This window comes from Hemiscyllium ocellatum, chromosome 7 (genome assembly GCF_020745735.1).
Source record: "Hemiscyllium ocellatum isolate sHemOce1 chromosome 7, sHemOce1.pat.X.cur, whole genome shotgun sequence".
Classification (NCBI taxonomy): domain Eukaryota; kingdom Metazoa; phylum Chordata; class Chondrichthyes; order Orectolobiformes; family Hemiscylliidae; genus Hemiscyllium; species Hemiscyllium ocellatum.
The window spans coordinates 89,939,649-91,093,081 of NC_083407.1; the positions used below are offsets into that span (position 1 = coordinate 89,939,649).

At 40.5% G+C, this 1,153,433-nt stretch overlaps 7 protein-coding genes across 8 annotated transcripts; 3 read left to right on the plus strand and 4 right to left on the minus strand.

The window, feature by feature from the left end:
- Nucleotides 1-46,878: 46,878 nt before the first annotated feature.
- On the minus strand, nt 46,879-119,986 carry LOC132817642 (parathyroid hormone 2 receptor-like). The gene is made up of 12 exons (XM_060828142.1): nt 119,605-119,986; nt 103,232-103,342; nt 102,998-103,119; nt 102,698-102,792; nt 74,027-74,213; nt 68,596-68,749; nt 66,840-66,900; nt 65,013-65,079; nt 59,391-59,485; nt 57,242-57,380; nt 52,525-52,566; nt 46,879-47,250 (listed from the first exon to the last, which is right to left on the minus strand). Exons 1-12 carry the CDS (start codon nt 119,984-119,986, stop codon nt 46,879-46,881), a joined length of 1,827 nt encoding a protein of 608 aa, XP_060684125.1.
- Nucleotides 119,987-272,607: 152,621 nt separating this feature from the next.
- Nucleotides 272,608-527,381, plus strand: LOC132817643 (microtubule-associated protein 2-like). The gene is made up of 20 exons (XM_060828143.1): nt 272,608-272,639; nt 379,259-379,307; nt 433,871-434,147; nt 454,994-455,038; nt 464,105-464,209; nt 476,240-476,314; nt 478,772-479,014; nt 481,962-482,210; nt 483,671-488,098; nt 488,284-488,487; nt 488,748-488,981; nt 489,474-489,550; nt 500,897-501,067; nt 504,456-504,603; nt 507,647-507,718; nt 508,179-508,507; nt 512,249-512,341; nt 522,055-522,136; nt 522,241-522,353; nt 525,144-527,381. The coding sequence occupies exons 3-20, from the start codon at nt 433,892-433,894 to the stop codon at nt 525,357-525,359; spliced, it is 7,140 nt and encodes a 2,379-aa protein (XP_060684126.1). The 5' UTR covers nt 272,608-272,639; nt 379,259-379,307; nt 433,871-433,891; the 3' UTR covers nt 525,360-527,381.
- Nucleotides 527,382-541,528: 14,147 nt separating this feature from the next.
- Nucleotides 541,529-812,116, plus strand: LOC132817546 (protein unc-80 homolog). Its single transcript, XM_060828048.1, has 64 exons — nt 541,529-541,620; nt 556,167-556,215; nt 559,189-559,345; nt 577,081-577,394; nt 581,510-581,633; nt 583,337-583,407; nt 588,329-588,459; nt 599,520-599,781; nt 604,331-604,465; nt 605,237-605,453; nt 612,956-613,096; nt 616,891-617,159; nt 624,318-624,653; nt 628,224-628,355; nt 629,795-629,942; nt 632,700-632,848; nt 645,781-645,944; nt 647,389-647,487; nt 655,874-656,082; nt 659,911-660,017; nt 662,450-662,537; nt 669,336-669,508; nt 677,170-677,382; nt 682,936-683,071; nt 686,906-687,039; nt 687,290-687,455; nt 690,219-690,422; nt 690,524-690,621; nt 696,440-696,640; nt 699,477-699,584; nt 705,053-705,191; nt 709,913-710,094; nt 712,136-712,267; nt 713,975-714,161; nt 716,960-717,091; nt 717,209-717,352; nt 722,957-723,057; nt 725,435-725,521; nt 726,521-726,704; nt 730,269-730,363; nt 735,575-735,664; nt 736,745-736,846; nt 737,807-737,987; nt 740,142-740,407; nt 747,594-747,728; nt 748,607-748,745; nt 753,362-753,458; nt 762,454-762,624; nt 763,178-763,270; nt 764,280-764,498; nt 765,129-765,329; nt 770,479-770,602; nt 774,211-774,336; nt 776,808-776,931; nt 778,639-778,845; nt 781,586-781,770; nt 783,481-783,646; nt 785,981-786,160; nt 793,289-793,436; nt 799,914-799,970; nt 805,830-805,911; nt 807,259-807,370; nt 809,379-809,602; nt 811,705-812,116. The coding sequence occupies exons 1-64, from the start codon at nt 541,529-541,531 to the stop codon at nt 811,972-811,974; spliced, it is 9,909 nt and encodes a 3,302-aa protein (XP_060684031.1). The 3' UTR covers nt 811,975-812,116.
- Nucleotides 774,629-776,779, plus strand: LOC132817297 (keratin-associated protein 4-5-like). Its single transcript, XM_060827708.1, has 4 exons — nt 774,629-774,685; nt 775,796-776,037; nt 776,094-776,562; nt 776,621-776,779. The coding sequence occupies exons 1-4, from the start codon at nt 774,629-774,631 to the stop codon at nt 776,777-776,779; spliced, it is 927 nt and encodes a 308-aa protein (XP_060683691.1).
- Nucleotides 812,117-818,089: 5,973 nt separating the features above from the next.
- wdr12 (WD repeat domain 12) lies at nt 818,090-849,808 on the minus strand. The gene is made up of 13 exons (XM_060828049.1): nt 849,748-849,808; nt 843,555-843,649; nt 842,850-842,944; nt 842,556-842,662; nt 841,448-841,563; nt 839,930-840,084; nt 832,400-832,445; nt 831,654-831,739; nt 828,667-828,807; nt 827,673-827,778; nt 824,125-824,257; nt 822,932-823,004; nt 818,090-819,247 (listed from the first exon to the last, which is right to left on the minus strand). Exons 1-13 carry the CDS (start codon nt 849,786-849,788, stop codon nt 819,170-819,172), a joined length of 1,272 nt encoding a protein of 423 aa, XP_060684032.1. The 5' UTR covers nt 849,789-849,808; the 3' UTR covers nt 818,090-819,169.
- A 3,081-nt stretch (nt 849,809-852,889) lies between these two features.
- LOC132817206 (calcium-responsive transcription factor-like) lies at nt 852,890-905,395 on the minus strand. Of its 2 annotated transcripts, none has more exons than XM_060827494.1 (16): nt 905,327-905,395; nt 898,865-898,950; nt 897,562-897,686; nt 896,842-897,072; nt 889,874-889,994; nt 888,049-888,175; nt 886,307-886,391; nt 880,120-880,309; nt 878,227-878,344; nt 877,327-877,470; nt 873,038-873,277; nt 871,811-871,973; nt 863,785-863,860; nt 861,682-861,812; nt 858,645-859,023; nt 852,890-854,305 (listed from the first exon to the last, which is right to left on the minus strand). In XM_060827494.1, exons 3-16 carry the CDS (start codon nt 897,670-897,672, stop codon nt 854,205-854,207), a joined length of 2,217 nt encoding a protein of 738 aa, XP_060683477.1. In that variant the 5' UTR covers nt 897,673-897,686; nt 898,865-898,950; nt 905,327-905,395; the 3' UTR covers nt 852,890-854,204. The 2 variants fall into 2 exon arrangements, with proteins under 2 accessions (XP_060683477.1, XP_060683476.1); XM_060827493.1 differs by lacking the exon at nt 905,327-905,395 and adding an exon at nt 900,530-900,693.
- A 19,131-nt stretch (nt 905,396-924,526) lies between these two features.
- On the minus strand, nt 924,527-1,045,885 carry LOC132817644 (melanophilin-like). The gene is made up of 18 exons (XM_060828144.1): nt 1,045,776-1,045,885; nt 1,025,481-1,025,702; nt 1,014,963-1,015,064; nt 1,010,877-1,010,898; nt 1,010,363-1,010,588; nt 1,010,140-1,010,193; nt 1,004,800-1,004,885; nt 1,002,093-1,002,221; nt 999,499-999,709; nt 995,810-996,054; nt 992,425-992,524; nt 982,727-982,890; nt 967,651-967,740; nt 967,537-967,599; nt 966,713-966,883; nt 962,316-962,408; nt 959,776-959,842; nt 924,527-924,690 (listed from the first exon to the last, which is right to left on the minus strand). Exons 1-18 carry the CDS (start codon nt 1,045,883-1,045,885, stop codon nt 924,527-924,529), a joined length of 2,319 nt encoding a protein of 772 aa, XP_060684127.1.
- Nucleotides 1,045,886-1,153,433: the final 107,548 nt, after the last annotated feature.

Below are 1,153,433 nucleotides of genomic sequence, written 5' to 3' on the forward strand. Positions count from 1 at the left end.
TCAACACCAACAACTGCCAATCTCCGAGCACCGTACTACAACTCATCCACTTTATCCTTGATCACAATGTCTTCACTTTTGACAACCAGTTCTTCATTCAGACACACGGAACAGCCATGGGGACCAAATTTGCACCCCAATATGCCAACATTTTCATGCAGAAGTTTGAACAAGACTTCTTCTCTACACAGGACCTCCAACCAACACTATACGCCAGGTACATTGACGAATGTTACCTTGTTGGTTGCAGCACGTATCTGCCTCCTGAGGAGGTCATTACGGTTCTTTGCTGTCGCATGTTGGAACTGGTGGTTGGTGAGTTGAGCATTGTAGCCCGTTCTTATGAGGGCATCCTTGAATACTTCCAGGTGCCCATCATCTTCTTCCTAATCTGCTGTGGTTAGCACTGCTGCCTCACAACACCAGGGTCCCAGGTTTGATTCCAGCCTTGGGTAAGTGTCTGTGTGGAGTTTGCACATTCTCCTCGTGTCTATGTGGGTTTCCTCTGGGTGCTCCGGTTTCCTCCCATGGTCCAGGGATGTGCAGGTTGGGTGAATTGGCCATGCTAAATTGCCCATAGTGTTAGGTGCATTAGTCAGAGGGAAATGTGTCTGGGTGGGTTACTCTTCGGAGGGTCAGTGTGGACTTTTTGGACCGAAGGGCCTGTTTCCACGCTGTAGGAATCTAATCTAACTCAATCTAATCTGAACAGATCCTGTGTATGCATCCTCTTCCTCTGGAAGCATGGTGAGGAGCCACTGATAAGACTATACAGTGATATCAACAAGTTTCATGCCACCATCAAAGAACAAAAAGAACAAAGAACAATGAAAATTTAGAGCCCAGGAACAGGCCCTTCGGCCCTCCAAGCCTGAGCCAATCAAAATCTACTGTCTAAACCTGTCGCCCAATTCCTAAGCATGTGTATCCTCTCCTCCCCACCTACTCATGCATTGGTCCAGACACATCTTAAATTAATTTACCGTGCCTGCCTCTCCCACTTCTGCTGGTAATGCATTCCAGATGCCCACCATCCTCTGTGTGAAGTGCTTGCCACATGTATCCCCCTTAAACTTTTCAACTCTCAACTTGAACACATGACTTCTCATTACTGAATCCTTCACCCTGGGAAAAAAGCTTATCTCTATCTACCCTGACCATACCCTTCATGATTTTGTAAACCTCAATCAGGTCTCCTCTCAATCTCCTTTTTGCTAATGAAAACAAGCCTAACCTACTCAACCTCACTTTCCATACCAGTCAATATCCTCGTAAAGCTTCTCTGCACCCTTTCCAAAGCGTCCACGTCCTTTTGGTTATATGGCGACCGGAACTGTACATAGCCGAACGGACATCATGTACAAATTTAACATGACCTGCCAGCTCTAATACTCAATACCCTGTCTGATGAAGGCAAGCATATCATATGCCTTCTTGACCACCCTATCCATTTGTGCAGCAATCTTCAGGGTAGAATGGACTTGAACTCCCAGATCTCTCTGCTCATCAACTTTTCCCAAGGCTCTTTCGTTCACTGTATAATTCGCTTTAAGATTAGACTTCCCAAAATGCATCACCTCACATTTGTCTGGATTGAACTCCATCTGCCACTTCTCCGCCAAAATCTCCAGTCTATCTATATCTTCCTGTATTCTTTGATAGTTCTTTATGATTTCTGCTACTCCACCAATCTTCGTGTCATCTGCAAACTTGCTGATCATACCAGCAGCGCCCTCTTCCAGATCATTTATGTATATCACAAACAACAGTGACCCCAATACTGACCCCTGTGGAGCACCACTGGTCACCTTTCTCCATTTCGAGAAACTCCCTTCAATTACTACTCTCTGTCTCCTGTTGCTCAACCAGTTCTTTATCCACCTAGCTAGAATGCCGTGCATACCATGTGACTTCACTTTCTCTATTAGTTTACCATGGAGAACCTTATCAAACGTCTTACTAAAGTCCATGTAAATGATATCAACAGCCCTTCCTTCATCTATCAGTTTGGTCAATTCCTCAAAGAACTCTGTTAATTTGGTAAGACATGATCTCTCCTGCACAAGACTATGTTGCCTATCACTGATAAGCTCATTCTTTTCTAAATATAAATAGATCCTCTCCCTCAGTACCTTCTCCAGCAACTTTCCCACCACTGACATCAAGCTCACTGGTCTGTAGTTACCCAAAATATCCCTACTACCCTCCTTGTATAGGGGGACAACATGAGCAACCCTCTAGGCCTCTGGTACTTCATCTGTGTTTAAGGATGCCACAAAGATATCTGTCAGGGGCCCAGCTATTTCCTCTCTCACCTCCCTCAGCAACCTGGGATAGATCCAATCCAGTCTAGAGGATTTGTCCATCTTAATAACCTCTAGCCTAACCAACACATCTTCCCCACTTATATCAATGTGATCCAGACTAATCATACATCTATCTCTAATCTCAACATTCATCATGTTCCTCTCCTTAGTGAACATTGATGCAAAATAATCATTCAGAATCTCACCTATTCTCTCAGATTTGACATACAGCCTTCCTTCATTATCTTTTAGTGGACCAATCCTTTCCCTAGTTACCCACTTACTTCTTTTATAAGGATAAAAGGCTTTGGAATTCTCCTTAATTGTGCTTGCTAAAGCTATTTCATGACCCTTTTAACCTGCTTGATTCCCCGTTTAAGACTGGTCCTACTGTTTTGATATTCCTCCAGGACCCCTTCTGTTCTTACTCGTCTGACTATTGACATACTGCTCTAGAAAACCCTCCTGGATGCTTCTTACAAATTCTACCCCATTCAGATCTCTGATGCTAAGTGTAACCCAGTCAAGATTAGGAAAGTTAAAATCTCCCATCACCACTACCCTATTGCCTCTACATCTTTCCATAGTATGCTTACCTATTTGTTCTTCCACCTCATGCTCACTGTTCTGACGCCTGTAATACAGCCCCAACAAGGTAACTGCACTCTTTTTAGTTCTCAGCTCCACCCATAATGCCTCACTACTCAAGCCCTCCATAGTGTCCTCCTTTAGCACAGCCGTGATATCATCCCTAACCAGCAATGCAACTTCACCCCCCTTTCACTTCCCTCCCTGTCAAACTCGCCATGGACTATTCTCCACTATCTGTCTCATTCTTGGACACATGCATCTCCATTAAGGATAGACACCTCAGTACCTCACTCAACCGCAAACCCACGGATAACCTCACAAAGCTACATTTCTCCAACTTCCATCCTAAACATATTAAAACATCCATCCCCTATGGACAAGCCCTATGCATACACAGGATCTGTTCAGCTGAGGAGGAACTTGGCAGGCACTTGGAGGTACTCAAGGATGCCCTCATAAGAACGGGGTACAATGCTCAACTCATCAACCACCAGTTCCAATGTACCACAGCAAGGAACTGGAATGACCTCCTCAGGAATCAGACACATGCTGCAACTGACAGGGTACCCTTCGTTGTCCAGTACTTCCCAGGAGCTGAAAAACGATGTAGCCTGCAACACATTATCAATGAGGATGAGCACCTCGCCAACACCTTCCCCATACCTCCACTGCCCACGTTTAAACAGCCACTAAACCTCAAACAGATCATTGTTCGTAGCAAACTGCCTGGCTTTCAGGACAATTCCATACAACCCTGTCATGGTAGATGCTACAAGACGTGTCAAAGCGTGGACATGGATATCACCATTATGCATGGGGACACCTCCCACCTTGTACATGGCAGGTACTCATGCGATTCAGCCAACATTGTCTATCTCATACGCTGCAGGCAGGGATGCCCAGAGGCATGGTACATTGGTGAAACTGAGCATAGGCTATGGCAATGGATGAATGGGCACTGCACAACAATCAACAGACAGGAGTGTTAACTCCCAATTGGAGAACACTTCAGAGGTCCAGGACATTCAATCTTGGACCTTTGGGTGACCATCCTCCAAGGCAGACTTCAGGACAGGCAGCAATGAAAAGTGGCCAAGTAGAGGTTGATAGCTAAGTTCAGTACCCATAGGGAGGGCCTCAACTGGGATCTTGGAGTCATGTCACGGTCACACACACACACACACACACACACACACACACACATATATATGTTTGTGGGGTGAATTTGTACTTGCAGACTTACATTGTACTTTACTCAAAAACTGCATGAATCCATGTAAAATTCTGTTAATTCATTTCTTAGATTATAATCAGTCTAAACGTTATGGCACAGACAGCAGCACACAGAGGTGCTAACACTTTGAATACATTATTTGGGCTGACACCAATTGTTAAAGTTCACTTGGAAATGTAACTTTTAAAAAACATTTTGCGATTTGCTTATGAAAGAAGTGAAACTAACATGGTCATTCTAACAGATGAGAGATTTAGCAAACAATCAAGGCATTTTTCAATGTATAATTTCACTGAAAACATTTGCTATAAATTCTGTGTTTTACAATTGTGTACTCTACAACCATTTGATGAAGGAGCAGCGCTCCAAAAGCTGGTGGTTCAAATTAAACCTGTTGGACTATAACCTGGTGTTATGTGATTTTTTGCTCTTCTTCATAACTCTGAAGAGGAGTTATAACAAACTCAAATGTTAACTTCCCTCTCCACAGTTGCTGCCAGAGTTTCTCCAGCATTCATTATGTTTGTTACTGACCACTACCTGGTTTGGAAGCTCTCTGTTTGAAATCTAACAATATTTCACACTTTTCTTTTGACCATCATAGTAAGTGACAAATGGGAAAGATGAAAAAATGAGAAGGTTTAGAATTTCAAATAACCAAAACTATTCTTCCCATAGAATTGATTTTACATGTATTATTAAAGGCTCAACTGAAATGATTTAATCCCCAAAGAAAATGAGAACATTTTCTTCCTTAATGCTCATCTCATTCTTAAAATAGCAACTTTAGATCCTACCTTTCCCAAATCAACTACTTGACTTGGCGTGACAGTTCTGTGGTACTATCTGCTCAGTAACTGTTAAGTTGCATATAGAACTCAATAGTCCCATTCTCAAAGACTCTCATTAATGAAATACGCATTTTATTTTCTCATTTTTCAAAGCATTTGTTTCAAGCTTCATAAAATGTTTTGTTTTGGAACCCGATGAATTATTTTGTAAACCATTGGACACAAATGTGTCCACATCTGTCCATCGACAACGAACAATGGACGAAGGAACATAATGGGGAGGTGACCACACCTTTGACTTTGTGTTTGCACTGTCAAAATATGGAGCAGTGAGTTCAGGCAGTTAAGAAATGAAAACCATAATTACCTTACAATTCACTGCTCTATCATGGGTGCCTGTTTCAAACTTACAGCTGAAGGGGGAAGTGGAGATATTTAAACAACATTAATGTGCATTTATGTCGTACAGTTCATGAAGTAAGACATCCAAAGGTCGCTGAATAAAATTAGGCATTGTGCAGTAAAATAAGGGTTATTAGCTCAGTTTTTGTATGTATTACTGGCAAGTCTAATGGTAAAGCTGTTTTGATTTATTTTATGTGATATATTTTGTTGTAGGATTTCGATCAAAGTTTGTGGTAGAAGGATAGAAAGGAAGGGAATTATAGAGCAATAGTATTGTCGGAATGTTATTAAGGAAACCCAGAGTCTAGATAGCAGTCAAAGGTCCAAGAAATCTTTTCCTTTTCCTGATTTGACGTCTGAGGGATCTATGGCAATGGCAGTGTTCTCAGGAGAATAGGTTTGTGGAATGATGTATTAGTTAATGGTTCAAAGGGGTTAATATTCATGATACATTGGTTCCACCCATTCCACTGATGTCACACACAATCATTCAAGGCATTCTATTCAAGACTTCCCAGGGATCAGATGTATCAGGACTAACTCCCTAAGTTCCTAGTAATTTACATTCCTGGCCAAATGTAGTTGTACTTACTGTTATCGAGAAACTGCCCCCTCTGTGAATATTCTGTAATGTTGAATCTCTACTATTAATTGCTATATAGATCCAAGACAAAACAAAGAAAAAGGGGGAATGGTGATAACAAACTCCCTCAAACAGCACTTACCCAGCACCAGGAGTGGTCATCTGCAAACGAACCACATGGACAAACATCCCTGAATTGAGACAGGCCACAGTCAGCACTGGAGGCCTATCCCTCTTTGTGATCCCGGCAGCAGCAACATTGCTTCAAGAAGCTGCTTATGTGTTTCCCAATGCCCCATCGTAAACAGTGTTCTATATAGGGGGCGCTGTCTACACATGATCAGGCTGCGGAGAGGAAATATGGACCTGATTTAGAGTGGGTATTTCGTATTATCCAAGTAACCTGAAAAAAAAAGCGACGACCACAGGAAATTGTGGAAGAGAAATGGAGATTGACAAAGTCATTAGGGTGACACAAAAATGAAATGTCCATGATGCTGCAGTAATACATTGCCATGGACAGAGGATTGGCTAACTAACAGGAAATGGAGAATTGGGATAAATGTGTCATTTGTGGTCATAGAAACATAGAAAATAGGTGCAGGGGTAAGACAATCTACACTTTGTGCCTGTTCCACTGTTCATTGTGATCATGTCTGATCATCCAACTCAATAGCCTATTTCTGCTTATTCCCATATCCTCGGATCCCTTTAGCCCAAGTGCTGTCATCTATCCTCAGGATCTCACTGCAGGAGTTCCTGGGAGTAGTGCCCTAGGCCCAAATATCTTCAACTCCTTCATTGGTGATCTTCTCTCCATCATAAGCTCAGAAGTCGGGATGTTCACTGATGATAGCACAATGTTCAGCATCTTTTCTGATTCCTCAGATACTGAAGCAGTTTGTGATCAAATGCAGCACGTTCTGGACAATATCCAGGCTTGGACTGATAAGTGCCAAACAATGATCATGTCTGTAAGGGAGAATCTAATAAATATCTCTGATGTTCATCGGTAATAGCATCGCTGAATCCTCCACTATCAGTATCCTGGGGTTACCACTGACTCAAAACTAAATGGACAATACAAATACTGTGCTTATAATGCAGGTCAGAGGCTAGGATTTCTGTGGCAAATAAATCATGTCCTGATTCCCCAAAGCCTGTCTATTATCTTCAAGGAAAACTCAGGAGTATAGCAGAATATTCTCCTCTTGCCTGGATGGGTACAACTTCAACAACTGCAAATGTGTTGCTGGTCAAAGCACAGCAGGTTAGGCAGCATCGCTGTGCTTTGACCAGCAACACATTTGCAGCTGTGATCTCCAGCATCTGCAGACCTCATTTTTTACTCGAAGATTTTTTACAACTTCAACAACACTCAAGAACCTCAACACATGGGTGTGAACATAGGAAGTAGAGTTAGTAAGTTTGCAAATGACACCAAAATTGGAGACGTCATTTGCAACCTTACTGACAGTGAAGAAGGCTACCTCAGAGTACAATGGCTCCATGATCAGATGGGCCAATGGGCCAAGGAGTGGCAGGTGGAGTTTAATTCAGATAAATGTGAGGTGCTGCATTTTGGAAAAGCAAATCAGGGCAAGACTTATATAAGACTTATGTACTCAATGGTAAGGTCCTGGGGAATGTTGCTGAACAAAGAGACCTTGGACTGCACGTTCATAGCTCCTTGAAAGTGAAGTCCCAGGTAGATAGGATAGTGAAGAAGGCATTTGGTATGCTTTCCTTTATTGGTCAGAGCATTGAGTATGCTGTGGCTGTACAGGACATTGATGAGGCCACTTTTGGAAAATTGTGTGCAATTCTGGTCTTCCTCCTATCGAAAGGATGTTGTGAAACTTGAAAGGGTTCAGAAAAGATTTACAAGGATGTTGCCAGAGTTGGAGGATTTGAGCTATGGGGAAAGGCTGAATAGGCTGGTCTGTTTTCCCTGGAGCATTGGAGGCTGAGGGGTGACCTTATAGAGGTTTATAAAATCATGAGGGGATAAATAGACAGAGTATTTTTCCTAGGTTGGGAGAGTCCAGAACTAGAGGGCATAGGTATAGGGTGAGAAGGGAAAGTTTAAAAGGGACCTAAGAGGCAACATTTTCATGCAGAGGGTGGTGCGTGTATGCATGGAATAAACTACCAGAGAAAGTGCTGGTGGCTGGTAGAATTATAACATTTAAAAGGCATCTGGATGGGTAAATGAATAGGAAAGGTTTAGATTAGATTCCCTACGGTGTGGAAACAGGCCCTTTGCCCAAAGGTCCACACCGACCCTCCGAAGAGCAACCCACCCAGACCCATTCCCCTACATTCACCCCTGACTAATGCACCTAATACTACAGGCAATTCACCTAACCTGCAAATCTTTGGACAGTGAAAGGAAACCCACGCAGACACAGGAAGAATGTGTAAACTCCACACAGACAGTTGCCTGAGGCGTGAATTGAACCTGGGTCTCTGACGCTGTGAAGCAGCAGTACTAACCACTGAGCCACCGTGCCACTTTAGAGGGACATGGGCCAAGTGCTTGCAAATGGGACCAGGCATAAATGAGTTGGATTGAGGGTCTGTTTCTGTGCTCTATGAGTATCTAGGACAAAGTAGCCCATTTCGTTGACACTCATCCACCACCTTCAACATGCACATCCTTCGCCACAGTATCAGTATTTATCATCTTAAAGGTGCTTTGCAGCAATTCAACAAGGTTTTTTTGATAACACCTTCTTAATCTTTGATTTCTACTACATAACGAAACAAAGATCACAAACGCATATGAACACCACCCTCTACAGTTTGTCCTAAGTCACACACCATCCTGACTGGGAGCTATATCAGAGTCAAAGAGTGTGGCGCTGGTGAGGCACAGCAGGTCAGGCAGCATCTGTGGAGCAGGGGAGTTGATGTTTCGGGCATAAGCCCTTCATTCCTGATGCTACCTGACCTGTTTTGCCATTCCAGCTCACGCTTTTTAACTCTCCAGCATCTGCAATCCTCACTTTCTGTCTGGGATCTATATCTCTTTGCTGTCATTTGGTCAAATTCCTGGAATTCCCTTCCTAACAGAATTATGGGTATTATAGGTGGCGCACTTTCTCTACCATTCTGTCTTCGATGTCCATTATAACATAGTTCAAGATACTGAAGATTTGCTTATAATATGGGCATCTCAGAACTCCAAAATGAAGCAAATCTCTATCTAAACCTTTGATTTGATCACTAAAAATCAGAGAAAAAACGAGTTTCTTTATTAATGTGTCTAATTACAATGTGGTCTATTTATAGCACTACTTGGATCTCAACATCCATGTCATAATAAATTTTTACTGGTCAGCAATCTTCTCGATTCACTCATCAAATCCTATCCACTGATGATTTCACTCCAGATTTATCAACTTACTTTAAATGATGTGTTCTCTATTGCTAATGCACTGCAATGGATGACCACAATATTGTTTTTTTCTAAGACCTTTCCCTCTGGTAGAAACAAGTACCTTGTTTACTTCATCAATTCTTTACAAGTGTTGTTCTGTCATGATTTACATGAGTCAAACAGCAGCTCCCACCTCTCATATTGTGCAGGAGTACAAATTAACATTTCAATACAGAACAATGCAAGAACAGCTAACAAATCTTGAGCTGGATTAAGCTGTGGACTGGAAAGTAATAGTTGGTTAGTACTAATGATACAAAATGTAACTATAAACCATGTCGCATTAAAGCTTCGTAATGTTTTGAAATGGGAAGTTGTTGAAATGGAAACCAAGCCTCATAATTCATTTTCTTACAATCTGTAGAATTAGAGAGTCCGGGAATAACTTCATCCACTCCTACTCGTTTCATTTCCTGCTCACATTGCAAACTCAGAGACACCATTTGAATTGACATCAACTGTGGTCAAGTCTCTCCACCTTGGCTGAATCAAAACCTACTGAAAGATACGTCACCACATCCTCTGGAATATTTTAGTTCCAATGTCATATCATTAGCTAGGACAGCAATTGTTGCCCATCCTCACTCACCCTGGAGAAGGTGGTGGTGACTTGCCATTTACGACTACTGCCATCCTTGAGGTGTTGACATTTCCATAATATTATTAGAATACGATTTGCAGGACATTGATCTAATGAAGGTACGGCGATAGAGTTCTGAGTAGGAATGTTGTATCTCTTGGAGAAAATCTGTAGCTAATGATGTTCCACTGGATCTGATGTTCTTGTCTTTTGATCATGGGTTTGGAATGCACTTTTGAAGAAGCCTGAATAAGTGTCTGCAGTACATCTTGTATACACTACACACTGGTGCTGTTGGCTGAGAATGAACGTACTCATCAATGGATGAGATATCACTCAAGTGATCTGCTTTGTTCCAGATGGTGTTGAACTTCTCAAGTGTTGTTGAAACTGCATTCATCCAGGCAAATGAGGAATATTCCATCCCATTCCTCACTTGTGCCTTATAGATGGTAGATAGACTTTGGGAATTATCTCTTAATTTGCGTTGGTTCAGATTGCAGTTGCTTGCGTACTTTATGAATAGGCACAAATTCATGGGCTGGACCTGGAGTCAGATCAAATGGTTAGCTTGTGTGCAATCAAGGTGGTATCCATTCAGTCTTCCAAGGTATATATCTGGGTGAGCATTACTCCACCAGCAATACCAGGTCAGCACTGTAGTCTGTGGCATACCACCCTTACCAGTATGCCATGGTAATCATCCATAATGCTGTTTATGAACAAAATTATTTTCATGAAAGCATAGATAAGTAAGTCACTGATTCCCACTGCAATCCCTACATATAGGGCAGAGTTTTCTTATCTTTGTTAAATTCAGGGCGTCTGACAGTAACATCGGTGTCTATGTGTATTTTTAAGGCAGAGTTGGATGCATTCTTGCTAGACGGGGGAATCAATGGTTACCAGAGATATGTGGGAATGTGGAATTCAATACACAAACAAATCATTCATTTAATGGTGAGCCAGCTCAAGGTACCGAATGATTTCATATGTTTGTATATAAACGTTTCATCTGAAGGTGGGCAATGCTTTGTTCTATAATCATCCAGATGGAAATATGAATAACATTGTACCTTCATTCTGCTTCAGACTGAAGGTATCATGAGCCATGCCTGAAGAGATACTCCTGGTCTCCCTGAAGCCAACTCTGAATGACCCAAGGACCGTGGAAGGATGCAGGAACCAGTGAGTTCTCTGGTCTGTAATTGTCATGGTAGCCCCAGGTTATCCGGATCATGACCTGTTATTTGAACATTGATGGAGTGGAAGCCTTTTCTGTTGATGAACTCTGCAAGTTGATGACAGGGCCCTCTTAAAGCAATGTGAGTTCAGTTGATGGGGCTCTTCAATGATGGCGGAGAATCCCACTGGCTGAGCTGCTTGTCTTTCCTCATCATGGGGGAAGGACATCAAGAACTGGAGTTTGGAGCAAATGGTATCCATTACATTCCAGATACATTACAGCTCAAGGAAGGGTAAAAGCCACACAGGTTCCCTGTTGCTCCTTGAAATCAATAGTTGGCATAAAGAATCAGGACAGCTATGACCTTAATGGTCACTTTGATGGGATTAGCATGATGTCCTGGGGATTGGATAGGCCACTGTTGGAGTATTGTGTGCAATTCTGGTCTCCTTCCTATCGGAAAGATGTTGTGAAAATTGACAGGGTTCAGAAAAGATTTACAGGAATGTTGCCAGGTTGGAGGATTTGAGCTATAGGGAGAGGTTGAATAGGCTAGGGCTGTTTTCCCTGGAGTGTCGGAGGCTGAGGGGTGATCTTATAGAGGTTTACAAAATTATGAGGGGCATGGATAGGATAAATAGACAAAATCTTTTCCCTGGGGTGGGAGAGTCCAGAACGAGAGGGCATAGGTTTAAGGTGAGAGGGTAAAGATATAAAAGAGACCTAAGGGGCAACTGTTTCACACAGAGGATGGTAGGTGTATGGAATGAGCTTCCAGAGGTAGTGGTGGAAGCTGGTACATCAGTGATCTGGATGGGTATATGAATAGGAAGGTTTTGTAGGTGCTGGCTGATGGGACTAGATTGGGTGGGGATAACTGGTCGGCGTGGACTATTTGGATCTAGGGGTTTGTTTCTGTGCTGTACATCTCAATGACTCTATGACTCTACTAGCCAAACTGACGTCAAATGGGTAACATTACTAAATCAGTGGAGGAATGATTACTGCAATTGCCCCTTGCAGAGCCTGTAACTCACTACCCCCCCACTCCCTCCCCCCAGCAAAAGAAAAACAGCAACTCAATTGATCTCCAACTTTGCATTTGGAGTTAGCCATTTTGTATAATTATTGCAGACCTAACTTTGCTCCCTTTCTTCTTGTCCCCATCCTTCTCAGCATAGAGAGAGGACGAATGAATGATTGGTGGCACCAAACCAGCTATGGCAAACCCCTTCTCTCCTTTACCACTCTACATTGCTCATCACCTTTCCCTTTTCTGGCCCCCACCCCCTTCAATTTGTCTCATATCCCTCTGTTAATTTTCATTAAATCTGTGACAGATACAAAACAGGCTGCTGACTTGACATCCGTATATAGTGAATAGAATCAAGCTTGCACCTGATAAATCTGATGAAGGGCTCTGGCCCGAAACGTCGAATTTCCTGTTCCTTGGATGCTGCCTAACCTGCTGTGCTTTAACCAGCAACACATTTTCAGCCCTGATAAATCATGCTGGGCTACAATTCCACAGAGGCTGCCATCTCCTGTCAGCTCAGTGTGAGACTGTCTGCCAGATGTTCATTACGATTTCCTAGCTCTGTAGCTAACTGTGGACCATTTGCAATATAATTATATTGCAGCCTTCTAATATCCAGATGTGCTAATGGATCACGCTCTCTAGCAAGGTGACAAAAGGTTACTTAGCATATAATTGGAGCACAAGACCATTGTCCAAATCATTTTTTAACTATGAATAAAAGTTTACATTTGTTGTAATAATTTGGGAGCCATATATTGGCTTTGAAAAATAAATGTAGGACTGTCAATAATCCTTTTGAGAAATATTTGTCTTTAAGCTGCACGATACAAGTTAACTGTAATAAAATCAGAAAATGCTGGAGAAACTCAACAGGTCTCTGGTAGCATCTGTGGAACAGAAGCAAATTTAAGATTTTGAGGTTGCAATTAAAACCCTTTTTAAATTCCAAAAAGACTGTTATTGGACTCAAAACATGAACTTTATTCCCCTCTCCAAAGATGCTACCAGAAACTGACCTGTCGAGTTTCTCCAGCAGTGTCTGATTTATTTCAGATTTCCTGTTACATTTCCGCGACACTGATTTATTTCATAATGTGGAGGTGCTGGTGTTGGACTGAGGTGATAAAGTTAAAAATCACACAACACCAGGTTATAGCCCAACAGGTTTATTTGGAAGCATTGGCTTTCAGAGCACTGCTCCTTCATCAGATTGTGGAGTATAAGATCATGTGACACAGAATTTAGAGCAAAGAATTACAATGTGATGCCACTGAAATGATATATTGAAAAAAAACTGGATTGTTTGTTAAGTTTTTCATCTTGAAGAATAACCATGTTAGTTTTGGTTCTTTCATATGTAAATCCCACAACATTTTTAAAGTTACATTCTCAAGGTAACTTCAACAATAGGTGCCATTTCAGCTCAGATACTGCATTGAAAGTATGAAATTAAAGTCTGTCTATGTCCCAATGTTCAGACTGATGTTATTTCTAAAATGGGATTTACAGAATCTTGTGCGGACTTATGCAGTTTTTGAGCAAAACAACATACAATTCTGCAAGTACAAATTCACCTCACATTCTATATGTGTGCGTGTGCAGGGGAGACAGAGTGAGTGTGAGCATGTGGGTGCGGGGGTGGTGTGAGTGTCTATGATTTCCTCTTGAGTTCCTCCAACAGTGTCTGATTTATTAAGATTTCCTGTTGAGTTCCTCCAACACTGTCTGATTTATTAAGGTTTCTTGTTGAGTTTCTCCAGCACTGTCTGATTTATTACAGATTTCCTGTTGTTTATCCCTCACACTCAATTTTATTTCAGGCTTCCGGCATCCACAGGACTTTGCTTGTGTTTTATGTAGTTATTGTAATTGTTAGCATGTTTGATACTCAGAAGGATATGCAGAGGAGACACTAATTAATGAACCAATTGATACTAATTATTCTTACATCACTATCTGGTGATGGCTCACTGATTAGATAGGAAGCCTCACCTTTTCCTTGCTCCCAGAAGGATGCCCAGCAATCCCCCTTGGATTTGTCAAAGTCCTCCTGGGGAAGGAGGGAGGAGGGAATGGAAGGGAGAGGCTTTCACATTTTCAGTGCCTGATTGAGGGGTCTGGAATTGGGAAGACATGATGCTGACCTCTCCCCCAACTCTTGCCTTTGAATGCCGCTGTATCGGTCACTGTGTTCATCACGAGAAATCATTTCCCTTCTGGTTCGCATGAATAGTGAAACTCTATGCAAGCCCTTTTTCTTCTCTGCTTGGAATCTGAGATACTTCCTACCTAATCTTATGGTATGCACATCACAAAGAGACAGTCTACATATTAAAAGCTTGAAGCAGTTATTTTTCTGAATGGAACATGCAGAGATGGAAATCATGAATAGCTGTTGTTGGATTACTCAGAAATGTTTTGTGAATAACTGCAAGATCAGCTTTCACTTTTGCACTCTCCTGTGGGAGACAAGTGTGGAGCAGCTTATTGAGCTCAATGAAACACAGTGAAGACGTTATATAACTGCTTACCCCTTGCAGTGACTATAAAGTAATGTCCTCAGTAAATACACTCAGGCAACAGCATGAAGCTGCCACAACTGGACCAAAGTGTGAGACATTGTGTTCATCATGAGCAGCAGGGTGCATTCCATCAAGAGGCAATCGCGCCAGAATCTATTTGTAAGTTAGATGCAAATAAAAGGCTTTTGGCAAATTTAGTGGGCTCTTATCTGCAATCAAAAGTTGCTAGCTTACTGTAATAAGACACAGGGAAAAAAGTTTACAAAAATTCAACCTTCTTCCTCTCCACTTCCTCTATTTTTACAAATTATTGCCCCGTACTCAGCCTCCTGTTCTTATCCATTGGTGCTCGTCTTTCGTGGAAATTCATACTCGAACCGTTCAGGATTGGTTACCGTTCCTGCCATAGGATGGAAACAGTCTTGCTAAAGTCACAAAAAATATACTATGTGACTCCCTCCTTGTACTCTTGACCTCTATCCAGGTTTTGACACAATTGACCCACTGAATTCTATTCTGACACTGTTGACGAACTGAGTGGGACTGCAGTCACCTAATTCTATTTTTATTGGCCTATTCATAGCTAGAGAACCCCACCACAGTGGCTTCACTTCCCAATTTACCTCTGGTATCCCCCAAGGATCTATCCTTGGACTTTTCCTATTTCGCATCTGTGTGCTGCCTTTCAATCATACTATCTGAAAGCACAGCATCTGTTTCCTCATATACGCTCCCTCTTCATTACTTCTCACAAACTCCCTGCTATCTCTAACTTGGCTGGTGGTGTTACATCCACTACCGCCTGAGCAGAAATTTCCGACAGCTAAATATTTTAAATCCTAGAGTCATTGTTCCAGTCCCTGTCGCAAACTTTCTGTCCTTTGTCAGTGACTCCAACCCTCTCCCTGGCACACTAGAACATATGAGGCCCAAGGTTTCATTGCGAGGCCAAACGCTGCACTGCCATCCTCCCAGCTTAGAGACTAACCTGTCAAGTAAGTTCAAAACCTATCTACTGGATTTCTCCTTTCTTACAGGGCTCCAACCCACCCACTGAAATCGTCGAGCCCGGATTTGTGCTCCCAGATCAGGTCTGCCAGAACATGCCATTCATTTTAGCTTCACTTGGTCCAATTCCCAAGGAAGCCTGCCACTTCCAAACTAATTTCCAGGACCTTTACTCTGGATCAGGCCTTGGGTAACTGACTGTGTGGAGTTTGCATGTTCTTCCTGTATCTGTTTGAGTTTCTACTGGGTGCCATGGTTTCCTCCAAAGGTTTGCAGGTTAGGTGGACTGACCATGCTGAATTACCCTCTAGTGTCCAGGAAAGTATAGGCTAAGTGGATGAGCATGTGGGGATAAGGTAGGGATCTGAGTAAGATACTCTTCAGAGGGTCAGTGCATTCATGATAGAACCGAATAGCCTCTTTCTACACTGCACTGTCGGGACTCGATGGTGATATTTGAATGGTAAGCAGGCCCATGGGGCTGAATGGCCTACTCCTGCTTCTATCTGTCATGTCTCGGGCAGCTGAAAACAGAATGCTAAAGTAGAGGATGCAAATGAGATTTGAGGCAAATTCATGTTCAAGAATTCTATAGCTTTTAAATAATAATTTGAGTATTTACTATGTAAAAATTGATTATACGTTTAATTTTAATTAATTAATTACATTACATTAACCCAGGAGTCTATGAATCCTAAATATTATTTTTGCTTTGCTATGTGTGAAACTTGATGCTGGTTCATTGCATGATTCTCTGAGTTCAATATTTTCCACAAGTTCATACACATCATGACAAAAATCCTGTAAATTTATCTATTCAATGTTTATGTTTTTACAAACTCACATGTGTAAAGTCATTGACTTTCAAGTTGTGCGTGAAGAGAAGCATCATATTATAGAGCTGCTTTCGTGTTCTTAGGCACTTTACAATGAACGTTCATCCAAATTTGTGAAAGTTTAAGTTAATACAGTGCAATTACTTTCAAGTGAATAGACTTAGGTATCATCATACGTTTGGTAGCGTTATACTGAAGTTAACGTACAGTGACTGAGGTTAGTAAACTGTCATGGAGACTAGTAAGGTTACACTGAATTTATCGAGTTGTCACTGAAGTTAATATACAGTACTGTCATCGAAGGTCACACTGTCACTAGAACTGATAAAGTGCTGACAGGTCTGCAGCTTTGACACCATACTCAGTCTTGCTTCTCCTTGGCAAAAGTGAGGACTGCAGATGCTGGAAACCAGAGTCTAGATTACAGTGGTGCTGGAAAAGCACAGCAGGTCAGGTAGCATTCGAGGAGCAGGAAAATCGACGTTTCAGGCAAAAGCCCTTGCTTGTCCTTGTACATTCCAAACAAGCTGAGTTGAGTGTGCCATCTGAGACCAGGCCCATCTTCATACCAAGGCAAAATGGAGACTGCATGCTCTGGGGGTGAAGGCAGAATGTTCTGTTCCTTATGCTCCTTGGAGTCAGGTTTGGGAAACTATTATGTTACTGTGCTCCTATTAATTGGTAACATGGGACTGGAAGTTAAAACTCAGTCCCTGAGTATGTTATTTGGGGATTAGCTGTGAACCAACTTAATTGCCTATGCACAAGAAATGGGGAGCCTTTGTGATTCTCTTGAAACTTTACCACAGACCTCTAGATCAACATAACTCTTAGCCAGAGAATCTCTGTTGGAATTGGCGCATCCTAGTTCAGACTCTGCCACACTCATTCAACGTAAAGGAGATAAACAGGTCCCAAATTCCTTGCAAAAGGTGCTGCACTGTCATAGCTTTCTGATTTACAGGAAACTCCAGTCCAAAAACTTATAGAAAGTCTATCGCATTCTACAAGAATGGTTCCAGGGATGAAGAACTAGAATTATGAAGATAGATTGGAGAATGTAGTACTGCGTAGTACTGCTTACCATGTGTGTGTGTGTGTGTGTGACAGAGAAAGGGGGGAGGGGAGGGGACAGAAAAAAAGGCTGAGAGGTGTTATGATAGAAATCTCCAAAATCATGACGGGTTTGAACATTGTACATAGAGAGAAACTGTTCCACTCATCGGATGATGGAGAACAAGAGGACATACATTTGAAGTGATCGACGAAAGAAACAACAGACATGAGGAAAAACATTGTGACAGAACAACTGGTTAAGGTCTGAAATGAAGTGCCTGAGAGTATAAGGGAGGCAGGTTCAAAAGGGCATTAGACTGTTACATGAAAAGGAAGAAAGTGCAGTAATAATTCTGTGATTGTGTGTTATCTATAGTTAAGTATACAGTTACCCAAAGGCTGGTTTATTCACCACAGAAAGCAAATTCTGACCTATTAATCCAGGCATATACTTCCAGTTACAGTTTACAATTTTATTTCACAATATTTTTGAGTACACGCTCTCTTTTTAGCTGGGAAAAACAAACTCTTATTGAATGCTACTGCAAATTGTGAAGACGATTTAATTGACGGTGCAACACTTCACCCGATTTGAATTAAGATCTAATGAGGATGCCGTTGTGCAGTTATTTGTTTCAACCAAAGCTCATTAACAACCATATATAAATATTGAACAAGTTACTGCAAAATGATATGGTTTGTACATAAGAAGGGATTCTAAAGGAAAAGCACTGGCAGAATCCTTACAGTGTGGAAGCAGGCCCTTTGGCCCATAAAACACCACCCCTCTGTAGAGCATCCTGCCCCAGGCCACATCCCCTACCCTATCCGTGTAACCCTGTATTTCCCATGGCTGACCCAGCTAACTCATATATCCCTGGACACTATGGGAAGTTTATCATGACCAAGCCATCTAACCTGTACACCTTTGGACTGTGTGAGGAAACTGGAGCATCCAGAGGAAACGCACACTAACACAGGGAGAATGAACAAACTCCAATGAAGGCTTTGAAGAGGATGTAGATTAGGTTTACTAAGACGCTGCCTGGATTGGAATCTATGAGCTATAAGGAGAGGCTAAAATAAAACTGAGGTTGTTTTCTGTGGAGTTGCGCAGGCTGCGGATAGACTTGATAATATACTGGCAGAGAGATTTGCTAGAACTGCTTAGGAGGATTTAAACTAGTAAGGGGGGGGGGGGGGGGGGTGGGTGGGACCCAGGGAGATAGTGAGGAAAGAGATCGATCTGAGAACAGAAGTGAGTCAAACAGTCAGGCAGGCAGGGACAAGGTAGGACTAATAAATTAAACTGCATTTGTTTCAATGCAAGGGGCTTAACAGGGAAGGCAGATGAACTCAGGGCATGGTTAGGAACACGGGACTGGGATATCATAGCAATTACAGAAACATGCCTCAGGGATGGGCAGGACTGACAGCTTAATGTTCCAGGATACAAATGCTACAGGAAGGATAGAAAGGGAGGCAAGAGAGGAGGGGGAGTGGCATTTTTGATAAGGGATAGCATTACAGCTGTGCTGAGGGAAGATATTCCCGGAAATACATCCAGGGAAGTTATTTGGGTGGAACTGAGAAATAAGAAAGGAATGATCACCTTATTGGGATTGTATTATAGACCCCCCAGTAGTCAGAGGGAAATTGAGAAACAAACTTGCAGGGAGATCTCAGCTAACTGTAAGAATAATAGGGTAGTTATGGTAGGGGATTTTAACTTTCCAAACATCGACTGGGACTGCCATAGTGTTAAAGGTTTAGATGGAGTGGAATTTCTTAAGTGTGTACAAGATAATTTTATGATTCAGTATGTGGATGTACCTACTAGAGAAGGTGCAAAACTAGACCTACTCTTGGGAAATAAGGCAGGGCAGGTGACTGAGGTGTCAGTGGGGGAGCATTTTGGGGCCAGCGACCATAATTCTATTCATTTTAAAATAGTGATGGAAAAGAATAGACCAGATCTAAAAGTTGAAGTTTTAAATCGGAGAAAGGCCAATTTTGACAGTATTAGGCAAGAACCTTTGAAAGCCGATTGGAGGCAGATGTTCGCAGGTAAAAGGACGGCTGGAAAATGGGAAGCCTTCAGAAATGAGATAACAAGAATCCAGAGAAAGTATATTCCTGTCAGGGTGAAAGGGAAGGCTGGTAGGTATAGAGAATGCTGGATGACTAAAGAAATTGAAAGTTTGGTTAAGAAAAAGAAGGAAGCGTATGTCAGGTATAGACCAATAGATCGAGTGAATCCGTTGAAGAGTATAAAGGAAGCAGGAGTATAATTAAGAGGGAAATCAAAAGGGTAAAAAGGAGACATGAGATAGCTTTGGCAAATAGAATTAAGGAGAATCCAAAGGGATTTTACAAATATATTAAGGACAAAAGGGTAACTAGGGAGAGAATAGGGCCCCTCAAAGATCAGCAAGGCGGCCTTTGTGTAGAGCCACAGAAAATGGGGGAGATACTAAATGAATATTTTGCATCAGTATTTACTGTGGATAAGGATATGGAAGATATAGACTGTAGGGAAATAGATGGTGACATCTTGCAAAATGTCCAGATTACAGAGGAGGAAGTGCTGGATGTCTTGAAATGGTTAAAAGTGGATAAATCCCCAGGACCTGATCAGGTGTACCCGAGAACTCTGTGGGAAGCTAGAGAAGTGATTGCTGGGCCTCTTGCTGAGATATTTGTATCATCGATAGTCACAGGTGAAGTGCCGGAAGACTGGAGGTTGGCCAACGTGGCACCACTGTGTAAGAAGGGTGGTAAAGACAAGCCAGGGAACTGTAGACCGGCGAGCCTGACCTCAGTGGTAGGCAAGTTGTTGGAGGGAATCCTGAGGGACAGGATGTACATGTATTTGAAAAATGTGGTGCTGGAAAAACACAGCAAAACAGGCAGCATCCGAGAGCAGGAGAATCGACGTTTCAGGCATAAGTCCTTCTTCAGGAATCTGAATGCCAGAAACATTGATTCTCCTGCTCCTCGGATGCCTGGCTTGCTGTGTTCTTCCAGCACCACACTTTCCAACTCTGGTCTCCAGCATCTGCAGTCCTCACTTTCTCTACATATTTGGAAAGGCAAGGACTGATTCGGGATAGTCAACATGGCTTTGTGCGTGGGAAGTCATGTCTCACAAACTTGATTGAGTTTTTTGAAGAAGTAACAAAGAAGACTGATGAGGGGTAGAGCAGTAGATGTGATCTATGTGGACTTCAGTAAGGCATTCGACAAGGTTCCCCATGGGAGACTGATTAGCAAGGTTAGATCTCATGGAATAAATGAAGAACTAGCCATTTGGATGCAGAATTGGCTCAAAGGTAGAAGACAGAGGGTGGTGGTAGAGGGTTGTTTTTCAGACTGGAGGCCTGTGAACAGTGGAGTGCCACAAGGATCAGTGCTGGGCCCTCTACTTTTTGTCATTTACATAAATGATTTGGATGCAAGCATATGAGGTACAGTTAGTAAGTTTGCAGATGACACCAAAATTGGAGGTGTTGTGGACAGCGAAGAGGGTTACCTCAGATTACAACAGGATCTGGACCAGATGGGCCAATAGGCTGAGAAGTGGCAAATGGAGTTTAATTCAGATAAATGTGAGGTGCTGCATTTTGGGAAAGTATTTCTTAGCAGGACTTATACGCTTAATGGTAAGGTCCTAGGGAGTGTTCCTGAACAAAGGGACCTTGGAGTGCAGATTCATAGCTCCTTGAAAGTGGAATCGCAGGTAGATAGGATAGTGAAGAAGGCGTTTGGTATGCTTTCCTTTATTGGTCAGAGTATTGAGTACAGGAGTTGGGAGGACATGTTGAGGCTATACAGGACATTGGTTAGGCCACTGTTGGACTATTGCCTGCAATGCTGGTCTCCTTCCTATTGGAAAGATGTTGTGAAACTTGAAAGAGTTCAGTAAAGATTTATAAGGATGTTGCCAGGGTTGTAGGATCTGAGCTACGGGGAGAGGCTGAACAGGCTGGGGCTGTATTCCCTGGAGCGTCGGAGGCTGAGGGGTGACCTTATAGAGGTTTACAAAATTATGAGGGACATTGGTAGGATAAATAGACAAAGTCTTTTCCCTGGAGTCCAGAACTAGAGGGCATGGGTTTAGGGTGAGAGGAGAAAGATATAATAGAGACCTAAGGGGCAACTTTTTCACGCAGAGGGTGATACATGTATGGAATGAGCTGCCAGAGGATGTGGTGGAGGCTGGTACAATTGCAACATTTAAAAGGCATTTGGATGGGTATATGAATAGGAAGGGTTTGGAGGGATATGGGCAGGGTGCTGGCAGATGGGACTAGATTGGGTTGGGATATCTGGTCGGCATGGACAGGTTGGACCGAAGGGTTTGTTTCCATGCTGTACTTCTCTATGACTCCATGACTCTAAATCTACAAAATTATGAGATGCATAGATAGTGTTCGAGGTCAGAATCTTTTTTTCCCCAGAGTTGAAGTATCTATTAATGAGGGATGCTTATTTAAGGTAAGGGGGTAAGTTTTTTTTACACAGAGAGTGGTAGGAGTCTGGAATGCACTGCTGGGGTAGTGATGGAGGCAAATACAGTACAATTGATGCATCTAAGGGACAAGAACATGAATATGTACGCGAGGGAGGGATATGTACTAAGGACAGGAAGAAGCGATTAGTTTAATTTGGGATCACATGCGGCACACCAACATAGGTCAAATGGCCCATTCCTGTGCTGTACTCTTCAATATTCCACACAGAGAGTCACCCAAAGCTGGAATCGAACCCAGGTGCCTTGCTAACCACTGGACCACCCTGCTATTCTTGCAGAACCCATTTTTCAAACTTTCAATCTTTCAACATCCAGTCATTTGCGGATGTGCTGCCTAGGCTTTAAGATTTAACATTCTCCCTTTAAATCGTTCTGACTCTATACCTTTTCTTTTAAAATGGTGTTTTTAATGTGCTTCTTTAGCTAAACTTACGAGCACTTATATTAATAATCATTTTTGTATCCCAGTGTTGTGTTTTATAAAACATTGTTCTGTGAAATATTTGAGAATGTTTAACAACATTTGAAATACTATATACTATACTGGGAAGGAGAACTCAAGAGAGGTTACTAAAATCTCCAGCACAGACATAAATAGGACAGAGTATTAGGAAAGGGTTAGCAACCAAACTTCATGCATACTGGACTTATGAATGACGATGAGAAAAGTGCTGGTTGATACAGGACTGAAGGTGTTATATCTGAATGCATGCAGAATAAGGGATAAGGTAAATGTGGCGCAGATTGAAATTGGTAGGTATAACATGGAGGGTATCACAGAGAAGAGATGGTTAGGGGGATCAGGATTGGGAGTTGAATATTCAAGGATATACAAAAGGTAGGCAAGTGGGCAGAGGGGGTGGGATTGCCTTATCATGGGGGATTTCAATGTGCAGGTGGACTGGTGGATTGCAAGAAAAGAAACTTGTGGAATGACTATGAAATGGGCTTTTTGGAACAACTTGTGGTGCTAGGAAACAGACAATCCTGGATTAAGTTTTGTGTAATGAGGCAGACTTCATAAGGGGGCTGAAGGTGAATGAACCTTTAGGAGGCAGTGATCATAATATGATTGAATTTACTCTGCAATTTGAGAGGGAGAAGATAGAATCAGAGATAGCAGTATTACAGCTGAAAAAAGGTAACTACAGAGGCATAAGGGAGAAGCTGGTTAGAATTGACTGGGAGAGGAGCCTAGCAGGAAAGACAGTGGAACAGCAATGGCAGGGATTTCTGGGAGTAACTCAAGAGATACAGCAAAAATTCATCCCTGGGAAAAAGAAGTATGGTACAGGGAGGATGAGGCAACCATGGCTGATTAGGGAAGTCAGGGATAGCATAAAAACAAAAGAGAGAGCATATAATGTGACAAAAGGCAGCGGGAAGCCAAAGGATTGGGAAGCTTACATAGACCAACAGAGGGAACAGAAAAATAAATAGGGAGGGAGAAGATTAAATACAAGGATTATCTAGCCAGTAATATAAAGGGAGATTGTAAGAGTTTCTTTAGATATATAAAGGGCAAATGAAAGGTAAAAGTGGATATTGGACTCGTGGAAAATGATGCTGGAGAGATAGTAGTGGGGACAAGGAAATGGCTGAAGAACTGAATAATTATTCTGCCTCAGTCTTCATTGTGGAAGACACAAATAATATCCCAAACATTCAAGACAGTCGGGGATGGGGAGGGGGCAGAGCTGAGTATGCAGGCCATCACCAAGGAGAATGTGTTGGAAAAACTGAATGGCCTGAAAGTAGATAAATCATCTGGACCAGATGGAATATACCCCAGAGTTTCAAGGAGGTAGCTGAAGAGATAATGGAGATGTTAGTGGTGATCTTTCAGGAATCACAAGAATCAGGGAGGATGCAAGAGGAATGGAAAATTGCTAATGTGACATCTCTGTTTAAAAAGGGAGGAAGGAAAAAGATTTAAAAAAATACGCAGATTAGCCTAACCTTGGTTGGAGGTAAGATTTTGGAGCAGATTTCTGAATACTTGGAAGTATATGGTAAAATAGGGCAAAGTCAGCATGGTTTCATCAAGGAGATGTCATGCCTGACAAATCTGCTAGAATTCTTTGAGAAAGTAACAAGTAGGTTAGAGCAATTGAGCCAATGGATGTTATCTACTTGGACTTCAAGAAGGCCTTTGACAAGGTGCCGCACAGAAGGCTACTGAGTAAGATTCAGGCCCATGGTATTAACAGCATGGTGCTAACTTGGATAGAAGCTCGGCTGTCTGGCAGAAAACAGAGAGTGGGAATAAAAGGGTCTTTCTCAGGATGGCAGCCATTGAAAAGCAGTGTTCCACAAGGCTCAGTGTTGGGACCACAGCTTTTCACATTATACATTAATGATCTCAATGAAGGAACTGAGAACATTCTGGCTAAGTTTGCAGATGATACAAAGTTAGGTAGAGGGATAGGTAGCAGTGAGGAGGCAAGAGGCTGCATAAGAATTTGGACAGGTGAAGAGAGTGGTCCAACAAGTGGCAGATGGAGTACAATGTGGGAAAGTGTGAAGTCATGCACTTTGGTAGGAAGAATTGAGGCATGGACTATTTTCTAAATGGGGGGAAAATTCAAAAGTTGGAAGTGCAAAGAGATTTGGAAGTTGTAATCCAGGATTCTGTCAATATAAATTTGCAGGTTGAGTCAGTAGTTAGGAAGGCAAATATGATTAGATTAGATTATTAGATTAGATTCCCCATAGTGTGGAATCTGGCCCTTCAGCCCAACAAGTCTACACTGACCCTCCGAAGACTAAACCACCCAGACCCATTTCCCTCAGACTAATGCACATGATGTTGGCATTTATTTTGAGAGGAGTTGAATATAAAAGCAAAGATGTACCTCTGAGGCTTTACAAGGCTCTGGTCAGACCACAATTGAAGTATTGTGTGCAGCTCTGGGCCCCATACCTCAGGAAGGATGTATTGGCCCTGAGCGTGTTCAGAGAAGATTCACAAGAATGGTCCCAAGAATGAAAAGCTTAATATATGAGGAACATTTGAGTACTCTGGGTCTATACTTGATGGAGTTTAGAAGGATGAAGGGGGATCTAATTGAAATTTACAGAATACTGAATAGCCTGGACAGATTAGATGTTGGAAAGATGTTTTCATTGATAAGAGAGACTAGGGCCCGAGCGCACAGTCTTAAGGTAAAGGGAAGATCTTTTAGAATGGAGATAAGGCAAATTGTCTTCAGCCAGAGAGTGGTGAATCTGTTGAATTCACTGCCACAGAAGGCTGTGGAGGCCAGTTTATTGACTATAGTTAAGATAGAGATAGATAAGTTCGTGATTGTCAAGGGGATCAAGGGTTATGGGTAGAAAGCAGGAGAATGGGGTTGAGCAGCTTAACAGCCATGATTGCATGGTGGAGCAGACTTGATGGGGTGCTCCTATGTCTTATGATCTTATTGTTTTATAACTTCAAGTGGTTATTTGTTTTCTCTCACAATTATCAATTTGTGAAATGCAGTGTGATTAACTTGTTCACATAGAGGACCCTGATCTTTGCAGGCAAAAGGAATATGTCCATATATAGCCTTTTGCTCAGTGAAAAAGATGTAGTGGAGACACCCATCCCTTGCTGCATTCCCTTGACAATCCTCTGGCCAATCGGAGTCAGCCAGCGGGATTTGAATTTAGTCACTTAACCTCAAGTAGTTAACAATGGTCTCTCCCTTTGAGCGACAAGGCCAGGGATCAAGTCCCATGATAGGTCATAGCATCTCTGAACTGATTGATTAGGGAAATATCAAGGCAGGTCTTCCTGTGTTTCATACCAACTGTTGTCCAAACAAGCAACATCCTCTCCTCATACTTCGTATTTTACTGCTTCCCTTCTTGAATTTCAGTTGTGATAAATATCAGACAAAAAGCTTTGAATTGCATCTCTTTTAATTCATTAAATAAATTAAATAAAAATGACATTCTTGCCCACTCACTTAATAAGTTATGGAAATATTAAGCTCTTCTACAACTTTGTGTAGTCTAAATGATTTAATAAGTGATTATTTGAAGTGTTACTGGAAAGTTACTTGTCAAAAATGTTCAATGCATTGTAATGTGCAACGGGGCATCCTAAGAACATGAAAGCATCTCTATAACTGAATGTTTTTCTTCATGCACAATTTGAAGGTCAATGACTTTACATATGTGAGTTTGTTAAAGCATGAATGCTGATTGGATTAATTTACAGGAGTTTTTGTCAGAAGTTTCAGTTTGAAGAGTTGGAAAGTAAAAGGTGGGTAAATGCATCTTGACTAACTTTGACCAGTTGCAGTAACATTTTTTAACTCAGATGCATTATATACTGAGGTAGAGAAAGGAGACGAGAGTCAAAGGGAAGGTCCAACACAACTTTATTGACTACTTTATCAAGAACAAACAATATTTATCAATACACTGCTATTTTACTTTAATTGACTATCAAACTCTATCAGGAGAAAGTGAGGACTGCAGGTCAGAGATTAAAAATGTGTTGCTGGGAAAGCGCAGCAGGTCAGGCAGCATCAAAGGAGCAGGAAAATCGATGTTTTGGGCATAAGCCCTTCTTCAGGAATTAGGAGGGTGTACCAACTGGGCTGAGATAAAAGGTAGGGAGGAGGGACTTGGGGGAGGGAATACATTGGGAATACGATAGGTGGAAGGAGGTTAAGGTGAGGGTAATAGGCCGGAGTGGGGATGGGGGCGGAGAGGTCGGGAAGAAGATTGCAGGTCAAGAAGGCGGTGCTGTGTCTGAGGGTTGGAACTGAGAAAAGGTGGGGGGAGGGGAAATGAGGAAGCTGGAGAAATCTGCATTCATCCCCCTCCCACTCCGCCAAGGACATGCAGGTCCTTGGCCTCCTCCATCGCCATACCATGGCAACATGACGCCTGGAGGAAGAGCGCCTCATCTTCCACCTAGGAAGCCTCCAACCACATGGGATGAATGCAGGTTTCTCCAGCTTCCTCATTTACCCTCCCCCCACCTTATCTCAGTCCCAACTCTCAGACTCAGCACCGCCTTCTTGACCTGCAATCTTCTTCCCGACCTCTCTGCCCCCATCCCCACTCCGGCCTATTACCCTCACCTTAACCTCCTTCCACCTATCGTATTCCCAACGCCCCTCCCCCAAGTCCCTCCTCCCTTCCTTTTATCTTAGCCTGCTTAGCACACCCTCCACATTCTTGAAGAAGGGTTTATGCCCGAAATGTCGATTCTTCTGTTCCTTTGATGCTGCCTGACCTGCGCTTTTCCAGCAACACATTTTTAAACTATCAAACTCCATCAATCTCTTCACAGGACTCTTCAGTAAACAGCCTCAAATCTCTAAGAAACCAGTCTCACATCTGCATGAGCTATCTAATTCTGACGTGTGCTTCTGAAGATCCACACACCCTACCACTGTTCATCAGAATGAATTGATAATGCATGTTCAGTAAGACTGGGACAGACTGTCCCTTTAATCGTTGAGGGTTGGCTGATGTTTCAGGATCTGCAGTCGTTGATTTGGACTTCCCCTCTCATTTTGAACTGGCTCTGGTTTTTGGGCAAGCTCACCAAGGTGGTCTCTCTGGATCTGATCAGTCTGAGATGCTCACCATGAGGTAAAAGGAGTTGGAGATGCTGTATAGTTTGGCTGTCAGTCGAAGGTGCTCTCTAGAGACACGGCTGAAGAAGGTTAAAAAATCAGAGAGAACTAGACCTCCAAATTGCCCTTTTTCATAGAGACCCCAGTAGTATTGAAGCAGGCCTTTTAATTCCACAATGATCCTCAAAGGTGCATCCCAACCAGACTCCCCTCTGCTCTACACATGTAACCCTGCACTTCCCCTGGCTTATCCATCTAGCCTGTACATCCCTGGACACGATGAGCAATTTAGCATGCCCAATCCACCTAACCTGCACATCTTTGGACTGTGGGAGGAAACTGGAGCATCCAGGCACAGGGAAAATATGCAAACTCCACACTGACAGAGGCCCAAGGGAAGATTTGAACCTGCATGTGAGGCAGCAGTGCTAACCTCTTTGTGCTCTTCAGGCAGATTCTGTAGTCTATGTCTAATACTAGCATTGGACAGGGGCAGGACAATGTTATGAGGTGAATATTTGCCATATTTGAAGCTTACAGAATATAGTTTTGAACCTTCAACAGTCAATTGCTGACCTTGTCAGGCTATGCCTTTGGTTTTTCACTGAGTTGTGTGTCACATAGTCTGTGTAGCATTCTTCTAACAAGGCAAGTTTTCTGGAGCTGTAAACAATGGTTCGCATCTGGCTAGGCAGTTCCAGACCTGATGGGATGTTGATTGTCCAAGGCCTAGCTACATGAATACTGTCTCTTCCAGCTCTGCAGTGTACAAATTGCAGAGTCCAGCTAGGTTTAAACTTGGCTTCCACATTTCAAGTTTTTGTTTTATCCATATTCATGAAAAAACATGAATTTCTGTAAGATTTCTGGAAATCCTAAGTCACCTGATCACAGTAACACTTGCATTATAAATATTGATTGCTATTTACCTGCACAATGATGACATTAATGATGCCTGAGTTGCTGGGGCATGCCAAAGAATGTATTTAGGTCAATAGTGAATTAAGTAGAAATGGGGATAGATATTCTGGAACTTGCCAGAATCCTGCTCTTTGTGCTCCAAACTGCACTCAATGTAAGTTCCGTCCTGTACCCACATTCATCCATGTACATCCAGTCTTACACGAAGTCTTGTTCATGTATGTTTAAATCCTGTCAACTTTCATTGATTTCTTGTCTAATATAATTCTGTATTTTAAATTTTTGAGCACACTCCTGTCCATCTGTAACCTTTGCCAGCCCTAGAACCCTCCAAGATCTTTGCAGTACCACAGTTCTAATCCTTTTGTGCCTCACAAATTTCCTTAGCACTGCTATTGACAGCTGTCCTTTCTATTGCCGTAGACTCATGCTTTGGATTCCCATCATAACCCTGCTGCCTCTACACCTTTCTCTCCTCCTTTAAAATACTCCTTGGAACCTATCTCTTTTGCCAAACTTTTGTTTCTTTGTCTTAATACATTCTTATAAGATCAAAGTCAAATTTTGTTTAATAGTGGCTCTACAAAGTGTGTTGGGATGTTTTTCAATGTTAACATCATCCTATAATTCTTTGAGGAGTTAGCAAGTAAGATCGATAGAGGGGTAGCTGTGGAGATGCCATATTTGGATTTCCAGATGATATTCAATAAAATAGCTCATGTGAAACTACTTAATAAGACAAGAGCCATGATACTGTAGATTTTACATTTGCATGGATAGAGGATTAGCTAATTGATCAAAGACAGAGAGTTGGGATCAGATGGTATTTTCAGGGTGATAACCTTTAGCCAATGGAGTGCCACAGCGATGAGAACTGGGATGATAATTATATACTGTCTATTAAGGACTTGGATGAGGAAAGTGAATGTATTATACCCAAGTTTGTGGATCATACAAAATAGGTGGGAAGGTAAAATAATATGAATAGTCTACACACAATTGTGTGGGGGAATAAAAAAACTTGGCAGATGGAATGAAATGTGAGATAATGTGAGGTTATGCACTTTTGGCAGGAAGACTAGAGGAGCTGAATATTATTTAAATGGAGAAAGACTGCAGACAGCTACTAGATTTGGGAGTCCTCATGCATAAATCAGTAGGTCATAGGGGAGGCAAATGGAATGTTGCCCTTTATTTTGAAAGAAGTTGAGTATAAAAATAGGGAGGTCTTGCTCAAACCTAACAAAGCAATAGCTAGAATAACATGAACAATTTTGATTCCCTTATCGAAAGGAAGATATACTGGCATTGGAGGCAGGCAAGAGAAGGTTTCATTAGGTTTATTCCAGTTATTGAGAGAATGTTTATGAAGAGATGTTAAATAGGTTGGCCCAGTATACATTGCCCTTTAGAAGAATGAGAGGTGACGTTATTGAAAAATACTAGATAAAGTCATAGAGATATCGAGTCAAAGAGATGTACAGCGTGGAAACAGACCCTTCAGTCTAACTTGTCCATGTTGACCAGATATCCTAATCTAATCTAGTCCTATTTGCCAGCACTTGTCCCATATCCCTCTAAACCCTTTCTATTGATATACCAATTGCCTTTTAAATGCTGCAATTGTACCAGCCTCCACTACTCCCTCTGGTAGCTCATTCCATACACGCACCACCCTGTGTGTGAAAACATTGACCCATAAGTCCCTTTTATGTCTTTCCCTTCTCACTGTAGATCTCTAGATCTGGACTTGCAGACCCCAGGGAAAAGACTTGGTCTATTTATCCTTTCCATGCCCCTTTTGATTTTATAAACCTCTATAAGGTCACCCCTCAGCCTCCGACACTCCGAGGAGAACAGTCCCAGCCTATCTCTAGAGTAAAAATCCTCCAAACTGGCAACATTCTTGCAAATACTTTCTGAACTCTTTCAAATTTCACAATGTCCTCTGACAGGAGCAAGACCAGAATTGTACACCATATTCCAAAAGTAGCCTAACCAATGTTCTGGACAGCTGCAACATGACCTCCTAACTCCTATACTCAATGCTCTGACCAATAAAGGAAAGCAAATGCCTTCTTCGATATCCTATCTACCTGTGACTCTATTTTCAAGGAACTCTGAACCTGCACTCCAAGGTCTCTTTCTGCAACAACACTCCCAGAAACTTACCATTAGTGGGCGGCACGGTGGCACAGTGGTTAGCACTGCTGCCTCACAGCGCCTGAGAGCCGGGTTCAATTCCTGACTCAGGCGACTGACTGTGTGGAGTTTGCACGTTCTCCCCGTGTCTGCGTGGGTTTCCTCTGGGTACTCCGGTTTCGTCCCACAATCCAAAGATGTGCGGGTCAGATGAATCGGCCATGCTAAATTGCCCGTAGTGTTAGGTAAGAGGTAAATATAGGGGTATGGGTGGGTTGCGCTTCGGTGGGTCGGTGTGGACTTGTTGGGCTGAAGGGCCTGTTTCCACACTGTAAGTAATCTAATCAAGTTTATAAGTCCTGCTCTGATTTGCTTTCTCAAAATGCAGCACCTCGCATTTATCTAAATTAGACTTAAGCTGCCACTCCTCAGCACAATGGACCTTCTGATCAAGATCCTATTGTACTCTGAGATAACCTTCTTCGCTGTCCACTACACCTCCAATATTTGTGTCATCTGCAAGCTTACTAACTATACCTCTTATTAGATTACTTACAGTGTGGAAACAGGCCCTTCGGCCCAACAAGTCCACACCGACCCGCCGAAGCGCAACCCACCCATACCCCTACATTTACCCCTTACCTAACACTACGGGCAATTTAGCATGGCCAATTCACCTGACCCGCACATCTTTGGATTGTGGGAGGAAACCGGAGCACCCGAAGGAAACCCACGCAGACACGGGGAGAATGTGCAAACTCCACACAGTCAGTCGCCTGAGTCGGGAATTGAACCCGGGTCTCAGGCGCTGTGAGACAACAGTGCTAACCACTGTGCCACCGTGCCGCCCACATCCAAATCATTTACATAAATAATGATAAGTAGTGGACCTAGCATTGAACCTTGTGGCACACCACTGGTCACAGGCCTCCAGTCTGAAAAGAAACCCTCTATTACTAGCCGCTATCTTTTACCTTTCAGCCAGTTCTGTATCCAAATGGCTAGTTCTCCCTGTATTCCATCAGATCTAACCTTGCTAACCAGACCCCATGAAGAATCCTATGGAACACCTCACCAAAGTCCATATAGATCACGTCTACCGCTCTATCCTCATCAATCTGCTTTACTTCTTCAAAAAACTTAATCAAGTTTGTGAGACATGATTTCCCATGCTCAAAGTCATGTTGACTATCCCTAATCAGTCCTTGCCTTTCCAAATCCATGTACAGCTTGTCCCTCAGGATTCCCTCCAACAACTAGCCTACCACTGATGTCAGGCTCACTGGTCTATAGTTCCCTGACTTGTCCTTACCAACTTTCTTAAATAGTGATACCATGTTAGCCAACCTCCAGTCTTCCAGCACCTCACCTGTAACTATCAATGATACAAATATCTCAGCTAGAGGCCCAGCAATCACTTATCTAGCTTCTCACAGAGTTCTAGGATATACCTGATCAGGTCCTGGGGATTATCCACTTTTATGCATTTCAAGATATCCAGCATATAGACATTTTTCAATATGTCACCATCTATTCCCCCACATTCTATATCTTCCATGTCCTTTTCCACAGTAAACATTGATGTGTTTAGTATCTCCCCCGTCTCCTGTGGCTCCACACAATGGCCACCTTGCTGATCTTTGAGGGGTAAGCCCTTCCTGATGAAGGGCTTATGCCCGAAACGTCAAATTTCCTATTCCTTGGATGCTGCCTGACCTGCTGTGCTTTAACCAGCAACACATTTTCAACTGTGATCTTTGAGGGGCCCCATTCTCTCCCTAGTTAGTATTTTGTCCTTAATGTATTCATAAAATCCTTTTGGATTCTCCCTAATCCTATTTGCCAAAGCTATCTCATGTCCCCGTTTTGCCCTCCTGATTTCCCTCTTAGGTACACTTCTACTGCCTTTATGCTCTAAGGATTCACTTGATCTCTCTTGTCTATACCTGTCATATGCTTCCTTCTTTTTCTTGTCTAAAACCTCAATTTCTTTAGTCATTCAGCATTCCCGACACTTACCAGCCTTTCCTTTCACCCTAACAGGAATATACTGTTTATGGATTCTTGTTATCTCAGTTCTGAAGGCTGCTCATTGTCTAGCTGTCCATTTACCTGAAAACATCTACCCCCAATCAGTTTTTGAAAGCTCGTGCCTAATACCATCAAAATTAGCTTTTCTCCAATTTAGAACTTCAACTTTTATATTCCTCTGTCCTTTTCCATAGCTATTTTAAAACCAATGGAATTATGGTCGCTGGCTTCAAAGTGCTCCCCCAATGATACCTCAGTCACCATCCCTGCATTATTTCCCAAGAGTAGGTTATGTTTGCATCTTCTCTAGCAGGTATATCCACATACTGAAGCAGATTTCTTTTCTGTACACCCTTAATTTCCTCTCATCTGAACCCTTAACACTATGGCAATCCAGTCTATGTTTAGAAAGTTAAAATCCCCTACTATAACCACCCTATTATTCTTACTGATGAATGAAATCTCCTTCCAAATTTGTTTCACAATTTCCCATTGATTATTAGGGGATCTATAATACAATCCCAATAAGTTGATCATCCCTTTCTTATTTCTCAGTTCCACCCAAATAACTTCCCTTATGTATTCCCAGGGATAACTTCCCTAAGTACAGCAGTAATGCCATCCCCTATCAAAAATGTGAAGAGGTTATTTCCCTCTGTGGGAGAGTAAAGGATCAGAGGTCAGAATCTCATAGTATGGGGGTGTTAATAAAAGACACAGATGAGGAGGAACTTCTTTCTGAGGAGAGTGCATTTACCGAATTCTTTAATGTGAACCGTAGAGGTTTGGTTGTTAAGTATAGCCAATGTGGAGACAACTAGATTTGTAACTACTTTTAATTAATCATTTAATTTTAAGGGAATTATGGGTTATAGGAAAAAAGCAGGATGGTGGAGTTGAGAATGATCAAATCAGATGTGATATCATTGAATAACAGAATAGACTCGATGAGCTGGATGATCTACTTTTGTTCCTAAACTTAATCATCATGTAAATGTAAACAGTTATTGTTCATATAAGATAGATCACAGTCCTAACACTTTTAGGTGGATCTGCATAAATCATCGTCTTTGACAATTAGTATCTCTTCTTTGTGTTTCCCTTTCTAATGTGGAAGTGGTTGTTTTGTGTTGAAATCCATGCATTGTTCTTGACACAGCCATTTAATTAGACTCTGAAGTGGTACCGAGCTCTTTCACCCTTGCTTGGTTTAACACATTGCTCAGGCAGCTGAAAAGATACATAATTGCTCATTAGTAAATACTCTATAAATGCATTACTTGCATAATACTAGTAATTTGACAGATATATGTCAGTTTAAGACCTGATTGTTACCCAAAGAATTAACTTGTCAGTCCTAATATCATTTTCTAAATAATTCTCAAGTATTAGCAAGTTTTGGGAAGATTTGTAGCTCAGGTTGAGGTTCTGGATGTAGGGTTGCTTGTTGACCTGGGACCGCTCAGCTCAGTGAGCAAAACTACGTCCAGATTCTCAAGTATGCAGAGGCACTTAATTAATATGCTTTCTCATTTATTTCAGCATTTTTAAAATCATCTTCTGTCTAAAGAAGTGAAGTTTGATCTTTCATCGTCTTATTTCAAAGGTATTAATCTGCTCATGTATCTTTACGGAAACTCATTGCTTGCAGAGGTGTCAGGCAAAGTGATAAAGATATTGGATTAAATGAATTACGCAAGGTGCGAATAAAGACAGTACAGGTATATATATCTATTTAAACTTCCCTCCCTCTGAGCCAGAAGGCCAATTTCAAGTCCCACTTGTTCCAAAGGTGTGTCATAACACCCTTAGGAGACAGTAATCGTAATATGATTGAATTTACTCTGAATGTGAGAAGGAGAAGATAGGATTGGTATTACAGCTGAATAAAGGCAACCACAGAGGCATAAGGGAGGAGCTGGGTAGAATTGAGAGAGGAGCCAAGCAGGAGAGTGGAACAGTGCTAGCAGGAGTTTATGGGAGTAATTCAGGAGGCACAGCAGAGATTTAGCCTGAGAAAAAAGAAGCATGATACAGGAAGATGAGGTACACATGTCTGTCAAGGAAAGTCAGGAATAGCATAAAAGCAAAAGAGAAAGCATATAATGTGGCAAAGGACAGTGAGAAACTAGAAGATTTGGAAGCTCATAAAGACCAACAGAAGGCAACAAAAAAAGAAATAATCAGGGAGAAGATTAAATATGAGGGTAAACTAGCCAGTAATATAAAGGAAGACTCTAAGAATTTCTTTAGATATACAAAGGCAAAAGAGAGGCAAAAGTGGACATTGGACCAATGGAAAATTATGCTGGAGAAATAGTAATGGGGAACAAGGAATGGATGAGGAACTGAATAATTACTTTTCATCAGTCTTCACAGTGGAAGACAAGAGTAATATCCCAAACATTCAACAGAGTGAGGGGGCAGAACTGCGTATGGTGGCCATCTGCAAGGAGAAGGTGCTAGAAAAACTGGATGGCCTGAAGGTGGATAAATCACCTGGACCAGATAGACTACACTCCAGAATTCTAAGAGAGATGGCTAAAGAGATAGTGGAGGCATTAGTGATGATCTTTCAGGAATTGCTAGAATCAGGGAACCAGAGGACTGGAAAATCGCTAATGTGACACCCCTGTCTAAAAAGGGAGCAAGGCAAAAGATGGAAAATTACAGACTGTTTAGCCTAACCTCAGTTGTGGGTAAGATCCTGGAATCCATTGTGAAGGATGAGATTTCTGAATACTTAGAAGTGTTTGGGAAAATAAGGCAAAGTCAGCATGGTTTCATCAAGGACAGGTCATGCCTGACAAATCTGCTAGAATTCTTTGTGGAAGTAACAAGCAGGTTACACCCAGAAGAGTTAATGGATGTTATCTATCTGGACTTCAAGATGGCCATTGACAAGGTGCCACAAAGGAGGCTACTGAGCAGCATAAGGGTTCATGGTGCAGGAGGCAAGGTGCTAGCATGGATAGAAACTTGGCTGCCTGGCAGAAAACCAAGAGTGGGGATAAAAGGGTCTTTCTCAGGACGGCAGCTGGGGACAAGCAGTGTTCCACAAAGCTCAGTGTTGGGACCACAACTTTTCATTTTATACATTCATGATCTCGATGAAGGAACTGAGGGTATTCTGACTATGTTTGCAGTTGATACAAAGATAGGTAGAGGGACAGATAGCAGTAAGGAGGCAAGAGGCTGCAGAAGGATTTGGACAGTGGGCCAAGAAGTGGCAGATGGGGAACAATGTGGGAAAGTGCAAGGTCATGCACTTTGGTAGGAAGAATAGAGTAATAGAATGGAGTATTTTTTTAAATGGGAGAAAATTCAAAAGCCTGAAGTACAAAGAGATTAGGAGTTGTAGTCCGGGATTCTCTCAATGTAAACTTGTAGGTTGAGTCAGTAGTTAGGAAAGTAAATGTAATTATGGCATTTACTTTGAGACAACTTGGATATAAAAGCAAAGATGTACCTCTGAGGCTCTACAAGGCTCTGATCAGACCATATTTGGAGTATTGCATGCAGTTTTGGGCTCCATATCTCAGGAAGGATGTACTGGCCCTGGAGCATGCTCAGAGGAGCTTCATGAGAATGGTCCCCAGAATGAAAAGCTTAACATATGAGGAACATTTGAGGACTCTGGGTCTATACTTGATGGAGTTTAGAAGGATGAAGGGGGATCTAATTGAAGCATACATATTACTGAATGGCCTGGATAGAGTAAATGTTGGAAAGATGTTCTTATTGGGAGGAGAGACTAGGGCTCAAGGGCACAGCCTTAGAATAAAGGGAAGACCTTTAAGAACAGAGATAAGGAGAAACGTCTTCAGCCAGAGGGTGGTGAATCTGTGGAATTCCTTTCCACAGAAGGCTGTGGAGGCCAGGTCATTGAGTATATTTAAGAAAGAAATAGATAGGTTCTTGTTTATCAAGGGGATGAAGGGTTATGGGGACAAAGTGGGAGATTGGGTTTGAGAAATTTATCAGCCCTTGATTGAATGGTGGGGCAATTTTGCGGGGCTGAATGGCCTAATTTCTGCTCTTATATCTTCTGGTCTTATAACATGTCTAAATAGACTGACCAGTAATAGCTGTTAGTGGAAATTGTAGGTTTTATCAAACCTCTTCACGACCTTACTTCAGAAACTTTAACAACCTCAGTCACCTTCTTCGGAACTCCAACTTTTTTTTTTGGGGGGGGGTACAATGGCTTCACACATTGGCTGAGATTTCAGGGGAATCTGCCTTTGTCAGACATGACCATATTTTAGGGTCTTCAAGCTATTAATTGACTGGTGTCCAGTTGTAATGGTGGAAGGATGACCTGCTTCCAAGAGTTTTCATGCAATATAATTGCTTGTAACTCTCCGATCCTAGACAGACCATTGAGATGCTGACGACTTTGGGATAGCGTCAGTCTCTGACAAGGAGGCTCATACTGATGCACACTAGGATGGCTGTGTCAAGCAGCTACAATCAGGAGGGCAGTCAAGATCATAGAATCGCTACAAATTGGAAGCAGGCCATCCAGCTCATCAAGTCCAGATGGACCCTCTGAAGAGCATCCCACCCAGACCCACCCACCTTACCCTATCCCTGTAACCCTGCATTTCCCATCAATGATCCCCTAGCCTGCATATCCTTGGACATCATGGGCAGTTTAGCATGGCCAATCCATCTAACCTGCACATCATTGGACTGTGGGAGGAAATTGGAGTGGACCCATCCAAACATGAGGAGAGATGGGTGAGGGGACTTTGGCTCTCTTGAAATTGTTATGCCTTGTTATTTTTCTCCTTTACTTATGGTTCTAACCTTGGTTTTAATTATTACTCCATACCTTTTACAGGTAGACAATCCTTTATCCGAAACCTCCAGGACCAGCTGTTGGATTTCAGAATTTTTTGGATAAAGGATTAAATGACATTTTCATAGTAAAAATTTTTTTTAAATTACCAAACAGCACACCTACCTGTGATGACTATGAGCACTGAGACAGAATTGCCACCTGCCAGTGCTGGGCCATGCCATTATGTAACGTCTGAGCGATGTGAGTTGAGTGGGTGTGAAGTTGCGCTAAATGTTTGCATGCCAAACAACCTTGTTAATGAGAAAAAAACTTCAGGAAAAGGAATGTCAGATTTTGGAATTTCGGATAAAGAATTGTCTACCTGGATTAAGTATTACAACCTCGCAATATCTGGGTTGTCTTCTGTTAAGAGACTGGATGTGTATTATTTTAACACATGGTTGTAAAAGTACAAATGGTTGTCCTCCTGGGGCAAGGATGACAATAGCAGAACCTTTTCTGAAGGAGCTAAGTGAGAAGAACGAGTTGTATATGGTAAAATTATGACTTGCGCAATACTACTTTATAACATTTGCCAGTACCATTCCTCTGCCTGATCTACAAAACTCAAAGCAGATACAGGATGGCATGTTTTCCTGTACTTACTAAAGTCATCACAAGGCACGAAACATAAAAGTATCCAAAAGAATAATTGATTTATTTCCTAATCACAAGAAGCAATATCCGACCCCAGCATCACCAGTGATTTCACTATTCAGAAGGTGCACTCCTACAAATCTCCAACTTTAACAGCACCTCATGCCTTTGGACAGGCTATAGCAGCAACAAGGTTTTAATATTATAGCAACCTCTTATAGAACCTTTGATGAGACATGAGCCCATTCACAGGAGTATTATCAAACAAAATTTGACACACAGCCATATCAGGAGATCATTGGACAGGTGACCAACAACTTGATCAAAGATGTAGGTTTAAGCAACATCTTAAAGAAATAAAAAGAGATAGAGGGCTTTAAAGAATGAACTCTAGAGCACAGAGCCTAAATAGCTGAAGGTACACACGCAATGGTTTCTTAGCAAATGCCATCCTATTTTCCCATTGTTGCTGGTGCAAAGCCCTGCTGTTCCTACCTAACATTTTCTTAGAAACATTCATACTTTCTGCCATGGTCTAACAACATGTTTCCAGAATAGTTAGGAATCAACATTAAATATGATCTTAAGGGAATGGTGAACTAAAATCATATTGATTGTCTTCCGCTTTACAGGAAATAATTACTCTCACATTTATATATATTGCTGCCTCTTCACTGACAAGGCCTAATATTTCAAGCAACATATTGCTATGGAATTGATTTCATAAACACATATAACGTACAAAGAAAATATTTTACTCCCATTCCGAATTACTTAAGGTGGGGGTAAACGCATATTTGGATTGGTTTCATGATGTGGGGGTGCTGGTATTGGGCTAGGGTGGGGAAGTCAGAAGTTACATAACAGCAAGTTAGAGTCCAACAGGTTTATTGGAAATCATAAGCTTTCGGTGCACAGCTACTTCGTCAAGTGAAGTCACTTCACCTGATGGAGGAGCAGCCTCCGAAATCTTGTGATTTCAAAGAAACCTGTTGGACTCTAACCTAGTGCTGTATGACTTTTGACTTTGGACTGATACTGTTTGTGTTGAAGCTACACCCATACTGCTGTTAGTAGGCATTCTGAGATTTTGAGTCAATGACAATAAAAGAATGGTCATTTACTTCCATGTCAATGTGGTATGTGAGCTGGAAGGGAACTTGAAGTTCGTGGTATCCCCATGTAGCTGCTGTTATTGACCTATAAAGTGGAGCTGGAGAAAAAGAGATAAAGTTGGAAGTCAAAGTGTTTTTGTTTTTAGAGACGATTAGAATTTTGCGGACAAGATGGTGTTGGAAAGGATGAGGGAGTTTAAAGTGGGAATAGCAGATGGCAATTGTAATTTTAAATGCATGAGAATAGCTAATAATGCTACTGTTCACTTGGCCAAATTGGAGTAATTTAGAGTTGAATTACAAATGGTGTAATGAAAGTGATTGTTGTATCTTAAAATCTATAAGGAAGTGCTGCAAAATATTGTTGGCTTCATACTGCAACACAGCCTTTGTGTGGAACCGCAAGAGATGGGGTAGATATTAAACGAGTATTTTGCATCAGTGTTTACTGTGGAAAAGGACATGGAAGGTATAGAAAGTAGGGAAATAGATGGTGACATCTTGAAAAATGTCCATATTACAGAGAAGGAAGTGCTGGATGTCTAGAAACGGATATAAGTGGATAAACCCCCAGGGCCTGATCAGATGTACCCTAGAACTCTGTGGGAAGCAAGAGAAGTGTTTGCTGGGTCCCTTGCTGAGATATTTATATCATCGATAGTCACAGGTGAGGTGCCAGAAGACTGGAGGTTGGCTAAAAAGGGTGGTAAGGACATGCCAGGGAACTATCGACCAGTAAGCCTGATGTCGGTGGTGGGCAATTTGTTGGAGGGAATCCTGAGGGACAAGATGTACATATATTTGGAAAGGAAGGAATGATACGGATAATCAACATGGCTTTGTGTGTGGGAAATCATGCCTCACAAATTTGATTGAGTTGTTTGAAGAAGTAACAAAGAGGATTGATGAGGGCAGAACGGTGGATGTGATTTTTTTATGGACTTCAGTAAGGCATTCAACAAGGTTCCTCATGGGAGACTAGTTAGCAAGATTAGATCTCATGGAATACAGGGAGAACTAGCCATTTCAGTACAGAACTGGCACAAACCCTCTGACAGAGGGTGGTGATGGAGGGTTGTTTTTCAGACTGGAAGCCTGTGACCAGTGGAGTACCAGAAGGATAGGTGCTGGGTCCACTACTTTTCATCATTTATATAAATGCTTTGGATGAGAGCATAAGAGGTACAGTTAGTAAGTTTGCTGATGACACCAAAATTGGAGGTGTAGTGGACAATGAGGAAGGTTACTCTAGATTACAATGGGATCGTGATCAGATGGGCCAATGGGCTGTGAAGTGGCAGATGGAGTTTAATTCAGATAAATGCGAAGTACTGCATTTTGAGAAAGCAAGTCTTAGCAGGACTTATACACTTAGTGATAAGGTCCGAGGGAGTGTTGCTGATCAAAGAGACCTTGGAATGCAGGTTCATTGCTCCTTGAAAGTGGAGTTGCAGGGAGATAGAATCATGAAGAAGGCGTTTGTTATGCTTTCCTCTCTTGGTCAGAGTATTGAGTACAAGAATTGGGAGGTCATTTGCAGCTGTATAGGATATTGGTTAGGTCACTTTTGGAATAGATTAGATTAGATTACTTACAGTGTGGAAACAGGCCCTTCGGCCCAACAAGTCCACACCGACCCGCCGAAGCGCAACCCACCCGTACCCATACATTTACCTCTTACCTAACACGAGGGCAGCACGGTGGCACAGTGGTTAGCACTGCTGCCTCACAGCGCCAGGGACCTGGGTTCAATTCCCGCCTCAGGCGACTGACTGTGTGGAGTTTGCACATTCTCCCTGTGTCTGCGTGGGTTTCCTCCGGGTGCTCTGGTTTCCTCCCACAGTCCAAAGATGTGTGGGTCAGGTGAATTGGCCGTGCTAAATTGCCCGTAGTGTTAGGTAAGGGGTATACGTAGGGGTATGGGTGGGTTGCGCTTCGGCGGGTCGGTGTGGACTTGTTGGGCCGAAGGGCCTGTTTCCACACTGTAAGTCTAATCTAAGTCTAATCTAATCTAAAACTACGGGCAATTTAGCATGGCCAATTCACCTGACCCGCACATCTTTGGACTGTGGGAGGAAACCGGAACACCTGGAGGAAACCCACGCAGACATGGAGAGAACGTGCAAACTCCACACAGTCAGTCGTCTGAGTCGGGAATTGAACCCAGGTCTCAGGTGCTGTGAGACAGCAGTGCTAACCACTGTGCCACCGTGCCGCCCACTAAATATTGCATGCAATTCTATCAGAAGGATGTTGTGAAACTTGTAAGGGTTCAGAAAAGATTTGAGCTATAGTGAGAGGTTGAATAGGCCAGGGCTGTTTTCCCTGGAGTGTCGGAGGCTGAGGAGTGACCTTATAGAGTTCTATAAAATCATGAGAGGTACGGATAGGATAAATAGACAAAGTCTCTTCCCTGGGTTGGGGAGTCCAGAACTAGATAGCATTATCTTAGGGTGAGAGAGGAAAGATATAAAAAAGACTTAAGGGGCAACTTTTTCACGCAGAGGGTGGTACGTGTATGAAATGAGCTGCCAGAGGAAGTGGTGGAGGCTGGTACAATTGCAACATTTAAAAGGCATCTGAATAGGTATATGAATAGGAAGGGTTTGGAGTGATATGGGTTGGGTGCTGGCTGGTGGGACTAGATTGGGTTGGGATATCTAGTCTGCACAGATGAGTCCGGCCAAAGGGTATGTTTCTGTGCTGTATATCTCTGTGACTCTCTGACTCTATAAAGAAATTTCAGTTTTGGAGATGGAAACTACATGAGCTATTCAATTTTGTGTTGAAGAAATAGATGAAAAGATAGGGACACTGTATGGTTTGTGATGGAAATCTTTGAGATTCTTCTCACTGTATAAAATGGTCCTGAAGAATTACCTGTTAAGAAGGAGTAACAATACTCATTTAAGTAGCCAAATCAGATTGAGTGGTGAGTGATAAGGCCATCAAATGGCTGATATGCTCAAACTTTCAGATCTCAGATTTGAATTCATAGAATTTAATATCAAAGTGGTGACATGGCAGGAATGAATAAAGATCAATAGGGATTTAATGGAAATAACATCGTTGTCAGCAGAAACAAATCTAATGTAGAGCACATTAATTGAACAAATGGCGCTGTTGCTGATGGGATATGTTGGAGAGCTTTCTTTCAGGGCATGGATATATAAGGATTTCTGGCAGGCAGAGGGACACATTTGACAACAGTATTCAAGTGATTTGAAGAACCATTATCAGTGATTGTAAACCAAGTGTGTTAAGATAATTGTATCTAGAGAGACGTTTAAAAAAAACAATGATGCAGGTTGAGCAGACAGAGAAAACAGGAGAGGGGATATTTGGATGAAGTTTCAGGACAATGAGAATGAAAATATATTGGTGCCATAGTGAGGAGAATGGCAAAGAGATGTTTGTGGAGAAGACAGCAAAGGTTTGGGATGGTAGTACTAAATGTGAACTGTATAGAAGAACTGAAGTAGGAAGTGAAGGCTTACTGGAGGGTTAAAAGGATAAGTCAGTGGGAACCTAGAGCTGATGGTCTTGCACTTTAGGCAGGGCAAGTAATGAGTGCCTTAGTGAGAGGACAAGAGCCACTATCAGTGGTCTAGTTTTTAGTAATGCCAAAGATACTTGTGTATTCATTTTGGATTAAGTCACAAATGGGGAGATCCTTTTCCAAAAGGGAAGAATTTCTGCAGAATGGGATTGATTGGAAAGATAGGATACTTTTTGAGTTCCTGGGTCAGGGAGTGTGTCACAGCTTGACATTATTGCTCAATGATTCATTCTCCTCGAATGATGTATATTTCTCCATCATGTCTGGATGTCATGATGATCTGCACTCACAATTCAATGATACTCCAGTCTGGGCCCTCTGTCCCCTATCAGTTTCAGCACACTGTGAGACCTCGGCCTTTAATTCTGGACTGCCAGCTACTGTCTTTTCTCTGTTATTCTTTTACTACTAAGGGTCATTGAGAACATGTGTTGCCTTTTCACAAGCAGCAGTTCCAACTCTCCTCTCCTGTTCTCTCACATAGCTTCCTGCTCAGTGCACTTGTTGGGATTTGAGTTATTAAACTTCCCTCAATCACATTTCACAATTCTAACACAGTTCATTCTGCTGACAGATCAATTACTACAACTTTCTCTGAGGAAGGGTCACAGGACCCAAAACATTAACTGGTTTCTCTTCACAGATGCTGCCAAACCTGCTGAGCGTTTCCAGCAACTTCTGTGTTTTTTCTACAAAACAAATACTGTGTTACCCTTTTGTCCTGATATCCCTTCACTTCCTTAAGTCTTCCAGCTGGATCGTACTGCTGTCACCTGGCTCCATTCCTATCTATCCAGTTCTAACCAGAGGATTAACTGCATGCCTTTTCTTCTCAATCTTCCAGCCAATGATCGATCTTCAGCCCACTTCTGTTTCTCATCTGCAAGGTACCCATTGGTGATGACATTTGATAACATGGCATAGCTTTTGCATATAAGTAACCACACAACAGCTTTGCCTTGCTCCTATCTCTCAACTACTCTACTATCTGTGAATTCTCATTCTGATGCTCGATAAGTGGATGAGCAGAAATTTCCTGAAATTAAATATTGTGAAGACTGAAGGCATTGTCTTGGTCCCCACCATGAGCTTAATTTTTTAGCCTTTTCCATGGCAGCTGTCTACGGCTGAACCAAACTTTGGTTTGCAAAATTTGTGTCATATTTGACCATACAATGAGGTACCAACCACACACCTGGACCATTAACATGACTTTCTGCTTCTATCTTGATAACATTGTCTGACACAGATCAGCTGCTGATACAAACAGCCATGCTTTGGCAGTTCTAGACTATTCCAAAGCTTTGCTGATGGTTACCAGCCCTAGAGCCAATTTTCACTATTTCTCCTGATGTAGGTTTGCTTGCTGACTGGAAAGTTCGTTTTCAGATGTTTTGTCTCCAAACTATGTAACATCTTCAGTGAGCCTCTGGGTGAAGCACTGGTGGTGTAGTCTGCTTTCTATCTATGTGTTAGGGTGTCTTTGGGTTTGTGATGTTATTTCCAGTGGTGACATCATTTCCTATGGTGATGTCATTTCCTGTTCTTTTTCTCAGGGGGTGGTAAATGAGATCCAAGTCAATATATTTGTTGAGAGAGTTCTGGTTGGAATGCCATGCTTCTAAGAATTTTCCTATGTGTCTTCATTTGGTTTGTCCTAGGTGTTGTCCCATTTGAAGTGGTGTCCTTCCTCATGTTACCTAGTATGGTGACGAAACATCTGAAAAACTAATCTTCCAGCTCAGTGAGAAAACCTACATCCAGAACCTCAACTTGAGCCACAAATCTTCTAAAAACTCACTCTCACTATTTCTATGTATATATCTGAGTATTCAGCTAAGACAGGGGCATCACCCAACACAGCACCACACAACCACTGACATTCTGCCTTCAAATGTCTCTTAATGATCAAGACTGGAAGAAAAGCAGTTGGATACAACGATGCCCATATCATCTGAGCTCTTCGCTTCTTGGGTTGACTGTGATAGGGCTGGTGGAATCTGACGTCACGGACAACTTGGAGGATGGTAGCATTCTCCTGTCTGGTAACTTGTCTCAACTCCAAACAAATTTCTATCCCATTAGACCTCTTGTGAGGTGACCTTCAGACCTCTTGTTTTCTACCCCATCTCACCTCGCTTCTGAGTTCCTGCTTTCAGAAACTCAAGGACTGCCTTCCGTGGCAGCCCAAGGAGGATGCGAGAATGCAACTGAAGATGGAGATCCTGTGCCACATGATAATGATGCTCAGACAGAGTACGTCCCTATCAAAGATTATAGTCTGCCTGAAAGGCGCAACTTTAAGTGAATCCAATTTTTTCATCATAACTAATTTACAAGCTAAAGTGAGGTCTGTAGGATCTTTCTAATCAGAAAAACATAGTATAGCCTGTAAGTTGAAATATTTCACATGGCTGAATTCTTTGAAGATGATTTTTGTTTTTAAAACTTAAAAGTATAAAAGGAAATATACCAATTTGTTCTACATACTTTCTATCTGCCTCACACGCTGACCCTCTCATTCATTCCTGATTGTGCTCAGCAAAAAAGAAACAGCAATTGCAGCCCACTTTGCACCAACAACCCTCCAGGCCCATTCTCAGCTCTTCCCTCTCCTGAAACTTCGCTGTGAGTGTTAGCTTGGGAGATGAGCAGCAAGGGGCAGGAAGAGCATCTTCAGAGCGATACCAGTTTATAGTTTTGCGGGGCTGCGGGGTAGAGGTAAATTGCTGACTGAAAAAGGTGCCTAGAGAGAACATCAGCAGCAGCTGGTAAAGTTAAGGGGGGTTTGAATGACCAGGGAATGAGGCTGTGTGGGTTGGTGGTGAAAGAGACTGTCATACGGGATGGCTGGTAAGAGGGTGGGTCAGTTGGTTGGAGGATAGAAGGGAGGAGAGGAGACAGTGAGACAGAGCAAGCATCAGCAGGGGAGAGAGGACGGATCAGTGAGGGGAAGGAGGGTCGATGTGCAAATGTGGGAGAGGCCAATGCGAAAGGTGAAAACCTAGTCATGTGCTCCTGTATTAGACCATCACTGGAATAAAATTCTTGACAGTTCCAGCAAAATCTGACCCCATCGTAAAATGGAATGATATAAAATGGGGCAAGTTAAAACAGACACTTGCTCTACTTCAACTACCTGCACCTATGATCCAAATAGGCTTAGGAATCAAAATCTGGTGGGTCATGTGAGCAGAAACAAATTGCAATTAGCCCAGGGGTCAAAGATGGTTCATTTTCCAGCTCATCTAAGGTCACAGATGAGATGGGGATGAAAAGAGAGATGTTTAGCTGCATTAGGCGGCCTGTCAAGCAGCCTTAGCTTCTGGCAGAGTCTGCCTTTAAATTAGCAAATCAAGCCATTGGTGCTGCAAACCCCAAGTTGCAGCAAATGCAAACCTCATACCAACCCCCATGAATCCTCGAGTTACCCCCCATGAAAGATGCAGCGAAAATTTTGAGCACATCCGGCAGATGATACCAACAGAAAAAGGACTGCATGCTGACGTTATTTTGTAACATTTACTTCTTAGGAATTCTCAGATGAAAATATCTCTTTCTCAACCAGAGAATGCTCTCATGAAGAAGCTGCATTTGTATTTCCAGCAGGATCCAAACTCATTGCCTTTGGATCGGTGTTTTTTTTACAAAATACAGGAGAAAGGGCTGGAACTTAAAATCTAACTTTGGTCTCCCACACAAAACAGAAGCAGCCCAGTTCGTGTCAGATACAGTATGGCAAGATATTAATTAGACACAATTTGAACTGTACAGTAATCAATATGTATTGACATTCTTAATAGACCACAGAGTTTTCATAGGTGAATAAAAATAAATGAACAGTGTGGCGGTGCTAGAATGCAAAGTTCCTGGGATCCGAGTCTTTTGTTTCATCACAAAGAACACAGATTTCTTGCACAAGAATTTCAATGGAGCAAATGTTCACTTCATTATAGCCTTATTGTCCTTTTAAACTGCTTCTTCATGTTCAATGTTTGCCTCGAGCACAGCCTTTGATGATTCTTTAAGATAAATTACATCATCAAGGTTTTCCTCATTTTCATTGAGTTCTTCAGGAATAGATGGCTGTAAGCTCTCAGGATCAGAGTTGCTTCTTACATACCCAGGTAGAGTCAGATGGCTGTTTTCCTGTTTAACCTCATTCTTAAGAAATTTTCGAGTTAATAACGATGTGCGTGCATTGACCTGTGCCTGACTGGCGGTACTGTTGGTCAAGTTGGTTAATGCTGAGGCATATCGGTAAGTCCCACAGCTCGCCTTCCCATTCCAGTCTAGTGAAAGGTGCCACCTTGTCCATGTCTTTTTGATTTCAGTTTGAACCTTTAGTTAAATAGATAATATTCAATAATATTAAAACCAAATCAATTCCTACTTTTTAATTGCACATGGGAGCCTTCAATCATAGTAATTTGGAAAAACTTCAAAGTCTCTATAAAAGGCACAAAAAGCTTTCAATAATCTGGATACAGTTGTAAGAATGTTGATTTTTATAATGCAGTTATGTGGTAACATTGAGATGAATGCATCACAGAATCATTACACAAGTTATTTGTACTTGTACTGATTTCAATTTATATCCAGGATCTGGGTTCAGAAACTTAATCCATTTTGGAAGCAAAAGAGGTGGAGATCTGCATTAGTGATTAGGAGCATATCACAGTAGTGCTGAGGATGACACCCTGGAGAGATCATGCAGTGAAGCATTATGGGTAGAGCACAGGAATAGGAAGGGTGCATTCCCAATGCTGGGATTGTACTACAAACCTTCCATCTGCAAGCGGGAGATAGAGGAAGAACCACGTAGTCAGATTCTGAAAAGATGTGAAAATAACAGGATTTTTGTGGTGGCTGACATTACACACACACACACACACACACACACACACACACACACACACACACACACACACACACACACACACACACACACACACACACACCCTTAGTGCTGTGGGTTTGGATGAGGAACAATTTGTTAGGTGTGTCCAGGAGGAGTTTTTGAAACGGCATGAGGATAGTTCAACGAGAGAGGGGGCCATACTGGACTTGATATTGATAATGAGGCCTGCCAGGTGATCAAAGTTTCAATGGGGGAGCATTTTCAGAATGGCAATCGTAATTCCGTACATTTTTTGTTACTTATGAATAAGGATGAGAGAGGACTTCTGATGAAGGTGTTAACTTGAGGGAAGGCCAACTATAACTAAATTAGGTGAGAATTGGAGAATGTGGATTGGGAGTAGCTATTTGAGGCTAATCCATATCTGACATGTGGGAATCTTTTAAAGACCAGTTGATTAGCATTCAGGACAGGCATGTTCCTGTGAAAATGAAAATCAGGAATGGCAGGACTCGGGTACCTTGGATAACAGGGGAAATCATCAACACAGTCAAAACAAAAGCATACCTAATGTCTGGGCAACTAAAAACAGATTTAATCCTTGAAGAATAAAGAGAAAGTAGGAAGGATCTCAAATGGGGAGTTAAGAGGATTAACAGGAGCCATGAAATTTCCTTGGCCAGCAATGTTAAGGAGAACTCTAAGGCATTTTGTATGTATGTTCAGAGAAAGAGAGTAGCTAGGGAAAGAGTAGGCCACTCGAGGATAAAGCAGGGAGGTTGTGTGCGGAGCTAGAGGAAATGGGTGAGATCCTTAATGAATACTTTATGCTGGTATTCACCAAAGAAAGGGACATGAGGGATGTTGAGATTAGAGATAGGTGTCTGAAAATTTGCAGGCAGGTCAACATAATGAAGGAGGAAGAATTAGGTGTCTTGAAGTCATTAAGGTAGACAAGACACCAGGCCAGATAGGATCTATCCCTGGATAGTGTGGGAGGCAAGGCAAGAAATAGCTGGGGCTTTAGCAGATACCTTTGTATCCTCTTTGCCCTCGGGCAAAATTCCAGAGGACTGGAGAATGCCAATTTTATTCCTCTGTTTAAGAAGGGAAACAGAGATAATCCAGGCAGCCATAGGCTGGTTAGCCTTACGTCAGTGGTGGGGAAGCTGTTGGAGAAGGCACTGATAGACAGGATTTATTCACATTTGGAAAAGAATGGACTTGTTAGTGATAGGCAGCAAACCTAGGTGGCACCTATCCCTAGGTTTGTGTGGGGAAAGACATATGTCATCAACTTGGACGAATTGTTTGAGGAGTTGACAAGAATGATTGATGCGGAAAGGGCAGTGGATATTGTCTAAATGACTTTAGTAAGGCAGTTGACAAGGGACCTCATGGTAGGCTGGTACAAAAGTTAGAGTCTCATGGGATCTGGCGTATGCTGGTTTGATGGATACAGAACTGGCTTGGTGATAGAAAACAGAGGATAGTGCTGGAAAGGTACTTTTCGGAAAGGAGATCAGTGCCCAGTACAACAGGGTTCAGTGCCGGGACCTTTGTTGCTTGTAAAATGTATAAATAATCTGGAGGAAAATATAGGTGGCCTGGTTAGTAAGTTTGGAGATGACACAAAAATTGGTGGAGTTGCAGATAGTGAGAAGGACACAGTAGGATATAGATAGATTGCAGATTTTGGCAGAGAAATGATAAATGAAGTTTAATCCGGACAAATGCAAGGTAATGCGCTTTGGGAGATTAAATTCAGATGCAAATTATACAGAACAGAATTATACAGAATTATGCAGAAATGCAGAACATTCAGGCTCATTGACAGGTATCTGGGCATACAGGTCCACAGATCCATGAAAGTGGTAACACTGGTGAATAAGCCAGTCAAGATAGAAAACTTGCCTTATCGTCTGGGGCATAAAATATAAAAAATTGGCAAGTTATGTTACACTTGTGTAAAACTTCATTGAGACCACACTTTGAATATTGTGTGTAGTTCTGGTTGTCACACTACCAGAAGGATGTGGATGTTTTGGAGAGAGTGCAGAGGTTTACCAGGATGTTGCCTGGTCTGGAGGGTTTTAGGTTTGAGAAGAGAGTGGATAAACTTAGATTGTTTTCCCTGGAAAGACAGAGGCTGAGGGGTGACCTGATGGCTTTCTACAAAATCATGAGAGGCATGGATAGAGTGGATAATCTGAGGCCTTTTTTTCCTAGGGTGGAAAGGTCAACTACAAGAAGGCACAGGTTTAAGGTGTGTGGAGTAAAGTTTAAGGGAGAAGTGCAGGGAAAATTTATCACAGAGGGTGGTGGGTGCCTGGAATGCACTATCAGCAGAGGTGGTGGAAGCAGGCACATTAGCAATGTTTAAGGCATATCTTACAGACATGAATGAGAGGCAAACAGAGGGATAGAAATGGCCTATGGGAATAAGTAGTGGGGCCAAATAAGGATAAGGAATCGGCACAGGCTTGGTGGGCTGAAGGGCCTGTTCCTGTGATGTATTGTTCTTTGTTCTTTGATTAAATTCACCTATAATACAAATCTGTGAAGGACATTTGAATTGGGATGCACTGCATTATTCAATACCTACAAAGTGAGAAAGACATGGGCAGAGCATGACGTGTAGCAGCAGACAAAAGAAAAATGTAAAGACTTCATGACTGGCGGCGAATGAGCTAATAATATATTTTTTAAAATCTTGAGGTTTAGATACTTTCAAAATTCAAACTGTCTAATCATGGTGGAGTCACAGATTATGCTGAATTTGTACATACAATAGAGAGTTCTGCAGAAGTCACGCTGAAACAGTGCCATACTCTGGGTAAACCATACATTGGACACAGTGACCAAGGAGATGAATATTGTGACCAACTCAGAGAAGAGCCACTGGACTCATCCCATGATTATCAGATTCAGTTAGGAGAAAAAGACAGGAAAATTGTAGGCTTCCAGAATTGAAAGGAGTTGCCTGAGAAATAGACTTAAAGTTAATAACTCAGCAACTTAACAGCTGTGTAAGATAATAAAATGTACATAGGAACAGGAATGGAACTCTTAACCTATTTAGCCCCTTCTGCCATTTAATGAGTTTATTGTAGATCTCTGACCTAACTTCATATAACTGCAAAAAGGTTCTTGACTTGAAACATTAACTGTGCCTCTCTGTCCATTGGTACTGCCTGACCTGCTGGGGTTTTCAAGCATTTTGCCTTAATTTCATATTTTCAGTATCAATAGTGTTTTACAATTTCAGGGGAGGTTCTAAACTTCACTCATAAAATGGCAGAATGCTCCAGCTAAATTTTCCCAAGCAACAGAGAGGGATATTCTCCAGGCACCCCAATCTGTATTCCTTAATGTCTCAAAAACTTCAATCAAATCACATCTTGACTTTTAAAACTCCACTGAATACAAACACAGACATGTGTTACTGAGACAAATTATGAAAATCTGAAACAAAAATGAAGTACTAGAAATACTCAGGAAGACAGACAGTGCTTATGGAGAATTTGTAGTGAGGTAAGTAAGTACATTTTGTCTGGTCGGTGTCAGAAGTAGGGTTTCTGATTTAGATCAGATGATTCGGACTAATCTCACTGTTGCCAGCTTCCAAGGGGATCATGTTGCTCTTGAACATCCTATTTGACTTCATATAATTGTCACCTTTGGTATTGATTTTGATATCCCTTGTGCATTTCTTTACATTTTCCATAATTATAGCTCTTTTCTTACTGCCATGCTTTGATATTCTTTGTATCATTTCAATTTACCAGAATCTACGGGGATTTTCTTGCATTTTATATGTTTTTTTAAATTGTTTTCTGTTGTCTTGTACCTCTACTGCTGCCAAAGGCTGTCTTTTATGGTAGGTAAAGCCTTTGCCCTTTCGAGCTTCAGGTTTATTTGTGTCTCATTAAATTCCAGAAAAAGGATAATTTTATTCTTATAAATGTATATAGCATTTTAAGTACAGAATATATTTCAGGTCAAATCACGATAGTTGGAACTGATTATAAACATAAGAAGTTAGTTTTAGAATGGTTCCTCACACAGTGATCCACATACTTTTTGCATAGAACGTGAGGCAATAATCCGAAATCCTTGGAAACGATTAAATGAAAGGTGCAAGACACTTCCTAGATGGAAGACCAAATGATCCTTAGCCATTTTGTGATCATTTGAATTACTTTAGCAGTAAAGTTTCTGCAGTTGAGATTTAATAAGGCATATCTTTCAGCCTTTCTGCAGCTTTGGTTTCAAGCCACCATGAGTTGCAATCTCTTCGCTGATTTCATTTTAACTCCTGTCTTAAATATCTTTAGTACTTTTAAACCAGCCTTGAGCTTTGTTGTGCACCTCAGCTTTCATTCTCACTCTCTACTCTCATCCCTGCAGTTCATGAAACCCATTTCCTGGATTCTTGCACACAGCAATTTTCAAATATTCCAGTCCTTAAATATGCCTCTCTGTAACTTCAGGCATTGTGTTGCAACTTCCTAACTTTCTGTTCTATTTATGCCAAATATCCCCTGGAATGTCACTTCAAATTGATAAAAGCTAGAACAAGATGGTCTTATTCTTCTGACTGTTTTGTGAAGCTCAAGCACATTGTCAGGCAAGTTGAACCTTTGATGGTTCCATTGTAAGCGTAGGTGTGGGGAAACTAAGAATTTCTGCTGTAAAATATATGAGCAATTCAATCTTGGTTGGTAGTTTTTCAAAGTAGAAGAATGGCTTACCTCTCCATTGCAGAAACAGTAGATAATCGCAACAAAGAATCCCTGAAAGGAACAGATATATTTGGAAAGATACAAAATGTGTGACATGGATAAGGCAATCAGAAATTAAAACAGCAAAGTAATTTAAAAATCCAATTTTAAAACAAGTCGTATGGAAATTTGAACTATGCACAGTCATTGCTTTGGTATTATGATAGTTTTATATTTTCGCAAGACAATAAAATGCTATGCCCTTTGGTACTTTTTGTCTTTCTACTGATCGAAAATTTCTATCAAATGGGAATTGCAGAAATTTTTGCATGAGAACATCGAGAAAACAGATAAATTTAAACTGGTGCACTTTCTTATTTGACAATTGAAGTAGCAAACTATCAATTCTGGAATGCTCTGCAAAAAAGGCTTCAACTAAGGCTTTTTTCTTATTAGATCCTCCTGCTCAAGCATTATTTATTTAAGGAATAAACCCTAATCATTTGCATTAATGTGGATAGGGAGAAATAAACCCGAAAATTAGAAGGAGTACTTTCAGGAGCAAAATCAGGAATTGTTTCTCACTCCAGTGGAACTTCAGAATTTTGTCCTCCTAAGATACTGTGAAAGCTAGGACAATTGTCATTCTCTACCTGCTTTTAGACAAGGGTATCCAGTGCATATCTGATTTGGGATATATTTCCCAAATATGAAGGCTGCTACAATTCTACTTTTGAAATTTGCTTGTAAATCCTCAAGTTGAAATGTTTGTATAATATTCACAAATTTTCTGAATGAATTAATTTTTGGAAAAATAGACACAAGAAAGGGCATCCAATAAGGCATAATGTAATTGAATGGAATAACAAGGTCAAGGAGCAAATGATCTACTCCAATTCCAAATGCCACATTTCTGGTGAATGTGAGGCAGTGGATTGCAAACATATTCCTGGGAAATCTGAACTAAAGGTTGCTCAATCTCTATCCAAGGAGCAGGAGAGTCGACATTTCGGGCATGAGCCCTTCTTCAGGAAGGGTTCATTCCTGAAGAAGGGCTCATGCCCGAAATGTCGACTCTCCTGCTCCTTGGATGCTGCCTGACCTGCTGCGTTTTTCCAGCAACACATTTTCAGCTCTGATCTCCAGCATCTGCAGTCCTCACTTTCTCCTCCTCAATCTCTATGGCCTGTTCAGAGCATGTCTCAAGGCTCCAAAATTATGAATTTAGTTTGGTATACAGGACATAAAGGGAAAATTTCCCCTGTTTGTAATCATGAGCACATTTATAAGATTGCTACAGAATAATACACAGAGTAAGTCATTTGTCCATGTTGGGTGAAACAAATAGCATATTTGAACATAAAATTAGATTATTAACTGATATATTCAGACTAGATAAAGCAATCTGAACAGAATACTGGGTATGTTTCTGCAGTCTTTTCTCTAATGTAGTACAGTCCAGGAACAATACTTTCTACTTACTGTATATCTCCCATTTCTGTGACAAATGATGACTTTACATGTCTCAAAAGCAGCATATATAATTTTCACTGACATTTTCCATGATAGCAACAATCAACATCCATGTACAGAGCTTTTGTCTGCCAATACATTTAATTCTTGTTGGGTCTCAGTACAGCCACCGTGTACAAATGCAAGCAGCTTTGGTTGTACTAATTTTATTTTCACCTTCCTAACTGTGAGGGCAGTCGTGGAGACAATATAATCAAATTCCAGATGTTAAAATATATTATACCCTCTCCATTTAATTAAAAAAATTTATACATTATAATATAAAGTGATATACTGATATAAATTCCCAAAATACAGCATGACTTATCAAATATCAACATCTGAGATTTGGAAGATTTCGCATTTGTTTCTAGTGTAAACACAATCAAAATATATATGACTAATACTTTCAAAGGAAGTTGCATATTTTTAAATATTTCTTAATATCAGTATGTGTTGAACAAAAACAACATTTTGAGATGACATAATGAAAATAAAATATTTTATCTTCTCCCTTCCTGTATGATGGCTATTTTTATCATTTAGCCACATTTGCTGAAAGATCACATTGCTCTCTGTTAGCACCTCATCAATGTCAGATGTAATTTCCTGATCCCTACTGTAAATAATTTTTCTGATTGAACCGTGTTGTCTTAAGTCAATTTTTATCCCATCAGGAAGACTTTGGACATATTTTCTCCCCAGGGAGGCTAGGACAATGGTGAGCATTGTGACTTAATAGGGTAAGAATCCAAACACCAGATCTTCCCTGTTGAAAAAAACTCCATCCCTCCTTACATGCAAAGATCAAATTCTCACCATCAGTCCAATTTGAATATGTTTGCATCTCATCAATTACACAATTCACTGCACAGGGCCAACCAGCCATTTCTTGTCTTAGAGTTAGTACCTCAGTGCAGAGGAGGAAACAGCAGGCTTGTGGCAGTAGAAAATAGTGCATGTGAATGTCTTGGGAGTGGGTACATCTATAGCATAGTACTGCATCAATTTCAGATGCGCCAGCAGCGTACATGGCAAACGCACACTATTTGCTCAAAAAGAATGCTCTTTTGAGGAAATGAGGAGGTCATCTGCCTGATGTGCCAGACTCTCTTAAAATCTATTATTGTCTAATGGTGTCCTGCACTGTTATTTCAGTTGCTGGCTCCAGTTGTTAATCTACTCTGACTTTCTCACCCAAGTGAAGAAGTTGCAAAGCCAGGAAAAACTAAACCGTTGCATTTCAATATGTCTTTGACTTGTCTTGCGGGACAGTGAGGTTGGGTCTACTGCGATACCCCAAAGGTAAGATTAGACTTGCTTGACATCTGTTTCACTTTCAGGAAAAAGAGTGGGTTCCATCTCAAAACACAATCCTGAAAATCATACACTTCCAATTGAAAACCAGTTCATTAATGTGCATCTGAAATTCCTTCGTCTGCTTAAACCAGCAAAGATTTGGAGGAGCCAGTGTTGGATTGGGGTGGACAAAGATAAAAATTACATAACACTAGGTTATAGTCCAACAGGTTTATTTGGAAGCACTAGCTTTCGGTGCACTGTCCCACAACTATCCGATGAAGGAGTAGCGCTCCGAAAGCTAGAGCTTCCAAATAAACCTATTAGACTATAACCTGGTGTTGTGTCATTTATAACTTTGTAAACCACGAAAGGTAGGGTTCCAGAGTTTTGACGATCCATTTTCAAAACAGGAGGATGAGGAATGGTATGGTGGACATGATTAGATTAGATTAGATTAGATTAGACTTAGATTAGATTTACAGTGTGGAAACAGGCCCTTCGGCCCAACAAGTCCACACCGACCCGCCGAAGCGCAACCCACCCATACCCCTACATTTACCCCTTACCTAACACTACGGGCAATTTAGCATGGCCAATTCACCTGACCCGCACATCTTTGGACTGTGGGAGGAAACCCACGCAGACACGGGGAGAATGTGCAAACTCCACACAGTCGGTCACCTGAGTTGGGAATTGAACCCGGGTCTCAGGCGCTGTGAGGCAGCAGTGCTAACCACTGTGCCACCGTGCCGCCCAAATTTGGATATTTGGACTGGATTGATAAGTCTGGTTGTACATATCACTGGAGTTTTCAATTTCATTACTTCCTATCCCTCCAAACGCTCTCCCTCGTTCACTAACTACCTCCTCCCCCAGCTACAAATGATCCAGACAGTCAAACATCTTGTTTTTTCTTTCTGCAATTTTCCAATCAACAAAAATGTTAAAAGACATTATTTATTTTGTCTTGGTCGTTTTTCTCCCGGTCAACTAATGGGAATACCCATGTGATAACTTTATAGATCTGGGTTTTTGTTAGTAATAGTGGCAAAACCAATTAGTCAAGGAGTTGAAGGTTACAGGAGAAGCCAGGAGCATGGGGTTGAGAAAAAGATCAGTCAAGATCGAATGGTTGCGCAGAATCAATGGGCTGAATGGCCTAATTCTGCTTCTATATCTTAAGGTCATGCGGTTTACATTCATTATACCTCTGCCATCAAGCAACTTCTGGAATCTACATGTTTAGTGTTGAAAGAAGTAATAGCTTTTTGAAAAAATGAGTTTTGAAAAATGCTGAAAATTTCTTTTGCCCTAAGAATCATGATCCTATGAGCTATAATTGGAAATGCAAATCAGTACAATATTGTCTGAATGTACTTTCACATTTATACACATAAATGGCAGGAAGGCTTTCCAGTATATAATATACTTAGATGCTTTGTATTAGAATTAACACAGATTTGAATTGAATTTAATTCTTATTCACATCTGTAGTCAAACAGTAGCTTTATTTTATCATGCAGTAAGTATTGGTCAGTTACTCATTCATATGTATTTACAATGACAAATTGAAGATGTGGAAATTAGGGAAAAACATTCTGTGCTCTGCTCCAGTTTTGTGACTACATTGAATATTGTAAATTTACATTGCTTAATTTGGAATAAGTGTAACCTAATCCCTTATTTATACTGGTATGTACAAACAAATCTGATTACTAATTTTTGTTTTAAATCTCTGCAAACACATAGACACTTTTATCCATTAAAGTTATTGTGTTAAATGCAAGATTTTAAAAATCTCCTTCAGCAACAGAAATGCACTGAGGTCAGCTACTGTACTTTTACTGATTGATAATCTAACTGAGCTGGGACAGCAGCTCAATAACTCACCACTTATTAGTTTGGTCTATTAAAAAGATATTAATAACCTCACCTGAAATGAGTTGAAGAATAGTTCAAAATGCATCCGTATTTCCCATGCTAATCCAGTGAACGTGTGTGGTACACCAACAAATACAATGTAGTGCACTCCAAACACGAGCACAAGCACTAAGGTGGACTTGGCTAGTTTCCTTAAAAAGAGAAATTATAGCTGTCATTAATAAAATAATTGCAATATTACATGAAAATCAGTCTGTTGCCACCCTGATCCTGGTAGTGGGGCTGTAACCATTGTCCTTCTCCACATCTCGCTAGAATATTTGTTTTCTTTGTCAATAAAAGTCTTTGCTGTCCACGGTTTAACAGTGGCTCATTACATTGTCATAGCACAGGTCACAGCTGGTGATTTCTTCTGCCTCCAATCACGATTCCTCTGATGGCTTTATATCAGCAAGTTGAGAATGCATTCTTATCACACTACAAAGTTCCAAACTATAATTTTGATGAACAGAGCTAACTTCTCTTTCATTGACATATCTCATACATTTCAGTCAATAGATGTCCACACTCTAATGATCCTTTGAGATAAAAGCAAAATCCCCTCAACTTTGTACTAAAAGAGGATACATCATATTCTTAAACTATTTCCCCTCGTTTTCATCTCCTATACAAATGGAAATGTCTTCCCAACATCCACTCTAACCATTCCCTCTATGTATCAATATGATCACCTCTCACTCTTCCAACTATATTGGGTCTACATGCAGTCTGTACAATCTTTCTTCATGAAATAAGTCCTTCATCTTTGAAATGAATCTTGTAAATTTTCTTAAGTTTTTTTTTCAAATAAGGAAATAAAACTATATAAAACTCCAGAATATTAAGCTCTGAATAACAGAAGTAACATTTCCTTTTCCTTACATTTAATTTTTCTGAGAATAAATGACAACACTCCATTTGACATTCCTAATCACTTTCCACGTGATTCATGTACCAGGATGACTAGATCTCTTGATACCATAGAGTCCTGCAGTCTCACTCTATTTAAACAGTACACTGTTTTTCTATCCTTTCAGCAAATTGGGCAAATCCTCATTTATCTACATTGTACTTTACCTGCCCAATGTTTTTTGCCTACTATGTAACCTGTCTATACCCCTTTTGCTTACTCTCTTGACAAATTAATTTCCTATCCATCTTGGTGTCATCAGCAAATTTAGCTGTCTAATACTTAAACCCTTCATTCAAATGATTTATTTAGATTGTAAATAAGACCCAGCATTGATCCCTGTGGTAATTCATTAGCTACAGTTTACCAATGCCCAAAAATGGACCCGTTAACCTTACTCTATCCTTCTTGTTTAACTAATCAATGTTTCATTCATGATAGCACGTTTCCCCTTTCACCCTGTGTTCTTCTCTTGCACAGCAAGCTTTGATGTAGCACTTTCACAGATGCCTTTTGGAAATCCAAGTACACCACATTTATTAGTTCTCCTTTATTCACCGTGAATAAAGGACCTTGAATAAAGATCAATAATGAAAGATGATTTGCCTTTCACAATGTCATGTTGTCTGAGCCTGATCACACACAATTTTCTAAATGCCAATAATTAACCTTAACAATGGATTCCAGCATCTTGTCTATGACAGATGGTAAGCTGTCAAGGAGGATGTTAAGCAGGAAGGCCTCAGCAATGGTGAGTAATTCTGCCATTACTGAAATGAAGGTAGCGTAAACCAGGTACCATAGAGATGGGATGCATAGCTAATGAGGCAAGCTGTGGAGGACAGCGTGAGGAAACACAATAGAGCTCAGGGAGAAAAATCATTCATGAAGCCAATTTCTGATTAATTTCAGCCCAGTTTCCGATGACCGAAGATGCTACAACACGAGATTTAAGCTGTTTGGCAAAGGACTGCAACAAAGTGAGGAGACAATTTAACCAAAGACTGGTTATGATTGAAATGCACTGCCAACTGCAGCAATGGAAATAAATTCAGTCACAGCTTCAAAACGTTATTAGGTGAATACTTGAAGGAGAAAATATTGCAGGGATATGGGACTAGAGCACGGGAACAAGGCTAACTGGATTGCTGTTGGTTAAAATTGACCCAGACTCAACTGACTGAACATCTTCCTATCCCGACATCAATCAAAGTTCATCCAGATTTAACAATGGGTTGATACAGGAAGTTACCTGTACTGTTTTCTTGCATCATATCGCCCAGCATTGGTTTCACGCAGTTTGGTAGCCAGAACCCGAACAATATTTACAAACAAGATAAAATTTACCTGAAAAGTACGAGATAGTAAAGAGCCATTAGTTTACTGACATGGCAATCATCCATCCTTCTTAAGTTGCTGAGAAGCCTTTATCTTTGTGCATTGATTCATGTGAATTTCCATTTGTAATCTAATTGCAGCAAAATTAGTAAGCATTGTTACTGATCACATTATGCTGTTTTGTAGCTATGCTCCAGCAGCTGTAGGATACAAGTGCACAGGAGGCCAGAATCTAGAATCCCCTGCAGCGTGAAAGCAGGCCGTTCAGCTCATCAAGTCCACACCGACTCTCCAAAGATCATTACATCCAGACTAGTCCTATGACTGTATTTCCCACAGCTAGTCCACCTAACCTACAATTCCCCAGACATAATGACCAATTTAGCAAGGCCAATCTACCTAACCTGTGCACATTTGGACTATTTAAGGAAACCAGAGCACCTAGAGAAAACCTACGCAGGCATAGAGAGAACATGCAAACTCCACACACACAGCTGCCCAAGGGCAGAATCAAACCTGAGAGCCGGCAGTGCTAATCACTGAACCATTAATAATATTCATTCAGACAACTACAGAATAGTGACTGTGAGAAATAGAATGATTCTGAATGGTTGAGCAGAATTCTGACTTTGAGGTTGAAGCACAAATAGATTCTTATCTCTCTAGCATAGTTGCAAAATACTGTGAATGCTGAAAGTAGGAAATAAAAACAGACAATAATAGAGAAACTCAGCAGGTAGGGCAGCTTATGTGTGGAGAGAGAAACAGGGTTACTGTTTTGAGTCCAACATGATTCTTACTCCCTACTTCACCAGATGTACAATTGCCACCAGTATCTGATTCTGAGTGTTTCATTTCCGGCACTGAAAACATTTCATCTTGGAGAGTTACTTTGATGCAGTGGCAATGTATCTACTTCTGAGTTGGAAGATGTAATATTCCAACACCACTCCAGACTGTCTGGGAGTAGAAAGTCGAGCTGTAGCTTGGAATTCTGATTTAATGGCCAGGGTGATCCTCATGCCAATGCATGCAGCTGGCCTCATGATGTAAAGAACTCAAAATTTAACTGTGTGGAAGCAGGACATTTGGCCCATTCCATCCATGCAGTGAGAGAGTTCAATGACCATGTCAATGAGACTCTGACCTCCAGGCAGTGACCTCCAGCAGTCATGCGATAAAGACTCTACAAGAAGACCGGAACTAGAGCAGCGCCAGGCAAAGATACCTGCTGCAATATCTTCACGGATACACTGTTAATAAACACTGTTTGAAGAACAACCATGAAGACTGGGTTGACCTTCCCAGACAGATGAACCCATACAAGAACAGTCTCCACCAGCCAGCAAGTGGGTGGCACGGTGGCACAGTGGTTAGCACTGCTGCCTCACAGTGCCAGAGACCCAGGTTCAATTCCCGCCTCAGGCGACTGTCTGTGTGGAGTTTGCACATTCTTCCTGTGTCTGTGTGGGTTTCCTCCAGGTGCGCCGGTTTCCTCCCACAGTCCAAAGATGAACAGGTCGGGTGAATTGGCCATGCTAAATTGCCCATAGTGTTAGGTGCATTAGTCAGAGGGAAATGCGACTGGGGGGTTACTCTTTGGAGGGTCGGTGTGGACTTGTTGGGCTGAAGGGCCTGTTTCCACACTGTGGGGAATCTAATCTAATCCTACTGCTTATTGTGGATTGCATTGCCTTGATAGATTTCCCTAAGTGTATGCCTCTCACACTTCTCTGGATTGTGGAGCCCACCAAGCCCCATACCATGTAACCATACTAACAGCTGATATCACGATGCATAGCATCCTGGAAAGAATATTCACTTCATTGCCTGATTCTCAGTTTTTACATCCTTCTATTACTTCTCAATATTATCCAAAAGGAGGAACAACAAGAATAAAATTAGCAATCTCTTAAACCTCATTCAGTCACCAATCACTTTTTAGTATAGGAGCAAATTGCTGCAGATACTGGAATCTGTACTGAAAACAACAAATGTTGGTGATCACAGTGAGCCTGACAACATCAATAGAAAGAGAGCAGGCTAACATTTCAAGTATAGATGACTCTTCATCAGAGCTGATGTGAAGTGTGGATGGGGTAACATTTATATTATAGTGGGGGGAGGCAGAAGCGGAGGCACAGGGGGGCGGTTGGGAGAGTGGAGTGCTAGGGGGAAAAGGTTATTGATAGTTCAGATTAAGTGATTGGAAAGTGAGAATGGCAAAACAATGTTGTGCCTCCTGCCAGACTGGGGTAAACAGACAGTTCCACTGGGGTGGGGGGAGGGGTGAGAGAACATGTTGACAGAGAAAGTAACAAATAAAGCTAAAAGAAAGGATAGGGATAGGAGTGGGATTGTTTGTTGTTTTCAGTTGGCATTGTTCTGTCATTCTCACATACAGTCATAGAGATTTACAGCACAGAAACAGACCCTTTGGCTCAATCTGTCCATGCTGACCAGATATCCCAAACTAATGTAGTCTCTTTTGCTACCACTTAGCCCCTTTAATCCCTTCCTATTCATATACTCACCCAGATGCCTTTTAAATGTTGAAATTGTACCAGCCCCCACCACTTCCTCTAGCAACTCATTCCATACATGCACCACCTCTGCATGAAAAAGTTTTGCCTTAGGTCCCTTTTAAATCCTTTCCCTTTCACGCTAAACCTATGTCATCCAGTTCTGGATTCCCCACCCCAGGGAAAAGATCTTCTCTATTTACCCTATCCATGCCTTTCATGAATTTGTAAATTTCTATAAAGATCACCCCTCAGCCTCTACGCTCCAAGGAAAACAGTCCCAGCCTATTCAGCCTCTCCTTACGGCTCAAACCCTCCAACCCTGGCAACATCCTCGTAAATCGTTTCCAATCACTTAATCAGAACTATCAACATCCTTTCTCCCCTAGCACTCTATATGGCCCCCGACTATGGCATAAACATTGTCCCCTTCCACACTTCACGTCAGCTCTGATGAAGAATCATCTGGACTCAAAAAGTTAGTTTACTCTCACGCCATGGATGCCTTCTGACCCACTGTGATCTCCAGGATTGTTTTGTTTTCAATCACTTTTTAATGGTAGATTCTTCAATGTCATATTTTGTCTGGATTTTTAACAATTTCATGGTGTCCACAAAATCTCTCTTCACATCACCTCTCCTTTCCATCTGGTCGCATATTGCTTTCAAGACCAACAAATCCATTTATTTAGCATCAAATTAACACTTGGAACTTCTGTAATGAGACAAGGTCTACCCTGCGCAGTGTCTACATCAAATGAACTCAGTATTAGTTAGTACAAAGTTAGTTAATAGATTAGTTATATTTCAATGAGCCAGTTGGTGAGGGAAACAACTGGAGCTAATCTTTCCATCTGCTGATAAGGTGTCGCTTTTAGTTTTACATGTTAAGCACCACCTTTCAACCCAACTACAATTTTAGTCTGAGTTGATTTATAGGAGCACAAATTAATTCCAGTTAACCCCAACAACTGCATGTTATTAAATACCTTAATACAGAAGTTGCAGCCTTGGGTTCTTGTGGGGTGGTGGTAGTGTCTTGACATCTGAGCAAGGAGGCCTAGGTACAAGTCCCACCTGTAATAACATCACTGATTGGTTGAATAGAAAATATCTACACGTTTCCGCTTTGATCTATTTATTTGTCCTCACTCTTTAAGCACATTGAATATTAGTGCAAATATGATTTTAAAAATCTAGAAATTGATTGTAGATATTTATAATCAACCCATTCAGATATGTTATAGCCAGGTCTGGGGTAAGTGGGACCCAAACCCAGACCTTCTAACCCAAAGATAGGGACATTACCTCTGCGTCACAAGAGTTTTTTGTAAATATTTACATATGTTTGAAAATTGAAGTAACTCATAACTTCATTGTTCTTGTATTATTGGATGGGTGGGGTATTTGGTGTGTGGATGGAGGGGTTAAAAATAGGTAGTGAGGCAAATATAGCTTTTAATTCTGCTATTAATTGCTTTCAACACGGGTCTTGGTCTTTGACTGACCAACAAGCATGAATATCCTGAGGTAAATTTCTGGGCCAATATAGAACATTCAACACAAGCCTCCAAGTGTGTGCTCAATGTTGGATATGGCTCTTGGGTAATACATTGAAAATTAAAATGTGCTACATGAGCAGGAGCTTAAATAACAATGAGCTATTTATGAAATATTCAAGTTCTTCAGTATGCACTTAAAAAAAACACACTGCAAGTTCAGGAGATAAACCATCAGCTTTTCTTTGCTTAAAAAAATGTGCTCCCTCCAGAATTTTAAAGATCAAAAAATAGCTCATTGCTATGGAAACGCCAAATACTATTGCATAGAAGGAACATACTCAGGTTCAGGAACCACTTTAGTGAGATAGGAAAGCAAACATAATTGCTTGGAATGCTGCAAAATGCTACTTTAACAGCACCTTTCACAGTAGTTCAACGAGATGTTGATCAGACGAGCAATTCACCTACACTTCCTTCTCCAGCGATCAAGAGCAATTCTTAAAAAAAACTGCACACATTGGCACAACACCAGAATAATGGTTAATCACAATTCTATGATTGTTAAGGTGACAAAGAAAGCCAGTGGCAGGAAATGCTGTGTCAGATAATAATCATGTAACATGAATGTTGTTGCCAGGGAAAATGAGTGAAATACTGATTGCAGAAAAATAGACTTCTGAATTCAACAAACTAACACTGTTGAAATAAAATTCATGCTCAATATCTGTTCATTTATTTTGTTCTTTTCTCATCAATTTATGTTCCTTCACTCCTGTAATAAGGCAACTTGACCTGTTAACCGTTATTACAGATATTCTAATAAACTTGATGTGGAATATTATTACATTCCTCTGGAGCTTGTAGGACTTCAACTCAGACCTCATAGCTCAGAGGTAGGGTTACATCTTTATTATATTCCATGTAAAGTATATTTCCATACACCCCTTATCAGGTAACATGACTGAATTACTTTCTACTCTATCCAATTCAGCATTAAATCAAAGCAAAGAAAGTAATTCCTCTTTTCCGATACACAAATCATATTTTTATTAGATCACAATGATAGAATAGCAATGATAGAGTGTATTTTCAAGAACATTAAAACAAATCTACATTGCTTATTTGACAATATCTCATTCTAACAAACTTAAATTCATTTACACAATGTGGGCAGCACTGGCCAGGTCATCCCTCATTGCCCAGAGGACAGTTAAATGTCAACCACATTGTTGTGGGTCTGCAGTCACATGTAGGCCAGACCAGTTTCCTTCTCTAAAGGACATCAATGAACCATACATTTTTTTCCTGACAATCAGCAATGGTTTCAATGGCCATCAAAAGCCTCCTAATTACAAATATTTATTGAGTTCAAATTCCATCATCTGCAATTACAGGATTTGAACCTGGGTTTCCAGAACAGGGTTGCTGGATTAGTAGCTTAGAGATAATGTCACCAGGCCATCACCTCCCCTTAGATTCCTCTGACAGGAAAGCTTCAGAGTGCACACTTACCACAATAGCTATTAAAATTGGTGTTTGATAAATCCAATTGAAGTTGCCCACGTTTAGATCCCAGCAGCTTTGCCACAGAAAGAAAGAAAAAAATATTTTAATGCAAGCAAAGGTTTAATTCTTGGTTTCTGATAGTGCTTGAATTTTTTCACAGTGTAGCAAAATACTGTAACTGGTCATTTGGTTACCCAGCTTTACGTGTAGTTGAACTAGAGATAATAACAAATATTGAACGGATACACCAGAACCGAAGAGAATAAACAATAACTAAGAAAACTAAAGGTGCCCACTTGGCCACATGTATAACCTCAGGTATCTCCTTCTATTCCAATCTATTTTGACAACAAGCTCTCACATGATCTCCTTGTTTTCTACATTCCCCACAGCTAACTTACCTGCCCATGCATTGGACAAATGAGTGCTTGCATTTGCACAAGTTCTTCATTTCCGGCAGTGCAGATGGCACTAAGTAGAGCTCAAGTACACTTTTGTTATGTTCCTGATATCCAGCCAGGGCTTACGGATGTTGGTTGTCTGGATTTTCTTTGTTCTAATTGTCAGCCAGCTTATAGCTGATGGCTGTGATTGCCAACAAGATGCAATCTGACAGACTTCACAGTGCTTAGAATATTGCTGTAACTATTATGGCAATACTAAGGCTAGCTACTGAAAAGAGCATCATGAGAAGTAGCTCACACTATGCATTCTTTCCTTTAAGAAGTATGCCCTTGAGATAATGTAGTTAACCATTTACTGAGCGGTAACATTTTAAGTAGTGCCATAAAAATGACCCTTGAACATTTACCACAAAAATATATTGTCACTTTTATTTGAAACTTCAATTTAAATCTATTAAACGAAGAGCTGATAATGAGAAACACGATTATTTAATGTCTACAACTGCAAGCTAATTAGGAGCTTGCTAAGTTTATACTCTAGAGGCTAGTTACATTATTAGAAGAATATAATTGCTGTATTAGATCATTCATTGAATTGCTACCTTGTTTTTCATTTTTAAAACAAGATTGCCAAAATACTTACACTTAGAAATTGATTGTTATAAGAATGAGGGGGAATCTCAAAAGAAATCTATAAATTCTAACAGGGCTGGACAGGGTAAATACAGGAAGGGTGTTACTGATGATGGTGGAGTCCAGACCCAGGGGTTATAGTTTAAGATTAAGCGATAAACCTTTTAGGACTGAGATGACTAGAAAATTCTTCACCCAGCCAATGGTGAGCCTGTGGAATTCACTACCACAGAAAGTGGTTGAGGCCAAAACATTACATATTTTCAAAAAAGAGGTACATACTGCTCTTGTGGCTAAAGGGATCAAGGGATATGGGAGGATACACGGCCCAAAAGGTTTTGCATTTGAAGATCAGCTATGGTCATATTGAAAGGTGAAGCAGCCTCCAGGGGTTGGAATGGCCAATTCCTGCTCCTAGTTTCTATGTTTCTATAATTGGTGAATGAGTGATTTTAACAGCATCTTAAAATACAACTGGGCAGTCACCCTACTCAAACTCTCAAGTCACTGATAAATCGATGTAAAACATGGAACAGTATTTTGATTCCCACATTAAATATGGTGGGATTTGTTTTGTGCTAGTATTGAGGTTCATAAATTGAAAACATAGGAAATGGTAACACCATTCTTCATGGTGAAAAGCAGTAATGCTGCCTGATGTCAAATTTTCTCCAGGTATTGGTAACTGTGACAAGAAAATTGAACTATGCTGAACTCAGACTGAAATGCATTACTCTATCACAGGATTTTTTAAAGAAAGCAATGAGAAACAGAAAATTAAAAGTGATTTAGTCACCTTTCATCAGCCCATACTGCTCTCACAATGGCCCAAGCTACAACAAAGACTGCTGGAACTCCTGCAATGGAAACAGAACACGCCATTTATATTGGGATGAGCTTGATTATTTCCTCATCATTTCCCAATGCATATTGTTTATCATTAGGTCATTAGCCTTTGAACCAGGGTCTTTTTATTATTGAAATAAATGGAATATACTTTTAGGATTTGATGAAAAATGGCTAATTTTAAAGAACATAGATGCCATGTTTTTCTTTCAAAATCAACAGAATTTCATGGGCACTTGATTTTGATCTTTAAGTCATGGAGCTGCCATGGATCCCTGCAAATGGGCCTGGGGACCCATATCCAGAAACTGATCCTAATTTCACTGGTAGGGAAATTGGGGCATGGCAAGTCCCATGGGGGAAACCCAAACTCAGGAAGTATGCTGCGAGAATCGGACTTCCTGATTCTGTGAAACGTCTGCACTTATTTCCAGGACACAAGTCAGGATCATCATGGAATACTCCCCATTTTCCTCAATGAATGCAACTCCAATAACACTCAAGAAGCTTGGCACTATCCTGGACTAAGCAACATGCTTGAGATTGATCAGCATTTAAGCATGAGTCCATTCACCACTTAAATATTCACACGTTATACAACAAATCCATTGGTCTACAGTGTAAATCATATAAAAGATACACTACAGCAACTTGACAATGCATCTTCAACTATGTATTCTAAGTATATAATGTCAACTATCCAAAAATACAGGGCAACAGGAAAACAATTTGAAAGTTTCTGTTCTAGCCACACATAATTCTGACTTCTAAATATGTCAACATTCCTTTACAGTCACTGGGTCAAATGCTGAATTTCCTTCCTTACAACATTATGGGTGAACCAAACCAACATGAGTCACCACCACCTTCTCTGAGACACACGTACTGAACAACCCCACCACCTTCTGGCCGAACACTTTAACTCCCCCTTCCACTCCGCAAGTCCTGGGCCTCCTCCACCACCAAACTCCAGCCACCCAACACCTGGAAGAAGAACACCTCATCTTCTGCCTTGGGACCTCCAACCACACGGCATCAATGTCGATTTCACCAGTTTCCTCACCTTTCCTTCCCTGACCTTATCCCAGATCCAATCCTCCAACTCAGCACCACCCTCTTGAACTGTCCTACTTGCCCATTTTCCTTTCTATCCATCCACTCTGCCCTCCACTCTGACCTATCAACATCACCCTCCCCCCCCCCCCATCCCCCCACCTTCATCTATCTATCGCATTTCCAACTACCTTCCCCCCAGCCCGACCCTACTCCCATTTATCTCTCGGCCATGTTGCCCACCCCACACATTCCTGATGAAGAGCTTATGCTCAAAATGGCAACTTGCCCGCTCCTTTAATGCTTCCTTACTGGCTGTGCTTTTTCAGCACTGCACGTTTTGCCTCTGATTTCCAGTATCTGCAGTTCTCACTTTCTCCCATCACTTTCTCAAAGGCAATTAGCAATGGACAATGAATGTTGGTCTCATCAGCAATGTCTAAACTCCACGATTGATGAGACAAAACTAACATACTACACCACGCTATGTATTTAAATTGTACAGAATGATTAAATATCACTCCCTGTCACGTAAGTGACATTTGCTTCCCCAAAAGGCAAAGATCAAAATATAAAGTGATGATGATATCTTCAGCGCCACCTCCTTCCTTGTTTTTATATTTTTGTTTAAACAGAAGATCTCCATGCCTTACCCCATCCGATGAAAGTAAAAGTCCACAGATATTTTCTGTCAGACAGGAAGGCCATCAGTATGAGACAGTGCAAATAAAGGCCTTCCACTAGAATCCAGTAGTAGTTTGTAGCCAAGAAATACAGAAACACTATGACAGCAATCTTGCATCCTACCTGTTAAATATGAACATGTTAACATTAGAGATAACATTCACTTCAAGGAATTCACATTACACTTTACAGACTGTACACTTTGTTTTAAATCTTCATGTAACCTTACAAGTCAGAGTGTTGTCAGAATTTGTAAGATTTCTGCCTCAATTTCAGTGAAATGAACTGGGGATGAATTCCAAGGAATTCCCAACCATTGTCAATTCCATAAAATTTTATTGTTGGAGTGTGGTCGTCGATATGGTTTCTCATTTGCCGTTACCCACATGAGATGAACCATTCATGGCAGGCTGCATGGTATTATTTATAGTGAAAATGATACAACTTAGTGGCTTGCTGGGTTACTTCAAAGGGATCAACCACATTGATATGGAATCCTCATCATATTTAAGGCAGTCTGCATAAGGATTATTTTCTTTAGGAATATTAATGACTTAAACATGATCACTTTAACTGATCCAGCATTTGATTACCTAACATTGTTTGAACTAACATTTTTCTAATGGTTACAATTATATCATTATGAAATGAGTTGCCATGGAAGATGTAAGAGCCGGGAGGTGTTATAAGCCCACCTGATGTTATTGCTGGACAATTCGGCACCCAGACAGAAACTTTGCTTGATATACACATAATGCTTTGATTTTTTTTTGATTTTAACAAAGTAGTCTCACTGAAGGGTAAGTTTGAAATGTTGTAGACTTTGCTTTAAACAAACGAGATCAAGAATAATCCAATCTACTACAAATTCAGGGATTCTTAAACACACAGTAAATATATAACCCAATTATTCCAAAACATTCCTTTGTAAACTGAAAAGAAAGAAAAGAGTATTGATATAGCATCCAGAACACACCCCTGATTTAGTACTCAAAATACCACTTCAACAACACACTAGAATCACTGTATCTACCAACTTAGCAGTTTTACCACTTGTGACTTTAACCTTTGGATTAGAATTGCAGATAGCTTCTTATTGGAGCTATTGGGGTACTGTTATGAAGTTGAAGGCGTGTACTCGACCTTTAAGACAGAGAAAGAGAGAGAGAGAGACAGAGACAGAGAGAGAAATTAAAACACTCTCTATCAAAGGCACCTATTCATATGAAACACGTTTGCAGTATAAAGAAAGATGGCAACCCAGGGCAAACTTCAGCCGGAAGAAGAAAGACGCTGAAGGATGATAGCTGCTGTATGGTTTTGAAATTAATTGGATGTGATTTTAATAAGTGTTTTATTGGAGCAGTATATTGTTACAGAGTTGGAGGCAGGTAATAAGCAGTTAAGACAAAGGAAGGCTTAGAGTTGTGAATAATTTAATGTTTACTTTTAGGGTTAAAGAATAAATTGATATTATTTTCCTCAAAAAGAACTCCAAAATTCCACTCTTTCACTCATATTTTAACAGATTATGAGGCAAGGTGAGCTTTTCTGGGTGTTTAGTTTAATTAACAGAGGTGTTCACTGTTGTGTTGTAACAGTACACAATGACTCCTCACTCCAAGGTAACCTATTTCACAAATGTCCTTCCCTTCTCAGGAGCATCAGTCTGTACAGCCATTCTATTCCAAGGGCTTCACAGGACTGCTCTAATCAAAGCCAGAAGTGGAACTAAAAGTCTCCTTCTCTAAGCAATAGGTGTTTCCCTTAAGTGAATAATAACAAGAGAGGTTTCATTACTTAACTTGTTGGGTCGCAAAACAATCAAAAATAAACAAAATTTCATTTCTGGTACACAAAACTTATACATACTGAAATCAAGCCTCAAAAAGTTTTCATATCATCATGGTTGTGTAAATACTCACAAGTTAATTATGAACTTCAGACACATTGGAAAAAAAAGTCATTAACTCAAAATCAATTCACACCAAACACAATAGAATACTACATATAAAATCTGTAACATATATGTGATCAGAGGTGGGGTTAAGAAGCATAAAAAAGGAGAAAAGCTCTGGGCCAAAAGCATTCAAAGTTTTGTTTTAATTTATTTGCTGTATATCTTATTTATCTCAGGGAAATGCACAGTTGATTCTAATTTGAAACAGTTTATTCACAGAACTTTAAAATATCTCAGAATTTAGAAGAGTTTAAACAGGCAGTGTCATTACTCAAAGCCCAGATTCTTTTTGGATCTCTCTAAGGTCAGTACTCAACTCTCTAGCTCCACCCATAGGCTTAAACAATCAAGTACAGTTAACACAGATCAGTGAATAGGCTAACACAATCAAATGCAGAACAAATGAAGCATTGAATACTGCAGTAGCGTCTAGAAGAAGGGTGATTAAGATTAAAGTTCTCAAGGGGCCAGGATTAGATGAGTGAAGACAACTTGAAGGGCTATAAAGCTGAAGAACTTTACAGAGATAGGGAGTGTTGACACCTTTGAGGGACCTGAACAAAAGAATAAGAATTTTAAAGTGAAGATGTTGCTTACCCAAGAACCAATAGGTCAAGGAGCACCAGTTTAGACCATAAGATATAGGAGACAAGTTAGGCCATTTGGCCCATCATGTCTGCTCTGGCATTTGTTTATGGTTCCTATGTTTCTCAAACCCATTCTCTTGTCTTCCCCTCACAGTTTCTTAGGTGTACAGGACTTAATGCATGTTAGGACCTGAGCAGCAGAATTTTGGATGACCTCATGTTCACAGAGGATAGACTGCAGAAGATCAGACTGGAGTACAATTGAATAGTTGAATGTAGAAATAAAAAAGGTAGGCATGAGGGTTTCAACAGCAGATGATTTCAGGCTGGGGTTGTCAGTTGATGTTACTGAGGGGGGAAATATTTGGTCTTTGTGATGGTGTGAATAAATGGTATGCAGTTTATCTTAGGATCTTTCTTTTTTCCTTGATTCTTTCAGGGATGGGGTCATTGTTGTCAAGGCGAGCATTTGTTGCCAGTTGTTGATTGCCCTTGAACTGAGGACTATTAATAGTCAACTTTATTGCTGGAGCCATATACCAAATAAAGATGGCTGAATTCCTGCCCCAAAGCACAATGGTGAATCAGAAGAAGTACAAAAGCAAGGTTCGGAACAGACTGGTTCACTCCTAAAGAAAATCAAAATACTGTAGATGGTGGAAATCCGAAATAAGAATAAAGTGCTAGAGAAACTCAACAGGTCTGGCAACAACCGTGGAGAGAAAAACAGAATTAACATTTGAAGTCCAATAACACTGAGTTCTGAAGAAGAGTAAAGTCTGAGTCCTTTCTGTTTTCATTTCTAATTTAGTCTGAGATAGGTATCAGGAAGAAGAATTGTCCCTGTACTTAGGGAATAAAATTTGCAGCAGTGTCCAAAAGCAATTATCTAGTTTTTGAACTGTTTAATTGGAAGAAATTTCTGTTCATCTCGTGTTGGGGGTTGGAATTTCTTCTGTGCATTAAAACACATGCTCCTTTTCTGAAATGTTAAATTTTATTTCTTCCTGGAACAGTTTAATTACCGTGATAATGGATTGAATAGAAGCTCAGTATTGTCATGGTTCTGTTGATGAGCAGCTAATATAATGAAACAATAGAGCATCAAATAATATGATCTACCGAGTATGCTAAACCAAGATCCAAACAGATATTATTCACCAGTTGTTCTTGACACATAGAGTCATACAGCACAGAAACAGACCATTCGGTCCAACCATTCCATGCTGAACATAATGCCAAACTAAACCAGTTCCACCTGCCTGCTCCTGGCCCATATCTCTCCAAACCTCTCTTATTTATATTCTTATTCAAGTTTTTATTAAATGTTGTAATTGTGCCCACATCCACAATTTCCTCATTCCAATGCGAAACACCCTCTGGGAAAAAAGAATTGCCCTTCATGTCTTTTGCAAATCTCTCTCATATCATCTTAAAAATGTGCCCCGAGTCTTGAAATTCCCTACCCTAGGAAAAAGACATCTACCCGGACCCTTTCCATGCCCCTCATGATTTTATAAATCTCTAAAAGGTAACCTCTCAACCTCCTACGCTCCAGTGAAAAAGGTCCCAGCCTATCCAGCCTCTCTTAATAACTCAAGCCTTCCAAATCTGGCAACATGGTGATAAATCTCTTCTCAACCCTTTTTAGCTTAATAATATCCTTCCTATAACTGGGCAAGCAGAACTGGACACAGTATTTCAGAAAAGACCTCACCAATGGGAGTAAACGATAGCACCTCCACCAAGCAAACCTGTAGCTATAAAGTGGGGTGAGGATGGTGCTGCAAGTAGCTATAAAGATCACTATGACCTTCAATTTCTAAGCTTCAGGGTTCTTTGACGCTAAAGAGATAATGCCAGCATCTCTGTCTGTTGTACTAGATGACTTTAACATAGTGGTGAGCTACTCAATGGTGCAGGTGCCAATGAAAATTGACTAAGTGTTTTCCATGTATCACACTTCAACAGGAAGATATACAGAACCAGAAGTGACTCCAATCCTTGAATGCATGTTTGGAATGTTGTTCTCTATCTTGGCAACAGGTACATGCATTTATTCTGTGCCACCCAGCTGTACGTGCTGCCTTCAATCCAACCCTTCAAACCAGTGGTAGTAACTACATTATGGAAGAGGTCACACTACAGTACAGCTCAGCTGTAGCCTCAAGATAGCTAAAAACAAGCACTGCAGATGTTGGAAACCAGATTCTGGATTAGAGTGGCGCTGAAAAGACACAGCAGTTCAGGCAGCATCCGAGGAGCAGGAAAATCGATGTTTCGGGCTAAAGCCCTTCATCAGGAATACAGGCAGAGTGCCTGTATTCCTGATGAAGGGCTTATGCCCGAAACATCGATTTTCCTGCTCCTCGGATGCTGTCTGAACTGCAGTGCTTTTCCAGCACCACTCTAATCCAGCTGTAGCCTCAAGCCTGGCCTCACCTACTTGTGGGAACTTTCCAGTGCAGAGTCATGAAGATGGTGCCGTGGAGCAGTACAGATTATGATCGTCTTTCTAACCATTTCTTTCAGCAATTTTGTCACCAAAGATGGCAGATCCTTTAAATTGTCTGCTCCCTAATATATTTCATTCACTTTCAAAACCAGTTCCCACCCACTACATACCTGCCCAGATTTGCATACATTCTATGACCAATCAGTCGAAGTGGATGACCCAGGAAAATTGAGTTTTAACATTCCATTGGGATTAGTAGCAATTCCTAACCGTGTAGAATTGATATACTCCAATAGATGAAAATCAGGCTCTTGTATTTTTAAGCTTTTTGAAAAGCAAAGAGACCGTTTGACATTTCAGGTCAAATCTTTCATCAGAACTGATAGAAATATACTTACATAACGGAACTTCTCTATTGTAGGGGCAACTGTGACGGTTGTCAGATCATCCACTGAAAGAGAATCATATTCCTGCATTTTGAAATCAGAATGCACAACATTGTCCTTGATGAAAATACTGAGTGCCCTCAGTATGAAGGAGACAAACAAGTGCATGTGGATATAATTCCTAGTGCAATGGAGTCTTCTGTTAGGGAGAAAGAAATTGAATGTGAGGTGTGTTACAATCAATATCCTTCAATCACTTATCTATTCTGCAATAAAGAAACTGCAACAATTGTAAATTCACATAAATATTTACAATATTTTTTTTAGCAAGCTCCAATTATTGATTTATTTGTTTTTTTGAGGCATAAGTTGTTGAATTTCTACAGTAAGCCATAGCTTAATTCAGAAATGCCTATTTCTGGACCATAATTTGTGTCAATTTGTGTGATGTAATGGTGTGGAGGTTCAGGCCAGTGTGCTGAACATTGGGTAAGCGTAGGCTTGTTTGTGGTACCATTTTCTGGTATTTGGAGTTCTTTTCACTTCTGGTTTTTGTTACGTTTCAATGAGTATGAAATAGATCTTAACATTGTCAATTTAAAAGAAGTTGCAATATTCGAGAATATGCTGCCTCACAGAACCAGGGACCTGGGTTTCATTCCAGTCTTGGGTGACTGTTTGTGTGGAGTTTGCAAGTTCTCCCTGTGTCTGTATGGGTTTCCTGCCACAATCACAAAGATGTGCAGGTTACGTGGATTGACCATGCTACATTGCACCATAATATCCAGGGATATGTAGGTATTAACCACAGTAAATGCAGACTTAAAACAATAAGGTTTGGGGAGGGTGGTTTGGGGGTGGGGCGGGGGAGGTCTTCAGAGGACTAGTGCAGATTTATTGGGCCAACTGGCCTCTATCAGCACTGTAGGGACTCTACTGTTTTGAATCTTGATCATACAATTGAAGATGTACACGTTTTGATCTGTATACCTAAATCTCTTTTACTGAATATGTATGTTAGAAAGGTACTTTTTATTATGTACTCTCTGGATCTGCACTCACCCAAAGTTATATAAGACATATTGTAATTAGTAAGTCCATATTATTGGGATATATTGACAATTAGTCTGTCAATGTCTCATTTTTAAAACATTTGTTCTTGTCTCAAATTATTCTGCTGCCTCACCCCTCCCCTATTATCTTTGTAATCTCCTTCAGTCCTCGAAATCTTTTCGATCTCTGCATCCTCCAATTCTGGCCTCTTACGTGTCCTGATTGTAATTGCTCAAATGAGGTTTGTCCCACCTTCAGCTGATTTGGTGCCAAGTTCTGGAATTCACTCTCTAAACATCACAGCTTCTCTGTCTTGCTTCCTTCTCTTAAGATGCTTTTTATGACCTACCTCTGATCAAGCCTCCAACCAACTCTCCTATTATCTCCTTAAAGAGCTCATGCTGAATTATGTTTGAAACATGCCAGTGAAATGCCTTGGGATTCTTTACTATGTTAAAAGTACTATATACATATACATTTTTTTTTGGTTTTGTTTTAGTAACTTTTAGTCAAATAATTAATAATAGCATGAGGATTAACATGTTCTTTTGCTGCTAGATGAACTGTGCTGGTGACTTCAACAAGGAGTCAATTTGAAGCAGTTCAACCAGTTCTTTCACATTGAGGTCCAGACTATATTTTCCATACTTTGGCAAGTTTTAGCAGACCAAACAGAGAAAATGGATTAGACTACGCATTTCTATTCCTGAATTCCTACTGAGTATTGTGATATTGACTGTGATATTTATTTTCCTACTCACTGCACATTTTTTCCTCCTTGTGTCTTCTATCCTGTTTGTTTTCTATTTTCTTGATCATCATGAACGTATGGTTATAGTATTATATATTCTGAAAACTGAAAACCCCTCTTTAATAATAGATACAAACGATCTCTTAAACATGGCTCCAAAAATCACCTGACTTCTCTTGTAGATTTGGCTGCCATTGAAACCAGGCTATACTTATTTCAAGAAAAATGACAAGAGACATTTGAAATTCAATAATTATTTCTACAGAGAATGGCTTCCTTGTAGATGAGAATATCTCTTTCTAGCCTCACCAAGAGAGAATGGGAGCAACCCCAGTTAATAGCTGAGACAGTTAAAAAGCTAATTATCTCAGTAAAAGGATAATGCATGGACTATGCTCTAGACCTGGGCTAAGTGATACCTAATTTTGAAACACACTTTGACAATTTAGGATAGCAGCTGTATTGAATTTTTAACTATAAAAGCCTGGCTGCAATTGTCATTTTGTGCAGAGGTCTCAAATGAATCTATGGAGTTAGTTCCTGATACAGCTCTTAGCTGAACTGATGTGCACAGTTTTTTTTTGTCTCCAACATTGTAATTTATGGGGTAGTAAGAAGAAATTATCCTTGTGACTTTCTTCCCTCCTATATTTTGTTCTTTCGCTATTTTGTTTCCCTGCAATTCTACACTTTCTTAGATCTTATATTTTGCGCTGCCATCAAAATAGCCACTGCACATCCCATAGGATTTCCCTAGAATTGAACAAATTCAATCCCCTCCAATAAATTGTACCACGTGTTCATTATCAGTCCTCATCCAGCTCTATTGGCTTTCTGAACCCTAAAGGATCAACATTACAATCCTTCTCTTTGTTTCTAAATACTTTCTCAGTTTGGCCCCACTTTACCTGGGTAAACTTTTGCTGCGATCTCTGCCAATCTGCATCTTCTGTTGCCCTGACTCTTGAACAAGACAGATTTCCCATCTCCTTCACTCTCATTAGGACTGATGTTTTTGTTTTTTATTTTGAAACCAGTTTAGAAGTTGCCTTCACAAATACCCTGAAATGTTGTTTTCAGCAATGCTTTCCTGTTCTTTACCAAGCACATGGGTGTTTATTTGCCTTGTTACATAACATGCATTGGCATCATTGCTCAATGCAAGCCTCCACTCACCTTATTCCATCTCACAATATCAATATATTATTTCCACTCTCATGCACTTGTCTAGTTTGCTCTTTAATATTAGTAACTTTAATCACTCCAAGTGCTAATGAGTTCTAGATTCCTAACACTGCCTGAGTAAATACATTTCTCCTGCATTCCTCTTTTAGGATTTACTAGTGACTATCTTACATCTATGGCCCTTAGCTATGGACAAGCCCAAAGGAAATCCTTCATCTTTATCTCCACTACTGAATTCATTCATAATGTTAAAATGCCCAACATGTGAACTCTCAGCCTTCTTTTAAGCCGAAGGAAAAGAGGGTCAGTCTGCTTGGTGTCTCCAGATCATTGTAATCACTCAATTTCAGTATCACTCTCATGCAAATGGTCAGGAGCTCAGTAGTCTCCATAAATCCTAGAAAACCATGAATGGCTCACCAGGAATCCTTTGTCCCTATATGTTTTTGACTTGACTGCTATAGAAAAGATGCTGTTAAACTAGAAAGCATACAAAAAAGTTATAGAGATATTACTTGGATTGCAAGGTTTGAGTTATAAGGAAGCCTGGGACGATTATGCTTGGAGCATCAAAGACTGAGGGTGACCTTATAGAGGTTTATAAAATCATGATGGGTATAAATAAGGTGAATAGCTGAAGTATTTTTCCAAGGGCAGGGGAGTCCAAAATCAGAGGGCATAGGTGTAAGGTGAGTGGGGAGAAATTTAAATGGGACCTGAGGGGCAACTTTTTCGGTGATTCATGTATGGAATGAGCTGTCAGAGGAAGTGGTAGAGATGGGTACAATTACAACATTCAAAAAACAATTGGACAGGTACATGAATAGAACAGGTTTAGAGGGATATGGGACAAAAGCAGGCAAATGGGACTACTTCAGTTTAGGAAACTTGGTCGGCATCAACTGAAGGATCTGTTTCTTTGCTGTACGACTCAATGGCTCTATGATTCTAAAAAAGTAATTTTAAAAACATAACTAGGCTGCTTAAATATTCATCAGGAATTTCACAGTAGTTCAATCAACTCAGTAAAATTATCTAGTCAATGTCAGAGTCATATTACCCAAGAACAATTCGATCTCTGATGTGTGCTCAAGGATATGTGCTCCCATAATTGGCCTCAAGGAAGGGAATACCACAAGGAGTCCCAGATGGGATTGCTCTCCAGTTTCCCCTTCGAGAAATGCACATGCATGGAGATAAGGACATGCTTCAGCACAGCTGTGTTTGTCCTGCAGCTTTTAAACACTTACTACCAAGACGCACATAAATGATGATCATTTGGCATCATATTCTTGTGCAGAATCAACATTTTCAAAATGGAGGTAGTTTTAAAAAAAATTGAAACCTCGCAATTATTCATATTCAATTATTTATACTAACAATATCATTAATATGACACAATTTAGATGAATCCTTGTTTTAACTATATCTTCTATTTTAAGAGCAAACATCACACAGCAATTTTATTAACCGCCTCAAACTATACTGAAATGCAGTTCATTGAGAGTATTGTAATTTATTTCCAAAGACCTCACTTGCCATCGTGCAATAATATTTATTCCTAACAATTACCTTGTCTAAACACTGTGAAAAATATTCATACCACATTTTCAAAATATTGTGTGATTCTGCTTTCAAATCCATAAACTCCTTGTGTCATGTAGACTTGTTACAGCACCCATATTTGATAGTGTTACCTTTTTATGTGATAGTTTATCCTTGTTGGATGGATTGATTTTTTAAAGTCGTTATATTGGTGACTAGACTTTGCTGTTAACTCTACGAAATAACATTAGCCCACAGTGCTTTCTTCATAGCTAACGTATGTGATAATGTTTCAACTTCGAGGAGTTTCGAAAATGGTTTCTCTCCGTGAGCTACAGTGAATTTTCTCAAAGAATTATTCACAACCCGCCTCACTATGTATGTAGTATATCTGTATGATGTCCTTGTGAAGCTATTGTCTGCTTAGTAATAATAGAAACAGTCCTCCTTACCAGAAACCCCTGGGATTCCTCACGTAGGGCTACATTTAAAATGCAGGTCAAGTGTTGCCAGCCAGGAGTTGCCCATAGTAGTAGGAGGGGAATGGAAGAGGTAAGATTCTGAGGACATAGAGGTGGCACAGGTGGCTCTTCATTACAAGTTTATGTTTGTAAACGTATTACTATTTCCATCATGGTTGACCGTCATTGTAACTTCAGTTACAAACATCAAGCCATCTAAGCTATCTGTCCTCAGTGCCATTCCATCTTATAACCCTGTCCACGGAAGTGCTACTCTTTGCCTAATGCTTAACCTGGCGGCTTCTCTTTGTTCATTGTGGGGAATGACTTGCTGCAAAACTTTCAAACCATTGAAAATGTTCACTTTTATTCAACAATAGCAAAAGCAAAGAAGAACAAAAAAAACCAGGCAAAATAATAGCTGCATTTGCTTCTGGGAACAAACAAGAATCACTTGCCTTTCAAGCAACAACAAGTTTATAGTCACTGAATGACCACAGCAGTACACTCACGAGGATGATAACCCATGCTTTGGCTGGGTACATTGGTTCCGTTCCAATGAACTTGTGTGGGGAATAACAGAAACAGAGCAATGATGTCAGCAGTCAGCATTTGCATCACTCACAAATGATGGCTTGGCATCTTCTTCAACACAGTGGGGCAAGGAGAAGTCCACAAGGAAGATCCTGGAATATGATCTTGACATAACACTGTTAAAAATCCCACAATACCAGGTTATAGTCCAACAGGTTTATTTGGAAGCACTAGCCTTCGGAGTGCTGCTCCTTCATCAGGCGATTGTGGAGAATAAGATTGTAAGACACAGAATTTATCGCAAAAGTTCACAGTATGATGTAACTGAAATTATATATTGAAAAAGACCTGGATTGTTTGTTTAGTCTCTAATCTTTTAAAATGACCATGTTGATTTCAGTTCTTTCATATGTAAATCGCAAAGCTTTTTAAAAAAAAGTTACATTCTCAAGTCAACTTTAACAATTGTTGTCATGTTGGCCCAGATAATGTATTGAAGGTTTTAGTTCCCTGTGTGAGACTGTTTGTGCCGTAATGGTCAGACTGATTTTAATCTAAAAAAGGGATTTCCAGAATCTTACATGGATTCATGCAGTGTTTGAACAAAGTAAAATGTAATGCTGCAAGTACAAATTCACCCCACAAAACATATATGTGTATATGTGCATTCGGCTGTGTGTGTGCGCGCGTGGGGCGGGGGGTGTGGTGGTTATGAGTGTCTGTGAGAGGGTGTGTGTACGTGTGTGATGATTGTAAAAGGGTTTAAGTCTGTGAGAGGGTGTGTGGGAGTGTATGTGCGAGTGTGTGAGAGAGGGTCTGCGTGAGAGTGTGTGTCGTGTGTGTGTGTGTGTGTGTGTGTGTGTGTGTGTCGGACTGTCTGTGTGTCTATCCGTCTATCTGTGTGTGTGTATAGTGCAATGGGGTCACCTGTAGTGTGACATGAACCCAAGGTCATCCCATGGTTACCAAACTTGGCTATCAGCCTCTGCTTGGCCATTTTTCGTTGTTGCATGTCCCAAAGTCCGCCATGGAGGACGGTCACCCGAAGGTCCGAGGTTGAATGTTCTGGACCACTGAAGTGTTCTCCGACTGGGAGGGAACACTTTTATTTAGATCTGTTTTTTTAGATTAGATTCAGTCTGAATATTATGGCACAGACAGATTCACACAGGGAGCTAAAACCTTCAATTTTCTGGGCTGACATGACACCAATTGTTAAAGTTGACTTGAGAATATAATTTGTTAAAAAAGCTTTGCGATTTGCATATGAAAGAACTGAAACCAACATGGTCATTTTAAAAGATGAGAGATTTAACAAACAATCCAAGTCTTTTTCAATAAATAATTTCAGTTACATCACAATGTAAACTTTTGCTATAAATTCTGTGTCTTACAATCTTATTCTCCACAATCGCCTGATGAAGGAGCCTTGCTCGAAAAGCTAGTGCTTCCAAATTAACCTATTGGACTATAACCTGATGTTGTGTGATTTTTAACTTTGTATCTCATAGTCCAACACCGGTGTCTCTAAATCATGACATAACACCCTTACTCTGATTAAGGCATATCACACAAATACACCAGGAGATGGTAAATGCTGTATGATTACTGATACCTTCCCTCAGTCACCCCAGCCCATATCCTTTGCAAGACCCACATCATTGTAGAACGGCAATATTTCAGAGAAGAGAACATCAGAAAATTCTTAGAGTTCCAGTTGAGAGGAAAACAGTTCCATGCGCAGCCAATTCTGAATTGTGTCCTGGCGGTGAGATTTTCAAGTTCACCTGTAATCAATTCCACATCACAGAGATGGCTTTGACAAATCGGTAATGCCCATAGACATTGAGAAATGGAAACTAAAAGATGACAGTAGATGTAGGCCATTCCACCCCTTGACCATGCTCCACTATTCAATACATTCATGGCGGACCATCAAACTTAATATTGTAATTCTGCATCCTTGGTCCCACCCCATGTCCATGATCTCTTTTGCCATAATAGTTGTATCTACCCACTTCTTGAAAACCCAATATTTTGGCGTCAATCACTTTCTGTGGCATTGAATTCCACAGGCTCACCACTTTCTGGGTAAATTAATTTCTCCTTACCTCAGTCCCCTTATCCTTAAAATATGACCCCTGGTTCTGGATTCCTCCACCATAGGAGTGATAATGCTTTAATAAGGTTATGTTATCCTTTTTTTAGCAGGAAGTCATGAAAACACAGGTTCCGAAAAGTCGGGTTGGAAGGGATTTAGGCCAATTTGAGTATAGCTAACAGATACTGCCTAAGGCAAAAGACTTTTAAGTTAAAAAAAAAGCACTTGTACTATGAAAGGGGTATGGTCAGTTCTCCCAGCTTAGCTTTTCTCTGGTTTGGTCTGGTTATTCACTGAAAGGCCTCTGATCCTTCTCTTTGACATCTCTCCTGTCAGACCCTGTGTTTAATTTTATCTTTTGTGCCAAGAGGTGTTTATGGCGATTTTGCAAGTATTTGGAGCTGCATCATTAAGTTGGGATAATTTGTAGGGTTTTCGCATTGGTTAAGTTATTCAGTATTCTGTTCTCTTTTGTTTGTGTCACATTCGGTAATCTTGTAAATAAATTCTTTTTTATTTGAAACTAAGCAGTTTGATCAGCTGCATCCCTCCTGGAATATCCACTATACACCTGCTTAAAACAACAAGCAAAGTTAGGGTGTGGGCTACGTTCTTGAAATGTTTTGAGGGGGTCTGGCCTGGTCCATACCAGATTGGGAACATCCTACCTGTAACTAACCTGTGTACTCCTGTTAGAACTTTATAGGTTTCTATGCAAACCTCTTCATTCTTCTGAACTCCAGTAAATTCAATCCTAACCAACTTACTCTCTTCTCATATGTCAGTCCTGCCATCCCAGGAGCCAATTTAGTAAACCTTCACTGCACTCTCTCTAAAGCAAGAACATCCTTCCTCAGCTAAGGAGACGAAAACTACACACAATATTCCAGCTGAGGCTTCACCAATGCCCTGCAGAACATCCTTGCTCCTGTATGCAAATCCTCTCGCTATGAAAAGCCAACATGCAATTTGCCCTCTTTACTGCCTTCTGCACCTGCAACTCCATATATAAGGGTGAAAGGCAATAGTGGATTGGAAGCTATGAGTTACTGTGGGAATGGGAAAGGTGGTCGATGGTCACGACCACCTTGGCTTTGCATAGTGCAACATAATGTTGATATGGTGAAGCTGTAGGGTTAAGGGTCAGGTAATGAACAGACAAATAGGACAAAAAGAGGGGAAAGTGAGGACTGCAGATGCTGGAGATCAGAGCTGCAAATTGTGTTGCTGGAAAAGCGCAGCAAGCCAGGCAGCATCAAAGGAGCAGGAGAATCGACGACATTTTTCAGCAAATGAGATCAAAGCCCAAATGAAAACTTTTGATGGAACAATGTGATTAAGCTCTGTAATTATGAGGAGTGCAATGAAGAAACATCGAGATTTCAAGGGACACTCTTTGATTACCAGACTGGGTCTGCAACCACTCTGCTGGTCATGTCCTGCATTGCCTTTGTTAGAAATCTCACTGATTTTCCATTCTCTTTATTTTATTATTTTATTAATTTTAATTTGGAGCTGTGAGCTGTTATGGACCAGGCAAGACCCCCTCAAATCATTTTTAGAAAGAAGCCCAGGCCCTAATTTTTCTGGTTGTTTCAGGCAGATGTGAGGTGGATATCCCAGGAGTGATGCAGCTGATCAAACAACTTGGTTTCAAGTGAAACAGAATTTATTTACATACTACCAAATGAAACACAAACCAAAGAAAACAGAAATTAAATTAGCACCTACTTGAAAACCCGACAGACACGATATCCCCCGTAACGTAACAAAGGAGTTGTTCCAATTTCCTGCAACATTCCCATAAGACCCTTGGCAAAACAAAGTAAGTTCAAACACAGGTTCTTACAGGAGAGATGTCAGAGAGACAGAGAGGATCAGCCAGAGATCACTTGCTGAAACATGGAACCTCTTTTTGCAGCAGCTGAGTCTCTAGGTCCACAGCTAAAACTAAACCAAACTAGAAAAATCCTTGAACTGGGACAACTGACCACTTCCCTTTCATTGTACAAGTGTTTTGACAAAAACCACCGATACTTAGAACTTTTTCAGGTCAGTAAAAATCAGTAACCACTGACACTTAGAAAATGTTTGGGTCAGTATAAATCAGTAAAACTTCGTTAAAGGAGCAGTACTGTCGCAGAGCTGAGAACTGTAAGCTAAAGATGACTTGTGGATTGTAGATAATAGCTTTTGTTAAAAGGGAAATGAGTCAAATAATCCTTTGTTTATTCATGGGGCCAGGCCTGGAAGTTAATTGGGGGTTGGTTCTTGATCAAGAGATTCCACTGATGCTTTGTTACCAGAAAAGACCATTGCATTTAAACAGAAAACAGAAATATGCTATTAACAAGGTCAGTACCTGGGAATTGGTTCCAGCAAGTCTGGAAAAAAATGTCATGCTCACGCAGATGGCAGATGTTGAATGTTAAATGTGGAGATGATGGTCTGTCAGATAGTGGTCAGTATTTGAATTGGGATTTGGACTGTATTTTCTGAAAAGAAGAAGAAGTTTGTCTATTGATGCCACACCATTAAGATTTGAAAAGCTCTCTGCCTAACCTCTTGGAAGTTCAAGGAATAAAAAAACTAAGTGATCAATATTACTGCCTTTATCTGAGTGAACTGTAAAGGTGATGCTTATCGACACCTTCAGAAAATCATCCAAGAAATCATTATCTATGTCTGTGCAACAATACATCATGAAACCCACGTAAGTAATTTGGACAATTTTGTTATTTTATTCTTCTTATCCCTTAACTGTGTTTGTTTGTCTGTCTTTTATGTGAATGGGGCTGAAAACAACGATTTTTGGGTTAAAAGCATAGCCAAACTAGATTACTTTCAGCGACTGGTGTGCAAGGATACCTAGGTCTCCTTGATCATTCTTCTCCCTCAATTTACAGCCATTCAAATAATAATTTGCCTTACTATATTTGCTACCAAAGTAGATAACTTCACATTTACCCACATCATATTGCATCTGTCATGCATTTTCCCACTAGCTCAGTCTGCTAAGACTGCTTCTGATCTGGATTTGTATCTGTGTGTCAATAACAAAACCTACAAACAAGACAATGGAACACCTATGGGATCACCAATATCAGAGTTCATAGTGGAAGCAGTAATGCAGAGACTTGAACAAGCTGCCCTCCCATCGATCCAACCCAAACTTTGGGTCCACTATGTAGATAACACCTTTGTCATCACAAAACGGAACAAATTAGAGGAAACATACAACACCATCAACAGTATCCTGACAGGCATAAAATTCACAAATGAGGAGGAGAAAAACAACAAACTCCCATTCCTAGATGTGACAGTTGAACGTACAGTTAACAGAGAGCTTCAAACCAGCAACTACAGAAAAAAAAACAAACCACACAAAACAAATACTTCAGAAGCAATCATCCCAAAACCCACAAATGGAGCTGTACCATAACATTATTTCAAAGAGCTACATCACACTGCAGCACCCAAGAACTACAAAAAGCAGAAGAAAACTATCTAGACAATGTTTTCAGGAAAAATGGGTACTCAATAAACACAATCCGCTAATTACTCAGAAACATACCCAAACAAGCAGACACAATGAACCAAAAACTATAGTCACATTACCTTACATCAAAGACATATCAGAAATGAATTCCAGACTACTCAGACCCCTTGGCATCATGGTAGCCCACAAACCAACCAACACGCTTAAACAGGGACTAATGAACCTAAAGTATCCATGAGCTACCACCAGCAAAACTAAGGTCATTTACAAGATACCATGCAAGAACTGTAAAAAATACTACATTGGACAAATTAGCAGAAACCTGTCACCAGGATACAATGAACACCAACTGGCCACCAAAAGACACAACCCACTATCAATAGTTTCTATTACACACAGACAAAGAAGGACACCACTTTGACTGGGACAACACACACATCCTAAGGACAGCTGAAACAAAGACACGCATTAGAATTCTTAGAGGCATGGCATTTTAGCAGAATTCCATCAATAAACTCATGGGATCTAAATCAATCTACCTTCGCTTGACAAAAAAAACCCAGAAATGACATCACCCAATAAGAAACCAAGACCTATAAATAGAGAGATGGGACATACCACCAGTGCTTCACCAGAGACTCTCACTGATGATGTTACCTGATCAATGTGACGAAACATCTGAAAACAAACCTTCAATCTCAGTGAGCTAATGTAATACGTATCATCAACCTGAGCTAAAAATCTTCTCAAAAATCGCTAATACTTTGTGTATTTCACGTGCAGGATGCCATGATTATAGTAAATTCAACCTGTATTCTGTAAATGCCTGACTAATCTAACTGCTCCTTTAAGGGCCTTAAGTCACTCACAAGTTAAGCCGGGGTCCTTAGACAAAAGAAAGAAAACACCAGGCGTGTTTGCAGACATTTTCCATTTCCATTGCACATTCATGATTTGCATGAGTTTGGAATGTGTTATAACATAGAGACACATAGCAGAACCAAAATCAGCCTTTCCACCTTTCTATTCACAACATGGTAAAATTCAAGCCTCAAAGGCCCTCAGAAATGACTCCAATGGTTCCTAAACAGACTTTGAATAACCAATCTCAAAGTCCACTAATAATCTATTCTGGGTTTGTATCATAAATAAAAGATTTCACAATTCATTGACAATACAATACGTCAGTAGACTAAAATTAAACAAAGTAATCTGACTGGTCTCTGCTTTTAACCCAAAAATCTTGGTTTTCTGCCCCAAGCGCATAAAAGACAGACAAACACAGTTAAGAGATAACAAAATTGGCCAAATTACTTATATGGTTTTCATGATGTTTTGTTCCACAGACATAGATGATGGTTTCTTGATTGATTTTCTGAAGGTGTCAATCAGAATCACATTTATAGTTCACTCAGATAAAGGAAGTGATATTGATCACTTAGTTTTCTGTTCTCTGAACTTCCAAGAAGTTAGGCAGGGAGCTTTTTAAATTTTCATGCTGTAGCATCAATAGGCAATTTTTTTCTTTACAGAAAACACAGTCCAAAACCCAACTGAAACACTGACCACTCCCTGATAGATTGATTTTGCCATACAGCATCTGCCATCTGCTTGAACATGAAGTTTTTTTTCCAGACTTGCTGGAGCCAATTCCCAGGTACTGATCTTGTTAATAGCCAATTTCTGCTCTCTGTTTAAACAAACTGGTCTTCTCTGCAGAATCTTTTAATCAAGAACCAACCCACAATTAACTTCCAGGCCTAGCCTCATGAATAAACAAAGGCTTATTTGATCTGTTTTCCTTTCAACACAACCCAGTACCTAGAGTCCAAAAGTTATCTTTAGCTCTAATTTCTCAGTTGACAGCTCCAAACCAAAAATTGATAAAATAATTAAATAAAAATAATGAAAAATCAATGAGCCTCTAACAAAAGGTAATGCAGGTCATCCCTGGCAGAGTGGTTGCAGACCCAGTCTGGTAAACAAGGAGTGTCCCCAGAATCTTCAACATTATCTTTTCATTGCACTCCCTAGTGACCCCATCATTACTGAGCTTACCATCAAACTCTTTCATTTGTGACTTCATCTCCTAATATTACCCCCGATCCCTCGGCCTATAGCTAAACCCATTTCAATACTGTGTTGCATTTTCACCCCAGCATAGCCAGGATGGTTATGACCATTAATCCCCTGACCCACTCCCCCAATAACCCATGTCATCCAATGCGCTATCGTATTTCAATCTTATATGTTGAGTTGCCCTACCCCTTCACAATTATAGTTCCCTCAGCAACATGCTGCTGTTAATCCCAGGAATTGACTTTGCCATCTTCCCTAACATAGCAATGGCTCTTGATGACCTCCCCTCAACCCCCAGCTTGACTTTCAATGAACAAACACCCAGATTAACAACGGCCCAAACCCATGATCAATTCAGTCAACTGCCCCAACTGATGGAGTGAATAGATGCCTCACAGATCTCTATGCATTTCCCTGACGGACTTACTGCCAATCCCTGGCCTGGTTACACGGGACCTCTGAAATGACTGTAGTAATAAAGAACCACTGATTCTGACTGCCCCAAGCAGCTCATTGACCATATTCGACTACTTGGAATGAGATCAGCTGCTGCTCTTGATTGACTGATCTGGGAACCCCTGACTGACGATAGCCCCTGTTGACCAAGTTGACTGCTCCCTGTAGGCTTTGAGACATGGTCATTTGGTTAAAGCAAATGCTGTTGGTATATGGTTCAGGTGTACCACTGATAGAGCACGGAGCCAACTAGCAACATAGCTATGTCACTTGACTGATCATTGCTGACAATCATAGCAAACTGCTTGGCTTTGAGTCTGCCATAAGGAACAAGGCAAAGCTGAGCTGCTGTCAGCCTGTAGGTTCTGAATGAGGCAGCAAAGTGCAAAAAGGCAATGCAGAAATGCTATGAACATAGACTCAAGATAAGTGAACACCAAGACATCAAGTGAGGATTCCTAAGGTGCAGACTGGTCCAATACATGAGATGGATGTGCGCACTGTCTTGCCAGCAGCTTTACAAGGTAAGGTGTTGGTGTGCTCCAAAATACCGCATTGAAATGGTGAACTAGATTCTAAGGAGTTGGAGTTGTGTCCTGACAATGTGATGAGGCTACTCCCTGTTGAATTGCAATTGTGTGCATGTTGCAGGCAGTTTCGTGGAGTAAGCCTTGAGATTGTAGACTGCTGGCCAAGATGGAGGCACAGAGCAGCTGGAACTGGAGCTACCGGGTACTTGCTCTGATTTTCATGTTGTGAATTATTACTAACCAGTTTATATCTGGCATGCAGTACAATGGGAAACTGTATATCAGTCTGAGGAGGTTAGATACTAATGGCAGGCTAATATGTGGAAATGGGCTTTTGCTGTTCACTAGTGAGATTCTTATCTTGCCATTCAAAACCGAGGTGTTGAAACAGACTTTTATTTCTTGAGGTTGAGAATGTAATTCTTCCAAACTATTCCATGGGTTTAGATATATGGCTCCTTGGGAACACAGTGATTTACACTGTTCAGAATGGAATGTTAGTGGGGCACTAATCCAAGCAGTCCCCAATAGACAAGCAGATTTCATCAATGATTAAAATCAGAGATGTTGAAGAGGCCAGAATTGGAGGTGCCCAGAGATTTGGAGTGTGATGAGAGTTTTGAAGAAGGGAAGAATGAGGCTCTGAAAAGATTTGAAACCAAGACTGTGAAATTTAAAATTGAGACATTGCTTGGCAAGCAAGGACAGAAGTAATTGTTAATCAGGAAATGCTTGATGCAAATTAGAACATGGCAGTTGACTTCAGTGCAAACTCAAATCTACAATACACCCTGCTGACACAAATCCCCAATGCTCAATGCTTCAGTGAGTATAGCTGCAAATATGTGAAAAACACAGTCAGAAAGAATTATTTGAAACTTAACCTTTTGGTTCCTTCTGAGTAGTTAAGGTAGTGAATTACACCTCTATGCCTCTAGGGTGCAATCGTGCATTTGCCAGTGGTAGAGGAACCAGGCACTGGCAGGATCTGCTGAGGTTCCCAGTCCCATTGACATTTTTCAAACATGGTATGCACCCTTGTCAGTCTGGATTTGCCCTTCATGGTTTCTGTGAATAATTGCTCTGGAGATGACTGTGAATGAGATGTTAGCTCCTACTTCACCAACAGGGACCTGGTGGCCTTGGTGGACTAGGTGTTGTAGAGGAGAATCCTCCACTTTCTTCAGGACCACCACCAGAGGAGACCAAGGCACCAAATCTTGTCAGCTTGGTCCAAAGTTGCCATCCAGGTGTCCCTGGTCCATACAGTGATGCTGCAAGAGGGTTAGGGACTTTCAGCACTCCACAGGAGTAAGCACCGCCATCTTCTCTCTGCTAACTCACACTCATTCTGACTCTGCCACCAAGGCTCATACACCACCGCTCTCACTATTGCATGCAGCATTTTTCCTCACTTGCTCTCACCCACCCGAACCCCCAACACCACTAACCCTGCATGCCTTCTTTGCTGCCTTTTCACTCTCTCAGGATGCCTCACCATCTTTCCTCAACCTGCATCAGCACCAACAGTTGTGTGCCAGCCACTTTCATCTCACTCAATCCCTCCTATACCCTCCTGTACTCTCATTCCAGCCCACAATAATACAGAAAGAATCAAGATTGCTGGCGGGCTGCCCAACATCTATCCACTCATCCCCTACAAGGTAGGAATCCTTGCATCAGGGAGAGTGACCTGTGACGATAAAAACCTCCATGTCCTGGTAACCAAGTAAGAATCATTGTGCTGCTCTCCCATTAACATCACAGTGAATGCATTCCTAACATGCCCAAACGTATTTCGCAGCTCATTTGCTCTTCTGCTCCCACCCCCACAACTCCCTGCACAGCCTCTGTCCTTAAAATACTGGCCTCATGAAACATCACCATCCTCTCCACCTCTGAGGATGAGGCCACAGAGATCTCAAAGGAAGAACCATCAAGGCTGCCTCCTGCACCCTCCACCAGCTCCGAGAGCAACTGACACCTCTTTGGGTACTTTAATGAGAGTACAGTTGAGTGCACCTTTTGGTGAGCATTTCACTGCTCTGTCTCCACAGCCAGTCAAAGGAGAGATGCCCCAGGTCATGAACATTCAGTGAACTGCCAGAGACCAGGCAGCCACTCAGTCTCAGACAGGAGAGCACTCAATGGTATAGATGGAGGCTACGGTCGCTCTCCATCACGGGAAAAAACCTGGTCATCAGGTGTGAGGCACTGTCATTGCTGTTGTACGTGGCACAGGTCTGGCCTATTCCCAGAACCTGCGCCGCTGCAGTCACCCGGGCCATCTTCCAGTTCATATGGAGTTCAAAGATGGACCGGGTCCGAAGGGGCTCGCTATACAAAGATCTGGGCAACGGGGGAAAAAATACACCCAATGCCACCCTCACCCTGATGGCCACCTTTGTGTGTGGCTGCATCAAGCTGTGCATGGATCCCCGGTACGCAAACACCAAGTGTCACTACGTACTGAGGTTCTACCTGTCCCCGGTGTTGCGAAGGATGGCCCTGGCCTCGCTGCCGCGGAACGATCCGAGTAGTTGGACCGTTCCATACCACCTGTCCTTCGTGGAGAAATTTTTGAAGAAAAACACCTTTGACCACAAGTCCATCAGGAAGTGGTCAGCACGTAGCATCCTTGAGACCCTTCGGGAAAAGGAGAGGGTGGATCCTGTCGAGTGGTTCCCTGAGCAGACTGTCAAAGCAATTTGGCAGAATGCCTCATCGCCAGAACTTTCCAACAAGCACCAAGACATGGGTTGGCTGGTGGTGAGAAGGGCTCTACCGGTGAGATCATTTATGCACGCCCGGACTCTCAGCCACACCGCACGCTGCCCTCGAAGTGGCTGCAGGGGGGACGAGACTGTCACACACCTCCTTCTGGAATGTGCCTATGCAGAGGAAGTCTGGAGAGGAATGCAGTGGTATTTGTCGAGGTTCGTCCCGAGCAGCGCCGTGACGCGGGACTCCGTGCTCTACGGCCTGTTCCCCGGGACGCACACCGAGACGAACATCAACTGCGCCTGGAGGATCATCAACTCGGTGAAGGACGCTCTCTGGGTGGTCCGAAACCTGTTGATCTTCCAGCTGATGGAGTTGACCCCGACTGAGTGTTGCAGACTGGCACATTCCAAGGTCCAGGACTACGTGTTGAGGGACGCGCTGAAGCTTGGGGCAGCTGCCGCCAAGGCCCGGTGGGGAAAGACCACCGTGTAACATCTGCCTGCCTAAAGAAGAACAGGGGGCCCCTGCAGTCATTTGGGCTCTGCTGACGCCTCAGCTCAATATGTGAGTGAGAAATGCACAGATCTGTATGTAATAATGAAAATTCTGAGCTGTGTATGTAAATGTTGACATATGTATGGCATTACCAAATGTACAGTGTATCAAATATTTTATGAATATTTTATGAATAAAGTATATTTTTGAAATAAAAAAAAGTATTGGTAATCAGGAACACCATTCTAAATGCAAAAGCTGACACACGAGCAGGAGGCACGTTTGCTATTTGTACCATTTTGATGAGTGTTCATACCTGCATGCCGTCGCTGTAACCATTTGTACTCAGACTAATGGCACAGTACCAGGGGCAAGAGGGAACCATGACTTCACACCAGGTACTGCTTCCTCACAAGGAGATTGGATGGTGCCACATATACCCCACCCATAGAGAAACAACCTCCTCAAAAGTCAGGCCACTCCAAAAATATGGTACGATCAACAGAAATTAGATTTTTGCTGTGATGGTCTCTGTGGTCTCTAAGAGTTATGATATGAATGGATGAGAAACACAAAGCATCCACAAGGACCTTCCACCTTCACCCAGCCTGCCACCCTCAACCCTGTGAGAGTTCAAGCTGAGGAAGATGAACCTGCCTCTGGATCTTCTAGCCTCAAATGACCCAGGGGTTTGCAACTAAACCTCCAACAGGCTCCACTACATGGAGGCCTCCCTCCACCCCATCTGTGGACCTAGGTTTGCACTGAACTGGGTATGAAGGAAAGGAAGAAAAGAACCTTATGAGGTGGCATGGGTGACATTATCATGTTTGTAAACATATATTTACTTTAAATCGTCAGCTGTGTAAATGATTGCCACTTTAGCTGCAACTGCAGGAAGGAAGGTACAGAGGCTGGCCAGCTTAGCACCTCGTGATGTTCCAACCCTGTCTGGATGATAGCTACAATTATCATAACACCCAATTTACCATGAAACTTTGTTAGGATTGAATGAGGGAGCATCTAATGTTGCAAAGGCTTCCGTCTGTGTGTAATCTTTACTTTCGGTAAATAACGTGAACAGCATCGAAAAATCAGTGTTAAGCTGCCCTTGCAGTTGGCATTATACAGGTAATACTGACCTCAACATCAAGATTTATGTAGTTAATGGAAGGCAGCTTAATGCAGCTTAATTCCATTGAACAATATTCACAAAGAAGTCCTGCCTGTGTTACTTTGGCCAACTCCGTTGTGTTTAGATTAGATTAGATTAGACTTACAGTGTGGAAACAGGCCCTTCGGCCCAACAAGTCCACACCGACCCGCCGAAGCGAAACCCACCCATACCCCTACATTTACCCCTTACCTAACACTACGGGCAATTTAGCACGGCCAATTCACCTGACCCGCACATCTTTGGACTGTGGGAGGAAACCGGAGCACCCGGAGGAAACCCACGCAGACACGGGGAGAACGTGCAAACTCCACACAGTCAGTCGCCTGAGTCGGGAATTGAACCCGGGTCTCAGGCGCTGTGAGGCAGCAGTGCTAACCACTGTGCCACCGTGCCGCCCCTGTAAGATGCTGTTTGTTCTGAAGAACACCTCAATTTTCTTTTAAAAGCAAACTACTGCAGATGCTGAAAACACAGAAAATGTTGGAGAAATTCAGCAGTTCATGCAGCATCTTTGGAGAAAGAAACAGAGTTAAAATTTTGAGGCAGGTTTGACTTCAGAATTGTAAGGGATCGAACAATTTTTAAAATACTTTTGAAAGAGGTGGAAGAGGATTGAGGGGGACATAGTGTCATAGAGATGTACAGCACGGAAACAGACACTTCGGTCCAACCCATCCACGCCGACCAATGATCCCAACCCAATCTGGTCCCACCTGCCAGTACCCTGCCCATATCCCTCCAAATCCTTCCTATTCATATACCCATCCAAATGCCTTTTAGATGGTGTGGTGGCCATGTGCAAATGACAAAGGGTTTTTAATCGTGGTGAAAGAGAAAAAGTGACATGAAATGGATATAAATTAAGGTGTGAAAGATAGGGAATAGGTCTTCGCTAAGCAAGCTACAAACAAGACAAAGCTGTGAGGAGGGTTAGATGGGGAACAACATGCAGTCAGGCTCTCCAGTTGTGGAATTCAATATTGAGACCATGAGGCTATGAATTGCCTAATCACAAAGTGAGGTGTTGCAATTGAGTTTGCATTGTGCTCCGTTAGAACATTGCAATAGACCCAGCACAGAAATGTTAGCGTGAGAGCAAGACGATTTAATGAGTTGACAAACAACCGAGCAGTCAAGGTCATTACTATAGACACATAGGAGGCATTCTGCAAACCAGTCAGCTAATTCATACATAGTCTCACCAATGTAAAGGAGACGGCTCTGTAAGGAGCAAATACAGTAAAGCAGATTGAAAATACAAGTTATAACATGATTCACTTGGAAGGTATGTTTAGGGCCTTGCACAGTGAGGAGGGTGGAGGTTTCAAGGCAAGTGTTACACCTTCGGCAACTATATGAGAAGATGTCATGGGAGAGTGAGGAAGAATTGGGAGCATGAGGAAGCACCATCCTCACGACCTGTCCTACCTGCCGGTCTTCCTTCCCACTTATCTGCTCCACCCTAGTCTCCGACCTATCACCTTTATCCCCACCTCCATCCACCTATTGCACTCTTAGCAACCTAGCCCCAACCTCACCCCACTCCCATTTATCTCTCCACCCTGGAGGCTCCCAGCTCATTCCCGATGAAGTGCTCCTGCCCAAAACATCGATTTTCCTGCTCCTCGGATGCTGACTGACCAGCTGTGCTTTTCCAACACCACTCTAGTCTTGCCTCTGATCTCCAGCATCTGCAGTCCTCACTTTTGCCAAGGTTACCCATTTCCCAACCTCTCTCAGATCTGAAGAAGAGTTACAGTGGACTCAAAATATTAACTTTGTTTCTCTCTTCACCTTACTTGTCACAATGATGCAGATCTCGTGGATCCTCATTGTCCCCAGCCAATATGTTTGGTGTGACCTCTAGTTATTTGGAGCAGGGATTCTGAAGATCAAGTTACATCCTGTCTGGCTAGCACTGGAACAAAGCTTCAGGCATGACCTGCATGGAATGTGTGTGTTGATGCATCAACCTCTGACCCTCAGTGACCCAAGTGGAAGAAGATATTGCTTTGCAGAAACATTGGACAACCTGAAAGGGCATTCTGACCTCCACTGCTGGGGAGAATATCATAATACTGCACCTTTATCACTTAATGTTTTCTTTATTTATTCAAGGGCTGAGGGCTTCACTGGATAGGTAGCATGTGTTGTCCTTCCCTAATTGCTCAAAGGGCAATTAATGTGGGTATAGAGTCACATGTAGACCAGACTAGACCAGGTAAGGATGGCAGTCTCCTTCCCTAAAGGATGTCAGTGGCATTCGAATGAAGATGAGTGACTGCGGCTTTCATACATCCTTATCGCATCATGATGGCATCAAGGACTGGAAGCTCTGCAGTAGGGGGCAACTCCACATCAGATACTGGCCCTGGACTTGCGGATGCTTTGTGTTTCTCATCCATTCATGTCATAGCTCTTAGTGCAGCAGCCACAGAGACTATCACAGCACCAGTGCCTGATTCCAATGAAGACTGTCCCAATGAGCATAACAACTTGATAGAAGAACGGGACATCTTTTCTCGACAGCAAGAATCTAATTTCTGTTGATCTCGCCGTATTGTTCTGGCATTGCGCACAGCTTTCAGTAGTTGGGAGGACTCAACCCTTTAAGTCTGACTTGGTCTTGAATGCTACTGGGTTTTCCTAATATCACCATCATATCCCGGGACCATCCTTTAACGTTATTTAACATAACAATTTAACATGACTTTACAGGTTGCGACAATAAAGTTCACAAGCATGTCCCAACTTTTGCATTTAATAGAATTGTACAAAAATGGTCATACCCTATAACCACATAATGAGCGATATGAGTTGTGGGTTTAATACCTGCCATACCTTATATTGTTACTGTGCTTATCATAGTGGGGAGGCAGCAGCCGGTCCCTGTGCATGTGAAGAGTCAAAAGGCAAGGCTATTGCAGAAATTAAATGAGGTTTCAGTCAAAAATTGAAGGATTGTAACAATGGGCCGAACTGCCCCAAAATTTGGCTAAATGGTCATTTCTGAGACAGTTTGTGGATGTCCCTCCATGAGCCGTTGTGGTTTTTCTCACTCAATTTCACGCTGCTCTCCTAATTAGGTATACACCCCACTTTGACAGTGCCATTGTTGTGCTCGCTAGTGCTGGGACTTTGTAGTGTTCTTGACCCAGCATGTAAAGCAGCGTTACACCACAAGATGTCAGAGAGTTCCAAAATGTAGGACTGAAGGGCCGAACTGTATAACTGAGTCTAAGAAATGCCTGAGGTGGTGATGCTGGTGCTTTGTTGCTGCCAGCCTCTAGAGATGGAGCGTGGTCTCTCCCCATAGGGCATTCTCTGAGATGTTGAGGAATGCTGCCCACAGAGGATACTGGCGTGCTGTTGCTGCCAGGCAACCGCTCCAAATTTGGTCTGTTTAGCTTCTCTCCACTGACATATAAATGAAGTGAGATTCGGTAATAATATGCTAATACATGTAAGTGATCTCCTCGCTGCTCATTCATGGACTTTTTATTTCGTGGTTAAAACATTCATGCGGAAAACTGAGTTTTCTTTTCCTGACGTTGAGAAGCTGTTTTTCACTCTCACCAAATTTTCCTAACTTTCCCTCCAACATTCAGAGGCAGAAAATCTAGCCCACTATTACCCTACTTTCGGAGGGGAAGCTTCGCTTCTCATTAGTGTCTGCCTGAAATGGTGGATCGATGTGCATAGAGCAATGATATGATTTCTTTGGAGAAGGTAGCCTTTATTGCTTTTCACTGATTTCACACACCTCCATACCCCCACTACCAATTATCAGCTCATGAAAAGCACAGAAAAAAAAAATATCACCAGTTCTAATTTTTCACATTGGTTTCTCACTATGAGTTTCTTAGTCTGTTTCCACTCTCCTGCTCGTTTCTTGGTGAAAACCTCCCATTCCTCTTGAATGTGCTGTTTTCGAAATTTGAGTTATTTCGGACCATTAACTCTATGATTGAATCCCTCTGAGTGGGTTATCACTGCCGCACAGTTGATTAGAGTTTTATTAAAGTTACAGAAGGTATGTGAATATCAAAAGAGTAAACTGTTTTTCTTCAACTTTCTCAAATTGTTTGCAGCCTTTGACACCAGCCTCCAACCATGTCTTTCATTCTTCATACATCTGAACTGGTCTACCTTTGCTGGTTCTATCCTTCTCAACTAGAGAATCACCTGCAATGATTCCTGTTCCTGATTCAGCACCATGACCTCTGGTGTTCCCCACAGTTTTATTCTTGGCCCCTTCTATTTCCCAGCTACATGCTACCTCATGACAACATCATCCCTAAACCCAGGACAGGTTCCACTTTTATGCTGACAACACTCAGCTCTAGCTTACCACCACCTAGGTTAGACCCTCTATTGACTCTGATCTGTCAGACTGGAAGTTCAATATTGAGTACTGGATGAGCAGAAATTCCCTCAAACTAAATATTCGTAAACTGAAGCCACTCTCTTTGATTCCGACCACAAACTCTGCTCCCTAGCTACTGACTCCATCTGTCTCCCAGCAACAAACTGCAACTAGATTGTTCACAAATATGGTGTTGTGTTTGACATTGAGACAGATACCCTGTGACATAGTGGCTACATGACCAAGACACCTATTTCCCCTTTTGAAGCATTATTCAGCTATACTCCAGCCTCAGCTCATCTGCGGCTGAAACATTTTTCTATTAATTTCTTATCTTTCGACATAACTATTCCAATGCTTTCCTGTGTGTCTTCCATTACCACACTAATAAAATTTTAGCTGATGCAACAACTAAATAGTAGGTGCAAGGAATCAAATGTGGAAATATGTGATATATCAAAGAATAGAGTCAGGGTAAAGGAGGAAATGAAGATCATGGGAAATGAAGGTCAGAAGATGGCAAGGAGGGGAGGATAGAAAAAGAAACACTGTGAAAACATCAACTAAGACTAGATGTTACAAAAAATCTAGAAAAAGACAAAAAGTGTCTGTATCTGAATGAGTGCATCACTGAGAACAAGGTTAACAAACACTGAAGTAAATAAATACAATCTAATAGCTATTGCCAAGATATCTCTGCGGAATGACAATGATTGGGTCCTGAATGTTGAGGGTCAAAACATGTGGTGCTGGAAAATCACAGCTGGTCAGGCAGTATCCAAGGAGCAGGAAAGCAAAATGTTGATTATCCTGCTCCTTGGAAGCTGCCTGACCTGCTGTGCTTTTCCAGCACCACACTTTTTGACTCTGATCTCTAGCATCTGCAGTCCTCACTTTCGCCTGAATATTGAGGGGTATATATCATTCATAAAGAATGAAAAAGGTGGACAGGAGCACTGGTAATCAAGGACAGCATTTGTACAATAGTCCGAGAGATCAAGGTGCAGCATTGGTTTGGGTGGAGATGAAGGACAGTGAAGGAAAGAAATCACAAGTTAATGTGGTCTACAGGCCTCCTACCTGTAACATGATGTAGGAGAAAAGTATACAGGAAGAAATATTGGGTGATTATGATAAAGGAATGGCAACAGTTGTGGTTTAACTATAACTAGAATGGAAAAAATCAGATTAACTGTTGTAGCTTGGATGAGGAGCTCATAGAAGACTTTTGAGATGGTTTTTAGAGAAGCAGGTTTTGGAACCAAACAGAGAACATAATTTATTTGACTTGGTTCTGCCTTCACTATGGAAGATACAAACGTTTGAAGGGAAAGAGAAATTTGCCAAAATTATAATCACAAAAGAAATAGTACTAAACAAATTAATGGAGGTGAAGACTGACATGTCTCCAAGTCTAGATAGATTTTATCCATAGGTCCTTTAAGAAATTGCTAATGTGATAGAATGTGTTAATTTTCCAAAATTTCATTGATTCAGGCAAAGTTCCTTCAGACTGAAAAGAAGTGAATATGACCTCTTTATTCATGAAGGGAGGGAGACCGAAAATTGGAAATTATAGGCAATTAGCCTGATATCCATCTTGGGAACGGTGTTAGAATTAATCAGAAAAGAGATTATAATTGTGTGTTGAGAAAAAACCCAAAGTAATCAGGATGGCTTTGCTGAAGGGAAATCATTCCTGATGAAGGGCTCTTGCCCAAAATGTCGATTCTCCTGCTGCTTGGATGCTATCTGACCTGCTGTGCTTTTCCAGCATCATACTCTTGACTCTGATCTCCAACATCTGCAGTCCTCACTTTTTCCTGAAGGGAAATCATGTAAACTCAATTCATTGGAGTTCGTTGAAGGAATAACATGTGCTTTGAATATAAGAGAGCTTGGAGATATTTTGTACTTGGATCTCCAGAAAGAATTTGATAAGATGCCAATAAAAAGGTTATTGCATAAACTCAAAGCTCATAGGGGTTGGGGTAATATTTCAGATGGTTGAAAGATTGGCTGGCTGGCAGTAAAAAAAGAGATCATGAATAAATTGGTCTTTGATTGGCAGATAATGGAGTCCCACAGGGGTCTGTACTGGGTACACAAGTTTTTACAATTCACAATGACATAGAGGAGGGTAGCCAACACAGACCAGAAAATATGTTGTGAAGAAAAAAGGAACCTACTGATGGTTATTGCTTGGTTGAGAGAGTCAACAAAAATCTGGCATGTGGAATATAATGTGATAAAATGTGAAATTGTTTACTTTGGCAGGTAAAAATGAAAACCTAGAATATTACATAAACAGGGACTAAGTGCAGAATTTCAAGGTACAAAGGGATTTAACTGTTCTGGAGTATGTGTCACCAAACATAAGTATGCGGGTACAACATGAAATCAACAAGGCCAATGGAATGCTATCCTTTATTACAAGAGAAATTGAGCAAAAGAATTAAGGAGGTTATACTCAGTTATACAGGGCATTTGAGAAACCACATTTTGAATACATTTTGCAATTGGTCTCTTTATTTAAGGAAGGATGTAAATGCATCAGATGCAGTTTAGAAGATGTTTACTTGATTGATACCTGAAATGAGTGGGTTATCTTATGAGGAAAGACTTGGCTATTTCCATAGAATCTGAGTAAGAGGTGATTTAATTGAAATGTACAAATTCTTGAATTATTTTGACAAGGTTGACGTGGGAAGGACATTTCCTCTTCTGGGTCAGTGCAGAACTTGGAGGCACTCTTTAAAAGTTGAGTCATCCAGTTAGGATAGAAATTGGGTGGGGAAGGGGGGACGAAGATTTTCCTTTCAAATGGTTGTGATACTTTGGAGCTCTCTGCCTCAGAAGGCAGAGTCATTAAATGTTAAGATAGAGGTAAAGGGATTTTTGTTAGGCAGGGAAATCCAGCGTTCCCAGGTATGGAAAGATGGGAATGAGGAATTCAAAAAAATGTCAGATCAGCCATGATCTCATTGAATGATGGATCAAACTGAAAGATCCAAACGATAAAATTCTGTTTGTCTTTTGTATATTAGCTGCCCATATCCCAAATTGCTTTCACTCAGCCAACTGCATTCATTAGCCCACATTTTATCCCACTCTGACAAAATTCCAAGTTTTAAATTCTGATTCTTGTTTTAAAAATCCTTTATGGTTTGCTCCCTCCCTATCTCTGTTGCTTGCTTCTGCATCAAGATCACTGCACTCTTTCAATACTTGCTCACATGACTCTGAATTTAATTGTTCCATTCTTGGTAACCTTTCGATGCCTAGGTCCCGAATTTCAGAATTCCCTCCTTAAACATTTACATCCCTGTTCCCTTTTTCAGGATGCTCTTTAAAACCTCTCTCTTTGACAAGCTTTCAATGATGAGTTGACTATCTCTAGGTGATTAATTTGAATGTTGTTTCTCACTCTGCTCTGAAGGAGTGTGGAATGTTAATAATTCTATGTATATTTAAGCTATTTTTGTTGTAATTTAGTGGATGCTGCTTTAACAATAGAGTTTTCTTCAACCATCTCCTAATTCTTCAACTTTTTCTTGTTCTTAACATTTCACAGATCAACTGAAACAATCTGCACAATTTCCCTATTACAAACCTTCACTGTGCTGAAAGAAAAAGAGCACTGAGGACAGCAGGAACGCTCCCTCTTACTAGCAGGCAGTGATCAAAAGCCTGAGCTGTCTCCTGCAAACCTCAATCCGACAAACGTTGCTGAACTTAGCCAAAGGAAGTTGGCTACCAATATCAGTCAGAGATAGAGAAGTGGGGAAACTATTGAAAATCCCGAGACATGCTTGGATGTGTCATCATCTCCTTGAATGTACAAGAATTTTCTCCAATTGCTCACATCTTTCTTCATAATTATAGCCTCTTCAGCTTCACAATATCTGACAGAAGTACCTGAGTGTTTTGTGCATTGTACTGTCTTGCATAACAGTCAAGTTTAAGACAGCTGTTTTCAAGAGTTTGACAGTTTCTGTCTCTAACTGTTCATTCCCATGGAACCCAGTGAGATGCAACTTCCGTAATTCTAAGATGAGTTTGGGTCCCATATCAAATCCAGTACCAAACTTCATATTTGCACTTCCAATATATCTTCCATTTCAGACACAAGAGACGCTGTCTGGCTTTGTAAGGTAGGCTGGATAGTCTTATTGTTAGTATCTTGAAGACCAGTTGGGAGGGTTAAGAGCTCTACAACATGAAGGAAATGGAATGCGGCCCTAGCAGAATGTGGAATAGAATGAAGATTACATGTAAAAACACAGATGTCCTGGAGAGAGCAAAGGCTGGCCTGAGTAGATAACATAACCAGGAAGACTATTTAATGGGATGGGTAAGTACCACAACAACTGAAAATAAGTTGAAACACTTGTTTCCAAATGATTTATTGCCCTATATTGTCACATATTAACCCAAACTGGCCCTTGGGACTGACTTCCATGCTAACTGCCTGACAGACAGAAACATTGCACAATACAGTATTGCAAAACAAGTTGAAACATTTCAAATAAACTCTCAGTCCTTTCTCTAAGCCACTGCAAAGCCCAAATCAATGTTAGTAGTACTGAATCTCTTATTTTAACACTGCTCTTAAGCATATGTCTTACGAATGTGAGCAATATACTGACATAACTTCAACATTCGGTGCACGATATAGATTATTTCTTCTTCATTTATTAGGTAGATGGAAGCAGTACACTTGTAGTGGATGATTCCATAGGACAGAAAGATGTCCCAATAGTTAGCTTTCCTTTGACTTGCAGATAATCTGTATTTGTAATGTTGAATGTCTGGCTGGTGAATTAGTCCTTCCAGAAACCTAATGCAGCATCAGTTTCAATAAGTGTCAGTTCTTACAGTGTTTTAAATGCCACAAATCTTATTCATTTAACTTGTAGAGTTGTTATTTAAAAGCTGCATGTATTTGACCAAGTTGTGTGATGTAACCATTCCAGCACGAGCTGTGAAGAATGGTAATACATCACATCCTGGGCCATTGATCTTCCTCTGCTTTGCTCCTAAATAGTGCACAAAATAAAAGGGATTCAGGGAAAGGAGAAGAGATAATCCTTTTCTCCAATTTTTCTTCTAAACACAAGGAGGAGTCTTCAGCTAACATCTGCATATGGACATTAATCAGAAGCCGTTGTGATTTGAACCAGCACCCCTACGATAATTATGGTGCTCTAATAGCTGCCCTGCTGAGCTCAGCTAAGTTAGCCCAGGCTGGGCCCTTTTCGTTTTAGTTGATTTAATGCTCTCCCTGGTGTCAACATTATCCACTCAACAGTTAGATTAATCATTTCTTCCTCCCACACATAAGGTACATTTATTTTTCAATTTACTGCTGCCAAATCTAAGCTTCATATAATTCAAGCATGTGTCAGGATTTTCAATACTTTCCCCACTTCTCTATCTCTGGCCACGATTGGTAGCCAACTTCGTTTGGTTAAGTTCAGCAACATTTGTCGGATTAAGGTTCACAGGAAACAGCTCAGGCTTTTGACCAAGTTCTGTTTGTAACGGGGAGCATTCCTGCTGTCCTCCATGCCCAGCTACATATTCCTGATTTTCCATCCATTTACTTTTGTTTCTGTCACACCCAGTTCTGCCCTAGCTAAATTATAAAACAAAGAGTACCCTGTTCTATTCTTATCATTATTAAAATCGCAATGGACAAAAGAAACACAAATCTTTTTCACTTACTTGAAATATCCTATAATTACAATCGCAATGATCAATGAGCAGAGAGACACGGAATATCCAATGGTATACATTACATATACCCGTTCAAAGAACTCCTGTTTAAAAATACAACGTATCATCCAAAGTTAAAAAAGCAGTTACTGTTCAGTAAAAAAATAGTTTGCATTTCATCTTTATTAATATATAGCTATAAATGAATCTGAAAAGATCATTACCAAGTATTTGGGATGAGATCAAGTCCCCCACTCAAACCAACCCCCATCCTAGAGACTGTCAACAAAGAAAGATTTCAACTTTTACTTGTCTATCGTTATTGTCCGGCTGCAGAAAAGTGAGGCATTCTGTGTAGTTTGTCCACGTTCGGTTCAGATCTTCAACAAACTTCCACATTCCATTATCATCGCACTGGCGATAGGCGAACCCTGAAGGAAAAGAAACGCCATGCTGATATTTTAAGAAGTCACTCTGGACCAATTAACCTTTTGCCATTGAAAGGTGTAGAGTTGGCAATAATGAACGAACAAAGCACAGTACCTTTATGATTAAAATCGTAAATATAATTCGGGCACCGAACAGCAGTGAGCTCTCCTGGGAATCCGCTTGGCCAGCATGTTAAGCCATCCCATTCCGGAACACACAATCCATCTGAAAAAGTACAGGACATAATTATGGCACAGAAAGGAACGGTTGAGTCCAAGGAACATTGAGTGCACCAACAGAAATGGCACCACAGCTTATTAAAGCTCTCTTGTTCAGCTGAGACCAAAGTGACTTCATTGAATCCAACAAATTAAGCACAGTTTGTTAAGCAGGACTTGAGCACATATTAGGAGAACACACAAAGCAGCAGTGATGGTTCAGTATTAGCATTCTTGCATTTGAGAAAGGAAGTAACATATTTAAGTCCCACTGCAGAACCCTGCAGAATCTTGGCTGGCATTCCTGAGTAAAACTGATAGAGTGCTTCACTGCTGTCTTTCAGGTGAGGCCTAATCCTATTTTAACTGGGAATGCAGGGTATTTACCTGAATCCAGAAGGAGCCTCATTCCTCAATTTAAAGTGGACTCTTGTCATCTACTTGTACTCTGATGGAATGAAGTGGTGGGTTTCTTGCTGGTCAGTTGGAGCTCCTTGTCACTTCTTTTCAGCAAGACCTGCTGCATTAGGTGTCTCATGGGTATTAAACTGGGCATCAGTGAGCCTTCCCAGCTAGCAGCTGGCATTGTATGCAGTGCTGCCAAGGGAGAGCTAGTTGCTGCTGGTAATACACCCAGGAAGAGGCTTGGGGCAATAATTATCCACTTGAGGTCCTCAATTGGAAGGTCTTTCATGATCTTTCCTGGCACTAGTTTTTAACAAAATTCACTTTGGACTCCAACTCTTATGTTTGAGCCAAGACTTCAGTTTGGCTGGGAACCTGTACAGATTAAGGGCATGATTTAGGTTCCAGTCTCATATGAAAAGCAGTTGGTTCAGTTACCAGCTGATAACAATAAAAAGACCAGGCCCAAGCTTGATGGGAGGAAATTGGTTGAGAGAGACTCACCTTGATTGGCTCAACATTTTTCAATTAGAAAATGGCTGCCTGAGTGAAGTCCTAATTAAGCACCCAGAAGTCTTCCAGGAACATCTAAGGACTATCAAAGGAGCCAAGGCCACCCTGCATGTTGACCAGGCAGCAATTCCATGATTCTGCAAGGTCCACCCACTGCCATTTATGGGCAAAAGTAGAGGCAGAAATCAGGAGGCTGGAAAGCAAAGGAATCCTCAAACCAGTGCAGTTTGCCGAATGAGACAGCACTAGGCATACCGATTATAAAGGCTGACGGGATGGGAAACCTTTGTGGGGATTTTAAACAAAAGGTAAAACACTTTTCACAGCTAGATAAATACCTAATCCCTCACATAGAGGATTTATGCACAATGCTAGTAAGGTGGCTATCATTCATGAAGCTGGAAATGAGCATGCAGACTGCAATTGCCATTAAATGAAGATTCCCAGAAGTAGGCTACAATTAGAACTTCTAAGAGTTTGTACCAATATACAAGACTGCCATTTGGGCTATTGTCAGCCTGTACAATTTTTCAGTGAATGATGGAAAACATTTTGTAAGGTCTACCCCAGATGATGTTTTATTAACAGGGTTGACAAATAAAGAACACTTAGAGAACTTTGTCATAGTCCTAAGACATTTTTCCAAGGTGAGCATTTGCCTAAGCAGGGAAAAATGTGTGTTCCAGGTGCCCCAAGTGACCAAATTGCGTTACAGAGTCGACGGTTACACCCATTAGAAGATAAAGTGAGGGGGATCAAAGGTGCCCCCCTTCCCCCATTTGTCCAAGAGCTTAGGCCATTTCTGGGGCTGGTGAATTATTACAGAAAGTTCACACACAACTTGGCCTCAGGCTGGCACCTTTGCAACAACTTCTAAAAAAGAGTCAGCCTTGGAAATGGTCACCTAGACAAGCTATAGCTTTCAAGGAAGTGAATAAACAGCATTCATCCTCGAACGTGTTGGCACATCATGATTCCAAATGAGATCTGATACTGATATGTGATTCCACCCCCCCCACCCCCCATATGGCAATAGGGTAGTGTTACTTCATAGGTGGCTCAATACAGAGGAACACCTAATAGCATGTGGATCTAGGACTTTGGCTAATCCAGAGTATAAAGATGCTCAGATAGAGAAAGAATGATTGGCAGTCATATTTGGAGTCAGGAACTTCCAACAATTCCTTTATGGATGAAAATTTGTGATAATAATAGACCATGAACCCCCACTAGGTATGCTTAAAGAGGACAAAGCAGTGCCGGCCAGAGGTCGAGGTCATATCCAGCAGTGGACTGTAATACTAAGTGCATATAATTACAAATTAGATCACCATCGCCCTGGAGTCCAAGTAACACATGGGGATACATTGAGCCATCTCCCATTAGCAGTTACACCACTGGTGGTACCACAAATGGAAAAGTCTGCAGTGGTATTCAATTTCCTGGACTCACTCGCAGTCACAGCTGACAATATCAGACTTTGGACACAGAAAGATCCAGTCCTATCAAAACTGAAACAGCTAGTGGTGATGGCAGAAAGCTAAAGGCCCATAACAACTAGAAGTAAAACCTTCAGATCCACTACAAACCTACTGACTCCCACAGTTACCTTGACTAACTCCTTCCTTTAAAAACTCTTCCATTTTCCCAATTCCTGCATCTCCATCTCATTTATTCCAATGGTACCAAATTCAACAAGGGAACCTCCGAAATGTCCACCGTCTTCCTCAACCGAGAATTTCTCAGCACCTTAGTTGACAGGGTCCTCAGCTATGTCCGAATCAATACCCGCACTTCGACTCTCACTCCCTCTCTTCCCTCCCATAACACTGATAGGGTCCCCCCGGTCCTCACTTACCATCCCACCAGCATCCACATTCAAAGGATCATTGGTCGCCATCTTCTCCACCTCCAGCGGGATGTCACCACCAGATACACATTTCCCTTCCCTTCCTTGACAGCCTTCCATAAGACTGTTCCCTCCAAGATTGCCCTGGATCACTCCTCCTTCACTCCCAAAAACAGCACCCACAGCCCAAATAGTGTCTGTTTACTTCCTCCCTCTTCAGTATCCAAGGGTCCAAACACATTTTCCGGCTGAAATGTCCCTTTACCTGCACTTTGCTCAATCTAATTTACTGTATTCGCTGCTCACAATCTGGTCTCCTCTACACTGGGGAAATGAAGCATAAACTGGATGATTACTTCACAGAACTCTTGCATTCTGTCTGCAAAAACGACCCTGAGCTTCCCATTGCCTGCCATTTCTACACATCATCGTGTTCCCTGGCCAACATCTCTGACTCAGGCTTGCTGCAGTGCTTCAAAGCTCAGCGCAAGCTGGAAGAACAGCACCTCATTTTCTGCTTGGGAACTATATAGTTTTCTGAACTCAATATTGAGTTCAACAACTTTTTGGCTTAAGATTTTCCCTCGCCCTTAACCCAACTCCCACACCCCAGGCCTTATTATCATAAGGTCTGCTAATGCACACAACCTATTATTAGCCACTAACAGTCCCAGTTAATAGCCTTCATTTTCCTAGCCTGATCATTATCCAATCCTTTGTCTGCCCAATTGCCCTTCTCTCTTGGGGTTCTAGCTCCACCTCCTGTTTACTCCTTACCCCTCCCCATCCTATCTTCTGCATAAAAATTTATCCAGTTACTGACAGTTTCAAGGAAGGGTTCACTGGACCCAAAACGTTAACTCTGATTTCTCTCCACAGATGCTGCCAGACCTGCTGAGCAATTTCTGTTTTTGTTCAAACTGAAACCATTTTGGACTCAGGGAGACTAGGTCATGGTAGAGGATGGAATATGATTATGGGGAGTAAGAATGCTTGTTCTGAGCAAAGAAATGCTGGTTAAACTCCACCAGGGTTATTTAGGGGTCTCCAAAATGAAGATTAAGTCTTGTGCCAACTCATATAACTCGTATATGTTCCCTTGAAGAAAATTCATACCACATACAAAATGTTAACTCAATTTCTCTGTCGGCAGATGCTGCCAGACCTGCTGAGGTTTCCAGCGTTCTCTACTGAAAGTAAGTTGGGGACTTTGGAAGAGTAGAGGAACTTGGGATTTATTTTTATGAGACATTAAAGGCCATGCGTCATGTTGGTAAGGTTATTTAAAAAGCTGATGGAGTGATAGATTTTCATCTCACTGGGTACAGTAGAAAAGCCAAGGGGTATGGTGAGCTGAAAAGATGTTAGAACAGGATTCTGAGGTTTTAGAGAAGGCATAGTCCAGTATACTATGAGCCTACCTGGAATGTGAAACACTAAGAACACCTTACAAAAATAGTATGGGGAGCAAGAAGTTTTGTTTGAACTTGTAACATAGACTGGAGGGAATATTTCCTACTCTGGGCTCCTTAAACTCAAAGCATACCTGATACTTAGCTTCAGGTCTCATAGTAATTGACCTATTAGCTTCAAACTTCATACGGGACAGGATATATGAAAGTTTTTAAATTGTCAAATGATGAGATGAATTAGAGAATTAAATTGAGTCCACTGTATCTGCAGCACCTTTAAAAGCTTTGGGCACGCAGGCAAGCACTCCCAGTCTGCAGCTGCCCTGCATGGGTGCTGACAGTTACCTAATACATAGCCAACAGGGGATATCTGAGCACTACCTCCCAGGCAGAGTTCTGAAAGTTCTGCTGGATGGGATGGTGCTGAGATGGGACATCGCCTGCCCCAAGAGCTAGCTGTAGAGACCACAACACCGGACCATGCCGGTCTTGCCCATAGCTGATACACAGATAAATACTGTCTCAGCCATTTGGAAGGAATGCTCAACACTGTAAGAAAAAAGTTAATGACCTTCTTCACTCCGCTCACTCAAGTGCCACCAACAGCCTACACTTACCCTATCTCTGCTACTGCCAATTCCCATTCAGGCACATGTTCTACCACTCTTATTATCACTTGCAACATCTTTGTAATTGCTCTCACCCATGTGACCCATGACACCATTAACAGTGCACACCCTCTGAGCTGCCTACTCAATAATCCTGTCCAATAGCTTTGAAATGACAATGCTGCTGCACGATGATAAATGCTGTTAACTAGTAAGTTTGCAACATAAGTCTGAACATTTTCTCTCTGTGACATGCAATGAAATATGTAAAGGTTACAATGTAGAAATAGGGCATTTGTCACACCAATCCATATCAAAATTTGTCTGCTCCATCCCCACTCCCCACCATGAAAGCAAATAGTATTCCAACTTATCTGTTCCTATATCCCTTTAACATCCCCACGTGCACTGACAATAATAGCTGTGTCATCTGATTTCATCTCCTGTAATAACTGGCTTGCTTTTATTCCATGATAACAGCCTAGAAAGCAACAAAATGCGTGGTATGATGTGTATAGCCTGCAAGGAAATGCTATTCTTTGCATAAAACAAATTAATGAAACTCAACGCTTTATCAATCAGTGGGGGGAATGAAGTTTGTAAACACTGGGCTTCGGGGTCTTGTACAAAGTGAGATTTGGCCAGCAACAAACTACTGATTGGTTCTGGAGTTGTGCCAAGTTGTAGATGCCAAAGGCCATCACCCTGACGACAGCTATCTGATTCCTGAGTAGCTGAACAGTTTGTGGATGAGAATAATACTGACAGAAGCTTTCAGATTGCTAAAAGGGCAGTTTCTCACTCTCCCCAGTAAAGTACCTAAAGCCCGAAGGGAGCCAATTTATTTTCTCTCATTAGTTGCTGTAAGTTGTTGCTTTTAATCGATAAGTCAGACTCTTTATAATTTGTAAACCAATCGCTGTGTGTCTCCTATGGAGAAATGAAAGAACTGAAGGACTGGGGAAACAGAAGAAACCCTTCCATCAAATCCTGAGGACTAATGTTATTAACCTGCTTCCCCTTCCTCTCCACCCATACACCAATGTCTTTTGCCTGTCTGTGTGTGTATGAAAGTGGGACTTACAAAGGAATTAGAATTTTAATTGTTAGAACTATACTTTAACAGATCTTTTCTTTATTCATTCATGTTCTTGGGCATTGCTGGCTGACCAACACTTTCATTGCTCATCCCTAGTTGCCCTTGAGAAGATGGAAGTAGGCTGCTTTCTTGAACCGCTGCAGTCCATGTGCTGTAAGTAGACCCACAATATCCTTAGGGAGGGAGTTCATTGTTGTGATGTCCTTAGAATCTATTTATTCATAATAACTACTAATTCTTAATAAGTACAGAAACCTATCCTGTGTTTTCTGTTAACCTGAGTCTATCAGATGGGAAATTGGAGGTACTTGCATACTTTTATAAATCTTTAATTTTTGTACTGACTCTGAAAATAGCAGGGCTTGACTTCCAGCTCATCCAAGACTACACTAAATGGTGGCTAAAGAAAAAAGGAGGTTGAAGGGATATAGGGAGACATAAGTTGGAATACTAATTGCTTTTCTGGTGGGGAATAGGGGTGAGTAGACCAGTTTTAATATGGATTGGTTTGATGAATGCCATATATCTATGTTGTATCCTTTACATATTTCAATGTAGGATATTGCATGTCACAGAGAAAAAATGTTCAGTCCTACGTTGCAAACTTACTGATCAATAGCATTTATCATTGCACATCATCACTGTCATTTCAAAGCTGTTGGACTGGATTATTGACCACTCAAATTACTTCGAAAGGCAGACAGCATTGGCTTGTATTGAAAGGTCCAAAATCAAACTGCAAATCTCAAGATAATTTACAAACAGGTAACATTCTGTTATTTCTTGTCCCAGAAAATGAAGGAAAGATTTCTCAAAAAGAGGTAAATAAGATTATTTTTCAGTAAAATCAATGTATCGGTATAAAATTCATATGCTGCACTGTTGGATTTCAAATACAATACTGAAATTAAGGCATGAGAAACTGAACAAATGAACTAAGACAGGAAATGTGCTTGGAATTCATCCTCAAAGGGGGAGAAACTCATTTCACAACCATCTGTTTTTTGCACCTAATGTCAATGTTGGACCTCATAATCTGCAAAACAACTGCTGTACTTGAATTTAGACTCAGACAACATTGAATGCCAAGGTGTCCACATCAAAGAGGCATTGGGTTCCTTAAAATTATAAATTGTGCTCTTAGCCTAGTTGCATGACACCAAAGGGAAAATTCAGATAAAATGAATAGAACTCGCATTGTCCTGGATGCTGAAAGGTCAAACTGTCAAGAATTGCTGGAAACCACTAAAAAAACAGGGCCCAGAATTTTTTATGTTGCGTGTCTCTGAATAGTGGTAGTCCTCCTGCTGGTCCCAGTAAAGTATTTAATTGGTACATTCAAAACCTAAGGTGGTAAATTGCACAGGTCTGTTAAGATACAACTGAGGATCCTTAAGGGACCAAGAAAGGAAATTGCAGAGAAACCAGGTACAAGTCTTCCACCAATCTATTGGAGAAGTGCTTGGGGCCTAAAGGAAAACAAATTAAATCCATAGTATGGAAAAAAGGTCAGAATATTGATCAAAGAGTTTGAGGTCTATTTTGGGGAAGGTGTGGCAATAAATGTTAAAAATAAGTTGATTGAGGACATAGATTTGGACTAAACTTTGCCAGTAATTTGGGGATGGATTGGGAGGTCAAAAGAGTTGAAAATGTTGTTGGGCGGCATGCCTGAAGTCTTTCTGCCATCTTGCTATTTCATGAGCAGCAGGGAAGGTCAACTACTGCAGGCTCAGTTGAGACACTTAAGTGGCCATTATCAATGAATACCACTCAGTGACCAATTCTCACCTGTGCAAGCATCTGCCCTCAACAGGGAGGCTTGACACTGTGCGGGGAGACTGTACAATAAAACTAGGGCCATCCAGTGGACTCTGCAAATATTTCCTCTTTTTTGGACATTTCCTGGACCTATCAACAACAACAGCATGGCAATGCTGAACCTCAATCCTGAACCCCCAGATACACCTGGCTCCACACCCCCAGCCTGAACTTAACTGTCTTCAGAGTATGGTATGTATGGTTATTAATGCACACTCATGTTGTAAGTCATTACCAATGGCACTCCTGGTCTACTGGCTCTGTTATTGGGGTAGCAGTCCCCATGGCAATCACCAGATCAGACACAACTGGGAATCTGTCAACCACAGCCAGACTAAGCAAGCTCCTCTTCTGCTTTAGGCCCTACCACTGGATCATCAGTCTCAGATCAGTTTAAAAAAATGCTTAACTGTGGGGACAGGACATGGTAACTACAAAGAAAATTATCTTTGCTGCTTTATTTGTGATCTATCTACCTTGCAGAAAATGTTGGAACCACTCAATAGATCAGACAGCATCTGTTGATGTTGATAGTGTGGGATGTAAATAAAGCTTCAAAGCGATTTGGACAGGTTGAGTGAGTGGGCGAAGGCATGGCAGATCCAGTATAATGTGGCCAAGTCCAAATTATCCACTTTGACAGGAAAAGAGAATGGCAGTGTGTTATTTAAATTATACTAGATTCCTAACAGAGAAACGGTGAGGGGCAAAGGGACCCCGGGTGACCAATTATGTGGGTCACTGAAAGCAAGCACACAGATGCAGTAAGCAGATTGGGAGGCAAATGGTATGTTGACCTTAATTGCGCAAAAGGGTTTGAGTATAAGAACAAGGATGTCTTACAGCAGTTATATAGGGCCTTGGTGAGGCCACACATATTGTATGGAAATTTCACTCCTTACCTAAGAAAGAATATACTTGCTGCCAAAGGAGGGCAGCAAACGTTCATCGGACTGGTTTTGAAAATGGCAGGATTGCAGTATGAGGACAGATTGGGTTGACTGGGTCTATACTTGAGTTTAGCAGAATGAGAGGGGATTTCACTGAAATCTATAAAACACTGGCAGGGTTAGCTGGATTGAATGTTTTCTCTGGCTAAGGGGTCCACAACAATGGGTCACAATCTTAGAATATGGCCATTTAGTTCTGAGAAAGAAATACATTTGTTCACTAAGAAGATGGCAGACCCATGGAATTCTGGACCACAAGGCTGTGAAGACCAAGTCACATGTTTCATAAAATAGATAGATTTCTGGATGCTTAAATGCATCAAAGGTATTGAAATAATTCCATAGAGGCTCGTTCTCTCTGACACCAAGTTATCCTTTATTTCCACGTGAACAGTTTTTTAGTGTACTACTGCCTCATACAGAGTCAGGTACCAGAGTGTCAGCGTCTCTGACTTTTTTTTATCTGCCATCCAGGGCTCCCTGATTAGACCAGATAAACAGCCCCAGTGAGGGAATTCATATTCTATGAGGTCCAACTGGTTTACCTTGTTATATTCTCTATAAGTCTGGGGGAGAGAAAAGGAAGCAATGCAGAGGACATGACCCTGTCAGTATCAACAGTGCTGAGCTGGAGATGTTCGAGAGCATCAAGTACTTGGAGTGATGATCACTAATAATCTGTCAAGGTGCATCCACATCAACGCTGTAGTTAAAAAAAAGAGCAAACCCAACACCTCTATTTCCTTAGAAGGCTAGAAAGCATCCTATCCAAATGCATCACAGCTTGGTATAGCAATTGCTCTTTCTAAGACCAAAAGAACAGACAGCATGAACACAGCCAAGTCCATCATGCAAACCAGTTTTCCATCCATTGACTCTGTCTACACTTCCTTTTGCCTCAGGAAAGTAGTCAGCATAATCAAAGACCCTTCCCCAACCAGGTTATATTTTTTTCCAGGCAAAAGTGAGGACTGCAGATGCTGGAAATCAAAGTCTAGATTAGAGTGGTGCTGGAAAAGCGCAGCAGGTCAGGCAGTATCCGAGGAGTAGGAAATTCGACATTTCAGGCAAAAGCCCTCTACATTTTTTCCACCCTCTTCCATCGGGCCAAAGATACAGAAGTTTGAAAACATGGACAAACAGATTCAAGAACAGTTTCTTCTCCAGTTACCAGATTTATGAACGGACTTCCCATACAATAGAGTCGTTCTCTCTTTCCACCTTCTCCGTAGCTGTAATACTGCGTTGTGAATTCTGTTCTATTACCCTCGTATACTAATGGAAGGTATGATCTGCCTGACTAGTATGCAAAACAACATTTTTCACTGTATCTCAGCATGTGACAATAACTCTAATCATCAAGAAGGCAACTGAGATAGAGGATCAGCCATGATCACACTGAATGGCACAGCAGTCTCATTGGGTTAGGTGGCTTAATCTTTACCCAATCTTCTAGGTTTCTATGGGTGCTAAAACTCTCAGCTGGATGACTCACATGGCAGTTTTGAAGAAGAGCCAGAGGTTTCCACCCATGCAATATCCTGCTGTATGATTATCACTCAGCTAACACCTAAAACAATGGTAAGGACCTTATCACATTCCTGCTTGTGTCATATTCCTGTGGACAAATTCACCGCATACATTTCCAAACTTATTACAAGGGTGTGTACTCTTCAAAGGTACTATTAAGGTCTTTGAAGTGATGAATCACTGTACAGTTAGCAGTCTTTCTATCTGTTGGTCCTTGGAACATGAAGAGTTCGCTGGACTGGTAACATTCATGAAATGTTTGGGGGTGTTTAACCAAAGCTTGGAATCTTCTGTGGCCCAGATTGGTGTATGTAAGTGGAGAAAAGGTTGTTGGAGTCGAGAATATGAGGAATGTAAAACATTGACTTTAAAAAATTCCATTTATGTTTGATGCATTTTACCTTTACAGAAAGGAACGACTAATGGCCATTGCAGCTGATAAATGTGGTTTAAATATGCAGCAAATGATTAAATCAATGAGTATGTTTCACATTGCCATTACTGCAGTATGGTTTTTGACTCAATTTTTGCTTCAATGTGAAAGCATTTGAAGCCATGACAGACATAACAAAATAGCAGCAGACAGTTGGGACAGTAATGAGTCTTTTACAGCTTCACTAAACATAAATAAAAGTAAGTTTCCATGGTTTTCTTACTAACACAATTCGCAAGTCACCTCAGTTGCAGAATACATTACCAAACTGTGTCAAAATTCTACATTTCAGCATAACACACTGGTGCTCCCCCAGAATACACTGACAAGAATGTTATTCCTTACACCATTGGTTACATATTATTTTTCTGATAATTGATGGGTTGCTCTTACAATAAATGAGATATTCAGACTATCTAATAAAATCAGTTTCATGTTCAACACAGTGACAAGTTCCTTTCTGTACCCCATGAAGACCTTCTTTGGTGAAAAGTAGTTTAAGTGGCAATGAGTGTCTGCATTATGAATATTAGCAAGTGAACATTACAAACCTTTAGTTATGGAAATATCAAACATAGCACTGTTTTTTACAATACAGATTTTGTAAACACTATAGGAATTCCATCGAATCATATTGAATTTCCTACAAAGAGACAGGCCACTTGACTGAATCAGATGCCAGAGTCTATGCTCCACCTGAGTCTCTTACCACCTTTCTCAATTAACCCTTTTAGTTGGCTTTATTATTTTCTTTATCACAGTTTCAATTAATTTTTCCTTCAATTCATTTATACAATTCACTTCAACCAGTTCTTGTTAATAAGTTCTAACCCCAGTAATGTAATGGTTATGTTACTGGATTGATAATCCAGATATCGACAAATAATCTAGAGGTATGGGCTGGAATCTTATCATGCAAAGAGGCATGTGGGAAGCTGGAAGATAGGTGGAGTGCAGGTGTGTGGTGCAACTCCACGTCAACACTTTCATCTCATCCAGCAGCTAAACAGCTCCCATCATCCTGAGGGTCAAAACATTGTCTCTTAGAGCTTCTAACCAATCAGAGTGCTGGCACTGATGACTGCTACTGGGAATTCTCCTACTCTGGGAAAAGTGGCATGGACACCAGCCTAGGAAGAGGAGCAGGGAGTCGAGGTCACCACAGTTGATCATGCAGGTTCTTGGTTGGTGAGTGCAAAGAAGTAGTCTTGCCACCAGGATGGACCTCAGTGGATCACAGTGTGCCAGTTTCAGATAACACTGCTGACTTTAAGAACACTGAGGAGGCAATGGTCTAGTGATATTATCGCTGGTCTGCTAATCCAGAGGCCTAGATAGCTTTCCTGGGGACCTACCTTGGGTTCAAATCCCACCATGACAAATTGAGGAATTTGAATTCCACAAAACATAATCCGGGAATTAGGGGTCTAATGATGACCATGAATTCATTGTCAATTGTTGGAAAATCCCACCTAGTTCACCAATGTCCTTCAGGGACCTGACCTAGTCTGGAGCTACGTATGACTCCAGACCCACAGCAATGTGGTTGACTCTTAACTGTCTTCTGGCAAATTAAGGATGGGCAATACATACAGCCAGCGATGCCCACAGCCCATGAATTCAGAAAAGATTTACAAGGATGTTGCCTGGGTTGGAGGATCTGAGCTACAGGGAGAGGCTGAATAGGCTGGGGCTGTTTTCCCTGGAGCGTTGGAGGCTGAGGGGTGACCTTATAGAGGTTTACAAAATTATGAGGGGCATGGATAAGGTAAAAAGGCAAAGTCTTTTCCCTGGGGTCAGGGAGTCCAGAACTAGAGGACATAGGTTTAGGGTGAGAGGGGAAAGATATAAAAGAGACCTACGGGGCAATTTTGTCCACACTGAGGGTAATACGTGTATGGAATGAGCTGTCAAAGGAAGTGGTGGAAGCTGATACAATTGCAACATTTAAGAAGCATTTGGATGGGTATATGAATCGGAAGGGTTCGGAGGGATATGGACCGGATGCTGGCAGGTGGAATGAGATTGGGTTGGGATATCTGGTTGGCATGGACGAGTTCGACTGAAGGGTCTGTTTCCATGCTGTACATCTCTATGGCTCTAAAACAAAAATTCACCATGTGGTCTCCCCATCCCAAAATGATGCTGGCAATGGGGCAAGGCCCTTAAGTGGCTATTGAAATGGCTCTTCCATATTGAGAGGCTTCATCATCTCTGACAAAAATACCATGGCAGTGGGAAGAGAATAGGCATGCTAGCGTCATATTCCAACTCAACATTGTTGTAACCCCTCCTCCAATATCCGAGCCAACTCCTCAAAGGCTCAAAGTAGTAGAGAGTAAGTTTAAAGAATCTGGAAATGTAAAATTATAGAATTTTTAACGCAAAATAATATAAACAGTAATATTTTTAACTGTCAATTACTTTGTTACGTTTAAGCATACTGAAAATAGGGTATTTTCCTGGAGGTATCAGAAAAATTAAAGATTTTAACACACATGCAGAATTCCCCAATAACACTCCGTACCTTTTAGACACAGTTGACAACAAGCATGGATTACTATTTGTGACAAATAAATTAAAACTACAGATAAATAATTAAGAACCATCAGCGTTCACAGAGAGTATGTTTCTGTTTGTGTGAAGGCTGGTAGGTGTAGGGAATACTCAATAACTAGAGAAGTTGAGGCTGTGGACAAGAAAAAGGAGACATACATCAGGTATGGACAGCTAGGATTGAGTGAAACCCTCAAGGAGTACGCAGACATAAGAATATACTTAAGAGGGAAATCAGCAGGGCGAAATGGGGATATGAGATAGCTTTGGCAAATAAGATGAAAGAGATTTTAAAGAGATTCTACAAATACATTAAGGGAAAAAGAGTAACTGGGGAGAAAACAGGGCTCCTTAAAGATCAACAAGGCTGTCTATGTGTGCAACTACATGAGGTGAGTGAGAGACTAAATGAGTGTTCCATGTCAGAACTTACTGTGGATAAGGATATGAAAACTACAGAACTTGGGGAAATAAATAGTGATATCTTGAAAAGTGTCCATATTACAGAAGACATGGTGATGGATAAAGTTATGGATTAAAATGCATAAAGGTGGATAAATCCCCAGGGCCTGATCAGGTGTATCTCAAAGCCTTGTGGGAAACTAGGAAAGTGATTGCTGGGCCCCTTGCTGAGGTATTTGTATCATCGATAGCCACAGGTGAGGTGCCAGAAGACTGCAGGTTGGCTAATGTGGTGCCATTATTTCAGAAAGATGGTAAGGAAAAGCCAGAGAATCCAGTGAGCCTGGTGTCAGTATTGGGTAAGGGGACAGCACTGTGGCTCAGTGGTTAGCACTACTACCTCACAGCACTAGGGACCCAGGTTCAATTCCTGCCGTTGGGTGGCTGTGTGTGTGTAGAGTTTGCACCTTCTCCCTGTGTCTGTGTGTGTTTCCTCCAGGTGCTCTGGCTTTTCCTGCCTCAGTCAAAAGATATATGGATTAGCCATGGATAGGGGATGTGGATCTGGATGGGATAATCTTCAGAGGGTCATATGGAGTTGTTGGGCTGAATGGCCTGCTTCCATACTATTAAAATTCTATGAAGTTGTTGGGGGGCATTCTGGTGGGCAGGATTTACATGAATTTGAAAAGGCAAGGTCTGATTTGTGAGAATCAACATGGCTTTCTGACTGGGAATTTGTGTCTCATTAGCTTGATTGAGTTTTTGAAGTGACAAAGAAGAGTGTTGAAGGCAGAGAGGTAGACATGATCTATATGGTTAGCAAGGTGAAATCACATGGAATCCAGGGAAGCTGGCCAGTTGGGAACAAAATTGATTTGAAAGTAGGAGACAGAGGGTGCTGACAGAGGGTTGTGTTTCAGACTGGAGATGTATGACCAGCAGTGTGCTACAAGCCACTGCTTTTCATCATTGATATAAATTATTTGGATGTGAATATAGGAGATTCGGTCACTACATTTGCAGATGACATCAAATTTGGTGAAGTGGACACTATGTCAAAGTACAATGGGTCCTTGATCATATTGGCTAATGGGAGATGGATTTTAATTTAGATAAATGTGAGGTGTTTTATTTTGGTAAGGCAAATCAGGTCACGACTTATATAGTTAATGATAGGGCCCTGGGTGATATAACCATGCAAAAGTGCCTACTAGTTGGAGACGAAGTGGATTTCAAACAGGCACTACAACTGGTTTTACCATTGGAGAATGTGGCAAGTGGAGCAGATGAGTTGCCGGGTATTCCAATTGAAGTGGACACCGTTGGCCAGTTTGACAGAGCTTGGGCAATTGTGTAGCCTCACTCAGGATATAACCAGATCAGAGGGCAGAGTGAAAGATGGGGAAGATCATTCAATGGTCCCAGTTCACAGAGTTTCCAGAGATGGTCAGGACCTTGCTTCATGATCATTCTTCTCCAGCCACTTTCACTTGTGCAGGAGGCACAAGGTGGCTGGTTCCCTCTTATAAAATCTCTAAATTTTATTGGTTAAGAACCATATTTTGTAGCAACTCCTAAGGGATTAATAAATTGGCTTCCCTCAGGCTTAAAGATGGTTCTTACTGCAGAGAGAAGAGTTAGCCCCCAGCATTCTGGAGATCCAATGGTTTCTGCTTATTTCATCCAAACTGACAGGAACCAATCGCAGAACTATAAGCATGCAAAAGATTTCTGTCATTGATAATTGGCCACACATCCATTGACCAATCAACTATTTATTGTCATTTTCTGGATTAGTGGTGCTGGAAAAGCACAGCAGTTCAGGCAGCATCCGAGGGGCAGTAAAATCGACGCTTCGAGCAAAAGCCCTTCATCAGGAATACAGGCAGAGTGCCTGAAGGGTGGAGAGATGAAGGGCTTTTGCACTACTAACCACTGAGCCACTATGCCACCCCCCCGACACCTTCAATGTTTTGTGCCCAGGTCCTGTGCTCCCTTTAGAATTACAACCTTCGTTTTAAATTGCCTCTGCTAATTCTTTCCACCAAAATGTATGAAATGCCTCTTCCCTGCATTCAATTTCATTTGCTAATTGCTTGCCTGCATGACTGTCCTTTTGTAGTTTAGAATTATCCTCCTCATATTTCATAATATTTGCAAGTTTGTTTTGTCACCTGCAAATTTTGAAATTATGCACTGAACACTCAAACGAGCTATTTAAATATAGCAAGAAAAGCAGTGTCTTAATAAGAACAGTTGGTGAACCCCTTTCTCTGGTCTGAAAAACAACTGTTCACTAATACTCTCTAATCCCCATCACTCAGCCAATTTTGTATCCACATGGCTAATGTCCCTTTTAATTCCACAAGATTTATCCCACTGTGGGTGGCAGAGTGGTTAGCATTGTTGTCTCGCAGCACCAGAGACTGGGTTCAATTCCTGCCTCAGGCGACTGTCTGTGTGGAGTTTGCACATTCTCCCCGTGTCTGCATGGGTTTCCTCCAGGTGCTCCAGCTCCCTCCCACCATCTAAAGATGTGCAGGTTAGGTGAATTGGCCATGCTAAATTGTCTGTAGTGTTGGGTGAATGTAGGGGAATGGGTCTGGGTGGCTCGCAGGTCAGTGTGGACTTGTTGGGTCGAAGGGCCTGTTTCCATGCTATAAGTAATCTCGTCTAATCTAATTTTACTCACAAGTCTGTTGACTGGCATCTTGTCAAATATGTTTTGATAGTCCATGTACATGACATCAACTGTATTGTCCTCACTAATCCGCTCTGTCACTTTTTGTATAGCTGTTCTGCTCCGTTCCGGGCTCCATTCTGTCAGTCGTCCCTTTCCATTCCGGGACACCGGTCTGTCAGGCCATCCCTCTCTGTTCCAGGACTCCGGTCTGTCGGGTTGTCCCTCTCTATTCCGGGACTCCGGTCTGTCGGGTCGTCCCTCTCCGTTCCGGGACTCCGGTCTGTCCGGCCATCCCTCTCCGTTCCGGGACTCCGGTCTGTCTGGCCGTCCCTCTCCGTTCCAGGACTCCGGTCTGTCCGGCCGTCCCTCTCCGTTCCGGGACTCCATTCTGTCGGGTTGTCCCTCTCCGTTCCGGGACTCCGGTCTGTCAGCCGTTCCTCTCTATTCCGGGACTCCGGTCTGTTGGGTCGTCTCTCTCCGTTCTGGGACTTCGGTCTGTCGGGTTGTCCCTCGTCTCTCTCCGTTCCGGGACTCCGGTCTGTCGGCCGTTCCTCTCCGTTCCGGGACTCCAGTCTGTCGGGTTGTCCCTCGTCTCTCTCCGTTCCAGGACTCCGGTCTGTCGGGTTGTCCCTCTCTGTTCCGGGACTCCAGTCTGTTGGGTCGTCCGTCTCCGTTCCGGGACTCCGGTCTATTGGCCATCCCTCTCCGTTCCGGGACTCCGGTCTGTCAGGCCATCCCTCTCCGTTCTGGGACTCCGGTCTGTCGGGCCGTCCCTTTCCGTTCCGGGACTCCGGTCTGTCGGGTTGTCCCTCGCCATTCCGGGACTCCGGTCTGTCGGGTTATCCCTCTCCGTTCCGAGACTCCGTTCGGTCGGGTTGTCCCTCTCTGTTCCGAGACTCTGGTCTGTCAGGCCATCCTTCTCCGTTCCGGGACTCCGATCTGTCCGGCCGTCCCTCTCCGTTCCGGGACTCTGGTCTGTCAGGTTGTCCCTCTCCGTTCCGGGACTCCGGTCTGTCAGCCATCCCTCTCCGTTCCGGGACTCCATTCCTCTGTCTATCCCGATCTATTCTGGGATTCCAGTCTAGCCCTCTGCTGCACTGATGATGTTATTACTGCTCCAAGATAAGTGTTTTTATATAATAAAGAGAATAATTACTGTAATTCATTGTGTCTTTTTCTTTATTTGTTTAGAGATCAACTGGGCTTCTAATAGTACAGTATGTATTTTGACTGGCATGAATTTCAACCTTTCAAAAGTAGTATCCATGTACCATGTAATAGTTGACACCATAAATGTAACCTTAAAACGTAATCTAAAGAATTTGACTTTTACATGAGTATATGTCGTAATTGATTCAAATATCCGAAGAGACCATTAATTTTGTCCCAATTGGTCTTTCTAAGGGCTTCTGCATTACCAAGATTGAACTAACTGACTTGTAATTATTTGGCTTAACTTTGCATCCTTATTGAATGAAGATGTAATATTTGCAATTCTCCAGATCCCAGATCACACCCCTATGTCTAAATTGGATTACAAGTTTATGGTCAATGCCTCCTCAATTTCTATTTTCATTTCCCTTAAGCTCTTTAGATGCATCTCTTCCAGCCCTGGTGCCAAATCAACTTTAAGGACAATCAACCAATTCAAATCACCACTACATAAACATTTAGTCTACCCAGTGTTTCAGTTAACTCTTTCACAATGACTCAAACTGATTCTTCCTCCTTTGGAAAGACTCATTTTATTAACTTAGTCAAGCCCCAGTCTCCATGCATAAATTCATTTTTGGGTCTATAATAGACCCTTGTTTCAGTTTTATCCCTGCTGACAGAAGACTTCTGGAAACTTTCCTCATTCTCTCACTTTAATACACTTATTTGCTTTTTCATTTTCCTTCTTGAACATTCCATATTGAATATGGTTCTCAATAATGTTATCTACCTGACATACCAAATGTATTCTGTTTACTCCCTATAGCTTTCATCATCCAGCTAGCTCTGTATTTGTTTGCCATATCTTTCCCCTACGTTGGAACGTACCTGACCATACTCAAACTGTCTCTTCTTTAAATGGAGCCCATTATTCTGTTCCAATTCTGCCCGACAATCTTTGATTCCAACATATCTGTGTCAGAACTTTTCTCAGCTAATCACAGTTGACCACCGCCAACCCCCCCCCCCCCCCCCCCCCCCCCCCCCCCCCCCCCCTCCCCAACCCCCGCCAACTAAGTATTTTTATTCGGAATTATTCTTTGTTATATTCTGTACCTAATCATACCATTGTGTTATTAAGATCATTGCCCCCTAATCTGATACTAGATCTACATTACAAACTTCTCTCCCCAGAACCAAATCCACCAATGCCTCCATCCTCAATGGACTGAAAACAAACTAATGGAGAAAATCTCCCTGAACACATTCAAGAAACATTTGCCCCTCTCTGCCCTTTGTTCCATCCTAGTCCACAATTGGATATCAAAGTCTCTTTGAAAATTAGTCTTTAGTTGTTGCACCTCTCTGCATTTTTCTTTCAAAGTTATTTCTCACTATATTTCCCATCAGTTGGCAGTCCACAGAGTGTACACAGTAATGTAAAGGTAAGCTCTATTGTTGCTTAGCTCAAGCTAAGTAGTTTCTTTCTTTGACCATCAGGATATCCTGTTTTTCCTCCCCTCTAATGCTCTCCTTAATGAATATGGCTAGCCATCATCCTTTCTTTCGCTATTTTTCCTGAACACCAATATTTAGGACCCGATCCTCACCTTTGTTCAGCTACAATTTCATATTTCCGTGTTGCTACCTGCACTTGCAACTCAAATACCTTATTTGCGAGATGCCACTTATTCACGTACATAGACAGCAAACATAATGTAGACTTTATTACTTCTGTCTTAGTCTGCCCCCATCTCATGCCTTATTACTTACTGCTTAAGTGCTGCCTATCTCTCCAAGTTCTCTGGGCTCTGTAGTTTGTTTCTCTAGTATTACCTCCAGGTCCCCAGAATCCTGCTGGCTTAGCACTATCAAATTGGCCTGCAAAGGTAAAAATTCAACTCAAAGTTGATGTCACTCTTTGATAGAGAAACAAATGTAACGCTGTAGCAAAGTCCTACCTTTTTCAGTTTGATTCAATATATGTAGATCACAGCTTGCCTTTTCCGCAATAAGGAGGTATATCTGTTCTTCTTTAGTAATTACACCACCAACATTAATCTAGAAAACACACAAGATTTTCACAATAAAGAAATCAAAGTGCAATACTGGAAATGAATTAGACAGTTTCATTGCAACTAGAATCTCATACACAAATGGAAAAATTGTTCTCAGCATTACTTGAATTTTACAACTTTGAATCAATTCTTTGTGCTCAAAGACAAATATGTCTATTAATTAAAACTGCGTGAAACAACTTCTGATTATCTATTAGTAACATCACTAGTAATCTTTTGAGCGTGAAGATTTGAACAAATTATGATTTCTTATAAAGTCCAAGGTAGAATGCTAAGTTGTATGTAAAGGTTTTGTTCCTTAACCCTGCTACAGGAAGATTACAAAATGTGAATACCAACTGTTCTGCAACTATCGATATTTTTAGCATGTGAATGGAAAGATCTTTTTAAGAGTGGAGGTGTTTTTCATCAGTCTGCAAACAGGGGTGCCATCTGTCCTTACTGCCACTGTACATCACCCCATAAGGAGTGAGAAATTAGTCACAGAAATGCAGACTATTCAATCAGACAGGAAGTAAGAGGTGATGCTCTTGTTTCATTAACATTTTGGGAAGACCTCACTTTTCTCTGTTTAATGAGCAATTATTTTTAATTATTTTGCAGCATGTATAAGGATGACACGAATTGGAACCATTTCCTGACTTCCTGCCTTTTCTTTCCAAAACTGTAGTAATCACCAAGACAGCATTGCTTTAGGTCCAACCCAGACTTGGGAATGTGACATATGAGGTCTCACTTGCTGACTAAATAAGTAAAAACCTTTTCCCTCAAAACTTTTTCTTTCTACATCAATTTTCTTTTCTTCCCCTACCCTCCTGAAGCCATGACTTCTGTACATTTTGAAAATTTGTTCTGGGTATGTGAGGGTGGTTATCAAAGCCAGCAAGTGCTGCCCAACCCTAACTAGCTCTCAGAAGATAGCAGTGAGCTGTCTTTGTAAAATGCTATAGTCTATATTGTGTAGGTAAACTAGGGAGAGAGCTCTGGATCTTTGACCCAATTTGACCAAAATGAAAACACGGAAGAGGCTGCTAGTCTGTAATAAAAACAGGGGAATATAAAAGGTACTCAATAGATCTGGCAGCATTTGCAAAGAGAGAAAGAAACAGAAAAAAAATATTGGTTATAGTTTCAGGGTAAGGAGTAGCAGATTTAAAACAGTGGTAAGGAGAAATTACTTCTCTTAAAGAGTCATCAATCTGTGGAATTCACTAACCCATAGTGCAGTGGATACCGGGACATGGAGTACATCTAAGCAGGAGATAGACAGATTTACAAATGGTAATGGGTTGAAGAGCGAGCAGGAAAGTGGAGTAGAGGCAGAGGTGATTGTATCAAATAGCAGAGGATGTTTGAGGGGCTGAATCGCCCACTCCTGTTCCTATTCTTATTTCAAGTTGATAATTTTTCACTATAAAAAATGTAACAAGTGTAGAGATGGAAAAGTAAGAGGGAGAGATGCAGGGAAAAAAGGAATGCAAGGAGAAAGCCGTGTCTGGGTAGAAAGCCATGTCTGGGTAGAAGGTAATAAAAATGAAAGCTCAAAGACTGCTAGGCAAAAGCAAAGGGGCAAGTGAAGAAGCGATAACATGTGTCTCAAGGTTCATTTGAGCAGAATGGAAACATCCAAGGACATAAAAAATAGCATTCATGCATATAATATGATCAGAAATTGTTGAGCTCAATGCTGAGTTCAGGATGCTGGAATATATCTGACCAAAACATGAAGTGTTGTTCCACAAACACCCCTGAGTTTACAATGGAACAGCTGAGGACAGAAAGGTCAGGGAGGGAGTGGAGCAAAGAATGAAAATGACTGGGAACCCAGAATCTAAGAGTCCTGACTCTGGACTGAATGACAATGTGCAACAAAGGAGACACCAAAACTGGGTTCAGTTTCACCAGTGTATATGAAACCTCATCAGCAGCAGCGAACACAAGAAACAAAGTTGAACGAGTGTTAGCAAACTATTATTTCAGTTGTGGGCTTGGGCAGTAGGAAGAGAGGACTTTGAAAAACAAAGGCATTGCATTTTCTGTACTTTCTCATGGTAATGTCCTAGGAATGGGAAGGCCTGTTGGCAGTCACCGAGGAGTTGACTGGGCTGTCATGGAGATTTCAGTCTCTGTGGAATGTTGGAAGGTGAGGGAAGCTGTGTTTGATGTTTGCTGGTGCCATCAAGTTGGAAGTGCTGGAAATTGTGCAGGATGATTCATTAAATGTGAAGGCTGCTGCAGTGAAAGATGAGGACAAGAGATCCTATCATGGTTTTTGGGAGGGAGGGAAAGCAGTGAGAGCAGTATAGTGGGAAATGGAACAGAACTGCCTTCTACACTCACCCCTCGCCAGTCTTGACAGAACCAGAATGGGCTTTGTGTGATCCTCAGTTTCTGCTCCACTAGTGTACACATTCATTAAGTTATTCTTTCATATTTCCTTCAGCTCCACCTTGATGTCATTCAGAATAGATGTTTCTCTCCCCTTCCAACAGTCCTAAGGAATTGTTCCTTCTACAACACATTGGCCAACTCTTTAATCACCACCATTATACCATCATCTGTGATATCTTTTCTAGATGGCCACTGCTGACACCTTGTGGTATTTGGCAACTCTACCAGCAGGTGGTGCTGGATACAAGTTGTTTGAGTTAGTTCACAATCAACAATCCTCATTCATTTTTGCTTTGTCTTGATTGATCTAGTAATTAGTGATAGAGGATGAACCACAATAGACACACTGTTCTTTACGTTAGAGCCCGGGTGTCTCTGGAGAAGGAGTACGCGGTGTCCACCAACACCCTGGAGTTGTTCAGGGAGAGGTAGGAGCCACAGGGAGTGGAGTGTATTATTTCCCCCCCAACTCCATTTTGATTTAATCCCTACCCTCCCCTTCACTGTTTGATCACACAGCATTGCCCTTTGATGTGAAGGGCACTGCTTGTCACTGGCCACTCGGGTGTTTCCTTTCTTCCTGTTGGTGGAAACTGATTAAGGATTCATGCACCTTGTGTCTCTCACACCTGCACACACACACATGGGTGCTGGGGAAAATATAAACACTACTGCAGTTAGGTGGTAGTATGTGGGTAAATAAAAAAAAAAGAAATTAAAAAGGTAGATACACTGTTCTTAGAAAATAAGAAGTCTTACTACATGATAGCAATAGGTACAACAATTTTTGGTCAGGCATAACCATTAGAACCTTACAGAACTAGTACAGATACATCTACTTACTCAAAAAACTAGAGATAGCAGTAGAATTGGTGGAGCCAAAATAACATGAACATCAATCCTTTTAGAGCCAGTACCATATACAACATCAGCCATGGCACCGCACAATGCAATTATAGAAGATGCAATTCTTTTTTACCTCCACTTTCTTACCCTCCAAGGCCCCACACCCTTCTTCGGAGTGAAACTGGTTTTCCATGAAATTATTCTGATTTAGTGCACTATATTCATTGCTGACAGTGTAGCCTCTTCTCCAAACTGCTGGCTTGCTTTGTGAAAAGCACGTCACAGAGCTTCCATTATTCATTCCATTCTGTCATTTCAATTGTCGGTCTCAGTTCTATTCTGACTTCTCTTTCCTCAGCCTCCCTCACCTTTTCAATGAAGCTTAATGTAAGATTGGGAGTGGGAGCCTCATATTTTGATTCAATATTTTAAGGCTCTTCAGACTCAACAACAAGACCAACAACTTCAGATCATGTCTTCGGACCCTATTTAGAGTCATAGAGATGTACAGCATGGAAACAGACCCTTTGGTCCAACCTATCCATGCCGACCAGATATCCCAACCCAATCTAGTCCCACCTGCCAGCACCCAGCCCATATCCCTTCAAACCCTTCCTATTCATATACCCATCCAAATGCCTCTTAAATGTTGCAATTGTACCAGCCTCCACCACATCCTCTGGCAGCTCATTCCATACACGTACCGCCCTCTGTGTGACAAAGTTGCCCCTTAGGTCAATTTTATATCTTTCCCCTCTCACCCGAAACCTATGTCCTCTAGTTCTGGACTCTCTGACCCCAGGGAAAAGACTTTGTTTATTTATCCTATCCATGCCCCTCATAATTTTGTAAATCTCTATAAGGTCACCCCTCAGCCTCCGATGCTTCAGGGAAAACAGCCCCAGCCTGTTCAGCCTCTCCCTCCAGCTCAAATCCTCCAACCCAGGCAACATCCTTATAAATCTTTTCTGAACCCTTTCAAGTTTCACAACATCTTTCCAATAGGAAGGAGACCAGAATTGCATGCAATGTTCCAACAGTGGCCTAACCAATGACCTGTACAGCTGCAACATGACCTCCCAACTCCTGTACCAATACTCTGACCAATAAAGGAAAGCACTTTCAAGGAGCTATGAACCTGCACTCCAAGTCTTTTTGTTCAGTAACACTCCTTAAGACCTTACCATTAAGTGTATAAGTCCTGCTAAGATTTGCTTTCCCAAAATGCAGCACCTGGCACTTATCTGAATTAAACTCCATCTGCCACTTCTCAACCCATTGACTCATCTGGTCCAGATCCTGTTGTAATCTCCCTCCTCACTGCCCACTACACTCCAATTTTGGTGTCATCTGCAAACTTACTAACTGTACCTCTTATACTCGCATCCAAGTCATGTATGTAAATGACAAAAAGTAGAGGACCCAGCACCGACCCTTGTGGCACTTCACTGGTCAAAGGCCTCCAGTCTGAAAAACACCACCACCATCCTCTGTCTTCCACCTTTGAGCCAGTTCTGCATCCAAATGGCTAGTTCTCCCTGTATTCCATGAGATCTAATCTTGCTATTCAGTCTCCCATCGGGAACCTTGTCGAATGCCTTTCTGAAGTCCATATAGATCACATCTACTGCTCTGCCCTCATCAATCCTCTTTGTTACTTCAAAAAACTCAATCAAGTTTGTGAGACATGATTTCCCATGCACAAAGCCATGTTGACTATCCCTAATCAGTTCTTGCCTTTCCAAATACATGTACATCCTGTTCCTCATGATTCTCTCCAACAACTTGCCTACCACCGAGATCAGGCTCACTGGTCTGTAGTTCCCTGGCTTGTCTTTACCATCCTTCTTAAACAGTGGCACCACGTTTGCCGACCTCCAGTCTTCCGGCACCTCACTTGTGACTATCGATGATACAAATATCTCAGCAAGAAGCCCAACAATCATTTTCTGATGTTTACTCTTATTCTCCACCAATCAGTTAACTTTTTTTCACATTTGCCTTGTGCCATCAACCGTTTTGTCATTTGATTTCGTCTACTTTCCAAACTATCACAAACCTTCCCTTTTGATCTTTCTTCTCCCACCTGTTTTGTACTTGCTTAAAACCGGTATTACGCCTCTCACCTTTTCCAGTTCTGATGAATGGTTTTTGAACTGAAAAAGTGAGATCCTTTGTCTGTAGATGCTTGCCTGCTTAATGTTTCAAGAATATTCTGTCTTCTTGTGGAATCAGGATTGCCAGGCATCCTCCAATACCTCGCCTCAGTGATCCATTGATCATGCAGGAATGTTGATTGGCAATTCAAGTGCAAGCAACAGTCAAGCTTGTAGTTGGGCGTCTTGTGGTACAGTGAGCACATGTCTAACTCCTGGATAGGGAGGCTTAAATTCAAGTCCCATCTACTCCAGAGGTGGGTAATAGCATCTCTGAACAAGTTGATTCGGGAAAAATTGGTTGCATTAAAAAAAAGTTCAAGCTCAATCCTGCCCGAACTATGGTGCACTTTCAGCAAATATTGTGGATTGCAATCATGAATGAAGTTCCTCACTGAAATGTTGCCTCTGAGGACCAAGGCTGCTTAGCCAATTGTAATATCTTTACATTGTTATAACAATAGCATATTCTCAGGACAGATTGAGCAGCGAATCTGTGAGATCTTCCCAGTTGTCATGACTTGCTGGTTGCCTGTGGATAACACTTGCTCATCTTTTTTTAAGCAATAGGATTCAAGAGCAAAAAGATACTGTATAAAGGGAAATTGCATTGTACTGTAATTAGCTGAGCAACTGTGTGATGTTGATACATTTCTAATGCTTCTGACTCCATTAGGCAGCACTTGAGAAACATTACTACATAAAAATTCTGTTTAAATAATTAGCTTTAATTAATAGAGGCAATCTGTCCAGACTCAAGTATAAATGGTCCATGCTGCTAATATGTATTCACAGTAAGCTCAAACATAAATTCTTTGGAAATCAGAAGAAAAATAATCCTGGGATGGCTGTGCACCTAATTTCTCTTTTTTGAATAGGACCACGCTGCAGCACCACAATCAAATGGTTATTTATTGAACAGTGAAGATGAATCAATTCTCATAAATTTTTAAGTTTGAGATAATCATGCTATGAAGAATTTCACAAAAGTCTCTTCCTAATCTCAAAATGCGCCATGTATTTCATTTCACTTTTATCATGTTCTTCTTCATTGCAACCTTTCATCTCAAGTACCTTCCAAAAACAGCTCATCTTAATATGACAACCTCAACACGCCAATAGAAAGCTAAAATATGTATTCGTATTCTAAACAGTCGCACAATTCTTTTGATGAGATGAAATGCTTGAAGTGGCCACTCCATGTTGTAATTGGTAGAGATCGTGTTTACACACGTGAGATATATGTTTGTTTATTGGAACCACTTTTGAAATATATTACTTATGTTGCCAACAAAGTTATTTGAAGTCACAGGATGGAAGGAATGTCTGCTTTAACCTTTTGGCAAGCCACCAGTGGGTGAATGTCAGTAAATTGCATAACAAATCACAGTGACAAAAATAGGCAATGGCCCTGGGTTTCACAATGAGGCAGTGGACAGGGTCTCTGGTTGAACTAAGATGGTGCCAGTGCCCTGATTCTGGAATTCATGCCCCCAAACACAGCATCCAACATTTTTAGCAGGGAGAAAATAGGCAGGGGGAAAGGTCATGGGGCTGAGGTGGGGGGTGCTGCTCTATGATACATGTCGTCCAAGAGAAGGATGGAGGTTTTGACCCATAATAATTAAAGGCTCATGAAAGAAAAAATTACAAACATAAGAATTAGGAGCAGGTGTAGGCTCCTCACCTCTTCCGTTTGCTACACCATTCAATGAAATCATAACTGATCTAATTATTCTACATTACCATCTACCCTTGATTACGTTTCATCCCCTTGCTTACCAAGGATTTATCAATGTTTGCTGAGGAAAGATATTTCAAAGATTCATGATGCTCTGTGAGAAACAAAATATGTTCCTTAACTCTGTCATAAATGGGAAACTCTTTACTTTTAACACTGGCTCCTAATTTTAGGTTCTCTCACAAGAGTAAACATCCTTTTCACATCCACCTTGTCAAGATCCCTCAGGATCTTATATGTTTCAATCAAGCCTCCTCTTCCTTTTCTGAACTCCAGTGGATACAAGACTAGCTGATTCAAACATTCCTCATAACACATCCTCTCATTTCAGGTATTAGTCTGGTATACGTTCTCTGAATTGTTTTCAACAATTTACTCAATGTTCTCTCACAAATGTCCTGTATAAGTCAAATATAGTCTCTCTACGTTTATATGGAATTCCCCTCTCAATCAATGTTAGCATTCTATTAGCTTTCCTAATTACTTGTTTAAAGGAGAAAGTGAGGACTGCAGATGCTGGAGATCAGAGCTGAAAAATGTGTTGCTGGAAAAGCACAGCAGGTCAGGCAGCATCCAAGGAGCAGGAGAGTCGACGTTTCAGGCATAAGCCCTTCTTCAGGGTACTTGTTTACCCTGTATGCTTCCATTTTGCAGTCTATTCACTAGGATACCATTTACATAGGAGAAAGTGAGGTCTGCAGATGCTGGAGATCAGAGCTGAAAATGTGTTGCTGGAAAAGCACAGCAGGTCAGGCAGCATCCAAGGAAGGGTTTATGCCCGAAACATCGAATTTCCTGTTCCTTGGATGCTGCCTGACCTGCTGCGCTTTTCCAGCAACACATTTTCAGCTACCATTTACATAATATGCTTTCTTCCCACATACTAAAATGGAAAAATTCACACTTTCCCACATATAGTCCATACAACCCTGTTTCATTTTCTTATGTCCTCTTTGCAACCTGCTTTCCCATGTATCATTGTGCCTTCTAAAAATTTAGCAACCATGGCTTTGGGCCCTACATTTAAGTCATTTATATTAATTATAAAAAGTTGAGGCACAGCAGTGATCCCTGTGGCACAGCCCTCGTTACATCTTGTGAAACAGAAAACAAAATCAATTTCTGCCCATTCTCAGTTTCCTGCTATTTTGTCAATTTTCTATCCATGTCAACATGTTACTCCTGACGCTGTGACCTTTGTTTCCCACAATTACGACAATAACTTTAATTACAACCTTTTCAATTGTCTCTGGGCGTCTAAGCCCACTGGATCACATTAATCCACAGCACATCATGCCTTCTCAAAGAACTCCATTAATATGGTTAAACATGATTTCCTTGTCACAAAGCTATGTTGATTCTGCCTGATTACATTGAACCTATCCAGGTGCAGAGCTAAAATATCTTTAATAATAGCTTCTAATATCTTTCCTGTGACCTATGTTAAGCCAACTGGCCTGAATTGTTTGGGTTTGTGTTTCCTTCCTTTTTTTTTAAATATCAGAGTTACATTAGCTAGTTTAAGTAAGGTTGAGCCAGCCTAAGGGAGGCAGGATTGCCCTCAATATTCATAGAAGGAAGTGAGTTTGGTCTCAGCATTTAGCCCAGCTGTTGGTTATATTTTGATATATATTTCTATCTAATCAAAGTCAGTTTGCACCTTTAAGTTCATTATTCCCCATCTCATGTTGATTTTGATCATTATTATTGAGGATAAATTGAGTTACATGTAAGTTAGCAGAAACTGATCTTATATTTGCCACATAATTTCATTGGCCACACATTTTGAATTACTTCTGATTCATCCATATCCTATAGTGATTTATCAGAATGGAAATGTAGGTTCATACTGCCAGTATAACTCATGTCTGGGGAATCAGCATGTTCTGAATAAAACAGCTTTCCGTTTTGTTGAACAAGGATGCTTTGTGAAGCTGATCTAATGTAAAGCTGAGAAAGTGAAGAACATGTGAAGGTATTCATCCATGTCTTGAGGCTTTGGGGAGATAATGTTTGGGCCACTATATTTATCGTCTAATGGTAATTGAAAAGGTTACGTGAACCAAATAACCATGATAACAGAATGAACAGGAGGTTGAAATGGACTAAGTACATTTTTTTGCCTCAAAGTTACTGAGTCTCAATTTGGTGTCTTTTTTGATCTGTTGCGATTTGCTAGTTATATATATAAATTGAGGTCAAAGGTAGAATTTGTATAAGAACTTCAAATAAGTTCCTTTATGCAATAGTCATTCTAGCATTTAATGTTATCATGTACAATAATCTTTCAGTGAATTGTGAGCTCAATATTGAATTTTATAGTCATTCTTGGATGGTGTGATATGATTTACCTATATATTCAGTCTCTGATTGCTATAGTTGATGTTTATGGTATTTAGAAGATTATCATACAATCATGATTTGGAGATGCCGGTGTTGGATTGGGGTGTACAAAGTTAAAAATCACACAACACCAGGTTATAGTCCATCAGGTTTATTTGGAAGCACTAGTTTTTGGAGCGCTGCTCCACCTGATGAAGGAGCTGTGCTCCAAAAGCTAGTGCTTCCAAATAAACCTGCTGGACAAGAACCTGGTGTCATGTGATTTTTAACATAATGCAATCAGACAGTCAATATGGTTTTGGGAAAGAGAAAATTATTGTTGTCAATATATTAGCATTCTTTGAGAAAGTAACCAGCAGAGTGGAAAAAAGGGTATCTGTGGAGAATGTATATTTATATTTCCAAAAGATATTTGACAAGATGCCACTGCAGAAATTAAGAACTTATGATGTTGGGGCAATATAGTAGTAAGGACACAGGAGGGGCTACAAAGTAGACAAAGTAAAGATAAATTGATCACTTTCACCTTGACAAACTGCAATGAGTGGACTGCACAGAATTCAGGAGTTTACTTAAAATTTATTTTTGACTTTAGATGAGGAGACTGAATGTGGCCAAATGTGCTGATAATACAAAGATAGAAAATCAATTTATGAAAAGGATGCAAAACGTTTACAAAGGAAAGGTTTGACCAAAGATTTGACAGATGTAGGATACTATAGGAAAATATAATATTCACTTTGACAGGAAGAATGGAAAAAGCAGAATATTATTCAAAGGAAGAATGTTGTAGTGCAAGAGTTTGGATGTTCTTGCATGTGAGTCACAAAAAAATCAGCATACAGATACAAAAAATGGAATGTTGGCCTTTATTGCAAGGGGAATGCTTTATACTACTCAGACATCTTGCTACAATGGTACAGTACATTGGTGAGGCGACAGCTTGAGTACTCTACACAGGTTTGATCTCTTTACTAAAGGGGCATTGAAAGCAGTTTATAGAAGGATCACTAAGCTGATTTCTGGAACAGAGGAACTGTTTTATGAGGAAATAGTGAGTACATTGGGCCTATCTTCATTCGGATTTAAAAGAATGAGAGGTGATCTTATTGAAAAAATGTAAGATTCCAAGTAAGCTTTGACAGGGTAAATGCTGAGAGGATACATCAGCTCATGGTGAATATTGTTGGAGGGCACAAGTTCAAAAATAATGAGACTCACACTTAAGAGGGAAATAATGAGGAATCTCTTCTCTTGGAGGGTCAGGGCTCTTTGCTGTCATTTTCCCCAGAAAGCAGTGGAGGCCAGACCAGTGAATATTTTGAGTCTGAGTTGGATATATTTTTGAACTACAGGGGAGTTGACGGATAGGCAGGAAAATGATAGTAAGATTACAATTAGATCAACCATGACCTTATTGAGTGATGGAGCAGTCTTGATGGGGTTAATCACCAAAGTCTGCTCCTATTTCCTGTAACCTTGTGATCATCCAAACGTGCTTCCTGTAACCCATTAATTGGGGTGCGATGTTCATATCCTATATACAAATAAAACCGCCATCACATGGACGTCAAGAGATGAATGATTAGATAATCATTTTGGTGGTGTTGGTTGAGGGAAAAATGTCATTCAGGAAATTAGAATTCACTGTCCAACTTGACGCTCATTTTCAAAATACTGTCGACAGACCTTTGTCCTTACTGAACCTACAATAACCTCAGTACCGCAGCAAAGCATCAAATGTTGGAGCACAGTGCCAAACCCACAAGAGGCTGACACATCACTAACAGCCTCCCAATTCTCAAGAATTGTTCAATTTACAGCACAGAAACAGGCCATTCATCCAAACTGACCATACGAGTGATTTTGCTGCACATAAGCCCTTATTTCATCTTATTTTAACAACATATTTCTTCCTCTCTTACATACTGTCCTTTCTCCTTTTGGTGTATCTGTGCCACTGCAAAACTTGGTGTATCCGTGCCTTGTCAAAGATTCTGAAGAAAATCTCAAGGAAATCAATCTTTAGGATTGCTGTTGTACTCTACTCAGCACTCCTTTAAGTAACTGAGGTTTGGCTGGAATTAAGTTTTGCACCTAAAGTTTAAACACCATGGACTCATTTAAACAAATAACAATGATAAAACTGGGAAATGAGAGCTTATGTGCCCTTCAGCTTTAATTCTCCCGCGTCTGAAATTTATTGTCAATGCTTTAGAGGTGAATCCCTGAGGAAACTATTGTAAATGCTCGCGAAGAGCTTCCATTCTCAAGAGAACTGCAGCCCCTGGAGTAAATGGAAGGGATACCTGACAGACAAGGCTACATCACTTCTACTTTAATAAACTAAAACAAAATCTGCGAACTTTAACACAATCTCCAGCTGTTTACAACGGGCATATGTCAACAACTCCTTCCTAGAACTGCACCTTACCGAATGTCTGGTGTAGTGGAAATTTAAATAGTGCTGGAAATCCCAAGTGAAAAAAAAAGTGCTGGTGAAACTCAACAGCATCTGTAAGTGACAGAAATAAGTGCTAACGTTAGGAGCCAGTTTGGGCTTGAAAGGTTAACTCTTGTTTCTCTCTCCATGGATGACGCCAGACGTGCTAAGTTTCTCCAGCACCTTCTGAACGTATGGAGTATATTGTTCTAGCTGATCCTCCACCCCAGGTACCTCTATTGAACCGGCAGAGCGGATGAGCATAAGCACAGAATTAAAGGAATATACAAGTCCCCCACACATTATCAAACTGCGTGCTTAATCACACAGAAGTACAGGAAGTAATTCAGCCCGTCATATCTGTGCAATCAATTTCACTTCACTGCTGCTGTCTCGCATATTGCCCACCTCTCAAATTCAATTACCTGAACGGATGAAGGTTTATATTCGTTAAAAACGATGTTTGCAACAGATGCAAGCCTGCGCTAGCCTAAGGATTCCACATATATCTGTTTTTTCTTTTAATGCAGTTTCTATCCCTTTCCCTCCACAGCTGCCCTACATTGTTTCCTTATTCTCAAACATTCTGTAAATATAAGCAAGACACAGTGATACAGGAACAGGGCACCTGGGTCCCAGGATGAAAATGTTTTATTTTTAACTGAGGTGCTAACGTTCCTCTTTTAACACTTCAGAAATTAAGATCAACTTTATTTGCAGCGATGGCGGTGCCTCGAGGTAAACAAGAAATTCTAGTTGCTTTAATTGCACTACCACACGGGTGCGTTAGTAATTACTCTAAACTATAAAGAGAAGCAAATTCTTCCGATTTCATAAATATCGGGCAGGTTCCTCTGAAACCTTCAGGTATGGAACAATCAACGCGGCTACGGTTTGTCTAAAAAAAATCTACTGCAAACAGATAACCAAAGTTTCGTTTCTGTGATTGACTTAGAAGTCGCTATGAACACATTTTGGCGTTATTTGTATTACAAATTGGAACCATTCTAACAGAAAACAAAGGCTAAATAAAATCTGAAAGAACTCGTAGATGCTGTAAAACAGAAACAAAACAAAGGCTTTTCAGAGATATACCTGAAGCAACTTAAAGAACAAATTTAAAGTTGGTCGTGCACATTGAGACATTCCAATCAGCACCAAGTATATCACGGCCAACACAACGAGAATTGAGGATGTTACGTGATGCCGATAGTGCAAATCTCGAGCATCTGCAGTCCTCACTTGCTCCCGATAGTGCTTCCTGCCCGGACTGCACCACACTCAAGAGGCACTAGCCCTGGTCCTTACCTGTGTATTTAGCCCAAGGTAGCAGCACATCACTCCGAGGGCTCTCAGTACAGACCGCCCCCTCATCCTGCAGCGAGCAAGAGCGCCTCGCGGGTCAGAAATACTGAAGCTTTAATTCAGTCCCAGTCACTGTCTATCTCCCGCACAGACCTCCTCTAATTCCTTCTCAGCACTTCCAAAACCTTGCAGATAGGGTGTGAGTCAAGTTGTGACGATAAGCAAAGGGGTAGACTGGGTTGTACTTGACATCGTGCACTCAACAGCGGGAATCGCTTGCATTCCCCCTCGCGGCTACCAGGGCGACAAGGGGTAGTTGACCTCTCTCCAGAACATTTCCAGTTATCCGTTGATGGAGCTGACAGAGTTTACGGAGCCTAGCAAGAGATCTGAGATCCTGCTTAGCTCCAACCCCCCCGCCGTCCAAACAAAAAGTTTGAAAGCTTTCCTCCGTCAACCTAACTCTGGGTTTCTAATATTTCTTCTTAGAGTTTCCGAGGGTGAGAGCGGTCAGTCTTTGTGGGATAAAGCCAGTGTTGGAAAACGCATGGAAAAGCAGGTAGTCCAAACTCATCCGCTTCACCCAGTGGGAAATGTAAAGTGAGGACCCGGCTCTCTCATCATTCATTGGGTAACATTCAAAGCAGAGAAGCTGTTGACTGTATTTACCACAGTGCCATCTCTCGTGTGAAGCAAGATATTACTCAAGGTAAGAAGGAAATAGTGTGGAGAAGAGAGAGAATTAAATAATTCTTCAGTACAGCCAGCAGGTAATAATAAACCTACAGCCCCCTGTTCAAAAATGCTACTCTCTTGCACTAAATCTAAAGCCCGTTACTAAAATTGTCAAAACAGGTGAATGAACAGATGTGGGTTTTGTGGACGGATTAATCCATTTTGATTCCAAATTCCATTCTGCTCACATAAACCAAAACAAAAACTGCGGATGCTGGAAGCTGGAGTGTCTACCCTTTTTCTCAACTGAGGATTCCCCAGTACCATTGTTGACAGGGTCTTCAATCAGCTCTGACCCATCTCCCACACTTTGGCCCTCATCCCTCCTTCTCTGTCACAATTGTGATAGGGTCCCCCTCGTCTTCACCTATCATCCCATCAACATTGACACCCAGAGGATCGTGGGCACTATTTCCACCAGTATGCCACCACCAGACACATACTTCCCTCTCTTTCTTTGTCAACCTTCCACAGGGATTGCTCCCTTTGGGACATTTTGATTCATTCTTTCTCCATTCCCAATATGTCCCCACATCCCACGGCACTTTCATATGCAATCGTAGAAGGTATAATACCTGTCCATTTAGAATTAGATTCCCTACAGTTCAGAAACAAGCCCTTCAGCCCAACAAGTCCACACCCATCCTCTGAAGAGTAACCCACCCAGACCCATTCTCCTACTCCCTACTAATGCACCTATAATTATGGGCAATTCACCTGACCCGCACATCTTTCGACTGTGGGAGGAAACTAGAGTGCCTGGAGGAAACCCACACAGACACAGGGAGAATGTGCAAACTCCACACAGACAGTCACCCGAGACTGAAATCGAACCGTGGTGCCCGGTGCTGTGAGGCAATAGTGCTAACCACTGAGCCACTGTGTCGCCCCTACTTCCTCCATCCTCCAAGGACCCAGAAATACCTTCCAGCTGAAACAACAATTTACCTGCACTCCACTCAATGCAATCTATGGTATTCGCTGCTCACAATATCATCTCCTCTACATTGCGGAAACGAAACATAGACTGGGTGACCCACTTCGCACAGCACCCGACATTCTGCCTGCCAAACAAGACCCTGAGCTTCCACGTTGCCTGCTCCTTTAATGTACCACCCTATTCCTTGGATAACATCTCTGTCTCAGGCTTGCTGCAGTGCTCCAGCAAAGCTCAGCTTAAACTGTAAGAACAACAACTCATTTTCCGCTTGGAGATCCTCAGCCTTCAGGACTCATTATCAAGTTCAACAATTTCAAGGATTTAGGAGCTTCCCCTATGTCTTTCCCCAAATCCTGCACACCAAGCCGTTTTATCACATGAGCTGCTGCTCCACACAATACACTGTCAACTACTAATAGTCCCCGTTAGTAGTTATTCATTCCCCAGACTGACCTTTACCCATTTCTTTGTCTGTCCAACTATTTTTTCTCTCTCTTTCGGCTCAATTTCTATCTATTGTTTACTTCTCAACCCTTGACCCTACCCTAATCTTTGCATACATACCAACTTTCTCCTAGTTACCAGTAGTTCTGAAGAAGGGTCACTGGACCCAAAACATTAACTCTGATTTTTCTCAATCGATGCTTCCACTCTTCTCTGGTTGGTTCACCTCTGAATCTTGCCTTCTCTTCCTTGACTTCTCTGTTTCCTTATCTGGGGGTTCGCTGACAATGAATATCCACTGCAAATCCACCCACTCCCACAGCTACCTTGACTGCACCTCCTAATGTCCTGTACGGATTGCATTTCATTCTCCCAGCTTTTCCTTAGCTGTCTCATCTATTTTGATCATGTTACCTTTCACAGGAATGCTTTTGACATGTTTGCCTTTTTTTTTCCAAACCAAAGACCACCATACCGACTACCATCAGTTCTGATGAAGGGTCATGTCCGAAGCATCGACTCTCTTGCTCCTTGGATGCTGCCTGACCTGCTGTGCTTTTTCCAGCACCACTCTTTATTGACTCTGACTCTCCAGCACTGTCTCCTAGCCCAACAACTTTTACATTCAAAGGGCCATACTCCAACATTTCCACCATGTGCCGCATGATGCCATCATCAAATACATCTCCTGCTCCCTTCCCAGTTAGTATTTCAAAGGAACTGTTCCTTCTGTAATGATCTGGTCTATTCCTCCTACACTTCCAAATTCTCATCCCCACACCTGCATGGCACCTTCTTTAGCAATCAGGCGAGGTGTAACATTTGCATCTTTGCCCCCTCCTTTCCCACAATCCAATGTACCGAACACATTTTCCAGGTGAAGCAGCATTCTACTTACACTTCTTTCAATCTAGTTTCTTGTATTTGTTGCTGTCAATACAGTTTCTTCTATGCAGGGGAGACCAAATGCAAAGTGGCTGACAGATTTGCAGAACACCTTCACTCAGTCTGCAAGCATGATCGAACCCTCCAATCACTTGTTATTTCAATACACCATCCTGCTCTCATGCTCATACTTCTGAACAAGGTCTACTGCAGTGTTCCAGGGAAACCCAACTCAAGCTGGAGAACAGCACCTCAGTTTCCATTTGGGACTTTACAAGCACCCGGAATGAATATTGTGTTCAACAGCTTAAGACCATGAACTGTCTTTTGTTTGTTTCCTCTGTCTTTCTCAATCACTCCTTCTCACATCCCCATTGTCTGGATTTTCTGATTTTGCTTTCAACTGAGCTGGCCTATATTCTGTTATTAACATCAACTATCCTTCCCCTACAACCAGTATGATTCACTTTGTCTTTTGCTCTGTGACATCTGTAATCTCTATTACCCCTCGCCTTCTAAACTTCTCCAACTTTTCCCCTGTCCCACTTGTCCCTTTCCACTTTATTTCACAGAGTAAAACTCATCACGTTTCACCTCTCTGTTCCAAAGAAGAGTCATAATGTTAGCTGTGTTGCTGTCTCCAGGAATGCCTCTGGACCTGCTGAATTTCTCTACCACCTTGTACTTCTAATATTTCCAGCATCCCCAGTATTTTACCATTGTTAGGTTGTAAATGTACAGTTTCTGTGAGTGCAATTTCCTTTGCAAATAAAAATGTAACAAAAAATCCCATACATTTGCAATCATTTTCATTTAAGTAAATTCAAACAGAAGCTACTAAACAACTGAAATAAATGCTAAAAGCATCCTTAACATAGCTGCGGATTTTACAGTACTTTGGCTGTACCAGCAATTGATTCAAGCCTGAGGGACAAATCAGGTCTGGTTCTATAGTTAGCCATTGTATTCATGTCAATATATACTGTGCTATTTCAATAACAATTCACATTAATTGTTCTACTTTGATGTAGTACAATTGTCCAAGTCGGTTATCAAGATGGTCTTTGGAGAAAATTTGACAACAAATCACATATGTTTGGACTGTGATGGTTTTAATGAGTGTCAGAAATGGCTGAGTATTAGAAAGGTTTAGGACAAGAATTCTAGGTCATCTGGTCCTAGTGAAGACAACTTCACATTGAGGATGTCATTTGTGTTGTGAGGCACTACTACCCTGCTGACTGGGATAGACTTTAAACAGATCCACCAACTCAAGTCTGTGGGCCATCAACAGCACCAGAATTGCACTTAATCACAATCTATCACTTTATGGCCTGGCATATTCTCAACTCTAGAATACCAGCAATCTGAAGGATCAACCCTGGTTCAAAGAAGAGTGCAAGAAAACAAACCAAAGATTAGCACCAAGCATGCTAAGGTAGTGCCAACATGGTGAAATTACTACATTGGTTGCATGTTGATAATTATAAGCAGCATGCAAGAGACAAAGCCAAGCAAAGCCTCAGCCAATGGAGCAGATCTAACTCCTGCAGCCCTGTCATACCCAGTCATGGATGTTAATAGAGAATTAAACAACATTGGAGGAGGAGGAGGAGGAGGAGGCTACACAAATATCTCCATCATTGAGATTGGAAGCCAAGCACATCAGTACAAAAGAGAAAACAACTGAAACAACCGTTATCCAGATATGCCAAATGGTTGATCCATCTTGCCCTCCCCATGAAATCCCCAGCTTCACAGATGCCAGTCTTCAACTGATTCGATTCAATCTATGTGACGTTAAGACATGGCTGAAGACATTGGATATTGCAAAGGGTATGACACTGACAAAATCTACCAATAGTACTGAAATTTTGTGTTCCAGAATTAGCTGCATCCTGAACCAAGCTAATCCAGCATAGACATTTCCCCAGCAATGTGGTAAATTGACCAGGCATATCCTGTACACAAAAAGCAGGACAAATTTAATCAAGCCATTCACTGCCCCTTCAATCTAATTTCAATCTTTAACAAAGTAATGGATGGATATTGCTGACAATATTAACATGAGGCACTTGCTCAACAACAATCCACTCATTGACATCCAGTTTGGGTTGCACCAGGGCCACTCAGCTCCACTCAACAGCTCATTGCAGTTTTGGTCTAAATATGGACAAAGGAGCTGAACTCAAGAGGAGATATGAGGTTGACTGCCATTGAAATCAGCTTTTGATCAAGTGTAGTATCAAAGAGCCCTAGCAAAACTGAAATCAATGGTTTTCAGGTGTCAAACTCTCTACTGGTTGGAGTCATAATTACTGTTCAGCCCATCTGACCAGTATGTCTATATCATTCTGTATTCCAAGGCTTTCTACCTGAGTATTTGTCGCACCACCAATTTTTGTCATTTGTGAACTTATTGATCATATATTCTACATTCATATCAGTGGATTGGTGCTGGACATTGTGCAAACACCCAACAAGAAACCCAACAACTGACCTCATGATGGAGGGAAGGTCATTGATGAAGTAGCTGAGGATGTTTGGGCATAGGTTACTACCTTGAAGAACTCATGCAGGGATGTCCTGCACTAAGATGATTGACCTTCAACAACCATGACCATCTTCCTTTGTGCCAGGTATGACTCCAACCAGTGAACAATTTTCTTCTGATACGCAATGATTCCAATTTTGCAAGAACTGCTTGATGTCAAGGAGTATCACTCTTACCTCACCTCTGATTTTTGTTCATGTTTGAATCAAGGCTCTAATGAGGTCAGGAGCTAAATGCCCCTGCTGAGCCGGTGCTGCTTGATAGGACTGTTGATGACACCTTCCATGACTGTACTGATGATGATGGATAATAGACTGATCGGGGATAATTGTCTGGGTTGAATTTGTCATGATATTTGTGTACAAAACATACCTGAGACATCTTCCACATTGTACACGAACAGCTTAGCTCAGGGAGAGGTGAGTTCCATAGCACAAATTTTCGGTATTATTGCCAACATGCTGTCAGGGCCCTCAGCCTTTTCAGTAACGAGTCACTCTAACTGTTTCTTGATTTCACATGGAATGAATCAAATTCTGTACTGCTCGTAACCGAGGAGGAGGAGGAGGAGGTTGAGATGGATCATCCACTTGGCACTTCTGGCTGAAGGTTGCTGTGAATGCATTGGTGTTATCTTCTGCACTGATGTGTTAGTCTCGTCTATCATGGAGGATGAGGATATTTATGAAGCTTCCTTCTCCAGTGAGTTGCTTAATTGTCCACCACCATTCACACTGGATGTGGAAGTACTGCAGAGGTTAGATTAGATCCATTGGTTGCAGGATCACTTAGCTCTGTCTATCACTTGCTGCTTATGCTGTTTGGCATGCAAGTAGTCCTATCTGGTAGTTTTACTCATTTTTGGGTATGCTTGGTGCTGCACCTGCATGCTCTCTTGACTTATACCATTGTGCTGTCACCTCTGATGGTAGGACAGGGCATACACAGGATGATGATGGCGGTGTGTGGGACATTGTCTGTAAGATATGATTCAGTCAGTATGACTATGGCAGACTGTTACTTGATTAGTCTATGAGATAACTCTCCCGAGTTTGGCACCAGCCCCCAGCTGTTCATAAGGAGGACTTTGCAGGGTCAACAGGTTGTTTCTTCTGTTGATTTTTCTGGTGTCTAGTTTAATGCCAGGTGGTCCATCCAATTTCATTTCTTTGTTGATTCTTTGTGGCGATTGATACAAATGAGTGACTTGCCATTTCAGACAGCAATTGAGAATCAATCACATTGCTGTGGGTCTGGAGTGACATGTAGGCCAGATTCAGTGAGGATGGCAGATTTCCTTCCCTGAAGGACATTAGTGATCCAGGTGGGTTTTTCCAACAATTGGCAATGGTTCAATCATCACCAGTAGATTCTTAGTTTCAGATATTTTATTTCATTGAATTCAAATTCCACCATCTGCTATGGCTCCTTGGAACATTAGCTGAGTCCCTGGATTACTAGTCTGGTGATAACAGTGCGAGGCCAATGCCTCCCCAGTGACCCTGAGATACCCAGACTGAGTTACCAGATTACTGCTAAAGTCTACTTGACTGTACTATTGATGATCCCTGCCATCACTATACTGACAATTGAGAGTAACCTGATGGGGTCATATTAGGTTGGACTTATCCGTTTATGTGCAAGACATACCTTAGCACTTTTTCACATTGGCAGGTAGACACCAGCATAGTAACTGTTCAGAGACAGCTTGTCCAGGGAGCAGCAAGTTCTATCATAATTTTTCACTCCTGTTGCAAACGTATTTGCAGTATTTCCAAAAACTCCTGCCACTTTTTGATATTGTGTAGAGTGAATTGACTAGCCGAAGAATGGTATCTGTGATATTGCCAACTTCTGGAGTAGTTTAAGATGGATCATCCACTTGGCACAGTTGGCTGGAGGTATTTGCAAATGCTTCAGCCTTGTCTTTTATACTGATGTGCTGGGCTCCCCCTTCAATGAGGATGATGTTACTTCTGCAGTGGGTTTGGAAATACGACAGTAATGTAAGTATTTCCTCCAGTGAGTTGATTAATTGTCCATCACTATTGATGATTGGATGTGACAGGACTGCACAGCTTAGATCTGATTTGTTGGTTGTGGAATCACTTAGCCATGTCCATTTCCTGTTGCTTTTGCTACTTGTCACACAAGTAATCCTGTCTTTTAGTTTCATACAATTGACACCTTGTTTTTAAGGATGCTAATCCTGGCATGGCTTCTTGCATCCTTCATTGAATAAGTGTCAACGTACTTGTTTGATGGTAATGGTAGAGTGGAGTATTTGCCAGGATACCAAATTGCAGTTGGTAGTCAGATAAAATTCTTCTGCTGCTGATGTTCCCGCGTTCCCCCCCCCCCCCCCCCCCCCCCCCCCCCCCCCACACACACACACACACACACACACACACACACACACACCACGTGGATACCCAGCCTTGGGTTGCTGGATTTACTTGAAATTAACCCTGTTTTGCATGTTCGTTGTGCCACTCAATCCAATGGAGAATATCCTCAAAGTTTAGAAATACTTTCCACAATTGGATGGTGGTCACTCTTGCCAATATTGTCATGGAGTATTTCCAGCCAGCAGGTAGGGGAGGATGAGATCAGCAAATCGTTCCTTCTGGTTGATTCCACCCGCACCTGTGACAAATACAATCTACAAGTTACGTCCTTCAGGACGTGACCAGCTCAGTGAGTACTGATGCTGCATAACTCTAGATGATGGATATTGCAGTCTCTACCTAGAGTACATTGTATACCTTTGCCTCCCTCAGTGATTCCTCCAAGTGGTGTTCAACATGAAGGGGCCCTGGTTTATTAGCTGAATGTGTCAGGGCAGTACTGAGAAAGCAGCTGCTGTGAAAACAGGCACTTTCCCCTGTTTTGACTCTTACATCTATTTCAGTTGGGATTGGAAGATCTTGAACAAAATAGACAATATTGTGAGGTTGAAAAAGACTTCATGAACAATGGCATTGAAAGATCAAGTTCTAAGTTGCAGTAAAGCTAAGGCAGTAATAATATTTAAAGCAATGTTAGAACGGCTGATTATCCCCACCAGCTGAAATACTTACATCACTGTTGTATTTCCAAACAGAGCTTATTCCAATCCATGCTCCCAGAAAGCTTACCCTGCTGAACTAGTAACTCTGCTGAGATTCACAGTTCCATGTCGTTTGCAGTCCTGGCACCAACTCCTGTTCTACAGACACCTGCAGTCTTCTGTATTATTGGCCCAAATCTTCCAGAAGAGTCAGACACCATGCTCACCTGCTGAGCAGACAGGTCAACTCTCTGCCCAGAGAGTGTATAGAGAGAATATCAATTGAAATTGTACACAAGGAGTTGTATTTTGAGTTACGATTTTTCAGCAGAGATGCAATACTCTGAAGGTCACTTGCAAGATAACCTGAAGCCAAGCTCCAAATGTTACAACATCTTTTCAGTGGAATCTTTTTTTATTCAGACCATTTCAGGCAGGTACTGGTGTCTTGTACAGCATTTTACAGAGGGTTGCACACAATGCATTCACAGGGTAACTGAGGCAAACTAGTCAGAACCTGGGGTTCATTTACTTGGACATGTCACCTGTAAAGATGTGGGTGTGGTCCCATGCATACCATAGGATTACAGGTTTCCCAAAACTGCTGCGTATCTAAATGCATGCAGCATCCATATGGAAATAGATCAATTGTTAGCTCAGAGAGAAATGCAAATTTATGTCCTGATAGCCATTATAAAGACATGCTTGTAAGGTGGCCATGCTGAGGACCTGAATATTGTCTTGCTCCATTAATTTAATTACACAACTGTGCTATTAATTTCCATAGATATTAAAAGAAAAAGGAGAACCACAAAGGGTGTAATGTCTGTATTTTTACCTGAGCATGAACAAATTGACATAAGGTGAATAAGACTGGTGTCAGAGGCTCATAGTTGAAAATGCATTGCTGGTTAAAGCACAGCAGGTCAGGCAGCATCCAAGGAATAGGAAATTCGACGTTTCGGGCATAAGCCCTTCATCAGGAATGAGCCACATTCCTGATGAAGGGCTTATGCCCGAAACGTTGAATTTCCTATTCCTTGGATGCTGCCTGACCTGCTGTGCTTTAACCAGCAACGCATTTTCAACTGTGATCTCCAGCATCTGCAGACCTCATTTTTTACTGTCAGAGGCTCATACCCTGGTATGGAAGGATAGCCTTTCATTTCTCATGGGGCGTTGGCACCAGTACACATTAAAGTAGGGTGTGTACCCATTGGATGGTCTTCACATGAACTGCGTTGGAATCAGTGCTCTGGGAAGTCACATAACTATGTGGGTAGATAGGCTTTAAACTGAATAGTGGAGGAAATGGATCATGCAAGAATAGATGTTATAAATCGAAGGAAGACAATGGGGGAATAAAGCAGGTTTGTAATTTGGGTAATGATAGACAGAGCTTTGGATGGAATGGAACATGCAAACTTAAGAATGTACCAGCTAAGAAAAGCCAACATTTGCATAAATGGTAAAAAGACAGGAAATAGATAAATTGTTAGCTCGGAGAGAAATGCAAAGTAATGTCCTGATAGCCATTATAAAGATGTGCTTGTAAGGTGGCCATGCTGAGGACCTGAATATTGAAGGACACTTGATATTTTGAAAAAGATATTCACCTACAATTCATTTACTATTGTCACAGGCCAATGGCAGATTCCATCTCACTGGCTCGACAGTCATCCCTGGAACATCTGGAGAACATGGATACCTACACCAGGCTCCTACTTATTGTTTACAGTTCTGCCTTCAACACCATAATTCCAAACAAGCACATCTCCAAACTCAGGGCCGGGGTCTCTGTTCCCCCTCTCTGTAACTGGATCTTCAACTTCCTGACCAACAGACAGCAGTAGGTAAGCAGAGGCAACAGCACCTCCTCCACAATAATCCTTAACACCAGTGCCCTGCAAGGCTGCGTACTCAGCCCTCTACTGTATTTCTTATACACTCATGATTGTGTGGCCAAACTTTGCACCAACTTCATTTACAAGTTTGCTGTTGTATGTCAGATATCAAACAACGACTAGACAGAGTACAGGAAAGAGATGGAGTACTTAGTGGCATGGTGTAAAGCTAACAATCTCTCCGTCAACTTCAGCAAAATGAAGGAGCTGGTCATTGACTTCAGGAAGCAGAGTGGAGCACATGCCCCTGGCTGCATCAATGGTGCTGAAGTGGAGATGGTCAAGAGCATCAAGTTCTTGGGAGTGATGGTCACTAACAATCTGCCTTGGTCCACCCACTCGATGTAACAGTCAAGAAAGCACAATAAAGCGTCTACTTCCTCTGGAGGCAAAGCAAATTTGATATGTCCATAAAGACTTTTACCAATTTTTATAAATGCATCATAGAAAGTATCCTAATTGAATGCATCATAGTAAGGCAACTGCTCTGCCAAAGACTGCAAGAAACTACAGAGGGTTGTGAACCACGCAAACCAGCCTTCCATCCATTGACTCGATCCATACTTCCCATTGCCTCAGGAAAGCAACCAACATAATCAAAGATCCACTTTCCCCATCCCTGGTATATGCTCTTCCACCCTCTTCCATTGGGCAAAAGATATAAAAGTTTGAATAGCCATATGAATAGACTCAAAAACATCTTCTTTCCTGTTGTTATCAGACTTTTGAAAGGACCTCTCAAATGTTAATATTGACCTATCTCCCTGCACCTTCTCTGCAGCTGTACTGTTGTGTGCTGCACTCTGTACTGTTACCCCGATGCACTTTACAAGGTATTACCTGCATGTGTTGCATGCAAAGCTACACTTTTCACTGTATCTCGGTACATGTGACAACAATAATAAATCAAATTGAATCATCCATTTTATTAATGAGGTGAATAATATTATCATCAATGGCAAGATGCCAAGATCTGTAAATGAGGAAAGATAGTCCAATATCCAGAAATTACTAGTATCTAATGTAAAGATACAGAGTAAGTTAAACTTTTCATGAAATGGTAGCTTTTATCTTGAGTGCTGAAGTAAACTGATAGGGGAGAAGGTTATGATTCATTTGCACAGGTCTCTAGTTGAATGTAATTTAGAATACTGTGTTAAGCTCTGTGCACTTCACCTTAGGAAGGTTATTTTATCTTTGCAGTGGATGCAGCTTAATTCACCAGAACTATACTGAGGCAAGAAAGATAAAATTACAAGAAATTATTGCATAGACCAAAATTATGCTGCCTATTCAAGATTAATGGATGGTCTAGGCTTGGTATCTGAAATGATCATAGTAAAGAATGCTTGTAAAAGATAAAAGCACATTCTTACAAAGGCATCCAGAGTAATGAGCAGAGACAGTCCATTCAGAGGTGATATTAGAAAGTGGTTCTTCAATTCAGGAGCCGTTGTGGTGAATTCAAAGAAAATTCAAAAGTGAGTTGTTCAGTTTCTGTGAGAAAAAGCTACTTTATCATTAAGAGATCAAGCCAGGTCAACGGTGTTAAGGAAAATGGTAATAAAGTCAAAGACCCTGCGTACTTTTCAAAAAGCGTTGTGGATTTATCTTGTGACCTTTAAAAGTTATGTGTGCAAACCTCTTTGTCTTTTCCCTCTGTTCTGACATCCACTTAAAAGGTGTTCTGTTTACTTATATTGATTCTCCCCACTGCACTTTCAAATTAAATTACTTCCCATTGTGTAACATCGACTCACTTTGTGTGTGCCATTTAAACAGGAGAAAGTGAGGTCTGCAGATGCTGGAGATCAGAGCTGAAAATGTCTTGCTGGAAAAGCGCAGCAGGTCAGGCAGCATCCAAGGAACAGGACAATCGACGTTTCGGGCATAAGCCCTGCTTCAGGAATTCCTGATTCCCGAAGAAGGGCTTATGCCCGAAACGTCGATTCTCCTGTTCCTTGGATGCAGCCTGACCTGCTGCACTTTTCCAGCAACCCATTTTCAGCTCTGTGCCATTTAAACAGACCATTGATGTTCTACTGAACTTTTAAAAAATTCGTTCATGGGATGTGGGTGTCACCGGATAGACGAACATTTCTGGCTGTCTCTAATTGCTTAGAAGATGATTAGAAGCTAAGTGTGGGTCTGGAGGCATATATCAGCCAATCTATGGAAGGAAGACAGATTTCCTTCCTCAAAGGACATTAATGAGTCAGATAGATTTTTACAATGACTGTTACATGATCAACATCAGGCTGTCCTTTTACACCAGAAGTATTGTACTGTTCTCGTCAAGATCACAACCTTTCAGAATTTCATACAATTTGTGCTTTGAGAAACCATGTACTGTCCTTTATTTCAAAGGACAACTCAACTAAGCAAGCTAAACATCATTTGTCTTCAACAAATTTGTTTTATCTGTCATTCATTAACCCAGTGGCAAATAATCATGTCAGGTTATTGGCAACTTTAACTTTCTTCACACCTTTGAACAATAGAATTTTCTATCATTCTAGCAATGTGTAAATTTCCAATGAAGAGTGAAATATTTTGGTCAGAGCCTTCACACATTACCCATTTACATTTTTAAACAAGCAATCAAGTAAACCTGTTCACATTGCATTCGCTTTCTGCTTTCAGTTTTTCAAATTGCCTCAGTGCTTTTTATTCAGTTTTATTGCATCAAACTTCTCCTCCACCTCCTACTTTTCTATAAAGTTGCAAAATTATTTTCTCTAATGGAGGCAGATGCAAAATAATGGCCCAAATTTTCCTGACTTCAGATTATTCAGATTAAAGAGCTGAATTGAGGAGTGGGGTCTAGAACCTGGGAATAAAATCTCAGAATAAGGGCTGCATCATTTTGGACTGAGGTAAGGAGGATGTACTTTATGCAGAGTGCAGTGAAAATTTGGAATTCTTTGCCCCAGAGGACATTGAAAGCTTAGTCGTTGAGTATGTTCTGATAGAGATCAATTGACTTCCATTTGTTAAAACTATCAGGGGATACAGGGATAATGAAGGAAAATGGTATTGAAGATTAAACATCACCCGATTGAATAGTGGAGCAGTTTCAAATGGATGAATGACCTACTCCTTCTCCTATTTCTTATGAATTTGAGATCCACGTTTTGTGATTCACTAAATCACTCCCAAACTAAATATAATATTCTATCATATCATGACCATTTTTGCGCAGCATGGTATCAGCATGAAGCCTAGACAAATGGATGGAAAGCAACAAAAATGTGCCCTTTGGACCATTTCCGTGGTGCTTCATTACCCATTCATGATTATCTGCCAGGAGATAAGGAGATCATCACATCATTTCAAGGCTATTGGGGTAGAACTTGGATAGTCATGTATAATCTGGCACAATGGCTGTGATTCATGGCCTGTCCTTGACCTTTCAGACATAGATGTGCAATATGCAAATTTGGTGTCCCTAGCTCACCTCAATGATTGGGCTAAATAGAACCTACATAACCTTCCTCACCAGAATGGAGTTTGGCTCCTCTGCAGGAGGGCTAGAAAGCATTGTTTAGAAATCATATGGTTGAGCCAGCTTCCCCTCGAAGGGAAGATTACACTGAAGAATATTATTGTCCTTTAAAATATCAAAAAAACTGAGCTTAGGACAGTTGAGGGTTCCAGAGTAATGGATGCAATGTTAGAGACATTAGTAGCGGAGGTAGTCAGTAGGTATCATATTTCCTCAGAGTGCAATGGGACAACCCTCAGAAGGTTTTGGGAGCAGTAGGGAGGTCAATTCTTGGATTCTGGATTGAAAGACCTGGCAAGATTGCTGTACAAAGTCTAATGACCACATGTGGATCATCAAAGTCAGTGAATGTATTTCCAACTCGTGATGCCACCACCCTCTTACTGCAGCAGACCACTATCAATCACTCAGTAGCATCAACTGTCCCTTCGGACTCACATCTAACATTCAAAAAGAGTCACATAATAATTGCAGCAAATAAGGAGATAATTCAGCTCTTCATTGTGTGATTTGATAATACACTGTGAGTTTGGGTTCGAGACAGACTGTTCATAGAGAAGGCAAAGTTGGGAAATGTCTTCAGACATAGGCCACAAAGTAGCAATATTCATTACAGATTAATGCATAATTTTGCTATACTTGGCAATCATAGGTGTAGCAAGCTCTGATCTTATAGTTAGTTAAGATGCCCTTTTTGTGTATTCATGTTACTTTTTTAGTCTGGTCTGTTGTAGAGAAGAACTCTAGATTTTCCAACTAAACATTGCTTCTAAAATCCCTCATTGCTGGAATTATACTGATTTGTCTTTTCTGCACACTGTCAAAGACCTTTAGATTCTTCCTAAAGTGTTGGGTTCAGAACTGGATGCAATACATTGTGGCCATTCCAGAGATTCATGAAGATTCAGAGTAACCTCCCTACCTTAATATATCACTGACTGTTACTGAATTATATTGTGTATGACTGATATATACACACATATAACAGTAAATAGACTGGTACCATGTGATACCAAATTATCATATGATAGATAATATGGTATTATCTACCATAATAGCCAATGGACAAAGTTCAGAATATCTGAGTCCAACCACGGTGCAAACTGTTGAAGTCTGCTTTTGGATTTATATTACCCATTCATGTTCACTGGGCACAAAATCTCAAAACTACAATTTTCAAAAGAAAACATTGTCACTGTTTAAATCAATTCTAAGCATTTGTAATCTGTAAGTAATACTGCCCAACGACGTGTTGCTGTGTATTTCTGTTTACAATAACTGGTCAACACTTTATAGGCATGATGATGTTCGAGAAGTAAGATATGCTAAATGTCTACAAATGGTTTGATGGGGAATTTATTAAACATTTACTCATTGCAACTGGTGTATCAAAAGAACAGAAGCACAAAGACTTTCTGATTTCAAACCTTCATTCCCTGGAGCGTGGTGGAGGCAGGGTTCTTGAACAGTTTTGAGGCAGCATTAGAAAGATTCTTCATGAATGAGGGAACCTGAGAGTATAGGGGTTATGCAGGAAAGGTGGACTTAAGGAAACAATCAGATCAACCATGATCTGATCAAAGGTGGAGCAAGCTCAAATTGCCAAAGACTCTTACTCTTAATTTATGTGTCTGTATTTTATAAGTTTGCTGGAATATTTCAGTACTTAATGGCAAGTTGAGATGGAAGAGGGTTTTGATGGATTTCTACTAAGACAATTACAGTAGAACCCCCATATCTGCGAATTCAGTTTGCGGTTTCAGTTATCTGTGGTTTACCACAGCCCAAAAATATTACACGGAACTTTCCAGAAATAATTCCACGGGGGCTGCAAGGGAGGTAAATTTCCCATTTGAATGATTAGGTTCACTACTATCCACGGTTTCGGGCATCCACAGTAAGTCTGGGAATATATCACCCATGGATACGGGGGACACCTGTATCCCTGATTTTGATCCATACTATTGAGGGGAGCCTTCATTAAGTGTTCTGCCAAATAAAAATGGAATGTTCCTTCTGTAATAAGTTAGAAGCAGTAGAGTATCCCAGGTCAGTCAACAAATTTATCTTCTGAAAAGCCTGTTGTGATTGCCTGTCAAAAACAAGTTGAAACTATCAAGACATAATTGTGACAACTGACAAAAATTACTGTCTACAACCATTTATTTGAAAGATATTTTTGAAAGGTTTATACTGCCAGCTGAAATAATCATTGGGAAATAAAGAAGTACGAACTGGACCAGTTGACGCGTGATTGGATTCATTATCTAAAGTAAAGACAAGAGAGGTCCTCAACCTGACAGCACTTACTTAGATGCAGTATTATAAGTGCTCAACTCTTTTTATGATATTGTCAAAGAGAAGGCACAAAGCTTAGCAGTGAGACATGAAGTATGTTTTGAGAAGCTAAATTAGATTAGATTAGGTTTGATGTACCTGAGTACAAGAGTGCAGAAGTGTAGAGTCACCACTTCCCAGCACCATCTTAGAATACAATAGGGAGATTTAAAAACAAGAGCCAAAGTTAAAGGAACAGAAAGGAAAGGAAAAGAAAATGACCATGTCACCCTTGCCACCTCTGCCATGAGTCTTGAGCTGGGCTCACCAATGTCATGGTGCCACCAACACTGCAACCACTGGTTCTCTGCCAACGATGCCAGCACCTCACATCCTGTGCCTCTTCAAATGATATCATTTCATTCAGTTTTCCAGCAAAACATCAGTCCTCACATTAACATGGTTTTCTGACACAATCATTGACTGCTCGATTTGAGTTTCCAAAGTGATGGTAATGAGCTTTTGTGGAGATCCTTGAGCACCACCATGCCAGTGCCTTATGGTCTATTCATGGTAAGCAGTCAAGTAGTACAAAAGGAATGACATATAGTAATTTAATTAGTGACACATAAATGAGACAGGTAGTATTTCTAGGAGCACAGCAAAGATTGACAATATAACATCATCAAAAACTTCCCCGTCTATGAAGCTGTCCAGTTCTTCACAAGCCATCTCACTCCAGGTATCAAAACCCGTATCCATGCTTCTACCACATTGAAACTCCATGAGCTGGTTTTTTTTATCTGCTGTTATGTACATGTTCGAATGGGTCAGCAGAAAAAACCCGGAAAATCAGGTGTTGAAGCTTGTGGCTGCATTCTAGATTAACTTTGATTTCCCACACATGCTATACTCCGACCCTCATCTTTAAATCCACGCAACATTCACTAAATTTTAAGAATAACTCTTGCCTTATTTCACCACCCATATCATTGAACGCTGGCTTTTGGTTTATGCCTTACCTTGTATTTGCTGCAGTAGGTAAAGCAATGCTACAACCATATAGTACGCAATCTTGGTCATCAAATATTATTTTACAATTCATCATGTTGATCAAGCTTTCAGAACCTTTTATCAATTCCTTTTATTTATTTATTGCCATGTTTAAATCTTCTTTGAGACTTTATATACATATTCTTATTATTAATAGATGTCATCATATATTTACAATATACAATTACAATATATATTCAGCTTATTAATGTAAGGGCAGCATGGTGGCTCAGTGGTTAGCACTGCTGCCTCACAGCATCAGGGTCTCAGGTTTGATTCCAGCCTTGGTTGACTGTCTGTGTGGAGTTTGCACATTCTCCCTGTGTCTGCGTGGGTTTCCTCCGGGTGCTCTGGTTTCCTTCCACAGTCCAAAAATGCAGGACAGGTGAATTGGCCATGCTAAATTGCCCATTGTGTTAGGTGCATTAGTCAGAGGGAAATGAGACTGGGTGGGTTACTCTTCGGACGGTCAGTGAGGACCTGTTGGGCCGAAGGGCCTGTTTCCACACTGCAGCGAATCTAATCTAATCTCTGTGATTTATAATGAATTAAATAGATGCTGATTTATTCTTTTTAAATTGATTGCACTGATGAAGTCCTTGTTTTCTTTAAACTTCAATAATACATAATAGAAGTCAACAGAAAACAAAATACAACAGAATTAATCTAAAAGTGCATAGATTATGATGATAGTGTTGTTAACACTGTGTCAATGATGCTGAAAATGGCAATCATTGAACAAAAGTTGAACCTCTGGAAAATCTGATTTAATGCTATATTTCAAAAGTGATGTTAAAGTTGAAGCTTATAGGTTTAAACTGTACTCTACTAAACATTTCTGAATGATACTTTCATGTGACACTTATCATTTGTACTTTCAAAATTATTCAAGCTGCAAGTTGCAAAATCACTTTCTATCACACACTGCACCATAGAAATAAATTAATCAATTTCAGAGAGAGGAATGCAATAAATATTTATTAATGTACTTTGGTAGATGTAGAAATGACTGAACATACCTTTTGACTTGCCTCCTCTTTGCACAGCATCCAAAATCACTTCCTTTCTGATCTGTGCTGCATAGATATCATCACGAGCTTGTTAAATATATATAAAACACAGAAACAGGAGTAGGCCATTCAGCCCTCTGCCATTCAATAAGATCACAATCGATCATAAAACTCAGTACCTTATTGCCATTTTCTTCCATACCATTTGATACCTTGAGCCCTAAGAACTATATCTAACTCTTTCTTGTAAACATTATTGGTTTAGCCTCAGTTATTTTTTATATAGCAGAGAATTCCATTGACTCAAAACTCTGTGTGAAGAATTTTCTCCTCATCTCAGTCTGAAATGCCCTACCTCATTCTTTAGGCTGTAGCTCTTCTTCTGGAATTCCTAGTCATTGGGAACATCCTTCTTGTCTAGTCTCCTTAGAATTTTATAGGTTTCTATGAGATTGGCCTAATTCTTAGGAACGCCAATGAATATAGTCCTAACTGATCCAATCTCTCTTCGCATGTCAGTCTTGCCGTTCCAGGAATCATTCCTTTGTTGCACACTCTCCATAACCAAAACATCCTTCCTCAGATAAGGAGACCAAAATTGCACACAATACTTGAGATGTGCTTTTATCTCCATGAACAATTTCTCCTTTGAATCCTCCCACTTCATCCAGACCAAAGGGGTAGCCATGGGCACCTGCATGGGCCCCAGCTATGCCTGTCTCTTTGTCGGCTACATGGAACAGTCCATCTTCCATAGTTACACCGGCCCCACCTCTTCCTCCGTTACACTGATGACTGCATCAGCGCCACCTCATTCGCCCGCGAGGCAGTTGAGCACTTCATTAACTTCATCAACACATTCCACCCCGACCTTAAATTCACCTGGACCAATCTCTGACAGCTCCCTCCCCTTCCTGGACCTCTCCGTCTCCATTTCCGTCAATGACGACCGACTTGACATTGACATTTTTTACAAACCCACCGACTCCCACAGCTACCTGGATCACGCCTCTTCCCACTCCACCTCCTGCAAAAATGCCATCCCGTATTCCCAATTCCTCTGCCTCTGCTGTATCTTTTCCCAGGAGGAGCAGTTCCACCACAGAACACACCAAATGGCCTCCTTCTTTCGAGATCGCAATTTCCCATCTCACATAATTGAAGATGCCCTCCAATGCATCTCATTCACATCCTGCACCTCCGCCCTCAAACCTCACCCCTCCAACCATAACAAGGACAGAACCACCCCCACCCTGATCCTCACCTTCCACCCTACCAACCTTCGCATTAACCATATCATCCACCGACATTTTCACCACCTCCAAACGGACCTCACCACCAGGGATATATTTCCCTCCCCACCCCTTTCTGTTTTCCACAAAGACCGTTCCCTCTGTGACTACCTAGTCAGGCCCACGCCACCCAACAACCCACCCTCCCAACCTGGCACCCTCCCCTGCCACCGCAGGAATTGCAAAACCTGTGCCCACACCTCCTCCCTCACCTCCATCCAAGGCCCCAAAGGAGCCTTCCACATCCATCAAAGTTTCACCTGCACATCCACCAATATCATTTATTGTATCTATTGCTCCCGAAGCGGTCTCCTCTACACTGGAGAGACTGGACGCCTCCTAGCAGAGTACTTCAGGGAACATCTCCGGGACACCTACACCAGTCAACCACACTGCCTTTGGCCCAACATTTTAACTCCTCCTCCCACTCTTCCGAGAACCTGCAGGTCCTGGGCCTTCTCCACCTCCGTTCCCTGACCACCCGAATTCCGGAGGAAGAACGCCTCATCTTCCACCTCGGAACACTTCAACTCCAGGGCATCAATGTGGATTTCACCAGTTTCCTCATTTCCCCTCCCCCCACCTTACCCCAGTTCCAACCTCCCAGCTCAGCACCGTCCCCATGACCTGTCCTACCTGCCAATCTCCCTTCCCACCTATCCGCTCCACTCTCCCCTCTGACCTATCACCTCTATCCCCATCCCCATCACCTCCATCCCCACCCCTATTCACCTATTGTACTCTTTGCTACCTTCTCTCCAGCTCCCCGCCCCCATTTATCTCTCCACCCTGGAGGTTTCCTGCCTATATTCCTGATGAAGGGCTTTTCCCCGAAACGTCGATTTTCCTGCTCCTCAGATGCTGCCTGACCTGCTGTGCTTTTCCAGCACCATTCTGATCTAAACTCTGGTTTCCAGCATCTGCAGTCCTCACTTTTGCCCAAATGCAATCCAGTCAAATACCCCTTGCCATCAGTCTACTCGTGATGGAAAGTGTCATCAACAGTGCTATCAAGCAGCACCTATTCAGCAATAACCTGCTGAGTCACATCCAGTTTAGATTCTACTAAGACCATTCAGCTCCTCACTTCATTACAGCCTTGGTTTAAACATGGACAATAGAGCTGAATTCCAGAGTTGAGGCAAGAGTGATAGCCCGACTGTATCGCAGTACTTCGCCAAAGCTCCTTAGACAGCAACTTCCAAAGCCACCACCACTTCCATCCAGAAGAACAAGGGGAGCAGATACATGAGAACATTGCCAGCTACAGCTTCCGCTCTAAGCTACTCACCCCCTATATTTAGAAATATATCGCGGTTCATTCTCTGTCACTGGGTCAAAATTCTGTCAAAATCTGTAATGGCTTTTTGAGTCAACCCACAGCACGTGAACTGCAGCAGTTCATGAAGGCACCTCGCCACCAAATTTTCAATGGGCAATAAACACGCGGTCAGACAGCTGTGCCCACATCTTGTGAATAAAGAAGAGAAAACAATTAAAGTTATGAAGAAAGAACACGAAGTGCAATCTGGATCTCAGTGATGCTAAGGAGGCAGGAGCCTCATAAAAATTTACCTGTCAAGAAATTAACTACTGAATTTGTATGGAGTACGTGTGCAAGATCAGGTTAGCTCAGCAAGGCAATGGAACAGGCTAGGGCATCATGTTCTTTTGTGATGGCCCAATGGGATGCTGCCTACTGCAGTGCAATTCCAAATAGCCTGCAATCAGTATTTTGCTTTGCTCTGCAGTGGTCTCTCTGGAGACTGAACATACACATAGTCATGAGTGATTGAGCGTCCGTGCTCAGAAGAATCAATACATTCTGCAAGTAATCACTTTCATTTGGCACATTTTGGAGGGGTGAGGGGAGAAAAATCACTATTCAAAAATCAGTGCTGCCATAGGAGCCCCAGATAATTGGGCTGCAGAGCAGACCATCATTTTGTGAATGCTTTTGTGAAATGTAATCACTTGCACTGATCAGCTACCTAACTTAAGACACTCAGTTAGAGGCAAAAAGGCTGTAGATGCTGGAATCCAAGGTAGACAAGCAGGAGGCTGGGAGGACACAGCAAACCAGGCATCTCATCTTAGAGACATGTACTCCATACATTCAATAACTAATTTATTGACAGATAAATCTTTATTAGGTTCCTGTCTCCTTACCATCACTGAGATCCAGAGGTTGTGGAGAAGTCAATGTTTTGGGCATAATTCTTATTCAGGACTAGTGGCCAAGGGGGTGGAGGATTGTAAGGGGAGCTGCAGATAAAGGGGGTGGGCGGGCATGCAGGCTGGTGAGTTGGGGATAAATGAAGACAGGTAGAGGGTGCGACCTGTTTGGTCAATGGGAAGAATGAATCCGGTAGGTGAGAGAAATGGAAAGGAGGAGGAGGGAGTGGGAAGGGAGTCAAGGGATGGGCAGGGAGGTCATTTGGAATTGGAGAGCTCAACATTGAGTCCTCCGGGATGCAGGCTGACCAATCGGAAGATGAGGTGTGGTTTCTCTAAATTGTGGCCTGATGCGCTGTGGCAATGGAGGAGACCAAGGATGGTCATGTCGGAAAGGGAGTGAGAAGGGGAATTAAAATGGGCACTGACTGGGAGGTCCAGTTGGCCCCTGTGGGCCTGGCTGAGATGCTCGACCAAACAGTCCGTTACTTTACATTTTTTAACCCTGATTTAGAGAAGACCACATCGGGAGCACTAGATACAGTAAACTAGGTTAGAGGAGAGGCAGCCGAATCTCTGTCTCACCTGGAAAGACTGTTTGAGGCCCTGGATGGAGGAGAGGGGGTTTGGTGTACCAGCAGGTTTTGCATCTTTTCTGGATGCAGTGGAAGGTACCTGGGGTTTCAGGGGGTTGGTGGGTGAGTGGTGCTGCAAATCAAGGACTGTCGAAGGGAATAGTCCTTGTGGGAGGCAGAGAAGGTTGGGGAGGGGAAGATGTTCTTGGCGGCGAGATGTAGAAGTGTTTAAGGATGATGTGTTGGATGCAGAGACTGGTGGGGTGATAGGTGAGAGCAAGGGGAACCCTGTCTTTATTCTGTATGGTGGGGGGAGGTTTAGAACAGTGGAGTGGGGAATGGAGGCAGTGCAGTGGAGGGCTGTCTGGATGACGGAGGGGGGAAGCACATTGTTCATAACAGGTGGACATCTGGGATGCTTGGGAATGGAATGTCTCCTTGTCAGAACAGATGAGACGCAGGTATTGGGAGACAGGGATGGTGTTCTTGCAGGATATTGGATGGGGAGGAGGTGTCATCCGGGTAGTTGTGAGAGTCTGTGGGTTTATAGTAAACATTCATCTGGAGACTGTTGCTGCAGATGAAAATGAAGATGCCAAGAGAAGGAAGGGAGGTGTCCAAGGTGGACCAAGTGAATTTGAGGGCGGGGTGGAAGTTTTGGGCGAAGTCGATCAACTGCTCCAGTTCAGCCTGGGTGCAGAATGCAGCACCAGTGCAGTCATCAACTTCCACAAGAATCACTCCCATCACTCATCCTTGGTTTGTGCCACTCTCCCACCAACTCCCCCTGAACCCCCAGGTACCTTCCCCTCCAACCAGAAAAGATGCAAAACCTCCCAGCATACCACCCCTCTCACATCCATCCAGAGCCCCAAACCTGCCTCTCCTCCAACCTAGTTTACTGTATCCAGTACTCCCAATGTGGTCTTCTCAACTTTGGGAAGAACAAACGTAAACTAACGGAATGCTTGGCCGAGCCATCTCAGCCGGGCCTGCAGGGGCTGACTAGATCTCCCAGTCAGTGCCCATTTTAATTTCCTTCCCCACTTCTTTTCCTCCATTGCTACAATGAACAAAAACGCAAATTGGAGAACAGCACCTCCACTTCCATAGGGGCAGCTTAAAGCCTGGAGGACTCAACATTGAGTTCTCCAATTTCAAATAACCTCCCTTCCAATCTCCTGACTCCCTTCCCAGCCTCCTCTCCCTCCCTTCCACTTCTCCCAGCCACCTACCATATTCATCTGTCCCATTGACCAACCCTCTACCTGCCTCCACCTATCCACATCTCACCACCCTGTGACCCCCCCCACACTTTTATCTGCAGGTTCCCCCTAAACCCCCTCCCCCACAGTCTCCTGAAGAAGGGTTACACCTGACACATTGACGCCTCCACCTCCCGATGCTGCCTGGTTTGCTGTATTCTCTCAGCCTCCTGCTTGTCTACCTTAAAACGCTCAGAAAAAAGAATTAGCTGTAAAATTACACAATTATCTACATAAGAATAAAATTGTTTTTCTATTAATTGTTTGGTTGAATCATAATTGTCCATGAAAATGAATTCATGATATTCATCAAAGGTCATTTAATCAGCTATCACAAAAATATAAAACCATGTATTTCGTCCATTGAGCCACAAATAATCAACTGTGAAAATAATTCACTTAAATTTTTATCCGTAATATGAGCAGATTTTTTTTTAATATTGCTAACATAAACACAACAATGGTTAAGCATAACTGAACAAATCAAATTTTCTTCAACAGGATGCTATCGTACCCATTATCACACTAGAGCAGCTCATTTGATGTTCTTTTATGTGGCTCTTGCTTGCCTTTTGCTTGACAATGGTTTCCTCAGCTCATAAGTAAGGTTGCAATGCTGATTTATTTCAGAAAGAGGACCCGTTATTCGCCGAACTCTCTCAGGGTGTATCTATTAAAGTCATATTTCCCACTGATGCCACTAAAAGAAATACTAAAGTAATGTCATTTGATAGAAATCCATACTGCATAATCTTGACATATCATCTCAGCAGTGAAGAGAACCACCAACACAACACAACGGCCAATGAGCAAGGGTTCAGTTTGACCAAATAGCACTAAAACTACTGAAATCATCACTCAATCTGAGGAAATCTCTTCAATTCAATTAAATAATCTCTTATGATACAAGTTTAAGGATATTGTTCAAATGCAAGTATGTTACTCAGACATAAATAATATAAAAACTTTTATGACAAAAGCAGACTTGGATTCTTGCAGACCCAAGGTATTCAAACTTAACTGCTTTAGACACTAGTGTTGGCCTGTGAGTTCTGAACTTAAAAAAAAACTGTCTCCTGATCTTTATGTACGCTTTCTTTGTGAGTTATATTATATGGTGCTCAGAATGTTATGTTGAAGTGAGTCCCTTATCAAAGGAACATCCAACCTCTTGACTTGACAAGAAGACCTTATTGATAGCTTTACTGTTAAGCAGTTAATAGAGTCATAGAGTCATAGAGATGGACAACATGGAAAAAGACCCTTCAGTCCAACTGTTCCATGCTGACCAGAAAAGGAATGAGATGGCCCAAGATAATCCCACATAGTTAAGTAATATTAATTGTCTTCTTCACTGTTCTGACTAATACTCAACACAGTATTGGATGGAGCTCACATGTCTCTGCAGGTTGCTAACTCGATGGTTCGTTAGTTCAGTTGGCTGGATGTTTAGATTACCATGCCGAGTGACACAAACAGAACACTTCCATTAAACAATGAAACTAAAGAACTGCAGACACTGGAAATCCAAAACAAAAACTGAAATTACTGGAGAAACTCAGCTAGTCTGGCAGCAATTGTGGGGAAAAAGCAGAATTGACTTTTTGAGTTCAGTAACCCTTCATCAGAACTGATAGTAGCTTAGAAAAGGCGGTATACATGCTGAAGACCTAGGGTGGGATGGAGCAGTATGCAAATAGTTGGAAACACAGCCTAGAGAGAGAAATTCAAGATCCCAGATGAAGAGATAGATGGTGGTAGTAGGGTCAGGGAAGGAAAAACACTAATAATGGGGACCACAAGGAGGTGAAAATGGACTGGCTATGATGAAAGCAGTCCACGTCATGACAAGGCCTGGGGTGTGGTCTGGGTAAAGGACATGAGGTGTTCAGGTAATTTTGGAACACCAAGCTCTGTTATGACAAAGGTCACTGGAATCGAACCTTTATCTCTACAGTGCTGCCAGACCTGTTGAGTTTTTCGAGCAATTACTATTTTTGGAACAAGTTCATTTCATGTACCAACTGAGGTCACCACGAAGACCATGCCTTTTCAACTTTGAAATGTGGTTACCCTAGGGTTAAAATCACCACCAATCGTCTCCCTCTTCTAAGAGAGTAGACTATATTGAGTTTCACTTGGTTGCTATTTCTGTTGTTCTGACTAATTGCGATGTACAATTTATGAACATCAAGTTGAGATGTGATCTGGGTTGATGGGACTCAGGTAAATTCTAACAGAAATCTATTGTATCTTCCCAATTAAAAACTCCTGGGTGTTTCACAGTGAATGTGGGAAAGTGACGTGCAGAGCATGGTGAATAAACAACCAAAAAGATGAGAAATAATTTCAAAATCAAATTATAATGAATAAAAGGATCTTTATTTTTATTTATTCATGGCAGCATTTATTGCCATATCTACTTGATCTTGAAATAATGGTGAACTGCCTCTTGAACTGCTTCAGTCATTGAGGTGTAAGGACACATTTAGTTCTGCTCAGAAGTGAATGCCAGGATTTTAATTCAGCAACAGTGAAGGAATGACAATATTGTTCCAAGTCAGGAAGATGAATCAGTTAAGTGCTATTTTCTACATAGTCGACGAGAAACAATGTGGTAGAATTGACAGGAATACTGTGTTCATTAACGTAATTCCTTTGAATCTGGCAGTACCTTCTGAAGTCTGCTGAAGAATTTGCAGCAAATTTCAGCCATAAATGCTAACTGGATGATCCATCTTGGCCTCCCCCAGTGGTCCCCAATGTTTCAGATGCCAGTCTTCAGCCAATTCGATTCACTCCATGTGATATCAAGAAATGGTTAGAGATGCTGGATATTGCAAAGATTATGAGCCCCAGCAACATTTGTCAATAGTACTGAAGACTTGTGCTCCAGAACTTTCCATTCCCCTAATCAAGTTCTTCCAATACTGTTACAAAGCTGGCATTTGCCCATCAATGTGGAACATTGCCTAGGTATGTCCTGTACATAAAAAGGACAAATTTAACCTGTCCAATCGCTGTCCATTAATCTACTCTTGAGCATCTATAAAGTGATGGAAGGTGTCATCAACAGTGCTATCAATCAGCACCTGCTCAGCAATAACCAGCCCAGTTTGGGTTCTGCCAGGGCCACTCAGCTCCTGGTGTCATTGCAACCTTGGTTCAAACATAGCCAAAAGAGCTGAATTCTAGAGGTGAGGTGAGAGGACATGATATCTTGATATCAAGGCTGCATTCAACCAAGAATGGCATCAAGTAACATTAGCAAAACTGGAATCAACTGATATTAGGGGCTAACACTCCACTGGTTGGAGTCATAGCTGGGGCATAGGAAGATGGTTGTGTTTGTTGGAGATCAGTCACCTTAGCTCCAGGACATCTCTGCAGGAGTTCCTCAGGGTAGTATCCTAGGCCCAACCATCTTCAGCTGCTTCATCAATGACCTGTCCTCCATCATAAGGTCAGAAATAGGAATGTGTGGCACCATTTGCAATTCCTCAGAAACTGAGACAGCCTATGTTCAAATGTAACAAGATCTAGACAACATCCAGGCTTGAGCAGACAAGTACAAGTAACATTCATGCCACACAAATGCCAGACAATGACCGTCTCCAATAAGAGACAATCTAACCACCATCCTTTGACATTCAATGGTGTTACAATCACTGAATCCCCCATTATCAACATCCTGGGGGTTAACATTGACCAGAAATTCAATTGAACTTGCCACATAAACGCAGTGACTACAAGACCAGTGTGACTATAGACCAACGAGCCTTACTTCAGTTGTTGGTAAAGTGTTGGAAAAGGTTATCAGAGATAGGATTTCTAATCATCTAGAAAAGAATAATTTGATTAGGGATAGTCAGCACGGTTTTGTGAAGGGTAAGTCGTGCCTCACACACCTTCTTTGAGAGGGTGACCAAACAGGTAGATGAGAGTAAACAGGTTGATGTGGTATACATGGATTTCAGCAAGGCATTCGATAAAGTTCCCCACAGTAGGCTATTGTACAAAATACGGAAGAATGGGATTGTAGGAGATATAGCAGTTTGGAAGACAGAGGGTGGTGGTTGGTGGGAAATGTTCATCCTGGAGTCCAGTTACCAGTGGTGTACTGCAAGGGTCGGTGTTGGGTCCATTGCTGTTTGTCATTTTTATAAACGACCTGGATGAGGGCCTAGAAGGGTGGGTGAGTAAATTTGCAGATGACACTAAGGTCGGTGGAGTTGTGGATTGTGACGAAGGATGTTGTAGGCTACAGAGAGACATAGATAAGCTGCAGAGCTGGGCTGGGAGGTGGCAAATTGAGTTTAAGTGTGAGGTGATTCACTTTGGTCGGAGTAACCAGAATGCAAAGTACTGGGATAATGGTAAGATTTTTGGTAGTGTAGATGAGCAGAGAGATCTTGGCGTCTAGGTACACAGATCCATGAAAGTTGCCACCCAGGTTAACAGGGTTGTTAAGAAGGCATACAGTGTTTTAGCTTTTATTAAACAGGGATCGATTTGCAGATCCATGAGGTTATGCTACAGCTGTACAAAACTCTGTGTGGCTGCACTTGGAGTATTGTGTACAGTTCTGGAGTACCACATTATAAGAAGGATGTGGAAGCTTTGGAAAGGGTGCAGACACGATTTACTAGGATGTTGCCTGGTATGGAGGGAAGGTCTTATGAGGAAAGGCTGAGGGACTTGAGACTGTTTTCGTTAGAGAGAAGAAGGTTGAGAGGTGACTTAATAGAGACATATAAGATAATCAGAGGGTTAGATAGGGTGGACAGGGAGAGCCTTTTTCCAAGTATGGTGATGGCGAGCATGAGGGGGCATAGCTTTAAATTGAGGGGTGATAGATATAGGACAGACGTCAGAGGCAGTTTCTTTACTCAGACAGTGGTAAGGGTTTGGAATGTTTTGTCTGCAATGGTAGTAGATTCGCCAACTTTAAGTATACTTAAGTCGTCATTGGACAAGCATATGGACGTACATGAAATAGTGTAGGTTAGATGGGCTTCAGATTTGTATGACAGGTCGGCGCAACATCGAGGGCCGAAGGGCCTGTACTGTACTGTAATGTTCTATGTTCTATAAGATCAGGTCAGAGGAATACTCCTGACTCCTCAAAGCCTGTCCGTATACCAGCAGCAACTACAATGGCTTGTTGGCCCAGATTCTGAAGGAGATGTTAACCGTTTGGCTGAGGCTTGCTTTTGTTTTGGGGTTTTGCTATGAGCTTCCCGACAGTCCCTCTGTTCACAATATGTCCTGGGTAGGCTGTGCAATTGCCTTCACTCATGTGGTGTTCAGCAAACTCAGTCAGATTGGTGAGGGTGGCCACTTCCTTTGGAATACACTGCAACTTATTTGCTCCAGTTGCCACAAACTCCAATGATAAAGCCAGTTGTAATGCCTGTTTGAAGTTCAGTTGGGACTTTAGCTAGTTGGCACTGTTGCATGGTTATATCATTAATCCCAGAAATCAAACAGTCTCTCAGCATTAAGTTGAGGGTTAAACCAAAGTCACATGCCTCTGCCAATCATCTTAAACTACTCAAACATCCCGATATAGATTCCCCGGTTCTTGAATTGCTGAGTGAAATGACAGCTTCTCAGAGTTAGAGGAAGCTTGGTGTCATAATATTCCTTAACTAAATCCATCGACTCTTGAAAGGTTTTAGTATCTGGTGCATCAGGGAAAGTTAAGCTCCTAATAACCAAAAAAAACTGTAGGTTCATAAGCTGCCAGTTGAAGTACTCATAAGCAAAAACAGAAGTTGCTGGAAAAGCTCAGCAGGTCTGGTGGCATCTGTGAAGAGAAATCAGAGATAACATTTCAGGTCTGGTGACTCTTTCTCAGAAGTGAAACAGCATCTACAGTTTTCTCAGGTTTTATTTAGGAGAATTACTTGTTGCTTTTTATCTGCCACAATGTCATCTGCCCAGAAAAAAAATGCATTCTTTCCACATACAGGCCCACATTTCAGTAGCATGGTGAAACGAGTCAAGCTTCCTAGATAACAGTGTGATGCCAGAAATGCTTACCCCTACTCAAAGATGACTGTTGCAAATAAGTTTCTTCAGGAATATGCTTCACTCTTATTGCTGTTGAAATAACTTCACACAGGCCAGTATCCTGTCACCAAGTCACCCTTTATTTCCATGTGAGAAGTCCTTGATACTAATCCAGCTCCCTCAGAGACTTCTGACACTTCTGTTTGTATCTGTCAGCCAGGGCTCCCTGATTGGAGCAGAGTAACAGCCCCAATTGGGGACCTCATATTCTATGCAGTCCACCTGGCTGGTCTTGTTACAAGCATGACACAGATCAGTGCTTAGGTACAAACTCTCTATCCCACTCCAACAAGGGAATCAGTCAATGTTGTAATGCATGGGGTTGCTAAACAGTGATAAAAAGTCTATTGGTGATGGCGTACTATGATATGATGTTTGCATACCAACCACTGGTACTTTGTGGTTTCGAAATAGTTCTGCTCTCAAACATTAGATTTGATTCCCTACAGTGTGGAAACAGGCCGTTGAGCCCAACAAGTCCACACCGACCCTCCAAAGAGTAGCCCACCCAGACCCATTTCCCTCTGACTAATGCACCTAATACTATAGGCAATTTAGCATGGCCAATTCACCTGACCTGCACATCTTTGGACTATGGGAGGAAACAAGAGCACCCAGAGGAAACCCACACAAACACGGAGAGAGTTTGCAAACTCCACACAGGCAGTCGCCCGAGGCTGGAATCAAACCGGGGTCCTTGGTGCTGTGAAGCAGCAGTGCTAACCACTGGGCTACCATGTCGAGAATACTCCTTCCTATACTAGTTTTAAAGAGCTATTCCCTAGCCTGTAGTGGAAGAGGGACCACAAATAAATCGAAGTAGGAGAGGCTTTTGTCTCAGATGATCAGATGTTGTTTACTACAAATCCGTGACTTCATACTGGTTACACCAATTCTTAGGCATTTTAATGTTAGTAACAAGAAGTAGAAAGAAACATGGGTGCCTCCATGGGGAGACCATGTAGAGTCAACCAAATGTCTGTTTGAATTCCTCAATCTACCTGATGCTCCATCTGGTGGTTGTGCACTATATCAGAATGGACAGAGTTTCAGTTTAGCTCAGGTTAATCCTTTTATTTCCATCACTTTATACAATAGTGGTAGGAAGTTGTCTGGGATATTTGCACATGCTCCTGTTGATCCCTGGGATGAGCTGGATGTACAGAAATTCAACATAGGATTGGATTTCTTGGAGAAAACATTTCTCAAATTGTAGAACTATTTCAAAATTCAATCAAAGGTGAATAAGTTGATTCATCATTTTATTCAGTGCATCTTAGTGTAGATGATCTTATAATTACTAAAAACTTTGAAGAAGACACACAAATCTTGAAGACATTCTAATAATTTACGATAATCACTTCAATCAGAGAACAAAAAAAATCTTGCAAGTGAAATATTAAACAGAAGAGTTCAGCATCCATGTGTATCTATAGATAATTTGACTTTTGGTATTCACATATTAGTAGAAAGTTATAACTATGGAATTTGTAAGACGCGACGTTGTTATTGGAATAATTAATAAGTCTTTGTCAAATTTCCTACAATAAACAAGGATTTGCCTTCAGAAAAAGCTATTTAAATCATACTGGAAATAGAAGCAGAATGACTCACAGACTGATCCTGAAAGGAGAAGAATAAACCTACCTCAGGAGAGCAATAAAACCTATTTACTTTATAAGGATTGGACTTTCTAAAGAGGCACATGAGTAGACAAGATAAATAGTAAGCTAAAGAGTATGTACTTCAGAATCAGCATCAGATCTCTGGAGCAACAAAGCCTCACAGGTATGGGCAATGCCCAGCAATGACCAAAAGAATACTAAACATGTAAAACTATTGGACACTTTCACAAGTTGTGCACAAGTAGGACACAATTTCAGAGAAGCAAAAAGCCAAATGCTCACTCATTGAAATGCAGTTGAGCAACCTCCATTCAGAAAGTTACCCACATTAGACAAGATATGCCCATAAGAAAAGATATCAAAGGCACACCTAGGAGGAAGAAAGGATCCAAAATAAGCTTCACAGAGCTTGCTGATGTTATTGGATATCCCATTAATTTTAGGTTTGATCAAGTTTAAGTGTCAAGAGCAGTAAAGTTTTGTTTCGGTGGATCCAAGATGGCGGCGACCCAGCAAGCCTGAGTCTATAGTGCTCCTCCCAAGACTTGGGTAAAGTAGGTCACCCACCCCCACCACACTGACCAAATCATTTATAATAGCTGTTTAATTTAATTAGTTACTTAGTATTAAATTTAAACAATCTAATATTTAGTGAAAATGATCAAAGGGAAGTGAACCCACAGCTCTCAGCAAGCTGGAACCCCTACCCCACCCTCTCCAGCTGCAGCTGAGGCATCCACAGCCGCCCCGGGGGACTTACCTACAGTGGCAAGCCTTGTGGAAATGATCTCCAAACTGGATGCGAAGATCGACGCCTTTATCGAAGAATCCCGAAATCGATGGGACTCACTCTCGGCCGCGCTGCAGAAGCACGACCGAGACATCCAGGAAATCGAGCACCGAGTCTGAGAGGCGGAGTTAAAGGCCGCGACCTCCGAGAATACAGCGCAAACGGCTGTGGATCGGTTCTGGACTCTCGAACAGCGAGTCCGGATCTTAGAGAATTACATTGACGACCTCGAGAATCGAGGTCATCGAAAAAATATTCGTTTGCTGGGCCTTCCTGAATGGGAAGAGGAAGGCCAGCTTACAGCATTCCTCGAGCAGTGGCTGCCACAACTTTTAAAGCTGGAGACTGGATCAGGCCAGGTATGGGTAGTATGGGCCTACCGGGTCGCAATACGCGGGCCTGGCTCGACTCAGCGCACGCCCGGTCCTGTTCCAGCTGCAGAGCTATAAAGAGAGGCAGATACTCCTAGAAGCTTCTAGATATCTTGGAAAAGACCCACAAGCTATGATCTATAAAGGATCCAAGATCATGCTATTCCAGGACTTTTCCCCAGTTCTTGTCCGAAAGAGGAAGGCATTCGACGAGGTGAAGAAGCATTTAAGGGACTTAAATATTCAGTACTCGTTACGCTACCCAGCGATGCTACGCTTTAACCATGAAGGATCCGTGTATAACTTTGGATTGCCAGAAAAGGCTAAGGAATTCTTGGACTCTCTTAGATAAACTGTAAGAGATAATGGATGTTGGTTTGCCTTTCCCCCAGCTTTGGTTTATATCCCCCCGCCTTTTTTTTTCTTTTTTCTTACCTTACTGTTTAATATTATCATGGGGGGTGGGGAGAGGGATTTGATTTTCTTCCCCCCCTTGGGGTTGTTTTCTTTTATTATTTTATGTATATATGTGGGTATGTATGTATACGTGTGTATGTATATATAGATATAAGCTGGGGGGTTTGGTTAATGTTGGTGGGGTGAGGTGGTTACCTTATTCTATTTTACCTCTGTCTTTAGGAGCGGGGTTGTTTCTTCCCTTGTTATTTTGTATTATTATATTTAATTATTACTTGTTGAGGTTGTAATTTTATAGTTATATGTTTATATATGGTATTAACATTACCAAATATATCCAGGTGTTGGTATGGGTGGGGGTAGGGTGCTCACTGTTAACTCTAGCTTTGTATTATATCTGAATTCTCCTCATTTTATTGAGGAGCGCCTGGGTCAAGGGTGGGGCATTGGTTGGGAGAGGATATGATGGACTTTTGGAAAGGAAGTGACACCCCCTGGGAACAAGGGGGAAAATCTCCACTTAAATACGTTTTATATTTTTTTTATTATTTAGAAATAGTTTTTTATTATACTGTTGTGAGTGTATTAGAGAACCTTTATTTTTGTGAATTTTATATGCTCCATGCTCGGGATGTTCTGGATAGGGTTTCCCCTCCCGAGGGGTCTCGGATTTGCCCGGATGATTATGGTTGATCAGTCGGTTAAGTGGTGCACCTGGAATGTCAAGGGGAGTAATTTGCCAGTCAAAAGGAAGAAAATATTATCAAATCTTAAGAAAGAAAGAGTTGATATAGCTCTTCTACAGGAGACACACCTGCTGGATAAAGAACACTTGAAATTACGACAGGGTGGATTTGATCAGGCCCTTTTTTCTTCTTTTAGCTCAAAAAGCAGGGGAGTTGTTATTCTTGTTCGGAAGAATGTTCCTTTCAAAATCCTAAATCAGATAAAAGACGAATCTGGATGATATATTTTGATTAAAGCCCTTATAAATGGAGAGGAATATGGGATTTTAAATTTGTACTGCCCCCCGGCACACCCCTTTAAATTTATAACGGAAGCCTTTTCAAAATTGATGGCTTTTAGTGCCCGTCATACAATTATAGGGGGAGACTTTAATTGTATTATGGATCTGGAAATAGATAGGATTCCCAAGAGTACTGCAGGAGTATCTCCCAGATCTGGACACTTGGTGGATCTGAACAAAGAATTAGGATTGGTAGATGTATGGAGATGTCTTCATCCATAGGGCAGAGATTTTTCTTTCTACTCCAATCCACATAAATGTCATACCAGAATTGATATGTTTTTTGCCCCCTCGATTTTTTAAAATTCCATATCATCCTGTAAAATAGGTAGTATAGCAATTTCTGACCACGCTGCTGTATATATGGAAACTAAGGTGAGGAACAATGGGACATCCCCTCGGCATTGGCATATGGACCCCTTCCTAATGAAAGATAGTAAATTTGTAAAATACTTCTCTCAAGAATTTAAAACTTTTTTAGAAAGTAATTCAGGTACGGCTAGCAACCCATCAATGATGTGGGAGACCATCAAAGCTTACACGCGAGGTTTGATCATCTCCTACTCAGCAACCCAGAAAAAATTGAAGGGAGAACAATAGCGTCTGCTTGAACCTCGCTTAAAAGCAACTGAGACAGCATACACTGATAGACCTTCTATTATTAAATTGCAAAGGATTACGGTTCTTAGGACAGCTTTAAACACTACGCTTACTCAAACGGCTAAAAGGGAAATATTATTTGCAAAACAAAGGTTATATGAATATGGCGACAAACCGGGTAGATACTTAGCATTTCTTGCAAAGAAGAAAAAGGCCCCTCAAACTATTACGTCTATCAAGGAAAGTATGGGTATTTTGACTCATGATCATAAAAAGATTAATGCGATCTTTAGAGAATTTTATTCTGAGTTATATAAATCGCAGGATTGTGAAGATAGAACTAGGAGGATGCAGTCATTTTTTAAAAAATTTGACCTTTCCGGGCCTAACTCCGGAACAGGTATCGGTCCTAAATGCTCCTCTAACAGTCCAAGAAATACTTGATGCAATTAGGCAACTTCAGAGCGGTGAGGCACTGGGCCCAGATAGTTTTCAAGCTGAAGTCTATAAAGAATTTACAGAAATATTGGTTGGTCCACTTATGGTCATGTATAACTATGCATATAGTCAGGGCTGTCTCCTGCCTTCGCTGAAAGAGGCAAATATCTCTCTTATCCTTAAAAAAGGAAAGGATCCAGAAGACTGTACATCATATAGACCAATATCCTTGCTAAATGCAGATTTTAAAATGCTTTCTAAAATGTTAGCATTGAGACTAGAAAGGGTACTGCCATATATTATAAAGGAGGATCAGACGGGGTTTATTAAGGGCCGTAGATCATCCAATAATATTAGAAGGGTTTTGAATATGATTCAAGCCTGCCACCAGGGAAAGATACCAGGAGTAGTAGTTTCATTAGACGCGGAAAAGGCATTTGATAGGGTTGAATGGTCATATTTGTTTTACACATTGGAAAGGTTTGACATTGGACAGGTGTTTACCAAATGGGTCTCAACATTGTATAGTGATCCCAAAGCAGTTGTGGTTCCCAATGGATTAGGTTCGGATAGCTTCAGTGTGGGTAGGGGCTGCCATCAGGGATGTCCTCTCTCGCCATTGTTATTTACGCTAATAATTAACCACTAGCAGAAGCTATACGGGCTGATCCTAATATAACGGCCCCGAAGATTGATACAGGTAAATATAAAATTACCCTTTATGCAGATGATGTTCTTCTATTCTTCAGTAATCCTCTGAGGTCCATACCTCGCCTAATCCAAGTTATTAATACATTTAGTGCATTCTCAGGCTATAAAATTAATTTCTCAAAATTGGAGGCTATGCCAATGGGTGGCCTTGCTATGATACCCCACTTAGTGGACGGATCACTTTTTCCCTTTCGTTGGTCCCTGGAGGGCTTTTTATATTTAAGCATTTTTATTATCCCAATATTTGGTCAGTTGTATAAGGCTAATTTTGTGCATTTACTGGAAAGGATAAGGCAGGACCTCCAGCGATGGGGAGACCTTACAATTTCCTGGTTGGGTAGAATAGCACTAATTAAAATGAATGTCCTGCCCTGTCTCCTATATCCTATGAGAATGCTCCCGGTGATGCTGCCGAGGGTGGCTCTACGTAAATTATATGGCTGGTTGGGTTCCTTTATCTGGAATCATGGACAGCCCCTCATTAAGCTAAAGAAGCTACAGCTTCCACAGACAAGGGGAGGATTGGACTTCCCAGATTTCAGAAAATATCAGTTAAGTTCCCTATTAATTTACCTAGCCGATTGGGTCTTGTCTGATCCACAATCAACCTGGTTGGATATCGAGGCCTCTCAAGTAAAATACCCACTTATTAACCTTTTATGTTCAGACAAGAGGAAAATCATTACAGATCACTGTAAAAACCCTATAATACTAAACACAATTAAGGCTTGGAATATAATGTGGCAAAATGAGGGTAATTCACATAAAACATCCCCCTCTGCACCGATAGTGGGAGCATGGGGATTCCAACCGGGGTTTACAGATGTCACTTTCAAACTCTGGAGATCCAGGGGTATCTCATGTCTAGGGGACCTATTTAAAGAAGGGGTCCTGATGTCTTTTGAACAGCTGTGTCAGAAATTCGGATTACCTAATGGAGACCTCTTTCGATACTTCCAAATTCGAGACTATATACAAAAGAAGACTATGTTATTAGATCATCTTTATCAATCAGATAGAGAATGTAGTGTCCTACGACCAGTGGGGGTATCTCCCGTCAGTACTATTTATCATTTACTACATGATGAAGTATCAGGAGATATGGATAATCTGCTTAAAACATGGGATTAGGATTTAGGACTAGAAATCTCTATAGAAACATGGAATGATATTTGGGAAAACGCTAGAAGAATTACTATCTGTAACAGAACCCAGGCTATCCAGCTGAAGATACTTCATAGGGCCCATATAGCGCCGGCTCGATTGGCAAAATTTAAGGTAGGAGCATCTCCAATGTGTCCCAACTGTAAAATAGAGGTGGGCACTCTTGTACATTGCCTTTGGACCTGTCATAAGATTCGTAGATATTGGACTAAAGTAGCAAGTACCCTGACAAAAATTTAGGGAACGGAAATTAAAGTGGACCCTGTATCTCTCCTTTTGAGCTTTTCGAACTTTCCCTCCCTGGATATGCACGGGAAGAGACTATTTTCTATTCTCTCTTTCTGTGCAAAGAAAAATATTTTGGTGAACTGGGTGGCTGAGGGCCCCCCGGACTTTCAAATCGGCACAGATTAATCATGGAATGTATTCCCTTTGACTTCCTTACAAATATGGTGCATTGAAAGACCGAATTATTTTATAAAATATGGCAGCCCTTCTTGAATTACATAAATACAGATATTTCGGCCATCCTAACAAGGGCTTTTATTTAATTGAGATAACAAACCTGGCTGGTCCGGGGCCCCTTAGGAGACGAATCCCGCACGAATACGGGTTTTATTACATTTGATGTTAACACATTCCGAGCATGTAAGAGACTTAAATATACACTCTGGTTAGTTGTAGGTTAGATTAGTAGACAGTTGAGTTTTGGTTTTTTTTCGGTATTTTTTCTTTTGTTAAATTTTGGCTATTGTATATTTGATTTAATTGTATATCAATGTTTGTATTTGAGAGTTTTGTTTATTTTTGTAAACTTGTAAAAATGTTAAATTTCTAATAAAAATATCTATTAAAAAAAGTTTTGTTTCAATTGTATAGAAGGTTACTTTGACCATAACGGAGTTGTGTGTGCAGTTTTAGCATCTTTATTTCAGGAAAGAGACTATTGCCAGAAAAGGAGTACATTAGAGGTTCATTAGACTCATTCCTACTATGACAGGATTGTCATTTGAAGAGAAATACGGAACACTGGGCTTGTATTCTCAAGGGTTTTGAAGAATGAGAATTGCTCTCAATCAAATCTACAAAATACTGAGAAGACACACTGTAGATGTAGGTAATTGTTTCTTTGGTTGGGGAATCTAGAACTGGAGACCACAATTGAAAATAAGGGACGTGCCACTTAGGACTGAGATGAGAAGAAATTATTTTTAGTCAAAGGATTGTGAATCTGTGGATTTCCATACCTCAGAGAGCTGCAGAAGGTCAGTTGCTAAGTATGTTTAAGGTTGAGATTGATACATTTCTGATTATGAGTGGTTTATGGGGATGGGCAAAAGCATTAAACTGTGCGGTCAATGCCACTGATAGTATTAAAAATTGTATTAATTAAATTGTATTATGACTCAACAGTTGAGTAGCCTATTACTGTTCCTATGATCTGATAATACAAATATATAATAGGTTGGATTAGCTTAAGTCTGGTTAACTACTTTAACACATGATAAGAGATATTGTTATTTCCTTGAGTTAATAATCAGGCCGACAGGTAAGGCTATAGAACTCACTAACAACTGACAACAAACTAAAATAGACTTGTCCCTCAAAGAGACAGTTACTTATATCTCAGTAAGCAGAGATATTCCAAAGCTTCCAAGTTAGCTCTTTCAAGCATTGCACCATAAACAACTCCATCTTCAATAACAGGGGAGTGCAGCAGGTTGGTACAAAAGACAAGAGGCAAACATTTGCTATCACCTTCAGCAAGAATTGTTGAGTAAATGATCCATCTCAGCACTTCCTGAGGTTCCCAACTCCTCGGCTAATTCAGTTCACATCACATGATATCAGGCATGCAGATAACCAATGAAAACTGGAAGGATTTAGAATAAGGGTGAGAAAGAGACAGATAATGTTAGCCAACTTATAATTGAAAATGGGAACTTTCAATGGTAAAGGAGAGTACATGACCGAGCAACATGGAGAAATAATAAATGGAGGAATAAGGAGCGGAACTGTCCTTAGGAGATGAGTTAAATGCATCCCCTTCTCAATACTTCACCGATAGGAGAAGTTCTTCCCTATATATTCCATCAGTTTTCAATGCATTTATCCTATTCTTTTACTCAATATCTTTTATTTCATATTTATTTAAACCTGCACTTTCAAATAACCTCTCATTCAATAATGATATTCTGATTCTATCTTGGTCTTGAAAGAAAAATATGCCCTTTACAAACTGAACAAGTGATAACATATTGCTTGATATTTAGAAACTTTACTATGTTATAAATAATTTTGGACAAAACATGAAGCAAGACGTGAAAGTAAAATAGGCAGTATTGCCATCTGGAATTTATCTCGACTAATTGTATTTTAATTGGCATAATCCCGAGACTCACAAACTAAGCTTCATTGTACAAAACACCAACTCAGTTTGATTGCTATTCTTGCTCAAGAAAGGAAAAAATTTGTTGTGTATAGTTGATGTTCCTCTGTAAAGTGGTGAAGTTAGTGAAATCATTAAATGTCAGTCCATGATTTATCTTTAACAATAATAACATGATTAATAATTGTACTTTAATAGATTGCCGCCAACTTTGTGTTTTTATCAATGTGGCTAAGCCTTGTGATTTTGGAGCTTATTTTCCAGAAATGAAGTCAATGTTATCTGGTAAAAATAATTAATGTTTGCAAAAGTTCATAGCTCCTTGAAAGTAGAGTCACAGCTAGATAGGTTAGCGAAGAAGGCATTTGGTATGCTTTCCTTTATTGGTCAGAGTATTGAGTATAGGAGGTCATGTTGCGGCTGTACAGAGAATTAGTTAGGCCACTGTTGGAATATTGTGTGCAATTCTCATCGCCTTCCTATCAGAAGGATGCTGTGAAACTTGGAAGGATTCACAAAAAATCTACAAGAATATTTCCACAGTTGGAGGGTTTGAGCTACAGGGAGAGATTGAATAGGCTGGAGCTGTTTTTCCTGGAGCATCAGAGCTGAAGGATGATCTTATAGAGGTTTATAAAATCATGAGGGGCATAAATAGGATAAATAGACAAGGTCTTTTCCCCGGGGTGGGGGAATCAAGAGCTCGAGGGCATAGGTTTAGGGTGAGAGGGAAAAGATATAAAAGGGCAACATTTTCACACAGAGCGTGGTGCATGTGTGGAATGGACTGCCAGAGGAAGTGGTGGAGGCTACAACAATTTCAACATTTAATAGGCATTTGGATAGGTTTGGAGGGATATGGGCTGGGTGCTGGAAGGTGGGACTAGATTGGGTTGGGATATCTGCTCGGCATGGACGGGTTGGACCGAAGGGTTTCTTTCCATGCTGTACATCTCTATGCCTCTATGACTCTATATATTAATAATTAATGTCAGTGGAAGTGGATTTTGCACCCATCACACTACAATTGCCAAACACTTTTTACTTTGTTTAGATTCTTTTGGATTCCAAGAAGATTTACTGGAAATAGAATGGGTCAACATTACCACTGATATTGCATGATAGCATTAAGCATATTGAAAGTATTTGTGTGCAGCTATTCATTAATAGAAAAATGCAACATCTTGTATTTGGATTTATGAGCAAAACACTTTTTTTCAAATTAAACACATCACATAAGGCAAGAAAATTACAAGTGATGATAAAGACAATGTTGCTTGGTGATGGAAATCAGATATACTTCTCCTTTGTAGATTAGATTACTGATAGTGTGGAAACAGGCCCTTCGGCCCAGCAGGTCCACACTGACCCTCCGAAGAGCAACCCACCCAGACCTATTCCCTGACATTTACCCCTTTACCTAACACTACAGGCAATTTAGCTTGGCCAATTCACCTAATCTGTACATTTTTTTTGACTGTGGGAGGAAACCGGAGCACCCAGAGGAAACCCACACAGACACGGGGAGAATGTGGAAACTCCACACAGACAGTTGCCTGAGGCAAGAATTGAACCCAGGTCTCTGGCGCTGTGAGGCAGCAGTGCTAACCACTGTGCCACCGTGCTACCCATTTTTTTTTCTGAATCCGTCCCCACTGCTCCAATTCTTTAGTCACATATTTGTCTGCCATATCCTCCTATTCTTATCTTCACTAGCTCATAACACTGGAAGTAATCAGAAGATTACCACTGTCGAGGTCCCTTTTTTTTTACTTTTCTCCTCACTCTCCATAATCACTCTGCAGGACCTCATCGCTATTATATCTGTGTCACTCCTATCAGTGACATTTAGTTCAAAATAATTTTGTGGTTTACTTCAAAGTAAAAGGTATGGAAACTAAACATTGTTAAAAAGAGGGACAGAGTCAAAAAAGTTTCTCTCATTAACACTTGGATGCAAGTCATCAAATAATCCAAGTGAACAACTGTGCAAACATTACATATCAAGTGTAAGGTTGAAAGGTTGCCCAGTCTGCCTCAGGTTATATTGGAAGGGGAAGGACTCTCAGAAACCTGAACAACAGGTGAAGATAGCTGTCGGAGCACCACGACTTTGCAATAGAGACAAGTGGTATTCTTCAATGTTCTTCCATAAATCCAAAGTGGTATATGAGTTTTCGAACATAGATCAGTACAGGCCCTTTGGCTCTCACTGTTGTGCCAGTCTTTTATCCTCCTCTATGATCAGACTAGCCTAGATACCCATCATTGTACTATCTTCCATGTACCTATCCAAGAATCGCTTAAATGTCCATAATATATCTGACTCTATTACCACTGCTGGCAGTGTATTGCATACACCCACCACTTTCTGAGTAAAGAACCTACCTCTGATATCTCCCTAAATTTTCCTTCAATTACCTTAAAATTATGTCACCCAAGATAGACATTTCCACCATGGGATCTGGCTATCCACTCTATCTACGCCTCTCAATATCTTATACACCTCTATCAAGTCAGCTCTCATCCTTCATTGCTCCAGTGAGAAAAGCCCTAGCTCCCTCAACCTTTCTTCATAAGACATGCCCTCCAGTCCAGGCAGCATCCTGGTAAATCTCCTCTGCACCCTCTCTAAAGCTTCCACGTTTTTCCGATAATGAAGCAACCAGAATTGAACGCAATGTTCCAAGTGTGGTATAACCAGGGCTCTATGGAGCTGCAGCATAACCTCACAGCTCTTAAACTCAATCCGCCTGATAATGAAAACCAACACACCATATGCCTTCTTAACACTCTATCAACATGGGTGGCAACTTTGAGGGATCTAAGGAGATGGACCCCAAGATCCCTCTGTTCCTCCACACTGCCAAGAATCCTGCCTTTAACCACTTAATCTTAATTCAAATTTGACCTTCCAAAATAAATCATTTCACACTTTTATAGGTTGAACTCCATCTGCCACTTATCAGCCTAGTTCTGCCTCCTATCAATGTCTTGTTGCAACCTACAACAGCCCTTCACACTATTCACCACTTCATCAACCTTCATATCATTGGCAAACTTACTAACCCACCCTTCCACTTCCTCATCGAAGTAATTTAAAAAAATCACAAAGAGCAGAGGTCTTAGATCTTTGCGTGTCTTGTGAGGAAAGTTAAACTAATAGGTTCCTTAACTAACCTAGCAAGCAATTGCTTTCTTCAGGCAAGATAAAACTACCATCAGCACTGTCCCCACGACTTGTCCTACTTGCCTATCTTCTTTTCCAATTATCCACTCCAGCCTCCTCCCTGACCTATTACCTTCATCCCGCGCCCCCCCCCACCCCCACTCACCTATTGTACTCTATGCTACTTTCTCCCCACCCCCACCTCCTTTTATTTATTCTCCACCCTTCAGGCTCTCTGCCTGTATTCCTGATGAAGGGCTTTTGCCCGAAACATTGATTTTACTGCTCCTCGGATGCTGCCTGAACTGCTGTGCTTTTCCAGCACTACTAACCCAGAATACCATCTAATCTGGTCTGGTTTAAATATAACTCCTGCTTTATGTTCTCTGTCCTCCTTCATGTCTTCTGGTGATATAGCTAGGAAGAAGGCTCTCCAAATATCTCAAAAAACATTTATCAAGTCAGGCTGCATCTGTGGGAAGAGAACTGTTTGGATTTGGGTATGGGAAATGATGAGCGTGCATGTGGTGGTGGATGTAGCTTGTGGGAAGGGGGTTTAAACTTGCACAAATATGATGCATTAGGAGCTGTCTGTAACTTACTGACCTTTACATTTAATTCATGCAGGTTCGGTTGATTGTTCACAACTCACTTGGCAAAGGCTGTGCCTATTATTTGGAACAATATTTCATCCTGGTTTTAATTTGAACAATGCATCCATGAGTTTCCTGAAACTTGCCAGTGAATGAAGAACATACTGCTTATTGAAGGGGTTGTTAAAACCCCTGAAAATTCTGCAATAAATATTCAGTCCTGAACTTCTTTTCCCATGGGAAAACTTACTCACATCATTTTTGATGGGAGTTATTTTCCAATTTGAAGGCATTCTGTATTAAGTCAGAATGGGTGGTGCCACGGTTGATTTAGTTTAGTCCACAAAGAGTTATATAACTATCACCACCAGTAGTGGAAGTAGAAACAACAACAGCAGCAGTGCAAACACCAGTAGAACCAGCAGCATTGCCAGCACCAGTCAAACCAGCAGCATTGCAGTGCCAGTAGAACCAGCAGCAGCACCACTGACATCTACAGCAGCCCAAACGATGATGGGATTCTGTCACTAGTGAATAGTGTGACCGGAACTATTTCTAAGTGGTGCCAACTGAGTTAAAATAGAATTTAAGGCTTCAAGAAAATCCAGAGGAGATGAACACTTGTGGTAGCAGGTGACAGTAAAACCCACAAGCCTCAAGGCAGCTACTCAACACAGAAGACTACTGTAGACAATGATGCAACATGCATTCTTTACTGATGGAAGACATGCAGGAACAGGAACTATCTGCATCTTGAAGGCAGAGGTACTGTCTACAACATAAGGTGATGGCTTGTGGAAGTTGTCCCAAGGTGAGTTCAGCCAATGAGCAACCAAATATCAAGTATTGCATCAGTCAAAACCAAAACTTCCTTGTACAAAATGCATCAGCAATTCACGCTGAAAAAAACCCCAGCATTTTTTTAAAAGGCTAGCAGCTTTGGTCTGTCACCAAGGATACCATGAGACAGGGATAGAAAACAAAGTAAGAGGGCGATGAAAGAACACTGGGGAGACTGCTAACAAAGCCATGTAATGCAGATAATTGTTAAACAATTAAGAATTATTGAAATTCTTTCGAGACCAGAAGAACTCCAAGAAAAGCTCTGAAAGGCAAGAAAATTCCCATTGCACTGTTAATTACACTTACATTCCTGCAAAACATAGGAAAACTTCCATTTCAGCTGTGAAACAAGGAATCCTTCCAGTTCAGCAAAGAAGCATAGGCAAACTACCATTACTGCAGAGGAGAGAAAATATCTAAGTGTACTAGGGAGCTGTGGCATCAGAAGCAATAATGCCAGAAAGATATAATATTAGAGATGGTCCAAATAGGACACAATATTGTTTAAAATCATGACTCATGTGGTATTATGCTAGAGATAAGATCCCTGAGTCATAGCAAAGATAAAAATAAAGCCAAACTACCCAAAGTCCCCAATTTACTTGCCGAACTCAAGTTAAAAGAAAATGCTCACCAGGTTTCTCGATTTAACAAGAAAATAACTTTATCATGAACCAATGACAATTTAGGAAATATGAAGTCCATACATGATTTTATCAATGATTTCTTCAGATTAGTAGGGAGATATGACTGGTAACTCAGAGTCAGAATTTGTTTGAGACTGGATTGTTGACTGCATTACTGACGAGTCTTTGTCAGATTTACCCCAGTCCAAAGCAGACTTAGCTCGAAAGCAAGCCAAACACTTGGTGAGTGAATTAGAGGTGCAGAAGCAAAGCAGATCAATCCTAAAAGGAGCATATAAAAGTTGGCCAAGGAGATCCATGAAATCTGTTAATTTCAATCACAAAAGGCACACTAGATCAGTCAATATAGTGGGTTGGGCAGGTACCTACACCAAATGTTCTTGCCTAAGTGTAAAGAAATCTCACTGGTGCAAATATGATCCGGCTTTTAAGCCCAAATGTTTTCATTGTAGGGAAGTCGGATCACGTCAAAAAAAATTGTCAAGCTATCACAGACAAGCAAAATACTGAAGAATTACCCAGACAAAGAGGTAGAAGTGAAAGTAGCCAATAAATGTAGAGGTAATCAGTGACCCAGACTAACCATTTTGGCATGCATATGTCAAAGCATATTTCACAAATTTCTGTTAGACCTTGGAATGTGCGGCACAGTAATTTCAGATTGAGAGTCTTGATTGACAAAGCACTGCTTACAGCCAACAGAAGTTCAAATATATTGTGAGGGGATTTTGAATGTAATGTTAGGTGCTACGAACAGCCCTTCAACATAGAGGACACCAAATACTATAAAAACCTTCACAATAAAGAAGACTGTCCGTCAATAGAAGGACTTCAATCTCATTCAAAAGGCAGAAGAGGTTAAACATCAAAGATCAAGGAAAAACACATAAAATGTTGCTGTATCCGAGTAAGTAAAGATTTAAACAAAATGCAGAATGTTCAGAGGTTAGTTATATTGGAATAAAAAGCTGTTTCACACTGTAAATGACATGGAACTCTCTGATTATGGCTGATACATTATTTCCGCTAGCAGAACTGAATTGTACCCAATTACCATATACCACGGGGAACAACAGTCTATTCCAAATTCAAGTCTCTTATTAGGGACAGTGGATGTGGATCAGAACTTCAAATAGAAAGAGCATAATTGTCCACAGAGATGAGAACCAATGGAGATTGAATATCATCTGTAATTTCAAAGTGACCATAGGAAGGAACTGCAGAACCCTCACTCTATTACAGTTGAGTCATCCACAAATTATTTATGAGACAGAAATGAATGGTGAAACTGGGAAGGAAGGAAAACCATGAGCTTCAGGAAGTCTACAAGACAGCCCAAGCCAACTGACTTCTGCCCAACATAATGCCATCCTTACAAACTTGAACAGAACAAACTTGGGAAGAATGTCCTAACTGTCCTCTAGGAAGGGCATTTGAATTTATGAAAACAAAGACTTAAGGGGAGATGGAGTAATGGTCAATATAAATATGTCAATAAATACACAGTAATAAGAGCATGAGGAAAAACACTTGGGAGAAAGTGTTGTATATGGGTCTGAAATGATCTGAAAAGTTTATTGCTTGTTTAAGTGCAAGGGCATCACCCACTGATGTTTGGTGTTTAGTAAAAGAATAAAGAAGATTGCAAACAACAGTCTTGGAGCTATTGTACTCCAATAGTCCCGTCCTGTTAACATAATTTGATTGAATCCACAAATAGCCACAGTAATACAATAGACTTTATATTATTTACTTAGTCGGGCTCACCTAAGTGGACCAGAAGGTGGATATCCTAAGCACACAAAATCAGTTCAGACAGAAGGATCTCACTCACACATAACACCACATAAAAGAATGGGATGATGTGCACAAGACATCAAGATGATGATGAATATGTGGCTATGCTCACTTTTAAAAACTTCATTCATGGGATGAGGGTATTGTTAACTAGGCCAGCATTTATTCCCCATCCCAGAGGGCAGTTAAGAGTCAAGAACATTGCTGTAGTCCTGGAGTCACATGTATGCCAGACCAGTTACTGTTGCCAGTTTCCTTCCCTCAAGGACATTTGTGAACCTTATAGGTTTTTCCTGACAATTGATAATGGTTTCATGGTTTTAATTCCAGATGTTCATTCAATTTAAGTCCCACCATCAGCCAAGGCAGGATTTGAATCTGGGTCCCGAGAACATTACCTATGTCTCTGGATTAACAGTCCAGTGATAATATCACTAGGCCATTGCTTCCCCTTTATCTGGGTTTCTTGACCTGGAGTCAGCCATTAAAGCATTTCCTGCATTGTATCCAGGAACATGACACCCACCTGAAGAGACCTCATTAAACCATAAGGAAGGTGGAGTAGGAATAGACCATCTGGCACCTTAACCAAGCTCTGCCATTCAACTGGATCATGAGTGATCTGACTGTCCACTTTCCCACATAACCTCTGACTCCCTTGCAGATACAAAATGTATCTAACTCAACCTTGAATACATTCAATGTCTGAGTCTCCACTGCTCTCTGGGATAGAGATTTCAAAGATTGCAGAGAGAATAAATCCTCCTCATTTCCTCATTTCAAAATCATGAGCAGACTGGTCAGAGTCCATAGGGTAAAGATGCTGCAACATATAAAAGAAACAAGGATGAGAGGGCATAGGTTTAAAATGATGAGCAAATGCATGAAGGGCAATTAGAGATTAGATTAGATTCCCTACAGTGTGGGAACAAGCCCTTCAGCCTAACAGGTCCACACCGACCCTCCGAAGAGTAACCCACCCAGACTTATTTCCCTATATCTACCCCTGACTAATGCATCTAACACTAGGGGTAATTTAACTTGGCCAATTCACCTAACCTGCACATTTTTGGACTGTGGGAGGAAACTGGAGCACCTGAAGGAAACCCAGGCAGACACAGGGAGAATGTCCAAACTCCAGACAGACAGTCACCTGAGGCTAGACTCGAACCCAGATCCCTGGCACTGTAAGGCAGTAGCAGTGCTAACCACTGAGCCACCGTGTTCTGTGAAAAAAAACACTTGTTTGGACAGCAAATTCTTAGGATGCTGAATGCGTTGTTTGGAAGTGTGGTGGAGGCAGGTTCAAAAGGTATTCAAGAGCACATTGGATTTGTTTTGGGTAGTAATGGTGTGCAATGGTAAGGAGAAAAGGCAGGAGATTGGCGTTAGATAATAGAGCCGGTGAAGGCAGAATGGTCCAAAAGGCCTGTTTCTGCACGGTAATAGTTTGGCCATTCTATGATTTTAAATGAGAATCTTGAATCAGTTTCCCTAGTTCTAGATTGCTCACAAGAAGGGAAACATCGAGTAGTATCATACTGTTAAGCCCTTCAAAGTAATACATGATCACCAGCCATTCTTTGAAACTGCACTGAGTATCATCTCAACCTGCTTAACCATTCCTCATAAAACAACCCTAGCAATCAATGCAATAACCCGTTTCTGAACTATCACACACCCTCTGGGGCACCAGCCAAGTTCTTCCTCCTATTTCTAGGAAAGAGTATCACTCTCTCGATCCTCACAGCCTCAGCATTACATTAAAGAAGGCATCAGTGAAGTGGAATGCAAGTTTGAGTGTCCTAAGCTCAGCAGGGCTCTTTCTTGATGAAGGCTTATGCCCAAAACATCGAGTCTTCTGCTCCTCGGATGCTGCCTGACCTGCTGTGTCTTTCCAGCACTGCACTCTTCAACTCTAATCTCCAGCATCTGCAGACTTCACTTTCTCCAATAATATGATGACTTTGACACTGCCAACTCTAACCTCTTCTAACTTCACTCTTTGGGTTGGTCATTTAAACACTGGAGATTATGTCAAGTATTTAGTTTCAACAAAATGGGTAGGACCAGGATACAGGGTTAGTGTTTCACTCAAAATTTTAATATTAGAGTAGGCTTCACAGGGCTGCTGCTGAGTGGCATGTTGCCTCTGGCTGGGGTGTCTAGAACCTGGTGTTCCCCCTTTTGAAATAACATATCAGCCCATTGGGACTGTTGAAACATCTCCTAGAGTCACACAATGGTTACAATACAGGAGACTATTCAGCCCATTGAGTCCATGCCAGCTTACTGTAAGAACCACTCATCTACTACACCCCTGCCTATTCCCTGCTAACCTTGAATTTTTTGTTTCTTCAAATGATTATACAATTTCTTCTTTGATGCCATGATTTAACCTGCCTTTACCACAGTCTCAGAGATTGAACGATTTTGAATTGAGTTAAGAAAGGACGATGTTGATAGCAGGGCGACTGAAGTTGAGATAGGTTAACTGTAGTTTGAATGAATAAAGGAACAAGATATAAAGTCCATGTGATTTGCTCCTGCTTATATTTCTTAATATTGCAAAGTCCTTAAATGGATCATGTGATTAGATTAGACTTACAGTGTGGAAACAGGCCCTTCGGCCCAACAAGTCCACACCGACCCGCCGAAGCGCAACCCACCCATACCCCTACATTTACCCCTTACCTAACACTAGGGGCAATTTAGCTTGGCCAATTCACCTGACCCGCACATCTTTGTGACTGTGGGAGGAAACCGGAGCACCCGGAGGAAACCCAAGCAGACACGGGGAGAACGTGCAAACTCCACACAGTCAGTCGCCTGAGTCGGGAATTGAACCCAGGTCTACAGGCGCTGTGAGGCAGCAGTGCTAACCACTGTGCCACCGTGCCGCCCAGATAATGAGCTAGCTGTGTTAAAATGTCATTGACAGAGAGGCAGAATTTGCTTCTGAATCTCTTACATTATTTCAAAACCCACCAGTCCCAGTGCACCAAGAGTTGTCATCAAGTTGTTAACTCTTTGTCTCCTCCCACACATGCTGCATGACGTCCTGAATGCCTTCCAGCAGTTTCTCTTTCTGTTTTGCATTCCCGGCATCTGCTATTGCCAAAAAAGAATCAATTTCTTTGCAATTAGTAATGGAAGATAATGCTCGTGCTATCTGCATGCAAAGAATAACAAGAAAAGATATGGAAAAGAATGAAAAGAATTTTCCTCTGCTAAAGAGGTGCTTAGTGATTATCCAAATTTTGTGCAAAGCAGAAAGAACATAGTAGCATCTACTTGAAGTGTTGTAGACTCAGGAGAATGTGAGGTCTGCAGATGCTGGAGATCAGAGCTGAAAATGTGTTGCTGGAAAAGTGCAGCAGGTCAGGCAGCATCCAAGGAACAGGAAATTCGATGTTTCGAGCATAAGCCCTTCTTCAGGAATGAGGAAAGTGTGTCCAGCAGGCTAAGATAAAAGGTAGGGAGGAGGGACTTGGGGGAGGGGCGATGGAGATGCGATAGGTTATCAGAGCTGAAAAACCTATCACATCTCCATCGCCCCTCCCCCAAGTCCCTCCTCCCTACGTTTTATCTTAGCCTGCTGGACACACTTTCCTCATTCCTGAAGAAGGGCTTATGCCCGAAACGTCGAATTTCCTGTTCCTTGGATGCTCAGTGTTGTAGACTCACTCAGGCTATGAAAGCTGGTGCTAACAATGTAACATATTGATGGCTGTGACATGTTAAAAGCTCTCAGTGCAGTATTAGCAGCAAAATGCAGTATAATGATAGCATAGGGCAAAGTTTTATCTTCAGTTCATTCATAAATTCATAACATATAGGAGCAGAATTAGGCCATTCGATCATGGCTGATATGCTACTCCCCCCCCTTTTTCCTGCCTTCTCTCCATATCCCTCTTACCAATTACCAGTTAAAAATCTGTCTAACTCCTCCTTAACTTTACTCACTGCCCCAGTATCCACCGCACTCTGGGGTAGCGAATCCCACAGATTCACACCCTTTGGGAGAAATAGTTTCTCCTCTATTTTGTTTTAAATTTGCTACCCCATTCAAGTCCCTTTTAGCAATACTGTATGATCTGTGAACAGAAAAAAGAGAAAAGAGGCAAAGATTGCTTAGCTTTCTTCTAAAATGAGCTGGAATATTTATTACATACAGGGATACATTTCTATAATCAAGATGATCAGCTTTAATACTTTGAATTGTAACATTTTTATTTGATTAGAGGAATTGATATTCATAAGTACTTGACATTGATAGCTATCAATAGAGCTCCTGGCATGTGCATTTCTGGGAGCAGAAGTTAATTGAGCTTGCAGCACTGGTGTTTAGATTGATGGGTCCAATAAATTATCCAGGAGGTCACACATTAGTCTCTGGTGGTAGAAAAAGCAACATGCACAAGTTAGCTACTCATAAAGTGATGTCAATTAGGCTCATTAATTAACCACTTGACATCAATTATCCCTGAATGCACCAGAAGTCAAGTTGTTTTTTTTATTCACTCATGGGATGTGGGCAACACTGACTGGGCCAGCATTTATTGCCCATCCTGAGTTGCCCTTGAGAAGGTGGTGATGAGCTCTCTTCTCTTGACCACTGCAGCCCATGTGTTTTGGATAGACTCATTATGTCTTTGTGAGTGTGTTCCAGAATTTTGACCAACTGTGGCTAAAGCGAACAGCGCTATATTTCCAAGTCAGGATGGTAAAGCTTAGAGGGGAATTTGCAGGTGGTGGTATACCTGTGTATATGTTAGCCTTGTTCTTTGAGTTGGAAATGGTCATTGGTTTGGAAGGTGCTGTCTAAGGAGTTAGTAAAAGCTCAAATATTAAATAGGAGACTCACGCATTCCTTCTATCCCTTCTAAATGCTGCTCACCAAACTCTATTAGATTCTCCTGTAGCCTACAGGTGAGCTGAGAGGAGTGTGAGAGAGGGTTATCATTAACCGGTAGGCTGTGCCTGAGAAACAGATCTAACATCGGGAAGAGTTGGGGCAATGGGATGTGACCCAAAGATCATATTCCTCATCCTAGTTACCACCAGCATCCCCACTCCAACAAACCCCTGGTATTTGTTGTCTAGAGCTCCCTTATCAGGGAAGGAAAATTGCTGCTGATTAAGGCATCTAAGGCTGATAAGGCTGACTATGGCATCTTGTACTACAGCCTTGACATAAATGCCTCTTTCTGTTACATTCCTTTGTAAGAGCTGGCTAACTACACAGATATTTGTTTGATCATTTGAAAGAACCTGAGTGAGATGAAGCAGTCCTTTTATTGTGTCTATGTTCACAATTTAAAGTAAATGAGAAAAAAAGCCTTCCTTCTGATTGCTGGAGCCATTTTTAGCATTAAAAGGTGTAAAGTTACAAAAGCATTCTACACGTAGCTGCTCAGATCCCAGTCAGATTGCACCATTTCAGATCTTAACTCTACAGAATTGGTGAGTTCTTTGCAGTCCAATGGAAGAATGTAGGTGGGACCAGGAGTTAAAATCTCCCAGGTTTCAAACAAGGCTTTGAGTTTGTTTTGCAGTTGTTCCACTCCTTGGGCCACTCAAACACTATGAGGGATTCAAATTGGTACATCGGTTCTCTTTTATACTTCAGTTGACATTGATTAACATGGAAATCAATTAAACCTGAATTAAGAAGACGTGGCGAAAGGGGATATCAGTTTGTTTTTTTTAAAAATAGAGTATTTATCCCATTAATAATCATTGGTATTCAAAGGCTGAAATAATAAAGTTGCCAGGAAAGATTACAGGGCAAGAAAGAAATACATTTGAACATCATAAGCGTAGGTGTTTGCAGTTGAAAGGGCAACAAAACCGGGAAGGAAATAGCAATTAGTACAAAAGCATTTTTTTTATCATGACAGTCTGGCTTACAATCATCTTCCTCCTGAGAAATAAACAGCAATCAGTTAACAAAAATGAAAGAAATTCAGTCTGTTATCCACTTGAAGTTTTATAACAAGAATATGTCAGGCAGTATGAATGATTAAATAGGGAAGCAAAGGCTGAATACCAAGTTTATTCTTGAAGTTGCTTGCCATCACCATTTCCAAACTAGTATGCATGACAATAACTCTGTAAAGTTTATACTTATTATGTTCATTGAATCCAATATTGAGGAACTCCATTTTGCTGGTGCTTTTAAGAGTATAGCAGTTTATATGTATAGTCCGTTGGAACATAGGAACTATTCCAAATTTCCCTTTTATAATTTTGATTTTTTTAGAACGTATAAAGAAAGTTTATTATCTATCATAGAAAAAAGGACTTTTGGGCAGAAATAGGCCATTTGGCCCTTTGACCCTACTGGACAATTCAATAAGAGCATGGTTTTTCCTGCTGTGGCTGCAACTCAATGTTTCTTTCTTTGTATGGAAAGAGTATTCAAATAAGCCTTACCTCACAGCAAAATTAGCTATCTGAGGAGGCCCTTAAGACCACAAGCAATAGGAACAGGAGAAGATGAGCCTGCTTCTCCATTCAATAGGATCATTGCTGATCCGAAATTCCTCACGCTCACTTCCTCATGTTTCTCTGAAACCCTTAATTCCCCTCTTGATCAACAATCTATCCATATCAGCCTTAAATACGTACATGGACCCTGCCCCTACAACTTTCTGGCAAGTTCCAAAGACTCACAACCCTCAAAGAGATACCATTCCTCCTTATCTCAGTCTTAAATGAATGCCATTTTATTCTGAGACCATGTTTTCTAGTCCTACACTCTCCCAATGGGAGGAAGCATCATTTCAGCATTTCCTCTGTTAAGGCTTGTAAGTACGCTTAAGAATCATAAACATCTCAATAAGATTACCTCTCATTCTTCTAAAGTTGGTGAGTTGAGTCACATCCTGCTTAACGTTTGCTCCTCAGACAATCCCTTTATACAGGGGATTATCCTCATGAATCTTCTCTGAACTGCCTTCAATGAACTATCTTTCCTTAAAGAAAGGGACCAAAACTGCTCACAGTACACCAGATATGGTCTCACCAGCACCTTGTACATCTGTCAGTAAAATTTTGCTACTCTTATATTCCAGCCCCCTTGAAATAAGGGCCAACATTCTATTAAATGTCCTAGTTGCTGGCTGCACCTATTGTGCAAGCTTTCTGTATTTCATGCAGAAGTACCTCCAAGGACCTTTCTGATATACCAGACAGGTGAGCAAAAATAGGCCATTTGGTCCATTGAGTCTACTCCACCATTCAATCATGGTTCATTTGTGTCTCAACCCCATTCTCCTGCCTTCTCCCTTAACCCTTGATCCCCTTACTAGTCATGAACCTATCCAGCTCTAGCTTAAACATACTAAATGACTTGTCCTTCACAGCCATCTGAGGCAGTGTGTTCCACAGAATAACTCCTCTCTGGCTGAAGAAATTCTTCCTCATTTTAGTTCTAAAGGGTTGATCTTCAGCCTGAGGCTGTGGAAACACCTTCTCCACATCCCCTGTATCCAGGCCTTTCAAAATTCTGTATGTTTCAAACTGATCCCTCCTCAATCCTTCTAAACTCCACTGAGTACAGAGCCAGAGGATTTATATACAGAGGTACAGAGGTTAAAAGCAAAGCAGCTTTTGTGAAATTTTATAAAACACTGGAATATTTTGTCCAATTCTGGGCACTGTATTTTAGGAAGGGTGTGAGGGATTTCGAGAGGATGTGGTAAAGATGCACAAGAATATTTCGATGGGTGTGGGGCTTCAGGAGCTTGGGGCAGCTGTAGCCCTTCTTCTTTGAGAAGAGTGAGTTAAGAGGTGATTTCATAGAGATATTCAGACAGTTGTAGATACGGAGAAAGGGCTAAGAACCTGAATATGTGGAATGAGTAGCAAAAGAACAAAAGGCAGCACTAGAAAAAAATCTAAATGAACAAAGTGAGAGGTTAAGGTTTGGAATGTAACCAAAAGTGTTTTGGAGGCAGATTTGATCATGGAGTTCAAAGTGGAATTAAATAATTATTTAATGAGATAGACAAAATCTTGGGTTTGGAGAAAAGGCTGGGAAACGTGACTATTGGGAGCTGCTCTTATAAACACCAAATGGTCTCCTTCTGCAGAGTAACCACATGCAGATCTCACCAGTATGCTGCCCTCTAATGGATTGCTAATATCTGAGTTGGTGTGAGTGTTATATCAAGAGAGAAAGTTGCTTCATCATGAATGTTCTGTTCTTTTTGGCTTTCACACCCCGATTGCCTGGCCAGCTGGCAGTTCTATTTGAAAGGAAAATAAGTAAAAGGCTAGCATTGTGGCAAAGAAGGTTGGGGGTGGGGGGGGGGTGGTGATGTAAAAGTGTTTGTCGTCACCAGCTAAAACCGGTGTATGAGAAGAGATTGCAAGATGAGGAGCAAGAAGGATGTGAGAATATGGATTAGATAGGGTCATACTGATATTTTCAAGGGACTTAATTACCACTGGCCCCAACCTTACTAACTGTATTCTATTTATGGATTACACTATCTCCTTCCATGATGAGCTACTTCCTGAAGTTTTGCGTCACCTTCTTCTGTATGAGAGAGAGGTGTGTCAGGAATTGGGACACAATATGATTGGGTGCTGTAGCTGTCGTGTTTGAATTGCTGGTAAACTGCACAAGTTGTGAGAAGTGATGTACAGCATAAAATTGCTAATTGTATCGACATGAGGTGAGGCTTGCAGTGCCAGGCAGGAGTTATGTGTGATCGAGAATATTGGGAAGAGAGTGAAGACAAGGTGAGTTGCACAGTGTCTGAGACCACAGATCAGATGTAAGCGTGTGACATTTGAAGATCAATTCACAGAGCACGAGTACCAGTTTGAGTTTATTAATCACCTTTTGGCACTGCATCCAGGACCTTGGGATGACACTGTTTGCACTGACCTCACCCATCCCTACCTCCATGGTAATCTGCTCCTATTCCTTTTTGAAGAACCTTCTCACCCATTACAAGAAGAGAATTCATCTTGTCATTTCCAGCTTCTGCCCTATACCCTTGGTACTACATCACATAAAAAGAATTAGAAGTCTATGGTCTGGCATGTCGTTTCATTTTATTCTCTCTGTGGATCAGAACCTTTTCCACAATGGTACCTAATACCTACTGCAGCCAGAATGAACACTGCTTTCAGAGGTGCATGATGATTTTAAATTGTGAGTTTGATTCTAAGTGGTGCTGGCCTTGCATAAATTTGGTCCTTTCGCTGAAACTTACAGCTACTTAATTGCAAATTTCATGCTGGGCTGCATGCCACAGTCATTATAATGAACAGGCAGTATGATGTTTGCACAATTTAAATGCAACTGGTTAATCATGTATCATAATCCCCAATCCATTTTCAGAGACTATCCAATTAATAATATTTTACAGCATAACAAAATTATTGAATAATGGGTAGGAAAACTTCATAGGTTAAAATTTAAATGGTTTATTTGAACTTGTACAGAAGCTGAGCCTGTGAACAGACTGCAACTCTTTGAAAGATTGATGAACTCTTTGAGCTCTTTACCACCTCACTGACAGATTCTGTCATTGCAGTGTGCTCAAATTATTCAATGCTGCCAACAAGATGTTCCAAATCTGTTACAAGTTCTACTCATTCTTGAACCTTATGGCAATAGGTGCCACTTATACAGCTATGTTAACGGCTGAATATTTTGGAACTTGAATTACAGAGAATGAGAAAGGATGATTATTTGTTAAAAATGTATTCTCCCTCATCATTCAATTAATCCACAATCACTTAATCACCAATAACACAACTGTGGATTGTGAAATCTGTACATGTAAAAGACAGCCTTTTACTTAAAAATGCCTTGAAGCATTTTGTGCAGTTAACTACATTTATTTGGAAGGCAGTGTTTAAAATTAACACTAACTGTTAACATGTTATCTAGCATCAAACCCATTCTATTATTGATGCATACAATTGATCCAGAGTCTTTCGATCTTTCAGCCTGATGTTTAAGACTATATAATCAAGAGGAAGGTAATGAAGCCATCCTGTGATCATATTCCTTAACCTGATAACCAATGTTTGGATTATTGGGCTGCAAACTGTGCATGAAAAAGCAAACCCTGATTTGGATCAAATACTTCCCAGAAAACCTCATTAATGTGCAAGCGTGCAAACTTCAGGACAGAACGGTTGTCCACTATTTCTTAATTTGAATTCTGAAACCTGTAAATATTAGATTAAAATTATTTGTCTTGCGTTAAACCTTTATAAAGTAAAGCTAACATTTTATCAACATCATCATGCAAATTAAGTAGATCATAAAGGTACGGGTCTCAAAATGCAATTGAGATTGCTTTTGTTATTATTTTGGATTCATAGCAGAGAAACAGGCAATCGATACAACCTGTCTATACTGATGTTAATGCTAGACATGAACGCCTTTCCACTTTTTCCCATCTAAATCTGACATCATAACCTTCTAATTCCTTCTCCCCCAACTTTCTTCTTAGCTTCTACTTAAATGTATATATGAAATCTCTCTTAAAACTTTCCATAACGTAGTTAGTGCTACAATCTACCATTCTTCAGGTAAAAATGATTCTTCTGAATCCACCCGTGGTTTTCTTGCTGGTTATCTTAATTTGATTCCCACTAGTTATGGTTTTCTCACAAGTTGAATAATTCCGTATTCATTTTATCGAAACTTGAAGCTCACATGTGACCAACTTGAAGAAGTTCCAATAAGGTTTGTTGAGACTATTGAGCCTGATATAGTCTACATGGATTGTCGGCAGGCTGCTGACACAGCGTCACATGGCAGACTGGTGAGAAAAGTAATAACCCTGTGGGATCCAAGGAAAGCTGGCATAAGTTGGATTCAATGTGGATTGCAATAAAACAAAGAACTGAGAATGCTGAAGATTTGAAACAAAAACAGGGATTGTTGGGAATCTCAGCAAGTCTGGCAGCATCTATGGAGAGAGAAGCAGGTTAAAGTTTCAATTCAAGGTGGTCCTTTCTTCAGAACTGGTAGTAACTCGGAAAAGGTGGTATGTATTGTTGTGAAGGTGTAGAAGTGTAATGTAAATTTTAAGAGAGTGAAGGACCTGGCAAGCACACTGAGTGCTGGAGAATTTACAATGTAACATTTGGTTCAGAACAGATGGCAATGGCTGAGTTGCTACGAGACAAAACCAAATTTGAATTCGGCCAATCAATTTACATTATACCCCAAAAATACCAAATTCCAATCAATTTTGATTTGAGTATATTGACAATCTTAAAAGCCAATGACACAATCTGATGCTTTGGGGTATAAGACCAGGGAAAATTGAACAGTTGAGAGGAGAACTGTCAAGCCACCAGCATGTAAAAATACCGCCCAAAAAAAGCTCTCCTAAAGGTACTTTTATCGATCTGTAACCTGTGAAGCAGAACCCCAAGAAGAAGAAGAGAAGACAGGAATACAAAGAAGAACTAAAAGCTCGGTTTTAAGAAAGGAAGTTTTGTTTTGTAAACCTTAATCAGGAGTTTAGTCAGACTAGTATTATAGAAGGCAAAGTAAAAGATATGTTAGAGGAAGGAGTTGTAAATAGTTGGTAGTTAATTATTCTCTGTTATATTTTAAGAAATAAAGCTGTTAGTTTCACTTTAACTAGTACTTGACCTCTTGAATTTTCACAAACTACTGCATAGGATAAATCTTTTCTGTGTTGCTGTGTTAAAATAAGCAAAAGGGTTTACCCCATGCTGTAACAGTTTGGGGTCTCAGGTCTGTGATTTGAAGGGTTTAGACAGATTTGAATAGATTTGGGTGTATGAAAATTCCCAGCTAATTTAAAAGCTTGCAGGTTAGTGTCCTAGATTTTTAAATAAAACATAGGTGAGACGATTTGTTTAATTTTGGTGACTTGTGGTTGATTAAATTAAAAGTCAGAGAAATGGCACTTAAAATTGCTGAAGAGGTTCTGGATTTGAAGATGATGTTAAAATTTGCCAAGGAAGTTTAGAAGGAAAAAAGAAGACCACACTTTTAGAATTGGCAAATAAGTTAGATTTGGGTTTAACCAAGGACAAAAGTAAAGTTGAAATTCTCAGGGAGTTATCAAACTCTTAGATGTGTCAGAGAAACAGAGAAGTGCAGTAGAAGTAGAAACACTTAAATTACAATTTAATAAAATGGAGTTAGAAGATAAACAAAGAGAGAGAGAGGAAAGAGTATAGGAGAGACAAAGGGAAAGAGAGAGAGAAGAAAGAGAAATAGAGAGAGGAGACTGAGAGAAGAGAGGGAGAGAGAGGAAAAAGAGAGAGAAGGTTATTGGCTGAGCAAAGAGCGAATGAAGAAAGGGAGAGACAAAGAGAGAGAGAAGAAGGAGAGAGAGAGGAAAAAGAAAGAGAGAGAAAGTTCTTAGCAGTGTGGTGGTGTGATGGTGGAAAGAGTAAACGGATAGGGGGAGATGGAGCCCAGAGAATGAGAGAAAGGCAGTTACCCAGACAAAGGGATAGATGATCATAAGCCAGAGGAGGAGAAAAGCAGATAATGGAGATTATAAGGCGGTGGAAATGGGTTGCCTTGCTGAATGAGGTTGGAGCTGGCAGGGGAGCCAACAGGAAAGACAGTAGAGTAGCAATGATAGGGGTTTCTGAGGCTAATTCAGGAGGCACGGTAAGAATTCATCTCAAGGAAGAAGAAGCATACTTAGGGAAGGACGATGCAATTATGGCTGACAAGGGAAGTTATGCACAGTATAAGGCAAAAGAAAAAGCATACAATGTGGTCAAAATTAGTGGGAAGCCAGAGGATTAGGATGCTTTTAAAACCTAGCAGAGAATAACTGAAACAGCAATAAGGGGACAGAAGATGAAACATTAGAGTAAGCTAACTAGTAATATAAAAGAAGATTACAAGAGTCTTTCTGAGCTATAAAAAAAAGTAAAAGAGAGGCAAGAATGGACATTGAACTATTGGGAAATGAGGCCGGAGATGGGAACTAATAAATAGCAGAGGGATTGAATAGGTACTTTGCATCAGTTTTCATAGTGAAAGACTGTAGCAGTAGCATACAGAGCTTTGAGACAATTGGGGCAGACGTTATTTAGTTGCCATGATTATGGAGAAGGTACTGGGGAAGCTGAAAGGTCTGAAGGTGGATAAATCAGATAGACTGTTGTTTCAGAGATAACTGAGGAGATTGCAGACACATTGGTGGTGATCTTTCAGAAATCACTGGAGTCAGAGAGGTTCCCAGAGGACTGGAAAATGGCTAATGTAACACCCCTGTTTAAGAAGGGATTGAGACAAAAGACAGGAAACTTAATATGCCTAGTCTGACCTTGGTCATTGGTAAGATTTAGAGCCTATTATTAAAGATTAGATTACATAGCACTCGGAAGTTCATGGTAAAATAGGACTGAGTTAGCATGGCTTTATCACGGAGAGGTCATGCCTAACGAATCAATTAGAATTCTTTGAGGAGGTAACAAGCAAGTTAGGCAAAATGGAGCAAGTGAGTGTGATCTGTTTGGGTTTCCAGAAGGCCTTTGACAAGAAGCTGTTAAATAAGAGAAGAACTCACAGTGTTAGGTGCAAGCTACTGGCATGGATAGAGGATTGGCTGACTGACAGAAGGCTGAGTGTAGGGATAAAGAGGTCTTTTTCAGCCTGGCATCCAGTGACTAATACAGTTCCACATGTGTTTTTGCTGGAATTACTACTGTTCATGTACATTAATGATCTGAAAGAAGGAACTGAGGGCATTGCTGCTAAGTATGTAGTTGTCACAAGCATAGGTGGGGCAGGGACAGGTAGTGTTGAGGAAGCAGAGAGGCTGCAGAAAGACTTGGACAGGCTAGGAGAGTAGGAACAGAAGTGGCAGATGGAATACAATGTGGGAATGCGTGAGGTTATGCACTTTGGTGGGAAGAAGAGAGATGTAGACTATTTTCTAAATGGGAAATACTTCTGAAATCTGAGGTACAAAGGTGCAGAGGAGTCTTCTTTTGGGATTCCCTCAAGGTTAGCATGCAGGTTCAGTTAACTGTTTGGAACATATATGGAATATTAGTATTCATTTGAGAAAGAGGGCCAGAATACAAGAGCAGAGATATACTGCTGTGTCTGTACAAGGCTCTGGTCAGACTATGTTGGGAATATTGTGAGCAATTTTGTTTGGGGCTGCTAATCTGATCCAATCTGGGAGCCCAGGCTGACAGAAAAAAGGGGATTGTCAGAGAAACTTACACTCTGAGAGCTGACTCTGAAGAAACTGTACTAGAGTCAAGACTGTTCACGTGTAATTAAAGGGTGACTTGGTGATGGGATACTGGCCTCTGCAGAGTTATTTCACCTTTTTTCTCCATTATCAGCTTTTCTCCTTCTCTGGTTTACCATCATCTATCCCTTTGTCTGCAGGGCAGTCTTTCTCTCTCTGGGCTCTGACTCCAGATATCCACGTACTCCCCCCACCATTTCAGCACATATACCAACTTTTCCTACCTACTAATAGCTCTAAAGAAGGGTCACGAGGTTTGAAACATTAACTCTGCTTTCTCTCCATAGATGCTACCAGACCTGCTGAGATTTTCTCGTAATATCTCAGAATTGATCTGTAGGGAAACATAGGACAATAGTAGATGACTTTGCTTTTTAACTGGAATGCTGTTAGTAATTTTGTTGTTTCAGTAGGTCACTTGTTAGTGATATGTATCAACATTTAAAATGTAAATGTGGGGTGGGGGGGGTGGGGCATGATTAAGAGATTTCAAAAATATACAAAAATTGGCTGTGAGGTTGATTGAGTGGAAGAAAGCTGCAAGTTGCAGTAAAGTACTAACGAACTAGTCAGTTGTGGAGCAGAAAATTGGCAACTGAGCTTCAATCCTAAAGTGTAAAATAATGTATTTTTGGTGACGGAACAAAGCAAGGGATCCCATCCAAACCTCAGACAATTACTCAGCAGCAGTTGTCTGTACTATCTACAAGATACATTACAGCAACTCACCAAGGCTTCTTTGACAGCATCTTCCAAACCCAAACATATGGGAACACCACCAGCATCAAGTTCCTCTAACCAGCCACATACGGAAAGATATTGGCATTCTTTCACTGTCACTGGATCAAAATCCTAGAACTCCTGTCCTCAAAGCAACACAGATGTATTTGCACTACACGGACGGCAGCAGTTCAAGAAGACAGCTCAGCACCACTATCTCAGTGTCAATTTGGGATGGAATTTCAAAGTGACCTAACCAATAATGACTGTATCCCATGATCAAATCAAAACCGATGAATATACAATAAACGGTAGGACAATAATACAAATTGATGCAAAGAAAGATTCTGGAGTGTAGGTTGAGGTCATCCTCAAGGCCATCTACACCATTAAGTAGCCTACAATCCCAGCAACATTGTATGTTCAGTGATAATCCTTGGCTTTAAAAGTTGTGTTTTGTCCTGGTTTCTTCAGAGAGGGACTGGGAGAGAGGTGCCAAGGAGTCTATGAGAAGAGAAATAACTTGTGAGGCCTTGGGCTTTTTTTAAAAGTTGGAACAATAGAAGTAGGTTGGATGGGTGTGGTCAGCTCTGACGGACCAGGATTTCTTTTTTTAGCTTTTAGATTCAGCAGACGCTGCTGGAGTGTTGAAGTAGAAGCTATCTTCCTCTTTCTTGATTACAGCTGGAAGCTGGAGTTTCTCTTTATATTATAGGCATTGCATATGACAAAAACTGGTTTCTCAATTTGCCTTTTTGTCAAGGGGTGTGTTCATGGGATGTTACTGTACTGTAACAGTTACTGTTTAGTAGTAAAATAATCTATTATTCTGCTAAGTTTTCCAATAGAGTTGAGTTATTCCTAACTCCTCTTCATTTGGTTGTATTTTAACTGTAGTGCTTTGCTTAACATAGTTTGACAAATTGAATTGCACCTGAAACACTGCACCTCATATTTCCCTTTGAAATAAGAAAATGTTAGGCTGTAGGCTACTTTTTAATATATTTTGAGGGTGTCTAGTCTGGTCCAAAACACCGCTTAGTTCTAGGGAGACTCAAATTTGGTCATTTCTTTTTGAACAAAGGAACTGTCTCTTCGCTCCTGTGAGAGTGATGTGCAAATATATTTTTATGCATTTGGCTTCTTACAACAGAAACTGAAATCATTTGTAATATCTTGTTATTTGTCATCCAATATTCCACAATGAGTGAACACAGTCCACGAGGTTCACTGAGATAATTCTTTTGCTTGCCAGGATTTTGTCTCCTTCAACCTCTTTTCTCCAGGTTCTGTTTACTTCTTTGCAGCAACGAGTGAAAGAAAATATACTGGATCTCTTCAGATTCAGTTATTTTACTGGAGAGACACGCTCATCATCTGCTCCTTGCAGCAGCCCAAAGGCTTCTTCCACAATCGTGCACATCCACAAGCTATTCTGGTATACAGGAGATAATTGGATAGTTATTGTCAGGTTAATGCCTTTATCATCCACAAATTATCACAACTCCGCATCTCGATGTTAGCCAAATGTCACTTTGAATGTATCTCTTGATGCCATCATATCTACAGTGTCCCCACTGCTTCTACACTACAGCAGAGTGAACATGGATCCATAAGTTTCAGTAACTCACTTTTTAAAAGTACAGCAATTCCTTCTTTCATACTTTGCTGTAAAAAAACTCCATTTTTCTTTTCCAATTCAGGCTACAGGCAAAAATACAGAAAAATAAAAAGATCCAGTCTTTACACTGGATTATTGTTAGGTGAGTAAATCAAAGGTTATCAAGAGTAGAAAGGAATGTGAATTGAAAGCACAAAAAGACCAACAATTGTCTTACTTAATGGTGGAGCAGGCTTGAGGGTCTGAATGATGTTCTTTATGTTCCTAATTCCCAACTTGTTAATGTTAATGTATGGCTGGCAGAGTTGAGAGGGAACATTCTTACTAAAGTGCAAACATCTCACATCATGGTTTGGCTGATGTATATGTTGCAGAATTTCTCTGAATTCCCTGGATGGATAAGGCTTCGTATTCAAAGTGTTTCTCCAAATCTTCCTTTTCCACCATTTACCAGCTTGTCCTATTCTGCAGGGCCTCATTTCTCCAGATCATCCATGAAATGCTAAGTGTTAACCTGCAACTGGTTTGTTTAGAATCAAACAATCAAAGTATATTTATTGATTAATAAAGTCATGGAGATGTACAGCACAGAAACTGACCCTTCCGTCTAACTTGTCCACGCTGACCAGATATCATAGCCTAATCTAGTCCTATTTGCTAGCATTTAGCCTATATCCCTCTAAATCCTTCCATTAATATACCCATCCAGATGCCTTTTAAATGTTGGTGAAAAAGTTGCTCCTTAAGTCCCTTTAAAATCTTTCTCCTCTCCCCTTAAGTCTGTGCCCTCGAGTTTTGGAATCCACCAAGCCAGAGGAAAGACCTTGTCTGTTGTGGTTCTGTTCGCCGAGCTGGAAGTTTTTGTTGCAAACGTTTTGTCCCCTGGCTAGGCGACATCATCAGTGCTCTGGAGCCTCCTGCGAAGCGCTTCTTTGATGTTTCTTCCGGTATTTATAGTGGTCTGTCCTTGCCGCTTCCGGGTGTCAGTTTCAGCTGTCCGCTGTAGTGGTTGGTATATTGAGTCCAGGTCAATGTGGTTGTTGATGGAGTTTGTGGATGAATGCCATGCCTCTAGGAATTCCCTGGCTGTTCTCTGTCTGGCTTGTCCTATGATGGTAGTGTTTTCCCAGTCGAATTCATGTTGCTTGTTGTCTGCGTGTGTGGCTACAAGGGATAGCTGGTCATGTCGTTTTGTGGCTAGTTGATGTTCATGTATGCGGATTGTTAGCTGTCTTCCTGTTTGTCCTATATAGTGTTTTGTGCAGTCCTTGCATGGTATTTTGTAAACTACATTAGTTTTGCTCATGTTGGGTATCTGGTCCTTTGTTCTAGTGAGTTGTTGTCTGAGCGTGGCTGTTGGTTTGTGTGCCGTTATGAGTCCTAAGGGTCGCAGTAGTCTGGCTGTCAGTTCTGAAACGCTCCTGATGTATGGTAGTGTGGCTAGTCCTTTTGGTTGTGGCATGTCCTCGTTCCGTGGTCTGTCTCTTAGGCATCTGTTGATAAAGTTGCGAGGGTATTCAATTTTGGCGAATACCTTGTATAGGTGTTCCTCTTCCTCTTTTTGCAGTTCTGGTGTACTGCAGTGTGTTGTGGCTCTTTTGAATAGTGTCCTGATGCAGCTTCGTTTGTGTGTGTTGGGGTGGTTACTTTCATAGTTTAGGACTTGGTCTGTGTGTGTTGTTTTCCTGTGTACCCTTGTGGTGAATTCTCCGTTCGGTGTTCTCTGTACTATCACGTCTAGGAATGGGAGTTGGCTATCCTTTTCTTCTTCTCTCATGAATCGGATTCCTGTGAGTGTGGCGTTAATGATCTGGTGTGTTTTTTCTATTTCCGTGTTTTTGATGATTACAAGCGTGTCATCGACATATCTGACCCAGGGTTTGGGTTGAATTTGTGGTCGAGCTGTTTGTTCTAACCTTTGCATAACTGCCTCTGCTATGAGTCCCGAGATTGGTGATCCCATGGGTGTTCCGTTGATTTGTTCGTATATCTGATTGTTGAATGTAAAGTATGTAGTGAGGCACAAGTCCAGTAGTTTAAGTATGCCGTCTTTGTTGATAGGTTCCGCCTCCTGTTTTCTGTTCTGTATGTCCAGTAGGTTGGCTATTGTTTCTCTGGCTAGGGTTTTGTCAATCGAAGTGAACAGTGCCGTCACGTCGAATGAGATCATGGTTTCTTCTTTGTCTATGTGTGTATTCCTGATGATGTCCAAGAATTCCTGTGTTGATTGTATGGAGTGTTTGGATCCGCTGACCAGGTGTTTCAGTTTCTGTTGTAGTTCTTTGGCCAGTTTGTATGCTGGTGTCCCTGGTAGTGATACTATGGGTTTGAGTGGGATGTCTGGTTTGTGTACTTTGGGTAGTCCACAGAATCTGGGGGTGTTGTTACTTTCCGGTTTCATTCTTTGTAGGTCAGCTTTGGCTATCTGTCCGTTTTTTTGTAGATTCCTTAGTGTGTTATTTATTCTATTGGTGAGTTGTGGTGTGGGGTCAGAATCCTTCATTTGGTAGGTGTTGGTATCTGCGAGTAGTTGTTGTGCTTTTTTGATGTAATCTGATTTATCTAGGATGACCGTCATTCTGCCTTTATCTGCTGGTAGTACGATTATGTTCTTATCATTTCTTAGTGCTTTCAGTGCTTTCCTCTCCTTGGTGTTGAGGTTATGTGTTTGTCTTTTTCTTATCATCATAGGTACGACCGTTTGTCTCACTGTTTGTTGTGTCTCTTCTGTCAGCCCATTGTTCCTGAGTGTGCATTCTAGTGCTGCTAGGAAGTCTGCTGTCTTGGCATCCCTGTGGTTGTAGTTGAGTCCCTTGGCCAGTATAGTTCTTTCCATGTCTGTGAGCTGTCTGTGGGAGAGGTTTTTAACCCAGGTGTGTGTTGTAGTGTCCTCTTTTTTGTGTGTTAGTTTGGCCATTTTTTCTTTTAGTGCCATTTTTTTGCAGTGTGTTGTCCTGTTCTGTCCTATAGTGACAGCCTGTTCTATGGCCCAGGTCCATTCATGATTAGTGGTTTTTGAAATTAACGACTTTTGGCGAGCAATTTCTTGTTTGTAATTGTGCAGTCGGTTGTGAGCGTCTGTGATCATTACCTGCATCATCCTGAATCCGTTCTGCTTGGCTGTTTCCCTGGCTTGTGGATTATTGATTGGTGGTCTGTACCTGACACATTGTGGAAGGATTTGATTCTTTCGGCATTCATGTAGGAGCCGGAGTTGTTCATATGTGGCGCTTAGGCGGTTAGCGCAGGATTCCCATTTCCTGGCTTGTCTCAGCGTCTCTCGCCCGTAAGTGTTCAAGGTTTGTGCGAAGATTTGTAGCTCGGGTGCTCGTTGTTGTGGTTCTGTTCGCCGAGCTGGAAGTTTTTGTTGCAAACGTTTCGTCCCCTGGCTAGGCGACATCATCAGTGCTCTGGAGCTGTTGTGGTTCTGTTTGCCGAGCTGGAAGTTTTTGCTGCAAACGTTTCGTTCCCTGGCTAGGGAACATCATCAGTGCTATTGGAGCCTCCTGTGAAGCGCTGCTTTGATGTTTCTTCCGATATTTATAGTGGTTTGTTCTTGCCGCTTCCGGGTGTCAGTTTCAGCTGTAGTAGTTTGTATGTGGGGTCCAGGTCGATGTGTCTGTTGATGGATGTTCTTGCCGCTTCCGGGTGTCAGTTTCAGCTGTAGTGGTTTGTATATGGGGTCCAGGTCCATGTGTCTGTTAATGGAGTTTGTGGATGAGTGCCATGCCTCTAGGAATTCCCTGGCTGTTCTCTGTCTGGCTTGTCCTATGATGGTAGTGTTTTCCCAGTCAAATTCATGTTCCTGGTTGTCTGAGTGTAAGGCTACTAGGGATAGCTGGTCGTGTCGTTTTGTGGCTAGCTGATGTTCATGGATGCGGATTGTTAGCTGTCTTCCTGTTTGTCCTATATAGTGTTTTGTGCAGTCCTTGCATGGTATTTTTGTAAACTACGTTAGTTTGGCTCGTGCTGGCTATTGGGTCCTTTGTTCTAGTGAGTTGTTGTCTGAGTGTGGAAGTTGGCTTGTGTGCTGTTGTGAGTCCTAAGGGTCGCAGTAGTCTGGCTGTCAGTTCTGAGACGCTCCTGACATATGGTAGTGTGGCTAGTCCTTTTGGTTGTGGCATGTCCTCGTTCCGTGGTCTATCTCTTAGGCATCTGGTGATAAAGTTGCGTGGGTATCCGTTTTTGGCGAATACCTTGTATAGGTGTTCCTCTTCCTCTTTTCGCAGTTTTGGTGTACTGCAGTGTGTTGTGGCTCTTTTGAATAGTGTCCTGATGTAGCTTCGTTTGACTAGGTGTTTCAGCAGATCCAAACACTCCATACAATCAACACAGGAATTCTTGGACATCATCAGGAATACACACATAGACAAAGAAGAAACCATGGTATCATTCGATGTGACGGCACTGTTCACATCAATTGACAAAACCCTAGCCAGAGAAACAATAGCCAACCTACTGGACATACATAACAGAACACAGGAGGCCGAACCTATCAACAAGGACAGCATACTTAAACTACTAGACCTGTGCCTCACCACACACTTTACATTCAACAATCAGATATACGAACAAATCAACGGAACACCCATGGGATCACCAATCTCAGGACTCATAGCAGAGGCAGTTATGCAAAGGTTAGAACATACAGCCCTACCACAAATCCAACCCAAACTCTGGATCAGATACGTCGATGACACCTTTGTAATCATCAAAAACACAGAAATAGAAAAAACACACCGAATCATCAACGCCACACTCACAGGAATACGATTCACGAGAGAAGTAGAAAAGGACAGCCAACTCCCATTCCTAGACGTGATAGTACAGAGAACACCGAACGGAGAATTCACCACAAGGGTACACAGGAAAACAACACACACAGACCAAGTCCTAAACTATGAAAGTAACCACCCCAACACACACAAACGAAGCTGCATCAGGACACTATTCAAAAGAGCCACAACACACTGCAGTACACCAGAACTGCAAAAAGAGGAAGAGGAACACCTATACAAGGTATTCGCCAAAAACGGATACCCATGCAACTATATCACCAGATGCCAAAGAGATAGACCACGGAACGAGGACATGCCACAACCAAAAGGACTAGCCACACTACCATATGTCAGGAGAGTCTCAGAACTGACAGCCAGACTACTGCGACCCTTAGGACTCATAACAGCACACAAGCCAACTTCCACACTCAGACAACAACTCACTAGAACAAAGGACCCAATAGCCAGCACGAGCCAAACTAACGTAGTTTACAAAATACCACGCAAGGACTGCACAAAACACTATATAGGACAAACAGGAAGACAGCTAACAATCCGCATCCATGAACATCAGCTAGCCACAAAACGACACGACCAGCTATCCCTAGTAGCCATACACTCAGACAACCAGGAACATGAATTTGACTGGGAAAACACTACCATCATAGGACAAGCCAGACAGAGAACAGCCAGGGAATTCCTAGAGGCATGGCACTCATCCACAAACTCCATTAACAGACACATCGACCTGGACCCCACATACAAACTACTACAGCTGAAACTGACACCCGGAAGCGGCAAGAACAAACCACTATAAATACCGGAAGAAACATCAAAGCAGCGCTTCACAGGAGGCTCCAATAGCACTGATGATGTTCCCTAGCCAGGGAACGAAACGTTTGCAGCAAAAACTTCCAGCTCGGCGAGCAGAACCACAACAACGGACACCCGAGCTACAAATCTTCAACCAGACTTTAAGTGGTCTGGAGCCTCCTGCGAAGCGCTTCTTTGATGTTTCTTCCGGTATTTATAGTGGTCTGTCCTTGCCGCTTCCGGGTATCAGTTTCAGCTGTCCGCTGTAGTGGTTGGTATATTGGGTCCAGGTCGATGTGTTTGTTGATGGAGTTTGTGGCTGAATGCCATGCCTCTAGGAATTCCCTGGCTGTTCTCTGTCTATTTACCCTATCCATGCTCATGATTTTGTAAACCTCTATGAGGTCATCCCTCAGCCTCCTACACTCCAAGAAAAAAGCCCCCGCCTCTTCAGCCTCTCCCTATAACTAAAACCCTCCAATCCCGAACCACCTACATGGACAGTAAAGTTGTCTATTTCACTAAAATCAGAGGAGTATTTGCTTCAAGCCAAACTTATGGAGTTAAAGTCAGAGTTATGGTTAAATTTAAGATAAGGTAAAGTGAGTTAAATGAAGTGAGTTAAAGTTGAAGTTGTTGGATGAAGTAAGAAACAGATGTTGCAACGAATGTATGCTTAATATAGAGTGTTAGCGCCTAAAGAGTTAAATAAAGAAGAGTTTGTTTACTTCTGAGTTGGTTCCCTGTCTTTTGTCTGTTACACAAGGCAAGAACACCCTAGTATAAGGTTTGACTACTCCTTTCGGGCAACAGGAGTAAAGAGATTTAGGTGTCCATGTGCATAGATCACTATATGCTAGTGCACAGGTATGCTAAGTTAAAAAAGGTGAATGAAGTGTAGACCTATACCTCAATGCAGTTGGAATATGGAATTGAAGAATGATACTTCAGAAGCTTGGCCAGAACCCATCTGAAGAATTATGCTCCATTTTGGGGAACACACCTTTAAATATTGGTCACAAAGGCATTAAAGCAAGGGTTCATCCTGGGTTGTACAAATTTGAAGTATTGTATTAAAAAGACAGAAAGCATATTTCTTCAAGTTTAAAACATCAGTTTTAAGATTCAAGAATTTCATGTGATTCAGGAATTCAGTCGGGAAAAATAGAGTCATAGAGATGTACAGCAAGAAAACAGACCCTTCAGTCCAATTCGTCCATGCTGGCCAGGTATCCGAATCTAATATCGTCCCAATGGCGAGAACTTGGCCCATATCTCTCTAAACCCTTCCATTCATATACCCAAAAAGATGCCTTTTAAATGCTGTAATTATATCAGCCTCCACCACTTCCTCTGGCAGATCATACCTCTGATATCTGTCCTATATCTATCATCCCTCAATTTAAAGCTATGTCCCCTTGTGCTACCCACCACTGTCCGAGGAAAAAGGCTCTCACTGTCCACCCTAACTCTCTGAATATCTTATATGTCTCAATTAAGTCATTTGTCAAACTTCTTCTCTCTAATGAAAATAGCCTCTAGTCCCTCAGCCGTTCCTCCTAAGATGGCACGATGGCTCAGTGGTTAGCACTTCTACCTCAAAGCACCTGGGTCCCAGCATTGGGTGACTGTCTGTGTGGAGTTTGCACATTCTCCCCGTGTCTGCATGGGGTTCCTCTGGGTGCTCTGGATTCCTCCCACAGTCCAAAGACGTGCAGGTCAGGTGGATTGGCCATGCTAAATTGCCCATTGTGTTAGGTGCATTAGTCAGAGGGGAAATGGGTCTGGGTGGGTTACTCTTCGGAGGGTCAGTGTGGGCTTGTTGGGCCGAAGGGCCTGTTTCCACACTGTGGGGAATCTAATCTAATCTAATCTAAGACTTTCCCTCCATACCAGGCAACATCCTAATAAATCTCCTCTGAATCCTTTCCAACGCTTCCACATTTATCCTGTGATGCGGTGACTACAACTGTACTCAATACTCCAAATACAGCCGCACTAGAGTTTTGTACAGCTGCAGGATGACCTCGTGGCTGCGAAACTCAATCCCCCTACCAATAAATGCTGACACACCATATGCCTTCTTAACATCCCTATCAACCTGGGTGGCAACTTTCAGGGATCTATGTACATGGACACTGAGATCTCTCTGTTCATCCACACTGCCAAGGATCTTACCATTAGCCCAGTACTCTTTATTCCTATTACTCCTTCCAAAGTGAATCACCTCACACCTTTCCACATTTCCCATTTGCCACCTCTCAGCCCAGCTCTGCAGCTTATCTATGTCCCTCTGTAACCTGCAACATCCTTCAGCACTATCCACAACTCCACCGACCTTATTGTCATCTCCAAATTTACTAACACATCCTTCTACGCCTCATCTGGGTCATTTATAAAAATGACAAACAGCAGTGACCCCAAAACAGATCCTTGTGGTACTCTATTAGTAACGAACTCCAAGATGAACATTTCCTATCAACCACTACCCTATCTCTTCTTTCAACTAGCTAAGTTCTGATCTAAACTACTAAATCACCCTCAATCCCATGCCTCCATATTTTGTGCAATAGCCGACCATGGGGAACCTTATCAAACGTGTTACTGAAATGTATATACGCCACATCAACCGTTTTACCCTTATCAACCTTTTTGGCCACCACTTCAAAGAACTCAATAAGGTTTGTGAGGCACAACCTACCAGTCACAAAACTTATTCTTCCCTGGAAAGTTTTAAATCCTATCTCTAGTAACCTTTTCCAACCCTTTCCCCACAACCAAGGTAAGACTGACTTGTCTATAGTTACCAGAGTTCTGTTCTCCTCCCATTCTTGAAAAAGGGGACACCATTTTCTATCTTCCAGTCTTCTGACACTATTCCTGTAGACAATGATGACATAAAGATCAAAACCAAAGGCTCTGCAATCTCCCCGCTGGCTTCCCAGAAAATCCTAGGAAAATTCCATCCATCCCAGGGGACTTATCTATTTTCATACATTCCAGAATTGCTAACACCTCCTCCTTGTGAACCTCAATCCCATCTAGTCTAATAGCCTGTATCTCAGTATTCTCCTTAACAACACTGTCTTTTTCCAGTGTGAATACTGACAAAAAATTCATTTAGCGCTTTCCCTGTCTCCTTGGACTCCACACACAAGTGAATATTACTATCCTTGATTGGCCCTAATCTTTCACTAGTCATTCTTTTATTTTTGAGATACCTATAGAAGGCTTTAGGGTTTTCCTGATCCTATCTGCCAATGACTTCACATGTCCCCACCTGCCTCTTCTTAGTTCTCTCTTAAGGTCTGTCCTGGCTAACTTGTAATTGTCAAACGTCCTAACTGAGCCTTCATGTCTCATCCTAACATAAGCTTTCTTCTTCCTCTTGACAAGAGAGTCAACTTCTTTAGTAAACCACAAATCCCTCATTCAACCACTTCCTCCCTGCCTGACAGGTACACACTCATCAAGGACATGCAGTAGCTGTTGCTTGAATAAGCTCCATATTTCATTGTGCCCATCGCCTGCAGTTTCTTTCCCCATCCTATGCATACTAAATCTTGCCTAATTGCATCATAATTGCCTTATCCCGGCAATAACTCTTGCCCTGCAGTGTATACCTATCCCTTACCATTGCTAAAGTAAACATAACTAAAAACCATAATCCCTCTTGTATAGCTGAGCTCCAATTCTAAGTTTGTGTATTATTCCATTTAACTGTAATGGAGGTGTATTTTAATATTTAATGTCATGTGACTTTGCTTAGCCTCACTTGACCGTATGGCAAGAAGCCCCTATTTAGCCATTCATCAAAGTCGTGAACCGAAGTGAGCCTCAAGATTAAATAAAGTGAGTTAACATCCTCTGAGCTTGTTAACTCCTTAGCAAGCAGAGTGGGAGTTACTGCAGGAAGAAAATCACGATGTAATGATAAATGTGCTCTGCACTGGCTTTGCTTTAACTTGTAGTAGAAGTAAAGCAAGTTAGATTTTGACTGAACAAAATCTTTGTATGAGAATTAACTTTGTAATAATGTGTTTAAGTTTGTAATTGTATAACCATTAGAATTTTAGTACTCACTACAATATTGAGAGAATATATAAGAATATTTTTTTACATACTGCAGATAATAATTTGTGCATATTAGTACCTTGTCATCTTCTGTATCAGTTTTCTGTAGTTTTGAAGTTATAGGCTGCTTTTTACATTTTATATTTGTAAAAACAACTTGTCCCAACCACAGAGACCACAGAGACCACACAAAGAAATCAATTGACAAATGGTTCTAAAAGAACAAATGGTCAGTGATAAGTGTTTGATTTATTAGGAACTTGCAGCAATTAAGCAGGAATTGAGGCAATGTGCTCAAGAAAAGAGATCATTGTGTTCTGTTGGCATAAGATTCCCTTTCCTAAAACAGAATGTATCAAACTGTCCACTTATCTTAGCAAGGATCATAAAATAATAATGATCCATAATGAAGAGGATAGTACCACAGGTACTTTACAACTTAAGGGACCAAGCAAGAGCTGGTGAATGGGATCTGTTTACCTCAGTTGGCAGGACAACTGATTTACAAGTAGGGGAACAACAACTGGCATAGGTTCAATTCCTGCACTAGTTGAGGTTAGCATGAAAGATTCTACTTCTCAACCTCTCCCCTTCCCTTAGGTGTGGTGACCATCAAGTTAACCCACCATTTGCTTTCCCTCTCTAATGAGAGAGTGACTGTATGGTCTGGCAAGACCATGGTGACTTTATTACCACATACAAATGGATAATGGGAAATAAAGTCAATAATAACTATTACTTTGAAGGAAACCCATCAGAAATTAGACATACACTACCTAATCAATCCAAAAGTGTCTATGAACTGTTCATGTGCTGTGCATACATCACCTAGACATTTAAGTGATCATGCAATGGCTGGACCAGTCAGGGTTCAGAGGCATCCCCCCATTATGGTATGGAAAGAGTTAAGAAAACCTCCTTTATAAAGCTGTGGGTTCAGACAGAAGATAGAAGAACAAAGGATAGACAGTGTCCTAGCCAACTGAGGATTGGTATACCATTGTTTGGTTAAGTGTAATTTCTGTTGTATGTGTTTGGATAATGTAATGGATTGGTGAACCTTGTCTAAACATACTTGTACCCAGGATGTTTTTCTACTTTGCTGGACCTTGAGTCTTATGATTAAAGTTAAATTGGATTTCAGAATCCTACAAACAAAAACTCTTTGATCACTGCCACACCATTCCTGTAGACTTTTGTAATTTGAAAAGACTCTAGACAGTGTTTAATGTTTGTGGAAATGGCAGAAGTGGAAATGGCAGAAGTAATCAATCAGAAACAGACCTGTAATCAACTAAATATTTCAAGAAGGGGAAGCTAATGAGTTCAATTTCTCATACATAATATTTTAGAAGCAAGTGAAGATCCTGGATATAATAACAGAATGACAATAATTTGTATTCTAAAGTACATTTAATGTACTAAAAATGTTGCCAAGGAGTTCACAGGAGTGTTCCAAAAATAATGTTTTGCTTAATGAAGAGCCACTATAGGTCAGCAAGCACAGGAACAATGTGTCAACAAAATTTGTTGTGCTTTAGAATGAGAAGTATTTTGAGTGAGCTCAATTTTACAACAAAAAGTACAAAAGTTAGACTGACCATGAGTCCAGCAGAATAATCAATTCCTGTGATAACTAAGGTATGGGCAGGTTTCAGATGCTGATGAGCTAAGGCTGATTGGGTACTATCCATCTGCATGTGAAGGCACTTATATGCAGTTGAATAACCACTTCATTGAAACCGTTTGACTAGGCCTGAGATAAGTACCAGGAAGAGGGATCTATTCAGTGCCTATGAAATAGAATTTGTGGCAGGACTGAACAACCATTTTGGCCTTGCCAACAATAACTTTCAGAAAATTTCCAGTATTAGATTCTCTACATTGTGGAAACAGACCCTTTGGCCCAACATGTCACACCGACTCTCCAAAGTGTATCCCACCCTTTCCCCTCTGACTAATGCACATACCACTATGAAAAATTCACCTGACCTGCACATCTTTGGACTGTGGGAGGAAACCCACGCTGTCACAGGGAGAATGTGCAAACTCCATACACAGTTGCCCAAGGCTGAAATCGAACTTGGGGACCCTGCTGCTGTGAGGCAGCAGTGCTAACCACTGAGCCACTGTGCCACCTACTAAGATATAACCTTCTTGTCCTGTAATATTGTGCTCAGCATTGAAACAAACCCTTTGAGCCACCTCATTCATGCTGACCACGGTATCCTAAACTGAACATGTCCTATTTGCCTGCGTTTCATACAAGCCCTGTGGAAGCAGGCCATTCAGGCCCTCAAGTCCACACCAACCCTCCGAAGAGCATTATCCTATCCCTGTAACCCTACATCTCCCAGGCCTGCACACTATAGGCAATTTAGCATGGCCAATCCACCTAATCTGCACAATTTTTGGATTGTGGGAGGAAGCCCAAGCAGACACAGGGAGAATGTGCAAACTCTACACGGGCTGTTACCTGAGGCTGGAATCAAACTCAGGTCTCTCGTGCTGTGAGGCAGTAGTGCTATACACTGAGCCACCATACCACCCATGTATTGGGTATCAGAAAAACAACCTGACAATTTGGAGACCGTGAAGGTTGCATGAAAGCTGCTGGCAAGATAGAGTTCAGAGTTGCCACTATTCAATTGGAAAATAAACCTCTTTGCTGAGATGGTGATGAGATAATTCTCTGCCTTTGATTGGATAAATAAGAATGAAACTAGATGAGTGCAGTCTTATCCAAACAGATGACTGCATAGACTGGCATAGAAGATTAAAAGTAAATTTCATCAAACACATAGACCAGGTGAGAAGGATGAAAGTAGTTTCCAAATCACAGTCACTTCTGATGTCAATTGTGACTTTGTTGAAAACTGATCTTGATTGGCAGCAGATGTGAAAAAAACAGATAGAAGGTTTCAATCATAGTATCCCACGATTGGACATGAATAATAGCAAGAACTCTGATTGTGATCCAATCAAGGATATGAGTAACATCTCTGTCTTTATTGCTTGTTTGTTTTCATTGCAGGAAATCTCTAATTTACAGGTACAGGTGCACAATCTGTTATCCGAAATTCCACAATCCAAAATCCTTTTCATGGAGTGTGGAGCGTCATTTTGGCATGCCAACAGGTGACCCAACTCCACACCCACTTGAATCACATCACTCAGATGTGATATGGCAGCGTGGTCCAGAACTAGCAAGTATCAATCGTGTCTCACTGCTCATACTGTTTGTGTTTTCTGTTAGGTTTATTTTTCACTGTGAAAATGTAATTTATTCCAAAATCTAAAATAAATTCCAAATTCCAAAAAACAACTGGTCCTGAGGATTTCAGATAAGGGATTGTGTACCTGTATCATGTTTTTGTGCTATTGACTGTTGCGATACAAATAAAGATGAGACAATGTTCTTCCTTTGTTCTGACCATTTTCAGCAGTGCTTCTTTCTTCTGTTGAGTTTTCTTTCTCTCACTCCACTGTCACTACCATGCTCTCCACCCGACCCAGGTAAATTATGGCATAATCTAGATTTACTCCACAACTTCCAATCTATTTCCAAAATTCTACAAATGAGTCTTTCAAGACAATTGCAGTGAAGAGGTGTGTGCCTTTGGGGCAATGCCTGCTTGGAACAATGCAACTAAGACTGGAAACATGGTGGCATGGGTGTGTAAGCTGCATTTAAATTTCTACCATGCAGGAATACTTCGCTATTTTCATCTAAAATTTTGCTTAGAATGTTGGATAAGTGTTTATGGAAGTGTACAAATCCTAGCAACTTGCAGCAAGGAAGACATGTGCCATGAGTTGTGACCTGGACAATGGCTGGATGATTTGCACTGCATGACTGTCAGCCCTGAGAAAACTTGCTGCATTTGCACAGTTAAATCAATTTCAACTCAATGGAGGAAATTAAGACTGGTACGAATGACATAAGAATAATTTAATGTTCCTGCAGGGTCACTCAACCTGTACACCTCCAAAATGGAACAGATATAACTGTGAAGTCTCATTCCTGCAAGTCTTTCTAGGTTTGTAAATTACTCTGTTTCTCACTTTATGTGGGTGGCATGGTGGCATAGTGGTTAGCACTGCTACCTCCCCGTGCCAGAGATCTGGGTTCAATTCCTGCCTCAGGTGACTAACTGTGTGGAGTTTGCACATTCTCCCTGTGTCTGTGTGGGTTTCCTCCAGGTGATCTGGTTTCCTCCCACAGTTCAAAGATGTGCAGGTCAGGTGAATTGGCCATGCTAAATTGCCTGTAGGGGTATGTGTGGTGGGTCAGTGTGGACTTGTTGGGTTGAAGGGCCTGTTTCCACACTGTATCTAATTCAATATTTCTTCCCACCAACTTTTTTCTTGTTCTGCCTCTTATTCAGTTTGAATTTATTCTATTTCATTTTCTGCAATACCTTTTTTCCTTTTCTATATTTTTAATTTAATCATTTAATAGACACCATTAGTCCTGATCGAAAAACAGAAATTGCTGGCAAAACATGGGAAGCCTGGCAGCATCTGTGGAGAGAAAACAGAGTTAAAATTTCAATTCCGTTGCCCCTTCATCAGAACCCCCAGAGCTTTTGTTTCAGATCTCCAGCCTCTGCAGTTCTTTGTTTTATTCCATTAGAGCTGTTGTTCCCTGAAATCCCAGATACTCCTTTGAGTTTGTGTATCATTCTCCAGTTGGATATCCATAAATGTCTGATGCAACTGCCTTTGACCTTAAAGGGATGGAAAAATATAGATCAGATGGTTCACTGTATTAGATGGTGCATTCCAATGAGTTCTGAACAACTGCTACACCGGCGTTATTTTCTGTTACCTTTCTTAACCTCCGCGAGGTGGTGCTGGGACAGCTGAAGGTTTCCATTCGTATTTGAGTATTATGAAGTTTTGTTGAAAAGTGCAAAGATGCTTAATCATGTTTATGATTCATTTGTCCAAAAGCATTTAATTATCTTCACTTTGCCAAAACAAAAGGGAGTATGATGACATTTAAACGTTTACAAGGATGGAACACTACGTAACTTGGTAACTTGTCCAATCTGAATCAGATGCTTTGCATAATTACTGTAAACAGTGAACATGTTTATTCTGAGGCATTTATTTATAATGCATCCAGGAGTGTCTTCACTGTACAGTAATTTAAACATAATTTGGTTTTGATTGAATAGGTAAATGGGAGCTAACAAATTATTTTAATTGGTTTTCGATTGAAGTGTCTAATCAACATACTGTGTAACTTACAAAATGTCGCTTTTTCTGACAGTGAATAATAGGATTGATTTCTATATATTTAAATATGCTAAGAGCTGATAAAATAAGCAAAGATTATATCATAGAGATGATCATCACTGAAAAAGGCAGCCCTTGTATTGAATGGCTTGCAAGGTTATTTCAGAGCACAGTTAAGCAGTCAAGAGATCTGGAGCTAGACCAGGTTAAGAAGGCAGATTTCCTTCCAGAAAGGATATTAGTGAGTTAGATGGATTTTACAACAATTACTAACAGCTATCATGGTGATCATTCTTGTAACTTGCTTTATTTATGGAGCTGTTCAGTTGAATCTGAATTCTACCAGCTGTCATAGTGGGATTTGAACCCCTCACCCCAGGGCATTAGCCTGGACATCTGGATTATCACTGCACCATTGTCCCCTCCCCATTCCCAGAAACATTAGTACTTCTGTGGAAGCATTAAATGCAAATATAAGAAGGACAGACCTTTAATATAAGATCAATTAAATTGAAATTGATGTAGATTGTCACAAGGTTTTTGAAAAGATGTGTGAAGTAAAGTTTTGACGTCCTTCACTTGGTACTAATGATATTATAGCGTAAACGTTCGACACTCCAATTGCCATGACAAATTGTGGTCATAGAATCATGGAGGTGCAGAGTAAGTATAGCAGAAATAGCCATTCTGCCCATTTAGTCCATACCAGCACTACGTAGAGTATTCCAGGGAATCCCATTCTCATGGTCTAGAGTGCATCCAATCTCATTTTAAGGTTATCAGTCATTTCTGTCTTCACTACTCTCAGATGTTGAAGTTCCAGGTCATGAGCATAAATTCTACCTTGTAAGCTCCTATACATCTTGCCTAAAACCTTAAATCTGGTGAAAAATTAAAGCACTATATCTGAAACCCTAGTTCTTCCTATTTATGTAAATTCATTGAGTCAAACAGCATAGAAACAGAACTTTCAGCCCACGATGTCTTTGCTGACCAACAAACACCAAACTACACTAATCCCATTTGCCTTGGTCCATAGCCTACAATGGCCTGGCATTTTAATCTGGATGCTTCTTAAATGTCAAGAGTATCTAACTCCACCACCCTCTCAGGCAAGGTATTCCATATCTCTACCACCACAGGTGAAAAAATCTTTTCTCAGACTTCCTCCACTCCACTTGCTCCTCACATCAAACTTATGCCCTCTGGTCTTAGACATGTTTTCCATGGAGAAGAGATTCTCACAATCTATTCTGTCTGTATCTCTCATCATTTTATATACTTCAGCCTCCTCTGTTCCAAGGAAAACAAAGCCGGCCTATCCAGTCATTCCCAAAACTGAGATTTTCCATCCCAGGCAACATCCTGGTGAATCTCCTCTGCACACTCTCCCATGCAATCATGTCCTTCCAATAATGTGGAAACCAAAGCTACACACAGTGTTCAAATTTGGGTAAACAATCTTTTATAAAGTTATAACAAGACTTCCTTGCTCCGATACTCTACACGTGGCTAATGAAGGTAAGAATCCCATATGCCTTCTTCACCACCCTAACTACTTGTCCTGACATCTTCAAGGATCTATGGACTTGTACACCAAGGACCTTTTGTTCTTCAGTACTCCCTCAGGACCTACCATTCACTTGTATGTCTTCCATTTTTAGACCTCCACAAATGCTTACCTCAAACTTACCAGAATTAAATTCCATCTGCCACTGGTCTGCCCAAATTACTAGTGGATCAATATCAGATTATAGCCTGAGACCATCATCACTATCAAAAACATCACCAACTTTCATGTCATCCTCAACCTTACTAATTGTATCTTTTACTTTCACATCTAAGTCAGTAAGATACAGAACATAAAGCAAGGATCCCAGAACTCATCCTTCTGGTACACCACTAGTACAGGCCTCCAAGACAAAAACAAGCTTCCACCATTACTCCTTGTTCCTATTTGTTATCCAATTTTGGATCAAGTTTGCCAACTTGCCTGAAATCCCATGGGCTCTTCCCTTTTGGACCTTTGTCAAAGGCCTTGCTGATATTTATGCAAACCATATCAACTGCACTATCCTCATCAATATATTTATTCACCTTTCAAGAAGTTCAATTAAATTATTCAGACAGGATCTCCCTCTCTCAATTCCACACTCACTGCCCCTGATCAATCCCTGCCCTTTCCAAGTATTGATTAATCTTGTCTGTCAAAATTTTTCATAATCATTTCCCTAACTGGTCTGTAAGTACCTAGCCAATCCCTGCCGCTCTTCTAATTGCAGACCAGTTAGCTTGACCTCACTGGTAGGAAAATTATTCAAAACTTTTAGTACTATACCATTAAGTCTATATTGCTTCTCTTTACCTTCCTGCCAAAATAAGTCACCTCACACTTCTCTATATCAAATTTTATATGCTACCTTTCTGTCCATTCTGCCCACCTATTCATGCCCTTTTATAATTCTGTGGTACTATCATCACTGTGTTCCACACTTCCAAATTTGCTTTGCTGTAACATTCTATACATCTACTTTGCCAAATACTTCCTCAAAATTAGTGCACCCAATGCACACCCAATCCCTTCATCAACGTTCTTAGTTAGCTCATCAAAAAATTCAATAAGATCAGTCTGCTGTTTAGAAATTTATGCCAGCTCTCCTTAATTAACTGAAATCACATCAAGTTCTGCTTTGTTCTTTAATTCTGCTTATTATTTGTTATTATACACCATTGATGTTAAACTGACAAGCTTGTCATTACTAAGAATATCCTTAAAACATATTTGAATTAGCACGCTATGTTTGCTACTTTCTAATCCTCTGGCACCAACTCAGATCTATAAAAGATTGGAAGATTATGACAAGCCCTTCTGTTATTTGCATCCCCACTTCCTTTAACAAGCTGAGGTGGTGGGGGAGATTAAAAAAGCTAGCAGTCATGGTGCATTTGGTATCAAGGACATGGGTTATAAAAATGAGGTCCTGCAACAAGAATTGAGAAAGTTATTAGTAGATAATGAGGAAGACGACTAAAGCTGTTATCTCCAGATTTTCCTTTTTCCCACATATGATGCCAGCCAGTGTAAAGTATTCTTTCTGACTCCTATTCACTTTAATTTGATCAGAGCTTGGTGATGCCACACTTGGCCAAATGCTGCCTTGATATCATGGACAGTTACTGCCAACTCATCTCTAATATTGAGCTTTTTGTTCACGTTTTGACCAACACCATAATGAGTTCTGAAGCTTAATGGGTGTGCCAGAATCTAAACTGGACATCATTGAGCAAGTTGACAATTCTGTTGATGACATTTCCTATTGTTTTGATGATGCTTGAGAGTTTACTGATGAAGCAGTGATTGACTGAAATGGATTTATCCTGCATTTTTTTAGACAGGACATTACTGGGCAATCTATTCCTGAGATGCTGCCTGGTCTGCTGTGCTTTGACCAGCAACACATTTTCAGCAATTTCCCAATGTTGCAGATATACAGGAAGAACCTGGCTAGGGGCTAGTTTCTGCTGATGACATCTGCTTCAGAACTATATCAGAATGTTGTCAGGACCCATAGCCCACTGTTGTATCCAGTATGCTCAGGATGTCATGTAGTATGAACTAAATTGACTGAAAACTGGCATTCCTGATGGTGGCAAACTCAGGAGGAAGCCAATTCGAATGGTCTGCTCAGCAGTTCCACCCGAAGGTGTTTGCAAATACTGCGTTATGAATGACTTGACAAATTCCTTGTCTTTTGCAATTACATGCAAGAGACTCCCATCAATCTAGATTACAATATTTGGAGTGTCCTCCTCCAGTTAGTTGTTTAATTGTCCACTATGATTCATGATCTGATGAAGTAGGACTGCTAGCTTTGATCTGAGCCACTGGTTGTGGCATTCTGTAGCTCTGTCTGACTGAAACATACTGCTAGCACATGTCTGGTCTTGTAGCTTCACCAAATTGGCATCTTATTTTACATTTGCGCCTCTACTCTTCATTAATCCAAGGTTGGTTCCTAACTTGCTGACCAACAACCTGCTCACTGACACTCAGGTTAGGTTCCACCAGAGTCATTCAGCTCTTAACCTATTATAGCCTTTGTTTAAACATGGGCAAAAGAAATGAGGTGCAGACGCGAGGTGAGAATGACTGCCTTTATCATTAAAGTTGCATTCGACTGAAGCAGTCCAAGGGCAGCAAGACCTGGAAAATATTTAAGTTCAGCCTGACAAGTAACAAGTAACTTAATGCCTCATACATGCCAGCCAATGATCACCTCTAAAAAGAGAGAATCTAACCATTGCTTCTTGACATTCAATGACATTACAATGATTGAATCCACAAGAAACATCCAATGAGTTAACATTGACCTGAAACTGATCCAGTGAAATAAATACTGTGATTACAGGAGTAGGTCAGAGCTGCAGGAATCCTGCAGCTATTTACTCAACACCTGACTCCCCAAAGCTTGTCCATCATCTACAGGGAACATAATTTAAGGATAAGGGGTAAGCATTTTAGGACTGAGATGAGGAGAAATTTCTTCACCCAGACAGTGATGAGCCTGTGGAATTCACTGCCACAGAAAGTAGTTGGGGCCAAAACATTGTGAGATTTCAAGAAGAAGAACAATATCGTTCTTGTGGCTAAAGGGATCAAGGGATATAGGGAAGGGCAGGGTTTGAGCTCAATGATCAGCCATAATGAACAGCAGAGCAGATGAAGGTATTAAATGATGTCTGCGTGCTCATGTCTTCTAGATTTCTATGTCAAGGGCACAACAGAATGCTCCCCACTTGCTTGGATGAGTGCAGCTCCAACAATCCTCAAGAAGCTTGACAAAATCCAGGACACCATCCTGGACAAAGGAGTCTGATTGACATGCACCAGATCATCAAACATTCACTCCCATCACTACTCATGCATAATAGAAGCAGTATGCATCATATACAAGACGCACTGCAGAAATTCAACAAAGCTTCTCAGACATCACATTCTAAACCCTTACATGCTACTATCTAGTGCTCACATTTGAAAACCACCACTTGTGGGTTTCCCTCCATGCTGCCCATAATCCTGACTTGGAAACATATTGCCGTTCTTTCACTATTATTGGGTCAAAATCCTGACAGGCCTTCCTGAACAGTACTGTAGCTGTACATTGACCGAATGGTCTACAACCACTCAAACTCCCCCATCTTCTCAAGAGCAAATAGAGATAGTCCATTAGTACTGATTCAAAAATTGATGCTTCGATCCCAAGACTGGTAGAAAAAGAAGGTAGTGTGATTCTACAAGGTTTAATGCAAATGATTAGTTAACAATTTGTATGTCTACCTCATTATTGAAAAAAAGTCTTTGTAGACTCTGTCAAATAGAAAGAGTTTTCCACTTTTTAATTGTAATTTAGATGAGTTCAGATTGCATGTCATGATCCCAGTTACAACAATACTGGACAACCCCAGATATTTGTTATGAATGAAGTTGATGGCCCATATACTTTAAAAGAATAGAATATGTGGAAGAAGTAAGGATATGAAAATGAACAGCACATTTCTAGGGTTGAATTGAAATGTCACAAAATATTTTTTCAGAATACAAACCTGACTAAAACAAATCTAAGTAACAATGATTAATATGATCACAGACTACAGAAAATAATTAACCAAACAAGATCAAAAGATGCACAACTCATATTCTAATATTCAGGATTGACATGAGGCTTTTCATTTGTGAATGGGATATTTGTATCACCTTCAAGGCCAATATTTTTTGGCCATCCATCATTACAGTTGAACTGAATGACTTAAAGGGCAGTTAAGAGTCAATTTATCTGGGGCTGGAGTCACTTATAGGTGAGACCAGGTAAGAATGGCAGATTTCCTTCTGCAAGGACATTAATGAACCAGTTGAGGCTCTTATTAAACACAGGGATTTCATGGTCATTATTAGACTAACTTTCATTTCAGATTTCTAGTAAATTTAAATTTCATCATCTGCTCTGGTACACATCAGTTAACACACAAACAGAACATTGCATAGACTGTACTTCAGTCGATATAGTAAAGACAGATCTTACCCAGTCATTAGTGACATTGAATGACCAAAGCTTACTTAAACTGTCTCTTTTACAAGGAATTCCATTTCTTTACTTACAGAGATCAAGCCTCGGAATGCCCCCATAGCCCTTTTAAAGCAGACTGCCTCTGTTCATACCTTGGTAGTGTGTTGTAGAATGTATGACTTATATATATTTTAATATTACTTATTTTGGAGTTTAGATTTTGGAATTTTAAACTAGTAACAGATGACATTGTCTCTGTGTGTGGTGTGGTTCAATGACTAACTTGTAAACATTTCTGTTGCCATAATTTCTTTTAAAATAGTTTGAAAGTAGTCTCAGAGAACCTCTTTTTACATATTCAGAGTTTATGAGAGAACAAAGTGCACAGTGCCATGAGATTTTTGATGGGAAATTCTGGTTTTGGTTTCTTTAAGCTTAAGGGGAAATTTGTTCAAAAAGAAATTACCTCACAGTAAGGGGCTTTATTCTAATGAGACCTGTTTGGATGAAACCCTGAAGTGGTTGTTTGAAGCTAGGAAAGTTTACACTGATGTGTATGAAGGCACAAGGAAGAGCCCATCAAATTCTCCAGACTGAACATTGAAGTCAACACTAAAGTAAGCCTAAAACCTAGAGAAGGAGATTGTCTCTGGAGTGAACTCTGTAACGTCTTTGAGAGTGATGGGATTATATTTTACTGTGTGTTTCATATATAAATTGTATGGTTTATTTTATGTTCTCTTTTATGTAATAAACATCTGTTTTATTGTTAAACCCAAATCTGTAACATTGTGTGCTTATATTTCAGTGAGAGATTGCTTTGTTGAATAGTAAAAGAAAAATCGATCAAACTGAAATTCAGTCTGAGAATTGAGTTGCTCAGTAACAACATTAGCTGGGATCATAATAGTTGTTTAATATTTTCTCCCAAAAATAAGCTCCCCAGGACTCCTGAAACACCTAACCATCGTTATAATTACAGGTTTTTTTTATCAAACAGCTGGTTTCACTGAACTATTGGTGAAATTCTCAAAGTTCCAATCTTTTGCAGCAGGATCAAGCAAATATTCTTTATGGGAATCCTTCACACATCATTCAGTTGCATTGAACTACCAATGGTTCCTAGGACTTCTTTTTACTCCAAACCATTTTTCACATCATGCAGTGACCACTCCCTGCGTCTTCTCCTGCAAACTAACTAAGTGAAGTCTGCTAACAGCAGGACTTATACTGCCTGGAGCTGCTTCTTCGACTACAGCTCCAGCTCCAAACTGTAATTAACTTCACCCAGCAAAATAAACTGAAACTGGAGAACCATTTTAATCTTCCACCCATCTCTATGATGATGTAGCATCTTTTATGTCCTTTATCTGACCTTTAGAGTTTACTGAATCTAATTTAATTAATCTAATTTAGCTCAAACTTCCTTTGTTCTGCCATTATTGGAAGCTTTGCAGATATGACTTTTCCAGCTAAATTAGCATATTGCAGTTTTATATCTCTATCTCTTCTCTTCTGATTATTTTAGACAAATATCGATGATCGTTGTACTATTTGTTTCTGATAATTACTAAAATCCAGCATTTTAATTATCTTAGCACCCCAGCTGTTAACTTCTGAAAGCAACGTGTCTTTTAAATGTACTACACTCCATGCACTTTATCTTTTTTTTAACAGATAAACTTTAATTCCTGAAACTAAAATTACTTACTAAAACGCATGAAGCATGAGCTAAATTACAACAAGGTAGACACAATAATCACTTAAGGCTTCCTTGGAGGCAGATTATGAAGTTTGGCATTTGTAACTTTTGCATTAGGAAGGTTCAATGTGTTCCTAGAAGGAAAACAAAACAGTAAAACTGGAATGAATGCAAGAGAAAAGCACAGAGACTTATAAAATTCTAACAGGACTAGACAGAGTAGATGCAGGGAGGATGTTCCGATGAGGGTGTGTCCAGACCAGGGTCACAGTCTGAGAATTCGAGGTAGGCCATTTAGGATGGAGATGAGGAGACATTTCTTCACCGAGAGTGGTAAGCCTGTGGAATTCATTGTCACAGGAAGTAGTTGATGCCAAAACATTGAATGTATTCAAGAGGCGGCTAGATATAGCAATTGGGGTGAATGGGATCAAAGGTTATGGGGAGAAAGCAGGATTAGGCTGTTGAGTTGGATGATCAGCCATAATTGTGATGAATAGTGGAACAGGTTTGAAGAGCCAAATGACCCCCTCAATCTCCTATCTTCGATGTTTCTATGAAACAGTTGCCAAACAGTATGTGAGGCAACTCAGAAATTGTTAATGCCAAGGCTAATGATTAACTTCTACGCTCATTACTGGTAACAATCTGGTTGGCTATCACCTGATGGATATTACTATTGCTGGTAGTTGTTTTTTTACTATTTGTTAATTTAACCTGTATATAAATGTTATTAGCACCTTTGGAGCAGTTGGCACTTGAACCAGGCCTCCTGTCTTTATACCACTGCATCATAAGAGCGTAACCATGTTGCCTGGTGGGTATTACTACCAATTGGAACCAGCAAGCATTGTTTATAGAGTCATAGAGATGTACAGCATGGAAACAGACCCTATGGTCCACCTCGTCCATGCTGACCAGATATCCTAACCTAGTCTAGTCCCATTTGCCACCACTGGGCCCACATCCCTCTGAACTATTCCTATTCATATACCCACCCAGGTGCCTTTTAAATTGTACCAGCGTCCACCACTTCCTCTGGCAGCTCATTCCATACATGCACCATCCTCCTTGTGAAAATGTTGCCCCTTGGTCCCTTTTATATCTTTCCCTCTCACCCTAAACCCTCTAGTTCTGGACTCCCCCAGGGAAAAGACCTCATTATATTATAAACCTGTATAAGGGCACTCCTCAGCCTTCAAAATTCCAGGGAAAATAGCCCCAGCCTTTTCAGCCTCTCCCTATAGCACAAACCCTCCAACCCTGGAAAAATCCTTGTAAATCTTTTCTGAACCCTTTCAAGCTTCACGACTTCTTTCCAATAAAAAGGAGACCAGAATTGCACGCAATATTCCAACAGTGGCCTAACCAATGTCCTGTACAGCCGCAACATGACCTCCCAACTCCTGTACTCAATACTCTGACTAATAAAGGTAAGCATACCAAATGCCGCCTTCACTATCCTATCTACCTGCGATTCCACTTTCAAGGAGCTATGAACTTGCACTCCAAGGTCTCTTTGTTTAGCAACACTCCCTGGGACCTTACCATTAAGTGTATAAGTCCTGCTAAGATTTGCTTTCCTAAAATGCAGCACCTCACATTTATCTAAACTCCATCTGCCACTCCTCAGACCATTGGCCCATCCGATCGAGATCCTGTTGTACTCTGAGATAATCTTCTTCGCCATCCACTACATCTCTGATTTTGGTGTCATCTGCAAACTTACTTACTATACCCCTTATGCTCACATCCAAATAATTTATATAAATGACAAAAAGTAGTGGACCCAGCACTTATCCTTGTGGCACTCCACTGGTCACAGGCCTCCAGTCTGAAAACCAGCCCTCCATCACCTCCTCTGTCTTCTACCTTTGAGCCAGTTCTGTATCCAAATGGTGAGTTCTCCCTGTATTCCATGAGATCAAACCTTGCTCACCAGTCTCCCATGAGAAACCTTGTCAAATGCTTTACTGAAGTTACTTGGCAGTTGGCTTTTGTTCACATTGAGCATGTAAAACTTGCGTGGAAAAGCACTGATCTGAAACACTTATATTTTTAATTTAATTCTTTCCCCAATATATCCTAGCTTTATATGATATTGATACAGGTAACGCAAAATAGGAAAAATGCCATTTGTATCTGAATGAACTGAGCCTGTGCATTAGGCAGGATATTACATAAAGCTTTGAAAAACTTGGAAGAACTGAAGGAATGCATATTTTGTGAAGAAACCATTTACTTGTATGATTTATACGTGCTTTTATGGATCATTAAATCTGTCCATCCACATTTTAAATGTTTATTTTTATTTTTTCACCATGAGTCTGAAACCCATTTATGTGCCTCCAGGAGCAATTCATCTCCTGGAAACATTTTTTTTTGTTGCGATCTTGTGTTGATATTAGAGACCCAAGTTACTCTTACCTCTTTTGTCACACTCTCTGTATAATTAGACCCTTGGTGCAGAGATGGAGGATGAAGCATGATGGTCAGCATGCAAAAGAAAATAATTCAGCAAGAATTCATTGAAATTGTCCAGGCAAATTTTTAAAAAAGTGCTCCACCAAAATTGCAGACTAATCTCAATTGAGTACAAATGTATCAATAAAGTAGCAGCAATCCTATCTCCTAAATTAGCCACTCTATTGCCCTCACTTTAATACTTTAATAAAGTACTGGAGCAACACTGCAGGTCTGGCAGCAATTGTGTTACTCAACAAATTACTGTAATGAATACAAAAATAAGCTCCTTAACATATCCACCAACTACATGTTTGTAGAACTTTATGGATTATTAATAGTAGACTGAAATCTATCTTTTTGACTCCACGTTGCAAGTGGCTGGTTTTCAGCAGGCTTGAATTTAAACTGCCAGACTGGCTGTGTTTCTCCAACAGTTTCTATTTTTGTTTCAGATTTCCAGCATTCGCAGTTTTTGTTTTCATTTAATTTCATTGGATTCAAACTTACTGACCTCGCTGAGGACTGCAAAGGCCAACTGGCTCTCAGTTTTCACTCGGCCCTGACCAATCAACACAGAGCAGGGGTGGGCCTTCTGGTTCCAAAATGGGGTTTAGCAATGGGTGACATAACAACCACCAGCCAATGAGATCCTCAGATTTGGAACTTGGGGTGAGATGGACCGTGTCTGCAAACACTTTTCTCTCACCGAAACAGTCAGTACATGAAATAAAAGAGTCAAACCTTTACATAGGCCCGTTGCCATGGTCACCAGCCCCATGTCTGTCTTTGTACTTCCACTTCAGTGGTTCTGTTCAGTCCCCCAATTCACAGGTTCATTTTTCCTGTTGAAGCAAAACCACTCTGTCTTTGAGAATTGGATGAAAGAAAGGTTTCTGCTTAGATTTCTCAGTTCTTTTGCTAGTTCCTAATATTCTGGTCAGAGGCAGGTCACACATCATTTGAGAGGTTTTCTTTCTAGGTTTGCAGACGGACGGTAAATTTTGGAATCAGTTTGGGAAGACTTTTAAAGATTTTAAAGCCCCTGCACACATTCCCCCGCAGAACCCCCGCCCCCCACCCCCACCCCTCAGCCACCCCCACACCATTCCTAAAATTGCTGATGATTTTGCAGTATTCAGCGACTTATCTAGCACTTTAGATCAAAGCTTGTTATCTCTAGTTGGCATTAGTCACACAGCCAGCAGTGGAATGGTCCATTCAGAATGGACAACTGTAGTAAAGATAATAGAGGAGTGCCTCACACTTACTGAAGGTGCGATTGTTTTCTGTGCTGAGAAACCAAAGTTAACATTTCGAGACTGGTGACCCTTCCTCAGACCCGAAATGTCAACTTTGATTTCTCTTCACAGACGCTGTCAGACCTGCTGAGCTTTTCCAATAGCTTCTATTTTTTTATTTTTGATTTACAGCATCTGCAGTTCTTCCAGTTTTTTAAAAAATTGTTTTCTGTCCAGCTCTCAATATTCAGGTTCTATCTCACATAGACGTGGAACAAGATGAGGCAATGAAAAAGCAAAATTCATTGAAGGAAGAGGAGGAGGGAGAAGCGATGCAAGGGATGGTGCAGAACACTGTGGTTACCCAGCTACAACAGAGAGATAGCTGGACCCAGTGTGGAACCTGAGAGTCTTCTCTGGGTGCCATCAAGGTCTGGAATTATCTTACCTAGGCATTGTTCAGTTAAGGCCCATAAAGAACAAAATGGATGAAGCCCACTCTGATCTGCATGTGCTCACATTTACATTGAAGCCATAGGCTGAGGTTGCTCCACACTCACTGCCAATGAAGGATACACATCTTCCCAGAGGGTTCATTATCTTTATTCAAGGATCCTTTACCTCTTCATCCCTCTTCATTTGTCTCCCATTTTAAAAAGAAAAGCAAACTCACATATCCAATGTGATGTATCAATATTTACACACTGTTGAAAAATAGGCAAAGTCTACTTTTCATAGGTGAATCAAGTCCCGGTGGCCCACTCAGTGCTCTGCCCAGTGCACTGCCCTCTGTTCCTAGCTGTTTCTCTGTTATTTTCTACCTTGTGGCCTTGGAGAAGGTGGAGGCTGCCTGTTCACTTGTTTCATTTTGAGGCTGAGATGCATTTGGCAGTTGTCCTTGTCATGGAAATGTCATTGAGGGTACCTCCAGGGGCTGTTGCATTGGAGCTGGCCTCCTGCAGAGATGCTATGTGAGTCAGGGGGGTTAAGGTGCCACTCAAAGGACATTCTCAGTGACTGTCTCAATCATCTGGCACTGCAGATGGTTGGAACAAAGAATGAGCTTGGCAATGACTAACATCTTCTTCATCCATCCTTGCATTGTCAGAACAACTGACTAGTCAAGGCTACATGGTTTGGCACACATTCTGTGAACATCAATGTACAGTCCTTACGTGTGGCATGAATGAAGTGCACAGGACACTCGATGAGCCTAGAGGACCTTGTACACACCAAATCCTAAGCCATAGTGACCCAAATGAATGGATTCTTTTGTTCTCACCCCTTGACCACTCACTGAATCAAGAAACTCTGAAATTTGTGAGCACACTTATTGCTGCTGGTTAAAATTGTGCCTCCTTCCTTCTTTCTCCTACGTCTGTGCACAAATCAATTGGGCTGGATCTGTCCTCTATCCTCCGAGGGTGGGGCAACTCACAATTGCCTCTGCCCTGACACTTCATCATTTGTACTAGGGGTATGCTCATCACCAAGTTCCATTATATCTCTATGCATGTCAGGCCCCATTGTGTTCATTGCATCTGCCCTGGTGGAGGATGGACTTCTGAGATGCAATGATAATTGTTTTGAGATTCCTTCTGGCAATGTGTTACCCAATACAGACACAGAGTTCTGTTCCCCCTGTTATGGATCTCTCAAATGTTTTAAGAAGGTAGCCCAGATCATAACTTTTATTTTAGTTTAGGCAGATGTAAAGTGGATTTTCCAGGAATAATGTAGCTGAACAAAACAATCAGCTTTTAACAAAATAGAATTTATTTAAACACTATGTATGAAACAAGGACAAAAGAAAACAGAATTTAGAATAACTTATTTAAAAATCCAACTGACTCTGTTGCAACTTAACGAAGGATCTGTTCCAATTTCTGCAACATACATAAACAAACTCCTTGGCAAAAGTTAAATTCAAACACAGGTTCTTACAGGCAGGAGGGATTTCAGAGGCAGTGTTCAAACAAAATCTCTGTTGAAACATGGAACCTCTTTTCATTATGGCTGCTTACCTAGGTCCCCAGAAGTTTTTTTTGACTGCCTACTAAAACGAAACCAAACTACAAAAACCAAGCTGGAAGAACTGACCACTCCCCTGCCATTGTTTAAAGTAAGCTCTTTGGAAGATATATCAGCATCTCTACTTTTATGACCCATATTTGAAAAAAAAATCAAGGACAGAATAACCTTGTTAAAGGGGCAGCATTGTCACATTCCCCTTCGACATGGGAATCTGGGGAAGACACAGGAAAAGATCACAACAAAAAGACTTTGAGAGCTGTGGCCTCCCAATGCAGCTATGCCTTTCGTAGAATGCCTACTGTGTGGAAGCAGACCACTGAGCCCATCGAGTCCATATCTATCCTCTGAAGAGCATCCAACCCAGACTCAACCCCAACCCTATCCCTGGAACCCTGTATTTCCCAAGGCTAATCCCCCTAGCCTGTACATTCCTGGACACTGTAAGCAATTTTGCATTGCCAACCTACCTGACCTGGACATCTTTGGACTGTGGGAGGAAACTCAAACAGACACAAGGAGAATGTGCAAACTCTGCACAGACAGTTGCCCAAAAGTGGAATTGAACTGGGGAGCAGTGTGAACCACTGAGCCACTGTGCCACATTTGGTATGCTATTAGCAAGTAAGGTTTGCTGCTGAATAACTTAAATGTGCTACATCCCTTAACCTATAAATTCTACTTTCCAATTCCCCTTTCCACTCATTTTCCTGACTTGCTCATGGGTGGGAACCCTCCCTATTCTCTCACTGTTTGCTTTTTCATGATAACGATGGTGTGAATGACCTGAACTGATCAGATCTGATCAGCCCTTTTGTGAACATTATGTGTTCTCCAGCAAGGGGAGAGGGGATAAACTGCTGGTTCCAACAGTGTCAATGGATCATTGATATAGGAAGCTGCATGGATCAGGCCTTTGGACAGTCCAGTCAGCTGATTGCTCTAATTGAGTACTGACAGAGGCACTGTGAACCAAACAAGATCCTTCTCTATTGTAATCATTCTATGGTTCAATCATAGCATTCAACAATATCCAAATCTCAATATCCAAATATGAATGATATGACTGATCTAAAACACATCATTGGGCAAAGATGGCATTATTATTTTAAACTATAGGATTAATTTGTTCCAAACGTTGAACTGTTTTCTCAGGGTCAAACTCAGATTCTTGGCCTTATCCCATAATGGAAATAATTTTGAAACTATTTTGATTGTACACTGTAGCAAAATATATGATTAGCAGATATAGTTGGTTTTAAGTTTATTTGTTTAGCTATAAAAGGACTGAACAATTACTTGGTAAATAATAAGACTGAATATCAAATTTATGATGACAATTGCTGTGCTTTTGCAGCAATGCAGAGGTTGTCAGGACTTGTTGGGTTAGTTAACATTGAATTTTAAAAGTATTAGGATGGATAGATCTTTTAAAGTTCACTTTATTAATTTTGTTAACTTTTCCCAGGAGGTGAAGCCATTGGGATAATATCATTCCCTTTATAAGGTGGATGGTTCCTCGAACATTTAGGACAAATGAGCTTTTCTAAGCTCAGGTTTGCAATGAGGTAACAGCTTACAGGTAACTCCACACTGAAAAGTTTTGGCTGTTTGTAATAAAGCAGAATAAAGCCATGAAGTAGAAATGTAGACATCAAGGTGTTTTGGAAAATCAGTGCAGGTTTGGCTAGAGGGAGGACCAGTTGAGATATTCCAATAATATAAGTGCTGATTGTATATCCAATAGCTGTCATATACAGTGTACAGTTGAACAATAAAAATGATTTCCAAATGTATGTAAAACTCAGGCAAAATATTAAAAATCAGCTTGAGATTGTGCGTTATTGGACAATTTGAAAGCAATGAATTGAATCATCTTACTACTTACCCTTTAGCAAGGATGCAAACAAATGTGTACCCTCTGCATGAGAACAACGTCCCTCGGAAGGCTAAAATAATAATATAAATAGGAAAAAGCTAGATGGAGGTTTTAGTTCTAATATGGTATCCTTTCTGGCTAGCTGAGGCTGATTTAATATGATTTAACTTGAAACAATACAGGATATGATTAATTGGAAACTATTGTTTTCCCTGGAGAAGGTTCTGTTATTTTCACAGTTCCATAGGTAATTGATGAAAAAAAACAATCAGTTATAAAAGTAATAAGAAATCTTTGGAAGTCAACAAGAATGGCTGAACCTGGGTTTATTTCCAAAGGACCTGGATGGTATTTATCAAAGTCACTTCTTCTTTCTACTGGGAGTTGGTGCTTATCAGAATTGCAAACCTTCAATGTGTAGAATCACTTAGGTAATTATTTTAGATTTTCTTCTGGTGGCAAAGTTTGATGGAAAATAATACAGACTATGAAGTGTAGCAAAATGCATAACTTTGATTAAATCATTTTGTGGACTTTTTTTGTACTGTTGGGATGATTTACTCTAAGGAAAATCACAGTAAACCAACCAAACTGGTCAAAAATTAAAACCAATAATGTTGGCATTATTCAACTGATCTGGTAGGATAGGTGGAGAAAAAAAACACATAGTAAATGGCCTGGATTTTTGCCCAGTTGTGGAGACTTTGTTTATCTTTAGAAATGACAGATGGTACCTGGATACATAAGTCCTGCCCCAATCCTATTTCTGCTGGAGTGGGAGGAATTAGGAGTAGGATGTATCTCCCACAATATGAGAAAGCTGAACACAGCATAGACTTTTGAATTCAGGAAACTCCAGTTTCACTGCAGCAAGGGTCTTATAGGGTGATAGAGTCATAGAGATGTAAAGCATGGAAACAGACCCTTCGGTCCAAGCTGTCCATGCCAACCAGATATCCCAACCCAATCTAGTCCCAACTGCCAGCATCCGGCCCATATCCCTCCAAACCCTTCCTATTCATATACCTATTTAAATGCCTCTTAAATGTTGCAATTGTACCAGCCTCTGGCAGCTCATTCCATACACGTACCACCCTCTGTGTGAAAAAGTTGTCTCTTAGGTCTCTTTTATATCTTTCCCCTCTCACCCTAAACCTATGCCCTCTAGTTCTGGACTCCCCAACCCAGGGAAAAGACTTTGTCTATTTATCCTATCCATGCCCCTCATAATTTTATAAACCTCTATAAGGTCACCCCTCAACCTCTGACACTCCAGGGAAAACAGCCCCAGCCTGTTCAGCCTCTCCCTATAGCTCAAATCCTCTAACCCTCGCAATATCCTTGTAAATCTTTTCTGAACTCTTTCAAGTTTCACAACATATTTCCGATAAAAAGGAGACCAGAATTGCACGCAATATTCCAACAGTGGCCTAACCAATATCCTGTACACTTGCAACATGACCTCCCAACTCCTGTACTCAATATTCTGACCAATAAAGGAAACCAAATGCCTTCTTCACAATCCTATCTACCTGTGACTCCACTTTCAAGGAGCTATGAACCTGCACTCCAAGGTCTTTTTGTTCAGCAACACTCCTTAGGACCTTACCATGAAGTGTATAAGTTCTGCTAAGATTTGCTTTCCCAAAATGCAGCAGCTCCCATTTATCTGAATTAAACTCCATCTGCCACATCTCAGCCCATTGGCTCAACTGGTCCAGATCCTGTTGTAATCTGAGGTAGCCCTCTTCATTGTCCAATACACCTCCAATTTTGGTGTCATCTGCAAATTTATTAACTGTACCTCTTATGCTTGCATCCAAATCATTTATATAAATGACCAAAAGTAGAGGACCCAGCACCAATCCTTGTGGCACTCCACTGGTCACAGGCCTCCAGGCCGAAAAACAACCCTCCACCACAATCCTCTGTCTTCTACCTTTGAGCCAGTTCTGTATCCAAATGGCTAGTTCTCCCTGTATTCTGTGAGATCTAACCTTGTTAATCCTGGAATGGCGGGATTACCTTACACTGAAAGACTGAAGCAACTGGGCTTGTATACCCTTGAGTTTAGAAGACTGAGAGGGGATTTGGTTGAGACATATAAGATCATGAAAGGATTGAACACTCTGGCAGCAGGAAACATGTTTCTGCTGATGGGTGAGTGCCGAACCAGAGGACACAGCTTAAAAATACGGGGTAGACCATTTAGGACAGAGATGAGGAGAAACTTCTTCACCCAGAGAGTGGTGGCTGTGTGGAATGCTCTGCCCCAGAGGGCAGTGGAGGCCCATCTCTGGATTCATTTAAGAAAGAGTTGGATAGAGCTCTCAAAGATAATGGAATCAAGGGTTATGGAGATAAGGTAGGAAGAGGATACTAATTAGGAATGATCAGCCATGATCATATTGAATGGCGGTGCAGGCTCGAAGGGCTGAATGGCCTACTCCTGCACCTATTATCTATTGTCTATTGTCTAATCAGTCTCCCATGGGGAACCTTGTCGAACACCTTACTGAAGTCCATATAGATCACATCTACTGCTCTGCCCTCTTCTTTGTTACTTCTTGAAAAAACTCAATCAAGTTTGTGAGACATAATTTCCCACACACAAAGCCTTTCTAAATACATGTACATCCTGACCCTCAGGATTCTCTCCAACAACTTGTCCACCACTGAAGTCAGGCTCACCGGTCTATAGTTCCCTGGCTTGTCTTTACCACCCTTCTTAAACAGTGGCACCACGTTTGCCAACCTCCAGTCTTCCGGCACCTCACCTGTGACTATCGATGATACAAATATCTCAGCAAGGGGCCCAGCAATCACTTCTCTAGGTTCCCACAGAGTTCTAGGGTACACCTGACCAGGTCTCAAAACATGTTACTGTAATTTCAAATCTTATGGACAGTTTTAAACCTGTTCGACTATAACCTGGTGTTGTGTGATTTGTAACAGATTTTCTGGGCATTTATTCTTGAGTATAAATTGGCAGCCATGTTTGCTTAACTACATGACAAAACATATTGCCGTATTGTTAGTATATAATACATTACATTTTACACCATATTATATTATGTAGCATGTTATATATAGTAATTATCAGCTATGGTGAAGGACCTTGTGCAATGCATACCACCATAAGTTATAATTCAGTGCTTAGCTCATTCAGTGATTTTTGTGGTATTTTTAACAGTTTCTTTAGATCAACACGATGTATTGCAAAGTCTCAGAGCTCCATCTGCTGGAACTTCCTGCTGAAGACAAAAGATGGGAAGTCAAGCAAATTTTCTTCTCCAACAAACCAGTGACTTAAAAGAGTGAGAATATCAAATGTAAATTTTGTGTCATTTATAGATTACAGGTCGTTATGGTATAACACACATTTTGTTAACATAAATTCATTATAACATGATTGATGAACTGGGGACACTATTTCTAAAGCATGAAGTTTTAAAGTGAAATTGGTTATAGTGTGACTCTGGCCCCATTAGTTTAAATGGTGCTGCTATTTCACAATGTTCTTATAACATGGGACTGCACGTGAACAGAGCCACTGCATTATAGCAGAACTGACTGGACTGCTTTTCCAAAATTATCAGCAGACTGGAACAGGTGACTACAATACCACTTCTGAGGATTATAATGCCCCTTGGGGCTCTTGTGGTACAGTGGTAGTGTCCCCATCTCTGGGCCAGGAAGCCCAGGATTCAAGTCCCACCTGCTCCAGTCATAATATGTCTGAATATGTTGATTAAATATATATCTACAATTTCACTTGGTCAGCTGCAGGATGGTTTGGTCTGTCTCGCAAGGCATTTGGAGCTATGATAGTAACTTAAACTAATGCAATGCACAATTAACACACCCCATTATTAGGAAGCAGGAGCTGTAATTCACATCTGATTGATTCTTGAGGTAGGTGAGACACAAAATACATTTCCATGACTGCTCACACAGACTCCTGCATAACCCTTGCATTTTAGTGTTGGTACCTCTGCATAATTACTTAGAAAGTTCTGTCCCCTTTTAAAAGTACAAAGGAAAATAGCAGCAATGCACCAAAGCTTGCAGGATAATCACTTCTGGCCTTTGTGGGAGAAGCAGGGCACTCCAAGATTTTGTGATGCCACTCAGTGAAATCCTGTGCCCTGCCCTGTGAGTGAGTTTGGTGGAGGGGAATGTGCTGGGATGATGAACCCCACCAGCTTCCCACTTCCACCCTCATTTAGACTTGGGTGGATGGAATGGCAAGTGGATGACCTTCTCACTGTGCTGTCATAAGTGGGCAATTAATGAGGGCCACATCCCAACAGCAATGCCTGGGGACAGTCGGGAACCCCACCACATGAGGAGCCTGACAAACAAATCCTGGTACTGTTTGTTTTGAGGTTCCAGGGGTGGGGTGGCAGTCTTCTTCAAAGCCAGTGACAGCACTCCCCCACCCTTGCTACCCAGCACTCCTCCTACCATCACTTGCACATGCCCTGGGCTCTCTCGATCTCAGATTCTCAAATGTGTGTGGGCACTGGCAGCAGCCACCATCTCCCTCAGTGGGTGCTGCTGGGTACAGAAAGACTGCCAACAGTTGTTAAGCTTATCTGTGAGTGGGTCCTCTGCTCAAGGGGCTCTTAATCCTGGCTGGGGACTGCCTGCTGTTGGCACTGACATGTCTGCCTTTGAAGAAGACCACCAAGATTCAGCTTGCTATCCTGAAATGTGGAATCGCAGTGTGCAAGGGGGAAAGAGTCTCACCAGCTACCCAGCCAGCAGTTGAAACTCTGAAACCTCTACAAGACTCTGCCAACTGTGCTGGAAGCTCCAGGGTGGGAAGGATGTCATATTTCTAGTGATGGTGGAGTTGATATCCTCCAGAATAACACTATGAAGGGAGTGTGAGCAACTGGTAAGAATAAGAAATGCCCAGAGGTTGACAATTAAGAACCTGGCATGAGCGCCACAACATTTGAATGACCTCCTTTGGGGAGCTGAGGTGAGTGAATTTTATCTGTACGTCACATCTTGCCATCACAATGCCCACCTTTGACCCTACTCAATGCACCCTCCCTTCCAACTGCCAATCCCCATCACTCACGCAGTACCACACACCCTGATACTTCTCACTGTCTCCACCGACCGTTGCAGCTAAAGAATGCACATCGCCCAAGTCCATTAACTTTTTGTCCTGCCACCTGCAGGAGAAAGTCACTTAAAGGACACGAGAGCCAAGTGACGTCTGGAGGTTCATGATGAATCCATCTCCTCAGTGCCCTCAAACAGATGGTCCTGAGGATTCGGGATGACAATGCAGCCAAACCTGCCCAAGCTGTCCTAGATGACAGTAAGTTTGTTACATCCTCCACCTTCTTGACACGCTCCTCATCCTCATTCCAAAAGGTGCAAACTTCTTTCTCTCCTGCTTGACCCTCAAAGTGATAACAATTACTGTAAGGTACAGCCCAATGCAAGAGAAATGGAAATTGCAGATGGAGTCACCTTAAGGAACTTCTATTTTCTTCCTAACCCTCACTTCCTGACACAATGGCTCAGTGGTCAGCACTGCTGCCTCACAGCACCAAGGACCTGGGTTTGATTCCAGCCCCTGGTGACTATGTGGAGTTTGCACATTCTCCTGGTGTCTGTGCGGGTTCCCTCTAGGTACTCCAGTTTCCTCCTACAGTCCAAGGATGTGGAGGTTAGATGGATTGACCATGGTAAACATTTCCCATAATGATCTGTTGAGGTGGATTAGCCATGGAAAATGCAGAGTTACAGAGATGGAGTGGGTCTGGGTGTGATGTTTTCTAGAGGACTGGCATGGAATTAATGGGCCAATGGCCTGCTTCCACATTGTAGGGATTCTATGATTCCCCACTACTGCCCTGTCTTTTGTATTTTTTATTATTTAACCTATTTTTCCCTGACGGCCTGTTCAAAGATGTTATTACATACCTCTGGAGTATGTGGGACTTGAATCTTGGGCTCCCAGTCCAGGGATACGGATCTTACTACTGCACAAGTGGCCCCTCTGGCTTTTGTGAGCTCAGACAGCTAAGTGTTGTCAGCTGCAACTCCCTGCAGTGTCATATGGAAGGGAGAAAGAAGGAAGAAAGTAATGAGGAAGGCACACTATCACTCAATCTAATAGTCACAGGTGCCAGCAAAATTCACCCTAAAGAATACGGGATGCACCAGTCAGTGTAAGTATGAACCCAAAGTTTGCTGGATTAGTATTAAAAATTGTACCTTCAAACCAACCTGTTAGGTGTTAATTGTGAAGGGCTAATTGGACATGACTATGGGCAATTGAAGTAAAGTGGAAAAATACATGAGAATCAGGTCTAGTCCAAAAACAAAGCCTGTTTTGGGGGTGTGGGGGGAGATCTGCCTGACCTTGAGTTTGGTTGGACAGTCTGCTTGTAAGGTCTACATGGAGCCACATAAACTTGTTTTCCATCTATTGTTTGAGGGCTGGGAAAGTACTGACGTTATAATGAAATAGGGATTCAGCACATACTCTTAGATTCAGGACTATATTAATATCAGGGACTTCAGCCCACTCCTTGGACTTCACACCATTGGGCTAGTGTTACCGGCACCATGGAATCTGAGTGCCATCGTCACCAAAGACTTGACAGATAGAAAGGTAGTTTGAGACTCACTTGTTTATCTCAGTTGTTTAACCTAATTATATAGCTTTAAAATAAAAATATCAGTCATATAAACGAACAATTACTAATTCATAAATGTATTACATATTTTAGCCCAATAAGTAAGCTACATATCGAAGTGCACATGCCTTATTGTGATCATTTTGAACATACCTTAAAGAACCTGTTAGGTACTTTCAGCCTAACAATGAAATGAGGAGCAATTACATGATGTCTGATGTTGACGTAATGATGAGAAAGGTTTTTAAGTGTTTTTGTTTTTTTTTCAACTCAGGCAGTATTGAACTGTCACAGTAATTCTGGAAAGGCTGAAGCTTTGTTTAAAACAAACACAGTGAATTCTTGATGAAGGGCTTTTTCCCGAAACGTCGATTTTCCTGCTCCTCGGATGCTGCTTAACCAGCTGTGCTTTTCCAGCACCACACTCTCGACAGTGAATCAAATATAATAATACGAAGTAGTTATCAGTTGAATTTGTGATTGCCACAGAACTGTGCTGTGTAACTATCGCACAGTTGACGGAATGACATAAAGCAAAAGCAAGTTAAAACTGAGGTCAGAGAGTTCAATAAAAGCAAGAGATAAGCCTCTTTCAGAAGAGACACAACCAAGTCTTAATGAGGTCAATGATTAAACTGGTTGTGGTAGAAGACATGTTGGTGATGTTTTCCAGTGGTCAATCTGATCATTTGTTGGAAGCTGGATAGTGTCAACAATTTGAGTACATAGTTTCTTTGCATGGAAAGAGTATTAAAAATCCTTGCCTTACAGCACAGTTAGCAAGGTGAGGACGTCTTCTGATCAATGATTGCAGCAAACTGATCACTTGATCTTATCTTTGGACCAGTCCAGGTAAAATGGTTCACTTGTAATTGTAAGCATTGCATGGGTAAGATTTTTGCAGTATTTTTCATAGTATACTTCACTTTAATAAAGAACAGTGGGGAAATTCCATTGTTAGAACTGCCTTGGGTTATTGATATCTGGAGTAAACTTGACAAACCCCGGGAAAGTGGGAGTAAAAGTCTACAGCTGTTCAGTTCTGGAAGTTGTTTGTGTTATTGATGTATTATTGGATAAAATTTGTTGTATGGAGCCTTTTCATTGCTGGCCTTTCTTGACTTATGTTGGTAAAGGGACATAGTGGTTAGAAATGGCTTGTGATTTTAAGTTGGGATATGCAATTTCCTTTGAACTTAAAGCTTCACAATGTAGCCCCTCTTCTCTGTTGAGTTGGATGTTGTGCATATGGTCTCCTCCCTTTGCTCCTCCTACTAAGATGGACTCCAGATCCTAGAAGCCAGTGCAGTGCACAGGATACAACATTCAAATCTGAAGGAGCAGTGGGCACCAATTGCAGAGATCCCTTAATTGATTTAAATGAGTGAAATTCTGCTTGTAAACCAATGGTTTGTTCCATGATGTTGCTGATTTTCCAATGGATTTTTGCTTAATTCTTTCTCCAGTTGTACATTGACAGTTATAAGGCCTATAAATATTCTCATCAGGAAGTAATGATTTTAATTCCTTATGTTCTGAGCAAGGACCTTCTCTTCTCCTATCTTAATGCCATCTCTGACTATCTCTTCTTCTTCCTTGTTTTATTTATTTTCCAACTTTGGTCATCTTTTAACCATGCCTTTGAAATGAAAATTAGATCTGAATCAATTACCTTTAATTGTGTTCGTAGTTCTTGAGAACACTTTGGACATTCGGATAAAAAGACTTTAGGCAGCACGATGGCACAGTGGTTAGCACTGCTGCCTCACAGTGCCAGAAACCTGGGTTCAATTCTAGCCTCAGGCGACTCTCTGTGTGGAGTTTGCACATTCGCCCTGTGTCTGCGTGGGTTTGCTCCAGTTTCCTCCAAAAATGTGCAGGTTAGGTGAATTGGCCATGCTAAATTGCCCGTAGTGTTAGGTGAAGGGGTAAATGTATGGGTGTGGACCTGTTGGGCCGAAGGGCCTGTTTCCACACTGTAAGTAATCTAATCTAAGTTTATTGTTACCACAATTATTATATGATTTAATCAGTGATACTTTAATTACCTCCAAACTTTCAGTGCCTTTCTGTCTCAGTCTGCTTGTCTTTACCCAAATCACTGCACTGTGATCAGAATTTTTCTCCTTAAATTTCTAAGTCTCTTCACCATCCCCTCCTCTCTCCCAACTTTTAGTTTAAAACCTGTTATGGACTAAGCCAGACCTCCTCAAAACATTTCAACAAGGTAGCCCAGACCCCTAATTGTTTTAAGCAGGTGTGAGGTGGATATTCCAGGAGAGAATCCACTGGTCAAACCACATAGTTTTAAAGTAAACAGAATTTATTTACAAGATTACTAAATGAAACAGAAACGGCAGAAATACCGAATAACTCAACCTCTCCGAAACCCCAAAATATCATCCCAGCTTAATGGTGATGTTCCAAATACTTGTAACAATCCCCATAAACACCACTTGGCACAAAAGTTAAATCAAACACAAGTCCTTACAGGATAGAAGTCAACAAGAGAGAGAGAGTACCAGACTGACCTACTTCTTTGTGTCCAGCAGCCTTTCTTCACACACTACTGCTAAAAAACAACAAACCAGAGTAACGTTGAGCTGGGAGAACTTGCCACACCCTTTTCTTTGTACAAGTTTTTCTTAAACTTGGAAGTCTTCTGCTTTTATGCAGTATCTGTTGGCTTTTACCAAATTAGCCCTAAAACCCTTCAAACCCTCGACATTTTGGAGTCCGAGTCATTTACGACCTCTCTGAAAAGCCAAGCACTGCATAACTTTGTTAAAGGAGCAGCTTCATCACATCTCCTCCATTTAAAAAAATCAATATCCAAAGCTAGTTTCATTTAAAAATCCGTTAAACCTAAATTGTTAGTACTCTAAAACACACATATACATTACATTGACTATAAATTTGCAAACATGCACAACTCCATTCCATCTCAGTCTGTTTTACTCCTGTCACCAATGCCTCCATTTCTCATCCCAGTTTTGATAATGCATTGGCAATCATGTATTCTCATCCTGTCACATGCACAATTTTCAAATTGAATGGCTGTAACAACAAATTTCTCCACAAACTTCAATGGGTTATGAACAGTGTATATGATTGTCTCAGATACATTATTGGTCACATTAACACTGAAATGTTGTAACGCCAGCACCTAGCTCAAAATCTCCTTCTCAACTGTCGAATATTTCTGCTGATGAATGTACAATTTCCTGGAGAAATAGCCAATAGGTCTTTCCATCTTTTCAACATCTTCTTGCAAGAGCACAGCACCGACACCCACATCACTTGCGTCGATAGCCACCTTGAATGGCTTTGCCTAATTAAGTGTGGCTAATACCCAGGCAGTGGTTAACACAGCGTTCAGGCTGTCAAATGCCTTCTGATAGTCCGCGTCCGATGAAATTTCTTGCCTTTCTTTAGCAATTCAGTGAGTGGAGCAGCCACTCTGCTAAAATTTGGTACAAATTTGGTACAAATTTTAGATGAAATTCATTCAATCTCAAGAACAGTAGTACTGCTCTTTTTATCAATGGTATCGGAAACTCCCCAGTTATCTTTGTTTTTGCAACCTATGGGGCCATTTGTCCAAGTCCAATAACATAGCCCAAGAGGGTGACTTGGGCTTTGGCAGATTCACTTTTAGCCAGGTTTATCACCAAGCCTGCCTTCCAAAGTCTATCGAACAGGTCTGATAGATGTTGTAAATGTTCCTTTCACGAGTGACTAAAAATCATCAGGTCATCAATATATACGACACAGTTGAGTAATCTGGCAAAGACCTTATTGGTTAGTCTCTGAAATGTGGCTGGCACATTTTTCATGCCAAATGACATGACTTTAAACTGATACAGTCCATTTGGCATTACAAAAGCTGAAATTGCCTTTGCTCTCCCTGACAAAGGTACCTGCCAGTATCCTCTGAGCAAGTCAAAATTAGAAATGTAAATTGCTTGTCCCACTTTCTCAAACAGTCTTCCAAACCCAGAATCGGGTATGGATCAGTTTTTGTAATGGCATTGACTTTGCGATAGTCCACACATAACCATTAGGTACCATCTGGTTTTGGCATTATTATTATCGGTGAGCTCCAGCCACTGTAATTCACTTTGATTATGCCATCTTGGAGCATGCACTCTATTTCCTTCTGAACCTGTGCCAAGTTTGAGGGTTACACTTATAAGGATGTTGCTTAATCAGAACAGCATCTCCTATATCTACATCATGCATAATTAGGTTAGTACTTCCCAGCTTATTTCTACTTATCTCCCCATGTGATAATAATACCTCTTTCAGGTCGTTTTGATTTTCCTCAGGAGGGTAACTCAACAATTTGTCCCAATGTTTGACAACTTTGTCATTGTATAATTTAATTTGAGGAATGCTTAATTCAGAATCCTCTGAGTTCTTTGCTCTGCGTTGTGATCAATAAGACAGTTTCTTCTTGCTTCCCTTCCCTATTCAAATACCATTTGAGCATAGCCATGTGAAACACTCTGTGAGATTTCTTTCTGTTTGGAATCCCTGTCAAGTAGTTCACCTCACTCAATTTCCTTTTGAATTGATAAGGTTCAGTAAACCTTGTTTTTAAAGATTCACCTATCACTGGAAGTAACACTAATACCTTATCTCCAATAGCAAAATTGTTGATTTTTGATTTCTTGTCCGCTTCCTGTTTCATTGTACGCTGTGATACTTTTAAATGCTGCCTAGCCAACTCCCCAGTTCTATTTAATCATTCCCTAAAAGTTGACACATAGTCCAAATGTGTGGTCTCTGAATTCTGACTTACCAATTCCTCCTTAATCAATTTTAATGGTCTTCTCAATTCATGTCCAAAAACAAATTCAAATAGAGTGAATTTGGTCAATTCATCTGGTGCATCTCTGATTGCAAAAGGCACAAATGGAATTCCCTTATCCCAATCACCTGGAAAATCTTGATCATAAGCCTTCAACATGGTCTTTAATGTCTGATACCACCTTCTTAGCACTCCCTGCAATTCTGGATGGTACACAGTCGATTTGAATTGTTTTATCCTAAGCTGTCCATAACTTCCTTGAATATTCTTGATGTGAAGGTTGACCCTTGATTGATTGTATCTCTGTCAGTAGTCTGTATTTCGTGAAAAAATTAAATAATTTCCTCTACAATCCTTTTAGCTATGATATTGTGTAATGGAATGGCCTCTGGACTTCTAGTTGACATAACAATTATTGTTAAGATATACTGATTCCCACTTTCTGCTTGAGGTAGATGACCTACGCAATCAATTAAGACTCTTGAAAAAGATTCCTCAAATGAAGGAACAGGTGTTAAAGGTGCGGGTTTTATTATTGCCTGTGGTTTCCAATTACCAGGCATGTATGACACATCTAGCAAAATTTAACTACATCCTTGAGCAGTCCAGACCAGTAAAAATGTCTTTGTATTTTAGCCTGTTTTTTTCCTCACTCCTAAATGCGCCACTCACAACACTTACTTTCTATAACCTATTGGCAATACGATTTGATGAACTTCTGCCCATTTCTCATATGTCTGAAATGCGATGGTCTCCATTTCATCACTAAGACATCATTTTTAAGTTTTCATCTTTCCGCTATAACACAGTTAATTTACCTGAGCTAAAGATGTTTGCAGTGTCATTTATCTAATCCCGGTTTGTGACAACTATCTCATCAAACAGGGTCTCTGCTAATTCCACTTCAACTTTCTGATCTATACTCTGATCTCTCCTGTTTCAGCTGGTGACTTTGTGACCTTGTTATCACACAGTTGAGAAAAATCCCAGGATATGTGGCCTGCAATTGTTCAGTTGCCTGAGTTTCCACTGACTTTTCAACCACGGTAGGCAGCAGTCCTATCGGTAAATGAGCTATATCATTAGGAAGGACAAATGGTATTCCCGGAGCTGAGAGTTTGTCCAATACTCCTACCACAAATTCTCCATTCTTCACTAGATACTCTAAGCTCACTTTACAATTGATTGCTTCTTGACTCACCGTGAATTCCCATTACTAGTGCCTTTTCTGGCAACATTCCTTCAGAAGTACATATCTCCTCATCTTTCTGTATCACAGACTAAGAGTATCTTGTGTCATTTAATATTGTAACCTCTTTACCTGCTGCACCTAGCCTATGCAAATAAACTTTACCTTCACAGGTATATGGTTTAAGAAGATCTGGCACTTCCTCCTTAACCAACCTCTGCCCAGCTTGTATTCTGGTGCAGCTTTCTACCCTCTAATGTGCTTTCTCCAACAAAGTTCTCTGGCTTATCCTGTTTTCCTACATCCAGCTTCCGAGTCATTCTCCTAACCCACCAACACTATGATTTCATGTGGCCTACTTTATTGCAGTGAAAACACCGGAGATTTTTAACTTCGCAGTCCCTTTCAAGCGTTTCCTTTTTACTTTCTGATAAGTTATTTTTATGATTTTTCACTGAGATCTACCTTTCCCTTTTCACGTGAGGATTTCTCTTTCCCCCAGTTTCTATCCCTCATGGATTAAAATTAATTCTGGAATCCAAACTTTGCTTTATGGACCAACTCACAATCATCAGCCATTTTAGCTGCTAATCTTGCCATTTTAACTCTCTGCTCTTCCACATGAGTTCTCCCTACTTCAGAAAGTGAAGTTTTGAACTCCTGCCTAAGTGCCAATTTCTGAAGTTCAACCTCCCTCTCTTTCTTCCTTTCCTCTCTCTCCTTTTCTCTCTCTTCTCTCTCTCTCTTTCCTTTTGTCTTCCCTCTGCTTTTAATCATAATTCAAACTGTTTCATTTCTGTTGCCTTTTCCTTGTCTTTTGCTTCTAACTCAAGCTGATTCATTTTCAATTGAATTTTGGTCATTCCAAAGATTCTGATGGTGCTTCCAGCAAATTTAAATACTAAGCTATTGCTGTAATTATCTCCCCTTTCCTCACCAGCTTGTCTGCTAAGTTCAGCAGCTTAGCCTTAATCACCTTTCGTAAAACCCCCAAGGTCACTTCTTCTACCCCCAGAAACCTCTTGGTGACTGAAAGAGCCATTGCTATTGCAAGCGCCGTTTAAACTAACCAAAAGACACTAACACCTCCCACACACTGCCTTTGAGTCCAACAACTCTAACCCCAATTTGAAACTACAGAACAAATCCCGCAAAGAGCCCCCAAACTGTTATGGACCAGGCAAGACCCCTTCAAAACATTTCAAGAAGGTAGCCCAGACCCTAACTTTGCTATTTGTTTTAAGCAGGCTATTCCAAGCGAGAATCAACAGGTCAAACCACTTAGTTTTAAACAAAACAGAATGTATTTACAAGATTACTGAATGGAACACAAACAGCAGAAAACAGAATACCAAATAACTTAACTCCTCCGAAAACCCAACAGATCATCCCAACTTAATGAAGCTGTTCCAAATACATGCAACAATCCCCATAAACACTCCTTGACACAAAATGTAAAATCATACACAAGTTCTTACGGGACAGAAATCAGAGAGACAGAGAGAGTACCAGTCTGCATCTGCTTCGTTGGACCCAGTAGCCTTTCTTCACATGACTGCTGAAAAAAAAACAAACTGGAGAAAAGCTGAGCTGGGAGAACTGGTCACTCCCTTTTCATTGTACAAGTGTTCTCTTTTAAAACTTGAAAGCCTTTTGCCTGAGGCAGTATCCATTACCTATTATCAAACTGGCCCTAAAACCCTACAAGCCCCAAACTTTTCAGGGTCTGTGTTGTTTATGACCTCTCTGAAAAAACACAAGTCAAAGATTGCATATCCTTGAAAAAGGACCGGCTTTGACACACAGCCATAGTAATACAGTTCTCCAGGACTCTTTTATTGCAATTCTATGTAAGTGTCCTTTCTAATGGAACAGGTCCCTAGTTTGCAAATGCTGGGGCCAATGCTCCATGAATAGAAACCACTTATTTGCACATCATTCCTTGAGCCACAAGTTTGATTCTCTAATCTGTTTGACCCTCTGCAAATTGGCAATTAGGAAGCAACACAGACACTATAATTATTTCAGGTTCAGCATTTTAACTTGGAGCCTAATGCCTCAAATTCCCTCAAAGAATATTCATCTAATTGTTGGATTCTGTGAGTTTGCACTGTACTCCCACTTGGCCCTACCAGTTCATTTTCAGCCATGAGAGGATGATAATGTAATCGCTCATCTCCTGGTCATGGCTCCTGTTTTCAACAATATGTATCTTTGCAGTCCTTCTGAGAACGTTTAAACAGTTGCCAGGTAAAACCTATCACTTCTTACGGCATGTAAAATCAAGACCTATCTCTGAATTTCTGATGCATTCCTAATGGACCCAGTGCTTTGTTGTTTCACACTACTGTTTTCATTCCACTAGATGGTGCAATTTATACTTGTATATTTTTAGTGTCTCATCAATATCCTGAAATTGCAAGTCTTAGTCAGAAAATGGAGCCGAGGGAGAAATGCTGTGTCATTCGCCTCATCGTCACACTCTGGAAACTTAAAACAAAATCATATAGAACTTAACAGGGTATACGAGGAAAGGTTATTTCCTCTCATGGGAGAATCTAAGACCAGAGGGCATAATCTCAGAAAAAGAAGTAGCACATTTAAGACAGAGAGGAGAAGGAATTTCTTCTCTCAAAGGGTAGTGAATCTATGGAATTCTTTACCATAGGAGACTGTTGAGTCTGGGTCATTAAGTATATTCAAGATTGAGGTGGACAGATTGTTGATGAATAACTGAATCAAAGGTTATGGAGAAAAGGCAGGAAAGTGGAGTTGAGGATTATCAGATCCTTGAATGGGGGAGCAAACTCTACAGGCTGAATGGCCTACTACTGTTCCTTTGTCTTCTGTTTATGGTCTTCTGAGTGCTTTCTCCCCTAATGACTATGGGGGTATTGATTTCTATTTTGTTTACATCCCTTCTTTAAGCTCTCTCTCTCTCTCTCATAATATGCAAATCCCTTATGAGGAAGTGGATTGGTGAGCTGCCAGTAATACTCTTGAAGCATTCTATTAAGATTTTCCCAGCTAGGACAAACTCCTGACTTCAATACAGCATCCAGGTGATTAGGAATACAACACATTTGAAATATAGGTAGGGACTGCATTGGTCTCTGCAGTGGATTTGAGATTGTAACCATATCAACCATGATATTATTGAACAATGAGGCAGGTTTAAGGGACTGAATAGGCTAATTTTCTTTTCATTTATTCGTAAGTAAGTGGTGCTGTTGATGGTTCTAGGAGTTAGAGGGAATAGGACTTTCAAAAAAGTATATAAACCAGACAAGAAAGGTATGGGCGCAAAAAATGGGAGTTCTCACCTCTGAAAACAAACATTGTTGTCATAATGAACAAGCTCCATGTGGTATAACTCCAAGGGCCGGTTAAGTCATTTCTGTCAGAACTGTAAAATCAGAAAGGCCTTAGACTTTATTTAGGGCAATTTTAAAATATTTAAGAACGAGTCTAACAGAAGATGGAAGTGAGAATAATTTTATGACTTTTAGAAAATTGGGTCACTCAGGGTTTAAACCTCGATTTTGACAGGAAGATTTATTAAGGCTGCAGCCAAGCATAGGGAGCTTAAACTAAAATATCATAAATGGAGGGGTAGAAATCCTACTGTTTCCCTTGAGCACTCTACCAGATGAGATTTAAGGGCTGCTGCAAATTGGTTTACTCATTTAATCTCTAAATTTGACAAAACAGAGTTGGAAACCTTCTTGACCTCTTTGAATTGTTAGTGCAGCAGTTATAGTGGCCAGTTCAATACAAGTCTAATATTACTACAGAGTAAACTTGAAGGGAAAGCTCATGACATTTTCTCTCTGGTAAGTGGATTGGTGAGCTGCCGGTGATACTCTTGAAGCATTCTGTTAAGGTAAGTGCCACGGTCTATGAGACAATGAAAAGGGCTGCTTTAAATGAGAACTATTTAGTTGTGGAGGCCTACTGTCCAAAAATTCTGCATCCTTCAGAGGTACCTAGAAATTGAAGGGCTTAAGCAACTTGTTTTTGACCAGTGAATGTGAGCGCTTAAAACAGAGGCCATTTATGAAAAACTCCAATACACAATGCTCCTTTGAAAACTCCATGTATGTTGCAATAAGACCGCATCTGGAGGAACAAAGATCATGTTAATCTCTAAAAGATTAACTACATTTAAACATTACTCTCGTCAATACTTTTATGTGAGAGCTTTGTTTCAGTTAGCCACACTGCATAAAACAAGCTCACCCTCCTATTATGAGCTGCTATACAACAACTTCAAATCCAGTTAACTCTTAATTGGCATAAAATCTCCCGTTCCCTCACTCCACAAGGTGTTGGACATTCTTTCAAACCATATTAGATTACAACAGTTTCCATTTTTTCTTTTCAGATACATTTATAATTTTTTTTAAAAAGGGAATACATTGGATATGGCATGAGTTAACCTCACATCAATCTATTTGGGTAATTTTAACAAACTTTTAAATTGAATTAAGCAATTACATTAGAAAGAGTAAGGAATTTAGTTAGCTTAACAAGTAAGATTCATAAGTATAATTTATTTATTCCTATTTAAGAAAGGTTGTGGGGTTACATAAAACAAAATTAATCACACAGGCCAAGGTCAAAATACTCATAGAGTCATAGAGATGTACAGCATGGAAACAGACCCTTCAGTCCAACCTGTCCATGCCGACCAGATATCCCAACCCAATCTAATCCCACCTGCCAGCACCCAGCCCATATCCCTCCAAACCCTTCCTATTCATATACCCATCCAAGTGTCTCTTAAATGTTGCAATTGTATTAGCCTCCACCACTTCTGCTGGCAGCTCATTCCATACCTGTACCACCCTCTGTGTGAAAAAGTTGGCCCTTAGGTCTCTTTTATATCTTTCCCCTCTCACCCTAAACCTATGCCCTCTAGTTTTGGACTCCCTGACCCCAGGGAAAAGATTTTGCCTATTTACCCTATCCATGCCGCTCATAATTTTATAAACCGCTGTAAGGTCACCCCTCAGCTTTCAATGCTCCAGGGAAAACAGCCCCAGCCTGTTCAGCCTCTCTCTATACTAATGTGGCAGGTTCACATAATTCTATAAAAGGACAAAGTGACAGAACTTACAATAACTTCTGAGTTTATCTGAAGCTCAAATATTGATGATCCCACATCACATCAAGTAAAGGTACCACCAGACAAAGCCATGGGGATCTCAAGGCTATGGGGCTGTGCTCTTTATAGCCTACTGCTGCTATCCATTTGATGATCTCTCCACTTACCACCACCTATATTAAAACTGGAGCATCAATCGTCAGTCTTGTTTTATTCACACATTTCATTGAGCACATTATCCCATAATGACGCTAGAAAGGAGATAGGACAGCTTCTAGGAGGATAAGGGGACTAGATTGTGCACCCCCTGTATTTTATGTGTCTAAAGTATACCATTTTGGAATACGAGTTAATGCACTGTTTACGTGACCTATGGTGCATAAATATCTGAGATTTCTGAGGGCAGAACTTTGGAGTTTCTCCAGGTGGTACACTTTCAATGCATTGGTGAAATAAACCATCATTAACCTATAAGGTAAAAACAATGACTGCAGATGCTGGAAACCAGAATCTGGATCAGTGGTGCTGGAAGAGCACAGCAGTTCAGGCAGCGTACAATAAGCAGTGAAATTGACGTTTCAGGCAAAAGCCCTTCTTCAGGAATAAAGGCAGTGAGCTGGAAGCATGGAGAGATTCCAGCTCATTGCCTTTATTCCTGATGAAGGGCTTTTGCCTGAAACGTCGATTTCGCTGTTCGTTGGATGCTGCCTGAACTGCTGTGCTTTTCCAGCACCACTGATCCAGAATCATTAACCTATACCTGAGTCACCTGAAATTATTTTACAGAGTAATCTATCTAGACACATACAAAAATTAAAAAGATATTAATCAAGTTTCATCCATACAATAAAATTTCAAACGTATCGTCTCCAGTATGCCCAACAGATTCTTAGAACTTGCCATGCTCTTTATAAAACAATCAGATAATCTACCGCTGCTATTCATTTGGTGATCTCTCCACTTTCCACCACCTATATTAAAACTGGAATATCAATCATCAGTCTTGTTTGATTCACACATTTCATTGAGTACATTATCCCATAATTACTTAATATTGATGTAGCACTCAATAGACATTGCTGCTGAATCCCTATGTACAAGTCCTTCCAATATTTTCACTTAGAACAATGCTGTATCATCTCACCAAGAACAAGGATTTCCACAGCTAAGGTAATCTTTATTATCCTTCTGAACATTTTATCTTCCCAAGCTAAAGGGAAACATTTACCTCTCTTTCCCAGAAGATCCTCCTGCACTGGATAACCTTTTACAGAGATTTGCATATGAGACAGTACTGAAAACAAGAAGTTTCAAACGATGGAAACTTCAGGGAACACCTTTTGTGTATGTGATATGGCTGGTTGTCCCTTTTTGGCATCTCTACGCACATTCCAAATTCTCTCCAGCTTAGAAATTCTTGTTCTTTGACATCAATTATTAACTTATCTTCTATATTGATCATGGACACTAAAACCTGCCAAACCCATGGTCCTCTCCTGTAAGTATTTATGATTTGTACTATATTTCTTGTCCTTACTGAACTGTGCACACTATCTTGCCTTCCACCTGTTTCTGGGCTGCCAATGTATCACCTCCCACTACTAATTGTTAATATTTATTTCAATGGTTCGTGATCTCTTTCTAGGGACATGTTCGCTCCTAGACTCACTGTCTGAGCTTACATTCCATGTTCCATTTTTGTAGTTCATGCTTCTAATCAGTGGGACTAGCCCCCTACCTCTTGCCCTTCATCCTACACATTCATTCAGCTTTTCTATTTTCCCAAGGCCTTCCCTGCTCTATTTATAATAGTCACATTTCTCCACTGACTAGCACCTTCTCAGAAATATTTGACTTTATTACCTACTTCTGGCAGATGTCCTTTTGTGCCAGTGGCCTCATATTGACCATCTAAACGTATTTGTTTACCATCAGGCAAACTAGCAAATGCAACAGTTTCATCCTCAGAGCTGTGCAACATTTGGCTATGAGGTACCTTTTTCTATAACTCCTTCAGATTTTGCAAATCTATATAATCTATACCAAGAAATCTGGAATGTGCACCCGAACAGTCTAATTCCCAATAATTATTATTTCACCATCAAATTTCTTTTCATCCTTCTCTCTTATAAGAAACCATATCCCAATTAAAATTAGTTTCCAATGGCCTTACCTCATATCTTCAGGCTCACCAAATTCTTTCTGAGATTTTGCCTTTCTGCCAATATGCAGTTCATTCAAATAAAAAATAAAACAAATTGTAGCCCTTTCCCAAGCTGGAGGTTGAACCAGGAATCAGTCCATGCTTGAAACTTTGGCACAGTCCAATAACTTCAATTTCAGCACAGATTAAGGGATTTCCAAATGAAATATCTACAGTCTTGCATACAACCTACTGAGTTCCATAGTACTGGCCTCAGTCCTTCTAAATTTGTCTAAGTCTGACTATGCTTATAAGCAGTCAATATGTCATCTTTCAGATGAATTTTATCCAAGAAAGTTCACAATCTGTCCAAACCTTCATATGTTTTCAAATCATCACGTTCCTCGCCTTGCTTCTGTATAATAATCTTGCTTCTTCCTTAGTTAAAAAGTAACGCAAGTCTACATTGTAACTCACTTTCAGAAAACATGGATGGGCAATGAGACCCCAAACTTCAACTTAGCCATCCTCTGATGTTGTGTTGCAAAAGGTCACTATACTTAAACAGAACTCAAGTCCATGCTTTAACATGAGCTTTATTTCAGCTAACCACACTCCATAAAACTGAAATCTCAATGGTTACTACTGCCCTATATTTATGCAACCAATTCAAACCCTATTAACTCTTAATTGATGCATCCATCATCTGTTCCTTCAATCCATTAGATATGATGTATTCCTTCAAACAATATCAGATGTTAACAATAGGGCCAAACAGGTAGCCACACTGTTTGATGACTATGAGCTTACCCACAGAAACCTTTTCTGGATGAAACCTTTCCCTCCTCACCAACAACTAACTTGTAAGGATCAAGAAGTTGGACATGATAGGTATGTGAACATACAAGGGGAGAGGGAAATGATAGCCGTCTTCCTCAGTATGAAGAGGGTGATGCTGCAATGAAATGTCAGGCAGGAAACCTGCGCATTTCAATAACCAAAAAGTTGGCCAACTACTGATGCATGAGTGAAAAACCAATAACCTTTGTGTTCCAGTTGCCACATCTTTGCCCAATCATAGATTAAGTGAATGGGGACTGGTCAATGATGTAGTAAATGGAGTATGATGTAGGAAACAGTGAAACTTTGAATGGATTGTTTTTGAAAGTATCTTGTCAAAATGATGAGAGATTGCCAAGCTCTGAGCTTAAGGTGTCCTTGTGTGTGAATCACAAAAGGTTGGTGAGCAGGTACCGCAAGTAATTAAGAAAGCTAATAGAATGTTATAATTTATTGCAAGGGGAATTGAATGAAGAAGTGGGGAGGTTTTGCTTTTGTTATACTGGGCACTGGTGAGACCACATTTGGATTATTGTGTACAGTATTAGTCTCCTTATTTAAGGCCACTTATAAATGCACTGGAGGCAGTTCAGAGAAGGTATGCAAACCTATTGTCTGGAATGGATGATCTGTCTTATGAGGAAAGGTCGGAAAGGCAAGGTTTCTACTCCCTGGAGTTTAGAAGTGTAAGAGCTAACTTGATTGAACATCCTGAGGGGCTATTACAGTGTAGATGTGGAGAGCATGTTTCCTATTATGGAGAATCTAGAATTGTTGCCTATTAAAACAGACAAGGTGAAATTATTCTTTTCATAAGGTCGTAAGTCTTAAGAACTCTCTTCCTGAAATGATGGTGGAAGTAGGTCCTTTTAAGGCAGAGGTAGATACATTTTTGTGAGATGATCAGTTGAAATATTATCAGGGCCAGCCAGGAATATGGATTTGAGATTACAATCAGATCAGGAGATTACATGTTGGTGTTCCTGTCAATGCCTGGTGAACCCTTAAAACCCTTCAATGGCCAATACAGAGCAGAGCAGAAGACTCGCGAAGCTAATGATCAAATTGAGATCCCAGATCAGGGGAGAAAATGAAGACTGTATCATGTTATGATAAAGCAAAATCACTGCCAAGAAAGGCACAAGCAGGTAATGGTTTATTCCAATGCTACATACAAAGAGGACAAGGGTAATCAATGTAGGTAAGTTGGAGGGAGATGTGGGTGAGGCCACCCTTAACCCTCTACACCCAGCTAACCAATGCCAAAAAACTCAAAAACCTAAACTGCTTATTCACTCATTTAGGCACTGAACAGTTAGAGGATTCAACAAGGCTACTCACTGCAATTAAAGGCTTATGCAGTGGCAAGCCAGGCTGCACCATCCCAGCTCTACATGATGTGAATTCAGGAGACATGCTTCCTCAAAAAAATGTCCTATCATCTACACCAAAGAAAAGTCAGGTTGAGGAGGAGATTAGCTATATGCTAGAGCACCAATGAATAGAACCCAGCAGTAGCAGCTGGAGTTTCCATTTGTGCTCCTGCCTAAGCTGGATGGCTTTATAAGGTTTTGCATTAACTACTGATAAGTTAACGCAGTGACCAGAACCACTTCCTCCCTGATACCTCTACTGGACGATTGCATTAGCAAGACAGATTCACTCAAGATGTACTGGCATCTTAATAGCATTCATGAAAGAAATCACCACCTTCATAACCCAGACAAGTTATTTCAGTGCCAAGTCACATCATTTAAACTCTTAAATGCCTCAGCCATTTGTCCATAGCTGAAAAACCAAGTAGTAACAAGCTTGGATAATTGTGCAGTGTATCTTAACAGCTTCCTGGTGTACAGCAACAGCTAGCAAGCGCAACGAGAAGGCCTCTTCCAGAAAATACAGGCAGCTATCTCAGGCTAATCTGTCCAACTTTACAAAATAGAAGTTTGCCAAGCTTAAAGATCTATTAGCACATGTATTACCCATGTTCACAAATGCAGAAGCAGGATTCCCCATTCCCATCACAAAATGGGAAATAATGAGATTGTTGAGAATGCATAGCTCTCCACAAGTTCATCATAAACATCAGCATAACAGCCTCCCAGCTAACAGACCTACAATGGCAAAAAACAAAGACTGAGAAATGCCAGACAGCTTTCAAAAGTCTGAAGGCCATTTTAACAAGCAAGCCTGTGCTGCAAGATCTGAATGGTAATGAATGGATTTACTGTAGCCATCAACAAGAGTAACATTGGGCTTGCAGCTGCACTCCTTAAGAACAATGAATCCAGGATAGAGAGACTAATCAGCTACTTCTCCAAAAAAACTAAACAAGCATCAGAAATAGTAATCCATAGTGGAGAAAAAACTCCTTGGTTTATTCCTACCTGCCAATAGTTTTAGGGAGAGAGACTTCAGTTACTGCTGACTGCAACCTTCCAAAATCTGTGGAAAAGCTTAAGACACAAAACATCAAATTATTCCATTCGAGTTTATTCCTCCAATTAGAGGGCAGCATGGTGACTCAGTGGTTAGATCTGCTGCCTCACAGCACCAGGAACCCAGATTTGATTCCAGCCTGGGGGTCTGTCTGTGTTCCATGTTCTCTCTATGTCTGTGTGCTGGGTGCTCTGGTTTCCTTCCACACTTCACAGATGTGCAGATTAGGTGGATTGGCCACGCTAAATTGCCTGCAGCATTCAGTGATGTGCAGGCTAGGTGGGTTAGCAGTGCAAAATGCAGGATTACAAGGACAGGGTTTGGGTCTGCATGGGGTGCTCTTTGGAGGGTCAGTGCAGAATGGACTCTACCATTTTGCAGGGATTCTATGAAATCCTATGAACTGCACCAGTTAAAAATCACCAAATTGCCAGGAAGCCACGCATAATATCAGATATCATGCCCAATACTTAAAGTAGCCTAAAAAGATAATATTGGCTAAGGGTGGGAGAATAATAGTGAGTGCGTTTGTCCTGTTTACTCAAAATGTATACAGACATTAATTTATCAGCACTTTTTCAGGCATCTTGCATCAACCTTTCAATTTTTTTTTGTCAGTTGAGAGGCTGTTGGGTATTCTAGCTTCAGCATAGATCAAACCCATGTCAACACAGAATTGGATTATTTTCTAATCGTACATAAATCTTCAATCTAAACTGTTGAGATTGCTTCTACTAATTCATCCAGCCACCTTCCCTTCAGCGCAGCCAGAGTGTCCTTCAGGATTTCATCCTTCATTGGTGGATGTTGTTTCAGTCTCCCACAAGACAGCCATAAGTAATTTTCATAGACAAAATCTATGCCTGTAGACAATGTAGACAAGTCTCACTATCCTCAGCATAAACATATATAGAACTAATGAATTCAAACTCTTCTAAATAGCCCACCGATTGACAATTCACTTTGATTTAACTGAAGAAGTGTTACTCTTGAAAGACAATTAGTTTTTTTTAAATTTAGATTTTTTTTAGATTTAGATTTTTATTGTCACAGCACATGAATACAGGAGTGCAATGAAAAGTGTACAAAATCGCCACGGGGAGGTGATGACCTAGTGGCATTACTCAGAGACTCAGATAATGTCCTGGGAAAGTGGGTTCGAATCCAGCCATGACAAATGGTGGAGTTTGAACTTAATTAAAAAAACAGGAATTAGGAGTCTAATGATGACCATTAATTGATTGTTGGAAAAACCCATCTGTTTCACTTATGTCCCTGAGGAAAGGAAACTGCCATCTTTACCTGGTCTGGCCAACATGTCACTCTAGACCCACAGCAATGTAGGTGACTCTTAACTGCCCTCTGGGCAATTAGGGTTGGGCAATAAATGCTGGCCTAGCCAGTGATGCCCTCATCCCATGAATGAATTAAAGAAAAGATGCTCCAGATCCATCTTAGTTTCCAAAAGACAGGTTTAAAAGCAGAAGCAGAAATAAAAGGAATATCCAAATGAAAAGGAAACATCCAGATCACTCCCCCACCTGCACCATGAGTCCTCGCTTTCAGAAAAACAACGTCCATCTCTGAGTCTGAGGCCCTACACACCACCACAGCTGGAATGCATCAGGTAGCCAGGCCCAGCCATGGCCTTGAGCCGGGCTGCTGCTGCTGGAACCATGTCACTGCTCTTCGGCGCTATCTTGCCTCCACTAGCATCATGGCAGCATCCAAGGAACAGGAGATTTTTGATAATGTGGCTGAAGAGCTTCTGTGCAGAGGAGATGACCTGGGGTGTGCAGTGAGAGAGGGACTCATTGAAATCCTTGTAGAGGGAGGAAGAGAGCTTCTTCAAGGAAGGCATCCTTGCAAGAGGATTCGCAGTAGGTTAAAATCTTCGAGGAGAAAGTGAGGTCTGCAGATGCTGGAGATCAGAGCTGAAAATGTGTTGCTGGAAAAGCGCAGCAGGTCAGGCTGGTTCCTTGGATGCTGCCTGACCTGTTGCGCTTTTCCAGCAACATATTTTCAGCTCTGATTTCCAGCATCTGCAGACCTCACTTTCTCCTCCACTAGCATCATCATCGCCATGATTCTGCGCTGGGCCGATCTCAGCAATGGAGTCACCGCTGAAGCTCCCGGGTCCCGAAATGGGCTCACACTCGAAGCTGGGGCCACACCGAAGCAGCTGGTGCCTTGCTTTGACTTACATTGCTGCTGTTGCTGCCTCCTGGCACAGACATTTCATGAGGGATCCCGCCACTGCCAACACTCAGGGAAGGGGACAGAGGCCACTGAGAAAGGAAAAACAAAGTTAGCCACGTTTGGCAAGAGTTGACAGAAAGTAGCAGTATCTGAACATAGAACTGTTGCACTTTTTTTCATGATATGAACCTCAGTGTATATAAAAGAACATTTATGCAGAATAGTTAGAACAAAAATGGTTAGTAAGGTGTTAACTAATCATTCAATAATGATCAGAAAGGTTGATGGATGGTGAGTTTTATAAACATCCTCCCCATTCACAAATTTAGGGAGTGGTAACACTTTGTTAGTCCATTGTGATTTATTTCACTAAAAACAAGAGAGATATGACCTGGGTAAGGGGCTTCCATTCTTCCACCGGGGAGATGGTGCCCCTTGGTTATTGAGTTAGGAGCACCCATCACTCTTTTGGAGTAAAGGCATAGGCAACTATGAAGTAGACCATGGGATCCCTGAGTCAATACTTTGCCTTTAATAAGGATGAGCTTAATTGATTTTGTAAATCCTCTGGTGCTGCTGGTCCGCACTGGATCCTTGCCAGTTCATGAGAACAGCTCCAACTTTTCAAGGACAACTTCAAACGCAAAATTTATTTAAAAAATAAATACTTCCATCCACAGAGCTCATAATTTCTTAGAAACTACCCACTAGCTTTCAGCAAGCCAGAAAACCTCCTCAAAAGACTTTACTCCACATAGTTCTGCTCCCCGAGTTCTGTTTCTTTGCTCATGCTGCCAGCAGTCAGCCATGGCTATGTGGTCTGAACACATATCGGGCAGGATCAATCATTGTTAGAACCAGTGGCACTTAAGCTTCATCAGTTGGCACAGCAGCTAAATACTCTCCATAATGCACGTGTGCTAATGGGCTGCAGTAAGGGCACAGCTTAAAAGGGGTTGTAGATGGAGGCACCAATTTCTGGCTGGGCAAATACCAATATTCAGAGCTTACTCTTTATCACTGCTCCAGCTCCCTGTTATGTTGCATAATTAAAGAAACAAAAATCAGCACAGATTTTGTGAAAGGAAATCATGTATTAGTATTTTTTGAGGGAGTGAAATATGCTGAAGATAAAGATGAGCCTGTATATGAATTGTACTTGGACATCCAGAAGGCATTTGATAAGGTTCCATACAAAAGGCTATCATGCAAAGTAGGGCAATTGCAAGGTCTGTGAACCCTTTACAGTTCCCTCTTGATTCCTTTACTTGTCTTACATGCAGTCAACCTACCTTTCCCAGACCATAATGGAAGACCCTATTATGAGGGGTGTGACTGTATGTAGGAGCTCATGCTATCCAGAGTAATATATTAGCATGTCTCAAAAACTGGCTGGGCTGATTGGCAGAAAACAGATAGTATCCACAAATGTATCTTTTTCTGATAGAGTCTTGCAGGGTTTGATGCTGGGACCTTAACTTTTTATACGTTTTATCAATTACTTAGACAAGGGGATAAAAGATATGTAAGCTGAATTTGGTAGACAAAGGTAGACAGGAAAGTCTGTTCTGCAGAGGATATAAGATGCCCACAGACAGATACAGATAAGTAAATGTGTGGGCAAAAATCTGGCAGATGGAGTATCATCTGGGAAAATGGGAAGTTCTTTAGTTTGGTATGAAGTTGTTCACTTTAGTAGGAAGAATTTTTAAAAAACAGGGTTTACTTAAAAGAGAATGACAGCAGAATTCCAAGGTACAGTGGTATCCATGTGTCCTAGTGCATGAGTCACAAAACATTAGTATGAAGGTACATCAAGTAATTTAGAAGAGCAATGGAATGCTATACTTCATTATGATATATTCAAGGGCTATTAGCCTTTGAGGTTCTCATCCTGCAAAAGGGTGAAAGCAAAGGGCTTGAGTATTTTTGAGAGAAGTAGATAGATTCTTGTTAAGTAAGATGGTTAAATGTTATCAGGAATAGGCAGGTAAAGTGGATTTGAGGTTATAATAAGACCAACTATGGCTTAATGGCTGAATGGCTACTTCTTATTTTTATGTTCCTGTGTTTCATGTCTCCCCGTGGATATATGTCAGTCCCACATTGTAATTAAAACCATGTAACCCAGCAAATGTATCCCTTCCAACTGTCATCCAATTTCCATTTTAAGTCACTGATTGTTTCTGTCTCCTCCACCCTTGTGGGCAGTGAGTTCCACATCATTACTATTTGCTGTGTGGATAAGGTTTTTCTCACATTCTTGCCAAAATATTACTTCTGAGTCCCATGGTCTTTGCATCATCAGGCAATGGGAAGAGCTTTTCTTTACCTAAATCTATAATAATCTTCCATTAAGCTATCAATTTTCCATTTCATTCCTTGAGATCCCAGGAGAACACCTAACTTTCTAACTTAACCTTATATCAAAAATCAGAGATTATTATTTCTGAGGTTTAATTTTAAGGTTTCCCCCAGCTATTCGTATGTCCTTAACCGAAACTCTTTCTTTCATCTCTCTCTGTTACCTTCCTAGTACCTATGATACCTACAAGGATCATGACATCCACATCCACCCCTTACCACTGCATGTTCCTCTGCAGCCCAGATTGGATGTTCTGAAGTCTGGCACCAGCTAGGCAAAACAACCATCTGGACTCTTGCTACTGGCTGCAGTGAACTGTGTCTATTCCCATGACTGTACTCATCCCAATCTCTATTACATTACTATTTACTCCCCCACCCCCACCCAAAATCTTGACTGGCTTTTTGTGCCGCAGTACCATGGCCAGTTCACTCATCCACCTTGTAGCTCTTAGTTTTCTCCATACAGGCTACAAGAATCTCTCAACTGTTGGACAATTGCAAGGTCTGTGAACCCTATACAGTTTCCTCTTAATTCCTTTACTTGTCTTACTTGCAGTCGACCTACCTTTCCCAGACCATATTGGAAGACCCTATTATGAGGGGTGTGACTGTATCCTGGAACAAATTTTCCAGTTAACCTTTCTGCCCCGATGCAATGTGAGGTCTGCCACCTGACCTCCAGCTCAACCTATCAGAACTGAAGCTCCTCAAGCCAGAAACACTCGATATAGACACTTCTGTTCTGTGTCATAAAATGATTCTGGTATATTAAAGATAAACTAAGTAATATGATAAGATGTGATGACCTGGCTAACAATGGGCACTCATGAATGCGTTGGTAGTACTGGTCCCTCTGAATCAGAATTAACATACAAAACAGAGTAACTGAGCATTATCTCGTTGCCATTCTGGGAACTAGGTGCATGCAAATTGACCATACATATTTCTTACATTCCAACATTAATTCATGTTAAAAAATATTTCCATGGCTGTTTAAGGTGATGAATAGCACTATTTATCAAAGAAACTTTTTTCTTATTCAACCTAAGGGCGGCACGGTGGCACAGTGGTTAGCACTGCTGCCTCACAGCGCCTGAGACCTGGGTTCAATTCCCGACTCAGGCGACTGACTGTGTGGAGTTTGCACGTTCTCCCCGTGTCTGCGTGGGTTTCCTCCGGTTTCCTCCCACAGTCCAAAGATGTGCGGGTCAGGTGAATTGGCCATGCTAAATTGCCCGTAGTGTTAGGTAAAGGGGTAAATGTAGGGGTATGGGTGGATTGCGCTTCGGCGGGTCGGTGTGGTGTGCTGGGCCGAAGGGCCTGTTTCCACACTGTAAGTAATCTAAAAAAAAACCTGAAATGATTTATTTGGTCTCTACAGAAAATAGCTGAATGAGGGTGGCACAGTGGCTCAGTGGTTAGCAATGTGCCTTACAGCACCAGGGACCTGAGTTCAATTCCAGCTTTGAGTGACTGTAAGTGTGGACTTAACACATTCTCCTCGTGTCTGTGAGAGTTTCCTCCCAAAGTCCAAAGATGTGCAGGTTAGATGAACTGGCCATGCTAAATTGCCCATAGTGTTCAGGGATATATAGGTAAGCTGCATTAGTCATGGGAAATGTAGAGTAATAAGGTAAGGGAATAGGTCTGGGTGGACTCTTTGGAGGGTTGGTGTGGACTTGAGGGGCTGAATGGCCTGCTTCCATACTATAAGGATTCTGTGACATCAATTAGATTCCTTGTGAGCAGGAATTTGGTTGATGGATTCTTCTTATGCTGAACAGCAGCTCACCATAATCAAATGAACTTACATTTAACTAAATTAAGTGGATACAGGGAAAAATTCTCATAACAACAAAATAAAACAAAGGGAATTCAAAACATTCAGGAAGTTAGGTGTTAATTGCAATTAACAATTATATTTGAGAGTGTACAGTTAAATTCCTAAAGTGAGTCTAAATCTATGCATTCTAATAATGCTGAGTGAGCAGAGGTGCTCTAAATGTAAGTAGTTTCACCTATATAAACTTAACTGCCACAATGACAAATGTATTGATTTAGAAGAAACAGAATCTGCTTTAAAAATTAAGATCAATATTAGTTTATTTCTAAGAAAGACTGGTCCCAGCTGTTGAAATGAACTCTGAAACATAGTTAGCATTGTTGTAAATGATGTGAAGTTATCAACACCTTTTTGGAAGACTGAGGATACTAGGGGGCAAAACGTAATTCATAAAACATATTATAGTTAACCTCAGGGCTAGTTGACACTTTTAAACATACATAAAGTTCATTTCCTCAAACTGAAATCCCAGAAATGCCTTGCTTCCATCCATGTCTGTAACTGGTTCTAACCCCACGATCATACATCTATATTCCAAGCAATCTTTAGTTTCAATTTCTGCATCAGTTGAGGGTATCATGGAAGACTTCCCTTTTGCCTGACCACTAATTGTCTCTCTCTATTGATAGAGCATTTCTATGGTCCAGCAGGACTATGGAAACTTTACCTTTGTATTCCTCTGCTCTGTTTTGCATTATTGGTAGCCATGTTTATAGTTGTCTAGGTATTAGGCTTTGGAATATTCCTGCCACATAGGTTTTAAGGATTTTCTTAATGAAATAAAGCTATCTGTTTGACTAAGATTTTAATTTTAATTATTATTTACACTTTGGAGAATCAAACTATGCCCTTTTACATGTGTCAGAAATGTGCTTGAATTTTCTCTTGCCAAAAATGATATATAAAGTGAATGTTGCTGTAGAATACATCTTTCTGCCTGTTGGTCATATGAATTAGTAATCAATGCAGAGGTTGGGCAGGAGTGTGAGAGAATGGGGTGGGGGTTTGGGTTAGTAAGGGAATGGGAAAGTGTGGGTGAATAGGGATGTGAGATTGTGGTCAATGGGAGCGTCAGTTAGAATGGGGCAGATAGTTGGGGAAGTAAAGGAAAATGAAGTAAAATGTAGGAAAGTGGTGGGGAATATATAAGAGTGAAGAGTGGAATGTAGCAGGTAACAGTAATGGGGATAATGAACGGGATGAGGGCTGATTAGTAGAGGTAACAGGGATGTGTGGATACAGAAGAAAAAGTGAAATATTACTTTAAGACATATTACTTTTAGACTTTTAAGATAAATATTTGAAGCCATTTAGAACTATAAAAACTAAAAATTATTTCTAAAACAGTCTTACCAAAATATAGCAACAAAATTTTGACTTTGCTGCTTCCCATTCTCCATGTCCACAATCTTGCCTCCTTCCCCAATATCAGTCATTTTGCCATAATTATCCAAACATAACAATTACACACGGTGGCAGTAAGCATTATTACAAATATTCTTTCTCATCAGGAGCAAACAATAACAGGCAATATTGGTGAAGGAACTGAAAGCCCAAAGAGCTCATAAGCAATTGTAATTGGATTACATTCCTCTTTGTGAAGATGAGATTATACATTCATTGGTCTGACACTGGTGCGCTGCAGGTTATGGAAAATATAAATGTTATCAAAAAGAAGTAACTTCTTTAAACATTCAAATGAGCTACAAACAAAGCAGTTTTATTTGATATTTCTTTCCATGTCTGTTTCATCAAATACTTCCAAATAGAATTTGAATTAAACGAGTCCTCAAGACATTACTGAGCCACTGACTCCGAGGATTTGCAGCATCAGGGAGTTGAATTAATGCCAACCGATAACACCATCAACAAAGTTGCCTCAGCTTTGGTTTTGTGCATGTTTTCAAAACATTTTACAAACCAAATCAAAAATAACAAGAGAAAGGTTTTTTTTTGCATGTTCACTTTGCATTTTCATATCAAAGAGGTTTACAGCACCATTTAGACAACTGTATCTCTACAGATGTTTTCACTAAAGTAATCTCATTCCCCTGCTCTCTTTCATTGCCCTGAAACATCCTCTATTTAAAAATTTATCTAATTTTCCCTCAAAAGATAAAATTCCCCCCTCTGCAACCATTCTCAATGGCAGCACTTTCTGAAGTATTTTGTAACATGACAGCATATTATCAGTGCTGGAAATTAGTACAATCCTAGAGACCAGCAAAAACTAAACAGCAATAACACAGCATGGTAACATTCAGAAATAATCATTAATGTTCACATTTGATAGATCAATATTTCTTTCATATAAACACAAACACCTGTGTTTTTAAAGCACTTGTGATAAGATTATTTTATATACTTATGCAGGTCTCAGCCTTGTTCTTCATATCGCCCAGTGACAGAAGATTCAGTGAAGATCTTGTCTCCCCACACTCACACAATAATCAGCCTATGTTCCACCACTATCAGCCATGCCCACACACACACTAACCAGCCCCTAGCCCCATCCAACTCACAGTAATTAGCCCTTCTCCTGTCTCCTCTTCAATCCCTTAGGCACACAGTAATGGGCCCCTGATCCACTAACATCACCTGAACACATACAGTATTCACTCCCCTTTCCATCACAACCCTATACACAAGGTACTTGTCTCCTCTGTCCACCCATACACGCAGAAACCTCTTCCCCTTTTCGCTAAGCCCCACTCCAGTTATCATTACTTTCTTGGGTGAGGGAGCTCATCACCTCAAACGCTGTTTCCACAACATCTACATTGTGAACCACTGTTCTATAGCAAAATATTATATGATCCGACAACACACTGTAACAAAATTTCCACTAACTCTCCTCATCCAATTAGCAACAATTTTAAATTGACAATCTTTAACAACAATCTTACGACCAGTGTTTTTTATTTCAATTCAGTCTGTCAAAATCCTTTACAAGTTTAAGCACCATTCTGATGAAATGTCATTGAACCCGAACGTTAACTTTCCTTTCTTTCCACAGATGCTGTCAGATCTGCTGAGTTTCACCAGTATTTTCTCTTTTTGTCCAAAATATCCTCCAACTCCTCACTGCTCCATTGAATTTATTTCTGATTTTCCAATTTGACTCTTAACAGTAGGAAATTATTGGAATGATTCTAAAGGGAAGGCAATGGCCCAGTGCTATCATCTCTAGACTATTAATCTAGAGACCCAGATAATGTTCTGGGAACTGCAGTTTGAGTCCTGTCATACCAGTTGGTAGAATTTGAATTCAATAAAAAATATCTAGAATTAAGAGTCTATTGATGACCATGAATCAATTGTTGGAAAAACCCATCTGGTTCACTTATGTCCTTAAGGGAGAGAAACTGCCATCCTTACCAGGTCTGGTCTACACGTGACTCCAGACCTAGAACAATGTGGTTGACTCACAACTGCCCTTTGGCCAATTAATGGTGGGCAATAAATGCAGGCCTGGCTACAGATGCCCTCATCCTGTGAATGAATAACAATTTAAAAAAGAGAGGATAAATTCTTATTTAGAAAGATACAGATTAATGAAAAACTCAAATTTAACCAGGCACAGCTTTGTCTGACTAATACAAGTTAATTCAAAGAAGAGCGTTTACAAAATAAGGGAAAGTATATTATCAAGAGCTCGATTCTAAGTTTTACATATATACCTAGAATACATCATACAGGTTTCAGATTTAAAATAATATGTCAATTCTTAAATGGCAAACTGGAAAGGTTGAGGACTGCTTGCTATGTAATTTCTTTTTGAACTTCAGCAACAATATCAAGCACTTCCAGAAGTCACTGGTTTCTTGACTACTACAGGCATTGGTCACAGCCTCTTGCCATTGGCATGACTGCGTCATTCTAGCATTTAACTTCCTCTCATCAATTTGATACCAAATTGATGCTAAATAGAAGTCAATCTTATAATTCTGAACCACACAACTCTAATGGCACAGATGCTTCCACGCTTTACCTCTGGCTGGAACGAACACTATTATTGTCATGCTGCTGCAAAGATAGAGTCCATTCAGGGACATGCACCCAGCTCATAGATGTGACCTGGCTAAATATCTGGGACCTCAACTTGCTCTCATAGCACTCACTCTCTCAGATCCCACCTGGATCCTCACAGAACCCCTAACTTGCACTGCCGTGACATTTTATACTTTTTCTTCTCAACCAAAAATTTCAAGCGTATACTACAACTGTTGCGATCATCAACATTGGTGTGGGGGCTGTTTTATTGCAGGATGACAAGATGGAGATTGACAGTTATTTTTCAAAGATACAGTCTGTATGTTTCAGCACAGCCTTCAGAGTTTTAAAAGCACTTTGACCATTTTGCATCCATTCAAATTTTCTGCCTTTTTAAACAGGATTGTTAAGTGTATAATGATAGTGCTGAAATTTGGAACAACCCTGTGATCCAATCTACTCTACCAAAACGAGGTCAAATTTCCCATTTTGTCCTAGGAATAGGAAAATAAAATATGGTCAGTACTTTCATTTTTCTAGGTGTTATTTGAATTTATCCCATGGTATGGCAATCACCTAAGACCTGACAAATTCACTCTTAGCCAAATTGATAAACAAAATGGCTGTTTGTAGTTCAGTCAAATAGTTCAGTCAAATGATATAAGTTTTCTTCCCAAGTTTGATGAAAAGTGATATAAATGACACAATTGTATAATCTTTTTATTAATTTATTGGTTACTTATTTAAATGTTGTTCATGCATTTTTCATTTTATATTGCACGTTTTGCGGTCTATCAGCCGTTACAAAAGCTGATATTTCATTAATTCTATCAGTTAATGAAATTTGCCAATAATCTTATACAAAGTCATTTTTTGTGACAAATCATGCCTATCCAAGTCAATTAATATAGTACTCCACTCTACGTATAAGATATGAGTCCACTTTCATTATAGTGTTGAGTTTGTCTTAATAAGTAAGGTCCTGGGGAGTGTTGCTGAACAAAGAGGCCTTGGAGTGCAGGTTCATTATTCCTTAAAAGTGGAGTCACAGCTAGATGGGATATGCTTACCTTTATTGGTCAGTACAATGAGTAAAAGAGTTGAGAGGTCATGTTGCAGTTAGACAGGACATTGATTACGCTACTATTGGAATGCATGCAATTCTGGTCTTTGTGCTATAGGAAACATGTTGTGAAAATGAAAAAGTTCAGAAAAGGATATTGGTCGAAAAGTGTGGTGCTGGAAAAGCACAGTTGGTCAGGCAGCATTCAAGGAGCAGGAGAGTCAATGTTTCAAGCTTGAGGTCTTCATCAGGAATGAGGGCTTTTCCAGTACCACTTTTCACCTCTGATCTCCAGCATCTGCAGTCCTCACCTTCTCCTCCGAAAAGGATGTTGTCAGGGTTGGAAGTTTTAAGTTATATGGAGAGGCTGAATAGACTGGAGTTATTTTCCCTGGACCATCAGAGGTTGAGGCATGACCTTATAGAGATTTATAAAATCATGAGGGGCATGCATACGGTAAATAGACAAAGTCTCTTCCCCAAGTTGGGGGAGTCCAAAACCTGAGGCCATAGATGGAGAGGTGAGATCAGAAAGATTTAATAGGGACACATGGGCCAATTTTTCATGCAGTGGGTGGTGCATGTATGGAATGAGTTGTAAGGGGAAGTGGTGGAGGCTGGTACAATTACAACATTTAAAATGGCATCTGAATAGCAAGATGAACAAGAAGGGTTTAGAGAGATATGACCAAATAGTGGAAAACGGGAGTACATTTATTTAGGACACCTGGTCAGCATGGATGAGTTGGACCAGAGGGACTGTTTCTGTGCTGAGGTCTCTATGACTCTATGACTCGAAATACATAATCTTTGTGATCCGTCCAGTTTTTGACACCGTCACAATTGGTAAACTCCAGCTTCTATGAGCTAGTTCAATAATATTGTTGATCATGAACTTAACCTCTTTCCTCATCTGATCTAATTTCTCTGCATTGAGTACTTATGGGCATTACTTTATAATCAATACTATATGCACTGCCAGCAGTAGTAGTAAAGTCAGATATTTTAGGGACATTTAAGTAACTCTTGGATAGGCACATGGATGATAGTTGAAGGGTATGTAGGTTAGTTTGATCTTAGAATAGGATAAAAGGTTGGCACAACATAAAGGGCCTGCACTGTGCTGTACTGTCCTATGTTTTATGTTCTAACATATCCCCCACATTCATACCATGATTTGCTAAAATGGTTTGTCCTAGCTTGATCCCACAAATTGGCTTATAATTCTGTAATAGCCTTTGGAAGTCATGTCTTTGGTTTTCTGCAAGATGAAACACGATTATATCTAACCTTTTAAGTACCTCTATACTTTCCAACCCAATAGTTGGAGATTAAGTTTTGAATGCTCCATTTTGTATTCATTCTCCAATTACTCTGATGTTTCTGTTTCACTCCCTACCTTGTCCTCTCATCTCTGTCATAACATATCTTTGACACGTTAACATGACACACTTGCTGACACTTTGACCAGTCTGGAGTACTTACTAAATAATTCACATAAATGAGTTTCAATCTGATTTGATAAGGTCCAATAAATCTTGTTTTTAATGGCTCTCCAGAGCCAGGTGGCAATACGAATACTTTTTAATCTGTTTAAACTTGTAAAATCTTTTTGTTCAGCATTCTCCAAATTATTTTTGGACAATTCACATGCTTTTATCAGCTTTGAAATTTGAAACATTGATTGGACCTGTAATTTCTGAGCTTTGGTTTATCAATTTTTCCTTAATAAATTTAATTGGTCCTCTGACTTGTATCAATATATTAATTCAAATGGACTAAATCCTCATTAGCAACATCCCTAATGAGAATGAACGAATTCCCTTATTCCAATTATCAGTACATAATTGACAATAAGCAAGAGTTATGGTCTAAAAATACTTTGCTATGTTTCCAATGTACCTTAATATTGTGGGTGACAGACAGAAGACATAAATTGTTTAATTCCCAAACTAGTCATCATTTCTTTGAATATTTGTGACATATAACTCGATCCTTGATCTGATTGCGTTTCTTTGGGTAACTTTTCCACAACCACTTTCGCTGCAGACCCACCGACTGCTGGCAATCCCACTCTGCTCCAAGCCCGCCCACCGCTGGCAATCCCACTCTGCTCCGAGCCCACCAACTGCTGGCAATCCTGTTCTGCTCCAGGCCCACCAACTGCTGGCAATCCTGCTCTACTCCAGGCCCACCTACTGCTGGCAATCCCGCTCCGCTTAGGATTTGCCAACCCCTAGCCAACTGCTCTGCTCCGGACCTCCTGGCCACCCCACTCCGGGCTCTGAGCCGTTGACATGCTCCGAAGCCGTCACCTCAATTCTGTTTAACCTTTATTGCTTGTCACATGTCCATCTCAAATATGGTTCAGCTTCAGACAATAACTGTCCATTAATCTTTAATTCCATTTTTGCCTGGCCGAGTTCTTTCATATTAACTTGGACATCAAAGGGCCAACAGCCATCGAAGAACATTGAAACCCCAAACACCAACCTGAAGAAGGTGGTTTGAGTACTGTGTTTAACAAGTCAACATCCTTGTTGATGATGTACATCTGTGCTTAAAAAAAGACAGCTCATACAAAAACCACAAGAAGAGCTGTGACAAAGAATTTCATTTCTATTTGAATTATATGTAATGGGATTCAAAAATCACAGGGATGTTAGTGTCTCTTTACAAAGTTACCAAAACGCAACCAACTGTACCTTTGTTTAAGTAAAACTGTGCAATTTGTATGACAACAGTTAACTTTTTGAACTGATAAATCTGAAACAGCCATTGAAGGCAAACGGATCTGGCTAATTTAAAAAGCTAAAACTGGTGCAATGTGGTAAAGAAAACTGTTAGTTATTTTTTTAAGCTCTCTGGAATCTGGAATCATTTTTAGTAATGTTTGTAAATAACTTTTAAGAATGTGTAATTTTATTGGATCATGAGGAATACTGGTTCATGTAACCTTCCCTCCTTAACCTGGAGAAGGTTAAGAAAGAAGCTCTCTGGCTTCTACAAGCAGAGAAGCCGCAAGATGATCAGCACATGGATGCAAATGCAAGGAAAAGCAGACAAAGAACATACTAAATTCTTGCTTTATGTTGATGACCTTGCATCAGAACTGAATAAAGATGCAGATTTTCGCATCTTATTAGCAAGTGCAGAGTCAGGGAAAATAGATAGCGCAAAAAGTTTAATAATAAAGTAATAATAGGTGTATGGAAAAAATTTACAATATACATTTTTTTACTAGAGTTTGTTTGAGACAAAATGTTGTCTTTTCCCTTTCTAGACTGGCTTACGTTAAAAAAAATGCATTAAAGGAAGAAAGAGACTTTGAAAATGATGGAGGAGGCCAAAAGTCTGCAGAAGCTTTTTTTTTAAAACTCATTTTATGCGTTAATTTATCTTTCTTCTTTCTGAATGCCTACAGCCAGATCTCAGATTGCCAACACCTCCTGTTGTAATGAAAACAGAGGCTACTTCAGTGCAATAGTCATGAAATGGTGCACTGCCAGAGAAGTTTAATGGATGGAAAATTCAAGCAGGGTACCATTTTTCTTCTCAGGTAAATGTTTAAAAAGGTAAAGTTGTCATAACCTTACAAGACCATAGGTCTGCTCTCATTCGAGAGAGAGAGATGACTGGTAGTGGTTTGACCTGAGGGTCACCACACCCTAGGTAGGGTAGAATTTGAAAAGGAGAGTCCTTCATGGTATTCTCAGCTGTTGTGAGAATTGAACTCATACTGTTGGCATCACATTACATTGCAAAGCAGTGAACTGAGCTAACTGACTCTCTGGGGAATGTGTAAGAATGCATTATTTGAAAGAAAGCTGGGAATTTCTCTCAATGTAACAGTGTACATTTACTTTGCCCTCAACATCACAAACAAATTATCCAGTCATTATCTCCCAGTTGTCCATGGGGTTTTCCTGTTATTTGGTCCTACATAATACAATGGAGCCCAACTTTGATATATTTCGTTGGCTGACAAACATTTTTTTGAGGATAAGTTCCTGAGGCTAAGAAATGTCCCAAATGGACATAATTCATTGTTCTCTATGAAATGTGAAATTATAATGGTGTCCATTTATTGTTTGACCATTTCACTAAACACATCAATTGGCCTATTTGGGGAGCATTGTGTGCAAAGTATCACATTTTGACCTAAATAATGACTGAGTGCAAAATAAAATGAAATATTTTGGTACCATGTTATTGTATTAATGGTTTGCAGAAATAATGTAATTTGATGCAGTTTACTTTTAAAGGACTGAAATGTTTGGATTGATTAATTAGCATAACAGAAACAAAAAAGTTATAAAAACAATTGCATGATCACTATTAAACATGAAGTGAATAAATAAACTTTGTGAGCTTGTGATAAAAGAGATAGTAAAAAGAGAAACAATGGGAAGAAATCATTATCAAAGGTTGACTTTAGGTGGAAAAAGTTATGAAAATGCCTAATCAATACAAAGGTATTTGATTTTAAATGGTATCAAAAGCTAAAGAACAAATAATGTGAGAAACAATAGCAGGGGTAAATCATACTCCCTCTTGAGCCTATTCTGACATTCAATAAGAACATAGTTGATTTGATTTGGCCTCCACTTTCCTATTTATTCCTGTATAGCTCAAGGGTTTATCTGTCAGCTCTGAATATATTCAATGCCTTAACCTTCACAGCTCTCCCCAGTTGAGAACCCCAAACATTCATGACTTCCTACAGATATTATATTTTTCTTCATCAGTATTTTAAGTGGATAACCTCTCCTATTTTGAAATGGTGCCCCATAGTCTAGATGCTCATCCTCAGAAAAATGTTGTTATTCTCATCAAAGCATGGACCAGAGATGTTGCAGGTTGTTCCTGCCCATTGATTCCATTCCAGCTCTGGGAGAGTAATTCAGTTTAAATTCATGCTCCTACCTTTTCTGCAGGGCCCTGCATTTTCATTTTGCTTCTTTTTGCTAATTATCTTTTCAGGTCCCTGATTTAAGCTGCCTCTTCTGTACTCTCAGACAGAACATTCCAGATTCTAATTCAGTTGCCTGAATGCTTTTCATCATATCTCCATTTATTTCTTCCAGTTACCTTGTGTTAGTGCCATTTGGTTCTCAACCTGTAAATCAATGGAAACAGTTTCTCACTCTCTACCTGTTCCAGAATCCTCATAAATTTGAAAACCTTCAACGAATCTATTTTCAATCTTCTATTTACCAAGAAGAAAAGTTCTAAGTTCACCCCATGGCTGATGTTCAACAATCCCTAAAACCATTCTTATTTGCACTATCTATAGTACCTTCAAAACCTTTCTTAACTGTGTACAAAGTTAAAAATCGCACAGCACCAGGTTATAGTCCAACAGGTTTAATTGGAAGCACTAGCCTTTTGGCATGTTAACATTATACACCCCAGTCCAATGCCGGCATCTCCAAATCATTTCTTAATTGTGGTGACTGTGATATTAAAGAGTTAATTTGCTCTGCTGACCTGCAGGAAATTTGATGTCCCAAGGCATCTGACTTACAGATCGAATGTAAGAAATCTACATTATCATCTCCTATTATTCAGAGCCATTTACAAGACCATTTCCTTGTCACTCAGAGCTATTTACATTTTCATCCCTTATCCAGAAATCAATAAGAACATTACAGTTGGAATTTGACTACTTCCCTATTGTTACAAAAAAAATACAATTCACACCAGATCTGGCCATCATGGGATGATTTGCATTACATTGTTTCTGGAGATGATATGGTCACTGCATTATGTCTTGAGTGGCATGTGACTAAGATGGGGGGTGGCTGGGCTTGTCTTATGGGGCATTACTAACTGTGATGCAAACATTTTGCATAAAGGAAGGACTGTTTCCGTTGTTCAAAGAGAGCTTCCCTGGACACGCTTAGCAAGCATGGCAAAGAGTGTTCAGCGTTTCTCCAATGCTTGTATCATACTGTACTATGCTTAATAACATTTGGTTGTTGTTCACAGAAGTTGGCGTATGGCAGTTGCATCAAGTATGTAAGAAACTCAGAAAAAAAGAACTCAACAGTGACATGATCTGGACTTGAACAGTGCTTTTAATGGTTCATCATAACTCCCTTGCTCTTGTACTCTATTCTGCTACTTGTAAAGCCCAGGAATCTATAAGCTTTATTTACTACTTTATTAACAAGTTAATCTGCCCTTCTACCTCGCATGATTTATATGAAAGTTCACCTGACCACCCTCTGCTTCTATGTGTCCTTTAGAATTATACCTTTTATTTTATACTGTCTCTCCTTGTTCTTCCTACAAAAATGAATCTCTTCACACTTAGTCCTACCAATGTCGTTAGTACTCATCTAGATCTTAAGTATATCTTCAACCTCCTACTCCAAGTTTCACCCAGTCATGAGGACTTGTTCTTAAATCTGGCGATGGGGAGACAACACAGCCTTTGAAACTCATACTCTCATCTGCAGACAGCAGTTTCCATCCTGTTAAATGTATAGCCCTACTTAAAAAAAATTTTCAAACATGTGAGCATTGCTTACAAGTCCAATATTTGATACCATTCTTAATTGTCTTTGGGAAGAAATGGTAAACGATGTCCCTAGACCACGGTGCCATTAGGAAGGCAATTGCAGTTTTTTTCTTTCCAACCAAGTGACAGTCAAGGAATGGTGATATAATTCCAAATTAGTATGCCATTGTGTCTTGAATGAGAACTTGTAGTTTGTGCTGATCTCATGTATCTGCTGTCCTGATCTTAATGACAGAGGTCAAAAATTTGTCAGGCAGTATCAAAGGAGGCCTGGTGAGTTACTGCAGTACCTGTTGTAGATGGCATACTATGCTGCTAGTGTGAATTGGTGATGGAGAGAATGAATGTTTGAACTAATGGGTGTGATACTAATCAAGAGGACTGTTTTGTCCTGGATATTGTTGAGCTTCTTGAATTTTGTTGCAATTGCACTTATCCAGGCAAGTGGACAATATCTCATCATACTCTTGACTTAGACCTTGTAGATGGTGGACAGGCTTTGGAGAGGCAGGATGTACATAACTCAGTACAAAATTTCCAGCTTCTGACTTGCGTCTTGGAGCCACAGTATTTATATGGTTAGTCCAGTTATGTTTCAGCCCCAGGGCATCAATGTGGACTTCAACAGTTTTCTCATTTCCCCTTTCCCCACTTCACCCCAGTTCCAAACGTCCAGCTCAGCACTGTCCCCATGACTTGTCCTACCTGCCTATCTTCTTTTTCACCTATCCATTTCACCCTCCCCGCTGACCTATCACCTTCATTGCCTCCCCCACTCACCTATTGTGCTCTATGCTATTTGCTACCCACCCCCACCCTCCTCTCACTTATCTGTCCACCCTTCAGGCTCTCTGCCTGTATTCCTAATGAAGGGCTTTTGCCCGAAACATCAATTTTACTGCTCCTCGGATGCTGCCTGAACTGCTGCGCTCTTCCAACACCACTAATCCAGAACCCAGTTATGTTTCAGTCATTCTCACCCTCAGGATGTTGATGGGGGAGAATTCAGTGATGGTAACACTTGAATGTGATGGGTGAATGGTTTGATTCTCTCTTGTCAGGGAAGGAAATTGCCGAGCATGAAAAATACTTGCCGTTTCTCAACCCAAGCCTGAATACTGTCTAGCTACTGCTGCAGGTGGACCTAAACTAGTTCAGTATTGGGGAAATCCTGAGCAGTACTGAGCACTGTATAATCATTATCAAACATCACTTCTGATCTTATGGTGCATGTTCCTTATCACTGTCCCTCCAATCTAATATCCCTGCAGTGCTGCTGTTAATTTGCTCATTCTCCCTGACATCGCTGCCCATGTTCCACAGGAATATGTTAGACTCGAAATGTCAGCTCTTTTCTCTCCTTACAGATGCTGCCAGACCTGCTGAGATTTTCCAGCATTGTTTCTTTTGGAATCTGGTGGGACTTTTGGAAGGGCTGTGACTCCTGAGGTGCTCTCTTCGGGGTCCCTGAATTGCGTGTTTTATACTTCCCATCCTGAAGAAAAGCATCATACACAAACAAGTAGTTTACTTCAGCATTATTTGATGTGCAAACAGGCTGAAGATACCTTTCCAAACATTACACACTATTTCGACTTCCATAGGTATTCGAGCGACGTGAATGTTCCAGGCTGAATGAAAGCGAAGCAAAAGCATTGAGACTTCTCTCTGCTTAGGAATTGCTGCTTGTGTAATACGTGTTTACTCGTATAGGAGAGACATTCATTCGGAAATCCATTCCCACCTCCTTTTATCCAAACCTATACCATGTTAAAAAGGCTGATTTTCGTTCTTGACGTTTGCCTCGCTTCTTTTGGCGCGGCAGTGAATAATCTCTTCCTTTCCTGATAACTTTGCTTTGCATTTTCTAGAAATGGACTACTGCTTTGCACCAACTTCTGGGAAAGTGACCGGGAAAGCTCCAGTGAACCCCAGCAGATGTGTACAGGCACTTTTGAAGTAGACAGCGCTCGCTCGCGCGCGCGCGCGCAACACACCCCACCCTCACCTCGGAGGCGCGCCTCGCGCTGCGGGCGGTGGCTGGGCGAGGCTCCGGCGCGAGCGCGCACGGGCGCGTCCCCACTCCTGCCCCGCCCCTCCACACCCCTCCGGGCGCAACCCCCGCCCCTCACGCTCGTGTCTGACTCTCAGTCTGCAAGCGCCGAGCCGGCAGCAGCAGCTCGAGTTCTGCAGGTAGGTGCAACGTAAAGCACAGACAAAGAATGTAACACGCCTGGGTGAAAAAAGAAAACACTCGCCTCTCTTTTTCTTGTGGGTGGAAAGAGTCTGCCTGGCTCCAGAAACCATCTCTATTTGAGTTTGTGTGTGTGTGTGTGTGTGTGAGAGAGAGAGAGGGAGAGGAAGGAGACGCTGTCAAAAAGGATCACTGCTTTTTTTCAGACTGTGGTCCAGGATGGATGGGGAAGCTTTGACAGGGGCTTTGGGCTCCAACACAGTATTTGGACATTTTTTTTATTGTTCCCTGCTCCTTCTCCTCTGCTCGTTACCCCCTCCAGTCCCATTTTGTTTCTTTTTTTTGGGGTTTAACCCTCCCCACACATGTCAAACTGAAGCAGCCGGAGCCCTTTCCTCCCTGTTCTCATTCTTTTTTTCCAGCACTGTCATCCATTCTTGGCTCGGCTGCGAACAACGGGAGAGGATATCTCTGTATACCAGTTACACACAACCATTCCCCTCCCACTCTCCCCCCCCCCCCACTCTCCCCCCCCCCCCACTCTCCCCCCCCCCCCCACTCTCCCCCCCCCCACTCTCCCCCCCCCCACTCTCCCCCCCCCCCACTCACCCCCCCCCCCACACACACACCACACACACACACACCCCCAACCACACATACCCCCCTCCACACACACACCCCCACCCCCCTCCACACCCCCCACACATACACCCCCCCCCCACCCCCCACACCCACCCCCCCCACCCCCCACACACACACCCCCACCCACCCCCCACACACACACCCCCACCCACCCCCCACACACACACCCCCACCCACCCCCACACACACACACCCACACACTCACTCCCACCCCCACACACTCACTCCCACCCCCACACACTCACTCCCACCCTCATACTCCCACGCCCCATTATCTGTAATATATTATTGAGAGGCTGTGCTGGGGTAGAAGAGGGGGGAAAAAAACTGGAAATATTTGTTGAAGATAATGGATCTAACGTGTCTTTGTCTGCGTGGGAATTTCAGGAAAATTGTGCGTATCTCTTGTTAAGCTGCCGGTTGTCTGCAGCTCATTATAGGTTTGGGTGGGTGTAAGTGGAGAGAAGTCTGAATGGTCTCTCTCTCTTTTGTTCTGTTTCTAGCTTCCCATTATTGATTTATGAATTAAGATCTTCCCCCCCCCACTTCCCTCTCGATTGACAGTTATAGATCAAAATCGGCGCAGGGACCTTTTTATATCGTAATGTAAGAATCGATTGGAATACATACCGTTTTTTTAATAAAAAACAAGAGCAGGACTGCGGAGAGAGAATTATTTTCAAAGCACACATTATTCCAGGCATCTGTTTGGGGGAGTGGGCAGTAGTATTTAAAATGCGTGTGGACCAGCGCAGTTATCCCACTGGCTTTCTCCATTGTGCTCTCACGCTGGTAATGGCAGGCTCTGGTATTATCAGCAATTGACAGAATATTCCAGCGGCTGTGCGATGCAGCGTGAACCGCCTCCCAGCCTCAGCTAACGGTACTGCTGCTAATGGCAGCGAGAAAAGGGGATTGATGTGTGTGCTGCAGTGGGCTCTGGCAATTAACAAGAGGGATATTCCCGGAGACAGAGCGCGTCTGCCTCTCAGCACCCCCCCTCCACCTTGGGGTGGGGGTCGGTGGTGCTCATGGTCTCCAAGGGAAGAGCTGCAGCACAACCCACCTGTCTGCCAGATGGTGCTGGGAGCCGGGTCCTCCAATTCCGCTGTTAACGCTGCAATTGACATTCATTTTACATAGTAACCACTGCACACAAAGCCAGGCGGTTCAATGGCCTGATCCGGTTCCTTTATTTGTCTCTGCATGGTCTAAGAGGCAGATGTTCCTCGTAGTATACTTTCGCATCTGAGGCTTTAGTATTTGTGTGCAAACCAATTTCGGTTTCCAAACCGAAAAGAAAATTGGAAGCAATTTGAAATGAAGCAATCCAGGATTCGGTCATGCATTAACCCCTTCTGTGCCGATTTGGGATGTGCAACCCTCGGTTTACAGGGAACTATTGAACAAAAGGCGCAAAATGATTCGGGTTTGTTACATGCTTGGAGAGAAATAAAAAAAAGGCTTTTGTTCTGAATGCATGAATGGCTTGGCTTAAGGGGGCAACAAATATTCAGCACGAAACTTTTGATGGTGTTCCAGCTGCCGAAATTGCGATAGGGAAGCTCAGGCCAGTTGTTGTTGTTATCTGTTTTAAAAGGCCAATGTGTGAGCGATTATTGTGATGTGTTACATACAATAACACCCTTGGGAGTAATTGACTGGAACAGTTCCAGTTATGTCATAAATCACAGGGATCCGACGAAATAGTTTGTGAATAGCATCTTGTGTTACAGCCTTTAACACGAGCAGGTCTTTACAGTTTATACAATGGTTACCTTTTTTGTTTTATCTTCTCAACCCTTTTTTTTGGACGTTTCCCATGTCGGTGGATTAATGCATGACCATAGCAGAGTTAAAATGCCTGGTAAAGTTAGTTCCAAGTTTCAGGTGACCTCCTTTGTTGTTCTAATCTTGTGTTTTGCATCTGACCACACATCAGTGTATTTTGATTTGTCCAGACAGTAATAAGTGGTATACTTTGGGGAATTGCGTATTGCAATTAAACTTGACCTGATCTCCTTTACCCCCATATCAATTCATCTCTTCTGGAAGTCATCAGATAACAACCAAGATTATGAAACCTGGTTATAGAGCATGGAAATAGACCCTTTAGTTTATCTCATCCATGCCAACCAAGTTTCCCAGATTAAACTAGTCTCACTTGCCAACATTTGACCTGTATTCCCCTCAACCTTTGATTTGTGTAGCTGTCAGAATATCTTTTAAATTTTGTATCTATACCTGCACCTACCACTTTCTTTGGAAATTCAATCCACATGTGAACCACTCTCTGTGAAAAAGTTGCCCCTCGGGTCCCTTTTAAATCTATCTCCTCTGACCTCAAAAGTATGTTTCCTTGTTTTGAAACCCCCAGCTGAAGGTGAATAGTAAAGGCCTTTTTCCCTAATACATGTCCCTCATGATTTTATAAACCTCAACAATGCCAGCCCTTAATCTCCTACACTCCAGTGAAAACAATCCCAGCCTATGTAGCCTCTCCTCATAGCTGAAACCCTCCAGAACTGGAAACACCCTGGTAAGCCTTTTCTGAATCCTCTCCAATTTAATAAAATCCTTCCTATAGCAGGGTGACCAGAGCTACTCAGTACCCCAAAAGTGGCCTTACCAACATCCTGTACAATGTCAACATGACATACCAACTCCTATTCTCAGTAGTCTGAGCGATGAAAGGTAGCATGCTAAACACCCTCTTAACCACCCTGCCTCTTTGATGTAACTTTCAAAGAACTATGCACCTGAACCTCGAGATCTCTGTTTGATCTCTCAAGGCCCTATCATTAACTGTGTAAGTCCTGCCGTTGTTCACTTTATCAAAATTCAAAACCATGCTTTTATCCAAATTTAATATTCCTAGTTGTTCTGGTGAAGATCATCCAACTGGGAGCAATGTAAGAATTTCCTACTATCTGTGGCACAGTGTATGCAGTGGAGCTGCCAGAATTGTAGTCAACTTTGAAACTTTTAAAAACTTTTGTATACTGCCAATTCTGTTAGTTTGAACAAAGGAAAGGTTTTTAAGCTGATGGGTTGTTGATGACATTGCCAGACAACTAGATGTTTGCACGCTTTCCTTTATTGGTTGGAGTGTTGAGTACAGGAGTTGGGAGGTCAGTTGTGGCTGTACAAGACATTGGTTAGGCCAGTTTTGGAATATTGTGTCATTCTGTTCTCCCTCCTATACAAAGGATGTTGTGAAACTTGAAAGGGTTCAGAAAAGATTTACAAGGATGTTGCCTGGGTTGGAAGATTTGAGCTATGAGGAGAGGCTGAATAGGCTGGGGCTGATTTCCCTGAAGTATCGGAGGCTGATGGGTGACCTTAGTGGTTTATAAAATCATGAGGGGCTTGGATAGGACAAATAATCAAGATTTTTTTCCTGGGGTTGGTGTGGTAGTTGGGGAGAGAGACAGAGAGAGGTCCAGAATTAGAGGCCATAGATATAGGGTGATGGGGGAAAGATTTCAAAGAGACCTAAGGGACAACTTTTTCATGCAGAGGGTGATGCATGTATGGAATGAACTGCCAGAGGAAGTGGTGGAGGCTGGTACAATTGCAACATTTAAAAGGCATCTGGAAGGGTATATGAATAGAAAGGGGTCAGAGGGATATGGGCCAAGTGTTGGCATATGGGACTAGATCAGTTTAGGGTATTTGGTCAGTATGGACAAATTGGACTGAAGGGTCTGTTTCGTGCTGTATGTTTCTATGATTCACTATAACTAGATTGACTCTAACAGAATACACTAACAGGGTCTTGACACAATGTGAGGTAAGTTCCCTGTTATGGGAAAAGCAAGAATTAAAGGCCACAGTTTTAACAATCAGGCATTGCCTATTTAAAACTGGTAAGACTTTTTCTGAGTGGTGCAAATCTTCAGAGCTCTATTTCTAAAGAGATAATGGAAGTCGAGTTCTTGAATATTGTTATGGCAGTGGTGAATGGATTGTAATTAAGCAAGGATGTTAGAGTACTCAGAAGAATGGATCTATGTGATCTTATTGAGTGGGGGAGCAGGCTTGAGGGATTGAATGTCTGACTCCCGCTCTTCATTCATACTTTCGTAGATAGTTTGAGACTGAATTGATAAAGTTAATTAATAGAATTTCTCAGACCATATAGATTAACGATTGGGTATCAGTGTGGTATTAAATATGAGCAGAGTCAAGACTCTGGAAAATACTCAAGTGATAAGTTTGGAAAAGCCATGTTTGAAGCACTTTTTTCTACTCATTCATAGGATGTGGGCATCACTAGCTGGGACAGCATCTGTAACCCATTCCCAGTTGCCCTTGAGAAGGCAGTGGTGAGCTGCCATCTTGAACTTCTGCAGTCCCTGTGCTATAGGTACACCTATTATGCCATTTTGACCCAGTAACACTGAAGGAATGGAAATATATTTCCAAGCCAGGATGGTGAGTGACTTGGGAGGGGAACTTGCAGGTAATAGTGTTCCCATGTATCTGCTGCTATTTTCCTTCTAAACGATAGTGGTTGTGGATTTGAATTTCAGCAGAACATCTTGCAGATGGTGTACACTGCTGCAGGTGAAGGGAGTGAATGGTTATGGTGCCAATCAAGTGACCTGCTTTTGTCCTGAATGGTATCATGTTTCCTGAATGTTGTTGAAGCTGCAGTCAAAGCAAGTGGAGAGTATTTAAATGGGTTAGCCATGGTAAAGACCCCATGTTGGGTTGGGGGTGGGACGGATCTGGTTGGAATGCTCTTTGGAGGGTCCGTGCAGACTCAATGGGCCAAATGGCCTCTGTCTGTGTATTGTTGGAATTCTATGACCCCATCGCACTCCTGACTTCATGCTAATGGTGAACATCCCCACTTCTGACTTTGATGGATGACAGACCATAAGACAAAGGAGCAACAATCAGGCCATTTGACCCATTGTGTATGCTCTGCTAATCAATCATGGCTGATGAGTTTCTCAATTCCATTCTTCCACCTTCTCCCCATAGTCTTTGATCCCCATTACAATCAAGAATCTATCCATTTCTTTCTTAAATATAGACAATGACCTGGCTTCCATAGCCCTTTGTGGCAATGAATTCCAAAGATTCATCACTCTCTGGCTGAACAAGTTTTACCTCATCTATGTTCTAAACGGCTTCCTTTTATTCTGAGGCTGGGTCCCGAGTCCTAGTATTTCCTATTAATGGCAACGTTTTCCCAACATCCACTCTATCCAGGCCTTAAGAGTATTTTGCAAGTTTCAATGAGGTCTCCCTTTCTCTTTTTAAACTTCAACAAATATAGACCCAGAGTCCTCAAATTTTCCTCATATGTTAAACCTTTGATCCCTGGGATCGTCCTCGTGAACCACCTCCAGACCTGCTCCATGGTCAGTACATCCTTCCTGAGACATGAGGCCCAAGATTGCTCTCAATATTCTAAATGTGGTCTGACTAAAACTTTCTAAAGCCTCAGAAGTACATCCCTGTATTTATACTCTCATCTCCTCAAAATAAATGACTTCTGAATTTTCTTCCCATTTAGAAAATTGTCAATGAGTCATAGAGATGTACAGTATGGAAACAGATCCTTCAGTTCAACCTGTTCATGCTGACCAGATATCCCAACCCAAATCTAGTCCCACCTGCCAGCACCCAGCCCATATCCCTCCAAACCCTTCCTATTCATATACCCATCCAAATGCCTTTTAAATGTTGCAGTTGTACCAGCCTCCACCACTTTCCCTGGCAGCTCATTCCATACACGTACCACCCTCTGTGTGGAAAAAGTTGCCCCTTAGGTCTCTTTTATATCTTTCCCCCCTCACCCTAAATCAATGCCCTCTCGTTCTGGACTCCCTGACCCCAGGGAAAATACTTTGTCTATTTACCCTATCCATGCCCCTCATAATTTTGTAAACCTCTATAAGGTCACCACTCAGCCTCAGATGCTCCCAGGAAAAAAGCCCCAGCCTGTTCAGCCTCTCCCTATAGTTCAAATCCTCCAACCCTGGCAACATCCTTGTAGATCTTTTCTGAACCCTTTCAAACAACATCTTTCCGATAGGAAGGAGGCCAGAACTGCACGCAATATTCCAACAGTGGCCTAACCAATGTCCTGTACAGCCGCAACATGACCTCCCAACTCCTGTACTCAATACTTTGACCAATAAAAGAAAGCATACCAAATGCCTCCTTCACTATCCTATCGACATGTGACTCCACTTTCAAGGAGCTATGAACCTGCACTCCAAGGTCTGTTTGTTCAGCAACAACCTGCTTCGATTCTTCCTACCAAGGCACATAACCTCACACTTTCCCACGTTGTATTCCATCTTCTAGTTTGCCCACTCTCCTAACCTGTCCAAAACCACCTCACCACCTGAGTGCTACTAATCCCTCCACGTATCTTTGTATCATCTGCAAACTTGGTCAGAATGCCCTCTGTTCCTTCATTGAGATTATTAATGTATAAAGTGAAAACTTGTCCCTACACTGACCCTTGTGGAGCACCACTAGTCACCGGCTGCCATCCTGAGAAGGACCCTTTTATCCCCACTCTCCAACTTCTGCCAGGCAGTCAATCTTTTATCCATGCTAGCACCTTGCCTCTAACATTATGGCTGTTTTTTCTACTCAGCACTTTGTCAAAGGCCTTCTGGAAGTCCAACTAGGTAACATCTGTTGACTCTTTGTCTAACCTGCTTGCTACCACCTCAAAGAACTTGAACAGATTTGTCAGGCATGACTTCCCATTGATGAAACCATGCTGACTTTGTTCTATTTTACCATGCACTTCCAAGTATTCAGAAATCTCACCCTTCACAATGGACTCCAGAATCATATCAACAACCAAGGTCAGGCTAATCAGCCTGTAATGTCTCGTCTTTTACCTTACCCCCTTTTTAACCCAGGGGTTTATGTTAGTGATTTTTCCAGTCCTCTGGGACCCTCCCTGACTCCAATTGATCCAAGGACTTATTAGGGATAGTCGACATGGCTTTGTGCATGGGAAATCATTTCTCACAAATTTGAATGATTTTTTTTGAAGTAACAAAGAGGATTGAGGGCAGAGCAGTAGATGTGATCTATATGTTTAATTCAGATAAATGTGAGGTGCTGCATTTTGGGAAAGCAAATCTTAGCAGGACTTATACACTTAATGGTAAGGTCCTAGGGAGTGTTGCTGAACAAAGAGATCTTGGAATGCAGGTTCATAGCTGCTTGAAAGTGGAGTCGCAGGTAGATAGGATAGTGAAGAAGGCGTTTGGTATGCTTTCCTTTTTTGGTCAGAGTATTGAGTGCAGGAGTTGGGAGATCATGTTGCAGCTGTACAGGACATTGGTTAGGCCACTGTTGGTATTTTGCGTGCAGTTCTGGTCTCCTTCCTATTACAAAGATGTCGTGAAACTTGAAAGGTTTCAGAGAAGATGTACAAGGATGTTGCCAGGGTTGGAGGTTTTGAGCTCTAGGGAGAGGCTGAACAGGCTGGGGCTTTTTTCCTGGGAGCATCAGAGCCTGACTGGTGACCTTATAGAGCTTTACAAAATTGAGGGCCATAGATAGGATAAATAGACAAAGTATTTTCCCTGAGGTCGGAGAGTCCAGAACTGGAGGGCATAGGTTTAGGGTGAGAGAGGAAAGAAATGGGTGGTACGTGTGTGGAATGACTTGCCAAAGGAAGTGGTGGAAGCTGGTACAACTGCGACATTTAAGAGGCATTTGGATGGGTATATGAATAGGAAGGGTTTGGAGGGATATGGGTTGGGTGCTGGCAGTTGGGACTAGATTGGGTCAGGATATCTGGTCGGCATGGACAGGTTGGACTGAATGGTCTCTTTCCATGCTGTACATCTCTGTGACTATGTGACAACACTAATGCCTTCTCTATCTCTTCAGCTATCTCCTCCAGAACCCTGGGGTGTAGTCCATCTTGTCCACGTAATCTATCCACCTTCACACCTTTCAGTTTTTTTAAACACCACCTCCTTGGTGATGGCCACCATATTCACCTCTGCCCTCCAACTCTTGAATTTTTGGGATGTTACAGGTGTCGTCCATAGTTCAGTTCCTCAGCCATGTCTTTGTTTCCCATTACTACTTTTCCAGTGGTCTAATGTCCACTTTTGCTTTTCTTTTGCTCTTGAGATATCTAAAGAAACTTTTGCAATCTTCTTTTATATTACTGACTAGCTTACCTTCATTTAATAATTTCTTTCTTAATAATCGTCTGTTGGTCCTTGCAGGCTTCCCAGTCCCCTGGCTTCCCACTGTCCTTTGCTACATTACATACTTTCCCTTTTGCTTTTTTTGCTGTCCCTGACCTCCCTTGTCAGCCATGGTTACCCTGTCCACCCTTTAGAATGCTTCTTTTTCCGAGGAATGAACTTTTGTTGTTTCAGCTGAATTCCTCCCAGAAACCCTTGCCATTGCAGTTCCACTGTTTTTCCCACTAGGCTCTTCTCCCAGTCAATTCTGGCCAGCTCCTCCCTCATGCCTCTATAATTACCTTTATTCATGTGAATTACTGTTGTATCTGATTCCAGCTTCTCCCCCACAAATGAGAGTAAGTTCTAACATATAGACTCTGCCTCCTAAGGGTTTCTCAACCTTAAACCTTAAGTCTGCCTCATTGCACAGCATTTAAATCCAGTATTGCCTGTTCCCTTATGGGGTCCACCACAAGCTGCTCCAAAAAGCCCCATTTTGTAAACATTCCACAAATTCCTTTTCTTCTGAACCTGTACCAACCTGATTTTCCCAGTCCACCTGCGGATTGAAATTCTCCCATGATCACTGTAATCTTGCCTTTCTTACACATATTTTCTATCGCCTGGTATATCTTGTGCTCCACTACCTGACGACTGTTTATAACTCCCTGTACATAACTTCCATTAATAACTTTTTTTTTACCTTTACAGTTATTCAATTCTCCATCATCTGATCCTACAGCGTTTCTTGTTCTCACTTTAATTTTGTGTCTTACTAATCAGACAACCTCCACCTTTCTGCCCACCTACCTTTTCAATAGGACATATATCCTTGAATATTTAGCTCCCAGTCCTGATCCCCTAGCAGCCAAGTCTCTGATGCCCATCACATCATACCTGCCAATTTTATTTTTTTGTCGTAAGCTCATTTACGTTATTTCATATACAGCCTTCATTCAGGTACAACTTATTCAGTCCTGTATTTACTATCCCTTTTCCATTCGTCATCCCTTTATCTGACGTGCTTTAAGTTAGATTCCTAACCTTTTTGAAACACCATCCTATTTTGTGTTCTGGAGACCTTAATCATGTCTCCTGAGTTCTCCTTTCTTTGCATTTTTACATATCTTTCCATGCAGTTGAATCCACTCCCACAGATGTTAACCTGCTGCTTTGTTTCCCATTGGCCATTATACTTGCAGGTTTAACACCCCCCCCACCACCCCCCTGCCCTCCACACCCACACCCAACAGTTTAAAGTCATGTTAACCACCCTTTTTGCTAGGACATTGGTCCCAGCGTGGTTCAGATGGAGACCATCCCAAATGATACAGATCCCTCCTGTTACAATACTGATGCCAGTGTTCCATGAAATGGAACCCCTCTTTCCCACACCACTCCTTTAGCAATATGTTTATTTCCCCTATTCTCGTGTCCCTATGTCAATTTGCATGTGGCTCAGGTTGTAATCTGGAGACTATAACCCTTGAGGATCTGTTCTTTAATTTAACTCCTACTTTCTGATATCCACAAACAGGTCTTCTTTTCTAATCTTGCCTATGTTGTTTCTCCCCCTCCCTCTTCAATCACCATTCAAGCTGGTCAAAGATGTTCCTCACCCTGGCACTGGGCAGGCAACATACCATGTGGGATTCTTGATCCTGCTTACAATGAATGCTATGTATTCCCCTACAACTACCACTTTTCTTTTTGTTTTCAACCCCCCCTCCCCCACCCCTTTCTGCTCTCCTCGCCCTACTCGATGGTTGTGCCTATTGTTTTGGAAGGTGGTGTTTGAAAATACTGCTGAATTGAACAAATTTTGAATTATGGTACTAAAATGGAATGTATATTTGTGTGTAGCAAGCATAGGTTGTTGAAACATTCCCTCATAGTTGAAACGAAGTTGTCAGAGCCAAGCCTTTTTAAGATATCTGTTCTAATGTAGTTAAATTCCTTGCGCGGCAAAAATAAGACCAGTAGATAAGTCACATCCATTGTTGCTCTTTGGCCACTTGACTATGCATCAGTGCAACCCAGGGTGAGCAAAACTAGTATTTTTAAAAATCTTAATAGAAGTGTGAATTGTGTTGCTGTCTGTCATTTAGACCTCAGCACCAACTTGTGATGTCTCATATTTCATTACTCTCTAACTGGATTTGATGTCCCTTGGAAACATGAGAATATACATAAGCAGTTTTAGAAACAGAATCCAGAACAAACAATTGCTGGTGCTAACAGTAGTCATGAACACATACAGAAAATTTTGCTGTGCTTTACATTGTTTTGAAAGCTTGAGTTCTTGTGAAAATACATCTAATTATTTGAATTTCATCTTTACTGTTAACAGATATTCATCAATTTCAAGCACCTGTGATCAGGTTGCTATCTGTGTTTTATTTATTGTGGCAATCTACTTGAACTCTTACTAACCAGTGACGCTAGTGTGTTTTTAGGAGTAATATTTTCAATTATGTTTATGTGGGCAAGATTCCTTCTAAGTCACAGATTTTGTCGAGAAGTGATGTAATGGCAGAGTATATGCTTAAAAGAAACACATTTTCAATTTTTTGAAAAGGAAGTTGAAGCAAAATATCTTTGAATACTTATTATTTGGTAGTTGCTTAGAAAAGATTTATATTTGGTGAAACAAAATCAAATTGATGGAAAATCTCAGCAGGTCTGCAGTATCTATAGAGAGAAATCTGTCAATGTTTTGGGTCCAGAGACCCTCCTTCAGAACCTCTGTTCTGAGTTCTGAGGAAGGGTCACTGGACCCAAACCATTAACTCTGATTGCTCTCCACAGATGCTGCTAGACCTACTGAGATTTTCCAGCAATTTCTGTTTTTGTTTCAGATTTCCAGTATCCGCAATACTTTTGTTAAATATACTTTTATAGAGCTGAATAGCATGGAAACAGCGCCTTTGGTCCAATTCATCTATGATGACCAGATATTCTAAACTAAGTTGCAAGCTTGCTCACTGATCTGATAGGTTTGTTCTCAGAAGTTTCGTCATCACGCTAGGTAACATTATCTGAGCCTCTGTTGAAGCGCTGGTTTAATTTACTTGGCAAAGTACAATACAGTGATGCAGCAACCAATAATTGATGGCTTGGCTAATGGAGTTTGTAGAGGTTAATAGACTCTCCAGCTGGGTTAATGTTGTAACAAATAAGCACACTTCTTAATTTGTTTCCATTCATATCCAGGCTGGAAAATCAAATTGTGTTTATTCCAATGTTGGGTGTCATCATTGGGTACAGTATTAGCTTATAAATGTAATTGCATGGAGTTCAACATTATGAAATTGAACATGCATCATTTGACAAGTGAATTCATTTTCAAACCATCAATACATAATCCTACATAAAGGATTTGGAAAGTTTTCACAAGGCCATCTAACCAGCCAAGACTTAATTAATTCAGAACCTAATTTCTTGAAGATCTGTTATGTTTTAGCAAATCATTTGGTTAAGTGATTTTGGTGGTCTCAGAAAAATGGGTTTTGAGCTTTATATAGTGAATTACCATAAGACGAAGGAGCAGATGTTGGCCGTTAGACCCATTTAGCCTGCTCTGCCATTCAATGAAATCATGACTGATTAGATAATATTCAACTTAACTATCCCGCCTTTTCCTCATTGTCCTTAATTCCCTTAGTGAATAAAATCTGTTTGTCTTAGCCTTGAATATACCTGATTACACAGCCTCTATAGCTTTCGACAATCAAACATTCTGTAGATTCATCACTCTGAGAGAAGAGATTTTCCTCATCTCTGTCTTAAATGGGTGACTCTTTATTCATGAGGTTATGCTCTCTGGTCCTAGACTTCCCCACAAGAGGGGAAAGAAAAAAAATCCTCAGTACCAACTCATAGGAATCTGTTTCCATAAGGTGGGGTTTCATTTTCCAATTAGAACTCCAATCTTGCAACTCAACTTCTCCTTTATAAATATAAATCCCTCCACACCCAGGGATCAAGTTAATGAACTTTTCTGGACAGCCTCCAGTGCCAGTATATCTTTCCTTAAAAAAAGGGGACCAAATGTTCACCGTATTCTAGGTGTGTCTTGTATGGTTTTAACCAGTATATTTATAATCCATTCCCTTTGAAGGCCAACATTTGACTTGACGTTCCTATTATCTGCTGAAATTTTATGCTAGCTTTTTGTGATTCTTTATCCAAAGAATCCTAAGTTCTACTGGTGCTATAACTTTCTGTAGTCTTTCTGCATTTACATTTACATTTATGTGAAGATTAAAGTTACCAATGATTGCTGTTGCACTGTTCTTGTCACATAGCCTATTATCTTCTGATGTATTCTTTGCCCTAAAATAGAGCCTAAAATAGTGAGCCTAAACAGACTCTGATCAATGTCATCTTGCTTTTCAGTATCTGTTATCTCCACCTATATGGATTCTGTATCTACCTATCCAAGATCATTTATTCCAATTGTACTCATTCCACCCTATGCTAACTTAGCTGCCCCATTACTACTACCTCCCTGCCTGTCCTTTCGAAAAGTCACAAACCCTGCATGTTTAGTTCCAAGTTTTGATCTCCTTCTACCAATTTCCCTGCAATGACTATGACATTATACCCATTAATTTCTCTTCCTGCAGTTAATTCATTTATTATTCTGACTAGTATGTGCATTTAAAAGCCATTAATTTTACCTTTTTACCATTTCATTTTTTTCTCTATTGATTTTTTAAAAATGTTTGTATAATGTCCCTTCCTGCCCCACTGTGGATAACCTTTCTGAAATAGCTGTCCTGCAATGCCATCGTTTCATATTGCTTTGTAGGCCTATATATCCCCTCTCCCAAAGTCCTCTTCTCCCACCTTTTTAGTTTAAAGCTCTTTCTTTGCCCCTTGGTATTCAATTTTCCAGGACACTGGTTGCAACACAGTTCAGGTGAAGCTTGTCCCGCTGGAGCAGCTCCCTTCTGGGCAGTACCGTGGCTAAGTGGTTAGTGCTGCTGCCTCAGTGCCAGGGATCCAGGTTTGATTCCAACCTTGGGCAACTTTGTGTGGAGTTTGCATGTTCTCCCTGTGTCTATGTGGGTTTCTGCCAGGTGCTCCGGTTACCTCCCACAGTCCAAAGATGTGTAGGTTTTGTCAATTGGTTATGCTAAATTGCCCTATAATGTTCGGGATGTGCAGGCTAAGTGGATTAGCCGTGGTAATTATGGAGTTGCGGGGATTGGTGGGATGTGTTTAGGAGGGTTGCTGCAGACTTGATGGGCCAAATGACCTCTTTCCACACTGTAAGGCTTCTCTGATTCTACCCCAGTGCAGATGGTCACACCCAGGGACTGAAACCAATTCAATCCACACTAACCTTTAAGCCACACATTTAATACCTGTATTTGAAAAATCTCGAAGCCACTACTCCTGTTGATCAGATGAAATGAAAGTTCTTTTAAATGTATGTCATTGAATGGATTTAAAGTGAAGCTTTCGGAATTGCCTAAAATGATTTTGCATTTGCATTGCTTTAACCACAATTGTACTAAACAAAGTGGTTCATCTAAAATAGCAGAGCTTTCAGCGTGCCTGTAATTTAGTCTCTAATATAGAACTGGTAATTATTATGATTTGAGACATCACCCATGATGGGCCAGGTTTTTAAACTAGAATATCCAGCATATTTTCAATGGAAGACTGCAAACTGATGCCAAGAATTAGAGATGTAGTTCCATGCTTGTCTTGTCACAATCTTTTGTGTTAAGGTCTAAATTAGCACGACAATGCTGTCATCAACCGAAAGTTTCCTTCTGTTAATTAGCTCATAATCTATTATTGTTCAACTCACTGTTTTTACACTCATGATATGTACTCTCCCTTGAATAATTACATGCAGCCATATAATAATTCACTGTTAAACTGTTTGGTTTATTCTTTGAGTCATTGGTTTGTTTGCACAATATTGTGGTCAACATTTACTCTGGTGTGTTAACATTCACTCAGTACAAATATCTGTGGCACTATGCATTCCTTTGCTTGGGCATTGTCCTCTCGAATTATGGGTAATGAGATAGACATTGTGTGTCCACCACATGGTTGGCCAAGAATCTCGCCCACTCTTGCTGCCTGCCATTAGCATATGTCTGACGGTGTTGCTGGTTGATACACGATCTGTTTGGTATCAAGTCCTGGGTTGTGACTTGAACCTGGAGCCACTGGCTCAGACACAGATTAATCAGCCACTCTACCACATTTACTCCAGCACAAACTTCCAAACTGAGCATCAGCAATTTAAAAACAAAGTATCTGTAGGTGCATTCTTATAATTTATTTTGTGCCTTATGAGTGTGAAAAGCTGACGTAGTGAATGACATCAGATTAAATCTGGATTTTGAACTGACGTGTATGTCTTGATTTCTGAATTGTGTCTGACTAGATAATTTGAAGCAAAGCTTAGAGCGTGTAAATAACAGGGGGTCTTGGCCCTTTCATGACTTCAATATCATGAAGGAATTAACTTATGGTGATAAGTTTTAGTTTCAAGTAGGTATTGAGTCCTGGTTAGGATGCTGTGCAGTCCATGGCATGAGTGTTAAGGGAATGAAATTCTCATTGCAATTGCCATGGATAATGGTTTCTCCAGTTCTGGCAATTTCGAATGCCAGACCACAGACAGAGATGATCCACCAAGTGTGACCTACAAGCCACCACAATTTTCTGACCTGATGGATTCTTCCACCAGCTGGTGCCTAGCATCACACATCCGTTCTCAACCGGGTGATCACATCTCACTTGAAGGCATGAAGATAATGAGGACAAGCAACATCATGATGGCACAGTTAAGGCAAAGGTATCTTCCAAAATGCAATGTGCTGCAGCAGAGCTGTTGGAACGTCTGCTGAACAAGTTGGATTCTTTACAAAAAAAATTGTCGTAGAAGAAGCGTTGTCATTCACTTGCTGTTTTCTGGCAAAATCAGATGGAACATTTTTCAAAGAAGATGCCAGATTTAAATCTTTTAATCTATGGGTTCCACAGCAGGTAATTTCTCAGGAATTCAAAGACGATTCGGTTGATTGAGAAACTCGTTTATTATCTCATGTTTGAAGCCAGCTTTATGCCATATGGACTCTTAATGATGTTTTTGATCTCTATTTTACTGTTGACATAATGAATGGTATCAGTTAGGAAATTTATTTAAGATGCACTAAGTCATAAATTACTGATTTTGTTTCATCGAATAATACATGTGCTTTGCATTCTTGTTTGGGTTAAGTATAGTATTCCAAAGGAATCAAACTGCTTCTGATAGCTGGTAGGATTTGTGCAAAAGATTTCTAATCATTAAGCTCATAAGTCACTTACCAGGTCATGTATTTCTAGAAAATGAGTGGGTTCAGGAAAGGCACCTTGATTTTCACCCTTCAGCAGACACAAGAGAAATGCCATGGACAACTTATGGGACTTGACTCTGCCTTTGTCACATAGTATATAATGAGGCCTTGTGGAAAATCTCATCCAAACTTGGATGTCTTGATGGAACTGTAAATCTGACACCACATTTTCATAATGAAATGATGATCAGTCACTGGTGATTAGATTGACTCCTATATGTTACTGGTAGGTGTCATGTCCCTTGCCCTTCAGTAAATTCTTTACCATAGTTTCTGGGACATTTTCATAGAAATATTAGAACACCCATCTAATTCAGAACAAATGGTAACTTCAACTGACTATCAAGAGTTCATAATGTGCGCTGCTTGTCTATATTGTATCTCTGTTGATCTGAACAGTGTTCAATTAAAGCACCAGTCACCTATTTCTTTTTGGAATTCAGCAGCAACTAGTTGCTTGCTATGGTCTTGGTGGGGTTAAGAGGCAGGCTGAGGTTTGAAGGAGGTAGGAAGAAAGTAGGCTACAAGAGGTAAGGTGACGCTGCAGGAAGTGGGATGAAGATAGAGGCTTCAACTGCAAAGTGGGAAGAAGGCGGAGCCTAAGGTTAGGTGTGGAAGTGGAGAAAGGAGACTGGAAAGGCGAGAACATCTTTCAGTCTCAACAATGGAAACTGGAAATCACTGAGATAATTAATTCTTCGAAAACTTGTGTGGAATCTCTAGCTTCGGGTTGCATATGATCAAGGTGCTATTATGTGAGGAATATTAGGGATGCTGTTATTATCAACCCTGGCAATTATTAAATTTCTATTTGCCAATGAGATCTGAGATGCAGTAAATAGGATATTGGCTGCTTAGTTAAAGTTTATATTCCTGATGAAGGGCTCTGGCCCGAAACGTCGAATTTCCTGTTCCTTGGATGCTGCCTAACCTGCTGTGCTTTAACCAGCAACACATTTTCAGCTCTGATCTCCAGCATCTGCAGACCTCACTTTTTACTGCTTAGTTAAAATGTTCTAGTTTTGTGTATATATGATGGGAACACAATAGCTGTGACGCTAGTCTGTGGAAGGTGTCTTAAAGGTGATTCCTTTCTATTTTGTGTGTAGAAGTGTCTGTTAGTTATTTTGGAAAGTGCATTTTTGTTTGCTTACGTCTGTTGTCTTGTGTCAATTTAAATAGATTAGTGTCTGGGAAATTTAAGCTTTTCTTGTGTGTCATGCTTTAAGTTTAATGGCTGGTAATTGGGCATATTGATGGATTCTTCTCATCTTACTCATATAGGAGTTCAAATATCGTATATATGAATGCAAATACAGAAGGCATTCTTGCTGTATGACTGCACAACATAATAAATGAGATATTGACAATGAAAAAGGTGCCTCTGAAAACCAAAATAAGTAGCCTCAAAACGATCAAGTAACCCTTGAGAAAACCTGAGCAAGGGCTCTCAAACAAAAAAGTTCTGATATTACATGAAGATCAAAGAAACAAAGTTGTTTGCACAATTTGAAGCAGGTTGTGTTCAGTTGTGTTCATAGCTGTGATACCAAAGTATATCAAACTGAAATTTGTCTGGGATTTATAAATAGATGTATACAGTAAAAAAAGCAGTTTTGCTGAGCCTAGATAAAACAGTTCAACTTCACTGAGGCTATGGTTTCCATTTCTGTACACCAAAAGGAGGTGAAAGCTTTGTAGAAGGTTCAGAAGGTATTTTCTAGAATGTCTCCACAGATGAGGTATTTACAGAGAAGCTGAGATTGCTCTTCTGTGAACCAAGAAGTTTAAGGGGATTTGATGAAGGTGCATGAAATTATGAAAGGTTTCAGTAGAATAAATAGAAATTATTTCTAATGGGTGTAGTACTGATAATCAGATAACCCAGATTCAGTTTCATTCAAACTGATTAGGAAAAGAACGAAAGCTGGCATGAGGAAAACGCTTTATACAAACAGTTAGGATTGGAATGCAATCTCTCTTTAACATTGTGATGGCTAACGATTAAAATTAATATTCAAAGGAAATTAGATAAATATTTAGAGAAAAAATTAGAGGAAAAAAACCAAGGAGTAGACACTTGTAGGACTGACTGGCCCAGACCCAATGGGTGAAATGGCATCTTTGTTTGCTACATTATTCTATTGGATCCAAAATGTATTGCCAAGCTGCTCACTGAAGCTGTTCATGATTAAAAGGTGAAAAGGGAGAGGAGAATAAGCAGCCTGGAAACAGGAAAAACAGCAGGGCCCATACACCCTGTCTTTGGCCCTGTCTACGATCAGCTTGAAGAAATGCCCAATCAAGGAAGCTATTTGCTTGGCATCCAGCATATAACGTTTTGTACCAATGTTTGGCTTTTTATCATCTATCATGGGGAAAGTTGAGAATCAACTTAAACACTTAAGAGAGCAGGCGAACTTCATTTAAAATAGATGGCAAAAATCCAACAGATTATATTCCAATCATTGAGGTTGTTCACAAGCACAGAGGAAATTATTTCTCCCTGTACAGAAAGGAGAGAATCCCATGTGGAATGTAACTCAGCTTTCAAATTTTTGTAATGAATTTCGTGTAGACGTCAGTTACCAGGTCTCCTGTTTCTTATCAATCAGATCTCACCACTCCGCCCAGTGGAACGTATCAACAGCGTTTTATTGGTTCCCACAGGACGGACAATGAAGGTGAGCCACAGCAGTCAAAATACAAACACCAGAATGTCATTAACTTAACAGGAGGGTAAACAATGTGACAGTGGCCATGAAAAGATATGTTATATTTAGACATAAATGCATTAATTAAGACAGTTAATGACAGTACTTAAATTGAAATCTAACAGACCACCTATAAATACCTTTTCTAAAAATCTAACCATATACCAATAAGAAATCACAATAGGCCAATGATTACGATGAAGCTCCATAGTTAGGCCCCATGTAAAGACAATAATGGTGGTCTAAGTATCAGATAATTGTTAGTTTAGATACTGGGTTGCTGTTTTTTTTCTCTCACTTGGAAATCTGTCACAGGGTAAGGGGCTAATCATTTAAGAGTGAATTAAGGAAATCCTTTTTTTTATTTAGATTGATACAAATTCTCTACTTTAGTAGGCTGTCCCATTGGTGATATTCAGTTGGTCTCTGTCAAATTGAGAAATATGAGGAGTGCATGAAAAGATGGAGCTGAGACAGCAGGTTAACCATGTCATCTGGCATGACCGAAAGGGCTCTTGAGGCCAAATGCATGTACTGCTTCTGTTTATTTTTAATTTTGAATCGCTGTGGTCTAAAGTGTAATAGCACAGTTTTGTTAAAGGTGTTCTAGCATTTTGACCCAAGGACATTTGATGAATAGAAAAATAGTTCCAAGTAAAAATGGTATTTGATAAGCATGGGGATAAAAGCTAATCAGGGAAAGTGAAAATGTGAAGTGATCAGATCAACCATGATCTTATTGATAAAGCAGACTTGAGCAGCTGAGTGGAGATTAGTGGTGCTGGAAAAGCACAGCAGGTCAGGCAGCATCCAAGGAGCAGGAAGATCAACGTTTCGGGCAGGAGCGATTCCTGCCTGAAACATTGATTTTCTTGCTCCTCGGATGCTGCCTGACCTGTGCTTTTCCAGCACCACTCTATTCTCTACTCTAATCTCCATCTGCAATCCTCACTTTTGTCTTGAGTGGCTGAGTGACCTTCTCCTGCTCCTAATTCATATTTATGTATATATGTGATTTGAATGGGAAATTGCTAGTGGTCGTGGTATTACCATGTGTGTGTAGAGATTGCAGTTTTGAATGTATTGACAATGAAACATTGGTGAGTTACTGCACTGCATCTTGGAGATAAATCACTGTACTCCCCTGTTTTCTACCACATTTTCCCAAGGTTTTGCCAAGGCTTCCACAGCTTTGAGTTTATTCAAGTTGTTTTTGATGCAATACTTCTAAAGTTTTCTTCAGTTAATTCATTCATGGAATGTGTGTGTTGCTGGCTGGGCCAGCATTTCTTATACATACCTACTTGCCATTGAAGAGGTGATGAGCTGCCTCCTTGAGCTACTGTTTATGGAGTAGGTATATCCAGGTGGTATTGGGCTATTTCCAGATTTCGTCTCACCAGTAGAGTCATACAGATGTGCACCATGGAAACGGACTCTTTGGTCCAACTCGTCCATGCTGCTCAAATATCCTAAACTAATCTTGGCCCTTATCCCTCGAATCATTTCTTTTTCATGTACCCGTCCAGACGTCTTTTAAATGTTGTATTGGACCAGCCTCCACCATTTCCTCTGGCAGCTCAGCCATACATGCAACACCCTTGCGTGAAAACGTTGCCCCTTAGGTCCCTTTTCATATCTTCCCCTCTCACCCTAAAGCTATGCCTTCTAGTTCTGCACTCCCCCACCCCAGGGAAAAGACCTAGACTCTCCATATCCCTCACTTTATAAGAGTCTACAAGATCACCCCCTCAACCTCCGATGCTCCAGGGAAACCAACCCCTGCAGATTCAGCCTCTCCCTATAGCTCAAACCCTCCAGGCCTGGCAACACCCTTGTAAATCTTCTGTGAATGTTTTCAAGTTTCACAACATCCTGATATAGTTCTGAGTCAAGGCGTGGCTTGGAGGGGATCTTACAGGTGGTAGTTTCTGTGTTCTTGCTAACTTGTCGTTCTGGGTGGTAGAGAACAAAGGTTTTCATAGCTGCTGTCAAAGCAGCCTTGGTGAGTTATTACAGTGCAGCTTGAAGATGGTACAGCATCAGCAGTGTGTACACCATTGATGGAGGGAGTGAATGATCAAAAGGATGGACAAAGTTCTAATCAAATGACTGCTTTGTCCTATTGTGTTGAAATTTGTGGTGTTAGAGCTGTTTCATTCAGGCAGTGTGGAGGGTATTCCATCACATGGTGACTTTGTTTTTCAAGTGCAGCAACTCCTTTCCTTGGCTTAAAATAGTCCTTTTGCTATATTAGTCCACAATTCCCACCAACAAAACTAAAACAGACGTGGGCTATAGACTCGAGTATTTTGCAGCTCACATGAGAGAAATATGGGATTTTGAATGTATATTGTCCCCCCCACACACACCACCTTAAATTTCTTTTAACGGATGCGCTTTCCAGGTTGATGGCCCTTGGGGCACGTCATACAAATACAGGGAGACACTTTAATCCTCTTATTGACCCCAGAATGGACAGGATGCCTAGGGGCCTTGTGGGTATGTACCCACAATCCTGGCAGTTGGTAGACGTGTGGAGATGTCCTCACCCTGAAGATAGGAATTTCACCTCTGTTCCTAATCCACAGAAGTGCTATACCAGAATTGACATTTTTTTTGTCCCATTGACCTCCTTGACTTTGGTTCTGTTTTGCAGAATAGAGAACGTAGCCATTTCTGATCTTGTGGCAGTATACATGGAGGTCAAGGCTGGTGGTAATGGGATAGGCTTCTGGTGCTGGCACGTGGATTCTTTCCTCATGAAAGATAGCAAGTTTATAGAGTAATTTTTGTGGGAATTTAAAATCTTTAACGACATTGATTTGGGTATGGCCAGTAATCCATCAGTGCTCTCGGAGACTGCCATGGCCTATGCATGGGATTTGATTACTTCTTACTCAGCGACGTAGAAGTAGCAGAGGGGAGAGCAGCAGAGTTTGCTGGAGGCTGGCCTGAAGGCAGCTGAGTTAGCATACTTTGACAGACCATCTGTAACCAAATTGCAGTGGATTACAGTCCTTAGGGCTACTTTGAATGCTGTGCTCACCCAGACAGCAATGAGGGAAGTCTCTTTTGTGAAACAGAGGTTATTTGAATACGGTGGTAAACAGGGTAGATATATAGCGTACCTAGCCAGAAAGAAGAATGTCCTTCAATCTATCACATCCATCAGAGAGAGTGCTGGTACTCTTATTTGCAATGCTAAAAAGATTAATGCAGCATTTAGGAAGTTTTACTCTGAGCTGTACCAGTCAGAGGGCTGTGAGGACAGATTGATGAAGATGGAATCCTTTTTTTTAAGACCCTGGACCTTCTGGGTGTAATTTCAGAACAGGCGTCCTTTCTGAATGCCCCCTTGACCATCCAGGAAATACAGGAGGTGGTGAGGCAGCTAAAGAGTGATAAAGCGCCCAGTCCAGATGGATTTCAAAGTGTTTTAGAAGTAGTTTATAGACATGCCGGCCGGGCCATTCTTGGATATGTACAACTACTCTTACAGGACTTCCTCACATCCTCTTTGAGAGAAGCAAATATTTCTCTTATTCTTAAGAAAGGAAAGGCCCCAGAGGATTGCACTTCATATCGTTACCAACTGTGGATTTTATAACTGTTGAAAGTGCTGGCAGTAAGGTTGGAGAGGGTTTTGCCTTTCATTGTAAAGGCGGACTAGACAGATTTTATCAATTGTTGTAGGTATGCCAGTAATATTAGAAGAGCATTTAAACATGGTCCAAGTATGCCAGCAAGGATCGATTCTGGGTTTGGTAGTCTCCCTTAATGCAGAGAAAGCGTTTGATCAGATGGGGAGGCCGAACATCTTTTATGTACGAGTGCAGCTTGGTCTTGGAGGGGTTTTTGCCAAGTAAATGACAGTGTTATATAGTGACCCAAAAGCAGAGGTTCTCACTAATGACACAAAGTCAGATAATTTTAATATCGGCAGAGTCAGCTGACAAAGGTGCCTGCTCTCGCCACTATTATTTACATTGGTGATCGAGCCGCTGGTGGAGGCAATCCAGAGGGATTCCAGCATAATTGTCCTGGAGGTACGGTCAGGCAGGCATAAGATCACCCTCTATGCGGATGACGTCCTTCTCTTTTTAACTGATCCGATGACATCTGTGTCCCGTTTAATACAAGTGATTAATCTATTTGGTTTGTTCTCGGGGTATAAAATTAATCCCATGAAGTTGGAGACCATTCCTATGGGGAGCCTTACTAGAATATCCGATTTTAGAGATGGAACCCATTTCCCTTTCAGGTGGTTACAGGGAGGCTTCCTTTACTTCGGCATTTTTATCACCCCAGCCTTTGATCAATTATATAAAGCTAACTTTGTGCAGTTGCTAGAGAAATTAAGGCAGGACATTCGGTGCAGGGAGGATCTTCCGATATCTTGGTTGGGTAAAGTAGCTCTGGTCAAAATGAATGTTCTTCCTCACTTATTATATCCCATGCGAATGCTCCCTTTGATGCCCAGGCAAGCACTACGGAGGCTTTACCATTGGCTTGGATCTTTCATCTGGCATTATAGGCAGCCTCTTATTAAGCTTCAGCTTCTGCAGGGGTTGGGAGGTTTGGATTTCCCGGACTTTAAGAAATATCAATTCAATGCCTTACTATCCTATGTGGCTGACTGGGCCTGCTAGGATCCGTGAACAATTTGGTTGGATATCGAGGCCTCCCAGACTAAATGCCCCCTCATCAATTTGTTACTTATGGACAAGATGAGGACTGTTATGGACCATTGCAGAAACTCGATTGTCCTTAACGCAGTTAAAGCTTGGAGAATGATGCAGCAAGGTGAGGGCAACTTCCAAAGCATTTCCTCTTTCACTCCCAGAGTGGGAATGTTAGGATTCCGGCTGCAATCGTTGGACTCTGGCTTTAAGTTCCTGATGAAGGGCTTATGCCCAAAACGTCGAATTTCCTGTTCCTTGGATGCTGCCTGACCTGCAGCGCTTTAACCAGTAACACATTTTCAGCTTTAAGTTCTGGGAGTTTAGAAGAGTTTCCTGTTTGGGCGATTTATTTGACGTGGAGGTCATGATGTCTTTTGAGCAGCTGAGCCAGAAATATGAGCTATCTAGGAGGGGCCTCTTTCGTTACTTTTAGGTTAGGGACTTTATCCAAAAAAAAGACTACATTGATGGTTAGTCTCTATAAGTCAGATATGGAGAGGAGTGCGCTCCGGTCAATGGGCTCTCTGAGTCAGTACCCTCTTTCACTTGTTAGGAAGTAAAGTTTTGAAGGACATTGAGCGGCTATGCATTTTCTGGACTCGGGAATTGGGGATGAAAATCTCATTGGGGAGGATATTTAGGAGAACATAAGGAAGATTTCGATCTGTAACAGGTCGCAGGCTATGCAACTGAAGGTACTCGACAGGGCTCATCTGGCACCAGAGTGGCTTGCAAAATTTAAATGTGCCCTAAATGTAAAACAGATGTTGGTACTCTTACTCATTACTTGTGGTCATGCCACAAGCTTCATAGGTGTTTGGATGCCATAACGAGCGTTTTGGAAGAGGTTTTGGGAACTGAGGTTAAGTTGAATTTGGTGTTCATCCTCTTGAGTCTTCAAAATCTCCCCTCTTTGGACGTGCATGGGAAGAAATTGTTTAATACTCTTTCGATCTGTGCGAGGAAGAGCATTCTAATGAGCTGGGTGTCGGAGAATCCCCCGGGACCTTCGGGCTGGCATAGATTAGTTATGGAGCACATCCCCCTGGACTTCCTTACAAATATGGTACACCAGAAAATGGAACTTTTTTATAGAACATGGCAGCCCTTTCTGAATTATATAGATACAGACTTGTCGGCTATATTGATCAGGGCCTTTGTGTAGTCATAAAGGCTATGTCTGGCGGTCGGGGGGCCACTGGGAGGAAGAATCCTGAACAAATATGGGTTTGCTTACTAATGCTCCTGGTGGTGGGGAGCTTCGGTGGGATTGCGCTGAGTGTAGTAATTTAACTGAATGTAACTTAAGTTAACTTGGTATAACTCGGTATGTTTTCTTTTCTTAGATATTTATTAATTTGATGTTTTTGTAGGGTTTTTTTTCTCTCTCTCCTCAGTGGTTGGTGGAGTAGAGTAGTTGTTTTCTGTTATTGTCATTATATTATAAAATTGTTACACTATTTTGCAGTGATTTTGTAATTTTGTAAAAAAAAGTTGAAATCTTTTTTCTCAAAAATGTTTACAAAAAAACTATTTGAGCTTGTTAGGATTTTCATATTGCTCGTCTACAAACCCTTATTGCTATCTGGATTATGGGACGATTTTCTTATGAGCAATGGGGTGATCTAATTCATTAGATCACTACCTATATTGTACTCACTCTTGGTGCCCGGTTTATATTTTGAGTGGTTCTTGTCTCTTTAAATGCTATCGTAGTGTTGAACTAGTAAAAGAATTTCTTTTCTATTATGTTTAGTGTGAGCATATACTTCCAAAATCTTTTTACTCTGGTTATTTAGTGCTGACTGTGCTTTTAGATTTCCTTCAGTTGAGTAAACTCTATTTTCTGTTCAGTGTTACCGGTAACAACTTTTCATCCAAAATTTAGTTGCAATTAATTTTTCATAGGGTACCATTAGTTTTAAGGGAAGTCATTTTATGCATTATTTTAAAATAATCCAGAAAAGTAAGTTAAACTTAATGCACTTCTCTTCACAATTTTGATTCAAATTAAATTAAATTGAGCAACTTTGAATAAATTAGCATGGACAATTAAAGTGTATGTGTTTGGTACCCTTATTTACACAAAGTTTGTTTATTCTGTGGGTTTGTAGTTAAAACTATCATGGTATTTCACCTTCCCTCAATTGAAGCATTGTTGAACAACTCTCTCCTTTTCCCGCACAACACCACCAACCCCTCTCCCCACCCCCACGCCACCTGCATATCAGTTTGCTCAACTGTTACCCTCATTTCTTTGAAGGTGACCTTTTGAAAATTACATACACATTTTGGTATTTCAGCACCAGGTCATGATCATTCTATGGTGGCTGATGGCCAGAATGTCATCCATTTCCTTGTATATTTGGGCTGCTGGCCATTATTCAGTCAACTTGCAAAGTACCTGTTGTATAGCTTCCCTGAAACAATGGGCCATTATGCTAATTCAAACTCGGAATCACTTGAGCTTTGTCAATATATTCATGTATGATAAAGTTGTCCATTAATATATCTCATCAGACTTCATGTGCTTTTCTGAATGCGTTATAGAACAAACTACTAAATTTGTGAGATGATATCCTCTAGTCGTCTTTTTTTTTATATACTGAGTAAGCTGTCTTTTTTTGTGAAATGTAACATTTGTAGTATACTCTGTTTCGGAATTGCTATGTGGAAGCATTTAATTTTAATTGGTGATTGGGGTGGTGTTTGTTGTTAGGTTTTATAGAAGTTGAATTAGGACAGTTCAGGTATCACTAAAGTGTGTTTTGGAATCACAGATGGAGAAGGAGAGACCGACAGACACTCCATGTTCGGCAGTGCAGCTAAAGATAGAAAAATTACACAGATTCTGTATGGCTAGAACTCTGTGATGGCCTACAGTTGAATAGCTGTGACTAAGGAGGGCTTAGAAGCTGAAGCTGTTGGTACCTCTGCCAGCGGAAAAAGTGAAAGTAAGGGGGCAGATGCCAGACACTGCTGACCTTTAACTATACTGCAGTAAGACAACTGAGCTACATGCATTATGTGTAGTTGGGATGCTTAGGGAAGTCTTGGGACAGTTGAATAGCTCTAAGTGACTGGGGCTCAGAAGTTCCAGGCAAGAGAGAAGCAAGCTCCATACAGAAATGAGCAAAGTTATATTGCTGAAAAGGAAACAGAAGGCCACTAAGGCTGTGTAGTTAGGTGCAAATAAGTGGGCAACTGCATTTTCAGAATCCAGGAGAATAAGGACTCAGGAAAAGAATGTGATCAGCTGGAAGAGGAGCTGTCATTCCGGCAGCATGGGAAGAATGGCTTTTTAGAAGGAGTTTCGTGACTAGGTCAGCAGAAATGAAAAATTGTAATCCCTTAATGAGATTTAATAACTGTCTCATTAATGTTTGGGGGAGTTGCTGAGAAATTTGTGTAGTCAGTTTTGATCATAGTTGATGTGTATGGTATTTGATGGTAGTTTATTACCTCATGTACATCATCTTTCCAACACAGAATGAACATGTGTCTTTGATTATATCACTATTTGAACTTGGGTTGTAAAATTTAACTCTTTGTTTAAAACAGTGGAATCTTGTGGCTTCATTCTCCTAGCAAGTTCCCTGGATCTCATGCTTTGTCTAATTTAAAAAAATTTCTGATAAGATCATATCATAACTTGGTAGTCTGGTCTGGGATCATACTACTGATAGTCTTTAGTACGTCTTGGTATTAACTTTGTGCTTTTCACATTGAAAATGCCTAACCAATGTAACTGATTGTACTTTAAGGTCACTCCTTTCATATGCAAGTTTAAGATTGCATGTTATAATCTTAATGTATAATCGATACTGGGTTTCCTTCAGCAGAGCTTCTGACCTTTCCTAAATGTCTGTGATTATAGTTCATTTCAGCCAAGTCATCGTTATATTGGTATCTGTCTAAATTATGAGCTCAAGTCTTAGAGTAGGATTTGCTGTATAAGGTTATAGTTCTGAAAGTGCTAGTGTTTGAGTTCTGCCCAATATGAAGTCATGTCGCCTCTGCCATACTTCAGCTGATTTTCCACTCAGTCTCCAAATGGAGACAGGCATTTTAGAGTCGATGGATATTTGTTAATCTTTGGAACTACCTTCTCTAGAGGGTTGTGGATGGTCCAACATTGAGTATATTCAAGACTGGGATTGATAGGTTTATAGAGTCATAGAGATGTACAGCTTATCTGCATTTACAGTTAATATTGCTACAATTTAGTGTAACTTGTATATTGTTACTGTAAGAAAATATGTGATGTTATGAAAGATGAGCTACTTTGCATTAGTTTATGGTCCATCCTCCACCATTGATAACAGGAAGCTGCTTAGACTTTCCTGAGAGAGAGGATGGGTGACAGCAGTCAATCCTGACCTCAGTGGTTGGTAGCCAAGCACCAGAATGTACATGGTGCCAGTGCTAAGGATCACATTGTACTATAACTGGATTTTTGACTCAAAAGGTTGGTGAAACAATATTAATGTCAAATTGATGCTTAGCTGTCATGTTACTAAGGCGTCTGAGCTTGTCAATTTTAGAAATGCTAATTCACTTCTTTGACACTTGAAAGAGACGGAGGGACCAACATCCTTTATTGGTTCTGGAGCTTGGAAGCTTGCACTTCAGTGAAGAACATCAATGGTTTGGCCAGAACAGAGAATGGTATTATTTTAACATCATTACTACCAAGCTGTCCATTATGATTTGGGAATATAGCTTAGTATTCTGTTGGTTTTACTAATTGAACTACAGGTAATTGAGTTAAAATCAGGCGTTAATTACTTTCCCCTCTACTGTGTGTAATTGTAAATGAGTTATTTTGATATTTAGCACACCAGTTAAACTTTAGCTAGTCTACTATACTAGACATAGTTATTTTAAAGTATTTTAAAGATTTATGTAATTATCAATGATTTCACCTCTTAGTCTTTTTGTTTAGGATTCCATCCTGCATCAGTAGAATATTTACCACTGAGTCAGAAAAGAGATCAGAAAGGATGACTGAAAGCTGAGTCCAAGAGGGTAATTTTATGGAAGCTTCTAAAGGACAGGAAGAAAATAGAGAAGGGAGTGGTTTGTAAAAGTGTTGGATACAATTAATTAAGTTTTTATAAAAACAAGGACTAAATCTTTCTGTGGGCTCAGGAAAACAAAACGCTGAACTTTTGTAGTCACAAACTACACACTCAAATCATGTCTGATATTGAGCTTTTGCATGAGATTTGCTGTGCAGTTTGCAAGCTGTATTGAAGATGTGAAATGTACTGGTGCAGAAGTGAGCCTGTTAGAAAGTCCACCTTGGTTGTCCAATCTGTTATTCCAACTCACAACTGTGCTTCAAGTCTCCTTAAACCTTGACATCAATTCTCTCTGTCCCCACTTCACAACATTGTCAGTTCATGCCCTTTTTAGAAAATTATTTTCATCCTATGTAAGCTCTACCCCATTCCCAAACCTTCATGATCTGCAATTTTTGAGAATATTTGTAGCTCTGATTGAAGTTCAGGTTGTAAGTTTGCTTGCTGAGGTGGTAGGTTTGTTCTCATTTTTGTCGCCATGCTAAATAATATCAGTGAACTCTGTTGGAGTGCTGGTGCTCTGTCCCACTTTCTATTTATGTGTTTTGGTCTGTTAAGGTGGGTGATATCTTTTCTTGTTCTCAGAAGTTGGCAAATGGGGTCCAAATTCATGTGTTTATTGATGGAGTTCTGGTTTGAATTCCAGGCCTTTCAGAATTCCCGTGAGTGTCTCGGTTTAGCCTGTCCTAAGATGTCCCAGTTGAAGTGTGTATAAGGATACTAGTAACAGCTGGTTATGTCCTTTCGTGGCTAGTTGGTGTTAGTGTATCCTGATGGCTAATTTCCTGCCTGTCTGTCCAATGCAGTGTTTCTTGCAGGATAATTTGTTAATGACATTCATTTTGCTGGTTGTTGGTTGAATCCTTTTAGGTTCGTCAGTAGCTGTTTGTGTGTTGGTAGGTTTGTGAGCTACCATGATACCAAGGGGTTAGAGTAGTCTGGTCGTCATCTCAGAGATATATTTGATGTATAGTAGTGTGGCTAGAGTTTCTGGGCATGTTGTGTCGCCTTGTTTGGGTTTGTTTAAGAATCAGCAGACAGTGTTCATTGGGTACCTACTTTTCTTAAACATGCTGTGTTGGTAGTTTTCTTCTGCTGCTTGTAGTTCCTGAGTGCTGCAGTGTGTGTAGCCAGTTTAAATAATGTCCTGATGCAGTTCCGTTTGTGTCTGTTGGGATGATTGCTCCTCTGGTTGAGTATCTGGTCTGTGTGTGTTGCTTTCCTGTGGACACTGGTCTGCAATTCTCCACTGACTGTTCATTCCACAATGACATCTAGGAGGGGGAGTCTGCTCAGCGAGCAAACTTACAACCTTCATGACATTTCAGATCATCCCTAAAACCTCTTTGTCCAATTTATTCTCCATAATCACTGAGGGTACAGCATCTGATTTCATGTAATATTAATGAAAAAAACCAAATTATATTCCATTATGGGAAAATAAATATCTCGCTGTCTCATAAAAGATTACATATCATTGAATCAGAGAGGAAAAGTGCATTCTGCTCTAAGGGAAAATAAACTTGAAATAGTATTCAAATTATCAGTTTACACCAGCAAAGCATAAACTATCTCAAAGACAGTCTGTTACCACAAACTTCTTGAATTGTCGTTTGTTCTCAGATGGCCAGAATATGTACTGTGCAGTAATCCATTAGCACCTGAAACTCAGCCAAGCACTGCTGGGACAACTTTCCAAACAATAACCTGTTCTGAAAGAAATATCAATGCAGAATGCTATCAATCAGTTTAAGGGAGTAGGTGAATAGCTGTTTAGATATTTAGGTTAGATTCCCTACAGTGTGTAAACAGGCCCTTCGGCCCAACAAGTCCACACCGACCCTCCAAAGAGTAACCCACCCAGACCCATTTCCCTCTAACTAATGTACCTAACACTATGGACAATTTAACATGGCCAATTCACCTGAACTGCACATGTTTGGACGATGGGAGGAAACTGGAGCACCCGGAGGAAACCCACGCAGATACGGGAATAACATGCAAACTCCACACATTCACCCGAGGTCTGGAATCGAACCTGGGACCCTGGTGCTGTGAGACATCAGTGCTAACCACTGAGTCACCATCCCACCGTTAGCTGTAGAGTGTTTCAGAGGTGCACAGCTCTCAAGAAAAAAAAAGTCGTCTTTGTTTAAAAGGGTGACCTATAATTTTAAAATAATGTCCTCTGGTTCTACTGTCATGTCAAGGGCCATTCAAGATCTTTTATCCTTTAATCAAGTCACTCCAGCTCTAGTGAAGACAAGTATCCATCCGTGCAAGTATCAATCTAGTAAGCCTTCTTGAAATAACGAGTGATCAATTCAAATACAATTAGCATTCATGTGTACTGATTGGGAAGCCTTGTGGAAATTTGATTTTGTGGACAAGTTGAAGCGAAAGCTGAAAAATGATTTCAGTTTTAGTGACAAAGATGTCTGTGAGGATTGATGTGCCTACTTTTACTTCAATTATGTGTGGTTGGGTGTGCTATTTCTTTGTGAAATGCTTTTTTGTTAATATAGGTAACTGTTACATAAAGGAATAGATAGTTTGGAAGATCGACTCCTGAGTCAACGGCGAAAACGTGGGATCCTCTGCCTTTCAAGTAGGTACAATTTTATAAAATTCTGGATGAGTGGTGTTGGAAGAGCACAGCAGTTCAGGCAACGGCCGAGGAGCAGTCGGATGCTGCCTGAACTGCTGTGCTCTTCCAGCACCACTAATCCAGAATCTGGTTTCCAGCATCTGCAGTCATTGTTTTTAACCTACAATTTTATAAAACCATTTGCCTGGATGTGGGCGTTGGTGGCAAGGTCAGCATTTATATAAGTGATTTTACAGAAAGTGTTCTTCAATTTTACAAAATAATGAAGTGAACAAAACAAAGTCAAGATGTTAGAGATGTTTTCTTCACTATTTTCATCCTCTTACCTGTACCGATGACTCATACTACTTAAAAACTAAACATTTCATTTCCAGTGGTATACGAATGCTTTAGTCTTGCAAATTAAGTGTGTTACTGCTTAGATGTATGAAACTACAATGGTTTTCTTTGGATTTAAAACGTGTGACTCATTTCATTTGTAATGTGTTGCTACATCAGATGTCTAAATCAATGATGATCAAGAACAGCAAGCGTGTGCTCTCAAAAGGAGGGAAGGTGGAATCTGATCTAGAGAAATCAGGCAGTAATTTATAACTTTGTTTCCATTAAATAGCATTTCCGGTACAACATGATATTCATTCATGTCCTCACATCACTCTTATCCTAATTACCTGTCAAAAAGCTGTATACCCAAATTCAGGTATTTCTGTATCTTGCCCTCGTTTCATTCCATCAACCAAGTTTGATTGACATGAGGAATATGCTATTATAGCTATTTCAGAAGCGGGGCTAAACAAAGATTATGAATGGGAACTCTATTTCTGGTTACAGGGTTTTCAAATGAGATGGTAAGTGGTTAATAAAAGAGAAGGTATTGATTAAAGAGACAGCTCCATCTGTGAGGATATTTGGGAAAGTGATTATGGCAAATTGTACAATTCCCATCAAGTGAAATCAAATGGACTGAACTGAAGAACAAAAAGAGGCATTAACACTTCTGGGAGTGTTTTACAGCCACCCACTCCTGCCAGAAAAAGTGGGTGATATAAAAACACACAAGTCTCTTCGGGGGGCTAGTTGGGAGATCATTGGTTCAATGTCATAATGGAGTATAAAAAGTATAGGGGTTCAACTGAGGAAATTTGGAAAGTGCACATGAACAAAGTGTTGGAAATTAAATCAAGAAAAATCCATAGATGTTGTTATTGATGCATAAAGGACAGGAAAATTAATCAAACAGTCGATGCTATTAAGGACCACAAAGTAGTTTGTGTAGGTGGAGGATAGTGGCATGGTTCTTAAAAATAAATACCATATGTCTGCTTTTATAAGAGAAATGGAAGAAGAGTATGAAAAATTACATGAAATTAATATCATAAAAATGGAAACACTAACGGGTGTCACATTTTTGAAAGTGCGTAAACCCCTTAGCCTAGAAGGAATATAACTCTGCTGTTCAAGACATTAAACAAAGGACAGTTGGTGATTCTGACCATTTTCCAATCCATCTTGGCTGAGTATGGTGTCAGAGGACTGGAGAATGCTGCATCACCGCTCAAAACATGAGCATGGAATAGATGCAATCCAGATTTGAACCTGGTTAGTTGGAAGACTATTTGGAAAAATATTATAAGTGACAGGATAATCTTCATCTGGGAATGCACAGTTTAATCAAAAACTATTACCGTGGATTCATGAAGGGAAAGTATTGTCTGACTAACCAGGCCAGGAAGCAAAGGATTATAGTTGCTGGAAGCCTATTTCCATTGGGAGTCTACAAAGCTAAGTACTATCTTGCTTTTTGGATATATATTCATGATTTGAACTGGAACGTAGGGCATCTGATAAAAACATTTGCAGTTATTCAAAAATAGCTCATGTCATTGATAATGGGGGTAAATAACTGCATAGTGTCAGAAGGTATCAGTCGATAGTGAATGGAGTTCAGACTGGAAAAGTGTAAGGCAGTGCTTTTGGAGAAGGTCAACAAATGATATACAGCAAATGGCAGGATACTTAAGTGTGTAGCACTTTGATCTGCATGTTAATAGATCTTTGAAGTTGGTTGGGTAGGTATGTAATGTGGTCAAGAAGGAATAAGGGAAACACGGTATGGAATGTATGAGGTGGAAATTTGTGTTAGAACTGTATAAAATGCTAAGTTGAAGTATTTTGTGCCGTTCTGGTCACTATTCAATTGGACAGATGCGATTACGCTGGAGAGAGAGTACAGAGGAGATTTAAGAGGATTGTCTGGACTACAGAGTTTTAGCAGGAGCAAACAATGGATTGTCTAAGGTTATTATATTTGGCATAGAGGACATTGCGAAAGGTTGGGGGAGCAACAGGTAGAGGATTGTTATATCTGATTGAAAACAGATCTATATCAATAGGGTCACCAGTTTTGGGGAAGTCGATGGAGACCATAATACAAATAAGGTAAATATACACTTAGAGAAAAATAATGCCATATGGTCAACATGGCTTTGTCAAGGGCATGTCTGACAAATGTAATTGAGGTGACACAGGCAGTAAGTGGATCTTGTATATTTCCTCATTCCTGAAGAAGGGCTCATGCCTGAAACGTCGATTCTCCTGCTCTTTGGATGCTGCCTGATCTGCGCTTTTCCAGCAACACATTTTCTGCATCTTGTATATTTGGACTAACAGAAAGCATTTGATACAGGGTCACATGGCACATAGATTAGCAAATTATGAATGTTTAGGATTGATGGGCTCTTGGCAGCAGGGATTAGAAGGGGCTAAAGGATAGGAAACACAGTAGGTATAGATATAGTCAAAAAGTGTGGTACTGGAAAAGTGCAGCCAGTGCAGCAGCATCCGAGGAGCAGGAGAATCGATATTTCGAGCATAAGCCCTTCATCAGGAATATTGGAGGGTTCCCAAGGGAGCTGAGAGATAAAGGAGGGGGGGGGGGGGGGGCGCTCAAGAGAGGGCTGGGGCGAAAGTAGGTGGGAATGCAATTGGTAAATGAAGATGGAAGTGATGGTGATAGGTCAGAGTGGAGGGTGGAGCTGATAGATGCGAGAGATGATGGACAGGTAGGACAGTTCATGAGGGCAGTGCCGAGTTGGAGGACTGGATCTGGGATAAGGTGGGGGTGGAAGAGACCCCCTCCACTCTGACCTAGCACCATCATCGCGCGTCCCTCCCCCCCACTTTCATCTACCAATTGGATTCCCAGCCACTTTGCCCCAGCCCCACCCCCTCCCATTTATCTCACTGCCCCTCTTAGGCATGCCCACCCCACCTCCGCCCACCCACCCCCACCCACCCACCTCTACATTCCCGATGAAGAGCTTATGCTTGAAGCGTCGATTCTCCTGCTCCTCGGATGCTGCCTGGCCGGCTGTGCTTTGCCAGCACCCCACTCTTGACTCTGATCTCCAGTATCTGCAGTCCTCACTTTCTCTTCATAGATGGGCATTTCTCAGATTGGAGATGAGTTGAAAGTGCTGTTCACCAGGGGTGGTATTGGGGTCCTTGCTTTTCTTTTTATTTGTACAAACTGTTTGGAGATGCCAGGTTCAAGCAAAAATCTCTAAACTTACAGATGATAGTACGCCAGGGAGAATAGTGATTTGTGACGATGCCACTGAGCAACTTCAGAGAGACACTGACAAGTGGCCAAATAAGCAGACACATTGCAGATGAAATTCAGTGCAGGGAAATAAGGTAAATGCATTTTGGTAGGAGAATCATTGAGAGTTAATACAGGCTGAATGGTACAACTTTGGAAGAAGTGCAAGAGTGGAGGTCACATACCTGATTCTCTGAAGGTGGCCAGGCAGGTTGAAACAGTTGTTAAGAAGACTTGAAGGATCCTTGGGTCTGTAAATAGAGGCATAGATTATAAAGGCAAGGAAGTGATGCTACGCTCTACAAATCATTGGTTAGATGACGTTTGGAATATTGTGTTCAGTTCTGGGCACCTTATTTAATGAAGCATGTTAAAGCCCTGGAAAGAGTTCAAAGGAGATTTACTAGAATGCTACTCGGATTTGAAGAATTTTAGAGTTTAGCACAAAAGAATAAGAGGTGACTTTATTGATGTGTTCAAAATTATGAACGGTTTTGACAGGGGAAAGAAGGATAACCTATTTCCACTTGTAGGTATGTCTGTAACTAGGGTTACAACTCCAAGATTGTTAGGAGTGAAATGAGGAGAAATGTCTTTACTCAGAGTTGTTAGGATTTGGAATGTGCTTCCTAAGAGAGTGGTGGAGGCAGATTTCATTGTTCCCAAAAAGATCTAAATATATATTTGAAAGTGATGAATTTAGAGGACAATGGAGATTGGGCTAGAGACTGTGATTAGCTGAGTAGCTGTTTTGGAAGCCAGTGCAGACACCGGGTCAACAGGCCTCCATCTGTGCTTTAAAATTCTATCTCTGATTTAGAGTGGATTGAAAGGTCCTATTCTCTTTGTTTGAGGAGTCCATAATCAGGGGTCAAGAGGTAGGAGGTCCAAAGGGGTTTGAGGAAGAAATTTCATTGGAATTTGGGATCTGAAAAGGTGTTTTAGGTAGAACTCACAACATTTAAAAATACCTAGATTTACATCTGAAATAGTCTAATCTAACAAGATTATGGCGCAAACATTTGAAGGTGATATTGGCTACTTATCGACTGGATTCGATAGGCTGAATTAAATAACTTCTTTGTGCTGTAAATTTCTGTCATTCTGTGAAGTTGAACAAGTTCTAGAATTTTGAAAACAAAATTCTAAAATCTGTGATCAATGGGTTTTCACTGTGGATGCAGTACTCTTGAGATTACGCTACTGAACCTGGGCTAATAATACTGGAAATATGATAATCCTTTTATGATGGGTCAAAAATTCGAATGTAGTTTATAGGGAAAATAAATCCTGTAAATGCAGAATCTTGAGGAATGGAGACTGGCATCCTTGCTTATTTGGACATGAATATGATTCCAGCCCCATATCAAAGTGAATAACTTTTCACTACCTTCTGAAGTAGTTTAGCAAGTTTTATTAGCAATAGTTCAAAGGGTGCTGTGCAATATGTCAGGAAAGAAAACGAAGAATGAGCAGAATTTCAGCCTTCCCAGTGACCCTCAAATCCCAAGAAATGCTTTTTTTTTCAAAGTCATATTGTTGTTTGCCAATTTAGTACTTTCTGAATGGTGATGTAACTTATTAAATTGCAAAATACATATTAATTAGTTTCTGGAGTATGGGCATTGCTAGTAAGGCCAGAATTTATTATCTATCCTTAATTGCCCTTGAAGTGATGGGCAGGAGGCTGGAAGAGCACAGCGCATCAGGCGGTGGAGAAGGTGACGTTCCAGATGTAACACTTCTACACCACCTGATGCTGCCTGGCTTGCTGTGTTTTTCCAGCCGTCTGTCTGTCCACATTGGATTCCTGCATCTGCAGTGTTTTTGTCTCTTTAAGTCATGGTGAGAACTTGAATACACTTGAGTGGCTTGCAAGGCATTTGGAGAAGGCAATACAGAACAAAATATATAGTTGTGAGCCTTAACTCTCTCATGGGTCACTACAGCAAGTCAGGCAGCATCCGAAGTGCAGGGGAATCGACGTTTCAGGCATAAGCAGTTCTTCATGCCCTGGGCTTGATGAAGGGCTTATGCCCAAAATGTCGATTCTCCTGCTTCTCGGAAGCTGCCTGATCTGCTGTGCTTTTCCAGCACTGCGCACTCTACTCTGATCTTCAGCATCTGCAGCCCTCATGTCTTCCTCTCACATGGGTCAGACAGTCTAAGGACAGCAAACATCTTTCCCTATTAGGTACTAATGAACCAAATGAGTTTGTGAGACAATTTAACCGTTTCATGGTCACTATTGCTGAAACTATCCTTTTTATTCCAGCTATGTTTAATAAGTTTTTAGTTTAAATTCCTTAGCAGCTGTGGTTGGATATACATTTTGTACAGAAGATGCATTTTAAGTAGAAACTTATGTGAAATGAAACTAATATCTCCCATGCAACAAACTTCCAAAAAGTTTTCAATGGTTTAAAACTGCTGAGGTAATCAGCATGAGGAACAAGAGAGGGAGCACTGATAAATCAATGTTGCCAGCTGGTACTATTGTACAAGATAGTGACGTGGTGCTGTACTATGTAATAAAGCAATATTTAGTGTTAAAATGGATTCATTTATAGCCACATACCTCTGTAGCATAATAGTAGAATGGCAAAGGTGAAATGTGTTTGATGGATGGGCTGACTTGTTGTAATCATATAACCTCTAATTCTGCTGCAAGTGCTTATGTGAGCAATTTTTTAAGCATGTCACTTGCAATGTAGTTTTATTTTGTTAACAGCTGCAAGCTGTTTCTCAATGAAGTTACTTTTACTAAGAATGCAAGAAAATCTTTGGACCATACAGTTCTTTGTGGCTCATTTTACACTCACTCAACTCATCTTTTCACTGCGTCCCTCAGTAACAGCATCATATAAAAATTTCATCAATCTTTTTTGTAAGTTCCAATTGGCTTATTGCCAAAGGCAACCATGATCTATGCTAGCCAGTTATGATGCACCCAAGTCTCAATGTATAGATAATCTGGCCCAACCTAGTGGTGCAGACTTTTTTGAAAAGTTGCATCTGAATTGACAAGTTTAAAAATCTCTCAACACCAGGTTATAGTCCAACAGGTGTATTCGAAGCACTAGCTTTTGGAACGTTGCTCCTGCATTAGATGGTTGTCCAGTTGATGAAGGAGTAGCACTCTAAAAGCTAGTGCTTCCAAATAAACCTGTTGGACTATACCCTGGCGTTGTATGATTTTTAACTTTGTACACCCCAGTCCGACACTGGCACCTCCAAATCACATCTGAATGAGTTCTGATATTGTGTAAAGCAATTTGCAACCTGTGGCAAGAAAGAGATTCAGAATCAAACAAAGAAAGAAGGTGAGTTTGAGTCAAGTTATTTCTCTTTCTGTACTCAGTGTTAAGAAGATTAGGGACAAAAAAAGACAGAAAAAAAAATCTGACATTTAGAATTTCTAAGAACAGTTTAACTCCTTACTAGCTAAAGGAATATCACTTCACCATTTAAATAGCTCACATTCTGGCCAAAGGGTTGATTGAGAATGGATTGACTATTATTGCTTTGTTAAAACATACATGTGCTATTAATTATACTTTGTGTTTAATTGACAGTTCAAGCAAAAATCTAACTGTTTATTAATAATAGTGGTTAAGGGGAGATATTTGTGTGAAGCAAAAATGGGATTATGTAAATCACGCAACAAGTTCTGGAGATTCACTACACAAGACATATCTTAATCCTGAATTTGATAATGTTTAGTATTGATATGTTTTATGTCATACTATTATTTTTCCAACCCACAGCTCATGTCAGTATGTGGTAAGTGTAAGGAAAAAACACCACTGTAGCTTGAAATTAGGTAGTGTCCCTTTAGTTGTTTTCATTAATGATCAGTGCAATCTCTGCATTATATCTGCTTTCTGCCACCTAGGAGTAATGAAATAAAATAGTTGTAATTCCCACTTTGTAGCTGGTAGTTGAGACTGATTGCAAACCTTGTAGATTTGTATCTGGTGCAGGATAACCAGGAGGAGTGCCTCTCTTTGTTAATGGTACATTCCAAGACAGCCATTATCACAGTGGTGCAAGTTTGGTTAATTGCAGGGTAATTTTTATCCTAGACAAGCAAAATCTTCTGGAAAGATTTCCACAAACATAAATGACCCAGATTTTCTGGTCTCCAGGTAGCCAGACTGGATTTATCCCGAGATGCTCTCGGGCGTCCTGATACAACAAGCTTTTGGTTTTGCCCAAGATGGATAATTTGCTAGCTCCTTAGAGGTCTCTTGTCCTAAGTTAGAGTCAAAGGTGTACAGACAGAAACAGGCCCTTTGATCCAACTCATCCATGCTGACCAGATATCCTAACTTAATCTAGTCCATTTGTCAGCACTTGACCCACATGCCTTTTAAATGTTGTAATTGTACCAGCCTCTACCACTTCCTCTGGCAGCTCATTCCGTACACACACCACCCTCTGCGTGAAAAGGCCCCTTTTATATCTTTCCCCCCTCACCCTAAACCTATGCCCTTGAGTTCAAGACTCCACCATCTCATGATTTTATAAACCTCTGACTCTCCAGGGAAAATAGGCTCAGCTTGTTCAGCATCTCCCTTTCGCTCAAATTCTCCAACCCTGGCAACATCCTTGTAAATCTTTTCTGAACCCTTTCAAGTTTCAAAACATCATTCTGATAGGAAGGAGACCAGGCTTGCATGCAAAATTCCAAAAGTGGCCTAACCAATGTCCTGTACAATCGCAACATGACCTCCTTACTTCTATGCTCAACACCGACATTTTTTTTTACAAACCCACCGACTCCCACAGCTACCTGGGTTACACCTCTTCCCACCCTACCTCCTGCAAAAATGCCATCCCGTATTTCCAATTCCTCCGCCTCCGCCGTATCTGCTCCCAGGAGGACCAGTTCCACCACAGAACACACCAGATGGCCTCCTCCTTTAGAGACCGCAATTTTCCTCCCCACGTGGCTAAAGATGTCCTCTGATGCATCTCATCCACATCCCGCACCTCCGCCCTCAGACCCCACCCCTCCAACCATAACAAGGACAGAACACCCCTGGTGCTCACCTTCCACCCTACCAACCTTCGCATAAACCAAATCATACGCAGACATTTCCGCCACCTCCAAAAAGACCCCACCACCAGGGATATATTTCCCTCCCCACAAAGACCGTTCCCTCTGACTACTTGGTCAGGTCCACGCTCCCCTACAACCCACCCTCCCGTCCTGGCACCTTCCCCTGTCACTGCAGGAATCGCAAAACTTGCGCCTACACCACCTCCCTCACCTCCATCTAAGGCCCTAAAGGAGCCTTCCACATCCATCAAAGTTTTACCTGCACATCGACTAATATCGATGCGGTCTCCTCTGCATTGGGGAGACTGGACGCCTCCTAGCAGAGCGCTTCAGGGAATATCTCCGGTACACCCGGACCAATCAAACACACCACCCTGTGGCCCAACATTTCAACTCCCCCTCCCACTCAGCCGAGGACACGGAGGTCCTGGACCTCCTTCACGCCGTTCCCTCACCACCCGATGCCTGGAGGAAGAACGCCTCATCTTCCACCTCAGAACACTTCAACCCCAGGGCATCAATGTGGCCTTCACCAGTTTCCTCATTTCCCCTTCCCCCACTTCACCCCAGTTCCAAACTTCCAGCTCAGCACTGTCCCCCTGACTTGTCCTAACTGCCTATCTTCTTTTCCACCTATCCACTCCACCCTCCTCTTCCCCCCCCCCCGACCTATCACCTTCATTGCCTCCCCCAATCACCTGTTGTGCTCTGTGCTACTTGCTACCCACCCCCACCCTCCTCGCACTTATCTCTCCACCCTTCAGGCTCTCTGCCTGTTTTCCTGATGAAGGGCTTTTGCCCGAAACGTCGATTTTACTGTTCCTCGGATGCTGCCTGAATTGCTGTGTTTTTCCAGCACTACTCTAATCTAGAACCTGGTTTCCAGCATCTGCAGTCGTTATTTTTATCTTCTATGCTCAATGCTCTAACCAATAACAAGGCATACCAAACGCCGCCTTCACTATACTATCTACCTGCGACTATACTTCCAAGAAACTATGAACCTACACTCCAAAGTCTCTTTGTTCAGCAACACTCCCCAGGTCCTTAGCATTAAGTGTATCAGTACTGTTCTGATTTTCTTTTCCAGAATGCAGCACCTTAGACTTATCTGAATTAAACTCCATCTGCCACTCCTCAGCCTAATGGCAGATCTGATCAAGATCCCGTTGTAATCTGAGGTAACATTCTTGGCTGTCCACTACACCTCCAATTTTGATGTGAACTGGAAACTTATTAACTATACCTCCTATGTTCACATCCAAATCATTTATATAAATGATGAAATGTAGTGGACCCAGCACCAATCCTTGTGGCTTGCCACTGATCACAACCCTCCAGTGTGAAAAGCAGCCTTCTACCACCACCCGCTATTTTCTGTCTTTGAGCCAGTTCTGTATCCAAATGGCTAGTTCTCCCCGTATTCCATGAGATCTAATCTTACTAACCAGCCTCCCATGAGCAACCTGGTTGAATGGCTTATTGAAGTCCATATTGATAACATCCACCACTCTGCCCTCATCAATCCTCTTCCTAACTTCCTCAAAAAACTCAATTAAATTCATGAGACGTGATTTCCCATAAACAAAGCCATGCTGACTATCCCTAATCAGTCCTTGCCTTTCCAAATACATATAAATCCTGTTCGTCAGGATTCCCTCCAACAACTTGCCCATCACCAATGTCAGGCTCACCGGTCTATAGATCCTTGGCTTTTCCTTGCAGTCTGTCTTAAATAGCAAACCTCTAGTCTTACGACTATCGTTGATCCAAATATCTCAGCAAGGGGCCCAGCAATCGCTTCCCACTGAATTTTAGGGTACACCTGATCAGGTCCTGGAGATTTATCCACCTTCTTGCTTTTCAAGACATCCAGCACCACCACCTCTATAATACGGGCGTTTTTCAAGATGTCACCATCTATTTCCCCACATTCTGTACCTTCCATGTCCTTCTCCACAGTAAACACTGATGCAAAATACTAGTTTAATATCTCCCTCATTTCCTGCGGCTCCACACGTCAGCTGCCTTGCTGAACTTACAGGACCCCTAATTACCCGTTTGTCCTTAATGTATTTAAATAAATCCTTTGAAGTCTCCTTAACTGTATTTGTCAAAGCTATCTCATGGCCCCTTTTTGCCCTCCTGACATCCCACTGCCTTTATACTTCTCTAAGATCTGAAGGCTTGGGAGAATTTTGGTTTACTTGCATGATTACTCAGAAAATGTGAGATTAAAACCATGCCTAATTCCTGGGAAATGATAGAATTGATGTACAATACTCTGATTCTGCTACCTTTTATTTTGGATCCCACCTTCAGATTCTCACCACTGGCTCCGCTTTAAACTGCTGACTCTGCAATCTCTAACTCTCTGGCAATCCGGCTCTCTCTCTCCTGAACTACCAGTGCAAGCGCTTTACCAAATCTCAAACTCCATTCCTTGCTCCTGTGCCCCCACATCACCATCCTGACCCTCTGATCTCTGATTCTATGCCCAAACTCCAATCCTCTATTCTTCCAATCTGCTCCCCAACCCTCTGATCCCCCAGTCCATGTACTCCATTCACTCAAACGTTCTGATCTCCCTCCCATCCCAGTCCCTGATCCTCTTCTAGCTTCCTCCCCACTCACTCTGAGGAATCCTACATTGACTGAGTTTGGAAGGATCTGATGTTGGAAGATTAGCCAGATAAATCACGGTAATACAGGTACATAGATTTTTTTAGTCTGATTTGAGAAAAGGAACTTTGAGGCTGATCAGAAGGTTTGGGTCATTACGTGCAAGTTTGCCGTATTGACATTAACATGCCTTGTTTTAAAATTGTCAAATTAAAATGTTTATAAGGTTACCCCAATAGTTTGTCCAGTTGCCAATGAAATTCATACACAACATCATTGCACTGAGCCATTGCTTTTCAAGACAAACTTTAACAGCATGATTGCACAATTCAACATATCAATTGTCTGCTGCCCCCATTCCTAATCCCAACTGCCTTCAATGAATAATACACATTGTGGTTGTGTAATCATAAACGTTTATGTGCATGATTAATGCTGAATTCTTGAGAGAGATTCCTCAAATGTTGGTAATGGCAATGGCTCAAATATGGAATCAACTGTTTAGAATCAAATGGAGCATTATGGATATTCTTTATTTACTAGCTTCAGCACACGAGACTGAGAGAGACTGCTTCTGAAGAGAAAAGCATGCTCTGGGCAATATGTCTTCTGTGCTGGAACCTGGAGGAAGATGCAAATCATTACAGAAGAACATAAGAACTAGGAGCAGGAATAGGACGTCTGGCCCTTGTAGCCTGATCCGCCATTCAATAAGATCATGGCTGATCTTTTCATGGACTCAGCTCTCACTGTATCCCTTAATTCCTTTATTGTTTTTAAAAAATCTACATTCACTTTAGAAGCATTTAGACAATAGGTGCAGGAGTAGGCCGTTCTGTCCTTCGAGCCTGCACCACCATTCATTATGATCATAGCTGATCATCCTCAATCAGTATCCTGTTCCTGCCTTATCTCTATAACCCTTGACTCCACTATCCTTGAGAGCTCTTTAACATTGACCATTTCAATAATACTTGGATTCTGTTGCAAGGTTATAGCTAATAATATTTCTGCTTTACTGGCAGTGGTAAAGTCAGTGGTCAGTTTTCAATTTTCAACCATCAGCTTGATGTGCAGTGCTAAATGCCTCTGATTGGCCAGCATTGTTGATCCTACCCAATATACTTTGTGTTGGCAATGCTTAGAGCCTCCAGATGAAGGCCCCAGCAAGTGGAAATTAGCAGACCCAAGAAATGCTTGGAGATTAAACTTAATAAGGTATGACTTTTGTTCAGCATGCTGTGTTTCAGTTTAAAAAGTGCTGAGCGAATGTCTTTGTTACTTTGAATTTAAGGATCATAATTGGGATTTATATATTATCTCTAGATAGCAAACTGTCATTTGTAGCATATTTATAGAAAAATAGACCTCTTGGGCATTGAGGGAGAAATTAGGAGGGTTGACAGGTTAAGGGAGAAACTTTCAGTGTTGTAGGAGCTAGATAAATGCAAGCGTGTTGTGATGGTGGTGTTCCTGGACTGATGCAAAGCAGGTCAAAATCTGAGGTATACAGGGTTTTGGGCAGGAAGAGAATTTTTAACATGGTGTTAGAACAGTGACTTTGAATAATGGTGATGGCTGAGTGGAACTTACTGTGGGACTGGATGTAAGCAGGAGAATTTTGCATGATCCAAAGTTTGGCGAAGGCAGATGGTCAGCCAGGTGGTCATTAATTGAATGGAGTCAAAAAGTGTGGTGTTGGAAAAGCACTGCCAACAGGCAGCATCCGAGGAGCAGGAGAATCAATGTTTCTGGCATAAGCCCTTCATTAGGAATGTGGAAGAGATTAGGGTTTCAGTGGCGGGGTATGTGATCTGGAGCTAACAGGTAGACATTGTATTTGGAGATAACATGGGATTAGAAACTCACTGGTAAATAGGATATATAGAGCCTGACAATATTGAGATATCTAACCGAAGAGGAGGATGGAATAGATAAACTGAGTGGAGTTTGACCTGTGGGCTAATTGTAACCATTTTGTTTGACCAATATACAAATAAGATAAAAACAATGACTGCAGTTGCTGGAAACCAGAGTCTAGATTAGAGAGGTACTGGAAAAGTGCAGCAGTTCAGGCTGCATCCAAAGAGCAGTAAAATCGATGTTTCGGGCAAAAGCCCTTCATCAGGAATACAGGCAGAGAGCCGGAAGGGTGGAGAGATAATATACAAATAAGGAAGCTGCAGTTCATCCAACACTAGTTTATGGCAAGTCGTGGAAAAATGAAATTTTAGAATGAATGTAGGGCATAATCCTGAGTGTACAGTTCTGCTTTAACTGACTACTCCTTACAAGCATTTCCAGTGACTGAACTTGCTGAATGGCATAAATACAATTGCCTCATTTTAGTTCTGTGTGAAAGCATTGCTCTTAGCTTGGCAGAAATATGTAAAGTTAGCTGCAGCAGTTTCTATTAATTTTGTGTGTTTCATTTTTGTAGTAATGTAGGGGCTGCAATAATGCTGAAAGAAGTTCTGTATTTATTTGAATGCTATTCATCAAGTGAAGCAAATTGCTAGGAAATTAAATGCTGAACAGACATAATGCAATTCAGTTGAGTCTCTGTTTCCATTCACCTGATTTGCATACAAATGTACACTAGCATTTATTCAATTGCTTCTAACAACTGGTGTTTTTATGTAGCATTTCGGGTTTGTAGAATGGTTGCAGAATTAAAATTGTTTTACTTTTTTGCATGAGTTTTATCAGCAGAAAATCTTGAACCAGATTGAAAACTTAAGTGTGGCTATAAACAACATTCTATGTCAGGACTGGTCATGAAATGAATACAGTTGTTTTATACATAATGAGATTTATCCTTTAGACCTTTTTCGAATAGACTTATAAAGATATTTTTATCCTTCCAAATGCCAAATCTTTGAAGGCATTTACTCAATATAAGCAGAAAAAAAACAGTAATCAAACCAAGATGAAATTATTAAATGTTCCTAGCTAATTTCAGTATTCAGAAAATATCTAAAAAATAGGAAATGAGGAGGGGTGGCATAATTGGTTAAGAAGTTCTTTGGATTGATGGAAGAAGAGGATGTCTGAGGTTCTAAGCACACAATTAATTTGGTGAGAACTAAGGATCAAAATGGTACAATTGCATTGCTAGATGTAGATAACCAACTAGTGGAAAGGGTGTGGAAGAAGAAATCTGAAGGGAAGTTGGAGATGCCAATATTGTAGAGTAGTTACAATGAGGGGATGCAAATATCAGTATTTAGGTAATTTATGTACAAGGAAGTGAAGGGCATGTGTTCCTTGATTGAATGCAGGAGAGCTTCCTATCGCAGTATGTTTTCAATCCAACAAGGAAGGATCCACTGTTGCACCTGGTTCTTAGAAATGGCATGAATAAAGTGTCAGGCAGTGAGCATTTAGGAGTCATTGCTTGTTGTCTTGTAAGGTTTACAATGATTTTGGAAAATGACATGGAATAAACCAGAGTGAGGAAAATCAGGTAGCAGAAAGCAGACTCTGCAAGAACACAGCTAGCCAGTATTGAGAAAACAAGAGGTGAGCAGGAAAAACAGTAACTGAACACTGGGCTACGTTTAACGGAGAGATGATTTGGGTACAGGCAATGCCCTACCTTTCCCATTTGAAGGAGCACACAAATCCAGTTCCCTGAATCACAAAGGAGGTGGAAATTAAGATAAAGAAGAAAAGGTGTGCACATGACAAGTGTCAGGTAATAAATGGAATTGAGGATCAACAAGAATATTGAAGGTTGAGAGCAGACATGGAAAAAAAGCCAAGAGAACTTATGAGAAAAGACAGGCAGCGAAGATAGAGGTGGTTGAAAGTCTTCCAAGGGCAGATGAACAGTAAATGGTGGCAAAAGTAGTCAGAGGGCTGGTTAGGTACCAAAAATGGGATTTACACCTGGATGAGGGGCCACAACTGAGGTGTTAAATTAATTATTGCATCTCTTTACTGAAGGCAGGAATGCTACCCCAGGCTATGGTGGCAGAAGCAAGGACTCAGTCAAAACAAGTGTTGAATTGGCTACACACAGACCTGAGAAAATTTATTTGTCAGTAGCAACATGGTTGCAAAATTAATTGAATGGTAGGAAATGGTGGAACAATCGATGGATATTTTTCAGGCTAGAGGAGGATTTGTGGTGGAGTTCCCCAGGGATCAATATTAGGATCTTGATTTTTTTCTGATGTAGATTAACAATCTAGATAATTATGTATAGGGGGTCAATTTCAAATTTGTAGATGACGCTACATTTGGAATAGTTGTAAACTGAGGTGAACAGTATAGGACTCCTGATGTAAACAGATAGGTTGATTGAGTGAGTAGATATGTGGCAAATAAATTTCAAAGCAGAGTATGAAGTTATGCATTTTGGTACGAAAAACATTGAAAGACAATATAAAATAAGGATGTAATTCTAAAGGGGAATGCAGGAGTAGAAGGACCAAATGCATATGTGCACAGATCATTGAAAGTGGCAGGACAAGTGGGGAGACCAATTAATAAAGCATACAGTATTTGTAGCTTTATTAACAGGGGCATATAATACAAGAGCAAAGGTGATGATGAACTTTGATAAGACACCTGTTAGATCTCACCTGGAGAATTGTGTACATTTCTTAAGTTTCACATTTTTAGAAAAAAAGGGTGTGCAGGCATTGGAGAAAATGCAGAGGCAGTTAACAAGAATGATTCCAAGGAGAAGGAATTTCAATTATGAGGGTAGATTGAAGAGTTTATGTGGAGTGTTCTCTTTGGCGAGAAGAAGGTCACAAACAGATCTAATAGAGGTTTTCAAAATCATGAGAGGAGATAGGAAGAAATGCTTCCTGCTCATAAATGGGGAAAAAGCACAAGAGGGCATAGATTTAAAATGATTTGCAAAAGAAGGAAGAGTGAAGTGACGAATAACATTTTCACTGAGCAGGTAGTTAGCATATAAAATGAATTGCCTGGAAATGTGATGGACGTAGGTTCATCAAGGTATTCAAGAGAGAATTGAAACATTATTTGAATAAAAATAATGTGCAAGATTGAGGAAAAGCAGAAAATTGACACAAGTAATTTGATGAATGGTTTCTTTCTGCGCCCAACACTTTTTATTTCTGTGAAATTTGTTGGAAAATGTTCAGTAATTTTAAAATCATTTTTAAAACTGTATAAGCGAGATTTTCTTGACTGAATTGGAAGAACATTTGTTGTCAAAATACTACGTCAGTAAGATGTGCACCTGTAACTGAAGCTGATGCCTAAAAATTTGTTTTTATGTAAATTAAGTTTCATGAGTGGACGGACAAGAAAAATAAGGCGTAAATGGGAGGGAAAATTCTCACTTTTTGTTAAAAAAAATCTCATTTCTTATAAGAATTTGCTGATTTCTCTCAGGCATGGAGGCATGGGTTCACACAAGGTGCTTATGCTGCTTCCAATTTTAGTTGAGATTTTCTTATGCTTAGCAGAGCATGTTCTGTGTTCTGGCTGTAATCAAACTTTAGACTTTTGAGCTGTTTAAAGATTGTTCTCCTTTGGAACTTTAGAATTTGCATTTTTTTAAAAAAATTATTTGTTCATGGGATGTGGACATTACTGGCCAGGCTAGTATTTGTGGCCTCTCCTTAACTGCCCTGAAAGCTGATGAGGATCAACCACATTGTTTTGGATCTGGAGTCGCATGCTGGCCACACAGTAAGGATGGCAAATTACCTTCTCCGAAGGACATCAGTAAACTGATGGTTTCGTTGTCATCATTAGACTCTTAATCCCAGATTTTTTTTTGTTCCTCTTAAATTCAAATTCCACCAACTGCCAAACATATGGTGGATTTTTGGTGATTTAGGTAACTTAAGTGTAAGAGAGGTTTGTTGGAGATAGTGAAGGCTGCAGGTGCTAGAAAGTCAGTTGATAATATGTGGTGCTGGAAAAAGCGCAGCAGGTCAAGCAGCATCAGGAAGAGCAGGAAAGTCTTCTCTTTCAGCTCTGGGAAGCTAAAATGCAGTACCACATAAACTAAACTGAATTTCAAAATTAATGGAAGTGCTGGTGTTTGACTAGAGTGAGCAAGGTCAGAAATCTAATGACATCAGGTTATAGTCCACCAGGTTTATTTGAAATCTGAAGCTTTCGGAGCACTGCTCCTTCGTCAGGTGAAGTAACTGAAAAATAATTTTGGATGTTAAAAATCAGTTACAGAGCAAAGAAGACCATTTGCAGAGCAAGTGATATAAAACTAATGATGACAACTCTGGTATAGCTGAAGACATGGGCCTATTGCTGAGTGCATTGGATCATCTCTTTGTGGAACGTGTACAGTCCGAGGCTAGATTTTACTGGGCTGAATGAATAGCATCAGCTGTTTGCTGTGCTTATACATGCCCAATGACTTCCCATAGAATTTTGCTCTGAAATGTGTGGCAAGTTAGAGGGCCATCATAGTATAGTGCCTTCAACAGGAGATATTGTAAATATGGTAAGCAATCAATCCCTGATTGGTCTGTTTCAAGAATTGTTGATGAGGAACCCTGAAGTTTTATCTAGAAAGTCATTTGGCATATTGAATTCTCTGTCAAATCTAGTATAGAAACAATTCAAGATGGGAAGAAACACATAATTAAGAGAGAGGAGAAAGAGACAAAGGACAAATAAAAGAAAATGTTATCTACAGATTTTAATTGTGGAATGAAACCACACTCAATTCATTTTCAGTACCAGATGGGTTATTTGGCAATAATAAAGATGTTATTTAAAAGGTCCTTACACTATATTTTATAAACTCCAACAATTTCCAGCATGTTTAGTTCCCACCATTGGCCAGATTTCTGACTCTCACTGTACATGTAATTGTCAGATGTTGCTTTTAATTTCCATGGAAGCGATGGGAAAATCTTATCCTGATCTGTTATGTTTACAGTGAAAATCCGGCCAGTATTTAAAGTGTGCTACTTTCATTAGAATGAGGAAAGTACAATAAGCTAAATTGAAATGATTTGAGGTGGAAAATTCACCAGGACCAGGTTAAGTTGTCATTGTGTACTACAGGAGTAGCTAAAGTTGTTGTTGATGTCATAATAAATATCCTCACTGGTTCATTGGCAACTAACAAAATGTTCCATCTGCCCTTATCCAGACTTGCCAGGTTGTAATTTTAATAAGCGTTTAGACTTCAGTCTCAATGGTGAAGAACTTAGTGAAAACCATCATTAGAGATGATAGAGGTACTCTCAAAAAAAAGTCCAGTTTTCATAAAAATTCTCAGGCTGGTCGATCTTCACTAATGTTTATGGAATTTTGCCACGCATTGAGAGAGCTGTTACACAAGCAATAACCTAACATGGCCATACTCATTGATTCATACCTTAAAGTCAAGATCTCAGCATCCTGTAACAATATCCCTGGGTATGTATGCACTGGCAAGGCAGGCCCACCAGTATTGGCAGCATCTTGAGATACAATCAGGAGGGAGTGGGCTTGTGAATGGGCTCTCATTGACTCTAGACTCCACGAAGTCTTTAAACTGCAGGCTAAATATGGGCAAAGAATATTCCTGATCACCACATCTAGTCTTGGCCACTGGCCAATTAATTGATGCTCATTATTGTATAATACTACTTGGAAAAAGCATTGAGGTCAGCAAGGGAGCAAGATGAACCGAATGGGGGAACATCAATGCAGGACATCAAGAGAAGCTTGTAGCACCAAAGCTGACAAAACTGAATCCCAATGGTAAACATCTGTCTGGATGTGTGACAACTGATCAGAAGCATGAAGAGAAACGTTTACTGGCTTTACTAATCTACCTATTGTACAGTGACAGTGTTTTTGGATTAGCCTTTAATGATGAAGTCCTGCCCTCGTGCTGCACACACCGTACTACATGCGATAGACTGAGAAATGATAAAAACTTCGTATTCATGAGATGACTCTGCCTTTACTGCTCACTGGAGAAGTGAATTTCATACATAGTGGCCCACTGGGAGAGAGAGAAAATCATTCTTGTCCCTGTCTTAAATTAGCAACCTCTAGTGTTTGAGCTGCTTCCCCCATGCTACATTCATGAGGGGAAACACTCAGCATCTGCTCTGTCAAACCAGTTTCAATGTGATCACCTCTCATTCTTCTAAACTCCAGTGAGTATAGGCTCAACCTTTCCTCTAAAATAAACCTTTCATCCCAAGAATTGGTCTGCAGTACCTTTTCTGAACTGCTTCCTGTGCACATATGATCCTTAAGTTAGTTGACTAAGACTACACATAATACTATGCAGTCTCACCAGTGCTCTGTACAGTTGCATATCTTTATCTTTATAAACTTTACAGTAAAGGTCAACAATCTATCTTTGCATGTTGATACTTTGTGGCATATGTACAAAGCAGGAATACATTTCTGTATTACAGTGTTTCTCCATTTAAATAAAATTCTACTATTCTATTCCCACCTCTGTTTCCTACATTCTGCTCCATCTCTCTTTCAAATCTAATCACCTACCTTATCAATATCTCTTTGTGGAATCCTCACAACTTGCTTCATATCGTGAGTAAGACAGTGAGTCCTTTATTTTCAACTTGATAATATGGATTGTAAATAGCTGAGGCAGTAGCACTGATCCCTATGCCATCGCAGTACTTATAATTTATTGTCCTGAAAGTAACCTATTTGTCCTAATCCTTCATTTCTTATTCTTTTTCTTTCATGTTACCTCCTCAAAGAAGGCTAGGATTTATCACATCTGATCATCCTTTTGAAATTCAAGCTGGTTACTTGCAACTATTTTCTCTCTTCGCATAGGTGGCAATTTCAACGGTAATTAAAGACTGTACACTGATGTCAAAGTAAGTGGTATATAATTATTTGAATTAGTGCTGTCTCCCTTTTTTGAGTAAAAGCATAGGCCATTTTCTGTCCTCTGGCATATATTCAGTTAGTACAGCTTTGAAATATCTCTAGGGCTCTGACAATTTCCTCCCCCTTGTCTCCCAGGATTATTTAATGCATCCTGCCAAGTTCTGATGCTTTTGTTTTACATTAACCCAAAGGGTTCCGGACATTTTGTTAAGAAGAACTTCTCCACTCGGAGAGATTTACAACCCATCAATATTCCCACTGTTTATTTTGAGTAAGAACTGTAGTTTCACATGGAATGAGCATACTCTATTTTCACAATGTATTTGATCAAAATGAAACAAACATAATTTTAATTCTGAGAATAAAAAGTTTGCAGGGTCAGAACCCAGCTATGTACAACAGAAATGTCCTGAAAAGCCAATCTTAGAGGGGTAAGTACTAAAACAGTACCAAAAAAGTTTTTAAAAAGCTAAGTAAATAAAATCCATGTTTTGGCAGGGGAAAGAGAGGGCGTAATAACATTCGACCTGCTCCATTAGTTAATAAGATCATGCTGACTCTGAACCTCCATTCCACTTTCCTGCCTGATCTCCATAATCACTTGATTTCCATGGAGTCCACAATCTGTTGATTGCAGCGTTGGAATATACTCCAGTATAGTCCTCAGAGGCACAGCCCTCCAAAGGTTCACAATCCACTGAGGAAAGAAAATTCTGCTTGGCTCCATTTGAAATGACTGACCCTTAGTCTGAGGCTGAGACCATTCAATCTATGTTCTCCAGCTATTCTCTCTCTCTCTTCCTGGCTATGAGTCTAGACCTGCACACAATATTGAAGTTGTGGTCTCTGCACAACACTACACAGTTGGAATAAGATACGTTTACACTTTTATACAAATCCCTCAAAATCAAGCTTCCTTGCTTTCTTAGTTGCTTTCTGTACCTCATGCTAAAAATGTTCCTTGCACAAGGACATGGAGTCATACAGCATAGAAACAGACCCTTCAGTCCAACTTCTCTGCACTGACCAGACCTCCCAATCTGACCCAGTCCAATTTATTAGTATTTGCCCCATATCCCTCTAAGTCCTTCCTATTCATGTTCCAGAAGCTTTTTAGCTGTTGTAATTGTACTCTCCTCAACCACGTCTTCAGTTAGCTCATTCCATACATGGGCCACCCTCTACATGAAAAGGTCCCTTTTAAATCTTTCCCCTCTCCTTAAACCTATGCTCTCTAATTTTAGACTCCCCCATCCTAGGAAAACGACCTAGTCTATTCAACCTCTCCCTACAACTCAACTGCACCAGACCCAACAGCATCCTTGTAAATCTTTTCACTGAATCCCTACAGTGTGGAAACAGGCCCTTCAGCCCAACAGGTCCACACAAACCCTCTGAAGAGCAACACACTCAGACCCACTCCCCCGCCCTATTACTCTACATTTACGCCTCACTAATGCACCTAACCTACACATCCCTGAGCACTATGGAGAATTTAGCATTGCCAATTCACCTAATCTTTGATTGTGGGAGGAAACCGAAGCACCTGGAGGAAACCCACACAGACACTGCGAGAATGTGCAAACTCCACACAGACAGTCGCCCTAGGCTGGAATCAATCCCAGGTCCCTGGCACTGAGGCAGCAGTGCTAGCCACTGAGCCACCACCCTTGTCTGCATCCTCTCAAGTTTAACAACATCCTTTCTATTGAAGGCCAACAAGAATTGTAAGCAGTATTCTAAACGTGGCCTCACTAGCCTCACTTGTTCAACATGATTTCCATTTCATAAAATAATTGCTGACTCCATCCTAAATGCTCTATTATTACTTAATAATGGATCTGGAATTTTCCAAATGACAAATGCTATGCTAATTGGCCTACAATTATCAATTTTCCCTTCCCCTCTTACTAACAATAGCAGGGCTATGTTTAATACCTTCCAATTATCCAGCTCAATGGAATATTGCCAGACAGTATAGTGAACTGGAGATTGTGTCTCAACTGTTTGGTAATTTTTAAAAAAAGTTAAATTAACTTCAGTATCCAACTCGTAGTTTCTTCCAGCTGAGCAGTGAATTAGCTAGCTAGTTAGAACCAGTGTCTAAGCCCGCAGAGCCTGAAATTAGATTGTGGGTATTTCAGCCAGTATAAATAAAGGAGGTTTTTGCTCATTAACAGAAAGTAGCACAGAGACTAGTTTGACATAGTACTAAATTGGAAATGTGAGTGAGGGCATTCAAGATGTGGGGAAAAAGATACTATATTGATCTTCTACAAAACGTCTGCCAGAGGAAGTGAAAGCCAACAAGACCTGAGAACAGAAGCAGTAACTAGATTAGCGGGCCAGTGAGTCTTAAGCCTCCTATCTTTCTCCAAAGATTATCTTTCTCCTATCTGTCTCCATGTTACCAGATATTAGTATGGTATTATTACAGTCAAACTTGTTAATTGTAAGTGCATGTTTTTATTGAGCAGTATTTCTAAATTTGCAACCATAGTTAGTAGAACAAAATGCAAAAGAAAAGGCAGGTCAATTGTGTTCTAGCTGTCACATTTGGGAGCTCATGGTAACCAGTGTAATCTGCAGCAATCATGTCTGCAGTAAATTTCAATAACTCAAGAAACATTGACTCAGAGTTGATAAACTGAAGTCTGAGCAGTGAAGTATCAGGAATCACGAGACAGTCAAAACCCTTTGTTAGATTTACTCAATGGTTAGGGACAGGAGCATGTGACTTTGTATGAAGCCACTGTGGGGATTTAGAAAGTATCATTGAAGGAACCTTGGCATTGCACTTCAACAATTTTGAGGTTCTTACCATTTGTGTGGAAGGGCACGGGTTGCAGGGATGATCAAAGTGATAGGGATAATGAGCAAAGTGATGACAGTACTGTGGTAGACCAGACCGTAAAACGGAGGAAAAGTAAACAGGAATGTAGTAGTAGCAGAAGATTACATACTTGGGATAGATGCTGATCTTTGCAGTGCCCAAGAAGAATTCCAAATGCTGTATTGTCTGACCGTTGCAAGGATTAAGAACAGGAAGGGACAAAGCCTACCATTATAAGCACATGAGCAAATAGGAGCAGAATAGCAAAACATATTAAAACTATAAAATTAGATTGCCTACAGTGTGGAAACAGGCCCTTCAGCCCAACAAGTCCACACTGACTCTCCAAAGAGCAACCTACCCAGACCCATTTCCCTCTGACTAATGCACTTAACACTATGGGCAATTTAGCATTGCCAACTCACCTGACCTGCACATCTTTGGACTGTGGGAGGAAACCAGAGCACCGAGAAGAAATTCACGCAGACACTGGGAGAATGTGCAAACTCCACACAGACAGTCGAGGCCGGAATCAAAACTGGGACCCTGGTGCTGTGAAGCAACAGTGCTAACCACTGAGCCACCGGGCTGCCCAGTATTAAAGGCACTTTCTCTCAATGCAATATTCTTAAAAGAATGAATGAATTCATAGCACAGATATAGAATTAAATGTATTTATATAACCATGAAAGAAACATGGTTGCAAATACCCATGGCTGGGATGTGACATTTAAGGATATTTGACATTTGGACTGATAGAAAAAAAATGGAGGTGGAGTAGCTCTGTTAACAAAAGATGATATCAACATAGGCTTGAGAAATTATCTTGGTTCAGAAAAGCAAGTAGTATATCAATTTTGGTGTATATAAAGAATGGCAAATGAAATAAATCACTGGTGAGAGTTGTTTATTGGTCCCTTTTTAATAATAGATAAACAGTAAACAGAATATAAATCAAGAAATATTATGGCTGATTTTAATCTTACATTAAGTTGTTCAAGCAGTCAAAGAAAGCTTTCAGGATGCATTTATAGAGTGTAAACAGGATTGTTTTGTGGAATAATAGAGTCTGAGAGCATCAGGTTCAAGGTTACTTTAGATCCAGTAATATATAATGTGACAGGACTAAATAATTTAATGTATCTTCTAGGTGAGAGCAATAACGGCACGATAAAATTTCAGTTTGGCGGTGAGAAATGTCTAAAACCAATTTATTAAACTAAGGAGATAGTGCTGTATTGATAATGTCACTGGGCTAGTAATCCAGAACATGGTTAATATTCTGGGTGCAGGGATTCAAGTCCCACAATAGCGGGCAGAATTTCAGAATTGAAAGTTAGTTTCCATTATTTGTCTCTATCTAATCTCTTCAATCAAGTGGAGTCAAATTGTTTATCAAATATAAATTTTGGATAAATTCATTTGAGTTCTTTAACAAAAGTGTGGATAAAGGGAGAAGAGGCTTCTTGATGTATTTCTTCCCAATTGAATATAATTTTTGCAGTATGGCTGACAGTTATGTCCTGGCAGCTACATATATTAATTCACAAGGCCCTGTTCTTTGCAGACAGAGCATATATATGCACTGTGCTTGTTTCAACTTAACAAGTTAGGTGACAGCCATTTGCTGGTTTACTTGTACATATGGAGCTTTGACTAATCAGTCAACCTGTCTGGTTTAAAATTTAACCAAAGCTTGGCAATTAATAAAATTCTCATGGCAACATTTCTACCAACCAGAGCCCACATGCTAACCAGTCAGCATTCTTCTTTCATACTATACATGTTGGTTTGCAATTAAATTAGTATTCTTGTTTATTGTCCTGATGAGGTGCATGATGTAAAGTTTTGACAAAATATCTTTATCAGCAATATTTTTTTTGCCTTGAGTATTAATCAAATATCTTGAATGTCTTCTATAGCTGTCTACTGTCTCAGCTTTCAACAAATTTTTCCAAACCCTTTGTCAATGCAGCCATCATTTCCTTGTAATCACCTTTATTTAATTTAAAGATTCTGACTTCACACCCTTTTTAAATTAAACTGTTTGTCAATTTTTTCTGATTGAGTATTCACACCAATGCATCAAAACCTGTTGTTTCTTCCTGCCATGCTTATCTTTACCTGAAATGCTACATCATGGGTTTGATTCTTCCTTTTTGGGTTTACACATTTCTTCTTATTAAACACTCTTCCTTCCTTTAGCCTTAAAGAAGGGTATAATACCCAATCTCTTATTTCTTCTATCTATTCGAAGACAGTGACCAAGAGAATTTAACACAGCCCTTTGTAAAAATGCTTGAACCATCTGGCTGTCTTTAAACTGAAGCATGGAGGAAACAGACATTAGCTGGTTATAGTTATTACTCTCAAAGTGGAGGCTTAGTGCAGAACAGATTGTGGCATGCTAGATTTAGTATTCTCCATGTCTTGTCAGCTGTTTGAAGCCTAGTGGTATTAAGCAGAGGAAATCCCTGTTTTAAATGTTAATACACAGCCATCTGCTATTTGTAGCTGAGGCGTGAAATTTGGTCACATGGCCAAAACTTCAAAATTCAAAGTGCAAATGTCTGTGTTACATCTGCACTGAAATGGGAGCAGAAGTCAGCAAATTAAACTGGAGGACTGGAACTGATGCTTGTCAATTCTTGGCTCGAGCAACATCAATCAAGATGCCCAAATGTTAAAATGTGAGCTGACGGTCCTGACTTCATTGCCCGCTATATGGAAGGACAGAATGGCTTGCATTTGGCTTATAGGCCACTTTTGCACCAGGCAGGTCACAAATCATTCCCACAACTTATCAGTAAGTGTTTGTGTTGTAATGTAATGATTCTAAAACTTTATGGAATTGTCAATCAATGTGATCCCCAGGAACCTCACTATATGGCTTATAGTCATAATAATGAATGTGATATTTTCCTGAAAATGTTGTCTTATGATCTAAATTTGGCTTTATAACATAATTGCATTATGTAAATGAGATAAGGTTCAACTAGTAGCTTCTACTAATCTTGTCTCTATCCCTTTTTCATTAGTTAATCTTTGTTCCACCATTTTCTAAAGCTAAGCTGTATTCACACAGCCAGTTCTTATCGTATGTGCCAAGTGTTTCTTTTCTCTTGGAGCAGTTCTGAGCTTTCCACAAAGCTTACATCCGTCCAAAACTTGGATATTGCATTTTTATTTGCACATTCTATTCTGGTATTTGCATTCTTGGACAGTCTGTAGTAAAAACCTTTGTCTGATGTGATCTTTCTTATCAGTTTACCCTTATTTCCAACATCTGTCTGCTACCTGCTTCTGTGATTTCTCTTGTCACTGTAATTTTATCAATATTACTTTGGCATCGCTTCTTCAAACTTGTTTTTACCTCACATTCCTTTTAAATTGGGGGGAAAAAATTAACCTGTTAATAGTGCCACAAATTATCTCTTGTTATCTGAAAATATTTCAGATCTGATTAAGTTAATAATCTCACAACACCAGGTTATAGTCCAACAGGTTTAATTGGAAGCACACTAACTTTTGGAGCGACGCTCCTTCATCAGGTGGCTATGGAGCTAACCTGGTGTTGTGATTTTGAACTTTTGTACACCCCAGTCCAACACCGACATCTCCAAATCAGATCTGATTAGTTTTCTTTCTGACGCAAATGTTACGATTATTGTAATTCAGAAGCCAATTTGTGCACTGCAAGACCTCTCAAATAGCAAGTGAGATATTTGAGCAGTTTTTTTTGTGTTTAAGAGGAATATTGACCAGAATGAGAACTTGCTGCTCATCATGAAATTGTGCCATACACTTGCTTGCTTTGATCTGAAGGCAAGACAAATTTCCTCTATTCTCCAACAAACTCATATCACAGCAATCCAAATTTTAGAAGAATTACCCCTGTATATCAAATACTTAGCACAGACTCAATTCCTAACCATGCAGTGCTCTGTTCGGTGAATTGTGAAGTCTTTATGAATACTTAAGTGAAGGCTGAGACTTTTCTGTCTTAATAATCTACGAGTTTCTAACTGAACACTCCTGGTCTTCACAAGCTAACTATTTACACCAGGGTACCAGTGCTCGTCCTGAACACTCCTTTGGAGAAGAGAAACTATATTTGCTTCTGTTCCATGTCCAGTCTCCTCCAAAAACTGCCCTAGAAGCCTTCAGTCTCTGGGGTTTCTCAGAGAAAATCAGTCATTGACTTATTTAAACCAAAAGTAACCTAATGCCTTTCACTATTTACTTTCCATGCTTTAAACTCCAAAGTACCAACAATCTTTCTTACCTCAAGGATTCTGTAATTGTCTGACCTTGAACATGCACTGGATTTGTCACAGTTCTGGAAGGGAACTCTGACCTTGTTTAGTTTTAAACCCTATACAGAATGAACCACCACCCATATGCCACTAGTGTGAAGTGCAAACTCTTAGAAATGATCTTAAAATGTAGTTGTGTGTAACTAACACACCCACACACCTTTCATCAAAACATAATTGTTGTTTTGAAAAGGCGATCAAAGATGTTGACCCCATGATTATGAAGGAATTGTGATGCAGTTCCAAGGCAAGGTGATTTGTGATTAGAAGGAGAACTTGCCAATGGTGATAGTGCTTCAGCTGCCATTCTTATGATAGGGTGCATTGGTTTGGAAACTGCTGTTAAATGAACCTTGAGGAATATCCGAAATGCCAGTATGCAGCAACAATTGAAAGAAAGGATGTTTGAGGCGACAGGTGAAGTGCTAATCAAGCAGGCTGCTTTGTCCTAGTAACATCAAGCTTCCTGAATGTTATTGGAGTTGCACCTGTGTGTGGAAGTACAGAGCATTGTACCATGCTCCTAACTTGCACCTTGTTGCTGGACAGGTTTTGGGTATCAGGAGGTGCTGCAGAATTCCTAGCTTCTGATCAGTTCTTTGTGTATGTGGCTGCTCCAATCATGAACGTAAGGACAGGATTAAACCATTCAACCCATTGAACCTGGCCCACCATTCAAAGTGATCATGGCTGATAAAGCACAACAATGCCATTTTTGTTTGCTCCATCTCCATGAACCTGTACGTCATTGGTAATCAGAAATTTGCCAATCTTGACCACAAACACAGACTAGCCTCTGTGGTAGAGAAGAATAAAGGTTCACAATTCTGAGTTACAAAAACAATGTCATAATCTCGTACCAAAGTGCGAACCCCCCCCCCCCCCCCAACCCTGTTTTTAAATGTGCATCTTGCTCCTAGTCTCCATCTTAGGGAGAGCAGCTTACCCACATTTACCCCATTATCATCGTAATGTCTTGTACATGTTTCAATGGGATCATTTAATATTCTTCGAAACCCAGCATAGTATTGGCCCAGTTTGCCCAGTCTCACTTCATTGGGTAAGCATCCCATCCTGGAATCAAGTCTGGTGAGCCAGTTAAGTTTCTGGTCAGTAGTAAACACTGGGACGTTGATTTTGGGTAAATTCAGCAATGGTGATGCAGTTGAATGTAAAAAGGAGCTGGTGAGTTTCCCCCTTGTTGGTGATAATTTTCTGGCACTTTTGTGGTGCAGGTGTCACTTCTCAATTACCATCCCAAGCCTGGATGTTTTCCAGGTATTGTTGCATATAGGCATCGACTCCTTCAGTATGTTTAGGTTGTGACTGGCAGTGGATTCTACGCACTCATCAGTAATTGTCCATAATTCTGAACTTGGGAAGGTCAAAGCAAGTAAAGAAGCATGGGCCTTGGACACCACCTTAGGAAACTCAATGGAAAATGGAGTTGAAAATAAATGTGGAAAATCTACACCGCTGCACCTGAAGTTATTACCATAGCATCATTAATGTACAATTTAACTCTTTGGCATTAAAAGGATATCTACATATAATTTCAGTTTTGAAAATTCTTCATTTAACAATTAATTGCAATACTCTTTCACTTGAAATTCATCGCAATAAAAAAGGTAAGTTGTCAACTTTTGGCAGATAGCAGGAGCAATGTTCATCCATTGTATCCAAGGATACAAAAAGAGGAGATGGTGTAGCTATACTCATTTGTACTGCTAGAATGGAACATGTCCTTAAGAAGAAGAAAGGTAGAGGAGCAAATGTCTAGGAAAATCATCATTTTTAAAAAATGACAGTAATTTGATGGCATTTTTCTGAGAATATTGAATTGCGCATTGAGGTATTCATTAATTTGTGAGATTAATCTTGTACAATTTCTGAAATAGTGGAGGCAGGGTGTTGTTCAAAAGTTCAGAGTTTCTGGTTAGAGGTATAAATGAAAGAGATTTTGCATAGAATTTTTTAAACTTTGGCAAGCGTGTGATTGTAACCTTTTCTGTCCTGTGCATTTTTTGGTAAGTAAATTTTTAATTACAGTTTTCAGTATACTTAATACAGGATAGGTGGAAAGAAGCAATGTAAACAGTAGATTAGACTGATTCTATCATAAGATAATACTTGTTTGCACAAATCCTTCTAGGCTGTCTTAATTTTTTTGCAATATAGTCCTCTCTGTTTAACGTGAGATGTATGGCTATGTGCTAGTTCTATTTGAATGTTCTCAATACCTACACCCTGTTCTTAATTGTTTTACAGATTAAATTTACATTGCCTTTTGTCTGCTTGAAATGTAACTTCTGAATTTATTTCTACAACTTTTAACATTTACTTTCATCCCAGGTATGAGTACAAGACTTGAACGCTCCAGGTATGAGTACAAGACTTGCACACCAGCTTGTTCAAGTTTATTGCTGCTACTTTGAAACTTACATTTTTGTAGGGGAGAATATACATATTGCTGTAGGATCAAATGCTGAATACGTTTGGCTAAAATGTAGATCGCTTGTGACATTTGACTCCATTATCATTGAAATAACTGCACAGATGCCATGTCCCATCACCATGTAACCCTCTTATTTATTAGTATACAGGCTCGGAGTCCATGTTCAACTGAGGAGATTCTCTTGGTCAGCAAAGCTTTCCTGATTGGACCAGGTTAACAATATTGTAGTTAACAAGGTCAACTTGGTCCCAATCCCTACAGTCATAAAATCATTTCATTCAAATTAGCCAAATTTTGCCCCGGTTTAAAAAAAAAGTGTCTTCCACAAGGTAAAGTGCAAATATTTGAATAATCTCTGTATATATTAATAGATCATTGAACAGTACAAGCCCTTCAGCCCTGATGTTGTGCTAACCTTTTAACCTAATCTAAGATCAAACTGATATACATACCCTTCATTTTACTGTCATCCATGTGCTTATCCAAGAGTTGTTTAAATGTCCCTGACATATCTGACTCTACTACTACTACTGGCAGTGCATTCCACACACCCATCACTCTGTGTAAAGAGCCTACCTCTGACATCTCCCCTAGACCTTCGTCCAATCACTTTAAAATTATGTCCCCTTGTGATAGCCATTTCCATCATGGGAAAAAAGTCTCTCGTTATCCACTCTTTCTTTGCCCCTTGTCATTTTGTACACCTCTATCAAGTCACCGCTCACCCTTCTTTGCTCTAGCTCACTCAACCTTTCCTCGTAAGACACGTCCTCCAGTCCAGGTAGCATCCTGGTAAATCCCCTCTGCACCCTCTCTAAAGCTTCCTTCCTATAATGAGGCAACCAGAACTGAATGCAGTATTCCAAGTGTGGTCTAACCAGGGCTTTACAGAGCTGCAGCATAACCTCGTGGCTCTTAGACTCACTCCCACTGCTCATGAAAGCCAACACGTCATACATCTTTTTAACTACCCTATCAACATGGGTGGCAACTTTGAGGGATCAATGAATGTGGACACAAAGATCTTTCTGTTCCTCTACACTGCCAAGAATCCTGCCTTTAACCCTGGATTCAGCATTCGAATTCAACCTTCCAAAATGAATCACTTCACACTTTCCCAGGTTGAACTTTATCTGCCACTTCTCAGCCCAGCTTTGCATTCTGTCAATATCCCATTGCAGTCTACAAAAGCCTTTCACATTATCCACCACTCCTCCAACATTTGTGTCATTGGCAAATTTACAAACCCATCCTTCCACTTCCTCATCTAAGTTGTTTATAAAAATCACAGAGCAGAGGTCCCAGAACAGATCCCTGCAGACACCACTGGTCGCAGAGCTCCATACTGAATGCTTTCCATCTACTACCACCCTCTGTCTTCTATGGGCCAACCAACTCTGTATCCACACAGCCAAATTTCCCTGTAACCCATGCCTCCTTATTTTCTGAATCAGTCTATCTTGGGAAACCTTATCAAATGTCTTACTATAATCGATTTACACCACATCCACTGCTCTACCACCTTCAATATGTTTTATCACGTATTGATGATTGTAATGGCAGACATTCCAACTGATTAAAATACTTATTTAATTAATTATACTTTGTAACTGAGGCACCATCAAATAATAAATTGAAAACATTGCGAAGTTGAAAAGCAAAAGGTAGCTGAGAAAGATTACTGCATTGAACTGTGGTGTTTTATTCTTTTAAGTACTGTGTCAACTGTTGGTTTTATTAAAAAAATCAATGAAATAATAATCCTCATTATAGCATTGCAACATTAAGCTCATATAATGTTATTTAGCCATTTTGAACACACGTGTTTATGGGATAACCAAACATTATCCACTATGTTGAACCTACTATTTTAAAAAAAACTCCATTACAATACTAATTTAATTGTGTTGGCATCATAGATTAATATGTGCATTGCACCAAAATTTGATTCCTTCCTTAAAAAGTAAATAAGGAAGAACAAATGGATCATTATAGCCCAGCTAATGGATCCTAGTTTTTCTCCCTGTCACTTAGCTCAGTGTTGATAGAAGTCAAATTGACAATTTTGGTCCACATGAGATGTCTCTCTGTTCTTACTGGTAGCAGAGAAGGACAGTGTGAGGAGTTTACAATTGGACATAAGCCTAAAACTATCCATTATGGATTGGCTGCATGTTATAAGCACTGTTTAAGTTTTGATTCAGTTGAAGTCAACAAAAATAGAAATTGTATAATCCTCATCTGGTACAATTCTGCTTGCACTCAAACTGTAAATTGTCCCACATGAATCTTGCTGGAGGCTAAATTAGCGAAATATATTTTACTTGTTCTATGATACGCTTCCCCAATCTGCTGTTACTTATCCGCTGCTTATTCAAGTCGGTTGATTTCATTTTTTAACAAGATTCTAATGCAAAGCACCCTTGAACTTGACTTATTCAGCTAAGGGCTCATGAAACTAATTCACTTGGAGGTGAGGAAGAGATGAAGAAGGAGGGCATTGAATACAGCTCTTAGTTTAATTTGGGATCAAATTTGTTAGTAGGATAACAGTGTCACTGCTTCTCATGTTTGTGATATATAGAATAATAAATTAGAAGTGCTTATGATGGAACAAAGCCATACTCTCTCAGACAAGACAATTGAAATTCCTGAATCTGAGTTTTGCCATTATGAGCCCTGCTTTTGTAATGTGTGAACAGGGTAGTGCCCTGAGAGGGGGGAAAAACTCGTCCTTGTAAAATGCTTAAATTGCTAAAGGGATACTTTTGTATTTTACTTCAATTTATAGTTCCATTGTGGAATGTAACACTTAAGTAATAAATCCAATTTATAGCTGCTGTAGTACTTTTTCCTCTTTGGAAATTTGATAGATTCTGGATTTTAGAAAAAAATAAATATTTCTATGTAAGTTTTCATTTTAAATATTTTGAAGTCCTTCTGCCAATTACATTATTTTAAATACTTCAAATTTTTACAGAGACAGTCCAGGTAAATTTGAGGTTGGGGTGAAAGGTGTTACTAAAGTGGATGAACAGTTCAACCTCCTCATGGGACCACGAGTTAGCGCCGATACAGTTATCGATGTAGTGGAGGAAAAGGTGGGGGTGGTGCCAGTGTAGTCTCAAATTTACCTGGACCATCTCAGACTCCTCCCTCCCCTTCCTAGACCTTTCCATTTCTACCTCGGGCGACCCACTCAACACGGACATTTACTATAAACCGACCGACTCCCATAGCTACCTAGATTGCACCTCCTCCCACCCTGCCCCCTGTAAAAACGCCTTCCCATATTCCCAATTCCTTTGCCTCCGCCGCATCTGCTCCCAGGCATACCAATTCCAATACCGAACAACCCAGATGGCGGCCTCCTTCAAAGACCGCAATTTCCCCTCAGATGTGGTTGACAATGCTCTCCACCGCATCTCCTCTACTTCCCACTGCTCCAATCGCCACCAGGACAGAACCCCACTGGTCTTCACCTCACCAACCTCCAGATACATCGTATCATCCTTCATCATTTCCGCCACCTCCAAACAGACCCCACCACCAAGGATATATTTCCCTTCCCTCCCCTCCCCTATCAGCGTTCCGGAAAGACCACTCCCTCCGTGACTCCCTCATCTGGTCCACACCCCCCACCAACCCAACCTCCAATCCTGGCACCTTCCCCTGCAATCGCAAGAAATGCAAAACTTGCGCCCACACCTCCCCCCTCACTTCCCTCCAAGGCCCCAATGGATCCTTCCATATCCGTCACAAATTCACCTGCACCTCCACACACATCATTTACTGTATCCGCTGCACCCGATGTGGCCTCCTCTACATTGGGGAGACAGGCCGCCTACTTGCGGAACGTTTCAGAGAACCCCTCTGGGATACCCGGACCAATCAACCCAACCGCCCCGTGGCTGAACACTTTAACTCCCCCTCCCACTCCACCCAGGACATGCAGGTCCTTGGCTTCCTCCATCGCCAGACCATGGCAACGCGACGCCTGGAGGAAGGGTGCCTCATCTTTCGCCTAGGAACCCTCCAACCACAAGGGATGAATGCAGATTTCTCCAGCTTCCTCATTTCCCCACCACCCACCTTATCTCAGTCCCAACCCTTGGACTCAGCACCGCCTTCTTGACCTGCAATCGTTTTCCCATCTTCTCTGCCCCCTCCCACACCCTCTCCGGCCTATCACCCTCACCTTGACCTCCTTCCACCTATCGCATTCCCAACGCCTCTCCCCCAAGTCCCTCCTCCCTACCTTTTATCTTAGCCTGCGTGGCACACCTTCCTCATTCCTGAAGAAGGGCTTATGCGCGAAACGTCGATTCTCCTGCTCCTTGGATGCTGCCTGGCCTGCGCTTTTCCAGCAACACATTTTCAGCTCTGATCTCCAGCATCTGCAGTCCTCACTTTCTCCTCCCTGATGCAAAGGATGGAAAAGTAATGGTCATTGGCCTACCCTTCAGACTATCTAATAGTGGAACAGTGGTGGAAGAAATATGTTGGCAAATCTGTGAAATAAGATCAATTGAAAAACATGCATGGCTGACTTTAGTACTCACACTCAGTGGGGAAGAAATGAGTCTGAATAAGTTTTAATGTGAGTTCATAAATTACCTAAAAAAGTAGTGGAGTTAGAGGGTTGGTTGGAGCAGTAGCAGTTGAAGTACCTTTTGAAAAGCTACAGTTTATAAATGCAACATGTAATCAGAATAGATATGGTGGGCTTATGCCCGAAACGTCGAATTTCCTGTTCCTTGGATGCTGCCTAACCTGCTGTGCTTTAACCAGCAACACATTTTCAGCTCTGATCTCCAGCATCTGCAGACCTCAGTTTTTACCCGAACATCTAATCTGTGACAGGCGAGAAGGTAGACCAATACTGGGTCAACAAGTAGAATGGCCTGATTTCTGCAGCTCCTCTGACGGTCTTTTTTAGGCCTTTTCAGCCTGTTGAGATACTATAAAGAGCCTTGTGTTTTGTTTTATTATCTCCCCTCTCTCCCCCCCCCCCCCCCCCTCTAAATTTTTGGTCACCTATTACACTTAAATTTGGGCACTCATTCAATCACATCATCCCATTTAGTTACCAGAGAACAGACATCCAAGGTGCAGGGACACTCCTGGCCTAGATCATCCCTTGAAATGATTTTGCTTATCTTCAAAAGACTTTATCTTTTTGTTTGAAATATGTTGATGTAAGGTCTTATCAGATGTGTGTGTATACACAGGCACAGTGTTTCAGGGTTCAATGTTTGACTAGCTAACAACTTTTTTGGCAAAAAAAATGACTGCTATTATTAAATCTGTTTACTCTTAATTGTATAAACAGAAGGAAACATATTTTTAAATACTATATAAGACTTAAAAACCACCACCTTGTACAATTGGGAAATGAAATGTAGTTTTATAGCTTGTTCAAGGTTCTTTTCTCATCTAGATTTGAGAAGCCCAATGAGAAGTTTAGTTCTGGATCTAGTAATGGAAAACACACCAGAACTAGTAAGAGAAGTAAGCACTAGGGACCGCCTAGGCCATCCTTAAGTCATAAAATTTAAAATAATTTTCCTACATGTGCTTTTCCTAAATACCAAATTGGAGAAAATATTCTTTTGAAGAGTAAGAATGGATCTAAAGAAGACTGAGGCTGGTAATATTTGGACATATTTAAATCTGTAATTGGTCAAATTTAGAAGAAACTTTTTTCCTTCACAAGAAATAACACAGTGGAAGGATGAATGAAGATATATGGGCATAATCAAAAAAAAATCCTTACTCTAAGTAGGATGGAGGAACACAAAAGCAAATATAAAAATCGTATGAAAGAAGAGCTAAAAACTGAGAAAGCACAAAGGTACTGCACAATTATCAAAAGACCTAACAAAATAATGTGGGACATTTTTTAAAAAAAAGGAAAAGTCAAGTTGGGGCAGGCTACAAACCATGCATTAGGTAACATAGATGGGTAATGAAATGTTGAATTACTCTCAAGTATTTACCAAGAATGCTAACATAGTGAATGTGACTTTAGAAAAAGCAATCGAAATGATCTAAAGATATTTGACACAAAAATGGTGGTGATCATTGAACTTATTAAAGAGAGGATGTGACACTGCTCCAGATGGAATGTATGCATGCACATTAAAAGAAATTGAGCCATGCATGGCAGAATACGGCTACAGAATACATTTTATCAGTGTGTCAAAGTGAAATGTATAGTAATGGCTTTCTCTCCCATCATTTGAAGTTGTCGATAAATACAATGAATAGCTCACTCCAACAAAAATGAGTTCTGAACTCTGCTAATGGCATCCTGCCATTAGAGGGCATGCCCTTTATCCCTGCTGTCTGTCTTACTCGTCAGGTAACATCCCAATCAAATCAATAATACGCCTGTAGTTCCCTTAGCTTCAACTTTAGAAATTTTATTATATTCCTTCCGAATGACTATGTAAATAACATATATAGACTTCCCTCTGTGCACTAATTCAATCAGGTTTATCAGTTGTGACAATTCATGCTGGGTCTCTGATCAACTGTAAATGTTAACGATGTTCAATCACCCTATCCTTAATTATAGACTTCACTAATTTCCTGACGACAGATGTTAGTCTAACTGGTCTATAATTCCCTCGTTGCTCTCAAGTAGTGGAATGATGTGTTATTTCCAAAATACAGAAATGGTTTCTAAAATGAGAATTTTGGAGGATTGTAGTTTGGGCGTATGCAATGTTTGTGTCCATATTGTCTAAACACTGGGGCAGAAAGCATTCAGTCTGGGGTTTGTCACTTTTTAGTTATGTTGTATTCTACATTACTATTGCTTTGGTTTAAATAATGTTGTTGAGACTTTCTCCCTGATTCAATACTGTTTTCTTTGGGAATTATTTCATGGTGATCTTTTCTCACTGATGCAGTGTAATTATTTGACATCTCTGCCATTTCATTCCTTTCATTACAGCATCACTATTATCCATTCCAAGGCAATCATATTGCGACTGAACACCCACTCTTTTTCAATATAATTGTCGAAATCTCTTGCATTAATTTTAATGTCCCTTAAAATGTTCTTTTCATGCTTTTTTGTAGCCCTATCTATTTTGTTACTTTTTCTTGAGCTTTTGTATCAAGTGCAACAGGGTCTAGTGTTTAATTTGTTGTTTTTTTGTCCTTTAGCTTTTAATATTTCTTCCTTCCATCTTTAGGTCAGTTTATTTGGTCAAATAGGTCTTCTGTCCCTTAAAAAATATTTTTGGTTACTATTTTATTTCTGTTTCAGCAAATGTCAAATAATGAAATCTCATCTAACATTAGACACAGCTAAGAGTTTTGCAAGCTAGTACTTTGTGGTGAATACCTTATTTGATGTGAAAAGCTGCAAGTATATGCTGAAGAATACAAATACCAGTCTTTGGGATGTATGCCTTCTATATACAGCATAATACTGGCACTAATGTTCATATGTCATGATATTAATTTGTTTGATAGGTAGAATATATTTTTGGCTTCATGTCATATTACAGGTTTATTAAAGTTCCACCAGCTCCAAAGATGGGATTCGAACCTGTGTCCCCAGACTATCAGTCCAGATCTTTGAATGACATTGCCTCCAAATCACCACTTTAATTGATTAGTGTTCACCAGCTGCTCACATCTGGCAGTTTACAAAGACTGAATTGTGACTTGCAATTGTATTTGGCAATGTTTGCCTTTTCTCCTCCTCTTTATACAGGTACAAAAGCCAAAACCCAGCTGTCTGAAAACTAGGCATGTTGTGATAAAGAACGTTATTGTCTGAGCCATTACACGCTGTTTTTTGTCTGCTCGGAAAATGCTTGCTAATTCTTGAACAGAAGCAGCCATGCTGAAAGGCTGGTATTGGCTTGTTGTCATATATTAGGTTACTTTGAGGCTAGCTTCAACCATGTTGTTTGTAAAGAAAACAAAACAAATCAATTTAGTAATATTTCTGAAATGGCGCCTGGTCATGTTGAGATTGGATATTCAAAATCTGGTCTCTGTCCCGAGGGGTCCAGTTTTATTGTTTAAACTAGACTAATGGGGGGGTGGGGGTGGGATTCTAAGCAGTCGTGAGATGAGAGAGGGTTGAGGCTGGTACAGCAATTAGAGAGCAAGTAAAATAGACCAGGCAGGCAAGAGCACAGTAGAGAACAAAGGAAGACTGATGAATTAAAACGCATTTATTTTATCACAAGAGGCCTGACAGGGAAGGCATATTAACCCAGGGCATGGATGAGAACATGGGACTAGGAAATCATCGCTCTTGCAGAAACATGGCTGAGGGAGGGACCGGACTGACAGTTCAATGTTCCGAGGTATAAATGCTGGAAGAAGAATAGAAGGGAAGATTAGAGGAGGTGTAGCAACATTTTTGATTGGGGAAGACATCACAGCAGTACTTGGAGAGAGATTCCTAGGGGATCATTTAGTGAAGAGTGGAACTGAGAAATAAGGGGATGGCCACTTTGGGATTGTACTGTAGGTGCCCCCAGTAGTCAGCAAGAAATCGAGGAGCAAATATATAGAGAGGTCACTGCTGTAAGAATAATCAGTTGTGATAGGGGATTTTAACTTTCTAAACGTACACTAGTCATAATGTTAAGTGCTTGGATGTGTGAGAATGTGTGTTCAAGAAAACATTCTCAATCAATGTGTGGATGTACCTACGAGAGAGGGGCAGAGCTGTACCTCCTGTTGAGAAATGAGGCAGGACAAATGACTGACGTGCTAGTGGGGGAGCGCTTCAGGACCATTCATTATAATTCTATTAGTTTAAAACATTTGTGGGAAAGGATTGTCACAAGTTAAAGTTCTAAATTGTGGCAAGGCCAATTTTTATCATTTTTGATAGGAAATTTCCAAAGTTAATTTGAGAGATTGTTCGAAGTGAAGGAATTTCTGGCAAGTGGGAGGCTTTCAAAAATATGTTAATGAGAGCTCAGGGGCAACATGCTCCTGTTTTAGTGTGAAGGGCAGGGCTGGCAGGAGTAGAGAACACTGACTGGAGATATTGAGGCTCTTGTCAAGAAAAAAGAAGCATATGTCAGCTACAGACAACTGGCTTCAAGTGAATCCCCTGGTATAGAGGGTATAGGAATACACTTGAGGGAATCAGAAGGGCAAAAAGATGATAGTTTTGGCAGATAAGGTTAAGAAAAATTCAAAGATTCTACAAGTATATTAAGGGCAAAAGAGTAACTAGAGACAGAATAGGGCCCTTTAAAGATCAATGCAGTTTTCTATATGTGGAACCACAGGAGGTGGGTGAGATCCTAAACAAATATTTTGCATCAGTATTTGCTATGGGGAAAGATATGAAAGCTAGTGAACTCGAGCAAATAAATAGTGATGTATTGAAAAGAGTCCACATTGCAGAAAAATAGGTGCTGGAGATCTTAAAATGCATAAAGGTAGATAAATTCCTGGGACCTGATCAAGTGTATCCCAGAACATTGTGGTATGTCCCTCGCAGAGATGTTTGTATCGAAAGCCATGGGTGAGGTGACGGAAGACTGGAAGGTGGTTAATATTGTGCCGTTATTTAAGAAAGGATGCAAAGAAAAGCCAGGGAACTACAGACCAGTGAGCCTTATTTCAGTGGTAGATAAGTTGTTGCAGTGGTTTCTGAGAGATCGGACCTACATGCATTTGGAAAAGTAAGGACTGATTAGGGATAGTCTACATGGCTTTGTGCTTTGGAAATTCTGTCTCATGACTTTGATTTTGAGTTTTTTGCAGAGGTGACCAAGATGATAGATAAAGGTAAGTGGTAGACATTGCCAACATGGACATTAGCAAGGCCTTTAATAAGGTTTGCATGGTAGACTGGTTAGAATAGTTAATTAAATGGGATTCAGGGAGACTTGGCCAATTGGATACAAAATTGGCTTGAAGTTAGGAGACAGAGGGTGTTGTTCAGACTGGATACCTGTGACCATCAGTGTACCACAAGGATTGGTGTTAGGTGTTTTTTTAATCATATATCAACAATTTGAATTAGAATATAGGAGGCTTGGTTAATAAGATTGTGGATGACACCACAATTGGTAGTATAGTGGACAGTGAAGAAGGTTATCTAAGAGCACAACAGGATCTTGATCAACAGGGCTAGTGGGCCAAGGAATTTATTTCAGATAAATGTGAAGTGTTGCATATTGGTAACACAAATCAGGGCAGGACTTATAGTTAATGTTAGGACCTGATGAGTGTTGTCGAATAGAGAGACTTAGGGTGCCTCAAAGTGGTTTCCCAGGTAGACAGGGTGGTGAAGGCGGCATTTGGCATGCTTTCCTTCATCATCAGTCAGAGCATTGAGTACAGGGGTTGGGACATCATGTTATGGCTGTACAAGACATTGGTAAGGCCACATTTGGAGTACTGCATTGTGCCTTGCTGTAAGAAGGGTGTTATTAAACTGGGAAAGGTGCAAAAAACATTTCAAGGATATTACCGAGACTGGAAGGTTTGAATTATATGGAGACACTGAATAGATTGGGACAATTTTTCCTGGAGCATAGCAGGCTGAGATGTGACCTTATAGAGGTTTGTAAAGTCAGGATATTATTTGGATGTGAGCATACGAGGAATAGTTTAGTTTGCAGATTACATCAAAATTGGAGGTTTAGTGGACAGTGAAGAAGGTTACCTCTGTTTACAATAGGATCTTGATCAGATAGGCCACTGGGGCAAGGAGTGGAAGATGGAGTTTAATTCAGATAAGTGAAAGGTGCTGCATTTTGTGAAAGCAATTCTTAGCAGGACTTAATGGTAAGGTCCTAGACAGTGTGGCTGAACAAACAGACCTTGGAGTGTAGGTTCATAGCTCCTTGAAAGTGGAGTTGCAGGTAGATAGGATAGTGAAGAAGGCGTTTGGTATGCTTTCCTTTTTTGGTCAGAGTATTGAGTACAGGAGTTGGGAGGTCATGTTGCAGATGTACAGGACATTGGTTAGGCCATTGTTGGAATATTGCATGCAATTCTGATCTCCTTCCTATAAGAAAGATGTTGTGAAACTTGAAGGGGTTCAGAAAAGGTTTACAAGGATGTTGTCAGGGTTTGAGGATTTGAGCTATGGGGAGATGCTGAACAGGCTGGGTCTGTTTTCCCTGGAGTGTCAGAGGTTGAGGGGTGACCTTTATAGAGGTTTACAAAATTGTGGGGCATAGATAGGATAAATAGGCAAAGTCTTTTCCCTGGGGTGTGGGAGTCCAGAACTAGAGGGCATTGGTTTAGGGTGAGAGGGGAAAGATATAAAAGGGACCTAAGGGGAGGGTGGTATGTGTATGGAATGAGCTGCCAGAGGAAGTGGTGGGGGCTGGTACAATTACATTTAAAAGGCATTTGGATGAGTATATGAATAGGAAGAGTTTGGAGGGATATGGGCTGGGTGCTGGCAGATGGGACTAGATTGGGTTGGGATATCTGGTTGGCATGGGCGGGTTGGACTGAAGCTGTACATCTCTATGACTGTATAAGGTGAATAGCCAAGGTCTTTTCCCCAGGGTAGGGAAGTCCAAAATTATGGCCATAAGTTTGAGGTCAGAGGAGAAAGGTTTAAATGAGACCTAAGAGGCAGTTTTTTTCTCTCTCAAGGGGGTGCATATATGGAAAAGCTGCCAGAGGAAGTAGTGGAGGAAAGTACAATTGCAGCAGTTCAAATGTGTTTGGACAGATACACTGGTAGAAAAGGTTTAGAGGGATGTAGGCTTATCAGACTAGTTTAGTTTAGGAAATCTGGTTAGTAAGGATGATTTGGGCTAACGGGTCTGTTTCTGTGCTGTATAACTCTGACTCTATTCTACCTGTTTTTGCTTTTGCTTTCTCTTAATCTGATTTTTTTAGTTTATCCCTCTATTTGTTCTTTTTTGTATGTTGAATGATCTCATTGCTTTTCTCATTACTCATCATAACACCCAGTGCCACATCCAGATGTTGAGTGGCTGGTCTTTCTGACAATGGAACCTGTGACATCATCTGTCAGACCTTGCCTCTTGGTTAGCTTCACAAATGAGGAAATGAAATGCTCCAACATTTCTATGATGGAAAGGGTTGGCTTTGAAGTTTACGCAAAACTCTGCCTGATGCCAGACTCCTTTATGTTCTTTAATATTGATAACAGATTATGATATTGCTCTGTGGTCATGATGGGAAAGAACTAAGAACTAATCCTCATCAGAAAAAGAAATGGACAATTTTGGCAAGCTGTCAATTGAAGAAAATAATATTGAACATTTTTACATAGCTGAAGCTATAATGGTACCTTTTAATCATCCTAAGTGGACTCTTTAGCCTATATGTATTAATACTACTCCCTCAAAATCTGATCTTTCACCAGGTACTGCCAGTACTTTTATTCATACAACACTTGGCTACAAAGCAGCATTACATCCTCCCTAGTTGCGCAAGTAGGAAGTCCACTGAAAAACACATCTTTCTGGAGAGCCTCGGTTCTGCTCAAAAAAACCAGCCTTACCAGCTGTACCATCCGGTTCTTTCCTAAGCGTACATAGCTTCACCATAGTCGCATACTGTTCTGACTGTTGGTTAAAATTTGGTCTTCCATTTGTCCCTCCCCAAGCCCCAATCATCATCCATATTCTTAGCAATTGAAGATCACAAACTGAATTCACACAAGTTTAATGACATGGACAGGAGTGCCAAATTATAGCACCCTTTCCTGAAAAATCTTGTTTTAGTTCCATCCCTGTTAGGGACTGCTCCCTTTTCTTAAAAAAAACCTTGAAATTGTAGTCATCCAGAAAACACCTTAGGTGTTGTGAAGGAGTAGGTCATTTGTATCAACCACCTTTTGGGGGGAAAAGACAAATGCAGATGCTAGAAATCAGAAATGCAAGCAGAAATTGCTGGAGAGACTCTGGTCTGGCAGCATCTGTGGAAAGAAAGCAGTGTGTTTCGGGCTACGTGACCCGTCAGAACAGATACCTTTTGTAGACTGTCATCAAATTTTTCATCCAAGTTCTTTTCCAGTGAGAAATGGACCAAATTCTCACCCTCTGAACTTGCGCTAGTGCTAGTCACTACCTGTAGACCATTCTTACTCAGTGTTCTACTAACTAGCTCTGGATCCATGGTGCTCTCTGAATCACTTGCAACCTCAGTGTTTGGGCCTGTGAAGCAATTGTAAAAGCCAGTTGGTCTTAATCATCACTGCCTCATGGTTCCTCAGTTGCCTGTTTGCAATTGTTACCTTATTGCATTTCCTGGTTACTGAAAGGAGAAAAATATAAGGTAGAGTTGATGTGAAATAAGTACACGGCAACACCGTATGGAGTTCGTGAATCAATATGTGTGGGACAAAGCTGGGGGGCGGGGTAGGATATGAAAAGGAAGGATAGGACTGAGAACACTGTTGTCTTTACTTATCTCTGATGATTACCCTTATCAATGGGTGCCACAGTGCACTCTGTTTCATCTTTTCAAGATTCCATTTACTCCTTGGGTTAACTCGTGTGGGAGAGATGGAAGTGTGCCAGTGAGTGTGATCCATTCTATTTGGCTGCTGTGGTTCTCATGATGAAGTAGAATGTCTGCGTTGGGAGTTCTAGGTGTGAGGCATGCAGCAACTTTAATACTGTGAGGGTGTGGTGATGCTGTGAATATCAGGCAAAGTCCTGACTGACAAATATTATTTTAAATTTTTTCATGGAATGTGCGTGTCACTGGCGATGTCAGTATTTGTCCAGCTCTAAATGCCTTTTGAGGGCAGTCAAGTCAATCACATCGCTATGGGTCTAAATTATAAAACTCATTTCCCTCCCTAAAGAATAATTAGTGAGCCAGATGGATTTATTACAAGAATCAATGACTTTTTCGTGGTCACTGTTATTGGATATATTTTCGTTTCAAACTTTTTTTTGATTAATTGAATTGGTGTGATTTGACTCCATCTCTGGAGCATTAGTCTGGCTTTCCAGATTTAGTCCAGTAAAATTACCACTGCATCACTGTCTAACCATTCCACATTCCCCGTTTAGTGTGAATGAATGTTCAGGATGGTTAATTAGTGAGAGGAAAACACAGCAAGCCAGGCAACATCCGAGGAGCAGGAGAATCGACGTTTCGGGCATAAGCCCTTCTTTTGCTCCTGCTCCTTGGATGCTGCCTGGCCTGCTGTGTTTTCCAGCACCACATTTTTCAACTCTGGTCTCCAGCACCTGCAGTCCTCACTCTCTCCTAATTAGTGAGAGGCTCTATCTTGCAGCTTAATAGGGCAAGGTATTTAAAGTTATATTCACTGAGTTCATGGAACTAAAGATGACTTTGTTCAATCATATAGAACCTCAGAGAACCTGTGCCTTGTGTGGTATTCATCCCTTTAGCTAAGGAAGGATATATTTTCCGTCTGGAGAATGTAGTGGAGTTTCTCCAGGCAATCTCCTGGGATGACAGGCCTATCCTTTAAATGAGACTGTGCCTTCATTCTCTAAAAGTTAGAATTTCATTAAAAGCCTAGTTAGAGTAGATGCAGAAAGAATGTTTTCCACTGGCTGGTTGGAGAAGGCAAGTGTCGAAGCAGGGGATACCATCTTAAAATAAGTGGAAAGCCATTTAGGATTGAGATGAAGAATGTCTGCACTCAGAATTTTGGAATTAACTGTGGAACTCAGACATTGGGGGTTTTCAAGACCAAGGTCAATGGATACCTAGATGATGAACTCAAAGGGTATGGGGAACGTGTGTATGGGGAGGGGGAGGGACATTGAGGTAAACAATTCACCATCACCTAGAATGGTTGAACAAGCTCAAAAGGTACAGCTGATGTGTTGCTGAGTTTAAACACTTGTGTAAAGTCATAGAAGTTCTTACAGCTCTGCATCTGAGGTGACTGTGCCTGTACCAAGCATTGATATCAATGGCTATGTTTACCTCCTGCACTGTTTAACCATGTGATAGCTGGCATCCTCTAACTATAGGCCATGTCACCTCTATTCTGCCTCCACCATCAAAAGCTCAGTGCAGATTGTGAAAACCCACCCTCTCCCAGTGCTCTGCTGTCGGTGTTTCCCAAGTTCAGATTGCTTTCCACACAACTGCCAGCAGTAGCTTCAGGCAGAATGCATTTCCTGTTTTTAAAAGGGGCAAGGTTCATTTAAGTGGTGTTAACAAGTTATGATATTGCCCTCTGCTCAGAATCCAACCAGTCAATAGTTAATGAGGATTAAGCGCTGAAATCATTGAATCAAGCAGGCAGCTCAAGAGTTGTGTGCTCAGTTGTAATCATAGGACACGAGTGAATCTCGCAATGCAATCACTGCACCCATTTTTCAGTAGTTATCAAATTTATCACCCATATTTTATTCTGATATGTATTAAAGAAGCCTAAACTTCAGCTCCAAAGCACTGTATATCCTAATAATAGTACTGATGCTGTTTTACAGCTCATCAAATTAGCAAATGTGTGTATAGATCTTTTTTGCATTTTTTTTTAAATGAGGTAGTATAATGGATTGTTTAATGTTTGAAAATAGGCCATACATTTACAGAGTTTAGGTTAACACAGTAAGACGTGTGTTGAATAGGATTGGCGCTGTACATGCATACTTTAATAGTGAGGTATTTCCTGTATGTTTGAAAAACACGAGCCTTGTACTTTAATGGGAGCTTAACGCTAGAAGTAAATGACCTCGATTCCTTGCACAAACAACACAAATTGCTTCAGAAAATTGTCATGACATACCCACATTTCTAATTTAATCAGTGTAATTTGAGTTGTATGTGAAGTCGTCCAGAGGAGCACGTTTTTGTTGGAAAGTTATTTTGAAACAAAAATCATGATGAGGATTAAAGTGGAACTTGCGTTAATTAGACAGGTTTTGAAAAAGGATTTAAAAAAAAGACCTTGCATTTTTGCTGATAGAATCCCTACAGTGCAGAAAGAGGCCGTTCAGCCCATGAGTCTGCACTGACCCTTGAAAGAGCATCGCACCCAGACCTGATCCCCCACCCCCTACTCCAAACCATCCCTGTTAGGCCCACATTTAACATGGCTAATCCATCTAGCCTTCACATGATATAGAGCGATTTAGCATGACGTAACTTTGGACTGTGGGAGGAAACCCGCACAGGCACTGAAAGAATGTTCAAACTTTACACAGATACCCAAGGCTGGAATGGAACCTGGGTCCTTTGAGCTGTGAGACATCAATGCTAACCACTAAGCCAATTCTAAATCTAAGAAAAGGTTTACTTTACTGTTGTCTTTCTCTCTCAAAACAATTTAGACAACTCCAACCAGAATGTTATGAATGAATTTGCCCAGGTGTTCTACAATACAAAAGTGATCAAATCACACAGCACAAACCGGTACCAATACAAAACAGTCCTAACTTCATTAAGAGCAAAGTTACAACAATGGTTTTTAATATTAAATATAGTAACTCTAATCTTGTTTGGTCCCTTAAGGTTATAATACTTCCTGAGTCTCTTGTACATTTATGCAGTCGCTCTCTGTGGCTTTGTCTCTGGGTCTGTGAAGCTGCTTTCTTCCTCTCCCTCCGGATGGTCACCTGGTCTCTGCCTCTTGCCATGTTGGTCTCCTCAAAGGCTTCAGGTGATTCCAAGAGCAGTTCCAAGAGAGGTCTGCAAGTCAACACTTTTTAGATGGTTTTCTGGAGTTCTGGCCAATAAGGGAGATACTTAATGGTTTGAAACTAGAGTCAATGATTTAGATGTCATGCAACTGTTAGTTTCTTTGTGTAGTAGGACCCAGATTTCTTTCTGTCTGTGCTCTTCATTGTTTAGTGGATAAGTTGTTAGGGATATGTCTGTCCAGAATAACTGTTACCTTTTACATTATACTAAGATCATTAGCACCAAGGTGCTTTGTTTGCAGTTTGTCTTGTAGGTGGTATTGTGATTTGAGTTTTTCTTGGGCAATGTCCCCAGCATCTCTTGCTGTTTCACCAAGTAAGCAACCTGTGGTTTAGCAACCTGGAGGCTGCTACATCCTATCTGCCATGATTGGAATTTTCTGTGACTTGGCAATAAGGACTTGATATATTTGAAATCTGTAGTAGATTATTAGAGTTTGTTTTAATTCACCTCAGCGTGTTGGCTGATGTCTCACCTTGATTGGATACTGAGTGAATTGGCATGGAAGGTGTAAAGGCAAAGAGTGGTGGCTGGGGACATGAGTTGGCATTAGGTTACCACAGAGCCATAGGAGAGCGGGGGTGGGTTGTTTGTATGAGTGAGAGGGGAAAGCGTTTCCATCTATGGACATGGGAAGTGGGTGGAGGTGTTAAGAGTATAATGGCTAGAGGGTTTAACATTTAAGGAATAATTGGGGCAGTGTCCCACAGAACCAAGGCAGAGCTTTCAACAAGCCTGCCTTAGCTTTCAGTAATGGCTGTGGCTGCATCCGATCTGTGTTCAAACCCCATGGACCTGACTTCGTCCTGAAATTCCCACTTTCTCTCTCCCACCTTCCCCCCCCCCCCCCCGCTAAAAAATGGAGCGAGCTGGACGATTTCCTGGCTCTCCACATTCACCTCTGGAACAAAGACCCATGCTTAAGAGTACGTTTAACAGCACAATTAAATTCCTGTTTGGCTGTTTTCAAACAGGTTTAATCGTTATACGAATATGAGTGGAAGTACATTGTTCCTTTAAGTTGAAGTGCAGTGTGCCATACTTTAATGAAAAAGTAATAAATACAAGAGTCTGTATAATTTATTTGAGCCAAATTGAGGAAATGTTTAGAATTTTCATGTGGTCTGTTTTCTTGTTTAGATATGACAGTTAGGTATGCTTATTTACGCAATGTAACTATTTTCAAGTTTCAGGAAGTTGTTAAATGTGCAATTTATAAATTGTATTCTGTACTTCTGTTTGTGTCTGAGTTTCTGGAATTTAATGGGATTTGTGTCCCAGTACTGGTTAATGAAGGAACTGATGTTCAGAATGTTCAATTGATTAGTTGCTCTAATTATTGAGTAATCTAGAATTAATGTAAAAGTTGCATTTGTAAGATTGCTACACATTTCTGCTTTTCTCCATTTTGTGTGAGATGAAGGCGTGAATAAGTAAAGAGCTGGCTTTTCACTGACTCGGCCATCCTCCTTTGCTGTGACTGGCCATTATAATGCATGACTTGCTTGTGTAGTTTTATTGCCTTTTCCTTCAGACATTTGGCATGATTGCAAAAGTAGTCAACTATTTAGTGTCACATCTAAGATACACTGAGCAGTCACTTCAATATAGCTCTGCAGGAGTTTGGAAATTGGCATGAAATTCAGAATAATATGTGGAATAAGCCAATGGAAAGGCAACGAATCAGTATTTAGTACAGTTTCCTTTCAAATATTTGAGAAGAAAACAAAAGCTTTGCACTGAATCGTTGCCCTGCTAGAAACATCTCAGGGTTGAACCTCCAGCTGGTCTGGCTTATGAAACCATTACGTATTCAAGGGATGGGGGTAATATATATATATATATTATAAAGAACATACACTTATACTTTCCGGTGATGGTACTCTCCCTGCAGATATTGCAATGAATGGTTTAATGTTCTGGTCTGTAAATCCTGAATGCATGTGACTCTTTCAAGATTGATTACTATTTTTTGTTCTGGAATCCCCTTTGGGCCAAATTGGAACCTGTATAAACTTATGCAATGGGATATATCTGGCAGGATTATCCAGTTGGCTTGAAAACTTCACAGGAACCTACTGAAAGTCCCAAAGGTGCATTTGTTGGATCAGCAACTTCCACCATCTCTTCTATCGATGGATATTCCTTGAGCTTTCATCGATGGAACTGAAATTTGCAAATCTCTATTCTGCCCTATTTTGTGATTCTTTACCCAAGTTATATCATTCTACCCTTCTCTGCTCAGAAATTGTTCTGCCTTTTGTTTTGTTTTCTGGCTTACTCCATGTTGGCTGTAAATTCAAATTTGCATTTTGCTCCTTTTGAGCTGATGATTTTGGACAGTCATTTTCTCAACATGTTTAAGCCAAGTCTTTCCTCCATCCTCCTGTTCTATTAAAAGTTGTAACTAATTACAATTCAGGAGGAAAATCTTGAAATACACTTGCCATTAAGAATAACATTAACAATGTTGTATATTTTATAAAATATTAACATTTATCACTTCAGAAAACTTTTGAAACGTGCCACAAAAAAAGGCCATAAGTAGCAATGTTTAACAAAGTGAAGCATTATTAGAGTGAGAAGTTTAAAATTAAAACAAATGCTTGATAAACTCAGATCTGGCAGCATCCATGGAGAGAGAAACACAGTTAATGTTTTAAATTTGTAATCTTTCATCATATTTATGAAGGTGCCAGACCCAAACCTTTGTAGCATTTTGTGTTTCTGTTTCAGATTTTCCACATCTGCAGTATACTGCTTTCATATTGAGGGGCATTTAGAATTTAAGAAGAGTAAGAGTTCAGTGCGGTGAGGAAAGGAAAAGCTTCATTTTGGCTCCAGATGTGACTATCACTTATGTAAACCTATGCCCGAAACGTCGATTTTCCTGTTCCTTGGATGCTGCCTGACCTGCTGCGCTTTTCCAGCAAAACATTTTCAGCTCTGATCTCCAGCATCTGCAGACCTCACTTTCTCCTCGATCTCGTCTTCTAGTCATTTTTCTTGCTACAACCCATACAATATATTTGCCATTAACTTGTATATGAGCTTTTTCCAGCTTAAATAAAAACAGAAAAAATGCTAAAAATACACAACATCTGAGGTAACATCAGTGGAGAGAAATTGATTTAACATTTTAAGTTCAGATGACTGTTCGTCAAAAATAAACATAAAAAGGTTTTAAATTATAGGAAGAGATGGGGGAGTAGGAAGAATAAAAGGAGAAGCACGTGACAATGGAGAAGAAGGTGACTAAATGGCTAAATATTTCATGCAGCAAAGGCTGGAGTAGTGATGAATATTACAAAGAGATTAAAGATATATTCCGGTGAGGTGGGAATGGTGATATAGCATTCATATGAAGGGATATGGAAAGAGCCAATTCAAAACAGAACCTTCAGAATAAGATGGAGGCAGTGGGTATGATCTGAAATTGTTGAACTTGCTGTTGAGTCCAGAAAGCTACAGCTAAGTTGAAAGATAAGGTGATGTTTCATGAGCTTGCATTGAGCTTCATTACAATGCTAATGTAGATCATGAACAAAAATGTTTGAGTTGGAAGCGAGATGGATAATTCAAATGAAAAACTACAGGAAACTAAGGGTTGTGCTTGCAGATTGAACAAAAGTGTACCAAAAACTATGTTTCAGTCTATTGCAGTCACTGGAATGCAAATTTGAGAAGAATGTACACAATCCTGAATTCAGTAGGCAGGTCACTATGGTTCCCCCGTTTGCTAGGCAGGCAGGTCACTGTGGTGGTACAAGAGACTCTTAAATGGCTGTTATTTGACCATCAAGGGCCTAATTGACAGAAAGCTAAGTTGGGTCCCCAGTGCATCACTCAATTGTGAAGTGGTGAGAAGGGAACAAATACCTTGCTCATCACCAACTCACCTGATTATCTCTAGGGATGGGAAAATTCAGAATGGTGATCATTACTTTATCATTGCAATTCTTAGCAGATCACAAGCTACAATTCCAGCTTGTTTCCATTTTAAAAAAACATACATTGATATTATTGATTTTTTTGAACTTAATGAACTAACATTAATAAACAACTTAAGCAGAAATGCAAAACTTCGTAATTTTCCGTAATTTTACTTAAAATAACATGTATTAATTATACTGCATCATATTCCTTGTTCATAAGGTCCAAAAAAAGGCTTAGATTAGAAAAATACATCAAAAACTTGTTTCAAATAATGTTGTGAGATGCTTAATGTAGTGAACTAATAACTAAATAATTCACACAAAGTTGAAATTCTGAAATTTGAGATCTCTATTTACTGTTTCCATTCTTCAATGTTGGTTTCTTAGTACCAGATATTTCCTAGAAACCTGGGCACAAACCAATTGTTACTCCAGCGTAGATGGAACTTGAGCACGGATAGACAGTAGCACAGTCTGAAGGAATTGCCTGGGATGCTGAATTCTCTGCTGGGTGATAAGACCATAAGACATAGGAGTGGAAGTAAGGCCATTCGGCCCATCGAGTCCACTCCGCCATTCAATCATGGCTGATGGGCATTTCAACTCCACTTACCAGCGTTCTCCCTGTAGCCCTTAATTCCTTGAGACAACAAGAATCTATCAATCTCTGCCTTGAAGACATTTAGCATCCCGGCCTCCACTGCACTCCGTGGCAATGAATTCCACAGGCCCACCACCCTCTGGCTGAAGAAATGTCTCCGCATTCCTGTTCTGAATTGACCCCCTCTAATTCTAAGGCTGTGTCACGGGTCCTAGTCTCCTCGCCTGATGGAAACAATTTCCTAGCGTCCACCCTTTCCAAGCCCTGTATTATCTTGTACGTCTCTATTAAGTCTCCCCTTAATCTTCTAAACTCCAATGAATACAATCCCAGGATCCTCAGCCGTTCCTCATATGTTAGACCTACCATTCCAGGGATCATCCGTGTGAATCTCCGCTGGACACGTTCTAGTGCCAGTATGTCCTTCCTGAGGTGTGGGGACCAAAACTGGACACAGTACTCTAAATGGGGCCTAACCAGAGCTTTATGAAGTCTGAGTAGCACATCTCTGCTTTTATATTCCAACCCTCTTGAGATAAGAGACAACATTGCATTCGCTTTCTTAATCACGGACTCAACCTGCATGATTCCACTATGCCTGGAGCCCTAATAAAGTTTCCATAGACATCAGACTTCATATTGTTCTGATGAAATTAAGTAAAATAATCACTTGGATAAAGTTGGGCTACTAGTTATAGTCTAACTACAGGGTAGCTAAGAAGCTTACTTAATTTGTAACTCGCGCACAATTCCCTCACCCCTTTTAAAAAAAACCCAACCCCTGATCCTCCATTCCCTGGGGACATAACCCCACACACACACACGCACCCACACCAGAATCCCTCCACCAGTGTGATTTAGTTCGTTCTGACCAACCCAAACAGTTACTTAGCTCCATGTTACCTTTCATGCTGGCAACCCTACTAAGCTTACAGACCTATTACCTTTGCCCCCTAGCTGTTTGGCACCCTACTTAGCTGGCATCCTACCCTTTCTGCATCCTAACATTGCACTTGCCTTATGTACTTAGGATTTGACAGGAACTGACAAAGTGGCTGTCATGACGTTTACATTTCGGAATATGGGTTGACTGCTGTGAAACAGGGATGTCATTAGCCTTCCTCTGACAGTCTACCCTATGAGATAACTGTCAGAATGGGAGTTTGGCTCCACATTTCTGAGTGAGGGCTGAGTGGAATATACATCTCAGAAATGCGGAGCTTCCTCCCTTTGTCACTGGGACTGCATAATAATCTGTGTGAAATTACTGTTTACTAGAAAATCTAGCCTAACCCTTCCCCCATGCCTAACTCCACCCCCACACCAGGTCCTAGCTCCCTGCCCTGCCATATTTTCACCATCCCTCCAGACCTCCCCCTGAGGATGAAAGATCAGTCCTCAGCAGAGGCCTTTCATCCCCCTACGCTCCTGGATTAACGAGATCAACACATGGCGCGACATCAAACAATTTTTCCGCTGCCTCCACGCCTACTACTTCAACCAAGACTCCTGCCTACCCTCTGACGACCCCTTCTCCCACCTCCAACACACCCCATCCACCTGGACACCCCGTGCTGGCCTCTTATCCACCCTCGATCTCTGCATAGCCAACTGCCGCCGCGACATTGACCACCTCAACCTGTCCACTCCTCTCACCCACTCCAACCTCTCACCCTCGCAACGTGCAGTTCTCCACTCTCTCTGCTCCAATCCCAACCTCACTATCAAACCGGCAGACAAGGGAGGCGTGCTGGTAGTTTGACGCACTGATCTCTACATTGCTGAGGCTAAATGCCAGCTCGTGGGCACCTCCACCTACTGCCCCTTTGACCATGACCCCATCTCCCACCACCAAACCATCATCTCTCAGACCATCCATAACCTCATCACCTCAGGGGATCTCCCATCTACAGCCTCCAACCTCATAGTCCCACAACCCCGCACCGCCCGTTTCTACCTCCTGCCCAAAATCCACAAACCTGATTGCCCCGGCCGACCCACCATCTCAACCTGCTCCTGCCCCACCGAACTCATCTCTGCACATGGTCCTGTCCCCCTTAGTCCAAGAACTCCCCATCTATGTTCAGGACACCACCCACACCCTCCACACCTCCATGATTTTTGCTTCCCCAGCCCCCAACGCCTTATCTTCACTATGGACATCCAGTCCCTGTACACCTCCATCCCCCATCACCAAGGCCTCAAAGCCCTCTGCTTCTTCCTTTCCCACTGAACCAACCAATACCCTTCCACTAACACCCCTCCTTCGATTGACTGAACTGGTCCTCACTCTGAACAACTTCTCTTTCCAATCCTCCCACTTCCTCCAAACCACAGGAGTAGCCATGATCACCCGCGTGGGCCACAGTTATGCCTGCCTCTTCATCAATTCTCCTGTTCCTTTGATGTTGCCTGACCTGCTGCGCTTTTCCAGCAACACAGTTTTCAGTTTGTAAACGTCCACCAGTGTATGTCTGGTCTATTCATAATCTGTTGTAAAATATATGACTTGTGCACGTCAGCCTGTTATTGAAAGGTTTATCCTTCAAGGTCATTCATAAAATTGTATGAATGTTGAATGCTGAAAGCTGTCAGTTAATATTTGCATTTACATCTCTATACTGCTAAGCAATGTACGCAACTGATGGAGGGTTCACTGTATTAATTCATCTTGAGATGCCTTCGGGAATGGATTTGAATTGGTTGTTCAGCTGAATATTGTGGTTTTATTGTTAAAAATATTGTACTTTTAAAGTTTTATTTTAAAATATATCTTTAAGCATATTTTAAACAAAAATTTTATAATAGATACTTAGAACTTGCATATTCTCAAATGATTGTGCCATTAATGAATTGTGAACACTAATTTGATTATATAGGCTCATTTGTTTGACTCATGGTTTTGAAGTGAAAACCTTCTTGGAAGCAATTGAGAATCTGACTAATATCGCCAAAACATTGATTTAAGCCATACTTAAAGTCTTTGGTTTCAGTTTCTGTTTTCTGCTTTGATACTTTCGATTATGTTTTTTTTAAAAAAAATAACTCCAGTAAGCTGTGTTATAACTATTCTGCAGCGAGGTTTCTCAATTTATAACGATTCCAGATGGTGTGCACCTAATTATAAGGGTGGATTAACTGGCTGTCCTCCTTAATTCACTGTCCACCTGGTTAGTTACAACAAGGTTAGTTGGTCAGTTTGAGTATGAGTAGGAGGTCATGTTGCGGCTGTACAGGACATTGGTTCGGCCTCTTTTGGAGTACTGCGTACAATTGTGGTCTCCCTGATATAAGAAAGAAGCTGTGCATTTTGAAATGGTTCAGAAAAGATTTACAAGGATGTTGCCAGGGTTTGGAGGGTTTGAGCTGAAGGGAGAGGCTGAATAGGCTGGGGTTGTTTTCCCTGGAGTATTGGAAGCTGAGGGGTGACATTAGACACGTTTATAAAATCGTAAGGGGCATGGATAGGATGAATAGTCAAGATCTTCTCCCTGGGGTACGGGAATCAAGAACTAGAGGGCATATGTTTAAGGTGAGAAGGGAAGGATATCAAATGGATCTAAGGGACAACAATTTCGCGCAGAGGGTGCTGCAAGAGAAGGTGGTGGAGACTGGTACAATTACAGCATTCAAAAGGCATCTTGATAGTTATATGAACAGGAAGGGTTTAGAGGGATATGGGCTAAATGCCAGCAATGGGACGAAATTAATTTAGGATATTTAGTTATCATTGATGATTTGGACTGAAGGGTCTGTTACTTTGCTGTATATCTCCATGTCTTTAAAATGAGCCAATATCTTGTGGATACCTTTCTCCCAAACCAGATGAATTTATTTTTTTAAAGGGAGCCAATTTAACCAGATTGTCTGGTCTTAACAGGAGTGAGAATTTAATAGTTACAAAATAAAAGAAGAAATAATAGCACAACACACATGTGCACAGAAGAGAAATGAAAACAGAAGATGAAAGATACATGCATCAGTTTCAGGGCTGTTCATGAGAATAGATAGTCGGAATATTAGTTGAGTAGTCAACTTGAATATTCTTGACTTTTCAGGTTAGCTGAAATTCTCAGTAATGTTTTCTTTTGAACTGGGTTCCAGCATTCAATAAGAAAATCCTTTACCTGCAATACAATGTTAACTAGTGAATTGTTTCTCCACTGTGACTTTCACTGCATGCTAGAGTTTGAATGCAAAGTAGACAGGGAGGAGGCTGGAAGACCACCACAAGCCAGGCAGCATCAGGACGTGGAGAAGTCACTGTTTCGGGTATAACTTTGCTGTGTTCATCCAGCCTCCTGCCTGCCTACTTTTGGATTCCAGCGTCTGCAGGTTTTTTTTGTCTCTAACCAAGCTAGAATGTAAGCCAGCATTCAAGTTCCTCAGCCCACACCACGGTTGAAACCAGGGTCCTCACTTATTTTCGAATGTGGAAAATGCAAATATATCTTTTGCCCATACTGCTATCCTTTCTCCCATTATGTTCAACATTTGACATACAGGGGATTATAGTCTAGTTTCAAGTGATTTACTCTGTTTGAAACTTAATACCTTGAATATTTTAGGATTCCTTTCCAGGCATTCAATGAATTTAAACCCACAGTCATTTTTACCTGTATTTTCTCTTGCTGAAAGCAAAAAGCACTTTTCAATTAAAAGATAAATATATCATTGGTGTCAGAGTTTATAACAGCTATTTCAAATTGAGTTGTGGCTAAGTTTTAAGAAGCATTAGCCCTTAAGCTGCATCTACACCATAATAATTCTAATTTCTGAAGCCTATGAATTGGGGTGAGTAAAGTTCCTGCTCTGGAAAAGCTGTGCTCCAAGTTCTGTTGCAGCGATGAGTGTGCTGGTACTGCTGGAGGCTGATTTACATAGAAGTAAATGTGAATGACTGGCACCAAGGTCCCTAAAATCTTTGAACTATCCGCCCAGTGCAGAAGTCAAAGACTGGAAGAAGCCCTTCACTTCGGAAAGGGGAGGTGGTGGCTCTGGTCTGTTAACATTGATATTGATTCAGATCCCACCATAGCAGATAGTGAAATTTAAATTCAATTTAACTGGGAGCTTGTTTCACTGGTGGTCTTGACGATTGTTGTCAATTGTTGTAAATATACATTTGTTCGTTTTCTGTTACGGAAGGAAATTTGCCACCCTTACTTGGTCTAGCCTGCACGTCTCTGCACTCGACAGCGATATAGTTGATTCTTAACTGCTCTCTGAAATGACCTAACCAGCCAGCTAGTTTGATGTCAGATTGCTGTACCCCTATCAAAGTACTTGTGGTGGCTCCTAGACACCCCCACAAGAATAGCTGAGAATCAATTGTGTCATTTTAAAGAAGATATTAATTTGTTTTGAAGAGAACAGCACTGGATGAAGGAAAGGGAATGAGATAACCCTATGTGTATGAAATGTGACCCATCCTTGAAGATTTCCAAGCCCCATTTGAAGATCCTTAGATTAGATTACTTACAGTGTGGAAACAGGCCCTTCGGCCCAACAAGTCCACACCGACCCGCCGAAGCGCAACCCACCCATACCCCTACATTTACCCCCCACCTAACACTACGGGCAATTTAGCATGGCCAATTCACCTAACCCGCACGTCTTTGGACTGTGGGAGGAAACCGGAGCACCCGGAGGAAACCCACGCAGACACGGGGAGAACGTGCAAACTCCACGTTCAAATTCCTGAAGAAGGGCTCATGCCCGAATCATCAACTCTCCTGCTCCTTAGATGCTGCCTGACCTGCACTTTTCCAGCAGTACATTTTCAGCTCAGAATTGTGCAGGCCTTATTACAATGTGCATGCTACTTTAACTATTCTGGCTTCCTAACTGTTATCCTAATTTTTGCTTCTGCACCAATCCAGTAGTGAAATTATACCAATGTTCTTTAATAGAAAGGGTACCACCTGCTGAATGTAAAGATTATGCATGTGTAGCTACAAAAAAGAATTCTTGTGTGTAATGACCATTTTTCTGAAGGTTGCCTCAATATACTCATTCTTAGTGTGAGTCTGCCTAATTATGTTCACAGGATGTCCCAAAGATCTTTATTGCCAATGAAACATTTCGAGAGGTATCGTCATCATTGTAACGTACTGTTAGTTTTATAGAGTCATGACAAATTCAATATTTATAGTCCTGATTTATTGGGTATGAGAAAAGCTTCTATTTAAGAATCATCAATTGCTTTCAGTAAATCTTCCTCGGGTGGATGAGTTATGAGCCCACTAAAAGCTGTAAGAACAGTAACCTAGGTGTGAAATAGTTTGTGTGGCTTGGACACGGAAGATGTAGAATTGTGCATGTAAATCATTGCAATTAGAGAATTCCTCAGTGACTAAGAATTCAAACTTAACAATCATAAGCTCTTTGTTAAATGCAGTCTACATTTGTCAGCGTTCATTGCCACAGCTCTTTCTTTGCTCTCAAATTTTTTGTTTAAAAAAAATAAATAATACCAATCCCAAAATGCAGTTTTCATTGATATAGTCCAAGAAGTGAACAGGAAATAAGTGCACCCTTTTCTAATACAACTAGGCACCACGTGTGAAAGCGTGCAAAATAAGTTCACGTTTCTCAAGCAGATTAAATGTGAACCATTGTACATTCTCCCTGAAGACCACTTTGTTGGAATGTTTCTTTATTTTTCGAGATGCAGCCTGATTGTCAGTGTAAGATGTCATTGCCTGTTCTTGTGGGGAAATGGTTCTTGGCAACAAGGTACCACTCCTCTTACAGTACCATTATCCTGGGAGGGTGACACCTCAGCTTGCTCCTTGGTTGGTTTTCATGCAGCATTTGCAAAATATTATCTGGGTGAAAGCTTGGGCTATACTGCTGCCCTCAAAAGGACATTCTAGTTAATAGATCCCATCAAAATGAACTTAGATTTCCTCATAATTGATGTAAAGTTGATACTTTCCAGAATTTCAAAAAGAAGGCCAGCTATACTTTGAGATTTGTTTGAATGCATCTCCAATGTGCTCAACATATTAGTGTTTAAAATATGATTTAACATATGACTAAACATGTTTTGCTTCCACCTTTTCCCAATTTGAAACTTAAATTAAAACAATTCAGTCGTGCCTTTAATTAACATTTGAGCTAAAGCTACAAAATAATTTCAAAGATTTTGTGGCTTTGCTTTCATGAGTCAGAAAATACTCATCGTGTAAAGTCGAACATCTTTTTTATGTCATTGACTTGCATAAAAAAAATTGGTTTATATGGCAGAAGTGAGAATTTTTATTGACTTTGCTATGTAGTACATCAAATATATTTTCCTTCCAATTATTCTGAGATCTAGTTAGTCTCTCATTTTTATTTACAAGCAGCAATAAGCTTCAAAATTAATTGTTGTTTGATAAGGTTATGTGTTTAATAGCATTTTGAAATAAAAACAATAGTTAACACAGATGGAAATGGCATCTTTTTTGGACTTGGTACCAATTGAGTCCATTTTGAAGAATGTAACGAATACCATTTTACTGAAATCAGTGATGCTAAATAGGTTTTTTACTCCTTTAACCTTTGTATTTCCATGGATAGTTACATTCTATACTTTTGCTTCTCTGATTTTACTTGGAGGTAAACTCAATACTCGCAGATCACCTTCCTTCACCCCTCCTCCTGTCCATCAGTCATAACTCTTCTAATTCTGCTGTGTTTAAGTCTCTCACCACAATACCATCTTGTCTGGTCATAGTCCTTCCAATTTCTCTTCCTGTCAGTACCATTTTCATCACTTGCATTGTCCTTTCTCTGTAACCGAAGACTACACCATTTCAGTCTCTTATTGGCAACTTTCTTCAATGCTTCCATAAATTTAGTTGACCCCTGATTTGTTGGTGGTTGATCTTGTTGTTACACCACATTTCTTGTTCTTCTTTTCTCATTGTTGCCCTAGTATCTATACAATATAACAAAGCTGACCTCAACTATTTTGAAGATTTTTCAATTTAATTTCAGTAATGCTTTATATTACCTCTATTGCACATTTTCCAATTAGCCTGATCAGAGCTAAGCTTAATTAAGTTCCTTAATTTTTACTTCTTTTGCTACCACTGACCCCAAATCTGGGGTCAACATTTTGGGGCTGAATTACTGTAGTTTGGTCACTGTCCTGATATGTGCCTCAATGTTCAATCAGGAGCCTGTGAGGGGAACATCCATTGCAATCCTCCTGATAACGGCCAATTAAAGTTTCCTTCGGCTGCTCCTTTCAATTAAGACAGACAGATGGAGCAGGGATGCATTATACCTAATAGAAGGCTGTTAGCAATAACTAGATAGCAGCCCTACTAGTGGAGACGAGTGGTGCTGGAGAAGAGGGCAGACGTATAATATGTGTGACAAAATAGTGTAATTCAAAATCCCATTCAGCTGAATTCTAATGAGGCACAGTGCCTTGAGGAGCCTCGGTGGAGGAATACCCACAGCTACCGCAGATCCCTGAGAGGCCTGTAGGCCCTTTGATATAACCATTTAATGTAACTTGTGGTATGAAACACCCATGCCAAGTAGTATGGGACTCTATATTTGCTACGGCTGGGGCACTGGGGCGGAGATTGAAATTTCTTGCCCTGTTATCTGTGAGAGAGAATATTAATTATGTTCAGTAAGCTTCGATTTGATTTTCAGGCTTTATGCTCAGAAAGAGGAGCCATCGGAGACGGTGGAAATATTGGAAAGTTGATATGTAAATTGGAAGAAAATGTTTGTTTCATTTCTTGGAAAAGGATCAAGGCCTCGATGTCAGGGTGGTTAACAACTGAAGTGCAGGTCAGCAGTGTTAACTTGTTGCAGTAGCCCTCTTTGGCGATGGTTGTCTGGATGTCCTGGTATCCCATGATGAATAGATGGGACACTTTATTAACATATTTAAATCAGGTTCATATACAAGTGGAAGCCTGATTTAACATTCTTGACTACTGCATGGGTTGAGAAAAATAGTAAGGTGAGAGCTGCATCTCGATGTAGTAAGTGTCTCTTTGACACTGCTGCTTCTCGAGGATGCCTTCAGCTAACCATATCCCACTCGATTTTTGGGGTTCACAAGGGTTGCCAGTTGCTACATCTTTGTATAGGATGTGGGCATTGCTGACAAGGCATTTGTTGCTCATCCCTCATGGTTCTTGAACAGATTGGCTCTTTAGGCTGGTTTAGAGGTCAATTAAGAGTCAGCCACCTTGCTGTGGGTCTGGAGATGCTTATGGATGAGACTGGGTAACGGTGGCAGTTTTGCTTTCCTAAAGGACTTTAATAAACCAGATGGATCAACAGTGAGTACTTGGTTGTCAAATGCTAGCTTTTAATTCTAGATTTGATTAAATTGAAATTTCTGTTAAAGCTCTGGTTAATAGTCTTGTGATGCTTCCACCACACCATAGCAACCTTTCAATCCCGTTCTACCTCTCTCTCCTGGCAGCTGGAATGTCCAGTTAAAATGGTTGTGTAAATTCTTCCATTAAAACATGTCTTTCTGGGTTCTTGGGTGTCAGTTTTTCCTTGCCCATCTTCCTTTCCTACTTATCCGCAAATACTGGGGCTCCTGGCAAAAATGAACAGGAAGTTGAGAGGAAGCTGTTTTCCAGCTGTTGAAATTATGCTGCCATTGCAAGTCATTGCTGGCATGATGGCAAGTGGACAGAAATTAATAGAGGGTGGTGTCTGATATGATGACTGTTACTTTGGAGAATCTAGACCAAGGGGTGAGAAATTCTGATTAGGGAGCCCCAATTTGCCTGAAAAGATATTGTTTTTAATTACCCAAATGAGCCCTTTTGGCATTATTTTTGTTCCTGGTATGTCTGACCTGGTGCAAATGCTACTGCTTGCTGCTCAACCCTCCAGTATAAAATCACAGATTGAGCAGGGCAATATTTGTCTGAACTGCATATTTAAGGGTGGGGGGGGGTCTCTTCTAGCTATGAGCAGGTGTCTTTGGCTGCAATTTATTGTGCTAAATCAGGTCCCCTTGATCTTCGATTTACCAGGGAGACAGATAAAGTGGAGCCCCATGTTAATCCACAATGAGATCAATGATTGGAAATGTTGGCAATCAACTCTAAATGTTATGTCTGTGTTTACATTGATGGTTGAATGGGCAAAGTTTGATATGCCTATCCAAAGCAATTATGTGACTGTAGTCAAATGTAATTCCTGCTGTAGCCAGAAGAGAGGAGTGGAATCTGAAAATAACACCCATTAAATGCTTCATGAATTATATAAATGAGCTTTGATCAGTGAAAGACTGTTGAAATTTGTATAATTCAAATAATCTGCAGTTGTTTTCAAAGGAAATCTAGCTTAAGTGCAATGGCATGGTATTTTTTCCATTGTACAGAATTATTTTTCCATGTGAAGGCTGAGCCTTTTATGGTTCATTTCCAAATCTGTATTCAATCTGTCAATTTTGTCCTGCCCAGCTGATGTGATTGGCCGTGTGCAGGCTTTCCACACACTCCATGGCTGGAGGCAGTCCCCAGATCTTGCTGGCTGAACTGACTGAACTATCAGTCTGCAATGTTAGAGCCAGGTCCAGTGATTCAGATGAAATTTGAGTCTGCATCCATTTTTTTTTTAAAGCATACTTTTTTCCATCTTTTCTGCTGAAACACTTGACTCCTGGCTGTTCAATAGACATTGGACTCCTTCAGATACCTTACACAAGTAACTGTCCTTTATGTGTAGATTTAGATAGCAAGAGTCTGAGAGTATATTTTGTGTTTATTTGGATTATTGCCATGTGTCATTACCATGAAAACTAAATATCACCAAGTAGTTTTTACCTCCTGAACAGCTTGGTTAGTTCCTGTTTTATCCATCCCTGTCCAAATACACGGTATGTTGAGAGCCAGTAATTTAAAGCCATGTTGCCTTTGCAATTGGTGTTATATGCAAAAAAAATTATCAAACTGAACAATGAAATGTATCTAATGTGGAACCCTTCCAATTTAACTGCTTTTATAATGTGATAATCAGGTTCTATAGTGTATTCAGATTACATTTTGAACCAGAACCTTGATTCATCTCTACCTATAAACGATCCTGATTTTTTTTCCCCCAAATTCCCACTGCAACCAAATTATATTGCTGTGGGACTAAGTGCTTCAGAGACCGTTGCTACTTGGAAGAAATCATAATGATACTTCTGATCATTTTTCTCACCTACATCTGCCAATCCTTTGCTGTCCACCTCCTGGATCTACAGGCTCATGTGCTTTGCTGCTGGTTTGGTTATCATTTGTAATACTCTCACTGAATCTTCTGCAAGGAAGGTCTACTTGACTGACCATTTGATGAAGCACTTTGACCTGAAACATCAATTTTCCTGTTCCTTGGATGCTGCCTGATCTGTGCTTTTCCAGCACCATTCGAATCTTGACTCTAATCTCCAGCATGTGCAGTCCTCACTTTTGCCTGACTACTTGAATGATTGTACTGAGGTAGAGAAAATCTCCATCTCCTCTTCAAACAATAATGAGCAAACTAAAACTTCAATCCTTAAGTCTGAGTTAGAGCTATTTCCCCTTTTCGGTGCAAGCTGTCTCCTTTGTTTTCTCTTTCTGGGAATTTATTTTCTCCTTCCCCCTTTCTGTTCTCATTCCTTTCTATCTTCTCCATTGCTGGAATTCCAGATAATCTACTCTTAGCTGTTGGAACTTTAATCAGCATCACCAACTTCAGGATTCACCTTTAGACATTTCACTGTCCCATTTTTTCAGGTGAAACAAGAACTCTAAAATGCCTAGCCACGTTTTAAATCCTCTAAGGACAAGGTTTTTAGTTTTTCATAATACTTATTCCTGCTCTACAAAATCAGTAACATCAGCACTTTTAATTTTAGCGACTCCAAAAGAAAAAGCTTCTGAAGGAACAACGCAGTTCCCCTACTCTAGTACTTTCATTCGTCTCTTTGAACTGTACCAATGAGTCTGAGTGTTAGGACTAAATGAGGTGTTGTATTGGCTCCCTTTTTAACATCCTCTCCATTGGTCAGAATAAATTCTTTTTATTTCTTTTCAGCATGCAGCTATCACACTTCAAGCATCATTAGCTAAAAAATGAAGGAGCCAATTACCAAGGGTTTTTTGAATAAAAGATAGATCAATTTTATTATCTACTAACACCAAGAAAATAACAAACATGCGTCATCATATGTAGGTGTTAAGTTTAACAAGGAGAGTGCCTGGTGCTGATCGAGGAAGATATAGATTACACAGTTAGACAGTGCTTGAAGGTATTGGATTTGCAACTTGAGGTCACAGCTGATTAGTTGTTAAGTCTAAGGTAATGGTTGTTTTTCCAAGTTGCTGTTTGAATGGTGGTGACTTGCAAGATGACGAGAAAAACAGGCAAGGAGAATGGAAATGGACTACCTAATATTGCATTGTTGCTAGTATTATGGACCAGACCAAACACACTTCAAATATATCAAGGAGACAGCTTAGACCCTAACTTTTTCTTATTTAAAGGCAAGTGTAAGGTTCTGTGTTCCAGATATAATTCAGTTGTTTACACTGCTTGGCTTTAAGCAAAGCATACTTTAATCTTACCATGATATGGAGGTGCCTGTGTTGGACTGGGGTGTACAAAGTTAAAAATCTTACAACACCGGGTTATAGTCCAACAGGTTTTTTTGGAAGCACTAGCTTTCGGATGACGCTTCTTCATCAGGTTGCTGTGGAACAGGATCATAAGACACAGAATTAATAGCAAAAGATTACAGTGTCATGAAATTGAAATGATATATTGAACAAACCTAGATTGCAGTCCATAAAATGGAAAAAAAATGTTTTGCCAATTGCAAAGGCCATTCGGGATCTGTGCAGAGAACAGGTAATTTGAAATTTGAACCAATCTTCAGGTTGAAATCGCTTAGACATGCAGCTCAGAAACTATATTGTCATTGATCTCTGTGCCAGTATATTATATGATAATTCACCTTGCGAGTTACATGAATAAAAGAATGGCTTCTTGTGGTAGAGGAATTGTATTTCGATAACACCAATAAAGATGCACAGAATATTGTTCCATTTTAGTTTATGGACCCAATGCCTAGTACCCTCTTTAACCCTTCAAAATGGGTGGTTTCTTTCTGTAACTGTCTTATTTATTGAAATAAATGGTCAGTTAAAGCCCTAAAAACTAGTTTCTGTTTCAGTGCTTTTACTTTTTAAACACACCATTAATTATTTGCATTAGTAAATAATGCAAGAAGTGAATCACAGGTTTCTGACCTACTTAAAGGCACTCGAAGTGCAGCATTGAATATGCAACTGAATATCATAAGACATCAGTTCCCATTGAATTGACACACTTCTCTGCAGCAAGAGGTGACCATGAACTGAACTCAGTTAAGTAAGGAGGGGTTTTTTTTTGAAAAAGTACAACCCAAACAAAATATCATCCATTCAAGGAATGTTAACAATAGCCCAGCAGTCAATTTATGCAACATCTTAGAACTACCTAAATGTTTTTATCAAATTTGCTCTATTTATATAGACTCATTTAAGAGTATTGTTTCCTGGAGGCAAACTAATTTGGTCCCTGATTGAGCCCACCAGCCACCATACATTTTGTCCAATCTTCTCTGTCCATGAGTCAAATTAAGTCATGTCTTTCACACCACTTGTGCCTCTATGTCAACGCAATGCTAAATGGTACTCCCATACCTCTGTGTGAGCTCAGTTGCAAGTCATGCACCCTTTTCCAGCCCAGCTTCTCAGACCCTTCAAGCCACTCTTTATTCAAGGCCACATCTTAGCAATTTTACATTTGGAAAAAAATTGACCTTGAAATAGTCTCATGTTACTCCATAGCAAAAAATTAATCCATTTATAAAATCCATTCAAAAGTTCTGACACACCTGAAGTGGTTAAGCTCTTATAAAAATGAACTTCCTGTCAGAAATCACATCAAAGGTTTCTCATATCTCTTTAAGCTGTCAATCAAACTATAAAATCTGGGCCAGTAGCTGAGAACTTGAATATTTGAATGTTTGAAATTGTCTTTTTTTGAAACTCAGTTAAGTGTTCATAATGACTTAATGATAATCTGGAGGTGGGGGGAAGGGGTGCATGTCAACATAAAGCTCAATTGAAACTGTTGAACAGGTGCCACTTTTGGTTTCTAACCTATGACTGTAAATCAAATCATTCCAGAAGAGGTTCTAATTTACACCTTAATTAACAGCTGCAGCTAGTTTTAAAGGTTTGAGGGGCTGATAATTGTCATGATCTTTAGGTCCTTTTCAATCATACAGGGGTCATCAGGCATTTGGAACTCCTGATAAAGGGCTTATGCCCGAAACGTCGATTCTCCTGCTCCTCTGATGCTGCCTGACCTGCTGTGCTTTTCCAGCACCCCACACAACTGACTCTGAACTCCAGCATCTGCAGTCCTCATTTTCTCCTCATCAGACATTTGAGTGTTTATATCTACTGTGCACTGTGGGCTAAGGCAGTTGTAACTGCTATAATGTGATTTGTTTAAAATCACTGAATCCAATGGCCCCGCTGAGCATGGGTTTACCTCCTATGTGAATTGCATCCTTTCCCTTGCTAGCAAAAATGGGATCTTTGGGTGGAGAGAGGGCTCATACCCTGGGTCCTACAGGCTGTTTTCAAGACTTGCAAAGACCTGGCCTTCACACTTGAAGCAAAAATGCAGAATGAACTTTTAAAATAAGAAAAAAAATATCTTGAGGAAATTGTGCCTTTGCAGTTAAGCTTAAGATACATAATTACTCATTTCGAAGATGGCTAATGAGCGCAATAACTTCAGACAGCTTACTTTAAGGGTTGCAAAGCGCATCAATCCTAATGTGGCTTCTATCATTCTTGTTGCATGATGATAAAAGTTTAACTGAGACACTCCCTGAGAATCCGTGTCGTTGCCCTTCAGTTTGACATCGCTGTTGTCAATTTTAGGGAAATGTGACTCATTGGTAATTGCATTAACTCTTTTATGAGTCATTGGCCCAGATATTCTGATGACCAGAAAGCTGTTTGAACAGTGTATACTTGGGTTGCACATTAGCACTTTGTCAAATCTTCATAAGAATTGTCCAGGTGGTTGAATTTTCTCGTTGGCAATTCCCTGCATATGGATTGCTCACAGGCCATTAAAATCAATGAATTTGGGCATTTCTGAATGAGTTGTTTCAGGAAAAATGAGAGGATTTATAAAAATGCTCTGACACTCTTCAGCAGCTGTTAAACTGACTTGGCACTGAGACCCCTAACCGCACTTTATCAAACCTCTTATTCTCTGAGACACCTGAAAAGCAGCCTCTGACCTAATTTCCATTCACTGAACCTGACATCTGCCTCCACCCAACTGAAGTTGACCAGCATTCCTCCTTCACCTGATGTTCTGAGTTCAGCATTGTCTCCCTTTAACATTTTAGCTGGAACTGAAATTCTGCATGGACGGTTTATCATGCTTCCTTTCTTGCCTGGAGGTTACAATGTGAATCTGTCACTGAGCAGTTCACTGGGTTAATTGCAGACCAGATACAGCGGAGTAGTTTGCATACAGAAAATCACTGAAGTAAAAGAAACAGCAGGTCATTGACTTAAGAAATCTATGAACAGTTATTTGAGTTTACCCATGAACAACCATTGAAATAATTCTACTGAGACAAATGGGATTACGTAGTGTTCCATTTGAGGAACAACCAGTGCTTTCTGTGGCTTGGTGCTTGAATCTTGAAGGAAATTCCGCACTGTTGCACTTCTTTTGAGCAGACCATTACACCATTGCTGTATTGCTGAGTAATTACTTGGGCATGTTTCATCTCTCAACTTACATCAACCTTGTTTAATCACCAGCAAAGGTCCAATAGCAAGAAAGCTGACTTGTAAGTGGCTCATACAAAAGTAAAATGCTGCAGATGTTATAAATCTGAAATACAAACAGAAAATGCTAGAAATACACAGCATGTCAGGCAGCATCTACGGAGATAAGGAGTTAATGTTTCCAGTTGATGGCCCTTCTTTGCAATTGATTTGTACGTAACTGAGGAATTAGCACTGATCCTTTTGGCAGTCGACTAGTTGCAAATTGCCAACCTTAAAATGATCCAGTGCTGCAGATTGTTTGCTATAAGTTAGCCAATTTTCTCTCCATGCTAATATACTACTGTCAACACCATGACTTATCTTGCATGGTAAACTTTGAAGGCATCTTATCAAATGCCTTTTGGGAAAACAAATAATCTACTGGTTCCTCTATATCTCTGCTTATTCTGTCTTCAAATAACTTTGTCAAGTATAACTTTTCTTTCATGAAGCCATTGTACTTCTGCATATTTGAGATTTTTCTAAGTTTGTCATTTCCTCAATACCGAACTCCAGCAATTTGCCAATGACAGATGTTAGGCTAACTGGCCTTTAGATTTTTGCTTTTGATCATCTTACTTGAATAGGGTATTACATTTTCAGACTTCCAACACAATAGGATGTCTCTATCTCTAAGATCCTTGAATACAGACAAACAGGACTTGTCAGTCATCAGCCTGGCTAATTTGTTACTTCTCTTGTTGCCATCCTATGCAGTGTGGAACATGAAGGTGACTGTTTTTATTTGTAGAAACTTAAAAGCTATGTGGAGTTTTAGATTGCATGGTGATATACCAAACAGGAAGTTCCTAAGGGGTGTGAAATTGACATGACAAGAACGATGTTAATGTGGCAGCTTTGACTAGCCCAAAAAGGTATTTTGGCAGATTTTTGCCCAGGGGCTTGAGATGTTTCGAAACAATGTTGAATTCTTGGAAGTGAAATTATCAGCTTGGTATCTGATCATACAGTAGTAACTTGCTGTGCACCAAGATTGGGGTTATATAAGCTGTTGCATTTATAACTATATGCCTACATCATTTACCTCTAATAAAGTTCGAAGAATGAAATATTAACATTCTTTTATTATCTTTTGTTAAGAATGATATCGAGTGTGTAATTCATAGATACTTTAATACAATTTTATTTTGGAGTTGGATTTTTGCATTTTAAATAAAGGGCATATGGGGTTTTCTGTGTATTGGAAGGCATTTCATGATTAACTTTGTAAGTATTTCTGTAGCCATGGTGATTTCTTTGAAAACAGCTGGAGAGAGAGAGAACCTCAGAGCTAATCTGTTTTTGTTAATATTGGAAGAGTTCATGAATGATCAAAGTACATAGTGTAAAGGTTTGTGTTGGAAGATTCTAGATTTTACTTTTAAACTTAGAAGTAAATAAATACCCAAAGTGTGGATATAAATCTCCATCTTGGTTTGAGTTTGGAGCAGTTCTGTAGCATTCTGAGCTGAAGGGGGTTTGGTTTAGCTCAGTTGGCTAGATAGCTGGTTTGCAATGCAGAGTGATGCTAAGAACTTGGATTCAATTCCTGCACTGGCTGAAGTTATCATGGAAGATGTTCCTCTCAATCTCTCCCCTTGCCTCACACCAAAGTGTGGGGACTCTTGCTTAGATGGTCATCATTTATGGCTCTTGAATGAGAGATCAACCCTATTGTCTGCTAAGACTATGGCAACTTCGCCTTTCACTTAACTAAAGAGAGATTTGGAACACAGTTGCTCCTGAGAGGGGGAAAAGACGGTTTAGATTTGTAAAATAGTTGGAATCATAAAACAAGTTACTGAGATAATAACATCCAATCCTTCATAATCAGTGTATATAGGATATAGGTGCTAATTATACCTTCACAATTCATTTACAAAGGGCTCTCATCAGGATCTGAAAGTTTCTTTCACTGCTAATTGGTTATTCAACCAACAAAACTAGAACGCTCCCCAAGGAGTCTCAATAAATATTTGCAATATTGTAATTATACCCTTTGAACATAATGCATTTTATCAACACATTTAAATTCCACTTTGTTAACTTTGTTTTCGCAAATATGTGGAAAGAAGTTGTCAGTAATGAATGAGAAAGCCCAGGTATTAGTTATGACTTTGCTGTTATTTCATTCCAGTGCATTCATGAGACAAGCCTATTCATCCGACATCACCTCAAGGTCAAAAGCAAAATACTACAAGTGCTCAAAATCTAAAACAAAAGCGGAAAGTTCTGGAAGTATTGAATGTCAGGCTGTGGAAAGGGAGAATCAGAGTTGACCTTTCAGGTCATTGGCCTTTGGGTGATGATATTGGTGATATATTAAAAATGAGAAAAGAAATCATTGGCAAAACTCAGTTGAATGTCATAGAGTCATAAAGATGTACAGCACGGAAACAGACCCTTCAGTCCAACTCGTCCATGCCAACCAGATATCCTCCTCTAATCTAGTCCTATTTGCCAGCACTTGGCCCATATCCCTCTGAACCCTTCGTATTCATGTACCTATTCAGATGCCTTTTAAATGTTGTAATTGCACAAGCCTCCACCACTTCCTCTGGCAGCTCATTCCATACACGTACCACTCTCTGCATGAAAAAGTTACCCCTTAGGTCCCTTTTAAATTTTTACCATCTCACCCTAAAACTATGCCCTCTAGTTCTGGGCTTGCCCATCCATGGAAAAGACCTTGTCTATTTATCCTATGCATACTCATGATTTTATAAACCTTTATAAGGTCACCTGTCAAACAAAATGAGGTTGTCCTTTTGCTGGTAACAGATGTGTTAAAGGAGGACGGTGAGATTCACTATAAGCTGCAGAAAATTCTAAGCAGATGCAGAGTAGTTATTTGGCCCATCAAGTCTGTACTGATGCTTTTGAAGGGCAATCCAATCAATCCCACTCCCCTGCTCTTCTTTGATGTCTCTGCAACTTGTAGGTGTCTGGGTATTCGTTCAATTTTCTTTCAAACGCTCCAGCTGAGTCTATTTTTACAACATTATCAGGCATTCCAAATCCTAAGCAGTGCTTGCATTTAAAAAGAAGTTTCTTGTGTCAACTGGCAGAGAGAGATACACATAGGGGAAACAATGAAAGCGTGCAATAAACAGAGTGAAAATTGCAAAGAGAGGTGCAAGGGCACCAGTTGCCACTATGCGAGAAAAGCAAGCAGGTTCTGTGTTACAGATTAACTTCAGTTAATGTACTGCTGAGGTTTTGTCATAAAAATGTAAGTTTGTTTTTGTTCTGTGTGAGGGGATTTAAGTAATGAGTTATGGTTGCGTCAGGTATGGATCTGGGAAATGACAGCACATTCAAGGATCTTGAGAGAAAAGCTGCAGATGGCATGATGGTAGTGAGGACAGAGAAGTGGAGGGTGAATGTTTCTGGGTAAGAGACTGACGACGGTAGATTTATGACCCAATATTGTGCTACTTAAATGTTGACTTGAAATCTGATGTGGCTTGGCCCATATGATGTAAATTTCTCTAATTTGGAACAAATGTTGACAGTTTGTGTCATCAGTTCATGAGTCATTCAGCTTTTGGTCTTTTTTATCATAATCATTGTGGTCAAAGATGTTTTAGGAAGGGGGGAAAAATGAATGCACTAAGTACAGAACTGTCAGCAGCAGACAAATTTTAAGCGTTGAGTTTGCATTTCATACTAAAAGTATGACAGATCAAAACACTGAGTGGGAGTTTGAAAAGACGACCAGGGAGGTGACCAAAAATGTGTGGTTGCAGGGATACGTTCTGAGAAAGATTTTGAAAATGAAGGGACAATGGTAATGCAGAATTTTGTTCAGAAATCCAATTCAGAATTAAAAGGTGTGCTGAAAGAATGGTCTGCTGGAAGAAATCGAAAAATGGGAAGGAATGCAGGAATTGTAGTGGATGGTACTCCATTGTTGATCTTGTACTGATACAAGATTTGAGGGACAGTGAGGTGAGAAAGCACAAGGCTCAATGACAAAGGAATGGGAGATCATAATATTGAGGGTGACAGTGGAGATAGTAAAAGCTTAAGATTTGGGTAATGGAATTCTGGACGAGTTGATGCTTGTGCCCTAATGAAATAATGGAGACTTAAAAGAGCCTAATCCTCGAGATGTCAAAGATGTTTGAAGGTTTTGAGATGCAGCTTAATGGAGATAGATGTAAATATATTTGGCAAACAATCTGTATGTGAAATTTGAAGCTGAGCTGTGTCAAGTAAGGCACTAATTAAAAAAAAACAGGGAATGGGACGGGAACCTTGGTACCAGGTTTCGGGGAATATTGTTTTGCTTGTAGCAAGTGATCAAAACATTTAGTTCATTGACAGGCAGTGAACAAGAGGTTGGGCAACAAAAGCAAAGGGCCAATCTGCCTCCCACAAGATTTAACCAATCATTGTCAGACCTCTCAGCAAGAAGTTGTGTGGGCTGTTTCTGGCTTCACTTATTCAGCAAAGTGTATGAATTGAACACATGCTGACCAACCGTGATGTTTAGCTCCTGATCCATTCTACTATGCAAGGACAGTGAGTCAATTGTTTTAATTCTAATTGAAAAGTCAAAATTTGAGGTAACAAATTTGTCACAATCAGCTGTTTTAGCCAAATTTCTCATGCCACAATTGTGAATTAGTAGAATTTTTCAAGCTGTCTTTGTACAGCAATTGCCTGGTTATAAAGATGAATCTGATATAATTCATTCAATTTAGACTGGAATTCACGAATGTGATTTTGTCACAGTTAATATTATGTTAGTAATTTTTGCTTTGTGATTACCCATAGGCCGCCGAGAGGATGAGCAAAAAAAAAACCATAGTGCAGGGAATCGTTTAAGGGAGGGAAGTAAATGCACATGTCGGGGACAGTTTGGTCAGGGGACGGAGACAGTGATTTGCAGTTGTGATGAAAGTTCAGCTGTGTTGCCTTCCTGGAGCTAGGGTTAGAGAATATCTGCTAGGGGCAGGCAAAGAACTTGTAGTGCAATGGTTAGGAGATCCAGCTGTCATTGGTATCCCCACATGTGTACTAATGATACACAAAGGACTAGGAAAGAGACTCTGGTTGCAAATTATGAGGAGCTGATGGTTAAATTAAGAAAACAGATCGTTAGAAGTAATAATTTATTTATTGCTACCTGTCCCTGAGCAAGTTGGCACAGGGTAAAAAGAGATCAGAATTGTATGTGTTTATCAAACAATAGTGTGAAAGAAATGGATTCTGTTTCATGGGGCATTTACACCAACAGGAAAAAGTGGAAGCTGCACTGTTAGGACAGTCTTCATTTCAATTGGCAGGGAGGGCAATGAACTACAATACTGGGGCGTAAAGTTTTGTGTGAGGGGAGATGAGGTAAGTTAAAGAGATGGGATAAGGCAGCAGAGAAAGCTAACACTGTAGCTAATGGTAACCAAAATGGGGTAGGAACAGACAAATGAGAGGGTATGCAGGTAAAAAGGAAAGGGTACTTGAGACATTCACTAGGAAAAAGGTTTTAGAAAAACTTTAAAATTAAAGTCAGTTTCACTGGACATAGTGGATTACATCAGAAATTTAAAACAGTGGTGGTGAAGGTGGTATGTGCATTGGTCATGATCTTGTTTCTGTGGTTTGGAAAATCACTATTGCAGCACCTCTTTTTGGGAAAGGAGAAATACATGAAGCTGGAAACTACAGTTATCTTTTCACCTGTAAGAGAATGCTACTGGAAATTTTATTCTTTAAATAATAAGACATTTAGCAGATGATGGGATCAGGCAGAGTCAACATAGTTTTGTGAAAGGGAGATCATCTTTGACTGATTTATTACAGTTATTATGAGAAAGTAATATGCACAGTGGATTAAGGGGAGCCTGAAGGGATTCTATAGGGTGCCACACAGGTTACTATACAAAACTGCATTATAGGGCCTGTTGTTGGGGCCTCAATTATTTACAATTATATCAGTAAACTGGATGAAAGAGCAGATAATATGGTGGCTAAATTTGCTGATGACACAAAGATAACATGTTGTGAATAGGGATGAAGAGTCAACAAAGATAAAAATGTAAATTAAGTGAATACTTGAAAACTTAGCAAAATGCGATGTGGGAAACGTGAAATTGTCCATTTTGGCAGGAGGAATAGAACAGTGTTAATTGAATAGATGAGGAGAGCAAAGCTCTACTGTACAGAAGGATCTGGATATTCTGGTACATGAATTACAACCATTGGTGCACAAATACAGCAAGTGATTAGGAGGACAAATGGAATGTTGGTATTTTTTGCTTGGGAAATAGAGTATTTAAAAGGAAAGGGAGTGTTAATTGTTGATGCTGTATGAGTCTCCTTGAGACTGAATCTGAAGACTTCTATGCAGTCCTGGTCGCCTCAAGATTATTATTGTATTAGGAACAGTTCAGAGAATATTGCCTGGAGTGTTTTCAAGGATGAAGGGTTATCTTATGAGGAAAATTTCACATTTGAATTATATCCACTGATATTTAGAAAAGGAGGAAGAAATATTTTTGAGGCATACAAGATCTTGAGGGGGTTTGATCTTATGGGTGAGTCTAAAGCTAGGAGTCACTGTTTTAAAATTGGAGGTTTCCCATTTAAAACTGACGTGCAAAGAAATCTTTTTCTGAGGATCATTGATCTGTGCAATTCTCTTCACCCGAGAAAGGTCTTTGAATATATTCAAGGCTAACTTCGATGGATTTTTGATTGTTGGACTTGAGAACTGTGGGAGACAGACAAAGTGGAGTTACCTCCCTAATCAGAGAATTTATCAATTGATTGAGCAGGCTTGAAGAGCCAAAATGGCAACTGCTTAAATATTTTATGTGCCAAAAAAGTGCATTTGGCTTAGCTGAGCTTTTTTTTTAAAAACTAAGTTGTCACATGTTATTTTAAGGCGCTACCCTAATAAGATAATGGGAAAAGTCAAAGTTGCTCTTGAGAGAGATGTAACTTTTCTCAATGTGCATAAATAATTGAAGGCTTTTTGTGGAGAATAAAGCAAATCAGGGGACACCATTTGTTCTTTCACAGACAGTATCAAGATAGTAAATCAGTGCCGAAAGACCCTGAATGCTGTGCTCAACTATTCTGGCACTGTTACAGTACAAAAATCCACATTGTGTGGTAGTTTCAAACTGCATATGCTCTGAACACTGTTTCCAAGAACTGAGGGATAGAACTAAATGCTTTTCTCAATTCAAATTGAAATTCTTTCCTTCATTGGAATCACCAATGGGGAGAGGTATGGGCATAGAATTTCTGATGGCCAGGTATTCGTTTCCAATGCAAAGATGGGGATTGCACATGAGAACCTGGGAATGCCTGATGTGTCAGAGGGGATTGAAGAGCCTGTTGGGCAATTTCCCAGTGCCTAGAAACCTCTGATAGTACCCACTTACATCAAAGGAGTTTAAAACCCTTATCTAACTCCTGCATGATTATTAAACTGGCTGCCCAATTTAGCAAATATACCTCCAATTACATCTCCACCTTTCAGAACTGACACTCCATTTACCCCCCCCCCCCCGCCCCCCTTGTTGTGACTGACCATACTTCCTCCTTCCCAAAGTTCCCCAACACGCCTTTTCCTACACATCTGCTGAATCTGACAAGTTCCTACTCCTGGGAACCTAGAGTGTAGATGCATAGACAGTAGAGATACTTAGTTCAGTTTTATAGCTCATTCTCCTACATATGTTTAAAAGAAAATATTCTGGATCCTCTTCGTAATTTGAAACCTCTGAAGATTCATGACCTACTTTTCTGGGTAGAAGTGCTTCATTGACCTCTGCCATATTTAATGCTTAATCAAAACCATCCATTTGTGTCATTTCTCAATAATGTGCCAGATGTGTAGCCAAGTAGCTGCTCCCCTGTCCACAATTCCTTCACAACAAGTAGAGAAATAATTTACTGCTTCAACACTAGCTGAAGATATGAATATTTTTGTCTGAGACTTTGTATTATAATACTTCTCATAAAAGTGTACAAGTTTAAAAAAAAAATCAATTGAGAATAAGGGACAGTAAGGCCTTTGTCAGCCTGAATTTGCTGAGCTTGTGTTCCTTGGTTTCCTGGCATGACATTGTAAAGATTTATGGCTTTGATGCAAGGGATATGCTTCACTGGTTGCAATTAAAATCCTCGTCAGGGAGGATGTATTGCCAACTCCCAACATGCCCTTAAACAGATGAGAATGCAGCAGCATCCTTTTGAATTATCATAACTGTCTAACTATTGATTCCTTTCACCACCCACCAGGCTTGGAGTTTTGAGGTTGCTGAACTGTTAACTCTCCTGCAAGACAGTTTTCACTGGCAGTAGTTTCTGATCCGACGGCGTCAATTGAGTTTATTTTTGTGTGAAGGGCCTTAATCAGGCTACATTAGAATCATGCAGTCATTTAAGAATAGAAATTATGCAATTCAGTGCATCAGCAAGTTAAGACTATTTTGAAGTGACTTTTTGAATTCGAAAGATCGGTTAGAACATTAGTTCGAGAAACAGTTCCATGTATGATGATGAAAAGTAATTTTGGGTTGTAAATGACTGAAATTATTTGTTTTTCAGAGTTCGATTGATTTCTCAAATTAGAAAACGTGAAAGATCTCCTTCAGAGGTATGCTCTTCACTTCTGCATCATGAGAATAAAGTAATTGCTATTTCATTCACTGCCATTTAAACCTAAAGTGTTATTTATTTATTCATTTTGTATTTAACGGTGAATATGTCTGATTACATTTTCAAATCTGGCAGTCTATAGTTTTGAGAAGCAAACCTGATTGACATTATTTGGCAATTTCACACATTTGCTGTCACTGCAAAACTAAATGGGATATTGTCTAGTTAACTAAATACTGTGACTAGATTGTAAAGTGCTATTTCCCCCCCTGCAAACATTTTAAACATCATCTAAAGCTGTAATGTTACCGCCACAATTCAGTGGAGAAATTAGTTTGCGATAGGACTTTTTTCAGTTTGTTAAATGCAATAGTTTGTCTGTGAGATATGAGACCATTAACTAACTGTATTAAATTGCTTGCGTCAGAAAGGTCTTGTTTTGCAGAAATGCACAATATTTTACATAACATGAATTTCCATGCATCAGTTAAGCCTCTTGAAAGTTATTTTCTGTAATTTCTTTAAATAAATTCTGATCTTGGTTTGCGCCAAATTTTGATGGTTGTGTATTTTTTTCCATTTCATCCCCTAATATTTTTGGTATGGCTTATGATATCCTTTCCTTCACCCATTCAAAGCATTCGTTTACTTTTCAAATGCAATAGTGCCTCTGATCTGCAGCATTGCATGTTTATGTGAGAGCAGAATTATGTTATGACGTAATCAAACACTGACAGCACTTAGTGGCATTTAGAAAATTACAATATTTGTGAAGAAAAGGAATTCTTGAAACTCTACCATTTGATCAAGGGGCAAAAAAAGTAGCGAGAAGAAATGGAATTTTTCATTATAGATTTAACTGCATTTAATAAATTGTAGACTTAAATCTTTATTACTCTAAATGACACCCTGAAAGAACTGTGAATGCTGGAAATCATAATCCTAAACAAAACCAGAAATTGCTGGATAAACTCAGCAAGTCTGGCAGCATCTGTGGAAGGACCTCAGAGTTAATGTTTTGTGTCCAGTGACCCTTCTTCAGAGCAGTCCTGTAGAACTGGTTCGAAGAACAAAGGGAAAAGTCTGTGACAGGGTGAATACGAAAGGATATTGAAGTGCAGTGCCTAAAGACAGTGATTGCCATCAAACCCACTGACAAGAGCTGCATTATTGATAACTGATGCACAGACCTCTACCCAGCAGAGGCAAAATGCTAACTCTTCACTTCCTCTTATCCTTTCCTAAGCCATGACCCATTACTGAACATCAAATTATTGCATTCAGTAGAGGCACACTACTCATATTCTTGAGAACTTTCCTCCACTGCATCCAATATCATAATTCCCAATTCCTGTATGGCTTCTAACCCCTTCCCAAGATCTATGATCAAATCTGCCTTGGTTAACGGATTGCTTTAGCTTGTTTCTGTCCTGCTGAACTTTTCTTCTTCTCTTGACTCCATTTATTTCTCCACTTGTACAAAATCTTCCTCTCTACATTCACATCTCTTCTGATGCATTGTGTCACTTCAACAGTTTTCCAGTCTCTTGATAGTAACCTGCATTATTGATATCTAAGCTTCCCCACAAGGATGGCCTTTGCTTCTTCCTTGAGCATAGGCCCAATCAATCCTCATCCACTACCATCCTCCTTCATTTGACTGTGCTTGTCCCTACTCTGAGCAACAATTCCTTCAATTCCACTTCTTCCAAATAAAATACCTGCAGGGGTACCAGTAGTATATGTTTTTTGGGATATGTCAAACATTTATTATTTCACTCTTATTCTGGTACCCTCCCTCAGCTTCCATTCTGGCACATTAGAAGGTAGCACTGGCAAAGTTACTATCTGAATTATGAACAATGTATTTTGGTGACTTCGATAATAGTCTCTTCCCTTGCTCAGTTTTTGTCTCCATTTCTGGAAAGAGGCTATCTAATAATGTCCAGTAAAACCCTTAGAGTCCTACAGCTATCTTGACTTTACTTCCTTACACCCTGTGTTGTGAAAGGACCCCATTCCCAGTTTGTTCATTCTTGGATCAGTTCTAATGATGCATGGTTCTAGACTAGTGCATTGGTGCTACCTTCCTTCCCTCCCCTTCCCTCCCCTCTGTGATGGGCAGGGTCAAGAATGCATATAAACCTTGGCTGAGAGCCCAGAAATTCGTTGTTCTCTAAGCACCTGAGCCCCTGCTTGACTTGCAGCTCTGAGCTCTCTGACATCTATCAGTTTCAGTGTTATTTACAGAAGGTTTACTGCTTTTGAAATTTGTTATCGAAACCTCAACATCTTTGAATGACTGACACTTCTGGACTGTAGTTAAAGGTTTCTTTTGAACATAATGGCAAGTTATCAAAGAATGATTCTTTCTATGTTTTATTGTGCGCACACAAATAGCACTATATAGAATTTTCTTCGATACACCATATAGATAAATGGTCATGGAAGTGCCATAGTGAAGTATGAGGGGGCCATGAGTAAGTAAGGAAGTGGTGAGGCATAGTTGGTGTTTGAAGAGTCACTGCCTGGCACGGGGAGTGGGTGGGGTGATGGTGGTGGCCGCACAAGGAAGAGCATTTGAATTTACTTTTCAGGAACCCCCCCCAACCTCTGTGATGCAGGCCAAGGGGGACAGCACCTCTGAGGTGCCATGACCAATGACTGTTTGTTTAAATCAGGCCTGATTCCACACCACTTGAGGGAGGGTGGACCACTTCAATTGCTGCAATGGAGCTGGCCTTGTCTAATATCATGGCTTATGACTTCATAGACTTTGCTGAAATTGGAAAACCCAGGAATGGGGTCAGGAACCCTGGAAATTAGACTCATCCACCAGCATTTTTAGATCACTTGCAAGTCATCCTTAGTCAGCACATGCAGACCTTCATTTTAGGAGGTTAATTTACCAAAAGAAAGCATAGAAAACTGTGTGCTCTGGCACCTATTTTTAAAACAAAAAAGACAAAGATCCATTTTTAACCTCAAAAATTCCAGAAATAAATCCTTTAGTTCTATGAAGGTAACTTATTTTCATAGAAGAAAATGTATTAAGTACAGCAAAACTAAAAGTGAAATGTGCATCTCTTTTACAACTAAGCAATAAGTTCATTTTTAAAGATTTATTAGTGGCTTATAAAACAGAGCACAATGCTGACCAATATCATTTATCTGGTCCCATTGAAGTTCTATAACATTGATCTGGAATTATGTTTTTCATGTTAAGCACTGAAGAATGTTGAGTCTGTTTTAATTGTAAACGTAGCTGTCTGATATATTCGTAATATTACAATAAGTTGCATTCTTCCCATTATTTTGATGATCCGTAAGAAGTTGATGTAATTTGTCATGCCACCACTTTTATCTGACTGTATAAACTCATCCAGGAAATGTCCAACAGCATTACTGAATTTAATGGCTTCCTGTGCAGTTGTGCTTGTTTGCTTACTTTGAATTCTGACGTTAGATGGTGTTTTGTTGATATCTGGCTGAAAGTAAACATTAGGCAACAGGAAGCACTGTCACTTTCAATAAATAGGTACTTACAAGAATAAATATAATCAAAGGCCAGCCCACCATTAACTTTTAAAATCTTGTAAAAAATTGTTCACAAGCGGGATTTCATGGACTGATTTCACCAAAAGTTTAACCATAAATATCTGTGCATCATTGTATAAGCATAATCATTGCTTTGTCTCTGTACATATGAATACTATCGAATTTGCAACATGTGTGGTCTGCTGATATTGGATAAATATTCCTCTCTGCAGTTCAAGGACAATGGTAACTTTTAATTATGATGTGCCTGATATGAAGGGCTATTTAATGGAGCAAGTCATAATCAGTGTTTCACATTCGTGTTCAGCAGCAATGTGCTTTTTGTTTCAGTACTGGTATAGCAGTGAATTATGGAAATATCTAAAATATTTCTTCTACGTTCTTTTTTTTTCTGGGATTGTAAGCCTGTTAACAGTGAGTTAATTTTTTTTACCCGTTGCTATTTCTAATTGAGTTTGGATGCAATTCCTTGGATATGAACTGCCCTCTAGTACCACAGCCAAGAGTTGGTTTTGTGTGTTCGCAAAGTATTCCATTATGGGATGGAAGGACTTTAAACTTTTTAATTCAAAATCTACACTTCCCTGCACTTCAGGAGGTGGTTATGGGAAATTTGATTGACCTTTATTGTAAACCCTCCTTAGTCCACTGGGAATGTTATTCATAGTAATTCTACTGCTGTTTTAGCTCAAAAGAACTGAACTTGCAAAAACTAAGAAGTGAACTGCATTTGTCAGAGTCAGTGCTGCACTAAGATGATATCTTTGGTGACAGAACTATTGTGCAGTTCACATTTTTAAAAATCTTCTGTGATCTATATTTAAAATGCACATTTGGTTACATCTCTGATATCTTTGGACCCTCTGGAAGCAATATTTCGCATTGAGTATTATTCTTGAAAGAAATTGTTTCCTGTCACCCTTGTTTTAATGATTCAATTGTAAATTGTGTGTTGTGCCAGAGTATATGTGATGATGCACTGCAGAGCTGCATCAGCAATTTAACGTGATGGATGTCCAGATCCTTGCAATGAAACTGCTCATCTTCTGACAGCTGATTTGTAACAGTGTCATTTCAAATTATCATAATTATTATATTATTCATTTCAGGGGCAAAAGTGGCTGGCTAAATTTAGCACAAGTGTTCAAATTAAATGGCTTTCAGGGTATTCATTCATGAATTTTCAAATGCAATACAGAGAAAAGAGATTATGATGTGTCCGTTAAAATGCATTTTGTGCCTAAATCATACTACATTAATTGCATTGTTACTCTCTCAAATGATTTAATATTGTTGAGAACTGATGAAATCACTGAAACGAAGTGACTGTTGAAATGCAAGATGTCTTTTCCAGTGTGGGGCTAAATATAATTTGTAGACTTTGCTGACTAGACTCTGTTGGATTGGTAATGTTTTACCACTTGACTGGGTTCAGTCAGAAGTTTTGTTTTGTTAATTGAGAAAATGCATTTGAATTCCTGGGAATCTATATGCTGTGTCCTGGCCATGTACTTAAGAATACAGCTTTGTGGTGGTATCAAGGAAAAAAAAATGTTTCATATGGGCTGGGAGCACAAGGCTGAGATGAAACGTTCTAAATGAGATGTTCCTGTTCCCTAAGTCCCCTTGGGAATTTGGGTGTGGCCCACAGAAGTACCTGGTCAGCTCTGGTGACCATCTTTGAGCACTGAATGTGTGGTGCAACAACAAGGGCCTAAGTGAGGATCATGACCTCAGTTCTCTGAATATTTAGCAGTGCACATTTCTTCAATAAATTTCAAAGCAATCCATTTTCAACAGAGGCTAAGGAGACACTTAAAATTCCTCTCAGAAGAGGGCAGCATATACCTGCCCCTACCTCCAACAAGAGTCTACAAATTGATTTTTGACCTTCTTAGTGGGAGGTGACCTGAAATGTGGTTCTGATGCACCAATGGTTGGCATCAGACTTAGGCAAAATAAATAAAGAAATTTCCTTTACCTTCCTACTGATGAGGTCATCAACAGATACGACAGATATGTAATGCAGTCAGGAATTAAGGTGAAATATCCTTTTTACGCCCTGCAGACATGAGAAGCCTGAATTAATCTGCAAACAAAGCCAAGTAGTTTAGGATGAGTTTTGCTACAGTCCTGTTTGTAAACAAAAGCAAAACATCCACCATGTTGAATTTTTAGGCCCAGATCTTCCGACTAGAAGGTAATTGTTTGAGCAGCATAAATTGGAGTTACATATTGGGATCACATGGAAATTCCAATGCAACTGACTCTGGGAATTGCCTGGGAAGTTGAAACATCCAGTGGATAATTACCCAGTGTCTGGAACCATCCAGGAGCAGTCCCTAAATCTGAGCTAGAGTCAATACACTTCAGAGATTTCTGGTTCACTTAGTTGAATAGTTAGAGAAATCAAAACCTGCTCTAAATCCTAGCTAACAATAAAACTGAAACCCTCCCCCCTCCCCTCCCAACTCTGAGTCACTATTAACATCACAAATAAGTCCAAGTCTTCTGATCCACCTGACCCAAACCTGACTCTTTCCCAAATTATCCCCCACCTAAATCGCTTGGAGACCCAATACCCCCACCTCCCTGATCCAGGCAGGTCCGCTGTGGCCCTCACTTAACTAACGCATTTAACTGCCAAAATGGCTTACAGACCTTTGAACCACAAAGTACAGTATATGCTGCTGAAAAGGGGAGCTTGGTTTTAGCATCAGTCTTTTCCATTGCCTCCTTCATGGATTCTTGGGTTTGTAGATGCAGGGGAAAGCTCATGGCTGAAAACTTTGACTAAAAACAACTCCACCAAAGGCCATTAGAAGTGACATTTGATCTGACGTAGATCGAAAATAGAGATCGTGATCCAGATTAGAAAGTTCCAGCCTTAGTTGCAGATTAAGGAGTAGAAATGAGCTGAGAAAGAAAGTTAGTCCAAAAGTTAATTGATGTTACTTCAAGTGTAAACCATCATTTGCAAGGTTAGCTAACTCCTGCCGTAAATCGTCAATCAAATTTATGTTTTAAGAACCACTTCAGCACTCTTTTTTTTCAAATACTTGCCTAGGTTCCTGGTTACATCGATACTTTCAACCTTCTTTAATCTTAATACTCTATGCTTAAATGATAATAACATCTGTAATTTATATTGTACAGCCTTCAGGATATTTCTGCAAAGAAGACATGAGAAAGTCTTTTCCTTGATTGTGGAAGGATTTAGCTTTGATACCAACCTTTCCTCAGTATCTTGTATTATTTGTATAATGTGTAATTTAGGCTGGCACATGCAGAGTCTATTGTTCTGTCATCCCATAACTAATGTCACAGAGAGGAATTTAAACTTAATATAGAGGGGGAAATGTTCTGGGGAGGAGTTGCAAACTGCCAAAAACCAAAAGGATATGGCAACATTGTAGGACAGTTATTAGAGTAATGATATTGAGGATGGGGCAGGAAGGGACAGTGTGCAAACATGAAAAAAAAATGGGATAAATGGAAGAAAACAATGAAGAAGAAACAATAATTGTGTGTCTCATCTTTTAAAGCACGTAGTATTCAAAATACAGTGTGAATTAATAGCTTTAGAGGTTAATAAGTATGATATACAAGGAGAACAAAACTGGGAATAAATACTCAATTCTAGATTAGTGGTGCTGGAAGAGCATAGCAGTTCAGGCAGCATCCGAGGAGCAGTAAAATCAGAGAGAGGAGGAAAACTTCTTCAAGGCTCAATGTTATGTGACTTTTCAAAAGGGCAAGTGGGAAAGGAAGAATGGTAGGGTAGCTTTGTTAGTAAAAGATGGGAAAAATATGACAGCACAAAAGTATCTTTGATTGCAATTTGGGAAATCCATATTGGTAGGTGTAAATCAAAAGGTGAGGAAGGCCCTGGTTGGAGTTGTCTGTAGGTCCCCTAACAATAGGTATACTGTACAACAGAATATATCAGGACATAATGATGGCATATTTTTAAAAAGTATATTAGTTTTGGATGAGTTAACCACCTTGTTGATTAGGAAAGCCACATTGAAAGGTAGTCACAAGGAAGAAGTCATAGTGTGCATTTGGGATAGTTTCCTCGAACAATATATTGTGGATCCAAGCAGGGATCAGGCTATTTTTATTCTGGTCATATGGCAGGTTTAATAAATGGACAATAGGTGCAGGAGTAGGCCATTGAGCCCTTCGAGCCTGCACCGCCATTCAGTATGATCATGGCTGATCATTCCTAATCAGTATCCGCTTCCTGCCTTATCTCCATAACCCTTGAATTTAGCATTTATTTTGAAAGACAAAACTTGTTTGGAAAGAACTGTGCTAAACTCAAGTAAATGTAATTACCAAGAAATAAGGAGAGAGTTAACGGGAGTGAACTAGGAAATGTGTTTAGCATAAAATGGTGATTGAACAATAGCAGACATATAATAAAATAATTTCTGCCTTACAGCAAATATATATTCTAGTGAGAAGGATCCTACGAAGGGGATAAGGCAACCATGGTAAACCAAAGAAATTAAGAACAGCACCAGATGGATAGAAAAAATGACACAGAGGCAAAAATTAGTGGTAAACCAGATGATTGGGAAACTTTTAAGAACCACCAAAAAAAGACCAAATGAAAAGAGAGAAAATAAACTGAGTGTAAACTAGTAAGTAATATAAAAACTTCAGTAAGCGCTTCCTTAAACATATAGAAAGGAAGCAAGAGGTAGAATTAAAAATAAAATTAAAAGTGGGAAACTGGGAAATGAAGTTGATTAAATACTACACATTAGTCATTGTGATTAAGGTTACTAATCACATTCCAGGAATACCAAATCATGGAAATAAATGGAATAACAAGCACTTGAGAAAAAGCATTGTAGAAATTTATTATGCTGAGGGTCCCAACTCCTTTGCACCTGGTTGGTTGCTTTGTCAGATGTTAAGGGAAGTGAATGCACTTTAAATAGCCTTCCAAAAATCCTTGGATTCTAGAAAAGCTCTTGGGGATGTTGCACCCTAATTCAAATAGGAAGGAGTCACAAAAATAGTAACTCTAGGTCAGTCATGTTAATGTTTTCCTAATGACAGATATTCAGGTCTGCCATAAAGAATGGAATAGAGCATTTTGAAATGCATAATGTAATCAAGCAGATGGCTCCAAGGGGGAAGTCGTGCATGACGAATTCACTAAAGTTTGCAGATGATTCAAAAATAGGTCTGAGTACAAATGGTGAGAATGACGGAGTCTACAGAAAGGTAATGACGTGTTATTCAAAAATTGGCAAATGGAATATAATGTGGGAAAATATAAGATCTTCTTGAATAGGAAGAATAGAGGAGGTAAATCTTATTTGAATGGTCAAAACTGCATAACAACAGGGTTTGGGAGTCCTTGTAATGAAATCACAAAATAATAATATACAAGTTCAGCAGTTAATAATAGGGAAAGCAAATGGAATGTTGGCATTTAATTCAAAGGGAATGAATTATGAAAGTAGGAAAGTCTTGCTTAACGTATACAAAGCAATAGTTATACCACACTTGGAATACTGTGCACAACTTTGGTCCCCTTACCTAGGAGAGATACTCGCATTGAGTCTATAGAAGGCTCACTAGGTTGATCCTGGGTATGGAGGGAATTTATTATGGGGAGATATTGAGTAGTTTAAGGCTGTCCTCATTGTAACATACAAGATTCTTAAGGTGCTCGACAGGATAGATGTGGAAAGATTGTTTCCCCTTGAGGGAGTAGGACCAAATGGCATAACATAGTTGTCCACTTAAGACATAGAGGAGGAATTTCTTGGGCAATGAATTTACAGAATTCTTTACCTCAGAAAGCTGTAGAAGCAAGGTCAGTAATTATATTAAATGCTGAATTAGCTTTTCAATCATCAAAGGAACGAATGGTTATGGGGAAAAGACAAGAAAGTGGAGTCGTTGGTTATAAGATCAGCCATGATTTTGTTGAATGGTGGAGAAAACTCGATGGGCCAAATGGCCTATTTCTGCTTTGTTTTGTGGTCTGTACTGTACAGTACTGAAAGATTGCTGTACTCTTAGAAGTATTATTTTGTGGGTGCAACTTTAAACCAGTATTTCCCTTCTGAGATAGGCAAATAAGACCTCTTAAGTCTATTCAAAAAAACAAGGTAATTCTCTCGTTGCCTAGACAACAGTTTGCTCTCCATAACTATTTTTTTTAAAAAAAGCTAGGCCCATATCTAATTGTTGCTTAGGGACCTTAGTCTTTTAAATTGGTTGTCTTGAACTTTGCAGAATTCTATCATGAACTTAGCTCCCAAGCTACTTATTAGCCCTTCATTTAAGGGACACGATTTCCCTTCCATGATTAAAACTATAGTTATGGTAAATTTCTCTATAAAAGCAGCATTACCCAACACTGGCTAACTTAAACATATATTTATGCATTTCCTTTATCATTTAGTATAAAGCCTTTCTTCACTTGTCTGAGGACAGGCCTAAAAGTAATTAAAGAGACAGTAGATGGCTGTGTGCAACACACACAAAGAAGATTCGGAGACCCTGATGATGAAATTTATAAAACATACTGATGGGATAATTATTTAAAATAGGTCTAATTTATTGCACACTTGTGTTAAAATGTGCAGACAAATCTCAAGATAATTTCCAGATCTGTAGACTAAATCTAGGAAAACACTCTATTGAATTGTAGGCCTTGCTGAGGGGATGTTGGGAGTTATCGTTTGTTGAATTCCAACCCTGCCACCTCATTTTTTAAAACATGTAATAAACTGAAATTACATCTGATTTAACAGGGAGTGGCAGACTATGGTTCATATTTATTCACCATATGGCAGCAATATTTCCAGGTCAGTACGCAGCATTCTCTGGAAATTAGAAAACAAATTTCTCTAATTTAAGAGTTGGTTATACCATCCTTGTGTTTATTGTGTGGGGTCAGTTGTCAAGATAGAGGCAGAGTAGCAGTGCTGCCTTTGGCTCCTGGTTTGGGGCTTGTTCACTTCTGCTTGCTTTCTGTTTTTTTCTTTTAACTTTTGCTCTTTTTTATGTTTGCTTTCTTTAAAACCTTTTTCAGCGTCTTCAGCAGGTGGGTGGCAACAGAATTGGCTACTCCCAGCAATGGTGGTGTTGAGCCTCTGGGAGGAGAGCCAGCCCTGAAGCAATGTCAGCAAGGCAGACCTGGCAGTGAAAGACGGTGCCTGGGGATCAGCTGTTTGATTGTTGGTCACAGCGGTGAAATGAGTGGCTGGAGGGCACCACGGTAGCATCGACCGTGGTAATTGTCTCCATCTTTGCTGTGCTTCACGCAGGCGGTAGTGAAGGTGAATCAGCCCAGTGGTGAAAGATGGCACCTGAGGATTGGCGATTCTGTCATTAGGTGGGTGTTGCGAGGCTCAGAACCCAGACTTCTCCCTAAACTATATCCCTAAACTAGACTATCAAAATTGTGCCAGATTATGGTGACAGACAAAACCTTTTCACTGTATTTTGTAGTATTTCACTGTAAAATACACATGACAACAAAATTATTCATTCACTGGGTATTGCACTAAAAATTAAGTCTTGCTAACCCCACTGTTGCTGCAAACATTACAAATTTTATAAAACTAGGTAAGATTCCTCCATTTTAGCTGATGATTAGACCCACTTGACAGAGCGGACCCGATTTCTAAACTTGACAGGAATTACTATTTATTACAAATACATTCTGGCTGCAGATAAGCAATTATGAACACTTGGTTTATAACTCAAGATACTAACTACCTTATAGAATAGTCTCAAAAACTGAATATTATAGGCAGAGAGGAAGACTGGAAAAGCAGTTCAGTGGTATCTCTCCACAATGTTTGCAGAGATGATCCTTTCAGCTTGTCAAGATTTGTTGTTCCCTGATCTTGCTACTCCAGGTACTTGTACTTGTTTGCAGTAGGCACAGAGTGATGGGTTCACAGTTGTAAAGTCTTGATTAGTTAAAAGCCACAGCTTGCAGTGCCTGGTGAGGGGAAATACTGGATCTATCTATGATTCAGGTTTTTCTTTGACTGTGGAGGAAAGGGCACCACTTTCTGAAGATTTCTGACTGAACATTCACCACCACAAGTTGTTCAACTATCTGGTAGTATGGGACTGAAACATCCCAGATTATGGGTTTGGGTTTTTCTCAATTACTTTATCTGCTGCAACACAGAGTAGCTTTAATGTCAAAGCTGAATGTTTCAGCAGCATTTAGTTGGAGATTTCAAAAGTATGGCAGGCAACAATCCCATTAAGGAATGGCAATGTCTATCGACAATAAAGCTTGCCAAACGTTCACACTGACCCTGCTCAACACCAGATACCTGTGGTTTGACATCTGAAGCTGTGTGCAAGAATTATAAATTTATTGTACAATAGTTAAAAAGAGGCAAAACACCATGCAAATAGAAACTGATCCAAAAACCATGGAATCTTTCCCACAAGTCAGAATCTCTGGGAATTTCATAAATTGCTTTTCAAATGAAGTTAATTAGATTTAATCTTTGTCCTGTTCTCATGGCCTGGGAACAATTTAGTAGAAGGAATAATCCTAAGATTTGCATGGATACTTTTATAAGTTCATAAACTATAATTTTTAAACTGTATACATTTTTCAGTTATCCTAGCTACTGTGCACAATGGGCAAATCAAGTTCATGCAAATGTCCTTGGAATAAGCAGTGAAAACTGAAATTTCTAGCTGACTCTAAGTGACCATTCCAACTTGTTCTTTGAATACACATCAAACTGAATTAAATTAATTGTGCATTTTGAATATTTCACACTAATTGTAACCATTTGAAAAACAAGAAGCTCCTCAATGGAATAACATTGAGGTTAGCTGAAGGCTATCAACAGAGGTTTTTTGGTGAATGAGAGTATCAAAACCAAGCTTTCCAAACTAATATTTACACACACAAAACTCCACTCAAGGGTTACTACATACGAATGGGTGGAGGAATTGAGATTCATGGCATGCTCCCTAATGCAAGGACACAGACTAATGGTAGTGCCCATCAATGGGCATCAATTCACTAGGTGTAAAATGGGACTGAACCTTGGATCTTGCTGGTCCATTTGACTCAACTATTCATTGTATTAGCAGGTAAACCATTAAAGAAATACCATTTTATAGACTTCTAAAGATTACTAAACTGAAATGGCTTTGTGGAGAGCTGCTTATTACAAATAGCATTGTGATGCTATACTTCTGAAATGCACTTACCTACAAATTATTTTACTCTCTCAAATATGAGTGTAAGAACTAGAAGACCATTGTGTCCTTTGAGACTGCTGTACCGTTCAACAGGATTGTATTGATCTGCCTCAAACTATTTTGCTGCCAATTCCCCATCTCCTTTAATCCCATAATTTGTAAATGGGAAAAAAAAAGCACAGTCCTTTTCTGTGGACAACTTAATTTCTATGAAAAAAAACAATTCTTACAAGTCCCAAATAATTGCTACCCCGCCTCCATGATCCAGAGTTCTTGATTCCTCAATCGGTGAAACAACCTTTTGGTGCACATCCTGTCAAGCCTCTTCAGAATCTATGTTTCAACGATGTCACTTTTTCATTCTTTTAAACTCCAGAGAGTACAGACCCAATTTACTCAAACTCTCATCGCTGGAACTAATCCAATTTGTCCATCTCAAAGGCAAATAATTCCTCCCTTGGATATGGAGGCTAAAACTGACCACAGTACTTCAGACTGCCTTTTTACCCACTAATTATCTATATTAAATCTGTCAAACATGATTTCCCTTCTATTAAGTTTGTTAGATCTTGCTGTGATTTTCTAGCTACATTGCAAAGACTTCTTTCATTATAGATTTCCTGTTGACCTGCCAACCAAACTCGCTAGTAGTTCCATTCCTCACTTCCTTGAATGATGTTACATTTCCTAACTTCAAATCAACTGAGACTGTCTGGAATCTAGAGAAGTTTGAAAGCCATAACCACTACATGCTCCTTCTGAACAGTAGGATGTAGGCCATCCAGCATTAGGGCTTTGTCAGCTTTTAGTCCACTATGTTTCTGGATCATTCTAAAGCAAGCATGTTTGAAAATCACGGTGTCAACATACAATATGGAATATTGGAATCAGCATGAACACCACTTCCTTGTTCAGAAAGGGAAATAAGCTTATTGGAAACTGCATGGGGGTAGCAATTTCACTTTAAAGGTGAGCTAATAGCTGTTTTGTGGATAGAATACCAAAACCATCAAAAACACCTTTTCTGATTAAGGTTCACTTCAGAGACAATCCTAACTATTATAATGAGCTAAATCCCAATCCAAACTGTTGCCCCGCCTCCCGCCTTAACCTGGCTACCTAGTCCTGAGGAGAAAGTGAGGTCTGCAGATGCTGGAGATCAGAGCTGAAAATGTGTTGCTGGAAAACGCAGCAGGTCAGGCAGCATCCAAGGAACAGGAGATTCAACGTTTCGGGCATAAGCCCTTCTTCACCCAAATGCACAACACCCACCTTACTCTACCCACTTAGCCTGCTGACCCTACTCATTTATCCATTTATCCACTCACCCACTCGCTATCTCCCATTCACCAGTATTCGCACTGATCCTTTAAACATGGCATGTGGCAGCTAATGTCTCCCCCCAACTTTATAATGCTGACAGTGTGCTCCACATTTCTGGAGAAGCTGGATGTGAAGAAATGTGATGCACGTTCGAGACTGCAAAGTTTAAATGGAGTAGCTATCCAGTAATGATTGCCACACCTCAGAAGATCCAGGCATGTAGTCTAATTGAAGATTTAGTCATAGCATTCAGTTGATTTAAAAACTGTTTTTAGCATTACAAGAGTGGGGCTAGCATTTCCATCTGAAATGTACTACTTAGCCGTAGCTTAATACTGTATGAGACTATGAAAGAGGTCTAGTCACATTAGTTTGTACACTGCATATTTGTTCCTTTAATTGGTAGTAATAGCAGCAAGTTGTTTGGGGAAACAGTGTTTAGTACTGTTACGTCACAGCACGAGGGACCCGGGTACAATTCCAGCCTTGGGTGACTGTCTCTGTGGAGAATTGCACATTCTGATTTGGTTTTCACCAGTTGGTTTCCTCCCACTGTCCAAAGATCTGTAGGCTATGTGGATTAGCCACGGGAATTGTGGGGTTACGAGTATAGGGGGAGGGAGGAGTGGAATGTCCTTCAAAGGATTGGCAGTCTCAGTGGGACAAATGGCCTCCACCTGCAGGGATTCTATGTTACCTGTCTGTTGTGATAGCTCAGTGTTGTAAGTGCTATAGAAAGTACTGATGTTGAAGTAGCATCATTATTTTATGTTTTTCTTAAATGTATTATGTGAAAATATTGAGTGGAGGGCAGTCAGTTTTCTTAATGTGGGATGAAAGCCCAGATTTTCACCCAGTCAGGCTGGTCCAGACTTGTAACAAAGACATGGGGAACCCAATTCCAGGATTCCTATCACCATTCCTACTTCTAGCCATTTTGCATCAAGGTCTGTTTGCAGCAGCTCTTCACCTGCCAACTTCATTGCAGGAATGAGCAGTTTAAACCCCTGTAAAATTATACCAGAGATGCTGCTTTTACTAGATGGGTATTCACAGATTTTTGAAAGAAGGCTCAATATTTTCAATAGACCCAATTGCAGGATGATGTGCAGTTTGGAGAAGAACTCCAACGTGTTCCCATGCATTTACAGTCTTTCTCCATCTAAGTGGTAGAGGTTGAGAATCTTACTGAGTTGTTGCAGAACAACTTATAGATACTGCCCTTATGCATTAGTAGTGAGGGGAGAGAATGGTGAGAGTGGTGAATGAACTCCAACCATGGCTATTCAGTTTCATACATTTTGTAAGTTTGATGTAATTCTGAGTCTCTTCAGAAATTACAAAAGCCATCTGTGTTAATGGCAATCTTTGGGCTGCTATTTTAAAACTTAGCAATGTTCAGCCAATAGGTTCATAACACATTTTGATATATTCAGAAGTCACACAACACCGGGTTATAATCGAGCAGATTTATTTGAAATCTCAAACTTTTGGAGCCCTACTCTTTCTTCGAGTGAAGTGAAGAAGCAGCGCTCAAAGTTTGTGATTTGAAATAAATCTGTTCGACGATAACCTGGTGTCGTGTGACTCCTGACTTCATCGACCCCAGTCTAACACTGGCACCTCCACACCTTGGCGTTTTGATATGAACATGCCTTTCGTATAAGTGTTAGGAAAGTTGGTTAGTCTTCAGGGAAATGCTACAGAATTATTAAATTCTGTTTGCCATTAAAAAGCTGTAAAAGTGAAAGGTCATTTGGTTTTATATGTCAGCACAATAACATTGCAGTTTTGACTGTTCAATTGGTTAGCAGGTGAAATTGCAACCTTAATGCTAACTGAAGTATTATCTCTGCCAATATTATATTGCAATAATCAAGTGTAATTAAACTTCCTGTTCCTACCTGCACATGCTTGTGTAAAATAATTCATTAAAGCCAATTAGAATTTTAAATTTTTACTTAATTTAGCAGTTACTACTCGACATTTGAGAATTATATTTGCATCTTAAGAGACTTTCGCAAGTATAATTTGAAAATTTAAGTTTATGCCTCCTTAACAACAGTAAATCAGAGTTTAGATTCAATCCATACTGTTAGCTTGTGTGTACAGCACAAGTTGGAATGAGTGCTAGAGTGACTGGGAACATAAGTGGGATTTTAATTTTGTGTAAATGGTCCACTAAACAATTAAAATTTCAAGCCCCGATTCTGGTCTCTTTTTGATTGCAAATGGCTATGCGTCCACCACTACTCCCATCTTCATTTAAACTCAGCACAAAGCACAACTTTTTGATCAAGCATTTAGTTACTCTTTCGGTTTCCTCCTTATATCTTTATGAAACACTGGTTTCAAGATTGAAAGTACTTTGTTGATACAAGTTGTTGACATTTCTTTCTGCAGTTGCTTGTCTTGGCTTAAAGTGTACCATCTTTTGTTTCTCAATTTGAAATATGTTCACATACTAGCTCAAAACAGACAATTTACAAATTGAAATTTATATACAACCAAGTATGTTTTAAGTTCATTAAAAATGTTCATATAAACTGAGTACCTGTGCAATTGCAATGTCAGTGAGCTTGAAATAAAGGCCTCAGCATTATGTTTTGAATCAGTTCTTTTAAACAGTTAGTTGAATCATTACCTTCAATGCTGTATTATATTCACTTATCATTTGTGGTGAATCTGTTTTCAAGTGAGTAACAAATCAGTGTACTGCACACTTTACAGTGTAATTTTGAAAACTTTGATGCAAACAAAATTGCAGTAGTAAAAATGTTCTGTAAAAGCCTAGGGTTTCTTTGTTGTTTAAAAGGAACCAATAACAAATGTTTGGAAAGTTCATTCTTTTAAATCTCATTTTTTTTAATCCTCTTGAATTGTTTAATACCAACTCTTGTGTGAGAATCACAATCCTCTAATTTCTTTTCTAACTTCTAAGTTATAAAGATGCTTGACTCTCTGCACAATTCTGCCAGCCAGGTAAGCAGATATGCTCCATGCCATTTAAGCCTCTGCGTGTGACTGTTGCAGAAAGTTTGCACAGCAGCCCAAGGTGACACATCTCTTTTACATGTATTTGAATTTTGGACTCAACAATTTTAGTTTTTTAATTAGTCAGTCTGGACACTTGTAAGTGAACCAATTTTTTCCATTTAATATTTTCTGTGGAACTTCAATCAGCAGCAAAGAATATGCAGTGTTTCTAATAGTGATAATAACACCCTGCATTACATCTATCTGCTCTGTTATTCTTTTGCTTTAATACATAGTGCCAGTGCAAAGCTTTTGGAATGACTATATGGGGAGTTTCGCATAAGAACTTGAAGTGGGAGGTCGCTGGGAATAGAGCAAGAATTTGTTGAAGAACGGAGTATAATGTTCTTAATGGATTTTGTGGTAACCCATTGTCAGTCACAGTATCTGCTTAAATGTTCAGGGCAAAAGTATAATTCCTTTGTGTTAGGTGACTGTTCCTTGTAACCATAGATATTTGAATCTGTAGCCATTTATTTATGCTTGTTGAGCAAATCCAAGATGATTTTTCTGCTAAGATTAGCCAAATCACACTGAGAATTTTAAAGATTTGGCATCTGATGTTTTAACATCATAAAACAAGAAGTAACATGCTCAGTCTACTGTGCACTTCAAGGTCTTAATTGTGATGAGATCTTAGCTGAGATTTCTGATTAAAACTGTTTGATGATTCAGATCTGAGGGGTTCAGCAGGTACTTGCTAGAAATGGATAAAGAATATTGTGAATATTGGAGTCCAGAATCCTGATATTATATAATGGCGATAATCCAATACTAGTCAGGCATTCCATATTGAAAAAGTGCTAGTTTTATAATATAATATACAGGATACCATGCCAATCGAGTGCATTGTGCCTGCTAGACAATGGACCATCCCTAAAATCTAAAAGTGAATTGGATAGCGCTTATCTAATCGATAAGTCTTTATGATTTGTAAGTTTGTGGACTCATATTTAAATTTAAATGTATTTCGATAAAAGAACAAGTTAATTATTTAAAGGCTTTGAAACTTCGTTGCAAAAAGAAAACGATGTTTGCTTGCAGTGATGTGGGCAATGCCAATATTGCAGAGTTAGGACAAAATGGTGACAACTTATTCCATGGCATTTCTGTTCCTGAGATGATGGACAAATCACTCGTGAGGGTCCATTTCCTCTATAGGTTGTCCTCAATATGAAATGTTAAGTTGGCAGTATCAGTGCAGTAAAATTGTTGAAGATTTAACACATCTTTTTCTTGGGTATCAGACAAGCAAGTCTGAACAGCTTTTCTATCAACTCTGGTTTGACTATAGTAGCCACGTTTCTCTAGCACCTTTAGGCAGACCATCTCTGCTCATGGTGCACTGCCTTGGTGAAGTCTATGAAGTCAATGTTTAGTGGCCTCCTTTGTTTATGGCCATTCTCTTGTGACGACTGGACTGAGAAGGTCATGTCACATGCAGATCTTTTGATTTGAATTCACACTGGAATTTGGGGTGGATGCAGTTTGACGAGAGCAAGGTGGGCAATATTTTTCCTACAATGCTCAGAAGGGCAATGCCTTAATTGTTGCAATCACTGTTTGCCCTTGATCTTGTAGAAAGTTGCAATCTTAATCATACGCACCCTATAACACTGCACCCTCCCTCCAGCAGAGACAGAGAAGCTTGTATAGGTGATATAGATGTGCCAGTTTCCTGAACCTGAAAGCGTAAGGTGGTAGAGTATCAGCACCAAGAAATTTGCCCATGGTAACTGTTCTGAGCTTCTCCACTCTGGGTGCGATTACATAGCTCTGTTCCAACAGACAAGCTTACTACATTGTCAAGATTTTTCATTGGTGATGTCCTTCTCAAAGTAGTGATTCACCATCTATCCAACTGTGTATTGCCATCTTTGTTTTCAGTGGAGCCATGTTGTTTGATAGGCTCATTAGCATTTTGATTCCTTTATTGCTGCCCACATTGTGTGTGTCAAGGGGTGCCTTAATATTCTCGCAATGATGTCATTATTATAGTGTCTCATGATTCGTTGGACTGTATTTCAAGAGGCTGTAAGTACACAGAGATGCTAGTGAGAAATTCTCAATTATGTTCAATGAGGATAGTCACTTGGCTTAAATAGCAGGTTGCACAGCAGTGATTTTAATCTTCAACCAGTCACTGTTTACAAGTAACTGCTGAGTGCTGTCCAGGAAATCTAGGTAATTAAAATTTTGGTGGAAGTCCCAGTACACTCCTCACAATGCATTTCTTTTAAAGTTCTCATTTTAAATATGCTATTCTTGGAAATCAGCGCTCCACTGAACATTTGTGCTCACAGCCAGGAAGTAGGCTAATCAGACTTGTGTTTCTGAAGTCTGACATTTCCAGCAAGTTTATTTTTTTACGATTTCACTTTCAACAATAGTTGAAGAAGAAAGGTTTGCTATTTGTGAGAGTGCTTTGAAATTGCAGTTTCTAAACAGGTATGCTATGTGATGATTCCAAACTGACAGAAATATTGCATAGGAAAAAATAACCAGTCAAGGGTGGAATGTAAGTTTTAGATTTTTTTAACTTTTTGAGGAAGGGACCAACTTTGCAAAATCTGACTGGGGAACATTAAATCAGCTGTGTTCAGTATGTCATGGGTCAGATTGTGAAAGGAACAGCTTTTCTAATCCAAATGGCCATTCTTTGAACCGCTGCTCAATAAACTGTGGAACATGAGGAGCAATGCGGGGTTAACAAAACAACAGCCATTGCAACCAGGAGAGGAAACCTGAAAGTGCATCATTTTTGTGTTTCATTTTAATTATAGATCTCCTGGTTATGATCATGTACTCCCCTTACAATGAGGAAAATATAAAGAAACACACAAAGGAAGAAATCACAAGCAATATATTTAAATATGGAAGGGGTTGGTATAAAATTTCAGGTTTTCGTTTGATTATGCTATTAGGGAATCATCCTTAATTACCAATTTTGCAATGTAACAATTGGCTGCTTTTTTCATCTCCTTAAAGCATATATTGCTGAAGTTTCAAACCAGCCTTGATACTTAAGTACTGACCTGTTACACTCTCATGTTAAATGCTTCCATTAGCTGCTACTGAAGAATTCTGTATACTGATTTTTAAGCATTTGTTGTTTAGTATCCTAATAACTAACTTTGAAATTTATGTTCACTTCAAATGTGCAATCTTGCCCAAAGGTGACAAACTGAAGCAATTGATTTCTGGAGCTTTATTTGAAGTTTGCAGAAATGACCCCATTTAGTTCAAGCTCCCAGCATTCAAAGATGAAAGCACAGACAGGAGTACTTGATGTCACAATGTGTATCATGTCCAAAGGTCTCGCCAAAGGAACCCTGGTATGTTGCCCTGAAAAGACTTTGAGCTGATCAAAGCTAAAAACTTTAAATCATAGACTGCATATTCTGCTCAGTTGCATTCTCAAATGTTTCTGTAGTGGCATTCTGTAATTTCTAATTACAAATCCCAGAACTCAGGACATTAAGTTAGAAGGAAGAGATGAGAAGTGATCAAAGTGGAATCACTTCACATAACAAAAGCAAATAAGGTCGAATGCTTGTGTATGCTCCTTCAACTGCTGCAGCTTCCCAAATATGTCCACTTGTGATTCTGCTATTTAGTCAGAAAGAATCCTGGAATAGATGGAGTAAAATATTTTGCAATGTTTTGTTAGCTCTGAGTGTGAGACTGCCAGCTGAAAGAAAATCCCTGCTCCTATTTTCCAGATTTAAATCAAGAGCCTTTCAATAGTTCTTCTTACCTCTTACCTGACCTTCCCTTTCCATTTATTTCCCTTTCCCTCCCTCTCTCTTAGTCCCCCAACCCCACTTACTCCACTCATCTACTTTACCATCTCTTTTCTCTCATTTCCCCCTTGTTTTAAAGTCCTGCTTACGAGAATTTGAAAATCCTATTAGTTAAATAATGCTATGTAATAATGACTTGAACTTTGGTTAACTGAATCTTGTGGTGAGAAACCACTATTGCTGCTTGATGTTAAAATTTCACTTTGCTACATCTTCAGCACTGTGTCAACAGAGCTATTTTCAATACCACATCCCACTGGGGTAATGTCAGAAACCATCACTGAGGCTACAAAAGATTATTTGTGCATTTATTCTTTTTCACTGTCTCTCCTTTCACAACATTGATATAGGGGGAAAAAAAGACCAAGAATAGGCCATTCAGCCCATCAAGCCAATCCTACCATGCTAGGTCATGGTTCTACATGTCCTCATTGCCAATTTTCCACACTCTCCAAATCCCTTAATATCATTAGTTTCCAGAAACACCAATTTCTGCTTTGACCATACCCAATGATTGAGCTTCCACCACTCTTTGGGGTAGAGAATTCCAATGATTTGACCCCCTTCTGGTTGAAGAAATACCACCTCATTTCAGTTTTAAATGCCTACCCGTTATCCTGAGATCATGGCGCCTGGTTCTGGAGTCACCAATCATAGGAGACACCCTGTACAAATTCTAAAAGGTTCAATGGGATCACCCCTCATTTCTCAAAACCTCTGAGCATTAAGACCCAATTTCCTCATCTGTCCTTCTAAAATAATCCTCCTACCTCAGGGATTAATCTGGTGAACTTCATTTGAACGACCTCTATGGTATCCCCAAGATAATGAGACCAAAGCTTAAACAATACTCCAGGTGTGGCGGCATCAACATCCTGTAAACTGCTGCAAGACATCTTCGTTTCTATATTCAAATCCCCTTGAAATGAAAGTTAGCATTCTATTTACCTTTTAATTGCTTGCTGTACCTGAATGCTAAGTCTTCATAACTCATGGACTCATGCACATTCCAACATCCATCCAATTAAGAAATATTCCTCCTTTTTAAACCAAAGTGAAAACTTTTTTTCATTTTTGAATAACTTCATACTAATTTAGATTAATTGTGGGTGGCACGGTGGCACAGTGGTTAGCACTGCTGCCTCACAGCGCCTGAGACTCGGGTTCAATTCCCACCTCAGGCGACTGACTGTGTGGAGTTTGCAAGTTCTTCCCTCCGGGTGCTCCGGTTTCCTCCCACAGTCCAAAGATGTGCGGGTCAGGTAAATTGGCCACGATAAATTGCCCGTAGCGTTAGGTAAGGAGTAAATGTAAGGGTATGGGTGGGTTGGGCTTCGGCGGGTCGGTGTGGGACAAAGGACCTGTTTCCACACTGTAATCTAATCTAATCTAATCTAATTACATTCCATCAGTCACATTCCATCTCATTTACTTGGTCGGCCAATTTTTTTTTAAACCTCTTTGCGTCCTCTGCACGATTTGCATTTCCACTCTGGCACCGTCAGTAAATTTGGTAACATTACAACATGTCCCCACATCCAAATTGTTTATGTACGTTTTGAATAATTGTGTGAGGTGCAGTGCCCCTTTTGGTATTCCCACTAATAATGGCCTGCCATTCTGAGAATAATTGCAAAGAATCTATTATTTGCTTTCGATCAATTATTTAATTCTCAGCCATGTTGAATTGCTCTAATTTTATATATTTACCTGTGCAGGACCTTATCAAATACCTTCTACACAACATTCACTAGTTTTCTGTTCAATGTTACAAAAAGAATCTTTAAAAATACTCCAGTTTATCACACATGGTTTCTCTTTTATAAATTCTTATTGATTCTGCCCAATGTTACCATTTTCTAAATGTTCATTCCAAATAGATTCTAACACTTTCCCTACAATCAAACCAACAGGTCTGTAGTTCCCCTCTTTCCCTCTTCCTACTTCCATATAGTATTGGGTTTATATTTACCACCTTTCCAGTCGATGGAAATGTTTCCAGAATCTATAGAATAAAGAAAAATAATAATAACCGCATCCATTGTTTTAGTAGCTATTTCTTTCAACATTTGTGATGAAACTGGTCCAGGAAATGTACTAACCCTTAATCGAGCTAATTTTTCAGTACTATCTCTTCGATTGAAGATTCAATCTTACTAATGTGCTAAAGTCATCGCTTATTAGGAATGCTACTGCACCTCCTTTTTCCTTTTTGTTTGTCCCTCCTAAATGTACAGTATCTTTTGGCTATCTAATTTCTAGCCTTAGTAACCCTGTTGCCAGTCTCTGTAACAACATTGTGATATCTGTTTGCCTCAATTTATGCATTCAAATTGTCAGCCCTTTAATGAATGCGACATGCATTCACAGAGACAGCCTTTAATTGAGCTTTTGTCTGTCTTTCTAGATTTGCTTACTCATATTTTCTATTTCCGTTTACTGGTTATGCTTTTGTTGAATCTGCATCACTTCTTAGATTCGCTTATTCCTGCCAAACTAGTTTAAACCTCCTCACCAGCACAAGCAAGTCTCCCTACAAGGATGTTGATCTGGCCCTGCCAAGGTATGAGTTGTCTATTTTTCATAGCTTTCACCTGCCCCAGAAGATTATCTCCCACCTACACTAGTTTTCCAACCATGCCTTCAATATCTCAGCTGTCATGATTCTATGCTCATTAGCCTGAGGGATTGGGAGTAAAACTGAGATTACTACTTTGGAGGTCTTGTTTTCCATCTCGTTCCCAGCACCCTAGAATCTGCTTTCAGAACCTCAATTCCCTTTCAACAATGGTACCAAATGAACCATAATCTCTGGCTGTGCACCCTTCCTCAGAAGAGTGACCTGCAACCATACTCTGGTATCCTTAACCCTTGCAACAGGAAGGCAACGTGCCATCCAAAAATCTGTTTTTCTGTTTGCAGATGCAGAAATGTTTGTCTGTTCCCCTTACTAAAGGACCCCCTATCAGCATTGCTCTTTCATTCTCTTTCCTCCCTTTCTGTACAGCTGAGAAGCCCCTAGTGTCACTGACTTTGAATGCAGTCTTCTGAGGTAGCCATTCATCCTCAACTAACCAAAGCAGAAAATGGATTTGTGAACAAGATAATGCAGGAGTCCCTGAGACTATCTGCCTGCACACTGCATACATGTAGTGTGACCATCTCTGAAAACATTTTTCTAATTTTTCCAACTCGCCCAGTATTTATCATGTTCATAACTGAGAGTGTCTATGCAAAGAAAACATACTCATTGATTTTTAAAAAAACATTCACGACATTTAACTTCCTTGAAGCCCTCAAAAAAACAAACATTTGACTTTGTAGTGCCACTTCAAAAAGTTGATAAAGGCTTGAAGCTGAAAGATTGTGATAGTGGAGAGCAGTAAAATTACTCATGTAGCACTAAACTTGCAGTGATGATGATCAGACTTTGTCATTGAACAGCATGAAATAACAAAAAGTGATAGTTTCAACACTCTGGACAGGTTTCTTCAAATATTTAAATTGCAAAAGTTTTAAATGTCTTGACATTTTGATGGCTGCCTTTGACAGTTGACTTTGGCTACTTTTAAAAATTCAAATATGTTGGTGCATTTTGTTTTTGCATGCATTCACATCTATTTTTAACACTCCCAAAAGTGCAGTTCACTTCTCCCATAGGATATGAGACTTTTTCAACGAATTCAGGAGCTTGATCCAAAAGGATACCAAGGTTTCCAAGCAATCCTGTAAAGTTTAGGCCGCCTTTAGTTCCATACGTTCTGTCTGCATTCATGGTTAATATAAAACAGACATTAATGCCTGTAGGAGTGTAATTTGGAACTCCTACTCTATTTCCCCCTCCCCTACCGGGAAAACTTTTGATGCCATGTCTGAGAAGGGAGTTCTGAAGTTCAGCATCTTCAGCTGCCACATTTGGATACAACAACATACCTGTTAAGTACGTCCAGCGTTCCCTTTTTTTCTGATGTAATTTAATTAATGTTTATTTAGCCCCGTTAAAGATTAGCTGTGTATCCTAAATTTAGTATTGAAATTATAGTATTTGTTGAGTAAAGTTGTGCTATTGAATTGAATCTAATTTATGATCACAAAAATGACAGCAATGTTGTTCAAGTGCTGCTTTTAAAATATTTTTAATTAAAATATTGTGTTTATTTTCTATAGTTAGATATTATGCCAATTAGTGCATTTTTATATCACATTATTGGTAGGTATGTGGTAGAAGTTTGATATTCGACTATTTAAAGCATCACACCCTGCAGCTTCAGTAAGTGAAACATTGATGTGGCAAAGTAAATAATTCAGGTGGTCAGTAGACTCATGTGCAGTGTCAAAGGGAAAATATATTTGAGTGTTCAAAGAGAAAATCTACCTAATGCTTTTACCAAGTTCCATTGCCATATGTTTCAAGAGTAGGACCATATCTGAAAAATATAGTTGCTCCTGGACATTGTGATTAAACCATCTTCACAATCACTTTGACAAAACAGAAAGCAACTGCAATGTGATGCAATGTTTTTATTTTTCATCAATTAACACCCCTGAAGATGGTATCAAAGCCCATTGAACTGCTAAATTCTTTGACTTTGCATCAAGCCAGTTGAATATGGAAGTTGCAAAATGCAAAATGTTCTGCTTGTTTTGTTTTGAGATACAGGTAATCAGCCTCACATCAAACAGAGTTCTAGGCATATGGTTGTCGCATGTTGTTAGGAATTCTTGATTTATAGGTCCGATTCCAAATAAGAGTGTGAAATCAAAAATCACACAGAAATTGCTGGGAAAACTAAGCAGGTATGGCAGTGTTTGTGGAGAGAAAAGTTAATGTTTCAGGTCCAGTGACCCCATTCCCTCCTAAAGTGCCTCATTGAAAATTATGATATTTTTCCATCTTCGACCCAACACTATTGACTCAAAGCTGTTGGTTGGCCCTTGTGTCTTCCCTTTCATCCAAACTGCTGACCGTGAGTCCTGTTACAGCCTTACATCCTCTTTGTTCTCCAATTTCTGGCAATTTAATTATTAATTTTAAAGTATTGACAATGTATAATTAAATACATCACCATATTCTATTTTCACAAACCCAGGAAGGAAGATGTTAGGAGATAGTGATAATGGAACTGGGCATTTTATATGTGTTGTCAAGGCATAACCCCCTCAACTGACACAGCAAATGTATGCATTAATGGGAAGTGACAAGGAATATTAAAAACACTGCCACTTTACAAGATCACAATGATTAGCTGTATTATGAAGACTTAACTCAATTAATGTATATTTGAGGCTGTGAAGATCCACTTTTGAAGAAATGTCTATTTATAACTTCAGAAAAATTGAACGTTAGATCCTTGCTTCAAGGCTTTCACGGACATCGCATCAACATGCATGTTGATACTGTCTTAACTTGCAGTTCCCTGAATTTACTGTAAAGTCTGGAAGGATGTTATTAATTTACAAGCTCAATGCTTAAATATTCATCCTAGTTTTGTGTAAGTCTTTTCTTTTAGCAGGAATGAGGAGTTCAACCTATAATATGGCAAAGGCTTGTAACAGACATATTCGCAATCAACTGAAGGTACCATATGTACTTGAATAATAGTCAAATTCTTATGACAACTCTTTAAGGTTAAATTTATGGGGTCAACTGTTACATGGATACTACTTTTGAGGGGCTGAAATTCATGCTGGTCGAAATTCATACTGTATCATTAGCAGAAGGTCAATTGATCTCTAAACAAATGGAGGGAAAAGAAATGAATTAGGGAATTCAGCCAACCCAGAGCAGAACACAACAGCCAGCAGACTGGAAAACAGGGAACGGAGCAGAACAACCGGCAGACTGGAAAGTCGGAGCGGGATATGACGGCTGGCATACTGACTCATAAACATTGATCTGTTATCTGTGAAGAACTGGGATAGACTTTTACATGAGGTATATGGAAAATTCAAGACTATTTGGCCAAAAAATAGGGGTCAACTTTGACATGAGATTAACTGTTACTCGAGTATATACAGTAAATCCTGTATCACTTGAGCGTTTAAGTGCAGTTTCAGTTATAACCCAAAATAAATGAACTATTCTTCACAAACAGCATGAAACAGTAGCAAATTAAAGATAATGGCCTCAGGCCCCACTATTGTAGCTTCAAGTGCTAGTCAGAGGTAAGGAATCCTGCAGTGAGTAACTCCATGATTTCCAAACCTGTTTGCCATCTATAAGACACAAGTCAAAGACATAGCAACCGTGTGTACAATATTCAAAATACACTGCAGCAAATCATCACAGTATCTTCCAATCCTATAGCCTCTATCACCTAAAAGAACAAAGGCAGCAGATACACTACACCACACCACCACCACCGGCATGTTGCCCTCCAAACCAGATGTCATCTTGATTTAGCACTCTTGCTATTCCTTCGGTATCGCTTGGTCAAATCCTGAAACTTCCTTTCTAATAACACCATTGGTAACCTACCCTTCAGAATTTCAAGAAGGCAGCTTACTAACACCACCTCTTGTGCAATTAGGGAAAAGCCACAAGTACTGGCCTAGCCAGTGACTCTTGGATCCTGTGAATGCTTGAAAAAAAACACAGTATTGAATGTGTTCTGTGCTTTTACAAATGGGTCATCGTAGTTGAAGACCTATATTTTGAATGACTGTGGAAAAATTAAATACTTGCTTGTTTTCTGGAAATACCCAGATTTTAATAAATCATTTAATGAAGCACACTAGAATTTTTTTTAAAAAATCAAGATATTCTTGAAAACTGCACAGTTTTGAATGATGGCTGGAGGTCATCTGATTGGATTTTATGACTGTTAGGCTTAAACAGTTTTTTTGTCAGTAAGTTGGAGGATTTGTTTTAGTTGAAGGAAGCCTGCTGAAATATAGGATACTCAGTTCATGTCTGCTGTTTCTGTAGAACCCTTATTGTGAATACAGCATGAAACCTGATTATTGTCTTAAGGGGCAATTGTAATCTTCATAATACTATGTTTTCTGAGCAAGCTTTATCTGTGAAGATTCCAGAGGCAACTTTCACGTCTCATGTCCTATTTATATGTGCTTGAATATCAAGTTGACAGCAATCTGAACATTCCACACCTTACCCTTCTGGAACCTTCAAGAACATCTTCCTGTCTGGTCCTCTTCCCTTTCCTGCATTCTGAAAGAACTGTCCCTTCTCTGGTAAACTGGTCATCTCAATAATAGTCTTCTCCCGTTGCTAAGACTCCTTTCTTGCAAGCACCAGAAATGGAACACTGTTCCTCTTACTGTCCAGGGCTCCACAAACTCTTCCAAAGTGAACTTTCATTCAATTTCCTTTCAGTGTTCACCAACCACGATCTCTGCACGGCATGACTGCTTTGAGGAATACCTGCTTTCATTCGTAACTATGCAGGCAGCTGTCATTTTAATTTTCCACACTCAAGCTGGATGAACAACATGTCATCTTTCACCTGGCTGTTGAGGACTCAGCCTTGAATTTACAACTTGAAATTGAAACTACTCCACTTGTTGAAAAAAAAATCTTGTTTTGTTCATTTATTTTAGTCATTTTCTTTAATTTGTACTCAAATGGGCAGCTATGCTAGATCATGCCATTCACGCCATTTCTTATCACATTATTAAAAATGGAAACTGTTTAAAACAAAAACTCAGCAGATCTGGCAGCATCTGTGGAGGGAGAAAACAAGTTAAGTTTTTTTGCATCCAACTGAGCTTCTTCAGCATCTGCAATATTTTGCTTTTATCCTATCATCACATCTTTTGTTTCTTTTATTGTTCCATTTGCACTTCCTTTGTTCATCATGAAAACTTTTGACAATTTAATCTCTCTAGTGCCCTACCCTCTTACATTCCCTCTCTTTAGTCTATTTCACACCCCCTCTCTTTCACTTGGTCAAAGTTGGTTACTTTCTGAAGATAAACCATGGTCTTGGAATGTTAGTTCTCTTTCCTTCCCCACAGATTAGCTAGACTTGCTCAGAACCTCTGACAGTTTCTTGTTTGTTACTTTTTTTTAATTTAGCCATTGGACTGAGGCAAACTGCCATTGTAGAGGGATTTAGTAATGTCGGTTTTGAATGAATGGAGCTTGCAATTGTTGGAAATTTTAGACTGCCAATATGCATCACTGCTTCATTTTCATAGTAAAGTTTTTAAAATTAATATCAATTTGCATCTAGTTTTTCTGAAGAAATCTTAAAATTCCTACAGTGCAGAAATAAGCTATTCAGCTCATCAAGTCTTCACCACCCCTCAGAGCATTCCTATCCAGTCCCAGCCTCCTTAACCTATCCCTATAACCCTGCATGTACCATGGCCAATCCACCTAACCTGCACATTTTTGCAGGTTAGGAGGAAGCTGGAGCACCTGACAAAGATCCACACAGACACGGAATGTGCAAAATCCATTTGGACTGTCACCACAGGCTGGAATCAAACCTGGGTTCCTGACCCAAACGAGACAGATGTGCACATACAGCCGCACACAAATGCATTCTTCAGGAAAATAAGTTGTCTTTTTGAAAAAAAACTGTATTGGATTATTCTTAAAGATGAAAGGGTAAAGTACAGGATGTTCTGGAGTCTGTTGCCCTGATGTTCTAGCAGGTTCTAGCAATAATTGTGAAAATTGAGAGAATTGTCCCATGCATTGAGCAACAAACTCAAACAACAAAGACAGAACTCACCAAATCAAACCTTACAGCTAATGAATCAGATTCCTACATCACCATCTCTGGACATCTCCTGTCCAATCATCAGGATAGCACCCCAGAAGGAAATGGTAGAGTAGGTATACAATTGGACAGGAGCTGTCCTGCGAATCCTCATCATTGACTTCAGATCCCATGCCAACTGCTATCAGGTCAAGCGCAGGTGAAGAAATTCCAAACTGTTCATCAGCTGCTACTTCCCCATTTCCTCCTCCTCCTCCTCCTCCTCCTCCTCCTCCATGCTGAACACTACTTGTTCTGGAAAGTAAGAATGGGAAGGGTATAGAATGCACTCTGGGTTAGGGGTTTCAATGCCACTCATTTAATGTGGTTTGAAAAGGCCACTTCTAACCATGCGATTAAGTTCTGAATGACACCTGCCAGATTGGGATTGAAACAGGTGAGAGAACCAATGAGAGAAAATGTCTACTTGTTGTCATCATTGTTTCCTGTCACAAATGTATCTGTCCGTGACAGTGACAGGAGTAATCACCATATCATCATTGTGGAGACAAAATTCCATTGTCTCTTTCACGTGTTGTTGTGGAGATTTAAGTCCCATTTTCACAGCAAGGATAGACACAGTCATGCTAAATGGGAAAGATTCAGAACTAACCTAACACTTCAAAGACAGGATCTGTGAAGCACTGGGGGCCATTAGCAGCAGCAAAATAGTTTCCAGCCGCAATCTGTAACCTCATGGCCTGCTCCACTCTGCCATTGCCATCAAAACAGAGAACTTGCCTTTAAAGGCAAGTAAATAATGTTGAAGGACAAATTAATAATGATCTGATGGAGAGCTGAGCAGCTTGTGCAAGTTATGGTGCCTAAGGAATTAAATACTGATGGCACTGATCCTGGATTGCATTACTGACCCAATGGCATCCAAACTGAAGGCATGCCTGATGGATCTCAGAATGTATTGGTTATTGGAGAAAATCTCTCAGAATATGGAAGAGCTGTTGCACATAGTTGGCCATTCTATAGAATTAGAGAATTCCTGCAGTGCAGAAAGGGGCCATTGAGTCTGCACCGACCTCCCTGAACAGCACCCCACACAAACCCAGCTCCCTCACCCTATCCTTGTAACCCTGCATTTACAGTAGCTGATGCACCTAACCTACACAGCCCAAGACATTACAGAAAATTTAGCATTGCCAATCCACCTAACCTAAAAGTCTTTGTATTTTAATCAATCTTTATACATTGCAGGTTTAATGTTTGGACATATTATTAATTTGTTTTTAGTGAGTTTACCTCAGAGACCAATGGATAAATTGCATTTTCTATGAAATGGATGCACTGTTTGATATGAGAGTAGAATCAATATCTGTGCAACTATCTACTATACATCATTCTATAAGTAATATGTTGACAAAGGATATAGTAGGCTTACTGTTGTCATCTATCAGACAATCCCCTGGAGAAATTCTTGGGTATATTTGAATGAACTGACTTGTTCAATTAAACATATCAGCAGTACTCTTGGGCCCCCATCCAAGTCTAAAGATAATTCAAAACCATACAAATAACTTGCTGAACTACTCATGTCTCTGAGGTATAAAATTAGCCAGACTTTAATATGTATTCAAATCAGTGACTAATCTTGAATCTGTGTGTTGTGTTCAGCATGAATGAATCCAAGAGATGTAAGACAAAAATGCTTCATTTATCACAGCACATTTATTATCTATCATTATGAGCAGTGTAATTTTAGTAAATGGCACAAGAATAATAGTTTTTCAAAAATTCAATGTATTGGCATGGAGACATTTTGCATCATGTAATAGGTTGGTGTTGCCAAAACATGGTGCCCTAGGGTAAGCTGTTTGAAATTCGACATTGTTTGTAACTAAATGTAATGTTAAGTCATTATAATACTTTGAACTCTAATTATAGACTCCCCAAACCACTTCTGGTAAAATTTCAAGGATCAATGTTTGAGAGAGCCAGTCCTATGCAGTGTCTCTTCAGGAAATGCAACCCTTTTACTGTAGATGTGTAGCAGACAGCTTTCGCACTCTGTCTTATTGATGTGCATATCCTGCAATAGATGTAGATCATAATCTGCCTTGATTATTATATTAATATAACTGGATATTGTGCGCTCCACATGCTAGTATAATTGTAGAAGGAGTTTGGAAATATCCTGTGGCAGGAACAGCAATTCAAAGCAGCTGTAGCTTTTGTGAACAAAATTAGGGGGACCTGTCCGAACCAGACCCAGTAATGGTCCCTTTACTTTAATACATAGATCTCTAGAAGCCCCAAAGCTTTTCTGAAGTTAGTTTGTTTATAATCCTGATTAGAATGAACAGCCTGTGGAGCTATTGCAATCAGTAGCATGTCATAACGTAGCAAGAACATATTATTAGTAAGCTTTTTGAGTTGTTTAGCATCACTTCCAAGTGGATCCCCCAGAATGTCAGAAACTGTGGAGAAATGGCACAAAAATATCCCCAATTAATTTGCTGAGAGTGATCCTGATATGCCCCGTGGAAATCATTGGTAATCCCTTATATCTACAACAGAACTGAATAAGGCTTTTGGGTATACTTATAAATATAAAAATATTCTGGAGATTTTGAAAGGAAATTCTGTTTTATGGCAAAGTATATTATTTAACTGGCTATCTTTTTGAAAATGTTCAGTTAATTTTGCTTATTCAAAAACGCTTTGAATTCTTTTTCATCCTGATGAGCTGAGTGTCCCAGCAACTCATTTCCCTTGTGTGAAGGAAACATAATGACATCTGATGAATATCCTTTCAACATTTCAAACAGTAACTTAGGTGGAAGGCAAAAGCTTTCTAGAATGCTTGTCAGAATTAATGTATTCAAATAGCCTCAATCATTACAAAAGAGCACTATTGCTTTTCTACCAACACTTGTACAAAGTCTATTATTAAAAATAAATTACATTCATTTCCACTTTCTAAGCGGAAATAGCTCTCTGTAATTAAACACTAAGTATAATTTAGTGGTTTGGGTGCACTTTTTGTTGTGAACAATACTAGCTAATCCCTAGTCCCATTTTATGTACCTGAAGTATGGTTATAATATTGAGCTGATAACCTGGACTGTAATTTAAATTGACAGACAGGTTATCTGTGAAGACTGGGAGGAGGGGAGGAGCCCATAGTAATTTAAATGTGGCTTTGGCTGGTTAAGGTTTGTTGATTGCAAAGAGAGGAACATTTCCAAAGCTAACTTAATATGATTTTATAATACTGGAATGTGATAGAATTTTTCTAAACTATTGAACTACTGGATGCCAAAAAATAGATTAGTCTTCCTTAGGGGAAACTGATGCTTCTCGCTATTGTAAAATTTAATAGAGAGCATCAGACATCCGATATGTTGCCCATTGTCTATTGTTCACAGAGTGAATTTTGGTAGCTAATTAAACATTCAGTATTACTACTGTGTTCAGTCTTGGGTTTTTTTTCTTAAAATCCATGCATATGTTAGGTAGCATCTTATGATTGAATATGTCTTTAAAGATGATTGGTGCAGGCTTTCAGGTTTGCTCAGTGTTGATCACTAATCACAAAGTTTTATTGTTCTTCTGCGTTTTGAGGCGCCATTGCCTTTTTCACTGAAGACTTAAAATTTCTGAACCTAATGATTCTTCGTGTATTGCCTAATGAGGTATGTAGCTTATATATGCTACATCAAATGAACAAAAGATTATACATTTTTGATAAAAGTAGTCTTTTATAATGAACTACCTTAATTTAAGAATACTAAGAGTGAGCCATTCTTTCAACTGTATAATATGGACTATAATATATGGAGTACAAAACTAAAAATCTGAAACTGCATAAAAAGCAAGCTTTGACAAATAATGAGCTGATTATGGAAGACTGCAGGATGACAAGGGCAGTGAATAGAAAAATAAGGTGGTGCAAACAATTTAATACAGAATTGTTAGAGTTGGTGTATTTCCTGGGTTATATGAATCAATGACAAATGCTGAATGGTGTAAATGTACAGAAAACTTGGGGATTAAAGTGTGATGGAAGTAATTAATGTCATGAAACCACATGGAAAATGAAAGCAAATAAATTTATGCAAGAAAATACTGAGGACAAATTTAGAATACAGTTTTAGTTGGCAAAGGGAAGGTGAGCTGAAATGTCTTTTTTTTTGTGCTGTCAATGTCTGTCTTCAGGGCACATAAGTGATCTGTACTTTAGACAATTATTTTTCTTATCAGTCACAACTCAGAACAAAGCATCTTCTGTGGCTTGCAGAGTATTATGTGGATAGTTGAGAAATATAGCATATTAATTGGAACCAAATTTGTAGGTGAATTAGAAATGGTGGCCCTATGTTTCACCTTGATAGAATTTATTGAATTCAGAAGAGTTCTCCTCCAGCTCCTGAGTTGTAGTTCTCTCTTCATCACAACACAGTTACCACTTGTTTACATTTTACATTGAACTCACCTGCTTACTGAGTTCATTAAACATTAACGTAACTTGGTGAAGAGAACCCAATGTCATTTAACATAAGGCAGTCACCTATTCGGGCCAAAGTAAACGGATAGATTTTACACATTGCACCAGATTCAAAGTGTACAGAGGTGAAATCAAAGTGACTGTCCTTGACATCAACGTAACAATTAACTGTTGGAGCACAGAAATCAAGTAGTAGAGTTGAAGTCAAGGAAAATCAAAGGGAAAATTCTCCAGTATTTGGAGTCAAAGTTAATAGAAATGAAGATTGTTGGGGCTGTTGGAATACACTTCTCAGTCCTAGCTCCTGGAGTTCCTCAGGCCTTAGGCCTACCTGTCTTCGGCTGATTCGTGAATGACCTTTCCTCCATCATAAGGTCAGAAGTGGGGCTGGTGTTCATTTCTATTTGTGACTGCTCAATTACTTGAGCAGCCTTATCTGCATGTAGTCAGAAATGGATAGTATTCTAGTTTAATTTCAATAAGTATTGAATAGCGTTAACAGTATGCTAATGATTTATGATGGCTAAATCCAATAAAAGAGAATCTCACAGTTGAGCCTAGTCATTCAGGTCTATTGTTACAACATCGTTGGTATAACCACTGATTGGAAAAATAAGTGGATCAGACGTATAAATAAAAGTAAAATAAAACTATGGATGTGGAAAGCAAACCAAATCAGAAATTGCTAGAAAAATTCAGCCGGTCTGGCAGCAACGATGGAGAGAAAAAGCAGTTGATATTTTGGGTCCAGTGACCCTTCAGAAGAAGTTCAGAACATGCATCTCACTCCTGAACTCACCAAAGTGTTCCTACCTTCTACAAGGCACAAGTCAAGAGTGTAGTAGAATATTTCTGATTGTTTGGATAAGTGCAGCTCCAATATTCAACAGGCTTAAAGTTCCCTTAAACAAGATAGCACATTTGCTTGTACTTCATCCACTACATTAATCATTTACTCCCCTCTTTCCTGCCACAGGTGCATCATAACACAGTATAGCACTGCAGCAATTGTACAGTGTTTAAAAAGTAATCGTAGTCCTACCCATCATTAGAGAGAGATGACTGGTGTTGGATTTGAGACCACACTGTTGGTATCGCTCTATCACAGATCAGCCCTCCAATCGACTGAACAGGACACCTCTGACAGTACCTTCAGAGCCCATGAACTCTAACACTTCGAAAAACTAAAAATCCTAAATGCTTGAGAATGTAAACACCTGCATGGTCCCTTTTTAAGTCATGCACTACTTCACTAGTGCATTTACTTATCCATTTCCAGCTACCTTCTCTCTTCCCCCACCCCCGTCCCATTTATCTCTCAGTCCCCTTTGGCCCACAAGCCTCATTCCTGATGCAGGGCTTCTGCCTGAAATATCGGTTCATCTCCTTGCCTGTGCTTTTCCAGTTCCACACTCTTAAACTCTGATCTCCAGCAATTGCAATCCTCACTTTCTTCTACTTGAGCATTCTCCCATCCTCCATCAACTAGCTCTTCTTTGTATAACCCTGTATTGCATAAGGAGCAGGAATACAAAATTCATCCCTTTAAGCTTGCCCCACCATTTTGCGACCATGACGAATCTGCTTGGCCTTGAACTCTTCTTTTGTGCAAACTTCTCATAGCTCTCAACTCTTTGCTATTCTATAAATTTGTCTACAACTGGAGTAGAGAATTCCAGGCACTCCTTATCCTCTGGAAGAAGAAATGCCTTTACCTCTTAGTTTTGAATGAATGTTTCCTTATACTGTTACTTTGTCCTCAAGTTCAGCATTGCCCCAATGGTCGAATCATCATCTCAATGTCAAACATGTCAAGGCCCCTCAATATCTTCAATGATTCAAGAAGATCGTCTGTGATTCTTCTAAACTCTAATGAATAAAAGCCTAAACTGTTCAGGTGATCTTGATAAGTCAATCCTTTCAACCCAGGAATGAACGTTATGAATCTGTTTTGAACTGTCTGGAATAACCTTTAAGTGTGGGGAGTAAAACTGTACCCAGTACTCTGGGTGTGATCTCTCCAACACTTTGCACAGTTGTAATAAGACTTCTCTATTTTTAAACTTGAACCCCAGCAACAAAGTCCGCAATTCCATTTGCGCTCTCAATTAGTTGCTGCATCTGCAAGCTAGACTATTGTTCTGTGCACAAGAGCAGCCAGATACCTCTGCCCTGCAGTGTTTGAATCTCTCTCCATTTAAATAATAGTCTGTCTTATGATTGTTACTACCAAAGAGACTTCACACTTTCCTATATTAAACTCCAGGCAGGTTTTGTCCACTCACTCCATTTTTCTACAGTTCCCTGCAGATTCCTTAAATCCGTAGCACAGCATGCTGTCCCACCTATCTTTGTATTATCAGCAAATTTGTATACATCACATTTTTCCCCCTCCTCCAAGTCACTAATATGGATGGTAAAGCTCTTCGTGGCACTGCATTAGTTAGGCCTTTTTCAGGCTGGGAAGACATTAACTCTGACTGTCTTCTGCATGTAAACAAATCCTCAATCTATGCTAAAACATTACCCCCATTACCATGAGATCCTTTCTTATACAATAACCTTTTACATGGCACCTTGCTTGAATGCCTTCTAGAAATCCAAATGTAATACGTCTACTGGTTCTTCTTTATCAGCTCTGCTTGTTATATCCTAAAAGAACTCCAGTAAGCTTGTCAGACATGATTTCCATTTTGCTGGACTTTGCTGACTCTTAACTCTGAAAAGTGCTAAGGTTTTCTAAATGTCCTGCTATTTCTTCCTTCATGATGGACTCTTAACATTTTTCGAATATCAGTTGTTAAGCTAACTAGCCAGTAGTTTTCTTTCTCCCATATATGCTATCTCGCTTCCCTTTTAAATGCATCCAGAAATCACTGCAGCTAATGCCTGTGGTAGCAATCTCCACAGTGTCAGAATTCTCTTGGTAAAGAGATCTCTTCTAAATTCTCTGTGACATATTAGTGACTCTCTTATTTTCCTCCACAAGTGGATGCATTATCATCCAAATTGTTACAACACGGGGTAAACCCCATGCTAATTTAAAGCAGCCACACAAAAAGTTCACCTGAAGCCGGTAATCTTAAAATTTGAGAAGCAAAGAATTATCCGAGGTCACTTTAAAGTAAACATTAACAATTTTATTATTTAAGTCCAACAGAGAATATTAAAAACAATTGTTTACAATTCCCTTCTCTTAAATCTATCTTTTCCCTCCCACTTTACAATATTGGACCAATTTAAATAAAAGAATTCCTGATTTGTGGGCGGCACGGTGGCACAGTGGTTAGCACTGCTGCCTCACAGCGCCAGAGACCTGGGTTCAATTCCTGACTCAGGCAACAGACTGTGTGGAGTTTGCACGTTCTCCCCGTGGCTGCGTGGGTTTCCTCCGGGTGCTCCGGTTTCCTCCCACAGTCCAAAGATGTGCGGGTCAGGTGAATTGGCCATGCTAAATTGTCCGTAGTGTTAGGCAAGGGGTAAATGTAGGGGTAAGGGTGGGTTGCGCTTTGGCTGGTCGGTGTGGACTAATCTAATCTGATTAAAATTTACAATAAAAAGTTACATTTCAAAAACCAGTCAGCTTTGTTGATCCTCCTATGCAGGTTTTCTCTAGGTCAGTTTTGATGTTCTGCTGCACAAACTTCTTATAAACTGGTACCTTTCAGAGAGCTCTTCAACTAGCAGTCTATGTTTGTGGATGTCCTTGGCTGTTCTTCTAACTGTTCAAAATGTCTGGTTTTATACCACAAAACATTGGATCATTTCATTGGTTTTAATATGATCAAAATACTTCATATTTGATTGGATTTTGGTATCTTGGAGCATAATTTAAACTGGTCAATTTTCTTTTGTTTCATGGCAACTGAGCTGCAGCTATTTATTTCCCAAGTGTTGCATTCTTGCTTAGTTCAGGACTCTCTGTGCTTTGTCAGTCCTTGCTGGCTTTTCAACTCTCTCAAAGGTTCAGTAAACCTCGATAGCTACATAACAAACTTCCATAATTGTAAAAACCTTTACTAGGTCACCCCTCAGACTCCTCTCTTCCAATGTAAAAAGGCTGACTGTTCATCCTTTCTTGAGTGGTATACCCTTTCATTGATGGTATCATTCTTAAATCTATTTTGCACTCTTTTTCCATTTGCCTCTGTCCATTGCAAAATATTGCAGCCAATATTTCAAATATTGGTTCAGCCACATTTAGAATACTGTGTACAGTTCTGGTCGCCACATTACTAAAAGGATGTGGACACTTTGGACAGGATACAGAGAAGGTTTAAGATGATGTTGCCTGGTATGGAAGGTGCTAGCTATGAAGAGAGGTTGAGTAGGTTAGGTTTATTTTCATTAGAAAAAGGAGATTGAGGGGGGACCTATTTGATGTTTACAAAATCATAAAGGGTATAGACAAGGTGGATAGAGACAAGCTTTTTCCCAGAGTGAAGGATTCAATAACAAGAGGTCACGCTTTCAAGGTGAGAGATGGAACGTTTAAGGTGGCAAGTCCTCCACACAGAGGGTGGTGAGCATTTGGAATGCCTTGCCAGCATAGGTGGTAGAGGCAGGCACGGTAGATTCATTTAAGATGCGTCTGGACAGATGCGTGAGTAGGTGAGGAGCAGAGGGACGCAGATGCTTAGGAATTGACTGACAGGTTTAGACAGTACATTTGGATTGGCTCAGGCTTGGAGGGCCGAAGCGCCTGTTCCTGGGCTGTAAATTTTCTTCATTCTTCTTTGTTCTCTTTGTCCTTTAAAACAAGACACCTTACTCAAAGTGTGTTCTAGTCTAGGTTTAGCATAGTTTCTTTACTTTTCATTCCATCTGAATATATCCTTTAAAGGATTCAACTACTATACATCTGCAGCTGTTTTTTCACGGTTTTGTGTATATCCTTCAAAGTGATTGCTGTAAGTTCCCATAACCATCCAACTGAGTCATTTTTCCTAATTCCTAAATGCTAATTTTCTTTTTTCACTTTGAATCTTCTAGTTCCTCTATTTAGAGCCAGTTTGTTGGTTCTAAGCATGCATTTAATCGTAATTATGCTGGGAACATTTAAAAAAGAATGGGCCATTTAACTCCTGTCATCTGTTCCAGCATTCAGTTTTGCATCCTAACTGCAATTGCCTGCTTTGATTCTATATCCTGAAATACCCTTATTGTGGAAAAAAAAATCTATCTCAATTTTCAAATTTATAATTAACCTGGCCTACTCAGTTTACTGGGGAACTAATTTCAGGCTGTGGGGAAAGTGTTTTCTGACATTGCCCTCAGTGGCCTTGCCCTAATTTTCAGGTCTCGTCTCTTGCTCTGGACATTTCCACCAGAGGAAATCCCTTCTCTCCATCTTCGCTATCGAATCCTTTAATTACTTTCACTACTTAAATTTAGATTATGCCTGAATTTTCTGTATTCCAGGGAATACAATTTTAGTCATTGCAATTTGTCTTTGTAATTTTAACCCTTCTAGCTTCGAATATCATTCTGATGATATTGCATCCGTTATGAAGGCCAATGATCCTACCTCTGGTGTGATGCTGAGAATTGAATGCAATATTCGGATGGGATCCAACAAACACTTTACACAACATGCATCATAACTTCTACTCTCTTGTATTTTAACATACTTGAGATAATGATCAATATTCCATTGGCCATTGAAAATGTTGACTAGTTCCATAGATGTCCTATGTGTATTTGTGCAGGATGTCAAAAAGGCACTGTACCTTGATGACATTTGAATGATGTTACAAGTTACAATATGCCCTTCAGTGTAGAAGGTTGCTCTCTCTACAGTTAATCAAGCAGCCCAGTCTGTTTGCCAGTCAATGGCAGGAAGGACGGCAACATATTTTTCAGACTCTCAAAAACACTTTGTCAGTCAGTTCATCATATAATGATCCCTCCAACCTTATCTCACTGGAAATAGATACATCCCAGAAAGATGTTGGAGCATGTCTATTACAAACCTATTGTGCTTGTTTTTGAAGTCCTTACATCAGCTCAACAGCTACTCCAACTTAGGGAAACTCTTGTTTTAGGAATACAAAGATTCCACGTATAAACATTTAGCAAAGATTTCATTGTTTGTACCCACTGCAAACTAAGAAATCATCAGTTGAAAACCTCTCACAAGTGCACCTCCATAGTCCCAACCTCCACTTGTGAAGATTAAACACTACAATTTTGAAGTAAAATACAAACCAGACCGCTTGATGAACATTCTCAATGCTCTTATTCAGCTTCCAAATCTTGCTAAGAATGAAAATATACTTCTGAACCTACAGATGGAGACTGTCAAGTTTCAGTTAAGTGATAATCTCCACATTGATCTTGTTTGTTTTGGTCATAAAAGAGGACAACAGATTCAGCAAGTTATGACCGATAATACCCAACTGCAACAACTCAAGAAGATCATCGGTAGGTGACCTGATTACACATGGCATATCTTTTGGAAGAACATTCTTTCTGGTCGTTCAAAGGCAAACTAGAATTCTCTAGGAATGTAATTTATACAGGCAAACCAGTGATTGTTCCAACAGCTGTACATCAAACTATCCTCGACTATAGAAACATAAATCACATCGGTGCAGGAAAAACACAAGCATTTGATGTGATCCATCTATTAGCCCACCGTTTATAAAGGGCAAGGATTGATCAAGCCATGTGAAACGTGTCAACTTCTTCAACAACAATAATCAAAACCTTAATCGCACAGAAGTTTCCACACAAGATTGCAACTGGTATTTTCCTTGTCCAAGCATATGAATATGTTCTGGTGGCTAACTATTTACCACATTCTTTGCTGAGACGAACCAAGGATGCCACTATTATAATGGTTAGTAACGCATTAACCACCTCATAATACAATTGATTTTTCTCAATAGATTTTCTCTGACAATAGTCCACAATAAACTAGTGTGAGACATGCAGTAATGATGTTTTCTGCTCAGTATTTTCAATCTGATGGGCTCATGAAGATCTGTAATATGGAGGGTAGGAGAGAATAAGTGGCAAATGTTGATGATCTTAGCACTTAGAACCTTTTTTACTTTTGAGAAACACACAGCTTTGAGGCATTACAAGGTGTGATGGGACAGTGTAGAATTTTGACGGCACAGACAAATGTCTATTTAATGCAGAGAAGTATATGGTGACTCAGAAGGACAATATTAAATAAAGGCAAAACTCTAAATTGTGTATAGGATCAGAGGGCCTATATGTATCTGTACCTAAATCAGTGAAAGTGACAGGTCAAGTTAGGGGTGTGGTAACTAAAGCATTCAGGATCCTGAGTTTTCTCAGTTGAGGCAGAGAGTAAAAGGGCAAGAAAGTTATGTAAAGCCTGTATAAGACACAGGTTTAGTCTCAATTATATTGTGTCTAATTTTTGGCATCCAAGTGCAGAAAAGATGCATGAACAAGTTCCGAGGGATGAAGAAGTTCACTTATGTAGATTGAGAGAAACTGGTACTATTCATCTTAAAGAGCATATTTAGTAGACATATTCAAAATTATGAAGAGGTTTGGCAATGTAGATGGGGAGACACTGTTCCCACTTACGATCAATTGAGAATATGAGTACACAGATTTATATAAATTGGCAAAGAAGTAATGACAACAGAAAGAAAACTTTTTCACGCAACTAGCGTTTAGAATCTGAAATGAACTGTCTGAGAGCATGGTGTGCTAGTTTAAATAAGTTTACAGAAGAGAGAGGATTAGGGTGTGGAAGAAGGATGTGAAATGGTGTACGGTATAAAGAAAAGATTAAAGATGGCATTATTCTGGATTGACACAATGGGAGGGGAGAGACTGAGAGATTGCACATCCAAGGGAGGAATACATACATACACACACACACACACACACACACACACACACACACACACACACACATGGGTTGGGTGTGGCAGGCGAAATTTAGACAGGAGAGACATGATTTTGATTGGTGCATGAAATCACGAAGGATGAGAAGACAGAATCTTAGGGCAGAGCAGTGAAAATATCTTGGCAAGATGTTATGATCCTAGTTATGAGAATGTTGAATAAGCTGGATCGTTTGTTACGGTCTGACTTGAAAGACCATAATTTTTGGAACAGAATGTGTGGAAAAATGAAAAATTGGCAAATAGCAGAATTTTCATAATTAAATTGAAACACCAAAAGTATCTTTGCCGTATAACATTGAACAAAACAACTCCTGAACTAATGACTGATGAGGTATGCTGAACAGGGAAGATAATGATTCCAAACCACATACACTGTTATATACAATTTAAACTCTAACAATCATGACCAACATGAGGTAAATATGAGAACACAAACTGTGGTCAGGCACCATACAGATTACATTTCAAATAATCACCATGATTAAACCAAATCTCATTGTAACGTTTCCTCCGCAAGGGCTCCAATTTTTCTCTTTGAAGATCAAGACTTGGGTGCCTCTTGATCTGAGACTGCCTCAACCAGTACTCACATCTTGATAACTTAATCTCTTCTCCTGAGACACAAGGTCCCCAGGATTTCTGAGATTACATCCAAGTTTTGGCGTTTATCAAGTGTCTATCGTCTCTAGCTTGCAGGCTTAATATATCCTACTCTTAGCATTATGCAACAGACTAAAGTTCTGAGTGTTGGAGAGGGCTAGGAGGTGGGGGTGTAGATGCTGATTCTTAACCCTAACTTTTGCCACGTTATGGTGCCTCCACTTCCTTAGATGACTTCTGAGCCCTAACTGTCCATGTCAGCTAACAGCAGCACATGTATTGACTGGACTCATTGCTGCATCAGAACACTCCCAGCTCCAAACTGTAGCTAACTGCTCACCCAATGAGGCAAAAGTGAGGACTGCAGATGCTGGAAACCAGAGTTTAGATCAGAATGGTGCTGGAATAGCACAACAGGTCAGGCAGCATTTGAGGAATAGGAAAATCGACATTTGGGGCAAAAGCCCTTCATCAGGAATAGAGGCAGGAAGCCTCCAGGGTGGAAAGATAAATGGAGGCTGTGGGAGGGTGTGTGGGGCTGGAGAGAAGGTAGCAAAGAGTACAATAGGTGAATGGGGGTGGGGATGGAGGTGATAGGTCAGAGGGGAGGGTGGAGCAGATCGGGTGGGAAGCTAGATTGGCAGGTAGGACTGGTCACGAGGGCAGTGCTGAGCTGGAAGGTTGGAACTGAGGTAAGGTGGGGGGAGGGGAAATGAGGAAACTGGTGAAGTCCACATTGATGCCCTGGGGTTGAAGTGTTCCGAGGCAGAAGGGGAGGCGATCTTCTTTCAGGCTTCGAGTGGTGAGGGAGTTGTTCACCCAACAAGCAGAGATGAATATCCAAGCAGCAGTTTGGTGTTATTGTCACTGGTCTAGTAATCGAGGCAATCAGACATGATGTGATGGGGGCATGGGGAGTGTGTGTCTAGTTTCAAATTGCACCATTTTGTGATGAAGAAGTTTAATTTCGATGAAAATCTGACCTATTGGCTTGGCAGCCATGTAGCCTTTGTGGATTGTCATAAAAATCTATTTGGTTCACTAATGTTATTTACAGAAGGGTATATGATTTCCTTGTCTGATCTGACCTACATTTAACTGTAGGCCTACAGCAATATGGTTGATTTAATTCTCCTCTGTGGTGGCCTCGCAAGTTTCTCAGTTCAAGGGTAATTAGGATTGTGCAATAAATACTTATCCAGCCAGTGACACCTATATACCATTAATGCTTTATTTACAAAACAGCAAGAAGAGTTATGTGAAACTCTGAGCTATCCCTCTGTTACTCTCTCCACTGATGCTGCCTCATGTTGAGTTTCTTCACTTTGTGATTCTAATATCTAACAGAATCTGTTTCACATCTTCAATACACTGAACTTAATTGTAGAACATCTGGTGAAAACTCAGTTTGTGAGGTCTTAGAACAACAATCAACTTAATGGAGAAAATATATGGTCTTTCAGAATTGAGGTAAATCAATTGGCCCTTCTCATCTGATGTTTAGTCTTGTGTATAAAATGGTCTCTTCAGTAACATAAATTTCTCACTTATGTTTGAGTACAGAATAATGGATATTGAAGCTGCTTAACTTTTATTGCAATCCAATTAAATTGAACAGGCCGATTGCATCTTGGAGCTGTGCAGAGTCAATTACACTAAATGTTAACGCCTATTGTTCAGTAGATTGATTAAACAGTTTTTGGCTTGTCATTTTTGCATGTAATTTTTAAAAAATTTTATGCCAATTCTTCCTAAATATCTCTGTTCTCAGGGTATACTGGCTGTTTAAAATGAAAACTTTATCTGAGGCACATCATATCGCTAAAGAGACATTTTTTAGTTGATGTGTTGAGCCCAGGGTTATTGCAATTGAAATAGAAGTGTTTTTAATGTGGCCTTAATTTGTGATGTTTTACTTGTGCATTAAAACTTTTGCAGCTATTAATCCCTGTAAAACTTGTTTAAAAAGTGGTCATTGATTTTGAAAGCGAACAGTAACTGATTTGAATGTTTTCCCCTTACTTTGTGCAAGATAAGTAATTTCAGGTTATCCCCTCTTATGTATCAGCAGGGTAACACGGTAAGGTTCCTTGTCAGCAGTGTTGTTTTTCATTCAAAATTAATGGAGCTGCATACATTAGATTGCTAGATCATGTATCTTTGTGTGATGCCTAATTTAAGCATCAGAGGTTGAACCACCTGTACGATAGCACGTTTGTTGGTGTGTGATAAAAATATTTGCAATATTTTGAACTACATTTTGTAGCTACTATATGCAGGCTCTGAAACAAAGTAAATATTCTTACTTTCTAGCATTTTAATGGAATTGTCAACAGGAATTGAGAGTTTGCAACAAAATCGGATTTATTTAAGAATTAGAGAGAATGATAGGAACAGATAACATTGACTACAGTTCAGTAACAAGGCAAGTCAGGGCAACAGACCTGCATTAAATTGCAATTGTCGGCAGATTTTTATTCTAAACATCACTTTTAAAAATTGAACCCAAAAGTCTCAAACATTCACTAAATATGTTGTGTGCATTGGATTTCATGATAATTAATGGCATGTTTATTTTGGGTAAATATCACTCTTAAGAATTTTGAGCCAACTGTGGAGTAGTGTGTGTGGATAAAGGTGCTGGTGCATCAAGTAATTGAGAAAAGTTACATCACATAGGGGCAGTGTCATTAGTTGTTTTGGCATGTGTATTATGCTATGAATAACTGTGCAACAAACAACATATACTAACATAGAATAACTTGTTATTCCTGAAATATGAATAATTCTGCTCCTCCAATATCCATCGATTTGGAGACATGCGCACTTCATTGGGAGTTCAATAATGACAGTAACATAATCTTCATGGAATACCATATAAAATAACTTGCTTGTAAAATTCATATAATGGTTCTGTACTTGATTCCTGGTTCACCAAATGCTAATGTTGAAAGTGTGCTAAGTGTCCCAGCACTAAATCTTGCAATATTGCACTTTCAAACCTCAATCATTCAAGCAACATCTATATGCCTGGAACACTTAACATTTGAGCTATAGGCCATCTATCAGAATTGAAATAATTATAGATGAGCTGTATTTGAAAAGGAATGGAGCAAGGGAAGGAAAGAACCCCGGCTACTTGCTGAACTTACTGACAAAACAAGTATGGAAGTTGTAACTTTTCAAGTTTCAATCAGTAGCTGATTCCATTAGTTGGTTACAACTATCGTGCCCATTTTGATTAACTGGTCTGCCAGTACCCAGTTTGTCCTTCTGTCACTTTTAAAAATTCTGTTACATTGGCTGTTCCCATGGAGACTGACACATTTGATGTATTTAAAGAGATTTGAAAAATGGTGACCTTTGCCACCTCTGTCTGCTTTCAACATTACAGTATCCCTGCTGTTGGTGCCAGGTGGCTCATTCATCTTGAGTTATGCTGTTCTTTTAAACAACCAGTTATTTTTCTGCAGTAATCTAACACTTGCTCTGTATCTTCCATTGTATTTAACCTTTACTTTTGCTTTACACTTGCACTTAAAAACTTGTTCTTCCTATTCAATTTTACCTGCTTTTGGACTTAGTAAAAGTTCTGTATTCTGCAAGATGTTCTAAAGTGTTGTTAGCCTGCATTTCACCATGTGCCGCCTTTTGGAATCTACCTATTTATCCATTGAATTCTACTCTGTTGGCTGGACAGTTGGTTTGTGATGCCAACTCAATGTGTGGGTTCAATTCCTGGACTGGCTGAGGTTACCCTGAAGAATTTTCCTTTTCAACTTCTCCCCCTCACCTGAGACATGGTGGCCCCCAGGTTAAACCATCACCAGTTGTCTCTGTCTAATGAGAAAGCAGTCCTATTTTTTGAAGTACCACTTTGCTTTATTGAGATATGTCTATCTGATAGGAGATGGTGAGGACTGCAGACGCTGGAGACATAGTCAATAAAGTGGGGCATTGGAAAAGGGACAGTACGCCAGGCAGCATCCCAGGAGCAAGAGAGTTTAGATTAGATTCCCTGCAGTGCAGAAACAGGCCTACGGCCCAACAAGTCCATACTGACCGTTTGAAGAATAACCCCACCCAGACCCTTTCCCTCTGACTAACATACCTAACACTTTGGGCAATTTAGCGCGGCCAATTCACCTGACCTGCACATCTTTAGACTGTGGGAGGAAACCGGAGCACCCAGAGCAAACCCATGCAGGGGAGAATGTGCAAACTCCAAACAGATAGTCACCTGAGACTGGAATCAAACCTGTGATCCTGGTGCTGTGAGGCAGCAGTGCTAACCAACATGCCGCCAACTCTCCTGCTCTTCAGATGCTGCCTGACCTGCTGTGCCTTTTCTAGCACCACATCTGTCAATATATTTGAAAATTTCCTCCTACTGTTTAATTAAATTTTAATTTATATTCCAGTATCTATCAATTTGGAGACTTATGTACTTCTTTGGGAGTTTTAGTGACTGCGTCATTAAAAGTAAAAATAAAATATCAATTCCATGAAGGGAAACATCTGGGTAAATGACCAATTTTAAAAAAGAATATGAAAAAGAAAAGTGAGGGGGAGAGATGGGAAGGTTTATGGAAGATTGGTGCCTAGACAACTGAAGGCGTGACCTCTAAATTTGGGCCAGTTTATTTGTTGCTAAAATCTGGCTTTTTTTCCTTGACTTTTCAATGCCATTTTTCATTGCCATTGTGTTGGGCTATTGCTGCAGTAGTATTTTTCACCAGCAGGTGGTGATCAATTACACATCGCTTAAAAGATTGTACTCAGATTTTCCTGAAGCAAAACCTATATAATCCACACCAGTATTACTTTAGTTGCTGTATGGCCTCGTCCCTCTTCATCGCCCTGCCAACAACCCTCTGATACTTTTTCCTCATTCTGACTGTTTGAGCATCCAAGATTTTAATCACTCTGGCTTTGGTGGTCATGCCTTCAGCTGCCTAAGCACCAAACTCTGGTGCATCCTGCATAAACCTCTCCATTTCTCTGCCTCACTTTTTTTAATAATTCATTTTAAAATTGATCATGTTCCCAGATGTCTTCTTTTATGGCATTGATGTTGCAGCCTCACCAGATTATTTTCAGCACTTTTGGATTTCTTTTGATTCATGCAAGAATTGCTCTGACTCTGGAGATCGCCAATTCGTCTCCACAAGAAAACCTGTGACAACTCGTGATGTTGATAGATGTTACATAACTTCCAGTGGTCATTCGCCAAGGATCCAGATGCCTGGTTGCTGTTGCTGTACCATTATCTTGCACTGCCATCAAGCTTGTGGAAAAAGATGTTAAAATGAATTGTTGCATTCTCACACCAGGTTCTAGCGAAAGCTATTTGTACAGCAACACCCTGCCTGGCTTCTCTACACCCTTTTGTGGTGGAGTGAAAGTGTAATAAGTATTTTCACAAATTCATGCACATCCTTCACAGCGAAGGTGGGTATGATTCTCCTGTACCTCAATTACAAAAAAGAGAAATGCAGAGCAACAGCTGGGTTCCTAGTTTTCCTAAAATACCCTGAAGGAACTGAGCGTCAGCCGATCTGAAATTCAGAGACAACGTTATAAATTTAGTTGGAATAAATAAGCCTTGGCATGTACATGGGGGACCCCTCAAGCCATTTGTTTAAAAACAAACGATGGATTCTCGTGAGAATGCTATAACTGTACTTTTATAATTGCACTATTCAACCAAATAATCTTCAAAGCATCCTGCAATTTATTGCAGACTAAACCAGAGATATAATGACTGAATGCTACTAAAACAAAACCAAAATATTGTAGATGCTGGAAGTCTGAAGTAAAACAAATGCAGCTTTGCCAGATTATTTTCAGTATTTTTGGATTTCTTTTGATTCATGCAAGAATTGTTCTGACTCTGGAGATCTCCAAAGTAGCCAATTCATCTCCACAAGAGAAAACACGACAAATGAGGAATATAAATTTACTGAACAGCCATTCACTTGCTTAACACATCTTGTTTTAAGAGCATTACAAAGGATATGAACATCAAAATAACAGAACTATGCACTTATGTACCAGCGATGGGGTGTGGAAAATTGGATGACTTGCCTTTATGAAAAAAAGTCTATGTGGGTCAATATTTATTTAGATCTCTCCTAATAAAAGGACTTTTTAGATAGACAATACCCTACTTAAAATTTGCAAAAATAACTTCAACAATGTATGGGCTATAAATAATGGTGTACATCTGACAATGACTTTGCAGAAAACATGTGTTTCCAATGGGGGGGGAAAATAGTCTGTGAAGCTGGGGCAGCATAGTGGCTCTGTGGTTAGCACTGCTGCCACACAGTGCCAGAGATCTGGTTTGATCCCAGCCTTGGGCGGCTGTCTTTGTGGAGTTTGCATGTTCTCCCTGCATCTGCGTCTGGATGTCGGATACTCCAGTTTCCTCCCACAGTCCAAAGATATGCAGGTTAGGTGGATTGGCCATGCAAAAATTGCCCCGTGATGTCCAGGCTATTGGATGAGCCATGGGAAATGCAGGGTTACAGGGATGAGGTGGGTCTGGGTGGGGTGCTCTTCAGAGGGGCAGTATGGATTCGCTGACCTGGTTTCACACTATCGAGATTCAGTGATTCTAAGTTGTCAGATAAGGTTTTACCTTTTTTGATCATTTAATACTCAAACACTAAAATTTGTCTGAAAGTGAAATTGAATGAGGGTTGTTGTGGAACAAAGGAAATAGAAGGAGGAGTAGGCAATTTGGCCCCTCAAGCCTACTTCATCATTCAACTAGATCACGGCTTATCTGTGATTTTTCTGTGATATCCCCAGTTCATTTCACGTATTTAATATCTAGAAATGTTGATATGTCTTTCTGTTTGTTGAGTTTCCAAAACCCTGTGGGGAAGAGAATTCCAAAGACTTGCCCACCTCTGGATGTGGAGGTACTGCTGATGGACTGGGGTGGACAAAGTCAATAGACAATAGGTGCAGGTGTAAGCCATTCAACCCTTTGAACCTGCACCGCTATTTAATATGATCATGGCTGATCATTCCTAATTAGTATCCTCTTCCTGCCTCATCTCCATAACCCTTGATTCCACTATCTTTAAGAGCTCTGTCCAACTCTTTCCTAAATGAATCCAGAGACTGGGCCTCCACTGCCCTCTGGGGCAGAGCATTCCACACAGCCACCACTCTCCTCATCTCTGTCCTAAATGGTCTACCCCGTATTTTTAAGCTGTGTCCTCTGGTTCGGCACTCACCCATCAGCGGAAACATGTTTCCTGCTGCCAGTGTGTCCAATCCTTTCATAATCTTGTATGTCTCAACCAGATCCCCCCTCAGTCTTCTAAACTCAAGGGTATACAAGTCCAGTCGCTTCAGTCTTTCAGTGTAAGGAAATCCCGCCATTCCAAGAATTGACCTTATGAACCTACGCTGCACTCACTCAATAGCCGGAATGTCTTTCCTCAAATTTGGAGACCAGAACTGCACACAGTACTCCAGGTGTGATCTCACCAGGGCCTTGTACAGCTGCAGAAGCACCTCTTTGCTTCTATATTCAATTCCTCTTGTTACGAAGGCCAGCATGCTATTAGCCTTCTTCACTACCTGCTGTACCTACATGCTTGCCTTCAGTGAGTGGTGTACAAGAACTCCCAGATCTCTCTGTACTGCCCCTTTACCTGAATTGTTTCCATTGAGGTAGGAATCTGCCTTCCTGTTCTTGCCACCAAAGTGGATAACCATACATTTATCCACATTAAACTCCATCTGCCATGCATCTGCCCACTCACCTAACTTGTCCAGGTCTCCCTGTAATCTCCTAACATCCTCATCACATTTCACCCTGCCACCCAGCTTTATATCATCAGCAAATTTGCTAATGTTATTGCTGGTGCCATCTTCTATATCATTAACATATATTGTAAAAAGCTGCGGTCCCAGCACGGATCCCTGCAGTACCCCACTGGTCATTGCCTGCCATTCCGAAATGGAGCCGTTTATCACTACTCTTTGTTTCCTATCAGCCAACCAATTTTCAATCGAATCTAGTACTTTGCCCCCAATACCATGCGCCCTAATTTTACTCACTAACCTCCTGTGTGGGACTTTATCAAAAGCTTTCTGAAATTCCAGGTACACTACATCTACTGGATCTCCCTCATCCATCTTCAGAGTTACATCCTCAAAAAATTCAAGATGATTAGTCAAGCATGATTTCCCCTTCATAAATCCATGCTGACTCTGTCCTATCCTGTTACTACTATCCAGATGTGCCGTAATTTCATCCTTTATAATAGACTCCAGCATCTTTCCCACCACTGAGGTCAGACTAATTGGTCTATAATTTCCTGCTTTCTCTCTCCCACGTTTCTTAAAAAGTGGTATAACATTAACCACCCTCCAATCTTCAGGAACCGACCCTGAATCTATCGAATTCTGGAAAATAATCACCACCGCATCCACGATTTCTAGAGCCACCTCCTTCGTTACCCTGGGATGTAGACCATCAGGCCCCGGAGACTTAGCAACCTTCAGACCTAACAGTCTCTCCGACACCAAATCCTGGCAAATGTAGATTCCCTTAAGTTCAGGTCCTTCAGCCACTGTTACCGTGGAGATTGCTTGTGTCTTCCCCAGTGAACACAGATCTGAAGTACCCATTTGATTCTTCTGCCATTTCTTTGTTCCCCGTAATATATTCCCCTGTTTCTGTCTTCAAAGGCCCAATTTTAGTCTCAACCATTTTTTTTTGCCTTGTATATACTTAAAAAAGTTTTTACTATCCTCCTTTATATTATTGGCCAGTTTAACCTTTATACCTCATTTTTCCTCTGCGTATTTCCTTCTTAGTAATCCTCTGTTGCTCTTTAAAAGCTTCCCAGTCCTCAGTTTTCCCACTTATCTTTGCTATGTTATACTTTTTCTCTTTTAACTTTATATGTTTTTAACTGCTCTCGTCAGCCACGGCTGCCCATGCCTCCTCCTGGGATCTTTCTTCCTTTTAGGAATGAACTGATCCTGCAACTTCTGCATTATACACAGAAATATCTGCCATTGTTCCACCACAGTCATCCCTGCTAAGGTATTGCACCATTGAACTTTGGCCAGCTCCTCCCTCATAGCTCCATAGTTCCCTTTATTCAACAGAAGTACTAACACTTCCGACTGTACTCTCCCTCTCAAATTGCAGATTGAAGCTGATTGTATTATGGTCACTACTTCCCAATGACTACTTCACTTCGAGGTCTCTAACCAATTCTGATTCGTTACACAATACCAGATCCAGAATTGCCTGCTCCCTGGTCGGCTCCAGCACCAGCTGCTCTAAGAATCCATCTCTGAGGCACTCCACAAAGTCTCTTTCTTGAGGTCCAATACCATCCTGATTCTCCCAGTCTACCTGCATGTTAAAATCCCCCATAACAACTGTAGTAACATCTTTGCGACAGGCCAATTTCAGCTCCTGATTCATCTTACATCTGACATCCAGACTACTGTTTGGGGGCCTGTAGATGACTCCCAAGAGGGTCTTTTTACCCTTAGTCTTTCGCAGCTCTATCCACACTGACTCTACATCCCCTGACTCTAGGTCCCCCCGCGCAAGGGACTGAATATCCTCCCTTACCAACAAGGCCACCCCACCCCCTCTGTCTGTCAGTCTGTCCTTACGATAGCATGTGTAGCCTTGAATATTCATTTCCCAGGCCCTGCCGCTTGAAGCCACGGCTCAGTTATCCCCACAATATTGTATCTACCAATTTCCAAAAGAGCCTCAAGCTCATCCATCTTATGTCTAATGCTTCGTGCATTCATAAATAGTATTTAAAGTTTGTGAGAAAATTTGTAGCTCGGGTGCTCGTTGTTGTGGTTTTGTTCGCCGAGCTGGGAGTTTTTGTTGCAAACGTTTCGTCCCCTTTCTAGGTGACATCTTCAGTGCTTGGGAGCCTCCTGTGAAGCGCTTCTGTGCTGATTCCTCCGGCATTTATACTGGTTTGCATCTGCCGCTTCTGGTTGTCAGTTGCTGTCCGCTGCAGTGGTCGGTATATAGGGTCTAGGTCCATGTGTCTGTTGATAGAATTCGTGGATGAATGCCATGCTTCTAGGAATTCCCTGGCTGTTTTCTGTTTGGCCTGCCCTATAATAGTGGTGTTGTCCCAATCGAATTCATGTTGTTTGTCATCAGAGTGTATGGCTACTAGGGATAGCTGGTCGTGTCGTTTCGTGGCTAGTTGGTGTTCATGGATGCGGGTTGTTAGCTGTCTTCCCGTTTGTCCTATGTAGTGTTTTGTGCAGTCCTTGCATGGGATTTTGTACACTACGTTGGTTTTGCTCTCGCTGGGTATCGGGTCCTTTGTCCTGGTGAGTTGTTGTCCGAGAGTGGCTGTTTGTTTATGTGCTGTTATGAGTCCTAGTGGTCGCAGCAGTCTGGCTGTCAGTTCAGAAATGCTCCTGATGTATGGGAGTGTGGCCAGTCCTTTGGGTTGTGGCATGTCCTCATTTCATTGTCTTTCCCTGAGGCATCTGTTGATGAAATTGCGCGGGTATCCGTTTTTGTTGAATACCTTGTATAGGTGTACTTCTTCCTCTTTTTGTAGTTCAGGTGTGCTGCAGTGTGTTGTGACCCTTTTGAATAATGTCCTGATGCAACTTCGTTTGTGTGTGCAAACATCCAGTTTGTCCCCTCCCCCCTGCTACTTAGTTTAAATGTAACGGTATTGCAGTAGAAAACCTGCCCGCCAGAATGCTGGTCCCAAATCTATTAAGGTCCAGCCGTGTCTCTTGTAGAATTTATGCTTACCACAAAATATACCCCAGTGATCCAAGAACTTAAATCCTTGCTTCCTGCACCAGTTCCCCAACCACACGTTCAAGTCCATTATCTCCCTGTTTCTGTCCACACCAGTGTGTGTCAGAGGTCACACACCACCACGTTGTAAACAGACAGACCTATTCGAAATCACAAGCGTTTCAAGCGCTGCTCCTTCATGAGGTGAAGTCAGGTCTTCAACTGACGAAGGAGCAGCGCTCCGAAAGCTTGTGATTTCAAATAAACCTGTTGGAGTGTAACTTGGTGTCTTGTGACCCTATGGATGGACAAATTCCTCCTCATCCTAGTCCTAAATGGCTTACTCCTGATTCGAAGATAGTGTCCCTGGTTCAAGATCTCCAACTAGGAAATCATTTCACTACCGACTCTGACAAGTTACATTAAAGTGGACAAGCTGGAGGCTGGAAGAACACAGCCAGCCAGGCAACATCAGGAGGTGGAGAAGTCAATGTTTCGGCTCAAACCCTCCTTCAGGACAGGTGACTGGGGTGGCATGGTGGTTCAGTGGTTAGCACTGCTTCCTCACAACACCTGGGACCTGGTTTGGTCCCAGCATCGGCGACTGTGTGGAGTTTGTACATTCATCCTGTGTTAGCGTGGGTTTCCTCCCACAGTCCAAAGATGTTCAGGTTAGGTGGAATGGCCTTGCTAAAATTGTCCAAGATCTGAGGAAGGATTCTACCCAAAATGTTGACTTCACCACCACCTGATGCTGCCTGGCTTGCTGTGTTCTTCCAGATTCTGCAATTGTTTTTTGACTCAAAGTTCGATAAAAGAGCATAGTTTAAATGGATCACTTCTTTTTCTTCTAAAATTTAGAATGTATAGGCCGGTCTCCTGAATGTCTTCTCGCAGGATAATTCTGCTATCACAGAAAGCACTCTGGTGAATGTTTGCTACACTCCCTCTATGCCTGAAAATCATTCCTTAGATAAGGAGATGAAAATCATACGCTAGTTTAAGTGCAGTCTCACCAAGATACTATATAGTTGTAGCAAGACTTTCTTTACTCTTGTACTCAAATCCCTTTGCAATAAATCCCAACATGCCATTTGTGTGATGTTGTGTGGTTAGCAGTCAGTTACAATAACCAATGCCATTATTTTAATTACAGCTGAGAGTTTAACAAAGAAGAATGGCAGAAGACGGGAAGTCTGAGGGAAGTGCACCACAGTGGGCCTCGAGCACTGTCCTTGAGGCTCAATCGCATCCGTTTGCTGCAGATTTTAAAGAGCAGAGTGCTTCAGGTGAATGTATATCCAGAACGGAGAATGGCTACTCATTCAGAGAGAACCTCACAGAGGCACAGGCTGGAGGTCAGGCAGCGTACACAGTGTCGCAAGCTAATGGGATCAATGGGAAATTGACTGCTAGAGATGGAGCAACAACAGGTAAAACAAATTCTGTGCCTTTCTTCTTCCATAATAGGTCATAGATAATAGTATCCAATTATTACTGTAGAAACAAGGCATCTTTTCTTCGAAGTACAGTGTTCTCAATTGGTAGTACACACATGAACTAGCCATCGTTATGCTTACAAATCAATGACTGGAGTATGAAATCTGTTGAAAGTTATTGATTTATAACTGGAGTATACCTCCATAAGACAGTATTGACATGGATGTTCGTTCACTGGTGAAGCACGGGGTGTTCGTCACTGGCCTCAAAGTATACTTTGCTGAGCAATCTTACCATTTCTGTGGCAAGAATTTGATCTGTATCTCCCTGCAATTGTATTGTAACTGATTGAATTGTTCTTTACCGGAGATTTCCACTGTGCAACTGCAAGAGTGTTATCATACTGTTCAAGTCATCAACTGGAAACAAACATCGCTAGGTTGAGTGACAGCTTGGGAGGGTTCAGGTGCAGGTAAGTAAGGTCCGAGAATACCAGCCATGCAGGGTTAGGATGCCAAGTAGGTAAGTGCGTAGGATGCCATGGAAAGGGGGTAAGGTGTCAATATGGAAGGGTGTTAGATGGCAAAGGGACCATATTTGGGAAGGAGGGTGAGGGGTGAATGGATGGGGTATCCTAGAATCCCTACAGCGTGGAAACAGACCCTTCAGCCCAACAAGTCCACACCAATCCTCCGAAGAGTATCCCACCCAGACCCATCCCCATTACTCCACATGTACCCTGACTAATGCACCTAACCTACCTAACCCTGAATACTATGGGCAATTTAGCATGGCCAATCCATCTAAACTGCACATCTTTGGGAGGAAACCTGACCACTCGGAGGAAACACACACACAGACACTGGGAGAATGTGTAAACTCCACGCAAATAGCCTCCCAAGGCTGGAATTGAACCTGGGTCCTTGGCGCTGTGAGGCAGCAGTGCTGATGAAGAGCTTTTGCCCGAAACGTCGATTTTACTGCTCGTCGGATGCTGCCTGAACTGCTGTGCTCTTCCAGCACCACTAATCCAGAAACTGGTTTCCAGCGTCTGCAGTCATTGTTTTTACCTAGCAGTGCTAACCACTGAGCCACCGTGCTGCCCGGGTTTAGAGTATCAGATCAGGTTCAGCATGTGGAGGGCTTGTCATGCGTCTGCTGTCAGGCATGTTATGTCAGGTCAGGCCTAATTTTGGTAAAAGGGGGACCAGTGGAGGAGACTTAGGGGCTTGTTAGGTCAGTGTGTGATCTCAGGTGTGTAATGGGAGCTTTAGGGTTATGTGTGAGAGAGAGTGGGGTGGGTAAATGGTTACTTGGGAGTTATACTATATTTTATTTGTTCAACTTGTCCTACGTAATAAGTTGTCTTAATCTCTTCAGAACACTGAAAATATCTATTTAAATAGGAGACTTGATAGTTCCTGACAGAGAGGAATTGCCCAGCAGGAAGTTCAATGTCCCAGGTATTGGCTTTGGCAGATTTTGATTGAGATTCCACAGGGTCCTCTTGTGCACATCCAACAATACTGGAAATTCCAGGCCATTGTTATAAGGACAATTTTTATTCCAGTTACATCTGTGTAATGTGGTAGCTGATGATACTGGGTAAGTCAAATCCAAGAATTAAATCTGACCTGATAGGATAAAGATTTATTTTTTGGGGGCAGCATGATGGCTCAGTGGTTAGCGCTGCTGCCTCACAGCACCAAGCCCTGGGTTTGATTCCAGCCTCAGATAACTGTCTGCATGGAGTTTGCACGCTCTCCCCATGTCTGCGTGGGTTTCTTCCCACAGATCAAAGATGTGCAGGTTAGGTGAATTAATCAGGGGGAAATGTAGGGGAGTGTGTTTGGGTGGGTTAATCTTCGGATGGTCAGTGTGGACTTATTGGGCTGAAGGGCCTGTTTCTAATTCTAATTCAGTAAGTGGTTAATTTTGTAGTTAGTCACTGGAACACGTTTACCTAAGGCTGCAGATATTGAGTAGAGCATAATCTTAATTCACAAAAAAGAAAATGGTCGACTCTTAACGGCCCTCTGAAATGCCACCATCAAGGCATTCAGATCAAGGGCCAATTAGGGATGGGCAGTAAGTGATGGCCCAGCCAGTGACATCTACCTCCAATGAATGAGTTAAACAAAAGGGTTATTTTTTAATTGTTTTATTATTTTTTGAAATAAAAATCTAAGCTGTTGAGGACTTCTATTGGAATAGCTGCGTGAACTCCTTTCATTTGTCTGATATTGCCAACTTATATGAACCAAAAAAAACAAGCAGTTTATAATTGGCAGGGGCATAGCTCCTAATCCAGGATCAATTAGAAATAGGTATCCACTGACTCCTGGGCAACCTTGGAATTGCTGGTTGAAAACCTCTATTAAGACGCATACTATTTTCAGGAATTGCACAAAAAGTGGTGATACTGCTGTAAATTTACTAATTTGCTAAATGCTTTTAACATTCATTTGGAGAACTGCAGTGCACCAGAAGTGGAAAGCAGTTCAAGTTTTAAGTTACAATTATGTGATATCTTCGTATAAGAGCCTAAGGCTGCTTCAGTACTTCCGGATTGCAGGCTTAGTTGAGGGCACACAAAAAGAGAAAGTGTTAGGAACAGAGCAAATGCTCCCCCTCTTCTGTTTCTCTTTCATGCTTATTCATATCTTGTATTTCTGCTCCTTATTACAAATTGAATCTGCAACCCTTGTATATTCTGGCTCAGTGTTGTGGTTTCAGCCTTGTTGCATGTATTTTCTAGTGTAGTAGTAAGATCCAATCCAGAAGTTTATTGTGCTGCAGCTTTGAGCCAGATTTCCTAGTTTGAAATCCATGTACTCCTTTTGTTCACATGAAGTTAGACCAATTTAATGAGGTAAAATAGTAGTTGGTTTTTAAGCTGCCCTAAAGACAAAAGATAATGCACACTAGATATGATGAAGGGCACAAAATGCACTAAATATAATGAAGATCATTTGGTCCACCTAGCTTTCCCCCTCTATGCATACCATTATAACAATAAGGAATATGCATATAGCTGTACACAATCACACCTGAGGCGTTCCTGTTAAACGTAAAGATATAGAATTGCTTTATTGTCTATCTTTGGCCAGATATTTCTAATACTTCATGTTGGTCACATTCCTGATTAACTTCAGGTGTTTATGTTGATATTTAAACAGCTTCACTTCAGAGATTACTAGGAATAAAATTTATCAATATCAATTTGCATTTGTCTTTTGAAAAGTCAGATATTGTAAATGAATGGGTCAGTCATTTGAAATCAGTGAACAACAACTTCTCCCATTTGAATTATGGATGGAAACCCAACATGGAACACTGGACAAAATTACATCTTGCCAGCAAGCTGCTAAAAGCCCACAAAATATTTTGTCCAAGTGTTATTGCAAAACAGCTTATCATTGTGTAATGTGTCTATAGACCTTTCTCCAGAAGAGATATCGAGTTGCTAATTGAGCCAATTTATTTCAATAAATTTTCCTGCTAACATAATTTCTGGGGAAGTGGGAAGCAATCTACCTGATCTCATTTAATTGTGAATTGGACACTTTTTTTAAAAAACCTTTCTCTATAAAAAAAATTCCTATTGTTGCTGCCTCTGCTATGTGTTTTTCCACGTCCTCACCATGACTAAAACACTGAAGCCCCCTTCTATCCTCCTCACAACTCATAATCCCATCCAGTTTTGTGTCATCAGCAAATTTGGGAATGTTGCATTTGGTTTTCTTACCTAGGTCATTATGTATGTTTATGGTTGAGACACCAAACACTGAGCCATGCAGTACCCAACTAGATATTGCCTGCCACTTGGAGAAAAAGACCCATTTATTCCCACTCGTAATTTCCTGTCCACCATCAAAATTCTTGATCCATGTTAATATGTTACCCCTAACCAATGTGCTTTAACTTTACTCATGAACCTCTTAGACTCATACAGTCATACAGCACAGAAACAGACTCTGGTCCAACCAGTCCATGCTGACCATAATCCCAAACTAAACTAGTCCCACCTGCCTGCGCTTGGCCCATATCCCTCAAAACATTTCCTATTTATGTACTTATCTAAGTGTCTTTTAAATGTAACTGTGCCCATATCCACCACTTCCTCTGAAAATTCATTCCACATGAGTCATTATGTGTGTAATTTTTTTTTTAAAGTGTGCCTCATTTTTTACAAAATCTTTCTCCTCTCTCCTTAAATAAAAATGCCTCTGGTCTTAAAATTCTCCACCCAATGGAAAAGATACCTGCCATTCACCTTATTTTATAAATTTCTGTAAGGTCACCTCTCAACCTTCTATGTTGCAGTTTCAAAAGTCCCAGCCTATCCAGCCTCTCTTCATACCTAAAACCCTCCAGTCCCAGCAACATCCTGGTAAATCTCTTCTAAACCCCCTCCAGCTTAATAACATTCTTCCAATTGCGCAGTGGCCAGAACTGTATGCAGTACTCCAAAAGAGGTCTCACTAACAGCTTGTACACCTTCAACATAATGTCCCAACTCCTATATTCAAATGTCTCAGCAATGAAGACAATCTTCCGAGGGACCTTATCAAAAGCCTTCTCAAAATCCAACAACACTGCGTCCAATCTTGAGGATGGAACTAGTAGACTCCATAAGAAACTCTAGAAGATTAATGGAGTGTGATTTGCCTTTCATAAACACTTGCTGACTTTGACCAATCCCATCAATGCTTTCCAAATGTTCTGTTATCACATCTTTAATAATACGCTCCAACAATGAAAGTTTGATAATTGAAAATAACTAAACTACTTGATATAGTCATGGCTTACTTCATACAGCAATATTATTTTCAGTTCTGTCTCAATGTTTCCATGACTACAGCATACTGCATGTATTGCACATTCTTGGCACAGCTACAGTAGGGCGAAGAGAAAGAAAGCGTACTCGGATAGACTCATTAATATTCAGGTTATTGTATGTAGAAAGCAACCCCGATTCTGCCTTTTTTAAGATCGTCCATTCCTGTGGTGTCTTTGTGAGTTTCATCAGCTGCTACATCTGCCTGTACAGCTATTGATTTCTCTTCATTCCATGCATTTTAGCCATATTCTGAAACGTAAGTAAAATATGATTTTCTATTTTGTATGAGAGCTGTTTACTCAGTTGCTTTATCATGATATTATTGGTACAAGGTTTTTCAGCATAATATGCTTTTATATAAAAAAAACTCATGATTTACATGCAAATAATTATCCTGATTTGACATAGGTGATGCAAGGTTACTTAGTCTAATACATACTGTCTATTTAGGAAAGAAAAAAGCTTCACCCACTCCAAATTTGAATGGTATATTTGTCCTAATAAGTGCAGCAGTCATTTTTAAAATAAAGCTATATTTTGATGAGGATTTTTTTTTTAAGTGGAATGATTCAGGTGAATATACAGTGAATAAGATTTACCAGGAGTGAAGTGAAGAATTGATCAAGACAAAGAAAATGAATCAGACATTTCAGCATGGATCTGGCCATATGATTCAATATGGCTGTATGGTACCAGCTACAGTTGAGCTACCTTGTCTAATGCCATCTCTTTTTTTTTCCCTTGTAACCCTTAAATGTTTTCACAAGGAAAATATAAATAAAATTATCTCTCGGATAATAGAGGTCTAAACATAGCCAATATAGAAAAATTAAATGAATTGCCTTGTATTCCAAATACATGTTAGTGTCCATACCATTTCCAGAGTTGGTTTTGTCACATATATGCAGTGTTAGTACAAAGGACGCAGTTTTCTCATTTAGTCTAGACTGAGATGAATATAGGGAAACGAGCAGCTTGATTAACATTGTTCCTAATAGGCTGAAATTCTAGTTGTTGAATATTAATTTTGGCACAGAAATATTTTAAATTGTACTTGGTAACATTTGATAGCATAGGTCAAAATTAATTTGCATTCTAAGAAGGAAACTAAGTTAGAAACAAATCTCATATATTAGATGCAGGTAAACATTATATTTCTGTCATAAAATCTGATGGCACATTCAAAATTTTTTGTGTTTGCCCAGCTAGAGTTTTCTCATTCAATACAGCATTTTAAAATTTACATCAGAATCCGTCTTTATTTAGAATCCTACTAGTCTATAGGCGTATGACATTTAAATATGAGATTTAATATTTTCCCTGGCAACAAGCTGTTTTTGAAGAAAGCTCAGACAGTCAAAATTCTAGAAATTTCCCACAAGTTGCAGTGCATAACACAAACCAAAAACGTTTCAGATGGTTGCAGTTCAATATCACCTACTTTTAAATATTTCAAAGCAGGATGAAAAGCATGCTAAGATAGCTGTCTCCTATCCTAAAATAATTGTGCACAGAAACCATAGCTGGTAAAGAAATTGTCTTTGGGTTTTCCTTGGAATTACAGAATTGCTGCAACACAGAAGGCGGCCATTTAGCCCATTGGCTCTGCAGTGGAGCAATTCACTTAAGTGCCATTTGCTGCCTTGTCTCTGTAACCCTACACACTTATTCTTTTCAGATAACAGGGCAGCATGGCAGCTTAGTGGTTAGCACTGCTGCTTCACAGAGCTGGGGACCCAGATTCGATTCAACCATTGGGCAACTGCGTGGATTTCCTCTGGATGCTCCAGTCTCCATTCACAGTCCAAAGAATGTGCAGGTCAGATAAATTAACAGTGCTAAATTGTCCATAGTGTCCAGGAATGTGCAGGCTCAGTGGATTAGGCATGGGATATGCAGGGTTGCAGGTCAGAGTGAGATGCGGTTTGGGGGGTCGGTATGGACTCAATAGGCTGAAAATCCTGCTTCCACACTGTAGGGTCCTATGATTCTATAACAGACTAATTCCTGTCTGAATGCTTCGATTGGCCTATAATGCAGTGGAACCAGACCATAACCACTTGCTGCATGAAAATGTTTGTTCTCATATTGCTTTTGCTGTTGTTATCAATGACTTCATGTCTGTGTCATCTCATCCTTCATCTATTCATTTAAAGGCAAAGGCTGTCTACTGTGTCTTGACCGTTCCCCTTCCATCCCCTCCTCCCCCCAGTTGTCACCCCCAAAGTTTTTGAATACCACAATAAAATCTCCTCTGTCTTCTCTTCTCCAAAGAAAGCATTCCTAACTCCTCCAATCTACCTTGACAACTCAAGTTCCTCATCCCTGGAATGTCTTTGTGAATATTTTCTGCGTCCTCTCATATTCACTGAAGTGCATCATGCAGGGTCGGATGCAATACTCCAGCTGAAGCTGGATTAATGTCCTATGAAAGTTCAACATAATATCCTTGCTCCCTGTCCCTGTTGATGAAGCCTTGGATGCTGTACACTTTATCATCCACTCTCTTAATCTGTCCACCTTCACATATAAACCCAGTTCTCCCTAACCCTGTGGGCCTTTAGGATTATGCTGATTAGTTTATGCTGTATGTCTATGTTTTTTTTTACCAAAATGAATCCCATTTCCCTACATTGATTATCATGTGTCACATGTTCACCCATTCCACCAACTTGCACCTGTCCTTTTCAAATTCTACAATGTCCTACTTCCAAGTGTTGTACAGTTCACAACCCTCGAAATTATGCTCTGAACACCAAGGTCAAGGTCATTAAAATCAGGAACAACAGTTGGCAAATTGGCCATGCTAAGTTGCTCATAGTATTCGGGGATGTGTAGGTTAGGTGCATTAGTCAGGGAAAATGAAGAGTAATCTGGTAAGGGAATGGGTCTGGGTGGATTACTCTTTGCAAGGTTGGTGTGAGCTTGTTGGGCCAAATAACCTTAGGGATTCTATGAATAAGTTGAAGGCATGTACCGTCCCTTTGAGACAGAATGCTACTCTGAATTGAGATTACAATACCTGTGTATATGAGTGGATGGCAGTTCCAGAGTGTACTGGAAAATTGAAATTTTTTTTAGATTAGGTTCCCTACAGTGTGGAAACAGGCCCTTCGGCCCAACCAGTCCACTCCGCCCCTCCGAAGAGTAACCCCCCCCAGACCCATTTCCCTCTGACAAATGCACCTAACACTATGGACAATTTAGCATGGCCAATTCACCTGACCTGCACATCTTTGGACTATGGGAGGAAACCGGAGCACCCGGAGGAAACCCACACCGAGACGGTTTCCACACAGACAGTCACCCAAGACTGGAATCTAACCTGGGGCCCTGGTGCTGTGAAGCAGCAGTGCTAACCACTGAGCCACCGTGCTGCCCTAAAATATGTAACATTTGGCTGTGAAATGGATTCCTGAGTTTTGGTTGTTGCTTTGGTTAAATTTGAATTGTTGTCAATCATTTTAAAGTATGTCCCAACATACTAAAAACCAGTGGGGTTTTGCATTAAACCAATAAGACGATCGATGTTGTGGGGTGGGGGGAGGGGCTGTAAAATGCGGACATTTTGAAAGTTGGTTCGACAGCTAGTGCCATTGTGGCAGAAATGCATGGAGAGCTAACATCGCATTCCCCAAGAAATTAGGAAACACTCTCTATTAGAGATACCTTTTTTATGTGAAACATATTCGCAGTAAAAAGAAAGATGACGACCCGGGGAGATCCTGAGCCGGAAGAAGAAAGACACAGAAGAAGACAGCTATGTAGTTTTGAAATTAAGTTGATTGAAACAGTATATTGTTACAGAGTTGGTGGCAGATCGTAAGCAATTAAGACAAAGGGGGGGGCTGAGAGTTGTGAAAATAGTTGCGAAAATAGTTGCTTAATGTTCACTTTGAGTTTAAAAAAAGATTGATGTTTTCTTTAAATAATGGAATTTAGGAGTTCTCGGTGACTCAACTTATGAGGCGAGGTGAGCTTTTCTGAATGTTTGGTTTAGTTAACAAAGGGGTTCACCTCACTGTCATGACACTGACCCATGGCAAACTACTACGAAAAAACAATTTGTTAAGCACTACAGTCTGCTCCATATCTATGTTGTTACCATCCCATTTTTCTTTTGTAGGTATAATATGTCTGTGTAACACTTCATCAAATATTTTGAAATCCACATATGCCATATCAATGCATTCCCCTTGTTTAAGATGGCTGCTGTAGATCTTTTTAGAAGGTCCAGTGAGTCAGATAAACATAATAGTTCCTGAAACTTCCAAGCTTATTTTCTTTAATTAGCCCATCATTACTGGCTATTAATTTTGTCCTAAGTTGTTACTTCTAGAAGTGCTAGCCTCTTCCCCCCCACCCGTCCACCCAACTAACTGGTCAATCATTTTTGGGCTTTTCTTTATATCTTTTTGTGAATAAGGGTTCAACATTTGCAATTTTTCGGCCCACTAACCAGTGGTCCAGGGTGCAGGAAGCCAGTGCCTCTCTCTGAATGTTTCCTGTTTCAGTGTCTCCTCTTACAGAATTCTTATCCCTTTAATGGATCTTCTCCTTGGAACTCACTGCAATATTAGTTTGTCACAGCTATTTGCGGTGTCCAAGATTTTGCCTCAATTTCAGTTAAAAAGAATTGACCAATTTCCTTTAGAATTAGGTTTAAATGAAGTAGATAAAGATTCAGTGATGCAAATCAATATAATTATCACATTCAGTGGAGATACAAATTAACAATATATGTTATGCGCTATTTGCTAAACAATGATGGAACATTAGGTACTAAATTGTGTGGCCATTTTATCAAAAAAAATGTCAACAGATGATTTTACATGATCATAATCACAATTTTACAAATAAACGCTGGTTAAATTATTCATACCAATGATCTGTTTGCACCAAAAGTAGTTGGGTATTGGTAAATACTTTATATTAATTTTAGTCAGTTCTGCAATTGTGCTTAAAACTTTACTTTCTTCTAAAGGTGACCCAGAGCAGTAATATATTTCAGTTGTTATAAAAATGTAGCATTAATTTATAAACTAATTTCATTTTGCAAATCACTCTTTTCCATCAGGGACATATGTCGACTTCCACAGACATCTGTAAAGTTATGGCTTTCTGTTGAGCCATTAGCTGGACATTAAGAAATGCTTGCTGCACCTAATGACCTTTGTCAAAAGAATTGTTACATGTAACTGTTCACTGAAACGATGCATAGCAAATGCTAAGGCACACAAATTCTAATACACACCTTGTATGCATTAGTTATTTTTTGAATTTGTAACACACATATGCTGCATCATATGTCTCTGAAAGGGATTGTTATGAAGTTTGTATTTGGTCCAACATTTAAAAAGACCCACATTCACCAATATGTGTGTCATGTGAATGAGAAACTCACTTAGAATTTAAACAGATGTTGGTCTGTTAGTTTCGGGAATGGGATTGCTATTGCTTGGTATATGGATGGACGTGCAGGCCCTTAGTAGCATTGCTTTGGAATTGCTAAATGTATAGATAAAACTGCGTGAAAAGTTAATTAACTCTTCAGAAATGTCAAGTTTATTGGAAGTGTTAATAGACCTGTCTCAAATTTCAAACTGAGCCATTGACACATTTGAAGCTCCTGCCCTTTAAACATTTGAAAGAACTGTCTGAAGTATTTAAAGTGTCTTAATTTATTACTAACCTAAATCTATGATTACTGGACTAGAGCCACATAAATGATTCAATGACCAGCTATTGCCTCATGCTTTTAACAGCTCTGAGTGTTTACAACTTTCTTGTGGGACGTGCATTCTAGTCCTTCCTTTTTTACAAGGGATTGAGAAAATTAAATGTAGTGAATGGTTTTTTATCAGAGTGAATTTATTTTTAATAGTGGATTCTTCAAATGCAATTCAGAACTTTATTTTATTGCATCTGCGCCTGGCTCCTGAAGTTTACCTATAGTAGGCATTGGATATTGTCATTGTAGTTGTGAAGGCAGAAGGAATGGAGCATACATTGGCATATGTTGAACCTAAGTTGCATTGGGACTGTAAAAGAATAAGGGATATTGTTGAATCGATATTGATTGATATGTAGGGCCAAGGGCTGTGTGAAGGCATAATGTGACGCACACTGTGGCATAGGAATGTGTGTGGGGTGAGCGTTGTTTTTCATTTTATTGATTGATTGTTTTTAAAATTGAGCAATATGGAGTTCAAGCCCCTGGCCTTATTATATTGCCATAGATATATTGAAATTAAAAAAAAAACGTAAGTATGGAGTTTATCTATGAAATTTGGGGTGCTGTGTGGATTTAAAATTGGAAAAGCCTGGATGGGACCTGTAAATTTTCATAATTTAGTAGTGTTGTGGAGCTCCCGCTGTCGGCCATTTTTTGCTTTATTGTGTGCATTTCATCAATCCATCTAAAGTTGTAACTTCTGGTAACATTTTATTCAACTACACATTTCAATAAATCTAATTATTCGAGCTACCTTTCCAAATACAACAGAATAAGATGTTTTTGTCATACATTTTGATCTAAGCCTCTGACAATTGTCCATTTTTCCTTCCCTAATGTGCTGATTAATTTGGTTTGATTTACTGTTGTCACATGTACCAAGATACAGTAAAAGGTATTGTTTTGTGTGCATTACAGGTAAATTGTACCATACAAAGTGCATCAGATAGCAGAACAAAGTGCAGAACACAATATTATGGCTGGAGAGAGAGAGACATTAGCATTTGTGGGGAGGTGATGGCCCAGTGGCATTATTGCCGGGCTATTAATCCAGAGATTAATAGCCCGGTGATTGGACTTCAGTTAAAAAATTTGAAATTAAAAGTCTAATCTTCATGAATCCATTGTCAATTGTCAAAACAAAAAGCCACCTGGCTCATTAATGTCCTTCAGAGAAAGCAACTGCAATTATGACCTACTTTTGACTCCATCCCACATGGTTCATTCTTGTGTTTAGGAATTGATAATAAATGCTGGCCTAGCCATCAATGAAACAAAAACATTATCCTTCGTGCTACCTTTGGATTGACAGTACTTCTCATCTGATTGATAACCAATTTGTTAGTAATGGACTTGGATTTTGTGGAGCACGTTTTCGGTGTCTGAGTCATCGGTATATAACTGTTTCTTTGTCTTAATGGCAGTGATGTATGGCTGTTAGAACTTTAAACCTATGCTAGTTAATTTTAAATTAAACACATAGTTATGTGTAACACATTTACTAATTATTTCTATGAAAATGTGAAGACTATGTCCCTTGATTTTCCTGTTGTTTTGATTGTAGACTGAAATAATTTTTAAAAATTCCTTTAAAAACCACAGATTGTTAAAGCTTTGATTCCTGCATGTTTTTGAAAGCAAATAACCTGAGCGAGTAGATCAATATGCCAATGGTTCATAATTATTTATTGTTCCTGGAGACCTTACTTAATGAGTAGTAATTCTTAAGTGCACAAACTGGTTTGTGATTTATGTCAGCCTGCTCTGAAAATCTGGTAAATTGGAGCATTTTCCATCCTTGCAGAAAATCTTTAACATTTATGGCAACTTTGGGAATAGTGGGAATTGATTTCCAAAGTCAGTCATAACTAATGATGTGTTCAAAATACTGAAACTAAACTACACCAGGGTAAAACTGGACTGTGGTTTATAAAGTGTTTTTTTTTACAGTAGCCTTTCACGACATTGCGCAATTGTTTCGCTTACACAGTAAGTGAGAGAGCTAGATTTGACTTGAGAGTCATGTTATAGATCTGACTCCTGAGCACTTGGGGTCAAAAGTCTCACCCTCCAATGTGAAACATCTTTTAAAAGACCTGGGAACTCCAAAATTAGAATGAGGCCTGTTGGTCATGAGAAAGCCAATGCTCCCACATGCACACTCATACCATGAAAATGAATGTTGTTATGATTCCAACTGATGCTATGCTGGATAAGTCAGATCATAGACTAAAATCTGGATTGATAGAACATATTTTCTTTTTCATTTAACAAGATGATCTTTTAATGAAGCTGAAGCACGGAATGCTGCAACATCATCCTTGCATCGAACAATAAAACAGAAGTTTGTTGCACACAAGAAGCCAAGTTAGAATAAACCAAGCCACTTACTTAGCACTATTTGAAAGGTTTCAAAATGCAGTAAAAATACAATCATCCATCTATTCCAACAGCATCACTTTACAGAGCTCAGACATCAGAGTAAGTTTTCTTATCACTTCTATAGGTTGGACTTAACTGTTACTTTCAATTAGGTGAAAGTGAGGACTGCAGATGCTGGAAACCAGAATATAGATCAGGGTGGTGTTGGAAAAGCACAGCAGGTCAGGCAGTATCCCAGGAGCAGGAAAATTGACGTTTCGGGTAAATCTATTCCTGATGAAAGGTTTTTGCCTAAAACATCGATTTTCCTGCTCCTGGGATGCTGCCTGACCTGCTGTGCTTTTCCAGCACCACTCTGATCTGGACTCGTTACTTTCAATTGCCAACTGGAGAACTTGACAGACTCTCTCTCGAATATTCCCACAACGGAGCTTAAACTTTTCCAACTTTGAACATTATCTCCCAGGTTCTAACCAAACACTTTGGTCTGAAACTTTCAAACTAAAACAGTTACACTGGAGCAACCTATTGCACAACTTGTCTGAATAAACTCCTTTGTCTAGGAGAAAGTATTTCAAATATTAGACTTGAGCCAGGAAATCTGCAAACTGAAATAAAAAACTTTCTATGATACGGTTGTTTTCCCCTAAACAAAATAAAATGACAATTGCTAATTCTTCTAACCAAAAACAAGCAAATACTCTTCTGTGTTTATTCTGGTTTTAAAAACTTTCCCAATACAAACAAATTCATTTAGCACTCCAGTTAGTCCCTTGCTCTTTATTTAAAATGGCTCTGGAAGTTAATCATTATACCCCGTCACACGCGCAGATGGAAACGTGCATGTTACTAATTAAAAATTCAAACTGTAAAGTAAATTATATTAAAATAAATATAAAATCACACATCTTACGTCCGAATGTGCAGAAGCAAATCTCTTTGCTGTGAAGGATACAGCACAAGATGTATCTTTATTATACAACCACCAGTCTCTGATACTTTTACAACAGCAGGTAAAGGGATGCAGCTTAATAAGCTGGCCTGGGAGTTTGCTGTTTATTGACACACAGGCTTAATTTTCAGATGAATGGACAACTAGATCAATACCTGATGATACTTCATAATTTCTCTAAATTACTATTTTTAAGGTGTTATATATTATTTAATTTCAGCATAACTGGCGATGTCTGCAAAAGGATGATATGCATTTTTATGCAAAGTTACATCAGATCAGTTTTGCTGTTTAAGTCTGCTTGATGCAGCTTCTTTGTTTTTTTTGGCAGGTGCATGTTTTGAATGTGAATTGTTTTGTCCTGGTTATAAAACCATTCTTCGGCCAATCTGTGGTTTTTAAACCAAAAAAAAAAGTTTTGAATCTTGTCTTTGTATGTAACCCTCAGGCTTTTTATTGTTGTTTATATAAATAATTTGGATGTGTATGTGGAAGGCATGGTTAGTACGTTCATGGTCGACACAAAAATTGGTGGCATAGTAATCGGTGAAGAAGGTTTTTTGATTAGATTCCCTACGGTATGGAAATAGGCCTTTCGGCCCAACATGTCCACACCAACCCTCCGAAGAGCAACCCACCCAGACCACTCCCCCAGCCTACATTTACCCCTGACTAATGCGCCTTTCACTATGGGCAACTTGACATGGCCAATTCACCTAACCTGCACATCTTTGGATGATGGGAGGAAACCCACGCAGACATGGGGAGAATGTGCAAACTCCACACAGATAGTCACCCGAGGATGGAATCGAACCCAGGTCCCTGGCAGCAGTGCTAACCACTGAACTACCATGCAGTCCAAAATGATCTCAAATTGCAAAGGGATTTTGAGCAAAACGGTCAATGGATTCAAAAATGGCAGATGGAATTCAATCTGAATAAATGCGAGGTTTTGCATTTTGGTACATCAAACAGGGGCATGACTTATACAATTAATGATAGAGCCTTGGGTAGTGTTGTAGAACAGAGGAACCTAGTGATTCAAGTACATAATTCTTTGAAGTTTGCGTCAGATCCTGGTTAAAAGGCATTTGCACACTTGCCTTCATTGTTCAGATATTTGAGGATAGGAGTTGGGAAGTCATGTTGAGTTTATACAGGACATTGTTGAGGCCTCTTCTGGACTACTTTGTCTAGCTCTGGTCATCCTGTTATAGGAAGAATATTATTAAGCTGGAGAGGGTTCAGAAGAGATCAACCAGGATGTTGACAGGTATGGAATGTTTAAGTTATAGAGTTAGGCTGGGACTTTTTTGACTGGAGCATATGAGGTTGAGAGATGACATTATAGAGGTTTATAAAATCATAAAGGTTATGATTCCTTCATGAAAGCTTAATGGTAGATGTCTTCTCCTTAGGTTGGGGGATTTCAAAATGAGGGAACATAATTTTAAGCTGAGAGGAGAGACATTTAGAGAAGACATGAAGGACAAATTTTTACATAGATGTGGTTCACGGCTGGTATGAAATTCCTGAGAAATTGGTAGATATGGGCATAGTTACCTTTAAAAGACACTTAGGTAAGTACATGAATAGGAGAGATTTGGAGGGATATGAGCCAAGAGCTGGCAGGTGGGACTAGTTTAGTCTGGGATTATAGTTGGCATGGACTGAAAGGTTGTTTCCATACTGTACAACACTCTAACTCTTATGATATAATTTATTACAGTAGCTGATGGCCACTTTAGTTCATCTATTTCGTCTGAAGGATTCACTGGATTAATAGAAATACGATAATGTTAACAAAAATGGATAAGAAATCAATCCTGTCTAACTCATTAATAGCTTCAGTTTTAATTCACTTTAATTTCTCGCTCATTACATGTCTACTAGCTTAAATTCTGAAACTTTTTAAAGGATATAATTATTAGTTTTAATGTTTGCTGTTGTACTTTATCAAATGTGGCCAGCAGAGAAAAAGCAGAATGGTGTGTTGTTTCCCTGGTGCCAGGATCAAGGACGTCTCAGAGAGGGTGCAGAATGCTCTCACAGGGAAGAGGGGCCAGCAAGAGGTCATTGACTTTGGAAGGGAAGAGATTGAGATTCTGAAGGGAGATTACAGAGAGTTAGGCAGAAATTTAAAAAGGAGGTCCTCAAGCGTAGTAATATCTGGATTACTCCCAGTGCTATGAGCTAGTGAGGGCAGAAATAGGAGGATAGAGCAGATGAATGCATGGCTGAGGAGCTGGTCTATGGGAGAAGGGATTCACATTTTTGGATCATTGGAATCTCTTTTGGGGTAGAAGTGACCTGTACAAGAAGGACGGATTGCACCTAAATTGGAAGGGGACTAATATACTGACAGGGAAATTTGCTAGAACTGCTTGGGAGGATTTAAACTAGTAAGGTGGGGAGGGTGGGACTCAGGGAGATATTGAGGAAAGAGATCAATCTGAGGCAGGTATAGCTGAGAACAGAAGTGAGTCAAACAGTCAGGGCAGGCAGGTACAAGGTAGGACTAGTAAATTAAACTGCATTTATTTCAATGCAAGGAGCCTAACATGGAAGGTCGATGAACTCAGGGCATGGTTAGGAACATGGGACTGGGATATCATAGCAATTACGGAAACATGGCTCAGGGATAGGAAGGACTGGCAGCTTAATGTTCCAGGATACAAATGCTACAGGAAGGAGAGAAAGGAAGGCAAGAGAGGAGGGGAAGTGGCATTTTTGATAAGGGATAGCATTACAGCTGTGCTGAGGGAGGATATTCCTGGAAATACATCCAGGGAAGTTATTTGGGTGGAACTGAGAAATAAGAAAGGGATGACCACCTTATTGGGATTGTATTATAGACCCCCCAATAGTCAGAGGGGAATTGAGAAACAAACTTGTAAGGAGATCTCAGCTATCTGTAAGAATAATAGAGTAGTTATGGTAGGGTATTTTAACTTTCCAAACATCGACTGTGACTGCCACAAGTGTTAAAGGTTTAGATGGAGAGGAATTTCTGAAGTGTGTACAAGACAATTTTATGATTCAGTATGTGGATGTACCAACTAGAGAAAGTGCAAAACTTGACCTGCTCTTGGGAAATAAGGCAGGACAGGTGACTGAGGTGTCAGTGGGGGAGCACTTTGGGGCCAGCGACCATAATTCTATTCGTTTTAAAATAGTGATGGAAAAGGATAGACCAGATCTAAAAGTTGAAGTTCTAAATTGGAGAAAGGCCAATTTTGACAGTATTAGGCAAGAACTTTCGAAAGCTGATGGGAGGCAGATGTTTGCAGGTAAAGGGACGGTTGGAAAATGGGAAGCCTTCAGAAATGAGATAACAAGAATCCAGAGAAAGTATATTCCTGTTGGGTGATAGGGAATGCTGGATAACTAAAGAAATTGAGGGTTTGGTTAAGAAAAAGAAGGAAGCATATGTCAGGTATAGACAGGGTAGATCGAGTGAATCCTTAGAAGAGTATAAAGAAAGTAGGAGTATACTTAAGAGGGAAATCAGGAGGGCAAACGGGGACATGAGATAGCTTTGGCAAATAGAATTAAGGAGAATCCAAATGGTTTTTACAAATATATTAAGGACAAAAGGGTAACTAGGGAGAGAATAGGGCCCCTCAAGGATCAGCAATGCAGCCTTTGTGTGGAGCCACAGAAAATGGGGAAGATACTAAATGAATATTTTGCATCAGTATTTACTGTGGAAACAGATATGGAAGATATAGACTGTAGGAAAATAGATGGTAACACCTTACAAAATGTCCAGATTATAGAAGAGGAAGTGCTGGATGTCTTAAAATAGTTAAAGGTGGATAAATCCCCAGGACTGGATCAGATGTACCCGAGGACTCTGTAGGAAGCTAGAGAAGTGATTGCTGGGCCTCTTGCTGAGATATTTGTATCACTGATAGTCACAGGTGAGGTGCCGGAAGACTGGCGGATAGGATAAATAGACGAAGTCTTTTCCCTGGGGTCGGGGAGTCCAGAACTAGACGGCATAGGTTTAGGGTGAGAGGGGAAAGATATGAGAGAGACTGAAGGGGCAACTTTTTCACACAGAGGGTGGTACGTGTATGGAATGAGCTGCCAGAGGATGTGGTGGAGGCTGGTACAATTGCAACATTTAAAAGGCATTTGGATGGATATATGAATAGGAAGGGTTTGGAGGGATATGGGCTGGGTGCTGGCAGGTGGGACTAGATTGGGTTGGGATATCTGGTTGGCATGGACGAGTTGAACCGAAGGGTCTGTTTCCATGCTGTACATCTGTATGACTCTCTGATTCTAAATCTAATCTCCACAATTTGTCTTTATAACTAACTAATCAAATGTGCTCATTGAGGTGCTCATTTCAGGAATAAAAGGATGACTAGGGTAGGTATCGGTCCAGTCAAGGATAGTAGTGGGAAGTTGTGTGTGGAGGCGGAGGAGATTGGAGAGACACTAAATCAATACTTTTCATCAGTATTCACTCAGGAACAGGACACTGTTGCTGATGTGAATATGGAGTCACAAATGATTAGAATGGATGGCCTGGAAATATGCAGGGAAGAGGTTCTGGGAATATTGGAGAGGATGAAAATAGATAAGTCTCCTGGGCCTGATGGCATTTACCCTAGGATCCTATGGGAAGCTAGGGAGGAGATAGCAGAGCCATTGGCCTGGATTTTATGTCGTCATTGTCAACGGGAATAGTACCAGAGGACTGGAGGATAGCGAATGTGGTCCCCTTGTTCAAGAAAGGGAGTAGGGATAGCCCTAGTAACTATAGGCCAGTGAGTCTGACTTCAGTGGTGGGCAAAGTCTTAGAGAGAATGGTAAGGGATAAGATTTATGAACATCTGGATAGGAATAACGTGATCAAGGATAGCCAGCATGGTTTTGTGAAGGGCAGGTCGTGCCTCACAAACCTTATTGAGTTCTTTGAGAAGGTGACTAAGGAAGTGGACGAGGGTAAAGCAGTAGATGTTGTGTATATGGATTTTAGTAAGGCGTTCGATAAGGTTCCCCATGGTAGGCTAATGCTAAAACTACGGAGGTATGGCATTGAGGATACATTAGAGGTTTGGATTAGGAATTGGCTGGCTGGAAGGAGACAGAGGGTAGTAGTTGATGGACTATGTTCATCTTGGAGTGCAGTTACTAGCAGTGTACCACAAGGATCTGTTTTGGGACCATTGCTTTTTGTTATCTTTATAAATGATCTAGAGGAAGGGCTTGAAAGCTGGGTAAGCAAGTTTGCGGATGACACAAAGGTCGGTGGAGTTGTGGATAGTGAGGAAGGAAGTGGTAGGTTACAGCGGGATATAGATAAGTTGCAGAGCTGGGCAGAAATGTGGCAAATGGAATTCAATGTAGCTAAGTGTGAAGTCATTCACTTTGGTAGGAGTAACAAGAAGATGGATTACTGGGCTAATGGTAGGCTACTTGGTAGTGTGGATGAGCAGAGGGATCTTGGTGTCCATGTACACAGATCTCTGAAAGTTGCCACCCAGGTAAATAGTGCTGTGAGGAAGGCATATGGTGTACTGGGCTTTATTGGTAGAGGAATTGAGTTCCGGAGTCCTGAGGTCATGTTGCAACTGTATAAGACTCTGGTGCGGCCTCATCTGGAGTATTGTGTGCAGTTTTGGTCGCCACACTATAGGAAGGATGTGGAGGCATTGGAACGAGTGCAGAGGAGGTTTACCAGGATGTTGCCTGGAATGGTAGGAAAATCTTATGAGGAAAGGCTGAGGCACTTAGGGCTGTTCTCATTGGAGAAGAGAAGGTTTAGGGGAGATTTGATAGAGGTGTATAAGATGATTAGGGGTTTAGATAGGGTCGACACTGAGAACCTTTTACCGCTAATGGAGTCAGGTGTTACTAGGGGACACAGCTTTAAATTAAGGGGTGGTAGGTATAGGACAGATGTTAGGGGTAGATTCTTTACACAGCGGGTTGTGAGTTCATGGAATGCCCTGCCAGTAGCAGTGGTGAACTCTCCTTCTTTATGGTCATTTAAGCGGGCATTGGATAGGCATTTGGAAGTTATTGGGCTAGTGTAGGTTAGGTAGGATTCGGTCGGCGCAACATCGAGGGCCGAAGGGCCTGTACTGCGCTGTATCTTTCTATGTTCTATGTTCTATGTTTGAATACAAAAAATATGCTTGTCATCCTTGATGAGTTGTCCTATTGAATATCTAAGTGAAAATCTTAATGTTATTTAAGGAATAATGGGTGGGCGTATCATAGGGTCTTTTGTCCATCATCATTCTTGCATTCAGGATCATTTTTGGACTTATGACTCTCTGTTTCAGCAACTAGAGAATATTTGCCTGTGGTTATCAGGAACCAAGTATCTGCTGTACACTTCTGCCACTCATGAAGGAAATGACTGGGGAATGAAAAGATATGAGTTAATATTAAAATCACATGGTAACTAACTTGGCATTTAGGGTGTACTTCAGGTTACCTGATAAATGTATTGAAATGAGGTACGAACGTACATAATAATGTCTATTACTTATTTGGTTACAACGTGACAATCTAGGACACTGCTCGCTTATCTTCACTTATGATCCAAGAAATCTTCCATGCAATGCTTGCAATGAGTTAAAAATGATGCTAAACACAAAAGGTTAGCTTTTTTCATCTTGACTTGATTGGTAATACATGTATGTGTTAATACGATGATAAGTGGTAATAAGATTGTAATACCTAGAAAAATAATAATCACTCAAAGAAAAGAGAAATTATTGGAAAATATGCTCCAGAACCTCTTCGTATTTTACAGGATGGATCTCTTGCACCTCACTGAACAAAAATCAAAATTCTTCAAAATAACATTGGATTTGTAGAATTTAATCTTTTGAGGTGATATTCATATGCCCTGAACTTGACCTTTTTGCTTTGACCCTATTCTAATTTTTTTTTCTTGCAGCGTCTGGAAGAAATTTTGACATTCAATCAATTCCTGCACCAGAAGGTAAGATTATGTGGTTTACATTATGTCCATGATGAAAAGAATTGATACATTGCTCAAATTTCAAAAATAATTCAAGATCACATTTTTCATATTACATTCACAAATTGTTGACTGACGCATTATTTGGCTTTAGTACAGTGTGTTTTTCCTTTGCATGTACAGAGATGTATAGAATTGGTGTTCATAATATACATTTAAGATAATGTAAGTGCTGCATGAGTGGAATTTCTGAAGGATAAATTTCAGCAGTTAAAGGTGAAAGATACACTGAGTATGGAGGCAGTACTCAAAGATTTTAAGTGCCTTTAGATCTGTTAGGTTGAAGTAAAAATGAAGGCAAATGATTTTGCAAAGACAGAAATAGAAATTATTTCCTGTAGATAAGATACATGAGACATGGTGTTCAACTTGGGACCAGTTAAGATGCTGAGAGTATACATAAGTTAATTCAGCTTTAGAGAGAAACCAACATAGTACCTGATGTCGAAGAGTGTGGTGCTGGAAAAGCACAGCTGGTCAGGCAGCATCCAAAGGAGAGTTGACGTTTCGAGCATAAGCTTGTGCTCGAAACATGGACTCTCCTGCTCTTTGGATGCTGCCTGACCAGCTGTGCTTTTCCAACACCACACTCTTCAACTCTCATCTTCAGATTCTACAGTCCTCACTTTCTTCAAGATAGTATCTGTGTCAATGGTGTATATAATTTGGCTGAAAGTAAGCGGAATATCATTAACATGTTCTGTGTTCAATTGAAGGATGTTCTGGTTTAATGACTTGATGTTTCATGTGCAATTTCGCAACAGTGAGATGGTAATAGAGCCATCTTCTTACATGATAACTGGTCATGGAAACCTTTTTTTAAATCATGTCTGTGAAGAATGCCTCCAAGGCATAACAATGTAAATGAGAAAAATAAAGATGTGAAGCTGATGATACCAAGAATAAGATATAGACTTTTTCCCTTCAAAGTCCAGGCAATTATTTGTTTAGTGTCCTGTTTGAATTTTGTAATGGTTCAGAGTGGAATGGTAAACATTTTAAACATATTCACTAATAAAGTAAATATCGAGGGCTATTACTGTCATGGGAACATGGATTTCAGCTTTACATCCAATCCCTCAATTGCGTATGTCTTTGTGACCCATGAAGACAGATCTTTGGCCATTTCTAGTTGATACTACATTGCAGTACTGCATCATTGTTACTTGTGTTTTGCAATTATAACTTAAGGATCTCATGCATATCATAAACTGGTGTGTATTTGATTTACTGTAGTCAAAACTATACAACTGCAAATGGGCAATAAGGTTTCACAATGCAGAGAAGTGCTGACTGTGATCTTGCTTCTGTTCTCCATGACCTGTATATGGAAGATCGACTGAAAGATCAGGCTCATTATTATACCTACCTGTAAGATTAGTAGGGATATGCAGACAAATTATTTGTTACAACTGTTTTAACTTTTACATAATACTTTTCATTATCTTGTATATTGTCCTGGTTGTAGCTGATATGAGTCCTGGTTGTATATTCAGAATTTGCTTCTCACGTTTATGTCTCCTCATCTTTATCTAATATTGCCAGACTTTAACAAATAACTTCTGATTGTAATGGGGAAGTTAAACATTGTGTAGCTCTGTTGATGAATGAAAAGTCCCATTCTGATATCTACTGATGTCATTTGTGCATTTTAATTTATGTTCTTAAAATCAGCACACAGGCAAATACAGTTGCCCTGAAACTGACGGAAGTTTTTAACGAGCATATATGTGTGGTAGTGTAACATTTTTGGGCAGAACACTTGCAGTATTACCTTCAATAGAGATTACTTCAGTAGCTGTCTTCAGGGCTTCAGGTCATCATACATTGTAGACCATACATCAGCCTCTCTGCTCCTGACTATCACTGCTCGAGGCAAGAAGGTGTACCTTCCCATGTGATTAAATGCTACATCTCCCATCTCTACACTACCTTTCAGAATGGTCATTAAAGTCTGTCCTATGTCTGGGCTGGTAATCCAGACTCAGAGTTCAAATCCTACTTTTAATTGGTATATTGTTAAAAATTTCCAAATAAAAAGCTGGTATTGACTTAATACATGGAAGTACTTTTCTAGCACATAAAAATGAGTATGACGTTGTCAAAATGTCATTAGAAAACAAGTTGTTCATAAAGGACGGAACTTGTGTTGCTTCACTGGTCTGATCTACATGTGAGTAATCCCCACTGACTGTCGTCATAAATAATCTAACAAATAACTCCATTATGAGGATAAGTAATAAATGTCAGATTTGCCTGCAACATTCACAATGATCTTCTCTTTTTCATTCTAGACTGTTCTTAGTTCTCATGACTTCATCCCTTTCCACTCTTGAACTTTGATTTAACCCCATGGGGGAGAAAAGGCTGTGTACAATGCTTTTAATTCACTGCTTGGCTCAATCCGATGCTTTCTGTTTCACAATAACATCCAACAGCAAGTTTGAATTTATATCACCAGAGAAGATAGAGTGTAATTCATCATTCTGTAAAACAAATTGTCATAACTGTTTGACCATATGTAAAACATACAGCATGTTGCTAACAATTTGATGTTCATTTTTACACCAGTACAGAGTTGCTGTTTCTCCACTGCACCATCTTTGCAGTCCTGACTATACTAATATAAACAGATGCTGAACAATAACCAGATACTTGTCAGAAGGAGCGAGATAGGAAATGTTGGTCAGAAAGTTGTCCAAATGGACATTCATGTCTCCAGCATTCAAACTGAGTTCATTGTGGTTTTCCTAAACTGTTACCAAAATCACAAAAATCAGAAATGGCCTTAAGTGGGAAATGTCTTTGTTTCAACTAGCAAGCATTTATTTTCATACAAGCTCTATAGAAGGAAACAGTGGTAGTGTCAAAAAGAGAAGATACTCCTTCAATTAGGTGGAGTTGAATTCCATTAGAGGTTTGGATTATGTTTAAGCTCATTTTTAGTTATTGAGAGTATAGAAGAGAATAAATAAATATTTGATTAGTTAAGATTCTAGATCAGATTGCTCAATTTGTGTAACAGTCTGGTAGAGGCAATAACAGTTTTAGAAATAGTCAAGTTTATGATCCCAGGTGGTTGCTAAGAAAATAGAATGTACAATTCTGAATGAACAGTAATAAGCTTTACTGTATAAATTTAGGACAGTATTTCATGACTGCTACTCTATAAATCCAGAATTAACATGAATAAATATGGATGAAGTGAAGTGAAAGTCGTCATAATTGCAGAGGATTATGAATTTAACATGAGAGTTACCATACTTCAGGTGAAGAATTAGGTTGAGAAAACAACCACTTTATGTTGACCTCAACGAGTGGGGGAATTAACCTTGCACTATTTAAGTTATTCTGCATCCCACATCAACTGTTCAAGCAGTTGAGGTAACTGCTTTGGAATTCCTCAAGCCAATCCATCATGGACTGCCTCAATGACAACTCACTTTTTGGTGGTTCACTCTTCCTTCTTGGGACTATGTTCCTGTAAATTCTGGAAACTGCCTTCTAGCATCCAGTCATGGGCACGTTTCTACAGGTACCTAACTTCACTAATTTGCCTGGGTTTCTCCTGTGGCTGCACCAAGAAGTGAGCTTCTTTCTCATTCACAGCTGCAGCAAACTATTATTGGTTCTTTTTTGTTCTGGGTTGCCAGGGCTTTTCTGAAGTCTTAACCAAAGCACATTGGAAGAATCCTACGTGTCAGTAAGTGTTGCTGAATATTACCCGCTGAGTCTGCAGCAGCAGCACCCTTTTAATGATAGACTGCTTCTACCTGCAGCTGACCATGTAACTCTTAATCCTGTCAGTTACCCTGACCTCGATGGCTGTTCTGGATCAAATGGGTCTGATTTTCACACCCGTCCTGCTGCCATGGACACCTTTTGTAAATTTCATAGTTGTGCAATTGCTGCCCTGATGACCTGGAGAAAATTAATGGCATAAGACATGCAAAGTCTTTCATGCTGCCTCTGTTAGCATTTGCCTGGACTTCAGGTACTCATCCAGAAGTACAATCCTTGCTACAGCCCTAAATTAGACATATTTTGTTTTGTAATAATATCAAAAGCATTAGAAGTTCCAATAAGATATTTTGGCTTTTGTTGTTAGAATTGAATATGAATAAAATTATCACCATATGTTTTGTACTTGTCTCTATTTCAATTTTTAATATTATTTGTATCCATCCTTTCTGGGTTAGTTCATTCAGTTGTAATTGATAGTATTCTTTCAAGCTATTTTCTTCTTTACTTGCTTTTGAGCCTTTTTCATTCTGTTCTCTTGCCTAATTTCTTGTCTATCCTTTGTATTCATTGTTTGACTCCTGGCTTTTTCATCCACATTGTAGAGATTTTCCTAGCTCCAAGTTGAGGAAATGGGTTATAGAAGTATACGGATGATAGAAAAAAAATGCATGAAATTGCTGCAATGACAAGTGATGTTAATAAGATTTACTTGCACTTCACACTGTTGGAATGTCAATAGTATATATAACAAGACATTAAGGTCAATAGTGCACCTGTATCCAAGTGAATAGCAGGCTCAATTGATTATCCCCTTAACCAGAGAAAGATAAATTCCAGGAAGAAAACGTTCATGTGGCAGAGATGGAAACAGGGGAAATAATTTCTGAACGTCAAAACATCTTTGAGTCCTGAATATTATTGCTAAACAAAAATGTGGGTGACAAGATTGACCTAAACATTTATGAGCTCTAACTGGGTTTCCTATATGTTAAGCAGCAGCCCCAAATGGTTGTGGTGGGAATAATTTATATTAATAATCCAAGTCCAGCAATTTTGTGATATCCAGATAATTGAAAGAGAGAGTGTCTCAAAGAGAATGTATTTAATTGGATCTGATAAGGTGAACACAGGAGCAAATCATCCAGGAATTTGCAGAAAATTGGTCTGATGTATTTATTTTGTGCTGTGAAAAGATGGATTAACTGTAAACACATAATAACCATGATTAGAATGTGACTCCAATAATTCACAGGCTCTGAAAATTTGCACTTATTTCTTAATATGCAGCTAACAGAAATTACTAATAGACTTGCTTTCTTGTGCTCAGGTCTGACTTTACTTTTGTATTTCATAGATTCATATAATTCAGAAAAGACCCTTTGGCCCATCAAGTCCACACCGACGTAACTACCACTAAATAGCGCACTAAAGAGCAAATAATCCTAATTTCCTGTACTTGTCAAATTTCCTTGAATGTTATGATATTTGAAGTAGTTATTAAATTATATTTTCAAGGTTGTAAGGTTTTCACCCCACAGCACCTTCTCAGATTCCTGCCACCTGCTGAGTGAATATGTTTTTTGCCCAAATCCACTCTGAATCTCCTGCACCTTATCCCAAAACTATGCCCTTTCGTGATTGAGCCATCAGCCAAGGAGAACAGCTGTTCTCTATTTACAGTGGCCATACCCCTCGTACACTTCACTTATTCTCCACATCCCCAGCCCCCCAGTCGTCTTTGCTCTAAAGAAAACAATCCAAGCCTATCTAGTCTCTCCTTATAGCCGCATCAACTTATCTACAACCATCCAGAAGCTCCACAAATTGTTCTTGTCAAATGTTTGAATAGACAGGTGTTATGGGCCAGACTAAACCTGCACCCCCCCCCCAAAAAAAATATTCAGAACATAGTCTAGACCCAATCTTTTCTTATTTTAAAGATAAATGTAAGGTGTTGTGTTAAAGATGTAATTCAATTGGTCAAATCTTTGGATTTAAAGCAAAGTTATACTTCATTCATCCACAATAGCTAAAATGCAGTAGAAGGAAGGAATTGGAATAACTTAATTTACTAGAAAACCTAACAGAATAATAGATACGGTAACTACTACTAATTAACTGTTCCCATGTATTAATATCTCATAAATATACCCTTGGCAAAAGGCAAATTCAGAAAACAGATAGCAACTCCCATAACAGGCAGAGAATCCCCAACTTTTGGCTGTAACCAAGAGAAGGGGAAAAGTAGCTTCCACTTAGTCATAGAGATTGACAGCATGGAAAAAGACCCTTCGGTCCAATTCATTCATGCTGACCCGATATCCTAAATTAAATCAAGTCCCATTTTCCACCATTTGGTCAATATCCCCCCAAACCTTTCCTATTCATGTCCCCATTCAGATGCCTTTCAAATGTTGTAATTGTACCAGTCTCCACCACCACCACCTCTGTGTGAACATAATTGTCTCTGAGGTTCCTTTTAAATCTTTCCCCTTAAGCTTACGCCTTCTAATTTTGGACTCCTCTACCCTGGGGAAAAGTGTTTGTCTCTTTACCTTATCCGTGCTGGTCATGATTTTATAAACCTCTATAGGGTCACCCCTTAGCCTCTGCTCCAGGGAAAATAGTCCATCTATTCAGTCTCTCCTATTCAGCCTACATAACTCAAACCTTCCAATCATGGCAGCATCCTTGTAAATATTTTCTGAACCTTTTCCAGTTTCACAACGTCCTTCCTATAGCAGAGAGACCAGAATTGAACAGTGTATGCCAAAAGGGGTCTAACCAATGTCCTGTACAGCCACAACATGACCTCTCAACTCCTATACGCAATGCGCTGACCAATAAACTACTACTTGAAGATCCCAACTGCTGAAAACTAAAAGCTTTTTTTTGTTCCCTGGGAGCTTGACCACAGCCATTCAGGCTGCTTCTATTGTTCCAACATTTTTTTAAAAAAAACTGAAGACCACACAAGCTGTTTACTCTAAAAGCTCTGGTATACAGCTCCTCACCTCTGTCCTAAAATCTCTTTTCAAAAACCCTCTTAAAGCCAGAGTATCATCGCACAGGTCAGGCAGAAATATTATTGATGGATCTGCTAAGCTTCTCCACTCCCTCTTCCACAGCTTTCTGTATCCTTTTATTTCTATGAAAACAGACACTGTGTTCACATTCAACATTATTCCTTCCTCATTATCTACAAGATTTCCTTTCTCTGCCTTATCACGAGCATCCATTGGAATTATTTTACTTTTTAATGTTAACAGCTTTCACTTTTTTGTTTATATTTCTCACTGATCTCTATTTAGATCCTGTATCAGTTTTTAAATTTTGCTTTGCTTGCAGTCTACGTGTTGTTTGAGACTTGATTTTCCTTTTGTATTATCAAACCTAGGTTAAAATGGGGGTGGAGGTTGGTGGTGGGCAACAGTGTTGTGGTGAGGGTGGGGGGTGGGTGGTGGTGGTGGTGGTGATGATGGTGATGGTCACTCTTAAGCTGGAATATCAGCCTAATGTTCTGAGGACTTGGGTTCAAATTCCTATGGCAGATAATTGAATATGAATTCAATAAAGAGAAAATATGGAATAAAAAGCTATTGTAATGGCAACCATGTAACACTGTCAGATTGTTGAAGAAACCCACCTGGTTCACTAATTCCATTGGGGAAGGGCATTTGTCTTCCTTACCTGGTTTGGCCTATGTGTGATTCCAAACCCGCAGCAATGTATGATTTGACTCTTAGTTGCCCTCTGGGCAAATAGGGATGGGCAATTAATGTAGGCCTAATCAATTGCATCTACATCCCAGGTACAAATTTTGAAAAGTCTCATTTTAGTTTAAACTCTCTAGTCATCCAACATTTCCTATACTAGCTTCAAATTTTCTGGGGCTCTTTTTATCCATACCATCTCTTCTTTGACTGTTTCTATTATGGTGCACCATCCTAATGGTCAACATTTCCTTCCAGTTTATCCAATCATCTTTCCTTTTCATTCCAATGCAAGTAGAAGAAAGCACTATGTTTAGTTGTTATGGAGAAAACAATATGGATACTTTTTCTTTCTTTTATGGAATGTGGCATTTATTTACCCATTGAACAGAGTGGCCTGCTCTGCCATTTCAGAGAGCAGTTAAGAATGACCACATTACTGGGGCTTTGGAGTGATGTGTCGGTTAGACCAGAGTAAGGATAACAGATTTCCTTCCCTTAAGAACATTCATGAGCCAGAATGGATTGTATGACCATCAATGATTGTTTCATTGTTGCCACTAAGATTAATTTTCAATTACAGATTTTATTAATTTATTTAAATTCTACCAGTTGCGATTGTGGGATTTGACCCTGTGTTCCTATAACATTAGATGTGTCTCTGGATTACTAGTTTTGTGACATGGCCAAATTCTACCACCACCTCAATTTATTAGAGGATATCTTATAATCTAGTCATTATAGATTGTGTATCTACTGACAATTCATAAAGAAAACAATTGATAAATGCCAAACTGTCAGTCTAACAGAAAACAAATATTTCCCATCATTGATTGATAACCTGGCATTAGTAAAAATGATTTTCCACTGAACAAAATGATGTTCCAATTTAACCCCAATTTATCACAGCTAGTTCCTGACTGGCAAATTAAAAGTGACATAACATTTGAACACAGTTCATTATAGCAATTTCATATCGCTACTTTACATATTCACCCAAAACATAATTGTCAGCATACAAATCACTAAAATGAGTGGAATAATGCAAGCAGAATAATATTATTTTTCTCACTATCTTGTGTATTAGGACATTAAAGTTTCATATATGGCACCTGTTGTGTATTAAGCTATAAAACATCTAGAACTCAAGGGCATAGTTCAAAAATAAGTGCTCTCCCATTCAGGATGGAGATCAGAAATTTCTTATCTCATGGTCATTACCCTTTGGTGTTCTCTTCCATGGAGCACAGTGGAGACTGACTCTTGAATTTATTTAAGGCTAGGGTATACAGATTGTTAATCTGCCAGGGAGTAGAGGATGATGGAGGGCTCGAAAGGAAATTGATCTTAAGACCAATGTCAGATTATCATAATGGCAGAGTAGGCTTAATGAGTTCAACATCCTACTCATACTCTAATTATTATGATCTTATTTGATTAATTGAATTGAGTTTTTTTAATAACTTATCAACACTTATTTATGTGTATTCATGTTTATTTTGAAGGCTCAGGTGTCAAAACAAATTTGATCACATTCACAAACTGACTAACCTTTCTCATATCTGTTCAGCAGAAGTGATCTCTGCCAGGATTGTACAGGAGGTCACAGCGGAGGCAGTGGCAGTACTGAAAGGAGAACAAGTGAAAGATACTTTACCAAGAGAGCAAACTTCAGGTACAGAAACTATATTCTTGATAATGTTTATAATGAGACAGTGATGTTGCTTTGTTGAAAATAGGAACTTGAAATGTATCCCTGCACCTTAAAGCTGTAAACCATTTAATCAATGGGTATAGTTTCCATTATCCTAAGGGCAAAGATTGTCGTCTCTTTTTACTTTTGATTTGTCCTGATTTAGATTGTTGATGCTGAATCTTGCTTTGACAGCCATTACAATGTAACACAAAATAAGTTTAAAATAGATTAATTTAGTTGCTGGCTGAAACTGGGAAGAGCTTTGGGTGTGAATGCAAGAACATCAGTCGTCATGGTAAGCAATCGGCTGGTACATAATGTGTTTGAGGATTGAGCTGGAATCCCTAGGCCACATAGGAATACAGGAACTTAGGAAATAGGAGCAGGAGTAACCATGTGGACCCTCTAGCCTGCTCTGTCACACAAGTGTCACAATTAATCTTCCACCTCAACCCCACTTTCCAGTATATTATTGCTTTTGTTTGATTCTCCAAGAGACAAAAGAAAATCTATTCCATTCTTAAAAAAGACTCAGTGATGGGGCATCCTCAGCCCCCTTGAATAGAAAATGCCAAAGATGCACAATTTTTGAAGATTAAAAAAATCTCCTTAACTCAGGCCTCTTATCCTGAGATTGGGATTAAGTTCTAGTTTCCTAAGCCAGCAAAAACAATCTGTATCCACTTTGTCAAGCGCCTTCAGAATCTTCAATGCTTAAATGATATAACCACTCATACTCGCTGCAGTTTAGAGATTTATAGGACCAATTTATTCAATCGCTCATCCAACGATAGTTTTCTTATCCAAGCAACCAATGTAATGAATCATTGTTGCATTACCTTTGTCATCTTCACAATTTTCAACCCTACTTGACTTTGTATTGTCAGTTTCCTAAAGTAGATTATTCTTGGTCTCCAACTAAGAATAGTATAACCTGTAAATGTGTGAGGCCACAGCACTGATTCTTGCTGCACTCAACCACTTAAAGCTTTTCTACTCAAACATGCTGCATTCATCCATAACTTCTGCTTCCTGTCTGTTAGCTCATCCCCTAACCATGAGTAATTCCAATTCTGTGAACCTTTATCTTGTCAATTAGCCTCTTCTGCAGTACCTTATCAGATCTCTTTGGAAAATCTAAATATGTCACATCTAATGGTTGTCCTTTAATTTTATTTTACTAGTTACTTTCATAAAAATCCTGACACATTTGCCAAACGATGATTCCCTTTTGTCAAGCCAGAATCACCTTTCCTGATTAAAATTGTGGGTTTTGAAATGAATCATTAAGCCTTTCTTTAGTAATCAATTTTAGCATTTTCCCAATGACAGGAGTCAGACTATTGAACAGTATTTCCCTGATCCACCCGCCTCCTTTTTTCTGAATTGTAATGTTACATACGCTAAACTCCAATTTCTTGGGACCATTGTAGAATCTGAGGGATGGAGAAAATCAGTATATCCAATACATCTTTCAAACACTCAATCAGGTGAATGTTGCACACTCACTCAAGATTGTAAGTAAGTCCTGGCAACAGTTCAAATTTTTCATTGTCCATTCAGAAATTCATTGTAATTTGGGCAGCACTGGTTCAGTGGTATGCACTGTTGCCTCACAGCACTAGGGACCAGATTTGATTCTAGCCTTGGATGGCTGTGTGGAGTTCGCACATTCTCTCAGCATCTGCGTGGGTTTCCTCCAAGTGTTCTAGTTTCATCCCACAGCCCAAGGATGTGCAGATTAGGTGAATTGGACACCAGGGGTATGTAGGCTAAGTGGATTAGCCATGGTAAATGGGGATAGGGTGGGGTTCTGAGTCTGGGTTGGATGCTCTTCTGAGGGTTGGTGTAGACTTGTGACTTCCCTCCTCACTTGGATTCTAAGTGCACAGGTTTTTCATTTAAAATCTCAAAAAATGAACAGTTAACAATGAAAAAGCAAAATACATCACAAAAATCTGCCTCTGTTGAAACTACTCCAGCGTATTTATCATAGAAGCTAGGATCAGGTGCAGGTAATTTGTTTCTTTGAGCCTGCTCTGTCATTCAGTATGATCATGGCTATCTCAATGCCATACCCTACTTTCTCCCCCATACCCCTTGAAGCCTATACAATCTTAAAAGATGATGATCTTTTTTGAATATATTCAATGACGTGGCCTGCATAGACTTATGTCAGATATTCTGCAGGTCGACCACTCTCTAAGTGAAGCAGTGCATCCTCATCTCAGTCCGAAATGGCCTAACCCATATCCTGAGACTGTCACCTCCATTCTAGAGTCCTCAACCACAGAAAACATCTTCCATGCATCTCGTCTGTCCAGCCCACTTAGAATTTTGTTTAAATCCGATCACCTGTCATCCATGTAAACTCTGGTGAATACAGGATTAATCAAACCAATCTATCCTCCTACCATCCTTGACATCATTCTTTGTACTTTGCAATGCGGCAAGAAAGCTATTAAAAAACACTTACATAGTACCAGTTCATTTAAAAATTCCCAAGATCCCAAGAAGTGAAGCCCACTTTCCCTAAGTCACGACACCACTTACCCTAATTACCTGACCAAAATTCAAAACGTATGTCACTCCCAAGGGAAAAAGGAGAACCTGTTGCATAGTAATGGTAACCGTGGGAGAAACCAGGAAGAAATAAAGTGTGCTAGAGGTATATAGAAAAAAAAATTGAAAGGAAGATTTGAGAAATCTGATATATTTCCAATTGTACACTGCATTGTCATCAGATACATCTCTTGTTTAGCAATTTTGTTATTCCATAAAAGGGTTTTCTCAGTTAAACTATTGAAAGTACGCAGTACATTCAAAATCAACTGACTGGACAATGTAATATCATAAATTTGTCCATGGGCGTGAGGGAATAATAAAAAGATAAGGGAGAAAGGTAATATGAGGGATGAAGAAAGAGAGAAGTAGAAAGAAAATAAAAAAATGCAGGAAGTGGGAAATGAATATTGTCATAAATGCATGTAAAATTATGAAATATCAGAATGCTCCAACACTATGATCCCAATAGATCCATTAGTAGCTCCTTTACAAGTATTGCACATATCAGTCTTCATTTTACGGATAGAAAAAGAGAGAATATAGGTTTGAGAAATTTAGCAAAATGTTTCTTAATCTGGAAATATCAGAGGCATCATTTGTTCGTGTGTGTATTTGTTTGCAGCAGTAATGGACCTATCCTGGTGTGATAGATCAAATCTGGCAATATAAATTGGATTGTCTTGCAACTTCTGAGGTTAGCCAGGTTTCAATGAAATGGATCATGCTCAAATCCTTGAACTCTAACAAAACTATTCTACAAGTATGAATTTCATCAATCTTCTTTCTCACTGACCTTTCATCACTGAGAGCAGTGGCTGGAAGTGGAAGATATTACCCCCTCATGATTTTAAATTGCTTCATTTAGCGCTCTGTCTCAGTGGCACATTGGAGGTCTTTGTTCGTTGACTCATAGGCAATTTTAGAGGTGTGGATTGCAAGGTTATGATTTCTCCAGGTGTAAGCTAAACATTGTGATCAAATTATGTAGTAGGAGTTTGTAGTTGGTAGGTTGACCAGAAGTATCATCGCACAAACCAAAATGACAGTCACAAGTTTCAAGGATATCGTGAAAGCATTGGTATCATTATTTATCGAAAGAAACATTGAAAGCTTTTTTTTAATTAAAGAAATGGGGTAAACTAAGTGTAAATGATAAGCAATGAAAAGCACTGTCAGTATGATGCAGCATTTCCTTTGATTTACTTCCATATTAGGCTGTTTAGTTTAGTGTCCAGGGGATACACTTTTGGAGGGGAAGATGATTAACAGGTACTTGGAGAGGTCTGAAGAACGCACATGAGGATAAAACAGAAAAGTAAAAGAAAAGGCTGAATAACCAAATTGAATCTCATGAAATAAGAGGGCCAATATGCTACTGGATTAAAAATAGTCTTAATGACCGTACAACGTGTTGTAGTAGATGTCATTTCTCAGTCTAGAAAGTGATAGGTAGTCAAGCTCCACAAGGAGCAGTGCTAGGGCCACTGCTTCCTTTTTGCCATTATGGACCAGACCTCCTCAAAATATATTAAGATGATAGCCTGGACCCCAACTTTTTCTTATTTTAAAGGCAGGTGCCAGGCACTGCGTTCCAGATGAAATTTGATTGGTCAAACTACCAGTCTTGAAGCAGAACACACTTTATTCATATTATATTTAAAATACAAAAGAAAATTAGAATAACTAAATTCTATAGGAAAACTTTTTTTGGATTAGATTAGATTGGATTGGAAACAGGCCCTTCGGCCCAACCAGTTCACACTGACCCTCTGAAGAGTAACTCACCCAGACTGATTTCCCTCTGACTAATACACCTAACACTATGGGCAATTTAGTATGGCCAATTCACCTGACCTGCATATCTTTGGACTGTGGGAGGAAACCAGAGCACCCGGAGGAAACCCACATAGATACAGGGAGAATGTGCAAACTCCACATAGTCACCTGAGGCTGAAATCGAACCTGGGACCCTGGTGCTATGAGGCAGCAGTGCTAACCACTGAGCCACTGTGCCACCCCGTTAACAAGAATTATAGATGATTTAACTACTAAACAGTGGCTATTCCAATATAATTACATCCTATAAACACACCCTTGGCAAAGGCAAAATCAGTAAAATAGACTGTCTCACATGCAATCCTAACAACAGGAAGAAAACTCCAGCTTTTAGCTATAACAGAAAGGCAAAACAGCTTCCACATCCAGCTTCAAGATCCCAGCAATTGCAACTGAAGACTAAAACTAAAACTCCTGATTCTGTGGGAGCTTGACCCCACTCATTCAGGCTGTTTACATTGTTCCAAATTTTACGAAAAATGTCCAAGGCATCACAAGCTCTTTATTTGCTTTGGAGCAGACTGCTTGACATCTCTGTCTCAGCCTTTATTGTATAAAAAAGGACAAAATACACCTCTTAAAGCCATACTATCATCACATTGCAGTATGGGAATAACTTGGGTCTTTAAATGCATGGGTAATTTTAATCTTTGCAAATAATAAATTTAGTGACATGGACAACAGTGAGCATGTCATGAATTGCCTGCAACAGGACACAGACTAGTACATTGGGCAGACAAGTGACAAGAAGTTGAGAACAGTATTGTGAGGTGATGCTTTTTGACAGGAGGGATAGGCAGAGGCAATATAGAGTTAATGACATAGTTCTGAAGTGTGCACAAGGGGAAGAAGCTGGATTAGGCATATTGACCTTTGAAGATGACAGAACATACTGAGAGAGATTACCAAAACGTATGGGCTCCTGGACTTCATAACCAGAGGCATTGAATACAGAAGCAGAGAAATTATGCCCAACTTTTATAATGCTCTGGTTAGACCTCCAGCTGAAGTTTTGCATCCAGTTTTGGTCATCACAAGAAGGCTGTGAATATCCTTGAGAGGGTGTAGAGGAAATTTACCAGAACAGATGGAATATTGCGGATAGATTAGAAAGGCTGGGATTGTCCTCCATTAGTGTCTCCTTGTGCTAAAGATTTACAAGGTTGAGTAGGATATCCAAAATGCCTTTGAAATCTGGGCTGGAGTTAAGCAAAGCTGTGAGATAGCACCAACAATGTTTACAATCTACCTGACTAAAATTACCACCAGTACTAAAACCATCTCGATGGAAAACATTTTGACCTCACTTGTTTTCATGCCAAAGCTCGTTTATCCAAATTAAATATACATGGTTTGCAGTGTGCTGCAGCTAACTGCAGTGCCATTACTCACTGTACCCAATGTGAAGGCCACTCTTGATCTCTTCAGTGTTGCACACAACAAACGTGGCCTGTTCCTTGAATTGTGCCAAATCAAAATTCATATCAACCCTCTCCTGGTCAGCCGAACATTTCACTTTCTGTAATGTTGAAAGACAGACTCTCGAATATGTTGAACACTTCCCTTGGTAGCCACCATTGATGATGATGATCTCACAATGGAGCAGCTATGCTAACACCTCTTCAAACTAGAGCAGTGACTATTTGACATCCAAGATTTGTATAAGTCATAGAAAGACTGAGAGTACAGTGCAGTTGCTGTCACCATACTCCTGTACTGCAGGCACACTTGGGTTGTGCATTCTTGACATATAAAAAAGCTGGTCAATGTTTTCAGCAATACATCTTCCACATGCTTCAGGTTCAATGATGGGAGGCTGTTGAATAAATGCCTGCATCCTTTGTGAAGCCAGTTCCACAAACATTCAGACAACTCGCTTGTAAAATCGAACTGGGCGCTCTTACCTGGGTGACCTGTTCTGTCACTTCTCAAATGGCCATTATTTCAGAGACAGGGACAGAAAAAGTTTCAAGCGCACACTGAAGTTCTCCTTGAAGCACTGCAGCATTGAAGTTAATGACTAGGAAAAGCTTTCTGTGAATTATGAAGACTGGTAACATCTATGTCATTCGTGGCATATGAAAAAAGAACAGAAAGACACCGTTTGGTGCAATACTCCAGATGTGGTCCTGTATAACTAAAGCAGAACCTAAACCATTATGATAAGCATTAATATTTTATTAGCTTTTCTTTTTATTTACTCTGCCTGTGGTTATTGTTTGAGGATACCCAGATCCCACTGAATCACAGCTTTGCAATCTCTCACTAATTTGATAATGCTATGTTATCCTTGACAAAATGGACAATTCCATATTTTCAAAAGATTTGTAGCTCGGGTACTCGTTGTGGTTCTGTTCACCGAGCTGGGAATTTGTGTTGCAGACGTTTCGTCCCTGTCTAGGTGACATCCTCAGTGCTTGGGAGCCTCCTGTGAAGCACTTCTGTGATCTTTCCTCCGGCATTTGTAGTAGTTTGAACCTGCCGCTTCCTGTTGTCAGTTCCAGCTGTCCGTTGTAGTGGTCGGTATATCGAGTCCAGGTCGATGTGCTTATTGATTGAATCTGTGGATGAGTGCCATGCCTCTAGGAACTCCCTGGCTGTTCTCTGTTTGGCTTGTCCTATAATAGTAGTGTTGTCCCAGTTGAATTCATGTTGTTTGTCATCTGTGTGTGTGGCTACATCCTTCGTAGCCACACACAGATGACAAGCAACATGAATTTGAACGGGATAACACTACTATTATAGGACAAGCCGACTATTAGAGAACAGCCAGGGAATTCCTAGAGGCATGGCACTCATCCACAGATTCAATCAATAAGCACATCGACCTGGACTCGATATACCGACAACTGGAAGTGGCAGATTCAAACCACTCCAAATGCCGGAGGAAAGATCACAGAAGTGCTTCACAGGAGGCTCCCAAGCACTGAGGATGTCACCTAGACAGGGACGAAACGTCTGCAACACAAATTCCCAGCTTGGCGAACAGAACCACAACAATTCCATACTTTGCCCCATACTCTTTTCCATGCTTTTGTCCACTTACTGAACTGATCTGTATTTCTGGTCGTCATCTCAGGCCTTCCTCACACTTACTTTCCTAACTATATTTGTGTCATTTGCAAACCTGGCAACTGCAGCGTCATCTCAAGCCATTTGGATAAGTCATAAATAGTCAAGGACCAACGCTGGTCTCTGTTGCATAGCAAATATTGTATCTTGCTAACATGAAAAAGACCCATATCTGCCTCCGCAGCTTCCCATAAGATGTTCAAACTTCTGTCTATGCCAGTATGCTATCTGTACACCATGAGGTTTTATTTTCTCCTGTAACGCTTGAAGTGGCATTTTGTCAAATGCCCTCTGGAAATCAACTACAGTGCTTTCATCTGTTCCCCTTATCCACAGCACGTTACCTCCTCAAAAAACTCTAATAGATTAATGAAATATGAGTTATTCAGATCTCCCTGTTGAATGGATCCAAGTGCCTTGCTGTCATTACAATAGTTTCTAACATTTTCCCTTTGGCAAACGTTAAGCTAACTTGCTTGCAATTTCCCACTTTCAGTCTCCTGTTCATTTTGGATAAAAGGAATTACATTCCTCTTGATTCCAAACTCAGTATTTTGGAAAATGAAAATCGTTACATCAGTGAACTCTGGCCACTTCTTTTAGGATAAAATCCATAAGGACTCAGCACTTGTTGCAGCTGCAGAAATTACTCAGTACCACTTCTCTGGTTGTAATTTAGCTGAGTTCATCTTTGTCTTCCATTTTCTGATTTGTCACTGCTTGGACGTTACCTATGTCGTCTAAAGAAAATACTTGCACAACATGTATGTTTAACTCAGTTGCCATCTCCTCATTTCGCATTATTAATTCTCAGGATGCACTTTATTTTTCTTTTTTTTAATGGAAACTCTCATTTGTTTTTATATTACTGGCTAGCTTTATCTTGTTCCCTGACTTTACCTCCCCATTAATATTTAATCATTCTTTGCTTTCTTTTTATGTTCTGTTCAGTTTTCTGGCCTGGAACCTATGACTGTGTAATTATAAGATTTTCCTTTTAGTTTGATACTATCTTTAACTTTTCTAGTTAACCATGGTTTGACAATATCTTAATGATGAGGCAGAACAGTGACAAAGAAGAAAAGGAAAGGGAACAAATCCTCCTTTTTGGCTCCCATTATCTCTCGAGCTGTACAACACATGTGCCCAACGATAAGGAAGTCAAGAATTGGTCTGTTTAGCCACGTGAATACCCATAACCAGAGATCCCTATCCTGAGTAAACATCAATGAATTTAGGGACTTCCACTGATGACAAGATTAGGACAATCGGAGAAGGTGGGTACAGAAAACCTGAGAAAAGAAAGTGAAAGACAAGAGCACACAGGCACTTGAAGTAAATAAACTTGCGGGGCTACAGGAATCGAGTAGGGCAGTGGGCCTGGCTATTTTGATCTGCTGAGAATAGCAGGGACTAGATATACTGAATGGCGGCTACCTTCTTCACCCTGAATGAGTCCACGTGCTGGAATCTGTTGAGTCTTAGTCCTGTAAATATCTCCAATACTGTTTCTTTGCTTTTAATTATCTTCTGCTCCAATATGTTAATGCTGTCACTTTCTGTTTCCAAAAATATCTTTCCTCTTAACTGAAATATAGCAATTATTTTGTACTGTAATGTATCGTTACTTAGACCTTAAAATGTTGGATTTGAAGTAGGCCATTCACCCATCTAGTCTGTTCTGCCATTCAATAAAATCATGGCTAATCTGATAATCCTTGCTCCACTTGTCCTGCCATTTCCCCAAATCCTTAACTGATTGAGACGTTGTCTATCTCGGCCTTGAATATACTCAATAATGCAGCCTCTACAGGTAAAGAATTCCATAAATTTGTGATTCTCCGAGAAATATAAATTCTCCTTCTCTCTCTATTATGTGAGTGACCCCATACTCTACAATTTTCAGCATAAAACACATGAATTAATTAACAAATCATAAATTTGAATGATTTAGTATAACTGACTTCTTTACTAATGACCTCTGAGGCAATTTTAAACAATTGTATCACTTTTTAGCACGCTACATAATCAGGGCAGGTGGATAAATTTACCATCATTTAATTTTGCTGGTTACGCACCAGCCTAATTATGTGGGAACAAAACCATGATCATTTAACCATTTTCTGTTATCAGTATATCCATTATACTGTTCAATTTCTTTACAAGCTAAGTGTTCTGCTGTGTTTAGGGTGTGGGTTTGCTCACTGAGCTGTAGGTTGGATATCCAGATGTTTCGTTACCTGGCTAGGTAACATCATCAGTGGCGACCTCCAAGTGAAGTGAAGCTGTTATCTCCTGCTTTCTATTTATATGTTTGTCCTGGATGGGATTCCTGGGGTTTGTGGTGATGTTATTTCCTGTTCATTTCCTGAGGGATTGATAGATGGTATCTAGATCTATGTGTTTGTTTATGGCATTGTGGTTGGAGTGCCAGGCCTCTAGGAATTCGCTTGCATGTCTTTGCTTAGCCTGTCCCAGGATGGATATGTTGTCCCAGTTGAAATGGTGGTTTTTTCATCCATGTGTAGGGCTACAAGGGAAAGAGGGTCATGTCTTTTTGTGGCTAGCTGGTGTTCGTGTATCCTGGTGGCTAACTTTCTTCCTGTTTGTCCTACATAGTGTTTGTGGCAGTCCTTGCATGGAATTTTGTAGATGACGTTGGTTTTATCCGTGGGTTGTACTGGATCTTTTAAGTTTGTTAGTTTTTGTTTGAGAGTGTTGGTGGGTTTGTGTGCTACTAGGATTCCGAGGGGTCTTAGTAGTCTGGCTGTCATTTCTGAAACTTCTTTGTATGGTAAGGTGGTTAGGGTTTCTGGCTATGTTTGGTCTGCTTGTCGTGGTTTGTTCTTGAGGAATCTGCAGACTGTATTTTTTGAGTATCCGTTCTTCTTGAATACATTGTATAGGTGGTTCTCCTCTGTTTTCCGAAGACCCAGTACAACCCATGGTCAAAACCAACGTCATCTACAAAATTCCATGCAAGGACTGCCACAAACACTACGTAGGACAAACAGGAAGAAAGTTAGCCACCAGGATACACAAACACCAGCTAGCCACAAAAAGACATGACCCTCTCTCTCCCTCGTAGCCCTATACACGGATGAAAAAAAAACACCAATTCGACTGGGACAAACATTTATCCTGGGACAGGCTAAGCAAAGACATGCCAGAGAATTCCTAGAGGCCTGGCACTCCAACCACAACGCCATCAACAAACACATAAATCTAGATACCATCTATCAACCCCTCAGAAAATGAACAGGAAATGACATCACCACAAACCCCAGGAGCCCCATCCCGGACAAACCTATAAATAGAAAGCAGGAGACAATAGCTTCACTTCACTTGGAGGTCGCCACTGATGAAGTTACCTAGCCAGGTAATGAAACGTCTGGATATCAAACCTACAGCTCAGCGAGCAAACCTACACCCTAAACCTCAACCTGAGCTACAAACCTTCACAGTTCTGCTGTGTCTTTACATGGACAAAATAATTTTGCAACCCATCTACACCTCACACCCAACCTCCCACTTCTAGCCAGATGTTTGTTGGCTCGAATCATGTCCATTCATTTCCTGTAGTGGTATTCCCAACTTGAAATAACAGAAGGAAAGCAGTTAATTATTAACGTACTGGAAATGAGCAGAACAGCAAGGTACCAATGTTATTCCCATGTCTGCCTGCTAATATATGGTCAACGTGATTCCTTACCACCTCCCTTCATAAAATCAGGAAGTACTGGAGGTGCATGCATAGAGAGTGAAGCAAAATTCATGTCCTGGATTGATCATTTGTTAGCACATTATGGCAGGGCTTTCTCTGTTCAATGGTGCCAAGTTGGAAGGTGGAAGGAGGTTTCAGGAGGGAAGCCCGATGTCTTGCCACCACTAAGCCTTATTGTCAATGGTGGGAAATCTAGTGATTCAACTGACCACTGGGCAGTCAACTAATCTTCTAAAGTGCTCAATTGAAAGCTCTTAAGTGCTCATGAAGACATCCTAAGAGAGACCCAGTGGGTTCCTGAGGGTGTTGCCCTTCACTGATCCTCCATGGTCTACTGAGCTCTACGCCCTAACCCCTCTGGGTCACTTCCTTCCCTCATTCACACTAATCTGTCACCAAGGGCATCCTACCATTGAGATATCCCCACATCAGTGATGCAGCCTCCATAATGGCTGCAACTGGCTATGGTGCTGCTGAGCTGTTTAGGATAGTTGTCATCCTTAACAGAGCCCCATTCCAGGTACAGTGCTACCAATGCACCCTACAAACAGCCAAAGTGGGATCTGGTCCTGATTTCCTCATCAGTGGTGAGACTTTACCGTCATCAACAATCTTCAGCCTTGTGATACAGGTTGCCAACGTCTCGAATATTACACTTCTCTCTTGCTACAGGCTGGCTCTGACCAAGCTCATTTGGTTTATGAAGAATTTTTGTCTTGTGATTTTAAAAAAGTATATAGTGATGTTCAAATTATTAATAGTTTCCTATTAAAACAGTTGTCTGTTTTTGTTTGTTCTTTTTAATGGAATAGTAGAAGACTCTGCCAACTTACCACCATCCCCACCACCTTCTCCAGCATCCGAGCACTTTGGACCAGCAGAGAAAGGTAAGAGAATGGCGTGGTTGTACCTCTGGGCACTGAAATAAGTAACTCTGTTTGACTGTTGAAAACTGTGTTTGTTTTTGTGCATGTGAGTGTATAAATTGTTGATTAGAAGGAATTCTAATCCAATTTTAGAATAAAATGTGTTTTTTTTTTTAAACCACTGGATTATTCAATGCTTCCATGTTTTCATTGAAGCATTTGGATGATTTGCAAGGCTTAACATATTGGCATTTGAACTACATCAGTGGATGAAACTGGGCATGCAGTAATTATGTAATGACAATACCTGAGATGTACAAGGCAAAACAATAACATATCTATGCTATCATTTCAATTCAACATTTCCTTGAGTAAATACTGTTTTTTGTTTAATGAGCAATTTGAAGTACCTCCTTTCCATTGAGAGTAATGTATCAACAGAACATATAGTTATGAACCTTCCAAGATATAACTTGGGTATTTGTATAATTTTAATAAAAGGTTGAAGAGTGAGGAGGGCTAGTTAGATTTTGTTCTTTATCAGGGAATGAAAGACCAAGCAAGCTCTTTTAAATCCTGTTGTCATGTTTTTCTTTTTATTTTCTTCGCTCTAATATAGTTTTATTTTGTGATTTGTTTTCCCTGATTTAAAAAAAACTGTCAGTTAGAGCAATAGGTTTTGATTAAATAAAGTTAAACTGTGAAAGGTAGTGTTTCAGACCACCTGTTTCTGATTTCTGAATTTGACTCCCTTGCTATTAAATCTGTTCACTGTTCAAAATAGAAGGGCAGCTATTATAACATCTGAGAATTTGTACTTCCTGTGCGCAGTTGAATAGGAGTTTGAATTCTGTAACAAAAACAGAAAACATTGGGGTAACAATTGGCACTCATGGAGGGAAGTTAAAGTTTCATATGTAGAAGGAACATAAACTTATGCTACAAGTAAAATATTTGGTGTTAATAACATGTAAATGATGCAATAAAATATAATCCATCGCAGTTTAGAAACACAGAATTATAAATTAGTTACAGCTTAGTTGCAGGCCATTTAGGATTTCAGGTTCTTTACTGACTTCCTAAAACAGTGACTCAACTGTTCACACACCCCTTCCCTTTCCCTGTAGCCCTACAATTTTCTTCAGCGAATTTCCAACTCCCTTTGCAAATCGCAATTGTAATTCTGCTGCACTTTCAGACTGTACATTCCTGATCTGAAACATTTGCTCTGTGAGAAGACTTGTCCTGTGTCACCATTTTTTTTTCCCAAATGCCTAACATCACTATCTGCTTCTGCCCATGGGAACAAGTTCTCTTTTCCTCCCCTGACTCAAGCTCTCATGATTTTGAGCATTGCTATTACATCATCTCTTAAACTTCCGCCCTTGAAGTACAATTGGCCCAATTGTACAAGTACCTACAATTGGTACTTGTAGGATAAGTACAACCTATCCACGATAACTGAAATCTCTCACTCTGGAACTATTATCGAGTCTTGAATGTATTAACAATCGAATCACATTTGGAGTGGCTAAACACCAAATAGTGTTGGGCAGTGAGTTAGATTAGTTGTTTCTTAAATGCACAGTTAGACACATCCCTGTGGCTGTGCAGGAGGCAATTTGAGCTGGTGGCACCATGTCAAGCTAAAATTCGCTGCAGGCAAGGAATGCTATTTATCACAATTCAAAGGAGGTGTTCAGAGCAGGCAGCCTTTTATTTACTGTCTGTAGATGCCTCCATGTTGGGGTGCCCTCTTGGTCCCTGAACTGCCTCAGCCGAACCTACTTCTCAGGGGCTCACTACCTTAATTGAACAGTGATCCCTGCTGAATGCTTCCAGAAAGAAAGAAATTGCTGAGCCAGTCCCCTTGGTGGCACACATGAATTTGGGATGTCTTTGGGGTCATAAAGCCTACAGTAACATCCTTCCCAGTCTCTCTATCTATATATCCTAGGATCCCAAGTGCCTTATTATCACTCTCTTGCTAAACTGCTGCCTTCAAAGGTCCTAAAACTCCAGGTCTCTCTGTTGTGCTGAATTACTTTCTGAAATGTATTTTTTATATCATATTACTTCTCATTCTTTCTGCCACAGTGATTCATTTCATGATTCTTTGCACTGAACTTCACCCTCCATGCATCTGTTCATAGCACTAGCCTGCCTCTGTCTACCATTACCCTCCTCAAAGTTCACAATATTTCCAAGTTTGGTGTCTACAGTTCACCACTGCTCTTTACAAACAAATGTGTGCAACATAGGCTTAAGGATCAGGTGACTTTTGGAGTTTTGTTTTGTCAGTGTTTGTTTCAGTCTTGTTATGGCCTTGAATCTTTAAATACATAGTATGGCAAGCACTGATCTATTTATGAGGACTTGAGTATTTGCTTCATGGTTGGTTTCATCACACTGACTTAGCTGATGTATTTGTTGTGAACCTGTGTCTGTTTGTCGAATCATCCCTGTGTCTATTTATAGATGTAGGGATTGAGGTTAAGGCAAAACCTCTCCAAAGGTGCTCAAGCTATCAGCCTGCCACCACTCAGGAGAAGCGCAAACTCCTAGCCCCCTCCATTTCTGTTTCTGTACACGATGAAGAGCCTTACAATTCTGATGAGGAGTACTATGAGCATCCTTTATTCAGTTCACAATGGACTGCCACTAGTACACTCCCCAGTGCCACAGTTCAACAGGCAGATGAGTTGTATAGTCAGGACAAAGGTGAACCAAGCATGGTTCCTTTTATTTATTATTCTCCACCTCCCTCCCCCTTTGTTTTTGTCTTGCATGAGTTCACTAGTCCCGTTGTTTTGTTCCACATGGGAGTGAAGTCCCTTGCGCTCTTGCTCAAAATCACTTCAAAAAGGGCTAATTTTCTAAACATATTTGGCGAAGTTCTGAATTAGTACATAAAAAGATACCATGCAAACACATCAGCTATTTTATAGAAATATACCCATGAATCTAGATTAAATTTTGATTTGCTTTTGTATTGGGGATACCTAATACATAATTTTACACATATTTGCATTTCTCATGTGTAAATACCCATTAAGAATTTCACAATGAAACTTAGATCATACAGACTTAAGAGTTCGAGTTTATGGTCTTCCAATTTTGTATTGATCAGCCCACAGTTCTATTCCCCATCCCACAAATTTTAATGCAACATCTCCGGTTGGTGAATGTAAGAACCAAAAAAGAAGCTAACATATCAAAGCAAGGAAGAAATTACCTCTTCCTTACTTTAAAAAAAAAAGTTCACTTTGAAAAGTCTGCATATCTCCATTCTGTAGACAAAAATATTGCATTTTACCAAATATCCTAATATTGAATCTAAATGATTTTAATCTTACTAGCTATAAGATGCAACTTTTTGCGAAGTATTTTTATATATTTCATAAAATATATCTTTTCATGCAATGGGGACATTCAGATTTGCAAACTTTGCCACATATAAGTTAATTATTTTTTAGGAATAGTACCCAAAGTAGATTAAAAGTATCTAGCAGTCTATTGAGAGTACCATAAATAATCCACATGGACTGTAGCTTCTAATTTCTTCTTGGGAAATGTTAACTTTTGAAAACTGGACGTTTCTGGTCTTAAGTGTATTACTATATTCTTGCATCAAAATTGCTAACACTGTCAGCTTTATGATCCGTTGCATGAAAAAAGTCTCACTCCAGTTCTTAGCGAGAGTAACTGGTGATACGAAGCTGCTCTAAATTAATTTTGATATGAAAAATCAACTTGAAGTATAGACAGGTACCAGAGTAATGTAGAAGGCAGTTTCACTCTGCATCCAAATTTGCTTGATGATAAATTCAGCAGAATCAAGTTAAAACAGGTTCCATTGTCTTTCAGTGTCATCTCCCAATTTGAGCACAAAATCCCCAAAACAATTCAAGAAAGTAAAAGCAAAATATTCACAATAATTGACTACCTAATTGAGAAATTATTTTAACTTCATATCATTTATTTTATATGTAAAAAGTAGCAAACTTAAAACAATTACAACACAAGCTTTCTGGCTTTGACAATATTCGACCTGTGACCAGAACTAAGCTGGGGACTTCCTACATTGGATAAAACAGTGCATGAATCATGAATTCAGTGCACTTAACTGTTATTTTATTCACAATGTCTTTCACCTAATGCTGCACTAAATATGTGAGTGCTCCACATAGCTTTCATTTCTGGCATGCTAAATTATATTCATTCCAGTATTGATGTAAATCACTGAAACACTTTCAGCTCTTGGCCTGTGACACTAATTTATTTGCAGTGTTGAGCTGGCAAAGTACTGTACTATATCTCAGGAGAAAGTGTCAGTTCATGTAAGAATTCACCATGAAATCAGAAACTACAATTCAAATATCTTTTTCATTTGTATACAGTGTTTTGATGACATGAAGCATGGCTGTTAAAATATTGTGCTTTTTGTTGCAAATTTCATAAGTTCTTTTAAAATGGTATAATTATTAAATAAGCCACAAGTATTTCTAAACTAAAGTGCTGGAAGTTGCTTTAAATTTGAAATACAATGAAGAAGACTGCAGAATCCGCTCTACAGGTCATAAACATGAAAAATCAGTGAGTTCTTAAAATTCTTCCTTACTAAAGAATCCCAATGTCCCTGACAATTTAGATTTAATAATTTTAAGCTGAATTCTGCTCAAAAAATATACCAAACTGGATTTATAGCACAGTTAAACCATGCAAAAATTAATTATTTAACAAAGTGCCCTCTTTACAATGCAAATAAAGTTAGTTTCAGGCATCGTTGTCCTTCTCAGCAATATGTACACTTGTCAGCATATCCAGCAAAAGCCGTGTAAAGTCCACCATGTTGAGAATGTGTGTTAAAGGTCTTCCTTGAGTCTATATCATGTATTTGATCATTGATACTAAAAGAAAGCTGAAGGTGATTTTGTGACATGTAAAACTGATTACAACTGTATATAATGTTAGTGACCTGCAAGTATTTTATCATGCTAGAAGTAGATATATCCATAAATCTTTAAAACACACCAAAACTATACATTTATAATCTGAATCTGGAGCAGCTTACTCATTATTAAGTAATTTGTAATGAAACATTAAAAGGAAATTAAGTAAAGCAGCTATGAGCCATGACTCTGTCATCATGAATTTCTGCCATTTTCAGAGATGTTAAATTCCCAAGAAAATTGACAATAGCAATTGCCAACAAAACAAACTAAAAATGAAAACAGATTCCTAGATGGATTGTACTTGATCAGAAGAAATAAACTGTTTCTATTAATATTTACTAAATTGAAAATATGTGCATGGAATCAAGGAAAAGGATACTATTTACTCATGCTATGTTAGTACTTCGAAAGTGTTGTCCGATAGTCATTCTACTCTTTTCCCTCTTAGTCCTGAAAAACCTTTCTTTAGCATTATGTTCAACCTCCTCCTTCCCCCCCCCCCCCCCCCCCCACCACGCCCCACCTCCCACCTTGTAAGCTACTCTCAAATATGCTTTCAGGTAGCGTTACTTAATCAAATTCCCTTCGTCATTTGTATTTAAATGACATGGTTACTTCTCAAAACAGAGCTGAAAGTGTCCCATTAAAACTGTTTTGTTACAGCATCTGTGTTGTCTCTTGTCCTGACATGTCCACTTCTTCCTTTTGAGTAGAAAAAGTTGTTGAGAGTCCAGCGTCTGATGAAGAGGAGCCAGCACTAGCTCTTAAGCAAGAGCATGTTCAAGAGCAGTGGTCTGCTGAGCACTTAGTGCAAGCAGAAGCTGGAGCCCAGGCTCACGATTCCAAATGTATGGAGGCCACATCATCAACTGAAGAAAGTGTCCCAGCTGAGATTCCCAATGGAAAGGGAATGATTCTTAGGGAAGTTGAGTCCTTGGAAGAACTGCCACCTTCTGTAGAAGGTGTGTCTTCCTGTTGACTTCCACAAAATAAGTGCCTTTTGAGAATCTTATCTCTTCCAAATATTTACTGGTAGATATTTTGCTTTAAGGATAATTTAATTGTGCATAAATTGCTTTTAGCTGACTGATGCTGGTGACAGAAGCAACAATAATTTCCCACCACTCCTCCTAACATTTTGAGTTGTTTTGTTTCCATGATGTCACATGCTTTGCAGCCAAGTTGATTTTATTTCTAAAAAAGCACAGGCTTTTCATTGCCTCAATGTTTGCCAGCTACATTGCTAGTGTGTATTAATTATTTTAGAGTTGATTCTCTTGCTTTCTAATTCGTAGACTTACTCATGATCCAAAGTTTTTTTTTAAGTTGCATTTCTGTATTTTTCAGCTTACCTCTGGGGTTATTTTGAAAAGAGATTGTTTTGTTTCGTGTTTTGGTGCTGGCATCTTGCATTTATTATTTTATTCAGGCTATGGCAATTGCTTACCATTAATTAATCACTTCTGTTTTTAAGATGATTGGCTGGTAGTGGGTAAGAACAAAAATGACGTTGGCGAGAAGCTTTTTTTTAAATCAAGTGTACAGTTGAAGACATAAATCGGATTTTGCCAAAATTGTTGTGAGAACAATGTGTTTAGCCGTATAAAGACTTTTGTGCCAAGCGTGATGGTAAGAGTATTTATCCTGGTGTAAAAGTACACCCGGCATATATTCTTCTCTGTCCTCGAACTCCACAACCCACATCCTTTCTGTGTCAAGGAAGACACCAAAGAATTCTTCTGAGTAGAATCATAATGCATCTGTGTCTCCAAAAGAGATGAGAAACCAATTATAAAATTAAAGCAGAATTCTAAGTGTTGTAGAGAGGATAGAAGGGTATTTTCTTTAAAAAATGGAGGCCGAGAGACATTCACACAAAAAAGTCAGTCAGCAATAGGAATGTTAACAATGCAGAGTACAAGACAGCCACAAGTATGCACATTTTAAAAAGAAAGAATGAGGAAAAGGCTATTTACCTATTTTCTAAGATAGCAAAGAGATGCATCTGAAAATATAAATCGAGAAACAAACGTGCTTTTTATTCTTGAGATAAATCACAGGTCAATTAATATAGTACAGTTTTTTTTTCATCTTACAGAATAAAACAAATACAGAATTTTAAATTTTAGAAGGTTTAGAGGTTGGTTTGTGCCCTGTTTCTCTGAATTAGCGTACTGCTAACTTACATTTCTTTTAACTAAGCAGGTCTGAGAACTAGTAGCAGCTTCATAACAGTTTAGGCCCAACACTATATTTAGTCTATTTTCACCAATGCTGAATGTTATGCTGCAGAGTTGAACAAATTTGCACACTTCATTTTTATTCAATGCACACCCTTTTGACTGGGGTCAAAAATATTTGAAATGGAATGGTTTTCCGTATTAATAACAGTTAACTCTATGCATGCAACAACCTACTTTAGATCTGCTTTCAGCCACGAAGATGTACAAGCTGTCAACAAGCGGAGAATCCTCTGTTACTTGTGGGGAAAGACCGTCGTTGCAAGAAGTGTCAGTGACAGAGGTCAAAGATAAGAATATTCCTGAACAGCAAATATCTGACCAATCACCTTTATCAACACTGAATAAATATAGTGATGATGGCATTCAAACAGCAGAGGAAGCTGCTTCCAAGAAGCAGGATTTAACTTCAGCAGCTGATTTGCAAACAGAACCTGTTCCTATTTCATTCAAGAAAGCACAACATCTAGAAGACTTAGCACCTTCTAATGTTGAAACCACTACTAGTCATCATGCAAATTCACTGCAATCCAGTGTTTGTGAAGATGAATGCATTTCCATGGTGGCAGCAGAGAATAAAGCTATCCAAATGCAACCAGATTCTGCCAAGAAAGCAGATGAAATCTTCAAACCACAAAATAGTCTTGAAGACGCATTGCCTGGAAAATCTGTTTTAGATCACAGTAAAAAGATTCTTGATAGTTTTGAAACTCCAGATTCATCAAAACAGTCCAGTATGGGGATTTCAGATACAGATATCTGTGCACAAGATGTTGAAATAGCTGCTGCACAAGATTCATTGAATGATAGCGCTGGTGTTTCGCAAAAAGAGCAGTCGGCTACAGGAATGACAGTTACTAACGATAATTATGTGTTACCTCCTCTGGAGGCAAAAATAGATTTGGTTGCAACCACCACTTCAGTCATTGAAAGCAAAGTGCAAAATGTGCTCCAGGAAAACCAACAAGTGCATGAGGAATTGCATAAAGACAAATTACCTGTAATTGCGCACAGTGCAATTGAAGACAAAGCTTTAGAAAGTTCAAGTGATAAAAGGAAAACTACGCCTGATACAATAAAGCTGGTTGAACATATAGCTGATGTATTTTCAATGCCAGAGGACAGATCAGAATCTGTTGAATACAGCTCCACAGACAGTGCACAACATCATTTAGAACATTTGAATGGAAAACCAACAGTAGAGACAATGTACACTACTACAGACTTATTCCAAACTGAATACTCCAAACATGTGTCTGATCAACAACCAACTAACCTTCTGTTTAAGGATATTGGTAAAGCCAGTGTTGAGGTATCAGAGGTCTATCAGTTGCCTGATGCTATGACTGCCCAGTCATATGTGGCAGAATCTAAACTAGATGTACAACATGGTATGCATCCCATTACAAGTGATTCCCTTTTAAGTCATGAATCTATGCTTGAGAGGGTTAAACAAGAGCCATGTAGTATGGATTCAAATATCAAAAAAGTTGATGATACACCTACGAAAACTGAAGGAAAAGGTATTCAACGAGAGAAAGCTAAAGAGAAAGAAATAGAACCTCAAAATATGTACCCATTATCAGATTCGAATGTTTATTCTGATAAAACTTTCCAAAGCTTCACTAGTACAACAATCCAAAACAAACAATGTGATACCTTTACTGTGTGCTTGAAAAACAAGGTGGTGGAAGATCAACCAGAAATATCAAAATATTTTGAAACATTTGTTCTGAAAGATGATGGTGAAAATGGTACCAAAGCACCTGAAGATGGTTATTATGAAATGACCATTACTAATGAAAAGAATTCAAGGCTTCCTCATGTGGTGCCACAATTCTCTGACACGCTACATGAAAAATCAGAAGTGGATGCCCACAAAGTTGAAAATGATGTATCAGCTGAAGGAATTCATTATAGCACTCTTGCCCAGACAGCTGTGCCTCCTGCTAATGAACAGGCTAAAGCACTGCCTGCTGATGAACAGGCTAAAGCACTGCCTGCTGATGAACAGGCTAAAGCGCTGCCTGCTGATGTACAGGCTAAAGGACTGCCTGCTGATGTACAGGCTAAAGCGCTGCCTCTTGAAGATAAATTCACTGTGGAAAATGAAACTCCTTTACCTATTCAGCGGAGCCATCTGGCCAAAGAGGAGCTCCCCACAGTAATATCTCAACAAACCAATTCTAGTGCTGATGAAAATATTGATAAAGAACTGCAAAAGCTAGTGCTGAATTTGCCTACAGCATCTTTAGATTCAATAGCGCTGGAGGTGGAAACTGAGAGCCAAGGTCCCCCAGAATCTCTGTCTCCCTTGGCCTCTGATATTCTTGCCTGTACCAGAGGAATGAGTTTAGAGGAGTCAGCAGAGTTCTTTCCAGTAACTACACCTGCTGAGGAGAAACATGTTTATTTTCCTGTTGAAGTGGAAAAAGATAAAACTGTATCTGTTTCTAAAGAAAAATCAACTGAAGAAAGCCTAAAGTTAGACTCTCAGTATGCTTATCCCCATGCTTTGAAAGATGATTACAAAAATGACACTGTTGTGGTTCCTGACTTGCCTGAAATGTTGGATTTAGGAGTTACTAGAACGAGACTGAGCTCAGAAGGTACAGAAAAAGAAGTGGTTCGAAGAGCATCCATGCCTTGTGAATCTGCTACCGAAAATATAGCTTCTGGCTCAGAGGCTTTAACTGAAAGCATCAAATTGATTATTAAAAATGTTAATCAATCAGAGGAAATGGGCTACTGTGTTTTTGAATACTCTGCTCCCTTACCAACTCCTGAGGAAGTTAAAAGTCCACTGGAGGACGGCAGCATTTTCCTGCATCAAATTCGCGCTGCTTCTCAGCCTATAGATGAGGAAAGTATTAGAAGGCAATTGGATGTAAATAAGCAGAAAGAAGATTCCCATTTTAGAATTAGTACCTTATCAGAAGACAGGGAGCTAAAAATTGATACTATTTTGGAAGCACAGTCAGAAGTCAAGACTGATGAAACAGTTTCGTTAAGTGTTTCAAACCAAATTGCCAAGTCTGAACCAGATCATTTACCTGAAGACCCTGCCCTGAGACAATCTAGCACTCAAAATGAATCCATTGCCATTGATGCTCAAAAGGTTCCAAAAGACGTTTCTCCAATTAAGCTTCCAGATGATAAAACTGAAAATGTCAATGAATCTAACGATCTGTTTGATTTACCGAGTAACGTAGTTTTGCAAACATCTTTGAAAGCCGAATTTGTTGATTACAAACTGTCTGAGAAAGAGACTTCTCCTCGGGAACATGTTCAATCAAACTTGGTAGATAAACCAGGGCCTAGCTTGCCCAGCGACGTTACTGTGGAAAGTTTCAAACTTAAAACTACCGATCGTCAGCAACCTGAGAGAAGTGTTTTGATTCAAGAACAAACTCGACCCAAGAAAGTCTTGGAAGATAAGCCAAGGCCTACATTGCCCAGGCAGGATAATGTGCTAGATGTAGATATAGAAATAGATAGCATAGATCACACAATTTTCCAGCAGACCCCTCCTATTCAAGACTCAGTTCAATTTAAGAATATCTCAGAAGACGAATCCAGGCCCAAATTGCCTGCTGAGGAGATTGTGGCAGAAGTCCTTTCTCAGGAAGGATCTGAGAAAACGGTGTCCGCTCAAGAGGCTCCACAACATCAAGAGACTGTGGAAGCTAAATCCAGTCCACTCACTAAGGCTGACATATTGGAAACTGGTATAAAAATGGAGACTGCTGATAAAGTCATAACTAAGAAAACTCCTGAAAAAGAAATCACTCAACTCTCAGAAACGATGATAGCTTCAACTGAGCCTAATTTGCCTGGCAAGGCTACAGCAGAACCAGTTCAGCTTAACAATATCATGGAGGATGACACTAAGCCCCATCTTCCCAGTAATGATATTGCACCAAGTGATGATATAGAAATCGTGCATTATGATCACAAAGTTATTGAGAAATCATCTCCCGCGCAAGAAATTATTCAAACTGAGAAGGGAGTGAAAGATGATGTAATGCTCAGTTTGTCCAGCGATATTGCTGAATATGTAATAGCCCCAATTGAGCAAACTATGGAATATAAAACTGGACCTGCACCAGGTAAAGTTTCTGAAGCAGAATCTGGTGATCAGCAAATCCTTGTTGTTTCAGTGCAAGAACCAGCTGAAGCTCAGCAAACCATGAAAGAGGAAGTTAAGTCCAATTTGCTGTTTGATGTTCCTGTGCCAGAAATTGTTCTACATGAGGACCCGGGTGACTATGAAGCATCTGAAAGTACCCGTGTAGAAGAAGAGAGGGGAATTGTGGAATCTGTCATTACAGTAGAAGATGACATTATTACAGTTGTTCAGACTACACTAGAAGGAGGAAAAGATGTAGGGCATAATGTGAGATTTGCCATGCCTGATGATGATGAGGAGGATATTTTTACCCCTACTGAACAAACCCGGTCAACAGAAGCACAGTCTAATGAATCGCCTGCAAAAGCTGTCCAAATTGCGATTATCCCAGAGAAAATTGAAATCCCTACAGACTTGAAAGAAGACGAAAGTATTGATGAGTCAGTAATGGACACAGACAGTCTATGGATGGATACTCAAGGTGCCTATAAAGCCTTAATAGCTATCAGCTATGACTAAATTATAAAATCTCTCTTAAAAAATAAATAAGTATTGCACTTTATTATAATATATTACTTAATATTACTGAATTTTAAAAAAACTTGAATTTTTTTTTGTATTTGAGCCCTGTTGCTATTAGTGATTTCTTGCACTTTAATTCTGCAGATGAAGAGAGTATCATACAATCACAACCAGCTGCTGTTACTAAACAGGAGAAGACAGAGAAGGAATTCATCAGCCTGTCTTCAGACAAACATAGGAAAGGCAAGGTGTTAAAAACTGGGAAAAACAGAGTGTCCACACCTGAGAGAAAAATAATTAAAAAAGATATCAGTACAGTCTCCAAAGAAGACAAGAAAAGGAGAAAAGGTTCATACAAAAGAAGCATTTTATGTTTTGCATTTTTGTGACGTGAGGTGTTTGTACTGTGCCTATGTAAGAATATTATGTTCTGAGAAATTTGACTGTAGAAGTTTTAGATAACAATAAACAATAACAAGAAATAGTAATATCTAATTTTCTAAATTCTTCCTGATTAATTTCTTAAATTGAAAGTGGATATTGATCATTCCACCTGACCTAACACATTGTTCCTGTCCTCATATTTGCTTTTGTTTTTCCTCTAACAGCCTATAAGAAGTCTGAACTTACTAAAAAATCAGAAATTCAGACCCGATCTCCTTCCAGGAAAATCATTTTAAAACCAGCTGTAAGATATCATAGACCAACTCACGTTCCTTGTACTAAACGGAAGCAGACAGGTGACTGTGTGAACCCTGCAATGTGGCTGGCAAACATGGACTTCATTGCTCGACTGGCTGTTTCCTTGCACTCTTTTTTGTTCAGCCATTGGGCTTTTGCAAGTTTATCTGTATTCTCAGTGCTTTTCATTTTTCCTTTCTACAGCAGTCATGATCACACATGCTTGTCGTGCACAAGCTTGCAAGTACTGTGGTCTTAACCTTGAAGTGGTGGCATAATTCTTATTGTGAAAGTTTGCATAAATTGCTGTGTGCTGGTGGGAAAGTGTTGCAACCTGCATCATGATATCCATTCATATTAATTTCTCGTGTTTCAAGATATTCAGGTATAACTTGCTTGACATGCAATTATGTTTTCCATTTGTATTTTTTTAAGAAATAATTTATTTTAAAAAAAATTTACAAAGATTTCCTCCCCACTGAGCTTTTTTTTTTGTCAGTTTAGGTAATTTGTACTTCACTCCGTTGCTTCCCATCCCTTACGACAACACTGATTTTAAGTCTTCTGCTTTCATTTGCATCTTGATTTCTATCTGACTGTCATTTTTGTGGCAATTAATGTCGTATTCTAAACTTAGCATTCTTTTTATCCAGCTTCTGGAAGTTTTGAAGGTGCCTATGTTATAGACCAGAAATTCTCTGTTGCTAAGCAACCCAAGGAAAGAATGACAGTAAGTAAATTAACTGATAACTGCATCCTATGGTATGGATGGTGCACTAATTTCTGCAATGTTTGAAGTTTTAATTCTTTTAACTTTAATGAAAATCACTTTTCAGGAAATATTTATATTGTCAAAGCCAAACTAATTCTTAAACTGTTCAATATTATCTTCAAATATGATAGATCTACAAAAAATAACGTTATTTTCTGCACGCAGTCTACCTTTTAATCGAGCTTCGAGTTTTCTCGTTCACAGTATTAAGGTGTGGAGGGTTGTACATCGAATCAAGCTCATACATTCAACTGGAAGGACCTGGAGGTTGCATCACAATATCTTTAACAATTAAATCAACAATCAGATCTTATAAAATACAGAAAAAAACCCAAAGAACACAAGATGTTGAGGGTCCGAAACACACACAAACCAATCACTGAAAAAGCTCAGCAGGCCTGGCAGCTTCTGTGGAAAGAAAGTGGAGCTAATGTTTCGGTCCAGTGATCCTTTGTCAGAACACTGAAGATCACACATTCTGAAGAAAGGTCACTGGACCCGAAACGTTAACTCTGCTTTCTGTCCACAGATGCTGCCAGACCTGCTGAGTTTTTCTGCCAGTTTGTTTTTGCATCTGAAATGCAAGGTGGATAAAAGTGGAAAGAAAAATTAAATGTTTAACTTGGGAATATTGCATCCAATTCTATGAACTCAGTAATGTCGGTCATTTTCCTAAACTTTTACAGAGTGGATACAGTATAGAGAAACTTGCTTCCAAAAAAGTATGGATTTTGAGAAATCTGGATATCCCAATATATTGTGCATAAAATTTTACCAACCTATTCACACTCTGCCAATCTCTTCATAATAAACCAATTATTTCATTACAGATTTACATTTAAACTCGTGACCGTATAATATGGATTGTTAGAATTTCAGCATTGAAAATCTGAAAATATTGTTGATTAATCACCTGATTGATTGTTTCTCAAAAATCAAAAGAAACCTCTCTTTGTCTGTCCATTGTCTTGACTTCATCTTATACTTATTTATTGCTTTTTGTTTATTTTTCACCAGTTGTCTTATTTCTATCACTTATTTTCTTTCTATATGATCCTCAAATATTTTTGTTTTCTCTATATTGCCGTTCAGAATTTATTACTCCCATTCTTTGTGTCAGTCTCCATTTCACACTTTTTTTTTGTCTTTGAATTTGATTTCAGCTCTCTAGCCCTTGGGAACAGTACCATAATTGGAAATAAATATTCCAGAGTGCATAACATTGCAAAAAGAATGGAATAGGAGGAGGAATGGCCTTCACAGTAGAGGATGATGCAAGTACCATCAGAACCTTAGGAAGTAGAAACATAATGGGTGGAGATTAAGTGAGAAAAAAGGATCAGAAAGTCTATGTAAGTAGACTTCAGGCCCCAACCAGTATCCATACTGTTAGAGGGAATTAAGCAAGAATTATTTGGAGCATAACAGCAAATACAATGAAATAGTTTTAGGGAAATAGTATATTGACTTAGAAACTTATGCCAAATTAATTTGAGAGATGAATTCTTTGAATGGATTTGTGATCATTTCTGAGAACAACTTGGGAAATAAGTTAGGAATAAAGCTCCCTTCGATTTGGTATTGTGCAATAAAGCAGGTTAAGTTAGTAATCTCATCTGGATCCTTTTTTCAATAACTATCTCAATAGTTTTGGTAGTATAAAACGTGAAAGTTGCTTTAAAAAAATACATTTTATTGAGGCTTTTATCTTGCACACATTAGGGTAGTTCATGTGAAATACCAATAAAAAGGGAAAGCTGCATTTGCAGCTTTCCAAATGCTCCAAGAGGAGACTGCTGATTCATTGCCAAGTGGACTCCAAGTTTTAAAGGTGTTACCATGGAGAATGGTAGATGGTGACTGAATTTAACTGCCTTGTGTTGTCTAATTTAAGCTATGCAGACTGACTAATATGGTTCATTTTTCAAGGCAATGTCTTGACCAGAGAATGACTAATTGTCACCAGTCCTGCTGAGTTGAAATAAGGGCAATGAATACAGATGTTCTTTGTCTGCAAAGAACAGTACCCTCTGTACGTTAAAGGTACTTTTGAGTAGATCTCCGAAATTGTCAGGATAATTATTTGTGCATGCAGATTATTTACCAAATAAGGGCCAATCATGAAAGATCATCTAATGTTGGTCAATTTTGAACTTTACTTCTGGAGCCATGACTCACCTTCTCTCAGCCTAGTATAAATACCTCCCTATTTCTCCCTTTTTTTAGCTTTGACAAAGGGTCAGATAGACTTGAAACGTCAGCTCTTTTCTCTCCTTATAGATGCTGCCAGACCTGCTGAGATTTTCCAGCATTTTCTCGTTGGGTATAGTTAGTGTCTTCCAGGAGAAAGTGAGGACTGCAGATGCTGGAGATAAGAGCTGAAAATGTGTTGCTGGAAAAATGCAGCAGGTCAGGCAGCATCCATGGAGCAGGAGAATCGATGTTTCGGGCATGAGCCCTTCTTCAGGCATGAGGAAAGCATGCCAAGCAGGCTAAGATAAAAGGTAGGAAGGTGGGACTTGGGGGAGGGGCGTTGGAATTGCAATAGGTGGAAGGAGGTTAAGGTGAGGGTGATAGGCTGGAGTGGGGGCGGGGGCGGAGAGGTCAGGAAGAAAATTGCAGGTTAGGAAGGTGGTGCTGAGTTTGAGGGTTGGAACTGAGACAAGGTGGGGGAGGGGAACTGTGGAAACTGGAGAAATCTGAGTCCATCTCTTGTGGTTGGAGGGTTCCTAGGCGGAAGATGAGGCGCTCTTCCTCCAGCCGTCAAGTTGCTATGGTCTGGCGATGGAGGAGTCCAAGGACCTGCATGTCCTTGGTGGAGGGGGAGGGGGAGTTGAAGTGTTGAGCCACGGGATGGTTGGGTTGTTTGCTCCAGGTGTCCCAGAAGTGTTTTCTGAAACGTTCCGCAAGTAGGCGGCCTGTCTCCCCAATATAGAGGAGGCCACATCGGGTGCAGCGGATACAGTAAGTGATGTGTATGGAGGTGCAGGTGAATTTGTGGTGGATATGGAAGGATCCCTTGGGGCCTTGGAGGGAAGTAAGGAGGGAGGTGTGGGCGCAAGTTTTGCATTTCCTGCGGTTGCAGGGGAAGGTGCCGGGAGTGGAGGTTGGGTTGGTGGGGGGTGTGGACCTGACGAGGGAGTCACGGAGGGAGTGGTCTTTTCGGAATGTTGATAGGGGAGGGAGGGAGATATATCCCCGGTGGTGGGGTCCGTTTGGAGGTGGTGGAAATGACGGCGGATGATACGCTGTATATGGAGGTTGGTGGGGTGGTAGGTGAGGTCCAGTGGGGTTTGTCCTGATGGCGATTGGAAGGGTGGGGCTCAAGGGCGGAGGAGCGTGAAGGGGAGGAGATGCGGTGGAGAGCCTCGTTGATCACGTCTGGGGGGAAATTGCGGTCTTTGAAGAAGGAGGCCAGCTGGGTTGTTCAGTATTAGAACTGGTCCTCCTGGAGCAGATGCGGCGGAGATGAAGGAATTGGGAATATGAGATGGCGTTTTTACAGGGGTCAGGATGGGAGGTGGTGTAATCTAGGTAGCTGTGGGAGTCAATCGGTTTATAGTAAATGTCCGTGTTGATTTGGTCGCCCAAGATAGAAATGGAGAGGTCTAGGAAGGGGAGGGAGGAGTCTGAGACGGTCCAGGTAAATTTGAGATCGGGGTGGAAAGTGTTGGTAAAGTGGATGAACTGTTCAACCTCCTCGTGGGAGCACAAGGCAGCGCCGATACAGTCATCGATGTACCGGAGGAAAAGGTGGGGGGTGGTGCCCGTGTAGCTGCGGAAGATGGACTGTTCCACATATCCTACAAAGAGGCAGGCATAGCTGGGCCCATGAGGGGGCCCATGCGGGTGCCCATGGCCAATCCTTTGGTTTGGAGGAGGGGGGAGGATTGGAAAGAGAAGTTATTCAGAGTGAGGACCAGTTCAGTCAGTCGAAGGAGGGTGTCAGTGGAAGGGTATTGGTTGGTACGGTGGGAAAGGAAGAAGCGGAGGGCTTTAAGTCCTTCATGATGGGGGATGGAGGTGTATAGGGACTCGATGTCCATGGTGAAGATAAGGCATTGGGGACCCAGGAAGCGAAAATCATGGAGGAGGTGGAGGGCATGGGTGGTGTCCCGAACGTAGGTGGGGAGTTCTTGGACTAAGGGGGACAGGACCGTGTCGAGGTATGCAGAGATGAGTTCGGAGGGCAGGAGCAGGCTGAGACAATGGGTCGGCCGGGGCAATCAGGTTTGTGGATTTTGGGCAGGAGGTAGAAACGGGTGGTGCGGGGTTATGGGACTATAAGGTTGGAGGCTGGGGATGGGAGATCCCCTGAGGTGATGAGGTTATGGATGGTCTGGGAGATGATGGTTTGGTGGTGGGAGGGGGGGTGTCATGGTCAAGTGGGCAGTAGGAGGAGGTGTCCGCGAGCTGGCATTTAGCCTCAGCGGTGTAAAGGTCGGTGCGCCAAACTACTACCGCGCCTCCCTTGTCTGCCGGTTTGATAGTGAGGTTGGGGTTGGAACAGAGGGAGTGGAGGGCTACACGTTCTGAGGGTGAGAGGTTGGAGTGAGTGAGAGGGGTGGAGAGGTTGTGGCAGTTAATGTCGCAGCGGCAGTTGGCTATGATGAGATCGAGGGCAGGTAAGAGGCCAGCACGGGGTGTCCAGGTGCGTGGGGTGTGTTGGAGGCGGGAGAAGGGATCGTCAGAGAGTGTGCGAGAATCCTGGTTGAAGAAGTTACAATTCTTCCGCCGCCTTCACCTCCCCGCCTACTTCTTCCTAGACCTCTCCATTTCTATCTCGGGCGACCGAATCAACACGGACATTTACTATAAACCGACTGACTCCCACAGCTACCTAGACTACACCTCCTCCCACCCTGCCCTCTATAAAAATGCCATCCCATATTCCCAATTCCTTCGTCTCCGCCGTATCTGCTCCCAGGAGGACCAGTTCCAATACCGACAACCCAGATGGCCGCCTTCTTCAAAGACCGCAATTTCCCCCCGGACATGATCAATGATGCTCTTCACCCCATCTCCTCCACTTCACGCTCCTCTGCCCTTGAGCCCCGCCCCTCCAATCGCCACCAGGACAGAACCCAATTGGTGCTCACCTACCACCCCACCAACCTCCATATACATCGTACCATCCGCCATCATTTCCGCCACCTCCAAATGGACCCCACCACCAGGGAACAGGACAGAACGCCACTTGTCCTCTCTACCACCCCACCAACCTCCATATACATCGTATCATCCATCGTCATTTCCATCACCTCCAAAAGGGACCCCACTACCAGGGATATATTTCCCTCCCCTCCCCTATCAGCGTTCCGAAAAGACCACTCCCTCCATGACTCCCTCATCAGGTCCACACCCTCCCACCAATCCAACCTCCACTCCCGGCACCACCTTCTGCAACCGCAAGAAATGCAAAACCTCCCCCTTACTTCCATCCAAGGCCTCAAGGGGTCCTTCCATATCTACCACAAATTCACCTGCACCTCCACACACATCATTTACTGCATCCGCTGCACCCGATGTGGTCTCCTCTATATTGGGGAGACAGGCCGCCTACTTGCGGAACGTTTCAGAGAACACCTCTGGGACTCCTGGACCAACCAACCTAACCACCCCATGGCACAACACTTCAACTCCCCCTCCCACTCCATCAAGGACATGCAGGTCCTTGGACTCCTCCATCGCCAGACCATAGCAACACGACGACTGGAGGAAGAGCGCCTCATCTTCCGCCTAGGTACCCTCCAACCATAAGGGATGGACTCAGATTTCTCCAGTTTCCTCGTTTCCCCTGCCCCCACCTTGTCTCAGTTCCAACCCTCGAACTCAGCACCACCTCCCTAACCTGCAATCTTCTTCCTGACCTCTCCACCCCCACCCCCACTCCGGCCTATCACCCTCACCTTAACTTCCTTCCACCTATCGCATTTCCAACGCCCCTCCCAAGTCTCTCCTCCCTACCTTTTATCTTAGCCTGCTTGGCATGCTTTCCTCATTCCTGAAGAAGGGCTCCTGCTGCTTGGATGCTCCTGACCTGCTGCGCTTTTCCAGCAACACATTTTCAGCTATAGTCAGTGTCTTGCTTGTTGGGAGCAGCTGAAAGGAATATGCCACTTAATTTCATCAGTCAACTTGCCTACCCAATTCTTGCACTACTCTTGTGCAGATGATGTTTTCCCTTTGGTTTTACTTGTGGTTTTCTTGGGGTATAAAGGAACTAGTAAGAGAGAGCTTCAGTTAAGTCACAATAACAGAGAAAGAAGCATTGGAGAAATCTAAGGAGCCAACAGCTACAAAATGACCAAGACTTGACAGCTTTAATTCTTAAGGCTTTAAAAGAGGTAGCTGCGATGATAATGGTTGCACTGGTCGTGATTTCCCAAATTCCTTCTATTCTAGAATGGTTGCAGTGATTTGAAAGTTAGCAAATATAATTCCACTATTGAAGAATGGAGGAGAGATAAAATACATAAGTGCAAATTACTTAACCAGACATTGTTCACAAATAAAAAGTCATATTTTGATTAGACAAAGTCAACATGGTTTCACGAAAGAGAAATAGTGTTTCAAATATTAGAGTTTAGAGAGTATACAACTAAGAGGTAGCTGAAGTGGAATTCACCTGAACTTTCCAAAGTTATTTAAAAAAAAAGTGCTGCACACAATGCTAATACACAAGACAAGACTGCATAGATTTGGATGTAATCTATCAGACACGTTCAGCAGAGTTTAATACAGCCTACCAAAGGTTTGAAGATGTGTAGGCATGTTTAATCTGACAGGTGACCTGTCAGCATTTTTCCACTGCAGTTATACCAGTGGTGGGTGGTAGCTCTGGGAACCAACTATGTGTCGCCAATTTAAAGACATAATCCTGCTGCTACCATTTACCTGGCAGCACGAGAGCCCAGGCTAAATGCCCAGATCGTCAGGTTCACCAGAGTAGTTTACTGTGGTGTCGGTGAGCATCCTGCCTTAACTGACCTCATCTAGGTCCGTTGGAGAAATTCTTAAGGTGTAGCACTGCTGCTTCCTGCACCGCCCACCCCCATCCCACCCCACCTACCTGCAAATGCTTATAAAATTCTGATCCATCGAAACTCCTCATCTCATCGTGCAAGTGAGTGCCCCATCTCATCTAAACGTACTGTAGTTTTGTGAATCTCTATCAAATCTCTCTGTATCTTCATTATTCCAAGGAGAACAAACACAACTACTCCACCCTAACTTTGTAACTAGTTTTGCTCATAACTGGAAGCATTCTAGTAAATGTCCTCTGATCTCTCTTGAGGACTCTCGCGCTCTTCCAAAATGTGATGAGCAGAACCAGATGCAATACTTGAGTTGTGGCCCATCCCAAGCTTGCTGCAGGTTTAGGAAAATGCCATTTTTCTGTATGAAACACTCTTTGTGAAGCCCAAGACCCCATTTACTTTATTAATTACTTTCTCGTAAGATCTCGCCATCTGCAAAGATCTATGCAGATAAATCCCAGGGTCCATCTGTCCTTACACACACTTTGGAAAAATGCCATTCGGTTTACATTCTGCATCCCTTCTGTCAAAATGTTTGGCTAATATATTTTCAAATGCATTGACCTGTGAACTATGACCCCAAAACTCCTCCATTTCACCACTTGCTCACCTTAGCTTTGAATAAGCATCCTTTAAGGGACAGGAAATGAAGAGTAGGAAAAACAGTATTTTCAGGTTGACAGGCTGCAACCTGTGGAGTTTTGTAAGTGCTGGGTCTTCAGCTACTTATATTCTATATTAATGATTTAAAAGGTGAGACTGACACAACAGATCTAAGTTTGCTGACCTTGTGAAGTTCAATAGGTATGGAAGCTGAGAGGAATACACAAAGCTGCCATGAAATATGAAGAACGTAGCGAATGGGCCACATTGACCATTGTTGGGCATGATATGGGAAATCAAGTTATTTGTCTCAGCAGTAAGATCAGAAAGGCAGAACAATTTGCAAGACATAACATTTCTAAACACTCCTAAAACTACTAAATGCTAATGTTCAGAGAGGATTGGGTGTACTGGCAAGGAATACAGAAAATTGGCATGCAGACACATTATACAGGAATGTGGCAAATATAATAATGTAGAAATGTGGTGAGATCACATCTGGAATACAGTGTGCATATTTAAGGAAGGATATATTTGTATTGAAGGTGGTACTGTGGAGGTTCAGTGAATTTATTAGTGAAATGAAAGGATTGTCCTATTATGGCAGACTGAATCATTAGTGTCTATGTTCTCTGAAATTTAGAAGAATGCAAGATTCTAAAGAAGCTTGACAAAAGTAGAAATTTGTGTGTCCTTTCCCCAACAGGGAATTCTGGGGCATAAACCCAGGATGGGAGCTTGATCACGTAGGGCTGATTATAAGGAGAATTTCTTCACTGAGGGTTGTATCTATTGAATTTTCAACAAATGTTGTAGAAGCTCCACCATTGAATATGATTAAAGTTCAGACAACCGATTTTTTTTTCAGGGCAAAGGCATGTTGGGAGCAGCTGTGAAAATAGAATTGAGATGCAATCAGTCATGATTGTGAAATAGTGGAGCAGCTTTGAGGGCCTGTATTCCATTTCTTAAGTTTGTGTATTTGAATCTGGTGAATCTACGAAATTGGACTGAATGCATGAGACATCAGAAGCTGCATTCTGTATAAAGAACTTAACAAATCCCACAGCCAGCAGATCAGAGCAAATGTCCCTGCATTTTTGCCTAATGATAATGACCCCTCCAGTCCAGGTTGATGGCCCAATTTGAGAGAGTCCATGAGTATCCCTATTCTTAGTGATGACAGAGGAGGAAGCAGGACCTCAGGCAGGCTTGAGGTTGCAGTGGAAACTGATGGATCGCTAGGCCAGAATATGTCTCCAATTACTGGGACATTAGCACAGTTTTAACATTGGTTGTCAAGCTCTGAAATGCTGTCCTCACCAATCTCTTTCATATACCACATAACACCTCAGTGTTGCTTCATATTCCCTTGCTGCCCTCATCCCAACGTATTCTCTCCAGTCAGCGTTCACTGTGGACAAACATCAGAAGCTATGTTTTTGAACTAATGGTAAGTAACCTCTAACATCTAGTAGAGGTCTGACTCAGAAATATCTTGTGCTGAAAAGAACCTCACATGCATTAGGCTAAATGTAACAAAATGTTCCCTCATGATCAACCTGTTGCTTAAAGATCTGTTTGACTAGCCATATCAATGGCAGCTAATCATTTACTAATCTCCTGAAATGATCAATCAAAAATAAATGCATGACCTGCTTCTAAGGTAAGTGAATCTGGAGCTTTTGAAACTCAGCCAAGCATTCATAAGGGATTCAGCTATAATAACAAATCCTGGGAAATGCAGACAGTAGTGACTATTGAAACTGAAAAAAAAGGTACTGTCAATCAAACTGTTTCAGCAGTAGGTATACACTGAGTGAAAGTTGTTAAAATAAATCTGGGAATTTAAATTATTGCAAATTGTTACATTAGAGTTCCTAAGCAGTGTTTTTTGTTTCCAGTTTGAATACCAATGGAAAAAGGCTTTCAGAAACTCACGTCATTTTTTATAATGCTATGTTTCTTACATTTTAAGAAATGCTGGTTTTGTCATCTGGGGACCGCGACCTAGAATTAGTCCTATTACAGACATGCATTACTACTGAAGACCTAACCACAGGATTGCACTGACACAATTGGTGAATGAAACCGATACTTGAAAATTGAGTTTGGGTCTAGAAGATCTAACGTTACAATGACACGTGTATCACTGTCCATCTACTATCCTGAATTGTGTTGCATTGTTGATGGCCAAATTCTGGAGCTTGGGATGATACCTGGTGTTTTATATGAGAAGTCACCTGCATATATGGCTTGAAGCCTGTCATGTTTGAGTTCTATAGATGAAATCATCAACTGCTGAATTTCTAAGCCCCTAAATGATGGAATCATCTGAAGGAATTGTGAATGCTGGGGTCAGGAAAATGATGGCAGTACACTTGTATATTATGATGATGAATTATAATGTTGACCATGCTGTTCATTTGAAGTTTCTTGTACTTGGTTTCCAATAGCGAAGACTCAGACTGGTGAGCTTGTATGCTGTGAGGTTAGACAGGTTAGTGGTACCTCCTTTGGCTGTGACTCCCATGATGAACCAAGTGGTCAAATTGATTTGGATTTCATTTCCCATCAAAGGCTATTTTAAAAAAATCCATGATCATGCATGAAAATGATTCCTCATGAAATCCAGAATAATAACCTACAAAGTAAGCAAAACAAAAACTTTTTTGAGTCATTTTAATGTAAGCTTCTGGAGACGGGATGTTGCATTGGGTTTTTTTTTGAGGTTTTAAATATGAAAGATTTTCAAGAACTTATTCTTGAGTTCTATCCTGTCAGTAAAGGAACTGAAGAAAATGACATCATAGTTTTAATGTTATGTTGTATTACGTTTTCAATTTTGATTTTGAATATCCATATTTTAGTGCAAAAAAAATGCTTTCCTAACATAAGTTGACTCACTATAAAAACAATCTGTTAAGTTCACACAGTTTGCTCACCATGATAAAATGTTAGTAGCAGGATATAGAGGTATTACCATAAAGGTATTAATAACTCAACATTATGGTGCATCATTTAAAGCCAATTGGAGCACTTTGCATCTCAAATTAATAAGTTGTGCTAAATATATAGCTATTGTAAAATAGAGTCAAAAGCACCATTCATTACTGCATTAAACCAAAAACTTGCAAACAGCATGAGTGCATTAAAAACACTTCTTTTGTATATAACACTTTACATTTATTAATTCACCTAAAATTAGAAAATTCCTCAACATGAAAAAGTATAAAACAGTCTCAGTATGTGCTCTGCCATAATGTTGTTGCTTTGATCTTTTGAGCAGATTATGTAGAACCCAAAAATGCTTTGAAGATAACTTTAAAAATGGTCATCTTTATTATAGCACTTGATAAAAATGGATCTCACAAACCTCGGTTATTGGTATTAAAATTTTCATTTTCTGTATAGTTTATTGAATTCTACAAAACAATTTGTGCTCTTCAATGATTAAAAAAGCAAATTAGTTGAGATTGCACATAATCACAGCAACTTTAATGTGGTTACCATTGGTAATGTTTAGTTTCTAGATGAATTCATTAGAATTTTTTGGGCATGCATTTTCATGTTAGTTATTGTACTTTAGTATTTTGTTCCATTTTATGTTCATTGTCTTATCATTTTTTTTTAAATTTACTTTATATTTTCTCATGAAAAGAATTCATCTGCACTAACAAAGATTCCTACCTCAAAATTATCTTCCCTCCTCCCTGAAAGACCCAATTCTACTTGTTCTGCTGCTAGAAAAGCCTTTATTGACCTAGATTATTATCCCACACGACCCTCGTCGGCTGGCCCTAGAGATTCATTGACTGAACAACCCATAAAGGTAAGATAAAGAAAAGGTCCATATCAGTGGCCTTATTTCTAAAATTTGAGCATTACAACTTAAAATGGAAATGCAATAATACTAATTGAATTCATTTTTGTTACCTGTCACTGCAAAAAATGTTGAAATATTAAGATTGTTACATTTTCAGTATTCAGCCAGCTGGTTTAACATTTAATAAAAATGGTGTTGCTACTTTCCACTCAATCAAAATAACAAATACCTTTTGGAGTCTTTTGTGACAGTTGTACTCAAGCTTACATTTAATGTGACAGATTCCTTAGCTGACGTAGATTATGTAAATTAATGAAGGGAGTTACTTACATAAATGAACAGCAATGGATAGGTACTCAGGTATTGCATATTTTTTTTTAAAAACTGGTGCAATATGGGCAGGAGAAGTTCAATGAATAAATTATTTTATTGCCTTCAAAATGTGTGCTGTGTTCTAATTCAGTCATAAAAGAGTATCTTACAGGCACCTTAACTGATGGTAGCAAATGAAATATTAAGTTCCTAACTTAATGCAGATACAACTTAGCTTAGTTAAAAATGGTTAACACCCATGTTAAGATCTTGAACATTGAGGATGATTTGAAGCTTGGAACCATTGTGAACAGTGAACAGACAGAATAGAACTTGAAAGGACATCATCTGAAACAACAAATGTAGTCAATGCAGTGAAGTGTGAATTGATCTATTTGGAAAGGAAGAGCATGGTAGAGCCAATATAAACTATTTTGAAGGATGCACAGAGCTAGGGACTTCAATGATTTATGCACATATATGCTTAAGGTGGTAGAATACGTTGACTGAGCAGATGTTAAAGCACCAAACATTCTAGGTAATAGGAGCATTGAGGACAAAACCAAGAAGGTTATACTAAACCTTTGTAGAAACTTATTCAGTCTATACTGTTGCATCTAGTTCTGGCATCATCCTTTCAAAATAATGTGAAGGCATTAGAGAACCTGCAAAAAATATCAAGGAGAATCACCCCCAGGCCAAGGAATTATGTAGAGAGATAAACAAAAAATGTTCTCGTTCGTGATACAATTGAGATCAAGGTGGGCACAAGTTCAAGGTAATTGCCAAATAAAGCAATGACAACATGAAAAGAAAATCTTTTCAAAGTGTCTAGGATTTGGAATGCACTTCCTGAGTGTGGTGAAGGCTGATTTATACAAGACATTCTCGAGGGAATGACATTATACATTCATTGTTTCTAAATAGCAATGTATGAGGCAAAGAAAGGGGAGTGGACTAAGGTAAATTGCACCTATGGAGAACTGGCTCAGACATAATGAGATGAATGCCCTCTTGAGTTTTAGCCATTTCAACCACTCTGTAATAGGAATTTGTTAAGTACTGTTTCATGAATATTTGCAATGATATTTTAATACTTATTTTTGTGAGAAATGTAACTGGTGGTGCTATACAAGGTATAAACAAAATAACTAACTAATCCATTTTACGGTTTTGTGGTCTAGGTTTTTGAGAGAATTTCATTGAATTTCCTTCAAAATGATATATAATCTTAGTGATACTAGTAATGTCACTTTTCTAACAAACATTTTGAGGAAAATTGATAACTGGATTAGATAAATGTTCCCTTATCAACATGCTTTTCAGTAAAGTGCAGTGCAGAGATACTTCATTTCCGGATGGAATACGGATTTACCTGGAGTCCATTTCACTTAATTTTCCACATACCATCTGACATGATTGATTTTCAAAAAATAAATCAGTAGCCACACTTTTTTTCTCCAAAAACCAGAAAAGAAATTCACCGTTGTCATGAAATTTATAAAATAACTGGTTGACTTATACACACAACTAAAACCATGCATTATGTATGAGTTTGTAAGTGTATATATGTAACATATATCTTAATTTCCTTTTGGATTTGGCCACTAGTAACAGCAAGAGCATATATTTGTGGATGTAGAATGATAATGAAGGGATAGCTGTGTTGGATTTTAAATGCCTGAAATAATTATATCTTGCCTAATAAAGGAAGCTTTAAAGTTTAAAGTATAAGAGCAGGGAGTGTCTAGCATAATGAGATTTATGCTGAACCAGTATGGAGCACTAGTTTAACTGCAATTAAAGTAATGCGTACTGTTGCATTAGAGAGTAAGTATAGAGAAAATTTACAAGGGTGTTGTCAGATACAGTGAACTTTAACTGTGAAGAAAGTTTAAATACACTGGAGTTGCTTATACTTGAATATAGGAAGCTGAGAAGATATTCTCTTGAGATGAATAAATGTTTGAGGGGTCAAGGTAAAGTGGATAGGACTTATCTATTTTAATTAGCAGAGAAACAAATAATGAGCGGCATAGACCTGAAATAACTGGTGGATGAGTTAGATGTGAGCTGATCCTTTATTCCACCTCAGAGTGTGTTAGGAATCTGTAATCCGCTGCCTAAAAGGGTGGCAGAGGCAGAAAACCTCATAACATTTTTTTTTAACTTGAATATGCAATGAAGTTTAGTATAACCTAAATGGCTCCAGATCAAGCTGGAAGGTGTAATTATGCCAAATAACTTGTTCAATTGTCTTATGCACGCCAGGCCAAATAGCCTCTTCTGCATCATGAAGTTTTCTGTTATTCTGAAACTAGGGTTACCTTGCAGTAGAATTTTTTCAAAAGATAGTTTGGTAACCATTGTAGCGGTTGCTTGAAAATACATTATTTGCAAATCTCTGGACAAGGAAGAGGACAGAGACATCTGAATTGGTTTTGATTGCGTTGTGAAACTAATGATTCTGTCAAAAATAGGCACCTTTTTTCTTTGTTAAATACGCATAATGGTTCTAATTTTGTTTAATTTTGCTGAAGGCTTTTTCTTCAAAGTAAAATGTTGCCTTATGTATTTTATATGAATATCTATACTCTATGCTGAACTAAGGAAACTATCTACAAAATTATTTAAATATGGTAACACTGCATGACTTTAAACTAAGGAAACTATCTACAAAATTATTTAAATATGGTAACACTGCATGACTTTAAACTGAAATCTGTTCCTCTTAATTCTTTGTTTCAGATCCTTGCAAATATATAAACTTGCAGAAATTTACTGTACTGTTGAATTCACTAGTTCCTCTTTACTAATGTGTTTTGAAACTAGCTGGAACTGAAAGGGCTAATATATTGAAATCTCAATATATCTTAAGCAAGATTTGGAGGAGAATTTGCAATTTGAGGAATTATTTATTCTTGGAGAATAAGTTGAATCAGCAATCTGTCTTCACTTGAGTAGTTCTAGAGTTGATTTGCAAATACATGGAATTTTTTTTTCTCTCTGTTTGAGGTCACTGCTATTGAAAGAAGCTTACGCACAGGATTTGGATAGTAATAACGCAATTTGTTCTCTGCAGGATGCTGCAATGAGGAGTCCAGAGAAGCGCTCTGCCTTACCCAGACCTTCTTCAATTTTATCCACTCGCCGGGCTCCACCTGAAGAAAAAGATGCACATTTTGTTCCTGCTACAAGCCCGGTTTATCCGGCACCAAGACGACCAACAAGTTAGTTCCTGTCAGTCTATTTCCTGTGGTGAAGTCACTTCCTGTTACTTTTCTCAGGGGGTAGTAGATGGGGTCTAACTCGATGTGTTTGCTGATAGAGTTCCAGTTGGAATGCCATGCTTCTAGGAGTTCTCGTGCGTGTTTTTGTTTGGCCTGTCCTAGGATGGATGTCTTGTCTTAGTTGAAGTGGTGTCCTTCCTCCTCCGTATGTGAGGATACAAGTGTGAGAGGCTCATGTCATGGCTAGTTGGTGTTCATATATCCTGGTGGCTAGGTTTCTGCCTGTTTATCCAATTAGTGTTGTTACAGTCCTTGCACGGTATTTTGTAAATGACATTAGTTTTGCTTGTTGTCTGTATAGGGTCTTTCAAGTTCATTAGCTGCTGTTTTAGTGTTTTGGTGGATTTGTGGGCTATCATGAGTAGGGGTCATCAGGGGTCTGAGTAGTCTGGCAGTCATTTCTGAGAGGTCTTTGACATATGGGAGAGTGGCTAGGGTTTCTGGACGTGTTTTGTCTGCTTGTTTGGGTTTGTTGCTGAGAAATCTGTGGACTTTGTTCATTGGGTACCCATTCTTTTTGAATACACGGTATAGGTGATTTTCCTCTCCTCTGCATAGTTCCTCTGTGCTGCAGTGTGTGTTGGCTCATTGAAATAATGTTCTGATGCAGCTTCATTTGTGGGTGTTGGGATGATTACTTCTGTAGTTCAACATTTGGCCCATGGCTTGTTGATTTTCTGTTAACGCTGTTTTGAAGTTTCTCCATTGGCTGTTCACTCTACTGTGACATCTCGGGATGGCAGTTAGTTGTTGTTTTCTTCCTCTTTTCAGTGAGTTTTATGCCAGTAAGGCTACTATTGATGGCCTTGAAGGTTTCCTCTAACTTACTTCATTTAGTGATGACAAAGGTGTCATCCACATAGCGGACCCAGAGTTTGGGTTGGATGGTTGGCAGAGCTGTTTGCTCAAGTCTCTGCATTACTGCCTCTGCTAAGAACCCTGATATTGAAGATCCCATGGGTATTCCATTGGTTTGTTTGAAGGTTTTGTTGTTGAAGATGAAGTGGGTGGTTAGGCATAAGTCCACGAGCTTGATGATATTCTCCTTGTTGATGAAGTTAGTGTTTGGTGTATGTGTCGTTGGGTCTTCTAATAGTGTAGTCAGTGTTTCCTTGGCCAGGTTAATATTGATTAAAGTATTCATTCAGATAATTGATTATTCAGCTAATTGATTCAGTGTCTTTCCTGTTTGGCTTGGAGTTTGCTGTTAAGTCTGCTCCCCGTTCAGCAGCACACCGTGTGTGAGCCCCTGTCCAACACCGCCCACCAACACCGTCCCCCACCCCACCCCCAATGCTGTCTAGTACCACACCTCTGCTCCAACCCTGTCCAACACCCTCCCCTTCCCATCCACTCTCTCCCTTCTCCACCCCCCACCCCCCCACCCAATCTGGTGACAGTTGGAATGGACACCAACAACAAGGCTGCTGCTGCCACGGGGGTGAGTCTCAAAATAGCGTGTACACAAACTTTTACTGCAAGTTTTTGACAGGTTCCATCATTTCCCTATATAGGTCAATGCTGGAGAGATTATCTGGGGTGGGGGGGGGGGCATTGTTTAGGGTTACATACACTGGTGTTCTACACAGGCATGTGTGTGAGGTGAGAGAGAGTGTGGGAGGTCAGTCATTTGGAGATGGTACCTGGGTTCACATTGATGTCCAGGAGTATTCTCGGCAGCGTTTCAGTAAGCTGAGTTCACTTTCAATCATTGTAAACAAAGATGCGAACAGTGTTAGAAACACGACTTTAATGTAATGTTTCTATTGGGACCTCGATAATCCGATGTTTGGATTTTTGATATTCAGATAATCGAGGTTCCTCTGTACACAGTTTAGACCTAGTTCAACAATATTGAAAGTCTGGACAAGAAAATACTCTATATTAAATACAACTTAATGTAGAAAATTAGTGCAAAGGGAAATTGAGGATAGTGATATTTGTTTACATGATTTAAGAAACATTACAAACACGATGTTTCGCTCGCTGTGCCCCTGCATCTTTAATTCAAATCAAGCAATGGCAACAAATACACAATTATAAAATATTGATGCTTACTGAACCTTGCTTAATTATTTGGATTTTAAGGATAAAGAAGGGCAAAACAGTGCCAAACTGAAGGCAATTTAGTCTTTCCTGCACCCTTGCAGGACCAGAGCACCTTATTTTGATTTTCTCTAATTTACAATTAATTGATATTAAAGTTAGTTATTTCATTCACGTCAAAACAGTAGATAAAACACTTTAGATCTATTTTCAATATATTTTATTGCTGTGTATTAAGATTTAACTTGACCCTCAAATTTATTATTTGTACTATGGTACTAATTTCAAAAGCTCAATTGACAGTTAAGTTGAAATAACCAACAAAGAATTAATAATCATATTTTAGCAGGTTTTTTGGCTCTGGATGTAGGTTTTGTCGCTGAGCTGGGAGGTTCATTTCCAAATGTTTCGTCACCCTGCTAGGTAACATCTTCACTGGGCCTCAGGGTTTCTTTGGGTTGGTGATGTCATTTCAAGACACGCACGAAAATTTCTAGAAGCATGGCATTCCAATCGGAACTCTATCAACAAACACATCGGGTTAGACCCTATCTATCACCCCCTGAGAAAAAGAACAAGAAATGACATCACCAACCCAAACATATAAATAGAAAGCAGGAATCATGTACACTGCTTCGCCTGAGGCCCACTGAAGATATTATCTAGCAGGGTGACGAAACATCTGGAAATGAACCTCCCAGCTCAGTGAGCAAACCTACATCCAGAACCTCAACCTGAGCTACAAATCTTCTCAACTTGCTAGGTTTTTTGGTTATTTATTCCTTATGTGGACAAATTAATGGCAAATAGCACGTATATCTATATACTGCATGCATAGAAATAATTCTTGAAATAATTTTAAAGTCAATTTTCTGTTCTTACTAACCTCCCTCAAATGTCTTGATCCATTCTGTGTTTCACCTCTGCCTCATTATAGCAATAAGGACTGAACCGAGAAACGATCAAAGGGGCCAAGGAGTGACCAGATCGCGAGCACATACTAGTGCAGGTAGCCTCATCAGTGGTGGCTTTGTGCCTGCTAAACTCTTTGTAAAACTCATCAACTATTTTGTGCATGAATCACTTGATATAACGTAACTGTAACATCGAGAACCATGACTCAATGTATCATAAAAATTCAGATCTGCACAAGCATGAACAGACTTGGTGGCATTTCATAATTTAACATATAAATATCTTTTAGACCAAGAATGAATGTCCAAAGACAGTCTTGAGAGTGTGCATTTCCCAGTATTTTAATGATTTCAGGCTATATATTGGGGTTGAAAAATGCTTACTTGATGAGGGTCAGTGTTCCAAAATAAATTGTGTTGCACAATATGCATTAGTATCTTATCTTGTATATATTTTATATATGCTGGAATAATAGTTATGTATTGGGGTATGTATAAAGGCTAAGCTATTTCTTTAAGTAAAAATATATATGCTTTTTATTTTTTTTAAAAAAGGGTCTGAACCAACTCGCACCAGGTCAGCACGAAGCGGTACTGCCACACCCTCCACTCCTGGATCAACTGCAGTCACGCCTGGCACACCACCCAGCTACTCCCGCACACCAGGCAGCAGGACCCCTCGCACTCCTGGCACTCCTGGTACACACAAATCTCCTATCCTTGTACCCACAGAACGGAAAGTGGCAATTATCCGCACTCCTCCCAAATCTCCCCTTACTCCAAAACAACTCCGAGTGATCAACCAACCAATGCCAGATCTGAAAAATATCAAATCCAAGATTGGGTCAATTGACAACCTAAAGCATCAACCAAGAGGAGGGCAGGTATGTGATGAGAATACTACTTCCATAGAGCTGTGAGATTTGATCGTAATCCTCATGAACTCCAAACATTTATTTGGAACAAAACTCAACTTTAAATTGACAACACAACACTTTTTATTCTTGAAAATTGTGCCCTAATTTTAGGTTATTGTACATTTTAACACTAATACTGGATGCAAGGTTATATATCTAGTAAGAGAACTTGCAGTGTTTAATCTAAAGGGGCAGTGGTACTAGTTTTCACAAGTCTTTTGCAGAAGGGATTGAGGTTGTATTGTCATTTGTCCAAGAAATAGTGATTTAACTGAAATTGAACTTTTGAGCTCTGAAGTTGAATTTGTACCTATAAAACTTTGTGATAAGTAATACAATGAGGCCTCACAACCTGCTGTAGCTCAGTCTAGTGTTGTCATGTGTTGGATTACAATTGTGACTTCTTCTGAAGATGAGTGACACATGGAAGTTGTGCAGTCAATCGGTATTAGCATCACCATATTTTGAGATATGTAACTGGTAAATGTAGTAACTGCAATCAAAAATAGCTTCTACGTATTTGTTTCCTTTCTATAATCTGTATGGACAAAAAAAGAGTAAAGTAGTGCACGACGCAGTGGCTCAGTAGTTAGCAATGCTGCCTCACAGTGCCAGTGACCCAAAATCAATTCCAGCCTTGGGTGACTGTCTGTCTGTGTGGAGTTTGCACATTCTCCCTGTATCTGTGTGGGTTTCCTCCGGGTGCTCCAGTTTTCTCCCACCATCCAAAGCTGTGCAGGTTAGGTGAATTGGCCATGTTAAATTGCCTATAATGTTCAAGGATGTGTAGGTTAGTTGAAATCGTTGAGGGAAATGTAAAGTAATAGAGTTGGCGAATGGGTCTCGGTGGGATTCTCCTTGGAGATTCAGTGTGGACTTGTTGGGTCAAATGGCCTGTTTCCACACCGTAGGGATTCTATGATACTATGAATGAAAAAAAATAGTGGATAAACTTTAAATTCAAGCCAAATGTAGACACAACAGTGGGTGAGTGGCAGAAGTATAAACTTCCCAAAGTTTTCTTTTACTGTTGGAGTAGAATATCTAGGGGACAGGAAATTCGACGTTTCGGACCAGAGCCCTTCATCAGGAATGAGGAGAGGGTGCCAAGCAGGCTAAGATAAAAGGTAGGGAGGAGGGACTTGGGGGAGGGGCGATGGAGATGTGATAGGTGGAAGGAGGTCAAGGTGAGGGTGATAGGCCGGAGTGGGGTGGGGGCGGAGAGGTCAGGAAGAAGATTGCAGGTTAGGAGGGTGGTGCTGAGTTCGAGGGAATCGACTGAGTCAAGGTGGGGGGAGGGGAAATGAGGAAACTGGAGAAATCTGAGTTCATCCCTTGTGGTTGGAGGGTTCCCAGGCGGAACCACCTATCACATCTCCATCGCCCCTCCTCCCTACCTTTTATCTTAGCCTGCCTGGCACCATCTCCTCATTCCTGATGAAGGGCTCTAGCCCGAAACGTCGAATTTCCTGTTCCTTGGATGCTGTCTAACCTGCTGTGCTTTAACCAGCAACACATTTTCAGCTCTGATCTCCAGCACCTGCAGACCTCACTTTTTATAACAAGGTGGTTGTCCCTTCTCCAAAGGATAACCATTTCTGGAAATAGATCCCAGTCAGGCTTCATCTTGCACAATCTGGAATCCTATGGGAAATGTTTCGTCATATTCCAAAGGTCAGACTGAGTGCTGCAAATATTCAGTCAATTTTCCAGCATCTGTAGAGAGAGAAATTGAGTTCATTTTTCAGCTCTTTTGGACTTTTCATGGCAAAGCCAATGTAATAGGTTTTGAGCAAGTGAAAACAGAGTGTGGGAGCAATGGAAAAGGCTTTGATAGGGTAGAGAACAGGAGAGATTGAATAACTGGTTTAACAGTGAAAAGCCAAGGGAGTAGTAATAGGGCAAGTAAAGAATCAAAATGTCTGTTTAGAAGAGATGTGAATGGCAAGACCCTGAATAGCTGCTGTGTGGAGGCAAAGCAAAGGAAAAGAAATGAGAAGTAAGAGAAAAATATCCCATAAGAACAAGGAAAAGCTAAGTCAGATGGGGATGGAGGTTACACTCTTAAAATTATTGCACTCCACATTTACTTACAAAATATTGTCAAGTGCCCAGTCAAAAGATTAGTGCAGATTAATGAGAACACTGCAGGAGGCTGAGGGCTGAGTTGTTAAATGGGAAGTACGGTGGAGAATTGAAATGCCAAGTGTGACACTGGACTACTAGTTACCTGTTCTTTTCATATTTAATTTCGATTCCTCGCAAGGCCCCACCCTCAACCTCACCTTTCATTTGCTTAAAAACTATTATAATTGACTTCCCCAGGGCTTGTTGAAAGTCTACAAGGCTAATACATTAGCTCAGTTTCTCTCTCGGCAGATGCTCCAGCGATGCAGTGTGTTTCCAGTATGTTCTGTTTTATTGTAGATCCTCAACTTCCTCGATATATTATGTAATTAAATCTTCAATCAGTCATTCTATAAAATAAATTAGCTTGTCACAATTAATCTTTGAAGTAACTCATTCTTAAGTGAATCCTAAAAAAGGAAGCAGAACGTTAAATGGACATTTTGTGGTATTGAAGATTGCATATATAAATAGTTGTTGATGTGGCATAATGCATAATGGGATAAACCTTTTATTGGTAGATTCTCTGCCAGTTAACTGAATTGTTCCTGCAATGAGAAATAACATTTCAGTTTCACTCATTTATGCCAGTTTGTGAATTTGTAAAGAAACGAAGAAAAATCAAGTGAATAAAATCAATGTATTATTAAATTTGACAATGCATAACTTCTGCTTCACTCGGAAAGTGTATCTGTCAATTATGTTAGGTTGCTGCTAGGAGGTAGGATGGGAAGAATGGTGGGCTATGCGTTCTCACCTAAGTCTAATATTGGATCAATCATTGGACGACGTTGAACGGGAAGATGGGAAATTACATTGCATTATAAAATCAGTGTTTGTGCCCTAATGTAATCAACTGTTGTATTAGAATTCCAAAGCACAAAGGAATTGTTTGTAGACCAGTCAACTCTTCGATTCTAATTTGTTAGTACAAAATAAAACCTTAAGCCCTGATGTCAGTTAAGTATTGGTTGCCTAAGGACACAATTAACCCGTATATGGATGTATGTGTGTGTGTGTACGCATGTTTATGTATATCTATTTGATGGCTTAGTTGCTGTCATATATTTGCACATGAAGCTTTTTATGCTGCATTTTCTTTTTATTTAATTTGATTTTTACAACATCATTAAACAAGCTGTTTAGGTTTCATGGCTAAAACCAATTATTTGCGGAAAAATGTAATTTAAAGCAAGGTGTAATTTTTTTAAAAATCTGTGCTGTTAGTTTAGAATGTTATTTATCAGACAATTCATTGAATTATACATGTGACAAATTAATTTTATATGTAGTGATCTTTAAATGGAAATTTTAAGTCAAAACACTTCGAGCAATGGTAATTTTCTCCAACAAAAGTTTGTGTTTGACTGAATAGTCAATCAAAGCCACTTACCAAGTATTAATGGCTTTTAATATAGTCAAATATTTTCTTAGCACAATTGAAATTAAAGCAGTTAGTAGAAAATTGGAAGTCAATTTTTTATAATGTTTAATAGTATGTATCTAATATATACAGTGGGCAAATTCTCACTGAATGACTAGTGTGTAGATATTGATTGGTAAAGTGCCTATCATTTCCAGGTACATATAGCAAATGTAAAACCTGATTTTAGCCATATTCAGCCAAAATGTGGCTCGATGGACAACGTACGTTATTCTCCCCTGGTTGGAAACGTGAGTCACTTCCTTACTTTTAAAAACTGACAATTTACTTGACAAACAAAAAATTCTGTAATTATTGTATAAAATGCTTAATAAGAAAACATATGCAATGTTGCTTGCTTGTCTTTTTGATCAAAAATAATGCTTTTTTTGCATCATTTCATACATTGAGATGTTGTTGTGGGCTGTTTATTTGACTTTTGAAAACAATAGATAGGTGCTCACGCATTTTATGTTGTCCACATTAAATGGAGTTATGTCTAATCATGTTCTGATTGTTTTAGTTTAGGGATAGTAACAATATATTCTGCAATCAGTATTTACAGAACCAATACTGGGGAATGAGTATTTACTTCCAGCAATAATACTTTTTTTTAATTAACCTATCTGCTCATACCCATTAAATAATGAATAATTGTGAATTATTTCACTTTTATGCATATGATTTTGAAAATTGTGCATCAAACTATATTAATGATCTGGTTATCTCCAATGGAACAGTTTAGTAAGTATAATGAACACAAAATGAATGTTTTATGCACTGTCAAATATAGTTTTATTGTCTATATTGTTCGATCCAGTTTCTTCATTAATTTTTCCAGAAATGTTAATGTAGAAATCAAATATATATAAGAATTATAGGAAGCAATGTTTCTTTTCCACAAATTTGCACATTATATCACTCTGTTTCTCTTTGTTACAGAAATGCAAGTATTTCTCTTGAACCCATTTAAAAAATTGATTCAGTATTTTAAAAAATCTATCTCCCATGAATTAGAGTTTCTTCTAATCACCACTTTGTGCTAAACTCCAAACACATACTTTATCCCTCCTTGTATTTGAAACCTCCTTCATGTACATATATTCCTTGGATGATTTTTTTAATTAATTGTCACCTTCATCTTAAATCTTTCCTGTCAGTTTTCAAAATAATAAATTGAAAATACAGATGGATGAATGTTTACTGATAAGAAATGAATCACTTCTGCTTTTTATGAAAAACCCCACTTCTGATTTTTATGAAAAACTCTTAATTTGCAAAGTATCCATTGAAAAGGAGTTTTCTTAATCTGTGGTGTCCTACCATGCCGTACAAACACCTGAGGTTGTTTGAAAACATATTCACCAACTCAGATTCTGAATTTATCCATAGTCTTGCTTAATCATACAGTTCCGATCACATTTTGTTGATGTCCTTATTGTTCTAGGCTGCATGTTCTTTGATTTACCATTGAGCAATAGTGTGGAAGATTTACTAGTCACTAAAAGGAATCAAATGCTAGCTGCATCTGAATTTTTAATGTTTGTGTCACTCATGTTTGTAATATTAAGTCTTCTTTCACCTTGCAGAATAATTCATTTTACTTTATTAGATACTGTGCACATTTTACTTTTGTAGTTTAAATTTTCTTCCTTAATCACCTTGTAGCAGTGTTAAGTTCTGGCAGACCCTAATGCCTCCTCTCCCTTTCTTATTCTTTGTGATTCACCTGATTTGCAATGGTCAGTGATCTGTTGCAAGTCCCAGCTCTGAGTAAATTGCATACATTCCGAATCCACTTCAGTGTTGAAAATGGAAATCACAAGGTCACAGTATATAATCTCTTCTGTACTCTTAAATCTTCGTTACTAAATCAACTCATCACTAAAACTCTTGTTCAGCATTTCATTCACTGTGAAGAGGAAAGAGAAAATAAAATAATTGGGACTTTGATGGTGGAGTACAATTCAATCAGAAGTTTGAAAGGGGAATTATGCAAGCACCTTTAAGCAAAAAGATAATTGTAGAGTTACAGGGTGAAAGAATGGCCAGTGGGAACACTGAAATAGCTCAAGAAAAGAGGAACTGCAGACTCAATGAGCCAAATCATCTCCTCCCTTTCTGCAACAACTCTATGATGCTCTGTAAAGAGGGCAGAAATGAAGATGATGATTGAATTAGAGAATTAGAAGGATCAGGAATGTAAGAAAAGTTTGAAGGAAGAGCAAGAAAAGGCTCAAGTTTCAGAACTCAAGTAGAAATCGACTGCATGATCCACACACAGACATCTGATAAATATGTAAGGAAGGAGACGTTTTATTTGCACACAGATTTATTAAGTGCATGCATAAGTGTTTAATGATGTTCCAGCTCTGATCTATATCAAATTAGTGCCAAAAAACAATACGATGCAGAAGTTTAAGAGGTGCAAGTGTTTTGTTCCAAACTTATTCTTGCACAGTATACTTGTGAACAGTGCTATGTGGATTTTCCAATATCAGCACTTGAATCATATTCAACAATGTTTATTTAATAGAAATGAATTTGAGAACTCATCATTTAAACTTCCTTTCATAATACCAGATTCAATAGGGATAAAATTTTCATATAAAATTCTGTCATTACTGAAATGAGCTGTCATTTAGTTGCTATCCTCTTTAAGGTACCACTTTGTGTCTCCTACACATTAACATTAGCTTCTTAAATATAAACATACTGCTACTTCCTTTTCTGCCAAGGAATTTTACACTTGGTGATGAGGACCATATTTATTATAGGTTGTCACCCGTCTCACTTTTGCCATTTGGTATATTGAGAGACAGATGAGGGAAATGACCACAACTTTGACCATGCTAAAGATTTTCACCCAGACATCAATAACTGTTTCACAATCACTAAACAAGAAAATAAACTCTCCCTGACCTTGTAATTGATTCACCTTGCTTGGCGTAAGAAGGTAACTGCATACTTGAGCCAGCACCACCTTCCGATCTAGCGCTATAATTCTTCATATATGTACTTGATATACTTTTTCCGTCACCTAGTGTTTGGTAACATTGTGCCACTTATACATGAGTTCCCTCAAATGTAAAGTGTAAGTGTTTCTAATCTGCTAGTTTGATTGCTGCTGTCATCCATCTATGGTACATGTGCACACGCGCCCCCACATTTAAATCTGTAAAAATTAGTGGTGCAAAAGGTTCTCTGTCTGAATGATAAAGCAGCAAGATGAAAATGGCAATTGGGCCTTTGTTTATCCCATGAGGTTTCCCTGTTTGATCCTAATTGGTGTCCAAGTAGTGGACCCTGGCAGAAAACAGAACAGCTCAGGGGTAACACAAGAACAGAGGATTAATAGACTAGCTTTAAAGAACCGTGTGAGGGCTACAGATGATGGAGATCAGAGTCAGAGTGTGATGCTGGAAAAGCACAGCGGGTCAGGCAGCATCTGGCAAGAGAATTGACATTTCAGGCTTAAGCCCTTCATCAGGAATGAGACTTGTGGACCAAGGGGGCTGAGAGATAAATGGGAGGGGATGGTGCTGTGGGAAGTTAGCTGGGAATGTGATAGGTAGATGAAGGTGGGGTGAAAGTTTAAGGTGGGGGGGTGGTGGAACAGGTAGGTGGGAAGGAAGATGGACAGGTAGGACAATTCATGAGGGCAGTGCCAATTTGGAAGGTTGGGACTGGGATAAGATGGAGGCAGGAGAAATGGGGAAACTGGTGAAATCTACATTGACCCCATTTAGTTGGAAGGTCCCAAGGTGGAAGATTAGGCGTTCTTCCTCCAGGCATTTGGTGGTTAGGGTTTGGCGATGGAGGAGGCCCAGGATCTGCATATCCTTGGAGGAGTTAAAGTGTTTGGCTGCAGGGTGGGCAGTGGGGTTGGTCATTGCAGATATCCCAGAGGTGAGAATGTGTGTGCAGGTACAGGTAATGGAGAGACCATTCCTTCCGCAATTCCCTTGTCAGGGCCACACTCCTTCACCAACCCATTCTCCCCTCTTGGCCATTGCAAGAATTGCAAAACTTGTGCCCACACCTCCCCCTCACCTCCATCCAAGGCCCGAAATGATCCTTCCACATCTGACAGAAATTTACCTGTACTTTCACACACATCCATTGGACCCAATGTGGTCTCTACTTCGGGGAGACAGAATGTCAGCTTGCAGATTGTCTCAGAGAACATCTCTGGGAGACTCGCACTGACCAACCTCACCACCCTATGGCTGAACACTCTAACTCCTCCTAAACACGATCCACCTTCCACCTGGAGGAAGAACGCCTCATCTTCTGCCTTGGGACCCTTCAACCACATGACATCAATGTGGATTTCACCAGTTTCCCCTCCCCCCACCTGATCCCAGTCCCAGCCTTCCAACTCTGCACTGCCCTCTTGACTTGACCCACCTGTCTATCTTCCTTCCCACCTGCCTGCTCCACCTTCCTGTCCGACCTTTCACTTTTACCCCAACCTTCATTAAATTATCGCATTCCAAGCTCTCTCCTTTCCGCCCCACCCCTCCAGCCCCATCCACACCTCTCCCAGTTGTCTCTCAGCCCCCTTGGCCCACAAGTCTCATTCCTGATGAAGGACCTATGCCCGAAACATCGATTCTCCTGCTCCTCAGATGCTGCCTGACTTGTGCTTTTCCAGCACCACACTCTTGGACTCTGATTGGCTTTAAAGAACAATAAGTGCAGATGAATGAAGGAAACTAGTTCTATCAGAAGCTACAGAAATAGAGATTAACTTTTGTGAAAAACACTGAGAAAAACTAAATTACCAAAAAAAAAGCAGAGAAAATGGATAGAAATAAAATATAAAACAAGCAGTTCTGGAGAACAGTCACTGCACCCAAAATATTGACTCTGCTTTCTCTCCACAGATACTGCCAGACCTCCTGAGTTTCTCCAGCAATTTCTGCTTTGTTTCATATTTCCAGCATCTGCAATTCTTAGCTTCATTTTAGTGTTTTCTTGTATATACTTTGTCCCACCTTGTGGTTACCATTTAGAGAACCTGGAGACCTCTCCAAATAGTGACTTCCTTTCCCCACTGTTCTTTGCATCTAGCCAAAATCCTGAGCTCTTGACACACGTCATCTTTAATTACTGCACAGTTGTCATTCTGATTTACATTGTTGGTAACTTCCTAGTTTCTTTTCTTCTTTCTGTCCCTTCTTACCATTTACTAATCTCAATTTCCCATATTTCTGTTTTCCCTTCTGACCTTGTTTCAATTCATTATTGTATCACATCTTTTCACATTTGATCCTTCATTACTTTCAAATAACACTGGCTCTAGCACACTTTAGCTGTAAATTATCCCACTGGTACAAGCCCCGCTTTCTCCAGGAGTGATGCCAGTGGCCTATGAACGAGAATGCACTTCTCCCACACTAATCTTTGAACCATTGATTTATCTCTCTCATTTTTATGCTGATTTGCATGTGGCTCTGGCAACAATCCAGAGATCATAATTTTATGAGGGACTGCTTTTAAGTTTAGTGCATATCTTCTTATACGCCGTGTATTGTCACTTTCCTAGTTTCATCTACATAATTGGTCCCTGTATGAACTCTGACCACTGGATCTCCTCGCCCTGCAAGTAGCTTTCCAATCCTGAGCAGATATCCTAAACCCTGGCACTGAGCTGTCTGGACTCTTGCTGTTTGCTGCAGAGAATGGAATCTCTTGCCCTCGCTATACTACCAATTCTACTAATATATATCTTGTTCCTCCCCCTCCGTTGTTGAATGACTTCCTGTACGGTATGCCGTAGTCAATTTGTTAATCCACCCTGCTAATTCTGCTCTTCGCCAAACAGGATAAGAGAAGCTCAAAAAAAAGACAAATTGCTGGAAAAGCTCAGCAAATCTGGCGGCAGCATCTGTGAAGAGAAATCAGAGTTAACGTTTCAAGTCCGGTGACGCTTCCTCAAAATATTTCAAAACATTCCCAGACCTGAAACATTAACTCTGATCTCTCTCCACAGATGCTGCCAGACCTGCTGAGCTTTTCCAGCTATTTCTGTTTTTGTTTCAAATTTACAGCATCCGCAGTTCTTTTGGCTTTTAATGAAAGAACCTCAGACTCATTGGAAAATTGCAAAGGCTGATGCTCCGAACTCTCTTCAGGACACCCTCCTTTCCCTGACCCCTGTATAATTCAGAACACCCTATCCGAAGTGGTGTGACTACTTCCTATTAGAAAGACTCCAGATAACTTTATCTCTCTCTCTGAAGCATTTCAGCATTTGTCATTCAGCTGTCAGCACATATGCTGGAATCATCTTGAATTTCAGACATTGCAGATGTGTTTGCTCTGGATCACAATGGTCTGCAGCTTCTATGAGCTGAATCTCTTGAAAGATCACCTGAATTGACATCTTTAATGAGTTTTAAATATTTCTTTGTATTATTCCCATTCTCGTGTTGACGTTTATATATTTGCTTTATGATGAATGTGTGTACTATGTTAAAATTTAAGATTTTAAAAAAAAGCTTAACCACTTACCAGAGACTCCACAAATAGCTAGCTCCTTTCTCATGAGCGAAGTAAAATGAGTCCTGCTGCTATATCCTGTAATATCTAGTGGTAAGGCAACGATTTGTAGCCTCAATTTTCCACATACTTTATTCCTAATCTCAGGCATTTCCCATCCTCAAGGTGAGAGACATGGTTTGATTATCACTAGCATTGAGAGCACCATCTACCCTTCATTTTCAATATTGCAATAAAAAATGTTCTTTCTAAAATACATTGTTGAATATCAATCACATAAATTGTTGTATTGAAGTAATAACCACTTAAGCATGATGTGTTGTCTCTAATTTTCTCCACTTTGAGTGCATACATCAGTGTTAAACAGCTAAATTACAGTGTTACTGTTCTGTACTTCTGTTTCTACTGTTTAATCTTGAACTACCTTCTCATGTTTAACTGCATTTACCATAGTGACAAATGAAAACATACTTTGCAGGAGTAACAAACCGTTTTTTAAAAATTCATTCATGAGATGTGGGCATCACTAGTCAGCATATATTGTCCACCCCAAATTATTGAGTGGGTGGTTAAGAGTCAACCATATTGCTATGGATCTGGAATTATATAAATTCCAGACCAGACAAGGGTGGCAGATTTCTTTCCCGAAAGGACATTAGTGAATCAGAGGGTTGTTTTTCTGACAGTTAACAATAAGATGTCATTAGATTCTGAAATCCAGGTTATTTTATTGAATTCCATGATGGGATTTAAACCTGGACCCTAGAATATTGCCTGGGCCTCTGAATTAATAGTCTAGCCTTAATACCACTAGGCCTCCTTTTTCTTGAAGATGCTGATCGTTACTTGTTTAAGCATGTAATCTTCCAGTCATCCTCATACTTATGAAATTACTGCACAGCTATATTTTCCATCTAGAAAGACTTGTCAAATGACCTTAGTATTTAATTGCTACTTGACTGAATTAGTCACTGAAACATTTTGTAGTCATTTAATGAGTTTTGCTACATCCGGGGTTTGTTCAGCACTGTAACAGCTTTATTGCAAATGTTATATCTGTCAGAATAACAAAAAAAAGTCGATACATCAAAAAGACAAGCCTTTCAATTAATAGTTACGTTTTATTTATGACAGTGATAATTTATGTCTTGAAAAAAATTGCATAATAGTTCCCAGAACTCAGGATCAGCCAACAGAACACTTGTCAAATACTAAACAACTTTATGAAATGCATCAAGCACACAGATGTTTAGTTAAATCAACTGACAAAAATATTGATCTTAATGTTTTTTTTCCACCATAAAAAACTAAAAAACACATCGCAATTTTCTGGAATCTCATCTCAGAGATGGGTTCAAATAACATTTACTTTGAACTGTTAAATTACAGCTGTCTTAACTGTCTTGAACATGAGATGCACTTTTTTGTCATCGTCCTCTCACCATACCATTGCTCACTCATACACAAGATAAATAATGAGCCCACTCGCTTGCTTTGTCTTGTGTTATTTTCATAACTAATATATAATTCTAACCTCTACTTAACTTGTCCTTTAGCAGCATGTAGCATCATAACAAGTTGTTATTTTTGATTTGAAGTATTAATAGAGACTAAATAGCATAAATTCCTCAGATTGTTGCTGTTCTTTCCACTTGGTTAGCTGAGCTAATGTTTAATTGAAGATAGCAATCTCCATTCCCTACTGTTGATCAGTGGTTGCTAAAAAGATATATTTGTAATTACAATTGCGTACTTTAGCACATGCTTCCCTTAAATTCAGCAGAATTGAGAAGCTGCAAGTTAACTGCGTTTAATGTATGATTTGACTTAATGACAGAAATGTTCTTAGTAAAGCAATGTTGCATCCAGCATTGCCAGGAACCGGAATACTGTCCATCCTCAGTGTTTGGCATTGCAGCTCTCCAGGGAGTGTGCTGGATTCCTAAACTTGTTTTCCCACAAAATTTCAAATTTGGACTATTTTTATTTTTGAGAAATGACAATACATCATAGATGTTCTCTTAATGCTTGCTGCTTAAAGCCAACAGAGATATTTTAATCACACATGAATCCTTGAAGTGCTGAAAGCCTTGTGCCTTTAAAAATATGATGCAGATTTTCTAACCACATAAATTACTAAGTAGAATCTTGGAATTGTTAAGATGTCGAAGAAGGCCATATGGCCCATCTAGTCTGTATTGAGTCTCTGAACATTTTGACTTAATGCCAATCTCCTGCCTTTTTCCACAGCAGTGCACGTCATTTGTATTTAAATAATCATCCAATTCCCAGCTGAATACCTCAATTAGACTTGCCTCCATCACACTTCGAAGCAGTTCATTCCAAACCCAAACCATTCACATTGTGAAAAAATTCTGTCTTGCTTCACATTTAATTCTTCACAAAACATTCAACATTCTGCCATCTGGTTGTCAATCCTTCTACCGACAGGGGCAATTTATCATTCTCTAATCTGTTCAGATCCATCATGATTTTGAGAATATCGGTACCTGAAGTTTCTCTTCTCTGGAACCAATCTTGTAAACCTGTTTTGTACACACTCCAATGCATTTGCCGTATACTTATAGTGTGGCATGCAAAACTCTACACAATACTTCAACTGATGTCTAACCAGATTTTTTAATATAGGTTTAGTGCAATCTCTTGTACCTTAGACCACTATTACTAAAACCTAGACTGCTGTATTTTTATTTTAACAGCATCCTCTACCTGTCCTGCCACCTTTAATGATTTATTTATCTATACATCCAGATTTCTCTGCTCCTGCACACCATAGATTGTACTCTTTATTTTGTGTATCACATCTCATTTCTCTGCATTGAACTTCATCTATCACCTGTTTACCCACTACTTCAACCTGTCAATGTCTTTTTGAAGTTCTACGTTGTTATCATTACATTTTTTGAAGTTGTGACATCTGCAACATCTAGATCATTAATACATGGCATGAAAAGAAAGGATCCCAATACCAACTCCTAGAGAACACCACTACAAACCTCCTTCCAGCCTGAAAAATATTCATTTGCCAAACACCGTTTCCTATCACTCAGCTAATTTTGTATGCATGTTAGTTATCCTTTTTATTCAAAGATTTATAACATGCCACACATGTTTATTGTGTGGTACCCATCACATAAACATCCTTGCCCTCATGAATGCTCTCTGTACCTCTTGGGGGATGGGAGAATGAACCTCTCTTCCACATGACCATTGATGTTTTCCCAAAAGATTGTTTCTAGATGTTTTCCCAATTCCAAAGTTAAACTGACCAGTTTGTAAGTATAATCAGAATACATGTAAATGCAAAATATTTAAATATTATTTTATCAATAAACCAAAAGGATGGCAACCTGATACTTGAACATTTGATTGCAATCCTCAAAGGTTAATTTGTAGCTTTCTATTGGTATCTGAACATTTTTCTCATGTTCTTCAGGTGCAAATTGTTACTAAGAAAATAGATGTGAGTCACATCACGTCAAAGTGTGGCTCTTTCAGCAACATTCACTATCGGCCAGGTATGGACTGTCACTCATTACTTTTTATCTGATCTTGGCCACAAGCATTACTATTCACTTTATTTACAATGTGTTTCAAAGTATGATTCATTATCTTTCTGTAGGTGGAGGGCACGTTAGAATTGAAAGTCAGAAACTTGATTTTAAGGAAAAAGCTCAATCTAAGGTTGGCTCACTTGATAACACACGTCACACTCCAGGAGGTGGAAATGTAAAGGTAGGGACAGAAATAGGCAATAAAAGTTAAGATTAATGGTATAATTCGGTTATTACTTGATGTAATTAATACCTTGTAACATTTCTTCGCCTTTGAGTTTCTTCAGCCTCATTCTGTCAGGTTCAATCTCATGTTTTCTTTCTTTTCATTTTCTGAACTATACTTATCAGGATGTGCTTAGTTTGACCTCTGGCTATATGCCTCTCATAAAATAAGTTAAAACATCAAATCACTTTAACATAATCAGTGATATGTCACAATAATACGTCATGATAGTGAGGTATATGCCAGGCCATGAGTTTGCTGATTGTGTTGCGGTACGATTCTGCTGATGAAGATGGCCCTCCGTATCACATGGGTTTTCAGTCTTGAATTGCTAGATAGTTTTGAAATGTCTCATTTAGCACAGCGATAGTGCCACACAACATGATACAAGATATTTTCAATGCGCAGATGAGACTTTGTCTCAATGCAAACTGTGTGGTGATCACTTTTACCAATGCCATCTTGGACAGTGCATCTGGATGGATGAAGATGAAGTCAAGTACGTTTTTCCCTCATTGGTTCCCTCACCACCTACCACAGACCCAGTCTAGAAGCTATGTCCATGAAGACTCAGCTATCTCAGTCAATAATTGTGCTGCCAAGCCACTGTTGGTGGTGGACACTGAAGTCCTCCACTCAGAGTACATTGTGTCCTTGCCATCCTCAGTGCTTCATCAAAGTGTTGTTCAATCTTGTCATGAATACTACGAGTATTCAGGTAAAATGCCCCTATGTTAGCTTTCTTATCCTCATGATTTCCAACATCTCTACTAATATCTCCTGAGTTATCCTTCCTTTTTGCTTCTTTCATAGCCTGACTTGAACTTAAACCCTCCTGCTAACTTGCTGCTTCACTTTCAATTTACCATCATACTTTCTGTCATTTTCCCTTTCCCTTCTCTCCGACTCACAAGTTTAAAGTCCTAGTGATCACCCTATTTATCCTTTTCACTAGAACTTTGGTCCCAGGTTGGTTCAGGTGGAGACCATCCCATTGGTGTAGATGCCCCAATTCCAAAACTGATGCCAATGCCACATGAAATGGAGCCCCTCTTTCCCACGCCATTCCGTCAGCCACGTGTTTACTTCCCTATTTTTCTTATCCCTAAGCCAATTTTCACGTGGCTCAGACAATAATCTGGAGATTATGATCTTTGAGGACCTGTTCCTTAATTTCGTTCCTAGTGCTTGATAATCCCCAAACGAGTCCTCCTTCCTCGCTTTGCCTATGTTGTTAATCCCAATGTGGACCACAACAACTGGATCCTCACCCTCCCTCTCCAATACCCCCTCAAACTGGTCAGAGATGAAGTGCACCCTAGCACTGGGTAGGCAACACATCATGCGGGACTCCCAATCCAGCTTGCAAAGGATGCTATCTATCCCCCTAATTATAGAATCCCCTATAACTACTACTTGTCTTTTTGCTCCCTCCTTTTGAATGGCCACCTTCACCATGGTGCCGTGGTCAGTTGGCTCATCTTGTCCACAGCTCTTTTCCACATCCACACAGGGAGGAAGTATCTCATACCTGCTGGATAAGGTGAAAAGCTGAGGCACCTCTACTCCTGAACTCAGGATCCCCCTACATGCCTCATTTGCAATCACACCCTGTTGGCCCTGATCACTAACTAAATTTGAATTACTTAATCTACCAGGTGTAAGAGCCTCTTGAAACAAAGCTTCCAGGTAACTCTTCACCCTCCCAGATATGCTGCAGTATTTGAAGCTTACATTCCAGATTATCAATTCTGCACTGGAGTTCTTCCAGCAAACAACACTTGTTGCAGATGTGCTCACTGCCATTCACAATGGGATCGACCAGCTCCCACATCATACAGTTACAGCGTATCACCTGCCCAGCCATCTCTACCTAGCTAATTAGTGTAATACTTTACATAAGTTAAAGTTAAATAATTTCTAATATTTATCTGCTATGGTCTTTTAAAAATAACCAATTAATAGATAAGTGTTTAAAAATTTACCTTTTTTTAAAAAAATCACACAATACAGAAGAATACAGGCAATAATCTGAAGATTATGACCCTTGAGGACCTGTTCCTTAATTTCGTTCCTAGAGCTTGATAATCTCCAAACAGGTCCTCCTTCCTCACCTTGCCTATTTTGTTAATCCCAATGTGGATTACAACAACTGGATCCTCCCCCTCCCTCTCCAATACCCTCTCAAACCGGTCAGAGATGAAGTGCCTTACCTTACCAACACACCACAGAGTCTGTTTTTTTTAGTTGGAGGAGGAGGGCAGGTAGGAAACACTACACGTGTAGTGTCTCTGGTTCAGCCATTGCCCAAATATATCTCGCGCTGCTGCTGAGAAATGAAGGTCACTGACGGTCGAGCTAAGCTCTTTAAAAGGGGAATGTAACTTCCCAGCAGCTGCCAGGTCCCCTCTGTTGCCTCTCCTGCTGCTGCTGAAAAATAAATATCTAAAGTTTCTAACTGTATTACAATTTCTTGTAACACCTCAACAAATCTATACTGTATTTTGATATTTGAACTCAAATGTCCATCTTACTCTTTAATGCCCCCAGTTTTGCATGTATCTTGGTAATTTGGCTGCATTCCTGACATCTGGGAAATGTGGAAAAACAATGTTATCTTGCGGTGATATACTAAAATGGAAATCTTGATATGGTATCACGGGGAAAATCACATTATAACTTCTTTCGTTCTGGCTCCTATTGTTTCCACCAGTGATCTGCATGTGCTCTTTATTTTCTTAACAGATTGAAAGTCATAAGCTTAGCTTTCGTGAGAATGCCAAGGCGCGTGTGGACCATGGAGCAGATATCATCACTCAGTCGCCAGGACGATCTGGTGCCACAACCCCTCATAGGCTGAGCAATGTCTCCTCTTCTGGCAGCATCAATCTAATGGAATCACCGCAACTGGCCACACTTGCTGATGATGTTACTGCTGCGTTAGCCAAGCAAGGATTGTGATTTTGCTGTCCACAATTTAAATTGTTTGTAGCATGTGCTTTGAGCCTTCACAAGCTCAAAGTGGGATTGTGTTTATTCCTTTCAATTAAATATTGATCATGTCCTAAGACTGTAGTGAATAAAAACAAAATCTTGTTTCCATTATGCCAGGTTTCTGGCTTTAAATGGGTACAACTGCTGTACATCACACATAGCAATGTTATTTTTCAGCTCAACGTGCATGGATTGATGAGAAATGCATTTACAATGTTTAGTGGCTAAAGGCAGAGTTGAAATGGATCAGAATTCTGAAAGCAGTTGACATGCTTTATTCCTAGTTACTCATTCAATATTAAGCAAGTTTTCCCCAATAGATAAGGGAAGATGTCTATTGATAATATTTATTGCAAGACAAATAAATTATTGCATACGTGTTTACCTGGGAATAAAAGCTGAAGTCCAGAAACTAGTAATATATGTAAAGAAACCCTGGACTTTAAGTTCAGGAAAGAAAAGCATTCTCGTATGGTAAGCAGCAGGAGTATTAATGTCAAAGCATGACATGAACACCAGGTTATTGTGCCTGTTCGCAAGGTCATGGTGTTTGGCATTTTTACAAACAAGTAACAAAAATGGGAATCAAGTTGCTCAAAACTATCATGCAGCTACTTTAAATAGGATGCATTTCCTATGCTGAGGATATGTATCTGATTAGAATGTGTCAGTTCATTGCTAGATTTCTATATATGCCTACTTTTCATATTCTGTTTGATCAGCTGTTTGATACAGTATAATATCCTATGTGGCAAGTTGTGTTATCCCTTATATACTTGAAGTTATGCTTTTATTCACAGTATCTGTGTTTCTGCACCTTTTGGTGTTACTGTTTAGAATAAGGTAGCTGTTAGCAGTTATACTTGTTAGATTTATCTCTGATAAAAATTAGCATGACGAGCTTACTATAACAACCCAAAGCTATGACCTTGTTTTAGTGCCAGATGCAAGTTTGTTGATGTATTGCTAGGTTAAAAAGATTTCAAACAATCGCTTTGTAGAGTTTTGATGTACTGAAGGGGTCACAATAGCATTTGGTGTACGCTGTTTTTTGTTTACTTCATTTGGCAAGCCTATTTAAGTAGTGGGGCATATGAAAGAAGGTGCTTTTAAAATATGTATATTATATAACATATATAATATATATAGTTGGAGTATTTTTTGTTCAGATTTATTGACTTCAATTCAGAATGACTGTAATCATACAGTCCTGAATTTATAAGTCATCTCCATAGATTTTATTCTTAATTTTTAGTTCAAATAACATCTTAAGAAGTCAGTTTTAACTGAAGAAGGATTGATGAAAGCTTAGAATGCAATTTCAGATGGTGTTGAGAGGTAGTACCTTGTTTCACAGAGCCGGATAGATGGTATGTCAGAGCTAATAAAAACTGTAATTGAAAGTATGTCTTGTAAATGCTGCAGTCTGCTGCCAAGGGTCCATGCAGATATTTATTATTGTATGACAGCGTCTTTAACAAATATTAAACAAATTAGACCATCTTTTTCATGAGCCTGTAAAATGCATTGGAAATTAAATTAATCTTTTGCTGTAGAAAACAATGATGTATTTTAAGATTATCTGAATATGTTGAAAAAATGCATATTTTTTCATTTTGAAAATACAGCTTCTATTGAACAATACAGGATACTGTGTAACAGGAATTAGTGGGAACTTTGTGAAAGTCAGGTATTAAATGAAGGTCTGAGGTTTAATGATTTTAATTTCCTGCCACAATACTCCAACAAAGTTTTGAAAAAAATATTTTACTTCAACTTTTTACAAGTGATGAGGGGACAAAAGGGGCAAAAATAAGATACTGTGTCCCGGTATATGCTGTGGAATTTTAATGTGCTTTAGAGAAGGTGTTTCGAGTCCTGTCATTCTGGAGTCTGTTAAAACAGAATGAAATTTTGGGATTGGCTAGTGTTAGCTTGTACATGTTTTCAGTCAAATTTGCACTTGTGTTTGTTGCTGTAGAGTAATTCCAGAATAAATTGCTTATCATCTGACACAAATAAAATTCTGTGTGGCTTATTTTGAAACTGGGACATTTGTAGACATTGTGAAGTCAGGCAGTCCTTTGCAGATTGAGCTCAAATCTATCATCCAGCAGTTCATACTTTCTCAAAAAAAACCTCATCCAGACAAAAATTACAAGACTGGCATTACAGTTTGCTTTCACAACGTTCCACAAAATTGAATGAAAGGTTCAATCAAATAATCCAAAGTTACTTAGTTTATCTATATTTGAACATTGGTGACATTATAATGGGATTATATAATAGAGCACTAGGTAAAGTGGCACTTGTTTTTCAGATAGGGACCTGGAGGTGCTTGAGTACCAGGTAATCTAGAGAAGAGAAGTGTTGTTTCTTCCAGACTGCCAAAGGAGTCAACGCCATCAGACTCAGCCAGCCTGGACAGAGATTTCTGTGTGGGTTTGTGCGGTGTCCAGGGTTAAATGCAATACTGGATGGTACAGGACTAAGGTTAATGACCTGTACACTGCAAAAGTAGGCACCACCATTTTCTCTTTGCTAACTCTCACCCACAAGCCCAGCATTACTAATTCTTAACGCTGCAAGTGCAATGCTTCTCACCAAGGCGAACAGACTGCAATTCTTACTATTGCTTGCGATGGTATTCACCCAGTTATCCTCCCAAACTAACGACCTCTGCACTTTCTGGGGACCCTTCTCCACCTCTCCTGACCATGCGTCACCTATTCCATCTGATTCCTTCTGAGAAATTGCTACAGTTGGCCAGACAAAAAGGTGACTGCTCACTGTGGAATCAGAGAGCCCACCTTGGCTTTGTTGTGCTAGGCAATGCTGCTTGGGCATTGATGTCAGTCTGAGCTCATTCTCATTCTGAACAAACTTTCACCTCTTTCTCACAATTAATTTCCTCTCCTCTGCAGGTACTAGAGAGACCCAATGAACTACAATGAAGAAGAGTCCAGCACCCTTCCCACACACAATTCAATCTCCATTTCTGAGGAGGAAATCATTCATCCCTCAGGATACACTGGCAAGACTTTCCCCAGTAGCCCCTCCAGCTCTGAGACTTTAACCTCAATAATTTCTCTTACATTTGGGAACATAACCTGGGTGAGCATGTCACTGTCACATTTGTGCAGCTGGTCAAAGAAGAAATGCCATGGCTTGCTGGCACTTGAAGGACTGCTGGAGACTTGGCACCTGTTCAATCCCTTGCAGACTGTGATGGCATGGCCTTGGCCATGGGTGACTTTGTCAAAATGCACAAAGAAGCTTCAGGACAGGAGGCAGATCAGCACAGCATGGCTCTGACATGCACATGACTGCCATGGAGTCAGAGGGCCAGCTCACACACTCTGTCAGATATGTGCATAGACCTGCACTCCATCACTGTACCAACATTCTGCATCAAAGGCCAAGCTGGAGAGGTTCAAGAGACTCTCGGTGTCCCTTCCTCTCTGGGAAACAGCGTGATGTCAGCAGACACATGAGCAGGAGGAACCACACAGACGGTTCCTCTCGGGACACTTAAGAATTACCAGGCCCTGATCCCTGCCCAAAGGGCTGCAAAAGTCCAAGCTGACAAAGGTGAGCCTATGTTTGGGCATGTGATAATCAATGCGCCTGAACCTTCCACATCCCGAGCTCAACAGGGCTAAATACAGAGTTGGCTCCCTCTATCCCAACTTAGTGCAAATACCAAGACTGCACACCAAGATAATGAGGGGGAAAGGCAGGAAGAAACCTACTGAGAGAACATAGTGGGTATGCGTGACACTCCACTGTAAATTCCCTTATATGCCTGAAAATGTCTGTTCTGGTCTCTTTATAGTTGTCAGGTCTATTGAAGTTGTACACATTTGATGTATGTGCAGCCTTTTCAACATCATGGATAAAAGGAATTGCAGAGGCAGAATGAGTGTTGCTCATCTCTCTCAAGCAACTGACTGTTGGACTGCGGATAGCATCCAGGCATCAGGGATCCTTCTACAGAAGAAGAATTGCCCGTTGCTTGCAGCCTCAGTGTCCTCCACATTAACATGTGGGGATTGTGGTAGGACCTGCCCTGCACAAATCCTTGTCATTTACACCTACCCTGAGAGAGGATGGAATCAGTGATGATTCCACACCCCTCTGCAGCTACAGTAAATTCATCCTTTTCAGCACTCCTAGCTTAGTGCTTGCTGAGAGAGTGCACAAGGTGCTGCCTCTGTCACGTTGAGTGCTGTCCCACTGGATGCTCAAGTATCTCAGGGAAATGTAACAATCCAAACAAACTCCAAACTGTCGAAGGTGAACTGAGAGTGGAAGGCTGTAAAGGAGGTGCCTCTCTATCACTGCCAATCTGTTGTCCAGTATGAGGGATGACACTGGTTGACGCTTTAAAAGCCATTTAACCTCAGCACCATTGCACGCTATGTTACCTTGCCCCACTGTCTCTCAAATGGTAAAGGGAACTTGTAAAGTGCAGACCCTTTAAGGTGGAATCAGCTGAAGAAACCACATACATAAATAAGAAAACATTTTTTTCACCAACAGAATAGTTCAAGGAGCATAGAAGTAATCAGGTTCACATGTACATTGGGATTAGTTACACAGGGTAAAAACAGACTAGTTACACAGCACAACGAACAGAAGGCAAAAGTGAGGACTGCAGATGCTGAAGATTAGAGTTGAGAGTGTGATGCTGGAAAAGCACGGCAAGTCAGGCAGCAGCCGAGGAGCAGGGAAATTGATGTTTCAGGCAAAATCCCTTCAGGAATGAGGCTGGGAGCCTTGGGGGTGGAGAGATAAATGGAAGGGGGATGGGTTGGGAGGAAGGTAGCTGAGAGTGCAATAGGTGAATGGAGATGGGGGTAAAGGTAATATTAGATTAGATTAGACTTACAGTGTGGAAACAGGCCCTTCGGCCCAACAAGTCCACACCGACCCGCCGGAGCGCAACCCACCCATACCCCTACATTTATCCCTTACCTAACACTACGGGCAATTTAGCTTGGCCAATTCACCTGACCCGCACATCTTTGGACTGTGGGAGGAAACCGGAGCACCCGGAGGAAACCCACGCAGACACGGGGAGAACGTGCAAACTCCACACAGTCAGTCGCCTGAGTCGGGAATTGAACCCGGGTCTACAGGCGCTGTGAGGCAGCAGTGCTAACCACTGTGCCACCATGCCGCCCATGTTGCAGAGAAGGGCAGTGCTGAGTTGGAAAGTTGGAATTGAGATAAGGTGGGGGGGGGGGGAGGGGAAAAACTGGTGCAATTCACATTGATGCCATGTGATTGGAGGGTGCTGAGGCAGAAGATGAGGCGTTCTTCCTCCAGGTGTCAGATGGTAAAGGAGTGGTGATGGAGGAGGCCTAGGAGCTGCATGTCCTTGGTGGAGTGGGAGGGGAAGCGCTTCAGAGAACATCTCCGGGACACCCGCACCAAACAAACCCACCACCCTGTGGCTGAACACTTCAACTCTCCCTCCCACTCCACCGAGGACATGCAAGTGCTAGGCCTCCTCCATCGCCACTCCCTTACCACCTGAGACCTGGAGGAAGAACACCACATCTCTGCCTCAGGACCCTCCAACCTCATGGCATCAATGGATTTCACCAGTTTCAAATCCCCTCCCCCCACCTTACCCCAGTTCCAACCTTCCAGCTCAGCACTGCCCTCATGAACCCATCAATCTTCCTTCCCACCCATCTGCTCCACCTTCCCCTCTGACCTATCACGTTTACCCCCACCTTCATCCACCTATTGCACACTCAGCTACCTTCTCCCCAGCCCCACCCCCCTCCCATTTATCTCTCCGCCCCCAAGGCTCCTAGCCTCATTCCTGATGAAGGGCTTTTGCCTGAAACATCGATTTTCCTGCTTCTCGGATGCTGCCTGACCTGCTGTGCTTTTCCAGCACCACACTCTCGACAAAGAGCAGAAGTCCAAACCCAGCATATTCCTTCTGGGAGTGGGTTTTGGCTGAGGTTCTGTGAGGTGGCACAGTGAATCAGTGGTTAGCACTGCTGCCTCACAGCACCAGGGACCTGAGTTTGATTCCAGCCTTGGACGACTATCTGTGTGGAGTTTGCACATTCTCCCTGCGTCTGCTTGGGTTTTCTCCCACAATCCAAACATGTGCCGGTCAGGTGAATTGGCCATTGTGTTCAGGGATATGTATGTTAGGTGCATTAGTCGTGGATAAATGTAGAGGAATGGGTCTGGGTGGGCTACTCTTCGGAGGGTCTGTTTCCACATTAGGTATTCTAAAGAAATAATTTTGGCTTCTCACACTCAACAGTGTATTGCTCTGTCTTGATCTCTGGGATGTCTCTCGAGGATTGCCCTTCCTAATTTCAAGATTGTCCAGAATATTACCACCCACCCTGCACACAACAGCCAACAAAGTCAGTTCCAGCTGTGAAAGGGGCAGTATGCTACAATGATGTACTGGACTGTACCGCAAGACTCCACCAGAGCAGTTTGGGCACTGAAACCTCAGCTGAGGAGACTTATGATTTGTTCTATGCTGGTCCAGGTAGAAGTATGGGTGGTGTTCTATCTCTGTTCTGCATCAGTCTGAGGGTTTTGCATAGGTGTCATCAGCCATGTTTGGAGGCATTCACCTTTGTCTTCCAGAGGCATTCACCTTTGTCTTCCAGAAGCCAACCTATTTGGTCAGAGAAACTTGGAAGAATGCAGGATTGAGAGAGCTCTCCAACATATGTGCATAGTGTAGCTCCCAAAATAACTGTGCAGTCCTTCAGAATCTGGCATCAGTGGTCTCAGATGAGCTGGATGTTGATGGCATGGAAGCCTTTCTGGTTAATGAACTCTGCAGATTGGTGATTAGATGCCCTCAAAGCAATGTGGGTACAGGCTAGCACCTGGAGGAAGCACATGATGGTAGAGAATCACTGTTCAAGCTGCATGACTTGCCTGGACGCGGGAGAACTGGTGTTATATTGCAGAAAATTGCTGCATTTGTGGGCTAAGGGTTGGAAGATGCCACAGTTGTTCCTTGAAATGAGCTGCTGATATAAAAATTCAGGGTAGAAGTGTTCTTGACCAGCTTCAGACTGAGATTGCCGTCAGTTTCTTCTGAGCAGATGACACATTGATAATGGCTTGGGACACTCTTGGTCTATAGCTGCACCAGTTCTCTAACAGTTTAGATAATGACAGCATAGCAATTAAATTCAAGATTTTGTTATTTTCCTCGTCCACTTCCTTGGAGGCTCTTCACCTGTGGACTCCCCCTCTGGACCCTGGGTGTCAGCTACTGAAGGCTTCAGTTCTTGCTAGGCCTGGTGATGACATTGTAATTCTTATCATCTCAAATTCACCAAGGCCTCAAAGAATTCCCCAAGTGCCAGTTCCATCTCAGATGAGCAAGCAGATAATCTGTGGAGAGTGTCATAAATAATACAGAATTTTAGTAATAGTACTCCTGATCCTTTACATCCAGCTCAATGAAGGAACTTATGGATTCACAAAGTGTGGTATGGAGGCTTCAACTTCACAAGAAGATCAATATCATGCCTTGAAATGGAGCTCTGAGCTATATAACCTTATATAGATGTTTGCTGCAGAGCCAATGTAACATTGGGCTACAGTGCAGCCATCTCTCCTCCATAATAGCATGCCTTCCCAAAGTATCAAACAACGTTATTGCATTCTTACAGTTTGGTGTGAGAATGTGGCATCTCTGAAAAACTTCCTCTGTCAGGTATGTCAAGTCATTGAGGTCATTATTTCTAACTTAAAAGATCGCAAAACGTGTAACCAATTGAATGCAACTTGATGGCAGGTGGGTGGCACTACAGAATCATAATTAATTATTTACCCCTAGCTGGGCCTCATTATGCAAATAACTGTACTCTTCCTTGAAGAGAAAATCAGTAATTTACTCTATCCACTCTATATGGTGTTACTTTGTCTCCTTGTTGCACAGTTGAGTGTGGTGCAAAGATGGCAATGTTGTGCCCTCCTGATGAGTTGTAGACTATACCTATGACTAACAATGACTCACCCAATCTTTGATGATCCCTTTTGTGTGACTGCCCCTGCATCCCCAATGACTTCTTTTTGAAGTCCCATTCCCCCCTCCCCATTTCCATTCAACCCCTTTATTTAATGGTTAATGTTCTCCCTTTACCCCTGAGGCCATGCCTTTGTAAATTGCAGAGCTTGTGTTGGATATTCATTCTCCTCATATTGAGAATAGGGAGATTGAGACTTGTGAGAACACCCCCTGTTAAAGCATCTTGTCCTTTCATACGTTCTGAGTTTCCATCTCCTTCTTTCACCAACTTGAGTACCCCCAGCAACACAGTGTAATATACCACAGTACCCAGACTTGAGCACCCACCCAACTTACCCCTGCACTGCATGGAATACCTCCTGAAAATCCCCCTGGCCATTAAAAAGTATTCAAGACATTCAATGGGACTGATCTGGGAGGTCAACCAAATAGAGCACGGCCCAGCCTTCAAAAAGAGGTTTCCAGAATGCACCAACTCATACCTGTGAACCTCAGGTTGTTTGCACTAAAGCTGCAGGACTGATGCTGCCTGGATTGCTATGTTCTTCCAGTCTAACTATCTTTACAGACCAAGAAGTACCAATCTGTTTTGCTGAAGGTACCACATTTCTCTTTTGTATCACATGTGCCTTCCTGAATAAATGTTAATTCTATTAACTCTATTCAAGATCTGACTACTGCTACACCTGGCGAGGTCTGCATATTCCTGGATGGCGTACAAGAAATAAATATCCTCTTTCCTGCATCCTTGCAATGTTGAAATGCAGAACTGACACAAGCAACAAAGGGTCCCATTCCCACCTTAGAGTGCAAGTCACTGTGAACGTGCAGGTGATTTGCAAGCAATGGAATAAAAACAGTATTGATGTAACCATTTCCTACAGCTTGATCTACCTACTGCATTTGCAATGTAATGTACAAGGAGGAGTCAGACAGATCATCTGTTTCACCTGCTTCCATTTCTAGGGATAGGCTGGCCACCAAAGCCATTCCAAGCCCACCACCTCCCAGTTATCTTGACAATATATTCTCAGACCCTGCTTCCTGTAAGAACCTGATCCTATTTTCCCAGCTTCTCCATCTGTTGCATCTGTTCTAATCCAGTGGGACCTCAGAATGTCACCTTTTTTTCCCCTTTATCCATGTCCAACCCATTTCCTGCACTTCTGCCCTCACCCCTTCCCTTCCATCCCATAAAACAATAGAATGTCCCCCCTCCACCCCCCACACCCCATCCTCACCTTCCACCCTTACCAGTCTCTGCATCAAAAGGATCATAAGCTGGTATTTCTGCCACCTCCAGTGGGATGTCACCACCAGACACAAATTCTCCTCCCTTTCCTTGTCAGCATTCCACAGGGACCATTCCTTTTGGACACTTTGGTCCACTCTCTCACCACTCCCAACACCTCCCACGCCCTTTCGACACCTTCCAGTGCAATTGCACTATCCAAGGGCTCAAACACATCTTCCAGCTGAAGCATTGCTTTATCCACACTTTGCTCAATCTAGTCTGTGAGCAGCAAATACAGCAATGTGGTATCTTCACTGGGGAAACAAAGTGCAGACTAGGTGACCACTTTGCGGAACACTTATATCCTGTGCACAAAAATGACCCTGAGCTTCCTATCGCCTCAATTTCGATACACCACTGTGTTCCCTGGACCACATTTTTGTCTCAAGCCTGTGCAGTGTTCTGGTGAAGCTTAGAACAAACTAGCCAAATAATGCTTCACCTTCGATCTGAGCACCTCGCAGCCTTCAGGATTCACCTTTGAGTTTGACAATTTCAGAGCATGAACACTTTGCTCTATGTTTGCTATCCACCTCCACAGCCCCGATCCTGTTATAAAATGGTTTGGCTTCCAACCTATTTTCAACACGGCTGCCATTATCACCTGTTGAGCTTCCTTGCTGGTTACTAACAATAATCCACTTGCATCCCTACCCCTTCTTCTTTTCTCTGGGTTCTGCTTTCACTTATGCATTCACCCATGCTGCCTTCCCAACGCCACGACCCCTAACATCAGCTTAAATACACTTTTCAAGCTCTCGCAAAAGGTCACTGGACTTGAAATGAAAATTCTGTTTTCTCTCCACAAGTGCTGACAGATTTGTCGAGTTGCTCTGGCAATTTCTATTTTGTTTGTATCATATGTTAATGGCCTTCCACAAGTGGTAAAGATTCCCAGCCCATGAACTTTAATTTCCATGTCATGCTTTTGAGTCTTTATGTTTCTACGTTTAAAAGATGCCAATGACAGTGTTGCCTTATTTAGAGAAGAGCAGTAATTCAGAACAGCATGAGTATGGAACGTATAAATCAAAGGCTAGGTGAGCCAATTGCCAATGCGGAAGTACCAGCAATTTACTTCAAACAATTCTGAATGAACAGTCAGATTAAACTTCCTATCATTTTAAATAGAAAATCCAAATGAACCACGGAATCATCTTCTTAATGTAAAAGTATTTACCTTTTCAAACCACTTCCTCCCTTAGCCATGTGATCTTTTCACTTTTTATCTGGGTTTCTCAGTATCTTTCCTAGCACTGAGCAAGAGACTGAGAAATATCAAATAGATGCTTTATAAATGATAAATACAATTTCCATTATTGGACACACCAGAAGAAAAGTAAGGACAGAATCTTTTCATTATTTGTTGTAAAATCATTGCATAAAACATTACTCCAACTTCCAATGATTAATTTGGATGTCTGGTATTTTGAGGCATTAGTCAAACAGTATATTCTAGAAACTAATTTCAGTACTGTATAGGATACTCAGTGGCATTATAAAAAATATAGTGATCAAAACCTGGCATAAGTGAAATATAAAATGATGTTTTAAGTTGATTAAGATCACTGATAGTAATGAAATATTGAACAAAATAAATGAAATATGAAAGTGCAGGATAATTCCTTTTGGGATATAACTTAGCAATTTATCATTGTGCTTGCTATCAAGTAAATTGAAGCAATGTTTCATGTTATTTAATTCAGAATATTGTTTTATTTACAGTAGTTGTGGCTCTGAATGTTATAGCCTGATGCAAGTTGTCTCACATCTCAGTGTGTATGTAATTAAGGCCAATGGACTCTTGTACTGCAACCAACCCCAACTCCCAACTCCCAACCCCAACCCCAACCCCAACCAAGTGTCTGCAAATAGATAACATGTGAGCCATATCACTGCCATATCACTGTCTTTACCACTCTGCCCACATTAGTGTAGTTAATTAATTCAATCAATTTCTGTGCTTTGGTCTCATTGACATTGAATTAGATTGTTCATTAATTGAAAGAGTCAAAAGTCCAGCAGAGTTCCCACTCCCTAAAGACAGCAAGAAGCCTCCAACAAGATGAAAAGACGTTCTCAATGGTGATTAATGGAAAGCAATACCAGGCCACAGGAAGTTGTCCTGGAGTCCCTTCTTTCTCTGTAACCACAAAAATTCTGATCAAGCAAGCAAAGGACATGAAAAAGTGCCATATCAAGTTAGACAGGGCAATAGAGCAGGCCAGTAGAATGAACTGTTCAGGACAAATGTAACAAACTCTGCAGAACTACCTGGTTCTGGACCCCCTAAACCCAAGGAAAAGACCTCATCTATTGACCCCATCCATGCCCCTCATGATTTTATAAACCTCTATAAGATCACCCCTCTGCCTCTGCTGCTCCAGGGAAAACAGCCTCAGCCAATTCAGCCTCTCCCTACAACTCAAACCCTCCAACTCTGGCAATATTCTTGTAAATATTTTCTGAACCTTTTCAATTTTCACAACATCCTTCCGATAGGGGGGAAGACCAGAATTTCTCACAATATTTCAAAAGTGACCTAACCATTGTCCTGTGCAGCCACAACATGACCTCCGAACTCCTATACTCAGTGCTCTGACCAATAAAGGAAAGCATACCAAACACCTTCTTCACTATCCTATTTATCTATGACCCCACTGTCAAGGAGCTATGAATCTGATCTACTTGTACGATTCAAATTAAAAGGGGCGAATCAAACTATATTCACTGTGCTTAATGGTCATGAAAATCAATTGTCTTTATAATTCCTATGTGTATTCTGATCAATTTTATTTGGTAATGCTCTTGCGAAGCACCTTGAGGAGTTTTACTGTATTAAAGATGATAATTAAGTGCAAATTATAGTCTTGTTTCGGACAGGAGCCCTGTGTTGGTTTTGCACCTTTTGATCTTTCTTTGTATTTCAGACCCAACCTCCGGGACTACATACTGGTCATGCTCACTCTAGGTCAGTTTGATTAGTAACTTGCAAGTCCCAGTGTTCCTAACCACAACTTCAGAATCAACTCCCACTTCTGGGCAGAGTTGCTGGCAATATGGATAGGTTCGGTCTTTTTTCCTGTGGATAAACTGAAGGTCGGTGTTAGAACAATATTGATGGAATGGTTGGTTTCAATCAGCTTTTTATTTCCTCCTTCATCAGACTCTAGGGTCATTGGTATGTGCTCGACCTTGCTGGTTTAATGTGTTTCTCTTTCTACTTATTGTCCTTTAGCTAGTCACACTCACTGCATTTCATACATATATTCTTTTTTTCTTAATTTAGCATTTGCTGTTTAGCCGTCTCGTGAACACTTCTCCCAGTCTACATGTGAGTAACCCTCTGTTAGACAATCTTCTAACTTTGACAGTTATGAATACAAGATTTATAAGAATGAATAAGACAGCATTGAAGTATTTGAGTAGAGTATTAATACCTTTACTATGTTTGATACCAGTTAAAAAATACCCCCATGTATAACGTACTGCACACATTAATCACAAATGTGTTACTAAAACTGAAACTTGCGCTCACACGGCTGGGTGGTCACTGTTCTGTTCGGACCGGAATGCAGGCTATTAGCATTCTTCACAACAATTTTTATACCATTCTTTTCAAGGTAGGTGGAAACGTTTTGTTGACAAGGACATATCGTCTTATCAGACTCTGCCTTCAATTATAATTGTGCAAACGTATCTCCGAATATTTCAGCTATATTTTCGGCTATTGAATTAATCCTTTCTAGCCACGTTCAGTGCTGATTTTTCTTGCTGTACAATATAGTTAGTTATTTGGCGATGCAAAACTTGAGTATTCCTTGAAAAAGACATATTGTGCTGAAGGTTTTCATTCTGTACTCATAAACATAATTCACAAGAAGTACCGATGCAAAAGGAAAACAACAAATAAACTGAGGAAATTATCGTGCTTTGCTGACAGAATGGGCAAACGTATTTTGCTCCGTTTTAAGAAAATGGATGATTGTCATTCTCTGGTTCATTTCTAAGGACAATGCCTTGACCAGCAGGGTTGACCTTCCCCGTTTAAAATGTAAATTAAATTTTGAAATTGTCTGTCAGTCATCGTCTAATTGACGCATTCGCCATGTCGACACATCTCCCAATCAGCCCAAGTACCAGCCAATCAACATTGCGTATCAGAAGACTACAAGTCCTGACATCTCAACAATCAAAGTCAGTTTGTTATGTTGGTGCCACCATGGAAATTTTACAGGTATTAAGTAAAATAAGTCTCTCTGGTAGAGTTTAATAATCTCCTGGAATAGACACATTGGCTCTGTCCATTTTCATTTCTTATCAGATTCTTGAAACATGACATTTATCTAAGTATTTAACTTCTATCAAAGCAAAATACAGCTTTGGAATATGGCTAACAATTAATTTTAAGCATATTTAGGAACCAGTGGTACCTGAGCCAAATATTCCATGGCCCAAAGGCATTATTCCAGCTCAGTGATCTTGTTTATTCATATATTTTAAAAAGCCTGCTTACTCACTAAAGCTAAGACCACTTTGCCTTCTATCTTACTATTAATGCTTCATCCCTCCTTTGTGTTGAATAGCCTTTGCAAATCTCAAAGAATTTTGTAAACAATATTGCTATTCAAAGATATTATAGCTTCTTACATTCTCTCTTTCCATGTTCTGTTCCTTTTAAAATGCTATTCATCCATGATTTCCTCCTGATCTAATAGATGACAACAACTTCTGTTTCTGAAGAGATACTACTTAAACTGCTCACTAATTTTAGCTTTTTGTATTTTTATAATTTCAGCGTTTTGGCATCTGCAGTATTTTGAAAATTATTTTTCTCCCCCAGGGATGATGGATAAATTTTCAATGAAGGGTCATTATCAATTCTCCCCTCTGCCTTTGCAGCTGTAGTGTAAGTTTTTTTTAAGTTATGTTCAAGCACACTTCGAAATGTAATTAACTTCCAGTCATACATTTGGAACACAAGGTTGGGTTGCATTTTCATGCAGCCTTTCATGTCTAAGGAGTGGTAGGCTTTAAAGTTGGTGGCGAAAACTAATCCCTGAATTTCTGAACCATTTTCATCAATGGATAGAAACATTTAACCATGTGGGCAAAGATGTATCTCAATGCAGTAGGTTTCATTTTAGAGACCCCCTACTCCACTTCCCAACAATTTTCATTGAGTCAAACCATTTTGACAGTTGTTAATTATGCTATCTGATTACCATTATCATAATAACCAAAAGGAAAATCCTTCTAATTGGGAACCTAGGGATAGATAAATTCAAACCCAATTCATATATTAATAATATAATGGTGAAGAATCAATCTAATATATTCTTAATACAATGATTTTTGATAGGACTTTGTTTAGAAAAGGTTTTGTCCATCATATTTACCAACATTGTGAAAGTAGAAGAGTTACAGTATGAAAAAGTTGTTCATTTGCATTGGGACTTGGTAACATTTAGCTTTTGCTGTGTCATTTCTTTGATCTTAACATTGATTGGCAGGTCAGTTTTTTCCCCTTGGACTTTGAAGAAATGCAACAGTTGGTAAATTATCCCACTGCTTCAAAGGCTTAAATGCATTTAGCTCTGGAATCATTGCTATCATAATTGTGCAATGGAATTTGATTATGAATGTTCAACTGAGCTCCAAACCCCAGTAATATCGCCAACTCAACAGTGGCTGTTGATATAGTTGTCAAGGGGATGGAAAGATTTGCTCTGGTTGAAAAAAATAAGTTTCTGACTATTTGTTTACTATGAGTTTAACAACCATTTAACAGAATTGTTTTAACTTAAGTTTGAATGTCTTTTATGAGTCTCTATTAAAGTATTTTCATCATGATTCACCCGATATGTTTTAGTTATTTTAAGGCAACCAATTTGTACATATCATGACACATCTTTAGGGCAAATTAGACTTGAATCCAGAACTTCTGGTCACCTTGTCACAAAATCTAACATGATATATTTCATCTTTGCTCTAAATGTGAACCACACTCTGTAATATTATAGTATTTTGTAGCATCATATTCTGAAGGAATGAGAGAGACCTATCCCCTGAAGTACTTCAGTGATCATTATGTTCCCTCTTTCATCGCAAATACTGCCAAATGTGTAGGAGCACCCTACCAATTTTAGATATGGGCAGAAACAAAACAAATGATCTGACTTGAATTGTTGTGATATTTATAGGTGTCTGCTTAATAGTTAACTACCTGTGAGTAGAACAATGCTTTTCAATTATTTTCCCTCTTTGGGCTTGCACATCCCCATAACCCTGGCTTTCCCCAACTTCAAGGGGAAAAAAACACAAAAGGAGAACAGCACTGCAACAAAAAAGTCACTAAACATCAAAAGAAATAATTTGCCATCAAGTCATCGTCTACAAAGTGGTGACCTCATTGTATGGTTATTTATTATCTATGCGCGCTGCGTATCTCACCGAGTGACGCATTAGAGGAGGATATTCGTGCATGGTCATTTTGTAAAGTGTCTGGCTTGTTTTTAATTGCATGGTGCCACAGTTTGCGCCGGATTTTTTTTCTTGTTTGTTTTTTTTCGCTCTGAACACCATTCAGTGCATTTGTGCAGGTTGCAGTTTGCTTTTTCGCCAGGTCACAGTGGATTACTGGATTTGGAGTGACCTTTAACAGCCCAGCCCCCCCCGGGCTGATTGATTGACAGGCGGGCGCTGTCCGCTCCTTCCCGGGTGCTGAAGCTCCAGAAGGCGGGCGGGCCGAGCCTGCTCCAGCAGTCCAGCTTCAAGCGAAGGCAAGGCGGGCTGCACAGCGGCATGGTGAAGCGCAAGAGCTCCGAGGATGCGGAGCGAGAGTGCGGCCGGGGCATCCCTCTGCCCATCCAGACCTTCCTGTGGAGGCAGACCAGGTGAGGACAGCCGCGGTTTAGCGAGTAAATAAAGCCCGGGGTGGCCCGCTGGGGCCTGCCCATGCTCCACCAGCACTTCCAAGATTGAACCATCAGCGGAGGCCGGAGCGACCCTCGGGTTTGATGGATTAGGGGCTGATGGTTAATAGAGACATTTCACAGTCCATCTTTATCAATCTGATGCCTGTCATCTGTGATAACGGGCTATAAGGTGACCGTTCGGGCCATCGGATCTGGGTTAGCACCTGGAAACACCTATGGTTTTTGAATATTATTATGAAACGCACCTACTCCTTCATCAGGAAGTGCATTTCAGTTCCTAACAGATCCTTGCATCAAATAAAAACCCATCATGGGGCCTGATTTTAACTCTGTCAGTGGTTTTTAAGTGAGTCAAAACCTTGCCTATTGATGAATCATTAAATAAACATTAACTGACCTGAATTTCCGTGCTGACTAGGTGTGGAAGGTTCAAACCCAGTATATATTGGAGATAATCGTGAGGCTTTCATAGACGAGCGTCTTCACTTGGATATTTGCAACGCTGTTGCCTGAGCCGTATTGGTCCCTCCACTTTCAGAGTTTGTTGGTTGGTAATCGATTCTGTAGCTGAAAATCTCTGAAATCTCCGAGTCCGGGCAGAGGAACGAAGTGAGGGACAGAAGGAAAGAAAAGGCAACGCAAATTGGGGAAGGGAGAGGAACAGAGGGGATGGGAGAGAGATGTACAAACTGGAGGGAAGGTGAGAGACACTAAGTGATAGAAGCAGCGGGAAAGAGCGCTGGTAAGGAGAGCGTCACAACCTGAGGGAGAAAATGCACACGTTTGTGGGTGCGGGCAATGCGAATCACAAACTGGGGAGGGACGGTGAGTAGAAGATATAAAAGGGGAGGCAGGGAAAGGGGGGAGTAATACAAATGGACAGGGACAGAGAAGGATATACTTGGATGGGAGGAACACACGGGGCAGGAAATCTGAGGGTGGGAGAAAGAAAGCGCAAAATACACTGGGATGAGGAACGACAAGGCGAAACAGACTGGGGAGAGAAATATACACCATGTCCTGAGAGAGAAAGTGGAACATATTAGGATAACGTGGGTAAGTGAATAATAAGCAAAGTCGGGGAGACTGAGGGAGAAATTCACATTGGAAGACGGAATGAGAGAGCAACACACAAAGAGGGAGGGAGAGAAGCTGGAGCAGTTGAGGCGGGTGGAGCAGGTAACAAACTGGGCTAAGCGAGAGTTAATATAGGCATGGGATACGCAGTATTGATAGAGCAAATGTTGCGATCTGCAAAAAAAGATGTTAATTGCTATTCATGTAAAGAAAACCTGTTCATAATGCTTTACCAGACTCCAGATTGAACCCTTCCTCTCCTCCAACATCAGTTTGATTTCAGCTTTTTCTTAGAGTGGATCTGTTCAGTCTGAGAAAAGCTAACTCATAGGAAGACAGATCAATCAACCAGATTGAAGATTCCTCACAGACCAGAAGGCAAGAGGCTAAAATACGAGAAATACAAATTATATTTAAATGGTTGCATATAAAACCAAGGTTGGGTAATAAGCATGGGATTAAGTGTGAAACTTAAATAGCAGAACACAATTTTATATTTGTAATTAAAGTGTAATGTTATATTTATTTGCAAGTCTTACTACCTCATATAAAATGAATTCTCAGAACCGCCTTGTATTTCCAACAGTAATTAATAATTACGACATTGTTTAAAGATACAGCTCCTCCTGAATGAAGGGTTTGTCACTGGTCTTCTGTGCGAGACAATGTAGAAGTACAGGGTTATTAATAATAAGTTCAAGTCTTAACAATGATTTTGGTGTTGATTGCATCTATGATGACTGCAACCGTTCAACCTTTACAGGACCAGAGTACCTCTGATAGAAACTTGCAAATGTTTACACTTAATTGTACATTAATGTACTATCGAAGTTGATCTTTCTTATATTCAGCAACAGTAGAGAACACTGCCAGTCTTCTGGTTATTACTGCAGCTGAATCTGGGTTATTATCTTTTGTACAGAAAAGTGTTTCAATGTGAAAACTGAATCTCTGCTCCCTGAAGATTGGTTCAGCAATTGCGCACAAAGTTTAAAGAGTTGAATCAGATTTGGTTTTGGTTTAACCAGTAGTTGTCAATTCCTCGGTATTACAAAATGTCATAAAATCTCACAAAAACTTTCGAAGTTATTTATAACAAACATGTTTTGGTTGAATCAAAGATTCTCATTGCTTTTCATTCTAGTTAATGCTGTAAAAGAAATACAGATAAATTCTAACTTGAACATTATTTATAAATCTTCTACATTTTTTCTTGAGAATTTTGTTTGATTAGATTCTCTACAGTGTGGAAACAGGCCGTTTGACCCAACAAGTCCACACGACCCTCCGAAGAATAACCCACCCAGAACCATTTCCCTTTGACTAATGCACCTAACACTATGGGCAATTTAGCACAACCAATTTACCTGGCCTACACATCTTTGGATTGTGGGAAGAAACCAGAGCACCCAGAGGAAACCCACGCACACACAGGGAGAATGTGCAAACTCCACAAAGACAGTCACCATGGCTGGAATTGAACTCTGGTCCCTGGTGCTGTGAGGCTGCAGTGTTGACCACTGTGCTACCATATCACCCTTTGTTTTTTAGTGTAAAACAACATTTTTTATATATCATCAAAGGCTAAGTGTTATTGTGGTTCTGTTTGCCAAGCTGGGAATTTGGTTTGCAGATGTTTCGTCCCCTGTCTAGGTGACATCCTCAGTGTTTGAGAGCCTCCTGTGAAGTGCTTCTGTGATGTTTCCTCCAGCATTTATAGTGATTTGTATCTGCCGCTTCCGGTTGTCAGTTCCAGCTGTCCGCTGCAGTGGCCGGTATATTGAGTCCAGGTCGATGTTCTTATTGATTGAATGTGTGGATGAGTGCCAGCCTCTAGGAATTCCCTGGCTATTCTCAGCCAGGGAATTCCTAGAGGCATGGCACTCATCCACACATTCAATCAATAAGCACATCGACCTGGACTGAACAGCCAGGGAATTCCTACAGGCATGGCACTCATCCACACATTCAATCAATAAGCACATCGACCTAGTCCCAATATTCTGGCCACTGCAGCGGACAGCTGAAACTGACAACCGGAAGCAGCAGATACAAATCACTATAAATGCTGGAAGAAACATCACAGAAGCGCTTCGCAGGAGGCTCCCAAGCACTAGGATGTCACCTAGACAGGGGACGAAACATCTGCAACACAAATTCCCAGCTCGGCGAACAGAACCACAACAACGAGCACCCAAACTACAAATCTTCTCCCAAACTTTGGCTAAGTGTTATTTTACACAGATCACATTCAGAAAATCCAACATATATCCAGGCGTAAAAACTGGAGGCAAGAACATAGCAACGGTATGGTTTGATGACTGCATAGCACCAGTTGCAGAATCAGAAAATGACAAAGATAACAAATGTTTGCAGAAATTAAAAGGATAAGATAGCCAGAAGTAATTATGTGAAGATGAACAATGTGCTAACAGTGGAAGAAAATAGGGGTCTCTGAAATATACAAGGTTAAGTTTCCATATACAGACCTGAAGACAAGTGACAAGCTGCTTGAAATTCCAAGAACAATAGGAACTCTTCAAAACAAAATCAAGAAAATAAAGTATCAGTATGTTGACCATTTGATTAGATTTCAAATGTGACAGAAATCTCTTCCACAGGCAGCAGAAAAAGGGATCATGGTTGCGTGACAGATATCACACAGTGGTTACAGGCTAGCTACAGTGAATAGCTGAGTTTGACACAATTTAGATGAGCATGACATGCAATGACAACAGAGTTGGCAGGAGTAGCAGATGATATTAAGACTTTCAGCTAAGGTAAATGCATTACAATTAGCAAACAACGAGCAAATTTTATGTGATCAAATGTCACATGATCAACTTGGCACATATAAACTGCTGCAACATATCACTTTGGGCCAGAAGCATTGAAAAAAACGATAAAGAATTATTTTGAAGGATTTGTTTTCTGGAACTAATTTGCTCATATCACAAAAATATAACTAAAAATGATGCTATTTGCTCACTTGCATATTATGTTTCCAGCAATTTCTCCTTGCAATATTCTACTATCTTCACCATTTCAATTTACTTATTTCCTTGATGTACAATAATTACAAACTGTTAAGAAAATATTTCTGGAAACAACTACACTAGTACAGCCATTGGCATTAGGACATTGTTGCACAAATTGTGCGAGTAATGTTATGAAAAAAGATGGAAAATAATTTATGTTTTGCTATTAGTTTATAAGTCTTGAAAGATGTATGTGGTCAACTTGTGAGCAGCACGGTGGCAGTGGGTGGCACAGTAGTTAGTACTGCTGCCTCACAGCGCCAGAAACCCGGGTTCAATTCCCGCCTCAGGCGACTGTCTGTATGGAGTTTGCACATTCTCCCCGTGTCTGCGTGGGTTTCCTCTGGGTGCTCCGGTTTCCTCCCACAGTCCAAAGATGTGCGGGTCAGGTGAATTGACCATGCTAAATTGCCCGTAGTGTTAGGTATGGGGTAAATGTAGGGGTATGGGTGGGTTGCACTTCGGGTCAGTGTGGACCTGTTGGGCCGAAGGGCCTGTTTCCACACTGTAAGTAATCTAATCTAAAACTTTTGCATTCGCACCTAATGCTTAATGAACGCAATAGTTGTTTTAATCATAGTATTCGCAGGTTATTTTACATAAAGTTTCTATAAATGAAGTAAAATATTTCCTAGTGACCATGACGTGAAAGAATTTAGCATTCAGTTTGAGTGTGGGAAGCTTGGGTCAGAAGCAACTGCACTAAACATAAGTAAGTGTAATTACAAAGGAATGAGAGTTGAATATGAAACGGATTTAGCAGAAAAGACGGCTTTGAACAATGGTAGTTCATGATGCACAACAAGGTTTATAGCAGTAAGAAAGAAAAAAAATCAGAAAAGGGAAAAATTGATCATAGTTAACCAAGGGAGTTAATGATAGAATCAAATTGAAAAGAAAAAATGTACAATGTGACAAAGTGATAAACCAGGTGATCGGGAAAAATATACATTTAAAAGCCAACAAAAGATGACCCAAAACCAATGAGGGTGAAAATAAACTGTCAGGGCAAACCAGCAAGCAATATAAAAACAGTAAGTAAGAACTTCTTCAAATATATAAAAAGAATAACAAGGCCAAGTGAATATAGAAAATGAAACTGTGGAGTTAATAATGGGGAACAGAAAATGGCTGGCAAGTTGAATAAATACTTTGCATCAGTCTTCATGGTAGAAGGCAATAATAGCATTCTAAAAGTACTAAATAATCAGGGCAAAAGGAAATAGGGATGAAATAAATACAAAAAATATCACTATAAAAAAACATACTCGAGAAACTAATGGTGCTAAAGTCTGGTAAGTCACATGAGTAGCATCCTAGCATATTAAAGGACATGACTACAAGGGTGGTGGATGTACTGGCAGTAATCTTTCAAGAAATCTCAGATTTTAGAAATATCCCAGAAGTTTGGAAAAACTGTTGATATAATACATCTTATTCAAAAAGGAAAAGAGATAAAATAAAAGATAACTATAGGTTTGTCATCTGGAAAGTGTTAGAGTATTATAACGGATCTAATAGCAAAGCGATTAGAAATACACAGCATAATCAAACAGAGTGAACTTGGCTTCATCAAGTGAAAACATGCCGGGCAAATTATTAAAATTTTTTGCGGAACTGACCAGCTGAATACCCAAACTGAAACCAGTAGATCTAATACACCTGATTTTCAGAAAGGTACATAAAGTGATTTAATAAGCTGGCAGCCATCCTATTAGGCTTGTATTTTAGCAAAGGAGATTGGCTAACTGATACCAGACAGAGAATTTGGATAAAGGTGCTAGTTTCTGGTTCTGAACAAGGGTCATTGGACCTGAAACATGAACTGTGCCTTCTCTCCACAGATGCTCCTAGACCTGGCATATTTCTCCAACAATTTCTGTTATTGTTTCTGATTTCCTGCATTGACAGTTTCTGTATTGTCCTAGAAATTGTGAATAGCTTTGATCTCCCTGTCTAAGGATAGATACTGGTGTTGGAGACAGTCCCAGAGAAGGTTCACTGGGAATGGAAGCATTTTCTTATGAGGAGGAGTTGAATATGTCAGGGCTGTAAACAATAGAGTTTAGAAGAATGAGAGACAACCTTATGGAAGTATAAAAAATTCTTAGGGGTCTTGACAGATTGGATGTGGAGAGATTGTTATCCCTTGTCTGACATTCGAGGGCCAGAGGACATAATCTGAGTGCAAGATGTCAGCCATTTAAGAGAGATGAGGAAATGGCAGTACTTGTATGGAATTCATTACCATGGAGGGCTGTCAAGACTTGGTCAGTAAGAATATTGAAGGCTGAGATATGCACACTTTTAAACAGTAAGGGAATTGAGGGTTATGGGAGAAACGTAGGAAAGTGGCATTGAGGATTATCAGATCATTGAATAGCAGACTTGATGGGTTGAATAGCATACTTCTGCCAGAGAGTGAGGACATTCCTGATGAAGGGCTTATGCCTGAAACATCCTTTCTCCTGCTCTCCGGATGCTGCCTGACCTGTTGTGCTTTTCCACTCTCGCCTCCTTCTGCACCTATGTCTTATGGTCTAATGATAATGAAGCCATAGATTCTGAGATACTAAGTTATAAATTGAGATGCATTATTGGTAAACTGTAAGTAGATTGTTGGATAATCATGTTGTTAAAACCAGAACAGATTAGTATCTTCTATTTCCTCTTGATAGTAAAGAGTCTTACTTATTGAGTGGGAATGACTTGTGTTGAAATTTATGAAGGAACAAGCAATTATGTTACCAGTGTTTGTTGAAAACATTTTGGATATAATCCTGCCATGCTTACTCAGCATGTGATATTCCTACTGATGCTGAATCTGTTTCTGTTTATTTTGAACTGTTGTAATTTTTAGTTGCTAATTAAATTCAAGCTAAAATATTCTCCCAATCAACAAAAGTTCTTGCCCCAGCTGTTTGTTTGTTAGGTTGTGCTGGGAGGAGTTTGGGTTTAGTCAGGCATTTACAGAGACACAGATGTGCAGCAGGAAAACAGAGCCTTCAAACCGACTCATCCATGCCAATCAGATATTCCAACCCAATCTAGGTCCCATTTGCCAGCATTTGGCCCATATCCCTCTAAACCCTTTCTATTGATATACCCATCCGGATGCTTTTTAAATGTTGTAATTGTACCAACCTCCACCACTTCCTCTGGCAGCTCATTCCATACATGCACCACCCTCTGCGTGAAAAAGTTGCCCCTTAGGTCCCTTTTAATTCTTTCCCTGTCACACTAAACCTATGCTGTCTAATTCTTGACTCCTCTATTCCAGAGAAGATACCTTGTGTATTTATCCTATCTATGCCCCTCATGATTTTATAAACCTATATAACATCACCCCTCAACCTCAGACACTCCAGAGAAAACAGACCCAGCCTATTCACTGCTACCGATAGCTCAAATCTTCCAACCCTGGCAACATCCTTGTAAATATTTTCTGAATACTTTCAAATTTCACAATATCCTTCCTATAGGAGGGAGACCAGAATTGCACACAGTATTCCAAAAGTGTTATTCCGACTATTCCTAACCAATGTCCTGTACAGCTGCAACATGACCTTGCAACTCCTATACTCAGTGCACTGACCAATAAAGGAAAGCATACCAAATGCCACCTTCACTATCCTATCTACCTGCAACTCAACTTTCAAGGAGCTATGAACCTGCACTCCAAGGTCTCTTTGTTCAGCAACACTCCCCGGAATCTTACCAGTAAGTGTATAAGTACTCCTCTGATTTGCTTTCCCAAAATGCAGCACCTCACATTTATCTAAGTTAAACTCCATCTGCCACTCCTCAGCCCATTAGCCCATCTGATCAAGATCGCATTGTACTCTGAGTTAACTTCTTCGCTGTCCACTACACCTCCAGTTTGTTGTCATCTGCCAACTTATAATTTTGCATCCTATGTTCACATCCAAATCATTGAAATAAATGTTTTGTCATCTTCTAGTTTTCCTAAAGAATCCAGAGCAATTGCTGGACGGTTTATTGTTATGCTTTCTTTGATGCCATTCTCAGGTTCATTATAGGAAGCAAGAATGATCAATTTGACAATAGTTAATTTCTCCCTTTCCTATATCTTTCTATCTCCATTTCCTGATAGCAATCCATTATCAGAGGAACATACCTGTTTGAATTGAAGATGCAAAGGCTGAAATAATTACAATTATAACAGCTAAAAGACACCTGAATGTGTATATAATTGGAAGGGGTTTAAAGGAATATGGGTCAAATGCCTGCAAATGGGACTAGATTAATTTAGGTTATCTGGTTGGCGTGAATGTGTTGGTCTGTTTCCATGCTATAAAGCTCAATGACTCGATTAACCATAGTGGTAAATTCTCAGACTTTGGAAGCCCATTTTTAAAAAATTCTAGCTTGGCCTCTTCTCCCTGCCAATTTAATCTTTCACTGCATTAAAATAACCTTTAGTTAAGTCAAAAGTAAATTGAAAAGAGATTGTCTTTGATTTAGATCTATTTAAAAATTAGACTATTACATGTTTGCCTGAATCTAGGAAGGGGCAGTCAGTTAGTCAACAGTTGCCTGAGTGATACCAACAGTGCAGAGTCACTGTAAAGGTCCCACCTTCTCAACCTTCCCCCTGCTTGAGGCAGGCTGACCCTCAGGTTAAACGATGACGAGTCATCACTCTGAATGAGATAACAGCCCAATGGTCCTCTGGGACTTTGACAGCATTGTTAGGTCTCAAAGGTACAAGACAAGAATCAGTCTGCCTCAGAATTCACCTGCCCCATTTTTGGCCATGTGTTTGCAATTTATGACTTGCCTGTGCCATTTCCGTTTGAAGTAGTCATTGCAACTAGGAGCAGGACGATGGGGGTGAGGGTGAGGGGTGGGTGCGGGGGGGAGGGGGGATGTGGTGGTGGCATTTGTTAACTTTAAACACCTCTCATTTGATTTCCCTAAGAGAAAACTGATCAAACTGTGAAATCAAATATATGCACAGACCAGGTAATGAGCTTAACAACAAAGACATTTACAGCACAGGAACAGGCCCTTTGGCCCTCTGAGCCTGTGCCAATCCAAATCCTCTATTTAAATCTGTTGCCTATTTTCTAAGAATCTGTATCCCTCTGCTGCCTGCCCATTCATGTATCTATCTAAGTACATCTTAGGTGATGCTATCATGCCCACCTCTGCTGGCAACGCATTCTGGGCACTCACCACCATCTACATGAAGAAATTTTCATGCATATCTCCCTTAAACTTTCCCCTCTCACTTTGAACTCATGACCCCTAGAAATTGAGTCCCCTACTCTGGGGAAAAAAGCTCTTGATATCCACCCTGTCTATACCCCTCATGATTTTGTAGACCTCAACCAGGTCCCCCCTCAACCTTCATCCTTCTAATGAAAATAATCCGAATCTGCTCAACCTCTCCTCACAGCTAGTGCTCATACCATGCAACATCCTGGTGAACCTTCTCTGCACCTTCTCCAAAGCATCCACATCCTTTTGTAATGTGGCAAGCAGAACTGTATGCAGTATTCCAAATGTGACCGAACCAAAGTCCCACATAACAGTAACATGACCTGCCAACTCTTGTACTCAATATCCTGCCCGATGAAGGAAACCATGCTGTATGCGTTCTTGACCCCTCTATCGACGTGTGTTGCCACATTCAGAGTACAATGAACCTGAACACTCAGATCTCTCTGTACATCAATTAGCCCCAGGGCTTTTTCATTTACTGTATAGTTCGCTCTTGAATTGGATCTTCCAAAATGCATCATTTTGCATTTGCTCGGATTGGACTCCATCTGCCAGTTTTCCGCCCAAATCTCCAATTCTGCTGCAATCTCTGACAGTCCCTTTCACTATCTGCTACTCCACCTTTAAAAGGAAGTGGGGTGTGTCTGGTCAGACAGGAAGGTATAACATTCTAAAGGGAATCTGCATTGAATAAAGTTGATGGAATTTAAAGCATGTTAAAATAGATTATTGAGTAGTAAAAGGCTTTTATAATGATGATTGAGTCTTTGAGGTCACAGAATCACAGAAGTGTTACAGAGCCGAAGGAGGGAATTTGACCCTGACGTCCTACGCTGGCTCATTACTCAGTGACAATCTCCTGCTTTATCCCCTACCCTTGCACATGATTTTGACCTGAATATTCAATGCCCCCTTGAATGCCTCAATTGAATCTGCCTCCATAAAGCTCCAGGCGGTGCATTCCATCCCCCAACTACTTGCTGAGTGAAGGAAGTTTTTGTTCCTCACTGCGCTCTTGTTTCTTCTGCAGATCACTTTTAATCTCCACCCTCCTCTTTGTGAACCATTTATAAGCAGGAACAGTTTCTCCCTCAGCACTGTATCCAACCAACAAATGATTTTGAAAGCCTCCCTCAAATTTTCTTCTTCTCTCGAAATTAACTGTCCCACGTTCTTCAATCTATCATCACACCCGAGGTTCCTCATCACTGGAACCATTTATGTAAGCTGCTTCTGCACTCCAATGCATTTACATCCATCCTATAATGTGACATCCAGAACTTTACACAAGCAGTAGTCTGAAAAGTATCTTGTGCAAGTTCAGCATCATCATGGAATCATAGAGACTCTGCAGTGCAGAAGCAGGCCAATTACAAAATCCAGTGTATTAACTTTAAGCCCGAGCTCAGACTGTTTAGCTGTTACTTGTCTCTTCGGCAGTTGCAAGATTTGTAACCTTGAATTCTCAGCGAATGGTTGTTGTTCCAGGTTGTATTTTCAGTTGCATTTGTGTGTACGTGCATGTTATGAAAGAGGGAGAGAGGGAGACAGGCAGGCAGTGAGAATGTCTTCCAGTCTTGCTTACAAATCAATTTTTCTTTGTCTCTGCTTCTGTTGCCCAGAAACAGCTGTTTATATAGGTTGATATACGTATTCCTAAGTGTGCCCATTGTTTTTCCAATCTGGTTAATGGGCAGGTGGGCCTTTTGACTCCCAATCTGTGAAATTACTACACGCTTGCAAATTAGACAGGATGCAAATTCTTCGATCCTGACCTAGTTGCCTGGTTTCACTGACTTTGGATGAAATGATAATTTCAGGGCAGATGGATTTTGGAAACTCACGGTGGGTTTAACAAAGCTTGTCTCAATCTTTGGCTCAGTGATCACGACAGGGTATTCTTGATGAAGGGCTTTTGCCTGAAACACCAATTTTCCTGCTCCTCGGATGCTGCCTGAACTGTTGTACTTTTCCAGCATCACTCTAATCTAGAATCAGTGATCACAACAGCCATTTTCACTCTGAATTTGTCCTTTTTTAAAAAGTCACTTCAGTAAATGAAAGTCTCAATAAAATTACGTGACCAAGTGGAAAATGAGTACTTAATTTTTACTGTGATCATAAGTGGGCAGCAAACAAATTTGGTGCTCTCAGCTTATTACCATGATTGTAACATGAGGTTTTGAAAGAAAATATTCATTTTGTGGGACGTAGGTGTCACTGGTTGACTAGCATTTATTACCTGTCCCTAGTTGCCCTTGAGAAGGTGATAGTGAGCTGCCTCTTTGAACTACTGCAGTCCACTTGCTGGGGGTTGACCCACAATGCTATAAGGAAGGGAATTCCAGGATTTTGACCCTGCAACAGTGAAGGAACAGTGATATATTTCCAAGTCAGGATAATGAGTGGCTTGGAGGAGAACTTGAAGATGGTGATGTTCACATATATCTGCTGCTCTTGTCCTTTTAGATGGAAGTGGCTGTGGGTTTGGAAGGTGCTGTCTGAGGATCTTTGGCGAATTTCTGCAGTGCATCTTGTATATAGTACACACTGCTGCTACTGAACATCGGTGGTGGAGGGAGTGGATGCCTGTGGATGCAGTTCCAATCAAGCAGGCTGCTTTGTCCTAGATGGTGTTTAGCTTCTTGAGTGTTGTAGGGGTTGCACTCATCCAGGCAAGTAAGGAGTATTCCTTCACACTCTTGACTTGTGCCTTATGGATGGTCAACAGGTTTTGGGGAATTAGGAAGTGAATTGCTTGCCACAGTTTTCCTAGCGTCTGACCTACTCTTGTAGTCACTGTGTTTATGTAGTGAATCCAACTGAGCTGTTCATTCATTCATTGACGGTCCCTTCCAGACAAAAATGACAATCATCCACTCTCATGGGGCTGAGAACCCCTCAATACCCCTGACTCCTTCCTCATATTATTAGTTGACTCTACTGTTACCAGGCAAAATTACACTTTGTTGATCAGCAATTTACTACTAAATATAGTACTTCCAACCTGTGCTTTTTCAAGATAGAGCGACTTGCTTGTCTTCCTTTAATGGAAGCTGCCACAAATAAAATTAATGGAATTAAAAATTTGATAAAACAAACACTGGGCAAAAAGAGAGAGAGAGGGTTTCAGTGTGACGAATGCAGCATTGAAGACCCACTCTCTGAGGTGGGCAAAGGGAGACAAAACAGGCTTTTGCATATGGTCAGGAGGCTACCCTCAGAAAGGAGTGTGAATGGATGGCCGGGGAGATGAACTCCTGATGTTTATGCCCGAGGACTCGGAAGCTGCCCCACAAGAGGTTGGATGGTCTCAGTGCTATTTAAAAACAGCAAATGCATCTCCAACTCACTGCAACATGACCACCTCGCACTATTGAATGCACCACAATCTCGTCACTCACCTGGCACCCAGGACTTGTGCCTAAAATCCAGAAACTCTACCACAATCTCATAAGCCTTAAAAACCTGTTGAGCATGCTGCCTCCACATGCGTCTAGCTTTCAAGTTGTCCCCCGAACATCATCCAAACACAGTGCCACGCAATCACTAATATCCTGCCCTCTCCTGGAAGAATGCAGTGCAGGAAGCAAACTACAACTGATATAGTACAAGAATGCCTACACTCCTAAGCCTGAAAGAGGAGGTGGGGTGGTTGGCTTTCTATACCATGAGGCTGCTGCAATGTGTTCCATTGTATCTATTGTCATTGAGAAGATTGAAGATGATAGTTCTTCCTGCTTTATGCTCTTTCTCAGCTCTTGGCTCACCCTCATCTACTGTCAGACATAATAGGCAAATTCCAGACAGAGATGGGCATGGACTTTTGAGCTAAGTATAGAGTTGGGGTCAGCACATGGTGTGTCATGTAGACATGAAAGGTCATAGGAGTAAGGTATGCATTCAGTGCATCAAGCCTGTTCTGCTGTTCAATAGTATCACGGCTAAGCTGACCGTGACCTTAACACCACGGTGTGGACTACAACAAGTCAGGAGAAAAGGATGGCTTGTTTTCAACTTCATCTGTAGTTGAGATTGCAGGCGAGTTCTCCTGCAGAAGACTGAGATGAAAACTCTGAGATAGAGCAGTATACAGGAGGAGTTTGATAGTATGCTTAGTGACTCGCTGGATGCATTGCCTACGCTATTACTATAAAGGAACACTCTGACAGAGTGCATTCCATGAAGGTTGGTCTTTGTACAGTCACTGTTGCATTTCTCATACCTGTGCCAGGTTTGATGGTACTGTAGCTGCAGATCAGATGTTCGCTATAACCTTTCAACATTTTCCTTCCCATTAAGAAGGATCTGTTTTCTCTCCCTGTCACAGCCTCCTCCCACCCAACTCTCTCCTTTTGCCAACTATTTTTGTTTTTGCTGTTTCTTTATTTTCTGTCCCTCTTAATTTTTTGTCCTTTGTTGAAATCTGGCTGTAATCAGATAAATAAGCATAGGAAATTGTCAGCTGATCTGTTTGCTCGTTTGACTCACCATCTGTGTTTCTGCAGAGAAGGCATGTCGTAAAGTAATTAATTTAAAAAAAGGAACAGCTGCTACCAGGCCTGTTCTTTTGTGACTCTGTAAGAGCACCGCTGTCTTTGAATAGTTGTAGAAGTAAGGAGTAATGTTTTCAGGTCTTTCTTTTCCTGTCCTTTTTTCTGATCTGTTGAATTTTTTTGTTTCAAGTATGAGAAAACCGCCTAGTAACCGTCCTTTATCCTGTTGCTGTGAGAGAACTAAATTATCATCTGCAGAAATGCAGTCGTTTGCTTGTGGTCCTTTTGAAACTGTTCAGTAGGTGTGCTTTAATTAAGTCAGCTTCCTCATTAATGGGATCACTCACGCAAACCAGTGTTTTTGGTCATTTAATTAAAAATAGCTTCTTCATAAGCCAGCATATTTCAGAACAATAGAAATAAAGAACACAAAAGGATGTTAAAGTTTGGAATTTGTATTTAATGTCATACTGATAAAGGCACTTTTTCCTATTGAGTTGTTCATGTTTTCTGTAATTTCGGAGCAGCTAAACAGGTGATAAGTGGAAATCGAATTTCGTATTAAGCTGTTAATGTGTTTAATCCTTAACGTGTTCTAAGCCATTTGCACTGCAGTTTAAATTGTACGTTTATTGTTGTCTTGCAGTGCTTTTCTAAGACCAAAGCTGGGAAAACAGTATGAAGCTTCCTGTGTGGTACGTTATCTTATTTTAATATTGAATGTTTACTTCAGTTGCTAAAGTAACTACAGACCATTTCTGTTCAGTTCGGAAATCTGACCTACAATGTGCTATTAATTGTCATTACCTTACGAGTGGCACCTGCTGCAATTCCTGTTGCGATTGCAACTTTTTAAAAAATTCCAGTTAATACCTGTAAGGATGACCACAACAAAATTTCATGTTTTAAGATTTTGATGAAACCAACAGATTAAAAGCACAATTGACTAAATACTGTTTTTGTAGGCAAGAAACTACAAAATAGAACTTGCACTTCACATCGTATTTTTCCACTGACCCTTCAGTAGTCATTATTTTTTTCCCAGAACCAGTTCAAAGTAATTCTTCGCTCCTATGGGCTGACTTCTGTTGCTTTTCTTGCCCAGCTGAGTAATGTTTAGCCCCATCATTGTCTTCCAGGGTGATGAGTACTCGTAATGATCTTCCCCCAAGTGCTTTCAGCCCTGTTTCAAATTCTCATGAATTTGATCTTTGCAGTTCAAACGTGGGCTTCCAGCAGTTTTCCTGCATTGTGAATTGAAGGGATTTTTAGCCTTTAGCTGCTCTCTCATGCTGTCAGATCCTGGCAGACTGCCTTTGTCCCTGAGTTTCAAGGATATCTCCTTTCAACACCCATCCCTTCTCAATGCCAGTCAATGTGAAAAATATGGATCCTTGAAATCTGAGAGAAAATGCTGATTGGAAGTAAATGGATAGTTAAAACTCAACTTTTTCAACACCTTCCTGGGACACTGAAGAATACCAATCTAACCACTGTAAGTACAAATTCTACTACTATCATTTCCACGCATAAGCACTTTCTTTCCAGCAAAACAACCTGGGCCTCCCTTTAATCATTAAAAGCTAAGTCACTGAGATCTGTCGTTGGTCAACTTTGAATAGATCATGTGATGCCTTTCACTTTTGGCCCACAGCACAACAGTCTTTTAATTTTTTTTATTTGTAATGCATTCTTACCACTGATCTCACAAATTACAATTTTCACCATCAGTTCACAGTGTCTTCAATTATTACTGCTTAGAAGTTGCATTGCAGTAAACTTTGCAAACTTACGTTTATAGCATTTCCCCAGCACTGTAACCTTGTGTAAAATTTCAAAAAAGCAACAGTGCTTTTGAACTGTATCATCTAAAGTTCTATTGAAGAGACGTACTATCCCAGCTTGGACACGAAGCATTGTTTCCTCATTGCGTCTGAGCCAAAATTATAGAATTGCCAACAGCCAGTATCTGTGCACACCAAAGGCCTTAGCCCATATCCATCAACACTCAAGCTGCAACATTTCAAGAATGGCCCTATCATCGCCATTGTTAAGATAGTTAGTGATAGTCAATAAATGTTGCCTTGCAGAATCAGACTCATCCTGATTTGAACCAAAAAGAAATCCTCCTGATGAAGACATACTGGACTCAAAATGTTAACTGTGTTTCCCTCTCCGTAAATGCTGTTGAGTTTCTTCAGCAATTTCTTTGTGTTTGTTTCAGATTTCTAGCATCTGCAGTATTTTGCATTTATATATTTTTAAAAATCTTTATTGTTTTCCTTTGCTATTAATGATTAGGATTTTCCCTAACACCAAGAAAGAGAATTATTCACCATTTATTGGACGACTGAAATCTGCCATATATTTTTGTTACTTTGATAGTAAAATAATCTATGATGCATGCTCCAAGAGATGAGAATTCAATTATTAATTAAATTTTCTTCAATTAATTCTTAATTTGAATTGACCCAGGTTAGATTGATCAGAATTTTTTGTTTTAGCTAGAACTTGAACCTTCAGTGTGTGGCTAAAAGTGTAGCTATTGTCCTTCCTCTGGAGTGGCAATATTTGTGTGTTGGAAAATCACATAAATTGTGATGTGATTTCTTTTTAAAATACTTTTTGTTTTATCCTGCATGTAGCATTACATGTCTCGTTCTCAGGTTGGCAAGCTGCGACCCTGCGTGGTACCTCAAAGATCAGCACTTCAGCCCCAACTGTTGAAAAATTACATCAATGATTTGGAGTGAGGACCAAATTTAATATTTTCAAGCTTGCTGATGACATAAAACTAATTGGAATCATTAGATGTAGAGGCTTCAGGCGATTGAAATAGGTTGTAATTAGGCCAGAAGACAGCAGATGTGGAAAATTGGGAAGTTATCCATATTTGTAGGTAAAAACAGAAATTTGGATTTTCTTAAATGATGAGAGACTGGGGAAGTATTTAGTAAGGGTGATGCAGTCGCCGTCTCAGTGAAGTGCTAAGAGGATTTTTTTTCACTCTGAGGATGATGAATCTTTTAAAACCTCTACCACAGAGATCTGTGGAGGTGCAATCATTGAGTAAATTCAAGGCAGAGATTGATAGGTTTCTAGATATTAAATATTTAAAGGTTTTATATAAATAGAGAGTGAAAATGATGTTGAGATAAGGTGATCAGCCACAATCTGGTTGAATGGCAGAGAAAAAACGCAAGGGGTGTAATGGCCTACTCTTACACTCATTGCCTGTGTTGTTATGGTATTCCAGAACATTTCAACAAGCATCCATATAATTAGTGAACAACTGTGATAGAATATTTCTTCACAAAGCTCAACTAGCCAATGATCCACAACATGTCCCAAGATGATGGATACCCACCATTATTCATCTAATTGTCTATGTTAGTAGCATTTCAATACTTAATTTTCACGAAAATACTAATTCCTTAGTATTATTCTAGATTGGTATAAACATGTTCAAGCTGTTATACAGCAGTTCTTTACTTTGTTTTGCATTTGTTTGGTCATTTGGTGATGTTTTAATCACTATTCTTGGATGGATGTATCTTTAGAATGCATGATTTATTGAAGTGCAATTGTAAACCAGCACATTCACAAGTTATTCATTTTATTGACTGCAAGCCAGTATTAATTTTTAATTATGTTTTATTGGTTTCTAGTCCTTTGAGCGTGTTTTGGTGGAGAGCAAGTTGCATGGTCTCTCGCCTGCTCTCTCTGAGGCCATCCAGAGCATAACACGTTGGGAACTGATACAGGCTGCTTTGCCACATGTACTCCACTGTACAGCTACATTACTGTCAAACCGGAATAAACTTGGTGAGCCCTTATGCATTCCTCTGTCTGCTTTTGTTTTTGGAAGGAGGATCGTGCTTGTATATTCCACATAAGGCTACACTTTGGATATTTGTTAAAAAAAAATCTGACTTTCTATGCAAAAGTGTGCATCGCAAAGTAGCTAGAACTATAATTTTCTCAAGGACTGAAATAAAAGGTACTGGTTAACATTGAATCTTTCTGTTAATAAATCCACAAAGACAATGGTGGCAAGGTGGCTCAGTGGGCACAGCGCCAGAAACCCAGGTTTGATTCCAGCCACAGGCAACAATCTGCATGGACTTTGCACGCTCTCCCCATGTCCGCGTGTGGGTTTCCTCCAGATGCTCTGGTTTCCTCCCGCAATTCAAAGGTGTGCAGGCTGAGTAAATTGGCCATGCTAAATTGCCCATAGTGTCCAGGGAGGTGCAGGCTCGGTGGATTATCCATGGGAAATTCTGGGTTAAAGGGATTAGGTCGGGGGTGGGTCTGGGTGGGATGATCTTTGAAAGATTGGTGTGGACTTGATGGGCCAAATGGTCTGTTTCAAAGCTGTAGGGATTCCATGACACTAAGTCCAAAAGTGGTAATTATTAACAAATGATAAAAACGTCTCAAGTTTGTGAAAGCACAGGTAATTCTGTAGCAAAACAGGAAGGTATGGTGGATAATGGTTTTTTTCTGAAAATTTTGACTCGCTTTGTTGGGGATTAGTGACTGATAGTCAGGATGATGGAACAAATAAAATGTGGTTCTAAACTAACTATCCCCAAGCTCATAACCTATCAGATGTAATTGCTGACAAATTACTTTCATTGTTGCTATTGACTTCTTTTGAGGAGGTAGTATAAAATTTTAAATAATTTGAGAAAAATGATGCAATTAGTTGAGTAAATGAGCTTTCAGGTCATCAGATGAGGAATACCCAAGGCTAAGAAATTAAACATTTATCACCACATAAGCCCATTTATATAATTCCTTATTCAACAGTGGGAATTTTATGACCTGACACTTGTTGGAATGATACACAGAAATCATGTTTCCATGTCTAAACTACAAAATCTGTCATTACGCCACATCCAGTCACCACTAAGTAATGAGCATTTTAGTTTTCAAACTTGTTCTTAAATGTTGAACGTACATTTTGAAACAGGGATTATAATGCCAGATTTCCATATGGGAATGGGGAAGTTGGAGTTGTGGTGTTTTCTGGTTGCTGAAACGGAAAACATGCTTCTAAATCTCACTCCCATCATTGTTTTGATTCATCAACATGGACAGAGAATGATTAAGTTTTGTGAGCCATGATACGAGTATGTGGTGAGTATTGGAATGGTGTGACTGTGGAGCCAGGCTGTTTAGGAGGCCTTCCTTTATCCTCAGGACCAGCAGCTGAACTCCCAGCATCATTTTTATGTCCCCAAAACCTCAACCCCCACCATTCATCTTATGCCCTCATGTATCCTGTACAGCCACCCATCCAAAACCCATTATGAAGGACCTCAATGTCTTTTAAAATTGACATTAAAGAAATAAGCTTCTAACAATCTCTGAGATCAGTTATTTCATATTGGAAAAAAATACACATTTTTGGAAAGGCCATTTTAAAATTGTACATCTCCTGAAATTGTTGACCTGTTCTAAAGATAAAGTAAAGACAAGCAGTCCTTTAATAAACTCATAAAACTGCCAGTCATTTGGTGAACACATGCCCCTGCAAAGTTAGTTTGTTTTTCAGTATTTGAAACAGAGCCATAATGGAATGAGCAGATGGAACAAATTCTAAGAAATATAAAGAATGGAAGCAATAAAACCAGAATACCTTTTTTTTCCCATTTCATTCAGCACTCATGTAGGAGTGGATAGCTACTTCCTTTTCTTCTGTGAAATATGCTGAGGAATATTTTTCTATTTAAAAGAACTCTGGGCATTTAAAATCTTGTGGGATTAGACTAGAGATCACAAACAGCGTTTCCTTCAGTGTTGAATGTATAATAGCACTGGGATATGTATAAACATATATAGCTTAATTGGGAACAGTACTCCAGTACATCTTAACACTTAAGTAATTCTGGCCAATGAAATGGTCAACTTTTTATTTTACAAAAGATCCTTAGGAAAAGTCATTGTAATTAAAATAGCCCTATGCTGCAAAACTGTACATCCAACTTGAAGCACTTTCAATTTGAAACTATTAAAAATATTTAACACTTTGTCAGAATGCAGCTGACTCCTCAGCAGGCTACCCATTGGTCATGAACTGTCCAACAAGATGGATTTTATTGTCCTTCCAGAATTGGCATGAAAACAATGGTGGGGAGAGGGAGTTCAATTTTCCTATCAGCTTCATGATGGCAACCCTGATCTCAGAAGTGTGTATGGTGTGTTATGGACAAGGCCAGACTTCTTCAAAGCTTTTCAAGAAAGTAGCCCGGACCCTAGCTTTGCTAGTTGTTTTAAACAAGTGGATATTCTAGGGGGGATGCAACTGGAGCAATCATTTAGTTTTAAGCAAAACAGAATTTATTGGCAAGATTACTGAATGAAACACAAACAAAAGAGAACAGAATACTGAATAACTTAACCTATCTGAAAACCCAATAGATTAACCCAACTTGATGATGCTGTTCCAAATTCCTGCAACAATTCCCATAAACACCCATTGTCAAAAAAGGTAATATCAAACACAGGGTCTTACAGGACAGCTATCGGGGAGAGGGAGGATCAGCATGGAGATGCTTCTTTGGGTGTAGCAGCCCTGAACAGCCAGACTGCTAAGTCCAAGCCAAACCAGATAAAAATTGAGCTGGGAGAACCGGCCACTCCCCTTCATTGTACAAGTGTTTTTTTTATTTGAAAGCCTTTTGCCTGACACAGTATCTGTTAGCTGTAATCAGATTGGCTCTAAAACCCTTCAAAGTTAGACCTCTTGGAACCTCTGCCTTTATGACCATGCTGAAAAAAACCAAGGACTGCATAACCTTACTATAGGAGCAGCATCCTCAGAAGTGTCACAACTTGGAGCCTGTATTAAGGTTCAGGGAGCACAAAGGAGTCACAATCCCCTTATTGTCAGGGATCCATAGAAGCAGGAGTTGAGGCTACTACATACAAGCGAGGAAGTTCACCTGAGCATGGGGAAGGCAATAGCTAGCAATGGGAGTGTGACTGTCAGATTTTGGTTCTGAAGGTGATGAGAAGCAACACTGTCTACAAAGAAGGATAATGGCTGGAACATTTGAAAAATAAAGGAAAGGCATGGTTTGGAAAAATATAGAGACTGTAGCCTCTACATGAGCTCTGTCATTGAAGGTGGAGCTGCTAGTGGTGAAGGATACTGTTAATCTCTAGGCAGGCCATTGCAGAAGTCTGTGCTATTGCTACTGAAGAGTTTACACTCACCTGTCCGAGAGGGTCAAAACTATTCTGGCCATTGATATGATCCTAGCCAATGTTACAACTGTACAAGTCAGATCCCAGGATGAAATATGATTTTAACATTTTCTTATTAACGTGATGGTCCTTCACTAAATTGTGAGCATTCAAGACTGAAGCTTTGGTTTTAACAATAAAACAAAGTTTATTACTCAAAAGAAGTAAACATAAAATGAAACAAGCCGAGCTATTTGAATATGAAAACAAAAAGGACTCAAAACACACGGCAAAACAAAATACCATCTACTCCTCAATACTATATCACATTTTAGCAGACACTACATTTTCATCTTTGGTCAGGTCTTCTTGAAAGTGAACCCAGAAGCCTTTGAACTAATTTTTTTTATCATCAACTCTAATAAATGGGCCACTCCAAGAATAAAGGAAAGTGAGATAGACAGTACTGTTCTATTTCACCAATGCAAGCTGCTACAATTGGTGAGAAGCTGTGTGTTTCAGTGCAGACAGAACTTCAGCAGTACAGTGGATCTAAGCTTTAGTCCCAGGTTAGAACATAGCATGCGCATTCAGTCCTCCATCGTTCAGGAGCAAAATGCATCCTCTAGCTCCTCAATGTGTCCACTGAAAATTGAAATCCCAGAGACATGTCTGAAGGGTTAGGAGCTACATTCCCTTTGCTGGAGTGAATCTTGTCATTGAGCCTTTTCAGATCCAATTTCTGCACAACACACCCTTTCTGCTGACTGTGATAGCTATGTCCATCCAGACTTGGTTAGATAGGGAGGTCACCTCATCGTATCAACATTTGGAATGAGAAACTCCTTCCTTTCACTTTTGGTATTGAACATGACTTTGAAGTCTGTGTTCAAAAATGAGGACTGCCTGCCCTGAGTTCTAAATCCTTGTCTCCTCGAAGACATTCTTCAACCTTATAAACTGAGGGTAATGCATTGAAATGGCAGTCAGAAAAATAACACCATGATCTGTTTAAATCTTGTACAGTCCAGCCCCTATTCCTACTCTATGACCACTAACTGGCCTTCAACTCATCTCCAGACCTTTGAAAGGGTGGATGTAGGGACCTCATGAAGTCATGACTATTCCCCTTGTGGTTCTGATTTACATTTCCTACCCTGCCCCTTGTAGAAGGAATATGCCCTCCCCCCTCCAAATACAACATTTGTTATTCATTCCTGAAGCAGATTACTCAAGTCAGGGTAATTCCTGTATTGGCACATCCTGATCAGATCGAAGTGTGCTAAATAGTATACCTTTTCACTTTGAAGGAATAGGTGTAGGATGACGTCAAGCCTGACTTCTCTGGACAATGATCAGAATTGGTCATTGGTCAAATGGTACAGCAGCTTTTGGTAAGGTCTGCCACAGTTTCCTGTTGTTTTGTTAAATATGTGATTGACTAGACCTGAACCCTCTAAAGCACCTCCCCTCCACCCACTCCTTAAGGCCCATTGGTGCCAACCCATCCAATGCGCAATGACCGTATCTTTGTTATCAACCAAAGTGAGCGGAGGCATTGGTTGAGATCTTTCAAGAGTCACTGGAGTCAGGAAAGGTCCCGGATGATTGGAAGATGGCTGTTGTAACCCCCTTGTTCAAGAAAGGATCAAGACAAAAGATGGAAAATTATAGGCCAATTAGCTTAACCTCGGTTGTTGGTAAAATTCTAGAATCCATCATTAAGGATGAGGTTTCTAAATTCTTGGAACAGCAGAGTCTGATTAGAATAAGTCATCATGGATTTAGTAAGGGGAGGTCATGTCTGGCAAACCTGTTGGAATTCTTTGAAGAGGTGATAAGTAGGTTAGATCAGGGAAACCTAATGGATGTGGTCTATCTAGACTTTCAAAAGGCCTTTGATAAGGTGCCACACGGGAGGCTGCTGAGCAAGGTGAGGGCCCATGGTGTTCGAGGTGAGCTGCTGGGATGGATTGAGGATTGGCTGTCTAACAGGAGGCAGAGAGTTGGGATAAAAGTTTCTTTTTCAGAATGGCAGCCAGTGACGAGCGGTGTCCCGCAGGGTTCAGTGTTGGGGCCACAGCTGTTCACATTATATATTAATGATCTGGATGAAGGGACTGGGGGCATTCTAGCGAAGTTTGCCGATGATACGAAGTTAGGTGGACAGGCAGGTAGTACTGAGGAAGTGGGGAGGCTACAGAAGGATCTAGACAGGTTGGGAGAGTGGTCCAGGAAATGGCTGATGGAATTTAACGTGAGCAAGTGCGAGGTCTTGCACTTTGGCAAAAAGAATAAAAGCATAGACTACTTTCTAAATGGTGAGAAAATTAGTAAAGCCAAAGTACAAAGGGATCTGGGAGTGCTAGTCGAGGATTCTCTAAAGGTAAACATGCAGGTTGAGTCCGTGATTAAGAAAGCGAATGCAATGTTGTCTTTTATCTCAAGAGGGTTGGAATATAAAAGCAGAGATGTGCTACTGAAACTTTATAAAGCTCTGGTTAGGCCCCATTTGGAGTACTGTGTCCAGTTTTGGTCCCCACACCTCAGGAAGGACATACTGGCACTGGAACGTGTCCAGCGGAGATTCACACGGATGATCCCTGGAATGGCAGGTCTAACATATGAGGAACGGCTGAGGATCCTGGGATTGTATTCATTGGAATTTAGAAGATTAAGGGGAGACTTAATAGAGACGTATAAGATAATACATGGCTTGGAAAGGGTGGACGCTAGGAAATTGTTTCCATTAGGCGAGGTGACTAGGACCTGTGGACACAGCCTTAGAATTAGAGGGGGTCAATTCAGAACAGAAATGCGGAGACATTTCTTTAGCCAGAGGGTGGTGGGCCTGTGGAATTCATTGCCACGGAGTGCAGTGGAGGCTGGGACGCTAAATGTCTTCAAGGCAGAGATTGATAGATTCTTGTTGTCTCGAGGAATTATGGGCTATGGGGAGAACGCTGGTAAGTGGAGTTGAAATGCCCATCAGCCATGATTGAATGGTGGAGTGGACTCGATGGCCGAATGGCCTTACTTCCACTCCTATGTCTTATGGTCTTAACTCTACCATCCCATCCACAATTTGTCCTCTCATTTTGCATGCCTATTCATGCTACCTATACATTCCAATGAACCTTCATATCCTTGATACTAACTCATTCCATTTCCATGTTCATTCACCCAGTAAGCACTCTACATAGAACTGATTCCTTTAGTAACAATAATATGTGTGAAACTGTGTTTAAAAAATTAATTATTTGTAATAGTCTTATTTAAAAAACTGATGCATCATCACTATATGAAAATGCCAATTGACCAAGTTTTGAAGTATCAATATCTAAATATGAACACTTGACATCTTTTTAGTTTATGTACTTGAACATTGAGCCAGTTACAAACCAGACTGCAGAAAACAAAACCTTGTAAAGCTATCAGTCAAGCAATGCTTTCAATTCTGTGCATCTCTTTCAATAAAGTAGCATCTTTATGAATATCTCCGCTCTCAGACAGATAGTGAAATGTAATTTCAACAAATAAATCTGGAATTAAAAGCTAGTCTCAGTAATGGTGGCCATGACGACAACAACAATCAAAGATCAGTAAACCTCATCGAGCTCATTAATGTCCTTTAGGGAAGAAAATCTCAATCCTTATCTGATTCGATTTATATGTGACTGTAGACCACAGCAAAATGGTCGACTTTTGGCTGCCCTCTGATGGCCCAAGTAAGCCATTCAGTTCAAGGGCAATTAGGGATGGACAACAAATTCTGGCCATATCAGCTGCCCATAATACATGAAGGAATATAAAAAAGTATTGCATACTCCAATAAGTCATTGCAGAAATGCATTTTCCCCAACATCTTTTTGTAAGATTTGAACTTGAAATCTTATTGGCACAGCCACATAATCTGAAGACATTCCTTACACTATTATTCTATAAAGATCATCCATAATGCCAAAAACCCCTATCAAATGTCCTCTTGACCACCAAACTTGGTGGTATAGTGGACAGTGAAGAAGATTATCTAAGATTACAAAGAGATTTAGATCAACTGGGACAATGGGCTGAGGATTGGCAGATGGAGTTTAATTTGGATAAATGTGAGGTATTACGTTCTGGTAAAACAAACAAGAACAGGGTTACACAATTAATGGTTGGGCCATGGCTTGTAGGACAGAGAAACCTAGGGATTCAAGTACATAATTCTTTGAAATTGGCTTCTCAGGTAGACAGGGTTGTTAAGAAGGCATTTAGCATGCTTGCCTTCATTTCAGACTTTTGAGTATCGGAGTTGGATGTCATGTTACAGTCGTACTGGATGTTGACAAGACCTCTTCTGGAGTACTGTGTGCAGTTCTAGTCATCCTGTTAGAGGAAGGATGTTATTAATTTGGAGAGAGTTCAGAAAGGATTTATCAGGATATTACTGGGATTGGAGGGTTTGAGATATAAAAATAGATTGGCAAGACTGTTGGAGGTTGAGGAGTGACATTACTGAAATTCATAAAATCATGAGGGACAGTTAAGGTGAATGACAAGGGTTCAGCTACTGACAGAGCATATCGCAGCACTGAAGAAAGAACTCGAGGACCTTAGGCTCATCTAAGAGAACGAGATCTTTCTGGACAGGACCTTCAGTGAGATTATTACACTGACCATACCAGAAGAGAGCAGAAGAGAGAAGACGATGAGGAAGGCAGAGAGGAAACAGGTGCAAGAGACCATGGGGGAAGTACCTGTCAGGAACAAGTTGAATCTTTTGGAAACAGTAGAGACGAATGACACTGCCAGTCCGCAAGGCGGTCAGGTCTGTCAATCAAACGTTGGCGTGGAGGCAGAGCCGAGGAGTCAGACATCACACAGAGCCGTGGTGATAGGGGACTCCATAGTGAGAGGAACTGAATGAAGTTTCTGTGGCAACAGGCGGGATTTAAGGATGGTATGTTGCCTTTCTGGTGCCAGGATTAAGGATATCGCAGACAGAGTGCAGGAAATCCTCAAGGGCGAAGGTGAAGAGCCAGAGGTGATGGTACATGTCGGCACAAATAATTTCGGGAAGAAGAGGAGGAACATACTACAGCAGGACTTCGGAGAACTAGGAAGAAGGCTGAAAAGCAGGACGTCCAGAGTGGTTATCTCCAGTTTGCTTCCAGTTCCTCGGGCTGGTGAGGCCAGAAACAGGGAGATAATGGACTTGAACATGTGGCTGGGGAACTGGTGCAGGAAGCAAGGATTGAAATTCTTGGATCACTGGGGTATGTTTTGTGGTAAGCATAAATTATACAAAAGAGATGGTTTGCACTGTAGTAGGTTGGGGACCAGCATTCTGGCAGGCAGGTTTGCTACTGCAACACAGCTGCATTTAAACTAAATAGAGGGGTGGGTAGGAGGGGACAAACTGGAAGTTAAAGAAGGAAATTGAAGGGAAAGTTAGAACAAGGGAAGTCAAGAAAGACGACGGTATCAATGAAGCAGAAAACTCAAAAAGGGATCATGCCATAAGGTTGAGTGAAGTAGGGGTTGAGAGGAAGGGTGAGGGCAGTAACAAATTAAAAATACTATATATGAATGCACGAAATATTCGAAATAAGATGGATGAGCTTGAGGCTCTTTTGGAAATTGGCAACTACGATATTGTGGGGATAACTGAGACATGGCTTCAAGTGGACAGGGCATGGGAAATGAATATTCAAGGCTATACGTGCTATCGTAAGGACCAACTGACGGGCAGAGGGGGTGGGGTGGCCAAATTAGTAAAGGATGATATTCAGTCCCTTGTGCGGGGGACCTAGAATCAGGGGATGTAGTGTCAGTATGGATAGAGCTGAGAAATTCTAAGGGTAGAAAGACCCTCTTGGGAGTTATCTACAGGCCCCCAAACAGTAGTATGAATGTCGGGTGTGAGTTGAATAAGGAGCTGAAATTGGCCTGTCGCAAAGATGTTACTACAGTTGTTATGGGGATTTCAACATGCAGGTAGATTGGGAGAATCAGGATGGTATTGGACCTCAAGAAAGAGACTTTGTGAAGTGCCTCCGAGATGGATTCTTAGAACAGCTGGTGCTGGAGCCGACCAGGGAGAAGGCAATTCTGGATCTGGTATTGTGCAACGAACCAGAATTGGTCAGGGACCTCAAAGTGAAGGAGCCATTGGGAAGTAGTGACCATAATACAATCAGCTTCAATCTGCAATTTGAAAGGGAGAGGGTACAATCAGTAGTGACAATATTTCAGTTGAATAAAGGGAACTATGGAGCTATGAGGGAGGAGCTGGCCAAAGTTCTATGATGCAATACCTTAGCAGGGATGACAGTGGAGGAACAATGGCAGATATTTCTGGTATAATGCAGAAGATGCAGGATCAGTTCATTTCAAAAAGGAAGAATGATCCTATGAGGAGGCATGGGTGGCCGTGGCTGACAAGGGAAGTTAAGAAACATATAAAGTCAAAAGAGAAAAAGTATAACATAGCAAGGATAAGTGGGAAAACGGAGGACTGGAAGCTTTTAAAGAGCAACAGAGAATTACTAAGAAGGAAATATACAGAGAAACAATGAGATACAAAGGTAAACTGGCCAAAAATATAAAGGAGGATAGTAAAAGCTTTTTTAGGTATGTGAAAGGGAAAAAAATGGTTAAGACTAAAATTGGGCCCTTGAAGACAGAAACAGGGGAATATATTATGGGGAACAAAGAAATGGCAGAAGAATTGAATTGGTACTTCAGATTTGTGTTCACTGGGGAAGACACAAGCAATCTCCCAGAGGCAACAGTGGCTGAAGGACCTGAACTGAAAGGAATTTATATTTGCCAGGAATTGGTGTTGGAGACACTGTTAGGTCTGAAGGCTGATAAGTTCCCGGAGCCTGATGGTCTACATCCCAGGGTAACGAAGGAGGTGGCTCTAGAAATCGTGAATGCGTTGGTGATTATTTTCCAGAGTTCGATAGATTCGGGATCAGTTCCTGCGGATTGGAGGGTGGCTAATGTTGGACCACTTTTTAAGAAAGCAGTGAGAGAGAAAGCAGGAAATTATAGACCAGTTAGTCTGACCTCAGTGGTGGGAAAGATGCTGGAGTCAATTATAAAGGATAAAATTACGACACATCTGAATAGCAGTAACAGGATAGGTCAGAGTCAGCATGGATTTATGAAGGGGAAATCATGCTTGACTAATCTTCTGGAATTTTTTGAGGATGTAACTCTGAAGATGGCCAAGGGAGATCCAGTGGATGTAGTGTACCTGGACTTTCAGAAAGCCTTTGATAAGTCCCACATAGAAGGTTAGTGAGCAAAATTAGGGCACATGGTATTGGGGGCAAAGTACTGACTTGGATTAAAAATTGGTTGGCTGACAGGAAACAAAGAGTAGTGATAAATAATTCCCTTTCGGAATGGCAGGCGGTGACCAGTGGGGTACCGCAGGGATCAGTGCTGGGACCGCAGCTTTTTACAATATATATTAATGATATAGAAGATGGTATCAGCAATAACATTAGCAAATTTGCTGATGATACAAAGCTGGGTGGCAGGGTGAAATGTGAGGAAGATGTTAGGAGATTACAGGGTGACCTGGACAGGTTAGGTGAGTGGACAGATGCATGGCAGATGCAGTTTAATGTGGATAAATGTATGGTTATCCACTTTGGTGGCAAGAACAGGAAGGCAGATTACTACCTAAGTGGAGTCAAGTTAGGTAAAGGGGCAGTACAGAGAGATCTGGGTGTTCTTGTACACCAGTCAATGAAGGCAAGCATGCAGGTACAGCAGGTAGTGAAGAAAGCTAATAGCATGCTGGCCTTCATAACAAGAGGAATTGAGTATAGAAGCAAAGAGGTTCTTCTGCAGCTGTACAGGGCTCTGGTGAGACCACACCTGGAATATTGTGTGCAGTTCTGGTCTCCAAATTTGAGGAAAGACATTCTGGCTATTGAAGGAATGCAGCGTAAGTTCACAAGGTCAATTGCTGGAATGGCAGGACTATCTTATGTTGAAAGATTGGAGCAACTGGGCTTGTATATCCTTGAGTTTAGAAGACTGAGAGGGGATCTGATTGAGACGTATAAGATTATTAAAGGATCGGACACTCTGGAGGCAGGAACATGTTTCCGCTGATAGATGAGTCCCGAACCAGAGGACACAGCTTAAAAATAAGAGGTAGGCCATTTAGGACAGAGATGAGGAGAGACTTCTTCACCCAGAGAGTGGTGGGTGTGTGGAATGCTCTGCCCCAGAAGGCAGTGGAGGCCCAGTCTCTGGATTCGTTTAAGAAAGAGTTGGATAGAGCTGTCAAGGATAGTGGAATCAAGGGTTATGGAGATAAGGCAGGAACAGGATACTGATTGAGGATGATCAGCCATGATCATAATGAATGGTGGTGCAGGCTCGAAGGGCAAAATGGCCTACTCCTGCACTTATTGTCTATTGTCTTTTCCCTGGGGTGGGGGTGGGAAGTTCAAAACTAGGGGACATAATTTTGATATAAAAAAATACGAGGGACAACTTTTTTATACAGAGTGGTTCATGTGTGGAATGAACTACCAGAGAAAGTGGTGGATGCCGGTACAGTTACAATGTTTAATAGACATTTGGGTAAGTTCATGAATAAGAAAAATTTGAAGGTATATGGGTCAAATACAGGCATGTGTGACACATTTAATTTGGGAACATTTGGATGTGGATTGGTTGGCTTGAAGGGTCTGTCTCTATGCTGTATAACTCTTTGACTGTCTGTCCAGTGGAAATGTAAGCATTCTCAAGCCTTACCTTCACAATGGCATGTTCATTCGTGTTATCATCCTGAGAATTAGATTGGCTAATGGGCTGAGGAGTGGCAGATGGAGTTTAATTTATATAAATAGGAGGTGCTGCATTTTGGGAAAGCAAATGTTAGCAGGAGTTATACACTTAATGGTAATGTCCAAGGAAGTGTTGTTGAACAAAGAGACCTTGGAGTGCGGCTTCATAGTTTCTTGAAAGTAGAGTCACAGGTGGGTAGGATAGTGAAGAAAGTGTTTGGTATGCATTCCTTCATTGGTCAGAGAACTGGGTATAGGAGTTGGGAGGTCATGTTGCTGCTGTACAGGATGTTGGTTGGGCCACTTTTGGAATATTGCGTGCAATTCTTGTCTCCTTCCTATCAGAAGGATGTTGTAAAACTTGAAAGGGTTCAGAAAAGATTTACAAGGATTTTGCTAGAGTTGGAGGATTTGAGGTATAGGGAGAGGTTGAATAGGCTAAGGCTGTTTTTCCTGGAGCATTGAAGACTGAGGGGTGACCTCATAGAAGTTTATAAAATCATGAGGGGCATGGATAGACTAAATAGACAAGGTCTTTTCCCTGGAGTGAGAGAGTCCAGCACTAGAGGGCATAGGTTTAGTGTGAGAGGGGAAAGATATTAAAGGAACCTAAGGGGCAAGTCTTTCACGCAGAAGGTGGTGCATGTATGGAATGAGCTGACAGAGGAAATGGTGGAGGCTGGTACAATTGCATTATTTAAAAGGCATCTGGATGGGTATATGAATAGGAAGGGTTTAGAGAGATATGGGCCAAGTGCTGGCATATGGGACTAGATTAGGTTGGGATATCTGGTTGGCAAGGACAAGTTGGACCGAAGAGCTGTTTCTGTGCTGTACATCTCTATGACGCTATAAATACAAACACTCAACTCAGCAAAAGGGGAGCATATGTGGCAATTTTACAAGTGTGTTGGAATAAATTATGTTGGTTATATAGCAGGAGGTGATGGCCAGGTGGTATTATCTCTAGACTAAAAATTCAGAAAATTTGGAGGTCTGGGTTTGAATCCTACTATGATACATGGTGGAACTTGAATTTAATATTTAAAAAACGGAATTGGAAGTCTAATGATGACCATGGAAACATTGTTGGTTAACAAGGAAACTGCCATCCTTACTTGGTCTGGCCTACATATGACTCCAGACCCATGCTCAATTGCCTTCTGACAAATGGGGCTGGGCAATAAATGCTCTAAGGGATTAAGTGATGCCTGCGTTCCATGCGTGAATAAAAAAAAAGGTCCACTCTTCAGTTTCATTGCTGGCATCACTGGTTAAAGAGAGCTCCAAATCCATGAGTAAACATTGCTATTAATTGCTCAATTTCCCTCATTGTAGTTACATCTTCTATCCAATTACAGAGGTTTTATTCTTTTGATAAATATGCTGTGCCTTTTTTTCAAAAAGAGTGCATCAATTTATTTCATCTACTGGCTGCCTCTATTCTTGGTGTGCTGCATTGAGATCACAGCACTCAGAGGCTGATATCATTCTAAGGTAAGGCACAGGATGTGCCTAAGGCCAGACTTAAGTATGGAAATAGGTGTTTTTCTCTTTTTTTTAGTCCTCAATCACTGCATTTCCAAAAATACAGTATTCTATTACTGTGATTCATGCGTCTCTGTTACTTTCTATATTTCCTAGTGCTCACTAAATGTTTCTCCACAAAAATAATATAATAATCACGTTCTGTTTTTGTTGGCACAGCCCACTTTCAGAATATAGCTTGACTCTGTTCATAAACATTGCAGTAACAATGGATTCAGCATTGAACTTGGACAGAATAAGGGCTTTATGGAAGGGAGGGAGGACAAATCTGAACCAAACTATCTGGGCTCATCTTGTTCACCTGCTCCAAGTTATTGAATATCATAGAATCCCTCAGCAGGCCATTTGGCCCATCGAGTCCACATGGAGTCTCCGAAGAGCATCCCACCCTAGACCCACCCACCTATCCTGTATTTCCCATGGCCAATCTACCTAGTCTGCACATCTTTGGATTGTGGAAGGAAACCGTAGCAGCTGGAAGAAACCCTCGCAGACACGAGGGGAATGTGCAAACTCCACACAGACAGTCGCACAAGGGTGGGATCGAACCCAGGTCCCAGGTGCTGTGAGGTAACACTGCTCACCACTGAGCCAATTTGTACAGAATCAATCATTCACTTTCTCACATTCCAAAGTGTTTTGAAGCTAATTGATTATTTTTAATGTGCTGTGCTGTAGGGATTTGTTGGAGACAACTTGCTTGTACCCAGCTTCCAGAAGCAAGTATTAAGTAAATGGTCTGTTTTATGGATGATTATCTTTGAGGAGATAAAATTGACTGGTGCACAGGGAGAATTTATCTGCTCTTCAAATAGCGCCATGGGATATGTTCTACCTAAATGATAAGGCACACACAGCTTGAGTTTAATGATTGATCTGAAAGACGATACTTTTCACAAGACAGTAGTAAAATGTCAAAAAGTGTTATATATTCAAATGTTGGGAGTGCTATTGAAAACTAAAAATGGAGCTGCACTAATAAATTAAGGCAAATGCTTAAATTAAGATGGAAAAGAATTTTATATACAAAAGTTAGAATGTCTTCAATAAACTTAAATAGCTGAGCACTTTCCTAAAATGTGACATTAATTAGGCACAAAGAATCTGTATTGATTTTACACACACTATATATCTGTTGGTCACTCAAAACCTTAAATGCAAATATCAGATCAAATAGTGACATGGGAGCAAATCCATAGCAGGGACAGTGTAAAGAACTTATTTAAGGCCCTGAGATGCTACAGGAGTGCTTCCAGTAATGTATCCAATAATTGAAACCTGGCAGAATTGGACCTTATTTCTGAAGCAGACAGAAAGAAAATACATGTTGTGACTAAGAACAGCAAATGGAGTGCTCAGGAGTTGTGGTGTCATTATTTGCAAGCTTACACTTGCAGCTCAAAAGTTTGTCGGCATCCTTTATACAAATTTCAGGTTAGTGGAGCTAACACAGTGCTTCAATAACCCCTGAAGTACTTCATGAAGCCCATTGTCTTGGTGCGCCATATATTTAGTTTTTAATTGCTTTCTTTAATGTTTATCATCGGATAAATTTGATTTCTGTTCACAGTTTCTGTATGGTACAGGTTGAAAGTCAGTTCTTAGAGTTTGTCAGAAAAGGAAACATGATTTAATTGTTCTTATCAATATTGAAACATCTTATATAAGTGACAGAAAAATGGCATCTGATCTATTTTACTAAAATAATATCCTTTATTATGAACAGGAAGTGATGTACTGTACACACTTAACTTGCAACAAATGGAAAATATTGGATCATATAAAGAGTGAATTGTGGTTTTTTTCATTCCTTCCCACATGTTCTATGGCACAATGGTTAGCACTGCTGCTTCACAGCACCAGAGACCTGGGTTCAATTCCCACCTCAGGCAACTGTCGGTGTGGAGTTTGCACATTCTCCCTGTGTCTGCGTGGGTTTCCTCCCACAGTCCAAAAATGTGCAGGTTAGGTGAATTGGCCATGCTAAATTGCCCGTAGTGTTAGCTGCAGGGGAATGAGCATGGGTGGGTCGCGCTTTGGCGGGTCGGTGTGGACTTGTTGGGTCGAAGGGCTTGTTTCCACACTATAAGTAATTTAATCTTTATTTCCTTTGTAATATCTTCCAGTTCTAAACATGGGCTCAAACTGAAAATATTAAATTTTCACAATGTTTTCTGACTTACTGAGTGTTGGCATGGCTTTGTTTTTCAAATAAATTCTTTTTTTTTTAGGCGTGTTTTTAGGGGTCAAAACAATCCTGGAAAATTCAATGAACCAGCCCACCGTTGGCTTGTGCTTTACTCGCAGTTCTATTTGATCTGCGCTGACACAGCCTCAACCAATGTAGTGCTAGTTCAGGACATGTTGAGAAACATAGGTTCACCAATGTCCTTTAGGGGCGGAAATTGCCATCCTTACCTGTTGTGGCCTACGTGTGAGTCCAGGCCCAGAGCAATGTGTTTGATTAGATTAGATTCCCTACAGTGTGGAAACATGTCCTTCGGCCCAACAAGTCCACACCGACCCTCCAAAGAGTAATCCACCCAGGCTCATTTCCCTGTGACTAATGCACCTAACACTACAGGCAATTTGGAATGGCCAATTCACCTGGCATGCACATCTTTGGATTGTGGGAGGAAACCCACGCAGACACAGGGAGAATGTGCAAACTCCACGCAGACGGTCACCCAAGCCTGGAATCGAACCTGTGACCCTGGTGCTGTGAGGCAGCAATGCTAACCATTGAGCCACCATGTTTGACTCTTAACTGCCCTTTGGGCAATTAGGGATGGGCAATAAATTCTGGCTGAGCCAGCAATGCCCCCCCATCCTGTGAATATTTAAAAAAAGGATAACTGAGGCAGAAGGAACTTTCTTGTTTTGAGATTTTGCAATGTACCATTATATTCTGTAGAATATTAATTGATTCACAACCCAAGGGGCAGCACAGTGGCTCAGTGGTTAGGAATGCAGCCTCACAGCCCCAGGGCCCCGGGTTCAATTCCACCCTTGAACGCCAGTCTGCGTGGAGTTTGCACATTCTCCCTGTGTTTATGTGGGTTTTCTCCGGGTGCTCCGGTTTCCTCCCACATGTCCAAAAATGTGCAGGTTAGGTGCATTCGCCATGAAAATGAAAGGTTACAGGGATGGGGTGGGATGCTCTTTGGAGGGTTTGAAACAAGTCATTTGGCCCATTGGGTCCACACCATAAGAGTTTAATGATGACATGGATTGTATATTCAGTTTACTTACCGAAAACCATACTGGGAGGGGAGGGGGTGGGATCTATGGGTGTTGGAATGTTCTAATAACCCAGAGTAATGTTTATTAATGGTTTCCTCTTTGACTTCTGTGTTTCCCTATCCAGACATTGTGTAATTAAAGATACACACCACTTGTTAGGAGAGATTGGTGGGTGCATTGCATGTGGCTAAACTAAGGCAAGATTGTCAATAACAAACCACAAGGAAATAATAATTTAATTTAGTAATTTCTTTTTAGTTCCTTCCCGCCTGTGTTCAACTTAGTTGCAGGAAATGTGTATTATGTAAATCTGCTTTAAGAGAGTGAACCCTGCAATTACTGTAGACTAGATTAGATTACTTACAGTGTGGAAACAGGCCCTTTGGCCCAACAAGTCCACACCGACTCACCAAAGTGAAACCCACCCATACCCCTACACTTACCCTTTACCTAACACTAGGGGCAATTTAGCATGGTCAATTCACCTGACCCGCACATCTTTGGACTGTGGGAGGAAACCGGAGCACCCGGAGGAAACCCACGCAGACACGGGGAGAACGTGCAAACTCCACACAGTCTGTAGCCTGAGTCGGGAATTGAACCCGGGTCTCAGGCACTGTGAGGCAGCAGTGCTAACTGCTGTGCCACCGTGCCGTCCACTAGTACAATGATATTCTATTTATTGATCCTTCATGTCCTCCCAGATCATCAGGGAATCTTTGCTCTAAAATTTCGAGTTGCTAACACAAATTGTTTTGTGTCATACCCCAGGCCATCAAGATAAACTTGGTGTTGCAGAGACAAAACTTCTCCACACACTGCATTGGATGCTCCTGGATGCTCCTTTTGAATGCAGCAATGAGACTGCAACTGCCTTTGGGACTTCACGAGGAGGAGGGTCCAGCTGGTCTGGAAGCAGCAGTGCTTTTGTTCACCAAGTGGAGAATCGTGGGTCTCCAGGCCAGCCTGGACAAGGAAGTGTCACAGAGGAGGAGGAGCATGCAAGACCCAAGCTATTCACAAACTCGATGGCCACTGTCGAATTGTTCGTCTTCTTGTTTGCACCTCTTGTCAATAGAATTAAGGTTTGTTTGGATAATAAATACTTTTCATAAAATTATTGAAACTCAGTACCACTTGTTATTTGAAAATCATTTTTTTAATATTCATTTGTGGCATGTGGGTGTCGCTGATTTGGCCCATCCCTCATTGCCCTTAAGAAGGTAAGCTGCCTCATTGAACCACTGCAGTCCACCTGTAGTGGGTTGACCCACAAAGCTATGAGGAAGGGAATCCAGGATATTGACCCAGTGACAGTGAAGAAATGGCGATATATTTCCAAGTTAGCATGGTGAGTGTTTTGGAGGGGAACTTGAAGATGGTGGTGTTACCATGTACTTGCTCCCCTTAACCTTGTGGATGGAAGTGGTTGTGAGTTTGGGAGGTGATTCTGAAGAACTTTGGCGAATTTCTGCTGTGCATCTTATGGATAGTACACACTATTGCTACTAAGCTTCAGTGTTGGAAGGGGTCGATGCTTGTGGATGTGACGCCAATCAAGTAAGCTGCTGTGTGTTTTGGATGTTATCAAGCTTCCTGAGTATTGTTGGAGCTGCACTTATCTGGAAAAGCAATTTGAAAATCATATTTCAGTAAGCTAATTATTCTGAGTGTTGCTCCATTGCTGAGTTGAGATAGCAACTTATTTAATGGTGTCAGTGCAATCTGACTCCAGTCTGTATTTTAGTCTTCCAATATTGTTGTGCTGAACCTTAATAAATAACTGGTTAGGCTTCAGCTGGAGAACTGCACCTAATTCTGGGCAGCACACTCTCGCAAGATTGGCAAAGCCAACGTAGAAGAAATTCAACAGAATAAACCAGACGTGGAGAGACTAGAGAAACTGATGTTGCTATCCTGAAAGTAGAAGAAGATAAGAGGAGATACAATAGCACTTCCAAGTTTTCAATAGGGTTGATAAATTTAAAAATGAGAAATAATTTCCATTTGAAAGATCAGATGGTGACCAAAGGAAACAAGTATATGGCAACTAGTAAGAGAAACCAAGGAGAGTTGGGGTGTCATTACCCAATGAGTTAAAGACTGAAATATATTGCCACAAGAGTTTTGCAGTAGATTGAATAAGAATCTTCAAAATGATTGGGTATAGAGAACAGTCTATGGGAAAAAAACAAAGGGAGTAGAATGAGTTGCAAAGTTTTTTCAAGGGGCTGGGCAAAGTTAAGAGTCAAGAGTGTGGTGCTAGAAAAGCACAGCAGGTCAGGCAGTATCCAAGTGGCAGGAAAATTGATGTTTTGGGCAAAAGCCCTTCATCAAGTGCCCTTCTCCTATGTTTTATGATTCTATAATTTAACAATTGCCATCCTGTAGATATTGCATTAGACCAGGGATGGGGAACCTGCGGCCTTCAGGCTGCATGCGGCCTTCTAGGCCATTTTGTGTGGCCTTTTGAATGAATCTAAATTTTGCAGAACAAATCTTTTATTTTTTATTAATGTTATTTTTCATCCTTTGTTATCTTTATTTTAATCTTAAAATGAATGTATTTAAAATACCAGAGTATAAAAGAAAATTCAACAAAATAATCCTCACAGACTGACTGCCACAATTAAAAAATTAGTAAGTCACAAAGGCTATTTCGACACTTGCTATGCTCATGATTTAGTTATAAAGTGACTCTAGTTAGATTTTTACAAAAGTGTGAATTTTGAAGAATATATAATTGGAGTTTCTTGGATACGGCCTTATTAGATTACAACTAACATAATGCGGCCTTCCAACATGAAAAGGTTCCCCACCTCTGTATTAGACCATATATTAGACTCCATCATTTGGATTTAGAAATCCTTTATAAAGACTTTTGCATCAAATTTCCAGCAGCACTTGCAGAAATTTAGCATGATTTGTGTTGCCCAGCTGCAGTTGACTAAATGCTGTTCAAAACCATTGTAGTGGACATTATATTTTCCCTGTAGTTGCAGAGAAAGAATGGATTCTTTATAAAAGCATGGTTTGTACAAATTCAGCTTATCTTGTAAAAAAAACAAACTGGATTATTTGATTTGTGCCAATTAAGGAGTAAACTCATGTTTGTAAGCACTCAGGTTTGGCAATGTGGGGCACCAATGTAAACAAACAGTCACAATCTTTGTGAGGAGGCTTGAGAACAGCATTGAGCTAATTTTGGGAAAACTGGAGCATTGTGCAGCCAATTCATAAAGAGATTCCAAAACTATAACAGTTTTCCAACAAGTTTGTGCTGCCACAGCAACTCAGAATGAATTGAGTGATGTTGCTATTGGTGGTGACATTGTGGTAATATCACTGGGTTAATAATCCAGAGCCCCAGGCTAACCTTACAGGAAAATGCATTCAAATTCCACCATAGCTGCCTTAGAGGTGCAGGTTGAAAAATAGCCAAGTTTGAATTCAGTAAAAATCTGTAATAAAAAGCTCACTGAAAGGTAGCCGTGTAACCTTTGTCAATTGTCGTAAAAACTCATCTAATTCACTAATGTCATTTAGGGAAGGAAATCTGCTATTCTTACCTGGTCTGGCTGACATGTGACTCCAGCCCCACAACAATGTAGTTAACTCTTAACTGTCCCTGGGCAATAAATACTTACTAGTCAGTGACACTGATGTTGCATGAACAGTTTTTTTCAAAAAAATATATGTTCAGGGGTTAAATACTTTACGATTAGGTTCATTCTCTCCTATTATAAGACCATAAGACATAGGAGTGGAAGCAAGGCCATTCGACCCATCGAGTCCACTCTGCCATTTAATCATGGCTGATGAGCGTTTCAATTCCACTTACCCACACTCTCCCCGTAGCCCTTGATCCCTTGCGAGATCAAGAATTTATGAATCTCTGCCTTGAAGACATCCAATGTCCTGGCTTCCACTGCGGTCCATGGCAATGAATTCCACAGGCCCACCACTCTCTGGATGAAGAAATGTTTCCTCATTTCTTTTCTAAATTGACCCCCTCTACTTTTAAGTCTATGCCCACAGGTCCTAGTCTCCCTGCCGAGGGAAGCAACCTCCCAGCGTCCCCCCTTTCTAAGCCATGCATTACCTTGTAAGTTTCTATTAGATCTCCCCTCAACCTTCTAAACTCTAATGAATACACTTCCAGGATCCTCAGCCAATCATTATATGTTAGACCTACCATTCCAGGGATCATCTGTCTGAATCTCCGCTGGACACGCTCCAGTGCCAGTATGTCCTTCCTTTGGTGTGGGGCCCAAAATTGGCAAAGTATTCTAAATGGGGCCTAACTAGAGTTTTATAAAGTTTCAGAAGCACATCACTGCTTTTATATTCCAAACCTCTTTAGATAAATGACAACATTACATTTGCGTTCTTAATCACGGACTCAACCTACAAATCAACTATTGAGCTCTGAATGCAGACTTCAGTGCTACTCTTAAACTAAAGGAAAAATTAACAGAGCACATTGAATTGCTGAGTGCAGAAGAAGATGATTCAGTCCATTGGCTCTGCACCAATCCTTCAAAGGGCATCCCACCATACATCCACCCGCCTACTCTAGCCCTGTAACCTTGCATATCCCAGGGCCAATTCACCTAACTTATGTGTTTCTGAACACAATGGGCAATTAAGTGTGGCCAATTCACTTAACCTGCATATCTTTGGACTGGTGGAAGAGATCAGAGGACCCGGAGGAAACCCATGTAGATGGAGGGAGAATGTGCAAACTCCACACAGACAGTCACCCAAGGCTCGCATTGAACCCGGGTCTCTGATGCTGTGAGGTAGCAGTGCTAACTACTGAGTCACCGTGCCACCCAATATGTGAAAATTGAAACAGATGTAATCCTCAAAGAGGAATCATTGATTGTTATCTTGTAAACGGCACAATACTCAGTTGTTTAATCAGTTATGCATAAGTTATTTGTTGATTATTGTTGCCTGGTGCATTTCAGTATTATCTTGTCATGCATACTCAAGAAAGTTCACGATTTTCATCAGTGAAGTTAAATGAAAATAATCATTAGGAATTATTTTATTTTTATATCAAGTATTGCAGAAAATATTAATTTGAATAATTGTGATTTAACACATGTTTTGGATAAAATTCTGATTAAATAAAAGTAATTTACTCAGCATTCCAAAATTAATGATGTGTTATTTTAAATTGTTTCTTTCTTAGGAATCAGACCTTACCTTTCGCCTGGCTAGTGGTCTAGTAATTTGGCAGCCAATGTGGGAGCACAGGCATCCTGAAGCACCAGCATTTACTGCTTTGGTAAAACCGATCAGAAATATTGTTACAGGTGAGAAAATGGTGACAATGTGATATAGTTTAAAAGTACCTGCTTACGTTGACAAACATATAACTCAAATATAACTGTGCGGCTGAACACGGAATAGAATCCCTACAGTGTGGAATCAGGCCATTCGGCAATCGAGTCCACACCAACCCTCCAAAGGGCATCCTACCCAGATCCACTACCCTATCCTATTCTCGTAATCCTGCATGTTACCATGGCTAACCCACCTGGCCTGCACATCCCTGGACACTATGGGGCAATTTAGCATGGCCAATCCACCCAGCCTCCACACCTTTGGACTGATTGTATAAAATACCTTTGTCCACAGACATTAGAGCTATCCATATAAAATAAAAGGATTATTCCCTGTATAAAATTAATATTTATAAGAATGGACAGTGCAGTTGTGTGATAATATTTATGGTGTAGTTTCAAAGTGTTTTAAAAATACAGGTTTAATATGTCTACTATCTTAAGATACAGTCGCAGAATTTGATATTCCTCTCACACCTCCAATGGATCAATTTGAGCTGCAGATACATTTCAGCACTGAATGGTTAATAAAGGGCTTTAGACCACAAACCCTGACTCTGTAGTGCTGGTGTTTTCAGTGCTGTGAATTTAATTTGAAAAGGTGGATGTGGAGTCCACTCATAGCTACTTGCAGCACGGTCTGCACTGACTGCCATTTTGTGTAGGCTGATAGCGCGTGTGGCGTGTGCAGCATGGAAGTGTGGAGAGTGAATAGAATGGATATCAGACAGCTTTTAATGTGATTTGATGTCAATCAGTATATTGACCTCATGGCTCCAGTAACTCCCCCATTGTAAACATGCTCAGGTAAACATGCATTCAGCTGCAGAGTCGATAATGAAGCCATTGATGATGCGATTGCTAAAATAAGTCAGTTGGTGTCAGAACTGAACTTGGATGAAGAGAGAAACGTGCTACAGAGAGTCCCCAATTTACAAACCTCTGGCTTATGAATGCTCCTACTTATGAATGGATCCCATATATGGTTATAATTTGAGCGCCCCACCATATGAACATTTCCTTTACTTACAAATAGTTGTTTTCCATTGTGTTCCAACATGCGTACAATTTGACTTGCGAATGGATTCCAGAATAGAACCGTTCACAGTCTGGGGACTGTCTGTACGCTCTTTTTGTGATAAAGCACAATGCTGTCAATATTACACAAAGGTGGAGCCAAACCTCAGTTTTTTGTTTAAAGAATGAACAACTGGAGTTTATAAAAACTGAGCAACTGGCAGAAATGCAAAGTTAAATGGCAGCAGAACTAAAGGGCAAAACCCCTTCAATACACACTAATGGTCAGAAGTGTCTGAAATATTGCAGGTGCCATGTGTTCGCCAGTGGCCTGTGTATTAATTACTCCTGCAGCTGATTCCCCAGCAATGCTGGGTCTTCACATAAAAGGAATATTTCTACATCTGGAGATGATGCACAGGAAGGCCTTTGAACTGAAATTGCTGCTTAAATATAGTATTTGACTGTTTGAGGTGGCAATTACGATTAGAGCTTACCTCCACGAACAAGTGACTAAAATAGCCAGATTTCAAACAGGTCAGAATTTCAACCTAGTATTTGGTGCCATCTGCCTAATTTTCACTGACCAAATGGACAGGCAAGAGTGGAACATCCAAACACTTGTCCACTAGTGATTTATGACTTTTCTTTTGTAGCTAAACGAACTTCACCCTTAAACAACAGAGGAACATCTTGTGACTCTGATAAAGCTGGAAAAACAGTGAGTGTTTATCTTAACATTATTTGCTGTTTACGGTGTTTATATCACATGGCAGTAAGAATCAACCATTTAGCCTTGTGAGTCTACTCCTCACCTATACATTTGTCACATTAAAATAAGACTTGCTATAAAGCAAATCAATGCAGAAGTGATTTGCCTGGGTTATGGTTAGCGCTTGTGGCTTTTGCATATTCAGCAACTTGGCTAACTTGAACAAAAGTGTTGATATGTTCTGAACTTTGAGTGCTCCAGGATATTAGCTCAGGTATTTCTCAGCAATGGATGCATCCATTCTGGGAAGTCTGACATCTCTCAATTTTGCAAAGTGACTACCTTTGAATAGGTGTTCTGAGCATTATTAATATTTGCGAGGAGGTTTCGCCAAGCTTAAAGACTGGTCACAATATAATTGTACAAAATAAAAATTAGTGATGAATTTCTGCAGGGTTTCTTTTCATGGCACTGGTGTAACTTTGTCATACTACCCAAGTCACAATGCTGGAAAGGAAGAATGTGCCAAGAACTGCAGGCTGATTTTCATTTATCCTAGTGTTGCAGCTGAACTGAGAGTTGACTAGGTATGTTTAAAGATTATAAAGGCTTGATAGATGACGCATCAACTTGAATAAAGGAAATTATAGCATGATTATAACAGATGAAGCCATTTAGCCCATGCCTATGTTTGCTTCCCATACGAGTAACTCACCTAAGTTCACTTATCTGCCTTTTTCCCCATTGCCCTGGATATTTTTCTACCTAAGCAATTATCCAATTCTATGCTGCAAATTTTTATTGAATCTGCCTCTGACATACTCTAGGACATTGCATTTTGGATCCTAACCACTTGCTGTGCTGTAAAGGCTTCCTTTGTGACACACCATGATGTCATTTACAAACACACTCAATCTATACCCCGGTTCTCAATCCACCAACAGTAATAGGGTTTCTCCATCACCTCTGTTTAGACCCCTTCATTATTTTGAATTCTTCTGTCAAATTTCTTCCCAGTCTTTTTGTCTCTGTGAAGAACAATTCCAGCACTCGAATCTAGCCTTGCAACTGAAGTTCCTCATTCTTGGAATCAATGTAAATATTTTTCGCACTCTTTCCAATGCCTTCACCTCCAGAATAAAGTGTGCTCAGGATTGGGTGCCGTTTTCCAGTTGAGGTTCAATTAATGCTTTATTTGAGGTTTGCCATAACGTCTTTGTTTTTGTACTCTTTGCTTCTAAATACAAAGCCCAGATTCATTATTTACTGTAGTTAGCACTTTCTCAATCTGTCCTGCCCCCTTTAGTGATTTCAGCTCGTGTTGTCACTTGTTATCCAAGGTGCCCTGAGAGGCACCTGGTTAACTCAGATGGTTAGAATGTGATGGTAGCAACACTAAAGTCACAGTTCAAAACGTGCACAGGTTGGAGTGTGTTAGACTATAAGACCGTAAGAAATAAGAACAAGAGTAGGCCATCAGCTCTCTGAGCCATCTCTGCCATTCAATACAATCATGGCTGACCCAACACGCCTCACATTTACTTTCTTGCCCTTTCCTCACTTGATTCCCTGACTGATAAGCAATCTGTATCTCAGCCTTAATTACACACAGGACTCTGACCCCTGTGGTAAGGAGTTCTGAAGACTTTCACTTTGAGAGAAGAAATTCCTCCTCATCTAAGCTTTAAATTGGCACCCCATCATTGTGAGACTATAATTTCTGGTTCTAGACTTTCCCATGAGGGGTTATGTCCTGTCAACATTTGCCCTGAAAAGCCCCTTAGGAATCTTGTATGTTTCAATGAGATCACCTCTCATTCTTCTAAATTCCAGTGAATAGAGTCCCAATCTGTTTCGCCTTTGCTCATAAGACAATCCTTCCATACCAGGGACCACCCTAGTGAACAGTCTCTGAACTGCCTCCAATGAAATGATATCTTTCCTTGAATAAGGAGATCAAAACTGCTCACAGTACACCAGATGTGGTCTCATCAGCACCTTATGGAGTTGCAGTAAGACTTCCCTATTTTTATACTTATATGCTATTGAAATATGGGCTAACATTCCATTAGTTTCCTGATTGCATACTGCATAGATGCGCTAGCCTTCTCTGCTTCATGCAAAAGTATCTCCAATCCCTTTGCTTTGTAGCTTTCTGCAAGTTTTTTTTTCCATTTAAATAATATTCTGTTCTTTTGTTCTCCCTTCCAAAATGAACACCTTTGCATTTTCCCATATTATATTCCATTTGCCAACTGTTTGCCCACTTACTTAAACTGTCAATATCTCTCTGTAAACTGTTTCTGCTCCTTTCACAAACTGCTTTTCCACCTATTTGTGACTCACCTGCAAATGTGACTATCTTACATTCACTTCCCTTCTCCAAATCATTAACATATATTGTAAACAGTTGCTGTCCCAGCATTGAACCTTGTGGTACCCCACTAGTTACAGTCACTGACCTGAAAAAGAATCCCTTATCCCCACTTGCTGTTTCCTGCACATTACCTCATTTTCTAACCATGCTAATATATGACACCAACACTGTGGGCTCATATTTATGACTTAACCTTTTGTGAGGTACCTTGTTGAATGCCTTTTGGAAGTACAAATATAACACATCTACTGGTCATGATTTTCCAAATGTACTACTGTTACTTCCAGAATGAACAATCCTCATACTTTTCCAACAATAAATGATAGACTCATTCACTTATAGTTACCCACATTTTGCCTCCCTCCCTTTTTGAACTACACTGGCAGGTTTTCAATCCTTTGGTACTTCTCCAGAGTGCAAAGATTTTTAAAAATTACAACCAATGCATTCACTATCTCTGTAACTACCTCTTTTAGGATTCTAGCGTGCAAGTCATCAGGGCCAGGGTACTTATGTTTTTTAATCCCATTAGTTTGTTGAATACTACTTAATATTTAATTCCTTCCCCTTATTCTTCTACATTAATGGGATGTCCAAAGTATTTTCTTCCATAAAGAGTTGCAAAATATCTGTTTAACTTCTCTCCCATTCCTTATTCCCAATAATAATCTCCCCAGATTCATCCTAGTTAGACACTTCTTTGCCTATTTAAATACTTAAATGTCAGTTTTTATATGAATGGCCTGTTTCTGCACTGTAGGAATTCTAAGCTTCTCACCAGTTTACCCTCATCATTTATTTTCTCTGTCTTCATTATCTTTTTGGCCTTCCTTTGCTGGATTCTGAATTTATCCCAGTCTTCAGGGCGACCACTGACTTTAGCCTCCTCCTATCCTTATTTTTTCAACTTAATATTCTCCTTAACTTCCTTTGATTCCTGATGAAGGGTTTTTCCCCGAAATGTTGATTTTCCTGTCCCTTTGATGCTGCCTGACCTGCTGCGTTTTGCCAGAACCTCTCTAATTTGACTCTAATCTCCAGCATCTGCAATACCCACCTCTGCCTCCTTAACTTCCTTGGTTAGCCATTGTTAGATAATCCCTGTCTTTGAGTCTTCCCTTCTTGTTGGAGTGTATTCTTTGCTAAGAGCCATGAATTACCTCCTTAAATATCTGCCACTGCTTGTTTACCATCATTCCTGCTAATCTGTCTGTCCAGTTCACTTTAGAGAACTATATCCTCATTTTATTGTAATTTTCTTTATTTAAGTTAACCACAGTTGTTTGTGACCCAAGTTTCTCACTCTTGAACAGAATATTAAATTCTATCATGTTACGATCACTACTTGGTTGGGAACCTTTGCTCTATTTATCCATTAAGCATGCCTCATTGACCAAAATTAATAAATTCCATGCCACTGTCATCCTCACAACCCAAATCATTTTTTGAGTTTTGGCTTATCCACAAATTTGAGATTGTTTTCTGTATATACAGATTGATATAATTAATACAAATGAAGAAAATCAAAGATAATAACACCAAACCCTGGTAGACTCTAATGTGTTATCTCTAAAGATAACAATCATCATGACAATCTTTTAAACATTTTTGTAAATTTTTCTTTTATCTTTTAGTCATTTTTGTCTTCAGACTTCAGGTACCATTTTATTCCATGAGCCCTAACTTTGATGATAAGCCTTTTATTTGCTACTTTCTCTCATGCCTTTTGGTGATTCAAGTACATCAAAGCAGCCACATTACGCTCACCAAACCTTTCTGTTATCTTACCAAAAAAACCTCAAATCCATGCTAGTTTTTCTTTGTTGAAACTGACTGGTAATTTTGATCCGAATTAGTATTTCTAACAACTTGCTTAAAATAGAGATTAAACTGGTTACATTAAACAGGATTCCTTCAGGGGCAAAAAAAAACAAGCTGAATCAGTGACAGGAGAGGTAATGTTTATTGATTGGAGTAGTTCTACAAATAAAACCTTTATGGAAGCGAAAACCACATGCATTCAAGTACTTAACTTTGACTCAGCATACCCTTGATATTAGAGATCAGTTCAAGAACTTGATATACACTGCGCCTTACACAGTTTAAATGTGCAGGAGTTTTGAATCTATGCACCATCATGTGTTTCTTTTGTTCAATGATTTGTATGAAAAACTATATAAATGTTACTTCTAACTTTTAGTAAAGCTGTAAACTGGCTAATGACATAACTGTAAATGATTCATTGTTGCTTATGGTTGTTGTTTATTTCTTCTCTTCACACGTATCTTTTTCCTAATGAGGATGTGTTAGTAGACTGATCATCAACTGCTTAAACCACATCATGAGTATGTGTGTCTTTTATGGCCAGCAAGTCTTGGTGTGGAACGTGAACCCAGGACTTGGAACTTACAGACAGGAATATTACCCATTAAGCTACAAGACTTCCTTTGTGTTATTGTGATGTGTCTTGAAAATGGGAATACTATATAATTTCTATTAGGTGTGAACATGGCAACATAATCGTGCAAAAATTAATTAATACTCTCAAATGCTTCAAAGGATTTCCAAGTGGTGTGTGAGACTGTTCAGCTTGACTCTGTACCTCCAGAGACCAGGCAGCAGAGCTGCCATCAAAGAAATTCATTTGAAACGGCAGAAGCCTCTCAGGACAAAGGAACCTCAAACTCCAGGTACGACTGCTTTCCTATTTAATATTAGTTAATAATTATATCATCCTTCTTTGTGAAAATGAGTCAATGTTCTGTGGCATTACTAACCACAACAAACCGTAGAAGTTTAGTATGGAGATTTTAAGCAGCTTTTATTGCCTTTATTTTCTGGTGATTCATATCCGTCATTGGCTCACAGTGGGTGGAATGTTTCCAGTCCTGCTGAAATATGTTTGAAGTCAGGGCAGGGAGCAATTTTGGACATGGGGACATTGAGCCAATGGGCTGATGTTTTCCTGTCTCTTGGCAATTTCGAGTGAGTGACAGACAGATAGAGCTAAATGCATGCCACCAGAGACCCACTGGTTTTGGCACTTGGCGATTGTAACTTTAAATAATGCCTCCATTTTAAGGCAACGTGCCACTCTCCAGTACCCACCTCTTCCAGTGGGACTGCCATCTTTGCATAGTTGCATAGCCTCAAATTAGCTCCCACAGCCTCATACCACTGACCTGTCATTTTTAGTTGTATGGGACTCTTAATCAGTCACTTCTGGGATGATCACAATTTCAGGAAGGATTGACAGACCATTGAGGAAGCAATGTGTTTTTGGCTGCAGTGGAAGAATATTTCCAATATTGGAAAGATTTCGCATAATCACACTATCAAATGACAAGGTCTGGTATTTTTGGTATCTATTTGACGTTAATTGGAAAATTGGGTTATAATGTTAAGGACCACACTTTGCTTTGAAAAATGTCACATCACTGTAGTTCTAGATCTGTTACTGTCAGATTGTCCAAAAGTCCTGCCCGGGCTCTTTTGGTGGATGTACATTTAGTGGTACTTAGCTACTTCTTAGATGTTCTTGCCTCCTCCTCTGGTCACTCAACTGGCTTGTATCCATGGTGACTGCAGAATCTGCTAGAAAGTCTGGAGCTGGAATGATAGTTTTTTTTCTTGAGTGTGGGTTTGTCACTTCTCTTCCATTTTCCCCTTCTACGATTGGAATTATAAGTTGGATCTCTGCTTAATGTCATGACCCCACCTTCTGGGCCTGCCCACCATCTTCATGCTGGGCAGAGATGGAAAGGGAGTTGATGGTTTGCAGGGCAGGCAGGTTTAAAAGCCTGTGTCCATTCATTGGGATTTTGCCCCAGTTTGGTAAATGAGTGTAGGATTGCATAAAACGTTCACCTCACCCATTCCATAACCAATATGCTTCCCGTAGATCCATATTACCCCCCTTCCCCCTAACACACTCCCTGCTGTATACCTTCACACCCTTTCGTTGTCCATCCCCCTCCATACCTTTAGTATCTCATTCACCTGATAAAGACTTATGCTCAACATCGACTCTCCTGCTCCTTGGATGCTGCCTGACTGGCTGTGCTTTTCCAGCACCACACATTTCAACTCTTATCTGCAGATGTCACTTTCTCCCATTCACCTGCCATGCACGATCATCAAGTTTCCACGCCATACAGAACTCACGAACCCTATAAGATTTTGAAATATCCAAACGCCTGTCAAAATAAACAACCAGCCAGCTATAAAAATAATTTTTAAAAATAATCCCATTTAATGACCATAAAATTCTCAACACAGTAAACTGTTTCTCGAACGCCAATGATCTTACTGAGCTAAAACCATTTGAGGATTTGTGGCTTAGCCAAACATTTGTAACGAATTTGCATTGCTCAAATTATCAACAAAACCTTCATGATTGAATACATTAGGTCCTTTTGAACTCAGGTAAAGAGCTCAGCCAAGTGTTCAAGCTTTAAAGCATTGAAACAGATTGATGAGCTGTCAACCAAAGAGTTCAAACAAATGTTCAGACTTTGTAACGAGGCACCAGCTATCTGAACTGTCAGTCAATGGAAAGATTAAAGCACAAAGGACCACAGATACAGTCAAATCTGAATTTCACTATTGTTCAGTGCAAAAGACCATTTATTCTGTGGATCATGCACTGAAATGTATCTGCAGACATTTCCACTTTAATGGAACTTGTCTAATTAGTGGACAGTATGCTTTTAAGATTACAATCCCTAAAATCAATCACTGTATTAAAAATGTGTATATCTTCTTGTAGAGCATTCCATTGAGATGTCCAGTTTGCCATACCTTTTGAACTTACTTGTGCCTAGATCCTTGATTCCAGACTGGCATTGCCTTATGTTTCACAGTACAACAGAAATGACTTAAATTGCAAAGCTTTCAGAAAATGGACTCTTTGTAGTGGATCTGAAATGCATCCCTACAATGGAACTGGTGTCATCAGGATTGTTGGATGTGGTTTTGCAGTTTACACTGTTATTGAAGATTGCTGATTGTTGGACGAGTCTTGGAATTGGGCCCCACCTACCAGTTTTAAAACCTGCCCATTTTGACTTTGTCCCAAGTCATATCGAGAAATTCCAGCCTCTGGCTTCTGAGACTGCCAATTTCTAACAATACAGTGAAGCCAACTTACTTTTTCTCTAACTTCACTTTCAACTTTTCCCTCTTTCTTTCTTACCATTTTAATTTTCTATTTCTTTCTTTTTATGATTCCAAATCTGGAGTAAAGATGGCCATTCTGTCAACATTCAACATGGCTTTTTGAAATAAATTAAAATTTGTCCCTCAGCCATTAGAAATAAGTATTTCTAAATGAGTTCCACAATGACTGCAACCATGGATGATTGTAATCTTCTAGACATTTCTGAAATCCAGCTCAGTGTGATTACCATTGCTCATTTCCACTGGTGCCCATTATTCCATGTACATCATTTTCTTCTTATCAAGCTTAGCCACTGGCCATGAACAATCATTTATCTTTTGCTACAAATCTAGTGCAAACTAATTATCTGCATTAATTTGCTCCCTCAAGTCCTAAGACCAAAGAATAAAGACTTAACTGCATCTGACGTATAATTGATTTAGCCATTGATCACCAGACCTAATGAGATCACCTAAAGAATTACAGGGACTAATTGATTCTATTCAATACTTCTGAATCAGTTTGGAGTGCAGAGGAAACATTGGCATTTTTTCAGTCCACTATGAATTAGCTCCCCAAACACTTGTTCTCATCTTCACCCCGACAGTGCAAAAAAACCCATTTCTTTTCATTGTGATTATATTATCCATCCAGTTGCATTTTTGCTTAATAAGCTAACCCCATCTCAGACTCCACCCTGCTCTAATATGGATTTGAGTCTGTCCTCCTCTTTTACTTAATTTGGCTGGGAATAATCTCAGCTGTACTTTAACTGCCCATTAAACTCCACATTAAGTTTGATTTTAATGGTATCATAAGGTATTATTGATTAAACTATTGATCTGAATGAGGCAAATACTTAGAATAATTTAGCTGGATCAAATATTCCCTCCATAGTACCACAACAGATGTACCAAGACCACCTGGACTATGATGGGTTAAGAAGGCAGTTCACCACCACTTTCTTGATGGCAGTTAGGAATGAGCAGTTATTAATAGCCTAGCTAGTGACAACTGCATTCACCCGGGTCATCTTCCACTTCATGTGGAGATCAAAGATGGACCATGTCCAAAGAGACACCATGCATAAAGATCAGAAGAAAGGGGAAAAACACACATAATGCTACCCTCATCCTAATGTCCACCTTCAGGTGTGGCTGCATCAAGCTGTCCGTGGATCCCTGGTATGCAAATACCAAGTGTGATTACATACTGAGGTTCTACCTGTCCCCGGTGTTGTGAAGGATGGGCCTGGCCTCACTGCCATTGCGCACTCCATGTAGTTGGACCGTTCCATATCACCTGTCCTTCATAGTGAAATTTATGAAGGCAAATACCTTTAACCAGAAGTCCATCAGGAAGTGGTCAACACGTAATGTCCTTGAGACCCTTTGGAGAGGGTGGATCCTGTTAAGTAGTTCCCTGGGCAGACTGTCAAAGTCATTTGGCTGAAATCCTCATTGCCAGAACTTTCAAACAAGCACCAAGACATCACTTGGCTGGTGAAGAGAAGGGCACTGCCTGTGAGATCCTTTTATGCATGCCCGGATTCTCTATGCCACCGCACACTGTCCTCGAAGTGGCTGTGGATGATACAAAACTGTCACACACCTCCTGGAATGTGGCTATGCAAAGGAGGTCTGGAGAAGAAGGCACTAGTGTCTGTCGAGGTTTGTCCTGAGCAGGTCCGTGACGTGGGATTCCGTGCTTTGCCCGGGCCTGTTCCCCGGGTCGTACACCAAGACGAACATCAACTGCACCTGGAGGATCATCAACTCGATAAAAGACGCACTTTGGTCTGCCCAAAACTTGTTGGTCTTCCAGTTGAAGAAGTTAATCCTGACTGAGGGCTGCAAACTGGCACGTTCCAAGGTTCAGGACTACGTCCTGAGGGACGCGCTGAAGCTTGGGGCAGCTGCTGCCAAGGTGCGGTGGGGAAAGACCACCATGTAAGGTCCTTCTGCTAAAGAATAAGGGGTGGGGTGGGGGCATTCAGTAACTGGACCCTGCTATCACCTCAGCTATAGACCAAGAAGTCATCTGTAAATATAGGGTATGGTGGACATCAAAGACTTAATTTGTCATCTGTCGGTAAAAAGAGGATAGCTCTGAATGAGTTCATTAACTGTCCATGTACCAAAGATTTATTTTCTATGAATAAAGTACATTTTTGAAATTGAAAAAAAATTTATAAATAAAACAAAAACACAAAACTAGAGATTACATAAAATCAATGTAAAACTGTTATGTGTAAGAAAGAAAATTGTTTCCAATAAAGAGCTGATAATTATGATAACCAAAATAATTGAGAGTTCATAATGATTATTATTTAATAATAATTGAGGTAAAAATTGTGAGAGTTCAATATTTAACGAGGTACAGCAACTGAAACTGAGATCTGTGATTATTGGCATGCCCGTCTTGCCATGGTTGTTGCCATACCTTTAGTTGCTATGGTTCCTGTGTTGTTTTTAGACAGTCTGCTCCTTGATTGTTCGTTTTAAAAATATCAAGTAGCAAAGCCTGGGATTTCATGGCAAATAGATTCTTCATTTTTCTGGAAACCATAACAGAGGAAACAAAATAAAATTTTAAGGCAGACAGCGAACTTCTAACTCAATAATTTTTCTAATTTATGAAGTAAGGTAAAAATAGACCTCTTGTTTTATTAGAATGACAGTGTAAATGTGATATGCAAAATGCATTTTTCTCTTGAACTGAACAAAACCAGCAATGCCTGCTACAGTATCAACCACCGTGGAAAATATCATATTGATAAACAGTCATGAAAGTGAAGTTACAGCAGCAGTAACAATGACATCCAAGCTTGACATTTATCTTTTGATAGGCGAAAGTGAGGACTGCAGATGCTGGTGATTAGAATTGAGAGTGTGGTGCTGGGAAAGCACAGAAGGTCAGGCAGTATTTGAAGGGCTTTTGCCTGAAATGTTGATTTTCCTGCTTCTCAGTTGCTGCCTGACCTGCTATGCTTTTCCAGCACCACACTCTCAACATTTACCTTTTGATACTGAATGCAAGAGTATGAAATGTTATTAAAACATAGATATTTGATCTTTTGAGTCATTTTCATATTATTGAAGGTTACAGATATAAATACAGAGATAATGATGAAGTATTCTTGTTGAATCAGTGGAATATTGTTTTTGTAGAATACAAATATTCATGATTGAGCAACGTAGGTTGTAATGTGTTGTTAATAATGTGACAATATTATGGCTTAGGAAGTGTACTTTGTCCTTTTTTGTTAGAAGAGAGATTGAGACAGAGGTACTGAGCGGTTTATTCCAAGGCAATGAAGTAAAGAGCATATGAGGTTTTTTTTGGAAGAATAGAAACAGCATGAATGGGTAGAATCAGGCTTCCAAACAACCAGGGTTTCAGGTTAAATTTCAGTGGATTCTAAGGTTTAGACGTTGGCTGCGGAAGCTATCTCTCTGTCCCTGCTACAGGACTCGCATAACAAAATATATTTTACTGAATTTGCCTTTGCCAAGGATGTGTTTATGGGATGTTACTGTATTGGAACATTTGCTGCTTAGTAGTTAAAGATTGCATTATCCTGTTAAGTTTTCCAGTAGAGTTAAAGTTACATAAAAATGTAAGAAATACAGAATTAAACAGCTTCACCTTTCAGACTTAAAAGAAAGTGCCACATAGAAGGGAAGAAAATCTAGGTTTCCTGTTACCTGCAAGAGAAATTATTTTGGTTGTCTCAAAGTCAACTCTCAGAAGTTAGAATATCTCAGCACAATTCACTATAATTTATTATTCAGTGGAAATATGGATATTATGAGCAAACTTCAAATTTAATTTACAGTATTTCATGTTCTTCAAGCGTTTTGCTTATGCTTGAGAGATCTTTGCTGCATAAAATAATCGATAAAATCTTTGGTGATGTTTTACCAGTCCTGACGGCATTTTCATCAAGACCAGAAGTAAGTACATCAATGAAAGTAGGTCATTGCTATTTTGAGATTTTTTTAAAATCAAATCAGCAGTTTGATACATGGTTGTAAATTTCCAAGTATACCTACTGGATGCTTCTACCGGGTTCTCTGCAGGTAAAGCAAAAGTAATTTCAAACTATTCTGATGGACCAGACCAAACCCCCTGCAAGTTTATCAAGTAGATTGTTTAGATTCTAACTTTTATCTTATTTAAGGCACTGTGATCCAGATGTAATTTGATCGGTCACATTACTCAGCTTTAAGCAAAACATACTTTCTTACATTTTTATCACTGCTCAATAAATTTGCACTGAATTGATCAAGAATATTTATTCATAAACTCAAGACACAAATCTGTTTAATTCTGGCATTTTCTTGTTTTTATTACCTCAACTTGAAAAAAAACAAAAAGTCACCAAAACACAGATTTTTTTTCAACTAAAAGGTTTTTTTTTATTCTGCTGTAAGTTTGCTTTTTGAAAGTATTCTTTTAAAGTATTGTACTTTCTAGAACAAACAGAAAAGAAACCAACTGTAGAATAATGCAGCCACAAAGGAAAATATTTGACCCATGGTGTGTATGAAGGCTCTTTCAAAGAACAAACAAGTTATATTCAACTCCCTGGTCTTTCCCCATCTTACTTCATGAATTTAACCAATTCCCAAATGCTATTACTGAATTCACTTGTACCTTACTATCAGGAAATGTGCTCCACCATGCCTCACTGGAGCAGCAAGCTAAAAATCATGCCCCACTATTCCTGAAATCATTTTAGAAGGATGCATATTCTTCCATTTATCTGTCTCTTTGACTGCAGTTGGCAGAAACTATAGCAAGGTTTCTGTAGTTGACAATAGCTTAATAACTATTTATTACAAACAATTAGAATCTAGCTCCAGGTAAACAAATATGAACCATTATCATATAGCTACTACTTAAAGCTGTAATCACTTTATAAACTCCCCCGATATACATATTTTCAAACTTCGCATTTAATTTACAGTGTTGCGGTATTGCATGTCCTTCAAGCATTTTGTTTACATACAAATGTCTACAATCAAAGAAACATAGGTGTTATGGATGGAAGGAAAGCCTGGGAAAGCAGTTCAGTAGTTTCTGTTCACAGGATTTCTGAAATGATTCTTATGGAGATCTTTTTCCGGACTCCCCAACCCCAGGGAATAGAGGGCATAGGTTATGGTGATAGGGGAAAGATTTAAAAGGGACCAAAGGGGCAACATTTTCACATGTATGGAATAAGCTGCCAAAGGAAGTGGTGGAAGCTGTACAATTACAACATTTAAAAGGCATCTGGATGTGTACATGAATAGAAAGGGTTTAGAGGGATATGGGCCAATTATACTGGCAAAAAAGAAACATTTGAGGACTCCGGGTCTATCCACGATGGAATTTAGAAGGATGAGGGGAGGTCTAATTGAAACATATAGAGTACTAAATAGAGTAAACGTTGGGAGGATGTTTCCATTGGTAGGAGAGATTAGGATAAAGCGAAGATACTTTAGAGCAGAGATAATTAAAAACATCTTCTGCCAGAGGGTGATGAACCTGTGGAATTCATCTGAGGCCAGGTCATAGAGTATATTTAAGACTAAGATAGATAGGTTCTTGAATATCAAGGAGATCAAGTGTTATGGGGAGAAAGTGGGTGAATGGGGTTGATAAACTTATCAGCCTTGACTGAATGGCAGAACGGACTCGATGGGTTGAATGGCCTAATGTCTGCTCCTATGTCTCATGGTCTTATGGTTAAATGGATTAATTTATTATTAATTTTTAATTGATTAATGGATTAACCAGATTAATTTAGGATCTCTGGACAGAATGGACGAATTGGACCGAAGGCTTTGTTTCTGTGCTGTACATCATTATGACTCTATGGTCAGAACACTATTTGGTCTTCCTTCTCCAGAGACATTCACTAATTTGCAGGGTGCACAGGGGACCGTTTGTAGAAAGTCCTTGGACTTGTTAGTTAAAAATCACAGCTTATAGTAAGAAATATAAACTGAAATAAACATCAACTGATTTTATTCTGCCTTAAAGTGTCTTTTACTGCAGAGAACAGAGAGAGCTCTTGAGTAATAATGCAGACCCAAAGGATTCTCACAGTACTGTTCAAATTCCCAAGCTGTTCAGCTCCCTGAGACCTAATTGTATAGTGGGTGACTGGCAGAAGGCCTTTGTCTTTGATAGCTAGACCCAAGTGCACAGACCAATCAGCTGCTTGTTGCTAGACAAAACTCTATTTGTACACAACTGTTTGATCCCAACTCAACTGCAAACTACACTCCAACTAGTACTGGAAACCACACCTGTGTGAACAGTGTTTACAATGATTTGGCAGTTTATTAGCTCAAAATATGCAGCAATACTCCAGTATCCTTGATTTTTAAATAGTTCTTTTCCCATTTCACTTATTTAAAAATGCAAAAAAGGGAAAGACACAGTATATTACCAGTCCAACTGGTCAGTTTTTATTCAGTTTAACATTATTGGTGGGAAGGCTTTAGAAATGACAAGCGGGGAGGGGAGGTGGAGGGGAAATCCCTTTCAGAGATTTGTGTTAATAAAGGAAAGTCAGCATGGAATTGTTCAAAGGCAGTTCTAGTTTGACTGAGCTAAAAAAATTTTTTTTGATGGACTATCAGGAAGATCTATCAATTATATGCAATGTAAATTGCTAATATGGATTTCAAAAAAATTAGTGACAAAGTACCACATAAAAGATTGGTGAATAAAATTGATTTTCAATGAAAAGCAGGGTCTGTAGTAGCACAGATAAAAGAATTGGTATTAGGCCAGAAAACAGTGAGGTGTGGTGTTTGTTTTCACAGCTGCAAATGTGTTGCTGGTCAAAGCACAGCAGGCCAGGCAGCATCTCAGGAATAGAGAATTCGACGTTTCGAGCATAAGCCCTTCATCAGGCTTATGCTCGAAACGTCGAATTCTCTATTCCTGAGATGCTGCCTGGCCTGCTGTGCTTTGACCAGCAACACATTTGCAGCTGTGATCTCCAGCATCTGCAGACCTCATTTTTTACTGTTTGTTTTCACACATGACTAGGCAAGTGGCAAGTAATATTTACACCAGAAAAATGCCAGGCAATGACCATTACCAACAAGAGAGAATTTAACAGTTACCACTTGATAAACTACGTTCCACTCTCCTGGATGAGTGTACCCTAAACAGCACTCAAGAAGCTTGACCCTATTTAGGACAAAACTGCCCACTTGATTGGCAACATTCACTCCCTCCTCCCCTCAGGATCAGTTGCAGCAGAATGTGCCATCTATAAGGTGCACTGTGAAAATTAACCAGGGCTCCATAGACATCACCTTTCAAATACATGATCACTGCCATCCAGAAGGACAAGGGCAGAAGGTGCACAGGAGCACTGTCACCTGCAATTTCCTGTCCAACCTATCAACATCCTGATTTGGAATTATGCCATTATTCCTTTACTAGAGAAGGATCAAAATTCTGGAACTCCCTCCTTAACAACAGTGTGAGTGTACTTAAAATGGACTACAAAGGTTTAAGAAGACAGCTCACCACCTCATTCTTTTAGGCCAATCAGAGATGGACAATAAACATTAGCATAGTCCCTGAAGTCCACATCCCCATGAATGAATAACATGAAGTGTTGGTGGGAACATGAGCCCTCCAGTACTGGCTGTCACACACCCATCTGGCATTTGGTGGGGTGTTAATTGGCTAAAGGCAGACCTCTGCCCCCATTTGGGGTGGAAATCCCATCTTTGAGATCTGCCACTCAGTTTGTCGAAAGGTAGATGAGAGGCTTTTGGAGAGGTTGAGGGACTTGATTTGAGAGACCTGGATCAGAAGAACTAGAGGGGAATATAGCAATGGGACTGGGACAAAGAGCAACAGGGGACCCTGAAGAAGGTATCCCATCTTGCCCTTCATTAACTGTGTAGCTAATGCTGCCAGGCTACTCACTTGGCATGAACTTCTGTCTGCTGTAGATAAAATACTAGTGTGGATAGTGCAAGGCATTTGAGATTACATTAATTGGCCACGATGGAGAATATTTAATTTCAAGCCTATAGAAGTACTTTTTTGAAATATCGCCAATGTTGCAAAGTATCAACTTCAGGAGCCAAAATGCATCCAGCTTTTTCCCACCCAGCTGCAGTGTCTTTATGACAAGGTGATCTCTCTTTGTGATGTTGACTGTGGGACAAATATTTGTCAGATATAGCCCACCTGCTCTTTTTTCCTGTATATTATGTCATGGGATATTTTCCATGGACTGAAGTGTGCAGACAAGGTCTTGGTGTGATGTCTCATCTGAAAGAAGGCATCTCCCACAGTGCAGAAATTCCACAATACTGCATGGGAATGTCAGCCTAGATGTTGTGCTCAGGTCCAGGAGGGGGACTTGAAACCCACAAACGTCTGACCCCTCCTTGTGCCCAATATGTAAAATGAAGGGGGAAGGGTCATCTGGAATTATGAAATAATTGTTCGAGTCCAATAAAAAAATTCTCCACAATCATGTATTAATGTGATCATTATTTTGCACATGATTCTGACCAACTTACTCTTTTCATTAAGAAAAGTAAATGATCTCTGTTACAGAACTTCAATGACCATACCACTAAGTCAGAAATCTCGGTATGCCACCTATTTTGATGTTGCTGTATTGCGCTGTCTGCTGCAGCCCCATTGGTCTGAAGAAGGTATTCACTGGGCACTGATGTATTCCTTGCAAAGACTTCGACAAATTCTAGAGGAGAAGCCAGATAGACCCTCTGAGCCTGAAATAACTCATTTACCCAGACCACGCAGTAGTTCCATGGTAGCTGCAGCTCCTTCGCTGGTTAACACCCATAAAACACAGGTATGGAACGATTAAACTCAGACCTTTGCTCTTTAATAATACATTTCTACATTGAGGTTGCTTTGAATATTCCAACTCAGAACCTTACAGTGCGAGTAACCCATCAATCTCTTCAACTCATTTCCTGTTTAAGTTTACACATTACATTCAGAACTTGCTGTTTCGGTGAAATCCTGGGGCCTGATTTTTTTTTCAAATCGGAAGTGTACAGTCAGGATCTGAGAGTTGGACTGTTTTGCGGGTGTTCCAATTTTCATTCTTGACTAGAGGTTGAGCAGGGATATAAAAATGGGAATTATAGGCCCAGTGGGAATTTGGAGGTTGTCCAGGCGTGGAGCCATGAGGGCACATCAATGGCCTAGGTGATCGAGCACTTTGCTGACAATTTAAGGAGCATTAAACAAAAAGCAGCATTCATTCCTGCTCCATCTATGCCAATGGGTTTCACCTCATGCCGCTCTCTTAGTATCCTTCTCTTTTTATTCTCTCTGTGGAACTCTATTGCCCTTTGCCCAAACTTTGGTTCTTTATACCTCTTCTGTCAACTTATAGTAGTGTCAGCACATGCCAACTACTCTTTGCCCATGCATTAAACATGCCAAATCATCCAGAACCCACCATGGACAGACCTCAGGATACTTGCTGAGGTTATAGAAAGCATTCGGTGCAGGATTAGGCCATTCAGCCCTTTGAGCCAGCACCACCATTCGCTATGACCATGACTGATCACCTACAATCAGTATCCTGTCCCTGCCTTCAACAGGCTATTAATGAAATCGCTATTTAAAAAGACACTATTGAAAAAAGGTGTTCACTATATATAATTTTTCTTAATCCGACAGGAAAATAAACACAAACTTTCACAGCCTAACTTCGTGGAATTAAAAAGCATTTGGAGCTGTCATTCAGTCGCTGAATTGGGGAACACGCGGCTGTAGTCATGAAGTGTTGTAGCAGTAATCTTGTCATGATGGCCATTAGGCTTCTGACAGAGTGAAATAGTCGGCACTGTTCATATTTAACAGTAAAGTTTTCACAAATATTCAAGGATCAAAAACCTTTAATGTTTTAGTGGCTCACTTTGATCGCTATCATTATAGCTCCACTGAGAGCAACCTGACAGTACATCCTGACCTCTGCCTGGAGAGAGAGCCCTAACCTCCTTCTGGACAACAGTCCTGACCTTTATCCAGACTGTTTTCCCCGGACCTCTATTTGGACAGTTTAGCCGGACTCTTGCACCCAAGCTCTATCCGGGCAGTTTATCCGGACAGTTCACTCAGCCTCTATCCGGACTCTCCCCCCGAGCTCTATCTGGACAGTTCCCCCCGAGCCCTATCCGGACAGTTCCCCCCGAGCTGTATCCGGACAGTTCCCCCCGGGCTGTATCCGGACAGTTCCCCTGAGCTCTATCCGGACAGTTCCCCCTGAGCCCTATCCGGACAGTCCCCCCTGAGCTCTATCCGGACAGTTCCCCCTGAGCCCTATCCGGACAGTCCCCCCTGAGCTCTATCCGGACAGTTCCCCCTGGGCTCTATCCGGACAGTTCCCCCTGAGTTCTATCCGGACAGTTCCCCTCGACCTCTATCCGGACAGTTCCCCCATGAGCTCTATCCGGACAGTTCCCCCCGGGCTCTATCCGGACAGTTCCCCCCGACCTCTATCCGGACAGTTCCCCCCGACCTCTATCCGGACAGTTCCCCTCGAGCTCTATCCGGGCAGTTCCCCCTGAGCTCTATCCGGACAGTTCCCCCTGAGCTCTATCTGGACAGTTCCCCCTGAGCTCTATCCGGACAGTTCCCCCCGAGCCCTATCCGGACAGTTCCCCCCGGGCTCTATCCGGGCAGTTCCCCCTGAGCTCTATCCGGACAGTTCCCCCGGAGCTCTATCCGGACAGTTCCCCCTGAGCCCTATCCGGACAGTTCCCCCCGGGCTCTATCCGGACAGTTCCCCCCGGGCTCTATCCGGACAGTTCCCCCCGGGCTCTATCCGGACAGTTCCCCCATGAGCTCTATCCGGACAGTTCCCCCATGAGCTCTATCCGGACAGTTCCCCCTGAGCTCTATCCGGACAGTTCCCCCCGGGCTCTATCCGGACAGTTCCCCCGTGAGCTCTATCCGGACAGTTCCCCTCGAGCTCTATCCGGACAGTTCCCCCATGAGCTCTATCCGGACAGTTTCCCCATGAGCTCTATCCGGACAGTTCCCCCGTGAGCTCCATCCGGGCAGTTCCCCCCGGGCACTATCCAGACAGATCCCCCCGGGCTCTATCCGGACAGTTCCCCTGAGCTCTATCCGGACAGTTCCCCTGAGCTCTATCCGGACAGATCCCCCCGGGCTCTATCCGGACAGTTCCCCCCGGGCTCTATCCGGACAGTTCCCACCGAGCTCTATCCGGACAGTTCCCCCGTGAGCTCTATCCGGACAGTTCCCCCCGGGCTCTATCCGGACAGTTCCCACCGAGCTCTATCCAGACAGTTCCCCCTGAGCCCTATCCGGACAGTTCCACCTGTGCTCTATCCGGACAGTTCCCCTCGAGCTCTATCCAGACAGTTCCCCCCGGGCTCTATCCGGACAGTTCCCCCCGGGCTCTATCCGGACAGTTCCCCCCGGGCTCTATCCGGACAGTTCTCCCCGAGCTCTATCCGGAGAGTTCCCCCCGAGCTCCATATGGACAGTTCCCCCCGGGCTCTATCCGGACAGTGTGCCCTGAGCTCTACCTGGACAGATGCCTCTGACCTCTATCTGGACATTATTCCCTATCCGCTATCCGGACAGTTCCCCCTACCTCTATCCAGACAGTACACTTTATAATTCTAAGTCTGGTATTTCCTGCATAGTTTGATGTTCCAGTCACCCTAGTGACCCAACCTAGACTGCAACCAATATTTGGGATGACATTAATGACCATGTTGATTACAAAGTGCGTGAATGAGAGTCCCATCCCCCGGCACTTTCCACAGCATAAGGAGACAAGCTGCTGCTGTGAGGAGAGATTTCAAATTTTGTTTAAAATTTTTTAAAAACTCAGGGCCGAGAGGTTGTATTCTGCATGAAATTCAGCTGTGTTCAGCCAATTCAAATTCCTGTGAGCCTCTATGTGCAGGTATTCCTAATACCTTCTATTTCTAGCGTGCAAATATGAAAGAAATAACTTGCATTTATGCTGCGCTTTTCACAACCCAAAGTGATCACAAAGTGCCTTGACGTCAATCGAGTCTTTTGAAGTCATTGTCAGATTGCCCATTTTCTTTTGTGATGTTGTTTGTGGGAGGGAGCAAAAAAAATGTTCCAGAAACTAGGGAGGAGTACTCTTTCCTTCTTTGAACATTGCCTGGGATCTCTTGTGTCCAAAGACGAGGTTCCCATCTTTTGAAAGCTTCTCCAACATTGCTGCATTCCCCCAGTACTGGACAGAAGTATCGACCCCGATGATCTGGCATAACTGTCCAGTTATCTTTGTTTTGAGTTACATTGTTGGTCGTATGTACCTCCAGTGGAGTGTTCTATCCTGCATTGTATCAAAAGGCCATATGAATGCGATGCAGCACAGCTGAATGGATTCACAGAAAGATCCATAATTGATATTACTAATAGAGGCTCCTGAAGAGTAATTGGGAGTGGAAGCATTGGCTGATTTTAACCGTTTCACCTTGCATCTAACCTGAAGGTACAATTGATGATATAACTGCTTCTCTTAGGCACTAACTAAATGCCTTAAATATAGCTGCTTCCTTCCAAGGTGACTTGGCAACCTTCTGGGCCAAACCTAGAACATTCTATTTTCCTTTTTATAACTTTAAGTAAAATGCGAATAAAATATTCAACTAGAAATCAATTTAGCTTTCTTCCAAACTCTTGTACCTCCAGTTTACATGCTCGTTATTGGAGGAATTATTAAACTGAAAAAACAGTAGAGAGTGTAAAATATGATTTTTGAAAGATAATTTATGTATACTTTATATTCTGGATATGCAATCAAAGTCCCTTGTTGATTAATGCTCTTCACTGTCCCTTTTCAGACCTTTACTGTCCACTGAATGACCTGTGTCCTTGAATTCAAACTCCTCAGACAGTGTTAGCCGATGCTTGCAGCAAAAAACTTAGCTTCTTCAAAAACCTGAAACACTACTTTACACATTCATCTATCTTGCAATACATGGCTGAAGATTTAACATCATTTTTCAAAGTTTGGCGATTTTTCTTTCTGAGTAACTTGCATAATCTGATTAATATTTACGCAGTATGGTTATTTACTTGATCACTGACTGGTGACTTTTAGAGTTAATATCACACCAACAGGTGGACATAAATAGTGGTATTGGTGTGCACTGTAATATTATCTTCATGCCCTTCAGCTTGTTGAATGTTGGGTAAAATCATTGGCTTTTAAAGTCAAGTAAATGGAGTTTTAAATTGGATTGTTCATTCACAATTACTAACTCTGTGCTATATTTACCCTGTGTGTGTGAGAGAGACTAAGTAAAACGATGAAGATTTTCACAAAAATGCTTTTGCCTCACTTATAGTTTATACCTTTTTTTTTCAAGGATCTTACAATGAAGTGCAATGAAGAGGAAAAATCCCTCAGTTCTGAAACATTTTCTAAGGTGTCTGTGACAAACTTGAGACGACAAGCTGTTCCAGACCTTTCTAGTGACCTCGGAATGAATATCTTCAAAAAGGTAAAGAAATCTTGCACAGATATTTATTGGAGCAAATAAAAATTGGAAAATCAATGCTTTGCTTCAGTCAATATTCTATTCTTACGCTTGGAATTTATTTTTAATATACTCACAACGTTCAGAATAAGATCGTCGGTATATGAAAGATGATTGCCAGTACTGCTAAATGCTAATAGCTATATAAAATCAGCATTAATTTTAAACTATTGGCATATTAGATATTTTTATTGGTTTAATGTATTGACATCGTGAACCTAGATTCTCTCAAAGCAATTTTAACTAAACTAAATAAATTGGGGATTGCATGTGCCAGAATAACATTAGTCAGAAAATCTTGATGGTAATCCAGAAGTTAAAGAGTTAAATGTGAAAAATTAGCTTTTGACCCACTTCAGATGTATTACTGAACAATAAAGTCTGTTACCTTATAGAACATAGAACAATACAGCGCAGAACAGGGCTTTCAGCCCTTGATGTTGTGCCGACCTGTGAACTATTCTCAGCTCGTCCCCCTACACTATCCCGAAATCATCCATGTGTTTATCTAAGGATTGTTTAAATGTCCCTAATATGGCTGAGTTGTCTATATATTAGCAGGTAGGGCATTCCACACCCTTACCACTCTCTGTGTAAAGAACATTCCTCTGACATCTGTCTTAAATCTATCACCCCTCAATTTGTAGTTATGCCCTCTTGTACAAGCTGACGTCATCATCCTAGGAAAAAGTATTTCACTGTCTACCCTATGTGTCTTCCTTATGTGTGTACAAGTTCAAGACTCGGAAAGAGGAGCGAGAACGGAAAGGCTCGATCCCCTTCCATCACCCGGGTAAAAAGCGGCAGCGACGAATGGGGATGCCATTCCTCCTTCATGAGGATCATTTAGATGTGTCACCGACCCGAAGCACATTTTCATTTGGAAGCTTTTCTGGAGCTGGAGAAGAAAGGCGTGGTTTGGAGAGAGGCGGGTGGCAAGCTACAATACTGGGTGAGCCACAAATGATAAAACCAGATGCTTATGGTTACTTAACGTTGTTGTCATATGTCTAGTTGCTGTGCATTTCAGTTTCTTCGACAAAGTACTCTTTAAATGATCATTTTGGGGCCTAAGGTCATAGGTCTGGATTTCATGGTTCCTGGCAGGATGAGGGCAGGTGGAACAGGAATGTGATCCTCTATGTCCAGCCCTCATCTTTTCAGTCTGTCGACTCAACCTTCAGGCAGCCAATTACCGGCAGTCTGGTGGGGATCTGCTGACCAATTAGCCTTAGAAAGACAGCCCTCCAGGTCCTACTGAACACCAGCATTGAACATCTGGTGGAAGGGTATGAAGTGTTGAATCACTTCAAAGGTTGGATTGTGCCTTCAAGGTCCCCTACCCTGTCAATGTAGAAACAAAAATAGAAACTGCTGGAAAAGCTCATCATGTCTGGCCGCATCTGTGAAGAGAAATCAAAGTTAACTTTTCAGGTCTGGTGACCCTTTCTCAGAACCGTTGAGCCAGCGGCAATCCCCAAGCAATGCAATGTGGCTGTGGAAACATGTTTTAGCAAATAGCTGATTAAACACGAGGAGCGACAGTGAAATTCATGTCGGTGGACGAGAAGAAGGATTGGAATAGAAATCCTGTTGGAGAGAGGAGCAGAATTTCTTCTAGGTAGGCATGCCCTAAAAGAGATGTGGCAGTGAGTTAAACACAAAATAAAAACCAAAAGAACTGTGGTTGCTGTAAATCAAAAACAAAAACAGAAGGTGCTGGAAAAGCTCAGCAGGTCTGGCAGCATCTGTGAAGAGAAATCAGAGTTAACCTTTCAGATCCAGTGACCCTTCCTCAGAACTGGACCTCTCAACTTAATTGCTTTGCCAGCCTATAAAACCTGAGCAAAGGTTTTAAAAAATGTCAGTGTCAAGTCGGTCATCATTAATGGAGATGGAGAGGTCCAGGAAGGGGAGGGAGGTGTCAGAGATGGTCCAGGTAAATTTAAGGTCAGGGTGGAATGTGTTGGTGAAGTTGATGAATTGCTCAACTTTCTCGTGGGAGCACGAGGTGGCACCAATGCAGTCATCAATGTAGCGGAGGAAGAGGTGGGGAGTGCTGCCACGTAGAGCAGCAGCCTGCTTCTTGCAGCTGTGGTCCCATTTGGAAGCCTTTCCATCCACCTCTCTTTGCTGCTGCCTACGCATACCTGAAATGATTCAATACTTTTCCTATGACCCTGTCGAGAAATACAGTGCACGATGACAAATTCCAGCCGAGTGGCTTTTCGACGAGCTCAAGACTTGGTCGTATTTCTTTTCTCAAAGGACAATTTCGACAGCCACTTCACTTTCTGTATTGACAGAAAGAGGTAGGACAATGCCAGTTTGACGTCATACTTGACATGAGTGTGGAGGTTAGCTTACCTGATTTCCAGCCATACAATCCAGTCAGCAGAGTCATTTAGGAAGAAAAGGAATGTTTTTCACCAATCTATGCTGGAGTCCTCTGAAAGAAAATACTCAGACCCATGTTTCTGTTGCCCTGCAACTTTATTTCTGTCAGTTGGTTATAAGACCAAAAGCTACAGGGGCAGAAGTGAGCAATTCAGCCCATTGAGTGTGTCCAATCTTTCAATGAGATCTTGCCTGATCTGTTAATCCTCAACTCCAATTTCCCCATCATCCTTGTTTCCCTCACTAATTAAAACCCTGTCTATCTCAGCCTGGGATACATTTAACCACTCACCCTGACAGCACAATAAAGTATTCAGTACCCTGTGAGAGAAGAAATTCCTCCTCATCTCTGTCCACTCATTAGAATTAGATTTTATTGTCATGTGTATTCAAGTACAGGGATACGGGAGCAATGTGGAAAAGAGTCCAAAGTCGCCATTTCCGATGTCATCTTAGGTACAAAGGAACCCAGGTACAAAATCTGTAGAAAAATAAAGAAATAAAGGTAAAGGTTCAACATTACAGTTCTTCGTAAGTGCTTAGCCATGTTGGACTCACATTCTCTCTCAGCACTGGCTCAACTGTCCCACACTCGCCACTGCCAGAACTTCTGGGAGATCTTAGGCTGCCTGCTCTCATTGCCATTGCAGGTGCCAGTGTACCTCTCACACTGTCATCCTGGGCTCCATCTCCTCCACATTGTGTTTGCTCTCCCTGCGCTGGCTGGAAGAAACACTGTCTCAAATGCGCTGGACACCTGGAAGTTGCTGAACGCTGTGAAGTATCCGTGGAGAGAGAAACAGGATGAACATTCCCATTAAGCAAGCGGATAAAGGGGCACAGTGGTAGTCTGGCGCACTGACCTCTACACCGCTGAAGCTAAACGCCAACTCGAGGACACCTCTTCCTACTGCCCCCTCGACCATGACCCCATCCCCCATCACCAAACCATCATCTCCCAGACCATACTGAACCTCATCACCTCAGGAGATCTCCCACCCACAGCTTCCAACCTCATAGTCCGGGAACCCCGTACTAACCGGTTCTACCGCCTTCCCAAGATCCACAAGCTTGACCACCCTGGATGACCCATTGTCTCGGCATGCTCCTGCCCACTGAACTCATCTCTACCTACCTCGACACTGTCCTATCCCCCCTAGTCCAGGAACTCCCCACATACGTTCTAGATACCACCCACGCCCTCTACCTCCTCCAAGACTTCCGTTTCCCCAGCCCCCAACACCTCATCTTCACCATGGATATCCAATCCCTCTACACGACCATCCGCCATGACCAGGGCCTCCAAGCCCTCCGTTTTTTCCTCTCCAGACATCCCCAACAATACCCTTCCACCGACACTCTCATTGTCTGGCCGAACTGGTCCTCACCCTTAACAATTTCTCCTTTGAATCCTCCCACTTCCTCCAGACCAAAGGGGTAGCCATGGGCACACGTATGGGCCCCAGCTATGCCTGTCTCTTTGTTGGCTACGTAGAACAGTTGATCTTCCGTAATTACACCGGCACCACTCCCCACCTCTTCCTCCGCTACATTGATGACTGCATTGGTGCCACCTCGTGCTCCCACGAGAAAGTTGAGCAATTCATCAACTTCACCAACACATTCCACCCTGACCTTAAATTTACCTGGACCATCTCTGACACCTCCCTCCCCTTCCTGGACCTCTCCATCTCCATTAATGATGACCGACTTGACACTGACATTTTTTACAAACCCACTGACTCCCACAGCTACCTGGATTACACCTCTATCTCTTACAAAAATGCCTTCTCGTATTCCCAATTCCTCTGCCTCCGCCATATCTGCTCCCAGGAGGACCAGTTCCACCATAGAACATACCAGATGGCCTCTTTCTTTAGAGACCACAATTTCCCTTCCCACATGGTTAAAGATGCCCTCCAACGCATCTCGTCCACATCCCGCACCTCTGCCCTCAGACCACACCACTCCAACCGTAACAAGGACAGAATGCCCCTGGTGCTCACCTTCCACCCTACCATCCTTCGCATAAACCAAATCATCCGCTGACATTTCCGCCACCTCCAAAAAGACCCCATCACCAGGGATATATTTCCCTCCCCGCCCCTTTCCGCCTTCCGCAAAGACCGTTCCCTCCGTGACTACCTGGTCAGGTCCACGCCCCCCTACGACCCACCCTCCCATCCTGGCACTTTCCCCTGCCACCGCAGGAACTGTAAAACCTGTGCCCACACCTCCTCCCTCATCTCTATCCAAGGCCCTAAAGGAGCCTTCCACATCCATCAAAGTTTTACCTGCACATTCACTAATATCATGGATTGTATCCGTTGCTCCCGATGCGGTCTCCTCTACATTGGGGAGACTGGGTGCCTCCTAGCAGAGACCTTTAGGGAACATCTCCGAGACACCCACACCAATCAACCACACCACCCCGTGGCCCAATATTTCAACTCCACCTCCCACTCTGCCGAGGGCATGGAGGTCCTGGGCCTCCTTCACCACCGCTCCCTCACCACCAGACGCCTGGAGGAAGAACGCCTCATCTTTTGCCTCGGAACACTTCAATGTAGACTTCAACAGCTTCCTCATTTCCCCTTCCCCCCACCTCATCCTAGTTTCAAACTTAAAGCTCAGCACTGTCCCCATGACTTGTCCGGACTTGTCTGACCTGCCTAGCTCCTTTTCACCTATCCACTCTACCCTCTCCTCCCTGACCTATCACCTTCATCCCCTCCCCCACTCACCCATTGTACTCTATGCTACTTTCTCCCCACCCCCACCCTCCCCTAGCTTATCTCTCCATGCTTCCAGCTCACTGCCTTTATTCCTGATGAAGGGCTTTTGCCCGAAACGTCAATTTCGCTGCACTTTGGATGCTGCCTCAACTGCTGTGCTCTTCCAGCACCACTGACCCATGAACATTTCAAGCCTAGTATGATCTTCTTCCGAGTGTTACTGTTAGACTATGCCCCCTGGACCTGCGCATTCCTGCAAGGAGAAACAACTTTCCTGTATCTACCCTGTCAAGCCACCTAAGAATCTCATACCTTAAAGTAAGGCCTCCTTTCATTCTTCTAAAATCTAATATTATCCAATTTCCTTCTGAACTCATTGGTTACCTTCACTTCTACTAACGTCATAGATGTTGAAATCCAAGTCACTAACACTTACTTATTGTGCCAAACTTTGACAAAGTGCATCCTAACTAACAACCCCTTCCCCCCTTCCCCCCCTCCCCAATTCAACTTTGCACTCCTGTGACCATTTATGAAGTCCAAGATACTACATGCTACTATTTCATTGTGTCCCACCAACTTCAATGATCTTTGCACATGGCCACACAGGTCTGTCGTCTTGCCATTCTCTTTAAAAATGTGCTATTTAGGCTTCATTCTCTCTCCTCATGTTTTCTTTCTAAATGCAAATCAAATTCCATCTGCCATTGTTTTCTCCATTCTGATTGTCCTTCAGTCTGTAAGAGGTGATATTGGCCCAACGTTTTTGCCAGCTCCAATTTGATATCATTGGAAAACTTGAAGATTTTTCTCTGTATTCCAATGACCAAATGATTGGAAAGCAGTGCTGATCCTTGGGCAACGCCACTGTCTACCATCCTTGGGTCTGAAAGCAACCGTTTACCATAGTATTCTTTATTTTATGTAGCCTTCCTATTTTGAACTGTCCATTTCATAAGCTTCAATTTTGTTAACCTGCCTTCTGTGTGAAAATTGAACAAATGGCTTCTAAAAACCTATAATGGACAATGTCTCGTGCATTTCCTTCAATGTTCTCCATTACAAAATCAAAATTCAATTAATTTATTCAAACTTACTCTTCTTTGTACTCAAACCTCTTCAAATGCCTGTAAATGTTTTCTCTAATTATTGCTTCTGAAACCTGACCCAGCCCATTACATTAGACTGACCCAGACTATAGTTATTCAGATTGTCTTTTACACTCTTTCTTGAACAAATATTACATTTGACACTCCCCAGACTTCTGGCACCTCCACTGACAATTAAGGCTCGCCCTCCAGCTTTCTGCATTTGCATTTCCCTTAGCAATTGGGGACATTAGCTATCCGGACCAGGTTGCGTATCTACTCTCAGCATAAGCAGGCTTTCCGGCACATCCTGAAAATCAATGTTCATGCTATCCTATACCTCCACATCTACTGATATTTTATGAGCACCTTTGTCTTGAGTAAATGCTGATTTTTAAAAAGTACTCATTTTAACCTTACCCTGCTCTTCCAAGCACATATCATCTTCCTTATCTCTAAATCATCCCACTCCCTCTCTTACTGCCTACTAGTTGCATACTGACAACAGTTTTATCAACTGTCAACTATTCTTATTTTCTGTGAGCCATTTTCATTTCGTTTTTACTCCCCATGTCAGCTTATTGTAATTAGCCTTGGTCTTAGTTGAAGAATTTAAGGATACTTGCGTTTCCTTACTTGCTTTTTGCCACTAATCAACATTTAAGTATTTCTTCTTTGTTGGTCTTCAGGCAACATAAGGTGGTGCATAGAAACATTAGCGAATGTTTCTCCTTCCTATTTCTCAGCAAATCCTCAGCAAGGAAGTCCTTGTGATGTGTTTGGCATCTTCCCCTGATGTTCAAACGCTTTGAAAATTGCACTACTTAACAAATAAATTCCCTTTATTTGTGAAAGAGGTTGTGTTGCATAGTATGTCAACCTACCAAGTCTTTTAACTTTTTTCAAGTTAATAACAAAGTAATTAACTTATTACAAAGTAATTTTGTTTTCACGTAGTGATCGTTGTACGGTGCTTACAAGACTTAACTCTGTTAGGGATGCAGTAGGTGTCAAATTACAATATTGAACCCCGTTGGGCAGATGTTACAGGAGTAGGGGATAGTGGGGGAATGGATTACCTATTCTTTTGACCAAAATGAGCATCACCACCACATTGACCAGGAACCCAGTTGCCATGCAATTGTAACATGCTGGGGATAACCTTCATTGAGTCAAGTGTGGGAGGGAAAGAGCTAATGGCATAGTCTTTGTAGAGGGTATGTGATGCTAATGGATGCAGGAGATCCTCCCTAGCCAAATGAGGTAACCTTCCGACTTGGCAGCAGTTCAACATAGTGAACCTGCCTTCTCCATCCTCCTGTATTAAAGCAACAGTGGCAGGGTGTTTACTTAAGGACCTTAATTAGCCCAGGAGCACTTGTCTTGCCTGATGGGAGATAAGTCAGGAGGAACTGAGGGATTTTTTTTATTATTTGTTCACGGGATGTAGACATTATGGGGTGGACCAATATATATTGCCTCACATTTATTGCCTCTTCAACTGAGTGGCTTTCCTGAGCCATATCAGAGAGCAGCTAAGAATCAAACATATTACCGTGGGCATGGAGTCATCCGTAGCCCAGAGCAGGTAAGAATACAGATTTACATCCCTAAAGAGCATTTGTGAACCTGTTATTTTTTGTTATGACAATTGATGATGTTTGCACTATTTCCAGATTTTTATTGAATTCAATTTCACTATCTGCCATGGTGGGATTTGAACCCATAACCCCACATCATCAACCTAGGTCTCAAAATTACTAGTCTGATGATATTGTCTTTGCACCCCAGGTAATGAACAGGTCATCAATTTCATTTTATGATTCTCCTTCATGTTGTACTGAGGCCTAGATTCCAGACCAGATAAGTCTGCACTTTTGTGAGAGCTGCATGGCATTACAACATATCATGACCTGATATGAAGTTACCTGCCTCACCTTCAGTCACTCTTTCTGCATAATGGAATCAGTGCAGCCAGTCAGTTATGCATGTGCAGTGTATCAGGAAACACAAACTCAGACACTGAGTTATTACTAGTCTGTAGTGTTGTAAATAAGCTTCAAGATATCTGATTCAAAAATAACCCATTCTCCAAGGTATATGTTGCACGAGTGACCGTGTAGAAAGCAAATATTCTGGCAGGTGGCCTTAAAATTCATTTTTACTATAACACTCTTGCTTGTTGTTTTATATATTTTGTTAGCATTTCTAAGAAAAGAACTCTGCATTTACAGGGAAATTCACACGCCGTGGGAGTTCAGATACAGCGACAGAAATGGAAGGCATGAGTGCTAAGCATTCCCATTCCCATCATACCTTGCTGAGTGATATACCTGATCACTCCAACAGTCATGGAGATAACACAGTTAAAGAAGGTAAGTTGTACATTCAGTAAAGCTGCAGCCACTGTTTGGTAGGAGTTTCCATTTTGAGCGCAGATGATAAGTAGTAGCTTGTGGTTAACACAGCTGAAAATGTGTTGCTGGTCAAAGCACAGCAGGCCAGGCAGCATCTCAGGAATAGGGAATTCGACGTTTCGAGCATAAGCCCTTCATCAGGAATGAGAGAGAGTAGCCAAGCAGGCTAAGATAAAAGGTAGGGAGGAGGGACCTGGGGGAGGGGCGATGGAGGTGGGATAGGTGGAAGGAGGTCAAGGTGAGGGTGATAGGCCGGAGTGGGGTGGGGGCGGAGAGGTCAGGAAGGAGATTGCAGGTTAGGAGGGACGGTGCTGAGTTGAGGGAACCGACTGAGACAAGGTGGGGGGAGGGGAAATGAGGAAACTGGAGAAACCTGAATTCATACCTTGTGGTTGGAGGGTTCCCAGGCGGAAGATGAGGCGCTCCTCCTCCAGCCGTCGTGTTGTTATGTTCTGCCGGTGGAGGAGTCCAAGGACCTGCATGTCCTTGGTGGAGTGGGAGGGAGAGTTAAAGGACCACTCCCTTCGTGACTCCCTCGTCAGATCCACACCCCCCACCAACCCAACCTCCACCCCCGGCACCTTCCTCTGCAACCGCAGGAAATGTAAAACTTGCGCCCACACCTCCACACTCACTTCCCTCCAAGGCCCCAAGGGATCCTTCCATATCCGCCACAAGTTCACCTGTACCTCCACACACATCATCTATTGCATCCGCTGCACCCGATGTGGCCTCCTCTATATTGGGGAGACAGGCCGCTTACTTGCGGAACGCTTCCGAGAACACCTCTGGGCCGCCCGGACCAACCAACCCAACCACCCTGTGGCTCAACACTTTAACTCTCCCTCCCACTCCACCGAGGACATGCAGGTCCTTGGACTCCTCCACCGGCAGAACATAACAACACGACAGCTGGAGGAGGAGCGCCTCATCTTCCGCCTGGGAACCCTCCAACCACAAGGTATGAATTCAGATTTCTCCAGTTTCCTCATTTCCCCTCCCCCCACCTTGTTTCAGTCGGTTCCCTCAACTCAGCACCGCCCTCCTAACCTGCAATCTCCTTACTGACCTCTCCGCCCCCACCCCACTCCGGCCTATCACCCTCAACTTGACCTCCTTCCACCTATCCCACCTCCATCGCCCTTCCCCCAAGTCCCTCCTCCCTACATTTTATCTTAGCCTGCTTGGCTACTCTCTCTCACATTCCTGATGAAGGGCTTATGCTCGAAACGTCAAATTCCCTATTCCTGAGATGTTGCCTGGCCTGCTGTGCTTTGACCAGCAACACATTTTCAGCTGTGATCTCCAGCATCTGCAGACCTCATTTTTTACTCGAAGATGTTAACACAGCTGAACTTAGTTCAGAAAACATAAGCACATTTCATCACAGCATCAGTTGTGTGTAATCCAATTTTAAATGGCTGAATAAAAGCTCATTGTCCTGAAATGTTAATTCCATTTCCTTCCTACTGATGCTGCCAGATTGAGTATTTCCAGCATTTTTTGTTTTCCTTCACAAATATAAAAACAGCTTTTTGAATATTTACAGAACCATTTGCTAGTTACATTAATGAACTATAGCTGCTTTCTTAAAAAGATTTTGTATGTATTTAAATTTATCTGCCTGTTGGCATCTTTATGTGCAAAAGAACCAACTTTTTGTTTTGAATTGCACCCTGGAATTCCTGCACAATGTTATTGGCAGATTCTCTCAATCATCGCAAATTCATCAGGAAGTTGTGAACAGTTTTGCAAAATGAGCCAATGACTCCAAATGCAATGTTTTAAACCAGTGAAAAGCATAATTGAGATATTGTTTACACTAAAGGTGTTTGTGCTTGACATTCTACAATCTTTTGCATGAATCCAAGTGAAAACTCCAATCCCATTTTCTATAAATTACGGTTGCAAAATATTCCAGCAGGAAAGATATTGACATATCATCTTCGAATAACATCCTTTTAAAATAAGAATTGGATTGAAAAAGTCAAATTGAATGAAACAAGATTCAAAATGTCCAATTTCATGAACCTATATCACAAGCTACTTCTTTGTTAAAAGTACGTGGTCTCTCTGCTCCAACTTAGGCTCAGAAAAAAAAATGAAGATAGAGAATGAATTTGGATTCACATGCCCTATCTTCATCTGGACTTTGGAAAATCTGACTTGTGTACATTCAGGGCTTGCGAAATGCATACCCGACTCGTGATTTGTGATTTTGCCTAAGACTTTTGCCTTTGTCACAGGGTTTGGTTCAATGCATTTTGTGAGCTGTGACAGAATGCATGAGGAATGTAGGTATAGAGGTGGGCTGGTTAGAAGTCCCACCTCAGTTCTTCAACACAGCAGCCCACCTCTTAATATTGTTAAAGGGCTCCCTTACACCTGTTGTGGACCAGATCAGATCCCCTCAAAATATTTTAGACCCTAACTTTTTCTTATTTTAAAGCTAAATATAAAGTGCTGTGTTCCAGATGCAATTCAACTAGTCAAGCTACACCATGTTAAGCAAAACACATTTTATTCAAAAACTACAGTTAAAATGCATCAATAGAAAGAAGTGCTTTGAATAACTTGACTTTGTTGGTAAACTTAACAGAATAATAGATACAGTAATTATTGACTGTTCCAATACAGTAACATCCCATAAGCATACACCTTGGCAAAAAAAAGGCAAATTCATAAATCCGATTTTCTCGCATGCAATGCTCACAGTAGGAAGAGAAAACCCAACTTCTAGCTGTGACCAAGAGAGGGGGTAAACAGCTTCTATATTTTTCAAAATTCCAGCAGCATCTGCTGAATCTAAAAGCTATTTTTGCTTTTAAAAACTGGAATCCCTGATCTGTGGGAACTGGTCGCACCCATCCACGCTACTTCTATTATTCCAACTTATTAAAAAATTCCCAGGGCCCCTCAAGCTGTTTACATTACCACAGACTGCTTGGTGCCTCTCATTCAATCTCTCTCTTAAAAGAAACCAGAATAAAATAGACTTCTTAAATAGACCTCATAGGGAGAAGCTGAATAGGCTGTGGCTGTTTTCCCTAGAGCATCAGAGGCTGAGGGGTGACCTTATAGAGGTTTATAAAATCATGAGGGGCATGGATAGGATAAATGGACAAAGTATTTTCCCTGGGGTGAAGGAGACCAGAACAAGAGGGCATAGGTTTAGGTTGAGAGGAGAATGATATAAAAGAGACCTAAAGGGCAATTTTTTCATGCAGAGGATCGTGTGTGTATAGAATGAGCGGTATAGTGATGTGTGAGGAAGTGGTGTAGGCTGTTACAAATGCAGCATTTAAAAGGCATCCGGGTGGACATATAGGAAGGGTTTAGAGAGATATAGGCCAAATGCTGGCAAATGGGATTAGATTAAGTTAGGATATCTGGTCGGCATGGATGAGTTGGACTGAGAAGTCTATTTCTGTGCTGTACATCTCTATGTCTCTACGACATGCCAATATTGATCTGTTCATGCAGAAGAGGTAACTATAGGTTGTGCTGTTCTGTTCCTGTGGTTTCTGATTTGCCATTCTTGTTGAAAACCATGCCTAGAAAACGAACCTGAAACTTTGGATCAAATTTCAATGAAAAGACTGGGATACGAGTTGGCACAAGGAGCGGGTTACTTAGCTATTTGCTTGTTCCAGGAAGATCTGGGTTGTTGTCCTCTGTTTTTAAGATTGGAGTGTTGACAATTGTGTTCAAGGTTGTGAAGTGAAATCTTAAACTGATTTTATATTTTGCAGTGAGGTCACAAATTTCCACAATTACTGTCGCCACTTTCAACACCACAGTCGCTTCCTTCAATGTGGGATATTCTGATTTCTTCAGTGAACACATGCGAAAGTTGTGTAACCAAGTGGCTATACCTGAACTACCCCATGAGCCACTGGCATGTGCCAACCTGCCTCGAAGTCTGACTGATTCCTGTATCAACTACAGCAGCCTTGAGGAAACAGAAAACATGGAAGGCACTAACTATTTTGTCAAGAAAAATGGAATGCTTGATCTTGGGGTAATTCTTTTTTAATCATGAAAGATAACTTTTCATTAATGCAGAAAGACCATTCTGATGTTTAAAAATGGATATCCAGTTTCTAATTATCTATACTGTAGTCCAATTCTAATTCAAAGTTGCTTACTTCAAATTCTCAGTTCATTTGAATTGCTAAAGCACAGAAATGCCTTCTGTGGTCTTTTAGCAAAAGTCAGAACTGTTGTGTAATTGCATTTTTTTAAATTAACAACTGCATTCTAAATTGTATTTTATCACAGACAATCAGCCAGTTGTGGTCATTGCACATAAGGTAAATTGAGAACTAGAGCTAAAGTACGCAACAGAAAATATGAGAGGGAAAAAGTACTTCTATTACCTAGGCAAATGTTTGTTTCTTCTATGCATGTACTTAACAGATTTTTTAAAATTGTTTATACAATTATATTCTCAATAGTTTATACATTACAAAAAGTTGTTGCATGTGTGTGGTTAATTTTAAACATGGATTGCAGATTATGGAATATGTTATATTAACTCACCAAACTATTCCAGTCAGCACCTTTGCAGAAAGATGAGCATTCTGTGGTGAAACAGTGATTAGATTAGATTCCCTACAGTGTGGAAACAGGCCCTTCAGCCCAACCAGTCCACACTGACCCTCCGAAGAGTAACCCACACCGACCCATTTCCTTATGATGAATGCACCTAACACTATGGGCAATATCACATGGCCAAATCACCCAACCTGCACATCTTTGGACTGTGTGAGGAAACCAGAATACCCGGAGGAAACCCACACAGGCATGGGAGAATGTGCAAACTCCACACAGGCAGTTGCCTGAGGCTGGAATCAAACCTGGGACCCTGGTGCTGTGAGGCAGCAGTGCTAACCACTGAGCCACCGATCAATCGTGCTACAGTGGAATCATGATTGCAATCAGTGAAAGTGCAGTAAGACCTGCATAATATACACAAAAACCTACTGCTAACACTAAACCAGACCAAAAAGATTTCCTTTAATTACTATCCAGCTGTATGTGGTCAATTGTTACACTAGGTATGATTTAAATTATGCTTCAGATTTTTTCACTTAATTATTAATCCACAGAATATGGGCAACAGTGAAACGGCTACTGTTTGTTGCCCATCTCCAAATGTACCTCAGGAATTTGCTGTTGAGTTCCCTACTTAACTGTTGATATGGGTGCATCTCCAGTATTGGGATTAGGTATAAGATTCTAAGAACTTATTCCAGAAACAATGCAGGAATGGTATATGGCTTGCAAGAGAGCCCAGTCCTGGTGGCGTCCCAGATACCTGCTTCCCTGGCACAGGAAATTAATGACTAATGTAGCCAGTTGGGTGCTAATCATGTTTTGTCATGGATGTATCAGGTTTCTTGAGTACTGCTGCACCCATGCAAGCAAGTGGAGCCTCACACCTCTGACCTGTGCCTTGTAGATGGTGCAAAGGCTCTTGGGAGTTGGGAGATGAACATTTGAAGTAGAATGCCCAAGGACAGATTTTCATGGTCCCAATTTAGACCAAATAGAAAAGGTATCAAGAAAAATGACTGTCAAGTGGAATGAAAAAGGTCCTGCTTCCATTCCTCCCCCTGAATCTTTGAACATTTTCATAAAGGCAGGTAAAAAAAATGGGCTCCTAGAAATAATTTGCTTTTATGAAGATTGAAACTGACAGGCTCATGGATAGCCTGGCCCATAGTAAGATTAAAATAATGTAGCAAGCTTGACTTAAATGCCTGAGAATTGTTACACCAGCTACACAGAGGCCTGATCCTTGGTTTAGAGGTGGAAAGAACGTTTAGGGTTTATAGTTTCCTTCACATTTCAACATAAAATGCTGTAAAGTGGGTTGTGTCTATTCACTAAGGCAAGTCTAAGTGTGCTGTGATTGGAAGATGTAACCATTTCTTCTGCAATCTGCTTGATGGCTTGTTATATCTGCCAAATAGCCTGTGTACAAAAGTCAAAGGAGAGTTAAAAGGTGTATCTAGAAGATACATGGCACAATTCATACTATTGGAAGAGAGCCAAATGCTTTGTTTTCTTTCCCATTGCTTTTAAGTATTCAGTTTAGATATCAGTTTTGAGGTCTGTTGGTTTAGTTTGAGTGGTTTATGAAGTTTTTTTTTTCTGCAACTGTCTAGTCCCCATCCAATTACTCCCCCTTCAAATGTATTGATGTGTTGATTATACATAGTTCAGTTGGGTGGACGGCTGGTTTTTCAATGCAGAGTGACGCCAACAATGTGGGTTCAATTCCTGCACTGGCTAAGGTTATCATGAGGATTGTCCTTCTTAACCTCTCTCCTCACCTGTGGTGTGGTGACCCTCAGGTTAAACCACCACCAGTCGCCTTCCTCTAATAAGAGAACAGTCCTGTTATATCCCGTAGGACTGTGGTGGCTTTACCTTTACCTTTTTACAGCTGCTGTGATGAGGCTGTTGTTTACTTGAGAGGTTTTACTGTCTATTCCATGACTTCCAAGTATTATAATAGAGCTGGGGAATTCTGTTTATAAGATGGATAATGGGTAAGGTGAGAGGGCTGATGGTAACATGAAAGTTTGAAGGAATGGAGAATGAAGGGCATGAGAATATGATTGCTGCTTGAGAAGTGTTTTTAAAGTGATCTGGTGTTTTAAAAGTATGTAGGTAAGTTGCTAGTGAATGAGAAGCTCCAAGCCAAGGCTTTTGGGAACAGAGATTATTAAAATGCCCTCTCTTTGTAGCCTGGCTACAAGCATCTCCACAACCTGGAAGATCTGTCTCCCGTGAGTCTGATGGCTAAGATAGGATTGCAATGCTGGAAATAGTCCCAGCTACTCACCCCCAACCTCGAACATGAAAATCCAGTCCCTAGTCTCTGACCAGCATATGACCCTGGATGCCGAACGATGACTTCCCTTACTCAACTTAGGTCTAATGGAACGCTTTTGCTATCTCTAGTCCGCTTACCGGCAACAACTATGATGGTTTGCTGGGCCAAATCCTGCAGGAGATGTTAACCATTTAGCCGAGGCTTGGCTTTGTTTTGGAGTATCGTTGTCAGCTTCCCGAGAGTCCCTCTGTTCAGGATACGTCCTGAGTGAGGCTGTGCAATTGCCTGAACTCAGGTGGTGTTCCCAAGCTCAGCTGGACTGCCGAAAGTGTCCACTTCCATCGGAATATCCTGCAACTTATATGCTCCACTTGCTGCATTTTCCAATGATAAAAGCCAGTTGTAGTGCCTGTTTGAAGTCCAGTTGGGCCTCAGCTATGAGGCACTTTTGCTTGGTTACGCCATGTACCAAACAGTCTGTCAGCATCTCATTAAGGATTAAACCAAAGTCAAATCCTTCTGCCAGTCATCTGAAACCAATCAAAAATCTGATAAGAATTCCACTGGTTGTCGAATAACTTTTAGATTAGATAACTAACAGTGTGGAAACAGGCCCTTTGGCCCAACAAGTCCACACCAACCCTCCGAAGAGTAACCCACCCAGACCCATTCCCCTACATTTACCCCTTCAGCACAGCCAATTCATCTAACCTATTTGGACTGTGGGAGGAAACCGGAGCAAACACGAGAAGAATGTGCAAACTCCAAACAGACAGTTGCCTGAGGCGGGAATTGAACCCGGGTCTCTGGCGCTGTGAGGCAGCAGTGCTAACCACTGTGCTACCGTACCACCCTAAAACCGATGGCATCTCCGAATTAGAGGAGATGTGGGGTTATAATATTCCTTAACTAAATCTGTTCAGCTCTTGACGGGTTTTAGCATATGGTGATTCAGAAAAAACATTAGGCTCCTAATAGCTTAAAAAGGTATTGGTCCACGAGCTGTCAGCAGAATTGCTCATTTCTTTTCATCTGCCCCAATGTTATTTGCCAGGAAGAAATATTGCATTCTTTCCACATACTGGGCCCAGTCTTTGACAGCAGGATCAAACGAATCAAGCTTCCCAAATAAAGGCATGATGCCAGAAATGCTTACCCTACTCAAGATGTGGAGGAGCCGGTGTTGGACTGGGGTGGTAAAAGTTAAAAAGCGCACAACAGCAGGTTATAGTCCAATAAGTCTATTTGAAAGCACTAGCTTTCAAAGCTCTGCTTCTTCATCAGGCAGTTGTGAAGCAAGAGCATTAGACACAGAATTTATAGCAAACGATTACAGTGATACAATGATACATTGAACAAAGCTAGATTGTTAAGTCTTTCATATTTTAGAATGGATTTGCTGGTTTCGGTTCCTTAATATGTAATCCCAGAACTTCTTTTAAGTCACATTCTCAAGATAATCTAAAGTTTTATAATAAAAGATGACATCTTAGCTCAGCCAATGCCTTAAAGGTATGAGTCAGTCCAATCTTAGTCAGACTAGTTCTATTTCCATAATGTAATTTATAAATATTATATGGATTCACTGCCTATATTGACTGCTTGCAGTTTCTGCATTTTTTGAGCAAAATAGAAAATTTTATTTCTTTGGAAATAGAACCAGTCTGACTCAAGATTGGTCTGATTCATACGTTTAAGGCATTGACTGAGCTGAGATATCACCTTTTATTATAAAATCTTAAATTATCTTGAGAATGTGACTTAAAAAAAGTTCTGGGATTTACATATTGAAGAATCCAAAACGAGCAAATCCATTCTAAAAGATGAAAGACTTAACAATCTAGGTTTGTTCAATGTGTCATTGTATAACTGTAGTCATTTGCTATAAATTCTGTGTCTTTTGGTCTTGTGTCACAGCCACCTGATGAAGGAGCGCACTTCGAAAGCGAGTGATTCCAAATAAACCTGTTGGACTATAACCTACTGTTGTATGATTTTTAACTTTACCCACTCAAAGTGTTGCAAGCACATTTCTTCAAGAGCATGCTTTATGCTCATCGCCACTGAAATAACTCCACAGAGGCCAGTATCAGCTCACCAAATCACCCTTTAGTTACACATGGAAAGTCTTTGAGATTGATCCAGCTCCCTCAGAGCCAGCTGTCAGATTGAACAGGATGTCTGACACTTCTATCAGCCAGGGCTCCATGATTGGACCAGATTAACAGCCCCAATCAGGGAACTCATATTCTGAGGCCCACTTGGATGGGCTCATTACAATCACTGCACCCGGACTGCTGGCTTTGTAGTTACATATAAAATTTTTAAAATTGTAGTTTAGATCATTAAATGCTTTAATGCATATGTATCAGACAGGTTTGAACACTGACAAAATAGTCTACATGCTTCATCAAGAACAGGTATATTGTGCTGAATTTTAAGTATCAGGCTGCCTTCCCTCCCTTGGGAGGACATAGAAATCCCTTGGAGGTGGCACAGTGGCTCAGTGGTTAGCACTGCTGCCTCAGCACCAGGGACCTGGTTTGATTCCAGCCTCAGGTGACTGTCTGTGTGGAGTTTGCATATTCTCCCCATGTCTGTGTGGGTTTCCTCCAGGTGCTCTGGTCTACTCCCACAATCTAAAGATGTGCAGGTCAGATGAATTTGCCATTTTTATTGCCCATAATATTCAAGGATGTGTAGGTTAGGTGCATTAGCCAGGGGTAAATATAGGGTAGGGACATGGGCTGGGTGGGTTACTCTTCAGCAGGTCATTGTGGACTTGTTGGGCCGAAGGGCCTGTTTCCATACTGTCGGGATTCCATGACTTCTTTGACTCATGTGGAACCCCCTCACCCTCCTGACTGAGCTCCCCACCACCTCCCTTCCCTTTCCCTGTCTTCAGTTTCTCACCGACCCTGGGCTTTATAAGGTTTGACAGCTGACCATCCTAATTCAGATGCTCACTTTGCCTTCCAATGGCCTCCAGTGTCACTCCTTATAGGGAACAGACTACAATCCGGCAGGAGGCATGCCTGATTGTCGGCAGACCTTCAAGGTGGTTGAATTTGGTTTGAAAGTGTGTTCCTTAACTTGTTACTAAACTGATTTGAAGTCACAGAAAATGACTTTTAGATTTAAAAAAAACTACTCTGGACCATGAAAAAGTTAGACCATATGACATAGGAGCAGCAGTTAGGCTATTCAGCCCATTGAGCTTCTCCACCATTCAATCATGAAAAGCAGGAGGCTGGGACCTGGTCCTGAAGAAGGGGTCCACTGGAAGTGTCGATTTCTCCACCTTCTGTTAGTGCCTGGCTTGCTGTGTTCTCCCAGCCTCCTGCTTTACTAACTTGGATTCCAGCATCTGCAGTTTTTTTTAATCTCTCCCTGCTGTTCAATTATGGCTGATAGGTTTCTCAACCCATTCTCTTACTGCATTGATGTATGGTAAGTAATCAGTTTCTCAGTAGGTGTGAGGGCCTAGAATTTGTAGGGCCTTATTTGGTAGCAATCTGTCACCATTCCCATCTTTATCCCTCTGAATGTGACCACTCTTCAGGATTCTGTGCAAGAAATTCTGGATGTTCCAATCTGTCCTTCACTACCCTGTCATGGATTACACTGTGAATCCCATCCCTGAATGTGATTGGCAGCTTAAATGTCACCACTGAAGATTCACAATGGAAAGCCTTTTAAACTATGTTTCAAGCAATTATACATTACAAAAGTTAAAGTTGTTGTCATAGAGATTGGTTAGTGTCTCAGTTTGAGCTCAATGATGAATATCCTCGCTTCAACCTTGACTGCAAAATCCCAGATAATAACTATTGGTGTGCAAAGCTTTTTGAAATGTGTTTACTTATGCTTCTGTGCCCGAAATAATGAGTATAATTTGAAGAACATTTTGAGCTGAACATAGTCTCCTAATTCCCAAATTGCAGAAGTGATGAGTTTTGTAAGCTTTGTCAGATCAAGGCAAACTGAAACATAACCCAGCAAAAACACAAACACAGGTGATTTTAAAAGCCACTTATGTTTTAAATTTCTTGATTTTCTCCATGGGTTTGGGCTGATTCCTTGGGCATCTAGGTGTACAATTAATAGAAGCATCCAAAAGATGAAATTTCTGCTTTGCTGTGTTGTTTTCCTTCATTTTTAGTGTAGAAATATCTTGAGGGGGCCAAGTATATTTATTTAGCTTGGTCAAAGGATTATGATCAACAGCTATGTTGAGCATTTTATTTTTGAAAACTGAAATTTGCTTAACCCAGTGTATTGTGACAGTATTTATTATTGCATTGCTAAATGACCTTTTTTTTTACATTTCAGGTCATTCTTAAAGCGTTGTTTGTGGTACTTAACCACGATATCAGTTCTCGTATATGTGATGTGGGGCTAAATATCATTGATTGCCTACTGCAGCTGGAAGTGGTTCCTTCAGTAGATAAAACTTACAAAACTGAAGAAAATAAGGAGAATAATGCTGATGAGAAATGGCGGAAAGAAGCAGTCAGCCAGCGAGCAGCACCAGCAGGATCATCCGGGGCATTTGGAGCGCCACCAGAGGATGGAAATGGAAGTGCAAGTGGAGGTGGAGACAGTGGCGGAGGAGGTGGAGGTGGTGGTGGAGATGATGGAGACAAAAAGAGCAAAAACCAGGAGGAGGTTGGTTGATGTTTTCCACAATTAGCTTACAAAGGTTGCAAAACATCTGAAATATAATGCAGTTATTTCAGCAAATCAGCCCAGGATTAGATACTTTTAATTGTCAAGTTTGTAGTTACATTTCTTTTTTTTAAAAAAAAAATGGCATCTCGGGATTGCAGTATCATTGTTTTGGACTTGCAATAAAATTAGAGAGTGTCTTGGTTTGGTTTGTAGGTATGTTTGCACACCGAGGAGGTATATGCAAAGAGAAGAATAAAATATGTTGTTCAGAACGTTATTTCTGTTTACAGAGCTTATTTTACAGAAACGAGACTGTTCAATGTGTAGGTTAATTAAAGCAGCACCATCAAGTTAATTTCTCAAGCACTGGTAAAATTCCTGTGCTGTATTTACATGCAAGGGCGTTTACATAATTTTTCTTCTAAATTTGGGATCAAATGACCGACTATTTATTGAAACCAGAATTAAACAAAAACTATGATAAAGCAACCCAAAATATGTCATCTTGTCACAGAAAAAAGTCATGTCTTCTTTTTCATGCTATAAAGATCGCCCTTCTTGTAATTCGGAATATTAATAATGACAAGTATCAATTGAGTGAACAATTTGAGTTTTAGCATCTTGAAAGAGATGTTACAAGTCTCTCTCTCTCTATCTTTCTTGCTGTCTCTAAGCAACTTCAAAAGCATGAGGGCACCTGTTTAGATTAGATTCCTCCGCAGTGTGAAAACAGGTCCTTTGGCCCAACCAGTCCACACCAACCCTCCAAAGAGTAACCCACCCAGACCCATTTCCCTTTGACGAATGCACCTAACACTATGGGCACATTAGCATGGCCAATTCACCTAACCTGCACATCTTTGGACTGTGGGAAGAAACCAGGGCACCCGGACGAAACCTACACAGATACTGGGAGAATAGGCAAATTCCACTCTGACAGCCGCCTAAGGCTGGAATAGAATCCGGGTCCCTGGTGCTGTGAGGCAGCAGTGCTAACCACTGAGTCACCGTGATTCATAAATACAATTCTTTTCATAATGCATCTACAATCTGCTCCATATTGTACTTCTCAAGAAAAAGTGCCTCAAAATTTCATCTTTTCCCTTATGCAAAATATCTTGCATTCAATATTTTAGACTTGTTGCCTTCTTCATAGAAATGATGTGCCCACACATCTAGGAGCACAGGAACCATGGCTCACAGGAACATTTGATTTTCAAGGGTAGTACTTATTCTTACAAGCTACATAGGAATTGAAGTCTTGCTCTCGCCTCAGAAGAAAGTTGCCTGAATCTTTGGATCTTCATACAGTGATGAGGCAGGTACCAATTTGTAAGGCATTTATGCCACCTGCCAGTGCTAAGGCTACCTATTTACAGGATACATCATGGTGCCTAGAGGCTTTGTCCAAGTTACAATAAAATTAATAAAATAAAAAGTTGCTCTCTTGGCCTCACTCTATTTCCCCCACAGCCCATTCAATTCCCCATGCCCAATTGATACCAACTAATGACCATTTGCCCAACCCCTGGGCCTTGCATGTCTCATACCAAATGATGCCCTTCTATACATGCACTCATTATCACTCACACACTTCATGCTAATGTATGCATCCTACCTACCTAATGGCCTTTTACAGCCTCTATGCAAACTTCATACCAACCTATTTCCTTCCACCCACCTTATGCTTCCCTATAACCTCATGCGAGCACATGTCTCTCCACCTCTTCCTCCCATTCACATTCTGTCCTGACACCTTTCACACCAAATTACCCAGTATCCAACATGGGGAGTCCTCAGAATCATGGTAAAATAAAATAAGCTAATGTCAGGAAGAAAGACTCACTGATAACATTTAAGTTTGTTCAACTGCTTAATTTCTTCTGAAAGCAAATTTCTAATGTAAGTGATGAATCCCTCATGAAGACCAACGTTGTAGCTCATAGCAGCACGGTGGCTCAGTGGTTAGCACTGCTGCCTCACAGCTTCAGAGTCCCAGGTTCGATTCCAGCCTGTCTGTGTGGAGCTTGCACATTCTCCCTGTGTCTGCGTGGGTTTGCTCTGGTTTCCTCCCACAGTCCAAAGATGTGCAGATCAGGTGAACTGGCCTTGGTAAGTTGTCCATATTTGTTAGGAGCATTAGTCAGAGGGAGGGGTGGGTTACTCTTCGGAGGGTCGGTTGGGCCAAAGGGCCGGTTTCAACACTGTGGGTAATCTAATCATCCATGACAGCTCAACTCTTCATACTCACTTGAAGCTGTCAATCAGGTTGTGAATTTACCGGTTGTCCCATGCTGCGATAATAATAGGTTGTGAAGCAGCCATGCAGTACCAATCCTATAGAGACAACTATCAATTTTCTGATTCAGCTTTCTTTGACTTTCCACAGTTGGGAAGTCTCACAGTCTCCCTTCATTTATTCTGCCCATTGTGTGCATTTTGTAACACAGTCCTCCAGCTATCCTTGCCACCATGGGTGACCCTACCAGAGGCAAAGAGCTCCGAACGGCATTTCTCAAGGGATTATTGAAGCTCACACACCTTTCATCTTGTAAAGTAGTGGTCCACTGATGGAGTTGCTCTGTGCTATTTAATTAAAAGGATAAAGTGGCAAATGACCTGCCCCAATTTTTTGTATCGCTTCTAATTCATAACTCTGTGATACAGATTTTGCAAAAACTTTGAGCATTTTATTTCAAACTGCATGTCGTTAAATTCCTTAAATTACATAAATGTTAAAAAAAACCCATTGGCATGAGGCAGTTGAAGAACCATATCGTCGAGTAAGCCATTACCTCAAAGAGGGAGTGGGGAAAAGGAGAAGTCTCAAGTGGTTAAAATTGTTTGAATTGTTTTAACTCTTATAATGAAGTAATACTAAATTATTCAGAAAATCCGGCATTTTTACTTGTGGTCCAATTGTTCCAAGTGTGAGGGGAAATGTGAGATGGATAGACCAGAGTCATACCAGTGAGATAACTCAAAGACAAGTGAGGGCAAGTATCCCATCCCACCACAGGACTTGACATTGGCCAGCCTCTGCATCCTAAAGTTTACTGGTCATGGCCTACTTGAGAGGTCCAGCTGTGAAAAGATAGAATTTCCTTTTGCTGCTTGCAGGGTGGGGGTCCTGAGGAGAGAGGATTTGGGGTCAACTAGCACGGTTGGTCACTGCTCCTCACTGGTCAGACAAATCATCGTGGTCTTCCAGTAAAGAAACAAGCCACCGTTTCCTGTCCTCTGGGGAGCCAGAGTGATGGTGGATTGAGGTCCTTAAGAGCCTATTAAATGACCACTGAAGGAGCTTGAAATGATGGCCAGTTGAAAATAACATCCATGGACCACCTCTCCCAGTACTTGCTTGCTAACTGGATGGATTTTCTCTCCAGAGCCGCTTCCGCTGGGGATGGGCAAATTTTTGTCCGAGATTACAAAATTTCTGTTACTGTGTGGCCCCTGTGCTTTCCCTTCCCAGATGTAAAAGGTAGCAAGGAGCAGAAGGCCATTCCTCTGTCCCGCCTTGTTTTTTTTTGCCTTTATATTTAAAATGCACTTATGATTCAACAGGATGAAGATACCGCAGGCAACATTCATAAACTTACTTTAACAATGCTGATCAAAATAGTGAAGTCACTGGGATGCGCATATGGTTGTGGTGAGGGCCACCGTGGGCTGTCAGGAGATCGCCTCCGCCTTCAAGTAAGTGGCTTCCATTCATAAAGAGGGACATGATCATTAGAAATGTTGTAAAGGTGAAAACGAAATGACATGCAGGAAGTGCTGAGGCACCTTCAGCGAGCAAAGACGTCTTAATCTTTTTTTATGACTGCTAATTATTCAATTTGCCCCAGGATAAACATCCCATGGTACAGGCTACATTTCCCTCCATTCTCACTAAGTTAGAATTCAGTCGTATTCTGGCCTCCCTAAATTGGAGATTATTCAGTTCAAATAATGAGCATCTTAAAGGGCCTACCATGTCTTAAGCATCACTGATCTTAATGAAAGGTGATCCACTGCCAAGATTGAACTGAAAATTAAGACAATGCATCTTGAATGGTATAAAATTACAATCTGGTGGCTGTACTGTACCAAGTGTATGGCCTTACAATCGGTTGACTTAACCCAAACCATAGTATGATATAGAAGGGCAAAATGCTGCAGATGCTGAAAATGTGAAATCAGGGCAAAAATTGCTGGCAAAGCTCAGCAGGTCAGGTAGCATCCATGGTGAGAGACAGAGTTAATGCTCAGAATCTTCTACTCCTGGAGATGGGACTATTGGAGGCAGGAAGGGTATTGAATTAACCTGGATGATACCATGTCTGAATTTCGCCACCTGTCTCCCCTCTGCCAGAATGAAGTGCCATGGTCAACCGTCTGTCCCTGCTGCCAGTTGGGATCCACTTCAGGGCCTCACCACATTGTCATAAGATTTACCTAGCTATAAGCTATGTGTGGGATGCTTGCCTGCTGCTCTACGGATAGCCTATCACCGTGAGGTGGGGATGCGAATCTCAATCAAACACAGTGCTTAATTGAGAAACTGGACACCAAGCAGGGGTTGCCTCTTGGGAGCCACAGCTCTGGCCCATACAAGCTCCAATCTGAGAAGCTCTCCCCGACATCACTTTGTGCTGTGTCCTCTCCAGCCCTGGGTCTACAGGGTTTTTACTAGGCAGCCTTGCTGGCTCCACTTAGTGCTATAATGTTCAGCCTCTAATTGGCCAGCAGCTCTCGATGGGTGAGATTTCCGCTCCAGGGCCGGAATTCCCGGCAAAGGTCCATTTCTGGTTTTGCTAGTGTCTGGTTGGCATGTGGTTTGGCTGACATTCCCTATAAGTGACAACGCAAGTCTCTCTCTGGTTCTCTAGCTGGCAACCGAGATCCCAAACACTCCAATGAGATTCTGCCCAATGATTCCAGTCAATCCCCTTCATCAGAATTGATGGAAGGCCATTGACCTCAAACATTGTCTCTGTTTCTCTCTTTGGACTGACCTGACTGAAATATTGTTGCTTTGTTAACTTTTCATTGAAACATAGCTGATGCTAGCAACAATTTTATACAATTTGTTCAACAATACTATTAGCTAATACTAAGCATTGTTTATTTTTAAAATGTATTGATTATTTTAGGCACAGAACTGTCTTACTAAATTGTACAAACTTAGCAAAGTACAGTTTCGTCAAACTCTGCGGGAGTATGTGAACAAGGATTCCTTGAACAATGTAGTCGACTTCTTACATGCGTTACTAGGGTTTTGCATGGAACCAGTTACTGACAGTAAGTACAGCAACTTTTTCCTATTGAATGTTTCTTATCTGGCAGTCATCAAGTATATAATCAGTAGTTCTTGATTATATACAAATATTTACAAGATAGCTACTTGTATCTATCTGACTTTCAGTTGGATTGTATTACAACACAGTAAAATCAGTACTTCTTTCCCATTTCATTGTTTTTTTTCCTCTCAAAGTTCTCCATGCTCTATACTTGATTAGTAGCACATCCGTATGAGTAGTATAGGGTGAGTTGTCCATTAATTCACCCCTCTAAAATTGAAAAGTACCCAGCTTTCCTTTTATTTTTACCTGTTAGCATCATTGACATGGGAAAGTCATTGCGTGAGGATTCACAAAACAAAAACGCCCAGTATGTCACTAACCCACTGCATTTTGGAAGACTAAAAGAGAAATGTGAGGATAGATTCTGTAAACTTGGAGATTGACACTTGAAACCACAATTCTTCTGCACCCCTTCCCACTGAATTTTAAATCAATCTCTACATCCGAAAGACTGATTAAATAATGTTTTCTTCCTAAAAATTGCAGCTACCATTTTTCCTGTTAAAGAGAGCGTGAACTCACATGTAATGCCAAACCAAGTGGTCCTAACCTTCCATAAAACTCAACAGTTTGCATGAAGGATCTAAAGCTTCCTGTCTGTTGTTAAAAATCTCACTGGAATATTTTTTGAGAAATCCCCAAGATGTGGATGTCCTCTCCTCATGTTCATTTTTTAGTTTCTTTAACAGCCATTTATTTTCCAAAAATTTATCTTTAATAGCACTAGGTATTCAGATCCGATCAGCTGGGGGTTGCAACGTCCACTTTAGGCGCCCCAGCCTCTTTGAAACAGGAAAATTGGTGGCTCCAATCGGGAGGCCTACCACAGGTAAGTACATCTTACTTATTCCTTTCTTCATGCGTAAAGGAGGTGAACGTAACACAAAAAAAGTTGCATGGGTTGGCTGATGATTGCAAAGCCTTGTTCAGAGATGCTGTGTTGAAGTTGTTCAAAGTTGTTTTGGCTTTAAGAACTTCTTGAAGTTGAATTCAATAAATGGAGTTTATTTAGCTGTTTGCATTGGGAAAATTGTCTTGTTTTTCAAAAATGATTTTCCTAGTTTACGTTTTTCCATTCAAAATACGAGATGTCCACTTTATTCTAAAAAGCTGTTAAAAAGGGGCTTTATCTGTCAGGGAACTGCAGGTATTGCTACCAATTTCAATTGAGAACAAAAATTTTATGGATATTCAGTCATTGGATGGATTTAAAACCAAAATCATTAGACTTCGGGAGCCTAAGGAAATCAAGAGATAGGACAGGAAAGTGGTGCTGATGTCAAAACTCAGCTATGCTCATATTGAATGATGGAGCAAGAAATTCTTCTTGCAGACTTGCAGAAGTTCTTAAAATATGTAATATTATTTTTATATTTTTGCTAGTCTACTCTCATTCTATTTTCTCCCTTTCTGCTAATGTATTGGCCATTACTTGCTATTTTCAAAAGTCCTCCCAATCCTTGGGTTTTCTAATCGTTTTAGCAATGCTGGAATCTGATACTGTGGTTAGCCCCAGTTAGATCACATTTCTTGTGGAGGTTTATTCCTTCAGAAATAATGCATGTCTAGCATGTCTATTGAGAATTATAAATACTTTCATTAAATTGTTTGCACTTCTTATCTACTTAAATCTTTTAATCTAAGCTCCTGATCTAATCTCCCACAGGCGGCTCATTTCTTTCTGCAAAATTTTTTTTTAAACTTAAGACTGTTCAAGGTTTGTGCGAAGATTTGTAGCTTGGGTGCTCGTTGCTGTGGTTCTGTAGTTTCTGTACAAGACTGTAGTTTCACACTTGAGCCATATACACATTAGAATTAGATTCATAATATTATGATCACTTTTGCACAGAGGATTCTTTCCTTACAAGATTCATTATTACCTCTGTCATTATATAACACTAGTTCTAAAATAGCTTTTTTCCTACCTTCTGCCTCGAAATATTGTTCTAAAAAAAGTATTCTTGTAAAGTTTCCATAGTTGGTGATAGTGTGTCTCAAGTTGGAAGTGCCTTCCCTCCTATCTGTCTCTCTGTCTCTGTCTCTCTCTCTGTCTCTCTCTCTCTCTCTCTCCCCCCCTCCCTCCCTCTGTCTATCCCTATCTTTCTCTCTGTCTCTTTGTAAAGGCCCTCGTTTCTCTCACTGTTTGCCACACAGTACAAGGTCATGACTTTTTTAACTCTGATTCTGCGTCCCTGACCTAAAACAATGTTGTGAATGCATTCAGATATCATGTCTTTAAACTTACCTTTTTATTTACTGTTTTATTGCCTGCTGCTCCTTCCTGAAATGCTGTACTCGATTTTACCCAAACCACTACTGTGCTCCTCATCCTAATTTTTATTTGTTAAAAATTAAGTATGTGTTAAAAAGATGGAAGTGAAACTTCAATGGTTAAGATATAGTTTCAATTAGTAGCAAATGCAATTCAACAACGGTTATGTAAAAATTACATTTAAAGGTTGACTATACACACATAGTAGGAACTTCACGCAAGTAGCAACTATTACTTGCAAAATATCATATGAATTAATGTGTAGGCACATAATATATAAGCAATTTGCAGAGCAGTGAAAATGAATGAGAGCAATCTATGAGGGTTAAAGATGGCTGAACAAAGAATTGGTTAAAAAAACACATGGATGTAAACATGCACCTTAGTAAGTATAATATTGATTTGTATTTTCCATATATTTAGACAAGGCTGGATTTGGAAATAATTTTACCACTGGGGATAGTAAATCAGCTGCACGAAGTATGGAAGCAATAATAGTGAGCTGCATGTTCAAGCCTCTGATCACACGATGTGCATCCACTACACATGAATTACACAGTGCTGAGAATCTGGTAAGAATCTCTTCTGGATACCATTTAGTTGAATTTGATAATGTCTTCATGGTATGACCTTTTATAATCCTAGAATCCCTGCAGTACAGAAAGAGGCCATTTGGCCCATTGGGTCTGCACAGGCCCTGTGAACAGTATCCCACTCAGACCCACACCTCACCCAATCCTTGTAAACCCAATGGGGCTCTTACCAAGGCAGACCCACCGAACTTGCCCAACTTTGGACTGCAGGAGGAAACTGGAGGACCCAGTGGAAACCCATGTAGACATGTGGAGAATGTGCAAACTCCACACAGACAGTCAGCTGAGTTTGGAATCAGCCCCCGGACCCTGGTGCTCTGAGGCAGTAGTGCTAATCTGTTTCTATGGGAAACGTCTGGTTAGAAACTGAATAAATAACTGACTTTCAACGTTTCCATGGTTTATCTGGAATCAAAGGGTCTAAATTCAGCCATCCCCTGAAAATAGACTTGCGGATCACAAGGCACAATTAGCCATGCCTATTGACTGCAGAGTAGGATGTATATCAACTTCATTCAGGCTACTGCTTCTAATGATTTTCGCATCCAATCACTTACAACTGCCTGAGAAGGGGCCAATATTGAGAGCAGCAAACATCATTTAAAACTGGTGTGCCCCTCTTCCCAGTTAATCAATACCCTCTAAAGATTGGTGATGTGCTGTGTAGCTAGAGCAGATGCAGGCAATTTGACCTGGAAATGAAGTGAGTCTGACCTGGGAAGGACCCCACAATGGCACAACATGTGAGAGTGTGAGCTCCATGGCCTTTTGACTTTGTGCTGTGGTTCTAGGCGAGGGAGGTGTGAAGTGTTGGAGTTTTTTTTAGTACATTCATCGAACCACAATGGTAGCAGATTCCGTGAAGATCAACACCAGGAGTGAACCCCAAGGATCTGAATGCAGTGGCAGGAAGATGTTCAGTGGTCTCAGGAGTCAAGAGATCTGTGCATGCATCTTCTATTCCCTTAATTTACCAACTGCCTTAACTACTGTTCAAATTACCACACTCCTATCACTCCCTCCATTAATCAGGACTCACGCCTGACATTCACATTACTCCCACACAGTTAGCATTGCAGCTAACCCCATACCTACATCTCTAAGATTATACAAACTGAATTATTCAACCATGGCCGCCACATCACACAAATGGATTGCACAGCACTCTAACACTTGCCTCGATTTTGCATGGCATTGGCATATTTAAAATGTCACAAGTGTGTGCAGAAAATAATGAAGAAAGCTAATGGAATGTTGTCCTTTATATCTAGAAGATTGGAGTACAAGGATGCAGAAGTTATGCTGCACAGCTATACAAAACGCTGGTTAGACCCTATTCAGAATACTTTGAGTAGACCTGGGCACCACACCTTAGGAATGATCTATTGGCCTTGGAGGGATTACAATATATGTTCAAAAGAATGATACCTGGATATCAGGGGTTAAGTTATGAGGAGAGATCATTCAAAATAAACCTGTTTTTTACTAGAAGTTAGACAGTGAAGGGGAGTTCTGATCAAAGTCATAAAGATATTAAAAGAAAATACAGGGTGGATAAAGCTAAACGATTTCCACTGGTTGATGATTCTAGAACTAGGGGCCATTTTCTGAGAATTAAGGTCAAACCATTCAGGAGAGATGAGAGGAAGCACTACTACACAGAAAGGGTAGTTCATATTTGGAACTCTCTTCCACAAGCAGTTGTGGGTGCTAGATCAATTGTTAGTTTTAAATTTGAGATAGATAAACAAAGATATTAAAGGATATGGGCCAGAGGCAGTCATATGGAGTAAGCTGATCACAGTCAGCTGTGATCCCTTTGAAAGAGGCAGCATGGTGGCTCAGTGGTTAGCAGGGCAGCCTCGCAGTGCTCGGGACCCAGTTCAATTCCAGTCTCTCTCTGGGTGGGGTTTGCACATTCTCCACGTGTGTGTGTGTGTGTGTGTGTGTGTGTGTTTCGTTTCCTCAGGGTGCTCCGGTTTCCTCCCACAATCCAAAGATGTGCAGGTTAGGTGGATTGCCTATAGTGTTAGGTGCACTAGTCAGGGGAAATGTCGAAAAATAAGAGAATGGGTCTAGCTGGGGTAACCCTTTGGAGGGTCGGTGTGTACTGATTCTATTTCTAAAAAAAAGGATTTACAGATAGAATCAGTCTGAACACTGGGGCACAGACAGACTTTTACTTCACACCTTCAATGCATTATCTGAGCTGACATGGCACCTATCGTTAAAGTTCACTTCAGAATGTAAATTTTTAAAATATTCTGGGATTTACATAGGAAAGAATTGAAACCAAAATGGTCATTCTAAAAGATGAGACTTAGCAAACAGTCCAGGTTTTATTTCAATATATATAATTTCAGTTACATCACACTGTAAACTTTTGCTATAAATTCTTTGTCTTATACTCCACAACCACCTAATGAAGGAGCATCGTTCCGAAAGCTAGTGCTTCCAATTAAACCTGTTGGACTATAACCTGGTGTTGTGAGATTTTTAACTGTGTACATCCCTGTCCAACACCAGCACCTCCAAATCATGAAAATATTAAGCTGTACATTCCTAAATGCCTACATTTATAACTAAAATAACCTTTAAAGCAAAATCAATTTAAAAGTATTAAATAAATATGTTACTGCAATAAAATAACATTCATATCAAATTTACCTCATGTAATTTTAATTGACCAGACTCCATCTAGTGGCAGAAGTTAGACAGTGAGGTCAGAACTGCCTGCAATAATCAACATCTGCCAGTGGGTTGAGCCCAGGTCATAGAGTCATAGAGATGTACAGCACGGAAACAGACCCTTCGGTCCAACTCATCCACACTGATCAGATATTCCAACCCAATCTAGTCCCACTTGAGAGCACCCGGCCCATATCTCTCCAAACCCTTCCTATTCATATACCCATCCAAATTCCTTTTAAATGTTGCAATTGTACCAGCCTCCGCCACATCCTCTGGCAGCTCATTCCATACATGCGTCACCGTCTATGTGAAAAAGTTGCCCATTAGGTCTCTCTTATATCTTTCCCCTTTCACCCTAAACCTATGCCCTTTGGTTCTGGACTCCACCACCCCAGGGAAAAGACTTTGTCTACTTATCCTATCCATGCCCCTCATGATTTTATAACCTCTACAAGGTCACCCCTCAGCCTCTGACACTCCAGGGGAAACAGCCCCAGCCTATTCAACTTCTCCTTATAGCTCAAATCCTCCAACCCTAGCAACATCCTTGTAAATATTTTCTGAACCCTTTCAAGTTTCACAATATCCTTCCGATAGGAAGGAGACCAGAATTGCACGCAATATTCCAAAAGTGACCAAATCAACATCCTGTACAGCCGCAATATGACCTCCCAACTCCTGTACTCAATACTTTGACCAATAAAAGAAAGCATACCAAACACCGCCTTCACTATCCTATCTACCTGTGACTCCACGTCAAGGAGCTATGAACCTGCACTCCAAGGTTTCTTTGTTCAGCAACACTCCTAGGACCTTGCCATTAAGTGTATAAGTCCAACTAAGATTTGCTTTCCCAAAATGCAGCATCTCACATTTATCTGAATTAAACTCCATCTGCCACTTCTCAGCCCATTGACCCATCTGATCAAGATCTGAGGTAATCTTCTTCGCTGTCCACTACACCTCCAATTTTGGTGTCAGCTGCAAACTTACTAACTATACCTCTTATGCTCACATCCAAATCATTTTTATAAATGATGAAAAGCATTGAACCCAGCACCGATCCTTGTGGTACTCCACTGGTCACAGGCCTCCAGTCTGAAAAATAACCCTCCACCACTACCCTCTGGCTTCTACCTTTGAGCCAGTTCTGTATCCAAATGGGTAGTTTTCCTTGTATACCATGAGATCTAACCTTGCTAAGCAGTCTTCCATGGGGAATTTTGTCAAACGCCTTACTGAAGTTCATATAGATCATGTCTATCGCTCATTCCTCATCAATCCTCTCTGTTACTTCTTCAAAAAACTCAATCAGGTTTGTGAGACATGATTTCCCACATGTTGACTATCCCAAATCAGTCCTTGCCTTTCCTAATACATTTACACCCTGTCCCTCAGGATTTCCTCCAACAACTTGCCCACTACCGATGTCAGGCTCCCCAGTCTATAGTTCCCCGACTTGTCCTTACCAGCTTTCTTAAACCTCCAGTCTTCCGGCACTTCACGTGTGACTATCGATAATACAAATATCTTAGCAAAGAGCCCAGCAATCACTTTCCTAGATTCCCACTGAGTTCGAAGGCACACCTGATCAGGTCCTGGGGATTTATCCACTTTTATGCGTTTCAAGGCAAATGCACTTACTCCTCTGTAATGTGGACATTTTTCAAGATGTCGCCATCTATTTCCCTACATTCTATATCTACCATGTCCTTCTCCACAGTAAATACTGATGCAAAATACTAATTTAGTATCTGCCCCATCTCTTGTGGCTCCATACAAAGGCTGCCTTGCTGATCTTTGAGGGGCCCTATTCTCTCCCTAGTTACCTTAATGTACTTATAAAAATCCTTTGGATTCTCCTTAACCCTATTTGCTAAAGCTATCTCATGTCTCATGTTTGCCCTCCAGATTTCCCTCTTAAGTATACTCCTACTGCCTTTATACCCTTCTAAGGATTCGGTTGATCTATCCTGTCTATACCTGATATATGCTTCCTTCTTTTTCTTAACCAAACCCTCAACATCTCTAGTTATCCAGAATTCCCTATGCCTACCAGCCTTTCCTTTCACCCTAACAGGAATATACTTTACCCATGAACATCTGCCCCAATCAGCTTTTGAAAGTTCTTGCCTAATACCGTCAAAATTAGCCTTCAGTTTAGAATTTCAACTTTTAAATCTGATCTGTCCTTTTTCATCACTATTTTAAAACTAATTGAATTATGGTTGTTGGCCCCAAAATGCTCCCTCACTGACACCTCAGTCACCTGCCCTGCCTTATTTCCCAAAAGTAGGTCAGGTTTGGTGTCTTCTCTAATAGGTACATTCACATACTTAATCAGAAAATTTTCTTGTACACACTTAACAAATTCTTCTCTATCTATACCCTTAACACTATCCCAGTCCCAGGATATGTTTGAAAAGTTAAAATTCCCTACCATAACCACCCTATTATTCTTGCAGATGACTGAGATCTCCTTACAAATTTGTTTCTCAATTTCCCTCTGACTATTGGGGGTCTATAATACAATCCCAATAAGATCTGCAATACAGGTTCAGAATGGGAGCCAGAATGGAAGTGGGCACCAGAGGCTATAAAGTGTAGAACTGAGGACAGGAGTATGGAGACGAGTCATGGGAGATAGAAAATGCATTGAGGGCAGGGACAAAACTTCAGAAAACTGAGGCATTGAGTGTGGGAGAAAAGCATGGAGAAATGTTCTTTAGTTCAGGTAGAATACACAAGTGTTTGTAGCAAACAGCTTTAAACTGAAATTCATGATGATGACTGAATATATTGTCACTTTTTGTTCATGGCAATGAAGTAGAGATAAAGTTAACTGTTTTAACCGTAAATAGGGAATTACTGTATAGGACTGACACTTGTATAACACATTAGGGATACAGCTCCATATGATTGATGTCATTGCACACATACTCAGGAGCAATTATTAGAGTAGAAGTGCAGTTAACCCTTTACGCCACACAACCTGATGCACAGGATTTAATTGAAGAAGGATGTAGGAGCCTGTATGTTTTCACCATGGCTAGTGGCAGAACTGTAACCATTGAGGATGATTGCATCCTACCTTTCCTTCATAGATTCTATCTCTTTTGCATTTGTAATGGGATTTGCTGGTTACCCTCCAGCAAATGTAAAGATGATAGGATGCTAGGGCAGTTCACAAAATGTAGTATGTGGCTTGCCCCTAACCTGTTGCTGTTCACATTCTAAGGCATGCTCTTTTCCAAATACAATCACTGGTAGGGAATCCATGTCCTGAAGCAATTAGGTCATGTAAATGACTCTTGGTAAATAAATTTAAAGAAAACTTTAACACTTATCGCACCACTCTGGTTGACACATGTAACTTTAAACAACTACAAGAAGTCCCAGGCACTTATAGAAGCAAAGCAAGAGCTAGAAGAAAGCTTCCAACAACTAAACAAGAAGCAGTTAGTTATCTTTTTAAATAACATTGGTGTTTTTAATGCACTGCAGGAGTTGGAATATCATGCTGCTCAACATATGTTCAACTGTGTAAAATTGTGAAGACGTTACCGAATGGTCCAAATGAAACTGCTGGCAAATGCTGATTGGCATTATGATATGACTGCTCTCCATCTCTCTATACTTCCAGCAGACCTTCACTGCATGCGGGCTAATGAGCCCAACAAAATGCCACCTGGGCAGATTCACTGCAAATGCCAGCCTAGCCCATAAAGTCCTTGTAGCACTTAAACAATGAAAATATTAATTCTGATTTTGTGTTGAAAATGTCTATGATTGGGAAATTACTGTTAACATATGTTAGAACTGTTCATTTCTAATATAAGCTTTTGTGTGGTCAGACTTTGTGGTGTTATAAGTAATTTGGGGGAGGCCTTGTGAAATGGCATTGGCGATGGACTTGTAATCCAGAGATCCAGGAAATGTTCTGGGGACCTGGGTTTGAATGGAATTTAAATTCAATAAAAATTTGGAATTAAAAGCCCAATGAATACAATTGGAGTAAAAACTCATCTGGTTAACTAGAGAACTTTAGAAAAGGAAAGTTATTGTCCTTTTCAAACAGCTAACATATGCCATGAAGCCTCATGGCATCAGGTTGATCATGACCAAGGCTGAATACTACATACTGCCTCCTACTCGAATAATGAATCAGTGCTCTTCTGTGTTGAGGACCACTTGGAGGAAATATCAAGGGTGATACTTTGGGTGAGAGGATTCAAAGTCCTTCACCAGAAGTGTCACCATGATTGACCAAGTTCTGAGCAGGTTCAGTCCCGAAGGACAAAGGTGGTGAGGGAACCAATGAAAGGGAAAACATGGTTACCCTCATTCTCACCAAGCTGCATTAAACTGAGCTTGACAGTACAGTATGCGTAATCATTGTACAATCCCCGTGAAGTCAAAGTCCTGTCTTCACATTGAGCATAGTTAGACACAAAAAAAACTGCAGATGCTGGAATCCAAAATAGACAGGCAGGTGGTTGGAAGAACTCAGCAGGTCAGGCAGCATCAGGAGGTGGAAATATCAATGCTTCGGGTGTAACCATTCTTCAGGATTTCAGGAGTCCTGAAGAAGGGTTACAACAAAATGTCTACTTCTCCACCTCCTGATGCTGCCTGCTCTGCTGTGTTCTTCTAGCCTCCTGCCTGTTTATTTCACATTGAGCATATCTTCCATTGTGTTGCATGACACTATCACTGAGCATGGGGAGGCAATGGCCTAGTGGCATTATCACTGGACCGTTAATCCAGAGATCCAGGTAATGTTCTTAGGACCTGGGTTCAAATCCCACCATGGCAAATGATGGAATTTGAATTCAATAGATATCTGTAATTAAGAATCAAGTGACCACTATAAATCCATTGCCAATTGTTGGGAAAAAAAACATCTGGTTCACTAATGTCCTTGAGGTAAGAAGTCTGCCATCCTTACCTGGACTGGCCTACATGTGACTCCAGACACACAGCAATGTGGTTGACTCTCAACTGCCCTCTGGGCAAATTAGGAAAGGGCAATAAATGCGGCCTAGCCAGAGACACCCTCAGCCTGTTACAGAATAAAGAAAAGATCTAGCAACTCAAAACTAGACATCTGTGAGATGCTATGAACCATCAACAGCAGTAGTATCGTACTGCAAAATCATGTCCCAGGATATCCATTACCATTACCATTAAATCTTGGATTAACTCTGGTTCTTTGAAAAGTGCCAGATCACATGTAAGGACCAATACCAGATGTTTGACGTTTTGGGCATAAACCCTGATGAAGGACTTATGCCCGAAACGTCGAATTTCCTGTTCCTTGGATGCTGCCTGACGTTCTGCGCTTTTCCAGCAACACATTTTCAGCTCTGATCTCCAGCATCTGCAGACGTCACTTTCTCCCCCAATACCAGATGTATCTAAACATCAAGTACCCGGATGGTGAAGCTACAGCACAGGATTACTGTGTGCCAGGCAGCATGTCCAGCTACTGGAAGGCAGGGTAAAACCATTCCACAACCAGATCAGAATTCTTGGGAAATTCATGAATTGCGGGCATTGTTAGGTCAGCATTTATTGTCCAACCGTAATTGGCAGTTGAGTATAAGCCACTTTGTTGTGGGCCTGGAGTCACATATTGGTTAGATCAGATGAGGATTTTCTTCCATATATGTTCGATCAGGTAAGAATTTCCTTCCATATAGGTTATTAGTGAACCAGTTGGCGTTTTGCTTACAATGTACAACAATGGTTTCATGATCACATTAAACCTTTAATACCAGATTGCCACTGAACATGAATTTCACCATCTGGCAAGATGGGATTCGAAACCATGTCCCTAACACATTAGTCTGGGATTCTGGAATAGTAGTGCAAGGGCATTACCACTGTGCCACTGCCACTCCACAAGAACTAAGCTCTCTGCAGTCTGGCCACATCCAGCCATGAATAGTGATGGACAATTAACAACTCAGTGGAGATGGAGACTACACAATTATGCCACTCCTCAATGAGGTGGTTCCCAACATTTCTGTGCAAAAGATAAGTCTTCAGCGAGAAGTTCCAAGCAGATGATCCATAACAGGTCCTTCTCTGTATGTCCTCAGTATCACAGATATCAATTTTCAGCCATTTGATTCACTCCAGGAAGCAGCTGAAGGTACTAGATACTGCAAAGGCTCTGAGCCCTGACAGTATTGTAACAAAAGTGCTGAAGGTATGTACTCCAGACCTGACTCCACCTTTAGCCAAGTTGGCATCTACCAGACTATGTGGAGAATTATTCAAATATGTCCTATACATGAAAAGCAGGACAGATCCACTTGGCAAGTTAATACTCTCAGCCCCTGACATCATTGCCGAGTATTGGTTCAATAATGAACAAAGGAGCTAAATTCCAGAGATGAGTTGAGAGCGACTGCCCTTGACATCAGTTTCACAATTGACCAGGTAAGGATTCAAGGAGCCTCATAAAAACTAGAATCAATTGGAATCAATAGAAAGTCCTCCGTGGGCTCAAATTATAACTGGCACATAAAAAGGTGGTCATAATTGTTGGAAATCAGTCATTTCAACTCTCAGACACCTCTGGAGCGGTCCTTCAGCGTAGTGTCCTAGGCCCAACCATCTTCAACTACTTCATCACTGAACTTCCCTCAAATTCAGAAATGGGGATGTTCACTGAAGATTGTACAATGTTCAATACTATTTCCATCTCCTCAGATACTAAAGCAGTCACAATGTTTAAATGCAGTAGGACCTGGATAATATCCAGAATTGAGCTGACAAGTGGCAAGCAACATTTGTGCCACATGATGACCATCTCCAAGAAAAAAGTATTTATCCACTACCCCTTGCCATCACTGACTCCTCCACTATCAATGTTTTGGGATTACCATTAATCAGAAATGAAACTAGACTAGCCACATCAGAGGTTAGGAATCTGGCAGTACTTAATGCACTTCCTGACTCCCTAAACTTTACAGATAATGAGCAAGGCAAAAGTCAGGAGTGTGACTTTTGTTGGGAACGAACCAAACTCACGGTTGGTGTATTGCCTCCCAGGTGCCAGGGTCCGTAGTGTCTCGGATCATACCTTTGAGGTCCTGAAGGGAGAGGGTGACCAGCCCCAAGTCGTGGTCCATGTAGGTACCAATAACATAGATAGAAAGAGGGATAAGAATGTAAGGCAGGATTTCAGGGAGCTAGGGTGGAAGCTGAGAGCTAGAACAAACAGAGTTGTTATCTCTGGTTTGTTGCCCGGGCTACGTGATAGCGAGGCAAGGAATAGGGAGAGATATCAGCTGAACACGTGCCTGCAAGGATGGTGCAGGAGGGAGGGTTTCAGATACTTGGATAATTGGGGCTCATTCTCGGGAAGGTGGGACATGTACATACAGGACAGTCTTCATTTTAATCAGAGGGGTACTAATACCCTGGGTGGGAAATTTGCTGGCACTATTCGAGTGGGTTTAAACTAGCTCAGCAGGGGCATGGGAACCTGAGGTGAAGTTGCAGAGCACAGGAGGATGAGAGTAGGGAGGACAGGGACAGGATTCAGGCTCACAGGAATGTGCTGGCTGACAGCAAGCTGCTTTGAAGTGTGTCTAGTTCAATGTCAGAAGTATCTGAAATAAGGTAGGTGAGCTCGCAGCATTGGTAGGTACCTGGGACTTAAATGTTGTGGCCATTTCAGAGAATGGATAGAGCAGGGTGAGGAATGGATGTTGCAGGTTCCAGGGTTTCGATCTTTCATTAAGAACACGCAAGGTGGTAAAAGAGGGGGAGGTGTGGCCTTGTTAGTCAAGGATAGTATAATGGTGGCTGAAAGAACTTTTGACGAGGACTCGTCTACTGAGGCAGTGTGGGCTGAGGTTAGAAACAGGAGAGGAGAGGTCACACTGCTAGGAGTTTTTCTTAGGCCTCCGCAGAGTTCTAGGGAGGTGGAGGAGAGGATTGGCAAAATTATTCTGGGTAGGAGCGAAAGGAACAGGATGGTCATTGTGGGGGACTTTAACTTCCCCAACATTGATTGGAAATATTATAGCTCTAGTACGTCGGATGGACTAGTTTTTGTCCAATGTGTACAGGAGGGTTTCCTGACACAGTATGTCGAAGAGCCGACAAGAGGGGAGGCCACACTGGATCTGGTACTTGGTAATGAACCAGGCCAGGTGTTTGATTTAGTTGTAAGTGAGCATTTTGGAGAGAGTGACTATAATTCAGATGGAAAGGGAAAAGTACATGCCACAGGTCAAGAGTAATCGATGGGGAAAGGGCAATTATAATGCGATTAGGCAAGAATTAGGATGCGTAGAATGGGGTAATAAAATGTAAGGGATGCAGACAATGGAAATGTGGAGCTAGTTGAAGGAACAGATATTGCGTATTCTTGATATGTATGTCCCTGTCAGGCAGGGAGGAAGTGATAAGGTAAGGGAACCGTGGTTTACTACAGAAATTGCATCTCTTGTTAAGCAGAAGAAGGAGGCTTACATGTTGATGAGGCAACATGGTTCAGATGAGGCGATGGAGAGTTACAGATTAGCTCGGAAGGATTTAAAGAAAGAGTTAAGAAGAGCAAAGAGAGGACACGAGCAGTCTTTAGCAAATTGAATAAAGGAGAACCCTAAAGCTTTCTATAGGTATGTGAGGAATAAGAGGATGATTATGGTAGGAATTGGGCCAGTCAAAGGCAGAAGTGGGAAGGTGAATGTGGATCCTGTAGAGATCCACGAGCTAAATGAGCATTTCTCATCGGTTTTCACTCAGGAAAAGGAGAATATTTTAGAGGAGAAGAATGAAGTTTGAGATATTAGACTAAAAAGGATCGAGGTTAGTTATGAACAGGGTTATCAATTCTAGAAGGAGTGAAAGTATTCAAGTCCCCTGGGCCGGATGAGATTTATCCGAAGATTCTCTGGGAAGCTAGGGAGGAGATAGCAGTGGCTTTGGCTTTGATATTTGAGTCATCATTGTCGACATGTTTAGTACCAGAGGACTGGAAGATTACAGATATTGTGCCTTGTTCAAGAAGTGCAGAGGGATCTTGGAATCCATGTACATAGATCCCTGAAAGTTGCCACCCAGGTTGATAGTGCTGTTAAGAAGGCATTCGGTGTGTTAGGTTTCATTGGTAGAGGGATTGAGTTCTGGAGCCACAATATTATGGTGCAGCCACACTTGGAGTATTGTGTAGAGTTCTAGTAGCCATATTTCGGGAAGTATGTGGAAGCATTGGAAAAGGCACAGAGGAATTTACCAGGATGTTGCCTGGTCTGGAGGGAAGGTATTATGAGGTAATGTTGAGAGACTTGGGTTTGTTCTCATTGGAAAGAAGAAGGCTAAGAGGGGATTTGATAGAGACATAAAGATGATCAGAGAATTAGGTAGGGTAGACAGTGGATGATGACGTCAGCTTGTACGAGGGGGCATAGCTACAAATTGAGGGGTGATAGATTTTAGACAGATGTCAGAGGCAGATTCTTTACTCAGAGAGTGGCAAGGGCATGGAATACCCTACCTTCCAATGTAGTTAACTCAGCCAAATTAGGGAGATTTAAACAATCCTTGGATAAGCACATGGATGATGATGGGATAGTGTAGGGGGAACGAGCTGAGAATAGTACACAGGTCAGTACAACTTTAAGAGCTGAAGGGCCTGTTCTGCGCTGTATTGTTCTATGTCTTATGTGATGGAATACTCTCCACTTGCTAGAATTGGTTCAGCTGCAACAAATTTCGAGGAGTTTGACGTCATGTAAGACAAAGCTTGATTCTCATCACAACCACAAATATGCATTTCCTCTACCATTGCCACTCTTTAGCAGCTGTATCTACCATCAGAACAGCAGCATGTGCTATTATCATTTAGGGTCCAGTCATTGCCACTCATTACTTAACTCACAATTTTATGCCTCACTTTTAGCATCTACTATTTGCTTTTTATTTGTTGTCCATAGAACACAATAATGCTGCATGTTAGATGAAGAATTACTTCCAGCAGAAGGGGATTGCTAACTATCATCATTAGAACATGAGGCAAAATGCAAGTATAGTTAAAACAGCCCAGCTCTGGGAGATTGTTGCAGGGGTTTAGTGACTTTAATTTCAAGAGTGCACTTAAAAGGCAAAAGAGTAAGTGCAATCAACTCATTTTAGCATTCATTAATCTTTAATACGTCGATACAAACAGCAGTTATGTGATTTTTTTTGTTTGTTAGGGGCTATATTGTGACATTCGTCAACTTGTTCAATTCATCAAAGAGGCCCATGGGAATGTTTTTAGAAGGGTGGCACTAAGTGCTCTCCTTGATAGTGCAGACAAGGTAACACCAGGCAAGAAACCTGAAGAAACTGAAGAAAAGAAAGTGTCAGTCAGCAAAAGGTATGTGATAGTTACAGCTTCAGTTTGATTGATATTTTTATGACTGTGTGCTTCTTTAACCAATCATGCAATTATATTTTAAAGAGGCAAATTAAACAAATTCTTACTACATCTTGCTTTTGTGAGAGAGAAGCAGAAGAGGTGTTGTGCATCAGTACAGTGACATTGCATGTATAACTGAGTTACATTATCATTGCACTTCATAATTCCCAGGGAGTTCTTCTAGTGCTACTCTGTCCCATTAAAATCAGCATGTGGAGTAGCCGGTGTTGGGCTGGCGTGGACAAAGTTAAAAATCACACAACACCAGGTTATAGTCCAACAGGTTTATTTGGAAGCGCTAACTTTCAGAGCACTGCACCTTTATCAGCCACCTGAATAGCAGAGGAGACTCAATGGGCTGAATGGCCTAATTTCTGCTCCTATGTCTTCTGGTCTTATTATCATGAGTATTAGTGAAGTAGAATATTACCCATTACTTTACAAATTTTACTTTGTGCTTGATTATTGGCATCATAATAATGTAATTGCATATTAGATACTATATAAGAAGCAGCCTTTACCTATTCTCCTATTGGTATCCCTTGGCTGTTCACAGAACTGTGCATTTGAGTCCATTCACAAGTTGTATTATGCAACTCAGCAGAAACTCTAGTTCAATTTTCTTATTAAATTCATTGAAAAAGATTGTCAATGGCTTGAAACACAAGCACTAATTCTTCTGGTTCCTAACTAAAACTTGCCATTCAAATATTATCCATTTGTTCTAACTTAACCAAACCTCAATTAGTGCTAACATATTACCTTCAATTCCATGACCCCTAATATTTGTCTAACCTCTTGATTAGCACATTCTCAAAAGATGCAAAAGCTTAAACACATAAACCAACAGGTTCTTCCCTGCTGCTGTCAGATTTCTGAATGGCCATTTCAAATTTCAAATCTAATGTTGATCTCACTTTTTCTACACCTTCCTTGCAGCCGTTACTTTGTGTTCCTCACTCTGTTCAATCACCCTACGATCTTTGTGTCTTTGTATGGTATGATCTGCCTGTACAACACACACAACAAAACGTTTTCACATGTACCTAAGTACAGTGAAATAATAAACCAAACAAAATTAGTTATTTCTATGACATTCATTGGTTCCTCCTTACTGAACTGTTAGTGGCAACCTCAAAACAAAACTCAATAAATTTCTCAAGCAGAGATCCTTGTGGTACCCCACGATTTCAACCTAGTAATCTGCTCGTGGCACGTGTATCTGTATGGTATCCATCGATCCGTGATCCATGCTGATATATTGCTTCCGGCCCCATGAGCCCTGATTTTGTGTTGTAACCTTTTGTGTGACATTGTGCTGAATAGGTTTTGAACGTCCAAATACATTGTGCCCCTCAGTTTGTATTTGTGTGTGGTAATTTTGAGTTTGGTCGATTTGCAGAGTTGAAGGAGGATTAAGCACTGATAAAGCTCAGGCCTCAGCGGCACCAGATGAATGCCGAAGTCTTGTCTCCAGTCGTCCTCCTCAGACTCCAGAGCAGTGAGTGATATCAACTTGCTTACATTTCTTTCCTTATACCTCGCACACCAGAGCAGTATCCCAAAGGTAGAATGTTCCTTTCAGGTATTTCTAATGCTTTATTGCTTGCACATATCCAATTTACTTTTGTTCTTTTCATGTGAAAGAACATTCTATTCTTTCACATATTTTCTCTCGGGTCATCGAGGTGAACAGCATAGAGACAGACTCTTTGACCCAACTTGTCATGCCGCCCAGTTTTCACAATTAAACTAGTTCCATTGGCCTGTGTTTGGTCCATATCACTCCATACTTATCCCATCCATGTACCTGTCCAAATATTTCTTACATGACACAATTATACTCACAGTTGAAAATGTGTTGCTGGTTAAAGCAACATTTCCTATTCCTTGGATGCTGCCTAACCTGCTGTGCTTTAACCAGCAACACATTTTCAACTGTGATCTCCAGCATCTGCAGACCTCATTTTTTACACAATTATACTCACCTCCACCACTACCTCTGGCAGTCCATTCTAGACATCCACCACCTTCTGTGTGAAACAAAATGGTCCTCTGGGCCCTTTTGTGTCTCTCCCCTCTCACGTTAAACCTATGTCTTCTAGTTTTAGGCTCCCTACAATGGTGAAAAGCTGCTGGCTCTCTAACTTATGTTTGCCTCTCATGACTATATAGAGTTCTATAAGGTCACCCCTCAGTCTCCTACACTTCAGAGAAAAATATCCCAGCCTATCCACTCTCTCCTTATAACTCAATCACAGAGTCATAAAGTCACAGAGATGTACAGCACAGAAACAGACCCTTCGGTCCAACTCGTCCATGCAAACCAGATATTCCAACAAAATCTAGTCCCACTGCCAGTACCTGGCCCATATCCCTCCAAACCCTTCCTATTCATATACCCATCTAGATGCCTTTTAAATGTTGCAATTGTACTAGCCTCCACCACTTCCTCTGGCAGCTCATCCCATATACGTACCATCCTCTGAGTGAATAAGTTGCCCCTTAGGTCTCTTTTATATCTTTCCCCTCTCACCCTAAATCTACACCCTCTCGTTCTGTTCTCTCCCACCCCAGGGAAAAAGCATTAACTATTTATCCTATTCATGCCCCTCATGATTATATAAACCTCTATAAGGTCATCCCTCAGCCTCCGACGCTCCAGGGAAAACAGCCCCAGCCTATTCAAGTTCTCCTGATAGCTCAAATCCTCCAACCCTGGCAACATCCTTGTAAATTTTTTCTGAACCCTTTCAAGTTTCACAACATCTTTCCAATAGGAAGGAGACCAGAATTGCATGCAATATTCCAACAGTGGCCTAACCAATGTCCTGTACAGCCGCAACATGACCTCCCAACTCCTGTACTCAATACTCTGACCAATAAGGGAAAGCATACAAAATGCCTTCCTCACTATCCTATCTACCTGCGACTCCACTTTCAACGAGCTATGAACCTGCTCTCCAAGGTCTCTTTGTTCAGAAACACTCCCGAGGACCTTACCACTAAGTATATAAGTCCTACTCTGGTTTGCTTTCCCAAAATGCAGCACCTTCAATTTATCTAAATTAAACTCTATCTGCCACTTCTCAGCTTATTGGCCCATCTCATCAATATCCTGTTGTAATCTAAATTAACCTTTTTCGCTGTCCACTACACCTCCAATTTTGGGTTCCTCTGCAAACTTACTAACTATACCTCTTATGCTCACATCCAAATCATTTATATAAATGATGAAAAGTAGTGGACCCAGCACCAATCCTTGTAGCACTCCACTGGTCCCAGGCCTCCACTCTGAAAAACAACCCTCCACCACCACCCTCTGTCTTCTACCTTTGATCCAGTTCTGTATCCACATGGCTAGTTCCCCCTGTATTCCATGAGATCTAACCTTGCTAAGCAGTCTCCCATGGGGTACCTTGTCAAACGCCTTACTAAAGTCCATATAGATCGCATCTACCACTCTGCTCTCATCAAGCCTCTTTGTTACTTCTTCAAAAAACTCAATCAAGTTTGTGAGACATGATTTCCCACGCACAAAGCCATGTTGACCATCCCTGATCAGTCCTTGCATTTCCAAATACATGTACATCCTGTCCCTCAGGATTCCCTCCAATAACTTGCCCACCATGTCAGACTCACTTGTCTATTCTTCCCTAGTTTGTCCTTACCTCTTTTCTTAAACAGTGGCACCACGTTAGCCAACCTCCAGTCTTCCGGCACCTCACCTGTGACTATCGATTATATAAATATCTCAGCAAGAGGCCCAGCAATCACTTCCCTAGCTTCCCACAGAGTTCTAGAGTACACCTATCAGGTCCTGGGGATTTATCCACCTTTAGCCATTTCAAGACATCCAGCACTTCCTCCTCTGTAATATGGACATTTTTCAGGATGTCACCAACTATTTCCCTACATTCTATATCTGCCATGTCATTTTCCACAGTAAATATTGATGCAAAATACTCATTTAGTGTCTCTCCCATCTCCTGCGGTTCCACACAAAGGCCTTCTTATTGATCTTTGAGGGGCCCTATTCTCTCCCTAGTTACCCTTTTGTCCTTATGTATTTGTAAAAGCCCTTTGGATTCTCCTTAACTCTATTTGCCAAAGCTATCTCATGTCCCCTTTTTGCCCTCCTGATTTCCTTCTTAAATATACTCCTACTTCCTTTATACTCTTCTGAGGATTCACTCGATCTATCCTGTCTATATCTGACATATGCTTCCTTCTAACCAAACCCTCCATTTCTTTAGTCATCCAGCATTCCCTATACCTACCAGCCTTTCCTTTCACCCTAACAGGAATATACTTTCTCTGGACTTTCATTATTTCATTTCTGAAGGCTTCCTATTTTCCAGCCATCCGTTTACCTGCGAACATCTGCACCCAATCAGCTTTTGAAAGTTCTTGCCTAATACTGTCAAAATTGGCCTTTCTCCAATTTAGAACTTCAACTTTTAGATCTGGACCAGCCTTTTCCATCATTATTTTAAATCTAATAGAATAATGGTTGCTGCCCCCAAAGTGCTCCCCCACTGACACCTCAGTCACCTGCCCTGCCTTATTTCCCAAGAATAGGTCAATTTTTGCACCTTCTTTAGGTAGGTACATCCACATATTGAATCAAAATATTTTCTTGTACATGTTTAACAAATTCCTCTCCATCTAAACACTTAACACTATGGCAGTCCCAGTCTATGTTTGGAAAGTTAAAATCCCCAACCATAACCATCCTATTATTCCTACAGATAATTGAAATTCCCTTACAAATTTGTTTCTGAATTTCCCTCTGACTATTAGGGGTCTATAATACAATCCCAATAAGGTGATATCCCTTTCTTATTTCTCAGTTCCACCCAAATAACTTCCCTGGATGTATTTCCAAGCATGGTTAGCGTGGTGCTGGAAAAGCACAACAGGTCAGGCAGCATCTGAGGAGCAGGAAGATCAACATTTCGGGCAAAAGCTCTTCATCAAGAATGAGGCAGGAAGCCTTCAGGGTGGAGAGATATTCCCAGACATATCCTCCCTCAGTATAGTTGTATTGCTATCCCTTATCAAAAACATCATTCCCCCTCTTCTTTTCCTTCCCTATCTATCCTTCCTGTAGTATTTGTATCCTGGAACATTAAGCTGCCAGTCCTGTCCATCCCTGAGCCACGTTTCTGTAATTGCTATGATATCCCAGTCCCATGTTCCTAACCATGCCCTGAGTTCATCTGCCTTCCCTGTTAGGCCCCTTGCATTGACATAAATGCAGTTTATCAGTCCAACCTTGTACTCTGCTTTGTCCCTGCCTACCCTAACTGTTTGACTCACCTTTGTTCTCAACTGTACCAGTCTCAGATTGAAATCTTTCCTCACTATCTCCATGGGTTCCCCCCCACCCCCACATCCACAACCTTACTGGTTTAAATCTTCCCAAGCAGCTCTAGAGAATCTCCCTGCCAGTATATTATTCCCCTTCCAATTTAGGTACAATCTGTCCTTCTTGTATAGGTCACTTCTACCCCAAAAGAGATTCAAATGATCCAAAAATGTGAATCCTTCTCCCATACACCAACTTCTCAGCCATGCATTCATCTGCTCTATCCTCCTATTCCTCCCCTCACTAGCTCATAGCACTGGGAGTAATCCAAATACTACTACTCTTGAGGACCTTCTTTTTAAATTCCTACCTAACTGTCTGTAATCTCCCTTCAGAATCTTAACCTTTTCCCTTCCTATATCGTTGGTTTTAATGTGTACAATGACCTCCTGCTGGCCCCTCTCCCCCTTGAGAACATTCTGCACCGTCCCTAAGACATCCTTAATCCTGGCACCAGGGAAGCAACACACCATTCTGATTTTTCACTGCTGGCCACAGAATGTCTGTCTGTACCTTGGGCTCGAGAGTCCCCTAACATAATCGATCACTTGGAACCCAACGTACCTCTCATTACATTAGAGCCAGTCTCAATACCAGAAACTTTGGCTGTTCATGCTACATTCCCCTGAGAATCCATCATGCCCTACATTTTCCAAAATAGCGTACTTATTTGAAATGGGGATAGCCACAGAAGACTCCTGCACTAGCTGCCTACCTCTCTTACCTTTCCTGGAGTTAAACCATCTATGTGACTGTATCTGAGGTTTTCCCCCTTCCTACAACTGCCATCCATCACACCCCCTTGGTCTTGTTAATTCCTCATTGCCCCTAACTGCCTCTCCAATCAATCCATTCGGTCTGATAGAATTTGCAACCAATGGCATTTATTGCAGATATAATCCTCAGTAACTCGTAAATTCTCCCTGAACCTCCATACCTGACAAAAAGAGCATATCACTCTACTAAATGCCATTTTTGCTTCTTTCAATCTAAGACCCAGAAAATATTCCTCTACAAAACACTGCTCCAGGTTAAATTAATACATATGGCTTATATTTTAAGTTTAATCAAGAGACATAGCTTAATAAAATCCTTTCAGTCCAGGTAGCAAACTAGTAAATCTTCTTTCCACTCTTTCTAGTTTAGTGATATCAATATCAAAAACATCTGCAGGAGTGAGATTTGTACAAGATGTATGCTGCACTGTATCTGAATAAAAGTTTTGCTTTAGTTTTATATTTGCATTTGGCTTAAAAAGCATGGTTGTTGAGATAAATGATCATTCATGTAATAATGTTTGGTTTGACTTAATAAGATGTGAAAATTGGGGATGTTGTTGATAGTGAGGAGGATGGTGTCAGATTACAGCCTAATATCGATCAGCTGGTAAATTTGGTATAGCAAGGACAGATGGAATGTAATCCTGATAAGTGTGAGATGATGCATTTTGGGAGGTCGAATAAGGGAAGGATTTGCACAGTGAACAGTGTACTGAGGAACAAAAGGACTTTGCTGTACAAGTGCGTAGATCCCTGAAGGTGTCAGCACAGGTAGACAGGATAGTGAAGATGGCTTTTGGGATGCTTGTTTTCGTTAGCAGGTATATGGAATACAGAAGCCAGGATATCTTATTACAAATTTATGAAACACGGGTTCAGCAACTGATGAAATACTGAGTGTTGTTCTGTTTGCCACATTGTCAGAAGGACATTACCTGGCTTGAGAAGTCTCCATAATTAGGAGAGACTGCATGGTCTGGGTTTGTTTTCCTTAGGGCAGAGGAGGTTGAGCGGGTATCTGATTGAGGCATAGACAGAGTAGATCGTGAGAATCGCTTCCCATGGCATGCTTGTCTACAACCAGAGGGCACAAGGTTAAGGTGAGGGGTTCATGGTTTAGAAAAGATCTGAGAAAATATCATTTTACCCAATGGGTGGTATATATATGGGAATGTGCTGCCTGAGAGGATGGGAGAGGATGGTACCATCACAGCATTGAAGAAGCATCTGGATGAACACTTAAAATGTCAGGCTATGAACTAAGTGCAAGTAAATGGGATTAGTGTGTTTGCTGTTTGTTGGTCAGTGTCAATATGGTGGGCCAAAAGGCCTATTTCTATGTTGTATGACTCCACGACTCTAATAACAATTTAAATATGACTATAACTGTTGAAATATACTTTGACAGCAACCAGTCTATGAGAGGTACTGTAAAGTCTGTAGACTTCACCTGGAGGTCTGAAGTCATGCCTTCTACCTGTAATCCATTGTTATAGAACAAATTACTCTTGAGGATGGTTCAAGTGTGGAATGAACATCCCAAAGAAGTGGTGGATGTGGGTATAATTACAACATTTAAAAGACATTTGGACAAGTATATGATTAGGAATGTTTTGGAGGGATATGGACCAGGAGGTGGGAATAGGTTGGAATTAATTTCAGCATGGACTGGTTGGTCTAAAAGGTCTGTTTCCTTGCTGTATGACTATGACTATGACTCTATGACTCTGAATACAGTTGGAATGTAATTTAAGGGATTGGATGAGATACATTAGGAAAGAGAACTAATGGAATGCAGCTATACAGCTCATATTTTTATGTCCATATCTAAAAAAAGTGGTAAAAAAGTTAAAGAAACAATGCAAGTTTTATTTGTTGATCTTTGTCATAACTAAACAATAATGTTGCTATTACTATTACAATTGTTTTATGTTGAACTCACTCATTCCTCAGCTATACTTGTATCTATTATAATTAGAAAAATATTTATTTTTAGATCAATTCCTCTGCAAACCTCCTTGTTTAGTCTATTAGTTTGAATCCTCCATTATGTCTTAGATAAATCGAAGACCTCTTTGATTATTGATATAAAGAAATGTAACTTTCTTTTTTATTGTTACTATTGCATTATGGTATACATCAACATGCATTCCCCATGTTCTTTCATACATACAAATAAGATACTAACTTAAAATATCAGTGGCATTATTTACCACACCGAGCTTAAATCTAACAATGCAATGATCACAGTTTCCTAAATGTTCGCCTTCACATGAAGAACAAATATCTAATTAAATTCATATATTATATTACATGAAGTAACTAATCATTAACGCTCTCCCAAACAGATTGATTTAAAAAAAAACAAGCATAACAACTCATTTATTAATAACAAATAATTCATTTTTTGGCTCCCACTGAACTTCAGACAACATTGCTCTGTAAAATTAAGTCAGAAATCATGAATTATAAACAAGAGAAGGCCATTCAGCCCCTGCAGACCATGGCTGATCAGGTTGTGGTCTTAACTTCACATCCCTGCCTCCCCCATAACCAACAAAAAGTGCTGAAGGCATTTGATCTGTTAAATTTCTCTTTAAATTTGAGTTATCCTTTTACACTTGCTGCTTTGGAAGCCTAACACAAAGGTGAAGAACCAGCTTTGGATCAAAGCTGCACAAAAATTGTTTGTCTATCTTGATGACCAATATCTTCCTTTTCTGCTGCAGATACATGCTTTTTCAGAAAATAAAGCTCTTCCTATTTTTCCTCCTGTCTTTCCTGATCAGAGTCTGCCAACCCTCACTCACCTGAGATTAATTTTCACTATCTAACTTCCAATGGTTCTTAAAGTATCTAATTTCTTTGTAGCATCATAATCTCATATTTCAGCATCTTATTCATTGTAACTTTTGGTATGAGCATAAAAGATTTCAAAGAATAGCATTAAGAATAAATGTCACTAATGATTTAAAGCTAAATCTTGAGGTGCTTGGAGAAATGATAGAGTCATGAGAAGAAATATTAGGCAAGGTGACTGAGTAGTGACTCCAGATTTTCCATGGTTTTTCCTGCTTTTTGAGTTCTCTTTAAAATATTACAACAGGAGCTAAAGCATTTGCTTCTTTTAAGTAGTCCCAGCTAACTTAAGTGTGATTGGGTTCCCTACAGTGTGGAAATAGGCCCTTCAGCCCAACAAGTCCACACCGACCCTCCAAAGAGTAACCCACCCAAATCTATTTCCCTCTGACTAATACACATAACACCATGGGCATTTTATCATGGCCAATTCAACTGGCCTGCACATCTTTGGACTGTGGGAGGAAACTGGAGCACCCGGAGAAAACCCACACAGACATGGGGAGAATGTGCAAACTCCACACAGTCACCCGAGGCTGGAGGCAAACCTAGGTCCCTGATGCTGTGAGGCAGCAGTGCTAACCACTGAGACACCATGCCGCCCTGTGGTGATTTCACATCAACTGGTCCAACTCTTAGCAGCACATTCAGCCTGTACCTCTGTGATCAATTCTGAGGTCAATCAAATTAAGCCCTTGAGTTATCATAAATCAAAGTGTTTTCCATGATTGAGTTGTTTGCATGCAATGCACTTTGGTGAAGTAAAAGGTTCTACTATTTAAATGGATTGACCTCTTGCATGACATTAAATGTAGGGATGTTGATGGAGCGTTTGCTAATAGACTATTTTCTATGCGTTTTTTAAAAAATTAATGCAGTGAAGAACAAATTCCAGGAGCTCTTTTGGGTCGAAAAGACTTTTGGCGGAAAATGTTTAAATCTCAAAGTGCTGCAAGCGACACAAGCAGCCAATCTGAACAAGACACCTCTGAATGCACAACCGCCCATTCTGGAACCACCACAGACAGACGCTCACGGTCACGGTCTAGAAGAATTTCTCTGAGAAAAAAACTCAAACTTCCCTTAGGTAAGTTCTCAGTGGCTCTCAGACACATGGTGACAGGTATACAATGGGACAAGGCTCGTATTGCTCAAAGTGTATAAAACAAAAGTCATCAATATTGGTTGGGAGAAAAATAATTCATGATATTAAAATTCAGCCATAAGAAAGTTCATAATGAAAGACCAGTTTCAAACAAAGCACACACCCGTTCCTGTGCATTAAATGTATTATAGAATCACAGAATGGTAAGGATGAGATAGCAGAATATTTGAGAGTGCATGGTAAAATAAGGCAGAGTCAGCAAGGGGAGGTCAGGCCTGACAACACCTGTTCTGATTCTTTGAGGAGGTAATGAGCAGTTAGACAAAGGAGAGCCAGTGGACATGATTGATTTGAAATTGCAGAAGGCCCTGGCTATTAAATAAGATAAGAGTCCATGGTGTTAGAGGCAGCATACTGACTTGGATCGAGAATTGTCTGACTGGCAAAAGGCAGAGAGTGGTGATAAGGGAGGCTTTTTCAGGATGGCTGCTGATGATTAGTGGAGTTCTGCAGGGGTCAGTGTTGGAACCACAAACTATAGCAGCAGAATTAGGACATGCCTCCGATAGAGTCTGTTCCACAATTCAATCATGGCTGACATGTTTCTCAAACCCATTCTCCTGCCGCCTCCCTGTAATGTTTGATCCCCTTACTATTCAAGATTGAAACTATCTCTGTCTCAAACACACTAAATGACTTGGCTTCCACAGCTTTCTGTAACAAGGTGTTTCACAGCTTACTCACCCTCTGGCTAAAGAAATTTCTCTTCATCTCAGTTCTAAAGGGTCAGCCTTTCACTCCGAGGCTGTGACCTCAGTTCCCAGTCTCTCCTACTAGTGGATCTTCCTCACATCTACTCTATCCAGACCTCTTGGTATGCTACAAGTTTCAATGAGCTTCCTCCTAATCCTTCTAAATTCCATCAAGTATAGACCCAGAGTTCCCAATCGCTCCTCACATGACAGGCCCTTCATTTCTAGAATCATTCTTGTAAATCTCTTCTGGACCCCCTCCAAGATCATCATATCTTTCTTTAGATATGGGACCAAACACTGCTCCATGTGCAGTCTGACTAGAGCCTTATACAGCCTCAGCAATACATCTCTGCTGTTGTATTCTAGCCTTCTTCAAATGAATGCTAACATAGCATTTGTTGTCCTAACTTCCTACTGAACCTACATGTTAAACTTTAGCAAATCCTGAATTAAATCTCCCAAGTCCCTTGTGCCTCAGATTTCAAAAATCTTTCCTCATTTAGAAAATAGGCCTCTATTTTTCTGAGTTGCCTACCACCCTTCTTGTGGTCATCACCCATTCTTCTCTGATTGCATTTTCTTAAGCTGCGCACTGTGATCACATGTATCTGGAAATGTATTCTCCCACATAATTCTCAGCCTTACAGATGCACTGCTATATCAACAGCCAACACTGAATCTCCAAAACCCAGCACTGAAGCTGGTCAGGCTGATGGTATTTCTTGCTGATGTGATCATCCAGACTAGCACAAATATCTTAGAAATCCCACATACTGCAGGCTGTGTGACACACAGGACTGAGCTCCCCTGTCATAACTTTAGTCAAAATAGTCTTACCCTAAATTTGCACCGAGTAGAAAATTAATTACGTTTTTAAGATTCCTTTGTTTAAAAATAAAGGAGTAGCTGGAATTCTTACCTATCTTTACCATAGCCTTAAAGCGAACAAAACAAATTACTCACTACCTGCTAATCAGCTAATTACTCTGTGCTGACATCACTTCTGTTTTTAATCAAGTCAAATGTAGATCAAACTCTTGATGGATATCTGTCTATGCAAGGCATCTTTACAAAAATTGATGATGTTGTCATGCTTGCCATTACAAGATGAGATGAGCTGTATAACTCCACAATCGTTAATCAAATTAAAGTTCCTTTAGGTGTCAGGGTGGGATTTGAACCCTAATTCCCAGAGTATTCTGAATTACTAGTCCAGTGATGTTATTAATATTCCATCATCTCCATCTTGCTTAGGATAACTGAAGAATAGAATAGAATTTGCTTTATTGTCACATATACTCAAGTGGGTAAAGTGAAAAGTTTATATGTCACCACGAACCGCGCCATCTTAGGTACAAAGGTACCTTGGTACAGCTTCTCCTGTTACAAGATGAGTTACAGTGTAACAATGTCGCCAACACATGGCGCCATCTCAGGTCCAGAGTACCTAGGTACAATCCTTAGTTGCAGAGTAGAGAAGTGGAAAACAAAATTGCATTACAGCCATACACCGTATAATCATAGGTCAGAAAAGCAAGAAGCAAAGTTAAAAAGACAAATATCGCAGTCTATCTCCAAGGTCTCTCTGCAGCAAACTAGCGCCGGATTTCTCCATGTGGTTGTCCACTGGCTGCCAACAGGGTCCACACCAGGCTGCTGTACCTGTTCGCACATCAGACCCCTGCCCCTGTTTGCACATCAGACCCCTGCCCCTGTTCACGCACCAGGCCCCTGCCCCATTTGCACATCAGACCCCTGCCCCTGTTCCCACACCAGGCCCCTGCCCCTTGGCCCGCACCAGACCCCTGCCCCTATTTCCACATTGGTCCCCTGCCCCTGTTCCCACACTGGGCCCCTGCCCCCGTTCCCACACTAGGCCCCTGCCCCCGTTCGCACATCAGACCCCTGCCCCTGTTCCCACACCGGACCCCTGCCCCTTTCCCACACCGGGCCCCTGCCCCCGTTCGCACATCAGACCCCTGCCCCTGTTCCCACACCGGACCCCTGCCCCTTTCCCACACCGGGCCCCTGCCCCTGTTCCCACACTAGGCCCCTGCCCCCGTTCGCACATCAGACCCCTGCCCCTGTTCCCACACCGGACCCCTGCCCCTTTCCCACACCGGGCCCCTGCCCCGTTCCCACACCAGGCCCCTGCCCCTGTTTCCACATTGGTCCCCTGCCCCTGTTCCCACACTGGGCCCCTGCCCCCGTTCCCACGCCAGGACTCTGCCCCTGTTCCCACACCAGAGCCCTGCCCCTGTTTCCACATTGGTCCCCTGCCCCTGTTCCCACACTGGGCCTCTGCCCCCGTTCCCACACCGGGCCCCTGCCTCCATTCCCACACCTGGCCCCTGCCCTTGTTCCCACACTGGGCCCCTGCCCCCCTTCCCACACCAGGCCCCTGCCCCCCATTCCCTCACAAGGCACCTGCTCCCATTCCCACACTGTGCCCCGCCTCCATTCCAACACCAGGCCGCTGCCCCTGTTCCCACACCAGGCCACTGTTTGCTGGCTATTGACTTTCTCCGGCATTTTTTGTTTTCTTTTATTATTTCAGATTCCAGCATGCATAGAACACTATGGATGGCCTCTGCTGAGAAATCATTGTGACCATCAGCTGCCCCATCTAAAAGATTGGCAGCTGCTAACAAAACTTCACATTTAATGGCTGGAATTTAATGGATAGTCTTGAGAGTTCATCTGTCACGGATTCTAACTTATGATATTGACTGGATCTGTAAGGTTAAGAGAAAAGACTCAATGGCTCCAATTTTAGAAATGACCTTTGGGAATAATGAAATGACAGGAAATGCTGGAGAAACTCCACAAGTCTGACAGCATCAGTGGAAAGAGAGAATATTAAGATTCTGAGTCAGATATAATGCTAACTGGAGAAGAGTCACAACAGACTCGAAATGCTACTTCTGTTTTCCTCTCTATAGATGCTACCAGAACTACTAAGTTTCTCTCGCACTTTCTGTTTTTTCCTTTAATTTTCAGATCTCTAGCAAGCATAGTACTTTGCTTTTATGGTGAATACTATTTGTCATTATAGGAAACTGGCTGAAACGTTCTTCGTTGTCAGGGTTAACTGATGGTGTTGAAGACCTCCTGGACATAAGCTCTGTAGACAGACTGTCATTTATACGGCAGAGTTCAAAGGTGCAGACTCTTTTGTTTTTACTTCTAATGAAGCCAGTGTTGTTTTAATTGACCTTTATTTCTAACGCATGCCAGGAAGATAAAGAGCATAACAATGTGCTCTACAATTATTGCTTATCCAGGAACATACATTTGTGTTTCATATCAACTGATGTCATAAATATTTCCCATGGAATACTTAGAAATTAATTTCATGTTTTGCTAAAATATCCAAGTTTAGATTAGATTACTTACAGTGTGGAAACAGGCCCTTCGGCCCAACAAGTCCACACCGACCCGCCGAAGCACAACCCACCCATACCCCTATATTTACCCCTTACCTAACACTACAGGCAATTTAGTGTGGCCAATTCACCTGACCCGCACATCTTTGGATTGTGGGAGGAAACCCACACAGACACGGGGAGAACGTGCAAACTCCACACAGTCTGTCGCCTGAGTCAGGAACTGAACCCGGGTCCCGGGCGCTGTGAGGCAGCAGTGCTAACCACTGTGCCACCGTGCCGCCCAAAGTTGACTGATGGCTTTGGAATACATATATCAAAAGATATTTCTCAGTTTATTGTTGCAGTATTATAAAAATAATGAATAAATTTAAATTAAATGATATTGCCTTTAAACGTGGGCTGCCAGCTTAAGATAAATTGAAATTCATTGAAACACATGTCATAGTGCCTTATCATAATGGAGTTGTCATGATCTTTTCAAGTTATAAACATTTTTCTCTTGCTGTGATTTATGAGTTTGTCAGTTGTGCATATTAATAGCAGAACTTATGGCGTAACCAAGATTGAGTTGTCCAACAAAGGAGGAGATATCTGTATGATTAGAATCCATTTAACTTATGTTGTTTTCTGAACGCTCTAGAATTTTGTAACTTCGCCTATGGTGGCTATTATTCAATGCAACAGTAATGGTTGACTAAAGTGGGCATTGTGAGAGATTTGACAATTAAAGAATTTCGGATGCAAAATGCAACCAAATGCTCCACTGTATATTCTGTACATGGAGTAAAATTACCTTGGTTATGTCTGACATCTTTCTCAAATTTGCCATATCACCACAGGAAGCTATTAAATAAAACTAAAACTTATATCCCCTTTTTAAACTTGTATCCCCTTTGTTCATTTTGAATGTAAATTAAAATGGTTTGAGTTTAACTAGCTCTTTGGTTCCAATGTATATACACTGAATGCTGAGACACACTGGTTAGGAAGGTCCCTATTCGATGTTTGGCTTGTGCTAAGTCAGTCCAACTACTCATCAATTGTTGTAGCATAGAAATGTGTTTACACATGGCAAGGTACTAAAAGGTACTATTCTATACTTGATGTCAAATGTTTGGGCTTTGGAGAGGAACAGATTATCACAGATTCCTGCTCTGGCTATCTGCCAACATCTACAAGAAATGCACTCTGGACTCTGGACGTGGATGAAGGAGCTAATTCAAGATAGTTAGTTTGCAGCATTGAAGCTTTCACTTAGCCAAAGATCTGGACAAACACTTTCCTCTGGAGCAGAATTGCAATGAGAGTTGCTGAATCAGAGAACAAGGTGCAAGGATAGACTCTGGGTTCATCCCCACTTCAAAACACAATGCAGACCTTTCAATAACTGCAATGTCAAATCCTAGACCCCACCCAGCTTATGACTAGGAAGTCTCTAAATATGTAAATTGGCAGAATTGGAAGTTGAGCTAAAAATGCACGTGCATAAATGTCGAGCAGAAGTCTTGCCACTCACATTTCTGTTCCATTATTACCTTTATTAGAATTAATGACCCTTTTATTTCAATATCAGGTATTAGCTTTGTCTCTGGCATCGTTTTGGTCTCTAAATCAGAACAATCTGATTTAATTTCCATTTCAGAGATTTCAACATATAATCTAAAGAGTACAGAGGGAGTACTACATTGTCAGAAGAATGTTTATGCAGAAGAGTTGCTAAACTGACCCCTTGTTTTCTCTCTTTGGTGGATTAAAAATGCTTTTTGGAAAAGTCCAGGAGAGTTGTTCCACTATTTCTCTCTCAAAGAATAGAGTATCCAATCATGGTAGCATTGCTCATTTTAGTACCTTGCCATGTGTAAACACTTTTCTATGTTACAACAATTGATGATATTCCAAGAATACTTAATTGGATCCGAAATGCTTAAGAGCGTCCTAAGGCTTCGAGATGCTATATAAATGTAAGTTATTTCAATGTATCTTGCTTTAAATATTTGTCTCTTTAATATGCCATTCCAAAATATAATTTGTTTCTGTAGATGGCATGAGGATGGGACTCGCATGTATTTATCTGATGGAGAGTAAAGTCCAGTGAGCAAACAGGATTATGGATGTATTTCTGTTATAGATGTTAAAAATTGACTCCTGTTGGTTTACCAAGAAAACAAATATGTACTAATTGCTTTATAATGTAACTGTTCCCAGGTTAAGTTTAACAGTGCAGTTAAGCTCTCAGAAGCTGAGGGCTTGGAGGATGTTCGAGATGAAGAGGAGAACTTCTTCAAGCGTCTTGGTAAATGGCGCTCTGGGCGAAGGAATCCATCTAAGCTTCATCATGCAGAAGAAAAAGATGGTATTTAGCATAGCACCTGATCCCAAAATTGTGTTTGACCTTGTTTGTGTAATTCAGTTTTTGGTTTATATTGGCAGTATTTTTTTCACAATTTAGGGATCTTTATCTCTTCCTCCTTGGTTACAACTCATTGTCACTGGGGAGGTGATAGCCTACTGGAATTATCACTGAACTGTTAACCCAGATACTCAGATAACATTCTGTGGACCCGGGTTTGAATCTCACAATGGCAGATGGTGGAATTTGAATTCAATAAATATCTGGAAATAAGAGTTTAATAAAGACCATGAACCCATTGCCAATTATCAGGAAAGAAACTATCTGGTTCACTGATGTCATTTGGGGAATGAAACCACCTGGTCTGGCCTGCATGTGAGCCCAGGCCCACAGCAAATGTGGTTGATTGTTAACTGGCTCGATGGGCAATAAGTGCAAATGGGCAAAAAAAATCAGATAACTAATTTTCAACCCAGTGTTATTAACATTAACATCATAATTAAGATATGTTTTGCTTCATGCTTTCCTTTTTTTTCTTAGCACTCGTCAGTCATAGTAGTGACTGGCATGTCATCTTCAAAGTTACCTTCATAGGAAAGCTTATTGAATTTGCTTGGAAAGTAAACCATCTAAAAATATATGTGAACTGAGTAGGAAAAAATCACCAGCATAAGCAGCATGATACATTAGGTTATGAGTCAGTTGCCATTTCTTTTGGCATTCTCACAAATTGCAACTGGGATGTGGGAGTTGAAGAGTGGGTTTAATAACAGGGTAACAAATTGATTTTTCAAACAGAAAACTCAGATTGTATAGTCCAATCTTTAACCCTTTAGCTGCTGTAGGTTTTTGTTATTACTTTTGAATGATACATGAAGTATAACCGTGATTTAGGTTAGGAAATTATTGTGCACGATGTGGAATGATTTTATCTTGGCCATTCTGCCACAATAACTAACAGTTCTCTCCAACCTGTTACATGCTCGAAATGTAACATATTACTTTATTCCACTCCCTCCAGTGGCAAGTCAGAATGCCGATTTGTACAGTACAAGAGTGTTTTCACATCAGCCTTTTCATACCAACATGAAATTCCAGTAAATATTAAACAGACCAAGTTCACTTCATTTGGAGTTCCTTTCTCCATTTCAATATCATTCCCAGTGAGGTTTATGCACATTATCTGTGTCGACGAGGTTGGTAATCCACAAAGTAGAAACATTCAATGCAGATGGAATGCATCCTAGGTTATTGAGCTAAAAAATCACACAACACCAGGTTATAGTCCAACAGGTTCAATTGGAAGCACACTAGTTTTCAGAGCACCACTCCTTCATCAGGTGGTCCAACACCGGCATCTCCAAATCATAGGATATTGAGGGTTGCAGAGCCTCTAGCCACCATATTCTAATCCTCCTTGGATATGGAGGTGATGATAGACCAATGGAAGTTTGCAAATGTTGGTGGTGAGCAAACCTTGATACAAAATCATTTGGCGTTTCTGAATGTACAGGCAAACAAATGAACGACAACATGAACTTTTCTGGCAAATTGTGCTTGAGTAGCCTGCAAAAAAAGACAGAAAGAGTCAATGTGTATAATGCAGTTCATGTGTACACAGACTTTCAACTGGCTTTAGATGAAGTACCACGATATAGATGTGTTTGTAAGATGAAAACCATGGGATTACAGTGACACCATGGATTAAAGGTGAGCTAAGGAGCAGAGGGTAGACAGTAACAGCAAATGGCTGTTTTTGAGACTGAGTGAAAATATAAAACAAAGTTCATCAGGAGTCAATATTGTAACAACTGCTCCTTTACATTGAAGCCTTTGCTTTCATTCATTGACAGTGATACTAGCACTCATTGCCTGTTACTAATTCATCATATAAATCATAAAAATATAAGGCACACAAGGAGACCCTTCAATCTAGGACTAGGATCTTCCAATTCACTCTCTCTAGAACTTTCATAATCTTATTTACACTCGTTAGAAAACAGCCCTAAGTATCAAATCTCTCCTATTAACTAAAATTATTCAGACTAGATAATATCTTCGCCAATTTCGACTGTACCCTCTTGACTGCAATCATATCTTTCCTACAATGCATTGACTGTACGCGCTGCTCCAGACATGACCTGATGCTTGTTTTATATAGTTCCAGAATATCCTCCCACTCTTACACTTCTCAACTCAGTTAATAAGGACAGGCTATCCAATCACCTTCAAGGATTAATGGGTTTCAACGCCAATGCTTCTCTGTTCCTCAACAATTCTCAGTATTCCATCACTTATCATACACTTGTTTTCTTTGTCAGCCTTCCCTGGGTGCATTATCTCACTCTCGTCCAGAGAGAAATCCATTTGCCATTGTTTCCCACAGCTTACTTATCCATTGATAACTTCCTGTAGAGTATGGTTTCCTCCTTCGTTATCATCCACATAATTCTCATAGAATCCCTGCAGTGTGGAAGCAGTCTATTCGGCCCATCCAGTCAACACCGACCCTCCATAGAGCATTCCATCCTATCCCCATACATCCATATGGCTAATCTGGTCAGCCTGCGCATCCCTGGACACTATGGGCAATTTACCATGGCCAGTCCATGTAACCTACGCATCTTTGGTCAGGGACGAAACTGGAGCACCCAAAAAAAACCTACGCAAACACGGGGACAATGTGCACACTCCACACAGACAGTCGCCTGAGGCGGGAATCACACCTGAATCCCTGGTGCTGTGAGGCAGCAGTGTTAACAATTCTCACTCCAATTCTCAACCAACCTTTTTATCATACCATTTAGATTCAAGTCAAAATCATTGATATGTACCACAAAAAGCAATGTACCCAATTCTGAACCTAGCTGAACCCCAATTCTAGTCACGAAAGTACCCTTTGAACATTAAAATTTCTTTCCTCCTCCTCAGCTAATTCTGAATTCAACTTGTCCCTTTTTCTTGGATCCCATGGTGTTTTACAAATGCCTACACTGCCCCATGGGCTTTATCAAAAGCCTTTCCAAAATCATATCGACTATATCAAATGTATTGCCTTCATTGTCACCTCCTGAAAAGGTTTAATCATTTTAGTCAACCACAACTTTCCCTGAACAAATAACTATCTTTGATTAAACTGTGAGAAAGTGAGGACTGCAGATGCTGGAGAATCAGAGTTGAAACGTGTGACACTGGAAAAGCACAGCAGGTCAGGCAGCATCCGAGCGCAGGAGAGTTGATGTTTTGAGCATAAGATCTTCATCAGGAATGTTCTGATTAAGGTCTTATGCCTGAAATGTCAATTCTCCTGTTCCTCGGATGCTGCCTGACCTGCTAGGCTTTTACAACACCACATGTTTCAACTTTGATTAAACTGTGTCCTTCTAAGAGAAGATGTATCCTATCCCTCAGATTTTGTTTCCAAAACCTTTCCTCACTGAGGTTCAGTGCTAGTCTGTATGCTTTGTTTATCTTGTTTTCACATCAGCCGATATCACAAGGACCAGGAGCACAGACTTAATGTTTAGGGGAAGCAATTAAGGGAAAGTCTTGAGGAAGAGCGTTTTTGTATGGATAGTAATATTGACTTGGTTCTAAATGTAAAAATAAATTCCAATGAGTGTACAAAACATGGAAATTATAAATTAATGAATATTAATTAATCCATAATAAATTATATAAAAATTGTTAATTAGAAGTAAAACTATTTCTCATTAGATTTTACATTGCTTGATAGCATGATTCTAACTTCATTGGAGAAAATGTATTTAATAGTTCTATCATTGAAAATGGTATTCATGGTCTTGTGTCATATAGCTACATGGACATGGCTGACTAAAATGTTAGCCAATGTTCGTAAGTTCATAACACATAGGAGTGGAAATAGGCCATTCAGCCCATCGAGTCTGCTCTGCCATTCAATCATGGTTGATATGCTCCTCGCCCTCATTTTCCTGCCTTCCCTCCATAACCCTTCAACCCATTACCAATTAAAAATTGATCTATCGCCTCCTTAAATTTACTCACTGTCCCAGCATCAACTGCACTTTGGAGTAGCAAATTCCACATATTCACAACCCTTTGGGAGAAATAGTTTCTCCCCAACTCTGTTTTAAATTTGCTGCCCCTTATCCCAAGACTATGACCTCTCATCCTAGCACCTGCTCCATACTATTTTATCCACACCTTTTATCATCTTTAATACCTCAATTGGATCTCTCCCCATTCTTCTAAATGCCAAAGAGTAAAGGTCCAAACTGTTCAATCTCCCTTCATACAAAAAGCCCCTCATCTCTGGGATCAATCTTGCGAACCTCCTCTGAACTACCTCCAGTGCCACAATATCTTTCCTCAAATAAGGGGACCAAAACTGTGCACAATACTCCAGGTATGGTCTCATCGATACCTTCTTTTTGAACAGATTTTTATAACAGATGAGGAAAGGCCCAGTAGATGTGGGAAGGCATTGGTTATCAACAAACACTGAATAACGTTCCTTCTAGAATCCCACAGAAAATGTTCAAGTTCACAGAAGAATTAAAGACAACATAATTGCACAGGCTCCAAAAATGGGCAGAAGGGTTATGATGTGTGATTACCCAGCACTCATTGCTACTGTGATAGGAACATAGGAGAAGGGAATCTGCCATTCTGCCCCTCAATCCTGACCTGTCGTTCAGATCATAACTGATCATTACCTCAAAGCCAAATTGTCATGCTTGTTATGTACCAGACCAAACCACCTCAAACATATATTAAGAAGATAACCTAGACCCCAACTGTTTCTTATTTTTCTAAAGGGAAGTGTAAGGTATTGCATTCCAGTAGAACTTGATTGGTCGAACTGCCAGGCTTATTTATTCTGAAAATACAAACAAAAGAGGGAGAGATATAAAACGGCTTCCAAATCCTCAACAGCTACTGAAAGTTAAATTAAAGTCCTGGTTCTGTGGGAGTTTGACCTCACCCTTTCATTCTATTTCTATTGTTCCAACTTTTGTTTTTAAACACCAAGGCCTCACAAGATGCTTATGATTTTTGGCCTGGAACAGCCCACTCGTCACTTCTATGTCAACCTCCCTTCACAAAAGAAATGACAAAATGCACCTCTTAAGGTCATAGTATCGTCACATGCTATCATCACATCCCCTGATGCTACTGGTTCCATTGTAGGTTGATTGATCAAAATTGGATGCTATGATGAGTCAACAAAAATTTGTCAAATTACTACTCTGATAGCAGAAAGCAAAGTACAGAGGCACTTTGATTATTCGGCTTTCGATTAACCAAACAAAATGCTTCCTGCCCGTGTCCTTCAGATAATCAAGGCTCCTCTGTTTATAGTCCTGTGTCTGTTATTGGTCTAATAATCATCTAAGTTAGAAGTTACATGACCCCAGGTCACAGTCTAACAGGTTTATTTGAAATCACAAGCTTTTGGAATGCTGCTCCTTTGTCAGGTGAAGTGGAGGGAAGAGCCCAGGCACAGAATATATAAGAGAGAGATCATTGCAAGACAATTCTAGGTTATTAAGGTTGTCAAAAGCTAGCACAAATGGTGTGAGTGGAATGTCAGGTCCTGAATAACAAGGCTTTGCAGGTGATCAAAACTGTCAGATGGTGTGAGTAATATATCAACAGCTAATTAACAAGTGAAGGGCTGACCTATAATCCAATTAATTAAGACAGAGAGATAATTACAAAAAAATCAAAACTAAGATGTTGGTGGAGACAAACCAAATATCTGAAATAACATGATAGGTAGAAGAGTTGCTTGAAAAGGGCTAACCAAAGCAACAGGTAATCCAAACTGTGCAAACTAATGAAGCTAGAGAGATTGTAACAAGTTATCCAGGTGATGATGTCTAAACAAGACAGTAAGGAAGATTTTACAGATGCAGAACAGTGTGATGGGTTTACATGTAGCACGACATGAACCCAAGATCACGGTTGAGGCTGTCTTCATGAATACCCATGAAGACAACCTGAACTGTGATCTTGGTTTCATGTCATGCTACATGTAACCCCACCATAGTGTTCTGTGTTTGTAACATCTTCCATAATGTCCTATTTTGACACCATCATCTTGATAAATGTGTTATGATCTCTCTACCTTAATTAGTTTGTACAGTTTTGGATTACTTGTTACTCATTTAGACCCTTGTCATGCAACGCTTATACCCATCATGTTATTTCAACCATTTGGTTTATCTCCAGCACCATCTTATTTTTGATTTTTTTGTAATTATCTCTCTGCCTTAATTAATTGAATGATAGATCATCTCTTCACTTGCTATTCAGCTGTTGACACTTTACTGATACCATCTGGCAGTTTTGAACACCTGCATGGACCTGTTATTCAGACTGTCGACATTCTACTCGCACCAGTTGTACTATCTTTTGAAACTCCTAATTACCAGGAATAATCTTGCAATGATCTCTACACCTATAATTCTGTGCCTGTCTTCTTCCCTCCACTTCACCTAGAGTCACCTGATGAAAGGGCAGCGTTCTGAAAGCTCGTGATTTCGAATAAACCTGTTGGACTTTAACCTGGTATCATGTGACTTCTGACTTTGCCCACCCCAATCCAACACCGGCACCTCCACATTAAGAGTTGCCAAGTTTCCATATTAGCACTTAACTTTGAATTTAACTTTTGTTTTAAGCTTTACCACTGTACATAAAGATATGTTTGTGTTTTAATTATGAAATTTGATGCTTTATTTTACACTTTTGCAGGCTGTCGTAGCTTTGAAGAACACCTTGCAGCCAGTCAAGAAGGAAGTAAAAACAAAAATATTGTGAACCTTGGAGCGATTAGACAGGGCATGAAACGGTTCCAGTTCCTTTTAAACTGCTGTGAACCTGGCACAATTCCTGATGCTTCCATCCTTGCTGCAGCTCTTGACCTGGTAAATGAAAAGCTTCGTAATTTGGTTATCAGTTTCTGTGTTAAGCAATCTGGAAATGCAGGTTATTTCTTGAAGGGGAGGTGATGACCACGTGGTATTATTGCTGAGGACTGTTGATCCAGAGGCCTAGGTCATGTTCTGGGGACCTGGGTTCGAATCCCATCACAGCACATGGTGGAATTTGAGCTCAACAAAAATTTGCAATTAAGAGTCAAATGATGACAATGAATCCATTGTTGATTGTTAGAAGAAAACCCATCTAATTCACTAAGGGCCTTCCTTATCTGCTCTGGCCTAAATGTGACTCCAGACCCACAGCAATGTGGTTGACTCTTAACTGCCCTTTGGGCAATTTGGGTAGAGCAATAAATGTGACTTCCTCATCCCATGAATGAATTTTTAAAAAGTTAAAGTTAGAAAGTTTTCACTGTTAAATGTGAGTGATTTTTAAAAAAAACTTGTTCATAATCAAAAAGTGTTTAGAATTTGGAGCTAGCTGACACAAGAAACAATTGAGGTATACTAATGCTGCATTTAGGGGAAAGTTAAATAAATATATGAGGAAGAAAGAAATTAAAGAATACACTGGTAAGGCAAGACAAGGTTTGCGCAAAGCATAAACACCAATGTGGATCTGCTAGGTCAAATGATCTTTATGTCCTGTAGTTTCTATACAAATTTATTAACTGTTTACAAAATCATAATTGTGAGTCTATTTTGGTTTTACAATTTTACTTTATAATCTCATTAAATCTTGTGAGCTGTAGAGTTCTTACAAACAATAAAAGACCAGGTGGATGAACAAGCCAGCCCTACAGAATGACAGTGCATGGAGTTTCATGATTAGATTATCCATTCTGGCCAGCATACATGTCCACCTGCTCACCGTCTGTCTTGCCATCCCCTTGGGGAGACAGTCAGGGAAACAAAATTAGGGGAAAGTCTGCTCCAATTACTACTGGTCCAGGAGATTATTTTGACCAAATTGACATGTTTGTTTGTAGAATGTGATCTTTCCAATTCAGCGTGGATTTGTAAAGGTTACCAAATCTAATTTAATTAAATTTTAGGTGGTAACTAATGTAGGAGAGAAGGGAGTGTTTATGCAATTTATCTTTATGGGCACACAAAGGTATGCACAAAGATTTCACGTGTGAATCTTAACAAAAGTGTTTGTCATGCCACTGGAGGTATCCTGTTGACTTTGGGAACTCATTTGAGTGTAGGAGACAGAGCCAATGGCCATATGCTCAAGTTTTCAGGAGGATGTGTCCTCCAAGCACCTGTATGCCACTAAATGTTTAATGTATTTTTAAATCATTTGGATGAAAGACTAGAGAGATTGACATCTAAGCCTCCTGTTAATACCAATTTAAATGACACTGTGAGCTCTGTGGATTGGTGCAGACCATCACAAAGGAACATTGATGAATTAAATCAATGACCAAAATGGTGACAGATGAAATTCAATATAGGTCAATGAGATCACCACTTTGGATCTTAGATTTACATCTGATGTAGCCATTCCATTAGTTATCTCGGCACTGATCTAATTTTTCCCCAATTTTTTTATTTGAAATGACTTCTTCAGGGAATACAGGAAACACAATGCGACTCTTAAAAATCCTCTATCCTCCATCAAAACACTCAGAAGTCCACACATTTACAAAAGGGAAAGAACTAGCCATCTAACCCTTTCTGAATAATCAAATTTTTATTCATATATGGGATTTGAGTGCTTCTGGCTAGACATGAGTCTATTCTCTATGAATAATTGTTCTGAAGAAGGTAGTGCTTTCCTGAAATTACAGCCCTTAGCATTTAGAGAAACAAACATTACTGTTAGGAAGGGAGTTCAGACCTTTGACCCAGTGACATTGAAAGAATGACATAGTTCCAACTCAGGATGGTGGTAATTATATTGTTGGAGACTCAGTGGGCTGAAGGAATTTTCTGCATGGTATGAATCTATGGTGGTGGGCTCTGAATAGAACTTTCAGTAGGGAGTTCCTCCTCATAGGCCCGCTTGGCAATTTTTCCAATGCTTCTAAATTACCCACATTTTTGAATTGAAATTGAGTCTGACTCGAGTTTTGCACAATAATAAGACAGTGTAATTTATTCTTTGCCAAATATTAGTGTAGCTAAGTATAGTAAGCTCCCATATTCGGTTATCTTATTCAGCTGTAGTATCACAGGTGTAATAGCATCAGGCATTTCACATTACTGTTTTGTGACAGGATTGACAAAGTATATCTGATTCAACTCATGTTACATTGCATCAGCTTCTCACGCTCACTGAATCTGTTTCATACTCACTAAGACTCACTTACACTCTCCGACCTGCCTGTTCTCTGTTTCCTGCCATTCTCCGCTTACCTCCCTGACTCTTTCACATGTCTCTTCCCGACCTGACTCTTTCATTTGCAGATCCTATTGCTCACTTCTTCCATCTTGTTGCTCTGCTCCTGAGCTCTTGTTCACTGCAATGAGACGAAACAGTAGCAGGAGACTCAAGGAAGCCGTGGGTAAGGCAGTCAGGTAAGAAATTGGTGAGCAGGAGAGTCGGGTAATGAAATGGTAAATGGGAAAGATGAGCAAGGAAGTAGCAAGTGAGATAGGGTTGGCAAGAGAGAGAGAGAGGAGTAACATGGCCTGTGGTAGAGTCAGTGAGCAAGATGTATATGGAAAGAGTTAGCTGATTTTGTTGACATGTTTAAATCAATTATTTTAAAAAGTTATTGAATGAATTAATGTATGGAATCATAGAATCCCTACAGTATAGAAACGGGCCATTACGCCCAACAAGCTCACTGAAGAGTAAGCCACCCAGACCCAATCTCCTACCCTATTACTCTACATTTACCTCTGACTAATGCAACTAATTTACTCATCCCTGAACAGCATGGGCAATTTAGCATGGCCAATTCACCTGACCTGCACATCTTTGGACTTTGGGAGGAAACCACAGCACTTGGAGGAATCCCACACAGACCCGGGGAGAATGTGCAAACTCCACACAGATAGTCGTCCAAGGCTTGAATTAAACCCGGGTCCCTGGCGCTGTGAGGCAGCAGTGCTAACCACTGAGTCATATGCAATCATTCAACTTGTATTGTACAATGTTTATTTTTCTGACAGGAAATATCCAACTACAAATTTTTACATTGATTGGCAGGGAAGACCTGATTTGCTTAAAGACATGACCACTGAAGTTTCACTTTACAGGAACATAATTGTAACTTTAAAGGAATTGCACCTTGTTTGCTTTGGTTACAACTTCTGTCAGTTCGGTGGCTGTCAGGGATGTTAGCTGTGTTCCTTCAGTCCACCTGACTCAGCTAGCAGGACACCACCTGCAGGGCTGAACAATCTGTATAGGAGGGTGAAGGATCCAGGGAATTTTGAGGGAATTTCATACACAACAAAAAAAAATTGAACTCTGGATACTGGAAATCTGAAACAAAAACAGAAATTGCTGGAAAAACTCAGCAGGTCTGGCTGCATTAGAGACAGCAGAGTTAATGTTTTAGGTCCAGTGTCCCTCCTTCAGAACTGATGGTAGCTAGGAAAAGGATAGTTTTTGTACAGAAGAAGGTAGGAGTAAATGATAAGTGAAGATAAAGCATAAAGAGAGAGAACAGTTGGATAGACAAAGGAGTGGTTAAAGGTCAGTCTGGGGGAATGTATAGCTGCTAATGGGACTATTAGTCATTGGCAGTGGGTTGTTTATAGTAGCGGCCCATGTGATGATAAGGCCTGGTGATGGGGATGGGTTAAAGCATGGGGAAAAGTGCTGAAGACCTGAAAGTGTTGAATTTGATGTCAAGTCTAGAAGGCTATAGTGTTCCCAAGTGGGAAATGAGGTGCTATTCTTCCAGCTGGTGCTGAGCTTCATTGGAGCACTGCAGCAAGCCCAACACAGAGATGGTGGCCAGGGTACATTTTGTGTTCCTTTGAGGGAATTTCAGATTCCTTTGATTCTTCAGTCTTTGCCCAGGAGCACAATTTGATACCTGGGACCAAGCAAGAGCAGGTGTCATCGCAGAGGTGAAAGTGTTTCAGTTGCTCACAGTTGACACAATCCAGACAGACCCATGTGGTCAGGTCAGTGAACAGCCTGCCTCCGCCTTCTCTGAGGCAGCAAGTCAGCTGCATGACATTGTCAATAATGGAAGACACCATGTTGGCTAGAACAATAATTGTGCCACAGTAGTGTTACAATATGTTAGGTATTATCCAGCACTAGATTATACATGAATAAAATAAAGATAAATCTAAAAAATATAACTTGTGTAATGTATACAAGATGATGTAGGTATTAGTTGATCAGAGGTTGTCATTTTCTCTGTAGAAACTGAGCACAGTGTCCAGTAAACCTTAGTTATGGGTCACAGGCAATCAAACGGATACAATGCTATGACATCACTGTCACAGAACCCTTCATTCCTCTTCCTGGTCAATGCTCACACTCTTCCAAGGCAGGCATCTTGTTGAGTGGTGTTAGATAATCAGACCATAATGGCATCTTGCAGGGAATCCTAAGCCTCCTTGTGCCGTGTGCTTTGTCTCTCAGACCCTTCCCGTGTTCTTGTGCCTCCTTTTTCCTAGAAGCCAAACCACTTCTTCCTCACACTCCACTGGCTCAGTGTCATAAAGCTATACAGCATGCAGCATACCCTATGTGGTCCACATTGCAGACTCCCACGTAAAAGGTTAAGATGTCTGAATAGCAACGTGAGCAGGCCAAGCTTAACACCAAGTGCCTGTCAGAATGAAGTGTCACATGTTCAGGTGGTAGCAACCTCGAAGGGCTTATAGAAACAGGCTCACTCACCTAGACATGAGAAAAAGAAACAGGAGCAGGCAACACCACTTCAGAGAGTTTGTGTCCAAGCCTACTGGGTCTGGGCCTACTCACAGAGAAATTATATGAAGGTGCCTTTCATTATATATTCTCTGGGTGTTTGCTTTCAGCTGCCACAGGCTGCGAGTAGCCACTTCTTTAAAGAATGCCCTTTATGCCTGAGTATCTGTCTGTGGAGTTTGTGTGAACATTCATGGCAGCCTTGATTCATGATAAATAAATGAGTCATGACATTTACCAAGGTAACAAGCGCAGGCATGATGGTTGCTAGGCAGCCGTATTATTATGCCCTTTTAGATTACATCTGGTCTCCACTCTGCATGACAGTCCTTATTGCAACGTGTGTGCAGTCAATCACACCCAGCGCCTCTGGAAAGCACACTGCAAGAGGCCAACCCTGTCTCCCTCGCCAGCTTATGTCAGTGTCATAAGAGCAGTGGTTAGCACTGCTGCCTCACAGCGCCAGAGACCCGGGTTCAATTCCCGCCTCAGGCGACTGATTGTGTGGAGTTTGCACATTCTCCCTGTGTCTGCGTGGGTTTCTTCCAGGTGCTCCGATTTCCTCCCACAGTCCAAAGATGTGCAGGTTAGGTGGATTGGCCATGCTAAATTGCCCTTAGTGTTAGGTGAAGGGGTGAATGTAGGGGAATGGGTCTGGGTGGGTTGCGCTTCGGCGGGTCGGCGTGGACTTGTTGGGCCGAAGGGCCTGTTTCCACACTGTAAGTAATCTAATCTAAAGATGCAGTGGGCCCCCTCTGACCACCGACTTGCTCACATGTTGGCAGTGGGGCCTTCGAGCCGGTCATGAAGATGTGAAGAGCTGTGGTGAGCTTCAATACTCCTGGCTGTGAATGCGTTTGGATTGATTTTGGCTGCAGATCTTCATGCAGATGGATACACAGCTTAGGCGCAAACTCTGTGAAGTGGTGTAGCTTGCTCCTGCATTGTCTCTTTTTCTTGTGTCTAGCTGAGTGAGCCTGTTTCTATAAACCCTTCGAGGTAGCTACCACCTGAACCTGTGACACTTCATTCTGGCAGGTAAATTGTGTTAAGCTTCACAAACACTAAACTCCCCCTGCTTCTCCTCAATTCTCAGTTTCTCTTCAAGAAACTATCCCAATCTTTGTTTTTATGACCCAAATTGGATGACCTTCCACTTCCAAATGTTGAACACCTTGGCCCCGCAGACTTAATCTGTTTTTGTTCTTTTGCAACTTCCTGCTCCTATCTCATTTACACTTCCATCTGAAACTGGCAAGTAGATGATGATGTAATCAACATTTTGCTGCTTAGCTCATTGAGAAAGAGGGTCTAGAAATATTCAATTTGGCCCGTTAAATGCCCATAACTATAAACTGGAAAGGAAATTCATGATACATGAGAAAGTTTGAATGTTAACTATAATTTGACTGGTCTTTTAAAATGCAATTTTTAAAATTATAAGTTCCTCAAAATGGAAATAATTCAATTACTTATTTTGGAGGTTTAGAGACATTCAGATGTCTTGACCTATTTGTGGATTGCAGTTCCAAATTTTTTTTATGACCGATGTGTACTTCAGAAAGCAATCTGCTTGTTCAAAGATCCTTGCAGTCGTGATCAATTTGATGCATTAAAAATCTGAACATATAACCTGATAAGAGTTGAAAAATGTGGTGCTGGAAAAACACAGCAGGCCAGGCAGCACTGGCACTTACAAAGAACTCTAGCGGCCAATACAACACTACTGTCAACTTATCAGGTTATATAGGAGAAAGTGAGGACTGTAGATGCTGGAGACCAGAGTTGAAGGTGCCGGTGAATTTGCGATGGGACCTCCACGCACATCATTTACTGTATTCGCTGCACCCGATGTGGTCTCCTCTACATTGGGGAGACAGGCCGCTTACTTGCGGAACATTTCAAGGAACACCTCTGGGACACCCGCACCAATCAACCCAACCACCCCATGGCTGAACACTTTAACTCACCTCCCACTCCACCAAGGACATGCAGGTCTTTGGCCTCCTCCATCGCCAGACCCTGACCACATGACGCCTTGAGGAAGAGTGCCTCATCTTCCGCCTAGGAACCCTCCAACCACACGGAATGAATGTAGATTTCTCCAGCTTCCTCATTTCCCCTTCCCCCACCTTATCTCAATCCCAACCCCTGGATTGAGCACCGCCCTCTTGACCTGCAATGTTCTTCCCAACCTCTCCGCCCCCACCCTCTCTCCGGCCTATCACCCTCACTCTCACCTCCTTCTACTTCTCGTATTCCCAGTGCCCCTCCCCCAAATTCCCTCCCCCCCTACCTTTTATCTCAGCCCGCTTGGCACACCAGCCTCAATCCTGAAGAAGGGCATATGCCCGAAACGTCGATTCTCCTGCTCCTCGGATGCTGCCTGGCCTGCTGTAATTTTCCAGCACCACATTTTTCAACTCTGGTCTCCAGCATCTACAGTCCTCACTTTCTCCTATATAACCTGATAAGTTGACAGTAGTGTTGTATTGGCCGCTAGAGTTCTTTGTAAGTGCCAGTGAAAAGGTAATAAGTGAAACATATTTTCAAAGTATCGTTGCTTTTCCCCACAGGGCATGGCAAGCCATGGAGAACATTTTCTTAATATCTGCTTAGCATTTCAGTTGAATGTATTTTACTGATTTTATTAATGTTTTTGACTTGCACATCTTCCTTTGAACACTTTTGTAAATACTTTTGTAGAACCAGGTAGCATGCAAAACAACACTTTTCGCCGTGTCTCAGTACATGTGACAACAGTAAATCAAGCTCAAACTCAAATATGTTCTAGGAAGCACCCGTGGTAGCAAGGGCAGCACTATTCCTGGAGTGTGCCCGGTTTGTACACCGTTGCAATCGTGGAAACTGGCCAGAATGGATGAAGGGACATCATGTTAATATCGCTAAAAAGGGTTTATCCCGAGGAAGGTCACCCGTGGTTGGAAATAAGCGTAATCAGAAATTACAGTGGAAAGCAGCAAAACTCTTCTGCCAGTGGGGTGAGGTAAGAAACATACAGTTAGCATAATAAATAACATTTTTTTGAAATATGTGTTGATGTATGTCTGTATTATAGTCTTCATATCTAAAAAAAAGTCTCAAATAATGTGTGCAGTTTTAAAATTTTGTTTATTGCAGCAATACATGATACCAAATGACAGTCCATGCAAATCTAACAAGGAAAAAAAACCACGGAAGGAGAGATTTTGAGTTATAAGCAACCTATCCTGTATTGTCTGTTGCTGCAAAGCTTAATATTAGAATTTAAGGGTGGGACTTAAACCAAACCAAAACAGAGTAAGCATAGATTATTTGTACTGGTAAATAAATTGAAAATACAATTAATTTATTTTAAGATACCATGCAATATATTAAAATAGGGTTGAGAAGTTATTATGGCAGCATAGGAGGCTATTTGGAGTCAATACCAACTCTCGATTGAATGATCCTGTTAGTGTTAATGCTTGATCTATCGCCATAACAAGCAAGTTCATTTCTGTCAAGCTCTATACAACTTCCTTCCAAATATTTCCATTTCCACTATTCACATAGGCAGTAAGTTCCAGGTTATTATCACTCGCTGCATAAGAAAAAAAAGCTCTTCCTTCTGTTTCTCTCTGTATTTCTTACCCCAAATTGTAAATGTCTGATCCCTTGTTTGGTATCAACAACTAATGGGAGCAACTTTTCCTTTAACTAAACCTGCTGTAATATTCTACACTTCTATTTGATCTGCCCTCATTCTCTTTTGCTCTCAGGAGAGCAGCAGTTTCTCTAACTTAATCTTGTAATTGATGTCACTCATTGCGAGAGTTCTTCTGGTAAGTGGTCTCTCAAGGACTATCTCACCCTTCCTAATGCTATACGCTAAGGTCCAGATCCCCCAATAGGAAGGTAATGTTACTCATGCCCCCCTATGCATTAACAGCACAGAGGTGGAACGAGTGGAGAGTGTCAAGCTCCTGGGAGTGGTCATCCACAGTCAGCTTTCTTGGACTCTTCATTTGGATGCTTTGGTTACAAAGGCCCAACAACGTCTCTTCTTCCTCAGGCAGCTGAGGAAATTTGGCATGACGGCGAATACCCTTGCCAACTTTTATAGGTGTGCCATCAAGAGCATTCTGTCTGGATGTACCACTAGCTGGGATGGCAACTGTACCATTCAAGATCAGAGATGGTTACAGAGAATGGTGATCTCAGCCCAGACAATCACAAAGGCAACCTCCCATCTATAGATTCCATCTACCAGGCCCGCTGTCAAGGAAAGGCCGCCAGCATTCTTAAAGATCCATCCCAATGTTTTTCTACAACCTCTACCATCGGGGAGAAGGTACAGAAGCCTGAACACACACGCCAGCCGGTTTCGTAACAGTTTCTACCCTACAGTTGTTAGAATACTGAATGGACTCACAAACTGTTAACATTCACTTGTACCTGTGTTTTTGTTTTTGCTGCTGGTTACCTATTATTTACTATGTTACTTAACTCAGTGATCTGCCTGTTTTGCTCGTAAGACAAACTTTTAACTGTGCCTCGGTACACGTGACAATAAATTCAATTCAATTCAAATTCAAATTCAAATCCAGTAATCATTGCAGCAGGATAGTCTTGAGTTGCACATCTGTACAATATAGAAGTCCTGATACAGTTGACTCTGCAGGAATTGCCTGCAAAGTTAAACTATCCGATACTAATTGCCCAACTTGTTAAATCTTAAAAACATCCCCTGATGAGTTGGAATCTGAGACCACCCTGCCACCATAACCACACCCTCTCCAAGCCTTGACATTCCTGGAAGTGAGTGCAATTCCTCCCCAACTTCTAAGATGAGATCTCCTCACTCACCCAGACCCAACTTCGCACTTTTCTCCTTCTTCCCCAACCCTCACTCCACCAACCTGTCACCCCTTCACCAATACAAACCAGATCCAACATTACCCGACCTTCACTTGATGCCCCGAATTCCCTTCACCCAACTGCTACCTTCCACCCATTACACCCATTTGCCACCCTATTCCCTTAACCTATCGCCTCATTCACCTGGCACTCTATCTCCACCGTATGGGCATATCTTCCCTTCGTAGCTGCCCACTTTTTGAAGGCCTTTAAATCATAGAACGCAACATGTGCTCGTGCAAAAGTTTCCACATTCATCCTCTCTGCTCATCTCTTCTTGGATTCTTAGATTTGTGTACCTTCCTTCATGCTGCTCCAAGGTTAGTTGGGAAGATATTCCTGAAGATTCTGTAGTCACAACAATAAGCATTCCTATCTTTTATTCATTCACCTATGTTTTGACTGTAATGGTTTGCCACTTCAAGAGCAATATTGTATTTCCAGATTGTCCTAAATGCAACAAAACACAACATGGCAAATTGCAGGAACGTTATAAAGCAAAATTTGACACCATATCACCTAAAGCAATATTAAGACAGATGAGCAAAAAGCTTGGTCAGAAAGATATAGGTTTATACAAGATATCTTGAAACAAGGCAGAGATGTGAAAGTTTGAATTCCAGACTTTAAGGTCTTGGTAACTGTAGACACAGTCACTACTGATGGGACAATTAATATTGAGAGTTCTAAAATGTGGAACTGGAGGAACACAGAGCTCAGAGTTTTGTGGAGCTGCAGGAGAGGTAAGGTCAAGGAAGGGTTCTAAACTAATGATAAGAATTTTTAAATCAAGGTGCTGCTTAATTGGGACCCAGTGGAGGTCAAGACTGTGGTGCTGGAAAAGCACAGCAGGTTCAGGCAGCATCCAAGGAGCAGGAGAATCGACGTTTCGGGCATTCTTCATTCCTGATGAAGGACTTATGCTCGAAATGTTGATTCTTCTGCTCCTCAGAGGCTGCCCGACCTGCTGTGCTTTTCCAGCATCACACTCTCAACTCTGATCTCCAGCACCTGCAGTCCTCATGTTCACCCAGTGGAGGCCAGCTAACACAGGGCGACGGGTGGCATGTAATTTTCAGAGTTTGCAAGACCACTCCAAAAAGCAATGGAAAAGCAGACATCTATATCTTCAACACAGTCAAACAAAGGGGATGTTATGCCATTTAATGTAACTAAAGTTATACAATTGCAATCCATCTCTTCGAAACCAATGTTAAAGAGGAATTTCTTTTTCATGGTATGAAATTACCTTCAGTAATTTCCAGAGGGATGCCCTTGTCCAAGTTTTGGATGGAAATGAAACCCCACATACTGTGTACAGAAATGCCATCCCATGTACTACAATGCTAGTACAAACACATCTTTAAACATTTTGTTCTCCGTGAAATCACTATAATAGCCTTTACTAACTAAGCCAATAACACTAAATAGAAAAGCTTTTCCAAATGGGAGGGTGTGCAATTAACATTTTAAGATGATCCTATGTTCTCCTACATGTTGCTTTGTCTTAATGACCATTCCTGAAGGGATTTTACGGTACTACAGCAAACTTTGTTTTCACTGGCACCTTATCAATAAGCTTTCTTGATAAACTGGCATCTTTTGTGTCTAGAAAAGTACAAGCTGGTCAGGAAGCATCCAAAAAGCAGGAGAGTCAACATTTCAAGCATAAGCTCTTCATCTGGAATGTCACATTCCTGATGAGGGGCTTCTGCTCGAAACATCGACTCTCCTGCTTCTCGGATGCTGCCTGACCACATTTTTCCAGCACCACATTTTTTGACTCTGGTCTCCAGTATCTGCAGTCCTCACTGTCTGCATACCTTTGTATCTCTCAAACATTGTAATCTACTGCAATATTTGATTAGTTGTGCTATAAATAAGGATTAACAGTGATGCAAAAATCCCCTGAATTATGTTTTTATTACTTACTGTGTGTTTTTGCAATGATTTTAGCAGATGTGTTGATGTTTTACATAGATTTTTTGAGGGATATCGATGTCTTGAAACTTTGCTTGGTCAGGGTTTACTGACGTTATGTCTACCTCTTGAATATCCAGAATATTTGATCAACTGGCACATTCCTGGTCCCACAGGTGCCCATTAATAAAATGTCTGCTGTACCTAATTTTCCATGATCCTTAAATATAATAGATTGTAGTTGTTCTGTTCAGACCTCAAGGATGAAGATGGTGTTACAATAAAATACCTGACTAAAACTACAACCTTGTCCAAGGTAGCAGTAGATGGTAACATCAACTCATTGGGTGAACACTTTGTGAATGAAAAAGAATGTTGTGGTTCTGTTCGCCGAGCTGGAAGTTTTTGTTGCAAACGTTTCGTCCCCTGGCTAGGCGACATCATCAGTGCTTTGGAGCCTCCTGCGAAGTGCTTCTTTTAAAAAAAGAAGCGCTTCGCAGGAGGCTCCAAAGCACTGATGATGTCGCCTAACCAGGGGACGAAACGTTTGCAACAAAAACTTCCAGCTCGGCGAACAGAACCACAACAACGAGCACCCGAGCTACAAATCTTCGCACAAACTATGAAAAAGAATCACTGGAAGATCAGAGATTACACGCCCCTAGTTTCTGGATGTGCAGATTCTGGTTTTCCACTTCCCATTGAATTGTGTCATTCAGTTTTCCCTCATTTCACGCAGTATCTCCCAGGTGAAGACAGGATCCACCTTGCAGGTCCTACTTTCTTTACCTCGCTCTTAACCCAACATGTAGTGATCTCTGGTTGAACCACTGGCAGTTGTCTCTCTTTCTCTCTCTCACTCTCTCACAGAGAGAACAGCCATGTGGTCCTCTGAGACTATAGCAACTTTACCTTTTTCAGGTGGTTCTCCTACAATGTGTGTTTATTAAACATGATTTGGCTGTAACGCAATTAGTGAATTGCGGACTTTTTTTTATAAAGCAAACCCCCGTCTGCTGTTAGGTGAGTTCATCTCCGACATGAGCAGAAAAGCACACCCCAGCCTCAGGATCCTCTGTCTGCAAATTGCAAATTCAGCGTGTTCAGCTAAAACAGGAATGTAGTCAGCTCTACTAGCCTTGAAACTTAGCTTGAAAGTGGGAATTGTAGTCTACATTTAGAAGGAATTTTACTTCAAACTCGGGGAGAATCTTGAGGAGGACTGGACTTCAGTGTTGGCATCACGTGGTCCGTCAGCTTGCACACTTTCTGTACCTTTATGAAAGGTACAGTGCTGTGGTCAGTGATTTTAGTGTTAAAGTGTTAAATTTACTGCATTATTTCATTAAAATGTATGATTTAAAGATTTACCTAGATTGTGCTATCATTAGTGTTAGACTAACTATTATTTTTGTTTCGAATTTTACTGATATTTTTGGTGATTTGCTCCTAATCCTATTTTTCCCATAGGCCCCATTATTTATATTGTGTGATTTTCTATAACGCGGTGTTGCATGGGGACGCAACTATCGCATTATAGGAGAACTACCTGTACTGTGTGGATAACATTGAGAATGATACTACACAGGGAGAGGATAAACAGTGAAATGAATGGTTAACAATGCTTATAATCTGACTGTGTACCACAGTATGTTGCTACTCAAACAGAAATCAGTTTCTGTATTAAGTTTACTGCTTTTAAATTGCTCTTCTGAAGCTTTTGGTTCTTGATTCGTGACAGGCTATTGGGAACAGGCTGAATGAACTGTGCCATACAGAGAGTGAAAGCCCAGCAAACATACTGAGTTTCATTTATGATGATGAGACTAAACGAAGATTGAGGAAAGAAGATGAAGAAGAAGATTACCTTGACGACAGTATGTCTGAGTTCTTTTATTTTAACAGTAGCAAAATTGCTGGAAATCTGAAATGGAAGCAAATTGCTTTAAGTACTCAATGTATCAGGCAACATCTCTGCAAAGAGGAAAAGAATTACAGTAGCAATAATGCTTGTTTCTTCAACATACATTGCCTTTAATGCAATTGAAAAATTTAGACCATTATTTGTAGAACGCAAACTTTCCTCACCTGTACTGGCTATAACATGATTAATTTAAATGGTGCTGCTCTTGCACAATGTTCGTATAGTGCGAGATCAGAACTATTGAGTTATATTAGAACCTTCTGTAATTGCTTCAGATTGATAACCTATCGTCAGAGCTGGAAAAGCTATAGATTGGACAGTTTTTAAGCAAGAACAAAAGCAGAGTAGAGTCAAGGGGGGCAGTGTGGAATGGTGGTGGGAGATCAAAAGGGAAGAACTGAATGACAAGAGGGGTGATCATACAAGGCAAGAGGATTGGGAATGGACAAGTAAAGAAACAAAAGCTAGGACCAGAGTATGTATAAGTAGGAAAAGCAGAATATCTTCAACAGAATATCCAAAACAAATGTAATTGGCTCAGAAGTTATGATCTGCACTGGTTGAATTCAGTGTTGGTGAGTCCATAAGTCTGTAAAGTCCCTAGTTGTAAGTCAAATGTTGCTCCTGCATTCCATTTGACTCCTATCTGAATGTTCCCATTCTGATCTTTCTGTCCTCAGCCTCCTATACTGGTTCAGTGAAACAAGTCAATAGAATAGGCATTTGGAAGGCAAAGATTTTGCATCTAGACCCCTCTTGGCATGCCCGGATCCCACCAGACCTTGCTGAAATTTATCTCTCAATTCTTGGTCACCTCCTGTACCTTCCACAAGCTGGCCTTGATGAGAGTGCAGCCCTCATGACTAGAGGTTTGGCAATTACCTTAGGAGGACGAGGAGGAGGAGGAGGAAAAAGTGGATGAAGGGAGGAGGCATCCAGCCAATGATCTTTTTAGACAAGCTGTCCATTAACACCAAAGTCATTTCCCTGAAAGTTACCAGGTCACTGATGTTCCACACCTACACCTGACCATCTCTTTGCAATTACCAAAGTCTTGAAATAACAGACACCACAGAGCTACTGCTCTGTATTAAATTTATTCAATAACACAACCATATTACATAAAATACTCAATTGTTCACCCTTGTGCTTTCTTTGTGGATCCCTTTACTGCACCTAGAGTTTCTGCACAATACTAACCCATGGCAGCAAGCCAGATCAGCTTCTCACATTCCCCGGGGACACTGCAGATGGCATCCTTCAGCAGCACTGGGACTCAAGGGCCCAGCCTCAGGCTATACCCTGACATGGGCATCAGCGATCTGGACTGGCAGGCTGATGGGCAACATCACATATTAGGTTCTGGAGTGAACGTGAAATGGGTTGCAGAAGGTGCATAAGGCAGGAAAATAACTCATATTAAGTGGTATAGTCTCTCTAATGGCCATGCTAATACTGCACAGCACTGTGTACTTCAGTGGGTGAAGGTGAGGGTCTCTGCTGTTGTTTCAGTATTGTTACCTTCTAAAATGAACCATTTCATCCAGCAAAAGTGCATGAAGTATATTAGTGAGTGTGTTGGGTATCATTGCTGAATATTTAGGTGTAAGTGAAAGCTGAGAAATGTGGGGGTGAGGATTGCAGCAGTATGTGAAGTTCAAATACAGTGCATGAAAGTTAGATACAAGTCTATATTGCTTAAATAAAAAATTGTCAGTGGTGATGGCATGAGGCATTGAGCACTATATGATGTTGGTGCTGGTGGGTTAAACAAATTATGGAGGAGTTCACTGACCCTAGCCACTTAGTTCAGTTAGTTGAACTTCTCCCAACACTGCCTCCAGCTCCTAAGGCCATAGTTCAGGCTTTGTCTGCTCCTATGAACTTTCAATCGTCTTCTAGAGTCTTGGCCCCTGGAAACAGGGTATATATCTATTTTCTTCATTCGCTTGCTTGAGGTATCCATCAATTCATCAGAGGAGCAAGGACCTTTTGCAGTATTACTCCGATTGTTCATGCACTACAAGTATTTTCCAATCAGTTTAATGATCGTCAGGAGCAAGAGTGTTCCTCCCTTTTAATATGCTGGCTTTAGAACTGGTGATGAGCTTCAGTTAATGCTCATCTCACATGAATTTGATCCATCCTGAGAGTACAGCCAACTATCATGGAAATGAGAATGCGACACTTACTGCCTGCAATATTTTCAAAGACAGTGGTTAATCGAGTGCCATGATTCTTATGCTCACTGATGAGTTTTTTTGGATTTTGGCGCAGAGGATTCTGGGCATGGGCAAATTTTCTAGACTGTTCTGTTCTCTCTTGGGATCAGGCTGCTCAACCTGGCTCTGAAACTCATTGCTTACAATTACTGAGTTGTACTGTGAAACGCGATTGTCATTTGACAGACCTGACATAAGGGAAATCTGTCTTGAGGCACACTTTGCTTTAATGAGAAGTTACTTCGAGTCATAGAAATATACAACACGGAAACAGACCCTTCGGTCTAACACCTCTGACCAGATATCCTAACCTAATGTAGTCCCATTTGCTAGCACTTGGCCCATATTCCTGTAAATCATTTCTATTCATATACCCACCCAATGCCTTTTAAATGCAGTAATTGTACCAGTCCCCTCCACTTCCTCCGGTATATCATTCCATACATGCACTACACTCTATGTGAAAATGTTGCCCCTTAGGTTCGTTTTAAATCTTTCCTCTTTCACCTAAACCTATGCCATCTATTTCTGGACTCGCCCAGCCCAGGAAAATTACTTTTCTATTTATCCTATCCATGCCCTCATAATTTTACAAACTTCTATAAGGTCACCCCTCAGCATACGATGCTCCAGGGAAAAAGCCCCAGTCTATTCATTTCTCCCTATAGCTCAAATCCTCCAACCCTGGCAACATCCTTGTAAACCTTTTCTGAACCTTTTCAAGTTTCACAACATCTTTCCGATAGGAAGGAGACCAGAACTGCATGCAATATTCCAACAGTGGCCTAACCAATGTCCTTTACAGCTGCAACATGACGTCCCAATTGCTATACTCAATGCTCTGACCAATAAAGGAAAGCATACCAAACACCACCTTCACTATCCTATCTACCTAATGACTCCACTTTCAAAGAACAATGGATGTTGGTTTGCTTGGTGAGTTGGAAGGTTTGTTTTCAGATGTTTCGTCATTGTACTAGGTAACATCTGTGAGCCTCCAGATGAAGCCTAAAGGTCAACTCTTACAAGTTCATTAGTGCATTGTCATCCCAGCACCTAACAGAAATACACCCATTGCTACATTTTCTTACAAATAACCAGTGCACAGGTACTCTTCACTACATCCACAATGTCACAAAACTCACTTTGTGGCAATGTCTTGTTTCAGTTAAACTCTTCAAAAGGCATAATTTGGACTGAAACCTCTAGCTCAAATAGGTGGTCTGCTGGATTTTTAAAATTATGAATATAAAAAGCTATTTGGTCTCTTGCTTTTATAAATGCCTATCTTATTTAGTTTCTTTTTGGAAGTACAAAATATCTGAAAATGAACTTTCCAGCTCAGCGAGCAAACCTACTTCCAGAACCTCAACCTGAGCTACAAATCTTCTCCAAACTTGCTAATAAGAAACAATTTTATGACATTCAGTATATGGATTTGAAATGCTATATCTGATAGGGAAGTGAAAACACATGCACTGATTCTGTGGTAATTAGAACCCTCTTAAACAACTTTGTTCCAAACCAATATTTCCTGACCTCACATCATTTCAATGTTTTGACAGATACTGTTAACCCCACCAAATGTGGCTGTCCATTTGCATTAAAGATGGCGGCATGCCAACTTCTTCTAGAGATAACAACATTCCTTCGGGAAACCTTTCCCTGTTTGCCTCGACCACGTACGGAGCCTCTTGTTGTGAGTACTTTTAATATCTGTTTAGTATTGTCAGAAAAGCACTATGCCAAAGAAAATATGACCAAACCACCCTACTTTAAAATAAAGTCCAGAAGCCAGGAAAACAAACACAATGTCATGTAGTTTCTACTTAAATTACAATAAAAATAAACACTACATTTCAAAAACATGAGAACCTTCCACTCAGTTCTGCCGATTCAAAATAGTGCTTTCCATGTTTATCTCAATTGTGTCGATGTCTATACAACAGGATTTGGAAAGCTGCCGACTCCATCTGGATCCTGAACTAGATCGGCACAGATATGAACGGAAAATCAGTTTTGCTGGAATTATTGATGATGATCAAGATTCAAAGGATTCGCCGCATAGCAGCAGTCATACCCTCAAATCGGATACAGCCTGTGAAGAGAAAAAAGGTCAGAAAGGAAGGTTTTTTCCAAGTGATTTAGAAATGGTACATTCAATAAAGAATACCTACAACCTAAATATAAGTATTATCTTATTAAGATCTAATTATAAGCAAGTTCTTGCTCTTCATGAAGGCATCAGCAATTGTAGTTACTTTAACTTTCCACTAAAACTGTCTTGCTTACAAATACTGTGGAGGTGCCACTGATGAATTCGGATGGACTAAGTCAAAAATCTCTCCACACCAGGTTATAGTCCAACAGGTTCATTTGGAAGCACTAGCTTTCGAGTACCGCTCCTTAGTCAGTTAGCTAGTGATGAAGATGCAGCGCTCCGAAAGCTTGTACTTCCAAATAAACCTGTTGGACCATAACCTGGGGTTGTGTGATTTTTAACTTTGCTGGAAAAGCGCAGCAGGTCAGGCAGCATCCAAGGAGCAGGAGAATCGACGTTTCAGGCATAAGCCCTTCTTCAGGAATCTGACAAACCTTACAAATAAGCAAGGTGAATAAGACACTTGAGGCACTTGCCCAGTCCTAATTCTTCAGTTACTGCTACTTGGGAATTGCTAGTTTTCAAAACGCAGTAGCTCAATTTACCGCCAGTGACAAGATAAAACACTCAGTCAAACATTACATAGTCTCCCCTTAATATTTTAGTTTATGTATGCCACATGCCAGTATTAGAAGCAGGAATAGAATTGAATAGGAGACCAAGACAATCCTGTTGCATAGAGTATAAATTGCTGAAAATATCGAAATAACACAAATAAAAAGTCTGATTTTGGGCTGCACTGATTTAAATTTCTACTTCAGAGAGGTACCTTCTAAATATGGAGTGGAGTTGGTAAATTCGATGCACATCAACTGCAAAAGCAACCTATATTTCAAGAGAAGCAAGAAAGAAGCTTCAGAATTCACATAAAGATCAATGCAACTGGCAAGCACTCAAATGTAGCAAGAAACAGTGATGAATTTATTAACATCGGGGAAACAGTGATAAGTTAAGACCATGTATTTTTTCCAAAATGTTTAGAAAACACTGTTCATAATATTTACTTAATATCCACCCATCTGGTTCACTCATGCCCTTAGGGAAGGAAACTGCCATCCTTACCTGGTCTGGCCTACATGTGACTCCAGTCCCACAGCAATGTGGTTGACTCTTAACCACCCTCTGGGCAATTAGGGATGGGCAATAAATGCTGGCCCTAGCCAGTGATGCCTTCATCCCGTGAGTGAATTAAAAATAAACTTCAGACAACATATGATGGTGTGTAAAGTTTAAATTAGATTCCCTACAGTATGGAAACAGGCCGTTCAGCCCAACAAGTCCACACAGACCCTATGAAGAGTAACACATCCAGACCCATTCCCCCACATTTACACCTGACTAACACACCTAACACCGTGGGAAATTTAGCATGGCCAATTGAACTGCCCTGCAGGTCTTTGGATTGAGGGAGGAAACTCACACAGACACAGAAAGAATGTGCAAACTCCACACAGACAGTCACCTGGGGCTGGAATCAAACCTGGGTCCCTGGTGCTGTGAGGCAGCAGTGCTAGCCACTGTGCTGTTCCCATACAAGTCCCATAAAGTCATGCAAATTTATCACAGTGACCTGCACCTAGGACAAGACTTTTTATTTTTCATTTCTGATGTTTGTATAGTTTCATGTAATCAAAATAATTAAATTACTTATCTCAACATACTAGTTAGTTCAGTTAAACTGCATCCATCCAAATGTTTTAAACATCCAATAGGTACTGATAATGGACAAAATAATGTTGAACTTGCAAACAGAAGCCATTGAAAACATTTTGAAAACTTGGAGCAAAGCAAGAACGTTCCACATTGAATTTTGAAACTGTGTGAAAACCCATTGCCTGACAGTGGGTCCTCCTTAGGACCAGCTGAGAGAGAGACTAGTTTGGCACATCTGTGAAATCAAATACAGGTATGCTTTCCACACAAGGCAAAGTTTGGATTCATGCCGACTGTGTCACTGTTCTAATCTTTTGCAAAGCGATTTGCATATCTGAAGCAGGAAGTTAATGCTGTGTATTTCATTCCCCTTTTAAAACCATTTTTTACATTCTGCTAATCTGCCTTTAAACAACATTCTCACCTGCTCCATTCAAAAGCACCTGTGGTCCAAAATCTTTAGTCCGGCTTATTCTTCTGCCTTTAACGTGGTTGACGTTTTTGTCTGTTTATGCTTTGGTTCATCACCTTGGGATAATTGTCTATTTTAATTGTATCATCTAAATGTTGGTTCAGCAAAAGAATTTTCTGTAAATATGCTGATTGTGCTTTCTCTAACACAAATAGAAGTGTTTAGCTATTGTCTTTTTACATTAATTTTGTTCTCTCAGTAAAAAGGGAAAAATACAGAGCACTCTTATACTTCCTGGTCAATTATATAATGTGAAATGAATTTAAAGAGACCCTTTTTATATAAAAATTTATTTAAGTAAATGTAATGCCATGTTAACAGAGTTATTTGAGGTTGATTTCATTTTGAATGGTATTAAATATGGCTTCTTCTTCAGTTGAGATATGGTGGTAGAATTTGAAGTCCCTTTTGTTTTTAACGCAGAGTTTAGAAAATTTCTGACAAAATAACTTCACACTCCAATCAGTTGTGTAGTCCGATCATTCTCATTCACTTATCAAAACTGGTAAATAATTGATGGTTTGCCTGCATTTTGTGTGAGACATGGTGTCAGTAGCACTGCAATTTGCAATATGTTGTATCATTATCTTAGGAGCAAGCAGAAAAGTAAGACCAGGAGGCTCACGTCTACTTCAGATAAAGGGGGCACGAAGTTTTCGAGTAAAGAAGGGTGGTTCCTTATCAAGCATACGCCGAGCTGGAAGCTTGAAGAGCACAAAGCTTTCACGGCAGGACTCTGAGTCTGAAAATGAAGAAGTTCTATTATCTCAAAGCCATGACACAGTTACTGACATTGGTATTTTCTCAAGATATGTCTATCTTTGAGCAGTTAAATGCTGGTTACATTTAGTGTAAAAAGATTGTACTGTACTTTGATTTTTCTCCCTGTTTTGACAGGCAGCCCCTGGAGTACAAGTGAACCTAGTATTGAACCAGAAGGACTGAGCACAGTAGGAGCAGAAGAAAATTACCATAGAAACATGACATGGTTGCCAGTATGTTTAAAGGATTTTCATTTACTTGCATCTATTTCAGGAGTGTCAAGCTTGAAGTTCATCACTTGTACTGAGCCAAGAATCACAGTAATGTGAAAAGAAGGAGTGATGCATTAATAGCTAACTCATATGTTTGAATTATTATTTGTTTTGCTTGCACTGATGCTCCACTGAGTATACATTATGGCTATTGCTTTCTGCAGCAAAAGCAACAATTTGTGCATATACAGTGCTTTGAATGCATTTAAATATTCCAAAGGGCTTTACAGAGACGTTATAAAACAAAATATGACACTTCATAAGAAATATTTGTGCAGGAGCCTATTTCAGCTTTGGATCAGGGAATGGGTCAGTATCAGTAGTTAAGGTGCAGGATTTTAGAGGGGTCTGATAAGAATTGTCTTAGTGTTCCCATGGTTTAAGTGGAAGAAACTTCTGGTCATCTCTTGCTGAATGTCTGACAAATAGTCTCACAATTTGGAGATAATAGAGAAGTTGAGAGGCCCTAGTGGTGCTAAAGTTGTGCTGAGTGTCAAGTGGATGTCCGTGTCTGTGGAAACTAATCTGCCTTGGGTTGATGCCTCCTAGGAGCAGCATATAGATGAGAAAGGAGAGGGCACCAGAGGAAATAGTGCACGAGCCAGAAGGGAAACCATTGCATATTTTTTTCTCACTGCAGTTTAATATGAATGAATCCAGGATAACATAGTGCCACACAAATGGACAATGGGAGTGGTGTTGGAGGATGATCGTGTTACCAAGTATATCAAAGATTGAAAGGGTTGGGTTCATTTATCTTTGTGGAGATGTCATGAATAACCTTGATGAGAGTTCGGTCGGTACTCTGGCAACAGCAGAGTCCTGATTATATGGATACAAACACACTATTCTGGGAAAGCTTCTGGCTAAGATTTCACATTCAGCAATGAGATAAGCAAATATATGTACTTTGTTTGGATAGCATGAATGTTCCTGATAGTCTTATTTTTGAAATACGATTGGAATGCAACTGAACAAGAGTGAGAAATACAGAATGTAATAAAGTTTGTAATTTATTTGTGAGGTAAATGACGAAACAACTCAGAATCTAGAATCAGGTTAGAGGAGTGATGACTGAGCAATATTATAATCTAAATTAATTGCATGCCTTTTTCTTGTTCTTACTGAGATTAATGAATTCTTCTGTCAATTCAATACATGAGTATCAACAAGATTGGTTTACTGGAGAAAGTGAGGACTGCAGGTGCTGGAGGTCAGAGTTGAAAAGGGTGGCACAGGAGCAGGAGAGTCGACATTTTGGGTCATAGCCCTTCACCAGGAATGTGGAGGGGGAAGGGGGCTGAGAGATAAATAGGGGAGTGGGGTAGGTTTGGATAGACAATAAGTGGATGCAGGTGAGAGTGATTGTGATTGGTCAGACGGGTGGGTGGAGTGGATAGGTGGGGAAAAAATAAACAGGTAGGACAGGTCAAGAGTGGGGGGTGGGGGGAGGGGGGATGCCGAGTTGGAGGATTGGATCTGGGATGAAGTGAGGTGAGAGGAGATTTGGAAACTAGTGAAGTCGATGTTGAACAGTCCCAAGGCGGAAGTGTTCTTCCTCCAGTTGTCAGGTGGCTTTGATTTATTGGTGGAGGCGTCCCAGGACTTGCATGTCCTTGGGGGAGGGTGCTACCTGAAATGTTGAATCTCCTAAAGAGGTCCTCAGATGCTGCCTGATCTGCTGTGTTTTTCCAGCACCACACTCGCATGTATAATGTTCGACGAAGTTTTAAGTGCATACCCAGGTGTAAATGTTGCATTTGTTGGTACATTTGGAGGCATTTTTGTGCTGTCCTTACATGCACTGTTGCACTTGACTGTTCTCTGCTTGAAGAAAGAGAAATCTCTATTTGGGCTTGACCAAGGTGGGTTTTTTCACCCAGTCAACTTGCAAGTTCTATTATTTTCCGATTGCTTTATAATCTAAGCTTGGGAGGCTCTGCACAGTGAGCTCCCTTACACTGCTGGCTGTAGAGCACTGTCTTTTTACTGTGTGAGAATCCTGCATGTGAACTACATGACTTACACAGTAATGCTGTGTTTTGGTAAGTATGCCCCCATTGCAGTGTAAGCAGCACTTAGCAAGCAGGAGAGTTTTGTCATGTCATCTGATCTTATAAGTATATTTCACATAGTTAAATTGCACTGCTTCTGCTTATGTGATGCCAGTGCGTGTTGAACAAGTAACACTTGCAAAAAGAATGATTTCCCACGGCTTGGTTAAATTTATGAGACAAACTCCTGCTCTATCCAGAGTCTGACAGTGGGGCTCAGATTACTTGAGGCTGAGCTTGTTTTCACCAGGCAGTAATTGATTTTGTCATAGTATTGTTGGTGTTGATATTCCCAAGTTAACAAGACCTCTGTCCTGACAGAATTGTGTGTTGCTGTTAGTAACTGTGGTGCCCTGGGGCATGAGGCAGGTTGACATAAGATCACTGTCTCTTTCAAATTTATTGACAAGCCAAAGTATTCAGAGGCTACAGTAAAGTGATCAAAAGAGGCTGAATGACTTCCAGATTTGGTGAAGTAGAATCATTCATGATCAAGAGTTTATTCAGTAGCTGCCCTATAATCTTTGTGCAAACCTTGAGCCTTTGCAAGTCGAGCTACCATCTATCCTGAAATGAATGTACATTCTTATGTCAAGAACATTAAATGTATGTTAGGGCATGGCTGGGAAGTATGCAGTAATCAGAGCAAATACATATACATTTGGTGCTGTTTGGCATCAAATAATAAATCAGTTTCATCATACTGATAACCATGTCACAATGAAATGAGTGAATTACATTGATCGTCTATTCAGAGCAACTATATTTATACAGAACCTTAAACAAGCCTTTCCAATTTACTGTGTTCAAAGCCTTGACTAGGTCAACACACAAAATATGGAAATCTTTGTTCTGTTCACAAGACTTTGTCTGAATTTGAGTTGCTGTAAAGATTATGTATACTCTTCCCCACATCAACAGAAGCAGCATTAGCTCTGTATATCCTGAACTTAAATGAGGTGAGTGACAACCTCATGACCCTTGCAAGATACTGGTATCGAAAGAAATGATATTCCACATTGATTACCAGGTAGGGGTTTGTGTCGTTTCTCTTTGTAAAATGCATGCGTTCTTGAGGTGTCAGGACACAGCACACTGGTTCTAAATAAGGCAGTGGGGACCTAGTGAGTTTCTTAACCATGACAGTCCCTTGAATATGAAAATTTCAGGTGGGATATCATCAGTTCCCATCAGCTTACCCAAAGAAAGCTGTTTTGTGGCTTTTGTGACTTCATGCACATGTATTTGGAAAGGCAAGGACTGATTAAGGATAGCCAACATGGCTTTGTGCATGGGAAATCATGTCTCACAAGCTTGATTGAGTTTTTTGAAGAAGTAACAAAGAGGATTGATGAGGACAGAGTGGTAGATGTGATTTATATGGACTTCAGTAAGGCGTTCGACAAGGTTCCTCTTGGGAGACTGATTAACAAGGTTAGATCTCACAGAATACAGGGAGAACTAGCCATTTGGATACAGAACTGGCTCAAAGGTAGAGGATAGAAGGTGGTGGTGGAGGGTTGTTTTTCAGACTGGAGGCCTGTTACCAGTGGAGTGCCACAATGATTGGTGCTGGGTCCTCTACTTTTTGTCATTTACATAAATGATTTGGATGCGAGCATAAGAGGCACAGTTAGTAAGTTTGCAGATGACACCAAAATTGAAGGTGTGGTGGAGAGTGAAGAAGGTTACCTCAGATTACAACAGGATCTTGATCAGATGGGCCAATGGGCTGAGAAGTGGCAGATGGAGTTTAATTCAGATAAATGCAAGGTGCTGCATTTTGGGAAAGCAAATCTTAGCAGGACTTATACACTTAATGGTAAGGTCCTAGGGAGTGTTGCTGAACAAAGAGACCTTGGAGTGTAGGTTCATAGCTCCTTGAAAGTGGAGTCACAGGTAGATAGAATAGTGAAGAAGGAGTTTGGTATGCTTTCTTTTATTGGTCAGAGTATTGAGTACAGGAGTTGGGAGGGCATGTGGCGGCTGTACAGGACGTTGGTTAGGCCACTGTTGGAATACTGCATGCAATTCTGATCTCTTTCCTATCGGAAAGATGTTGTGAAACTTGAAAGGTTCAGAAAAGATTTACAAGGATGTTACCAGGGTTGGAGGATTTGAGCTATAAGGAGAGGCTGAACAAGCTGGGGCTGTTTTCCCTGGTGCGTCGGAGGCTGAGAGGTGACCTTATAGGGGTTTATAAAATTATGAGCGGCATGGATAGGATAAATAGACAAAGTCGTTTCCCTGGGGTTGGGGAGTCCAGAACTAGAGGGCATAGGTTTAGGGTGAGAGGGGAAGGATATAAAAGAGATCTAAGGGGCAACTTATTCACACAGAGGGTGGTACGTATTTGGAATGAGCTGTCAGAGGAAGTGGTGGAAGGTGGTACAATTGCAACATTCAAAAGGCATTTGGATGGGTATATGAATAGGAGGAGTTTGGAGGGATATGGACCAGGTGCTGGCAGGTGGGACTAGATTGGGTTGGGCTATCTAGTCGGCATGGACGGGTTGGACCGAAGGGTCTGTTTCCATGCTGTACATCTCTATGACTTTATGCTTGAGCAGGGCCATAAGCAGGTTCTTTGACAATGCAGTGCTATGGAGGTGACAGTGGTATCATTGCAGTAGTTTAAGCTGTAGTTTAAGACATTTCTGAGGTGCTCTCTCCAACATGAATGAACATCATGCGAATTTGCTTGGAGCTGGTTAACATCAATGATATGTTTAAAATCATGAAGCATTTCGATGGAGTAAAAAGTAAAAGTAAATAGTTTCTGTGGTTGGAAAGACAGTCACTACTTGGTACAGTTTAAGATGTTTGGCAAAAGGTGGCATCAGGGTGCCATTATCAGACTAGCACAATGGCAATCTTGTGGCACAGCGGTTAGCTCTTCTGCCTCTTCTGAGGGTTTTCTCTGGGTGCACTAGTCCACGGTCGAAAGATGTGCGTGTTAGATGGATTGGTCATGCTAAGTTACCCCGTGATGTCCAGGAATGCATAGGCTAGGTGGATTAGGATTACGGGGATAAGTTAGGGGAGTGGGTCTGGGTAGGATGCTCTCCAGTGGGCCAAATAACCTCTCTCTGCACTGCAGGGACCCTATGAACCAGAGATGGTATGTAGAGAAAAGCTTCACAGCACATGTTAAGTTAAAAGCAGGTTTCATAAAAATATTAAATATTGTGAATGCTGGAAATCTGACGTAAAACAGAAAATGGAAAAGTACTCTGTCGCTTTGGCATGGACAGTAATCAACCTGAAAGATTAATTCTATTTTTTCATGCACAGCTGCTGCTAGATCTGCTGTATATTTCCTCTTCTGAAACAGATTCAATTGTGGATTTCAACCTATTTTTCTCAACAACCTGTTCAGGAATGTTCATGCACACCTCACGTCCTAGTCCAGGGTTAGGGACACCACCACTGCACCACAAGAGGGTCCTGCAATAGTAGCGTTCACATGTGAATTGAATAAATCATTTCAGTTGTGAAAATTGCTAGCAATGGGCTTAGATATGAGGAGTGGAATGGGATTAATTGGACTGTTCTTCAAAGTATACTCAATGGGCTGAATCATTGCTTTTATGTGCTGTAACATGCTGCAACACTATGTGGTGAAAATGTTTAGCATTGTGTTGTCAGACTTCTTCATTTTGGCTGTTACTCAGATGAAGCTATTTTTCTGGATCTTCTACTAACACTAGTGTCCTTTCCTTCAGGTTATGATTTTGCTGTGCAGCCAACAAAGCTTCATCTGCTGCCATATTGATTACTGCCATCCTCGCTGTTATCAGCATCACAGCCGATCTTGCGCTCGGCTTGTGCGGGCAATCAAGCTCCTGTATGGAGACACTGTGGATTCAGTCCGAGATGATGACACTACAAACAAAGTAGGCTTGAGGGCCAAGAAATCAAAAGAGGTATTCATAATTCTTCAACTCTATCATCTTTTGGATGCAAATGTTCTGTTTATCTGTGTTCTTACTGCTAACTTCATTAAGTTTTTAGTGGTGCTTGTTTGACATTTGAATCAACACAATAGTGAACATCATGTTTGGCTTAATGTTTCAGTTTTTAACCTACATGTCATTTGAAGCAATGGTTCATTTTTGTAAGTGTCATTTTTTTCTTGTTCTGATTCTGTAGCAGTTTTTGAAGAAAAATGAGGAGCTTTCTTGGTCGTTGGCTGAGATTTTTCTTTCAGAAATCCAACAGGTCTCTCATCTCAATATATTTGGAGATGCCGGTGTTGGACTGGGGGTGTACAAAGTTAAAAATCACACAACACCAGGTTACAGTCCAACAGGTTTAATTGGAAGCACACTAGCTTTCGGAGCGACGCTCCTTCATCAGGTGATTGTGGAGGGCTCGATTGTAACTCAGATCGAGTGTGCTTCCAATTAAACCTGTCGGACTATAACCTGGTGTTGTGTGATTTTTAACTTTGTACATCTCAATATAGTTTACATGGTCTTAATCTACAAAATAATGGTAAACTCAGTGTGGTCCACAACAAGTTCCATGAGGCCTGGACTAAAGCTCTGGAGACATTACTTCAAATCTGGTAGCAAGTCAATCATGGACAAGGAAGCCTCTTTGACCCTATCCTTACTAAAGTAACTTCATAGAAGCATTTGTCCAAGACAGTATAGTTGTGAATGTGAATGTGCAATACCTATGGAGACAAAGCTGCACAGTGTGTCTTCACTTTGAAGAAACTCTCTACTATGCTAAGTTCAGAGATTTAGAATGGATTCATTTTCCTTTTCAAACTGGCAAGTAGCTGCCAAAGGGATCGGTGGAGAGATCTCAAATATTTACAATTTATATAAATGAATTAGATGAAGGGACAAAAGGTATGGTTGTTGAGATGGATAAATTCTTGATCAGTCAAGGAATCTAGGGTTGTGGGGAAAACACAGGAGAGTAAATATGAGGAATGTTGGATCAGGCATAATCCTATTGAATGACAGCTGGCTTGAGGGGCTAACAGGCCTATTTCTTACGGTCATGCCAAATTTGCTAAAGATAAGTAGGAAAGTAAGCTGTGAAGAGGAAGCTACAAAGAGATATGCATAGTTAAACGTAATGGACAAAGGTATGGCAAATGAAGTAAATGTGAAAAAATGTGAAATTGTCTCTTTCAAAAAAAGAAGCTTACTTTGACTCTTCCCACTATCCAAGGCTTGAGGCACACCTTCCAGGTGTAGTAGTGATTTACTTGCACTTCACTCTGTCTGGTTTACTGTATTCTCTGTTCAGGATGTGGTCTCCCCTGCATTGGGGAGATAAAGCGCAGAATGGGCGACTGCTTTGTGGAGCGCCTACATTCCGTTCACCACCATGCTCCCTGGCCAACATCTCTGCCTCAGGCTTGCTGCAGTGCAAGCTGGAAGAACAGCAGCTCATTTCCCACTTGGGGCATTACATCTTTCGAGACTCAATATCGAGTTCAATAATTTTAAAGCCTAAACACCATCTTCCCTGTGCTTCCCTCATACTGACACCCCAAGGCCATTGGCTGCTTTAATCACAGCCAACCCATTTTCATCCCCTAATGGTCCCCTTGTCTTTTTCCATTATCCATTCCTTTGTCTTCCAAACTCCACCCATCATTTACTGATTTCACCACCCCCCCCCACCCCACCACCACCCCTCCAAACCACACCATCAAAATCTTCAGTATCCATACCAATGTTTTCTGAGTTACAATCAGTTCTGAAGAAGGGTCACTGAACCTGAAACATTGATTCTGCTTTCTTTCTGCAGATGCAGCTATTTCTGTTTTTGTTTCAGATTTCCAGCATCCTCAGTTCTTGTCCTTATTTTCTCTCAAAGTTCATCAAATTCAATAATTTGGAGGTGCCAGTGTTGGTCTGGGGTGGACAAGGTTAAAAATCACACAACACCAGGTTATACTGCAACAGGTTTATTTGGAAGCACTAGCTTTTGGAGCACTGCTCCTTCATCAGGTGGTTATGGAGGTTAAGATCATGCTCATAGAATTTACAGCCAGAGGAGTCCAGTGTTAAGGAGATGTGATACAGTAAATAACACACACATACTCACACCACCCACACAGACCCTCCCTCATACACAAGCTCTTTTTCATATGCGCACACATATACCCCCTGCACACACCCCTACACCGACAACACACCCTCTCGCACATACCCCATTGCACTCACACACAAACTCTATCACATACACTCACACCCAGACCCAACCACTCACTCAACCTGTTGCTCCGACATGCGCACACATGTAAGCTTCTGGGGTGAATCTGTTTTTGCAGAATTACATTACATTTTATTTTGCTCCAAAACTGCATGAATCCATGTAAAATTCTGGATTTACAGAAGGTTTGTCAGTCTGACATATCATTGGGACACAGACAGACTTCACACCAATTGTTTAAAAAGCTGAGCTAACTTGAGAATGTAATTTAAAAGAAGTTGTGGGATTTACATATGAAAGAACAGAAACCAGCATATCCCATTATAAAAGATGAAAGTTTTAATCTAAGATTGTTTACTGTATCACATCTCCATGACACTGGGCTCCTTTGGCTACAAATTCTGTGAGCATGATCTTATTCTCCACAACCACCTGATGAAGGAGCAGCGTTCAGAAAGTTAGTGTTTCCAGATCAACCTGTTGAACTATAGCCTGGTATTGTGTGACTTTTTTTAACCAAATTCAATAACTAACTTTAAAGTGCAATTAAATATTTATTGATCATTTTTTCCCCTCCAGTGCTCTGAGAAATCATGTTTACGTACACCTTCTTTAAAAAAACGAATACCTGTTACAAGTTTGGAAGGAAAAAAGGATTCTGGAATGTTGAAATATATCAGGACTCAGGTATGTTTATAAACGTACATGCTGCTCTTTTTCTTTGCTATTCTGGGACTAAAATCTGCATGTTTATAATTTTATCAATGGTTGTTCAGTCAAGGTGTGATCATTTGTCCCCTTTTATTGCTCTCAAAAAAGCCCCAACAGTAACCATTGCTGTGATCCTTTGGTACATTAAATTTATACTTCATTCCCCATATTTTAATGCTTTCAAGGATCTAGCTTCACCACATTCCTATTTCTGTTGTTACCTCCAGGTCACAACATCCCACTCCCATTCTCTCCCAAGCAATCCCAGCCTTGGGTGACTGTGTGGAGTTTGCACGTTTCCTCCGGGTGCTCCTGTTTCCTCCCGCAGTCCAAAGATGCACAGGTTAGCTGAATTGGCCATGCTAAATTGCCCATAGTGTTAGGTGCATCATTCAGGGGTGAATGTAGGGGAATGAGTCTGGCTGGGTTTCTCATTGGAGTGTCGGTGTGGACTTATTGTGCCGAAGGGCTTGTTTCCACACTGTAGGGAATCTAATCTAATCTATATTCAGGACACTTGACCTTGCATGACCTTACTACTCCTGTGATATAAATCACATATGAGAACATTGCTGGTCATTTCATTGTAGGTTCTCCACCCATAATCCCTTACCCCCTCACATCACTCCTTGTTGTGTCTCCCTCTGGAAAATATCCCGCCCCAATTTATTTACAACAAGGCATTCAAGATCCCTAGTCTATCCTGAGGGCCTCTCACCTTTCTGCTGTTTTTGATCTGTATAACCACACCCTCTCAAACTTCGATGCCCAGACCCCATTAAAAGCATTACTCACTCTCTTTCACCATGGTTGTTCCTCCTAACATAGCCTGTAAATCTATTTTGCCATTCTATGATCATAACTGCTCTTTGAACACCTCATAGAGTCATACATCTTTGTCCTTAAATACCATTAATTCTTTTGGTTAATAAAAATCTAATAATCTCACATTTAAAGTTAATTCTTTATCCTGCAGCAATTAATGTTTGGAGAATCCCACTCCTACGACCTACACTATTTGTCTCACTCTCCTGTGTGAGACTATTTTATCATTTCACTTGTGAAAAGCCTGGCTGTAACTATTATGTCAATCACCTTTTCCCTAGACTTTCTCATAAGTGGATAGAGTTCTTCTTATCTAACCTGTTTATTTCCCTTAAATCGCCAGCTGGAGAATACCCTCTGTTGTGATTGAGTTTGGAGTGGTGTACTGATTCGTTTCCATCCCACCCCTCACTGCTCATAATAAATTGGGAGTTGAACCAGAGTTCAAATATGGACAATTAAATGCATTTTCAATTGTATCTTGTTCAGTATTAGAAATAATTCAGCTATGTTTCTTTAGTTAAAGAATCACACGTTTAAAACAAATGGGACAGCGCAGTGGCTCAGTGGATAGCACTGCTGCCTCATAGCACCAGGGACCTAGGTTTGATTCTAGCCTTTGGCGACTGTCTGCGTGGAATTTGCACGTTCTCCCCATGTCCGCATGGGCTTCCGCCGGGTGCTCCGGTTTCCTCCCACAATCTAAAAATGTTTAGGTTGGGTGAATTGGCCATGCTAAATTGTAGTGTTCAGGGATGTATAGGTTAGGTGCATTAGTCAGGGGTAAATGTAGAATAACAGGGTGGGGGAATGGGTTTGGGTGAGACACTCTTCAGTGTGGGCTTGTTGGGCTGAAGGATCTGTTTCTACACTGTAGGGATTCTTTCAAATAAAATTTTAATACAAATAGAAGTTAACCAACATGCAAATAATATTAACAAAAAACATTCAGATGTGCAAAGATAGATTTAATTTGGATATTAAACTTAACATGAGGCTATTATGGGCAATAAACACATTGTGGTCGAACACCCCTTAGAAGATATCAAATAAATACAATTAAGGTGGATACCGTGGATTTCTCAACAATCACTCCTTGATGTTAGTGACATTGCGGCTCATCAAATCTAATTAAAATGTTATAAGAGTGGTGACTTTGTACACTTTTTACTGTACTCCTATACTTGAGTGCATGTGACAATAAAATCTAAATCTAAGGGATTATCATTCCGCACTTTTGATGACCCAGTCTAGAAACTCCCCCTGAAGCTGCTCTGTTATGGAGGTTCTCAATGACTGCTCACATTCTGGTGATTCAGCTTCTTTTTCCAAGGCTGCAAACTGCAAACTCTGTCAAACTACCATCACTTATTCACAGGCTCAACTCCAGTTTTTCACAGAAAGCTTCACCAAGCCCATGGGGCTTTACTCCCTCAGTTCTAACCTCACGCAGTTGCACAAAACAAGTAGTTGTGTGGTTTCCTTCAGATTGCCACATAGTTGCGCTGAACTATTAATGGCGCATGGTTTCTCCTGAGCTCTCCACAGCTCCTTGGAGTGTTTTGAAACCCTGACTGTAACTGCCTAGCTGCTGACTAACTCCAGGAACCTCTCCCCAAGTTTCAGAAACACAGACCAGTTTGACTTCTCACAGAGATGCAAACTTCACAGATTCAGTGCAGTTCAATTGACCTTTCAGCTTTCCAGCTACACCATGCTTTCTTGAATGCAACTTGCTCATGATTCAGTCTATGCTCTTCTTTAACTAACTATTGCCCAGAACTACTCTTCGAGTGACCCCGAGCAGGTTTGAGCAGCTGACTGAAAATCTGACAATAGCCCCTACCCTTGTATCAAGGCCAATACGAACGCAACTAATGTTGCTGAAACTGATGCATGAGCTGCTTCAAATCGTGTGTGTGCAGATTTCAGGGACCATGGTGATAATGGGTTAGGGGTTAAGAGAATGAGCAGGGGAGAGGCGAGAGAGGTTGGGACCAGAGTGGAGAGGGACAGATTCTGAGGACCCGGGAATGTAGGACAGAGATCAGGATCTGGGGAGGAATGGTAGGGGAATGTGCCAGGCAGGGGTGGGGGCTCAGTGGGAGTGGGATATGGAAGGAGGAGAGACTGGGAGAGGTTGTCCTGGCTCCTGGGCTCCTATTGTTGCCCCTTCCCATACCCCATGATTCCTAGGCTGTCTTTGCTTCTCCCTTCAGGGTTGCCCTCTGTCCTCACACCGTCTCACTACCATTGAAGCCCAGTTTAAAATGGTGCACACTTCCCATGCATGCGCAGTAATGCATTTGCGCATTTTGTCTCCAAGTCTATGTGGTGATGTCACTGTTTGGAACCCTGCATTCCTCAATGAGCACCCATGCATAGTTTCCCACAACTGTCAGTGTCAGCAAACCCTGTCCTTGTGGAGCAATCATATGTAGCAATCAGCTGTGGAACTCAGATGCAGAAACCTTTGGAATTTTCTGTCATCTCAATGTTAGTATTCAACATATGCCAGCTCCAACAGCATAGAATTACATGGGATAATAAGCACAGCCAAAATGGCTTCCGTACACACCACAGACTCTGTTCCTTCGCTATTGACAGTAACTCTCTCCTTTGCAACTGACTGACGCAGATCCAGACTACTTATCGCTTGGATGTCATGCTTGATCCCAAGTTGAACTTCTAGCCATATGTCTACCTGACCTCTAAGGCTACCTCTTTCTACCTTTGTAACACCACCCAACCTGACCTGTGCATCAGCTCATCTACTACTGAAATTATATTTCAATGATTCTGCCTCTCCATCAATTTTAAGCCATTTAAAATTCTGCAAGTGCCATTCACCAATATCTCAGGTGCTCTGCTTTTCTGTATTGGCTCCTTTTTAAGTAATATGCTGGGTTTTATAACTGTTGTATGAAGCAGTGGTTCTGCTGCTGTTGATGTTACATTGGTTCCATTCTTTCTGCTGATGTTGAACACACTCAGAGAGTGGAAAAAAAGAGTTCTCCTCTAGCATTCCAAAGTAACAGATGTATCTGTATCAGTACCTTAAGATCCTGGTGTTTATGTCTGATCAAATGTAGTTGTAATGATTACTTTCAAGCAAGAACCTTAGTTATTTAAGAACAATGTCTATTCTGAAGATAATCTATAGTGGAGTATCCTCTTCCACTAATCATTTGACATGTCCAAGACAAAGATCGTGAAACATGCATTAAGTAAAAAAGTAATACTTATCAAAAGTTGGAAAGTTTTACTAACTTTTATTGACTCAGTTATTGAGTCTTGCCTCCTGATTAAATCTTGGGTGGGTGTCCTCTCTCTCTGTCAATTTGGATTTAGATATCTCTTTTTCTTGCTGTACACAACTTAACATACAGTGTGGCAGCAGGATAATATGGCATGATAACACAAAATGCAACAAATTGCACTCCATTCGCATGCTCATAAGTAACAAGAGAGAAAGAAAGAAAGGTTATGTAACAACAAAACTAATTGATTCATTGGACTGTCATATAATTTGAAATAGATTGGCTCCTTTTAGGCATAATTGTGCAATTAACAAGTTAATGCCATATTAAAAGTACTATTTAATATAAGGCACACAACTCCAGGTTAAAGCTTCCATCATTAACTTTCCTTCACACATATATGGTTTTTATGACAGAGGAGGTTAGTGAGTCTGAGGATAGCTGCAGATAACGTACCATTTGAAATGTATTGTCTTCACAGCACTAACTCTGTAATTAACCCTCAAATTGCAGCTTTGTACATTGTCCTAGGTTATGCAATATGCTTCAATTGTCAGATAAAAATGTTTCTACATCTTCAAAGATACAGCCACATGAGAGCAGTTTCTGACACTGAGTAAAATTAAACAGACTCAACATTAGGTTGAATGATCAGTGAAATTTGACTATTACAAATGATTGCTGATTATGTTTAATTACAATACTAGGTATGGGTGTGCAGTCATGTAATCTTAGACTGTAGGAAATCCTGCTACTGTTAACTTGAATGATTGTTTCACACACTGCTCTCTGTTGAACCTATGGAAACAGATCAAAATAAAGGTAAAGTTACCATAGACCTACTGTACCATAGAACTGCTTTCCCATCAGAGAGGGAGAGAGATGACTAGTGGTGGTTTACCATGCCTCAGGTGAGGGGGAAGGTTGAGAAGAGTCCTTCTTGGTAACCTCAGCTGGTAAAGGAATTGTTCTTGTGCTGTTGGCATCTCTCTGAATTTTGATTTATGAAAACATTGATGTCTCTGGTTGCAACTGGGAATGTCCACAACATAAAAATTAATGATGGCTCTCTCACCCTGTATGCCTCTGTCCAAGTTTTTTTCACCCTATGATCTATACATCCTTGCTTATGATGATCTGCCTGTACTGCTCATAAACAAAGCTTTTCACAGCACTTAGCTACACATGACAATAAATAAATCAAATCACCTACATTCTGTCACCATTAAAATTTGGTTTGAAATTTATAACATTTCCACATCACCCTTGATCCCCACCCATTTATCTTGTGTGGTTAAAATTGCCCCCAATATAATTGTGACATAAAATATTTCAATATGGTGTGTTTTTTTTATATAGGTGATGAGTCTGTCTCCAGCCCCACTGTCTTTGTTGATCAAAGCAGCTCCTATACTGACTGAAGACATGTACAGTGACGTACAGCCTGCAGCATGGGAACTTCTCCTCAGTGTGGATGAACACATGGCTGCTGCAGCTGGTAATGTACATTTAAGCGTGAGGAGAATTACTGTACTACTCCTGCACCTAGTTAAATGCTTCAAGGAGATGCCTTCTATTATTTTAAAGAGCCAGATGTTTGGTTGGTGACCCTACTGCAGCGTAGAGTCATTTGGCACAGAAGGAGGCAATTTGACCATCGAGTCAATGGTTGCTATTTGTAGAGTATCCTGGTCAATCACATTCCCCTACACTCTAGCCCTACCAATAGATTTCCCATCACTACATGTCTACTTTCCTTTTGAAATCATCTCTTTTCCAGGCCATTATCACTCAAAGTGTAAAAACATTCTTCCCAGTGACCACCTTGCTTCTCCCATACAGAATCCCAAGCCTGCTCTTGTGTTGTCAGCTAATGGTACCAGCATTACGTCTGAGTTGTCTAAATCCATCATAATCTTCTACATCTCAGTCAAACATTCCTACTATCTTTGCTCCAAAGAGATCAAATTCAACTTCTCCAAACTAATGTTGCAGCTGAAATCCTTCTTTCATTTTTGTAGAACTAATCTGCATCCTCTCAAGGACACTATATCCTTTGTAATGTGTATTGATCAGAGCTAGAAGCAATGTTTGAGGTCTAAACAGCCATTATTAAAGTTCAATATAATTTTTCTATGTACAAAATACTTCTATTGATGAAGTCCAAAATCTCTCATAATTTGGTAACTACTCTCCCCAGATGGCCTTCCTTTTTCAACGATTATTTCACAGAAACCAAGAGGACCCAATGTTCCCGCACACTCATTTGATCTGGGTATTCAGCCAAAATTGATATTTTTCATTGTTTTTACCAAAACTGATCACCTCACACGGTAGATGGTTGAGGTAATATATGGAATGAAAGTTGAAAGGGAATATGTAGTCAAAAGACTGTCCGTATTCAAATGCCAAATTAACTTGGGGTGGAAATGGTTGAAGGGATTGCCATCATCTACATATAGTCCCTCGATAAAATTGGAGGATCTAGAAAATCGGGAAGCTGCAAATATGATGCCTTCATTCAAGAAAGTGTATTGTATATTTACCAAGTTGGCACTAACTCACCTATTTGTAATTTCAGTTTTGTTAACCAAACAATTTTTGTGGTAATTTGTCAAACATTTCCTTAAAATTCACCACTGCATTCCCTTCATCAAATTTGCTGTTATTTCATCAAAGAATCAATTAGATTAGTCAGGCACAATCTATATTTTACAGGTCTATGCTGGGTCTCCCCAATAAACTCAAATCTCTTCAAGTGCCAGTTACATTTCGCTTTGATAATTGTTTCTAAAATCGTTGTTAGTCGGAATATCCTTACAATTTTTTAAAACAAAGGTGAACGATATTCCCACTAACAACAGGCCTGTTGTTAGTGGGAGGATCCTTACACACTTGTTTAAAAAATGATGTCACATTTGCCACTCTTCAAAACTTAGCATATCCCCTCTACTTAGGGAAGATTAGAAGATTATGCCAGTCTTTCCACTATCGCCATACCCAGCTCCCTAAGAAATTTTCGAGGAGAAAGTGAAAACTGCAGATGCTGGAGATCAGAGCTGAAAATGTGTTGCTGGAAAAGCGCAGCAGGTCAGGCAGCATCCAAGGAACAGGAGAATCGATGTTTCGGGCACAAGCCCTTCTTCAGGAATGAGGAAACTGTGTCCAGCAGGCTAAGATAAAAGGTAGGGAGGAAGGACTTGGGGGAGGGGCGTTGGAGATGCAATAGGTGGAAGGAGGTCAAGGTGAGGGTGATAGGCCAGAGTGAGGTGGGAGCGGAGAGGTCAGGAAGAAGATTGCAGGTTAGGAAGGCAGTGCTGAGTTCGAGGCAGGTTAGGAAGGCGGTTCCGACGGTTGGAGGAAGAGCGCCTCATCTTTCGCCTAGGAACCCTCCAACCACAAGGGATGAACTCAGATTTCTCCAGTTTCCTCATTTCCCCTCCCCCCACCTTGTCTCAGTCAAATCCCTCGAACTCAGCACCGCCTTCCTAACCTGCAATCTTCTTCCTGACCTCTCCGCCCCCACCCCACTCTGGCCTATCACCCTCACCTTGACCTCCTTCCACCTATCGCATCTCCAACGCCCCTCCCCCAAGTCCCTCCTCCCTACCTTTTATCTTAGCCTGCTGGACACACTTTCCTCATTCCTGAAGAAGAGCTTATCCCGAAACATCGATTCTCCTGCTCCTTGGATGCTGCCTGACTGGCTGCCCTTTTCCAGCAACACATTTTCAGCTCCCTAAGAAATTTGCCTTGTACACATAAACATTAGTCCACAAGGCCGCACAGAACAGGGCTGCAGTTAGTTTTTAATCTTTTCGTTGTACATTTATAATCCTGGAAGCAGAAACACCAAAACAAATTCTGCAAGAGATGCTTTTCTGCTGAAGGGTGTGAGTGATAGTCAGCCTCCTTGTTACGCAGTCCTTCTGTGTGAGGTTTCCCTGCACTCCACAGGTGGGACATTCCATTGATTCCATGCAGGATTTTCCTAAAAAGCACAAAGTCTTTTTTTGTCTAGAGCAATTCTCTTTTCAGAAACAAACCCTACTGGAATGAAAAATATCCATAATAGTTTTGGGTTCCAATCCGTCACTATGACATTAATTTAAAATAAACTACCTTATAGAAAATAATGTGGTGATTATTCTAAAGATGCGACTTATTTTGTTTTTCTCAGCAATTGTTTTAATTAAGTTGATTCAAATTGACAGGGAAGAACTGAGATTAATAAAAAATATTTATCAGTAAAGGCCCTTATATAACAAACTGATCAAAAGCGTTCAGAGGAGACACTTTCTTCCAGTCACAGGTTTAAGTGCTGCCTTTGCCAATTAACAGTCTAACAGTCATACAATTGGAAATACACAAAAATCAGAAATAGCTGGAGACATTCAGTAGGTTTGGCAGGATGGCGAGCAAATACAGTTAGTATTTCGTGTCCAGTGACCCTTCCTGAGAACAACTATAGGAGTCAGAGGCTTATGCCCAAAACGTCGATTCTCCTGCTCCTTTGATGCTGCCTGACCTGCTGCACTTTTCCAGCAACACATTTTCTAGCTCTGATCTCCAGCATCTGCAGTCCTCACTTTCTCTGAGTCATACAATCCATTCAGGCTTCCTGATTGGAGAGAGGAACTACTGATCGAAGACTTACCAGTAGAACAACATTTGTGATGATTATTTTTTTTCCCCAATTGGAGCTGGGAAATATTAAAACGTGACCTGAAGCTCCTGAAAGGCTAGCAAGTTGGAAAATTTGCTGTAATTGTTAGTTGACACCATAACGTATTGTAACTTCACAATGATCAGGGAAAGTATAAAAGCGAGATTAGAAAATGTTTTTTACGCAGAAGGGGGGGGTTGATATTCAGAATTGGAGCAATGGCCATAAATTATTTATAAAACTAATAATTTGAATTTTTAGAAAAGAAGCACATTAAAGAATCTGTTCAGGAAACAGGAAACTGGAAGATGATGAAGTGTTTTGTTTGAAGAATGAATAAGTTTTTCAATTCTTTCAAGGCATCACATGATCCTAAACGGGAAGGAGAGAAAGCATTGTTGGTGCACCATCTAGTGACTGCTTTTGAGGGCTAAGGAAATGACAGCGACGTTGCAAATTCATTACTAAAACATATCTTATTGATCCATATACATATTTTCTCTTAAATTGAATCTGAAGGTAGACATATTCATAAGAGATTTTACTTGAGAGTCCAGCTGGACCAGCAATGAAGTTATTCAGTTTTTGACTGTACTAACATTTATCTCTGGTCTGCATGCCATAACTTGTTCTCTTATGAGAATAAGCTCTGAAGGATTTATTCACTCTATGTTGTTTATTGTAGAATCACACAATCCCTACAGTGAGTAAACAGGCCATTTGGCCCAACAAGTCCACACTGACTCTCTGAAGAGTGACCCAGATTCATCCCCCTATCCTATCCTATGTGGTCCTGCATTCTTCATGGCTAATCCAACTAGCCTACACATCCCTGGACAGTATGGGCAATTTAGCATGGCCATTCCACTTAACATGCCCATCTTTGGACTGTGGGAAGAAACCGGTGCACCTGGAAGAAACCCATGCAGGCAAAGGGAGAATGTGCAAACTCCACACAGACAGTCGCTCGAGGCTGGCATTGAACCTGGGTCCCTGACTCTGTGAAGCAGCAGTGCTAACCACTGAACACTTATGTTTGCTTAATTATTAGTATAATAACTAATATATTAATTAATTAATATAATAATTAATAATTAATAAATAATAATTAATATAAGGTGTCAGCATCAGCTTATTTTCACCACTCTGAGTCAGAAGGCTGTTTGTTCAAGTCCTCCTTCAAAAAGATGGATGCATTTTATAGCTCGGCATTTAGTAAGGGAGTATTACATTGTGGGAAGTCTTGTCTTTCATGTGGACTGTTAAGCTAAGTCACTATGTATTCTACCAGTTGCATGTAAAAGATCCGACCAGAAGGCATTATGTTGAAGAAGGATTCTCTGTGGTGCGCTGACCAGCATCCATCTCACAAATCATCTCACTTATCTCTTTAATTGTTATGAAATTATATTGTACATAAATTCACTGCCATGTAGACACTTTGCAGTGATTACATTTCAAACGTATTTCATTATTTGGAAAGCACTTTAGACTATGCTGATGCTATGAAAAATGTTAAATAAATGTAAAACATTTCTTCTTTCTACCTACAGCGGCCATGTTCCTATTGTGTGCAGTTAAAGTACCTGATGCTGTATCAGATATGATGATGTCTGAATTTCACCACCCAGAAGCAGTACAACGCATCAATGCCATTGTGAAATTTAATACACTCTGGAGATTCAGGTACCAGGTTTGGCCACGTATGGAAGAAGGTGCTCAGCAGATCTTTAAGGTAGGCTTCACAGGTTTCAGTACCTTCTCCTTTAACTTCATTCACTCCCTGCAAACAGAAACTATTGCAATGAGAACCCATACAGTTCCTAGCTCTGCCTGTCTTATCTTAGGCTATGTGGAGCATTTTATGTTCCAGTCCTACTTGGGATCTACATCCACACACAGTTTTTCTGGAACATTTCGATGAGTGCCATCTCTTGTTTTTACCCAAATTATCACCAACTTGGCTTTGAATTTCTATCCTTTTTATCTTTTTGATCCATCAACAAATCTTCCCTTCCCTACTTCACTTTCTTTATTGTCTGCTCTGGGACTTGGCTGTTGCCATTATTTACTGTCAACCCATGATTCCCACAGTTCCATTTAACATGCTTCCTGTCACTCAACTTGCTGTAAGGACTCTCTTTCTTTCTCCAATTTTTTCCATCTACATTGCATTGGTTCCAATGTGCACACTTCCATACCCACAACTTAAGAAGAAGAACTTCAGCAAATGAGGTTGTAAAGTAGAGCATTTTGTGGAAGATGTACAGTCCCAGGTATAGGCCTTCAGTGGTTTTATGCCTGTAAAGACAAAGGAAAGCCTGATCCACATTGACACTGAGATTAAAGTGGTGCTCTGCAATGAAGCAAAATTTAAGCTACTACAAATCAACCTAATTTTATAGTATTCCTTCAATTTTCCTGAACAGATTAATCCCTTCCATTGTGGTTGACAAAGCCCTTGAATGTTTATGTTTGGTTTTCTATAGTTTTTCACTCATCCTTCTTGATAAAGCTATGATGAGGTTTCCCTTGTGCTGAGCTTCCAAACCACCAGCCACTTGTTTCAAAAGATCATCTTCCACTCTGCACCGAATTCAAAGTGATGCCACCAACAAACACATTTTCCCCATCTTTCCTGTCAACTTCCAAAGAGACTGCTTTTTTGTTGGTACTTCAGGCCACTTCCCTCAACTGCCATCCAAAATGCCAATCACATTTTCATACAAAAACATTGAAAAATACATCCTCCCTTTAACCCTCTCTCCTTTATCTCAGTCATAGTCCCAAACATTCCTTCCAGGTGAAACAGCAACTTACTTGTATTTCTTTCAATTTAGGCTCTGTGCTAACTGCACGCCGTGATATCTCTTCTGCATGGGGAGATTGCTTGCTTTCAATCTGTTTGTATGACCCTGAGGTCCCAACCACTTCCTACTCTGAATTCTCTGTCCTCAGTGTCCTATGATGTGGAAGTGCCGGTGTTGGACTGGGATGTGCAAGGTCAGGAGTCACATGACACCAGGTTATAGTCCAGCAGGTTGATTTGAAATCACAAGCTTTAGGACTGCTGCCCCTTCGTCAGGCTCCTTCATCTGATGAAGAAGCAGCGCTCCAAAAGTTGTGACTTCAAATAAACCTGTTGGAGTGTAACCTGGTGTCATGTGACCTCTGACTTTGTCCAGCCCAGTCCAACACTAGCACCATCACCGTTCCAACAAAGTTCAGCTGAAGAAATATCACCTCATCTTTAAATTAAGCTCTTTGCAAGTCTCCAGAGTCAGTTCTGAATTTGTTAATTTCAGGTCATAAATATTGCTGCTACATTTTCAGACAGGAACTGGACCAAGAGCAGGTAGAATGGATTAGTTTAATTTGACATCCTGTTCGGCACAACCCCGTGGGCCGAAGGGTCCATTGCTATGCTGTACAATTCTATGTTCTAACTGGTGGTATGATTTTACTTTTGTCATTGAGATTTTCTCTCAATCCATCTTTTATTTCTTTACTTGTCACTGTATCATTGCACCTCTTCTGATATTTATTACCTTTGATGATCCTCAAGGACATATTCACATGTATTTCCAGAAAAGTGGTCATACTTCTTTGAATGTTCACGTTTCTAGATGTACTTCTTCAGTGCCTGTGAATCATTAGAGATGCAATGTAATAAATCAGTCAAAATTACTGTTTTACTTAGCAAATATATACATTATTGAATGCACTCTTTCTATCATCCATTTTACCTAATGATTTGTTGGTTTATCTTTTTTAAGATTCCACCACCAAGTATAAACTTCACCTTACCTTCTCCAATTTTGGGTATGCCATCTGTACCAATGTTTGATCCACCTTGGGTTCCCCAGAGCACTGGCCGTGTGCAGGATCCAATCAGTGAAGATCAGTCTGTAAGTATTAGCTGGGCCAACAGCTTTTGAAAGTAAAGTCTCCGCTTCATTTGTTATTACACTTTCCAGTCATTGTTAAGAAACAGTAAAATCAGCCTATTCCATGAAGCAATAAAGATCTTCCAAGTCTGAAAATGTCATATAATAACATGTGTGATGACCAACTGTTTGTTTCTAAATACCTTGTATCACTTGTGGGAAGAAGGATAACTTTATCAGTTTGTTCTCTTAGTGTGGTGTCTTGCTTTTTGAGAGTGCATATCAGAGCCTCTGGTAGGTTCGGCCTATAATTTTCAAACTTGAACTGAAGCTGTGAAGTCTAAAATGCCTCATTTTAAGGATAAAGCATTCATTAGAAGAAATATGCAGAATAATTGGGACTCAAGATTTCTATTCCCCCATTGTAGCAGCCACCTTTCTTCCTCAGTTGCAGCCTAACCTCTCTTTCTCTGGACTCCCAGCTTCTCCCTCTCTTCCCCCTCCTTTGCATCCTCTTGTGTCTCCATCCTCTCACAGCTTCCTGCTCCTCACTTTACTCCTTGCAGACTCCAGTTGTTTTTTCCCTCCACTTTGCAGCCTCACTCTCTCTCTTCCACAGCCTTTTACACTCTTGTAGCTACTTTCTCTCTTGCCCTTTGCTGCTTCTCTCTTTCACCGACCCCCATTTTCATCTCCTCCTTCCACAAACCTTTCAACCCCTGTCTCTAGCCCCTCCTGGAACCTCCATCTACCTCTCTCTTCTGACTTCACCCCTGCAGCCTCCCCATTATTCATCTTTCTTCCATTGTTTGAACCCACCCCATGCCAGCAGCCTTCCTCTCACGCTCTTTCTGTGTGAAATAATCGTCCCTCAGATGCCTCACAAATCTTTCCCCTCTCACCTGTATGGGGCCCTGGATGGAGATGACAAGGGTGGTGTGCCAACAGGTTTTGCATGGTAAAGCACATTGTTTAAAATGAGTGGATATCTGCTCTGATGAAGAGATGTTCCACTCCCAAGCATCCCAGATGTCCACCTGTTTTGAACAATGTGCTTTTTCCCCCTCTGACATTCATACAACCCTCCACTGCACCATCTCCATTCCCCGCTCCACTGCTATAAAACTCCTGCCCCCAAACACAATAAAGACAGTGTCACCCTTGTCCTCACCTGCCATCCCAAAAGTCTCTGCATCCAATGCATCATTCTTAAACACTTCTGCCAATTCCAACTAGACCCACCACCAAGAACATCTTCCCCTCCTTACCCCTCTCTGCCTTCCACAAGGACCGTTCCCTTTGCCACTCCTTGGTTATACCCGAAACGATGGACTACTCCACCTCCTGGTTTGCTGTGCTCTTCCAGCCTTGTGCTTGTACAACCTGTATTCCGACTGGCCCGCCAACTTTCAAAGCCTAGCGGCAAGTCATATTTGGACAGTGAGCCCACCGTCTGGCTATGAATTTCATGCCAAGTGAGTGTTTCCTACAGTCTGCTGACTTCTGACCCCCATTAGAACTTGGCAACAGGGTTCCAAGGCCCACACGGAAAGTTCTGGCCCAAGGCATGTTACCGTTCTAGTTTTCACATATCGTATATTTTCGCATTGCATACAAAATGAAATGACAACATAACAATCCTCTTTTAAAAATATTTAATGTAATTGATCTGCTGCAGAAGTGCAAAATGATTCTATTTTGATGATTTCAATGTACAACCTGTTACAGAAATCATTTTCCGCTCGTGCGGTTTCCCGGTCCCACCAGCGAGCTGAGCATATTTTGAAGAACTTGCAGCAGGAAGAGGAGAAGAAGCGACTTGGTCGTGAGGCCAGCCTGATCACAGCCATTCCTGTCACACAAGAGGCCTGCTATGAACCGAGCAACACGCCACCACCCGAACTGGAGGAGGAAGGTAGGTCTTCATACGAAGCATTGCCCGGTACCCTCAACAATGTTTTCAAAAACACATCTTCACGTTTTTCCCTCAAGAGATATTGATCAGCCTTCATCTTTGAATTCTGAGTTGGTGTCACTCTGATGAGGGGAGTCTGTTGGAAATCAAGACCCACAACTCCACAAGTTGTGCCTGTAGTGAAAGCATCTTATTCAGTCACAGAAATAGTCTGTTTGTTTCTCTTTATTACTGTGATATAAAACAATAGAGATTTTCATCAGGTTTCTGCCATAAATTTTTTAAAACGCCTTTATGAAAAACATACTTCAAATAGGTAATTAAACTGATTGTCAACTAAGATACTCCACAGGATGGCTTAATTCCAAACACATACATGTGCACGCACACACACACACACACACACACACACGCACAACACAACTTGCCATTTTTATAAATGCACTCTAAAGTCATAGAGGTGTACAGTACAGAAACACCCTTTGGTCCAACCCGTCCCTGCCGACCAGATATCCCAACCCAATCTAGTCCACCTGCCAGCACCCGGCCCATATCCCTCCAAACCCTTCCTATTCATATACCCATCCAGATACCTTTTAAATGTTGCAATTGCACTAGCCTCCACCACTTCCTCTGGCAGCTCATTCCATCCACGTCAGAACTGTTCCCAGTACTCCAGTTGAAGTGTTTTACATAAGTTCAGCATTCCCATTTCTTCTTGAATTCCATGCCATATTACTCAAGCCCAGGATACTATATGTTTTTTAATTGCTCTGTCTTGTCCTGCTATCTTCAGTGATTTTTATGCATATACATCCAGGTTCCTCTGTTTTTGCAGACCCTCTAAAATTGTACCTCTAATTTTCTATTTTTCTGTCCATGTTCTTCTCACCAAAGTGTTTCATCTCACACTTGTCTGCATTCATCTTACACTTGTCTGCATTCATCTTCATCAGCCACATGTTTTCCCTCCCCAGCAATTTATCAATAGTATAATACTTACAATGATCCTTAGAGACTTCTGTATTCTCCTCTGAGTTTTGGGAAGTATGAATGTCTATGACCAGTGCCCCTGTAATTTCCAATCTTTCCACCTTCAATATCCCTGGGATGCATCTTCCCCAATCCCAGTCAACGTCAGGTACAGAAAGCTGAACCTTTCGAGTGGCCTCACCGTGGCTTCAGCAGCATCACCTCTTAGCAATTCCCCCACCTCTGTGTGCACACCTTATTCTTGGTTCCTATCAGTCTTATGCTTTATTTTACCACTGTTTTAGAATTGAACTGCCAACACACACTGTTGCGATTTCCCTTGATGTTAAGTGCTCGTCATTTTTCACAATCCTCTTTGCTTCATTCCAAAATAATCTCATGCTAAACTCTTTGCAATTAAGAACTTGTCAAAATCTTTATTTTTCAAATTCTCATAATCTATAAATGTATATTTTGTTCCCTATAAAACCAGGTTTAGCCCTTTGCTTGATGAATCAATCCATGGCCTGGGAAGTGTTTATTAGATTGCTATATAGTTTAGAAAACCTAATTAGTGCTGTTCCATAAGCTAATGGCACTGAAGGAATTACCTCCAGCCAATCTGATGTTGTCACATTGTCTTTTATATCTGATATATGATTTTTGTAAGGTCGTACAGGACATTGGTGAGGCTTTTTCTGGAATACTGTGTGCAGTTCTGATCATCCTGTAATGGGAAGGATATTATTAAGCTGAAGAGGATTTAGAAGAGATTTACCAAGAAGTTGCTGAGTATGGAAGATTAAAGTTAGAAGGAGAGGCTGGATAGGCTAGGACCTTTTTTTCGCTGGAGCATTGACCTTGAAGAGGTTGATAAAATAACGAAAAGTATGGATAAAGTGAATGGCAGGTGTCTTTTCCATAGGGTGGGGAAATTACAAGATTAGGGGGCATATTTTTAAGGTGAGAAGAAAAAGATTTATAAAAGACACAAGGGGAAATTTTTAAATACAGAATGTAGTTGTTGTGTGGAACGAATTGCCAGAGGAATTTGTGGATATGGGTACATTTACAACATTTAAAATATATTTGGATAGGTACATTATTTGGAAATATTGGGAGGGATATGGGCCAAGTGCAGGAAGGTGGGACTGGATTAGTTTAGAATTATGGTTGGCAGGGATTGGTTGGACTGAAGGATCTGTTTCAGTGCTGCATGACACTGTGACTCTGAGTGGAAGCATTTGAGTTCTACATAAATACCTGAAGGAAGCAGAAGCAATCAGCATTGCTCCTGAGAGTCCCTCATAATAATGACAGACTAGGAATGGAAATTCTACCAATTGCTCTCATGTAATAAGTTACCTTGTTGAAGAGACAAGTGGGTCTTCTGTATAGTAGTCCATTCTCTGCCAGTTATAATTAGACTGGACCTAAACTCAACACACAAAAAAAAACAGGATTGGTGGGCGCAAGCTTCCCAAACCGGAATACTGATGGCATCTGAAAATATGACATGCACAACTTTCTCCACGACTTTACAAAGCGTTCCCTTTTTGGCGAGACAGTGGATTCAGTTCAAAACTTAGTTTTAAGCAAAATCAGAGAAAACTGAAGTTGAGGTAAACTGGTAAACGAACTTTGTCAGGATAACTATCCTCAACTAATGCGATGGACAACATGTCAAAGTGCATATTTTGTTACAAGGTCAATAAATACTAAAGAAGTGTAACCAGAAGGATCTATTTTAATTGTATCTTAAATCTGTGAATTAATGTTTATTTAATTCACTGACCAAGCAGTCTGATTTTTATCTCATTTGCCAGTTGAAGATGCGGCTAATTTAGCTTCCCGCCGACTGTCTGTCAGTCCATCCTGCACGTCCAGTACATCCCATAGAAATTACTCATTCCGTCGAGGCTCGGTATGGTCAGTACGGTCAGCAGTCAGCGCTGAAGGTAAGCAGTGACTGTCATTCATAAAGGACTGGGAGGCAGCTAGGTTGTTCTGTTCCTTCACATATAAGGATCTCAAAAACATAATATATGAAACTGGAATCTATGTTTTCTGAGCAGATGAAGAAGACGCCACAGAGAATACTCCAACACATCATGTAATACAGCCTCCCCAGGCTGTATTTCCTGCATGCATCTGTGCTACTGTGCTGCCAATTGTTCATCTCATGGAGGATGGAGAGGTACGAGAAGATGGAGTGGCAGGTATCTGTTTTGAAATAACTCTATCTTAATTAGCTGTGCATTGCATTTTGGAGAAAACAAGGTTATAAATAACAATTATATGCTAAGCTGCAAATTCAGCATAATTGAATAGTTACCATGTGGTAACTATTCCAGATGATCACCAAAATCCACAGAACATGATAGTGGAATGTAGGAATCTTATAGTCACTCAGTCGATGTCAATCTCTGCTTTGTTTTATTTTGGTCATTTCTAAAGATCAATTCAGAAAAGATTCCCAGAATAGTTATGTTAAAAGGTTCCAGTTTTAGTTTTAAAAGGTTGAAATGTTTGACTTAAAAAGGTAGAGTCAATTCACTGATTTTTAACAGTCCGCTACCTCACCTATAATAAGATCATTTGATTAATCTATATTGATGGGGGAACAGTTGACTACATATATTCAGAAAATACTCATAGTGTGATATTAAAGAGTAAATATCAATTTATTGTTGCACATTGAAAGTTGCTGTAGTCCTAGATGACCATAGCCTGCTTTCTCATTAGGGACACAACTGGTGGTGAGTTTAAATTGAGGGTCGCCGTGCCTCAGGTCAGGTGTGAGGTTAAGAAGGTAGAGCCTTCCTGGTGATCTCAGCCATTAAGAAATAGAACCCTTGCTCATGGCATTACTCTGCATCACAAGCCAACCATCCAAGCTAACCAAGCTTGCTGCAATATCATCACCACCAGTATGGGGCTAGAGTAGTTTGCTGCCACTTCCCCCTTAACTTGATTGGGTCTAAAGGGCCTAATTCGTACACAGTGGGAGAAAGAAACCACAAGCCATAGAGGTCTATAGCATAGAAAAAGGCCCTTTGACGCATCAAGTCAATTCTGTTCAAAAACAACTGCCTAACTATTCTGATCCCAAGTTCCAGCACTTGGCCTATTGCATGCCTTGGTGTAACAATTACATGTCTAAATACTTTTTAAATGTTATGACAGTTTCTGCATCTATCACCCTTACAGGCAGTGAATTCCAGATTCCTACAATCCCCCTGGAAAATAAACATTTTCCTCACTACTTCTTGCCAAGTGAGTCTCAATGAGAACAGGTGAAAGTGAGGACTGCAGATGCTGGAGATTAGAGTTGAGAGTGCAGGGCTGGAATAGCAGGTCAAGCAGCATCCAAGGAGCAGGGGAATCGACGTTTCAGGAAAGAGCCTTCGCTTGACCTTCAATGAGAATAGGCTTTGTCCTTTCAACGAATTGTAGTTTATTGCATGAAAACACTCACCTGCAAGTTACATCAGGAAGGTTGACCTTGGGCAGAAACTTACCAGGCTGTGAACAATGTGGGCATTGGTGAGAAATTTGGATGAATTATGGGAGACCAGCCCTGTGTAGATTCGCAATGTGAGGAACAAACATATTTTAACCAAATGTTACACATGTGACAAGACTAGACCTTAAGAAGTAGGGCAGAATTAGACCATTCAGCCCATTTAGCCTTCTCTGCCATTTCATAGGGGCATGGCTAATCTGATAATCCTCAACTCTAACAGAGGCAGGTACTTCCACCTATTCCAAGAGGGAGAGTACAATGAGCAGGATATCATAGATGTGTGGCACATTGGGAATGAGGTGAGTTTAAGAAGATAGCATGAGAAATCTTGCTAGGTCTCATGGAGAGAAACAGGCACTGAAAGCTAGCAGAGCTGACATCATGATTATTTTAGTAATATTTAGCCTTTTATTGCAAAGACTATGAGGGGACCTTAGATAACATGTCTGTTTTCCTTGAAATCCTAAAAGATGCTCCACATTATCCCATCACCATACAGAGTACAGCCTACTGCAGTCTCCAATATTAGCCCTTTCAGAACAGTTACATTATCCAGCTTGTATATTGAAAATGTTAGTATCCTCATCGAATGCCAAGTCTACCTAATAATCAACAGCAGGTTGCTGTTCTATGCAAATTTTAACATAGAAAAGTCTCTATAGGCGCTTCAGAGAAACATAATTGGACAAAAATCAATACCGAGTCAATGAAGGAGACATTAGCAGGACAACTAACAGCTGGGTTGAAGATGATTGTTTTAAGGAGAAGAGAAAGGCTGATCAAGAGATTAGAACCTACACCATGGATGACACCACTGCCGATGATAAGACAAAATGATTTTGGGATGCAGAAGACCAAGACTTGGAGGAACATAGAATTTTTGAAGGATTGTAGAGTCCTAGAGGTTTCCAGCATTGAAATAGGCCCTTTGGCCCAACTTGCTCATGCTGCCAAGTTTTCACAATTTAGGCTAATTTCATTTGGTCTGCATTTGGTCTGTATCTCTCCATACCTACCCATGTTGCTGTCTAAATGTTTCTTCAATGACAACTTATACTCCCTTCCACCACTACCTTTGGCTGCCCATTTCAGACACTCACCACCCTCTGTGTGAAAACATTACCCCTCTATGCCTTCTAGCTTTGGACTCCCCTATCATGGGGAAAAGCTGTCGAATATCTACCTTAGCTATGCCTCTCATGATTTTATAGACCTCCAAAAGGTCATACCTCAGTCCTTTACTCTTCAGCTATTCAATATCTCCTTAAAGTCCCAGCCTATTCAATGTCTCCTTACAACTTAAACCTTCCAGTCCAGGAGAAGCCAGAGGAGATTATAAGAAGTGAATGTCAAGGCCATGGAAACGTTTGACCTCTTGGTTGGGGATTTTGCTTTGGAGTTGTTGTGGTCCTGGGGGTCTACAGGAGAGGTAAATAAAACTCACCATGGACTACAGTAAGGAATTTTGGTTATGTTAAAGTTTACTTCAAGGCCAGGATTCTGGCAGATTTGGATTGCCACAGTTGAATCTGGAACTGATAAAATCATAGTTGATGAGCAAATAAACTGAAACAAAAATGAAGATATGCAGTGTTATAGAAATGGCCTTTTTTTGACAAAGAAGGTGGAGAAATTGTTAATTCGGCTCAGAACTATTTAACAGACTAAACCTGGTTCATTTTGCAACAGTTATCAGGAAAGAAGATTGAATGAGTGTTGAGGCAATGGTTTATAGCATGCTCTGAGAATTGTGACATCAACCATCCCAATGTTTAACTGAAGAAGGTTGTCTCACATCCATCACTGGGCGTCCAGCTGCTAACCAACTCATAGACAGTAGATGAGTCAAGGGAAGTGATAGAGAGTTAGAGCTGAATGTCATTATGTGTGGAATATGACATAACTTTTGATGATATAACCAGACAGCAATGCTTAGATAAGAAAGAAAATCCTTGGGGAATTCCAGTGAGAAAGGACGATAAAACTTTGCTGGCAATGCTTTGCTTGAAGAGGCAGAATGCAACCGAGTGAGGGCTGTCTCATTGAATTAGACGATGGAGTATAAAATGCGCAAATGAGCATAAAATGAAAGTGTAGATGACTTTCAAAATCTGCAGTGAAGTTGACAAAGAAAATGCTGGATAGTACACAATGATAAAGGACTTTTTGCTCTAATTAGGATTCTCAATGTATGTAACAACACATACAGGGACTTTGAAAAGAAAGGGAGGCAGGAGACGTTTTAGTAGAATGCAAGTGTATGAGGCCAAGAGCTGTTGCTTTGAGGAAAGGGTGAAGATAGCTTTGAAAGGAGGCTGCTTGTGCCTGAGAGAATAGGAAGTGAAACTGGGTACTCAGCAGAATGAAGTCATGAGACCTGAAAGTGGATGTCATGGATGGTTGAACTTTAAGAGGGCATTGAGTGATGAGGTGGTTAAATCGGAGAAATGAAAACACAGTAACTTTAACACGGAAAAATGCCTGTAGGCACATGGTTAAGGATGGGGAATGGGGGAGAAATTTCTGGAGGCTTGTGATATTTGCCATACGCAATGCACAGTGGAGAGTCCGGTGAAAACTAGTCAGTAGCATTGATGTTTGCCTTGACACTGCATCCCCTTTTAAAGTGTGACTTTCTACTGACTTTCCATTCATACCAGTGAGATAGTTTCAGTAAATTGGCTAGATTCTGGCTTGATACAGAAACAGAGAGCCAAACCTTATTTCCAGTGTACAAACCCCAGGCCAGCCTCATTTCTGGATAGGAACTCCAAAGTTGTGACAAATGAGACCTTGGAGTCAACTTTCAGCAGTTGAAGAAGGAGTCTCTGCACAGGCCATCCAATTCATTAGCAGTTGCATGTTGCAGCCAGGAGGACCACTGAGTTTCTGGGCACTGCCAAAGTAGGTGGGAAACCATGATGACACCTCACGATAGAGACACCATTTAAAGACTTATAAACTGTCCAAGTTGTCCTACCAAAGCCTCCATTGCTACGATTGTCGCATACTAGCCTCTTACTGTGTCTATAGTCCTTACAGCTCAGTGAGTAAATACTATGCGACATATACATCTGATCCCATTGGCCAGCCACTGGGAGGTTCTCACTATTCCATCTAGGGGCTCCATTCTCGTCAAAGACGGAGAGTGTCAATGATATGTGAAGTGCATCAAATCGACCCTTTATTTAATGTAAGTGCTTTCTCACCATTGTTGACATATAGTCACCACTTTACCATAAGTTACATTAACAGGAAAAGCTGAAGGTGGCAACATGTCAGCAGAGTCTATCCCCCAAGTCAATCTCAAGTGTTTGAAATATGTTGTACATGTAATAGGTTGTTGTCCTCATATCGGTGTAATAAGGTTTATTGTTGTTTGTTCAAACTGTGGCTTTATTCCCTTAGCAGGTCTGCTGGATATTGCACCAGCTCATCTTAAAATAAATGTTATTGATCCCTAGTTAAATCATGACTGAAATGTTTACAATTTGGCCCAGGATTGTAATACTTCATTTTGCATGTCCACCATCACACCAGCACAATAAAAGAACTAGAAAACTGGCCTGGCTTATTTTAGAAATTCCTAAGATACACCACCTCCTCTGCTTCTTAAACGTCGTAAAGTTTCAGAGTCATAGGGATGTACAGCACAGAAACAGACGCTTTGGTCCAACTCGTCCATGCCGACCAGATATCCTAATCTAGTCCCATTTGCCAGCATTTGGCCCATATCCCTCTCAACCTATCCCATTCATACACCCATCCAGATGCCTTTTAAATGTTGTAATTGTACCAGCCTCCACCACTTCCTCTGGCAGCTCACTCCATACATGTACCACCCCCTGCATTAAAAAGTTGTCCCTCTCACCCTAAACCTATGCCCTGTAGTTCTGGACTCCTCCACTCCAGGGAAAAAAACCTTGTCTGTTTACCTTAAACACGCCCCTCATGATTTTATAAACCTCTATAAGGTCACCACTCAGCCTCCAACACTCTTCAGAAAATAGCCCTAGCCTATTCAGCCTCTCCCTAAAGCTCAACACCTCCAACTCTGGCAATATCCTAGCAAGTGAAGCTGTTAGGAGTGTAGACCTGGAGGTTCCTATGCCAACTGACCGTAGGCAAGTTGTTTGACTTCATACTGACAATATACTGTATTCCAGCCCAATGAGCGGTAGAGGTCACCAGCCTACACAACTGGGCTGGGCCAATGTCCTCCTTTCTGTGGTGTATTAATGGATGACATGACTCCTGTCTGTTCATCATTGAGTCCTTGTCTCACTCTCGTTTCTAGTGAGTGCTGTAGCACAACAAGTGCTGTGGAACTGTTTGATTGAAGACCCCGCCCTTGTCCTGCGTCATTTTCTGGAGAAGCTCACTATTAGCAATCGTCAGGTAACAGGATTTACTTCAGAAATATTGAAACAAACAGGGTTACTTATTTTGCATTCTATGTTTACTGTGTAGAATTCATTCCATAACCATATTCCCATACCAATTGAAAGACCAGAGAACCGAGGCTTTAAATCCCAGGCAACCTAAAGACTTAAAATTCATTGTTGCTAGTCTGTTTGTTTGAAAACTATGGGTTTGGAAGGAGCAGATAATTTAATTCAAAGACCACACTAAATATTAAGTGCTAAACCAACATTATGGCATGTTAATATTAAATAATATATACATTAATTAAAACAGATTGATTTTTAAGCATGTTTAAAAATTATGTTGTACAACACTATTGGTGCAGAATTTAGACCATAAGATAAAGTTTGAGCCCACAGTGGCAATAAGTAACATCACCTAGGCATTAGAAAATGGTGGGCTGATATCTCTTGATTTTTTATCCATTAATTTTTATGAAGAACCTGTCCATGGTTTGCTGAATTGGTCAAGGTTGTGTGTTGCCAGCAAATACTTAGAATACTCCATCTCCCTTTTTGCATACTTGAATAATGTTATCAATTGATATTTTGCTGAAGTGCTACTTTTTAATATCTTGCCTCTCCTTGAGACCAATAGATCTCACTTTCGAATAAATATAGATCTAGTCAGCTCAAATCCTTCACTGTGTCTGCAAGCCCTGAAAGTGTATTTCTCTCAAGTGCTAATCACAATACCTTTTAAAATCATTGATAATCTCCACTTCCATTGTGCCCAGGGACAGCAAGGTCCAAATCTTTGTCACTCAAATGCATAAAAAAATTGTTCCTCAAATCCCTCTGTAACCCTTTCCAGAACTTTAAATCTTTGTTCCTTTAGCCTTTTTTCCATCATCTAATGAACAAAGCTTTTCTTTGTCCGCCAAATTTAAATCCATTCTAACCTCATACATCTGTAAGAGATTTCCCCTCAATTTTTTTTGTTTCAAGCAAAATAATCCCAGATTACCAAATTAAATTTGTAGCTCAAATTATTTGCCCCTTGAACAGTTCCATTAACTTTTCTCTGCACCTTCTCAAGGATCTTCACATCATCATAACTGGATGTAATACTTTAAATGTGATCGAACTACCGAGCATTTTTTAAGGTTCAGCATCACTTTCCTGTTTTTGTGCTCAATAACTCCAATGATGAAGCTGATGATAATGTCTGCTTTACTAACTACTAATATCCTTCTCATTTCAAGTCTGTTGACTTGAACCACAGGTCCCTGCATGTTCTTAAGCAGAGTGCCATTATATCTTCATTGCCTCTCACTATTCCTTCTGACAAAAGTTAAAGGTCATACTTTGTATTGGATTTACCTGTGATTTGTTTACCCATTCTGTCCTGACGCAGTCCAGTGATGTCCACTTTATTGTCTGCCACACCTCTAAGTTAGTATCATTAGCAAATTTTGAAACTTCACTTTGTAATCTGATATCCAATAAGTACTTTTATTAAAATCACTAGTTCAAGCGCTGACTCTAACTATAGTTCTGGCTTCTTGGAAAGGCAGCCAACAGAATCAAAGATCCCTCCCACCCGATATTAATATTTTCCAGCCTCTTCTGTCGAGCGGATGATACAAAAGCTGAAATACACATAGCAACAACTTCAAGGACAGATTCTTCCCCGCTAATTTTAGACTTCTGAATGGACCCCTCAAATGTTAAATTTAATGTTGACCTCATTCCTTATACACCTTCTCTGCAGCTGTAACATTGTATTCCTCACTATGTTCTATTGCCCTAATGCTTATTTGCTAATGATACTAACTTAGAGGTGTGGCAGACAATAAAGTAGACATCACTGGACTGCATCAGGACAGAATGGGTAAACAAATCACAGGTAAATCCAATACAAAGTATGAGCTTTAACTGTATGGTATGATCTGCCTGTACTGTATACGAAACAAAACTTATCATTGTACCTGAGTACATGTGACAATAATAAATAAAATAAAGTCAAATTTTGGGGAATATCATTGTCTACCATCCCAGTCTGAAAAATAGCAATTTATCACAGCTGGCAGCTTTCTACTCTTAGACTAATATTTTTATCCAAGTGATGCTGACCCATTTATTACAAAAGCTTCAATTTTGTACGGCAGCCTTTTACGTTCCAATAGTATGGAATTTGGTGACTAATAAGTTCATAAAACACATTGGGATAGCGTTCTAATTGTAATGGATAGACTTCTATAACTGCTGATAACGCACATATTCAAATAAAGTCTCGAGACAGAATTTTGGATTATTTTGTCTATTTTAATAAGTAATTTGAAATTATCATTAAGTTAAGAAATTAAGTAGGTTTTCACTTTTTGTGAAATGTTCCTTATTATTCCTAGGATGAACTGATTTACATGCTGCGAAAACTGTTGTTAAATATTGGAGATATGCCAGCTCAAACCTCCCACATTCTCTTCAACTACCTGGTGAGCATTACTCCTGCCTTGTGTCACATTACATTTGGGGTGGGGGTGGGGGAGGATGGGGTGCGGGAGTTTTATGGAAACAGGAGTCTGGAGAGACAACGATAGACCACTGTTACATCCCCTGGGAAGGCTTTCCCATATTACATGACAATCATGAGGTCAGAGATCAGCAGTGGGATCAAGAATCCTGGAATGGCAGAAATATTGCACACTGCGAGCCAGTAGCCAACCAGAGGCTACTTTAGCTCAGCAACTCCATTGAGGACAGGATGGTTGCTGCAGAAGAGACATCCAGCTGAGGCCTAGATCTTCACTGGAGCCCTGGAACTAGGTCACTAGTGTTTTCCTGGCTGTGGATCATGGGTTGGCAATGTTTTTGCAGAGAAGGGGTGGGCAGGGATGGTGGGGGTGGGTTAGATGATGTTCAGCCACAAAGGCAAGAGCGACTCTCAGCAGCAGTCTTCCCATCACTCTTCCAATCTTACCCTCCTCCTGCTTCCCAGTGTGGGATCTGTCTTGGCCAAGTGGACCCTTCCTCCCTGTGACATCACAAGCAACGTGCACAGGTTTGTCCATACTCACTGTACAGCAACAGGCCTGTACATTGCACTTAATCCCAGTGATTGCGGTTTCGGCACTTATTTGGGCATTAATTGGTAATGGGGTAGGAAGGCCATCCACAGGCAGAATTAATTGGGTGGAAATAGAAAGTTTGCATGATCTCCACTTGCCACAATCCCATCTAAATAAATTCTCTCCCCATCTCTGAACCTCCTGGGGGCAAAACAAGAAACACCATCCATCATGGTTTTAATTTGCTTTAAATTGTTTTTACCCATTGCTTGTAAAAAGTATTAACAAAGCTTTGAGTGTGGGAAGGGGCCTATGTAGGAGCATGAACATATGTTGGGCACTTCCTATTTTGATTGTGCAGATTTGTATTACACACCAAAACTGAAATATATTGTTGGTCTGCAGCACTTTTCTGTTGCATTTCAGGTTGGTCTGATCATGTATTTTGTCCGCACTCCTTGTGAATGGGGCATGGATGCAATCTCAGCCACTGTCACCTTCCTGTGGGAGGTTGTTGGTTATGTCGAAGGACTTTTCTTCAAAGACCTCAAACAGACAATGAAAAAGGAACAGTGTGAAGTCAAACTGCTGGTTACAGCCTCTATGCCAGGTAAGGGCACAACTGGCTCAGAAAATGTTCACTACAATGATTCCCAATATGGAGGGATCATCTTATTAACAAAACTAAACATGTTGCGACTCAGTTTAGAAGAATGAGAGATGATTTAATTGAAACATATAGGATTCTTAATTAGCTTGTCAGGATAAATGTTATGGGGATGTTTCCTCTCATGGGAGAGTGTATCTGAGTAAGGGGTACCAATTTAAGACTGAGCTGAGGAGGAATTTCTTCTCTCTGTGTTGAGTCTTTGCAACGTCTTGCTATGGGGGCAAAATCTTTGTGTATGTTTGAGGCTGAGATAGATAGACAGTTAGATTCTTGATCATTTGGGGAATTGAAGGTTGTGGGGAAAATGCAGGAAAGTGGACGTGAGGAATGTCGGATGAACCATAATCCTGTTGAATGCTGGAGCAGGCTTGAGGGGCTGGACAATCTATTTCTGTTCCTATTTTTTATGGCAACCAAGGGCTGCACTAAGCATTGATGAAGTTTGGATCCACATTCCTACTTATTTCCAACTATGATCAATAATGTTTCATCCTTTATGTGAATCCATTGAAGTTATAAGAAAGTGCCTGTTTTAAGTGCAAGCTGTGATTTAACCCTAGACTGTGAAATGGTTGATAACATATTGAGCTCATTGCTATTTCGTCTGTACATCACAATCACTTCTGAAATGCTGAACCAATATCCACATCAAAAAATGTACTGCATAAAACTTTGTGGCAAATGAAATGGTTAAGATTGATCAGAAATAAAGTATTATAGCAGATTTATTATACTTGAAGCAACTTTCAGTTTATTTACTTGTCTTTGTTCAAGTTGAAATTTGGACAGGAAACTGTAGGCCTGTTCATTTGGCTTGAATCAATTTCCTTTTTAATGCTTCTAGGTTGGTTGGAACAATGTTTTAAATTTTTTTTAAGCACACAGCTATGACAATTCAAATAAAATTTATTAAATCAAAGTGAAGGAGCCAATTCCAAGGCTGTCTTACATGAAAGAAAGAGGAAACTTATCGCATGCTACTTGAGACAAAAGAAATAATAAAGCATGGCATCAAGCACAGTTAAGCAGAGGAATCCATTTTAAAAAGAAGAGGTGACTGTATCTACTATGAGTCAGAAGCCACATGACACTAGATTATAGTCCAACGGGGTTTACTTAAAATCACAAGCTTTCAGACCATGGCCACTGATCAGGTGAAGCTCTGAAAGCTTGTGATTTCAAATAAACCTGTTGGCCTAAAACCAGGTGTCATGTGACTTCTGACTGTTACCACCCCAGCCCAACAATGGCATCAGCACATCGTGTATCTCATAGAAGCAGGAAGATAAGTAATGATTTAGTTTAAATTTCATGGAGTTCAGATGTTATGAGAATATAACCAGATTCTGTACCTGTTTAGCAGTTATCTTGTTTGGTCAGCAATAATGAAACTTGTAAAAATCATGGAATTCTGTGCATGTGGTTACTTTCTCAAGTTGCTTTTTCACTGGTCACTGACCTCAGAAAACAAGAGAAACAGATAGACAACAAGATTTACAATTTCTGATGTTATGAATCCATATTCTTCTTTCTCTGCTCTGCCCAGCACACTACTGGAATATGGTTTATTTGAATACTCCTGAGTCTAGCTCCATTGTTTTTCCATGCTGAAATTCTGCAGGTAATCTTTCATCTCTGAATATGCAAACTTATCGATCAAGTGTGAGTTAAACAGGTGGTGCAAATTTCTTAACACTGATTTAGTTGTCTGGTTTCGACGTCTGTATATGAGATGGCAATTTCAACGCACTGTGTTCTGACTGGGTTCTCTGGGGCTAACTCAAACTGTGGTCAGGTGATCACAGCAACCATTCTAGGCCAGTATTAGTCCCCCTTTAAAATTCAATCCATTAAATTCTTCGGTATTAAACGAAGAAGAAGAGAATTAAATATTGATAGTCCATGTTTGCTATTATTGTAACAATTCAATGACCCAAACTCCATTGCTGTTTAGGGAAGGCAATTCCACACACTAAAACCATCTGTTTTCATTTTGGTAGTCACTTTTTTTCTACAGCTAACCAATTTGCAAGATGTTGGGGTCCTCAAAAGCTGGAAGAAAAAAAGGAGTAAGGCTGAATCCCTATGAAAAATGTCTTTTATAGCATTATGTATTTATCAGGAGTCTTTTCTCCAAGTCCAATAATCTGACCATAAAAACCTCCTCCACTCCACTGCCCGCCTCCACCAATCCTCCCCTCAACACTAAACTACATTTGCCTTCCTCACCAACCTTCCGCTCTCAGCCCATCACCATCGGATCCTCATTGTGCTGCACTGCAAGATGGATCTCATCATCACCAGCCTTCTCCCTTCCTAACCTGGTAGCCTATGGTATTGTGAAGCAGATGAAATTGTGGAATAGATGCATTTTTGGATTCTAAAGGTTTCAAGTGTATGTCAGGAGAAAGCAAGAATCTGGCATTGAGATAGAGCCTCAGTCATGATCACATTGATTGGCAGTACAGGATTGAAGAGACAAAAGACCTCCTTTTGTTCCTGGTTTCTTTAACTCTAAACGTCGCCAGTCTGTGGCTGAGGGCATCACAGAGATAAGACAAAAGTAATGGAGCACTGCAGTTAAATTCTGCAGTAATTTGAATTTCCTAACCTGACAACAGCATCCCTGTCTGCCACACACAGCTCTCCTTCATGTTGAAGTCATGATGTTGGAGTGCTGTTCCTGCCCTGCTCAGAGAGAATCTGCAGGCATTGAACTCTTGCATAGGCCTCCCCTGCATCAATGGTGATCCTTGGCAGATTTAGAAGAATTGAAATGTCACTCCTAAAGTATTTGTTCTACACAATACTCTGACTGAGATGAGGTATTACCTTTTGAGGAAAGATTGAACAGGTAGGGCTGACAACCACTGGAGTTCAGTAGAATGAATGCTGATCTTACTGAAACATAGAAGATCCTGAAGGGACTTGACAGAATTCATGCTGAAAGGATACTTCTTTTCATGGGAGAGACTAGACCTGGGAGAAGGAACTTAAAAATAAGGAAAGGGAGATGCTGATGAGTTCTTTCTGTACAGTATGGTGAATCTGCTGAACACTCTTGTCCAGAGAGCACTGGAGGCAGAATAAGATTCTTTGTGAACAAATATATTTGGACATAGGCAGGAACGCAGAGTTGAGACCTCAAATGAATCTGTTATGATCTTAAGAAATGGTGGAGAAGGCATGATGGACTGAATGGCCTACGCTTCCTAATTTGTTTTCTGGAAGTCTGATTGTTGTGCTGAATGGGGACTGGCAGCATTTCTGTTAGAACTGGGATGTGAAAGAGTTAGCACTGTGTCAATTAAAAAAAAGACATAAAATGTTATCAAGGTACAAATCACTGTGGGTTTGTGGGCATCAGGTCACATGAGAGTTAAATGTACTGTCCGAAAATGCTGATGAGTTTGATTTGTCTTTTTGATTTGGTGGCTGATTAGGAAATGTTGACGTAATCAGTTTAGAGAACTATTTAAATGTAGGACCTCATTGTCGCTCCAGGCACAAAGACTTTAGTTGTCCATGGACAAAATGAATGTGATATTCCAACGCAACTTCCTGTTCATGAGGATACACAGTTTGAAGCTGTTCTCAAGGTAAAAAGACCGCGCTTATTTTTGAGTAATTTATTTTTTTCTGGTGACTTAATATTTTAATATTAATGTGTTTACATCACATAAATGTAAGGTTCTTAATATGTATATGCAATATAATGAACATCTGCTCTGTGTGTTTTACTTTTATAAGGGCACGCCTGTTGCTAAGATGTATTGTTGAAAGCATGTCTATTAATATGTTTACTTCATCAATATAATATGTCTTTTATGTGTTGTTTCTAACTCTATAATCATTTACTTCTTACAGACATGTATTTATGCCAAAATTTATTAGTCATTCAATTCTACTCTGTCAGGTGCTTAAGAGCATTTTCTGTTTTTAATTTATGTTTCTGTGATTTATGTCGGTCATAATCATATTTTAAAAAATCACAATTTCCATCTCTTGTGAATGTTAAGAGCCCTTCTGAAAGCCATTGTGTGGCCAAATACGATGTATAGCTGTGAATGCTGAGCCCCCAAGAGATAATGAGGTTTGACCAAGCACATTTGAAATGAAAGCAGTCAGTCCAACATTACATGTGTCACAGATAACCAAGAGGACAAACAATTTGGGCGAGTGATGTTAAGAGGAACTTTCTTATGGCAATGATACTAGGAAAATTATATAATTTGATGCAAACAGGAAGAGAGTGTTTGGAGATTATTCATGGCATAACACCTGGAAAACATGCACAGGAAAGACCCGAAATGACATGGGCATGAAATGTTAAATTGTGCTCTGGCCTCTCTTCCAGACAGGCAGTGGAGAATAGAATCTGTGAAGAACGATTGTTCATGGTGTGTTCAGTTCTTGGAATAAGAATGAAAGGAAGACAAGACAAATGTTGAACAGATTATAGGTCCAATAATAAAGGAAAATAGTGGCTATTTTCAAGGCTTTCTGTCAACAGTATGAAATGCTAATAATTTAGCCAATTCTCTCTCTAAAATATTAATTATTGCATGTTACCTGGAATTTACAGAATGCATACATATTTTTAATTAACAGCTTCGAGCATTCTAAAACAACATTTGCCAGCTAAAGTTTTAATTGCATGTAGTATGCCATTATAAAAGATGTCATAGCACAGAAGGAGGCATTTGCCCATCACACCTGTGGTGGCCTTTCTGTAAAAGTACTGTATTTATTCTTCCATGGGATGTGTGCACCACTGACATTCCCAAAAGTTTTCGCCTATCCCTAATTGCCCATGAACAGAGTTGCTGAGCTGTTTCAGCAGACTGTTAAGAATCAATTATATCTCTTTGGTTTGGGAGTCACATGTAGGGCAGACCAGGTAAGGAAGAACAGTTTAACAAAAGGATCATTGTGAACCATGAGTCTTTACAGCAATCATCAGTAATTGTCATGGTCAACGTTACTGTAGCTTGCTATATAATTCCACATTTCATTGATTAAATATAAATTTGTCCAGCTGCTGTATTCGCAAAGCTGAATTATCAATCCAGTAATATTACCACCACACTAACTCCTCAAATTACTCCCTGTCTTACCTATAGCCCTGCAATTTTGCCTTTTCAGATAATAATTCAACTTCAGAATCTTTTCTGCATGCTTTCTTTGTAGTATTCCTGATATGTAGTGCCCAGAATTGGATACAATAAGCAAGTTAAGCCAAACCAGAGTTTTATTTATAATGTCCTTGCTATGCCTTTGCTAACAAAGTTTAAGGTATTGCATTTTTAAATAACTGCTGTCTGAACATGTACTGTTGCAATTAATGATTGGTGCACATTTACACCCAGGCCCCTCTACTCCTGTATCTGCTTTAGACTAGTATCCTTTATTTTGCTTTGGCTCCTCATGATCTTTCTCTCAAACTGAATAACTAGGTATGTTGGTTCAGTACTTAGCATATTGCCTCACAGCACCAGGGACATGGGCTTGATTCCACCCTCAGACAACCTGTCTGTGTGGAGTTTGCATATTCTCCCCATTTCTGCCTGGGTTTCTCCTGCAGCTGAGGTGGATTAGCCATGCTGAAATGCGCAGTGTCCAGGGATGTGCCATGGTGAATTAGCCATGGGAAGTGCAGGGTTGCTGGGATAAGGTGGGTCTAGGTGAAATGGGGTATGGAGGGTTGATGTGGACTCGATGGGTTGAATGGCCTGCTTCCACACTGTAGAGATTCTATAATAATTAAACTCATTAAATTTACTGCTATTTCCTCAACCATTTAACTAACCTTTTGAAGTTTAAAAACATGTAAGTGAGTATCCAGAAGATAAGAGTACCTCTCCAATATATTTTTTTGTTATTCATAACATAACCATGTTGGATGCCAGAAATACTCATTGTCTGTGGCATCTTGTAGAATCATTGAATAGCAGCATGGTGGCTCAGTGGTTAGCACTGCTGCCTCACAACGCCAGGAACTCTGGTTTGATTCCAGCCTCGGATAACTGTCTGTGTGGAGTTTGTACATTCTCCCCGTGTCTGCGTGGGTTTCCTCCAGGTGCTCTGGTTTCCTCCCATAGTCCAAAGGTGTGCAAGTCAGGTGAATTGGCCAGGCTAAACTGCCCATAGTGTTAGGTGCATTAGTCAGAGGGAAATGGGTCTGAGTGGGTTACTCTTCGGAAGGTCAGTTGGGCCGAAGGGCCTGTTTCCACACTGTAGGGAGTCTAATCTAATCTAAACAGCAGAGGCTACTTGGTCTGTCCTAGCTCTTTAAGAGTCATACAACATGGAAACAGACCCATCAGTCAAACCACGCCATGCTGACCAAGTTTCCCAAACTAACCTAATCCCACTTGCCTGCATTTGGCCCACATCCCTCTAAACCTTTCCCATTCATGAACCTATCCAGGTGTTATTTAAGTGTTGTAATTGTACCTGCATCTAACACTTCTTCTGGCAAATTTATTTCTCATACGAACCACCCTGTGTGAAAATATTGCCCTTTGCAAAGAAATTCAGCAGAACCCACGTTGTGTTTCCCTCATGTCTCTGTATTTGTTGCTACCTGAAATATTCCTTTTAGAGGGTTGCTATATGTATTTGTGTCCATTTTGTATCCAACACTTATCAGGCAATGTGTCCTAATCATAACCATTCTTCGCACAAAGTATTTTCTCTCATTGACTCTGGTTACTTTGCCAATCAAAGAACAGGCTGATTTTTCTTTGCTACTGAGGCAGGTAGCTCAAGTTTGAAAAATTACCACGATTTCATGATATTCACGACAAAACAATGACTGGCATGTGCCACTCGGGGCTGTTTAAAAGGGCCTTAGGCTAACTGGGACACTGCGTTTACTGGGACTTCATCCAATTGTTTTGTCAGACATTAGCTCCCAGCTCCCACTTCTACCCACACATGGGAACACATTCCAATTCATGACCTTCACCAGCTATTCTCCTACCAGCGCTTATGGCAAGTTAATGCCAACACATGTCCTAACTCATCATGTCCTGCCCTGACATTTTCCATGCTAATTCACCCAATATTCATTATGGCCTGAGATGAAACAAAATAAAACTTTAAGCATCTAAATACACATTTCACTATACAAAAGCACTCATTCACAAAATCCCATGCAATACATTAAAATATCATGGTTTGGAGGTGCCAGTGTTGGACTTGGGGAATGCAAAGTTAAAAATCACACAACACCAGGTTATAGTCCAACAGGTTTAATTGGAAGCACACTAGCTTTTGGAGTGCCTGACGAAGGAGTGGCGCTCCGAAAGCTAGTGTGCTTCCAATTAAACCTATTGGACCATAACCTGGTGTTGTGTGATTTTTAACTTAATCCCTTATCAAAACAAGCAGTTGGATGCAAGACCTCACATCAAAGACAAGTAATCCTTTAATTACCTGTTTGAGCTGACAATCAAACTGTGACAACCTAACAAACAGTGACAATGTTCAGTTGTGAAAAACAGCCAAATATTAATAAAACTTCTGGTTATATCTGAAAACAGCTTTTGAAATATTGACAACAGATTTTTTTTGTGTTCAGACACAGGCTGCCAGTTTTTATTTTGTATTTTTAAAAGGAGGAGACATTAAAATTATTTGACAATTTAACTGACCATATCTACCTTCAAAAACATTTAAGACCCTTCTATGATTTGTAAGTTCCACTGGGATAAGGCTGCACTCTTTTGTGTGTAGACTCAGCACTGAGTTCAGGTAGCCTTGTTGAGATTGAATTTCCCGTAAGTGGGTGTCCCTTCTGGCCCCTATTTCTTTTGCTTATCAAACTCTACCCCATGCCCAGCAAAATTAGGACCCATCAGAAATGGGGTGAGGATCACAGTCCCACTTCCCATTTTTAAAGGCCGCTGGAATCTTGGTACATCTTAGAAATCTGTCCCAACAAGTCAATTTTGAAGGAAGCACAGATTTCCTGAATGAATCTTTCTGCATTTAATCATGTGAACAAAAGTGCCAATGTTGAAACAACATTGAAGCAATATTTTTAGTTGAAGTGGCCGCACTATGAAGCGAAATGTGTCAGATCCTCCCTTGCCTCCATACTCTGTCCGTCCCCACCCCACAACCCCTTCACCAGAAGAGACCAGGGCAGCTAATAAAATTATTTAACTCTGAGCCAAAATTTCAGCTGAGGCTCAGAATGCATCATTATGATAAGCAGGGATCCCTACCTTGCCATAAAATGACCCAATTCTACAGCAATGACCCAAATCTCCTGTTCCTTGGATGCTGCCTGACCTGCTGCACTTTTCCAGCAACACATTTTCAGCTCTGATCTCCAGCATCTGCAGTCCTCACTTTCTCCTCAATTCTACAGCAGCAAAACATTTTAGCCAACTTGTATTTGAATAAAACAAATTCTGGCATTAAAAAAATGACAATTTTTAAAAGGTTTTCGAAATGTTAACTGACTGTCATTTCTTCGTTATTATCTTCATTGATACTGATCCTTGGCATAACAGAATCTGTTACCATTTTTGTGCAACTTAATTGCTTAATCAGATAAAGTGTATCATTATCTATTTTGGAAAGAGTAGTATATTGCTAGTGTTAAAATCTATTCTTTGGCCATTGCCTTTGTATTGCAGTATATTCGATATACTGCTGTGCTGTTGTATGTTTGTCACATAAATCAGACAAATTAACAAGATAACACATTCTGAACTTAGAAAGGATTCACTGTATTGTCTTTGCCTATGGTTTGTATAGGTTCCCATTCCTGAATTTGTTGCGTTATTTCTTTCTAGGAGTGCTTGGAATTTTTTAATATTCCTGAAGCTCAGTCAAACCACTACTTTTTGATGGATAAGCGTTGGAACCTGATACATTATGCGAAAGTAAGACACTGACATATTGTGTATCACAAATGTTAGATACCAAATTCTGCTTGAGGAAAGACATTGAAAAGAGAAGAACAACTCTCAAATTTTACAGAGTGAATTGGCCAAACATTTATCATTGAAATAATATGTTTCCCACATGCTATAAGGTATATCTGAAAAGTGAACTACATGGGATACAAAGTCGATTTTGAGATAGCAAAGACAAATTTGAGTAAGTACATTTTGTCACAGCTTTTTGCTTTGTACTCATCAGGACAATTTTCAAGAAATGCCAACATAAAGGAAACATAACATTTACGCTGCCCAGGGAAAGAAGACTGATTGGTTGGCTATCAACATTGGTCAGAAACTGGACTGGACCAACCAGCTAAATACTGTGGCTACAGGACCAGTTCAGCAGCTAGGGATCCTGCAACAAGTGACTTCTGACTCTCTTTAGCCTGTCTAAGAGATAAAAAGTAAAGAGGGTGCAGTGCAGCTGCAACAACACTCCAAAACGTGACATCTTCCAGGACACAGCAGCCCACCTGATTGGCACCACATCCATATTGTTCACTCCCTCCAACACTTGTGCTCAGTAGAAGACAGTGTATACATCACAGAAATTCAACAAGAATCCTTAAACTGTCCAAACTCATGACTGTCACTATCTAGAGGACAAGGGCAGGAGATATAAGGGGATACCACCACTTGCAAGTTCCCCTCCAAGTGACTGACCATCCTGACTTGGAAAGATAGCACCATTCCTTGAGTGATAATGGATCAAAATCCTGGAATTCCCTCCCTAACAGCATTGTGCATACATGAAACATTTGTATACCATGCCCTTCTGAAAGGCAATTGGAGATGGACAAAACTTGCTGGCCCAACCAGTGAAGCTTACATTCCCTGAATGAATATTAAAAAGTGTACATTGATTAGTAGAGGCATTGCCTTGGAGAATGCTGTGCTAAGATAACTCGCATAAATATGGGATATTCTCTGAGTATATGGCTAAAATCTTCACCATACACTGTATATATAGTCACAGTATATGAAGATGTTCTGTACATTGTGGCTCAACTCTTTTTACAGACGTACGTACGAGATATTTATCCATTTCGGCGATCAGTCTCACCACAGTTAAACCTTGTCCATATGCTTCCTGCAAAAGGGCAAGAACTGATCCAGAAACAGGTAAGGAAAAAGACATTTGAGATTTAACTTGCAATTCTTTGCACAGTTTGTCAGGTTAAAGTATATTTGTGCAAAGGATGTGCTATTTATTTATTCACAGCTGTTGAAGGTGAGGAGTCTTTTAGGAGCCCCATGTGAAGAGGGCTGTTGTCTGTAAAACCACTTAGTACAAACAACCAGGACATCTCAGCAAGGTTTTCTTGCTGCAAATGATCCTGTTTACACCTTCCTCTTCACTGACAAAATTGGAGAAGGGGGTGGTTGGATGGAAGAAGTGGTTGAATGTCCTCTTGATCTGTGCAACCAAATGGCTATTAATGTTTCGTGATTATTCTGGTTTACTTTCTCTCTTGCAGTACAATAAAGACTAATGCCACTGTAGAGGCTTCTTTTGGGGAAGTGATTTTTCAGTTGGGACATCCGTTAGCCTAGGGTGTTAGCACCGCTCTCTGCACATAATTCCGCAGGAAGGCCAGAAGAAAATGCAGGCAAATCAGAAAGAACTTTTTAAAATCCCTGCTGCCTGAGCATCTTCTGACACTGCACTGTTACTGCTGTTCCATCACGGTGCAGTCAATTATTTAAAAGCTTTTTAATTGCCATTTACTGCACAGTTCTGTGTACTTGAAACTGAAGGTTTCCGGCAGCTCTGTGTCTTCACAAACTTGCTGACAGAGCAACGCGTGGTCTTTCAATGTTTTGAGAACTGTAATCCACCCGAGTGGCCTTTCCAGTTACTGGTTCTTGTAATAACTTAAAACATAGTATGTATCACGCACATGGCGACTGAAGCCAAATCAGGCACATTTACAAGGAATGTGGAGCCAGTATGGTCCTAATGGTTCTCTTTTTGATAGTTTTTCTGTGATTCGGTGATCCAGACCACATTCAAAGAATAATGGTTTTACTGAAAGTGCATATTAATCTCTCTCAAGATCATAAACTTATTTTCTAATATAGGTCTTTACTCGGAAACTGGAGGAGCTCGGTCGGGTAATGTTTCTGATGTCACTTACGCAGCACATACCTTCCGTACACAAGCAATCCCATGTATCCTTGTTGCAAGAGGATCTTCTCAGGCTTCCATCATTTCCTCGAAATGCAGTTGATGCAGAATTTTCACTGTTCGCTGATCCTCAAGGTAATGTAACTTTTCACGAGATGCTGAAACTTTTAGATTAGATTAGATTACTTACAGTGTGGAAACAGGCCCTTCGGCCCAACAAGTCCACAACGACCCGCCGAAGCGCAACCCACCCATACCCCTACATTTACCCTTTACCTAACACTACGGGCAATTTAGCATGGCCAATTCACCTGACCCGCACATCTTTGGACTGTGGGAGGAAACCGGAGCACCCAGAGGAAACCCACGCAGACACGGGGAGAATGTGCAAACTCCACGCAGTCAGCCGCCTAAGTCGGGAATTGAACCCAGGTCTCAGGCGCTGTGAGGCAGCAGTGCTAACCACTGTGCCACTGTGCCGCCCACGAATGCTTTTAACTGAATGCTTTCAAACAAACACGTAACAGAGTGAATTTGTGTGGGATTGGATAAGGGCACTGCGCCTTATCCTAAACCAGCCTCTGAAATTTTTCTCACACGTGGTTTAAGAACACTCAACAGTTGCTGGTTGTAACAATGAACGACCTTGTCTGGGGAAATTATTACTTAACCAAATTACATCAATCTCAATGAGTTTACCCAAACTGATAGTGCTGGTTGAAATATGTTGGTTAGACATCCATGCCTGTGGTATGATGTTGGGTCACCAGTCTCAGTATGGGGCTCACCCAGTATTGACCGTCAGCAGATACCATCAACCACCCAATGAGGGTCGTGATCACAGTCCGTGGAAATCTAAGGATACCAGTGGCCCAGGTTATTTCTGTAAGAACACACAATGTGGTTAAAATTGGAATCAGAGCCCTATGACCCAGCTTGCATTTTAAAGGAAATTGGCAACTCCTTCAGACAACAAAATGCTTTCAAAATATCACTGCCCTCTTGTTGGAGTTAAGAAAGCAGGAAGGCACTAAGCCTCTATTTTGAAGTGATTTACCCTGATGATGAAAGTGAAAATTGGCACAGTTGTACCAGAGGGTGATGCAAGTCCACAGCACTATATTTTCAAATCTCAGGCTCCCATGTTAATGCTGCATACTCCAAAGTATGTTTGTACCGTATGGATTATGTTGTGTTAATGTGGAGCATATCTTGATTTTTCAGTCCATCATCTTTTTCCGAGGCAAGAATTGACACCTCTTCAGAGATTTGGCTTTTACAAATAAGAGGAAATTATGGTTTATATTTGCAGCACCCAAACATTACATTAGAAAGAAAGAAGTGCAATCCTTTGCACAGTTGGGGGCAGAATTTTAGATTCCACTCAGAAGGGTGGGGAGGGGGAGGGGGCGCAGAGATGGAAAGCCTGGAAATTGGGGAGAGTAGCAGTCATGATGCTGACACATTCATGTCACAAAGCTGTTTTTGGGTCTGTGCGGAATGGGAGGGGGAGTGAGTGGTAGGTGGTCTAATGCCCAATTATGTAGTCTATTACTGCCACTCAGGAGAACTGAGCAGACATTTTGCTGACTTCCAAATTTGGGAGCAAAGCACATCTAGGGGATGGAAGTAGTAGACAGTGGGTGAGAGATTAGTACTCCATTCTACTTCACAACTAACAGTGCTTTTGTGTGCTGTAGCTGATAGACATCAATGGAGGATGGTGAATTTCAGATTTTTACTTTCTCATCGAAGGGTGTCCCTTTTAAGCACCTCCCTTTCTTGCATCCTCAAAGATCCCTGTTATTTTAAAGTTTAAGATTCATTCTCATTTTATGTCATTCAGAGGATGAGGGTGTGGGACCCCCCCCCCACCCCCCCACCCCACCCCCGGACCAAATCTCACTCTGCGATTCCAGCCCTGGCTTTCGCTCCTCTCGGGTGTCTATAATCCCAGTGTGTGAGCCGCAAAATCGCAAGACACAAAATAGTCACCCTGCATCAGCTAGGGATGGTCCTGATCTCATTGTAGGACTTAATGCTTTTTACGGTATTGTCTGATATGTTTAACCTACCTGTTCAAATGTGTTATTGTATATCTCGGGAGAAATTGTATATGGACCTTTGATTGAGAGGTAGAGACATCACCATAAAAGACCACAGCTATTTGTACTAGTTGCCATTTGTGCACTCAATACTTTTGTTCATCAATATTTCAGAAGTTAAGATAAAATAATCTTCAGGATGAGATGCCAGACATTAAGGTGAAATCTTTTATCATTTTGTCAGGTAAAGAATTATTTGGACTTGATACCCTTCACAAGAGTATGTGGATCAAACTATTGGAGGAGATGTTTTTGGGTATGCCCAGCGAATTTCCCTGGGGAGATGAGATTATGCTCTTCCTGAATGTCTTTAATGGGGCTTTAATCCTTCATCCCGAAGACAGTGCATTGCTTCGTCAATATGCTGCTACAGCTATCAATACTGCAGTGCACTTCAACCATCTTTTTTCTCTGAGTGGCTATCAGTGGATCCTTCCTTCCATGCTTCAGGTAAGTTTATTTCAACAAGTACTGAGCGGCTTACTAGAGTCAATAGTTATTTGCAATTAATTTATTTGTGGTTGAAAATATGCCGTGGAAGTAAAATGTCTTCACAGCCATGTCGCGTTCCTTTCTTAAAAATACTTCCAATTTTTCACTTGTGGTTTAAGATCCAGATTTCATTTGGAAGTCCAGTCTAACCCAGTGAGACTTAAGCTCTGAGTTTAGATGTGTACATCTGGTATTGGTGTGGTTCCAGGTCCCCAATACTTTTTCTCTGGCCATCCAACAGTTTAAACATGGTGGAAAAATGATGTGGGATTGGTCAGTTTTGCTCTTAGCATTTGTTGCAGCAGTATGGAACTTCAATCATATTTCAATTCAGCAGGGTTGTCAGCTGGCTTAAAACACATGTGGAATACCTGCCTGTTGAGGAAGCTGCCTGACTGTCATTTCCATTGAATATCCCAGATTTTTTTTTTTATAAACAGTCAGTGGGTTCACAATGCTAGTTTTACACTTGAGCTGCAAACTGAATACTCACTCCATATTACTTCACCCGTCCCACTGATCCTCCAGAGAGGCTGGAGACATCAACAATCACTTACTTTTATTTAGTGTTTTTAACATACAAAAACATCTTAAATGCAATAAAAAGGGCATCCAGACTTTAGGATTAGAGTGAAGTAAACAAAAACTTTGTGAAAGAAGTGAGGTTTAAGCAGGATGTACAGAGTAAGGGGCAGAGCAGATTGCAGAGTTCTTCCAGAGCACATGGCCTAGATGATATAAGGTGTGTCGGTGAGAGGGAGAAGGAAATGACTAACATCAAAAGTTAGGGTGAGAAGAAATTTTACTGATGAAGATATTAAAAATCCTTTTGATCTGAAACTCCTTATATGTTATGTTTGCACTGTTGCTTTGTTTAAGCAGTGGAGGAAGCCTGTTTGTAGATGGGCCAGCACCAAGGTTTATTTACAAAGTGAGATTCAGCTGGTAGTTGGGTTTGTGGAGTATGTGACAAGTTGTGGATGAGATCAGCCTGACAACAGCTAACTGAATTATTCAGCTACCATGGAACCACTAGGGTTGCAAGTGATACTGGCAGTAGCCTTTGGAAACAGGAATGTGGTGTACCTTTCTGTCCAACAACCTACCTAAAGCTTGAAGAAAGCTAATTTATTGACTGTCATCGCTTGCTGTGATCTGTGATTTTGCCCAGTAATCAAGAGACTTTGCAGTCAATGTGCCTGTCACGCACTACCTCCTGTGAGCAAGTGAAAACAGCCCTGTGCAGTGGGGTCATTGAACTGCTTTCCCAGTTATTCTTCTGCTTTGTCATTATCACCAATGCTTTGTGTCTGTGTGTATGTGTAGAAACGTTTTATAGGGTTGAGACTTTTATTAGTGGAGTTGTACATTCTCCGTTCTTTACCTGTGGTTAGAATTTAATTTTAACAAGTTCTTTGTGTCCCTTGGTTTGGTTTTAAGTACAGATATTTGATCTGTGCTTTCTATTAATTTGTTTTGGAGGAGCCAGTGTTGGACTGAGGTGGACAAAGTTAAAAATCACACAACACCCAGTTGCAGTCCAACAGATTTATTTGTAAGCACTAGCTTTCAGAGCACTTTGTGACATCTACCTGATGAAGGAATAGCGATCCAAAAGCTAGTGCTTCCAAATAAACCTGTTGAACTATAACCTGGTGTTGTGTGATTTTTAACTTCTATTAATTTGAGTGTGAAAGGCAGGTAAATTGGGCAAAAAAACTTAAACTTTGATAATGGGGTTTGATCTGTGTGTAATGCAGTGAGGAATAACACCAGTAAGTCCAACATTTGCTGCCATCCCTAATTGATCTTGATGGGGTAGCTCATAGTGCTATTTCAAACAACAGTTTAGAGTCAACCATGTTGCTGTGGGTCTGAAGTCACACGTAGGCCAGACCAGGCAGTGACCTAAAGGACATTAATAAACCAGATGAGTTTTTGCAACACTTGATAGTTTCATGGCCACCATTCTTGAGACTAGCTTTCAATTCCAGGTTTATTAATCTAATTTGAATTCCACAAGTTGCCATGGTGGAATTGTCGTACATATCACTAGACCAATAGTTTGAATCTCTGGATCACTAGTCAAGCAACATTACCATCACACTTCCATTTCCCACTAAAGATGATTACAGGTCTCAAATTAATTCAAGGGCATGAAAATATTTAAACGCAAAGGTAAGAATGTTAAATGTGAAATCCTTGTGAACAGGAGCTCATGTTGGTTAGCAAGGAAAAGCTGATGCATAAGAGGGAGTTGATGTGGGTAAGGGTCTGTGCAGAGAGTTTCGTATGATCTGGAGTTCAGAAGACAGATTGGAAATGATTAACCAAGTAAATGTTGGAATAGTTCTGTCTGGAGGTGGTTAAAAAAATAATTGAGCATGTGCTTCAGAGAATGTTGGTGGGGAAGTGATAAGGTAGTAAAGCAGCAATATTCTGAAGATTGAAGGAAGTTGTTTTTGTTACTTACAGGATATTGGGTACTAAGTACACCTTGAGATCATTATGGGTGCCCAATGTATAGTTAGATAATGGCTGGAAAGAGGTTTATTTTTATACTCTCACTGGATGTGGGCATCGCACCAAGTCTGGGTCTAGGAGATTGTCTGTGTGGTATGATTCAGTGAGTGCGATTGTATAAGACTGTTGCTTTATTAATCTGTGTGATAATTCTCCTAATTTTAGCATAAGGCACAAGATGTTAGCAGGATGCAAGTTCAGCCAGTCAGGAGTGCCTTTGTCATTTCCAGTTCTCGGCTGATAGTGGGTGGTGTGTCTGGTTTCATTCCTTTCTCACCTTATAGCAACTTGTTCCAGTGGTTTGCTCAGTCATTTCAGAGTCAACCACATTGCTTTTTGCAGGCACATGTAGACCGACCAATATGGTCATTTTTATTGCTAAATCTAACTTTCATTGTAGCTTTCAGATAATTGAATTTAAATTCTTCAAAATGCTGAACCCATAAATGCTGGAGATGGGCCGAGAGAAAAACAAAAGGGAAATTGGGAACTGGTAATGTCACTGGACTAGTGATCCAGAGATCCAAACTATTGGTCTAGTCATATGTATGGCAACTGGTGAAACGAGTCTCAAGAATCATGGCCATGAAACTATCAATTGTTGTAAAAAAATCCTAATGGTTTATTAATTTCCTTTAGGTCACTGTCTGGTCTGACCAACATGTGATTTCAGACCCACAACAACATGGTTGACTCCAAACTGCTGTTTGAAATGGCATTGTGAGCCACCCACTCGAGCAATTAGGGATGAGCAGCAAATGTTGGATTTACTAGTGTCATTCCTCACTGCATTACATACTAGAGATCAAGTCCCATTATCAAAGTTTAAGTTTTTTTTCCCCCGGTTTATCCACTTTTCAGACTCAAATTAATGGAAAACGTGGACCAGGTTTCTGTGGTTAAGAACAAATCAGGCTTAAGAAGAACTTGCTATAAATAAATAGGCAAAATACACATCCGAATGCAAGCAGTATTATATGATAGAGATTAGTGTCAACAAAAAGGAGTTAATGCTGCTGACTGTATTGAATTGATTAACTAAATGACTGAGTAAATGTAAAGGTGGCACAGGTGGTGCTTATGCCGGTAGACGCTGGATTACCAAATTGTTTATAAACTCTAACCACAAGGAAAGGTGTCATAAGTTCTATTTCACCATCAAGCTTGGGTCTATGTTGACATTGCCTATGGTTGCAAAGGTGAAGTTCAGAAAGTTAGGGATTTTTTTTAAGATAGGATGTTGGAATTTGAGTTACTTTTAAGAGCAATGGCTGAAACAAGCCAAGTGGCTGTTATTTCCCACTGATGTGCTATGAAGCTGAGCCTTTTGGTCAAAGGCAAAATGAAGTACATATATAAAAATGGGTTACAACCTCAGCAAAGGGAAAATCAGGTATGGTCTTGGCACTTTTGCTTCCTGCCTGAAGCAGGATCAGGTGTAAAGTATTTTTAGAGCTTGGAGGCTCAGGAATTTGACAAGGAGTAATGTTTGGATAATCTACTAACATTTGTGGTCATGATTGCTAAGAAAATCTGTTAAATGCACACAAGGCATGCTTATACTTTGAGAAACTTAGAAAGCTACCAAAGATTCTATTGAAGAATATAAAACAGAATTTAATAGACTATAATGAATCTTTAAAAAAATCTTATTTTTAAATCCTGATCTCAGTGATTACGTGTTGGACTAATCTGAATTGTTGAACATGGAAAGATTCCAATCTAACTGGAGTTAGATTGACAGAAAGTAGCACACTTTGAAACAAATTCCCAAAACCTTAACAAAACATTCTACGAAACATTCACTCCCACCAAATTTCATGGCTCCAAAAGCGTGTCCAATAGTTACACAAAGAATACAGGAGTCAATGGCAGTTCTAATGTGAGACCAGCGCAGCAGGTCAGGCAGCATCAAAGGAGCAGGAGAATCGACGTTTCGGGCATAAGCCCTTACTCAGAAATGAGGAGGGTGTGCCAGGCGGGCTAAGATAAAAGGTAGGGAGGAGGCACTTGGGGGAGGGGGGTTGGGAATGCGATAGGTGGAAGGAGGTTAAGGTGAGAGTGATAGGCCGGAGAGGGGTTGGGGACGGCGAGGTCGGGAAGAAGATTGCAGGTCAAGAAGGCGGTGCTGAGTCCGAGGGTTGGGACTGAGAAAAGTTGGGGGGAGGGGAAATGAGGAAGCTGGAGAAATCTGCATTCATCTCTTGTGGTTGGAGGGTTCCTAGGCGGAAGAGCTCTTCCTCCAGGCGTCGTGTTGCCATGGTCTGGCAATGGAGGAGGCCAAGGACCTGCATGTTCTTGGTGGAGTGGGAGAGGTCCTTGGTCCTTGGCCTCCTCCATTGCCAGACCATGGCAACATGGCGCCTGGAGGAAGAGCTCTTCCGCCTAGGAACCCTCCAACCACAAGGGATGAATGCAGATTTCTCCAGCTTCCTCATTTCCCCTCCCCCCACCTTTTCTTAGTCCCAACCCTCGGATTCAGCACCACCTTCCTAACCTGCAATCTTCTTCCCGACCTCTCCACCCCCACCCCCTCTCCAGCCTATCACCCTCCCCTTAACCTCCTTCCACCTATCGCATTCCCAATGCCCCTCCCCCAAGTCCCTCCTCCCTACCTTTTATCTTAGCCTGCTTGGCACATCCTCCTCATTCCTGAAGAAGGGCTTATGCCTGAAACATTGATTCTCCTGCTCTTTTGATGCTGCCTGACCTGTTGTGCTTTTCCAGCAACACATTTTTCAGCTCTGATCTCCAGCATCTGCAGTCCTCACTTTCTCGTAATGTGAGACCATCCAGACATAGACTGAAGATGTCAATACAAAAGGAGAATCATAACTCAGAACATTAAGAACTGAGATAAATTAGGCAATAATAACAATATAAATTATGCAACTGTAGTAGAATGAACTTCAAATGGCTAACCTACTTATGGCTAACACGTACTTCAAATGAAACTCAAAATACCACGTGAAATCTTTTTTTGAGTCAGACTTGTGTTGCTTGATCTGTTTGAATCTGACCCATTTGGCCTATGGAGTGTGACAACACAATGGATGATACTCCCAATGTGATTTTGTCTCCACAAGGACTGTGCAGCAGTAACTCTTACTGATATTGTCAAGGACAGAAGTATCTACAGCCAACAGATTGTTGAGGATGAGGTCATGTATGCATTTCCCTCTTGTTAATTCCCTCACCACCTGCTGAAGACTCAGTCTGACTACTATGTCATTCAGGACCCGATCAGTAGAGCTGCTGCTGAGCCATTCTTTGTAGTGGACATTGAATAAAACAGAAGACTGTGCAAACTTTGAGAATAACGTTGGGACTGTGATATTAGTGCTAAATTATAATACGCAAATAAAGCATTTTGCCAAACTATTCCTTCGGTCTTTATGTTCTTTGTTGATACCTGTAGAACTAGGCCCAGTCACCTTCAGCTGTTTCAACCACAATATCCTTATTTTCCTCATAAGATTGCTGATCATGGCACAATGTTCAGTGCCATTTGCAATTCTTGAGTTAATGAAGGAGTTCTGCCCCTGTGTGCAGCAAGATATGGCCAGTTTTCAGGCGTGGGCTGACGTAACATTAACATTTCATTGCCTTTCAGCTGTACTCACTTCAATTTGCTTGACACAATCAGCATAGTATATTCAACAAAAATTCATCAGTTTGTTCCCAAGACTAAATAATGGCAGAATTTATTTTCTTCTTGTTCTTTGGTTTCAGGCTCTGTGCTGTGTCTGAGGTACATAAGATACTAATAATTAATGACATGATCATTTCTTACAAAGACAATAACGTCGGGACTCTAATGTCATCAATGGCTCAGTTGGAAGCACTAACTATATAGTCATGAGTTCAAGTTCTACTCCAGAGATTTGAGCACAAGGATTTATATTGTTAATCCAGTGCTGCTTTTGGAGATATTTGAAGTCATATTAACCCAAGACCCTTTTTGTGCTTTCATGTGAAGTTAATGCATAAATTGTCAAACATTCTACATTTTGTTTCCAAACAAACCCCTGTTTTGACACTGCTCTAAGTGAAGTGGCTGTACACTCATTAATTCTCTTTGTAAGCTCTCATTCTAGCAAGACAACCCACTAACGGACAACAGTAAATGTATGCTTCAAGTCACAATATTAGGCAAAAAAAATCAGTAGGCATTCAACTGAGGTGATTGGATATAAGTGATCCTATTACTCCCCTGAAGAGGAGCAGAGGTATAATCCGAGTTCTGCAGTCAATGTTTATCCCTCAGTCAACATCACTTAAAAATGATTATATTGCCAGTATTTCATTGCTGTTGTGGAAGGTTGCAGTGTACAGATTGACTGCTGCTTTTCCTTACTGCAAGAGTGACTACAAATTTAATGAGTGTCATAACTCAAGCATTCTTTGGAGCATCTTGAGGTCATGCAATGCAGTACATAAATGCATTTCTCTCCTTAGGGAGAAACAATGTAAAGAGTATAACTTTCCAGCTGAAATCATGCATGCAAATTAAATCTTACGATATAATACTATACATATACAATATATGTTCATCATGGGTTATATAAAGTATGTGCTTTTTGCTTGTATTCACATCGTTTTAAAATATTCCCTTCCACAGGTCTATGCTGATTATGAAAGCAATCCATTGCTACGCCAAGCAATTGAGTTTTCTTGTCGACAGTTTTATATTTTGCATCGAAAGCCTTTTATTCTCCAATTGTTTGCGAGTGCAGCACCCTTACTGGAGTTCTCAGTAAGTAGATAAGATTCACCTTGTGTTCCATCCCTCTCCAATTGGCTCCAGATATTAATTCAAATCAATCTTTAAGTATTTCACAGTTATAGTTGGCAAGGCTTTTGGATGACAGTAAGGAATAAGAGTAAGCCACCAGGCCCTTCAAAGCCTGCTCCCCCACTCAATAAGGTCAAGGTTGTTCTGATTCTAACCTCAACTCTATATTCCTGCATACCCTTGACAATCTTTCATCCCTTTGGTAATCAAGTATCTACCTCTTGCCTTAAAAATATTTAATCATACAGCATCCACCGCCTTTTGAGGAAGGGATATCTAACAATATAATCCAGATCATTTGTCATCAAAGTATTCTATCCAGCTAATGTATAATTTTGATGCTAAAATACAATGGGCCAGATTTTCCAGGGAGTGGCAACCTCTTGTGGCACAGTGGTAGTGTCCCTACCCCTGAATAGGAGGTCTGGGTTCAAGTCCCACCTGCTCTAATGCTGTGTGCGGAGGAACCTCGGTTATCCGGCAATCGATTATCCGGCAAGATTGCAAGGTCCCGATGCTTGGCTAACCAGCATTCAATTAACTGAATGAAATACTCCCCGCCGTGACCTTAAGATAGTCGAGGTTCCTCTGTAACATCTCTAAACAGGCAGATTAGGGAAAAATAGGTTAACATTTTTTTTTAAAAACTGATCAGGTGGGCTCACTTGTGGCACAATGGTAGTGTCCCTAACCCAGGGACCTGAAGGGATGGGTTCAAATCCCACTTGCTCCAGAGTGTATAAGAACAAGTTGATTAAAAACATAAGTTAATAAAAGAAAATAAGTGATGGAAGGAAAAATTGTGTCAAAGAAAACTAGCACTTGGTTTTTGTACTTAGGATGTTACAACGAGTGGATCGGCCAAAGGTGTGTCTTCTCAATGTCTCTTTGACCTTTTGGTGTCTTTGGAGGGTGATACACAAGATACGTTGGACGTACTGGAATTAGTGAAAGCTGAGAAACCACTCAAATCTCTTGGTAACCTTACTGAAATTTATTACAATAATATTTTATGCAGTGGAAATATGTTGCAGTGCACAGTGACATTATATGATTAGTATTGAGAATAATCCCATTTAATGAACTGTGGTGTTTATAAGAATTTAATACATTGCAATCCCTTTTTTCTGAAGGGAAAGTACATTTCCAAAAAAACAAATCTGATCCAAGTACTTTTCTCATCAGCATTAAAATTAATTGTGATATCATGCAAACTAACAATGCATCAGATTAGTAGAGTGTAACAAACTCTTAGATTAAATTTATTTAATTGATTTTACTTATTGCCAGCATTTGTTCTCAGATTCCCCTTTCACTAAGTATTGTTACTTTCTTGTTTCGCTGTTCCTTAGCTTCTCATTAGCTGCTAAAACTGTACTTGCTACATTTTAACTCCAGAAGCAAAGATTTAATTGCAGTCAGGCAATTCCTGCTTGATATCCTGAAAAGTAGTTTCTGTGCAGGTTTATTACTTCAGATTGATACAAAGTTTGATGCTTAATGTTTCAAAACTGGCACTCTATTTACCCAATGATTTTTCATACACAAAGTGAGGGGTGGGGAATATGTATCAGGTTGTGGCATCCCATTGAAGGTAATGGAAATGGTGCGTTACAATCCATTGGATGAGGAGACTGATGGGGAGGTAAGTGAGGGCCAGAGGGACCCTATTGTTGTTGTGGGAGGGGAGGGAAGGGATGAAGGCCAAGGTACAGGAGATGGGTTGACCACAGAAGCGAGTCAAACAGTAAGGGCAGGCAGGGACAAGGTAGGACTAATAAATTAAACTACATATATTTCAATGCAAGGCGTCTAACAGGGAAGGCAAATGAACTCAAAGCATGATTAGGGACATGGGACTGGGATATCATAGCAATTACAGAAACATGGTTCAAGGATTGGCAGGACAGGCAGCTTAATGTTCCAGGATACAAATGCTATAGGAAGGATAGAAAGGGAGGCAAGAGAGGAAGGGGGGTGGCATTTTTGAGAAGGGATAGCATTACAGCTGTGCTGAGGGAGGATATTCCCGGAACTACATCCAGGGAAGTTACTTGGGTGGAACTGAGAAATAAGAAAGGGATGATCACCTTATTGGGATTGTATTAGAGACCCCCTAATAGTCAGAGGGAAATTGAGAAACAAACTTGTAAGGAGATCTCAGCTATCTGTAAGAATAATAGGGTGGTTTTGGTAGGGGATTTTAACTTTCCAAACATAGACTGGGACTGCCACAGTGTTAAGGGGTTAGGTGGAGAGGAATTTGTTAAGTGTGTACAAGAAAATTTTCTGATTCAGTATGTGGATGTAACTACTAGAGAAGGTGCAAAACTTGACCTACTCTTGAGAAACAAGGCAGAGCAGGTGACTGAGGTGTCATTGGGGTAACACTTTGGGGCCAGCGACCATAATTCTATTAGATTTAAAATAATAATGGGAAAAGATAGACCAGATCTAAAAGTTGAAGGTCTAAATTGGAGAAAGGCCAATTTTGACGGTATTAGGTAAGAACATTCAAAAGCTGATTGGGGGCAAATGTTCACAGATAAAGGGACGGCTGGAAAATGGGAAGCCTTCAGAAATGAGATAATGAGAATCCAGAGAAAGTATATTCCTGTTAGGGTGACAGGAAAGGCTGGTAGGTATAGGGAATGCTGGATAACTAAAGATCAACAAGGCAGCCTTTGTGTGAAGCCGCAGAAAATGGGGGCGATGCTAAATGAGTATTTTGCATCAGTATTTACTGTGGAAAAGGGTATGGAAGGTAGAGAAAGTAACAAAATAGATGGTGACACATTGCAAAATGTCCATATTATAGAGGAGGAAGTGCTGGATGTCTTGAAACGCATAAAGGTGGATAAACCCCCAGGAGCTGATCACCCTAGAACTCTGTGGGAAGCTAGAGAAGTGATTGTTGAGCGTCTTGCTGAGATATTTGTATAATCGATAGTCATAGGTGAGGTGCCGGAAGACTGGAGGTTGGCTAACGTGGTGCCACTGTTTAAGAAGGGTGGTAAAGACAAGCCAGGGAACTATAGTCCGGTGAGCCTGATGTCAGTGGTAGGCAAGTTTTTGGAGGGAATTCTGCTGGACAAGTTGTACATGTATTTGGAAAGGCAAGGACTGATTAGGGATAGTCAACACAGCTTTGTGTATGGGAAATCATGTCTCATAAACTTGATTGAGTTTTTTGAAGAAGTAACAAAGAGGATTGATGAGGGCAGAGTGGTAAAAGTGAACTATATGGACTTCAATAAGGCATTCGACAAAGTTCCCCATGGGAGACTGGTTAGCAAGGTTAGATCTCATGGAATAAAGGGAGAACTAGCCATTTGGATACAGAACTGGCTCAAAGGTGGAAGACAGAGGGTGATGGTGGAGGGTTGTTTTTCAGACTGGAGGTCCGTGACCAGTGGAGTGCCACAAGGATCGGTGCTGGGTCCTCATTTGGATGCAAGCACAAGAGGTACAGTTAGTAAGTTTGCAGATGACACCAACATTGGAGGTGTAGTGGATAGCGAGGAAAGTTACCTTAGATTACAACTTGATCTTGATCAGATGGGCCAATAGGCTGAGAAGTGGCAGATGGAGTTTAATTCAGATAAATGTGAGGTGCTGCATTTTGGGAAAGCAAATCTTAGCAGGACTTATACACTTTATGGTAAGGTTCTAGAGGGTGTTGCTGAACAAAGAGACCTTGGAGTACAGGTTCATAGTTCCTTGAAAGTGGAGTCGCAGGTAGATAGGATAGTGAAGAAGGTGTTTGGTATGCTTTCTTTTATTGGTCAGAGTACGGGAGTTGGGAGGTCATGTTGCGGCTGTACAGGACATTGGTTAGGCCACTGTTGGAACATTGTGTGCAATTCTGGTCTCCTTCCTATCGGAAAGATGTTGTGAAACTTGAAAGGGTTCAGAAAAGATTTACAAGGATGTTGCCAGGGTTGAAGGATTTGAGCAATGGGGAGAGGCTGAACAGGCTGGGGCTGTTTTCCCTGGAGTGTCGGAGGCTGAGGGGTGACCTTAGAGAGGTTTGCAAAGTTATTATGGGCATGGATCGGATAAATAGACAAAGTCTTTTCTCTGGGGTCGAGGAGTCCAGAACTAGAGGGCATAGGTTTAGGGTGAGAGAGGAAAGATATCAAAGGGACCTAAGGGGCAACTTGTTCATGCAGAGGGTGGTACGTGTATGGAATGAGCTGCCAGAGGATGTGGTGGAGGCTGGGACAATGGCAACATTTAAAAGGCATTTGGATGGGTATTTGAATATGAAGGGTTTGGAGGGATATGGGCCGAATGCTGGCAGATGGGACTAGATTGGGTTGAGACATCTGGTTGGCATGGATGGGTTGGACTGAAGGGTCTGTTTCCATGCTGTACATCTCCATGACTCTATGACTTCTAAGAGCCCTATTAACCACAGCAGCAGGGAATCCTCATTTGAGGAAAAAAGCTGGACATTTCTGAGGACCCTTGTAGAATGTGGCATTGAGAGAACGGATGCAATGAAGACGAAGAAACTGAGAGAGCGGGATGGAGTCCTTACAGGAAGCAAAGTGTGAGGATGTGAGGTCAAGGTAACAGTGAGATTCTGTGGGTTTGCAGTGTATATCAGTGGCCTTTTATGCTTTTATGAAACAGCTAATGAGACAATGTCTCAGCTAATAAAACACACGTACATTTTCTTAACCACCTTATTGACCTGTCCTGCTACCTTTGTAAGGACATACATTCCAAGGTCCCAATATTGTTCTACAGTACTCTGCAACCTCCTGATTTTTATCTTTTTTTTATCCTTTGCTGCTGCACTCTCAGAAATGCATTGTCTGGGTCAACTGCACAGACCCTTACATCTAAAGTTTTCATTCTGACTATCAACCACACAGCCAATTTTCATACCTGCAAACTTCTTTATCATATGTTCTACATTAGGGTCTAAAGCATTAATGTAGACTACTAAAAGCAAGGGACAAAGTACTGAACCTTGCAGAGTCCAACTGTTAATATCCTTCCAGTCAAGAAATGCACGCAATCACAAATTACTGTTTACATCCTGCCACAATGTAGCGATCCCATATTTCTGCTACCCTTGTTCTTGTAAGTATAGGTCAAGTGATTCAAAGATGCAGTTGAAGGATTATTTGCAAGCAGATGAAGTGCATTGTGTCAATGGTGCACACTGTTGACTATGTGTACTGCTGGTGGAGAAGTAGATCTTTGGGGTGGTAAGTGGGTTGCCAATCAAGCATGCTGCTTTGTCCTGGATGGTGTTGAGGTCCATCAGACCTCCGACATGTGCCTTGTAAATGGTGAACAGGATCTGAGCAATTGGAGTGAGTTAATCACCACAGAGTTATTGACTTACTTTGATATTTATAAGGACATTTTTTCATTTTAATTTCTGGTAATTAGTGATTGTTCTGGAATAAAACAGGAGTTTTTTTTAAATCATTTTCAAATCTCTAATCAATTAAAATATTGATGAGCAAAATTAGTAAAATTATAAGTTTCCATCTTACTTAAATGACAAATCATGTAAAATGAGCACCAGTGTAGCAAACTTGACTTAAACAATATTTTTTTTCATGTTCTTCTAGATTTCTGCTATGGAAATGAAGATCTTGCCTTCTCTATTAGTGAAGCTATAAAGCTATGTGTTACTGTAGTTGCATATGCACCGGAATCACTTAGAAGGTACAGGAATGTTACTTCAGACATAAATTTGGAAATAATGTTTCTTTCATAAATATCTTCACATTATGTGCTTGGGTTTGGTGCAGAATTATATCGCCAGAAAGCAAAGCTCGTACTAAAAATTGAAGAAATATGAAATTGAAATTGAAGCATATAACACTCAAGTAAGTTATACACTTGTCAGACTGAGCAGAAAAGGAGAAATTACACAGATGTGTAGGATTAGTGATGAATTGTGAACTCATTATTTCGTGCAATAAAACAAAACAAAATTAAGTGTTCAGTAAACTGTGGCATGGATTATGCGGGAAAATATCCTGATATCTGATAATCTGTCATTATTCATACACAAATCTGCCTGCAGTTATGGTGAGGGCGTGATACCTCACGAACTGGCCGATTTGCATTGCTCAACCATATGCTAAATACTCTCACTTCACGTTCCTGAGACCATTCTGAAGTTGCCGCATCTGCACATTAATGACCTTTGAAACATGCAGCAGAAACCTGAATCTAGTAACTGTCTGCCTATGCATTACCAAATATGCTGACTTACCCAGAAGGTGAGCAATTATAAGACTTCCATTCCTTGAGGTTCTAATTAATTCTGGGAGATTTTTAAAATTGCCAATCTCCTTCCTGTCTCATTTTTCTTTCTCAGTCAAACAGAGTGATAGTGAGGGTTGGATAATTTCTCCTTCTTTACTAATGGTGTTTAATGTTTAATTCACCCACCCTAATCCATCCTTCCCCTGACACCACAATTTTCAGGTCAAGAGCATGGAGACAGGACATTCTCCAGCCATGTGAACTTGGCATGGGCAAACCTCACTTGGAAAGTTTGGATATTCATACTGGGGTGATGGGACTCGAGAGGAGGTGGCTGGATGATCCCAGAAAAATAGCAGAGAGGCTTCTGGTTCCTGCCCGTGTACTGGCATTATGTTGCGTAAAATGAATAGAACCAAGACGTCACTCTAGCCCTGATTTAGAACATAGAACATAGAAGGATACAGCGCAGTACAGGCCCTTCGGCCCTCGATGTTGCGCCGACCGAATCCTACCTAACCTATACTAGCCCAATAACTTCCAAATGCCTATCCAATGCCCGCTTAAATGACCATAAAGAAGGAGAGTTCACCACTGATACGGGCAGGGCATTCCATGAACTCACAACCCGCTGTGTGAAGAATCTACCCCTAACATCTGTCCTATACCTACCACCCCTTAATTTAAAGCTATGTCCCCTAGTAACACCTGACTCCATTAGCGGTAAAAGGTTCTTAGTATCTACCCTATCTAAACCCCTAATCATCTTATACACTTCTATCAGATCTCCCCTAAACCTTCTCTTCTCCAATGAGAACAGCCCCAAGTGCCTCAGCCTTTCCTCATAAGATTTTCCTACCATTCCAGGCAACATCCTGGTAAACCTCCTCTGCACTCGTTCTAAAGCTTCCACATCCTTCCTATAGTATGGCGACCAAAACTGCACACAATACCCCAGATGAGGCCTCACCAGAGTCTTATACAACTGCAACATGACCTCAGGACTCCGGAACTCAATTCCTCTGCCAATAAAGCCCAGTACGCCATATGCCTTCCTCACAGCACTATTTACCTGGGTGGCAACTTTCAGAGATCTGTGTACATGGACACCAAGATCCCTCTGCTCATCCACACTACCAAGTAGCCTACCATTAGCCCAGTAATCCATCATCTTGTTATTCCTACCAAAGTGAACAACTTCGCACTTAGCTACATTGAATTCCATTTGCCACATTTCCGCCCAGCTCTGCAACTTATCTATATCCCGCTGTAACCTACCACTTCCTTCCTCACTATCCACAACTCCACCGACTTTTGTGTCATCCGCAAACTTGCTTACCCAGCTTTCAAGTCCTTCCTCTAGATCATTTATAAAGATAACAAAAAGCAATGGTCCCAAAACAGATCCTTGTGGTACACCGCTAGTAACTACGCTCCAAGATGAACATAATCCATCAACTACTACCCTCTGTCTCCTTCCAGCCAGCCAATTCCTAATCCAAACCTCTAATGTATCCTCAATGCCATACCTCCGTAGTTTTAGCATTAGCCTACCATGGGGAACCTTATCGAACGCCTTACTAAAATCCATATACACAACATCTACTGCTTTACCCTCATCCACTTCCTCAGTCACCTTCTCAAAGAACTCAATAAGGTTTGTGAGGCACGACCTGCCCTTCACAAAACCATGCTGGCTATCCCTGATCACGTTATTCCTACCCAGATGTTCATAAATCTTATCCCTTACCATTCTCTCTAAGACTTTGCCCACCACTGAAGTCAGACTCACTGGCCTATAGTTACTAGGGCTATCCCTACTCCCTTTCTTGAACAATGGGACCACATTCGCTATCCTCCAGTCCTCTGGTACTATTCCCGTTGACAATGACGACATAAAAATCCAGGCCAATGGCTCTGCTATCTCCTCCCTAGCTTCCCATAGGATCCTGGGGTAAATGCCATCAGGCCCAGGAGACTTATCTATATTCATCCTTTCCAATATTCCCAAAACCTCTTCCCTGCATATTTCCAGGGCATCTATTCTAATTATTTGTGATTCCATATTCACATCAGCAACAGTGTCCTGTTCCTGAGTGAATACTGATGAAAAGTACTGATTTAATGTTTCTCCAATCTCCTCCGCCTCCACACACAACTTCCCACTACTATCCTTGACTGGACCGATACCTACCCTAGTCATCCTTTTATTCTTGACATACCTATAGAAAGCCTTTGGGTTTTCCCTAATCCCTACCAGCTAAAGACTTTTCATGCCCCCTTCTCGCTTCTCTTAGCTCCCTCTTTAGCTCCTTCCTGGCTACCTTATAACTCTCAATCGCCCCTACTGAACCTTCACGCCTCATCTTTACATATGCCGCCTTCTTCCCTTTCACAAGGGACTCCAATTCCTTACTAAACCACGGCTGCCTCACAAGGCCCTTTACACCATGCCTGACTGGTACATACCTATCGAGGACACGCAGTAGCTGCTCCTTGAACAATCCCCACATCTCATTAGTGTTCTTCTCTTGAAGCCTGTTTTTCCAATCCACACATCCTAAGTCATGCCTCACAGCATCATAATTTCCCTGCCCCCAGCTATAGCTCTTGCCCTGCGGCGCACGATTGTCCCTCTCCATCACTAAAGTAAAAGTCACCGAGTTGTGGTCACTGTCCCCGAAGTGCTCACCTACCTCCAAATCTAACACCTGGCCTGGTTCATTACCTAGAACCAAATCCAATATAGCCTCCCCTCTTGTTGGCCTGTCGACATATTGTGTCAGGAAACCCTCCTGCACACATTGTACAAACACCGACCCATCTAATGAACTCGAGCTATAGCTCTCCCAGTCAATATCTGGGAAGTTAAAGTCCCCCATAACAACCACCCTGCTACCTTCACTCTTTTCCTGAATCATCCTCGCAATATTATCCTCTACTTCTCTAGGACTATTAGGAGGCCTGTAGAAAACACCTAACAGGGTGACCTCACCTTTCCTATTTCTAACCTCAGCCCAAACTACCTCAGATGGCAAGTCCTCTTCCATCGTCCATTCCACTGCTGTGATACTGTCTTTGACAAGTAATGCCACACCTCCCCCTTTTTTACCCCCATGTCTGATCCTACTAAAACATTTGAACCCTGGAACGTGCAACAGCCATTCTTGTCCCTGTTCTACCCACGTCTCTGTAATGGCCACAACATCGAAGTCCCAGGTACCAACCCACGCTGCAAGTTCACCTACCTTATTCCTTATACTTCTGGCATTGAAGTATACACACTTCAATCCACCTTTCTGGTTACAGGCACCCTCCTTAGAGATCGCTGCATTATTCCTAACCTCCCTACACTCAAGGTCCTGTACCCTAAAGCTACAGTCCTGGTTCCCATGCCCCCGCGGAGTTAGTTTAAACCCTCCCAAAGAGCACTAGCAAACCTCCCCCCAAGGATACTGGTGCCCCTCAGGTTCAGGTGTAGCCCATCAGCCCATTTCTGAGGTCACCTCACCTCTTTCACACATTCATGCCTATCCATGGTGATCAAAGCTACCTCATAACCTCTAAACCACCCTATGCTTGTTGACATCTCCCTATGTCCTCTCCGACCTCCACGCCCCTTAACCCACCATCCACAGTCCTTCCTACCTTCTCGTCCACATTGAGACTTTGGTCCAGCAACCTATTTGTCCCTTATAAGCCCTATGCTCCTCTACCAATCTCCCATCTTACCAACTCATGGCAACCCATGTTGTTCCCCCAGCCACTCTCTTCCATCGCACTTCCTTGCCAACTCGCCTAAAATCCACTTAGCACATGTTTCAGGGATCATGCTGACATAAAAAAGTTTATTTGTCTACCAGTGATGTCACTATTTAAATGATTCATTCATTGACATGAAATAATTCAATACATTGAAAATGCTTCAATTAATCTCTAATGAAATCAAAACTTTGTGCTTTATGTTCTTGACAACTTTACGGATTTATGTCTTTTTTTAGATGAAGTAATGAATACTTTTAACAATGCCAAAACCTACTGGACCCTTCATTCTGTCAGCAATGTGTTCCAAGACCATTTCTGCAGAGGTCATAGAAATTACAGCATGGAAACAGACACTTCGGTCCAACCCATCCATGCCGACCAGATATCTCAGCCCAATCTAGTTCCATCTGCCAGCATCTGGCCCATATCCCTCCAAACCTGTTCATATACCCATTGAGATGCCTTTTAAATGTTGCAATTGTACTCTGGCAGCTCATCCCATACACGTACCACCCTCTGAGTGAAAAAAGTTGCCTCTTGGGTCTCTTTTACATCTTTCCCCTCTCACACTAATCTTGATTGAGTTTTTTGATGAAGTAACAAAGAGGATTGATGAGGACAGAGTGGTAGAAGTGAACTATATGGACTTCAGTAAGGCATTCGACAAAGTTCCCCATGGGAGACTGGTTAGCAAGGTTAGATCTCATGGAATACAGGGAGAACTCGCCATTTGGATCCAGAACTGGCTCAAAGGTAGAAGACAGAGGGTGGTGGTGGAGGGTTGTTTTTCAGACTGGAGGCCTGTGACCAGTGGAGTGCCACAAGGATCAGTGCTCGGTCCACTATTTTATATAAATGATTTGGATGTGAGCATAAAAGATATAGTTAGTAAGTTTGCAGATGACACCAACATTGGAGGTGTAGTGGACAGCAAAGAAGGTTACCTCTTATTACAACAGGATCTTGATCAGATGGGCCAATGGGCTGAGAATTGGCAGATGGAGTTTAATTCAGATAAATGTGAGGTGCTGCATTTTGGGAAAGCAAATCTTAGCATGACTTATACACTTAATGGTAAGGTCCTAGGGAGTGTTGCTGAACAAAGAGACTTTGGAGTGCAGGTCCATAGCTCCTTGAAAGTGGAGTCGCAGGTAGATAGGATAGTGAAGAAGGCGTTTGGTATGTTTTCTTTATTGGTCAGAGTATTGAGTACAGGAGTTGGGAGGTCATGTTGTGGCTGTACAGGTCATTGGTTAGGCCACTATGACAATCCAAAATAAATTCACTATATAACAGATGTTCTCACTTGGTCTGCTCCTTATTATCTAGGTTCCAGACAGTGTGGATTACAAAACAGAACTTAGATGTGGGGCAGCTGGTTATTTAAATGGTCAGCTACCTCCACAAGCCATGCAGCGATATAAGCTAACCTGACACCACACTTGTCCCCACAAAAATCAGAAATGACTCTTTCTGGGGTGGGACTTCCAAATTTGTGATTTTCACCAATTTCACTCTGACAGAAAGGTTTGAGATTTTCCAGCTTTCCTCTTTATTTCACCATGCATGAATTTCATTGAGATTCACTGTTTATCTCATTGCTCACCAAACACCCAGATACCCTGCCACACTCACTGTTACTTTCAGCTTCCACTTTCAGCACTTTACTTACCAAACCACCTTAAAACCTTAAAGTGTACATCTTAAAACTGGAATAAGACAGAAGATGGCTATACGATGTCGACTGCAGTAAAACTTTGACCCTTGCCTTAAATAATTCCTGTCATTCAACAATATTAAGTTGAATGCTTTAATGAATTTCAACCTGGCAAATATGTAATTTTGTTAGTAATGAGAAAGAAATTTCATATGAAAGACCATACCATTACCACACTGACAAAGGGATTGATAAGGTTCAGGTTAATTTTATTATTTCACACTCAACACAAGTGTAGTATTATTAAATGTATAGTATTAAGTTATGTTAAATCAAAGAGAATTGAAGGAATGCTAATAAAAACATAGATCTTCTGGGCAGCATGTTTTGTTCAAATGGATTACAAAAGACTTTCCAGTATTTCAAGAACTTAATTTAATGATCAGAATTTAAAGTGTTGAGCAATGTGTACAGACACAGAGAGCCAACCAGAATAGTGGCCAGTTATATTGCTGAGAACTTCTGCAAGTGTTGCCTGGTTTTGAAGCTCTAATATGGAAGGTTGCAGAAGTAACATTGCTTGCATTGGACCCCTGCTCACTTTTGTGCCTGTTCAATTTACCATTGCTAATTCCAGCAAACAGCAGCTGTTTGTCAGTAGGGGGTATGGAAATGCAATGTTAATAATGTGATGAACACTTAGATTTTTGTCATTAATATTCAGTATGAATCAGGTGGTAATCACTCCTGGATAGCTGGGAGCCATCCTGTACTTGTCTCCTTTTACATTTTTAATGACTGTTGTCAATTTTGCACTCTGATTTTATGTCTCTACTGTTGCCCCTTTTCCTTCCAGATAGGATGTAATGGGATTCTGATAGATTTTCAATTTGGTATAACACTAGCATGGCAGATTAGCCACCCATTGTAAAAACAGCCCAGCTCCGTTGTCCAGACAATAGGTTTAAAACCTAACTGATGGGTTTCTTTTATTTATTTTTTCTCTTGTACATTTGCTTTCTGCATAAAATGCATAAAAGTGTGTACAACAGGTGAGCCTCACTGAACCCATGTCCTAACCCTGTTCCCATATTTCTTTTCTTCAACCACTTACCTAATCCCAAAAACCTCCATGTAAATGCTTCACCTGTTCTCAACATGAAACTCATGCTTCATCTGATGCTCATGTCCTCTTGTTCTAAACCCTTACTGATTGTAAATAGTCAGCAATATATCCCATCCTGACCAAGCTCTGTCAGTCATCATGATGTACTATTAAAGGAAAGGAACTGAATTTTTCAAGTCTTCCTCTATTTTCTCCCAGCAAGAATTATTGGTGTTGATCTATGCTGTATTTTCAATATTGTCTCACAACTTTCCTATTAAAGATTAGTAGAATTAATAGACTCACTGTTTCATAAATTTTATATTCTGTAGTTCTTGTTACTCCAAGCCTTTCTAGTATTTGATTTATTAGTATCACATGTACCGAGCTACAGTGAAATGTATTGTTTTGCATGCTAACCAGATAAATCATACCTTACTTAAGCACATCAGAGTAATAGAACAGAATGCAAAATAGTGTTACAGCTACACAGATTGTACAGAGAAAAATCAACTCTAATGAATTAGAGGTCTGTTCAAAATTCTGATAATAGTGGGAAAGAAGCTGTTCTTAAATCCATTTAAATCTTAAATCTGTTTAAATATCTTATCTACATGAGGTGCTTTTTTTTCATCACGTGGGCCTGAAATCAAGCTGGTCTTTCACATCACTGGGGTATTTCTCATTCAGTTAATTTGCTCTTTAATATGGCACGGTGGCACAGTGGTTAGCACTGCTGCCTCACAGCGCCAGGGACCTGGGGTTCAATTCCCACCTCAGGCGACTGACTGTGTGGAGTTTGCACGTTCTCCCCGTGTCTGTGTGGGTTTCCTCCGGGTGCTCCGGTTTCCTCCCACAGTCCAAAGATGTGCGGGTCAGGTGAATTGGCCATGCTAAATTGCCCATAGTGTTAGGTAAGGGGTATATGTAGGGGTAGGGGTATGGGTGGGTTGCGCTTCGGCGGGTCGGTGTGGACTTGTTGGGCCGAAGGGCCTGTTTCCACACTGTAAGTAATCTAATCTCACAGCCGTTAAGGTATGGTCATTATTTCTGTTTTAATTATTAATAGGTGCTACTTCATGTTCATGTAGAATTTTGCCACTTTTTCTCTCTTCCCTACCTTATCAATACATTTATGAGTGAAATTTTAATTCAGTCTAATTTTGTGTTATGTGGTAAGGGTATTTCATTTGTGGACATAGACCTAGAAACCATTAAAAATGAGACAGGACAGATGGGGATCACTCAGCCTTTCTTGTCCAAGAAGCCCTTTCTAATCCCAACTACTTGTACATGGCCCATAACTCTGCAGCTTACAGCCTGGACTTTACTTAAGGTGCAGATTCAGATGCTTTTTATGAGTTTAGGATCTCGGTACCCACCACCAACTCAGGCAGTGAATTCCAGACACCCATTGCCCTCTGCGTAAAGAGGCATGTCTCTTTTAATCCTTCTGCTACTTAGCTTGAATCTATGACTCCTGATTTTTAAACTTTCTGCCAAGGGAAACAAGTTCTTCCTCTTCCTCCACCTCACAATTTTGTAGAACTCAATCATGCCACCCCTCAATCTTCTCTGTTCCAAGGGAAACAACCCTGACCTCTCCAATCTTTCCATGTAGTTATAGTTCTCCAGTCCTGGCAACATACGAGATAAGTCTTCTCTGCACTCACTTCAGCGCAATTATGTCCTTCCTGTAATGTGGTGACCACGACTGCACATAATACACCAGCTGTGGCCTCACCACCTAAGGTTGCCCAGAGGAACAATCCTGACTTTGCACGACTAAGATCAAATGTTTAGCCCCTTTATGTTTGCATAATTTTTTAACAAAATGGTTTGCCACAGTAGAATTGGATTTTCTTTGCTATTGCCCGGTAGTGCTTTGTCTGTTCTAATGCTTCTTATTTATGCCATAGTCTTCAAATGCTGATGGTACTAGAGGCACTGGTTCCCTGCTACCTGCAGAAACTGAAGAAGCAAACCATTCAATTGGAGTCATCATCCGCAGCACGGGATGAAATCACTGCTATTGCTTCACTAGCCACATCCTTACAAGCCCTACTATATAGTGTTGAATCTCTCACCAGGTAATTTATTAAGCCTTCTCTTGGGCTGCTTTGGCATTCAATGTCACTGTCCTACCAAAGTAAATTTTAATGCTTTGTTAGCATTTATCGGTTACAGAGGTGGATTTTTAGATGAAAATTTCAGCAATACATTTTGTTCCACTGTTTTTAGTGGCCTGCTCTGTCCCTTATTCAGTACAGTAGTCCCCTGCCTGTACCTGCGGGGGATATGTTCCAAGACCTACTGCTGAGGCCCGAAACCGCAGATAGTTGCGAACTCGTTCATTTAAATGGGAAATTTTCCTTCCCAGCATCCCCTTGGCCCCTGGTTCTGGAACGTTCCTGTAATATACTTGGGCCGCGATAACTGAAACTGCAGAAAGCGGACCCGCAGATACAGCGGTCAGCCTGAATAATGTAACGCATGAAACTGATTGAAGGACATTAGTACAACAATTTGTCTAAAATGAGCCTCTGTTTTAATCTTTGTAGTTGCTTTGATCAAGCAATATTTGTTAAGCAGGACATTTTATTTACAAATTGCATGTTTATTTCTTCATGAACTGTGGTGCAGACCAATGACAGCTCCTCAAATGAGCAGGTCCGACCAAGGTCATAGGGGAGCTCCAACAGCCAACCACGCCATGTCTGGAGGGGCCAATACGAGGTCAGGAAAAATCGTGATAACTCTTGCATGCTCCTTTTACAGGCACAACGGACCAAATAGTTATTTCAATCATATGGGCAGCACCGTGGCACCGTGGTTAACACCGCTGCCTCACACGCCAGAGACCTGGGTTCAATTCCCACCTCTGTGCAAACTCCACACAAATAGTTGCCTTTCTCCCCGTGTCTGCCTGGGTTTCCTCCAGGTGCTCCGGTTAGGTGGATTGGCCCCACAAAATTGCCCGTAGTGTTAGGCGAAGGGGTAAATGTAGGGGAATGGGTCTTGTTGGGCCGAAGGGCCTGTTTACACACTGTAAGTCATCGAATTGAGGTTGTCTATCTTTTTTATTATTTTCAATTGCTCACAACCATCAATTCCTTGTTTCAAAGGATTAGTCAGAAGAATGTAATCCTTGAGGCGTAAAATGTGAATTCTAATCTTGCAGATCCATTTACATTACAGTGAAAACCAGTGTTGGTTATCGTCTGAAATATAAATGGCCTCACCCTGACCTGCCTGGCACCAGAAACCTGAATATTTGGGTTTCTTAATTGTCACTGGAACATTGATTCTGAGCATGTTTGGATTGTAGGAACATCTGAATGGGAGCAGGTCATTCAGTCCTGCTGTTCCATTCAAAGGCATCATGGCTGATTCATGTCCAATCTCTTTCTACCCACCTTGACACGTGGTGAGCACACATTTTAGACCTATTTGGGGGAAATAATGACCGAGTGTCATGTCACTGGATTAGCAACCCACAGGCTCAGGTTCTGGGAACATGGTTGCAAATCCTATCAAGTCATTGTCCACCGTGACTTGTCCCAAGAAGTTGGTAAGCTACCCTGAAGGTGCATACCCTTGTTGTGATTGTTTTCTCATAAAGATAATTGCAGGAATTTGACTTCAAAGCTGCCAGTTGGTTGGGTGAAAATTGTTGGTGATTACAGGCAATCTTGAAATTTCTCACGTTATTTTAGAATTAAAGAATATTTTTACTTTTCCGCAGAGATAACCTTCATTTGTTAGAAGAGGGTCAGAGTCTGCCAACTGAAGAACTGGATGAGCGTATAGCAAGAGAGGAATTTCGCAGGCCTCGGGAGTCTGTACTAAACATTTGCACTGAATTCTTCAAGCACTGCGGCCCTAGGTTGAAAATTCTTCAGAATATGGCTGGAGAACCAAGGGTTACCACTCTTGAATTACTTGATGTGAAGTCACATATGAGGTATACTATGTCTGTTCTACATATTCTAAGCTTGCCACCTTCAGATTTCTTAGCATTGCTTGTCCTGAGCATTTTATGGGAGGAAAAAAAATCATAATTCTGGCGACACTCTCAATTCAAGAAAAGGGAGCTTCCCTGGTCTGAGTACATTCCCTGTAATGATGGAAGACAGATATCTACTGAAGGATTTCATGTATAATGAAGTACTTGGAGCCAAAAGGCTAGTACAATGCCAAATGTTCCATTTCAATAATGACTTGCAAATGTGACTTGTAGGCCCTAAATAATGGCTAGTGTCTCCGTGGAGTGTAGGTCAATGACAGGCGAAATTAAGAACATCAACTTTGGCATGTGGGCAGGACCAGGGATCTCTTCTGTTTCACAACCTTCAGTATAGTACACACTCTGAGACAGATCATTCCTTGATCAGTAATTAAATAGGAAGTGACAGAATAGTTCTGGGTTCTGATGATGTCTACAAATGTCTTTGATGATCTGAACAGTTACCCTGAAGTTTGAGGACCACAAATGAAATTGGTTGCTTTTTATGGAAATAACTAGTTCCTTTCAGAATTTGTAGTTATTGTATTTTGTCCTTCTGGAATAAGTTTAGTGTTAATTGTACCTTAGGTTGGCCGAAATTGCACATTCCCTTCTAAAACTTGCACCATATGACACCCAAACAATGGAGAGCCATGGGCTTCGGAGATACATCATGGAAATGCTTCCAATCACCGACTGGACTGCAGAAGCTGTGCGGCCAGCTCTCATTCTAATCTTAAAGAGATTAGATCGGATGTTTAATAAGATTCACAAGATGCCAACCTTAAGGTAATTTATGTTCGTCTACTAAACATTGAGGAGATTTATGGTGTTGCAAGTGATCGAATAACATCTGTTAATTGGAACAGCAGATTTTAATATTGTTTTCATGACAACTTGTTGAATGTGAGAGCTGACAGCTACAACAGTGAGGGAAATGGTGCGTCTGAGATCTGAGTATATCGGACAAGCAAAAGTGTCCTTAACCAATGAGAAGATAGGATTGTGAAATTAGCCGCACAACTACAAAGGACAAAGTTGAATTCAGTGTTAGATGAGTGAAGTTAATAGAGGCAAGAAAGATTTCTGATCCAGTTTCCAAAGTACTTGTCTTTCATCTGTAAAGTTGCCATTAATGCAGAGATCCATGCTAATCCTACAGAAGAAAAACAAAGTGCTGCGAATGCTGGAAATCTGAAGTAAAAGCAAAGTGCAAGCGAAGCTAAGCAAATCTGGCTGCAACTGTGAAAAGTATTAATGTTTTGAGTCCAGTATGACCCTTCAGAACCAGAGGAGGCTAGGAAAGAGATGAGTTTTATGCTTTGAGAAAACAAAAGAGGGGAGGAAGACTGAGGCCATCAGTTCCATAAGAGAGTCGGTTTGGACCTGAAACTTGAACAGGAGGTTTATTAGGGCCCAATAACCGAGTCCAAGGCGTGAGGAGGCTTGTGGTGCTCTGGTTGTGGATTGGAACCACAGTGACTAGGTTGAAGACCAGGAGCCTAGGTCTGGAATAGGGCCTATGGCTTGTGTCCTTGGTCATAGCTGAGGATGTGTCAGAGGATGAGACTCCCTCAACATCACTTCAAATTTAGGTACTGAGCGTCAACAGTGAATTTTTTAAAGTATTAAACATTTAACTTGCCAAGAAACTTACTTGTGTAAAAGATATTGATATTTCATTTATATTCTCAAACAATTGTGTTCCATGTCCACATTCAATTGAATAATGTTTACACAAATTCTGATTGATCCATTTGGGGCAGTATAGTAGCTCAGTGGTTAGCACTGCTGCCTCACAGCACCAGGGTGTCCTAGGTTCAATTCCAGCCTTGGGCGACTGTCCGTGTGGAGTTTTCACATTCTCCCTGGGTTTGCTCTGGTTTCCTCCCACAGTCCAAAGATGTGCTGGTCAGATGTAATGGCCATGATCAATTGCCCATAGTGCTAGGTGCATTAGTCTGAGGGAAATGGGTCTGGGTGGGTTAATCTTTGGAGGATTGGTTTGGACTGAAGGGCCTATTTCCACACTTTAGGGAATCTAATCATTTGAATTATGAGAACACCAATGTGTAGATCTATTAACTGACTAAAGATCTTCTTGCTGAAGAATCGCCTCAATTTCACTACTGACTCGATACAGGAGTATGTGGGGCATGTCTTTTCTTGGTGTAAATGGAACCACGGATTTTATATCTGCTCTGAAGGTGATGTGGTATAATGTTTTCAATTTGCCCATTTTTCTGCTATTATATACATAATAGTGTCTCGAACATTTTCCTATCTTTGTACTTCAGCCTTACTGTTAGCTAGCCTTTGATCTCCATTTTGATCACTCATTGATCTCGTGATCTAATGATGATGGTTGCAATGATGGTCAACAATGACACTTGTTTGACCAAATCTGTCTCACCTGCATGCACAGAGTGCTTTTCAAAATTAATAATGTCAATTGAATTTTGTTGTAGTACTCCAGTACTTACACTTTTGTTCCTCAATTTCTCCAAGAAAGATGATATTAATTTTCTATTCTTTGATTTCTTGCATGGTATCTTCTTTAAAGACTTCTATCTTTTACTTTGAGATTAAAAGTTTATCGAAATGACATACAGATTTTAAATGACTGATTTTCCTGCAGGCAGTTCAGGCCTGTGGGCCTTCTGTCTAAGCCTGTGTGGGAACAATAAGACGGGATCTGCCATTCTTTCTTCATACTTCTCTGGCTGCTGACATGATGTGCTTTTATTCTTGCACCTCACAGATTCAAATGCTTCCTCCATGGGATTTCTCTCTCATCTCTAATGAAGACTTAGTTCTGTTTTTCAGCTTCAGTCTGTCGAGCCTAATGCATTGTTTTAATCAATGTTAAATTCAGCCTGAGATTATATGAAACTTAAGAGTGTTGCATCTCAAGCCAAACCACTTCCGATCAAGTTGTACTTTCGCATTTCATACAAAGAACAAAGAAAATTTACAGCCCAGGAAAAGGCCCTTCACCGCTCCAATTCTGAGACGATCCAAATCCACTGTCTAAACCTATCGCCCAATTCCTAAACATCTGTATCCCTCTGCTCCCTACCTACTCATGCATCTGTCCAGAAATACCTTGAATGAATCTACCATGCTTGCCTCTATTACCTCTGCTCGTAACCCATTCCAGGCACCTACCACCCTCTTTGTAAAGTACTTGCCGCGTATATCTCCCTTAAACTTTTCACCTCTCACCTTGAATGCATAACCTCTCGTTATTGAATCCATCACACTGGGAAAAAGCTTATCTCTGTCCACCCTGTCTATACCCTTCATGATTTTGTAAAACTCAATCAGGTCCGCCCCAATCTCCTTTTTGCTAATGAAAACAATCCTGACCTATTTCACCTCTCTTCATAGCAGGCAACATCCTCGTAAACCTTTTCTTCACCCTCTCCAAAGTGTCCACATCCTTTTGTTAATGTGGCGACCAGAACTGTACACAGTATTCTAAATGCGGCCAAACCAAAGTCTTGTACAATTTTAATATGACTTTATACTCAATACCCCGTCCAATGAAGGCAAGCATACCATATGCCTTCTTGACCACTCTATCCACCTATGCAACAACCTTCAAGATACAATGAAGCTGAACTCCCAGATCTCTCTGCTCATCAATTTTTCCCAAGGTCCTTCCATTTACAGTATAGTTCACTCTCGAGTTAGACTTCCCAAAATGCATCACCTCACATTTGCCTGGATTGAAATTCATCTGCCACTTTCTGCCCAACTCTCCAGTCCTTCTATAACCTCCTGTATTCTTTAACAGTCTCCTATGTTTTCTGCTACTCCATCAATCTTCATGTCATCTGCAAACTTACTGATCATACCAATAATACCCTCTTCCAGATCACTTATGTATATTACAAACAATAGTGGTCCCAGCACTGATCCCTGCGGAACAGCACTGGTCACCTTTCTCCATTTCGAGAAACTCCCTTCAACTACTACGCTATGTCTCCTGTTGCTCAACCGGTTCTTTAGCCACCTAGCTGGAACACCCTGCACACCATTTGACTTCACTTTCTCCATTAGTTTACCACGGTGAACCTTATAAAACGCCCTTCCTTCATCCATCAACTTGTTCACTTTCTCAAAGAACTCTATTAAGTTGGTAAGGCATGATCTACCCCACAAAAAAAACCATTTTGCCTATCACTGATAAGCCCATTCCTTTCCAAATATAATTAGATTTTATCCCTCCCTATCTTCTCCAGTAACTTTCCCACCACTGACATCAGGCTCACTGGTCTGTAGTTACCTGGAATCTCCCTACTACCCTTCTTGTACAGGGGGTCAACATGAGCAACCCTCCAGTCCTCCGGCACCCCACCTGTATTTAAGGATTCTACAAACATATCTGTCAGGGCCCCAACTATTTCCTCTCTTGCCTCTGTCAGCAACCTAAGATAGATCCCATCCGGCCCTGGGGATTTGTCCACCTTAATATCCTTTAGCCTAACCAACATCTTCCCTCCTTATGTTAATGTGATCCAGAGTAAACAAACTTTTATCTCTGATCTCAGCATTCATCACCTCCCATTCCTCAGTGAACACCGATGCAAAGTAATCATTGAGAATCTCACCTATTTTCTCAGGCTCGACACACAACCTTCCTTCCTTATCCTTTAGTGGACCAACCCTTTCTCTGGTTACCCTCTTGCTTCCTATGTAAGAATAAAAGGCCTCGGGATTCTCCTTAATTCTGCTCACTAAAGTTATTTCATGAACCCTTTGAGCTCACTTGATTCCTCGTTTAAAATTGGTCCTCATTTAAGATACATACAAATACTGAGCTACATGTGAACACATGAGTTAGGAGCATTGATAGGCCTTTGACTTCATAAACCTCATTCCACCATTCAATAAGTTCATAGCTGATCTGATTATAACTTCAAATCTATATTTACTACATGTTCAGATAACCTTTCAATCCATGCTTACCAATCTGTTTCTGCAAATCTGCCATTTCTTAGTCTACTCATTGCTGGCTTGCTTCTCTTTCTGAGCATCTGTCTGTACCATGGGTTTGTTAGGAGGTTACAAGATTTTATCCGTGGCACTAACTTTGGTGCTGACTTGGCCATTGGGCTGTTCCAACCTTGTTCCCCAGTGCCATTAGCTAATATCATTGAGTTGGATTCTAGACAATGTGTGTGTGTTTTACTCCAAGGTAAAGATATAGCTAGACTTTTGGGTGTTTTTGAACAACTATTTATTAACATGAAGCTAACTAAAAACAGCCATACCAGGTCTAAGCTAGAGCTCCTTTACTAGAGTCTCATCATTATCATGCCTGTCATCATGTGTGTTTTTTTTCCATTGACAGTAACATACCCTCCTATGTACATATGTGGCAGGTAGTCCTTTACTCTGCATGCCTCCTTTACCCACAGCTCAACAGCATGCCTTCCCCCAACAAAATTCTGCTGAGTGGAAGTGGGTTTTATGTTAACATGTGCTCCGATGTATTAAAGAGCAACAAGTTAGCTTATATCTTGAACAATTCTTCAAGCAGTCTGCAAGAGTACAAAATGCATTTTCTGTGGGAAGAGTTTGAAATCCACTCATTCTGTTAACTGCTGTTGCTCAGTGAAGATTTGTCTGCAGATCAGTTTTCAATTTGAAAGGCTGGGATGTCAAGGCAGGAAAAACCAGCAGGAAATAACTTTCTAGTTCTTATATTTTCGTCAGCTGATTAATGCATTCTGATTTGCTCTAGTTAGAAAATGATATTGTAGCCAGTTGGAGGCAACAATTTGCATACATTTTGTTACTGTGAAAAGTGACAGATTTGTTAAGAATCAAGACTTGTAAAAATTTGTGGCTATAGTTGTACAAAGAATAATTTAACATAAACATTGAAATATTGTTGTCAGATGCTGTTTGATTTCTAATGTTTCTACAGGCGCCAGGTGGAGTGGGAAGCCGCAAGCAGTTTAATTGAAGGCATTTGTATCACCCTCCAAAGGCAGCCAATCATTTCATTCCTGCCACATCTCAGGTCATTGATTAATGTTTGTGTCAATTTGGTGAGTAGCTGGGAAACATTAAAATTGAATCAATCCCTGTCAAACTTCAATATTTTCATTCAGTGCCAAAGGAGCTGTTCAAGTGTCATTGCCCCTTCATGGAATATGAGAATCACCGGAAAGGCTAGCATCAATTTTATTTCCAAAATATACTTTATTCATAAAAGATATCTAGTCACAAACACAGTTTGGTTCTGTACAGTATCATATCAAGGAGACAAACAAGCATTGGAGAGATCACTATTTGTTACTTATCTCACAATCGCTCTTGAACTGAATCACTTGCTCAACGAGCTCAGAGGACTGTTAAGCGGCAACCACGTTGGTGAACCAGATAGACAACATTGAACCAACATTGTTTTTAACAACATGTTATGCACCAGACCAAGCCCCTCAAACTATGTTAAGATGACAGTCTAGACCCTAACTTGTTCTCATTTTAAAGGTAAGTGTAAGGCTTTGTATTCCAGATGCAATTTGATTGATCAAACCAACCAACTTGAAATCAAAGCACTTTATTCATATAGTATAATTAAAATACAGACACAATAAAAATAAAATAATTGGTTGAACTGTAACTATTGAAATGCTTAGCAAGATAATATACATTAACTACTACTAATTAAATGTTCCAATATAGTAACATCCCGTAAACACACCCTTGGCAAAAGCAAATTCGGTAAAATAGATTGTTTCACATGCAATTCTAGCAGCAGGAAGAGAACCCCAGCTTTTAGCTGTAACAGGGAGAAGAATAAAAGTTTCCACATTCAGCTTCAAGACCCCAGCAACTGCTACTGAAGGCTAAAACAAAAAAAAAACTGGTTCCGAAGGAGCTTGACCCTTTAAAAGCCCTCTAACTTTATAAAAAAAAGCCCAAGGCCACACATTCTGTTTATTTGTTTTGGAGCTGAAAATTTGTTGCTGGAAAAGCGCAGCAGGTCAGGCAGCATCCAAGGAACAGGAGATTTGACGTTTCGGGCATAAGCCCTTCTTCAGGAATTGGTTTTGGAGCAGACCATTCACCACCTCTGTCATAACCTTCATGAAAAACAAACCAGGACAAAATACACCTCTTAAAACTATACTGTCATCACAAAAATGTTTAATAATTGGCATGGTTACTATAATGAGACTAATTCCATCTGTTATTAGTTTCATGTAACTTTGATGCACTGCGCCCTGTCACCAGAACATTCACCAGAGTCTCTTGATTATTAGTCCATTAATATCATTATCAATATATCTCAGTGCCACTCCCACACACTCGACTTGTCATCCACGCTGTCACCTGCCACCTGCTCGTTCCCCCCATGTCAAATTGTGCCCCTGTATCCACCTCTATAGCCATTCAACCAACTTATTACCAACTCATACTGATTCTTGACCCCACAAACTTCTCTCTACTCATACATCTTCCATGTTTGTAAAACCCAGGATCCAACAACAGAGAATCTCAGAACCAATGCTGAGATAAAGAAGAATATGTAATATTCTTAAGCATCTATCAGTGAACCACTTGGGGCGAGAAAACACCTTCCCACTGGTTAAAACTAATTCACTACATTTAATTACCTTCAACTATTTAACTTCCAATTAATGCAAGAATTCCTATGCAAAATGCTCACTTGGAAGACTTTATAAACAATTGGATGCTTATACCAAAAATAGACAGAAACCCTACTGTAATGACTGGTTAGGAACCAGTCATACAGCACAAATCAGCTTGACAGTTATAATGAGTTGATTTACCTTTTTATTCACAATTGTTTAATTATTTTTAGTAATCTCAAAGGGCACTTGATCTCTCCCAATCTTTTGAAACAATATCCTTCAAAGAACTCCAGCATCTTTAGACTGTTTCCTGAAAGGTCTAAAGCCAACAAGTCATGTTTGGACATTCCATTTGCAAAACTTTGATCAGTTTTGAGTTAGTTTGTACTTTAACGTATGCAGTTGCTTCCTCAACCCATACAGTTGTGCAAATAAAGTGCACCTCTGCTTCAATCCCCATCCACTCCCAGTTGGAAATCATGGGCATCATGTTCCAAGGTGGGCTTCTCAGATCAGATCCCTGGCATCATTTTGTCTAGGCTGGAGACCCTCTCCATCATTGCAAAAATTTAGACTGAAGTCTCAGATTCATGTCCCAGTCAATACTATAGCATTATGATTGGTTTCAATCTAGAAAGGGAAGGAAAAATTCACCCATGCTCAATGCTCCTGAATGCCATTGCAGAATTCTTGCTGGAAATCTAGGTGTGGTGAAATATCAGGTGAAACAGGGGTGGAATTTGACATTCAGCTCCGCATCAGGGGTCCTGTATAATGAGGTGTAAGACTTAGGTTTGAAAGCACATCCCTTTCCTGACATCTCCCCACTAAGCTCCAGGTAATTAGAATTGAGAATAAATTTCCCACCTGAAGGCCAGTTAAGGGCTTTAAATGACCACATATGGGCTACTCATGGACTTCAGTCACAGCTTCTGTCTTAACTCCAGTGGCGTGTGGGTATGGCATCCTGCAAGCAAGCACATGGAGCATCATGGCAGATATGACAGTGGCATAAAGGGTGTACCTCCTTTCTTGGGCACCCTGCGTCAATCTGAAGGACCCACTGGCCTCATGGCTGACCCTCCGTAAAGGCACTCTCCTTATTTTTACACTGACTCACCTCTGCCAGGGCCTCTATGATTGGGCCCACCTCACTTGGCTCCATTCTGGGGCTCCCTAATGATCCTCCTCTCAGTGTCTACTGAAGTGCCAGGACTGGTCCAAGTGGCACTGCTGGTTCTGAAGAGTTGATCAGTTCTGATTTGTCATCACCTCTCAGAAGTGGGAAATACCCTTAGCCACACTGAGGAGCCACAAAGGCATGCAGCAGATAGCCTGGTCCACCTCCCACTGAGGACCTCAGCATCATTGCCACTAGCTTTCTAGGCAGCAGGAGGTGAATATCTTAAAAATAAGCTAATTGACTGCCACAGAATCCAAATCCAGTCAGAGTCATAATCTAAATGAGGGAAAAGGGGGAGAAAATTCATAACGATGGTACTACCATAGTTGTAACAATGTCCTCTTGGGTACGTTTGATATTTTTTTACATTTCTCTTCCCTCCATTATTTCCATAATTTTGCTTCCTGTTTGTACAATGCATTGGCTCATCTAACTTCTAATCATTTACAACTGGAGTTACTGGTTAATGAACAGGAGTAGGAAATCCCCGCTCCTTAATATCAGATTACTGAGACAAATTATAGTGTCCTCAGTATAAGGAATAAGTTCTGGGCCTTAGTTGATTTGTCTGACCCAGCTGTAATTCTGTAGCTGAGTCTGATTTATGATAAAAATGTTGACAATAGACTGCAAAAATGAAATTTCAGTATGTTTAAAAGTGAGTTAAATAATTTCATGCATTAAGCCTAAACAAGAAATAGGGTGTTGAAGTGCTTGCTTTCCAATTACATTGATGGAAATAAACATATGAAGAATACATGCTCTGATTTTTAGAGAAACAGATTAAACAAAAATAGCAGGAGGCTTAAGGAAATGTAGCCTAGCTGAATCATTACAGGGAGGACTAAGTTCTTTCATTTCTTATTTACAGGTAATGGGTGTGGTTGGACCTTCCAGTGTTGCCGATGGTCTGCCTCTTCTGCACTTGAGTCCATATCTTTCTCCACCGCTACCTTTCAGCACAGCTGTTGTTAGGCTCGTCGCATTACAGATTCAGGTATTTTTTATTTTGTTGCTTAAGGTCATGAAGGAGAAACTTCCTGGTTGCTGGAAGGGAAGATGGGGTTTAGGAAAGCAGTGGAGAAAAGTCTCCCAATGTCTCAATTTCCCACAAACTGCTGGAAATATGGCATGAATGCAGATTTTGTCAATTTCCCTAAGTTTCCACCAAGTTTATTTTGGGAGATTGGAAGAACCTAATTTAAATTTAATTCCCCAGTAGTATTTACTACAGCCAGGACCAAAATTATTGGACAGTCGAAACAACAAGTTGTATAAACAAGCGCACAATGTCGGAAGAGTTCTTTGGATATTTCAATTCAATGGTTAGAGACTTTTCAACAGAAGTAAATATCTATACACCTTGAAATGGAGAAATCAGTTGAACAAATGAAATGTTTGTTTTGATTAAAGATTTTATTTAATTTTGTGTTCAAAAATATTGAGCTAATGATGACTTCTGTGAGAACTCTTGAAAAATAGAGAATTAACTAGGGCACAAATATCCATCTAATATTCTTTTAAAAAGTACTGTGCATGTGGTAAACCAGAAATAAAACCCTTTACTCAGCCAGTTGGTAATCTTGGAAGATATCAAATGTTAAAAGACTCTGTCATGATGCAAATTAACATTTTTTTAAACAAGTTTCAGTGGGCAAACAACTCTTGATTAATTTATCCTTGAAAAAATGGCCTATTTTATACTCTGACGAATTTTACTTTCCAGTGAAGTCAATAGAAAGCAAAAACAAATTGCTGGAAAATCTCAGCAGGTCTGGCAGCATCTGTAGAGAGGAGTCAGAGTTAACATTTTGGGTCCAGTGTCCCTTCTTCAGAATTGGACCCATTTCTGAAGAGGAGACAATAGACCCGAAACGTTAACTCTGATTTCTCTCCACAGAAACTGCCAGACCTGTGAAGATTTTCCAGCACTCTTTGTTTTTGTTTCAGATTTCCAGCATCTTTCTTTTTTTTTAAATAGTAAGTAAAATGGTCCAGTCTATCAAATTCACATTGCATCAGTTACATTACTATTTCTTCCTTTGATCCCAATAAAGAGTGAGAGAAAACCACGGTCTGGCTATCCCAGATATTGCTATTTTGTTGGTAAGCATTTAAGTTAAATTCAACTAAACATTGGGTTTGTTGCAAGATTATGAAGTGGTTCCAACCATGGCACTGCCCCTTTTTAGGTACTTTCTAATCACCCTGTTCAGATGTGTTATGACACATCTATGGAGCAGGGAGGACTTACACTGGGCCTCCTAACCCAGAGGTGCAGTCACTACCACTGCACTAAAAGAGTTCCTGCTCCCTTTTTTATACACTTAAGCAAAATGCTGTGTTTTGTGGAAATCTGAAGTAGAAACAAGTTGCTGGCAGCGAAACACAGTTAACATTTCGAGTCCAACGTGACTATTTTAGAACTGTATGCTGTAGAGCTGTTTGCTGTAGAGCTGTATGCTGTAGAGCTGTATGCTGTAGAGCTGTATGCTGTAGAGCTGTATGCTGTAGAGCTGTTTGCTGTAGAGCTGTATGCTGTAGAGCTGTATGCTGTAGAACTGTATGCTGTAGAGCTGTATGCTGTAGAGCTGTATGCTGTAGAGCTGTATGCTGTAGAACTGTATGCTGTAGAGCTGTATGCTGTAGAGCTGTATGCTGTAGAGCTGTTTGCTGTAGAGCTGTATGCTGTAGAGCTGTATGCTGTAGAGCTGTTTGCTGTAGAGCTGTATGCTGTAGAGCTGTATGCTGTAGAACTGTATGCTGTAGAGCTGTATGCTGTAGAACTGTATGCTGTAGAACTGTATGCTGTAGAGCTGTATGCTGTAGAACTGTATGCTGTAGAGCTGTATGCTGTAGAGCTGTATGCTGTAGAGCTGTTTGCTGTAGAGCTGTATGCTGTAGAGCTGTATGCTGTAGAACTGTATGCTGTAGAGCTGTATGCTGTAGAGCTGTATGCTGTAGAGCTGTATGCTGTAGAACTGTATGCTGTAGAGCTGTATGCTGTAGAGCTGTTTGCTGTAGAGCTGTATGCTGTAGAGCTGTATGCTGTAGAGCTGTTTGCTGTAGAGCTGTATGCTGTAGAGCTGTATGCTGTAGAACTGTATGCTGTAGAGCTGTATGCTGTAGAACTGTATGCTGTAGAACTGTATGCTGTAGAGCTGTATGCTGTAGAACTGTATGCTGTAGAGCTGTATGCTGTAGAGCTGTATGCTGTAGAACTGTATGCTGTAGAGCTGTATGCTGTAGAACTGTATGCTGTAGAACTGTATGCTGTAGAGCTGTATGCTGTAGAACTGTATGCTGTAGAGCTGTATGCTGTAGAACTGTATGCTGTAGAACTGTATGCTGTAGAGCTGTATGCTCTAGAGCTGTATGCTGTAGAGCTGTATGCTGTAGAGCTGTATGCTGTAGAGCTGTTTGAATGTAGGATCTTTTAAAACGAACTTTTCTTTTTCCTCATGCGAGGCTTTGAAAGAAGACTTCCCATTAAGTCATGTGATTTCCCCGTTTACTAATCAAGAAAGGAGGGAAGGCATGCTCCTGAATCTTCTGATACCGTTTGTGCTAACAGTTGGAACGGGGAGCAAAGGTTTGTTACTTTATATAAAAGAAGAATAGTAATTTTTGCACATCTGGCTCCTATTCAGGTTGTAAATGGAAATAGAAAGGAATTTTGCTGGGAGTTGCACAAATTTCCATCAACAAACCTCCAGGAATTGCTAATAACACAAAGTTGTGCTTTTTGGCTGGCTTTGTTTTCCTAAAATATATTGTCTGTTTCTTCAATAAGCATCATAAACATATTGGATATATTAGCATTTTTAATACGCAGAAGGTAAAACAAAATAAAATCCAAAGTAACACTCAAAAAAGATGTCTTGTAATTGGAGAAAGCGTTATTTAATACATCAACACCATCCCAGTCCCTACAGACAGAGAGCATTAGAATTCAAGTTAAGGGATATTAAAACTTTTCAGGCTTCCCTGCTTTTCGTTGGTAGGTTTAGCAACTTTCACTTCAATGGATGACTGAATTTCTAGCTAAGAATGTATAATGAAAATTGGCAGAGAGTTCAATAGACTGTTGAAACAGCTGAACCCTAGAGAAAACATTGCTTGTTTGATATCTCCAAATTCCTGATCTCCTCTGTCAATTGCATAATGTTTATAAGACCATAAGACATAGGAGTGGAAGTAAGGCCATTCGGCCCATCGAGTCCACTCCGCCATTCAATCAGAGCTGATGGGCATTTCAACTCCGCTTACCAGCATTCTCCCCGTAGCCGTTAATTCCTTGTGACATCAAAAATTTATCAATCTATATGCACAGGATAGTAGTTTCCAGGGGATCCCAGTTTTTGCAGTTGGTATCTAGATTATTGACACATTTATCAGTCTGCAGTAAAAATTAGAAATTCTTTAAGAATGTTTTCAATAAATTACAATCTTTAAGATTTTTTAATATGTCTTATTGTTACTATCGGGTTCATTGCTTCTTTGCAGTGTGCAGTGGGTGAATGATCACAGGCCAAATGGGGGGGGCCATACCAAGGTCAGGTAAATGACGCACCTTGGGATATGGGGCATGAAGGCCATGAGAAGATGAGTGCAGGCCATGTTTTAGCATGTCAGAATGAGGAGCTGTGAAGGGTAAGGAAGCCATACTTCGACGTAGATAAAACGTTTGAACCTAGCTTTCAAAAGGTTGTCTTCTGCAGATTACTGTCCAAGACATCTCTTGGGCACCATAACTGAAAAGCTGGTCCTGCTCCGTGAATATTCCGGAGGACTTGGACATGCCAACATCTGCAATGGAGCTGACTGTGTTGGGAGTCCAGGGATGGGCTAGTAACCCAAACCAAACCACAACCTGAAAATGTTCAGGTGAAAATCTGAAACTCTGGCAATTGGGGACTGGAATGCGTGAATTGAACTCTGGTCTCCATTTTCACCCCTGCTCAAAGTCTCTCCAACTCCATGAAAGCCCAGGTCATAGTTCCTGTTTGTTGATATCAACTGAAGTGTGCCAAGGTCTGGAGGTTCAGGTCAACCATCCTCCAAGCTGTAGGAGATCAGCCTGAAGAATTGAATACAAAGCAAAATGATATTGAAGATATGGGGAACCATTCTCTTATGAAATGTTTCTACTCAAAGTTTGACAGCTAAGTCAAAGCCGTACTGGTAGCTTTCTGAGTTGGAATGATACTGGTAATGTGAATGGTCTTGCTGTCCAAGAAGCTGTCAGATTGCTGTAAGTTTTGTTTTCCTCCAATAACATTCTTCCTTTGTGATCCAGACAGTCCGAATTTGGAGCAGCCTGAGGTTTTTCTGCTGTTACAGACCGTAATCAATATCCTCCTCCCACCACGAATAATCAGCACTTCCCGCAGCAAGAACTTCATGCTGGAAAACTCTCCAGCCCACTGCTCCACCCCAGGGGATGCTGGGAAGGATCTTCGGCGGGAAGGGTTGGCGGAATCCACGAGTCAGGCAGCTTACTTAGGTAATGTCGGAGAGCGTATTATCATTAGCAAATGAGTTTTTGCACAAGCTTGAAACAAATGAAAGGGATTGACACTTATGACTAAAGTTAGGATATTCCAAAAGGAGAATGTGGGATTGATTGCCATTTTAACATGGAGGATCCATTGCGGAGGAAAAGCATGTTGGATTGCACGTGTGGAGTTTAAGGGAGATTCAGTAGATGGATACTGGTGGAAGATTTAATAAAATACAAAGGTACTGGGAGATACCAGAGGCTGAGGATGAATGAATTCAGACATGAAGCTTTTACTTGTACAGTATCTGAATGGGAAGTTAAGGGCCCAAATTACCTTGTGGAAATATGTTGTGGTGATGGGTTATGATCCAAGGGAGGGTAGACTGGGTGGTAAATATTCCTGAGTCCAAGGTTTCATAAAAATAGAAAAGGTAGAGTGAGTATTGGTATTGGTGAAACCAATACATTGCTGGTGAAAAAAGACACTGTAATGCAAATTTGGCTACAGCTAAGGAACAAAAATGCTTGGTCTAAACTATAGGTGGGCAATTAGTGGGAAGGATGTAGAAGAACAAATCTGTGGGGAAATTGTAAAGAAATGCAAACATTATAGAATGCGGACTTTGTTTGACTTTGTATGGACTGAACAATGGCTGAGTGTTCCTGGATTGTGTTCAGGAAAATTTCCAACAGCACAGTGTTGTGGTGGCATGGTGGCTCAGTGACTAGCACTGCTGCCTCATAGCGGCAGGGACCCGGGTTTGATTCCAGTATCGGGTGACTGTCTGTGTGGAGCTTACACATTCTCCCAGTGTCTGCATGGGTTTCCTCCAGCTGCTCCGGTTTCCTCCCACAATCCAGAAGATGTACAGGTCAGGTGAATTGGCTATGATAAATTGCCCATAGTGTTAGTTGCATTGACAATGATAAATATAGGGTGGGGGGGGGTTACTCTTTGGAGGGTCGGCATGGACCTGTTGGGCCGAAGGGCCTGTTACCATACTGTAGGATGGAAGATGTGTCCAGTCTCACTGGAAACAATGCATTATTGGATCTAGTTTTTGAAAATGAGGTGAATCAAGAAGATCAAATGAAATGGGGGATTATTTAGGAGACAGTGATCATTGTATCAGGATATTTATGATGCTGATGAAAAGGGGTAATAGGCAATCCAGAATAAGAATGATTAACTGGGGATGAGCAATCTTTGGTGGTGGAAGTTGGAGCTGGGCCAGAGAGGCTGGGACCAAAGCTTGGCGGGCAACAAAGATGAACAAAGTGCTACATTTAAAAATGTAATGGTTCCGGCACAGTCAAACTGTACTGCTTTAAAGGGGAAAGTAAGGACAAACAAATATAGAATCCCTGGCAGAACAAGAAGTTAGAAATTAAAGAAGAAAATGTGTGTTTTACCAGAGGCTAGGTCACAAATATACAAAGATACAAAGAAGCACGAAGAATGCTGAAGGTTCAGAGGGTAGAGGAAAAGCATATTAGAGAAACAAAGAGGGATTGTCAGAGAGGACTGATGGCTAACAAAATGGGGAATTCCAAAGTCATTGTCCTATAAATAGTAAAACAAAATGCTAAAAGGAGAAATAGGGCTGATTAAGAACCAAAAGGTATAATTAGACATAGAGGAAGGGGGATATAGCCGAGGTATGAAATTAAATTTTTTACATTTGTCTTTACCGAAAAGGTGAATGACACACAGACCATGGTCACAAAGAGGGTAACTCTGTTACTATAAGGATTCCAAATTGATAAATAGGAAGTATATGATAGATTGTTGGTATTTAACATTGACAACGTACCAGAACCAGGTGGGGAATAGAGGGAAATGGACTACGTATAGGTAAATGGGATGAGTTTAGAATGGTGTCGTGATCAGCACAGAAAATGTGGGCCGAAGAGCCTGTTCCTGTGCTGTATTGTTCTTTGTTCTATGCTCCCTCATAATCCTTTACACATCTACCAGGTGCCACCCCCAACCCCCAACCTTTTCTGCTCCAAAGAAAACAACCCAAACTTATCCAAATCTCTTCGTAGCTGAAATTCTCCATCCCAGGCAACATTCTGGTGAAATCTCTTCTGCCCCTCCTCCAGTTCAATCACATCCTTCCTATAGTGTGATGACCATAACTGCACACTGTGGTTTAACCAAAGTTCTGTATAACTGCAACATAACCTCCCCACTTGTATAATCTATGCCACAACTGATAACAGCCACTTTCCCATATGCCTTATTAGCTACCCTGTTAACCTATCCTGCTACTTCAGGGATCTATGGACAAGTACCCCAAGATCCCTCTGTTCCTCTGAACTTCCTGGTGTCTTGTCATTCATTGAGTAATTATTACTCCAGATTTTGGAAATATCCAATTTAATCCACCATTTCTATAGTGTAAATATTACTGAGTTGTTGTGTATAAAGCACTTAGTTGTATTCAAGAAAATGGATCTGTTTAGAATTTAGAGAGGCCAACATAAAAGTACTCACTTGGCCATTGTTAGCTGCATAACCACATGGTCTAAGCATTATCACAGGAGTTCTGATGAAGGGAAAAAGGTTGATGTTTCTGAATTTTGTCACTTTTCTAGCTGCTTTTCATAAGTGAAGTAGCTGTTTCGCTTTATTTATTTAATTTAGTGTCAAAGTATGTTAGACAAAATTAAATCTGTAATGGCCATATTATTTACTTGCTATTTTTTTCTCTACTTGCAATCTTCCTTTGCCTTTTAGCATTAAAGGTGATCCTTGTCTGCTTTGAGCGTCATTTGGGTAGTCAGTGGTACAAACTTAGTTTGCAAGTTAAAGAAATGGCACTGCGGAAAGTTGGCGGTCTGGCGATGTGGGATTTCATTGACTTTATCGTGAGAACAAGAATCCCTATCTTCATTCTTCTGCGCCCTTTTATCCAATGTAAGGTAAAGAAAATTTCTGGAACATTTAAAAATCCATTTTGCGAAAAAGAAGTCTTAAATTTGCCTCAGCTTGTTAGCTGCAGAATCCATTTAATTTGTGAATGCTCTGCAAAGTTTTCAATCATTATTGTTATAAACATACACAGACCAAATGAATTTCAACTTTAGACCTAATTGTATATTACTGCGAAATTTGTATCCATATTGAAAGGTATTTCTTTCCTCTGAGTATCACAAACTTAATTTGCATTTTGATGAATACAAACCTTGCCACAATCCAATGCAAATTGAGCAGTACTTAAAATCGTGATCCTTTGTTTAAAAGATTTGCTGAAAGAAGTTTCCATCTATCTTCAAAAATTGCTAGAATTTGAAGAAAAACTGTTGAAAATAGGTTTATCATAAAAATGCACTTTTTGCAAAAAGTGTAGATTTTCCACTACTGAATAACATGATTTTAAATTATTAAAATTTGCATGTAAAGTAAATATGTATAAAACTAATCAATTGTATTGAGAAACATTAGTCTGTTTATTTATCAATAAAACCAAAAGCCATAATTTAAATTTTCTACGTATATTTTTAAGTTAATTTAAGCTAAAGAGCCAGTTTAATTTGTATAGCTACTTGTAGGTCTGCAAATAAGTGCAGTTAAGAAAACTGCCAACTATGATTAATTCATGGCTGGAAGAGAGACTTAATTTTGTGCATGTGCCTGACTTCCAATCCAATATTCTTAATATGTTGCAGTAGTTCTGGAAGGTTCAGTTTTGCTGAATGTAAAATATGTTTAAAATGTTATGACCTTAGTAGCAGTTGCATTGATTTCAATCAAAATGTACCAAGAAGAATGAAATAAATAGAATGTATGGTGATTGTTTCAGACGTGACCTCTTGCTACCTGTTGGCTGGTATTTTGCCCTGTAATTCTGTGATGCCTATGCGTTCCCAATATTGCAGCCATTTGAAGCTGAATCTGCTCAAACAGGATCTGTTCAATCCTTTAGTATCTGATATCCTTTGCCTCAGCTCTCTGCTCCTCCTTGGACTGCTTCCGTTATCACATCTTTACATATGATTGAACAAATGTACTCCCTCAACCACTGCAAGGTTAGAAATGCAGCTAGATGGTTCTAAAATCTTTAGCTGTCAGTACCTTTTTAACTGCAAAATCTTCGAGTAAAAAATGAGGTCTGCAGATGCTGGAGATCACAGCTGCAAATGTGTTGCTGGTCAAAGCACAGCAGGTTAGGCAGCATCTCAGGAATAGAGAATTCGACGTTTCGAGCATAAGCCCTTCATCAGGAAAATCGCAAGCTCTCGATGCAAGTGTTGGCTTTGCCAAGAGCTAAATTTCGATGTTTAGTGAGTCAATAAGTTTGTTTGTGGCCCTTCTTATGAAATCAGCAGCTGAGGAAACTGTAATGCACCCTTCTTTCTAGGTTTTTACATCCAGGATTTTAAATTCAAACTATAGCATTCTTTAGAGGTAAAGAGAAATAACTGAAAGCTCAGTGAGCTTGTACAAGTCTGTGGCAAATTGCAGGAACTTTGTCAGAGTTTAAAATCATCTGCTTGCACCTGAATTGAGAATAGCTATTCTTCAACAAGAGCTGCAGAAGGGTTAGAAATGTAACACTTAAGTAGGAAAGACTCCTAGAGATTCCGCATCAAAGATGTTTCTATTTTTCTTCCTCTCTGGAATCCTTCCAGCTGTTAAGTCAACCAGCAGAAAATCATGAAGAAATGACTGCAAGACATCACATTGTGGACCAGCTCGAGCGCCGGTTCATTCCGAGACCGCTCTGCAAGAGCTCACTAGTTGCTGAGTTTCACAGTGAATTAAAAATCCTGAAGGAGGCCGTGCACAGTGGATCAGGTAATGGTAGTCTAAGCAAGTAAGTTTCTTTCACTGTAGATTACCACACCAAGAAAATATGTTCTCACAGTGCGATCACAGTGGACACGCATCCTAAATTTGCCACTTAAATCAATCTCTGGTTGGGCTGTCTAAGACTGAGGATATTTAGCAATACTGTGGTGATGTTACCGTGTTGATCTCCTTGGGTTGAATTAATCAGAGAATGCCTTTTCGAAGGATACATTTTTCCACATGTGTTCACTGGGGCCAATTCTGCGGTAACATGCTAGCAGAGTAGTTGCAACATGGGCACCGGACGGTCTTGGAATTGGATGAATTGGCCTAGTATTTGTTTTCTAATGTATTGTAATGTAATGAACTGCTAAACTTGGAGTCTTGAAATTTACTTACCTTAGCTTCATCAAAGGCTCGTCAGTTTGATGATTATTTGTTGCATAAGATAAAACTGCATTGAAGAGTGCTTCACCAACATGGTTGAAAGGTAGAAAGCATGGCAGAACAGTCAGCAGACACCAGTGTATCCGTGGACCTTAGCAAACTTACCTGCCAGTGACTGTTAACGACTGCCTCAGCTTGCAGAGAACCAGCAAAGAGCCAGTTGCTGAGCTCTGCCATCTGTAACCAGCTTATAACACTTGGACAGCTAGATCAGTGGTTGGTTCTCAACCGTAAAGCCCGTGTCCACCCACCACCATGATATTAATTAATGTGCTGCTTATGTCTGTATCAAGCAATTGATTGATGTGTCAGTCACCATAGCCTGTCACTGTGACCTGCTCTCAGACATGATGTAAGAGCATTGCCTAATATCACTCTACTACAATAGTTCTCCAAGACCAAAAGCCACTGCTAAATTCAGTATTAACAGTCTAAAGTCCTATCCTGAATTATCATGTCTATGTTACAAAGCTTAATGTGCTAAGTTGTTGGAAGATGGGTGTGCTGTAAAGTCTTTTCAGTTGTAAGTTTCAATTTGAGAGTATATACTGAGCTGAAGTGTGAGAATGTCTGAATGCAATGAAAGATCTGTAAGATTGAGTGAAGGCTTAACATAGCTGAGCACTCAATGTGGAACTGGTTGGCGGATAACATTTGTGGCATGGAATATAGGGGCATGTATGTGACACTGGTTCTGTGGGGAATCATGCTTTGCTAATTCCATAAGATAAGCCATTGTCTATTGCATTTGTTTCTAGATCATGCAGATATCATGCACAGCATTAAGCTTGGCTGGCATGTCTTTTTGCTCTGTTACCCCTTGACCCACCCAGCCACCCAATCCCATGCAATCACTTGCCTTTAAGTGCCTACATCCCATTAACTTTTCCCATCAACCTTTCAATTATTCAAAAAATCCAATTTCCAACATTGGTCAATAGCATAGGAATAGAACACACAAACATGCACAGGGTTTCACAATAATTTATTTGGCCTGATTTTAAACATTTGGACATGTAAAGCACATGATAGACAGAGAATAGTGTTCTCAGCACTGTAACAAGACTGCAGAATTGACCCCATATATCTAGTTTGCATTGATCTGTGTTACTGTAAATGAATTTTCCAATGAAAGTCTAAAAAAGATTAGTACCCTTCAAAGTTCACAAATAATAGAAAAATCAATGTATGAATGTTTGATGTTCTGTACACAAATATAAAATAACAATAGCATAATTTAAATTTTGAAATGACAGTTGTTAAATGATAAATAATTTCAATGAATATATTTCTGGTTAGACAAGAAGAATGTTCTAAACTTTCAAGCATTAACGTGAAGGCACCGATGAGTATCACCTATACATCGAGTTTTGCATTTAAGTACACATCCTTTTCCCTCAGCGTGTCATTAAATTTTGTCACGCTATGAATTGTCTCCTCTCTCCATTGTGTAGCACAGTTCAAGCCATTGATTTCTGCACTATTGCTATTAGAATGCTTTCTGATTAGGAAGTAAGCAAGATGAGCTGTCACAGCATGTATTTATTTCTTTTCACGGGACCGAATAAACCTGCCCACATGAAACAAGTATCAACAAAAGCTAATGTTTAAGCTAAAATCATTTTTTGTGCTACTGGGATTTCTTTCTAGCTAGAAGTCCCTCATCATCCCTTGATGCAAACTGTAGACATTTCCCATTGTCAACTCGCTCATCTATATAGTGAGGATAGAAATGGTCGAGAGTTCTCCCATGAATTTTACTAATATTTTCTGATCATTTTTTTTTACAATACTCCTGTTACTGCCTTGCAGTTGATGAAAGTACTAAGACTCTAATCAGAATCTTGCATTGCCATATTTGTCTCACATAACTTGTTCATTATATCTTTGCAGCATACCAAGGCAAACCTTCCATCAGCACTGTGGGAACCTCCACATCAGCTTACCGCTTGAGTCTGGCCACCATGTCTCGTTCAAACACGGGGACAGGCACTGTGTGGGAGCAGGACAGCCAACCTTCTCATCAGGCCTCTCAGGACACACTAAGCAGGACTGATGAGGAGGATGGTGAAAGTGAGCATTTGTCATTAACTGCTTCAATTCAATTTGCATGATATTTGCTTTTATTAGATTGAACATGACAGTCTGATTATCATTTGCACTTCTTTCATTTCAACAATCGCGATTCCTTTCGGCCATGAAAAATAGCATGAGATGCTGTTTCTGTATTTAATGCAACATGAGGTCTAAGTTAAATTGTCTTCAAATGGTGCCTGTTAGAAGGTTGAATGCACCTCTGTATTCTGCAATATTTCCAATCAATAAATTCTTTGCCTGTGTAATTCTTTTCAACAAGTTTCAGAATTTCAACCAAACCTGATTAAAATTTCCGTCCAACCTTGCACATAAGGAGCATGATGACTAACACTGAAAGCTACAAATTTGATTTGGAGCAAGCTTTTCTTTACTTGAAAATTCTAGACAAAAAATTCAGTCAGCAATGTGCACTGTTCAAAAAAAAACCTGTTTGCATATAAATCAGAAATCTAAACCAGTGGAAATAAAGAAGAGCCAGTAGGGGACATGAGAAGTTGTTGGCCGATAGGATCAAGAAAAACCCTAAGGCCTTCTATAGGTTTATCAGAAATAAAAGAATGACTAGACTAAGATTAAGGCCAATCAAAGATAGTAGTGGAAAGTTGTGTATGGAATCTGTGGACATAGGGGAAGCGCTTAATTAATACTTTTCATCAGTATTCACACTGGAAAAGGGCAATGTTAGTGAGAATATGGATACAGGTGCAAGATTAGATGGGATTGAGGCTGACAAAGAGGACGTTTAGCAATTTTGGAAGATCTGAAAATACAAAAGACCCCGGGGCTGGATGGGATTTATCCTCGGATTCTCTGGGAAGCCAGAGAGGAGATTGCAGAGCCTTTGGCTTCGATGTTTGTCATCATTGTTGACACGAGTAGTGCCAGAAGACTAGAGGGTAGCAAATGTTGTTCCCCTGTTTCAGAAGGGGAGTCAGGACAACCCTGGTAATTATAGGCCAGTGAGCCTTCCTTCCGTTGCGGGTAAGGTGTTGGAAAAGGTTATAAGAGATAGGATTTATAATCATCTGGAAAGGAATAATTTGATAAGGGATAGTCAACACCGTTTTGTGAAGGATAGGTCGTCCCTCACAATCCATACTGAGTTCTTCGAGAAGGTGACAAAACAGTTGGTTGAAAGCGTATATGGACTTCAGTAAGATATTTGATAAGATTCTACACAATAGACTATTGCACAAAATAAGGAGTTTCGGGATTGAAGGTGATTTAGCGGTTTGGGTCAGAAATTGGCTAGCTGAAAGAAGACAGTGGTTGATGAGAAATGTTCATCCTGGAGCTGAGTTACCAGTGGTGTGATGCAAGGATCTCTTTTGGGGCCACTACTGTTTGTCATTTTCATAAATGATCTGGAGGTGAGCATCGAAGGGTGTGTTAGTAAATTTGCAAATGACACCTAGGTAGGCAGAGTTGTGGATAGTGCTGAAGGATGTTGTGGGTTACAGAGGGACATAAATAAGATGCAAAGCTGGGCTGAGAAGTGACAAATGGAGTTTAATAAGGGAAAGTGTGAGGTAGTTCACTTCGGAAGAAATAACAGGAATGCAGAGTACTGGGCTAGTGTAGATAGTGCAGATAGTGCAGATAAACAGAGAGATTTCAGTGTCCAGTGCATAAATCCCTGAAAATTGCCACCCAGGTTGATAGGGTTGTTAAGACGGTGTGTTGGCATTCATTGGTAGGGAGATTGAGTTTTGGAGCCACGAGGTCATGCTTCAGCTGTACAAGACACTGATAAGGCCGCACCTGGAGTATTGATTATAGTTCTGATCGCCGCATTATAGGAAGGATGTGGGAGCTTTGGAAAGAGTTCAGAGGAGATTTACTAGGATGTTGCCTGGTATGGAAGGAAGATCTTACAAGGAAAGGACGAGGGACTGAAACTGTTTTCGTTGGAGAGAAGATTGATAGGTGACTTAATCGAGACATATAAGATAATCAGAGGGTTAGATAGGGTGGACAGTGAGAGCTTTCTTCCTCAGATGGTGAAGGCTAACACGAGGGGAATTAGTTTTAAATTGAGGGGTTATAGATTTCAGACAGATATCAGGGGTAGTTTCTTTGCTCAGTATGGTAGGGGCATGGAACGGCCTGCCTGCAACAGTAATAGTTTCCAACATTAAGGGCATTTAAATGGGCACTGGACATACATATGAATAATAATGGTGTAGGTTAGATGGGCATCAGATTAATTTCACAGGGCTGATGCAATATCGAGGGCCAAAGGCCCTATACTGTGCTGTAACATTCTATGTTCTATGTGTCCATATAAAGTCTCAAGACGTAATGTGCAGGTTAGTCTGAGGTGTGATGTCTGATATGTCGTGGTAATTGACTTAAAATGTTGCTCATTGCTTGTTGTGAGAATTAGGACTGGATTTTTTAGAGAGTTGAGAAGAATCTGCTGGCTTTTAAAAATGGTAAGTGTCTCAGTTTGTGGAAGTCCTGCCCCTATTTTTGACACCCTATTTTTGCCAGTAGAAGAAATGAAATGGTGCATGAATAACACAGGGGGAATTCCTGATCTTAACAAGACTATGTTGTACTCAGTGTTGGGTGCTAAAATGCAGTGTGGAAGTCACAAATTTATGGGGACATAAAGACTCTTGAAAGGGAGATAAAGTCTGCTAAAATCATGATCGCAAGTTCTTTTTGTCTCTTTTTTTAGGTTGTAGAAAAGTACTGGCTGATGTTGTCAGTGATTGTTTAAAAAAAATCCTCTGCTGGATTGCTTACTTTGACAGGCATCTGTTAATTTCACAAAAGGCTAATATTGTGTCGTAAAGTCATAAAAGTCTACAGCACAGAAAAAGACCCTTAGACCCCTTGAGTTTGTCACAGGTAAAAACAACCCTAACTATTCTAATCCTGTTTTCCAGCACTTGACCCATAGCCTTGCATGTCTGGGCATTGCAAGTGCACATCTAAATACTTCTTTTATGTTATTAGGATTTCTGCATCTACCACACTTACAGGTGGTGAGTTCCAGATTCTCACCACCTTCTGGAAAAAGGTTTTCCTCACAGTCCCTCGAAACCTCCAGTCCCTTAACTTAAATCCATGTCCCTGATTATTGATCCCTTTGTCAAGGTAAAAATGTTTCTGCCTGTCTATTGCACTAATAATTTTATACATCTTAATCATGTCCTGACTCAATGTCCTCTGCTCCATGGAAAACAATCCCAGTCTGTCCAATCTCTCTTCATACCTAAAACTCTCCAGCCCAGGCAATACCCTTGTAAAACTCCTCTGCACCCTCTCCAGTGCTCTCACATGCCTTCTATAATGTGGATTCCAGAACTGCACACAATACTCTACCTGCGCACTAATGAATGTTTTACACAGTTCTTGCATTGCCTCCCTGATCTTAAATTCTCTGCTTTAGCTAGTAAAGGCAATAATCCCATATGTTTCCTTAAACACTTTATCTAACTGTTCTGCTACTTCGAGGGAGTGATGCACAGTCCTGATGAAGGGCTTATGCCTGAAATGTTGATTTTCCTGGTGAAGGGCTTATGCCCAGAATGTCAATTCTCCTGCTCTTTGGATGCTGCCTGACGGGGCGGCACGGTGGCACAGTGGTTAGCACTGCTGCCTCACAGCGCCAGGGACCTGGGTTCGATTCCCGCCTCAGGCGACTGACTGTGTGGAGTTTGCACGTTCTCCCCGTGTCTGCGTGGGTTTCCTCCGGGTGCTCCGGTTTCCTCCCACAGTCCAAAGATGTGCGGGTCAGGTGAATTGGCCATGCTAAATTGCCCGTAGTGTTAGGTAAGGGGTATATGTAGGGGTATGGGTGGGTTGCGGGTCGGTGTGGACTTGTTGGGCCGAAGGGCCTGTTTCCACACTGTAAGTAATCTAATCTAAAAAAAAAACCTGCTATGCTTGTCCAGCACCACATTCTTTGACTCTGATCTCCGGCATCTGCAGTCCTTTCTCTTGGACTGGTGTACATGTACACCAAGGTCCCTCTGATCCTCAGTGGTTCCCAGGGTTTTACTGTTTTTAATGTACTCCCATGCCTTGTCCATCCTGCCCAAATATGTCTCCTCATATTTATCTGAATTGAAATCCATTTGTCGTTTATCACTCCATCTGACTAGTCTGTCTATATCTACCTGTAATCTACCTGTATCCTGCTCACTGCTTACCGCCCCACCAAGTCTTGTATCCTCATGTCATCGAACAGCTTGTCTAAGTTTCAATACCTACAATTATCTCAGCAGGAGGTTCTGAATTCATAATTGGGCTGAAATGGAAGTTAATATTTTGAGAAATTTATCACCTGAGATTTAAATGGTTTGATTGGGCTTTGTGAATGGAAGCTTTGTCCCCATCAGGTGTATAGTGTGGAACCTTTCTTTAATTGTTAGTTTATTTCATCTCCCCTTGGCTACTGAGGTCTACCCATGGTAGACACTGGATGAGTTCACATTCAGTGGTACAGGACAGTATGAGTAGCTGTGTGGAAATATCAACTGGCATGGCAAGGGCATGAATGAGTAAGGGTGTGAGAGGAGAGGAAGAATATCTAGTAATATTGCAACTGGGAAAACATCCCAGAGAGCCAAGCAGCTTTTCTCCCAATGTGACTTGCTCTCAGAGTAGTTTGGCCTGACTTGAGCCTACAGCCTCATACCATTTCTCCTAATGTTCCTCCCTCACAGTGATGACTGAAAACTCTGTGTCACTAAAGGGAGGGGTGGTGGATTTAGACTGAGGGGGGAGTTACCAAGTCAGGAAATCATCTCACTGTGTTTGCCCTTAATATATATAGTCCTTGGTGTAAATCTTGAGCAGACACATAAAATGGGTAGTTTCAATGAGTCAACTGTTCCCATTGTGCTCTGTATTGACTAGAAGGTAAAATCACATTGGTCCTATGGGGCCATAGGGCTGTTCTCTCATTAGAGATAACTAATGGTGGTTTAGCCTGAGGGTCACCATCCCTCAGATGACACGAGAGGTTGACGAGGTGGGGCCTTCATAATAATAACCTCAACCAGTGTGGGAATTGAGCCCCCAGTGTTGCTGTCACTCTGCTGTCCAACCAACTGAGCTAGCCTATAACCTTGACAATATTAGAATTGAATGTATGGTGGCCATAACAAGTGACAGGTGGAATGTGACATTTGTTTCACAACTACGCAAGGTGACTTTCTCCCCCAGTAGCTGGAAAGTGAATGAACAAGGCAGGGATGTCTGCTCATGATGCTATTCGGTGAAGATAAGTTCATCAATGAAATGTTTTGAGAGGTCAGAGGTCAATTTCAGAAGTGATAAATTAGGTGAAGCTCCAGCACTTATTCAGCAGTGTAAAAGGACAGCCAAAATCTAATCCAATATGTACAGGTGCATTCTTTAATTTACACTAGTTCATTCTGTTTATTATCGTTGTGAGTTACAAGTGTATCACAGAGCAACTCGATTCTGGACCTGTCCACTTTTACAAAACACTCATACAACAAGCATTAGACTCTTATTTTAATGTTTGAATACTTCTGACTCATGGTAAATTGGGGGGCACTGTTTACTAAAGAGTATAATCAGTTTTCCATTTGTTTAGCACCAATACATTTAGAGGCACGTTCTTTTCTATTCATCCAGTCATGGACCATAGAGTACAACTTGACTTAATACATAGATCTCGGTCATAGCTGATACTGTCTAAAAAGAAAGACTTGAGGTCATGTGTGTGCTATTGTCTGGTTCATGACATCAGGACATACCAACATATATTACAGTGAACAAATTACATTGGAACTGTAATCACTGCTGTAATGTGGGAAACACACCAGCCAATATACACATAGGTTCTATAACAAGATAACCAGATAATTAAGATTTTCTAGTACTATTGGTTTCAGCAATAGATATTGGCCATAATGTCAATACTGCTTTCCAAATCTACCCACTGATTCATTCGACTATGTGGCAAAAAGACATCGAACTTCGTGGCAGGTAAGCTTTCCGCTGGACCATATTGATGTAGTTATATGGGACGGTGCAGTGAGCAGTATTTTGCTTTTCCAGTTTTCTCTCTACTCATTCCCTATTTTAATCTCATCCTACCAAGTAGATAACTAAAGATATAGCTTTTTTTGCGGGTTTTACCCAATGGCTAAAAGAGTATGTGACTTTGGGGCCACGGTGAGACTTATTTTTAGCAACTTTGAGTTAGAGAGAGAATATGAAGTACCTACGGTTGATCATTTGTCAGTAATTTCTGCTAGAAGTTTTTCTGTGAATTACATGTGTTTTTCTTTCTTTTGTCAAGGTTATAGTAGGTAATACATGGTGTTTGTGCACGTGGCAATGGTATTTATTTATTGTTCAGTAAAGCAGTGCTACAAGTACCAAATTTGCATTTCAGCTTTCATTACATTTTGTCTTGAGAGCGTGCACAGTGCAAATATTGAAATAACAGCATTCTGCAGCCCCATAAGAAGGTTGGTAACAACATTGGATGTCATGTTGGTGTAACTTATTGTAACTGAATACAGAGTTGCATTAACAAAAGTTTGTGTTAAACAGGAAATGGTGTGTTCTGGGTAATCTGTGTGGGGAGGAGGGACAGAATTGAAGAATGGAAAAAACTTCTAGTGGGAACTCCTTGTTTGGGTACAACTGAAAAGTTCCTATAGATTCCGAGCTAAAATTGCTTCTGGGGACAGATTTTTTTCTCTGACCCCCATCTCGAATGAGTGACCTTCCCTTTTGATTGGAGGACTAAAAACTCTTTGACTTGTATGATCTGCACTGACCATAATTGAAAAATGAATATTTTGCACAAAAGAACCCACTTATGACAGTTGTCAACTTATTTTGTCACCAGATTGACACAAGCCAAGTGCACACAAAGGCAATTTAAGCTTTCATACTTTTAAAATGCAAGAATTGTAAAAACTAGTTTTACAACTTCTATAGCCTCAGCACAGAAGTATTGCTTAACCTGCTATTAATGGGGGTTCCAGCATGTTTCATGCCAGCTTTATTATTTTTTTAATGTTTTCATTCATGTGTGGATCACGGCATTGCTATTTGATTAGGAAAAGAAAGCTATCTAAATGGGTTTTCCTTTCTACCCTGCAGATGACACCGTAAGCATGCCTAGCGTTGTTAGTGAACAGGAAGCATATTTGGCTAGCAGTAGTAGAGGGCGTCGTCGCTTTTCAAGTCATGTCTCGAGCATATCTGCTCCTCAGCCAGACTCGGGCCTCAGAATTTTGCCCAGCAACAGGTAATGAGGCCAACAATTTCTATGACTTTGATTTAGATGTTATATAAATTACTGTTTCCATTTAAGCATGTTAAATGTGGAGAATAATAGTAGAGTCTGTGAGTGTATGGTCAAGTTTGTTTAAACATAGGCTGAAAAGTTCCAGTTGCATCAATGATCTGACTGGTTCATCCAGTTAGGAACATCTTCATTCAATTGCTTCATCGGATTTCCTCCGAGTTGCTCAAAGCCGGTTTCACTGTTCTTCTTTTAAATGATATGGAGGAGCTGGTGTTGGACTGGGGTGGACAAAGTTAAAAATCACACAACATCAGGCTGTAGTCCATCAGGTTTATTTGGAAGCACTATCTTTCAGAGCGCTGCTCCTTCAGGTGACGGTGGAGCAGGATCATAAGCTGTAGAATTTATAGCAAAAGGTTAGTGTCATACCGCTGAAGTGATATAGTTTCAGTTGCATGACACCATAATCTTTTGCTATAAATTCTGAGTCTCAGACTTCCGTGAATGAATTTAGAATGTACCTCCATACCCAAAAAAGCTGCGAGATGTTTGAAATTATCTTCTGCAAGTTCCAGATGATGCTGGGCCAAAGGTCATTTTTAAAGGAGATATTTAATAAGCAAAGGTATTGGGAGAAATGGGGCAAGGATAGAAGTGTGGAATTAGGTTATAAGACAGCTATGATTTCATTGGATATCGGAGCAAAGTCAAGGCTAACTGGTGCACTGTTCCCGTGTTCCTTGGTGGAGAGTGATTGTCATCATTCTAAAGAAGGGTCATTGAATTCAAGACGTTAGCTCTGTTTTCCTTCTACAGATGGTGGCAGACATGCCATGTTTATTAGCACACTCTGCTTTTGCTTGTAATTATTTCATGGTTTCTTTTCGTAATAACAGATACTTTTATACTTGGATTTCTATTCACATTCTTAGCTTATTCAACCATGATGTCACTGGCAATGTCAATATTTATAATCCATCCCTAATTGCCTTTTAAATGATTTGAGTAGCTTGCTGGACCATTTCAGAGAGCAATTAAATATCTACCATATTTCTATATTTTGGTAAGGATGGATGAAGACATTACGTATTTGAATTTTTACAACCAGTGCTAGTTACATGGTCATTATTACAGATATTAGTTTATTTTTGTTTCCAGGTTAATTTGTTCATTGAATTTAAATATCTCAGCTCGTATTTTTGAATCTTTTGATTAGTAACATAACCATTAAGCTAATTTACCAAGTGGACATGAGGTCATTCAGATGACTGCCTGGTTTTGTGGCCAATGCTTCCCATTGAAACCCATTTCTCCACCTGGATCGTTAATAAACACACTACAGTCACACTAAAGAGATTCCAGTGCCTTTATAAACTAGTGGGAATCCTTTAGTATAATGCAAGTAAATTTTTCAATGAGATATTCATTGAGTAACTGAAGCAGGGGACCTCTGAAAAGCAGCATTCCAAACTTTGAGAACGAGTGAATACAAAAGCAGAGTAACATTTGCTTGCTGCAAAAATCACTTCTAAAGGTTAAAAATCACACAATACCAGGTTATAGTCTAACAGGTTTATTTGGAAGCACTAGATTTTGGAGCGCTGCTCCTTCATCAGGTGGTTGTGAAAGCTATTGCTTCCAAATTAACCTATTGGACTATAACCTGGTGTTGGGTGATTTTTAACTTTGTGCACCCCAGTCCAACACTGGCATCTCCAAATCATTCCTAAAGGGCACTTTCTGTTCATCAAGAGTTTGGACTATCGTGAAAGTTGAAAAGTATGGTGGTGCATGTTTCTCATGGATGGCTGGATGTTTCTCATGGATGGCTGGATTTCAAATGTACCTGGAATCCTCTTGTGTCGTAGAGTCATACAGCACGGAAATAGACCCTTCGGTCCAACTAGTCGATTAAAATGCCAAACTAAATTAGTCCCATCTGCCTGCTCCTGTCCCATATCCCTCCAAACCTTTCTCATTCATGTACTCAGAGTCATAGAGATGTACAGCACAGAAACAGACCCTTCGGTCCAACCCGTCCATGCCGACCAAATATCCCAACCCAATCTAGTCCCACCTGCCAGAACCCAGCCCATATCCCTCCAAACCCTTCCTATCCATATACCCATTCAGATGCCTTTTAAATGTTCCAATTGAACTATCCTCCACCACTTCCTCTGATAGCTCATTCCGTACACGTACTACCTTCTGCATGAAAAGGTTGCCCCTGAGGTCTCTTTTATATTTTTTCCCCACCCCAGGGATGACACTTTGTCTATTTATCCTATCCATACCCCTTATGATTTAATAAATCTCTGTGAGGTCACCCCTCAGCCTCCGACACTCCAGGGAAAACAGCCCCAGCTGATTCAACCTCTCCCTATAGCTCAAATCCTCCAACCCTGGCAACATCCTTATAATTGTTTCTGAACCCTTTCAAGTTTCACAACATCTTTCCGATAGGAAGGAGACCAGAATTGCATGCAATATTCCAACAGTTGCCAAACCAATGTCCTGTATAGCCGCAACATGACCTCCCAACTCCTGTACTCAATACTCTGACTAATAAAGGAAAGCATGCCAAACACCTCCCTCACTATCCTACCTACCTGTGACTCCACATCAAGGAGCTATGAAGCTGCACTCCAAGGTCTCTTTGTTCAGCAACACTCCCTAGGACCTTACCAATAAGTGTATAAGTCCTGCTAAGATTTGCTTTCCCAAAATGCAGCACCTCGCATTTATCTGAATTAAACTCCATCTGTCACTTCTCAGCCCATTGGCCCATCTGATCAAGATCCCGTTGTAATCTAAGGTAACCTTCTTCACTGTCTACTACACCTCCAATTTTGGTGTCATTAGCAAATTTACTAACTTTACCCCTTATGCTCACATCCAAATCATTTATATAAATGATGAAAAGTAGTGGACCGAGCACTGATCCTTGTGGCACTCCACTGGCCACAGGCCTCCAGTCTGAAAAACAACCCTCCATCACCACCATCTGTCTTCTACCTTTGAGCCAGTTCTGTATCCAAATAGCTAGTTCTCCCTGTATTCCATGAGATCTAACCTTGCTAATTAGTCTCCCATGGGGAACCTTGTCAAATGCCTTATTGAAGTTCATATAGATCATGTCCACTGCTCTGCCCTCATCAATCCTCTTTATTACTTCGTCAAAAAACTCAATCAAGTTTGTGAGACACGATTTCCCACACACAAAGCCATGTTGACTATCCCTAATCAGTCCTTGCCTTTCCAAATACATGTACATCCTGTCTCTCAGGACTCCCTCCAACAACTTGCCCAACACCGACATCAGGCTCACTGGCCTATCGTTCCCTGGCTTGTCCTTACCACCCTTCTTAAACAGTAGCACCACGTTAGCCAATCTCCAGTTTTCCAACACCTGTCCAAATGTCTTTTAAACATTGTAACTGTACCCACATCCACCACTTCCTCAGGACGTTCATTCCACATGTGAACCCTTCTCTGTGTAAAAAAAGTTGCCTCTCCTGTCCTTTTTAAATCTTTCTCCTCTTTCTGTAAAAATATGCTTTCTCGAATTGAAATCCCCCACCATAGGGAAAAGATACCTGCCATTCATCTTATCTATACCCCTGATGATTTTAAAAACCTCTGCAAGGTCACTCCTCAACCTCCCACACTCCAGTTGAAAAAGTCCCAGCCTATCCAGCCTCTCTCTATAACTCAAGCCTTCTATTACTGGCAACATCCTGGTTAGGCAGACTTAGAAATTCTTAATCCATCCAACAAAGTAAGCAAACATTTGGATTGTGGGATTTTCTATACCAACTCCCTTAGATTGTAAGAATACCTTGTCATTTTTTTAAAAATAATCATTGAATTCGTTTTTATGTAGATTTTATTGGAGCTTCATGTGCTTTTACTTGGAAAGCAACTAAAGTAGCTTTGAAATTATGACTGTTTCTTTTTTAATTAATTTAGTCCTGTCTATTGCTCAAGGTAAGTAGTTATCTTTATTTATATTAATGAAGAATCCAAATGTCTGCAAATGTGAATGCAAAGTTTCCCATGTTATCCACAGTTCATTTAACATGGTAATTATGTGCAGAAGAAGGTCATTTAGTCCCTCCAACCTGCCTCCTCCATTTGATAAGATCACAAATGAACTGATTGCAGCTTTCACTTTCCTATCTAATGCTAATGTCCTTTGGCTTTCTTGTCAAGCAAGAATCTATTTAACTTAGCTATAACAATAATTAATGATCCACCACTGCTCTATGGAAGATAAATAATTTCACAGGCAAATGGCCCGAAGAGGAAAAAAATCTCTTCATCCCCATCTGAAATGGGAACCTCCTCATCTTCATTCTACTCTGTCCCATTAAGAAAAACATCCTTTTAGTATCAATCCTCTTGAGTCAGAGATATACAGCACGGAAACCGATCCATTGGTCCAACTTGTCCATGCTGACCAGATATCCTAAAGTAATCTAGTCCCATTTGCCAGCACTTGGCCTATTACCCTCTAAATCCTTCTTGTTCATATACCCATTCAGATGCCTTTTAAATGTTGCAATTGTACCAGCCTCCACCACTTCGTCTGGCAGCTCATTCCATACACGCACCTCCCTTTGTGTGAAAACATTGCCCCTTAGGTCCCTTTGAAATCTTTCCCCTCACACCCTAAACCTATGCCCTCTATTGCTGACTCCCCCAACCCCAGAGAAAAGATCTTGTCTATTCCTATCCATGCCCCTCATGGTTTTATAAATCTCGATAAGGTCACCCCTCAGCCTCTTTCGCTCCAGAGAAAACAGACTCAGCCTCTCTCTATAGCTCAAATCCTCCAACCCTGGCAACATCCTTGTAAATCTTTTCTGAACCCTTTCAAGTTTCACAACACCCGTCAGATAGGAGGGGCCAGAATTGCACACAATATTCCAAAAGTAGCCGAACGAATGTCCTGTACAGCTGCAACATGATCTACCCACTTCTTCTGCATCTTGTGTGTCCCACTGTCATGCTCTGTTTAATCAGCAGTGGGTATACCTATTAATGTGACATCGTATCAAGAATTCACATATTCGAAGAAACAAAGCCAACTGTTGAATTGAAATGATGTTGACGATGACTTGGGACAAGTTGGGTATTGCATTGGGCCAAGCAATAACATTAGAAATAACACAATTGAGAACTTCAAAAACAAAAGCCAACATAGACTAGTTTGGAAATACTCATCTATCAACATTTGTATAGCGTTTGGGTGAAAATCTTTTTTTTTCCTTTTAATTTATTATTAAGTGATTAATTTATGCAACTATAATAATAATGATCCTCCACTGGTCTATGGAGGAAAATAATTTAATAGGCTAAGGACCATCTGAGAGGAAAAAAGATTTTTTTTATCCTCATTGAAATGGGAGATCGTCAGTTTAATCATAAGGGAAATTTAATTTTTGTACTCATTTTCTAATTGTTAATCGAAGAATGTGGTTAACAAATTCACAATCAAAATGACGACCAGTAATGATGTCCAAATGCTTAGAGATTAATGAAAGTCAGTTGTTCCGGTGACAATGGTTGATAGTAGTATTAATGTTAGAATTTAAAACATTTGATTTCCTGTCAGATGATGGGGTATTAGAAGGAACAGGGAATAAATGCTGGCCCAGTCAGTGATATCCACATCCCATGTGTGAGGTAAAATATATACTGTCAGCAGGTTCAGTATTTAAGGCTGTTTTTGCTTGAGCTGTTGTTTTGTTTCTTGTAAAGATCTCAATTGCTAAGTGTACTCTACTTTGAAGACTAAAGCAACAACGTTCTGAGAACAATGTTAGTGACATTTTACCTTCTTTTGTAAAGTGCTAACTTCTATGCTATGTAGCTTTGTGACACACATTCTCTGGCCAGGTGACCACTGTCAATCTTTACCAATATTTCTCTGTGATTCAGTGCTAAAAGTCTGGCCTGAGTTGTTTTACCTTCTGATTTTTCATGTTTACCTGCGTTCAGTTGTTTGTCGATGCAAACCTACGTCATACTATTTTATTGCATACATTTGCAAAAGTAGCATTCAAATATTTGACTTCATTTTGCTGCATTTATACGAAAGAATGTTCATTTTTGTGTTAAATTTAAAGACATTCACAAGTAATTTCTCTCTTAAACCCCAATGGAAAATGAAGTTCTGTTATCTAGCAAAACAGGTTTCAGTCTTAATATTGATCCTATTTCCTATTAATTCTTTGTTTAATAACTGAGATTTTCTTCCTGTCGAGAATGATGCAGAATTTGTTTTGGTTTTCATGTATTTTAAGCGTTATACTTGATTTGAATTTCTGGTCCCTAAATCTGTTTAAATCTATTGGTTTTTTTTGCAATGTATAGTAAGTGTATGCTGTTTGACAGCATGCCACCTTATGAATTGCCCTGTTTGTAGACAAGGCATGCTTCATTTCCCTAAATACTCATCTCCCTGCCCTGCAGTGAACCTAATGTCCTCGATGAATCCCAGGGGCTGGCTGCTGAGATTAACCTTTCTAGGTACAGTGTAATGTTGCATTTATGTCAATCTACATGCTGGGAATCCTGATAACACTTTTGTCTGTCATTTAATAAGTCTTGCTATTGAGTTGCCATTTGATTTTTCCAAACAAAAACCATATTGCCATTCACATGTCTTTAATCTCACTTTTCTTTCCTCTCTGTGGAACCTGTGATTTAATTGAAAATCAGAAATGTCATGAAAGTGTTCCATCACACGGATGTTATCCACCCATGTTCTCATATACTTCATTCGTGCACACATCCCCCAGCTTTTTAACTGATTGAGTCTATGATGGAAACTTGGTGGTAAAGGTGGAGGTGTAATATGTAACACAACAGTATCAAACAGGAAGAGACAATAAAACATCAGATCTTTTAAAAACCAATCTCTGTTCGTTCTGAATACATTTTCCATGTCTTATCAAGACTATCTTTTGATAAAGAGAAATCTGAGATGCTCCAGGAATATCGAGGCAATTGACTGAAATTTCAAGATGCTAATATATTACTTGCTATCATACATTAATGTTCTTTAAATAAATGAAATCTTTTGATGTTTCAGGCTGTTTACATTTCTATTGTTTTTAACTTTTTCAAATATGAATGAATCAGATATTTGAAATCAAAATAATGTAAAACTTCATAATTAGAACTTTCAAGAACCCCTCGGATTTGAGAGTACAAGAATCATTGTTCTTGTTTATACATTGTGATAAGAAAATGGTAAAGCTATAATAATGGAAAATAGGGGCCTTAATGTGACTTTATCATTTCACTTAAATATAAGCCCCTATTTGCATTCATGCTTGTAAATATACAATTGAATGTGGCTGTAGAAAATAGGAAGATAGTGAAAATAAACAAGAATCCAGGGTAGTGGGCTCTAAATTAACTTTCACTCCCGTTGACTCTCTTACAATCAGAAGTTAAGAGCAAAGTCAGTTATCTCTCTTAATTAATGAACATGTTTGATGTTCTACTGCACAGTATTATTGTCATTAATAATGTGTTAGCTAGCATTATGCAGGACAGACAATTATGTGCATACGTGCAGTCCCCAACTCTGTTTTAACCCACATTGATATTTTGGGCTTCACAGAATAATCATTGTAGAATGCTCTTGTTGACTATACTAAACAGCCTTTGCTTTTATCTCTTATTTCCTTTGAAGTTACTTAATAGAAATGCAGCTGAGTGGAGGGGTGCCTCAAGGCTCCAGTTTTAATTTGAATATGACTTTAATTACAAAGGATACAAAGAATCTTCAGCTCCATCATGTGCACGTGTGAGAAGTTAAATCCCTAAATACGATATTGGGATGGAATCTTGACCTCATCCTGGCCTCTTCTCTGTTGGCAGAGCTGAATGCAAGGGAAACACCCCCATGCAGCTGACTGATATGAACTATTCAAACAGGATATTAATTTCCATTTTAACTTTTAACTCTGAATTTATCAGCCAGGGCAGCACCTATTTCTTTAGCTGCCAGCAACTCGCAAGGCGAGTGCACAATGCAAAGAGCTTCCTCAGTGAAATTGATAAGCTGGGAAACTTTGGTCAGTGCAACTGAAGAGCTTCAGGCATGGCCAGGTGAGAGGCTGCTGGTCAAAGCACTTCTCTCAAGGAGAGGTTACATGTGGGCGGCACGGTGGCACAGCGGTTAGCACTGTTGCCTCACAGCGCCTGAGACCCGGGTTCAATTCCCGACTCAGGCGACTGACTGTGTGGAGTTTGCACATTCTCCCCGTGTCTGCGTGGGTTTCCTCCGGGTGCTCCGGTTTCCTCCCACAATCCAAAGATGTGCGGGTCAGGTGAATTGGCCATGCTAAATTGCCCATAGTGTTAGGTAAGGGGTAAATGTAGGGGTATGGGTGGGTTGCGCTTCGGCGGGTCGGTGTGGACTTGTTGGGCCAAAGGGCCTGTTTCCACACTGTAAGTAATCTAATCTAATCTAATTTCTTGATATGCAACTTCTTGGAAATAACTCACCTGCAACTGCACTTAGCTATGGTCAAAGCATACTTTTGCAGTTCTATCTAACAGCTGGCATGATAATCAAGAAGAACGACATCAGTTCCATGTTGCATATTTTAGATTCCTTTGCAAAAGTCCAACTGGGTAATGCCAACAGTTATCAAGGTACTATGACTGGAAAGCTGTCCATAACCACTCAGGTCTCTGCGTTAATCTGATGCTGTGTGCTTTCTTCTGCAGAAGTTATGAACGTTATCTACAGGCTGGTAAGGTCAATTTCTTTGAAAGGTGGGCATTGGGTATGGAAGTGAGATAGCAGTACGTTCAGGATGAATGTGAGTGTATGCCACTCACGTGAAGATGTAAGCAAGTGGAGCTGCAAGTATGTTTTCCTAAGCAATGCCATTCAGGAGGATGATGCAGAAGTGGGGAAGTCAGACGCTAGACACTTGAAGGTGTTACACTCCTTATCCATCTTATGCTCCAAAGTTCTGGATCCAGTTGGTTAGCCATTTCCAAGTTGCAAGGACTGCTGATTCCTCTGGCCAAGCTCTGCTCACTGCCATCCTTAGTAGTAGACAACAGAACTCCAGTTGGAGTGAGAAATTCAAAGATTGCATTTCCTGGACTCCTCACCATTCCTGCAGTTTCTGCCTTCTCAAACACTTCAAGTGTTGGGCTACCATTCTGTTGCACTTCATGGTCCCTTTAAGTAGATATCCTTCCTTCATCCCCGTAACCCTCCAAAACTGGTCAATTAAACTAAAGGTAGGATGCGAATACTGTGGCTCAGATTTTGCAAACCTTTTCCTGCTATTGCAAATCCTGCCATTGGACCGCAGATCAAGTGGGGAAACTTCTACCCAATGTCTAAAAGCAAATAATGCATAATGTACCCAGAGTTATAAGATTGATTGCTGTGGCCTGAATTGCTTCTAATGCCAATTAACTGATGGACCTTGAAAAGAAATAGAGAGCATCATGCAGAAGGGATTTCTAGTACGTTTGATGCTGCAAGGCTGGTTAGGAAGCAATCTAGAAAAGTAACAAGAGAAAAGCAATAGTTTTGAAAAGTTTATAGGATCATAGATCAAAAGAGGTCATTCGGCCTTTCAAGTGTGCACTGACCTTTCGAAGATCATTCCACCCAGACATACAGTCTCCATCCTATCCCTGTAACCCTGTACTTCCCATGGCTAATCCACCTAGCCTACACATCCCGGGACACTGCAGGCCAATTTTGCAAGGCCAATCCACCTAGCCAGCACATCTTTTGACTGCAGAAGGAAACCAGAGCACTAGAGGAAACCCACACAGATACAGGAGAACATGTAAACTGCACACAGACAGTCACCCAAGGCTGGAATCTAACCTGGGTCGCTGGCACTGTGAGGCAGCAGTGCTAATCACTAAGCCACCATGCTGTCCAGATTTCTGGCTGAAGTACTGTTCTGATGTGAAGAAAGTAGTGTGCGCTTTGTACAGCAAGTGGTGGGAATGCATGAGAGACTAGAAATTAGATTTGTTTGTGGATGAGTTGAGACATGTGACCTGGCTCACACTCATTCCAATCATGTTTCAGCAGTGTTGCCTTAGAGGCCCATGTGAGCAAGGTGGATTCTAGGATGGAGGTCATGTTTCTGCATGTGGCAGGATGTCCTCTTGTACCAGATTAATAAGAGAGAGGGGCTAGTGCTCAGAGTCTCATCCGCAGGGCATGACGGTAATACTGACAAAGTGCAATGACGTTGGACCTGTGATCAAGGTGACTGAAAGTAGATTTGCATTATGTCTCATGCCCAGTACATCATCAACTTCTCAGTTCAAACTCTCACCTAGCATGCACCTTATGAACAAATGCCTTTCCAAATCTGGCAGAATCACACCCATCTCTTGCAGCGCATACCTTCGTCTATTATACACATCAGCAAAGGACAATTCTGCACAATCAGACTGTCAGTCTGCTTTTTCTCACACACATACACACATTTCCCCCCTCCCCCACAAGGCAAAAACAACGAACACAACACAGGAAACACAGGGCGGATGGATGGTTTCCAAGATGCCATCTGCTGAACTCCAGGAGGAAATCATTGAGATTGTGGGACAGGAGATGACGTAGCCCATGGTACCTAGTACCCGAGAGGCTTTTTAGGAGGAGGGTAAAATCTGCCTTGTACCTTTTGAACCTGCCAGTCACCCCCGCATCCCACTCCTAACATTGAGATTTGATATCAACTGAAAGCTTCAGATGGTGTAAATAAGAAGCTCCCTGCCACCTCTTCCATTATTTGAAACTCTCACGTCAGTTGCTTCAGATACCTAAGACCTGCCATCTGGAAGCCAGCAAAAGCTAGTCAGGAATGTATGTGGGAGGTCACGGGACACCAGTGAGCCGTAGTCAGGGTGGTATTGCCTCCTTTGCAGGGGACTAAGACAAAGGCCTCCTGGAGGCGGAGATCAATGATGTTGGATTATTGCTGTCATCGATTGATGTAAAAACTCACCTCCTTCTCTCGTGTCCCTGAAGGAAGGATGTCTGCTATCCTTACCTGGCCTGACCGGCATCTCACTCCAGGTCCACAACAATGTATGGTTGATTTTTAACTGCCTTTCCAATGGCCGAGAAAAAACAATCTGTTCAAAGGCAGTTAAGGACAGGAAACAAATGCTGGCTTTGCCAGTGAAGTCAGCACAAAGGAAGAGTGCCTCCACACTTGGCCAGGCTCTCCTCTCCTCCTTGGCTGTGTTCAGAAACTGAAAATAAAACCTCCAAGGACCCAACTACGTTGTTCCCATTAACCATGCCCAATCAAACTTAACTGAAAAATGCCTCCTTTCACTTGTAATATGAACAGGCTGAGATCCCATCTTGAAGTTATATGAGCTACATGGAGGGACACACAAGACCGTCCATGAGTGCATCACAATACTGGGGCAGCTGTGTGACCCCCAGCGAATCAAGTATCCAAGATCAATCAGCAGCAGCATACAGATGAGAAGCCAGCACCACAGCACACTCCCCTCAATTGGTGGCAGACTGCCACATAAACACATTTCTATCCCAGTCGTCTTTCAGAGGCAAAAAATATATGCTCAGAAGAAATCCTGAGGAGAAAACCAGGACTGAATACTGTAATTTTCAGTTTACATGGTAGTTGGGATTCTTTGCTGTGAATATTTTGGTTATCACTAGATAACCAAAATAATCTGTGATTTTCTTGTCTCCTGGTAAGATTACATCTGTAGAACCAGCTACATATAAGATAGATTGAACTTGGATACATTTTGTAGCATCATTTTTAGTAGAACAGTTTATTGAAAGTTTTGCACTGTGATGAATTATTGACATTTAACAGCCCTACGTTCTTGACTATTACACAATATAAGAAATAAGTTGTTTACACCTCCACCATTGCCACTTTAAAAAAAATCAACAGTAGTGTTTGTTTTTGTTTTAGATCTGTGCACTATTGCAACATTATCTTCTTTTTGACAGTGTTCCAAGAGTTTTCACACGTTAAAGGAGATGTATTTGGGGTGAAATGCAATACAAATATTTTACCAGCAAAAGGGAATGCATTTTGCTTGTATGAATATTTATTCAAATTTCAGTTTGAGTACAACTGACAAATCATTAATCTGAACCAAGTTAACGATGCTATGAATGTATCAAAGAAATGAGAGTTAATGCAGTTTGAGGTGGGTGCTTTAAAATAATACACAATAAATTGAAAGTAAGATGATTTATTTGCTTAAATTAAGTCAGTAATAGTAAGTTTCTGAAACATGAAACAAGCACTACAAAAATAACAATGAATAGAAAAAATTAAGAATTAGTTGACTATTTATAATCTAATTAACATTGAATATGCTTAACAGGGTAGCAAGCGTTCAAAGTGAACCTGGGCAGCAAAATCTGCTTATACAACAACCATTGGGCAGAAAGAGAGGTCTCCGGCAGGTGAGAAACTGAATTCTGATCTTTACAGCAATGCTGAGAAAAACAGAAACTAAACATAACGTATGGTTTGTTTTTAGGAGTGGAAGGGGAAATGTTAGTCATCACAAAAAGTTGCTATTAACATCCTGAAACTCTGGTTTGCTTCAATAAAAATCACTAACGGTGCCTTGAATAGAATTACAATACAGTAATCACTCATGGCAACAGTAATATATTTCTGTGCAAGAACAACTCAAAACATCTGACACAGTAAAGTGGACAAAGCATAATTCACAGTACAGTGAGCAAAACACAAGAAATTAAGAAATAGAGGACCATATAGCATTGAGTCTGCTCCATTTTTGAATATGATCGTGGCTAATCTTAAACCTCCGTACTACTTTCCCATCTACTGCACAGATCTTGTGGTTTCCTGAGACCAAACTCTGTCCCTCTCACCCAAAATATATTAAACAATGCAGGATCTGAAACCTCTGGGACAGAGAGTTCCACATATTTGCAACCCTTTTGAGTGAACAAATTTCTTCCCAACCCAGTCCTAACTGAGTGGTCCCATATGTTGAGACTGTGTGGTCTTTATTCTAGATATCTCAGATAAGTGAAACAGCCCCTTTAGTATCTTAAATGTTTCAATGAGATCATCTCTTCTAAATTCCAGATAACACTTTTATCCCGGGGATCAACCTGGCAAGTCTTCACTATATTGCATCCAATGCAAGCAAATTCTTCCTTAAGTACTGAGACCAAAATCTCTCACAATTTTACGCATCAAGCCCTGTATGATTGTGGCAAGACTTCTTTTTCTTGTACTCTATTCCTATTGTAGCTAAAATGCCATTTTCTTTCTTAATTTGTTGTAACCCAGAGCACTCACTATGTAAAGCAAAATATAAGTGATATATTTTGCTAAGCTGTCTGTGAGTAAACTCTCTTGCCCTTACCATAAGGAAGCTTAATGCAAGCATGTTTATCTTTGCTCAAATTAAATCTCATGTAACGTTGTCTGAGCAAAGTGCAAAAGTATTCCCGAGAGGGATTCATGTCTGAGACATGTGTTGAGAATTATACTGCAAGAATCATGTTGAAATGCTGCCTTGAAGAGAGATGATACAGATCTAGACAACGGTTATTTATGTAAAATTGAATTACAGTCCATCATTGGAACAGGTTAGAGGGAGCTTTACATTGCATTTGGACATATCTGATGGTAACTTGAGATTTAAAAAATAGAAAATATCCTCTATCTCAATATTGATTTCTTTCATTTTGCAACCTAATTCCAAACAACTCATGAAAGCGGTGAGATAAATTTGGGAAGTATTCATGTTTATTATGATATTTTGTTAGCCACGCCGTGCTCTGCTCTCTCGTCCAAAGTTACAAGCTGAAGTAAGAGGACGGCAGGGTGCCCGGTTGTCCACAACAAGACGCAGCGTTCAGCCAAAAGCCAAATCATTGGGTAAGATCCATAATTTTGTTTTATTCAGTTGTTACCTGAGAAGTGAATGGAGTTGGAAACCAGAATTATTCAGAGCATTCTAGCTGCTTCATATACCATGTGATGAAAGCAATATTTCATATGACAAACCAGTTAAATCCTAAAGGCACAGGATTTTCACAGCATAATACGTGCAATGCAATGGAAAGATGATTCTGCCATGCCCATTACGGTGTCTACCTTCTTTACCGGGTCTTCTGTGGGAATATGTAACGCTCAGACTGAAGGCACAAATGTTAGATCGCATTTTAGCTACAATTCTTTGGAGAATCGTAGCTGGCGTTGCAGTGAAAATTGGCAGTGAAGAGTTTGTAATATTTTCAGTGTGTTACAAAAGATTGTGATATGATTTTGGTTTGAATGCCTTGTGAGCATTGAGTTTCACAATCTCTTAATGATAATCATGATCACAGTCAAAGGAATTGATCTGTAAACTTTTCAGCCTGGTACATGTTATATTCTGCTGTCTTTCTCTGCATCCTCCTTACCCCATTTAATTTTCTTCAAATTTGCAGATAAGTTGGATGTTGAACCAGGCCAATCTAAAAATTGCAACTGAATTCATTGAGGATCGCGTTATTTTTATGATTCCAGTTGTGCACTTATTATTCTAAAGAAGGGTCACTGGACCCGAAATGTCATCCGTGCTTTCTCAGCACAGATGCTGCCAGACTTGCTGAGTTTTTCCAGCAATTTCTGATTCCCACCATCTTCAGTTCTTCTTTTTGTTTGTTTCATGAATTTATTATGATGCCTTCACAGAGGTCAGTAGTCATATGGTACACATTTCACTACAGCCTCAGGTCTTTCCTAGAGACAAAAAAAAACTGCAGATGCTGGACTCCAAGGTAGACAAGCAGGAGGCTGGAAGAACACAGCAAGTTCTCCACTGCCTGTTGCTATCTGGCTTGCTGTGTTCTTCCAGCCTCCTGCTTATCTACCTCAGATCTTTCCTAGTCTGTTTTATTTATTCTCCTCTGTCATTATTTCTTCATTTATGTAATTTATTATTATAAGCTTGTACTTTTGAAGGTCTGTAATGCTGGACTTTTTTTTATTTCTTTACTTTTTAAAAGTTTTTTCCTTAGAATTTCTCCTCAAGAATCTATACCTAGGTAGTTATGTATCTAAGATGGTGCCGTAAGTGGCGACATGTAAACTTTTCACTACTCATGTGAGTACATTTTCCTGATGAAGGGCTTTTGCCCGAAATGTCAATTTTCCTACTCCTTGGATGCTGCCTGACCTGCTGTGCTTTTCCAGCACCACCCTGATCTAAACTCATGCGAGTACATGTGACAATAAAGCAAATTCAAATTCGTTACATTTATCCTCTTATTATTATGACCTGGAAACAGGTTGCCAATGGTTATGTCTTTTCAGTGGATCAACTAAAGAAAAATGATGTCCAAATAATTAATTCAGCCCTTCTAATGGGGAAGAGGTAATAAGGAAGGCTGTTCAAGGTAATGCAATAAATGTTCGTCTGGACTGTTGGGAGACACTCAACAAAATCTTCTTGAAATGGCAGAATCAGAGAGTTTTGGGAGCAGAAACACTCCTCTCACTCATTGTTAAAGGGAGTTAAGCCACGTTTCCATCATGAAGAATTTAAAGGGACAAAAATGTGGAAATTAACACATTTGTTCCCACACAGAGTAGGCACAGTCACTGCAGTCCCTGTCTGTGATATACGTTTCTATGATTCTCAAATAGAGACTGGAATAAAGTGCATAAGAAAACAACACAATAAAAAAGGAGAATAATGTAAGGGATAATAATTCATACTGTGGCATGAGAAACTAACCAGACTGGTTTTCCAGTTATATTATGAAGTTATTTGTTGTATTGTTTAAATTAACACTATAACCTGCATCCATCGGCTTAATCATGCTCTTTTAACATGTAAATAATAGAAATATTTTAAGTTGAGGTGATATATTTTTACTTGATCTTTTGATTCTGACAGAGCAAAAGAGGTCAGTAACCTTCACTGAAATGCAACAGGATACCCTGGCGCCTCAGCAACAAGCAACAATCGCCGAGGGGAAGGAAAACGCTGCAGAGCAGGCCGAGGGTTGCAAATCAGAATCAGCTGGGGCATCAGCGCCTGCCACTTCACCAGTTTCAGCAGCACCGCCTAGATCCCCTTTAATTCAGGATCCGAGCAATCGAGACCACAGCCGCAGCCAGGTAAATGTCCTCCGCAGGCAGCCAAGGTTAACTCCTGCAAGAGATGATTACAAATCTGCTTTCTAATCACATGCTGGTTGCTGCATTGCAAAATGTCATTGGATTCACTAGTACATTGAAACAGCAGACTCGGTTTTAAATAGAATATTTCATGGCCCCAGGATGTCCCAAGGTATTTCTCATTGAATTCCTTTTGAAGGTGTTCACTATTATGTAGAGAAAACTAGCAGCCAAATTCACAAGGCAAGGTACCATGAATAAAACTAAGGGAGGTGATAACATAGTAGTATTATTGCTGGGCTGTTAATCCAGAGACTCTGATAATGTTCAGGGGATGCGAGTTTGAATCCCACCATGGCAGATGGTGCAACTTAAATTAAATATAAATCTGGAATTAAGAGTATAATGATCATGAATCCATTGCCAATTGTCAGAGAGAAAAAAAACATCCGGCTCACTAATGTCCTTTTGGGAAGGAAACTGCCATCCTTACCTGGTCTGGGCAGACATGTGACTCTAAACCCACATTCATGTGGTTGACTCATAACTGCCTTCTGGGATGGGGAATAAATGCTGAGTTAGCCATCAACGCTCCTAATGAGTGAGCAAATGAAAAAGAAAACTGTTTAGAATTGAGCAGTTAACCTGTTCTCGTTTACTGAGTTCATGGATACCAGAACACCAGGAAAACTCAAATGTCCTTCAGATATAACTTGGGATCTTCTAGATCCATCTGAGGAAGCTGTTAGGGTCTTAATTTAAAGAAATGCATAAGGACCAGGAAGATGCATAGTGAGGAGCCATCAGAGGAAGTTTCCCCTGTTACTTTTGTGTTATTTTTGCATCCTCCTCCAAAATCTGAGAAAACATTTAAAATTAATTATTCTAAAAATTCAAAACAATTCTCCAAATAGAAAGGATTTTTGAAACTTTACCCTTCATATGTGCATACCATATCTTCTGTCTGGCAAAAATGGTAGTAAGAGTTCAAAGTGTGACTTTGGATCTTAATTTCCTTATTAAAAAGAAGTCACTCGTGCCTAACTCAGGCACTTCAGCCTGCCAGCCGTAGGCCATCTAAAGCTACATTAGCAGAAATGGAGTGTAAGGGAACTTCAGCACCATTATCAGGGTGTGAAAGGTTGAAATTTTCACCAGAATGCTAGAATACTGTCCAACGTGCTTGTCCATGATAAGGAGTCTCTTTTGAATATTCAATTAGTCTGTGTAATCTTGATTTTACTCAGTAGGGTGGTTGTGGTTCCTGACAATGTTGTGAAGGTGTACTCACCTATGCTGACATTCAAGTGGGTTAGATTTCAGCAGAATATCTGCTCTGCTGCCCAGGAGAAAACACTAATAGGGGTAAAACCACAGAAAAGGCTGAAGCTAAAACTGAAAAAATATACATTTGGAAAAAAAAGGCAGATGAAATGATTTGTAGTGCTGCGACAGTTTCTTTTTAAGTTTGTCCACAGGTGAGGACAAAATACATCAATGTGCAACTCACTCGAGTTTACTCTTTTAAAAACCGTGGGAGTAGTTTTTTTGACCTCATTCGGCTGAAGACTAGTGTGTTACCCAGGAGAATGAAGAGAAAACCCAAGTTAAAGTAGAGTGAACTCCAGTAAGATGTTGAGAAAAAAATGTTGAGAGAGCCCAGGAGTAAAGCATTAATATCTTTTGAGAAATTCTCCCAAAGTTACATGTTGAAATCGATAATGCTCAATAACACACAAAGCTGCTGAGCTGTTTGTGGAACACACCACGAGTGCATTTTACAAAATTGTGCACTGCCAATTGCTGACTTTCTGTGCATTAAAATGAAAGGATGGAAATTTGTGGAGTGAGAATGAGTTATGATCACAGAGTCAGTTCCCAGCTGCCAGTTTTCCTGACAAGGTGATGTTGAGGAAGGCCCCTTCATTCCACAGTGGGAGGGTCAATATTATGGCGAGTGGATCTTTTAGGAATTTCCTTACCTGGAGCATAATATGTCTCGGAGTTGGAAATTACTGCAGAGTACTGTAGGATTGGAAGACAGTTAAAATGTGTCAGTGCTTCTTTGTTCTGTTCTAAAGAAATGCTTTTGCTTTTCTCAGATGAAGTCAACATATTCAGACTCTGAAAACAAAGATTTAAAGATAGATAAAATGCTGACAATACAAACAGAATCTGTACATCAGGCCCCTGTCTCTGCCAGTGATGACCTTACAGGGCTTGAAGCAAGCAGCTTACTTGAACATACGGACACTGTCCTGCATATCAGTGAAGAGAATGTTCCAGAAAACCCTCTTCTTTCTGATCAATTCAATTTGTTGCATATGGAAGCTGGTAAGATTGATAAAAGTCTGGATGATTCCCACACCTGAAGCCATTCTTTTCTTGAACTAGCCCATCCATTGTCCTACATTATTACTGTGGTTCAAATGCTTTGATTCCTGTCTTCTGTAGTAAGTAATAATGTACCTTGTTTGCCTGTTGTTTGTGTTTACTTAATTAGTTTTGTGTGTTTATCAGCGCATTTATTTCCTAAATCTGCTAATGATCCAAGGATATTAATTTATTCTTGATGTTTCAAGATACCCAGTAATTTTATAAAGTAAAAATTTTAGCTGAAATGTTAGCTGCCATTAAGTTTCACTGTCATGATCTGTTAAAAGTATATGCGCATTGAAAAAACCTTATGTTAAAAGAATTTGTTGATTCAGTAGCAACCAAATAATAATGTGCCATCGTATTGAGTAATCTAGTCATTGAAACACAAAAGCTGGTTAATCAATTATAAACCACAAATGTAATGCTGCAGTGATTTCACGTGTGTCTCGTGTTCGTTTCATCATTATGCCATTTTAAAGTGGAAACTTTCATAACTACATATGCCTTTAAATGTATTATATGATAGTTTGATGTAAATGCAAATGAACCAGTTTGATGTCAAAGTCAGCTTATAGTGACAAAATATTGAATGCATTTAACGTACAATTGAGCCTAAATTATCTGCCTTCCTTCTCAGAATTATTGCAGAGCAAAGCCTTGCAATATGATGTTGTGTCAGTGTAATGTCAATGCTTAAAGATTGTACTTCAGATTTTTTTTCAATAGTACTTGCTTTCTTTCCATCTTACAGTATGCAGCATCAAAATGTGAAGGTTTTAAATTATTGGCAAGGAAAAGTTTGTGCTCTATTATGGCAGATAATACAGTTCTGTTGTACTGTACTTTAATATGACAGCCATCTTCAGGTCACACAACTGACAACACAACATAACCTGAGCTGGTTGAAAAAAAAAATTTTGATTCTATAAGGACCTGCCTCTGTGCAGTTTATTTCAATTTTTTTTGGGGGGGGAGAGGTGGGAGAATAGTTAGTTTTTAATTGTAATTTATTTTTGAAGACAATACTTTTTCTATTTTCCTCCCATTCTTTTCCCCTACCAGTGATATCTTGATAGTCTCTCATTCCCTTTGGCCAGGAAAATGGACAGTCACCAAAGTCCAGACCAGTCATATTAAATGATGCTTATATGTTAATCCACCAATTGATTTAGCCATCCTTTGTAGGTGAGTCCCAAAACAAAAGAGTAGGGGCTCAGTTTTGACTTCTTGCAGGAGTTATAAAACCAGGAGATGAGAAAAAGTACATACCGTCAGGCCCTCTTTATCATGAGGGCTACAATTCCTAAACTCTTTTGGACTCCCCTGTATAGAGACATAATCTTTCACCAAATCCACAAGGAAACCCTAAGCTGGCTGAATAAAGATTTGAATAGGAGGAGGATGCAGTCTTAGATCCAATGGAACAGATTTAAACATATAGGTATTCTTAGGCTGTGCCAGGTTTGACCAGTCATCTTGATGTACAGCAGTCTTTAAAAAGAAAGCTAGAGGTGGCTGACAAGACAATGGCTCATTTTACCAAGTTTACCTTAATACTGATGGAGCTGGAGTACCTCCACATTATTGTGGGCTGTTGCTGGTCCACACAGCTCAATGCCCCTTAATTGCCTGATTTATTCCAGTGGCGGCCCCATAAATTTAGGGCAGTCCTACACACACAAAAAGATAGTATTCAGCAGGATGATCATTGTTGTACTTTATCAAATTTGAGCCACACTGTTTTGTGGCTGGTGAGCTATTTTAATATATGTACTGACAAAATTACTGTGTTTCACTAGAAAGTGCTATGCTAAATAGATAATTCAGAATGGGTGTAAAGGCTTTAACTGTGGTGGCAAATCTGCATCATAATCTGTGACTTGGGACAAATCAGTGTTCTGTTTATTTTTCAAGTGTAACACAGGAGTAGCATACATCAGAACCAAGCCCTGATCTGATGGATTGGTGACCAATTCATGGCAATGTTAACTCCTCTTTTGAAAAATAAAATGTAATGGTTTTGTTGGTCATTTTGGAACTCATCTGTAACTCATTTAAAAAAACTGTGTGAAGCATTCCATGAAAACTTCAGCTTGATTTTACAGCAGGATGAACTTCTTATGAATTAAAATAAAGGACATTTTGTGGAGAACTGGGGAACATTTGAGATTCTGGTGATTGACACCAGGGCTGTGATTTATTAAGATTTCACAATGTGGTTTTCTCTTTATAATACAACTCATTTTTTTGAAAGGTAGCTTGCAATTACAAAGCTATTATCATTTATATAGGCCTCTTGATTTCAGTGCACTCTCCATACATAGACTTACTAAAGCCCTCTCAACCAGCTGGTTTTAACACAGAATGAAGACACTGTATTGTGTCTGCACCAAGTCTCCAAATGAGAAAGTCATGTGGTGCATCCCTTGTTATGTTGCTTTTAAGATAATCAAATTCCTTTTTGAATGCCTCAATTGAATCTGAAGCAGTGCACTCCAGATTGTAGACACTTTCTGCAAAGACCTACCTCAATTGAGCTATTTTACCCACCTTTTCTCCTAAGCCTTGCCAAGAGGCTAACCAAAATTGTTCCTCGATGTATAGCAAGCTGCCTATGGAGAGATGCCAAGTTGCAGTTGCTCACTGCGTTTATTAAGATTTGGACCAAAGATAATTTATGACAACTTTCAAATTACACAGACTACTTTTATGTTAGAATAGAAATCAAAATTTGAGAATGAGCTGGATTGTTCAGCAATACTTTAAGCACTGAATTTATACTTAATTAATATACATTAAAACAGAACATAACGGTTTTTTGCTGTACAGGTTACATTTTAAGATATTTTATTTCCACTCTTAGTTGCTATTCTTCCTAATATACTTGCTGCCACCTGATTTTACTACTGCATGCATCTTAATGTGATTATAAGATCTATCCAACATACAGCTTAGTATGACACGGGCATGTATCAGAAATACAGGTAAAAAGTTCAGCTGCGATCTTTTGACCAAAACAAATGGATGAGGAACAGTATAGCTTTTGAATTTGCTGAGTTCCATCCTCCTCAGAATTTCAACATACACTTCTATGGTTGAAAGCTGTTAGGATTAAACTTACCCTTCTCGGTTTCGCTAGGTAGTTGCTCACGTAGATGAAGCTGAAAGCACTAACTTACTAAGCAAGGTTCTTGGTCAAGAAAACCTCACACTGCAGCAATAAAAATCACTCTTACGTTTTTTAAAGATATTGTTTATGTCTCTTCACCTAGTAATGAATAATGAATGTGTCTGTTATTTTACATCTTGAAACAATTGCTATATGCTTTACTTAATGTCAAACTCTGGGAACATCCATTGTAAATCATGATGCAAGGATGGTGGGAACAAATAGAACAGATGCACACGAAAATCAGAATTATTATTGTACTCATGAGTACAGTGATAAGTTTACAGGTTCTCACTTATGCCACCATCTTAGGTACAAAGGTACCTTGGTATACTCTTAAATACAAATTAGAAAAATAAATTAGAAGTTCAGAAATTAAAAGTCCTTCCAACCAAGTTGTCACCATCTCGTCTCACCTCCAGTCCACATCATCTTCACCTTGAGGCTGACTTCACTCGAGATTCAAGGATGGGAGGTAGGGAGGGGAGAAAAAAAATGGTGTACATAACTTTGCACTCTCAAGTGCTACATGATTGGTACCTGAATTTAATGTGATCGATGCACTTGCAATTTCATCTAAAATTGGTTCATATTCTAGACAGGAAGATAAATCAAAGTAACAGATTTTGTCTGTAATTTTTCAAAACATAAGTTGGAACATTTGAATTTATTAAGTGCTGTGATGACTTCATCTGCCTTTCAATAGTTTATTTTAAATATATAATACAGCCATCATTACATGATGCATTTAGGATAAAGTTGATATACATGTTTTTAAGTGTGGAAATAACAATGTGGATAATGTAATTTTATTAAAACATGTACATCAATCCAGCAGTTTCTTAAAGTATGTTCTCCTTCAAATCTCCATTTCTTTGTCAGTCCAAATAATAAAGCTACTTTTGCATTACTTCACTTTATAAGTAGAAAAACAAAAATGAACCAAAAACATTGTTTGAAATATAGCCAATAACTATTTCCTGATGCAAATGGAGTTACGGCAAGATATAATTAATCGTTTGTTATAAAGCAGTGTTTGTTTAGTGAATATTTGCAGATTGTTTATCAGTATTAACTGAAGGAAGTTGTTCCAACTTAGTATAACTCTAAATATAAAGAACTTAATGATCAGTTAAGAGTCTTCCTAAGTCTAAGTACTGAGGTCTGTGGGCATGATTTTGGGTTAAAACGTTGACCTCAAAGTGAAACAATGCATCACGACCCTGTAATATGTTGGGAAGAATTTGCTAGCAGTTTCCCTGAATTAACTGACTTGTTGTTCAAGCAACGATTATGGGCAGTATCAAAGCTGGTAGACCTCCACAACACAGAAGCAGCAGCAGCAGAGTACACGTTTTGGGTGCAGTGACTCTCTTTCAGAAAAGAAGTTGAAAACACAGAATGAGAAATATCAATCACATCAGGTTGTGAAAAATAGAATAATGATGAGTTTGAAAGAAGGGTCATTAAACTGAAAACATTAATTCTTATTTTCTCTCCCAGTTGCTGCCAGATCTAATGAGTTTCTTGAGCAACTTCAGATTTCCAGCAGCCACAACTTTTTGTTTTAATGTTCTATACTGATTTGCTGTATTTTTTTTTCCCTTCCATCAGCTGTAACTTGTTTATAATTCAGTTGCAGCTCCCTCAGTGGCATGTGTGTGTTGTGGAGTCTGCTGAAAGGAATTTCTGAACAGCTACTTCTGCGATACAGATTTATTGGTGATGTTACATTTTATACTCTTACCAAACAGTGACATATAACCAGGAGAGCTAGTTAATTTTATGAAAATTTGTTACTGTTGCAGACATTTTGGCCTGTATTGTCTTATTGCTGTTGCTTAATGAAGATAAAACTAACCTTTATAGTGTGCAACTTGTTGCTATTCTTCAAATTTCTAGGAGAAATTTTCTGTTGGGATTACAACAATAATCTAATTCACACTAGGGTCCTAATGTTCAATGTTTTGTAAACTATTTCCATGTTTAATTTGAAAAGAAAACACAACTGTTGTACTTTAGACTTCTTCCAACCCCTCCTATCCTGCATCCAAAATCATTCAATGAAGATGGACAGAAATTATACTGCTCACTGGTTGGGGACTCCCGAAGAAGATTTCAAAGTTTAAAGTTTAAATCTCTGTAATATAGCACTATTAAATTTTTAATTACTTTCTAATAACAAAATGAATTGCCCTGTAATTATAGCTGTCACCAATGGTCACAGGTTCTTAATAGCTCATCACTTAATAACCTCTTGCTCTGCCACCCTAACCTCTACCTTCCTGCTGAAAATTTCAATATTCCTTTAAAATGAAGAATCGTTGTTGTGTATTGTTTTGAATATTTTTCTCTACTTGAAGTACTGAAAAATCGTCAAAGCAGAGGATATGGTGCATCAGTATTTGGATAGAGAAACAATCAATCACTAAAACTTTATTCATCTCTGGGGGCCCTGGAACTTTAAAAGCCCTTTTTCCTCTTCCTCCTCCTCCTCCTTGCAACAAGCCCTATTTAAACCAAACCTCAGGACTTGATCACTGAGCTGTTGAATAAAAATGGAAGTAAATAGCCTTTCACCAATGTTTCTCTCTTCTTCTCCAACCTCCGCCCCCACCCCCCCATCACAAACTCACAGTAATGCCAGTAGCATTCTCGGATTTTCACCAATCTGCTCCCAAAAGAAAACCACACAGAATCCCAAATGATCAGCAAAATCTCCACATTCATTAAGATTTTCTTTTTGCAAGTTTTGATAGAGTGGCTGTTTCTTTAGATCACAGACAAGGTTTTTACAAAAATGACAATGCAGAAGTTCCTCCTACAAAGAATATTTTGAACAGGTTGGGGTCTCCTCTTGAGACAAACACTGAGGAAGGACCTAATAGATCTTTAAAATTATGAATGGTTTTAATAACAAGATAGTCACCATAAGGAACTTGAGAAATGTACTTTATTTGTTCAATAATATAGGCATTTTAGCACAGCCAGCATTTATGACATGTCTTAATTGCCCTTGAAATGGTAAGAATGCAGAAGTTGTTTTCAAATGGAATCATGGAAATAAATAAAGATGAGGAAGAGAAAGCTTGAAATGATGCATAAATTCCACATGATATATATTCTACATGAAGTTTTGTCACAGATTAGGTGAACGCAGGTGGGACTAGATTGGGTTGGCATGGACAGGTTGGACTGAAGGGTCTGTTTCCATGCTGTACATCTCTATGGTTCTATAACAGTTTAAAACTTGAAAGCAGTCTGGTTTAGGATCAGGTCTTTTGAATTTGCTTAGCAGCATTTTTTGCAAATTAATCAAAGATTCATTTTGTTTGAAATATGAGAAAAAAAACTTGCTCTATTTAGAGATTCTGTTTGTTTGCAGTTAAAGGGGAAAAAAAACAGGTTGGTTTAATTAACAATGATTAGAAATCCTAGGAAAATAAACATGTTACTATAAAAGGACACTCATTCATTTCAGAAAATCCTGACCACTTTATGAACAATGAGTTGTAAATTATACAAACTAATCCAAGTCTGCTCCTGGCTTACACCAATCACAATAGGAGGATTTAGCAAGAGTTTAGAGAATAATACTGAGTTGTTGGACCTTAAGGGTGACAATCCCATTACAGCAGCCTGCACTGTGATGTCAATTGTAGATACACACACGTTGAATTTCTGACATTTAAAGTACAAAACTCCAGGATTTTTAAAAAAATTAGGTGCAATATTATTACAAATGCCTGAAAATAGTAACAGTAGCAGTAACTTTGTCACCCTAGCTGAGGTAATCAGTGCACCACCTTTCCAAGTTTAAACCCCAGTGTCAATAATCTTAATAATGCCTGATGGTTCTTATATTATGTTGACAGAATGAGATCAGAACTTAACAGTCAGGGCAGGCAAACACATCTTATTCAAGGTGTTATAAGAACAACAGCGAAGACAAGAGTGTGAGATGAAGTTTTTAAATGAATCTGATGGTGTGTGGGTCCTTCATCATTCAGTATTGTCACTCAAGCACCATCCCCAGATGTAGGAGCCAAATATCTGAACGAGAATAATTTGTTGTCTGCTCCACCACTTAACAGCAGCTGAAAAGAAAAAAAGAGAAAGATTACTGGATCTACTCACCCTAAATATTCTGATGTAAGTTATATTTCTACCCTGCAAAATCTTCCCAGTACAACTACCCAAATTGTGTCCCAGTAAGATATTCTTCCAATTAATGCAAGCAATTTTAGGTGCGAATACCCTTGGAATTACCTTATACCCTTTAAATGTCAAATTCGGATATGGATCTAGCTCGAAGGTAGAAGACAGAGGGTAAGTTTTCAGACTGGAGGCCTGTGACCAGCAGTGTGCCACAAGGATTGGTGCTGGGTCTACTGCTTTTTATCATTTATATAAATGATTTGGATGTGAATATAGGAGGAATGGTTTATAAGTTTTCAGCTGTCACAAAAATTGGTGGTGTAATGGACAACCAAGAAGGTGACCTTAGAGTACAAGGAGTGGCAGATGGAGTTTAAGTTGGATAGGCAAACCAGGGCAGGACTTATGGTAAGGTCCTGGAAAGTATTCTGAGCAAAGAGATCTTGGAGTGCAACCGCAGTTAGACAGCTTAGTGAAGGTGGCATGTGGTGTGCTTGCCTTTACTGGTCAGTGCATTGAGTATAGGGTTGGAAGTCATGTTGCAACTGCACAGACATTGGTTGGCCACTTTTGGAACTCTACATTCAATTCTGGTCTCCCTGCTATAAGAAGGATATCGTGAAACTTGGGGTGACCTGCCAGAAGTTTATAAAATCATAAGGGGGATAGATAGGATGAATAGCCACTGTCATTTCCCCAGAGTCCAAAACTAGATGTATTTTCTTTAAACTACTTTCCAACGGGTTGGGTGTCACTACCAAGGTTGGCTTTTATTAGCTATTCTGTCAACTGAAAGGTTTGCTGGGCCATTTCATAGAAACATACTTTGCTTAGGAAACATCAAAAGCTTAATTCATTAAGGATGGTATGGTTCCTTCACTGAAGACAGAGAAAAATAAACTGCAGGTGCTGGAATCCAAAGTAGACAGACAGGAGGCTGAAAGACCACAGCAAGCCAGGCAGCATCAGGAGGTGGAGAAGTTGACATTGCGGGTGTAACCCTTCTTTAGGGCTGGAAGGTGGGGGGAGCTGCAGATAAAACGGGGTGGTGAGGTGGGATAGGTGAAGATAGGTAGAGGATACAACCTGGTTGGTCAATGGGAGGAATGGATCCAGTTGGTGGCAATGGAGCAGTGGGAGGGAGATTATTTCAAACTGGAGAACTCAATGTTGAGTCCTCCGGGCTGTGGTGCATCCAGGTGGAAGTTAAGGTGTTGTTCCTCCAATAGGTGCTGTGGTTTGTTTTGGCAATGGAGGCGGCCAAGGATAGTCATGTCGGTTAAGGCGGTAGTTGGGAGGTCCGGTTGGCTTCTGCGGACCCGGCCCCTAATTTTATGTACTTTCTCCCCAATGTAGAGAAGACCACATCAGAAGCACCTGATGCAGTAAACGCGGTTGGAAGAGAGGCAGGTGAACCTGAGTCTCACCTGAAGTACTGCTTGTGGCCCTGGATGGAGGTGAGAGAGTGGTGTACTGGCAGGTTTTGCTAGACATTATCACACACCTCTTGAACACAGGTCTCCTGGTTGCAGGAAAAGGTACCTGGGGTACGGTGGCAGGGGTGATGTGAACCAAGGACTGTCAGAGGGAACGGTCCTTGTGGAAGGCAGAGAGGGGTGGGGAGGGGAAGGGAAGATGTTCTTGGTAGTGGGATCTATTTTGAGTTGGCAGAAGTGTTCGAGGATGATGCGTTGGATGCGGCAACTAATGGGGTGGCTGGTGAAGACAAGGGAGACTCTATCCTCATTGCATTGGGGGGGAATGGAGCTGGTGCAGTGGAGGGCTGTCTGGATGATCGAGGGCGAGATAGCACGTTGATCAAAATAGATGGACATCTGGAATACTCGTGAGTGGAACGTCTCCTTGTTGGAGCAGAGGCGGAGGAATCGGGAGAATGGGATGGAGTTTTTACAGGATACTGGGTGGGAGGAAGTATGGTCCAGGTAGTTATGGGAGTCGGTGGGTTTGTCGTAGATGTCTGTCTGGAGACTGTTGCCGGAGGAGGAAGTCATGGGCGAAGTCTATGAACTGCTCCAATTCAGCCCGGGTGCAGGACGCTGCACTGATGCAGTCACCAATGTAACAGCGGAAGTGTTGGGATACAGTGCCTGTTTGTTCAATATAGCCGGGAGTTTTGAAGTCGTCTCAGTTTAGGGCACTGGTCCTGTGCTGGCTGTTTAAAAAAACATATATAACCAGGAGTTCAATGGCCATCCCCTTGATTTGAAGGAAATGTTATTGAGGAGGAGTAGGGTATTGGTGAAGGGGGACTGGATGGGTCTGTTGGCGAGGAAGAAGAAGAGGGCCTGGAGGCCATCTTTGTGGGATATGGATGTGTATAAGGACTGCACATGTATAGCGAAAAGAAAGCACTGTGGGTTGGGGAACTGGAAGTTGTTGAAGATATGGTGGGCACGATTGGTTCACAGATGTAGGTGGGAAAAGATATCCAGATCCATAGAACTGAAGTATAATTACAGCACAGAAGGAAGCCATGAAGCCTATACTGTCTGTGCCAGCTGAATAACCAGCTGTCCTTTCTACTCCTATTTTCTTACTTCTGACCCACAGCCTGTTGCCAGTTACAGCACTTCATGTACAGTTTGAGGTTCCCTTTAAATCAACTGAGGATTTCAAATCCAGATACCCACATCCTTGAGGTTAAAAAAAGTTTCCTTATGTGTTATAAGGAAATGACTTCCTCCTGTTTCAGAGTCTGGAACACTACCATATGGTGAGCATTGTGAAGGTGAATAGCAGAGGTGGTTTCCACAGAGTGGAATGAACTACCAGAGGAAGAGATAGATGCAGGTTTAGTTACAATGGTTAAAAGACATTTGGACAGGTACATGAATAGGGAAGATTTAGAGGTATATGGAGTAATTTAGGTTGGTAAACTTGGTTGGCATGGACAAGCAAGACCAATGGATCTGTTTCCATGCTGTATGACATCAGCTCTATCAAATGATTCTTCATCCACATCAATTTCAAAGCTGTCCTGAATCTCTTGAAGATTATAAACATAGTTACTTGCAAATTATTTATCAATCTCACGCCCATATTTTTTCTTTAACACACTAGTTAGGTTTCCATTCCACTACAATACTAAAATGGCTTTAAAAAACACACAAATAAATTGCTATAGTATTATGATTTTCAGACTAAGTGACTTATTGGAGAGAAATAATAAAGAATTGAGCTCATTTTTGCACATTTGATGATCCCACAGTCATTCTTATGGTGACTGAGTGCATCAGCTAGGCAAGAAACCGAACCCATCTAAAACAAATATTCACCTTTATTCCCTGAAAACTGTCATTCTGTCAGTTTGACAGAATGCAACAATCTCCCTTTTATTGTGAAACCTTTCAAGCAATCAACAGTAAATATGGGTTTGTGACAATTGCTTTTAACACACATTATACAAATCACATTTCCGGAAATAGGGATAATTTACCAGCACATGCAAAATAGATTGAATTTTTATTCTCATATCTAGCACATTAAGGCAAGGTATTTTATTAAGTTAGGTACCCCAGTTTTATACTGACCCCTGATTCCCTTTCACCAGCTGTACTGCACAACAAGTGAAGAAATAACATATTAACCAACTAGATGCTTACCCCGTTCTCTGTCCAGTCTACACAGAGTACTCTGTCTTCATGGGCATTCAAATCATATAGTGGAGCCTTGCAACTAAAACAGAAAAGTTAGATGAAGCAATATGTACATCTTAGTAACTAAGCAAACAGTAGGCCAAAGTGGGGATTCAAAACACTACCGATTTGACTCAGGTCAGCCTTCTTCCCTCATTTAAATTCGGTGACTATATCAAAGTTGGTTTAAGTAAACCTGCCCCCAGTGTTTACTGATTCAGATGCTTTAATATTAATGGCTGCTAGAAGTAGTCTGCCCAGTATTCTCCCAAGAAAGAATCTAAGGTGCATTGACTGCTGATTTGGAGTTTAGGAAAAATATCTTTTAACAGGAGGGATTTTTTGGATATTTCTCTTCACTTTTCTATAATAAAAAGCATCAAGTTTTCAACTGTTACAGTTTGAATATTTTATTCTCTGACCCCTAAAAGGCCTCAACTGTCCTCAAGATGTATACTTCTAAATTCACGTCTATCTTTTGCATTAGTTCACTTATAAATCTCTGAATAGTTCTCGCCTTCTCCAAACTTCTGCATCAGAATTTTCTAAAAAGGAAGCCCTGACTAATGTCTCATTCTTGAAAATTCTGAACTAGTCCACATATTTTGGTTTTGCACAGACCATTTGACTGGTCAATTCTTGCTTCAGCATATTAGCATGGCATCTTTAGAACAGGATGTAGGAACAAATAATCTAACTGTTCTATACTAAAGCTATTCATTAGTCTGGAAGGTTGCAACCAGGATAGAGAAAGGGAGGCTGGGTGCACAGTGGATTGATATGGACTGATGGCTGTCAGGAGCTTTTATGTGGGCACTAGGGACAAGGTCAGTTCAATAGCTGAACACATGCCGTCCAGGCCACAGACATGAAGAATGGGGATGGAAATGCATCCAACTGGGAATAGCTAACTGGGCAAAAAACACTTTGGTAAATCATTTTTAATCAAGGCCATTCACTCAAGAAGCTTGTTGTAATCACTATAAAGGAATCAAGATGTATGATAACCAAGGCTAACTTCTAAAGACTTTTTCTTTTCTGCCACTAGTAAAACAACGTTAAAGAAATGACAGCATTTTGGTTTAGCAGTAATAACTTTTGAGATTTGAATCCAGTTCCTGTGGATCCCTACCTGACCACATAGTTAATTCTCAAAATACCTTCGTACATCCCAGAGCTTGACCAATTTGTCGAAAGAGCCTGAAATCAACTGATTCTCATGTGTGGGTGACCATTTGACTGCAGTTACCCAGCCTGTGTGTGAAGTTAGGGAGAGCAGCACCAGAGATCCATCTGTACAAATAAAGAGGAGAAAGTAAATAGATTCCATTAAACCCTTCTGGTTTATTTTGCTCAAAACTCACAAAAAACACTTTCTGTATATTCCAGAGAAAATTAGTTGATATCTGTAGCTTAGAAAGAATAATTTGGATTGTCTCCTGACAATCCTGGATTTATACCACAGCCTGTCTGATCTAGAAAGAGATTTCTTAATTAGGGTTTTGCTTTTGTTGTCAGTGTCTATATTCAGAGACACTATCAGAATCAGGTCTTCTGCAACCAGACAAAAAAGAAACCTAAAGACAGCAGAGTTGTCCTTGACCAATATCATTTTTTGTGATGCCATTAAACTCAGAAATGGTCAAGATATTGCAAGGTTTGAAATGTACAGCAGTCATAGTGGTTGGCAACAAATCTACATTCGGTGGTAAATGAAACCAAGAACTTCTCATTACAATTCTCTGGCAGGTCCCTGTAGCTTGTTTGAGCAAACTTTGACCAAAGAATGAGTATGATTTATCAGAATCCCTGTTCCTAATTGCTATCTACTGGCCTCCATCAGTAAATAAAAACACGGTCATCAGGTGTGACCATGATCAGAAGCAACAATGATACCTGTGATCATCAAATAATCTGTTACCATGCACATTCCAAATCCACACAAACAGTGACTCTGGCTACTTGAACATTGGCAGGCCAAGACAAAGCATAACAGGATTCGGAACCTTGCTTGAGTAAAAGTCTGTGTGAAATCAACTGTACATTGTGTACTTTCATCCTTGGAAGAGAGGAGACAAAAAAGGAATGTAGTACTTATAGGGGTCCGTATAGTCAGGGAATAGATACTGTTTCCTGCCTAGTACCACTGAAAGACATCTCCTCAGGGTTGGAAACGAAGGGTGCAAATAGAAATCAACACCACAGTTAGAATCAAGAATGATGCTTTCCAGAGAGAGCTTGAAGATATAATGTTGAAATGCATAGCACTAATAGTAATCGTGTCTGGATTATTATCTGAACAATGTGTCAATTGGGACAACATCAAGCAGATCTGTGAAAGAGAGATAGATTTTGAATGATGGGCCACTAGCAGCAGAAGGACCTATTCCATTGGATGGCATCAACTTAAACCAGGCTGCAACAAGACATTAAACCAACAGGGATTCAGGTGAAGGAAAATTTTAAAATCCTAAGTCAAGGTAAAGGAACAGTGTAGTGCTCTGAATAAATATGTGAATGGATAGTTTATTGGGCATCAGCAAGTTAAGTTTCATTCAGAGAGTAACTGCTTAAAAAAAAATCAAAGACACTTTACATGAATGGGCAAAGCGTCTGCAGTAAAACAGATGACAAGGAGAATTAAATGATTTCTATTTAAGTACCATGACAGAAAAAAATACTCTAGGATGCACTATATTTTAGGAAGACAAAAAAGGATCCAGATGATTTCTAAGAGTCAGAAAATACTGTTGGGGTTAGTTTACAGGTCCATAACTGTAGTTACATAGATGGACAAAGCATTAAACAAGTAGTTAGTGGAGCTTGTAACAAAGACAATGTAATAATCCTGGGTAATGCTGATCTTCAATTTGGGACAAACAAATTGGCAAGGTTAGTCTGGAAGATGAGTTTGTAGAAGCTTTTCATAGGAATTATGAAAACAGGTACACTGTAGAACGAACTAGGGTGAAAGCAATTTTAGATACAGTATAATGTAATGAGGCAGAGGTGACAGTATAATCACTGGGAAAATGTCAAAGTGACATTGGTCAATCAGAATCAAGAATCTTAAGTTACTTACTTAAAGCCAATTACGCAGGTTTGAGGGGAGAATTGGCTAAAAAACATATGGCAACAAATTAACAGTGGAAAATATTAAAAGTTTTCAACAAAATGTAGTCTGATAAGCACTCTAGAATTTATTAGAATCTAAGTTTTACAGCAGAAAAAGAGCCCCTTCAGCCATCAAATTTTCATCTCTTCTAATTCATTTTCCAGCACTTGGCCTGGAGTCTTGTATGCAACTTTTCAAGCATTCATCTAATTAGTTCTTCAACATCTTGAGAGTCCCTGCATATTTATTACCTCTTTAGGCAGTGAGTTCTAGGTACCCAAAACCCTCCAGGTGTAGAGTCAAACAACACAGAAACAAGACACTTTGGTCCAATTGATCCATGCCGACTATAATCCAAAATTAAACTATATCCCCTGCCTGCGCCTGACCCACATCCCTCTAAACATTTCTGTAGTTACCCAAATGTCTTTAAATGTTGTAACTGTACCTGCATCTGTCACTTCCTGTGGAAGCTCATTCCACACATGAACTTGGTAAAACAAAAGTTCCTCTCACCATAAGATCATGCCCCCCATCTTGAAATCTGACACATGCCATTCATCTTAGCCATACCCCTTATGATTTTATAAGGTCATCTCTCAACCTCCTGTGCTCCAGTGAAAAAGGTCTGAGCCTCAAACCCTCCATTCCCAGCAACATCCTGGTAAATCTCTTCTGAATCTGTTCCTATAATAGGGAGGCCAGAACTGGACACAGTACTCCTGAAGAGGCCTCACCAACGTCCCATACAACCTCAACATAATACTCCAACTCAAAACTCCAAGCAAAATGTCTTCTTAACAAACCTATCCAAAGTTGAAATTAGTTTTCCTCAAATGTCCTCGAATCCTCCTGTTCCTTACCTTAAAACTGTGCCCTCTGCTTACTGACCCTACTACTCTGAGTAAAGGGGAAACAACAGGTCCAGTATATCAAGCTTTCCAAAACAGTCAATAAGGTGCATACAAAAGGTTAATAGGCAAGAAAAGGGTTCATAAGTGCAGAAAGGCATGGATAGGTGATTGTTTTAATGGACAAAAAAGGAAACAGTATGCATAAATAATCAATTTTCAAGTTGACAGACTGTGACTAATGGAGCATCAAAAGATCAGTGCCGGGGCCTCATATACGTACAACGGATATTAACAACTCAGATGAATGCTGATGAAACAGAGGAAGTGAGAGTTAGAACAGAATGCGGGAAAATTAATTTGTCCACATTGGCCAAAAGAATAGAAAAGCACAACCTTTTAATTTTAAAAAGATGTGCAACTTGTAAATGGTGATGTTCAGGAAGACTCCGTATGCTTGTAAAAGGGCCACGAAAGTTAGCATGCAAATTTGGCCTTTGTTGCAAGGAGATTAGAGTATACAGAAGCACATCTGGAATATTCTTTACAGTCTCCATTCTCAAAGAAATGATATACTGGCATTGGAGGGTGTACCCAGAAATCAATCCTAACATTGCGGTATATCTACACACAACGCCACAACTTAACACACTCAATTACACTTTTCACCTTACACAAGGAACACACAACAGGTGAACAGTCATGATCTTGTAGGAAAATGCACAAAATATTTTGAAATTACCTTTTGAACGTGGATCCCACAGCCTGATGTGCCTGTCAGTGCTACCTGATGCCAGCCTTTTGCACAATGGGGAATAAGAGATGCAATTAAACACCTTGTTCCCATTCTTTTGGCGGAGATGGTGAGAAAAAAAGACAGTTAGGAACTAAAAGATACAAACATGGTTTCAGAAAGCACAGAAACAATTCAAGTCACATCTAGGAAACATTTAGCTTCAAATATAAAATGTGATGAGACTGCTGTATAAATATATACTTCTTAATCAATATGTTCAGAGAAATTATCTAGACCGGGTGCGACTTGTATGTGGGTCTCCTAGTTCAGAAATAGGGGCATTACTGCTGCACCACAGACCCACACAAGTGTGTTTTAACTCTGAATTTTTGTTTGTTCATTTTCAGTGTTGTTACACACCTATAGAGTAGATGAGAGATGGACGCAGGTTTCCTGGCTCTGAGGCAGTGAGATTGTATTATGACAAATGAGATAATCTAAAACAGCTTTTAGAAGAGATTTGTTTAAAAAGCACAGAACAAAGAGGGATACATGTGAAATACCTGCCCAAAACATTAAAAGTTAAGCTATAAACACCATTCTAGATACTGACTTAAAATACAAAAGAAGAGTGGTGTTAAAAAGAGTCAATACCATGCATTATTTAGAACAAAACTTTGTTACAAAAAAAAATCACAGCAGCACACATTGTCACAATTCACAACAAAAGAATGGCTCTTTGGATAACAATATAGGCAAACTTTAAATAACAAGCAAAAACAGAAAGTGGAATCCTTTTTAACTGGATAGGGTGGAAATATATAACACACAATCCATCCACAGATTGTAATGTACAAGACCAGCAGGTGCAGCCCATCCAACCCAGTTATCTAGGTCCCTCACACAGTTAGTAGTAGGAATAATGAGAGTGTTTATTCCAGAGTTATTTCGTGAAAATTTGATTCTAAATGTAAGCTGTCGTGCAACACTACCAACTCACCAAGGTACATTTTTGGGCTCCAGTTTCAGCATCCCAAATCTTAAGGGTATGATCCCAGGATGCACTACAGAGTTCCTCTGTATCAGACCACAAGACTGAGGAAACCGCTTCATTATGACCAGACAGTGTCATTATAGGGGTCTGTGGGAAAGGATATCAATGTTAACAGTGGTTACTCCGAATGATATCACTGGGTAACAAGTACGATTTAAATGATCAAGTATTGAATTTTTACAAAAATGCAAACAAAAACACAAACTTCAAAAAGGATACTGTCCCATGTTCTAAGGAAATCCAAAAGGTCACTCCAGCTTGGGTCATGTTCCTAACTGTTCATTTCAATCAGACGTGAGCTTAAAATGCCAATTCTGCTTTTTTTCATTTACCTCAAAATAAAGAAAGTTACCAGCTGATACATCTAGTAATTACTTTAAGTCAACACAGCTTCTGCTCTCCTGCTTTGTATAAAATTAACAGCATGCATGCATACAGGATGCAAGAAAACTTGTTTATAGTAAACCAAAGATCTTCAGTGTAAGATGAGCAAAATATCTCCACTTTAAAAATGTGATTAAGTATTACTGTCGAAAAGGACATGGAAGATACAAAATGTAGGGAAATAGATGGTGACATCTTGAAAAATGTCCATATTACTGTGGAGGAAGTGCTGGATGTGTTGAAACGCATAAAAGTGGACCTGATCTGATGTACCCTATAACACTGTGGGAAGCTAGAGAAGTGATTGCTGGGCCTCTTACTGAGATATTTGTATCATCAATAGTCACAAGTGAGGTGCCGGAAGACTGGAGGCTGTCTAACGTACTGCCACTGTTTAAGACAGGTGGTAAAGACAAGCCAGGGAACTACAGACCGGTGAGCCTGACGTCAGTGTTGGGCAGGTTGTTGGAGGGAATCCTGAGGGGACAAGATGTACATGTATTTGGAAAGACAAGGACTGATTAGGGACAGTCAACATGGCTTTGTGCGTGGAAAATCATGTCTCACATATTTGATTGAGTTTTTTGAAGTAACAAAGAGGATTGATGAGGGCAGAGTGGTAGATGTGATCTATATAGACTTCAGTAAGGCGTTTGACAAAGTTTCCCATGGGAGACTGGTTAGCAAGGTTAGATCTCATGGAATACAAGAAGAACTCGCCACTTGGATAAAGAACTGGCTCAAATGTAGAAGACAGAGAGTGGTGGTGGAGGGTATTTTTTCAGACTGGAGGCCTGTGATCAGTGGAGTGCCACAAGGATCGATGCTGGGTTCACAAATTTTTGTCATTTATACAAATGATTTGGATGTGAGCATAAGAGGCATAGTTAGTAAGTTTGCAGATGACACCAAAATTGGAGGTGTAGTGGACACCAAAGAAGATTACCTCAGATTACAACGGGATCTTGATCAGATGGGCCAATGGGCTGAGGAGTGGCAGATGGAGTTTAATTCGGATAAATGCGAGGTGCTGCATTTTGGGAAAGCAAATCTTAGCAGGACTTATACATTTAAATGGTAAGGTCCTAGGGAGTGTTGCTGAACAAAGAGACCTTGGAGTGCACGTTCATAGCTCCTTGAAAGTGGAGTTGCAGGGAGATAGGATAGTGAAGAAGGTGTTTGGTATGCTTTCCCTTATTGGTCAGAATATTGAGTACAGGAGTTGGAGGTCATGTTGCGGCTGTACAGGACATTGGTTAGGCCACTGTTGGAATATTGCGTGCAATTCTGGTCTCCTTCCTATCAGAAAGATGTTGTGAAACTTGAAAGGGTTCAGAAAAGATTTACAAGAATGTTGCCAGGGTTGGAGAATTTGAGCTATAGGGAGAGGCTGAATAGGCTGGGGCTGTTTTCCCTGGAGAGTCAGAGGATGAGCGATGACCATATGGAGGTTTATAAAATTATGAGGGGCATGGATACGATAAATAGACAAAGTCTTTTCGCTGGGTGGGGGAGCCCAGAACTAGAGGGCATAGGTTTAGGGTGAGAGGGGAAAGATATAAAAGAAACCTAAGGGACAACCATTTCACGCAAAAGGTGGTACGTGCATGGAATGCGCTGCCAGAGGATGTTGTGGAGGCTGGTACAATTTCAACATTTAAGAGGCATTTGGATGGGTATATGAATACGAAGGGTTTGGAGGGATATGGGTCGGGTGCTGGCAGGTGGGACTAGATTGTGTTAGGATATCTGGTCGGCATGGATGAGTTGGACTGAAGGGTCTGTTTCCATGCTGTACATCTCTATGATTCTATGACTATAAGATTAAAATTTGACTCCAGAGGTGGAGTCAAATTCATATCCCTGGCACTGTGAGGCAACTGTGCTAGCCACTATGCTGCCCACTCTATTGAATCAACCCTCAATTTGCATTCACCAGCAGGCTTGATGCATCAAAAGGCCTCCTTCCATGTTGTAACAATTCAGATTCTGTCCTCCAACTTAGGAGGCTGGAGGCAGTCATCATGCAAACACTCCACTCTTGCATAACCTCCGGATTTACGTTCACATACTTCATCCTATCGTTTTAACAAACACAGCTGGTCTGGCTAGCTCTGTCAAAATTGAAGTAAAAGTAAACCTGTCTGATTGACAATCCGTGGTCAAACTCTGTCTTCAGAGTTCTCTGTGCAAATGGGACAGAAAATGCAACCCATTTGCTAGTGATTTCCAAATTTTAACCCTTTCATAATGAACATAAACCATTCGTTATACCATACAATTTGAAAATGTCGGAACTACTGTGAAAAACACAAGAAAATCCACTGCCGGTTGTGACAATATAAGCCTTTCAACTGCCGTGGAAACCTTGTCCAATACCTGCCAATTCCTCTTAGCAGCATGGCTAAAACAAGGAACTCCAGATACAAGCCCTTACTGGAATGTTTCACCTTCCGTGTCATACTAAATAATACTTTTAAATCCTAGATAATTTCCTTTTCCTTTCCTTCCCCATTCGAGAAGTTATAATAAGAACGTAAGCTGCTTACTCTTGTTAATCCTAGTTGTTCAGTCTTCTGTTTCTTTCTTGGCCTGGATTCAGACTCATCCATCATTTCTTCATCCTCATTGGGAACTAATAAAATATAAAGGTAGCTCAAAACCCTAGGTAGCTGAGAATAGTAACTTATATGTGCAACTCTCCCTCTTGGTAAACTCTTAACCTTAGGTGCTAAAGCAAATTAAAGTAACAGAGACCAAATGAAAAAAATCACCATGGGCTTTAGGATCACAAGTCTGAGTGACACAGGCAATGATCCACAAACACATCCTTCATTAATTACCACAGGGTCTCTCAAGGTGGAAGGTAGGAAAAAAAAATCAGAAATAATGATGCTAATTTCTGAGATGTGCCTACCATGATGTCAGTAAACTCACTGTAGGGTTTATGAAACTGCGTCTCAACATTATGGCAACATGCAAGTGGTAAATCTACATACTGCCAGAAAATCTTGAGTCTAACGAATCAGATGGATGCAATTGTATTGAAATTGCACAACTGTCTGGCACTTAAGGTGCCTAAAATTAATTATGGAGACAAATAATGAGATTATAAACATTGAAGCAAACCTGACATTTGACCCTGGCTAATAATGGAAGCTGAGAGTTTTAAGATAAACTGTTGATGACAATTTGGAACTTGCAAGTAATCAAGGGTCAATGAACAAAATAAAATTAATGGCAGTTCAGAAGCGCGATTTTGGATATAAGATTTTGTGACAATATTTTACATTACCTGCTGACCATATCTTTATCATCTTGTCCCATGAACCACTGCAAAACTAAGCAGAAAATATGTCGGTTATACATGTAGATTTTCAAAATTACTTAGATTAGATTACTTACAGTGTGGAAACAGGCCCTTCGGCCCAACAAGTCCACACCGACCCGCCGAAGCGCAACCCACCCATACCCCTACATTTACCCCTTACCCAACACTACGGGCAATTTAGCATGGCCGATTCACCTGACCCGCACATCTTTGGACTGTGGGAGGAAACCGGAGCAAACCCACGCAGACACGGGGAGAACGTGCAAACTCCACACAGTCAGTCGCCTGAGTCGGGAATTGAACCCGGGTCTCAGGCGCTGTGAGGCAGCAGTGCTAACAACTGTGCCACCATTTTCAAAATAAACATGACAAGTTCAAACATTTTCAGCTAACTATAATATTACAAGGAGACAATTCAGCCCATAATGAGTGTTTTTTTTTCTAAAAGAACGGTGTACAAAGAAATTTCCCATATCTTCTTTACCTCTTTTGCCAATTATTTTAAATCTACAATCTTTGGTGACCAACTAATTTCTCAGAGAAAATGGTTCCTCCATCAAAAACCCTTGTAATACAAATATCTCTTTCAAATTTCCTCTCAAGTTTCTCTAATCCAAAGAAATAATCCCAGCTTCTTCAACTCTCCAGATAACTGAATTCCCTCATCTTTGGTTATCACTGCAATAAGCCTTTATTCCATTCTCTCCAGAGTTCTGAACATCAACTCACAGAATGTTTCAGGGAACATCTCTGGGACACATGCATCCAACAATCCCACCGCCCTGTGCCTGACCACTTCAAGTCCAAGGACATCCAAGTCCTGGGCTGCCTCCCCCGCCAAATCAAAGGCACACGACGACTGGAGAAAGAATGCCTTGGGAACATCCAACCACACTGCATCAACGCCGATTTCACTAGTTCCCAAATTTCCCCTCCCTCCACCCGCATCCCAGATACAATCCTCCATCCTGGCACTGCCCTCTTGAACTGGCCAACCTGTCCATCTTCCCTCCCACCTATCCGCTCCACCCTCACCATCGACCTATCACGGTTACCACCCCCCCCCCCCCCATCCTGCGTCCACTTATCGCCTTCCCAGCTACCTTCCCACAATTCCACCCCCACTCTATTTATCTCTTAGCCCCTTTTCCTCACCATTCCCCTCCCCCACCCCCACCAAACACACACACTCCTGATGAAGGGCTGATGCCGAAGACATCCTGCTCCTCGGATGCTGCCTGAACTGCTGTGCTTTTCCAGTGTTACACTTATTGACTCTTCCTAAAAAGGCAAACAATACTCCAGCTGAGGTATAAACATTGATTTATAGAGAAATAAAATCAATAACTGCAGATGCTGCAAATCTGAAACAAAAACAGAAATTGCCAAAGAAACTCGAGTAGTGACCCAAAACATGGAGATTGCTTTCCTTTCACAGATGCTGCTCGATCTGCTGCCTTTCTCCAGCAATTTCTGGCTTTGTTTCAGATTTATGGAACTGATGAAATATCACTGCCAATGACCAACACTAACTTGATTCTGTGGAAAAATATGTGAAATAAATCAGTAGGCCATAAGGCTTTCAAATCTTCTGAGACATTAATTTTGACTGACAATCTTGATTGACTGTCAACTTTTGAAAAAAAAATTGTTATTTATATTCTGCATTTTTATTCTTGCTAAGAGGATAATTCTCCCTTTCCCCTTTAGTCTTCTATCATCAGCAAGCTTGAACATATAATACTTGCTTCCTCCACGTCACTGATGTTAGACTGTAAATAGCTATGGTCTAAGTTCTGATCCTACTAAGCACTCCCCTATTTAGACCTGCCAACTTGAAAATTAACTGTTTATTACTTTCTGTCTATTAAAAAAAGTTACAAGTCCCAATTTTGTAAAAACACACAACATTGAAAAAAAATTACTTTCTGACAAGTTGTCCCAAGAAGAAAAATTAGAAACTCCTGTTTAATGTAGATTCAAGATCTTACTGATTAACATGTCCGTACAGAGTGAATTTAAAAATAAATTATTTGGAAGCTAAAATCTCAGCGCCCAGCAAGCAAACTAACTTACATTAAATTAATTATAATGATCACAGAAGTGAGTTTACCCAATGAGTAGTGAGTATGCATCCAAGAATATCTCAGGTGTGAAGGTATGAATTTTGTTTGGTTAACTTTTAAGAATGGGCTGAATTAAAAAGATTGCAAGCAGTTTGCAAACCTGCTACAGAGTGGACAATGACATTTCAGAGTTTTGGCATTAAGGTTACAAGGTTTTCCATCTAGACTGTGCTTAATACTGACACCAGAAGGCCAATGATACTTGGTGAGGTGAGTAGCAACTGATAAGTAGGTTGTAAATAGTACAAAGGCTAATACTCAGCTTTGCTTGACGAGGATCCAGATTTCTAAGGCCTCTATTTTAAATCTCTCAGAAGAGTTGCAGTCATATTATCATGAAACAGATGCATAATTGTAATCAAGTTTCTTGGGCATCTAAATCTCTGAAGCAGAATCCACAGAGCCTCATGATTTATTGATCTAAACAACTTTATTCAAATTAATCAATGCAATGCAATGAAATCTGGATGAGCTAGCATGTAAATCTGAAAGTATTAGCTTGCAGGTACAGCAACTAATTAAAGCAGTTATTATGAGAGGAACAGAACATAAACAGATGTCATTATTCAGTTAAATGGGGCAATAGTTTTTGAAGTAAACAAAAATAAAGTATATGAAATACTGCTCGATATGTAGCAGTGAAAAATATTTTATAAAACTGTGTTTCCACAAAATATAAGAATTGAATTCTGGTAAGTTATTTTACATTCAGCACTAAACCCCCATAATTCTCACTGTGGGGTCACACAAAGTCATGCTAGACAAAGAGCTTGGGAAGTTGGAGATAGTGAGGACTGCAGATGCCGAAGAGTCAGAGTGGATAAAGAGTGGAGCTGGAAGAAATCCAGCAGGTCAAGCGGCCCAGACCAACAAGGAAGTCGACATTTCAGGCCATAACCTTTCATCAGGTTTGGGAAACACTGGCTTGCAAGCTGTAAGAAAGAGCTGGAAGCTCAGAACAGAAGACAGTGGACAAGAACTTGAAGGCAAAGCTCCAGTTTCTCCCAAACTTTGAACTCCAGTCAAACTCTCCTCTGGGAATTCAAACTGCCCAGGATACCTGAGTACTGAGAAGTCAGAGCTTTTCTACGAGTCAGCACTCTGCCCGAATTGGACAGATATTCACTTCTTACCAGGTTTGGAGTTTTGGCTGAATTATTAGGACATGACATGACATTAAACTCTATTTAAAAACTGAACCTCCTACCACATTGGCTGTATTCAAATATGACTTGATTGACTGGATAGTGATAACTTGGAAAGGTACGTGAGTTAATTCATATTATCTTTCAAAGATTTGCAAATAGGCAATAGAGGATTCAACAGACATGGTAGACATAAAGTTGGGTTTCATTATCCCATAGATGCAGATAATGCTGTTAAGCAGCACTATGCAGATGAAGAAGAGGAGTTACACCTGGAGGTGACAGTACAGGACATGAAGCAATGGAAATTCTAAGAATATCAGATCAATCTGAACAGCACCAGCAGTAGAAAAGAATGGTGTGATCAACATTAGAAAAAGGGATGGATTAATTAACAAGGTAATTACCAACTATTTGTAGGGAAAAGCCTAGAATGGTTACAGAAGGAAGCCACTGTTTCCACAATGGCTCTTTCTCTAACTCAGCTTTTCCACATATCCTTCTTATCTAATTCCCTTTTAAAAAGCATTACTGAATTTGCTTTTAACAGACAATGCATTTCAACTCCTAAAACTGATCACATATCACATTTTCCCTTATATTGCCATTGCTTCTATTGCCAATTTCCTTAAACCTGTTCTCTCAGGTTCTCAATCCTCCCACCAATGGAAAGAAGTATCTTCCATTTGCTCTCACAAGCCAGCTAATGATTTTGAACACCACTATCAAATCTTCATTCAACCTTCCTTTAGGTGAAGACAAAATCCCAGCTTCTCCAAACTATCCACTTGACTGGAATCTATCATTTCTGAAACAACACTCAACCCTTTCTTCACCTTCACTGTTATGCCTTCATATTCTTTTTTAAATTGTGGCGCCAAGAATTAAGCTGAACTAGGATATTACAAAGATCAATGAGAAATTACATTGTTTTTTCATTTTGTCCCTATTCAAAATGTCCACGATCCCATACATTTTTAGATCACTTACAGTCGGGAAACAGGCCCTTCGGCCCAACAAGTCCACATCGACCCGCCGAAGCGCAACCCACCCAGACCTGTTCCCCTACATTTACCCCTTCACCTAACACTATGGGCAATTTAGCGTGGCCAATCCATCTAACCTGCACATTTTTGGATTGTGGGAGGAAACCGGAGCACCCGGAGGAAACCCATACAGTCACGGGGAGAATGTGCAAACTCCACACAGAGAGTTGCCTGAGGCGCGAAATGAACCCAGGTCTCTGGCGCTGTGAGTCAGCAGTGTTCACCACTGTGCCACCGTGCCGCCCACGCAACCATTCTCAAATATCTCTGTGCAAATCTACTATACCAAGACCAAGCCCCTGTTCCTTCATTCTCTTTAGTTTTATTGCCTCTCCTCCCTCACAAAATGTATTATTTCATACTTCTCATGAAGTCAATCACTATCCTCACAACTTAGAATACTTATATTTTATTTACAATTTTTTAATAATTGTGCCCTACACACCCAAGCCTAAATCTTTAACAGACATATCAAGAAAAGCAAGGGTCCGAAGTATTGTCAGCATGTGAACTGTTTCAGTTCTTGTTGCCCAAGCACCTCTGAACCACACCCAGATCTCACAGAGTCAAGAATAAACAAAAGAATATCTTGTCTGTCTACATCAACAAGGTGTGCTGTCTGGAATGTGAGGATAGGGGATGGCAGCTCAAGATCAGTTATACAGAAAGAACTGATAACCATTAGTTGTCCATCCACCAGATGGTAGATCCTCAAGAGCTACTGGATGACAGACTGGGCAAAAGCATATCAAGCTGGTTAAAACCAAGGCAAAGTTTGACAAGCTCAACAAAAGGTATAAGCAGATATGAAATATAAACCTTTTCATGACTTCGTGTAATTATCTGATGTAAAAATGTTGTAAAAATTGTGAATCTTCCAACATGTGCTCCTCGCATCTTTTAATGGTACCAGGTGTCAATTTACATACATTAGGGCTGCTTTATGGGGAGAAGTACTTCAGCACTTTTAATCTATAAAAGATGTTAAGTGCTAATATATATAATTTCATTTCTGTTTTAAAGTACTCCCTTGGAACTTGTTTGAAAATGGTTAAAGATCTGACAATAGACTGCTTTTGTTTAACACTATTAACTGTTGGCATCAATGCTTTACAATCGCTATTCTTACTAAACAAACCTCACCTGTGTACAAATCGCTTCCTCTTTTTTCCCCCAGCTCTGACTGTATGTAATCATCAATCATCTATCCAATTGGCTGTACCATTACCATGGCATATCTTGTAACAATTTACAAAAATGTGTGTTTGGTCTAAGTTTTCTTGTATTCTTTAATCGTGTTTATTATAGTGACTGTTTGTATGCCCATCTTTTCAAGATTAAATCCATGTTGCCATTGGCAAATTTTCATTACTTGTTAAACTGAGTTGATTGCCCTGTACCAGATATTTTAACAAAAATAAAGAAAATGGAAACAGAAGGAAGCCATAATACACTTGAGACTGTTCCCTCATTTTTACAAAAAATCACATCTGATCTCTTGTCTTATCTTCAAATTTCCACCTATTCCTCTACTTTCTAAAGGCCCACCCTTCTCTCGCTTCAGGTACCATGCCCTGAAAGCAAGTTGGCAACATGAATTTCTGTTTGTCCAATCTTCATCTACAAGGTGCTGCAGTGGTTTATTATTGCCTTCTGCAGATGGCTGATGAAGAGCCATTGATCTATGTTGGAATGATCTACAATCTTACACTCAATCTATTTGGCGATCAAGTACTAGAGTGGGACTCAAATTTGAAGTTTCTAGTTAAAGGCAGGGATCTCACTGCATCACAAGACCTCTGACGATCAAATTCAAGTCTTGAAAATAATCGAAGACAAAGTATCCACATTGCTCTGGGTATTATCAGTATTTCACAATGATGAAATTTCTCATCTCAGTCTTAAGGATCTAAAGAGTGCAAATAATAAATGATTTTCAGTGGTTTAACGTGTGCTAAAAAGAGATTATAGATTTAAGATAACTGGAAAAAAAATGACATTTTAAAAAATGGCTCACACAATAAGTGGAGAGGATTTTAAATGCACGACCTTGATAAACTGATCGATGCATACTCAAAAGGAAGTTGGATAAATAGATAATAAAACATAATTACAGGGAGATAAGAACAAAAGTGGCGAGTGAGGAAAATGAATTGTTTTCAGGAAGAGCAGACATGAAAAGGCCATGCAGGTCCCCTCTGTGCTGAACTATCCTATGATTATCAAGGGTTATAGACTGGTGAAGGAGGAGGAGTAAGGACATACTGTCATCATCAATCACACAACACCAGGTTATAGTCCAATAGGTTTATTTGGAAGGATTAGCTTTCGGCGTGCTGCTCCTTCATCAGGTGGCTGTCTGATGAAGGAGCAGTCTTCCGAAAGCTAGTGCTTCCACATAAACCTGGACTATAACCTGGTGTTGTGTGATTTTTAACTTTGTACAGCCCAGTCTAACACTGGCATGTCCAAATTATTGTCACAGAAGGCATCATTTTTTAAAAAAAAGCTGTTTCAGGAATGTAAACCCCTTGGAATGATTCAAGTAAAAGACAGATGAGAGTTTGGGAACTGATAATATGTTCTCTACTACTACCTATTAAAGCACTTTTGATAATGCTCAATCAGTGATATAGTGATAGTTATCCAGTTAGCATGATCAAATTACTGCACAGTAATGGTGGCCCAACGATGATCTCGTCCTTTAGTAGTCAGGAATTATATAATATTGCAATTCCAATTATATTATTCATCAATGAATATTCACAGAAAATTCCCTTGTTTTAACTTAAATATAGAAGACTGATGCTTTACTTGTTCATCAGAGTATGATTACTTTTTCCAATAATGCTTCTGCTTTTTTGTTGGTGATACTGTGCTCATTCTGGGAAGGATTTTAGTAGTGGTGCACCTAATATCCAGTCACAGGAGCAAGCACTCACCACAGCAGGAACAGCTAAACATCTTTTCTCCTCTATGTCAGATTTGCAGCTTCACAATTTACAATGTACACATCCTTTTCTGACTTATTTGCTGCTTCCTATCTGCTGGGTTTTGATGGTAGCTTTGAGTAGAATTATCTAAACTACTGTCAGATAAAAATGCTGCTCACAAATTGAGATAAAGTACTAAAGTCATTTATGCAAACAACTAAGATCTCACAATAATGGAACTCACTTTAGTTTTCGTATTGTCCACAGCAATTGACTCTACACTTGCAGCATGTCCTCGACAGGAGTGTAACGCTCTTACTTTATTCTTTTCTGAGTTCCATTCCCATAAGATAATAGTCTGGTCTTGAGAGGCACTAAGCAGCAAGTTGCAGAGACCAACTAATTAAAAAAAAACAGAATTTAGTTAAGTAAAGCCAGACATCACATTTATTGACCAAATACACTGACTATGAAAGCACAAACATATTTTATCAAGGCTTGAGTGAACATGAAGGTAAAACTAAGCAAGCAGAGAAGGAATATTACTGTGCCTAAAAATAATGTAATTCAACTAAATTATCAGCCACACACTAATGGGGAGAGGAAATAGTTAGTTTATATTTTTCCTAATCTCAGAATGCTTTGCTTTAACTGTATTTTAAATTACATTCAAATTTAAACAATTAAAACAAAGATTCCTGTTGATCTTTTTTACTCCTACAATCTACTGAGGCCATTTCTTGATAAACAGTTATGTGCTTCATAACTGCTTATTTATGGTCTTCAACAAAGCTCGCTGCTAACCTCAAAGGAAGTTAAAACTTTAATCATTAACTGCCATTAAGCAAGCTAAATATTGATTAATATAAAGCGTACTCACAAACAACAAATCAGAAAGTAGTAAGTACATTCTATCATTCCTGTTTCATAACTTTACAGGAATTTAAAAATAAAGATTGATACATAAATGGAGATTAAGTTGAAACCTGAAATATCAATTTAAAATTGGAAAAGGTACGGAATTTTTATCATTGAATTGAGAAATGTTACTTTGCACAAATACAAAATTAGTTTAAATACAAGTCATTATTCCATGTAATTACTTAGCGTGCTGTGAAGTACACAATTACATATGACTTAACAAGACGTAACTTTGTGTTTATTCAACAAAAATAGCAGAATTAAAATTAAAGATCACATCAATTCAATGGTTTCTAACCAATTTCGTTTCACAAAGCTTTCACAACACACCAAGTGGTACAGCCAGGAATCACTGACAGCAACTTCTGAATTCACACATTTAATCTCAAATGGATGCAGAGGTTGTTGTCAATTTTACAAGGCAGTGAAAGTAGCTATTTTAATATAATTATAAGCACAAATCAAACTCCAATACAAAGGTGATAATACATTTGATAAATTATATCAAATATCACCCAAGATTATGCATGAATGACAGATAGATACAATCAAGTGGTTAACTGCAAGATTACATCTGTTAAACAAAATAATTTGCCAAATCAGGCAGAATTGACAAAATGATCATTAGCCAACAACCAGTAGTCCAGTCAAACAATAATACTTTTTCATCTGCGCTTCAATATTCATTACCGCCACATAAGACTCTCAGCACACAAACATAAGACAACAGAATTTCAGAAAATACAGTAAACTTCACAAGTTGCAGATCTGGAATCCTTAAAAATACACCTCGTGGCCAAAGTATGGCTGTGGCTATTTTGACTTAGGTCTAAGCATTCACCTTTCTTGATCCATGCTACATCTTTGACTACTTCTGTGTGTCCAGGAAGGGCCACGAGTGGTTGACCATCTAAGGTCCAAATGTGAGCAACTTTATCATATGATCCTGTGAGAATCCTAAAAAGTATAAAATAAACATCAATTTTTGAGTGTTACTATATAACTCAAAACTGAACAGAGCTGATGAAAGAAGCTAAGAACAGTAAACTATTTAGCCCCTCAGATCTGCTCCGCTATTCTATATGATCAAGGCTGATATTCTATCTCAATGCCATATTTGTGTTTTCTCCCCATACTCCTTAACGCCTTTAAAATTTCTCTCTTTCTTTAACGTATTCTGTGACTTGGCCCCCATAGACTTTGACAGTATTGTAAAGGACACTATTTTCAAGCAGGTGTGCCTGACAAATGTATAACAGTAAAGTACTGCAGATTTTGACATCTGAAATAAAACAGAAAATGTTGAAAATGCCCAGCAGATCTGACAGTATCTATGGAAAGAGAAAAATGGCCTGATAAATGCAGTGGCCTGTAAGCATACAATGAAATACTGAATGGTGTTGACATGCATCATTGCATTATTTGGTCATGCTAAAAAGAAACAAAATCGGTTACGCCTCTCATCTCAAACACTCACATACATGGTATCCTTTTGAGGAACAGAGTCTAGGATTTTCTAGAATGCAGCAATGGAAAAGGGGGCAAGCAAAAGGTGTGAAATCATCAACAAAGGACATTATTTCAATTCTGGATAACTTCCAACCAATAGGATTTAAACTAAATGGTACAGTCTTCTGGTACTATTATAGAAGGTGAGTTTCTCTATTGTAGCTGATACATAAGTCTATTGTCTTAGGACTGAAGAATCAATTATATCAAAGACCATTGTTCGAACCACACTGAACCTCAATAGAAACATTAAAAGATTTGAAAAACAGAATGATTATTAACCAAGCTGTTCCACAAAGTTTTAAGCCCCGGTGACAAATGAGCAATCATGTGATCTCAATGTTTACAACAATGCTATTTAAATATTCAGCAACACATTTCCCAGCCCAAATTTCAATTTTCAAGGGTCCTAATGTAAAATGATCAATACTCTTTCTTACCATTCTCCCTGTGCCTCTACCGCACTGACCCAATCATCATGAAACAAACACTCTTCTGGTTGAGGGGCATTGTACCGTTCTATATATTCAATCTCAACCACTTCTTCCTAATGTGGGACAAAACAAAAACATCAAAGGTTTTCTTCAAACTGGAAACTAACCAACTACAGTTTTTCTGCTTTTTTCATTAAAAAAAAACTCACTTGTGTACTTAAAACAACATTGTATTCTCCCAGTCCAAGAGATTGAGTGTGATGCTTAAATTTCCAACAAAACTGGCTTATGGTGACTTACTGTTGAAATGTTTTCCAGTTCCATATGTTTACCCAGTGCCAGTCGTAAAAACTGGCCCTTAATGAGGAAGTCAAAGTCTGCATGTTTGTGATTAGCTACAAGAACAAAAAAGAACATGTCAATCTCTCAATCATTTCACTGTATAGAGCACACTAAAAAAGACACAGACTGTGCACCCTCCCCCCCTAACCTAAATAAATCACAGAACACTCAGATTACTGCTCATAAATTACATTTGCTTCCTAGCTCTGAAACTGGGGTCAAGCACACTGTATTAATGCTTGAAGACTGAAGACCAAGTACAATGTGATGGAAATATGAACAGTTTCTACGTACTGCTTTTGAAAAATCAGCGAATCAGTTAGTTCTGATGAGGCAAAATAGAGCATAAAGTTTCCTGCACACAGTGCTAACATTAGAGACTAACTACTGAATCAATGTCAATCTTTCAGGTTTCAGCACTGCAGAGACTGCCATTATACCAATAGTGCTGTGGACCCGGGTCCAAGAATCTCATCATGAGAACCCATAAATGACAGACTTAGGTTAGACTTGAACCTGTAAAGAACCGAGCTCCAAAAGATTTATTTCATGAAACAGAAAGAATTTGTATCACAACCTGGCTGATTGCAACAAGTAACAGCTGGCAAATATCCACTGGATCAACGGTCTGGTAGTCTCAAACTCACCATGGCATTAACTCACCATGTTTTGCTTCTAGTAGTTTATTGATGACTTTACTGAGGTCATTAACTTCGGCTGCAGCAGGAACAGAGAATGATGTATCATCTACTTCATACCTATATAGAAATACATTTTTTGATATTATAAAGACAACTTGTTTCAATATTATTGAAAACTTTGTGTTATTTCATGCCCCAGTATCACGTACAAACCGCAGCCAAGACAAAATGTCTGTTTGTAAACAAGTCTGTTATGAATCAGAAACTAGAAGTGGAAGGAATATACCATTGTCTATGTTGCCTTCCTCTTTCTCCATATGAAGTATTTTATAGAATATTAAACAGCACAGTAGAGGAGGACATTTAGTCTGCACTGACAATTGCAAACAGCATCCACTTTGATACATTCCCCTGACTCTACAATCAAAGCCTTGGATCTTTTTCCTCTCCATTGAACTTAAAAGACATACTCTAGTTTCAATGCAAAATGATATTTTTGGTTACAGTCAGTAGTGACTTTTAAACAATCTAAAACCAAATATTTGGCTTTCAATTTTAGCCTTAAGAATCATTTCAGCCATGTTAGTGAGACCAGTTGAATGTATGGCTAAAAAGCTGGCATAGGGAGTGGAGTGAGCATTCTTCACATATCTGGATCATTCATATCTCTCTCAAGGTAGAAGGATCTCTATGACGAGGACAGGTTGCACCCAAACTGGATATCAGCTGAACATCAATATTCTTACAGAGAGGTTTGTTGTTGTCACTTGGGAGAGGTTAAACTATTGCGGTGGGAGGGCTGGGAACCAGAGTAATAGGTCAGCATGTGCACTGACCCTTCTTCAGAACAGGATCAAGCAGAACATTAGGGAAATAGAGGAAACAGATATGTAAGCAGATCATGAAAAGCAGATTTCAGAACAGGGTTACTATAGTGGGTGATTTTTAATTTGTCAATATTCACTGGGATTACCTTAGTACCAGGGGCTGAGATAAGCAGAATGTGTTAGGTATATCCAGGAGGCTTTCTTGTAACAATACACAGACAGTTCGACTAGGGAAGAGGCCATACTGGACCTTGTATTGGGAAATCAGTCTGCCCAGGTGATTGAAGTTTCAATGGGTAAGTATTTTGAGAATAGTGATCATAATTGTGTAAGTTTTAAGATTGTTAAGAGATGAAACTGGTCCTCGGGGAAAGTGCCTGGAATGTGCCTGGGGAGGTGGTAGAAGTAGATATGATAGCAACATTTAAGAGACATTCAGAGAGAAGCACGAACAGACAGTAAATACACAGATATGAACCATGAGCAGGCAGATGGGTTTAGTTTGGAATGGATAGCAGAGACATGATGGGCTTAAAGGCCCATTTCTGTGCTGTATTGTTCTACGTTCTATATTTGAAATTCTAATGGACATCTGATATACTCAGAGTCATAAAGATGTACAGCACAGAAACAGACCCTTCGGTCCAACCCCACCATGCCGACCAGATATCCAAACCCAAATTTATTCACACCTGCCAGCACCCAGCCCATATCCCACTAAACCCTTCCTATTCATACACTCATCCAAATGTCTTTTAAATATTGCAATTGTACCAGCCTCCACCACTTCTTCTGGCAGCTCATTCCATACATGTACCACCCTCTGCATGAAAAAGTTGCCCCTTAGGTCTCTATTATATGTTTCCCATCTCACCCTAAACCAATGCCCTCTAGTTCCTCCAGCCGTCGTGTTCCTATGGTCTGGCAATGGAGGAGTCCAAGGACCTGCATGTCCTTGGTGGAGTGGGAGGGGGAGTTGAAGTGTTGAGCCACGGGGTGGTTGGGTTGGTTGGTCAGCGTGTCCCAGAGGTGTTCTCTGAAACGTTCCACAAGTAGGCAGCCTGTCTCCCCAATATAGAGGACGCCACATCAGGTGCAGCGGATGCAGTAAATGATGTGTGTGGAGATGCAGGTGAATTTGTGGTGGAAATGGAAGGATCCCTTGGGGCCTTGGAGGGAAGTAAGGGGGAGGTGTGGGCACAAGTTTTGCATTTCTTGCGGTTGCAGGGGAAGGTACCGGGAGTGGAGGTTGGGTTGGTGAGGGATGTGGACCTGACGAGGGAGTTTTGGAACGCTGATAGGGGAGGGGAGGGAAATATATCCCTGGTGGTGGGGTCCATTTGGAGGTGGCGGAAATGACGGCAGATGATATGATGCATATGGAGGTTGGTAGGGTGGTAGGTGAGGACCAGTGGGGTTCTGTCCTGGTGGCGATTGGAGGGGCGGGACTCAAGGGCAGAGGAGCGGGAAGTGGAGGAGATGCAGTGGAGTAGGAGAGTGTGTCCAGCAGGCTAAGATAAAAGGTAGGGAGGAGGGACTTGGGGGAGGGGCGTTGGAAGTGCGATAGGTGGAAGGAGGTTAAGGTGAGGGTGATAGGCCGGAGTGGGAGTGGGGGCGGAGAGGTCAGGAAGAAGATTGCAGGTTAGGAAGGTGGTGCTCAGTTCGAGGGCTGAAGAAGGGCCAAAACGTCGATTCTCCTGCTCCTTGAATGCAGCCTGACCTGCTGCGCTTTTTCAGCAACACATTTTCTGCAGGTTATCGGAAAAGGCAGGATTGTGGGATAATCCGATTAACCATGGCCTTCGTGATTAGTGGAGGAGGCTCATGTGAACTATTACTGCTCCTAAACTATATGTTAGACAGAGACTGTTTCCTGTGGCTGGGGAATCTAGAACATGGGAGCACAGTGTTAGCATACAGGTCAATCATCGAGATCTGAGATAAGAGAAGGTCCTTCACTCAAAAGGTTATAAATCATTGAAATTCTTTATTCAAAAGGTTGTGAATGCTCCATTGTTGCATACGGTTTAGCTTGAGATGGTGACAGATCCCTGGTGTTCAAGAACCAAGGTCTAGATTAGATTAGATTAGATTACTTACAGTATGGAAACAGGCCCTTTGGCCCAACAAGTCCACACCGACCCGCCAAAGCGCAACCCACCCAGACCCACTCGCCTACAGCTAACACTATGGGCAATTTAGCATTGCCAATTCACCTGACCCGCACATCTTTGGATTGTGGGAGGAAACCGGAGCACCCGGAGGAAACCCACGCAGACACGGGGAGAATGTGCAAACTCCACACAGTCAGTCGCCTGGGGCGGGAATTGAACCCAGGTCCCTGGCGCTATGAGGCAGCAGTGCTAACCACTGTGCCACCGTGTCTAGATATGCAGTGCAGTGGGTGGGGTGGCATTGAAGCTCAATGTCAGCTATAATTGTACTGAATGATCAAGCAGGCTGGGTGATGCATATAGTCTACTCCTGCTCCTAGTTCTCATTTTCTCAAAAGTTTCCATCGTCACGCTTCAAAGATCATTATTGCAGAAAGATTTCTGGTATGGTGACATACAATGAAGCAATCACACTATAGACCTTCTTAGTTTTGCGACTGCATTATAAATGCTTTAATTGATAAATGATCTCAGTTCATAAGGGCCATGGACTGAGGTGATGAAATTGGGCAGAATCCTTGATGCTGATCGCACTGTCCAGTAATACCATGTGTTGTGAAGTACTTTAGATAATAACGTGGACTTAGGGGCTGCATGGTGGCTCAGTGGTTAGCATTTCTGCTTCACAGTGCCAGAGGTTTGATTCCAATCTCTAGAATCTCCCCAGGTCTGTATGGGTTTCCTCCCACAGTCCGAAGATGTGCAGGTTAGGTGTATTAGCTCTGCTAAATTGCCCCATAGTATCCAGGGGTGTGTAGGCTTGGTGGATTAGCCAGGGGAATTACAAGATTAATGAATGGTCTGGTTGGGATGCTCTTCGGAGGGTCAGTGAGGACTCAAAGGGTTGAATGGCCTGCTTCCACACTGTAGGGATTCTGACTTGTCCACAACGTCTCAGTGCTCTCCACTATGGAATTTTCACACGGCAGCACTGAAATTATTCTATTTATTCTGGCATTGGGGAGGCAGGAATTGCCTTAGCTCTCAACAGCCTTTACTTACACTAACGCACATCAGAAATAATCTTTGAATTGAACAGCAGCAATTTTCAACAATCTAATGAACTTAGAAGATACTTAAAGGTGAAGCTGTGGACAGCAAAAATGAGAGAAGAGGTGTAAGGAGAAAATATGTTCGTGGCTATTAAAATAATAAAGTTAACATGAAAATGTTAGTAACAGAAGAGCAGTTAAATTAATGTTGACACAACTTATTAGTTCTGTTCTTTTCTCTCTAGCATTTTATAATTGCCACTTCATCCTACCCTACGTCATAGTGCTCAACTTCCAACTGATATCTTCCCAGACTTTTAAGGCAGAGTTCATCAAGAGGAATGTGGGTAATAACTTTTATTTGGTAGTAAAAGACTACATGGATTACAGACATCACTCAACATACAAGAGTAAACCCAATATAAATGGGTGGCACAGTTGCTCAGTGATTAGTACTGTTGCCTCAGAATGCCAGGGATCCAGGTTTGATTTGGGCGACTGCATGCAGTTTGCACTTTCTCCCGGTGTCTGCGTGGGTTTCCTTCAGGTGCTCCAGTTTCCTCCCACAATCCAAAGATGTGCAGGTTTGGTGAATTGGCTTTTCATATACCCATCCAAATGCCTCTTAAATGTTGCAATTGTACCAGCCTTCCAATCCTCTGCCAGCTCATTCCATACACGCACCACCCTCTGTGTGAAAAAGTTGCCCCTTCTGTCTCTTTTATATCTTTCCCCTCTCACCCTAAACCTATGCCCTCTAGTTCTGGACTCCCCGACCCCAGGGAAAAGACTTTGCCTATTTATCTTATCCATGCCCCTCATAACTTTGTAAACCTCTATAGGGTCACCCCTCAGCCTCTGACGCTCCAGGGAAAACTGCCCCAGCCTGTTCAGCCTCTCCCTGTAGCTCAGATCCTCCAACCCTGGCAACATTCTTGTAAATCTTTTCTGAACCCTTTCAAGTTTCACAACATCTTTCCGATAGGAAGGAGACCAGAACTGCACGCAATATTCCAACAGTGGCCTAACCAATGTCCTGTACAGCCGCAACATGACCTCCAACTCCTGTACTCAATATTTTGACCAATAAAGGAAAGCATACCAAACACCTTCTTCACTATCCTATCTCCCTGCAACTCCACTTTCAAGGAGCTACGAACCTGCACTCCAAGGTCTCTTTGTTCAGCAACACTCCCTAGGACCTTACCATTAAGTGCATAAGTCCTGCTAAGATTTGCTTTCCCAAAATGCAGCACCTCACATTTATCCGAATTAAACTCATCTGCTACTCCTCAGCCCAATGGCCCATCTGGTCCAGATCCTGTTGTAATCTGAGATAATTGTTAGGCCTAATGGCCTGTTTCCACACTGTTGGGATTCTAATGATCTATGATGAAATGATGTGCCCTCAAGAGATTACCAAACACTTGGGTTTTTTGGGAGACCTCAGGAATGAATCACAGATCCCCAGATGATAGCTTGAAGCACAGCGTGTTGTCTAGCAGGGGAGACCCTAATTAGAATAATAAAGTAAATGAAACGTGGAGGGACAGCTGTTCTCTGTACAATGCACAGGAACTGCTATTATCCATAATCTACACAGGGACTGCTGTCTGTTTCATGTACGGGTACACGGAGAATACGCTGGGGTTGCAGTGCTCTGTGATTTCCACAGGGACAGATGTTCAGCACAATGCAGACAAAGAGGAGAGACAAGAACTGCTCTTCTCCATCACATAGGGACCCTTGCTCTTGATTAAAAAAAAAGAGACAGGGGTCTGTTCTGGCAGCATCGGTGGGGGGAAAAGACCCGAACCGGGGCCTGAGCGTATACGGCGTTTGCTGATTAAAAACAAGAGTTATTCCAAAAGGACTCGAGTCCTTCCCGCGCGGGGTCAGCCAACCTGGTCTCACACCTGGGACTGAGACCGGGCTGAGCGTTGGGTCGCTGGTCCCGAGACGTGAACCCCGCTGTCTGTGCGCACAGGTGCGGCCAGCCCCGCCCCCCGCTGACTTTTGCGGCTCGCGCGGTAACGCCCCCATTCAGTTGAACACAACCTCGGCCCACCTCCCCCTCCCCCCAACAACATGCGGAAGAGGGAGACTTTTACTAAACTGAGACACCGAGGCGTGTTTCCCACTCCCGTGTGCGAGCCGCACCGTGAATTGGACTCGCCCCCCCCAGGGAGGCCGGGATCGGATCGGATCGGATCGGTTCTTACCTCCTGTCCTCGGTGTAAAAGCGTGCCTGCACCTGCGCCATCTTGGGAACGGGGGAGGGAGGGGGGAGGAGGAGGAGACGTCACTGCGTCTGCGCACTGCCAGCCGCCCTCCGCTCTGTCACAGTGCTGCCACATCACGTGACCACAGCAGGGGCGACTGCCGATCGCCGACACAGATCCCCCTCCCACCCCACCACCACCACCACCAGCAGCAGCCCCCGGATCACGCCTTTTGCTATCCATTGGCCGGGGCTGTTAAAGGCGCACTCCACCTCTCGAACACAGCCACTGCTCTTTCACTTCACGTTTCCACATGTAACACAGCTTTCCTTCCCAAAAGTCAAAGGACGGTTCCCGCTACTTCAAAAGTTAATCAACAAAAAAAAAACGTAATGTGGCTCTGCAGTGAATTTGTCATTGCTTGACGGTTTTAGGAGTTAATCAAAATTTACAACCAGTAAGTTTTTTTTTAATCTCCAGTGCTTCCAACAGCATCTGTTTTATATTGAAACTTCTCAAAAAAGAATTCAACACCCAAGAACAAAGAGAACCCTGCAGCACCTTACCTAGCGTCAGGATGCCCCATACAAAGGAATTAAAAGTTTCAAATACTGTTATAACGTAGGGAAACACAACCTCCAATTTTCAAGCTGTAAGCTTTTTCAAAAGCAGCAAAGATCTGCTTTCGTTACTGGAAACATACGCCAACATACAATTGTATCCCTTTCAGACCCCATTTATCATCATGTCAAAACTTGGCGATGGCAGTTGAGGAAGTTTTGTTTTCCTGCGTCAGCAGAGTACAATGACCAGGTAATCCCTATTGCCATCCTGACTGGGGTATAAACATTGGGCAGGATACCAGGAATAACTGCATTGTGGTTCTTTTAAATACTGCCATGAGACCATCCAAATAGCCAGTCGGCACTTACAATTTAGTTCCTGGATCAGTGGTGCTGGAAGAGCACAGCAGTTCAGACAGCATCCAACGAGCAGCGAAATCGATGCTTCGGGCAAAAGCCCCTCATCAGGAACAAAGGCAGTGAGCTGGAAGCATGGAGAGATAAGCTAGTGTCTTACCCAAGAGCCAGCAGAGACAACAGCGCATTGGAATTGTACTGCACTCAAGGGATAAAAGCAAATTACTGTAGATGCTGGAATTTGAAACCAAAAGAGAAAATGCTGGAAAATCTCAGCAGGTCTAGCAGCATCTGTAAGGAGAGCTGACGTTTCGAGTCTAACTGACCCTTTGTTAAAGCTAGCTGATGAAAGTACATGAATTAAAAGCATGCTGGGTCTAGCTTTGACAAAGGGTCAGTTACACTTGAAACGTCAGGTCTTTTCTCTCCTTCCAGATGCTGCCAGACCTGCTGAGATTTTCCAGCATTTTCTCTTTTGACTGCACTCAAGGGGTCAGCTTTGATTTCTATACTCAAGTCCCTGGATTGGATTTGAACCTGAAATCTTGTAGGAACTCTCTGTCCCAGAGTGCAGTGAAGGCAGAATCAATCAACAACTTCAAGAAAGAAATGGGCACGTTTCCGATGAAAAGCAGGATAAAGAGCTATGGACAGCAGGCAGGAAAACTGGTGTTGAGACCAGGATAAGATCAGCCACGATCATGTTAACTGACAGAGCGGGTTTGAAGGGCTGAATTGCCTACTCCTGTTCCTAATTTCTATGTTCCTATTAGCACCAAAATACCTTTGCTTCTGACTATTTAGTTTTGTTGGGATTAACCAAACAAATATTGGGCCAGCTTTCTGAGGAAAATCACCCTGTTTATCTCCAAAAAGAGGCAAAGTCTTTTGTATGCTCTCATACAGATAGGGCCTCAACTGAATGACTAATCTGAAAAATGGCATGTTAACACAATGAGAAAATCTCTCATCTGAGATCAGGAAAATCCCATTTGTGGGTCAAAATAATTTGATTATAAGTGTAGCTTTGAAGGAAGTTAGTTTATTTTGAATAACCCCAACCATTCTAGAATGGGACAATCTTGAAAGTCTAATTCAAACTACAAAATGCACATGAGTTAGGATCTGAATGAGGCCACCAAGTACTATGTAATTCCAGAGTTTTATTTCTATCTCAGATTTTCACTAATCTTTCTTAGTTAAGAATATTATGATGTCACCTTTGACAGTGTTAAGAATTTTCGAAAGATTTTGCTATCTTAATGAGAAGTTAGTTGCTCATGACAATTCTGATAAACCGCTCTTCTGAACACATACTTTCATTAATGAACATGAACAACAATTCATGTCAAATGTATCTGCAGTACCAAAATAAGATTTGTGACTGAGGCATGCTTAGACAATTTATTTCGTGTTTCTATCAGTGCCCCTGCATATACCAATAAAACCTTAATAGCTGATAATAATCAATTACCTTATCTTAAATTCCCAGCTGAAACAAAACCAACTGCCACATGTCTACAAGCATATCACTGAAGGTAGATTTGAACCCAGCGTGTCAATCTCAAATCAGAAAAACTAAGCTGACAAAGTTCTTAATTGTTGAAATTACGATCACGATGTTAAGACAAAGAACAATCGTATCAAATCTACTCAAAGCACAGCAACTTTTCTTCAATGTCTCTGAATGAAAATATTGAACCAGAGGCAACTTACAATTAAAAGTGGCTTTATTTGAATGATTTCACTTTTGTTGGTAACTTGCATAAAACAATGCAATCTTTTGCAAACACTGATGTATTAGACATCGTCTGTAATGAAACTTCACTGAAGCAAATGTACTCTGTTTAAAGGCTCATGTCAGGTAGATCTGTGTAATCAGAAAAGCACAACATATGCACTGGATATAGAATCGGGGTCAAATGTACTGGCAGTTCTGTTAGCTTGCTTTCAGAACAGTCAGAATAACCAAGGAGTTTAAACTTATTGTTGAAATAAATTCACTCATTTGTTTCACATTACTGAAGTCAACAATTTCAGTACTAAAGATGCTCTGCTGGTTTAACAATTCCTCATGAGGTGCATTTCCTTTAAGATTTTTCTAAACTACATGGGTTCTGAAGGTCTTTAAAACTTCCCAAAGAAAAGGAAAACTTCTTGTTTTAAACTAAATTTAAGATGCCACAGGCAATCATATTTAAAGATAAAATACACAATGTATCTTTACATTCATATATCTGTTTAATTTCGTAGTTAATCAGATAAAGGTAAAAGTTTCAAAGTCAAAATGTGAATAGTATTGGATTACTAATTCCCTCCCCATTACCATTAAAGAGACCCACACCCCCATAAATATTGAAGAAGTTTAATGATAGTTCTGCCATGGTTGCACTTGCATTGTTCATCGCTAATTAAAGGCTTGTGTATAAGACATGGAATAATGCCCTCACAATCATAAGGTCTGGTTACAGATAAACTCCATATCTCAGTGTCCATTAAAAAAAAATCACAAAACTCAATTCCACTGGCTTACTTGGTAAGAGCAGTACAATTCTCCCAGAACTGTCTTTCCTCTCCCAGCAGTCCAAGAGTGAGAGTTAATCTTCAAATACAATGTAAATCCTTTTGAATAAGAATTAAAAGAAACAAATATAATTTTTAATTGGAATTTTCAATCTCTGGGTTCTTGCTACTTTAAGTAATGAGCAAACATTCCAATACATAGTAGTGACTGCTGCTGCTCGGAACCCAGCAAAAACATCAGTGACAAATGTCCACTTATACGTCAGGTTTCAGAAGAATACTTTGTGGTACTGAACTTCCAAAGACTATAGGCTCAGAATTCAAACCTAATTGGATTTTCAAGGTCTGCATGCTATGTGTCTGGAAAATCCTGAGTGGCTTCTTCTCTGCAGCTTTGAAGCTAACATGGGACCTCAAACCTGGCTTCATTTCTGGCACCAAAGCCAGTAAAAATCAGTTCACATGTTTCCACTGTGTTTCCATATGTTTGTGAATAAATATTTAGTCTGATCAGATCCAGCATGCTTTTAATTCATGTATTTTCATCAGATCTGGTACCAGCACCAGAAAAATCTATAGATAATACGAAAGGGCAGCAGCCTTGTAGTAAAATGTATACTTATGATGATCCTGATGTTGCTGGTGTGGCTCCAATACCAGCTGGCAATGCGTTTTTCAAGGATACATACAAGGAAGACCGTCAAAACTGAGAATATTTCATTAAGCAGCTCTGGGCAGTTAATTGTTAATACGTTCAAATGCCCTCAATGTTCATTCTTACAAAGCAGGCTGAGCAGAAGGTTCATGCATCTGGCAAAAATGAAAAAGTTCTCTCCTTTACAAATGGACAATCGTATTTCCATTATGGGAGTGCAAACTTCAACCTGATTGTTGTCTGCTACTAAGACCTCCCATATGTTCCATGATAGCTCAGGAATCTCCCCACACCAGGATGCTTGATCACTGGGAACCACCAGTTTCTTTCACTTGCATACATGAAGTGGATGAAGATCTTCAATCTCCTGGTCCAGCTATCTCAGACATGCAGGTCCTAGCTGCAGCTAGACTCCCATCTTCAGATTCCTCTTTGATTTGACTGATACAACTCTCCTGGACTACAATAACATTGTGGGGAAAAAAGTAAAGCAAAAAGAATTAATATTCAAATAACAGAAGATGCTCATTAATATCCTCAAAATAAATATCAATTGAAGGGGAACTTTCAAGAGTGCTACATGAGGAAACTGTTTGAATTCAGTCAAAAAAAGGGGACTAACCTTCTGCCTGACATTGCTGGGAATGCTTGACAATGCAATTAAAACAGTTTCTTTTCACTTTTCCAATCTTGCGTTTGAATTCAAATTTAAACAAGGTCAAATCAATCCATATTGCCAAAGACATGGTTTTTGAAATTCTTTCAATGATGCTTAATTTCTACATAGATAATTCAGACAATGTCTGAATTGGACTATCCTATCATTCCTTTATAAAATGTAGACCTGGAGTAATTCTCACTTGTTATACGGTTTACTGGCCCTGTTTTTTTTGAGGTGGGGGCAATTTAGTATAGTTTGCTCAGAAAAAGCAGAACACATTTTTGAAACAAGCAGTAGTAATGAAGAATGCAGAAAAAAATCAAAACAAGTTGTTGAAGTTCTTCATCATATACCCACAGGACAGGACAGAATCAAAGGGAACAACAATTTATACTGCATCAGAAACAGGCTGATTGATTGATTGGCAAGTGCTCTCTGATTGGTTGGAACACATAAACTTTGACAGAATGTCTTTCTTTTCAGCAAAATTCAACTTCTATACTTCCAATCAACTTAAGAATGCAGAAAGTGATGCTACATCCCAAATGCAGTGATTGACTACTGTGAAAACTTATTTGGGTTAGCAGGATTGATATTACTGCCAGTCACTTTGTCAAAACAAAGTGTTTAATGCAAACTTGAACAGAGGCACTCTGTACTGGTACTGAGCACCATCAGTTTTAATCTTGAGGTATTACATGAAACTCTACAGTCCCAATATTAAAAGTATACACTGCTTGACACTGTACCCTGTAAAGATTTAATCCATTTTCCCCAGTTTCCCCATTTCATTTTTCCAAATGATGCAGCCTTTCTTTTTTAAACAAAGCCTGATTTGTCTTCCTTTATCCTCAATGAAGGATCTCTCACTACCATAGCTGACTGGGCCTCCTATCACATCTGACTCACTTTTTGCACTTCTGCTCTCGTTCCTTTCCCTCCCACATCCTCTGCCATCACCAAAGATACCATCATATTTCCTTTCAGCAGTCTGAAGTACTGTTTCCTCTGCGACACCCTCGCCTAATTCTTTATCATCTCAACCTCTTCCCACAGCACCTCTCCATGCAAGCACATAGTTTCTACTCATTTACCCAGTCTCATCATCCAAATCCCCAAAATACTCTTTCTAGGTAAAGCAGTAATTTACAACTATTTCTTTAATTTAGTAGACTGTATTCACTGCATAATGTTGCCTCCAGTCATTGAGACCACTTTACAGAACACCTCCAGTCCACAAGTATGACTTGTGTTGTAATTTTTATTTTTCACCTTGCACTCATGCTGACATATCCCTGAACTCAGTGTACAGCAATGCTCCAGTCAGCTTGAGGAACATCACTTCGGCTTTCGATTTGGCACTTCACAGCTGCTTGACTTAACGACTTCAATCATTTTTGGATGTAATCTGCCTCAACTGTTTTTTTTTCCCCTTTTTTTGCATGTCAATCTTAATTTATTCTATTTTGTATTTGCTTTCAGATGGTGGTTGCTCATTTTTTTTCCCAGTTCAACCTCCTCTGATGCCATTGTTTACTTCTGTACTTGTCCCATCATCACCACTACCACCACCATGTTTATCATTTAATGTCTCCAGTCATCTGCCTTAATCCGGACCTTCCATTTTGTTCCACTCTCCTCTATTTCTCATCCCTGAAGAGCCTTTCCCAGTTTCATTGAAAGGTCATGACTCAAGACCTAACTGTTTCTGGCTCCACACAAGCTGCTAGATATGCTCAGCATTTTGTTTTTATTTACATGGATTTAGGACAAATTTACCAGACTGCACTCCCTCTCCCTTAGATGAATTGGTAGGTAGAACAGAATTGGCATGATGGCTCAGTGGTTAGCATTGCTGCCTCACAGTGCTAAGTATGTGAGTTCGATTCCAGCCTCGAGCAACTGTCTATGTGGAGTTTGTACATTCAGTGTCTGCATGGGTTTCCTCTGGGTGCTCCGGTTTTCTTTCATAATCAAAAGATGTGCAGGTTAGGTGGACTGACAATGCTAAATTACCCATAGTTTTCAGGGATGTGAAGGTGAGGTGGATCAGCAATGGGAAATACAGGGTTGGAGTGCGGTGGTGGTGGAGGTGGGGGTGGGGGTGGGATGCTTTTCGGTGGTCGGTGTGAACCTGATGAGCCAAATGGCCTGCTTCCACACTGTGGAGATTCTATGATTGTTCAAATAACAGGAGGATCTGGTACAGCATACTTGATTCAGCTAGAGTTGCTTAGAGTAGGTATTCACAGATTCTTCATATTGGTTTCAAGGAGTCTTGGGGTGGCAGCTAAATTCCCCAAATATACTCCACCATATATACAAGACTATGTCAAACATTTTAATTCATTCCAATTTGTGCCTAATTATGGCAGTTATGAATATACTCATTGGATAACACAATTAAAGGAAGGTTGCAATGAGCTGGAGCTTTGAGACATAGTAGAGCCAAAGTCTGAGTTAACTAAGGAAGGAGTCAGGAGGGTAGCTTGTCCTGGTTTACTTTTTCACTCTTGCTTTCTTTAGTGAAGAGATGGTCAGCTGAATTTCCAATTTTGCAGCACTAAAGCTGTCAAAACAGAAGATGGAACTTCACCTGCCTACAAGTTCCCCTTCAAATCATACACCATCCTGACTTGGAACTATATCAGCATTCCTTCACTGTCACTGAGTTAAGACCCTGGAACTTCCTTCCTATTAGCATAATGAACGTATTTACCCCTCAGTATTGTTTCAAGAAGGCAGCTTACCATCACCTCAAGGGAAATTAGCGATGGACTAGCCAGCAATACCCATATCCCATGAATGAATTTTAAAAACGTACTGGTATTGTTATATTATTGAAGGTTGACATAGCCGCAGAAATTTCAACAAACTGAGATTAATAGTATAAAATTCACATAACATCTGAACAGCTCGAAGAAAATCTTTGAATGGCGAGGACTTAGGTAACCATTTGTTCTTTCTCTGTCTCAAAACTCCCGTAATGTATTGTTGCACACATTGGTGTTGTGGAATTATAAGGTATTCTTCAGTTCAGATACTTAGTATGGTGGATTTCAAAGGACTGCAGTTGAGAGCATATTAACAATAAGGTAGCAGGCAATTCAGTATTGTGATGTTTAAGATTACATACTTGAGAGAGTAAACTTACCTGTAATATGCACTTACAGAGATGTTTTAAAACCCAAACATATTAATTGAAACTATTTAATCAAGAATTGAAAATTAATTGATTTTACATTTCCAATACTATTAAGTCATAAACAAAAGCATTGAAAATGTGAACTGTACCACAGCAGTTATTGGTTGTCACAGAAATGAATGGATGAATGAATAGAAAGCTCTCTTTTGGCAACTATATTGTAACTGTTAAGTTTTTATTATTGACTGAACATTATTCTTTATAAGATTAATTTATTAAGTCTGCTTTCTTTTGGATGCTGATGATAACCTCATGTACTCTGTGTTGGCCCAGTCCTGGTATAGTTTCTCCACTGGATCATCCAAGCAAATCTGAAGTGTTAAAACATCTCTGACCTTATCTCATAGCTGTTGCTGATTGGCTTTGCTTCATCTGCTCACAACACTCAATAATATAAACAATCACACTGACCACACCAAATCCAGAAGTCAGAGATTGGCAAAACTATTGCATGGGGTATGTGGAGTGAGGGTAGAGAAAGGGGGAATGGCATTACGGTGACTGCTCGTTAAAATCACATAGATTCTTCATTTTTCCTAGTTGCTGTGAAAGGTTATCAAGTTTAAACAAAACTTTGTTGTTCTGTCCATAGAAGTGTCTGACCTGCTGTGTATTTCCATTACAGTCAGTTCTGATATAATGCAATAGTTCCGTTCCCATACATTCTTGCTTTATAGGAAAATCGTGCAATAGCTGCACCATTTAAACTAATGGGGCTGGAATCACATTATAGCAAATACATGTAAGAAAAGTTTGCATTCTGCAAATAACCGTCTAAATTCTTCAATCACGTTAAAGTCAATATCCGTTGAAGAAACACGTGTCATAGCAGAACTGACTTTATTTTCTATTTTCAGTTAAGATCCAGAGTTTTGTTTTTGTATTAAAATTTGAACACCAAATTTCACTAACAAGCAAAACAAATGAACTTACCAACTGTGGAAGGTGATGAAGCTTCCATGATCTGTACAGGGATGGTTTGTCCTGATCCAAGCAATATCTGATGAACTCCTCCATCAAGGCCTGTGTCTCCACCAACAGATGTTCCTACTGTTACCAGCTGTCCCATACTGACCATATTCTGTTCAGATACTGACACACCAACCAAGGTGGAAGCTGCAGAGTCACATTCTGACAGTGAGCTGCTGAGTTGCAGAAAGTGTGCTTGACTGAAAACCTGCTGTTGCTGTGCAGTAGGGCTGCTTGTTTCTTGCACTGCAGAAGGACTACTGATGCCTGGTTGATGAGAATTCAATGTAACAACTGCTTGGGCTGCATCAGAAGAAGCAAAGGCTGGCTGTAACTGTAATCCCTTGACAGAAAGAAAGAAGACAATTTGCAAACAGCAAGAAATGAATCACAGAAAATAACCAATGCCATGGAAGAAAATCAAGACTGTAATAAAGAAATCAAAAAAGAGAAAGGAGGTTACCAGGACATAATCACATTCACAGTTAGAAAGATTCTTACTCTGGCTGGGGTTGACCGAAACACAATCAAGATGCATTAGATTCATGGGATAAGAGAGTTTCATCCTATAATGACCGGGCTAACAAATTGGGCTTATAATCTCTGGAACTTAGGTGAATGAGAAACAATCTCACTGAAACATACAAGATTCTGAAGGGATATGACACAGGAGACATCACGGCTGTTTTCTTGCCAGAAAACCTAGGATATAGGGACAGAGTACCAGGAATAAGGGGTCAATCATTTCAGACTGAGATGTGGAGAACCATTTCTTTTCATTCATAGGGTTGTGAATTTTCTGAATTCTGTACCACAATGGGTTATGGATGCTCCATTGTCTAGTATAGTTAAGGTGGCTGGACCTCTAGTTTCTCATTGGGTACAGGAAGTGAGCAGGCAGGTGGAGTTGAGGCAGATCAGTCATGATTGCATAGAATGGCGGAGCAGGCTCATGGCTTGAACAGTCTACTCCTTCTCCTATTCCTTGTGCTATGCTTTCAAATTAACCTGAAGCAGAAATATCAAAATTCAAAAGCTTTGAAAAATATTCCTTTCTATATGAACAGTGACTGAAATGGTGAGCCAATACCTGTTAACTTAAAGTAAAACAGAACTTTTCCTGTACAGATCCAAATCGGTTAGAAATCTGTTCTTTATAATAAGAGAAAAGAATATCAAGGATAATACTCAGCAGAACAGAAGAAAATCACCTGAACAAAAAAAACCTATAAATGCTATTACCGGGGTGCAAGTTGCCTCAATAGCTTCGAGCAGTCGAGTCCAAACGTTGGAAGCAACCTGCAGAAACAGTATTTGGGGTTGCAGGTTCCCCTTCCTGCAAGGTATCTACAGTGACTGTAGATAACAGTCTCTGGAGAGACAGCTCCAAACCCACTGCAATGATGCCACCAAACAACAAAGGGGTGGATTACAATTCTAAAGTACCCATTACCTTATGAAGAATTTCGAGCAGCAAGTGCTGAATAAGACCTTGGATGTCTGAGCACCAGCATGACACAGACAAAGGTAGGTAAGAGCAATTCAACTACTGATTGAGTGCAGAAATATCTGGGTTTATTTAGCTGAGCCATGAAAGTGAATGGCAGCTTCAAATTTTTCTGTGTGCAGGCCCCTTACCTTGGGCTGGCAACTCTGCTTCACAGGCACTGGCATGTAAATACAAAATTGGAGTTTGCAGCAGTGGCAAAATCATGGGTATATGGTGATGAACAAGGCACTAATCACTGTTTGTGGCTGTTTTGTTTGGGAGAGGCAACGAAGGGGCAGATTATAGTGTGGAGGGTAAGGTAGAGATGAAGAAAAGGCTGATCACCATGTGAGTAGGAGCAGGGGGGCAGTAGTGGTAGAAAAGGGGCTGATTAGTGCGAATGATGGGTGCATATGATGGAAGGGGAAAAGACAATTGTGGAGAGGAACTAGTTACAGACAGTATTGGGGAACAGTATTGTTTTGAAAGTTGAATGGTGGTTGGAGAAAGGCTTCAAAGGCTTCTGTCACCAAGGGATATGGAAAATTTGATTGAAAGCTACAAGTACATTTAATAATATTTTTAATAAACACATTTTAATATTTATATGATGTATTGTTTGTTGATTTGCAATACATAACCATAAGTGACTCATCTCTAATTTTCTTTCCTAGGATGATGGCAACCCCAAGATGAAGGTTTAATAAAGAGGAAAAATGGCAACTGTACAGATGTCGAACTATAACATATATAAAACAACTGATATTTTTAAGTACCCATACAAAAACAACAATTTGCACTTATATAGTGTATTCAACAAAGCCAAACACCCTCAGTGGTTCTGACAAAAACAAACACTGAGTCCAAGGAGGAAAAGTTATAAATGACTAAATTTGTGTTTTCATGGTGTCTTTAAGGATATGAGAGAAAAACAGCTATTTAGGGTGGGAATTCCAGAACTTAAGGTCCATAAAGTTAAAAAGTTCTTCAATGATGGGTTAAAGGAAGAGGAGAATGCATAAGAATTTGGAGCTGAAATTATGATGGTTCTAAAGATGGTTATCAGATGGTTCTAAAGATAGAAGAAATTTAAAAAATGGAAATTAAATGGAAGGAGCAATGTCTCAGAGACTTCTGAATATAAGGTTCAGTATTTGAAGTTTGAGGCTTCAGTGGACTTGGAACCAATACAGGTCACCGAGTGCAGTGTGATAGATGACCAGGACTTGGTGAAAGATACATGGGCAGCAGAGTTCTGGATAATTTCATGCTAAAGGCAGATGGAATTGTAAACCAGGAGAGCAATGAAATAGTACAATTTGAATGTAACCAAAGCAATAATGGAAGATTTCAGCAATAAATAGTTTCAAGAATTAGAATGCTAGCAATGGTTCTGAAAATAAGCTTGAAAGGTTGAACTTGTGAAAAAGCAAGGTTATGGAAGAAATGAAAATCATGCCAGGAAAGGTGGAAACCTACGTTTATTTTAGAAGAACAACTAATTGGTCTGACCTGTAATTGTGCAAAAAGCTTTGGTTGCAATGAAGAAAGTGAAGATGAAAGTTGGGTTGTCTCTGGAGATAGTGTATTCACCATCTGGGTTGCATCCACCTTTGTGATGATTGAATCAGCTGAAGTATTATCTGTGGATTGACAACACATGAGAAAATGCATACTCCTTTTAACAATTCAAATATAAAAAAATATTTTTTTCCAAACTGGCTGGCTTCTTGTCTGCAACTATCGCTACAAAGGTCTCACCAACTGCACATTGAAAGTCCATGAGAGCAACTGCCTCTCATCATCCACACGATACAGTGAAACAATCTTTGACATAGCTATTCAAATCCAAGTAGTACTTTAGGATACCTGATTAAAATGGTTTGCATTCTCTGGTGAGCTTTCTGCAGTAACATCACTGGGTAAAATCTCAATAAGCTTTAATAAAGATGAGATGGAAGGAAATACATTTTGCACATACTGTCAGAGTCATAGTGATGTACAGCATGGAAACAGACCCTTCAGTCCAACTTGTCCATGCCGACTAGATATCCCAACACAATCTAGTTCCACCTGCCAGCACCCGGCCCATATCCCTCCAAACCCTTCCTATATGAACCCTTCCTATTCATATACACATCCAAATGCCTCTTAAATGTTGCAATTGTACCCGCTTCCACCACTTCCTCTGGCAGCTCATTCCATACACGTACCACCCTCTGAAAAAGTTGCCCCATTGGTCTCTTTTATATCTTTCCCCTCTTACCCTAAACCTATGCCCTCTAGTTCTGGACTCCCCGACCCCAGGGAAAAGACTTTGCCTATTTACCCTATTCGTGCCCCTCATAATTTTGTAAACCTCTATAAGGTCACCCCTCAGCCTCCGATGCTCCAGGGAAAACAGCCCTAACCTGTTCAGCCTTTCCCTGTAGCTCAGATCCTCCAACCCTGGCAACATCCTTGTAAATCTTTTCTGAACCGTTTCAAGTTTCACAACATCTTTTTGATAGGGAAGAGATAAGAATTGCACGCAATATTCCAACAGTGGCCTAACCAATGCCTTGTACAACTACTCAATTAAGAGCAAATAAATGTATCTTTCATCTGATCTGTGCTAACAACATTGTAAACTTAAGTTTCAGTTCAGTTAGTTCTTAAAGTTCCTTTGTTTTTGTGGAGGAGATAGGTTACGCATAAAATTTGATTTCAGATATCAACTTTTCCACCAAAGTTTGAAGAGTTCATTTGGAACGATGGAACGACCATATAAGAGGACAATTTAGACTGTACACATTTGTAAGGTAAATATTATTTTCTTAGTTAAAAATAGTTAAATGGATGTGCAACTTAATTGCATCAGAAATTTATTCATGCTTTTAAAGATGACATCAGAATAATTCAAATCACTTCCTAACTGAAGTGTCACTTCAGGACTCCACAGGACTCCCCAAGACATCAACTTGCATTGTAAACCAACTTATAGTTTCTTTAAACACACAATTAATTTTTACAGTATTCAGAGTTATACTTTTCCATCTATCCACTTTGTCAGAGAATTTGCAGCACTGTAATAATTTGGAAAAAGAAAAAAAAATGCATTATATATTATCCTTTGTGATTTCAATACACAAAGCACTTTGTGATTATTATTTTAATGTCAGGATTGCAACAGTCAATTTGTATGTAATGAGGTTCCAAAACAAAGAGATAATGAATATTATACGAATAATATGAATAATAAATATTATTTATTGGTAGTAGTGAAGAGATTGACTATTAGACAGGATATTAGGGAAAATTTCCTTACTGTTCTTTGAACAGCACTTTGAAATTTATGTTTACTCAAAAAGGCAGAAGGGAAACTCAAAACAGTACTGCATGATATTAGGACTAAGGATTAGGTGTTCCAACTTCTAGAGTGGGATTTCTTTTCATTTAAATTTCAACATTTTTACTTAAGAGAAAGCGTGCTACTATTCTAAATGGAGACATTGAAAATAATCTCAATGATAAAAGCTCTTTCCTTCTAGCATTTTAAATCAAGGTCATGGTTAAGTTTTATTCAACAAAAAGTCTGAGACTATAATGCAATATAAAATTTGTCCCACCACTTACCATCTCCTTGTGTGGATGCAAGTGTGACTGTGACTGTCTCCGTCTGAAGACTCCCATTGGAAGCTGTCCATTGCAGCTGGAAAAATAATCTTTGCAAGTTAAACAGAAATATATAGGAAGCTGAACAGAAGTCACTGACTCAGCCATTGCTGCATCTGCACAGGTCACCATGAGAGTGCAAGTTGGCTAACTGTCTTATATCTTAATTTTACTTCTAGAGACAAAGAGGTTTGTCTGTGACATGCAATTACTTTGCAATTAATTAGAATGATCAAATAGTTACAAAGTCAAATGTGATAGTCACACATAGGAAGACTCTACAACCATAAATTGGCAGGCTATTTTTTTGTGCGCAAGAATGTTCAAATAATGGCAGATATTTACAATCCATCTGAACGACCAAAACCATCAGATCATAGCTGTATGATTCACCAGAATTTGTTAAAGAAGATCTTCTCAAAACCTGGAGTGCCAACAATTGTTATCAATACTGTTAATCCTGTTATTTTGTTAAGCGAAACAATAATCCAAAGGCATTACATCAAGCATCATTTAATGAAGAAAGGAGAAGGGAAAAGCACATAAAAGATCCAAGAATGAATGAAGTTATGTAAATCTCATGCACTTCTGCACAGTAAGGTTGTAAAAATATCAGTGGTCACCACAATTTTGTTTCCTTGCCTTTTTTTCCCTCATGCAGCTATTCAACAGCTTGGTAAATAACTTGGTATAATACTAGTAAAGATAATGTATATTCACAAATGTATTCTTTACAATAAGGTGATCTGATTGGGTGCTGTTATTCAGGTTGCTTCTAGTAGCAAACTGTCAGCATATTCGCAATGCTTTTAAGAGTACTGGATTCTGTGCCTCATGAAACTTGTTATGTTTGTTTTTGGGGATTGGAGAAGCATCTTCCATGTACCTGTCCTAGGAGATTACTTGGATATTATTGAGAAACACAAGTGCTTCTTGTTTTCAACTGTAACAAAACTATTTGGGATATTCTGTGGGCATTGATCATTACAATTTTCATATGCTTGAAAGTTTACGTCTAAGAAAGGGAATCACTTTTAGAAATTAGCCAGAAAGTAGGAAACTGTTAGCAAGACAAAGTGCAAAAAGTCAAGGCCTTAAGACTGTAACATTACTAATTGGCCAATATCAGTTGGTCAAACTACTAGAACTCCCTTTCAACAGCACTGTGGGAGTACCTCTACCACATGAATCACACCTACTGAATGACAGTTAGGAATAGGCAAGAAATGCTGGGTATACAAGAGTTGCTCACATCCCATGAATGATTTTTTAAAAAATTCGATAAATCTGCATCTAATGCTTCAAAAGAAAGCTAAACAAAGGAAATATATATATTTTTGCCTGCACCTCAAATACACTCCGAGGCAACTTCTCAAGTAACATCGACTGCAAAGTTGAGCTCTTTTGAGACCCATACTCAAATTCACACCAAACACTATTCACTCAGATCGAGTAATGCATCAATTTTAAAATCTCATCTCTGTTCAAATCGTGGGATAGTTATTGAACTATCTAACCTTGAGGCCTGGACTAATGATTGGGACATTTGAGTTCAAATTTCACGACAGTGCCTGAAGAATTCATATTCAATTAAACAAACAGAACCTGGAATATAATACATCAGAAATAGGGACCATAATTCTATCAGATTGTCAGAGTCCTTTCAAGAAAAAAGTCTCAGTTGCTTTGGCAATATATGAGACCTCAGATGCATAGCATTAACAATGACTCTTAAGTCTCCACTTACTAAACTAGTGGCATTCAGGAAGGCAAGATACTACCTGCAGCTTCCACCTAAACTTTAGAATTAGGCCCCTAACTTTCCCACTTCTCAAAAATTCTTTAAAAGCACTCGAAATTTACGAAATGTACTTCTTCGACCAAGCTTTGGCTATTTTTTAAAATATCGCTTAATGCCTGTGACTTTCACTGGGTGTTTCACTATATTAAAGGTGTTTTATAAATGTAAGTTACTATTTCATCTGCTGGGTGACTACCAGGTTGGTTGCCTACCAAGAGTAACAATACATTTTTGAAAATCTGGAGAACAAGATATGGCTATGTGTAATGCTATAAGCCATTACCTGAATCATGCTCTCCTAGGTTATCATTGTTGCATCCTATGTGGGATAGACATATCCACTAGGTCCAATATGGGATCCTTGCTCATCCGTGTTACAGGCTGGATCCCTAGCTGCAACCCTTGTACTCTGCTCATCAAAATGTATATAATCAAGTCAGCAGTCGATCTGAACCCTCACATCGAGGCCTGAGGAATTTACTGGAATGGCAACTGCTCCCCATTTTCATATCCTACTTCTCTGCCTCTTGCCTATAACAGAAGAGAATGTTATCTTACTTATTTGGGTAAAAAGGCAGCTGCCCTTTGTGACTTCCAATGATCGATGCTGACTGCTACTAAAACTGGCAATGATTTCATCAAACCGATTACCAGTTGTAACCATGTACACAAATAAAGCCTTGACAGTTGAGGATATAAAATTGAAAGAATACTTAATGAACCTTGTTAAAATGCATTCCTCAGATGCTCATTTGTTTTTCCTAAATTTCTCCCCCCTTCTAAAAACACTAAACTCTTTGCTAGTATATATTTCCATGGTGGCTACAGACCAGCAATATGTTGGTCAAATTGACATTCTGCATGTGACAAATACTGCATTAATTTGCAGTGGATCAGATGGGCTGAGGAGTGGCAAATGGAGTTTAATTTAGAGCAATGTGAGGTGCTGCATTTTGGGAAAGCAAATCTTAGCAGGACTTATACACTTAATGGTAAGGTCCTGACGAGTGTTGCTGAACAAAGAGACCTTGGAGTGCAGGTTCATAGTTCCTTGAAAGTGCAGTCACAGGTAGATAGGATTGTGAAGGCAGCGTTTGGTATGTTTTCCTTTATTGGTCAGAGTATTGAGTACAGGAGTTGGGAAGTCATGTTGCGACTGTACAGGACATTGGTTAGGCCACTGTTGGAACATTGCGTGCAATTCCGCTCTTCTTCCTATCGGAAAGATGTTGTGAAACTTGAAAGGGTTTAGAAAAGATTTACAAGGATGTTTCTAGGGTTGGAGGATATGAGCTATAGGGAGAGGCTGAACAGGCTGTTTTCCTTGGAATGTCAGAGGCTAAGGGGTGACCTTATAGAGGTTTACAAAATTATGAGGGGCATGGATAGGATAAATAGACAGTCTTTTCCCTGGGGGTGGTGGGGGGAGTCCAGAACTAGAGAGTATAGGTTTAGGGTGAGAGAGGAAAGATATAAAATAGACCGAAGGGGCAACTTTTTCACACAGAGGGTATGGAATGAGCTGTTAGTGGAAGTGGTGGAGGCTAGTACAATTGCAACATTTAAAAGGCATCTGTTTGGGGATACAAATAAGAAGGGTTTGGAGGGATACGGGCTGGGCGCTAGCAGGTGGGAAGAGATTGGGTTGGGATATCTGGATGACATGGGCAAGTTGGACCAAAAGGTCTGTTTCTGTGCTGTACATCTCTACAACTCTATGGCAATTTGACTATTAAGAGAAATTCAGTTGATTATGTGCTCACCCAAGTCTTTACATGTATTTTCAACACAGATTAATAAACTAATTATTAGAAAGGAACTCTACTTAGTTTCATCCTCCCAAGCTCAATATCACTGAAATCAATTGCATTACTCTATTCCAGAGTTCATTGAAGACAATATGGATTGAAAGTCATACTGACATCTTCCAGAGTCCTTTGGATATTTCCAATGTTTAAAAATTAAACATTGTTTCCTGGTCACCAATCAGGGTTTCAGCAACTCTCAACTGTAGATTGATATGATGCAGTTTGATTTTTATTTTTAGGGAATCAGATAACAAGAACTGAAAAACAGCGAGCATTATACCAGCAACTACTGGATTAATCTGCAAGAGGACAAAACCTTGAAAAGGTTTCCTACTTGTGTCTGATTCTCTATCTTGCTTAACAGTGCAGCGGTGCTTCACTAAACCAGACCCTGAAGTCTTTGTGCAAAATGTAGTCATGGCAATATATAGCACATTGAAATAGCACATTGGCCTAGTTCAGATTTGCAATTATGATCCAGTTGAGCCTCCACCTACCTATGCTGAACTGACTGTGTCAGCATAATCCTCCCTTCCCTCAATTTTGTCTATAGTATTCTATTCAGCCATTCTCAGGAGAAACAATTCCTATCACACTTTGGAGAGAAATTATCCTGAATTCCCTAATTGATTCTAAATAGTTATTTTTATAATTGGTAGCTCCTAATTTTGTTCGTGTCACAGATGGAAACTGTTGAAAAGAGTGGAACTTTTCAAAATTTTGAATATCTCTAACAGGTCACCCCTCACTAGAAAAGAGGCCACAAATGTTTATCCTCTGTTTATAGAGGTAACCTATATTTCTCACATTATCATTTCAAATCTCTCTTGTACCCTGTCCATTGCCAGGTAATCAGCATAGTACATCGTACTCTAAAAATGTAATCTTATCAAGGATTATCTTACCTTGATAATATTCTAGAGGACATCATTCCCTTTTTATTATTGAGATCATTTAGAGTGTAAGGTAGCAAGTTTGGAAAATGACAAGGACAGACAAATATTGTGGTTTTCTTAAATTCAGAATCACCTGAGCAATTATTGCAAACTTTTCAGCCAACTACTTGTAACACAGATTGGAACTATTCACGGCGAGATTGATTTGAGGAGTTTTGATGATCTAAGTGGACATCACTCAAGGTTCTGCTCTGAAATTTTGGTACTGAAGCCAGATTCCAGAAAAAGATTGTAGCACCTATAAACCAACAATCAGGCTACAACTTATCTTGCTTAAAAACTCAAGCTCTTTGGGATTCTACCTCAAAATACTATGCCAGCTACAAACAACACTGGATAGATGGTTGCGTTCATTTGAAAATCAGGTCACCATGGTTCCTGAAGACCAAACTGCCATAAGGCTCAGTAACTGCACAGATGATCTTCAGTACCTTTGAGAGCTATCATATGAAGAAATTTGCAGAAATTCGCACAGATAAATAACTTTATCCTGGACATTTCAATGCCCTCAAATACATAGTATTGCATTCCACCTTGAGAGGAGGAGCACTAAGTGTGTAATGAAACTGACCTTCAATTGCAATAGTGTACAGTATCCCCATTCAGAACTATTTCAGAGTGAAGTTTGGACAACACCATTAACATTCTTAAACCATCTGAAAAAGCGAACCATTCTAATGAAGGTCAACCAGGTCCAGAAACTGACCAGCACAAGCTGGCAAGTATCATCACCTGTGCTTTGGATATCAACAATATCCCTAAGTACTCCATTAGACTGGAATTGGCCCAAGATAGAAAGCTTGATTTGATGTTGTTGTGTCGCCATAGTCTAACCAGACCATAGGGGCTGCTCTCTCATTATAGAGAAGCGACTGGTGGTGAGTTAACCTGTGGGTCACCAAACCTCAGGTGAGGGAAAAGGTTAAGAAGAATCCTTCATGGTGATGGGAATTGAACCCATGCTGTTGCCAACACACTTTGTAAACCAATGATCCAGCCAACTGAAATAAACCATTCCCTTGATTTGATGAGGGACAACTTAATTCACCATTCACTCTTAGATTTGGCTGAATCAGTTGAAACATTAGCAGGTATTGTTTTCATTGGCTAACATTACTTTTCAGGATGATTATGAAATAAATGAAAGTAAAGATAATTTTTGGCTTCTTGTATTTCCCCATTAAAAACAACCTTTTTTAAATCCCTCCTGCCTTCTCCTCAGCCTCCAACAATCTGCATGAACAGGCCACAGTTAACTGTCACTGAAATGGAGACAATACAGTTATTTGGCACTGCTAGTTCCTCCCCTTCCACTAGTCTACTAGACCAGCTCAGTGGTTAGCATATGGGCAGCACGGTGGCTCAGTGGTTAGATCCCAGGTCCCAGGTTCGATTCCAGCCTCGGGTGACTGTCTGTGTGGAGTTTGCACATTCTCCCCGTGTCTGTGTAGGTTTTCTCCGGGTCCTCCGGTTTCCTCCCACAGCCCAAAGATATGCAGGTGAATTGGCCATGCTAAATTGCCCATAGTGTTAGGCGCAATAGTCAGAGGGAAATGGGACTGGATGGGTTACCCGTCATAGGGTCGGTGTGGACTTGTTAGGCCAAAGGGCCTGTTTCCACACTGTAGAGAATATAATCTAAATATCCTCTAAAACTCCCTCAGTTAGCCCTGAACTTTCATCTTTCATTCCAATTTCTCATGACCTTCTGTTGAGGTGCACCTCCTACCTCAATACTACCCCAGTAATGTAACCACCCAACTTTGCTGCCTGGCCAATACTGCTAACAGTTCTCAAGTGCTGTCACCCTAGTCTTTAAATCTGTAACTACTCCTCCCAAATTAAATAAAAAACATGATCATTGTAATTGCTACCTAATTTCCAAGTTGTTTGTCTTCTCCAAAAACATTGACTATGCTAATCCTCCACAACCACCTTTCCTAGACCTGCCACTGCACCATTCTCAACCAAACTAACCATCCTCAACCTTTCTGACTTCTCTGCAGCTTTTAACACAGCTAACCATGCCATCCTCCTCCAATGTCCACTCATGTGTAATCAATTGCTTCAATATTTATCCATCAAATTGCAGCCACTGCATTATTTGTAACACTATTAGCACATAAATTCTATTATATCTGGAATAGCCCAAGATCAATCCCTGCCTTTCCCCCTATTTCGCATTTACTTTCATCTCAACAACATCCTCTAAAAATAATCTTAGCTTTTCCAAGTAAACTGACTATACCCAGCTCTCTCTCAACATTCATGACTCCACTACTGTTGAAAACTGATCAGTCCTGAATAAGGAGGCATTTCATCCAATTAAATAGTGACAAGACTAAAGTCATTTACTTCAGTATATGTACTATAAATACTATGAACTTAATACAAATTCTATCCCTCTCCCTGATAACTATCTGTGGCTTAAACAGACTGTTTGAAACCTTGGCGATAATTTCATTCCTAGATAGAGTTCCTGACCACATAGAAATTCCTAGTTATAGAATAGATAAGTACACTTCTGTAACAGTGTCCAATTCACCTCCATCTCAACTCTTACTCTGTTACAACCCTAATTTTTGCCTTTGTTACTTCTAGATACTTTCTAATCAACCTGTTCAGAGATGTAATTATACATCTCGGGAGCAGGTGGTACTCATACCCAGTTCCCCTAGCTCAGAGATACAGACACTATCATTGTACCACAAAAGCTCGACCGTTATTATTTCTAGACTTGTTCCAATATACTCAAGGCTGGAATACCACATTCAAACTACTGAAATAAACTTGACAACATCAAAATGTTGCTCTTGCGCTGCTGACTGGTATCTTGACAAGCCTTGATTTTAAATTTTCCTATTTTTAGGTGTCACCATGTCTTGCCACTCCCCATCTCTACTAACTCTTCCAGCCTCTCAATCCTTTGAAGTATCTCCACTCATCTCACTCTGACCTCTTGGGCATTCTCAAGTTTAATTACTCTAACATTGGCCATTCTCCTCTGGAATTCCAACTGCACCTCTCTTCTTCCTTGAAGGCAGTCTTTCCTACAAGACACTTCAAGAGCTATTTCATTCCTACTTACATGTATAAATAGAAACTGCTTGTATTCTTGCTTGATATCACTGAACATAGATTTGGTATATCACTAGAATCCTCTAGTCAAACCCAATACTTTGGATGCCAGTGCTGTTGTTTCCCTCATCTATTTGCCATGATGCTGCCATCCTCCACTAAGAGGAATAAAGTATTAATTCACCAAAAAAACCTATATCCAATGATAATATTTTCTCTGATCTGGGACGCAAAAGTAAAAGCCTGCTGTAGATGACATATATGGAATGGCGAAGTCCGTCACACCCACTCAGCCCCCTGCTTCAGGTCAAATATATAAACTTACCAAAACAAACATATCTTACCGCTGCAGTCATTGAGCCAGATATGTATTCCAGCTCGCCTCTCTGTAGTGCTAATTGTGCTTCGTGGATGTGGTTTTTGATATCATTGACAGTTGGAAAGAAGGAGAGATTGTGTCTTTCAGGAACATCATCAGGTTTAAATAATTCCCTTTCCACAAACTTTCTGCACAAAGAAAAAAAAATTATCAATGACAGTCAAGATTATTGAATGCAATAGGACACAGTGCACTCTTCTAACATCAGATAATGAAACAACATTACACAGTCTGTGCCACAGTAGTAACAAATAACAAATCGACAAGGCCTAAAGTGCATTACACAGCTCATCTTAACCCAATACGTATTCTTACGATCAAACAGAACACTGAGGTTCAACAGGCTGCCTATGGCTAACTAAAAATGAACAATATTTAAAGTGGAAACAACTAACAAATAGAATAACTTGTTAGACGTGCATGCGCTTGACTGATTGCAAATTCTCCCATTTTGATTTTAGTACCGTTAATGGAAGACAAAAACGATTGTAAGGAAACAATTCATTTCAGAGTAGCCAATAATCATTCCCTCCTGAATTGCATACAATACATGGACACCAGAGATTTAATGGTGATGGCTCAGCACCACTTCTGAGGACAATTAGAAATAGGCAATAAACATTGGTCTTGCAGGGATGCTAACATCCCATGGATAAATAAAAAAAATTCAAGTGCATGACTTCTCTCTATATTTCTCACAATGCAAGGAACAGTATTTCCTTTTAATCACTTCACCTACCATCCAAATGGCATCAGAACTCTACGTAACTGAAAAATCATCAGGAAAAAAAGTAGACATTTTGAATCACAATTCCATGCATCTGTCTTTAAAAATAAATCTTGCTGACAATAAAATCTGAACAACATAAAATATAAATTCAATTGCTAAGCATGTAGAGGAATTCCAGACTTCAACTGAAGGTTAAATATTTTAAAAAATTTTTAAAAAAAGCAAAAAAAATTCACAAATCATTTATCTAAAACTTTTAAAACAAGTTCAGAAACCTTTTGTATTGAGACTATGAAAAATAAGCTGCAATTTTCATTTACTAATACGAGCCTTCTATATAACTCAGAATAGTTATTACTGTGGAATTCTTAATGTAACGTGGTGACATAAAACTTTGCATTATTGCATTACTCTACAAAGATATTTTCTATATGAAGCAAACTATGTGTACCAAAAACAAACCTTAACTGCTTCCGGACCATGTACACCTGGTCAATTCCCTGAGCAACCAGTTCTCTAATCTTCTCAGTGACACGTGGGTGCAGACGAGAAGGCAATATCCCATTATCATCCATCATTCCAACATCGTCCTCTTCAACAGAAACAAATGATGGCGGAGGTGGTGGTGGAGGCGATGGTAAATAGGAACCGTCTTGATCATGGTACTGGTGAGCCTGTGGTGTGGGTAACTGCACATACCACCTGTGGCAACATGAACATGCTCAATAACACTGTGGGTAAAACCTGTCAGTGGTCAGAACCGAATTCTGGAAACAACAGTCAGTGCGAATGGTACCATGTTAGAGTCCCTATAAAACTTAAATAATTCTATCAGGTCACCTACATACTGAAAGATATCAACAACTATGACCTTCTCAAATTCTAAACAGAATATGAACCTTGTGATAAAGATGTGGACTCAGATATGTTTCAAATGTAATCGTTCCCATCCCTAACCTAAACAAAGATTTCTAAAGCTCCAGGAAGCAATTTTGAACATATTTAAAAAGTAACAGTTATTGGATTACACTGGAAAAAACACTCCATGCAGAATAAACATCAGAAGATGTGAAAGGTCAACGTGTTGTTACAGCCATAGCACAGGCAGGTGGGATTCAGATTCCTGAAATATTGGAATGAGTGTGTGTTCAAGAATGACTGGTTACACAAATACAGAACTGGTGTCAATATCTTTTTGGACAAGTTAATTAGTACTACTGTGGAGGATTTAAACTCGTTCAATCAGGAATTGGACATCATCATGTAGTATAACAAGTAAAAACAAAGTATGCAGAAGACCAGGGGAAATAGTACAAAAAAAAAGGAGAGATCATAGTAACTATGAAGAACTTCAAAGTGACATTAGTATGCATTCGGGTAAATGCACAAATATGATTCAATGAGCTGCAGGTACAAACCACCATTTGGAAATATGATGGACTGATGATAAATGAGACCTGACTCAAGAGGGAGAACTGGATGTTCAGTAGTCCTTGGCACAAGGGATATAGGAAAGAAGGGATTAGGAAAGTCTATTAAATTGTATTACGGTGCTAGGAAAAAACCCTCTTGTGGCATCAAATGCAGGTTCTTGCTGGCTGAAATTAATAAACAGTGTGAGAATTACAATATTACTTGGTGTATTTCACAGCTCATCAACCTGGGACAAATGAGTTGGAGGAGCACATTTGCAAAAACATCTGCGTAGATCATGCACTTCTCAGTAAAAAGTGTTAATGCATGATTTTAACCAACTGTTATTGAATGGCATCGTGTATGTTTGAGGGTAAAAAGGGAGACGAACCTCTGAAGTGTATTCAGGAGAATTATCTTGGATCAGTATGTTCTTGTTCAATGAGGAAGGAGGCTACGCTGGGACTAGGCCTTGGGAATCAAGTGGAGCACATCATCATCGGAAAGGATCTTGAAAATAATGATCATAAGGTTTAAGGATGAACGAGAACAATGAGAAATCTAGAATATAATTCTCTAAATTGAGGAAACCTAATTTCAGAAAAAAGAGAAAACTAGCCTAAGTAAATCTAAGTAACAAACAGGTAGACAGAAATGCAACGTGTGCTTTTAAAACAGCTAGTTCAACCAGTCTCGGTGAGAAGGGAGGGCAACTGAAGCCAGAGATCCCTAGATGATAAACAAGTCAAACTTTTTGGAAGAAACAAAAATTGAAGAGGCTGAACTTTAATACAAATCAACAACAAAATCTATCTTTCAATGTGACTTATCAGAAAGGTTTCTGGCAATAAAGCATTATTTTGAGCAAATTACTTACACAAATGTTGACATAAAGATAATAAAGGCAATCAAGACACAGCGGAAATAAATGTAAGGAAAAGGTAGCCCCAGTCAGAAGAGAAACTAGGGATGGCTGAACAGAACCTGAACAGAAGAAAATGTTCTGAAGAGTTTTAAAAATGTTGAAGCAGTTCAAGAATAAAACGTCAAAGGTGTAGCAACAGTAGCTAGAAAAAAAAAGGAAGAGCCAGTAAAGACAGCTACAGAACTGGTTTTAGTATCTGATCTAAACCATTTGCCATTTCTGCTTGAGGAAATTAGAGGGAATGAATGAGAGAGTGGAAAGAGAGAGATTGAACTGTCTGTGCCTGCCAGGATAACCCGTGCGGTTTTGGTTTTGACAAGTGAAGCACAACAGCAATTCATAAAGTACAGTCAAATTGTTGAAAAAAATTAGGACTTGAGTTTAGAGGAATGTGTACAGCAAAGAAGGTGAAAACATTGTAAGTATGATAAAAATAAATGATCAGCTGTATCTGGTGATATGGAATATTGTTTTCTATCTGTATCTTTTTTGAATATGCTAACAAATGCTCAATTGCATACATACACTTTCTCCAATATTACAAATAGTAGATTTACACTCATCAATTTAAAAATGGAAAATATAAAATGTCACTAGAACACCCATAATGTGGAACATTATTAGAACACACAAGGAAAGATACATGACTAATCGGATTGGAGACAGTTTTCAACAGATGCAGCACCAGCAATCAAAATAGAATAATATAACTTGTCAAGATCGGAGGACAGTTAAATGCATTAAATTAGGCAAAAATGTAAAAAAAAGTTTTATAAACCAACCGAACAAAAAAAATGCCCAGGGGCATAAAAACTTGATCTAGAAGTTGTCTGATAAGTTACTGAAAAGGGATTTTTTGTTTCTCTGCATCTAGCACCTTATATGGCCAAAGCTAAAGAACCTTAGGTTCAAATACTGGAATAATAATTTTTTTTTCCCTGGATCATTATTGTTGAAGTCAAATCTAAATCAGATTGCATTAGGAAGGCATTTCTTTCATTAAAGGACATTAGTAATTAGAAGGGTTTTCACAACAGTTTGTCAGTTTCCAGTATTTTATTTCATTTGATATAATTAGTATGAATTTAAATTTCCACGCCACAACAGTAGGATTGCAGCTCTTGTATGGTTTTAATGGTAAATGTTCCACATCATGGCACATCTCAGTCATTAATCGAAGTCATTTTAAAAAGAAATTGATGAGACATGGGCAGCACAAGCAAGGCCAACAGTCGTTGTCTATTCCCAATTGCTCCTGAACAGTGTAACTTACTGGCCTAATTCAGAGGCCAGTTAAATCAAACATATTCCTGGAGTCACATTAAGGCCAGAAGGGACATATTACATTTCCTAAAGGACATTAACGAATCTAAAGGGTAGTTTTGGACAAACTGATAGTTACATGATCATGAAACTGAGTCTAGCTTTCAACTCAAGTTTGTTAATTGAATTTAAGTTCATGACAATGGCGTGATGTGAACACTTGTCCCCAGAACATTGACCTGCACCTACAGATTAATAATCCAGTGACATAACTCCTTAAATACAGTGCCCAATAAAAAATACATGTGGGATGAAAACTTTACTTTTGGCCCAAATTGTTAATGGTGGTGGTGTGGGCAGTACTGAAGGAGAAAAATAATATGAAGAACTTTGCACCATTAGCTCTTGGGCCCCACAGCACTGCAGGCCACTTTCTTGCAGGCAACAGAGCTACTTGCCAGTAAGCAGCTTGTAGTCTATTAAGCCACTGAAGGTTGACAGAGACCTACAAATTGAGACTGACCAGGAATTTCAAGCCAGTGCATCAGACAAGCCTAGAGGTGGTTTGTCTGCTTAGGTGCAGCAGCAGCAATGGCCACACCGAGGACAGACTAACTACCATAGTGCTGGCCGAGTTGCAAAGGCTATTTATTTTAAATGTGGGAAAAGTTGCAGAAAGGGCAGCTGCATTCTGTGGCATACTCTCCCTCACGTATTCACCATAGTATCTTGTTTCTGCTTTCAAGTTGGAAGGCTCCAGTTTAGTCCCCCAACTTAAAGGACCCTCCAGCCATCTTTAATTGGCCAGCAAGCCTGCTTTCTGGTCACTTGATGGTTATATCAGAGAAAACCATAACGCGCAGACTTTTGTCCCTCATTTGAGCCTGACAGCATGGTTCAGAAGTCCACAGTAAAATCCTGCCCATCATATTAAAAAATTGCAATTGAAAATTTTAAAAAATCTTTCCTTAAACACATCTTTTCTTAGAACCTAAAGCCCACACACACATACAAATTTTACAATGATAGGAGAAGATTTTAAATAAGAATCATGAGTTTAACAGTAGAAATGATGAGCCAAATGGAGTCACAGATAGCTATGAATGAAAGTTGCAGCAACCTAATCATGGACCACATGTAAAATTCCTACCTGACAACTCCTCCTACATCAAATCCATTTTTCTTCAACATATTGAAGGCCTTTTCCTGTTCTTGTCGAATAATCTTCTTATCGATCTTAGGATCTGTGGGAACCCTGTATTCCGGAAACTTCCGCACTTTTTTAATGTAGATTCTGGAGCAGAATAAATAAATTTCAGACAAGTTGCATTCTGAAATAGTAACAAAGTTCTTCAAAACTTGAATTTTTAACTTCTAAACAAAAACTAACCTATTTTTCTAATGAACCTCTTCAGACATGTTGTTAGACTGCTCTGGAGCAGATATGACTTGAACCTGAGTCTCCTGGTCCAGGATAGGGATACTACCATTGCACAATACAGTTAGCTTGGGTTATGAACAAAATTAATGGAGGACAAAGTCTGTCAAATATTTTTGAAATCAAGAAAGCATACATGCATCCTTCTGGTGCTGTGCAAAGGTTCTTCAAGTGACGTAGAGTTTTCATCTTGTGCTGTAAATTGTGGCTTCAGTGGAAGGACAGTCTTATTGCTGCATTACATTAAGTTTCAATTTTTAGATTTTAGATACGGGTGGACAGCACAAGTAAGAGAGAGAGAGGGGAGAGGGATGAAGCTGCTACCTAGGCAATAGAGTTGGGAGCTAGGACTGCAGGCAATATCTTTAGTCTTCCAAGATTTAATTGGAGAAAATTTCTGCTCAACCAGCACTGGACATTAGATCAGGAGCGATAATTTAGTGACATTGGAGTAATGTTCAATTTGACATACTCAAAAAGAGCAGAGAGTGTAGCGAGTTGCTTCCAGTCTTTGTGCTACATTGCATTTAAGTGGATTTCAGAAGTCCACAAAAGTTACTGCTTCAGACAGCATTAAAAAAAATTGTTTCCATCATCAAATGGGATTCTTACCGTGCAGCACAAGTTGCCTTATAATACTGATTTGAGATGCTCTCTTGTTCTATTTTCTTAGGTTGAACTCCTTTGCGCCTTGGTCCAAATTGGCACTCCATGACAATAGCCCTACTTCCTGTAAGGAGCATATGTACATGGTGAGCCAAGTTACACTCTCCTGAAATCTTTAAACAATAGCTGACTTAAAATTAGTGCTGTCAGAAAACACAAACATGAAGGTACAATAGCTGTCAAAGCTTTATCATAAAAAATACCGCCCCCAATGGTTACAGAAAGGACTGACAGCACGTTCAAAACCTTAGGGAAGAATAAGACTAAGCATGGAGACGGGTCATTTTGGATCAACTTATCTATGCCAATGTTGACACTCCATAGGAGATTCCTAACCAGTCACACTACATTTGATTGCATTAATATATCCTTCTAATCCTTCAAAGGATTACAAAGGCTGGAAACCTGAAATAAAAACAAAAGTTTCAGAAACACCAAGAAGGTTTAGCAGCATCTACAGAGAGTGTGTTTAAGTCTAGGTGCTCATATGAAATATCACAGACCTATAACATTAACTGCTGCCCTTTACTCAGAATCTGCCGGACCTGAACATTTCCAACATTTTCCTTTTTCATTCCTCCTATTCCTTTTTTCCCCCACAAGTACTTATCCAGCTTCTCCTTAAAAATGAGATAACCTGTGAAGCATCCCGGTCTTTAATCAAATTCCAGTAAATTCTATGATCATTTTTTCTAGTTTAATTTTATAACTCGTCTTGTTGAGATTTGAACCATTGGGCTACAGCTAAAAATCATAACTACCACAATTGTGCTCTAATTCTAATAATAAAACATGCTGCTTTGGCATTAACTCTGGACATTTATCAAAGTGCAAAATACAGTCACAAAAAATTGCACACTAATATTTTACAAATTCAGTTTTATTAAATTCTAGACAGATTGAATGAAGACAGTTTTCTAATGCATTGCCAGAAGAACACACTTCAAATTTTGCAAGTTATTGCAGCGTCAGTCTCATCTGTAGGCCAAGGAACAATAGTATCAGCAAGCAAAATTCAAAAGCATGTTCAGATTTCAAGTGGGAACATGACATTTCAAAAAACTCTCTCACATCTTAGAATGAAAAAAATCAGAATGAAAGCAACAGTGACTCTGGTATCAATTTTTTTTTAAACATTAACTAATATAAGAATTCTGCTGGAAGACTAGAACTTAACACTTGCATTCAAGAAGAAATGCAGATTAGTCAGCCTAATATCAGCCATAATGTAAATCAAATACTTACTTGGAAAAACATTATGTTAAGTAAGGACAGTTGTTTACAAAAGTCAAGATATATGTGACCAAACAGCAATAAACCATGCACATTTGATTTTCTGGAAGTCTCAAGCTCCCATATATGTGGTTTAACTAAGGAGTGAGGTTATCTCTGAGCAACTCAAAAGAGGACATGGCGAGTACAGTAAACTGGGCAGTCAGACATCAGATGGTATTTAATTTTGAGAAAAGTACGATGATGTGTTTTGGAATTCAGAAAAATTATATGAAATTCAATAAAATGGCAAATTTTACAGGATAAAATAGCAAAGACATTCAGGGACCCAGACAGACATTTTTAATGGACAGTAGTGAAGATATTTTAAAAACAATACACATTTAAAAAACAGGTGCTTATGTGCAAATGCAAAGAGTAATGCTAAAACTAAAAGAAATTTAGATTGTGTTTAGGAACAGGAAGAACTCCAATAAATAGAGCAAAAATATATGAAATGTGCCAGGAGGATTAAAATAAATTCTACGTATATTCAGTTATGTAATAACTGTCAACAAAATCTCCAGTGGAAAGCAACTATGTTCCAAACAAGTAGCCAACCCTGACCTGCATTAACAAATGGAATTCCATCATATGGTACATATTGAGACTTCCACATCAGCCGAGTGGCAGGTTTAGCAGGGCTTGGAGACTGTCGTGTTCCCCAGACACTTTGTGTTTGCTGCTTGTGAACTGTTAATACATTTTCCAATTCAGTTTCACTCTCACAATACCCACGATAGGAGTCTCCAATTTTCTGTAATAATAAACACATTAGTGAGCAATTAAGACAATTCCATAAAACAAATGTAGAGAATGCTGGAGAATCTCAGCAAGTCTGGCAGCATCTACAGAAAGAGAGAGAGAGTGTTAAAATTTTGAGTCTATGTATGCTTTATGCTTTCTTCTTGTTGGCCTCTGCTCTTTTCATCATCACTAACTGCAAAGTTGCAGTTTGGTGATATTAGGCAGTAAGATGTCCTACCCAACTTACACGTCCACATTCTGTATTCTGTTCTAAGCACTGACTCACAATAACTACAGAAGACAGAGAAGGAAACAATTTTGCATCCTGTGTGGAGACCTGATCTTGCAACAGCAACTTTGCTGGCCCACTATCCTGTCCTTGTTCTCCCATTACCCTACAATTTTTTTTTGTCTTCAAATACTCAGCAAGTTCGCTTTCAAAGACCATGACTGAATCTGCCTCCCCTAAACTCTCAAGCAGTACAATCCAGGTCTTAATCATTTGCTGAATAAAAATTGTTTCCCCATCTCATCAATTTTTTTGCCAACAATCTTCAAGTGTTATGTGATCTGCAAATTTGGAAATTTTGCCTAGTAGAATAATGTAAACACTGTTCTGCAATTAAATGATGGGACAGCTCCTTACAGTTATACACATGCTAAATAGAGTAGACAAGACTAACATTTAGCATTACTTCGATTTACCCACAGGACAGAATAACTCTAGTCCAAACAGGTAAAGGCAAGTTAAGGACTGGTATAAAAACAAGCTCTTCTCAAACAACGTAATACATAATTGTGGGGAGGCAACCAATCTTGAGTCTCATGAAATGGGAAAATGCCATCACAAAAGAGAGCAGATATTATGAACAAATAACACAGACGGACAAAATGTCCAACCTCAGCTGTATTACAAAGAACAAAGAAAATTTACAGCCCAGGAACAGGCCCTTCGGTTCTCCAAGCCTGAGCCAATCCAAATGTACTGTCTAAACCTGTTGGTCAATTCCTTGGCATCCGTATCCCTCTGCTCCCCACCTATAGTTGCATCTGTCCAGAAGCATCTTAAATGAATCTACTCTGCCTGCCTTTACCACCGCTGCTGGCAACACGTAACAGACACCGACCACCCTCTGTGTGAAGTACTTGCCGCGTGTATCCCCCTTATACTTTCCACCTCTCACCTTGAAAACGTGACCTCTTGTTATAGAATTCTTCACCCTGAGAAAAAGCTTGCCTCTATTCATCCTATCTATACCATTCATGATTTTGTAAACCTCAATCAGGTCCCCCTCAGTCTCCTTTTTTCTAATAAAAATAAACCTAACCTACTCTTCATAGCTAGCACCTTCCATACCAGGCAACGTCTTCGTAAACCTTCTCTGCACCATCTCCAAAGAGTCCGCATCCTTTTGGTAATGGGGCGCCCAGAACTGTAGACAGTATTCCAAATGTGGCAGAACCAACATCCTGTATAATTTTAACGTGACTTGCCAGCTCTTATACTCAATACCCCGTCCAATGAAGGCAAGCGTACTATATGCCTTCTTGACCACTCTATCCACCTGTGCAGCAACCTTCAGGGTACAATGGACCTGCACTCCCAGATTTCTCTGCCCATCAATTTTTCCCAAGGCTCTTCCATTCATTGTATAATTCGCTCTAGAAGTAGTCTTGCGTAAATGCATCACCTCACATTTGCCTGGATTGAAATCCATCTGCCACTTTTTCGCCCAACTCTCCAGTCTATCTATATCTTCCTGTATTCTTTGACAGTTCCTTATGCTTTCTGCTACTCCACCAATCTTCGTGTCATCTGCAAACTTGCTGATCATACCAACAGTGCCATCTTCCAGATCATTTATATATGTTACAAACAAAAGTGGCCTCAACACTGACCCATGTGGAACACCACTGATCACCTTTCTCTATTTCGAGAAACTCCTTTCAACTACTACTCTGTCTCCTGTTGCTCAACCAGTTCTTTATCCACCTAGCTAGAACACCCTCCACACCATGTGACTTCACTTTCTCCATTAGTCTACCATGGGGAACCTTATCAAATGCCTTACTAAAGTCCATGCATATGACATCAACAGTCCTTCCTTCATCTATCAACGTGGTCACTTCCTTGAAGAACTCTACTAAGTTGGTAAGGCATGATCTCCCCCGCACAAAACCACGTTGCCTATCACTGATAAGCCCATTCTTTTCTAAATATAAATAGATCCTATCCCTCATACCCTCTCCAGCAACTTTCCCACCACCTATATCAGGTTTACTGGTCTGTAGTCTTTCTCTCCATTTTGACAGAGCGACGAGGAGAGAAGGTGAGGTGAAGCGAGGGCTGCCGGAAAGGTAAGGGCTTAATTTATATTTGGGCAGTGGCTAAACCTGAGATACTACACCTGTAGCTCTGGAGCTGCGATGGACTCACTGTGAAGCATCTGCGAAGCTGAGGAGGTCGTGGATAGCATGTTTAGGGAACTGGTCACACCGCAGGTTAGAATTGCTGAGGGAGACAGAGAATGGTGACCAAAAGACAGAAAAGAGTAGGAAGGCAGTGCAGGTGTCCTCTGCAGTCATCTTCCTCCAAAACAGGTATACCATTTTGGATACTGTTGGGAGAGATGGCTCACCAGGACAGGGCAGCAGTTGTCATGATCATGGCTGTTCAGAAGGGCAGGAAAAATACTCATTAGGCCATAATCATAGGGGTTTCTATTGTGAGGGGAGTAGATAGCCGGTTCTGTGGCCGAAAATGGGAGTTCCGGGTGGTATGTTGCCTCCCAGGTATTCGGGTCAGGGATGTCACCAATCGGCTTCAGAGCATTCTAAAAGGGAAGGGTGAACAGCTAATTGTCTTGCTGCAAATAGGCACTAACAATATACGTAGAAAACGAGATGAGATCCTGAAAGAAGAATTCAGGGAGCTAGGAGAGAAGTTAAAGAGGAGGACGCCAAAGGTAGTGATCTGGGGATTACTACCAGTGCCACATGCTAGCCAGCGTAGAAATGAAAAAATAGGCAGGATACATTTTCTCTCTCCACCCTGGAAGTTCCCTGCCTCTATTCCTGATTGAGGGCTTTTGCCCGAAACGTCGATTTTCCTGCTCCTGGGATGCTGCCTGACCTGCTGTGCTTTTCCAGCACCACTCTGATCTAAACTCTGGTATTAAGCATTTGCAGTCCTCATTTTTGCCAGGATGAACATGTGGCTTGAGAAATGGTGTAGGAGGGAGGGGTTCAGATTTGTTGGACATTGGGACCGGTTCTGGGGAAGGTGGGACTATTACAAAATGGATGGTCTACATCTGAACCAGGCCAGAACCAATGTCCATGGGAGAGTTTTTTGCTACTGCTGTTGGGGAGGTTTTAAACTAATGTGCCTGGGGACTGGGAACCAGAAGAGAAAACAAGTAGACAGCAAGGTGGATACTGTAAGAATCATGAAGATAACATTAATAAAAGGAAGAGTAGGCAGAAAGTGGATAAGCACAAAAGAACTGGTGGCCTGAAATGCATCTACTTTAATGCAAGGAGGATAGTGTGTAAGGCAGATGAACTTAGGGCTTGAATTGGTGCCTGGGATTATGACGTCATAGCAATCACAGAGACTTGGTTGAAGGAAGGGCATGATGATTGGCAACTAAACATTCCAGGATATAGAAGCTTCAGACAGGACAGGGAGGGAAGTAAAAGGAGAGGTGGAATTGCATTGCTGGTCAGGGATGATATTACGGCTGTGCTAAAGGAGGACATTATGGAGGTCGTGGATAGTGAAGCATTATGGGTGGAGCTGAGAAATAAGAAGGGTGCAGTTACATTGTTGGGACTGTATTACAGGCCTCCCAACAGTGAGTGTGAGGTAGAAGAACAAATAGTAAACAGACTACGGAAAGATGTAGAGGCAATAGAGTAGTGGTGATGGGAGATTTTAATTTTTTCCTAACATTGACTGGGATACACTTAGCGTCAGAGGTCTGGGTGGGATAGAATTTGTAAGAAACATCCAGGAGAGTTTTCCAGAGCAGTATGTCAATAGTCCGACAAGGGAAGGAGCCATATTGGACCTGGTGTTGGGGAATGAGCCAGGACAGGAGGTAGAAGTTGCAGTGGGGGATTTCTTTGGGAACAGTGACCACAATTCTATAAGTTTTAGAATACTCGTAAATAAAGATGAGTGTGGTACTAAGGGAAGAGTACTAAACTGGGCCAAGGCCAATTATATCAAAATTAGGCAGGAGCTCAGAAATGTGGATTGGACACAGTTATTTGAAGGGAAGTCTACATTTGATATGTGGGAGGCTTTCAAAGATGGGTTAAAGATAGTGCAGGATAAGCATGTCCCGTTGAAGGCAAAGGATAGGAAGGGCAATATTCGTGAACCGTGGATGACAGGAAAAATTGTATGCCCAGCAAAGAGGAAAAGGGAAGCGTACATAATGTCTAGGCAGCTAAGAACAGAACAGTCCCTAGAAGAAATGTCGGAAGAGTAGGACAAATCTTAAACGAGGAATCAAGTGGGCTAAAAGGGGTCATGAAATAGGTTTAGCAAGCAGAATTAAGGAGAATCCCAAAGCATTTTATTCTTACATAAGAAGCAAGCGGGTAACTAGAGAAAGGATTGGTCCAATAAAGGATAATTAAGGAAGGCTGTGTGTTGAACCTGAGAGAATGGGTGAGATCCCGAATGATTACTTTGCGTTAGGGTTCACTGAGGAGAGGAACATAATGAATTTTGAGATTAGAGATAGAAGTCTGATTAGTCTGGATCACGTTGGCATAAGTAGGGAAAAGATTATTAAAGTAAGACAAATCCCAAGGACCGGATGGGATCTATCCCAGGTTGCTGAGGGAAAAGAGAGAGGAAATAGCTGGGTCCCTGGCAGATATGTTTGTGGCATCCTTAAATACAGGTGAGGTGCTGGAGGACTGGAATGTTGCTCATGTTGTCCCCCTGTACAAAAAGGGTAGTAGGGATATTGCGGGTAACTGCAGACCAGCGAGCCTGACGTCGGTGATGGGAAAGTTGCTGGAGATGGTACTGAGGGATAGGATCTATTTATATTTAGAAAAGAATGGGCTTATCAGTGATAGGCAATATGGTTTTGTGCGGGGGAGATCGTATTCTTGAAATGCTCCATTTGCCTGGCTTGAGTGACAGTAGTTTAACCCCTATGCACTTGCAGGGATTGTTTGGAAAGATAAGCTACAAAGCCAAAAACTACAGACTACTGCAATCGTGTTGACAACCCAGCAAGCATCAATTTTATAAGATACTATGTTTCTGGTTTGCATTGAAATGTCTACTTGTGGTGAAACCACTGTACAGCACATATTTAATTATTCACTGCTAGTTGTGAAGCACCTATATATAATAGCAGAAAGTGTCAGATTGCCTTTGAATGTGGGATAGGAAAAATGATAACATTGCCTCATTGCTGCTCATCTCACAACAGGGGTTCTGAACTGCACTTTAGGCCAAATACAGATGGATTTGGATATCCTGCACTATCAACAAAAACTCATTACAAATTTTGAAGGAAGAACAGCAGAGAGTACTCTTCTCCCTTGGGATAGAAAGTGTAGAAACGTTAAACGATTCTTGTCAATCTTTATTAAAAACACAAAATTCTAGAAAGGAAAGATAATGATATGTCTCTCCTAAAACACTAGCTTTTCTCAGAATTTTTCCACTTTTTAAATTTACTTTTGGAGCATAAATTTGTATTCTATGTACTTCACAGACTCATGCTCTTACATTAATATTGCAGTTTGCTTTACTTGAGGTTCAGAGCTGTTAACAAAAATCTGTGCTCTCCTGAGTAGTATTTATATTTTTAAATGCAATTTCAGGTTTGATCTTGTAATGAAATGTAGATTTGATCCCCTCAAGAGTATATATTGACCACAACAAAAAGTACTTGAAAATAAATGTTACTGAAATAAAAATCAATTTGTAGCAATATCCATTAATAATACAAATATGCAAGTGCTAATCAACCTCACAGCTTCTGAGTCGTCGAGCCCAGGCAGGGGTGTTGTGTGGCAGTGGTTGTAGTGGGACAGGAAAATTATCTTCAACCATTCTGAAACACAAAAAAAGGATTACATTTCAAGCACTTAGCTACACGAATGCTTTGAGTAGCACTGTAGTCTTTGGAGTACTTCCTCAAATGTTCCTCTGTGGAAGCAGAGCCCTTGAATATTGTTGATCACTTGTTGGTAAGAAAGGAGTGAAGATAGGGAGGGGTAGGTGAGTTTACCAAGAGATTAGCTGTGATCAAATTAAATGGAAGAGTAGGCTCAATGAAATGCTCTTAAACCTGTTGTGTATATATAAACTTTAAGAAAGGTATACACTTATTGAATCTTTACACCTGATTTAGAGCTGTTGTAACCTTTCTTTTGGTTGTAAAAAATAAAGATGCTTTATTCACCACTGTTAATACTTCCATTGCTCAAGTTTCACAAAATTGTAATTATACCTGCATGAACTAGAACCTTAACTACCCTCTCTAAGCCAATCAAATTCAAGGGCATTTCGAGATGGAAAACAAATGCATGCGAATGACAGCCACATCCCATGAAACAATAAAGGAAGACACTGTTGTTACATGGCAGGTGATGGCCATTTGGCTCATCATGTCTGTACCATTTCCCCGAAAGAGCATTATAACTTAGTTTTCCTGCCTTTGCTCTCAATATTCAAATCATCAATACATGTGCCTCCACCACAATTCCAGGCAGGAAGTCATTCAGCTTATTAGCACATCCAGCATTATATTTTTAACTTCTGAGATAATGCTTCATAGTAAAATTGCTGAAGTTTTCTTCTAAAATAGTAAAATTAGAATCAAGATCGCCTGGATTAACCATCTATGGTTTCAATTAGAGTAGTTAATAATCTAAGATTATGATAAACTCTCAATCTTAAAGGTTATTTCATCAGTCTGAAAGAAAATAAGGATTTGGCCTTAGCTTTCTTTTTAAAGTTTTCTTTGATTTTCTGGTATTGAGACAATTAACATCTTTTTTCTGACTATTGATTTTTAAAACTTAGTCACATCTGATGTTAAATTGATTGGCCAAAAAAGAACGGCATTTCCTCACAACTTTTCTTGAATAAGGACATCACATTTATGACTTTCCAATTCTCTGCCACTGTCCCCATTTAGGAAGAATTGGAAGATTATGACAAGACCTTCTACTGTCTCCATTCTCCCTTCTTTAATGACCTCAGACAAAAACAATTTGAAGCAGGCAACTTTTTCCAGTCTCAATGCAGACATCTTTGCCCATCATTTTCATTCCATCCATTTTTCCCACCACTTCATATCTACCACTTCTCCGTCACCATCCTCTTTGCAGTTGCTAAGTACGCGTAACACGCCCTGAACATCAGCACAATGCATCACTTTTATGTCCTCAACAGAGAGCACCCCAATGTTTACTATTTTCAGGCTTTTTACAGGATTTCCTTTTATGATATTCCTTCCTTGTATTCCATTTGACTGCGTTATTTTTCTCATCCTTTTAGAACTTGCTGAATTTGACTTGATTCTTATTTCAAAAAGCCTCTTTCTGCACCATTAAGCGCTCCAACACACTCATTATTCAAGGGGCTTTTGTTTTTCTGCGTTTCCCTTTTGTTGAACCATATCAACCTCTAACTAAAACATCATGGTCTTAAGGGCTATCCTACTTTCTGTTAACTTTTCCAGTCAAATTTTGGTTCATACATACCTGAGTGAGGTCTTTTTGGGCAAAGTTAATGAAGAGGTGGGGTGCAAAACATAGCCACTGTTGTCTGCTATTGCCGCTACAGTCACTGTCTGAAGTTCATCGCTTATCGGTTTATCATCAGCTGCATCTGGCAAAAAATATGTTAACTTGTCTAAAGTTAAATCAAACAGCACATCCTTAGTGCATCAACTTTTAAAATGTTGTGAACAAGTGCAGAAAGTAATCAAGATGACTAATGGAATTCTGGCCTTGATATTCGAGAGAGCAGAAATACGAGGATACAGAAGTTCTGCTACAGCTGTACAGAACCCTGTTTAGACTTGGGAGTACTGAGTAGACCTGGGTGCCACACCTTACGGCAGATATTTTGGCCTTGGAAGGAGTACAATGTATGTTTACAAGAATAATACTTGGATTTCAGGGGTTAAAGTTATGAGAAGAGATTATACAAATTCAGCTTGTTTTCTCTTGAATTTAGAAAGTTAAAGGATGATCTGATTGAAGTCTTCAAGATATTAACAGGAAAAAACAGGCTAGACAAAGATAAATTATGTCCTCTGGGTTGGAGACTCTAGAACTAGGAGGCATTGCCTAAACATTAGGGGCAGATCATTCAGAAGCGATGTTAGCAAGCACTTCTACACACTACGGGTGGTAGAGGTTGAGAACTCTCTTCCACAAATGGCAGATGATGCTAGATCTGTTGTTAGTTTTAAATCTGAGTTAAATAGATTTTTGTGAAGTGAAGGTATTAGGGACATGGGCCAAAGGGAGATATATGGAGATGGCTACAGATCACCCATGACCTCATTAAAACGGATGAATAGGATGAGAACTGAATGGCCTACATCTATTTCTATATTCAAATACATCAAAACACAGTGGAATATCCATCCTTAAAATTGAGGGATTGTTTTTAAAAATGTAACAGCTTAGCACTGCTGCCTCACAGCATCAGGAACTGGTCTTCAATTCCAGCTTTGGGCAACTGTCTATGTAGAGCTTGCACATTCTCCCTGTGTCTGCATGGGTTTCCTCTAGATGCTCCAGTTTCCTCCCACAGTCCAAATGAGTGCAGGTTAGGTGGATTAGCAATGATGGAGACCCTATGCGGGATATCCTTCGGAGAGTCGGTGGAAGCTCGAAGGGCCTTTTTCTCCACTGTAGGGATTCTATCAATTCAATTCCCCTACTTCATACCGCCAAAACAAGTTACATTGGCATCACAAAAATCGGGTGTGCTATTTCAGCATTTGATTGATGTGACATTATAGTTATTTCCATTTTTATTAAAAGATCAAACAGTGCTGAGGAAAATGAAAGTACAATTAATAACCCTTCTTATCCTTTTAAATTTGGCCTTTAGTCCCCATTTAGCACAGCTTCATTCCAAAAGCTGTGATATGCTTTTTTCTCAACTACAATAACAGTGCTCTCCTTCTTTACTTCAAAGATGACTTGTCATCAAAGAACTTTTGCTTGATAGTTATTCACCAGCACGATAAATTTTGGACCAAACATTAGTTGAAGCGATCTAAATTCATGCTGCACTTTTTTTCCTCCTGCTTTATTGTGACAATAATGATATCATTTACATTAAAATTAAAAATAATTTCACTGTGAATATGCAGTTGCTTATTAAATTAGTTGGGTTACACAGTAATTCCATTCTTCTTCCAATTCTTTTCACCATATGGTACAATTTGGTGGACAATTATCTCCCCAAAGGATGGAGAATTGAGTGCCTAGGTTCCATTGTTTTTACGTACATAACTGGCACAGTGATAATGTGATAATGGAGAGTATATGTAGCAAGCTTTCTTACCATGTGAATCTGTAACATCAAGAATCTGTCCCTGTGGTATCAGCACCTGCGTAACGCCGGGTGGGTTGGAAGGAATCACATGCAGCACCTGGCCATTCTCTGACTGACTGGTAACAATCATCTGGAAGTAATCATTAACATGGGACAGATCACATGAGATTAGCATGTTGGCGAGACGTCATGACAATGAAAAAACAGATGATGAGTCAATTTATATTATTTTTTAATCATCTTTAGAAAATAGCAAGAGAAGAACTACATTATTACCCGAGTCACATGTAAACTGGCGTAAACTTAGAGAAGTGAATGTGTAGCTGAATGACTAGTGTGGGAGAAGTGGGTTCCGGTTAGTAGAGCATTGATACCAATGCTGGAGAAAGTTGGCTAGACACTATTTGGACAGCCTCAACCATATTGGGATCAGTGTTCTCACAACTCAGCATAACTAGGGAAATAGACAGCCCATAAACTAAACAAGGGATCAAGCTGAGACAAGGGATAGAGTCAAGGCAGGAAAACAAATCAGGTCAGAGAATGGCAGAAAAGCAGAGAAAGAAAACTTATAGCAGCAATCAAGACAATATGCTATTAAGATAAAAGCTCTATCTAAATGTGGAGCATTAATAAATAAATGATTTGATAGCACACACTGAAGTAACTAAATATGGTCTGGTAACCATTAAGAAGACATGGCTGCAGGATGACAATGAGTAGCTCTGAATATTGAGTGGTGCATGACATTCGAGAATATTAGAAAGCTCAGTAGTAGCAGAGGAGTAACAATCCTTATCAAAAACTGTATTGGTGCAATAGTTAGAAATGATCTGATGCCAGGAGATAAGGATGTAGAATTTTGATAAAATTTAGAATTGGTAGTGGAAAGTAGTCACTAATGGGAGTGCTATACAGGCCTCCAAACAGGAACCATAATGTAGGTAAGTGTATACAAGAAATATTGGGTGCAAGAGATAAAAGGATGGCAATAATCACAGGTGAGTTCAATCTACACATAAACTGGCCTTGATGAGAAGTTCACGGAATTCTTTTGAGATAATTTCTTAAAGCAGCATGTTCTGAGACTAATCACAAAGCAGGCCATACTAGACTAGGTATTGTGTTATGTGACCAGATTAATGACCTCAGAGTAATGACACCTTTATAAGCACCGATCACATCATGTTTGAATTTTACATCCAATGTAATATGAGAAGATTGGGTTCAGGACTAGTATTTTAAACTTAAATAAGCGCAACTATGTAGGCATGAACGTTGAGCAAACTGAAGTGAACTAGGATATCAGATATGGAGATACATTAGCAGGAATTCTGTGGCCAATATTTAAAGGGATCTTTCATAGTAAGTACTTTCCTACTATAAAGAAAAATTCCAAGGGGAGGACCCACCATGCACAGTTAACCACAGAGGGAAAGCAGCAAATGTAAGGAAAAATAATACAACTGTGCCAAGTTAAGTATCAAATCTAATGACTAGCCAGAATACAAAAAATGGCAGATTGATTAAGAGGTTAGAGCATGAAAGCAAGCTAGCCAAAAATGCATACAAAGATAGCAAACGTTTCTATAGGTATTGAAAAAGAAAAACAGGAGCAAATGTTGGTCCTTCAGAGAAGGAGAAGTCAACTGTAGATCTTTGAGAAAAGCAGATATATTGATTAAATATTTTGTGCATCTTCATACATAGGACATAAAAACATCCCAATAATAGAAGTTTGTCAGGCATTTAAAGGAAAAGGGGAACTTGGTGAAATTATAATTCTTAGAAAAATACTGAGCAAACTGATGGGTTGACAAGTCTCTGGGCTTAATGAATTTCATTTTTTTTTAAAAAGAGATGGCTGCATTGGTTGTTTATCTTTCAAAATTTTCTAGATTCTACAAAGGTTCTGCCAGACCAGAAAGTCAGCAAATACAGTTCTTTCATTCAAGAAGGCAGAGAGTCAGAATACAGGAGATCTTATGCCAATTATGGCATGACATCTGACATGAGCTTGGTGATGGGGGGGGGGGGGTTGGAATTAGAATAATTGACATTGCAACCGAGTAGTTAGAGAAGCTCAAGGTAATCAGGAGTCAGCAACCCTTTTGTGAAAGAGAAATTGGGTCTTACTCATTTATTGAAACTTGTCAAAGGAGTAACTGCAACGTATACTTGTACTGTGGATAATGGGTGCCTATTCAAGTACTGTACTTGGATTTCCAGAAGGCATTTCACAAGGTGTTACAAAAATTGAGTAAAATAGGAGCCGAAAGTAGAGAACATGACACACTGATTTGATCTAGTCACAGAGATTTTCAACACGGAAACAGACCCTTTGGTCCAAATTGCCCACGCCGACCAGATATCCCAACCTAATCTAGTCCCATTTGCCACCACCAGGCCCATGTCCTTCCAAACCCTTCCTATTCATATACCCATCCAGATGCATTTTAAATGCTGTAATTGTACCAGCCTCCACTACTTCCTCTGGCAGCTCATTCCATAAACACACCACCCTCTGCATTGAAAAAGTTGCCCCTTAGGTCTCTTTTATATTTTTCTCCTCTCACCCTAAACCTATGCCCTCTAGCTCTGGACTCCACTCCAGGGAAAAGACCTCGTCTATTTATCCTATCCATGCCCCTCGTGATTTTGTAAACCTCTAGAAGGTCACCCTTCAGCCTTGGAGGCTCCAAGGAAAATAGCCCCAGCTTATTCAGCCTCTCCCTATAGCTCAAATCCTCCAACCCTGGCAACATTCTTGTAAACCTTTGCTGAACCCTTTCACAACATCCTTCTGATAGGAAAGAGACTAGAATTGCACGCAATATTCCAAAAGTGGCCTAACCAACGTCCTGTACAGCTGCAACATGACCACCCAAATCCTGTATTCAATGCTATGACGAATAAAGGAAAGCATACCAAATGCCTTCTTCACTATCCTATCTACCAGTGACTCCACTTTCAAGGAGCTATGAATCTGCACTCCACGGTCTCTTTGTTTAGTAAAGCTCCGGACCTTACCATTAAGTGTATAAGTCCAGTTAAGATTTGCCTTCCCAAAATGCAGCACCTCACATTTATCTAAATTAAACTCCATCTGCCACTCCTCAGCCCATTGGCCCATCTGGTCAAGATCCTGTTGTAATCTGAGGTAACCCTCTTCGCTGTCCACTACACCTCCAATTTTGGTGCCATCTGCAAACTTAGTAACTACACCTATGCTCACATCCAAATCATTTATATAAATGATGAAAAGTCATGGACCCAGCACCGACTCTTGTGGCACTCCACTGGCCACAGGCCTCCACTCTGAAAAACAACCCTCCACCATCACCCGCTACCTTCTACCTCCGAGTCAGTTCTGTATCCAAATGGCTAGATCATAAAAAGGTGGATTCCGTGTAGATGAATCAAAACTTAGGGATATTCTTTTGAAAATTAGGGGTTCCCTTTTAAGAGAGATAAGAAATATTTTTTCATCGAAAAAGATTGTATGAATTTGGAACTCTGCCTTAGAAGTGAGGTAGGATAGGGTCATTGAATATGCCCAAGGCTGGGGCAGACATATTCTTGATTGAGAAGGAAATCAAATTTATTGATGGAGAGAGGAACACGGAATTCAAAACACAAACAGATCAGCTACGATCTTATTGAATGGCGAAGCAGATTAAAGGGCTGAATGGCCTATTTCTGCTCATAATCCATATGGGAGAAATTGGCAGAAACCAGAATGATGAGAATTTACTGTTCATTAGGAACAGCAGAGCAGAACTTAAAGGCGACCATTTAAAATGATTTGGAGATGCCGGTGTTGGACTAGGGTGTACAAAATTAAAAATTACACAACACCAGGTTATAGTCCAACAGGTTTATTTGGTTGCCTGATGAAGGAGCAGCGCTCCGAAAGCTAGTGCTTCCAAAAAAACCTGTTGGACTATAACCTGGTGTTGTGCAATTTTTAACCATTTAAAATGATAACAAACAAGTCGTAAGTTTTAAAACGATGAATTACATTCAGTTCAGTAGCCAGAAATACATTGTTGGGCCTGCATAACTTTTTAAGTAAACCAATGCGCCTGATTTATTAGAAGATCTTTGCTATCCTTTAATTATTTGTCCAAGGGTTGCAAGCAATTAAGAATATTATTCTTTCATCCAATTTAAGTGGTCAATAAGGTGCAAATATGTAAAAATGATCTAAATGGACAGAAACACAAGTTTAAGCAAAAATAAAGAGCTGGGCCTTAAAAAAACGATGAGGGTTAAGGGAAAAAATGGGGTGACCACCAGCCCAGGACCTTTTGGAAGTCAAATGACAGTAATATGATCTGGCATAAACTTACACAGAAAAAGGATCAGTACTATTTTACATGCATAACTCTTCTATATAAAAAAACACAGGTCTTATGCATGACCACCATTAGGTGGCATCCTCCTCCTTTCTATCTGACCTTACCAGGTAAGTAAGGCAAATTATAAATTTTGCCAGTGCATCCTATACATAATTCCAACCACACTCAATTTTTGCCCATTCTGGGTCTCTAGGTATATTTTACCAAGATGAACCCCAAGATCTCATTGCTTAGAGATGAATCAATTACTTTTAAGATCAAAGTTCCAAAAAACATTTAAGTCAATTACTCTGACATAAAAGCAAAATACTGCTGGAAGTCTTAAGAATAGAAACAGCTAGAAATACTCAGCCATCTGGCAGCATTTGTAGAAAGAGTTGTTGACAATATATCAAATTTCAAAAAGTGGGGCAGAGACTATAAAACTTGACCATGGAAGAATAAAAGGGAAGATCTGAGATTGGGTTAAAGGCAGGAGAGCATATAAGGATGATTGGACAAGGTAAATAAAAGATAGATCTAGAAGCTTTCAAAATGGAAAAGCAACTATTAACAATAGTTGTAAACCAAAAAAAAGACAAAGGTTTTGATAGAAAATTGTGAGCTCAAGAGTTTGGACATTGTGAAGCGTCTAACTGAAATACGAGGTGGTGCTCCTTAAGCTTACATAAAGGTTCATTGGGACAGTGGCCATGGACAAATGTGTCAGTGTGGGGCAGAAAATTAAAACAACAGAGGGTTTATGTAAACCAAAAAGGTATTCTGACCAGACCACAGATCAGGTTAAACCACCACTAGTCACTTCTCTCTTACCAGTCAGAGGGAAATGACGAGTGATGGTTTAACCAGAGGGTCATTGTACCTCAGTCAAATGGAGAGATTGAGAACCACAGTCCTTCATGATAACCCTCAGCCACTGCAGGAATTAAATCAATGCTACTGGCACCACTCTACTTCACAAACCAACCATCCAACCAACTGCGATAACCAACCCCACCCAATGACAGATGACATGCTTGCAGACTAAAAGCGTTCTCCAAAAGTAGTCATTCAATCTATGTTTGGCTATGCCAATAAAAAAGAGACAGATGAGCAGAAAAAAAACATACTGTTTTGAAAGCAGTTCAGGCAAATCCCTTTATCCACCAAAAATCGGTGTTTGGGACTCTAGATAGTATGAGAAGAGGTAAATTGGCAGATGTTGCACCTTCTGCATGATATTATGACTAAAACTAACCTGATGAAGGCATGTCTGCACAAGCCATAATGCAAGACACTATAAATTAAATGGCTACAAATGTGTCAGCCAAAACTGAAGATTTAAAAGAATTTAAAAAACTTGTGAAAATCTTTTTTAAAAAATACACCTCAATAATTCTAGAAAGGAGAACTTAAAGTCCTAAAACCAAAATGAAAAGGAGACAATTAAAGTATGTTTGGTAAATCACCAGGAAGGTGATGGTCTATAGGTATCATTGCTAGACTACTAATCTAGAAACTTAGCTGATGTTCTGGGGACCAAGGTTTAAATCCTGCCACCACATGTGGTGGAATTTGAATTCAATAAATATCTGGAATTAATGATGACCATGAAACTATTGCAGACTATCAGTGAAAAACCCATCTGGTTCACAAACGTCCTTTAGGGATGGAAACTGCCATCCTACATGTGATTCCAGAGGAACAACAATGTGGTTGACACATAACTGCCCTTTGGGCAATTAGGGATGGAAATAAATGCTGGGCCTGGCCAGTTTTGCCATGCAACTCCTGAAGGAATTTTAAAAAACACATCAAACACGGATTAACATCAGTAAGGTTTACCTCACATTGGTGGAATATAGTAGAAAGGAAGGTGATCACCTGACTTTGCAATGCATCAGTTTTGTTAAAGAAATTATGCCTTTAAGTTCTCCTCAAGGTTTAAATCTCTTAATTGTGAAGACTGATTAAACAAGTATTTTTAAACAGTGGCTCAAAAATTTACAAGTGTGCAAATCTACAATTTACATATAACTGCAAATTTAATGGTTGTTGACATTTAATGGTTTAGACCATATGTTGACCAAACATATGGTCTAAACTGTATTTTGCATATTATGATTTAAGACAAATTCCTGTTGTCAGCTAAATTATTTAGGCATTTACTTCCGAGAGCATTAGTACGTACAAGTCTAAACAGTCACATTCACTACAATCCTCTTATTCAAATCCATGATCAAACTTTTGGACAGAAAGTTGTGAGATGGTTTGGCTTGGGTAACCAGATTGTTTTACTTCCTCCATCTAATGATGAGGATAAGTCTCTAACTGAGGATAATGCAAGTCAAAGAATCAACTCAGAGGATTAACCTTCCTCCACCAGCTCTGTAAGGATTACTGGATCCTTCTGAAAACTTAGAGTTTACTGTACTGAATTGTCAGTTCTTCAATTTGCTACCAGTTAAATTTCTTTGTAGATTTTAAACTGAGAATAATGATGTCACATTCTGTGCTTATGTCATCAATGTATGGCAGCCACAACACTGTTTGACTCCAGCAATAAACAGGATTATTGCACAAGGTAAGGAGAAACCTACACAATTTCTATAATTTTTATATAGTGCTGTTACTAACCATACGTGCATTTGTATCCCCCAGTGATTGAAGTTCATACTGGATCGGCTGTCCATTCTGATCCATCAGCTGGAAAGGCGCAGAAGACAGAGTCGGTGCTTGCTGGGACACCTGTACTGTTGGATTCTGAGTAGTAGTAGAATCATCGGTAATGTGAACTGTGATGGGAATGACAGTGATTGGATCATTCCTTCCAAACGCAGATTCTCCATCATCTATCCAGGCTAATTGCTTTGAAGGTTAAGAAAATACAAAAGCAGAGTTTAATTGGCTTAGTATTTAAGCAACAGCAAGCAGGGGTGGTTCAACAACATCAGAATGATAATCTCAAAGTCTAATTAAAAACTTGTAATCTGGCTGGATAGTTAACTTAACTGAGGACACAGTACCTACATGATGAGAGCTCAATCTCAGCTGCATCATGGGGTGGTAGCTATTAAGTGGAGATCTGAGGAACTTTCCAGGGGGTTTGACAGAAAATATAAGGACTAACCATGCACACAAATATCAAAGTCATCATTTGTACAACAGTATTGAAATATACCATCATGTTTGTATTACTGAAACTGAGTATTTCAACATGTACTCAAATTTTGCAAAGAAAGATCTGCCCCCAAAATATTGAAGTCTGTTCCCTCCGCATAGGTTGATTCGCCTCTGCTTGTTTCCATCAGCATCTACTTTGACCAAACCTTTTTCTTGTCTAGTTCATAACCATACCTGGAAAACTTGATGTTCTGCTTCAGAATCCTCAGTTATATCAGCATTTGGTCCTAATAATGTAGTATTTCTCTCAATGCCAATCTCATCCTCACTGACATCTTCTGCCATCTCAGAAGTAACCACTGAAATAAAAAGATAAAATGACACTAAATGGCTGAATAAAGAAATCAACATGGTCATAGCTAAGTGGAAATGTTTGAATGTACACTGGAATGCATTCAGAAGTCAGAGGAAGATAATCTCAAAACATAAAAAATTAAAAATATGCTGTTAAAGGTAATAAAAATTGAAAGCATTTTTAGCTTTTTAAATACAGATAAGATAAAAGAATTTGAAATATTAGGGAAGTTAATTTCAGTTTACAATTCACTCCGGAACAAAGCACAGATTAGGAATTGTCTAGCTTGACTTTCTGGCACACAGAAAGCCAGCAAAACCTCAATATACACAACACTTGATGAGCTTTGCCCTGACTGAACAGAGCTCCCTCTTGAAAGCTAGTGAATTAAAGATGCAAGGTAAAAAGTTGGATGAAGTTTGGTTTGGAATTAGCTGCAAGGTCCCCTCACTGGAATTGATTTTTGACTTCCATTAAGGTTCACATATCAATGGTTATGTGGACAAGAAATGGAGGCCATTGTATCTTTTAAAATTATATGATAATAATCAAATTGGAAAAATTCGTATTTAGAGCTTTTTTTCTGGGTCTTTTCTATTCAATTCATATGTCAGAGATTGTTTCAAGTCTGCTCTGTCATCAGCATTCAAAATTATTTAGTCCAAATGGTTCAATCTGTTAGTTTAAACAGAGTTGCCACAGACCAGAACAATTAAGGTAAGAATACAAGATTTTAAAAAATCTAAACTGGATCACTGAATATTGAACACAAAAAGCTAGAGAAACTCAGCGGGCCAGGCAGCATCTGCAGAGAGAAAGAGTGTCTGGTGTGACTTCTTCAGACTGAAAAGGTGTAGGGAAATATTTCATTATTATAGGCTTTTGCCGGAGGAGCTGGCCTAGTGCAAATGATTAAGGATTGTTAATGCTGAAGAAATGTAAAATCAGTATAAATAAAGGTGAGAGAGAGAGAGAATTGGTCTTCTGAATGCTAAGTAAACCGTAATAAGAACAGACAAGTTTGCAGGACACTTCCCAACAGATTGAATTGAGGGTACACAATGCTTGAAGGGAATGAATGTGATTGACTGAAAATCATTTGTTCATGTCTGTGTGTCATCAAGAACACCTGAAAAAGTTTCATGCTTCCTGTACTTTTACATTTTCTTATCATTCACTTACGCTAAAATCCATTCACTATTCGTTAGCTGATCCACTTAATTGTCCAAATCCCTCGCAATCTCTTGAATCTTCTCTGTACTGGTTACCTGACATTATAAAAAAATTATACTGTAAAAAGAAATATCATCTTTCTCAATAACTTATGATTAAAATGCAGGCATTTGTCACATTTTGCTCTCTATTTGTCTAATATTCAATTCAGTTACCTCATTCACTCAGTGAAGGACTCAAAAACTTGGAAGTTTGCAAGATAATGCTCCCTTTGAAGACTTGCTGTACAGTTACATTCATTGATTGCACATTTGGACCAAATATCTTTGTGTCATTACTAAACAATTTTTAAAATTTATTTTCCTGATATGTGGGCATCAATGGCAAGGGCGACATTTGCTGCCCTTAAAGTCGCTTGCCTGGCCATTTTAAAGGACTGTTAAGAGTCATCCATTGGCCAGACCAGATAAGGATGGCAGATTTCCTCCCATAAAAGACAGTAGTGAACCAGATGGAGTTTTAAAAATATTGATGGTAGCTTTATGATCACCATTACTCATAAATTAGTTTTATATTCAAGATTCATTAATAGAATACAACTTCTATCTGCTGCCATAGTGAAATTTGAACTCCTGTCCCTACAGCATTAGCCTAGATCTTTGGATTACTCATGCAATGGAGTAAATCATTTTCCAGGGAGACAATTTTATACCACTTGGATTTAACTTTGCTAATGGCAAAAACAATAATTGCTGTACCAAACTGGTTCGAAAAGGTCTCAGAAATTTTATTGGATTAATGAACTTTAGATGGTGCAAAGCTAAAACTCTGGTGAGTTTTGAGATTGCATACAAGGTCAATATACAGAGCTTTCTTCCAAGAAGCACACTGCAGATCACACTTGTATTAGAAAGTACAGTGCAAAAAGTCAAACCAAAATATTTATACTACCCTATATTTATATGCTCTCTTTCAAATATAACTGACAAAGTGTAACTCAAAATTAGAGCACAATACAAATTTGTTTACTGTACATTGGACAGAATTTGGAGGAAACTAACAAGAAGCATTTCTGATAAGTTCGCTTACAATTTTAAATATTCTCATTTCTATTGCAATTGCAGTTTGGAATATCAACAGCACAAAAAAAAATTAAGAAAATGTAGACATCCACTTCAAACTCACAGACAGAGCCTAAACAATACAAAACAACTAGGCCCTTCCACCAGTGGACTACTAAGTAGAAAATACCAATACAACTGTACTGCATTCTCTTCCTATAATTAGAATCCACCTTCCATCACAGCATTCCCTTCCTAATAACCTGCTCATTAATGGATGAAACCACTTCATCCTTGGCATCCAAATGCCAACTAATTAATGTATGACCAACGTGTCAACTCCCCCAAAGCAGCCCAAGTTTTAACATCAAGACAAATCCATTCAGTTATTTACTAAATAAAAATTACACACACTATTTGGAATAAATACAACACAGTGAAATCTCATTGAACAGTTTTGTTTTAAAATGTATTCATGATTTGTGTCTTTGTCAAGTAAAAATTCTAAATGCAATATTATACACTATTTTCTGCTTACATTAAATAGCCACAAGATGTTTTACTCTGGCTGAAATTGAATTTTTTTGTGTTTTAGAAAAAATTATTCTGTTACCTTTCCTCAGTTTATTTTCATAACAGCACCTCTAGCTTGAGAATGTGGATCCTGGATGCAAATCATGACCTTTTGAATTGTTTACATCAGTAAAAGGGGTATAATGCTTTTCGCAACCAGATATCTCAAAGCAGTTTACCACGAGCAAAGTACCATGATAGTGTGGTCCTTGATGCAATGCTTTTTCTGGGTGGTAGTGGGGGTGGGGGTGGAGGAAAGGAGATGGTGTTCAAAAAGTTCAAACTTCCTTTCTGAAGAATATCCCAGAAAGTTCACGAGTGCTTTCTGGATGAAAACAGGGTCAACCTTAACTGTGATATTTTTAGTTGTATAGCTTTAAAGCCCAGACTTATTCATGAAGAATTGCCATATGGAAAGATTACTAGGAAACAGCTGACATCTCTGGTGAAAGCCAATAACCTGAAACATTAACTTTATTTCTCTCTCAATTGATGCTCTCAAACCCGATTGCTTACTGTATTATTCCAAATGAAATGATCATTAGCATGAATGACAATATTCAAAAGGACAGAAGCAGCCAACAGGAGCAAACACGGAGCTGGTTAAAAAAATTATTCTACAGTATTAAGCTGTCATACTGTCCTCAATTATATCACATTGCCAATAATGGACTGAAGAACATTACAATAAAAAGAACTGCCAATTTTTCATTAAAGTTACTGAGGGAGATTATTCTTAAAAATTCCTCAACTCTAATGCTCAACTTGTCACGTACAGTTTTAATTTCAGTTCCTCTAAAAACATACAATTCAAGTATAGCATCACTAGCTACTCCAGTACGTACTCTTTTAATACAAGTCTTTCACGTTGGATCTCAGCAGAACTTGCTCTGGTTAAGCTGAGGAAATTATTTTGCAACCAGAAGCAAAAATTACAACAGGAGTTTTAGTAATTCATCTTCTTCATTTTTTGGTCATTGTGTCCCATTATAGAGACAAAAAAACTGCAGCAAGCTGGAAGAACACAGCAAGCCAGGCAGTATCAGGTGGAGAAGTCAATATTTTGTGTATGACCATTCTTCAGGAGTGGGGGTGGGTGTAAGGGGAGCTGCAGACAAAAGGAGGTGTGGGGACAGGGCGGTGAAGTGGGGATAGGTGAAGACAGGTAGAGGCTGCGATGTGGTTGGTCAATAGGAGGAATGAATCTGGGTCGTGGCTGGGAGGAGTGGAAGGGATGGGGAGGGGCTAGGAAGGGAGTCAGGGGAGGGAGGTTATTTGAAATTGGAGAACTCAACATTGAGTTCTCTGGGCTGCATGTTGCCCAAGCAGAAGATGAGGTGTTGTTCCTCCAGTTTGGGGTTTGATTTCGTTGCGGCAATAGAGAAGGCCAAAGATGGTCATGTCAGAAAGGGAGTGGGAAGGGGAATTAAAATGGACGGTAGCTGTGCCCGGCTGAGATGCTTGGCGAAACTTTCCCTTAGTTTAGTTTATGTCTCCCCAATATAGAGAAGATGACATTGGGAGCACCAGATACCATAAACTAGGAGAGGCAAGTTGTGCAGTCCTAGAAGGACTGTTTGGGAACTCAGATGGAGGTAAGGGACGTGGTGTGCCAGCTGGCTTTGCATCTTTTCAGGTTGCAGGGGAAGGTACCTGGGGTTTGGCAAGGGTTTGGTGGAGAGAGTGGCACGAACCAAGGATTGGCGAAGGGAACGGTCCTTGCGCCTGGCGCTTTGGGGCGGGGGTTGTTGGGGAGAGATTGTAGTCAACATGATCCTAGGTAATACCAAATAACGCACTGAAACTAGTCACTGAAAAGTGGGTAAGAACAATCAGTCTTTTTGTTTATACACAGTCTCATTATCTACACTAACAAATGCATAAGGATAGCATGGTGCCTCTGAACTCACTCCCTAGGAATCTTAGGAAACAAAGATAGACACGATACATTTTTAACCAGCGTTTCAAGATTTACATTCTACCAACTAGGCATTTTTTTGTGTCAAAGGAATAATTGTGCATCAAAGTTTTGCTTTAGAGAGACATGATAAACTACCAAACCCTCAAGCAAAACCTTATCAAGAACAATGACGGGAGGCACAAATATTATGTTCAAATATGTTCCATGAGTTACACAAAACACATTCTTTTGGACTTTCAGCTATAAGGACACCTTTGCATTAATTGGAACTTCTGATAATATAACATAATACAACTAAAAGATATATTCCCATACGCAGCAATTCCTTCAAGCAAAAAACTACTTGTAATTTGAAAGTTCTAAAGTGACTAAAATAAATATTACAACACCATACACAAGAATTTTTTTAAGATTGACTACCAAGCATTTGGTAAAGCAAAAAGATTTCCAAGTGAGCATCATGGTAACTAGTTTACTGTTACAAAGTTTCATGTTGTAAAATAAGTTAACACACAGTTGGAAGTGAATGTCCAAGGTTAATAACTACTTTTAATGTCACATTAGCCCCTACCCTTATGGCTTTACCTCTTCTCCTAGACAACATACTGCATCGCTACTCATTTTAGTTCAGTTCCCTGGTAGCACCCAAGTAACTTGCATCAACCAGTTCTCATATTGTTAACAATACTCCCAGTTCCAAATAAAAATGTATATCACAAAAAAAAGTCAAGAACCATGTTCACGATAGCTTACTCTTAATTTGTTTTTTTAAATAAACCTTTATTACAGTTTAATAGTTTATAAACAAGAACATTTAATCAAGGTGATAACATTTCATACATTTCCATTCCAAAATGTTTCAGGGACACTCCACTGGCATTTAAAATATTTTGGTATAAACAACTGGGTTATTTGGTGGGACAAATGCTAAATGGAATAGCTACAAAAACTGCCAAGCTTACTCAAGATCAGGTCACAATTTCACTGAGAGGTCCAAACCTCAGCCACATCCTTTTGGAACACCCTCTTACCCACGTGGGAGTTGAAGATGTGAGAAATATGAATAAACTATCAAGCTATATATACTCAAAAGAGGCTGCTGGCTCCTCTTTGGAATAAAATTAACAGTGAAAAGATTGTAGGGACATAACATCCAGAAACAAAAGTTTGATACAGTAATTTGGGTTCATTATCACCTTATATTTAAAATTTATCTTGATTTCAGTGTTTCTTTCCATACTAGAATTTCAAGTACATTAGAATTTCACAAAGCCATTTCCAGAGCAAAGAGATTTGATCCTAAGTAGACAGGCATAACTTGATCTCACTTAAGTATATTTTTGACTGCCACTTTAACAGCCCAACACCAAAAATCCTAGAGAAATTCTCAGCCGGCTGTGCCACTGAGTGGTTAGGACACATGCACAAATACATGACCTGATACAGACATATGATTCTTCAAATGGCGAGTCTCTAAGTTCAGCCACAACCTTGTGGTAAGTGAAAACTAGGCATTTCTGCAAAGGGCAAATCAAGAGAGTTTCCCGGTTTAATTACATCTTACCAAAGAATAAATCAAGAAAGTCTCCCTGGATTAGTTTAATCTTGTTCCTGAGTTATAATATGAATGTGCTACCTTGAAGAAGTATAATTTGGAATTTAAGATTAATAATAGTAATTTAGCACATTACAACTGGATGCAGTTTATAGCAACATACAACTTGCACTTACTACAAAACCTAAAAGGACCCTACTCAACAACTAAACATTTCAGCTTGAAAGCACTTGTGCAATGTCGCTTACTTACAGCACCATTAAATTTTATGGAAAAAACTAAACGATTTGTACATGTATAAACAAACAGCTGCACAAATGCATAATCACAAAACTATACCAGCCATACAATTAGCAATGCATTAAATATTTTTGGTAAATAAGATATTTGCCAGAAAAAAAACCACCTACGATATAGTTTGGTAGATTTTTACAAACCCCTCCCCCTCATATCTGTAATGATTTGAGAGGTTTCTCTTCTGTTAATCCCTATCATATTAAATTCTTTCATCTAAGTTATTTGGCTAAATGATTGAAACATTTTAATAAAATATCATTACTGGAAGACTTCCAGTAGGTTTTAAGAATAGGCAATGCAACTGGTTGAGTGCGGAAATAATTCCAATTTTAATGCTTTTAATCATGGGAGTTAAACTCTTAACCAATGTTTCAAGATTTGCATTTTACCAACTCTGCGTGTGTTTGTGTCAAAGGAATATTTGCGTGTCAAAGTTTTGCTCCAGAGGGACTGAAGTAAGTCATCTGGTAAATTTTAGGATTTACAACTTCAGCACCCTATTCTGCAGCATTCGGCTGCTGACATTCATAAAGATGAAACGTGGCCTAAGCCTTTCAGGAGGATCAACCGAACTGCACCATCCCGCAGTGAAAATCCACACCACCTGCTGGAGAAAGGGAGGTGGCAACATTTTGCTTTGCACGGTCACTGATTTAAATATTAATTTATTGTCATCGATATTCTTAAAATGTCTCTCTCTTTTAACATGCAACAATGATATTGTGCGCACTGGGGAAGGGGGGGTTGGTCGAGGCCCAGCCGTACAGCCCCCACCCCCAGCCCCTATGACAGTGTACAGGAGACTCGCCATTTTGTTGCGCTGCAACTTTCACTTTAAAAGCGCCTGGTGGGGGCTCCGCTCGCCTTCCCATCCTCTCTCTCTCTCTCTCTCTTACCCCCGCCCCCCTTTCCAACTCCTGCCCACCCCCACAACCATTCCTCCCGGGCGCGGCCAGCGGTGGCGGCAGCAGCTCCCAGAGGCTGAGAGGCAGCGAGTGCGCGGGATCGAGGCCACAGCCGGACAGACAGACAGCGGCGAAAACACCGGAACGAGACTACTCAACCTCGTCTTCACTCCAACACATCCGCCATAGAGGGGGGGGGGGGGGTGGTGGTGGTGGTGGAGGCCGGACCGTCGTCACCGCGCATGCTCAGATCCTCGGATTGTGGTGGGGAGAAAAAGCTGCCGGCTCTGCGCAGGTGCGTGCGGAAAGTGTATCTGTGTGTGAGGGAAGAAGCCCCAGAGGGCACTGCGCGTGCGCAGCTCCGACGGATTCCGCCAGCGCTCGTGTGGAGGATGGGGGTGTAAAGGCTGCCGGCTCTGCGCAAGTGCGTGCGAGGAGACAGCGAGAGAGTGCGTGTATGTGTGAGAGAGAAAAGCGGCAGACGGTACTGCGCCTGCGCAGCATCGCTGGCTACCCCAGCACTGATGTCGAGTGGTAGTGTTGGACTGGGGTGTACATTTCACATAACACAAGGTTTATTTGGAAGCACTAGTTTCTGAAGTGCTGCTCTTTCATCAGGTGGTTGTGGTGTATAAGAGCATAAGACATAATTTATAGCAAAAGATTACAGTGTCATGCAACTGAAATGATATATTGAACAAACCTAGATTATATAGATTTTCACCCTTTAGAATGGGTTGCAGGTTTCGATTTATTAAAATGTAAATCCCAGAACTTCTTTTAAGTCATCTCCTCGAGGTAACAAGGTTTTATAACAAAAGGTCAGCTCAGACAATGCATTTGTTTCCATACTGTACAGCTCTATGACTCCATAACGGTGTGAGGTCAGAGTGTGTATCCCAATCTTGAGTCATACTGGTTCTACTTCCATGGTCCTCAGCCTTTGGAGGGGAAATCAAGTCTATTTCAGCAAAGTATTCAAGCTCACAATTTCTGCAGAAAGTCAGAGCGATGTTGGCAATGATTCCAGGCGTGTAGGCATGCTGCGTGGATTCTTTCTTGGTGGTTACAGCTGGGCATTGGCTGGAGGGATGACTTGCAGAAGTCCTGAAGCCGTGTTTGGGACCCTGGCCGATGAAGATGAACCCTATTTAACTGCTTTCTTTTTATTCTCTTGTACCTCTAAATGGCACCAGATGGTAGCAACAGAACACTTTTTGCCTTATCTCCCTAAACATATGTGACAATAAATCATTATTAATTCATTATTTTAGCACTCACTTTTGCTATGAACACCTTTACTGTCAATTTGCTCCTCATCCCCCTTTTGCAAAAACTTAAAACTAACACTATTCCAGCCCTATTCAGTCCTGAAGAAGGATCCTATTGGACACAGTTCCTCTCACTATGGATGCTGTCAGGTTTGCTATGTTTCACCAGCACATTGTGCTTGTATTTTAGATTTCCAGCACTGGCAATGCTTTGATTTTATTATAGTAAAAAATGAGGTCTGCAGATGCTGGAGATCACAGCTGCAAATGTGTTGCTGGTCAAAGCACAGCAGGTTAGGCAGCATCTCAGGAATAGAGAATTCGACGTTTCGAGCATAAGCCCTTTTGATTTTATTATACAAGGTATTGAGTGTTGTGAAGAGAGGCAGTCCTTATTGCTGAAAAATACATTTAGTGAAGCTTTAAAATACACACACACACACACACACACACACACTCAGCACGGGTGGCACAGTGACACAGTGGTTAGCACTGCTGCCTCACAGCGCCAGAGATCCAGGTTCATTGCCTGCCTCCGGCGACTGACTGTGTGGAGTTTGTACATTCTCCCTGTGTCTGCATGGGTTTCCTCTGGGTGCTCTGGTGTCCTCCCACAGTCCAAAAATGTACAGGTTAGGTGAATAGGCCATGCTAAATTGCCCATAGTATTAGGTGAAGGGAAAAATGTAGGGGAATGGGTCTAGGTGGTTGCGCTTCGGCGGGTTGGTGTGGACTTGTTGGACCGAAGGGCCTGTTTCTACACTGTAAGTAATCTAATCTAATTTCTAAATGTAAAATTAAAATATAGTAGCCAATTTGATCCCACCAGTCATCTCATACTCTGAACGACCAAACTACGAACAGCTTGTGACTGCTGAACATCCAAGGGCTAGATTGATATTGACACATCTGCTTTTCTTTTCCTCATCAGTGTTGTTCAAGGGGAAGAGGACTGGGGTAATTGGATGATGCATGTGTAAATTACTATGTGGAAATAATATGAAGACATTAATAATGTTTTCAAGTCATTAGTAAGTGGTGCTCCAATTTTGCGTCTGTGTAGTATTTAGTGATGGTCACTTTGGCACTGAGTAGCTCCTTTGCTACTCTGATTAGTTTGCTTTCTAGTGTCCAAATTGGTCATTTGATCAGAAAGCTTCCAATTGATCAGAGAGGCCGTCAGTTTAAATGCCATCACTGTACTGAGTTTTGTATTGATGCATTCATTTGATTAAAGAGATATCGCCTTTCACTGAACTAAATTATAACACAACACATTTTCCTTTATAGAACCATAAAATGAAATGGAAGTCAGACTGCTATATAGTTGAAATATCAGAAAGCTGACCAACTTGAATAAATTAAGTCTTGTACATTTTTATCTGTGTAAGACAATGTTGCTTGGACAGATTAACTTAGTGGGGAAACTTTGAGACAAGTGGCACTGAGTTAAGAAAAGTCTGCCTTATAATAGCCCTTTGATTGGCTGAGGTGCAGTTTGTTACAAAGCTGTAAGTACAAGGCAGCCAGAGAAATGTACAGCCTCCTAACAGAAAACTATGAAAGGGTAACTCTTGAATTGAAGAACAACCAGTGCTTTACAGACCATAATAGGTCATCAATGCTAAAATGAAAAGGAATCATGAGGGATAATTTGCCCCAATGGTGAAAGCAAACTTAAAAATATTTTTAAAAATTTGCACCCACAATCTCTATCAAATTGTCTGTCTTAAGTCTGTTTTAATTGTGAATATATATATATTTCGGATTTTAAAAGGAGTAAAGTTTAAGTCACATAGTAGCCGTTCGTCTTTTCTCTATCATTTGTTAAAATTAGATGTGCTACAATGCTACAATAAATAGTTATTTTCTGTTAATAATGAAATCTGATGTGAATTATTTTTGGCCTGATTAACATTCGGTCAGATAAATTGGTCACTATGGTGATCAAATTGGGACTTTAAGCCATTTGTCCTTACTGGTGGAAGAGTGGAACATGATTATTGATGCACTCTTTCTGATTGAGTTGTGAAAATATTTCAAATTTAGAGTTAAAATTGCTCTGAATAGAAAGCCAGCTTTAATTTGAAATGTTTACAAGAGAATAGTGTGGGTAAAAAAAAAAATTGGGCATCATTTTTGCAGGAGTTCCAATGAGTAAAGTGAAATGATTGAGGAAGTGGAAAAACAGAGAAATTGGCAAAAGAGAAAGAAATTGTGAGAGGAAAACACTGGGAAAAGCAAGAGTGATATTGGGCAGACTGTGTGGGAGAGTGAGAAAAATTTTAAAAATACTGGATAAATGATCAATTAATCTGTAGCGGTGTTGCTGATTGAAAGAGGAAGGTTGGTTCAGAACACTAGGAGAACATGATTTAGCACTGAGAATTTACAGCCTGACAACCTGCCCTGGGAGGTCATAGCATCTTCCCTGAGTTTGCAACCCCGATATTGATCCTTTCAGTCAAAGCACTCAGCATTTTACCAGGAAAATGTTCTGCATAGTTGTTCCTGTGGAAACTTTTCAATTTATAATGCTAAATTGCCACTTGTGATCTTATCAAATCACTTTGAGTAGCGAATTTCAATGTCACATTACAATTTGGTAACATTCTCTGGAGAATCTAAAAAGAATATTTTATTTTGTATAGTTGAATAGATGGTTCCTGTTCTTTTGTGCCATTCCTCACCTGTATTGCTGATGTGTTGTAAACACCACATGCTCATTTCAATTAAGACACTAGATGTTAGAAAGGGTACAGTACTCCTCCATGACAGCCTGAGCTAGATTTATAGCCCTGTCTTCAAGGTGATACAACTGCGTTCTGAATTGGATTTTGGTACATAGAAGCTTGAACATAACCATTTGAGCTATATGTAACTTACGTGATCAAGAGAAAAAAAAATAACAGGTGTGCAATAGAACTAAGATTATCTCCACTTTCAATTGCACACTATTATGAGAATGATTTGGAGATGCCGGTGTTGGACTGGGGTGTACAAAGTTAAAAATCATAGAACACCAGGTTATAGTCCAACAGGTTTAATTGGAAGTACACTAGCTTTTGGAGTGATGCTCTTTCATCAGGTGATAATGGAGGGCTCAATCCTAACACAGAATTTATAGCAAGAATTTCCAGTGTGATGTAACTGAAATTATACATTGAAAAACAGGCAATTTTTCAGTGTATAATTTCAGTTACATCACACTGTAAATTCTTGCTATAAATTCTGTGTTAGGATTGAGTCTTCCATTATCACCTGATGAAGGAGCGTTGCTCCGAAAGCTAGTGTGCTTCCTATTAAACCTTCTTGGACTATAACCTGGTGTTGTGTGATTTTTAGCTTATTATGAGAATGGAGATGCTTTGCCCATATTGAAAATAAACTACCCCAAAAACACTTCCTTTCAAAACCATCATGTTACTGGCACATTTGAAAAAAACGAAACAACATTTTTCCCATTTTTATGGCTTTGTGGCAAGTATCATTCAAACTTAACGTTGATAACATAATTGATAGAATGGTTGAGTTCCAACTTGACAAATGGACAGTCATTAATAGTGGATTGCTTCCCACGTTGACTCAGCTTAGCAATGTGACAATGTAGAATAACTTAATAAGCAAAGCAAAATACCTCATTCCTATTGGGAGAAGTATATGGATGCCACGTGATTCCAAATTAAGACACTAGATGTTGTAAGTGAACTTAAGTCAGAGTCAGCAGATAGATTATCATAAGTGTGTATGTCATTACAATAGCTGCACAATTTAATAATCAATTGCTAGGACGAACGAAGATCAGAAGAAGTACGTCAGCCAATCATTTAAACAACTGCTAATTCATTTTGAGACACAATCCAGCCAACAAGGCTTCAGGCTCAATTGAAAAGTGCTAGTTCAAAGAAACATTCATGCAGCACTGATTAAAGACAAAACAAATCACCACATTTACAATAACAACAACTTGCACATATATTGCTTTAATGTATAATTAAATCTCAAGTTACTTCACAAAGAAACTATTGGGGTGGCTTTACGATCTGTCAAAGGTCTGTTTTATGGAGATTGACAAAACAGAGTGATGTAGAAGGAATTTCGGAGCAATGGATTTTGATGGCCTAAGGACAGCTTCTAATTCAGTGAAAGGAGGGGTGAGACTGAACACAAGGACTAATCATTATAATTTGGTAAGTAAAGAGTACCAGTGGAGGTCACCCAATACATGGATGAGTGTGACACAGCCTTTTACTCACTGCCATTTCTGAAAAGTGCTTACTAATTTTACTCTGAAATGACATTAGACCAATTTTAAAATTGTGCTTCCTTGTTCTCAAAAATAATATCTATCAATCCTAAATTTATATGATACCTCTGCATCAGGCAACAATTTAATTTTTAATTTCCAAAATATTGCAGTTATTCCAGACCTATTCAACCTGTTCTCATAATTTAACTCTTCATCTGACAGTTACCTACAGTGAAGTATTGAACACAGGCTTGAGAATTAGCTCCGGCGCAAATTATTCCAGTACTACTACAAAATTGAAATCTAGCCAATCATTTGGGAAATCGTCTGGTATGCTCTGTTAGTTTACATACAGAGTAAATATTGTGGGAATTTGGAAAATGCTCTCACAGTGTTTGAATTAGGAATATTTTGTTAATAAAATTGAGTTGAACCACAAACCAAATTCTGTGTCCCTTCGTCCACTTGATTAAGGTTTTTGAAGAAGGAACAAAAATGATTGATGAGGACAGAGTAGTGGATGTGATCTATGTGGACTTCAGTAATGCTTTTGACAAGGTTCCTCATGGTAGACTGGTTAACAGAGTTAGATCACATGGAATATAGGGAATACTAGCTCCTTGGATATAGAACTGGCATGAAGGTAGAAGACAGAGGATGGTGGTGCAGTGTTGCTTTTCAGACTGAAGGCCTGTGACCAGTGGTGTGTCACAAGGATAGGTGCTGGGTCCACTGCTTTTAATTATTTATGTGGTTAGGTTATTGTTAGTCAGTTTGCAGATGACACCAAAATTGGAGGTGCAATGGATAGCGAAGAAGATTACCTCAGAGGATAATGTGATCTTGATCAGATGGATCAAGGAGTGACAGATGGTGTTTTTTTTAGATAAATGTGAGGTGCTGCATTTTGGAAAGGCAAATCAGCAGAGGATTTATGTACTTAATAGTAAGATTCTGGGGAGTGTTGCTGAACAAAGAGACCTTGGAGTGCAGGTTCATTGTTCCTTGAAAGTGGAGCTGCAGGTAGATATGATAGTGAAGAAGGCATTTGGTATGCTTAGCTGAAAATGTGTTGCTGGTTAAAGCACAGCAGGTTAGGCAGCATCCAAGGAACAGGAAATTCGACATTTCGGGCCAGAGCCCTTCATCAGGAATTTGGTATGCTTACCTTTATTGTCAGTGCATTGAGTATAAGTTTTGGGAGGTCATGTTGCAGCTGTACAGGGTATTGGTTAGATCACTATTGGAATACTGCACACAATTCTGGTTTTCCTGCTATAGGAAGGATGTTGTGAAACTTGAAAGGGTTTAGAAAACAATTACAAGAATGTTGCCAGGGTTGGAGGGTTTGAGCCATAGGGAGAGGTTGAACAAGCTGGGGCTATTATTCCTGGAGCATTCCTGATGGGTGACTTTATAGAGTTTTATAAGATCATGAGGGGCATGGTGCATGTATGGAATGAGCTGCCAAAGGAATTACAACATTTAAAAGGCATCTGAATGGTTTTATGATTAGGAAGGGTTGAGAGGTATATAGACCAAATGCTGGCAAATGGGACTAGTTTTATTTTGAATATCTGGTCGACATGGACAAGTTGGACTGAAGGGTCTGTTTCCATGCTGTACATCTCTAAGACTTTATGACTCTGACCTCATCAACAAATGCCGGGTAAAAGTGTTTTTAATACATTAATTGGTGAAGTGTTGAAAGCACAGAAAACAGTGGTGTGATCAGTAAGTTCACAGATGATGTGAAAATTAGGGATGCAGTAAATAGTGAGGAGGACAGCCTTGGACAGCAGGATAATACAAAGAGCCTGGTTAGTTAGGCTGAAAAAGGACAAATGGAATTTAATCCTGAAAAGTATGTTTTTTAAATTCATTTGTGGGACTTAGGCATTGCTGGCTGGCCAACATTGATAGCCCATCCCTATTTGCCCTTGAGAAGGTAGTGGTGAGCTGCTTTCTTGAATCGCTCAGTTCACTTGCTGTGGCCTGACCCACAATGCTGGGAGGGAGGGAATTCCAGGTTTTTGACCCAATCACTGTGAAGGAACGGCGGTATGGTGAGTCAGGATGGTGAGTGGCTTAGAGGGGAACTTGCAGATTGTGGTGTTCCCAAGTACCTTCTACCCTTGTCCCTTCGAGATGGAAGTGGTTGTGGGTTTGGAAGATGCTGTCTAAGAATCTTTGGTGAATTTCTGCAGTACATCTTGTGGATAGCACACACTGCTGCTACTGAGAGCTGGTGGTGAAAGGATTGAATGTTTGTAGATGTGGTGCCAATCAAGAGGGTTGCTTTGTCCTGGATGGTGTCCAGCTTCTTGAGTGCTGTTGGAGCTGCACCCATCTAGGCAAGTGGGGAGTATTCCATCACACTCCTGACTTGTGCCTTGTAGATGGTGGATAGACTTTGGGTGTCAGGAGGTAAATTACTCGCTAGTATCCCTAGTCTCTAACCTGCATTTGTAGCCACTGTGTTTATGTGGTGAGTCCAGTTAAGTTTCTGGTAACCCCAAGGATGTTGACAGCGGGGAATTCGGTGATGGTAATATTGTTGAATGCTAAGGGGTGGTGATTAGAGTGTCTCTTACTGGTGATGGTCACTGTCTGGCATTTGTGTGGCGCGAATGTTACTTGCTGCTTGTTGGCCCGAGCCTCGATATTGTCCAGATCTGTTACATTTGAGCATGGACAGCTTCAGTATCTGAGAACTTGTGAATGGTTCTGAATACTGTGCAATCATTGGTGAACATCCCCACTTCTGACCTTATGACAGAAGGAAGATCTTTGATGAAGCAGCTGAAGATTTTTGGGTCCAGGACACAATCCTGAGGGACTCCTGCAGAAGTGTACTGGATCTGAGATGACTGACCCTCCACAACCACAAAAATCTTCCTTTGTGGCAGGTATGACTCTAACCAGCGGAGTGTTTGCCCCCTAATATCCATTGATTCCAGTTTTACCATGAATCCTTGATGCCATATTCGGTCAAATGTGGCCTTGATGTCAAGGGCTGTCACTATCATCTCACCTCTGGAATTCATCTCTTTTGCCCATGTTTGAACTAAGGCTGTAATGTGGTCAGGAACTGAGTGACTCTGGCGGAACCCACATTGGATGTCACTAAGCAGGTTGTTGCTGAGCAGGTGCTGCTTGATAGTACTGTCGATGATACCTTCCATCACTTTACTGATGATGGAGAGTAGACTGATTGGGTAGTAATTGGCCGGGTTGGATTTGTCCTTTGTTTGTGTACAGGACATACCTGTACACTTCTCCACATTGAAGGGTAGACACCAATGTTATAACTGCACTGGAAGAGATTGGCTAGGGGAACGCCAAGTTCTGGAGCACACGTCTTCAGTCTATTGCCGAATGTTATCAGGGCACATTGCCTTTGCAGTATCAGGTGTCTCCAGCCATTTCTTGATATATCATGGAGTAAATCAAATTGGAGACTGGTATCTATGATGCTGGGGACCTCTGGAGGAGCCCGAGACGGATCATCCACTCGGCATTTCTGACTGAAGATTGTCGCAAATGCAGCAACCTTATCTTTTGCACTGATGTGTGGGCTCCTCCATCATTGATGATGGGGATATTTGTGGTACCTCCTCCTCCAGTGAGTTGTTTAATGGTCCACCACCATTCACAACTGGATGTGGAAGGACTGCAGAGCTCAGATCTGATCCGATGGTTGTGGGATTGCTTAGCTCTGTTTATCGCTTGTTGTTTATGTTGTTTGGCATGCAAGTAGTCCTGTTTGGTAGCTTCACTAGGTTGACACCTGGTTTTTAGGTGTGCCTGAGGCTGCTCCTGGCAAGTCCTCCTGCACTCTCCATTGAACTAGGGTTGATCTCCTGGCTTGATGGTAATAGTTGAGTGGGGGATATGCCAGACCTTGAGGTTCCAGATTGTGCTGGGGTACAATTCTGCTGCTGTTGATGGCCCACAGCACCCAGTCTTGAACTACCAGCTTGGTTCAAAGTCTGTCCCATTTAGCACAGTGATAGTGCCACACAGCACGATGGAGGTTATTCTCAATGTGAAGGCAGAACTTGATCTCTACAAGGACTGTGCAATGGTCACTTTTACCTACACTGTCATGGACAGATGCTTCTGCAACTGGAAAATTAGTAAGAATGAGGTGAAGTATGTTTTCCCCCTTGCTGATTCCTTCACCACCTGTTGCTGATCCAGTCTAGCAGTTATATCCTTCAGGACTCAACCAGCTCGATCAGTAATGCTGTTGCTGAGCCAGTTTTGGTGATGGACATTGAAATCCCCATCCAGAGTACATTTGGTGCCCTGGCCACCCTCGGTGCTTCCTCCAAGTGTTGTTCAACATGAGGACTACTGATTCATCGGCTGAAGGAGGACAGCATGTGGTAACCAGTAAGAGGTTTCCTTGCCCATGTTTAACCTGAAGCCATGAGACTTCATGGGATCTGAAGTCGGTGCCAAGGACTCCCAGGGCAACTCCCTCCTACTGTACACCAGTGTGCCGCCACCTCTGCTGGGTCTGCCCTGCTGGTTGGACAGGACATATCTGGGGATGATGATGATGGTGGTGTCTAGGGTGTTATCTGTAAGGTATCATTCCATCAGAATAACTATGTTAGGCTGTTCCTTGACTAATCTGTGAGACAGCTCTCTCACTTTCAGCACTAGCCCCCAGATGGTGAGAAGGAAGCTTTGCATGGTCGATAGGGCTGTATGTGTTTTTGCCATTGTTTTTTCCCATTCCAATTTCGATGCCAGGTAGTCCATCCAGCTTTGTTTCTTTGTTGTGACTTTCTAGTGATTGATACAACTGAGTGACTTGCTAGGCCATTTCAGAGGACAGATGAGAGTCAACGACATTGCCGTGGCTCTGGAGTCACATGTACGCCAGACCACGTAAGGATGGCAGATTTCCTTCCCTAAAAGACTTTAGTGAATCAGATGGGTTTTTCTGACAATTAGCAATGGTTTCATGGTCATCAGAAGACTCTTAATTCCAGACATTTCTTATTGAATTCAAATTTCACGATCTGCTGTGGCGGGATTCAAACCCAGGTCTCCAGAACATTATTCAGGGTTTCTGGATTAATAGGTGAGTGATAATACCACTAGGCCATCACTCCCCATTATGATACATGCTGGGAGGAGTAACTAGACGAAAGAGTCCGTTGAATAATATAACCCTGGAACGTACAGACGATCAGAGTGAACTTGATGTGCTTGTCCATAGATACTCAAAGGTAAAAGGGCAAGTAGATGAGGTGGTTTAGAGACATGTGGGATTCTTGCTTTTACTAATCAAGGCATTGAATACAATAGCAGGGATGTTATGATGGAGCAGCATATAATGATAGTACGTCCACTGCTGTGTACAGTATAGGAAGGACGTGATTGCACCAGAGAGGATGCAGAGGAATTTACTAGGAGGTTGCATGGACTTGAGTTATTCAGCCATGAAGAGACACTGGGGCTGTTTTCCTTGTAGCAAAGAAGGCTGAGGAGGATCTGATTGAGGTGTATAAAGGTTTGAGGGACATAGTTATGGTAGATAGAACACAGTTTTTCCCCTTAGTACAGGAATCAATAAACAAAGGGCACAGTTTTCAGGTAAGGAGCAGGTGGTTTGGAGAGGATTTAAAAAGAATATTTTTCACTCAGAAGTTCTTATCTGGAAATCACTGCCTGAAATGGTGGTAGAGCTGTAAACCCTCAACACATTCAAGACCTATTAGATGAGCACTTGAAACAGCATAGTATACAAGTCCATAGGCCAAGTGCTGGAAAATGGTATTAGAATAGGTAGAAGATTGATTACACGCATAGGTATAATGGAGCAAAGGGCCTCCTTTTGTGCAGCAAAACTTTGTTTACAAATGCATGGCAAATCCAGTCCACACTCAATTTTCAGCAATGTGATGGAAAATGTCATTGATAGTGCTATCAAATGGCATCCACATTTCAATTGTGACCTTGATTAAAAATCACACAACACCAGGTTATAATCCGACAGGATTATTTGGAAGCACTAGCTTTCGGACTGCTGCTCCTTAATCAGGTGGTTGTGGACCAACCTGATGAAGGAGCAGCGCCCTGAAAGCTAGTGCTTTCAAATAATCCTGTTGGACTATACCCTGGTGTTGTGTGATTTTTAACTTTGTACACCCCAGTCCAACACCAGCATCTCCAAATCAATTGTAAACTTACATTTGTTCAATTTATCCAACAGGGTCACTCGTCATCTGAGCTTATTACAGTCTTGATGCAAACATAAACAAAAGAGCTGAACTCCAGAGGTGAGAGTAACTGTCCTTGACATCAAAGCAGCACTTGACAAAATGTGACTATAAGGAGCCCTAGCAAAACTGAGGTTAATGGAAATTAGGAGAAACTTCTGCTGTTGGAAGTCATACTTAGCACAAAGGAAAATGGTTGTAGTTACTGGTTGTAGTCACTTGCGCCCACACCTCCACACTCACTTCCCTCCAAGGCCCCAAGGGATCCTTCCATATCTGCCACAAGTTCACCTGTACCTCCACACACATCATCTATTGCATCCGCTGCACCCGATGTGGCCTCCTCTATATTGGTGAGACAGGCCGCTTACTTGCGGAACGCTTCAGAGAACACCTCCGGGCCGCCCGAACCAACCAACCCAAACACCCCGTGGCTCAACACTTTAACTCTCCCTCCCACTCCACCGAGGACATGCAGGTCCTTGGACTCCTCCACTGGCAGAACATAACAACACGACGGCTGGAGGAGGAGCACCTCATCTTCCGCCTGGGAACCCTCCAACCACAAGGTATGAATTCAGATTTCTCCAGTTTCCTCATTTCCCCTCCCCCCACCTTGTCTCAGTCAGTTCCCTCAACTCAGCACCGCCCTCCTAACCTGCAATCCTCTTCCTGACCTCTCCGCCCCCACCCCACTCCGGCCTATCACCCTCACCTTGACCTCCTTCCACCTATCCCACCTCCATCGCCCCTCCCCCTAGTCCCTCCTCCTACCTTTTATCTTAGCCTGCTTGGCTACTCTCTCTTATTCCTGATGAAGGGCTTATGCTCGAAACGTCGAATTCTCTATTCCTGAGATGCTGCCTGGCCTGCTGTGCTTTGACCAGCAACACATTTGCAGCTGTGATCTCCAGCATCTGCAGACCTCATTTTTTACTTGTAGTTACTGGAAGCCAATCTTCTCAATCCTACAACATTGCTTCATAAATTCCTTAGGGTAATGTCCTGGGCCTCGCCATCTTTAACTACCTCATCAATCACCTTTCCTCCATCAGAGGTGGGGATATTCACCAATGATTGTGTACCTTTCACTTTGATCAATATCTTTCACATCTCCTCAGATACTGAAACTGTCCATGTGCAGGAAGATCTGGACTATATTATATCTTGGTCTGATAAGTAACAAGTGTCATTTGTTCTGCAGAAATGCCAGGCAATGTCCATCTACAACGAAAGAGAATCTAACCATTGCCCATTGACATTCAAAGGCATAACTATTGCTGAATTCCCCCACCAGCAAGTTTCTTGGGGTTACCATTTATATGAAACTGAACTGCACCAGCCATATCAACACTGTAGTCAGAGGCTAGGAATGCTGCACTGAGTAACATATCTCCTCATTCTACCACCTGCAAGTGCCCTCCCAAGCCTTACCCTCACTTGACTTGGAGCCATACCATGGTTCCTTTACTGTCACTGCATCAGAATCCTGGAACTTCCTTCCTAAGCATACTGTGGGTGCATCAATTCAAAAAGCTGGCTCACCATCACCTTCTAAAGGCCAATTAGGAATGAGCAAAAAATGCTGTACTTGTAAACTATACCCACATCTCATGAAAGAAAAAAAACTACACCCTCTGAACTTGATATGCCTTTTATAAGATATACTGTTCAAAGTTGACTCACTGAGGAGATTATGAAGTACAATCCAAATACAATGATCTTAATCTTATCAATATTTAACTGGAGGAAAAGGGCTCATCTATGACTCAAACACAGACAGGCAGTCAGAATGCATAGAAATAACAAAGTGGTTAAATAAGACAGAAGGAGAGTGCTAATTGGTGTGAGTCTGTATATAGAAATGACAAGGTACAGCAGTGTAAAGTGACAGCATGCAGAGAGGTAAGTGAGAAGTAAAGGTTGGATGCTTAGTGAACTCTAAAGGTAATAGTTTGACATTCAAAAGAGAAGATACTACTAGAGATGCTGTGGTTATGATCAGATAACAGCAGACAAAATGAGGGGTATCCATTTGATTGGAAAAGTTTTGCCTGGTTTTGGCCAAACATGTTAAAGTCCACAGAAGATAAAGAAGGTTTTAACATACCAGTCACAAATACAAAAAAATACGATTATAGTGAGAAATACTAGAAACATGGAAATCTATTTGGAACAATCCAGAGTTATCAGAGAAATGTTCAGAGATTTAGGAAGTGAAAAGATCATTGTCTCCAAGTTCTGTTTCTTCAATGTGTCAGTTTGCAAGGATGAGTGGGAGCAGGGGTGCGGGAGGATACTTCCTGACCTTTGTTTTTAAAGATAAGGAGATAATAAGTGCTTGAAAAGGAAGGGGCCAATTCATGAGGAGAGGAAACTGCATTGAACCAACAGGAAGAAAGCTATTGACTACAGGAAGGTATCAGATGAATGAATAAATAATAAATAGAGTTCAACCTAAAGAAGTATGACATTATATCTATAGAAGGCTAACAAAGTAATATAATACACAATAAATGGTCAGGTGCTGATATTTGGAGGTACTGAGAAAAGAAACAGAGGAACCTTTGCAAGGATATCCACAGGTTTCTGTATGGGACTGGACAGATGGATGAATGAATACATCGATGACTGTACCGGCGCTGCCTCGTGCTCCCACGAGGAGGTTGAACAGTTCATCCACTTTACCAACACCTTCCACCCCGACCTCAAATTCACCTGGACTGTCTCAGACTCCTCCCTCCCCTTCCTAGACCTTTCTATTTCTATCTCGGGCGACCGAATCATACAGACATCTACTATAAACCGACTGACTCCCGCAGCTACCTAGACTACACCTCCTCCCACCCTGCCCCCTGGAAAAACGCCCAACCCATGTTCCCAATTCCTTTGTCTCCACCACATCTGCTCCCAGGAGGACCAGTTCCAATACCGTACAGCCCAGATGGCCTCCTTCTTCAAGGACCGCAGATTCCCCCCAGATGAGATCATCGATGCCCTCCACCGCATCTCCTCCACTTCCCGCTCCTCCGCCCTTGAGCCCACCCCTCCAACCGCCACCAGGACAGAACCCCACTGGTTCTCACCTACCACCCCACCAACCTCCATATACATCGTATCATCCGCTGTCATTTCCGCCACTTCGAAACGGACCCCACCACTAGGGATATATTTCCCTCCCCTCCCCTATCAGCGTTCCGAAAAGACCACTCCCTCCGTGACTCCCTCGTCAGATCCACACCCCCCACCAACCCAACCTCCACTCCCGGCACCTTCCCCTGCAACCGCAAGAAATGCAAAACTTGCGCCCACACCTCCTCCCTCACTTCTCTCCAAGGCCCCAAGGGATGCTTCCATATCCGCCACAAATTCACCTGCACCTCCACACATATCATCTAATGCATCCGCTGCACCCGATGTGGCCTCCTCTATATTGGGGAGACAGGCCACCTACTTGCGGAACGTTTCAGAGAACACCTCTGGGATACCCGGACCAACCAACCCAACCACCCTGTGGCTCAACACTTTAACTCCCCCTCCCATTCCACCAAGGACATGCAGGTCCTTGGATTCCTCCATCGCCAGACCATTACAACACGACGGTTGGAGGAAGAGCGCCTCATCTTCTGCCTGGGAACCCTCCAACCACATGGGATGAACTCCGATTTCTCCCGTTTCCTCATTTCCCCTCCCCCCACCTTGTCTCAGTCGAATCCCTCGAACTCAGCACCGCCCTCCTAACCTGCAATCTTCTTCCTGACCTCTCTGCCCCCACCCCATTCCAGCCTATCATCCTCACCTTGACCTCCTTCCACCTATCACATCTCCATCGCCCCTCCCCCAAGTCCCTCCTCCCTACCTTTTATCTTAGTCTGCTGGACACACTTTCCTCATTCCTGATGAAGGGCTTATGCCTGAAACATCGAATTTCCTGTTCCTTGGATGCTGCCTGACCTGCTGCGCTTTTCCAGCAACACACTTTCAGCTCAGATGGATGAATGGTCAAGAAAGCATGGAATATAGATCTTGACAACTTTAATGGGACTGCATAAATCACTAGTTATACAACAGCTGGAGTACTGTGCAAATTCTGGGCATTGCACCACAGGAAAAATGTAATTATGTTAGAGTACATCAAGAGAAGTTTTACAAGAATGGTTTTTTGGAATGGAGAATTATAGGTATCTGGAAAAGTTGGATATTCTAGAGTTACGTTCTTCACAACAGAAGAAACTCAGGAAAGATTTAACTGGCGTGTATAAAATGATGTGGGTTTTAGACAGAGTGAATAAGAAAGCTATTTCCATTTGTTGAAGGGGTTTCTGACCAAGGACCATAGGTGCAGTGTAAGAAGTAGACTTAGAGGGCAATCTAAGAGAAACATTTTCATCCAGAGGGTGGTGGTGATCTACACTGCACTGCCTGAAAGGGTCATACAGACAGAAATGCACTACATAAACTTGACTACACATTTAACGCTATAAGGATACAGACCAAGAGCTGAAAGTGGAATTACACCAGATCTGCTTGGCTAACTGGCCTCCTCCTGCATTTTCTGATTCAGCCACACAGGATGCTTTGATTGTGTTCATTCGTGAACAAATATTCTGAATGAAATGTGTGTGTTGGGGTGTATGGTGGGGTTGGGTAATTAATAAATGACCCACTCACAATGTTGGGGGGAGATCAAGAATGAGCTTAAAGGCAAGAATAACTATCAACATGCAAACAAGTTAGAAAACAAGGAGGATGAGCTCACCTGGTTGCTATTCATAAGTAGATAGTGATTGTTAATTTGAAGTCATTTCCAGAATAGCAAAAAAGGCACAGAGAATCACAGATTGGATATTGAAACCTGGAATAGCAACTTCTTTGCAACCCACCCAAAGTGCTTCAAAATGGCAGTAGGTAAATCATTTATTTAGATTTAAAACTAAATTAAATTAAAACAAAAATCAATGGTAATGACAACATAAGGAAAGCTCTAAGCGACTAATAATTAAAATCGACAAAGTTGATCAATTTGTTTAGTTGCACAGACTAACAGATGGACAAATAAAACAGAATTGCAAAATAGTTGTTTCAGCTGTTAAAAGTTTGTAATACTCCAGTGTTGCATGGTTAAGTGTGGCTCCATGGAGTGAAAGTTTTTGACTTACTGCGCTACAGATGTAAAATGAATCAGTTGGTGTAATTTAAGAAAGGACTCTTGAATTACTATAAGATAGATGATAGGTATGGCACTCTACTATAGGTAACTCTGCAAAAGAGAACAGTCCATTGGGAATAGCAGATCATTGAATTATTCTTAAGGTGGGCACATTATCCAACTGAGAACAATTGATAACAGAAGATTAAAAAGGTGGTGGTTAGATAATGTTGCAGAATAGGCAAAGGTTGGTAAAATCCATCATTACAGAAAGCATTAGTCACCTTATCTGCAAAACAGAGGAGCAAGATGAACAGTGGAATACAATGTGTGACAGAGGGTATTGTTTTATTATGTATGTACGTTCCAATCAGTTTCTACCCACTAACATCTCAGTAACTTCTTTAGACTAGTTCTCCAGTGATAATGTTAATAAAATGAATTATAATGTTAACGAAAAATAGCAGGAAAAAAATAGCTCCACTCTTGAAATACTTCAAATAGACACTGACTGTTGAAACTCCTTTCAATAAAACTTTTCTAACAATGTGTAATTTTTCTGCACATTACATTCTCAACCTGAATGCACAAGCACACACAACCTCATCAAATGTAGAATTAGTACAAAGATATTTCTGAAAAGGAAATTGTTGAACTTCAGAGGCAATAGATGTTCCAAAGGTATTTTTTCTTTTCATGATCAAACAGCTTGTTGGATTTACCGTAAACATCGCATTTCAAAGATGGCCTTTATTCAATACATATTTTTGCACTTTACACTTTGCAAAATGAAGAATGTCAGTAGTAAGGAATACAGTTCTTCTCTGGATGTGTCTATATCCACATTCAACCTTGTCTTCTCTAGACCTCCACACAGTGTGAACTTGTTGACAGGAGTTTTTGAATATAGCACCTATCAGAACTGGCTATGGTTCTTAGTCACCCTAAATCATGAAATGGAAGTCAGGTACCTCTCCAAAAGAATGAGATTAATATTACATCAAAACAATCTTAGGAGACCATGGAAAGACAGATGCCATTGAATCTTAGCTCTTAACATCCCAAGGCTAAGCTCAGAGGCAGGTGAAGTAGTATGAGGCTACAGGTGAAGAGAGTTGAACAGTTAGTAAGTATACAAATGGACTTGAAAGGAGCACAAAGAAAGTTTGACATGAAGAGACCACAACAAAATGGAATTAGGATTAATTTATTCCAACTGTAAAATCTTCAAACTACAATCCATCCCCAAGTTGTGGGAAACACACCATCACCACTAAAATGGTGTCTTTGGCTGGGGGCCATGCAATAGCCTGATACAATGTTCTGCAGTGACACAACTATCTAGCCAAGAACTGGTGAAAGCCTGGGAAGAAATAGGAAAATTGGTAGGTTAGATTTCTGACTCAAATGGTTGTTGCAAACACTATTGCAGGACTTAATTTCACTGCTTTGCATCAAACTGCTTTAAAGGTCATCTAAAAAAGTAACAGAAAATCATTAGAAATGTTGATAAATTGGTTTAAGCTTATTTTGATGCAGGATATGAACACTGATAGAGGGAAAACTTTCCAGATTTGACGTCTAAATGCCAGCAAATGCTTTCAGGAAGATACAACCTATGTGAAAGATAGAATAAAAAAAGCTCTCAGCTTTGTACTGATATGGTACCTTAACCATAACTGTAGAACAACACCATTGTTAGTTTTTCTGTTTTATGTTTTGGCTACTATGAACAGAAGATGGCAACTTACTGTCAATGTAACAGTAAATCGTTAAGGCCGATAATGCTATGATCTTATCAATATTTTGCTTGAAATGCCTTCATCAGTGTTTCTACAATATCGGAGAATTTGCATTTGACATGTATTGACAGACCTTGCTCAGAATGCAGGACAGTCACAAGGTAAGTTTAACATCAAATTATATATTTATTACTTTAGCTGAAAAGAATAGTTTTGGTACTGAATCTGATCAAAACGTTTTTAAACTGCAACGACTGAGAAGAAATGAAAATTACTAAATAGGAATCAAAAATTATACAGAGAAATAAAACAGTAGAAAAGAAACAGAGTTAAAGGAAATAGCTACTGGAAATCTAAGGCATGAGTGAGAACTACAGGTTTAGTGAAATGTTAATACCACAATTCCTGACATGGCTTGACTATTTCTTTAACCATTCCCTATAATCCTGGCAAATGACAATGGAAGGCACAGAACTGTGGACATACATTGATTTCTAATTGAGTTGAAATTCTAAATCTACTTTAGTTGAAACTTCACCAATCAACATTAAAGTTTTGCTGTTGCATACAGGATGGACCTTATTTTCTTTAATACTGTTCATGGTTTGATAGTTATTTAAGAGTTGTTTTTATTACACAATTACAGAAGTAAAGTTGAGAAATTATGAAGTTGGCTTTGTGAAACTAGAGTTACAGACAGGGGCTGAATTTATTCATTCTGGTTGGATTCTTCACTTTCTTCGATTGGGATACAGACACGACGAGTGCCAAATTCATATTTCCTGATGTTTTCCAGGGTTAGTCCTCGTCTTCCAAAACGGCCCACAGGCCTTATTCCACGTCCAGTATACCAAGAGGAATCAATATCAGCATCTGTGAAACAAGTCATGAAGATTTATATAATCAGTACTTGCAGCCTGTGATAGATCATGTAATTCAACAAAACAAATCTACATCATAATGTCTTTCATTTACTTCAAAATGATCTTCCTCTGGTCTTGAAAATAGTGATCCAAAAATTTCAAGCGTGTTAGAAGTCTTTCATGCCTTGCCTTTGTGTAATGTCTGCAGTTTCTGTATTGAAGAAAGGAATGATCACCTTAATGGGAATGTACTATAGGTTCCCCCAACAGTCAGAGGGAAACTGAGACACATTATGCAGAGAGATCTCAGATATATGTAAGAATAATAGGGTTGTGATAGTGTGGGATTTTAATTTTCCAAACGTTAACTGGGACTGCCATATAGTTAAAAGCTTGGATGATGAGGAATTTGTTAAATGTATTCAAACAAATTTTCTTTATCAACATGTACATGTATCTAGTAGAGAACAAGCAAACCTTGAGCTTCTCTTGGGAAATAAGGCACGGCAAGTGACTGAATTGTTAGTGGGGAAACATCTTGGGATGAGTGATTATAATTCTATTAGTTTTAAAATAGCTATGGAAAAGGATAAGCCTTCCATAAAGTTAAAGTTTTTAATTGGAGTAAGGCAAAGTTTAATTGTACGAGACAAGAACTTTCAAACGTCGATTGGAATAGACTGTTCACAGATAAAGGGGGGACTAACAAGTGGGAGGTTTTCAGAAGTGTGATAACAAGTGTTCAGTGGCATTGTGTTCCTGTTAGACTGAAGGGTAAGGCTGGTGACAGTAGGGAACAATGGATGAATAAGGATATTGAGGTTCTAATCAAGAATAAGAAAGAATCATGTATTAGATATAGACAACTGGAATCAAAATGAATCTCTTAATAGGGAAATCTGGATAGCAATGAGAGGCTTGGCAGATAAGGTTAAGGATAATTTAAAGAGATTCTACAAGTACATTAAGAGCAACTGAGCACATAGAGAGAAAATAGGATCCTTAAAGATCAATGAGGTCATCTTTGTATTGAACCTCAGGTGTGGGAGAGATACTAAATTAATAATTTGCATCAGTTTTTACTGTGAAGAAAGAAATGGAGGCTAGAGAACTCTGGGAAATAAATATTTTTGTTTTGAAAATAGTTTGAATTACAGAAAGATGTGCTGGAGGTCTTAGAAAACATGCAGGTGGATAAATCTCCAGGACCTGGTCAGGTGTATCCCAGAGTTTAGATCAGAGTGGTGCTGGAAAAGCACAGCAGGTCAGGCAGCATTCGAGGAGCAGGAAAATCGACATTTCAGGCAAAAGCTCTTCATCAGGAATCGAGGCAGGAAGCCTCCAGAGTGGAAAGATAAATGGAGTGGGGGGGAGGAGTGGGGTGGGAGGGGGGAGGGTGTGTGGGACTGGGGAGAAGGTAGCAAAGAGTACAATAGGTGAATGGGGATGGGGATAGAGGTGATAGTTCAGAGAGGAGGGTGGAGCGGATAGGTGAGAAGGGAGATTGGCAGGTAGGACAGGTCATGGGGACAGTGCTGAGCTGGAAGGTTGGAACTGGGGTAAGGTGGGGGAAGGGAAATAAGGAAACTGGTGAAGTTCACATTGATGCCCTGGGGTTGAGGTGTTCCGAGGCGGAAGATGAGGTGCATCCCAGATGATGTGGAAAGTTAGGGAAGAAATTGCACGGTCCCCAGAAGAAATATTTGTAACATCTGTAACCACGGGTGAGATACTGGAGGACTGCAGGATAGCTTTATTTAAGAAAGGCTGTAAGGAGAAGCTTGGGAATTATAGACCTGTGAGCCTGACATTAGCACTGGGTAAGTTGTTGGAGGTGATTCTGAAAAAGCATTTACATGCATTTGGAGAGGCAAAGACTGATTAGAGATAGAGAGCATGGTTTAGTGAGAGGGAAATCATGTTTCACAAACTTGACTGAGTTTTTTCAGTAAGTTATCAAAAAAAGAGATTAATGAGGACAAAGCGGTAGATGTTGGTTACATGGACTTCAAAGCATTTGACAAGGTTTTACATGGTCGACTAATTAGTAAAGTTAGACCATATGGCACTCAGGGTGAGCTAGCCAACTGGATACAAAATTGGCCTGATGGTAGAAGAAAGAGGCTGGTGGGAGAAACAGTCTTTCAGACTTGAAGCCTGTGATCAATAGTGTTCCACAGAGATCAGTACTGGGTCCACGTTTGCTTGTATTTATATTGAAGATTTGGTTGAGAATATAGAAGGCATGGTTAGTAAGTTTGCAGATGACACCAAAATTTGTAGAATGGTGGACAGTGAAGAAGGTTATCTAAGATTACAAAGAGATCTTGATCAATTGGGTCAATGGGCTGAGGCGTGGCAGATGGAGATTACTTTGGATAAATGTGAGGTATTGCATTTTGGAAAAGCAAACAAGGGCAGAACATATACAATTATGGTAGGGCCCTGGGTACTGTTGTAGAAAGAGAGATCTAGGCCCTTGGAATTTGCATCACAGGTAGACAGGATGGTTAAAAAGGTCTTTAGCATGTTTGCCTTCATTGCTTAGACCTTTTGAGTATAAGAGTTGAGATGTCATGTTGAAATTGTACATGACATTAGCAAGGCCTTTTCTGGAGCACTGTGTACAGTTCTGGTCATCATGCTAAAGGAAGAATATTATGAAATTGGAGAGAAAAGCTTTACCAGTATGTTGCTGGGAACAAGAGTTTGAGTTATAAAAATTGGCTAGACAGGCTGGGACTTTTTTCATTGGAGCATAAGAGGTTGAAGGGTGACCTTATAGGGGTTTATAAAATCATGAGGGACATAGATAAGGTGAAAAACGAAGGACTTGATCCCCGGGTGATGAAATTTAAAACTAGGTGGCACATTTTTGAGGTAAAAGGAGAAAGTTTTAGAAATAACGTGAGGGGCAACTCTTTGATTTTTTTTACACAAAGAGTGGTTCATGTGTGGAATGAACTGCCAGAGGAAGTGGTGGATGCCGGTACAGTTATAACATTTAAGACATTTGGATAAATACATCAAAAGGAAAGGTGGAGAGATATGGGCCAAACCCAGGCAGGTGGGATTAGTATAGTTTGGGAACATGGTCAGCATGACTGTTTGGCCACTGTTTCTGTGCTGTATGACCCTATAAGGGGTGGAATGGAGTTTTAAATGAACATCAAAAGCTAATGTTGCACAGGGGAAGCTCTTGAGTTTAAAACTGATGAAAGGTAAAGACATGGATCAGACATCTTCACACACAAATGAAGGAAAATGTGAGGTCAGGAAAATAATAGTAACCAGCTTATTTTGTACACTTCCTGGTTGTCATAGTGGCACCAGTGCAGGCCTGGCAACAAATGCCCACCTGTCCTTTCAGAAGCCTATTTATGCAGACATAAGTCAAAATCAAGGGATTTAACAGGGATAGGGCCCCTCAAAGATCAGTAAGGCAGCCTATGTGTGGAACCACAGGAGATGGGTGAGATACTAAACTAGTATTTTGCATCAGTGTTTACTAAGGAGGAGGTCATAGAAGATATAGAATGTGGAAAAATGGATGGTAACAACTTAAAAAATGTCCATATTACAAAGAAGGAGGTGCTGGATGTCTTGAAACACATAAAGGTGGATAAATTCCCAGGATGTGATCTGGCGTACCCTAGACTCTATGGGAAGCTAGGCAAGTCATTGCTGGGCCCCTTGCTGAAATATTTGTATCATCGATAGTTACATGTGAGGTGCTGGAAGACTGGAGGTTGGCTCACGTAGTGCCACTATTTAAGAAAGGTGGTAAGGAAATGCCAAGGAATTATAGACCAGTGAGAATAACATCAGTGATGTGCAAATTATTGGACGGAATCCTGAGGGACAGGATTATATGTGTTTGGAAAGGCAAAGGGATAGTCAACATGGCTTTGTGTGTGGGAAATCATGTCTCATGAACTTAAGTTTTTTTGAAGAAGCAACAAAGACGATTGATGAGGGCAGAGCAATGGACGTGATCTATATGAACTTCAGTAAGGCATTCAATGAGACTCCTCATGGTAGACTGGTTAGCAAGGTTAGATCACAAGGAATACAGGATATTCAATTTGGATAGAGAACTGGCTCGAAGATAGAAGACAGGAGGTAGTGGTGGAGAGTTGCTTGTCAGACTGGAGGCCTGTGACCAGTGATGTGCCACAAGGATCATTGCTGAGTCCACTGCTTTTATCATTTGTATAAATGATATGGATGTGAACAAAAGAAGTATAATTAGTAAATTTATAAATAACACCAAAATTGGAGGTGTAGTGGATAGCAAAGAAGGTTACCTCGGAGTACAATGGAATCTTGATCAGATGGGCCAATGGACTGAGGAGTGGCAGATGGAGCTTAATTTAGATAAATGTGAGGTGCTGCATTTTGGAAAGGCAAATCAGGGCAGAACTTATACCCTTAAAGGTAAGGTTCTGGAGAGTGTTGCTGAACAAAAAGACCTTGGAGTGCAGATTAGTAGTTCCTTGAACGTGGAGCTGCAGGTAGATAGGATAGTGAAGAAGGCATTTGGTATGCCTTCCCTATTGGTCGGAGCATTGAGTATAGAAGTTGGGAGGTCATGTTGCAGCTGTACAGGATCTTGGTTAGGCCACTTTTAGAATATTGTGTGCAATTCTGGTCTCCGTTTTATAGGAAGGATGTTGTGAAACTTGAAAAGGTTCAGAAAAGAATTGCAAGGTGTTGCCAAGGTTGGAGGGTTTAAGCTACAGAGCAGATTAGGGCTGTTTTCCCTGGAGCATTGAGGCTAAGGGCTGACCTTATAGAGACTTATAAAATCATGAAGGACATGGATAGGATAAATAAACAAGGATTTTTCCCTTGGTGGGGGAGTCAAGAACTAGAAGGTGTAGATTTAGGGTGAGAGGGGAAAGATTTAAAAGAGACCTAAGGGGCAACTTCTTCACGCAGAGGGTGGTGTGTGTATGGAATGAGCTGCCAGAGAAAGTGGTGAAGGCTGGTACAATTACAGCAGTTAAAAGGCATCTGAATGGGTATATGAATAGGAAGGGTTTAGAGGGAAATAAGCCAAGTGCTGGCAAATGGGACTAGGTTGATTTAGGATATCTGGTCAGTATGGACGAGTTGGACCGAAGGGTCTGTTTCCATGCTGTACATCTCAATGACCTATGACTAAGTAGAGTTAAAAAGTCTTTGTTTAAAATTGAAAGTAATTTTTATGTATGAAAAGGAAGGTGAAGCTTCTGCAAAATACCTAATCTAACAAAAAGTATAGAAATAAGGATCCTTGAAGTCTTAGTTGCAAAAATAATTCATTAATGTCAACAGTTTTTTTCACTTTTCAAATGATCGCCATTCTAGTTACTCAACGTTTTAGTAAATACCTCAATCCTTCCCCTCACTGCCAAAATCCACAACTCTAAAGTGTTTATGCTGTTTGCATTTAACGTCCTTCCTCTAATTAATCCCTAAACTTTGTTATCCTTCATATGATGTTCCAGTTGAATTCCCTTATTCCATGGTAGCTAAATTTTGTAATTATTTTTCCTTCAATGCAGTGAACAATTTATTTTGATCAACCTTGCCAATTCTATTCACAATGTTGGAAACATCAATTAGTTCCAAGGGAGTAGAAATTAGTCTGGACTAGTTTTGCAGCCAAAGGCACTGGAATCAACAGTAATTGTTCCTTGGGACTCATCAGCACACTTGTCACATGTCAGTCAACACAACCACAGGCCAAATGAGAACTTAAAGTTTTGACCACCCTTCCAGATAAATCCTAGAATCAGAAGGCTATATAACTGCACTCTAACCTCAAAGGACAGTTTAATTTTAATTTAAAAATAAAATATTCACAATCTACCTTTCATGTTGGACTGTTCAAAACAGAAAATCCCAATACTTCCCTGTCTCAGAGATAAATTAACAACTTTTTAAAAAGGGCCATTGGTGAGCATAAATTCTTTATTTACAAATTTAAGAAGATCTGGAGTATCTAAGATGAGTCTCACAAGGTCGGCAATGCTGGTGTGACTGGTACAAGGCAGCACGTCACTATATTAGTAAGTCTCAAAAGTTTAGAAATGGATGCTATCCATGTATCAATTTGAAGCTCAATGCCATTTCCAATGAAGATATGTCCAACTTAATTGAATGTGAATTGTTAATGGTTAATTCTCAGAACTCATTGCACATCAACCCCTATTATTTTCATGCAAAAGCAATTATCCTCCTTTTGATTATACATCTTAGTAATATAGATAACAGTTGGAACACTGACTAAATGCATAAAACAATTAAGAGATGCATGCTCAATTAGCTGGAAGTTTACAATCAAACCATTCCTTAGTAATCTAATAGACAATTTTAAACTGATTTTAAAATAGGAGCTGATGATACCAATAATACGGTTGTGTATTTACCAATCACATAATAAACTATTGCCCTTTCCAAGCTAAAATCTACTGATTTAGCTAATTCTGGAGGGCACTTGAATCCAAGGTCCTCTGTCCAAACAGGGTTTTTAAGTTATAAAATTCAATCTGCATCATAGGTTTTAAGGCCATGTGTTTAATTTTATGCATATTTTCAAACAACTTCAAAATTAAATGGATTATCAGTTGACTGATATGCATTATCATTCAAATCAATGAACAAAAATACAACCAAAAAATCCCCTCTCTTAATAATCATTTAAGCTTCTCATCAGCAGTGTCATTTCTTCAGTGGGGCAAGAAAAATTGTCTTACTAATGCTAAGTCCACAAGGATGTTCAATTGTGTTGAGGTGGTTGGCAAACCTACCTGTGTAAGGTTATTTTTCTTTCTTTGTCTTATACTTATAATTATTCATTTCCTCCTATAATGGCAGGATTTAAAAAACTAAACCTAGTATGTTCTGGGGTATTGGAAGGTTAATTTGTCCATGTTCCAACTGCATTCAGCAGGTCTCTCTCTTCCCCTCTCCAAAAATGCACAGCAGAAGTAAAATCATGACATTCAACTTATGATGTTTAAAAACTTGGGAATTGTTTCTGGTGTTAAGTTTGTACTAGTACTGTAATGTAAATGAGGCTGAAAGAAGTACCATGTCAAAATATTTTGCCCCATTTAATTTTAAATTTCTCTATACAGATTGCAACTGATTCTGATTGTGCATTGCTTCAATACAGATTGTGTATCATCTCTGTTTTTGTTTTCAGAGCAACAGCTTGTACAGTTCTTTTTTATAAAACCAAATCTCAATCCTCACTTCTCATGGAATCTCATAGGATCGCTACAGTGTGGAAGCAGGCCCTTCGGCCCAACAAGTGCAGACCGACTCTCCAAAGAGTATCCCACCCAAACCCATTATCCTACCCTATTCCTCTATATTTATCCCTGACTAATTCACCTAACTGACTCATCATCCCTGGGCAATTTAGCTTGGCCAATTCACACTGTCTGCACATCTTTGGATTGTTGGAGGAAACTGGAGAACCCGGAGGAAACTCACGCAGACATGGGATCTCTTGTGGGTGTCCCTGCGGAATTTTGATGAAAAGCAATAAAAAGAGTAAGAGAAAGTTGTACCAGCATTTATAATTTGAAATATTAGTTATCTTCTTGTTTTTAAAATTTCCTTGACAAACTTTAAAATCACAAATTGAAGACATCATTGCTGGGTACAGAGCCTCATATTTGTACTTCCCTGTCAGAGACAAGATTGCAAATTTTACCATCTCTATTCTGCTTCAAAATGTTTGTGTACTTTAGATGTAGAATAGAATAAATGTGTGATGAGGGTCTCCTTACATTATCTAAAGTTCTCCCATAATCCTAGCCCAGTTAAGTACAATTCTGAAGCTCCACACAGACACAAGACAAAATTCCCCTGATATTGTCCCATCGTATACTCCCAAGATGGGGGCAACAGAGTTCCTTCTGCTCTGCACCTTCAATATTCCTCTGCTGCAGCTATAAAAGAAGCAGCTCTAACTGCACAGTTTCTCATTAGAGCCATCCACTGGCATTTATAAAATGGAATTAACTGTTTGGAGCAATTGTGGTGCAGAACTGCATGCAAGATTAAGTCCTGTTATCAATGACTAGGACTGTTCTGAGCTGAGGCTACAGAAATTAATTTTATTTAAATCTGTTGTAACTGGCAGGGACTATTTTGGATAAGATTATATTCCAAGGAGAAAGGCTCTGCAATTTCCTATCTGTGAGAAATTCCCAGAGAAGCAAATCTATTCCCTCTTCCTTCAGATTTTGAACGTTTTAATGCATTCAGATTTCAATGTTGCAAAGGCACCCACCAATACAATGGTGGTAAAAGTAAAATAGTGCAGATGATGGAAAACTTGCTGAGTTTCAGCAAGACTTTTTAAAATATAATCATTGTATTTGGTTAACTATTTTCAAAAATCCACAACTCACAGAAATCCTATTGTTGCAGTGGAACATCATCGTCAGATGAAAACAACATCCATCTTGCTATTTCTTAACAGAAAACCAAAACAATCCAAAAATACTTCAAAGCTTTTTAATTTCATGCATGACACAATAAAACTCTGAACTCTTGCACATGTGATCTATTTAGAGTTTTATGTTCTAAAACAAGAAATTCTTAATAAAGGTTTTTAAAGTGAGGTAATAAAACATTTTTAAAAAACTCAAAATGATTTCGTTTTGGATTCCCCCAGAGTGTGAAGGTACGAAGTTGCATGGATGACAGTAAAAGGATTACTGCAGAGCAACCTGCAGGATGGAGCTTGACATCTAGTGGACTTTGTACCAGCTGCAGTCTAAACTCAGCCACAGTGAAGTATAGCGTAAGGTTTCCTGTTGTTCAAACCTTGAACATTCCCATGATGCTAGCAGCAACTCCACAAGCTTCGGTTAATTCTTATTTCAGTATTTTGTGGCATGTTAGTATTTCCACACATACAGGGGACATTGTTCTCCCTTAACCGGAACAATTCCTCTAATGTAGTGGGACCTCCCCTGCCAGGTCTGGGCATATTCCCTCCATTAATAGGGCATATTGGTGACAGCGGACCCATTATGCCCTGATAAACCATAAACTGTGGAATTAGCTTGTTAGATCTCTACCAATTTGCCCTTTCAGATGCTCTTTAAAGCTTGTCCCTTTGACCGTCTGCTCTATTATCCCTCTAATTTCGGTGTTAAATTTGCTTTGTGCTCCTAGGACTCACTTTGGATGTTTTTCCCCCATCCTAAAGCTGTTATACAGGCACAAGTCATCCATTATTGAAGATGGTCCCATCTCAAGCATCGGCCTCTCACCGACCACAACCGAGCTTGGAAAAGGATACTTTGCAGCATTACATCCACCTGCCTTTTACATTCTCACTAGGCAAAAGTTGTCCCTTTTTTTTCGCTCTTATGTTCTTCGGAGTTGTAGCAACCTGAGCTTTTACTAATACAACTCAGGATAAGACAACCACTTACTTCTGATCTCCACCGAGGAGCCTTGGACCCGAGAGTCCGCATCAGGAAACGCGAGGCACACCAGCAAGCAAAAGATAGAGCAAACCGACAGGAGATTCATTCCTGGACAAGGCTGGGGGCAAATTCTCCCTGATGGGCGGTGGACGGAGCTTGAGCCAAGCGCTGCGGGGAATAAGTGAGCGCTCCTCGTCAGCAACATTATAACAAGACAGAATAACTTTCTATGAAATGCATCATTCAATTTCAAAATAAAACCCTGAGCTTCGAACAGTTCTGAAAAAAAAGAAAGTTATAACGCGTGTTTGCACCAAAATAAAATGCATTCACAGTTTATCGAATGCAAGCAGAACTAAAGAGGATTTGCTGGCTCCCACCCAAGTTATGTACTCACCGCTTGGTATCAAACAGCCGGGTTGTGAGACTGCTTGGTCCCATTCACTGTCATCCGCTTTTTATCCTGTCATTTCGCGATTACGTCAGTGACTGGCAGAATCCACTTTGCCAAGTTCCACTTTACAGGCGTCACTCAGCCAGCGCCCCTCAGAGGGTATATTGCCCACCCACACTGGCGTCACCTGCACCCCGCCAGGACCTCGCCTTTCAGCATCCATCTCCTCCCATGCCTCTCCCTCTGCTCTTCTAGCTCTTCCGCCTCTCATGGAGCGGTTCCTGAGCTTGTCTATATCTCAGTTATCGACTAACTTGCAAACTACTCCCTAACACAGCCTAAAGCCAAAAATTAATGTCGGCAATCATAGTTGACAAACACTTTCCGCATTTGTGTAACATTTTTGCATTTTTTAATTGGAACTGTGAACCCATGTGAAACACGCTAATCCTCCAGTATGGGCAATCCAAAAGGTAGTCTTAAGTACTCATAATTCTTTTTGTGATTGGCCAAATGAGCTCTCTCTCTCTCTCTCTACCTGACTGTTTTTTTGCTTCAGCCTCTGTAAAGAAAGCTTTCTGTTTTTGTATCCTCAATTAAAATGTAAAAATCAATCAATCATTAAAGTTGATAAAATAGTAATATTAACTCTCATGCAATAGATAGAATACAAATCTCTTGTCTGCTGAGGGGATGTTGATCAATTATTCATAGAGGGAGTCTTATTTCTTAACAGCTTTGACAAAGCAGACATTGATTCAAAATGAAATAACTTTTTCCTAATTGATCCAGTCTTCACTGAGATGTAAACTTTCTGTGTTGAGATATATCCATCCTATTTCTCTTTACATAGGCATGATATTATAGCCTTTTCCTATGCTTTATACCTAGGGGTTAGCTTTGTGGTGCCATTCCCTTCTCTGAATCAGTCAATGTAGAATTTGTGCCTCATTGAGTGAAAAGTAGGATATAAGATGAATGAGGTTGACCTTCACTGGTGCAGATTTGTCCCTAGAAAGTGACTGCTAGAACGTTGATAGTGTGTTTCCGTTTGGCACAGGATCTGAGCCTCACTTCAGAGAGCCTTAATGCATAGTGTGCAGCCTTGAACACTGAGATCATCCAGTTTGATACTTGAATCAAGAATGCAAGTGACCCTCCGCTCCCACTGCCCCTTCCTTTTGTGGTTGTGGTTGGGTAAGGTTCCCACTTAAACAGAAAATACAATCTCAATAACTTCAAAGGAGGCAATGGAAAATCACCTCAGCTACTAGATAAGGTCTTTTCCCCAGGATGGGGGAGTCCAGAACTAGAGGTCATAGTTTAAGGTGAGAAGGGAAATATTTAAAAGGGACCTGAGGGTAACCTTTTCATGCAGAAGGTGGTGCTAATATTGAATGAGCTGCCAGAGGAAGTGCGGGAGGCTAGTACAATTATAGCATTTAAAAGGCATCTGGATGGGTATATGAATAGGAAGGCTTTAGAGGGATATGGGCCAAATGCTGGCAAATGGGACTAGATTTTGTTCAGACATTTGGTTGGCATGGATAAGTTGGACCGAAGAGTCTGTTTTTGTGCTGTATGACTCTATGGTTCTGAGCTCGAGGAATTTGGGCCACTGCAGAAGGATAGAGGGCTGAGAATTCTCAGAGGTGCAGATTCCAGGAAATTGAACCACTGCATGTACAGACAACTCAGGGAGATATTAAGTAGGTCACCATCTGCAAATGGTGATGTTCCCATGCATCTGCTGCACTTGTCCTTCTAAGTACCAGAGGAAACTTAGAATCAAAGGAGGCTTAATGAATTGCCTCCTTGGTGCCAGACTAAAAGACTTCAATGAGAGGGAGGAAGGGCACAATCCAGGAGTAATGATCATTGTATGAACCAATGACACACAAAAGATAAGGGTTGAACTTCAACAGTTAGAGTTTAACAGCTCGGAAGCAAACAATGCCCAGTTATAGAGGACGATTGATGAGACAACATCTTGAATACTACAAGCAGTTTTTGGCTCTTTATTTAAGAAAGAATGTAAATACATTGGTGGTAGTTCACAGGTGGTTTGCTAGATTGGTACTTGGAATAGTCAGTTGTCATATGAGAATAAGTTGGACAGGTTGGGCTTGTTTCCACTGGAGTTTAGAAGCATGAGGAGTGGCTTGATTGAAGTATATAAATCCTGAATGGTCTTCACAAGGTGGATATGGATGGATTGGTCAGATCAGTGGAGGATGGAAATTAACCCTTATAAGCGTTGCGCTTTGGAAAAAATAACAACACAATGAATGACATGACACTGAAAAGCACAGAGAAACAGAGAGATCTTGCAGAACTGCCTACAGATCCCTGAAGGTGGCAGGGTAGGTCAATATAGTGGTTAAGAAGGCATGTACAACACTTGCCTTTATCAGTCGAGGTATAGGTTATAAAAGTAGGGATGTAATGTCGGAGCTATACAGAACTTTGGTTAGGCCACAACTGGGGAAATGTGCGCAGTTCTGGTCACTGCATCATAGGAAGGATGTGATTACATTGGAGGGTTTGCAGATGAGTTTCACCAGGAATTTGTTTGAAATGGAACATCTTACCTATGAAAAGTGATTGAATAAGCTTGGGTTGTTTTCTTTGGGGAAGAGAAGGTTGAGGGGGCATCTGATGAAGATGTATAAGATTACAAGGGAAATGCACAGGGTGGATGGAAAGCTGTTGTTCCCCTTAGTTGAAGGCACACTTTTAAGGTGAAAGGCAGGTTTATGGGAGACTTGAGAAAACAAATGTTTTCATCCAGAGGATGATAGTGGCCTTGCATACATTGCTTGGGGACAGTTGAGGTGGGTAACTTCACAATCTTTAAAAAATACTTGGATGAGCAATTGAAGTGTCTTAGCATTTTATAACCTATACCTCAACTGATAAAGGCAAGGTTATGGGCCTAGTGCAGGAAAGTGGGACAATTGTAGATTTAGTGTATTTTTGATGGTACCAATTTGATGGAACAGAAGACCTGTTCTATACAGTATGATTCTATGAACAGAAAACAGAGACTAGTGAATGATTGTCTTTTGGAATGGAAGGATGTAAACAAGACTGCTCATTATGATTGATATTAGGAATACTACTCTCCTGATCAATATCTGGGATTTGTGACCATTTCAAAGTTTGCAAATGGTGCAGAAATGTTTTAAACAGTAAAAGGGATAATCAAGCAGGAGGACAGGCTGGTAAAATGGTTAACCACATGGCAAATTAAATTAACTGTGAAGGAATGTGAATTGGTGCATTTATGTGAGAACCAGCATTCTAAAGCCAAGGATCTTTAGTACATTTTTAACAGCCTTCTCAATTTGTTCTGCTACCTTTAAATATATATACAAATCCCAAATATCTCTGCTCTTGATTTCCTCTAAAATTGTATATTTTTGCTTATATTACCTCTCCACGTTCCTCCTACCACCATTTCACACTTCACAGCATTACATTTCATCTGCTATGTGTATACCTATTTCAATAGTCTATGACTCCTGAAGATTTTTGCTATTCTTCCCACTATTTACTGCATTTCTAAGTTTTTGTATAATTTGCAAAATTCAAAATTGTCCCCTGTATACTCTAGCACAGATGATCAATATATACCACTGTACACTTCTGTCCAGTCTGAAAGGAAACTATTCACCTCCATTCCCTGTTTTCCATCTTCTCTACATAGCCACTGTCACATTTAATCCTACAAGTTTCAATTTTGCTAACAGATCTGCCATATGGTGTTTTCTCAAACACCTTTTGCAAGTCAGCATATACAAAAAGAATTGCAGTACTGTCACTAATTCTCTTCTTCACTTCAGTAGAGACTACTTTAAGCTTCATGCAATCTGATTATGTCAGTTGGGTGAGAATTAGGCAGAACCTCTCAGGATCTCATGGAGTGCAGCCTTATATCCACAGGTCTCTGCATTGTCTTAATCGTAATGTCTAATTATTAATGTAACTTAAACCTACTTGCTGTCATGCAATAAACTACATCTTCTTCTTGTTAAAACTCCATTGCTAAAATCCTCTTCTTGTTAAAACTCCATTGTAGTTTATCCTCTTTATAACCACAAATGAATTAAACCCTTAGGTCCAATGAAAGGAAAGTGAATGGCGGCAGCATTCTGTGATGAACAAATGTCACATTCCCCAAAGCAAACAAATGGATCAACATTAACTTGAACTTTTAATGTGCATTTGATTGAAGATTAAAAGTCAATACGTGGTAATGAGTAATTCTGATGAGAATCATTAAAATAAGAATATTTACCACCTCAGCATCAACTTCTGTACTCTCCACAGAATGAAAAGATTGCTGTTTTCTTAAGATCAACCACGAAATAATAGTTGACCCAACTTTGTTTAGGATTTTCAAATGTTACCCTTTGTGAGTTGCTCTGGGCAAACTACTAATCACCAGTGAGCAGGGGGAGGAGATGAACCAGATTCAATTGTTTGCAGTCCCTTTAGGAGTACCAAGGTCAGCTATCCCCATTCTGCACCTGACAAAGATATTCAGCCTCATGTGTCACTACCTAAGGAGGGTCTTTCAGAAGCATTAAAGCCATGGACATCCCAAATTACCAAAAGCCTCTAATATATTGTGGAGCCAAGGGCAGTCAGTGGAGGTGTCCATGCAATGTATTTGACCGAATATGGCTCAGGGGTTTAAGCACATAAGCTTTGCAATTTAGAGAGTGACAATCTTCATGGAGAGCTTTATGCAGCACTGCTATAAATTTGCACAGCAGTAATGGGCTGACATGGAGTCATAGAGCCATAGAGATGTACAGCATGGAAACAGACTCTTCCATCCAACCCATCCATGCCAACCAGATATCCCAACCCAATCTAGTCCCACCTGCCAGCACGCAGCCCATATCCCTCCAAACCCTTCCTATTCATACACCCATCCAAATGCCTCTTAAATGTTGCAATTGTACCAGCCTTTACCACATCCTCTGGCAGCTCATTCCATACACGTACCACCCTCTGCGTGAAAACGTTGCCCCTTAGGTCTCTTTTATATCTTTCCCCTCTCACCCTAAACCTTTTTCCTCTAGTTCTGGACTCCCCCACCCCACGGAAAAGACTTTGTCTATTTATCCTATCCATGCCCCTCATAATTTTGTAAACCTCCATAAGCCTCTGACACTCCAGGGAAAACAGCCCTGTTCATCCTCTCCCAGAGCTCAAATCCTCCAACCCTTGCAACATCCTTGTAAATCTTTTCTGAACCCTTTCAAGTTTCACAACATTTTTCCAATAGGAAGGAGAATAGAGTTGCACGCAAAATTCCAACAGTGGCCTAACCAATGTTCTGTACAGCCGTAACATGACCTCCCAAATCCTGTACTCAATACTCTGACCAATAAAGGAAAGCATACCAAACGCTGCCTTCACTAGCCTTTCTACCTGTGACTCCACTTTCAAGGAACTGTGAGCCTGCACTCCAAGGTCTCTTTGTTCAGCAACATTCCTTAGGACCTCACCATTCAGTGTATAAGTCCTGCTAAGATTTGCTTTCCCAAAATGCAGCATCTCGCATTTATCTGAATTAAACTCCATCTGCGTCTTCTCAGTCCATTGGCCAATCTGGTCAAGATCCTGTTGTAATCTGAGCTAACCTTCTTCCCTGTCCACTACACCTCCAATTTTGGTGTCAACTGCAAACTTACTAACTGTTCCTCTTATACTCGCATCCAAATCATTTATGTAAATGACAAAAAGTAAAGGACCCAGCACCGATTCTTGTGGCAGTCTGAAAAACAACTGTCCACCGCCACCCTCTGTCTTCTACGTTCGAGCCAGTTCTGTATCCAAATGGGTAGTTCTCCCTGTATTCCATGAAATCTAACCTTGCTAATCAGTCTCTCATGGGGAACCTTGTCAAATGCCTTACTGAAGTCCATATAGATCACATCTACTGCTCTGCCCTCATCAATCCTCTTCGTTACTTTTTCAAAAAACTCAATCAAGTTTGTGAGACATGATTTCCCATGCACAAAGCCATGTTGACTCTCCTTAATCAGTCCTAGCCCCTCCAAATACATGTATGTCGTGTCCCTCAGGATTTCCTCCAAAAACTTGCCCACCACCAAGGTCAGGCTCATCGGTCTATAGTTCCCTGACTTGTCTTTATCACTTTTCTTAAACTGTGGCAATACGTTTGCCAACCTCCAATCTTCCGGCACCTCATCTGTGACTATCGATGATACAAATATTTCAGCAAGAGGCCTAGCAATCACTTCTCTAGCTTCCCACAGAGATCTCGGGTACACCTGATCAGGTCCTGGGGATTTACCCATTTCAAGACATCCAGCACTTCCTCCTCTGTAATCTGGACATTTTGCAAGATGTCACCATCTATTTCCCTACAGTCTATATCTTCCATATCCTTTTCCACAGTAAATACTGATGCAAAATACTTATTTAGCATCTCGCCCATTTTCTGCGGCTCTATACAATGGCCGCCTTGCTGATCTTTGAGGGACCCTATTCTCTCCCTAGTTACCTTTTTGCCCTTTATGTATTTGTAAAAACCCTCTGGATTCTCCTTAATTTTATTTGTCAAAGCTATCTCATGTCCCCTTTTTGCCCGCCTGATTTCCCTCTTAAGTATACTCCTACTTCCTTTATACTTTTCTAAGGATTTACTCGATCTTTCCTGTCTTTACCTTACATATGCTTCCTTCTTTTTCTTAACCAAACCCTCAATTTCTTTAGTCATTCAGCTTTTCCTTTCACCCTGACAGGAATATACGTTTTCTGGATTCTTGTTATCTAATTTCTGAAGGCTTCCCATTTTCTAGCTGTCTCTTTACCTGCGAACATCTGCCTCCAATCAGCTTTCAAAATTTCTTGCCTAATGGTGTCAAAATTGGCCTTTGTCCAATTTAGAACTTCAACTTTTAGATCTGGCCTATCCGTTTTCATCACTATTTTAAAACTATTAGAATTATGGTCGCTGGCCCCAGAGGCTCCACCACTGACACCTCAGACGCATGTCGACAAAGTGTGATATGTAGAATACTCAGTCGCACTAATAATGCAGAGATAAAAGGAATGGACATCGGCTACTTAAAAGTGGCTGGTGCCCTTACTTAGATATCAACAACATCCTGAAAGGTCTGAGGAGTTAAAGAGGCTGATAAGGAGGCTATCCATTAGTGTCACATCATACAGTGTAGAAACATACTTCCCATCCAACTCATCCATGCTGACCAGGTTTCCCAAACTAAACTAGTTGCAATTGCCTGCATTTGACCCATATTCCTCTAAACCTTTTCCATTCATGTACCTGTTCAAATGTCTTTTAAATGTTGTAATTATACTAGCCTCCACCACTTCCTCTGGCAGCTCATTCCATACATGCACCAACCTCTGTATGAATAAGTGGCCGTCAGGTCCCTTTTAAGTCTTTCCCCTCTCACCTTAAACCTATGCCGATTAGTTTTGGACTCACCTATCCTGGGGAAAAGACATTGGCTATTTACCTTATCTATGCCCTTCATGATTTTATAAACCTTTACAAGGTCACCCCTCAATCTCTTATACCTCTGATGAAAAAAGTTCCAGCCTATCCAGCCTCTCCTTACAAATCAAACCAATCCCAAGTAAGATCCTTTTTCTTCTTCCTTTCCAATTTAACAACATCCTTCTTTTAGCATGTTGCCCAGAACTGTATGCAGTACTCCAAAGGTGACCACAGCAATGTCTTGTACAGGCTATCACTTGCCTCATTGATCCTTCTCACTCAGGAACCTCCCCAATAATAGTCCCAGCAATGATCTACATGGCTACATCAAGATGAGGACAAAAGCAATGGTGTCTGTTAAATGCTCATGCCAATATAGATAGCCAACAGATTTCCCCCATGGTAGAGGATCTAAAACTAGAAGGCATAGATTTAAGGTGAGATGGGAGAGATACAACATGGTCCAGAGGGGCAGTTCTTTCAAATAGAGGATGGTGAGTGTTTGGAACAAGCTGCCAGAGATAGTGATGCAAGGAGTACAAATTTGTCATTTAAGAAACATTTAAGTAGGTACCTGGATGGGATAGGTATGGAGGGACACAGACCAAACGCAGGCAAATGGGATTAGTTTAAATTGTGAAAACTAAGCAGCAAAGACAATTTGGGCTGACGGACCTATTTCCATGCTGTAGACCACTATGACAATGACTCTATCTAATACACTAATTTACAATCTTTCATTCACTAGTTGAAGATTCATCTTTTCAGCATCTCTAAATGTGTTTTTTTCATATTCATTTCCAGAAGGGAATTGGCAGAGATACAGTGAGTAGCTAGATGCTCCAAAATTTCTTTTATTTCACTATCCAGAGAAGACAGAATGAGAGTATAAGATTTAGGTGATTTCTCTTTGCAGGCTGGATGTTTCTCTTGTATTGTCCATACACAAGGTTGTAGCTACTTGTCCAGGAACTAATCAAGAAGTTGTTACTATGCTGAGAACTCTTGAACACTCAACTGTTCATAATTAAATAAATCAGTCAAAAATGTGTTGTTGACCAAAATGGCCATGGAACTGTGATGCCTAGCATCCTCCTCCGCGACTTGAAAAAGGCAATATTGTAGATAATGATCACAATGAATTGCAGTAACTTACTTTAACATTGCAAACATCTTGTATAAATCAGTGCATTTTCCCCTTTTTAGGTGACAGTCCAAAAAAAAAAGTGGTCTTTATAAAAGATAGGACAGGCACTCCTCAGATCTAAAAGCAGCAGTCTTTTGCTAATTTGCAAGTTTTGAATTATACACAGCAAATAATGATCAGATCAGGCTTGCTGTTGGCCTGCAGGACAGCTTTGATGCACTTTATTTCTGCATCCAGCTTTCAGGATGGGTAAATGCTGAGGCTGTATTTGCAAGACTTCTGAAATGGATGATCTTTTAGTCTGTGGAGAGACATGAAACCCAATGACTGGTGGAGGTAGACTTGTGATAGACAGAAATAGAAAACCCATGAGTTAATTTCTCAACTATCGTGAGGAAAGGGGGTGTATAAAAAACATCACGGCACCTGAGAATGCATTAAAGCACAACACATTATCAGTTGTACATCTGTCACTACAAATAGAGGGTGCCAATTTCTTAAACCAAAACATCGATGGGATGTGGGTGCTTTTGACTAGATCAGCATTTATTGCCCACTGTGATTGCCCTGCATAAGCTGATAGCAATGTCCATTCTTGAACTGCTGTAATCCTTGGGATGCAGTGATGCCCACAATGCTGTTAAGAAGGGAGTTCCAGCATTTTGACATAGTTACAATGAAGGAGCAGTGATATAGTTTCAAGAAAAGTTGTGTGCTTTGGTGGCAAAGTGCAGATGGTGGTGTTCACAAGAACGACTGTGCTTGCCCTTCTAGATTGTAGTGACTGTGGTTTTGAAAGCTGTTGTCAGAGCAACATTATTGAGATAATGCAATGCATCTTGTATATGTTACACACTGTGCCTACTTTGTGTAAATGGTGAAGAGAGTCTAGAAACTCCAGTTTTTGAGCTTGATTGCCAGTTCCATAGCCAAACATTACAAAGGACTAACTACTGCTAATATATATAAATCAGACAGCTTGTATTTTCTTCTTTAGCCCCATTGAGATTTTCTGTCTCTTATCCACCAGAGACTTTACTATCCCTTGATAGTTCTGATTGTCTGCAGGTTCACTTTGTAAACCATGGCACCAGCAAAGTGGGTTTCAAATTGTTTTGCTTGAAGGTCTCCATTTCAAATGAATTTGTTTTCACCAACTGCTATAATAATGAACGTAAATTGACTGATACAGAAACTCTGAAACATTTAGTAGAAGAAATTTGATTTTTAAATTTGTTTTTTTTCCTTATTCTGACTCTGATACAACAACAACATGGATTCTGATCAGGAACATTAAATTAAAGGTATATTAAGATAGTTAAGTCCAACTTTGGCCAACTAGCAGTGTAGTTGTGAAAACAGTGGGGTGTGGTTTGGTGGGGACTTCATCAATAACATTTTCTGGACAATGCGTGAAACACAAGCTGTAAAAACATATTCCTTGCCCGGAGAAAGAAATAACCGTGATATTGGAAGTTCAAGTGCAGACCGGCAGTCTGTCCTTATGTGCATCCAGGAGGTAGCTCCAGTGAGGGAGGGGAAATTGCTACTGATGGAATTGAAGATACAAAACGCAGCAGAAAAAATGCTTTTCCACCTGATCAATCCGGTCACCTTCCTCAGTATCTGTGGGCTGCAGTCATTGGCTCACTCCCACCTCACCAATCCTCTTCAAACCTAACACTCACCCTTTCCAGGCCAATTTGTGCTATTGGCTCCCAGTTTCACCCACCATTCATTGCTCTGATTAGACATTTTTGACTCTCCCTCCAAAACAAAAACACAAGACTTGACAGTTTCATTGTGAGATCATGACTGGGCTCAGAAATTGCATTTCATGCAATAAAGAAACCCTGAGAATGGCGGTGCAGCCTCTGCCTGTGTACCATTTACACAATAATGGATGAGAGACAGGATGCTACTGAATAATCACGCAAGTGAGAGGAACAGGATGTGAATGTTAATGAATGAGAGACCCAGCAAGAGAAAGCACGTCAGCACTATTAGATGTAAGTGAATGCTGACAGAGTAAGCAAGTGAGAGACTGAATGTAACTGAAAGGTGAGTATCTGCATTTTACTGTGACAATAAACCTCTTCAGGTGGAGATTTCTTTCTCAGCTGAATCATCTCTGATGACGTTGGATGCACATAAACAGTTTCATAGAACTGTTTCAGTAACAATGTGTGTGGAATTTAACGTATAATTAATTAAAAATGTTGGTAGTCATTCCATTGCATAAAGAGATTGCACCTGAACAAAATATTCAATCACATTTGCATATTTATTCAACAACTTTATATATTAATACATCCATAATTGAGAGCTTAGCTAGCTAGGTTATGGGTATGTATGACATTGCAAACAATAGTATTACAGTCAGGAATGGATTTCTTAACTCGAGATTAAAACACCTTATCTGGCAGGGAAAGAACAGCATTTCTCGGCATCTCTGATTATATTCAGACTGGTTAGGGTTAGGTTGGAGAACAATAAGGGCTTCAGTTATGAATACATTTTGTAGGGTTTCTGCCCTGGGTTAACTGTTGCTCATTATTTCACTAGTGAGTCTGAGAAAGCATTCTTAAATTCAGGAGTGGTACAAAAAAACATGTACAGTGCTTGGTACTTCATATAAGAAGGTTTTAATAAACTAATTGATTGTACCAGCGCATGGCATGTACCACAGTTACAAACATTTACACTTTGTTGTGACCACAGAGCAGTATAGAACAAAAAGGAACTATATTAAGTGATAGGAAAGAACAAATAGAATATTAGACTGTATTGTTAGAGTATCAAGTACAAATTTTAAATTATTATTTAGCATTTATGAAGTTCTGGTCTGTCCACTCCTGTAGTATTTTGCCATTTTGCTCCCTGATAAAGATTATGGGCACATGACAGAGCATGTAGGCTAGAATGATGCCAAATTTACAGCCTTGATTTTGGACAAGCTGGATGAATTAGGCTTGCTTTAGAGAAATGCACACTTAGAGGGGACATCATTGAAATTTAAAGAAAAGGCAAACACAGTCCAAATAGAAAATCTGTTACCTGCTCCATACTTTGAAATCCAATGGTTCCTTCAGTAATGTAAACCCATTTTTGAGGCCAGTTGAAGAAAATATTTGAAATCGTAATGATAGTAGCAATATATATGTATCCATTTTTAATTTCCACCATCTCATTTTAATACCCGAGACACTTCATTGGATAGAAGGGTTTCAACAAAGTACAATGGCTGCAGTAATTTCCTGATTGCAGTTTGAGGCAAGTTTGAGAAACTATCTGAGCTGAAATGACATTTTATCTAAAGCAAGTCACTGAATCAGGGTACTGTCTCCGGAAACTTGAATTTCCAGTTTCAAGCTGCATATGCCTGGTAAGTGCCATATAATGGACATGAAAGGTTTCTCTGCAGAGAATCCAAGTAGGAGAGATAATTGGGCCAAAGACCGTACACACTGTTGAAGCTCATTTCAACAGCTACACTTGACCAACACTAGTGAGAAAGAAATATTGGCATAGCAAGGGTCATCTCATTGTCCCTTCCAAAACAGCATCCAGTGAAGAAGCATGTCAGAGATACATCATTCACAAAAAACTCAAAGATGCTTACAAGTTTCACTATTGTGCAGATCCTTGTTATCCAAATATGGACTCTGGTCAAAATCAAACACCCCCGGGACTCTGAAGATTTTTAAGCTGTGTAGCCTTTACTCTTCCTGCCCTCATCAGATCATCAGTCACTAACTGCATGTTTATGTTGCACTTATCACTTTTCTTGGGGTTAGTAAACAATAAAATTCAACTTCCTTTCAGTCAAGTAAACATTATTAATTGCCTCCTTAATTTTGACTTGTACTCAGTTTTAATTAAAGTGTGAAGGCTGTGAGTCTAAAAGAAATTAAAACATTTATAGGACCTGAATGAGGTAGGGTTAAGGAGGAACTCACCTCTCACCAGGTTTTGATAAATTTGGGGGGGGGGGGGGTTCAGCTGGAAATACATTCCCACATACAAAGAACAGAATTGGAGTTGATGACAATAAATTTTTCCTTCAAAAGCTGTTCCAAAGAAAAAAAAATTGTTAAAAAATACGTTTTCTTGCTTCTGTAATATTGAAGTGCTAAGATTTCTACATTTATTTAGTTTCAAATCATGGACATAATTCTTCAAAGTTCACATGACATATAGACAAGGTGGTTAAGAAGTCCTTTAGCGTGCTTGCCTTCATTGCTCAGACCTTTGCGTATAGGGTTTGGGATATTATATGAGGTTGTACAGGATGTTGGTGAGGCCTCTTCTGGAGTATTGTGTCCGGTTCTGGTCGCCCTGTTATAGGAAGGATATTATTAAGCTGCAGAGGGTTCAGAGGTCTTTTACCAGAATGTTGCCGGAAATGGAGGGTTTGAGTTATAAGGAGAGGCTGGATAGGCTGCGACCTTTTTCCCTGAAGTACAAAAGGTTGAGGGGTGACCTTATAGAGATTTATAAAATCATCTGGGGTATAAATAAGGTGAATGGCAGATGTCTTTTTCCTAGGGTAGGGAATTTCAAGACTAAGTAACATACTTTCTAAGATGGCAGGAGGAAAATTTTAAAAACACATGATTTTACATAGAGTGTAGTTCACGTATGGAATAAATGTCCAGAGGAAGAGGTGGATACAGGTACAGTTACAATGGTTAAAAGACATTTGGTTAAGTACATGAATAAGAAATGTTTGGAGGGATATGGCCAAGTACAGGCAGGTGGGATTGGTTTAGTTTGTGATTGGTTTAGTTTGGGATTAGGGTCGGCAATGGATTGGTTGAACCGATTGGTCTGTTTTTGTGCTGTGTGACTCTGTCACTTTAGCCTATTCTGAGATGTTGATACACCCCTCAAGCAGGTTGGACTTGAAGGTTGGCTTCCTGGTTCACAGTCAGAGACACTACCACTGCACCACAAGAGTCCCAATGTCTATGCTTAATTCTAAAAGTTTTGTCGAAGAGGATAATTTAATTTTGAAAATATTATAAGTGTTGTCCTTGGAAGAATTAAATGTCACTTGGAGATGTGTTTCTGGCCAAGCTCTCGAAAAACAGAAATTACAAAATATCTGGGGGGGTGGAAACTGAGAATACTGAAGCAGATGAATCTAAATTGGAATTCTAGTTCAAATCTCAGTCATTTCAACAGAATGAGACAAGAGAATATCAGAAAAATGAGAGGGGGGCATGGCAGTGCAGGGCAAAAGTGAGGGTGAGGCAGGAAAGCAAATGATAATGAGAGGGAATGGCAGAAATTGAGAGAGCTTTGGCGAGATGGGAGAATATCTCTGGTAGAGGAACAGCACCTAATTAAGAACTGAAGTATTCAAATTTGTCCCTTTTGCCTCTATTTTAATGAGGAAGAGGTGGATCCCCTCTCTGTTTCTTTTGTAGGATGAGCACAGCAGGTAAAGTCACAAGTCCAGCAATGGACATCCCTGTTACAGAACAAGCTGACAGGCAATGCTCATATTTACTTCATCTTACCTGAGGAAAATGTCACTGATTTTGAGGCAGCAATAGGTGCCAGAGGCATGTAGGGAAATATTTCATATCCGCCAGAAGCTGCCTGACCAGAAATATTGGGAATTTGAATTGTTAAACTATTTTCCTTTGACCTGTAAGTACAGGAATATAATGTTGGGACCACCTGTGAAAATCTTCATGAGGTGATTTCCTTTGCAGAGTTCAAAAATTCAATACCCTTTCCAATCCAGATGCAGACAGGGGAACAAAGAGTGCCAGGTCCCAGTAGGAACCAATTTGGCTGAGAACTGAAGTTAACAAACAAACTCTGGGAAGCTGGGGTCTGTTAACTGTCACAGAATGGAGAGGGAAAATAAAGTGATCTTGGGTAGATGCAGTCAAGGAAGAGAAGAGAAAGTAGAACAGTCTTTGGCCATTAAAAGGAGGATCTGGATGGGGAAGTGATGGGAAAGACCCCAAATGCTTCCACTTCAGGAAGCCAAGGCCTGAAAAGGAAAATTGCTGGTTTCACCATCTCTCAGGAACTCAAGTTGCAAAGCCAGTATCTGTAACCTTAAAGGTGATCAGTGTCATCTCTGGCATGACTGTTGATCAGAATAGCTGTCAGGAGTCTGTCAAAAGGAATAGTGCCCACTGATTGTTTAGAGCACCAGAGAGAGAAATCAGCATTCTTTGAGATGTGTGGGGCTTGCAGATCTTACTAGTGGGCAAAATAAATGATTTTTCAACTTCATGTATGTTAAGCTCCAATGCTGATAATAGGCCTCATGGGGAAGAGTGTAGAGGTGTCACTAGTTAAAGTTGACTTCAAGTGAATTTGTAGCAGGAAGGGTAATCCCAAGCTTGTCAATCGAAGGGACTGATATTTTAGTGGGAAACACTTTGGCTGTCAGCAAGATATTCCCTTCAAACAGTAAAGGATAGTTGAGAGAAACTGGAAAGGCTGGAGAAAGCCAGCAGCATGCAGGTGAAAGATTTGGAGTTTCAGAAGCTCCAAAGGATACAGCAACCCCAATGAGATTTGGGGAGATCTGAGAAGAATGACATGAATAAATCAATGGGACACAGCAGAAAGGCTCGGAACGGAGAGTTACAAAGGCCTATCAGGTGACAGTAAAATCAGTGAGGATGGGTGTGGCTCAGGAAGGCTATTTGAATTAAACAGGACAAAGGACAGGCCGACAGTATCAGAAAGGTTCAGGACAAAATCCAAAGGAGTTAATAGGTCCAGAATTAGGCCATTAGTTATAAAAGAAGGAATGAAAGGGCCTGGGAAGGTGACAAAAGATTTCAAAAATGAGCCAGAGAACTGGCAAACAGATATCTTCATGGTAAAATGGCAGGGTGGACAGTGAAGGTGAATCCACACTTGGTGAAAGAAACACAAGAGTGCATAATCCGAAACATATATCCAATAGTAGGGATGTTCCAAGGAAATTGAAATAGGTTAAGGGGAAACTATTTCTAGTTTACAGAAAGACCTGCTAGTTAGCTGTATTTTGGATCAAAGTCTCTTTCTTTGAATACCTAATGGAGTCAGTAGGGACTTTCTTAGGGTTTCTTTCCCCCAAATGTTATGTTTACTTTGAATAGAAGATTGAGTGAGAGTTTACATAATTGCACTCACTGACTTGGTGGGAGTGGGGATGGGGGTTGGCGGTCGGGGGGAGAGCAGGATTGGATTCAATGAGCAATATGCGCTTTTTTCATGGGGGTCTCAGTTCCAAATTTAGCAAATATTCCACAGTTCAGCTCAGACATTCATCATCAGCTCAAAAGTTGCTAAACTTAAAAGGAACACTTCAATATTTCCATTGAAAACTTTAGCTTGACACCGAAAATTTTCTGTAGCTGAATGATTCAGACTGTGGGCTGCTCTTACAGAGCAAACATTCAGACCAGATAGGTTTATTGGACAACTACCCTCGAGTGTAGAAGTATGTTCCAACTTCAATTCTGAAAGGCCCATCCCTAATTTTTAGACTATGCCCCCTAGCTTTGAACTTTCCAACCGGTATAGTTTCTACCTACCTTCATACCTTGAAAACTTTGATTAACATTACCCTCAACTTGAGAAATTTGGGGAACACAACCCTAATTTGTGTAAGTGCTTCTTATAATTTAATGTTTGAAGCTTAGATACAATTTCAATAAAACTTCACTGCTCTCCCTTCAAGGTCAGTATATACTTGAAATGTAATGACCAGTATGGCTCAATCCTTGATGTGTGATCTAACCATGACTTTGCATAATTCAAAAATAATTTCTACCCCTTTGTAATTGTCTAAATATAAATGCCAACATTCTCCTAACCTTTTTGATTACTTTCAAGCTCATGCTTTTATCTATCATCTCCACAATTTATTTATTTTAATGATCTATGCATCTAGACCTGAAATTCTTTTTTGGAACTCCAGTGTCTGCAGTTTTTCACCATTTAGAAAATGTTCAAGTTTCATCCGTTTTTTGATCCAAAGTGAATGATCTCACATTTATTTACATTTGTTTACCACAGTTTCTTCCCAATCAATCAATTGATGACTTGATAATCTCTTTGTACCCTTTCCAAATCTATTTTGATATTGTCCCTTCCCTCTCTCCTTGCCTCCCCCTCACCTTAATCGTTAGCATTGTCCAAAATGGGCTTTGTTTGTAAGCATTTAATTGGCTACATGGTAGTTTACAAAAAAAAAGCCAAGGTGATTTTGGTGATGGGGAGGTTGCTCAGTTGTGCATGATTACTTTTTCTTTCTTTTCATACCCAGAAATGTTATCTTTTAGTAAGTGCTTTTGTGGTGCAATGGTAGTGTTCCTACTTCTGAGCCAGGAGGTCCAGGATCGGAGATCCCCTGAACAGGTTGATTTCAAAAAATATTATCTCTTTGTATCTCTTCCATTTCATCTAGATTTAGCCCCTTGTCCCCACCCATGGCTTGCATTGCTTTTAATGGGCTTTGTACCTGAATTACTTGTTTGGAGAACATGAGTGATTTACTGGTGGTGGTTAATAGGTGACAAAATACCACAAGTGATTTGGCGATGGAAAAAATTGTTCGATGTTGCTAATTTATACTGCCTACCCATAATCCATACACTCTGACTTATTCTGCTTCGCCAATTTCCTATCCAGGTCAAAAATTTCTCCATGAGGTTAAAATTCAAGTTTATGAGGGTTGTTATCAAATGCCTTTTGGAAGTCGTGATATCCATAGATAATCCCTCTTCCACACAAAATATTTAATTATTTTCATCAGCTATGGATAGTTTCAAGCAGCAATGCTTGAGGTGACTGTGATGCAACAAGAAGGTGAGCGAGACCTTTCACCTCCTTGAAGCTGATCTGCAAGCGCAGATCAGGGAGGGAATAGTTCTGCCAGTGCTGTGTCAGGATCATTCCAAGAGGAAGTGGGTGGCATAGTGAAAATCTCCCAGTATTTGGCTTCTGCTCTGTTGGACAGAGGGACGACTGCCTTTAGAAGACTACTTGCTTTACGTGTTTTTCACATCTTGGTTGATGCCCTGAGTGTTCAGACAGCCAGCAGTGACGGCTGAACTCTACAATCTGACAAATGAGCAGATAGCAGAAAATTTGTGTGCTGCCTAGCTCATTAGAATGATACAGAAAGATAGGAAATCACAAGCCCCATGCCCAACAATAGGTGTGGATTAATATTTGCTTCTAGATTCAAGTAATTCCCTGAAACAGATGTTCAGCTAACTGGTCTGTAATTCAATGAAATCTGTCTATCATCTTACTTAAACAGCAGAGTGACATATACAAGTTTCCAATTTAAAGAAACATAACTGGCTATTGATTTGAAAACCATGCCTTATTTTTTCCAGCGATGGCCACTGAAAATGAGAGTAATATTATCATTACATCTCAACTATCACCCCATTTGAAACTATTTGCCTCTCAACGGCCAGGAGTGAACATTCTACGCTCCTTGTAGCTCAGTTACTCTAGAGACAGAAATACTTTAGCAACCGAGCTGTTGAGGGATCTGCATGTGCCACATAAAATTGTCACAAAATAAGCATTAAAAGTTGTAATATGCAAATATGTGTATCAAAACATCATAACTGTGAAGGGCATTAGAGCTGATGCAATATGGTAGAATGCACTTGCAAAAATTTCAATGCAAGCAATATCCATTACTCACAAAAACAATTGTACATAACTCTGCATAAAATAAACATATGACACACAAGCTGGTTTGCATTATGTCTCATTTAACAAGCTGACTGCTCTCGGAAATGTAGATCTGCATTCAGATTCTGGGAATCATGCTTTTCTGGTGCTGCAGCACATAGGTCATTTTGATGGTTTTCCTCTCTAAGGTCTCATGGTCATAACTGGTTTCTGTTTAGCAAACAAACAAAGTGTGAACAACTAAGGAGAACAATCATTAGATTACTTACAGTTTAATTAGATTAGATTACTTACAGTGTGGAAACAGGCCCTTCAAATCCGCCGAAGCGCAACCCGCCCATAGCCCTACATTTACCCCGTACCTAACACTACGAGCAATTTAGCATGGCCAATTCACCTGGCCCGCACATCTTTGGACTGTGGGAGGAAACCGGAGCACCCGGAGGAAACCCACGCAAACACGGGGAGAACGTGCAAACTCCACGCAGTCAGTCGCCTGAGTCGGGAATTGAACCCGGGTCTCAGGCGCTGTGAGGCAGCAGTGCTAACCACTGTGCCACTGTGCCGCCCATGAGTAAAAGTAACAGGCCAGTTGGTTATAAATAACACGTTACTCCTTACATCCCAAAGACTGCAGTGATTCAAAAAGGCAGCTCACTATGACTTTCCTCAGGGCAATTAGAGATGGGCAATAAATGGGCAACTCTCACATTTTATGAATGAATTTTAAAAAAACTGTTGCTTTTTCCCTTTGGTTTATGATGACATAATTCTCCATGCTTTAATCCCCAAATATGTCACACCAATGTTTTAAGGACCAAGTCTAAGGCTGAGTTTTTGATCGAGCCACAAGAAATAAGTTACCTTCCCATTACCTTCACAGAAATCTACTGGAACTATGTGTATGATTGCAGGTATGAGATGACAGTAATGGATTTGCATAATTACAAAAAGACTGTGCATTTTATGTCTATGTTTAGGTCAAAGTGGTGCTGGAAAAGCACAGCAGGTCAGGCAGCATCCAAGGACCAGGAAAATCGACGTTTCGGGCAAAAGCCCTTCATCAGGAATAGAGGCAGGAAGCCTCCAGGGTGGAGAGATGAGGGGCTCGGGGAGAAGGTCGCAAAGTGTACAATAGGTGAATGGGGATGGGGATGGAGGTGATAGCTCAGAGAGGAGGGTGGAGCGGGTAGGTGGAAAGGGAGATTGGCAGGTAGGACAGGTCATAGGAACAGTGCTGAGCTGGGAGGTTGGAACTGGGTAAGTTGGGGGGAGGGGAAATGAGGAAACTAGTGAAGTCCACATTAATGCCCTGGGGTTGAAGTGTTCCAACGTGGAAGATGAGGCATTCTTCCTCCAGGCGTTGGGTGGTGAGGGAGAGGCGGTGGAGGAGGCCCAGGACCTGCATGTCCTCGGCAGAGTGGGAGGGGGAGTTGAAATGTTGGGCCACAGGGTTGATTGATGGAGGTGTCCCGGAGATGTTCCCTGAAGCGCTCTGGGGAGACTGGATGCCTCCTCGCAATGTAGAGGAGACGCATTGGGAGCAACGGATACAATGAATGACATTATGTTGATGTAGCTGGAACAAAGATGTCAAATATTAACACGCTACCACAGATCTCATCCTAATACTCACTAATGCCTCCTTGAAATAGCATGTGTATAAAAGGAGGTCTTTGCACTAAAAAAGGTGTTGTAAAAATGTTTGTTGTTTTTCAAATATCAGATCTGCCAATTGATAAATTTTCACCAAAACATTATATTTCATCTAAAGCTGTCCTCTACACTGCTCAAAACTGTTTTATCCAAGGTTACTTAGTTTTTTTTAAAAAATGTTACAAGGTTTTATGTTTCCCAGTTTGAGAAATACAAGGGTCCAAACTCTCACTCCCTCCTCAATGTGCAGAATTAGCATCTTTCCAGTACAAGTAGTTTAATTAATTTGTTTTGCCTCACAGATAACAGGCAGGCAGACTGACACCTCCCATTATTGTCTCCAAGGAGCTGCGATTTGCAAAACTTGCTACCAGTCAGCCTCCAGGACAATGGACACACAGGCTAGTATGTGAATAAAGAACAACGACATACTGAAATACATTGAACATTGCTTCCCAATCACTCAGTTCAGAAGTGATAGCGAGTCAGATTACACACAATGAGATGGCCTAATTGAATGGCCAATTAGTATAAATAGCAGCCTACAGAATTGCTGCAACTATCAAAGAGTGTGCAATATTCCCTAACTTTCTGTTGAGAACTGCATTCCAAAATAGGATCATTTTGATCTCAAAAATACCGTTATGCAAAAGTTCAATTTGTTTGACAAAAGGCAGCAAAGTTTAAAGATGGCTGATTGCCAACTCTGGTAAGATTTGGGAACTGCACAGGCCACAGTTGGAGGCCCTGAATCACAAAGCATTGCAGTTTACTGAAGGTAAGGACAAACGGAAAGTAAGCCACGAAAACGTTCCAGGCTATCCCATCAGCAGTACGGTCCTTTTCTCGCATTAGGACCTTCAACAAAAATGGAGACTCAGCCTACCCCAAAAATATGGTCCAATCTTCTGCTTTTGTTAGTCGGATTCCGTTGGGTGAGTGATCCTTTATTTTGTATGTTTCGTTCAAACGATTCACTCTTTCCAGCTATAGAAAAGGCATGATATTATTAAAAAAAAATACATAGCTAGGTGTTCCATAGTTACAAAATTCAGCAAATCTAAGCAGGCTGAGACTGTCGTCTGTCAAAGAGAAGGCCACAAGGGATGACTAAAATGTTAAAGGTTTGACAGGTGGCTTGGGATAAAGTGTTTTCACAAGTGGGGGAGTCCAAAACAGGCATCATCAACATTGTTTTTTTTTAGTTAAAAAGTTAATCAGGTGAGCTAATAAGCCGAATAGTGGCAGATGGGAGTTTAGTTTAGATAAATGTGAGGTGTTGCATTTTAGTAAGTTAAACCAGAGCAAGACTTGTATACTAAATGTTAGGGCTTTGGCCGAACATAGAGATCTAGGGGTGCAGGTGCAGGTGCATAGATGCTTGAAAGTGGAGTTGCAAATAGATGGGCATGTGAAGAAAGAGTTTGGCACACATACCTTCATTGGTCAGAATATTGAGTATAGGTTTTGGGATGTCATGTTGTGGCTGTACAGGACATTGATGAGGTCACTTTTGAAATACTGCATTCAATTCTGGTCACCCTTCATAGAAAGGATGTTGTTAAACTAGAGAAAGTACAGAGAAGATTTATGGGGATGTTACCAGGACTGGAGGGTTTGAGCTATAGGAAGAGGTTCAATAAGGTGGGGCGTTTTTCTCTGAAGCGCTGGAGGCTGAGGAGTAAACTTAAAGAGGTTTATAAAATCATGAGGGGCATGGATAGGGTGAACAGCTAAGGTCTTTTTCCTTAGGCGCAGGAGTCGAAAATTAGAGGGCATATGTTTAAGGTGAGAGAGAAACATTTAAAGTGAACCCAAGGAGCAACCTTTTCATGCAGAGCATTGAGTGTGTATGGAACAAGCTGCTAGAACAATTGATGGAGGCTGGTATAATTACAACATTTAAAAGGTATTTGGATGGGTATATGAATGGGAAGGGTTTAGAGAGATATGAGCTAAACACTGGCAAATGGGACTAGGTCATAAGACCATAAGATATAGGAGTGGAAGTAACGTCATTCAGTCCATCGAGTCTACTGCGCCATTTAATCACGATTGATGGGCATTTTCAAAGCCACTCACCTGCACTCTCCCTTAATTCCTTGTGAGATCAAGAATTTATCAATCTCTGCCTTGAAGACATTTAACGTCTCGGCCTCCCCTGCGCTCTGTGGCAATGAATTCCACAGGCCCACCACTCTCTGGCTGAAGAAATGTCTCATTTCCTTTCTAAATTGACCCGCTCTAATTCTAAGGTTGTATCCACAGGCCCTAATCTCCCCACCTAATGGAAACATCTTCCCAGCGACCACTCTTTCTAAGCCATGCATTATCTTGTAAGTTTCTATTAGATTCTAAACTCTAATGAATACAATCCCAGGATCCTCAACCATTCATCGTATGTTTGGCCTACCATTCCAGGAATCATTCGTGTGAATCTCCGCTGGACACACTCCAGTGCCAGTATGTCCTTCCTGAGGTGTGGGGCCCAAAATTGGCCACAGTATTCTAAATGGGGCCTAAGTAGAGCTTTATAAATTCTCAGAAGCACATCACTGCTTTTATATTTCAACCCTCTTGAGATAAATGACAACATTACATTTGCTTTCTTAATCACGGACTCAACCTGCAAGTTAACTTTTAGACAATCCTGTACTAGCACTCCCAGATCCCTTTGTACTTTGGCTTTATGAATTTTCTCACTGTTTAGAATATTGTCTGCGCCTGTATTCTTTTTTCCAAAGTGCAAGACCTTGCATTTGTTCATGTTGAATTTAATCAGCCATTTCCTGGACCACTCGCCTAAACTGTTTGAATCTTTCCCCACCTCCTCTGTATTACCTGCCTGTCCACCTAACTTCGTATCATTGATAAACTTTGCCAAAATGGTCCCCAGTACCCAGATAATTGATACATAAAGTGAACAGCTGTGGCCCCAACACTGAACCCTGCAGGACAAAACTTGTCACCGGCTGCCATTCTGAAAAAGAACTTTTTATCCCAACTCTCTGCCTTCTGTCAGACAGCCAATCCTCAATGCATACCAGTAGCTCACTTCGAACACCATGGGCCCTCATCTTACTCAGCAGCCTCTCATGAGGCGTGTTTTCAAAGGCCTTGTGGAAGTCTAGATAGATAATATCCACTGGGTTTTCCTGGTCTAACCTACTTGTTACCTCTACAAAGATTTCTAACAGATTTGTCAAGCATGAGCTCCCTTTACTAAATCCATGCTGACTTGTTCTAATCTGACCCTGCACTTCCAAGAATTTAGAAATTAATGATGGATTCTAGAATTTTACCAACAACCTAGGTTAGGCTAATCAGTCTATAACTCTCTGCAACCATGTCTCTGTGATGCCTACCACACGATAATCAACCACGATGACTTGTGCCATTAATTCATCTACCTTGTTCTGAATACTATGAGCATTCAGGTAAAGCGCTTTAATGCTAATTTTCTTATTACTAGAGATGTTGGAAATCATGAGGATATGTCCTAAACTATCCTTCCTTTTTGCTTCATTTCTAGTCTGCCTTGAACTTAAACCCTACACACGTTAACCTGCTGCTCATCTTTCTATTTGACTCCACACTCCCCGTTGGTTTCCCTTTCCCCCCACCCCAATTCACAAGTTTAAACTTGTGACCACCCTATTTATCCTTTTCGCTAGAACACTGGTTCCAGTTTCGTTCAGGTGGAGACCGTCCCATCAGTACAAATCCCCGTTCCAAAACTGATGCCAATGTACCATGAAATGGAATCCCTCTTTCCCACATCAATCTCTTAGCCAGGTGTTTACTTGCCTAATTTTCATATCCTTATGCCAACTAGCATGTGGCTATGGCTTTAATCCAGAGATGATGACCATCGAGGACCTGTTCTTCAATTTCATTCCTAGTGTTTGATAATCCCCAGATAGGTCCTCCTTCCTACCCTTGCCTACGTTATTCGTGTCAATGTGGACCACAACAACTAGATCTTCTCCCTCCCAATCCAATATCTTTTCAAAGCTTCAGACTGGATGTCTGGTCGGCACTGATGAGTTGGACCGAAGGTTCTGTTTCTGTACTGTTCAACTTCATGACTCTCTAATTCACTTGGGAGGTTTTGGCATAGATTAGAAGTCCAGAATCCCAGATAACATTCAGGGAATATGGGTTCAAATCCCACTATGTTAGGTGGAGAAATTTTAATTCAATAAAAAAATCAAGCCTAATGATGACTATGTAACCAGTTCGGATTGTTGTAAAGACTCACTAATGTCCTTCTAGGAACATAAATCTGCTCTGTTCCTGCAATAGTGAAGGAATATCAATACACTTCCAAGTCTGAATCCTGTATGGTGAAGAAGAAACTCAGGTGGGCATTTCTGCTGTTGTCTATCTAGGTAACACAAGTCATGGGTTTGGAAGTTGTTCTTGAAAGACACTTGGTACTTTGCTGCAGTGCAGTATAATTTTTATATGTATATACTGCTATATCTATTGACTGTATTTAGGGGGAAGGGTGTTTGGGGTGGAATGCTATTTAAGTCGGCTGTTTCATTTTGGATGGTGTCAAGACTTGCTACAGCCACATTCATCCAGACAAGTTGACAGCATTCTATCACACTCCTAACTTGTACCTTGTAGATAATGGAAATACTTTAAGGAAGGAGGAGGTGAGTTACTGCCAGAGTTCCCAGCCCTTGATCTACCCTTGTTGCTGCGGTACTTATGTGGCTGGTCCAGTTAAGTTTCTGGTGAATGGTAACCTCCCAATGTTGCTGGTGGATTCAGCAATGTTAATCTAACTATCACTTGATACCAGCTTAACTCTTGTTGGAGATTGTCGTTTCCTGGTTTTAGTGTGACAAGACATTTCTGTGCCATTTATCAGCCCAAGCCTGAACATTGTTCAGGTGGCTCTGTCCTGCTTGAGGGACAGGGCACAACTAGGGATGGTAATAGAGGAATCTGAGACATTGGCTGTTAAACTGAGAGTGTACCTGTTGTTTGAACACCTCTGACAAGAATTAGAAAAGATTCAAGATAAACTGCATTTCTCTCATCACAGATTCTCCTAAATCAACTAAGTTTCTCCAACCCTTCATATTTTTATTTCAGATCTTCAGCATGTGCAGTTTGATACAGGTTACAGCAACTTTGTGGTACACTGAAGACAGGTTTCATTGTATTACACTCTGAAGACCCAGCTCATTCAAATAAAAATTATTGTAAATTCTATTTAAAAAATTAAACTAAAATTGCAACTATTGCTAACTAACTTTTTGATTCCTTCTTTCCAGTTGGAACTGAACTTTTTTGGTGCGGGGGCTGTTGCACCACCATATCCTGTAAAAGAAAGGTACATTAGTCAAACAAATTGTTCGTGAAATGAATCAACATCCATACATATCTCACAACTCAAAGGCTGGCAATTGATTCGCAATGCACAAATAAAGCCTCCGTGTAGAGCATAATTCTGAAGTATTGTTGATAAATGTGGCTGGATGCTTTCCAGAGGAACTCCATGCATTAATAAGCTGATTTAGGATCTTAGCACAAGGTGCAATTTAATATTTAAATATACACTCGATGCATTCTGAAGAACGAGCAGCGAGAACACCAAATTCGTCAGAATGGCAATTCCTTCCAATTCCTCATGAAGAAAGGAACCAGGGAGGGGGAGGTGTGAGGATTGTGTGGTCAGAATATGGGAATGGCATATATCTGAATTTAAAACTCACACCAAGCATTTTGGTGGTAGATAGGTTGGATCATGTTTATTGCAGGAAGACGGAAGGTTAAAAGAAAACACTTTTTAAACTTCTTAGTTTCCTTTTTCATGTAGCAAAGCACCCTGAGAGAATGGGGTCCATCTCAGGGTTCCAGCTATTTTTTTACAGTAAGCTGGGACATGTTATTTAAAAAAAGAGCCTTAAAAAGACAAAGACACACACACACACACACACACACACCCCTCAAATAAAGCAACTTTATATTTTATTGTCTTGTTCCACTCTCCTGCTTTCTCCCCTCCTCTCAGTGGTGATGATCTGTGACTTAACCTTTGCTTCTTCACAATTTAACCTGAAGTTGTATGTGCCACTGGGGATTTGTTTGGAGGCTACCACAGCTGAATCCAATTTGTCCTCTGAAAATGTCCACTCTCCTGCAAAAATCACTGCCTGCTAATTATGGATAGGTACTCCAGCTGATATATTTCCTCCTTAGAACTCAGGCACCAAGTCAGTTGAAGTATCTCATCTCTCACCTATGATCACTGCAATACACTGGGAATCAAAACTGAAAGTTTGCTGATCCGTTGACCACAATGAGAACTTTACTGACCAGCTTAACTACTACGAGATTTTTAAACCAAATTCAGTTTTCATATAATCCTTATCTAAAACTGAAAATCAGCCCTCTGTCTTCCTCTGCAGCAAATGTAGTAGAGACTGCTATATCAGTCAGAAAGGGGGTCTTCAGGCATACCAATTGATGTATAGTACAGGGTTGAACACCAAAGTGCTAACCACTAAATAAAAGTACACCACTGGAGATACTGGAAATTTGAAGTAGAAACACAAAGTGTTGAAGAAACTCAGTTAATGTTTCGACTCTGATATCAGAACAAGAACCATACTGGACTCGAAATATGAACTGCTTCTCTCTGCAGATGCAGCCAGATCTGCTGAGTTTCTTCAGTATTGTTTCTATTTAAGGTAGAATCCACCATCTCATCAGAAAGAAGTCTGCTTAAGAATACAGCTGAACTTTTCTCATTTGTAGGTTTTACTTTCAAAATGAGAAACATCTTTGATGGATGGTATCCACTTAATGTTTATAACCATGTTGCACAGTTAAATGACATTAACATTTCTCTGATTTAAAAAAAATCCACAGCAATTTTAAATCTCACCCATGGACTCTATAATGAATTATATAGAAATTCTCAGAGGAACTCTAGTTTATAAAATGGGTTAAAGTGCCTCTCCAATCATGTGCTAACCAGACATGGGCTTTATGCCTTTACAGGCAGATGAAGACTACAAAAAGTGACAAATTCTGAGACAACACATTAAGTCATTTGAAACATGAGTTAGCATGTTTCCTGCCAAAACAATTATTGATCTAATCCTAAAGTTTTAAAGATATTAGAAGGGAAACAAAGGTTATATCACTGGACTTGTAATGGGAAGGCCCAGGCAAATGTTCTGGGGCACAAGTTCAATTCCCAATAAGGTAGAGTTTAAATACAATTAATAAAATCTGGAATTCAAAGTCTTAGGAATGGTAAGCACTGTCATAAAACTGAAAAATTTGACTCTAGATTCACTATAATCTGGTTAACTCTGAAATAGCTCAACAAAAACACTCAGAATGGGTAACAAATGCTGACGTTGATAGAATAGCTCCAGACACTATCCCATTCTGTGTCTCTTTCAAGTTACCACATTTGAATCTTTAGCTTAGGCAGCAGGAGTGCCAGTCAACAAGCCATTTAATAGGGAGGGTATCTCAGAGCTGCAATCTTTCCTGTGTTGCATGCATTATGCAATGGGCAATAATCAGGAAGTGGGAATCTAAGACCTCAGCAAAACAGGGATTGAAGTGACATGCTATCTTCATGGCAACGTCTTTAGCAATAGAAGCACTAGACAGCAACAGAGTGCTCCAATTCATGGACTTGGACTCTGTCTCTCACTGTAATCCAGACAGCATCAGTGATGAGAACACATTGACAGTCTCACACACACCTTCCATCTTGATTCCTTTTGGGTTTATCCTCAGTTGAAACACACAGACACACACACAGACACACCTGTCCATCTTGCTTCCTTTTGGGCTTATCCTCAGTTGAAACATTCATTCCAGTAGAACTCAGAGCTGCAATCCTGTTTTCTATATCAGAAACCTGCAGTATAAAATCACGCTGACATTTCAAACAGCTAATACAATGATTTTTCTTATATAAAAATACTTACTAGGAGAGCAATTCATTTCCATTGATATTGCCTACAGACTTTGTCACTTCTTCAGCCACTACATCAATGAGAGATGTCACATGGCTCACACAAGTAGCAGCCAACAGCACTGTATTCTCCTGGAGAAGTGATGGAGTCTGCAAGCAGCATTTGAAGCTATGCTAATCAAATTAATCAAGAGCTCCTCTGTGCAATGTACATTTTTGTTCTTTGCCTGGTGTACAGTCCCACCCTCGCATATTATTTTTTGACAAACATAATGGGCTGTCAAATAGGTCCCAAGCTACAACCAATTTACACACATATTCTCTCTTGGTCAATTGATCAGGTCTGGTATAGCTTGGATGGTCATTAGGAACGTATTATTATAAATGCATACAACCAGGAAGAGACAGTGAGAATGCAAAGCTAGAGTCAGAATTCATTATAGAGATACTGTAGACTCTTTCTTTAATAAACTCAAGAATGAGCTCAAGCAATCCTATGAATTAACATTTCTGCGCTCTGGCAGCCACCATACTGATCTTATATGAACAATAAAAATGGCAACCAAGCACCCCTAATACCTCAGCAAATTTCTTCACTGAGTAGTTCAGCCATACACACTGACAAAATCTGAGATTTGATCCTTCAACTATGCTGCTTATAGCTGGGGTTCCAGGAGCAGCACCAGATTCACTCTTAGAAGGGAAATATTTCACTCTCAGAAAGCAGGTTTTCTGTTTCTGTTTATTATCCAGTGACTTTGCTGAAAGCATACATTTAAAGGACACTTTTAAATTCTGTCGTACCTGCCTGTTAGTGGTCACCTTGAATAATGAGCAGATCAGCAAGGTCCTGGAAGATGCCTGACGTGCATAGAATTGCAACTCAACAAAAAAGGCTAATGGAATACTCTCCTTTATTAGCAGGCAAACTGCACATAAAAGTAAAGATGTGATGCTATAGTTGCACAGGGGATTTGTGAGACCACATCTTGAATACTTTGTGAAGTTTTGGTCTCCTTATTAAAGGAGAATGAAAGTGTGCTGGAGCTGATTCAGAACTAGATTGATACTTGGAATGAATCATTGTCTTAAGAGGACTTGTTTTTACTAGAAATGAGAAAAGTGAGGTGTGATTTGACTGACGTGTTTATGAGAACTAATTCAGAACTAAGGGTAATGTTTGAAAATTAAGGGTCACTCTTTTGGGACAGGGATCAGGCAACATGATTTCTCTCAAACAAGTGAAATTGGGATTACTGAACATTTTTAAGGCAGAGGTAGCTAGGTTCACTCATTAGTAAGAGAATAAAAGTTTATCAGAAGTGGATGAAAACAGATCAGCAATGATCTTACTGAACAGTGGAATAGGTTTGAGGGGCCAAATGGCTCACTTCTGTTCTTATCTCACATGTAAAAGATTCCATTCTGATGCAAGTTCACAGACCTGAAAGATTAATTGTTGGTTCCTTTTTCTCAAATGCTGAATGTTTTCAGCATTTTATGTTTTTACTTAAGAAATCAATGTTTACTGGAGAGAGAAAAGATATGACAGTGAAAAATCAGAGGGAAAACAATATCAAGTCAGGGTGGATAATGAAAACAGAACATTCAGGAAATGTTCAACAGTAAATCTGGAGAAAGTAAATCATTAACATTTCAGATAAGTGACACTTCATTGGATCCGGCCCTCCATAGCTTGGATGAAAAGGTCATCAATCTGAACTGCTGGTATGTGCTAGAAAAGCACAGCAGGTCAGGCAGCATCCGATGAGCAGGAAAATCAATGTTTTGGGCTGGGGCCCTTCTTCATTCCTTCGGCCCGAAACGTCAATGTTCCTGCTCCTCGGATGCTGCATGACCTGCTGCGCTGTTCCAGCACACACTCTCAACTCTGACCTCCAGCATCTGCAGACCTCACTGTCTCCAATCTGAACTGATAACTTTGTCAATCACAGTTCCTGATGCAGTCAATGCTCAAGATATATCAGTGCCATTATGATTAGAAAAACTGGCATTGGTTTAGCACATATTGAGGTAGACAGATATTAATCGCAGAGAAAAGATGCTTGAGGAAAATAATATTATTAAACAGTTCCCGAAGACAGCGTAACTAAAATGAAAGAGAACAATTGGTAGAAAGCCATGTTAAACAGTCAATAAACATGCCATTTGTATCCTATACCAGTGTGCATTGATACCCAGTCAGGGCCAACAGGCAGTAAGGAGGGAGTATATTATGAAGCAAAGACGTAGTATTGAAACAATAATGAATGCCAGAATTTTGGACTGTAGGTGAAAAGAATGGCGTGAGTGAAGCTGCATTTCTTGAAGATTTGGGTGATTCATATTAGCCTTCAAAAAGAGAGAGGGAGAGAGAGGGAGAGAGAGAGAGAGAGAGAGAGAGAGAGAGAGAGAGAGAGTGAGAGAGAGAGAGAGAGAGAGAGAGAGAGAGAGTGTGTGTGTGTGTATACACACACACACCCCCTCCCCCTCTCTGAAGGCTAATATGAAATATATATATATATATATATATATATATTTTATATATATAGAGAGAGAGAGATTCACTAAATCTGTATTCATTAAAGACATTGCAATGCTAAATTGTGGGCTCTGATCAAATGAGAACTATGTAACAGATTTTAGACTTCAGAACTGAAGGTAAAATGGTCTCATAAGAGGTGAAAGACTCAGAATGGGTTTGGTTTGGGGGGGGGGGGGTGGAAGTGTGTCTCAGAGAGTTTTTGAAATCTTGAGCAGAAGAGGTAGTGAAGATGGATGCTACATGACAAACACAGACAGGCATTGATACTAACAATGGTGGCAAACCAAATGAGGGAGAGTCAGAATTAGTCTTAAGGTCCCAGTCACACAGAGACCAAATACCTAAACATTCAGGTTTACACTCTCTTAACTTTGAGAATGAATACATCTGCTATATCAAACGAACATACTAACTTTGGTGACCAACTATGCATAAACCAAAGAGGACTTAACAGACTTACTAGAAAATTATTGTCCACCAGAATAGTATTTGCTAATTGTAGAGACTTTTTAAAAATGGGATCATATCTATACTCTAATTTATATTACAAGTATTATACATTAACATTTATGCATTTATTCTGAATTGACCATATTTTTGATGCAATGGAGGTTCCTTTTGTTCTGTAATTTACCTTCTCACTTTTATTCCAGAGCACTAACTTGTTTAGTGTGATACAGTTCAACCAAATGCCCAGCTAAATTCCCTTTATTTATTAAAGAGCCAAAACCATTACTGCTCACAAGGCATCTCCGTCACACTGTGTACCTCACCTTCCTTGCATCTTTAATGCTTGGACATCTACAATGATTTTGCACATTTACTATGTCAAACAAAAATGTGTAAAAGTAAAGCTGTTGCTGTTGATGACAAATTGTGCAGTGTCTGTTGTGCCCAGACACTTAATTTTCTTGTTCCACAGAGGAAGGGATTGCTATGACAAGGAAGTGAAAAGGTCCATTTAAATACAACAGGGTAAACAAAAATCTGGTGTTTAAAGCAAAATTTGGTAATATTGAGGATGATGCATTTTCTCTTGTTGTGGGGAAAGCAAAAATATTTCAAATGTATTCAGTGAAAATAAATGGGTTAATACTTCATTAAAATGGTAGACAAAGGAATGTGAACCTCTCAAGCTAAGGTCACTGGTGAAAAACCTCCTCCTCCCTTTCCATGACAGAGTGTCCAGCCTCAATTTGTCAACTTCCCTGCATGATTGAAATCAGAAGTTGACTGCATAAGGAAATGCGCTCTGAATAGATTCATCAAGAACTTGATTGTGCTTCTCAATGAAAAAAGGTTTACTCAGTAAACCCTGCCAAAAAACATGAAGTTACTACTATATTTAAATGGGTAGAATATTATTGTCAAGCCTGATCTATCTTCATTTACAACAGTGCACTTCCAGCAGAAAACATTGGATAGTAACCAATAGTAAGAACTAGCCTGATCTATTTATTAATTATCTCCTCCCTAATTCAGGGGAAAGTAAAACGAATGACACTTTCTCTTCTACAGTGCCAGCTGAGATCAACTGAATCAGCACAGATCAAAGATCACACCTGGCAACCTTTCTGTTCTGTACATGCACTGTGCAATGTTTTCACCAACAAAACTTTTGGACCTATGCAAGAATCATTCCACAGGTTCAACATGCAGTTGCCCAACTGTCTTTTAAATCTGAAGTGCTTTCACACTGTACCTCGCTTTCAGTGCATTGAACCTTAGCAACTGCTGAAGCCACCTTATCTTCCAATTCTGAGAGCTCAGAGTCTGTTGTAGTGGTGGTGTAACTCTGTCTGCTTCGTGCTCGCTCCTCCAGGTCCTTCAGCTGCCTTTCCAAGCTGTAATTGGTGCTGGCTGTCAAATACACCTACAGGAACACAATGTGCCAAATTACTCCCTCTTTCTATCTATGACAGCACCTCATAAGCTCGAGGCACATGTTAAGATCACCGGAAAAATGTCAGGCAGAGACATTGGTTGGTCCAGCCAGAAATATTACTGTTGCATTTCCCATGTGCCATGAGCTAAGGTTGCATCAAATGATTAACTTTCTTTAGTGTGATTTTCAATTTGAAAATAGAAGGCTCAAATGGCCCTAATTTCATTCCCTTCCTGGGCTGTAATTTTCCAGTAGTGCCTTTGCTAAGTGGTTGCTCCATACACCAACCTTGATAATGTGCTGTCTGGTTATACTTGTACTGAAGGCCCCCAAGTTAAAACCAATCTAAAGTTTGCATGTATGAACTTTCCACTAAAAACCACAGCAGCTATCCAAGGGTTGGTGAAGCCAACAGAAGTGTCCCAATTCCTCCTTTCTCTGAGATAAGCTAACTTGGCATAGATAGGGACAGGAGATGCAGTTACTTAAGAACTAAATAATACATCCACAAAAGTGATGATCAATTTTGTTTATATAGTTATTAAATGCGAAAGAATTCTAAGGAAATATGATGATATCCCATAAGTACAGGCATTAACATTAAAATGGATTTCTCCTGTGAGGTAGACTGTTGCTCTTACATTTTCCTCAAGTTTTCTGTATGCTTCATCAGCCTCGCTCACACTTTGGTCTTTTTCACTGGACTTTAGGTGCAAACTGGGATTTATGAGAGGTTCATTAACTGTGCCATCTACTTCTGCAAAGTCATGTAATGCTTTTTCAGTTGCGTTAATGATCCTTAATGCTTTCGCTGTGATGTCACAAAGGGCCACTGCTGATGAGCGCTGTGAATGCCACATACATAGTAGAAAAAAAAGTTAGTAAAATAGGCAGAAAGTTAAAAAAAAATCACTCTGGTTGAGGGAATACATGTCTTACCAGTCGACTGAATCCAATTTAAATTCAATGAACATTGGAATATAGCACATTAAGTGCAATTAGATAGAAATTATTATGTTGTTGTACAAATATTTAATGTGACTGCTTAATGTCGGTTTCCCTCTCTGCTCTCTTGGTAGAGGCTTTAACTAATTTAAATACACAATACCATCAGCAAAAATATTTACATTTAAATTGGTAGTTTCATTCAGAGGGGCTATGGCAAAACTCTTGTGTAAAGTGGAGAAAATATCATACTGAGCACAGTACAGACTGCTAAGGTTGGGTTTGAAAAACATTGCTGAGCCATTGTGGGGACTTTACTCCACATTTTACAGTGTTATAATTTTTAAAAATACTGTGGAAGTGTATTTTTTTGACATATTGCTCGAAATGGAATTTTTTTTTCTGCACTGAGATCCATTACCTAAATTAGTCTATGTATAAAATAGACAAAGCTTTTAAAGGTATATGAATTTGAAAGATAAGCTTGTCATTAGTCATTAACAAGAGCATGTAGCACTTCTCAAGCACACTTGGTGATTAGAAAACGTGCTGTTGCTTCTGTAATATATATCTATTTAGCTAAAAGTTTTTGTTATTGATTTAGTGGAAGTCAGTGAGGTTCCACAGTGGCATGCTTTAATTATGTCGATAAGTTTAGACTTTCATCTGCTTCCCTCTTAATAGGTCGCCATGATTTCTATAATGGCTGTGCTCTATGCACCCTCTTCAATCATCTCCCATCTCTCTACGATCTTTATTGTTCTTGTAATCTTTGCACTGCACTAAAGGTTACATTAGATGAAATACTGAGCTGAAATAAAATAGTACATTTGGTTTTACTCAGTTAATAAATGTAGTGCTGCCATGTCTTAACCTGCAACAAGTTTTGTTCACCTCTCAGCACTGTGCTGGCTGACACATATTCGCTCCCATATAGGCAACATCTTGACTTTAAAATTCTCATGTTTGTTTATAAATCACACTAATATCTCCCCACTCCCTTCTGGCTCAGAAGCACAGAGTCGGACAATTGCTGACTCTGTAAACCTGCCTCAGGATAAACCTATCGGATTAATGCTGTGGGAGGCAGGAATGAGCCTTCCCCCACCCCAGTTCCACCAAGAAGCAACTACAGAGGCTGCTGGGCATAGGAAGTCCTGGGAAGGATGATCCAGGTCTTTGTTCTGGTTGTAAAACAAAAATAAATACAGCTCTCATACCAATGCCATCACATCCACCTCCCCCACAATCTCTACCAACCAGCACTGTATGCTCCATTCCAATGGCTGCTACTCTATCCAATTCTCATATTCCTTCATTTCCTACATTCCAGCCTATACCCCTCTACTTATCCTCATACCAACTTTGTACCAGCTGACCTGGCCCTTACTCGGTCAATACCAACTTGCCTAGTATCCGTCATGAGTTAATCTAATGACTCACATGCTGGTTAAATAAAGTCCTTGAATGGCTCTTGTTGAATTAATTGTTTTATTATAAAAACACACTCTACTTGATAAGAACTCTTTCACTGGACATAACATCCTTTAAACTCCTAGAAAATCAAGCATTTATATTCATAATTACACTTTAAGTCTTTATAAGCACCTGGAACAATCAATTAAATGGTTATTTAATAGGCAACCGGCTGTGACAATATAATTTGTGAAATCAGTTATTCAGCATAAGGCTGTTGTCAGCAGACCTATTGAAATAGCAAGAACTATTTCTTAACACTGACAACAGTTTGAGTTTTCAAATATTTAAAGGGAAAGAGAATGGAATGCCTTGATAACAGTTGCTTGACAGTTCTAATCAGCTGGTCAATTCCAAGGTCTTCATCCACTTTTTATACACATTTGGGGTCGACTTTTAATGGTCCTGGGGAACACTTAGCTAACAAAGCGCACTGGACCTTTTTTTTGAAACATGGCCTGCAACCAGACTCACGAGTGCATCTCATCTCTCTGAAAGGATACCTTTCCAAAGAACTCTATTATATCTAGACCTCCGAGCACATCTAAAATGCACAAATTACATTTGCCAACTCCTCCTTGCAAAAATCGGATGAGAAAAAAGTCAGCTGCAGTTGTACATTTGCAGCTGCCTTTGTGAAATATTGTGTTCAAGTTGTGACCAATCCCAGTTTTTCCTACTCCCGCTCTCCCGGTCCAGGGAAAATGGTGGGGGCCAGGTTCAAAAGCAATGCTTCCTGATTCAGGCACCCAGGCTGCAGCTCAGAAGTTCAGGCCCACACTTTTGTAATCTTCTCTATCCGAAACCTCCTCTAATCCTAAAACCCAGCAGAGGACAATTATAAAAGCAACAAGGGAGGAGAAGATGAAACATGAGGGTAATCTATCTAGTAATGTAGAAGAAGATCATAAGAGTTTTTTTTCAGATATGTAAAAGGTAAAGGAGAGGTAAAAGTGGACATTAGACTGCTGGAAATTGAGGCGGGAGACATAGTAATGTGGAACAAAGAAACAATAGGTACTTTGCATTACTTCACAGTGGAAGACACTAGCAGCATACCAGACTCTTCAAGAGAGACGGGGTGGAGCAGACATCACTAAGGATAAAGTGCTGGGGAAGCTGAAAGGTCTAAAGGTGGATATATCACCCATACCAGATGGATTACACCCGAAATTCTTAAGGAGATAGCTCAGGATATTGTGGTGGTGATTTTTTAGGAATCAGCGGCATCCAGGAAGCTCAATGTAAGAACAAAGGGAGGCCGAAGACAGGAAACTATACGCTGGTTAGTCTGACCTTGGAGGTTGGTAAAATTTCAGAGTTTGTTATTTAAGGATGAGACTGTGGAACACTTGGAAGTGCGTGGTAAAATACAGCTGATTCAGCACAGCTTCATCAAGGGACATCATCCCTGACAAATTGATCAGGATTCTTTGAGAAGGTGATGAGCAAGTCAGACAAAGAATAGCCAGTGGTCATTATCCAATTAGACTTCAAGAAGGCCTTTACAAATGCTGCATAGGAAGCTGCTGGGCACATGGATAGAGGATTGGCTGACTGGCAGAAGGCAGGGAGGGGAGGATAATGGGGTCTTTTTCAGATGGCAGCCAGTGACTAGTGGAGTTCTGCAAGGGTAAATGTATGTTATACATTACCAATCTGGATGAAGGAACTGAGGGCACTGTTGCTAAATTTGCAGGTGACACAAGAATAGGTGGAGGGAAAGGCAGTAGTGAGGAATGGGAAGGACTTGAATGGGGTAGTACAGAGACAAAAGAGTGGCGGATGGAATACAATATTGGAAAGTGTGAGTCACAGAGTCATCCAGCACAGAATCGCCCTTTGGTCCAACTAGATCACGCTGACCAAGTTCCCAAATTAAATTAATCCCAACTGCCTGCATTTGGCCCATAACCCTCTAAACCCTTCCTGTTCATGTACCTATCTAAATGTCTTTTAAACATTGCATCTGTATCTGCATTCACTATTTCATCTGGAATTTCAGTCTACATACGAGCCACTCTCAGTGTAAAAAAGTTGCCCCTCCTGTCCTTTTTAAAAGTTTTCCTCTCACTTAAAAATATGCCCCTAGTTTTGAACTCCCCCACCCTAGGGAAAAAAAACCTTTGCTATTCACTTTATCCATGCCCCTCATGATTTTATAAACCTCGATTGGTCACCCCTCAACTCCCTACACTCCAGTGATACAAGTCTCAGACTATTTTTATAACTCAAACCTTCTATTCTTGGTAAATCTTTCAATAAACCCTCTCTAATTTAATAATATCCTTCCTACAGCAGGGTGACCAGAACTGTACACAGTACTTCAGAAGAGGCTTCACCAATGTCATGTATAACCTAAACATGATGTTCCAACTCCTATACTCAAAGGTCTGAGCAATGAAGGCAACATGCTAAAGGCCTTCTTAACCACCCTGTGTACATTTAATGCAAATTTCAAAGAATTATGTAACTGAACCTCTAAGTCCCTCTATTGTACAACACTACCCATGGCCCTATCATGAAATGTATAAGTCCTGTCCTTCTTTGTTTTACCAAAATGCAGTACCTTGTATTTATCCAAATTAAAATCCATCCGACACTCCTTAGCCAATTGACTGAATTGATCAAGATCTCTTTGTAATCTTAGATAACCTTCTTCACTGTCCACTATACCAATTTTGGTGTCATCTGCAAACTTACTAAACAATGCTCCTTATACTCTCATCCAAATCATTTACATAACCAAACCTTGTGGAACACTGCTGGTCACAGGCCTCCAATCCAAAAACAATCCTCCAGCGCCATCTTCTGTTTCCTACCATCAAGCCAATTTTGTGTCCAATTGGCACGTTTACCCAGAATCCCACATGCTCTAACTTTACTTGATCCTACATTACCATTCATTTAAAAACCTCATTCTGTGCTGTATTTGGGGTTAAACTTTGAAACTGGAAATAGGTATACAAGAGCCAATTTTTAGCCAGAATAAATAGTAGACACTGCAAAACTGAAATAAACAAATGGTGCTGGAAATCCTCAGCTGCATTGACAGCATCATTGGGAACAGGATGATGGCATTGACCCTTTAGGTTTCTAACTTTTGTCAGAAACCTAGATCTTAAATGTTTTGTGACATAGCAGCAATTCCCCTATTAAACTGCATGGATGCAACACAGATGTGGTCCTGTGTCGCATATTGTGAATGTGCAGTCTTGAAGAACAAGTTTATAGAGAAACCAAGCATTGTAAAAACTAGCTATCCACAATAAAATTTTACATGGAAAATTGGTCCCCAACTCTAACACTTTTTAAGAGCACAGTATTTGCCAAGCAAGGGGAAATCTAATTCTTTCTACTGCACTATGTTGAGTTGTAGGCAGTTTGGTAGGAAGAAGAGGCATAGCTTATTTTATGAATCGGGAAAGGTTTCAGAAATCTGAAGCACAAAAGAACTTAGGAGTTCGAATTCCGGAATCTTTTGAGGTCAACATGCAGGTTCAGTGTTAGCACTCATTCTGAGAGGGCTAAAGTACATGACTTCAAAGTCTGATCCTTACCATGGCCCCACAGAATTGTAGCAAAGACTTCTTTTTTGTCGTACTCCAACCCTCCTTATAATATAGGTCAATGCGCTATTTACTTTCTTGATTGCTTGCTGTTCCTGCACACTAATTTCTTGTCTTCCCTGCACAAGTATACCTCTGTTTCTCTGAACATCAATATTCATAAGTTCTGCCAAAAGATCTTTTGACTGAAGTCATATCAGACTCAAAAGAACATTCTGTTTATCTCCTCACAGATTCTGCTGGATATGTCAAATTTTTCTAGTACTTCCTCTTTTTATTTCAGATTTCCAGCATCCGCAGTATTTTGCTTTTATCTGTGTGTCAGACAGTGGTTGACTGGGGCCCTCCCGGAGTAATGATGTGCGTTTGTTAGCAATGTAACGGCTTTATGATTGGAAAGAGCAAACGTTGAAAGGCAAAAGCTTGGTTTTGGTTTAAAAGAATCAAGTAGTAACGTTTGCTTAGGAAAAATCCATATAGAGGAAAGCTTTTGTTTCAGTTAGCTGTGGACCTGTGTGGGGTCAGATTTAAGAACAGTTTCTCCTGGAGATAGGAGTTAGTTCAGATTAGGAACCATTGTGTAAGAGAATTTCTTTGAAAATTCTGGACCAGAAGTGTTTAGCTATAACCCTCAGAATTAAGTAAAGCTAAGAAAGATTATGCTCTGTTCTGTGAATAATGATGAGAAAGACTATCAAGCTCTCAAGACCAGGAATCAAAGAAACAATTAAGTCAAACCTAAGAATGCGGTAGTGGAGGGAACTCTCCCTGCTCCTGAAGTAAAGTAAGGTGATGGTTTTGGAACAGATCAAATTTTATTCCATCATGTGTTTTGAAATCTTACCAATAGTGCTATATATCTAGATTTGTTTGTTATATTTTATCTTTATCTGTCTTTTTAAAGTAAACCTCTTTTATTGTTAAGACTAAATCTACAGCATTGCATGTTAATATTTCAGTGAAATACCACCACATTGAATTTTTAAAAATCCATCTGATCTATCTCGGTCAGTCCAGATGTTCTAGTCGTAACATCAGCTGGGATCACCACACCATACCACTGACTCACTCTTTCCATTCGCAAATCTCCATTCAAGCTGCAATTCTTCTGTCTCCTCAGTTGTGCTGTTGAGTCAAACAAGAAAATCCACTGACCTAACACACAACTACATAAAGCCAACTGATGCGAACCTGGTGCCACAACATTCACATGACTGTTTTTCCAAATGTCTTCTAGGGTACCAGCATGTTTGCCTCATTGAGGCTGGCATTGCTACCATGCTGATCACCATGTTGGTGTGTGTGTGTGTGTGTGTGTTACCATCTATATCAAGTATGGGGGCTTGTTTCGAGTGGTCAGTTGTGTGAGAGTTTAGCCATCCTCTGGGCTCACAAGAAGAATTTTTTTGACTAACCAAGATGTAGTTTACTACATCTCTGCGACTATCCACAGGGTGGAAGAGGAGACTGTACATTATTGTCAAGACTGTTGGGCAACCTAGCCTGAGGCTTGTCTTCCATGAGATTCTACTTTGTACTCCCACCAAACCCTCATGTCATCATCATAGTGGGTGGCGCTTATTACATTCAATCAGGTATTAACACTTTCAAATATATATTTATGCAGACCATTGTGGGCTTCTTACTCTTACAAGTGAAGTGGGTAACGCTGGCAAGGCTGGTATTTGCTGCCCACCCCTAATTACCCCTGAACTGAGTAGCTTGTGAGGCCATTTCAAATGGCAGTTATGAGTCAACCACAATGCTGACAGTCTGAAGTCACATGTAGCCCACACCAGATAATAAAAGCAGATTACCTTCCCCATAGGGTATTATGAATCAGAAGGGGACTTTTTTGACAACAGACAGTGGTTTACCTGTTGCCATTAGGCTAACTTTTTAATTTCAGACATTTTACTGAATTCAAATTTCACCATCTACCATGGTGGGAATTGAACCCATGACCCTTGGCAGGAAGAACATGGAGAATAATTTTGAAATAGCAGGTACAATTCTAAAAGGGGTGTGACGTGTACAGATGCCAAATTATCAGAAGTGTCAGAGCAGGTTGAATAAGTGGCTAGTAAAATACACAGCATTGTAAGTTTAATATTAAAGGTATAAAGTACAAAGGTGAAGCAGTTAGGTTAAACTCATACAGACCATTGGTTTGGCCTCAACTGAAGTACTGCATCCAGTTCCGGAAAGATGTGAAGGTATTAGAGAGAGGCAGAAAACATTACAAAGTAGTCTCAGGGAACCAAAACATAAGCAAAGGAAACAGATGGAGTAGACTGTTCTCCTTGAAGAAAAGTTAAAGGGAAACCTGATGGAACTGTTCAATATTAAGAGGGGTCTGAACAGAACAGATGGGGAAAGGTACACCTGTATGACTCCTGAGTCTATATGTTGGAAAAATTAAGAAAAATCAATTGCGAGATGAAGAACAACGTTGACATGCAGTGGGTGGAGTCTGATATGCACTGCCTGACAGGGAGAAGGAGGTACATTCATTTGAGATGTTCAAGACGGGATTTGATGATTGTTTGGAAATGAAGAACACGCAGGGGTATGGAAAAGATTAGATTAGATTAGATTAGATTACTTATAGTGTGGAAACAGGCCCTTCAGCCCAACAAGTCCATGCTGACCCGCTGAAGCACAACCCACCCAGACCCATTCCCCTACATTTACCCCTTCACCTAATGCTATGGGCAATTTAGCATGGCCAATTCACCAAACCTACACATTTTTGGATTGTGGGAGGAAACCGGAGCACCCGGAGACCTATGCAGTAATGGGGAGAATGTGCAAACTCCACACAGACAGTTGCCTGAGGCGGGAATTGAACCTGGGTCTCTGGCGCTGTGAGGCAACAGTGCTAATTGCTTGTATGGAGATACGGCACAGGCACAGTGAAGTGGAGGTCTCCTCGGTGTTGTAACAATTCTGTGACTCTGGGCCTGAAGATGCTGTGGCGTCTCATGTGTGGTCCTGGATATTGCCAGCTTACTCAGGAAAACACAGCCAAGTCTGGTCTTGTTCTCAGTCAACCACGTTTGCTCTACACTATAGAAAAGCCAATGGAGAATACTGAGCAGAGCAAGTTGTGATTCATTATCCTCTCTTTTTTACCTAGAGATTGAGAAAGACAACAGTAATGCCCCTGTACCTACTGTGATGAGTTAATTCAGAAACTGGATTAATTCCAGTTCGGATGGTTTACTCAAGGCAGAAAAACTAGCATCCTACAGTACTCCTTTCTCTATTCTTCTGCACTGTTGACCCCCACCCTCTTAACTTTAATTAATGTTTACAACTTGAGGAAAAGGCCTTATTTTTACCACATGTTCAAAACAACAAGACTGTCCATTGACAAGAATTTTGGGGGTGTGGGGTGGGGGTGGTGAAAGGTCAATATGAGACAAGATGTTGCTAATTGCTAATTCTGTTATATTCCCTAGGACTATCAATACTAGGCTAGATTTGAAAATGTTTATATTACTTAATATCAAAACAAACCAATATGCGCACACTTTTCCAGTCATACTGAATAGCTACTTAAAAGCAAAAGGAAACTGAGACAAAAGAACCATTAGGAAACCAAATAAAGCAGAGTTCCTTTTCAGGTTAATGGAATGGAGGGGTAACCTCTTCGATCATTTAATAATGGGCTAATGGAACACTAGAAAGTCTTCTTCCTTTCATTAAGATGTGGGTCATGTGGACTATTGCATCAGTGAGCTGAGCCCAAAGACTGCTGCTTTTCTTCATTAAAGGTTCAGCTTCTTACTTGCTGATAGCAATACAATCTACACAAGCGGGTTCCAGAAAAATAGATACCTCCCGTTTACAAAGCTAAGTTCACTGGCACTGGAAACGAGTGCTTTCGTTGTTAATGCTGCCAGCTATACTGCAATGTTGGTGACAATCCAAAATAAGCAAAATGGTAGTATGTTCCAACAGATTCGGGAAGGGGCAGTATCTCAGATTTTCTGGTGGTTTATTCAGCAATATTGGTTCATACTCCCAGGCTCATATGATGGGGTTATATCCTAACAGGATGTTGCAAATTGCAGATAATCCTTTTGCTTTTTAGCAGCTAGGGCGGGAAAAATGTCATGTATATATTAGTTTGTTTTGATATTAAATAGTCGAAGAGGTCACCCCTCCATTCCATTAACCTGAAAAGAAACTCTGCTTTATTTGGTTTCATTTTTTCTCAGTTTCCTTTGGTGTTAAGCATCTATTCGGTATGGCTAGAAAAAATGTCATCCGCGTTTTAGTTTGTTTTGAAGATTAAGTCATTGTTACTTAAAGAAATATGGTAGCCATTTTATGTACAGCAAGGCTCACAATCGTCAAATGAATGACTGATCATTTAATCTGATTTCACTGAGGGAAGAATGTTGGTTCAACTGGAATTTCTGCTCATTCAGTACCAGACATTGGGTAAGTAGTGTGACAATAAAGAAACTGTGGATGGGTCAGGGAGGTGATGATGTGGTCAAGCAAGTTATTGTGAGTGCACATGTGGAAACTGATGCTGCATTATCAATGCTGAGGGGCAGCAGGTAGACCGGAATATGGAGGGGGCAAAGGACACATCTTATGAGATGCAAAGGATAACTGTGTACAAGCAGAAAAATAAGCCATTTCTAGATAAATGAGAATGGAACCAAAGTAGTTAAAATGGCACAGTGGTTCAGTGGTTAGCATTGATGCCTCACAGCTCGACGGACTCAGGTTCAATTCCAGTCTCGGGAGACTGGTCTGTGAGGAGCTTGCACATGCTCCCATGTCTGCATGGGTTTCCTCCGGGTACTCCAGTTTCCTCCCACATTCCAAAGTTGTGTAGGTTAGGTGGATTAGCCATGGGAAATGCAGGGTTTTCGGGAGGGAGGTGGGTCTGTGTGGGATGTTGTGGACCAAATGCCCTGCTTCTGCATTGTAAGGATTCTAAGTCATTGGAGATGTATTGGAGGAGAATAGTTTGTCAAAGACAGGTCAAACAGAACAGCAATGACTAGTCTAATAGTAACAGTCACATATATGTAATTTATGATCCTGATCAGAGCTGTTTGAACACTATGGCACAGTGGAAATTTGTTTGGAGAGTTTCATGCATGAAGTTCTTGGAAAGATGGTCATGGATTTCAGACAGGAAAAGGAGGTCAGAGATGGTGTGGTAGTTTGTGAGGACAGTGGGGTTTGGATTTTTTTAAAAAAGGGATGAGGCAGGGTTTAATACAGAGGTTTAAGAAGATGGTTTCCAGTAAAAGAATGGCCTGGGCTTTGCCACTGCATTTCAGGATGATCCTGGGCTAGTGATCACAACCTAACAATGTTTTATGTGGTCTAACCAGGTCTGGCAGGCATGGCTAAAACCAATTGTCTGCCAAATTCATTCAGCTCTGTGTTGGAGGGATTCTTGCATGGAGTTCGAGGGAAGGAGTTATGGATTTGCAAAGCAACAACAGATTCAAGGGCTTTGGAGAAGAAAGGGAAACTGGAGATAAGTTGGGAGCTTGCACTCAGTTAGACTAGGACTATCCGAGGCACTCAGGGAAATGAAGATGGGGGCTATGCCATGGAAACAGCGAAGGTGACACAGTATAATGATTTCAAAGGAGAACAGGGAATGAAAGTTGGTGGTGAGGTACAGATCAACAGGTTGGTAGCAGCATAAAAACTGCAGTGAATGAAAGACCAAAGGCTGGAAAGTTGTGATTTTGGAAGTGAATTGGAGAAAATGTTTTCCAGGTGCAGATGGATCGGAGACAGGGCTTGGAAGGGAAGGAGACTGTGGATGGAGAGTAATTTAAGGGAGTTTTGAGAAGACTTGTAGCTCAGATAGAAGTTTTGGATGTAGGTTTGCTCGCTGAGCTGCAAGGTTCATTTCCAGATGTTTCAGTTACCCTACTAGGTACCATCTTCAGTGGGCCTTAGATGAAGCAATGCTGAAAATTCCTGCTTTCTATTTATATGTTTGGGTTTCTTTGGGTTGGCGATAAGGGATTATTCAGTGATGACCTTTTCTTTGATGGATGGGTTGGGGAGATTATATGGGGCGAAAAGATTTAGGGAGGGGAGTGAACAAAGGAGAGAAAGCATGGTATATCACAATGGTGGTCAAAATCATTACAGATCATAAGTCCCTGTGTGCAGAGGCTCAGTGAGAAAAATTATATGGTACTTATATTCATGGTTGAAAGCAAGGTTTTTCAATCACAGAACATGGTGAGAAGCTCAAATGAGGAGGAGTTAGCAAAGAAATAAGGGAACAAGCTATGTTTGGAGCCACACTCCCAATGTGATCATCGTGTCAAAGCAAATCCTGGAAGTGACATCCATCAACCTGAAAACTGATTATTACATTCCCATTTTTCAGATAGAAACAAAATCTTATCATTGTATTTTTCTTGGTTTCAAACACGACAAAATTAAAATTAAAGAATGTGTATATTGAGCAAGATATTAATGTACTTTCAGATTTACTCCAGCAACGTAACTAAATACCACGAGCTACCTGATGAAGGAGCAACGCTCCAAAAGCTTGTGATTCCAAATAAACCTGTTGGTCTATAATTTGGTGTTGTGTGATTTTCAACATTGCTGGAAGCAGACTTTAGCTGTTTTACTGTATACTCAGGTATGATGAGCATAATAACTTGCATTTAAAGGTTGCAAACAACTATCCCTTTACTCCTTCTCTTCCTTCATGAAATGAGTGTCATTAGGGATATAACACAAGAACGGCCATTTAGAAATTGCCATTTAAATTTTTTGCAAATTACATGTTTACTCATTTCAGGTACATTGCTCCGATTTTGAGCAGAAAAACGTCATCAAGTGTATACATGGGTCAAGAAAAACATCTGCAGCAAAGAAACACTGAAGTGGTGGCTACATCAGGGTTGTCGTAACCTGCCAATTATGGTAATCACAATTAGGCAGATTTACAAATGGTGCCATCTGCCCTTCACTTGTCCAACCAAAATGCTGTCTGCAATAACCAAACTATGTTTCCTACCAAAGTTGGACTCAAAATGTGGTATTGAGAAGGACATACAAATAGGCTTTGACAGACATTTTGCCAGCTGCATTATTTTCTGTAGGCATGAGGGACGTAAAGTTTGCAGCAGCTTGTTCCTTATTGTGTCATTCCACCAAATTTGGCAAGCCACGAGGAAACTTGTTGAGGCTAAAGATCCATCTGCAGGTTCCTATCGAGTTTGACAATTTTGGTCAGGAAGGCACATGATGAGGTTGGCCAAGTGACGTATGTGATAACGCTTGAAGAATAACGTCACCAATTGTCAATGCTGGGGAAGTTAAAATCCTCCACAATGACTACCCTGTTCCTTTCACTCCTACCCAGAATTGTTTTGCCAATTCTCCAGGATCATGATGTAGGGCTTATGCCTGAAAAAAAATCGATTCTCCTGTTCCTTGGATGCTGCCTGACTGGCTGTGTTTTTCCAGCACCATACTCTTCAAATATGAACACTGTAATCTGCCCTCCGAGGCACTCATAGCGCATTCATCATGTGACAATAATATGGCTTTTCAGGTTGATGCTGCAGTAATTATCAGCCAGAGCTAGGCATTTTGATTTGAGTGAACATGTAGGTAAAGCAGCACAGAATTTCTGCAACAATAATAATGTCTATGTGTTTCTCTCACCATCATTTTCATCCCAAGTTGCTGGAAGCCAGAGACTCATCCAGGGTACATTTTTATTAACAATGTGGATCTCTCTGGTAACTTATTTAAACAAACTATTAATCATGTGGCGTTAATGCCAGTAACTGGAAGCACCTCAACCAAGCCTGAATCTACTCATGTTCAACTCCATCTCCACTATGGTCAAATTATCCCAAATCAGGAGCAGCTTCTTTGCCCTCTCCCGCTATCCAGCTGAAGTGCTAACGCCAAATGTGACATTCCACTGCAAACAACACCTAACTCGATGAAGATCAGGGATTGACTGTGGAACTTTCTGGATCTGTACTGTTCATGGTTAAGTGACACATGAATTATAAAATCATAAAATCTTACAGCACAGCAGGCCATTCACCCAACATGTCTGTGCCAGTCCTTAAGAAAAGCTATCCACTTGGCTCCACTGCCTTGCCCTGTCCTGGTGCTCCTGCTAATCTTCCCTTACAAGAAATCTTCAATTCCGTTTTGAAAGCTGTTTTAGAATCTGCATCCAGAGAGCCTTTGGGTACTGCACTCCAGATTATTAGCTCATTTTGTAGAAACTGTTCTCATTCTCACCTCAGGTCCTTTGCCAGATATCCCAAACCTGTGAGTTTTTGTGATTAAATCACTGCAGACAACTGCTATATTTTATTTTAACAAAACACTTCAATTTTGATTGCCTCTATTAAATTCCCTCTTAACTTTCTGTGCTGTAAAGACAGCAACCCCAACTTCTCCAAGTTTTCTCCCCTTGCATCACCACACATACATCAAATGGGCCAGTAAGTCATTCTCACCTCTCTTGCAGCATTCATTCTCTCACCATCACGCCACCCAAAGTATTCACTTCATACCACTCATATTTAAGGATGAGATTGCACTGGAGAGGGGATGCTGGGAGATACACCAGGATGTTACCTGGGATGGCATCGCTTAGCTATGAAGACAGGCTAGATAAGCTGAGAGGGGGAGCTGACTGAGATGTGTAAGATGTACAAGGAGCATTTATAAGCTGACAAGAAAGCAAATTCCCTTAGTTGAAGAGTCAATAACAAGGTCGGGGGGAGATACAATTTTATGAAGAAAGATGGATGGGTTTAAAGGAAATAAAAACTTTCACCCAGAGTCTATTCCATTTGTGAGGTTCCTGCTTCAACTATTTGGAATAGACTGCCTGGGAGGGTAGTTGAAGCAGGAATCTCACAAGCTTTACAAAGTACTTGGACGGGCATTTGAAATATCACAACATTCAAACTATGGGCCAAGTGCTGGAAAGTGGGACTAGTGTAGATTTAAAGTAGGTGTTATATTTGTAGATTTAATGGGTCAAAGAGCTTCTTGTATACTGTGTGATTCCATGATTTCAGCTCAGTTTTATTCAGGGCTTGCTCAGTTTTCACACTGGCAGGAAAGTGTGTGCCATCGCTCAATAACTCTGACTTCAACATTTAAGTTCTTGTTTTCTCCATTTTTCCCCCTTTTATCGAGCACAAACCCACCACAAGAAAGCCAGACAAAGTTCGATTGCCAGGATAGAAAGCTTCAGATTCAACTTAAAAGTTTCAGGTCCAGTGACTCTTCCGTTCTGAACAATGTCACAGGACCCAAAACATTAACTGTGCTTTCTCCTCACAAATGCTGCCAGACCTGCTGAGATTTTCCAGCTATTTCTGATTTTGTTTCATATTTCCAGCATGTGCAGTTTAAAGTTAGATTTCCGCACTGCTTCCAACAGTACTGTCAAACTAGCCACTTGTCTTGGTTTCAGGATTATCTCAGTGAAGCATTCTTGAGTGCTCTCCCATTCGGTAAGGTAATATCTCATTATAGTATGATGCCTTCCTCTGGAAAGAAATTTCAAAATGGAGGAAGCTGTTTGGAGGTAAATAGTAGGTATGGAGCCAAGTCTAAAGAATATGATGTTACAACACATTGCAACTACTACACTGTTAACACAATGTCATTCAATCTGTTGAGGGATGGATCTTAAGCAACTGAGCAGTAATAATACTCAGCAAGTGACAACAACATTTACCAGATGAGCTAACAAGGTAATCTCTCAAAACTTACCAGGTGAGCTTTAGCTCAATATCAAGAGGATAAATCTAGTCTCACCTCAGTAATTATTCCATACCTTTAGAGCCTCACTTTGTAGGTCTTCACCAGATGAAGTCATTTCTTGTGGTCTTTCAGTTTTCCTTTTTACCTCTTCCTCATCAGATGAAGCGCCTTTGTCACTGATATTGCTGGCCAACTCACCCAATTTCTTCTTTAGCTTTTCCTCCTCTATGTCCGCATCTGTCAAATCAAGACCTGAGGCTTCTGAATCAACTAGAGACGATGCTGGAAGCCCACCAGAGTTGGCCAATGACTGCAAATTCAATGAGAATTTTAAAAGATTAAACTCAAGCTATTTACGTGCATCCTACATCCTCAGGTCTTGAAAGGAGCTATTCTTTTGAATATACTGCACAGAAACACGTAATTGGATCTAGCCTGCCTAAACTGCCACTTATACTACACCAAAGCTTCCTCCCATCCTTCCTTACTTTAACGACAGCAGCACTATTCCATTTTCCTTCCAACATTTATCAAATGTCCTAAATACATCCACACCAATCAACTCAACTGCTCCCATTGATTGCAATTTACAGCTTCTCATTATTCTTTAGGTAAAGAAGTTTTTTTCTAACTTCTCTATTTGATTCCTGGGCGACGACCTTACTGATGGTTCTCCACACCTCCAGCCAACCCTAGTCTAACTCTTCCATGGAATGGAAAAATCCCTATGTCTACTTTTTCATAACTTTGAAGGTGTCTATTAAGTTATCCATCAGCTTTCTCTTTTCAAGAGAAAAGAGACCCAATCTTGTTCACCCTTTCCCATATTTCTGGTATCAATCATAGAGTTAGATAGCAGGGAAACAGACCCTTCGGCTCAATTCATCCATGCTGACCAGCTATCCTAATTTAATCTAGTCCCATTTGCCAGCATTTGTTCCATATCTCTTTAAACTCTTTCTATTCATGTACCTATCTAGATGCTATTTAAATGTAATTGTAGCCACTTCCATCACTTCCTCTGGCAGCTCATTCCATTAACACACCAGCTCGGCATGAAAAAGTTGACCCTCAGGCCTTTTTTAAATCTTACCCCTCTCACCTTAACCTATGCCCTCTACTTTTAGACTACCCCAGCCTGGAAAAAGGCCTCGATTATGCACCCTATCCATGCCCCTTATGATTTTATATACCTCTATAAGATCACTCCTCAACCTCCTACACTCCAGGGAAAATAGCCCTAGCCTATTCAGCCTCTCCTTATTGCTGAAACCCTCCCACCCTGGCAAAGTCCTTGTGAATCTCTTCTGGTTTCAAGTTTGACAACATCTTTCCTCAACATTGAACTATTTATTTGATAAAGTTTTCATTGCGTTTCATTGATTCATGGATTACAGACTATATTAGCACAAGCAGTACTTTTGTTTCCCCATTTGGAGGTATTTAATATCATCTACCATGGAACATTTATCTTGCTATTCTAGAAAATTAATAATAGAAAAGAAAGAAAAAGCAGAACTTTGTAAAGGGAAAATTCTATAACCGTTTGAATTGTAGAAACTACAAACCTATCCCAGTAATAGAAGAACAATTAGTATCATATTAAAAACAAACAAACAAACAAACAAACAAAATGCTTAAAAATATTTTCAAACTGAGAGTCAGGTCTCAAAAGAAGCTATTGCAGAGAAAATTGATGAATATGCAAACCTAAAATCTGGAGCAGGTGTAGACCATTTGGCCCCTCACTTGATAAGTTCATGGCTGATCCTACAACCATTGGAAAATTACGACCACAGAAAGAGGCCATTCAATCCATTGTATTTGTCCTGGATGGAAAAGAAGTTGGCCACCCATCTTCCGGCACCTAGCCTAGAGCCATGCAGGCTACTGAACTTCAGATACACATCCATACAACCATGGAATTTCACACTACAGAAGGAGACCATTCAGCCCCCTGTGTCTACCCACTCTCCAAATGAGCATTTCAACTCGTACCATTCTTCATCTCCTCTTCATAATTCCACACATCATTCCTTCTCTCTTTTGAATGTATTAATTGAGCCTGTCTTTACCACCTTTTCAGGCATCTTAAACATTTTCTCATATTTCTATTGCTTCTTTCGCCAATTACTTTAAATCCATGCCCTCCTGTTCTCAACCCTTTCATGAGTGGGAGCCACACTGATTTTGATTACATCCATCAAATCTCAGCCTGCCCCTCTCAAAGATAACTTCTCCAAACTATCTTTGTAACTGAAGTTTCTCATTCCTGGAATTGTTTTCATAAATGTCATCTACCGCTCCTTCCAATGCTTTCAGATTGTGTATTGTGGCAGGCAGAATTGAACGCAATATTCCAGCTGAGACCGAGTTAAAGTTTAACATAACCTCTTTGGTCTTTCATTCTGTGTTCCTGTTAATAAATAACAGAATACTTTTTAAAAAAAATTAATTGCTCTCAATCACTTTTTTTTCTTATCAACGATTTAACTTTGCCTGTAATTTATTTCCTCCAAGACACTGAAATATCCTACACAGGGTTAGAAGTTCATATTTATCATCAGCTTGTCTCTAGTAAAAAACTTTAAGCATTGCCACTTGAACACATTACATATTGGAACTGAGAAGTTTTGCAATGGGAATTTAGTTGGTAGCGTCCCAAGTTTCCCTTCTTCATTTACACCACATTCCCCATATACCACTGTGGTCCGCTACCTCAGTCAAGGGAGTATTCTGCAACTTACTGTTCTGGACATTGAATGTTGGCTGACTATTCAATTGTGAGTCATCAAAGAATACTAGTGTTCCCTGCAGGATTGGGAATACTGACTGATCCCTGTCCTTCCTACACTGTGGAATCATGGCCATTGATAGTGCTCACTATAAAATAATAACCCAGAAAGCTTTTCTTCTTTGAGTACTCAATAAATCAAACAACAACTTAGGCTGTACACTTTTGAGAAAACCTTTTGGGTTTGTAAGTTATCTACTGCAACGCTACGATGCTCATCAGCAGATGGTTTCTTTGATCACACAGGACCTCAGACTGCTCTCCTTGAGAACTCAGTTCTTTTTATTACATTGTACCTAAGCAATGAGTTTCTAGGTTAACATTTCAGTTCTAGCGTCTTCCTCAGAACTGTTCTTTAAAAAAAGGCTCATTTGTCCTGCTGGCAGACTTGTTGATCAATGCAAAATTAGTTTGATCAATGTTTAACAACGGGAAAGTGCTGGAGATCTGAAATAATACCAGAAAATACCAGAAACACTCAGCTGGTCAGGCAGCATCTGTGGAGACAGAAACAAGATTAAAGATTTTCGTGCTCTTTCATCACAATGGAAAACATTAAAGTTACAACAGTTTGTAAGCAAGGACTAAGTGAAAAGGAGGAATGAAAATAAAAGAAAATAAAATGGAGGGTCAGTGATAGTATGGAAGGCAAAAGTGATTAAATATCAAAAAGGGGTGATGATGCAATGCAAAAGGAGGAAGGAAAGAATGTGGAAAGAAAAGAAATAATGAGAAAAGGAACAACGAAGGGTCCAGAGGAGCAAATAATAATAAAACAACAGAACCATTGCTACCATTTGGCATCGGAAAAACAAATGGGAACATCGGTTAGGATTTGAAATTGTTCAACCCAATATTCGATATCTCTTTTCAGGCTTTAAGCCTTTTATTCTCACTCAAGACAACACAGACCCTCTGATTCCATGATTTTCAAATTCATTAACCTGTCTTTTATGCAATACTTCGTCACTTTCTTAACATACATACAGATAACCTCCAATGCATTGTTTTGTCAAACCATTACTTCATCAAAAATTCAATTAGATTAATCAAATATCATCCATTAATTAGCTACTGAGCACTGCTCTAGAAACATGTTACATAGGAGGACATTATTTGGCCCATTCTGCTAACGCAAACTCTTTGAAAGAGCTATCCAATTAGTTCCACCTTTCCAGCTTCTTGCTTGTAACCTTTTCAATGAACCTTTTCAGACCAAAAAACCATTTCTTGCAGTATTACATATCCTGTTTCAAAGTAACAAACAAACTGTTTTTTTTCCCAGTTAATACACTGCGTACATTATTCAAGTGAAATTTTCTTATAAACCTTCAGAGAAGCTTTCCAAATGTATTTACTCTTCAGTTCCTTTTAATAGCATCTTTATTCAAATATCCTAATGAATGCAATTCTATGCCTCTCTACATTCGGTGTGTTAGAATGTTTTGCAAGAAAATAATTCAGCCTTGGGAGAAGAAAGAAATCTGCAATAACTGACTTAACCTTTACCCAGTCAGACATTAGCTTTATTGTGGAAGTAGACAAAGGGAGGATGCAGCTAACTAATTTGATGCAGGGGTGTACACACAGCATCATATTCATTAGTAAAATCTCTCAATAAAATACAGATGGGGCACAAAATTGCCTCGCACTGGAGACTTTGTGGTGTTTTTAATATTTAGCTCATGCTGCATTCACTTGCCAAACGACCCACGAGTAGCTCTTCAAAGATTAAGCCTCACACCTTCAATGCATTATCTGAGACAACATGGCACCTATTGTTAAAGTTCACTTGAGAATGCAACTTTAAAAAAGGTTTACATATCAAAGAACTGAAATCAACATGGTCATTCTAAAAGAGGAGAGGTTTAATAAACAATCTAGTTTTTTTCCCAGTACATAATTTCAGTTCCATCACATTCTAAACAGTTGCTATAAATTCTGTGTATTATGATATTATACTCCACAACCACCTGAAGGCTCCAAAAACTAGTTCTTCCAAGTAAATCTATTGGACTATAACCTGGTGTTGAGTGATTTTTAACTTTGTACACCCCAACATCGGCATCTCCAAATCATGTATGGATATTGTCCTCCTACAGGCACGTGTTATATGTAGAGCAACTTGCTTGACTGGGTACATACTGGGTTTCGAAAATGGTGTGGGTATCAGGAATTCTTGGCAGAGATGAGAATTTCCATCCATGGCAAGCAGAAGAACAGGACGAGTGGGAGAACAGGACGAGTGGAACACTATGGGGTCATAGTTCTTAATTAATGAGGCAGGTTTGAGATGATGGCGTGAGAAAGCCTGCTAAGCATTACAAGATGCAACTCTCCAAGTGTTACACGAAGTAGTGATGAAAGGATGACCTCAAAGCATCAAGGATATACAAAGAATCAGAATCTTGTAGTACGCAAAGAGGCCTTTTGGCCCATCATAACCATGCCAGTCATTTAACACCCATGTATTTTAAACCTATTTTCTCGCACTTGGCCTGTAGCCTTGCATGCTATGGTCTTTAAGTTGTTCATCTAAATATACCTTCAATATTATGTGGGTTCCACCTCCACCACCCTCTCACTCAATGAATTCCAGATACCTCCCCTTTCTGGGGTGTCCTCGAATCTCCTCTAAACCTCCAGCCCCTTACCTTACACCTCTGCACCGTGGTTATTGTTCCCTCTACCCAGGAGAAATATTTCTTCCCACTCAGCCAATCAATACTCTTTATAATTTTGTACACCTCCGTTAGGTCCCCACCTCAACAAATCTGCTCTAACATCTAATGTTCTCAAAATGTATTGGGCATGCATAGATGAATTAGCTGCCCAAGATCTTTTCTTTTCCCAGAGGAAATTGAATCATTATCCCAAAGGAGTTTGAGAGGAGAGATGCTGAAATGTATCTATGCAAACTATCAAGGGAATTGAATCAAGGCGGAAGGAGGCAAGAAATAAACTCTACTAGTCAAACAACTTCAAGGACCACACTGACAATACAAAGCTTTGAAATTAGGAAAGATGTTGTGAAACTTGAAAGGGTTCAGAAAGGATTTACAAGGATGTTGCCAGGGTTGGAGGATCTGAGCAATAGGGAGATGCTGAATAGCCTGGGGCTGTTTTACCTGGAGCGTCGGAGGCTGAGGGGTGACCTTATAAAGGTTTATAAAATCATGAGGGGCATAGATAGGGTAAGTAGATAAGGTCTTTTTCCTGGGATGGGCGAGTCCAGAACTAGAGGGCATAGGTTTAGGGTGAGAGGGGAAAAGTTTAAAAGGGACCTAAGGAGCAACTTTTTCATGCAGAGGGTGGTGCGTGTATGGAATGAGCTGCCAGAGGAAGTGGTGGAGGCTTTACAATTACAACATTTAAAAGGCATCTGGATGGGTATATGAATAGGAAGAGAGATATGGGCCAGGTGCTGGCAGGTGGTACTAGATTGGATTGGGATATCTGGTTGGCATGGACGAGTTGGACTGAAGGGTCGGTTTCCAAGCTGTACATCTCTATGACTCAGCTAAGAAAGCTAGAGAGCCTCTGGTCACATATGAAATCACAGACAGACCATCAATCATGCTGTGGGCAGATTTCTTCATTATCGCAGGATTCTCTTCTCAATGAGGACCTCAATGCCGATGCCTGGCAGTGTTCTTCAACAATTGTTGTTGGAATTGCTGAATGCCGAACAGCACACTTGGCTATTCGCAGCATTCCTGACATGGTGGTGAGTGATAATGCTCTCAGTCCATGAGCGAAAAATCCAGCTGCTTCATTAACAATTGGAAAATTCAATATCATACATCATCTCCACACTAACCGCAAACAGTTTCAAAAGCTGAATGGCTATGGGAGTCACCAAAGGAATCATGAAGTGATCAGATAAGTCCAGTGTGTCTGCATACAAAGCAATCCTCCAAAGAAACACACCTACTGATGGTAGTGGAAGTAATCCATTACAAAGACTAATGTCACACTGAACCCAAACTCCTCTACCCATTGCCAAAAAAGCTCCTGAAGACAAATACAGCAACAGGCTTGAGTGGGAGAATCAGAAAGCCAAGTTTCATTCTGACAATACTGCATTGTCAGAGTTAATTGTTGGAGAAGCAGTCTGGGTGCAAACCTTCAATGTTTTCAATAAGCGAGAGTTCATGTAGGGTTTGTGAAGCATGTAATTTTTTGTCGGTTGAAAAGAGGGGTGTTTGAGCTAGAAATGCACTCAGTAGCAATGCCATAATCATGTGACTTCTACTCTGAAGCACTGACTGACAGCTGCCATCTTGCAGCCAGTTTTAATAATGTCACAACACTGATAAGACTGTTGCTTTGAAGTATGTGCATACCAAGCATCTCAGTGTATAACGCCTCTGATACAATACTCTTCAGAATCCACACTGGCAATGGATCTAGTGTGCAACTGCATTCTCTAGGGAGTTAGCATGTGTGTTTCCTCCTCACCAAGCTGGCTGAAACCCACTTGCTCTGAGGTACTCACAACTTGCAGCTCCTGCTTCTACACCACCTTCTATTACACGCGGTGTCATTACTGAGCTTGTGGCCATGAATGTCAGGTCAAGTGATAGTTTCCCTCTAGGCTTTCATCCTTATGTCCTACTGGCTGGTGACAGGCTATGGGGACACTGAAAGTCTAAATACACAAGGAGAAGCTTGGGGTGATGGCAATGAATGCTGGATAGAAAGCAAAGAGTTGACGATCAAACTATCTGCAGTATATTCTTCATAACAATTGCAAAACATGGATGAAAGGAGCTTTCTGAGGTGCATAACGCAGTAATATAATCCTGGATCATGATAGCAATTCAAATTATCAACCTCGCTGTATCAAAACATCCAGGGCTTGTTGCTTCCGTGGTAAGGTGGTGATGCAGCAATGCCTGTCCTCAACCTAATCTTTGCTATAGCTGCTGTCATATACAATCCTGTCCTGCAAGAAAATGGGGAAGAATGTAATTGAGTGTGTTGCAATGTGTAGTGTTTGGTTGACATGCTGTCTTCTCAGAATAGCTGGGAGTCTGTGGAAGCTGAGAGACATGTGTATGAAGTTTGCAGCAATACCAGTCATATGAGAGGCAAGTGGAGTAAATGAATGCATGGTGCTTCGACAATGTGGGGGGAGGGGAAATGTTTGCAGATCCTGAAGGGCTTTGGGAGGGCGCTGGAGCTCTGGGGTACTGCTATGGCGTTGCTACGTCAGGGATACACTCTGCTTGGCCAACAAACAGTGCTAGAAACATGTAGCAGCGCTCAACTCCCTGGATTTTCTGATCATGGAGTTGTTGTAACCAAGGAGAGTTGGATGGAGAAATGGCAGATGGTGTTCGATTCGGGAAAATGTGAAGTGATGCCTTTTTGGAAGATCCAACTCTAGATCGAATTGTATGGTAAATGGAAAAGTCCTGGGGAAAATTGACGTACAGAGAGAGATCTGGGTGTTCAGGTCCATTGTACCCTGAAGGTGGCAATGCAAGTCGATAGAGTGATCAAAAAGGCATGGTTTCCCTCACTGGATAGGGTATTGAGGACAAGAGTTGGCAGGTCATGTTACAGTTGTATAGGACTTTGGTTCAGCCACATTTGGAATACTGGGACAGTTCTGGTTGCCACATTACCAAAAGGATGTGGATGCTTTGGAGAGGGTGCAGAGGAGGCTCACCAGGATGTTGCCTGATATGAAGGGTGCTAGCTGTGAAGAGAGGTTGAGTAGATTAGGATTATTTTCATTAGAGAGATGGGAGGTTGAGGGGGGGGGAATCTTGATTGAGGTCTACAAAATCATGAGAGGTATAGAGAGGGTGGATAGCAAGAAGCTTGTTTCCCAGAGTAAGGGACTCAATTACTACAGGTCATGAGTTCATGATGAGAGGGGAGAAGTTTAAGGGAAGGTATTTATGCAGAGGGTGGTGGGTACCTGGAAAGCGGTGGTAGCGGAGGTGGTAGAGGCAGGCATGATAGCATAACTTAAGATGTATCGAGAAAGATACATGGAATGGGCAGGGAGCAAAGGGATACAGATTGTTAGAAAATAGGCAACAGGTTTAGAGAGAGGATCTGGATCAGCGCTGTCTTGGAGGGCTAAAGCGCCTGTTCCTGTGCTGTCATTTTCTTTGTTTAAGGGGAAAAGGTGATAGTGTATCCTCTTAAAACAATTAAATGAACAAGCGTGCTTCTTGGTAACAGACTTGCCATCAAACGTCTGCCTCCATCTGTTAGAACTGTCAATGGAAAGTTCAAGGTGAGTTGGTTTAGAGATTTGAGGTTTTGGTTTTACATCTTTCCTTCTTATCTTACTAACCCCAGCCATACTGGGAAGTTCAATCTGACCCTATTATCATTCTACCGACCAAACTTTCCTTTATTAATTGTTCATCCCCTTCCACTTCAGTGAAGATGGTGAGGGTAGCCAAAAAGCTTCATCTGCCTAATTACATGCCTGTGCAAATTATACACCTGGAAAAAATGCCAAGTTCAGCTGTCGCATGTGGATTACCAAGAGGGAAGGTTGTACGGTGTCTTTTCTTTGGCAGGTCAGATGAAACCATGCAACATAGATATTAAGAATAAACAGAAAAACAATGTAGGGTTGGTTTGGGAGACCGAACATCCTGGAATATAAGTTAACTTGTTTACAAGTTCAATTTCATCCAAAAGTTCTCCAGCAATCCTGCTTTAGGTACCTTCAGGTATGGATGACCTTCCCTTCTGGTAAATTGTGGATAAGTGAATTGTTATCGTTCAGACAAATCCAGAAATCAGCATAATTACAGCCTCTTGGAAGTTTTATGCAAAACCTCAGCTGTCAGGCAGCAAACCCAAACAGGAAATATTAAAGTCACTTTCCTTGGCAGTCTACAATCAAAAATATATCATACTTATTGATAATTTAAAAGTACAAAGTGTATTTTTTTTATTTTTAACTTGCTTCATTTGAAAGCACCCATTAATCATAATTTTACAACTGTGATTGATTACCTCTACAGAGCTAGGAGTCATCTTCTCTTCCAGTCTGCTTAGCATGCGCTCAATGGAAGACATGCGTCTGGACAAATCGGAAATCTGTGGATAAGCAATGTTTCAAGCCATCACCAGATCACCACCACCACCACCAGCAGGATGAAACAAATTTATAATTGAATAGGTTTAAAGAAGATCTTCAGTGTCAGAAAAAATGGTGCACACCAAACCCAAATATTTGCTGCTGACCTAATTGTAAATCACAGCTTGCATTTACCACAGCCCCAAAGAGGTGGCATGGTGGCACAGCGGGTAGCACAGTTGCCTCATAATGCAACGGACCTGGATTCAACTCTGTCGTCGGGCGACAATCTGTGTGAAATTTGCACATTCTCTCTCTGTGTCTGTGTGGGTTTCCTCCGGGTGCTCCAGTTTCCTTCCACAGTCCAAAGATGTATAGGTTAGGTGGATTGGCCATGTTAAATTGCCCATAGTGTCCAGGGATGTGCAGGCTAGGTGGAATAGCCATGGGAAAAGCAGGGCTACAGGGATAAGATAGGTGAGTGAGTCTAGGTGAGATGTTCTTCGGAGGGTCAGTGTGGACTCGATGGGCTGAATGGCCTGCTTCCACACTGTGGGGAACCTATGTTTGATTAATAGACTAAGTGTGCACCATTCCTCATATTTACTCTGATAGTAAAGATCGCCTTTCAAAGCTACAAGCAAAGCATATGGTGCATGTAGAGAATCAAAAGGTAAAAAGATGCGAGAGTGAGATGCAGAAAATGAAATGAGACTGAAATAATTCATTTGAAGCAGCAGAGAACTGAACAAAAACGGCATCTACAATACTTTGTGACAGGTATAATTTGCTGAATCTTCAATTAAAAAAAAGGTTAAACCTGTATCTGTCTGTTACATCAGTGAAATCAGTGCAGTCTTTACTTCTAGTCTTGGCCTTTCTGTTAGACAATCGAAGTTCAGCTGAGGTCCACCACAGTGCCCCACCCTTTTGAAACAGTGAGCTGAATTGTCATGTTAGGCAGCAAGAAACATGGGCTGGGTGTATTCCTTGGTCCTAAACCTACCTTCAGAACACAGGCTATTGACTGAACTTTTGAGCAGTGCACCTCCTTAATTGGAGACAAGTTTGTTTTCCATTTAGGGTTGAGGTTGATTCTTAGAACTGAAATTAGAGGGTGCTTCAATAAGCAGACTTAGCAACAGGATTTTTAAAAATTAAAAGACAAAATCAAAAAAAAAAAATTCTGCCAGGACACCAGTGGAGGGGAAATCCCACTTTCTGGCAACTTTGGCGGTGCCCTAACACATGTAGGCAGGAAGGGCCTGTAAATCTCCAAGAAGTTAAACCGTGTCGCTGCATCCAAATGAAAAATCCCAGTTTCCTAAACAAGAGAGAATGTGCTAAATTGGTTGCCAGCATCAAGGGGATGGGCAACCCAGGTTGGTCCAAAATTGCATCTTTCACAAAGACCAGCTGGAAGAAGGTCGAGAAACAATCATGGCCAGCCAGTGCTGACATACTCAGGCCAACCTGCACGTGTTTGCATCCTCAGCAGGGCCCAAAAAATGGTGCACGTTACATCGAGGCTGCTCGTGCTGAGAACTAATTCTATTTTCTTTGCAGCCCTGTGTCCCAGTAACAACACTGAAACACCAACACAATGTGCAATTCCAAAGCCATCATCTGAACTTAAGCTTTTGGCATTCTTTCCTTTTGGAAACCCCTATAAGCCAGCAATGGGGGAAAAAAATTGTTTAGTTGTTCTATATCGTATTGGTCACAGGAATAATTTGCATCTTCCAGATTGAAACAGGTAAGTCATTGTTAGAAGAAAGTGCAGTGAAGCAAAAAGGATGAACAGAATAAGGGTGCAGATCACCCATGATCAAATTGGATAGCGAAGCAGGTTTGAGAGACTGAGCGGCCTACCCCTAATCCTCTTGTTCCGACAGAGGAAGGTTGAAAACTCATTGTACACAGTGAGGAAAAAAAAATATCTATCATTAACATTCAGTGCTTATCACAGGCTTATGTTTTCCTTTGGCAACGCATCTGCATTTGCAGATGGGTTTTATTCAGAGCAATAAACAGAGCCAGAAAAGACTGTTGCAGTCACCTATCAATTCCACCAGCCAAAGAACACTCTTGCCATGCTACCTACTACATTTAAAGGCTACGATACAAATACCAACTTAATGAGAAGTCTGTCTGATATATAATTGCCACTAGATTCTACAAACCATGAGCATTGCTGAGAAAGACATGTTGATGAAACTTTTGTGTGATAATCTTCCTGACAGAATTGCAAGAATGTCAAATCGTAAAATGACCAACAATTCCTGTTACATGAGAAGATGGCATTGATTAGTTGGTAAGTGGGCTGTGATTGCCAAAGCATTGCCATTGACCATGTGTCATGGAACAATTAACCTCTAAACGTTTGTTTACATTCAAACCGGGTGACTCAATTCTGATTGGCTGAGGGATTGCCAGGGGACTGCATCAGGTAATAGTTGTCTCCAAGATTTTGCTTTGTTGAAAAGATTCAAAGCGTGGGCATGTTCTCTTTGTTTGTAAAGCACCAGGGTCTGCATGTGAATGTATTCAACTTCTAGCGAGTATATACGAGTCACATTGCAGTCGACTGTTGATATAATTCTTGCCACCTTTGGGATTGTTTAGTCAATGTCCGATTATGGAATCGCATCTAGTGTTGCTTTGAGTTTAGCAAGCATGATCTATTCGGTTATAGTCAATTCTCATGTTGTTCAGTACAGTTCATCAGTTATTGGAATAAATAAGCTACACCTGGCATCAAATGGCACTGAAATCCATATGCCACATTATTCATTTGTATGGTAGGCATTATGCCTTTTTGGTTTAATGGCAGCACCTTATTTGTGTTGCTACTGCATTGGAGCTGCATCAGGGCTATCTTCACATGACATTTGGGACAATTACAGAGTAATATGAGGTTGACTGGGCACTTTTCTGGACCAAAACTGATAGCATAAGATCGACTTATGAGTTTCGGTGATATACAGTGAGCAATGATCTAATCAGGGTAGCCATTCTCAGGCAGAATTGCTTTTATGTGACTTAGTTCAGCATCAAACCTATACAGTCAGCAAACAGCTTGGACCCTATTTACAAGATTTTTGATACAGCCACTTGTCAATTAACCTATCCCTTCTTTTCAAACAATGTAAACTGTTATTGCCATTAGAACTTGATATTCCTGTAATTCTGTCTAGATGATTGCAGGATTAGAAGCTTTGACAACACAACTGTTTTTCAACAACACCAATACATATTGGGGACAATGGTAGATTCTAGAGTGTTTGCATTTTTTGATGATGTACCTGACTTCCTCCAGAACCTAAACGTTCCTGTGAGGAACTTCGACTCCTGCGTCGTACAAAGTGGCGCTGATACACTGGAAGCTCAGTAGCCCCGTCATTGTCAGAGCTATCCATGTCAGCGTAGTACTGAGCACCATGCTTCTGGTAAGGCACTGAATGCTGAGCCTCTGCTTCTCCAAGGGAGGTCCATATCCCAGGAACTGAGCGTGTGCGGGGAAGTCTGTATTCACGATACACCACCTCATCTGTATTCAATTAACATGGAAGTGAATAGCAAAGAAAAAAAATAGAGGGAGATATGAACATGTGTTCAGAGTAGCCATGATTTTTTTTAGTGAAATGTGTGCATGAGTTAGCAAAATTGGTCCAGTGCATCTTATAAAAGTTTGATTTAGTTCCAGGAATGGAAGTTCCCAAATTAGAAACTTATAATCAAAGTGGGTCTGAAAGTCTATGTAATCCAAATGTAAAAGTTTGGAAGTGAATATCTAAATCATTTTTGAAAAAAAAAGATGTGGAGGAGTCAGTGTTGGGCTGGAATGGACAAAGTTAAAAATCACACAACACCAGGTTATAGTCCAACAGGTTTACAGAGGAACCTCGATTATCCGGCATTCAGTTATCTGAATATTGGATTATCCAGCAAGATTGCAAGGTCCCAATGTTTGGTTAAACTATGCTACCTAGCATTTGATTTTTCAGAATTCGATTAACCGAACAAACTACTCCCCACCTGTATCCTTTGGATAATCGAGGTTCCTCTTTTTTTCCAAAGTTAAAAATCACACAACACCAGGTTATAGTCCAACAGATTTATTTGGAAGCACAAGCTTTTGGAGCGTCGCTCTTTCATCAGGTCGATGAAGGAACCACCTGATGAAGGAGCAGCACTTTGAAAGCTAATGTTTCCAAATAAACCTGCTGGACTATAACCTGGTGTTGTGTGAATTTTAACTTGGAAAAAAAAAGAAAGAGTTTCATGTGGCACACTCCTGAGTGCCAAAGGCACTGAAAATATCGAAGCTCCATGTTCAATACCTCTTGAGGACTAGTTAATTGATTTAAACCAGGGCCATGGTGCAACAGCATTCCCACAGCTTTTTGATAATAAAAAGAAATGTTCATCTGAGGATAGTTTATATTTGGGTGGGACATCAAACTGTTGCCATTCCAAGCATGAGTTGCAAGAGTGGAGAAAACAGAAGGAAAAAGAAGGGGAATTCTTTCCAGTTACTATCATACTCTACCAGACTCATTTGATTCATTTCATTCAATAGAGTACTATGGATTTGAAGTTACCTTTCTATATTAAATGTCATTAAATTTTATGGATCTCTTAATGGGCCTTTCCATGATATATAGATGGCGATGTATCACAGCAGATTTCTCCTTCCCATTGACAAAGAACGGTCAAAGTGGGAACGAATTGAAAAGGTCAAGGAGGGTACATGTGAATAAACTACATTATGTAGACACACCGAAGTGGTTAAGGGGGGGCAGCAGAGGTTTTTTTGTCCCAGTTCTCCTTTTGGCTACTTTCATCAAATATTTATACCCCTCTCAAACCAGGCATTTATGTTCATCATTTTTTTTTCCTAATTCTGGCTGTCCTCAGGTTCAAATGAGATGTTGAGCGGTTAACTTGTTTTGCTGACCTTTAAGAAATTGGATGTCCTGGGGATAGGGCGGTGTATTTCTCTGTCTTGCAGGTAGAAGGTAAAAAAAAATTACATTGCCATCTCCTGCTATTCAAAAAATTTACATTGTCATCTCCTGCTATTCAAAGTCAATAAGTACATTGCAGTTACAATTCTGACCACACCCTGCAGTTAAAAAAAAAGATTTACACCAGATCTTGCCATTCAGGAATTATCTACATCACATTGATTCTGGAAATAATCAAATCACTACATTGTGTCTTGAGTGTCATGTGACTATGGGGAAGTGGCTGCAGGTTGTCTTGTGGACATTACTGACTGTGATGTAAAATCTTGTACAAAGGAAGAACTGGCCCCTTTTTTTAAGATTAGATTACTTACAGTGTGGAAACAGGCCCTTTGGTCCAACAAGTCCACACCGACCCGCCGAAGCGCAACCCACCAAGACCCAATCCCCTACATTTACTCCTTCACCTAACACTACGGGCAATTTAGCATGACCAATTCACCGAACCTGCACATTTTTTGACTGTGGGAGGCAACCGGAGCACCTGGAGGAAACCCACGTAGACACGGGGAGAACATGAAAACTCCACACCGTCAGTCGCCTGAGGCGGGAATTGAACTCAGGTCTCTGGCGCTGTGAGGCAGCAGTGCCAGCCACTGTGCCACCATGCCAACCCTTTGTTCAGAGAGGTCTCTTGACACGGTTCCGCAAGCATTGCGAAGAGGGTTAAATGGTTCCTCCAAAGCTTGTACTTGCTTTATAAATTTTGGTTGTTCACAAAAGTTGGTGTACTGCAGTTGCATCAAGTATGTAAGAATCTCAAGAAAAAGAACCTAACATACTGTATAATTGGACATGTGCCAATTCCCGATATATTTTAAAAATATGTTCACAATGTAGGTCCGAAGAATGGGGATTGTGCTGATCAAGTGATAAAGGAGTGGTGAGTCTACTCCACGAACACTCTAGTCTTCATGGTGATGGTGTGCCCATCATGGAATTAGGTCGCATGTACCAGCTTTTTGATTAGAAACTGTAACCAAGTGTACTGCTCAATTATTTTGCTGAGGCTTTTAAAACAGAAGGATAGTGGTTGCAGAATACTCAAGATATGCCTGCAGCCTTTTTCCATTGTTGAGGGTTCTGAAATAATTCAGTGAAACTTTGGTTATTTTTGTGGTCTAAAGAACAGGAGATGAGATCATAACAACAATTTTTTTTTCTACAGCGCCTTTAATGTTATAAAGCACTTCAAGGTATTTTGCAAGTATGAAGTCAAACAAAAATTGAGAATGAATCAAAGGAGGAGGGATTGGGTAGGTGGGGTGTATGCTGCTTGCTCACCTGATCCCCTGAATTGATCGACTACTAATACACTGAGGTTATCTTAACAGGCTCAGTGTAGAGTTTCCACCTCAAGAGCTGTTAACCAATCTGACTTGTTGGGAGCTCTAAGGATACCAGGAGTGTCAGTCTTCAATGGTGGATGTTGCTTCCCACAACGACAGCAATGATACCAGGCTCAACCACATATGGAATTTTCTGATGGGGAGGGATTGGTGGGACGATCAACTCTTGGGGAATAAATTAAAGGATTTCACAACATACAAAAAAGGGTGGCAGGCATGGGTTTTCTGACCAAGCTTCACGGGTGAGAAGGGTGAGGGAAGCACAGTATACCCATCTGGATCTGCTTAAGAGCTAAAATCAAAGATCAACACCACAGGACAAAAAGTACTCCAGCAGTAACCAATTGGAGACATGGGACGAGCTCCTCAAATACAGGACAGTCCTGTCAAATCCAGAAGATTTGGTCACCCAGCACGTCAGGAATCCTGGACAGGAGTGTTTCTCCTACATATAGTATTTCATTCTGTCAGTCATTCTCAGTGAAACAAGATGTAGATCAGAGGTGAAATAACTAGCTTAGTACTTCAGAACATTTTTGATATTCAAATGTTACAATATAATTTTATGCAAACAGAGTTCATTCAATGTATGAAGTGAAAGAAAGTGAAAAATACCAGATTTGGAAGACTTGTCCAAGCTTTTCCTTCTTTTGTTGATCTCCAATCGGACTTCAGTGCTAAACTCAGAGTCTGGCATTAACCTCTGTCCTTTCTCCTGCAGGATATTCCGGAATACTGAGGTCAGCTCAGTATCTCCAATGCAAGACCCTCGCCTGGAACTCTCTTCTGCTGTACTGTTGCCAGTGAAAGGGAACTCTGAAAATGACTGAAAAAAGTAATGAAGGATTTTAATGATCTCTGTTGAAGCCAATGTTCAGACAGGACTGTCAATAAAAACAAGGACAAGTAATTCCAAAAGGCACAATACTGGAGATCTGAAATAAAAACAGAAAAACAGTGGAAGTATTCAGCTGGTCCAGCAGCACTCGTTGAGGTTTAAAAACAGAGATTAATATTTCAGATTGAAGGACCTTTCACTATATTAGGTAAAAGCTCACTGATGTTGGGCTGGATTTGACCATTTTAGTGTCAGGCCTGGTGGCACAGAATCTTTATTATGGCAAACGAAGGCAGAGACTGGGTTGGCCATTTTCCCATTACCATGCCATTTTGACAGCAACGAGGTGGACGGAAGATGCTTCTTACACCTCGAGGCCAGTTAAGGGCTCTTTATCACCTCCACTGGTGGGCAGTGGTATTGTGGTATCATTACTAGATGAATCCCCCAGAGACCCAGATTCTGCTGAGTCAGCCATTTTGAAGTTCATTTACAACATTCACTATTCAAAAGTTACAATATCATAGAGCTTATGTGTAAAATTTTGGTTCTGTGCTTACTGATGTTACTGTACATGACAGATACATAACTGACTGACTACTGACACCATAATGCAGAAAGAGTGACTGAAGGAAAGAAGAATACATTTACAGCAGAATGTCATGTCTTGATGTCATGTAATTATTTAAAAATTACAGGCTGATTGCCATCTGGATTCAATACCATACTACAACAAAGGATGTCTGTACCTCAAGACACTGGTGATTTACCTGGTCTTGCTCAAGGTGCCTATAACTTTCCACTACAACAGTGGGCTGCAGAATGGAAAGCAATGCAGACAAGTTCCATGTTATTGATCTATCTCCATCAATCCACACTGAAAAATGTCTGTGTGTCAGTGCAACCCAAGGCTTATGTAACAGCTGCACGATCCTTCTTGAAGAAAAGAGACAGACAGCTCTTGCCCGGGCCAGCGGATGAAAAGAGGTCAGGTGAACAAGGTATTGGAAGGCAGTCAATTTAAATGGAATCATACCAAGATGAGGAAATGCTTCCAGTGTGAAAACACTGGAGAAAATTGAAGGGAGGCACTTTGTTTGGAAATGCAACCACGAGAGACTGGCATCAAATTTGCAAAATGTGCCAGGTTTTCTGCTGGAAGAAAGGGAATGATTTCACATTTGGTTGAGCAAGGATGGCCTTCATATATTTCAAGGCACTTTGTTGACTTAGAGTAGAACGAACTTGGCACCACTTCTAATTAGCTGTGATGTCTCAGAAATGACAACAGAATGCCTGAAATGGGAAAACATCCCAGCGTTCGGTGATTTTGCGCATTAAACTGATAAACAAAAAAAAACTCTCCAAAGAGAGGAAAAATACATCAAAAATGCGGTCTGTCTAAGCATTGGCTTGAAACTTGTATGTGCAGTCAAGTGTGGAGTTCTTAAAATGTTTTGAAAATTAATATGTAGTTTGGAATGTCTATTACTGTAATGTTCTGATGTGATGTTTTCATGCATTTTAAAAGGACGTGGATTTTCCTCAGTAATTCCACTAACACGCTGCTCTAATGCAGTCTTCAATTAACTCTTCAGAAACTGTCAATATGTTTCTGCACTAACACAAAAATAAGACACATGGAAACTCCAAGGGAAACAGCTATATGTTCAGGGTTGAATGCATAAATACATTCGACATATGGTGGTGAGGCTAGAGGTTAATTTGGGAGGTTTTATGCGCTCTCTGTTCTTCCTCTGAAGGTACTAACAGGTTTCATTCATGCTGGAACTTTGCAGAATGACTTGCCTTTCAAGTCAGCAGCCAGATATCAGGAAGCTGACTGAAATCACAGTCGCGGCTAATTTTATCCAATATTAGAAAATCTGTCAGATGAAACAAATGGGAAAGGAATCAGGAGCAAGGATCAACTCATTTTCTTCTCTCTAGAGGGTAAAAGGAGGTAAAACCAGAGGATGTTGATTTAAGATGACTGGCAAAAGAACCAGATGGATGCTGGGAAATGGTGGAAACAAATCTAATGGCAGCTTTCAAAAGGTAATTGCATACATATTTGAGAAGGGGAAAAAGAAATGCAGGGGGAAAAAAAAAGATAGAGAAGTGGAACAAATTGGATAGCACTTTCACCAAGCTGGCAGAAACAAGGTCAGCCGAATTGGCTTTCCTTTGTGTGGGGGGATGCTACAAATCTAGTCAAAGTATACCAAGGCCTATTGCAAAGCTCATCCATGAGACTGCAGCAGCCCACAACTCCCTCAGCTGCACAGGTCAGCAAACACGTTGTATTTCGGTTGTCAGAGCAGCTTTGAAGTGAGACAATAAAAAGCTGTAACACCGCTGAGGGGATTACCTGTAAACCATTCCCGTCGTAATATGGGGAAGGAAGCTGGAAAGATTGACGGCGGGATTGGGCAGAATATTCTGAGTCCATATCAAAGTCAGTAGGATGCACCGAAAGTAGACGTTTGTTTCTGCGTGACTGGGGAACAAGAAAAGGTATTAACAATTTTTCAATTAAAAAAACGCTTGTGCTTTGTGTTTTTATTTTATAAAAATAGCCTTTCAAAACAGAACCTCGTGGGAAGAATATTGACAGCTGGCACAAGTATGGTGTGGCCTTGTTCTGTGCTATTCCATTCAATGATTTCAAAGCTTTTACTGCTTCTTCAGATGGATTACAGGAATAAAGTATTAACCAAGTTTGTAATGGCAACTGGCTGCCCCTACTTCAGTGCAAACTCCTGTGAGATAATACAGTTAAAGAGAAAAAACTAAACAAACATATGGCAAATTGGCAAGTTAATAGCTCGACAATTACAGGTTCTTCACTATGTTTAGAGTCACAAGGCACAGACAATGGCCATATGACGTCATTCCTGAGGAGGTTACTGAATGCTGCTCAGGACAGCAAACACACTGCATTAATCTATGCTTATCAGAATTTTAGCCATTGTGCAATCTGCAATGTTATAATGACCCAGCACAAAATCCACCCGAGTGAGAAACCATGATAGGATTTTCTTATTGTGCTCTCTGTATGACAAGTCCCCATCAGTAACTGGGTTAAAACCACTCATAATGGATTTGTCCCAGTCAGCAACAGGGCAAGTGGGCTGTACACAGGCCTTCTTGCCAGTTCCTTCATTCAGGTAGAGGCAAAAGGCAACAGGGTCTCCACCCACCAACATCCTCACTTGTTTTTATTCTGTCACAGGTTGAGTGTATCATTGGCAAGATCAACATTTATTGCCTATCCCGAAATGCCCTGGAGAAGGAGATGGTGAGCCACATTCTTGACCTACTGCAGTCCATTGGGTGTAGGGATACCCACAGTCTTGTTAGAGGGGAGTTCCAGTAACAGTCAGGAAAGGTAGTAGATTTCCAAGTCAGGATGGTGTGTGGCTCAGTACAGATTCAAAAGAATTAAATAAGTTTCAGTTTGAAGTGCCTTTTCATAAAATATCCTTTAAATAGAAAAGTGCAAAACAGAAGATTAGCGGATGCACTCCGAATAGGATAAGGAATGAGACAGGCCAGTGAGTGGATGACAGAATTAACAGAAACAAACATTCAGCAGAGGGAGTTGGACTTTGATAAATAAAGGACAATGTCTGATGTATGAACTGTAGGAAAAAAGAACTATAGCCAGGAACATCTGTTTACTTATGCAATTTTAAGTTGTAGAATTGAGTGATAGTATGGCTATGTCACTAAAAATGTAAGTAAGGAATGAATACTTCTGGCTTTTCAGAATATTACCTTTGACTGCCTAAGGCTTGTTAACCTTACAAAACACTTGAAGAAATGATCATAATAATAGTTAAGCTGGTTAGCTGAAGTGCCTGACTAAATGCTCCTCTGTCACCAAACTCACCACTTACTAAACAGATACCAATGTGAAGAGACAGAATCATTAATAAACACAAGTTAAAGATTCGGAATACAAACCAGGAATGAATGAATGTAAAGAAAATTATCAAACTAGAAAGAGAAATTTGGAGAAGCTGCTAGTAAGATAAACAGGTATAAAGACTTGGGGGAAATGACATTATTTACAGGAACCACATGCCAGGATTAGAGAGAGGAACTAAAGTTACACCAGACTCAAATATTGCAAGGATGGAATCTGTGACAATCGCTTTCCTAGTCATGTAGGATTAAGATTTATCAAGCTATGAAGCGAGGCTGGTTAACTTCCAGTTGTTTTCTTTGGAGCACAGAAGGTTGAGGAGGGACCTATTAGAGGTGTCGAGATTATGAGGGACATGGATAAGGCAAATAGAAAGCAGCTGTTGTCCTTAGTTGAAGATGGCATAATTTTAAAGTGAAAGGCAGGAAGGTTAGAGGGGGCTTGAGACAATTTTTCTTCCTCCAGGTGGTGGGGCTCTGGAATATACTGCCAGGGAGGGTATCCGAGATAGGAAACCTCACAACCTTTAAAAAGTACTTGGATGAGCACTCAAAGTGTCATAACCTTTATGACTGTGGGCCCAGAGTGGCGAAGTGGGACGAGTTTTGGTAGTAGCATATTGTCTTGATGGGCCAAAGAGCCTCTTCTCCATGACTCTATGATATTTTAAACCTTTCAAGATTTGTAGGATGTAACATGGAATATTTAGATGGAAGCAATAACAAGTAAACTTCCATAATTTAGTCCATAACCCATGACAATGTTTGTCCTTTGTTGATATTTTCTAATCAACCTGCTCAGAGATGTTATAACACACCTCTGACCTGAACGGGGGCCTCCTAGCTTAAAGATAGGGACACTACAGTGCACCAGAAAGCCCTTCTGTCCTTTGTACAGACATCTTTTGAGTTGTACACTTAGCCTCAATTAGGTGCCATTTCCAATGTAAGTAATTCATTAGTACAGTATACATCTATCAATGCAGTTGCATTTGGTGAATGTCAGCATATGTCATACAATAAATACAGTATTTAAATTACCACGATGATTAAGGAAATCCTTTCAAAACAGAAAACAACATTAAAGTAAATTCTTACTCCTCAAATGATTATCATTTCCAAAACCAAACATCTAAAAAGGACATTACTACACTATAGCGATGAGCCTCTTCATTATCAAGAGCATTTTCATCCTCTTCAATTACTTCTGCCATCATCTGAGCATTGTATTCACCTTCAACGATGGAAGACAGGAGAGAAAAACACATCATTAATGTTGTGAATGGTGCCTGGCTGTGAAATCTTAGCACCCTACAAAGCTGCGTGTTCTAACGTCACGTAATGTTGTGCACTCCAGGGGAAGGGTACAGAACATCAATTTCACTTATGGTTCAATGCCACAATATCCTTTCCCTGGCACGCACATCAATTCAGAAAGGGAGCACTTGGACTAAGACACAGGAAGCAAATGTGACTGCTTGACGTAAACTGGTATTAATCAACTCCATGCTTAATTAGTGACCGTGAGGAATTAAGGTAACTTCTGTTCTTGTTGTTGACAGTGGGATGTCTTTTAAATTTAAGAGATATTTGGTCAATCAAATCTCTCCCACTTAATAAATGAAGCAGTCACACAATAGGTAACAGATTCTGGAGCTGACAGGATATAAGCAGCCACAGTAACAGGTTTATGTAACTGGGAAATAGTTTGTTTAATTGACGGAAATTATCCATTAAATTTTATTTTTTCCTCTCCTAGTGGAATATAGAGCGGAAGTCTGATAGATCATACAGTTGCTTCGTGGATTAGGTTTGTGTTTTTCTCACACTATTTTATAACAGCCATGAAATATTTAGAACAGTGAGATCGTATTTACTTGTCAAGTTATCAACTATATGGTTAAGGGTAGAGGCAACATTTCATCTGCCTATCGTCAGCATTAACCACTTTGAGGTCAGGAAGTGTCAAGTGCAACTACAGGGTTCCCTTCCCTTTATAGAGTCATACAGCATGGAAATAGACCCTTCGGTCCAACCAGTTCATGCTGAACATAATCGTAAACTAAACTAGTTCCACCTGCCTGCTCCTGACCATATCTCTCCAAACCTTTCCTATTCATGTGTCTTTCCAAATGTCTTTTGAACATTGTAATTGTACCCACATCCACCAATTAGGAAGTTCATTCCACATGCGAACCACTCTCGGTGTAAAACGTTTGCCTTATGTCTTTTTAAAATCTCTCTCCTCTCAACGTAAAAATATGCCCTCTGATCTTGAAATCTCCCAATTGAGGGAAAAGACATCTATCAATACCTTATATTTTATAAACTTCTATCAGGTCACCTCTCAACCTCCTACATTCTAGTGAAAAAAGTCCAAGCCTATCCATCCTTTCTTTATGATTCAAACCTTGCACACCCGGCAACATCCTGGGAAATCTCTTCTGAACCCTCTCCTTCCAAGAGCTGGGCTAACTGGGTTTGAGTTTTTGGAGAAAGTCACAGTGACATTAGATGAGGGTGATGCTAATGATGTGATGTACATGGACTTTCAAAAAACTTTTGATAAAATGCCCACTCAGTCCTAAATGGCTTATCCCTTATCCTTAGACAACAATCTGTGTTTCAAGACTCTCTACCATCAGGAACATTTTTCCTGCACGCACCCTGTCTAGTCCTGTTAGAATCTTACAGGTTTCTAGGAGAATCCTCCTCAATCTTCTGAACTCTAGAGAATATATTCCGAATTCAAAATCTCCTCATACGTCAGTCCTGCCATTCCAGCAATCAGTCTGGTAAACCTTCCCTGCACTCACTTTGTAGCAAGAACATTCTTCCTCAGCTAAGGAGATCAAAATTACACACAATGTTTCAGACATAGACTCTCCAAAGCTAAAGCCCGGAGGCTACACCAATAAGTTTGGATGCTGCCTGACCGGTTGTGCTTTTCCAGCACCATACTTTTCGACTCTGTTCTCCAGCATGTGCAGTGCTCACTTTCTCCCCCTCAACAATGGGTTCTCCAATTTCAAATAATCTCCCTTCCCATCCCCCTACTCCCTCTTCCCAGTTCACCCCCTCCCTTCCATTCCTCACCAACTGGATTCATCCGTCCCACTGACCAACCAGGTTGTATCCTCTGTCTCCACCTATTCCCACTTCGCCACCCTGCCCCTGCCACCCCTTTTATTTGCAGCTCCCCTTAACCAACCTCCCCACCCCACCCCCACAGTCCTGAAGAAGGGTTACATCCGAAACATCCACTTCTCCACCTTTTGATGCAGCCTGGCTTGCTGTGTTCTCCCAGCCTCCTGTGTTCTCCCAGCCTCCTGAATCACTGCAGCAAGTCATGTCTGTTCCTGCATTTAAATCCTCTCGCTATGAAGCCTAATACTGTATACCATTTGCCTTCTTCATCGCCTGCTGCATCTGGGTGCTTCCTTTTAGTGACTGGTGTATGAGGACACCCAAGTCTCATTGAACATTCCACTCTCTGTATGTATAGCCATTCAGATAACTTGAGGGATTGGAATATAAATCATGCTGCTAGCTGGTCACAGCAGGAGGAGAGAGACGGAGAGATATGGAGAGAAAGAGAGAAAAGAAAGACAGAGAGATGTAGAGAGTGGGGTGCTACAATTCCAATAGTAATAAGAGAATTATAATAGAATACGCCTTATCTGCAATCACTGCTAATGTTTCCTATGCAAATGCAATAACACTTACCCATTTACCTTCTCCCATCTCACAGTCCAAGGCCCCAAAAGTGATGGCACGGGCAGCACGGTGTCTCAGTGGTTAGCACTGCAGTCTCACAGTGCTAGGGATCTGGGTTCAATTCCAGACTTGGGCAATTGGTCTGTGTGGAGTTTGCACATTCTCCCTGTCTGTGCGGGTTTCATCTGGGTGCTCTGGTTTCCTCCCACACTCCAAAGGTTTGTCAGTCACGTGAATTGGCCATGCTAAAATTGCCCGTAGTGTCAGGTGCATTAGTCAGAGGGAAATGGGTCCGGGTGAGTTACTCTTTGGAGGGTCGGTGTGGATTGGTGGGGCCAAATGGCCTGTTTCCACACTTTTTGGGAATCTAATCTAATCAAACCCACCTTCCAAGTGAAATACCATTGCTCTTGTACTTCTTTCAATCCAGGTTACTGTACTCGCTGCTCACAATGTGGTCTCCCTTACATTGAGAGTAAAGGCAGACTAGGCGACAACTTTGTGGAACACCGTACCCGGAGCTCCCAGCTGCTTGCCATTTCAATCAGGCACCTTGCTCTTGTGTTAAGATGTGTTTCCTGGGCCTGCTGCTAGGTTCCAATGTAGCAGAGTGCAAGGTCAAGGAACAACAGCTCATCTGCTGCCTCGATGTTTCAATATGCAACTGAATAACTTCAGAAACTGACCACATTAAGTCTGTTTTCCATTTTTCTTACATCATCTCTTCACTACTACTACCACCCTCCGCCCCCCCACCCCGCGCAAGCCTTATTTTAGTTATATTTTGGTTGTTTTGCTATGAGTGAGGAGGATCAATTCTCTCCCTTTCATACCTTATTTCACAGCCTTATTACATCTCATTCTTTCTGCACCATTAACAACCCCATTTGTCTTTTTCACTGGGCCTCTGTTGAAAGTTTGTCACAAAAACATTTTCCAACACCTTTCAGCGCTGAAAAAGAATCATACCGGACTCAAACACTCACCGTTTTTCTCCCTCCACAGATGCTACCAGACCTGCTGGAGTTTCTCCCGCATTCCCCGTGTTTGTTGCAGATTTCCAGCAGCCTGAGTCCTTTGCCTTCGTACAAGGATAATAATTCATCCCTGCTTGGATTGTTGCATTAGATAACAAAAAGGATGCCATAGCAAGTTGGTCTCTTATACTCCAGGATTTTAAGAGGATGGAAAATAGCAGTGCAGCAATGGTGGTGAGGGAGGTGTCCATCCTAACAGAACCTGGATCTGAGTAGTTGCTTAAGGGCAGCTTGTCTGGAGCAAAGGAGTTCCAGATGTCTCCTCCATCATCCTGTGTCTGTAGTTTCCCCTCTCTGCAGCCTCCAATCCAGCTTCCGATTGTATTGCTAACCTTAAAGGTTCTGCAGCTGCAGTCCCCTTGCCTATATAACACTGCATCACAATAAGCCTTTTTGGCCTGAATATGTCATTGACATCAACAGGTGTTGATTCACCATTTTCCACTGAGCTTGCTTCATGATTTAGAAAGGTAAAAATAGGTACCTCTGCAGAACATTAGTTCATAGAATCCCTACAGTGTGAAAGCAGGCCATTCAGCCCATCAGGTCCACACCGAACCTCTGAAGAGCATCCCTCCCAGAACCACCCTACACTTCCCATGGTTAACCCACCTAGCCCGCACATCCCTAGACACTCCAGGCAATTTAGCATGGTTAATCCACCTAACGTGTACATCTTTGGACTGAGGAAGGACACCAGAACACCCGGAGGAAACCCACACAGGTAACGGGAGAAATTGCAAGACAGTTGCTCGAAGGTGGAATCGAACACAGGTCCCTGGCGCTGTGAGACAGCAGTGCTAACCAATGAGCCACCAGGTCAGCCATGTCTCCCTCATTACAGTGGTTACTATACTAATGAATTACGCATGAACCATCATCCTGGAAACATCAAAGGTGCTTTTACAAAAACATATTTCTTTGCTCCTGGTCCCTTCTCCTCGGAAGGAACAAATGGATATTTCTTTACTTTCCCATATCTTTCATTTCACAGTGTATGTACTACAGATTAATAAAGTATATTAAATGCTAATGCCACTGTACAAATGTACACAATGTGCTTCAGTTCGTAATGGAGTATAAGATTATCTGGAATGTACAAATCAGAAACAGGCCATTCAGTCCATGCCAAATTTTCATGCTCCACTCAAACTTCCTCCCATGTTCTCTGATGTAAGTCTACTATCACACCTATCCATTCCCAGCACAGCAAATGATGTTCAGAATCAATGGGGTAGACCTTGACTATGAAAGACAATGACAATGTGATGCTCATGAGTCAGCAGCCTTATTTTACATTGCTACACAAGGAGTGAGTGTGTCTCACAGTACATTATGGACAAATTACATTGGCATCATCACAAGTCTTTTATCTCCAACACAAAGTGATATTGTGCCTAGCAGTCACTGGCATTTCACAGCACTTAATGTAGTCTAATGTATTCATTTATCCTTTGCCATAGGCCACAAACCCAAACAATGTTTCATTTGAAAGCCATACTTGGGAGTTGGTTGACATGCTGTCCAGTTGAATATTGCCAAGATGAACTACTTGACACCCATTCTGTACGTGTGCTCTTCATTTTGTTTACCAGATGGGTCACCTAGTCTGCTGAGAGCCATAGGGTAGGAGGAGTCCAACTCTTACTGTTACTCAGCATTGGAGTCCAAAAGTAATATCAATAAGGTAAGTGTAAAATAGAAAATAAATGAAAGATTCTGAAGTTCACTCACCATGCAAGTAACTTTCTAACACATGATCAAATCCATCTCGTTCATAGTGTGTGTCTGCAAGAGGTCAGGCATACATTAAAATAAAACATCAACTGGATTTATGGTATTCCTCAAAATAACAAGACACTTGAATGTATCGCAGAAGAGCACTAAAGTCCATTAGCCTGAAAGACAACTTGCAAATCACCAATGATGTCCCTAGGGAAGGAAAAAATAAGCTTACTGGTATAGGCCAGTTTCTCAAACAGGTAGACATCATAAACTTTCAATAACTGGATTGATAAATTCTTCCTTATATGGTTTGGACCATTTCCTCTCCAATGATCCCCCAGGAGACCCACGTGCAGCTGTGCCTCCATAATCATTGCAGTTCTAGGAGATCCTTCTCCATCCTTTACTGCAAGCCCCCCCCCTCTTGTGCTGAGTGGCAGTGAAAGCTTGTAACGGTTCTGAGAATAATATGTCAGCTACTTGACAAAGCAGAAGGAATGTGGACGTAAGGAGGCAAACACTCCATTCCCTGCATACTTTAAAATGTGGGAGGCCAATTTGGAGGTAACAGGCTCCTTTATGTATTTTGATCATGCCATGACATTTTTCTCATTTAAACAGCAACTTGGAATGCTCCAAAGACCAAAAACTATTTCACTCAGATCGATCGTCAAATCTCTGACAGTGCTCCCATCTTCAGTCTTTTGATCACATGAGCATGTGTATCACATCCGGTCTAGTGATACGTTTTTATGACCATCTTCATTCCATTTTCTTTCCTTCTTTTCTCTTTACTCATTTTATAACATTGCTGGTGGTCGGAACTCTCTGTGCACAAACTGGCAGCAACAATGACAACAATTCAGACGCATTTCTTTGGCTCATATCCCCATCTAATGCCTGTTAACATTTTGCTCTCCTCGCAGGAGGAGAACATGCAAGATCACCACAAACATGCAGAGATGGGGCCTGAGATGCCTGACATAAAGTATTTCATCCCCTTCAAAGAGCAAGAAGAGCTGACAGTTGGGCAAAGGGAACTTGTCTATGGCGAAGGGGAGATCAGATATTTACAATCCTCTAATGTGGAATCATCTAAGCTGCCAATCCTAGCTGCACGTCAAGCACCTAGATCTGAATAAAACCTTGGCTAAAGGCGATGGCTCACTTCACTGGCAAATCATTAGATTTTTCAATGCAGTTTCCAAATGCCATTCCCAAACCATGTATGGATTATAGAACTGGGTTCTAATTTGGTGAATGTTGCACTAGCAAGGGCTCACAACTAGAGGCGGCTGTGGTTTCTGATCCCAGTATATAACAATGAGCTTCTGGAGTGTGCCATTCATAGGCTGACTGAACTGTGCAAGCAAACAGGCCAATATCTGGCAGAGGGTACAAAGATCAGCCTGCGACAAAAGGCAGAGGGTTCTGCCCATGTTCTTTCTAATATTGTGGCTCCAGTGAGTGTGCTGCATGGCTGCTTCCAGGGGCAGTCAATGTAGAGGGACCAGAAGAACAGTCAGTATCTGCTGCATGTGAGTGGCAGCTTCATTTCATTGCTCCCAGTCTCTGATGCAGACATTTGCTGGCTAGCCCAGAGGAAGATGAGGGATCCTGACCTCACTCCAGGCACCCTATCCCATCAAGAGGTCAGGAAGATGCCGGTGTGCATCGGAGTGAATGCCCAGAACATTCATAACAAATAGGTGGCATTGTCAGCGCAAATAGAAATAAATTTATCTGACCTAATTGCCATTACAGAGATGTCATGTGCTGAAAAGGTGACATAAGATGACAAGGGCTGATCTACGTCATAATAACTAAATATTAAGGGCAATTTGTATTTTGGAAGGAAAGGGGGCTCGGGAAAGATGGTTAGAAAGCTCTGTTAATTAAGGACGACATTAGTGCAAGAGGGAGAGAAATATTCCTAGTTCTAATCCTCAAAGTGTAGATTTTGCTTATGTACAGATGAAAAATAGCAAAGCTAAGAAGTCACTTGTAGGAATAGTTCATCGGCTGACTAACAATGACCACTCTGTAGGAAAGGTTAGACAGGAGAAATAATGGGGGGGGGAATTACAGCAATAATGATGGGTGATTTTAATCCAAATTTGGACTTTAATCAGATTAAAGATAATTTAGAAGATGAGCTCATTGAGTCTTTTTAGGACAATTTATTAGAGTTGTAGATTCTACAACCAACCAGAGAGATGGCTATTCCATACCTGGCAGTGTGCAAAGAGGCAGGATTGATTAATTCCCTCATAGGTAAAGGAGTATCTAGGGAGAAATGATCATAACATGATTGAATTTCACATTCAGTTTGAGGGAGAGGTGAATGAGCCTAAGGCTAGATTTCTAAACTAAAAAATGGCAATTAGAAGATTAGAAAGACAGCCAGGTAAAGTGAACTTGGAAATTAGGTGAAAGGTTAGAACAGTAGACATGCAGTGACAAGTAAATCAGAAGGTATTTCATAACATTCAGTAAAAGGTACATGCCATTGAGAAAAACTATTAGGATACACCACCTGTGGGTGAATATGGAAAGTAAAGCTATAATGTATAATTTTGTGCAGTTAATAATCAATCAGGAGATTGGGCAGAATTTAAAAACCAGCAATGAATGACTAAAAAGGGAAATTTAAAGTAGGAAAAAAAGAGTGAGAAATATAAAAACAGATGGATGAGTAGCTACAATATTTAAAATGAAAAGAATAACTAAATGAACATGGCACGGCACTTCTAGATAGCAGGGGTGGCTGGAAAGCTGGAGATACCCATACTGAATCTTCTAAGATAATCCTGCCAGACTATTCAGCAATGAGGCAGTTCCAAGGACACCTGAAGGCTTTCTGCTGGAATTAGGTCCATGGGTTTGGAAGGCCCACCCACAAGAAACATCCAGTCAGTCAGAGGCCAGCAGTTTCTGCCCTTGACACTACGATGGAGGGTACATTAGCTGCAGCTGGATAAACACTCTGGGAACTTGAGGACCAAAGTGGGTTGGCAAGATCTGACTACCGGAATGGCACAGGGATCAATGTAGAGGCCTCTATTACTTACGATCAACAACTTGGATGAAGAGATGAATATATGGTCATTAAAATTTGCTGCTGATACAAAGATGGGTAGGAATGTATGTGATGAACAGGACTTAAGGAGGCTGCAAAGGGAAACATTGGAGTGAGTGGGCCAAAAAAATTGCCAATTCAGCATAATGGGGGAAAATGTGAACTTGGTAAGAAGAATGAAAAACAAAATGTTAGAGATTTCAGAATTGGGCAATAAAGAGAGAACTTGCTGCAATGTTTACAAATCACAAAATGTTAGAAATGTGTTGCTGGTTAAAGCACAGCAGGCCAGGTAGCATCCAAGGAACAGGAAATTCGACGTTTCGGGCCAGAGCCCTTCAAGGGCTTATGCCCGAAACGTCGAATTTCCTGTTCCTTGGATGCTGCCTGACCTGCTGTGCTTTAACCAGCAACACATTTTCAGCTGTGATCTCCAGCATCTGCAGGCCTCACTTTTTACACAAAATGTTAGAAAGCAGGTACAGCAAATGATTAAGAAGGCAAATTAAATGTGGTCATTTATTTCAAGAGAATAGAATTTAAAAGTAGGATGTATTACTACAGGACATTGGTAAGAGGACACCTGCAGTACTGAGTACAATTTCATTCCCATTTTGAAAAAAAAGATTAGAAACAGAGAAACATAGAAAGTTTGCTTGATTAATTCCTTAAACGAAGGGCTAATGAAGAAATGTTCAACAGCTTGGGTCTGTATCTGTTTACTTATGGAAGAATGAGAGGTATATAAAATGCAGGAGTGATTTGACAGGTTGAATGCTGAGAGAATGATCATCATTATGAGAGAGATTGGAATTCAAGAACATAGTTCAAAAATAACGGGATTCCATTTGAGATAGAAATGACACTAATTTATTTTCTCTCAGAGAGTTAATAGTCTGTGGAATTTTTTTTCCAGAGTAATAGTGGCAGAATTGAATATTTCTTAAAGCTGAGTTACATAAATTCTTGATTGATAAGGGATTTACGGGGTACAGAAGATAGCGAGGAGGGTAGAGGTGAGACCACAATCAGATCAGTTGTAATCTTATCAAATGGAACAGCAGGGCTTAAGCTTTCCAAACAGTTTACTTCTGCTGCAATTCAGTTATTCTAATGTCCCCAACCCATGTTCATGGTCAACTTTTCAGGTGAAGATGCTTTGCTAGTCTCATTGCATGAACAATGTGTAAAACCGTATTTGTCCATTTCCTTGTATTGCTGTCTCCAATATCATCCCACCACCTCTTGCCTCCCGCTCCTACCTTTTCTGTACCCACCTTTGGAAAAACTCTCCCTCTATCAACGAACAGGAAATGACATCATCACAAACCCCAGGAACCCCATCCAGGACAAACATATAAATAGAAAGCAGGAGACAACAGCTTCGCTTCACTTCGAGGTCGTCACTGATGATGTTACCTGGCCGGGTAATGAAACGTCTGGATATCAAACCTACAGCTCAGTGAGCAAACCCACACCCTAAGCTCTCCCTCAATACATTTTCAACAAACGTGGGAGACGGATTAGGTGCGCGTGGAAAGGAAGCAAGGTGCACATGTGATAATGTGTGTCTTATCTAACCGTCAACGGTCAGTGCCATAAAGCATTCATCAAAGCCACTTCTCTTTGTTAGAAATTAAATATTTTCGAGCACTTAGGGTGTAACTTCAGATTACAAAGTCAATAAGAACTTGACTGGAAAGAATGAAATAGCATACCTAAGTTTCGGAGGGAGTGCTTTTCTCCAGGTTGAATTCTTCTGTGCAAAGAATGCATCACCTTTGCACTTCCAAAACTTTTGAAACGAGATCTCACACAGTTGTAAAACCAATCGAGTGACCCAGTATTTACAATCCTGAAAGTATACAGGCATGCAATTGAAACCAGTTATGTAGGCTTTAGCATAAGCCCACCTTTTAAAAGAGATACTGACATAGGGTATTATCATCACTGATTATCTCTCATTGGATGTCAACATCTAACAAATAAATAAGCACCAGATGTGGTTTTTGAGTCACTTCTTTTGTCTTATCTACCTCATGGTTAAATTTTACCTGATCTTACCACTTTATGTTATCCTTTCTCTGCGCCTCCATATTTGGTTCTTCATCTTTTCATTCAATTATGCCATCCACCCTCCACCATTTAAATTCCCATAAAAGAATAAACACGAAGCTCTTATGACCCCCTCAGGACAAAATTACAGGAATTGTACCTTGGTTTGGTTAGCTGACTTGACTGTCACTTCCAGATTGGAAGGTTACAGCTGAGAATATTGGTCCAGAATTTCTGCTGTGAGGTGGGTCATTACTCCAGTGTACAGTAGATGGGAATTGCACATGTATGTGGACCCTGTGGAATGCCTAAACAGAGCAGACTCTGAAGGAACAGCCTGGGAAACTGAAGATTCTGCTCAGCAATTCCTCTCCACCTAGAAACCTCTGAAAATCTTCACTTAAACTGGAGGGTTTAGGGGATTCTGTTAAAGTTAAGTAAATACTTACTCAGCCAATACTCAGCTCACAAACCTCCAACCACACCTCTCCAGACCACATACACTCATCAGAACCTGATCCAATATGTCCCAGGCACCCCTCTTACCCCAGATCCCAAATGAGCCAGCCCCAACTGACCCAATCTGCCCCCCCCCATACTTCCCCAACACCCACATCCATGCTGGACATGACTCTCCTATCCCCCAAATCCATAACCTTCCCTAGGCCCAATACCCACCCTCCCTAGACTCAATTTCTCTCACCCACCCCGACCTATACCGAACAATGCATCACTTACCTTATCCCTATCCACTTTGCTTCAATACCTGGTGAACTTGAATGAAGCCATCAAATATACTGCAGCCAAATTTGATGCGAATACTAAGACCACTAGGAAAGCAGTTGGGAGAGGCTCACAAAGGGATGTAGATCAATTAAGTGAGTGGGTAAAACTTTAAAGATAGAATATACTGAGGCAAAATGTGATGTTCTCTACTTGGCAGGAAGAATCAAAAAGCAGAATATTATTTAAATGGAGAAAGACTGCAGTATACCACATTGAGAAGTGATCTTTGTACATGAATTACGAAAGATTAACATGAAGGTACACCTAGAATGCAGGAAGGCAAATGCTGGCCTTTCACTAAAAGTAGGAACAGAAAGAGGGCAGTATAAGTTTACACTATGCTGGTAAGGCTGCACCTACAATACTGTATGCAATCATGGTCACTTTATTTGCGTTGAAAGCAATTTAGAGTATGTTCACCTGGCTGATATCTGGGATGAGGGGTTGGTCTAATGAGGAAAGATTAGCAGGTTTGGATCTACACCCCTTGGAGTTTTAACAAATGAGAGGTGACCTTATGGAGACTTTTTCTATTCAATGACAGGATGAGGATATCACCATTAGGCCAGCATTTATTGTTCATCCCTAATTGTTAAAAATCAACCATGTTGCGGTGGGTCTGGAGTCACATGGAGGCCAGACCAGATAAGGATGACAGTTTCCTTCCCTAAAGGACATTTCTGAATCAGATGGGCTTTTCTTGACAATCTGTAAAGGATTTGTGGTCATCATTAGACTCTTAATTCCAGACTTTTATCGAATTCAAACTCCACCATCTGCCATGGAGAGATTCAAATCCAGATCCTCATTACCTTGTCTATGGACCAACTGTCAGCGAAAATACCACTGGGCCATCGTCTGCCCTTGACAAGGGTAAATGCTCTTCTCTTGGGGGGTTGTTAATGTTTGGAATTCTCTTCCACAAAAGCAGTGGAGGCTGGATCATCGAATGCATTCAAGACTGATGGATAGATTATTGATTGACAAAGGGAGTCGAGGGTTATAGGGTAGGGAGTGGAGGTTGAGAGAGTACAGACAAAAAAAAGCAGGGTGAAGTAGAAGTCAGCTATGATCTTATGGAATGCCATAATGATGGACAGAATGACCTATTACTGCTTCTATTTCGTATGCTCTTATATTCAGCTGATAGTGCAAAGATGAAACAGCACCTCATAAAGTAGTAAGAAGTAATGTAGAACATCCGAAGCAGCACTGATCAAATCACCCACAGAACCCTTGTATGTTTCCTACTGGTATCTCAGGTCCTTTGTTATGCTTCTTTCACATATTGTGATCACTTCAGTGCAGGCTTGTGTACAGAGGAGCCTTGATTATTCAGCATTCAATTATCCAAATATCGGATTATCCAGCAAGCTCACATGGTCCTGAAGCTCGGCTAAACTTGTTATCCAGCATTCGATTATCTGGAATTTGATTAACTGAATTAAATATTGCTCACCCGTATCCTTCAGATAATTGAGGTTGCTCTGTATATGAAAACATATGTATATATATACTTACCAGTATTAGCTCAAAAATGATCTCCACAAACTAGGTCATTAGCACTTTATTGTTCAAGGTTAATTGGACATGCCAACAAGCAATTGAAGGAAAATACAGGAAAACAGGACAGAATGTAAAAGCAGCCTGTTTTGGCTGGAAGGTAACCGTAATTAACTTGCCTTTTGAGTTGGTAACAGGCTGTTTTGCAGCAGCACGTGGATTTGTTTGTGACCACTAAGCATAGAGGATTACTTGGGACAGCACTCAGAGATGGCAATAGAGTTTGTAATATTCAATACAGAATAGTATTAATACTGGGGACTTTTCCCAGCTCTGGGGAACCTTTCACCATCAGAGCGGGGTTCGCAGACGGTGTCTGTGGAAACTGAAATAGAGTTCTAAGTGCAGGCCATCACCTGGAAAGTCCCTGACAGGCAAAAGGCTATGAGACTCAATTGTTAAAATATTTCTAAAGTGGCTTAAGCTAATAGATTCACTCATTGATTTACATGTATCTAAAATCAGAGGAAGCTAATAATTTTGCTTTACATTAAAGCGCACATCTTCAGGTATTCGTTTTGATCAAACCATAAAGAACCGGTTAGACACTGCCAATCTAACAGTACATTATCCATTCCTGGCAACTGATTCAATATAAAAAAATGTTTCCACCATTAAGCAATTTTCTTTTAAGGAGTTACGAGTAATGTCTCAATAAATAGTTAACAATGTTTTAAATGAGCTATAGATATTTTCCAAGCAGGCAGAGTGTGAGCGTCTGACACGTGGCTTGATGCTGAACCTTTGATACTCGATATGCTTTACAGAATAACGTATGCATTGTTCTCAAAAGGATCTAGAATTTTATTAACTAACGTTCAAGTGCCAATTGGCCTACAAATCAGATAACTCATATTGCAAGATACAAAAACAACAGCTAAACCCAAGGGATCATTGGCTGAAGTCCAGTTGTAAAAAGAATCCAGGGCACTGGCCAAGCTAAAGTTTCATTTTAAACATACAGTTCCTGACATCTGTGGAGGGTGCCCTGATCTCCCTGTGAGGGTGGAGGCCAAACTAATCTCTGGAAGAATGAAAGGATATTTGCCCCATCTCCCTGATGACCCACAGGAGTGTTCGGAAAGTGCGATTACTCCTGAAAAGGTCAGGGTCAGAAAGTTCACATTTATAATGTAAGAGCCCTTTGCCCACCACTATGAATGTGAAACGAGCACAGAAGCAGATCAAGGCTTATTGATGAAGAAATGAATGGGTTGTAGGGGGAAAGATAATTTAAAGGCATGCAAGCTCTCAGTTTTTTACATTGAGGAGTGTGTGGGGATCCGGAGACTGCGAAAACTAAACGAGGAAGAAAATGAACATATAAGGCAGAGTACTGGGAGCTTAAGAAGAACAAGAAAGAATGTGCACAGGAATGAAGATTATCATCAGTAATTAAGTTGAAAAAAAATTGTAAATGATAAAGAAAATGAATTTATTAGAGGATAACACAATTCTTGCGAAAAACATGTAATCGATTAAAAAGTGGTTACCGTGTTGCTTCACAACATGTCCCAATACTTCCATTCTACCAGAAGATGGTGATCAAGTTGTGTGAATGCTCAGCATTGTTGTTCTTATGGAGAAAGTGAGGACTTCAGATGCTGGAGATTAGAGTCAAAAAGTGTGATGCCGGAAAAGTACAACCAGTGAATCAGCATCCGAGGAGCTGGAGAATTGACATTTTGAGCATAAGCCCTTCATCAGGAATGAGGCTTGTGGGCCAAGGGGACCGAGAGATAAATGGGAGGGGTGTGGGGCTGGGGGAAAGGTAGCTGGGAATGTAATGGGTAGATGAAAATGGGCGTGAAGTAGTTAGGTTAGAGAGGAGGGTGTAGCAGATGTGTGGGAAGGAAAATGGACAGGTACAACAGTTTAAGAGAGCGGTGCCAAGTTGGAAGGTTAGATCTGGGATAAGGTGGGGGGAGAGAAAGTGAGGAAACTGGTGAAATCCATATTGATCCTGTTTGGTTGGAGGGTCCCAAGGTGGAAAATAAGGTATTCTTCCTCCAGGCATTGGTAACGGTTTGGCAGTAGAGGTTGCTCAGGACTTGCATGGCCTTGGTAGAGTGGGAGGGGGAGTTAAAGTATTCGACCACGGGGCAGTGGGGTTGTTTAGTGCATGTGTCACGGAGGTGTTCTCTGAAACATTCCGCAAGTTGGCATCCTGTCTCTCCAATGTACGAGACCACATCGGGAGCAATGGACACAGGAGATGATGTGTGTGGAGGTTCAGGTAAATCTTAATTGGATGTGTAAAGATCCTTTGGGGTGTTGGATGGAAGTAAGTGGGGAGGTGTGGCACAGGGTTTGCACTTCTTGCGGTGGCAGGGGAAGGTGCTGGGAGTGGAAGATAGGTTAGTGGGGCGCGTGGATCTAACAAGGGAGTCGCAGAGGGAATGGTCGCTTGGAACGCAAATAGGGATGGGGAGCGAAATATATCTCTGTTGGTGGGGTCTGTTTGTAGGTGGCAGACATGGCAGAGGATGATGTGATGTACCCAAAGGTTGGTGGCGGAAGGTGAGGACTAGGGGGGTTCTGTCCTGGTTGTGATTGGAGGGGTGGGTTCAAGGGCAGAGACGCAGGAAGTGGAGGAGATGTGCTGGAGGGCATCGTCACCCACTTGGGAGGGGAAATTGCGATCTTTGAAGAGGAAAGCCATCTGTTGTTGATATGCACATATAGGGAATTCTTCTATCCCACATGAGCAGTGAGGTCAAACTTACAAACCTACAATTAGAACAGTGCAGCCCCTTTTTCAGCTGCATTGCCATCCTTACAAGCTGGGTGCAAAGAATTACCCCAAACCCATTTCTGTTTTTACCGATGAGGTTAGTAATGCTGTCTATTGATTCAGAGCACAGCAAATGTGATTCAACACATGCTGTACTGCACAACATATTACCATAATATGAGAAAAGTTAGACGTGACTTTTGTTTCATTATTTACCAAGAAATTGAAGGATGGGTTCTTCTGTACAATTCAAACAAAGGCTAGGGGAAATGTCTGAATGTAAAAGTATCAACAAACATAACACAAATGTGCTCACTGTTTAAACTAATTCATCGATCATTGCACAGATGCATTTTCTCTCATTGAAACGGGTCAAATTCAGATGAAGTCTGTGTAATATGTTGGTTCAAAATTCTGTAAAATTCAGCTCAGAATTTTAAATGCAGCAGGAAAGAGTCACGTTTCTAATGTTTCGATGTTCTTGAAGTGAATTTCATTTCTCCTTACTAATACCTAGCTTGCATTATCTGCTCCTATCAGTAACATAATCTAAAAACTTCTCTGACTATATGCTTGTCAATCTGCCTAATTAGCACAAATTGCAGATTTTCCACAAGTGATATATGGTGTCTGTTTGGTGCTTTCCTCACGTTCCATTTGCCAGTGCAGGTTGCTCCTGCGTTACATCCATTTTAGAATGCATGACAGAAAATTTCAGTATAGACATCGACAAAATGACTATAATTTCCAGTCTGGTGTCTCGATTGCATTCACAAATGAAGTTCCACTCTGTTTTAATCACTTTAGGACTAGGATGTGACCAACATCAACACATTGACATTTACATGTGCATCATAAATGTCCCCAGGACATAGCACTTGCTTCCTCTGAGGAGTTTATCAGCTGATGAAGTTCTACTGGGCAGATCGATTGCAAGTCACAGGCAATGGAAGCTGCTTTAATAAGAGAAGTGAATAAACAACATGCAAGAAGCTTTCAAGCAAAATGTGGAAATGCCTTAAATGCAATAAACATTTGGCTGAACTATCAAGTTTAGATTGACATTCTTCTCCCACCTACTCTTTTAAATCATGATGAGGTGTTGTATGTTGGCAAATGATCCTTTATCTGGGGTTTCCAGCAACATAACAAGACAAATGGGAAACTGGACTGAAAAAAAATCATTAGAGTACTTTTTCACTCCTGAATGGATATAATTCTGCTCATTAAAGCTAATCGTGTGAAACATTATGGTGTTTTCATAACATCCTTCGTGGGAAAACAGGCCCTTCGGCCCAACAAGTCTGCACCAACCCTCTGAAGAATAACCCACACAGACCCATTCTCCTACCCTATTATCCTACATTTGCACCTAACTAATGCACCTAACCTACACATGCCTGAACACCATAGGCAATTTAGCACGGCCAATTCACCTGACCTGCACACCTTTGGACTGTGGGAGGAAACCGGAGCAAACCCACGCAGACACGGGGCGAACATGCAAACTCCACACAGACAGTTGTCCGAGGCTGGAATTGAACCCAGGCGCCTGGTGCTGTGAGGAAGCAGTGCTAATCACTGTTTTCTGTACAAGAGGAATACAGATAGGCAAATCTGGGAGAAGGTCTTGCAGAACTCCAGTAATAGTTACAATAATGTATGGGTAATGCACTGTCAGAACAAAGTAAAAGGGACTGTCCAGACTGGTTTCCAGCACATTAAACTCTCAAATACCGAAGTGCAGAAGAACTTGGAGCAGCAAAGTAGTGTCAAACTCAAGCTCCATATCAGCAGATGTGTGGATTTCCATGCAAGTGAATCAAAGTGCTAGCTTTTTCCAATCACTGGTCACATCTTGGCAGAAAATCAGGAGTGTGCTATATTTGAGTTCCAGCTCCCCATTGCGATGTTTAATTGTGACAGTGTTAAATGATGAATGGATCAGGCACGACTGCAACACCGTGGCCTTTAACTATTCACTGCCAATCACTATTTGGGCTTACAGGTAAATAAGCAGGTCTTGAGCCAGATTGCGGAATAGCAAATTAACTGTGAGGCTGTAAGGTTGCCTCTTGTGCGCAAAGAATAGGAAAGCAGAATATTATATAAATGAAGAGAGTTGGCAGAATGCTGCTCTACAGAGGGATCTGGGAGACCTTGTACATGAATCACAAAAGGTTTGCATTCAGATATGAAAAACAATTAGAAAGACAAAAAGAATGTTTGACTTTGTTGCAGGGGGAATGGAATTTGGCAGTCAAGCAATATTGTTACAAATATGCAGGGCATTGGTGACACCAGACACTAAAGAACTGTGCCAAGAGTGCGATGCTGGAAAAAGGACAGCAGATCAGGCAGCATCCGAGGAGCAGGAGAATCGATGTTTTGAGAAAAAGCCCTTCATCAGGAATCACTAAAGAACCATGTACATTGTTGGTCACCTTAAAGAGGGATAAACCTTCATTGGAAGTAATTCAGAAAGGGCGGATGAGGCTGATTCCTGGGATCACTGCAGATGCTGGAGATCAGAGCTGAAAATGTGTTGCTGGAAAAGTGCAGCAGGTCAGGCAGCATCCAAACAGCAGGAGAATCGACGTTTCGGTCATGAGCCCTTCTTCAGGAATCATGATGAAAAGTTGTGCTGGTTAGGTCTATACGGAGTTGAGAAGAATACGTGATGAACCTTATTGAAACATGTAAGATTTGACAGGGGAATTTAAAGCTAGGGAACTTAGTTTCAAATAAGAGCTCAAGTCTGAGCTACACAGATTTTGATCTACAGGGGATTCAAAGGGAACAGGTAGGAAAAAAAATGGAGTTATGGCTACAATCAGCTCAGCCATTAACTTATTGATAGGCAAAGCAAGGCTTGATGGGTTGAATGGCCAGCTCATCTTCCTTTTTCTTATGAGCTTATCATTGTTAGGGTGACATCGAGCGTCTGAAAGTTGCAACAAAGTATACTTTCAATGCTTTGCGGCTGTTTTCCTTTTCCAGTGCCGACAATGCAACTCTGTCTTGATCTTTCTCTTGACACTCAACCTTCTATAATACCGACTGGGCCTAGTGCCTGTTTGTAGGATTCCCTTAATGCCACCCACTGTGCCTAGTATCTTCTTGCACTCTCTGCAGGTGCCTCAGTGAGCATTCATGCCTGTTTCTCATGGCTTACTGTTGCAGTTGAGCTTCTCTTCAGGTACTTTGCCCAATATGGGGCTCAGGTCACTGGGCTGGCGTCAACCTTCAACTGTAAGACTTCACAGCCTCTGGGATTCAGTTCAAGTGCTCTTATATTCAGTTCCCTGGTCTAGCCACCATCTGCTACCATGTAGCAAGATCAGTCTACATATTAAATATGCTAAATAATAATAGGATTTATTAAACATAACTATACGGAAAGGGTGGTAAGAGAGGACGTGTATAGGCTTCGTTTCCAGTTCCATTAGATTTTACATAGAGTCTTACAGCATGGAAACAGGCCATTTGGTCCAACCAGTCCATGCTGAACATAATCCCAAACTAAACTAGTTTGCCAGCTCCTGGTCCTACTCATGTACTTGGTCCTTATCCAAATGTCTTTTAAATGTAATTGTACTCACATGCATCACCTCCTCAGCAAGTTTTTTCCACCCACAAACGACCCTCTGTCTAAAAAAATGATCTCTCATGTCTTTTTTAAAAACTCTCTCCTCTCACCTTAATAATGTGCCCCTGGTCATGAAATCCCACATCCCAGGGAAAAGATACTACTATTAGCTCTATCTACACTTCTCATTACTTTATAAACCTCTATAAGGTCGCCTCTCAACCTCTTAAACTCATCACTATAATGTAGCTCCCTATGCATATGGTTAGCTCTTATTAGTGCAATAGTGGAGTTAACCCTTTGTTTCACATCGCCAGATTAAAGGATAATCATCAAGATGAATTTCTTGCTGTGTTCACACACCAAAGTACATTTATGAAATAAATGTGGGTATCATTTCCCATTGATGTAGGGCTCACCAATGCCAGGGGTACAGTCTTTGGCACCCTACACCATGCCTACTATCCTGGCAAATCCATGAGTCCTTTCAATCGAGTCTGTTTTTCTTCGAGGATTATAGGAAATGAAGACCCCTTTCCTCATGTAGAAAGCCTGTGTCACTTTATGGATATTAATACAAATGATGAATTGTGACACACTGCAGCACGTTCTCAGCTGCTACATGAAAAGAACTGGCCGCTGAGAAAGGAAGATACCAGTCACCATAGCCACTTGATGCTGGTATCACAGCTAAATGCCCTTGAGGCACACCTTGGAAAACAATGAATAAATCCACCATCCAGCAAGCTAACCTAGGAAGGTTGAATCCCCAAACTGTGCTGAAATAACTGGAAGCTGGGACATAGCAATTGTCCTCAGGACTATTGAGCTCATGAAAAAAAAATCAGTCGGTGTTTCACTCCTGATCATTATGGAAAATATATTTACAAACTTCTGGCTGAGGAAGGATCAAGCGTGACACTGAAATGCTCTACCTCGTTTGTTGAGGCCGAGTCTACAAATGTATAATGGCAATGGGAGCCACTCACAGCTGTAAAAACTCTAGTCGGAGTCTGAAGAGAAAATGACAGGGGAAATATATAAAATCATGAGGTGCATGCCATAGGGTAAACAGACAAGTTTTTTTCCCTGGGGTGGGCATGTCCAGAACTAGCGGGCATAGCTTTTGGTGAGAGGAGAAAAATCTAAAAGGGACCTAAGAGGCTGCGTTTTCACGCAGAGGGTGGTATGTGTATGGAATGAGCTGCCAGAGGAAATGGTGGAGGCTGGTACAATTACAACATTTAAAAGGCATTTGGATTGGTATATGAATAGGAAGAGTTTAGAGGGATATGGGCCAAATGCTGACAAACAGGACTAGATTAATTTAGGATATCTGGTTGGCATTGACAAGCTGGAATGAACATGCTGTACATCTCTTGGAATCTATAAGTAAATAATGGAAGGTGTGTACATCAAGAAAAGAAATTACAGGGTAGTGAGAGGAATTTGATAAGTACATACATGAGGAAGAGGGATTCCACGTTATATGAGGAAAACAGACTTGCATGCACACAGGAGGTTGGTTCCAAGTACTGCCTTACCTGGCAATCCGGCAGGAATCACACACCCAGCCAAACTCCTTTTTGTTGAATTTGCTACAGCTTTTGCAGGTGTACAGACTGCAATCCAGACATCGACGCTTGCTGTTCACCAGGAACTGAAAGGGTTCCAGGCAGTGAATGCAATGACCTTCATTAAACTTGGCTTGCTTTGTAAGAAACTTCCTCTTAGTCGTTTCTTCCTCAACCTTAGACCTTAATTCTCTAGGCAGCAGGAAGCAGGATAGAAAGAACAGAAAGAAATATAGGAGAAAGGATGAGTGAATCAAAGTGGAAAACATATTGACTGCAAAATTTGGTGCAAGCACTGCATTACTGTACAATTTACATTCTTATTGTTGCTATGAAAATAACATGTTACAGATGGGAGCTAATTGTAAATTTGTTCTTCAAATTTAGGAAACAAACATTATAGGAGAAAATATAGAAATATGTGCACTGATTGGTCTGATCAGGAATTTGGATTTAAAGTCCAATAAGATTCAATGATCTCTTGAATTGATTGCGTAAGGTGTGCACCCAATATGTATAACTCATATGAAAATTAGTCAAAACTATCTTGATATATGAAAGTGCAATGCATGTACCAGTCTTTGCAATACGTAGAACCAGATACCCAAGCCAATAGAACAAGAAATAAGACAGAAGCATCAATCAGTTCTAAAAGCTTAATTCCATGACCTCTCTACATTATAGAAATAGATCATCTATTAGTATTACATAAATGATACAACAACTTATAAGTTACACTTTTTTGCCCAACTCTAGTGCCCTTTGTTTGGATTTATTGGACTTCAGTTTCATATTTCTTTTAGAAATATTCCCACATTGGTAACAATCCTTTCATAGTCATTAAAACACGTTCTGGAAAATTTAAATCACAAGATCATAAGAGCCATAGAAGTAAGATTTACTTTTGCATGTCAGGTACTTTTTTTTGCTTCAAAAGCCCAAATATATTGCTATGACAGCTGCAAGGTGACACTACAGTTTGAACCTACACATTTACAACCCAACATTTCCTTTTTCAAAGAGTCTGTTCATGAAATATGAGAATTGCTGGCTGGACCACCATTTATTGCCTGTCCCTTTAGAAGGTAATAGTGAGTTGCCTTCTTGGTCTGCTGCAGTATGTTGCAGTGCATTGAACAAAGACCGCAAACCTGTGTTAGAATAACTGTGGTAGACTCACCAGTCAAATGTTAAATGTTTGATTTCCACTGAACAATAGAAAAACACCGAGCAAGAGTAGACCAATTACCTGCACAAGCCTGCTCCACTGATGACCTGAATGGTCTCTGCATTGTAAAAGTTATGTGATTTTATATACAAACATTTTATTACAATTCATTGAGGAGGTAACAAGCAACAGAGATCTTTGGACCAACCTATCACTTAGATTTCCAAAAGGCATTTGACAAGTGCTTGGTGTCCCTGGAAACTGTCACATATCTACTCTAATAACTCATTTTTTTTACCTTTGGGTGAATCAGATCAGCAATCTACATACAGATTTTAATCAGCCAGTGTAATTGCAGCTCGTTCATAGCATGTTCTTAACATATCCTATTTATTTTTTCCTGCATATTCTAACCTATACTGCAACTATTGTTAGGCAGCTTAAAAACTTCGCCCTGACCATATCTTCACCCATATCCCCTGGTCTGCAGCAGGCAGCCAGTAAAAGTCCAGTTGCCATTTTCAAATTTTCTTTCTCCAATTCTAATGGGGTCCTGAAAATGCAGGCTGGTCAGTGCCAGTATTTGTAGCCCCTTTCCAACAGCCTCCAGTTCAGTTTTCACATGCCCCAAAAATTCAACCAAACAGAGCCGACACAGAGGCTGACGTCTTGTTCTATAAAAAATTGATCAAGGGCACAGACAGGCTTTGTTGACAGTGTATAAAACATTTGCTGTTTTGATAAAACAGAGAAATCATGTGTGAAGAAACCACAGCTAGTCACTGGCGTGATATTTGCTTGGCCTCATGATTTATATCCTAAAGACACGATTTTCTAGCTTAACATTACCTCATGATACTCAAATTTAGTGCAGCAAAAGTAAAATCAGGAAGTGAAATTAGTAGCATTGAAAATATGTTGAATTAAAAGATCATCTAAGATTTGTAGGAAAGACACTTGGTCTCCAGTTGGCTGCAGTGCCCTTAAGTGAAAAGTCCTCATGATCCAATGTCTGAGGGAAGGGATTTATCTTCCAAGTACAATTGTTCTTATTCTTATACCTCCATTTCCGATTTTATAAACAGGCAGCATTAACTATAACATCAGAGCTAACCAATCTCATAAACAAGCAATCAGATCAAATCTCTGAAGTCATGCCACTTCCACTCATGAATGACATTAAAATAACAAACAGGGAACTGAGGCTTAAGAATGCCCTTTGTGATGACAGAGCCCAGCACTTTGGCTAAAACGTCAAGGCTGAAACAGAATCACAGAATTATTCCAACTTAGCAGGCCATTTGGTCCATCATCCTCCCAACAAACATTTTGACTTAGTGCCATTCTCCTTCCTTTTTTTGTACTTTTGTTTCCTTTCAGTTCATTGTCTTGTGACTGTTTGAATTGGCTCTGCCACCCCTACTCTTCCACACAGCATATTCTAGACCAAAGCCCTCATATTTGCTACATTTGAAAATCATTTTAAATCAATGCCCTCCTGCTCTCAATCCTTTTATGAGGGGGAATAGTTTCTCTCTACATAATAAAAAATCACCCACGATTTTGAAAGCCTCTATCAGATCACCTCTCAGCCTTCTCTCCAAGGAGCACAGCCCCAATTTCTCCTTCCTAACCTCATAACTGAAGTTTCTCATCCCCTGGAACTATTTTTGTATATCTTTTTCCGCATTTGCTGTAATGTGTTCATGTGCTTCCAATGGCATGGCACATATAACTTTACAAAATACTCTAGCTGACTTCTAATAAGTAAGTGTCTTATACAATATCAATCTCACCACCTTGCTCTTGTACTCTGCACCATCATCAATAAAGGCCTAGAGTTCTGTGTGCTTTATTGATTGCTCTTTCTACCTGCCTTATCACATTCAGTTTTCTATGTGCATGTACACATACATGTGCTCCTGCACCTCAAGCATTGCATCTCCTATTTTATATGATCTCTCCATGTTCTTATCAAAATGCATCACCTCATACTTCTCTACACTCATCTCCATCTGTGACCTATTTGTTCACCACACTAATTTGTCTTATTTAACTTCTATACTGTCCGGACAATGCTCAACAGCTTCCAATGCTTAAAATTTTGACCCATCTACAAACTTTGAAATTGTCCCCAAACTCCAAGATCCAGATCATTAATATATAACAGAAAGAGCAACAAACCAAATATTGATTCCTAGAGAACTCCACTCCAAACCTTGCATCCCAAAAATGATCATTTACCATTACTCTCTGTTTCCTATTATTCAATCAGTGTTGTATTTATGTTGTGACTGTCCCTTTCATTTTATGAGCTATAACTTTTCTTACGAGCCTGTTATGTGACCCTGTATCAAATGCCTTTTGAAAGTCCATGTACACCACATCAGCAGCATTATCCTCATCAAGTCTTTCTATTACCTCTTCAAAAAACTTACACAAACTAGTCAAACACAAAATTCTCTTTAGAAATCCAAACCGACACTTCCCACACCTTTCCATTTGATAAGTAATTCAATTCCAAATAATTGTTTCTAGAAACTTTGAAGATGATGGTTAATTTCAGCCTTTTGTTTTAATGCACATTAACATGGATAGCAGTGATCAATTTGAGTCACTTCATATAATATCAGTGGCATCTAACAAACAATGTGAAAAACTAACTAGGTTTTATCCCGTACACAAAAGGGAGCACAAATCCAATCTGGTCAAATATCACTCCATCAGTCTACTCTCAATCATCAGATGAAAGATTTTAAAAATAATGCTATCAAATGGCATTTACACAGCAATAACCTGCTCTCTGATGCTCAGTTTGAATTGTGCCAGAGCTATGTGCCTTCTGGCCACTTTATAACCTTGGTTCCAACATGGACAAAAGAATCAGATTCCTGAGATGAGGTGACAGTGACTGACTTTGACAGCAAGGTAACATGTAACCAAGTGTGTCATTAATGGGCACTGACAAATTAGGGGAAGAAGTTGCACTCATACCCCAGATGCTATGGTGGCTGGAGGTGAATCATTTAAGCCCCTGGTTATCATTGCAGGAGTGTACTACATACTACCATCTTTAACTACTTCATCAATGGCCATTGATCTAACACAAGGTCAGAGATTTGTTCGACAAATGCACATGATTCAGTTCTATTCAGGCTGCTCAGATACAGAAATAAACCCTCCCAGAAAACCACAAGGGTTAGATAACATTCGTTCTTTGGCTGATAAGTGACAAGTAACACGCTGAACATTAAATACCAGGCAACGACCATCTCCAACAAGAAAACATTCTATGCATCTGCAGTCCTCACTTTCTCCTAAGCATCTGACCTGGCCAAAAAATGGTATTACCTTCACTAACTTGCCCCACAATCAACACCCCAGCATTACCATTGATTTGAAATATATTAGACCAACTATATAGTACTGTGGCTATGTGAAGTGTGCACCAAATACAGGATGGACTGCAGAGCTCAATAAGGAGCCTTTGGCAGCACCTTCAAACCCAGGACCTTTCTCAGCCAGAAAGGTAAGAGAGATAGATGCATGGGAACACCTAAAGGTTCTCACCCAAGCCACACACCATCAGCCATCTGGGTTATATTTTATTGATACTTTCCTTAAAAGCCATACAGGCAATATTCACTGATTCCTTTATCAATTTTCTCTGATACATATTAGATTAGTCAAATGTGATCTGCTTGTTAAAAATCTCTGCCATACTCCTTAAATAATTCAAATCTCTCTAAATGCACGTTAACCTTTTCCCTGATTACTTTTGTAAAACATTACCAAATATTGACTATCCTGGAGTTAGGAGGAACATCCCTGCACCATTTCTTGAATAATGGTGCCACATTTTATAGTTTCTTTGACACCTCCCTGTATCTACGGCAGGCAAAAGATTACAGCAAGCACTTCCATGATCTCCATTCCAACTTCTTTCAACAACTTGGTTCAAACAGACCAGGTGACTTATCGATTCTAAGCATATCCAGCCTAGCCAGTATATCATGAATATCAATTTTCATACCATTCATGACCTCGATCACTTCTGCCTCTACATCTATTTTGTCAGTACCATCCTCCTTTATAAGAGTTAATTATTAAATATTCTAGCATTGCCCTGTGTCTCTGTGTGAATATTGCTTTATTTGTCTGCAGTAACCTCTACCCCACCTCATATTTCCTATCTACTGCTTGGAAAAGTTTTGGGTTAACTTTTCCTTTAAGTGCCATTCTAGTCTCATAATCTTTCTTCGTCAGTCTTATTTTCTTTTTCCCTTTGCCTCTGAACTTATTGTATTTGACGTAATTCTCACTTGAAAAATACATTCTTTTTTGTTTCATCATATTCTTTGCCTTCCTTGTCATTAAAGAATCCTGGCTTTAGTTCAGCAGCTTGTTGGGCTGTACCTGGATCTTCTTCTTAAGTATCACCCCAAAGTTCTAATATACATTTTCCTCGCAAAGTTTGGTTCCATTTTATACTGGTCAGATTCCCTTCATCTTACCCTCTTCCAACTTCCTTGTTGTTCTCCACTGCTAAACTAAATCTAATGATCGGATGATCATTTTTACAGTTAGAGACTATAACCCTAGTTGTAACATGTCACAGCCTCTGGCTGAGTTAAATGTGGGAGACACTAAGTGGGATATAGTTCTCTACTGAGTGTCCTCCTCTACCCTATACTCGACATTTCCCATCTCAGCTGCATGACAATAAGGGAGGCCAGAGCTCAAGGATGGTATGGAGGGGGGAGCTGGGCATATTCTGTTGTGTAGGTGGCACAGAAGGAAAGGGAAGGTGACATCTTCTGGTTTGCTCTTGATATGTACAGCCAATCCTAAATGTTGAGACCAGTATGCCACCTAGTCAGCAGCTGAGGAATTAAAATTACCAGGTGTTTCTGATTCTGGATGTAAGTTTGCTTGATGAGCTGGAGGGTTCGTTTTCAGATGTTTCGTCACCGTACTAGGTAACATCACCAGTGAGCCTCTGGTGAAGCACTGCTGTTATGCTGTCAGCTCGCATCTGAACTATTTTCAAAATCTAAGTGTCATTTCTTTGGCATTAAATTGACAAGACCATTGCCTTTTTTTAAGCACTAAGGTCCAGATGCCTGAAAATCCGCAAGGATTGTGAGTATATCATCATTTATTTTACTTTGTCATTTATATATTCAAACAACGCAGGACCCTTGCTGAAGTGTATGGATTACCTGCAATATAGGCTTTAGTACACTGGGTTGTTTGTTCTATGGTCTGACCAATATTCACTTCCATTGACTTCAATAAAATAATACTCAACAAATACATTTCCCCCTTCATGTATGTCCCACCCTCATCCAGTTTAACCTTGAGCATTTCTGACTCATGTATCGGAATGCAGGTAACTGAACCAAGCTGATAAGAAACACTAAATATTCAGTGTAACCCTTTCCCCGAGGATTTTGTCACAAAAAAAAACTGTAAGAGTCCAGATTTCACCCACAACTGGATACTTCTTTTAGGCCAAATGAAAACTGCTTGATGGCTGATTGTCTATTAAATATCAAAAGAATTTGTTCAATTTTTTAATAATAAAGGAAATTAAAATGTTAGTCTGAGACATTTAGTCACAGGAACAGCACATGCTTACTTCAAATATAAAATGAGGAATTTTTATTTGCTGAGTGGGTGGTTCTGATCAGCAGGATGTAAGTTTTAGTAAACATTACATTGCCTAGATTGACAATCATGCCTCATCTCAATCAAGCATTATGACTTATGGACAATTACAAAAAAATAATCAAACTGCCACAAACAGAAGCCCTTTCTTCCTTTTGGCTGAGTTATGTTGAATAAGCTTCAGTGTAATCTCATTTCAGCAGGTTTGGCCAAGAAACTGGCATTTTAAATCTCACGTCAGAACTCGGAGATAACTCCAGTGGTTGAAATGGAAACACTGAAAATTTCAAACAGTATTCTTACAACAGAAGATTGATGGGAGCCTTATGCAGTGGCTGATGTTTAGGTGTCCCTTTATCCCTTCAGTGGAGCTCAAGTGACTTTGTTTTTGTTTTGTAAATATGTTTGGCTCTTCAGTACCACAGGAAGCCATAGATCCTGCAAATGGTTCGTGCAGCAGTTCTGAAAACATCCAATGCAGCCTATAGAGTGCCCCATGTTGGGAAAGGGCGCGAGCACAGATATGCTGTGCATGTGCCAAAAACCTTGCAGTTAGTCACATTGTGAAGACAAACAACTGCTGTTGACATTTGCATCAGGAGTGTGCAAATAACATGCATTCATCCACAAGGAGGAAACCCCATTATAAATAGCTGAAGGATTTTTTTTGAATCACTATTTCATGAAATGGTCACATCACTAACAAGGCCACTTTTCATTGCCCACCCTTAACTGCCCTCAAATTGAATGGCTTCCATAATCATTTCAGAGGGTCAACCACATAACTGTGGGTCTGGAATCATATTAAGACCAGACTAGGCAGATTTCTTTCCCTAAAGATCTTTGGCAACAGACTTGCAGCTAAGGTGATTTAGATTAACCTCTGTTATCAAAACATTACTGCAAAAACAGTGGAGTGTTTTTGGAGTGCTGCCATGAGTTCATAGATTAGCCAACAAATGTTGCTACAACCTCACAGGGACCACAGAGGATTCGGTGAAACTGCCCTCACAAACGCTGCAGCAGATATGGGTCTCCAGTTATAGAGGCACTTGGATCTATAACAAGGCAACAGGGAAAAGGCTGGGAAAAGGGGACATTCTGTGGAAAGGCTGGAGGAGAAAGAGAAGGCACCGAGGAGTCATCTGAAAAAAAACTTTCATTCCAAACGAGCTGTTCTTGAGTGCACCCTATTCCGTCTCAGTTTTCCTGAGAAAATCTATTCACCACCAGCTCCTAATTGTATTCACCTTCTCTTTCATCTGCAGCATCCCAACACAATTTTCTCATGTTCAAATTCATCCACGGGAAGTCATCATAAGTAAAATAAAAAGGTCCATCACATCTCTGTCCAATGACATACCAATTGTGAAAACAATTGCCCCATAACAGAATTGTGAGAAGATGCCTTTTTGTTGGCAAATGGGACTAGATTAATTTAGGATATCTGGTCGGCATGGACGAGTTGGACCGAAGGTTACTGTTTCCGTGCTGTACATCTCTATAATTCTATGCTTCTTTACAAGGAAGCCTTTCTGTAAACAACATTAACTTAAGATCGTACAACAATGACAAAGAGTAAAAATGGCAACATTTTGGACGTTGACTTGAGGATGGCTGGCGTACTCATCAGAAGTTGCTGGCAAGTATCTCTTAAAATAAAATCATATAAATTGAATGCCCATGACAAAAAAAAAATCATCTTGGTTAGTCAGTCAAATAGGCTGTCTGTCATGTGTACCATTGGTGTGCAGTATATACAATTTACTAAATGTTCTGCAGCTTCTCACCATCCCTCCTTCAAAAAGACTTTTCAAACCTGAGACCATTACCATCTAGAATAATAAAGGCAGCCGATGGACAGGAATATCACCACCTGAAAGTCATAGAAAATCTTAACTTGGGAACTATATTGTCATTCATCCATTGTGCATGGAACTCTGCCTCATAGGAAATAGAATATAGAACAGTACAGCACAATACAGGCCCTTCGCCCCTTGAAGTTGTGCCGACCTTTTATCCCACTCTAAGAACAAACTAATCTACATACCCTTCATTGTAGAATCATCCATATGACTATCCAAAAATCATTTTAATGTATCTGACTCTACTACCACTGCTGGCAGTACAATCCACACACCCACCACACTCTGTGTAAAAAATCCACCTCTGACATCTCCTGTAAACCTTCCTCCAATCTCCTTAAAATTATGCCCCCTTGAGATAGCTATTTTCACCCTGGGAAAAAGACTCTGGCTATCCATTCTATCTATGCCTCTCATCATCTCGTACACCTCTATCAAATCATGTTTCATCCCTCTTCACTCCAATAAGAAAAGCCACAGCTGCGTCAATCTTTCTTCATAAGACATGCCCTCCAGTCCAGGCAGCATCCTGGTAAATCTCCTCTGCATTCTCTCTAAAGCTTCCACATCCTTCCTAAAATGAGGTGACCAGAACCAAACACAATATTCCAAGTGTGGTCTAACCCAGGGCTTTACAGAGCTATGTCATAAGCTCGCGGCTCAATCCCCCGCTAATGAAATCCAACACACCATACGCCTTCTTAACAATCTGGGTAAAAAAAGTGAGGTCTGCAGATGCTGGAGATCAGAGCTGAAAATGTGTTGTTGGAAAAGCGCAGCAGGTCAGGCAGCATCCAAGGAACAGGAGATTCGACGTTTCGGGCATAAGCCCTTCTTCAGGAATCTGAATGGCTTATGCCATTTCTGAAGAAGGGCTTATGCCCGAAACGTCGAATCTCCTGTTCCTTGGATGCTGCCTGACCTGCTGCGCTTTTCCAGCAACACATTTTCAGCTCTAACAACTTGGGTGCCAACTTTGAAATGTGCCATCTTGCCAACTTTGAAATGAAATTTGCCATCCGTACCTGGGGGTCTGGCCTACAAGTGAGTCGTTTCCCACAGCAATGTGGTTGACTCTCAATCGCCATCTCAGCAATTGGGGATAGGCAATGAATGTAGGCTTCAGCCAGCACTGCCCACATCCTAAGAATTATTTTTTTTAAAAAAGAGGCAAAATGGAAGGAATAAGATAACTGAAGAGAACATGGTAATTTATTTTGAGGTGCCAGATCAGTGATTGCCAATTTTTGTTTGATTTATGCAGAAAAGGTTCTTCCTAATGAGATATTTAAAGCTAAAGCAAAGTTAGTTGCTCAGGTTTTGAAGAGTGCTTAGACAATACAAATATCATAATGAATCTTCAGTGGGCAAAGTAATCCTGAGAGTTTTTGACCACAAATCCATGGTGGAATATATCAAAATGACATGAATACCACATTTCTGTACAGCGATAAAATTCAGGTGGAAGTGTTTCAAAAACACCTAAGGAAGCAAGCAATCAAGAAGGGGAACTATGAAAACTAAACAAATGTATTTATGGCCTAAATGATGTCCTGAGGTATTTTTCAGTGAGATCTGCTTTGTTGAAAATCCTGAAATGTCCTAAAAGGAAATTTCAGCCATCTTTGTGTTGTACACTGTTGATTTCTTATGGCTGAAATTATGCAATTTGAGAGATGTGCTACATTACAATACCACTAGAGTTTTAAATTGTAAGGAGAAAGTGAGGTCTGCAGATGCTGGAGATCAGGGCTGAAAATGTGTTGCTGGAAAAGCGCAGCAGGTCAGGCAGCATCCAAGGAACAGGAGATTCGATGTTTTGGGCATAAGCCCTTCTTCAGGAATCCTTTAAATTGTAAGTCAAGCTTTAGGGGCTTTTGAGATATTGAGCAGATTTGAACTTTGAATCAGTCATTCTACCTTAAGAACATTACTACTGTCTGAATTAATTCATGCCAGGGCATCACAGAAAGGCTAAGTCACACCTAAAGAAGCAACATAGCTAATGCAAAACTGAATTGGCCAGTTGAATTGGTTAGGCAAAAGTGAGGACTGCAGATGTTGGAAACCAGAGTTTAGATCAGAGTGGTGCTGGAAAAGCACAGCAGGTCAGGCAGCATCCAAGGAGCAGGAAAATCGATGTCTTGGGCAAAAGCCCTTCATCAGGAACAGAGGCAGGAAGCCACCAGAGTGGAGAGATAAATGGGGGGGGGGGGGGAAGCTGGGGAGAAAGTAGCAAAGAGTACAATAGGTGAATGGGGGTGGGGATGGAGGTGATAGGTCAGAGCGGAGGGTGGAACGGATAGGTGGGAAGGGAGATTGGCAGGTAGGACAGGTCATGAGGACAGTGCTGAGCTGGAAGGTTGGAACTGAGGTAAGGTGAGGGGGAGGGGAAATGAGGAAACTGGTGAAATCCACATTGATGCTCTGGGGCTGAAGTGTTTCAAGGCGGAAGATGAGGTGTTCTTCCTCCAGGCGTTGGGTGGTGAGGGAGAGATTGCAATTTCCCTTCTCACATGGTTGAAGATGCCCTCCAACGCATCTCATTCACATCCCGCCCCTCTGCCCTCAAACCCCACCCCTCCAACCGTAACAAGGACAGAACCTCCCTGGTCCTGACCTTCCACTCTACCAACCTTCGCATTAACCATATCATCTGATGACATTTCCGAATCCTCCAAACGGACCCCATTACCAGGAATATATTTCCCATCCCACTCCTTTCCACTTTCTGCAAAGATCATTCCCTCTGTGACTACCTGGTCAGGTCCACGACCCCCAACAACCCACCCTCCCATCCTGGCACCTTCCCTTGCCACCGCAGGAATTGCAAAAACTGCGCCTACACCTCCTCCCTCACCACCATCCAAGGCCCCAAAGGAGTCTTCCACATCCACCCTGAATGGTATCCGTTGCTCCCGATGCGGTCTCCTCTACATTGAGGAGACTGGACGCCTCCTCGCAGAGCACTTCAGGGAACATCTCTGGGACACCCGCACCAATCAACTTTACTGCCCCATGGCCAAACATTTCAATTCCCCCTCCCATTCTGCCAAGGACATGCAGGTCCTGGGCCTCCTTCACCGCCTTTTTAGTGAGGAAAAATTGAAAACATTACCCTTTAGTCTGGGAAACTAAGAAAATAAAAAAAAAGAGTTGTTAAGAGTTGTTAGCTGTGAAACATAGGTTCTTGTGGAAGCAGTTATAATGGGATTATATGTCAAATATTTCAAGGGAATTTCTATATGAGGGTGTATTGAAAGCAATTTGCTCATTCAGTACTGGAGGTCATTGCTTCCTGTGGCATACTGCACATTCGAAAAATAAGTGCAAGTGAATAAGATTAAGGATAGGTTTTGCTGGAGTGAAATTGATGTTTGCAAAATAGGAAATCGAGAGATGAAGTGGATTGATACAATCAATTAACATACATTAATTATCTGGTTGCTTTGTGAGAAGGGATGTTTGTACCAAGACATTACTGGTGATCCTAGAAGAGAAGTATCTTGTGACGCAACCTTTTATACATAGAGAAAATGGATAATCTTTTTATACTTTCTTCAATTTGTTTTGAAATACTGCTGTGAGCATTAACTGTTAAAGTTCATTTGAAGAAAAGGAGAAAAGTCAGTTGTATTTATTAAGATTAAAGTTACATGGGTGAGGGACAATTGTTATTTAGTGTATATATATATATATATATATATATATTTAAAAAAAAGAGATATTTATTGAAAAGACTGGTGAGTAAATGAAAGTGAAATAGGATTCATATCTGATCTCCTTCACCAAATGGCTTTTAGAAGTTTAACTAATTGTTCCATCACATTGGAGACCTTTTTTTTTCATCATTCATTCACAGGATGTGGACTGGCTAGGCCAACATTTATTGACCATCCCTAATTGTCCACAGGGCAGTTAGGTTAATGGGTTGGCTGAGGGTCTGCAGTCACATGTAGGCCACATCAGATAAGGATGACAGCTTCCTTTCCTAAGGGACATAAGTGAACCAAATGGGTTTTTCCCAATGATCAGCAAAGGTTTCATGGTCATCTGTAGATTCTTAATTCCACTTATGTTTTACTCAATTCAAATTCCAATAAGCTGAATTCAACTGAACTGAATCCCACCATTTGCAATGGGAGAATTTGAACCCTGGTCCTCAGAATATTAGCAGAGTTTCTCAATTAATAGTCTAGCAACAATACCACTGAGCCTTTGCCTTCCCTTGCCTTTTTATTAATCTACAATTAGCTTACCGACTAGTATTCAAAGTATCAGACATGAAGTCTTTTGATTCAAGCCCTCTCTTGTGGCTGTTTTGTAGTCACAATTTCATTTCACTTAATTTTATATAAACTGCTATTTTGACTGTCACTTCAATGTCTCCTATGACTATCAGCATACTAGCTCTTTCATGTACAATCAGAGAAGGTAAAATATTCAAATATGCAGAAAAAATTGAACTAATCGTCGTCTCCTATTGGGCAAGAGCAGTGTAGACCAAGACAAAGTAATTTAGGATTTCTGTCAACAGAGCAATTGTTAGGGATTATACCTTCAAACCAGTTAAAGCAATTTCATTGAAAGAAAATGCTGTGTTAATGTAGTTATCAATCTACAACTTGTTGATCTATTTCATCCATCTTTGCATGATACCTCTCACAGAATCCACTGGAAGTCCTAAAACTTGTCATTAGCCACTTCCCCTCTATTACCAGTCAGAAACTTAGCTGGTGCATCAAGTCCTGTCCTTATGACTTCATCTGCAATCAACCTGTGCTCCTTGTCATTTACTACTGTAGGAAGACTGAACTCTCTCCCTAAGAGGCATTTTGAATCCACCAACAGCACATGGACTGCGGTGGTTCAAGAAGGGAGCATACTACCATCTTCTCAAGGGCAATTATGGATGGGCAATAATCTAGCCAGCAATGTCCACGTCCCACAAGAGAACAAAAAATAATGTGCTTGGCATATCTATAAAGCTTTAATCAAAATATTTCTGTCTTTCTTTTATACAATTGTGACAACAACGTTAATGAAGTCACATGCCAACAGAAGGTTACAATAGGATGTGGCAATGTCCTCTGATATTTATTACAAATTTCACATTGTGTACTCATCTTGTTCACAAACCTTGTACATTCCTCAACAATGCAATTGTGTTAAAGAATCCTGTCAAATTTTTGATAGGAAGGCTGAGTCGATTTTCTGTGCAGCTTGAAACAATTTGTTTTTTCCCTCTTGGCTTTCATTAATCTAAGCTATTAGTACTTCTACAACATTCTGATAATAAACATCAAATTTTGTTAGGGGGATATACTAACACCCTAACTGGGTAAACTACAGCTCACTAACTTTGTGGAAACATTTGTTTTATCATGCTCCACGTCCAGGGTGATTAGCACATTTTTCATGTAAGGTTAACTTAACAGGAAAAATCTCTCTGGACACTGCATCAGAACTAATAAAGTGGCTTAGTTCATTTATTTTGCATGAAATCCCCACTCTTTTTAATTCCTTTCAATGTGTTAACCTCTGAACATAAAACAAGTGGAATTTTTACAATGCCCATCTTCACATCAATCTTCATTGCGGTCTGAACCTTGATATTCTTAGCTAATCTGTTCCACATATTGCTGAAATGCAAGCCAATATCTAACCCTCTATAATTAATCCAAAAAGAATACAGTCGCCATTAGATTCAATCTTATTGTAACTAGTATAGCCCCTTCACAATGACCATCATCATTGTCTCCAGCCTCCAGATTCTCGGTGTCTTGCTTTTCTGTTTTGGGAAGTTAATCACATGATAATATTTTGAGTCACATCTAAAGCAAGTGTTAACTGTTCCCTGTGCATCCCTGGACTTCATTCTCTAGTATTGCCATCATCTGCTGTGATACTGCGAACTGTTCAAAGTGGTCTCACTCTCATCCCTTCTGTCTGTAACTGCTCCTTTGCAAGTATCTGAATGATCTCAAAAGATTGCAATCAGGAAGTGTCCCATCCTCTTTACCATTGAGGAATGTTCCATTTGTGCGATTAAGGCTGCTATAAATGATTGCATCCCTGGAATTGTTTTTGAGACTAGTATATCTGCTCCAAAAAGGAAATTATTTTTCAGGAGTAAAGGCATAATGAAGACACAGAACTTGCCCATACGCAACATGTTTGCATAATATGGCAACTTAACTGTGCACACTGAATAAGGAAGCTCTAAACTGCAAACTTTTGCACAATCTATTAAAATCAGTGGTATTTTTGTTCATGGAATGGTTATCTTTAGAAATCTAGGCATCTAATAGAGTATCGCCCTGGCAAATTCCACCCATATTTCTGATTATTATCAGCCATGAATCCGAATAAAAGATCCAAACTTTTCTCAGTAGCCAGCTTACACAATGCTTTTCTTCGGATTTTGTCAGAGGGTGACAAATCAAGAGCATACCTTGTTTCCTCATTAGTTTTGAGGGTTTTGAGGCTTTAGATCTGACATTTCAATTATTCCTGAAGGTGATCTGGGACAATATCCGATACAACACAGATTCCTGATGAAGGGCTCTTGCTTGAAACGTCGATTCTCCTACTCTTGGGATGCTGCCTGACCTGCTGTGCTTTTCAGCACCACCCTCTCAACTCTGATCTTCAGCAACTGCATTCTTCACTTTCTCATAGAAAGTATGGTCAACTGAGTTTGCATATTTAGCCCGCAGCATGGCAAGTACAGCATGGCAAGTACAGTCTTGACCATTCAATCAAGACTGAATAAAGTAAATTGTTTCTTCAACATTAAAGGAAGCCTAACTATCCTCTAACCATCAATGTTTGCCAACCATGAAGTGACTAAGCTGGTTTTAAAAAATAAAAATGTTGACCACATGAATAAAATGAAAGCAATGAATTATATGATATTTACAAGTGAAAGTTAATTTTGGGAACAAAAACACCCAGGTCACCTTTGTGCTGTGCTTAAACCTCATGCAATGGTTCAAGAATTTTCAGTTCCACTTCCAGGAATGGCATATCACAAGTAAAATTCCCCATGTCAGGTAGGTTTTTGCATTCCAGTTAGGGGCATGTATCATGAAGACTCCCAAATGCAACTGTAGTCCAATGATAAAGCATACATCTAAAGTAATTTCTGGAATGCAAATGTTTTGATTTGACAGAAGTTGTATTTGCCAACCAAGTAACAGCAACGACTGTGGATAGCTTTCCATTCTCTTTCACTTCAGTTTTGCCAGGTTTCCTTGATGCTACCTTCAGCCATATATGTTGTCTTGATGTCACATGTGGTGACATCTCTGTAATTCAGCACGGTTGTCCAAGTTTGGACCAAGGCTTGGAGCTGAATGGTCCAGAAGGAACCCAAACTGAGCATCCATGAGTGGACTCTTGCTGAGTAAATGATTTCGGCCTTTGCTCAAATCAAACATTGATCAGATTCTACCCTTCAAGAATAATTCAATAAAATGTATAGCAAAAAGAACCAGCATTAGGCCTTCTTTTTGTACCCCAGTGTTTCAATGAACAACGAGCTGGAAAGATTGATTCTAAATAGTAATGCAGTCCATTTGTTGCAAATATTTCCAAATGTTCTGAGTAGGAGATTTGTTGGTCTGGTTCGGGTGGCGTGGGAACCAGAGTTACACATCTGAGAGGATGCTAGTTGTAGATGGGGCACAGACAGGATGTAGTTAATCTATCAGGGAGGTTATTTTCACATGATGAAACAAAGGTATCGGTTAAAGTTTGCTTTAACACAAGGAGTGTCAGAAATAAGAGTGATGAACTTTGAGCATGGATCAATACTTGGGACAATGATGTTGTGGCCATAACGGAGACATGGATTTCACAGGGGCAGGAATGGTTGCTAGATATTCCAGGGTTTAAAACATTTAAAAAGAACAGGGAGGGGGTGTAGCATTGCTAATCAGAGAGTGTGTTACAGCTACAGAAATAAAAGTTGTCGAGGAAGGTTTGTCTACTGAGTCAGTACGGGTGAAAGTTAGGAACAGCAAGGGAGCAGCCACCTCATTGGAGACCTTCTACAGACCCCCTAATAACAGGAGGGTGATTGAACAACTCATAGGCCAGCAGATTTGGGGAAAATGCAGATGCAGCAGGGTTATTGTTTTGGGGGACTTCAACTTTCCCATTATTGACTGGAACCTGCTCAGTGCAGATGGCTTGGATGGAGCAGTTTTTGTCAGTTGTGATCAGGAGGGTTTCGCTATTCACAATGGCTGATGAGGAGAGAGGACATTTTGGATTTGGTGTTCAGCAATGAGCCAAGACCAGTGTCAGATCTCGTGGTGGGACAATACTTTGGTGACAATGACCATAACTGCCTCACATTGACCATAGCCATGGAGAGGGAAAGGAGCAGTTACCATGGGAAGATATTTAATTGGGGAAAGGGAAATTATGACAGGAGTTCGGAAGTAGAGATTGGGAGCAATTGTTCCACAGAAAGGGCACAACAGACATGTGGAAACTGTTTAAGGAGCAGTTGTTGCGAGTGATGCACAAATTTGTTCCTCTGAGACAGGCAAGAAGGTGTAAGATTAAGGAGGCTTGGATGACGAGAACAGAGGAGGTTCTCATCAAAAGGAAGAAGGCAGCTTATGTAAGGGGGAGGAAACAAGATTCTAGCACAACTTTAGAGGATTACAGGATTGATAGAAAGGAGCTCAAAATTGGACTAAGGAGAGCCAGGACAGGGACATGAAAAAAGGCTTGGCAGGAAGGATTAGGGAGAACCCAAAGTCATTTTACTCATACGTGAGGAATAAAAGAATGATCAGGGAGAAAGCTGGGCAAGTCAGGGATAGCATAGGGAAGTGGTGCGTGGAGTCTGAGCAGATAGCAAGAAACTCATTTAGGGTTTCCCCTTCGGTTTTCACTAAGGAAAGGGATCTTGTTGTTAATGAGAACTTTGAGGAGCTGAGATACAGGCCTGAACAGATGGAGACTGAGGAGGTTGATGTGCTGGAAATTTTGGCCAATATTTAGATTAGATTAGATTACTTACAGTGTGGAAACAGGCCCTTCGGCCCAACAAGTCCACACCGACCCGCCGAAGCGCAACCCACCCATACCCCTACATATACCCCTTACCTAACACTATGGGCAATTTAGCATGGCCAATTCACCTGACCCGCACATCTTTGTGACTGTGGGAGGAAACCGGAGCACCCGGAGGAAACCCACGCAGACACGGGGAGAACGTGCAAACTCCACACAGTCAGTTGCCTGAGGCGGGAATTGAACCCAGGTCCCTAGCGCTGTGAGGCAGCAGTGCTAACCACTGCGCCACTGTGCCGCCCCCATTTAGATTGATAAGTCCCCAGGGCTCAACAAGATTTATCCCAGGCTGCTCCGGGAAGTGAAAAAGGGGGTTGCTAAGCCACTTGCGAAAACCTTTGCTTCCTCACACTCCACGGGAGTCACAGCAGAGGATTAGAGGGAGGCAAATGTTATTCTTCTTTTCAAGAAAGATAATAGGGAAATCCCTGGCAATTACAGACCAGTCAGTCTTACGTCTGTAGTCAGCAAGGTTTTGGAAAGAATTCTGAGGAATAGGATTTATGACTACTTGGAAAAGCATACAGTGATTAAAAGCAGCCAGCATGGCTTTGTGAGGGGCAGGTCATGCCTCACAAATCTTATGGAATTCTTTGAGGAAGTGACAAGACAGGTTAATGAAGATTGGGAGTTGATGTGGTGTATATGGACTTCAGCAAAGCATTTGATAAGATTTTCCACAGTAGGCTCATTCATAAAGTCAGGAAGTATGGGATACAGGGAGATTTGGCTGTCTGGATTCAGAATTGGTTGGCTGACAGAAGGCAGAGAGTGGTTGTAGATAGAAAGTATTCTTCCTCGAGGTTAGTGGTGTCCCGCAGGGCTCTGTTCTTGGGCCTCTGCTCTTTGTAGTTATAAATGACTTGGATGAGAAGATTGAGGTGTGCGTTAGTAAACTTGCTGATGACACAAAAGGTTGGACGTACTGTTGAAAGTATTGAGGGCTGTTGCAGGTTGCAACGCGACATAGACAGGATGCAGAGCTGGGCTGAGAAATAGCAAATGGAGTATAACCTGGATAAATGCAAAGTGATGTATTTTGGAAGGTCAAACTTGAATGCTGAATATAGGATTAAAGACAGGATTCTTGGCAGTGTGGAGGAACAGCAGGACCTTGGTGTTCAAGTGCATAGATCCCTCAAAGTTGCCACCCAAGTGGATAGGGCTGTCAAGAAAGCATATGGCGTTTTGGCTTTCATTAACAGGGGGATCGATTTTAAGAGCTGCATGGTTTTGCTACAGCTCTACAATATTCCAGACCACATTTGGAATATTGTGTCCAGTTCCGGTTGGCTTATTCTCGGAAAGATGTGGATGCTTTGGAGAGGGTGCAAAGGAGGTTTACCAGGATGCTGCCTGGACTGGAGGACTTGTCTTATGAGGAGAAATTGACTAAACTCAGACTTTTCTCTCTGCAGAGAAGGAGGAAGAGAGGTGACCTGATCGAGGTGCACAAGGTGATGAAATGCAGGGATAGAGTCAATAGTCAGAGACTTTTCCCCAGGGCAGGATTGACTGGCACGAGGGCTCACAATTTTAAGGTGTTTGAAGGAAGGTTTAGAGAAGACGTCAGAGGAAGGTTCTTTACGCAGAGCGTTGAGAATGCATGGAATGCATTGTCAGCGGTGGTGGTGGAAGCAGCGCCATTAGGGATATTTAAGTGACTGCCTGACATGTACATGGACAGCAGTGAATTGAGGGGTGCATAGGTTAGGTTACTTTATTTTAGATTAGGATTAATCCTCGGCACAACATTGTGGGCTGAAGGGCCTGTTCTGTGCTGCACTTTTCTATATTCTACAAGGGTTTTTTAACTGGTACTGCAGCTCGGAAACATTTTCCTTCAGTGGTTTGCTCAAGCAATCGATGTTTTTCTTGTGAGAATCTACTAACAATTAGGAGCGGCTACCAAATTCACAAGGAATGATTCACAAATAAATCCAATCCTGACCTCAGAAGCAATCAGAAATAAAAAAAACTTTGGGCCTTAAGTGCTGTGAACATCACAATCTGAGAATGAGGTACACACTAAACTGGATTGAGTGTACACTAGGATCAGCGGAGTACCTGAATTTTATAGGTACATTGAATGACAGAACAGAGTAAGAAAGCTGCCAACTTGTGGTGAGATGTGGTAATACCACCGGGGAAATATTCAAGTTTGATACTCTAGAACTGGTTCTTGTCCCACTAAAAATACACTGTTCTCAAGGTTCCTCATTCCCATCTCAGCATCACTTATAAAATTGCACTTATGTAATTCAACAACTTTCTCACAGGACATCAAGTCTACGGAACACCTATTCTGTCTTAGTTGATCTTTTTTCTCAGAGTTAAAGGATTTAAAACCTAACCTTTCGGGCACGTAAAGGGGTCAGTTTCTCTCCAGCTTTCCTCAGTCAGAACCAAGTCCTGTCTTATGATCCTTCACATTGCTTTCTCTCTTTCAATTTGCTTAGCTGTGCTTACCCAAGTCTATCTTCTTCTGTCTTGCGTAGATTCAGATCTCGTTGAACAACATGCAAGACATGTTGGGCCTCGTCTTCTGTGAGTTTCGACAAATCCAGATTCCTTGCCATATTCTAAATATTCCCTTCACCTTAATACTCTCAGTTGTGCCCGTTCCAGTAGGCAGAGTGCAGAAATCTGTATAAACATATTTCAAATATTTTCATGACTTGCAACTAGACATACTCTGGTCACACGGTTTCAAACCATTAGCATAGGAAAGGACTTTTAGGAACAGGAAATGATTTTTCACTCAAAATGCCCATTACTTTTTCAGTGATTCATTCATCTTCTCCCTTTACCCTTTAACACTTTGACTCATTGAAGACATATTTGTTTATGTTTCCTGGTTCAAATACATACCCTGGTGGATTATTACAAATCTGAACTAATGTTTGATAAACAAAAACACTTTTCTGAAACCCTAATTTTTACTTTTCAAATTTGTCTATCTCAGTTCTTCATCAGAGTACACAATTTGATTGGATCAATGGAGGTGTTCATGATCCTGAACATTGAGATCATCGTCAAGTCTTCTCATCTTCAAGCCTGAAGATGTGCAGGTTAGGTGGATAGGACATGCTAAATTGCCAATTGTGTCCAGGATTGTGCAGGATAGGCAGATTAGCCATGGGAAAGGAGGGGTTACAGGGATAGGCTGGTATGGTAAGTCATGGTTAGATTCTCTTGGCGGGTAGCTGCAGACTCAATGGGCCAAATGGCTTCTGTCTGCAATGTAGGGATTCCATGAAAATAAAGTTAATGTTTCAATTTTTTATCAGAATTCTGACAACAGAACTATCTGCATAATTTGTCCCTTTAACATCTCAAGAACAATAATATTCTTCAACCCATTAGCCGACTGGAGACAGAATATTATCAATGGCTTTTTCTTTCTTTCTTTCTCAGTTTAAAATGTTTTAGGAGCCCTTTTTAGCAACAACTATGCGTGTTACTGGGGGAGTCAATGCCAGAACCTCATATTTTGCAAATGCAATTTATGATAGAGAGTCTCATCTGCTGTATGCACATCTCAGGAAATCATTAAAATTACCAGGTGGAGAATTTTGTAGAGGGCCTCAAAATTTCCTGATCAATACTTCAGGCGAGGGTCCCCACAGAAAGCACGTATTTGGGAAAACAAAACCTCTATAGGTTATAAGAGAGTTTAAGACATTTCTTTTGCTGAGAGAGTTTTTTGCAGAATGACTATACAATCATGATTCAGAATGATCTCATTAACATTCATCCAGTTCCTATCTGCTATCGCCTTGTGTAAACCAATCAGTGCAAAAATACTGGTTTCCAAAAGCTGAAAAACACATCAAATATTTAAAATTTCACTGCTTCAGTACTGAAGGATGGAGACGAGTCAATTGATACTTTGTAGTTTTTCTACACTGTAACTAATTTTATAAAAGTATTAAGAGATATTTTAATCTGAAAGACATAATACAACTACAAGTATTATTTACTGATCAACTTTAGCACAGTGAGGAAAAGCATATGTCTAGCATGTGACAAAATTGAGTTAAAGGAGCTCTTTATTAGTAAACCACAGCAGATGTCTTGCAACTCACAGAAATCCTTGCCAGGATAACTTTTATTTTTAATTTTTAATGTTATTTACTGCAAATTCTAATTTTTCAATAAATAATATTACTCAAAGCACTTACATTAGATAACTTAGTTGATTGTTCTAATTCTTAAATGGCCACCTCAGAGAAACATAGGAGCAGTTAAATCCATCTGAAACAGAAGTTTGAAAACAAATTACACATCATGTTTTTAGGCATACCAATACATTTTATACTCAGTGCTCTTATTACTATTCATTTAAAATCCCTTTCTCTATTCCTCTCACATTCTCCCTGTCCAAGATTGTGGCTTACACTGCAATATCTTAATGGGGCAAAATGAAGAGGCAGCATCAAAGAACTCCCACAACTGATACAAAGATTGTATTCATGCTACAGGCGTTGCTAAGCACCTCTGTCTAGCTATCTCACCAGCTGAGCTAACCAACCCCATCCAGCCATTTCATGCTGTTATTTCATACAGGTGGGCATAATGGTGATATATCAGAGTAGAGGGTGGAGCGAGTAGGTGGGAAGGAAGATGGCCAGGTAGGACAGGTCATGAAGGTTGGAACTGGGATAATGTGAGGGGGAGGGAAATGAGGATACTGGTGAAATCCACATTGATCCATGGAGTTGGAGGATCCCAAGGCAGAAGATGAGGCATTCTTCCTCCAGGCGTCAGGTGGTTAGGAAGTGGCGATGGAGGGGACCCAGGACCTGCATTTCCTCGACAAATTGGGAGGGGGAGTTGAAGTGTTCGGCCACTGGACAGTGGGGTTGACTGGTGTGGGTGTCCCGGAGATGTTTTCTGAAGTGCTCTGCGAGTAGGCATCCTGTCGCCTCAATGTAGTGGAGACTGCATTGGGAGTGATGGATACAGTAAAGGACATGTCTGGAAGTGCGGGTGAAACTTTAATGGATGTGGAAGGCTCCTTTGTGGCCTTGGATGGAGGTGAGGGGGGAGGTGTGGGCGCAGGTTTTGCAATTCCTGTGGTGACAGGGGAAGGTACCGGGAGGGGAAGGTGGGTGGCTGGAGGGGTGCGGACTTGATGAGGTAGTCGCGGAGGGATCAGTCCTCCTAGGGCTGTAGGCTGTCCAGGCGGAAGATGAGGTGTTGTTCCACCAATTTGCAGTATAATCTGTTTGGCAATGGAGGAGGCCAAGGATGGTCATGTTGGAAAGGGAGTGGTTGGGGGAGCTAAATGGGTAGTGACTGGGAGATCCAGTTGGCCCCTGTAGACCCAGCTGTGATGCTCAATGAACCCTCAGAAAGACTTTGGTAAGGTACCTCACATATACATCCAGTTTGTCTCTCCTCAATTGATAGACGATATCGATATTTTGATATAGGTAGAGAGGAGAGATAATGAAACAATATTCAGTGCAAAACACGTTAGATACTAACATGGATTTTTTAAAAATGGAGTATATATATCTACAGACAGATCTAGCAGGACTGGTGGATAATATGATGAACACATGGGGCACAGAATTATCTCAAATCTAGACTTCTCTCTGATTCTTTCTCAAGTGTGGGAGATTTCTGAACAAGAGTCCTCCATCTTTCACCCAGGTTTCTCAACAAATAGTTGTTCCAAAATGACACACTGAGATTTCATATCTACTCCACATACCTATCTTCTGGTTCATAATACTCCTCACATATTAAATGTTTTCCCTTTTATTCCAAAGACGTGAGTCATGTGGAGTATATGAATTAGAACAATTATCCATGACTTTGCCTTTTTTAACCTATGAGTCTAATTAATGTGTTCAACAAGCTATGTGCTAAAGAGGCAGGGTCACACAGCACATCCACACCTAGTTCTTTTTCATTCAGATGTGACCCCATATAAATAAAAACTAGCCTCCTTCCTTCAATAGCTTTTAATATCAGCACAGCAATGAAAAGGGCCTAAAAGCTGCTTCGTTAAACAGAATAAAGGGCTTTGTTATTAATTATTTTAATTAAATGTACATATTCATGTTTGTCTGGATCTTCAGATTCACATTTAAAATCTTTGATATTATAATATATGGTATAAGGACAGCTTCTTCCCTGTGGTTATTAGATCTTTCATACATTAGCATTGGTCTTTCTCTGCACCCTCTCATGGCTGTAACACTATATTCTGCATTCTGTTCTATTACCCTGACGTACATATGTAAGGTATGATTTATCTGGCTGGCAGGCAAAACAATATTTTTCACTGTATCTCAGTCCATGTGACAATAATAAATCAAATGGAATCTGAATTTTGACTTAGAAACCCATATTCAGTTCCACACCTTTAAACTGTAAACATTTCTTCCCTTTCTTTTATCTTGTTATCATGTCCTCCCTACCCAATCCTACTTCCTATCCTTTCGAATCTGGCAGGAGACACACCATTGTTCTGCCATTCTCACATTCCGAACACTTAAACTGAACTATCTTTTCCTCACCCATTACCCCCAGCAATCATTCCCTCCCCTGGCTTAAACCACAGCATTAATGCTGGCCCCTCCACACTTCATTGAGCTCTCGACTTGAAACGTTAGCTTGTTCTCTCTCCATGGATGCTGCCTGACGCATTGTGATCTCCAGCATTTGTTATCTTCAGGAAGGGAGTTAATTTAGTTCTCTGACCAACTTTTATTTATCAGTCAGCATCAGAAAAAGAGATCACCTGGCCATTATTACATTGCTGTTTGTGGGAGCTTACCATGTTATTGGCTGCCACAGCAAGTGAACTTCAAAAGTTCTTCCTTGATTGTATAGTGCTTTGGGACATCCTGAGGTCATGAAAGTTGCAGGAAAAAGGCAAGTCTTTTTTTAAGCATGTTAGTTACATGACCGTGTAACCTGCCTCTTGGCTCAGACAGATGCAGATGTGAGATCACCTCACTCCCCATTACTGAGACAAGAGCAGCAACAGTTAGAGGAACGATTATCACACCTTTCAAAAAAGAACATACCACCAGGGCAGATGCAGTCACCCTCGGAGATCCTCCCACCAGACTGGATAGGGTAACGTAGCGCTAGGGACCTGGGTTCGATTCCACCCTCTGGCGACTGCCTGTGTGGAGTTTGCACATTCTCCCCATGTCTGCGTGGGTTTCCTCCCACAGTCCAAAGATGTGCAGGTTAGGTAGATTGGCCAGGCTAAATTGCCAATAGTGTCCAGGGATTTGTAGGTTAGATGCATTCGCCATAGGAAATGTAGCACTACAGGAATAGGGTAGGGGAATGGGTCTGAGTGGGATGCTCTTCTGAAGGTTGGTGTGGACTCATTGGGCCGAAGGGCATGTTTCCATGCAGTAGCAATTCTATATACTGGATAGTCAGCACGTGACTTGTGGAAAGAGAGGTAGCTGTGGCCAATGCCTTCAGGATAAAAGATGAAGTCCTGTTGGGCACAAATGCAGGTTATTAAGACTCACAAGCAAGCTTACTCTTACCTAGACCAGCAACAACACAGTTCCTCCCAATGGGTGAGTGGATCAAGGAAGAGAGGACACAGATTGAATGTGACTAGCAAAGGTAGCAATGGTGACATGAGGAAAAGCATTTTTATGCAGTGAGTAGTTAGTGCATTCCAATCCTATCTGCAAGTCTGAGGGGAGCAGATCTAATTGTGGTTTTCAAAATACAATTGGATAATTATCTGAAGAGAGAAAAAAAATTGCAGGAGCAAAGAAAATGCAGAAGAATAAAACTAGGCAATTTGCCAGCATTGATACCACAGGCCAAGTGATCCCCTTCTGTGCTAAGACCATTCACATTTCTAGGGTTAGACTGAGGTCTTATCTCCCCTTTTCAGTGAAAGTAAAAGAATCCACAGCATAACTTCCACAGTAGAAGAGTTATCCCAATATCCTGACAAATACCAACATTACTTATCGCCACAGACAGATTATCTCATTATTTATCCCATTACTGTTTGTTGGAGTCTCCTGGACAAGAATTGGTTGCAAAGTTCCACATACTAGAACAGTGATTACAATGTAAAAGGTTCATACTTGCTGTGAAGAGCTTTGGGACAACCTGATTCTGTGAAACATGTTTTATAACCATTCTCCCTTTACCCTCTCTCACAACTGGCCCTGGAGTTGGACTGTGTTTTGTGAGTTTGGTGTAAGCTGTCTGAAGCACAGCACTTTTTTATATCACTGTTCAGAACCTTCAGTTTTAATTTGCTTTGATACATTATTTAAATTGATGAGCATCTTTTTTAATAAAATAAAGTTTCAACATTAAAAACTGCCCCAGATTAAAAGCTTCAACCCACAACATGTGGCCAAAGGGCAGGCTCTCAATGACTCGTAATTCCCTCATTATTGGAATAACATGTTCCAAACATCTGCAACAAATGACAAACAATAAATTAAGTAAGAATGTAGAAGAACAGTTCCCAGTTCTTGACAATGAAGCAGACACCACTGTGACCATCGTGACATGCATCCAAATATTTTTCCTAGTAGCAGTGTGGGACACCCATATGTCCGCTGTCTGCTTTTTAATCTGTGTGTCAACTATCCAGGGTTTCTCAAGAAAAAGTAACATGTTTCACATGGACTAAAGATTATGGATAAGACTTTGTTTTAGAAGTGGGATCGATTGAGCAGACCTTTAGTGAGCTAGATCTAATGCAGGATGAGATTCCTACTAGGAAAAATATGGCTAAGTAAAGTTTGGGGATGATAAAGATGTATAAAAAGGTTTTAACAATAGATGGATTGAAAGAGGTGACAGTCTGGAGGTCAAAGCAGCATTTGTTTTACAAGTAAGGGACTACAGGGTCAAAACCATGGCTGACATGATAAGGGTGCCAAAGTTGGTAGAGCAGTAACAGTCCAGGATGGAGACATAAATGGAGGTCACTGATGGGAACAAAGATGATGCCTGTGGTCTGCTCATGTTTATCTGACAGAGGTTAAGATCAGATGTTCCTTAAACTGTCTGACAGCTGCAGTGGAAGTACAGAGAGAGAGGTAGGAGTGTACACTTCAATAATTACTCCATGTCTACCAAGGGATAGTGAGTTCACATGGGGAGGGTCAAGACCAAGTTTTGAGATGATGAAGGTGATTCATCACGAAACAGATCCAACTGGGATACACAGCACAAAAATAAGCCATTCTGCCCAACAAAACTACACTTGTTATGCTTCACTTGAGCCTGTTCTCATCCTTCTTAATCAAAATGTATCACCGTAATGCGCTACTCCCTCCTTTCTCACATGCCTGTCTTCCATCGCTTCAAATGTATCTTTATCATTAGCTTTGATCACTTACTGTGCTACTAAGATCTACATTCTCACCGACTATTAGGTAAAGAAGTCTCTCCCTGGTTCCTTTTTGGATTTCTTACTATCTTATATTTATGACCTCCTTTCTTTGTATTACCAAATCTTTTAAAAAGTATCATGACAGACTCAGGCTCTTTTCTAAAAAACAGAAAGAGATCCAGATTATTCATCCTTTCCTAATGTATTTCCCCATGCCTTTGTGGTGTCGTTCTTGTAAATCTTCTCTGCAGCCTCCCTAGTATCTTAGTTCTCTTTACAATAAAATGAGCAGAACTCCAATGGTTTTAAATATGATCTAACTACTATCTGATAGAGGGTTAGCCTAAGTTCCCTACCTTTCCAGAGTGAAAGAATTGGAAAGTAATATAGTGCTTGTTTTGTTTTTATTCCATAGTCTAGTTTACCAATGGTGCAATTTTAGTGACTGATCTATTAACATCCTGAATTCCCTTTGTTCCTATACTTATACATTCCAAGTAAAAATCGCTTTGTTATTCTTCCTACCCAAATTTGATATTTCATTTTTAGGGTGGCATGGTGGCTCAGTGGTTAGCACAGCATCAGGGACCTGGGTTCAATTCCAGCCTTTGGCTACTATCTGTGTGAAGTTTGTATATTCTCCCTGCATCTCTGTGGGCTTCCTCAGGTTTACGGTTTCCTCTTACAGTCCAAAGATGTGCAGGTTAGGTGGATTGACCAGGCTAAATTGTCCATAATGTCCAGGGATGTGCAGGTTAGGTGGATTAGCCATAGGAGAAAGTGAGGACTGAAGATCAGAGTCGAAGAGTATGGTACTGGAAAAGCATAGCAAGTCAGGCAGCATCTGAGGAGCAGGAGAATCGACATTTCGGGCATAAGTCCTTTATCAGCAATGTGCATTCTGATGAAGCACCTATGCCTAAAATGTTGATTCTCGTCTTCCTTGGATGCTGCCTGACTTGCTGTGCTTTTCCAGCACCACACGCTCCGACTTTGGATTAGCTATGGGAAATGCATCGTTACGGAGTTAGGATGGTATGGAGGAGGTGGGAGTGGGATGCTCTTCAGGCGGACCTATGAGGCCAAATGGCCTGTTTCCACCCTGGAGATACTAAACAAGTGTTTTGCATCGCTATTTACTATGGAAAAGGACATGGAAAATATAGAATGCAGGGAAATAGATGGTAACATCTTGAAAAATGTTCATATCACAGAGGAGAAAGTGTTGGATGTCTTGAAATGCATAAAAGTGGATAAATCCCCAGGACCTGATCAGGTGTACCCTAGAACTCTGTGGGAGGCTAGGGAAGTGATTGTGGGACCTCTTGCTGAGATATTTGTATCATCGATGATCACAGGTGAGGTGCCAGAACACTGGAGGTTGGCTAACGTGGTGCCACTGTTTAAGAAGGGCAGTAAGGACAAGCCAGGGATCTAAAGACCAGAGAGCCTGACGTCGGTGGTGGGCAAGTTGTTGGAGGGAATCCTGAGGTACAGGATATACATGTATTTGGAAAGGCAAGGACTGATTAGGAATAGTCATCATTGGTCTATGCGTGGGAAATCATGTCTCACTAACTTGAAGGTTATCTCAGATTACAACTGGGGGGGGGGGGGAGGTGTTGGAGAGTGGACCTAACAAGGGAATCACGGAGAGTATGGTCTCTGCGGATAAGGGTGGGGGAAATATAACTCTGGTTGTGGGGTCTGACCGTAGATGGCGGAAATGGCCTCCTACTTCAAAAGCTTCCCCTCTAACGTGGTCAACAATACCCTCCAGTGCATTTCCTCTACCTCCTACACCTCCACCCTTGATCCCCACCCCTCTTAACAAGGACACAGCCCCTCGGTCCTACCTTCCACCCCACCAACCTCCAGATACAACGCATCACCCTCCACCATTTCTGCCACCTAGAGTCGGACCCCACCACTAGAGATATATTTCCCTAATCACGCCTTTCAGAATTCCGCAGAGACCATTCACACTGTTAGGTCCACGTCTCCCAATCAACCGACGCTCCAAACCAGGCACCTTTCGTTGCCCTTACAAGAGGTGTAAATACTGTGCCAACACCTTCCCCCCAACCTCCATCGAAGGGCCCAAAAGGATCCTTCCGCATCCAGCAGAGGTCTTCCTGCACCTCCAGACACATCATCTACAGTGTCTGTTGCTCTCAACACGGTCTCCTTAACGTAGAGGTGACCGGACGCCAACTTGCTGAACATTTCAGGGAACATCTTTGGAACATACGCACTAAACAACCCCACCACTCTGTGGTCAAATACTTCAACACCCCTTCTACGCCATCAAATACATGCAAGTCCCAGGCATCCTCCACCGCCAAATTCTAGCCACTAGAGGAACAAAACCTCATCTTCCACCTTGGGACCCTCCAACCACATGAAATCGACATTGAATCAAACAGTTTCCTCCACTCCCCTCCTCCCACCTTATGCCAGATCCAACCCTCCAACTCGGTACCATCCTCTTGAACTGTCCTACCTGTCCATTTCCCTTCCCAGCTATCAACTCCACTATCACCATCATCCATCTTTCACATTCCTAGCCAACATCCCCCCAGCCCCACCCCTCTCCCATTTATCTCTCAGTCCCCTTGGGACCCCAGCCCCACATTCCTGATGAAGAGTTTATGTTTGAAATGTTGACTCTCCTGCTCAGGATGCTGCCTAACCAGCTGCGCTTTTCCAGAGCCACACTTTTTTTTTCAGGTTTGTTAATGCAAATTGTGAACAGCAGTGGTCTCAGTACTGATCCTTGGTTAACACCACTCCCACATTCTGTCACTCTCAATAACAGGCATTTACTCCTACTCTGTTTTGGCCTTGATTCTAGCTAGCAGTCGTTTGTGAATTATTTTATATCTACCCTCTACGACTTGATTCACACAAAAATTGGAATACTTTCCATTCCGAGTCCGGTTTCTATCCCAGCTTTCCTTTTTTTCCATTGAGGTGTTTGTAAAAATTTGTTTTCTGTTTCTAGATAATTTTTCAGTCACTGGACAAGTAATCCAAAGGCACATGCTAAAGCTCAAGGACCACAAGTTTACAGATCACAATGGCAGCTGGTAGAATTTAAATTAAGGAATAAATCTGGAACATAACCAGAGTCTCACTAACACTGTTCATGAGGAACCATCGGTCTGTTGTAAACATCCGTCTGGTTCATCAACATCCTTTAACGGAGGAAATCTGGCCACCTTTACATGTCTTGGCCGACAGGTGACTCCAGGTTCAAAGAAATGTGGCTGACTCTGAACTGCTGTTTGAAATGTCCTGATGAGCCACACATTTCACTGGCAGTTATGATGGACAACACATGCCAGTTTTTTTTCCCCCAATGTCCACATCCCATCAAAGAATAAGAAGTGCATTTATTTGCCTTACAATTTTTAAAACTTCTATCCTAACCTCCTCACATTCTGAGCTGTCATGTAATCCTTTGCTGTCTATTTACTTGATGTAGTTAACACTCTTTCTTAACTCTCAATTGATCCTTGATATCTTTTTCCATCCATGGAGTCCCGAAATCTTGAATGTGTTCTTTCCTTTTAGTAGATTATGTTATTCCTGCAATCTGCTGAATACTATTTTAAATGCTTTTCTTTATTGTTCTACATCATTATGCTCTTCACTGTTCTCATCGTAAAATGTATGGTCACTAGTGCCTAGATATTCCCCAAATTAAACTTAGCTTATTTGCTCTGGTTCACTTCCCAACAATAGATCCAATATTGAATCTTTTCTTATCTCACTGCTTCCACATAGTGAGTTAAAAAGCAGTCATGCTAAGATTTTAGGAACTTCATTACCTTATCTCCTTGATTTATCACTTCTTCCCAATTCAAATCATGGTAATTGAAATCTCTCTATATTATCATTCTATGTTTATAACCCAATTCCTTAATTTGCCTGTATATTTCTTCCTCTACCTCCATCCCACTATTAGGTGGCTGGTAAACATCATTTATTAGTGTGATTAATGCTGTATTACCTTTTATCACTGTCTATACTTCTATCATATTTTTGACTAGCTAATAGCTACATTTTTAACTGTAAGTATATTATCTCAAATAAGAACAGAAAATCCATTTCCAATTTTCTACTTTTCTGTCTTTTTGAAAGATGTTGAATTCCAAGTCTGATTTTTCTTGAGCTGTGTCTCAGCAATCCCTATTCTATTTGCTTCCCCCCAACTCTAATCACCTCTAACTGTCCCAGTTTATCACAGGCACTACTGACAGGTATTTTTACCTCATTTTAAAGCTTAACAAGCATTTTAGGTTTTATAATTCCATTTATTCCCTTGCCATCAATTTCCTCCCTGACTGCACTTTCTTTTCTGTGCTCGCCATTCCTATTTTGCTCACATTCTGCTGGTACGGCTCCTTGTACATCCCACTCTCTACCTTAATTGTTCAAAACCTCTTCAACCTGCCCATTTATCTTTTTTGTTAGTGCCTTTTTGAGCTGTCAGTCTTTGTGCAGCCATGCCAACATTTGCTAATGTTCTCAATCACTAGTTATGGATAATGTTCAAAACAGCAGCTGGCAATGCCACTGCAGATACCTTTTCCACTGCCTGGCAGAAACCAAATCACCAACATTATCCAAAGCACTCCACCTGATGGCACCATAAAAGTTTTTTTTTAAAGAGAAGTTATTCACATGGACTCTACACTTGAAACCTTCAACTCTTTGCTCACATCCAATGAAAGAATAAGAAATGTCTAAGAGCATTCATTGCCCATCCCTTAAGAAAGTGGTGATGAGATGCCTTTTTGAATGACTGGATTCCTTTGGGAGTAGGAACACCCACAGTGCTGTGTTGAATGGAGTTTCAGGAGTTTGACTCAGCAACAGTGAAGGAAACGTGACACAGTTCCAAGGCAGGAGGATACGTGGCTTGGAGGTAAACACATAAATGGTAGTGTTCCCATGCATCTGCTGCTCTTGTCATTCTAGATGGTAGAGGTTGGAGGTTTGGAATGTAAGAGCCTTGGTAAGTTGCTACACCTTGCATATTGTAAACACTGTTACTGTGCGTCAGTAATGGAGGAAGTGAACGTTTGAGGTCGTACATGGGATGGTAATGAGCTACTTTGTCCTGTTTAGTTTTGAGTTTCCCGATTATTATTGGAATCATACTCACATAGGAAAGTAAAGAGTATTTCATCATACTCATGACTTCTGCCTTGTGAGGACAGCTTCTGGGGAATCAGGAGATGATCTACGTATTGCAGATTTTCTAGCCACTGATCTGGTCCTGTAGCAGAGGCAGTTCCTGTTTAATTTCCAGTCAATGGTAACACCTCCTTCTAGGATATTGAGAGCAGGTAATGTCAGAATTGAATGTTGAGTGGAGATGGTTAGATTCTCTCCAGATGGAGCACGTTATTGCCTAGCATTTGCATGGAGCGAACATTCCTAATCACTTATCAGTCCAAACCTTAATGCTGTCTAACCCTTGCTGCACACAGACATGAACTGCTTCAATATCCAAAGGTACTGTAAATGGGACTGAGTTTTGCGCAATTATCAGCAAATGTCCTCACTTCTGACCTTACAATGGAGGAAAGATTATTGATGAAGGAGCTGCTGCTGGCCCCACTGTGCCCAAGTTGATGCTGGGTGGTCTATCTGGTTTTACTCCTATAACATTTTTCTGTGGTTCTTTAGTACGATTGGGTGCTTGCACAGCTATTTCAGAAAATAGGTAATAGTCAAACATATCAAGGCTGCAGATGTCCTTCCCGAAAGTAAACCAAAGAAATTTCTGTAGGAGCTCTGAAGAAAAGTCATAATCAAACTAAAAATTTTAAACTATTTCTCTCTCCACAGATGCTGCCAGACCTGTTGAATTCATCGAACACTTTGTTTTTATTTCAGGTTTTTACATAATATGTGTCATAATGGCTGAAATCAACTTTTAGTGCCAGGTTAATTAATTAGTTGAATTTAAATTCCATTGGGGGAATTTAATGGAATTCCCCAGGACACCAGCCTGGGCCTCTGTAGAACTTGTCCAGTGTCATGGACACTGCACCACCAATTCCCTAGGCTAAGTGACATCATTTTCAGATTAAAAGATTCAATTTTATCTGCAAACAAATGGACAATCTCATTTTATGTCAACAGTGTTTTGTAAGTGGACTCAGAAAATACAATGAGCTTTGGGTTTGCATGCCAAGAGTATATTGAAGGTCAATAGGTGGAATGCAATGAATAAACATAAGCCACCCCTTAGAAGTACACCAAAGAAATTCCTGATAGATTAGATACTTACATATAAACCATGAGTCAACATGGTTCAACTTTCAAATGTGAATTTACCTGTAACAACCGTGCAAATCTTAAAATTGTCTGGCCTGTTGTTAACGTTTTCCCTCTCTCTTTCAGGTTCTCTTCTACCCTATGTCATTGGTACTGTTCCCTTATAGGAAATACCTTATTGAAATTCACATCACACTATATTACAGCCAATCACCAATATCCAATCAACTTTGAAGTTCATTCATTACATTGCCCCACATGGCAGTTTTCAAAACTCTCTGCATGTTATGTATCTTTTAGACTTGAAAGATGAATCACCTCTCAAACTCCCATTAACTGTAAAGGAACTATGCATCTGTGCTCTGCAGAAGGACAAGCATTTCTTTCAAAGGAGGACATTCTATCATAAGAAATTATAGACAAATGTGATGATGGTTTGCCAAAAATGGTCCATAAAATGACACCAACCTGGAGAATGGTCTGAATGATGTTTGAGAACCTTAAAAAAAGACCAAAAACATAAGGTATGAACAACAATGTAAACTGCAAGTCAGTATCAGGCTATTTGGCCCAAGTGGCCTATGCCCATTCTCCATACAGACTGCTCCACATTTCTATTCTTCCTCTAACTCTGGAAACATGGGTTTGACTCCTACTACAGCAAATAGTGAAATGTGAAATTAATATACCTGGAATTAGAAGTTACACTAACAATAACATTGTCATAAAAACTTGTTTTGACCATTAACTCCCTTTAAGAAGGAAATCTGCCATCATTACCTGATCTAACCCACGTGTGACTCCAGATCCACAACAATGTGGTTGACTCTGGATATAGGCCTAGCAAGTCATTCAGTTGTATCCAACTGTCACAAAGTCTGATAAAAGGAATGGAACTGGATGGACCAAAGGCCAAGGATATGATGATGATAAAACACACAGTCCTGCCAAACCTAGAGTAATTTTTCCTTACTAATATTTGGTAACTGTGCTAAAGATGGTACAGCTATCTCACAGACCAGGCAAGCAACAGACTGACAAATCATGTTGTGTAATTCACTATCCCTGAATATGTCCTTCACCAGAGGTGGTGGCGGCACATGGTATACTGTCAGGAAGGAGTCTTGAATGCTGACTCCTGACAGCTCATGGCATCAGATAAAACATGGACATGAAAATCTCCTGCTGATTACCACACACTGAACCCTTTCCTCATCTTTCTCAGCCAATGAATCAGTTCTGTTCCATTTGAACACAGCTTGGGGGATGTACTGGTGGCAGCAAGGCTACAGAACTTATTTTAGTGAAGAGCTCCAATATCCAGCACCATGACTGGCCGAGTCACAGAATTTAGGAATATATCAGGCTGAATGGCCTACTCCTATCAAGTCACCTCCACCATTCAATACAATTATGTCTGATCAACTATTTCAATGCATTTATCCCCATATCACTTCAGCTCAGGGGTATTTAGAGGTCTGTCAATCTCTGCTTTAAACACACACAATGACGGAGCTTCCAAAGCCCTAACATGATGAAGGAACTTTATGCCTTTCAAGACTTCAAAGCATCACAGAATACTTCTTAGACAAAGAACTCCTTCACTTTTTTAAAAAAAGTATATTCATGGAAACATAACAACTGCATAGCAAGATCCAAAATATGAATGAGTAAGATAATTTCTAACAATATTGGTTCATGGATAAACATTGACTGGGTGAGTGGGACATCTCCCACACTCTACCATGAAAAACATTATGGGTTATTTTACATTGACACAGCATTCACTGAGTATTGTAATCAGAGGTCAACCTGGATTACAACTCTCCTGAGCATGGCTTGAATCATCACCATCTAAATTAGATGCCAGTGCTACTATTGAGCCAAGGCAACTGTTTTGCTTTCTTTTTCTTATTTAAACTTTAAAATATCAACTTATGTCAGGAGTGAAGTGCTTTGGTTTTGGGACTTGGTGCTGCTGACATCAAATTTAAATTTCTCAAGCTCATGGTTATATTCTTGGATAAATTCGACTCCACTCCCCAACTTTCTTAGCAATCACCTCAAGATCTGTAATCCCACACACCCCTCCTCAGCTTGTCCATTTCTCTGAACCTGGTATTCCCAGCTTTCATTTCACCACTGGCAGGAAGTCCTGTCTTCATCTGAGTGCTTGCTGTGTGGAATTCTCGCTGTAAAAACCTGAGGCTTCTTCACCCTCGTTTGACATTCCACATCACCTTAAAAACCAACTTAACATCCTTTTAATACCTCTTTCCCTGACTCAACATCCTCTCTTTTAAATTACACATTTGGGGGATGCAACTTGGCAAACCATCCACATTAAAATAATGTGGACATTTTTCTTTGTTGTCCAACAAAATTATGCCAAAAGTAACAAATGGAATACAAGGAAAATTGCCAGATGCAGGCGACTCTCAACATGAATTAGAAGCACTGGTCAGGGAGGCTCTTATTAACATAAAATTAAAATAGAAAGCACGGTGGATGCTGGAAATCAGAAACAAAAACAGAAATTGCTGAGCTTTTCCAGCAAATTTTATTTTTGTTTCATATGAACACATATTTCCTTATAGAAGTTTTATAACTGTGATGTACACAATCCTGCACCCTCACATACATTAAAAGGCAAATATATTAAGTTTGGTTCCTCAAAGCAAACTACTCAAATAAATTTCTCTCTCATTCTGCTTGCCTGCCCAACTTTGTCACCCAGTTGAAGATATGCACATCCCTCCCTAATGGCATTGTGGGTGTACCCAGGCCAGAAGAACTGCAGCAGTATAAGAAGAGGTACTCACCACCACCTTCCCCAGGTCAACTCAACCTGGGAAACAAACATCCCGTGAAAAAAAAATCAGAAATAATTTTAAGAAGGAAGATATACGAAAACAACTGTGAACTCTCTTTACCATCTTCTTTGTTTCTTTTTTAAAAAAGATTTACTTTGTATCTTGAATATCCAAAGTGAATTGCCACCACCTCCCTTCCTGACTTGCTCATCGGATTCCTGTCATATTCTTGAGCTCTCTATGATATTGTAAATGCATTTGTGAAGATCAACGCTGATGTTGAGAGTAATTGTATCTGTTCTCTTAGAACGAGCAAACGGAAGAACTTTTCACAAAAGCTGTTACCACAAACTAAGTTATTCCCACAACGTGATTATCTTGAAAACTCAAGCACTAAAAAAAGGCTTTATGTTCTTTTAACTTTTCAATTAATATCACCAGATTAAGCACTGTATCACAGTATGAATACTATGCATTCATAGCTCTAAGTTATAAATATCCTGTATTTCAGTCGCACACAATTTTAATGAATCCACATCTTTTTAACAATGCATTTCACTATCAAGTTTTATCCCAAATAGTAATATCAATACGTTCAGAATTTAATTTAATCATCCCATACATTACCAATTTCAGAGCATATCATCACCATGATGCAACTAATCGAAATGTTTGCGTTTCATGTGAAACTACGCTCCTAACCTCCTGCTGTCTTCCTGTTTCAGTCACTGTAAACGGTCTCTGCCCCGCACCTCACAATCACATGTCACCACCCAAATCACAACCTGCGGGGTCATACCCTCCACACTCGCCGGAAAGAAAATATCACATGCAACCGAAGGAATGTTTCAAATGGCCTTATACCTAACCACATGATGTTGAACCAATAGATTGCGAAAAAAAAAACAAGCCTGAATGAAAGAAAGAATAAACTCTGCTTCTAGGGTGACACAGAGCCGGGTGTTTGATGTATACTGTGTAACGCACCTAGGAGTCTGATTATTTTGAACTGGAAGCTTCACTACACAATGGAGCTCAGCTGGGAGTTTGATGTTCCCTGGTGCGTTTAGAGCTAGGAGCTCGATGGGATTATTTCGAGCTGATACTTTTAATCTACATAGTGTAACTCAGCTGGGAGTTTGATGTAGAGAGTGTTGTTTTGATCCGGAACTTTGCTCAGAGGACTGTTCATAGCTGGTAGTTTGGCGTACACAGTGGACTTCAGATGGAATTTGATGTACGCTGCTGTTCGGAGTCGAGAGTTTGATGTTCACTCAGCTCGGGGTTTGATTTACACAGGTTATTTAGAGCTGGGAGTTCCATGTAGACAAAGATTTTAGAGCAAGGATTTTGATGCACACAGTGTAACTCAGCTGGGAGTTTGCTGTGTCCAGTGTTGTTTGGTATACACGATATTCAGAACAGGGATTTTAATATGCACAGCGCACCTCAGCTGGGAGTTTGATGCACAGTGTTATTTCGAACTGGCAGTTTGATGTACAGAGTGGGCAGAGATTGAGTGACAGGAGATATGTGGCAGAATCAGATAGGAAGCCTGACAAGGTCCACCTGATGAAGGAGCGAAAGCTTGTGCTTCCAATTAAACCTGTCGGACTATAACCTGGTGTTGGTTGATGTATAACTTTGTACACCCCAGTCCAACAGCAGCATCTCCAAATCAATCCATTTTTTATGCTTTTCAGTAGCATGCCAGGATTCTCACAGGGTGCCAATGAAATGAGGATTGATACTTGTTAAACACTGTGTGAACACTGCAATGCACTTCATTATTACTCAGCTTCCAATCTTACCAAACTCGCCAGACAAACTAGACTGGAGGGAAACTCAAAGTCATTAACCTGGTGGATTCAGTAAACCAGTTGCTTCAAACATCCATGTTCAAAGTTTGTGAGAAGATTTGTAGCTCGGGTGCTCATTGTTGTGGTTCTGTTCGCTGAGCTGGGAGTTTTTGTTGCAAACGTTTCGTCCCCTTTCTAGGTGACATCTTCAGTGCTTGGGAGTCTCCTGTGAAGCGCTTCTGTGCTGATTCCTCCGGCATTTATACTGGTTTGAATCTGCCGCTTCCGGTTGTCCGTTGCTGTCCGCTGCAGTGGCCGGTATATAGGGTCTAGGTCGATGTGTCTGTTGATAGAATTGTGGATGAGTGCCATGCCTCTAGGAATTCCCTGGCTGTTCTCTGTTTGGCCTGCCCTATAATAGTGGTGTTGTCCCAATCGAATTCGTGTTGTTTGTCATCTGAGTGTATGGCTACTAGGGATAGCTGGTCATGTCGTTTCGTGGCTAGTTGGTGTTCATGGATGGGGGTTGTTAGCTGTCTTCCTGTTTGTCCTATGTCGTGTTTTGTGCAGTCGCACAACAGACACATTGACCTAGACCCTATATACCGGCCACTGCAGTGGACAGCAACGGACAACCAGAAGCGGCAAATTCAAATCACTATAAATGCTGGAGGAATCAGCACAGAAGCGCTTCACAGGAGGCTCCCAAGCACTGAGGATGTCACCTAGAAAGGGGATGAAACGTATGCAACAAAATCTCCCAGCTCGGCAAACAGAACCACAACAACATCCATGTTGCCTGTTCTCAAACTGAAGCCTAAGGATCGAGGTGCACGTGCTCCTCATCCATGCAAATTGGCACCTGCCAACCTATCCAGACAATCCTGGCAGTGCGCTCTGAAAGCACATTGCAGGCCACACCAGCAACGAGCTCTGAATGTTGCAGTGTGTAGAGACAGACGCCCAGTTGATTGAATGTCAGGGCTGCTCGCTTGCTTCTCTGCCTTGCCATTTAGTGCAGCCACAGGCGTTGCGCCTTGCTGCTAAGCAGCCCTCAATCTCAGAGGTGCACATCTTACAGAAAGGCAGTGTCAACCTCACGCTTGCGCCGTGCGCCAGCAACTTATCCAGCAAACGCACTGTGCTTGCAGCAAGCAGGAAACAACAACATGGAGATTTAGGCTGGTTGACCTGACCAGGAGACAGAAGCCAGTCAAGGGCTCCTGCCTCAGTCAGAAGGTGACAACATCCAAGAGCAAGCAGGGAATATGGCCACAGGCAAACGTCCAGTTGGGGTGTTCTTGAGCAGGGAGATGTGTCTGCAACTCAGGGGGAGGGTTACAGTCAGTCCGTTGTCCTTAAACCAGCAGTTCCAGGGGGTAGGCCTAACATGCTTGGAGAGATGTATAGTTACCAGTCAGGAGTTGGGGTAGTCATTGCCTTGATACTGAGCCTCAGCAGATACGTTTTCAGGACAGGCGTTTACAGACTGTGGCACAAGGGTGATGCAGGGGATAGGGGTTGGGGAACACTCACAGTCAGGAGTTGGGTGACAGTGAATGACAACACTAGGCATGGTCACCTTGTAAAGCAGGGACTGGATGGAAAGTTGCAGGCACACGTAGATGGGTTGTGTGGGGACGTGGATGAAGCATGAAGCCTGTGGGGTTAACAGGATGGGCTAGTTGGAAAGGATTAGAGTGGTACTGGAAAACAGAGCAGGTCAGGCAGCATCCAATGAGCAGGAAAATTGATGTTTTGGGCAAAAGCCATTCATCAGGAATGAGGCTGGGAGCCTCCGGGCTGGAGACATAAATGGGAGGGGCATGGGGCTGGGGAGAAGGTAGATAAGAGTGCAATAGGTGGATGGAGATGGGGATAAAGGTGATAGGTCAGAGAGGAGGGTGGAGCGGATAGGTGGAAAGGAAGATTGGCAGGTAGGACATGTAATGAGGATGGTGCTGAGCTGGTTGGTTGGAACTGGGGTCAGGGGTGGGGGGATGAGAAATGAGGAAACTGGTGAAGTCCACATTGATGCCTTGGGGTTGAAGTGTTCTGAGGCAGAAGATGAGGCGTTCATCCTCCAGGCATCGGGTGGTGAGGGAGCGGCGGTGGAGGAGATCCAGGATGTGCATGTCCTCAGCAGAGTGGGAGGGGGAATTGAAATGTTCGGCCACGGGGCAGTGTGGTTGATTGGTGTGGGTGTCCCAGAGATGTTCCCTAAAGCACTTTGCGAGAAGGCGTCCAGTCTCCCCAATGTAAAGGAGACCACATCCGGAGCAATGGATACAATAAATGACATTTGTGTATATGCAGGTGAAACTTTGATGGATGTGGAAGGTTCTTTTGGGGCCTTGGATGGAGGTGAGGGAGGAGGGGTGGGCACAGGTTTTGCAATTCTTGCGGTGGCAGGGGAGGGTGCCAGGATGGGAAGGTGGGTTGTTGGGCAGCGTGGACCTGACCAGGTAGTCATGGATGGAATGGTCTTTGCAGAAAGTGGATAAGGGTGGGGAAGGAAATATATCCCTAGTAGTGGGGTTCATTTGTAGATGGCAGAAATGTCAGATGAAACAATTTATGTGGAGATTGATGGGGTGCAAGGGGGGTTTTGTCCTTGTTGCGGTTGGAGGGGTGGGGTTTGAGGGCGGAGGTGCGGGACATGGAAGAGATGCATTGAAGGGCATCTTCAACCATATGAGAAGAGAAATTGTGGTCTTTAAAGAAGGGGGCTATCTGGTGTATTCTGTGGTGAAACTGGTCCTCCTGCAAACAGATACGGCGGAGGCGGAGGAATTAGGAATACTCTAATCTTGACTCTGATCTCCAGCATCTTCAGTCCTCACTTTCACCTAGTTGGAAAGAGATGTAGATGACTGGGATGCATAGGCATCATCAAGACTCATTGTGATGCATACATACTCTTCCCTCTGCTTCTAGATGCTGCAGTAGGCCCTCAGCACAGACAGTCTTGTCTGTGGCCATGACCTATTTTCTTTACAACATCCTGATGACTGCTTGGAGATCTGTACGTAACTCCCGTTTGGATCCTTTTTCCTTTGCAGTTGCTCAATTTGATACGCTTTCCAACTCGATAACGCTGCTTGCTATCAATTTAAATCATTTCTTACTAACAAGGCCACCCTACAGCCTCTGCCCACCTACCTGCCCTTTCAATAGGACCTGCATCCTTGGATACTTCGGTTCCAGCCCTAATTCCATTGCAGTCACATCTCTGTGACACCCATAACATTGTACCCACCAATTTCAATCTGCGCTACAGGCTCATTTACCTTGGTTCATATACTGAATGCATTTAAGTACACCCCACTCCCACCCACTCCTATGATAGTGCAATACCTTGTGGTGCCTTTCCCATGATACCATCCGATGCAAGCACAGGAGGTAGTCTGTTATCGTTTCTCCCTATCCCATGTCCTAACTAGGTCAAACAGTGATACACATGTACTTCATTTCATTTAGTGCACTACATTCACTGTTCCCAATGCTCCTCTGCTTTGGAGATGCTTAATGTAAATTGGGTCTTGTCTTTGTGGAAAGCCTCAATTCTCTCAAAATTGCAATTGTGAGCTTTCTTTGGCCTCTCATTTCAATTCTCTATCAACTCACTCTCTGACATCTCCATACGCTATTCCAGTGAAGCTCAGTGGAAGCCTCAGGCCCAGAATCTCATCTTTTGGAGTTTTCTTTTTTTTTGTTTCTGAACACAGTTGTTGGTGGCAATTCTGTGTTCACATTTGCACAGCCTCTCACCACCTCGTGTCTTTTTACTCTCCCTGTGGCCACCTACATTTTGCTTAAAAAAGACGATTCCCTCTCTCAGTCACCATGCTGAAATATTAAGGAGCAGGAAAATCAACATTTCGGGCAAAAGCCTAATGAAGGGCTTTTGCCCGAAACGTCGATTCTCCTGCTCTTTGGATGCTGCCTGACCTTCTGTGCTTTTCCAGCACCACACTCTCGACTCTAATCTCCAGCATCTGCAGTCCTCACTTTTGCCACCCTGAAATATTAACTTTGTTTCACTCTCCACAAATGCTACTAGATCTACTTCGTGTTTTCTGCATTTCTGTTGTTATTTCAGACTTCCAGTATCTGCAGAGTTATCCTCTTGTATCCTGTTTATTGCAATCGGCTAGTTAAAAAAAACTCTAACAGTTGGAAGAAGTGTCCTTAAGTTGTACACAATACTGAGTGACAAACTACATTTCTTTGAAATCTTTAGTCTTGCTGCATAATGAAATAAAGAATAAATCATGACGTAATGAAAATTTAATGTGGCATCTTGTTAACTGTCAGTAAATCAATACTAAACTAGGCCAGTCGGCCCCTGAAGCCTGTTCCGATATCAGTAATACCATTGCTGATTTGTATCTTAAACCCAGTGACTCGCCCTGGCTCTATGTCCTTTTATAGCCACGTCAAGCAACTTTTGGCAATGTCAAATTTAAGGTTATGGGTTGAACTGATGTGTTGCTTTATGTGAAGAAGATACACTCTGCTGAAGCTATTTGGGTGCAAATGTACTTCCTAGCTTCTCTAACTCCCCCATCAACTGGAAAAGTTTCTTTCAACCCCATAAATTTCCATCCAAACTTCTTAAAACCTCAATCAAATGTAATCTCTCCTCAAAATCTAAATCTTGGAGTGAAGTATTGTTTCAATTATTATTCCAAAGCTTACAGTCTGATCCCAGATGCATAATACATTAAAATCATTACCTTGAATTGCATATTATCTGAACTCATAGCCATGAAATCTGTATACAATATAAATATTCATCCATTTAAATTAATCCCTCCTCCCTATTTACTGTAGATCAATGCAACAGATTGAGAAATTAGGATGATTTCATACAAATCATCTAATTTCAACCAATTTTATTTGAGGAACACAGTAGTTTATATTTGGCATCCAGTCATTCAATTAATGCTACAACTTTATGATCTGTTGCAATTCAAACCTCCTTCATACAACATCTGTGCTGCCCTCAGTAAAATCACGTAAAAACAAAGATGGTTTTGACGACTGTAATTTTCTTTGAGGTTGGGCGAAGAGCTAGAAAACTAGCTAGAAAAGCTAGAAAACTAGCACAGAAAGCCATCAGTGAGGTGGCAGGAAGCTGTGGCCTGATGTTTTCTGGCAATGGTGGGCGAGTTGACAGATTAACCCTGCACCAGGGACCACTTCAGCAACCAGTGAAGGACTACTTCCCACCTCCGTGCTCACTTTGTCTGCACCAGGACAGCATACAGGATCGTGGGAGTTGGACTGACCATCTAATGAAACCTGACAGTGGGCTGTGTGTGTCAGGCTTCCATTAAGACTACTCCATGGACCAAGAAGAGACCTCCCCAATGATACTATTCACTACCACCTCTCCCTCTCAGCCAAATCCCATTTGACTATTACTCGTGTGCTCATTGACCTACATTGAATCCTTGTTAAGTAGCACTGCGATTTTAATATTCTTATCCTCATTTTCAAATTCTTCCAAAATCTCAACCTTCTCTAGGTTTTCTTCAGGCGCTCCACTAATTCTGGCCTCACAAACATCATTTTATTCCATCACCAGTGGCTGTATGTTCAGCTGCATAAACTATGGGTGGCATGGTAGCTCAGTGGTTAGCACTGCTCTCTCACAGTACCAAGGTCCTAGGTTCGATTCCAGCCTCGGGTGACTGTCTGTGTGGAGTTTGCACATTCTCTCTGTGTCTGCGTGGGTTTCCTCCCACTGTCCAAAGATGTACGGGTCAGGTGAATTGGCTATGCTAAATTGCCTGTAGTGTTAGTTGCATTAGTTGGAGGGAAATGGGTCTGGGTGGGTCCTCCTTTAGAGGGTCGGTATGGACTGGTTGGCCGAAGGGCCTGTTTCCACACTGTGGGGAATCTAATCTAAAGCTCCGGAATTCCTTCTGTAAATCTCTCTGCTCCCTTAAGAGCTCCTCAAAACTGATGTTTGTAATCAGGCTTTTGGTAATCTGCCCTAATATTGCTTTATGTGACTTGGTGTCCTGTTTAGTTTGAATACATTGGTGTGAAGTGACTTGGAAACTTTTCTATTTTACAAGTGCTATGATATTATTACAATTTTTACAAGTTGCAGGAAGAAACATTTCAATATGACTGAACTTTAGCAATGCTGAAAGAAGTCCACTTAATTTAAAAAGAACTGAATGCAAGTGTACAGCGTTTATGCTTCAGTTATAGAGTGCATTGGTGAGTCCGCATCTGGAGTACTGTGTACAGCACTGTATTTTGGGAAGAATGTTAATGCATTGGAAGCAGTTCAGACCAATACCTGGAATGAGCAGATTACCTTATGACAGGGTAGGCCCATGTGCTCTTGTAGTTTAGAACAGCCAAGAGGCGACTTAATCAAAACATACAAGATCCTGAGGGGGACCCAAAGCAGGGTTCTTCAGAACCCAAGAAAAGTCATAGACTCTACATGTTAACTCTCTCCATAAATGCTGCCAGGTTCACTGAATGTCTCAAGCACTTTCTCTTTTTATCTGCGGTATTTTGTTTTTATTTAATTCTGAACAGAATAGAGCCTGCCATTGCAGAACTAGAACCTGTGAAAGAGAAAGTGGCAATATCAGAGCAAACAAAGGCACCACTGATATGGTGTATACACTCAGACAAATACCAGAAAAGTATCACAAGCAAACAAAGGCCTGTATGCCATTTTTGAAGACCTTACCACGACATCTGATGCTGCAAACAGAGATGGACTTTGAGAAATCCTTGACTGGATACCCTGCCCCAGGTTCTTCCCAATGGTGAAGCAGTTTCCTGAAAGTCAGTACAGAAAAGTCAAGCAGAACAGTAGCCTCTCACGATCCTCTCAAATCTCTATTTGTGTAATGCAGGGAGATGTGCTCACTTTGACCTTATCCATCATTTGCTTCAGCATGACACCGCAGTAGGCAACAAAAAATGTTAGACAGGGACTTGTGGACACTTCTGGACTGATGGAAGTCTTTTCCACTTTAGCTGCTTTCAGGGTCACATAGAAACAAAGGAAAATTTCATCTGTGATTTTTTTTTAATCATTGATGACTTCACTACCCTGGCCTACAGTCAGTCAGATCTGCAATATATTGCAGAATGGTTTTCTGAGGAATAATTCAGACTAAAAAACAGTTTAAACTCTGCAACATTAGCCTGCACTCCAAGAAGAAGATAAAGTACCAAATATTTTCATCAAAGGAATCAAGCTGATTGCTGTCAAATAATTGATGTGTTTAGGGAGCTTCAACTTGTTTGATGCCACCACACATAAGAAGTGGACAATCGACTTACAAAAGCAATCAGCAGAGTCACCAGACTTTATGAACACCAAACACAAAGTGCACAAAACAGTCGTCCTCATCATCCTTCTGTTGGTATGGGATTTGAGTCATGCATTCTCTATTGTTGCATGTATGCCCTGTAGAGCACTACCACTATTGCTGCCTTCCAGATCACATCACAAACATTTAAGTCTTGGAAACAGCTCAACATCACCAGCATTGGGGTGACTGTCCTGCAAAACCATCTTCATTGGGAGGGTAACGTGGGTGACAACCAACTGCCCAATTTTGTGTTGTATGGAGAGTTGACCACTAGTAAATAGAGTCGAACATTTCAAGGATTCCCTGAAGAAGTTCGTTGCTGTGTTTCACAGTGACCACTACCATTGGAAAGTGGAGACAATAGATTGTTGTGCTTGGAGATACTACATTGTGAGACTAAGCAAAGAGCCAGCATAGCAGAGAAAAGGAGGAATCCAGTTGTCTCCAGCAGCGACTGCATCTTCACTTGGACTCAAAGTTGAACCCAGTGGGCTTGAAACCAATGAGGAAAAACTGAGGGCTGTAGAGTCAGAGTCGATAAAGTGTGACACTGGAAAAGCACAGCAGGTCAGGCAGCATCCGAGAAACAGGCAATTCAATGTTTCAGGCAGGATCGTTCAACAGATTCTCCAGCTGTGCTTTTCCAGCATCACACTTTATCGACTTGAAACCAATGAGGACAGCCTTTCAAACAACTTCCTGAAGAAATGAGAAGAGAGAAGCTAAAACAGATGTCCGACTTTGAGCGGGAAGGTTGTTTGAAGTGGCAACAGATAGAAGGACTGAAGGAAAAGGAACCTGCTAACTCATGTTTCATCTCTCCAGCAGAAAAAAATGTATCAATGATCAGTGAATGACGCCTACTGGGTAGGACACAGTAAATGTAAATTGTTGTCTCACTTGGCAGAGAATTGGGAGAAAATCAATGGCCAATCTCACATATGCTTATAGAATAATTAAAATTTACAGCATGGAAGGAGGCCACTCAACTCACCATGTCTGTGCTAGCCAAAGAAGCATAATCAATCTTAATCCCAGCATTGAGTATGTAACCTTGTAGATTACAACACTTCAAGGCATATCCAAGTGCAATAAGGCTTTCTGTGTCAATACTCTTCAAAAACAAGTTCAGATTCCATACTCCTCTCTAATCTGCGCTCCATGGTTAATGACCAACATGCTCAAGAAAATATATCTTTTCAACCATTCTATCTAGACCTTTTATAATTTTATTCACCGCAATGGGGTGGCTCAGTGGTTAGCACTGCTGCCTCACAGCGTCAAGGGCCTGGGTTCAATTCCCGCCTCAGGCAACGGTCTGTGTGGATTTTGCACATTCTCCCTGTCTCTGCGTGGGTTTCCACCAGGTGCTCCAGTTTCCTCCAACAGTCCAAAGATGTACAGTTAGGTGAATTGGCCGTGCTAAATTGCCCAGAGTGTTAGGTGCATTAGTTAGGGGAATGGGTCTGCGTGGGTTGCTCTTCAGAGGGTCGGTGTGGAAGGGCCTGTAGAGAATCTAATCTAATTAAATCTCCCCTCCTTCTCCTCTATTCCAAAGAAAACAATTTCAGCCTATCTAATCCTGAGAGCGAAAAACCTTCAATCCTGGCAATATCCTCTTGAATCTTCTTTGTGACATCTCTAGTGCAATCACACCCTCTCAGTAATATGATGAGATCACAACGTAAAACTTTAGCTGTTGCCAAATGAATGTTTAAAACTATTTTAGCATAACCTCACTGCCTTAAATTACGTGATTTGGCTAATAAAGTATCTTGTATGCCTTCCTAACCATTTTATCGACCTGTTTTGCTCCCTTCAGGGATCTGTGGACATGTAGTTGTATGCATTGTCCTGTTATATACTATGTATTCTGTTTGTCTTCCCCAAATCCATGACCTTATATTTCTCTGGACTGAATTCCATGTTCCATTTTTCTGCACATCTGGCAGGTAGAGAGGTTACTATTCCTGTCCAGGAAATTTCAACACGGTGGGGGGCACAGTCTCACTATAAAGTGATTAATCATTCAGAATGAGAGTAGCACTGGGATGAGGAAAATATTATTTGTACTCAGAATTGTCAATCTTAGGAATTTTCTGTCAAGAGATGCTCTGTCTTTGAATTTATTCAAGATTGCAAATGATAGATAGAGTCATAGAGATGTACAGCATGGAAACAGACCCTTCGGTCCAACCTGTCTATGCTGACCAGATATCCCAACTCAATCTAGTCCCAACTCCCAGCGCCCAGCCCATATCCCTCCAAACCCTTCCTATTCATATACCCATCCAAATGTCTCTTAAATGTTGCAATTTACTAGCCTCCACCACATCCTCTGGCAGCTCATTCCATACATGTATCACCCTCTGTGTGAAAAAGTTGCCCCTTAGGTCTCTTTTATATCTTTCCCCTCTCACCCTAAACCTATGCCCTCTAGTTCTGGACTCCCCGACCCCAGAGAAAAGACTTTGTCTATTTATCCTATCTATGCCCCTCATAATTTTGTAAACCTCTATAAGGTCACCCCTCACTCTCCGACGCTCCAAGGAAAACAGCCCCAGCCTGTACAGCCTCTCCCTGTAGCTCAGATCCTCCAACCCTGGCAACGTCTTTGTAAATATTTTCTGAATCCTTTCAAGTTTCACAACATCTTTCTGATAGGAAGGAGACCAGAATTGCACACAATATTCCAACAGTGTCTGTGACCTGTTAGGAAATCGAGGGATACTGGGAGTGGGCAGTCATTCAGATATATGAACATCCATTGCCATATGGTGGTCCAGACCCAACAGACAAAATAATCATCTTCATTAGCTCCTACCGCTTATGTCTGACAAGTTTATTTATATTTTCCTGCAATCTTAAGCTTTTTGGTCTCATTACCAATCATATCATCAGTTTTGATATCATCTGGAAACTTCCTCCCCATGCCCTATCGTAGCAGTCTAATCCTTAATATATAATCATTAAAAGCAAGGAACCCATTGCTGAACCTTGTCAAACCCCAGTGGAAATAGTCCTTCACAATCACAAAAACACCCCATAACTACCTTACCTTCTAATAAGGTACTGCACAGAGGTTGTATCAGCACATTGTGAATTTCTGAAACCAATATTAACATATAAACCTTAAGGATAAGTAGAGAATAGGTCACCCTACATACTGGATAAAAACAGAAAATGTTGAAAATACTCAAAGTCAGGCAGCATCTATGGAGACAGAAGGACAAAGTTGAATCGTGTTGAAGTACTAGTGGTCCCCCTGGCTGGAGGAGAGCTTGCAAGAGACGTGTTCACTTTTACTGGGAAGACCCAGTTGGTCATGGTTCATTCAGTCAGTGCAGGTCTTTCACTGGAATCAGGACCTGGATGTGGAAATCCCACCTACTGAGATCCACTGCCCAATAAGAGGCTGACAGCTCTTTTGCTCAGCAGTGCCCCTGGTAAGGCAGTGATGCCGCTGGAACTGCTAATACTGAAATACCAGAATCAAGGAGCAATCCAGGCCACAGGCAGGTAATGTTTGGAGAGGTACCATGGGGTAGGGGTCTCCCTGGGTGGTTACTTATTGGCACAGTTTTACCATGTGTACCACATGTTGACAGGCGCAACAGGGTTAGTACCACTGATAGCAGGATGGAGCCCTGACATGGTCATGTAATGGTGTGTATTAGTGGCAGGTGGGAAGTCCCTCCTTTGGTGTAAGTGTGACAGACAGATCCAGGTGGAGCTATATCTGCCTAATCTAATGCCCTTTTAGCCTCCAAGCACATCACAAGACATAGTGGGTAATTCTATCTGGAGTTAACCTTACAGGATTGATTAATGTTGATGAAAATGTTTATCTGGACATTGAAGAGCTAGCCTACCCAACCATGTGCCCAATATTTCCTCTTCAACAGTGACGACAGTACATCTTTTGGGACATCCAGAGATTAAGGAAGTGCTGGTGTAATGTTCTTGAATTTGACTCCAGTCTACTTCACCCATATTGGCATAAATGGAAAGGTCACCAACAATGTGAAAGTTGATTAGTTTCGCATTTTGTGACTAGGATTAAGAATGATAGCCTCCCAACCGTAGTCTATCTGCAACCAAGCTCAAACCACATATAGAATCTAGGACTTTCAGTTCTGTACATCCTCATTTCAGAAACTGTATGAGACTTTGAAAGCTATTTACAAGTTGCAATACATTCAAGGAATTCAGTGTCAATCAAGCCTTAACATTGGGGAACTTGACTAGCAACAAGACTGACAAAGCAATTTAAGTGACTAATTGTTCTTGATTCTAAGGTCAATTGCAAATCTCCCCATGCACATAAAGCTAACAACATAGACCTTGTTTCTAATCTGCTTCCCAATTGTCTGTGAAGAGTGGGATTAGAAACAAGCTGCTTTGAAAACTCCATGATTATCTGAAAAATCACAGCTGGAACATCAACTAAATTCTTGCATAACACGTTATTGAGTGCAAAGAAAAGCCAAAGACCTTGGAAAACAATGACAGAATCACAAAAGATTCTTCCTGTTACACTGTCAAAACTCAAGTCAACAGTAAATCTGTCTCTTCAACTGTTGGCCGAGTCAAGAAATTTCCCCTGCTCCACTTCCAAGTGTTCTACAGCTAATCCCTATCAGAGCTCTACCATAGCTCCCTTTGCATTACACTAAGAGGTCATCCTAAAGTAAGGTCTAGTACCCTGAATGAGGCTCAAACCTGCAACCTTCTGACTTGAAGGGCAATCCTTGACAACTGGGCAACACAGAAGACAATTTGCTTTGAGGAGCTCAATCCACATAAGTCTCTAACGCTCTAATGGCCTCTTTGTACTTTTCCATCTTCCGCTTACTAACATGTATGCATCATGCCACCTTTTAATTATGTCAATAACATCTATTTCACCTCTCCACGAGGAAGTGAGTTCCACAGTCTCATCACTGAGAAGAAATTCCTCCTAAATCATTTTATCAATTGTTTGTAAACTGCTTAAATTTATGTCTCCTGGTTCTACACTTCCGCACAAAGTGGCAATAGTTCCTCTTGCCCACTGTATTGAATCCCTGTGTAATCTTAAAGAGCACCATTTGCTCTCCTCTTAGTTCTTTTGTTCATAGGCAAGACCCTTAGCTTCTCATCTTCTGCTGCTAGTTGCTGAATCTTGGCAACATTTCTGTAAATCTATACTTTCTGCAGTCAATTATCCTTTGCTGTAACATGGATATCAGAGTGAAGGCTTCCAAGATCCGCAAACTTTGAAACTGTGCATCCATTTCACAAAGAGACAACTGGGAAGCATGCATATATGATGAATAAGTGTGTTCCCAATACAGTTCTTATGCTTCCAACTTTTTGCCAGACCTCAGAAACCAGCCTTAACTCCTACCCTGCTTTCTGTTTTGTAGCCATCATTCCATCTTTTGCACCAACTGGTCTCTGACTTCACATGCTCTGATCCATCATGTTTCTCCTGTGAAACTTTATCAAAAGCTATAAGATCCGAAGTAGGCAGCTTTTGGGTTACTGGGCCCATCGACACCATACCAGCCACTTCCTTCCTTCTTTCCTTACCCTTCTTATCTTCGTGATTTTTTTCTTTAATTTCATCTTCTTCCTGTTGGCGATGGCAGAGATAGTGATATTGTCAAGGAGGGTGGCCATAGTGGGACTCTTGGTGAGGTGGAGGCCTGGCTTGGCAAAGGAGCCAGGGACTCCTGGTTGTGGTAGACCCAGAGTGGGGACTCCTCGTATCAGTGAGGTGGCAGCTGAAGCAGCAGCGGTGTGAGCTATGCATGAAGCAGGGACTTCAGGCTTTGTTGAGGCTGAGGCAGGAGTGGAGCCAGGGACTCATGGTTGTGGTAGGCTCAGAACCGAGACTCCTGCTTATTGGAGAGGAGGTGGTGGCAGCTTCTGGTTGTAGTATGCTTGGAGCCAGGGTCCCCTGGTTATTGGTGAGGCAGAAATGGCCGGGGGCTTCTGGTTGCAGGGCAAGTGTGGGTGCAGCAGGGTATCTGGCATCAGTGGCCTGTCAGAGAGGTGTGCTCAAGAGGTGAAGAGATGGCACTTAAAGAGTGAGGAGACCAGCATTGTTGGGTCTGGCACAGGCGGCAGAGGAATGGTGGCACAAGTGTCATTGGTGAGCAGGTTCAGGATTCATCGCAGAGGTGTTGGAACGAAGATGGAGTCTCTTTCAGCTATATATTTGTATTCTTAAATTATTCAAAATAGTGCTGGATTGTGGTGACAGTTGAAGCTTTTCACTGCATTTCATTATGTTGTTCATGGCAGAGTACAAGTGACAATAAATCATCATTCATCATACACCATAGCTTCTGTTTTGCAAATTTCTACAATTTCTTCAAAATAATTCAAATGGATTGGCTAAACGTAATCTTTTTAGAAATCGCTGCTTATTATTATGTTTTCCCAATCTAGACTTTATGTTATTTCACCTTTTGACAAATATTCCAGTATCTGCCTATGACTGACACTAAGGTCTCTATTTACTTTTATCTTCACTTCTATCCTATACTCAATGCCAATATACTGCGATCCCTGCTCCATAGATAATTTCAATTCTAAAACAAAAACAGATTGCTGGAAAAGTTCGACAGGTCGAGTAGCATTAGTGGAGAGAAATCGGGTTGAGCGACCCTTCCTCAGAACAATTCTACTTCTATTATCTGTTGGGATTCTTTTCCGATTGTTTTATCAAGTAAATCTTTCACCCTTGAGAGTCTTTATATATTAAGCAGAACAGCGGATAGAACTCACTGTGAAACACCCTACCTCTCACTCTCACATCTTGCTAGTTTGTTTGGAATCCTCATAATTCTGATGCCATACTTTTACTAATTTCAGGATCTTTTCTACATATTTCTCCCTCTGTTTCATTCCCTTAGTTTACAGTATAGCCCTTGACTGAGTGAGAAATCATTTCTCATACGTTCCTATCTTTATTGCTTCATTACTACTATCACTGAATTCCTTATGATTAACATAATCACCCCATTATTCCTTCTTTCTTTGCTGAATAAACTGTAATCTGCAATATTTAACAGTTTATTCTATCCCCCCTGGTTCTGTAGCTCTATCTTCATTATCGTTGTTGCTGCTATTTCTCAGTTCATCTCAGCCGCTGCTGTGGGCTATACTCACATCTGTCCCCAAGTGGGCGATAATAGTTACAGCAGTTTTAGTCACTGCAGTCTGAGTCTACTTGTACCGAGAGATATCAATTCGAATTCATGTTTCAAACCAACAAAGAGTTCAGGTCCTCAGGGAAACACATACTCTCAAGAATAACATGACTCCAGTATTAAATGGGCATGCTTGATCCATTAATCTGACTAGTATAAAAAGATGGGTACACATATGCACTATCAAGATATTATGAAGTTAGCGTGGTTGTGAATTTTGGGGAAACTCTCACGTTATCTTCTCCCCCTCAGGACAATGCCCACTTCTGAGATCCCAATGAATAAATTATTTATCCTGAATAAATTCTTCAATTGGACAAATGACAAAGATATATGTAATACTCTGTCCTCCAGCAGACTGTCTGTGTTCTGAGTTTCGCTTGAATTATTGAGAAGTTGATGACAAATAAAGGTCACAGCACTAGGTTTGGAAGTGAAGTGTCAACTTTTTCTCCATTTAAAATGATCAGAGAAAAAAATAGCTGCTTGGCTTGTGTAGTACTAACGTCCTTTCCATGTCATCATCATTGTGGCTCACCATCATTTCTGAAGGCCATTTAGAGATGTGAAATAAGTACTAAGTTTGTGAGTGACATGCAAAACTGACAAAAAAAAAGAAAAATGGCACTTCTAGTATAAGATTAAAAAACAGCATAATAGATTTGAACATCGTCGCTACTTACACTGATGTTCACTGTTCTTAATAAGCTCAGTGCGAACCCAAACAACAAGTTCCTCACTCTCTGAGGCATATTCCATTCTGTGGTCAGAGATAGGCCTCTGCATTAACCTAATTTTCCTACTTGTTTCAGTCTCTTTGATCTGATCTAAGGTTTCTAAATGGCATTACTAAACTTCAAGCAGCAGTCAATGCAGATGAAACGTGGTACAATCATTTTAATCCAATAGACAGGATAAAAAACTGAATGCAGACATTGCAATATTTTCCAGGACATATCTACAACTTCGAGCTTGTGAAGATTTGATCCCACACTTATTGCTACAACAATCTGGTTCACTTTAGACATTTTGCCCTGCTCAGAAAGCCCTAACTCTATACTTCTCACGAACTGTAGGAAAAACCTAAAAGTCTTAATTTAATCATGTCACTATGACATCTTATATTTACAAAGCTGCATCATTAGTATTTATGGTTCTTTCACATTTTATTTGTAACACTGTTCTGAACCATCTGCAATTCAGGACTAAATCCATTGTGCTTGGCTAAAGTATCTCAGTATTTTAATACTGGAGTGAAGATTTCAAGATTACTTTTTAAACAAGTAACTCAATGGCCAGTTCTGTGATTTGGAATTACTTCATTACCTTTATGTGAAGAAAGACACACTACTATAAATACTTAGAGCCATTAGCAGCAAAAGTCAAAAATCTCCTGATGTTTAATTCATTTTTATCAAATGTTCAAAACTAAGCACTAATTGATCAGTGACTTCAATAATGCAGAGGAGTTATACCTATATTACCTTACCTCTTATCTTATTACCTTATCTTATTATCTTCCTACACTTCATCATCAAATGCACTAACATTTTCTTAAAAAAGCAGTGCAGGTCACAAATTTAAAATTGTATCTGCCCTAAATGTGACAACTGGTATTTGCCTACCCGAATGACAAAAAGGTGACAGACACCAAGACTGCAATAAGATTGCTAGCACGGATATGTTCAGTTTCAGGTGTTGTCATAAGCAAATCTACTTAAATTCATCAGTAAATCACACACAGCTATTTCCTGCAGGAGTCACTAAATGGTCATTAGAAGTGGAACCAATTGGACATTTCTATACTCCATCACCAATGGCACTATAGATTTTATTTATGCCCTTATAACTAAGAAGAAGGATAGAAAATAGGAACAGCAGTAGGCCATTTGGCCCTTTGACTTTGCTGTGCCATTCAATATGATTCTGGTTGATCATCCCTCTTTGTAACTTGTTCCCACTTCCTCCCCATATCCTTTGATTCCTTTAGCCCAGTAAACTATATCTAATGCCTTCTTGAAAATATTCAATGTCTTGGCCTCTACCACTTTTTGTGACAGAGAATTCTGCAGGCTGACCACTCTCTGGGGTGAAGACATTTCTCTGTCATCAGTCCTAATTTGCCTTCCCTTGCATCTTTAGACTGTGAATCCTGGTTCTGTACTTCCTGGTTATTGGAAACATCCTTCTTGCTTTCACCTGTCTAATCCTGTTCGAATTTTGTAGGTGTGTATGAGATCATCCCTATTCTTCCAAACTTGTGAACATAGTTCAAGGTTTGTGCGAAGATTTGTAGCTCGGGTGCTCGTTGTTGTGGTTCTGTTCGCCGAGCTGGAAGTTTTTGTTGCATAGTCTTAACCGTTCCAGCCTCTCTTCATTATGTCAGCCCTGCCAATCCAGGAATCAGTTTGGTAAACCTTTGTTACACCCTTTCAATAACCAGAACATCCCTCCTCAGGAAAGGAAGTCCAAAACTGCACACAGTACTCCGGGTGTGGACTGACCAAGCCCTTGCACAATTGCAGACATCATTTCTCCTCAACTCTGATCCTCTCGCTATGAATGCCATTTGCCTTCACCGCTGCTTGCTGCAGCTGCATTCTTACTTTCACTGACTGGTGTACAAGGACACCCAGGTCTCATTGCATCTTCCTATTCCCAAAGTAACTACCATTCAGATAATAATCTGCCTTCCTGTTTCTGCTACCAAAGTAGATAACATCACATTTATCCACGTTATACCTCATTTGCCTTCTGATCAGCGGTTAATTTAAATGGATCTCCTCTCTAATGGATACCTTAATCCAAGACCCAAATGAACTTATATTTTGAATGATCCAATTTAATCAGGTTTTCTTGAATTAAAAATTAAGAGCGATTTTATCGGATGGCACAGCGGCTAAGTGGTTGGCACTGTTGTCTCACAGCACCAGGAACTCGGGTTCAATTCCAGCTTCGGGCATCTGTCTGTGGGGAGTTTGTACATTCTCCCTGTATCTAGGTGGGTTTCCTCCGGGTGCTCTGGTTTCCTCCCACAATCCAAAGATGAGCAGGTCAGGTGAATTGGCAGTGCTAAATTGCCCCTTGTGTTCAGCAATGTGTAGGTTGGGTGCACTAGTCAAGGGCAAATGTAGAGTAAAGGGATGGGTCTGAGTGGGTTACTCTTTGGAAGGTCGGTGTGAACTTGCTGGGCCAAATGGCCTGTTTCCACACTGTAGGGTTTCTATGATTTATTCATTAGTAAATGTGAGAGGAAATGTCAATCAGAAGAGAATAACAGATGAGTTCCAAAGGGTAAAAAAAGATACACAGATCAGTCTCTGAATTATTCATGAAGAACACATGACTTGATGCTGCAGCTGTTATTAGACAGCACTGGTAGCATTATTGTTGGGGTTGAGAAATTGATTTCGAGACCCTTGAGCTTTGCACGATGGTGTGAATTCTATTGCTTAGATTCCTTTTGGCAGTGATTGATTTCCAACATTCAGAGTGGGGGAGTATTCCCCTATAGTTTACTGCAGAGCAGGGGTGTTAAAGCTCAGCTCTCTCAGCATTCTGATCCACGTACAAGAGTGAGTGGCAATTAATACACCCCACAGACTAGTGTTGCAGCAAGTATTTAAGCCCTTTTTTGTATATTCCTGGAGCGTAAAACAGACAGGTCTACAAGAGGTGGCTTTTGGCTGACTGGGAGAATAGTCAACCTCCTTGATATCTCCTCTTGTTAACTCTCTCCTTGTTTGAAGTTTTCCTGATGTTCTACAGGAGTGACCTCCTCTGGGCGTCACACAGGATTTTGCGGAACAATCAGTGGATTTGCATTTACAGTTTTCTTTTTGTATCCATCCTCTTTTGAAAACAAACACATTTTGAAATTGGAAGTAAAGCGTCCATAAATATTTGAGGTTCTAATGTGTTGTTGTCACAAAATATATTGTGACATACTCCTTTGAACTGACCATCATGCCTTAGATTTAAAACAACTTTCCAAAAAAGAAAAAGAAAATAAGAGTGAAGCAATTCTTGATTTGTTTTCCTGAAGGGGAAAGAGAAAAATGAGTCAGGGAAGCTAAGGAATGATCAGTTCCAAACCATAATGAAATATGTCATCTGTTGAGCTGAGCATGTGCCAAAGAGTTAGGCTGATAGTTACCTTATGAAGATCATTTTTGCAGCTACTAGATGTACAGTTCTTAAAGGTGACAACCCAAATTATACTCGCTTCCATTTCAGATAATTTCTATTGGATGTGTAAGTCACAACCTGACAAGGCAGAATGCTGTCCAACTTATCATGTACACATGGGAGATGTTCTCATTCTCCCCCCTTGTCCTTCTTGTATTTGAATCTCAGATGCTGCAATCTGCAACTCAGCCAAACTAGTCATCAGGAGTCAAATCATAAAGCAGCCCTATTAACCTGAGTGGAGGGAATGGAACAGTAATTCACAATATCGAACATTTGCGTAGAACATTGTCTGATCATAAATACATGGCACGATATGGAATAAGTCAATTGATAGACAGTTTTTGAATTTTCCAATGTTGTTAGTTACCAGTTGGAGAAAGATGTAAGGGGAAGCCTCCCACCAAATGCTTCGTCAGACATGTGACTACAAAGTTGCATAATGCACCTGTATTTCCCAGGGAGATATTTTCCACAAAATTTTCTGTTTCTACTTCAGCAATCCAGGTTAAGAAGGAGGGGTCAGGTCACGGTTCAAAACAACAAGGAAGAAATGTCGAGACAATCTGAAGGAATGAACTGGTTAAGACCACTCTTCCAAGGTTAGCAGCCTGAAGATTTTAGGAAGAAATTCGCAACTGAATACTCAACAGGGTAAAATTCTGGAGAAAATGAAAAGATGCAATGAAATAATGTTACAGTTTAAACTTGACAAGGAAATAGAGAGCAGCAAAGTTTGGAAGGATGGTACAGATAATAAAGAAGCTTGGAAAAGAACATCTCAGATATCAAATAAAGAAGGGGTTGTGCCAAGGTGTATAATATTGGGATAACCTCTCATATCACATATTTAGGTCGTGTTCCAAGACTCTGTATCCAAAGTATACATAAATATTGCACAAAATTCAACTCTGACAACATTCTTTTATAAAAATCTTGCACTCCCAAAAGGAAAATATATTTATATGTGGCCCAAAAAACTTTAGGTGCAGATGAGTGGAAGAGAGAGAGGCAGTGAATGAGAAAGAATCTTAGTTAACCTCAAATAATTAATGTATGAAAGATCATGAGCATTAGGATAAGTGTAGGAAGGTAATTATATGAGCAGCTTAAAAAGTGGAAGAGGAGAATAGACTTTAGAAGGCAACTGAATTAATGGGAATTGAATTAAAAGCCAACAATAACAGTGGGGATTAATTAAAGGAAGTTATGTAACTAAGTTCATAGTCTTAGGGAAAGTTTATTTCAAATATTCTGGGAGATAGCCAAGGCAATATAAATGATTCACCCGAAAGTTACAAGTTGAGTCAATGGACTGGATCAGGCAACAAGATCACAAATAACATGACAAACACCATAAAATAGTCAAGAATTGACAAGCAAATTAATATTGACCTACAGATATATAAGTATCCCAAGTAAGTTCAGTATTGCATATACAAGGATACATTTAGAAAAATTTTAGATGAAACAGAACCGTGATAATGTTTAAAAATCAAAGGGAGGTCCATAAGACAATACCCCATAAAAATATAGAATAAAAAGGGAGGGGATGGACCTGGGTGGGTTGCTCTTCGGAGGGTCAGTGTGGACTTGTTGGGCCAATGGGCCTGTTTCCACACTGTAGGGATTCTATGATTCTATAAATAGGGACAGAATTAGGCTATTTGGCACCTCAAGCCTGCTCCATCATTCATGAGGAACATGACTGATCTGAGATTCCTTACATCCACTTGTCTGTCTTTTCCCCATAACCCCTAATTCCTCTACTGATCAAGAATCTATCTATCACAAGGAATTTTCCCTCCAGCTTTCTGTGGTACAGAGTTCCAAAGACTCTCAACCCTCTGAGAGAAGAAATTCCTCCTCATCTCAGTTTTAAATTGTTGCCCCTTCATTCTGAGACTACACCCTCTTTCCCTACAATCTCTAGTGAGGGGAAAACATTCTCCTGGCATTTACCATATCAAGCCCTTTAAGGATTCTATATGTTACCATGAGATCACCTCTCATTCTGCTAAACTCCAGTGAGTAGTGTCGCAACCTGTTCAGCACTTGCTGCTAAGAGCCATCGAGATATACGGCACAGAAACAGAAGTTTCAGTCCAACTTGTTCATTCCAATCAGTTTTCCTATATAAATCTAGTCCCATTTACCAGCACTTAGCTCATATCCCTCTAAACCCTTCCTATTCATATACCCATTCAAATGCCTTTTAAATGTTGTAATTGTACCAGCCTCACTACTTCCTCTGGCAATTCATTCCGTAAATGCACCATCCTCTGCATGAAACAGTTGCCCCTTAGATGCCTTTTATATATTTCCTCTCTCACTGTAAACCTATGTACTGTAGTTTTGAACACTCCCATACTGAAGAAAAGACCTTGTCTATTTACCCTATACATGCTCCTCATGATTTTATAAACCTCTATATGGTCAACTCTCAGCCTCTAATGCTTCAGGTAAAATAGCCCCAGCCTACTCAGCCTCTCCCTATAGCTCAAACCTTCCAGCCAGCCCTGGCAACATCTTTGTCAATCTTCTCTGAGCCCTTCCAAGTTTCACAACATCCTTCCTGTTGGAGGGAGACCAGAATTCCACACAGTATTCCAAAAGTGGCCAAATCAGTATCCTGTGCAGCTGCAACATGACCTCCCAACTCCATACTCAATGTTCTGACCAATAAAGGCAAGCTTTCTAAACACCTTCTTCACTATCCTATCTACCTGTGACTCCACTTTCAAGGAACTATGAACCTGCACTTCAAGGTCTCTTTGTTCAGCAACACTTCACAGGACCTTACCATTCAGTGCATGAGTCCTCCTTGATTTGTCTTTTCAAAATGCAGCACCTCACATTTATCTGAATTAAACTCCATCTGCCACTCCTCAGCTCTTTGGCTCATTTGATCACAATCCCGTCATACTCTGAGGTAACCTTCTTTGCTGTCCACTACACCTCCAATTTTGGCGACATCTGCAAGCTTACTAACTATGCCTTCTATGTTCACATCCAAATCACTTATATACATGATGAAAAGTAATGGCACTGATCCTTGTAACACATCACTTGTCACAAGCCTCCAGTCTGAAAAGCAACCCTCCATCAATATCCTGTCTTCTATCATTGAGCCAATTCTGTATCCAAATGGCTAGTTCTCCCTGCATTCCATGTCAGCTAACCTTGCTAATCAATCCACCGTGAGGAGCCTTGTCGAACACCTTACTGAAATCCATATGGATCACATCCATTACTCTACCATCATCAAGTCTCTTTGTTACTTCTTCAAAATACTCTATCAAGTTAGTGAAACATGGTTTCCCACACACAAAGCCATGCTGACTATCCCTAATCAGTCCATGCCTTTCCAAATACATGTAAATTCTGTCTCTCAGGATTCCCTCCAACAAATTGCCCATCACCGATGTCAGGCTCACTGGTCTACAGTTCCCTGGCTTTTCCTTACCATGATGCGGAGGAGCCAGTGTTCGACTGTGGTGGACAAGGTTAAAAATCACACAACACCAGGTTATAGTCCAACAGTCTTATTTGGAAGCAGAGTGCTGCTTCTTCATCAGGTAGTTGCACCTTTCTTAAATAATGGCACCATGTTAGCCAACCTCCAGTCTTCCAGCATCTCACCTGAGACTATCAATAATACAAATATCTCAGCAAGGGGCCCAGCAATCACTTCCCTCTCTTCCCACAAGCTCATCAGACAGTCCCTGTGTACCAGGGAGTAGTGAACCTTCCCTGACTGTCTTCAATTAAACAATATCTTTCCTTAAATCAGGGAACCAAAACTGCTCACAGTACACCACATGTGACCACACTAGCGCTTTGATTACCCTCTGAACCTGTGTACTAGCTTTTTGTGTTTCATGCACAAGTTCCTTTGTATTACAGCTTTCTGCAGGTTTTCTGTTTTTCTGTTCACCCTATCAAAATGAACAACTTTGCATTTTTCCATATCATTCTCTGTTTGCCACTTACTTAACCTAACAGTATCTCTCTATAAACTGTTTGTATCCCTCTCATAAGCTGCATTTCTATCTATCTTTATGTTCTCTGCAAATTTGGCTACAACATATTCACTTGCCTCCTCCAAGTAATTAATATATATTATAAGCAGTTGCGTTGCCTGCACTAATCCATGTAACAGATTGCTAACCTATATCCATTTGCTATTTCCTACCCATGAGCCAATTCTCTACGCATGCCAATTTACTACTTCCAACACCAAGGACTCTGAGCTTATGACTTAACCTTTTGTGATGTATCTTGCAGAATGCCTTCTGGAAGTCCAAATACAACATATCTACCGGTCTCCCTCTATCCACTCTCACTGAGACTGCCTCAAATAATTTTAATAGCTTTGTCAGACGTTTTTTCACTTCCATGAAGCCATGCTGACTCTGCAAGCCAAGATTATCATTTTCCAAATGTTCTGCTGTTACTTCAGTAATAATTGATTCCAATAGTTTCCAACAACAGATGTTACACTAATCAACACCGGCATCTCTTAATCAGCCTACACTTCATTTCATGTTCATTTACCTCACTTTGCATTGTCAGTTCATCTACCTTATTCTGAATGCTTCATACATTAAAATGCAAATAGAGATCTCAACAGAGACAAGCATTTCAAGACAGAAAAGAATATCCCAATTAATAATCTATGTTAATTAAGGCTCCTTATCATTCATCCATTCAAATCACACATTGAGGAGGAAATTTCAGATTACAAGAGTTATTGAGGTAAACACTATACAGTTCTATCATGACAGAATGGAAGATCATTTGAATGTTGGTACATGTTTTTAAAGTCTGAAAAGTATTGTGCAAGTGTTTTTGGAAGTACCATTTTATGTCAATAAAATTTCCATCCTTAATTGTTTTAATTTGAAATCTCGTAACATTCAATGTTGAAAGCAAAAAGAGAGTGGAATATCAAGGAAGTGAGTCATGCAGCCAACAGAATTATTTTGTAAAAAAAGTGCTGCTGAAAACAACAATAATTGCCCACTGTACATGCTAACCTTTGATTTTCTCTCTCTCCACATGTGCAATATAAAGTTGATTTTTAAGAAAAAATTTTTAAAAACATACTTTGTTTGACACTTTACCATTCACCAATACATTCTATCATTTGATCCTGTTCATTTTTATATGTTTCCTGGTGTTTTATCACTCTACTCTTTAATGTGTTTCGGGTGTCAGAAGACACAGACCATCGAGTGTAGAGGCTGTGACAGGCTGGAATTTGAACTCCGTGAAACAGAGAAGGAATTGCCAGTTTTGAAGAAGGGTCACTGGACTCGAAACATAGACTCTGTTTTCTCTGCACAAATGCTGCCACACCTGCTGAGTTTTCCCAGCAGTTTCTGTTGTTGTTTCTGATTTCCAGTATCCACAGTTCTTTGACTTTGTGGTGAATGAAATGGCCAAGCAATTCTTGTTTCTTATTTTCTGAACTCTCTGCATCTAATTTTGAAGTATTCCTGAAAGACTCAGTACGAGGTGTCTAATTGTAGTGTAATACATTCATGGTTATGAATGGTGCACAAGCAGCCATGTGGTCTATTGAATTGATTGCCACCTCTCTGTTGAGCAATTGAATCCAGTCAGTCCCACTTTCCTGCTCTCTCCGTATAGACCTGCATGTCTATATCCTTCAAGTATGTCTAATTTCCTCTTGAATTCATTGATATTTGCAGCTTCCATCACTTTCATGAACATCAAATTTGTGATCATTACCACTCTCTGTGTAAAATGCTTCTTCCTTATATTTGCCCGTATCTCTTGAACAAAATATGAAATCAACATATTCTATTGTTTATACCAGCCCACTGAGGGGAACAGTTTTATCTTGTTTGCCTTATTAATGTCTGCCATTAACTAATACATGTATCCCAAATCTCACCTCAATCTCTTTTGTTCCAAGGACTAAAACTCCAGAATAAAACAAACAATTGCACATGCTGGAGATCTGAAATACAAATGAAAATTGATGCAGAAACTCTCCAGGTCTGGCAACATGTATGGGAAGAAAGTAGAGATAATGTTTCGAGTCCAGTGACTCTTTATTAGAACTGTTCTTCCCATGGATGCGGCCAGATCTGGTGAGTTTCTCCAGCAATTTCTGTGTTTTTCTTGAGTTAAATCTCAACTCCTCCAAACTAATACTGTAGCCAAAATTCCTCAACCTGGGAACCATTCTGGTAAATTTCCTCTGCAATCAGTTTAAAGAGGCTCACATCATCCTTGAATTGTGCTGACCACGACTGGACGCAATGCTTCAATGGTCAGTTATCCAGGGTCTTATACAGGCTTTTGTCCTCAATGGCACTGCTTACATTTTGGTTTAGTTTTTGGTGTTTCAAGATGGCATCAGAGAGTGGACACACTGTACAGCACTTTGCACTGTGGTTTGGAACAAGATACACGTGACAGTAAATAAATAAATAAATCTAAATAAATCTAGATCTAATTTGAGGAAGAAACACAAATAAATAGGACAAGGCTGTACATGACAGATGATACACATCACAGGGCAACTGTCTAGAGACTTATTGAAGGGATTTTGTGAGATTAATCCTGAGTTTTATGGACCCTGGGGTATTTTCCTTTGGACAACAAGCCTTATTCTGGGAATGGCAGCTGGAGTGTAAACACCTTTTCAATAAATTCAAGGAAATTGCTTCATTAAGTAGAATATAAAGTATTTTACCCCCTAGCATAACTAAGTTCCTGTTTTGCAAGCTACAGCGTGATTTTTTTTATAGTGAAAATCTCAGTTTGGCCTGATTGATAACTCAAAGAGATCTCTTCTAAGGCTATCATACTATCCTCATCTCATGACTGTGACTTTCCACTTTGAGGAATTGACAAGACTAATCCTATTTAGTCAGTGTTTGAAACCTGGATGGCATTTGGGTCTGTCAAAAAGTTCAAACTAACTGGAATGCTGTGCTTTTTAACAGCATGAATCATAATTGGTAACAGATGCTTAAAGGAATGTATTATAGTGAATTAAAATCATAGAGACTCTAAAAGCTTTTCTGAAGAAACAGGGAATTTATAATTCCTTAATTGGGCATTAGAACAAATTGATTAAAATCAGGTAGAAAGAGACTTTTAGGGTAAAACATATGGATTTCTCCGATTTTGGGGTGAAAGAGTCTTGCTGTCTTTTCATTTGCATAGTTGCAACATTCAGCTGAGCATAGCTCGCAATGCTGGCTGGCTTCATCTCAAACAAATGACCTCTCAGCATGTGGAACTAGCATGTGTCCCAGATAGTCTGCAACTCTTAAAGGAGAGCTGCCTGTCTTTAAGGGGAACTGCACTGATTAGTGGGACAATGCTGCAGACTGTCTGCCGCGCAATTAGTTTCAAGCAAAAGCGGGAAAATGGAGTAACAGCCAAAAGAGAGACCTTTGAAGTTCATAGATATGGCACTTAGGGGCTTCAGAGATAGCGGGCAACATGAGGGAGCACGTGAGGGATGGCAAGGCCGAATGCCTGTTGTAAAATGAAACCTTTGCTCTTATGAGCAAACAGCAAGAAGCATTACTGAATATAACACAATGCAGAGGTTGTTGAAAGACGATATCTTGGAGCCTTACAGAGCCAGGCTCTAGTTCCATGGGACCTGATTTCATAACGACATGGCTCCTCTCAGATGCCTGTACCCAGAGTAAAGATATCATTTCTTTTATTCTTCTTTTCTACTCCCGTACCCTAGTCATGTTACACCATCCTATTTTCATCACTAACATTTAACCGTAACATTTAACACTTTTACTCCACTTAGCCCAACCCCCATCCCCATTAGGGTAGAAGTAAAAAAATGGATGACCGGTTTTTGAATTCTATCAACAATAAGCTTCATTCACCCATCAATAATTGCTAGCAGTTAGGACTCGAGCTTAATGTTTGAATGCTCCACCTTCCCCTTATACAATCCCAATGATACAAACCTCACACCACCCACAGCCTCCACATGCCTCAGCAATACAGAGGGATCAAAGTCTCCAGGCACATGAATCACAAAAAGAGAGTAAGCAGGTGCAATAAATGATTAGGAGGGCAAATGAGATGTTGGCGTTTATTACAAGAGGAATGTAAGATTTAAGTAGGGAAACTTTGCAACAATTGTCTCTGCTATTAGTGAAACCACATCTCGAGCACTATGCAAAGTTTTGGTCTCCTTCCTTGAGAAAGGATACAACCATGAGAAACAGTTCAGAGAAAGTCTGTGCAACTGATTTCAGAAATGTGGGATTAGTTTATGAGGAGACGTTTGACAAACTGAGCCTGTGTGCATTGAAATTCAGACAAATGAGAAGTGTTTTTACTGAAACATACCAGATCCTGAGCTGAATTGACAGGATGGAAGCTGAGAGGTTTATTATTTCGTGGAAGAGATTAGACAGTTTAATCAGTCTCCTATTTTGGACAGGGTTGAAAAGAATCTTATTCTTCCGGAGGATTGTGGGGTTGTGTAACTTTCTTCCCTCAGGAACAGTGGCTGCTGAGTTAAATAGATTCCTGACGGACTAAGGAGTTAAAGGGTAAAGTTAGTACACAGGAAAGTTAGGTTGATGCCAAAATGATTCTTGATGAAGGGCTATTGCCCGAGGCGTTGATTTTCCTGCTCCTTGGATGCTGCTTGACCGGCTGTGCTTTTCCAATACCACTCTAATCTAGACTTTGGTTTCCAGCATCTGCAGTCCACACTTTTGCCTAAGGCCAAAATCTGATCACCGATGTTCTTATTGAATAATGGAATAGACTTGAAGGGATTAATGGGGTACTCCTGTGCTTAATTTGTTCATTCATATGTAAGTCCAGCTGCTCAATTGTTGCAGAGACTTCACCCAAACATAATAAAATGCAATTATTGACATTCTTTTATCTCTCTTGCAAGGCAAGGTTCAGCACAATTGCAGATGCCAAGGCACATCTGTATTTTCTGATCTCTACACAAAAATAGTTGCCTACATCATGGAGATCGCTGTACAATCAATTGCATCCAGCATTTCTGACAATGTAAAGGGTGATGGTACGTTCTGGCCTCTGTTCCTTCTGAATTCCAACCTCACCCTGCTCTCTGCCATGAAGTACAAGGTGTTTATGTGGATCAAGCTGATTTCCGAACTCCTCTCATCCCATCTGAACATGCTTCTTTTGAGTTTCTGCTTTCAGAAAATGTACCACCTACCCAGTCTGAGAGACAGGAGTAAAAACAATGCCAAAGGAGCAGTTGACTGAGCACTCATCACCAAGAGTTCAGCTACTAACATTGCATGAACTTTAGAAGATAGCATGTGAATGTATGGAGTTTGCACGTTCTCCCCGTGTCTGCCTATATTTCCTCGGGTGCTCCGGTTTCCTCTCACAATCCAAAGATGTGCGGGTCAGGTGAATTGGTCATGCTAAATTGCCTGTAGTGTTGGGTAAGGGGTAAATGTAGGGGTATGGGTGGGTTGCGCTTCGGCGGGTCAGTGTGGACTTGTTGGGCCGAAGGGCCTGTTTCCACACTGTAATTAATCTAATCTAATCTAATCTAATCTAATCTAATCTAATCTAATCTAATCAGGATCTTCATCGAACATGTCATGGGCAATGAGGGAAGGAGGACAATCCATAATCCAGTTAGGCTGAAAGCAAGGTTGCAGGAGTTCTGCTGCAGGAATTCCAGTGAATACTTCAGTTTAGCAGCATTTGCAGGTTGCAAAAGAACGCTGAAGAACATGTACATTGAGAAATGTGGTAGACCCAGCAGACAACCAAGAGACAACTTTTGTTTTGAGGACAATTTTCTTGATGGTTTGCAATTTTCTGGATGGCTATTTTTTGAGTTTTGGGGAATGATCGTTTGGTTTTCATTCCACTAACTGCTTTAACGCAGTCACTTTGTAACAATACCTTCTGCATTTGTTTTGACAGAGAGCAGTAGTTGGATTCAGAGGGGAGCAGAATTTGAAAATCGAAATCATCAACATTCTCAATAATCTTTACTAGTCAATTAAGTTTAAAGCCACTACATACAAGAATGCCTTGATTTCTGAGACCACACAATATCTAGAGATCACAGGCATAGGTTAGCAACAAATGTGTTTTTTTAAGAAAAGACTGACATGCACTTCTATACACATGGTTAAAAAAAAACACCCTTAATATATATTCTGCTGAGGTTACAGCTAAATAGTTACATGTTTGACTCTAACACAGTCACTGCACTTCTAGCAATTTGATCTGAGACATGATTACACATAATTTCAAAACTTTATTGAATAAAAGTGTTCATTTTAAGATTATCTAATTGGAACAGTGCTTTTTTTTTATAACATTGTTGGCTGTAAATGCAAGAGAGACTCAGCCTCTGATTGCAGGAACAGCTCCTCACTGATTTTGTCCATTTTGCTTAGGGAAGTGATTTTTCCCTGACTGGACACCCCATGATTGAATTGTTCCTGGTGTATTTTGGGATTTGATGACCACACTTTGCCACTGTCAATGAACAGGGGGATATTCAGTTTCAATGTGGCATTGGTCCTTTCAGAGAAATTCTAGCCCATGCTCTCCTTCAAGGCTCAGAGTTGTTTGCCATCTTCCTGCAAGGAACCTGTAGTCTCTTCCATTGCAAGTTGGCAGTCATCCTGCAGCAACTTGGACTGCAATTTGGAAGAACAGTCAGTCAAATACACATTACACAAGCACTAAGTGGACGTGTTGTTAGGCAATGGGATACTGAAAAGGCTTTTGTTAGTGGTTTTTAATCGAGGGATTTTGACCAAAACCAAATGCAGTGTTGAGACATTGCAAATGATTGGAACGGTATGGATTTTGAAATGAGGTTGCTAAAGGGATGATCTGTTAAGGGACTGGAATCTGAAAAAGTTCTCATTAAAAGCTTGCCTTCACTGAAGGTTTTCCTAATATCTCCTTTCGTTTTTCTTATTTTCTTCCTCTTCCTCCTCCTCTTCCTGAATTGACTTCTGGATGTTAAAGGGAGGAACAATGCTTTCTGCTAGACAGTGGTGAGGAAGACCTACTACAGCCAACCCACCTGATCTTCCTCCACATAGAGCTTACCCTGTCTACAGCCTATGCTCCATTTGCCTTTGAGGTTACAGACCCAGCAATACAGTCCCTGTCTGTACATGTTGCTTGATTTATGTGGAAAGCGGAATCCTTTACCCTCTCTGTATGGATGGAGTAGCACTCCTCAGCAAATTCAACAACTGATCTCTCGAGTACTTCCACAAACCTTTCAAAGCAGAAATATTAATCAAATTAATTCTTAATCCAAAGCATCTAAACTGCAGGGTGGGTGGGTGTGGCTCTTTAAATAGCACTGGGTGGGGTAAGTTCAGTGTGCCAGTAAAAACATATTCATTTGAGACTGAAAATGCATATTTCACGTTTCAGAAAAGTGGGGCAAATTAGCCATAAAAGCTGCTTAATGTTGTCTTTTGCCATTGTGAATTATCCATCCAACAACTGTAGTGACTGAAAACTAGAAGATCCATTCTAACTCTTGTAAGAACTATTTGAAAGAAAATCCCACTTCCCCACCCCCCACCCCCTCCAAGAAAAAAACCCTATCCCTGCAATTAGAGTTAGCAAGAAACATGTTTTTATTTTCCACTCTGGCTGTTGAGGTCATGTACTGTGTGTGAGTTTGAAAGGGTGTGAAGAGTTAGTACAGAGCAAAGCCATAAGCACCAGCAATGATGATGATGTCATTAGGATTTGAGGGCAGAACAGCTTTGCATCATGGGACTGAGATCTAACAACTCATCCTCCTCAAAGTCTCTGTAATTGTTTCTATAATGTCATTGTAATGTGTAACTAGTTGCTAATATGCAATAATCTACATCTTGTTGGAGATGCTTCTAGTTGTACAAGTGGCTTGCATATGACCACACCAGACCAAGCAGGCCCTGTACTTATACTTGAAGAGAATATTAGTAGCCGGTCTCATTGTGAGCGTCAGCTCATGCAGCATAGTGAGCTAGACTGCTCAGACTATTGAGTGTTGTAATGAGGCAAATGGACTTGATTAGATCCAATTATCAGGTAAGTCATATCCAACTTGAAATATTAATTTTACTTTTTCTGCCTTGCTTTTCCAGGCCCTACTTCTCATACCAGGTTGGTGTACAAAGGCTGAGAAGGCTTGTGTGCATATACTTTCTCTCAGTTGTCCTCTACTTTAAGCATTCCAGAAGAAGTGATTGAAACTCTCTTGACGATGTGGACACAGTGGGAGATATGACCCATATATGTACCACCTTAGATAAGATGATCATTGCGGACTGTGGACATGCATGTTTACAACTGAGGTCATACTTCCAGGAAAGTAATGGTAGAATGGTGGTGCTGAATAGACTTGAGAAGGCTACATGAAAAATATTGGAAGATATTGAAAACAGTGCAAGATGAAGTAATTCTAATTGTTCTGAGTTATTGATGTACTGAATAAATAAAATGACAGTTTGATTTCTTACCTTGACTGACAAGATCATTAGGGAGGAGAAAGTGAGGACTGCAGATGCTGGAGATCAGAGCTGAAAATGTGTTGCTGGAAAAGTGCAGCAGGTCAGGCAGCATTCAAAGAGCAGGAGAATCGACGTTTCAGGCATAAGCCCTACAAGATCACTAAGCAGCTTTAGAAATTTTCTATTTGGTATATAGTATATTCCTGATGGAATTCACACAGTTAGCTACTTCTTGTTATTCTTATTGGGCAACTTGCCTGGGACTCTTGTGGCACAGTTTCTGGAAGGCAGGTCCCTGTATCTACCTCATGTCTCCCATCATCACCTCTATGACTTGCTCTCTCTTCTCCCTGTGTCCACACATCACTAAAATCTAACCACACAGCAGCACTTTGTTCTCTAACACATCCCCTTCCCAAATCGCAAAACTGTGCAATTTTTATAACCCAAGCTTGGGGATCATCAATGCTTCTGCACATATCTGGTTTTCATCAATCTTTCAAAGAGGCAAACTTTGTTAGTGTTCTATAAAAATGAGCATTTCTGTTTGCAACACATGTACTGGCCCTGGACTATATCCAAGATGGCTGGTGGAGTTTTTCTGTTTAACAGTAACTATATATTCAGTGAAGCATGTCCAACTCTCTCCTTACATATATTGCATAATAGCAATTTATCATCTTGGTCGAAAGGAACACAGACACCACATGTCTACAATCAAAATTGCCTTCACAATTGCATGTCTGAATACAATATGACATTTTATATGAACTGAGGTACTTGAAACTTTTGCAGATTGTATTTCTAACTGATTACAAACACAAGCTACAGAAGCTCATGTGTTGACTTGAGGATTCAGTTGGTATTTTTCACTGAAACATGACAGCAAGCCCTCCAATGCGATTGAATGAATATCTTGAGTGAAGAATGACATTTTCCCTGCTACCATGTGTTCTGAGGAAGGGCCACGGGACACAAAACGTTAACTCTGATTTTTCTCTGCAGATGCTGCCAGGCCTGCTGAACTTTCATAGAATCCCTACAATATGGAAACAAGTCCACACCAACCTCCAAGGATAGCCCTCTAGACCCATTCTCCTACATTTACCCCTGCCTATTGTACCTAACCTACACATAACTGAACACCATGGGCAATTTATCTAACCTGCACATCTTTGGATTGTGGGACGAAACCAGAGGAAACCCACACAGACATGGCAAGAATGTGCAAACACCACACAGACAGTTCCCCATGGCTAGAATCAAATCCAGCTTCTTGACGTTGTGAGGCAGTAGTGCTAACCACTGAGCCACCATGCCACCTCTGAGTTTTCCCAGCTATTTTTCATTTTTGATTTTAAAAGAAGTCCAGTTTGATTGTGTGTAGGAATTTTCAAGTAATTCTTCAAACAAATAATGCGAAATGTAATTAATCGAAGCAAGAGTACACCATGTAATGTGCTTTCAAAAACATTTTCCATTATATACCAAATAAATAAATCTGAATAAGCTGACGTAATGCCATTGGATGTAAAAGCAAAGATTCCATGCAGTGTAAAAAGGAAAATCCCTCAAATTAGGCACAGACATCACCATGCATTGTGTGTGTGTGTGTGTGTGTGTGTGTGTGTGTGTGTGTGTGTGTGTGTGTGTGTGTATGTATGTTTTAGGAGAGGCATTGTGTGTGGAGAGAGAAGGACTTATTCCTGTATATGTGTGGGGTGAGTGGAATTTTTAACAGTGTCGATGAGAGTGGAGGAGGGGCTGATCTCAGTGTTTATGAGGTGGGGCAAGACAGGGTGACAAGAAATCATATGAAGCAGAGGTGATTAAAGATTTGAGAAGAATTGTCTGTAGGGTGGCCTCTTGGGGCCTGCCAATCCTTCACCTTGGTGAAGCTTGCTTGGAGTGGGAATGGAAATAGAAAACTGACAGACGGGCTGGCACCAGCATTTTAATTGTACCTTCTTCCTGCCTCTGTTCACAAACCTTGCGAGATGTAAAAACTCTCTTTGAGAGAATAATTAGTCAACTGTATGGGACTTTGTGCTTCAGAAATATAGAGATCAAGTACAAAGTAAAAGACTTACGTTCTGTTTCTGCCACAATTATTGCATCCAGCTCTGGTTGGAAGGGTTCTTGAGAATTTTCAGAGGAGATTTACAAGAATAGTTCCCAGAATGAAGAATGTTTTGAACAATAGGACTAAGATGCAGGAGCTGATCCCATTAGCTGAATGTGCAATGAGTGCAGAACACAGATCGAAGGTTTTGGACAAGAGATGGGGAATGGTGGGGAGTGAAGTGATGGAATGGGTGTGTGGTGGACTGGAGAAGAGCCTTTTTATGGAGTGTACAGGAGTGAACTGGAACCCAATACCCATGAGGCGTGTTGAAAGAAAAGCTGATTAATGATTTCAAATGAAATTGGATGAACCATTGAGGTAAATAAAATTGCACAGTAATGTGGAATGCAGCAGGGGAATAATACAGCTCTATCCTGAATATCAGAATGATTGGTATTACAAAAATCAAACTATTGATCTACCACATTTGGTTCCTCAGAATGCTTCTCGTAGAAAGATGTGAACATTTGGGGTGCAAGGTTGTAAACCCATCACACCCACAGAGCATTGCCCAGAGTGAGTATTTTGGTGACAAATATTCCATGGTCGGGGGTCGGGAGGGGTGGGGTGGGGTTGCATGTTTAATGAAAGAAGGATACAATTGTGGGAAGTGCAGAAGAAGATACTGGAAAGTTTAAATATTGATTGACTGTTCAGGATCAAGACCAAGAGATGAGTTAATCTGGTAGCATGGGTTAATGAATGGAGCATAAGCACTGTATATGCTTAGAATTGATCCTAATATCAACAAATTACCACGCATTAAAGGAAATCCCCTCCAACTGTGCAAGAAGGCAATCTCACAGAGCAATCCAGATATGGAAATGAGACCACTGTTTAACTGACTAGTCAATGAAAGGTCACAGAGTAGTCTTAAAGCTAGAAGTACAAGTTTCGTGGCTTTCAGCTTTCAATAATTGCCAATAAACCTGAGAGCAAACTAATAAGTTGAACTGGTGGAGAAAATTTGATTATTCCAAATCAATTCTAATAAGAGACAGCCAGCTTTTAAAGATCAATACTGACAAAAGCCCTTGCAGATGAGGTTTTTAAGGCTAAAGTGAGGTTAGTTGCAAGGGGTTTTAATGAGTGGCTGGACACTACAGATGTTAAAATGGATTATCTCACAGCTGGAGAAGTCATCTTAAAAGTCGTTTTTAGCTCTTTTGGCCGCATATTCATGGGAGTGCAGATTTATCACCATAAAGTTGCATTTCTGCAGTTTGATACCTCTCAGGGAGGAATGTTTTCCCAAAGAGGCAGCAGATGCAGAAGGAAAACAATGGAAACTAAATCATTGCATCTACAGCCTGCAATGTACCTCCAGCAGGTGCTATTTTTGGTGAGAGCTGTTTTATTAAGCACAGAAACTGAGCTGTGCTTAAGTGAAAGCAAGAATTTTTTTTAGTAATAAAGCAAAACTTGCAGTCAACTTCGAGATGCATGTGGAATTTTATTAATGGGGAATTTGAGAAATGTGTTATTATCAAAATGAGATTAGAATTTAAAATTAGGAGTCAGGATTCTGGGCTGTTTGTTTATATAGTACATAAAGTAGTTATGGATTGATTCAATACAATCAGTCCATTTACAACATCCCAATTAATCATACCAAGTCATCACAGAAAGTTAATGTTGTATCTAAAATAGTGACACAGCAATCACAAAGCCTGAATGATCAGTTGAACCAGTTCAGCACACAAACTTGATCAGATCTTAGTTTTGGTATGTTGAAGTATTATAGTGAAACGCTGAAGTTCAGGATGTTTTAAGATCAAACGAAGTAATAGAAATTTTGAAACTGAATGAATATGTGCTTATAAGAACATAAGAACTGGCAGTAGGCAATTCAGCCCTGGAACCTGCTCTGTCATTTAATATGGTCATGGCTGATCTCATCTCTGCCTCAACTCCACTTTCCTGTCCACTCTCCATAATTCTTCAACCCATTACTAATTAAAAATCTGTTTATCTCCACCTTAAACTTACTCAAAGTCTCAGCATCCACCCATAGATATATGATGCTTTGAGAAAAGTAATTTGCCCTCATCTGTGTTTTTTCCTCTATCCTAACACTATGATCTCTTGTTCTAGATTGCCTCACATGATGAAATATCCTCTCTACCTCTACTTTGTCAATCCTCTTTAGCATCTTATATAGGTTAATTAGGCATTCTCTCATTCTTCTAAACTGTAGAGAATATAGGCCTAAATTACTTAATTTCCATAAGATAAATCCCTCAACTCTGGAATCAGTCTAGTGAATCTCCCCGAGCTATCCAATACAGTGATATCCCTCCTTAGGTAATGAGACCAAAACTGTATGCAATACCTACAATGCTCACTAATTGTCCATTTGCTGCAATACTTTGCTACTTTTATATGCTATTCCTTTCACAATATATGTCAAAATTCCATTTGCCTCTCTTATTACCTGCTTTACATGCATGTAATGTTCCTACTCTATGAATCCTTAAGTGAGGTATTGAACATGAATTGACTCATTTTGAGTGAGGCTCTGCATCTAAATGCTCTTGATGGATACTCCAGTCAGCTGATTTCATAACATTAACAGTGGGTATCAACGGCAAATGTTATCATTTGCCTTTGAAAGCTATGAAAATAATTATGGTAGTTAAATGTACTCTCGGTGCTAAAATATTTGCTCTTGTCAAGCTGGTGGTTATAGGAGTCATTAAAAATTATGTTACGGCTTGTAACAATGATATGTACCCGTGTGATTACTTCATTCAAATCCATACAAATTGATATGTTCTGTCCATTTTCAGGACTGGCCACACACGTGAATTAGTCATGGACATTGTCCCTCACAGCAGACCTCTCTCCATCCCTCTGAGAATCTTGTCAACCACGCCCTTCAGCCTGCCAAGTCCACACTGACCTTCTGAACAGTATCCCACCCAGACCCATTAACTAGCCTATTATTCTACATTTCCCCTAACTAATGCACCTAACCTACACATCCCTCAACACTATGGGCAAGTTAGCATGGCTAATTCACCTAACCTGCACATCTTTGGATTATGGGAGGAAACCGGAGCACCTGGAGGAAACCCATCCAGACTCAGGAGAATGTGCAAACTTCCAGTCACCCAAGCCTGGAATCGAACCCAGGTCCCTGGTGCTATCATGCCACCCTGTTATGGCTAAATGGAGACAAGTCTTGAATCTGTAGGATTCAAGTTAACCAAGATTTTTATTCCTCATATCACCGAATATTATTATAGAAAACCTGATATTACCACATAAAAACGAATATTACTACATATAACTTACTTATATGAGGTTATGTTTAACCTCATGTGACTGCATATGGTATAATATTATTACATATAATCTAGTCTTACCTCAGGTAAACTGATTTTACTGCATAAAAACTAGTATTGCTGCATATTACTTAATATTACCACAAATAACCTAATATTATTATATAGATTTGAACACCAGGTTCCAAGCATTGCTCAGTACCTTTTTAAAATTGAATTATAATCCCATAGTGATCAATCAACTCAATTGGACGAAACCCATTCATTTGAGGAATTGCTGGTCATCAAATTGGTTGGTATAGTGGTTAGCACTGCTACCTCATGCACTAGGGACCCGGGTTCAATTCTAGCCTTGGGTGGCTGTTTGTATGCCTTCTCCATGTCTGTGTGGGTTGCCTCTGGGTTCTCTAGATTCCTTCCTTAATCTAAAGATATGAAGGTTAGATGGGTTGGCCATGCTCAATTAGCCTGTAGTATGCAGGCTGGGTGGATTAACTAGGGTAAATGTGGAGTCAGGGGCTGGGTATGGGTGGGATGCTGCTTGGAGGGTTGTTGCAGACGTGGTGGGTTGAATGGCCTTTTCCTGCACTGTAGGGATTCTATAATAAATGGGAAGTTGAGTTAATATTTCCATTTCTACGCCTGCTATAATTTCCCTAAAAGAATTAGCCTCTGGGAATCGGGCTTTCGTTGCAACCATGGGCAAAATTGTACACAAGGAACATTTGAGCCCTGCTCCACCGTTCAATAAGATCATGGCTGATCTGATTTTAAAACCCAACTTTTCATTGCTACATACCCTGATAATCTTTCCTCCCCTTGGTAATCAGTCATACATCTGTCCACCCTTTGAGTCTCTCTGTGGCAGTCATACCCTCCTGTCCCTGACCACTGATCATATCAGAAACACCTTCCCCGAAAATTTGTGACCGTCTCCTGGCACCAAGAATCCAGGTTACTTTGCTCCCACTCTGGCTGCAAGTCAGCCTCCGGCTCATAAATTCTGGGAAAATTGAGCGCTGAAGGCCGGAGGTTTTATTTAAAGTGCTTTAGTGTGCTGTTGCATGACAATGGCCATGGAAATTGATGCCTGAAAGCAAGGGTGATAACAACTTGCAAATTTTCGTTTCTCCTAAGTCTGTTGGCGGGCTGAATACTATGGTTATTCCAGCCTTCTAATTGGAAAGAACTTGATAACCTTTTGCTCCGGTATTTTTGATAAAGACTTTCCTTTTCTAATCAAAAGGCAAAAGGTGTTGGAAATCTTAAATTAAGCAGCTCATAAGCTCCACTCGAGGCTTCAAACAGTAGAGAGACTGAGGGCAACCTGATCGAATTATATGAAATTATGAGAGGGTGGATTGTTGGACTCTTTTTGCCAGGGTGGAAATATCAAATACAAGGGGACATTGGTTTAAGGCGAGAGGGGAACAATATAAAGAAGATGTGCGAGGCAAGAATTTAACACAAAGTGGAATGCACTGCCATGGGAGGTGGTAGTCGCAGATATGAGAGCAAAGTTTAAGACATTTTTAGACAGACGTATGAATAGGCTGGAGGTAGAATGACATGGACAATGTGCAGACAGATGGAATTAGTTAGGATGGTGTTATTGTCAGCACAGACATGGTGGGCCAAAGGGACAGTTCCTGTGCTGTGCTGTTTTGTGCTCCATGTTCTATAATGTAATATTACTATATTTAACATATTACCTTTCACTATTGTCCTCCTACACTGAATAATCCAAAAGAACATCATCAGCCTGGGGCTTAACAAGGAGCTGTCCTCCCACAGTCTGCTGAGCATCATTTCCTTTGGCTGTCATGTCTCCAATTTTGGACAGGAGCCTGGTTGTGACCTTGAATTTAATAACAAGAGGATATCCACTACATCTGCAATGCTGGAGCTTGTATTAAATGTGCCTTCTGAGGCCCTCTCCACGTCAGAGGGAGAACAGAACAACCAGTGTTTTGTAACTCTCCATATACGTGCTTTCAGGATCAGCTGGTGTTCAGACCGATGTTCTTGTCTGAGGCTCCCTTGTGCCCAGTCATGAGGATACTCATTCTTTTCCAGTTCTGCTCTGGCCTCACCATCCATGTTGGAACAGCCACCAACTTGCACTATCAACTCAGGAACCACCTCCTCCAGGGGCATCGGGATGGTGGAAAATGCGATTCCAACCTTAATTCTGTGACTTTTACTTCGTGCTTTGGTTCTCCTCTCCCATGGAGATTATGAGGAGATGTATCAGTTGACTCACAAGGACAGGGACAACACGCAGCTGGCGGCCATATTTTCTGCCCTGTTGGCATGCAACTGGCATCATGTCATTCTGACCTTCAACCACCTCCCAGCCAGGCCAATGCTCCACCCCTCTCACCACTGCCACCAATTCCTTCCCCCCCCCCCCCGTTTATTCTCACCCACCCAATCCCCATGATATTACAAACCCTCCAGGGCCTTTACACTACCTTCTCACTTAGTCAGAACACCTCGCCACCTTTTTCACCATCTGCCCTGGTATGAACAGCTGGGCCACCCACTTCCATTTCACACAATCTTTCTGGGCCCTCTCGACAGAAATGCCACCATCATTGTCAAACGTCCAAGGCCATTGCGATGCAGGGGAATCTCAGAAAAAAACACTCCAAATTTAACAGCCAAGTCCCCTGCTCACCTCTTTCTTTCCCCCCGGGGTCTGGTAAAATTCTGTTTATTAGCTTTTTCTCGTTACTGATGTTTCCTGACATCCTGAGCATTTCTTTCATTTTCTGTACTTTATTATTTCCAAAACACATGATTTCTTGTTTTGCTAATATTGTTGAATTCCTGAGAGTGGAAAATGGACATTTTGACCCTGATATATGGCAAACAAGAACACAACAACCCGATTGTTGCTCAATGTCCTATGAGGAGTTGCCAATGCCATTCTATTGTGCTGAGCTTCTCTTGAACAAAGGACGTTTTACAGTGATTGACCTGGATTGACCCTACTTCAATGGGCAAAGGCAGCAGACAAATGACAGCACAGATAGTGTGTAATCTGTTTTTCCCTCCTGATTTACTATTGAGCTTGTTAGTGCAGTGGTTTAATCATATGGTCCCTTAGTTGCAAAGCAGCCAGATGGATGAGATGTCAGCTGAAATGAACAGAAAGGGATCGGCTTATTTGAAGTCGCTAGTGACATGAGTTCGCTACCTGATGCGAGAATATTTATGTTACTTCCTATAACATAAGAAAAGTGAGCATTAATGTCATTATAGTGATTGTAATGAGGTCAGCTAGGTGGACCTCATAGAATATGATTTCCTTGATCGGGACTGTTAATCTGGTCCGATCAGGGACAGATATAAACAGGAGTGACCAAGGTTCTGTTCACGCTAGAATTTGCTCTGCGCTAGTTGGGTCAGTGTTATGTGCTATGCATGTGTGAATAAAGGTGACTAGGTGGTAGGATACCAATCTTTGATGAGTTATTTCAATCATGCCAATGATGTTTAATACAGTAGCTGTTATTTACAAACCCTACATGTCTCTGGTACCCAAATGTCTGAGCTGGTGTTAAGTAAATATGTCACCACAAATGGAGCATGTTTCTAGCAGTGCATCCTGCTTCAAGTAATCCCAGTAAAGGTGGAGTTGGAGCTATATGCCGTCAAGTATTAGGAATTCATGCTCAATGCTCTTAATACTCTACTTATATTCTGATGATGTGATATAACATACATAGTCGCTATAGCAGTGTCGTTAGCACCTACAGTCTGGCATGTGGTTTTTGACTGAAATGTGGTAAGTAGGATTTACACTGAGGCACAATGATATTTATGTAATAGTTGATGTTATAGGTCCATTTTTCCTCTGGTACGCTCCTACATAATACCTTGGTGCAGAATAAAGGACAATGGAAAATATTCCATCTTCACCTCTCACCCCAGCAGTCCACCCACCAAACCATTGTTCCTCGACCCGGTTCTTGTTTGAGTTTTCTGTACCAGAAGAAGATTTAGCAATATATATTTTGTACAAATAAATGGAGACTTATTCTAACAGTGTTAGGGGCAGTTGAGAAACTATCTCATTAAATTCTGTCATCTCTGATTGCTGAACAGTTGTTCAGGTATGAGCCAATAGGATCTGATTGTTACCTTTAAGAAAGGTCTTCATTTAAATTGCATGAATAAAATAAATTTACACTCAGTACTAAGCTAGTACTGACTGTTTCCCTGCCAGAAGAAGGTTAGCTCTCGCCAACATGCCATATAACTGTTATAACTCAGACTAAATTATCTCATTCAAACTCTTCCATCTAATACTAAATCATCAGTCTTCTTACTGATATCTATTTTCTTTCTTAGTTCACTGACTAGATTATTACAACCTATTAGTGAGCATGGAGTGAGGGTGGAGAGAGAAGGGGTTGAAAGGAAAAGGTGGAAGAGAACAGGGTCATGGTCAGTCATTGCTGCCTGGGAGTTTGCAACCCCAAAATGTTGTTCAATTATTGCATTTGGGATCCTGATTTTCCACATTGGGAAGATCTGGTCTAAGCCTTAAGAGTCGATAAAATGTGGTGCTGGATAAAACACAGTAGGTCAAGCAGCATCTGAAGAGCAGGAGAATCAATAATAAACTTCCTCCTAGCTCCCTCAAAGGCAGCCTTCTAAGGATGCTCATTCTCCTACTTGTGTTGGCGTAGCCATGTCTTGTGCATTGTGAACACATTCCCGGAACATGTAGAAGACATCAAATTTCATTAACAATTTCCGGTAGACTTGAGTGAGCGGACTTCTTCAAAGAAATAAAATGCCACACTTCCTGACAGGCTGTCCATAAAATGTGTTTCATTTGATTTTCCACTGTCCTGAAGTTACTGTTGCGCTTAAAGCTTAGCGATAGTGAGAAATGCAGATGCTGGAAAGTCAAGACTTGATAAAATGTATTGCTAGATAAAGCACAGCAGGTCAAGTAGTCCTGATGAAGGGTTCTGCCCAAAACATCAATTCTCCTGCTCTTCAGATGCTGCTTGACCTACTGTGTTTTATCCAGCACCACATTTTATCAACTCTTAAGGCTTAGACCAGATCTTCCCAATGTGGAAAATCAGGACCCCAAATGCGATAATTGGACAATATTTTGGGGTTGCAAACTCCCAGGCAGCAATGGCTGACCACACCCCTGTTCTCTTCAGTCTTTTCCTTCCAACCCCTTCTCTCTCGACCCTCACTCCATGCTCACAGATGGGATTGTAATAATCTTCAAGCCTTGAAATGGGCTCACAGAGGGAATAAAGTTTGTGAAGCACAGAGCTAGACATTACCCAGGTTTCCTCTGCAGTGCCTTCCTACACCAATAACTTAGAATACTTATAGTGTGGAAAGAGGCCATTCAGCCCATTGACTCTGCATCAATCATCCAAACAGAATCACAGCCAGATCCTATAACTCTGCATTTCCAGTGCCTAATCCACCAAGACTGCAAACCCCTAGATACAGTGCACAATTTAGCATGGTAATTCTACTGAATTTGCAGAGATTACATCTATGCAAGAAAAGGGGGATCCAGAACACTCAGCAGAAACCCAAGCAGACACAGGGAGAACACGTAACCTCCACCCAAAACTGGAATTGACCCCTAAGTCCTTGATATTGTGAGACATCAGTCTTAACCACTGAGCCACCATGCAGCCTCCTTTTTTTAAAAGAATCCCATCAGTGAGGGAAGTTGTTACAATGATACTGATACGAGGATTGAGATTTGAGAATGCCACCTTCTGGTGTTGTTGCGTTCCTACTACATTAATTAATTAATTAATCTGCATTGTATGAGATCAGTCTGACTGTATTATCGGAATAGAAATACAGGATATTTAGAGTTATAGAGTCATACAGCATGGAAACAACCCCTTTGATCCAATTAGTCCATGCCAACCACGTTCCTAAGCTAAACTAAACCCTGTGCAGTTTTGGCCCATATCCCTCCAAACCTTCCCTATTCATGTACTTATCCAAGTGTCTTTTAAATATTATAATTGTTCCTGCATCCACTGTCTTCCTCTGGCAATTCATTCCATGCTCTTAGCAGTCTTCTGTGTAAAAATATTGCTCCCTCATGTCCTTTTTAAATCTTTCTCCTCTCACCTTAAAAATATGGCCCCCAGTTCTGAACACCCCCACCTTAGGGCAAAGACCTTTGCTATTCACCTTCTCTATACCACTCCTGATTTTATAAACCTCAATAAGGTCACCCCTCAACCTCTGATTCTCCAATGAAAAAAGTGCCAGTCTAGTTGTCCAACAGATCATTTAAAACATGAGGTCATTAAGACACACTGCAAAATGAACAGTCTGTTCTCAACTCCATCATAACGAAACAAAGCAAACAAGAATAATTGGACAGCAACATAATAAAATAAAAACGAATAAAAATTTCCATGCAAGAATCACAATTAATAACAAATGGTAAAATGTTTGGGAGCTGAGGGGAGATTTATATACTGTCAAAGAGCACTATTAGTTGTTATTGCATTTCAACAAATATTCAAAACATTTTTCCACCATAATTCTACATTACAACCTGTAAATATCACACAATTTTACTTTCTTTCGTTTCAGACTGTTGTTGAGAAAGAGGAAGCTATGGCTATCGTGGCTGTAGCTTCAAAACTCATCTTTACTGGAGTACAATGTGACTTGGGATCAGGATTTGGGTGATGCTGGAAAAGCACAGCAGGTCAGGCAGCATCCGAGGAGCAGGAAAATCGATGTTTCAGGCATAAGCTCTTCATAAAGAATGAAGGGCTCCTGACCAAAACGCCGATTTGCCTGCTCCTCGGATGCTGCCTGACCTGCTGTGCTTTTCCAGCACCACTCTAATCTTGACTCTAATTTCCAACATCTGCAGTCCTTACTTTCGCCTACATTGTGATTTGTATACAATGTTGCTTTTACCTATATCAGTGAGAGCTAAAGCTGACACCATAGAGCCAATGGGATCTGAACAACAATGTTTTGATTGGCTCCTGACCAGATAACCATGGCTTGTGTGGGGCTAGCGCAGCAGAGAATCAGCTGGCCTGCAAAGAGAAAGCATCAAAAAATCTTTGTGTACATCTCTTTTTCTCTTGTGTGCAGCTACTGGGATATCTCCATTAACAGCTAGCTGTCTTCCATTCACATTGTTTTGACTAATCCCCTGTTAGTAGCAGAGTTAAAACTGAGATGGAGAGGAATTACTTCTCTCAAAGGGTCATGAATCTATGGAACTCACCAGCCGACAGTGTGCTGAAGATGGGGACATAGAGTAAATTTAAGCAGGAATTTTAACCACCATTGCAGGTAGTGGAATTTGAATTCAATAAAAACAATTGAAATTAAAAGTCTAATGATGACCATGCAGCCATTGTCAATATTGGCAAAAAATGATCTGGTTCACCACTGTGTTTTTGAGAACATAACTGCTATCCTTAGTTTGTTAGGTCATTTCAGAATAAGAATAGCTAACCGTAGTCCAGTAGCACTTTAAGATCAATATCATGTATGTTTTTATGTTGCTGTACTTCCTGAATCTCATTCTCTTCTTCTTATTTTACCAGTTTAGTTGAATCTATTCTCTTTTCCTCTTTAGATAATCATTTTAGTTTTCATCTTTCAATACTTTCACATTTTCCTTTGCACCAGTCTGGTCTGGTCTACATGTGACTCCAGACTCACAGCAATGTGATTGACTGTCAACCGACCTTTGAAATGGCCTGGCAAGCCATTCTTTGTATCAAACACTATGAAGTCTCATCAAAGAAACAAAACAGAACGCATCACTTGGCATTGCCCTAGGCACTGGAATGGACAGTGGCAAAACAGCCCTGTCAACCCTGCAAAGTTCCCTTAATGGTGCTAATGTCAAAGTTGGGAGAGCTATCTTAAAGCTTCGATATGTCTGCTGCCCTTGCACTTCTAGATGGGAGTGATTGTGGATATGGAAGGTGCTGTCTGAGGATTTTGGGTGAATTTCTCCAGTGCATCTCGAAGATAGCACACACTGCTGTTACTGAGCGTCGGTGGTGGAGGGAGTAGATGCTTGTGGATGTTGTGCCAATCAAGCGGGCTGCTTTGTCCTGAATTGTGTCAAGCTTCTTGAGTGTTGCTGGAGCTGCATTCATCCACATGAGTAGAGAGTACTCCTTTGTGGTCCTCATTTGTGCCTCGTAGATATTGGACAGGCTTTGGGGAGTCAGGAGGTGAGTTACTTTTTGCTGCATTCCTAGCCTCTGACCAGCTCTTGTAGCCACTGTATTTATGTGGCGAGTCCAGTCGAATTTCTGATCTATTGTAACCCCCAGGGTGTTGATAATGGGGGATTCAGTGATGGTAACACCATTGAATGTCAAAGGGCAGTGGTTAGATTGTCTCTTATTGAAGGTAGTCACTGTCTGGCATTTGTGTGACATGAATCTTACTAGCTACTTGTCAGCCGAGCCTGGATATTGTTGTATTTGAACATGGACTATTTCAGCATTTGAGGAGTCACAAATTGTTCTGGACATTATGCAATCATCAGTGAAAATGTCCAGTTTGGACCTTATGATGGAGGGAAGATAAAGCAGTGGAAGATGGTTGGGCCTATGATACTACCCTGAGGAACTCCTGAAGAGATGTCCTGGAGCTGGCCTCCAACAACCACTACTATCTTCCTTTTGCCAGGTATGACCTTCTGATACCCACCAATTCCAGTTTCACCCTGGCTCCTTGATTCCACTTTTGGTCAAATGCAATCCGGATGTCAAGAGCTGTCACTCTCACGTCATCTCTGGAATTCAGCTTTTTTGTCCATGTTTGAAGAAAGGTTGTAATGAAGTCAGCAGGTGAGTGGCACTGGGCATCACTGAGCAGGTTATTGCTGAGCAGATGCTGCTTAACAGCATTATTGGTAACACCTTCCATCACTTTACAGATCATTGAGAGTAGACTGATGGGACAGTAATTGGCCAGTTTGGATTTGTCCCTTTTTTTTGTGTACAGGACAAACCTGGACAATTTTCTACATTGCCGTTGTGGATGGAAGCATTGTAACTGAACTGAAAGAGCTTGACTAGGGGAGCAGCAGGTTCTGGAGCACAGGCCTTAAGTCCTATTGCCGGGAGATTGTCAAGCCCAATTGCCTTTGCAGTATCCCGTGCCTCCAACTGTTTCTGATAACACATAGGAGTGAATTGAATTGGTTGAAAACTGTCATGCTGGGGACTACTGAAGGAAGCTGAAGATTGCTATAAAGGCTTCAGCCTTATCTTTTGCACTGATGTGTTGGGCTCTTCCTTCATTGAGGATGGGAATATATGCAGAGCCTCTTCCTCCAGTGAGATGCTTAATTGTCCACCATCATTCATGATTGGAAGTGGCAGAACTGCAGAGGAGGAATGGTTTGTAAATCTGCAGATAGCACTGAAATAGATGTGGTAGTCTCATTTGAGCAAGGGTGGAGAGAACGAGAATCAGGGGCTCCTGGGAATGTAAACAAACCGTTTAAAAAATTTCCCTTGGGGGTCTGTGGCCTCCATTTTAATTGCAATGAGGGCAAAGGGAACGAGGACTGGGAGGCTGCCGGGAAGGTAAACAAACCGATTAAAAAACTGATATATTCAGGGAACGGCTGAATCCGAGACACTCCCTGTGTAGTATCTCCCACCCAGCCTCCTCCCCTAACCAAAAATAAAGGACTCTGTGGTGTGTTAATAAGGTAAGGCGTTTCAGTTCTTTTTTAAAAATTTTGATTGGTTAAAAACTTCTCTTTTCTCCTTTGTAACTGTAGTCTCAACTTAAATAAACCTTAAGATTAAAAATGGCAGGAAATCTCAGACCTATGTTGTGCTCCTCTTGCTCCATGTGGGATGGATTCGCTTGGGAAAAAAGGAATGGGTGACCAAAAGGCAGAGAAAGAGCAGGAAGGCAGTGCAAGTGTCCCCTGTGGTCATTTCCCTCCAAAACAGGTATACACCATTTTGGATACTTTTGGGGGAGATGGCTTACTAGGGGAAGGCAGCAGTAGCCAAGTTCATGGCACTATGGCTGGCTCTGTTGTTCAGAAGGGTGGGAAAAAGAGTGGAAGGGCTATAGTTATAGGGGATTCAATTGTAAGGGAAATAAATAGGTATTTCTGTTGTTGAAAATGAGGCTCTTGAATGGTATGTTGCCTCCCACGTGCCCTGGTCAGGGATGCCTTGGATCAACTGCAGAAAATTCTCAAGGGGGGGGGTGGACAGCCAGATGTCAAGGTGCATGTAGGCACCGATGACATTGGTAAAAAATGGAATGAGGTCCTACAAGAGGATTTTAGGGAGTTAGGAACCAAGTTAAAAAGTAGGACCTCAGAATAGTAATCTCAGGATTGCTACCAATGCAACATACTATTCAGAGTAGAAATGTTAGAATAATCAGGTGTAGAACATCCAATTTGTATTAGTCCCACCTCCCCAGAACCGGTCCAAATGTCCCAAAAATCTAAACCCCTCCATCTTGCACCAAGTCTCAAGCCTGAGAAATGGTGCAGGAGGAAGGGGTTCAGATGTTGGGACCGGTTCTGGGAGAGGTGGGACTAATATAAATTGGGTGCTCTACACTTGGGCTGGATTGAAACCAATGCCCTGGGGGTGCTTTTGCTAACCCTGTTAGGGTGGGTTTAAACTAGTGTGGCAGGGGGATGCAAATGAGGAGGTCAGTGGACAGTAAGGAGGTAGTAACTAAAGTCTGTAAGGAATGAGATAATGAAGTCAGTGTGACTAAGGGGAAGTGTAGGCAGGAAGCGGAGGATGAATGCAAAGGGACTGGTGGTCTGAGGTGCTTTTGTTTTTCATGCAAGAAGTATAGGAGGTAAGGCAGATAAACTTAGGGCTTGGATTAGTACCTGGGAGTATGATGTTATTGCTATTACTGAGACTTGGTTGAGGGAAGGGCATGATTGACAATGAAATGCCCAAGGAAATAGATGCTTCGGGCGGAATAGAGAGGGAGGCAAAAGGGGTAGAGGAGTGCATTACTGGTCAAAGAGGATATCACAGCTGTGCTGAAGGAGGGCACTATGGAGGACTTGAGTAGTGTGGTAATATGGGCAGAACACAGAAATAGGAAGAGTGTGGTAACAATGTTGGGATTATACGAATGAACATGAGATAGAGGTACAAATATGTAGAGAGATCACAGAAAAATGTAGGAGCAACAGGGTGGTGGTGATAAGAGATTTTAATTTTCCCCACATTGACCGAGATTCATTAGTGTTAGAGGTCTAGATGGAGCAGAATTTGTAAGGAGCATTCAGGAGGGTTTTCAAGAGTAGTATGTAAATAGTCCAACTCGGGAAGGGGCCTGGTGTTGAGAAGTGAGTCCAGCCAGGTGGTTGAAGTTTTAGTGAGGGATTATTTGGGAATAGTGATCATAATTCCACAAGTTTTAGAATACTCATGGACAAAGACGAGAGTGGTCCTCAAGGAAGAGTGCTAAACTGGGGGACAGACAACAATAGCAAATTTCAGCAGGAGCTGGGGAATGTGGGTTGGGAGCAGTTGTTTGAATGGATATCCACTTTCATTATGTTGGAGGCTTTTAAAGAGAAGTTGATTAGAGCTCAGGAGAGATATGTTCATATGAAAATGAAGGATAGATATGGAAAAATTAGGGAACCATGAATGACAGGTGAAATTGTGAAACTAGCTAAGAGGAAAAAGGACGTGTACATAAGGTCTAGGCGACTAAAGACAGATGAAGCTTTGGAAGAATATTGGGAATGTAGGACCAATCGGAAACAAGGAATTAAGAGGGCTAAAATGGGTCATGAAATGTTCTTTGCGAGCAGGGCTAAGGAAAACCCCAAAGCCTTTTATCCTTTATAAAGAGCAAGAGGGTAACTAGGGAAAGAGTTGGCCCACTCAAGGACAAAGGAGGAAAGATATTTGTGGAGTCAGAGAAAATGGGTGAGATTCTTAATGAGTACTTTGCATTGATATTCACCGAGGAGAGAGTCATGGCGGATGTTGAGTTTAGGGATAGATATTTAATTATTCCAGGTCAAGTCGGCATAAGAAGAGAGGAAGTATTGTGCATTAAGGTGGACAAGTTCTCAGGTCTGGATAGGATCTACCCCAGGTTACTGAGGGAAGTGAGAGAAGAAATAGCTGGGGCTTTAACAACTATCTTTGCAGCACCTTTGAACAAGGGGGAGGTCCCAGAGGGCTGGAGATTTGCTAATGTTGTCCCCTTGTTTAAGAAGGGTAGCAGGGATAATCCAGGTAATTACTGACCTGTGAGCCTGATCTCGGTGATCAGGAAGCTATTGGAGAAGATACAAAGGGATAGGATATATAGCAATTTGGAAGAAAATGGGCTTATTGGAATTTGATAGCATGGTTTTGTTCAGGGAAGGTGAAGTCTTACAGCAGAATAACATTCTTTAAAGAGGTGACAAAGTTGATTGATGAGGGAAGGCAGGTAAATGTCATATACATGGACTTTAGTAAGGTGTTTGATAAGGTTCCCCGTGGTAGGCTGATGAAGAAGGTGAAATTGCATGGGGTCCAGGGTGTTCTAGTGAGATGGACAAAGAATTGGTTGAGCAACAGGAGACAGAGAGTAGTAGTGGAAGGGAGCTTCTCCAACTGGAGACCTTTGACCAGTGGTGTCCCACAGGAATTCATGCTGGGACCACTGTTGTTTGTGATATACAAAAATGATTTGCAGGAAAGTGTAGGTTGCCTCATTAGTAAATTTGCAGATGACACTAAGATTGGTGGAGTAGCAGATAGTGGAGGGCATTGTCAGAGGTTACAGCAGAATATAGATAGTTTGGAGAGTTGGGCAGAGAAATGGCAGATGGAGTTCAATCTGGGCAAATGCGAGGTGATGCATTTTGGAAGATGCAATTCAAGAGGAAACTATACAGTAAATGGAAAAGTTCTGGGAAAACTGATTATACAGAAAGATCTGGGTATTCAGGTCCATTGTTCCTTGAAGATCAGCAGAGTGTTTAAGAAGGCATATGGCATGTTTTCCTTCATTGGACTGGGTATTTAGTATAAGAGTTGGCAGGTCATGTTAGCATTGTATGGGACTTTGGTTCGATCACATTTATAATGCTGCATGCAGTTCTGGTCATCACATTACCAAAAGGATGTGGGTGCTTTGGAGCGGGTACAGAGGAGGTTCACCAGGATGTTGCCTAGTATGGGTGCTAGCTGTGAAGAGAGATTGAATAAATTAGGATTATTTTCATTGTAAAGGAGGTTGAGCGGGGTCCTAATTGAGGCCTACAAAATCATGAGAGGTGTAGACAGGGTGGATAGCCATCAACTGTTTTCCCAGACTGGAGGACTCAATTACTAAGGGTCACAAGTTCAAAGTGAGAGGAGAAGAGTTTAGGAGAGATATATGTGGAAATTTCTTCACGCAGAGGGTGTCTAGAATGCGTTGCCACCAGAAGTGGTATTGGGGGGAACAATAGAGTCATTTAAGATGTATCTAGACAGATACATGAATGGGCAGAGAGCAAAGGGAGACAGATCCTTAGAAAATAGATGGCAGATTTAGATAGAGGATCTGGATTGGCGCAGGCTTGGAGGGCTGAAAGGCCTGTTCCTATGCTGTAATTTTCTTTGTTCTTTGTTCCTAGTGGACAATGAAGAAGGTTATCTCTGAGTACAATGGGACCTTGATCAGATGGGGCTGATGGGCTGAGGAGTGGCAAGTGGTATTTAATTTAGATAAACATGAGGGGCTGCATTTTGGTAAGGCAAATCAGAGCAGGCCTTATACAGTTATTGATAAGGTCCTGGGGAGTATTGCTGAACAAGCAGGTTCATAGTTCCTTGAAGGTAGAGTCACAGGTAGACAGGGTAATGAAGAAGGCGTTTGATACACTTACCTTTATTGGAGAGTGCATTAAGTGTAGGAGTTGGAATGCCATGTTGAGGCAGTTTAGGACATTGTTTAAGCCACTTTCGGAATACTGCATTCAATTCTGGTCTTCTTGCTATGGGAAAGATTTGTTAAACTTGAAAGCATTCAGAAAAAAAGATTCACAAGGATGCTGCCAGAGTTGGAGAGTTTGAGCTATAGAGAGACATTGAATAGGCTGGAGCTATTTTCCCTGGAGTGTCAGAGGCTGAGGGGTGACCTGATAGTACTTAAGAAAATCATGAGGATCATGGATAGGGTGAATACCTAAAGTCTTTTTTCCCAGGGATGGGTGTCCAAATCTAGTGGGCATATGTTTAATGTGAGAGGGAAAAGATATAAAAGAGACCTGAGGGGCAACTTTTTCACAACGAGAGTGGGTGCGTGTATGGAATGAGCTGCCAGAGGAAGTGGTGGAGGCTGGTACAATTACTGCATTTAAAAGGTATCTGGATGGGTACATAAACAGGAAGGGTTTAGAGGGATATGGGCCAAATGCTGGCAAATAGGACCACATTCATTTAGGATATCTCATTGGCATGGATGAAGGGTCTGTTTCTGTGTTGTATCAACTCTATGATTCTGTTACTGTAGACCTTAGATCTGATCCATGGTTGTGGCATCACTTAGGTTGGTCTATCACTTGTTACTTATGTTGTTTGGCATGCAAATAATCTTGTTTGATAGCTTCACCAGGTTGACACCAGATTTTTAAGTATGCCTGGTGCTGCTCCTGGTATGCCCTCCAGCACTCTCCAGTAAACAAGGGTTGGTCCTGTCATTTGATGGTAAAACTGCAAATTGTGCTGGAGTACAATTCTGCTGCTGTTGGTGGTACAAAGTGTTGTTGCGATTACTAGAACTGATTGGCTTGTTCAGCCATTTCAGAGTCAACCACATTGCTGTGGGTCTGGAGTCACATTTTGGCCAGACCAAATGAGGATGGCAGGTTTCCTTCCCTTAAGGTAAGTCAGATAGGTTTTCCCGATAATTGACAATGGTTTCACAGTCACCAGTAGATGACTAATTCCAGATTTTGTGTTGAATTCAAATTCCCCTTATCTGCTGTGATGGGATTCAAACCAAGGTCCCCAGAGCATCAGCTAAGTTTCTTGATTAACTGTTTAGTGATTACACCACTAGACCATTAATCATTTGAAGACCCTCTTGTGATTAGTACTAATCACTACCTTATTATTAGCATAACTTGAAGAGTGGTTGAAAGCACATTGATGAGGCTTATTTGGCTGGTACAGTCAGCGAGCGAAGTAATTCACATATTGAACACATGGTTTACCATCTTAAATAATACTAAAGTGCATGGCACCAACCCTTGAAATCCTCATTTATTGAGAGTTTGAGAGTGCTGATGACACAGCTTGCTGGTGAGCAGAAACACACCTATTGAAATGCTAATTTAAACTCACTTGAGAAATGATGTGGAGGTGCCGGTGTTGGACTGGTGTGGACAAAGTTTAAAAATCACAAAACACCAGGTTCTAATCCAACAGCTTTTGGTACGCTGCTCCTTTGTCAGGGAACCACCTGAAGAAGGAGCAACACTCTGAAAGCTTGTATTTTATATAAATCTGTTGGACTATAACCTGGTGTTGTGTGACTTTTAACTTTGGCACTTGAGAAAGATCTGGGTATGCTTAGGATTGATTGAAAGGAAGGAAAGATCAAAGGCACATTGTCAGAATATGCACATAAGGCTCGAGTGTAATTTGTGACACAGAAGTCCTCCTACTGGAGTTTAATTTGTTTAAACAGCACTAACATGCTATAGTTTCTTGATTCAGTTGAGTTTGAAGCAGATACATAAGCATTGAGGCTTCCTTAGCAATTTGAATTGAAGGTTTACAATGAATTAACAAGTCATGATTAGCAGCCGAAGAGCTAAAAGATCTCCAAAAGATGTGGGTCACATTAGAAGACCAATTCAGAATCAGATGGAACTTGCACATTCATCGATTAGCCTTTATGCCATTTTGACAGAGAGCCAGAGGATCTGTGCAGATAAAAAGGCTCATTGTGTGATTTTTTTTCAGGTGGGGAAATAGCGAACGGTTTTCTTTTAACCATCTGCAATGCATGCAGAGTTCAAATGCTAGTCAAAGGCAATTTGAACTATGCTGATTGTGCTTGGAGATATAACACTGGCATCTCAATGTTGCAGACATTAGCAGCAATAACTTAAAAAGAAGTGAATGCTGCCCAAAAGCATCCCATTACTTGTGAAACTTCCTATATTTAAAGACAGAGGTCGATCGAACAAATTCAGAATACTATCGACCAAATGGTAGTCAGGAAGATGGAATGCTTACTCAATGATGCAATTGAATCATTGAAAATATTACAAAGCATAATCAACACCAAAATTCAAAAGGGGAAAATCATACATTATCATCCCTGTTAATTCATTGAAGAAGTAACTGTAGCAGTGGAAAAGACTAATGTTATAGATTTAATGTATTTGGACTAACAAACAGCTTTCAGAAAATTTCACATTTAAGCCCTCAATATCTGGAATTAAGGTAGAAGAATAGATAGGCAAGAGAAATGAAGTTTATTGGGAATATATGAAAATACCGATTTCAAACACTTACAGATCTGAGCATGTTGAATAGATGAACAGGTCCAAGAGGCTGAATGACCTACTCTGCCCTTTAATTCCTATGTTCATACCTAGAAAGGCTGGGAGTTCTTTTCACTAGTAAAAAGAAAGCTGAGGGGTAATTTGCTGGATACCTTTATGATTATAAAAATGTTTGATAGGTCAAACATGGAGATCGTACTGCCACATGTTGGAGTGTCCAAAAGTAGGGCTCACAGACAGTGACTACTAAATCCAATAGGCAATTTAGGAGAATCTTACCTACCTAAAGAGTATTTAAAATGTGGATTGCTCATACACAAGGAACAGCTGAGATAAATAGCAAAGGTCCATTTAAGGTGAAAAACCTGATGGTGGAAAGATCGATAGAAGGATAAGTTGACAAGATTTAATGAAGAAGAATAGAACAAGGCTCCTGTGAAGTACAACAAACTTAGTTTTAACCAGCACCTTGTGAAGTAGCACTTTCGATAAGGTGACAAAATTATGTTCCTTAAACATCATGAAGTTTACCATATTACTCTATTCAATTGTTTACTTCAATGTAAACATACATGTTGTTCAATTGGAAGGCCTTATAAATGTCAACAGTTAATTTAATTTTGAGTCAATTTCTCCTCAAATATTCCAATCTACTGCAATGTTTGAGTAGTCAGTTAAGAGTATGAGTGGGAAGCCTCTCTGCCAGTAAGTTTAATTTAAGACAAAGTTGTGTTATTATTTCAGCTGTAAATAAAGTTTAAAGTGATGTGTACAACCCACGCATTATATTTTGATTACTTAGTGCATGCTTTTACATTGACTATGTGGACTTTTCATTATCTGGAAAATTTGATCTACCGGTACACTCCTGGTCCCATAGATGCCAGTTAATAGAATAGAATCATAGAATACTTACAATGTAGAAACAGGCCATTCAGCCCAGTAAGTCCAAAGAGCATCACACCCAGACTCAACCCTTTACCCTATAACCTTACTTGTCTCATAGTTAAGCCACCTGACCTGCACATCTTTGGACTTTGTGAAGGAACTTGAGCACCTGACAGAAACCCACATAGACACAGGGAGAATGTGAAAACTCCACACAGACAGTCACCCAAGGCTGGAATTGAACCTGGGTTCCTTGTGCTGCGAGGCAACAATGCTAACCACTGTGTCACCCACCTTGAGAAGCTTGCTGTTTTAATACAGGTTGTTCTGCTATAATGTGCGTTTCATTAACGCAAATTTGCTATCATACAATTAATGAACTAGGGACATTGTTTCTAAAGCATGAACTTTTCAAATGTGTATTGGTAATAATGTGATTCTGGTCCTATTAGTTTACTGCTATTATGTGATTTTCTTATAACATGGGATTGCAAGAGAATGGAACTACCGCATTAAAGCAGAACCAACTGTACTGAATATGTTAAGTTGATTCCTGATGAAGGGCTTATGCTCGAAACGTCGAATTCTCTATTCCTGAGATGCTGCCTGGCCTGCTGTGCTTTGACCAGTAACACATTTGCAGCTGTGATCTCCAGCATCTGCAGACCTAATTTTTTACACTATGTTAAGTTGAATAGTCTGTTTCTGTGTTATAGACCTATGAGCATAATATTATTAAATGACTTTGAGACAAGCAATGTAATTCTGAGCGTTAGAAATTATTAGACTGTTTTTCAGAACTCAGGCACTTTTAGCATAATATCAATTGCCGAGGAGTCTACTTGACTCAGTTCCAAATTGGTTTAGATTCAACCTTGGATTAGTTGCAGATCCCTACAATTTGATAGTCTTCTGAACAATGGAAAGTGTTCTCATTTGAATTTGTAGAAATGATTTGCCTAGCGACATGGTTTTTTAACTTATTTAATCTGCAGTTCTAATATTTCAAAATATTATTCACCAAGCATTCTTGTTAAGTGGAGCTATATATTGTTACACAGATGTACCAAAACACTGAAATTGCTGGAGAAACTCAGCATGCCTGGTAACACCTGTGGAGGGAAAGCAGAGTCAATGTTCCGAGTTCAGTGAGCCCACATCTGTTCTAAAGAAGACAGAGACAGAGCTTGGTTGTGCAGTGACATCCTTGCAATGCCAACTCATGTTCATACAGGCATGAAATATTGAAGAGTCTGTGTTACATGTCCTGGCAGATCACAGCAGATCGTTCATCTTCTTTGTGGCAAGTTCATTTGAGCTACTCATGGGCACCGATTTCAATTGTCACCTTGTGTACAGGCACCAGTCAGCATGGCCTCCTGCCATACCCAGGTAAAAGAACTTCCCTTCTCTTCCAGACAGCCTTGAGGAAAACCTGTAGGGATGTGTTGCTAAAGCAGAAATTCCTGTTTGCCTGGTCTCTGACATCTCGAAGGATGGTTGGGGTGGGGGGAGGGGGTTAATGTGCAGAAGTTGAATAATGCTCCCAGGTTGCAGAGAGTGAAGTACTGCTGAGGTGCCTGTAAAATACAGAGCTGGAACCAAGACAGTGCAGATGGGAGATAGAACTTCCTACACTACTGCCCATAGATCTTATGTTTACCTCTGCATCTATACCGACCTGAGAAGAACATAATCACATGAGAAACCCCAACTACACCTAGAGAAGTCTCTCCTGCTTTTAGACCCACCTCCACACTTTGTCCCAAAATGTTTGTCTCTGTCCATTAAGAGTGCCAGTGAAGATCAATAGAAACTATTTCTGTTGGTTAGACAATCCAGGACTCAGCTACCTAAACTAAATATTAAAGCCTGACATTTCAGAAGTGAAATTGGGAAACACTTCACACACAAAGTGAGGTGGAAATGAAAATTTCTCTTCCCTAAATCACAGTTGATGCTGATGTAATTGTAAATCTGAGATTGATAGATTAATCACATTGCTAACTGGAGGGATGTTGCAGCTGCCTGATGGATGGGACTGAAGTTACACTCTCTGCTATTCAAGGGGTTTGGAGACTTGGTGGTTCAGGGATTCCAGAAAACTAAAAATAATGCTTAACACTTACCAGTTTGGATTTAGCCAGTTGCCTTGTTTGGAATTACCTCCTTTCCCAGAACAGCCCAGTTTTTGCCAATGGTAAACATTAAGCTTTCTTCTGAGTCGCTTTGCTGCCTTATCAGGGTTTCAGTCAACGGGCTACAAGACAGGAACAAAAGCAGGTTGTTGGCAGATCAGTCTCCTGAGAGATTTTAGTTGCTTGCTCAGTTTTCATGAGGCAGTTAGGGTTAAAGTCATCCTTGCAGCATTTATCAGATTACAATGCTCTTACAACTCTAGCTTTTGCCCTAGTTAATTACACTTTAGATAGCGAACAAATAAAACATTGGAGCATTTTTCATTTGAACGACTGCTGATAAAACATTAGAACAAATAATAGTGGAAAATACATGCAAAGTAAGAGAGGGAGATGGTAGGTTTAGTATTAGCTATGGCTACCATTGCCTTAGTACAGAACAAAAAAACAATCACTTTTGGCACATAGGAGAAGAACTTTTAGTCTTGGAACAATACATTCCTAACCGATCACTTGCTGCATGACAAATAACTCTGCATACTTGAAGACAGACAAAGTCTGTAAAAGGTGCAAACCATCAAAACAGCCAAAAAACAACCAAAAAAAATTGGTTCTGTCAGAACCTACAAGTCTTTCAAGCGTTCCTAAAATATCTACCAATGAGTGGGAGGATTCTCACAAACATCTCATTACATGCCCCTTGCGCCGAGTTAAATAGAAAAGAATTATAAATAATATCCTTCAAACATCAAGTAGCAGCAGTGACTCGACATCCTTCACCAGAAGAGTTTAGCAGATACACATCTTGTGCATGTTTACTTCATTTGAGCTGTTGTGACGGTGAGTGTCTGTTTCACAAGTCTAACTAGCCAGCAGGAAGTAGTTTATTTGAGAATCCCTAGAGCTTCAAAAATGTTTTTTGTTTTTTTTGCTGTATAATATTTTATAGATTTATTTTTCTGCAAAGGCATATCAGTGATACCCAGGATCTAGTTTGCATAATGTTCTTCTTTGGACACATTAACAGTGATCATAAGCTGTTTATGTGTATAGTTTGTAATGACAATTTCATCCTCCTGCAATTCATATTGTCATTAAAACTCCAAAATGTTTTGACGAGGGAGGGGAGGGGCTGGTGAAGAAAATGCTTTTTTGTAAATATTAAATGCAAGGTTTCTGAATGTAGTCCCTTTTAAATGGTTGTTCTCTGACTGAAATTATTTTAGATGTATTAACATCCCAGATTTGGCCACACATTTGGTACAGGTGAGAAGGCAGTGAGTAACCTGGTTCTTAGCTTCTCTAATGCTGCCTGATACTGAAGGGGGAATAACTCCCCATTGTTTCCACGGGAGCATCACTACCTGCAGATTCCCTCCCAAGCCACGCACCATTCTGACTTGGAAATATATTGTAGATGTTTTACTGTCACTGGGTAAAAATTCAGAACTCCCTTCTTAACAGTGCTGTGGGTGTACCTACATTATGTGGACTGCAGCATGAAAGCACCTCTCCCTCACCTTCTCAAAGACAATTAGTAATGGGCAATAAATGCTGTACTAGCCAGTGACAATCACGTTTCATGATTGAATGAAACAAAATGATGAGAAATGCTCATCATCTCTTTGTGGTCATTTCAGTGCAGCATTAAGTGAATACTGCACAATTAGAACTGCTGCATTTTCATTGAGAAATTAAATATGAGCCCAGGTTATACAGTAACAAAGAGACATTGGTGTATGGAAATAGCTGATGATATGTCCAGTGAGTTTTTTGATTATATCCTGTTTGTTGCAAGATACAATGTCAATGCAATTAGTTGCGGTCAGTTTGGCTGTTTTTGGATTGAAATGCAATCATGTCCTTCCTCGAGATCCACAGTTATTTGACGTCTATCATGGAGCATATCAATGTAGACATACATCGTAGGTTCACTTCAATAATGATGTTGTTTGTATGTACTGCTTTGTTGTTCAATTAAAAGATTGGGCTGAGTCTTAAGAGAATTTGACTAATTGTCATTTTTGATGAGTTTCATGCAGAGTTTCTCTCCATGAGGCCTAGCGAGCCTTCTTAGACCATAAGACTGTAAGAGTCTATAGTCGCAGAATTAAGTTGCTCCACTATTTGGTCTTGACCAATATGTTTCTCAATCTCATTTTCCTACTTTTTCTCAGTAACCTTGATCCTGTTACTAATGAAGAATATATCTGTCTCTGTCTTAAATACACTCAATTATATGGCCACTACAGCTTCTGTGGCAATGAATTCCACAGATTGACCACATCAAACTGAAGAAATTCCTCCTCATCTCAGTTCTAAAGAGTTGTCTCTTCAGTCTCAGGCTGTGCCCTTGGGTTCTATCAGTGGAAATATCTTCTCCACACCCACTCCATCCATGCCTCTCAGTATTCTATAAATCTCAATGAGATATCGCCCTTCATACTTCTAAGCTCAATTGAGTACAGATCCAGAGTCCTCAACCACTCTTCATATGACAAGTGCTTTATTCTTTTTAAACCTGGGCTGGACCCCCTCAAAGGCCAGCATATCCTTCCTTAGATATAGAGCCCAAAATTGCTCACAATATTCTAAATTTGGTCTCACCAGAGTCATTTGTTCCAGATTCATTTCATTAGCAGGATACCACACTACATCACTGCACTTGTCTTTCTGAGCCTGATTCTCAAACACTCTGTAGGTGGAAGTACTTAATAAGCCATTCTTAAAGGTTTGCACCAGGGTCAAGTGCTGGCATGTACTAGAAGCACAGACAATGCCTTTGATGTATATGTGGCTGACACATGCTGCAGGTCTAACATTGATACACCACAGAGTCATGTAGAAACATGTCCACCTTCTTGAGTGATGACTGCTGACAACAATGTCAACCTGTCTGGCCTTGCATCTACATTAAAAGTCAAGTCAAGACAGTATGGCGTAACCCTTTAAAGTATGGCAGAGGGGGAAAAGACAAAATAAGGCAAGACAGTTTGCTACGAACATCAAAATAGGAACAAAGTGAATGTGTGTTAATAGAGCATGTTAGCACCTCGGAGATGCACCCTTGACCAATTCATGAACTGGGTGTTTGTCCTTATATGCAAAGGAATCTTGAAGAAGCACTCCATTGACTGACGTCATTGTACTCCTAACTGTAGCTTCGCGTACAGAGGGCAAATGTAAATTGGTAGGAGGTTTGCCCTGATGGTGTGGTGAGGCTTGGACATGTCAGATGCCAATGTTATGGACATAGGGTGAGTATGGTCAGTGCTCATGGAGAACATCTTGAGATTCTGGGAACTGGAATTTCAAGATGGAGGCTCAGAGGGGCAAATACTGAACTGAAGTCTTCAGATACCCTCTCTGACTTTCATACTGAGACTTTGTAGCATCCAGTTTCTATCTGATGGGTGGTAGAATAGTAGCCTGCATATTCATGAACTGAGATTAATGAATAATGTGAATGAAAATGAGAGAAATATATGCTAATAATAGAGAAAATTTGGTCTTGATGTTCAACACCAGATCGAAAATAAGATTTATTTGTCTTAATACAAAATGGACTTTGCTGTACATCTCGCCTGACTTTTCCGAATTCCCTGCTATAGCCATTTTTATTTAGATTAGATTACTTACAGTGTGGAAACAGGCCCTTCAGCCCAACAAGTCCACACTGACCTGCCAAAGCGCAACCCAACCTGACGCATTCCCCTATGTTTACCCCTGCATCTAACACTATGGGCAATTTAGCATGGCCAATTCATCTATCATGCACATTTTAGGACTGTGGGAGGAAACCGGAACACCTGGAGGAAACCCAAGCAGTCACGGGAATTGGCTCCAGGTCTCTGGTGCTATGAGGCAGCAGTGTTAACCACTGTGCCACCCGTATCTTGTTCATCCTGGGAAAAATTCAATCATGTCTCAAAGTCTGTTCCATCCTAAATCTCTCAAAGGATCCATAAAAAAATTCCCAATAGAAACTTTAAAAGTTTTGAAGGCATAGTTTGAATTCCAAGTAAATACTACATTTGAGTGGTATATTTTAATATTTAGGACCAAAAGTGAAAGAAAATGCATTGATTAATATATGATATTATAAACTAGCTCACAGAAACCAATGAGAATTTGTATAGCTAAAAGATGATCTAATTAAAACCAGGGTTTTCTTAGGCACAAGTAATCCTACGATGAGAGTGCATCTACTGAGAGAAGAGAAAGTACAGAAGTGCAGAGGTTATGAGTCAGCTGATAGAGCACATTCATGGCTGAAGACACCAGGTCTTGCCCTTCACTGAAAGATTTCCCTGACAAAAGGGCAGGATGCAAATACTGTGGAGGACATCATGCAATGGTGAAGAAGGCATGAACAGTGTGGGGAAAGAAGTATTCTTACTGTAAGAAACTGAATAATTTTGCACATACTGTCTGCCTACAAAGAAACACAACAAGCAGGCGACAGATGGCCATCAGAGAGATATAATTTGAAGAATCGGCTGCATTACTCTACACCATTCTACAGGTTGATTCAGTCAAGTTGAGAAGTGAGTTATGATTTGTAGCTGTTGCAATGAGGACTGGAAAAGAAAACATCAGGTCAAGTACAGTCTCAAAAAACACTGATGCACCAAGCAATATCAAGAACTTTACAGACATTTGTGAAGTGGTGCAACACGCTGACCCAAAGATGTAGCCCTTGAAAAGAAGGCTAAGGCTATATGAAAGTCCCATAGCCCCACCGAGAGGACAGATAATCTGTGAGCCCATTGCAATAACATAAACAAGGACCTAGAGTTCTAGATTATAGTTGGCAAGAAAGTACCAGTCACCTCAGTTAGTTACTAAAAGAGTTACTAAAAAGAGTTTTAGCATCAAAAGAGTTTTGCAACATGTGGCAGCATGCTAACCATTGAACTTGAAACGTTGTAAAGGAATATAATAATTTAAGGTCAGAATATCTTCCAGGAGAATATCATCTTGGCCAGTGAACCTGAGGTGGAACAAGAGAAAAGTGCAATGAAATTCCTTGAAAGTGGAGGTCCAGGTAGATAAGATAGCGAAGAAGGCATTTGGTATGATTGCATTCATGGGTCAGTGTATTGTGTATAAGAGTTAGGACATCATGTTGCAGCTGTACAGGATATTGAATAGGCCACTTTAGGAATACTGCATGCAGTTCAGGTCTCTCTGCTATAGGAAGCATGTTGTGAAATGTGAAAGGGTTTAGGAAAGATTTACAAGGATATTGGCAGGGTTGGAGGGTGTGAGCTATTAGGACAGACTGAACAGGCTGGGACTATTCTCCCTGGAGTGTCAGAGACTGAGGGGTGACCTCATAGAAGTTTTTAACATCATGAGGGGCAAGGATAGGATAAATACACAAGGTCTTTTGCCCGGGGTGGGGTATCCAAAGCTGTATAGGTTTGAAGTGAGAGGGGAAAAAATTAAGAGGGACCTAAGAAGCAACTTTTTCACACATATATGGAATGAGCTGCCAAAGGAAGTAATAGGGGCTGGTACAATTGCAACATTTAAAAGGCATCTGGATGGGTATATGAACAGGAAGGGTTTAGAGGGATATGGGCCAAATGCTGGCAAATGGGAGTAGATTTGTTTCGGACATCTGGTTGGCATGGATAAGTTGGACCAAAGAGTTTGTTTCCATGCTGTACATCTCTATGACTTTATCCTCCTTGGATACACAGAAAATACTGTAAATATTCAGTAGGTCAAGCAGCATCAGTGGAGAATGAACCTTTTGAGTTCAGTATGCTTCTTGTTCAATTCTGGAGAAGAGTCTCTGGACATAAAACATTTTAGATTTTCAGATTTGCATTTTGCTTTTTCTGTTTTTAATTGATTACAATGAAAGATGCCTAATGTCAGGGACGTAGGCCATGTACTGAAACAAAAAGATCTTAGCCCACATCCTGAAAAGGTGACAGCTGTCGCAGTGATGCAGCAAACAATGGAGTTAAATCAATGCAATTATTTGTTGGGTTCATCAATTATTTGACAAAAATCTTGCACAATTTGTCTGCAAAATATTGGCCATTTGGCCAACTCATAGCCAAAGACATTCAGTGGCATTGAGGCAGAGAACAAGAAGCAGCATTCACCAAAGCCAACAAACCAGTGACAGCAATGACAGTGCTAAAATACTACAATGTAAAGTCTGAAGTGTGTTGCGAGTAGGAAAGGACTTGGGAGCAACTGTAATGCAGCAACGACAATTGGAACACAATGACATTTGGGATGTTAACATGAGCAGAAAGACATTGATTGAGAAAAAGTGCTTGGCCATTGTTATAATAAGAGTTTTCAACTTTAAATGGAGATACATAGGTTTCCCAGATGTCTTGGAGCTCACAAGTGAAAGCAAGGCAAATACATGGTGAAAACTGAAGCAGCTGCACAAATTTGATAAATGCAGGGCATTCACCCATGATTTCCTGGCTAAGTAAAAGGTTTTGACTCATAGTTCACATTTTCAGTGTGTTTTCATGAGTTTGGACACAATTTCAGCTACTTTGGCAGCTTATACATCTGAACTCGGATTTCCTTTTCTCATACATCTGTTCAGCATCTTATTCTGCTTTAGTCTGAGCCATGATTAGCTGCAACAGGGTGAAGAATCGCTAGCAGCACAGCAAACAGCAGGAGGACCAACAGCCGAAGCTCAGACCCTCACAGACAGAGAAACAATAACCAATCACACAGAGGCATTTGTCCAATGTATCTGCACCATGTGAGAAAGAACAAATCAGCCTAATCTCATTTTCCAGCTCTCGCTCTACTAAATGTGTGAATTATGACACTTCAAGTGCCTATCCAAGTACTTTATAAATGTGAAGAGGGGTTCGGACTCTACCAATTTTCAGACAATGAGTTCCAGATCCCCGCCATTCCCTGTTAAAAATATTCTCCTCAACTTCACTTTCATCTTCCTTCCGCTTACTTTTAATCTATGCTCATCAGTTCTCAATTGCTTTGTTAAGGGAAAATGTTCCTTCCTGTGTCATTCTATTTCGATCCTTCATGGTTTTGTACAGATCAGTTAAGAAACCTCTCTTCACCCTCTCTCCACAGAAAATACCAGCAGCCTGTCCAATCTTTCTTCAGAGCTAAACCGAGGAATAGTGATTGACCTCACTAGAATATAACAAAAAACGATGGATGCTGGTGATGGGAAACAACAAAAACAGAAACTGCTGGAGGAACTCAAGAAGGGTCACAGGACTTGAAACATGAACTCTGTTTTCTCTCACACAGAAGCTGACAAACCTGCTGAGTTTCTCTAGCATTTTTTGCTTTTGTTTGCTTGAGCTCAGTAGTGCAGCTTCTGTGGAGGTGATACCCATGGCAGATGATCACCTTTCTGAACTTCAAACCTTCATGACCCCTAGAGTATTACATTAGAATTTGATTAGATTACTAGTTTTCCCCTACTAAAGTATTTTGCAATTTTCCAGATCATTAAACGATTGTCTCAATGTTCACTCATCATATAAGGATAGTGAGTGGGCATTGGGCACAGCAGGGCCAATCACACTGGACTAAGGGAAGGATGGGTGGCGTTGAGAAAGGTGCGTGCCACTTAGGTATGAGGAAGAGGAGATGGCAACAGAAGATGGGGGGTTGACACTGATGTTAAAACCACATCCTGAATCTCAGCACAGTTCATTTGAGTTGTCTCCAGGAAAACATTTCTAGCATGAGGTCATTTCCTGGTACATGTGCTGCAAATTATAGTTTGGTTTCTTTAGGATATCCTACACCGGTCATGGCACTCTGACCTTCTGCTCTTAGTGATACTTGGAAAATGGCATTGAAGCAGCAGAGTAAAGATTCACGAAGTGGCTACCTGCCACTTCTGGGTAGGTAAGTATTGCAGCTGGAAATCCATCCTCAGCAAAGATGCAATGAAGCAGGAACATTTCAAGGAGCCAATCCGACATATTTCTTGTGGAATTTCCTTGAGAACCCCCATTTTTGTCAAACCTCCATTTCTGAAGTCATCTTCAGACTTTCAGCAATGGTCAAAATACTTTCTTTTGACCTGGTGTTCTTAGTGAGATTTTCTCAAGGGCAATGATTGTTTTTGATTTTTGAGGGCTATGTTTTGGTATTCCAGGGCTTTTGTTTTATTCTCATCAACTCTAGTATCAGGTGACACAGTCATGTTGTGACATCTCCTTCAGTATTTCTGTTGACATGTGGGTTATTTGAACTGACATGGGACAAAATCACAATTAATCAATATCCTCAAGAATTATCACCTCCTTCATTAACAACACATTAATATTTTGGACAGCACAACATTTAAGATTGGCACAAGGAAACAACAAACTTAAGAAAGCAACAAAAGTATTTTCAAAATAACTAACATACTTCTGCACAAAACAGACTAACAAACTAATCACGCTCTCTGCAAACTGGTAATGTCACAGCTAAGCTATTTATACTGCACATCCGCAAAACTGAAAGATATTTTGCTGCTTTTCAGATCTCCATTTCAGATTTAAATAGATCAATTGATTTAGCATTGGTACTGATCTAGCTTAAATTGCTATTTGTAGAATGGAGTTTCAAACTTGGACCACCCTTTATGTGTAGAATGTTTCCTCATTTCATTCCTGAAAAATATGGTTCTAATCATTAAATATTATTCCCTAGTCCTAGATCCCCCTAAGGCATTAGATCATATATTTTATTATGTTTCCTTTATTACAATTGTTATGTTAAGATTGTTTTTCTTGCCCGGCTCCTCCACTAGCTGAAACAGAATTTGAGTTTATAAAGGAGGTGACATTACCATTTATGCACAAATGGTATAGAGCACAGTATCAGAAATAAGTTAGGTTTTTTTTCAACTTAACAAATAAAGAATTAGTTTTATGGCAAAAATCTCTTTAAAAACTTTGTCAAGTGTATTTTCATTTAGAAAAAACAGTTATTCATGAACTAAATGCTGGTCAGCAACTGAAGTCATTTTCCACATAAGCTATAAGTACCGGAGTTTCTCCCTTCAGTTGTGGCTGGCATTTGTTTATTTTTTCTGGAGACAATGGTGTAGATTAGGATTTCTCTGTTAAGAGTTTGCAGCAATGATATTTTTAGTTCACAGACTTTGATGAGAGTGCAGAAAAGAAAAATGTAAAATTTGTTGTCCCATGTCGCAAGTTCTGTCTGACTCTCTCTGTTCAAAACGAATATATTCTACCCCCACAAATTGGTACATCTTACCTTTCTCTAAAATCTTGCACACTCCTTATTTCTATCTGACAACTTGGGTACTTTGCAAATGCATCAATTTCACTGCTGTGCACAATGTTATCTACATTGAAATGTTATTTTCAAAAAGGTTGAAATGTAAAATTTATATTCCGGAAATGATATCATACAGTAATATTTTAGGTAAAGCATAATCTTAGCACAACTTTGACTATACTTCAAAAGTATTTAAACATCTGTAAAGAATCTTAGGATGCCCTAAATTCATAAAAAAAAGAATAATAAACATACAAGCTATTCATTAATAGTTGGGAACTTGATGCATGCATGTTTGTCTTTAGATGCCACTACATCTCAAGTAATTCATAATATGGAAAACAGATATAAATTATGAAATAAAATGATTCAGTATTAAAATGTCCAATTAACAGAGCTCATTACAATAACATCTACTACATTAGATTTTCCCATATAGCAATAGCTGAACTTACATAACTTTAGAGACTCAACATCCATTTGCAAGAAATTAATTGCCTCAGTGACTTCACATTTTCCCAACTCCCAGACAACTGATTATTCCCTTGATGACAGGTTTATAATTGTTGTGTCTTTCTCACAGCATCTCCTCATGATAACTTCTTCCCTTTTGAAGCCTTTTCACTTTCACAGCCTCTCCCATTGTAGCTCTTACCCACTTCATGACCACTCTTACATTTGCTGTCTTTCTTTTTCACACCCTTTTCTTCCTTATAGCCGCTCTCTTTTGCAATGTCTCCCTCGCTACCTTTCCCATTGCACATTCTCTCGCAACAACAGCTGCAGTACTCAGGCTGAGATGTGGCTGCTCTTGCAATCACAGAATGCTTCACTTCTACATTTGCTGCTGTTAGGGCTGTTATGATGCCAGTTGATGTTATTACTGGACAAGTCAGACCCCAGACTAATACTTGGCTTGAGAGATTTATTTTGTTTTAACGAGGTGGTCTCTCACTATACATGCACATGCAATGTTTTAAATTTGGGTTTTAACAATAAAACAGAAATGCTATTGTGCAAAAGAAATGAAGATTAAATAGAATAAACCAAACTACTTACACACAAAACAAATTTGAAAATTTCAGAACATACTGTAAAACTATAATAAAAGAAAGAACTTCAAACACGGAGAGAAATCAGTGTTCTGAAGAGGGGCCACTGGACTCGAAACATTAACCCTGCTTTCATTAACCCTGATTGATAGATTCTTGATGTCACAAGGAATTAAGGGATATGGGGAGAATGCGGGTAAGTGGAGTTGTAATGCCATCAGCCATGATTGAATGGCGGAGTGGACTCGATGGGCCAAATGGCCTTACTTCCACTCCTATGTCTTATGGTCTTATGGTCTTATGGTCTCTCCACAGACACTGCCAGACCTCTGATTTTCTCCAGCAATTTCTATTGATGTGGTAAAACTGTAACCCCACTAATCCCAAGGTGCATGTTCATAGTATTCAGATAAAAATCCCTTTTCTTCCACCTAGAATTTTACTTAGCTGTGGCTTCAGCTCCTGGTCACAAGTATCTGATACCCTGTTCCTTGTTTTGCAAAAATAAAATGGAGCATAATGTTTCTCAGTTTCAAATAACCCCGAAGAGTTTTAACCAAACTCTATTGGTCTGGAACGTTTACTAAACTCCTTTTAGTGAGGTAACTTATTTGTAATAATTCCAACTTTTCTTTCTTCTGCTGCTATCTTCTCCCTTACTTAGGCTTTAGATATCCAGATCCAGCTAGACACTACAGAACTGCCTAAACTGAAAACAAACCTTTGTATCTCTATGCAATGGGTGATTCCGCAATGAAAAGAAAAATCACTGGCTTTTCAAGTTGGAGGATATTGCACAACTATTTACTTTGCTTACTTGGAATTGGAATTTTTCCAATCTGTTATGGCAAGGTCAGACCACTCAAAACATTCTTAAGCAGGCAGCACAGACCGTAACTTTGGTATTTGTTTTGGTAAGTGTACAGTGAAAATTAGCCCAAGTAAGTTAGCTAGGTTGACTACCAGGTTTTAAAACAAACAAAAATTAATTCCTAAAATTACAGAATGAAACACAAAGAACAGAATAAAGAACACCAATAGAACTCAATCTATCCAAATGAGACTTTTCTGAATATACACAGCCATCCCAATAAACAAACACAGAACAAAAAAATAAAATAAAGGCTTACAAGTCGAAGTTAGAAGAGCAGAAGGAAAGCGAATGTAGTAGTCTGTTTACACACAGCTCCACAACTGAACTGCAAACTTAACCTCAGTTTCCAGGACTGGCCACTCTCCTTTCATTGTACAGGTCACTTCTAAACATAAAAGCTTTCGCCTAATGTCTTGTCTGTTTATGTATAAACAAAAAGACCTCTCAATGCTCTTTTATCTCTGTACCAAACCCAGCCTTTTCAGACCCTGGAATGTTTTTCTCAAGGACACAGTATCCTTGAGAAAGGAACAGATTTTAGAAAAAAGGACTAGCTTTGTGACAAATATAAACAAAACCCCATTACTCTCCAGGAAGCCTTTTTCTCATAATGTGTTTTAAAAGAAATCACCACAAACAGTTTAGCTGTGGAGGCCATTTTGTATTGTTTCACTGCTGATCACCATTAAGTAACTGCCCACCATAAGCTTCAGGAACATGAGGACAGGAGTAAATCATTCAGCTCCCTAAGACTCTTCATCATTGTGTTCAACTCCATTAATACAATTGGCTAACAAATATCTATCTGGGTGTACTCATACATGAATCATAGAAAACAAGTTGGCGGATACTGGAGGGCAAATTAATGTTTGGCATTTATCACTAAATGAATGCAGTATAAAAACAAGGAAGTGTGATTGCAATTGTATAAAACATTAGTGAGGCTATATCTGGATTATTGCACAAAGTTTTGCCCCTTCACGGAAGGGTGTAATTGCATTAGAGATAGTTCAGTAAGGCTTCACTAGATTAATTCCAGACCCTAAAGGCATACCTTATGAAGAGAGATTGCGAAACTTAGGTCTATATTTTGAAGGTTGAGAGGAATACATTTAAGGCATAAAAGACGCTAAAGGAAATTCACAAAGTAGATGCAGAGCAGATATATCATCTTAGAATGAGGGATCATTGTTTTAGGTTAAGGGAGGCAGATTTAAAATAGAGATGAAGAAGAATTACTTCTCAAAATGGGACGTGAATCTATGGAATTCACTCTCCCACAAGGCACTTAAGGCTAGGACATTGAGTAAATTTAAAGGAGGAGATAGATTTTTGCAAGGTTTGTGATTTTAATTAGTAATGGTTAAGTGGTAATGGGGAGCAGGAAGGAAAATGGAGTTGAAGCTGAGACAAAATTGGCCATGATCATATTAAATAGTGGAGCAGGTTTGAGGAGCCGAAATGCCTAATCCTGCTCGTAGTTCGTATGTTTTTATATTATTTAGTACAGTATGCATTGCTGGTACTCAGCACCGGTGGGTGGAGGTTGTTAGCATTTGTAGTTATGATGCCAGTCCAGCAGGTTGCGTTGTCCTGGATAGTGTCAAGCTTCATGAGTATTGTTGGAAATGCACCCATCCAGGAAATGCACCCATCCAGAGAATATTCGACTATGCTTCTGACTTGAACCTTGTACATGTTGGACAGGCTTTAGGGAATCAGGATGTAAGTTATTTCTGCAGAATTCCTACCCTTTGTCTGTTCTTCTGGTCCCAGTATCTATGTGGTTAGTTCAGTTCAATTTCTTGTCAATAGTGGCACTCAAGAAGTTGATTGTAGATGATTCAGTGATAGAAACGTCATTGAGTGTTAAGGGTGATGGCTTAATTCTCTCTCATGGGAAATGGTCAGTAGCTGGAACTTGTATGGTGTGAGTATTCCTTGCCATATGTCAGCCCAAACCTGGATATTCTCCAAGTCTTTCTGCTTCAGTATCCTAGGAATCATGAATGGTGCTGAACACTGTGCAATCAGTGAACATCCCCACTTCTGACCTTATGATGGAAAGAAAGCCATTGATGAAGCAACTGAATATGGATGGGCTAAAGACATTACCCTGAGGAACTGGGCTCTTATGGCACAGTGGTAGCATCCCTGCCACTGGGTGAGAAAGTTCAAGTCAAATTAAGTCTACTGTTCCAGAGATGAATGATAACACGCCTGAATGGGTTATCTCATGCAGGGATGTCCTGGAGCTGAGATAACAGACATTCCTCAGGGTTAAATATGACTTCAATCAGTGGACTGTTTTCTCCCAGATTCCCATTGACTCTAGTTTTGCTAAGGCCCCTTGATTCCACGCTTGGTCAAATGTGACCTTGATATCAAGGATTTTCACTCTCATCTCACCTCTGGAGTCTGGTCAAGTGGTGTTTTCAGTTTTGAGCACCTGTTTCAACAAAAAAAAAACCTTTCGTGAAGTTTAGGTTCACTGCCAAGTCTCATTATGCATACTTACTTTCCCAAGCTGAGGTCTGTTTGTGGTAGGCATGTGGTCAGGGATCCAGTAGAAGGTGGAACAAGGTGTTGGTGATATAGTGCTCAGTCTCTGAAATCTGAAAGCCTGCCTGGCAAATACCAACATTGCCAAACTTGGAAGTATTCTTAGTTGGCTGTATTAGGATCTGTAGTGAAAAAAAATGGAGCCCTGCAAGATTTGGGGAGGGTTTCAGTAAAGTGAATGAAACACAACTTGGCTCTTGGTATGTTTATACTTTGCACAAATGCCCTCCAATTCTACTTATATATTCCCATTCCCATCTCTGTATCCCTCTGTACTTTCTTCCCTTATGAATGTGTAAAGCCAGCCCATAAATTCACCGAATACTATCTGCTGCAGCCACTCAATGTGACAATGATTTCCACATCAGCATCCCTTCCCCAAGAGAAGAAATGCATTCAGAATTCCTTTTTGAGCTGTTAGTGACTATTGCCTATTGTTTGTGTGGTTCTATCATAATCAGTTGTGACAAGATTATTAAAGTGATTGCTTCTTGACAAAAATGGCAATGTTATGTTAACAATGTTCCTGCCTGTTCCAGGTCCTACACTAAAGTGCATGGTAACGTCAATGAAAATGCACCAGTCAGTGTTCCTGCTGGCCGTATTTGGTCTCATCCTCTCATACTTTGGGACTGAAACAGGAAAGGGTAAGGAGTCACTGAAATGAAATTTAAAGTTGAGCTATTATCTGCTGTTCATAGATGAAGACATAAAGGAAATCTGAGTGAAACAATTCAGGAGTTTATTGGCAACTGTTAATGATTAAAATATTCAATAAGTTAAGCAGGAACAAGAATGTAAATCATAGCTGTCAATACCTGTACATTGGTGATTGAAATGGTTGTGTGTTTATTGGTTGATCCATTTTCCTCTGTCATAAGGAACCAAGTTTCAGTATCACTCCATATTTGAACAAAATTCAGAACTAGTACTCCTATGTTGTGCTAAGGGAGACCCAGACATGCTACTGTTAAATGATCTGATTAGCTGTGGCAAAACTAAATTGTTGAAATCACAGTCTGTGCTCTAACCATGTTTTCAGCTCTCTCTCCTATTTAACTGTACCACACACAGACCCAGCACCTTGTGACTGCACCTTCTCTGTTCCCCCTCTGTTGTAGCTTTTCTTTATTTTTTACAGTAGCAGCTTCTTTATGTCTGTCTTCATTATGTCCAGACACATGGCTGTTTCATATCTTAACTTCCTTTCAGTAGGGCTGCATCCAGTTCAATGGGCATCTGGTCACATACACAAGTATTTCTTATTAATTAGGAAACTTATAGAAGCACTGAAGCACCTTAGTGGCTATTGTACTTGCACCGGCTTGTTAAATGAGCATTATTACCTAATGTCTGTCTTCTGCTTTTTCCCCATGTCATTGCAATTTATTTTTATCCAAATAATCACCCAATGCTCTCTTGAATGCTTCAAATTGAACCTGCCTCCACTATGTTTCTAGGTAACATATCCCATACCCTGACTATTCACTGAATGAAACGGTTTTTCCTCACTTCATTGTTGCTTTTTTTTCAGATCACTTTAAATTTATGCCCTTTTGTTCTTGTTCCTGTTACAAGCAGGAGCAGTTTTAACCTATCCACTCTGTTCAGCTTGCTCATGATTTTGAACACATCTATCAGAACCACTCTTAGCCTTCTACTCTCTAAGTAGAAAGGTCACATGTTCTCCAGTCTATCCTCAAAACTGAAGTTCCTCACTCCTGGAACCATTCTTGTAAATCACTCCTTCACTCTCTCCAATACGTTCATGCCCTTAAAGTGGCATCCAGAATATAATACTCAAGCCGAGTCTTACAAATATCTTGTACATGTTTAACATATTCTCCTCATTTTATAATACAGCCAATGTTTTACTTGTTGCTCTTTGACATATCCTGTCACTTTCATGGTCCATGCAAAAATATATCCATGCCCTTCTGCTCCTGAGCCCCCTTTGGTATTGTACCCCCTATTTTATATTATCTTTCAATGTTCTTTCAACCAAAATGTATCACCTCACACTTCTCTGCATTGAAAGTCATCCATCACCTATCTGCTCTCTCCACCAATTTGTCTCTGTCCTTCTGGAATTCCGCACTGTCCTTTTCTCAGTTTATTATTCTTCCAAGTTTTGTACCATTTACAAGCTTTGAAACCGCACCCTGCACACCCAGATCTAGATCATTAATATACATCAGGAAAAGCAAGGGCCCTAATACTGTCCTCTGGGGAGCTCCATTACAAATCTGCCTCTAGCCCAAAAAATATTTTTTGACAATTACTCTCTGTTTCCTATCACTTAGCCAATTTTATATCCACGTTGCTACTGACTCTTTTATTCCATGACCTATAACTTTCCTCACAATGAAAGCACCCTGCCTCACTGGGTACGTGAAAAAAATCACTTGTTTTTGTATGAATTATATCTTATTAGTTTTTATAAAAGAGATTTTTAAAATAAAATAACTTTAATGATGAGTGATTCCTTGACAATTGTGAAAACTCTTACAAGTCTCTTTTCAGTAATAACCCATTCACTGCAAATAACAAAAGTTCTGACTTTCCCTGACTGTTTCCTTTTCCAAAGTAGACACAGTTAATGAATCCAAAGAACACGTTTCTATGCTGTATGACTCTATGAATCTAGTCTATCTCTTTCCCTTACTATGTTCAAAAACTTTAATCACATTTAAATGCCAGGCTATATAATTTATGCAGTTTTACCTTGTTGGTCCTTAAATTTCTCTGCATACTTTTTTGTTTCTTTTTTGATGCTCATTAAGTCGATTGGGTAGTGCACTCCTGTCACACTTAGAGAACTCACTTGCTACAATTCCTTGGAAAGACAAAGCTCTAAAAGGAGACAGAAGGACCCAAACAACTTACTTTCAAGATGGAGGAAGTTCTTACTGAGCTGTGGATTGTTAGCTGTAGGAAAGCCTAACACCAGCCCTTCTCTCTGTGTCTTCCAATCTTGATAATAGATATTGTGCTGTGCCTGATCCACGCTCTGTATCTCCATCCGTCACTTAGTTATCTTGGAGTCAGTAGCCATTGAGGTCCTACACTCATGTTATTGGATATATCTGGTGAATGAGAAAAGGTAAATAGCCACGTGCTGAGGGTGGGATGTTTGCATGGAAAGATCTGGCATCAGGAATATGGTAATGGTTTCACCATCTATCTTTTTATTATTTTCTGCTGCTTTATCAAAGCAACTTAGCATAAAACAAGCAATGGATATTTGACCTGTACAAAAGTGTATTCCAAAACCAAAGCTGACGGCTATGTGAAAGATCTGCAACAGCGCAGTCAGGAGACTGTGCAAAGGAGTTAGACTGGAGCATCCTCCTCAGCATTTTTATTTCCTCAAGTGTGCATGGCACGCTATCTTCCTGCTGATAACATCAAACTCTAGCTACATCCCATTTTGGTTTCACACATTCATTAACATATTCATGGTGGTTGCAAATGGTGAGATTTTCCAGCAAGAGCTTGCTCTGGGGGAAGAGGGCAGTATCTTACTGACTTGTAGCAGCTTGATGAGTCAGACTATCAAACTGAAATGTTGTGCCTGTCACACACCGTGCTTAAATTCTTACATTCAGCAAAAGATTTGAGTTGACTCTTAATAATGATATACAATAATACTCGTTTATTTGACACAATTAATGTTAAAACAATAAAATATACTATAAACCAATGATAAACACTACAAACTATCATATGCTTTAATTTAACTTTGAATGATTATATACCACTGCACTAGAACTTGGCCAGGCTCCACATGGCGATGTTGTCTGGTCTTCCACTGAGGTTCTCAGGGTAGTCTTCTCATTTGGTGGTTATTCTCTAGTTACCGCTCTCCAGTTACTGCATTTGAGTTACCGCTCCTAAGGGTGGTGTTGCAGCGATTCTTATACTCCAAAGTCTTTTTGGGAGGGCCTTGAGTATCTTTTAATGGATCAATCAGGTTCAATCCCCAGCCAGGTGTTGTCACATTGACGGCAGGGTGCACCTTAAGTGTCCTTCCCTGGAGGTGCTGGGTGCACATAGCCGCTTCCAAATAAGATGCAAGGCACCTCCATGTCTAAGGTATGCTTCAATGCTTCCACAATGCTTCCAAGTGTCCCAGGGAGATATTCTGTTGTCCCATTCCAACTCAAATTCGGGTGTGTATTGTAGGGTCACCAGCTACCAGGCTTATTTGCAAACTGTCTGTGGGCAGCTGCAACCTGTCTGGATTCAGCAGCATGTGGATTAGCACAGTCACTTTGGTCAAAGCTGGGTTCCATTTCCCAGCATGCTTTAATCATTATCCATCTTTTATCGCGCCATGCTAAGTTTATTATGTTCCATCATAAGTTCATTATTTTGAGTGGCCCATCCGGCCACAGAAGTAAGAAATCTGAAGGTCAGACTTCTTCATAAAAATCCTCAAGCTCAGTTAGGGAAGTGTCAAAATGAAGAAAAGAAAAGAAATCAAACAATAACAAGAAACATCCTTGGCAATCAGTTTCATTGCCTGCACATTAATTCAATGACAAAGAAGGTTTGATGAGCTCACTGGGTGAACCAAAATAAGAGGAAAATGCTTGAATGCACAATAATAGTTTTATCTAAATGCCCTTCACTCTGTGGTGAATCCAATGTAGAAGATGTATCCATGAGGCCTTGTTTTGTTTTCTGTAAATATTCCCCTATTGAATGCCAAAAAGGAATGGAAGTAGTAAAAAGTATCATTCCTATTAAGAAATGCTCATTGTTATCAGTGCTGCCTTCACACTTTTTGGAATTGTTTCTTTCTTAAGAAGAAAGGAGCCCATAACTAATAACAGAGAAGAACTGCAGGTAATGGTACATTTTTCGGACCTCATGCTGCATAAGTAAAGGAAACTATGGAAATCCTTGAAAGACAGATAAAAGAAACACAGCAGTCTCTTCATCAACCCTCTATGTTGTTTAATGAAAAGAAATCAATTAATCAACCTCTGACACTCGAGGGAAAACAGCCCCAGCCTATTCAGCCTCTCCCTGTAGTTCAAACCCTCCAATCTTGGCAACATCCTTGTACATCTTTTCCGAACCCTTTCAGGTTTCAAAATATCATTCCAAATGCAGGAAGAGCAGAATTGAACATAGTATTCCAAAAGTGGCCTAATCAAAGTCGTGTACAACTGCAACATGAAAGGGGGACCTTATAAAGGTTTATAAAATTAAGAGGGGCATGAATAGGGTGAATAATCAAGGTCTTTTCCCCAGTGTGGAGGAGTTCAAAACTAGAGGGTGTAGGTTTAAGGTGAGAGGAAAAGATTTAAGAGGGATCTGAGGTGCAACTTTTTCATTCAGAGGGCGATGCATGTATGGAATGAGGAGGTGGTGGAGGCTGGTACAATTACAACATTTAAAAGACATCTGGATGGGTACATGAATAGGAAGAGTTTAAGGGATATGGACCTAATGTTGGCAAATGGGACTAGATCAGTTCACAATATCTGGGTGGCATGGGCAAGTTGGACCAAATGGTTTATTTCCGTGCTGTACATCTCTTTGACTTGATGACTCCAGTCAAGCATTATCTGACTGTTACAAATCCCAGGTAGCTCTTTGTAACTAGCTTAAACCTCTAAATGCATATTGATTTTTGTGTTCATTTTTGTTTCTGAAACCTTACCTGCCCTTGTGTTAAAGTGGCTGTCCCATTGTTAATAACAATGTTCTCATATCTATTCTTGAATAAAGGTGCCACATTTGTTACTCTCCAATATTCTATCAGTTCCCCATACCTGACTGGAGCTATAGAAAGTATATGTTTAAGAAGAACTGATTTAACATTCATCATACATCATCCTATCCTCTAAATCTATCGTCAATCAAAGTGTCTGGTTTCCCTTATTTTTACAGCTTTTATAATGCCCCCCGTCTGTAAGTGAAGTACCTCCTCCTTGCGCTGATACAGATTTTGGAATCAGTCTTTGTTTTCCATTCTACCCCAGCTAGATTCCCTGTCCTACCATTCAAAATAGTCCTCTTCCAGCTCAAAATGCTTCTTTTGATTTTTATTTGCAATTTTCAATTACAATTATACAACATTTCCTTGAGGCTATTCCCTGCCTGGTTAATGCTCTATAACTCCAAAGCTGAGAAATTATTTATTGTTTTATAAGAGTTCCAATCTAACTGAATATGCTTCAGTTTAATCCACACCCAATAAACTGATCAGAAAACTCTGCTCACATTTTGACAGCTGTGAAAAATTACACCAGAACAGTTGTGACAATCCACAATATTCTAAAATAATCAATAATCTTTTAAACCAAACAACTCTAAATAATAAAAAAAAAACAGATGTATTCATTTTATTTCCCAATGTTAATGAAACCTTTAAAAAAATTTCCAGATCCTGATTAGATCAGTGTCATTTCCTAAGCATAAACTATTTTTCCTTCAGGGTACATTCTATTTTTATTTTTTTGTTGTAATCTATCCACTATTTGTGAAGAAACAGATTAACAGTGGTGAAAATGTTATGACTTGGCACATTCAGTTGTGGAAGTACATTGTGTGCAAAGTCATGAATAGATTCAGACTAATTTCACATTATAGCTGAGAAATGTATTAAAAAATAAAATCAGAATTCTGAAATGAAAGGATTCACTGCTTATCATCCTAGCCCCAGTTTTCTGCACTATATCCTCTGTATTATCATGAGTTCCACAGGGAATAGTTCAATTTACAAATGATATTTCTCAGAAATCACTTCCAAATTCATCATAATTATCAGAGTATTATGACCAAAGCTTTCCATTTTGACAAGCCAACACTGCTAATCCTATTTTCAATGTCTAATGCCTAATGGCATTTGGACCTGTCAGAACATCTCAAGTAACTGAATGCTGCATTTTCATGAGTGATAACAGATGTTTGAAGCAGCACATTAGAATCAACTAGAATTACTATGCATCTTGTTACTTCTTTCTGGCCAAACCCTGATTTTACTTGTAAATGAATATTTGTTTGTATGAAACAAATTGAAAACATAATTTGAAAAAGTCCGTTCGGTGGGGTGGAAACAATATTGACCTTGATTGCCTACAGAGCCCGTGAAGAACAAGAAATTAGATGATCTCTTCACTTCATGAAAAGTGTCCAAGTTAGGTTAATAGTTAAATAGAAGTGAGCGAAGAAGTTCCAAGTAGTCACTTGGAAATTCTACCAACTTCACAGCATTACAGACTATCTGAGATATGCTAAGTAGATCAAATGCTTCAATAGATGATAGAATTAAAGTGCAGAAGGAAGCCATTTGACCCATTGTGTTTGCTGTAGTCCTTGGTTGAACAACTCATCTTGTACTATTCCCTTGCTTTCTACCAGTGACCCTACACATTTTCCCTTTTTAAGTAAGAGTCTAAATGCATTCTGAATGTTTCAGTTGAATGCCTCTACCATACTCCCAGGCAACGATTTCCAGATCCTAACTACTCACTAAACGTGTTTTTGTTTTGTGTCGCTTTTGTTTCTTTTGCCAGTTATTGTAAATCTGTGCCCTTTCATTCTTGACCCTTTCACCTGAGCATTGTTCCACCTTATCTATTTTGTTCAAATCTCCTATGATTTTGAAAACTCCTTTCAACCTCCTCTCAACTTTTTCTCCTCTAAGATAAGCAGCCAGGACTTCTCAAATCTTTTGTAACTTGGAAGTCACTGTCCACAAGGCTGGCAAAAGTAGAAATGCTTGCTCAACAGAGAACATTGGATGGGTTATACAGCTAATAATTGTGCCATAATTAATGTATGACTATGATAATAATTCCAGCATGCAGGACTTCCCTTGGTGACACTGGAATGAATACGATGGAATGTGATGGAATCAGGTTGGGGTGAAGTTGGGCTTCAGTGCTCTGCGACTGAGATTAAAATTTAAAAAGAAAGACACTTTTGTTAGTTCTCTTTGGCAGATCCTTGTGATGTATCTGAGAATTGATTTTGGTATGTTTGTTGATAGTTCCAATCAGCTTGACAATCAGTGATTTTATATACCTCTTTATGCACATTCATGCCTTTTTTTTAAACAATTCCAATGGCCAACTTACCTCTCTCAAAGGTGTCCCAGGACCTCAGTTCTTCAAAGGGGAATCCTGGCTATCTAAACGAAAGGAGACCACTTTGCTATTCGCAAAATTGAAGCCCACTGTTACCACTTCTAGTCTGCACACTTCACATCGTATACACTTGGTCACAAAAACCGGCCTTGTTTAGAGGCAGCTGTGATTTCTTTGGGTGGCTGCACCTGCAATACACACAGGTGTGAATAACAACCCAGTGCCATTTCCACCACCACGCAGATGATAGATGCCAAGATTGGGGCATCAATGGCTAACCTCAGAACTAGCAGAGCAGGCTCATGGGGCCAAATGGCCTCCTCCAGTTTTTATTTCTTACAGTCAATCTTAACCATTTTTAGAGAAATTCTAACATTACCACCATATTATATTCCACATGATCATTTGTGATTGCAGCACATGGTCTTATTCATGCTACACTTGGCCTTTCCATCCAGTGTTCTCAACCTGTCTCTGCATTTTGCATATCCCTATACATTTACTCTTACCTAATATGTTCTTGCTTCCTTCTATGGACTATAGAATACCTTAATCATCTATCCATCTCCAACCTCTTTTCTACTTCTGAATGCTGCTGTACAGACCTATGCCAATTTGGTTTAAATCTTCACCATGCACACACTTCCCCATGTGGACATCAGTCCCATTTCTGCTGAGATGCAACTTGTAATTTTTCAACAGATGCCTCTTGTCATTGAACTGACTCTAATCTCCCCAAAATCTGAAGCTCTCCAGTGTGCACAATGTCTTAATCTACTCATTAATCCTCCCTAGCATTCTATTTTTAATTCTTGCTAGCACTGAGAGTATTACAGATATTCCTAACCTTGAAGTACCAATCTTGAACTTATTCTCTAGTTTGTTGTCATCACTTGTGCTTGTTGTCCAGCTACTTCTGGGATATGAGCTCATAAATACTGGAGGAAGCTTGGTTATCAGTTTTATTGAACATTGTCTTCTAATTATGTAATATTTACAACAAGCTTCAAGATAGAACCATCTCCCAGCAATTCTGGGGTTTAGCTGATCTAGTATTTCTCATGATGTAGACTAACATATTTATATATTAGCGCCAGACATTTTAACAACATCTCCTGCCAAATCTAGGACTGTTTTTAATGCATATTTACATTATCCTATATCTAAATATTGGAAGTTTTATCTGCACGTTGTCAATGTTTGCTAGCTCTATGCCACTAATGTGAACCATGATGGCACACTAATGACCATGTCATATCTTTGAACTTTAAATTCTTGACCTTACAATTGGGATGTATTTTATGTTGGTTGATAGTTGGTGGTTTCTGACCTGGAAGTGGGTGGATTGCTGACGCCTGATCAGCAGCCCATCCCCCAATTTAAACATCCGCTCTATCCACACAGTAGCAGCAGCATGCGTGACTTGCAAGATGCAATTTTCCTCAACAGAAAATGTTGCCTTTCCCTACATTACCATTGTGATAACACTGTCAAGGTACAGTATATTTTTTATGATGCAGAAACCCTAAGGATTTTAAATATGTTATATTAAATGCACATTATTTTCCTTTATAACGCATTGTTCTGCATTATCTGTTTTAACATGTTCATCTTTTACATTTATCTTTCAAGTGCAAGAATCAGCTGACCTAGTTTTCCTAATTGATGGATCAAGGAATTTGGGAAGTGGTGAATTCCAATTCATACGTTCTTTCATCGCAAATTTCATTGAAGATCTCAATATTGGCCCTGATGCTATCCAAGTTGGCATGGTGCAATACAGTAACACTCCCAGTACCGTGTTCTATTTAAACACATATACTACAAAATCAGAAGTCCTCAATGCTGTTAAAAACCTTCGACAGAAAGGTGGAAATGAAGCCAACACTGGAATGGCCCTTCAGTTTCTGGTTGACAATCATTTTACTCCGACGGCTGGGTGTAGGGCTGAGGAGGAGGTTCCTCAGGTAATGGTCCTCCTCACTTCAAGACAGTCCAGTGATGATGTCAGACGAGGGGTGTTTTCAATAAAAAAGCGTGGCACCTTTACATTTGTTCTTGGGGTTAGAGATGCTGATGCAGCCGAAGCCAAACAGATAGCGACTGACCCGTCATTTTCTATGCTCATCCCTGATCTCCGCCAAATGGCTAGCACACAACAACAGCTAAAGTCACTGTTTTCGTTAGTGGCCAGCAAACAATTGATTATGCAGGTGGAAGAACCTCAGGTTGAAGGTGAGTAGTTTCCAAAGTTTTTACATTGAATATAACAATTAAAGAAATGACATTTGCCAAAATTGATGACATTTTCCCTCATTGAACAGCTTCCATCATCTCAAGTCTGCTATGGAATACAATTTCAAATCTAATTTAACTTAGCTCTATATAATTTCACTTTGAAGTGGTGTTGACTTTGAAAATAATACATACCTGAGTGGTTAGAAAATTTGGGACTTGCCAACTCAGGGCTTTGAGTGTAGCATTGTCAATCGACCAGATTTGGGCATTTGTTTTTCAGTGAGTTGCCAAGAAATTCCAAAAGTACATTTATATAAAAAAAAATTCCCCTCACCCTAACACATTTCTTGGCGGTTAGAAGGACATCAGAATCGATGAGTACTTTATACGAATATCAGTAGAGGTGGTCTAGAGACCAGACAACGTAAGTGTGAGAGAGAAATAAAGTCAATGAATAATCTAGATCTTCCACTCTTTAGATCCTGCAGATGTCCTAATATAGTGGCCCAGATCTTCCGATGAGAAAAGAGTTGTTCCTGTATTATAGACAGGAATTGTGCATTTCAATAATGCTGAAGTACAAATTCAGCTTACTCCATTGGTATTGCCTGGTAAGTTTAAACTTCCTATGGGCAATAACCTGCTGTCTGAAGCCTCCATTAATACCAACAACTCTGAATTAGAGTTGAACATCGACTGGCCCAATTTACCACCTTAATCATTAACCATTAGTATCTGAACTCTCACGAAAATGGCACCTGTTGGCTCCACCCTCCTGGGGCATTCCCCACTGCCCACTCCCCACCACTCACCTCATATCTGAACCTCCACCACCCATTGAGAACTTGCACCTCCACCCATCTGATAACTGTAAGCCCCAACCACCGAGAACACTTGCCCATCTGTCATCATACTCCCTCACCCTTCTGAAACCCTACTCCCTCATCCATTGGCATCCAACTAGTTCACCTTTCTGACACTCTAGCATCCCATCCACTTACCACCATATCTCCTTACACATCCACCTATCCTACTACTCCCTCGCTAACTCAACTTCTCTCAGTAATTCTCCAAGTGGCTTTGGACCTTAAACATTAAGGATGTAGGATTGTACATTGATTATGATACTTCATGATATTTTCTGATGCTTCATTCACGGATTAACTGGAAACGCTCTTGGGTTGGAGGTATGCCCAGGAAACCTCTCCCAAGGTAAGTCAGCAACTTTTACTCTGATCCCAGTCAGGACTGAGAATTCTGACTCAGATTGGAAAAGTCAAATTATTGACTCTGAGGACATTGCTCAAGTTGTTTCAACTTTCCAAAAATATCCCCATTCTGTGGGACCCACCAATAAAGTCTCTGACTCAAGGTATAGTCAAACCTAACTTACCCCTACCCTGCTACGTCACCCTGACCTTGCTGTCACCCATTCTACCTCCCAACTTTCCATATCTCAAGCTGACTACACCTTGAATCCATAAGTTCCAAAGTTTTTTTTTCCCTTTGTATTAACGCTTTCCATTTTTCTGCAAAATTTGCACCAAAAGAAAATTTTACTCAGACCAATTTAGGGGCAGATTAGTAAGAGACCTGTTCTCTAATCTATAGCTCTCAACAATTATGCCTCCTAGAATCAGCCTGATTATCCTGTTCACCGACCATCAACTCCACCAATGCCTCAAATGTGAAGTTCCATTGAATTACTATCACATTTCTTAATTTAATTAACAGAGATGGAAGTATTAATGTACTTAGACATTGCTTCTGGTCTGTTTATAATCTTGTGATGGTTGTTTTTTTGTTAAACCTGTTTAGACAATAGACAATAGACAATAGGTGCAGGAGTAGGCCATTCTGCCCTTCGAGCCTGCATCACCATTCAATATGATCATGGCTGATCATCCTTAATCAGTATCCTCTTCCTGCCTTATCTCCATAACCCTTGATTCCACTATCCTTGAGAGCTCTATCCAACTCTTTCTTAAATGAATCCAGAGACTGGGCCTCCACTGCCCTCTGGGGCAGAGCATTCCACACAGCCACCACTCTCTGGGTGAAGAGGTTTCTCCTCATCTCTGTCCTAAATGGTCTACCCCGTATTTTTAAGCTGTGTCCTCTGGCTCGGCACTCACCGATCAGCGGAAACATGTTTCCTGCCTCCAGAGTGTTCAATCCTTTAATAATCTTATATGTCTCAATCAGATCCTCTCTCAGTCTTCTAAACTCAAGGGTATACAAGCCCAGTCGCTCCAGTCTTTCAGCGTAAGGTAGTCCCTCCATTCCAGGAATTGACCTTGTGAACCTACGCTGCGCTCCCTCAATAGCCAGAATGTCTTTCCTCAAATTTGGAGACCAGAACTGCACACAATATGCTAGGTGTGGTCTCACCAGAGCCCTGTACAGCTGCAGAAGAACCTCTTTGCTTCTATACTCAATCCCTTTTGTTATAAAGGGCAGCATGCTATTTGCCTTCTTCACTACCTGCTGTACCTGCATGCTTACCTTCATTGACTGGTGTACAAGAACATCCAGCTCTCTTTGTACTGCCCCTTTACCTAAATTGATTCCATTTAGGTAGTAATCTGCCTTCCTGTTCTTGCCACCAAAGTGGATAGCCATACATTTATCCACATTGAACTGCATCTGCCATGCATCTGTCCACTCACCTAACTTGTCCAGGCCACCCTGTAATCTCCTAACATCCTCCTCACATTTCACCCTGCCACCCAGCTTAGTGTCATCAGCAAATTTGTATCATCTTATATACCATTAATATATATTGTAAAAAGCTGCAATCCCAGCACTGATCCCTGCGGTACCCCACTGGTCACTGCCTGCCATTCCGAAATGGAGCCGTTTATCACTACTCTTTGTTTTCTGTCAGCCAACCAACTTTCAATCCAAATTAGTACTTTGCCCCCAATACCATGCGCCCTAATTTTGCTCACTAACCTCCTATGTGGGACTTTATCAAAAGCTTTCTGAAAGTCCATGTACACTACATCTACTGGATCTCCCTCATCCATCTTCAGAGTTACATCCTCAAAAAATTCCAGAAGATTAGTCAAGCATGATTTCCCCTTCATACACCCATGCTGACTCTGACCTATCCTGTTACTACTATCCAGATATGCCGTAATTTCATCCTTCATAATAGACTCCAACATCTTTCCCACCACTGAGGTCAGACTAACTGGTCTATAATCCACGATTTCTTGAGCCACCTCCTTCAGTACCCTGGGATGTAGACCATCAGGCCCCAGGGACTTATCAACCTTCAGACCTAACAGTCTCTCCAACACCAATTCCTGGCAAACATAAATTCCCTTAAGTTCATGCCCTTCAGCCACTGTTACCTCATGGAGATTGCTTGTGTCTTCCCCAGTGAACACAGATCTGAAGTACCAATTCAATTCTTCTGCTATTTCTTTGTTTCCCATAACATATTCCCCTGTTTCTGTCTTCAAGGGCCCAATTTTAGTCTTAACCATTGTTTTGCCTTTCACATACCTAAAAAAGCTTTTACTGTCCTCCTTTATATTTTTGGCCAGTTTACCTAATTTTTTCTCTGCGTATGTCCTTCTTAGTAATCTTCTGTTGTTCTTTAAAAGCTTCCCAGTCCTCCATTTTCCCACTTATCTTTGCTATGTTATACTTTTTCTCTTTTAACTTTATATGTTTCTTAACTTGCCTTGTCAGCCACGGCCACCCATGCCTCCTCCTAAGATCTTTCTTCCTTTTTGGAATGAATTCATCCTGCATGTTCTGCATTATACCCAGAAATATCTGCCATTGTTCCTCCAGTGTCATCCCTGCTAAGGTATTGCACCATTGAACTTTGGCCAGCTCCTCCCTCATAGCTCCATAGTTCCTTCATTCAACACAAATATTGTCACTTACGATTGTACCCTCTCCCTCTCAAGTTGCAGATTGAAGCTTATTGTATTATGGTCACTACTTCCCAATGGCTCATTCACTTTGAGGTCCCTGATCAATTCTGATTCATTGCACAATACCAGCTCCAGATTTGCCTTCTCCCTGGTAGGTTCCAGCACCAGCTGCTCTAAGAATCCATCTCTGAGGCACGCCACAAAATCTTTTTCTTGAGGTCCAATACCATCCTGATTCTCCCAGTCTACCTGCATGTTGAAATCCCCCATAACAACTGTAGTAACATCTTTGCGACCGGCCAATTTCAGCTTCTGATTCAACTTACACCCGACTTCCAGACTACTGTTTGGGGGCCTGTAGATAACTCCCAAGAGGGTCTTTTTACCCTTGGAAATTCTCAGCTCTATCCATACTGACTCTACATCCCCTGATTCTAGGTCCCCCCGTGCAAGGGACTGAATATCATCCCTTACCAACATGGCCACCCCATCCCCTCTGCCATCAGTCTGTCCTTACGATAGCACGTGTAGCCTTGAATATTCATTTTCCAGGCCCTGTCCATTTGAAGCCATGTCGCAGTTATTCCCAAATATCATATCTACCAATTTCCAAAAGAGCCTCAAGCTCATCCATTTCTAATTATTTCTAATACTTTGTGCATTAATATATAGTATTTTAAATTTGTTACAGCCCTCACCCTTCCCATCAACTCCTATTTCACTCAACCTTACAGCATGATCCCTTTTTGAGTTTTCTGCTTCATTGATACAGTTGCCAAACTTGACTTCCCCTTGTTCTAACTTTCCCTTCAATTTTCTTCTTAAACATTCGGCTTTGCGCTCCGACTTCACTTCTGCCCAGCTTCCGCCGCTCTCTGCTGCAAAAAGACTGTTGGTGTTGAGGTAAGTTCTTAAATAACAATCACTTACCTTCCCAACCAGCTTTGCACTCCAACTTCACTTCCGCCTAGCTCCCCGCTGCTGTCTGCTGCAAAAATGTTTTGTGCTGAAGATTCCCTACCTTTGTGTTTTATGATGGTTTATTTATTAAATCAGTAACAATAGTTCTTAATATAAATTGTAAATACAAATTTTCAAATGCTTTGGTATCCATCATTGTCAGAATTAATTTAAAATGTCATATTTCTGTATCTGTTCAATATTTTTAGCCACTATTTGTGTTTTTTTAATTTCAAAAATATGCTTTATTGATAAAAATTATCTCTATATATATTTATAGTCACATATGCAGTAGCATATCAAGGAAATAAACAAGCATTGGAGTTTGACTCTATCCAAACAAAACAAAGACATCTCTTACTTGAACCAGACTACATTTACATATTTTCAATTTAAAATTCTTAAAAATTGGCTTTACATGTGTAAATAGTCACAAATGCAGTTCAGGAAGTGAGTTGGGCTTATTCTTAAATTCTTGCATGCTCTATAAATCCTCTATTGTGCTCCATCGTGAGCCCTGCTTCAATGGTGGTGTTTTTCTACCTTTCGCACGAAAAGATCTTCTAACTAACCTAAATTTACTTTGCAGTTCAAATCCCCCAAAGGGACATTGTGTTTCTGATTGATGGCAGCTCCAGTGTGGGACATGCTAACTTTCTGAAAATATGCAAATTTATCTCAACTATAACTGAAAACTTTATCATTGGACCAGATTCTGTGCAAGTGGCAGTGGCACAGTACAGCGATGTTGCAACGACTGAATTTCACTTAAATACCCATACGTCACAATCTGCTTTACAAGCTGCTCTGAAAAATCTCAGGTTGAGAGGTGGTTGGACACTTAACACTGGCGCAGCTCTCGACTACATCTATCGAAACCATTTCACCAGAGCTGCAGGAAGTAGGAAAGAAGATGGCGTTCCCCAGTTTGTGGTGCTCATTACTGGGGCAAAATCTAAAGATGATGTGAAGCAACCGGCAGATATTCTGAAGCGTTCTGCCATAATGACTTTTGCCCTAGGAGCCAGGAATGCAGATCAAGCAGAGCTAAGTGAGACTGCAATTGACCCCAGTCTTGTTTTCAATGTGGCTGAATTCGATTCTCTACCAGATATACAGGAAGAAGTACTGAGACTGTTGTCAACATTGGCTGGTGTAACTATAGTTTACGAGCAACCAAATGCTTCAGTTAAAACAGGTATCCAAAATTTTAGCAGCCACTCTGATCGGTTTTGATTGTGGTAGCAAGAAATAATGCATTTGCTAGGCAGAAACTTAATATGCATTAAAGCATTCAGGCTTTCTAAACTGAAACAGTATTAGGGAAACGCATTCTGGAAAAAAATATTACTTGCTTTTGCAATTCCTACATTCATTTTAATGAAGCATTCCTTTCGGAAATTAATATTAACTGTGGGTTTCCCTGTTGAGGTCGCTCTGGAGATAGATGATTTCATCACATCAATCATACAAGACATTGCATTTGAAAGACATTGGTAAATTACTGTATGACAGTCAAATGTACATGTTTTCTTTGATTCAATCTGTCTGTTAGCAGTCAGCTTCTCTTCAGAGTCAAAGAATATTGGCCTTTATTGGTCAGTGCATTGAGTGTAGGAGTGTCATGTCCTGGCTGTACAGGACATTGGTGGGGCCACTTTTGGAATTTTGCATGCAATTCTGGCCTCCCTGCTATGAAAAAGATGCTGTTAAACTGAAAAGGATTCAGAAAACGTTTACAAGGATGTTGCCAGAGTTGAAGGGTTTGACTATAGGGAGAGGCTAAATAGTAACAGAGTAACAGAGATGTACAGCATGGAAACAGACCCTTTGGTCCAACTTGTCCATGCCAACCAGATATCCCAACCCAATCTAGTCCCACCTGCCAGCACCCGGCTCATATCCCTCCAAAACTTTCCTATTCATATACCCATCCAGATGCCTTTTAAATGGTGCAATTGTACCAGCCTCCACCACTTCCTCTGGCAGCTCCTTCCATACACATAACACCCTCTGCGTGAAAAAGGTGTCCCTTAGGTCTCTTTTATATCTTTTCCCTCTCATCCTAAACCAATGCCATTTAGTTCTGGACTCCCATGCCCCAAGGAAAAAAACTTTGTCTATTTATCCTATCCATGCCCTTCATGATTTTGTAAACCTCTATAAGGTCACCCCTCAGCCTCCAACGCTTCAGGGAAAACAGCCCTAGCCTATTCAACCTCTCCCTTAGCTCAAATCCTCCAACCCTGGCAACATCCTTGCAAATCTTTTCTGAATGCTTTCACATTTCACAACTTCCTTCCAATAGGAAGGAAACCAGAATTGCACCCAATGTCCTGTATAGCCGCAACATGACCTCCCAATTCCCAATAAAGGAAAGCATACCAAACGCTTTCTTCACTATCCTATCTATCTGCAACTCCACTTTCAAGGAGCTATGAACCTGTACTCCAAGGTCTCTTTGTTCAGCAACACTCACTAGGACCTTATCATTAAGTGTATAAATCTGCTAAATTACGCTTTTCCAAAATGCAGCACCTCACATTTATCTAAATTAAATTCCATCTGCCGCTTCTCAGCCCTTTGGCCCATTGTAATCTGAGGTAACTTTGTTCACTGTCCACTACACTTCCAATTTTGGTGTCATCTGCAATCTTACTATACTATCCAAGGTAAAAGGTGGAAGGTTTAAGGGGGATACACGTGACAAATGCTTCATTTTCCCTGGAGCATAGGAGGCTGAAGGGAGATATTATAGAGGTTTATAAAATCATGAGGGGCATGGATACGTTGAATAGCCAAGGTCTCTTTCCCAAGGTAATGAAGTCTAAAACTAGAAGGCGTAGGTTTAGGGTGAGAGGGAAAAGATTTAAGAGGGACCTAAGGGGCAGCCTTTTCATGCAAAAGGTGGTGCGTGTATGGAATGAGCTGCCAGAGGAAGTGGTGGAGGCTGGTACAATTACAGCATTTAAAAGGCATTTGGATGGGTATATGAATAGGTTTAGAGCGATATGGGCCAATGAGGCTAGATTAATTTAGGATATCTGGTCAGGATGAACAAGTTGGACTGAAGGGTCTGTTTCTGTGCTGTCCATCTCTGTGACTCTATGGCTCTAAATATCTTTCAGTGAGACAGAGCTTTACCTTGATATTGTATAAACCTATTTTAAAAACAGGAATTTCCCTTGGGGTGAATTTACTGGTTTGCGATATCATTGCTGAGAACTTAAGCCAGTTTTCAAGAATTCAGGATTGTGAAAACTTGGTCCTTAGCCGTGAACTGCAAGTGGTGAACACTGGTGCAAGATGCATCTAGCACTGGTATCTCGCCTGACTGAAGCATCTTTGCTCATAACCTGGTGGTATGGGAACAGGATGGTAGGAAGAATGTCAAATTGTGGCCAGTAGCAACTATCAGGCCCTCTACAAACATCAATCCCACAGGTTAATATAATCTACTATCTACAATTTAAAATCTACCATCTCCATCATGATTCCTAGCACTGAATCTGATAATTTTATCTTGCAATACTCAACACCAAGAGTCACATCTTCCTATTACACCCATTGCCTCTTTGCTTTGTGAAACTGAGTTGGTCTTTTCATGACCAAATAAATGATTGTGAATTATCTTCTGATCTAGATAAGATGGCAGTACTTCCATTTTCTGTCATGTGTCACTCACTCCTTCTTATAAAACATTTGTTACCCCTCATAAACGCATGAAACTGGGAACTATCAAGTTAAGTTAAGCTGAGAGTGGGCATTAGGCAGGTGGGGGTCAGGTGGGCTGCAAATTCACCCCCACCCACCAGCACTGACTTCAAAAGCATGAAGTGTGGGTATTTTTCACACCTGTATTTCAGCTCTCTGCTCTTGATGTGTTACCCAGAAAGGATTGAAAGCAAGTGGCCAATAAGTAGAACCAATATACGTGGTTCTGAACTGAGAGGACAATATCCCGCAGTCAGGCAAAGATGTGGCTTTTGTTAATTCATGTACTTAGGAAGAAGGAAAGGACATAATGGTGGGCAAAGCCAAGGATAGGAAAGGATGAAACTTTCTTTCCACCTCACCTGGAATGTTACAAAGCCAAATCTCTGTTTCCTTGGGCTTTTGTTTTGTTTTCACCTATTCTCCCTATTAACATTACCTGGTGACAAAGCTGCATTGTCATTGGACTCCAGTCTATACCTTTGAAGGAGTATGCTGCTACCCTCAGGCAGGCATCCTGCTTGGAATTGCAAATTAAAACTGAAGACTGTAGGAATTGGTGAAAAATCAAGTGAGAATATGAAGCAGCCAAAATATGTCAAAATACTTCCAAGATGTGGTTACAATAAGAGGGTTAATTCTGATGCTGGAAAATTGGTGACTTTTAATCCCCTGCTGATTTTAATGACTTGCTTGCTTGTATTTCACTGGGGGTGTTGAATTCAAATGAAGTCCTATGGAAGAAGTCAGTAAAGAAACCCAATCAGAAAGCTGACCTGATGTACACAAATTTAGCAGAGGAACAATTTCTCATAACACCAATATACTTCAAATCATGGTATAGATGGACAAGTGAATGCATTGGCAATATGTTAGTAAAACAATGCATGCAAAAATTGCCTCCCTGACAAATACGTTAACAATTCAGAATTGACAAACAGCGAAACTCACAACTGATCT

What these genes read in the sequence shown, in the direction of transcription:
- wdr12 (XM_060828049.1), bottom strand. Translation starts at nt 849,788, where the DNA reads ATGGCGCAGGTGCAGGCACGCTTTTACACCGAGGACAGGAG. An exon ending in AACTGGAAAACATTTCAACA is followed by an intron (nt 842,663 to 842,849) that starts GTAAGTCACCAT and finishes GTCCCACATTAG; the next exon opens with GAAGAAGTGGTTGAGATTGA. An exon ending in TGTAGCATGGATCAAGAAAG is followed by an intron (nt 840,085 to 841,447) that starts GTGAATGCTTAG and finishes TTTTTTAATTAG; the next exon opens with TTGGTCTCTGCAACTTGCTG.
- LOC132817297 (XM_060827708.1), top strand. Translation starts at nt 774,629, where the DNA reads ATGTCGGAAGAGTTCTTTGGATATTTCAATTCAATGGTTAGAGACTTT. An exon ending in GAGCTGTATGCTGTAGAGCT is followed by an intron (nt 776,038 to 776,093) that starts GTATGCTGTAGA and finishes TGTATGCTGTAG; the next exon opens with AACTGTATGCTGTAGAGCTG. An exon ending in GAGCTGTATGCTGTAGAACT is followed by an intron (nt 776,563 to 776,620) that starts GTATGCTGTAGA and finishes TATGCTGTAGAG; the next exon opens with CTGTATGCTGTAGAACTGTA.
- LOC132817206 (XM_060827494.1), bottom strand. Translation starts at nt 897,672, where the DNA reads ATGGCAGAAGATGTCAGTGAGGATGAGATTGGCATTGAGAGAAATACT. An exon ending in CAGAACATCAAGTTTTCCAG is followed by an intron (nt 897,073 to 897,561) that starts GTATGGTTATGA and finishes TAACCTTCAAAG; the next exon opens with CAATTAGCCTGGATAGATGA. An exon ending in ATGGTCCGGAAGCAGTTAAG is followed by an intron (nt 871,974 to 873,037) that starts GTTTGTTTTTGG and finishes TTCTTTGTGCAG; the next exon opens with AAAGTTTGTGGAAAGGGAAT.
- LOC132817546 (XM_060828048.1), top strand. Translation starts at nt 541,529, where the DNA reads ATGGTGAAGCGCAAGAGCTCCGAGGATGCGGAGCGAGAGTGCGGCCGG. An exon ending in AAAACTCAAACTTCCCTTAG is followed by an intron (nt 656,083 to 659,910) that starts GTAAGTTCTCAG and finishes TTGTCATTATAG; the next exon opens with GAAACTGGCTGAAACGTTCT. An exon ending in CACAAGATGCCAACCTTAAG is followed by an intron (nt 765,330 to 770,478) that starts GTAATTTATGTT and finishes ATGTTTCTACAG; the next exon opens with GCGCCAGGTGGAGTGGGAAG.
- LOC132817644 (XM_060828144.1), bottom strand. Translation starts at nt 1,045,885, where the DNA reads ATGGCAAGGAATCTGGATTTGTCGAAACTCACAGAAGACGAGGCCCAA. An exon ending in ATGAAGATGGTCATAAAAAC is followed by an intron (nt 1,010,589 to 1,010,876) that starts GTATCACTAGAC and finishes TATTATTCTCAG; the next exon opens with AACCGTTACAAGCTTTCACT. An exon ending in AGAGGTAATCAATCACAGTT is followed by an intron (nt 982,891 to 992,424) that starts GTAAAATTATGA and finishes TTGATTTGACAG; the next exon opens with ATGCGGACATAGAGGAGGAA.
- LOC132817642 (XM_060828142.1), bottom strand. Translation starts at nt 119,986, where the DNA reads ATGGAGTCCCGGAACGGAGAGGGACGGCCGGACAGACCGGAGTCCTGG. An exon ending in GCCAGTCAACAGACTTGTGA is followed by an intron (nt 103,343 to 119,604) that starts GTAAAATTAGAT and finishes GTACTTTTTCAG; the next exon opens with ATGGATTGTGTGTTCCGGAA. An exon ending in TTTTACTTTCATCGGATGGG is followed by an intron (nt 66,901 to 68,595) that starts GTAAGGCATGGA and finishes TTTCCATTGCAG; the next exon opens with GAGTTCCAGCAGTCTTTGTT.
- LOC132817643 (XM_060828143.1), top strand. Translation starts at nt 433,892, where the DNA reads ATGGCAGAAGACGGGAAGTCTGAGGGAAGTGCACCACAGTGGGCCTCG. An exon ending in AGACAAGAAAAGGAGAAAAG is followed by an intron (nt 488,488 to 488,747) that starts GTTCATACAAAA and finishes TTCCTCTAACAG; the next exon opens with CCTATAAGAAGTCTGAACTT. An exon ending in ATCAACCAAGAGGAGGGCAG is followed by an intron (nt 508,508 to 512,248) that starts GTATGTGATGAG and finishes TATCATTTCCAG; the next exon opens with GTACATATAGCAAATGTAAA.